Source organism: Nycticebus coucang, chromosome 1, assembly GCF_027406575.1.
Source record: "Nycticebus coucang isolate mNycCou1 chromosome 1, mNycCou1.pri, whole genome shotgun sequence".
NCBI classification, from domain to species: Eukaryota; Metazoa; Chordata; class Mammalia; order Primates; family Lorisidae; genus Nycticebus; species Nycticebus coucang.
Genome location: NC_069780.1, coordinates 109,915,455 through 111,068,887, shown reverse-complemented (window position 1 = coordinate 111,068,887; position 1,153,433 = coordinate 109,915,455). Strand labels below are relative to the sequence as shown.

At 40.5% G+C, this 1,153,433-nt stretch overlaps 4 protein-coding genes, 1 long non-coding RNA gene, 1 other non-coding gene and 1 pseudogene across 28 annotated transcripts; 4 read left to right on the top strand and 3 right to left on the bottom strand.

The window, feature by feature from the left end:
• Window positions 1-31,419: 31,419 nt before the first annotated feature.
• Window positions 31,420-131,221, top strand: LOC128589071 (uncharacterized). Of its 3 annotated transcripts, XR_008380841.1 has the most exons (6): window positions 31,436-31,538; window positions 107,512-107,854; window positions 127,097-127,154; window positions 127,953-128,054; window positions 128,394-128,634; window positions 130,596-131,221. It is a non-coding gene; the product is annotated as an uncharacterized LOC128589071 (long non-coding RNA). The 3 variants fall into 3 exon arrangements; XR_008380843.1 differs by lacking the exon at window positions 107,512-107,854 and having other exon boundaries at window positions 31,420-31,538; XR_008380842.1 differs by lacking the exon at window positions 130,596-131,221 and having other exon boundaries at window positions 128,394-128,662.
• Window positions 131,222-285,583: 154,362 nt separating this feature from the next.
• Window positions 285,584-681,129, bottom strand: PCSK1 (proprotein convertase subtilisin/kexin type 1). 7 transcript variants are annotated; one of them, XM_053586263.1, is made up of 19 exons: window positions 680,944-681,129; window positions 543,619-543,821; window positions 516,478-516,664; window positions 496,689-496,806; window positions 495,484-495,546; window positions 494,594-494,670; window positions 322,593-322,697; window positions 319,276-319,386; window positions 317,199-317,345; window positions 315,791-315,867; window positions 310,307-310,395; window positions 305,754-305,926; window positions 304,546-304,758; window positions 302,066-302,166; window positions 293,956-294,189; window positions 292,708-292,865; window positions 290,991-291,124; window positions 288,013-288,174; window positions 285,584-286,534 (listed from the first exon to the last, which is right to left on the bottom strand). In XM_053586263.1, the coding sequence occupies exons 8-19, from the start codon at window positions 319,297-319,299 to the stop codon at window positions 286,154-286,156; spliced, it is 1,893 nt and encodes a 630-aa protein (XP_053442238.1). In that variant the 5' UTR covers window positions 319,300-319,386; window positions 322,593-322,697; window positions 494,594-494,670; window positions 495,484-495,546; window positions 496,689-496,806; window positions 516,478-516,664; window positions 543,619-543,821; window positions 680,944-681,129; the 3' UTR covers window positions 285,584-286,153. The 7 variants fall into 7 exon arrangements, with proteins under 7 accessions (XP_053442238.1, XP_053442248.1, XP_053442257.1 ...); XM_053586273.1 differs by having other exon boundaries at window positions 543,665-543,821; XM_053586282.1 differs by lacking the exons at window positions 543,619-543,821; window positions 680,944-681,129 and adding an exon at window positions 543,224-543,445.
• LOC128582399 (NADH dehydrogenase [ubiquinone] iron-sulfur protein 6, mitochondrial-like) lies at window positions 289,466-289,893 on the top strand (annotated as a pseudogene).
• A 605-nt stretch (window positions 681,130-681,734) lies between the features above and the next one.
• CAST (calpastatin) lies at window positions 681,735-813,576 on the top strand. Of its 12 annotated transcripts, XM_053586231.1 has the most exons (32): window positions 681,735-681,993; window positions 687,616-687,674; window positions 695,304-695,366; window positions 725,126-725,197; window positions 752,849-752,908; window positions 756,771-756,809; window positions 758,186-758,242; window positions 758,629-758,742; window positions 760,303-760,386; window positions 764,080-764,148; window positions 765,146-765,244; window positions 766,960-767,040; window positions 767,959-767,997; window positions 768,535-768,627; window positions 768,766-768,855; window positions 769,966-770,067; window positions 773,247-773,330; window positions 774,619-774,666; window positions 775,722-775,817; window positions 778,026-778,121; window positions 781,705-781,806; window positions 782,294-782,377; window positions 786,301-786,351; window positions 786,523-786,594; window positions 792,645-792,743; window positions 796,864-796,968; window positions 797,698-797,790; window positions 799,038-799,088; window positions 800,154-800,246; window positions 809,999-810,070; window positions 811,226-811,292; window positions 812,540-813,576. In XM_053586231.1, exons 5-31 carry the CDS (start codon window positions 752,888-752,890, stop codon window positions 811,274-811,276), a joined length of 2,085 nt encoding a protein of 694 aa, XP_053442206.1. In that variant the 5' UTR covers window positions 681,735-681,993; window positions 687,616-687,674; window positions 695,304-695,366; window positions 725,126-725,197; window positions 752,849-752,887; the 3' UTR covers window positions 811,277-811,292; window positions 812,540-813,576. The 12 variants fall into 12 exon arrangements, with proteins under 12 accessions (XP_053442206.1, XP_053442176.1, XP_053442186.1 ...); XM_053586201.1 differs by lacking the exons at window positions 681,735-681,993; window positions 687,616-687,674 and adding an exon at window positions 682,496-682,659; XM_053586211.1 differs by lacking the exons at window positions 681,735-681,993; window positions 687,616-687,674 and adding an exon at window positions 682,839-682,998.
• Window positions 735,410-735,474, top strand: LOC128592953 (small nucleolar RNA SNORD29). Its single transcript, XR_008382161.1, has one exon. It is a non-coding gene; the product is annotated as a small nucleolar RNA SNORD29 (small nucleolar RNA).
• On the bottom strand, window positions 811,369-843,220 carry ERAP1 (endoplasmic reticulum aminopeptidase 1). Of its 4 annotated transcripts, XR_008379028.1 has the most exons (20): window positions 842,592-842,737; window positions 840,655-841,198; window positions 838,454-838,592; window positions 834,976-835,110; window positions 834,025-834,145; window positions 833,095-833,249; window positions 832,357-832,470; window positions 830,572-830,703; window positions 828,700-828,831; window positions 828,470-828,541; window positions 827,096-827,250; window positions 825,159-825,238; window positions 823,911-824,094; window positions 822,761-822,917; window positions 821,929-822,113; window positions 820,656-820,817; window positions 820,069-820,209; window positions 819,445-819,526; window positions 816,131-816,345; window positions 811,369-812,282 (listed from the first exon to the last, which is right to left on the bottom strand). XR_008379028.1 is itself a non-coding variant. In XM_053586119.1 (19 exons), exons 2-19 carry the CDS (start codon window positions 841,179-841,181, stop codon window positions 816,190-816,192), a joined length of 2,829 nt encoding a protein of 942 aa, XP_053442094.1. In that variant the 5' UTR covers window positions 841,182-841,198; window positions 843,004-843,220; the 3' UTR covers window positions 815,913-816,189. The 4 variants fall into 4 exon arrangements, 3 of the variants coding, with proteins under 3 accessions (XP_053442094.1, XP_053442083.1, XP_053442104.1); XM_053586119.1 differs by lacking the exons at window positions 811,369-812,282; window positions 842,592-842,737 and adding an exon at window positions 843,004-843,220 and having other exon boundaries at window positions 815,913-816,345; XM_053586108.1 differs by lacking the exon at window positions 811,369-812,282 and having other exon boundaries at window positions 815,913-816,345.
• A 65,704-nt stretch (window positions 843,221-908,924) lies between these two features.
• Window positions 908,925-911,772, bottom strand: LOC128590001 (dolichyl-diphosphooligosaccharide--protein glycosyltransferase subunit 4-like). Its single transcript, XM_053597043.1, has 2 exons — window positions 911,753-911,772; window positions 908,925-909,018 (listed from the first exon to the last, which is right to left on the bottom strand). The coding sequence occupies exons 1-2, from the start codon at window positions 911,770-911,772 to the stop codon at window positions 908,925-908,927; spliced, it is 114 nt and encodes a 37-aa protein (XP_053453018.1).
• Between the last annotated feature and the right edge of the window lie 241,661 nt (window positions 911,773-1,153,433).

Here is a 1,153,433-nt window from a genome sequence, read left to right as displayed (position 1 = left end):
AGGAATGGATTAACAAGCTGTGGTATATGTATACCATGGAATACTATTCAGCTATTAAAAAAAATGGAGACTTTACATCCTTCGTATTAACCTGGATGGATGTGGAAGACATTATTCTTAGTAAAATATCACAAGAATGTGATGAGAAGCATGAATCCTATGTACTCAATTTTGATATGAGGACAATTAATGACAATTACGGTTATGGGGGGGAGGGAAAGCAGAAAGAGGGAAGGAGGGAGGGGGGTGGGGCCTTGGTGTGTGTCACAGTTTATGGGGTCAAGACAGGATTGCAAGAGGGACTTTACCTAACAATTGCAATCAGTGTAACCTGGCTTATTGTACCCTCAATGAATCCCCAACAATAAAAAAAAAAAATGTGAAAAAAAAAAAAAAAGCATCACAAGAATGGAGAAGCATGAAGCAATCCTATGTACTCAATTTTGATAGGAGGACAATTAACGACAATTAAGGTCATGTGGGGGGGAAGGAAAAGCTGAGAGAGGGAAGGAGGAAGAAGGGTGGGGCCTTGGTGTGTGCCACACCTTCTGGGGGCAAGACATGATTGCAAGAGGGACTTTACCTAACAATTGCAATCAGTGTAACCTGGCTTATTGTATACCCTCAATGAATCCCCAACAATAAAAAAAAAAAAAAAAAAAAAATGGGTGGTGTGCCCTTGTCTTACGTTTTCTAAAAGAGACTGTAGAATTGGTACTAATTCTTCTGTAAACATCGGGAAGAATTCTCCAGTGAAAAGTTTTTGGGCCTGGAGATACTTTTGAGCTTTTATAGATGAGTTCAATTTTCTTAATAGTTATTAGACTATATAATTTATCTATTTCATTCCAGGTTAGTTGTAGTACTTGTGATTTTCAAGGAGTTGGTTCATGTCATCGAAGTTGCCAGACTTCTGCATAAAATTGTTCATAATGTTCCCCTGTTATCCTTTTAGTGACTGTCTTGATATCCCTTATTTTGTTCTTGATATTAGTAATTTGTGGCTTCTTTTTTTTTTTTGTCAGCCTTTTACAGGTTTGTAAATTTTACTGACTTTCTCAAAGAGCCAGGTTTTAATTTGATTGATTTTCTCTATTATTTTTCTGGTTTAAAATTTATTGATTTTTGCTTTTTATTATTTTCTTCCTTCTATTTATTATGGGTTTCTTTCTTTCTTTTTTTTTTTTTCCTAGATTGTTAAGGTAGGAGCTTAGCGATTTGAGACTTTTCTTGTGTTCTAATGTTAACATTTAGTGCTGTAAATTTCCCTTGAAACACTGCTTTACCTGTGTCCTATAAGCTTTTATATTTTGTACTTTCAATTTCATTAGTTCAATATAATTTTTTATTTCTCTTGTGACTTTGATTCATAGATCATTTAGAAGTGCCTTGTTTATCTTTCTGTTATTAATTTTAAGTTTACTTCCATTGTGATCAGAGAATCTCCTCTGCATGGTTTCAATTCTTTTAAATTTGCTAGTTTGTTTAATGGCCTAAGATATTTGTTTATCTCAGTATATGTTCCATGGGCTTTTGAAAAGAATGCTGAATGGGCTTTTGAAAAGAATGCTGAATGCTGAATGCTGAATGTGAATGCTGCTGTTTGGTGGAATTTTCCATAAATGTCACTTAAATTACATTGGTTGATGGTTTGTTGAGTTTTCTGTGTTCTTGCTGGATTTTCTGTCTAGTTGTTCCATCAATTATTAAACTAGGGGGAGTGCTGAATTTTCCAACTATATTTGTACATTTGTCTATTTCTCCCTTCAGTTCAACCAGTTTTTTTGTTTCAAATATTTCATATCTCTGTTGTCTACTGCAGACATATTAGGACAGCTGTGTACTCCTGGTGGGTTGGACCCTCTATCACTATGCACTGTCACTTTCTGTGGCAAATTTCTTTGTTATTAAGTCTATTTTATGTGATATTAATATAACTATTCCCACTTTCTTTTGATTAATTTTTGCATAACTTATCTTTTTAAAAATCCTTTTACTTTTAGTTTTATTTACTTTCAAATATATTTGTAGTGAATTTCTTATAGACAGCATATAGTTGGGTCATGATTTTAAATCCACGCTCTACCACTCTCTGTTATTTATTTATTTATTTGACTAGTCAAGTTCAGTAGTGAGAAGGGGGAAAGAATTGAATAAGGAGTTCAATCTGTAACTGACTTGTGAACAATCAAGTGAGATAACTCACTACCGTTGGGCCAGCCCAATCTCTGTCTTTTTTTTTTTTTGGCCAGGGCTGGGTTTGAACCCACCAGTTCCGGCATATGGTGCCACAGTCACCGCCCCCAATCTCTGTCTTTTAATCAATTTATGTGGACACACTTTTTTCTGTATAATTAACTTTTTTTTAATTCAACAATTAAACAATGCCTATGCAGTGTACAAAATTCTAAAGATGCCAAAGAGTATCTGATATTAAAAAGACTGATGTTGAAAAGTAAATCTTTCACCCCCTTCCCTAATCCTCTCATCCTCTTGCCAAGAACTAACCATGTTTTCCAGTCTTCTGTTGCCTCTTTCAGAGCTAGTCTATAGACAAACATTTATAAGACTATATATCTTTTCTTTAAAAAGAAAACACAAATAAGAAGACAGTATATATATTATTCTACCTGATACTTTATATATACTTAATAATAAGCATATCTTGTAGATCTTTCTGTGTTGATATGTATAGAGCATTCTGACAATGTTTAGATAGAAATATTTTCTTTCAGCTTCCTAGAAGCAAGTCTCAGGCAGTATGCTCTCTTACACAAGATTACATCTAAAAAATTCTACATGAATTGAAGACATGTAAGGAGGAGAATGGAGAATGTAATTTATAATGAAACATGTAAGTTGCTAAATACATAGAGCTTGAATAAGAAATACTTAAGAAGTTATCTACTATTTGTAAGCCCTAAATTTCCAGGGAGTTCTGAAGTTATTTGGCAGCAATTGTCTATATGACCAAGAATAATGGAATAAGACAAGGAAAGAAAAGGCAATATTTTAAGTTAAAATGTAGCTCCAAAATCTTTGTTAAACACTTTCTTATATAGGCAGTCCCCAAGTTACAAACATGGGCTAACACATGACCCACACTTATGAACAGAGGCTATTACAAGTAATAGGTAAATGTATTTGTTTCAAATTTACATACAAATTCAACTTAAAAACAAAACTGTAGAACCTATCTCATTTTTAACCTGGGGATTGCCTGTAAACCCAAATGGGGGGAAACCCAATACCCTATGAAGTAAAACATAATTTAGGATTTAGGAGTTCTCTTTTTCTAAGTGAATTGCAAAATAAAGACACAGTGATTCATCTATTCAACAAAGATATATTAGGTACCTACTGTGTACCTACCAGACATAGTTCTAGCTAATGAACAAGATAGACAAGGTCTCTGCAATCTTGAAGCTCACATTCTGGACAAAACAGTGGGAAAAAATATAAAATCATAAAAACAGAGTTATATGTTACAGAGACATGAGGAGACTGTTTTATAAATTTGGTGTTAGAAAATTATATTAAGATGACAAGTCCAAGAAATTATATTCACAATCCAAGAAAAAGTCTTTTGCTTATATTGCTCTAGTTTGCTCTGTCCTGCTCTGACCTCTTTCTGGCCAAATCCTTAAAGCCACAGCATAGCTCCACATTCTCAGAAAAGCTTTCTGAAATATTCCTGCTGGGAGGAGTGTACCTGATGTAATAGCCCCTGTAAGAATCAGAGTGGAGAATGATCTTATTGGCCAAGTGCAAGAGGGATTAGAGAGAAGAAGAAACCACAAGCAGAAAAGTCAGACAAGGAAATTAAGCTAAATATTCTCTACCTCAAGAATATTCCCAGAAGTTACTGTTAAAACTAAATCTCTGCTCATAATGAAATGCTGTATAGTAGGCATTCTCAAACATTTTGGTCTTAGGACTCTTCATACCCTTAAAATTTTAAAAGATACCAAAAGACTTCTGATTATGTGGGTAATAACCATGGATATTTACCATATTATAAGTTAAAACAGAGATATTTAAGATATGGAATTTATACACATTTAAAAATAATAAATCCAGGAGGGTATGGTGGTTCATGCTGTAATCCTAGCACTTTGGTAGGATGGGGTGGGAGAACTGCTGTGGGCAGGAGTTTGAGACCAGCCTGGGAAACACAGCAAGAATCTGTCTCTACTAAAATAAAGCTAATTGTGAGGCTGAGCCAGGAGGATTGCTTGAGCCCAGGAATGTGAGATAATAGTGACTATGATTGCACCACTATTCTCTAGCCCAGGTGACAGAGTGAGACCTGTTTCAAAAATGATGATGATGATAATAATAATGATAATAAGCCCATTACATGTTAACATAAATAACATGTTTCTTTAAAAATCACTTTACTCTTCAAAACATACAAAAAAAATTAGTGCAAATACATTTTTGCAATCTTTTAAATGTTCAGCTTATGAGAAGATAGCTGGATTTCTCATCTCTGCTTCTCCATTTACTCTGTTGCTGCATGTTCTATTTAAAGAATAGCTGAACCTTGAACAATGCAGATTTGAACTATTTAGGATCACTTATATGCAGATTTTTTTTTCTAATGAGTGTCTTAACCTCCCCTCTACCTCCTCCACCTCATCTTTCTCTGCTGCCCTGAATCAGCAACACAAACCCCTCCTCTTCTTCCTCCTCCTTAACCTAGGCAACACGAAGATAAGGATGAAGGCCTCTGAAATGATCCAAATCCAATTAATGAACAGTAAATAGTTTTTTTCTTATGAGTTTCTTAATAACATTTTCCTTTCTCTAGCTTACTTTTTGCAAGGATGCAGTATATACTACTTGTAACATGCCAAATATGTATTAATCACCCATTTATGCTATTGGTAAGGCTTTTCATCCACAACAGGCTACTAATAAAATTTATAGATGGAGTCAAAAGTTATAGATGGATTTTCAACTGCAAAGGAACCCCTAGCTCCCACATTGTTCAAAGGTCAACTGTATATAAAAAAATCGAGCCTCACACAGATAAGTGATACTATTATATTTTGATTAAAATAAATTTTAAATGAAAAATTTTAAATGATGCACCCAAACTTGACAAGTGGTGGTTTCTTAAATGTAGATTCCGAAATGATGTCAAGAGGTTTTCCGTATTTGGTTATATTATCCATTGTTCAGTGATTTTGTCACATGATTTTGTGTCATCCATTGGTTACTTGGGCAATATTGGTTTACTAAGTCATTCAAATCCTCTACTTGTTTAGATATTTCCTAATATAATATTTCTTAGAATCACATGTAGGAAAGTCTTTAAAGTATTGGGAAGCTATCAAGTTCATGGTGGTGGATATGTTTTCCAAAAATTCTAATTTTTGTTTGAAAGCTCAGGTTTTATCATTGTCATCAAAGGCTGATAGCTGTTTTCCTAAAAGTTACCAGCTCACTTCATTTATTTTTAGGTTTCAATAACCACAATTTCTCTATCAGTCAGTCTTTCAAATCAAAAGTTCAGCTGGTATCTCAAGAATGGAAAAAAGTATCCAATACTACTATGAAATCATAATATAACCATCTACACACTCATACGAATGGCAAACCATAACTATAGTCCAGAAAGTAGAAGGGAAGAGGAGAGAGAGTGGAGGGGAGGGTAGTCAGGGGACCTCACGTAATGTACATGATGCAAGGGTACATTTGAAAACTATTAAGAAATGAGTATAATTGTGATGGATTTGTTACTTAGTTCAATGTAAGCATTTCACACTGTATACTGAAACAGTACCCTGAACCCCATAAATTCATCAATGTACGAAGTTATGATTTAATAAAAAACAATTTAAAAAAAAGTTCAACTAGTTCACCTTACAACTCAAATCACTTTTCCTCATGAACTCTTTTTATCCATTGCACTTTAGGATGCAAAAATGCTTTATGAGCAATATTATATCACAAAGAAAAATTAAAAAGATATGCTCAAGAGTTGAGATTAATAAAATTAACTTTTTTTTACTAAGGATGTTATTATATAGAACAAATGTATGCATGTTTTTGTTTTGTTTCTTTTTGTTGACTGTTAGTGCTTGCTGTTGAACAACAACAGAGTGATGACCACAATTGTTGGGTGTTGTTGCCTTGATTTGTTGTAAAGTACCAACAGTTTTACCCACTACTGATTTCCTATTCTCAAAATATTGAAAAAAGCAAATTATATCTTACTGTGTTTATGAAAATGTTTACTTTTAGACCACAAGAGCGAACCACACTTTGGGAACTATTGTTAATGAAAGTGAATGATTATAACTACAGACCCCCAAATAATATATGCTATACACTCTTTTATATATACAATAAAAAAAAAACACAGGCAAAACTCATCTATGTTAGAAATTAGGAGACAGGTTATCCTCAGGTGTACTGAGTGGAAGATGGCATGAAGTGGGCCTATGGAATGCTGTGAATGTTCTTGTTGAGCTAGACATTGATTACGTGGATTTGTTCAAACTTTAAAAATTCATTAAACATGGAATAATATTCAGCCATTAAAAAAATGGAGAGTTTACACCCTTTGTATTAATCTGGATGGAAGTGGAAGACATTATTCTTAGTAAAGCATCACAAGAATGGAGGAGCATGAATCCTATGTACTCAATTATTTTTTTTTTATTGCTGGGGATTCGTTGAGGGTACAATAAGCCAGGTTACACTGATTGCAATTGTTAGGTAAAGTCCCTCTTGCAATCATGTCTTGCCCCCATAAAGTGTGACACACACCAGGCCCCCCCCTTTCTGCTTCCCCCACATAACCGTAATTGTCACTAATTGTCCTCATATCAAAATTGAGTACATAGGATTCATGCTTCTCCATTCTTGTGATGCTTTACTAAGAATAATGTCTTCCACTTCCATCCAGGTTAATACAAAGGATGTAAAGTCTCCATTTTTTTTAATGGCTGAATAGTATTCCATGGTATACATATACCACAGCTTGTTAATCCATTCCTGGGTTGGTGGGCATTTAAGCTGTTTCCACATTTTGGCGATTGTAAATTGAGCTGCAATAAACAGTCTAGTACAAGTGTCCTTATGATAAAAGGATTTTTTTCCTTCTGTGTAGATGCCCAGTAATGGGATTGCAGGATCAAATGGGAGGTCTAGCTTGAGTGCTTTGAGGTTTCTCCATACTTCCTTCCAGAAAGGTTGTACTAGTTTGCAGTCCCACCAGCAGTGTAAAAGTGTTCCCTTCTCTCCACATCCACGCCAGCATCTGCAGTTTTGAGATTTTGTGATGTGGGCCATTCTCACTGGGGTTAGATGATATCTCAGGGTTGTTTTGATTTGCATTTCTCTATTATATAGAGATGATGAACATTTTTTCATGTGTTATTGGCCATTCGTCTGTCATCTTTAGAGAAAGTTCTATTCATGTCTCTTGCCCATTGATATATGGGATTGTTGGCTTTTTTCATGTGGATTAATTTGAGTTCTCTATAGATCCTAGTTATCACGCTTTTGTCTGATTGAAAATATGCAAATATCCTTTCCCATTGTGTTGGTTGTCTCTTTGCTTTGGTTATTGTCTCCTTAGCTGTACAGAACCTTTTCAGTTTAATGAAGTCCCATTTGTTTATTTTTGTTGTTGTTGCAATTGCCATGGCAGTCTTCTTCATGAAGTCTTTCCCCAGGCCAATATCTTCCAGTGTTTTTCCTATGCTTTCTTGGATGATTTTTATTGTTTCATGCCTTAAATTTAAGTCCTTTATCCATCTTGAATCAATTTTTGTGAGTGGGGAAAGGTGTGGGTCCAGTTTCAGTCTTTTACATGCAGACATCCAGTTCTCCCAACATAATTTATTGAATAGGGAGTCTTTCCCCCAAGGTATGTTTTTGTTTGGTTTATCAAAGATTAGGTGGTTGTAAGATGTTAGTTTCATTTCTTGGTTTTCAATTCGATTCCAAGTGTCTATGTCTCTGTTTTTGTGCCAGTACCATGCTGTCTTGAGCACTATGGCTTTGTAGTACAGACTAAAATCTGTACTAAAATCTGTACTACAGATGCCCCCAGCTTTATTTTTATTACTAAGAACTGCCTTAGGCATACAGGGTTTTTTCTGGTTCCGTACAAAACGCAGAATCATTTTTTCCAAATCTTGAAAATATGATGTTGGTATTTTGATAGGAATGGCATTGAATAGGTAGATTGCTTTGGGAAGTATAGACATTTTAACAATGTTGATTCTTCCCGTCCATGAGCATGGTATGTTCTTCCATTTGTTAATATCCTCTGCTATTTCCTTTCTGAGGATTTCATAGTTTTCTTTATAGAGGTCCTTCACCTCCTTCGTTAGGTATATTTCTAGGTATTTCATTTTCTTTGAAACTATGGTGAAGGGAGTTGTGTCCTTAATTAACTTCTCATCTTGACTGTTATTGGTGTATACAAAGGCTACTGACTTGTGGACATTGATTTTATATCCTGAAACGTTACTGTATTTTTTGATGACTTCTAGGAGTCTTGTGGTTGAGTCTTCGGGGTTCTCTAAGTATGAGATCATGTCATCAGCAAAGAGGGAGAGTTTGACCTCCTCTGCTCCCATTTGGATTCCCTTTATTTCCTTGTCTTGCCTAATTGTATTGGCTAGAACTTCTAGCACTATGTTGAATAGTAAACGTGACAGAGGACAACCTTGTCTGGTTCCAGTTCTAAGAGGAAAAGCTTTCAGTTTTACTCCATTCAGTAAAATATTGGCTGTGGGTTTGTCATAGATAGCGTCAATCAGTTTTAGAAATGTGCCACCTATGCCTATACTCTTCAGTGTTCTAATTAGAAAAGGATGCTGGATTTTATCAAATGCTTTTTCTGCATCTATTGAGAGGATCATGTGATCTTTATTTTTGCCTCTGTTAATATGGTGGATAATGTTTAGGGACTTGCATATGTTAAACCAGCCTTGCATCCCTGGGATGAAGCCTACTTGATCATGATGAATGACTTTTTTGATGATAAGCTGTAATCTATTGGCTAGGATTTTGTTGAGAATTTTTGCATCTATATTCATGAGTGAGATTGGTCTGAAATTCTCCTTTTTGTTTGGGTCTTTTCCTGGTTTTGGTATCAGGGTGATGTTTGCTTCATAGAATGTGTTGGGGAAGATTCCTTCTTCCTCAATTTCTTGGAATAATTTCTGCAGTACAGGAATAAACTCTTCCTTGAAGGTTTGATAGAATTCTGGAGTGAAGCCATCTGGACTAGGGCATTTTTTGGTTGGAAGATTTTTTTTATTGTTTCTTTGATCTCAATGCTTCAAATTGGTCTGTTCAGGAGCTCTATTTCTTCCTGGCTGAGTCTAGGGAGAGGGTGTGATTCTAAATATTTATCCATTTCTTTCACATGGTCAAGTTTCTGGGCATAGTGTTTCTGGTAGTATTCAGAAATGATCTCTTGTATCTCTGTGGGATCAGTTGTTACTTCCCCTTTATCATTTCTGATTGAGGTTACTAGAGATTTTACTTTTCTATTCCTCGTTAGTCTGGCCAATGGTTTATCTATTTTATTTATTTTTTCAAAAAACCAACTGCATGTTTCATTAATTTTCTGAATGATTCTTTTGTTTTCAATTTCATTGATCTCTGATTTGATGTTGGATATTTCTTTTCTTCTACTGAGTTTAGGCTTAGATTGTTCTTCTTCTTCCAATTCCATAAGATCTCTTGTGAGATTGTTGATGCGCTCTCTTTCTGTTTTTCAAATGTAGGCATCTAAAGTGATGAATTTTCCTCTCACAACTGCTTTTGCAGTACCCCACAGGTTTTGGTAGCTTGTGTCTTCATTGTTGTTATGCTCAAGGAAGTTAATGATTTCCTGTTTTATTTCTTCCTTCACCCATCTGTTATTCAACAGAAGATTGTTTAATTTCCATGCCTTTGGGTGGGGTCGAGCATTTTTGTTAGAGTTGAATTCCACCTTTAGTGCCTTATGGTCTGAGAAGATACAAGGTAAAATTTCAATTCTTTTGATTCTGTTGATATTTGTTTTGTGTCCCAGGATATGATCAATTTTGGAGAATGTTCCATGGGTTGATGAGAAGAATGTATATTCTTTACCTTTGGAGTGGAGTGTTGTATATGTGTCTATCAAGCACAGTTGTTCTAGGGTCTCATTTAAATCTCTTATATCTTTGTTTAATTTCTGTTTAGAGGATCTGTCCAGCTCTGTAAGAGGAGTATTAAAGTCCCCTGTTATTATGGTATTATCAGATATCATATTGCTCAGACTGAGTAAGGTCTGTTTCAAGAATCTGGGAGCATTTAAATTGGGTGCATAAATATTTAGAATTGAAACGTCTTCTTGTTGTATTTTTCCCTTGACCAATATAAAGTGACCATCTTTGTCTTTTTTGACTTTAGTTGCTTTAAATCCACATGTATCTGAAAATAAGATTGCAACTACTCTTTTCTTCTGAATTCCATTTGCCTGAAAAATTGTCTTCCAACCCTTGACTCAGAGCTTGAATTTGTCTTTTGAAGCCAGGTGTGTTTCTTGCAGACAGCAAATGGATGGCTTGTGTTTTTTAATCCAGTCAGCCAATCTATGTCTCTTGAGTGGGGAATTCAAGCCATTAACATTTATTGAGATAATTGACAAGTGTGGTAGTATTCTATTCGTCTTATTTTGTGAGAGTCCATTACTTAGTTTTATCCTTTGCATCAGTGTGGAGGTTAGGTTCTGTCCTTTAATTTCTGAGTTCTTACTTTGCTGCTGATCCATTGTGGTGGTCAGTGTGCAGAACAGGTTGAAGTATTTCCTGTAGAGCTGGTCTTGTTATGGCGAATTTCCTCAATGTTTGTATATCCATAAATGATTTGATTTGTCCGTCAATTTTGAAGCTTAGCTTAGCAGGGTACAGAATTCTGGGCTGGAAATTGTTATGTTTAAGTAGATTAAAGGTAGATGACCATTGTCTTCTTGCTTGGAAAGTTTCATTAGAGAAGTCTGCGGTCACTGTGATGGATTTGCCCGTGTAGGTCAACTGGCGCTTACTCCTGACAGCTTGCAGAATCGTTTCTTTTGTCTTGAGTTTGGACAGGTTCATCACAATGTGTCTTGGAGAAGCTCGGTTAGAGTTGAGGTGACCTGGGGTCTGATATCCCTCTGAAAGCAGTGTGTCAGAATCTTTGGTGATATTTGGGAAATTTTCTTTTATACTATTCTCTAGTATGGCTTCCATTCCTCTGGGGCATTCTTCTTCCCCTTCTGGAATTCCTATAACTCGTATGTTGGAACGCTTCATAAAGTCCCATAATTCTGACAGTGAATGTTCTGCTTTCTCTCTCTTCTTTTCTGCCTCTTTTACTATCTGAGTTATCTCAGGAACTTTGTCTTCTGCCTCTGAAATTCTTTCTTTTGCATGGTCTAACCTGTTGCTGATACTTTCCATTGCATCTTTAAGTTCCCTAATTGACTGTTTCATTTCCTTCAGCTCTGATATATCCTTTTTATATTCTTCATATCGTTCATCTCTTATTTGATTCTGTTTTTGGATTTCCTTTTGGTTATTTTCCACTTTATTAGCAGTTTCCTTCATTGTTTCCATCATTTCTTTCATTGTTTTCAACATGTGTATTCTAAATTCCCTTTCTGTCATTCCTAACATTTCTTTATAGGTGGAATCCTCTGCAGTAGCTACCTCATGTTCCCTTGGCGGGGTTGTTCTGGACTGGTTCTTCATGTTAACTGGAGTTTTCTGCTGATTCTTCCTCATGATTGATTTCTTTTATCTGTTTCCTTGCCCTAATTTTCCTTTCACTTCCTCTTGCTCTTTAAGTTCTCATGCCTGTGGACTAAGGGTTACAGGACCAGAAGGGTGAGAAGGTTGAAGAGCAAAAAAGGGATGAAGGAAAGGAGGACCGAGTTTTAAGAAAAAAAAAAGAAAAATAGAGAAAGGAGAGTGGGTGGGTAAAAGGAATATTGACAAAAAGAAGAGAGGTACAGAAAGAGGGAGACAGAGCAATATAGGTGTACAGTAGGGTACTTTGACACAACCTTAAAAAAAAACCCACCTTCTGGGGTGCCCAGTTGGGTGGTTCCCTTGAGGTCATCAGCTCTTTGCTAACCTGATCAGACACAGTACCCCACCTCCACCAAGTAGAGAGGAAAGACAAAAATGCTATAAATCAAACCAAAACAAGCAAACAGAAAACTTTACGGTATAAAATTGAGTGAAAAACCAAATAATAGCTGTAGAAACACTAGCAAAAATGAAGTTCTAGTTATTAAAAAAGGCAGCAATGGGAAATTATAATGAAACTGGAAAAACTGAGAAAGAAAAAGGATCTGCATGGAAAAGGTTGAACTTAAAAAACAAAACAACAATCCACAACATCAAAATAAACAAAAAAAACAACGAAACCAAAAACAAAGCAGTATGTATATGTTATTGAATATTGTCTGGGCAACACGTGGTCTTCTGGGGTATGAGATGTTAATCACAGTTCTGATACGACTGGAGGCTGCTAGTTTCTCAACCCCCAGCAGGTAGACACCCTAAATCTCTCTTCAGCCCACCTAAAAGGCACTTTGACCTTGTTCACTTACTCAGCAGAAGCTTTCTCAGGGAAGTGCTTGTCGCGGAATCACTGCTGAAGTGGCTATGCACTTACCCTGTGTGCCAAAACTGGTCTCCTTCTGCCCCCGAGGGTTAGGGCTGCAAGGCGGCTCAGACCCTGCCCTTAGGCTACTTGGTCGCTGGGTTACCAGCTCCCACCCAATTCCAGCTCTGCGACCCTGAGGGCGGAGCTTGCCCAGGCAGATTGCTCACAACGTCTGCCTGTGACCCAGAGCCAAACACTATTAGCTCCGTCTGGCTCAGCGGCTCAGACTGGGGCCCTAGACAAAGGCCAAAGTTCTCCACACTCCCGCTCAGGCTCTCCCCAAGGCAGTTCAGCTGAGTGCCAAGTGCAAAGACACCAAAACAGTTCACAGGTAAGGCCTTTCTGGTTTGCAGTCTCACTGCTACTGAACTTACAGTTGCGGGCGGGTTTAGACGAATTGAACACATGCGACCACTTGCCGGTTTTTCACTGTTTTAGTCCTTGTCTTGGGGTCTAGAAGTCTCTCGCTGACTTCCTGTATCCTCTCAGGTGTGATGATAGGCAGATCCCACCAGCCAGAGATGACTGGAGTCCTATATCCCCAGACTCACGGTGCCCAGATGCAAGGAAGCTGTTACTTGGCTGCCATCTTGCTCCGCCCACCTCATTAAACAGCACAAACACAGTTCTTAAGTAGTATAGTGGCTCTTTTAGGAAAGAAAGATGATCTATTTTATACAATTGCATCCCAGGGAAAATCATATCTGCTTTTCACTATTTGCTCGCACAAGTGAAAGCAAATTCTTCACTTGCCAGATATTTTCCCTAAGCCATAGCGCAAAACCAAAAAAGTGATTTGCTATCAGTTTTTAATGCTCTGGGTTTTGGGTGCTTCAGCTTTTGTATAACTATTATTGGAGAGGGGCAGGAAAAGCCTAGCCATGTAAAATGGTGAATAGTAGCACAGTTCTTAAAATGAGAGGTGGAATTAGAGTACGGTTCTTAAATGGGTTTGAGCCTCATTCCACTTATTAGCTGTGTAGTCTTAGGTAATGTACAGGACTAACCTGAGCAATGAAAATAATAGTATCTACCCCACAAGGGTGTTTCTGAGAATTCTTAGATATATTACCAAAAATAGTCATAGGGCCTGACACTCTTTAAGTACTTAAATAATAACTGGCTAGGTATAATTGTTTCTTAAAACAATCCTACCAAGTCACCTGGACTGTCCATATTTATAGAAAGGTTTTTTGTTTGTTTGTTTTGTTTTTTGATGTTGTTTATTTAGGGCAAAATTGCAAAACTATATTTGACTTTGGAATTTTTTTGCAATATCTTTATTATGGCTCATAATGGAGGTTTACATTCCCAGGTAAATACCTAGTATTTAATAAATGCTTATTGGTTGATCTTTAAATGGTTTAAGAGTTAACTTTGAGTTAACTCAGAGTTCCATGATAGCTTTGGAAGGGAAGCTTAAGGTATTAAAATTCTATCTCTAACATTAGAAAATAAAGCAGGGAAGACCTCTGTAGTTTCTTAGAGAAGTCATTCTTTTCTAGGCCCAAAATGTTATTTCTTATTTTTGTGTATTCACAAAACTGCTGATGTTTGATTAGGTGAAAGTAACCATAGATTTAAATTATTTACATGGATAGGCAGTATGTAAATAATCAAGAGATAGATGTATTCATTCCTTTATAGAATGAATACCTATCTTTTATTCAATTCCAAAGAAACAGTTTCATGTCTTAAGTTTAAATCTTTTATCCAGTGAGAATGAATTTTTGTTAATGGTGAAAGGTGGGGGTCCAGTTTCAGTCTTCTGCAGGTCGCCAGCCAGTTCACCCAGCACCATTTGTTAAATAGGGAGTCTTTCCCCCACTGAACGTTTTTAATAGGCTTATCAAAGATCAAATGGTGAAATACATTACTGGGATCTGATCAAACTACAAAGCTTCTGCACAGCCAAGAGCACAGTAAGCAAAGCAAACAGACAACCTTCAGAATGGGAGAAGATTTTTGCAGGTTATACTTCTGACAAAGGTCTGATCCACAGAGAACTCAAACTAATCAATAAGAAAAGAATAAATAGCCTAATTTCTATGTGGGCAAGAGACTTAAACAGAAACTTCTTTAATGAAGACAGGTACATGGCCTACAAACCCATGAAAAAATGCTCATCATCTTAATCATCAGAGAAATGCAAATCAAAACCACTTTGAGACATCATTTAACTTTGTAAGATCAGCCCACATTACAAAATCCCAAAACTACAGATGTTGGAATGGATGTAGAGAGACAGGAACACTTCTTCATTGCTGGTGGGAATGCAAGCTAATGCATCCTTTTTGGAAAGAAGTTTGGAGAATACTCAAGGAACTAAAAGTAGACCTACCATTCGATCCTGCAATTCCTCTAACTAGGTATATACCCAGATGATCAAAAAGCATTTTACAACAGGGCAGTGCCTGTGGCTCAGAGGAGTAGGGCGCTGGCCCGATATGCCGGAGGTGGTGGGTTCAAACCCAGCGCTGGCCAAAAACTGCAAAAAAAAAAAAGAAAGCATTTTACAGCAAAGACATTTGCACCATAATGTTTATTTCAGCTCAATTCATAATTGCCAAGACTTGGAAACAGCCCATGTGCCCATTGACCCATGAATAGATTAACAAATTGTGGTATATGTACACCACGGAATACTATGAAGCCATAAAAAGATGGAGACTTTACATGTTTTATGTTTACCTGGATGAAGCTGGAACATATTTTTCTCAGTAAAGTATCTCAAGAATGGAAAATAAAAGTATACAATTTACTGAATACTACTATGAAATCAATATATAATCACCTACACACTCATACCAACGGCAAAACATAACTATAGTCCAGAAAGTAGATGGGAAGAGAAGAGAGAGGGAATGGGGTAGGGGAAGGCAGTGAGGGTATTTGGGGGGACCTCACCTAATGCACATGATGCAATGTTACATTTCAAAACTATTAAGAAAAGAGTATAATTGTGATGGACATTTTAATCAGTTCAATGTAAGCATTTCACATTGTATATCAAATCAGTACACTGAATCCCATAAATGCATCAATGTATGTAGTTACAATTTAATAAAAATAATAAGTACATAAATACATAAAACAAAACAAAATAAAATAAAATAAATATGACTATTCACTGACATTAGGCACAGAGGACATAGTGAGATGAGCAATTGGTGTGGGTAGAGTGGTCCTGCAGGAAAAAAATAGATTGTAAAGGCAATTAGAAAAGCTGGCTGAATATACGTGATCCACAGAAAGAGAAAGATGGTATACATAATGTTACCCAGCAGGAAAAAACAGAGTCTTAACTAGGAGTTCTCAGTCAGTTAGAACTGTCTTGGGTCCAATTGAAACTGACAAATCTTTGGAGTCAGAGATGAAAAATCCAGGGATAGATTGTGTGGGATAAAGATTAATCCAGGCAGTTGGGTGATGTTGTCAGATCTTTCCTCATGTCAAATCTCTACCCTTCTCTTTGTTGTCTTCTTTAGGAGGCTGCACAGTGGCTACCCAAAGATACTATGTCTTAATCCCTGGAATTGGAAGGTATTACCTTATAAGGAAAAAAAAAGTGTTTGTAGCTGTGATTAAGGTAAGGATCTTGACTTGGGGAGATTATTCTGTAATAGCTGGGGGGGCCCCAAATCTAATCAATCACAAGTGTCTTTATAAGAAAGGGGTGGGGGGAAATATGATAGACACAGAGGAGGAAAAAGCAATGTGAAGATGGAGGTGGAGATTGGAGTGATGCAGTCATGAGCAAAGGATTGTCAGCCTCCACCAGAAGTCAGATGACACAAGGACCAGATTCCCCCTAGAGCATCAAGAGGGCACATGGCCCTGCCAGCACCTTGATTCCAGCCCACTGAGACTGAGTTAACAGAATTCTAGCCCCCAAACTAGGAAAAATAGCATTGTTTCCTAATGTACCAGTTTACCATGGCATTGTGGCAGCCACAGGATATCAGTTCATCTTCTGAGATGACGCATGATGGTCAGATGGGTTGTTAGCAGAGGGGTTCATGTAAATTGGAAAGTTGAATTTTCTATTGTGACTTAAATATGTTTTTCAGGATTCACTCTGAGCTGGCCAACTTGGCTCAGGTACCCATTCCTGAACCCACTGGTATGTCTAGGAATTAGGTGCTCTGATGGGCCCACAGAGTCATCATGCACTCTCTGCCCTGACTTCAGGGTGATGCCACTGGTCTCCATGGACTGAACCTTGGCTGGACCCGGTTTCACCCTGGGCCAGAACCCAGCGAGTGTCTGCTCATTAGAGTTTCTTCATGTCATCATGCTGCTCTCTTCTCAGTAGTCAGTGCTTTGATTTACCGATCACCTAATCCAAATGTGAACACTGTGGACAGTTTTGTATCCATATGATTTAATGTTATAAATTTCTCAAGGCTGATGGCTGCATTTTATTTTTAGTTGGTGGCCCAAATTATATATGTTATATTCTTGTTGGTGTTGTCAAATTTAATATTAAATGAATAAGTAACAGTAATTTGTAGCATTATAGTACTAATTATCTCACTTCAATAGCAAAATTAGTCAAGAATACATTTAGAATGTTCGGGCTTATTTAGGCGGTGTAATTTCAGTTCTGTGATACTTTGGCTATTATACAATCAACTTCTCATGATGCATTTTTTTCTTCCATCTCCTCCATCCCATTACCTTTTAATTTGCCCTCACATCCCCGGTTTTACTAGATTTCTCTACAATATCACAGAGCTGTGGTATCATGTATCTTCATTGTCCTCATCGGTCTATTTCTGACCTCTCATTTTGTGTTACAGGGGCCTCAGGAAACAGACATTTCCTTTTCAAAATTTCTGAGGCAACTGCAGCTCTGCGATCTAGAATTTTAAGTGAAACAAATTCTGTCCTCATTGATATGGGAGGCTGTTAGAAATCCTTTTCTTCTCCTTAGGTTTATAAACTTGACATTTATCTAAATTGTTGGCTGATAGACAGGAGTGCATTTTAACAAGGAATGCCTCAGATCTAAAAAATAAACCAACACCAGATGAATCATAAATAACTAAAAAAGAATAAAAAAATCAAAGCTAGCCTAATGGAGAAATAAAAAAATCAAATTCCAGATATATTTGAATTATATTTGTATATCCATTGTAGAACACAATGTAATAGGTGAATTTTCTTTCATACATCATTTGATTTTTAAAATGGTTATTTAAAAAAAATAAGAAAATCTCTTTTAACACACTGATCTTTTGTTGTTTTGCACTCTTTAATTTTAACACAATTAAAAAAACATTCAAAGTTGGTTATCAACCTGCATATTTGGAGGTCATGTTTTTGGAACAAATATGAGAAGAAAAACCAAATGTAAAAACTAATATTAATATGGAAACAACTTAAGTGCCCACCAAACCAGGAATGGATTAACAAACTGTGGTATACTACTATTACATCTTTTGTATTAACCTGAATGGAGTTGAAACACATTCTTCTCTGTAAGGTATCGCAAGAATGCAGAAGCAAATATCCAATATACTCAATTCTAATATGAAGCCCATATAGGAGAAAACCTCAATTCAATTCAAATTGGGGGAAGGGGGAGAGAGAGGGAGCTTGGTGTCCCACTGAGTAGGCAGAGTGTGGGGTGGATGGTACACCTTGTGGATGTAGGACACAACTGCAAGAGAGATTCTACCTAACAAACTCAGATTTTATGACCTGGTTGTTTGTAGCCTCACATTAACCTGAAAAAAACACAAAAAAACAAAAAACAAGTATTAACACATACTTCCATATTAATGAGGATAATTTTAATGTAATTTCCTTATTTTTGAGATAATTTAATTGTTGAAATACTTTTATGAAGTTAATTCTTATATGAACATATAAGATGAACAGATAATTACATTAATATAACATACTTCCAGAGTATGAAGTGACTGGTACTATTAATATGTTTTGTACAATAAGTGCTTTCTTTTTTCCTAACCGAATCAAAGTCAGATTTCACTAAGCTTGAACATGTTCCTTGCTCGAGAAGGCGTGGGGAGTGGAGAGAATGCACTCCTTGAGGAGGGGCTGTTCCACTCGCCCAGGGTCTGCAAGAGCTTGGGGAGAAGAAAATGCCATGAAGGCTATGTTAACCAGTTCGATGAAAATATTTCAAACTGTATAAAACCAGCACATTGTACCTCATGATTGCATTATTGTACACAGCTATGATTTAATAAAAAAAATAAAAGAAGGGGTGTGGTGCACAGCCACTTGCCTCACGTGTCGATGACATGGAGGTAGCTCTTCCAGATTACATCTTACTTCAGACTCTAAGTTTAAAATCATATATAAATGGGATGAAATTAAAATTCTTCTTCTTCTTTTTTTTTTTTTGTTGCAGTTTGGCCAGGGCTGGGCTTGAACCCGCCACCCTCGGCATATGGGAACGGTGCCCTACTCACTGAGCCACAGGCGCCACCCTGTGATCTCTTTTTTTTTTTTTTAAATTCTTCTTCTTTTTAACACAAAGGTAAAGGCTGTTGTACCTACTCTCTGCCATCTAATAACAGTGGAGTTTAGTAAATATTTATTGACTTAGTTCCTCCCTCCCTCCCTCTCTCCGTTCCTCTCTTTACCTTCTTTAGTTAAAAACAAAAACAAAAACAAGGTTTTTGGAAGTGCACAACGATATGCAAAGTATTAGCACTTTTTGTGTTCAATGTAGTGTGTGATATGACAGATAAAGGGTTTGAGTATAAAATTTTATTCAACTTATACTTTAAAATACCTGAGGAACATGCTAGACAGTAAGGGTTAAAGAAGGAGACTAAACATAAAGGGCGGAAGAAGCTTATTTATGTTGAGTTTACTTGAAAAGCAGCGAAAATAAAAATTATAAGATGTGCTGGAAATTTTCTGAGAAGTTTTTCCTGATGAGTTATGTTAATGTGTATGCAAATAGCTATGTTTCTCTTTTTCTAAGGTGATTTTTCCTGGGAGTCTGCCGTGATTTTTGAGTATATATAGATTTAATAGAAACAGTAGTAAAAGATGACAAATTATTACTTAAAGATAGGCACATGCGTAATCGCTGACTATCATCTGTGAGAAGAGAGCTGTCCAAACAAGACACTTAATACTAGGAGAGCGCTCTTCTAAAGCATGATCCTATTCAGGGAGAAAACCTGTTTAATTAGCCTTACCTCATTCATCCTCTTCCTCTGTCTCTTACCACTCTTGAATTCCTAAACTGCTTATCTTAGCATACCTCTGAGGAGCGGTCAACCCCTAATCCCTTATACCTAATAACTGCAGCTACTTTCCGACCAGCTTCTATTATTATCTGTCCCCACCTTGTACTTCTCAGACAGGGAAAGAAATAAAAAATAGTACAAATGTGAGCATTTCTGAACCTGCAGAAATTCTTTCCAAAAGGTTTTGAACTGGTCACTGGTTGTAGCTGCTGGATAAGGGAGAAGCCTTAATCAATCTATCTCCACCTGGCAACTGATCCAAAGAAAAAAAGAGCAAGGCTCCCCAGTGCCCTGCCCCATGGCCCTGCCCCACAGCACCCTGCCCCACAGCCCTGTCCCACACACCCTGTCCCACACGCCCCTGCCCCACACACCCCTGCCCCACACACCCCTACCCCACAGCACCCTGCCCCACAGCCCTGCCCCACACACCCTGCCCCACAGCCCTGCCCCACACACCCTGCCCCACAGCCCTGCCCCACACACCCTGTCCCACACACCCTGCCCCACAGCCCTGCCCCACACACCCTGCCCCACAGCCCTGCCCCATGGCACCCTGCCCCACACACCCTGCCCCACAGCCCTGCCCCACAACCCTGCCCCACAGCACCCTGCCCCACGGCCCCACAGCTTCCTATCCCCCCACCCCCAGCCCTACCCCCCACCCTGCAGCAGTGAGCAGTGGGGCTCTTCGAAACACCAACCTTCGGTGACAAGGCAAGTAAAGAGGGAGGAAAAAAATAAAATTTATTTTGTATTTTAAGAATTTATTTTATTGCAGATAGTAATTCATGTTTTCACCTTTTCTGGCTTCTTGTTTTCAAAAAAAATCTTAAACGATTTTTTTTTTTTTTTTCTCTCCTTGGTTCTATCCAACAGCCATCTTGGCAACTCCTCCCTGGAATCATTTCCTGTCATAACATTTTTAGAAACCAAAATAACAGCATTTACAATGTAACACCTAAATATTCCCACAGAACATCTTGGTAAAACAAGCATTTCTGCGCAAAATGCCATTGCCTACACATGCAGACTGACGGTCTTCTGAGTGTCCCCAGTTTCTGGCTCACCAGCAGGCGACTGCAGCCTTGGTCTTGCTCTGTGATCACATCGCTGGGGACATGCTGGCTTCTAAGCTTATCTCACTTAGCGTCTTGTTTTAATTTCAGAAACACATCTATTTGGGGACTAAGGCAGAGGGTACTTTTGATAACATGGGGCGGCTGTGTAATTCTCCGCAAAAAATGAAGCAGAACTGCATTGTGATACTTCATGGGATTATGAGATGCCACAAATGGAATGTCTGCTGGATAAATTCAATGCATTTTAAGTTCTTTGGATTTTTTAAAAGAAGATGATCATTTGTTCTTTTTCCAATAGAATTACTTACTTAACCTTTTACATCTTTCATTTTCCAATTTAAATTTAGTACGGCATAAACTCAGAGAGGTGCTGGGGAAAATATCCAGAGTGTCTGTAGTCAGTGCCCTTAAACCACGGTGGCAAAACCGCAAAAACAGACACAGATCCATCAGTGTTCAATCGAATGACTCAGTGTCTGGACCACTCAGGTTTTTTCTAGATGTGGGAGGAGAGAGAATATTCACTGTAGAAATTCAGAATCATGGATGGAGGAAATTTGTTTTATTTTTGTTTTGGGGTGGGAAAGGGGGGAATTCCATCACAGAAAATTATAATAAAAACGGAAGCCTCATAAAAAATGTAAAGTAAAAATCAGCTCACTTAGTTTTCGTTACTTTTTTTCCCCAAAATTATAATGTTAGCCTAAAGCTATACCTGAGACCAGTTTACCCATCTCCCCAAAATTATAGACAGAGCCATGAAGCTGCTTTCTTCCTCATCTGTCACCCTTAACAGATGTATAAGGGCTGGCCATGGGACTAAGTTTTATATAAGGCGAAAAGTGGTAAAATATTTTTAGCTTTCCTGGCTTCATGTTTTTTGCTTTTATTAAAAAAAGGAATATCATTATTATTTTTGCAGTTATAATGGCTCGAAATAGCTTCATGGTTTTGAATGGGAATCTGATGCTTGGAGCTTAGCAGCCATCTTGGACCCATGAGGTTACAAGACGAATGATGGAGAGGTAACATGGTAGGAGGATGGGAGAGCTCAGATCACTTGTCGCTATAGCCAGCCACTGTGCTGGAACATCTGATTTCCCGGTATGTGTGATAATTAATTGTCTTAATTTTTTTTAGTTTCACATTAATATGAGAATACAGACAGTTAGGTTACACTGTTTTCATGTCTAAGGTAAAGTTCAAAGTTAAGCCCTTCACCCAGGGGACCTGCTGAACAACCTGCACATGAGGTGAGATCCTGCCTACCACCCTCTCCTCTCCCTCATCTCTCCTTCCCTTTAACTTGACTATACTTGTGTTTTTCTTTCATGTGGGCATGTAGTTGTTTATAAATTGGTTTCAAATTAATATTGAGTATACTGGATATGTTCCCCCCCCATTCTTGAGATACTTTACTAAGAAGAATGTATTTCATCTCCATCCAGGTAAACATAAAAGATGTAAAGTCTCCATTTTTTCACATGGCTGAATAATAATTGTCTTTATTTCTTAAGTCACGTTTAGTTTTTACTCAATTTTTCTGTTGCTTGTCTGTCTGCACATTCCTAATAAATATACCCTGAGATATTAATTTGCTCAAGTTCATAAAATACATAGTAGCATAGTCTCAATTGTAATTAATGCCTTCTAATGGCTTCTTCAGTATCTTTTCTTCTCACTGTCTGCCCCTGTTCCATCACTGGATTAGTCTCTGCATAAATTAATGAGTTATTGCCTTGAATAAAGCTGTTTTTGAATGTTGGCTACATAAATTGTATTTGTCCTCCAGTTTAGTGCCTGCATTTGCAATCCCTTTTGCTAAATGAACTTTCATAAATTTCATAGCTTATCTTTGCATAGAAAGACTTGACAAAATAAGTCCAAGATTATAGCATGATTCATTTTCATATTTAAAATCTTGATTTGAGAAGAGGTAACTGTTGTGATTCACATCAATATTGAAGAAATTGAATGGGTCAGCATGCTTGCAAAAGCTGGTTGTATTTCAAAACCTCAAATTCCTATCCTGAAAATTATTTTATGAAACAAGTAGATAAAATTATATCCAAATTGAAAAATGTAAGCAAATATTTAGCCAAAATTAAAAGTGAGAATATCTCAGAATGTATGAAATATTGGAACAAAATTATTTAAGAAATTGAGCTCTGTTCCTGGATTTATCAACTATTTTTGTGTCACAAAAATGTTACTTGATTAGTTTTCTCTAATTTTATGGTCCTGTAAAATTCTAGGATCGAAAAGACTCAAAAATCCATGTTATCCATTACCTGGCTTTAAGAAGGACCCGTAAAACCATTCTACTCAAGTGAGAATGGATGGTTTTCCAAAGAGTCCATAGAAAAGAAAGTTGGAAATTTTATTTGACCTATATCATGAACACAAATGAAATTATGTTTTATGAATACTTTCAGTTTATTACATGAAGCATGCTAGGTACAAGGGATACTTTTTCTCCTTCACGTCCTTGAAAGACATTTTATTTTCCAGGAGCCCATAAAATGCCTTTTCACACTTTACCACTATGTTGTGACTGAGTTTGCTTCCCATCACCAATGCCTTCTAGAGCTCTTTCATAGTACAATGACTGAGTTTGAGAAGTGTCCTTTGGAAAAAGAGACACTTATTTCCATGGTGGTGATAGCACTGTGACAATGATGAGGGTGGGCCGCAGAGGTGCAGATGTTAGACAGTGGCATCTTCTTGAGCCTGGCAACCACAGCAGTGCTGTATGAGTGTTGCTTTGCAGAACCATTGTTTTTACAGTTATTGAGGAGTCTAAATTTATTGAATGTATAGCTCAACACACCAAGTTTTCACAGTGAATATTACACATAATTTTCTGTATTGTGTTTTAAAAAGAAGGGATAATGTTTTGATACAGTGTGCCCTGTTTTTCATACAAGCAATCTGTTCCCTGAATTAGGAGTCATTGCTTCCTTACAGAATGTAGAAAACATGAAGGGGAAAACTGGATTCAAAATCTTCATGATTTCAGTTAATTATTTGTTTCTTTGATAAAGTTACTTTGACAAACCATCAATAAATTCCACTTTTATCCTCACTCATGTTCCTTCTGTTATAAAACAATAGCATGTGTCTGGCCCTTCACCCAGGAAACAGAGAGCAGTGGATCAGTGACTGCTGGTATTTAGCCATTGGGTCTGAAAGGTAGTACCTGTGAGGTGCCAGGGATAGTGACAAAGCAGATAATTTCTTGTGCTCGGATGTAACTTCCTACTAGTAGAAGAAGAATAAACTTCTTCTACTCACAGTAACAAATGACCCAGCTTGCACAGAAAAACTTCTTATACAGCCTAAAACTGCTTTGGAGTGTCCTTCAGAGATGCCCTAGGTGAAGGCACCAAATCTTCCTTTGACTTCTTACCAATCCAGGCTCCCTACTTACTCTTCAAGCCCTTTTAGGTCCATCATACTTTGTAGTTCTCTCTTCATTGACATTATCTTCTCTTTATCAATTTATTTGTAGTTAGTGTTAAAGCCCAGAAACTACCCAATCATCCCATTTATAATGTGTAAAATTAATCAAAACATTCCCCTTGATAGCTCTCTGATTATACCACTTCAAAGCTCATTTTCCATTCATCACATCTATACAAATAATTATGATAATAAAACTCTTAGGAGAAAACACAAGTAAATCCTCATGATCTTTGAGTTAGGCAATGATTTCTTAGATGTGACTCCAGTAGTAGTAAAAGCAAGGATTGTTAACCTCATCTTCATCAAAATTAAAAGCTTATGGCTCAGCGCCCATAGCAGAGCATTTATGGCACCGGCCACATACAGCAAGGCTGCCAGGTTCGAACCCAGCACAGGCCTGCTAAACTACAATGACAACTGCAACAAAAAAGTAGCTAGGTGTTGTGGCGGGCACCTGTAGTCCCAGCTACTTGGGAGGCTGAGGCAAGAGAATCGCTTAAGCCCGAGTGTTTGAGGTTGCTGTAAGCTGTGATGCCATAGTACCCTACCAAGGGTGACACAGTGAGACTTTGCCTCAAAACAAAAAAAGAAAAGAAAAGAAAAAAATGAAAAACTTTTGTGCTTCAAAGTGTACCATGGAGGTGAAAAGACAGCTTACAGACTGGGAGACAATATTTGTAAATGGTACATCTGAAAATGGGCCTGTATCCAGACTATTTAAAGAACCTTACAACTCCTAATTTCCAAGACAACTCAATTTTAAAATGAGCAAAAAATAATAATATACATTTCTCTGAAGAAGACATACAAACACCAACAAGCACCGGAAAAGATGCTCAACGTTGTTAGTCATTAAGAAAATACAGATCAAAAGCACAATGAGATAAAGCACTCACTAAAATAACTATGATTTGATAAAAATGACAATGACAAGTGCTTCATGTATTTAAACAAAAATTTATATGTGAATATTCATAGAAGTATAATTCATGATAGCTAAGGAGTAGAAACAATTTAAATGTTCATGAACTGGCAAATGAATAGACAAAATTTTCTGTATCCATACAATGGAATGATATTTGGCTGTAAAAAGCAATGACGTATTGATATGTAATATGACATGGAGAACCTAAAATGTATGGTCAGTGAAAGAAGCCAGTCATAAGAGGCTTCATATTGCATGATTTTATGTATATAAAATATAGAATAAGCAAATCTATAGAGACAGAAGATAGATTAATGGTTGACTAAGGTCTACAGGGGATAGAAAGAAAGGAATGGGCTTCTAATGGTATGTGATGATGAAAATTTTTAAAATTAGATCATGGTGATGGTTGCATAGCCCTATAAATATTCTGAATACCATTGAATTATAACACTTTATGACTTATCATTTTCATTGTGGGATAGCAGTCATCAGACTAAAAACAAAAACATAAAAAGAGAAATCAGAGAAAAGCACATTAAATTTTGGCAGTTTTTTAGTTCTATTAATATTATCACTGACATACATATAGCAGAATATAACACTGCATGTCAGAACAGAGGAGATGGTCTGGAGATTATGTAGAATAAGGATCTTGTGCCTGATACCAATCCCAATTACAAGTGGATGCCTAAATTGTTTTTATCAATCAGGGTTGGACTGTGGAAAAGAAGGGGTAGAACAGGGCCATGACTCTTTGAAGAAAATATGATATATATTGGACAAAAAAATCAGAGGTTTGGTAAAGACCACAGTCATTCTTGGATACATACTTTATTTAAAGAAGTGATTCTCAAAATGTTTTGGGGGGTCACTTTACATCATAACTTTTTGTGGAAGATACTTATTAAAAATGAAAATTGATCACTCCCATCCTACTATGAATTTGTGTCACTGGAGGATGGGGTGATGGAAGCTGGCAATTTGTAATTTTAAAATGTTACTAGGTGCAAGGCCTATTTTTGCAACTTTTATTATATGTGGTACTGGAAGTTCTAGTTAGCAAAATAAGTAAGTAATTAAATAAATAAAAACCATGGGGACTGAAAAGAAGTAACATTATCCACAAATATTTTTGTTTGAAAGTAAATTCATGGGAATCTGCAGACAAGGACATTTGGAAAATCCAAGAAAATATACTGATAAAAAAATCTTTAAAATTTATAGTGTTTGGCAAGGATGCTGGATAGAAAATTAATAATCAAAATTTAATATAAAAAATCAGTAGAATTTGTGTGTAACAGTACAACCTTGTAGAAACGCAATTTTAAAAAGGTATAATTCAAAAGAATTCAATAGAAATGCAATTTTAAAAAGGTATAATTCAAAAGAATTCAAAAGAACCACACATTAAGAGAGAGGAAGAGGGGGGGCTGAAAGAGAGAGACCATTAGGCTCCTAGGAAGAAGTCTTTAAAAATGTTCCTTTCTTCATGCATAAAATTATGAAACCTTATTTAAAGACATAAAAGAGATGATCTTCTAAGCAATCAGATAGCATACCATGTTTATGGATAAGAAGACTCATAAAAATGTTAAATCACCCCAAATTTATCTAAATATTCAATGCAATTCCATTCAAAATTCCTAGAAGACTTTTCATAAAAATGGACAAAAGTATTAAAAATGTCATCATACATTTTATAGAAACATTTGCATATGTGAACACAGATATTTATTATAGCATTGCTTAGAATAGTAAAAAAAAGGGTGGGAGGATAACCTAACCACCTACCAGACAGGGAATTGATAAACTATGGGTTATTATTATTTGACAGTTAAAATGAAGCACTTACATCAATCAATATGCTTCCATATAAATAAATATAAAAAATAAAATATTTAATGCATAAAGCACGTTTCTAAAGGATGAATGAATGATATATATGATATTGATATTTTGGTCAGTAATGTGAGTGGCCACCACACAGCATTTCAGAACACAATACTTAGCCTATATAGTTTCTACTGTGAGATAAAATATTGCAATATCTTCTATTACACATATAAAATAGAAAACCTATTTTTCTTTGTTCCTGCAGAACAGGAAAGAATAATCTTAAAATTTTAGTTTTACTCATGACTACTGTTGTAAATGAGATTTTCTATCCTGACATAATTTGGTTATTTATTAATCAGTTTTTAAAGTAAGAGCTTTTGACATGAATGAAGTAAAAGCCAAGAGTAAATCTTATCCCTCACAGAGCATTTGATTCCCCAACCCTCACCCCGAATAAGTATGTAGGGCAAAGAGCTCCTGGCTTATAGGCAGAAGGTATAAGTTTTTTTTTTTTTTCAGTTTTTGGCTGTGGCTGGGTTTGAACCCACCACCTCCAGCATAAGGGGCTGGCGCCCTACTCCTTTGAGCCACAGGCACCGCCCTTAGAAGGTACACGTTTTCTTCTAGCTAACTGTGGCCTGAATCAATTATTGAGTCTTCCAGGGTATGTAAAAGTTTATGGAAGAAAGGCTACATCAGATTAAGAGAATAGCGTTATTTTAAAAATACATTGCTTCTTTGGAACACAGTAAAGAGTCTGCTCTGGCTGGAAGGAAATGCTGAGTATGAGATGCAGCTGGAGCGGTTTTGGATTTTACTTTGTAGCAATTGATGTTTTTGAGGAATAACATGGTGTTATCCACCTTATAATTTTCAGGGGAATATTGTAATTCAGTAATTGCAAGCAGCAACATACAAAGAAATCATACTATATCAGCAAAGCCACATAGAAACTTTCTTTTGCTCGCAAAACAAGAAGTTAGGCGGTTGACAGGCTAACCCTGGTGCAGCCTCTCCAGAAAGCCTTCGAAGACTGGGTTCCTTTTAGCTTCCTGTTCCACCTGCCTGAGCTTGGGGTTTTGGTCTCATTGTCTCAGAAAGGCTGTTCTACCTCTAGGCAGAAACCAATAAAAAACGCAGAAGGTAATGTGTCATCCCATTCATTTCTAATACTTTTCCAGTGACATAATAACTTTGATGGAGGCCTACTTGGTATACCGAATCATGCTTTCACCTCATTGGCCAGAAATGGGTCACAAGGAATTCCCGTGACATGTGTGTTGTGTGAGTGTGGGTTGAGGTATTATTTGCATAAAATGCATTGCATGCATAGAAAGTATACAATTTGATGAGTTTTGACATAAATGTACACTTAAGTAGTTTTTTTTATCATAATTGAGGAACTAAATATTTCAAGAGTTGTGTATTTTAAAGTGGGAACTTGGTCATATGCATGAATAAATCAAGCTTTTTTTAGAAAGAGAAAAATGGAAAAAATAGGTACTTGAGAGGTTGTATCTATATCAGGTTCCAAACCATGGGAACCCTGATTCTAGACCATAGATCCTCAATGCTTCCCAGGGGTGTGAGGAAATGCTCTGCAGATTAAATTTTCTATCAAAAGTACATTGAATATGTGGTGGCGCCTGTGGCACAGTGAGTAAGGCGCCGGCCCCATGTACCGAGGGTGGCAGGTTCAAACCTGGCCCTGGCCAAACTGCAACAAAAAATAGCCGGGCATTGCAACGGGTGCCTGTATTCCCAGCTACTCGGGAGGCTGAGGCAAGAGAATCACCTAAGTCCAGGAGTTGGAGGTTGCTGTGAGTTGAGACACTACAGCACTCTACTGAGGGTGATAAAGTCAGTCTCTAAAAAGAAAAAAAAAATACATTGAATATTACAACCAGCAGTATCTGGCACAATTTCTAGATTCATAAATTTTCTCAAAGGTGTCCCTCCAAGTGGAAATTCTGGCTCAGCTTGGTGGATCCTAGGGGAGCACTAGGGAGAGGACCAGGGTAGGAGCCTGCTTTGGGGTCGTTTCTGGTATTTCTGGTCAAAGTCGGCTGCTTTGACAGGCACTATGCCATAGGGTGAGTGTGGTTTTAGGAATCAGATTGGGAGTTATATCCCAACTCCCACCACTATCTCATTATGTGACTTTGAGCCATTCAGTTCAATGTGACAGCTACCTGCCCATTCCCCAAGCATTTAACAGTAAAAAAAGCTGATGTCATGTCGTCCCTACCTTCACAGAGCTTGCTATCTGGTGGTGGCTGAGCCTTTTCTATAAAAAGAAGTTGTGGCAAAGAGATTTTAGTTCTTACAACATATAAATGTTAGTTTAATGGTAGTTGTTTAGGAGCTGTCCTAGATTTGGCTTCATTCTATTAACACTAGTACTTAAATTTGGGAGCATGGATCTCTCCACTAGAAACTCTGCTTGATTTTGGATTAATCCCAAGAGTTCTGGGCTTTTCTGGGAGCTAATTAAGGTCAACTATCTTCTCTCCCTCCCTACTATGACCCTAAACCTCATTGGGTTAAGAGCACATGACCTACTTTCTTCCTTCTGAGAAAAGGAAGATCTCAAAAATCTTCTTGGAATCTCAGAAAATCCTTACTTCTGAAAAATTTTCTATTTTGAAGTCATTTGAAATGAATGTTTCCCCACCCTCTCCTTGCTCACTCCTGTGTAAGTGACTTGGGTTCCTTTTTCCAAAAGCAGGAGCCCACTGGATAGATTTCCCATCTGCCCAAGGATGTGGGAATTGATCCAAACCATGGGAACCCTGATTCTAGACCACAGATCCCCAATTCTTCCCAGGAGTGTGAATAAATGCTTTGCAGATCAACAGTTTTCTTATAATTTTTCTTTAGCCTCTTGATAACATCAAAAATGCACTGAAATATTACAATGATTACCTCTTATTGAGTAAACAGGCACTATATATTTTTTTCTTGCTTAATTACCTTATGCCTATTCTCATTTTCCAGAAGGGAAACTGAGTCTGCAGAGAGCATGAGCACTCTTGCCAGGGTCGCTCAGCCCATGTGTGTCACACCCAGCTCTGTCTGACTTCAGACTCCATTTTCTTTTTCTTTTTTTTTATTGTTGGGGATTCATTGAGGGTACAATAAGCCAGGTTACACTGATTGCAATTGTTAGGTAAAGTTCGTCTTGCAGTCATGTCTTGCCCCCATAAAGTGTGACACACACCCTTGGGAAAGATTTGTCATAGCCATCTTTGGAAACAGTTTTGTGGAAATCCCACATACCATAATGGTCAGTGATATTCCCTTTTAAAACTCACAATTCAGTGATATGTCCAGGAAAAGTGGCTGTCTTTGCCCTCCTGGATTTGTCTGCCTTTAGCTTGCCTATTTGTTCCCTGGCCTGGCCTCTTGCAGAGCTGCCTGTTCTGAGTGTGTGGCACAAAGCCTGTCCTGGTGGAGACAAATGCAGGGCTTACCACTCACACTTGTCTCTCCAGGACTGTCTCCCTCAGGGGCTCCGGTGGCTTTCCCTTTCTTTGTCTGGCACTAATGTTTCTGACATGTGAATCCCACTGAAATTTTAAGAGGGTTAAAGGGTAAAGAATAGAGGAAAAGCTACATAAAACACTCTATGAATGTCCAAAATGCAAGTGAAAGGCATTCCTGCTGAACGTTCTGATAATACACTCCTGGCCCTGTGGTGGTTTCTGCCAAATATTGCATGTTTTGGACATAGTGAAACTAAAAAATTATTTAATCCAAAATTCAAGTTGAACAGGGAGGCCTGTATTATCTGGAACCCCCAAGTTAAACAATGTTGTACGTTTATTATCATGATGACTGACTGGACCTGGGTGGTGGTTGTTCTTGCTCTTCCTCTTTCTCTCTTCTTCTTCTTTTGTTATGAAATAAAATATATGCTATTACATTTCTCTCTCTGGGTTGTGTGTAATGCAAGGATATCCAAACTCTGTCTTGGAAGAACCAGACCAAAGGCCACCACCAAATGTCCCAATTCCTGTGTGTCTGATCAGAAGTAATACTTTCTTCCTCTGAGTCCTATTAGCCTGTCTCTTGTTTTTTGTGTGTTTGAATTACAGTTGTGTTAGCATTTCTCAAAGAGTAGGAGCTGAGGCCCAGATTTTTCTGGCAAGTGAAATCGGATGACAGCTCTTTCCCCTAAAAATGATTTGAAATCCCCAACGTGCAACAGAAACTGAAATGGCTTCGATCTGTTCACACTGGGGGTGTTTGCTGCGTTCTTTGGCTGAGACAGCCCTGATGAAGCTAGTTCTGAAAGGAGGGCAAAGTACACCCTGAGAGGAGGGTTCTGGACTGGTGAGTCTCCCAGCTCTTCTGACTTCAGAGTCCATTTTCTTAACCTTTGTTTTGGGGTTAGTATTATGTAGTTTGTCTCTGTTAGAACTTTACTCATATATATCTTTATTCAAATGTGAGTTTGCCCCCCCTTTTGGGTTTATATGGTTGCTAATTTTGTCTAAAATGGGAATTACAGATATATTAATTTCTCAAAATAGTGTATAGAAATTTTATGTCCTTTTCTAGCCCATGAAATAGTTTAAAAATGACCAATTAAAAAATTTCTATAATTTGTATGTGAAAAATAAAGGGACCTGGGATCATATCCTGGAAATAATTTTTGACCAAGTTTAAATTCTTTTGTAATTATCTATTCAATTTGTTTATATCTTCTTGATTCAATTTTGGAAATTTGTATTTTTTCTATTTGTATTTAATATCATTTGTATTAAAATGATAAATATATCATTTTAATTGAGAATTTAAGTTTATTTTCATCAAACTGTATGTACATATTTTTAACAATTGAAAAACAATCTGTTATTTTATCTGTTAATGTGTCTCCTTACACATTCCTAATTTTTTCCTAAACCTTCTTTTCATACCCAGGATTTACTCATGGTTTTGTTTTTGATTCTGTTCTTTTTCCATTTTTTAGTTTATTAAAATATATTTTTATTTTTAATTGCTTCTTTTTGCTTCTTTGGCTTTACTGTATCTTCTAATTTATTGAAATCAGACACTTAGTTCACATTTTCATTATTCCTTGATTAGTAACGAAAGATTATAAAAGTATTACCAAAAGCAGTTTTAACCACCTCTCATAATTAAAAACAATTACATATAGTGTTATTTTTTGAAATGATCTTTCTAGATCATTTTACTTTCTAGAGAAGTAAAAACAAGAAAATAAAGGCCATTCATATTCCAACTATTGGATTTAACAAGTTTTAACCTTTCAGGCATAATTTTTAGATTGCTTTCTTTCCTCTGTTTTCTTTTTTTCTCTCTCGGTATAAATAGAAGGTTTAGGAAAACATTAGGAATATGTAAGGAGACACATTAACAGATAAAATAACATTATTTTTCAATTGTTAAAAATATGTACATATAGTTTGATAAAAATAAACTTAAATTCTCAATTAAAATGATATATTTATAGAAAAAATACAAATTTCCAAAATTGAATCAAGAAGATATAGACAAATTGTATAGATAATTACAAAAGAATTTAAACTTTGTCAAAAATAAATACAAACATATTAAATAATTAAAATTAAAATTAAAAATAAATACATATTCAAATATATATTCAATTGAATATATAATTTAAATATATAAATATATAATTTAAATATATATTTAAATATATGTAAGATAGCATTTAAAATGACATCACTCTATATAGACATATATGTAGTTTCATATTTCTTCACTGTTTAGATAATATTTTAGTACCAGAAAATAAAAAAATCTGTCTTTAGTTTTAATAGCTGCATAATTTTCCAAAGCTTAGATACACTATAACTTACTTGAACTACTCATTCAATTGATGAATTAATGTATTTCCTATGTTATTATCTTTAGTATACAATAAGGGCTAAGTAATTTAATAAGGTAGGGACCAATAAATGTTATATTGAAAATGACTATACATAACCCTTTATGCAACAACTGTATTATTTCTTTTTTTAAAAAATTAAGTCATTTGTACATAGATCATGAATACATTTATGCCATTATGGAATTCAATGTGTTGATTATTTATACAAATTGGAGTGCTTACATCCTACTAATTAACATAGCCTTCACCTCATTTACCCAATTACAGTTTTAAGACGTTTGTGTTCTACCCTTGATAGATCCAACTTGTACTTGCAATATGCTCCATAGATGTGGTTCCCCTATTAACTCTCCCTCTAATGACCCACCCTCCTCCCTTCCCCTCCCCTCCCCTTCCTTGCTTCATCCTGGGCTATACTTGTGATTCATCTTTCATATGAAACTGTGAGTGATTACAAATTGGTTTCATAGTAGTATTGAGTACATTGGATATTTTTTTTCCATTCCTGAGATATTTACTAAGAAGAATATTTTCCAGTTCCATCCATGTAAACAGAAAAGAGGTAAAGTTTCCATTTCTTTTAATCCTGCATAGTATTCCATGGTATACATATACCGTAATTTATTAATCCATTCATGGGTCTATGGGCACTGGGCTTTTTCCATGACTTGGCAATTCTGAATTGAGCTGCAAGGAACAATCTGGTGCAAATATCTTTATTGCCAAATTATTTTTTGTCTTTTGGATATACACCTAGAAGAGGAATTGCAGCATCAAACGACAGATCTACATTTACATCCCTGAGTGTTCTCCAAACTTCCTTCCAAAAGGAACATACTAGCTTGCATTCCCACCAGCAGTGCAGAAGTGTTCCCTTTTCTCCACATCCATGCCAACATCTGTAGTTTTGGGATTTTTGTGATGTGGGCTACTCTTACTGAAATTACATGGTATCTCAGAGTGGTTTTGGTTTGCATTACTCTAATGATTAAAGATGATGAGAATTTTTTCATGTGTCTGTAGACCATGCGTCTGTCTTCTTCAGAGAAGCTTTTGTTCATGTCTCTTGCCCACAATGAAATGGGAACATTTGTGTTTTTCTTATTAATAAGTTTGAGTTCTGTGTGGATTCTGGTTATTGGACCCTTATCAGAAATATAACTTGCAAAAATCCTCTCCCATTTTTAGGGCTCTTTATATGCTTTACTTAGTGTGCTCTAGGCAGGGCAGAAGCTTTTTAATTTGATCAGATCCCAGTAATGTATTTTTGATGTTGCTTCAATTGCCTGGGGTGTCCTCCTCGTAAAGTATTCTCCAAGGCCAATTTTTTCAATTGTTTCCCCTGCACACTCTCCAAGAATTTTTATAGTTTCATGTCTTAAGTTTAAGTCCTTTAACCAATGACAGTCAATTCTTGTTAGAGGAGAAAGCTGTGGGTCCAGTTTCAGTCTTCTACAGGTCGCCAGCCAATTCACCCAGCACCATTTACTAAATAGGGAATATTTCCCCCAATTTATATCTTTGATAGGCTTATCAAACATCAAATGATGATAAGTTTCTGGATTCACTTCTTGGTCTTCAATTCTGTTCCATACATCTACCTCTCTATTTTTGTGCCAGTACCATGCTGTTTTGATCACTATTGATTTATAGTATAGTCTGAAGTCTGAAAGCATGATTCCTCCCAATTTGTTTTTATTTCTGAGTAATGTCTTGGCTATTAAAAGTTTTTCCTGTTTCCATATAAAACGAAGTACAAATTTTTCCAGGTCTTTAAAGTATGACGGTGGTGCTTTAATAGGGGTCTCATTAAATCTGTCAATTGCTTTAGGTAGTATAGACATTTTAGCAATGTTGATTCTTCCCAGCCATGAACATGGTATATTTTTCCATTTGTTAACATCTTCAGTTATTTTTTTTCTCAGAGTTTCATAGTTATCTTTATAGAGATCTTTCATATCCTTTGTTAGGTACACTCTCAGATATTTCAGCTTCTTTGGCACTATTGTAAAGGGAATAGAGTCCTTGATTGTTTTTCTCCTTGATTATTGTTGATATATATAAAGGCTACAGATTTGTGAGTGTTGATTTTGTATCCTGAGATGTTGCTGTATTCCTTGGTCACTTCTAGGAGTTTTGTAGTTGAGTCTTTGGGGTTTTCCACATATAAATCATATCATCTGTGAAGAGTGACAGTTTGATCTCCTCTGGTCATATTTGGATCCCCTTGATTGCCTTCTCTTTCCTGATTGTGACGGCTAAGACTTCCACTACAATGTTAAAAAGCAGTGGAGACAATGGAAATCTTTGCCTGGTTTCAGATCTGAGTGGAAATGATTTCAACTTTACTCCATTCAATACAATACTGGCTGTGGGTTTGCTGTAGATGGCCTCTATCAGTTTAAGAAATGTTCCTTCTATACCTATTTTCTTAAGCATTCTGATCAAGAAAGAATGCCAGATATTGTCAAAAAGCTTTTCCTGCATCAATTGAGAGAATCATGTGGTCTTTGTTTTTTAATTTGTTTATGTGATGTATTATATTCATGGATTTACGTATATTGAAACAGCCTTGGGACACTGGGATGAAACCCACCTAGTCGTGATGCATAATTTGTTTGATGTGTTGTTGGATTCTGTTTGCTAGGATGTTATTGAATATTTTTTCATCATATTCATTAGAGATATAGGTCTATAATTATTTTTCTTTTCTTGTGGGGTCTTTTCATAGTTTGGGAATCAGGGTGATGTTTGCTTCATAGAATGTGTTGGGTAGTAGTCCTTCTTTTTATATGTTTTGGAAAAGGTTAAGTAATATAGGTACTAGTTCCTCTTTAAAGTAGAATTCTGATGTGAAGCCATCTGGTCCTGGGATTTTCTTTTTGGGGAGATTTCTTATACTGGATGCTTTTTCAGAACTTGTTATAGGCTTGTTCAACATTTCCAGTTCTTTCTGGCTAAGTCTAGGAAGGTGGCATGTTTCCAAGTATTGATCTATTTCCTTCAGATTTTCTCTTCTGAGAAGAGAGTTTTATGCAATATTTATTAAGGATTTTTTGAATTTCTGAGGAGTCTGTTGTTATTTCATCTTTACCATTTCTGATTGATGAAATTAGAGATTTTACTCTTTTTTTCCTGGTTAGGTTATCCAAAGGTTTATCTATTTTGTTGACCTTTTCAAAAAACAACTTTTTGATTTATTGATCTGTTGTATAATCCTTTTGTTTTCAATTGCATTTAATTCTGCTCTAATTTTCTTATTTCTTTTCTTCTGCTGGGTTTAGGGTTGGAATGTTCCTCCTTTTCCAGTTGCTTGAGATTTCCCATTAAGTTGTTGACTTCCTCTCTTTTGTTATTTTGAAGAAGGCTTGCAATGCTATAAATTTCCCTCTTAGGACTGTCTTTGCAATATCTCAGAGGTTCTGATAATTCATGTCTTCATTATCATTTTGTTCCAAAAATTTGGTAATTTCCTTCTTAATCTCAGCTATCTATGACTCAGTTATCTATGACTAAGCTGTCTATGACTCAGCTATTATTCAGCACGAGGTTATTTAGTTTCCATGTTTTCGTATGAGTATGCAGATTTCTGTTGTTACTGAGTTCAACTTTTATACTATGATGGTCTGAGAAAATACGAGGAATGATTTCTATTCTTTTATATTTACTGAGGTTAGACTTGTGACCTAAAATGTGATCAATTTTGGAGGATGATTCATGGGTTGATGAGAAGAATGTGTATTTAGTTTTGTTAGGATGAAGTGTTCTGTAGATGTCTGTTAAATGCAATTATTGAATGGTTAAGTTTAAGTCTAAAATTTATTTCCTTAACTTCTTATTGTAGGATCTATCCAACACTGCCAAAGGGGTGTTAAAATCTCTGACTATAATGGTGCTGGAGGAAATCATATTGCTCATGTCTGTTAGAGTCTCTCTTATAAATTGAGGCACATTCTGGTTGGGTGCAGAAATGTTAATAATTGAAATATCATCATGTTGAGTGTTGCCCTTAACAAATATGAGTGACCATCCTTATCTTTCCTTACTCTTATTGGTTTAAAGCCTATTGTGTCTGTGAATAAAATTGCAACACCTGCTTTTTTCTGATTTCCATTTGCCTGAATTATAGATGACAATCCCTTCACCCTGAGTCTATGTTTATCTTTTGAGGTAAGGTGAGATTCTTGAATGCAGCAGATGTCTTGCCTGAGTTTTTGTATTAGGTCAGCCAACCTGTGCCTCTTTAGAGGGCAATTTAAGCCATTCACATTAATTAAGAGTACTGATAAGCCTGGTAGTATTTTGGGTATTGAGTTTTTCGAAAGTCCAGTGGACATTTTTAATCCTTTCACCGCTGTGGAAGTTGGAATTTGATCAAAAGTTTCTGAGTGAGTTTACTTTGGTGGTGGAGGACTGTGCTGTTCATTAAGGAGGATAGGTCTGAGAATATCCTGGAGAGGTGGTTTAGTTATGGTAATTTTCTTCAACATGTGCATGTCATTAAAATATTTAATTTCTCCATCATAAATGAAACTCAGTATCCTGGGTTGAAAGCTATTTTGTTTAAGGAGATTAAAGGTCAATGACCACCCTCTTCTAGCTTGAACGGTTTCAGCAGAGAGATCTGTAGTCATTCTAATGTTCTTCCCCTTGTAGGTTATGGTTTTCTTATGTCTGGCTGCTTGCAGAATTTTCTCCTTTATATTAACTTTGGCAAAGCTAATTATAATGTGTCTATGAGATTTTTTATTTGTGTTGAGTCATGCTGGTGTTCTGAAACTGTCTGCTATCTGAATTTCAGAACATCTTGGCATGTCTGGGAAATTGTCTTTGATTATTTCATGAAGTAGAGCATCTGTATCCTTCGAAGCAACCTCATTGCCTTCAGGAATTCCTATAAGACGAATATTAGATCTCTTCAAATTATTCCAGAGCTCTCTGAGAGAATGATCCATTTTTGCTCTCCACATCTCTTCCTCTTTGAGAATTTGGAGAATTTGCCTGAAATTCCAGAGATCCTTTCTTCTGCCTGCTCCATTTTATTACTGATGGATTCTACTGTATTTCTCAGATCTTTGAGGGCTGCAAGTTCTTGCCTCACAGTGTCAAACTCTTTAGTAATTTTGTCTTTGAATTCATTGAATTCCTAAGACATCTTTTAAATTACTCCTTGAAATTCTAATTCCATCTTTACCTCCTTTCTGGTGATCTTATTTGCTATCCAAATTCTGAGCTCGAATACTGACATCTCAGCCATTTGTTTATAAATGGGATCTTGTGCTGTGTCTGCCATATCATTCCTTGGGGGAGTTGATGTACTCTGATTATTCATGTTGCCAGAGTTTTTCCACTGATTCTGCCTCATGACTATTTTTCCCTTGTTGGCTAGATGGGAAGGTAAGGTGAAATTAGATTGGGAGCTCCTGGAGTTGTGGTTAACAAGCCCTTTGTCAAGGATCTGGGACTGGTGACTGTAGCTTTTTCCCCTACAGCTTTTTAAAGGACCTGTTTGATATTAAAATATGAATATGAGTCTGAGAAACCTGCTTGGTGTGGTGGGGTTAGGTGGCTCTGTCTTGTATTCAACTGGTCCTTGTCCAATCCTAATGGATCAGTGACTCTGTTTTGAAGTTTTAGGTAAAGTTTGCTTTCTTGAAGTCACAGCTTGCCTCAGCAGAGGTGACCTGCAGTTATTACTCTTCTCTCTCAGCTTGGTTCCAGTCTTCAGCTTAATTGAGTACTTTATGGACATTATCCCTCCCCCTGGACGAGAGCTTCTGTCGAAGGCTCCAGTAGGCCATCTTGCCCCTCCTCCTCAACTTTACTATTTCTTTAGCATGGGTTTCTAAATATGGAATTGTCTTTGGATCATTGCATATGAGTATATTTAGTTTTCATAAGTTTTGTAAAACTTCCTTCCATATCGTTTTTGTTATTTACACTTCCAGGAACATGTCTGGGAGTGTTTATTTTCTAAACTCCAGCACCGTTGGCTATAATTAATATTGTAATCATTGCCAATCTGATAGAATTATAATTTAAAGAACTTGATTGGTGTTTTAATTTCTATTTCTTTAATCAGTACTGAAGTTGACCAGTTAACATATGTAAATGTGATTTGCATATATGAACATATATAATATATTTCAATTGTTTAAATAGCACCTGCTACAAAATAAGTGGTATATAACCGATTGTTGTTATATCATTAATTTTGTTTTTGTTTTAAAATTTGTCTGTAATTATCCTTTACTAATTTTCTATTGATGTTTACTTTTTTTTTCTTTGAGACAGAGTCTCACCCTTTGTCACCCTTGGTAGAGTTGGGGTGCTGTGGCATCACTATTCGCAGCAATCTCAAACTCTTGAGCTTAAGCAATTATCTTGCCTCAGGCTCTCAAGTAACTGGGATTACAGGTGCCCACCATAATGCCTGGCTATTTTTTAGAGGTGGTTTCTTGTTCTTGCTCAAGCAAACCACCCATCTTGGTCTCCTAAGTGCTGGGATTACAGTCATGAGCCACTGTGCCTGGTCTGATGTTTACTTTTAAATTGTCTTTTAATGGAAGTTTTAAGTTCTCTTTGGTCCCAGAGTTAATAAGGAGTGTAGTATTCTGATATGACTTTATATTATATTGCCACATTAATTTTTCTAGCTTTTCTTATTACTGCCTGGATGCATATAATATCCCTGCAATGTTAGAATTTCAGGAGGGGTTGTTGGTTTTCTTTCTTTTTTTCTTTCTTTCTTTTTTATTTTTTGTTTAACTAATCTTCCATATTAGAAAGACTTTTTATTCTGACATTTTAAAATGTTCTTGTATTACATCTTTAGTGATTGCTTCTGTCTCATTTTCTTCTGGTATTGTCTGGAACACTAATAACATTAGAGTTTTGTTTTTATTATCCATTTATACATTCTTTCTCTCATCTTTTAAATTTCGGTTCTTTTTCTCTGCATTTTGAAATAAACTTTGACATTCATTCTTCACAGCACTTATTTTACTTCCTGCCATGTCAATTCTATCTTTACTCCCTCCATCCTAGATTAGGGTTATATTTTATCTTTTGGGCTCCTTACTTTCCCCTTTTATTTTTGCTGGCTTTTACCCAAGCAAACTTTTATCCTGAATTATAATCTAACTTCATTTCACTATTATAGTGTATTTTTTTCATGTTATAGAGAACATTAAGGACATTTTTTATATCAGAATATTATAGGAATACAAATTATATCAATTTCTTTTGTACATTCTAACTCATAAACGTGCCCCTCACCCAGATGGCCTGCATTGCACCTGTTAGGTGTGAATTTACTCCCCCCTCTTGACTCTTCCTACCTGCTTGCTTTCCTTTGAATTTTACTAACAAATGTGCATGAGTGTTGGTTAATTAGTTCCAGATTAATTCTGAATACATGTGATTTTTTTTTTTCATTCTTGCAAAATATCACTCTTTGTCCAGGTTTTTGAAAAAAGTATTAGTCCACCATATTTTTTATGGCTAAGTAGTACTTTATGGTATACATAAACCACATTTTCTTAATTCACTCATGCATTGATGGACCTTTGGGTTGATTCCACATTTTTAGGATTATGAATTGTGCTGCAATGAACATTTGAGTACATGTTTCTTTTTGATAGAATGTCTTTTTTTCCCTTTGGGTATATACCCAATAATGGGATTGCTGGACCAAATGGTAGGTCTACTTGTAGTTTTCTGAAGACTGTCCATGGAAGTGCTTGTATGAAGTTCCACCAATAGTGTATAAGTGTTCGTTTCTCTCTGAATCCATGTCTGCACTTGTTGTTTGGGGAAGGAGTGATAAAAGCCATTCTCAGTGTAATTAGGTGGTTCTTCATTGTGGTTTTGCAATGGTGGGCAGATGGTAATAGATTCCTCAAAAAAAGGTAGTCGAACTGAGAAGCCCAGGTACTCAGAGACCCAACCAATACCACAGCAGGCCAGGTCAATGGTTCCAAACATGGCAGTATTTAGAGAATACAGACTCTAGGGGCCCAGAAGATAATCCAAGCTAGTGCACCCAAAGATGAATCCTGGAAATTTGTCATTGTCACAGGTAATTCTGAGGTTCATCTAGGATTCTGAGCCACTGTTCTAAGTCTTTAGTGAAGAAGGAGCCCTCCATTCTTATTCCACTGACACAATTGCTGGCTTTTAGGGTACATGAATTGTACCAATGAGTTCTTGAAGAGTAAGAAGTTTGGGAAAAGGTTTCTCAGAACATGCACTTTTCTTTTTTTGATCTGCAAATAATTTTTGTTATGACTTATATGTAACATCATGTGTCAGTGAAATCTTTATAAACACATATTTATTTATTTATTTATTGTTTGGGATTCATTGAGGATACAAAGAATTATGTTACACTGATTGTGGTTGTTATGTGAAATCCCTTTTGTAATTGTATCCCACCCCTAAGATGTGTGCTGTACACCATAACCCCCTCCCCTCTCCCCAATCCCTCATTCCCCTAATCACCACTTGTATTAGATCATCTATTCCCTTCATATTAGAATTGAGTACATTGGATTTCTTTTTCTTCATTCTTGTGATGCTTTACTAAGAAGAATGTGTTCCACCTCCGTTGAGGTTAATACAAAAGATGTAAAGTCTCCATGGCTGAAGAGTATTCCATGATACATACATATATATATATATATGACAGTATATATCACAGCTGGTTAATCCATTCCTGTTGGTGGGCATTTAGGTTGTTTCCACATTTTGGCGATTGTAAGTTGAGCTGTGATAAACAGTCTAGTGCAAATGTCCTTATGATAAAAGGATATTTTTCTTCTGGATAGATGCCTGGTAATGGGGTTGCAGGATCAAATGGGATGTCTAATTTGAGTTCTTTAAGGAGTCTCCATATTTCCTTCCAAAGAGGTTGTATTAGTTTGCAGTACAACCAATAGTGTAAAAATGTTCCCTTCTCTCCACATCCATGCCAGCATCTGCAGCTTTGAGACTTTGTGATGTGGGCTATTCTCACTGGGGTAATATCTCAGCATGGTTTTGATTTGCATTTCTCTGATGATCAGGGACAATGAGTATTTTTTCAAATGTTTGTTAGCCATTTGTCTGTCTTCCTTGGAGAAGATTATGTTCATATCTCTTGCCCAGAGTTAGATAGGATTGTTTACTCTTTTTCTGTTAATTAATTTGAGTTCTTTGTAGATTCTAGCTATCAACCATTTGTCAGATTGATACCCTGCAAATATCTTTTCCTATTTTGAAGGTTGTGTCCTTAGCTGCGCAGAAACTTTTTAGCTTAACTTACTCCCATTTGTTAATTTTTGTTGTTGCAATGAACGCTGAAGTCTTTGTCATAAAATCTTTCCCAAGTCCAACATCATCAAAAGTTTCCCCCACACTTTCTTCTAAGATTTTTATTGTTTTGTGTCTTAGATTTAAGTCTTTTATCCATCTTTAGGCAATTTTTGTAAGGAGTAAAAGGTATGGGTAAAGTTTCAGTCCTTTACATGTAGTTTTCCTAGCACCATTTGTTGAATATGGATTATTTCCCCCACTGTATGCTTTTGTTTGGTTTATTAAAGATCGGATGGCAAGTAGAGATTGTTTTCATCTCTTGATTTCCTATTCCATTCTATATGTCTATGTCTCTATTTTTGTGCCAATATCACGCTGTTTTGATAACTATAGACTTGTAATATAGCCTGAAGTCTGGTAGGGTGATGTCTCCAATTTTTCTTTTTATTGCTAAGAATAGCCTAGCTATACTGGTTTTTTTTCTAGTTCCAGTTCTTCAGAATATGATGTTAGTATTTTAATGGGGGTTGAGTTGAATCTGTAGATTGATTTGGGTAGAATAGACATTTTGACATTGTTGATTATTCCTAGCCAAGGGCATATGTTCTTCCATTTGTTAGTGTCTTCTGCAATTTCTTCTCTTAGGTCTTCATAATTCTCTTTGAAAAGATCTTTCACCTCTTTCATGAGGAGTATTCCTAAGTATTTCATTTTTCTTTGAAGCTACTGTGAATGGAATTGTGTCCTTTATTAGCTTCTCATCTTGGCTGCTACTGGCATATACAAAGGCTACTGATTTGTAGACATTGATTTTATATCCTGAGACATTACTGTATTTCTTGATGACTTCCAAGAGTTTTGTGGTTGACTTTCTGGGGTTTTCTAAGTATAAGATCATATCCTCAGCAAAGAGGGAGAGTTTGACCACTTCTGCTCATATTTGGATGCCCTTTATATACTTCTCTTGCCTGATTGCATTGGCTAGAACTTCCAGGGCTATGTTAAACAATAGTGGCAATAGTGGACATCCTTGGCTGGTTCCAGTTGTAATTGGAAAAGCTTTCAGTTTACACCATTCAGTAGGTTGTTAGCTGCAGGTTTGTCACAGATGGCTTCAATTAACTTAAGAAATGTTTCACCTATGCCTATTTTCTTAAGGGTTCTTATTAGAAAGTGGTGCTGGATTTTGTTAAATGCTTTTTCTGCATCTATTGAAAAGATCCTATGGTCTTTTTTTTTTGCTTCTATTGATACAGTGTATTACATTTATGGATTTGTGTATGTTAACCCAACCTTGCATCCCTTGGATGAAACTTACTTGATCATGATGTATAATTTTTTTTTTAGTGAGTAGCTGCAATCTATTAGCTAAGATTTTGTTGAGTGTTTTCGCTTCTATATTCATTAGTGAAATTAGTCTGCAGTTCTCTTTTTTGGTTGGGTCATTTCCTGGTTTTGGAATCAAGGCGATCTTTGCTTCATAGAATGTGTTGGGGGAAGGCTCCTTCCTTCTCAATGTTTTGGAATAGGGTCTGCAGTACAAGTTCCTCTTTGAAGGTGTAATAGAATTCTGTTGTGAAGCCATCTGGTCCCGGCTTTTCATTGGAAGCTTTTTTATTGTTTCTGCAATCTCAGTGCTTGATATTGGTCTGTTCAAGAGATCTATTTCTTCCTGGTTTAGTCTGGTAAGATGGTGTGATTCTAGGTATTGGTCCATTTCCTCCACATTGTCAAATTTCTAGGCATAAAGATTTTGGTAGCAGTCAGACATAATCTCTTGTATTTCTGTGTTCTCAGTTGTTATTTCCCCCTTTTAATTTCTGATTGAGGTTATTAAAGATTTTACTTTTCTATTTCTGGTTAATCTGGCCAATGGTTTATTGATTTTGTTTACCTTTTCAAAGAATCAACTTTTTGTTACATTAATTTTCTTAATGATTCTTTTATTTTCAAATTCATTTATTTATTTATCTTCTTTTTCAATTTTTTAAAAATGATTCATTAGGTTATTGATGTGCTCTCTTTCTGTTGTTCAGATGTAGGCATCTAATGTGATAATTTTCCCTCTTAGTACTGTTTTTACTGTGTCCCACAGGTTTTTGGTAGCTTGTGTGATCATTGTTATTGTGCTCAAGGAAGTTAATAATTTCCTTTTTATCTCTTCCTTGACCCAACTGTCATTCAGCATAAGATTGTTTAATTTCCATGTCTCTGTGTGGGGCTGAGAATTTTTGTTGGAGTTAAGTTCCACATTTATTGCCCTGTGGTCTGAGAAGATACAAGATAAAATTTCAATTCTTTTGATTCTGTTGAGGTTTGCTTTGTGTCCTAGGGCTTTATCTATTTTGGAGAATGTACCATGGGCTGATGAGAAGAATGTATATTCTTTATCTTTGAGATAGAGTGTTCTATATATGTTTATCAAGCACAGTTGTTCTAGGGTCTCATTTAAGTCCCTTATATCTTTGTTTAATTTTTGTTTAGAGGATCTTTCTAGCTCTGTGAGAGGAATGTTGAAGTCCCCTGATATTATGGTGTTATGGGATATCATATTGCTCAGACTCATTAAAGTCTGTTTCAAGAATCTGGGAGTGGAGGCAAGATGGCTGATTAGAGCTAGCTTTCCACAGAGGCTCCTATCCAGAAGGAGAGTTAAAGGACAGAAGTTTAGCAAGTAAGCTAATGGTTTGTAGCTGAGTCAAGAGATAAGGTTGAAGAACACACATCAACCCTGATGAGGTGAGCTGCGACTCCAAGGATAGAAACAAAATGTACAAAATAAACAAAAGGTACAAAATCCAAGGATAGAAACAAAAGGTACAAAATCCATCACCAAGCAGAAAAGAAGTCCCCTCCCCCATAAGAACAGCTCGCATTATATTCCATACAAGCATGTGAGCAGAGTTCAAAAATCCTCTCATTTAAAGGAGAGACCCTCTAAAAACTGGACCTCCTTCCCCTACTAGGGGTTCACGGAAATCTCCTGCCAGGCATAAAACTTTATAAAACTATATATATTCCTTACCTGCAATTCTGAATTCCCAGCACTCCCCTCTACTGTCATCCCAAGGTCTGGAGGCCTGATCCCCATGGAGTCCAGATTCTTGGGCATTTTTGCAGGAGATGTGGAGAAGGCAAGGGCTGTTGCTGGTCTGTGCTGATTCTGCCACATGGGAGTAAGGAGAATATGGTCAACTGAGAGGAACTGTACAGGAGTGGCAGTGCCCCCAGGCACAGAGCAGCAGCCACAGTGGTGGGAACAATAGTGCTCACATGCCTGGGGATATTCCAGACAGACACTCCTTGTCTCTCTGGGCAACAAGAGGAAGCCAGAGATATTCTCTGGTGGCTGCCACTGGCGGCACAAATCTGGGATGGAAACTCAGGCCTTGTGAGTATGCCTGAGGTGGTACCAGCCTGGAAGGAGTACAGGGACTAGAAAAAGTGCACACAGAGATGGCAGACTCCCAGGGCAGGGCTGACCCAGAGGACTGCTTTACTAAGCCTAAGATGCACCCAGCTCTCAGGGGATCATAGCTGAGACTAAGGCGGGCAGGCAGAGGCTGGAACTGACAGCTACATGTGATCTCTAACTGTTCCTGCACCAACACAGACTGTAGCTGAGACCAAGCAGTGGCATAGACTGGGGCTGAGTTGCAGTTTCTGTGAACTCAAACAGTGTCTGATCCACAGCAGAATATAGCCGGGATAGAAACAAATTCTGCAAAGTTGTTCTGGTCTGTCAGTAACATCAATCAGGGGTGGGGCTGGAATTGAGTGAACCACCCCAGCCTCCATTAAGCACCAGAGGTTTTCAGGCCTCACCTTCCCCTGCTGGATAGTGGCAGAGAGTGGCGGCCTGGCTGAAGAGACATAGATATCCCTGTGACTCAGGCAGGTGCAAACTCATGGAGCATCTACTCTGGGTCACAGCTCTGCAGTGTTGCCAGTGACTGGGTATGCTAGAGGTACAAGGTGGGAAAGGAGGCACCAATCTTCCCACACTAATTTATTTGCTGGATGGGTCCTTCTGACCTCATGGAGCACTGAGTGAGTCGTACTTGAGCTGCCAACAGACCCCTGCTATCTAGTTGCTGGAGACCTTTTGAACTCTCCCACTTGAGACAAGTGCCATCTGGGACAATTTATTGGACCTCTTTAACTGGGCCAATCACCCAAGGACTATCCAAAGTGGTACTCTGGGAGTGTGGTTGTGGGAAGGTTTGATTTTCTTTTTCCAATTGTTGCCTGTGGTGGACAGGGTGACTTAATTGCTGGTATTTCTCCACAGCTGAGACTTCAACCCAGAGTAACTGATCCACTAGAGTAGGACAGAGACCAGCTGAAAACAAGAAAAAGCCACTTAGCCCTACCACACCAAGCAGGTCCCCAGTTTCTCAGGCCATAGCACTGTGTGGATTATGGACAAATCTCTGGGAGAAAAGGTACAGACATCACTCCCAGCTTTGGGGCAAAGGACTGGTTAATCACTACTCCTGGAGCCCCCAACCCAACTTCTCCTTATCTGCTCATCTAGCCAAATGGTGTAAAATAATCATGAAAACTAGAGTAGATCACCCCCCCAAGGAATAATATGGCAGACACAACTGAAGATCCCATTCATAAACAGATGGCTGAGATGTCAGAAATCAAATTCAGAATATGGATTACAACCAAGATTAATAAAATAGAGGAAAAGTTGGAATTAGAAATTCAAGGAGCATTTCAAAAGGTGTCTCAAGAATACAACATCGTGGTGGCAGTGAGACCCGGCAGCAGCCGGCAGCAGCCTCAGGAGCCGGTAGCAGTTGCTGTAGCCGGCAGCAGCAAGACCCGGTGGCTGCCAACACCTTCCCCCACAGCCAATTGCAGTTGCCAGTTTTCAGGAGGATGCGGGAGCAGAGTGTAAAGATTTGTGAAGTGTGGACTCCTGCACTGAGTTGGGAGGTTGGATAGGAGTGCTGTCTGGAACAGAGCAGCTGACGTTGCACAATTAGGTAAAAAACCTTTTATGGAAACTCCAAAATGGCGATCAGCCAGGTAGGGTGGTTACCGTGATAACAGTATAAACGATGAATCAGGTATAAGCCTGGGAACAAAATCACAGCGCCACCTGGTCTCCAGAAAGTATATTGCATTATAAATATATTCTTAAGAAAGTTGATCCCTCCATCATACATATAGATGTATATGTCTACATAAACACAAGAATAATATTTTTGTGGTTGGTGACTTTTTTTCTTTTCTCAACATTTTCTTGGAGGAGCTATCATTAATTTTTATTATATATATATTTATTTTTATTTTTTCTATTTTTAATTTTTTCTTTCTTCTTCTTTAACTTTTTTTATGAACACCACTTTTTATTTTTCCCTTCTCTCTTCCTCTTCTTCCATTCTTATGGTTTCTGAGAGTGCTAACATCAGAATTCTAGAGGGTTTTTTTGTTTGTTCGTCTTGTTTGTATGTTTTTTACCTTTTTTCCCCAATTATTTTATGATTAATATTATTTTTATGGCATTTGTTTTGTTGTTGTTGTTGTTATTGTTGTCTGTATGTCTATGCGTTTCTGACTGTTTGTGCATCTGTGGGCTTGTGTGTTGGGTAGCCTTTTTATCTGTTTATTTGCTCATTTGGTCTCAATGAGTTTGGTGTTTCGACCTGCAAATCTGAGCTCCAAGCACTCCCCTCCACTCTCAATCCGAGGTCTGGAGGCCTGTCCCCGAGGAGTCCAGATTCCTGGGTGATTTCAAGAGGGGTATGGACAGGGCCTAGACTGTAGCTGGTCAGTGTTGACTCTGCAGCACGGGAGTGAGCAGACGACTGTTGGCTGAGAGGGAACCACACTGGAGTGGCAGTGTCCTGAGGTGCAGAGCAGCAGCCGTTTTTAGGGCCCACCCCCGGATATTCCGAAGCCACAACCCCTGTCTCCCTGGGCAACCAGAGGAGGCCGGGCATTATCTCAGGTGCCAACCACTGTGGAACAGATCTTGGAATGAAATGCAGGCCCCATGAGTAAAGGGTTAGCCTGAGGCAGTACCTGCCTGGGTGGAGTGTGAGGCAACTGAGTCACAGCCCTGTGGGTATCAGTGAATGGGTGTGACAGAGTTGCAAGGTGGAGAGGGAGGCATAAACTTTCCCAGACTACTCTATTTGCTGGGTGGGTCCTCCTGACTTCACAGAGCAATGGAGCAAATCATATTTGAATTAACACCAGATGTTCCCCTGAGATCCAGTTCCCAGAAAGCTTTGAAACTGTCACACCTGTCTCAGTGCTGACTGAGACAATTGATTTGGACCTTTTGAACTGAACCAATCACCTGAGGACTATTCAAGTGGTGCCCTGGGTGTGTGGTTGTAGGAAGGTTTGATTTTCCTTTTCCAATTGCTGCCTGTGGGGGGTGGGGTGACTTAATTGCTGATATTTCTCCACAGTTGAGACTTCAACCCAGAGTAACTGTTTCACTAGGGTCAAACAGAGACCAGCTGAAAACAAGACAGAACCATTTAGCCCCACCACACCAAAATAGGTTCCCAGTTTCTTAGGCCATAGCACTGTATGTGTCCTCAATAAAGCTCCAGAGGAAAAGTCAATTGGTGTAAAATAATCATGGGGTGGAATTAGCGGAAAAACTCTGGTAACATGAATACCACAATAGATCAACTCCCCCCCAAGGAAAGAAGTGGCAGATGTAACTGAAGATCCGATTCATAAACAGCTGGCCAAGATGTCAGAAATCAAATTCAGAATTTGGATTGCAAACAAGATTAATAGAATGGAGGAAAATTTGGAATTAGAAATTCGAAGAGCAATTCAAATGTCAGAATAAGAAATTCGAGGAGAAATTCTAAAGTTGTCTCAAGAATTTAATGAATTTAAAGACAAAACCACCAAAGATTTTGATGCATTGAAGCAAGAATTTGCAGCCCTCAAAGATCTGAAAAATAAAGTAGAATCCCTCAGCAACAGAATGGAGCAAGCAGAAGAAAGGATTTCTGACATTGGAGACAAAGCTTTTGAACGCTTACAAACTTTCAAAGAGGAACAGAAATGGAGACCAAAAACAGATCATTCTCTAAGACAGCTCTGGGATAATTCAAAGAAGGCTAACATCCCCTCATTGGAATCCCTGAAAGTAATGAAGTGGCCTCTGAAGGCACAGAGGCCCTTCTCCATGAAATTATGAAAGAGAATTTTCCAGACATGCCAAGAGATTGTGAAATTCAAATAGCAGACAGTTTCAGAATCTCAGCATGACTCATTCGGAATAAGACATCCGCTAGGCATATCATAATTAAGTTCACTAGTGTTAATAAGAAAGAGAAAAGTCTGAAAGCAGCCAGATGTAATAAATCCATTACCTACAAAGGGAAGAATATTAGAATGACTGCAGATCTCTCTGCTGAAACTTTTCAAGCCAGAAGAGGATGGTCACTGAATTTTAATCTTCTAAAACCAAATACCTTTCAACCCCGGATCCTGTATCCAGCTAAACTCAGTTTCATTTATGATGGAGAAATTAAATACTTTAATGACATTCATATGTTGAAAAAATTTGCCATAACAAAACCAGTTCTTCACGATATTCTCCGACCTATCCTCCACAATGACCAGACCAACCCTGTACCATAAAAATGAACTCACTTGGAAACCTTTGATCAAACTCCAACTTCCACAGTGGTGAAAGGATTAAAAATATCCACTGGACTTTCAAAAAACTCGGTACCCAAAATTTTACAAGACTTATCAATATTCTCCATTAATGTGAACAGCTTAAACTGTTCTCTAACAAGGCACAGATTAGCTGACTGGATACAAAAACTTAGGCCAGATATTTGCTGCATACAAGAGTCATATCTTACCTTAAAAGATAAATATAGACTCAGGGTGAAAGGATAGTTGTCCATATTTCAGGTAAATGATAGCCAGAAAAAAGCAGGTGTTGCAATTCTATTTGCAGATACAATAGGCGTTAAACCAACAAAAGTAAGGAAGGATAAGAATGGTCACTTCATATTTGTTAAGGGTAATACTCAATATGATGTGATTTCAATTATGAATATTTATGCACCCAACCAGAATGCGCCTAAATTCATAAGAGAATCTCTAACATACATAAGCAACTTGATTTCCTCCAGCTCCATAATAGTTGGAGATTTCAACACTCCTTTGGAAGTGTTGGATAGATCCTCTAATAAGAAGCTGAGCAAAGAAATTTTAGATTGAAACCTAACCATCCAACATTTGGATTTAGCAGACATCTACAGAACATTTCATCCCAACAAAACTGAATAAACATACTTCTCATCAGCCCATGGAACATACTCCAAAATCGATCACATCTTAGGTCACAAGGCTAACCTCAGTAAATTTAAACCTCAGTAAATTTAAAGGAATAGAAATTATTCCTTGATCTTCTCGGACCACCATGGAATAAAAGTTGAACTCAGTAACACACGAATCTGCATACTCATACAAAAACATGGAAGATAAATAACCTTATGCTGAATGAAAGCTGGGTCAGAGATGAGATCAAGAAGGAAATTGCCAAATTTTTGGAACAAAACAACAATGAAAACACAAATTATCAGAACCTCTGGGATACTGCAAAGGCAGTCCTAAGAGAGAAATTTATAGCACTGCAAGCCTTCCTCAAGAGAACGGAAAGAGAGGAAGTTAACAACTTAATGGGACATCTCACGCAACTGGAAAAGGAAGAACAATCCAGCCCCAAACCCAGTAGAAGAAAAGAAATAACCAACATTAGAGCAGAATTAAATGAAATTGAAAACAAAAGAATTATACAACAGATTAATAAATCAAAAAGTTGGTTTTTTGAAAAGATCAATACAATAGATAAACCTTTGGCTAACCTAACCAGGAAAAAAAGAGTAAAATCTCTAATTTCACCAATCAGAAATGACAAAGACGAAATAACAACAGACTCCTCAAAAATTAAAAAAATCCTTAATGAATATTACAAGAAAATTTACTCTCAGAAACATGAAAATCTGAAGGAAATTGACCAATTCATGGAAGCACGTCATCTCCCAAGACTTAGCCAGAATCAAGTGGAAATGTTGAACAGGCCAATATCAAGTTCTGAAATAGCATCAACCATACGAAATCTCCCTAAAAAGAAAAGCCCAGGACAAGATGGCTTCACGTCAGAATTCTACCAAACCTTTAAAGAGGAACTAGTACCTATATTAGTCAACCTGTTCCAAAATGTAGAAAAAGAAGGAAGACTACCCAACACCTTCTAGGAAGCAAACATCACCCTGATCCCCAAACCAGGAAAAGACCCAACAAGAAAAGAAAATATAGACCAATATCACTAATGAATGTAGATGCAAAAATATTTAATAAGATCCTAACAAACAATCCAGCAACACATCAAACAAATTATACATCATGACCAAGTAGGATTTATCCCAGGGTCTCAAGGCTGGTTTAATATACGTAAATCTGTAAGTATAATTTAGCACACAAACAAATTAAAAAACAAAGACCATATGATTCTCTCAATCAATGCAGAAAAAGCTTTTGATAATACCAAGCATCCCTTCATGATCAGAACACTTAAGAAAATTGGTATGGAAGTGACATTTCTTAAACTGATAGAGGCCATCTACAGCAAGCCCACAGAAATATCATATTGAATGGAGTTAAATTGAAATCATTTCCACTCAGATCAGGAACCAGGCAAGGCTACCCATTGTCTCCACTGCTCTTTAACATTTAATGGAAGTTTTAGCCATTGCAATTAGGGAATAAAAGGCGATCAAGGATATCCATATAGGGTCAGAAGAGATCAAACTTTCACTCTTCACAGATGATATGATTGTATATCTGGAAAACACCAGGGATTCTACTACAAAACTCTTAGAAGTGATCAAGGAATACAGGAGCATCTCAGGTTACCAAATCAACACTCATAAATCTGTAGCCTTTATATATACCAACAATAGTCAAGCTGAAAAAACAGTCAAGGACTCTATTCTATTCACAGTAGTGCCATAGAAGATGAAATATTTGGGATTTTACCTAACAAAGGACATAAAAGATCTCTATAAAGAGAACTATGAAACTCTAAGAAAAGAAATAGCAGAAGATGTTAACAAATGGAAAACATACCATGCCCATGGCTGGGAAGAATCAAGATTGTTAAAATGTCCATACTACCCAAAGCAATATACAATTTTAATGCAATCCCTATTAAAGCTCCACTGTCATACTTTAAAGATCTCAAAAAAATAATACTTTGTTTTACATGGAATCAGAAAAAAACCTTGAATAACCAAAACATTACTCAGAGAAATAAAAACAAAGCAGGAGGAATCATGCTACCAGACCTCAAACTATACTATAAATTGATAGTAATCAAACAGCATGGTACTGGCACAAAAACAGAGAGGTAGATGTATGGAACAGAATAGAGAACCAAGAGATGAACCCAGCTACTTACTGTTATTTGATCTTTGACAAGCCAATTAAAAACATTCAGTGGGGAAAATATTCCCTATTTAACAAATGGTGCTGGGTGAACAGGCTGGGGACCTGTAGAAGACTGAAACTAGACCCACAACTTTCACCATTAACTAATATAGACTCTCACTGAATTAAAGATTTAAACTTAAGACATAAAACTACAAAAATACTAGAAGAATGTGCAGGGGAAACTCTTAAAGAAATCGGCCTGGGCAAATATTTTATTTGGAGGACCGCCTTGGCAATTGATGCAGCATCAAAAATACACTACTGGGGCTTGATCAAACTAAAAAGCTTGTATACAGCCAAAAACACAGTAAGTAAAGCAAGCATAAAGCCCTCAGAATGGGAGAAAATATTTGTGTGTTATGTCTCTGACAAAGGTTTAATAACCGGAATCCACAGAGAACTCAAACATACTAGCAAGATAAGAACAAGTGATCCCATCTCAGGGTGGACAAGGGACTTGAATAGAAACTTCTCTGAAGAAGACAGGTGCACGGACTACAGATTTGGAAAAATGCTCATCATCCTTAATCATCAGAGAAATGCAAATCAAAATCACTTTGAGATATTATCTAACTCCAGTAAGATTAGCCCACATCACAAAATCCCAAAACCAGAGATGTTGGTATGGATGTGGAGAAAAGGGAACACTTCTATACTGCTGGTGGGAATGCAAAATAATACGTCCCTTTTGGAAAGATGTTTGGAGAACACGTAGAGATCTAAAAATAGACCTGCCATTCGATCCTACAATTCCTCTACTAGGTATATATCCAGAAGACCAAAAATCACATTACAACAAAGGTTATACCTGGTACCTTATTTGTACCACAATGTTTATTGCAGCCCAATTCTTAATTGCTAAGTCATGGAAGAAGCCCAGCTCCTCCTTGACCCATGAATGGATTAATAAATTGTGGTATAGTTACACCATGGAATATTATGCAGCCTTAAAGAAAGATGGAGACTTTACCTCTTTCATGTTTACATGGATGGAGCTAGAACATATTCTTCTTAGCAAAGTATCTTGAGAATGGAAGAAAAAGTATCCAATGTACTCAGCCCTACTATGAAACTAATTTATAGCTTTCATATGCAAGCTATAACCCAATTATAGCCCAAGAATATGGGGAAAGGGAAAAGGGAGGGAAGAGGATTGGTGGAAGGAGGATATTTGTTGGGACTACCCCTACGGTGCATCTTACAAAATTACATGTGAAATTTATTAAATGTAGAATATAAATGTCTTAACACAATAATTAAGAAAATTCTATAAAGGCTATGTTAACCAGTTTGAAACAAATATTTCAAATTGTATATAAAACCAGCACATTGTACCACATCACTGCATTAACATACATAGCTATGATTTAATTAAAAAAAATCTGGGAGCATTTAAGTTGGGTGCATAAATAATTAGAATTGAATTGTCTTTTTGCTGTATTGTTACTTTGACCAATGTGAAGTGTCCATCTTTGTCTTTTTTTGACTTTAGTTGCTTTAAATCCATTTGTATCTGAAACTAAGATTGCAACCCCTGTTTTCTTCTGAATTCCATTTGCCTGAAAAATTGTCTTTCATTCCTTGACCCTGAGTTTTAATTTGTCCTTCGAGGTATTTATTAATTATCTCACTGAAGGTTAATGGCTTGAATTCCCAACTGAAGAGTCATAGGCTGGCTGATTGGATAAAATACATGCACCTTTTATTAAAGACTCCCTCACCTCAAGCTGCCAGCTTCACAGCCCGTAATGTGAATTTAACATACTTTATCCACTTTCTCATTTTGTGGCTTGTCTTTGCCCTGCCCAAATATTAGGCAGATAGACTATGTACCTTAAAGATAAATATTGCAGTATAAAATTTTTAGTAATTAACAGAGGTTTTAGAAAATGGAATTTTACTGATTTAAGTGTCAAAACTTTCAAAAACATTATTAAAACTCCACTGTTTTCATAAAGCAAGTATTTATATTGCTGTCACCAGGCATTTATATTTTTCTTATGATTCAGAAGTCTTATTATAAATATGGTTTATTATGTTATGCAAGATACTCGGGAAGTTATTAAGAACATAGGTCTTTCATTAACCGTTTTTATTTTGTGTTGTTTTTGTTGGCCTGTGTGGTGCCATTAACAGCTCTTCTTTGAGGGTCAGCTGTTTGTGTCTCATTTTCAGTTTCTCTAGCTTGGAAGTATGAATTATTTCATTTTTGTGTTTTTAATCTTCATGGCTTGTGGTTCAAATAGCCAAACTGTTTAGAATGACATCTTAATTAGAATGAGCTGGGTTCTGGGCAAAGGTCTGGAAATCTCTCCTGGGAGTAATGAGTCTAGCTTTTGAATATGAATGTCAAGTATGTCCTGGCTGCTGGAAGGTTTTGTTTACTTGTTTACTGGTGAATGGCTGTGTTTCAGTGACTCGGAGTGGTTGGAGTGGTTAGTTCTGTGTTTATATCACCAAACCTGGGTGGCATTTGTCTAGGGGTGTTGGCATATTCATGTGTGACATGCTCATACTGGAAAGGAAAGAGCGTTGCCCAGCTAGAGTCCGAACAGTGACTTTTCTTTCCTCTCTGGATATCAGAAGACTTGACTTTTTCTCCTTCCTGTCATTTTTCTTCCTCCCCCCCGAGAAATTACTTGACGGCTATCAAAACCACACAAACTGTTGTCTGTTTGGTAGCATAGAAAAACGCAACCACATATTCCATGTGCTGGTAATCAGAGCAAAGAAAAGCAACTGCAGGGTTATCTTATGAAAGCAAAGAAAACCTAATTAATGCCCAATCTCCAAAGTAAGCTACCGTCCTTGGTGACACAGTGCAGCTCTGTGCTGAGATGCAGTGCTTGGGTTCAAGAAGAAGGACATTCCTGGCTTGCAGTCTCAGTCCTCAGTGATATCTTGGTAGGAACAGGAAGGTCCACTGCTTAGTGAGGACATTCAGTCCAGCAAGTTATAGATTTGTATACCTTTGAAGCCAGTGAAAAAGGCTTTCTGCTTTTTGCCATTAACATCGTAAATACACCTGCCAAAAATGAGAGCCATCACCAAGCATTTGCAGCCTCTCCTTTATTTATCTCTACAAATCTTACTGTTTTCCTATTCCTCCCCCACAGCTTCCCCTCCCTGTCCCGTCTGGACCCTTTATGAAAGTGTATTTCAATTGAACCACTTCATACACATTGGCTGAGTATAAAGAGAGGCAGACTGCTCTAATGACCCATCAGGCTTTCGGTCTGCTGACAGCACAGCTCAGACTGAGCTAAATGAGATGGTATCCACAGTGAGAGAGGTGGAATGCGCCAGGCTTTTGTGCCAAAGGGAGATGAAACACATGCCATACGTCTGGCCTTGATTTCTAAGTTCTGAGCCTGAATTTGTCATTACTAATCAGCTTGCAAGAAAGACTAAGAATATATAAGAATAAGTGGCAAAATAGGATAAAACTCCAAAAGATTTAAAACTAAAACCAGATAGTAATGGATTAGAGTAAAAAGATGCTTAATAATTAATTAATGTTTGAATTTGTTTATTGTAATATCAATAACTGGTTTTATAATTAAGCAGTTATTTCAGCTGTTAAGGGAAAAATGTTAAATCTCAAGGAGACCACAGGTAACAATTCACATTATAATAATTACTATACCATTCACATGATAATTGTGATATGCCAACTTTTATGTCTTCATATTCTTGTCTTAGCAAAATTTTAAGAGAAAAGCTTGGATGCTTTGCAAAAGAGTTGTTTTGTTTTTCAAACATTAAGTCAATATATGGCCTTTTAACTTCCTTGTCAGATTTATATATGACAAAAAATTATTGCTTTTAACGTTTTGAAGATTTTTTGATTGATGAGCATACTTCTCCTCATTCATTGGTAGAAAAAGGTTTGGCTCCTGTGTTTTATAAAGGTAATCACAGCTGTTTGTGGAGAAAGGTTGGGCTTTAATCCCTCACCAGTTCATGCAGGGACTAAACATAGACCTTGGGCACATAGCTGCCGTGTGCCATTTCAACTTGTATTATTCCAGATTTGTCTCTCATGGGGTGATATTTACAGACATGGATAAAATTATCTTGAACATGAAAGAAGAAAATATTTGTGAAGACATGTTCAAAACACATGAGATATCTTTATTCTGTACAGTTTGATTTTTAGTGCCTTTAATTGATTTGCAATTTTATTATGACCATTGAGTGGATATGCTTTTTATGTAATATGCTCATTAAGGGATTCTTTTGTCTGATTCCTGAGTTGAAATTTTGGCATCAAAATAGTTATCTTGAAAAATTATTGAAACTCTCTGTGCCTACTTTCTTCATAGGATTGTTGCAGAATTATAGATAATTAATTTAAAGCATGTCATAGCTCAGTGCCCAACACATGGTAAAAATGCAGCACATACTTCTTAGGCTGTCTCAGCTGCACACAAAGCCCCTATTTCTGAATAAACCCAGACAAACTGAAGACACTTCCAAAAATAACTGAAAAGTCCATTGTTGTTTTTGAAAGAGGCCTATAAGTGTTGCAAAGTTAGCCAGATTAAACACAATAAGCAAAGCAAAGCAAAGCAACAAAATCCATGTTGCATCAGTATTTGCTGTAGCAAAGAGAATTGGATGTCGGGCATTAGAGAGCTCGTGGCCTCAGCCTTTCTGTGTTGGGTGTGGAAATTTAAGTAAATTTCACCACTGCCAAGTGTCCCATTCAGAGTTTTAATCTCCTCTCTCTTGTCCCGGTGGAACAGACATCCATCCTACACGTGAGCCCTTCCAGTGCTGACAACCTCTCCATGAAAGGCCTGTTCTGACTACTGGAAAGAAGTCTGGGCTCGGGCTAACATCTGCTTCTCTTGCTTTCAGCATCCTTCCTCGTTTGTCTTCTGCGTCTCTCCATATGTTGGCAGCTTACATATTTGAATACAGCTATTTTCTAGTATTCTCTATTCCCTCCATTTCCTAAACACACATTCACAGTTCCTTTAACCTTTTTTAAATGACATGATTTTAAGACCTCTTATGCTGTGACTGATGAACTTTGGAACTGAATTTATTTCAGCTAGAAATTTTATTTAGACACAAGCCCTAGGGACCACCAAACTAGCAGCAGCTTAAAAAAGAAAGGGGCTTATTTTTCTCTCATGTAAAAGAAATCCTATCATAGACAGGCCAGTGCCAGCACAGTGACCTGGCAAATTCATCAGAGACCCAGGACCTTTTAGGCTCCCTCTCTGCCATGCTGCAGGCGTAACTCTCAAATACAGGCTCTGAAGGTAGCCATGGTAGCTATAGCCATTGTGTTGCTGTTCCAGGCAGGAAAAACAGTAAGGACAAAAAACAACAGGTACAACCTCTTGAGTCTGCCTCCCCTTTAAGGACCTCCTCTAAACGCATTATCAGCAACTCTGCATACTTCTTATGGCAAGAACTGCATCACCTGGGAAGGTGATAATGTAAGGGAAGCAAAGAAATACAGTTTTTATGCAAGGTTTTATTGCTTCTATGAATAAAGCAGAGTTCTTTCAATAAGCAAAAAAGGGTAGCGTTATATATGGTTGGCAGTGGCAGTCTACATCAGAATGTCCTCATGAGGCATCCCCCCTCTTGGAACTATGACTTCTCTGCTTCAGCAATAGTCTAGATATGGGATGACCCTCAAGAGTAGAATGTGAATGCATGTGTCTCTGGAAACTTGACTTCTAGAAAGGGTGCCTATCAATTAAAATATCAGATAAAAGTACAGAGAAGCCTTTATTTGAACAAAACTTTGTTTATTCAACTCATTTGAGCTCAGAGCCAATAATCTTAATGTTTACCAAGGCTTCTTACCTATTTAAATTTGAAAACCTTCTTTTTCATGGACTATTTTATGTTCTGCATTCTAAGTAATGTACAAATGCAATAGGCCCATAGACCAGCCTTGGGTTCGACTAATTTTTTCATTAAGATGTGACTTACTAAGATACCTATCAATAAGTGGCATAGTTGTAACATTTCAAGGTTTAAGTCCATGTGTGAAGTTCTTCATGAAATGTGTATTAATGCCATTGATATTTAAAAGAAAACCATCAAGAGTACAGAGTCTTGCTGGAATAGATGACATCTAGCCAGTTCATCTAAGCACTTTGCTGTTAACATCCCTTTCTGCCCAAAAGATCCCAGATTTCATTGGAAGGATGGGATTTTCACCACCCCATCTCCCAATAGCGTAGTGGTACTCTAGGAACAACTATAAGTAAAAGCAAAGAAACTGTATGCTTACTCTCCAAGAAATCCTGGAAATTTGAACCTGCTTTCTGAAAGGGAAAGAAGGTGACATAAGAGAAGTAATTGACACATCACAGTCATCAGCCAATCCATACATCCTGGCCACAAGGAAGCCCAGACCTAGCCAGCTCACATGTGGTTCCCAGCCGCATGTCAGAGGTGGGAACAATCTGGAGCCCTCTTCCTGCCTAAGTCTCCTGAATGCTGGTAATATAATTAGTAACTGCTTTTTCCCTCAGGAACCCAGAGAAGATCCTCAAGGAATTGATTCTCTGGGATCTTTAAGACAAAGGATGGTCCCAGCACTTAGAATGGCAATTAACACCACTTGTAAGGCCAACTTGGAGTATACATTTTCTGTGGTTATTTCTCCCATCTTTTGTTCACATTAGAATCGGAATACTATAAACTCATATCTGCCTATTTCTCAAATGTCTGTCTTTCTGAAATAGACAAGAATGAGAAGTAGGACCACAACCCAGGAACAGGTGGTGTCTCTGGATTCTTACTGGACTCTGACAGGATTCTGCTGGGCAGTCACCGAAGGCTTCTATTCAGCAGTTTTTACATTAGCCCAAAAGAGGACATTGTGAAAATATCATCCAAATTATGGTTACAGACTTACTAAAAGCAATGGTAACTTTGGTGATGGAAAGGAAAAAAATCCCATGTGTTTCGCTTTCACCTTGTAATCACTAGGCTGTGCTGACTGCGCTCCATTGCGGCTGCTCATCCATTTGTTTTTTTGTCTATTTAGTAAATATCACTCATTCACTTAACACCTGCTATATAATTGGCATTGTGTAAATTCTGAGGGTGCCAAAATCTATGAGAAATTGTTTTTATCTCTACAAAGCTTATGTTCAGGTGACTATCAATAATTTACCTTTGCATTGCATTTTAGAGTTCAAGTGCCAATCATTTATACAAAATTTCAAGGTAGTTGGAGTACATATTAATAGTTCCATTTTAAAACTGAAGAAATTGGCTCAGTGCCCATAGCACAGTGGTTACAGTGCCAGCCACATGTCAAGCCACATGTACTGGTTCGAACCTGGCCTGGGCCTGTTAAACAACAATGACAACTGCAACAACAAAAATATCCAGGTGTGTGGCAGGCACCTGTAGTCCCAGCTACTTGGGAGGCTGAGGCAAGAGAATCACTTAAGCCCAAGAGTTTGAGGTTGCTGTGAGCTGTGACATCACGGCATTTTACCCAAGATGACAGCTTGAGACTCTGTCTCAAAACAAACAAACAAACAAACAAAACCACACACACACTGAAGAAATCGAGGCTCACAAAGGTTAAGCAACATATCTGGACTGCACAGAGGCTAACAGCAAAGAGTAAATGTTAATGCTCAGTAAGTTTCACATTTTAATATGTTGTTATTTATATACGAAATTTTATCATAAGAACACTGAATGAAGTTTGATGTCTGTTTTTTAACATTTCTCGGTAATAATAATGTTCTGGCCTAGATCCCTGAAATACAGGTCATCCATTTGGGTTAGCTCCTGCATTGCAGATCTGCATTGCAAATTGATAAAATTTCAGAATGAAAGAATGGCAAGTGAATTTGTTGTTTGCTTTGATAGCACTAAAATTCTAGTGCTATCAAAATGACTGGAGTTTGACAGTTAAGGTTGAACTCTCATATTCCTTGCCAGCTGTTATGAACTTAATGAAGACATACGGGGTATTTTTCAGAGCATTGAGTTGTATTTAAAGGATTACTTAAGAAAATAGGATTGTGTCTCCTGTGTTCTAAATAGGCCAGGTAACATTCTTTTTCTGTTTAAATATTCAAAAATAGAAAACTTTTTAAAAACTTTTTTCGCATACAACTTCATTTTTTAATCTCACAGCAGAGTTTGTGGTGGTTGTTATCTCTGTTAACATAGCCTGCTGTAGGAGAGTTTAATCTATCCAGGAGTGAACACAGAAAATGCAGACGGGACCAGAAAAGGATTCTTGTTTATTTCTCTCTGCAGGAGGCAGAGGGTATTTGGACCAGGGGTTATTAAACCCGGCACATATCAGAATCACCTGAGGAGTTTGTAAAAGAGGCTGCTGTGGACCCACAGGGCCTCTAGAGATGGAATCCAGGTATTGAGTGGTTGGTGATTCTCATGGGCAGCTATGGTTGAGAATTGCCAGCAACTTCCACTTTTGTTGGAAAGCAAAGTAATCAGATTAAGCCAATTGGTACTAAAGAGTGAATGGCTTATTGTGCTTTCCACCTCTTCCATATCAGTGTCTAATGGAGATTCTAGTCGTCTTGTCCAGCTTAGATAGCCTCTGTGCTGATGTGCTCTCAGCTCTGAATCCAACTTCCAAAAGTCAAATTGCCAGACACTTATCTGACACCTATAGTTGAGTAGATTATTTGTAAACTTAAAATCTGTAGAAATGTACATGTTTGATTCCTGAAGCTTTGGTTGCATCCCTCTCTTTGTCCTGTCACCATTAGAGCTATGCCTGTGCAACAACTGGGACAGGGTGGCCCTGACTAGGGCTGTCAGCCTTCTTTAGCTCATGGCACATTCGAACCTACAGTCAAACTTCCACGGCACACTTAAATTATGTTGCTCAAAAAAAAAAAAAGGAGTAAAAAAGAGAATAATACTTACTGTGCTTTGAACTTGTTTTGAAAATAATTTAATAAATAATGTTTAAAATTTTTTCTAGCACACTTAAAATCCTCTCATAGCACACCAGTGTGCTGGGGCATGCAATTAAAAAACAAACAAACAAACAAAAAGTCACTACCCTAAAACAATTAATAAGATATTAGAGCATTTGAATCCTTTTTGTTTTCTTTTTTCTTTTTTTTGTTTTACAGTGAAAAGTTATATATCTAAAATGAGCCAGCTGAACTTGGTTTAGATGATCCCAAGTTTGTTGGCAATATCCAAAGCATTGTAATCAGGAGTCAGTGAAACATGTCTCCTTCTCGCCATCGGGCCTGGGCAGCATTTTGACCGTGGCCACAGCAATGTCCTGGAGCTTCTTCACAGCCTGTCTGATCTGGGGCTTGTTGGCTTTGACACCCACAGTGAATATAAGTGCGCTGTTGGCTTCTGCCTTCTTCATGGTAAGCTCGGTGGTCAGAGGAACTTGATGATGGCCCAGTGGCCAGGTGCATTTCTCTGGGAGACACTTTTCAGCCTCCAAAGCCTCAAGGTGTTGCCCGCCGAAAGGTGGGTGATGTAGGGATCTTCTTTTTTTGGTTTGTTTTCTTGAAAGGTATTTTTTTGCTAATATAGAAATAGTTGGGTCTCAGACTATCCAAATAGCCCTCAGATCCTCTAGTTACATGGAGTATATTTTCCTAACTATTGTATATTTGTGTGTGTGTTAACTCCCTATTTTTACATTCAAATTGGTGTGCCTATACTCTTATGAATGGGTGGTCACGTTTGTCCCATTTGTCAGACTCTTCTATATAAGGCATATAGGCGAGTGAGGTTTGAGGGAGATTTGGTGACCCTAGAAAAACCATTAGTGTATCTGAAACTCACATTTTTTTTTTTATCTGTAAATGGAAATGATAACAGTACCTGATCTTTAAGCTTGCCATGGATCTGAGTAAAGCACAGGTCCCCTGTGCCCAGTTCATAGCATGAAATGTTAGCATGGTTTCTATTATTTGTTATTCATTTCTTTGGCAAAGGAAAGAAAAAGAAGTAAAATGAATAATTGCTTTAAAAGTTAAGGATTTTTTTAATAGCAAAGGTTGCATTTGTTCCTATCAAAAGTATTTAAAATGTAAGAGTTCGAACATCTGAAATCTAAAATCAAGAGGTATGACGTAGCATTTTTTATTTTAAAGGAATCTTATAAAATTTCATCCATATTGGTATATCAAAGTCACTTTTCCTGCCTTTTATAGGAGAGGCTAGGGAATGTGTTCCTAGCATGGAAAGAATGAAAAAATGCATTTTATTTCTGGCAAGTTCCAGGCATTCCTTGGGACTGGGACAGGGTGAGATAGGGTAGGATATGATCAAAACAGTATAAAGTGTTTCTGTGAACTCTTAATTCTCTTTTAAACATGATATCCACCATCTTTTGAATATTAATATAGCAAAATGATTTCTCTCTGAACTAATTTAGGATGAGACAACACCTTGAAAGCAGTGTGTACAGGAGCCAAATCTCCAGTTGCTTTGTGGAGATGTTCCTATGCTGACCTGCTCCCATCCCCTCCTCTCCAGCCCCAAACTACCACCTATCTTCTCTTCTTCTAGTGTATCTTAGAGATATTCTTTCAGTGACTTCATGTTAGCACTCATTTCAGAAGCAAAATACAAACAGAAACTACAAAGGGCTTAATCTAAAGAGGGAGATAATTCAAAAAGAGCAGAAACACAGACTGAACTCCCTACTTATTCTCCTTTGGCCTTTAACTTTTTATTTCTCTCCCCAAACAGATGCTGGTAGGTTATTGCAATTTATGTCTATCTTTGCCACATTCCCTCTTATTTAATTCCAACTTCCATGTCTATACTTTAAATAGCAATTTATATTTCCAAGAATAATTTATTATTTAACTCTTTTTTTTTAATTTTTTTTTATTTATTTATTTTTTATTAAATCATAACTGTATACAATGATATGATTATGGGGCATCATACACTCACTTCATAAACCATTTGACACATTTTTATCACAGTGGTTAACATAGCCTTTCCGGCGTTATCTCAGTTACTGTGCCAAAACATTTATATTCTACATTTACCAAGTTTCGCAAATACCCCTGTAATATGCACCACAGGTGTGATCCCACCGATTCCCCTCCCTCTACCCACCCCCCCCTTTCCCACTTCCCCCTGTTGTTAAGTTGTAGCTGGGTTATAGCTTTCATGTGAGAGTCCCAAATTAGTTTCATAGTAGGGCTGTGTACATTGGGTATTTTTTCTTCCATTCTTGGGATACTTTACTAAGAAGAATATGTTCCAGCTCCATCCATGTAAACATGAAAGAGGTAAAGTCTCCATCTTTCTTTAAGGCTGCATAGTATTCCATGGTATACATATACCACAATTTATTAATCCATTCCTGGATCGATGGGCACTTCGGCTTTTTCCATGACTTAGCAATTATGAATTGGGCTGCAATAAACATTCTGGTACAAATATCTTTGTTATGTTGTGATTTTTGGTCTTCTGGGTATATGCCCAGCAGAGGAATTACAGGATTGAATGGCAGATCTATTTTTAGATCTCTGAGTGTTCTCCATATATCTTTCCAAAAGGAATGTATTAATTTGCATTCCCACCAGCAGTGCAGAAGTGTCCCCTTTTCTCCGCATCCACGCCAACATCTCTGGTCTAGAGATTTTGTGATATAGGCTAGTCTCATTGGAGTTAGATGATATCTCAAAGTAGTTTTGATTTGCATTTCTCTGATGATTAAAGATGATGAGCATTTTTTCATATGTCTGAAGGCCGTGCGCCTGTCTTCTTCAGAGAAGTTTCTCTTCAAATCCCTTGCCCAGCCTGCGATGGGATCCCTTGTTTTTTTCTTGCTGATGCGTTTGAGTTCTCTGTGGATTCTGGTTATTAAACCTTTGTCAGAGTTATACCCTGCAAATGTCTTCTCCCATTCTGAGGGCTGTCTGCTTGCTCTGCTTACTGTGTTCTTAGCTGTGCAGAAGCTTTTTAGTTTGATCAAGTCCCAGTAGTGTATTTTTGAAGCTGCTTCAATTGCCCGGGGGGTTCTCCTCATGAAATACTCACCGAGACCAATTTCTTCAAGGGTTTTCCCTGCATTCTCCTCTAGTATTTTTATAGTTTCATGTCTTAAGTTTAAATCTTTAATCCAATGAGAGTCTATCTTCGTTAATGGTGAAAGGTGTGGGTCCAATTTCAGTCTTCTGCAGGTTGCCAGCCGGTTCACCCAGCACCATTTGTTAAATAGGGAATCTTTTCCCCACTGAATGTTTTTAATTGGCTTGTCAAAAATCAAATAGCGGTAAGTAGCTGGATTCATCTCTTGGTTCTCTATTCTGTTCCAGATATCTACTTCTCTGTTTTTGTGCCAATACCATGCTGTTTTGATCACTATCGATTTGTAGTAAAGTCTGAGGTCTGGTAGTGTGATTCCTCCTGTTTTGTTTTTATTTCTGAGTAATGTCTTGGCTATTCGAGGTTTTTTCTGATTCCATATAAAACGAAGTAATGTTTTTTCAAGATCTTTAAAATATGACAGTGGAGCTTTAATAGGGAGTGCGTTGAAATTATATATTGCTTTGGGTAGTATGGACATTTTGATAATGTTGATTCTTCCTAGCCATGAGCATGGTATGTTTTTCCATTTGTTAACATTTTCAGCTATTTCTTTTCTTAGAGTTTCATAGTTCTCTTTATAGAGATCTTTCACGTCTTTTGTTAGGTAAATTCCCAAATATTTCATCTTCTTTGGCGCTACCGTGAATGGGATAGAGTCCTTAACTGCTTTTTCAATTTGACTGTTGTTGGTGTATATAAAGGCTACCGATTTATGAATGTTGATTTTGTAACCTGAGACACTGCTGTATTCCTTGATCACTTCTAGGAGTTTTGTAGTAGAGTCCCTAGTGTTTTCCAGATACACAATCATATCATCTGCGAAGAGTGAAAGTTTGATCTCTTCTGACCCTATATGGATACCCTTGATCGCCTTTTCTTCCCTAATTGCGGTGGCTAAAACTTCCATTACAATGTTGAAAAGCAATGGAGACAATGGGCAGCCTTGTCTGGTTCCTGATCTGAGTGGAAATGATTCCAATTTAACTCCATTCAATATGATATTGGCTGTGGGTTTGCTGTAGATAGCCTCTATCAGTTTAAGAAAAGTCCCTTCTAGACCAATTTTCTTGAGTGTTCTGATCATGAAGGGATGCTGGATATTATCAAAAGCTTTTTCTGCATCAATTGAGAGAATCATATGGTCTTTGTTTTTTAATTTGTTTATGTGCTGAATTACATTTATAGATTTATGTATATTGAACCAGCCTTGAGACCCTGGGATAAAACCAACTTGGTCATGATGTATAATTTGTTTGATGTGTTGCTAGATTCTGTTTGTTAGGATCTTGTTGAATATTTTTGCATCTATATTCATTAGTGATATTGGTCTATAATTTTCTTTTCTTGTTGGGTCTTTTCCTGGTTTGGGGATCAGGGTGATGTTTGCTTCATAGAACGTGTTGGGTAGTCTTCCTTCTTTTTCTACATTTTGGAACAGGTTGAGTAATATAGGTACTAATTCCTCTTTAAAGGTTTGGTAGAATTCTGACGTGAAACCATCTGGTCCCGGGCTTTTCTTTTTAGGGAGGTTTTGTATAGTTGATGCTATTTCTGAACTTGATATGGGTCTGTTCAACATTTCCACTTGATTCTGGTTAAGTCTTGGAAGGTGGCGTGCTTCCAAGTATCGGTCTATTTCCTTCAGATTTTCATATTTCTGAGAATAAAGTTTCTTGTAATATTCATTAAGGATTTTTTGGATTTCTGATGAGTCTGTGGTTATTTCGTCTTTGTTGTTTCTGATTGATGATATTAGGGATTTTACTCTTTTTTTCCTGATTAGGTTGGCCAGAGGTTTATCTATTTTATTGACCTTTTCAAAAAACCAGCTTTTTGATTTATTGATCTGTTGTATTATTCTTTTGTTTTCAATTTCATTTAATTCTGCTCTAATTTTGGTTATTTCTTTTCTTCTACTGGGTTTGGGGTTGGAATGGTCTTCCTTTTCCAGTTGCGTGAGATGTCCCATTAAGTTGTTAACTTCCTCTCTTTCTGTTCTCTTGAGGAAGGCTTGCAGTGCTATAAATTTCCCTCTTAGAACTGCCTTTGCAGTGTCCCAGAGGTTCTGATAGTTTGTGTCTTCATTGTCATATTGTTCCAAAAAATTGGTGATTTCTTTCTTAATCTCATCTCTGACCCAGCTATCATTCAGCATAAGGTTATTTAACTTCCATGTTTTTGTATGGGTATGCAGATTCCTGTTGTTACTCAATTCAAGTTTTATTCCATGATGGTCTGAGAAGATGCATGGAATAATTTCTATTCCTTTAAATTTACTGAGGTTAGACTTGTGACCTAAAATGTGATCAATTTTGGAGTAAGTTCCGTGGGCTGATGAGAAGTATGTGTATTCAGTTTTGTTGGGATGAAATGTTCTGTAGATGTCTGCTAAATCTAAATATTGGATGGTTAGGTTTAAATCTAAGATTTCTTTGCTCAGCTTCTTTCTGGAGGATCGATTCAACACTGCCAAGGGAGTGTTGAAATCTCCAATGATTATGGAGCTGGAGGAAATCAGGTTGCTCATGTCTGTTAGAGTTTCTCTTATAAATTGAGGTGCATTCTGGTTGGGTGCATAGATATTAATAATTGAGATCTCGTCATATTGAGTATTACCCTTAACAAATATGAAGTGACCATTCTTGTCCTTCCTTACTTTTGATGGTTGAAAGCCTACTGTATCTGCAAATAAAATTGCAACACCTGCTTTTTTCTGATTACCATTTGCCTGAAATATGGATGACCATCCTTTCACCCTGAGTCTGTATTTGTCTTTTAAGTTGAGATGTGACTCTTGTATGCAACAAATATCTGGCTTGAGTTTTTGTATCCAGTCAGCTAACCTATGCCTCTTTAGAGGACAGTTTAAGCCATTCACATTGATGGAGAGTATTGAGAAGTCTAGTGGAATTTTGGGTGTCGAGTTTTTCAAAGGTCCAGTGGACATTTTTAATCCTTTCACCAGTGTGGAAGTTGGAGTTTGATCCGAAGTTTCTGGGTGATTTTACTTTTGTGGTATAGGATTGGGTTGGTCATTGTGGAGGATAGGTCTGAGAACATCCTGAAGAGCTGGTTTACTTATGGCAAATTTTTTCAACATATGAATGTCATTGAAGTATTTAATTTCTCCATCATAGATGAAACTCAATTTAGCTGGATACAAGATCCTGGGTTGAAAGTTTTTTTGCTTTAGGAGATTAAAAGTTGATGACCAGCCTCTTCTTGCTTGAAAAGTTTCAGCAGAGAGATCTGCAGTTATTCTAATATTCTCACCTTTGTACGTTATAGTTTTCTTTTGCCGGGTTGCTTTGAGAATCTTCTCTTTCATGTTAACTTTAGTGAAGCTAATTATGATATGTCTGGGAGATGGCTTATTGGGGTTGAATCGTGCTGGGGTTCTGAAGCTGTCTGCTATCTGAATTTCAGATTCTCTGGGCATGTCTGGAAAATTTTCTTTCATAATTTCATGTAGAAGGGCCTCTGTGCCCTTGGCAGCCACTTCATCGTTCTCCGGAATTCCTATAACCCTTGCGTTGTTTTTTTTCGAATTATCTGAGAGTTCTCTGAGTGAGTGATCCGTTTTTGCTCTCCATTTCTCTTCCTCTTTGAGAGATTGGGAGCGTTCAAAGACTTTATCTTCAATGTCAGAAATCCTTTCTTCTGCTTGCTCCATTCTGTTACTGAGGGATTCTACTGTATTTTTCATATCTTTGAGGGCTGTAAGTTCTTGTTTCAGTGTGTCTAAGTCTTTGGTGGTTTTGTCTTTAAATTCGTTAAATTCTTGAGACAATTTTTGAATTTCTCCTCGAATTCCTAATTCCATTTTATTGATCTTGTCTGCAAACCAAATTCTGAATTCGACTTCTGACATCTCAGCCAGTTGTTTATGAATGGGATCTTCAATCACATCTGCCGTATCTTTTCTTGGGGGGGGTTGATCTATTCTGGTTATTCATGTTACCAGAGTTTTTCCGCTGATTCCGCCCCATGGTTTACTCCCTTTGGTTTTTCCCCTGGGGTTTTATCGAGGGCCCGTACAGTGTTGTGGCCTGAGAAACTGGGGCCCTGTCTGGTGTGGTGGAGCAAAGTGGTTCTGTCTTGTTTTCATCTGGTTTCTGTTCGATCCTATTGCAACTTCTACTCTGGCTTGAAGTCTCAGCTGTGTGGAAAAATCAGCAATTAAGTCACCCCGCCTGCCCACCTCTGGCCCCAGTTGGAAAAGGAGAATCAAACCTTCCTACAATCGCACACCCAGGGCAGCGCCTGAAAAGTCCTCAGTCTATTAGCCCAGTTCAAAAGGTCCGAATCAACTGTCTCAATCGGCACTTGTCTCGGGTGGAAGGGTTCAAGAGGTCTCTGGGAACTGGATCACAGGGACCTGGTGACTCCTCTGACACAGTTCACCCCAGTGCAGCGTGGAGTCAGGAGGAGCCACCCAGCAAACAGAGCAGTCTAGGAAGGTTGACGTCTCCTTCCCCACTTTGCCCCTCCGTCGGACCCAGTCACTGGTGTCTCTGCAGATGGCTAACCCAGTTGCCTGCAGTGAACAGACACTCCAGGGGTTTGCACCTGCCTGAATCGCAAGGAAGTCTGCCAGGCCCCCGCAGACTGCCGCTATCTAGCAGGAGGAGATGGGGCCTGACATCTTTGAGTGTTTGATGCAGGTGATGGGAAGGAGGTGTTCACTCAGGCTTAGCCCCGTCCCTGATGGATGCTGCTAACAGAACAGAACAGAACAGACAACTTTGTGAGGTTCTGTCTCTGTTCCTGTCGTCGCCTACAGAAGACGGGCTGTTTTGAGTTCAAACGTCTTTGCTGCTGGAGAATTGCGTCTGAACACCTCTTTGGGTCGGCCCCGCCCTGGAAGCTTCCCGGGTTTGTGAGCCGCGTCACCCGGTGGCCTCCTCTGGTTGCCCAGGGAGACAGGGGGTGTGGCCTCAGAATATCCAGAAGTGAGTGTTCTGCCGTTAAAGAAAAAACGGCTGTTGATCTACCTCCAGGGAACTGCTGCTCTGGTGTGGGCACTCAGGCGACCCTTTTCTCCTCTGTCCCACGCCCCAGAGTCAGCACTGAGCGGCCGCAGTTTGTGCTGGGTTCACACCCCTTAAGAGATCCCCCAAGAATCAGAACTCTTGGGGGATGGGCCCCCAGACCCCGATTGGGAGTGGGGCGGGGGGAAGCTAGAGTTTCATTCAGTTTTACGCAATACTACGGTCCGGGGAGGGCTCCTGCACTGCACCGCAGGGAAGTGCCGCCAAGGCTTGATTTCCCCTCAGCAGAGTGCCCTCTCCTCACTCACGTATCCCAGAGTCAGCGCTGACCTGACGCAGCTCAGGCACTGTGTACTCCCCTCGAGAAATCACCCAAGGAGCCGAACTCCTGGGGGATAGGCCCTCAGACCCCGAGTGAGAGTAGGGGTTCTCAGCTCTCAGCGGGGAGGCCAGAGTCTTATTCAGTCTTGGGCCCGTATGCCCGGGGAGGGTTGCTGTACTGCACCGCAGGGAAGTGCCGCGAGGCGTGACTCCCCCTCAGCCCGGTGTCCTCTCCTCACTCGCGCGCCTCAGAGTCAATGCTGACCAGTCGCAACTCGGGGACTGTCCACTCCCCTTGAGAAATCACCCAAGGATTCGAACTCCTGGGGGATAGTCCCTCAGACCCCGAGTGAGAGTAGGGGCTCTCAGCTCTCAGCGGGGAGGCTAGAGTCTTATTCAGTCTTGTGCCCGGGGAGGGTTGGTGCACTGCACTGCAGGGAAGTGCCGCGAGGCGTGACTCCCCCTGAGCCCGGTGCCCTCTCCTCACTCGCGCTCCTCAGAGTCAATGCTGACCAGTCGCAACTCCGGGACTGTCCACTCCCCTTGAGAAATCACCCAAGGATCCGAAGTCCTAGGGGACAGGCCTCCAGACCTCAGTGGGCGGGAGGGGAGCGCCGGGGATTCAGGGTTGCCGGCAAAGGATTCCCAAAGTTTTATTCAGCCCTATGTCCGGCAGGAGAACGCCACGGCACCCCAGTAGGGGAGGTAGGTCCAGTTTTTAGAAGGTCTCTCCCGTGGAGTGTAGTGGGAGGGCCTTTAATTTCTGCCCGCTTGTTCAATTTTGGGGCTCTTGAGCCGGTCTCATGGGGGAGGGGGACTCCCGTCCGCTTGGTGGTGGATTTTGTACCTTTTGTTTGCGTCCTTGTGATCACAGCTTGCCTCAGCGGTGTTGATGTGCGTTCTTCAGCCTTCTCTCTTGGTGAGGCTCAAGTCCACCAGGATACTTACTAAATTCCTGTCCCTTAACTCTCCTTCTGGACGGGAGCCTTTGTTGAAAGCTGCTTCAGTCCGCCATCTTGTCTCCCCCTCTCTATTTAACTCTTGAGGGTGGAAACTGGCCATGTATGTACATTTTCTTAAAATTTGCTTTGAATTTTACACCTGGAATCTTGCCCAGAGTTATTCTGTTAGTTAATAAAAGTAGTTATTGATTGAGTGGTGCCTGTGGCTCAAGGAGTAGGGTGCTTTCCCCATGTATTGGGGGTGGCGGTTTCAAGCCAGGCCCTGGCCAAAACTACAAAAAAAAAAAAAAAAAGTAGTAATTGATTGATGTATGATAGGAGAACAGTTTCTGATGTCAGGAATATTTTATTTTACTTTGGGAGCAGATGAGAATTGAAGGCTTTTTTTTTTTTTTTAACTTCCATCTTTATGAATTCTCCATTAAAACAGTAATTTTTTGTCTGTTTCAGACAAATTCTCATTCTGTCACCTGGGCTGGAGTGCTGTGGAATCATCACAGCTCACTGCAACCTCAAGTTCCTGGGCTCAAGCTATCCTCCTGCCTCAGCCTCCCAAAGTTCTAAGATTACAGGTCTGAGCCACAGCATCCAGTCCTAAAACACTAATTTTTATCTCCACCCAGGGGTGGAATTTTACCTTCCTGAAAGCATTAACTACTTTTCAACTTTTCTGTCCTTTGTCAAGCATATTTGCTCACTGCTACATATCTTTTAGTTATTCTTGATCCTAATTATAATTTTTAGATAATTTTTAGAAGGATTACAAGTTGCACTTCCCCATAGCTGATGCTGCAGGTATCAAATGACTGAAAAACAAACAATTGATTTTCTTGCCTCAATCACCAGACTGGGACAGAATAGGGGTGGTGGGAGGAAGGAGGGTGGTAAAGAACAGTTAAAAGCACAGAACAGGCATCTTTCAAAAGTCACCAGCCAGGGCTGTAGGGCTGAACCTACAGATGCGGCTTCCTAATATGTGTCAAAATAAATGCAGGAAACAGCTTTTGCTTCAAAGTTTGGAATTTTGTGGAAATGATATTTAGGTGAAGGAATGTTACAATTGGAATAGTTGACCTAAAACTCCTCCCAGAACCATTAACTTTATTTATTAAACTTACTGAGGAGAAGAAAAGTGACAAGAAAAGGCCTAGATTGCTTAGTTGTCAAGTTACTCAGAGTTCTTTTCCTTGAGAGGGAAGCAATTAAGATGGATTTTATTATGCTCAGCATATGTGTTTGCTTGGTTCAAAATTGTTTACATGTTTACTGGCAAAGGATTTGTGAAAATAGATCAATCCAAAGAACTTTCTTCTCCTTGTGTGTGGAATTCTGTGAAAGCTGCATTTTTAATGGATGATGAAGGCAGTTGCTTTTTGGATTCCTGGATGAAGTCATGAAGTCTTGAAAAATTTGGAACCCAAAGTTTTGACTCATGTTACAGTTTGAGTAACTGCTTTACAGAAAAGAGCCTGGTTTAATTTTGAGCCTGTGGCTTCATTCTCACAAGTCTGAGGCTCATTTCCTAAGGATAATATTTGTAAGCCCCTAATTAAGGCATTGTTTTAGTTAGACTTGAATTGTGAGGAAAGAGGTACACCCAGGCTGCTCTGGGGCTCCATGTCTCACAGCAGGTGTCTTGTGCTGTTCCTCTGTGGCTCATGGGTTATTGTGCAGTAAGGCCTGGGACCCTTTATTAAAAAGGGTGAAATATTTTTTGAACAAGATTTCTAAGACCCTTAGGCATACAAATGAGACACTTAGGTGTACAAGTGAGTATTGTAAGTTACCCAGAAAGGGCAAGGCGTGAAACACTTCCAGACTGTTATCATGCTTGATAATAGTACTTATCTCTTGGAACACAGGAGAACATGCCCCCCTGTGACAGCGTCCTTGGAAGCAGGAAGCTGGCAGCAGCCCCTCTGGGCACGTGTCGCCTGCCTGCCTCCGAGGCAGGGCTTGTGGCCCCTATCTGCACTCCTCCTTAGCACTTCTGAGCAAGGGCAGCCTCGGGGGTGGGGGTGGGGAGTGTCTGTGGCCACCTGCAAAGAAGGGGAATTCAACACATGAATGGGCTAATAAACTGTGGTAGGTGTATACCATGAAATACTACCCAGCCATAGAAAAGGTGGAGACTTTGCATCTTTGGTATTTACCTGGATGGAATTGGAGAACATTCTGCTAAGGAAAGGGTCTCAAGAATGGAAAAGTAAGCATCCCATATATCAATATTATATTGAAACTAGTGAATCAACAACTATAGGCTCACATGAGAGAAAAATTCAATTAAATTTATGAAGGGGGACATGGAGGAGACAAGATGGCTGACTGAAGCCAGCTTTCCACAGAGGCTCCCGTCCAGTAGGAGAGTTAAAGGACAAAAATTCAGCAAGTAACCTGGTGGAGTTGAGCTGCACTAAGAGAGAAGGTTGAAGAACGCATGTCAACCCCGCTGCGGTGAGCTGTGACCACAAGGATACAAACAGAAGGTACAAAATCCATCACCAAGCAGATGGGAGTCCCCTCCCCCATGAGAATGGCTCAGAGTGCCCCACAAACAATCGGGCAGAGTTCAAAGTTCCTCCCACCACACTCCACGGGAGAGACCCTCTAAAAACTGGACCTACCTCCCCTACTAGGGTGCCACAGCGTCCTCCTGCCAGGCATAAAACTGTATAAACTGTATATAGTCTCTACCTGGAATTCTGAGCTCCTAGCACTCCCCTTTACTCACACTGAGGTCTGGAGGCCAGTCACGGTCAGTGGAGAGGGGACCACACCAGAGTGGCAGTTCCCTGAGACATAGTGCAACAGCCGTCTTTTGGTGACAATACGGCCAGGCATAAAACTGTGTAAAGCTGTGTGTTCCCTGCTTGCAACCCCAGGCTCCCAGCGCTCCCTGCACTCCCCTCTGCTCTCACTCCAAGGTCTGGGGGCCTGTCCTCCAGGGAGCCAGACTCTTGGGCAATTGCTCAAGGGGTGTAGACAGTGCTGGGCTGCAGCCGGTCAGTGCAGACTCTGGGATACGGGAGCAGAGAGAGGACAGTTGGCCAGAAGGGAGCTACACCAGAGCAGCAGTTGCCTGAAACATAAAACAGCAGCCCTCTTTTGCTAGCAATATGGCTTACTACCGAATATTCTGAAGCCACACCCCCTGTCTCCCTGGGCAACCAGAGACTCTGAGTATAGGATTAGCCTGAGGCTACTCCAACTTGCAAACTGGGGAAACTCCCAGGGCGGGGCTGACCCAGAGGTCTGCTTTACTAAATAAACCTAAGATGCACCTGGCCCTCAGGGGATCGTCAGACTATAGAAAATACAAGAGCAAAGACAAGCTGATTTGGAACTCAATTCAGCTTCTCTTCTGCAGGGTAACCACAGAGTTGTTCTCTTCTGTTCTGTCAGTAACATTAATCAGGGGTGAGACTGGACCTGGGTGAAAACCCCTGAACCTTCATCAAGCACCCGAGGTTGTCAGGCCTCACCTCCTCCTGCTAGAGAGAGGCAGAGCACAGCAGCCTGGCAGACTTCCTTGTGATTCAGGCAGGTGCAAACTCCTGGAGTACTGATTCACTACAGTAATCTGGGCCAGCCAACTGCAGGGCTATCAGTGACTGGGTGTGACAGTGGTGCAAGGTGGGAAGGAGGCATCAACCTTCCCAGACTGATCTATTGGCTGGGTGGCTCCTCCTGACTCCACACAGCACTGGAGCAAGCCACACCAGAGTAGTCACCAGACCCCAGTGATCCACTTCCCAGAGACCTCTTAAACTGTCTCACCTGAGACAGGTGCAGACTGAGACAATTGATTTGGACTTTTTGAACTGAACCAATCGCCTGAGGACAAATCAGGTGGTGCCCTGGGTGCACGGTGGTAGGAAGGTTTGATTTTTCTTTTCCAATTGTTTGCCGGTGGGGGGTGGGGTGACTTAATTGCTGACATTTCTCCACAGCTGAGACTTCAATCCAGAGTATCTATTTCACTAGGGTGGAACAGAAACCAGCTGAAAACAAGACAGAACCACTTAGCCCCACCACACCAGACAGGGGCCCAGTTTCTCAGGCCACAACACTGTACAGGCATTCGACAAAGCCCCAGGGGAAAAAATCAGAGGGAGTAAAACAACCATGGGGCGGAATCAGCGGAAAAACTCTGGTAACATGAATAACCAGAATAGATCCCCCCCCCCCAAGGAAAGATATGGCAGATGCAATTGAAGATCCCATTCATAAACAACTGGCTGAGATGTCAGAAATCGAATTCAGAATTTGGATTGCAGACAAGATTAACAAAGTGGAATTAGGAATTCCAGGAGAAATTCAAAAGTTTTCTCAAGAATTTAACGAATTTAAAGACAAAACCACCAAAGATTTAGACACACTGAAGCAAGAATTTGCAGCTATCAAAGATATGAAAAATACAGTAGAATCCCTCAGCAACAGAATGGAGCAAGCAGAAGAAAGGATTTCTGACATTGAAGACAAAGCTTTGAACGCTCTCAAACTCTCAAGAGGAAGAGAAATGGAGAGCAAAAACGGATCATTCTCTCAAGAGAGCTCTGGGATAATTCAAAGAAGGCGAATATCCGAATCATAGGAGTTCCAGAAACAGATGAAGTGGCCTCGCTAGGCACAGAGGCCCTGCTCCATGAAAATATGAAAGAGAATTTTCCAGACATGCCTAGAGATTCTGAAATTCAGATAGCAGACATCTTCAGAACCCCAGGACAACTCAAACCCAATAAGACATACCCCAGGCATATCATAATTAACTTCACTAAAGTTAATATGAAGGAGAAAATCCTCAAAGCTGCCAGGAGAAAGAAAACCATTACCTTCAAAGGGAAGAATATTAGAATGACTGCAGATCTCTCTGCTGAAACTTTTCAAGCCAGAAGAGGGTGGTCACCGACTTTTAATGTCCTAAAGCAAAATAACTTTCAACCCCAGATCTTATATCCAGCGAAACTGAGTTTCATTTATGATGGAGAAATTAAATACTTTAATGACATTCATATGTTGAAGAAATTTGCCATAACCAAACCACCTCTTCAGGATATTCTCAGACCTATCCTCCATAATGACTAACCCAATTCTATACCACAAAAGTAAACTCACTCAGAAACTTCGGATCAAACTCCAATTTCCACACTGGTGAAAAGGATTAAAAATGCCCACTGGACTTTTGAAAAACTCGATACCCAAAACTTCACCAGACTTATCAATATTCTCCATTAATGTGAACGGCTTAAACTGTCCTTTAAAGAGGCATAGGTTAGCTGACTGGATACAAAAACTCAGGCCAGATATTTGTTGCATACAAGAGTCACATCTCAACTTAAAAGACAAATACAGACTCAGGGTGAAAGGATGGTCATCCATATTTCAGGCAAATGGTAATCAGAAAAAAGCAGGTGTTGCAATTTTATTTGCAGATACAATAGGCTTTAAACCATCAAAAGTAAGGAAGGACAAGAATGGTCACTTCATATTTGTTAAGGGTAATACTCAATGATGAGATCTCAATTATGAATATCTATGCACCCAACCAGAATGCACCTCAATTTATAAGAGAAACTCTAACAGACATGAGCAACCTGATTTCCTCCAGCTCCATAATAGTCGGAGATTTCACCACTCCTTTGGCAGTGTTGGTTTGATCCTCCAACAAGAAGCTGAGCAAAGAAATCTTAGATTGAAACCTAATCATCCAACATTTGGATTTAGCAGACATCTACAGAACATTTCATCCCAACAAAACTGAATACACATACTTCTCATCAGTCCACAGAACTTACTCCAAAATTGATCACATCTTAGGTCACAAGTCTCACCTCAGAAATTTAAAGGAATAGAAATTATTCCATGCATCTTCTCGGACCACCATGGAATAAAAGTTGAGCTGAGTAACAACAGGAATCTGCATACTCATACAAAAACATGGAAGTTAAATAACCTTATGCTGAATGATAGTTTGGTCAGAGATGAGATTAAGAAAGAAATCGCCAACTTTTTGGAACAAAACAACAATGAAGACACGAACTATCAGAACCCCTGGGACACCGCAAAGGCAGTTCTAAGAGAGAAATTTATAGCACTGCAAGCCTTCCTCAAGAGAACGGAAAGAGAGGAAGTTAATAACTGAATGGGACATCTCAAGCAACTGGAAAAGGAAGAACATTCCAACCCCAAACCCAGTAGAAGAAAAGAAATAACCAAAATTAGAGCAGAATTAAATGAAATTGAAAAAGAAAGAATAATACATCAGATCAATAAATCAAAAAGCTGGTTTTTCGAAAAGGTCAATAAAATAGATAAACCTTTGGCCAACCTAATCAGGAAAAAAAGAGTAAAATCTCTCATCTCATCAGTCAGAAACAACAAAGACAAAATAACAACAGACTCCTCAGAAATCCAAAAAATCCTTAATGAATATTACAAGAAACTGTATTCTGAGAATATGAAAATCTGAAGGTAATTGACCAATACTTGGACGCACGTCACCTTCCAAGACTTAGCCAGAATGGAGTGGAAATGTTGAACAGGCCCATATCAAGTTCAGAAATATGATCAACCATACAAAACCTCCCTAAAAAGAAAAGCCCGGGACCAGATGGTTTCACGTCAGAATTCTACCAAACTTTTAAAGAGGAATTAGTACCTATATTACTCAACCTCTTCCAAAAGGTAGAAAAAGAAGGAAGACTACCCAACACGTTCTATGAAGCAAACGTCACCCTGATCCCCAAACCAGGAAAAGACCCAACAAGAAAAGAAAATTATAGACCGATATCACTAATGAATATAGATGCAAAAATATTCAACAAGATCCTAACAAACAGAATCCAGCAACACATCAAACAAATTATACATCATGACCCAGTCGGTTTTATCCCAGGGTCTCAGGGCTGGTTCAATATACGTAAATCTATAAATGTAATCCAGCACATAAACAAATTAAAAAACAATGACCATATGATTCTCTCAATCGATGCAGAAAAAGCTTTTGATAATATCCAGCATCCTTCATGATCAGAACACTCAAGAAAATTGGTATAGAAGGGACATTTCTTAAACTGATAGAGACCATCTGCAGCAAACCCACAGTCAATATCATATTGAATGGAGTTAAATTGGAATCATTTTCACTCAGATCAGGAACCAGACAAGGCTGCCCATTGTCTCCATTGCTTTTTAACATTGTAATGGAAGTTTTAGCCACCACAATTAGGGAAGAAAAGGTGATCAAGAGTATCCATATAGGGTCAGAAGAGATCAAACTTTCGCTCTTTGCAGATGACATGATTGTATATCTGGAAAACACTAGGGACTCTACTACAAAACTCTTAGAAGTGATCAAGGAATACAGCAGTGTCTCAGGTTACAAAATCAACATTCATAAATCAGTAGCCTTTATATATACCAACAATAGTCAAATTGAAAAAACAGTTAAGGGCTCTATCCCATTGACAGTAGTTCCAAGAAGATGAAATATTTGGGAATTTATCTAACAAAGCATGTGAAAGATCTCTATAAAAAGAACTATGAAACTCTAAGAAAAAATAACTGAAAATATTAACAAGTGGAAAAACATACCATGCTCATGGCTGGGAAGAATCAACATTGTTAAAATGTCCATACTACCCAAAGCAATATATAATTTCAATGCAATCCCTATTAATGCTCCACTGTTAATACTTTAAAGATCTTGAAAAAACAATACTTCGTTTTATATGGAATCAGAAAAAACTTCGAATAGCCAAGAAATAAAAACAAAGCAGGAGGAATCATGCTACCAGACCGCAGACTATACTACAAATCGATAGTGATCAAAACAGCATGGTATTGGCACAAAAACAGAGAAGTAGATGTCTGGAACAGAATAGAGAACCAAGAGATGAACCCAGCTACTTACCGTTATTTAATCTTTGACAAGCCAATTAAAAACATTCAGTGGGGAAAAGATTCCCTATTTAACAAATGGTGCTGGGTGAACTGGCTGGCAACCTGTAGAAGATTGAAAGTGGACCCACACCTTTCACCATTAACTAAGATAGACTCTCACTGGATCAAAGATTTAAACTTAAGACATGAAACTATAAAGATACTAGAGGAGAGTGCAGGGAAAATCCTTGAAGAAATCGGTCTGGGCGAGTATTTTATGAGAAGGACTCCCCAGGCAATTGAAGATTTAAACTTAAGACATGAAACTATAAAAATACTAGAGGAGAATGCAGGGAAAACCCTTGAAGAAATTGGTCTCGGTGAGTATTTCATGAGGAGAACCCCCCGGGCAATTGAAGCAGCTTCAAAAATACACTACTGGGACTTGATCAAACTAAAAAGCTTCTGCGCAGCCAAGATCACAGTAAGTAAAGCAAGCAAACAGCCCTCAGAATGGAGAAGATATTTGCAGTTTATGTCCCCGACAAAGGTTTAATAACCAGAATCCACAGAGAACTCAAACGCATTAGCAAGAATAGAACGAGGGATCCCATCGCAGGCTGGGCAAGGGATTTGAAGAGAAACTTCTCTGAAGAAGACAGGCGCGCGGCCTTCAGACATATGAAAAAATGCTCATTGTCTTTAATCATCAGAGAAATGCAAATCAAAACTACTTTGAGATACCATCTAACTGCAGTGAGACTAGCCTATATCACAAAATCCCAAGACCAGAGATGTTGGCGCGGATGTGGAGAAAAGGGAACACTTTTGCACTGCTGGTGGGAATGCAAATTAATACATTCCTTTTGGAAAGAGATATGGAGAACACTTAGAGATCTAAAAATAGATCTGCCATTCAATCCTGTAATCCCTCTACTGGGCATATACCCAAAAGACCAAAAATCACATCATAACAAAGATATTTGTACCAGAATGTTTATTGCAGCCAATTCATAATTGCTAACTCATGGAAGAAGCCCAAGTGCCCGTCGATCCATGAATGGATTAATAAATTGTGGTATATGTACACCATGGAATATTAGGCAGCCTTAAAGAAAGATGGAGACTTTACCTCTTTCATGTTTACATGGATGGAGCTGGAACATATTCTTCTTAGTAAAGTGTCTCAAGAATGGAAGAAAAAATATCCAATGTATTCAGCCCTACTATGAAACTAATTTAGGGCTTTCATATGAAAGCTATAACCCAGTTACAACCTAAGAATAGGGGGAAGGGGGACAGGGAGGGGAGGTAGGGGGAGGTGGGTAGAGGGAAAGGGATTGGTGGGATTATACCAGCGGTGCATCTTACAAGGGTATATGTGAAACTTGGTAAACAGTCTGTGAAGCGCTAGTGAATGATGCCCCATGAATATATCAATGTACACAGCTATGATTTAATAAAAAAAAAAAAAAGAAAAGAAAGAGATAGAAGGTGAGAAGGACAGAATCCACCTTTGTGGAAAAAAAAAATAAATTTATGAAGGGGAGGGGGCGGAGTGAGGGAGGCTGGTAAGCTCGCCCCCAGCAGATGCGATGTGGGGTATAGGGCCCATTTCCAGGGGGAAAATTCAACTGCAACTCAGATTTCACCCTGCAAAATGCCAACAATGTGACCTAATTATATGTGCCCTCATCTGAATTTTTTTTTTAAAAATGGGGCATTTCTGTCAATCCATCTTAAACCAAGGTGTCCACAAGCACTTTGTCCTTCCTTGTACATGATCCTTTGGCCTTAACACAAATTCCTGCACCAATTAGGTGTGGCCAAGGTAGTATGACAGGGCCCAAACCACAAAAATTTAGTTTTGATTGTCCTTGGATGGAGAATCTGACAGGTAGTTAAGTTTTCAAGACTGGTCATTTTAGGTGGCATCTTTCTTCATGTAAGACATTCATTCAATAATTAATTCATTCAACAAGCAGTCCTGAATATCTGTTATGTATCAAGCACCATGTTAGACTAAGAAGAATAAGACAAGAGATCTTCCTGGTTCTCAAATAATTGTTGGTTATTTTAACAGTTAATATCATGATGGTTCTTATTTGTTTCATAAAATATTGTTCAGATATAAAAGTAGCTGCTTCAGTTTTAAAAACCAGTATGGGTGACTTTAAATATATATACAAATTTTATTATTAAAAACATATGTTTAGATATGTATATATTTTAAAATATGAGAGAGAGAGAGAGAGAGAGAGAGAGTGTGTCTCACTCTGCTGCCTTAGTAGAGTACCATGGAGCCATTGCTCACAGCAACCTCAAACTCTTGGGCTCAAGCTATTCTCTTGTCTCAGCCTCCCAAGTAGCTGGGACTACAGTTCCCCACCACAATGCCCAGCTAGTTTTAGAGATGGGGTCTCACTCTTGCTCAGGCTGGTTTGCAACTCCTGAGCTCAGGCGATTCACCTACCTTGGCCTCCATAGTACAGGGATTACAGGCATGAGCCACCATGCCCGGCCTTGATATACATTCTTTATATAAATAATGTACAGTCACACATCACTTAACAACTGTGAAACATTCTGAGACAGCATTGGAAGGCAATTTTGTCATTGTGAGAATGTCACGGAGTGTGCTTGCACAGACTTGCATGGCACAGCCTACCAAACACTGAGGCTACAAACTCCAATTGCCTACCAAGTATTGTAGGCAACTGCAACACAATGGTAAGTATTTGTGTATCATGGAAAAGATGCAGTAAAAATAAGGTATTCTAATCTATAGGACCACTGTTGTACATGCTGCTGACTGAAATGCCATTATGTGGTTCATGACTATATAAATATGTGATAAACACATCTAAATAGGATTTGATAAATGTACAATATGTATACGTGACCTCTCTGCATTTTCCTAAATGTCATTTGCTCTAAGTGTTCTGTGGAGCTCCTCCCATACAAGACGAGCCAGCATCATGAGTGCTAGGATGGGGACAGGGTCCCAGGACTCCAGGACTTGGTTGTTTCCTTGGAGATGCTCTATGATGTGGTCACTTCTCATCACCAGACATGCTGCAGGTGCACACGATGTCATCCCCTTTCCTCACGTGTTCTCGAGACAGGCAGCCCAGGTGGCACTATAATTTGGCACAGTGGCACCTGCCTAAAGCAATGCTTCTGTAGGAGCCATACACATCTCTGCTCCCTCCAGCTCTTCCTCCCGGTGTGTGCATACAGGTCTTAGGAGGGGGTCCCAAGGCCAGAGCAAAGGATTTGTTCCCTTATCTGAGTTTAGAAGGATCCTGGGTTATATTCATATATTTTGAGGTAATTCTAGAGCAGCAGTTTTCAACCTGTGGGTCGAGGTCCCTTTGTAACAATGAAAATACATCACAGCATTAGGAAGGTTGAGAACCACTGTTCTAGAGCCATCTTAAACTTGCTCAACGTTGCCAATGTGCATATGTATGTAGAGAGCCCTGAAGCTCTGTTGGGCTCAGATTGAGCCTGTTATGAAGGAAACTTAGCAGGTTTAAACATCCATCTAAGTAGAAAAAGATAAAAGCAAATGTTTCCATCTGGGACATTTAAATATATCAGTTAGAATGCACTTCATTACTAAAGCAAATTGGGATATTTGGGGATGAAAACATAAAAGGTAAGACTACTGAATTTACTGTGCTATTGATGTTGGTTGCTCAAAGAGTGTGTGGGGCATTACTCTCCATTCACAGCCAGGTGGAACAATGATGGAGGAAGATACTCACTTCTTTTGGCTGACATTTTACATAGTACCAACCTCATCCATCGCTCCTGACTGATTTATTGGGTAACTGCTGACCCCATAACCAAGTAGTAAGCTTGCTTTTCCTTTTGTGAGTTCTTTGCCCATCTACTCCTCACAATTCCCTGACAGATGACCCACCATGGGTAAGGCCCCCCACCAAAAAAACAGCTGTCCACAGGGCACATTCCCTGCCACCCACTGATGTGTACGTAACGGAGCTCAGTACACATGTGTATGATAAATTCCACACAAAGTAGTGCAAAGGAAGTTGTAACCACTTTGTAGAAGGTGACCATGAGCAGGTGAGTTGACAGCTCAGTGGGCCAGTGTGTTGGATGCTGTGTGAATACCCATGTGCAACAACATCACGGCAACCTCATTATTTTAAGACAGAGACACAGACCCTCTGTTACCACGTTCTTTCAGGACTTCACTTTGCAAATTTCATGCACTCGTGAAATGGAGACCATGGCACCATATCCCTTGTTCCTCTTTAGCAGTTCACTTTCTGGTAACATGAGAAGGTACTTCGTGTATTATAGGCCATTATCAGACCCTGATAGAGGGAAGCTACGCACAGATGCCAATGCCTAGTCCACCCTTTAAAACAATGTTGGAACTCTTTTTCTGGAATGGCCTTCAGAACTGTTGTGGTACTAGGTTTGACAATTAAATTCACAGACTCATCCTAGAGGAAGTACTTTGAAGGCAACCGTAGTGATGTTCAGCAATAATAGAAGGTAGCACTTTTCCTGGAATGAGTTTGTGAACATAGTTATCCACTATGTACTATACGCACCGTGCCCATATTTGAATAATATAACAGGTAAAAAAGACATTCCTATGTGAAAGAGTGAGCCGACTATGAGGATGTTATGATATAATATATGAATAAGTGCTACGTAAGAGGGCCAGACAGCATACATCCTGAGTGGGAAGAAGTTGTTTGGGGCTGGGAAAGGTTAATGGAAGATGTGAGAGGTGAACTGGCCTTTGAAAATGGAGTAAAAATGGTGGAGGGGGAAGCTGGGTGCAATGGCTCACACCTGTAATCCCAGTACTCTGTGAGGCCATGGCAGGTGGCTCACCTGAGCTCAAGAGTTCGAGACCAGCTTGAGCAAGAGCAAGACCCCCATCTCTACTAAAAATAGAAAAACTAGTGGGGCATGGCGGCAGGTGCCTGTATTTCTAGGCACTCAGAAGGCAGAGGCAAGAGAATCACTTAAGCCCAGGAGTTTGAGGTTGCTGTGAGCTATGATATAACAGCACTCTACCAAGGGCAACAGAGTGAGACTATGTTTCAAAAAAAAAAAAAAATGGTGGAGGGGGAAAATATGTTATTCTCTCTAAATTTCTTTTAGCATCTATCTTCAGTCGACATACATAGCTATAGATGAATTCAAAGTGGATGTGTATTTTTAGACTCAGAGCATGCATTTGAAAATACAGCATATGTTTATGAGATTGGCTCTTTTACTAAGAACCAGCTAGAATCTCTGCTTTTCTGGGAATTCTGAACACTTCCAACTAAATTGGGGTGGCAAATAAAGACAGCAAAGCACTGACTCATGTTTGAGATGGCACAGGAAGGATTGGTGGGGCCGATTAACTCCGGGAAGGTTTCACGGGGACTCGCTATCTCAACCCTGAACATGAATTGGATTGAAACCGTGGCTGAGAAAGTGCCCTTGAATTAGGCGACGTGGCTAAACAGCTCTCAGAAACAAGCTAGAAAAGTCTACACGTGATTTATTTACCAGGCAATTTTGAGGTTTTCTGAATAAATAATTGTCCGTTTTGGAAGATAATCTTGTATTCCCTTGAGGTCTTGTCGCTTACCACTTCCAATCACAGTAAGCTCCATTCTTCCGAAGTTCGAACTGTGTTCTGCCGTGCTGCTATGGGACTTAGTTGAGGACAGATTTCTGGTCCTAAATTGGCCTGGCTTCTCTTCTACCCTTCCCTTCCTCTCTTCTTCTAACACTAAAATTAAAGTTCAATCCGAGCCTTCCATAGCAGTCATCAGCAAAGGTCGGTGTTATTTCTCTACATTTGTGGTGCAGTTCTCTGCTTTTAATGGAGTGACCAAGACCACAATCTGCAGTACAGATTACGGTGCTTTTTATTTTTTATTTTTTTTAGAAATTCTACTTCCTATTAACTTTAGTCCTAATGACTAAAAGGCCTGTATGAATATGTTTAAGAAACCTTCCACTTTAACAATTTGGTCCAGGCTTAGGGAATGGGATTCCTCCTCTTCGCCGTTTTTTCCCGTATGCCAAAGAAGAATTCTCAACGTTGCTATGTATTACACACTTTTGCAAAATACTGATCCCTAGGCTCCACCCTCAGAGGTCCTTTTTTTTTTTTTTTTGGCCGGGGCTGGGTTTGAACCCACCATCTCTGGTATATGGGGCCAGTGCCCAGAGGTCCTTATTTACTGATCTGAGGTAGGATCTAGAATGAGGTATGTTTTTTAAAAAACTGCACAGATGGAGAGGCTGAGCAAGATGGCCAAGGACTGTCAGGCCGAGCTCTCCTAGAACAACCGAGAAACAAAAGTTAGTCTGTTGGCCCTGCAGGAGATTTTGCCTGCAGTGATGGCTCCAGGTGCTGATTGCTGTACGTGAACTGGAGCAGCTGGCGGACATCTGACACACTAGGCAAGTCTTGCTCGGTGTCCAGGAACTGGAGAGGTCAGGACTCCATGAAGCCTTTTGCAGCTTTCAGTTCTCAGGTGAAATGTGTTGATTGCCTGCAAAAGTGGGCAAACCTGAACAGTATATAGCAGTCAGATTTGAGTGCTGGCTTGAGCCGACTTGCCTCCGGTTTTGGCAGTGGTAGAGACGGGCTTCTGGGGAGGTCCTGGCAGCAAGGATCTGCCATCTGGGCAAGGTGGTGAGAAGTTCATGAGGCCGGGCCTCCTACAGGCACACAGCCATGCCAGTTCTGCCAGGTAGTCATTATAGGCTCAGGGACTCCAACTCCCCATGAGAACTGTTGTCTAGGGGCATGGTGAGACCTGCCTCTGAAGGATTAAGGAGAGATCTGAGTTCCCAACCCTGTGGAACCTGAATGCTGAGGAAATAATCAGACAATTACTGTGAACAATTAAGTTGGGGATCTGGTCCATGACTGGGTTCTAGAGAGAGGTTACCAGCTGTGCTGTCGATCCCCTAAAACTACAGGGCCACCTGATGTCCTGGCAATATATTGCAACTCAAATATATTCCTACTAAAGTTGAACCCTCCCTTCATACATACGTATGTACTTTTGTGTATATATAATTAATTTTTTATTTTGTTTATTTTTTCTTCTTGTTAGTATTTTCTCCTTTTTGTTCTTGTTCTTTTGTTTATTTGTTACTGAGGTTACTTGTTTTTGGTTATTTAGAGCTTTTTGATATTTTGTGTTGATATATTCTATTTCTTATGTGTTTGTATGGTTGGTTCTTTTCTCTATTTTTATTTTCATCAAAAGCAAGAGCTCCTGTTTTTTTTGGTTACAGTATTTTAGCCTCATTTATTCTCTCTCCATATTTCACCCCAGTACATTCTCTCTTTGGACAGAAACTCTTCTACCTTTCTCATCTCTTCCACAATAATTGACTCTGCAACAGCTAAGATATCCCCTCCTTTTTTCTTGTATTTCTCCTTTCTTTCTTTGCTCCACTTCCCCCTCTCTACTAGATATAATGGTATTTTTAATTTCCTTTATCCATTCTTATATTATTATTATAATTTTGTTTGTTTTTTTGCTGAGAGCTAAGGGGACACAGCTGTGGTCTGACAGGTAGGCCACGGCAGTGATCAATCTAAAGGGGGCTAAGAGACCTTTCTACCTCTGGCCCTAGGAAGATAGTATTAGGAAGACCACACTGCAGAATTTTTTCTAATTCATTTTCATTCTTACTTATTTTTTTCTTAGTATTTTTTGTTTTTGCTCTATTCATTTTCCCCTATCTTTGGCAGAGGAAGACTTTGGTTCTGCTCAGGCTGGTAAGGACCAGCTAATTTTGAGGAACACTCCCAGGCTGCCCCCCTCAAAACCTTTGAGTTACAAGCATGGCCTTAGCACTGTCTTGATCAATACCATTTCTTCCCTTACTCTCAGCCTCTCTTCCTGACCTCCTTCTCTCCTATTCTCCAAGTTTTTTCCTGCCTTCTTCTGTTAATCCTCCTTCCTTCCCTTTTTTCTTTTCTTCTTATTCTTTTCTTTTATTCTTTCCTTCTTTTTTACTCTTTCTTTACCCCCTGTTTCTCCCTCTCTGCTCCTTATGTTTCTCCCCATTTTGGCCTCACACTCAGAGGTCTCTTCATCACATAAACTCTGAGACAAGGTAACTTGAAGCAAAGTAGAAGCTGAGAAGGAAAAAGGTGCACAAAGAAGTGAGCAAAAAGAAAGTACGCATGAGGAGGAACGGACAGAAAAATTCAGGCACAATGAAAAAACAAAATAGAGGAACTCATCCAAGGGACCATGAGGCATCTTTTACAGAAGACTCATCCTATAAAGAATCAATGGATTTGACAGAAAGGGAATTTAAAATATGGATGATGGGACAGCACCTGTGGCTCAAAGGAGTAGGGTGCTGACCCCATATACTGAGAGGTGGTGGGTTCAAACCTGGCCCTGGCCAAAAAATGTAAAATAAATAAATAAAATAAAATATGGATGATCAAGACAGTAAAGGGAATAGATGAGAAAATAGAAAGACAGAACCAAAAGATAGACTGTAGAAAAGATATGGATGAGCTTAAAGAAATGAAGGAGACAATAAGGTAATGTAAAGAAGCAGTAGAAAGCAACAAAAATAGATTAGACCATGAAGAAGAAAGAACATCAGACTTTAAGTTAACACAGGTAGTTACAGAGTCAGAAAAGAAGAGAGAGAAAGCAGGCACTTAGAGAACTACAAGATGCCACAAAGCATTCAAATATATGGATAATAGGAATCCCTGAGGGGGAAGAAGATTGTTCCAAAGGTATGGAAGCCCTACTGGATACTATCAGAAATGAAAACTTCCTAACTTTTACTTCAGATACTAACACACTCCTTTCAGATGGCTATCGAACCCTGGGTTACCTCAGCTATAACAGAGCCCCTCCAAGACACTTTGTAAGGAACCTGTCCAAAGTCAAGGTGAAGGAGAAAATTCTTCAAGCAGTTAGGAATAAGCACCAATTGACCTACAAGGGCAGAGCCATTAGGATGACAGATGACTTTTCAACTGAAATTTTCTAAGCCAGAAGAGCATGGTCATCCACTTTCAACATCCTTAAACAAAATGAATTTCAGCCCAAAATCCTGTATCCTGCTAAAGTTAGCTTCAAAATGGATGGAGAAATCAAATCTTTTGCAGATATACAAGCACTGAGGAAATTCATCACAAGACCAGCTCTACAGGAAATACTCAGACCTATTCTCAATACTGAACACCACAATGGGACCACCACCAAAGTAAACACCTAGAAGCCAAAGGCAGAGCTTAGTGACCACAATGGCAGAAAGGATAAATCTACACAACACATTGTCTCATAATAAGAGGAATAGAATTCCACTACACTTATCAATACTCTCAATAAATGTCAATGGATTGAATTCCCCACTGAAGAGGCACAAGCTGACTGATTGGATAAAAAAACACAAGACATCCATTGCTGTCTCCAGGAGACAGACCTAACCTGAAGGGCAAATCAAGACTCATGGTGAGGGATGGAAAACAGTGTTAAAAGCAAATGGAAATCAGAAGAAAGGAGGGGCTGTGATCTTATTCTCAGATACAAGAGGATTCAAAGCAACTTTAGTTAAGAAAAACAAAGATGGACAATTTGTACTGGTCAAAGGGACAATACAACAAGAATATATCTCAATTTTTAACACTTATGCACCTAACTTAAATGCCCTTAGATATATGAAACAGACCTTGAGGGGCCTGAGCAATATGATATCCCACAACACCTTAATAGTTGGGGACTTCAAACCCCTTTGATAGAACTGGTCAGATCCTCCTAAACAGAAAGTAAACAAGAATACAAAGGAATTAAACATGACGCTAGAACAAATGGGATTAATAGACATATACTGAACATACCATCCCAAAGCAAAAGAATATACTTTTTTCTCATTAGCTCATGGCACATACTCTAAAATAGATCACATTCTAGTATACAAATAAAACCTCAATGGAATTAAAGGAATAGAAATTATACCATGTCTCTTCTCAGACCACAAGTCTATAATGATGAAGCTCAAATCCAACAAAAATGTTCAGCCCTACACAAAGTCTTGGAAACTAAACAACCTTATACTGAATTATAGTTGAATTCAGGAATAGCTAAAACAGTAATTTGCTAATTTCCTCAAACATAACAACAATGAAGACACAAGTTATGAAAACCTCTGGGATACAGCAAAAGCAGTCCTGAGAGGAAAATTTATTGTGCTAGATGCCTACCACCAAAAAACAGAAAGTGAGCACATCAGCAAACTCACAAACCATCTTATAAAATTGGAAAAAGAAGAACAATCTAACCCTAAACCCAGAAGAAGAAAAAAAAATACCCAAAATTAAATCAGAGATTAATGAAATTGAAAACAAAAAAAATCATTCAAAAGTTAATGAAAAAAAAGTTGTTTTCTAAAAAAGTAAACAAAATAGATAAACCTTTGGCCAGACTCACTAGAAACACCTGAAAAGTAAAATCTCTAGTAACCTCAATTGGGAATGGGGAGATAACAACAGATGCCACAGAGATACAAGAGATTATCTCTGAATACTACAATAAACTCTATGCCCAGAAGTTTGACAATGTGAAGTAAATGGATCAATACCTGGAATCACACCCTCTCCCTAGACTAAACCAAGAAGAAATACATATCCTGAATAGACATATTTGAAGCACTGAGATCAAAGAAATAATAGAAAATCTCCCAACAAAAAAATGCCATGGTCCAGATGGCTTCACACCAGAATTCTATGAAATCTTCAAAGAAGAGCTTATTCCCATACTGCAGAAATTATTCCAAAAAGTTGAGGAGGAAAGACTCTTCCCCAATACCTTCTATGAAGCAAACATCACCCTAATACCAAAACCAGGAAAAGACTCAACCAAAAAGGAGAACTTCAGACCAATTTCACTAATGAATATAGATGCAAAAATTCTCAGCAAAATCCTAGCCAATAAATTATAGCTTATTATCAAAAAAAATACATCATGATCAAGGAATGCAAGGCTGTTTAACATATGCAAGTCCATAAACATAATTCACGATATCAACAGAAGCAAAAACAAAGACCATGTGATCCTCTCAATAGAGGCAGAAAAAGCATTCGATACAATTCAACATCCTTTTCTAATCAGAACTCTGAACAATCTAAGTATAGGCAGCACATTTCTTAAACTGATCAAAGGCATCTATGACAAACCCATAGTTAATATTATACTCAATGGAGTAAAACTGAAGGCTTTCCCACTGAGAACTGAAATAAGACAAGGTTGTCCTCTGTCACCACTACTATTCAACATAGTGCTGGAAGTTCTAATCAATACAATCATGCAACAGAAGGAAATAAAGGGCATCTACATGGGGGCAGAGGAAATGAAACTCTCCCTCTTTGCTGATGATATGATCATATACTTAGAAACCCCCAAAGACTCAATCACAAGACTCCTGGAAGTGATCAAAAATACAATAACATCTCAGGATATAAAATCAATGTCCACAAATCAGTAGCCTTTGTATATGCCAATAGCAGCCAAGATGAGAAGCTTTTGTGTTCAAGGACACAATTCCCTTCACAATTCCCTTCAAAGAGGAGAGGGACCTCTATAAAGAAAACTACAAAACCCTAAGAAAAGAAATAGCAGAAGATATTAACAACCAGAAGAACATACCATGCTCATGGCTGGGAAAAATCAACTTTGTTAAAATGTCTATACTTCCCAAAGCAATCTACAGATTCAATGTCATCTCTAGTAAAATACCAACATCATACATTCAAGACTGGAAAAAATAATTCTTTATTTTGTATGGAACCAGGAAAAAAAAAAACCTATATAGCCAAGATAATTCTTAATAATGAAAACAAAGCTGGAGGCATCAGCCTACCAGACTTTAGGCTGTACTACAAGGCCATAATGATCAAAAGAGCATGTTATTGGCACAAAAATAGAGACATAGACATCTGGAACCAAATAGAAAAACAGGAGATGAAACTAACATCTTACAGCCATCTAATCTTTGATAAATCAAACAAGAACATACACTGGGGTAAAGAAACCCTATTCAATAAATGGTGCTGGGAGAACTGGATATCCACATGTAAAAGACTGAAACTGGACCTGCACCTTTCTCCACTCACAAAAATTGATTCAAGATGGATAAAAGACCTAAATCTAAGACATGAGATAAAAATCCTCAAAGAAAGTGTGGGGAAAACACTTGAAGCTATTGGTCTGGGAAAGACTTTATGAGGTAAACTTCCACGGCAATTGCAAAAACAACAAAAGTAAACAAATGAGACTTAATTAAATTGAAAAGCTTCTGTACAGCTAAGGAGACAATAACCAAGGCAAATAGAAAACCTACCCAATGGGAAGGATATTTGCATATTTTGAATCAGACAAAAGCTTCATAACTAGGATCTACAGAGAACTCAAATTAATCAACATAAAAAGAGCCAAAAAATCCTTATATCACTGGGCAAGAGACGTACACAGTACCTTTTCTAAAGAAGACAGATGAAGGTGGCACCTGTGGCTCAAAGGAGTAGGGCGTTGGCCCCATATACCGGAGGTGGCGGGTTCAAACTCCAGCCCTGGCCAAAAACTGCAGAAAAAAAAAAAAATGAAGACAGTTGAATGGCTAACAAACATGAAAAATGCTCATGGTCCCTAATTATTAGAGAAATGCAATTCAAAACCAACCTGAGATACCATCTAACCCCAGTGAGAATTGCCCACATGGCAAAAGTCTCAGAGGTGCATATATGCTGGCGTGGATGTGGAGAGAAGGGAACATTTTTACACTGCTGGTGGGTTGACCCTTTTGGAAGAAGTATGGAGAATGCTCAAAGAACTCAAACTAGACCCTCCATTTGGTATTGCAATCCCATTACTGGGCATTTACTCAGAAGAAAAAAAATCCTTTACCATAAGGATACTTCCACTAGACTGTTTATTGCAGCTCAATTTACAATAGCCAAAATGTGGAAATTGCCTAAATGCCCACCAACTCAGGAATGAATTAACAAGCTGTGGTATATGTATACAGTGGAATATATAGCCACTAAAATTTATGGAGACTTTACATGTTTTGTATTAACCTGCATGGAAGTGGAACACATTATTCTTAGTAAAGCATCACCAGAATGGAGAAGGAAGAATTCTATGTACTCAATCCTGATATGAGGACAATTAATGACCTAACACATGGTATGGGGTAGGGGAAGGAGAAATGGTGGAAGGGTATGGGGGGTCATGGTGTGTGGCACACCTTGTGGGGGCAGGACACAATTATAAGAGGGTCTTTATCCAACAAATGCAATCGATGTAACCTAGTTCTTTGAAACCCTCAATGAATCCCCAACAATAAAAATAAATAAATACATGAATAAATAAATAAATAAATAAATAATTTACATTTCCATAGTTGGAATTTGGTCCAAACTGGTGAAAATCTCTAAATCCAGAGGGCAAGGCTGCTGCAGCTCAGGGAGCCCAACGGCTCCCTGAAAAAAAGACTGCCGTGGAGGATATCCAGAACATTCTTCAGCCTCGATGCTGAATTTCCTCTAGATTTCAACATCTTTGTCTATTTTCTGCCCTCTGTCTTCAGAGTAAGCCATGCAGTCATTCCTATAGCTCATGTACTAAATACCCTTATGCAAATTAGAAAAGTGATCCCTTTCTTACGGCAGTACTGCTATTTTCTGGGAAAATGTCATAATAAATATACAAATTTATGATGATAACATTGTAAATGTCCCCTCATAGAGTTGTACAGTGCACAGACTGCACAACCACACCATCTGGCCTATCATGTTCTTGTTTTTCCTGCTTAAGCAACTCATGACCTGAACTAGTGACCTGGACACTATAGGCTTCCGATGACAATTGTTGTCAGACTGGGTTAAGCATAGCAATTAAGAATAAAGGCAATTTCAAAGTCAGAGATGATGGGTTAGATGTTCTCAAAAGGCTCCCTGCCTCATGGCTGTTCCTTGTTGCTCAATTTAGCCTGGGTTGTTATGGAAATGAATTCATAGTTGACTAAGTCAGTATCCAAAAGCTGTGAGTGATTAATAAATACATTTCATGGCAAATATGCCTTTGGTTAACCGTGGATGGCTTTATTTGCTTACACAGAGATAATATCTAATGGAATTTGCCAGCCTCAGCAAAACTGCTGAGTAAGCTGACAAAAGAGAGCTGTAGGGTGAATTATCAATATTGATATTTCATCCATTCAGATTCCTCAGCATCTTCTCCCCCTGCCCTTTCTTCCTGTAAGTGGGCAGCAAGGACAGCCATGTGTGTTATATATGGATATTCTGATCAGAGGATTTGTCCTGCACCTCACTACATGGCCATGGGTCCCTGGGGTTCCCATCCTCTTTGGAGCTGCACTGGAATGGCCTCTGTGTGTATTATCAGTGCTGTCCCCTGGAACTTTCTACAATGATGAAAATGTTCTATTTTCTTCTGTGCTGTCCAAAGAAGGTAGGCATAAACATTGTGTAGCTTTTAACACTTGAGATATGGCTAATGAAACAACAACAAAACACAATTTTTAATTTTAAATACCATAAATCCTCTCTAAGTGGACCACCCAAGGGACTGTATCAAACTGGTCAACATACAGAGATGGTTGACATAAGGAACAAGGCCTGCTGTACTGATATGTACATGTGGTGCATGTCCTGCCTATGAAAATTAGATCAACTTAAGGGGGTGGTGAATATGGAGAGGAGGTCAACTATGGAAGTTCTACTGTATTTTTAATTAATTTAAATTTAAATAGCTACACTATGACTAGCAATGACAGTAAAAGTCTAAAAGACAGTTTTTATCCAAAGTAGGGGAACACTAACATTTTTAGTATTCCTTCTAATCCTTAGGAAAATCCTTTTCATTATCTTATCTAACCCTCATAAAATCTCTGAAGGTAGGCATTATTATTTCCATGTCACAGACCTAAAGTGACCGAAGCTCAGAGAATAAACTGCTCAAGGTTTTATCACAGCTGAACAAATCAGCATTCAAACTTAGGTATCTTTGCCTCCAGCCTGCACCTGAAAGTTGTGGGGGAAATAGTCTTCACAGTGCAGTGTTAGAAGCTAAACCTATAATAAAAAGAATAACAACTATCAAAAAGTCTCATCAAATGTCACTGTATAGTAAAAGTACAATTCTAGAGAGGAAGTGAAGAGACAGCATGTTGGTCCTGGGCTGAAAGGACACATCTGGCAGACAGGGGTGTGGTACTGGAGGTTGCAGGGAAGGGGGCTGAAGCCTCAGCTTTCCTATGCTCTGAGTCTTCTTGTGTATTCTTTCTCCATCCAGTGAAAATCAGGTTTGCATGTTCACTTATTAGTTGCGGCTACTTATGACTGAGCAAAGGTTTGTCTGAGGGTTGTCAGTCTCATTAGAGTCCCAACGCGGACCCAGGACAGGTCCTTCTGCTCAGCTGGTTTTCTCCCCATCCTGGCCTTCCTACGGCATGCCTGCAGATGCCCAGGGCCACACTGATAGATCCTTCTCCTTTCCTGTGTTCTGCTTATTCACATTTCTTCTTTATATGTAGTAAATAAGCCTTCATCCTCTATGTCAGTGTTTTTCAACCTTTTTTTTTTTTTATCTCATAGCACACTTGTACCTATAGTTATACATCCAAGGCACACTTAAATTATGTTGATTTTAAAAAAGAGAAAAAAACAAGTATATACTTAATGTGCTTAGAACGTCTTTTGAAAATAACTTAATTAATGATCTTTAAACTTTATTGTGGCGCATCTAAAATCCTTTCACAGTGCACCAGTTGATAATCACTGTTCTAGGCAGTAGTTCTCAGCTCAAGCTGTGTTAGAATTAACCAGCACACTTTGAAAAATATAGCTGCCAAGGATCCACCCCAGATAACAGAGTTTGACTTTCTGGGAGTGGGGTCTGGCCATCAGTATGTTTTAAAAGTTCCCTAAGTGATCCTAACACAGGGTTGAGAAGCACTGCCCTTGTTGATCTGCCATTTGCATGTATCCCCGGGTCCTACTGCTTCTGGACTTTTGGAACCTGAGGCACTAGGTGGGTAGATCTGTGGGTGGAGAAGGGTAGGTGTTATAGATAGTACAATCCAAGCAGTTGAACAAGTTGCTCAGGGAACCTGAAGGTGAGGAAGCCAAAAGAACCCCACCGAGGATGACAAGACATCATGGATGGGAACAGCACAAGGAACTCTGATGAAAGAGAGAGCTGTAGGGTGAGTTATCAATATTGATATTTCATCCATTCAGCAATTATTTATGGAAAAGTCTTTGCACCAGCCCCTTCCATAAAGGTGCAAAGATAGAAAAGAAGGGTACTTGCCATGGAAAATAATTGTAAGGAAGCTAAGTAATGAGAGAGAGACACATCTGGTTGACCAAGTAACAGCAGCCCACACTGCTACTTATGTGCATCCTTTGCTGTTCATTACGAGCACAATTAGTTCTCAAACACATTATTAAATGCATGTTGAATTTTCTTTGTTGTAAGTTATATTTGATTACAGGAGTCTCTTCTGTTGGTATCTTAGTCTTTTTGTGGTCTGTTTTTGCACATTTGAAGCAAATCACAGGAAACTTAGTGCAATATCCACCTGCAACTTTTCGGTAGGAAATGAATGTTGATAATAGCTGCAAATGTCTCAGTGTAAAATGCATTGAGTAAATCCACTAATCTTCTTTAGCAATTCTCCCCCGTCCCCCGCCACCACAATCCCTCAACCACATCACCTCCAACAAGCTACCACTGATAACTACAGCCTAAGTCAAAGCATCTTCTATACTTTGATAGGGATATAAGTGGGAAAAGAAAAACCACTTTCTTGATATTCAGGGTCTGTGTTTATGGAAACATTACAAAATCCCTCTTTCCCCAGAAGCAGAATTAAGTAGGTCTCTGAGGCTTTATATCTACTCGTTCTCAGCTTTAGCATCAGTATTCATTTAAAAAACTGACTTAGTATCATGCTGGTGGTGACTGAGGTAGAAACCTCATGAGAGAAGGGAAAAGTGTGGAGATTAAAAATCCTACTGCATGGGTGCTGACTTTCTCTTTGCACATTTATAACTTAGATTACCATAAACATAACTTTAGTTTCATGTGTTTTGTGCTTTGTGTGAATGAAATCATTATGTGTATAATTCCATTTCTGGCCTCTTTCATTTGACATTATGTTTGTGAGATTCATACCCGTAGTTGTGTGTAGTTGTAGATGGTTCAGCTTCATAGCTTCAGAGTATTTCATTGTGTGAACATATCTAATACATTTATCTGTTCAACCACTGATGGATATTTGGACAGTTTTCAATTAGAGGCTACTATGGTGAACATTCTGGTACATGTGTTCAGCTGAATGTATATATCAATTTCTGTTGGGAATAAACCTAAAAATGACGTTGTCAGGTAATAGGGTATGTATGTTTTCAGTTTAAATAGATATTGTTGAACAAATTTTCAAAGGAGTTATACTGAGTCTTCTGTCTACCAACACTATGTGAGAATTCTATGTTATTCACATGGCCTTTTATGTCTTTTTTCATTTTAGGCATTTTAGTGTATGTATATATATTAGTCAGTGTTCTCTGAGAAACAGAACCACAAGGAGGTCTATCTATCTATCTATCTATCTAAAGAATTTATTGTGAGAATTGGCTAATGCAATTTCAAAGACTGAGAAGCGCCACCATCCATCATTGGCAAACTGGAGAACCAGGAAAGCTGATGATTTAATGCATTCCAAGTCCAATAGCCTGAGAACCATGGGGTGGGTAGAAAGGCCCACTGACGTAAGTCCAGGCATCTTCAGGCCTGAGAGAACCAAGGGCTGTGATGTCTGAGAACAGGAGGAGAGGAATGGCCCAGCTCACAAAGAGAGTTCACTCTTCCCCTACTCTCTTGTTTTATTCAGGCCCTCAGTAGATTGGTTGATACCTGCCCATGTAGATGAGGACAAATCTTCTTTACTGAGTTTCTGATTCAAATGCTATTTTCTTCTAGAAACAATCCCACAGACACCCCAGAAATAATGTTTCACCACCTATCTGAGCATCCTTTTGTCCACTAAAGTTGGCACAGAAAATTAACATTCATAGTGTAATATCACATTACAGTTTCAATTTGCATTTTCTTGTTGTGTATTGAAGTTGAACACCTGCCATGTTTATTTTCTGTCTACAAATACTTTTTGTTGTTTGTTTTGACATGGTTATTTTAACATACAGACAAATTTCTTATCCTAATTTCTCATTTAGCAATTTTCATAACTTTCTTTTACTATTAGAATGGCATAGAGGAATTAGAAATTCCCTTTTCTTAAGCTAACCTAATACAAGCATTTTCTCAAAATGTTCAGTTTCTTGGTAGTAAAGGGGGGAACTTTTGGTTCCAAAGTGGTAACATGGAAGTGAGTTAGCTTCATGCCCTCTTTTCCCCTTACCCTCTGAAAACCAAAACCAAATAGTCAGTGCTGAAATTAGCACCAGCAATATCCCAGAACTCAAATGTGAGGATGAGACAGTCCCAGAGCCACAGAGAAATGAAAGATCCCCAAACAGATAGTAAAGAATCAAACTTCCATATCCATAATGCCCCTTTCTTCCAATCTGCCTAGCACCAACTATGCAGAAAATTTCCTCCTAACTCACAGTGAGATCAAGGTAGGCAACCAGCATCCCCACCATGTTGGATTCTCTGGCAGGAGACCAGTCCCTGGCTCAACCCATGGAAAGCATTGGAAGTACCTGAAGAGAGAAACAGCCAGAGACAATTGGGAGTACCTGAAGGAAGAAATAGCCAGAGACAAAGGAAGGAGGCAGACTAATATCCCCAGCACTGGAAACTCTGCTCTACTAAACACAGGAGACTCTAAATAACAGCGGCTATTCAGCAGCACTATGATGTAGAAGATTTGTTGCACAGATCCCTTGGGTACAACCCACTAGGCAGTCTTCCCACGCTAATGAGATATCCCCTTTGGACTGCCCCAATTTGGGAAGGGTGGGAAGAAAACTCCGATAGTTTACTAGAAGCAAGGCAAATATGGGCTTAAGGCAACATCTGATGGGGATAAAAAGGCAATGAACTACTGGGGAAAAAAAAAGAAAATCAACAGGTAAATTACAGAGAATCTCTAAGCAAACATATCCTATAAAAACCAAAACAAGAAGGGCATGTGAAATTTACTAAATGTAAAATATAAATGTCTTAATACAATAACTAAGAAAATGCCATGAAGGCTATGTTAACCAGTTTGATGAAAATATTTCAAATTGTGTATAAAACCAGCACATTGTACCCCATGATTGCATTAATGTACTCAGCTATGATTTAATTAAAAAAAGAGAGAGAGAAACCAAACAATAAAAAATAAAAAATAAAAAAAAACAAGCTATAAAGAGAAAAGTGGAATAAATAACAATCCATCAGTGCAAAGACATAGATGTATATCCACAAGATATAACAGCAAATAAGAGACCAAAGGAACTGGAGACTTACTCTAATGAGACAACAATATGCTAACTCACTGAAAAAGAATTTGCAAATACTTGATGCAACTGGATACCAAGAAAGAGCAGAAGTAGCTATGCCTATATCTGATAAAACAGACTTAAGAGTCAAAAACTACAAAAGAGATGAAGAAGGCCACTATATAATGATAAAGGGGATAATTCATAAAGATGATATAACAATATAAACACATGTATCTATGCACCCAACAATGGAGCTCCAAGTATACTAGAACCTCTGTGAGTTGACCATCTAAGGAACTATAACAAACTGGTCAATATACAGAGGTGGTCACCATACGAAACTAGGCCTGCTGTACTGATACACACATGTGGTGTGTGTCTGGTCTATGAAAATTAGGTCTGGGCGGCGCCTGTGGCTCAGTCGGTAAGGTGCCGGCCCCATATACCGAGGGTGGTGGGTTCAAACCCGGCCCCTGCCAAACTGCAACCAAAAAATAGCCAGGCGTTGTGGCGGGCCTCTGTAGTCCCAGCTACTCGGGAGGCTGAGGCAAGAGAATCACTTAAGCCCAGGAGCTGGAGGTTGCTGTGAGCTGTGTGAGGACATGGCACTCTACCGAGGGCCATAAAGTGAGATTCTGTCTCTACAAAGAAAAAAAAAAAGAAAATTAGGTCAACATAAGGGAGTGGTCAACATAGGGAGGTAGTACTGTATTTGAAGTAAACATTTAAAGGTCTAAAGAGAGGGATGGGCTGAAATATAATAATAGTAGAGAACTTCAGCATTCCACTCTCAGTAATAGACAGATCAAACAGGCAAAAATCAATAAAGAAACCTTGGAGTTAGATTATATACTAAAGCAAATGAGCCTAGTTGACATTTATAGAATATTTCACCTAACTGCTTCAGAATACACATTCTTTTCATCATCAAATAGAACATGGAAGAACCAAATAAATAAAAATCACAAACAGAAAAGGAGTTATAACTGAGACCACAGAAATGCAAGTAATCATTAGAGGCTATTATGAACAATCCCCCATATATATACAAATTGAAAAGTCTGGAGGAACTGGAAAAATTCCTAGACACAATCTACCAAAATGGAGCCATGAAGAAACAGAAACATCAACAAACCAATAACATTATCAAAATTTAAGCCATAATAAAATCTCCCATCAAAGAAAAACCCAGGATCTGGTGCCTTCTCTGCTAAATTCTACCTAAAATTTAAATAAGAATTTACACAAATTCTACTCAAACTTTTTTTTAAAAAACTGAAGAGGAGGGAATACTTCCAAATTCATTCTTTAGACCACCCTACCTTGATGCCAAAATCAGATAAAAGTCATAACAAACAAGAAAACTGCAGGCAAAAGTCATCAACAAATATTAACAAACTGAATTCAAGGACACCTTAAAAGATTATTCACCATGACCAAGTGGTATTTATTGACAGATGAAGAAAGAAATTGTGGTATATATAGATATGAAATATTATTCAGACATAAAAAGAATCCAATCCTGTCATTTGCAGCAACATGAATAGAACTGGAGGTTGTTATGTTGACAGAAACAAACACAGAAAGACAGAAACAAAGCACAGAAAGACAAATGCTGCCTATCCCATGCATACATGGAAGCTGAGAAAGTGGACCTCATGAAAACAGGGGGTAGATCGGTGGTTAGCAGAGGCCAGAAAGGGAGGCAGGCTGAAGAAAGGTTGATGAATGGGTACAACATACATTTGCTAGAATAAATAAGACCTAGTGTTTGATAGCAGTAGGGTGACTATAGTTTAAAATAATCTATTGTATATTTCAAAATAGCTAGAAGAGAACAATTTATTCTATAACTAATTTAAATTCTTTTATCCAGCATATAAAAAGACAACTATTTACATATATACATTATACAGTTCAAGAGTTTTTATTAAATTCATAGTCAATTTTAGAATATTTTCATCACCTCAAAAAGAAATCCCATACCCAGCTTGGTGCTTGTTGCTCAGTGGTTAGGGCGCTGGCTGTATACACCAGGGCTGGCAGGTTCGAACTCGGCCCAGGCCTGCTGAACAATGACAACAAAAAAATAGCTGAGCCTTGTGGAGGGTGCCTGTAGTCCCAGCTACTTGGGAGGCTGAGGCAGGAGAATCACTTAAACCCAAGAGTTTGAGGTTGCTGTGAGCTGTGATGCCACAGCACTGTACTGAGGGCAACATAGTCAGACTCTATCTCAAAAAAAAAAAAAAAAAGACAACCATTTAAGGTTGGATCCCAAGTACACAGATTTGATCTTTACAAATTATATGTATGTATTGAATGATCACATGTATCCTGAATATATGTACATTTATTATGTATCAAAAAAGTAAGTAAAGGGAACAACTTTGTCCCAAAACAAAGAGGAGGCTCTTATAAGAATCAAATGATTTTGTGGCACCTGTGACCTAAAGGAGTAGGGTGCTGGCTCCATATGCCAAAGGTGGTGGGTTCAAACCCAGCCCCAGCCAAAAACTGCAAAAAAAAAAAAAAAAAAGAATCAAATGATTTAATATTTAATAAATGTGAATATATTCAAGGAAAATAATTCAGTTTGCTTTTGGATCGTGGATAACTGATACAAATCTTCAAATGAGATAAATAAATTTTTTATACCAATTATACATTTCTCAAAGGACAGCTTTAATGCTAACAGAGAGAACAAACCTAGAGAACTTTTCTTGATGAAATTTGTTTTCTAAATGAGGATACTGTTCTATGGTTGATATGACATTGATGAGTTTGATATAAATAAAATGAGCCATTTTTTTTTATTTTTTATTTATTTATTTATTTATTTATTTAGTATGTCTCACTTTATGGCCCTTGGCAGAGTGCCGTGGCCTCACACAGCTCACAGCAACCTCCAACTCCTGGGCTTAAGCGATTCTCCTGCCTCAGCCTCCCGAGCAGCTGGGACCATAGGCGCCCACCACAACGCCCGGCTATTTTTTGGTTGCAGTTTGGCCGGGGCCGGGTTTGAACCCACCACCCTCGGCATATGGGGCAGGCGCCCTACCGACTGAGCCACAGGCGCCGCCCAAAATGAGCCATTTTTTAAGAGGCCTTTTCTATTGCTGAAATTCAAGGCTGCCAAGCTGTTCTGTAAAGTGCTATTATGGAAATTCAGAGAAGTCCTCCACAGTAGGTGAGTGGGACAAGCTAACTGAGAGATTAGAACACCTGGGGCTTTTTTTTTTTTTTTTTTTAGTTTTTGGCCAGGGCTGTGTTTGAACCTGCCACCTCTGGCATATGGGGGTGGCACCTGTGGCTCAACGGAGTAGGGCCGGCACCCTACTCCGTTGAGCCACAGGTGCCACCCAAACATCTGGGGCTTTGATCAAGACTTCCTGGCCAGCCAGTGTGACAGCTGAAGAAAGAAAATCTAGAGAATGATAGAGTAATTGAAATATGATAGGCAAGATTATCTGGCAATATCTCAATTTTTTTTTTTTGTTCTAAGAAAATACACAATGTATTTATGGCCTTTCAGTGAGAGACAAAGGTATACAAGAAAATTGGCTCTCCTTATTGAAGAAAAATGTGTTAGTTGATCATATATTGTTTACTGAACCTTTCTATACTTTGGGGCATCATAGGATTTAAACGGATCCCAAGCCTTTTCAAATCGTTTAGATATTTTTCTAAACAGAGAATATCTTTCTGAAAATATCTAATTCATGGGACAGTTTTCTCAAAGCTAGAATTCCTTTATACTACTTCACCAGTCAAGAGGGAAGACAATGCAGATCTCTCTTCTCTTGTCCATTCTTCTTGTCCAAGTGTCTCCTGGACTGGCCTCAGCAGTGAGTGGATCAGTGAGGGACTGACTGCACCCTCAGCCTTGACCCTCATCACATCTCTGTACCCATCATGCCCTTGTGTTTTGAAGGTTTTGGATTTGGGGAGCTGCCTTTTCCTTTTTAAAAATGTGATTTAACTTGGGAGAGAACACATCTGAAATTTTTATCAGTTGACATCTTCATAAGAACTTGCTAAAAATAGTTGCTGCTCGGGAGAGAGGAGATGGGAGGAATGTTGTGAGCGAAATCAGCTAGAACCCCAGTTTCACAGCCCAGTGTTGATGCTGTCCAAAAAATTTACTAAAACCATCATTTGTGAAAGATCTACATGTATTTACTTCTTATACTAAAAGCATCACAAATTTGAAGGTAAAATGTATTCTGGAACAGACTTTAAGGAATGTGTTCAATTACAGCTTATGCCTCTACAAAAGTCACCCTTTGTATATGTTTCCATTTTCCCCTATTACCTCCTAGAGATGATGGGAGTAACAAGGAGGGAGAGGAAGAAAACTGATTAATCATATCAACTTGCCGCTGGCCTATGCCTATACTATTTCTTTGGTCTTTCTTACTGGCATGAGCCCCTCTGCCCCTAAACAGCTCACATTTCAAGAACATTAAAGAGAATTGCTCCTCTGTATTTTCCATTTTATATTGGAAATCCCTGGCTTACATGTTCTGGAGAAACTTGATAAAAATAATAAATAGGAAAGAAGGTTGCACAGAAAATATCACCCAATAGACTTCCTTCAGCTCCAGATCTGCTCCCCTCAACCCTTCTCTCCTTCTGGTCTGGGAATGCCTGAAGTCTGCCTCCAGGGACAGTGAACAATCGGTGCTTTGGAGAGTGGGGGCACAAGGATCTGTGTGACATTTGCTGAAGTCAGTCAACACCTTGAAGTGGTAGCAGGTGCTACTCCCTGAAAGACATAGTGAGCTTTGAGATTTTAAATAAACAGGCTTTAAAGTTTCAGATAATTATGTCTGAGGTAATCCACAGCTGTTCTGGGACCCTTGGACATTTCATTGTCAATAAGCCACATTTTAACTCATCCCTAGATGTACAGAGTCTATTCACTGACTCAGTGAGTCACTACTTGCCTTTAAAGTTTCATTAAAGGCAGAGACATCGCAAAAGAAGAGCTTGTATTATTTACACTTTGATCCAGGTTCAGTTAGACATTTGAGGTGAGTATAGATGTCAAATAGAGGGGCTAATTCATTGATGTATTCTGCACTAATCAGGTCCAACAAATACTGAAAAGTGTGAAGGAGCTGGCAGGATGGCGTCTGATTAGCCAGGGTGACATGCAACAGAGGGATGGACGTTGAATCATTGAAGGTGATATGATAGTTTGTGTGTGTGCTCGTGTTGGCCCTGTGTCCTTCTCCCTTTCCTGTCCTCACCTCCACCTTGCAATTCCCTGCTGTTACCTCTTCCATGTAAACAGTGCATCTACTCAAGACACAGAGTATATTTTGAAGGACACAGGTGATTCAAATGCTGTTTATGCTCCGATATTACTAACCTAATTTACACAGCCCAGCAATGATGAAATAGCATAGCAGAATCTAAAAGAGCTTGTCCCAGCTTATTATGTTGTTATGATGCACATTACAAGCTCATTTGCTGTAATTAACTAGTGAAGAGAGGATAGAGCTTCAGCCTTAATTACTTCTATCTAACAAATGTTTTTGAGGAGATTTCATTTATTAAGAAAAGCATGACTGAGAAGAGCACGTGTGCTAAAATTTCCCTATGTGTTCTATTCACTTTATATTCTTTTCCAAAGCTACAATTTAAAATAAAAATTTAAAGCTCTAAATAGAAGCATGCACTTGCTCCTTGGCCAGTGGGCTCCTCTGCTAACCTCACTTTTTTTAAACTGCCATGTTTACGTGAAGTGTATTATCTCCCAGTGGTTGCTGGTAGATCCTTGTGCTTTGACACTTTCAAATCCCTAGAGCAGGGGTCCTCAAACTTTTTAAACAGGGGGCCAGTTCACTATCTCTCAGACCGTTGGAGGGCCAGACTATAGTTTAAAAAAAACAAACAAAAAACTATGAACAAATTCCTATGCACATTGCACATATCTTATTTTGAAGTGAAAAAAAAAATGGTAACAAACACAATATTTAAAATGAGGAACAATTAAAGTTAAATCAACAAATTTACCAGTATTTCAATTGGAACTATGGGCCTGCTTTTGGCTAATGAGATGCTCAATGTCCGGTTCCATAGTTGTCACTGCTAGTTGTAACAAGTGATGCAAGTGTGTATCAGTTACTCTAGATCTGGTTGGAGATTTCAGATGTTTCATTCTGTGAAAAAATTTGTTCACAGACATAGGTGCTGCCAAAGATGGTTGCCATTTTGAGTGCATGGTTCCTGAGATTAGGATATGTCTCAGAGGGGAGAGATGCATAGAAATTAGGAAGGCTGCTTGACTTGAATGCATCTTTTAGAGAGTCACAATTCTGCAGTTCAGCCAGTTCCATTTGGCAAATTGTATCCACATTTTCAATGTCAATAAAAAATGGGTCACGGAAAAGCTGTATGTCCTGTTCATGGAGATGAAGCTCCTTAAATCTAAATTGGAACTCCTTTTGCAACTTTTCCAGTGAATCCACACATGTTTTATTTGGGAATGCAACCAATGGATTTTCCACTAACAGATTTTGAGTTTTGGGGAGATGGCAGAAATTTTCCTCCTTCACTTGTTTGATGAGGAGGCCTAATTTTACTTCAAATGCTTTCACATGTGACTGAATATCACAGATGAGCTTTCCCTTTCCTTGAAGTTGTACTTTGAAACTTTTGAGTATCTCTGTTATATCTGTTAGAAAGGCAAGGTGCCATTTCCATTCTGCATCATTGAGCTCTGATACTTCTTTGTTTTTTGAAATCAGAAAAGCTGTAGTCTGTGGAAGTAACTCATAGAAATGTTTCAAAACTCTCCCTCAACTCAGCCAATGGACTTCTGTGTGGTACAGAACATCTTCATAGGCGACATTTAGCTCAGACAGAAATTCCTGAAATTGTCTGTGGTTTAGTTCATTACCTCTAATAAAGTTAACACAAGATACCACAATTTTCATAACAGAGTGTCACTTCAGTGATTTACTACACAGCACTTGTTGGTGGATGAGGCAGTGTATGGCTATTGGATGAGAATAGTTATGTTTCTCTATCTCTTGGTTAATGTGAGCAATTACTCCTTTCTCAACCCCACCATGCTAGGAGCACCATCAGTTGTCACACTGGCTAGTTTAGCCCGGTCCAGCTTCAAACCATTCACAGTTTGGCAAACCTTTTCATAGATAGCCTCTTTTGTAGTTGTTCCTTTGATGCTTTGCAGTGCAGCAAGCTCTTCTGTGACTTCAAAATAGTCATTTGTACCACGAATAAAAATTAGAAGTTGTGCAGAATCACAAACATCATTACTTTCGTCAAGTGCCAAGGAAAAATAGGAAGATTTTTGCAGAGTTTTGCAAATGCTGATGGAAATTGTCTCCCATTTCTTCAATCCTTCATGTAATTGAGGGTCCTGAAAGACTCCTTGTACTAAATAAATCAGCCTTCTCTGGACACATCTCTTTGGCAACAGAAAGAAGACATTCTTTAACAAATTCTCCCTCATGCATAGTCTGCCAGTGCATGCTATTAGCTTGGCAACTTGAAAACTTGCTCACAGTGATGAAATATTTAGCTGCTTCTGCTTCACAAAAGTATTTTTCTGAGTTGTCAATGTCTATTTCAGTGTTAATATTTTATCTTTTTTTACTTCTCCGACCAAACAATCATATGTATTTTTATGTTGAGTTTGATAGTGTCGATGCAAATTGTATTCTTTGAACACAGACACTATATTCTGGCATATCAAACACACAGCTCTTTCCTTGTACTGCATTCAAAAGTAATCATAAGTCCACTGTTCTTTGAATATCCTACACTCTGACTCAATTTTTCTCTTTTTTTGATATTGTTTCCTAGGGATTCCAAATTGCTATTAGTAAAATACCAATATATATATATAGACACAGCACTACAAAAACAATATACCAGCAATAACTTCGCCCACACAGAGACATATAGACTGCACTGCCCATCAGTGCAGTCTGTTCAGTGCCCATCAATGCAGCCTTGCCAGTCCACATCATTTCAGCCTCACCAGTGCCCATATAGGTGTAACTCTGCTTTTACCTCAGGCTCACAGTGGTGTGGTGTGGGAATTACAGAGCTGGTTCCTCCACCAACTTTCCAGTTCACACTACCCTGTGCAAACTGCACTGTGATCTGTGAACTTGCAAAGGAATCTGATCGCATGGGTGAGAAGACCCATGAGATCAGATTCCACTGCAGGAAAAAGGAAGGCATGTATGCCTTTTTTCTTCTGAATCTAATGTGAGTTCAGCCATACAAGCACATGGCTGAACTCGCACTGCTCAGAGATCATAATAGTGTGAACCAGGGCTTACACAGCACAGAACATACAACATCATAGACAACTGAATAGCAATCAGAATATAAATGCACTTACTGTCAATTAAATTGGGTTTCCTACTCCTCGGCTGTCTGCAGAACCAGGTTAAATTCCCATGGGGCCCTAGGCAGATTACCAATTTGGGGCCCCCATGCAATAACACTGAGCACTGACCATTTGCATTAACACTGACTGCTGACCATTTGCGATAACACTGACTGCTGACCATTTACATTAACACTGAGCACTTACAATTATCATTACCACTGAGCACTGACAATTTGCATTAGCACTGAGTACTGACTATTTGCATTATCACTGTGATGTAACCCCCCTAGAAATCACCCCCAACCAACTAACCAACTTTTAAAAGAAAGGCTCTCCTAACTTAAAAAAAAAAAAAGGTGTCCCCATCTGAAAAAAAAAAAGACCTCCTAACTTCAGAAAAAAAAGGCCCCCCCTTAACCACAAAAAGGCCCTACTAACTGCAAAATAAAAAAAAATAAACCCTCTAACTTAAAAAAAATAAATAAATCCTAACTTTCTTACCTCAGTTCTCAGGCAGCAACAGCCTCTGCATAGGCAAGCTCATGACTCATCCAATCACACCTGAGACTGAGAGGAGGAGTGGAGAGACAGAGAGAAGAAGGGGAGTCCGAGAGTGCGGTGCATATTCCACACATGCATACTCCAGGCCTGGGATGAGTTGGCTGCTAAGCAGGACAGACAGCAGTGGCAAAAACACCTGGCGGGCCAGATAAATGTCCTTGGCGGGCTGCATGTGGCCTGCGGCCTGTAGTTTAAGGACCCCTGCCCTAGAGTATTTTCAGAGATAGTCTCTGTACGACTGATGGAGCCCTGTTTTCTTCTTCTCCTTGTCAAGGTACCAGAGCAAGATCATATGGTAAGTCTAGTTTTTGAGAAATCAAAATGGCAATGTAAAAACCAACAGTAAAGATGTCAATATGTTGATATCTATCTTCTGAACTATTATTATTTTCTATGGATGTCCATATATTTTTTTTTTTGCAGTTTTTGGCCAGGGCTGGGTTTGAACCCACCACCTCCAGCATATAGGGCCAGTGCCTTACTCCACTGAGCCACAGGCACTGCCCTGGATGTCCATATTTTACGCGGTAATATATAAGAAGTAATAGTTCTTTAAAATTATCTAGTGCTTAATGATTTCAAGGTGGCATTTTACATATATTACTTTATATAGTCATCTTCCAAACACTGAAGCAGGCTGGATAAAATAAAGGAACTAAGATCAGAACATGTTAAAGGACTTGTCCTAGAACTCACAACTGTCTTTAGCAGAGATCAGAAACAAGCCTGTCCTCCCTATGGTCAGCTGGCACATATCCCTCTAGACTCTGGTTGCTGAATATTTTAAACATATGGAGAATAAATATAACATACAGATCCACCTCCCTAGATTTAACAGATGTTGGTCTTCTGTTATAGATTATTTTTGCTTGGCCATTTATAACAAAGTGTTATGAATGCATCTAATACTATCCTTCCCCTTCTTTTCCCCATCCCTCCTCTCCATATCCTGGGGTTACCATTCTCCTGAATTTCTTGGTAGCATTTTCATACTTTTCCTGATGTATATGTCCATCAACATAAGTAGTATTATTTTGTGCTTTGAAATCTTACATATATGGAATCATATGTACCATTTGGCAACTTTAGGTGGTTCTTGTCTCTTTAGAACATTATCCATGCAGATCAAATTCATTTTAATAGCTGCATGGTATTCCATTGTATGGATAACCCACTGTTTATTTATCCATTCCTTATTTATGAACGTTTAGATTATTTTTCATTTCCCATTATTTCAAAACAGTTTAGTAAAGGAAACCTTTGTGTTCTCCTGGGCCATAGGCACAAGGGTGGCTAGACTGAAGGATATGCCTAGAATTGTAATTAATGTGCTATGCATATTTTCAGTTTTCCTGGGTAGTGGCATATTGCTCTCCACAGGAAGTATACCAATTTGTCCTTTCACAAGCAACATATAAATTCTCTTTCCGCATGTTCTCTCCAGCAATTGGTGTTATGATCATTTATATTGATTTTCCCCAAATCCCAATGGTGTGTACTGATTTCTCTTTGTTTTGCTGTGAGCACTGGTGAGTCTGCCCATCTTTTCTTATGCTGATTGTCACTGAGATCTCATCTCCTGAAAATTGCTTGCTTATATTATTTGCTTGCTTTGTTTTTTCTATTGAACTATTCAACATTTTTCTTGATTTTTCTAGTATGGTATGTGTATGATGGTCTCATTCCTAAGCTGAAGGCTCCCGGAGCCACAGAATGTCAGCCTCTCTGCCCAGCTGGAGGGAGGAGCAGCAGGAGGAAGTGTGGGAAGGGCCCAGTGTGTCCCTGGGAGTTTCATGTGTCTTCTTCCCACTGGGGAGGAGGGCAAGAGAGACCCATAAGAGCTGAGAGAGGAGAAGAGTCAGTCAGTGGGAGGGGCTGGCACTTTGGAAGCCCATGGGTACGTGAGTTTCCTTTGGGCCAAGTGAAGGTAGTGAGGCTCAAGCTGCCTTCAAGGAGCCTTCCCCACTAGCTTCCTAGGTAAGGAAATCCCAGCAGTGAAAGTGTTTGGGTGCACATCTTAGGTCAAGACCCAGGTCTTGCTAGAAGTCAGCTAGAAAGTGCTTTGTTGCAGTGTGGAAACTCCAAGCTTGGAGTCTGGGCCACAAATATGCTTTTGAGCACCTGACACTCAGAGAATGCCCACAGCCAGATCCCAACGGTACCATGCAGGGTCCAACGGAGATGTGCCTAGTTACACCAAGTTTGCTGTGCAAAGAGCCGCCTGGTAAACATTCTTGAGGGAAGTACTCCAATAAGAAGAAAAGTAGATTGAGGAGATGCAGCCAAAGATATGGAAAACAAGGATGACTAAATAAATGTTCTCAAGTTGATTTTGTCTAAAGAATTTTCAAGGGCCAAAGGCAGGTGTGTGTGTTTGTGGTGGAGGGGGAGCTGTTAACAACCTAGAACTAAGATTCAAAATAATATCAGCCTGGGGATGAAAGGAGAAGAGACTAAAGGGATGGGAGCATGTGCTAACATGTAGCCTCAAAATAATACAAAACATCATGGTTAAGTAAGACTTTTCTTTTCTGTCAGAAGTATAAGGCAGATTTAACATTAGAAAATCTCAATGGATTAGCCGGGCGTTGTGGCGGACGCCTGTAGTCCCAGCTGCTCGGGAGGCTGAGGCAGGAGAATCGCGTAAGCCCAAGAGTTAGAGGTTGCTGTGAGCCGTGTGACGCCACCGCACTCTACGGGAGGGCGGTACAGTGAGACTCTGTCTCTACAAAAAAAAAAATAATAATAATAAAAAAAAAGAAGAAAATCTCAATGGATGACAATATACTTTAAAAATCATGTTCATTTCAGTAGATTCAGGATGATTTGATAACAGCCACCAGCCGGTAGTGAGTGGGGCGGCAGCAGGCGGTAATGTAGTGAATGAGTCACTCCCCCTTCTCTAATGGGCGTCTACCTGTAGACAGCTCCTCCTTGAGTGGAGTGTGGGGAGTCTCAACTTGGAATGACAATAGAGATTTTTTTTTTCTGTTACTTTTGTTTTACCTTGGGTTCTCTAGAAGCAGAGCCTTACGGTGGGATTCTGGGGCAAATAATTTTTTGAGTCATGTGCTTCAGAAAAGGTTAGTAAGGTTAGGAACAAGAAAGTGGGCAAAGATGTAATTTCAGGAGAAATCTAACCTGGGCCTCCTCTGTGGGGGAAGGGGCTGCGACATAAGTTCCACAGCTGAACCGTTCCTTTTGGACCCACAGGCTGACATTTTGTACTTTTGTAGTCAGCCGGTGGGGAGTGGTTGAGACTTCCCAGGCAGGTGGGGCCCTCTGGGAGCCACACACAGACACCCTCATAGCAGCTGAGGGGCGGGTGGGTCCACCTGACACTGAGATGAAGGGATGGGGTGGTGAACACCACACCACCCACCACACTAATTCATGGATGGATCTGGAATTCAATATCTGAATCAAGATTATATTTTACAATTTAAAGTGATTACAGGATTTTCTATATCCTAATTGTGCTGAGAAAAAAAAGCATGGGATTTCCTATTTCCATCCAGAGGCAGAGGAAGTTGTCCCCTGACTAAAAAGGTTAGAGAAAGATGGCAAACAACACTAAAGTGATTTTCTATAATTATACCTGAGTCCTGCGTTGTCAGGATAGCACTTGTCTGCACAGGAACGCATGAGCACATAGGCAACTGCACACACATTTTATCCTATTTCATTTCACATATGTGTATACCCATATGTATATATAGGGACAGATTTACATATGTATGTATACTGAAGGTGCCAAATAATGGATACGCATTTTAAGAAAGGAAAAAAACTATTAAATTTGTGATACTCAAGTCACATTTGACTTCTGCAATTACGAGAGCTGCTCAGCGAGGCTTGTATTCATCCTTTGTTATCAGCATATATTGAGTGTTACAATTTTAATACAGTTTTTCCCTTTCTTAAAATTTGTATACATTTTTTGGGACCCTCTGTATATATTTAATCTAGTATCTCATACCGCATAACATAGAAAGAAAATGTTCTATACAATGACTTATAAGTAGTCACTGTGAACACTACTGCGAACACTCTGAGACCTGCTGTGTCAAAGCATAAATGATCTTCACAGTCAAAGCATAGATGACCTTTGTATTTTCTTGTCAGCATTCTACTTCTTTGGGTTAGTAAAAGTTAAAAAGAGAGAATTTTCTTTTTCTGCCAAGGATCTGGAAACACGTTGTCTCTTGAGCAGACTTCTAGCCCAGTGTGGTCCCTACAGGAATGGCACAGATCACATGCATTGCTCTGGGGGCCCGTGCACCAGGTCACATCACTTCACTTTTGATTCCCACCACTCGATTGAGGGGCAGTCCCCAGACCCCGGCCCACTGTGATGCTGCTGATGCTGAGCCTTGCCCTGGAAATGTGTCTACTTGTGTCTTTGCCAGGTAAGGATCTGAAGATGAGATGTTTGAGTCCCTCCTGCCTCACATTTGGCCAAACCATGACTTTACTGCACAAAACATTCCCCTTGTCGATTTGCCTTTATTGAAAAGATACTCCTTTCCATACCCAAGAATATATCATGGAAAAGGATAACCATTTAGCCATGTTTGACCACAGTCTTAAGGAATTCAGCAGGATCCCACAAAATTCCAAACAACATATTTTTTATTTCACAAGCAACAGATGCAGGGTACATCAATGGATATGATAAGAATAAAAATTGCTTAATTATTTAGAAGGGGGGGTACAATGTCAGCAGAGTGCCAAACATTAATATTAGGAGGGTTGTTACACACCACCCCTATATGCTGTAAAAGCTGAGCTGACCATTAAGAACAGGGCACTTTATTTTACTGTATGGAAAAGCATTTCACACCACCTTTTTAGGAGTTCCTCCAGTTCCACGGCCTGCACACATTCGGCACCCTCTTCTTTCACATTCAGGCAGCCCGCTAGCCCTTGCAGCCTCTCAGCACACACTGCACCATTGTTTGAGAGCTCATCTCCCATGCCAGACAGCAGGAAGCACCGATGAGGCTCCAGGTAGAGGCATGTTTGTTTTCTGTGGTTCAGAAACCATTTCTGTTTGCTTGAATAAGACACTGTCAAAAAGAGATTTCCTTTCTCTCTCGATGGCTTCTTGAAAACGATAAATTATTAAAATCATCAAGCCTACTTCTACCATAATGAATGAGAGGTGATCTCACATTGGAGACAGTAAGCAGTGGAAAAGGCTTATAAATTAGCATAAATCCATTCTATGGGACTCAAGGTTGTGGTTTTTGTGGCTGTTGTGGTAGTTCCTCTCTCCTCCCCCACCCATCTCTCCCACTCCTAGCCATTCTTAGATTCCAATATTGCGTTAGATGACTCATTTTAGGATAAAGTTCCGTCTTTTAGACTAAATCACTGCTTAGGAGAGGTCATGAGTGAGAAGAGAACAATGAAATGACTAACAGTGGAACAGAATTCATAAACTAAACTGAACGAAGTTGCTTGAAAGGTAGATTCTGTTTATAGATGGGCCCTGTGTACAGAGAGTGCCAGTGAGCCCAGGCTGGACTTCCAGTCAGAAAACCTGGATTCTGGCCCCTAATGTGACACCTGTGTGGCTGCAGCCGCACCCTTCAATCACAAGAAGCCTCAGTTTCCACTTCTGTAAAATGGTGAAACTAGTTACTCATTTCACTCTCTCCAAAGAATTATCAAGTACCAAACAAGATAATATATGCAAAAAACTTCATGAACTGAAAAGCACTTTACAGTGCCACTAGAAGATGCCACTAGAAGAAAATGTATGTGAAAGCTGGAGGTCGATTGTTTTTCTTAACTTTTGTCCCTTCCTATGAATGGATTCACACCACCACGAAGCCCCCGTCATCTCATTTCCCACCCGTGAACTGGTCTCTGGCATTCAGTTCCATCCTTCAAGACTCCTTCAGCCCCTCTTGTGCTTTGAAGCCAAGTTAATTGTCTTAAATGACCAGGGAAATTTTTTTTTTTTTTGTAGAGACAGAGTCTTACTTTATGGCCCTCGGTAGAGTGCCGTGGCCTCACACAGCTCACAGCAAACTCCAACTCTCGGGCTTAAGCGATTCTCTTGCCTCAGCCTCCCAAGTAGCTGGGACTACAGGCACCTGTCACAACGCCCGGCTATTTTTTGGTTGCAGTTTGGCCGGGGCCGGGTTTGAACCCGCCACCTTCGGTATATGGGGCCGGCGCCTTACCGACTGAGCCGCAGGAAATTTCTTCTTTAGTCTTACAAGCCACTGGAGTCCTGTGTACCATTTTAAGGTAATAAAAACAACATGCCCATGGTAAAGGAGTGACGTGATGCTCATGTAATCCAGATGTCAGTTTAGGCCTCTCTGTCTCTTAAGAACCTGGAGATTTCAAGATACATTGGTTCTAACGCCCAGTTCCAGAGCCCATAATTGGTCAGAATAGTGTCATACTCATTACTGAGAGCAAACTTCCTCATCATTGCTGGATTCTTCCGGACATTTGTTGTTGCAAATGACAGAAATTCAAGTTAAAAATACGATAAGCAAAAAAGCTGATAACATGGTAGCATGATTTCAGGCATCACTAGATTGAGTGACTCGAACTTATAGGAGTTTCTTTTTGCTCCATTTCTCTCTGTGTTGTCTCTCTCCATGTGGTGGACATGCTGATGAAGGTAACCTGAATTAACTGAGATTAACTAGCAGTTAATTTTTGCTATAAGTAACATTAAAACATTTAAGTGATTTAAACAAGATAGTTTATTTTTCTCTCAGAGAGTCTGGTTGTCGACAATTCAGGACTGCTGAGACAACTATGTCCCAAGAGGTCTTTCAGCCCTGCCTTTCCTAGAGTGGGGACATTGCTTATGACCCAGAATGGAACTCTGGCCATGACATCCATGTTCCAAGCAGAAGGACACACCTGGGGGAAAGTAATGATGATGGGTACAAAGTAACTGTCTTTTTTTTTTTTTGTTGGGGATTCATTGAGGGTACAATAAGCCAGGTTACACTGATTGCAATTGTTAGGTAAAGTCCCTCTTGCAATCATGTCTTGCACCCATAAAGTGTGATACACACCAAGGCCCCACCCACCTCCCTCCTTCCCTCTTTCTGTTTCCCCCCCATAACCATAATTGTCATTAATTGTCCTCATATCAAAATTGAGTACATAGGATTCATGCTTCTCCCTTCTTGTGATACTTTACTAAGAATAATGTCTTCCACTTCCATCCAGGTTAATACAAAGGATGTAAAGTCTCCATTTTTTTTTAATGGCTGAATAGTATTCCATGGCATACATATACCACAGCTTGTTAATCCATTCCTGGGTTGGTGGGCATTTAGGCTGTTTCCACATTTTGGTGATTGTAAATTGAGCTGCAATAAACAGTCTAGTACAAGTGTCCTTATGATAAAAGGATTTCTTTCCTTCTGGGTAGATGCCCAGTAATGGGATTGCAGGATCAAATGGGAGGTCTAGCTTGAGTGCTTTGAGGTTTCTCCATACTTCCTTCCAGAAAGGTTGTACTAGTTTGCAGTCCCACCAGCAGTGTAAAAGTGTTCCCTTCTCTCCACATCCATGCCAACATCTGCAGTTTTGAGATTTTGTGATGTGGGCCATTCTCACTGGGGTTAGATGATATCTCAGGGTTGTTTTGATTTGCATTTCTCTAATATATAGAGATGATGAACATTTTTTCATGTGTTTGTTAGCCATTCATCTGTCGCCTTTAGAGAAAGTTCTATTCATGTCTTTTGCCCATTGATATAAGGGATTGTTGGCTTTTTTCATGTGGATTAATTTGAGTTCTCTATAGATCCTAGTTATCAAGCTTTTGTCTGATTGAAAATATGCAAATATCCTTTCCCATTATGTAGGTTGTCTCTTTGCTTTGGTTATTGTCTCCTTAGCTGTACAGAAGCTTTTCAGTTTAATGAAGTCCCATTTGTTTATTTTTGTTGTTGTTGCAATTGCCATGGCATTCTTATTCATGAAGTCTTTCCCCAGGCCAATATCTTCCAGTGTTTTTCCTATGCTTTCTTGGATGATTTTTATTGTTTCATGCCTTAAGTTTAAGTCCTTTATCCATCTTGAATCAGTTTTTGTGAGTGGGGAAAGGTGTGGGTCCAGTTTCAGTCTTTTACATGTAAACATCCAGTTCTCCCAACACCATTTATTGAATAGGGAGTCTTTCCCCCAAGGTATGTTCTTGTTTGGTTTATCAAAGATTAGGTGGTTGTAAAATGTTAGTTTCATTTCTTGGTTTTCAATTCGATTCCAAGTGTCTATGTCTCTGTTTTTGTGCCAGTACCATGCTGTCTTGAGCACTATGGCTTTGTAGTACAGACTAAAATCTGGTATGCTGATGCCCCCAGCTTTATTTTTGTTACAGAGAACTGCCTTAGCTATACGGGTTTTTTTCCGGTTCCATACAAAATGCAGAATCATTTTTTCCAAATCTTGAAAGTACGATGTTTGTATTTTGATAGGAATGGCATTGAATAGGTAGATTGCTTTGGGAAGTATAGACATTTTAACAATGTTGATTCTTCCCATCCATGAGCATGGTATGTTCTTCCATTTGTTAATATCCTCTGCTATTTCCTTTCTGAGGATTTCATAGTTTTCTTTATAGAGGTCCTTCACCTCCTTCGTTAGGTATATTCCTAGGTATTTCATTTTCTTTGAGACTATGGTGAAGGAGTTGTGTCCTTAATTAGCTTCTCATCTTGACTGTTATTGGTGTATACAAAGGCTACTGACTTGCAGACATTGATTTTATATCCTGAAACATTACTGTATTTTTTGATGACTTCTAGGAGTCTTGTGGTTGAGTCTTTGGGGTTCTCTAAGTATAAGATCATGTCATCAGGAAAGAGGGAGAGTTTGACTTCCTCTGCTCCCATTTGGATTCCCTTTATTTCCTTGTCTTGCCTAATTGTATTGGCTAGAACTTCCAGCACTACGTTGAATAGTAAAGATGACAGAGGACAACCTTGTCTGGTTCCAGTTCTAAGAGGAAAAGCTTTCAGTTTTACTCCATTCGGTAAAATATTGGCTGTGGGTTTGTCATAGATAGCTTCAATCAGTTTTAGAAATGTGCCACCTATGCCTATGTTCTTCAGTGTTCTAATTAGAAAAGGATGCTGGATTTTATCAAATGCTTTTTCTGCATCTATTGAGAGGATCATGTGATCTTTATTTTTGCCTCTGTTAATATGGTGGATAACGTTTATGGACTTGCGTATGTTAAACCAGCCTTGCATCCCTGGGATGAAGCCTACTTGATCATGATGAATGACTTTCTTGATGATAAGCTGTAATCTATTGGCTAGGATTTTGTTGAGAATTTTTGCGTCTATGTTCATGAGTGAGATTGGTCTGAAATTCTCCTTTTTGTTTGGGTCTTTTCCTGGTTTTGGTATTAGGGTGATGTTTGCTTCATAGAATGTGTTGGGGAAGATTCCTTCTTCCTCAATTTTTTGGAATAATTTCTGCAGTACAGGAATAAGCTCTTCCTTGAAGGTTTGATAGAATTCTGGAGTGAAGCCATCTGGACCAGGGCATTTTTTGGTTGGAAGATTTTTTATTGTTTCTTTGATCTCAGTGCTTGAAATTGGTGTGTTCAGGAGCTCTATTTCTTCCTGGCTGAGTCTAGGGAGAGGGTGTGATTCCAAATATTGATCCATTTCCTTCACATTGTCAAATTTCTGGGCATAGAGTTTCTGGTAGTATTCAGAGATGATCTCTTGTATCTCTGTGGGATCAGTGGTTATTTCCCCTTTATCATTTCTGATTGAGGTTACTAGAGATTTTACTTTTCTATTCCTCGTTAGTCTGGCCAATGGTTTATCTATTTTATTTATTTTTTCAAAAAACCAACTCCTTGTTTCATTAATTTTCTGAATGATTCTTTTGTTTTTAATTTCATTGATCTCTGATTTGATGTTGGATATTTCTTTTCTTCTACTGAGTTTAGGCTTAGATTGTTCTTTTCCAATTCCATAAGATCTCTTGTGAGATTGTTGATGTGCTCTCTTTCTGTTTTTCGAATGTAGGCATCTAAAGCGATGAATTTTCCTCTCAAAACTGCTTTTGCAGTATCCCACAGGTTTTGGTAGCTTGTGTCTTCATTGTTGTTATGCTCAAGGAAGTGAATGATTTCCTGTTTTATTTCTTCCTTCACCCATCTGTTATTCAACAGAAGATTGTTTAGTTTCCATGCCTTTGGGTGGGGTCGAGCATTTTTGTTAGAGTTGAGTTCCACCTTTACTGCCTTATGGTCTGAGAAGATACAAGGTAAAATTTCAATTCTTTTGATTCTGTTGATATTTGTTTTGTGTCCCAGGATATGATCAATTTTGGAGAATGTTCCATGGGGTGATGAGAAGAATGTATATTCTTTTTCTTTGGCATGGAGTGTTCTATATGCGTCTATCAAGCACAGTTGTTCTAGGGTCTCATTTAAGTCTCTTATATCCTTGTTTAATTTCTGTTTAGAGGATCTGTCCAGCTCTGTAAGAGGAGTGTTAAGGTCCCCTGTTATTATGGTATTATCAGATATCATATTGCTCAGACTGGTAAGGTCTGTTTCAAGATTCTGGGAGCATTTAAATTGGGTGCATAGATATTTAGAATTGAAATGTCTTCTTGTTGTATTTTTCCCTTGACCAATATAAAGTGACCATCTTTGTCTTTTTTGACTTTAGTTGCTTTAAATCCACATGTATCTGAAAATAAGATTGCAACTCCTCTTTTCTTCTGAATTCCATTTGCCTGAAAAATTGTCTTCCAACCCTTGACTCAGAGCTTGAATTTGTCTTTTGAAGCCAGGTGTGTTTCTTGCAGACAGCAAATGGATGGCTTGTGTTTTTGAATCCAGTCAGCCAATCTATGTCTCTTGAGTGTGGAATTCAAGCCATTAACATTTATTGAGATAATTGATAAGTGTGGTAGTATTCTATTCGTCTTATTTTGTGAGAGTCCATTGCTTAGTTTTTTCTTTTGCATCAGTGTGGAGGTTTGGTTCTGTCCTTTAATTTCTGAGTTCTTAGTTTGCTGCTGATCCATTGTGGTGGTCAGTGTGCAGAACAGGTTGAAGTATTTGCTGTATAGCTTGTGTTTTTGTGGCGAATTTCCTCAATGTTTGTATATCCGTAAATGATTTGATTTGTCCGTCAATTTTGAAGCTTAGCTTAGCAGGGTACAGAATTCTGGGCTGAAAATTGTTCTGTTTAAGTAGATTAAAGGTAGATGACCATTGTCTTCTTGCTTGAAAAGTTTCATTAGAGAAGTCTGCGGTCAATCTGATGGATTTGCCCCTGTAGGTCAACTGGCGCTTACTCCTGGCAGCTTGAAGAATCTTTTCTTTTGTCTTGAGTTTGGACAGGTTCATCACAATGTGTCTTGGAGAAGCTCGGTTAGAGTTGAGGCAACCTGGGGTCCGATAGCCCTCTGAAAGCAGTGTGTCAGAATCTTTGGTGATATTTGGGAAATTTTCTTTTATAATATTCTCTAGTATGGCTTCCATTCCTCTGGGGCATTCTTCTTCCCCTTCTGGAATTCCTATAACTCGTATGTTGGAACACTTCATAAAGTCCCATAATTCTGACAGTGATCGCTCTGCTTTCTCTCTCTTCTTTTCTGCCTCTTTTACTATCTGAGTTATCTCAGGAACTTTGTCTTCTACCTCTGAAATTCTTTCTTCTGCATGGTCTAACCTGTTGCTGATACTTTCCATTGCATCTTTAAGTTACCTGATTGACTGTTTCATTTCCTTCAGCTCTGCTATATCCTTTTTATATTCTTCATATCGTTCATCTCTGATTTGATTCTGTTTTTGGATTTCCTTTTGGTTATTTTCCACTTTATTAGCAGTTTCCTTCATTGTTTCCATCATTTCTTTCATTGTTTTCAACATGTGTATTCTAAATTGCCTTTCTGTCATTCCTAACATTTCTGTATAGGTGGAATCCTCTGCAGTAGCTACCTCATGGTCCCTTGGCGGGGTTGTTCTGGACTGGTTCTTCATGTTGCCTGGAGTTTTCTGCTGATTTTTCGTCATGGGTGATTTCTTTTATCTGTTTCCTTGCCCTAATTTTCCTTTCACTTCCTCTTGCTCTTTAAGTTCTCATGCCTGTGGAAGTTGCGGGCGGGTTTAGATGGATTGAACACACGCGACCACTTGCCGGTTTTCCACTGTTTTAGTCCTCCTCTTGGGGTCCAGAAGTCTCTCTCTGACTCCCTGTATCCTCTCAGGGGTGATGATAGGCAGATCCCACCAGCCAGAGATGCCTGGAGTCCTAGTAACTGTCTTTTTAATAAAATATTTCTAAAAGCTCTCATATGATGTTTTTACTCACATGCCATGGACAGGGAAGTGTAAGCTTTTGTTCTATGCACTCCATAAGAGCATTTGTCCAGATAAAACTTTATTACTGTGACAGAAGGAGATAACAGATATTTCAGCAACTAACAGCCTCTGCCACAGAGCCCAGTAGACATCTGATTAGCTTTATAATCTCCCTGGAAAGACAGTATCTTCTCAGGGATCTGACAGAAGACTCCTGGCAACATTCTGACAGGCTCAGCTGGGCCTTCTGTCCCTTGTTGAACCGGTCACTGCCAGTGTGTTGACCAACCGGAACTTCCCTGTGTTCCCCTCCATCCTGGGAATGGGAGTGGGGCCCACAAGGTACACACCACCTACATGGGATGGTTTCCTCCAGGAGAAAAGCTATGTAGGCAGATGGTGTCTAATGCCAGGTAAAGGAGGCTGGGCTACAGTGTGGCTATGAAATGTCCACTATGAATTCCTGTCTCCTCCTTCAGCATGGTAACATTCTCTTTTATCCAATGACAACTGAGAGAGAAAATTCAGTTCCTTTGCTGAGTGAAAAAATTCATTTCTGCTACAATTCCTGTACAAAATGGTCAGAGGAACCTTTCACTGTTTATGTCTAAATATCACAAATGTCTTAATATTGACTAGACTTCTCCTACCCCTGTGAGGCGTGCATTAATGCAACAACCCTTTGGAGTTGTGCGATGTGTGACACAACCTGATGAGGTGTTGCTGGATGCTACCATTGGAAATTTCATTCAAGCCCAATCACTGATTAGTATAATATTATGAAGGATTTTCATTCATGACTCTTGTGGGTAGATATTCATAATCACCACAACCTAATCACTTATTATATTTAAAATACATATTTTAAACCATCTTTGTCATATGTCAGTGATTAATAGTGAAACCTAATACTTGTCAATGTGAGGCTATCCTAACCTCAAGATTATTTACTAAATCTACTATCCTTAAAAAAAAATTGCTAATTTATCAAGTTAGTACTTATCAACCTTGGCTACCCATAACAATCCCCTAAGAGTTCATAAGAAGAAAACTGGTTGCAAGGTCAACCAATTAAATCAGAATATCTTAGGAATGGGGACTGGGCTCCATTCTTGTGTTTAACATACATTTCATCATACTGGCCTCCACAAGCAACTATTAACATTAATTGAGTTCTTTGTGGGCTGACTTTTCTTCCCTAAACAACATTTGTGTAAATGAAGACTTCATAGAGGCTCAAATACAGGGTGGGCATAAAGTTTGTGGGCAATTTAAAATAACTTAACATAGTAAACTGTACATGAACTGTAGAAAGCTCTCTGCCTCCTATCCAGACACATACAGGACTGAGTATAAGTGTCTGGATATCTGGGCCGTCCCAAGATGCAGGAAATCAGAGCACCTCCCTGGCCAAGGGCACTTGGACTCACCACCAGAGATCCATACCCCTTCTCCTCCACCCCGATGCTTTGACTGCTAAGGCTCAGTTTGCTGTTTCCATCCAGTCCAAGCTAGAGCTCAAAAACATATGCTGGTTAGGGGTTGAAAGGAATAGCCAGAACCCAGCCCTGTCTAGGGCATTCAGGTGAGACTTCTATTTGTTTTAATGAGGCATGGAAGAACCCAGGACAGGCCTTTCTTACACAGAAGAAGAAAATCTTGTTGTAAAGCGTCATAAATCCACCGATGAAACCGTGTTTATTTAGCTTACTTCCTTTCTCAAACAACTTCACAAGCTCTTAGTAACAGAAGGCCGGATTAAGAAAGCACTAATCTTCCCAGTCTGCTCAGCATTCTCGGGGAAGGAAAGCTGTGAGCCGCTGCAGCCTTTCCTTTCAGCCGAGGTGGGAAGGGGCTCTGTGCCCCAGCCGCTGAGCTGGGTGGGGGGATGAGAAGTGCCGCGCACCTGTTCACAGCAGCGTCTCGGTGATGCTGGTAGGACGTGAGAGTGGTAGAGGTCACCTTCCACGGACTCCTGAAAGTTTAAGTAAGAATAAAAGACAAGAAAAAGAAAGGAAGAAGGAGCAGGGAGTGGAAATACAAGAAAGCACAGTATCCTTACAAAAATATTTCGGTGTAGCTGATGAAGGAGAGAGAAAAGGTAAATTCGATCCATTCAGGACCACGAGGGACTGAATCTTCCCAGAATAACTGTTGGTTGGGTGATTACTTTCTTTTTCATTCTATTTCCAAATCAAATCCTAGGGAATTTTCAGACATCCCAAAGATCATGGGTGCTTGGATCTAATAAGCAGGTGTCACACAGAACTCCCAGACCACAGTGCCCCTGAAGCACAGCAGCCTGGTGTCGGCTGCGTGGAATCCTCGCCTGTTGGTGCGCTGGCTGCGGGCCCTGGGCGGCTTCCAAGGAGCCGGTGCTCACAGGGGGAGCAGCGTGGATGGGTGGAAAGAACCCTCGCAGGGGGGCGGCATGGCTGGGTGGAAAGAGCTGGGCTTCGGCGTCTGGCAGAGTTGCACCTTCCTTACTGCGAGCAAACGGAAAATGCCCGGCACTGTGTGAAGAGGCTCAATGAACTGCATCTGTGTGCCGCGCTAACTGCACGGAGTGGAAGGGAGAATACCAGGAAGAAAATCCCGAACACAAAGTGGGTGATGGGACAACACGCACCTTTCCAGGGCAAGTTAATACAGGGAAGTGATTAAAGAGAAAAAGCTGAGAAATGTTGATGGCTGTTAATTTTTAATGAAGAATATGAACTTTTTCCCTCTTGCATGAATCTTTATGAAAAGTGAAGCAGACTGATCCTGATAATCTTTGGCTATTCATAGAAACTGCAGCCCTTCTGATTTCAAGATTGTTCCTTTTTAAGCACCAACGGAAGCAAGAAAAGCTTTCTTTCTCTGCTGCTCGCCTTTTAATAAGAGGATTTGTTCTGTCAAATTTGGATTCCCTTAAGGAGCTAGAAGGCCTCATGTGGCCCGAGGCACAGGTTCCCCTCCCCAGTGGGCTGGAACCCCATAACTGTTGATGTTGCCGTGAATAAATTGATACTGTGAGTGCTTAGTTTTCTTATCTGTAAAGATGGTGAGAAATATTTCTTTTCCTCAGTGGGTTTCAAGGTTCAAATGACATAGCATTTATTTATTAATTCACCTCATTTATTCACTGAACAGGCCTGTTTTCTGTGTCACACGCTGTTCCAGGTGCTGAGGATATAGTGATGAACAACAGACTAAAATCTCTGGTTTATGGAGATTACATTTCAAAAGTGGGGGAAAGATGATCAGGTGTTGACAAGTGCTATGAAGAAAAATAAATATCTAAAGAGAACAGTATTAATGAAAAGGCTTTATAAACTGGAAAAAATTGTACAAATTTAGGATTTTACTCTAAGGCTTAATTAGTAGGATTAAGCTCAAGATTTTGGCACTACGACTGCCGAGTCTACGTATTTGATTCTTTCAAACAATGGGAATTCACATTATCACTGGTTTCAGGACCAGACTTCTTTGAAAGCCCCCATTTTCCACCATTTTTATGAGTCCTCATATTGACATGAAGCTATTAAGAAAAGGTCTATTCCTTTAAAATAAAGAGGAGTATAAACCAGCATCAGAAGTGTCTAGGATCTGAATGTCTCTGGAATCCTAATTTTAGTATTCTCCTTTCTTTATCTTTGGAAAGTTATTTTTCTTTTTTGCCTTAATTCTCATTCTGGAAAATGGGAGTAATATTTTTTGGGGGGATTACTCAAGTTCTGTTTTGTTCTTAGGCTTGATGAATGTAGAATCATGCTATCTTTGTAAGTGCTATGTATTAAATATTAATCTTCAATAGTGGTTATACTCAGTTCATTTTATGTAATTTCTTGACTAATGTTAACAGCACACTTCTCAAACATTTATGAATGTGCCTCTAAATGGAGTGCATGTCGTTGAGTAGGAAGAACAGCACATCACTCCCTTCTTCCACTGGGGTGGACACCATTGAATTACAAAGTGAGGCTGGGAAGCCAGTTGCAGGTTTTATTTTAACATAGAAACAGAGCAGTCTCATCTAAGAGGCTGAGTACTACCAATTCCATCTAGGAAGATGGCTAAGCCCTGAGAGTTTCCCTTGGGCATTTAAGGTACCAGTTTCACAAAATCAAGGTAATGGAATTCAAATTAATTTAGATACTTATTCTATTAAGCTAGCCATTTTAAAATGGAATTTTCTCTGTTAACATTCGGTAGTAACAGTTCATTATCTCCCATTCGAAGATGCTTTAAATATTTTTTAGACAGACTCTAGTTACCACAAGAAATATCTCTTCAGGCTTGTTAGCAAAGACAAGACATTATTTTTCTTGTCAGTGGGTGGAAGCTGTAAACAACTCCTTTAAAGAAGTCTTTCTGGACTTGCTCCCTGGACACAAAGACCAAATGTTAAAAGAATTAATAGAGTATTTTATAAAAGGATGACCCCTTAAAGGAAGGTCAGGATATAAACTGTGTTGTCACTTGAAAATACCATGTTTTGCACTAGTAACCAATTATCAATTATCATTCACTCTAGATTGTCCTTAAAGCTTAACAAATCCAGAAGATTGTTCCTAAGTTTGCTTCTATAAAAATTTTTGATTTATCAGAAGTAGAGAAGACCTTTGAATTTTTGTTTTCTAAAAAATTGCTAAGACAGCTAGACATTAGGATAGCATTAAGATTATAAAACCGGAAATCCAATTAATAGTCTCAGCATGAGGTATTTTTTAATATAATAGTCATTATCATTTCTCTGTCTTCAGTCTATTCTGTGTTTTCTTAATAAAGTGATCTAAAGGTCAGAAGAAAATAAAGTTGTACCTGATATAAATATTAAACAGTAATTTAATTAGGTATTTAAATATTTGCTAATTAGGTCTTTAAATATTTGCTGTAGCATTATTGTTCAAGTCCTAGTTTAAAAAAATAACTTGTGTTGAAATGTAGGGTTTTCTTATGTTTGTGTGTGCATCATAATTTCTAGCATAAAACTCCACTTTTTTATAACTGAAGATTGTAGTCAGATAATTCATTTCATTTCTCCTTTCTTATTTTTCCTACCGTTCTTCTCTAGTTCTAAATGGGTTGTGTATTTGTGAACCTGAGATGTGACAAACATCTTTTTTGATCTGTTGAGCCAAACTCCCTATTTGCATAAGTGAGAGAAATTCTCTCAAGCACACTCTTTTTTTTTTTTTTTGGCCCTATTTCCTTCTACTGTCTTAACCAGAGATTCCCTCAACCCCTACTCCAATCTCATAACTGAAAGAAAAAGAAAACATTGTTCCAGCTCATTCTGGCTTGAAATGGGCCTTTGAGCTGTATTTACAAAGAGTCATTTCCATGACAATATCAAAAGCCCTCAATTTCTATTCCATGTAATAAAGAAAAAAATGTCACATTCATGTGACCCTTCAGATCCATAATTTTCCAAGGTGTAAGATTGATGTGAAATGAACCCATAAAGAAAATGGTTGAGAAAAAAACCAATAAGCATGGTCTGGCTTTTCCCCCAGGGGTATTAGTGGGTTTCATGTAACCCTCTGATGTGCCTGCATTTGTCCTCTGTTGACTATAAGAACTATATAAAACATCTACATAAGAAAATTGAAACTTCTATTCTAGATTCTGTTGAAAGTCCAGACACATCATTTGTGGAGGTAGCAACACATTTCTAAGAGGTCAAAAATTCAAATACCTGCAGAATTTGCATTATTAATGTTTAAAGTGCAGTCATGTCTGCTGTGTCTTTAAAATGAATGAAAGTCATTCTACAAAGGGAATTTCAGTATTTTCTGTAAGCCTGGAAACAGAAAACTGTTTTTTATGGTGGGGTCTTGGAGTACTAACTCTGCTTCTGCTATTTCTCAAAACACTAGGTGAAGAGAGTGAAATGAAACATAAATATGTTACAATTTCAAACATTTCACTTTTTGAAAAGCTGTTCTGCACCTTAGATGGAATTTCAGTCTTTTTCTTATTTTGTGGGAAGGATTTTGGCTTTTAAATTGCACAGCGAGTCTGACCCTCCAGAGCAAAAACACCATGGATGAACTTAGAATGAATGCGATAATTTTCCTTATATATCTTTCTCAACAAAACACTCTGGAGAAAAATTACATGAGAAAAGGGGATTGTTTTTCCTCTCACCATTTGGAAAATAAAAAGGACTTTTGAATGCAAAGTTTCATAATAATTCATAGTTATTTTTGCTTTCCCACCAATGCCAGCACAGTATTCTCTGGTGAGGTACAGAAATATTGAAAAGAAGTCATCTGAAAACTGAATTCTGACCACCACTTAAAAAAAAATTTCCTGCAGCCATCCTCCTTCCCTCAGATTCACAAAGAGCCTTTCAGAAAATTTCTGAGCAGTGACACAGCAGCAAAGAATGAACTGATATTAGTAAAATAGTATTTATATGTAGGCATAATATGAACTAGATTAATATAAACTCCAAGCCAATGCACTAAAACAGCAATTAACTTTTGCATGCATTTATAACTTCAACACACATTTGTTTTTTGTGCAAATGATCTTGTTTTCCAAAAGACTGGGAAACTTTGGCTATACAAATATATTGCAAGAACAGGTAAAGTACTGTATTTAATCAGCAAAATTCCTTGGCTGATCAATCCTATTTGTGTAAGCTAGGGAGAGTTGAATTCTTGTACCTCAGTTTCTCTATTAAAATCATGGGAAAGGGATCATTATCTAATGAGCACAAATGTTCAAAGGTTTCAAAGTTTTCCTTCTGTATTTGCAACTAGATGAGAATGAGGAAATGTGGTAGATGAAGAATAGAGTATAAAATAAAAGATTCTGAAGTTTTCTCTTAGTGAGCTGGTAAGTGATCAGGCCTTTTTTCCCCATACTTTCTGCCCAAGCAATTTTTGCATTCCAAGTTACTTGGACTGCAAATTCTACGAAATGTTTTGTATTTCAGTGTTTTTGTATGGACTGCAAATTCTACAAAATGTTTTTGTATTTCATGTTCCATCTTCTTGCCACTGCCTTTCCACAATTCTCGATTTTTGAGTTTACATTATATATAATATCACATATATGACTTTTAAAAAATCCTAGAGTACTTGGTCCATAGTTATAGTAGGTACTTAATAGAATCTATAATAATGGTCAATTATTTTACTCTTGTGTCGAATAGAAGATGTGTTTATGTTGTAAATATTTTCCTCAAAGTATCTGAATTTGCCTTGTGTTCAGAAAAGGAGGTCATTTTACTGGAGAAAGTGTGCTTGGTGGAGTGACCCAGGCTGTGAAGGTGAGTATTCTAATTTTGGCTTTACTAAATATCCTTGGGTCAGTTATTTCACCTTTCTGACCCTCATATTTTTCATATGAAAATTGGAAGTCATAATGCACAATTTCTGGCTTTGTTAGGAGACAAATAAATGAGGTGGAAAAAATGTGCCTTATATAGTGTTTAGCATACAAATTATTTTATTGTTTTGCTATTCTTAATAGAGGCAAAACTACTGTATAATCTTGTTTAAACTCTTCTTTGAAGGTTTTTTAAATTGAATTGATTACATGGAGTGATCAATTGTTCCGTTTTATGGAGATTAAAGTGGTGATATTTTTGTCTTCTACTTCAAGCATCTGTTCGACTTTTACCAGAATATTTGGGCAGTGGAAATTTTGGACACAAGTCCAAAAACACATGTGTAAAAGAAACATAACCTACATTATTTTTCTGCATCTTAATTTTAGCTCAAATTCTCATTCTGCTGTTTGAGCTTCCACCCTTCTTTCCAGGGTTATATAAAGGTTTGGGGGGCATAGGAATAAGAGTGGAAAATTCCTCTCTAGCCACTGGTATTCACTGGTTACTTCTGGGAATTCTTGGACAAATATCAGAAAAACTCCATTCTCCTTACAGTTTCTAGATTGACTGGCTGGTTTAGAATTTTAATAAAACAGACAATCAGAACAATTTTTATAGCAACACCCTTTTCTTTTCTATTTAAAATAAAGTTAAATAAAAAATCAGATATTATCCACATTGTTTTTCTGATGCATTGCTAATGGGGTTTCATTTTTCTTTCTTTGGTATTACCAGTGAAGATAATGTTTTCCCTATCCACTTAACACCTTGTCTTTGGGAAATGGACAAAAAGTTTACTCACAGTCAAAGTCAAAGAAGCTCAACTTTGCAAGTGAGGTGAGCTGCCTTCTTCTTTTATATCTCAAATGACTGACAGGGATGACATTTAATTGGAACGTTGCCTTTCTTATTGTAGGCAAGCATTTTCTATTTTCTAGTGGAATATTGCAAAGTAGCAAGCCATGGTAGCCAGCCTCTGAGACAGTGCCTACGGAGCCTGGCTTTCTGGTATTCTTGGTCTTATAATCCCCTCTGGGAATCAGTAGGCTTGACCTTGTAACCTATAGAATGTTGGGGGACATGGAAGTGTACAGCTTCTGAAACTTGCTCAGAAAAGACCACATGACTTCTGCCTCGTCTTCCCTTGAATCTCTTCCTCAGGGGACTCTTCCTCAGGGGACTCCTTACATCTTGTTGTAAGGATCCTCAAGCACCTCCACGGAGAGGACCTGAGGCCTCCTGCAAAAGCTGGGCTGAACTTCCAAGCCAGGTGGATGAATTGTCTTTGAAGCAGATCTTTCAGACATAGTCAAACCTTCAGATGACTGTAGTCTCAGCTAACAACTGGACTTATAAGAAAGACTGGACTAAAATGACATAGCTCACCATTCCAAAACTTTTGACCCACAGAAAATGTGTGAGTGAGACAATAAATTATTATAATTTTGAACTAGTAAGTTTTGGGATAACTTGTTATTTAGAAATAGATAACTAATACACAAGCATATAAAAGTTCTTATTTCTTTGTCAATAATCCTCTACATTTTTCCCTGTTTGTAATATATATGATAGGGCTAAATTTTCATGGTCCTACACTCTCTAAATGACAGTCCATTTTTGCCAGTTCATCTTTTTTTCCAAGAAAAAGATTAACATATGTCTAATGACCAAGAGTTTTTACTCTTGGTCTTGTTGAGGCAAGACAGGTCAGAATTCTCCTGGCTGTGTTTACAAAGCTCATTCAGCTCCTTCATCTCACCCTCGTAATCTTGTGCCAATCTTGGTGAAGGCTGGTGGGGCTCAGGAAAATTTTTGCTGTTTTTGTGCCAAGCTCTGGGGAGAAGAGAGCATGAGAGACGCTCTCTCTTCTGTATTCTCACCTGTTTAGGCTTCCCACAGTCAAGCCTTCTCTCCAGGAGTCAGAGCCCTTAGGGGTCTCCCTGCAGGACTTTCTGATGTCTGCCAAATATTATCACTAACCAGGAGACCCATCGCTAGTCTTCTTTTGTGTGTATGTGCATCTGTGTATGTATGCATCTGTGTGTATGTATGTGTGTATGTGCATCTGTGTACATGTGTGTATGTGTGTGCATGTATGTGCATGTGTGTTTGTGTGTGTGTATGTACATGTGTGTATGTGTGTGTATGTATGTGTATGTGTGTTTGTGTGTATGGGTTTGTGTGTGCATGTACATGTGTGTATGTGTGTGCATGTATGTGTATGTGTGTTTGTGTGTATGGGTTTGTGTGTGTGTATGTACATGTGCGTATGTGTGTGCATGTATGTGTATGTGTGTTTGTGTGTATGTGTGTATGGGTTTATGTGTGTGTATGTACGTGTGTGTATCTGTGTATGTGTGCATCTCTGTGTATGTATGTGTGTATGTGCATGTGTGTACATGTGTGTATGTGTGTGCATCTGTGTGTGCATGTATGTGTGTTTGTGTGTATGTGTGTGCATCTGTGTGTGTGCATGTGTATGTATGTGTATGTGTATGTGTGTGTGTGCATGTGCATGTGTGTATATGTATGTGTGTGTATGTGTAGGTGTGTAAGTGTGTTTGTGTTGGGAGAGATAGAGGGTATGGAGACGAGAGATGTGCAATCTTTCTCTCTCAAATTTCTTCTAAATATTTTGTCTCTCCCTTGGATATTTTCTAGTCAAGTTATTTAAGTTCTTAGACATTTGAGAACCAAAGCCAGAAAGACACTTAGATTTTTCTGCTTTCTATCTTATTTCTCCCCTCTCCTTAGGCACCTCTGTGAATGAGAAAGAATGTCTTAAACACTATGAGAAAAAAAGGAATATATGTTAATTTCTCAAAGATAATATACCCCTCCATGACAATTCAAACAGAGGAATCAAGGTTTACCCTGATTTTACCCTAAAATTACATGTGAATAGAAGTTATCTCAACATGGGAGTGGGCATCAGGAATAAAATCTAAGGAAAACTTAGACATTTCTGTGCATCCTACGTATTTTGGAAAACCTGTAACATTCATTTGTAAGATTCCCTTCCCAATAAAGTCTCATAGTAATATAATTTCGATGCATTTTAATATAATAATGACTATCCAGTTGCTCTAAACATTTTGTCTATGTAGACCAACAAGGGCCCGTGCTATTGCTGCGCACAGACCAGGGATCTTGGACATGAGAATCATGGGGCCTGTTAAAAATGCAGGTGCCCAGGCTCCACTACCATCATTCTGATTCAGAATGAATTTCTTCTGTTTTCATTTAAGGCTGTGGCCACTGTTATTTACCTATCAAATAATAGGTTAATCTTTTCACAAGAGGATTACGTTGAGTCTGGAATTAATAGTAAAATCTGGAGAGAATGATAATGAGTAACTGGAGCATTTTGTCTTTTAGTAGTTTGTACAGCACTGAGCAATTTGTAAACCACTATGGAATATGAGACTGACCCACTGGACGCTGCATGCAGGGCCACTGGAGTACTGTCAGAGGACAAAGCCAGCACAGAGCAAGTGGAGCCAGGGTGAGGAAGAGACAGGTGGAATTCTGACGACACCGGCTTATCAGTCCAAGCCTGTATACTTTGGGACTATTATATGAAACACTAAGTTTCCTTTTGTGATTAAGCCACTTTGATTGGTTTTTCAGACACCTTAAGCTAGACTAGAGTCCCAACTGATAACAGCTCTCCAGAGATAGATGTGGATGGGGCAGGGGAGTACAAACAGTAGCCAACTCCTTCTACCATTTTCCTCTGGCAGCGAGCCATCTCTGTTCTGTTGCATGGTCCCACTGGCCTCTGTTTGAAGAAGCCATAACATGAGACGTGCTGCCTCCAGATCTTTTCAGGAAGGCGGACTGCAGGGAAAGTGATCGTGAACTGCTGGAGAATGTGTGGGTCTTAGTGTGAGTCCCACTTCCCAGAAGTGGGCAGGCCCAGTTCTCTGGATTCTATTGTGTTGAATATCCATTAATCTTTAATTTCTTCTTCTCCTTCCAGATAACTCCAGAAACATTTAATTTGGCTGTACTAAAATAGCATTTAGAATATATATTGCTTAATTAAGTTTAGGCTTCATCATTATATAGTGATGCATAATTTAAGTCATTTAAGCAAATGTCGAACTATTTTTATTGTAACTTTTATTCTATTAAAATACTCATTGTGCTGAGTCAACTCATGTTTGATGCAGTGTACTGCTCTGTAAAATGTTCAGCTACAGCTTTTTAAAAATTGGGGAATACTTAACTCTATCTCTGTGCATCTACAGGGCCAAGTCTTTCCAACTGCCCTTGTGTTTATTTCATTTCTGTATATAGCTCCTTTGTACACTCACCAGCTTGGTGTCATGGGTGGTTTGAAGAAAAAGTGGAGAATAAAATCGGTTTCTTTTTCTCACTTTAAAATTTTCCAACTTGCTTCCTCAATGTAGCTCACCTCAGGGATCATTTTAGCAGTTTTGTCACAGAATTCTGTGAACCCTATGGCTTGACTAGCATAGGTCCAGCTCAACCAGTTCTCACTTTAATGCCTGGGAAGTTAATTTGTTTTTCCCCTACCATAGAAGGGGCACATGTTGCTGTGTAGGAAAGAAATTGCCACTCTGGAAAGTGTCCCTTTGCAGAATCTAATTTAAGCATTTCTGAAAATATTTTATCTTGGAATATTTTTGCAAGTGACAAAACCTGAGCAATATGTTCATATAAAATCTTCTTGTTTAAAACAACTAAGTCATCAGCCAAGACCATGGGCAGTTCATGGACCATTTCTAGCACTGGGATGTGGAAGGGTCACTCCACTCTATAAGGTAGAAGAATGAGAACGGTTGTGTGCAGCTGTCAGGGTGGACATCTTCTCCCCTGAAGTTATTTTCATCCTATATTGAAATGCTCTATTTCCTGTGGCATCTTATTTCAGGAACAGAGAGAGAGCAAGGCATATAATATTTGTCTGCTTGTGTTACCTTACTGAGGTTGCTGGGCACAGGAGCATCTCCAGAGGAAAATTTCATTAGTCGATAGGGAAACATCCTCCCTTGTTATGTTTCTCTATTTGTGGAACATTCACTACAAAGGGGAAAGATGCTTCCCTGTGTCTGTTACTATGGAGAATGCTGAAACAAACAAACTAAAGATAGAAATTTTCAGTAAGACGCTCAAATGCATAATGGATGTAACATTTTTTTTCCAGGAAGAAAAAGAATTGTCATCTTGAATAGCTACATTTAACATGATAGTGCTTTTTAAATCTCTCTTTTGAATTGAGTGTTCCCATGGAGATGTAGTAAAAATGAACTGCTGCTTTTGTGCCTGAGTAGGATAAGCTGATTTTGGAAGGCAGCATGGGTGACGTTGGTCCATGTCACCCTGTTTAGAAGGTGATGGAAAGGGTGGCACAAGGCAACACTCTGAACAGACGGACTGTGAGGGCTTCATACCCTGGGCGTGACCTACTTCCTTCATAAATGGGATTTGATAATGACATTGACCCTGGTAAAGAAAAGTGTTTGATTTGCTGATTTGAAGACAAGTAGGTTAGTTCTGCCCTACTGCCCAAACAGAGGAATCAAGGTTTACCCTGATTTTACCCTAAAATTACATGTGAATAGAAGTTATCTCAATGTGGGAGTGGGCATCAGGAATAAAATTTAGGGAAAACTTAGAGATTTCTGTGCATCCTAAATATTTTGGAAAACCTATAACATCCATTCGTAAGATTCCCTCAGAGTGTATCAAACCTTTACTAACCTTATTCATCTCTGAGCATTTTAGTTAAAAAAACCCAAAATATGTAATATTAAGCTAAGAAATTCATTCAGCTAAAGATAATGTCTTTCAGACAAGATAACTGGGGTTTTATTTACAGTGGCTCCTACTTGCCAAACATCATGGGAATTGAGGGAAAAAGTAAAGCTTCCATGAAACCAGAACAGCAAAAAGTCCTGTGAGTAATGCCATGTAAAGCAGAATGGTAGCTTTAAAATATTATAATAAAACGGAAAAAACATACAAAATACATGTATATACAATAAGATGTGCAATTTTGGATACAATGAGGCATATTATAGATGTATGAGAACATACAAAAATATAGAGTAAAATGATAAAGAACGGTAAATATTAACAATGGTTATGTCTAACTAGTGGTGCTTTAAAGATTTTAAATCTCTTTTTACATTACTATATTTTTCAAATGTTCTACTATGAACAGTTGTTACCTTTATCATTAGAGGAAAAGTAAATGTTATAAAACACTTGAAGTTTTATACAATGTTTTCTATAGTTTTCCTATTTAAGAGGAGCCATATTGTGTCAAGTATAAAACTAGCCGACATGCAAAACTTTAATTGGGTTGCAGATTCCACATTACAACATTTTCTGCTGCAGAATTGCTGCATTTTCAGGTCTGGTGAGATCTGCTTTTATTTCTCCATTCCATGTTTTTTCTACTAGACATAATGAAGTGTCATTGCCTTTGCTGATACCTTCCACTCTTCTCACCGAAAATTGATGCCTGTGGCTCCCTTTAAAATGAACTATAAAACTTTGTTTCTTCAGAAGTCTTTTCTGATAAAACTTATCCTAATTTTGATTACTTTTTTCAAATATTCATCTTCTGTCTATTAAATGTATAAGATTTTACTTTATGGTTATTGCTGTATTGTTTCATAATTCTTCACAAATGATACTTCCGTTGAAGTATCCTTCCATGTCTAGGAACAGCTTCTCAGAGAGACTAGGTCTTTGCTATAGTATTTTTGTTTTCCACAAAACAATTAGAAGAGTGAATCTATAGAAATCATGAGGCTGTAGTGCTACTTGGGAGGCTGAGGCAGGAGAATCGCTTAAGCCCAGGAGTTGGAGGTTGCTGTGAGCTGTGTGATACCATGGCACTCTACCTAGGGCCATAAAGTGAAACTCTGTCTCTACAAAAAAAAAAAAAAAAGAAAAGAAAAGAAATCACAATGCTGAATGTAATACCAGGTGGACTGAGAATCCGTGAGAAAAACTGAGTAGAGGTACTCGGGTGAAATTCTGACTCTTGGCTGCTGCTTGAATTAACTCTCCACCGAGGTCTGCTGAGCAGGGTTGGTCACACCCAACTGCTGCCCAAAGTGGGGGACCTTCCACCTTAAGGCCATGTGTGGCCTTCTAGATCCTTAAGTGTGCCCTCCTGACTGAATCCAAATTTTACAGAACAAATTCTAGATTTATTTTTTTAAAAAATACATATATATGATGAACAAAAACATATTAATAAAAACAAAAGGATTTTATGAAAATAGAAGGCTGAGAGTTTTCTACTCCCTGCCTCTGGCTACCTATTCCTCAGTTTACTCCAGGGACGTGTTTTTGGAGAGAGAATCCCAGAAGCTGTTCCAACTTCAGGTTCCATAGCAACTTGCTGACCACCCTCTTGGGCCCTAACCAACACTTTCTATTGGTCCTCTACATTAGATGGTGTTTGGTAATTGGGTTTGTGTTATACTGAATGATTTTTTTATGCTTTCCAGTGTCACTTCTAAAATCACAAAGTTGTGAAACTAGAGGATATTTTCAGTGTGAACATTACTTACGTTCACTCACAAGGACTTTAATATGTGGACCAGAAGTCAGTTTCTTTTTACATATTTAGGCGGCTTTCTTTTCCAGTAGGTTCTTTCCCCACTGAAGTGGCATTTGACAAAGGGTCAGTATCAGTTGGAAAGCTTTGAGCAGGCACTTAGTATGACTGGAGCTCGTTCTTTTCTGGAGAGTTAGTTTTTGAAAGGGAAATTCAGGGAACAATTTCTTTATAGGAGAGAATAAATTGAGGGATAATTTGGAGGTAGGGAAGGAAGCTACCTTATAGACAATTCCTTATTCCTTCTGTGAGTAAAGTTTTCCTCCACATGCACCAGATGTAGCCGTGCATCTGTCTGTGGGCTCCGCTGCTGTGGATGCTGCACCCCACGAGGGAGACAACTGGGGTGACGCCAGCCTTCTCCTCGCCTTTAGCTACATGTTTGATGCAAAATGTAGCTCTTGGGATGAGCTTTTGCAGCAGCTATGTCAATAGATGGCAGATTTCTTAGACTTGTGTTAACTAAACAGGAAGATAATCTGAACCAGCAGGAATTAGAAATGTGTCTTTTGCAAGTGACAGAAGAGCCACAGAACTGGGCCCAGGTAATCCAGAGTGGCTTCTTGTTTTGTTTTGTTTTATTCTGTTTTCCCCCTTTTCTTTTCTTTTTTTATATTTATACATACCTTTTTTTTAATGTAGAAGATACTTTTTTTGCCTTTTTTAATTGAGGGTACAAAGAATTAGGTTACAATGTTTGCATTTTTTGGGTAAAATCCCTCTTATAATCCCACCCGCAACAGGTGTGCCATACATCATAACATTGTGCCCATTAAGTGGGAACGCCCCCCATCTGCCTCCTTCCTCTCCTCTCCCTGCACCCTCATTCCCCCATCCCCCATCTTGAAGGGAGTATTCCTCTTATGTAGGTGTGATCACCTACTGGCTTCATGTTAGAATTGAGTAAATTGGATTCTTGCTTCTCCATTCTTGTGATACTTTACTAAGAAGAATGTTTCCTTTTTTTCTTAAATAGTGGTGTGGTTGTGCCTAGCTTTCAAGTTTTCAAAATCTTAGTAGAATTAAGAAAACATTTCTTCTTATTTTATTATGTATCTCACTTAAGACTTGGGAGGGCTGTGTGCAGAGTAGTTTCCAAATATAATACTTTGAGCAAGTTAGAAATTACTGGAGTTCATCTCCTATGGCCCTTCCTGTGGTGAGCACACCTGTGCTCTCAGAGAACAGAGACATGTAGAGCATCTAATGATTCACAGTCATTTTACTACCAAACTCTACAATATCAAGCTCTGCTGCCGGGTGGTATCCACTTGATGCTAGATAGAAATCTTGCTAGTGTTAAGCATGTGCATACAGCCCCTTTGAAGAATGAATCATACACAACTCATCCTGGACTTGTTTGGAAACCAGGCTTCTCTATGTCTTTTTTTCTTTTTTCCCCCGCAGTTTTTGGTTACGGCTGGGTTTGAACCCGCCACCTCCGGCAAATGGGACTGGTGCCCTACTCCTTTGAGCCACAGGTGCCACCCAGGCTTCTCTATGTCAATGATGCAAAACCTGTAAGTCTCCATTTACAAAAAAGGACATAAGCACGCCAGAGGCTTGGGCTCAGAATATCGCTTTTCTTTTCTTTTGGCTCTAAATCTAGTCCTTTGACTTACTACTTGATGAGAACTGCCCATACTTGAGTGATGTAGACTGGGCCTGCTAGGCAATCCATTAAATTAACATTCCTTTCAAAGTGCTGTTTGGCAGTCATCAACATGGGGTAAGGGACACATGGTCACCTGGTCACCTGGAAGGCAGAGAAAAGACTGTGGATGCAGGAAGGGCATATAACTTCATTTTTCATTATTAAAGTAAGTATACCTCCTTCTATGGATTGCTGTGAGTTCCAAACAGTTACTTGTAGTACATGGTAAAGTTTGGCTACTATTGTTAATTTTGTCATTTGGGAATACTAATGTTTCTCTTTTTTCTTTCTTTCTTTTCTCTTTCCTTCTCTTTCTTTTTTTCTTTTCTTTTTTCTTTTTTTTTTTTTTTTTTTAGCGTCTGAGGAAAAATTTAAATTGCACCTGACAAATACACAGGCTTTGGGAAACTATGGTTTGAAAGACTTAAGTAAACTTTTAGAAAGCTTGTAATTGACATTAAAACAAATAACAGTTAAAGTATCAGAATACTTGATTAAGGGTCTAGATATTAGCTGCTTTAAACAACTTCAGTCAGAGAGATTTGTGAAAAATATGAAGCTCTCAAAACCTAAGTTAGGGGTGTGTGTGTGTTAAAAATTAAAGAGAGAGCAAAGGGATTCTCAATTTCTAGAAAGGCCTATTAAGTTTTTAATTGATTCACTAGGCTCAGTCTGGGATCAAAGTCAACAAGGCAACAAAACAGAAGGCAGTGGAAAAAGAGGGAAATACTCTTAATAATATCACCATCAGTGGTTAGCTGTGCCCCAGCTAGAAGGGGTGGGGGAGATAATCACCCGACTGGAAAACATCAAAACCCCCTCCTCTTTGGTGAAGTTGCACCTCCTGCTTGCCTTGCCTTGGGTCGCTGCTTCTGGCCGCTGCTCTGTGGACTCAAGCGTTCCATAAAAGCACTAGTGCCAGTAGCACTGGTGAAAGACAAAGTAGGAAGTAATATTTATCACGAACTGTTCAGACACATTCATAGCCTGTGTTTTCACAGAACATTTGCATAAATAACACTGGGCTTTATAATTTCAATACTACATTAATTTTATTTTATTTTTATGATATGTTGACAAGTTATAGTTTTATACATTTATTGGGTACAAAAAGATATGTTAGTTTATTTTTTATTTTTTATTTTATCAAATCATAGCTGTGTACATTAATGCAATCATGGGGCACCATACACTGGTTTTATAGACTGTTTGACACATTTTCATCACACTGGTTAACATAGTCTTCCTGGCATTTTCTTAGTTATTGTGTTAAGACACTTATATTCTACATTTACTAAGTTTCACATGTACCCCTGTAAGATGCACCACAGGTGTAATCCCACCAATCACCCTCCCTCTGTCCATTCTCTCCCCCTCCCTTCTCTCCATCTCCCCCTTCCCCATATTCTTAGGTTATAACTGAGTTATAGCTGTCATATGAAAGCCATAAATTAGTTTCATAGTAGGGCTGAGTACTTTTTCTTCCATTCTTGAGATACTTTACTAAGAAGAATATATTCCACCTCCATCCATGTAAACATGAAAAGGTAAAGTCTCCATCTTTCTTTAAGGCTACATAATATTCCATGGTGTACATATACCACAATTTACTAATCCATTCATGGATTGATGCGCACTTGGGCTTTTTCCATGACTTAGCAATTATGAATTGGGCTACAATAAAAATTCTGGTACAAATATCTTTGTTATAATGTGATTTTTGGTCTTTTGGGTATATACCTAGTAGAAGAATTATAGGATTGAATGGCAGATCTATTTTTAGATCTCTAAGTGTTCTCCAAACATCTTTCCAAAATGAATGTATTAATTTGCATTCCCACCAGCAGTATAGAAGTGTTCCCTTTTCTCCACATCCACGCCAACATCTCTGGTCTTGGGATTTTGTGATATGGGCTAATCTTACTGGAGTTAGATGATATCTCAAAGTAGCTTTGATTTGCATTTCTCTGATGATTAAGGATGATGAGCATTTTTTCATATGTCTGTAGGCCGTGCACCTGTCTTCTTCAGAGAAGTTTCTCTTCAAGTCCCTTGCCCAACCTGTGATGGGATCACTTGTTCTTTTCTTGCTTATACGTTTGAGTTCTCTGTGAATTCTGCTTATTAAACCTTTGTTGGAGACATAACCTGCAAATATCTTCTCCCATTCTGAGGGCTGTTTGCTTGCTTTACTTACTGTCTTCTTGGCTGCGCAGAAGCTTTTTAGTTTGACCAGGTCCCAATAGTGAATTTTTGAAGCTGCTTCAATTGCCCGGAAGGTTCTCCTCATAAAATACTTGCCTAGACGGATTTCTTCAAGGGTTTTCCCTGCACTTTCTTCTATTATTTTTCATAGTTTCATGTCTTAAGTTTAAATCTTTAATCCAGTGAGAGGCTATCATAGTTAATGGTGAAAGGTGTGGGTCCAGTTTCAGTCTTGTACAGATTGCCATCCAGTTCACCCAGCACCATTTGTTAAACAGGGAATCTTTTCCCCACTGAATGTTTTTAATTGGCTTGTCAAAGATCAAATAATGGTAAGTAGCTGGGTTCATCTCTTGGTTCTCTATTCTGTTACATACATCTACCTCTCTGTTTTTGTACCAGTACCATGCTGTTTTGATCACTATCGATTTATGGTATAGTCTGAGGTCCAGTAGTGTGATTCCTCCTGCTTTGTTTTTATTTCTGAGTAATGTTTTGGCTATTCCATACGAAACAAAGTATTGTTTTTTCAAGATCTTTCAAGTGTGACAGTGGAGTTTTAATAGGGATTGCATTAAAATGGTATATTGCTTTGGGTGGTATGGACATTTTGACATTGTTGATTAAAATTAATACCAGCTATGAGCATGGTATGTTTTTCCATTTGTTAACATTTTCAGCTGTTTCTTTTCTTAGAGTTTCATAGTTCTCTTTATAGAGATCTTTCACGTCCTTTGTTAAACTCCCAAATATTTCATCTTCTTTGGCACAACTGTGAATGGAATAGAGTCCTTAACTGTTTTTTCAGCTTGACCGTTGTTGGTATATATATATATATATAGGCTACCGATTTATGAATGTTGATTTTGTAACCTGAGATGCAGCTGTATTCCTTGATCACTTCTAAGAGTTTTGTAGTAGAATCCCTGGTGTTTTCCAGATATGCAATCATATCACCTGTGAAGAGGGAAAGTTTGATCTCTTCTGACCCTATATGGATACCCTTGATTGCCATTTCTTCCCTAATTGTGATGGGTAAAACTTCCATTACAATGTTAAAGAGCAGTGGAGAAAATGGGCAGCCTTGTCTGGTTCCTGATCTGAGTGGAAATGATTTCAATTTAACTCCATTCAGTATGATATTGGCTGTGGGTTTGCTGTAGATGGTCTCTATCAGTTTAAGAAATGTTCCTTCTATACCAACTTTCTTAAGTGTTCTGATCATGAAGGGATTCTGAATATTATCAAAAGCTTTTTCTGCATCAATTCAGAGAATCATATGGTCTTTGTTTTTTAATTTGTTTATGTGCTGAATTATAGTTATAAATTTACGTATATTGAACCAGCCTTTAGACCCTGGGATAAAACTGACTTGGTCATGATGTATAATTTGTTTGATGTGTTGCTGGATTCTGTTTGTTAGGATCTTGTTGAATATTTTTGCATCTATATTCATTAGTGATATTGATCTATAATTTTCTTTTCTTGTTGGGTCTTTTCCTGGTTTGGGGATTAGGGTGATGTTTGCTTCATAGAACGTGTTGGGTAGTCTTCCTTCTTTTTCTACATTTTTGAACAGGTTGAGTAATATAGGTAATAGTTCCTCTTTAAAGGTTTGGTAGAATTATGACATGAAGCCATCTGGTCCCAGGCTTTTCTTTTTAGGGAGATTTCATATGGTTGAAGCTATTTCAGAATTTGATATGGGCCTGTTCAACATTTCCACTTGATTCTGGCTAAGTCTTAGAAAGTGATGTGCTTCCAAGTATTGGTCAATTTCCTTCAGATTTTCATATTTCTGAGAATAAAGTTTCTTGTAATATTCATTAAAGATTTTTTTAATTTCTGAGGAGTCTGTTGTTATTTCGTCTTTGTCGTTTCTGATTGATGAAGTTAGAGATTTTACTCTTTTTTTTTCCTGGTTAGGTTAGCCAAAGGTTTATCTATTGTATTGACCTTTTCAAAAAACCAACTTTTGGATCTATTGATCTGTTTTATAATTCTTTTGTTTTCAATTTCATTTAATTCTGCTCTAATTTTGGTTATTTCTTTTCTTCTACTGGGTTTGGGGTTGGGATGTTCTTCCTTTTACAGTTGCTTCAGATGTCCCATTAAGTTATGAATTTCTCTCTTTCCATTCTCTTGAGGAAGGCTTGCAGTGCTAAAATTTCCCACTTAGGACTGCCTTTGTGGTATTCCAGAGGTTCTGATAATTCATGTCTTCATTCTCATTTTTTCCCCCAAATTTGGCAATTTCCTTCTTAATCTCATCTCTGACCCAGCTATCATTCAGCATAAGGTTATTTAACTTCCATGTTTTTGTATGAGTATGCAGATTCCTATTGTTTCTGAGTTCAACTTTTATAACATGGTGGTCTGAGAAGATGCAAGGAATAATTTCCATTCCTTTAAATTTACTGAGGTTAGACTTGTGACCTAAGATGTGATCGATTTTGGAGTAAGTTCCGTGTGCTGATGAGATGTATGTGTGTTCAGTTTTTGGGGGATGAAATGTTCTGTAGATGTCTGCTAAATCCAAATGTTGGATGGTTAGGTTTAAATCTAAAATTTCTTTGCTCAACTTATTGGAGGCTCAATCCAACACTGCCAAAGGAGTGTTGAAATCTCCAACTATTATGGAGCTGGAGGAAATCAAGTTACTCATGTCTGTTAGAGTTTCTCTTATAAATTGAGGTGCATTCTGGTTGGGTGCATAAATATTAATAATTGAAATCTCATCATATTGAGTATTACCCTTAACAAATGTGAAGTGACCATTCTTATCCTTCCTTACTTTTGTTCGTTTAAAGCCTATTGTTTCTGCAAATAGAATCACAACACCTGCTTTTTTCTGATTAGCATTTGCCTGAAATATGAACAAACATCTTTTCATCCTGAGTCTATATTTACCTTTTAAGATAAGATGTGACTCTTGTATCTAACAAATATCTGGCCTAAGTTTTTTTATCCAGTCAGCTAATCTGTGCCTCTTTAGAGGACAGTTTAAGCTGTTCACATTAATGGAGAATATCTGTAAGTCTGGTAAAATTTGGGGTATCAAGTTTTTTGAAAGTCCGGTGGACATTTTTAATCTTTTCACCACTGTGGAAGTTGAAGTTTGATCAAAAGTTTCTGAGTGAGTTTACTTTTATGGTTGAGGATTGGGCTGGTAATTTGGGCTGGTAATTATATCTTAGAATATTCTGAAGAGTTGGTTTGGTTATGGCAAATTTCTTCAACATATGAATGTCATTAAAGTATTTAATTCTTCCACCATAAATAAAAATCAGTTTAGCTGGATTCAGGATCTGGTGTTGAAAGTTATTTTGTTTTAGGAGATTAAAAGTCGATGACCACCCTCTTCTTGCTTGAAAAGTTTCAGCAGAGAGATCTGAAGTCGTTCTAATATTGTTCCCTTTGTAGGTAATAGATTTCTTATGTCTGGCTGCTTTCAGACTTTTCTCCTTCATATTAACTTTAGTGAAGTTAAATATGATATGCCTGGGGGATGTCTTATTCGGATTGAGTCATGCTGGGGTTCTGAAACTGTCTGCTATATGAACTTCAGAATCTCTTGGCATGTCTGGCAAATTCTCTTTTATAATTTTATGGAGAAGGGCCTCTCTGCCTTGCAAGGCCACTTCATCACTTTCAGGGATTCCAATGAGGCAGATATTAGCCTTCTTCAAAGTATCCCAGAGCTCTCTGAGAGAATGACTCATTTTTGGTCTCCATTTCTCTTCCTCTTTGAGAGTTTGTGAGCATTCTAAAGCTTTGTCTTCAATGTCAGAAATCCTTTCTTCTGCTTGCTCCACTCTGTTATGGAGGGATTCTACTGTATTTTTCAGATCGTTGAGGGCTACAAATTCTTGCTTAAATTCTTTTTTTTTTTTTTTTTTTTTTTAGCTGGGGATTAATTGAGGGTACAATTAGCCAGATTACACTGATTGAAATTGTTAGGTAAAGTCCCTCTTGCAATCATGTCTTGCCCCCATAAAGTGTGACACACACCAAGGCCCCAACCCTCTCCTTCCATCCCTCTTTCTGCTTCCCCCACATAACCTTAATTGTCATTAATTGTCCTCATATCAAAATTGAGTACATTGGATTCATGCTTCTCCATTCTTGTGATGCTTTAATAAGAATAATGTCTTCAATTCCATCCAGGTTAATACGAAGGATGTAAAGTCTCCATTTTTTTAAATAGCTGAATAGTATTCCATGGTATACATATACCACAGCTTGTTAATCCATTCCTGGGTTGGTGGGCATTTAGGCTGTTTCCACATTTTGGCGATTGTAAATTGAGCTGCAATAAACAGTCTAGTACAAGTGTCCTTATGATAAAAGGATTTCTTTCCTTCTGGGTAGATGCCCAGTAATGGGATTGCAGGATCAAATGGGAGGTCTAGCTTGAGTGCTTTGAGGTTTCTCCATACTTCCTTCCAGAAAGGTTGTACTAGTTTGCAGTCCCACCAGCAGTGTAAAAGTGTTCCCTTCTCTCCACAACTGCCAGCATCTGCAGTTTTGAGATTTTGTGATGTGGGCCATTCTCACTGGGGTTAGATGATATCTCAGGGTTGTTTTGATTTGCATTTCTCTAATATATAGAGATGATGAACATTTTTTCATGTGTTTGTTAGCCATTCGTCTGTCATCTTTAGAGAAAGTTCTATTCATGTCTTTTGCCCATTGATATATGGGATTGTTGGTTTTTTCATGTGGATTAACTTGATTAGTTCTCTATAGATCCTAGTTATCACGCTTTAGTCTGATTGAAAATATGCAAATATCCTTTCCCATTGTGTAGGTTGTCTCTTTGCTTTGGTTATTGTCTCCTTAGCTATACAGAAGCTTTTCAGTTTAATGAAGTCCCATTTGTTTATGTTTGTTGTTGTTGCTATTGCCATGGCAGTCTTCTTCATGAAGTCTTTACCCAGGCCAATATCTTCCAGTGTTTTTCCTATGCTTTCTTTGAGGATTTTTATTGTTTCATGCCTTAAATTTAAGTCCTTTATCCATCTTGAATCAATTTTTGTGAGTGGGGAAAGGTGTGGGTCCAGTTTTAGTCTTTTACATGTACACATCCAGTTCTCCCAACACCATTTATTGAATAGGGAGTCTTTCCCCCAAGGTATGTTCTTGTTTGGTTTATCGAAGATTAGGTGGTTGTAAGATGTTATTTCATTTCATGGTTTTCAATTCGATTCCAAGTGTCTATGTCTCTGTTTTTGTGCCAGTTCCATGCTGTCTTGACCACTATGGCTTTGTAGTACAGACTAAAATCTGGTATGCTGATGCCCCCAGCTTTATTTTTATTACTAAGTACTGCCTTAGCTATACGGGGTTTTTTCCAGTTCCATACAAAACGCAGAATCATTTTTTCCAAATCTTGAAAGTACAATGTTGGTATTTTGATAGGAATGGCATTGAATAGGTAGATTGCTTTGGGAAGTATAGACATTTTAACAATGTTGATTCTTCCCATCCATGAGCATGGTATGTTCTTCCATTTGTTAATATCCTCTGCTATTTCCTTTCTGAGGATTTCATAGTTTTCTTTATAGAGGTCCTTCACCTCCTTCGTTAGGTATATTCCTAGGTATTTCATTTTCTTTGAAACTATGGTGAAGGGAGTTGTGTCCTTAATTAGCTTCTCATCTTGACTGTTATTGGTGTACACAAAGGGTACTGACTTGTGGACATTGATTTTATATCCTGAAACATTACTGTATTTTTTGATGACTTCTAGGAGTCTTGTGGTTGAGTCTTTGGGGTTCTCTAAATATAAGATCATGTTGTCAGCAAAGAGGGAGAGTTTGACCTCCTCTGCTCCCATTTGGATTCCCTTTATTTCCTTGCTTGAAATTCGTCTGTTCCGGAGCTCTATTTCTTCCTGGCTGAGTCTAGGGAGAGGGTGTGATTCCAAATATTTATCCATTTCCTTCACATTGTCAAATTTCTGGGCATAGAGTTTCTGGTAGTATTCAGAGATGATCTCTTGTATCTCTGTGGGATCAGTTGTTATTTCCTCTTTATCATTTCTGATTGAGGTTACTAGAGATTTTACTTTTCTATTCCTCATTAGTCTGGCCAATGGTTTATCTACTTTATTTAGTTTTTCAAAAAACCTTGTTTTTCCTTGTTTCATTAATTTTCTGAATGATTCTTTTGTTTTCCATTTCATTGATCTCTGATTTGATTTTGGATATTTCTTTTCTTCTACTGAGTTTAGGCTTAGATTGTTCTTCTTTTTCCAGTTCCGTAAGATCTCTTGTGAGATTGTTGATGCGCTCTCTTTCTGTTTTCGAATGTAGGCATCTAAAGCAATGAATTTTCCTCTCAAAATTGCTTTTGCAGTATTCCACAGGTTTTGGTAGCTTGTGTCTTCATTGTTGTTATGTTCAATGAAGTTAATGATTTCCTGTTTTATTTCTTCCTGCACCCATCTGTTATTCAACAGAAGATTGTTTAATTTCCATGACTTTGGGTGGGGTCGAGCATTTTTGTTACAGTTTAGTTCCACCTTTACTGCCTTATGGTCTGAGCAGATACAAGGTAAAACTTGAATTCTTTTGATTCTGTTGATATTTGTTTTGTGTTCCAGGATATGATCAATTTTGAAGAATGTTCCACGGGGTGATGAGAAGAATGTATATTCTTTACTTTTGGGGTGGAGTGTTCTAAATGCATCTATGAAGCACAGTTGTTCTAGGGTCTCATTTAAATCTCGTATATCTTTGTTTAATTTCTGTTTAGAGGATCTGTCCAGCTCTGTAAGAGGAGTGTTAAAGTCCCCTGTTTTTATGGCATTATCAGATATCATATTGCTCAGAATGTGTAAGGTCTGTTTCAAGAATCTGGGAGCATTTAAATTGGGTGCATAGATATTTAGAATTGAAACGTCTTCTTGTTGTATTTTTCCCTTGACCAATATAAAGTGACCATCTTTGTCTTTTTTGACTTTAGTTGCTTAAAATTCACAGGTATCTGAAAATAAGATTGCAACTCCTCTTTTCTTCTGAATTCCATTTGCCTGAAAAATTGTCTTCCAACCCTTGACTCAGAGCTTGAATTTGTCTTTTGAAGCCAGGTGTGTTTCTTGCAGACAGCAAATGGATGGCTTGTGTTTTTTAATCCAGTCAGCCTATCTATGTCTCTTAAGTGGGGAATTCAAGCCATTAACATTTATTGAGATAATTGATAAGTGTGGTAGTATTCTATTCATCTTATTTTGTGAGAGTCCTTTGCTTAGTTTTATCTTTTGCATCAGTGTGGAGGTTTGGTTCTGTCCTTTGATTTCTGAGTTCTTACTTTGTTGCCGATCCATTGTGGTGGTCAGTGTGCAGAACAGGTTGAAGTATTTCCTGTAGAGCTGGTCTTTTTGTGTGCGAATTTCCTCAATGTTTGTATATCCGTAAATGATTTGATTTCTCCTTCAATTTTGAAGCTTAGCTTAGCAGGGTACATAATTCTGGGCTGGAAATTGTTCTGTTTAAGTAGATTAAACGTAGATGACCATTGTCTTCTTGCTTGGAAAGTTTCATTAGAGAAGTCTGCGGTCACTTGGATGGATTTGCCCCTGTAGGTCAACTGGCGCTTACTCCTGGCAGCTTGCAGAATCTTTTCTTTTGTCTTGAGTTTGGACAGGTTCAACACAATGTGTCTTGGAGAAGCTCGGTTAGAGTTGAGGTGACCTGGGGTCCGATATCCCTCTGAAAGCAGTGTGTCAGAATCTTTGGTGATATTTGGGAAATTTTCTTTTATAATATTCTCTAGTATGGCTTCCATTCCTCTGGGGCATTCTTCTTCTTCTTCTGGGATTCCTATAACTCATATGTTGGAACGCTTCATAAAGTCCCATAATTCTGACAGTGAACGTTGTGCTTTCTCTTCTTTTCTGCCTCTTTTACTATCTGAGTTATCTCAAGAACTTTGTCTTCTACCTCTGAAATTCTTTCTTCTGCATGGTCTAACCTGTTGCTGATACTTTCCATTGCCCTAATTGACTGTTTCAGTTCCTTTAGCTCTGCTCTACCCTTTTTATATTCTTCATATCTTTCATCTCTTATTTGATTCTGTTTTTGGATTTCCTTTTGGTTATTTTCCACTTTGTTAGCAGTTTCCTTCATTGTTTCCATCATTTCTTTCATTGTTTTCAACATGTGTATTCTAAATTCCCTTTCTGTCATTCCTAACATTTCTTTATAGTTGGAATCATCTGCAGTAGCTACCTCATGGTTTCTTGGAGGGGTTGTTCTGGGCTGGTTCTTCATGTTGCCTGGAGTTTTCTGCTGATTCTTCCTCATGAGTGATTTCTTTTATCTGTTTCCTTGCCTTAATTTTCCTTTCACTTCCTCTTGCTCTTTAAGTTCTCGTGCCTGTGGACTAAGCGTTCCAGGACCAGAAGGGTGAGAAGGTTGAAGAGCAAAAAAGGGATGAAAGAAAGGGGGACCAAATGATAAGAAAAAAAAAAGATAAATAGAGAAAGGAGAGTGGGTGGGTATAAGGACTGTTGACAAAAAGAAGAGAGGCACAGAAAGAGGGAGACAGAGCAATATAGGTGTTATAGTAGGGTACTTTGACACAACCTTAAAAAAACCCCACCTTCTGGGGGTGCCCAGTTGGGTGGTTCCCTTGATGTCAGCAGCTCTTTGCTAACCTGATCAGACACAGTACCCCACCTCCACCAAGGAGAGAGGAAAGACAAAAATGCTGTAAATCAAACCAAAACAAGCAAACAGAAAACTTTACTGGACAAAATTGGGTGAAAAAACAAATAATAGCTGTAGAAACACTAGCAAAAATGAAGTTCTATTTATTGAAAAAGGCAGCAATGGGAAATTATAATTGAACTAGAAAAATTGAGAAAGAAAAAGAATCTGTATGGAAAAGGTTGAAATTAAATAGAAAACAACATCAACAACATCAAAATAAACAACCAAAAACCTAACCAAACCAAAAACAAACAAACAAACAAACAAAAAACACAACCAAAAACAAAGCAGTATGTATATGTTATTGAATATTGTCTGGGCAACACATGGTCTTCTGGGGTATGAGATGTTAATCACAGTTCTGATATGACTGGGGGCTGCTGATTTCTCAAACCCCAGCAGTTAGACACCCTAAATCTCTCTTCAGCCCACTTAAAAGGCACTTTGAACTTGTAATCTTGCTGAGCAGAAGCTTTCCCAGGAAAGTTCTTGTCTCTGGAATCACTGCTGAAGTGGCTATCCACTTACCCAGTGTGCCAAAACCGGTCTCACTCTGCCCTTGAGGGTTAGGGCTGCAAGGCGGCTCAGACCCCACCCTTAGGCTACTTGGTTGCTGGGTTACCAGCTCCCAACTGATTCTAGCTCTGCGACCCTGAGGGCAGAGCTTGCCGGGGCACATCACTCACAGTGGCTCCCTGTGACCCACAGCCTAACACTATTAGCTCCGTCTGGCTCAGCAGCTCAGACTGGGGCCCTAGACAACGGCCAAAGTTCTCCGCACTCCCGCTCAGGCTCTCCCCGAGGCAGTTCAACTGCGTGCCAAGTCCAAAGACACCAAAACATTTCACAGGTAAGGCCTTTCTGGTTTGCAGTCTGGCTGCTACTGAACTTACAGTTGCGGGCGGGTTTAGACGGATGGAACACACGCGACACTTGCCGGTTTTCCACTGTTTAATCCTCCTCTTGGGGTCCAGAAGTCTCTCGCTGACTCCCTGTATCCTGACAGGGGTGATGATAGGCAGATCCCACCAGCCAGAGATGGCTGGAGTCCTATCTCCCCAGACTCACTGTGCCCAGATGCAAGGAAGCTGTTACTCATCCACCATCTTGCTCTGCCTCCCTAAATTCATTGAATTCTTGAGACAACTTTTGAATTTCTCCTCACATTTCTAATTCTGACTTTTGAATTGCTCCTTGAATTTCTAATTCCAAATTTCCCTCCATTCTATTAATCTTGTTTGCAATCCAAATTCTGAATTCAATTTCTGACCTCTCTACCAGCTGTTTATGAATGGGATCTTCAGTTACATCTGCCATATCTTTCCTTGGGGAGGTTGATCTATTCTGGTTATTCATGTTACCAGAGATTTTCCACTGATTCCGCCTCATGATTATTTTACACCGTTTGACTTTTCCCCTGGAACTTTGTCGAGGACCTGTACAGTGCTATGGCCTGAGAAACTGGGGACCTATTTGCTGTGGTAGGGCTAAGTGGTTCTGTCTTGTTTTCAGCTGGTCTCTGTCTGACCCTAGTGAAACAGTTACTTTGGGTTAAAGTCTCAGCTATGGAGAAATACCAGCAATTAAGTCACCCTGCCCCCCCATAGGCAACAATTGGAAAAGGAAAATCAAACCTTCCTACAACCACACACCCAGGGCACCACTTGAATAGTCCTCAGGGGATTGGCTTAGTTTAAAAGGTCCAAATCAATTTTCTCAGTCAGCACCTGTCTCAGGTGGGTGAGTTTAGGAAGGTCTCTGGCAACTGGATCACAGGGGTCTGGTGACAACTCAAATATGACTTGCTCTGCTGCTCCATGAAGTCAGGAGGACCCACCAGCAAATAGATTAGTCTGGGAAGGTTGATGCCTCCTTCCCCACCTTGCACCTCTGTCTCACCCAGTCAATGATAGTCCCGCAGGTTTGTGACCCAGTTGCCTCCAGTGAGCAGATACTCCTGGGGTTTGTACTTGCCTGAATCACAAGGAAATCTATATGTGCTCAGCCAGGCCGCTGGTCTCTGCCTCTATCCAGCAGGGGGCGGTGAGGCCTGACAACCTTGGGCGCTTGATGGAGGCTGTGTTCACTCAGTTCCTGCCCTGCCCCTGATTGATGTTACTGATAGAACAGAACAAGTTTGCAGGAATTTGTTTCTGTTCCTGCTAAATTCCCCTGGAGAAGACAAGCTGTTTTGAGTTCCCAAAACCTGCACCTCAGCTCTTTGCTCCTGTAGGTTTGTATTCACAGCATGGTTAGGTGTCAGTTCTAGCCCTCTGCCTTCATTTGTCTATAGGCTTACAATCAAGCCTGAGGGCCGGGTGCACCTTAGGCTCAGTAAAGTGGTCCTCTGGTTCAGCCCCACCCTGGGAATTTCCTGGCTCTACACGTGCATTTTCTAGTCCCCGTGCTCCACCCAGGCCGGTACCACCTCAGGCAAACCCTTTATTCATTAGGCCTGCGTTTCAGTCCCAGATCCGTTCTGCGGTGGTTGCCACCTGAGATGATGCCTGGCCTCCTCTGGTTGCCCAGGGAGACAGGGGGTATGGCTTTGGAATATCCAGGGGTGACCCCTATTTTTGCCAAAAACAGTGCTGCTCTGCACCTTGGGGCACTGCTGCTCTGGCCTGGTTCCCTCTCAGCTGACCATCCTCTCTTCACTCCCGTGCCACAGAATCAGCACTGACCAGCTGCAGTCTAGGCCCTGTCCACAGTCCTTAAGAAATCACCCAAGAATCTGGACTTCTGGGGAACAGGCCTCCAGATCTCAGAGCGAGAGTGGAGGGGAGTGCTGGGAGCTCAGAATTGCAGGTAGAGAATATATACAGTTTTATACAGTCTTATGCCTGGCAGGAGAACACTGTTGCACTCTAGTAAGGGAGGTAGGTCCAGTTTTTAGAGGGTTTCTCCCGTGGAGTGTAGTGGGAGGAACTTTGAACTCTGCTCATTTGTTTGTGGGGCACTCATGGGGGAGGGGACTCCAGTTCACTTGGTGATAGATTTTGTACCTTTTGTTTGTATCCTTGGGGTCACAGCTCACCTCAGAGGGGTTGATGTGCATTCTTGGTGCAGCTCTAATCCACCAGGTTACTTGCTAAATTTCTATCCTTTAACTCTCCTTTTGGATGGGACCCTCTGTGGAAAGCTGGCTTCAGTCAGCCATCTTATCTCCCTAGTCTCCCTTTCAAGGAGCGATGGCCAAGTTCTCCACTGATCTAACTATAGCCAGGAAGGACACGCTTGCACAGAGAAGAGAGGACTTTGGGGAGAGGCTCCATAGACGTTACAATGGAAACGTGCTCATCAAGGCTGCCACTGCTGAGTCTTGGGAACTGACAAAGGTTGAGCCTGCCAGTTCTCACTTCTTCCCCAGGAAAATCCTGGCTGTGGTCTAGCTCCATGCGCCGAGGTTCTGTATGCACAGGAAAGTGAGAGCTTCTCTCTGGATGCTTATTAACTTCAATGCATCTAGTTATCCTCCGTGTAGTTGGGTAAGTTTGAGTCACCTGACCTCCCTGCATCATTTTCAGGGCTTTAAACAATTGACAGCTCCAATTAGCTGTAATTAGAAAGGATTAAAACCGTCCATTAGAGGAGTTTTATGGATACACCCCTGTGCTTCTTACATCTTCATCTGAGAGGAGGGGAGAAAAACAACCTCCTGGAAGTCTTTCTCATTCTGGCTCTAAAACAGACTCCAGAGACCCAGGCAGTTGAAGTGGCAGAGAAAACTGGACTTGCTCATTAGAGAGCAGGTCCTGTCTTTGTTTGCACCTTTGGGGCTTTGGCAGCTGATAGTGGAAAAAGAACTCATGATAGTTTTTTAATACAGTGTGAAATGATTAATTCAAGTTGATTAACATATACATCACCTAAAATATTTAACATTTTTTATGATGTGAACATTTGAGATTGACTCTTTTAGAAATACTAAAATGGATGTCACTAATTTATTGGCTGTGTTTACCACACTGTGCAATAGATCTAAGCAAGAGTCAACCTCACCTCTCCTGCCTGTTTTTTCTGTCTAACCGAGGCTTTTTGTCCTCTGATGGTCATCGCCCCATTTCCTCCAACCCACCTTCCTGGCAGTCACCATTCTACTGTCAATTTCTATGAGTTCAAATGTTTTAGATTCCATACATAGATGAGAACGTGCCATATTGGTGTGTTTGGCTTATTACATTTAATGTTCTCCAATTCTGTCTGTTTTGTTTCAGATAGTAGCATTTCTTTTCTTCTTAAGGCTGGCTATCCTTTGATGGACACTTAGATTGCGTCTGTAACTTGGCTATCGTAAGGAATGCCACAGTGAAACTAAGAGTACAGACATCACTTCAACATGCTGATTAGAGACTTTTCCAGTAAATATCCAGAAGTGGAATTGCTGGATGATACAATAATTTTATTTTCTAGGGGGTTTTGTGTTTTTTGTTTTTAAGAGACAGAGTCTCACTCTGTTACCCAGGCTGAAGTAGTGCAGTAGCATAATCATAGCTCACTGTACAAAAGCCCTGGGCTCAAGACATCCTCCTGTCTCAGCCTCTCAAGAGTTCTAGGATTATAGTTGTGAGCCACTGTGCCTGGCCTATTTTCAGTTTTTTGAAGAATATCTGTACTGTTTTTCATAATTGCTGCACTAATTTATATTCCCATTAAAATTGCATAAAGCTTTGGGGCAGCGCCTGTGCCTCAAAGGAGTAGGGTGCTGGCCCCATATGGTGGGTTCAAAACGAGCTCTGGCCAAAAACTGCAAAAAAAAAGAAAAGAAAGAAAGAAAATTGCATAAAGCTTCAGTTTCTCCACATTTTTACCAACACTGATTTTTCATCTTTTTGATAATACGTTGCCATTCTAACAGGTATGAAGTGATAATTCATTTGGTTTTAATCTGCATCTCCCCAGTGATTAGGGATGTTGAGCATTTTTTCCATACATCTGTTATCCATTCATGTCTTCTTTTGAGACATATCTTTCAGATCCCATGGCTATTTTTTAATCAAATTATTTATCCTCTCTCTGTACAGTTGTTTGATTATTTTTTATATATTTTGGTTATTAATTCCTTATCAGATGTATGGTTTGCCTATATTTTCTCGCAATCTATAGGTTGTTGTCTTTACTGCATTAATTGTTTGTTTTGTGCAGAAGCTTTTTTCTTTTTTTGCACTTTCTGGCCAGGGCTGGGTTTGAACCCGCCACCTCTGGCATATGGGGCCAGCGCCCTACTCCTTTGAGCCACAGGCACTGCCCAGAAGCTTTTTATTTTTATATAATCCATTTTCTAGTTTTGCTTTTTTCACCTGTGCTTTGGGATGAAATCTAAAAAAATCATTGCCTAGATCAATGTAATGTAGTTTTCCCACATTTTCTTCTCCTAGTTCTACTCAATTTAAGTTTTTAATCCATTTTGATTAAAATCCATGTTGATTTTGTACATGCTGTGATAGAGGATCCAATTTAATTCTTTTACGTATGAATATTCTGTTTTCCCAACACAATTTAATAAAGAGACTGTCTTTCCTCCAATTGTGTATCTTTGTCACCTTTACTGAACATCAGTTGACTATAAATACGTGGATTAATTTCTGTGCTCTCTATTCTAGTGCATTAGTTGATATGTTTATTTTTATGCCAGGACTATTTGTTTTACTAGTTAGTATTGCTTTGTAGTATAATTTGAGGTCAGGTAGTGTGGTGCCCTTTTTACCCATGATTGCTTTCACTATTCATTAGTGTGTATGTGTGCATTTGTGTGGTTCTATACAAATTTTAGGGTCATTTTGTCTATATTCATGAAAAAATTACATCGAAATTTTGATAAGAATTGCCTTGCATCTTTAGGTCACATTGGTCATTATGGTATTAATTCTCCCAATCCATGAAGACAGGATATCTTTCTGTTTATTTCTGTCTTGTTCAATTTCTTTCATTAATGTTTTATAGTTCTCAAGGTAAACATCTTTCGCCTCCTTGGTTAAATTTATTCCTAAGTATTTTTGATGTTGCTGTTGTTATTGTTGTAGCTATTGTAAATATGACTGTGTTTTTGATTTCTTTTGGAAAGTTTGTTGTCAGATACAGAAATGCTAATTATTTTATGTGTTGATTTTGTATCTTGCAACTTTACTGAATTTGTTTTATCATTTCTAACAGTGTTTTGGCAAAATCTTTAAGGTTTTCTATATACCATGTATAAGATCTTGTTTTGTGCATCAGCAAATAGCACAGTTTTATTCCCTTTCCTATTTGAATGTCTTTTATTCCTTTTTTTTTTTTTTTTAACCGTATTGCTTTGGCAAGGACTTCTAATATTGTGTTGAATAAAAGTGGTAAGAGTGAGCATCTTTGTTTTAATCTGGATTCTGGAGGTAATGGTTCCAATTTTTCACTATTTAGTATAATATTAGTTCTGGATTTAATATATACAGCCTTTATTGAGGTACATGCCTATCACAAAAGGATATGAAAGAATTTTGTCAAATACTTTTTTTGCATCTAATGAAATGATCAAATAATTTTTGTCTTTTATTCTGTTAGTGTGGAATATTACATTTATTGGTTTGCATATATTGAATCATCCTTGCATTCCAGAAATAAATACCACTTGATGATAGTGAATGATCCCTTCAGTGTGTTTTTAAATTTGGTTTCTGAGTATTTTGTTGAGGACTTTTGCATTTAGGATATTGGACTGCAGATTTCCCCCATCCAAGTACTAAACAGGCCCATCCCTGCTTAGCTTCAGAGATCAGAAGAGATGGGGTGCATTCAGGGTGGTATGGTCTGGACTGTAGATTTCTATTATTGTGATGTCCTTGTTTGGCTTTAGTATTAAAAGGATAATGCTGGCCTTGTAAAAAAGAGTTTGAAAGTATTCCCTCCTCCTTGAATTTTGGAACAATTTACAGAGAATTTATTTCTTCTCTAAGTGTTTTATAGAATTCAGCAGTAAAGCCATCAGTTCCTGTGATTTTTTTTAAATAGGGCACTTTTTATTACTTATTCAATTATTTATTACTTATGTTTCATTACTCATCCATTATTGTTCTCCTCAGATTTTTTATTTGTTCATGATTAATTCTTGGTAGGCTGTATGTGTCTAGGAATTTTGCCATTTCTTCTAGGCTATCTGTTTTTTTTGGCATATAACTGTTCAGTCTCTTATGATCCTTTGTATTTCTATGATGTCAATTCTATTTGTGTCCTTAATGGAAAATCTCCCTTTCCATTTCTGATTTTACTTACTTGCATCTTTTCTCTTTTTATCTTGGTTAGTCTAGCTAAAAGTTTATTAATTTTGTTTATGTTTTCCAAAAAATATATAGTTTTTATCTTTTGTATTGTTTGTTGTAATTTCTATTTTATTTATTTATGCTCTGATATTTGTCATTTATTTCCTTTTGCTAACATTGGGCTTAGTTTGTTCTTCTTTTTCTATTTCCTTGAGGTATAATATTGTTTATTTTCTCTCTTCCTTTTTCATGATGTAAGCATTTTTGCTATAAAATCCCCTCTTAGAACTGATTTTGCTGCATTCTGTAAGTATATTATATTTATATTTTCATTTGTCCCAAGATTTTTAAAAAATTTCCTTTTAATTTCTATATTATATCATTCATTCAGAAGCATGCTGTTTAATTCCCATGTGCCTGTGATTTTCTAAAATTCTTCCTGCTATTGATTTTATTAAAACTATTATGAACCAAAAATATACCTGAAATGATTTCATCATTATTATATATGCTAAAACTTGTCTTATGGCTAAGTAATTTTCTATGTGCACTTGAGAAGAATGTGTATTCTATTGCTATTGCATGAAATGTTCTATGTAAGTATAATTCAAGTCCAATGTTTTCTTATTAATTTTCTGTCTGGATAATTTGTTCATTATTGAAAGTTTTCTATTGAAGTCTCCTACTATTTTTTTTTTTTTTTTTTGAGACAGAGACTCAAGCTGTCGCCCTGAGTAGAGTGCTATGGCATCACAACTCACAGCAACCTCAAACTCTTGGGCTTAAGTAATTCTCTTGCCTCAGCCTCCCAAGTAGATGGGACTACAGGCACCTGCCACAACGCCCGACTATTTTTCTTTGTTGTTGTTGTTGTTGCAGTTGTCATTGTTGCTGTAGCTGGCCTGGGCCGGGTTTGAACTGGCAGCCTCAGTGTATGTGATTGGCACCCTTAACCACTGAGCTATTGGCACTGCCTGAAGTCTTGTACTATTATTTTATTGCAGTCTATGTCTCCATTCAGATCATTTAATATTTGCTTTACATATTTAGATGCTTCACTATTGGTGTATAGGTATTTACAGTTGTTATATCCTCTTGATCAATCGACCCCTTTATCAATATAGAAAGTCCTTCTTTATCTTTTTTTACAGTTTTTGACTTAAAGTATATTTTGTCTGATATGAGTATTGCTACTTCTGCTCTCTTTTGGCTTCAGTTTGTATATATCTCTCTCCATCCCTCTACTTTTAGTCTATTTGTGTCCTTAAAAATGAAGTGACTCTCTTGTATGCCAGCATATACCTGGCTCTTAGATTTTTATCCATTCATTTACTCTATGTCTTTTTATTGGATAATTTAATCCATTTACATTCACAGCAATATTGGTAGATAAGGCTTTACTACTTTCATTTTGTTGCTTTATAGTTGTTTTGTAAATGATTTGTTTCTTTCTTCCTCTCTTGCCATCTTCCTTTGTGGCTTGATAATTTTCTATAGTGGTATGTTTTGAATATTTTCAATTTTTGTTTTGTGTTTCTGCTATATATTTTTGCTGTTTGGTTGCCATATGGTTTACATAGAAAATCTTATAACAGTTTATTTCAAATTGATAACAACTTAGCTTTGATTACATATGACTTTATACTTTTACTTCTCTCTCTTTCATCTTATGTTTTGGAAGTATGTGTCTACAGCTACATGAATTTTTAAGTTAATTTTCTTCCCTGGATGTCACTTGTCAGTACTTGGTTGTAAACATACTGCCAGATGTCTCCTGAGATACCTCAGATGTCACCCTAGAAAATTAGTCTAAGGTTTACTCCTGTGTTGTGTTTCTTGAGACATACTGATTTTTTTTTCCTGTCCCTTTCACAAGCATTTTATTGACTCAGAAGCTATTCATAAAAGAAGCACTGCCCTGTCTATTTAGAGAATACCTCAGGAATTTTACATCCCAACACCAGGACTATCAAAACAAGAAAGATAAGAAACATGTTTTTGAGGGGAAAGGTTGGCTGCCCTAGTGAATTAGACCTGGTTTTGGGGTTTGAGACTTGTCTCTGTTGGTGTTCTAACTAAGAAAATAAAACAGTTGGTGCACACAGAAACTAGTAAAATCATTTTTTCCACGTTTTCCCCTTGTACTATTCACAACTTCTTCATAAAATGAAAAGTGCCCCAAAACACGACTTACCTGGCTACATTGTGCTAAATATGCCTACAGGTCCTCTTTTTTACTAATTTAATTTATATAAGCTATAAGTTCCTCCTTGAAATCCTATAACACAAAAAATAATTTAAGAGACTATTTCCTCAATTTTCTCAAAGATGATACGTAACTAGGACCTCTCTAGCTGCAGAGGAGAGAAGTTTGTTCTTTATATACTATATAGGTGTTATAACCTTTAGGCATTAATTTTCTCAAAACTTGCTTATAATGGCTGATAGACATTAGAGTATGCTGCTGGATATCATTTATAGGATGTGTATTTCCATCAGCAAAAGATGAAAGTCAAAAGGCTTCAGTGCTGGAAATGGTGAAACCAATATGCAAACAAAAATTCAAGATAATATCTCCCTACCTCCCTCAATATATTTTTCTATTTTAGATAAAATTTTCTATTTTAGTTAATTTTGTTATTTATTGAGATATAATTTAGTGCAATAATCCTGTTTATGTGCATAGTTTGAAGAATTTTGGAAAATTTATACAGGCATATAACAATCAGTAAAATTAAGACCTAAAGTTTATAATCCTAAATATCCTTGATGGATATTTCTCGATGACCCTTTGCAGTTAATCTCCTTCCCCCATCTCTAGACACTGGCAACTACTGATCAAATTTTTGTTTCTAAGTTTTATCTTTTCCAAAATATTAAATAAATTGCATAATTCAGTATGTATTCTTTTGAGTCTGACTTCTTTCTCTTAGCTTAATGCTTTCCAGATTCATCGATGCCATTGTATGCATTTGTAGTTCTTTCCTTCTTATTGCTACATAGATAGAACAATCTATCTGCTCACTAGTAAGTGGACATTTGCATTGTTGCCAGCTTTAAGCATTTATGAATAGAGTGTTCAAACATTCATGTGCAGTATTTATATGGGCTTAGGTTTTTAGTTTTTCAGGGTAAATACCTACATGTAAGTTTAACTTTGTCAACAGCCAAACATTTTTCCAAAGTGAAATTACCACCAACCATTTATGAGTGTTTGAGCTGCTTTGGCATTTTCAGATTTTTAAAAACATTTGAGCCATTCTTATAGGTGTGTGCAACGGTGTCTCAGAGTGTCTTCAAATTAGAAAATCATTTATGAAAAACACATAGATAAATAAAAGTCACCAGAAAGGCAGTTTCTGTTGTTTTGTTGGCATTGGACGTTGGTTCTTCACCATGTCTTTCTGCCCATGTTGGACCACTGGGCATCATTAACCATAAATTACAAGCATACTGAGGCTGAGTGTGGGTGGCTTCAGCAGGAGTAGGAAGTTGCTCTATGGCAAGCTTGGGATCTTGTTATCATAGGATTTCTAATATAATCGTGGGAGCTTTGTGCTTCTTTTCTCATATAGTGTGTCAGGAAACAGAGAACTATTTATGCTCATTATCTCTATAACTAAAAAGTAGCCAATTATTTTCTGTAGTTTTTCAAAGTGAGCCTCATATAGAAAATTGGCTCTTGCCACAGTGAAAGGGGAAGAAAAGTTGCTAGAGCTACAGCACCAGTTTGCTTTTTTAATCCTTGCAGAAGGCCAAGCAACTTTTCTTCTTGCCTTTGTTTTGATTGTCTCCTGGAGCTTGTGATCACTTGCCTCTTGCTCTTGCTGTTACTAAATTTTGGATTAAGCCAACCACGATGGCTTACACCTATAATCCTAGCACTCTGGGAGGCTGAGGCAGGTGGATCACTTGAGTTCAGGAATTAGAGACCAGCCTAAGCAAGAGCAAGAGTCTGTCTCTACTGAAAATAGAAAAACTAGCCAGGTGTCCTGGTGAGTGCCTGAAGTACCAGCTACTTGGAAGGTTGAGGCAGGAGGATCACTTGAGCCAAAGAGTTGGAGGTTGGTGTGAGCTACGACGCCACAGCACTCTACCCAGGGTGACAGAGTGAGACTGAGAAAGGAAGGAAGGAAGGGAGGGAGGGAGGGAAGAAGGGAGGGAAGGAAAGAAAGAGTAAAAATGAAATGTTGGATTGTATTGAGGCACTCCCTCACCCTCCCTATGCAGTTGTTGTGAGAGCAAAGCAGAGCAAGTGGGCTCCAGAGCCTCTTCTCCAGCGGTGACTGGGCCAGGACCTTCTCTGCCACTTGCACATGGTAGGATCCTTCTTTGCTGTGCTCCTTTACACGTATTTATTTGTTTTTGTTTTGTTTTTTCCTGCGGAGAATGACTTTGTCTTCCTTTTTCTGTCTGGAAAATTCTTATTTGTCTTTCAAGATCAGTTCCCTAAGCCTTGCTAGCCACACCCAATGAAGGCCTGTTTTAAGACCTCTCACATCGCCTTGTGATGGTCTAATCACCTCTCTAGTCTCTGACCTCCTCCCAGTCCAGAACCATTTCTTTTTTTTTTTTTTTATTGTTGGGGATTCATTGAGAGTACAATTGCAATTGTTAAGTAAAGTCCCTCTTACAATCATGTCTTGCCCCCATAAAGTGTGACACACACCAAGGCCCCACCCCCTCCCTCCATCCCTCTTTCTGCTTTGCCTCCCATATTACAGTTCTGATATGACTGGAGGCTTCTGATTTCTCAACCTCGGCAGGTAGACACCCTAAATCTCTCTTCAGCCCACTTAAAAGGCACTTTGAACTTGTAAACTTGCTGAGCAGAAGCTTTCCCAGGAAAGTGCTTGTCGCTGGAATCACTGCTGAAGTGGCTATCCACTGACCCAGTGTGCCAAAACCGGTCTCACTCTGCCCCTGAGGGTTAGAGCTGCAAGGCGGCTCAGACCCCACCCTTAGGCTACTCAGTTGCTAGGTTACCAGCTCCTGCCTGATTCTAGCTCTGTGACCCTGAGGGAGGAGGCTTCCCAGGGCAGATCACTCACAATGGCTTCCTGTGGCCCACAGCCAAACACTATTAGCTCCATCTGGCTCAGTGGCTCAGACTAGGGCCCTAGACAATGGCCAAAGTTCTCCACACTCCTGCTCATGCTCTCCCCAAGGCAGTTCAACTGAGTGCCAAGTCCAAAGACACCAAAACAGTTCACAGGTAAGGCCTTTCTGGTTTGCAGTCTCGCTGCTACTGAACTTACAGTTGCAGGCAGGTTTAGACCGATTGAACACACGCGGCCACTTGCCAGTTTTCCACTGTTTTAGTCCTCCTCTTGGGGTCTAGAAGTCTCTCGCTGACTCCCTATATCCTCACAGGGGTGATGATAAGGCAGATTCCACCAGCCAGAGATGCCTGGAGTCCTATCTCCCCAGACTCACGGTGCCCAGATGCAAGGAAGCTGTTACTTGGCCGCCATCTTGCTCGTAATACCCAGAACCATTTCTTGACTGACACTTTAAATTTGCAATATAGCTATATTTAAATGCAGAGATTTCCTTCAATTTAGAAAAGGAAAGATAAAAGCATTTGCCAAATAGGAGCATTTTTTTTGTAAAAGCCATTCATATAGAAAGGCAAGTGGTGGTCGTAAGATTTGATTGATCTCAGATAGAATTGTGTTCTCCTCATCCTCAATCAGTTGGTGTGGTTTACAAACTACATGTGATGAGAAGGAACAGTCAAAGAATTAAGAGAATTCTGTGACTTGTCTCCATTGTTAGACTCTGATACTTGTATAAGTAATGGCTTTAACCATGTCAGCAAAATATTGGGGCTTTGGGAGTAAATAGATAATTTTTTAGCATGAATATATCTCACGTAATACTTGAGATATTCTTATAATGAAAAAATATTGTTGTTTACCTGAAATTTGAATGTAACTAGATGTCATGTTATTTCATCTGGCAACTGCCTGACTTCACACAGTGGGAGGATGAATAGGGAACCCAGACAGCGCTCTCAGAAGTCAGTTCAGAAATAGATTAATGGATGATGTGGGGCTCTTATTCCACTAGATCAGGGGGTACCAGTCAACTCTGCAGGACAGTCACCTTCATCAGGTACAGGTCAAGATCTGGAAAGAAACTGAGACCAGAAAGAGAAGTGCAAGCAGAGGAGTCACTGCCTATGTGGTCATTTGGGTCAAGGAGAGCAGCATTTAGAGGCCTATGGCTACTTAAACAGGGCCACAACATCTTTGCTACTCATACTGAGAGCAGAGGATTTTTGCCTTCACTTTGAATGTTGATCAGCTGTGAAAGTGTCTTGCCCAATAGAAGCGACACTGTGCCAGTTTCTAAGCCCAGGCCCTAGAGTCTGTAAGTGTTCACTTCCTGTTTCTTAGAACACTCTCTTTGGAATCCCTGAACCTCCACAGAAGAAGTCCAACTTCCCTGAGGCTGCCATGCTAGAGAGGACACATATAGGCAGTGGGGGCGGCCAAGTGAATTGAAAGTGAAACTGTTGCGGACCCTTCAGGCCAACCCAAGAGCTGAATACCCCCAAGTGAGCTCCTCCAAAGCCACATGGAGCAGAAGTACCACCCAGCTGAGCCTTCTCAGGATTTCTGACCCATGATATCCAGAGATATCAGATAACCACCAAGTTTGGGATGGTTTTGTAATACAACCAGAACAGTAAATATAAACAGTGAGTTCCCTCACTGAAGTGTAGTGACTGAAGAAAGAAACGCATCCAATTATTTCAGTATGTCGACTTCTCCCTCTGCTTGCGTGTCTGCCAAGTGAGTCTTGCCTGGAATAAAGTCTTACTTAGAACACAGTATGCAACAGAACTCCAAGCTGGGTGCCTGGGCACGAGCATGGCCAGGCAGGGAGTCCTATCCTCTTTGTCCTTTCTTACCCCAGACTCCTCAGAGGCCAGGAGATGTTCTGTAGCTTCGCTGAGAAGGTTTGTGAGATACATCTAAGCTGACCTAACAGGCAAGCTAACCACAAGAAGATGGGCAAGCCTGGGATCAAATGCAAAGAAAGTCACTGTAGGGAGCACAGCAACACTGTTGGCATCAGACAAAGCCCTTTGTAAGGTGCAGGGGAGCAAGAAACCAGGGTTGACAGCACCCACAGCTGCACTTGCTGTAACAAACAAATTTTCTGCAGGCAGCAGGGAGCAGGAATGCTGAGGGCATACAGCAGGAATCCCAGAACCTCCACGGGGATTGTAACTGGGAATCCCAAATAAGAATGATGCTGAGACTGAGACTCAGCCCACTGCCACCCAGGAGCAAAAGACTATGCCAATTTCTGTGTGAGGAAAGACCAAATAAGAATAAATGAAACTTATATGTGCTGTAATCACTGATACTTTTCTAATTTAATTGTCACATATATCTGTTTCTAGCTTTACTTTGGTTCTTTTCTTTGAGAAGAGAGTGGCTTTTGTTTTCTGAAATAGCACACATAATGTCTTTGGGTAGATAATGTTGGAAGAGAAGTACTGGAACCTGGGTGGCCTCAAAGGATTATGTTTGTGATGCCCAAAGAGAGAGTAGGCTTTAGTCAGAAGGCCCTTGTACAGCAGGGAGCAGTCAGATAACATACACTCTGGGGAGCTTAGATACTGCCAGGAAGCCTTTCACACACATTTGACTTTTCATAAAAAACAAACAACATGGTTTGGCGCCTATAGCTCAAGTGCCTAAGGCATTAGCCACAAACACCGGAGCTGGCAGGTTCAAATCCAGCCCAGGCCTGCCAAACAACAATAACAACTACAACCAAAAAATAGCCAGACGTTGTGGTGGGCGCCAGTAGTCCCAGCTACTTGGGAGGCTGAGGCAAGAGAATTGCTTAAGCCCAGGAGTTTGAGGTTTCTGTGAGCAGTGATGCCACAGCACTCTACCCAGGGTGACAGCTTGAGGCTCTGTCTCAAAAAACAAACAAACAAAAAAAAAAAAAAAAAACCTGGTCTTCTTAAAGTGAAGCATACCTGGATTGGAAAGGTACCATCCTATTTTAGCAAAAATTTGGCATATTTTTCTCTATATATATTTTTAAAATAATTTTATTTAATGAATATGTATGATGAGCACAACAATTACTCATATTACACAAGCCCTTCTTCCAAGGAAGCACAAAGTTTTAAACAAGCCACTTCTAAAAACCATCACACCCTATTACATGCAGCAACAATCAGAGAACCCTGGCCTGGCACGGTAGCATATTCACTTAACAGGCAGAGTGAATTCCCAGGTTAGCCAAGGTGACCCCTTGGAGGATCTTATAAGTATTTTATTATGAAACAAAGAGCACGTGTAAGGGTTTGGTAATATTTGCACCCTGATGTTATTCTCAATGTGCATTCATGCCTACAAAGCTGATGCTTCCTTCCGAGCCAACAATGCTGTGTGCTAGAAAGCAGAGCAGCAGTGGTTCAGCTTCATTCAGAACCCATGATGCTGACCTCATAGCCACAAAGAAGCAGTCAGAAGAGGCTGTCCCAGCGTGGTCAGTCATTACAACAGTGGCTTGGTGCCTTGATGTTCTCAGTAGTAAAATATCTAGGCATCTGAACTTTGAAGATTTAAAGATTACAGCAATTTTTTTTAGTCTGAGCAGCAAAAACATATTGTAACCTTAAGTTGCTGATTCATTTTCCTGCTAGTTAACCTTTCTGCTGGAGCCACTGCTTCCCTGGCTAGGTTGTTTAAAGATGAAGCGATCAAATTCTGGACACCTAGAAAGTTACTGTGTATTCAAAACTCTCCAGGGCAAGAGCAGGCATTATTTTGGCTTCAGGCTCAACTTGATTTGGCTGAGCTCAGAAGAAATTTCTGTGGGAAGGAGTGCTTTTTGCTGATGTGTTGGTACCCACAAATCAGAGATGAGATGACGTAATGGTGATAGCTGCACAAATTTTCAGGAACTGTGTTTCTGGACCGATTTTATTTATTTATTTATTTAGACAGAGTCTTTCTCTGTTACCCTGGGTAGACTGGTGTGGTGTCACAGCTCACAGCAACCTCAGACTCCTGGGCTCAAGTGATCCTCCTGTCTCAGCCTCCCACGTAGCTGGGACTATAGGTGCCTGCCACAATACCCAGCTAGTTTTTCTATTTTTAATATAAATGGGGTCTCGCTTTTGCTCATCTCAGTCTTAAACTCCTGGCCTGAAGCGATCCACCTACCTCAGCCTCCCAGAGGGCTGGGATTACAGGCTGAGTCCTGCACCTGCGCCCAGCCTAGACTAAATAATTTTATTCTTGCTCCAACCTCTTTTGGTTTCAAAGGGTCACAGTCTTCAGATACTTCAGCACTTCACAAAGACATTCTTGGTTTTGTTCAAAGTAAGATGTGACAAAATGCTTGTTGCATACATCTTTTCACCTTCACCACTTGTTTACTCCGACCTGCTATGATACCTAAGGCCACATGATAAATGGAAAGACGCCACAACTGGAGTGGAGAGACTGAGATTTCAAATTTTCAGTCATCCTTGCATGACAAGTGAATGACATTATCACCCCAGCAATTTGTTTCTTGATTTCTTCATTGAGTGACAGTAAAGTGGTCAAGAGCCTGTTTCCCCAGTCAGACTCCCTGGGTTATCCCGTGCTTTGGTTTCCCCTATCAGAATGATGACTTAACAGCTAACATGGTGCCTACTTTGTGCCAGGCCATATTAAGATGCTTTGTATTTCTATTAACCCACTTAATTCTTACGAGAGCTTTATGAGGTAGACACTATTATTCTCGAGCTTTATGAGGTAGACACTATTATTCTCATTAGGCAGATGATGAAAAAAACAAGGCACAGAAAAATAAAGTAACTTCTGCAAACCTGTAAAAACGTAAAAAAAAAATACTGCCAGGATTTGAGCACAGGCAATCCAGCTCCCGAGTCTGTGCTGTGCCGCCTACCCACAGGCTGCTGTGTGGGTTAGCTATGCTCTCTGTGAATGTGTATCACAGTCACACTTGGTATGAACACAGCAGGAGAGGAGCCAAAAGTGTTTTAGAAGCCATGTGTATTGCTATTTTCACTGCAAAGTTCCCAGTAAATAACCATAAACTTTGGGTTCCAGAGCTTTCTAGGTATTATGTGATACAAAACAGAATCAGTGTTCAGCCACTCAAGAAAGATCATTCCAAGTGCTCCAAAGGGCAAGCATGTGGCATCGGAGTCCGATGTCTTAGGCTAGGAAAGGCTGGTGACAGACCCACTGACATTCATGACACCCCACCACAGGGTTTTGAATTTGTGGTCCCAACAGGAGCCTGAGTAGATCTGACAGGAAGTCAGCACCTTTCCCCCCTGCGAGGGGTGGCAAAGATCCCTTTGGGCTTCCCTTGTTTCCATGGTAAAAAAAAAAAAAAAAAAAAAATCTAGAGTCTCCAGATTTCAAGCCCTGAGAAGGTTTGGTAGTTACTGTTACTCCCAAGAAAGTCATAGCATTCAAGGAGCTAAGCGCGGCTTATTAAAGGGTGGGGCCAGTGTCAGAAATATTTTTGCCTTATCTCCTCTAAGCTGACTTGTGGCTCCTGGATTATATCAGAATTGAAGAAAGAAAAAAATCAAGTTTGCATTGAAACAAAACAAAACAGAACATGAATGTAGGCTAAATTCATGATCCAGATGAAAAAGTTATTTCATTCACTGCTCCCCATCACTCACTAAGCGGTTATCCTAGTTGCCCCCCACCCAACTCTTTTTAAATTAATTGTATAGAACTGGGCTGGGCCACGGTTGATGTGGCCATGTTGCTGCTGACCAATTTCTCTCCAAGGCTGGGAGGATGCGGTTGGCTTCTGCTGTCTAAGACTCAGCACAGAGGTAACACATTGGCAGCCCACGGTCTGAATCTGACTCCCCACCCCCAGGAAATTTAGTGTTTCGAAAGAATTGAATTAGTCATCACCATGAATTAAAAGGCAGATGTGAATTCCTATAAAAATCTACACTTTACAACTTTGCAGGAATTGGAAGACTGTAGTAGCAGGCCCTTATCCCAACAGTGGGCACACCCTCGTGAAGGGGAGGTGGCGGCTTCCCCAGGATCCCTTCCTCAGCCATCTATTTGCCTGGCCATTGTATTCACAGAGCTCCACTGTAAGCTCTCCCGATGTTTGGCCCAGATAATCCTTTGTGCTGGGCGCTGTTCCTGCCCCTACCCACTGGATGTCAACAGCATTCTCCAACCCTTCAGCGTCTTAGATCCCCAATCCTGCTCCAGTATGACAACCAAAAATGTCTCCAGACATTGAGAAATGTCTCCTGGGAGAGGCTGAGAGTAACCTCCTAAGGATACTCTAAGGATACCGTTGCATGAGAGCTGCAAACTGCTGCCAACTGACACCACGGAGCTGTGCATTTCTATGTGGAACCCGCTGCCTCCTTATGTTCAAAGTGTCAAGCTGACCAAGAATTTGCAAAGTGTGCCCGTCTTGAAATTCCTGAGTAGAATGTTCTTTGCTTATAAATTAGCTTTCTTGTAATCTTGGTCCAAGATTTTTGGACCATTAATTGATACTGGAAGGAAATTTACAAGTTATTGATGTCCTCATTTTATAGGCAAGAAAACTGAGTATCAAGGTCACATAATAGCTAGTGACAGAGTTTTAACTAGAACCTAGATTCAGATTCCTAGATTACTACCCTTTCTACAACATAAAACACATGAACTATTAAAAAAAGAAATTTAAACACGACATACAGATGAGTGGTGGGTATATTTAACTGTGTTCAACCCAGCTGCTCTCCTGGGTAACTTTGTGTCTGTTGGAGGTATTTGTATGTGCTGCTGTAGTATGGTCTCTCTCCTTTCCAAATATACTGCTTCGTTAAAACAAACCCAGTAAGTGCTTCATTCAGGATTTACCTATCCAGATGTCTTATCTAAACACTTGGGTTTTAAATAATTAACCACCTACTACAATCTTTTCAAACCATTAACTGCCAAAGTAATCTTTCCATTGCCTGGGGGCCTGAAAGAACGGGCTTCCTCTGGGGTATGGGCTCCATAGAAGGGAGTGAGAGGAAGATAGGGACCCTACTTTATTTGGTGCTCTACTCTTGGAATTTGCAACATCGTTCAAAGTATGTTCCCCCAGCACTCTGCTTAGAAAACAAGGATGCAAATGAGACCACCGGTTGGAAACTGCCATCCCACACACTTTGTGGGAGGCCCCTACTTGGCCCTGAGGGTCTTACAGGGGCTGGCAGGCTGTGCTATGAGTTCAGAAGAGACAGCCTTGCCAAAGATGTGGAAAGCTCTGATGGTCATTTGCAGGGACACCAACAATCAGCTGTACCTCCCACCTCACTGCCTGCCCTTCATTCCTCTCTGCTAGGGCAGGCTGTGCCTATTTACAACTGCTTTGCAAGCTACCTGTGGCTGCCTGACTCATTTTCCCCTTTGAAAGCAGCCTTGGTATTCATTCTTAGTGGGTTTACTGGTGTCTGGGCGCTCATATCAATGGAAGAACATGACATCTGAGACCCTTGGAAGGTTCAGGACTTAGGCGAGTCAGGATTTCCCATCTACACCAACCTGCCAGAGGAGAGCGAGGCGTGAGGATGGTGCTTCTGGTCCACATAGGCAGAGACTTTAAAAGGGGCACACCTGTTTGACTCCTTTACTTGCTTCTCTGGGTAACTTGATTTCTGCTGCTGCTTCTGATACCTTTCCATTCTCATTCTAAATACTCTCATGCTGCCTCAAAAAATAAAAATAAAATGACAAAATTTTATAAAATATTGTAAGATGTGCATTTTCCCCCCAGCTCCACTGCCTCACAAGCTGGCTGTCTTCCCACCTCTGTGTGGCATTGTGTCAGCACGGGGGCTACAGGGACACCTGGACACCCCACGTGCTCTCGTCTGGTGTGCGTGCAGGCGTGCGGGTTTGTGTGTGTGTGGCCTGAGCGCTTTCATCCCCTCTTTGCCGGACTACCAAACTCGCTTTCTGGTCTGAGGAAAACTGACTTTCAGACATCTTTGCTCTGAACTTTCAGTCCAAGCTGAGTAGCGCAACTTCAGCCTAGAAACTTCGGTGGATTTTCAAGTTTTGAAGCATTTTAGAGGGGGGGCAAATGGGGGATCCCAACCACAGCTCCTGTTTTCTCCCTTGTCTCAGCAAACATACTGTATTTAGGGCCTGTCTGCAAAGATGTATTTGCCTCACCACCAGAGTATCTGATTAGCAAAGACTTTCTCATTTAACAAGTTCCTAGGGTTTTTAAGTTTTGGTTTCCAGAGGATATTGTCACTGAGGGGACTGCCCTCTGAGGTGAAGGCCTTAAGTTGTTTCTTATGATAAGGGTGCTTGTGAGACCTCCTGCAACCCCAAGTTATCTGGTTACAAGTTTCAAAAGCCAGGTTGAAAAAGAAACCACATGGGTGGCTGTGGCTCAGTGGATAGGGCACCAGCTTCAGATGCCGAGGGTGGTGGGTTCGAACCCAGCCCCGGCTAGCCCATTATATGAGGCAAATGAATTGTCTAAGCCCAGGAGTTGGAGGTTGCTGTGAGCTGTGACGCCACAGCACTCTACCAAGGGTGACAAAGTGAGACTCTGTCTCAAAAAAAAGAAAGAAAGAAAAATAAACCACAGTCCCCTCACTTCATATCTCATTTTTTATTTTCAGGTGCATGACTTAAGAAAATGGGATCATTCCTTTCACTTTTCTTTAAAAGCTGGAGTTGGGGGCTTGCCGGCACCAGCAGCCCACCGCTGCTTCTCAGTCGCTCTGCCTCAAGCCCTCACTTGCAGATCTTTTCAGTTGTCCTGTTAAGCAGTTATGTTTACATTCACATTTCAGAGCTGCAGGGAAGCATGCAGACCACAGAGCTCACTCAACCCATCTTACAAATGCAGAAGCTGAGCTCCCCCAGGAGAAGTGCTTCCTTCTGGTTAGACAGCTTATGGCCAGTCGGGTGGAGCCGGCCCCAGGCCGGGCACTCTCCCCCATAGACGAGGCTGCTTACCTTTTTCTTTTCCTTGCTTATTACTGACCTTTTCTCTTTGGGCTCTTTAAAATGATAGAAGACATGAAATTCCTGAAACTCTGTTTAATTTGACTTTTACTTTTTAGCAGACAGCCTTTAGATACTAACCCTGATTGTCAAAATAATAATAATAATAATAATAAGCTTGTATCTTATTGATAGAAATTCTCCAAGCCAATCTTTATTTAACTTTCTGTTTCCCAGGCAATAACCTCTTCAGCAGTCTCTATTTCTTAATTACCTTATTAATTGTAATCACATGACTTGATCTCAATGACATTCTAAGTCTGACTCACACCCACAACCTCACTCCCTTAACTTACCACTTCCATCATATACACTGATATTACTAGGAGACATGTGGCTGCTCAGTGAACTGGCCTTTATCCTGGTCATAACTAGAATGCCATTTAACAATTCTGTCTCTGCCTTTCTTGCTTGCTCACACACATGGGACTTATCGGTGCATTTCTACCCTAACTTCACTCTTTAATCTTTAAAATAGAAGGAATGTTTTCTCTCACTTCATCTTGTAGTAATCTTCTATTTGTAATTATGGGGTGAAAATATGAATATGAATGTATTTTGGTACTTCAGGGTTTTTACTGTAATATTGTATTCTAAGGGCCTGATACCCAATTCAATATTTTAAAATTTTTAAGTCAAGTCCTTATGTGCAAAGATGGTCTCTGAATGTGTGTTACTTGAGAACTCATTGTGTTTTCATCATGACAAGGTATACTGTTGTGAACTTTACCTTGCCCCAGGTTCCACTTATATAAAAACAGGTTCTTATGTATAAGCTAGTCATTCTTCTATACAGTCTTTTCTGTATTTGTATTAGAATGGTTGACTGGGAGGAAATTAGAGCTGACGATTATAATCTGTCTCTGTGAAAAAAATAAGGTTAGACAATGCCTCTGCATGTTTATTTGCAGTTAGGAGAAAATCAGCTCCAATTTCTTTCTTTTTTTCCAGTTTTGGCCAGGGTCGGGCTTGAGCCCTCCACCCCTGGTATATAGGGACCGGAGCCCTACTCCTTGAGCCACAGGCGCTGTCCAGCTCCAATTTCTTAGAAAGAGATGAAATGGTATATATTCAACATGAGGCTAGGTGCCATGGCTCGTGCCTATAATCCCAGGGCTTTAGGAGACTGAGGCAGGAGGATTGCTTGAGGCCAAGAGTTTGAGACCTGCGTGGGCAATATAGCAAGACTCCATCTCTATAAAATAAAAAAATTAGCTGGGTATGGTGAGATCTGCCTGTAGTCCCAGCTTCTCGGGAGGCTGAAGCAGGAGGATCCCTTAAATCCAAGAGTTTGAGGTTGCTGTGATCTGTGATAGCAGATCACTCCAGCCCAGGCAACAGAGTGAGGCCCTGTCTCAAAAAGAAATAAAAAAAAAATCAAAATGCAAATATCTTCCATGAAGAAAATGATCATCTGGACACCACCAATGGACAGATTTCTGTTTTTGCTGGGGACACGTGTTCAAGGACCTAGCCTGATGAGCCACATGACAGAGTCCCTCTGGGTGTCTCAGAGCCTGCAGAACAATGTCCAGAGGTGCTCCCCAGAGATCTCCACCTCAGCCCATCCAGAGGGAGCTCCTTACCTCTCTACCCTACTGGCTCATGCACTCATCCAGCCCAAATCTGGGACCTGGACGTCGCTCACCTGACTCTTCCCCTGCCTGTTATCTGTCAAATGGGTCCACCCACACCATAGCTAAGTTCAGTTCTGTTGATGTGGCTCCCTCATTGTCTTTCCTGTTTAGCCTATTTCTTCTAGAGCTGCTGCTGCAGTCCAGTTCCTCATCCTCTCTTTCCCAATCTGCAGGGTGTCCTGAAACTCCCCATTCATAGGGGAAAATGAGAAATTATAGCTAAATGTAACTTTACTTATAAAATATTCATTACAAAATTTTATAAACTATTAGCAAAATATTCTCTGCATGTTTGCCACCTCTTTATACAATTATTTGTACCATTCTCACATAATTCTGTCTGTCAAACTTTTACCCATACTTCAAGACTCAGCTCAAGAATCTTTTCTGGAAAGCCTTCCTCTGATCCCAAGCAGAGTTGATTTTTCATTGTAACCCCTCTTTAATTTGTGCACAGTCATCTTACACTGTGTTGCCATTGCTTGTTTATAGACCTGTATTTCCTTTAAGAATGTAAATTCCTCAAAGGTGGGAGCAAGGATTTTCTTTTTTTTTCGTCTTTAGCATCTAGCATCTAGTATATTATCTAGCACATAGAAGTCTCTCAATGAATATTAATTGAATGAATAGAATTCATGATCCCTTGAGATTTCTCCAAGTTTTAGTCTATGATTTATAATTTTATATTCATTATTGGTTTCAACATCAATTCAAATGTCAGGGGCCAATTTGTTGTTTAACCATTGCTTCTATCAGCTTACTCGTAAGTGGTAACTGTTCCTTCTCTGACCCAGGAGGGAGGATGGAGGAGAAGCAGCCTCCTTGTGGAGCAAGAGAACAGCACAGAGCAGCATGGGAGGGGTGGCTTTGAAAGGAAACAGACCTTAACTTAAATTTCAGTTCTGTTCCTTATTCCACATGTGACTTTTGGCAAGATCAATTGGCTTTTCAGAGTCTTGTATTTTTTAACTGTTAAATGGTAATAACAATAATACCTGACTCCCAAATTTATTGAAAATATTAAGTCAGGTAATGTGTATGGATGACTTACTATATAGTCCTTGGCATATAGTAACTTCTCAACAAATGATAGTTGTTATCATTATCATTATTCTTATTGCATTCACCTCTAGAGATCATAGACAGAAGAAGTGTGATACTTCCTTCCAGATACAAAGGTACTCCTCATTTAAGATAAGTGTACTAGGAGTAACAGCTTCCCTGCAACTGGGCATATCCATCTCTGGCTGCTGGGATCTGCCTATAATCATCCCTTTGAGGATACAGGGAATCAACAAGGGATTTCTGGACCCCAAGAGGAGGACAAAAACAGTGGAAAACTGGCAAGAGGTTGAGTGTGTTCAATCAACCTAATCCCTCCAGCAGCCGTAAGTACAAGCAGCAGTGAGACTGCAGACCAGAAAGGCCTTACCTGTGAACTGTTTCGGTGTTTTTGGACTTGGCACTCAGTTGAACTGCCTTGGGGAGAACTTGAGCAGGAGTGCAAAGAACTTTGGGCATTGTCTAGGGCCCCAGACTGAGCCGCTGAGCCGGACGGACCTAATAGTGTTTGGCTGTGGGCTGCAAGGAGCCATTGTGAGAGAACTGCCCCTGCAAGCTCCGCCCTCAGGGTCATAGAGCAAGGATTGGGCAGGAGCTAGTAACCTAGTGACTGAGCAGCCTAAAGGCGGGGACTGAGCTGCCTTATAGCCTTAACCCTCAGGGGCAGAGTGAGACCAGTTTTGGCACACTGGAGCCTTGGGCTGTTGCCCTGGGTAGAGTGCCATGGTGTCACAGCTCATAGAAACCTCAGACTCCTGGGCTTGGTGCTGCCCAGACCTCCATAAGAGCTGCACTGTGACCCCCGACCTGAGACCCAAGCCCGCTGGGCCTCCGCATGCACTGACCAGGAACTGCAGGAGCTGTGCAACCATGCGTCCTCCCTCCTGTACCCTCCCTGTCTCCACACTGGCCTGCTCATCTGGCCAGGGACTCTGGTAGCCACATTCCCTCCGGAGCCCTCCAGGCCTCTGCGCAGAGCCCTTCTTCTGCTGGAGCCTTAGGCTCTCTGTGCCAAAGTCACTGGGCACCAGGCACTCCCAGAACCGTGTGCACCACCTCCTGCCCTGTTGCTGGATCCGGGTGTGTCACACTCCAAAGCTGCTTCCACAACCAGAACTCCCTGGCTGGGGCAGCCCCAGAGGAACCACACAGGGCCACTCCTGACAAAGATCCAGAAATAATAGAGGGATCAATCTGGGGTCTAATCTTGGAGAGACACCTCTGCAACTCTGAGGACGGCCAGAGGCAATGGTGAAAAACAATCATGAGGCAAAATCAACAGCAAAACTCTGGCAATATGAATAATCAGAGTAGATCGACTCCCCCAAGGATAAATGGGGCAGACACAGCACGAGATCCCAGGCACAAATAAATAGCTAAGATGTCAGAAATCGAATTCAGAATCTGGATAGCAAATAAGATTGAATTAGAATTCCAAGCAGTAACCCAAAAGATGTTTCAAGAATTCAACGAATTCAAAGACCAAATGACCAAAGATTTTGACACATTGAGACAAGAAGTTGCAGCCCTCAAAGATCTGAGAAACATAGTAGAATCCCTCAGTAACAGAATGGAGCGAGCAGAAGAAAGGATTTCTAACTTTGAAGACAAAGCTTTCAAAAGCTCCCAAACTCTCAGACAGGAAGAGAAACAGAGGTCAAAAACAGATCACTCTCTCAGAGAGCTCTGGGATAATTCAGAGAAAATCAATATTCATCTTGTAGGCATCCTTGAAAGCGATGAAGTGGCTTCACAAGGCACAGAGTCTCTTCTCCATGAGATTATGAAGGAGAACTTTCCAGACATGCCAAGAGATTCTGAAATTCAGATAGCAGACAGTTTCAGAACTCCAGCATGACTCAACCCAAATAAGACATCCCACAGACATATCATAATCAATTTCACTAAAGTTAATATGAAGGAGAAAATTCTGAAAGCAGCCAGATGAAAGAAAACCATCACCTACAAGGGGAAGAATATTAGAATAACTGCAGATTTCTCTGCTGAAACCTTTCAAGCTAGTAAAGGATGGTCATTGATTTTTAATTTCCTAAAACAAAATAACTTTCAACCCAGGATACTGTACCCAGCTAAACTGAGTTTCATTTATGATGGAGAAATTAAATACTTCAATGACATTCACATGCTAAAGAAATTTGCCATAACTAAACCAGCTTTCCAGGATATTCTCAGACCTATCCTCCATAAAGAACAGCATAATCTTCCACCACAAAAGTAAACCCATGCAGAAAATTTTGATCAAATTCCAACTTCCACAGTTGCAAAAGGATTAAAAATGTCCACCAGACTCTCGAAAGGCTTATCAATATTCTCAATTAATGTGAATGATTTAAATTGTCCTCTAAAGAGGCACAGGTTGGCTGAACTGGATACAAAAACTCAAGCCAGATAGCTGCTGCATACAAGAATCGCATCTTACATTAAAAGACAAATATAGACTCAAGGTGAAGGGATGGTCATCTATACTCCAGGCAAATGGAAAGCAGAAAAAAGCAGGCATTGCAATCCTATTCGCAGACACAATACGCTTTAAACCAAGTGAAATAAGGAAGGATAAGGATGGGCACTTCATATTTGTTAAAGGTAATACTCAATATGATGAGATTTTAATTATTAATATTTATGCACCCAACCAGAATGCACCTCAATTTATAAGAGAAACTCCAACAGACATGAGCAACTTGATTTCCTCCAGTTCCATAGTAGTTGAAGATTTTAACGCCCCTTTAGCAGTGCTGGATAGATCCTCCAAAAAGAAGCTAAGCAAAGAAATTTTAGATTTAAAGTTAACCATTCAGCATCTGGACTTAATAGACATCTACAGAACATTTCACCCCAACAAACATTCTTCTCATCAGCCCATAGAACATACACCAAAATTGACCACATCCTAGGTCACAAATCTAACCTCAGCAAATTTAAAAAAATAGAAATTATTCCTTACATCTTCTCAGACCATCATGGAACAAAAGTTGAACTCAATGACAACAGGAACATGCAAACCCATACAAAAACATGGAAGCTAAACAATCTTATGCTGAAGGAACAAAACAACAATCAAGACACGAATTACCAGAACCTCTGGGATACTGCAAAGGCAGTCCTAAGAGGGAAATTTATAGCACTTCAGGTCTTCCTCAAGAAAACTGAAAGAGAGGAAGTTAATAACTTAATGGGACATCTCAAGCAACTGGAGAAGGAAGAACACTCCAACCCCAGACCCAGCAGAAGAAAAGAAATAAACAAAATCAGAGCAGAATTAAATGAAATTGAAAACAAAAGAATGATACAACAGATCAATAAATCCAAAAGTTGGTTTTTTGAAAAGATCAATAGATAAACCATTGGCCAACCCAACCAGGAAAAAAAAAAGAGTAAAATCTCTAATTTCATCAATTAGAAATGATAATGATGAAATAACAACAGACCCCTCAGAAATTCAAAAAGTCCTTAACTAATACTACAAACTCTACTCTCAGAAATATGAAAATCTGAAAGAAATCGACCAATACCTGGAAGTACGCCATCTACCAAGACTTAGCCAGAATGAAGTGGAAATATTGAACAGGCTATAGCATCAATTATACAAAATCTCCCTAAAAAGAAAAGCCCAGGACCAGATGGCTTTACGTCAGAATTCTACCAAATCTTTAAAGAAGAACTAGTACCTATGTTACTAAAGCTCTTCCAAAATATAGAAATAGAAGGAATATTACCCAACACATTCTATGAAGCAAACATCACCTTGATCCCCAAACCAGGGAAAGACCCAACAAGAAAAGAAAATTATAGACCAATATCACTAATGACTATTGATGCTAAAATACTCAATAAGATCCTAACAAACAGAATCCAACAACACATCAAAAAAATTACACACCACGACCAAGTGGGATTTATCCCAGGGTCTCAAGGCTGGTTCAATATACGTAAATCTATAAATGTAATTCAGCACATCAACAAACTAAAAAATAAGGATCATATGATTCTTTTAATAGATGCAGAAAAAGCTTTTGATAATATTCAGCATCCCTTCATGATCAGAACACTTAAGAAAATTGGTATAGAAAGGACATCATTTCTTAAACTAATAGAGGCCATCTACAGCAAACCCACAGCCAATATCATATTGAATGGAGTTAAATTGAAATCATTTCCACTTAGATCAGGAACCAGGCAAGGTTGCCCATTGTCTCCATTGCTCTTTAACCTTGTAATAGAAGTTTTAGCCATCGCAATTAGGGAAGAAAAGGCGATCAAGGGTATCCACATAGGGTCAGAAGAGATCAAACTTTCACTCTTCGCAGACGATATGATTGTATATCTGGAAAACACTAGGAATTCTTCTACAAAACTTTCAGAAGTGATCAAGGAAGACAGCAATGTCTCAGGCTACAAAATCAAAACCCATAAATCTGTAGCCTTTATATATACCAACAATAACCAAGCCAAAAAAACAGTCAAGGACTCTATTCCTTTCACAGTAGTGCCAAAGAAGATGAAATATTTGGAAGTACACCTAACAAAAGACGTGAAAGATCTCTATAAAGAGAACTATGAAACTTTAAGAAAAGAAATAGCTGAAGATGTTAACAAATGGAAAAACATATCATGCTCATGGTTGGGAAGAATCAACATTATTAAAATGTCTATACTACCCAAAGCAATATATAATTTTAATGCAATTCCTATTAAAGCTCCATTGCTATATTTTAAAGATCTTGAAAAAATAATACTTCTTTTTATGGAATCATAAAAAAACCTCGAATAGCCAAAACATTACTGAGCAATAAAAACAAAGCAGGAGGAATCATGCTACCAGACCTGAGCCCAAACTATAAATCGATAGTGATCAAAACAGCATGGTATTGGCACAAAAACTGAGAAGTAGATGTCTGGAACAGAATAGAGAACCAAGAGATGAATCCAGCTAATTACCATTATTTGATCTTTGACAAGCTAATTAAAAACATTCGGTGGGGAAAAGATTCCCTATTTAACAAATGCTGCTGGGTGAACAGTAGAAGATTGAAACTGGACACACACCTTTCACCATTAACTAAGATAGACTCTCACTGGATAAAAGATTTAAACTTAAGACATGAAACTATTAAAAATACTTGAAGAAAGTGAAGAGAAATCTCTTGAAGGAATTGGCCTGGGTGAATATTTTATGAGGAGGACTCCCCAGGCAATTGAAGCAGTATCAAAAATACACTACTGGGACCTGATCAAACTAAAAAGCTTCTGCACAGCCAAGAACATAGTAAGTAAAGCAAGCAGGCTGCCCTCAGAATGGGAGAAAATATTTGCAGCTTATACCTCTGATAAAGGTCTAATAACCAGAATCCACAGAGAACTCAAAGGTATTAGCAAGAAAAGAACATGCGATCCTATCTCAGGGTGGGCAAGGGACTTGAAGAGAAACTTCTCTAAAGAAGACAGATGTATGATCTACAAATACATGCAAAAAAGCTCATCATCCTTAATCATCAGAGAAATGCAAATCAAAACTACTTTGAGATATCATCTAACCCCAGTAAGAGTAGCCCACATAACAAAATCCCCAAACCAGAGATATTGGTGTGGATGTGGTGAAAAGGGAACACTTCTACACTGCTGGTGGGAATGCACACTAATACGTTCCTTGTGGAAGGATTAGAGACCTAAAAATAGACCTGCCATTCGATCCTATAATTCCTTTACCAGGTTTATACCGAGAAGACCAAAAAATCACAATATAACAAAGACATCTGTACCAGAATGTTTATTACAGCCCAATTCATAATTGCTAAGTCATGGAAGAAACCCAATTGCCCATTGACCCACGAATGGGCTAGCAAATTGTGGTACATGTATACCATGGAATATTATGCAGCCTTAAAGAAAGATGAAGACTTTACCTCTTTCATGTTTACATGGATGGAGCTGGAACATATTCTTTTTAGCAAAATATCTCAGGAATGGAAGAAAAAGTATCCAATGTATTCAGCCCTACTATGAAGCTAAATCATAGCTTTCACATGAAGGCTATAACCCAACTATAGCACAAGACTATGGGGAAAGGGCCAAAGAAGGGGAAGGGAGGGGGGAGATTTGGGTGGAAGGAGGGTGGGTAATGGGTGGGGCCACACCTATGGTGCATCTTAGAATGGGTACAGATGAAACTTACTAAAGGCAGAATACAAATGTCTACATACAATAACTAAGAAAATTCCATGAAGGCTAGGTTGAACAGTTTGATGAGAATATTTCAGATTGTATATGAAACCAGCACATTGTACCCCTTGATTGCACTAATGTACACAGCTATGATTTAACAATAAAAAAAAAGATAAGTGTACTATTGGGATCCTTATAAATCTATAGCACATGGGAAATTATTTGAGTTACTATTTTCTCAGTTCTCACAAGGCTAACTAGTGCCATCCTTTGCAGAGGAGAGCTGTGATTCATCACAAGGAAGGCCAGTGTTAGCAAATGAGTCCTGTCCCTGTGAGAAAGGAGGAGTTACTTCCACACTCTGTGGGGTGGTATGCTGGGTCTGTATTCTTAGAGTCCATGAGATGTTGTTCAAGACAATTTGGGACATCTTAGATTAGCACAAAGTAAAAGAGGAGGTCTTCTTTGTACTAGAGAGATACCTCCCAAATATGTTGCACTTCCAAGGCAGAGGCAACAATTCTGTGGTCAAGACACCACTAGAGTAGAGGTCAGAATACAGACAGATGTGACACTTTGCTCCAAGGATAACTTAGAGCACTCACTTATCACTGAGGGCTTCTGCATCAGTATAATGGGGATGAGATTCAACCTACCCATCTCACCTGTTCTCAAGTATATTAAATCCATCACACATTTGAAAGTATTTTACAATGTAAAAAGTACCATACAAATCTCAGTTATTATGAAGACAACTCTTCTACTTCACAGCCACCCGGATCTCCAACTGCAACTTGGCTGGTGCAGAGATGAGGAAACAAGTAGCTTTAGTTGAAATTGTCAACTTTGATTTATTCTTTCTCTGTCTTTCATTCTCCCACTGCTGGGCTTTCCATTGGCTGTTAGATTTACTTTTATGATCCCAGGAGCTATTCCTAACTGCTCTTCTGAAAAATGTTAAAATCTCAAAGCATCTGTTAGCTCCACCAGGCCATTCACCCAGCTCCCAGACCACCAGGAGTTGCCAGAAGGCCTGTATGAGATTTAAAATCCACTGAACGTATTTGTTTTCTTATCTGTCTTTGCAGGTCTGTGCAAGAAGATTTAGCTCTTCCTCCTTCCCTTTCACTATCTCTCCTTCCTTCCCTCCTTCCTTCTTTGCTTTGGCCCTCCCTCCTTTCATCCTTCCTTCCTTCCTCTGGTCCTCCTTCCTTTCTTCCCCCTCTCTCCTTTCCTTCCTTTTCTTTTTTTTTTCCTTCCTTCCCCTCCCCGACCCTGCAGTTTTTGACCAGGGCCGGGCTTGAACCCACCACTCCTGGTATATGGGGCCGGTGCCCTATTCCTTGAGCCACAGGCGCTGTCCCTTTTTTTTTCCTTTCTTTTGATGTGACCTAGCTATAGACCTCTCTTTTCAGAACAGCAGAAATCAAGTCAGATTCCATGTTATTTACCTTAATAGGAAAGAAGGTTGATGAATCATCAGTCTTCCTGGCTATGTTGCCTGACCTCCAACTGTGTTGGACCCTAACTTCAACTTGAGTGCGTTAGGGCTTACTTTCTCCCAGAAAAAAATTTGACCCTTTATTTCCAGCCTAACCATTCTATATTGAGTAACTCTAGACATGCCTCTTCCTGTTCCTTTATCTTGGCTCTCCACTTGGCATACTTATCTTCCCTCTCTCATGGTGGAAAAGTGAAACTAAACAAAACACCATCAGTTAAAGCTCAGCCTCCTCAATGCTCTCTGTCCCCTCTAATTCCCATTGGAGACCCCTTTCTCTTTACCCCTGTGTTATCTATTGTTCATGTTATGCATTTTGGAAATTGTTACTAAAAATTTTGCCTGTATTTTATTTGATAACTTTTAAAATAATGTTATGAATTCTTTTCTTCAAGCCATATGGAAAAAATCATATCTCAAATTTTCCTTCTTTGTGGAAAATTTTAGCTGGCTTTATTATTATAAGTTCATTATTATTCCTGTTATTGCTTTTTTATTAATAATATTTGTGGATTCACTGATAATAAGGTTTCAGTTAAGACTCTAGGTCCACCTGGAACTCACTTGCATATGTACAAATGTACACTTAGACTTACCATTGCACAAAAAAAGAAATGCTCAGAAAACAAATGTTCCAATGTGTGTTTTTAAATTAGTGAAAGTTGTGAATTTAAAAATGTCAGCATATTACTTGTTTTAATATTTTGATGCATACAAAGCTTTCTCTTATTAGGAATTTCAACTCATTATGAAACTGAAGCAGGCCCTTTCTGGCTCCCTCAGGAAAAAGCTGAACAAACAGATGGGCCTTGCTTGGAATGTTAACCGACAAGAGCCCTGCTCCTGCCAGCACAGGCTATAAATTTTACTGGTGACCCTTCTAGAACAGAGGCTCCACTACCCAGGTTCCCTGGGGAGCTGCTGCTAGAAATAACAAACCAGAGCCTGTCTTTATTGCGTAATTTCTTTCTTCAGGAGGCCCGGTGTGCAGGGACAGTGACGTGACAAGTTAGAGTTCACTTTTCGTGCCCCTGACTTTTTCTGCTTCTAACAAGGCTGTGATGGCTGCTGTCAAGAGCTAACAATTTCAGAAATGGTTCTGATGACCTAGATACCTTTCGTTGTTAGCAAATAATTCCCGTGGCATTAGCGAGTCCCCCTTTGTTGAAGGATTTCTCCCGTGCTATCAGATTAATCTCAAGGAACCCTGCGAATGTCCCTCTGTTCAGCAGTCTGTGCTTTGTGCAAATTAGGCTCTGAACAGAGACCTGCTACATTGAATTCTGTTAAGAAGCATAACTCTATTTTCTGGGTTGGCTTCAAAGACATCTTGAAATCTGAACATTTCTGGGTTTTTCTTTTTCTTTTTTTTAGAAGACATTATTTTAATCACTAAGCATGGGCCGACTTGATTTCACAGTGAATTACCCATCCTTTGTCTTTTGCTCCAGCGTCTTAGTCATTTCTGCCAAAGAATGATAAACAAGGAACACCTTGTTTTGCTCAAATGGTTAGAATGTTCTGCTTTGGAGATACTGCATATATTGAGCCATATGAGATTGCTAACATTTGACCATTTTTTATTTACAAAGATGGCAGTTTTATATGGTTTGATGTAAGATATCTTTTTTCCCTGTCTGGTAAGAATAAGCTGAACTTCGAGGCACAGACAGAGGAGAGGTGCTTACCCTGGCTGCCCCCACCATCTTCATGTCAACAGGGGATGGGAGTCTGAATGCCAGCTTAGCTCAGTCAGAACCAAGTTCCGGGGCTCTGCTCTATGGACAAACGTGTCAGCTGTGAATTTTTAGTGGGCACACCTTTTCAATAGCTCATGATTTTATTATCACTTCTTCTCAACACCTTATTCCTCAGTTCTTGCTGAGCTGATCAGCCTCTGTTCCCTTGGAAGACAACCAAACCATGCTTTTGAGGAGCTTCTAGCAACCAGCGCATGACTTCAGTCATTCCAGAGCTTCCCTTGATGATGTCATGAAGGATTTTCCTTTCAGTCAAAGCTAATGAAAATAAGATGTGGTGGGTGTTGAGCAAACCTCATTTGTGAATGCCCAAGAATTCTTTTATGATTTCCTAATAGCAGAGGTGGTGCTCTTGCCTTCTGCACACAGGGTTCCCTTCCTCTGAGAAGGAGGCCCATCGTTTGTTGATGTGTGGACCCTGGAGTGACTTTGGGAGAAGGTGAAGAACCTACGGGTGTCCAGCATCGGTGGAGGAATAAAGAAAGCAGAACTCCTGGGCCTGTCCTTTGCTGCTCAGATCCATGTTGCAGGGTGTTTGCTGCCCCCTGGGATTCTCTGCCTATGACAGGAATAAAATACCAGATCTGGAAGTGACCTTAAAAATCATCTAGGAGTACAATTGTCAACATTCACAAATCAAATAAAAATTATGGAATCTTTTCCCAGGAAAGATCCTATATTTAATTTTAGAAGTCTTATGTAGATCTTACAGAGCTACAGGCTCCAGGCTCGGAAACCCTGGCTGGGGAGTGCCACCACCTCACTTTACACAGGAGAGGACTGGGGACCAGGAAGATGGAGTGACTTGCTCCAGATTTTAAAGTTTTCCATTATAAACTGGAAAGAGACTCCAACTCTGTTCCGGTGACCCCACTTCTGGTTCTTTGTTCCTTTCCTGAATGTTGTGTTCTGTGCCTCTCTCCTATTCCCATTCTTACACACAGGCGCCATGAGGCCACACTGCAGGAGGGAGGAGAACTTGGCAGAGAGGCGTCATGTGTGAACTTCCATTTTTAAATTATGCAACCAGGAGATACGGGTAGAGACTACACCAACAGCATTAATGAACTTGGCCAATTTGTTGAAAACATTCTTTTAAACAAAAAATAACAAATCATTCATGTATTCAGTTCTTTCCGGCAAAATATCGTATCATTCATGTTTTTCAATTCGGTCACTCAGCTCACCCGCTGATGGAGCGCATTCTCCCTGTTGCTACGTCCTCACCAGCACCAAGGCAGGCCTACCTCTGCTTGTTTTTATTTATCTTCTGCAGGAAGCTAGCCAAATCAAAGAAAGGTCAGAGTTTAAGGAAATTGTTTCACTGACAACATTAAATATTTACTGATTCTCAACTTTATCCTGACACCGTCCCTGCGTGGTGGGTTTATAGACAGAAATGTCACTGATTTGGAAGGCTCTTCAATGCAGAGATCACAGCGGATTAAGTCCTTGTCTAACTGGTTTTGCCTTTCAGCCTTAAATGATGAAAAGATAAAGAGGAAAAATGGGGACGGAATAATTCATGAGCCAAAATTTGTTTCCTGTTATATAGTCAGCATATCTTCTGCAGAAGGTGCAGCAGTCACGCCAGACCTTAGCTGGTTCTTCTGCAGGGGAAAAGACACAAGACGCAGAAGGGCTCAGACCCTCCACCTGTAAAATAGGGAAATAAAATATGCCCATCTGGGAAGTTTAAACAAGAGAGCAATAAAAGCTTCTTTTCCCCCAAACATATGAAATGACAGAATCTCAGCAGCAGCCCCATAGGGCAGGAGAACGCAAACCGTTTATTATAACACAGTATTTCCACTATGCCCCACTCCTTCTGGGTCAGGTGTGACAAGCCACCTGCAGCCCCTGTTGCTTCTTGCTTGGGAGCACCATCATTAATTTTGCTAACATAGTTTTCTTCTTTAAATTGATTTAGTTTTTTTTTGATAACAAGTAAATTTTTTAGTAATAAACATAAAACTACTACTGCTTATCCTAAGCAGGGGGTGACAGTAAACATAAGGCCATTCCAGTAAGAATGGCGGCTGTGTGCCCTTCGAGGTCACTATGCATGCTCAGTGTGTATACAGTCCTTTGAGATGCCCCTGTCTTGGAGGTCCCAGAAGATGAAGTACGGATCCAGACTTGGACACAGAGCGACAACATGGAAATCTAGGAGTGTGAAGCGACTGAGTGGTTTTGTTTCTAGGTGCAAATCAGGGTGAGGATAATGAAAACTGTCCTGTTCACACTTCCAACCGTGACACTGCTTGAGTTCCTTCTCACTCCCCAGGGATCTACAAGAGCTGTCCCCCCAGGAGAGGTGGGGCTTTTCCATAAAGGTGTCTGAACGGCCTTTTCTGGCTCTGCCCACACCCGTTTTCTTTTCCCCAGTAGCTCAGTCTCCTGGCTGGGGTATCTGTCCCTTCAACTCCAGCCACATGGTTTCCTTCCGGCCTCTGTCTCCGAGTGCTGATCTCTGCTGTGATGGCTGTTTGGCCTCTCTCTCCTGAAAGGCCTGGGGCTCAGGCTGCCAGTTCTATAGGGAAAGCCTAGTCTTCGTGTCACTTCTCTCCTTGACATTTCTTGATTCCACTACTGCCCCATCAGTTAAGGGCAAATTGTTGCTTTTTCACTCCTCCTTCCTCAGCAGGGAGCAGTGCCCAGTTACTGGGCAGGTCTCTGGGGCTCCTCCGCCTTTCTCTGCATCCCAGGATCAGAGTGTGCCCAAGTCACAGTAACCTGTACACTGTGTTCTTGGTGGAACTTAAGCACTGGGAGGCTTTTGCTATTTTCTGCTTGGTCAGATGAGGAGCTGTGTGTTTGGAAAAGAGACCTGGAAAAAGAAAAACCAGAACGAGCAGCCTTTTTCCTGTTGATGGGGATGCCCTAGGTGGCTGGGCAAGCCCCCGACCTTCTGGGAGGCCTGAGTTCCCTCTTGTGTGTGAGTGACCTGGGTGGAAGGAATGGAGCCCATCGGTCTGCTTTCTTCTTTTTTTCCGCTATATCTTCCTGGCTGAAACCAGTGTTAGCCTGATTCTGGCCTGGGAAGCCTCCTGGTGACCGGTCCAAGACTGAGGTGCTTTCATCATGCTACTGGAGGTCAGCTGTGGGGAGGCAGCTGAACTGCCCAAAGACTTTGTGGTGAGAGCTAGGGTAGGAGCAGCCTCTGTATGGGGTGACAGCAGTGCGTGAGGGTGCGCCCAGCACAGAGGTTGCTCAGGTGGGTGCTGAAGAGGGTGCATGCTCTAACCAAGGGCAGCACAGCAGAGGAGGGGCTGGAGCTCTACTAAGCCCCTCTGAGTTTTATTTATTCTCATCTGGAAAATACCGTGCAGAAGAGGGGCTGGGCATGGTGGCTCACACCTATAATCCTAGCACTCTGGGAAGCCAAGGTGGCTGGATCGCCGAACTCAGGAGTTTTGGACCAGCCTGAGCAAGAGTGAGACCTGTCTCTACTACAAGCAGAAAAACTTGCTAGTCATGGTGCCAGACTCCTATAGCCCCAGTTACTTGGGAGGCTGAGGCAAGGGGGATGCTGAACCCAAGAGTTTGAGATTGCTGTGAGCTGTAATGCCAGAACATTCTGCCGGGGTGATAGAGAAAGACTCTGTCTCAAAAATTTAAAAAAAAGAGAGAGAAATGAAATGAAATATAATACAATACAATAAATAAAATACGTGTGGAAGGGGTGTGGCAGAACCTTGACCAGAGGAAGCAACAGATCCCTTTCAATATCAAAGTTCTTTGATGCCATGAGGCTAAGATTTTATACTTTAAGTAGGTCTTAAATCCTCAATTCTACACCTATTCCGTGCCCTCCTCACTATTCAAAAACTTGCTACCTACTTTGTTTACCACATTGAGGTGTATTGGGGGTGTAGTTTCTCCACAATACTCAAGTGAAAGAAATGTCAGATCACACAGTTGTTTTTTCTTTTTTGTTAATTCAAGTTTAAAATCCTCTCTCCAGAGTTTGGGAGTGTTAATTCCCAGTAGCAAACATTATTGAAGTGACCCTCCTCTCCAGGGGTTGTCAGACATGCCTGGAATATTGCTTGGTCCAGAAAACTCTAGTTGAGACTTCCCTTCTCCAGCTGGTCACAGACCCGGCTTCGTTGTTTATAGTCTGGGGCAGAAAAGTCCATTCACAGGTGTCAGGTCCCTTCCTAAGCCTGGTGCAACTCGGGCAAGGCAGCCTGGTTCTCACAGCTGGGGCCTCAGGACCCACTGGTGCCATCAGAGACCTTGCCATTTCCAGGGAAATGTGTTAGAAGGCCTGGCTGTCTGCCACTTGCACACCTTAAGTCACCCCCAGGGCCCTGTCACTCACCTCCTTCAACTGCAATGCTGGTTCACAAAGACTCACTCATTTGTTCATTAAAGACGCTATTGCAGTGGCAAGAGCAAAATAAAATCGACATCTCCATAATCATCCTGCTACAGAGGTGACTGAGCAGGGCCCCTTCAGTCTCTTGCCTCCCTGCACCTACAAATAAGCAGCATTCACATGCCCCGTGTCTTTCTTGGGGCTCAGAGAATTCCAGGCTGGCCCCAGTTATGCAAACCCACACCAGGGCCACAACAGTCATGCCTCTTCAAAAATCACCCAACCTTCCCTCTCGCAGGTGCCTGTTCCCTTCAGACAACAAGCTTATTCATGTACCCCGGGATCATTAACAAGAAATCCACCCTTGACATCAATGTCCCCTTGAGAATGTCTCACCTCTTCAGTTCCATCCAAACGTCTTAAGGGAGTAGCCCACACCCAGTGTGACCCCCTCAAGTGCCATTCAGGCCTCACCTCTCAGTTGGTGTACCGGTCACAGACCCAGGGGATAGTTTCCGATTTTTGTCTTGCAGTGCACTTCCCGGGCATCCGGAAGTTACTGGCATCACCACTGTCCCCGACAGTCAGTTTGCCTTGCTTGTTTCTGTTCCTTCTCAACCATGGGTACCACCGCCCCCCCACCCAAGCCCCCATCACTCACCTGGGCTTACCCGGTGTCGGTGTTAACTCACCACTCTTTCCATCACTGATGCTCTTCCTGGGGGGAATTCATTGGCCCTCAGGATTTTAACTACCACTTGCATGAGAATGACTCCCAAACTCCATCTCTGACTTGGGTTTCTCCCCCAACCTGACTCACCAATTCCATCACCTGCTGGGCACTCTTTACATATTTCAGATTCAGTTCCTCAAAAACTAAGGTAGCAGTGCTGCCCTCCAAGCCCATTCTCTCTGTGTTGTGTCACCTCTCTACCAGGGCAAAAGCTATCAAATGCCAGCTTCAACTTTTCTTCCTCCCACAGCCCCCTTCTTCCAAACGGTCATTGGGTCTTGATGTTTTCACAAGGTCATCCTCTCCACTGCACTCCTGCCACCACCAGCTGTCTCCAAGGCACCTGCTCTCACCTGGACCAACATGACTTCTCCCCACTGGTCTCCTGGCTTCTAGCCTTGCTCCCCTCCACCCTGCTCTCTCCAGGTCTGTTCAAATGGTCCACGTATGAAACAGACAGCTGACCAGTCTCTGTCCACGACAGCCGTTCTGAACTCCTCTGCGGACACCGGGCTGCGCTCCTGCCCGTGGGGCCTTCTGTGCCCAGCCCCACTGCTGGGCCGCCGGGGGACCTGAGCGCCTCTGCCCCTTTTCTCAACTCCATGCTCAACCAGCTATAGTTCCCTGCAAACGCTCTGGTCTCTTTATGCTCTTCGATCCCACTTTTACTAGTAGGTATGTTAGAGTCTGTATATAGAGTAGTGTTGGATTGGTATTATAAAGGAAGTTTCCACTTTATTGTAGATTAGAGTTATTATGCTTAGGGAGGGAGGGTAAAAGAGAAGAGGCCCACAGCTGTTTACACATTTCAGTGGCCAAAATGTGTATTGGGCCTGCAATATTTGTGTGCCCTGTTTGATTTAAAGTTGTTAATAACTGTGCCAAGTATTTTAGGTTCTTACTCTCGGGATTTCGAGACCTGCGGAGCGCACTGCCCTCTAGAGGCTCCAATCCGGAGGAGCGCCTTGAGGCCGCAGCGCCGGGCGTTCAGCAGTTTCTCAGAGCTAGTTTTACTGGAAGACCTTTTATATCACTGTTGTTTGTCCCAACATTCTTTTCCAGATGTCTAATTCTGATCCACACAATTTTTTATTTGCTCCAGGGAGTGTTTGGGGAGAAAGCGCATGTCGGACCTGGAAGACCACGTGACTGGGGGTTCCTTCATCTGAGGATTTAGATCTCAGTCTGCTAACCCAGGAGTGGAAGATCCCACATCAAAATGGAAAATCACAAGAAGGAGAATAAAACTGGGAAGAATGTCATTAATGCAGGAAATATTTACTAATGCACTAAGTATATGAAAGACTGTTTTGTAGAAGTTACCAATTTACATTTGAGCTTTACAATGTTAATTGAAAAATATTGGGAGAAAAGAACAATTGGAATCACTTGGGGTTGGGATTTCTGTGGATGAATTTAACTCTGATACCATGAAAACCTGACAGTGAAACTGACCTAAAACAAAAGCAAAACTTGCTCTGGGATTTCCAAGAGAACTTGTTCTGATAAGAGATCAAAAATGAATCACACATCACACAGTCCCCTACCGCCCCCCTCTCCCCCCATGCTTTAATAGGCCATTAAGCTTTGGTGCAAACCCCATTTAGCCTGGCTTTTCCTCTCCCATTTTCAAACAAGAGAAGAAAAAAGAAGTCTTTCATTTAGTGGTAAGAGCCAGCTCTGATCTACATATGTCTATGTGATAGTGACTAATGATAGGTAAAATTGCATTTTATGTTCTTTATTATCTTGCTATATCAACTGACATAGAATTTCCTAGTTAAAAAAAAATTATTAGTACACAATTTGTGTCCATAGTCATGCTGGGAAGAGGATGCCACAAAGCCCAGACCCAATGGCTGGGAGCCAAGATGTCTGCATTCCTGCGATTCCACCCCTGTTCGGAGAATCTGGAGACGCCAGGTGGGTCTTCTGTACTGCAGGTAGCCATGTCTATACCCTGTGCTTGTGGAGCACAGTGTTAACATCCTCTTTGGCATCTATCTCCTCCAAGTTCAAAGCTGGACTGCTATGCTGGGAATCTGGCAAACTGAATAGTTTGGAACTTTTTCTCAGGTACAGTTGTAGATATCATTGTCCCTGATTTCAGATATCAAGTCCATCATTTTACCTCTCTCCTTATCTGATTACTGTCTGTGACTCCATAGAGTCCTCTCGCATTATCAGAGAAATGTACCTAAGAGAGTACCTGAATATTTTGAATGCATATAAGGGATTATTACTTGAAATTGTTTTTCAAATGCTTCCGTAGCTAAAGAAAACATTAAAAAAAATTATCTTAGCCTAGTCTGGAAGCACATCCAGGAGGTGGGTTTTGAAATGAGAAATAAAAAGAGTGACTAGACTTTATTAAAACTGTTCATATTTTATTTCTGAAAATAAATAACAGTTGTTAGACCGTAATCATTAAGAAATCCTCAGCATCATCTTCAGGTCTTAGGTTGTAACACACCCCCTCAAAAAAAAACTATTTTTATTTTGCTCTCTTATTTCAAATGCATTTATGCACTTCAAATTTTAGTTGCAAATACTAAGGTGAGACTCTTTGCTTGTTTTTCATAGTTCTCTGATTTATGACTTAATGCTATCGGCCACTTTATGCTGTTTTGTTTCTGTTTTCTCCACGCTTTACTCCACTTCATGTTTTTCTTCCCTTCTGTCTTCCTTTGTGATATGTTTATATTAATAGAACTTATACATTTCATAATATAGGTATCTCACAAAGTCTAATAGGTATTTCAAAAATGAAAACTGTTAAACTCTCAGTTTAGAATGGGAAAAGTTGATCGTACCATTTTTCCTTCGAACAGAAATACTCTGAGATTTAGTCTAAAGAGATTCAATTTTCAGCCAGGTTAGGTGGCTCATGCCTGGCTGAAAATCCCAGTACTCTGGGAGGCCAAGGTGGGTGGATGGTCTGAGCTCACAGGCTCCAGTCCAGCCCAAGCAAGAGCGAGACCCTATCTCTAAAAATAGCCAGGCGTTGTGGTGGGGGCCTGTAGCCCCAACTACTCAGGAGGCTGAGGCATGAGAATCGCTTGAGCCCAAGAGTTTGAGGTTGCTGTGAGCTTCGGCGTTGTACTGAGGTGAGACCCTGTCTCAAAAAAAAAAAAAAAAAAAGGAAGAAAAAAGAAAGAGATTCAATTTTCAGTACGTAGAAATGTGATGGTGTGTATGGTCTTGCTGCTCACTCCAAAGTGTCTTCTGTTGTCTACCCAAAGGTGAGGCGAATCCCTGGGAAGAGAGTGCTTCTTGAGCAGTGGAAGCCCTGCCCAGGGCCTGTTGGACATGTGGCAACACACCCTCTTCCCAGGAGAACTTCTGCCCAGCTGTTTGTGCTCTAGAGAGCATCCATGCTTGAACCTTTGGACCATGGCGGGGAGGCCACTTCTCACGTTTCTGTAGTAATCTATGCACCATTCTGGCTCTTAGGTTGGCCTGGTTTTCTGTGCTGTGGCAGTAGAGGCCACTCGGAGTGCCCTGCCAGGCATTTGCCCATGGATGCTTTGCTAAATATCATTAATAGCAACAGAACCTGCATTTGACTTGGAAATAAAAATGAATAATTGAGAAAAAAATTAACAAATTTTTCTTGATATTTGCTGAAACAGTGAGAGGCCAGGTCTCTAGCTTTAAGGGTGGTTATTAAAACTTTTGGCTACTATTAGATATCAACTATAATATTTCAGCCTTGCAGTTTGAGGAGTTTGCCAGGCGAACATTCCCAGAATCCTTGATAGATGCTACCACATCAGTGTGATGACACACTGCCCTATAGAAGTCATTTAAACATTGTGGTGGCTTGATGTCTGCATTTATGAGGTGGAAACAAAGGTAAAAACAGCATAAATGATAAAAACTTCATACCTGGGACTTTGTGAAGGATGCCTGAAGCCCTTGTGAATTTTTTCAAATTTCCTAGAAGGATGTTCTTTTATAAATTTGAATTATCAATATTCACTAACAATTGGTCGTGACATTGTCCATTATAGATAGGAAATGAAGCAGTGTGAGAATTATCATGTTTTGCCAAGTATATTGCAAACTTTTCACCTGAATTTTTGAGGGAAAATGAGGATGGGCATTATACTTGGGTAGTACAGCTTGGGAGCAGGGAGCCCTGAAGGCCTCCCAGGCCGCTGCTTCCTCCCCCCTTGGCCCAACAGAAACAAGAGAATACAGGATCCAGTGGGAGTGAGAGCAGGCTGGAGCAGCCTCTGCCAGACCCCATAATCAGGAGGGGTCGTGGCAGGTCTGAGAAGGCAGGCCATGGCCCTGCAGGGTTAGGCTGAGACCCAAATCCCAGCCCTGTAGCAGGGACCAGGAGTCCCATGCTGGCCCGTGGGACCCACCTGGCCAAGTGGGCCCAGGGGCCTCAGAAGCCCCTGCCCCACCAGGCACACATATGCATGGGTATCTTTGCCACAGCCCCTGATGTGATGGAGAGGGAAGGGCTCGCAGGAGAGGGGGAAGGGGTAGGCTTCCCAGAGCAGGAGGCTGCAGGGGAGTGCTAGTCCTCCCCAGACATACCTCTCCCAGCCAAGAGCTGGCAACTTTCTTGAAGGGCATTTTCCTGAAACTTTGGGCCAAAAATGTAGGTGTACATTACACATGGGAGCACATTTTACACAGCAAAACACGGTAAGAGATTAAGCTAAAATGACACAGTGAGCTAGGAAAGACCCCAAAGTATAGAGAGATACAGATTTGTTCGATCAGAGGAATACAGGCTTATCTGGACAAAGCCCCAGAGTTCAAGTGACAAGGACACCTATCATAAAGCTTGAAGTCATAGGCATGCAGCCAAATAACACAGATGCCATTTTAGGTGCAGTTGGATTCCTACCAGGCCTGGTCCCTGGGAGAGAGCTAACGTGAGCCCTTCCCAGGAAAGAGGCTCTGCTGTGTTTGATTTGCAGATGCAGCTACTGGGTGACTCTCTGGGCCCAATGCCACAGAGAACACAGTAAACCCAGTAAACTGAGTGTGGCTGTCTCCCCAGAGGTGCCAGTAGACAGGCTATAGGCAGAAAGGGACAAAATGCCTTGAGCTTCGCAGGCTGGGATACTGTCTTCAGCCCCCAGCCAAGTCTTGCCATCACTCATGGCCTTTCAACCTGGAAAGCATCACACAAAGACTTTATAGCCATTGGTTATGAAGCAGGAAGGGATGACTGGGCAAATTTTTTTAAGCTCCGTTAAGAGAAAGAAGGAAGGCCCATGTCTTTGCTGTTTGGCTCAAGGCTATATTTTGCAGCACATAATTGCAACAATTGAACAAGGGCACAATATTATCTAAGCTGTACTGTTGTGTTCCCAGGATCTGGAAGATTTTCTGCAGGAGTCCACCTTTATCTCTAGAGACTGGCAAACAGCTCCATTTCAGCTCAGACCCTTGACTGGGAGTGTGGTGCAGAAAGCAGGCAGCTCCTCCTGCCCTCAGCACCCCTGATGGGTAATATGTCAGTTGCACAAATCCGGTTTAATTTTTATTTCTGTTAATTTTTAATGAGTTAGTAACTCAGTGATCCTGCCCATGGATGCTGGAACTCTGGGATTGTTAGTAAGGATTGAATCAGCTTTTAGGTTTCTAACAGACTCTGAATCCAATAACATTTATGATGTGTTTGTTCACTCAGGGAACTGCTAGGTACCAGTGGGAGAAATGGCCAGCAGAAGACAGTCCCCCACGAGCTTCAGGTGCTGCCCTGGCTGGTAACCTCTTCTCAGTGTTATTCCTCCCTTTGGTTTTTCACTTACTTGGATTTATAGGAAACTTTCATTAGTTTATTCCAAACCAATTAAGCATATAACACTTACTCCAAGTTCTATAAAGTCTATTCTATGACCATTTCCAGCTATAAATCTACATGCTAAACTTCTGAACCTGTTACTGAGAAAATAACAGTGGATACCAACTTATATCCAGAATCTACTATTGCTTTCCATGTCCAGGGAGGCATCAGTGATGCACTTGGAGATGCATTTGGAGAAAAAAAATTAACAGAAATAGTTCAGCAGAGAAACACTGACCCTAGGACTAATAAAATGACATTTTCTTAAATCCAAATGCCTATAAGATTATATACTAAAGGATAACTTGTGTACAACATGTAAATAATCACAATTTTCAGTGGATACTATTTGAATTTCAACTACTGCCAGTAATGGAGAGAGTCTCCTCACTTGTTCCCTTGTCATTGGAAATAATAACAAATTGAAAACAGATTTTATCTTAGAAATGTTATCCTGAAAATCCTGGGTGCCTTCCTCTCTCTCTCTCCACCTCCCTTTCTCCCTTTCCTTCCCTTTATTCTTCCACTTTCCTTCACTCTTCCCTCTCTCTCCTTCTCCCCCTTTCCCACTCCCTCATCTCTCTCTCCTTCACCTCCTCTCTCCCTCCCCACCTCTTTATATCCTTCTCCCCATCTCCCCTCCCCTCTCTCTCTATCCTTCTCCCCTTATCCCCCTCCCCATCTCTCTCTCTCCTTCTTCCCCTCTCCCACTCCCCATCTCCCTCTCTCCTTCTCCCCCCTCCCACTCCCCATCTCTCTCTCCTTCTCCCCCTCTCCATCTCTCTCTCTCCTTCTCCCCCTCTCTCCCTCCCCATCTCTCTCTCTCCTTCTCCCCCCTCTCCCATTCCCCATCTCTCTCTCTCCTTCTCCCCCTCTCTCCCTCCCCATCTCTCTCTCTCCTTCTCCCCCTCTCCCATTCCCCATCTCTCTCTCTCCTTCTCCCCCTCTCCCCTCCCCATCTCTCTCTCCTTCTCCCCCTCTCCCACTCCCATCTCCCTCTCTCCTTCTCCCCCTCTCCCCCTCCCCATCTCTCTCACTCTCTCCTTCTCCCCCTCTCCCCCTCCCCATCTCTCTCACTCTCTCCTTCTCCCCCTCTCCCCCTCCCCATCTCTCTCTCCTTCTCCCCCTCTCCCACTCCCCATCTCCTCTCTCTCCTTCTCCCCCTCTCCCCCCATCTCTCTCACTCTCTCCTTCTCCCCCTCTCCCCCTCCCCATCTCTCTCACTCTCTCCTTCTCCCCCACTCCCACTCCCCATCTCCCTCTCTCCTTCTCCCCCCTCCCACTCCCCATCTCTCTCTCTCCTTCTCCCCCTCTCTCCCTCCCCATCTCTCTCTCCTTCTCCCCCTCTCCCATTCCCCATCTCTCTCTCTCCTTCTCCCCCTCTCTCCCTCCCCATCTCTCTCTCCTTCTCCCCCTCTCCCATTCCCCATCTCTCTCTCTCCTTCTCCCCCTCTCCCCCTCCCCATCTCTCTCTCCTTCTCCCCCTCTCCCACTCCCCATCTCCTTCTCTCCTTCTCCCCCTCTCCCCCTCCCCATCTCTCTCTCTCTCTCTCCTTCTCCCCCTCCCCATCTCTCTCTCCTTCTCCCCCTCTCCCACTCCCCATCTCCCTCTCTCCTTCTCCCCCTCCCACTCCCCATCTCTCTCTCTCCTTCTCCCCCTCTCCATCTCTCTCTCTCCTTCTCCCCCTCTCTCCCTCCCCATCTCTCTCTCTCCTTCTCCCCCTCTCCCATTCCCCATCCCTCTCTCTCCTTCTCCCCCTCTCCCACTCCCCATCTCTCTCTCTCCTTCTCCCCCTCTCCCCCTCCCCATCTCTCTCTCTCCTTCTCCCCCTCTCCCACTCCCCATCTCTCTCTCTCCTTCTCCCCCTCTCCCACTCCCCATCTCTCTCTCCTTCTCCCCCTCTCCCACTCCCCATCTCTCTCTCTCCTTCTCCCCCTCTCTCCCTCCCCATCTCTCTCTCTCCTTCTCCCCCTCTCCCATTCCCCATCCCTCTCTCTCCTTCTCCCCCTCCCCCACTCCCCATCTCTCTCTCTCCTTCTCCCCCTCTCCCCCTCCCCATCTCTCTCTCTCCTTCTCCCCCTCTCCCACTCCCCATCTCTCTCTCTCCTTCTCCCCCTCTCCCCCTCCCCATCTCTCTCTCCTTCTCCCCCTCTCCCACTCCCCATCTCTCTCTCTCCTTCTCCCCCTCTCCCCCTCCCCATCTCTCTCACTCTCTCCTTCTCCCCCTCTCCCCCTCCCCATCTCTCTCACTCTCTCCTTCTCCCCCTCTCCCACTCCCCATCTCCCTCTCTCCTTCTCCCCCCTCCCACTCCCCATCTCTCTCTCTCTCCTTCTCCCCCTCTCCATCTCTCTCTCTCCTTCTCCCCTCTCTCCCTCCCCATCTCTCTCTCCTTCTCCCCCTCTCCCATTCCCCATCTCTCTCTCTCCTTCTCCCCCCTCCCCCTCCCCATCTCTCTCTCCTTCTCCCCCTCTCCCACTCCCCATCTCCTTCTCTCCTTCTCCCCCTCTCCCCCTCCCCTTCTCTCTCTCTCTCTCCTTCTCCCCCTCCCCATCTCTCTCTCCTTCTCCCCCTCTCCATCTCTCTCTCTCCTTCTCCCCCTCTCTCCCTCCCCATCTCTCTCTCCTTCTCCCCCTCTCCCACTCCCCATCTCCTTCTCTCCTTCTCCCCCTCTCCCCCTCCCCTTCTCTCTCTCTCTCTCCTTCTCCCCCTCCCCATCTCTCTCTCCTTCTCCCCCTCTCCATCTCTCTCTCTCCTTCTCCCCCTCTCTCCCTCCCCATCTCTCTCTCCTTCTCCCCCTCTCCCATTCCCCATCTCTCTCTCTCCTTCTCCCCCTCTCTCCCTCCCCATCTCTCTCTCTCCTTCTCCCCCTCTCCCATTCCCCATCTCTCTCTCTCCTTCTTCCCCTCTCCCACTCCCCATCTCTCTCTCTCTCCTTCTCCTCCTCTCCCCCTTTCTCCTCCTCCCCCTCTCCCACTCCCCATCTATCTCTCTCTTTCACCCCCTCTCCTACTCCCCATCTCTCTCTTTCTTTCTCCCTCTTCCTTTCTTTCTCTCTTCCTTTCATCTCTACTTTCCTCTTCCTTCCCCTTCCCTCCCTCTCCCTGTTTTTTTTTTTTTTTTTTAAATCAATTGCTACAGCTGATTGAGTAAGGCTGAAGGGAACATGAAACCTGTTTTCCTGAAAGTCAACCTAAAGGTTAAATTAGGAATAACAATTTTCTTTCTGAATTTGAAGTCTCATTAGTGTAAGTGCCAGGATAACAACCCACAGCCTTCCTTAATATAGTGGCTTCCATTAACATACTGTATCCTCAAACCACCTCTATTCTTTTTTTCATTAATATTAAATCATAGCTGTGTACATTAATAAACCACCTCTATTCTAACACTCTGAGTGTTTTTCTTTCAAATGGTGCATCTTTCCTTAAATTTTCTTTAAAGGAAACTTTCTGATAATGACTTCGAGTGAAAAACCTGTATCCCCTGCCTCAGTAGATGGTAACCAGGACAAGCAATAATACTGAAAACAAAAATATATTCCTGAATTCTAGCTAGAACCTTGAGGCTACCAAGGCACTGGGAGAAAATGTTTCATTTTGTCAAGTGTTATGAACAGATTGAATACACTGTGAGGAGAGTTTCTCTAGAATGATGAAGAGTGCAGGGAAGTTGAAAAGAACATTCTCACACTGGAATTTAGTGTAATTTACCTTCTCGGATAATATCCTTCTGGTGCCTTCCACCTTAGAAAACAATGCCTCAATAAAACCAACTGTGCCCTCCAAGTTAATGAGTGGAAGGCAGTGGTGTTCAACTCACCATGGGAGATTCAGCTGAGCGGGGGAGAAGAGGGCCTCGTTCAGGATAACAAGATTCGCAGTCCTCAGACATATGAAAAAATGCTCATCATCCTTAATCATCAGAGAAATGCAAATCAAAACTACTTTGAGATATCATCCAGCTCCAGTAAGATTAGCCATATCACAAAATCCCAAGACCAGAGATGTTGGCGTGGATGTGGAGAAAAGGGAACACTTCTACACTGCTGGTGGGAATGCAAATTAATACATTCCTTTTGGAAAGATGGTTGGAGAACACTTAGAGATCTAAAAATAGATCTGCCATTCAATCCTATAATTCCTCTACTAGGTATATACCCAGAAGACCAAAAATCACATTATAACAAAGATATTTGTACCAGAATGTTTATTGCAGCCCAATTCATAATTGTTAAGTCATGGAAAAAGCCTAAGTGCCTGTCGATCCATGAATGGATTAATAAATTGTGGTATATGTACACCATGGAATATTATGCAGCCTTAAAGAAAGATGGAGACTTTACCTCTTTCATGTTTACATGGATGGAGCTGGAACATATTCTTCTTAGCAAAGTATCTCAAGAATGGAAGAAAAAGTATCCAATGTACTCAGCCCTACTATGAATCTAATTTATGGCTTTCATATGAAAGCTATAACCCAGTTATAACCTAAGAATATGGGGTAGAGGGAGAGGGAAGGGATGGAGGGGAGAGGATGGGTGGAGAGACGGTGATTGGTAGGATTACACCTACAGTGCTTCTTACAAGGGTACATGTGAAACTTAGTAAATGTAGAATATAAATGTCTTAACACAATAACTAAGAAAATGCCAGGAAGGCTATGTTAACCAGTGTGATGAAAATATGCCAAATGGTCTATAAAACCAGTGTATGGTGCCCCATGATCACATTAATGTATACAGCTATGATTTAATAATAATAATAATAAAGAACTCCACTTTCAAGAGACTATCCTAAAGAAATAATAATAATAATAAAGATTCACAGTACTCTTGGGGAGTCACACTGCATAGACCATCTGCTGATGACCTCAAGGTGTGCCCTCAAGGACATTCCCATTCAAACCCAGACACACCCCTGCCTTCATTCCTCTGAGGACACTAGAGAAGACAATGGCTATTTAAATATGATCTTACAGACAAATGGGGTGACAAAAAGGAAACAAATAGAATAACTTAATTCATCTGTTTTCTCCTCTTTTGTTAGGGGTTTTCAGAGGCAAAGGTTCTCCAACTTTAGCATAAGTGAGAATCACTGGAAGGGCTTATTAAAAGCACTGAATGTTGTGCCCAACCCCAAATTTTCCAATTCAGCCACCTGGATGGGGCCTGGCAACGTGCACTGCAAAACAGGAGCCCAAGTGAGGCTGAGGCTGCTGCCCTTGGAGAAGCTCTGTCCTTAGGAGACCCACTGCTGCCTGCCTGCCTTTAAGCCAGGCCCATATTTTAGGTCTCTTGGGATTCATCAAGAGACAGATCCTAATTCTAAAATAGAAAGTCCGTGAGTTCCATAAAGAAGATAGAATTGACTTCTCTCTCCCCTCTCTATCTTTCTTACAAGCTAGCTCAGATTGCCTCTGCCCTGTTAGCTATCCATATGCCTCTCCCTCATGGAGGTCACCCAACCACATTTCCACAATTCTAATCTTCTTATTTCCCACATTCTCACATCTCCAAAAATGGGAGGTATTTCATAATCATATTGAAAAAGCCCTGATCCTACGGGAATCTGGTCGTAGTTGTTCACAGTAGCATCACTTCACTGAATTATGTGCCCAAGATGATTTCATTGCCATTTAAAATGTCTTTAAATTATGATGCTGTAATTGAGTACTGAAACAAGTAGTTATTGTGTATAAAGAAAGGCGTGGGAATAGGGCAATGGGGATTACATTTGGTATTGAAGCAAATATTTTGTCTAGAAGAATGATCACAATTTCATGGTCTTAAAAAGAGCTATAACAGTTTTATTTTATAACAATACACCCATACATAGTTTGCAATTATTTAAATTATGATGAAAAATTTAACCTCACTTAAAAATAAGGCATTTATAGATTTTTAAAATTCTTTCAGGGAGTACATAAGCAAAAATTTGAACCCTTCAACTCTAGATTGCAATTTCCCAAATGGATCTTACAGTGCAGTCACCTGACCAAAATAAATTATTTAATGACCCATGGAAAAATGAGAAAGTAAGGATAATTTATTGATTTTTTGAAAAAATGATGTTAAATATTTTAGTTTAAATTTCTGCCTCATATTCTGAAATTTGGTGCTTTCTACTTTTCTTTTTCTTGCCCAGTGAGGAGGAGTTAAATACTTTTTAGTTTCAAAGTAATGATGTGGCCAGGCCTGGTGGCTCATGCTGTAATCCCAGCACTCTGGGAGGCCCAGGCAGGTGGATTGCCCTGAGCTCACAGGTTTGAGACCAGCCTGAGCCAGAGCTAGACCCTGTCTCTAAAAATAGATGGGTGCTATGGTGGGCACCTGTAGTCCCAGCTACTCATGTGCTTTATAAGGCCTACATAGGAGGCTGCCCATAAGTAGATGAAGCTGAATTTCATTTACTACCAAGAAACACACAAAAGTCTGGCCTATAATGTTCAAGCATTTGAAAACAGAAAAAAATGCCCATATCCCTGGGAATATACAAAACACATTTTGAAGCTATGGAGTTATCATTTTAGGCATTACAGAGCAATTTAGTTGGCATTATTTTTCTTAGTGGTCCAGAAAATCACAGGGTGATTTATAAATATGATGCCATAGATTTGTTGAAATTCTGTACTTAAAATCACATCTCTTCCTGCTTATCTAGCTGATCCTGCTCTTTTGCACTGTGTAACTTACTAATTTACTCTAAGTTTCCCCCAGCTGCAATGTGAACCCCATGAAGGCAGGGCTCTCAGGCTTGTTTATTGTTTATTCATCCCAGGGCCTAGATAAACCAACATTCAATACATATTTGTTGAATCAGTTAATGAGTGTAGAACACAGATTGAAGCTCCGACTCGGACATCAGTATACATTCATGCTGAGGCCTCAATAGAACTAACAGCCCTTTTTTGTCAGGGTGGCTGCTTTAGGCACACCCACATTTTAGGTGTGTTGAAAGACTGGCCAGAGAAATGTCAAAGGCCAGTATAGCAAACTGTAAAGCAATAGAGAGTCACCTGGATAGTTTGTGGTGGTGAGTTTGTATGTGCAGGAGGGAAGGGGATGTTGGGATAAAGAGAGAGTAAACGGTTAGTCTCATATAGCAATGATTCTCAACTGGTGTGCACTGGTACACTGGTGTGCCATGAGAGGATCTTAGGGGTGTCTCAAAATTTTTTAAAGATCCTTAATTGAATTATTTTAGAAAGTAGTTCAAAGCACAGTAAGTATATAGGTTGTTTACTTTTTTTTTTTTTTGAATTAACATAATTTAAGTGTACTGTGGAAGTTTAACTGAAAGTTTGCGTGTACATGAGAGGAAGAAGGTTGAAAGACATTATCTTACAGCCTGGCATCCGGTCAGCACCTAGAGATGTCAAGTGAATGAGAAATACAACATTTGACAATTGCTCGTCACATACTCTTTTCTCATATATTAATAGTTATCTGTTCTGAATGTTAATCTCATTGAAACACAAAGAAAATATCAATCGAGGGATGTGAGAAGCAAATTCATACATTAACCATGAGAGCCAGCAACAGCTCAGATGCTGTGAAAAGAATCCAGATTAGAACAGAAGAGAATCAGGTCACAGGCTGAGTGAATAGTCTGACAATTGGACTGCCACCTACTGAAGAATTAAACATACTCTATTTTTCCTTTATGTTCTCATGTATTTTTGCCTCGGTTTGTAGGAACACACTGGCTTAATTTGCTTTTGATGGCTGTATTTCTTCCCGGGAGAAAGGGAACAAGTGGCTAAGACCTAGAAAGTGGATGTCAGGCAGGCTGAGGTGGATGGAAGAGGAGACACACATTTTCTGTGCCAAGCACAGTTCTCCAGACTGAATTATATTTCATATTTCTATTAATTCTTTCATTATCATACAAACAGAGTTGAAAAACCAGATCAAGCAGTGAAGCACTGAATCCCCTTATTTAATGCTGTACAGACACCAGGGGTCAGCGTTTCAACACAGATGATTCTGGGGAGGCCACCGTTTTCTGCCCCAGTTGCTGTGTGTGAGGGTGGGTAGGAAATGGAATTTGGTTGACATTTTGCAAATCTCTTCCTTTTGCAGTTTACAATCCTGACACCTCTCTTTTACATTTAATCAATATGCGATTGCCATGAGAGATGGCATCTAATGAGGAATCCTTCCAGTCTCACCGGCCCTAATGGCTTCAGAAAGCGTTAGTGACCTCTGGATTTACACTAATTTCCTTATCCTAAAAGAGCGACCTAACCTGCAAAGTTCTTAATCTATGCTTAATCTATGCTTGCTTGATAAATGTATTGGATGATTTCCTGGAATGCACTATTTTATTGATGCAAATCTGCCAGAAAAGGGAGCTCCAGGGCTAGTGAGACTGTGTTGATTCTGAGCTTATTTGGCACTTTTGACAAAGTGCTGGCTTCCATTGTAATTGCTCTGTCCTTTCCCTCAATGTCCCTAACTCAGAGTGGGCATGCTACAGTATCCCTTAGGACACACTATGTTTTTTTCATAATTAAAAAAATACATACAGTAAAATTCACTTTTTTGCCTGAATAATTCCTTAGTTAGGTGTCACTGGCTCAGGGTCCTACAAGGCTGCCATCAAGGTGTCAGCCAGAGACATTGGGAGGGAGTCACCTGAGGAAGCATCTGCATCCATGTTCATTCACATGGCTGTTGGTAGGATTCAGTCTCTCATGGACTGCTGGGCTGTGTACTTCAGTTCTTTGCTTCTGGTTGCTGGAGGCTTCCCTCAGTCCCTTGTCATGTGGGTCTCTCCACTGGGCAGTGCACAACAAATATGGCAGTTGGCATCCCTCAGTACAAGCAAGTGAGGAAGTGAGAGAGTGAGAGAAAAATGAAAGCCAGAGTCTTTGGGTAGCCTATCTTTTAAAAAATTATTTTTGAGATATTCTGTCACCCTGGGTACAGTGCCATGGTGTCATAGATCACAGCAACCTCAAACTCTTAGGCTCAAGTGATCCTCTTGCTTCAGCCTCCCAAGTAGCTGCAGGCATCTGCTACTATGCCTAGCTAGTTTTTCTATTTTTAGTTTAGATGGGGTGTCACTCTTGCTCAAGCCGGTCTTGAACTCTTAATCTAAGGCAATCCACCAGCTTTGGTCTCTCAAAGTGCTAGGATTATAGGCTTGAGCTATCATGCCCAACCGCATTGGTAACCTATCTTGAAAGTGACATCCCATCATATTTGATTTTTGCTGTCTTCTCTTTGTTAGAAGCAAAGAGGATCACACAAAGAGGATTCACATTGTGAATACCACAGAGTGGGGATCATTTTAGAATCTGCCTCCAGGAAGGCTATTGCAGTGGTCCAAGTAGGAAATGACAGAGTTTGAATTTGGCTTAGCCAGGTATGGTGCTGCACACTTGAGTCCTACCCACTTGGGAGGCTGAGGCAGGAGGATTGCTTGAGTGCAGGAGTTGGAGGCCACAGCGAACTGTGATCACATCATATCACTACAGAATCAGTAACTAAGTGAGAACTTGTCTCAAAAAACAAAGTTTAAATTTGGGTGGTGACAGTAGGATTAAACAGAAGTGTTAATGTTTCTCTTGTTGCTAAAAAGGAGTGATATTTAGAATAACAGAACTGGTAAAACATAATTGCTGATTGGATATGGTAGATAAAGGAATGAGAGATTTTAAAGAAGACTTCAGGTCTCTGGCTTGAGCTTCTGAGTAATTGGCAACACTATTTATTTATAATGATATACTACAGGAAAGGAAAGGAAAGATGTTAAGAGTAGTTTTGAACATGCTAGGTTTCAGGTGCCTGTGTGGTTTCTAATTTGAATATTAACCAAGTGGTTATATATTCAAATTTGGTGCTCATGAAAAAGTCGTGAATCAGATGCTAGAATTGGCATTCCTCATCACAGACATTGTAATTAAAGCCTGTCTTAGATCTGGTTTCCTCAAGCATAAATTTTCCAAGTGAAGTGACTCACCAGGAGTGAAGTGAAGGGACTCTTTCTAGTTCTGTCCCTGGGCTCCTGGATTTATGTATTTTACCACTGGATTCTACCATTGGACACACCACCACATAATGACCATTTGCAACACCCCAACTTCATAGTGTCTCTCCTGTAAGCTACACCTCAGCTGTGCCTTCAAGATTTGTAAGTAAATGGAGTATGTTTTTCTTTTCAACAGATAGTAGCATATTGAGTCGTAGCATCTTTATTTCAGACAGGTTGGACATTCAACAGTGGCAGTAACTAGATCAGCATCGGTGGGAGGGAAACCCTACCGTTGGGCTCATGCAAAGCCTCCATTGTTCCTCAATGACTATTCTGTGAAGAGGCCCAACGTGCCAGCCTTGGTGGGACCATGGCTACCTGACATCTACCAGTCCAGTCATCCTGTCTAACCGGTTGTATAGAGCTTCTTCCACAGTGGATACTCTCTGGCGAACATTTCATGGGTCCATGTAGCTCTTCAGCTCCACGTCTCATTGTTTCCAGTTTTCCAGTCTTTATCTGTCTTTCAAGCCACTTCTCTGCATGCAGAATGAATGACCAGGTACACTGGCTGTTTAATGCTGGGACCTCTGTAAGTAGGCATGTTGTGCAACTGTGTCAATATTTAGTTTGCAGTGGCATATCGAACTGATCTACCTGGGAACCAGGTAGATCAGTTCGATCTACCATCTTTGGTGGGTTCTCCATCTTTGGTGGGTTTCCTCCATCTTTGGTGGGTTCTCAGCTATGATATAGAATCATTTTAGCATCCCCATATCTCAGGCCTTTAGATGTATTTCTTTGAATTCTGGTAAGACTGCTCTGGAATCTCTACCTCTTTATTATGAGTCATATTTACACCCCCCTCCATGTTCCAAAGAGTAATCCCAGTAAAGAAACAGGACCAGATACAAAGCCCTACAGGAAGTACCCTGAAGGGTATTGGGAGCAGAAGGATGTTAAAACCAGGGGAGAGGTACCCAGACTGGTAAAGGTGATTCAAGGGGAGGTGTGCAGACCAATAGTATCTACCATGAAGCCATAGGAGTGGACAGTGTGGAGAGAAGGCAGAGTGAAGAGTACAATATTTCAGACAGAGCCCTCCCTAGAAGATCCCACTATGAAATGGTGACTGAGAAGGGATCGGCAATAAATGAGACAGAAGAAGAATCAGAAAAGAGATGATGTCAAGGCCAGTATGGTGGCTCCTTCCTGTAATCTCAGCACTCAGGGAGGACAAGGCAGAATGATTGCTTCAGCTCAGGTGTTCCAGACCAGCCTGAGAAAGACTCCATTTCTACTGAAAATAGAAAAAGTAGCCAAGTGGTGTGGTGAGTAGTTCCAGTTACTTGGGAGGCTGAGGCAGGAGGATCACTTGAGCTCAGGAGGTTGAGGTTGCTGTGAGCTATGATGCCATGGCACTCTACCCTGGGTGACAAAGTGAGACTATGTTTCAGAAAAAAAGAGAGATGTTTTAAGTAAGGGATTATTCCACTGAATTGGCAGGTGTAGAGTCATTAAGTAAGCTGAGTTCTCAAATGCATTCATTAGATGAAGTATTGAAAAGAGGTCAGAGATGACATTGGCAAAGGTGTATCAGTGGGACAATGGGCCTAGAGCCAGATTTACAATAAAGAGTTGGAGGAAATAAAATACAGCTGAATAAAAAAAAATTAACAGTAGAAGGACTGAAAAAAATAGGATGAAGAATGAAAAGGAGCATGAGGTTGAGAGTTAAAAGAGTATTTTTATTACGCTTTTTGTTTCTTTTGTTTTTATATTTAGAAAGACATGAATAATGACAGTATGAAGGAGGTAGAGGGGGGAGAGAAGGAGAGAGAGAAAGAGAGATTCCATAGTGCATGATACCTGAGGAAAAGGCTCTGGAGGAGAGGAATCTAAGCTCAGAAAATGGAATTGATTTTGATGATGAGGGACAATCTCCACAATAAAACAAGAGAAGAGAAAATATTATTTTAGGGATTTGGTGATAAGAAGTTGAGATTATATAGTTCCAGTCATATGGTTTATTTTGCCTGAGTAGAAGGTCATTTGCTAAGGTTTTAGGGGTGGGAGAAAATAAAAGAGTTGAGGATGGTGGACAACGAATGAAAGAAAGGACAGATGGTGTGCAGAGTGGGCAGATGACAACAGCCATGAAGAGAAAGTTTAAGGCTAGATTACATGAGACTCGCAGGGCTAGGATTTGCAGAGGGTGGAAAAATATTTGTCTGGAACATGGACCTACTTCCAACCCTGAGGTGCTTGGGAAATTAGGAAATATGCAATTTCTGGTACAAAGGCTGTAAAGGAAGTGGTGTATTACAGTTTGGGTGACAAGCAGAAAGCACAGGGAAGGTAAGTTTGAGGGCGTCAAAGAATAATTTATCTCAGCCCTGGAGTTTCTGGAGAGTAAAATAAAGAGTTTAGGAGAGAGGATTGGAGCAGAGATTAGGTCAGATAGGAGAAAACACAGAACATTACACAAACCAACTGAATATCCTGCTATGATGTTTTCTTCTGTGGGGACACTATTCTTTTTTAATCACCAGTCAATTGGGCAAGGCAAGTCAATTGGGATCATTTTAAAAATTGGATTAAAATAAATCTTAACTGGATGTGAACTTGATTGGCTGCTCTGGTCTACACTGAAATACTGCTTTTTTTTTTGTTTGTAGAGACAGAGTCTCACTGTACCGCCCTTAGTAGAGTGCCGTGGCATCACACAGCTCACAGCAACCTCCAACTCCTGGGCTTACGCGATTCTCTTGCCTCAGCCTCCCGAGCAGCCGGGACTACAGTGAAATATTGCTTTTAAGAAACATTCATGGGTGGACATTAATATAGGTCACCATTTTTCTATAATTATAACTTGGTCATTCCTTGACCTCACTCTGACATGATTAAATGTTTTGCTATTTTTTCTTTCTTTTTTTTTTATTGTTTTGGATTCATTGAGGGTACAAAGATTTAGGTTACACTGATGGCATTTGTTAAAGTCCTTTTTATAATTGTGTCTCACCCCCAAGAGGTGTGACATAAACCATGACCCCCCATCCCCTTCTGTCCTCCCTTCTCCCTACTTGCTCATTCCCGACCTTTCCCCTCAGTTCTATTAGCTCATCTACTGCCTTCCTATTAGAACAGAGTATATTGGATTCTTGCTTCTTCATTCTTGCAATGCTTTACTAAAAAGAATGTGTTCCACCTCCATCCAGGTTAATACAAAAGATGTAAAGTTTCCATTTTTTTTAGTGGCTGAATAGTATTACATGGTATACATATACCACAGCTTGTTAATCCATTCCTGGGTTGATTAACATTTAGGCTATTTCCACATTCTGAAGAGTATAAATTGAGCTGTGATAAACAGTCTAGTGCAAATGTCCTTATGATAAAAGGATTTTGTTTTCTTCTGGCTAGATGCCTAGTAATGGAATTGCAGGATCAAATGGGAGGTCTAATTTGAGTTCTTTGAGGATTCTCCATACTTCCTTCCAAAAGGGTTGTATTAGTTTGCAGCCCCACCAGCAGTATTTAAGTGTTTCTTTCTCTCTACATCCACCCCAGCATTGAGACTTTGTGACATGGGTCATTCTCACTAGGGTTAGGTGATATCTCAGGTAGTTTTGATTTGCATTTCTCTGATGATTAGGGACAATCAGCATTTTTCATACATTTGTTAGCCATTCATCTGTCTTCTTTAGAGAAGGTTCTATGCATGTCTCTTGCACAGTGACATATTGGATTGTTGGGGTTTTTTGTTGATTAATTTGAGTTCTCTATAGATCCTAGTTATCAAGCTTTTGTCCAATTCATAGTATGCAAATATCTCTTCCCATTCTGAAGGTTGGCTGTTTGCTATGGTTGTTATTTCCTTAATACGTACAGAAGCATTTCAGTTTAATTAAATCCCATTTGTTTATTTTTGTTGTTGCAATTGCCATGGAAATCTTCTTCATAAAGTCTTTCACCAGGCCCATACCTTCAAGTGTTTTCCCCACATTTTTTTTTTTTTTGAAGATTTTTGTTTCATGCCTTAGGTTTAAATCTTTTATCTATCATGAATCAATTTTTTATTTCTTTTGTTGTGAGATATTTTGTTTCTTCCATCTCAGTTCTTGAAATAGTCCTGTTCAAGAGATCTATTTCTTCTTGGTTGAGTGTAGGGAAAGGGTATGATTCCAGGTATTGATCCATTTTCTCCACATTGTCCAATTTCTGGGCACAGAGTTTCTTGTAGTACTCAGAGATGATCTTTTCTATCTCTGTAGCATCTGTTGTTATTTCCCCTTTATCATTTCTTTTTTTTAAATGTAAGAATAGAACCACATATATTTATGTAAGCATATAAAAAAACACCATTTCTTATGGTCTTAAGAAAAAATAGAACTTGATAGTACCTAAAGAGGTAAAAATAGATTTTATTCAGGAATATTGCAATAGGACGAAAGAGACCTTAGCATAGAACTGGGCCCAATTTCAAATATAGCATGAGCAAGTGGAAACTTACAGTCCAGGAGTAATTCAGGGTTTGTAGATGGAAATTAGTAAGAGGAAATCTTTGGGGTAAGGAGAAATTCTGGTTAATCCAACAGGATTGTTGCTGAGGACAGACTGGGTTAATCAGACATCACCTGGGGCTATGTTCCCTTATCCTCAGGCCCTTGGCCAGTACTTGTCTGAGGCCTGTTAGGAACCCAGCTGCAAGGTGAGGGGCCCGTGAGGCAGTGAAGCATCCATCTATATTTACAGCTTCCCTGAAGGTTCACATCAGCCCCTGAGCTCTGCCTCCTGTTAAATCAGCAGTGGCATTGGATTCTCATGGGAGTGTCAACCCAACTGGAAAATGCACATGTGAGGGATCTAGGTGGCATGCTCTTTTGAGAATCTAATGCCTGATGACCTGAGGTGGAGAAGTCATGTGCTTAAATTATCTGGTAACCATTCCCCTTTTCCCCACCCCACAGTCTGTAGAAAAATTGTCTTCCATGAAGCTGGTTCCTAGTGACAAAAAGGTTGTGGGCCCCCCTTTATCATTTCTGATCGAGGTTATTAGAGATTTTACTTTTCAGTTTCTAGTTAATCTGGGTAAAGGTTTATCAATTTTATTTTTTCAAATAACCAACATTATGTTTCATCTATTTTCTGAATGATTCTTTTGTTTTCAATTTAATTCATCTCTGATTTAATTTTGATTATTTATTTTCTTCTCCTGAGTTTGGGATTAGATTGTTCTTCTTTTTCCAGTTCCATAAGGTGGTGCATGAGTTTGTTGCTACGCACTCTTTCTGTTTTCCAAAAGTAGGTATCTAATGTGAGAAATTTCCCCCTTAAAACTTTTTTTGTTGTACCCCACAGGTTTTGGTAATTTATGTCTTCATTGTTGTTATGTTTAAGTAATGATTTCCTCTTTTATCTCTTCCTGAAGCCAAATATCTTTCAGCCTAAGGTTGCTTAATTTCCATGCAGAATTTCCAACCAGAATTTCTTTGTGTTTTGTTGGAGTTGAGTTCCACATTTATTGCCTTGTGGTCCAAGAAGAAACAAGGTAAAATTTCTATTCTTTTAATTTTGGTAAGGTTTGATTTGTATCCTAGGATGTGATCTATTTTGGAGTATGTACCATGTGATGACAAGAAAAATCTATGTTCTTTAGCTTTGGGATGGTATGTTCTGTATATGTCTATTGATCCAGTTTGTTCTATGGTCACATTTATGTCCTTTGTATCTTTGTTTAGTTTCTGTTTAGAGGATCTGTCCAGTTCTGTCAGAGGGGTATCAAAGTCCCCGGCTATTACAGTGTTATGGAATATCATATTGCTCAGACCCATCAAGGTCTGTTTCATAAATCTGAGAGCATTTAAACTGGATTCATAAATATTTAAAATTGAAATGTCTTATTGTTGTATTGGTCCTTTGACCAGTATAAAATGTCCTTCTTTGTCTTTCTTAACTTTAGTTGCTTTAAATCCACTAGTATCTGAAAACAAGATTGCAACCTTTCCTTTCTTCTGATTCACATTTGCTTGAAATACTGTTTTCCATCCCTTAACCTCGAGTCTTGATTTGTCCTTCAAGGCTAGGTGTGTCTCCTGGAGACAGCATATGGATGTCTTGTGCTTTTTAATCCAATCAGCCAGCCTGTGCATCTTCAGTGGTGAATTCAGACCATTGACATTTATTGATAGAATTGATAAGTATGGTGGAGATCTATTCATCTTACTTTCTGAAAGTCTGTTTTATCCTTTGTGCCACTGTGGAAGCTAAGTTTTGACCTTTAGCTTCTGGGTGTTTACTTTGCTGGTGGTCCATTGTGATGGTCAGTGTTTAGAATAGGTCTAAGTATTTCCTGTAGAGCTGGTCTTGTTATGGCAAATTTCCTCAGTGCTTGTATATTTGCAAATGATTTTATTTCTCCATCAGTTTTGAAGCTTATTTTAGCAGGATACAGAATTATGGGCTGAAAATTATTTTGTTTAAGAATGTCAAAGGTGGAGACTATACTCTTCTGGGTTGGAAAGTTTCAGCTGAGAAATATGGTGTTATCCTAATGGCTCTGCCTCTGTAGGTCAGCTGGCACTTACTCCTGGCTGCTTGAAGAATTTTTTCTTTCATTTTGACTTAGGACAGGTTCATTACAATGTGTCTTGGAGAGGCTCGGTTCAAGTTGAGAGGACCCTGGGTTTGATATCCATTTGAAAGGACTGTTGGGGTCTTTAGTAAAACTTGGGAAGTTTTCATTTATGCTACTCTTTAGTAGGGCTTCCATTTCTTTGTGACAATCTTCTTACCCTTCAGTAATCCTTATCATTCATATGTTTGAATGCTTCATGGAGTCTCATCGTTCTCTAAGAGTCTGTTCTGTGCTCTCTCTCTTCTTTTCTTCCTGTTCAACTACCTGGGTTAACTCAAAATCTTTATCCTCTAGCTGTGAGGTTCTTTCTTCTCCATGGTCTAACCCAATGGTTCTCAACCTTCCTAATGCCTCAGCCCTTTAATACAATTCTTGTGGGTCATGACCCACAGGTTGAGAACTGCTGGTCTAACCTATGTTTTATACTTTCTACTGCATCTTTACACTCCCTGATTGTCTCCTTCATTTCCATAAGCTCAGCAATATCACTTCTATATTCTATATATCTCTCATCCAACTTTTGATTCTCTCTTTCCATTTTTTCCATCCATTCTTTTTATTGTCTTTATCATCCACATTTTAAATTCCCTTTCCGTCAAGTCTATTAATTATTTATAGGTGAAGTCTTCTGCAATAGCTACCTCATGGTCCCTTGGGGGAAGTTCCTCTGTTTTGGTTTGTCATATTGCCTGAATTTTTCTGTTGGTTCCTCCTCATGTGTTTCTTCTTGTTCACCTCCTTGTACTTCTTTTTCCTTCTCACTGTCTCCTTTGTTTCAAACAGAAGTCCTTGCTCTTGATGAAAGCATGTAGCAATATGTGGCTGGGACACCAGGTGGTGCTATGGTTTTAAGGAGACAGCACAGCCCGCAACCTCTATGGTCCCTATTCCTAACTTAGTTGCCTTCAGTGATCACCTGATTGTTTCCTCACCATTCGAGCCCTACTGGGTTGGGATCTTAAAGCTCAAAAAATTCCTTCAGGGGCAGGTCTCACAGTGCCCCCTGACCCCAGTGGGGTGCAGGAGTCCCTCAGCCTATCCCAAGAGTGGAGTTCTGATTCTGGCAAGCAGAATTAAGACAGCTGTGCTTTAGGCCCCTGCTAAGACCTTCTCAAGACCTTCCCACAATGGCAACCTCCTGGCCTCTGAGACCTTCTCAGTATGGCTTCCTCACCAGCCACCAAACTTGTAGCAAGTCCACTTCAAATGGCATTCGAATCTTGTTGCTGTATACTGTTCAAGTCTTCCCACTCTTCCAAGATTTCCACTCAATGCAACGCTTCCCCCAACAATTGACATCTCCAGAAAGGCTCCCTCCTGTGCAGGATCTCTGTGGGGGGCCAGCCAATCCCAGCTGGTCATAATTACTTGCCTAATTCATCAGATTTCCACTGCTATGGATCATACACTGGGTCCAGCTCACTACCTTCTCATTGTGCTCCCTAAGCTATGATTCTGGGTAAGATCCACATACCAGGTATGGCCAGGTTCTCTCTTTTTCCTCTGTCATTCTAGGAGAGCTCAGCCAAACTATCCTTTTGGTTTGCCATCTTTCTCTGCTCTCTTTTGCTGTTTTTTTTTTTTTAAGAGATCTACTTTAGTCTTTGAATGCAGTGCATTAACTGATAATTGAGAATTGACTACAGATATTTTTGTCTTGCATGTCTATCTGGAGGCCTGACCATTATCATGAGTCTACCAAAGTCCCTATGGAATCAGAGGGCATATAAACTTATGGGAGAGAGTAAACATAGATTTATTCTCAGTTTGCAGCTAAGAAATCTTCACTATTCTCTATTGCATCCTTTCTTAAACCTGAGGAGCTATGATGCTAATTGAAGACTAATAAAAGTAGGTTACATCAGGTTGTTGAGGGAAGGGTGTGCTTAGGGATGGGGGTTCATTCTGTAAACACTCAGGAGCCAGTAAACTACTTTCTGATAGTCTAACTTCCCCATCAGAGCTGTGCTTTTGGAAGATAACTATGAATGCTATGTGGAAGTTGGGGTGGACAGAAGGACTGGAAGCAAGAAGGAAAGTAAGAACATAAGGCAAGAGTCTGAGTGAGAAACAGCATGAGTGGACTCTATGCAAGGACCAGCAATGGGAAGAAGGTGATGGAGATAGTTGGATATACTACCCACACTGGGTAGGCACCTCACTAAACTTCTTCATTTGTCCAATTATACCAGAAAGGGCACAATTCCTGACCTCATGTTTTTTCACAACTCCCACTCTTGCTTAGCCATGTAGAATCTGTGTTAAAAGGAACAACACATTTCTTGACATCTGTAACACTAGGGAAGGGGGATGAAAAACAAGTGAATAATTACTATTGCACAATTGCAGTAATTATGGATTACTGGAAGTGATTCTTCCAGCCTGAAAGGGGCTCTTGGGTTTCCTTGGTGACATTTTCATACTTTCATTACAAGTGAAAGACCTTGGTAACCATGTCACATTTCCTGTAGTCTGAAACACACCCACTTAATGAGATGATGACCTTTATTTATCTTTAAAATGTGACATCATTAGCAGTTAACCAAACATACAGAGTGAGGGTGACACAATGACTTGGGACATTGAATGTCACAATGTTTTTCTAAACAGCACTTGGGCAAAGTGATCAGAAATTTCCTCTATTGCTAGGACTTTTCACACGCATTACAACTCTATAGTTGGGTGTATGTAGTAGACTGCATAACTGTTTCCTAATATTCAGTGCTTCCCCTCAAAATGTATTAAATATATTATCTGACCCTTTGAAGTTAGGTTTGGCTATGTGACTTGCCATGGCTAAAGAAATATAATGGAAGTGGCTTGTGTGTCCCATCTGGTGGAAATGTAAGATGCAGTGCATTTCTTTGCCATGCTGTTTCTACCTTCTGCCTCAGCAATGGGCAGTGTATATTGTGTCTGCTCTCTTGGGTGTCCTCAGGTGAAGAAAAAGTGACAGGGATCATAGCCCTCAACTGGCACAGGAAGTAAATGTATTGAGCCACTGGGAGTTAGGAATGTTTTTTACCACAGCATAATCACCCTATATTGATTGATAAAGGGTGTGTATTACATGTCTAATGCACACCTGTATATCTGGAGTCATTTTTATAAGAAAGAAACATTGGGGGCGGGAAGGTAGTGTGGGCGTAACAAGAATAAAAATTGGTAGAAAATAGTCCTTAAATTGTCACTAGAAATTGGTGAAAATAACCTACTTTTTGTCCTTTTATGTTTAACTATACGTTCCTATAAAAATTATCACATTTTTTAAGTGATTAAGGATAGAGGAGGAGATAAAGTAATTGCAAGCACAGAAAAATAAATTTAGAAAGAAATGGAACATTCTCTAGATTTTCTAAAAGGATCAGGGAAGAGTGAAATAACAAAAATGACTCTAATTGCAGAAACCAAAACACCTGTTGGTGGGTATCTGGATGGCTTTGTCTGGAATCAGACTGTGGGGCTGCACATCCCCTACCCTGCCAGTCCCATCTTAGAGCCCACACTGACACTTCATATATTAGAGAGGTCTCTCAGATCTGCCCATCAGGCATGAGGTGGGAACAGTGTGATTGGCCAAAGATGGGCTAGAACTCCAGAAAAGAGTATTGTGAAAAGCCTTTTTCAAAGGTGCTAAAGATTTTATCATATTGTTATGTTTTCTTGGTTAGTAAAGGAGGATTTCCTTTGTATTTTTTCAAAGATAAATGTGAATTAAAAAGTCTAATGAGTGACCGAACCTCTGTAAGAGCTGCCCACAACCCATGACCCACAAAGGGCACCTCCCTGGACCCTGGTAAGAGCTGCACCATGACCCACTAATGCGCCTGGCTGGACTTCTGGATGAGCAGTGCTGTGACCCGTGACCTGTGACCTACATATGCCAGGCCTCCATATGCCCTCACAAGGAACTCTGGGAGCCATGTAACCCCATGTCCTCCCTCCTGTACCCTCTCTGCCTCCACACCAGTGCACTTGTCTGGCCAGAAACTCTGGTAGCCATGTGCCCTGTGGAGCCCTTCCTGACTCTGCATGGAGCCCTTCTCCTGGCCAGAGACTGCTAGAGCCTTGGGCCCTCTGTGCCAAAGTCACTGGGTGCCAGGCACTCTGAGAACTGTGTGCACCACCCCCTGCCCTGTTGCTGGATCTGGGTGTGTCACACTCTTGTGATGCTCCCACAACCAGAACTCCCTGGATGGGGCAGCCCCCAGAGGAGCTACGCAGTGTCACTCCCTATAAAGATCCAGCAACAATAGAGCAATCCCGCTGGGGTCTAATCTTGGAGAGACACCACCCCAACTCTGAGGACGGCCAGAGGCAACAGTGTAAAACAATCATAAGGTGAAATCAATGGAAAAACTCTGGCAATATGAATAATCAGAGTAGATCAACTCCCCCAAGGATCAATGGGGCAGACACAGCACAAGATCCCATGCACAAATAAATAGCTGAGATGTCAGAAATCGAATTCAGAATCTGGATAGCGAATAAGATTGAATTAGAATTCCAAGAAGTAACCCAAAAGATGTTTCAAGAATTCAACAAATTCAAAGACCAAATGACCACAAAGATTTTGACACATTGAGACAAGAAGATGTAGCCCTTAAAGATCTGAGAAACACAGTAGAATCCCTCAGTAACAGAAAGGAGCAAGCAGAAGAAAGCATTTCTGACATTGAAGACAAAAGTTTCAAACACTCCCAAACTCTCAAAGAGGAAGAGAAATGGAGGGTAAAAACAGATCACTCTCTCAGAGAGCTCTGGGATAATTTGAAGAAAACCAATATTCATTTTATAGGGATCCCTGGAAGCGATGAACTGGCTTCACAAGGCACAGAGTCTCTTCTCCATGAGATTATGAAGGAGAACTTTCCAGACATGTCGAGAGATTCTGAAATTCAGATAGCAGACAGTTTCAGAAATCCAGCATGACTCAACCTGAATAAGACATCCCCAAGACACATCATAATCAATTTCACTAAAGTTAATATGAAGGAGAAAATTCTGAAAGCAGCCAGATGAAAGAAAACCATCACCTATAAGGGCAATAATAGTTGAATAACTGCAGATATCTCTGCTGAAACCTTTCAAGCTAGAAGAGGATGGTCATTGATTTTTAATTTCCTAAAACAAAATAACTTTCAACCTAGGATCCTGTACGCAGCTAAACTGAGTTTCATTTATGATGGAGAAATTAAATACTTTAATGACATTCACATGTTGAAGAAATTTGCCACAACTAAACCAGCTCTCCAGCATATTCTCAGACCTATCCTCCATAATGACCAGCATAATCCTTCACCACAAAAGTAAACCCACCCAGAAAATTTTGATCAAATTCCAACTTCCACAATCGCAAAAGGATTAAAAATGTCCACCAGACTCTCAAAAGGCTTATCAATATTCTCAATTAATATGAATGGTTTTAAATGTCCTCTAAAGAGGCACAGGTTGGATGAGTTGATACAAAAACTCAAGCCAGATATCTGCTGCATACAAGAATCTCATTTTACATAAAAAGACAAATATAGACTTAAGGTGAAGTGATGTTCATCTATACTCCAGGAAAATGGAAAGCAGAAAAAAGCTGACATTGCAGATGCAATAGGCTTTAAACCAACCAAAATAAGGAAGAATAAGGATAGACACTTCATATTTGTTAAAGGTAATACTCAATATGAAAAGATTTCAATTATTACTATTTATGCACCCAACCAGAGCACACCTCAATTTGTAAGAGAAACTCTAACAGACATGAGCAACTTGATTTCCTCCAGTTCCATAATAGTTGGAGATTTTAACACCCCCTTAGCAATGCTGGATAGATCCTCCAAAAAGAAGCTAAGCAAAGAAATTATAGATTTAAACTTAACCTTTCAACATCTGGACTAAACAGACATCTACAGAACATTTCATCCCAAAACTGAATACACATTCTTCTCATCAGTCCACTCCAAAATTGACCACATTCTAGGCCACAAATCTAACCTCAGCAAATTAAAAAAAAAAGAAAAAAATAGAAATTATCCCTTGCATCCTCTCAGACCATTATGGAAGAAAAGTTGAACTCAATAACAACAGGAACCTGCATACTGATACAAAAACATGGAAGATAAATAACCTTATGATGAAGGATAAATGGGTTATAGATGAGATTAAGAAGGAAATCACCAAATTTTTGGAACAAAACAACAATGAAGATACGAGAACCTCTGGGATACTGCAAAAGCAGTCCTAAGAGAGAAATTTATAGCACTGCAGGCCTTTCTCAAGAAAACGGAAAGAGAGGAAGTTATAACTTAATGGGACATCTCAAACAACAGGAGAAGGGAGAATACTTCAGCCCCAAAACCCAGCAGAAGAAAAGAAATAACCAAAATCAGAGCAGAATTAAATGAAATTGAAAACAAAAGAATTATACGACAGAACAATAAATCCAAAAGGTGGTTTTTTGAAAAGACCAAGATAATAGATAAACCTTTGGCCAACCTAACCAGGAAAAAAAAGAGAAAAACCTCTAATTTCATCAATCAGAAATGGTAAAGATGAGGTAACAACAGACCCCTCAGAACTTCAAAAAATTCTTAACAAATATTACAAAAAACTTTACTCTCAGAAATATGAAAATCTGAAAGAAATCAACCAATACCTGGAAGTACGCCACCTACCAAGACTTAGCCAGAATGAAGTGGGAATGTTGAACAGGCCTATATCAAGTTCTGAAATAGCATCAACTATACAAAATCTCCCTAAAAAGAAAAGCCCAGGACCAGATGGCTTTACATCAGAATTCTATCAAACCTTTAAAGAAGCACTAGTAGCTATATTACTAAACCTCTTCCAAAATATAGAAAAAGAAAGAATATTACCCAACACATTCTATGAAGCAAACATCACCTTGATCCCCAAACCAAGGAAAGACCCAACAAGAAAAGAAAATTAAGACCAATATCACTAATGAATATTGATGCCAAAATATTCAATAAGATCCTAACAAACAGAATCCAACAGTACATCAAAAAATTATACACCATGACCAAGTGGGATTTATCCCAGGGTCTCAAGGCTGGTTCAATATACGTAAATCTATAAATGTAATTCAGCACATAAACAAACTAAAAAATAAAGACCATATGATTCTTTCAATTGATGCAGAAAAGGCTTTTGATGGTATCAAGGATCCCTTCATGATCAGAACACTTGGTTCTGATTGGTATAGGAGGGACATTTCTTAAACTAATTGGTATAGAAGGGACATTTCTTAAACTAATAGAGTATAGAAGGGACATTTCTTAAACTAATAGAGGCCATCGATAGCAAACCCACACCCAATATCATATTGAATGGAGTTAAATTGAAATCATTTCCACTTAGATCAGGAACCAGGCAAGGTTGCCCATTGACTCCATTGCTCTTTAACATTGTAATGGAAGTTTTAGCCATTGCAATTAGGGAAGAAAAGGCGATCAAGTATATCCACATAGGGTCAGAAGTGATCAAACTTTTACTCTTCGCAGATGCCATGATCATATATCTGGAAAACACTAGGGATTCTACTACAAAACTTTTAGAAGTGATCAAGGAATACAGCAATGCCTCAGGCTATAAAATCAACACCCATAAATCTGTAGCCTTTATATATACCAAAAGTAGCCAAGCCAAAAAACAGTCAAGGACTCTATTCCTTTCACAGTAGTGCCAAAGAAGATGAAATATTTTGGAGTATACCTAACAAAGGATGTGAAAATTCTCTACAAAGAGAATTATGAAACTTTAAGAAAAGAAATAGCTAAAGATGTTAACAAATAGAAAAACATACCATGCTCATGGCTGGGAAGAATCAACATTGTTAAAATGTCTATACTACCCAAAGCAATATATAATTTTAATACAATTCCTATTAAAACTCCATTGTCATATTTTAAAGATCTTGAAAAAATAATACTTCATTTCATATGGAATCAGAAAAACACTCGAATAGACAAAACATTACTCAGCAATAAAAACAAAGGAGGAGGAATCACGCTACCAGACCTGAGACTGTACTATAAATCGATAGTGATCAAAACAGCATGGTACTGGCACAAAAACAGAGAAGTAGATGTCTGGAACAGAATAGAGAACCAAGAGATGAATCCAGCTACTTTCTGTCATTTGATCTTTGACAAGCCAATTAAAAACATTCAGTGGGGAAAAGATTCTCTATTTAACAAATGGTGCTGGGTGAACTGGCTGGCGATCCATAAGACTGAAACTGGACCCACACCTTTCACCATTAACTAATAAACTAATCACTGGATAAAAGATTTAAACTTAGGACATGAAACTATAAAAATACTTGAAGAAAGTGCAGGGAAAACTCTTGAAGGAATCGGCCTGGGTGAATATTTTATGAGGAGGACTCCCCAGGCAATTGAAGCAGTATCAAAAATACATTACTGGGATCTGATCAAACTAAAAAGCTTCCACACAGCCAAGAACATAGTAAGTAAAGCAAACAGACCGCCCTCAGAATGGGAGAAAATATTTGCAGGTTATACCTCCTATAAAGGTTTAATAACCAGAATCCACAGAGAATTCAAATGTATTAGCAAGAAAAGAACAAGTGATCCCATCTCAGGGTGGGCAAGGACTTGAAGAGAAACTTCTCTAAGAAGACAGATGCACGATCTACAAACACATGAAAAAAAGCTCATCATCCTTAATCATCAGAGAAATGCAAATCAAAACTACTTTGAGATATCACCTAACCCCAATAAGAGTAGCCCACATAACAAAATCCCCAAACCAGAGATGTTGGTGTGGATGTGAAGAAAAGGGTACATTTCTACACTGCTGGTGGGAATGCACACTAATACATTCCTTTTGGAAGGATGTTTGGAGATTACTTAGAGACCTAAAAATAGACCTGCCATTCAATCCTATAATTCCTTTACTAGGTATATGCCCAGAAGACCAAAAATCACAATATAACAAAGACATCTGTACCAGAATGCTTATTGCAGCCCAATTCATAATTGCTAAGTCATGGAAGAAGCCCAATGCCTATCGACCCATGAATGGAATAGCAAATTGTGGTACATGTATACCATGGAATAGTATGCAGCCTTAAAGAAAGATGGAGACTTTACCTCTTTCATGTTTACATGGATGGAGCTGGAACATATTCTTCTTAGCAAAGTATCTCAAGCATGGAAGAAAAAGTATCCAATGTACTCAGCCCTACTATGAAGCTAATATATAGCTTTCACTTGAAAGCTATAACCCAACTATAGCACAAGAATATGGGAAAAGGGCCAAGGGAGGGGAAGGGAGGGGAGAGGGTAATGGGTAGGGCCACACCTACGGTGCATCTTAGAATGGGTACAGGCAAAACTTACTAAATGCTGAATACAAATGTCTCCATACAGTAACTAAGAAAATGCTATGAAGGCTACATTGAACATGTTGATGAGAATATTTCAGATTGTATATGAAAGCAGCACATCGTACCCCTTGATTGCACTAATGTACATAGCTATGATTTAACAATAAAAAAAGTCTAATGAGAAAAATGTCCAGTCAGAGGAAAAAATCAGTGACTGTCTTTAATGTTATTTTGAAAAAAGAAAGTACAAGTTGTTTCCTCTGACTCTGGATTTTTCTATTATTGTGTTGAGGTGCATGTATTTGTGTTTGACAGGGGCTCCAAGAAATTAAGTATAATATACCTGACTGTCAATGTACCAGGCACAGCTTTCAGGGGGTTCAAGGGGCTTTTAAAATTGTGTTGCTCAAGAAATGTGGCATACATGGTTCAGTGAAATAGGAGATTGTAGCTTTTTCTCTCTGTAGAAAATATCTGTTTCCATCAACTAGAATTAGAACTTCCCTTTTAACACCATTCCCAGAGTAGAATAAATTCTGCCTAAAGGAACCAGAATCTTGGTAGGAGAGCTTAGGTCTTCTGGACAGGTGTGCAATCTCACACGGCCATGGCTCACATTTGCTGACAACACCAGACAGAAGCAAAGACTTACAAATATAAATTGATTAAAAAAATACTTAGAAGTGATGTGTTATTTCCTAACCCATGTTTCATCTGTATAAAAGAACATCTGCACCAGTTTTTCTCCTGCCCCTCAGAAGAGCCAAACTTTGAGTTTTATGTCTGTCTGTCATTGATAAATTTCAATAAATCTTTTTATACAAAAAAAAAAATACTTACAGACTTCTCTTTGAACAAGTGCATAAACAAAATGCCAGCCAGCAAATGATAAATAACTATACTGTGTAGAGTGGGGAGAGAGGGAAATGAAGAAATGAACCCAAATTTTATTTTCAGCTTAGCTAGGATACCATTTCAGACTTGCTTATTTAATTGGCCTACTATCCACTTCCACTTAGTTATCTAATAGGCATGGAAACATATAACTGAACTTCAGTCTTTTTTTATTTTTATTAAATCATAGCTGTGTACAGTAATGCAATTGTGGGGTACAATGTGCTTGTTTTATATACAATTTGAAATACTCTCATCAAACTTGTTAACATAGCCTTCACCACATTTTCTTAGTTATTGTGTTAAGACATTTATATTCTACGCTTAGTAGATTTAACATGTACCCTTGTGAAAGCATCATAAGTGTGGTCCCACCAATTACTCTCCCTCCACCTATCCTCCCCTCTCACCTCCCACTCCTCATTCCCGTTCATCTTCATACTTCATCTTGTGCTGTAGTTGGGTTATAGCTTTTATATGGAAGTATGGGTGCTTATAAATTGGTTTCATATTGGGGCTGAGTACATTGGATAGTTTTTCTTCCATTCTTGAGATACTTTGCTAAGAAAAATATGTTCCAGCTCCATCCAGGTAAACACAAAAGAAGTAAAGTCTCCATCTTTCTTTAGGGCTGTGTAATATTCCATGGTGTACATATACCACAATTTATTAATCCATTTATGAGTTGATGGGCACTTGGGCTTCTTTCATGACTTAGCAATTATGAATTGGGCTGCAATAAGCATTCTGCTAAAAATATCTTTGTTATAAAGTGATTTTTGGTCTTCTGGATATATAGCTAGTAGAGGAATTGCCGGATTGAATGGCAGGTCTATTTTTATATCGCTATGTGATCTTCAAACATCTTTCCAAAAGGAACATATTGGTTTGCATTCCCACCAGCAGTGCAGAAGTGTTCCCTTTTCTCCACATCTACGCCAACATTTCTGGTTTTGGGATTTTACAATGTGGGCTAATCTTACTGGAATTAGATGATATCTCAAAGTGGTTTTCATTTGCATTTCTCTGATGATTAAGGATGATGAGCATTTTTTCATGTGTCTGTAGGTCGTGCACCCGTCTTCTTCAGAGGAGTTTCTCTTCATGTCCTTTGAGCGCCCTGAGATGGGAATCACTTGTTCTTTTCTTGCTAATATGTTTGAGTTCTCTGTGGATTGTGGTTATTAAACCTTTGTCAGAGATATAACCTGCAAATATCTTCTATTCTGAAGCTGTCTTCTTGCTTTGTGTACTATGTTCTTGGCTGTACAGAAACTTTTCAGTTTGATCAGATCCCAGTAATGTATTTTTTGGTGTTGCTTCAATTGCCTGCGGGGGGGTCCTTCTCATAAAATATTTTCCCAAGCCAAATTCTTCAATTGTTTTCCTTGCACTTTCTTCTAGCATTTTTATAGTTTCATGTCTTAAGTTTAAATCTTTTATCCAGTGAGAATCTATCTTTGTTATGGTGAAAGGTGTGAGTCCAGTTTCAGTGTTCTACAGGTTGCCAGCCGGTTCACCCAGCACCATTTGTTAAATAGGGAATCTTTTTCCCACTGAATGTTTTTAATTGGCTTATTGAAGATCAAATGACAGTAAGTAGCTGGGTTAATCTCTTGGTTCTCTATTCTCTTCCATACATCTATCTGCCTGTTTTTGTGTCCGTACCATGCTGTTTTGATTACTATCTATTTATAGTGTTGTCTGAGGTCTGGTAGCATGATTCCTCCTGATTTGCTTTTATATCTGAGTAATGTCTTGCTAATCGAGTTTTTTTCTGATTCCATATAAAATGAAGTATTATTTTTTTGAGACCTTTAAAGTGGTTGCATTAAAATTGTATATTACTTTGGGTAGTATGGACATTTTAACAATGTTGATTCTTCCCAGCCATGAGCATGGTATGTTTTTCCATTTGTTAACATCTTCAGCTATTTCTTTTCTTAGAGTTTCATAGTTCTCTTTATAGAGATCTTTCACATCCTTCGTTAGGTAAACTCTCACATATTTCATCTTCTTTGCACTATTGTAAAAGTAATAGAGTACTTGACTGTTTTTTTCAGCTTGACTATTGTTGGTATATATAAAGGCCACAGATTTATGAGTATTGATTTTGTAACCTGAGATGCTGATGTATTCCTCAATCACTTCTAAGAGTTTTGTAGTTTAATCCCTGGGGTTTCCAGATTATACAATCATATCATCTGTGTAGAGTTACAGTTTGATCTCCTCTGTTCCTATTTGGATACCCGTGATTGCCTTTTCTTGCCTGATTGCAATGGCTAAGACTTCCATTACAATGTTAAAAAGCAGTGGAGACAATGGGCAAGCTTGCCTGGTTCCAGATCTGAGTGGAAATGATTTCAATTTAACTCCATTCAATACAATATTGTCTGTGGGTTTTCTGTAAATGGCCTCTATCAGTTTAAGGAATGTCCCTTCTATACCTATCTTCTTACATGTTCTGATCATAAAATGATGCTGGGTATTGTCAAAAGCTTTTTCTGCATCAATTGAGGGAATCATATGGTCTTTGATTTTTTGTTTGTTTGTTTATGTGATGTATTATATTTATAGATTTACATGTATTGAACCATCCTTGGGACCCTGGGATAAAACCCACTTGGTCATGGTGTATAATTTGTTTGATGTGTTGCTGGATTCTGTTTTCTAGGATCTTATTGAAAATTTTGTATGTGTATTCATTAAAGATATTGGTCTATAATTTTCTTTTCTTGTTGGATCTTTTCCTGGTTTGGGGATCAGGGTGATATTTGCTTCACAGAATGTGTCAGGAAGTATTCCTTCTTTTTCTATGCTTTGGAAAAGGTTATGTAATATAGGTACAAGTTCCTTTTTAAAGGTTTGGCAGAATTCCAATATGAGGCCATCTCATCCCAGACTCTTCTTTTTGGGGAGATTTTGTATAGTTGATGCTATTTCAGTACTTGTTCAACATTTCTAATTCGTTCTGAGTAAGTCAAGGAAGGTGGCATGCTTCCAAGTATTGGTCAATTTCTTTTAGATTTTCATATTTCTGACAATAGTGTTTTTTTGTAGTATTCATTAAGAACTTTTTGAATTTCTGAGGTGTCTGTTGTTATTTCACCTTTGTGATTTCTGATTGATGAAATTAGGGTTTTTAATTTTCTATTTCTGGTTAGGCTAGCCAAGGGTTTATCAACTTTGTTAAACTTTTCAAAAAACCAACTTTTTGATTCATTGATCTTTTGAATAATTCTTTTGTTTTCAATTTCATTTAGTTCAGCTCTAACTTTGGTTATTTCTTTTCTTCTGCTTGTATTGGGGTTGGAGTGTTCTTCATTGTCCAGTTGCTTGAGATGTATCATTAAGTTGTTGACTTCATCTCTGTCCATTTTCTTAAGGAAGGCTTGCAGTGCTATAAGTTTCCCTCTTATGACTGCCTTTGCAGTATCCCAGAGGTTCTGATAATTCATGTCTTCATTATCATTCTGTTCCCAAAACTTGGTAATTTAGTTTGTAATCTCATCTTTAGCCCAGCGATCTTTCAGCATAAGGTTATTTAGTTTCCATGTCTTTGTATGAGTATGCAGATTCCCATTGTTGGTGAGTTCAACTTTTATTCTATGATGATCTGAGAAAATACAAGGAATAATTTCTATTCTTTCAAATTTGCTGAGGTTAGCCTTGTGACCTATGATGTGATCAATTTTGGAGGCTGTTCCATGGGCTTATGAGAAGAATGTGTATTCAGTTTTTAGGATGAAATGTTCTATAGATGTCTATTAAATTCAATTGTTGTGTGGTGAAGTTTAAGTCCAAAATTTCTTTGCTTACTTTCTTTTTGGAGAATCTATTCCACATTGCCAAAGGGGTGTTAAAATCTCCAATTCTTATGGTGCTGGAGGATGTCAAATTCTTCATGTCTGTTAGGGTCTTGCTTATAAATGGAGGAGCATTTTGGTTGGGTGGATAAATGTTGATAATTGATATCTCATCATGTTGAGTGTTGTCCTTAACAAATATGAAGTAACCATTCTTTTCTCTCCTTACTTTTGTTGATTTGAAGCCTAATGTATCTGCAAATAAAATTGCAACCCCTGCTTTTTTCTGTTTTCCATTTTCCTGGATTATAGATGTCCATCCCTTCACCCTGGGTCTATATTTATCCTTTAAGATAAGATGAGGTTCTTGTATTCAGCAGATATCTGGCCTGAGTTTTTATATCCAGTCAGCTAACCTGTGCCTATTTAGCAGACAATTTAAACCATTCTTGTTAATTGAGAGTATCGATAAGCCTGGTGATATTTTGGGTGTCAAATTTTTCGAAAGACAAGACCAGTGGACATTTTAAATCCTTTCATGATTGTGGAAGTTGGGTTTTTATCAATAATTTCTGAATAAGTTTACTTTGGTGGTAGAGCATTGTGGTGGTCATTATGGAGGATGTGTCTGAGAATATCTTGAACAGCTGGTTTATTTAAGGCAAATTTCTTCAACGTGTGAATGTCATTAAAATATTTGACTTCTGCATCATAAATGAAACTCAGTTTAGCTGGATACAGGATCCTGGGCTGAAAGTCGTTTTGTTTGAGTGGATTGAAGGTTGATGACTATCCTCTTCTGGCTTGAAATTTTTCAGCAGAAAGATCTGCAGTCATTCTAATATTCTTCCCCTGGTAGGTTATGATTTTTTTATATCTAGCTGCTAGCAGGATTTCCTCTTTCATATTAACTTTGCTTTATTTGGATTGAGTTGTGCTGGGGTTCTGAAACTGTCTGCTATCTGAATTTCAGTATGTCTTGCCATGTTTGGAAAGTTTTCCTCTAAAATCTCTTAGAGTAGAGCATCTGTGCCTTTCAGATTGTTCTCATCACCTTCAGGAATTCCAGTAAGAAGAATGTTTGCTTTTTGGAGTAGTCCCATAACTCTCTCAGGGAATGATCCATCTTTGCTCTCCATTTCTCTTCATCTTTGAGTGTTTGAGAGCATTCAAAAGCTTTGTCTTCAAGGTTTGGAATCCTTCCTTCTGCCTGCTCCCTTCTATTAGTGAGGGATTCTACTGTATTTCTCTGGTCTTTGAGGGATGCAACTTCTTGCCTCAATTTGTCAAAATGTTTGGTGATTTTTTCTTTGAATTCATTGAATTTTTGAGACAACTTTTGAATTGCTCCTTGAACTTATAATTTCAATTTTACTTCAATTCTGTTAATCTTATTTGCTATCTAAATTCTGAACTCAATTTCTAACATCTCAGCCATTTGTTTACCAATGGGATCTTCTGTTGCATCTCCTTTGCATGCCTTCGGGGAGTTGATCTGCTCTGGTATTCATGTTGCCTGAGTTTTTCCACTGATTCCACCCCATGGTTATTTTTCACCATTTGTTTACAGAAGCTGGTAAGGTGGAATTAAATTGAGGGTCCCTGGAGATGTAATTAACCAGCCCTTTACTAGAGTGCTGGGACTGGTGATTTCAGCTTTTCCCCTACAGTTTTACCAAGGTCCTGATCAATACTACAGCCTGAGACTCTGGGGACCCACTTGGTATAATGGGGCTAGGTGGGTCTGTCTTGTATTTACCTAGACTCCGAGCAATCCTACTGGATTAGTAACTGGGTTGAAATTTCAACTGTGGAGGAATACAAACAATTAAGACACCCTGCCCCCCACTGGCAATAACTGAGAAAGGAGAATCACACCCTCCCTCTACAACACAACCAGGGTATAACCTTGGTGAGTCCCTGGGTGATCAGCCCAGATCAAGAGTTCCAAACCAATTGTCCCAGGCAGCACAAACACAGATCAAGTGGGAGCGTTCAAAAGGTCTCTAGCAATTGGACAGCAGGGGTCCACTGGCAGCTCAAGTGTGATGCACTCTGGTGATCCATGGAGTCAGAAAGGCCCACCCAGCAAAAGAATTATTCCAGGGGGGCTAGTATCTCTTTTCCCACTTTGCTTCACCATTAACCCCAGTCACTGGTTACCCACAGGGCTGCAGACCAGCTCCCTCTAATACTCAAGTACACTAGGTATTTGCACCTAAGTCAAATAGGATACAATGCCTCCCTACTGGGCTGTCTCACTGTGCCACCTGCAGGTGGGAAGAGTTCAGGCCTGATTCTCTCTGGTGATCATTGGAAACTGGGGAGTGTTCTACCTGCATCTGTACCCAGCCGGGGGTGGAAAAGTGTGGTTCTCTCCCTCAGAGACTATGCCTCTGCCTTGGCCACACTCTACCTCTGGAACCCCTGCAGATCAGGTCAGTTTCCCTCATGATCTATAGAATTGGAGAGATGTCTCTCCCAATTTGACCCCAGTGGGAGGGACCATGGAGCCACCACCACTGTCAGAGGTGGTGCTGCTGGTCTAGGGTACTGCTGTGTACAGGTCGCAGTAGCCCAGTGGGGAGCTGGAGGGTGGAGCCGCTGGCTGGCAGTGGGTCACAGGAGCTGGGTGAAGAGCCAGAGGGCAGAGCCACCAACTGCCAGCCATGGGCCACAGTACCCATCCCAGGAGCTGGGGAGCTGGCTGGCGGTGCCCCACAGGTAGCAGAAGCAGTGTGGTGCCAGCAGGTGCCACCATGGTCCTGGTGGTTGGTGGCACGGGTCTCGTGCTATGCTCTTTCCAACACAGGGCAAGTCTCTCTCCATTGTGACTCCCCACCTCTATTAAAGTTATAGTTTCAGCAGAACTGCCCCACAGCCCATAAGATGCCCCCCCCATCAGCAAAAATCCACCAGACACTGGGGATTCTTCAGGGTAGTCTTCCAGACAGCAAGGAGAAGGGGGAGCGGTGGACTGGGAATTCAGGAAGGTAGGGAAAATATTAGATCAACTTTTGTCCCAGGGAAGAGACTGCCTGGGCTTGCAGCAGTATCTCTCTGTAGAGGGAGTCCTGGCCCTCAGTCGTTCTCTTCCCTTTGGTGAAACAAAAGGTCCTCTGTTCACTACTTGCCTCAAGCTGCTTTTTGGGATGGATTTTGTATCTGAAATTTGTTTCCTCAGCAGGGGTTATGCAGACCTATCAATCCTCTCTCTCAGCTCAGCTCCCAATCTTCCATTTTATTGGGTTGGTTCTGTCCATTACTTCTTCCTCTGAATAGGAGCCTTTGCTGAAACCTGGCTTCAGTCAGCCATCTTGCCTCTTCCCCCAACTTTACTCTTGATCTTCCCCCTTCCTTAACCTGCTGTAATGGTTTTTATGTGTCACTTGACTAAATTAAGAGATACCAAGATGGCTGGAAATACATTATTTATGGATGTATGGATAAGGGTGTTTTCAGATGACAGCATTTGAATCTGTAGACTGAATAAAGAAAATACACCCTTATTGACAAGGACAGGTATCATCCAATCTGTTGAAGGCCTGAATAAAATAAAAAAGCAGAGGAAGAGTGAGTTCACTGTCTTCTGTAGCTGGGATGTTGATCTTCTCCTGCTCTTGGACAGCAGAGCTCCTGGCTCTAGGGTCGTAAGCTCTTCCTTCACCCCAGCTGTTAGCCTCAGACTAAATTACGTTTCCAGCTTTCCCGGTTCTCTGGCTTGCAGAAAACGTACTGTGGCTTTTCTTGCTGTCTGTAACTACATGCACTGATTGTCATAATGTCTCCTCTTACATATCTGTACCCATCTACCTATATCCTATTGGTTGAGTTTCTCCAGGGGACCTTAATTAATACACCCGATTTTCTCATGGTCTTTCACATCCCAGCTGCTTGGGGCAAAAACCTTGGAGTCATGTTTGATTCTCCTTTTTCTCTCATATCCCACATTTAAAATATTAGTAAATTTGATCAGCTTTATTTTTGAATATATGGCAAGAATATGATCACTTATTACCACTTCCCTTAATCCAAATTGAATCTAAGCCTTCACTAGTCCAATTCTGCACTGAGCAAAGCCCCTACTCACTTGCTGCTTCCCTAGCTTGTCCTCTTAGAGAAGCTTCTCCACAAAGCACCAAATAGATATATTAAAAAAAATTTTTTTTTGTAAGAACAAAGTACACATAAGCATAAAGAACCAAATAACTTCAAACTGCTGTTACCACAACACTAGCCCCTTCCCACCACACCACCCCTATACACTGCTCCTCAGAAGCAGCCCCTTTGAACTCCTGCTGATTCTTTTGATAGTGACCATGTTGATTAAATCAACAATGCCTGTGATTCCAAGATGCAATAAATGATGCCAATGGAATATGACACAGGTTTGAGATGTATCTGGTTATGATACATCAATATGAGATACTGAAGTGTTGAACAAATAAAGTGTGTGTCTCAGAATTGACGGAGTATGTACTTTCCTTTCTTGAAATAACATGCCTCTATATAAATATATAAATACACATACACACAAATATATATCTCTATGTATTCGTTATATGATATATAACATAAATTGTGTATTATAAATTATATATTGTATTATATACTCTATGTGATTTAATAATATAGTTGTTAAATATAATATATTTACATTTAAATATTTCTATATACTTTTCTCTTTTTTTGTTTTTAGGGACAGAGTCTCACTCTGTCACCCTGGGTAGATTACCATGGCATCGTACCTCACAGCAACCTCAAACTCTTAGCTCAAGAGAGCTTCTTGCCTCAGCTTCCTGAGTAGCTGGTACTATAGGTGCCTGCCACAATGCCTGGCTAGTTTTTTCCACTTTTAATAGATATTGGTCTCACTCTTGCTCAGGCTGGTCTTGAACTCCTGAGCTCAAGCAATCCACCTGCCTTGGCCTCCCAGAGTGCCAAGATTACAGGCATGAGCCACTGCATGTGGCCATATATTTTTTCTTGATTCTTGAGTTTAGACATTAAATAATAACTTCCCACTATGAAGATGAAGGTCTAACATACTTTTCTACCATCTCCCTGATTGTCCTCTTCACCCAAGTATAATAAAATTTGATTATATTGATGTCCAATATTTTCATAGTATAACTTTCTAAATATTTCACAGCTGAACCATATAGTATTCTTTACTTATTTTTCATTCCTTTCATTATCTTTCTGTTTTTCACTGTAGCTGATTTCCCTTTAAAAATAATTGTTTTAAGTTTCTATAGACTTATTCTCAAATTCGCTTCCCTTTGTATAACCCCTTTATAGTCTACAACAACCCCCTCTACCCTAGTGTGCAGCTGCACTCCTAAAGTGTAATTTTATTTTTCTTTACTTCTTACTGGAGTATCTAAAAAGAAACTGCACACAAGTATGCAAACACATAAGTTACCTACACTCATATATAGGATCTTCCATGCTTTGACATCAGGTTTCTCAGAAAAAAAGTTCTTTTAGCTTTAAAATTTACACATTGCTAGCTCAAGTTGTTGGCAATGTTGAAAATAAATAAAACAAAACAATTTGATGATTAGGAGGAGAAATGTCCCTGAAAATGGATCTAGGGGCTAAAGTTTACTCTCATTTCATTGACTAAAGTAGCATAGTTCAAGCTGTAATGAAGTGTATTTACTTTGTTTAGTTTGGGAATAGTTCCTGAGACATAGAGGTAAACTATATTAGATCTGCATATTCTCCAAATATTTTCATCCACCCACCCAGGACATTTCCTTAGACATTTCCCTTCAGTTTAAGAAATCAATGTTTACTTTCTTTATCCTTAAGAAAGGTATCTGAAAAAGAAATTTTATTTTATGTTTGCCATGATTTTATGTTTACCATGATTAAAGGATTAAAAATATGGAATGCATACTTAATAAGTACTATGGAAGGTCAGACATTGTATAAATTGGTTCATGTATAGTATTTCATTTGAGTGAAACAGTTGGCATTTCCCCCCCTTCCACTTTACAGATGAAAAAACTGAGACTCAAAGAGATCTATTAACTTGCCAAAGATCACAAAGGAGATTGTAGCTAAGAATTCAATCTGGATCTGTTTGACTGGAAAGCTCAAGCCCCAGCTCTTACCAATATACTTTATTTCATGTACTTTATATGAATGGCCTCATAGCAATGGTCCACATGTGTCTGACCTCAAAGGTGACCCAGTAGGAAGTTGCTGATCTCAAAGTTTCTGCAGAGCTGTGGGATTGGCATTTCACTGTCTCCCCAGAATTCTTGCTTTTTCTTCTCTCAACAAGCTCTGTTCTTTGGATCCCATGACTTCTTTCTTAATTTGCTCCTTCATGTTGATAGAGTTTCTATTCTATTACTTTTCTGAAAACATCTGCAAAGTAGTGAAGCAATGCTTTTGAAACCTTCCATGCCTAAAATAATTTCGTTTGACACCCACCCTTAATTGGCTATACATGAAATTTAAAGCTGGAAAGAATTTCTCTCGTCATTTAGAAAGTATTGTTCCTGAACCTAATACCTCTGTTGCATGAAACCTATTTTTTCACCTTTATTACAATGCTATTTTCTTTGTGCTCAGAATTCTGAAACTTCACAGTAATTTTCCAACAATTGTTTCAATTATTTAACTGATACTTTCATCCTACCCACCACCAATATTCTTTCTTTCGCAGACGTTCATTATCAGGATGTTGATCTTATACACCACTGTCTATAAGATTATATTCTTGTGTGTGTTTCTGATTTTTCATTCTTTTTTCTTTTTCTTTTTTTTTAGGCAGAGTCTTACTTTGTCACCATTGGTAGAGTGCCATGGCATCTCATAGCTCACAGTGACCTCAAACTCTCCGGCTCAGGTGATCCTCATGCCTCAATCACCTGAGTACCTGGGACTATAGGCACTTGACACAATTCCTGGCTGGTTTTTCTTTTTTTAATTTATTGTTTCAGATTAATTGAGGGTACAATGAATTAGGTTACATTGTTTGCATTTGTTAAGTAAAGAACCTCTTATAATTGTGTCCCAATTTTTAGTAAAGGCCAGGTCTCACTCTTACTCAGGCTTTTCTCCAATTCATGAGCTTGAGCAATGCCCCCACCTCAGCCTCCAAAGTGCTGGGATTTCAGGTGTGAGTCACCCCCACCCAGCCATTTTGAAGACTTCCTTGTGAAATCTTTGTTTCTTCTAAGTTACTGTTTCTGCTTGCTGGCTCTGTCTTTTAACCTTATTAAGGGTTTTCCTCAAATATCTGGAGTCCTTAGCTGTGTATTCACATTTAATGAGGGAGCACAAAAGGCTATTTAAGAAGCCATGTGGCAGGGCTTCATGCCAGCATGATCTGGCTGAGTGATTTTGTTAATGAACACCCAACATTAAACCTTTGGATCTTTTAGGGTGCCATGTTCTTCAGGAAAGAATTTTCTAATCTCCTTTTTGATATCTAATCACCCAGCTGCCAGAGATCTGAGCACCAACAAAGGAAAGATGGTTGAGAGTCTCAACAATCAGTAGGTAAATTTTATTAAATCCCCCTGTTTTTAGTATGTTCCCCTGGACCTCAAATGCCTCTCTATAACCTGATGTATTTTCCTTCTAAGCTCTCTTCGTCTCATGGCCTGTTATGTTGTCATCTGCTAATTTAATTTTTGTTTTCTCTGGTCAGAAAGTAAGATCAATCCATAAAAGCAGATTTTATCTCTTTTTGTTCATTTTTGTATCCCCAAAGTCTGTCAACAATGCCTTGCACATATTAGGTTCTCAAAAAAAGTGTATGTCATGAAGTAGATTAAATCACATGGAATGTCTGCTTTTCAACTATGTTTGAAATTCAAAATGACAATTTTGTATAGTTCAAACTAAAAGGAAGATCTGAATGGCTAAGGATTACCACCATTTTCTTTGTGATGTGGAAATGATTATAGGAGATATTGACTATGTTCCCTAGTTCATTGTACATAAGCAATCTAAGAAATAGTAAGTCGGGAAATGAAGCCTGGGTAAGTTAAATGATGTTCTGATGTCCCTGAAATCACACTGTGCTAGGCAGCAGTACAGTGGGACTGAAGCCAGAATCTTGTATGTACTGGGCACTATTATTTATGCATTGGGGATAAAACAGTGACAATGATAGACTCCTGGCTGTTTCTGGGAATGAGAGAAACAAAAAACAACCAAGCAGGTATGAAAGGGTATTGAATAGAATTATTCTTATTTTTTTGCAAATTCAGCAAATGACCCCAAACTGAGTAAAATAGGTAATATTAAACCTTATAAACTGGAGAAAGCAACACAGAGATGCCAAACAGCCCGTTGGGTGCCAGACTGCCTTTAATTCTTACCCTGACAAGTGCATGCACCCTGCACACACAGGAGACGGACGTTCCTGGGGAGAGGGGCAGTGATGGGCAGTGAAGAGCAGCCCTAGGAGCAGCACTGAAACCACCCCTTCCAAACCGGTGAAGGGGTGCAAGGTGTGAACTAGAGGAAGGGCCTCAAGACTCTATGAAGGAACAGGAGATTTAGCTAAAAATAATGATATTGTCAGCTACTGTCTCCTCATCTGCTTGATAATAGTCACTGTCCCTGTTTTCCATCGACCCACAGTTATACAGATTCATAACTCTTCTCCCTACACAACATCGCTGTTTGGACTTCTAAAGGCAGATTCTAAGATCTCCTCCAGGCCCTGCATTCCAGAGGACAGGCTGACCCGCCAAGAACAGTGTCCTACTCCAAAAAACCAGGAGCCGAAGCAAAACAAGATGATTTCCAGACCCCTATAATTTTGCTCCGAATTCAGCCAATGAGCAAACCTAATTACTTAATCCTCTTTCTGACAAACTATCCTTAACAGCCCTGTTTCCCCATTTCTCTGGAGGCAGGTTTGAGAAATTCTGCCTCCACCCAGACCATATGGAATGTGCCATTATCCCACCATGAGCCCTACTGCCTCTGAGCCCTGCTGTCTGGGAATCCTGCTATATGAGAGCCCTGCTGTCTGTGGGCCCTATTGTCTGTGAACCCTGATGTCTGTGGGCCCTGCTGTCTGAGAGCCCTGCTGTCTGTAAGCCCTGCTTTCTGTGGTCACTGCTGTCTATTAGCCCTGCTGCCTATGAGCCCTGCTGTCTGGGAATCCTGCTATCTGAGAGCCCTGCTGTCTGTTAGCCCTGCTGCCTATGAGCCCTGCTGTCTGGGAATCCTGCTATCTGAGAGCCCTGCTGTCTGTTAGCCCTGCTGTCTGTGAGCCCTGCTCTCTGTGAGCCCTTCTGTCTGTCAGCCCTACTCTCTGTGAGCTCCTCTGTCTGTGAGCCCTACTCTCTGTGAGCTCTTCTGTCTGTGAGCCCTGCTCTCTGTGAATCCTTCTGTCTGTTAGCCCTGCTGTCTGTGAGCTCTGCTGTCTGTAAGCTCTTCTGTCTGTGAGACCTGCTGTTGTGAGCCCTTCAGTCTGTGAGCCCTGCTGTCTTTGGACTCTGCACTCTGTGTTCCCTGCTGTCTGTGGGACCTTCTGTCTGTGAGCCCTACTGTCTGTGAGCCCTTCTGTCTGGGAGCCCTGCAGTCTGTGAGCCCTGCTCTCTGTGAGCCTTTCTGTCTGTGAGCCCTGCTGCCTGTGTTCCCTGCTGTCTGTGAGCCCTGTTGTCTGTAGGCCCTGCTGTCTGTGAGCTCTCCTGTCTGTGAGCTCTTATGTCTATGGGCAGTGCTGTCTGGGAGCCCTGCTGTCTGTGGGCGCTGCTGTCTGTTGGCCCTGCTCACCGTGAGACCTCCTGTCTGTAGGCCCTGCTGTCTGTGAGCCCTGCTGTCTGTGAGCCCTTCTGTCTGTGGGCAGTGCTGCCTGTGAGCCCTGCTGTCTCTGGGCGCTGCTGTCTGTGAGCCCTGCTGTCTGTAGGCCGCACTGTCTGTGAGCTCTGCTGTCTGTGAGCCCTACTGTCTGTGAGCCCTGCTGTCTGTGAGCCCTACTCTCTGTGAGCCCTTCTGTCGGTGAGCCCAGATGTCTGTGAGCCCTGCTCTCTGTGAGCCCTTCTGTCTGTGAGCCCTGATGTCTGTGAGCCCTGCTCTCTGTGAGCCCTGCTCCCTGTGAGCCCTTCTGTCTGTGAGCCCTTCTGTCTGTGGGCAGTGCTGTATGGGAGCCCTGCTCTCTGTGAGCTCTGCTATCTGTGAGCCCTTCTGTCTGTGTTCCCTGCTGTCTGTGTTCCCTGCTGTCTGTGGGCCCCTCTGTCTGGGAGCCCTACTGTCTGTGAGCTCTTCTGTCAGTGAGCCCTGCTGTCTGTAAGCCCTTCTGTCTGTGAGCCCTGCTGTATGTGTGTCCTGCTCTCTGGGTTCCCTGCTATCTGTCGGCCCTTCTGTCTGTGAGACCTTCTGTCTGTGAGCCGTGCTCTCTGTGAGCCCTTCTGTCTGTGAGCCCTGCTCTCTGTGAGCCCATCTTTCAGTGAACACCGCTGTCTGTGAGCCCTGCTGTCTGTGAGCCCTTCTGTATGTGAGCTCTGCTGTCTGTGAGCCCTACTCTCTGTGAGCCCTTCTGTCTGTGAGCCCAGCTCTCTGTGAGCCCTGCTATCTGTGAGCCCTTCTGATTGTGTTCCCTGCTGTCCGTGGGCCCTTATGTCTGGGAGCCCTACTGTCTGTGAGCCCTTCTGTCTGTGAGCCCTGCTGTCTGTGAGCCCTGCTCTCTGTGAGCCCTTCTGTCAGTGAGCACTGCTGTTTGTGAGCCCTTCTGTCTGTGAGCCCTGCTGTATGTGGGTCCTGCTGTCTCTGTTCCCTGCTGTCTGTGGGCCCTTCTGCTGTGAGCCCTTCTGTCAGTGAGCCCTTCTGTCTGTGAGCCTACTGTCTGTGAGCCCATCTGTCAGTGAGCCCTGCTGTCTGTGAGCCCTGCTGTCTGTGAGCCCTGCTATCTGTTGGCCCTGCTGTCCGTGAGCCCTGCTGTCTGTGAGTCCTTCTGTCTGTGAGCCCTGCTGTCTGTGAGCCCTGCTCTCTGTGTACCCTACTGTCTGTGTGCCCTTCTGTCTGTGTGCCCTTCTGTCTGTCAGCCTTTCTGTCTGTGAGCCCTGCTCTCTGTGAGCCTTTCTGTCTGTGAGCCCTGCTCTCTGTGAGGCCTTCTGTCTGTGAGCCCTTCTGTCTGTGAGCCCATCTGTCAGTGAGCCCTGCTGTCTGTGAGCCCTGCTGTCTGTTGGCCCTGCTCTCTGTGTACCCTTCTGTCTGTGAGCCCTGCTGTCTGTGAGCCCTGCTGTCTGTCAGCCTTTCTGTCTGTGAGCCCTGCTCTCTGTGAGGCCTTCTGTCTGTGAGCCCTGCTCTCTGTGAGGCCTTCTGTCTGTGAGCCGTGCACTCTGTGAGCCCTTCTGTCTGAGAGCCCTGCTCTCTGCGAGCCCTACTGTCTGTGAGCCCAGCTCTCTGTGAGTCCTGCTATCTGTGAGCCCTTCTGTCTGTGAGCCCTGCTGTCTGTGAGCCCTGCTCTCTGTGAGGCCTTCTGTCTGTGAGCCCTGCTATGTGTGAGCCCTTCTATCTCTGAGGCCTGCTCTCTGTGAGCCCATCTTTCAGTGAGCCCTGCTGTCTGTGAGCCCTGCTCTCTGTGAGGCCTTCTGTCTGTGAGCCCTGCTCTCTGTGAGGCCTTCAGTCTGTGAGCCCTGCTGTCTGTGAGCCCTGCTCTCTGTGAGCCCTTCTGTCTGTGAGCCCTGCTCTCTGTGAGCCCTTCTTTCTGTGAGTCCTGCTGTCTGTGAGCCCTGCTCTCTGTGAGCCCTTCTGTCTGTGAGCACTGCTATCTGTGAGCCCTTCTGTCTATGAGCCCTGCTGTCTGTGAGCCCTCCTCTCTGTGAAGCCTTCAGTCTTTGAGGCCTGCTGTCTGTGAGCCCTGCTCTCTGTGAGGCCTTTTGTCTGTGATTCCTGCTGTCTGTGAGCCCTACTCTCGGTAAGGCCTTCTACTGTGAGCCCTGCTCTCTGTGAGGCCTTCTGTCTGTGAGCCCTGCTGTGTGTGAGCCCTGATCTCTGTGAGCCCTTCTGTCTGTGAGCCCTGCTGTCTATGAGCCCTGCTCTCTGTGAGGCCTTCTGTCTGTGAACCCATCGTTCAGTGAGCCCTGCTGTCTGTGAGCCCTGCTGTCTGTGAGGCCTGCTCACTGTGAGCCCATCGTTCAGTGAGCACTGCTGTCTGTGAGCCCTGCTGTCTGTGAGCCCTTCTGACTGTGAGCCCTGCTCTCTGTGAGCCCTTCTGTCTGTGAGCCCTGCTATCTGTGAGCCCTGCTGTCTGTGAGCCCTGCTCTCTGTGAGGCCTTCAGTCTTTGAGCCCTGCTGTCTGTGAGCCCTGCTCTCTGTGAGGCCTTCTGTCTGTGATCCCTGCTGTCTGTGAGCCCTGCTCTCTGTGAGCCCTTCTGTCAGTGAGCCCTACTGCCTGTGAGCCCTGCTCTCTGTGAGCCCTTCTGTCTGTGAGCCCTGCTGTATGTGGGTCCTGCTGTCTCTGTTCCCTGCTGTCTGTGGGCCCTTCTGCTGTGAGCCCTTCTGTCAGTGAGCCCTTCTGTCTGTGAGGCTACTGTCTGTGACCCCATCTGTCACTGAGCCCTGCTGTCTGTGAGCCCTGCTCTCTGTGAGCCCTTCTGTCTGTGAGCCCTGCTCTCTGTGAGCCCTTTTGTCTGTGAGCCCTGCTGTCTATGAGCCCTGCTCTCTGTGAGCCTTTCTGTCTGTGAGTCCTGCTGTCTGTGAGCCCTGCTCTCTGTGAGCCCTTCTGTCTGTGGATAGTGCTGTCTGTGAGCCCTGCTGTCTGTTGGCCCTGCTGTCCGTGAGCCCTGTTGTCTGTGAGCCCTGCTCTCTGTGTACCCTTCTGTCTGTGTGCGCTGCTGTCTGTGAGCCCTGCTGTCTGTGAGCACTGCTGTCTGTGAGCCCTGCTCTCTGTGAGCTCTGCTCTCTGTGAGCCCTTCTGTCTGTGAGTCCTGCTGTCTGTGAGCCCTGCTCTCTGTGAGGCCTTCTGTGTGTAAGTCCAGCTCTCTGTGAGCCCTTCGCATGTGAGCCTTGCTGTTTGTGAGCCCTGCTCTCTGTGAGGCCTTCTGTCTTTGAGCCCTGCTTTCTGTGAGCCCTTCTGTCTGTGAACAGTGCTGTCTGTGAGCCCTGCTGTCTGTTGGCACTGCTGTCCGTGAGCCCTGCTGTCTGTGAGCCCTTCTGTCTGTGAACAGTGCTGTCTGTGAGCCCTGCTGTCTGTTGGCACTGCTGTCCGTTAGCCGTGCTGTCTGTGAGCCCTGCTCTCTGTGAGCCCTTCTGTGTGTGAGCCCTGCTCTCTGTTAGCCCTGCTGTCTGTGGGCCCTTCTGTCTGTGAGCGCTGCTGTCTGTGAGCCCTGCTCTCTGTGAGCTCTGCTCTCTGTGAGCCCTTCTGTTTGTTAACCCTGCTCTCTGTGAGGCCTTCTGTCTGTGATCCCTTCTGTCTGTGAGCCGTGCTCTCTGTGAGCCCTGCTGTCTGTGAGCCCTTGTCTCTGTGAGGCCTTCTGTCTGTGAGCCCTGCTGTCTGTAAGCCCTGCTCTCTGTTAGCCCTTCTGTCTGTGAGCCCTGCTGTCTATGAGACCTGCTCTCTGTGAGCCCTTCTGTCTGTAATCCCTGCTCTCTGTGAGCCCTGCTGTCTGTGAGCCCTGCTCTCTGTGACCCCTTCTGTCTGTGAGCCCTGCTCTCTGTGAGGCCTTCTGTCTGTGACCCCTTCAGTCTGTGAGCCCTGCTGTTGTGAGCCCTTCTGTCTGTGAGTCCTTCTTTCTGTGAGCCCTTCTGTCTGTGAGCCCTGCTGTCTGTGAACTCTGCTGTCTGTGAGCCCTGCTCTCTGTGAGCCCTGCTGCCTGTGAGCCCTTCTGTCTGTGAGCCCTGCTGTCTGTGAGCCCTTCTGTCTGTGAGCCCTGCTGTCTGTGAGCCCTTCTGTCTGTGAGCCCTGCTCTCTGTGAGCCCTTCTGTCTGTGAGCCCTGCTCTCTGTGAGCCCTTCTGTCTGTGAGCCCTGCTCTCTGTGAGCCCTTTTGTCTGTGAGCCCTGCTGTCTATGAGCCCTGCTCTCTGTGAGCCCTTCTGTCTGTGAGCCCTGCTGTCTGTGAGCCCTGCTCTCTGTGAGGCCTTCTGTCTGTGAGCCGTGCTCTCTGTGAGCCCTTCTGTCTGTGAGCCCTGCTCTCTGTGAGCCCTTCTGTCTGTGAGCCCTGCTCTCTGTGAGCCCTTTTGTCTGTGAGCCCTGCTGTCTATGAGCCCTGCTCTCTGTGAGCCCTTCTGTCTGTGAGCCGTGCTCTCTGTGAGCCCATCTTTCAGTGAGCCCTGCTGTCTGTGAGCCCTTCTGTCTGTGAGGCCTGCTCTCTGTGAGCCCATCTTTCAGTGAGCCCTGCTGTCTGTGAGCCCTGCTGTCTGTGAGTCCTTCTGACTGTGAGCCTTGCTGTCTGTGAGCCCTGCTCTCTGTGAGCCCTTCTGTCTGTGAGCCCTGCTCTCTGTGAGCCCTTTTGTCTGTGAGCCCTGCTGTCTATGAGCCCTGCTCTCTGTGAGCCTTTCTGTCTGTTAGTCCTGCTGTCTGTGAGCCCTGCTCTCTGTGAGGCCTTCTGTGTGTGAGACCATCTCTCTGTGAGCCCTTCTGTCTGTGGATAGTGCTGTCTGTGAGCCCTGCTGTCTGTTGGCCCTGCTGTCCGTGAGCCCTGTTGTCTGTGAGCCCTGCTCTCTGTGTACCCTTCTGTCTGTGTGCGCTGCTGTCTGTGAGCCGTGCTGTCTGTGGGCCCTTCTGTCTGTGAGCACTGCTGTCTGTGAGCCCTGCTCTCTGTGAGCTCTGCTCTCTGTGAGCCTTTCTGTCTGTGAGCCCAGCTGTCTGTGAGCCCTGCTCTCTGTGAGGCCTTCTGTGTGTAAGTCCAACTCTCTGTGAGCCCTTCGTCTGTGAGCCTTGCTGTTTGTGAGCCCTACTCTCTGTGAGGCCTTCTGTCTTTGAGCCCTGCTGTCTGTGAGCCCTTCTGTCTGTGAACAGTGCTGTCTGTGAGCCCTGCTGTCTGTTGGCACTGCTGTCCGTGAGCCCTGCTGTCTGTGAGCCCTTCTGTCTGTGAACAGTGCTGTCTGTGAGCCCTGCTGTCTGTTGGCACTGCTGTCCGTTAGCCCTGCTGTCTGTGAGCCCTGCTCTCTGTGAGCCCTTCTGTGTGTGAGCCCTTCTGTCTGTGAGTCCTGCTATTTATGAGCCCTGCTCTCTGTGAGCCCTTCTGTCTGTGAGCCCTGCTCTCTGTTAGCCCTGCTGTCTGTGAGCCCTTCTGTCTGTGAGTCCTGCTGTCTGTGAGCCCTGCTCTCTGTGAGGTCTTCTGTCTGTGAGCCCTGCTGTCTGTGAGCCCTTCTGTCTGTGGACAGTGCTGTCTGTGAGCACTGCTGTCTGTTGGCACTGCTGTCCGTGAGCCCTGTTGTCTGTGAGCCCTGCTCTCTGTGTACCCTTCTGTCTGTGTGCGCTGCTGTCTGTGAGCCCTGCTGTCTGTGGGCCCTTCTGTCTGTGAGCGCTGCTGTCTGTGAGCCCTGCTCTCTGTGAGCTCTGCTCTCTGTGAGCCCTTCTGTTTGTTAACCCTGCTCTCTGTGAGGCCTTCTGTCTGTGATCCCTTCTGTCTGTGAGCCGTGCTCTCTGTGAGCCCTGCTGTCTGTGAGCCCTTGTCTCTGTGAGGCCTTCTGTCTGTGAGCCCTGCTGTCTGTAAGCCCTGCTCTCTGTAAGCCCTTCTGTCTGTTAGCCCTTCTGTCTGTGAGCCCTGCTGTCTCTGAGACCTGCTCTCTGTGAGCCCTTCTGTCTTTAATCCCTGCTCTCTGTGAGCCCTGCTGTCTGTGAGCCCTGCTCTCTGTGACCCCTTCTGTCTGTGAGCCCTGCTCTCTGTGACCCCTTCAGTCTGTGAGCCCTGCTGTTGTGAGCCCTTCTGTCTGTGAGTCCTTCTTTCTGTGAGCCCTTCTGTCTGTGAGCCCTGCTGTCTGTGAACTCTGCTGTCTGTGAGCCCTGCTCTCTGTGAGCCCTGCTGTCTATGAGACCTGCTCTCTGTGAGCCCTTCTGTCTGTAATCCCTGCTCTCTGTGAGCCCTGCTGTCTGTGAGCCCTGCTCTCTGTGACCCCTTCTGTCTGTGAGCCCTTCTGTCTGTGAGCCCTGCTGCCTGTGAGCCCTTCTGTCTGTGAGCCCTGCTGTCTGTGAACTCTGCTGTCTGTGAGCCCTGCTCTCTGTGAGTCCTTCTCTGTGTGAGCCCTGTTCTCTGTGAGCCCTTCCTTCTGTGAGCCCTGCTGTTTATGAGCCCTGCTCTCTGTGAGCCCTTCTGTCTGTGAGCCCTGCTGTCTGTGAGCCCTGCTGTATGTGAGCCCTGCTCTCTGTGAGCCCTTCTGTCTGTGAGCCCTGCTGCCTGTGAGCCCTTCTGTCTGTGAGCCCTGCTGTCTGTGAACTCTGCTGTCTGTGAGCCCTGCTCTCTGTGAGTCCTTCTCTGTGTGAGCCCTGCTCTCTGTGATCCCTTCTGTCTGTGAGCCCTGCTGTCTGTGACCCCTGCTCTCTGTGAGGCCTTCTGTCTGTGAGCCCTGCTCTCTGAGAGACCTTCTGTCTGTGAGCCCTGCTGTCAATGATCCCTGCTCTCTGTGAGCCCTTCTGTCTGTGAGCCGTGCTCTCTGTGAGCCCTGTGTCTGTGAGCCCAGCTCTCTGTGAGCCCTTGTGTCTGTGTGCCCTTCTGTCTTTGAGCCCTTCTGTCTGTGAGTCCTGCTGTCTGTGAGCCCTTCTGTCTGTGAGCCCTGGTCTCTGTGAGCCCTTCTGTCTGTGAGCCTTTTAGTCTCTGAGCCCTGCTGTCTGTGAGCCCTTCTGTCCTCAAGCCCTGCTGTCTGTGAGCCCTGCTGTCTGTGGGCCCTGCTGTCTATGTTCCCTGCTGTCTGTGAGCTCTTCTGTCGATGAGCCCTTCTGTCTGTGATCCCTGCTGTTTGTGAGCCCTTCTGTCTGTTAGCCCTGCTGTCTGTGGGCTCTGCTGTCTGTGGGCCCTGCTGTCTGTGAGTCCTGCTGTCTGTGGGTCCTTGTTTCTGTGATCCCTGCTGTCTGTGAGCCCTTCTGTCTGTGAGCCCTGTTGTCTGTGGGCCCTGCTGTCTGTTCCCTGCTGTCTGTGAGCCCTGCTCTCTGTGGGCTCTGCTGTCTGTGAGCCTTGCTGTCCATGAGCCGTGCTCTCTGTGTTCCCTGCTGTGTGAGCCGTGCTGTCTGTGGACCCTGTTGTCTCTGGGCCCTGCTGTTCGTTATCATTGCTTTCTGTGGGCCCTGCTGTCTGTGAGTCTTGCTGTCTGCGGGCCCTGCTGTCTGTGAGCCCTGCTGTTTATGGGCTCTGGCTTCATGTTGTGTAGTTTGCAGGCTGTTAGCAATGGTACTTATTCCCAGTCTGTTCACATCCAGAGATTGGACAGGATAAAGAGTTTGGATGATGGTGTCTAGCCTGACTAGTTAATCTGCATGATGCAACAATTGGGAGATCTGTCATGGTAGAATTTGCAATGTACCTAAGGCCCATCTGCGAACAAAGCAACAGAAGAAAGCTCACATCATTCCTATTCTTCCTATAGAAGAGCTGTTAGTGAGCTTAAGGTGCTATCAAATCTGAGTGTTCCCCACCTGTGTAGACCTAAAATAAGCCAACTTCATGTCCATAATATCCTCATTTATCCTTTGATTCCTGTTATCTAGCTTTATTTTTAAAGGAAATGAAATACACCTGTGTTTTAAGGGCCACAGTTACAATAGAAACAGCTGTTGACCTAGAACAGCACATGTGGTTTTCCATTAGCTCACAGTGTTCACAGGCCATCTGTAGCTCAGAGTTAAGTCAATGGAGTCATTTTTCCACATTTGGCTCATTTCCATGGGTTATTATTTAGAAAAGCTGATAAAGGATGATTACTCTGAAGGAAAGAAAAAAAAAAACCTCAGAGGGTCTGGCAATGTTTCCAAGAAGGTTATCATTAACAAGCCTGGTCAATAAAACCCCCCACACCCTGTAGATGCTGTTCTAATCCTGTGCCAACTCCTGGGAGAGGGGAACTCTACTTGGATTACTGTCAAATGTCCACATGATGTGGGACAGAGGCTTAACATATTCACATTTATTTCATTTTTTATTTTCACACTTCCTGACCACTCGTTCTTTCTTTCCTCCTTTGTCCTTCCAGAAACATTTATTGCCAGGGACATAAGGATGAGGTATTTTCTAAGGAGACTGGGCTCTCCAGGTGTGAAATCACACTTTCCTTATCTTATCTTTGTCATGGGCTGTATGTGCCTTTTTCTCATTGAACTATAAATTACGAGAAGGAAGGAACCATCCTGGGTATTGGGTTTTCATTGCCCATGGTGGGATCTAACATGTAGTTGGTGCTCAGTAAATGCCCACTGATATTAGTCTATACTTGTCTGTAAAGCACTCCAGATCTACAGTCTGAAAATGGGATAAAAAACCCAAAGACAACAGAAGAAGAAAGGAAAAAGACAGTCAAACACCGCAGGATAATCAGGCTGCCTTTGTTATCGCTGATAACCTCTACCTCACTTCCTAATTTTTTCTTCCAATAATTTGCCCTTTGATTAAATTTATTTTTAAAAACTAACATTTATTAAGTATCGATACTGTGAAGATATTATTTGCATTCATTTTCTTCTGTAAATTCTATTAAGTAGAAATCACCTCTACTTTGGAGATGAGAAAAATTGAGGCTCTGAAAGTTTAAGTGATTTTCCCACAGGTAGTAAACAGAATGGCTTGGATTGGAGCCCAGGTTGATTTGGGTTCCACAACATACTGTTTATGAAACATCAGATAGCTTCCTTGGTGCTCCCCAGATATACCTCATCCTCTTGAATTCCATGTTTGGATAGAAGTTTCTATCCTTAGTTCTTCAATCCTTTATCTGTGAATTTGATAACATATAAGTCATACTCATGACCTTCAGAATTTGACCAGATCTTGGCCAGAATTGGTTCTTCCATTCAAGGGGTATGGTGGTAGCTGTCCTCAGGAGCCATAGCAACCTACAGGAGGGGGACTTTGGGAATTTGAACCCACTGGCACAAAGAAAGAGCTGGTCACTCCTGGGAAGGCCAGGCCCATCATGGAGAGCTGCATTGGGTTCAAATGTGGGCTTTGCAAGGCATTTCCACAGGGAATAAAAAGAGCTACTCTCTTTGAAGACAGGCTTGTGAATAACTTCACTTCTAAGGATAGAATTGTAGGGTTTAAGAGCACTCCCTGAGGAGTTTTGCTGTCTAAAGGGCCAATTATGACACATATGGAACATGTGATTCCATATTGGCAGAATCTGGGTTGTTGGAGCAATGAGAAGTCTTGTCCTTTTTTAATCACTGGAGGAAATATATAACAGATTAGTTTTCCAGCTGTGTGAATGTGTGTGTGGGGTGGGGTGAGGGTAGGGGTGGGGGCGGGGAGAGAAACCTGACTAAGAAATCTCATCTACTAGGGTCCCAGAATACTTTGACCTTCCATGCTATCTTCTTGAACCAGCTGTTTCTGCTGAAAGAGATGATATTTTGCTTACTCTGAGAGTGGGCAGTAGGATTTGCTGTTGCATTTAGAATCTAGAGTTAGTATAAAACATATGTAAAATCATTAAGATTTGATACCTTATATAGGAAACCTCTTATCCTCCAAAGTAGAATAATTGCCAGCTATCATGTATACTTGGTGGAGAAAAGATACATTTCCATTGCACGAAAGCTGTGTTTGCCTGAGCCATATTTTTTCTGGCCCAAATACACTTATACAGTTTTTTTTTTTTTAATTCAGAAAGGTCTTCCCCTTTCTTCATCTGATCCTTGCTAACAAGGAGGATGACAAGTGAGAAAACAGCAGTAAATATTTAGGGACATGTAATGCAGATCCATTTCCAGAAAACAAGCAAATCTTTCAGAAAAGGACATCTTCCCAAAAAGAACCTTTATAGATCTATGGATATTTGCTGTGTTCTGGAATTTTTCACATAGAGGAGGTATAATCAAAAGCATCCTAGATTAAAATAATTTCTAATTCCACTCTTCAGGCCCAAGGAGAAAAGTAGGAACGGTAAACACAAACAGCACTGCCCAGGGCCCATCCTGTCTACTGTGGTCTGAGTGATCCATTTGTCAGTGGACACAGTAGGCATTGTGGCTGCTCAATACCCTTTGAAAACACTCTCTATGTCTTGATAATTTAGGTATTGCTGTGGAGATGCTTTGGAAATGTGGTTAACATCTGTAGTCATCTGACTTTAAGTAAAGGAGATCACCCTGGATAATGTGGAGTGGCCCTATCAAGCAGTTGAAGGCCTTATGAGCAAAAACTGAGGCTTCCTACAGAAGAAGAAATTATGCCTCCATGCTGTATCATACAATTATTGCCTACATGTGTATTTCTAAACTGCTGGCCTGTCCTGTAAGTTTTGGACTTGCCAGGCCCCACAATTTTATGACCCAATTACTTAAAATAAATCTCTCTTTACATATATATGTGTATATATATGTACACACACATGTACAGTAGAACCTCCATGGTTGACTGCCTCCCTAAGTTGACCAGATTTTCATAGACTGGACATGCACCATGTGTGTATATCAGTACGGTATGCCTCGTTCCTTATGTTGGCCACCTCCATATGTTCAGCAGCTTGTTACAGTTCTTTGGGTGGCCAACTTACAGAGGTTCTACAGTGAATGTATGTGTATGCATATATATTTACATAAGTGTCTGTGTATATATATGAAATCTCCCTATTAATTCTGTTTCCTGGAGAATCCTGATAATACAATCCATACAAAGTATAACATTTTAATATCACATGTTAGCATGTTAATATTATCATATCTTTGTTCATATTTTTTTCTGTGTACACTCATGCACCAAGAATCACGTGTTGGTAAACGATGGACCACACATATGGTGGTAATCTCAGAAGGTTATAATGGGGCTGGAAAATGTCTATTGCACAATGCTGTTGTAGCCATCCTAATATCATAGCACAACACGTTACTCACAGGGAGATCTAATGAACCATGTGATGACTACAGTTAACAAATATTGTATCAGACACTTTACATTAGCTAAGTGGTTAGAGCTTAAGTGTTCTTATCACACTAAAAAAGAGAAAGAAGAAAATAAGAAAATGGTAACTATTGGAGGTGGTGGTTATGTCATTTAGCTTGACTGTGGTGGTCATTTCACATTATACATGTATATCTAAACAGCAAGATGTACAATTTAAGCATAAAATTTTTGATTTGTCAATTATACATTAATAAAACTGAAACAAATGTTTGCCAGTCTAATAAGCAAAAAAACAAAGAAACAAATAAACCCTCAAATTTTTAGTGGATATTTCTGAAACACAGCTCTAAAGATATCCTTTAAATTTTCTAAAATTAGAACTACTGGATAAATAAAATTCTTACTTAAAAACAAACATTTTTTTTTTTTTTTTTTTTAGGCACGGGGTCTCACTATGTTTTCCAGGCTGGCATCAAGTGACCCTCCCACCTCCACCTCCCAAAGTAATGGGATTATAGGTGTGAGCCACTGCACCTTGCAAAAATTCATATTTTTAAGACTTTGGGTACATATTGCCAAGTTGCTCTACAGAAAAAGTATATCAGTAGAGTACCCTTTCCCTACACTTTAACCAACTCTAGTTTTTGGAGTTCAAATTATTTTCTAATTTAGAGCTTGAAAAGTAAAATATTAAAAAATTCTTACATTTGTATATATGAATTTTTACCTAATTGGGATCATAATGTATGTATATATGTGTGTTATATTCTGAGTTTTTAATGTTTTATTTTTATCAATTGTTTTACATTTTAAAATTTTCTACTCCATTTTTAGTAATTTAATAGAATTCCACTTCGTAATATGCTATACTTTATTTATACAACCTCAAATGAGTTAAACTCTTTCATTTTTGCCAAAACTTTTATTTCTTTAGGATATTTTCTCAGAGTGGGATTACAGGGTCAAAAATTAGGAATTTTTATGAACTCCTAATACCAGTCAATGATCTCATTATTAGTGAGTAAGTCTGGCTCTCTATACCTTCATCAATATTGAATGTTGGCTTAAAAAAAAAAAACCTTTACAAATATGATATGTGAGAGTAAAACAAATACTGCACTAAAAATAGCAAACAAGGCTGGGCGTGTAATCCTAGCACTCTGGGAGGCCAAGGCAGGTGGATTGCCTGAGCTCAGGAGTTGGAGACCAGCCTGAACAATTGTAAGACCCCTGTCTCTAAAACAAATATCCAGGCATTGTGGTGGGCACCTGTAGTCCCAGTTACTTGGGAGGCTGAGGCAAGAGGATCACCTGAGTCCATGAGCTTGAGGTTGCTGTGAGCTATGACTCTACAGCACTCTACATGAGGCAATAGAGTTAGACTCTCTCTCAAAAAAAAAACAGTAATGAGGAATAAATAATTTTTCCCTTTGCCCCACGTTCATTTGCTATTTATACTTTTTTAAGTAAATGAGAACAACACATTTGGAACAAGCATTTAAAGTATCCATTCACATTGGAGAAGACATTTCCCAAGTTACTATATTTGCATGAACTTACATTGTAGCATAGGAGAAATATCTAGAGCAATAAAAATGAAAAAGATGAAATATATAAATTTAAAATATTAAATATTGATAAATTATAAGTATGCACTCAAAACCTTTCACAATCACCTGTAATTTTGATGTTGGAGGTAATTTTGCAATTCCCAGTCACTCACATTGGAATGGCTTAGTGAGCATGGGGCTGCCACAGCTCCAGGGAGGCTGATCGGTAACAAAGTCGGATCATCAGAAGGAAACAGGAAGAGAAGTCTTTAGGCCCAGAAGGTCTTCTGCCGTAGACACCACCCTAGATGGCAGCTCCTACTGGTAAGAATTAGGAGTCAATAGCAAAATCATGATGAGGTATAGTTTGCTGTGTTTATATTTATACTGAAACTATTTTTCTTTTTCTTTTTTTATGGCTACTCCATTTTACGGTCCCATTGGATCTGCATGAGTGTTCTAATTTTTCTGCATCCTTACCCATACTTATCTCTTTTCTTGAATATAGCTATCCTGGTGTGTGTAAACTGATAGCTCATTATGGCTTCGTTGATTTGCATTTTCCTAATGAATAAGGATGTTAGGACATTTTCACGTGCTTGTTGGATATTTATGTTTTGTTCCTGTATCCTGATTATCACTAATAACTGAAATGTTCTTTGATACAGTATTTTTTCTAGGTTCATCTACTTATAAATATTACAAGGACATAATTTATGTGATGTCCATAGTTGTTCAATTTTTAATTGCCTGTGGCTTAGTGGGTAGGGTGCTGGCCCCATATACTGAGGGTGGGAGGTTTGAACCCGGCCCTGGCCGAATTGTAACAAAAAATAGCTGGACATTGTGGTGGGTACCTGTAGTTCCAGCTACTTGGGAGGCTGAGGCAGAAGAATCACCTAAGCCCAGGAGTTGGAGGTTACTGTGAGCTGTGATGCCACAGCACTCTACTGAGGGTGATAAAGTAAGACTTTGTCTCTAAAAAAGAAATAAAAAAAAAGTCACAGTATGAGCTGATTCTCTAATTGGCATACCCTGTATCTAATTGAAATGACCCTTTTCAGTCATTTTGTATACTTATGTTACTAATTTGATATTCAAATTCATAACTTACGTTGGCTTAGTTTTAAAGTTTTGGTACTTTTTTTGCTAATGTGTTTGAGTTCTCTGTGGATTCTGGTTATTAAACCTTTATCGGAGACATAACCTGCAAATATCTTCTCCCATTCCGAGGGATGTTTGCTTGCTTTACTTACTGTGTTCTTGGCTGTGCAGAAGCTTTTTTTTTTCATATTCTTTTTTTTTTTTATTGTTGGGGATTCATTGAGGGTACAATAAGCCAGTTACACTGATTGCAATTATCAGGTAAAGTCCCTCTTGCAATCATGTCTTGCCCCAGTGCGGAAGCTTTTTAATTTGATCCCATCGCAGGCTGGGAAAGGGATTTGAAGAGAAACTTCTCTGAAGAAGACAGGCACACGGCCTTCAGACATATGAAAAAATGCTCATCATCTTTAGTCATCAGAGAAATGCAAATCAAAACTACTTTGAGATATCATCTAATTCCAGTGAGACTAGCCTATATCACAAAATCTCAAGACCAGAGATTTTGGCGTGGATGTGGAGAAAAGGGAACACTTTTGCACTGCTGGTGAGAATGCAAATTAATGCATTCCTTCTGGAAAGATATATGGAGAACACTTAGAGATCTAAAAATAGAGCTGCCATTCAATCCTGCAATTCCCCTACTGGGCATATACCCAGAAGACCAAAAATCACATCATAACAAAGATATTTGTACCAGAATGTTTATTGCAGCCCTATTCATAATTGCTAAGTCATGGAAAAAGCCCAAGTGCCCATCAATACACGAATGGATTAATAAATTGTGGTATATGTACACCATGGAATATTATGCAGCCTTAAAGAAAGATGGAGACTTTACCTCTTTCATGTTTACATGGATGGAGCTGGAACATATTCTTCTTAGTAAAGTGTCTCAAGAATGGAAGAAAAAATATCCAATGTATTCAGTCCTACTACGAAACTAATTTAGGGCTTTAACATGAAAGCTATAACCCAGTTACAACCTAAGAATAGGGGGAGGGGGGAAAGGGAGGGGAGGGAGGAGGGAGGGGGATTGATGGGATTACACCTGCGGTGCATTTTACAAGGGTGTATGTGAAACTTAGTAAATGTGGAATGTAAATATCTTAGCACAATAACTGAGAAAATGCCAGGAAGGCTATGTCAACGATTGTGATGAAAGTGTGTCAAATGCTCTGTGAAACTAGTGTATGACGCCCCATGATCATATCAATGTACACAGCTATGATTTAATAAAAAAAAAAGAAAAAAAATAAAGTTTTGGTATGATATATGTATTAGCTACACAAAATCCTTCTATGACTTTTAGTTTTACTTTCTTTGTAAAATAAATTTAAAAGAGAAATCCTTAAATCTTAAAAGTATGGGATAATGTTTAAAAGAAAAGATTTGTTTTTGTTCAATGCTTCTAAAAACATAGAATTTATTTACATTTTCACAGTTTCTGATTCTTAATTTAGTTCAAGTATCCTATTATTTTAAGGAATTCACTTTTTTCTTGTGGTTTCCTAATTTTACTAATGCAAGGTTGTTTATATTAGTGTCTAAATGTTTTAAAAATCTCTATTAATCGTTTATATTTATTTCAACATATTAAGCTGGTTGAAGCTACTTAAAATAAATATTCTTCTCTTTTTCCTACACAATGTATTTGCCTTTATATGTCTGATTCTATAGAATGAGTTCACTTGTTAAACAGCCCTGATGACATTTTTGCTAAAGATCAAAGATACAGCCACATTAAGGGGCAGTGTCTGAATCTGGGTTGCCCTATGCATGGTGGCAGTTACCAACTGAGCATCAGCATTGGACGGGTCAGATATGTAGCAGACTGTCCTGGATGGTGTTTAGACAGGAGCATTTCTGTTTCAATGTACCCTCCTTTGGTTTTAGTCCTGATTACATGGGCTTATCTAAAGAGAATGATATCCTTTAATACTGAAAGTTCTCTACTGCATTAGTTCTCAGAGTGGAGCGCACACACTGTATATCTGGGAGTCCCGATATCATTTAAGGGTATCTGTGAAGACAAAATTATTTTCAGACTAATACTGATTATTTGACTGGATGTGATTTGCCTTTTTCATTTTGTTGACATTTTATACTGATGGTTACAAAAGCTATGGTGATACTTTAGCAAGAATCAAGCAGTACCACCAAACTGCACTAACAGTAATCATATACTTCACCATCACATAGTCAAAATAGTTTTTATTTTTATTTTTTTTGAATATTCATTTATTTTTTTTTATTAAATCATAACTGTATACATTGATATGATCATGGGGCATCATACACTCGCTTCATAAACCATTCGACACATTTTTATCATGGTGGTTAACATAGCCTTTCTGGCGTTATCTCAGTTACTGTGCCAAAATATTTACATTCTACATTTACCAAGTTTCGCAAATACCCCTGTAAGATGCACAACAGGTGTGATCCCACCGATCCCCCTCCCTCTAACAACCCCCCCCCTTTCCCACTTCCCCCTATTGTTAAGTTGTAGCTGGGTTATAGCTTTCATGTGAGAGTCCCAAATTAGTTTCATAGTAGGGCTGTGTACATTGGGTACTTTTTCTTCCATTCTTGGGATACTTTACTAAGAAGAATATGTTCCAGCTCCATCCATGTAAACATGAAAGAGGTAAAGTCTCCATCTTTCTTTAAGGTATATCTCTGACAAAGGTTTAATAATCAAAATAGTTTTTAAATGCAAAAAAAAAAACATGAAAAGAAAATACCACAGTTAAGAATATCCTTGGTGAAGAAAAGCAAAAAGAAAAATGTTAATCATGGGCCCATGATTATGTACCTTTTAAACTGGGTGATGGAATGTGAAGTTTATATAAAGCCTTTGTTGCATTCTAAATTATCATTTTTGTCTTAAAGAAAAGCATTTGTGCAATTGTTTGAGTCACAAACAGAACTACCCTGTTTCCCCGAAAATAACATATCCTCCGAAAATAAGACCTACTTACAGGAAAGATAAGACATCCCCTGAAAATAAGACCTAGTGCATCTTTGGGAGCACACCTTAAAATAAGACACTGAAAATAAGACACTGTCTTATTTTTGGGGAAAAAGGGTAGTTCCTTTTCCATGACATATAACATATCATTTTTACTTGGGAGGGGGAAATACTTACAGACAAACTATGGTTATTCTGACCTTGGTATTTGGCAGAAATTTTCCTAAAAATGAATAAAAGGAGCCTGTCACTTCAGGGAAAACAACTAATGGTAATTGTTGCCAATGATAAAATTTGAACTTTCAAGTAAAATTAACGGGAAAACTACATCTACTACCATGAGTTTGGTAGGTTCTTAATACTTAGAGAATTTTCTTAGGAAACTGGTGACAATACTAACTATTATGAAACACATCAACATTTGGAACATCTGTGTAACTTGGTGAATCAATATTGTCTAAATAACAATGCATGGTCTTACAAAATTATATGTGGATGAAATCTCTATTCAAAGTTCAAGATAGACCAGTGGGTTTTAATTTAAGAGAGTGTAAAAAGTTTATTGATACAGTTTCGGAGGCTCCATGTGTCTTTGAGGAAGCAGCTCATTGGCCTTTGTCATCAGAGAGGAACACTCCAGCCACAGTCCTGCCTCTTTCAGCTCTACCTGTGAGAGAGGATTTGCTTCAACTTACTTCACCCAAAGCCTCCTATTGCAGCAGGTGGAATGCTGAATGAGATAGTAAAATACAGTATTCTTCTCTTGAGCTAGACATTAAAGTGATTTGCAAAATTATAAAACAATTCCACGCTTCTCACTAACATTTTGTTTTGGAAATATAATTATTTTTTTCAGAAAAACATGTATGTATGCCATATGCAACAATTCTGAAAAGAATTGGTAAGTAGATACTTAATTTTTTCTGTTTTAATATTAAATACAGAAAGTTTCAGTAGATATAACCTACTTGAATCAAAACTCTATGGAATCCTTATAATGTTGAGGATGAAAGGGACCTAAGTCTAAAAACTTTTAAGAACTGCTACTCTAGTAAATTATTCATGGCATTTTGGGTGTGAATCTCTCTAGGCCACACCAAGCATATGCAAGTGTTCAGTAATGGGTTAGAATCACTTCCTGATTTTAATGGAAAATTGGATGTTATGACCAATAACTGCCCCACAAATAATACAAGAAGACAAAAGGAGAAGCAAAGCTTTCAAAACATCTTAATGCCTTGAATGCCTTAGTTGCATGCAGCAGCAGATTGGCCTGGGTGACAGAGGTGGGTGGGGAAGTGCTGCTCTTCAGCTCCCGGGTGCTGTTTGCTTGGCCGGGTCACACACATGCCTTTGTGATCTCAGATGCTAGGTGTGTGTCTGGCTTCCTTGTCTTTACTACCTATAACATATGGCTTATTTCTTTGTCTACCTTTTATTGTGCAAAATTAGTACAAGGAATAATCAGCAGATTATGATTTGGTTTTAACCGTATTTCCTTATCAATAGAAATGAACTATACAGCATTCTACAACCCCGTGATTCACCAAGTGACCTACAATACAGAGTTAAATGAAACTGTGCAGACTGGAGGTCTTTATTACTGCTTCACACAGAACATAAAAACAGAAGAGGGGGGAAGGAATAGGAGGAATTCATAGACAACTAAGCAGCTGGACGAAAATAGCCAGAGAAAGATTATTTCTCAGCTGGATTTCTGATGTAACTATTTTTCTTTCTAAGTTTAATTATCTCTGCATTTCCTTTTCCTTGGAACTCTGGATTCTCAACTAAAGTTTGATAAAATTTAAAGATGTCGATCTCTGCTCACACCTCTTAACCACTTATTTGCTATGTGATGTTGAACAATTGGCTTCAGCTATCCATGCTACAATTGCAGTCCCCTCTCTACACAACGGGGCAAATAGGCCACAGACTGCACCACTGAGTGAGGCGGAAGTGGGACAGTTCCCTCTCTTCACAGTGGGGATAATAGGACTCAGTCTACACCCCTGAGTGAGGCTAAAGTGGGAGAGTTCCCTCTCTGCACAGTGCAGGTAATAGGACTCAGTCTACACCCCTGAGTGAGGCTGAAGTGGGAGAGTTCCCTCTCTGCAGTGGGAATAATAAGACTAGGTCTACACCACTGAGTGAGGGTGAAGTGGGACACTTCCGTCTCTGCACAGTGGGGATAATAGGACTCAGTCTACACCACTAGGTGAGGCTGAAGTGGGATTCTTTCCCCTCTGCACAGTGGGGATAATAGGACACAGTCTACACCACTGAGTGAGGATGAAGTGGGACACTTCTGTCTCTGCACAGTGGGGATAATAGGATTCAGTGTACACAACTGAGAGAGGCTGAAGTGTGACACTTCCCCCTCTGCAGAGTGGAGATAATAGGATTCAATCTACACCACCGAGTGAGGCTGAAGTGGGATTCTTCCCCCTCTGCACAGTAGGGATAATAGGACACAGTCTACACCACTGAGTGAGGATGAAGTGGGACAGTTGCCACTTGTACAGTGGAGATAATAGGACTCAGTCTACACTCTAAGTGAGCCTGAAGTGGGACAGTTCACTCTCTTCACAGTCGGGATAATAGAACTCAGGCTACACCCCTAAATGAGCATGAAGTGGGACAGTTCCCTCCCTGCACAGTCGTGATAATAGGACTGAGTCTTCACCACTGAGTGCGGCTGAAGTAGGACAGTTCCCTCTGTGTACAGTGGGGATAGTAGGACTCATTCTAAACCACTGAGGGAGCCTGAAAGGGGATATTTCCATTTCTTCAAGTGGGATAATAGGATTCAGTCTATAGCACTGAGTGAGGCTGAAGTGAAACATTTTCCTCTCTGCACAGTGGAGATAATAGGACTCAGGCTATACCACCAAGTGAGGCTGAAGACGGACACTACCCTCTCTGCACAGTGGGAATAATAGAACTCAGTCTACACAACTGAGTGAGGCTGAAGTGTGACACTTCCCCCTCTGCAGAGTGGAGATAATAGGACTCAGTCTACACCACTGAGACGGACATTTCCCTCTCTGCACAGTGGTAATAATGAGGCTCAGTCTACACAACTAAAAGAGGCTGAGATGGGAGTGTTCCCTCTCTGCACAGTGGGGATAGTAGGACTCAGTCTACACCACTGAGTGAAGCTGAAGTGGGACACATCCATCTCTGCACAGTGGGGATAATAGGACACAGTCTACACCCCTGAGTGAGCCTGTAGTGGGACAGTTCCCTCTCTGCACAGTTGGGATAATAGAACTCAGTCTACACCCCTGAGTGAGGCTGAGGTAGGACAATTCCCTCTGTGCACAAGGGAATAGTAGGACTCAGTCTAAACCACTGAGGGAGCCTGAAGGGGGACAGTTCCCTCTCTGCAAAGTGGGAATAATAAGACTCAACCTACACCACCGAGTGAGGCTGAAGTGAAACACTTCCCTCTCTGCACAGTGGAGATAATAGGACTCAGTCTACACCACTGAGTGAGGCTGAAGTGGGACTGTTCTCCCTCTGCACAGTGGAGATAATAGGAATCAGTCTACACCACCGAGTTAGGCTGAAGTGGGACAGTTCCCTCTCTGCACAGAGGGAATAATAAGACTCAGTCTACACATCTCAGAGAGGCTGATGTGGGACTATTCCCTCTCTGTAGAGTGGGGATAATAGGACTCAGTCTACACCACCGAGTGAGGCTGAGGTGGGACAGTTCCCTTTCAGCACAGTCGGGATAATAGGACTCAGTCAACACCCCTGAGTGAGCCTGAAGTGGGACAGTTCACTCCGCACAATGTTGATAATAAGACTCACTACACCAATGAGTGAGGCTGAAGCAGGACAGTTCCCTCACTGCACAGTGGAGATAATAGGACCCAGTCCACACCACTGAACGAGGCTGAAGTGAGACAGTTCCCTCTCTGCACAGTGGGGATAATAGGACTCAGTCTATACCACTGAGTGAGGCTGAAGTCCGACAGTTCCCTCTCTGCATAGTGGGGAGCATAGGAATCTGTCTACACCTCTGAGTGAGGCTAAAGTGGAACAGTTCCCTCTCTGCACAGTAGGACTCAGTCTGCACCACTGAATGAAGCTGAAGTTGAACACTTCCCACTCTGCACGGTGGGGATAATAGTCTTCAGTCTACACCACTTAGTGAGGCTAAAGAGGGACTGATCCCTCTCTGCACAGTGGGGATAATAGGATTCACTCTACAACACTGAGTGAGGTGGATTGGAGCAGTTCCCTCTCTGTATAGTGGCGATAATAGGAATCATTTTACACCACTGAGTGAGGCTGAAGTGGGACAGTTCCCTCTCTGCACCTTGGGGATAATATTCCTCATTCTAGACCACTGAAGGAGGCTCTAGTGGGACACTTTCCTCTCTGCACAGTGGGGATCATCAGAATCTTTCTACACCACTTAGTGAGGCTAACGTGGGACTGATCCCTCTCTGCACAGCGGGTATAAAAGGATTCACTCTAAAACACTGAGTGAGGCGGATTGGGGCAATTCCCTCTCTTCACAGTGGGGATAATAGGACTCAGTCTATACCCGTGAGTGAGCCTGAGGTGGGACAATTCCCTATCCGCACAGTGGGGATAATAGGACTCAGTCTACACCACTGAGTGAGGCTGAAGTGGGACAGTGCCTCTCTGCACAGTGGGGATAGTAAGATTCAGTCTTCCCCGCTGAGTGAAGCTGAAGTTGGACAGTTCCGTCTCTGCACAGTGGGATAATAGGGCTCAGTCTACTCCACTAAATGAGGCTGAAGTGAGACAGTTCCCTCTCTGCACCTTGGGGATAATAGTCCTCAGTCTAGACCACTGAAGGAGGGTCTAGTGGGACAGTTCCATCTCTGCACAGTGGGGATAGTAAGATTCAGTCTTCCCCACTGAGTGAGGCTGAAGTTGGACAGTTCCTTGCCTGCAGTGGAGATCATAGGTATCTGTCTATACCACTGAGTGAGGCTAAAATGGGACTGTTCCCTCTTTGCACAGTGGGGATACCCACTGAGGGAGGCTCTAGTGGGACAGTTACCTCTCTGCACAGTGGGGATAATAGGACACAGTCTACACTATTGAGAGAGGCTGACGTGGGACAGTAAACTTCTGCACAGTGGGGATAAATGGACTCAGTCTAAACCACTGAGTGAGGCTAAAGTGGGAAAGTTCTTTCTCTGGACAGTGGAGATAATAGGACTCCGTCTACACCACTGAGTGAGGCTGAAGTCAGACAGTTCCCGCTTTTCACAGTGGAGATAATAGGACTCAGTGTAGACCACTGAATCAGGCTGAAGTGGGACAGTTCCCTGTCTGCACAGTGGGGATCATAGGAATCTGTCTACACCACTGAGTGAGGCTCTAGTCTAGGGGTCCTCAAACTATGGCCCGCAGGCTGCATGCGGCCTGCCAAAGACGTTTATCTGGCCTGCGGGGTGTTTTTGCCACAGCTGCCTGTCCTGCTTAGTAGCGGACTTGTCCGGACCACAGTGTGCATGTGTAGAATGTGCGCTAACTCTCCAACTTGCTTTCTTCCCTTTGTCTCTCCCAGCTGGGTGTTATTGCCTTCCTGCTTAGCAACTGGCTGTCCTGGCTGCAGTGCACATGTGTGGAATGTGCCCCACACTCTCCATTTCCCCTCCTACTCCCTGACTCCACTCCTTCTCTCTGTCTCTCAACTCCTCATCTCAGTTTCTGGTGTAATCAGAGGAGTCACCAGGTTGCCTGTGCAGAGCCTGCTGCTGCCTAAGGACTGAGGTAAGAACAAGTTAGGATGATTTTTGTTTTGAAGTTAGGAGGTTTTTGTTTGTTTGTTTGTTTGCAGTTAATAGTGCCTTTTTTTTTTTTTTGCAGTTAAGGGTGGCCTTTTTTTTTCTGAAGTTAGGAGGTTTTTTTTTTTTTGCAGATAGAGATAACCTTTTTTTAAAGTTAGAAGAGCCTTTTTTTGAAGTTAGGAAACCCTTTTTTTTTTTTAAGTTGGTTAGTTGGTTGGGGTAGTTTCTAGGGGGGTTGCATCACAGTGATAACGCAAATAGTCAGCACTCAGTGCTAATGCAAATGGTCAGAGCTCAGAGGTAATGCAAATAGTCAGTGCTTAGTGATTATGATAATTGTAAGTGCTCAGTGTTAATGCAAATTGTTAGTGCTCAGTATTAATGCAAATTGTCAGTAGTCAGTGTTATCGCAAATGGTCAGTGGTCAGTGTTAATGCAAATGGTCAGTGCTCAGTGTTATTGCATGGGGGCCCCAAACTGGTAATCTGCCTAGGGCCCCATGGGAACTTAATCCAGCTCTGCAGACAGCCAAGGAGTAGGAAACCCAATTTAATTGCCAGTAAGTGCATTTATATTCTGATTGCTATTCAGTTGTGTATGATGTTGTATGTTCTGTGCTGTGTAAGCCCCAGTTCACACTGTTGCGATCTCTGAGCAGTGCGAGTTCAGCCATACAAGCATATGGTTGAACTCGCATTAGATTTGGAAGAAAAAAGGCATACATGCCTTCTTTTTTCCTGCAGTGGAATCTGATCGCATGAGTGAGAAGACCCATGTGCAAGTTCACAGATCACAGTGCAGTTCGCACAGGGTAGTGTGAACTGGAAAGGTGGTGGAGGAACTGGCTCTGTAATTGTGCCTGTTCCCGCACCACACCACTGTGAGCCTGAGGTAAAAGTGGAGTTCCACCATATGGGCACTGGCAAGGCTGAAATGATGTGGACTGGCAAGGCTGCATTGATGGGCACTGATCAGACTGCATTGATGGGCAGTGCAGTCTATATGTCACTGGGGAAAGTTATTGCTGTTATATTGTTTTTAAAGTGCTGTATATATATATTGGTATTTTACTAATAGCAATTTGGAATCCCTAGGAAACAATGATACCAAGAAAGAGAAAAATTGACTCAGAGTGTAGGATATTCAAAGAACGGTGTACTTACAATTACTTTTTCATGCAGTACAAGGAAAGAGCTGTGTGTTTGATATGCCAGAATATAGCGTCTGTGTTCAAAGAATACAATTTGTGTCAACATTATCAAACTCAACATAAAGATAAATATGATAGTTTGGTCATAGAAGTGAGAAAAGATAAAATATTAAAACTAAAATATACATTGACGACTCAGCAAAATACTTCATCCCTGTGAGCAAGTTTTCAAGTTGCCAAGATAATAGCGTGCACTGGCAGAACATTTGGGGAGGGAGAATTTGTTAAAGAATGCCTTCTTTCTGTTTCCAAAGAGATGTGTCCAGAGAAGGCCGATTTATTTAGTACAGAGAGTCTTTCGGGACCCTCAATTACATGAAGGATTGAAGAAATGGGAGACAATTTCCATCAGCATTTGTAAAACTCCGCAAAAAACCTTTCCTATTTTTCCTTGGCACTTGATGAAAGTAATGATGTTCATGATTCTGCACAACTTTGAATTTTTATTTGTGGTATGAATGACTATTTCGAAGTCACAGAAGAGCTTGCTGCACTGCAAAGCATCAAAGGAACAACTACAGAAGAGGATATTTATGAAAAGGTTTGCCAAACTGTGAATAGTTTGGAGTTGGACTGGGCAAAACTAGCCAGTGTGACAACTGATGGTGCTCCTAGCATGGTGGGGTCTAAGAAAGGAGTAATTGTTCACATTAACCAAGAGATAGGCAAACATAACCATTCTCATCCAATAGCCATACACTGCCTCATCCACCAACAAGTGCTATGTAGTAAATCACTGAAGTGAGACTCTGTTATGAAAACTGTGGTATCTTGTGTTAACTTCATTAGAGATAATACACTAAACCACAGACAATTTCAGGAATTTCTGTCTGAGCTAAATGTTGTCTGTGAAGATGTTCTGTACCATACAGAAGTCCATTGGCTGAGTTGAGGGAGAATTTTAAAACATTTCTATGACCTACTTCCACAGATTACAGCTTTTCTGCTTTCAAAAAACAAGTATCAGAGCTCAATGATGCAGAATGGAAATGGCACCTTGCCTTTCTGATAGATGTAACACAGATAATTTCTTTTTTCTATTTTTTTTTTTTTTTGTAGAGACAGAGTCTCACCCTATGGCCCTCGGTAGAGTGCAGTGGCCTCACACAGCTCACAGCAACCTCCAACTCCTGGGCTTAAGCAATTCTCTTGCCTCAGCCTCCCGAGTAGCTGGGACTACAGGCACCCGCCACAACGTCCGGCTATTTTTTGGTTGCAGTTTGGCCGGGGCCGGGTTTGAACCCGCCACCCTCGGTATATGGGGCCGGCACCCTACCGACTGAGCCACAGGCGTCGCCCAACACAGACAATTTCAATGTGCAACTTCAAGGAAAGGGGAAGCTCATCTGTGATATGCAATCACATGTGAAAGCATTTGAAGGAAAATTAGGCCTCCTCATCAAACAAGTGAAGGAGGAAAATTTCTGCCATCTCCCCACAACTCAAAATCTGTTAGCGAAAAATCCATTGGTTGCATTCCCAAATAAAACATGTGTGGATGCACTGGAGAAGTTGCAAAAGGAGTTCCAATTTAGATTTAAAGAGCTTCATCTCCATGAACAGGACATACAGCTTTTCCATAACCCATTTTCTATTGACATTGAAAATGTGGATACGATTTACCAAATGGAACTGGCTGAACTGCAGAATTGTGACTCTCTGAAAGATACATTCAAGTCAAGCAGCCTTCCTAATTTCTATGCATCTCTCCCTTCTAATCCTAATCTCAGGAACCTTGCACTCAAAATGGCAACCATCTTTGGTAGCACTTATGTCTGTGAACAGACTTTTTCCAGAATGAAACATCTGAAATCTCCAACCAGATCTAGACTAACGGATGCACACTTGCATCACTTGTTACAACTAGCAGTGACAAATATGGAACCAAACATTGACCATCTCGTTAGCCAAAAGCAGCCCATAGTTCCCATTGAAATACTGGTAAGTTTGTTGATTTAACTTTACTTGTTCTTCATTTTAAATATTGCATTTGTTCCCATTTTGCTTTTTTACTTCAAAATAAGATATGTGCAGTGTGCATAGGAATTTGTTTATAGTTTTTTTTTTTGTAAACTATAGTCCGTCCCTCCAACGGTCTGAGGGACAATGAACTATCCCCCTGTTTAAAAAAGTTTGAGGACCCTTGCTCTAGTGGGACAATTCCCTCTCTGCACAGTTGGGATAAGAGGACTCAGTCTACACCACTGAGTGAGGCTGAAGTGGGACATTTCCCTCTCCGCACAGTGTGGAAAATAGTCCTTAGTCTACACCAGTGAGTGAGCCTCTAGTGGGACAGTTTCCTCTCTGTAAAGTGGGGATAATAGGACTCAGTCTACACCACCCAGTGAGGCTAAAATGGGACTGTTCCCTCTCTGCACAGTGGGGATAATAGGACTCAGTCTACACCACTGAGTGAGGCTGAAGTCGGACAGTCCCCTCTCTGCACAGTGGGGATCATAGGAATCTGTCTACACCACTGAGGCTAAAGTGGAACAGTTCCCTCGCTATACAGTGGGGATAATAGGACTCAGTCTACACCACTGAATGAAGCTGAAGTTGAACACTTCCCTCTCTGCACAGTAGAGATAATAGGACTCAGTCTACACCACTGAGTGAGGCTGAAGTGGGATTAATCCCTCTCTGCACAGTAGGGATAATAGGATTCACTCTACAACACTGAGTGAGGTGGATTGGGGTAGTTCCCTCTCTGCACAGTGGGGATAATAGGACTCAGTCTACACCACTGAGGGAGGCTTAAGTGGGACAGCTCCCTCTCTGCACAATGGGTTTAATAGGACTCAGTCTACACCAGTAACTGAGGCTATAGTGGGACAGTTCCATCTCTGCACAGTGGGTTTAATAGGACTCAGTCTACACCAGTAACTGAGGCTATAGTGGGACAGTTCTCTCTCTGCACAGTGGGTTTAATAGGACTCAGTCTACACCACTGAGTGAGGCTGAAGTTGGACAGTTACCTCTCTGCACAGTGGGATAATAAGAGTCAACACCACTGAGTGAGGCTGAAGTGGGACAGTTCCCTCTCTGCACCTTGGGGATAATAGTCCTCAGTCTACAACACAGAGGGCGGCTCTAGCAGGACAGTTCCTTCTCTGCACAGTGGGGATAATAGGACTCAGTCTACACCACTGAGTCAGGGTGACGTGGGACAGTTCCCTCTCTGCACAGTGGGAATAAGACTCAGTCTACACCACTGTGTCAGGGTGACCTGGGACAGTTCCCTCTCTACACAGTGGGATAATAAGACTCAGTCTACACCACTGAGTGAGGCTGAAGTGGGACAGTTCCCTCTCTGCACCTTGGGGATAATCATCCTCAGTCTAGACCACTGAATGAGACTGAAGTGGGACAGTTCCCTCTCTGGACAGTGGAGATAATAAACTCAGTCTACACCACTGAGTGAGGCTGAAATGGGACAGTTCCCACTCTTCACAGTGGAGATAATAGTCCTTAGTGTACAACAGTGACTGAGGCTATAGTGGGGCAGTTCTCTCTCTGCACAGTGGGTTTAATAGGATTCAGTCTACACCACTGAGTGAGGCTGAAGTGAGACAGTTCCCTCTCTGCACCTTGAGGATAATAGTCCTCAGTCTATACCACTGAGGGAGGCTGAAGTGGGACAGTTCCCTCTCTGCACAGTGGGGATAAGACTCAGTCTGTCACTGAGTCAGGGTGACGTGGGACAGTTCCGTCTCTGCACAGTGGGATAATAAGACTCAGTCTACACCACTGAGTGAGGCTGAAATGCAATTGTTCCTTCTCTGCACAGTGGGGATAATAGGACTCAGTCTACACCACTGAGTGTGGCAGAAGTGGGACAGTTGCCTCTCTTTATAGTGGTTATAATAGTCCTAAGTCTACCCTTCTGAGTAATGCTGAAGTTAGTCTGTTCCTGTGCTGGCTCAGCACCCTGTGATTTCCCCAGTAGGTTCATTGATATTAACTGTTTTACAGTTACACTTTTTACTGTATGGCACCTTAGTCTCATTTGCATATTTATTGGGTGGGAAACCTAAAGTAATTTACAGATTTAATTCAGTCTTTATTAAAGCACCATCGTCATACTTTAAAGAACTTGAAAAAATAGTACTTCATTTTATATGGAATCAGAAAGAACCTCGAGTAGCAAATACATTCCTCAGAAATGAGAACAAATCAGGAGGTGTCACTTTACCAGATTTCAGGCTATACTATAAATGTATAGTGATCAAAACAGAATGGTACTGGCACAAAAACACAGGGGTAGATTTATGGAACAGAATAGAGAACCAAGAGATGAACCTATTTACTTACCACCATTTGATATTTGACAAGCCTATCAAAAATATTCAATCTGGGGAAAGACTCCCTATTTAACAAATGGTGCTGGGTGAACTGGCTGGCAACCTGTAGAAAACTGAAACTGGACCCCCCACCTTTCACCATTAACAAAAATTCATTCTCACTGAATAAAAGACTGAAACTTAAGACATGAAACTATAAAAATACTAGAACAGAGTGCAGGCAAAACACTTGAAGAAATCGGCCTGGGAGAATACTTTATGAGGAGGATCCCCCAGGCAATTGAAGTAGCACCAAAAATACATTATTGGGATCTGATCAAACTGAAAAGTTTTTTCACATTCAAGAGCACAGTAAGCAAAGTAAACAGACAACTTTCAGCATGGGAGATTTTTGCATGTTATGCTTCTGACAAAGGTCTGATAGCTAGAATTTGCAGAGAACTCAAACTAATCAATAAGAAAAGAATAAATAACCCCATTTCTATGTGGGCAAGTGACTTGAACAGAAAATTCTCTGATGAAGACAGTCGCATAGTCTACAAACACATGAAAAAATGCTCATCATCCTTAATCATCAGAGAAATGCAAATCAAAACTACTTTGAGATATCATCTAACTCCAATGAGACTAGCCTATATCACAAAATCTCAAGACCAGAGATGCTGGCGTGGATGCGGAGAAAAGGGAACACTTCTGCACTGCTGGTGGGAATGCAAATTAATACATTCCTTTTGGAAAGATATATGGAGAACACTCAGAGATCTAAAAATAGATCTGCCATTCAATCCTGTAATTCCTCTACTGGGCATATACCCAGAAGACCAAAAATCACAACATAACAAAGATATTTGTACCAGAATGTTTATTGCAGCCCAATTCATAATAGCTAAGTCATGGAAAAAGCCCAAGTGTCCATCGATCCACAAATGGATTAATAAATTGTGGTATATGTATACCATGGAATACTATGCAGCCTTAAAGAAAGATGGAGACTTTACCTCTTTCATGTTTACATGGATGGAGCTGGAACATATTCTTCTTAGTAAAGTATCCCAAGAATGGAAGAAAAAATACCCAATGTACACAGCCCTACTATGAAACTAATTTGGGACTCTCACATGAAAGCTATAACCCAGCTACAACTTAACAATAGGGGGAAGTGGGAAAGGGGGGGGTGGGTAGAGGGAGGGGAATCGGTGGGATCACACCTGTGGTGCATATTATAGGGGTATTTGCGAAACTTGGTAAATGTAGAATGTAAATGTTTTGGCACAGTAACTGAGATAACGCCGGAAAGGCTATGTTAACCACTGTGATAAAAATGTGTCAAATGGTTTATGAAGTGAGTGTATGATGCCCCATAATCATATCATTGTATACAGTTATGATTTAATAAAAAAAATTAAAAAAAAAAAAAAAGAAAAGAATAAATAACCCCATTTCTATGTGGGCAAGTGACTTGAACAGAAAATTCTCTGATGAAGACAGTCGCATAGTCTACAAACACATGAAAAAATGCTCATCATCCTTAATCATCAGAGAAATGCAAATCAAAACTACTTTGAGAGGGTGGCATCTGTGGCTCAAAGGAGTAGGGGGCAGGCCCCAAACACTGGAAGTGGCGGGTTCAAACCTGGCCCTGGCCAAAAACTACAAAAAACAAAAAATAAAAAATAAAAATAAAGTACTTTGAAATATCATCTAATTCCAGTAAGATTAGCCCACATCACAAAATCCCAAAACTACAGATGTTGGTGAGGATGCAGAGAGAAGGGAACACTTCTACACTGCTGGTGAGAATGCAAGCTAACACGACCTTTTTGGAAAGAAGTCTGGAGAACACTCAAGGAACTAAAAGTAGACCTACTGCTCGATCCTGCAATTCCTCTACTAGGTATATACCCAGATGATCAAAAATTATTTTACATCAAAGACCAAAAACATTTGCACCAGAATGTTTATTGCAGCCCAATTCATAATAGCCAAGATATGGAAACAGCCCAAGTGCCCATTGACCCACGAATGGATTAACAAACTGTGGTATATGTACACTAAGGAATATTATGTTATGCAGCCATAAAAAAGAAGACTTCACACCTTTTATGTTTACCTGGATGGAACTGTAACATATTCTTCTTAGTAAAGTATCTCAAGAATAGAAAAAAAGTATCCAATGTACTCAATACTACAATGAAATCAATATATAACCACCTACACACTCATAGGAATGGCAAAATATAACTATAGTCCAGAAAGTAGAAGGGAAGAGGAGAGAGGGGGGAGGGGAAGGAGGATATGGGATGAGGGAGGGTATTTGGGGGAACCTCACCTAATGTATATGATGCAATGGTACATTTCAAAACTATTAAGAAATGAGTATAATTGTGATGGATGTGTTGCTTAGTTCAATGCAAGCATTTCACAATGTATATTAAAGCAGTATCCTGAACCCCATAAATGTATCAATGTATAAAGTTATGATTTAATAAAAAACAATTACAAAAATAAATTATTTAAGAAATATGTAGGGGGGGGAGACAAGATGGCGGACTGAAGCCAGCTTTCAACAAAGGCTCCCGTCCAGAAGGAGAGTTAAGGGACAGGAATTTAGTAAGTATCCTGGTGGACTTGAGCCTCACCAAGAGAGAAGGCTGAAGAACGCACATCAACACCGCTGAGGCAAGCTGTGATCACAAGGACGCAAACAAAAGGTACAAAATCCACCACCAAGCGGACGGGAGTCCTCCTCCCCCATGAGACCGGCTCTAGAGCCCCAAAATTGAACAAGCGGGCAGAAATTAAAGGCCCTCCCACTACACTCCACGGGAGAGACCTTCTAAAAACTGGACCTACCTCCCCTACTGGGGTGCCGTGGCGTTCTCCTGCCGGACATAGGGCTGAATAAAACTTTGGGAATCCTTTGCCGGCAACCCTGAATCCCCGGTGCTCCCCTCCCGCCCACTGAGGTCTGGAGGCCTGTCCCCTAGGACTTCGGATCCTTAGGTAATTTCTCAAGGGGAGTGGACAGTCCCCGAGTTGCGACTGGTCAGCATTGACTCTGAGGCACGCGAGTGAGGAGAGGGCAACGGGCTGAGGGGGAGTCACGCCTCGGCACTTCCCTGCGGTGCAGTGCACCAACCCTCCCCGGGCACAAGACTGAATAAGACTCTAGCCTCCCTGCTGAGAGCTGAGAGCCCCTACTCTCACTCGGGGTCTGAGGGACTATCCCCCAGGAGTTCGAATCCTTGGGTGATTTCTCAAGGGGAGTGGACAGTCCCCGAGTTGCGACTGGTCAGCATTGACTCTGAGGCACGCGAGTGAGGAGAGGGCACCGGGCTGAGGGGGAGTCATGCCTCGCGACACTTCCCTGCGGTACAGTGCACCAACCCTCCCCGGGCATACGGGCCCAAGACTGAATAAGACTCTGGCCTCCCCGCTGAGAGCTGAGAACCCCTACTCTCACTCGGGGTCTGAGGACCTGTCCCCCAGGAGTTCGGCTCCTTGGGTGATTTCTCGAGGGGAGAGCACAGTGCCTGAGCTGCGTCAGGTCAGCGCTGACTCTGGGATACGTGAGCGAGGAGAGGGCACCGGGCTGAGGGGAAATCAAGCCTTGGTGGCACTTCCCTGAGGTGCAGTGCAGGAGCCCTCCCCGGACCTTAGTATTGCGTAAAACTGAATGAAACTCTAGCTTCCCCCCGCCCCACTCCCAATCGGGGTCTGGAGGCCCATACCCCAAGAGTTCTGATTCTTGGGGGATCTCTTAAGGGGTGTGAACCCAGCACAAACTGCGGCCGCTCAGTGCTGACTCTGGGGCGCGGGACAGAGGAGAAAAGGGTCGCCTGAGTGCCCACACCAGAGCAGCAGTTCCCTGGAGGTAGATCAACAGCCGTTTTTTCTTTAAAGGCAGAACGCTCACTTCTGGATATTCTGAGGCCACACCCCCTGTCTCCCTGGGCAACCAGAGGAGGCCACCGGGTGACGCGGCTCACAAACCCGGGAAGCTTCCAGGGCGGGGCCGACCCAGAGAGGTGTTCAGACGCAATTCTCCAGCAGCAAAGACGTTTGAACTCAAAACAGCCCGTCTTCTGTAGGCGACGACAGGAACAGAGACAGAACCTCACAAAGTTGTCTGTTCTGTTCTGTTCTGTTAGCAGCATCCATCAGGGACGGGGCTAAGCCTGAGTGAACACCTCCTTCCCATCACCTGCATCAAACACTCAAAGATGTCAGGCCCCATCTCCTCCTGCTAGATAGCGGCAGTCTGCGGGGGCCTGGCAGACTTCCTTGCGATTCAGGCAGGTGCAAACCCCTGGAGTGTCTGTTCACTGTAGGCAACTGGGTTAGCCATCTGCAGAGATACCAGTGACTGGGTCCGACGGAGGGGCAAAGTGGGGAAGGAGACGTCAACCTTCCCAGACTGCTCTGTTTGCTGGGTGGCTCCTCCTGACTCCACGCTGCACTGGGGTGAACTGTGTCAGAGGAGTCACCAGGCCCCTGTGATCCAGTTCCCAGAGACCTCTTGAACCCTTCCACCCGAGACAAGTGCCGATTGAGACAGTTGATTCGGACCTTTTGAACTGGGCTAATAGACTGAGGACTCTTCAGGCGGTGCCCTGGGTGTGCGATTGTAGGAAGGTTTGATTCTCCTTTTCCAACTGGGGCCAGAGGTGGGCAGGCGGGGTGACTTAATTGCTGATTTTTCCACACAGCTGAGACTTCAAGCCAGAGTAGAAGTTGCAATAGGATCGAACAGAAACCAGCTGAAAACAAGACAGAACCACTTTGCTCCACCACACCAGACAGGGCCCCAGTTTCTCAGGCCACAACACCGTACGGGCCCTCGATAAAACCCCAGGGGAAAAACCAAAGGGAGTAAACTATGGGGCGGAATCAGCGGAAAAACTCTGGTAACATGAATAACCAGAATAGATCAACCCCCCCCCAAGAAAAGATACGGCAGATGTGATTGAAGATCCCATTCATAAACAACTGGCTGAGATGTCAGAAGTCGAATTCAGAATTTGGTTTGCAGACAAGATCAATAAAATGGAATTAGGAATTCGAGGAGAAATTCAAAAATTGTCTCAAGAATTTAACGAATTTAAAGACAAAACCACCAAAGACTTAGACACACTGAAACAAGAACTTACAGCCCTCAAAGATATGAAAAATACAGTAGAATCCCTCAGTAACAGAATGGAGCAAGCAGAAGAAAGGATTTCTGACATTGAAGATAAAGTCTTCGAACGCTCCCAATCTCTCAAAGAGGAAGAGAAATGGAGAGCAAAAACGGATCACTCACTCAGAGAACTCTCAGATAATTCGAAAAAAAACAACGTAAGGGTTATAGGAATTCCGGAGAATGATGAAGTGGCTGCCAAGGGCACAGAGGCCCTTCTACATGAAATTATGAAAGAAAATTTTCCAGACATGCCCAGAGAATCTGAAATTCAGATAGCAGACAGCTTCAGAACCCCAGCACGATTCAACCCCAATAAGCCATCTCCCAGACATATCATAATTAGCTTCACTAAAGTTAACATGAAAGAGAAGATTCTCAAAGCAACCCGGCGAAAGAAAACTATAACGTACAAAGGTGAGAATATTAGAATAACTGCAGATCTCTCTGCTGAAACTTTCCAAGCAAGAAGAGGCTGGTCATCAACTTTTAATCTCCTAAAGCAAAAAAACTTTCAACCCAGGATCTTGTATCCAGCTAAACTGAGTTTCATCTATGATGGAGAAATTAAATACTTCAATGACATTCATATGTTGAAAAAATTTGCCATAAGTAAACCAGCTCTTCAGGATGTTCTCAGACCTATCCTCCACAATGACCAACCCAATCCTATACCACAAAAGTAAAATCACCCAGAAACTTCGGATCAAACTCCAACTTCCACACTGGCGAAAGGATTAAAAATGTCCACTGGACCTTTGAAAAACTCGACACCCAAAATTCCACCAGACTTATCAATACTCTCCATCAATGTGAATGGCTTAAACTGTCCTCTAAAGAGGCATAGGTTAGCTGACTGGATACAAAAACTCAAGCCAGATATTTGTTGCATACAAGAGTCACATCTCAACTTAAAAGACAAATACAGACTCAGGGTGAAAGGATGGTCATCCATATTTCAGGCAAATGGTAATCAGAAAAAAGCAGGTGTTGCAATTTTATTTGCAGATACAGTAGGCTTTAAACCATCAAAAGTAAGGAAGGACAAGAATGGTCACTTCATATTTGTTAAGGGTAATACTCAATATGACGAGATCTCAATTATTAATATCTATGCACCCAAACAGAATGCACCTGAATTTATAAGAGAAACTCTAACAGACATGAGTAACTTGATTTCCTCCAGCTCCCTAATCATTGGAGATTTCAACACTCCCTTGGCAGTGTTGGATCGATCCTCCAGAAAGAAGCTGAGCAAAGAAATCTTAGATTTAAACCTAACCATCCAATATTTAGATTTAGCAGACATCTACAGAACATTTCATCCCAACAAAACTGAATACACATACTTCTCATCAGCCCACGGAACTTACTCCAAAATTGATCACATTTTAGGTCACAAGTCTAACCTCAGTAAATTTAAAGGAATAGAAATTATTCCATGCATCTTCTCAGACCATCATGGAATAAAACTTGAATTGAGTAACAACAGGAATCTGCATACCCATACAAAAACATGGAAGTTAAATAACCTTATGCTGAATGATAGCTGGGTCAGAGATGAGACTAAGAAAGAAATCACCAATTTTTTGGAACAAAATGACAATGAAGACACAAACTATCAGAACCTCTGGGACACTGCAAAGGCAGTTCTAAGAGGGAAATTTATAACACTGCAAGCCTTCCTCAAGATAACGGAAAGAGAGGAAGTTAACAACTTAATGGGACATCTCACGCAACTGGAAAAGGAAGAACATTCCAACCCCAAACCCAGTAGAAGAAAAGAAATAACCAAAATTAGAGCAGAATTAAATGAAATTGAAAACAAAAGAATAATACAACAGATCAATAAATCAAAAAGTTGGTTTTTTGAAAAGGTCAATAAAATAGATAAACCTCTGGCCAACCTAATCAGGAAAAAAAGAGTAAAATCCCTAATATCATCAATCAGAAACAACAAAGACGAAATAACCACAGACTCATCAGAAATCCAAAAAATCCTTAATGAATATTACAAGAAACTTTATTCTCAGACATATGAAAATCTGAAGGAAATAGACCGATACTTGGAAGCACGCCACCTTCCCAGACTTAACCAGAATCAAGTGGAAATGTTGAACAGACCCATATCAAGTTCAGAAATAGCATCAACTATACAAAACCTCCCTAAAAAGAAAAGCCCGGGACCAGATGGTTTCACGTCAGAATTCTACCAAACCTTTAAAGAGGAATTAGTACCTATATTACTCAACCTGTTCCAAAATGTAGAAAAAGAAGGAAGACTACCCAACACGTTCTATGAAGCAAACATCACCCTGATCCCCAAACCAGGAAAAGACCCAACAAGAAAAGAAAATTATAGACCAATATCACTAATGAATATAGATGCAAAAATATTCAACAAGATCCTAACAAACAGAATCCAGCAACACATCAAACAAATTATACATCATGACCAAGTTGGTTTTATCCCAGGGTCTCAAGGCTGGTTCAATATACGTAAATCTATAAATGTAATTCAGCACATAAACAAATTAAAAAACAAAGACCATATGATTCTCTCAATTGATGCAGAAAAAGCTTTTGATAATATCCAGCATCCCTTCATGATCAGAACACTCAAGAAAATTGGTCTAGAAGGGACTTTTCTTAAACTGATAGAGGCTATCTACAGCAAACCCACAGCCAATATCATATTGAATGGAGTTAAATTGGAATCATTTCCACTCAGATCAGGAACCAGACAAGGCTGCCCATTGTCTCCATTGCTTTTCAACATTGTAATGGAAGTTTTAGCCACCGCAATTAGGGAAGAAAAGGCGATCAAGGGTATCCATATAGGGTCAGAAGAGATCAAACTCTCGCTCTTCGCAGATGATATGATTGTGTATCTGGAAAACACTAGGGACTCTACTACAAAACTCCTAGAAGTGATCAAGGAATACAGCAGTGTCTCAGGTTACAAAATCAACATTCATAAATCGGTAGCCTTTATATACACCAACAACAGTCAAATTGAAAAAGCAGTTAAGGACTCTATCCCATTCACAGTAGCGCCAAAGAAGATGAAATATTTGGGAATTTACCTAACAAAAGACGTGAAAGATCTCTATAAAGAGAACTATGAAACTCTAAGAAAAGAAATAGCTGAAAATGTTAACAAATGGAAAAACATACCATGCTCATGGCTAGGAAGAATCAACATTATCAAAATGTCCATACTACCCAAAGCAATATATAATTTCAACGCACTCCCTATTAAAGCTCCACTGTCATATTTTAAAGATCTTGAAAAAACATTACTTCGTTTTATATGGAATCAGAAAAAACCTCGAATAGCCAAGACATTACTCAGAAATAAAAACAAAACAGGAGGAATCACACTACCAGACCTCAGACTTTACTACAAATCAATAGTGATCAAAACAGCATGGTATTGGCACAAAAACAGAGAAGTAGATATCTGGAACAGAATAGAGAACCAAGAGATGAATCCAGCTACTTACCGCTATTTGATTTTTGACAAGCCAATTAAAAACATTCAGTGGGGAAAAGATTCCCTATTTAACAAATGGTGCTGGGTGAACTGGCTGGCAACCTGCAGAAGACTGAAATTGGAACCACACCTTTCACCATTAACGAAGATAGACTCTCATTGGATTAAAGATTTAAACTTAAGACATGAAACTATAAAAATACTAGAGGAGAATGCAGGGAAAACCCTTGAAGAAATTGGTCTGGGTGAGTATTTCATGAGGAGAACCCCCCGGGCAATTGAAGCAGCTTCAAAAATACACTACTGGGACTTGATCAAACTAAAAAGCTTCTGCACAGCTAAGAACACAGTAAGCAGAGCAAGCAGACAGCTCTCAGAATGGGAGAAGATATTTGCAGGGTATATCTCTGACAAAGGTTTAATAACCAGAATCCACAGAGAACTCAAACGCATCAGCAAGAAAAAAACAAGGGATCCCATCGCAGGCTGGGCAAGGGATTTGAAGAGAAACTTCTCTGAAGAAGACAGGCGCACGGCCTTCAGACATATGAAAAAATGCTCATCATCTTTAATCATCAGAGAAATGCAAATCAAAACTACTTTGAGATATCATCTAACTCCAATGAGACTAGCCTATATCACAAAATCTCAAGACCAGAGATGTTGGCGTGGATGCGGAGAAAAGGGAACACTTCTGCACTGCTGGTGGGAATGCAAATTAATTCATTCCTTTTGGAAAGATATATGGAGAACACTCAGAGATCTAAAAATAGATCTGCCATTCAATCCTGTAATTCCTCTGCTGGGCATATACCCAGAAGACCAAAAATCACAACATAACAAAGATATTTGTACCAGAATGTTTATTGCAGCCCAATTCATAATTGCTAAGTCATGGAAAAAGCCCAAGTGCCCATCGATCCACGAATGGATTAATAAATTGTGGTATATGTATACCATGGAATACTATGCAGCCTTAAAGAAAGATGGAGACTTTACCTCTTTCATGTTTACATGGATGGAGCTGGAACATATTCTTCTTAGTAAAGTATCCCAAGAATGGAAGAAAAAATACCCAATGTACACAGCCCTACTATGAAACTAATTTGGGACTCTCACATGAAAGCTATAACCCAGCTACAACTTAACAATAGGGAGAAGTGGGAAAGCGGGGGGGTGGGTAAAGGGAGGGGAATCGGTGGGATCACACCTGTGGTGCATATTACAGGGGTATTTGCGAAACTTGGTAAATGTAGAATGTAAATGTTTTGGCACAGTAACTGAGATAACGCCGGAAAGGCTATGTTAACCACTGTGATAAAAATGTGTCAAATGGTTTATGAAGTGAGTGTATGATGCCCCATAATCATATCATTGTATACAGTTATGATTTAATAAAAATAATAAAAAAAAAAGAAATATGTAAGAGGACAAAACTCAAAAATCATAAAATCAACTTCGGCTTAATCAATCCAGAAGATATAAAGTTTAATTTGAATATTGCTTTTAAACTATCTTGTTTTAGTATGTGCCCTGGATAGTAAATTTAACCTTTTAAAAATTTTGGTTTATCTTTGAAAACATAGCTACATACATTTCTCTGTAGATACTCCTGGGGGATAGGTTCCTTTGAACCTACAAACACGAATTCTACATATGTTTATGTTCTTTATGTAAAATAGCCTAGTATTTGCGTATAACCTACACATATACTCCCACATATTTTAAATCATCTCTAGATAACTTATAACACACAATACAATATACATGTTGTGTAAATACTTTTTATATTGTACTGTGTTTTTATTTTATGTTATACTTTTATTGTTTATTTTTCTTTAAATACTTTTGATCTATGGTTAGTTGAGTCTATGGATGTGGAAATCTGGGATAAAAAGACTGAGTGTATACTGGTCTGTTACTGCATACTAAGTAGGAATTTATTAACCACTTTAACTCTTCAAAATTGTCCTGATACATCATTATTTTCCTCATTTTATAAATTAAAAAAAAACTAATATCAAAAAGATCCAGTAGGGTGGTGCCTATGGCTCAGTGAGTAGGGCACTGGCCCCATATGCGGAGGGTGGCGGGTTCAAACCCAGCCCCAGCCAAACTGCAACAAAAAAATAGATGGGTGTTGTGGCAGGCGCCTGTAGTCCAAGCTGCTTGGGAGGGTGAGGCAAGAGAACCGTATAGGCCCAAGAGTTGGAGGTTGCTGTGAGCCATGTGAAGTCATGGCACTCTACCTGTGGATGGTAGAGGGAGACTCTGTCTCTACAAAAAAATAAATAAAGAAAGAAAGAAACAAAAAGATTCAGTAATTCAGGCAAGGTTACGTAACTATTATATTATAAATTGAAGCCATAGAGAGAAAAAACCACTTAATTTGAGGAGAAACATTAAACAAGTTATAATGTGATTTAGGAATACACTGTTCAAATTTCATTTTAAATTAAATAAAAAGCTTTTATGGTGCTGAACGACTTCTACTTACGATTTAACTTTAAGATTGCTCTATCTAGTGTATTATATATGCATATAAACTCAATGTCAGAGCACCTACAAAATTAAAGGTAGATAAACATTGTATTGGATGAACAAGTGTTTTTTTTGTTTCTTTTATTAAATCATAGCTGTGTACATTAATGTGATCATGGGGCACCATACGCTAGTTTCATAGACCATATGACACATTTTCATCACACTGGTTAACATAGCCTTCCTGGCATTTTCTTAGTTATTGTGCTAAGACATTTACATTCCACATTTACTAAGTTTCACATATACCCTTGTAAGATGCACCGCAGGTGTAATCCCACCAATCACCCTCCCTCCGCTCACTTCCCCCCTCCCTTCCCTCTTTTTCCCCCTCCCCCCTATTCTTAGGTTGTAACTGGGTTATAGCTTTCATGTGAAAGCCATAAATTAGTTTCATAGTAGGGCTGAGTACACTGGATAATTTTTCTTCCATTCTTGGGACACTTTACTAAGAAGACTATGTTCCAGCTCCATCCATATGAACATGTAAGAGGTAAAGTCTCCATCTTTCTTTAAGACTGCATAATATTCCATGGTGTACATATACCACAATTTATTAATCCATTCGTGAATCAATGGGCACTTGGGCCTTTTCCATGACTTAGCAATTATGAATAGGGCTGCAATAAACATTCTGGTACAAATACCTTTGTTGTGATGTGATTTTTGGTCTTCTGGGTATATGCCTAGTTGAGGAATTATAGGATTGAATGGCAGATCTATTTTTAGATCTCTAAGTGTTCTCCATACATCTTTCCAAAAGGAATGTATTAATTTGCATTCTCATCAGCAGTGTAAGAAGTGTGCCCTTTTCTCCACATCCATGCCAACATCACTGGTCTTGGGATTTTGTGATATAGGCTAGTCTTACTGGAGTTAGATGATATATCAAAGTAGTTTTTATTTGCATTTCTCTGATGATTAAAGATGATGAGCATTTTTTCATATGTCTGTAGGTTGTGAGCCTGCCTTCTTCAGAGAAGTTTCTCTTCAAATCCCTTGCCCAGCCTGCGATGGGATCACTTGTTCTTTTCTTGCTTAAATGTTTGAGTTCTCTGTGGATTCTGGTTATTAAACCTTTGTCGGAGACATAACCTGCAAATATCTTCTCCCATTCTGAGGGCTGTTTGCTTGCTTTACTTACTGTGTTCTTGGCTGTGCAGGAGCTTTTTAGTTTGATCAGGTCCCAGTAATGTATTTTTGAAGCTGCTTCAATTGCCCAGGGGGTCCTCCTCATAAAATACTCACCCAGGCCGATTTCTTCAAGGGTTTTCCCTGCACTCGTTTCTAGTATTTTTATAGTTTCATGTCTTAAGTTTAAATCTTTAATCCAGTGAGAGTCTATCTTAGTTAATGGTGAAAGGTGTGGGTCCAGTTTCAGTCTTCTGCAGGTTGCCAGCCAGTTCACCCAGCACCATTTGTTAAATAGGGAATCTTTTCCCCACTGAATGTTTTTAATTGGCTTGACAAATATCAAATAATGGTAAGTAACTGGATTCATCTCTTGGTTCTCTATTCTGTTCCAGACATCTACTTCTCTGCTTTTGTGCCAGTACCATGCTGTTTTGATCACTATCAATTTGTAGTATAGTCTGAGGTCTGGTAGCATGATTCCTCCTGCTTTGTTTTTATTCCTGAGTAATGTCTTGGCTATTAAAGGTTTTTTCTGATTCCATATAAAATGAAGTATTGTTTTTTCAAGATCTTTAAAGTATGACAGTGGAACTTTAATAGGGATTGCATTAAAATTATATATTGCTTTGGGTAGTATGAACAGTTTAACAATGTTGATTCATCCCAGCCATAAGCATGGTATGTTTTTCCATTTGTTAACATTTTCAGCTATTTCTTTTCTTAGAGTTTCATAGTTCTCTTTATAGAGATCTTTCACATCCTTTGTTAAATAAACTTCTAAATATTTTATCTTCTGTGGCACTTCTGTGAATGGGATAGAGTCCTTAACTTTTTTTTCAACTTGACTATTGTTGGTATATATAAAGGCTACCAATTCATGAATGTTGCTTTTGTAATCTGAGGCGCTGCTGTATTCCTTGATCACTTCTAAGAGTTTTTGAGTAGAATCCCTAGTGTTTGCCAGATATACAATCATATCACCTGTGAAGAGTGAAAGTTTGATCTCTTCTGACCCTATATGGATACCCTTGATTGCCTTTTCTTGCCTAATTGCGGTGGCTAAAACTTCCATTACAATATTAAAGAGCAATGGAGACAATGGGCAGCCTTGTCTGGTTCCTGGTCTGAGTGGAAATGATTTCAATTTAACTCCATTCAATATAGTATTGGCTGTGGGTTTGCTGTAGATGGCCTCTATTAGTTTAAGAAAAGTCCCTTCTATACCAATTTTCTTAAGTGTTCTGATCATGAAGGGATGCTGGATGTTATCAAAAGCTTTTTCTGCATCAATTGAGAGAATCATATGGTCTTTGTTTTTAAATTTGTTTATGTGCTGAATTATACTTATAGATTTACATATATTGAACCAGCCATGAGACCCTGGGATAAAACTGATTTGGTCATGATGTATAATTTGTTTGATGTGTTGCTGGATTCTGTTTGTTAGAATCTTGTTGAATATTTTTGTATCTATATTCATTAGTGATATAGGTCTATAATTTTCTTTTCTTGTTGGGTCTTTTCCTGGTTTGGGGATCAGGGTGATGTTTGCTTCATAGAACGTGTTGGGTAGTCTTCCTTCTTTTTCTACATTTTGGAACAGGTTGATTAATATAGGTACTAACTCCTCTGTAAAGGTTTGGTAGAATTCTGGTGTGAAACCATCTGGTCCTGAGCTTTTCTTTTTAGGGTGGTTTTGTATGGTTGATGCTATTTCCGAACTTGATATGGGCCTGTTCAACATTTCCACTTGATTCTGGCTAAGTCTTGGAAGGTGATGTGCTTCCAAGCATCAGTCAATTTTCCTCTGATTTTCATATTTCTGAGAATATAGTTTCTTGTAATATTCAATAAGGATATGTTGAATTTCTGAGGAGTCTGTTGTTATTTTGTCTTTGTTGTTTCTATTGATGAGATTAGAGATTTTACTCTTTTTTTCCTGATTAGGTTGGCCAAAGCTTTATGTATTTTATTGACCTTTAAAAAAACCCAACTTTTTGATTTATTGATCTGTTGTATAATTCTTTTGTTTTCAATTTCAATTTAATTTCTGCTCTAATTTTGGTTATTTCTTTTCTTCTACTGGGTTTGGGGTTGGAATGTTCTTCCTTTTCCAGTTGCGTGAGATGTCCCATTAAGTTGTTAACTTCCTCTCTTTCCGTTCTCTTGAGGAAGGCTTGCAGTGCTATAAATTTCCCTTTTAGGACTGCCTTTGCGGTATCCCAGAGGTTCTGATAATGTGTGTCTTCATTGTTGTTTTGTTCCAAAAATTTGGCAATTTCCTTCTTAATCTCATCTCTGACCCAGCTATCATTCAGCATAAGGTTATTTAACTTCCATGTTTTTGTATGAGTATGCAGATTTCTGTTGTTACTCAGCTCAACTTTTATTCCATGGTGGTCCGAGAAGATGCAAGGAATAATTTCTATTCCTTTAAATTTACTGAGGGTAGACTTGTGACCTAAGATGTGATCAATTTTGGAGTAAGCTCCATGGGCTGATGAGAAGTATGTGTATTCAGTTTTCTTGGGATGAAATGTTCTGTAGATGTCTGCTAAATCCAAATTTGGATGGTTAGATTTAAATCTAAGATTTCTTTGCTCAGCTTCTTATTGGAGGATCGATTCAACACTGCCAAAGGAGTGTTGAAATCTCCTAGTATTATGGCGCTGGAGAAAATCAAGTTGCTCATGTCTGTTAGAGTTTCTTTTATAAATTGAGGTGCATTCTGGTTGGGTACATAGATATTAATAATTGAAATCTCATCATATTGAGTATTACCCTTAACAAATATGAAGTGACCATTCTTATTCTTCCTTACTTTTGTTGGTTTAAAGCCTATTGTATCTGCAAATAAAATTGCAACACCTGCTTTTTTCTGATTACCATTTGCCTGAAATATGGATGACCATCCTTTCACCCTGAATCTATATTTGTCTTTTAAGGTAAGCTGTGAATGTGACTCTTGGATGCACAAAATATCTGGCCTGAGTTTCTGTATCCAGTCAGGTAACCTATGCCTCTTTACAGGACAGTTTAAGCTGATCGCATTCATGGAGAATATTGATAAGTCTGGTAAAATTTTGGGTATCGAGTTTTTCAAAAGTCCAGTGGACATTTTCAATCCTTTCACCAGTGTGGATGTTGGAGTTTGATGAAGAGTTTCTGAGTGAGTTTACTTTGTTGTAGATTGGGTTAGTCTCAGACCTGAAGGATAGGTCTGAGAATATCCTGAAGTGCTGGTTTGGTTATGGCAATTTCTTCAACATATGAATGTCATTAAAGTATTTAATTTCTCCATCATAAATGAAACTCAGTTTAGTTGGATACAGGATCCGGGGTTGAAAGTTATTTTGCCTTTAGGAGATTAAAAGTCGATGACCACCCTCTTCTGGCTTGAAAAGTTTCAGCAGAGAGATCTGCAGTCTTTCTAATATTCTTTCCTTTGTAGGTAATGGCTTTCTTACATCTGGCTGCTTTGAGAATTTTCTCCTTCATATTAATTTTAGTGAAGTTAATTATGATATGCCTGGGGGTTGTCTTATTGTGGTTGAGTCGTGCTGGGGTTCTGAAGCTGTCTTCTGTCTGAATTTCAGAATCTGTAGGTATGTCTGGAAAATTCTCTTTCATTATTTCATGGAGAAGGGCCTCTGTGCCTAGCGAGGCCACTTCATCCGTTTCAGGGATTCCAATGAGTCAGATATTAGCCTTCTTCGAATTATGCCAGAGCACTCTGAAAGAATGATCCGTTTTTGCTCTCCATTTCTCTTCCACTTTGAGAGTTTGAGAGCATTCAAAGGCTTTGTCTTCAATGTCAGAAATCCTTTCTTCTGCTTGCTCCACTCTGTTACTGAGGGATTCTACTGTATTTTTCAGATCTTTGAAGGTTGCGATTCTTGCTTCAGTGTGTCTAAGTCTTTGGTGGTTTTGTCTTTAAATTCATTAAATTCTTGAGACAACTTTTGAATTTCTCCTCGAATTACTAATTCTGACTTTTGAATTGCTGTTCGAAGTTCTAATTCCAAAATTTCCTCCACTTTATTAATCTTGTTTGCAATCCAATTTCTGAATTCGATTTCTGACATCTCAGCCCATTATTTATGAATGGGATCTTCAATTACATCTGCCATATCTTTTCTTGGGGGTGTTGATCTATTCTGGTTATTCATGTTACCAGAGTTGTTCTGCTGATTCTGCCCCATGATTGTTTTACTCCCTTTGATTTTTCCCCTGGAGCTTTGTCGAGGACCCGTAAAGTGCTGTGGCCTGGGAAACTGTAGACCTGTTTGATGTGGTGGGGCTAAGTGGTTCTGTCTTGTTTTCAGCTGGTTTCTGTTCGACCCTAGTGAAACAGTTATTCAGGGTTGAAGTCTCAGCTGTGGAGAAATACCAGCAATTAAGTCACCCTGTCCACCACAGGCAACAATTGGAAAAGGAAAATCAAACCTTCCTACAACCACACACCCAGGGCACCACCTGAATAGTCCTCAGGCGATTGGCTCAGTTCAAAAGGTCCAAATCAATTGTCTCAGTCAGCACCTGTCTCGGGAGGGAGAGTTTAAGAGGTCTCTGGGAATGGGATCACACAGGTCTGGTGACTACTCTGATATAGCTTGCTCCAGTGCTGTGTGGAGTCAGGAGTAGCCACCGAGCAAATAGATCAGTCTGGAAAGGTTGATGCCTCCTTCCCCACCTTGCACCTCTGTCACACCCAGTCACTGATAGCCCTGCAGTTGGCTGACCCAGTTGCCTGTAGTGAACAGATACTCCAGGGGTTGCACCTGGCTGAATCACAAGGAAATCTGCCAGGCCTCTGGCTCTGCCTCTATCTAGCAGGAGGAGGTGAGGCCTGATAGCCTTGGGTGCTTGGTGAATGTTGGGGGGTGTTCACTCAGGTCCAGCCCTGATTGATGTTACTGACAGAACCGAACAGATCTGCTAAATTCCCCTGCAAAAGAGAAGCTGTTTTGAGTTCCAAAGCCCTGTCTTTGCTCCTGCAGGTTTGTATTAGGTTACCTGTCAGTTCTATCCTGCTGCCTTCCTTTGTCTATAGGCTGATGATCCCCTGAGGGCCAGGTGCATCTTAGGCTCAATAAAGCATTTCTGTGGGTCAGCCCCATCCTGGGAGCTTCCCGGGTCTGTGAGTCTGTACTGCCTTAGGCAAATCCTTTACCCACGGGTTGTTGCTGGCCTCCTCTGATTGCCCAGGGAGACAGGGGGTGTGGCTTCGGAATATACAGGAGTGAGCCATATTGCTGCTAAAAGACAGCTGCTGCTCCAAGCCTCAGGGAACTGCTGCTCTGGAGTGGTTCCCTCTCAGCCGACCATCGTCTCCTCATTCCCATGCCCCAGAGTCAGCACTGACCAGCTGCAGTTTAGGCACTGTCCACACATCTCGAAAATCACCCAAGAATCTGGACTCCTGGGGGACAGGCTTCCAGACCTCAGAGTGAGAGTGGAGGGGAGTGCTGTGAGCTCAGAGTTGCAGGTATACAGAATATATACAGTTTTACACAGTTCTATGCCTGGCCATATTGCTGCTAAAAGACGGCTGCTGCTCCGAGCCTTAGGGAACTGCTGCTCTGGTGTGGTTCCCTCTCAGCTGACCATCCTCTCCTCACTCCCATGCCCCAGAGTCAGCACTGACCAGCTACAGTTTAGGCACTGTCCACACCCCTCAAGAAATCACTCAAGAATCTGAACTCCTGGGGGACAGGCCTCGAGACCTCAGAGTGAGAGTGGAGGGGAGTGCTGGGAGCTTAGAGTTGCAGGTAGAGAATATATACAGTTTTATACAGTTTTATGCCTGGCAGGAGAACACCATGGCACCCTCGTAGGGGAGGCAGGTCCAGTTTTTAGAGGGTCTCTCCCATGGAGTGTAATGGGAGGACCTTTGAACTCTGCCTGATTGTTTATGGGGCACTCTGAGCCGTTCTCTGGGGGGAGGGGACTCCCATCTGCTTGGTGATGGATTTTCTACCTTTTGTTTGTATCCTTGTGGTTGCAGCTTGCCTCAGCGGGGTTGATGTGCGTTCTTCAACCTTCTCTTTTGGTGCAGCTCAAATCCACCAGGTTACTTGCTAAATTTTTGTCCTTTAACTCTCCTTCTGGATGGGAGCCTCTGTGGAAAGCTGGCTTCAGTCAGCCATCTTGTCTCTACCTCTGAACAACTGTTTCATTTATTTCAGAAAATATTTTCAAGGCAGTTTTAAAATTTATTTACGGTGTCATGATTAAACATTATTGCTCATATCTATGCAAAGCAGAGTAGTAACTCCTGGACAGATAATTAAAGTTAAGATATTCTTCTTGAGGGTGGCACCCTAAATTATAATTATGATGATTTAATTGAGTATCAAGTATACTCATGCCACTCATAATGCATGGAGCAGGTGTGCAGCTGTTTTTCCTATGGAACATTTAATCCTTCACACCACTGCTGCAATGACTAAAAATCTGATTTTTATGGTTTTCCTTGTGTACTTTAATTTACACCTGTGATCAATCTTTTTAATTATCAGGAACACTGTTGACACAATTTTGGTTCTGTCTGACAATATCCATTACATCCTCTTCAAGAATTCCTGGCCAGGGGCATTATCACAGAATGACTATCTCTACCCATGGACAATAGAGCTTAGTTAATAAAAGCAATTTATATATTGTATATATATATGTTGCTAATATGGGCAGCATGTACAAATTGCAAGACAAAAACACAGGTGAACAAAAATTTCTATTAAGATTTGCCTATCTAATAAATACTCTAAACTCAACCTCACCGAGCATATCTACCCCCTTACCCGAGGGCTGCATCTAGAAGGAAGCTGATGGAACTGCCCAGGCGTCAGACAGGGATGAGGCTGGGGTGGGGCACACACTCCTTCTGTGTTGTGTCCTCAGTTGATGTGTCCATTCTAGCCTCTGGGAAGCTCTGTGTGATCACTGATGGCTATCGGTCACCATTTCCATGTGGCTCTTGAGTGTGTGGAGTCACTTCTGCTCTCTGCTATTACCTCCTAATTAAAGTACCTAGACGCAAAGCATTCTCTGAGGCTCTGCTTTCAGGAGAGACTAAGCTAACACTGAGCTTTAAAAATGAAAATTTCAAAGCTTTAGCAGGACCTTTGTTTAGTTATTGGATCAGCAATAAGAGAGACATGGCTTAATAGTGCCTCTTTTTCATACTTTAGGCTCAAGAAGACACAATTTGAAACGGGTGGTATTAGTGGGAAAATGAAGAAATGAAACTTTTATTTCAGCTTTATTATTATAAAAAGCCTTTATAACAAACTATTTCCAGACTCAGTGACTTACAACAACGAGCATTTATTCTCAGTCAAGTCGAAAAAGTGACAAATTCAGCTCATTTAGGCTGCACTCATCAGGAGGGCTTTGCTGCATTCTGTGAGCAGCATTGGCCTGGTTCCAGCATGTGGACTTGGTTTAAATTTGGAGACCAGGTTGAAGGGGCGATAGCTCTTGGAGCATCCTCTTCTTATAGTACTGGATCATGAAAAGCAGGAGCCAAGCCAGATTGTGCAAGCACATTTGAGGCCCTTGCTTATTTCACCTTCATTAATATTCCACTGGCCAAAGCAAGTCGCATAGTCAAGCTCAACAACAGAGGCCCAGGCAAGCGTGCTTGTGTATATTAATGCTGTGGCCTTGCAAATTGCAAGGCAGTTAGAAAAGCACTTGTCTTTTTGTTCAATTAAGTGAGTGAACTTGTCACCCTGTGCTTACATTGGCAGCACTGTATAAACAACTCTATAAGGTTTCATAACCTTGGCATGTCTGCGCCTCACAGCTGTGTTTGTGTTGATGTGGTGCTGTCTTGCTGAGTGGCGTTTATTAAGTTGTTGTGTGTTTTTGTGTGCTATGTGAGAATATCAGAGCTTGAATTAGAGCAATGAACGAACATTAAATTTCTTGTTAAACTTGGCAAGAGTGGAAGTGAAATCAGGGACGTATTAGTCCAAGTTTATGGGGATAATGGAATGAAGGAAATGGCATAGTACAAATGTATCAAACGGTTTTCTGAGGGGAGAGAAAGTGTCACTGATGAAAAGAGGCCAGGGCAGCTAGTAACTAGCAGACCTGATGAAAACTTTGCAAAAATTCATCAAGTTGTGTGTCAAAATCGTTGGCTGACTGTGGAAAGCATAGCAGACCACATACGTATCAGTAGAGAAACTGTTAGCAAAATCTTCACTGAAAATCATGGCCTGAGAAACGTGTGAAAAAATGGTCCTGAAGGAGCTCACCAATGAACGAAAGCAAAAGAGAGTTGAAGTGTGCCAAGACCTTTTGGAGAGGCTGATGATGTTCTGGATGTGTGATGAAACATGTGTACCAAAAGACCCTGAAACAAAGCACCAAAGTGTACAGTGGAAGTCAGCCAATTCTCCACAACCAAAAGAGTTCCATCAGCCCAAACCAAGATCCAAAATGATGCTGCTAACCTTTTATATCAGAGGGGTTGTTCTTTATGAATTTGCACCAAATGGATTAACGGTTAACCAAATTTACCATTTGGAAGTGACAAAAAGACCGTGTGAAAAAGTTATATGAAAACAACCTGAACTTTTTGCCAACAACTCATGGCTCTCACATAATGACAAAGGATCAGCTCACAGGGCACTGCACAGACAATAGAGTTTTTAGCCAGTAAACAAAGAACTGTGTTGGAACACTCTCCCTGCTTATCTGATGACTTACCCAGTGACTTCTGTCTTTACCTGAAGATACAGGAAATCCTGAAGGGAAGACTTTGATGACATTCAGGACATGAAAGGTAATATGACAACAACTCTCATGACCATTCCAGAAAAAGAGTTCCAAAATTGCTTTGAATGGTGATGAGGCACTGCTTTTGGTCCATATTTTCCCTAGGGGAGCACTTCAAAGGGGACTACAGTGAAATTCAGCAATGAGGTATGTAGCACTCTTTCTAGGATGAGTTTGTGAACTTAGTTGTCAGATCTTGTATATTTGTGTTTGTACTCACAGCCTGTACGTAGTTTATCTAATAGTTGATAATCCAATAAATAATATTCAGAAGAGAGAACATGGATAAATGGATAAAAAAATAGAGATACACATACACACACAGAAAGAGTGCCAAAAAATGTACACACATTTTAAGAAAGGAAAAAAAACTGTATTAAAATTATAATATTCAACATATGCTGATCACATTTGTTATCTTGTGTATTGTATCTTGTAATTGCAGAAGTAAAATGTGATTTGAGTATTACAATTTTAATAGTTTTTTCCTTTCTTAAAATATGTATACATTTCTTGGCACTGTGTGTATGTGTATAAATATTATATAATATGAATATCATTCTCCCTTAAACAGGAAATACTGCCATTTGCAACATGGATAAACCTAGAGGACATTATGTAATTGAAATAAACCAAACACAGAAAGAAAAATACTATCTAATCTCATTTATGTGTAAAATTTTTTCAAGTCAAATAAATAGAACAGAGGAGAATGGTGGTGGGCAGGCATGGGGAAGAGTGGAGAGAAATGGGTTGTATAGGATAAATAGGTCTAGAGATGATGCATAGCATGAGCATATAGCTGATAAAAAAAGCAATATATACTGAAATTTGGTGAGGGAATAGCATTTAAGTGCTTTCACCATAAAAAAATAGAATAAAAAGGTAACTAAGTGAGAGAAAGCACACATAAATTTGCTTGACTGTAGTGATAATTTCACTATATATTATCCATAACAACATTGTGTTGTACATTTTAAATACATATAGTCAATAAATCAATGAATTAATCAATAAAAATAAAACAGGGACATATTGTCAACCTTTCTGATGGAAAAATTCTGAAGATATCTGGATGTGGAGGTCAAAACCTGCTTAGACAGCTGTTCTGGAATTTGACTTAGGAGAAAGTGATGTGGAAAAAAACAGTCTCTGGGGGAGAAATGTCAGATTTTCAAATGGTGAGTGGAGATTCCAGGGATGAAGGTTAGAAGCAGGAGGGAACAGTGAGCCAGAGCACAAGATTGAAGCTGGTACTTGGGAGATTCTGATGATCAGCTTCTGTCCTCTGTCCTATGACATTGTGTCCTCAGCCCTGGGGCCTAAGGCTGGTCCTGGTCTGTGGCCTGATGGGAGCCAGCTGCACAGCAGGATGTAAGCAGAGGTGACAAAGAGAAGCTTCTCTAGATTCATAGTATCTACCATTGCTTATGTTGGATTCTCACAGCAGCTCACACCCCATGGTGCATGGAAGGGGTCCAGGTTGCATCTCCTTGTGAGAATCTAATACCTGGTGATCTGAGGCAGAGCTCAGGTGGTGGTACTAGCTCTGAGGAGCAGCTGCAAATACAGATTATCATTAGCAGAGAGGTTTGACTGCACAGAGACCACGATAAATTGATTGCTTACAGACTCATATCAGCCTCCCCATCCTAGTCCATAGAAAAATCATCTTCCATGAAACCTGTCTTTGGTGCCAAAAAGGTTGGAGCCAATGCCATGTTCTATGTAGTGTTTGGTGAACTGTTTGGAATCATTTCTCTTGTCTCTTTAGTTTAGTTTTTTTCTCCTTGACATTTCAGATAAGGCTCAGATACAGAAGTTTATGTGTTGCCAAGAAGGTGAAAGACTGGGCTACAGAGGACAGTAAAACGTCTGATTCAGGTAGACTCTGAAATTGCTTCCTAGAAAGCCCATTTTCCTAAAAAGAAATTAATTTTTTAATGTAAACTTCCAAACTTTTATTTATAGTCCATTTGGGAAACACAGTAAGAGAGGAAAATACCATTTTTGTTGGAAACATGAACTTTATTCTTTTTGACTAGTGAGGAACCATTTATTCTTCTGATTTATAAGCATATTTTACATCTTCTGGTCAATACATCAAGTGTATAATGTGACAGTTCCCTTCAGAATGCTAAGACCACACATGTTAAACTTAGCTGCACATTGAATTAGGCCATTACACAAATGTCACTTTTAATATCACAATACATACATATTATATAGATTTTTCATTGACAGAGTAACATGCCTTCAAAAATATTTTATTGGATGAAACTTTCTCATGCTCAGGCAAACTTCTGGTTCTTTTAAAAGCATTGGTATATTATAAATACCTGTAATGAAAATATAGTTTAAAATTCCAACGGAAATATTATGTTTCCTCTTTTACATTTTCACAAAACTCCAGATAGGCACTAAGAAAGACAGACAAAACTGTTTTACTTCTGAACAATATACTTCAAGTTGGAAACATTCAAACATGATTTTGTTGTAATATTAAAGCTTCTCAAGAGTGAACCTTTGGCTACAACCCAATGAGCTGGTTATTAGGACATTAGGTATTATTCGGAAGGATTAAAAATAAAGATTCATTTATACATTCTTACGTTCTTAGATTATGAGCAGGAAAAGGGTAAGTTTAATTCCAACCCTTTCATTTATCACCACTTCTCTGTGCCTTAGTTTTTGTTTTTTGGTTGGAAACTAACCTAATAACTCTCTGGACCTTTTCATCTTTGACACTTTTTGATGTACTACCATATTAAAAATCTGTATCAAACCTGTGAAACTTCCAAGGACAGACAGACACTACATGTATTTCAGAATAGTCTCCAGGTGTCCATGGGTATTGCTCCCAAAATACCTTCTTTCTGCACAAATTCAAAAGTGGAAAAGCAGGTGGAAGTTTGCCTCACCAACTACACTTCAAGTCAAAGTGAGAGACAGGCTAGTATTCTCTTTCCTGAACCAGTTCAATGCCATGAGGGGCCTTATGAAGTTTAAACATCATGATAGAATTGCAAACAGCAAATTCAATGGGAGAAATCCAGCAATTATAGGTGGCTGGAGCCTACGTAGGCATATTGAAAGGGAAGCTTGGAGGTTGGTAATGAATGAATTAGCATAAGTGAGCATCCAGGTGAGGTAAGATCAAATGAATATGGCAAACTAGATTTCAGAGGTACTTTGGGGGCCTAAAATACCTTTTTTTTTTTTTTTTTTGCGTATAAAGGTGACATAGCAAACTTTCCTAATTATTATTGTACATAGATCCTACCTAAACGAAGTTGAGGATAGTTCTTTTCCTAATGAAATTACACTTTGTACATTCTCATTTAGTAAAATCATAATCGAGTGGCCATTCTAAGTTGCATGGAGCCGGGTGCCATGGAAACCTGGACAGCCACCACTCAGCTCCTGACAGCTGAGGGAAGGTGGGTCTAAAACATGAAATCTCATGTTTTTTTCACTAATCACTCATATTTTTAAAAACATTCTGCAAACAAAAAAAATCTACCTGAGAGACAAAATAAGGTCTGTGGGCTGCCAAGAATTTGGATACTATCAGCTCTAGGTTTGGAGAAGGTCTTTTAGTGTCAAAGAATGAATGTTCAGTTTCAAAGATCTAAAACAACTTGTTCTAATGAACACAATTTATAAAAACAGAAACAGAAACATTGGTTTCCCCTGTTATGAATTTTTTCCTGCTATTACATTGGTTCTCCGTGTGATAAGTGCTTTCCTGTTGTTATGGTTAAATTCCTAACTAGGAATTTGGCAGGTCTGAGTTTTTTTTCTGAGAAAGTGATATAAATGTGTTCTATCAATATTTAGTTTATGGATGAGAAAGGAGACAGGTAAGGGAAAGCCTCAGAGAATAAGTGTTCTATCAATATTTAGTTTATGGATGAGAAAGGAGACAGGTAAGGGAAAGCCTCAGAGAATAAGAACTAACTATAGGGAGAGACGGGCACTCAGAGTGAGCCACAGCTGCCTCTGGGGCCAGGGATGTATCTTGGGGCATGCTAATCAGACCTGGAAATGCAGATTACACACTCTGTAGATCTAAATGATCCAGCCTTCTGCCACAAACCATGAGACTGCCACTGGGGGTAAGTAGTGCTTTGAAGCAGAAAGAGTAAGTCTAATTGTGAGCTCTTTCATTAGGGATTTTCCAAATGCGTTCTTTTTTGTTTGTTTGTTTTTTGCTTTTTGCAGTTTTTGGCTGGGGCTAGGTTTAAACCCACCACCTCCGGTATATGGGGCTGGCACCCTACTCCTTTGAGCCACAGGCACAGCCCAAACGCGTTCTTGGCATCAAAATTTGACTACGTGGCAAGGACAGGAAACAAGCTACAGAAAGTTTTCTCTCCTCTTTCTTTGCATATTTTTTGATCGAATTAATTGATTGCCCACGTTTTACCTTTGCTTTTGAGAAATGAAATGGGCTCAAGGAGGCTTTCTAACGTAGCATGAGGGCTGTCAGTCGTGACCACAGAAAGAACAATACACTTCACTTTCGATGGTAGGAAAGAGTTAAGGTCAATTCTGGAAGTTGGATCTCCTACTGGAGCTAAGCCTCCAAGCTAAGCAGTTTGGAGGAGAAAACGAAAAATGCCCTCAGGGATACTGTAAGTGTAGGAATCAAGGACAGAACAGCTATTCAGACACAGGCAAAATCTACAGGTGAGGAAGAAGCAGGAACGCTTCCAACTTGGGGCCACACACTCACTCTAACTTTCCTCCTTCAGAATGTCCACCAGAGCTTGAAGCAGCCGGTCGTCTCTGTGTTTGTAGGGTTTTGTGTTGTAGAAAACATCGACATAGTCATGGTATAGACTGTCCTCAGAGTCTTTAAGCTGGGAAGGATTGTTCAGCTTTTCCAGGGCTTCATAGAGGTTTTCATAAGGGATGTTGAGCTTTGTGCCCGGAGACTTCCTTGGCGCCGGTGGTGGCGAGGTTTTGCTGAAAGCGCTTTGCAGTAGTCGCAGCAAGGCCTGGGACACGGCTGCGCCCGCCCGCTCCGCGCTCCTGCCGCCCACCGTGCCGCTGCCCCCGCCGGGGCTTTCAGACACCAGCGGCTTCTCGTCAGGCTCCGCTTGTTTGGGCTGCTCCTAAAACACAAAACGCAACCCGCAGAGGGCAGAAGGCTCAGTACTTACAGCCCAGTCGGCCGGTGCCCACTGCCTGCGTCCTGGACGCAACGTGGGAGCCCAGGCTAGGACTGGGCTCAACCCACTCGTCTACCTGCCGAGGACCCGCGGCGACCATTTCAATCTCCCTTGGCTCCGCTCCTAAAGTCCTGGTACGAACCTCCATTCTGGGGGTCTGGAGGACCGAGCCCGCTGCCCTGAAGCCCATCTTGGGACGAGGAGGACATGAAGATATTTGACAACTGGTACAAAAGGCTCCCACAGGCTGTGGGGGGCAGGGAGCAGATTCCCGAGGGCTTACTCTGTCAGAATCACCCCCTTTAGTCCCTGCATTGTAAGAAAGGGCCAGGGGAGAGACTGAGGCGGGCGAGCGGGGAGGAGGAAACTGGAAAGCGCAGAGAAGCCATCTTGGTCAACTACTGTGCAAGCGCTTCAATAGTCTAAAACCAGAAAGGCCCCTTATGACAGATATCAAATTGGAAAGCAAGCTGTTAACATTTGGATTACACTTAGTTTTTAAACATTTTTGTCATTATCTCATTTAACCTATAATCCCCATAACCTAGGATAGATAGACGTTAGTATGTCCATTTTGCAGAAAGAAAACCAAGGATCACGTGGCAAAATCACGTAGGCTTCCCGGATTCGGGCGGGAAGACCACTCAGAGCCCCGCATGCTTCCGGGACTGTGAGCAGAGGCCCTGAGACTCTGGCCCTGGAGGGAAGCCCCAGCACAGGGTAATGCGGCCAGAATCTGAGTGGCTGCACACTTGGGGCCACATTTGTATTTTGAGTAAATACCATGTCTATTTATCTTCCAGAACACTCAGCACAGAGCTGGATCCATTCAGGGCAGGCCATTCTGGAAATTCTGAACACTTCTCTACTCCATCAGAGGCACCCTGCTGGAGGAGGCCGAGGAATGCAGAGATAAAGTGTGGTTCCCCGCCTCACCCAGCAGGGTGAGACCTATTCCCTCACATTTTCTCAGGGAAATTGTGATTGTATAGCTCTCCTTGTGCTACCAAGAAATGTCAGGAGAACTAGTAAAGAGAAGCCTACGTGATTTTGCCACGTGATCCTTGGTTTTCTTTCTGCAAAATGGACATACTAACTTCTATCTATCCTAGGTTATGGGGATTATAGGTTAAATGAGATAATGACAAAAATGTTTAAAAACTAAGTGTAATCCAAATGTTAACAGCTTGCTTTCCAATTTGATATCTGTCATAAGGGGAGAAAATTCATGTGAAGGGATTTAATAATTTTGAATTCATTAATTTTAATTTCTAAATTCTGGATAAAAGGACAAAGGAAAAATAAGGTTTCCCACTATAGCAAATGAACAGATTACCACCACCACCCTCCTCCTCCCCATAGGCCCTTACGGCCTTGTCCATCACAGTCCAAAAGAGCACGCCAAGAACAAAGCCACACACCTCTCTCACATCCACCATCTTCTCCACCCCTCTCCTGTCGTTCTGAACCGTATTGTACGATGTGTACACACGAGGCTCTTTCATATGCTCTGGCTGAGAAGATGTCCCATGCAAAATCAGCTTCCAGCTCACAATCCTTCCTTCATTCTGCATCCTTCCAGACTAAAAAATAAGCATATATTTCAGTGGGTATTTACAATAATACAAAATAAATTCCTTCGAGATACAGTAGAACTTCTGTAAGTTGCCCACCCATGGGACTGTAACAAACTGCTCAACATATGGAGGTGGGCAACATGAGGACCCAAGCCTCCTGCCTGATACAGATATGTGGTGTGTGTCCGTTCTGTGAAAACTGTGTCAATTGAAGGAGGTGGCCAGTGTGGGGAGATGGTCAACTGTGGAGGTTCTACTGTATCTAAAAAGGATTTCATAGTGAAAATCTAGTTTTAAGTTCCTATGCATTTTATATGCAGAGATCTATGTCAAAGGAAATCATTGGATTCCTTCTTGCTATAAAAGTTGACAGTCTGTAGGTCAGAAATTTAATAGCTAGTTATTCATAATCAAGCATTTAATTAAAAAATATCTCTAAATAAATGTTCTTTTCCATACTGGATGTGTTATTGAAAAGCTGACTGTACCTTCTATAGACAAAATTATATTTCCCAGTTCTCAATTTGTGGAAACTTTTCATTGGGAAAAGTCTCTGTGCAGTATTATAAATCACTATATAGGTGATTCAAATGAGATTTACATTTGATGTGAATGATGCCTGTAGGTTTTGTTCATTTTTCAAACAAAATCTTGATGACACATTACTGTTAGGTAACCAGGCTTAAGTCTGGAAGCACCTGAGTGCTTCGTTCTCAATATTTTTCACAGTTGTGCCTGAAACAATTTGTACAAATAGTGAATTCTTGTGGGAGTATATATAAATATGAAATACAATAAATTTGAAGAGTTATCAAGTTCAGAAGACTCAATCATTGTTGGAGAACTTGGACATAGAGATAGCTTTAAAAGTGCTTCTCACAAAAAATATAAACTGTTGAGTACCTCAGAATCTGATTTGGAAAATGACAGTGTGGAATGTATTTTAAATTTAAAGGTTTATTATATGGCAAAACTTTATTGTTTCATATTAAATTTTTGTCTGTATATAACTTTTTATAAATATGAAATATTGAAACGGAGCCCAACTTGAATGAATTATTTTGATTATTAAGAAGGCAAAGAGTGCCCAGTAGTGTGCCGTGCGACCTGACGGTGGTTGTGATCACTGCACACCTCAACTGGTTCGTTTTGTTTCTGAGTGCTCTGCAGTCAAAGAGTTAATTGGCTCTTGAAAATTATACACTTGTGGAAGATCAATAATTTTCAGAGGTCCCATATTTATGTTATAAATAATGTGCTAAAACCTAAAGTATTTTTGAAGGGTCAGCCGCGCAATATGGTGGTGGCTGTGACCTTCTGCCGGCTACTGGGTCTGGCTGGCACAGTAGTCCAGAGTCTGCCCAAGGGCGCCAGGTATTTTGGGGCACAGACCTCGCCAACCAGGGAGAAAGTCACTGTCCAGGTTTATGATGATAACGATTACAGAAAAATTAGATTTGTAGGTCGTCAGAAAGAGGTGAATGAAAACTTTGCTATTGATTTGATAGCAGAGCAGCCCATGAGTGAAGTGGAGAGCCGGGTGTTATTGTGTGATGGCGGTGGGGGTGCCCTGGGCCACCCCAAGGTGTACATAAACTTGGACAAAGAAACAAAACTGGGACGTGTGGGTATTGTGGACTCCAGTTCAAACAGCACCATCACTAGAGTGTGTCGCACTCCACAGGCCTCTGCGTGTGCATGGGGACGGCAGCCTGCAAACAGTTTCCAGACCACCCATTCTGGTGTTGAATAAAGGGTGGTACTGTGGAAAAAAAAAAAAAAAAAGTATTTTTTTTTAATCTAAAAGTGTATGGTCAGATTTTCCACACTTGATATAAAATGTTGGTAAATAGTCTTTCTTACTTTCCTGATGGGGAAATGGAGTGAAAGAATAGAGACCAAGTTCAAGAACAGGACAACCTACTAACATTTTCCTGCTTTGTCAATGAGAACAGGACTTTTTACAACTTCTGTTTCTAAATTATGACTTTTGCAGTCTTTGGGAAAAAGCTATCCTTAGAGAAAAACATAGCAATGACTATAGAATTTTTATTAATTTAACTGATATCTTCAAGAATTTAAAGTAGTTTGTTTTTAAAAAGTTATCTAAGCACTGAAATCTATACTTCTGATACTTGTCACACTTTCTTTCAGAGGAACTCAGAGTCAAAACACCACTCATTTATATTCTCACCCAAGGAGAATGCTGGAGAAATGATGCAAAACCAAATAATTCATTTGACTTTTTGCTCATATACTTCTCTGTCCATTCATTTTTGTGACTGTCTGTTAAAGTGTCAGAGGGATGTCAAAGAGTGTTAGTAAACAGCGAAAGGGAACTGAGGAATGCTTTTTGTTTGTTTCCTGGCTAAAATGGGGGGGGGGGGAAGAGTCATATGAAATAAGATCCTTGCCTAATGTTAAGCTACGCCCACATGGCACAGCAGGATACTTGTAAGAATGCCTCATCACAGAGGTAAAGTCTGGTAAGACACTGGCAGAGTATCAGAGTATTTGAGCATTTGTTGATCATTTAGGTGGCTGAATAGATCAAGTGACTGGCTTCATTCAGACATGGGAAAACCTGGATTTGTCCCATAGTCTGTCACATTGTTAATCAGTATGATTTTTTTCCCTTTTATAGTATGGCTAATGCCTAACCAGTCGGGCAGGGTTTGAAATACTGTATGTCTCCCTTTACCTCTACTAAGGAGTTTTATAGTTTTTTTAGGGCCCTAATGAATGACAAAATCAACCTGAAAGGTGCCTTAAAGTGTTTAAAAGTAAAGTTTATGTTTCTTCATCCTCTTGTTTATACTTACCATGTCTGTAATTCGCAAAGTCCAGGTACCTATGGGGTTCTCTCCCCAGGTGTGAACGGACATGAAATCCCAATTCTTAAAGCCATTAGGAGACGTGTCCCGCTCTCTCTCAGCCAATAGTACAGTGCTAGTTCCTATTTTCATGGGACAAACACAGTTAATGAATGTCCTAATAGCTCTGATAGTAGGTTATGCTATAACAGCTAATAATTGAAAATCAAAGCCCAGAGAAATTGGTCCTCCTAATTTTCCTTTTTAGTATAAGACCAGGAAAAAGACATTCACAGGGAAAAAGATTAATGCTTTATCTACAGTACTTAGTGCATTGCCTAGCATATAATAATAAATAATATAACTTTTGTCAATAAATATTGTGAAAGACTAATGAATAACTGTTGACTAAAAGTTATTTGAATGAGGAAGATCAGAGAGAGGGAAGGACGGAAGGGGGTGGGGCCTTGGTGTGTGCCACACCTTTTGGGGGCAAGACACGATTGCAAGAGGGACTTTGCCTAAGAAATGCAATCAGTGTAATCTGGTTTATTGTACCCTCAATGAATCCCCAACAATAAAAAAAAAAGTTATTTGAATGAGAACTACATGTACAGGTTGGATTAAAGGAAGTCAAAGATCTAAAGTACATTTTAGTGGAACTACCATTTTAAAGTATAAGAGGAAATCTGGAAAATGTAATAGGTCCCTGAGTCTGTAATCATTTAGATATGAAATTAATCGATGGATTATCTAATTATCAATACCTATCACTGATTACTTAATCAAATATTAATTAATTTATCAATGATATGATCTCTTGTCATGTCAAAACTAGTACTAGGAGTAGCTCTAAATTTTCAAGTCCAAACACCAGACAGATCAATAAATAATATTTCTTTCTAAGTGAAAGGGTTAAATGAACTATAGGTCAATCAATGAAAAAAAAGCATTTTCACTGATATTTCAGGCCAATTCCAAAGTATCTAGAAAATATAACTCCAAAATAGAGCATACTCTAAACCTCTAAAAATTCATATTCTGGATGAAGATCATAGAGATGGTTCATCTTCCCTCACATATATCCATTTAATGGAAATTAAATTTAGCCAGTGGAGTCCTACTAAGGCCTATGAGTATCGGAGTAGAACCTTCTGGTTGGATTGTGTTTTATGGTTCACAAGGCCTTTCCCATCAACTATCTCATCTGAATTAGTACCCTCTCAGGAAAGAGCAAAAGTCCATACATCATGTTAAATGGACTTGTTCATGTTATTCTGGTCCATTTATTAGTCTTTTCAGCCTTTTCTTAGAGATTAGAACTCCTACTTTTCAGTTGACTCTTTGGACGTTGCACTGCATCTGTGAGTTTCATTAATCAATCAATTATAGAGTTACTTTCACTTAAGTGTTACCTAAGAGAAAAGAATGACAGACCTGTAACCTGGAAAAGTGAACACAGCTGGAAAAGGCTGGACACCAGAGAAGTTTGTTATTTAGCATTAGTTGAATGGGCCTAGTTTTTAGCTTATCGAAGAATCAGTGGGAATGATCAGGGCAGAGAGGACCTAACTCCAAGCAAAAGGAAAAATAAGCATGTTTTTTTAAGAGTTGAAAATATCTATTAGTCCCACGAGTAAACAAAAACAATCAGTGATTTGAAATCATTCAATTTACACTTAAAAATCTAAACAAGTGATGTAGAGGAGTTTTTTTTTTAGTTTACCAGCTGCAGAAGTAAGTGTGACATGAAGGTCTCCTCTGCGGGAGTACTCAATTGTTGCTTCAAACTGCACGTGCTCCAGGGACTTGATAGCGTTTCCTTGCCCTTCACACGCTGTTGTTGGAATTTCAATGATGACTTCTCCATTAGCTTTCAGGGCTCTAAACACACGGAAGGAATCAGCACTGAATAAAGCCTCTGTCTTCATCCTTGCACCTATGCACATGTGCACACACCCGCCATAACTAAAAGCTCAGCTAGGCTTTTTGTGGTCCCTGTTATGAGCAGGACCCCACTGAGGATTTGTTATAAACCAATTTCTGCACATATGAACATGGTAAGAAACACAAATACTTCAAGACGATGTTGTCTGCTGTGGAATTGAATCTGAACAGATTTGCTTTGGACCTATCAAAAAGATTCCTTTAAGAAAAAGTGATTTTGTCTGTAAGGGCTTCCTAAGGCATGCCCCTCAGCCTTCCATCCTCAGGTTTGTTATGGGAGTGGGTCTTCAGTATTTTTATTGGTTGTCTTGACAAAAATAACACCCAGGGCACAGCAGTGTGTGCCTGCAGTCCTAGCTACTTAGGAGGCTGAGACAGGAGGGTTTCTTGAGTCCAGGAGTTCAAAATCAGCCTGGGCAACAAAACAAGACCCTGTTTTGAGGGAGGGAGGGAAGAAGAGAGAGAGAATATGAAGAAAGGAAAGAAAGAAAAACAATAGCAAATTTTGCTTCTGTGGCTAGATGTGTGTACAAGACGCAGACTGTGAATATGATAAAGGATTTTTCATGGAAGGAAAGTCATGAGTTGTAGTCACTGTGGCATGAAGTGAGGTGATATTGGAAGTCAGTCTTGGGTGATACTGGTTGGCAAGTATTGCATTTCATCAATCCTAAAATGAATTTTTAGAAATAATTTAACATCAAATTGAGAATGAATCTTAAAAGTGATGGTTGGTCATAATTTAATTGCGATGTTTTTTCTTAGAAGTACATAAAACAACAATGCACCTTGGGCTTAATGGCACATGCTGGGTGGGCTTCAAGAGGAAGATGCAGATATGTTAACATGAGTTCTAGATCTCTGGTCTCTCAGGGGTTCCCCACAGAGACCCACAGGCACCACTGGTGATTTCTATCTCCATCTACTTCAGAAGAGCAAGTGAGAAAAACATTAGGCAGAGTGCCCAACACTGCAATCAAATTGTGCCACGGGCAAACATTGGCTAGAAACTCCTGGAGATGCTTACCTAGGCTCAAAGTCATTGTCCCTTACAACACATTCTCTCTTCTCAGGCACGCTGCTCCAGGTCTCAGGGTCAGCTAAGTCCACCAGAGCCTTGGCATTTAGCAATCCAAATCCAAATCGACTATTCACCATCAAGCCTGCGCCATTCTTTTTCCATCCAGGGTTATTGGCCAGAGGGTCATACTCAGAGGTCCAGACAACCAGGTGCTGCATATCTCGCCAGGTAAGATTAGGGCTGCAGGGGAAGTTGACCCAGAGTATCTTTCAGGGACCAAATGAAATTTCCTTACAAACCCAAGAGTCCCCACCGCTGCCAGAGGTTCTCTTCTCCCTCTTTTTATTATCTATTTCTTTATCTTTCAATAAACTCTATCTTTTTGTCTAAAAAACTAACCGACAACCCCCCCCCCAAAACAAATCTAACAATAAGCATTTCCATTTAGGGATTATGCCTTTTATAATTTTACTTATAGAGGGAGTCCCAAAAGTCACCCCCAAATTCAAATCACCATGCATAGGGAAATGGGAAATTGTACCTAAATGTACCTTTATTTATGAAATAGTCATTACAAAATTTTACGAAGAGGTGGCCACCACGTAGAAAACATTTTTTAAGATTTTGTAATGACTATTTTATAGCAAAAGGTACTGTTCTAGTGTCTATTATGATTGGTAAGTCTTCATTCAAAATACAGTATTGAAAACTTCTCATACATAAGTTAAGCTTTTACTGTGAGTAAAATTTAATCCTCAGCATTGTAGAAATGTTAAACTTTGTCCCTGATTTCTAGTTACATTTCACTGGAGCAAAAATCACAACACTTCCTTGGTACCTTCCACTCTTCAGCTATCTGTTAAAAGCCTTAGTACATCGCTTGGTTTAATGATTGAAAGTGCCTAAGTGTTAACCAGCCCCAAATATGCTTTAAAACCTTACTGTTGTTAGTCATTATTCAGATTCTTTCACAATCTCAAGCTTTTCCTTGACTTTGAGATCTACATTGTTCCCCAGAAGCCAACCAACCATCATTAAGAAGTAAATACCCAAGACTTCCCTACTCAGGTTCTTAATTGAATCTCACCATCAGGTTGGAGAGCAGTCTCCAGGAGACGCTACCTTCTCCCCAGAGCACATAATGTACTGATAAACAATCAGTACATTATGATTACTGTGACAAGAAAGAGGCAATGTCCATCCGTAAACATGAGGGAGTCCTTCTAGTAGTTAAAAACCTGGGTGTGATTGTTTTGGGTCTGACAATAGGTGATTACAGAGGCATTACCTGGTGGGCTGCATGAGCAGCTGCCCTTCCCAAACAGACAAGGTGCACAGCTGTGTAATCTAGGCCAGGCCTCAGGACCTGCCCTTCAGTGTTCTTCCCATATTTACATTCCTAGCCCAGTAAACACCTTATTTCTTAGGTCTCTTTGAGGTGTAGAGCAGAAGTTGTGAGACACCTGCACCCCCTCGTTATGGAGGGAGGAGGGGAGACAGGAAGGCATGTTTCCCATCTGACTCAATACCACTCCCAGCCTTTGCTCTCACCACTCGCCCCCACGTGCCCCCCGAGTCCATACACCTGCCAGAGTCTTGCTCAGGCTACTCAACAGTGAGGCAGCCCTCAAGCCTGTGCTCAGCCACGCAACCCACACACCTTCCCGTGGTACCTTCCATGGTACACTGCTAGTGTTTTCTCCAGTTTAAGATGCCTCCTTTATCACATGATTAAAATCTTCACTCTGTCATTTTGGCTTGTTGCTTTAAGGGGCTGCTTTGACACCTGACTGCTCCACTCAGCTGAGCTCCTGACACACATCACTGTTCCCCAGAGCGTGGTGGGTGGAGGCCTTGAGAGGTCTCAGGTTCCAGGACTCTCAGTGGGTCCCAGGTCGCTTGCAGTAGAGTCACCTGATACACTTGTGAATAATAAAAATTCCTGAGTCCCACTCCAACCCCACTCATCAGAATATCTGAGGGAAGGGCATGACTTTATACTTAATCTGAAAAAAAATTAACTTTGTAACCAGTTTTAGATTACAGTAAAATAACAGATTTTGGCAGAAAGGTTTTAAGCTCATGATCCATTAAGACAATTATAAGTCATTTCAAATCATAGGGTCAGAAAAGGGAGTGATAGAAAGGACATTAAAGTGCATTCTACCCAGACAACTGTGTGACCATAAGCAAGTCACTATATCTCTCTGGGCCTGAGCTGACTCATCTAATATGAGAGGATTGCGCTATTATCGGAAATGCCTCTTCATTTTCTTTCATTTCTTCCAAGGTTTTCTTTCATTTTTGGCCATCCCACATTCAGGAATCATTAACTGAGCAGAAAAGAGTTGTTTTCTCAATGTAGAAACTAATCTGTCCTATAGAGTATTTCTTTGTCTTTTGAAAGGGTTTAGGTAAAATCCTCCTATCAAGGTGCCAATGACCTGCACCAGTTTCCCATTTGGATCATAAGCTCACATTGGTGTGTGCCCAGAAGGAGGCAAGGAAGGGTACGGAGGTGCTGCAGGCCAGCTGTGGATGGTCCTGCTAATCATACACAGAGCATGCGCTTTCTGCATTTCTACAATAGAGCACTTAATATTTATTTGTAGGTTTTATTTTTTAATTTTTTTATCTAGTCTTTGTAAAATAGTCAAGGAGCTTCATTGTCCTACAATTAGGAAAATTAAAGCTATCTTCTTCACAGAGCCATTCTTCATTTACATGCTTTTGCACACGGAAAGGGGCTACTGACGCTCACCCCTGACAGCCCACCTCTGTTGGCCAGCATTCAACAGCACCCACAAGAATTACATTTTTAAAAACTACATTGGGTTGCTAATCAAAGATATGTTTATAGAAAATAAAGGTTATAGAATTAAACACTGAAATTAAACATTGGTTCTAATTAGAAAAGATGCAGATAAAGTAATCTGGAGACAACATTCTAGAATGAAAAGTTTTAGGGGCTACCTGGTTCAGCTTCTACTACACCTAAATGAGCCTAGTTCTTGAAGATTTTCTAATTTGGATTTTCCAACATTTCTTTGGTTGTTGTGATTTTTTTTTTCCCACAAAGGTTTCATGTGGCATTGGAAGTCCATTTCTCTTTCTCCAGATGTTAATCAAAACAGAAGATTGGTTCATCTGTTTGTTTCATATCTACAAAGATATGAAGGGATTCAATGGTTCAGAATTTTTCTTCCCTGTTAAAAACTATTCTGATTGTTTTCACCTCTCCTGAGGGACTGAGGCAGTTGCTCAATTTCTTTCTTAGGTGTACCACTTCATAATAACAATAGTGCCTCGGGCATTCATGCAAAGAATTCCTTTCTCTCTTACTCTTTGTGTATGTATATGTATGTATATATATATATATATATATATATATATATATACATATTTTTTTTTTTTGCAGTTTTGGCCGGGGCTGGGCTTGAACCCACCCCCCCAGTATATGAGGCCAGCGCCTTACACTTTGAGCCACAGATTCCACCCTCTTACTCTTAGCATATTTATCCCCAAGATGCTAAGTAGAAATATCAAAGGATACTATTAACTATTCTACTGGGTAGCTACACAAACACAGTTGGATGGGATTGGAGGAAAAGTTAACTCTTCATAGCCATTGTTTCTCAAAGTTTGATTAAGGTATTCCCAGTATTTAAAATGGGGAATTCCTAGGCCACACACCAGAAATTTCTGACTCTAAGTTTCTGGCAAGGGGACCTGGGACTCTGCATGTTAACTAAACTCCTCAGGTGACTATTACTTATGCTGGTGTTTAAGAAACATTGTTTTTCCAGGAAGGAAAATATTACTCTGTACATATTTCAGCCAGAAACTCTTCTATTTCCTTTTTCTGTTCTCATCCCCAACACTCTAGCTATTTGCATTTAATACAACACATTGGGTAATCTGCTTGTGATGGGAAACTTATAAATACATGTTCATTTGTCAGCCTCAATCTTCTTAACACTCCTTTGTTTGAGGGGAGGACGATAGGCTGCCATTCAACAGTTTCTCCACCTCACAAGGCTGTGTGAGGGGAAATGGAGTAGCTGATTGATAGCATGGGCTTTGGCAGTGGAGAAACCTGAGTTCAAATCTCTTTGTGAGATCTTGTCTTACAACCTGTCTGAGCCTCAATTTCTCCATTTATAAAATGCATTTCTATGTTATAACAATGTTATACGGATTAGAATTAGTATTATATGTAAAGAGGCTAGCTCAGTATTGGGCATAGAGTAAAAACGTAATAAATATTAGATGGCATTGTTTGTTTGTTTGTTTGTTTTGAGACAAGAGTTTTGCTTAGTCACCCTGGGTACAGTACTGTGGTGTCATAGCTCACAGCAACCTCAAACTCCTGGGCTTGAGCCTCAGCCTCTGAGTAGCTGAGACTACAAGTGCTCGTCACCTCATTTGGCTAGTTATTCTATTTTTAGTAGAGATGGGGGGCGGGGTGTCTCACTCTTGCTCAGGCTGGTATCAAACTTCTGAGCTCAAGTGAAGCACCCAACATGCCCTGCCAGAGTGCTGGGATCACAGGTGTGAGCCACCGTGCCTGGTCTGAATGTCATTACTCTTGATAGGTTTAGTCTAGAGTTTTTCAGTCTCACTAGTTGTTTCTTAAAGGATAGCACATGGTTAAATGAATCTTTCATTCATGAGAATCTGGAGATAAAGCTTAGTTACAACTCTAGAAATTCTGGCATTCAGTTTTGGTATAGATAATTGAATAGTGTTCAGAAAACTGCCCAACTGAGAACAGGCATCTCAATAATCTCTAGGTACTTTGGCAGTAAGGATAAAAATGTTAAGATAGATCAATTATGTCCATCCTACTGATAAATTGAATCAACATGAAGAGAATTAAATTTTTATGATAATCACCTGGGAGATTACAGACTCTTAATGTATCGTACAATTGAGAATCTTGTGTAACCTACAACCTATTCACTAGAAAAATGCCACATGCACACTTAGAAGCACTTCTGCATTTAATAGAAGTATTCTGTGTATTTCCTAGCAATGGAGTCCTGGCTTTAGAAATAGTCCATCAGAAACTGAGATTAATGAGGCCAGGTCATTCTTAGATCATTTTCTCCTACATACACAGAAAAACCCGAAGGGGTGTCCAACCTGAGTCCCACAGGCCACAGAGGATTGTATGAAGATCTTTTTGCTTATCTGCAATGTCAGATATCATGGGAAGTATGTGTGGACCTTTTCTTTGCTCATCAGCTTTTGTCAGTGTCTGTGGATTTAATGTGTGGCCCAGCACAGTGCCTCTTCTTCCAGTGTGTGGCAGAAAAGCCAAGAATTAGGGGCCCTTTGGCGTTCCCACAGCACTGGCCACTAGTCAGGAAGGCCAGGTGTGGCTGGTTATGTTTACCTGCATCTGGCAGTACCTGGCTGTAGAAAACTCTGCCAGTGGTTCTCAACCTTCCTAATGCCGTGACCCTTGAATACAGTTCCTTATGTTGTGGTGACTGACCCCCACACATGAGGAGCGGTGTCTCTGTTCCTAAGACCACTGGAAATATGTGTTTTCCGATGGTCTTAGGTGACCCCTATGAAAGGGGAAAGGGTAGGTTGACCCCCAAAGGGGTTGCGACCTACACGTTGAGACTTAAAATTTTTAAGATGGCTTCCTTTAAACAGCTCCTTTGGTCTAATAGTTTGTATCTTGAAATCATAAATATTACAAGCCTGTTACTGGACCCTACTTCCTTGTAGTACAGATCTCTCATTCACCAATGTGAATTCATGTTATATTGTCTGTACACACTGGCATCTTCAATTTCAGCTTTGAGAATCTTATAAAAGAAAGAAGTTGGGAAAAGATGGTCTGATTTAACCTCTTCATTCTGTAGATGGAACGACATTTAAAGATGTGCTGTCTCCATACAACATCAGAGAGCATGTAAATTCACTCACCTAGGACTGCGTAGCTGGTGGTATAGCCAGCTAGAACTCGAAGCCGAGTATTCCCTGCAGCATTCACTATTTGGACTATTTTTTCATGAAGGGTGTTTGGACCTATTGATGTCGGTCTTAGCTTGTGTTCACAGATTTTGTCCTTTGTTCATCCCCTTCCTATTTTAAATGAACTGAAATTCTGAATGCAGCTTTTTTTGTAGGGCCCAAGATCTATTTCTAATTGAGCACATGGATTTTTTCTTCCCTTGCTGAACATCTTGCCAGCCTCTCCAAGCAGATAGAGTCTTGCTAGGCTTGTCTTGCTTAGGCACTGCGGCCCTGCAGCAGAGACACACAGAATCTGTCTCACATCTCCATGGAAGCCCTTCCTGGACAAAGGCTCATCAACCTCAGGGCTTTTCCAGCTGTTTTTTCCAAAGGCCACACTGTTCTGCTCATCTGCTGCTGTGAACCGAGGCTACCAAATGTGGCATGAAGAGAACGCTTTGTGTTCTCTCTGGAGAATGCATTCTTTCTTCCAGGATAGATTTACATTTACAAGTTGAATTACTTCTTCTAATATACAACCTTAGCACCTGACTTGACACTTAAAGATTTGCTGTCACCATACAAGATCAGAAAGCAGAAATAAGGCCAAATTACTAGCCCTGGACGTGCAGTGTGAGACAGTTAATTTTTTTGCCTCTGTGGTAAGTATTGGACTATTGGGCAAGTACTATAAAGAAAAAATGTTAAATATTTTCATAACATCACATATACCAAAATAAATTTGAGATGGAGTAGGGGGTTAAATTTAAGTATGGTAAAGGAATGATAATGATAAACATAGAGACAAATGTTTATATAATTTTGGGTTGTCAAGATTTTTCTGAGCATAAAAGCAAAGGAAGAAGCTTTAAAGACAGACTGAAAAATATAACTATATATATACATATTAACCTCATTTTGTTAACAATTGTGGATAACAAATCAAAAGGTAAATGTCAAACAGACAAAGCCTCACTAGCTTTTCTGCAGTAAGGCCATAAAATAAAATCAAGGCCATAAAGAAGCAATCACTGAACACAAATGGCCAAAGGATATAAAATACTGCACTTCATTAGTAGTGAAATAAAAGCATATTAAAATGAGAGACCATTTTCACTTATCAGTATAGCACACATTTTAAAAGATAATAAAAGTAGTTTTGGCAAGGGTTTTGGAAATTGACATTTCATCTGATATACCTGGTGGAAATATCAATATCTATCAAAATCATTAAAACACACCTGACTTTTTGCCCAGGAATTCCAATTCTAAGTATTTATCCTGAAAAATTTATCAGAGATGACAATATTTATGGGATGTTTAAACATGATTAGATGAATTTAATAAAATTTGCATTTCTGCAATGGAATACTATGAAAAGATAAAAGTTCTGTCTTTGAATTTCATCCCCCTCACATGATTAGATCAGCTCCAGTACCAACCACTAGGCTTGGAAAAAAGGATTTTTAGAAACAGAAATACAACACACACGAAATTATATGGACGTAATCCTGCCTGATGGGAATAAACAGAAGTGAGAAAAACTCTCAGCTGAGTGGGAAGAAGATTTAGGGGAGAGATGAGTTTTTAAAAATCAAGGGACACTGAGGTCAATGAGCATTTACTTTAAAAATATAGAGTGGATTTGGCCAGGGGCAGTGGCTCACGCTGGTAATCCTGCCACTCTGGGAAGCTGAGGTGGATAGATTCCCTAGATTCAGGAGTTCATGATCAGCCTGAGCTAGAGCAAGAGCTAGGTTTTTGCTCCTAAAAACCTAGCCAGGCACAGTGGCAGGTGCTTGCAGTCTCAGCTACTCAGGAGACTGAGGCAAGAAGATCACTGTAGCCCAGGAGTTTGAGGTTGCTGTGACCTATGACACCACAGCACTGTACCCAGAGTGACAGAGTGAGACTCTGTCTCAAAAAATATGTAAAATAAAAATACGAAGGGGATTAAAAACAAATTACAAAATGATGCCTATATTATGATCCCAATTTTGTGAGAAAGAGAGCTTACGTTTATTACTACTCTGTAGTTTTCCAAAATTTACTCTGTAACCATGTATTCACAAAAAACGTGGTATTAAAAAGAAGAGGGAAAAATGAGCTTAGTAAAGGTGATTAGAAGCTTTGGGGACCTTACTTTGCTTCCAGGGCCAGAGCGAAGATGCCAGCAGCCAGGGGTGCGGAGGCTGAGGTGCCGGTGTGGGTCTCGGTGCAATCGTCATGCAGGTCGGCGCTTGTCTGGACCACATCAAGGAAAGAAAGACAGGGGAACTTGTGAGGAGTGTGAGCCTGCCCTGGGCCTGGCCATACTAAGGGCCGCACCTGCTGTGACCAGGAAACTCAGCTGACTCAATTCCCCACTTTCTCCTCTATACCATGGACAGATGTTTGCCATCTGCTGGTATTTCGGCTCACAGTCCTCTATGCACAACTTGTCTATAATTCTGGCAACAAGATGCCTTTTCTGGGGATGAAGTACTCCCACCAAGAATATTTTCTCTTCTGAGATTCCCAAATGAAACGCTGTCTATAAAAAATGAACCGTTTAAAACTCACTCTGAATCATGCTGGCCCATTAATCACCAGCTCCATTGTGTTTGGTCTGGCATATTTAGAAATTCTGCCTCAGACAAAATTCCCTTTTGCCTTCAGATTGACAGGTGGCTGCCTCTTCAGCCAGAGGAGGCAAAGCCAGCCTAGTCTCAGCTGCTTCAACCACTGCACGAAGTTTGCTCCGTGTCTGGTTCGCACTCACTGTGGACTAGATTTGATACCCATGAGCTGGTGTCCACACCTGCACTGTGATGAACATGGCAGGTTTCAAAATGAAAAGTGTGCCGGCTGGCCTTAGTTCTGCATCCTAGGACTGCTACTTATTGGCTGTGTCCCATGAGCAAATGGTCTAGTTTCCCTCCCCATCTGTAAAAGGAGATTCATATTTCCTGATGCATGTTCTGAGGTTTAAATGAGATTCTGTCTGTGAAAATGTTTTTACATCATGTGATAGCATATAACGAATTACCCAGGCTAACTTTAGGGTAAGGCCGCTGAGCTGAAGGGAAGAAACCCCAAAGACTTCCGATCAGTCTGCCTGCAGGCACCACAGCACTGCGCTCAAACAAGCCGTTGGTCCAAAAGATTATGAACAAGACACCCACACCGCTCCGGTATTACAGTTCTTAGCTAGAGATTTCAATGTGTGGGAGGGAGGTGTAAAAAAATAATTCCTTCTATTATCACTTCTATTGGCTTCCTGCTTAGAGTCGCTGAATTTCTGGAGTGATGGTGGCTCTGCTCCCAGGAGGGCTGCGGAAGCAAGGTTGCCCTTTTTACCTGTTGACGCAAGTGAGCCCCCAGAGATGACTGTGCTGAGAACAAGGTTTGCGTAAGAACAAGTCTGTGTTCCTGCCACTGTCTCAAATAGAATCTCCCAGCTGCCTCTCCCAGGGCTGGATTACCTAAGGAGGGATTTTTTACAAAGATAAAAAATCTTTTTTCTGCCTCAGTGCAGGGTAGCCCAAAAAAGGGCTATGAAAGGGGGATGCTAAATGCTTAACAGGCCATTTTCTGAAAGCAGCTCTGGACACCCAGTGAAAGGACAGCAGCCAGGGCCTTAGAGCACAGGCAGGGCAAGGGTCTGATATGCCCCTTTCAAAGGTTAGAAAACCTGCCTGCCCCAAAGAGCCCCTGGGCAAAGTGTCACTGTCTGTGGTTTGAGGAACTGAAGATGTGGGCATGAGAGGGAAGCTCCCTGTGTGAACCAGGCTGCAGAAGCAGGCAGAGGTGCAGAAGGGTGTGGAGAGAACCTTAGTGCTGACCGTTCTGGTAAGATGCCATTAACAGCAACATTGCGCACGTTCCTAGGCAATTATCATGGGGCTCACTCATTAATTGGGCCCTAACCTGATGTTTCCTTGATACTAGGATCTACATACCTTAGCTAGTTTGTTTTTCTGTGTCAGGAGTTAAATTTGTGGCTTTAAAGTTTTAGATTAAAAACACCTCTCTTTGTTGTCAAAGCCCCTTAAATGCCCTTTTACCATTGTGCCCTTCAAGGGAAAGCCAATAATTGCCCTTGACAGTCTGACTCATGGAAGTGAAGGCGGCCATGAGTGTGGGCCGGAGGAGGGCTCTGAGCTTTCCCAGATCCCAGCAGGTCACCTCAGGGGAAATTAAGACTGTTATTTTCCTGCAGGCCATCCATTCTTAGGAGACATCACTGGCGTAGACTCTGTATTTTTGTCATCTGCTAAAGGGCAAGTCAGACTATATCCCTGCTATTAAAGGATCAGCCCTGCGGCCCTGAAATTGCCTTGAAGGCTGTTTCCAGGGAGGCCTCAGACAAGCAGAAAAGACATTTGGAGTCTTGGCTGTGTGTGAATGACAGGTTTGGTGGCTTCTCAGGGCTGAGTTTAAAAATCACAGAGAGGAAGATCATTTTGCCAAGAAGCATCATTATCCCTGGAGATAAACTTCCCAACATACGCCAGCCTTTCAAGTGAGTAAAGGGAGTCCTCCGACTGACACAGCAAGCTTCAGCAGATCCATCTCACCACAGGTCACCAGTGCACCCCGAGCTCTGGTCCCTAAGCAGAGTGTTAGAAAGAAGCAACATACGATTCGCTGGTCGGTGTAGTCCCCGCTGCTGTAGGAGGTGGCCAGCGTGGAGGAGCACTTCTCAGCGTACCAGGGGGACAGGCCCTGCTGTGAGGCACTGCTGATGGAGATGGTGTAGATGCTGTCTGTGTAGCCATCGCAGTCACAGTTGTCTCCCTGTCGCCCACCATTCCCAGAAGCCCAGACGAAGATAGAGCCCTTCCCCTGTCTGCCCTAATGGAAGAGCCGGAACACACAGCACCTGTTATTATCTATGGCAGTCACTGGCATGCCCCAATAAAATGTCCAGAAAGCACATGTGTGAAGTTCTCAGAGTCAGTTACTCGGGGTCTATTTCCAACTCCAGGCTTTTCAGCAGTGTTGGAAATGTGAGACTGTGTATACAACCCCTCCCCCACCCCTGGACTCTGGCCCTGCAGTCCCGGGGCCCTCTCTGGAGTGGGTCTGAGCATGCACTTTCCTATCTTTTCTTTATCACGTGGATTCTTAATCTAGCCTTTAGCACTCGCTGATCTTTTCCCACTCGTCTTATGTCACTGTGCTTGCATCTCTGAACTTCCTCTCTCTCTGCTCAAATCTTCTGGCTGACAGATAGAATGACAAAATCAGGCATTATTCAGCTCTGCCTTGCAGCTGCATCAAAGGGACTCTTCAAGTGAATGGAATTCATCAAGGCCGCCCTTTCTGTGATTTTTCAATTTGTGTGCTCGCCAAAGTTTCTACTTTTGTTTCATCCTGTGGAGTCCAAGGCCTCAGAATCTGTGCGCGAAGACAGTAAACCCAAGCAGCAGAACAGCCCAGCCAAGGCAGCAGTGCAGCAGGCCCAGTGGAGGGCAGCGTGCCTCTAGATTTAAGGATGGGTTTTCAGGGCATTTGAAAGAAGTCTGGGCCAGAGTTTACCTAGTGCAAAAACCCCAAAGCAGCAGGAAAATAAGAAAGGAGAAAGAAATGTCTGGAAGTACTTTTAAAATAAATATCCTAAAAGTGATGAAATTCTGTTCAACATCAAACCCAAATAAGTAAAACTCTGTTAACCTCTATCTTTCACCCCTTGGAAGAATGACCTGGCTAAGTGCATTTAAAATTATAAAGGTATTTGTTAAGACATTCATAGCCATTTCTTTCCACATAACCTAAGTGTTCTATCTTTCTCTTCCTATCCAAAGGGTCAGTTTGCATCTCATGTGGCTCTATGTTTTGTATCTCACCTGCTTGACACCATACTCAAAAGCCTTCTGGGCCAGCCTGCCAGGCCCTTCCACAGTCTTCCCGTCATCATTAGGGCCCCAGCTCGCACTGTAAATATCCACATGCTCAGGATTGAATCCAATCGAACTGGCCTCAATGGCATCTGTCACAATGCCATCCAGCATTCTTATTCCTGAACAACAAAACAAACCAACCTCAACAAAGGTTGATGTCAGTATGTACATGCAGAAAAAGGACAATGTTGTTAATGTTTATATATTTTTTATATTTTATTAAATCATAAACACATAGATCATGTAGAGTATAAATGTCTTAACACAATCATTAAGTAAATGAGGTAAGGGATATATTAACTAGTGTGATGTAAGCATTCCAAATTGTATATTTATATTTTTTAAAGGATTCTTGAAAGAGTCAAAACCAAGGCCACCACTGGATGTCCCCAATGCCTGTGACCCAGCTGCTAACAGCACAGAAGGATAGGATAAAGCACTGCCTCCATAAGTGTTCTTGTCTATTTAGGGATAATACTATAAAAAATAGCAAACAGCTATTTTTTTTTTTTTTGGTCCCACTCAAGGCTCTGCTCTCAGTAATGCCTTTGGGATTGAGGTCTCAGAGGGGCAGTATTCTTGGAACACAGGGGTGATCATGGTTGCACCCCTCCCTCCACCACTATGCCAACAAAATGACAGAACAGTTTTCAGAAAGACCCACCAAATAGCCATGGTTTGATGCACCTGCTAATGACTGTACTAGGAATGGCCACAGCCCTGTCTGTGCCATACAAAGGGCCCTGGACAGGAAACTGTGCAGCTTGAAAAGATTGAGCCACAATAGGAAATGAGCAAATAGGGAAAGAACTCTTGTTTCTAAGCACTGATTAAAAATAACCCAGAGGCCATTTGTTCATGTGTTTTCTAAGAACCATTTTCAAGACACATACTTCCTTTTCTCCTAATAATCTCAAGGATGAAATCATTGCCATGGGCGACTACTCCCGAGAGGGAATGATTCTTCATCAGATGTGGTAGCTGTTTGGGCTTTCCAACAGGCTGTCTCTCATCATCACCCTCATGAATTTAAGGGCCAGGAAGGCAGAACAATTTGGACAGATATAGGCAGCTACCTGGTTATTTCTGGCTGCAAGCACTCAGTGCAATGGAGCACAGTCTGACATCCTCACACTTACTTACTGTGGAGTAAAATAAGTGGACATGTAACTGAAATGATAATGACAGTTTTATCTGTTAGAAAAAATTACTTTAAAATGAATTTGGAAGATAAAAAATTCCCAGCTCTGCTGCTTACTAGCTGTGTAATCTTGAACAAGCCATTAACCTCTCTGCATCTCAATTTCTTTAACTGTAAAATAGGGATGATGATAACAGTTCACGTGCACTGAAGATATTCTGTGTATAGCCACCACTCTGCAGGGCTTACATGTATGACCTCATCTAACCTTATGACAACCATTGTGAGTGGGTGCTGTAATTCTCTCCATTTTATAGGTGGAGAGATTGATAACAGAGGGGGACAGTGTCTTGCCCATTACCATACAGGGTGAAATCAGGGAATTGAAATTTGAACCCTGGAAATCTGGCACCTAAATCCATCCCTGTGAACCACCTAGATACGCTGCCTATAATGTGTTGTAGGGTAAATGATTGACATACAGTAGCTGACCAATAAATGAGAAGTATTATTACAAATGTATATGGGGTTAGATCATTAAAAGGTAGAATTGCAGGAGGGGTAGGGGACCTGCAACCTCAAGGCCACATGTGCAGCCCCTCAATCAAATCCATACTTCACAGAACAAATCCCTTCATTAAAAAGATTTGGAAAATGCCAGGAGGGCTATGTCAACTAATGAGATGAAAATGTGTCAAATATTCTATGAAACAAGTGTATGGTGCCCCATGATCATATTGATGTACACAGCTATGATTTAACAAAAAAAAAAAAAAAAAAAAAGATTTATTCTTTAAAATTTCGGCTTAGTGAAAAGGCTGCATTCAAGGATTCAGAAGGCCACACATGGCCCCAAGGCCACAGGTTCCCCATCCCTTAGATGATTCCCTCACAAGCTAAGGCTGTTTAGTTCATCATGACTTAACATGTGAATTATTTTTCTAGTTGATTCCATAATTTTGCACTTCTGCTTTCATTTTCTTTAAATTAACAGAGTGCTTTCAAGGTATTAGTATCAAAGGAATCAAGAATAACACTTAAAATCTAAGAGTATCCTATATTACTGAGAGAGGCATTATAAATGCCAGGGTGTTTATTTATGTGATTTATAAAAAAGAATACATAACCAAATTCAAATTTGTTCAGGTAGAGTTCAATAGGATTTGATTCTAATTGACATGTTCCAAAATTGGTGGTGGTTGTTGTTTTTTGTGGCATAGTTTTTGAAAGCTAAACTAAACACTAAGTTAAGAGCATAATGCAAAATACCAAGGCAGGGAGGGTGTCCAAAGGAGAGGCAGGTACCTCTGCAGACCTGCCTTCCAGCCCTCTCCTTTGGAAGGTAGGCTGCATCATGCCATCACACTGGCTTTAGCAGCTGTCCCAGTGAAGACACCAGCAGGTAGGTGGAGGATGAGATGAGAGGAAAAGCTAGTTCCTTGGTTCCTCCCACCTAAAAGAGCTCTGCTGTTGTAGTCAAGGCCCACCATGTGGCTCTCCCTCATGACTACTCCTCCACTTTCTATGACCTTACCTTCCCTTTGCTCCTTCAGGCCTAAAGATGGCAACATCTCCTTACCTTTGCTAGCCCCTCATTGGTTTCCTCTAACTCTTATAAATAGTTTCTTTATGTATGGAGAATCCTCAAGGAACTCAAATAGACCTTCCATTTGATCCCATAATCCTATTACTAGGTATCTACCCAGAAGAAAAAAAAAATCATTTTATCATAAGGACATTTGCCCTAGATGTCCTAGATTATCACAGCTCAGTTTATAATCATAAGATGTGGAAAAAACCTAAAAATCCATCAACCCAGGAATGGATTAACAAACTATAGTATATGTATACCATGGAATACTATTCAGCCATGGAGACTTTTACGTCTTTTTTTTTTTTTTTTTTTGTAGAGACAGAGTCTCATTTTATGGCCCTTGGTAGAGTGCCATGGCCTCACACAGTTCACAGCAACCTCCAACTCCTGGGCTTAAGCGATTCTCTTGCCTCAGCCTCCCAAGTAGCTGGGACTACAGGCGCCCACCACAACGCCCGGCTATTTTTTGGTTGCAGTTTGGCTGGGGCCGGGTTTGAACCCACCACCCTCGGTATATGGGGCCGGGGCCTTACCACTGAGCCATAGGCGCCGCCCTACTTCTTTTTTATTAACCTAGATAGAGGCAAAACACATTCTTCTTAGTGAAGTATCACAAGAATGGAAAAGCAGGTATCCAATGTATTCAGTACTAATATGAAGCCAGTAGATGAACTAATACGCATCCACACAAGAGAAAAACTCAATTCAATTCAAGTTGGTGGAGGGAGAAGGGAGGAGAGAGAGGGATTATTGTGTTCCCAACTAATGGGCACAATGTAAGAGGGTATGGCACACCTCCTAGGTGTGGGACACAACTAAAACAGGTACTTTATCTAACAAATGCAAACATTGTAAACCTAATTGTTTGTATGCTCACATTAATCTGAAATTAAAAAAAAAAGTCCTCATTTGCCCAAATGGGGAATTTACCAGGTGGTTCCTCATAAAGATACTAAAATAATTAGATATTCTACATCTTTGCTATCAAAGATAATTTTTGCTTTCTTGATATCTATAATGGCTAAATGGTCTATAATGGCTAAATTTTAAACAATATTTTGCTGGTAGCTCACACCAGTAATCTCAGCATTTTGAGAGACCAAGGTGGGAGGATTACTTGAGGCCAGGAGTTCAAGACCAGACTGGGCAACATAGCAAGACTCTGTCTCCAAATAAATAAATAAATAAATACATAAATAAATAAAATTATTAAGCCATTATTTGCTATGGAAGTAAAAACTTCTGCAGGTTTGAGAGATGGGGGAAGTCTTTGCCTAAATTTACCTCCTCCTTCTTCTTTAGCAAGCACTCAATAACAACCCCTTCTAAATCAGAACATAGAAAAAATTAGGTTTGGTTCAAAAGATATTCAACATTTCAATATTTATTTCCTGCAAAGGTCTATAGGCTATATTCAGCCACTCATTTTCCTGGAAACTGTATCCATTGATTTGCTTGCAAAGCATGCTCAGATCCCTCAGCAAATTTTGCTTGGAACTCATTTCTCCCTCTTTTTTTTTTTTTTTTTAATCATAGCTGTGTACATTAATGCAATCTTGGGGTATAATGTGCTGGCTTTATATACAATTTGAAATGTTTTCATCAAACTGGTTAACACAGCCTTCATGGCATTTTCTTAGTTATTGTGTTAAGACATTTATATTCTCCCTCTTTTTCTTGAAAACAAAAGCCTTCCCCCATTTATAACAAGTGACAAAAGCCTTATATCAAAGCACCAAACTACAGGAACAGCTTCTGTCTTACCTCCAACTTTAGAATTGTATGCAACTCCAACCCCGCATTTGAGATTATTTGCTTGCATAGCAATTTCTCCTGCACATCTAGTCCCATGTCTGAGGATTGAAAAAATAAGAACAAACATTTGTCCTACACATGAATGAATCCATGGCACATAGCTATATTAACTTCTTGTCAGGCCTGTTGCTGGTTTTCCCTCTCATTAGCACTAGAGGAAATTTATTTTCAGATGAAGGGCACAGGTACTACTGAGGCCCAAGTATGTGAGTTTGAATTCTGGCCTTTGTTGTTAACTAGTGGAGTGACCTTGGGTAAGTTACTTATCCTTAAAGGGCTGCTGTGAGCTTGTGTGTGTGGCACACTGGGAACAGTGGCTGCCAGGGAGTGAGAATCCAGCGTGCCAGCTGTTGATGTTAGTATAAGAACTCTGACACTCAGAAACAATTCCAAAGAAATGGCTTGTGCTGTACACAGTTTGACACTGAAGTGGCCTCTCACTTTCCTCCCTAGTGACTGCCATGGAGTAGGTTGTCCTGGCCCAGCCTCTGGAGGATATGACAGCACCAAGGCCCCTTTAAGCCTCCTCCTTTCCTTCTGACCACATGCCACACTAAAATGTCTGAGAGTTATCTGGTACCAACAGGAGCTTGAGACCTTCACAAGACACTTGAGACTAGCTGAGAACCAGAATGTTCCTGTCCCTCTGACATCAGGCAAAAAGGATAATTTATAATTCCAAAGGATTTGGAAACCATCTCTATCACGCCAGATTCTACCACTAACATGTCAATTCCGAAATTTTGGGGATGATAATTGTCTTTCCCACCACTGGTCACTCAGGCAGCTCAGCAGGCCAGGAGCACTTTAACTTGAATTCATTTATTTCAGAGCTTTCTCCCATTGCAGAGTCAGCTGAAGGAGCATTAAGACTGCGGCCTGGAAGAGCCATTGACCGGATAGATATGCTCACTTAGAGGAAAGAGAACCAGGGCTAGTTCTCAGCAGCAATGTTGGCTGGATATCTATTAGTTCAGCCTAGCATGGAATAAAAATTCCTAAATTGACTGGGCCATTAAAAAGAATTCTGTTTAACTTCTTTTTCCTAAAGTACAAGAGGATCTTCTGGTCTCTTCTCACTACACAACGTTCCTGCCCCTTCGTGTTAATACTGGTGGGAATTCTAAGTCAGGACAATGTAATTCCCTTTAAATCATGGTCTTTCCAGATGCAGCCGACATCTGCTGCTGCTTTTTTCTGCTAGTATTTTCCCCTTGGGTGAAGTGACCCTCCAAGATTTCTTGTCATTCTTTCAATCCTGGGCCCCTTCTCTCAGACAGCTGTCAAGGATGGAAGCAGATTCTGGGGAGCAGGACCCTGCTCTTCCTGGGCATCTCACACGTGACATCTCACAGGTGAGCCATTTGGCTCTGGCTCAGCCAGGCAGGGTTCTGTTGCTAACAAAGCTATGTGGAGGGGGGCAGCAGTGGGATGGAGGCAGAGCGGGGGCTGACCTGAGGACATGTTTGTTTGGCTTCTGGATTTTACCATTTCTGAAGTTAGAATATCCCTTGAGTGATTTGTTGTTGTTGTTTTTTAATCCCCACATAATTTTTGAGTTAGAATTCTTTCATGGACAACTGAAGTTGTCCTGACCAGCACAGGCATTCCCTGAGCAGCATGTGCATGTGGGGGTCACATGGCAGGCATGCTCTGTGCTTGTGCTTTGTTGGAGGGGCGGGGAGTCAGCCTTCTGTGCTCTGTAGAAGACTCAGTTGTTATCCTCCGAGAAATGTGCTTCTGGAATCACCACTGTCTATATCTCCATTTGTACAGAATGGGAGATAGGGCCCAGTATAGCAAAAAAGTTCAGCGCAAGTGTCCAGCCTAAGCCAACAGATTCAACCTATTCACAAACATCCCCAGAATTGTATATCTGTCCTAAAAGGCAATGTGATGTGAAAAAAAAAAACTGTGATGTGAAACTTCCTACAATTTATCTCCCCTTCTGTACTTTAGAACTGACTGTCTTTTAATGCAAGTTGCAGTATTGTCATGGCACAAACATGGTTGATGTGTTTCCTCCTCTTATCCTCATTCTCCACTCCACGAAGTGCTAAGGAAAGACTTTATCAAAGTGTGTCCATGCCATTCTCACAGACCTGCAGCTCTTTTTCTTTCCTATATAAGGTGCTGAGATTAAAAAAAACCCTCTATTACCTTAGAACAATGGCTGTAATTGGCTTTTAAACAAACTGATTTAAAAGAATATTCCACAAGATAGTTTAAAGACCACTATTATTATGGTTAAAATACCCTTGTCACACATGTTATTTAACTAGAAAAATAATCTATAATTGGTGTTGAAATACTAAATACAGATTCATGCCTGCTTAATAATAAGACTTATTTGCACTTTTAAGATTTTATTATTTAGTGATTCCTCTTTTGATCTGCAAAGAAGCATTTACCTGTGGCTTTTATTCATCTCATTTACATAGTAATCAAGAGCAGCAGCAATACAGATGGTTTAGAGAGATAACAATGCCCTTGGAATTGGGACATAATAGGTCTCCAATTTCTATAAAGGCCAAGGCAAATGGAGCCATTCATTTTCCAAACCTATGGGATTTATGTCTGACAACACGCTAGAAGGGTAACTCTGTCTTTTATTATTTATACCTTCTGATATATGTCAAGAGGGCCTTGAGAGAGAGTTCACTGAGTCACATTTAAATAGCAGATTTGGAAACAGCTCAGAAAATTGACTTGTCTTTGAGCTGCTCATACGGAATGATATTACTCTTGTCATGGTGATTTCTCACTGAAAGAAGGTTTATCCCTGTTGGCAAATGAGAAGCCTGATCATCCTCATCATCACTGTCATTGTCACTGTCATCGCAGTCATCTCAGCAAACACTTATGAACTTCTTTTCATGTACCTGGCAGTGTCTAATTCATATTAATACATACGAACTCATTTAATCCCTATAACTTAATGAAGTAGGTGCCCCTTTTCAAAAGATGATAAAACCTAAAAATAAAGAAGTTACAGAATTTGCTCATGATCACGCCACTATGAGTATTAAGTGGCAGGCGTAAGATTAGGCCTAAATCTGCCTCCAAGGGCTGTGCTCGGGGCTGCGCCACGCTACCTCCACGCTGCGTGGGAGGCTGGCGGCAGGCGGTGCTCTGAAAGCTCAGTACTTTCAGGGGCAAAACAATTATCATTATATGGGCTGCTTCCTTGCAGCCTCTAGAGCTCCCTGAGTTGGGGGAATTATATTTATACATATATGCTATTATAAATGCTGTGCTGTGAGAGTATCCCTTTTGGGGACAGGAAAGGGGAAAGTCTGAGTCTTCCCTCCCATGAGCAGAGAAACTCTACGAACATCATTTCGTCAAGCAGTCACCCCTACGCAGCCACTAGGCACTGGAGCCTAGGGTCAGACCCAGGACCCGCCCGAGAGGGGCTGCCGCCTCCAGCTGCGTGTCCACAGCTGCACCCACGCAGCTGGCCGCAGACTTTCCTCTCAGTCTTAATCAAGGGGAGGGATAAAAGTTATTTTCACTACATTCTGGAAGGGTGCCCACTTCTTCCAAGTACTTATCACACATTTCTTTAGGAAATTCCTTTCAGAAACCCAGGGAGCAGGCGCCTTGTCAACACTGGGGCTGCGGGGGGCGGGGAGGGAGGTAGAGGCTCTCAATAAGAGAGTTCTCATTCTATAAGAATAAGTGGTTTCCCGAGGTCACCCACTATACTGGTAATTGGCAAAGCCATGACTGTACCCCAGGCCAACATCGCAAAGCTGTGCTCCAAAAAGAGCACAAGTTCCCACTGGTCCTGCACTATCCTGACTCAGAAATAGGGCAAAAGTCTGGGGACCCTGTTGTAAATTCCTGAAACATGCCCACTTACCTCTGCAGATGGGTTCTATTATGTTGTTACTGGAATGTTTTAACCTCTAAGGCAGTGATTTTCAACTGAGTGCCATAAGAAAAACTTAGGTGTGCCAGGAAAATTTTTAAAGATCATTAATTAAATTATTTGTGAAAGAAGTTCAAAGCACAGTAAACATATTCTTCTTTTTACTTTTTTGTTTGCTCAACATAATTTAAGGTGTGGCATGGAAGTTTAACTGTAGATTCCAGTGTGCTGTGAGATAAAAAAGGTTGAAAAATGCTATTCTAAGGTGTATTTATGGCTAACTCCTTTACTCGAATCTTCAAAGAAATAAATGGTACTAAAAGAACTACCTTCTTTGAACCCCCTACAAGCCTTTCCTTCTCCCCAAGGAAGAAATATACACCCAGAAATGAGGCCCTGCCCCCCTTTCCTGGGGTCTGTTGGACTTCTGGAGGTAGGGACCGCCCAGAGAAAGAAATAGCTGTAGGTCAGTAAGATTGCACCAGCCATGTGGGAGTTCTGGGGAGTGGAGGGCCACAGACAGGAAGCCTGACTAGCTCAACAGTCCAGGGGACAGAATCACCCAGAGAGGACAGAGAGGACCGATGTGATGTCCACCGAGGGCTTTTACTTGCTTTGCCCTTTCTACTCCCACTTGTAGCAGCAAGCCCTGGTTCTGCCCTTGGCCTTGATCTATTTTGGTGAAAGTCCTTTCTGGGTAGAGAAAATGAAAAAGGAAGTTTAAATGTCTCCTTGAAGTCTGTGAGAAATACCAGCATGAACAAAGCTGAGTTCTCCCGTGGGCCTGAACACCTTAAAGGTCCACGTGTCCCAGGGGGGACGTTTCTTTGGGGCTAGGGCCTCTTGCCGTGGAAGGTACTAACTCTTGGCTGCCTTTATCACCCTGTGGCTACAATGGAGAGACAGTTAATCCAGGATTCAGATGCTGTCTCTTTTCTCTTCCTTTTGACTTTATACCAGCGGGAACTCTGGAGCAGGTACTAGCTGAGACACTGTGCTGGATTCCCAGGCCTCGGTTATCACTCTCGTCTGGAGTCCATCTATTTCTGCTTTCCTGGGGGAAGTGGCGACAGTGCTTATAGCCACCACCAGGAAGTTATGGGCACTGTGCATGTGCATTTGTATGTGTGTGCATGTGTGTGTGTCATTTTATGGGTAACATCAAGCATGTTTGTAATTGTAAAAGATTCATAGAGGACTTGAGGACTTAAAGTCTGTATTCTTTATTGAGACTTAAGGTGTATTCTTTGTGGCCCAAACATCCTTTTTAAAGCTACAATTATTCAGTAACACTAGAGGGTAGAATTTCATAAGATAAGAATGAGAATTTTATAATATAAAATATTATAATAGTTATTAAAATAGAGTTCTAGAAACCAAAAGGAATATAAATATGGAAGCTTTGGTTTCAGTTTTAAAAGCAAAAAAATATTTTATAGTATAGACAGTGCACATTACCATATTCCTAAAGCCAAAATGTGGATCAAATTTATAATTTTCTCAAATGAGATAGAAGCATGTTAAAGTACTTTACTTCCCCAAAGTAAACATTTACTCACTTGTTCTCATTTGTGGGATCATATCGGGGAAATGGATCATGGTCATTGTCATTAAAATCATAGCTAGCCTCTGGGTCCTAAAGAAACAACAAAAATAAAACTGTAGTGTCATAAAAAGAAGAAAAAAAGAAAAAAAAATAGCACTTCCCAGCCCCCCACCCCATCCTTTCCATCCTGGCTGACAGTTCAAAAGCCTGCATTCCAGGGCTTCTAGCCTAGTCACTGAATATTTATTATGCCCACACATTGGGCAGAGATGATGAACACAGCAAAGTGAGCCAGGACGCAGTTTCAGTGAAGGTCACAAAAACTATGGTTCATAGATGCTCTTAGGAGGCTGGAGCTGGAATGAATCTCTTTACTTAGTTCAATCATCTCATTTTTCAGATGATAAAATTGGGGTCCAGAGGAGTTGAATAACTTAACTAAGGCCATAAAGCTACTTAGTATGCTTTGACACTCACCCGTCTTATGGATATAGGTACAGAGACATGGCTGTGGGGTGGGACCCAGGTCTATGGTGATCTCCTTCAGCCTCCTCAGGTACAGTAAATAAATGTGTAATTTAAATAAAGAGAGTGTGTTTGAAATTCAGGACAAGCTTCTAGGTCCCAGTCCCTTTTCCAACCAGATTGCTACACATAGAAATTCTATCATCATTATTGCTACTTCCCAATGTTTTCTATATCTTTCAATAATTCTTACTTTCTACTCTGTGCTAATGTTTTTCATCTTTTCTTTTTCCTCCCCTTCCTTTTGCTCTTTCACTTTCAGCTATAGCTGGCGAATGCTGTGTGGGTGGGAAGCACAAGGAAGACAAAGGACAATCTTACTGATGAGACATCCGTCTCCCTGACCTCAGTCCATCTTATATTATGAACTGCAGAAATAATGAAGCAAATAGTTTTCATTTAGTTATTTTCCCATTCCTGGTAAATTCTTCCCTTCTCAATGTGGCCTATTTTCACTGTGCAGTGTTCACCTTAAATCTCCACGGAGGGGAATCACATTCACATACTTTACAAAGTCAGGGATACAGACCCCTAAAAGATGTGGGAGGGAGACTGGAAATTACCTCAGCATCAGACTTGATCTGATTATGGTAAGGCCCCAAACACCAAGAGTCTCAGAGTCTGGGTGGCTTTTATTAACTTAATCAATGTAAGTACCTCCCCTCCTTCTCCTAATACATATGTTTTTGTACTATTCTTTGACCCCACTGAATTCTTTCATGCACACTGGCACAATATAAGTTCATATGGGCTGGTGAGAAGGTGAGAAAAGGGGTAAAGCATTGGCCCATCATTGCAGTGCTGACATCAGAGCAGCATCCCCTGGAAGGGGAGGAAAGCACCGTGTTCATGGAGATAGCTCCCTAAGTCATAGACAGAGGAGAGCCTAGACTCACATAATTGTCATAGATGTCCGTGTGATTCCACTCCAAGCCATCATCCAATACAGTGATGACAACTCCTTTGCCAGTGATGCCTTTTTGCCAAACAGGTATCACATGAAGATCTAGCTTGGGCAGGGCTGCAGTCATCCTGGTGTCTTGCTGGTAGAGAAAAGCAAAGAAGGCTTATTAAAATTATGACTTGCTTGCTATAAAGTGAGAACTTATGCTCCAACCTGGAGACCCATCTTTGTTTTTCCTTGGGTCATTCTACTCTTTAGAACAGAGCCATTAGGTGAAATGAAAATTAAAGTTGAGCCAAATGAATTATCAGAGAGCTGCTTTTCCCCCAGTTGTTCTAGTGAAAAATCACTTGAAAGAATGAATCACTTTGAAGCCATGTATTTCAAATGAATCTTTGAAATACATGGTTTCAAAGAAGTTTATCCTTAAGTTTCTCTCATTTACAATAATTTACTCAACCTTTTCATCTATCTGAAGCTTTATTTATTGGGAGATGTTTCCATCTCTCCCAAATCCTGACTCTCTCATTGAGCTCACATTACATATTAATTATAATATATTGTCTGACACACAGTTATTGGTGGATGAGTTACAATTTTCTTCTAAAAGAAAAAGTAGAACCTGGAATGCTCAGGACACTATGATCTTATCAGGAATTGTTTGTTAATTTAAGGAGTAATTATCTGTGACAGGAGATTTGGGGTTTTCCTTTACAAACAATTTTTCTGATAGTTACAGTGTGTGGTACTCTACAGTGGAAGAGTTGGGTGGCAAGGGTGGCAGACATAAGCACATTTCCCAGTACATGAGAGAGATACAGTAAAAGAATGCTAGCAGAAGGGTCAGTAAGAAATGTGTAAGTATCAACAGTCAGAAGTGTCAGTGAGTGGGCTGCCCCCTTACTGCTGCTCCTCAGAAAGAGGTGTGTGTGGGGGGATGGGGACGGGAATTTACCAGGCAGTGTGAAGCTGAGTCACAGGAGGCTGGAACCATACACAGACTATTGGCCAAAGCCAGAGAAGGCCTCTGCGTCAGTTGCAGGAACAATCATAGATTGTGGTTGTTAAGGGTACAACCTCCAGAACCATGCATCATGGTTCCACCACCAGTAACTGTGTTACTTTGGCAAATTGTTCTACCTGTCAATGTCTCTGTTTCTTTACCTGTTAAAATGGGCATAATTACTGCGCTTGGACAACATAAGATAGTTATGAGGACTCAATGAGTTAATTCATGTCAAACACTTAGAATAGTGCCGGCACGCAGTAAATGCACAACAAATGTTAGCTGATAAGTTTCTTTTGTTGCAATGAACAAGTACTTAGGTTAAGATTGTGGCAAGAGAAACTGATCCCTTTTTCCATTCTTTATGCAACAAGCTAAGCCTTAGATAATGGTTGTCATGAAAAATTATCTTTTGTAATAGTCTCGACAGTAAACACTTCTTTCTATTAACATGCACTACTACCAGAGAGGCTTAGCATTAAAACCGGAGAGAGGGTGCTGTAAAACTGCAGAAAGGCAGCAACACTTATGATTCCTCCACCCCACACCTACACACCAGTAGAGTTGGTAATTGCATTAAAGGAGACTGGTTTGCAGGTCTAGACATTGGCATTTGGCCTCCTTGTGTTCCTTCCTTCAGCCTCTTTCAGAGATTCTCACCTCCATCATGGAAGAACTGTCATTCAGGGCTGTGTATCCTGAGTCATACTCACTGTAAACTGTGAGTAATTTAAAGGGTTCTCAATACTAATATTAATCAAATGAGATTCTTGTCATAAGTATTGTTTTTAGAACCCCTATCCTATGATACGTGATTCTGCATTTACCCCAGATAAGGAAGCAAAAAAAGATACAAAACTTTCTCTTGTAACAGCTGAAGTTCTCTGTTTCAGGTACCCTCACCCAACAAAACAAAGGCTTCAGAGCAAGGTAAGTCCCATCAGCTTTCATCATTAGATAACATGGCCCTCTACTAAATTCTTCAGCATAAAAAAGGGTCCATTGTGCAGATATGACAGTATAAAGAACCCGGATCCCACACGGTCCTTCTGTAGGTACTTACCAAGTACCATTGCTGATTCCACATTGGATCGTTGAAGAGATTTACTGCTGAGTCTCGTGGAGCTGAACGTTTACTTCTCTCTTTTTCATACTGTTGTTCAGCCCATACCACCTACAGTATTTTTATAGTAACAAAGTCAAAAGTCAAACAGCCACCTCTGTATATTCAACTTCCCTCTAACTATATCCTCAGTGCCCTTCCCATCACAGTCCAGGCAGCTCCACGATATTTTGTTTGACTGCAGATCAAACTGGCAACTCTGTGAGAAGATGGGGTTGCCCACTGGGGAGATGAATGTTTCTTCTATTACAGTAAAGTGCATATTTGGAGGGAGGAGAAGCAGTCAGTGAAATGAGCTTTCCCTCACATTATTTACACTGTGGTTAGAGTAGAAGTGAAAGTTCAATCTGCTTTCATCAGCAAATGGATCATAATGCCCGTTTTTATATTGAGGTTCCAGGGCTACATAGCTGAAAATTTATCTACTTTAATGGAATGAATAGACAAGTGGAAAAACTTCAAAGACTGCTGTTGTGTTGCTTTTACAGATTAATTTCTTCTTTTTTGCATGGAAAAGATACAAATTGCATATACATAGTATAACATAAGACACGGATGTTCCTGTTTGTGCTTCAACCTCCTGTCTAAGAGCATTTAAAATGAGAAGCAGATCCAGGGTGATGAGGGAGCAGTACTGACCACGCACACTTACCATTAATCCAGGTAATTATAAAAATAATTGTGGATTATGCAGGGAGATCAGACAAGACAGAAATCACCTGCCCACATCTGCAGTGTGATTCTATGGTATGTGAGGCCCTGGAAGACTGGGGCACTGTCTTATAGCTATAGTGACTATGAGATAATGCTACATTTTTATTTTGCTGGACAACATAACTATTTCCTACCCCAAACAGATCTTTTTTGTCGTATACTTGATAACAGTCCAGGGTGTGGTGGGATATTGTTAATGTGAGAGTACTCATGAGTCAGATAAAAAATAAAAACTGAAAGACAATTAACAACTAAAGAGTAAAACCACCCACTAAAACTATCCTGAATTTTCAATTATAAAACATACTGCAAACCTATTATAAACCTTGGGAGGGACATGAGTGCTATAAACTAGTCACTATAATTTATTTTTAAAGTGCTTGTATTTCCAAGATTAATTCTTTTGGCTTAAAATATCTCCATGCTTGGAATACTGCCCATCATCTGAGTTGAACTTTGGAAGCTGGCTTCTAGGGAACAAGTATTAATCTTCAAGATAGAGGTTCACTTATAGTTGAAGATTTCATTAACAGACTTGTAAAGATAGACTATCACTGCATTTCGCAGGCTAATTTGCAAGAATATTATCCTCCATCAGAAAAGAACAATAAAATGAAAATCAAGAGCAATTTTTAGAAATGGAATGTAAAAAGAGGCACTCCACAATCTGATCAGATAAACATCCAATTGTAGGAAACAGTGTTATGATTAATGTCATTAACTCAGAATCACACATTAATCTCTAGAAGAGCAGGCTAAATGGAATAGATAAAAATTGATAGTGTCTTTCTATTATACATAATAGGTATCATATACTTCATTGTAAATCATACTTTGATCCAGAAAGAGTGTTAAAGATAATCTACTCCAACTTTCTATTGCAAGCTTCTATGATTCTTTGATTTTTCCTAAAATAAAAGTATTCCTGGGATAAGTTTTGATAGCATATAAATTCCTTTTTTATTCTTTGTTAGAGAGTAAATTATTAGCTCTTTTCATTATGCATTGGGATTTCCCCCAAAACCAACTACCAAGGAATGAAGTCATTTTTGTGAAATCCTGGGAGAATCAGTAACAGGTAGGTGTGCTCCCCTCTGTCTGACCTTCTCCTGCTGGGATGAGAAGGAGCTCCGTTAGACTTCCATGGGCATTAATAAGCATTTGGGCAGAGAAGGAAATCTCTCTCCAAACCCATCCAGTTGTCGGAAGTGGTCTTACTTTTCAGAGCCCACATCCATGAGTCATCTTCCTTGGAGTGGGTAAAGGAAGACCTCCCTGAACGAGAAATTTTAAAGTAAAACTCAGGGCCTTTTACCGGGTCTTCCACATCTAGCAGCAGCTTGGCAGAAAGAGCCAGCAAGAAGTGTGCCTGAGCAGTGCAGCCGCTGTCCAGGGTCCTGACACAGCTTCTTTTTCAAGCTGTGCTTAGTCGCTCACATTTGAACAATGGTGACTCAGGCCAAATCATTCCCTATCCTCATAATTAGCCACCTTCTTCTTAAAATTCTATCCATTGTAGAATGAATAAAACAGAAAATTATTTTACAGTCTGCATGAATTTCATGTACTTTTAACAGTTTTATCACCTTTCTGTCCCTTAATACTCCTCCCCAACCCTCCAGGAAGTGGAAAGAATATTTTTAACCCTCTCACCAAGAGGATCTCTCACCATAATTCTCCAGAGTGTCCTAGGCAGCAGAAATCATATACACAGATAAGTCAATGGCAATAAATTTCCTTCAGTATGGCACATTCTTGAGAAAGGGCAACACTGTATATGTAATTCAGGTATATGCAAACTGCAATATTCCCAACACAGTCAACATTTTTTATTAATGTATTTTCCAAGCTTGAAAACAGACTTTAAAGAAATCAATAGGTACACTATTATCCCTACTCTATTTATACACATATTGATTGCAGGCATTTTTTGCTATTACCTAAATATTAGACCAGATAAACCAGGATGAAAAGAGACCAAATGGTTTGGATTAAACAATAAAATACTTATGGAAACATTTGCCTCGTGAAGACATTGACTTAGAGTTCTCTTCTAAACACTAGCTCCCTATTTAGCAAGAACAAATATAAATGGTAGAATGTTTTTCAGTTACACGGAAATGTTCTGAAAGCAAGGTTTGTATATTTCTTTGGCATCCCAACCTTGGGATTAAAGTTCTTGGTACATAACAGGTACATAATAAGAGCTTGCTGATTGATTGTATTGTCAACATTTTCATTAGTGCTGCCTCCTGATTTTCAATATTTACTTTTATTGCTCTTAGACTGTATTTGCAAGTATACATATAAAATTAACTTTGAATAAATAATCACAACATATAATATATTTCAGCTCAACCAATCAAATCCAATCTTATTATGTACAATTATAAGTTTATGGAAAGATACTAGAAACACTGCAGTTAAACAAGTATGATCACAATAAAAAAGCATCATCTATTTGCAAAATGCTTTTTTTCTCATTAGAAATCATAAAACAGATGAGTCAAGTATTGATTTGAGGACAAATGCATGGCACTTACACGATCATCATCAGATAATCTCTTAGTGATATGAAGGGCACTCCTTCGAGACCTTTGGGGATGGTCTTTATGTTTGAATAGGTAGTGATTTTCAAGTGATCCGATCTATAAAAGAAAAAAATTAAAATAACACACTTTCTCAAACATGTTATATGGGCCAGTTTGAAACTCACCTAACTTAGAGGTAGGCAACTTTCTTTTTTTTTCATAACTTCTTTTCTATAGGAAGGAATAATTTGTTACTTTTGTTTTTTTCATTTTTAAGACAGAGTCTCACTCTGTTGCCTCAAGCTAGAGTGCTATGGTGTCAGCCAAGCTCATGGCAACCTCAAACTCCTGGTTCAAGTGATCCTCTGGTCATAGCCTCCCAAATAGCTGGGACTATAGGCGCCCACCATGACACTTAGCCAAGGCGACTTTTATTAAACCTATTGCTTTTACTTGAAGTTAACTTGTTTCTTCATGATGAAGAAAAACTGATAAAGGTGTTGAGATGACCCTCAGGGTATTTTTGCTTAGGCTTGCAGTGTACTTGGGGGCTAGTGATGCTTCCATTTCATTTGCTTTGTGTGTCAATATTGTATGAATAGACATTTTCCAAAAAGAAAATAATACTCCTTTAATCAATTATTGGTGGATAACAGGCAAACACCTGGGGTGCTATCTATGGTCAGTGCCACATTTAGCTAAAACAATTTATTGTTGCTAAAAAAAAAATGTAGCAAATGAACCGATAATGATAGTTGTCATAACTACTATTAGTGACCATTTGATTTTCTACTAGTTTGAGACTTTCAGAAAAGAGCATGCTACATTTAGGACAAGTCTTCCATACTTCGCTGGATAGCCATCAACACCTTTGCTCCATTCGAAACTGTGTTCGTTATTCTTTTAAACTACTGACCCCATACTCAAAACAGTACCAAATTTAAAGCTACCAAATCCTCTAGATGCCCTGCATTTTTTAAATTAACAGATAAAAAATTGACAACAATTTTTTTTTCAGAAGAAGCATGTTCTTTAAATGTGTGTTTCTCATTACCTAGAGAATCTTTTAATAGATACTTAGGCCCTGTTCCAAGTCTGAATCTCAGGGTCTGAGATTGGATCTGTGGTAAGCTGTAGATGGAGTTGGAGAGAGGGACAGGAGCCATCCCTACAACATCCATACCTAGTTCTGTTTCTGCTGACAACTGTTTTTAATTCTTGTCACTACCTTAATCTTGGCTTTATCTGGAGGCCACAGGGACTCAAGATAGTAATGCTTAATTAGTCTAATTTTAGTAATACACAGCAAAAGGAGAAATAAGCAAAACCAGGAAAGAATTATCAGTCTTTTACAAAGAATTATTATTCTAACAAAATAACTTTTGTTAAGTTTGTTTAAAACTTTTTCAGTAATGTCATTTTAACTAACAATAGCTAGAGAAAATATGTTATTGTAAATCATATGTAAACATAGATAGTTTTTCCACACTATTTTTTAATGCTTTTTTCTGGCTATGCCATCCCCTCCCCAAACACCCCCTTAACAGCACTAATTTTTTATTGTCTTTTACTTTTATTATTTATTGTTTATTTATTACTATTTATTTATTATTTTATTGTTTATATATTGTGAAAAGCAGTTCTCACATTGAACAGTCCAGGTTTAGCTATGTGTCTGGGCCTAACAGGTGGGACAAAGAAGAAGGATTGGTTTTTGCTGTCTCGTCACCAGTGTTCAATAACAGTAGCTGTCCATAGGACATGTATGACTTCCAAGATGCCCACAGTACCACCCGCTCTCTCCTTCCCTCTCAACAATTCCCACAATTGCCTGCTGTTACCAGACTTACTACTCAGTTGCTTTATGTCCCACTGTTTTCTCACTAGCTGTTTTCTGTTTCTGAAATACCTTTTCCAATTGTGGAACTTCCAACTTCCAACTCTTCTTCCTAATCCCCTTGCAGGGTTTCCTCCTTTGGACCATCTTCTTTCACCTGTCCCAAATTCCCTTCCACCTTCATTCCTTCAACCAACAAATATTAAGACTCCAAGTACAACTTCTGTCATTACACAAAGTACATTCACCTGCAGCTCTTTGCTCCTAAGCCTCCTCCAGATTTCTTATTCCTTGAGCGTGTTTCTTTCCTTCCTCTTCTGACACAGAGCCCGGCACAGAGCAAGAGCTGGCGACACCAAAAGGCTCAGTCTGCTGGGACCCGGGGTGGGGATGGGGAGGAACAGTCTGCATTGACTTTGCTGCCGGGCATTGCAAACACTGTTTGGTTCATAAAATTGGAGAATGAAACCTCTAGCAAGAGAAAGCGTATTCCCCAGCGGATTGGATCTATGGAATTGCCAACGCCCACGCCTGATTACTCATCTGAGACTTCAGCAGCGTCTCATCACTACCTCCAGAAAAAAACGCGCCAAAATGTTTTACAACTCCCTCCTCCCCCATTACCAAGCTTACCAACTTCAAAGGCAGGAGGCCAGGGCTTGATTCTGAGCCAAGGGAAGTCACAGCCCTTGCAGTCCCCTCGGAATCACGCAGTGATTTCTTGCGGCCTTCAAGTCCCACCTACCCCCGCCAGCTGTCTATTAACCCAGCCCCCATATGGACAGGCTACAGTTTCCATCACAAACTGGACCCCCACACCCACCCCGGAGAAATGGGATATGATTACGCACTTGGCTAAAAACAATAAAGAAATAGATCCTTTCCCGGAGTCAGTTCTGTTGCTGGAGCAAAGTTTGGAGGCTTGAACTTTAATAAGTTCCCAGTGAAAACCCGGAGCTCCCCGGAGAGACATAAGAAATGTTCCCTTGTTCTCCCCCAGTTTCTTCTCCCGCCAGCTCCCCAGGCCATTCGGCGGCCTCCCAACCTCCGGGACTCGAGTCTCGGCAGCTGCCACTTTCCCAGCGCTCTGGCGCATCCGCAAGGCTGCTGGGGGACATCCCCAAGCTTGCTTGGTCCCCTGCATTGGGGCTTGGATCTGACGCTGCCATATTGAAAAGAAGGAACCAGCCGGCTCCTGACGCAGACCGCCGCGCGGGGGGAGGGAGCACACGGCCTCTCCCCGGGCGCTTAGTTGTCGAGAGCTTGAGTGCGTCTTAAGTTCCCTGAAGAAGTGTGGAAGGGATTTTTCTTCCAAACCGCATGGGAACAATTTCAATTCCAAAGCCACCAACAGTGAAAAATAAGCTCTACCCAGCTGCAGCGGCTTCCTTCTGCTTGGCTGCGCCCGGTACAAGCAATAAATAATGCAAGCTTTCTCTGCGAGCGTGCGGAGGTCGAGAGCTGGAGAAGCCCCTGTTTCGTTGCCACTCTGAACACAGCAGAGTTGGACTTGGGACTCCCACTTGGAGCACCGCGCTACAGTCCCGCCAGTCCCCCGGTGCCCCTGAAAGTTTCTTGAACATGAAAACTCTTACCTGACCCAAAAGGTCATAGCCCAGCTCCTCCGCGATGGCCGACGCTGCGGCCGGGCCCCCTGGAATCTCCGCCGCCCATTCATTGACGAACTGCCTCTTCGCTTTGACGCTGTTCAGCGCACACCAGGCGCAAAAGAGGGCGAAAGCGGTGCACTGCAGGGTCCAGGCTTTCCGCCCCATGCTCACGCGCCGGCTCGCACACAAGTGGGAAGGAGAGAGGGGCAAGAAACAAGACAGGAGAAAAGCCAAACAGATCCGCCCTTTCCACCCGCCGGCTCTGGACCGCTCCTGCTCCCGGTTGCTCTGGGAAGAGCTAGGAGGCGCGCGAGGCGAGGCTGGGCGGCGGCGGACGCACAGTGAGGCGCTTCGGTCTCCAGGCTGAGCGGAGCCCCAGCCCTACCCAGCCGGAATGGAAATGACTGTTTACACGTCAAATCGACGAAAGCCATCTCTTGACGTCAGATCTACCTGGACTAAGATCTGAATGGTATTCCCAGCGGAGTGGAGAAGCCGCTAAAATAAGCAGGGAGGGATTAAGAAAAGGAAGGAACGGTTTGCTGGGATCAGTTAAGTCTGCTCCCTGCCTGCTGTAGCGGCTTCACTTCTCAGAGGAGTGCCCCATCTGAACCGGGCAACTACCGAGAACCAAAGGTTGGAGAGCAGCGCACTTTCCCTCCCTCCCTCCCCTTCTCTTTATATTTACTTTATTATCTTGTGTGTGGCGGGAGGTGTGGATAGAATTCTTACCATGGCCCTTTGAATATCAGCACCTGCTAAGAATAACAGGCTCTCAGATCTTTCCAACCAAACAGAGGCTGAGAGGGTAAAGAGGAGGGAAGCCACTGCTGCCCAAATTCTGCTTTAAATTGCCTAAGAAAATGAACATGTTTCCAAAACGATGTTAAAACGATACTTTTAAAAATGAAATTTTCAGCAAACCACCTTAATTTACAAGTTTACTTCCTTCTCGCCCCTGTTGCTCAAACCTCAGTAAAATAATATCTAAAATTCTAGATGTTTTAAAGTCTGGTACCACCATCAACTCTACAGTGCTTATCGGATAAATAATTAATTACATGATTTTTTAAACATATTTTTTTTTAATTTATCGTCATGGGGTGGGGGGAGTATACCATATGCTGTTCTGTTGGCTCAGGGAGGAAAGAAGCAGGTTTCAAGAACCCTGAACTTTCCATTTTCCCTCACTAGAGCTCTTGACTTTGGTGCCAAACTGGAGCTGTGTCATTACTTTCCTATGAAATGCACAATATCTTCGTGGTAAAATGTTTTCATGTGGAAAGAAAACAAGCAAACGTCTAAAAGAAGCCTCCACCTCCCACCCTCAGTAAATTAGTTGGATCTACAGGGCGGAGGCTCTTCCAGTCTCGCGGTTCTGAACCTCGGCACCTACTGTTCAGCACCGGGGGCTGGACAGCGACCCCGCTGGGCGGTGGAGATCACGGCCCGGCTTCTGAGCGCCGAGAACCCCCGCCCTTCTGCAGCTGCCCACACGAAGCTGTTTTCCTCCTGACGAAAGCCTTTCCTCTCTTTCCAACAGAAAATTAGGAAACTGACCGGGCTGGGGTGAGTGGGGTTAGATTTATGGTCGTGACTACTTGAGGCGAGGTCCCGGGGACGTGCTGGACTCAGCCCAAAAGTAAAATTGCCGGGAGATGAAGCCAGCGAACTTGCAGGCGTGAGAAATGCTTTTCCTGTTCTAGCTCCCAACCACCGGGGGCGCAATCTCTTCCAGAGAAACTGAAAACTTCCACATGCGAAGAGGGCATATGTTCTGAAATTGTCTAATTTTTATCCTATGAACCTTATTGACCATAATTTCTGGAGTGCTAAAGAAATAACTAGAGGCAGAGTCTCACTCTCTCGCCCTCGGTAGAGTGCTGTGCCATCATAGCTCACAGCAACCTCCAACTCCTGGGCTTAGGGGATTCTCTTCCCTCAGCTTCCCAAGTAGCTGAAACTACAGGCGCCCGCCACAACGCCTGGCTATTTTTTTGTTGCGGTTTTGGCCGGGCCGGGTTTGAACCCGCCACCCTCGGTATATGGGGCCGGCACCTTACCCACTGAGCCACAGGCACCGCCCAAAATAAATAACTTTTTACAAGGCTAGAAGAGAAAACTGATTTAGAATATATCCCAGGTCGGTGCCAACCAAAAAAGATAGCCAGGCGTTGTGGCGGGCGCCCGTAGTCCCAGCTACTTGGGACGCAGAGGCAAGAGAATCGCCTAAGTCCAGGTGTCGGAGATTGCTGTGTTCTGTGATGCCACGGCACTCTACCGAGGGAATGAAGTGAAACTCGGTCTCCAAAAAAAGAGAGAAAGAATATATCCTAACGTTTTCATATCAAGGGCTAGTCCTGTCCTGCTTTGTGGGTTAGAGTAATAACTTAGAGTAATAACTTCCAAGCTCATCAGTAGTATATTTTATATCATGAATGGAAGAGCAAATTATCACCTGTTAATTTTTTTAATAGTATTTAATTCATTTGATTAAATTATATACAAAACATAATAATCCAGAAACTAAAGAGAACTGTGTCTCCATGATGAATTGTCAGTTGAGTGTCATGCTTTTCATGACTACTCAGAACTGCCCAGTGATACAGCCAATCATCTTTTAAGTCTTCTTGAAGATTAATAAAAGCAATGCTAGTATGAGCAGGAAGAAAGAATGTGTTCAAATGAGATCTATAGATTGCCATATCTCTTTAGTCTTAGAAAACAAATGTGTTTAACCTTTTGTTATTGTTAAATTAAAATGGGCTCAGGCTGATAGCTCTGTGGTCTGCTCATTGTTTTACTGTACTCTTGAGTGCAGAAATCAATGTGCTCAATGATTGAACACCTTGTAACTATTCAGATCAAGAACGGAACATTTCTAGTTCTAAAGAATAATATTCCAAGATATTCAACAGGTGTAGAGAAGAAGGAGTGAGGAAATATTTGAGGAAATAATAACACTTTCCAATTATTATGTAGACTTACTCGTTTGCTGTGAGAATGGTAACTATACATTAACACAAATGCATAATTAGTATATAATTAAACTAGAAGTGTTTTAGTAACAGAATATATTATACATACCTATAGCAGTGTTTTCCTAACATAGAAAATAACAATAACAACTCTGTCAATGAAAAAAATTTTGCACAAGCTGAGAATGAAAATTTTGAAGGAACTCTATAATCATTTAAAAATTTGCAGCATTTGATTTTAAATAATATGACAACTCTTCCTTTTATTTTCTGGCAAAATTTATCATTGGAATTTCATAGGAGGATGTGTATTAATTTAGAATCCACCTAAATTTTATATGTCAAGTATCACAATATTGAAAATCTAAATTTAAAAATACACATACTTTTTAGAAATGTTTGCAAGCACCAACTTTGCCATATGGGGATAAAAGTATCTAGCATGTGAGAAGACTGACATTGGGGTCACCACCTAGAGATACACCTGTCAGAAGTCCCTGACTTACTTTCTCCTTGAGAAAATTTTGGCGAACCTGCTAAGCTCATGAAGCACTTAGAATATGAACTCTTCCAACAAATCCACACTCACTTTTCACATTATAGAAAGAAGCATGCTTGTAGTGGGTCTCTAAAGTAAGTACAGTATCGAGATAATAGACATTCTGCTTGGTGGACTAGCAGATGCTCAGCATCAGCAGCTTGCTGGGTTTCCCAAGGTATGAGAAGACCAAATATCTTGGGGAACATCTTTCACTCTGCCAGTTGGGAAATGCTGGCCTGCAGAAACGAACATAAGAGATTAACAAAGCAAAATCTGCATATTGAAAGGCTCTGGAGGATAAAAAACTATAAAAAAGTTTTGCTGAATGAACTATGCAAACACTTAAAATCTTAAGTTTAATATGGAATCAAATAGAATATTATTCAAATTGAAGCAGTGAAAGCCATTAATCCCAGTTATTGAAAATTATTGCCTTTTTCTAATGAAAATGTGTAATTACATGTAGTAAAATATAAGTATTTGGTAAAAAATTTTCAATCTTTAAAACAGGCTCTTTTTAAATATGCATTTACTGAGTGAGTTTTAGAGTATCCCCATTTCTGCTTCTAGGCAATGCTCCTGCTTCCTTTACTCTCTCAACACGGACATTTTGATATGGAAATTCTAGTGCATAGCTGCTTTCTGTGCTCCTGAAGTATATTTTGCTATGAGACTCTCACTATTGAAAAGTGACCTTGAAAAAACACTAGTCTAGCAAGGGGGAGGGTAGACACAAAGAGGTGAGGGGGGGAAGGGAGAAAGGAGGAGGGAGGGCAACTGGTGGATCTCACCTAATGTGCACAGTGTGACTGTGTTCAGCACATCCCCCTGGTTGAAGGGCTCAACTACAATTTGAACTTTACCTCAGAATTGAAAACAATGTAACCTAAACACTGGCACCCTCAAATTAATCTAAAATTTTAAGAAATAATTTTTAAAAAAGAAGAGTAGAAGAGGAAAAAAGGAATAATAATGATAAAAAATTCAAAACCCTGTATCCCAATAATATAATACTTAAAAAGGCAAATAAATAATGGTAATCTGTTAAAAAATAAAAAAGTGATCTTGAATATTACATAGTTCCTTGCTTCTCAAAGTATTGTCCACATACCAGCATTACAGGCATCACTTGGAATCTGATCAGGAATGCTCACCCTCAGTCTCCACCCCAGAACTGCTAACTCAGCATCCACATTTCTAACGAGTCACTGGTGATTTATATGAAATTTAAAGTCTGAGAGGCACTGACCTAGTTAACACCCTTTTGTATACATGACACTCTTCTGTAATATTTCTATCAAGTAGTTAGGTAATTCATGGTCTCCCAAAGCAACCTATTCTTTGGTCTGAATTGTCACAAATGGTTACAAAGTCCTTCCTTATCATGACGTGAATCTATTCTCATTTTCCTCATTACTAACCTGCAGTCAAGTCTGCTAATTTTGCCCTATACTACCACACTGCCAAGTTTCAATACCTTCTATACATAATAGCTCTGCATACTCTGAAAACAGATTATCATGTCTTATCTAACTTTTTTCTACTCTAGGTTCAATAGCCCCAATCTTTTTATTACCTTTGCATCCTGGTTACTCTTACCTAAAAAGGGTCATTTACCAGAATTTTGAAAATATGTCGCCCTGAATGAAAAGTAGAATACCTACCTGAACCTGTGCTTATTAGAGCAGAAATTTCAACTCTTTTTGGAAACTATCATTTTGCCACAACCACCTAAAATTGAATTTGCCTGATCTCTATTTATATTCACATGTGCTGCTACATTTCCAAGATAACTTGCATAACTTTTAAGTTTTTGATCTGTGTATCCAGGAGCAGGGAAGTAAGTGTGAGATTAATTTTTTTGTACTAAATTTCAGCCTCTCAGTGCTGGACACAGTGGCTCATACCTGTAATCCCAGCACTTTGGGAGGCTAAGGTAGAAGGATCCGTTGAGCTCAGGAGTTTGAGGGTGTAGTAAGCTATGATCTCACTTCCTTGGTGACATCTAGAGCCCTGGCCTACATTCTGTCTCTAAATTTTAATTAGCCTTTCAAGATGTCTGAAATCTTGATTTTTTTTTAAATCATCCAGTGATTTCCTCCTACCTTCATTCTCTACACAAATATAGTCGCCTATAGATTGGTGTCTTCAATCAGGCTACTAATAAAAAGATTTAGAAAGACTGGACAGAAGATAGAGCCAGCAAGAGTGCTCCAAAATGTTGAAATTGATCTAATAACCAGCACCCTGTAGAAACAGTTATTTATTTACCTTCTCAGTGACTATTGAAGAAGCAGAAAGACATCGCTGGGGGGTCTGTGAGAATCCAGATACACGATGACTGGAGTTTTACCTTGCCCCTCACTAGGGTTTGGCTGGCTTACTCTATGCCGAGTGATCAACCCTTGGCAGTACTCGGCTCTAAGAGTACTGGGACTTGCCTTATTTTCCTTCTCAGAACTGAGGATCTTTGAGCATCTCTAGTCTTTTAGCACTGATCCTTACTCTGCTGTCTAATATTATTCAGTGGTTTCTGACACTAGTTCGGGCATCTCCTTTTAGAATGAATTTATTCTTGCAGTAAAACTTACCCATGCTGTCCTCTTAAATCAGGCTCAAGTAGTAGCATTATAAATAGTATAATCCTATCATCTGATTTGTAACATTTTTAACATTTTCACCTACCAAAACAAAAATCATCATGGACTAAACAAAATTACCTTGGAAGCTGGTCAGGGAGTCTGGACCAACAGCCTGAAGCAGCCTTGGTGAGTGTCCCCACGTGTGTGCGACCTCCCATTCTCTCTCCCGCCATCTCAGCTCCTACACTTCTGTCACTCTCGTTTTTCAGACTCTTCCACAGAGTGAAGCACATGACTATTGGTAATTTTGCTGTCACAGATTTCTAGTCCATGATACAAGGAGAAAAGAGGACCTTTTTTCCATGCTCAATATTTAAGCATGACTCTTGACTCTCAGTGCTAGGCTTTCACCCTGGACCAATCAGTGTAGCCGGACTTTTTGGTGTTGGTTGAGATGGGCTATAAGGCCAGAATTTGAAAGTGGAAGGGGGCAGGCTGTGCATGTGCTCAGTGGGTAGATCGCAGGCCCCATATACCGAGGGTGGCGGCCGGACATTGTGGCAGGCGCCTGTAGTCCCAGCTACTCTGGAGGCTGAGGCAAGACAATCGCCTAAGCCCAGGAGGTGGAGGTTGCTGTGAGCTGTGATGCCACTGCACTCTACTGGGGGCGATAAAGTGAGACTCTGTCTCAAAGAAAGAAAAGGAGAGAGAGATAGATAGATAGAGAGAGAGAGAACATAGTTCTCTCTCATAGTTTTGTTATGATTTGTAGGCACATCATTATTTTAGTGCTTTCACCAAGGAAAGATCAATTTCCCAAAGGAACGGTGAGATGGAGAAACATAAACAACAATCATTAGGCCTTTCCGCAGGGAGAAGGCAAGTAAAGAATAAGCACTGGTAATTCCTAGTTTCCTGTTCTGAATCTTTGCCCTCCTGTAGTTCATGCACTTAAGCATTATTCAACATTTAAAAGCAAATATCAACATTGACATAGTTAGATGAAATAGTATAAATATAGCATGCAGTAGGCCTAAATCCTTTTAAAATGTGACTTGGAGTAGGGATATAACAAAATAATTTTTTCAAACTCTTATTTTGAAATAATTTTAGATTTACAAAAACATGGCAGAAACAGTACGCACAGCTCTTGTAGACCCTTCTCAGCTTTTCCAGAAGTTACATCTTATTAACTACAGCACAATTATCTAGATCAAGACAGTAAAATTGATAAAATACTGTTAACCCATCTTCGCACTTTATATTTTCCCAACTGTTCACTATGTCTTTTTTATGGTCTACTATTCAATCAACACTGCCCGTTGCATTTGTTATCATGTCTCTTCCCATCTGGGTTACTTTCTCAGTCTATCTTTGTCCTTCATGCCCTTGACACTTTTAAATAGTTGTATACTATTCAATTATTTTATATATATAATTTTATATAATCCCTAACTTGTGTTTTGTTTGGCATTTCCTAATGATTAGTTTGGGGTCATGTATATCCAATAACATATGATGTTATGTCATTTCTGTCCGCTGGTTTCAGCAGGTACATGATGTCCACACAACTAATTAGGAGTGGTGTTCTCTCTGACCACCTGACTAAAGTGGCATCATGTCAGCCAGATTCTTCCACTGCAAAGTTACTATTTGAAAAAGAATATTTCAGTGGAAGTTATGGTCAAAATCATAATGAGGAGAACCATAGTGTAGCAATATTCTCCAAATCTATTTTTTTATTTTTTTGCATAAAATGAAAATGACTTTGTTTTCATGGACATTTATGTTTATGATGCTCTCTACCCATCATCCCATATGTCAGGAGTTTCCTTCTCAGTATTACCTGTTGTATTTCTTGCTTCTTATATCTGAGTTCAAGGTTGATTCACTTCTTTAACCACAATTAAAGACAATGGTTAAAGGCCTCCTTTTCTCTGATTTTTTGCAATTAATTCTGGAAGAATTGCATTTACTTAAACAATAAGCTGATTAATTATAGGTTTTACTGGAGGGAGATGAGAATCAAAGGAAAGAGAAGGTCTGTCCATGGTTATTTATCCCTCAGTGGGATCTGCTGGATAAAAAAACCTGAGGTGACCAATCCCGAGATGACCAGTCCTGCAGCTGATTCTGGAGAGAAACCAGTTGCTCCCGCCTCTCCGTGGGCAGGTCAATCTCTAACTGCTTATCCCTGCCTTCCTCTTTGACCCTTTGAATGATAACTGAAAAGATAAAACAAAAATGCTAAAGCAGAATTGGGACACAGCACATTACTTTAAAAAATCTTCAATTAGTTTCTGAAACATAAACTCAGGAGATATATAATCTTTAAAAAATGGTTTTCTGGCGTCTCTTTAAAAACTGGAAATTGTGGGTCTGGAAACTGTGATACCTATGATTCTCAGACAGAGACAAATGTCGGGATTTCTGCAATTAAAATACATTTACACCACCTTTTTTTAAATAATAGATTATAGGAATCGTTAACTTTACCAAAAATAGGGGGGAAATTACAGAGAGAATGAAATGTTTGAAGACAATTTTGTCTTATGTTGACTTAATGTCATTTGGTTATGGTACCTGCCTGTCTCCTGTGAGCAGCTGAGTTTGCAGCTCTTTCCCTAGAGCCTCCTGTAGATTCTTCCCACAAGGTCAGACCTAGTGCCACGGCAGCCATAGCTGTCTACTCACTGCAAGAGAGAAAGAGATGAAGACCAGCAGGTGCCCCACCTTAAACAAACATGTGTATGGGGCAGTTATCCAGGCAGGGGAGAAGCTGACAGGTAACCATATTTTATGCCAAGCCTATGAACTTCAGAAAGAGATTGACTTGTGTATGGGGGTGGGGAACAGGGCAGGAGGGTGAGGGGACCATTTAAAGCTCTCTGTTCTTTTGAAAGCATAGTCTGAGTCACTCAGGGTGGAGCCACACCTACATATGGGGGAAATTGGGAAGTTTGGCACTGGAAAAGCTGGGGAAAAAGTGGGTGTGAGAAAGTGACACTCTGTGTCACCCCCAGCCAGCTGCCTGGCTCCATCTCCCTCTCACTCTGTGTCACCCCCACCCCCAGCTGCCTGGCTCCATCTCCCTCTCACTCTGTGTCACTCCCAGCCAGCTGCCTGGCTCCATCTCCCTCTCACTCTGTGTCACCCCCACCCCAGCTGCCTGGTTCCATCTGCCTCTCACTCTGTGTCACCCCCACCCCAGCTGCCTGGCTCCATCTCCTTTCACTCTGTGTCATCCCCACCCCAGCTGCCTGGCTCCATCTCCCTCTCAAACTGTGTCACCCCCACCCCAGCTGCCTGGCTCCATCTCCCTCTCACTCTGTGTCACACCCAGCTAGCTGCCTGGTTCCATCTCCCTCTCACTCTGTGTCAACCCAGCCAGCTGCCTGGCTCCATCTCCCTCTCACTCTGTGTCACCAAAAGCCAGTTGCTTGGCTCCATTTCCCTCTCACTCTGTGTAACCCCCACACCAGCTGCCTGGCTCCATCTCCCTCTCAATCTGTGTCACCCCCACCCCAGATGCCTGGCTCTACCTCCCTCTCACTCTGTGTCACCCCCAGCCAGCTGCCTGGCTCCATCTCCCTCTCACTCTGTGTCACCCCCACCCCAGCTGCCTGGCTCCATCACCCTCTCACTCTGTGTCACCCCCAGCCAGCTGCCTGGCTCCATCTCCCTCTCTGTGTCACCCCCAGCCAGATGCCTGGCTCCATCTCCCTCTCACTCTGTGTCACCCGCACCCCAGCTGCCTGGCTCCATCACCCTCTCACTCTGTGTCACCCCCAGCCAGATGCCTGGCTCCATCTCCCTCTCTGTGTCACCACCAGCCAGCTGCCTAGCTCCATCTCCCTCTCACTCTGTGTCACCCCCAGCCAGCTGCATGGCTCCATCTACCTCTCACTCTGTGTCACCCACAGCCAGCTGCCTGGCTCCATCTCCTTCTCACTCTGTGTCACCACCAGCCAGCTGCCTAGCTCCATCTCCCTCTCACTCTGTGTCACCCACAGCCAGCTGCCTGGCTCCATCTCCCTCTCACTCTGTGTCACCCACAGCCAGCTGCCTGGCTCCATCTCCTTCTCACTCTGTGTCACCCACAGCCAGCTGCCTGGATCCATCTCCCTCTCACTCTGTGTCACCAAAAGCCAGTTGCTTGGCTCCATCTCCCTCTCACTCTGTGTCACCCCCAGCCAGCTGCCTGGCTCCATCTCCCTCTCACTCTGTGTCACCCACAGCCAGCTGCTTGGCTCCATCTCCCTCTCACTCTGTGTCACCCCCACCCCAGATGCCTGGCTCCATCACCCTCTCACTCTGTGTCACCCCCAGCCAGCTGCCTGGCTCCATCTCCCTCTCACTCTGTGTCACCCACAGCCAGCTGCTTGGCTCCATCTCCCTCTCACTCTGTGTCACCCCCACCCCAGATGCCTGGCTCCATCACCCTCTCACTCTGTGTCACCCCCAGCCAGCTGCCTGGCTCCATCTCCCTCTCACTCTGTGTCACCCACAGCCAGCTGCCTGGCTCCATCTCCCTCTCACTCTGTGTCACCCCCACCCCAGCTGCCTGGCTCCATCTCCCTCTCACTCTGTGTCACCCCCAGCCAGCTGCCTGGCTCCATCACCCTCTCACTCTGTGTCACCCCCAGCCAGCTGCCTGGCTCCATCTCCCTCTCACTCTGTGTCACCCCCACCCCAGATGCCTGGCACCATCTCCCTCTCAATCTGTGTCACCCCCACCCCAGATGCCTGGCTCCACCTCCCTCTCACTCTGTGTCACCCCCAGCCAGCTGCCTGGCTCCATCACCCTCTCACTCTGTGTCACCCCCAGCCAGCTGCCTGGCTCCATCTCCCTCTCACTCTGTGTCACCCCCACCCCAGCTGCCTGGCTCCATCTCCCTCTCAATCTGTGTCACCCCCACCCCAGATGCCTGGCTCCACCTCCCTCTCACTCTGTGTCACCCCCAGCCAGCTGCCTAGCTCCATCTCCCTCTCTGTGTCACCCTCAGCCAGCTGCCTGGCTCCATCTCCCTCTCATTCTGTGTCACACCCACCCCAGCTGCCTGGCTCCATCACCCTCTCACTCTGTGTCACCCCCACCCCAGATGCCTGGCTCCATCTACCTCTCACTCTGTGTCACCCCCACCCCAGCTGCCTGGCTCCATCTCCCTCTCAATCTGTGTCACCCCCACCCCAGATGCCTGGCTCCACCTCCCTCTCACTCTGTGTCACTCCCAGCCAGCTGCCTAGCTCCATCTCCCTCTCTGTGTCACCCTCAGCCAGCTGCCTGGCTCCATCTCCCTCTCATTCTGTGTCACACCCACCCCAGCTGCCTGGCTCCATCACCCTCTCACTCTGTGTCACCCCCACCCCAGATGCCTGGCTCCACCTCCCTCTCACTCTGTGTCACCCCCAGCCAGCTGCCTGGCTCCATCTCCCTCTCACTCTGTGTCACCCCAACCCCAGCTGCCTGGCTCCATCTCCCTCTCACTCTGTGTCACCCCCACCCCAGCTGCCTGGCTCCATCTCCCTCTCACCACGTGTGCTTTCAGTTTCACTAGGACCAGATCCTTCCTCTTAGGGCTCCTAGCATGTGACTTCATGGTGGAAAATAAGCAGTGACTAAGTGTCCCAGAAAGACCTAGAAGATTGTTCTCTCTAAACACATCTTCTAAAAGTGGTACTTAAGGGAAAGGGACTATGTTGACATAACCTAAGATTCCAGGTATGTATGAAGCTTGAAGCAGGAGGCAGCGTGTTTCACATTCACGCCGGCAGTGGTCAGAGAAAACAGTCAAAGGAGCACCCTTTTTTTTCTTTTTTAATGTGCTTACTCTTCAGCCTTGCCCCCCCTCCCCTGTTAGAAATACTTGCCTGGGACTCTGCCCACGTGTGACAGCAGAGTGACACGAATACTTCATTTCCATGTTCTCACTTCAAGTGAGAAGGTTTGAATCCTGTCTTCGTGAGCCCTGATTAGAACGGCACAATGATAACTGCTGTTTCTATAATAGTTTGTAATTTTCACAAGGGTTTCCATGTATTGACATCTCCCTATGTCATCATTATCATTCCCATTTCACAGATGTGTAAGCTAAATCACATGCAGGCAAAGCTACCAGAATCTGCATAGCTAATTCGGCAGAGTTCAAGCAAGAACTCAGGCCAGCGGCAATTCCACCTCGGGTTTACAGGCCAGCGTTTGCTGCCAACATTTTGAGTAGTTGAGTATTTTGATTCCTCTCTGCCTCTCAGGAGCTTTGTTAAGGAGGACATTTCCTGAAGCTTCAGCTTCCTCATTTGTGCGACAAGAGAAATGATACTGCCCACTGTTTACACTGTGTGACTAACACACATAAATCGTTTAGACTGGGACGTGGCACACGGGAAGTGCTCAAGTGAACATTGGTCTGTCTTCTCTTGTCATTTCCTTGCCTTTACATTGCAGAGAACTTTTCATGATTTCACATTAAAGCCAGAAGCATTATGTCCCTAGGTTTATATTACCTTAAAATACAAATGCCCTTAAAATGTAAAGTGTGAAATACCCTTCGTTGCTTTGGTAAGAATGGAAGATTGAAAAATAAATGAGTTAAAATAGACAGCATCTTTGGACTGAGAGCCCAACAAATTGTAGGCCAGTTTCTTAGGCATAACACCTGCCTGGGGTGCTTGTTTTAAACTCAGATTCTTAAGCATCCCTCCTCGCATTCCGATTCCAGGGTGGAAGCCCAGGAATTTACAGACTTCAACACACACCGTATTTTGCCGTGTAAAATGCACTCCCGTGTATAATGCGTCCCCATGACTTGGCCCACACTTTCAGGAAAACTCCCTGCAAGAAAGTTGCCAGCTCTCGGCTGTGGGCTGTGGGCTGTGGGCTGTGGCTGTGGGCGAGACACATCTGGGAAGGGCTAGCGAGCCCTGGTAAGCGTGCAGTTCACACCGCCCTCCCGCAGCCACTCGTTCTGGGCAGCCTGCTCCTTCCCTCTCTCTGGGGAACCCTTCCCTCCCTAGAACCCTAGAACTTCAGGGAGTAGCTGAAATGGTCACACCTGTGGCCGCTGGGGCGGGAGCTTCTGACGCCGCTGGGTCCATGGCCTGCGCAGGGCTCCTGGTTCCCACCACATAGCTGGACCTCGGGTCTTGCCCGGCAGGCTGCAGTCACTTCGCCGCCCTCCGCCCCCCAATCCTCTCCCCTGACACAGCACTTGGGGAGGCCGCTGCACCTGCTTCCACTGGATCCCGGACCCTCCCAGACTGGAACCCGGTGCCGGAGACCTGGGCAGGAAGCTGGGCTCCCCGACTCCGGAGCCTACTCCCCATGTATAATGCACATTCTGTTTTCCCCTCAAACATTTCAGCATAAAAGTGTTCATTATACACAACAAAATACGGTACCCTCAGAGGTCCCGAGAATCTCCGTGAAAAGCCCTCCGGTGGGCTGCTTCCCTGCAGCTTCTCTTCCAGTCTCCTTCCCGGTCTTCCTCCTGGTCTAACTCTTCTTTTTCTCCACTCCCTCTTCCTCCTTCCTCCTTCACTGTTGTCTTCGCCATCCTCTTGGTCCTTCCTGCTACTTCCTTCTCATTTCTTTATTTCTTTTTCTTTTCTTTTTTTTCTTTTTCTTTTTTTGGCCTTCACCATTTCAAACAGAAAATTACCACATACCACGGGGGAGGGGGGACAGGTAATAAAGAAAAAGAAATACATATACGTAGAGAGAGAGAACTTCCCTGGACCAGTTAGGGTGAACTGATTGTTTGCTCAGCATCTTTTTAGGGCTCTGGCCTTCTCACGAAGAGTAACAGCTCACGTTCTCTTCCAGAGCTTATTAATGCTGGACCCAAATTTAATGCCCTGAAGGCAAGTTTTAAAGTCCTTCCTATTAAGATTCATAACTTTAGATATAAGATCATTATTCTTACAATCCAATAGAAATCTTACTTATCTTGTTATCTTAATCTTTTGCTTCCAGCCAGCCAGGCACCCCAAGAATGATGTTATCACTCCCCACTTCCCACCCCAACCCTAACTTATTGCACAGACATGCTGGGAAACTGGTCAGGAAAGCCAGGTGTCAAATCTGAAACCACTTAAAATAACCAAGTGTGCTCACCAATTCAGATGCTGTATCTATATGTAGTGTATAATAGCTTCAAAGAAAGTGTATAGTTTTCAGTTATCAAAAATATTGGTCTAGGATTTCTTCTTAATTATCTCAATTCTCCATTTCATTTCACTAGGGTATACAGGATCTTTTCAAAACATCCTCAGCACCTGATAACATATAAAACCTCAAGGACATTCCAAATGAATCTAGCATGTATATAAAAACTGAAAACAGGGGCGGCGCCTGTGGCTTAAGGAGTAGGGCGCCGGTCCCATATGCCAGAGGTGGCGGGTTCAAACCCAGCCCCGGCCAAAAAAAAACAAAACTGAAAACAGAAGCAAATTTACATCTGGTAAACAATTTTTCTTCATTGAATTAGGGTTATCATAAAAGCAGCCACAGGGATTGAGAGTTCACATGACCTTGCCCTTCATAAAATGTGTAAAGACTAGTTGGACTGATGTTCATAAAGAGAGTGTTCTTGCACTGGTCTGCATTTGTATTTTATGATTGTTCATTTCTCATTGAAAATAGTTGCATTGAGATCATGACTTCCCAGTAAGCCCCGTGTAACAGATTTTTCACTCTGTTGGTGCTAGACATTAAACTTATTTAATTTAGAAAGATCACTAATAATGTTTTAGTACTTACCATCTGCCTTACTGTTCTGGCACTAGGAATAAACTTACTATTTTTATGTTTTAATGTTTAAAGACTTTTCAAAGTCTTTGAATTCTCTGATTTTATATTAAGCTGCAAAATCTGCTATTTTCTGTAATTTAAAATATCCTCTTTCCTTCAAATACTATCTTTTCTCTCATTTACATTTCCTCTTTTTGCTGTAATTTTTGGGAAGTTTTTCTCAACTTCAATTCCACCCCTACCACTCAGCCACTGAGTTTTTCATTCACCACCACATTGTTAATTTCTGAAAGTTCTTTGTTTTATATGTGTTTCTTTTTATTTGTTCCTGTTCTTCTCTCATGATTGCAATATATTCTCACATCTTTGGGAACATTAATGCTAGGAATTCTTTCTTTCTCTTTTCTTTGTCCTTCCTTCCTTCCTTCCTTCCTTCCTTCCTTCCTTCCTTCCTTCCTTCCTTCCTTCCTTCCTTCCTTCCTTCCTTCCTTCTTTCTTTCTTTCTTTCTTCCTCTCTTTTCCTTTTACCATTTTATGTAGACCATTGAGCTGTTCTCTTCCATCTGTTTTAAGTTCCCTGTCTCATGGTAAAGACATTCTTCAGATCTCTTGTGATCCATGGTTGCTAGACCACATTTAAGAGTGAGAAAAGAAAGCCTATATCATTTTTCTAAGGGTAAGTATATGTTTAAATTTATTAGAAATTTCTAAGCAGATTTGCAAAGTGGTTTATGAGCTTACCATGGCCTCAACAGTGTGTGAAAGGCCCAGCTGCTTGGTAATGTCCATCTTTTAACATTTCATTCATTCTGCTGGGTGTATAGTGGCACCCATTGTAGCACTCATATGCATATTCCTGTGCATCTTCACCTGAAACAAGTGAGTCATAGACATTGTTGGAGTTTATGAGAAGCTTTCAGATTCTTGGCTCTGGCTCTTGTAGGTGCAATGGCCACTGACCCTTTTAAAGAACCTTCACTGTTTCTCATTTCTGACATGATTAGGTTGTGATCATTTAATGGGGACTGACAATTGTGAGGACGTCTGACTAGAGAGATGGGCTGAGATAACCCTAATATCGAAGTCATTAAGTCTTTCCTCTTGGCTAATCAGATTCTAAAGAGGAGACTTCTTGACCTCCGATCTATAGGGAGAGGGGCTGACTGCCACTGGGAAAAGACAAGAACCCCAAGGAACTTGGCATCCATTGTGCCTTACTTTGTCCCATGTTTCACTGTGAAGCCTCCACCTTTAACTGTGCCTTGTGTCCCTGGGGAAGAAATCTTCAGTATCTTCTCAGGGTGGCAGAGGGATAGATTCTCAACAGTGGAGATTGCTGAGGAGCACTAGGGCCAGACTGCTTCTGAGGCAGACTTTGGAGCAAACGTTTTTATTTTAGTGTCTCTTCATCCCAACTCCTAGAGCTATTGGTGCCTATCTGGGGGATTCTGAGGCAGAGAAATGGTTAATTCTTGGTCTTTGCTGCTGTTGAGTTGATATTGTTTTCTCAGGCCTGCTGAAATGTTTGTTGTTCTGCCTCTATAATTTTTTTGCTGTTGCTTCCACTTCTTCTTATTTATTTATTTTATTATTAAATCATAGCTGTGTACATTAGTGCAGTCAAAGGGTACAATGTGCTGGTTTCATATACAATCTGAAATATTTTCATCAAACTGTTTAACATAGACTTAATGGCATTTTCTTAGTTGTTGTATGAAGACATTTGTATTCTGCATTTAGTAGGTTTCGCCTGTACCCATTCTAAGATGTACCGTAGGTGTGGCCCCACCCATTACCCTCCCTCCACCATAACCTCCCCACTCCCTTCCCCTCCCTTGGCCCTTTCCCCATATTCTTGTGCTATAGTTGGGTTCTAGCCTTCATATGAAAGCTATAAATTAGCTTCATAGTAGGGCTGAGTACATTGGATACTTTTTCTTCCATTCTTGAGATACTTTGCTAAGAAGAATATGTTCCAGCTCCATCCATGTAAACATGAAAGAGGTAAAGTCTCTATCTTTCTTTAAGGCTGCGTAATATTCCATGGTGTACGTGTACCACAATTTATTAATCCATCGTGAGTTGATGGGCACTCGGGCTTCTTCCATGACTTAGCAATTATGAATTGGGCTGCAATAAACATTCTGGTACAGATGTCTTTGTTATATTGTGATTTTTGGTCTTCTGGGTATATAGTAAAGTAATTATAGGATTGAATGGCAGGGCTATTTTTAGATCTCTGAGTATTCTCCAAACATCCTTCCAAAAGGAACCTATTAGTGTGCATTTTCACCAGCAGTGTAGAAGTGTTCCCTTAAGGTTTTATAACTGTTCCACCATGTCAGGTCAAACTCTGCTAGGTGGCAGTCCTGACATCTGGGCCTTTGCCTGGGACCTGGGTCCTGAGATTCTCCTTGTGACATGTATGCAAGTTACTTCATTGGGAGCGTGAGTTGAGGACATTTTCTGTCTCTGTACATGTAGCTCTCCATGAGCAGATCCACCACAGCCTGTTTTATACAGTTTGTGAACAAAGTTTGAAGCATATCGTGCAACTTCTGTAAAACAAAAAGAAACCTATTTCTGTAACCAGATGAAACTCTTGAAATCCCAAGCCCTGCGTCTGTAGCTTTCCTTGGGACATGCACTGAGGTGTAGGACACCGCCGCAGTTTCATTGTTCCTGTGGTCTGTTCTCTAGAGGTCTAATGTTTGTGACGAAAACATTTACTAACATCCGCAGAGGAAAGAAACTCTTCCTTTCCTTTTTAAAGAACTACCTGGGCCCCTGGGTCCCAGGATGAGCATATATACATACAGACTTAGGGTGGCAAACTCAAAACATGCAACGTGATTTTGGTAGAGGATTGGAAATGCGGGCTTTGTATAGCTATCTTATCTTCTTGCCAGGTAGAGGAGACCTGGCCACATTGCCCAGACACTTAATGAATCCTTTTTGAATGGTTTTCAGATGTCCAGAAGCTGTCACTTTGAATGATACCTGTTTTTCTAACCTTATCTTTCCTTTCTTCTTCTTACAGTCTATCCCTGTTTTAAACTCTTTCTCTTTTCTTAAAGTTCCATTCTTCTCTCTGTTTGGGAACATGCCATCTCTTACTCTGGAATCCTTTAGTTCCCAGTGAAGTCTTGCCTTATAAATTTCTTCAGCCTTGTGCATGGGGGTGGGGGCAGATCCCTGGCATTCCCTTTTCTGCCTTTTTTTTAAATGCTGAGTTCTAAGCAAAAATGACCACCATATGCCATTGCCACATGTGAATCTGGATGGGGTGAAGGGTTATGGGAATGAAGTATTCTACTTGGTATTGCAAAATAATTGTTATATGTCCAAAAGGAACATTAGAAAGCTCCAATGGTTACCTTTCTGACAAAATCTCTCATTGGGTCTACATAAGAAATCTGTATTTTGATTATTAATATAACTTGACTTTATTATGATACAAGAGCTGCTCATTCATGACCCCAACATGATTTTAAAAGGTATCATGGCCAATTGTGTCTCTATAATATCTGGCTTTTTTCTGCAGAAGGGCAGGACTGGATAGGCTCGTCACTCAGATGTTTATGGCAGGATGAAATTTTGAGACATTGGCCAGGGATCCCCAAGCTCCTCTGCTGCTCAGTGAGCAGTGGGCATTGCTGCAGGAGGATGCAGGGTTTATGCTAGGAGAACAAAGAGAAAATGAATAGTCAGTGCTCAGTTTTTGAATCTCTGAAAATAAAATATGAACCATACTGTAGAGACGGTGATCTACAAAGTCAAGGTTGTTGATAGTAAAGATCCAGTTTCTTGTGAGCCTCAAGAGGCCAAGCCCTGAAGGGAGTCAGAGAACAGCTTGTGTCACAGACAAGTAGAGGAAAGTGGATAGAGGAAAAGCTGGACTGCAGCATCCTGGAAGCCACACAGAGGCTGCCTGGGCCAGAGGAAAGGAGTTACCTTAAAGAAGAAGTCACCAGAGACTATGAGTGTGAGATTTCAGCTCCTGTTCTTATCAGACTAAGGTCTAGAGAGGAGAGGAATGACTGGGCTTCCTGTTATTGGGAGATTTGGGAGTAGAGATGGGATTTTATATATTTAACAGCCAGAAAATTACCAGCACTGGCCACTTAAAAGAGTTGGCTGATTAATCCTAATCACCATTCTGGTATGTTAGCTAAATTACAGCCCTGGAAAGAGGGAATAATGCCTGGTTCCCACTTGAGAATTCAGCATGGAAGTAGTCTTGGATATGTGGTCTACTGTTAAGTGGCAAAAGAGGAATGATAGATAATGAGCCCAGGTGAGAAGTCCTGAAAAACCCCTGTGAGTTTCTAGACTTTGAGCTGTGGTCTGATGAGAGATCAAAGTGTGCACCTCTGGCGGCTGGACATGGCTGCAAGTGCACCAATGAACTTGGAAAAAGTGTAAACCCATGTTAAGATCTCAGGCAGTGGCAAGAGTAGTCAAAGGGCTGGTGGGCAATTTAAACAGCAGCTGGTGCCCAGAGAAGACAAAGAAACCCTATTTGCTATGGAAAGCCAGTGTACCCAGATGCACGTGCACACATAACCCCCCACCCCGTGAAAGTCCTCTTTGGAATTTTAGTGTTACTCAGAGGCAGAGAATAAAGAAGAGTAGAATCTTAAAGTTACCTGAGATTTAAAACTGAAATAACTAACAGGGCACCCGTGGCTCATAGCAGTAACCCTAGCACTCTGGGAGGCCAAGGTAGGTGGATTATCCGAGCTCAGGAGTTCAAGACCAGCCTGAGCAAGAGTGAGACACTGTCTCTACTAAAAATAGAAAAACTAGCTGGACATTGTGGCAGGTGCCTGTAATCACAGCTACTAGGGAGGCTGAGGTAGGAAGATTGCTTGAACTCAAGAGAATGAAGTTGTCGCGAGCTGTGATACCATAGTACTCTACCCAAGGTGACAGAGTGAGAATCTGTCTCAAAACAAACAAACCAAAAGAAAAACGAAATAATTGAAATAACTGAGCAATAATTTGTTTTACTTTGACAAACTTGGTCAATTGTTCCACTTACAGAAGGAAATCTGAGTTTATCGTACAAATTAAATTTTTTATTATTGTTGTGACAGACTCTTGCTGTGTCACCCAGGCTAGAGTACAATGTATCATTCTCCCTCACAGCAACCTCAAATTCCTAGACTCAAATGATACTCTTGCCTCAGCCTTCTAAATGAATAGTTGGGACTACAAGTGTGTACCACTATGCCTGGCTAATTTGTTTTTTTCATTGTTGCTCAGGCTGGTCTCAAACTCCTGGCCTCAAGCAATCCTCCCATCTGGGCCTCCCAGAGTGAAGGATTATGGGGGTGAGCCACTGTGCCTGGCCCAAATTACATTGATTTATAGAAAAATACAGATGTATTTTACCCATTGGGTGCCTACTCAGGTGCATATGTGTCTTTGTGCGTGCGTGCGTACACACACACACATATTATAACCTCAGCTGAGGTGCCCTGTCTATGAGATTATGGTTAAATTGGGTCAAATCCTGTCCACTGTGTGGAGAGACCTCGTATCCTTTCTGATTTCCCTGGAAAACATGCAGCAAGAAATTAAACCTTGCTCTGCTAGAAAAGCTCTGTCCCTCATCCATGGTTTTCAAAACAATAGTTTTATGTGGTGGACACGTCAATTTGGATGGAACTCCCATATATGTATAAAGAAAATAAAACCAAGGCCATTCTGCCTGAGCAAAGATGAGAGAGATGAATCAGCTTGGGGCATCTGTCTGGAATTTTCTGGGCAAGTCCAGTGCCTTACGAAGAGCCATTCTGAAAGCTACTCCAGGCTCACTGCTCTCCTGGATGAATTGCAGAAAGTGTTTTTAACCAGTGGGGGTCCATAAATCTTGGAGTCTCAAGTTTGACTCCAAATGGGACAGGAAATTAGTGCATAAATTATTTCTAATTGTGTCCCTTGGGGTTTTGATACTAAGTCTTTGCCATGCTGGAAATAAAGGAGAAATGAAAGCAAATGATCTAGTGTTTTTCTCTGGTACTTGGAGCCCACCCTGTGAGCTACCCAAAAAGCAACCTGCTATATTTTATGCATTCATTCATTCATTTATTCAACAAATGTTTATTAAACTTTTACCAAGTGCCAGGCACCATGCTGGCTGCAAAGCAGTTTCCCTGCCCTCCACCGACCTTCTATGTTCACATGACTCCTTTGAACTGTGGATGTTTCTGCTGCTTGCTGCCTTTTCAGATCAGAACAAACTGGATAAAAACATAGTTCTGTGTGTCTCTGTCAGTGCTTAGATTCTGACTGCTCTTGTGGTGTTAGTCACTTTTAGGAAGATCAGTGCAGGCACTCCACATATCCAGATCTTGCCCAGGTTTTCCATATTTACATGAAGAAAGGGTCTGACGTAATACACTGGGCCTCAAAGATCATATTACCAAAAAATGTCATGGAGTAGAGATCTTCAAAAGCATTTCTATTTTCTGCTGAATTGGATAGTATACACCATTTTAAAAAGTGCACCCACCCCCTGCACCCAGACTCTCTAGATAAATTGTGAAGAACAATGATAACTGTCATGTTACACACGGAGATGAACTACTTGTGCTGGGCTGATTGTGAAAAACAGCAGTCCCCTGTCTTCCTCAGTCTGCCCCCATTTCTAGCTCCTCCAAGACAATCTTCCCATTTTCTAAGCTTCCAGCATTTTACCTCCATATCTCAAAATAATATTATTTTCCTTTTTCTTTTTTTTTTATTAAATCATAACTGTATACATTGATATGATCATGGGGCATCATACACTCGCTTCATAGACCATTTGACACATTTTTATCACAGTGGTTAACATAGCCTTTCCGGCGTTATCTCAGTTACTGTGCCAAAACCTTTACATTCTACCTCTACCAAGTTTCGCAAATAGCCCTGTAAGATGCAACACAGGTGTGATCCCACCGATCCCCCTCCCTCTACCCACCCCCCCCTTTCCCACTTTCCCCTATTGTTAAGTTGTAACTGGGTTATAGCTTTCAGTTTCAGGCATTATATAGTCTAAAAGCATCTACCTCTCCTTAATGTCTATTGCACCCCCACCACACACAATAACACCTGTCGCTTCCGTAGTCACATCATAGTGCTGTCTGGAGGAGCATTCAGGGTGTGGTGCTTATTGAGATTGCGTTAACCTCTTATACACTTTCCCATGTGTGTTCCTTGCTTTGTTTTCTATATATTTATAACCAATTCATCCCTAAAATTTTACTAATTTGTCAAATCTCCTATTGTTATGTTCAAATGCATCAGGTAACCCTTCAATGCCATCTTCCTGGGAACATTTTTCTAGAGCCTTTTGGACTTTCTTGTCTGGACAGGACCCTCTCGTGTCTGGCGCACCCTGGAGGGGAGCCCAGAGAGCCGCTCATCATCTACCAGGGCCTTCACCAGCCTCTCGAAGGCAGGGGCGATACTCTGGGTCCCACATCATCTGCTCTTGCAGTACTTCCCTTGTTTTTATGGAGCTCTTCTTTTCGTAGATTCCTGAGAAAAGGTGCATGTCTGAAAACGCCTTTAATGTACCCTCATGATTAATTAAGAATTTATCTAGCTATCTGTACATACATAATTCCATGTAAAAAATACAATTTTCCTTTGCTCCAATATCTTACTGCTGACAGATAGCTTTGACAAGCTCAGAGCTGTCTTCCTTACTTTTTTCTGAAGCCCTTTATACCTTTTAAAGATGTATCCCCAATGTTGAGAGATTTCACAGTGATGTTCCTCAACACAGGTCTATTTGCCTCCTCTATGTTGGACATTTAGTGTATCTTTCAATCTGGAAACTCATTTTTATGTCTGAGTCCCAGTTATCTAATCTTAGCAGTTGCTCAATAAATGGTGATTGAGTCAGACCAAGAAGAATAAAAGATCATGTTAAGAGAATTCTCTATTCTTGGGATGCCCTAATTCCATCTTCACTTAGTGACATTCTGCTCCTCCACCAAGATCTGATTTAGGTCCTCTCCTCGGATTCTTCCAGTTTTTTCTTGAAGCACTCAGGTGCCCTTGGCATTCACTCCTGTGGTATATGTTGAATTGTTTCTACGAACCCTACATAATCTTAGATTGTGCACTGCTGAGTCTTATGCATTGTACCACTACCTCCCCTGTACAGCCCAGTGCTTACCACTATACAGCTCTTAATAAATGTCTGGAAAAGGAAAGAAAGAAGGAAGGAAGGAAAGAAAGAAGAAAGGAGAAAACGAATGCCTTTTAAAAAATCCTATAATCCAGAAATTCCAAATAACTAAGGGGTAAACCTCAGCTAATAAACAAACATGACCCCCACAGTTATAAAGAAAAAAAATATGCTTATTTCAGTTAAGGAAGACTGCATCCAGACTACAGGCCTGAGAGGAATGGTGAGAGATAAGGCCTCCATGTCATGTTTCTGACTGTAAGTATAGGATACTGTGAATTTTAAGGCGATAAAATTTCTTTTTGAAATCAAGAGTGGAACATAAAAAAAGACAATGGCGTTTCCGGGCATATCACAAAATCTGTGGCTGTGGCTTCAGGAGGGTCGCTGTGAGTGAGATCATCATGGTGACGACTGACTGGCCACTCTCAGTGGCAGTGTATACCTGAGTCTGCATGTGGTAACCAAGGTGTGCATGGAATAGGATTCATGGACTTTTTTAGGTAACTGGACTCAATTAAAAACTTTGGTAATTGATCTAATCAGAATAAATACTTTGGTGTCAAATAAAAACCTAAAATCTAAAAATCATCCTTCAATCTGCAAAGACATCCTTGAGACAAAGATGGACAAAATAATATATCTGTTCTTACACACTAGAGCTATATCTACCCCGCACAAAAAGAGAATTTAGGAAATAATCCAGGTAAGTCAAGCAAAAGCCAAAACAAACAAACAAAAAGAACCCCAAAAAACTGGCATTGGTTAATTCTAATGCACAAGATTTTTGAACTACAATACATGTATAATTTCCTCACAATTTCTCTCAGTTTATATCCATAGATATGAATTTTTTGTTCTGCCTAATTCTCCAAATATATATTTTTCCTTTTCAAATGTAATATAATTCAAGACCTTAGATCTATTATAGCCTATCTATCCTCAAAAAATAGCTCCAAATTATCATGGCAGCCAAATCATTGATGGTACTTTGTTAGTCCTGGTAGTATCCCTATGAGTAAGGTATCACCAGATTTCTATTACAGACAAGAAAACTGAAACACAGAGATGAAATAACCACTCCAAAGTCTGAAATTAGTGAGTTCTTAAGCTTACATTTAAATCCAGGTCCAAAGTCAATTCCCCCCTTAAAAATGCTACATTGCTACTTTTATATCATAATAACACAAACAAGGTGTGGGTATGAACTATCAATAGTTCCAGCACTATGATTTTATCTCCCAGGTGTTCAGCCATCTCACTGTGCCCCAATCTCTGTAATAAAAATCAGCAATTTTGTGAAAGTTTCCCAGAGGCAGGGGTGTATTCACGGTGACAGACATCAAGCTGACAATCACCAAGTATCTGTCCTGCACCCTGCCCTGTGCTGGGCCTAACAGGACCCATAGAGCACATGTAAAGCTGACCCTCTTCCTTGGTAGGTTAAATTAAACAGAGATCATTTCTTCTTCAAATTCTCTTATTTCTCAAGTGTTTTAGTAGTGGCAATTGAAATGACTTTAGGTGGCTCATTGACCCCTGAATTAAGTAATATTGAATCTCAAAGGGATATGTGTTGCCTTTTTCTAGCTTTCCATTAACCATCGAGGAGAATGGCTCAGTTTGGTGCTAATGTGCTTTTAAAATTCCTGCTAATCTCCTTTGCCAATAAAATGAAAGCAAGCATTTGGATGAGAGCCTTTGGCAAGCAACAGAGCATTTATTTTATTGGTATCTTCTATTTATGTCCATTGATGCTAATTTTATATTTGTGGTAGTGATATAAATGTTCATTTCCAAATAAATTGAGGATAAAGAGTGAATCTACTAAAATAAAAATATTTTTTAAAACAATGCAGGCTCATGGCAATAATATGTGTTAAATAATACATACAAGGATATGCAAGAAAATTAACCCTGGGAGATGAAGGGCTGTGATACCGCCAAGAAGCACAAGGCAGAGTCCTCAGCAGCTGGGCTTGCAGCCTCTCCTAGACTGCACTTGGCTCCAGCTCAATTGTAGGGAAAATCTGTCTCCAACTTCTGTGAAGAATGAACATAAGTGGATATGATTGTTTTACTGTGGAAGAGAGATTACATGCTAAAAAACCTCATTCTCAATAATTAGATGCTATCACAAATAAACACAATGACCAGCAGGTGACTTTTATTCCAGGCAAACTATAATGTCTGGAAATAAGACCAAGTTTTTCCTAACAAGATACAGATAATAAACCTTGGCATCATAGTTCCAGTGATGAAGAGTTTCATTTGAGGAAATTAAACCATAAAAATCAGGTAATACATTTGCTGCTTAGTTCCAATGACTTTGGAGGGTCTTGCCTCTTGTTCAGCCTTTGTTTGCATGATGTGAACACAGACAACATGAGGACAGCCCTCTAGCCAGCAGCAGCTGACAGTGTACATTTCACACACCACAGACCCCGGATCCAGAGTTGGGTGATGCTGTCCCATTATCTCACTTTGACCACCTCATACATGTGGACACTCCTATGTCACTTGCAAAAGGATGAGATTTTGTATCTCTGCTACTGGAAACTATGGCAACCAGTCCCTGAAAGTTTCGTAATTGAATTAATGAAGTCTGCCATTTAAGCTCCTGAACCTGGTTGTATATAATCATTTCAGAAAGAAATCCTTCTATCATGTTTTTCACCTTTCCTCGATATCTCAAACAGGCTCTACAACATGGCTCAGTATTAGGGTTGTCACTGTGAGAATTAAATAAAACATAGTGACAGTTATGCAAACACTAATGTTCACGAGTGACCGTGAGCCCTGTGAAATCGTGTCTACATGCCAGGTGGCCCCAGATTGATAAATTAACTCTTTCCATTACTTTATAGATTTTTGTTCCTCTACCCTTGTTGCAAGCTTTTCAGCTGTAATTATTGTTCACCGTCAAAGTAGGTGATTTTAGCAGCTTCCTTTGAAACTTTTGGAATACTACATGTAGATAACCAGTCTTAACAGAATTTGGGGAGATATACATGCATGTGTGTAATATGTAGTAGCATATATATATTTGTGTGTGTGTGTGTGAGGGGGGCTGGAACCAAGTGCTTGAGGTGTGGGGAGCCTCACTGGTCTAAGCACTGTGACAAGCTCTGTGCCCAGGCTCCCTGACTCTGCGTTAGCTGCTGAGAACCATTTTCTTCCCTTCATTTCCACTTGTGATTCACGTAGTCAAGGCCTCCAGGTAAATAGCCTCTGAACAAGTGAGGCGCTGGTGTAAATAATAACTGCAGCCTAATCTTATTTTAAAGCTCATTCATTTTTCAGTTTGAATTTAATTCTGTGCCAAATAATTTTCTAAAGTGGGGCCTGTTTATTTCAGAGTCAATGGGGGTCTTCATGCTCCCCCATAAGCTGACTGATTCATTTCATTTTGCCATAGGAAGTTTATTCTTTTCATTTATCTTTTTTAATTAAATCATAAACGCATAGATCATGTATACATTAATGCATGTATGGGGTACAATGTGCTGATTTCATATAGAATTAGGAGTATTTACATCACACTGGTTAATATAACACTCATTTTGTTTACTTAATTATTGTGTTAAGACATTTATACTCTATACTTAATAAATCTAACAAGTACCCTTGCATTATGCACCATAGGTGTGATCCCACCACTCACACTTTCTTGATCTGACCTCCCCCCTCTCTTCCCATCCTCCACTCCTTCCTCCTTCCTCCTGGGCCATAGTTATGATCTATTCTTCATATGAAAGTGTGAGTGATTATAAATTGGTTTCATAATAGTACTGAGTACATTGGATATTCTTTTCATTTAAAGTGTTGTTTCCTAGTAAAATAAAACACCACTTCCACCAGGAACTGTAACATGTTAACTCCCACCAGTGAGTTCAATCGAATCTGAAAGCATTTCCACTCTTCCCTTGAGGGCACATTTTGTGATTATCCTCAGGCTAGCCCATGTGCTCAGGGTCTGAGTCTCACCTGCCTCCTGTCTAGCCTCATCTCATGTCCTCAGTACTTCTCAGCCCAGGTGGCCTCCCTTCCTCAGCACCTCCACAATGCCCAGCTCTGTCTGCTCAGGACATCTGTCCCGCCATTCTCTCAGCTCCCAGCCCTCTTCTTCCTGGATTTTCACACAGTTTAAGTGTTGCCTCTTCACAGAGGCCTCCTTTCAACAATTTACTTAATTTTTTTCTTCCCTCCATATTATTCTGTCTTGCTGTGTACTCTTTTTCTCCATAGCTTTTACCACAACTTGATACTGTTTTGAGGTTGATTTGGGTTTTTATTTTTTCCTCCTGTCTCTTGTCTTGTAATTTAAGGTCTTTGATGGCAAACCCTGTGTCTATTTAGAGACCATCATATCCCCAGTGTGGGGCACAGGAGGCCTTCTACACACAGCTCAGTGAATAGAAATGAAGATGAGGGCACTGGGTTTCTGAAGGCTGAGGGGAGAGAGGCCACATGGGGATAAACTGACAACAAATATGGAGAAAGATCTCTCTCCAAGATATAGTTGACAGCAGAAACCCCTCTGAGTCCAAAACAGAAAACAAATGAGGGAAGGGAGCCAGGACAGGATGACGAGAGAGCCTCTTCTCATTTGTAGTGTTTGGAGGACTCTGATGACCTGGGGAAAGGAGAACATGGCCCTAGAGACAGTGGGTGGCACTCAGTACCATCTGGTATATGCCTTAAAGGAATAATATGGTCAGACCTTGAAGGATTTTTTTAACAGAAGCTACAAATCTACATAATTGTGTGAATTCTGCTTATTTTATAGATGGAAACTAAATAAAAAAATTTTAAGACTTTGTACAGGCCAATGATGATTAATGATCTAATCAATGTCTGCTCAGATGTTGGCTGCCATTTTGTGATCTGTGCTCTTATAAAAATCTTTGTTCCCTTTGCAGGTTTTTCTAGAGCCAAAACCTCTTTAAAGTATATAGTGATATATTTCAACTCTGGGGCACCCACTCACAACATCTGGGAATTTAGATAGTTTAAAATTTAACTTTTTCAAGAATATCAAGGCCATTATTCTGAATTTTATCTTCTATATCCATCTTGGTTCCAAAAATCTCTCTTCAATGTACTGAATTTATTTCCTTCATTAGTTCTTTAACAGTATGATGCTTACCCTCTACCAGACACTGGGAATGAATTTGTACATACAATAGGTGTGTTCTTGACCTTTGTGATCATCTACCTCCAAGGGACCTGGAGAGGCTGATAGTGGCTACAGCACTGATACCTAGAGCTTCTTGGTGCCTCCTTGATTTCTCCTTCTCCATCGCTCCTCATACCAGGTAAGTCCTCTTATCTGATTGAGTCTTAGATCTCTCAAAGTTCTCCCTTTCTCCTTCCTTCACACCCATCAATGTTACTGTAGCCCAAGTCAACATAATTTTTATTTAAATCAGCAAAAGTACCCTTAATTTATCTCCCTCTTTCTATCCTTTGGCTATCTGCCATGGTCTGCCCTTAACACAATAGCTAGCATGATTTTCTTTAAAAAGTAGTTGGATCTCTCTCACATGAAAGCTATAACCCAGCTACAACTTAACAATAGGGGGAAGTGGGAAAGGGGGAGTGGGTAGAGGGAGGGGGATCGGTGGGATCACACCTGTGGTGCATCTTACAGGGGTATTTGCGAAACTTGGTAAATGTAGAATGTAAATGTTTTGGCACAGTAACTGAGATAACGCCAGAAAGGCTATGTTAACCACTGTGATAAAAATGTGTCAAATGGTTTATGAAGCGAGTGTATGATGCCCCATGATCATATCAATGTATACAGTTATGATTTAATAAAAAAAAAAAAGTAGTTGGATCATGCCTCCACTCTATTCAAAATTCTCCAGTAACTTCCCATGTCACTCAAGAAAAGATCTTACAATGACCTATAAGGCCCTGAATATGGCCACACTCCCTGTCATCCCCTACCATGTTCTGCTTCTCTTGAACTGCTCCAGCCACCTGGCCTCATCATACACACCAAACACATTCCTATCTTGGAGCCTTGGAGCCTTTGTCCTTGGTCTTCTTCCAGATGTATACAGGACTTGCTCCCTCACCCTTCAGGTCTCTGCTCAAATGTCTGTCTGGGCCCCCCTTGCTCCTCTGTCCCTGGGTCTTGCTTCAGGACTCTGCCCAAGTGTCTGTCTGTCTAGGGCCTACCTTGCTCCCCTGTCCCTGGGTCTTGCTTCAGAACTCTGCCCAAGTTTCCATCTGTCCAGGGCCCATCTTCCTCCCCATTCCTGCGTAGTGCACTGCTCTGTTTTTGGCATTGCACTTGTCACTATCTTACATGCTACTCAGTTATCTATTAACTTACTGTCCATCACCCTCTACTAGAATTTAAGCTCCAAAAGGACTGGGAGCCTATTTTGCATACTTTGAATGCCCAGCACTCAGAATAGTACTTGATATTATAGGCACATTTAATTTTAAGCCTGAAAGATAAGTAGGAAATGTCCCAGTTACGATGGGTAACGTTATATGCACACGTGTATGTGCATGTGTATGTATGTATGCACATGGTATGAGTGTGTGAGAGAGTGTATATTTGAGTGTGTAAAGGTTTAGAGACCAGTAAGACCATGATAATGTGAAATGCATCTGAAATATGCCTGTCTGGCTATAGCAAAAATGAATGAATTGGGACAGAAATAAATAAGTCAATAAGAAAAACTTAGAACTATAAAAAACTGAGGGACTCACAATATTTCATTGGCATAGCAATGTTGGACTAGTGTTGCAAGATATTCTTATTTTTCAAGAGAAACTGGATTTTGAAAGATCCAAAAAAAAAATCTAATAGTAGATGTACAGCTGACAATTCACTTTCAACCTTTAACATCAATAATATGCAAACTTATAACCCTCCTCAAGTTCACTCCTTGATTTTTAATTTCCCTGTACCTAAATTCAATACTTTGACTTATGCAGTATTTTTAACTTAACAGGTATATTCCTACCTGTTCAACTTTGAGTCCCTGACTCTTTTCCTTCCTGTCTGAATTATGTTGTCTCCTGAACTCAGTATGGACTGTCACCGTCCTCCACCTGGAAGCCACCACTTTCTGCTTGAGACACCTGACTAGGCCCACGTAGGCAGGAAGGTGTATATTTTCCTTGCAAGGTGTATAATTCAATTATGTAGCCTGTTTCTGGGTTTTAAAACAACACACTTCATCCATTTTATGTTCCGGATTTTGTTTTGGAAAATTGATGAAGTGTCATGTATATTTATATGACAGGAAATTGGCCAGGATTGATCTCATTATTCTCTACTTTAATGTGCTAAAAATTTGCTTAGTCTGTTGGCATCTAGAGAAGAGGCCGGCAAACAAGGGTGCAAGAGCCAAATTTGTCTAGTCACCTGAGAGCTAAGAAGGGTTATTACATTATTAAATACTAAAAAAAAAAAAAAAAAGAAGAGTAATATCTTGTGAGACATGAAAATCGCATGAAATTAACACTTCAGCATCTGTGAATAAAATTTTACTGGCATGCAGCCACACTCATTTGCTTATGTTTTGTCTATGGCTGCATTTGCACTGCACTGGCACAGCTGGGCAGTTGCCAAAGAGACCACACAGCCTATGAAGCATGAAGTATGTGCTATCTGACCCTGTCCAGGAACTTAGATCTACCAGAAGTGATCACTGGACTCAGGGATTTCAGATCAGTAAAATGTAAGGGTAGGAGAGGAGAATAAATACATGGTTGCCAACTTTTAGTTTTTTGACAAGACTTTTAAACAAATCTTGCTGTCATCACCAGAATTTAATAAAAGAAAGAGTATTATAGTATAAAGAAGCACGAATGAATATAATCTCAAGAAAGAAAGAGAATGTTGTACAGTTAAGAACATAGGGCTTTAGGTGTTATGCCCCAACTCCATCTTGCTAAGGGCTTTCAACACTCCCCACCTTTAAGACAGAAAGCTCAGCTGAAAAACTTCAGTAATAACTGCAAAACCCCAGCTTCTACTTTTAAGGACTCCCCTTACCAGGTGTCGGCTCTTGTCAACTTCAGCTTGCATTTAAGGATTCCCCTACCCAACTGAAATCCCCTTATAAAAGCCGGGGGAAGCTCCACCCTCTGCTTCTAGGGGTCAAAAGACTTTGAGGTGTGATTCCACTCTTGGCCTGGCCGATCCATAAAGGACCCTTGCTTAATTTGGACTCAGTGTGCTGGTGTTTCTCTATTCCACTCAGCTTTGGGTATAACATTTGGAGGCCCCAGCAAGATTTGCCAGCTGGATGGTTGGCCTCCCTGTGTAGCCACCTAGACAGGACAGGAATTATAGGGGAGGCACCCCCTGGAACATTCCAGGGCCCCATGATTTCCCGAACTCCTCCTGAGGGCTTCAGAGGGACTCCTTTCCAACTCCGTACCCAAATTCAGGTCCTCCAACTTACTCCCAAGAGGTAATTTATCTGTGGTGTTTGAGTATGTGATATTTGTTGGAGTCTGTGGTGTCTTTTTGAAATTGTGTTTATGGGCCCTTAGGGACCTCCAAGGGGGGACCACTGGACAGGAACCTCAGAGGTTGGCCCTGGCCTGTCAGACACACTAGGATGCTAGTGCCATATGGACACAGGTGCTTTGGTCTTTTGGCCTTGGGGAAGTTTGGACACAGAGGCACAGGTGAAAAGGGAGCCTTGGGGGTTGGCCCTGAGGACAGGCCCATAAACCTTTAAGACAGGATCTTCAGGGAACCTGGCCTGTCTGTTAAGGCAGGAGCCTCAGGGGAGTCTGGCCTTTTGGGACTCTCAGAGTTGTGCATGTCAGTGGTAGTGCAACCCGTCCCTAGAAACACTAAGATACTGTTTGGGAGCCTTGGCCTCAGATGTGCATTTGAGTTTGTTTCTTTTGTTTGGAATTGTGTGTGGTGTTTGAGGGACTTCCAAGGGAAGACCACTGGACAGGAGCCTCAGGGGAGCCTGGCCTGTCAGCTTTGGTCTTTTGGCCTTGGGAAGAGGTACACATGAAAAAGGGTAGTCTGTAAACCTGTAAGACCTGGCCTGTCTGTTAAGACAGGAGCCTTAGGGGAGCCTCAACCTCAGATGCACACTTTAGATTTGTATATATGTTTGTTTATAGTAACCGTTGTTTCTTGGGAATTGGTGATGTGTCTATTTTTGTTTGTCAAACCATGGGAACTTGACATAGTAAGTCTTTAACACCTCTACAGTGTATGCTGAAGAATTTTACAGCCAGCTTTTCAGATGACCATGGAATTCGGTTCTCCAAGAACCAACTCCAAGTCCTCTGTGAAGTTGAGTGGCCAAGGTTTAATGTAGTGTGGCCATCATCTGGCTTCCTGGATCTGACCTTGGTGACCTCAGTACACCAGGTGGTCACAGGAAAACCTGGTCATGCAGACTAATTCCCCTATATAGACCAGTGGTTGATTTTGGTCTGTAATCCATCTCCCTGGTTGCAAGCATACATTGTGGAATCTCCTTCTGCAGTCCTTCTCACCTGTCCCCAACCTGAAAGGGTCAGCAGATCCCACCAGTCCTTGCCCCATCAGAGGAAGAGGATTTGCTGCCTCCTTACAATGTAAAAGGGCTATATTCTCCCACAGTTTCCATGAAGGGAGAAATTCCCTCAGCACCCCTATTAGACCCTTCCCCTCCCCAGTTCTCACCCCTGGTATCTTGCCTCTGGCCTAGGTCTGACATGAACCTCGAGTCTAATGGAGAAGCCCAGAGCCTCCCCCTTGAGGAGGCACCTCCCATGGAAGGAGCAGGAAGAGGTGTCCACCCCTTTCTTGTCTATGTCCCTTTTTAAACCTCTGAATAGTACAATTGGAAAACCCAAAACCCACCCTATTCAAAGGTTCCTATTTCCTTAATTGAATCCATTTTCTGAACTCATTGTCCCACTTGGGATGATTGCCAACAACTTCTTTTGACACTCCTCACCACTGAGGAGTGGAAAGGGTTCAAACTGAAGGAATAAAAGCCTTCTTGGCCAGTTATGGGGATACTGGGGAGGAAGGGCAAATGGAATTTAACAGTTTTTCTGGCAGAACAGCCAGATTGGGACCCCAATACCTTAGCAGGATCCCAGGCTCTAGAAGCTTTTTACCAGTCTCTTTTAATTGGCCTATGGGCAGCAGCCTGAAAACCTGTAATTTTATCAAAATCAACTGAGGTGGTCCAGAGCCCAGAGGAGTCACCTGGGGCATATTTGAAGTGACTCAGAGTTCTTCCATCTATACCCCATTTGACCCCCTTGGCTCCAGAAAATGCCAGGGCAGTAAAATTTGTCTCTCAGTCAGCCCCAGATATCAGGAAGAAATTATAGAAACTGGAAGGATTTTCTGGGATGAACTAAGAGGGAAAGAAGAAAAACCAGCAACTTCCTTGCCCAAGCTGATTGAAGCTAAAAAGAGATCAATATGCTTACTGCAAAAAGAGAGTCCATTGGAGAAGTGAATGCCCGAAGCTTGGTGCCAAAAGTAAGCCCATATGGAAGATCTTGACACTGTCTACTGAAAGAAGCAGTGACTCAGATTGAAGGAGCTGGGGTTATTTCCCTTTGGGCCCCTAGAACCCATGGTGCAAGCCAAAGTGGGGGGGGGTCGCTAAATTAAATTCCTGGTGGACATGGGGGGTGGTGGAGTGGTCTGTTTTATAGGAGCTAATGAGAGCTTTACCTGATGAGAAGATCCCCATCCAAGGAGCCACTGGGACCACCCAGATGTATCCAGTCACTTGACACTGAATGCAGGTGACTCATATGTTCCTGGTAATCCCAGATTGCCCTAACCCCCTCATGGGCAGAGACCTGGACCAGAAACTCTGGACCACTATTTAATTCCCCCCAGAGGGAAGTGAAATAGTATTAGATCCAGGCCCCACTCCAACGCCTGAGTCCCCTGTCTACCAGTTACATTTGTCTTGTCCTCCTTTATCAGAAGAATATCTCCTCCTAAATACTGATGGAAATGTGGCCGAAGCAGAAACCACAGCTTCTGCACTTAAATTAGCCCAGCTACAAGCAGACTTTCCTTGAGTATGGGAAGAATCCAACCCTCCTGGACTGGCTGCCCATCATCCTACAACAAAATGGCAAGTCTGGGAATTTCTGGGGGTGGCAGGCCACTGCCGTTTATGGATCTGGGGTTTTGCTGAAATCACAAAGCCCTTGTATGCTGCCATTGCTGGTAATAGACCCCTCCTGTGGATAGACCAAGAGGATCAGGCATTTAAAGCTCTAAAGCAGGCCCTTGTAACAGCTCCAGCCTTGACTTTACTTGAAATCACTAAGCCATTCCACCTGTTTGTCCATGAAACCAGAAGCATTGCCAAAGGAGTGTTAACGCAGGCTCTCAGACTGTGGAAACGGCCAGTGGCTTGTGTAAGTGCCTTGACCCAGTAGCTGCTGGGTGGCCAGGATGCTTATGAACCATTGCAGCCCCAGCCCTGGGGATGGATTGACTCTGGGACAGGACTTGATTTTGACAGCCCCTCACACAGGTCACTGGATGTCAAATGCTGGACTTGCCCAATGGCAGAGCCTACTGCTTGATCAGCCCATGAATGAAATTTACCCAGACACAAAATCTGAAAGAGATTATTTCTAGACATGGGCTACCTCTTTCAATTAGCTCAGAGAATAGGCTGGCTTTCCTTTCTACTTTGACCCAAGCAATTGGTAAAGCCCTAGGTATACTGTGGACCCTCCATTGTGCCTACCAGCCCCAAAGCTCTGGACAAGTAGAAAGAATGAATTTGACCCAAAGAGACTTTAATCAAACTCATGAATGAGACCAGTGAAAAGTAGACAGAACTCCTGCCCTTACTAACTCTTAGAACAAGGTGTACTCCATATAGAGCAGGTTTCAGTCTTTATGAAATCATGTCTCCTATGACCTTCCTTTTCTGCTCCCCCATGTAACTTCAAGAGACATAACTAACCATACTCTCTTACAATATCTCCAGACCCTCTCCCAGATCCAGAGGGGCATTCACCTGCAGATCTGAGATACTTACTGGGACCCCAGAGGAACCAGTAAGGACTCCGAAAGTGCCTTGCAGCCTGAAGATCAAGTGTATGTTAAGTCATTCCAGAAAGCAGGCCTCACCTCAAAGTGGAAGGGTCCCTTCAACAGCATCCTCACCACCCTCAGGGCCATGAGATTCAATGGTTTGTCAGCATGAATACACCAACCCAGGTGAAGAAGACCAAAGAAGACAGCAGAGTCCACTGGATGGCACTCCCAGAAAAAAAAACCCTGTCATTCTAAGACTGTTAAAATCTTGATTTCTTTCCTGTACATGCTGGCCCAATATAGTTAATTATGCTGCCCATGAGCCCCCTAAGACCAGTAGGGTCACTTGCACAACTGAACAATCTATTGTAACACCTTTGCTTTCTATTCTGTTAAGTATATTAAATGGTATGCATCATCTTTAAGTGTAACTCAATTAGATTTAGCTTTTGATTGTTGATTATGTCTACAGCCCTGACCCCCATATTAAGTAGGGGTGGGTAAACAAGACTCAGACCAAAAGTCAAGGGTTTGACTTGGACATAAGATCAGGGGGAATGTTATAGTGGAATATTATGCCCCAACTCCATCTTTCAGCCCAGCTGAAAGAGTTCAGTAATAACTGTAAAGCCCACCTTATAAGGACTCCCCTTACCAGGTGTTGGCTCTTTCAAATTTGGCTTGTATTAAGGATTCTCCCTCCCCTACTGAAAGCCCCTTATAAAAGGTTTCCACCTCTGCTTCTAGGGGTCAAGAGACTTTGAGGTATGAATCTGTTCTTCGCCTGCCTCATCAATAAAGGACTCTTGCTTAATTTAGACTCAGTGTATTGGTGTCTCTCTATTCCACTTGCTTTGGGTAAAACATAGGGTTAATTCTACGTGGTTCAAGACCAGGCTCCAGACTTCTCAATGTGTGTGTGAAAAGCCTGGTGGTGTAACACTTTTAATTCTTAATTTCCTTGATTTAAACTTTTATGCATTGTCTTGAGAATTTTCAGAATTACATAATCCTTTATTATTTCAATAAACTGACAAGTTTCTAGGTTCCCCCATCTTTCCTCATTATCTATCCACCTCACACCATCCTGTCGCAACCTAGTAAGAATGCCGGTAATATGGACTATGTGACAGTTTTTGGCACTCAGCATGTAGTGCTTTTTATTATTCACCTTTATTGATGCATTTTAAGTACTAAATGAGTTGTAATGTGGTTTAAAGGTGGGGAATAAATTCATGAACTGTTTTTATGTTTTGGTGCCTAATGAGATATGAGGAATGAAGTGACTGCCCCTTTGCTGGGCATGACATAGTCAGTTCTCGCGACTCAGTAGTCTCCTGCCTCTCAACACTGTCCCTTCCACTTTATCCATGGAAAGTACTGAGGTTGAGAGATAGATAAAATCATCAGTCTTTGGTGGTTAGGGTGGTCCATTCTTGGCATGGTCCTTGGGAGAAGGCCTCCATGTGTTAAGGTAAAGGAGATAACAGCTCTTTTTATATAATTAATTTTTCTTGTGATTGCATAACATCACAAATTCAGAAGCATTTTGTATACTAACCATGTGGTACAAAGTCAGGTAAGGCCCTATTAAAATGGGGAACTGGGTGAAGAAAGCCTGTGATCATCCAGAAATAATACCAAGAGAGGAAAATTAACATAATAGTTGAAATATGTAATTTTCTGGCTTAGAAAAAAATGGGCCATGGTGGCTCTTTAAAAAATATTAAATAATTACAGGATTCAGTTACTTAGGCTTTAATTCAGCAGAGGACCAGAGAGCTCTTAGTACTCCCATGGAGTTTCTCTCTCCCTCTCTGGTGGAGCAAACTCTACAGAGTAATTAAGAGATAATTTCAGAGTAACCACACATGTAGGCAATCAGACTCAATACAGAAACACCTGCTTTTACTTCACTTATGGCCTGCTTGCTAATAGGGCATATTTGTCCTGGGACATTGTGTTTGCTTGTGTAATTGTGCATAGCACATTTTCAGATTTTGGCACAGATGTACCCTGATCCAGCTCTAAGTGAGTGTGTCTAGGTGAGCATGGCACAGAAAGCCTCTCACATTGTCTGTACAGACCTGCGTCAGCAGGAAGCTCTGCCCTCCCTTCTGCCCACACCATGCAGCACAAACAGGAAGCAGCCCAAAAACAGCTTTGGTCTTTCCAGGATTAGCCACCAGTTTTCTTTTGTTTGGTTAACAATTCTAGACCCATCCAGCCAAAAAGGGTGGAAAATGGACAGGTCAATAGCTAGAGAATGACACTGCTGAAACTAGAAGAGGCTCTGCCCCTGTCGAAGGGTCCCCTTCAAGTGACTGGAGTGTCAGTAACGTGTGTTAGTTGTGCACAAGTGTTCCCAACACATGCCCCAGAAGAATATCATGAAAGTCACAAAACAATAGGACGAGTCACTGGAGGACATGGAAAAATAGATACACAGAAAATTGCAAAAAGAATCTGATTAGAGAGGAAATAAAACTTGAATCCAAAGACCCAGGCTAGAATTGAGTGTGTCCTCTGCTTGTACATGTGTGCACACTGAGGCAAGTGGAGGGAGGGGAAAGTCCTCTGCTTGTACACACGGTGGCAGGTGGAGGAATGGCAATGGGAGGGGAAAAGAAAGGCTCCGATAAAGAAGCTGCAACTTTGGCGAGAGTATTTTTAGGCTTCAATTATCTCATACTTTCCTCACTTTTATACTTTGCTTGGGATGAACAGAAGTATATGAACATATTAACCATATCCGTACTCTCTATATGCAGCTCTATGTCCATAAACCTAATTTCTTTTAGGCACTAGCCCTATTGAGGTATATTTCAAATGCTATGAGATTTGTCTTTTATAATAAGATGTACAATTCATGATGTAGTCACACTGCTATGCAACTGTCATCATTGCCTGACTTTAGAGCATTTCATCCCCCTGCTCCAAAGCCCCACACCCATTAGCAGTCACTGTCCAGTTCCCTATCCTTACCCCCTGATATGCTAATTCTGCTTTCTGCCTAGAGACATGTAGACACTCCATAGAAATGGATAATAATGTGTGGCCATTTGTGTCTAGCTGCTTTCATGCAGTGTAATGGTTTCAAGACTCCTCCATGCTGTAAGAACATTATTACTCCATTGCTCTGTTATGCAGGTATTTCATATTCTGTTTGTCCATTCATCAGCTGATGGACCTTTGACTCGTTTCCACTTTTATTTTTTTGAAGCAGAGTCTCACTCTGTCACCCAGGCTAGAGTGCCATAGCATCAGCCTAGGTGATCCTCCTGCCTAGTCGCCTGATTAGTTGGGACTCCGAGTGCCCATCATAGCACCCAGCTGATTTTTTCTATTTGCTCTTGCTCAGGCTATTCTTGAAATCCTGACCTCAAATGATCATCCCACCTCAGCCTCCCAGAGTGGTAGGATTATAGGTTGAACCACCATGCTGGACCTATTTCCACTTTTTGACTATTACAAGTAATGCTACAGTGAATATTAATACCCAAGTTTTTATGGGAAATATGCCTTATATTTATCTTCAATACATAGGAGTGGAATTGTTGGATCTTACAGCAGTTTAATGTTTAATTTTTTGAGGAATTTCCTGGAACTGTTTCCCAAGTGGCTGCACCATTTTTCATTCCCACCAGAAATATGGGAAGGTCCTAATTTCTCCCTGTTCTTAGCAGTGCTAGTTATTGCCCATCTTTTTATTATAGCATCCTAGTGGAGTGGTTAGATAGAAGGATTCTAAGTGGACACGCAAGAATAAAAAAGTGAAGTAAAACAGGCCTATGTCTTCCATCTCTTTACACCATTTAATCCATATAAATTATGGCTGTAGACTCAATTAAACCAAGAATATACATTTTATCATGATCTGGGGGTAGTTTTACCTTCTCCACCACCAGTCTGTGAATACATAGCACTTAAGTGGGTCGTGTTTTAATACTTGTCATAGGCATGATACATACATACTTTTATTTATAAAGTCAAGTTTTGTGGTAAGTGCTAGTGGACAGTGGGTGGTTAGATCTCAGCTTTAAGCAGACAAGTGCTCCATCTGCTGGAGCACAACCAGCACTGTGCCTGCTCCCTAACCAGAGAAGCCAGGTGGATAGCCCTGAGGCGGCACAGTGGAGCAGCATGAAGTCTTTTTTATTTATTTATTTTTTATTAAATCATAAATACATAGATCATTTATACATCAATGCATTTATGGGGTACAATGTGCTGATTTCATATAGAATTAGAAACGCTTACCTCACACTGGTTAATATATATCTCATCTTGTTATTGTGTTAAGACATTTATACTCTATACTAATAGATCCGACATGTACCCTTGCGTTATGCACCAGAGGTGTGATCCCACCATTCACTCTGCCTCAATCTGACCTCCCTCCTCCCCGCCCAACCCCACCTCCCTCCTTCATCTTGGGCCATAGTTGTGATCTATTCTTCATATGAAAGTGTGAGTGATTTTACATTGGTTTCATAATATTGAGTACATGGAATACTTTTTCTTCCATTCTTGAGATACTTTACTAAGCAGGATATGTTCCAGCTCCATTCATGTAAATGTAAAAGAGGTAAAGTCTCCATCTTTTTTAAGGCTGCATAATATTCCATGGTATACATATACCACAGTTTATTAATCCATTCATGGGTCAATGGGCACTTGGGCTTTTTCCATGACTTGGCTATTATGAATTGAGCTGCAATGAACAATCTGGTGCAAATATCTTTGCTATAAAGTGATTTTTGGTCTTTTGGATATACACCTAGTAGAGAAATTGCAGGATCAAATGGCAGGTCTACTTTTAGATCCCTGAGTATTCTCCATACTTCTTTCCAAAAGGGATGTATTAGCTTGCATTCCCACCAGCATACATCTATGCCAACATATGTAGTTTTGGGATTTTGATATATGAGCCAGTCTTATGGGAATTACATGATATCTCAAAGTGGTTTTGATTTGCATGTCTCTGATGATTAAAGATGATGAGCATTTTTTCATGTGTCTGTAGGCCGTGTGCCTATCTTCTTCAGAGAAGCTTCTGTTCTTCCCAACACATTCTATGAAGCAAATATCACTCTGATCCCCAAACCAGGAAAAGACCCAACAAGAAAACTATGAACCATATCTTTAATGAACATAGATGAAAAAATATTCAATAAGATCCTAGCAAACAGAATCCAGCAACACATCAAACAAATTATACACCATGACCAAGTGGGTTTTATCCCAGGGTCTCAAGGTTGGTTCAATATACATAAATCTATAAATATAATACATCACATAAACTAAAAAACAAAGACCATATAATTCTCTCAATAGATGCAGAAAAAGCTTTTGACAATATCCAGCATCCTTTCATGATCAGAACACTTAAGAAAATAGAAGGGATTTTTCTTAAACTGTTAGAGGCCATCTACAGCAAACCCATAGCCAATATGAAGTAAAATTGAAAACATATCCACTCAGATCAGGAACCAGGCTAGCTTGCCCATTGTCTCCACTGCTTTTTAACATTGTAATGGAAGTCTTAGCCATTGCAATCAAGCAAGAGAAGGTGATCGAGGGTATCCAAATAGGGTCAGAAAAAATCAAACTTTCACTCTTTGCAGATGATATGATTTTATACCTGGAAACCCCCAGGGACTCAACCACAAAACTCTTAGAAGTGATCAAGGAATACAGTAGTGTTCCAAGATACAAAAAGCATGAAGTCTTTAAAGGAAGCCCCGACCTGGGGAGCAAAGGGTCTGCGCTCCAATTCTGTGAATGATCTGCTCCCAGCCCAGTTCCCTAGTGCTAACCCTTTCCAACCAGGTTGGGTATGTCTGTTATTTGCTTGCCATAGTTTCTCTGCACCTATCCTAACAGTACTCTTAAAAGATTTTACATTGTTGCCAACTTAATTCATTTCTTTGGCCCCTAGATTGTAAGCTTCATGAGGTCAAGGAGCAATTTGTGTGTGGTCCAACACTGTGTCTTCAGCACTTGACACAAAGCAGCTGGTCTTTAAATATTGCAGAGATCTTGTACAAGTCACTTAACAAAAACTAGTATGACAGATTATCATTTACCTAAGTAGTATCTCCCCTCTACAAATAATTATTATATATAAATTATAAAATAGTGATATTAATAGTACCCAGTTTATTGTGTTATGAGAACTTTATTGAATATAAAAGATTCTTGAATATAAGTTAAGATACTTAAATAAGACACACAGTAAATAATCAATAAATATTCATCATTATTATTATTTTAATTCTTACTCCCGAGTGTCAATGTCTTAACAAAAATTTAAAAGGGTGGAATGACAGTCTCCTTAACATGACTCCCAGCACCAATATTCTAATAATAAGCTTGTTAACATGATAGCCTGTACCCACGGTATTTATGAATATTTCATTTCTGGATTGCCGCAGACCGCCCTGTCGGTGGGCTCCAGTCCGAGGGAAAGTAGGGAGAAGGAACGAGGAAGGTTGAGAGATCGGCGAAGGAAGGACAGACTGACACACTACGGGTGAAGTATGCAGCTGTAAATTTACTGGGTACACATGTTGGTATTTATACATTTTTACAGAGCTTGCAATCTTTCTGCTTACGTGCGCGGGTTATCTTTGTGTTTGTAAGTGTGATTTATCATGTATTGTTATGTCTTAAGGTTCCGCTTCCCGGAGGGTAGCGGTTATTAGTCAACTCTGCTCGCTTTCTCCTATCTCAGGAATGTTACCGCCTCCAACTCTTTTCTTAGTTTCTTATTATCTTTTTAGAACAGCTTGATATCTTCTTTATGTTAATGCTTGACTAATTCTACATTTACTATTTGATCTTATTGTTATTGATAATTATAATTTTGATTTAGAGTAAATTTCTTGACAAGTATTAGTTTTTCTATTGATTTTTATTATGTGTGACAGCTGGTGAAGTAAGATGTTCTGAACAGGACTTCATGGTGGGTGGATGTGTTTCAGTGACTTTGTAACTTATGTAGATAATTTGTATTTCGTGTCCTTAAGCTTATTGTCTTAGCTCACTGGTATTTATGGTGGGAAAACATCTTTATGTGCTCATTGTTGGTGTCACTGAGTCTAATAGCTCATGAGGTGGTGTTATATCTGGATTAACAGTGTATTGTGTTCATTTTTAAGAAAGTACATATTGATAGTTTATCAGAACAAACAGACTTCTGGTACAGGATGACAAACACATGAGTAGACGCCACAATCTTTAAACTTAAGTGGGTAACTGAGTATGCTAGGCAACATTTCTGATGCTGTGCATACTGGGGGCGCTGGGGGCAAAGCTCCGGGGAGCACAAACCACCTTCCCGTCGTTCTATAACGCGGACAGCACTGCCTCACTACGGCTATATGCCGTGGGCGCGGCACTGGATCAGGTGTGTAGTGGCCCAGCTAGACATGTCACTTGACAAAAACTAGTATGGCAGGTTATCATTTATCTAAGTAGTATCTCCCCTCTACCAATAACTATTATATATAAATTATAAAATAGTGATATTAGTAGTACCCAGTTCATTGTGTCATCAATAGGAGCTTGATGACAAAGAAAGTTATGGGGACAAAATTACATGTGATAACTGCTATTTTTCTCTAGATCATTTGTGATTTGAAACCCAGCTTTATCACCCTCTTGTACATTGATGGGACACAGTGAAATATTAGAGTATGTTTAGAAAAAAATTTAGCAAATGTCATGTCCTTTTCAGTGAAATCAAATCCTGTGAGTTAGTTGCTTTTTTATTGAGAAAAGGTCACCATCATGGAGCATTTCAAATTCCCAGAGTAACTTTCCTTTCAAGCACACTGCTTCTTGAAGGAACCATATGGCAAGGAAAACACAGTTGTTCTGTATTTCTATGCTCAGAAACTTGAATTTTTGATCTTACCTAGGATGTAAACAGGGTATTAATCCCTGCTCTTCTAAAAGTATTTTCTTGAAAATTATAAACCTCCACGTAGAGAAAATCGCTGTTTCCTGAATTCAGACTGATACTAATTTGTGTTAAAGAACTAGATAAATGACTGAGTCAGTCATGTTTGGATTAATGGGACGTAGAAGATAGTACCCCAGTGAGACCCCACCGACGTATCTCCCTTTCTCCACCTGTCTCTGTGTTTCTCCTTCACCCCACCTGCCCACCCAGGACTCATCTCTCCCTCTCTTCTCTGTTACGGATCTTTCTTTTGTCATCTCTGATCCCTGGACTTTCATTTTATCTCCTTCTCTTGTTCTTCTGAACTTCCTGCCTCTTTAACCTCCCTATTTTGACATAAGAACACAGAAATTGATAAAGTGAATCGTAAGAAAAAAATAGTAGAAAATGATCAGAAGAAAATTCTGGAGGAGGCTGTAGAAGAAAAAAAGGAAGTTGTGATTGAGGAGGATAAAATGAAATAGAGGACAGTCTACTAAAATACTTAGAGCAACATGTATGACACATTTTCTGGGAAGACTAGATCTAAATGGTTTTTTAAAAGCTACCCAGACTAGATATGGACATACTTTCACTGCTTTTACTGATATTGAACAGGAACTAAAGGACAGATTCTGCTACAAGAAACAAGCTCTCTGGCTTTTTAATAAACTTACCTTATTTTTAAAATAGACCATTAAAGATAAAGTATTTTTCCAGGTTGTTTCTATTCCATTATTAATTATGAGCTTTTTTGCTATCCAAAATGAATAGTTTTTATTGTCCATAATGTATTGAATAGGGTTTCATATAAATGGTAGTTATTTAATTGAATTCAATGGCCAGGCCCAATATATGTATAAAATATATATAAGATCATATATATACACACATACATATCTATGTATAGATAACATATATGTATGTATTATTTATACTATACACACACATATATACATGTATATAAGATATATATATATATAAAATTTTAGTAAAAGTCCTAGGTTTAATATAGTTGGTTCTTATATGGAAATATCAGTATACTTGAGATTTTTCTCAGCTAGGTACACTCAGGTAAAGGAGCATTTGCCAAAATACCACTGAGCAAATCACATACTACATGGCTTTGAGCCCATCATAGCTCAAGCACTCAACACTTACCATTAGAATCACAGAAAGAGGGAAACACTTTTTATTTTCCTTTTCAAATGACCCTTTATTGTGAAACACAATAAAAATTTGGAGGTTGCTGTGAGCTGTGTGATGCCACGGCACTATACCGAGGGCAATAAGGTGAGACTGTCTCTACCAAAAAAAAAAAAAAAAGTGAATAAGCATGCATGTGTAGCCTAATTTATATGTAAACAACTGTGCAGTCATTACATATGTCAAAACATACAACACTGTCAGCTTATAGATTTATAATAGTCTTGGCATCTGATGCAGCAAGTCCCCCCAGTGTGTTCAAAAGGCTTAGTTCCTCCCCACCCCGCACCATTTTATGTTTCAGAAACAGATTTTCAAATTCTCACAAAAGTCCTTCTGGGATTCTGATTAGGATTGCATTGGATTTATAGAGGAATACAGAGAGAATTTACTTCTTTATAATATTGTCTTCTAATCCATGCACACAGTAGGTTTATCAATTATTTATTTAAGTCTTTATTTTCCTCATGAAGTTTTATAATTGCATCCATAGAAGTCTGGTTTTTCTTTTGCCAGCATTTTCCCCTAGTATTTGATATTTTATAATATTATAAATGCTCTTGTTATTTAAATTTTATTCTTTATATTTTGTCACTTAAAAATAAAATTGATCTTTGTATGGTGATTTTTAATATATACTGTCTTTACCAATTAAATTTTTTTAAACAATTAAGCTCTAACACAATATAATTTCTTTTTTTTTTTTTTGCTTATTCCATTGTTCCTTTAATCGCTTCTAAAACAATATAAAAAATAATTCAAATTTGAGTTAGTATTTTTTGACCTAGCTTTTCTGGAATAATCATTTTTCACTGGGAATAGATGCAGTGAGTTTTGCCTGTTATCGGGTGACACTTTAAAAAAAAAAGAGGTTTTCTGACTTTTTATTAACACTCTTTTTTTTGTTTATTTTGTTTTAATGTACATTTTAATTAGGACTGTTACCTACAAGGATAAAATTAAATTTTATAAAATTCTCTAGTTACATCACAGTCTTTGACAATGCTAGAATATCTCTAAATATGCACTGATTTATTTCATTTTTTTATTTTTTTATTGTTAAATCATAGCTGTGTACATTAGTGCAATCAAGGGGTACAATGTACTGGTTTCATATACAATCTGAAATATTCTCATCAAACTGTTCAACGTAGCCTTCATGGCATTTTCTTAGTTATTGTATGTAGACATTTGTATTCTGCATTTAGCAAGTTACTTTTTTTATTATTATTAAATCATAGCTGCGTACATTAATGCAATCCTGGGGCACCATACACTGGTTTTGTAGACCGTTTGACACATTTTCATAACACTGGTTAACATACCCTTCCTGGCATTTTCTTAGTTATTGTGTTAAGACATTCGCATTCTACATTTACTAATTCGCATTCTACATTTACTAAGTTTCACATATAACCTTGTAAGATGCACCGCAGGTGTAATCCCACCAATCACCCTCCCTCCAACCTCCTCCCCCTTCCCCCCTCCCTCCCTTCTCTTCCCCCTTCCCCTATTCTTAGGTTATAACTGAGTTATAGCTTTCATGTGAAAGCCATAAATTAGTTTCATAGTACATTTAGAAAGTTTCACCTGTACCTATTCTAAGAGGCACTGTAGGTATAGCCCCATACACTACCCTCCCTCCATCCCAACCTCCCCCCTCCCTTCCCCTTCCTTGGCCCTTTCCCCATAGTCTTGTGCTATACTTGGGTTATAGCCTTCATGTGAAAGCTATAAATTAGCTTCATAGTAGGGCTGAGTACATTGCATACTTTTTCTTTCATTCCTGAGATAATTTGCTAAGAAGAATATGTTCCGTCTCCATCCATGTAAACATGAAAGAGGTAAAGTCTCCATCTTTCTTTAAGGCTGCATAATATTCCATGGTATACATATACCACAATTTACTAGTCCATTCGTGAGTCGATGGGCACTTGGGCTTCTTCCATGACTTAGCAATTATGAATTGGGCTGCAATAAACATTCTGGTACAGATGTCTTTGTTACATTGTGATTTTTGGTCTTCTGGGAATAAACCTAGTAAAGGAATTATAGGATCGAATGGCAGGTCTATTTTTAGGTCTCTGAGTATTCTCCAAACATCCTCTAGAAGGAACATATTAGTGTGCATTCCCACCAGCAGTGTAGAAGTGTGCCCTTTTCTCCACATCCATGCCAACATCTCTGGTTTTGGGATTTAGTGGGCTACTCTTACTGGGGTTAGGTGATATCTCAAAGTAGTTTTGATTTGCATTTCTCTGATGATTAAGGATGATGAGCTTTTTTCATGTGTTTGTAGATCGTGCATCTGTCTTCTTCTTTAGAGAAGTTTCTCCTCAAGTCCCTTGCCCACCCTGAGATGGGGTCACGTGTTCTTTTCTTGCTAATATGTTTGAGTTCTCTGTGGATTCTGGTTATTAGACCTTTATTGGAGGTATAAGCTGCAAATATTTTCTCCTATTCTGAGGGCTATCTGCTTGCTTTACTTACTATGTTCTTGGCTGTGCAGAAGCTTTTTAGTTTGATCAGGTCCCAGTAATGTATTTTTGATACTGCTTCAATTGCCTGGGGAATCCTCCTCATAAAATATTCACCCAGGCCGATTACTTCAAGAGTTTTCCCTTCACTTTCTTCAAGTATTTTTATAGTATCATGTCTTAAGTTTACATCTTTTATCCAGTGAGAGTCTATCTTAGTTAATAGTGAAAGGTATGGGTCCAGTTTCAGTCTTTTACAGATCGCCAGCCAGTTCACCCAGCACCATTTGTTAAATAGGGAATCTTTTCCCTACTGAATGTTTTTAATTGGCTTTTCAAAGATCAAATATCAGTAAGTAGCTGGATTCATCTCTTGGTTCTCTATTCTGTTCCAGACATCTACTTCTCTGTTTTTGTGCCAATACCATGCTGTTTTGATCACTATCGATTTATAGTACAGTATCAGGTCTGGTAGTGTGATTCCTCCTGCCTTGTTTTTATTTCTGAGTAATGTTTTGGCTATTCAAGTTTTTTTCTGATTCCATATAAAACGAAGTATTATTTTTTCAAGATCTTTAAATTATGACAATGGAGCTTTAACAGGAATTGCATTAAAATTATATATTGCTTTGGGTAGCATAGTGTTGATTCTTCCCAACCATGAGCATGGTATGTTTTTTCATTTGTTAACATCTTCAGCTATTTATTTTCTTAAAGTTTCATAGTTCTCTTTGTAGAGATCTTTCACGTCCTTTGTTAGGTATACTCCCAAATATTTCACCTTCTTTGGCACTACTGTGAAAGGAATAGAGTCCTTGACTGTTTTTTTGGCTTGCTTATTGTTGGTATATATAAAGGCTACAGATTTATGGGTGTTGATTTTGTAGCCTGAGACATTGCTGTATTCCTTGATCACTTCTAAAAGATTTGTAGTAGAATTCCTGGTGTTTTCCAGATATATGATCATATCATCTGTGAAGAGTGAAAGTTTGATCTCTTCTGACCCTATGTGGATACCCTTGATCGCCTTTTTCCCCCTAATTGCAATGGCTAAAACTTCCATTACAATCTTAAAGAGCAATGGAGACAATGGGCAACCTTGCCTGGTTCCTCATCTAAGTGGAAATGATTTCAACTTAACTCCATTCAATATGATATTGGCTGTGGGTTTGCTGTAGATGGCCTCTATTAGTTTAAGAAATGATGTCCTTTCTATACCAATTTTCTTAAGTGTTCTGATCATGAAGGGATGTTGGATATTATCAAAAGCTTTTTCTGAGTCAATTGAGAGAATCATATGGTCTTTATTTTTTAGTTTGTTTATGTGCTGAATTACATTTATAGATTTACATATATTGAACCAGCCTTGAGACCCTGGGATAAATCCCACTTGGTCATGGTGTATAATTTTTTTGATGTGTTGTTGGATTCTGTTTGTTAGGATCTTATTGAGTATTTTTGCATCAATATTCGGTCTATAATTTCCTTTTCTTGTTGGGTCTTTCCCTGGTTTGGGGATCAAGGTGCTGTTTGCTTCATAGAAAGTGTTGTGTAATATTCCTTTTTTTCCTATATTTTGGAAGAGGTTTAGTAACATATGTACTAATTCTTCTTTAAAGATTTGGTAGAATTGTGATTAAAGCCATCAGGTCCTGGGATTTTCTTTTTAGGGAGATTTTGTATAGTTGATGCTATTTCAGAACTTGATATAGGCCTGTTCAACATTTCCACTTCATTCTGGCTAAGTCTTGGTAGATGGCATACTTCCAGGTATTGGTCGATTTCTTTCAGATTTTCATATTTCTGAGAATAGAGTTTCATGTAGTATTTGTTAAGGATTTTTTGAATTTCTGAGGGGTCTGTTGTTATTTCATCGTTACCATTTCTGATTGATGAAATTAGAGATTTTACTCTTTTTTTCCTGGTTAGGTTGGCCAAAGGTTTATCTATTTTATTGATCTTTTCAAAAAACCAACTTTTGGATTTACTGATCTGTTGTATAATTCTTTTATTTTTGATTTTATTTAATTCTGCTTTGATTTTGGTTATTTCTTTTCTTCTGCTGGGTTTGGGGTTGGAATGTTCTTCCTTCTCCAGTTGCTTGAAATGTTCCATTAAGTTATTAACTTCCTCTCTTTCTGTTTTCTTGAGGAAGGCTTGCTGTGCTATCAATTTCCCTCTTAGGAATGCCTTTGCAGTATCCCAGAGGTTCTAATAATTCGTGTCTTCATTGTTGTTTTGTTACAAAAAATTTGGTGATTTCCTTCTTAATCTCGTCTATAACCCATCTATCCTTCAGCATAAGGTTGTTTAGCTTCCATGTTCTTGTATGGGTATGCAGATTCCTGTCATTGTTGACTTCAACTTTTATTCCATTATGGTCTAAGAAGATGCAGGAATAATTTCCATTTTTTTTAATTTGCTGAGGCTAGATTTCTAGTCTAGGATGTCGTTGGTTTTGGAGTATGTTCTGTGGGCTGATGAGAAGAATGTGTATTCAGTTTTGTTGGAATGAATTGTTCTGCAGATGTCTGTTAAGTCCTGATGTTGAATGGTCAAGTTTAAATCTAAAATTTCTTTGCTTAGCTTCTTTTTGGAGGATGTATCCAGCACTGCTAAAAGGGTGTTAAAATCTCTAACTACTATGGAATTAGAGTAAATCAAGTTGCTCATGTCTCTTAGAGTTTCTCTTATAAATAGAGGTGCATTCTGGTTGGGTGCATAAATATTAATAATTGAAATCTCATCATATTGAGTATTACCTTTAACAAATATGAAGTGTCCATCCTTATCCTTCTTTATTTTGGTTGGCTTAAAGCCTATTGAGTCTGCGAATAGGATTGCAACACCTGCTTTTTTCTGCTTTCCGTTTGCCTGGAGTATAGATGATCATCCCTTCACCTTGAGTCTATATTTGTCTTTTAATGTAAGATGAGATTCTTGCATGCAGCAGCTATCTGGCTTGAGCTTTTGTATCCAGTCAGCCAACCTGTGCCTCTTTAGAGGACAATTTAAATCATTCACATTAATTAAGAACATTGATAAGCCTTTCGAGAGTCCGGTGGACATTTTTAATCCTTTTGCGACTATGGAAGTTGGAATTTGATAAAAATTTTTTGGGTCAGTTCACTTTTGTGATGGAGGATTTGATGGTCTTTATTGAGGATAGGTCTGAGAATATCCTGGAGAGCTGGTTTAGTTATGGCAAATTTCTTCAACATGTGAATGTCATTAAAATATTTAATTTCTCCATCATAAATGAAACTCAGTTTAGCTGGGTACAGGATCCTGGGTTGAAAGTTATTTTGTTTTAGGGGATTAAAAGTCAATGACCATCCTCTTCTTGCTTGAAAGGTTCAGCAGAGAGATCTGCAGTTATTCTAAGATTCTTGCCCTTGTAGGTGATGGTTTTCTTTCGTCTGGCTGCTTTCAGAATTTTCTCCTTCATATTAACTTTAGTGAAATTGATTATGATGTGTCTGGGGGATTTCTTATTTGGGTTGAGTCGTGCTGGAGTTCTGAAACTGTCTGCTATCTGAATTTCAGAATCTCTTGGCATGTCTGGAAAGTTCTCCTTCATAATCTCATGGAGAAGAGACTCTGTGCCTTATGAAGCCAGTTCATCGCTTTTGGGGATCCCTATAAGATGAATATTGGTTTTCTTCAAATTATCCCAGAGCTTTCTGAGACAGTGATCTGTTTTTGCCCTCCATTTCTCTTCCTCTTTGAGAGTTTGGGAGCATTCTAAAGCTTTGTCTTCAATGTCAGAAATCCTTTCTTGTGCTTGCTCCATTCTGTTAGTGAAGGATTCTACTGTGTTTCTCTGGGCTTTGAGGGCTGCAGCTTCTTGTCTCAATGTGTCAAAATCTTTGGTCATTTGGTCTTTGAATTCATTGAATTCTTGAGATATCATCTGGGTTACCGCTTGGAATTCTAATGCGATCCTATTTGCTATCCAGATTCTCAATTCAATTTCTGACATCTCAGCTATTTGTTTGTGCACGGGATCTTGTGTTCTGTCTTCCCCGTTGATCCTTGGAGGAGTTGATCTACTCTGATTATTTATATTGCCAGAGTTTTTCGGTTGATTTTGCCTCATGATTGTTTTTCACTGTTGCCTGTGGCCATCCTCAGATTTGGGGGGTGTCTTTTGAAGATTAGACCCCAGCGCGATCACTCTATTGTTGCTGGATCTTTGTAGGGAGTGACCCTGTGTAGTTCCTCTGGGGCTGCCCCAGCCAGGGAGTTCTGGTTGTCTAAGTAGCTCCGGAATGTGACACACTTGGATCCAGCAGCAGGGCGGGGGGTGGTGCACATGGTTGGGGATTGCCTCATGCCCAGTTACTTTGGCACAGAGAGCCTAAGGCCCAAGCAGTCCCTGGCCAGGAGAAGGGCTCTGCACAGAGGCAGTGAGGGCTCCAGAGGGCATACGGCTACCAGAGTCCCTGGCCAGACAAGCGGGATGGTGTAGAGGCAGGGAGGTACAGGAAGGAGGATGAGGGGTTGCATGGCTCCCACGGTTCCTGGTCAGGGCGTGCGTAGGCCCGTCTGGTGAGGGTCCTGCATCAGGGTTGCAGCGCAGCTCTTACCGAGGTCCAGGTGGGCACTGATCATGCAGCACAGCTCTTACAGAGGTCCGGGCTGGGGCCGATTCCGGTTGTGGTACAGCTCTTACAGAGGTCTGGGCGGGCCAACAATATAATTTCTAAAAGTGCCAAAAAGTGCTATATTCTATCTCTCCTCACTTTGTTCTTTTTTTAAAAAATTAAACCATAGCTATGTACATTAATGCAATCATGGGGCACCATACACTGGTTTTAGAGACCATTTGACATGTTTTCATCACACTGGTTAACATAGTCTACCTGGCATTTTCTTCGTTATTGTGTTAAGACATTTATATTCTAAATTTACTAAGTTTCACATGTACCATTGCAAGATGCACCGTAGGTGTGATCCTACGAATCACCCTCCCTCCGCCCATCCCTCCCCTCCCTCTCCCCATTCCCCATATTTTTTGGTTATAACTGGGTTATAGCTTTCATATGAAAGCCATAAGTTAGTTTTATAGTAGGCTGAGTACATTGGATACTTTTTCTTCCATTCTTGAGATGCTTTACGAAGAAGAATATGTTCCAGCTCCATCCATGTAAACATGAAAGAGGTAAAGTCTCCATCTTTCTTTAAGGCTGCATAATATTCCATGGTGTACATATACCACAATTTATTAATCCATTCGTGGATCGATGGGCACTTGGGCCTTTTCCATGACTTAGCAATTATGAATTGGGCTACAATAAACATTCTGGTACAAATATCTTTGTTATGATGTGATTTTTGGTCTTCTGGTATATACTTAGTAGAGAAATTATAGGATTGAATGGCAGATCTATTTTTAGATCTCTATGTGTTCTCCAAACATCTTTCCAAAAGGAATGTATTAATGTGCATTCCCACCAGCAGTGTAGAAGTGTTCCCTTTTCTCCACATCCATGCCAATATCTCTGGTCTTGGGATTTTGTGATTTGGGCTAATCTTACTGGAGTTAGATGATATCTCAAAACAGTTTTGATTTGTACTTCTCTGATGATTAAGGATGATGAGCATTTTTCATATGTTTGTAGGCCATGGTCCTGTCTTCTTCAGAGAATTTCTCTTGAAATCCCTTGCCCAGCCTGCGATGGGATCACTTGTTCTTTTCTTGCTAATATGTTTGAGTTCTCTGTGGATTCTAGTTATTAAACCTTTGTCAGAGACATAACCTGCAAATATCTTCTCTCATTCTGAGGGATGTCTCCTTGCTTTACTTACTGTGTTCTTGGCTGTGCAGAAGCTTTTTAGTTTGATCAGTTCCCAGTAGTGTATTTTTTTTCCAGTAGTGTATTTTTGAAGCTGCTTCAATTGCCTGGGGAGTCCTCCTCATAAAATATTCATCCAGACCAATTTCTTCAAGAGTTTTCTCTGCACTCTCTTCTAGTATTTATATAGTTTCATGTCTTAAGTTTCTATCTTTTATCCAGAGAGAATCTATCTTAGTTAATGGTGAAAGGTGTGGGTCCGGTTTCAGTCTTCTACAGGTTGCCAGCCAGTTCACTCAGCACCATTTGTTAAATAGGGAATCTTTTCCCCACTGAATGTTTTTAACTGGCTTGTCAAAAATCAAATAATGATAAGTAGCTGGGTTCATCTCCTGGTTCTCTATTCTGTTCCAGACATTCTACCTTTCTGTTTTTGTGCCAGTACAGTGCTATTTTGATCACTATGGATTTATAGTATAGTCTGAGGTCTGGTAGCGTGATTCCTCCTGCTTTGTTTTTATTTCTGAGTAATGTCTTGGCTATTTGAGTTTTTTTCTGATTCCATATAAAATGAAGTATTTTTTCAAGATCTTTAAAGTATGACAGTGGAGCTTTAATAGGGATTGTATTAAAATTGTATATTGCTTTGGGTAGTATGGACATTTTAACAATGTTGTTTCTTCCCAGCCATGACCATGGTATGTTTTTCCATTTGTTAACATTTTCAGCTATTTCTTTTCTTAGAGTTTCATAGTTCTCTTTATAGAGATCTTTCACATCCTTGGTTCGGTAAATTCCCAAATATTTCATCTTCTTTGGCACTACTGTGAATGGAATAATGTCCTTGACTATATTTTCAGCTTGACTGTTGTTGGTATAAATAAAGGCTACCAATTTATGGATGTTGATTTTGTAACCTGAGACACTGCCGTATTCCTTGATCACTTCTAAGAGTTTTGTAGTAGAATCCCTGGTGTTTTCTAGATATACATTCATATCATCTGCAAAGAGTGAAAGTTTGGTCTCTTCTGACCCTATATGGATACTCTTGATGGCCTTTTCTTCCCTAATTGTGATGTCCCTCCTCATTTTAAAGTTGTATTCCTTGAATGTATTTTATTCTTGGATTAGTTTCTTTCTTTTTAATTTCAGAATGTTATGAGGGTACAGATTTTTGGTTACATGGATTGCTTTTGTATTGTTCAATCAAAGTTAAAAGTGTACCCATCACCCAGATAGTGTGGGTTGTACCAATTAGATAGGATTTCACCCATCTCTTCTCTCCCTGTCGCCTGCTTGATTTCTGTTCCATTTTATTCCCATCTGTGCACATGAGTTCCAATTTAATAGTAAGCACATGTGGTATTTTTTTTTTCATTCCTGTGATACACCAATTCCACCAGACTGTCCCAAAAGGTGTTAATGGATTTTTTACAATTGAGTAGTACTCCCTGGTGTACACATACCACATTTTATTAATCCACTTATGCCTTGATAGGCACCTGGGTTGATTCCACATCTTTGCAATTGTGAATTGTGCATTAATACTCACATTAGAGTGCACTTATCTTTTTGATAACATGACTCTTTTTCCCTTTTGGTAAATACCCAATAGTAGGATTTCTGGATCAAATTGTAGGTCTACTTTTAGTTCTTTGTGGAACTTTAGTTCTTGTATGGAACTCAACTTTCCATAGAAGTTGTACTAGTTGTAGACCCACCAACAATGTACATGAGTTCCTTTCTCTCTGCATCCACACCACTATCTTTGCTTTGGGAATTTCTGATAAAAGCCATTCTCATTGAGGTATAGTGATTTTTTATTTTATCCTGCAAACTTGCCCAGCTATCTCTTCAATTCTAATAATGTAACAATAGATTCTTTAGATTATCTTATTGTGCAAAAACATACATCTATCAATAATGATAATTCTGGCTTTTTTTTTTTTTTTCATTTTTATAGCTTTCCTTTTCCTGCCTTTTGCCCTTGCCTTCTAACACCAGCTATAGTACCCACACAATGTGGAATGGGAGCGCTAATGGCAGACATCCTATCTTGAAAGGGAAACTTTCAGTATTTCTTTTTGTTATTCACCACATTCTTTAAGAAATTTTTTTCATTGATACCAATGTGCATATTTTCAAAGTACATGTAATGCATTCACATAATTGTAAAGATCAAATCAGTGTAGTTGGGATATCCATGAATATAAAGACTTGTTTGTCCTCTATTTTTACCGCTGAGTAAAATGTATGTTTGTTATACATGTTTAGAGATACTCTTTGTCCAATCAAAAGTGTTAATTACTTATATCCCTAATTTACTATGGGGTTTTATTTTTTAAGCATGATGGGTAACCAATTTTTCAAGATCTAGCTACTCATTATGGTGGCTATTATTACAAAATTCTCATCATTTCTAGATGATTTTAGTAAACAGGGCTAGGACATATAGAAGCAGGTACACTCACACGTATATCCAGGTCGTTATTTATGTTTTTATTATTATTCCTCCATGCCTGTGCATGTGTGTCCATGAGCTTATAACTGACACCTCCAGTTCTACTCCAGCACCACAGGGTTCATTCTAGCCTCTCCATTTCCTTTTGTGTAATTCTGTTCTCCAACAAGAGACCCTGGATCTCATTTCCGCACTATACTGACCTGTTTGCTCAGCCACAGAGTACACATAGAGTAGTTTCAGAATTTGTAGCATGTACCCCTGTGTAAAACAGATTCGCTATCAAGATACTGCGTCTGTGCACAGTTCCTTTCGTCCTTACCCTTAGAGTTACTGTGGGAAGAGCTACCTGGCCAAGGGCACCGCTGTGTTCTCCCCGCACAGCCTCAGCCCGCGGCGTGTGGCGCGTCGCGCTGCCCATTGGCATTTCAGGGGGGCACGCTTGCTCCTGTTGGTTCTCTCGTTGGGGTTGCTTTCACATCCTAGATGAATTAAAGTTCTACAATTCTGAATAGAATGGAATTATTTTGAAATAAATGAGCATAAACCATGACCATGATTCTAAAAATCAGAACTACATGATTCAGAGCGGGGCGCCGGGCTCTTCTGTCCCCTCCGTCCTTCCTGCTTGCTACCCTGGACTCAGCTGTCCTTCATAGATAACCTACTTCATTATTTTCTGTTTTATCTTTCCCGGTAGTTTGGGAGGCTTTGGATTTCTTTTTTTCTTTGCATTGATAAGCAGATAAATACATTGTACCTCATACCCCATCTCTCTTATCATCTTTGTACTTTTTTTTTTTTTTTTAGATAATTAATGATATCCTGGAAGCCACTATATCAATTCATAAATATCTTCCTCATTTTTTACTGCTGCATAGTACTCCACAATTTATCCATTCTTCTCCAATAGAGATTATGATATATCCAATAGTTTTCCATGTAAACAATACAATAATGAATAACGTTTTGCATGTGTATTTGTATGATTGAAGGTACATATAAAGGTGTATAAATTTCTGCAAGTGGGATTGCCTGATCAAAGACTAAGTGCCCATACAGCTTTGCTAGAAATAGATTCTACTAAAATGGCTGTACTAATTGGCATTTGCAACAAGCCTCATACCCTTTCCCTTCACAGCCTTGCCAAAAGAAGGTGTTGTACATTTTAATAGTTGAGTTGCCAATCTGAAAGGTAATACATGTTATCTCAGTGTCCCATGTTTTATTTATCTAATTACTAGTGATTGAACATTTTTGAATGCTTAAGAATTATTTTCATACCTTTTCCCCCCATGAACTGTCTTTCATTTATTTTCTCTATTTCTTATTGGTTTTAGCTCTGTATAGCTTAAATTTTAAGAGTTCTTTGTAAATTAGGAATTTTAGTTCTTGGTCTGTGGTATATGTTAAACATATATTCTCTTATCAGTTGTCTTTTGATTTTGATTATGGTATTTTTTTTTTGCCACACACCAACATTTTTTATTGTTATTAAACTTTTCAATTTTTCTTCTATTCCTTCTGGATTTTCAGACAGAAAGATTTAATCCAAGATGAGATTTATTATTTTATTTTATTTTATACAGAGTCTCACTCAGTCACCTTGGGGTAGAGTGCCATGGCGTCATAGTTCATAGCAACATACTTCATAGCAACCTCAAACTGTTGGGCTTAAGCAATTCTCTTGCTTCAGCCTCCCAAATAGCTGGGACTACGCATCCACTACAATGCCTGTCTATTTTTAGAGATGGGGTCTCTCTTTGGCTCAAGCTGGTCTTGAATCTGTGAGCTCAGGCAGTCTACCTGCCTTGGCCTCCCAGAGTACTGAGATTATAGGCCTGAGCCACTGCACCTAGACCATGATGACATTTAAAAGAAAAACTACCCATGTTTTTCTTGTAGTATTTGTAGGGTTTTATTTTTTACACTTTGGTCCCCAATCCTGTTGAAGTTCATTCTTCTACAAATCTAATGTTTTATTTTTCCCAAAGGCTACCCAGTTTTCTCAGCACCATTTATGTGAAAGATCACACATGGAAATGCAATGTAGTATCTTGGCTTGGGCCCTGGACATTAGTGTCCAAACCTTTATGACCTTTTTGGTGATGTGTGAATATTATCTTTTAAAAAATTTCTGGTGTGAAATTTAAATGACATAACTTATACCCCATAGTAGGCCCTTAATAAACTGTAATTTTCTTACTATTAAATAATGGCTATCTGTTGGCTGGGTATACGCAGATGAAATATGCATCTTTCTAGAGCAAATAGTAATGTTTATAAAAACATCATCTGTATTCTGGTTAAAATGAATCTTATGTGGCTTGATCTTTTAGATATTCTGATTCAGAGGATCTGGTTCATCCCATAAGTCTGCATTATACCAGATCCATGTGTGACTTGGGGGACAAAGCCCAAGAAGCTTTAGCCTTAGAGTTGTGCCTCTTTCCACTAGTCACATTGGAATGACTACAAATACACAAAGATTACAATCCACCACATTTGTAACACTATTGTACATCAGTTACCAAGCAATATGTTTATGATAAAAATGCTCAAGACTTCAAAAGCAAATGTACAATTATAGTTGATTCAGCTGATTTGAGCAAGTTATTTTTGAGACAGATCATGAAGAAAATAAGGAGTGAGGCTATAAAAAGGGCAGTTGTGTCTGTGTGTTTAGTTGCTCGTGGGTGTGTTAATGTGCTTCCCACAGTTACACATTCTCCCCTAGATCTGACAACGTGGAAAGATGCATCTTTTTTTTGGCCTTTCAAGGCCAGTTAGAGTAATAAAAGATAAAGAGAGTCTCTTTTAGAATAGGTGTCTTTGTACCTCAGTTAAACTAAAAATACTATGGCATGAACCTAAATTTTATGTCAGCAAATCTGTCCCTAGCTATTGACATTGATAAATAGATTGATGGCTAAAAACACATTTAGTATTTAGAACCTATTATAGAAGAATACTGTCTCTGTGTCTATTGCTGAAGTACTGGAATAGTAGGTGATGAGAAGACCATGGCTATGATTCATTCACGATTATTGTGTCTAAAAGTAATTTTTGCAGCAACTGAACCACTGAGTGATTTCAAATTCCTAAATAGACCGTAAAGTACATTAGCGTGATTAAATGCACTCCCACAACAACAAGTGTTTGTTCTCAATATCATCATGTAAGCCTGTATTACTCTAATTTGAGAGTCTGGATGTTCAAAAACACCCGTCACAATACCTTGAACATGATTATGTTTTGTGCAGTGGGATGGTGTGTGGAAAGCTCCGGATCTGTATTAAAAAGTAAAAAATGAAGTACCTCCTCCCTCCAATAAGGACTTAGCTGTCTGTCAAGATGTTGTTTTCTTTCTGTTGCCTGAGAATTTTAAAGATCACATACCAATACAATAGTTTTCATATTTAGAGAATTTGTTTTATTCCAGTTGTATCGCTTCTCAGGTTGATGACTTTGGGAAGTCAGTTATAAGCTGAAATGAGGATGGGAATTCCCCTTATCTCTTACCAATGGCAAAAATAGAATATGTTGAAAAATGACATCAAGATGTTGTGCAAATAATGCACATGTATCTGCATACATAAATACACGCACACACACAGACGCATACACACACATCTTGTTCTATTTCATTGTATTTCAGACTTTCCCGGTGTGGCCCTCTTTGCCATAGGTACCTGTTCAGGTCCTCCACCCATTTCCTACTTGCTAGGGGAAAAACTCACTAGATAGAAACAAAGAAATATTACTGGATAAGCAAACACACGCAGAGTCTTCTCGTTTTAGAAATGGTAAAATAGATGATTCATATGGAAACCACATAGCATAGACATATAAAGAAGTATTCAAACACAAATAAGGGAATTATGGGCCAAAAATATTGCTGGTGTGGGTAGGCAGCACTGTGTGCTACAGAAGCAACCAAACTGCAAGAGCAAATAAACAGGTAAAGATGTAGCTAAAACAATGACATGTTATAATGGAAAGGCAAGAAGAGCGGCATCTGAAAAATCACATCTATTTTAAGACAACACTGATGCTGTACCAAGACCAGATTTCTGGCATTCAAGTTATGTGTATGCACGAAATATTTTAACTCTACCACATCGCAGAACACTGTGTGTCATCTGGTCTGAGTAATAGACTAGGAAATTTAAATTCTCAGGAGGCTTGGTCAATGTGCTAGTTTATTTTATGAATTTCACGTGTGACTCTAACAACTCACCCATCATCATAGTTGTAAATAGCCTTAGGTCCTATGTGAAAATAAAAGTTTATATGAGAGGAGATACCTGGAAAAAGTGAGGTCTAAGAGAATAGTGGTCCTCTCAAGGAGACCCCATGTTTACACCTGCAAGATCCTCCCCATGGAGACTCAGCTCTTAGGAATTTATAGAAACTTAATTTCCTGGGACCTGGAAACTAATGCTTGCTTGTAGTTCTGTAAAAGCAGGAGCCTGCTTCTCCAGCTTGATTCAAACTGACCAATGAAAAAGGTACATGTGGACCATAATTTTTGACTGGAGATAAAAAGAAGACTGAGCCAGTCTGGGAGCACAGCTATTTTAGACTCTGGTCTACTATTGCTCTGCCGGCTAAAATAAAGCTGTTCCTCTTTTAAACATGATGTTTGGATGTTCTTTTTCTCTACTGGGTCTCATCTTCCTGCAACATATAGATTTGAATATTCCTTAGAAGGATAGCCTTGAGAAAGTTGTGAGATATATTATTATAGCAGCTTACTTATGGCCTTGGAGCTTATTTTCAGAAGCATCACCAAAGAGAAAGTGCCTAATTGTTTTAAAAAGCACTTCAGGGGGGCGCCTGTGGCTCAAGGAGTAGGGCGCCGGTCCCATATGCCGGAGGTGGTGGGTTCAAACCTAGCCCCGGCCAAAAACCATAAAAAGCACTGCAGTTATACATCTAAAATATACAGATATAGAAGATTACTTGACTGGTTAGTTTCACCACATCTAGAGCTTCATGAGATTGCCTGTTCAGCAAAACCAGTTAAACCGACCTTCAGGCCTCTTCTCACAAAAACACATTCCAATGTGGAGAAGAGCTTTGAGGTCATGAGAGGGGACTTTTCTTTACAATGGTCCTGCCATCAAGTTAGACAGATTTGGAGATTTTTATAATTGTGTTACGACCACTTTACTGATACCTCAAACCATATTGGAGATAGGTCAAAATTGCATAGTGCTGCAATTTCTGAATATTTCATTAGTAACTTCCAGAGTCAAACTTCACATGTCAACTAACAGAGAAAAAGACATTTACAGGAATATTAACTAGAAAATTCACATTAAAGCAATACCTCATCTTATACCTACATATGCCCCTGAAATTATCGTAATATACCTGGATTTTCTTAGTCTCCAGACAAAATTACATTCCATTTCTTCTTTTCACAATAAAATCACAATGAAAAAATAATTTTGCTTGAAGCAACAAATAATTTACTGCAAGAATGATCAGAGGAAGTGGTACAATGTATAACATAAATTGAGATGCCTGGAATTCTGGTTATAAAAATGCCTGTTATCCACAGATTGAAGAATTTAGGGTTGTTAAAGACACTCAAAACTTTCTTAGTCTGGAAAACTGATTTTCTACACACCATTTTTTTCCCATCCATTCCCAACTCTTACCAAATTTTAGAGCTAGCATGATCGAGATCAAAGAAACACCTCAAATGATACATACAAAATTATTCAAGACATTCATCTTATTTCAAATAAAAATATGATCTCAATTATCTAGTCTTTTCTCTTTTCTATTATTTTTTAATGATTAAGAAATTATCTTTTCAATGAAGTCTGTGTGTGTATGTGTTCATGTGATTTGCATCTGCATGTTAGACCACAAAAGCCTTTAAATTTAGCTTACATTTTTTTTCCTACTATTTCTCAGACATGTAGCTAAAGGCACATTTAATCCCATGCCAGCCTAACCTGAAAAACTAACCACAGCTATTGGAAGGTTATCTATAACACCTTCCAATGTTTAGCTTTTACTCTGTAATGGGAAACAAAATTGTTTGCTTCACTGCTGTGTACTCCAAATTCCTTCTGATTCAGACAGAAAGATATCCATAACTCTTCACCTGGCCTTCAATATTTGGTCTATTAATTAGACACTAAGTCCCCCTTCTCAAAATGGGGCCTATCATGCCCATGTTTTTTCTTTTCTTTTCATTTCAGATTAATATGAGGGTATAACAATTAGATTACAATGTTTGCATTTGTAGTTATGCCTCTCACCGAGGAGGTGTGCCATACCCTTATATTGTGCCCATTAGGTGGGAGCACACCAATCCCATTCTCCTCCCACCATCCCTCCTCCCTACTTAAATTAAACTGTGTTTTTCTCTTGTGTGGGTGTGTATTAGTTCATCTACTGGCTTCATATTAGTATTGAATACATTGGATGTTTGCTTTTCCATTCTTGTAGTTTACTAAACAGAATGTTCTCCAACTCTATTCGGGTTAATAAAAAAGATGTAAAGTTGGCTCGGTGCCTGTAGCTCAGTGATTAGGGCACAGATCACATACACCAGGGCTGCTGTATTCAAACCCAGCTTGGCCCAGGTCTGACAAACAATGACATCTATGACAACAAAAACAAAAAATAGCTGGGCATTGTGGCAGGCACCTGTAGTCCCAGCTACTTGGGAGGCTGAGGCAAGAAAATTGCTTAAGCCCAAGGGTTTGAGGTTGCTGTGAGCTCTGACACCATAGCACTTTGCCGAGAGCAACATAGTAAGACTCTGTCTCAAAAAATAAATATATGTAAAATCTCCATCTTTTTAAAGGCTGAATAGTGTTCCATAGTGTGTGTGTGAGTGTGTGTGTGTATCACAGCTTGTTAATCTATTCATGGGTTGGTGGGCACTTGGATTGGTTCCACATCTTGGCAATGGTAAATTGAGCTGCAATAAACAATCTAGTGCAAATGTCCTTATGACAAAAGAATTTTCTGGGAGGCGGAGCAAGATGGCGGCTGAGTAACAGCTTCCTTACATCTGGGCACCGTGAGTCTGGGGAGATAGGACTCCAGGCATCTCTGGCTGGTGGGATCTGCCTATCATCACTCCTATGAGGATACAGGGAGTCAGCGAGAGACTTCTGGACCCCAAGAGGAGGACTAAAACAGTGGAAAACCGGCAAGTGGTCGCGTGTGTTCAATCGGTCTAAACCCGCCCGCAACTGTAAGTTCAGTACCTGTGAACTGTTTTGGTGTCCTTGGACTTGGCACTGAGTTGAACTGCCTTGGGGAGGGCCTGAGCGGGAGTGCGGAGAACTTTGGCCATTGTCTAGGGCCCCAGTCTGAGCCGCTGAGCCAGACGGAGCTAATAGTGTTTGGTGATGGGTCACACGGAACCATTGTCAGTGATCTGCCCCGGCAAGCTCTGCCCTCAGGGTCCCAGAGCTAGAAACGGGTGGGAGCTGGTAACCCAGCAACCAAGTAGCCTAAGGGTGGGGTCTGAGCTGCCTTGCAGCCCTAACCCTCAGGGGCAGAGTGAGACCGGTTTTGGCACACTGGGTAAGTGGATAGCCAGTTCAGCAGTGATTCCAGCAAGAAAGCTGGGAAAGCTTCTGCTCAGCAAGTTTACAAGTTCAAAGTGCCTTTTAAGTGGGCTGAAGAGAGATTTAGGGTGTCTACTTGCTGGGGTTTGAGAAATCAGCAGCCTCCAGTCGTATCAGAACTATGATTAACATCTCATACCCCAGAAGACCACGAGTTGCCCAGAGAACATTCAATAACATATACATACTGCTTTGTTTTTGGTTGTGTATTTTTTTCTTTTTTTTTTGTTTGGTTGTTTTTTTTTGTTTATTTTGACGTTGTTGATGTTCTTTGGTTTTTTAATTTCAATCTTTTCCATACAGATCCTTTTTCTTTCTCAATTTTTCTAGTTTAATTATAATTTCCCATTGCTGCCTTTTTTAATAACTAGAACTTCATTTTTGCTAGTGTTTCTACCGCTATCATTTGGTTTTTCACCCAATTTTAACCCTGCAAAGTTTTCTGTTTGCTTTTTTTGGTTTGATTTATAGCATTTTTGTCTTTCCTCTCTACTTGGTGGAGGTGGGGTACTGTGTCTGATCAGGTTAGCAAAGAGCTGCTGACCTCAAGGGAACCACCCAACTGGGCACCCCCAGAAGGTGGGTTTTTTTTAAGATTGTGTCAAAGTACCCTACTGTACACCTATATTGCCCTGTCTCCCTCTTTCTGTGCCTCTCTTCTTTTTGTCAATATTCCTTATACCCACCCCCTCTCCTTTCTCTATCTTTCTTTTTTTTCCTTATCACTCAGTCCTCCTTTTTTTCATCCCTTTTTTGCTCTTCAACCTTCTCACCCTTCTGGTCCTATAACCCTTAGTCCACAGGCACAAGAACTTAAAGAACAAGAGGAAGTGAAAGGAAAATTAGGGCAAGGAAACAGATAAAAGAAATCACTCATGAGGAAGAATCAGCAGAAAACTACAGGCAACATGAAGAACCAGTCTAGAACAACCCCACCAAGGGACCATGAGGTAGCTAATGCAGATGATTCCACCTGTAAAGAAATGTTAGGAATGACAGAAAAAGAATTTGGAATACACATGTTGAAAACAATGAAAGAAATGATGGAAACAATGAAGGAAATTGCTAATAAAGTGGAAAATAAGCAAAAGGAAATCCAAAAACAGAATCAAATAAGAGATGAACGATATGAAGAATATAAAAAGGATATAGCAGAGCTGAAGGAACTGAAACATTCAATTAGGGAACTTAAACACGCAATGGAAAATATCAGCAACAGGTTAGACCATGCAGAAGAAAGAATTTCAGAGGTAGAAGACAAAGTTCTTAAGATAACTCAGACAGTAAAAGAGGCAGAAAAGAAGAGAGAGAAAGCAGAACATTCACTGTCAGAATTATGGGACTTTATGAAGCATTCCAACATACCAGTTATAGGAATTCCAGAAGGGGAAGAAGAATGCCCCAGAGGAATGGAAGCCATACTAGAGAATAGCATAAAAGAAAATTTCCCAAACATCACCAAAGATTCTGACACACTGCTTTCAGAGGGATATCGGACCCCAGGTTGCCTCAACTCTAACCGAGCTTCTCCAAGACACATTGTGATGAACCTGTCCAAAGTCAAGACAAAAGAAAAGATTCTTCAATCTGCCAGGAGTAAGCGCCAGTTGACCTACAGGGGCAAATCCATCAGAGTGACCACAGACTTCTCTACTGAAACTTTCCAAGCAAGAAGACAATGGTCATCTACCTTTAATATACATAAACAGAACAATTTCCAGCCCAGAATTCTGTACCCTGCTAAGCTAAGCTTAAAAATTGACGGAGAAGGGCGGCGCCTGTGGTTCAGTCGGTAGGGGGCCGGCCCCATATACCGAGGGTGACAGGTTCAAACCCAGCCCTGGCCAAACTGCAGTCAAAAAATAGCCGGGCGTTGTGGCGGGCGCCTGTAGTCCCAGCTACTTGGGAGGCTGAGGCAAGAGAATTGCTGAAGCCCAGGAGTTGGAGGTTGCTATGAGCTGTGTGAGGCCACGGCACTCTACCGAGGGCCATAAAGTGAGACTCTGTTTCTACAAAAAAAAAAAAAAGAAAGAAAAAATTGACGGAGAAATCAAATCATTTAACGATATACAAACATTGAGGAAATTCGCCACAACAAGACCAGCTCTACAGGAAATACTTCAACCTGTTCTGCACACTGACCACCACAATGGATCAGCAGCAAAGTAAGAACTCAGAAATCAAAGGACAGAACCTAACCTCCACACTGATGCAAAAGATAAAACTAAGCAATGGACTCTCACCAAATAAGATGAATAGAATACTACCACAATTATCAATTATCTCAATAAATGTTAATGGCTTGAATTCCCCACTCAAGAGACATAGATTGGCTGACTGGATTAAAAAACACAAGCCATCCATTTGCTGTCTGCAAGAAACACATCTGGCTTCAAAAGACAAATTAAAGCTCCGCGTCAAGGGTTGGAAGACAATTTTTCAGGCAAATGAAATTCAGAAGAAAAGAGGAGTTGCAATCTTATTTTCCGATACATGTGGATGTAAAGCAACTAAAGTCAAAAAAGACAAAGATGGTCACTTTATATTGGTCAAGGGAAAACTACAACAAGAAGACATTTCAATTCTAAATATTTATGCACCCAATTTAAATGCTCCCAGATTCTTGAAGCAGACCTTACTCAGTCTGAGCAATATGATATCTGATAATACCATCATAACAGGAGACTTTAACACTCCCTTACAGAGCTGGAAAGATCCTCTAAACAGAGATTAAACAAAGATATAAGAGATTTAAATGAGACCCTAGAACAACTGTGCTTGATAGATGCATATAGAACACTTCACCCCAAAGATAAAGAATATACATTCTTCTCATCATCCCATGGAACATTCTCCAAAATTGATCATATCCTGGGACACAAAACAAATATCAATAGAATCAAAATAATTGAAATTTTACCTTGTATCTTCTCAGACCATAAGGCAGTAAAGGTAGAACTCAACTCTAACAAAAATGCTCAACCCCACCCAAAGGCATGGAAATTAAACAATCTTCTGTTGAATAACAGATGGGTGCAGGAAGAAATAAAACAGGAAATCATTAACTTCCTTGAGCATAACAACAATGAAGACACAAGCTACCAAAACCTGTGGGTACTGCAAAAGCAGTATTGAGAGGAAAATTCATCGCTTTAGATGCCTACACTTGAAAAACAGAAAGAGAGCACATGAACAATCTCACAAGAGATCTTATGGAATTGGAAAAAGAAGAACAATCTAAGCCTAAACTCAGTAGAAGAAAAGAAATCTCCAAAATCAAATCTGAGATCAATGAAATTGAAAACAAAAGAATCATTCAGAAAATTAATGAAACAAGGAGTTGGTTTTTTGAAAAAATAAATAAAATAGATAAACTATTGGCCAGACTAACGAGGAATAGAAAAGTAAAATCTCTAGTAACCTCAATCAGAAACGATAAAGGGGAAATAACAACTGATCCCACAGAGATACAAGAGATCATCTCTGAATACTACCAGAAACTCTATGCCCAGAAATTTGACAATGTGAAGGAAATGGATCAATATTTGGAATCACACCCTCTCCCTAGACTCAGCCAGGAAGAAATAGAGCTCCTGAACAGACCAATTTCAAGCACTGAGATCAAAGAAACAATAAAAAATCTTCCAACCAAAAAATGCCCTGGTCCAGATGGCTTCACTCCAGAATTCTATCAAACCTTCAAGGAAGAGCTTATTCCTGTACTGCAGAAATTATTCCAAAAAATTGAGAAAGAAGGAATCTTCCCCAACACATTCTATGAAGCAAAAATCACCCTGATACCAAAACCAGGAAAAGTCCCAAACAAAAAGGAGAATTTCAGACCAATCTCACTCATGAACATAGATGCAAAAATTCTCAACAAAATCCTAGCCAATAGATTACAGCTTATTATCAAAAAAGCCATTCATCATGATCAAGTAGGCTGCATCCCAGGGATGCAAGGCTGGTTTAACATACGGAAGTCCATAAACATTATCCACCATATTAACAGAGGCGAAAATAAAGATCACATGATCCTCTCAATAGATGCAGAAAAAGCGTTTGATAAAATCCAGCATCCTTTTCTAATTAGAACACTGAAGAGTATAGCCATAGGTGGCACATTTCTAAAACTGATTGAAGCTATATATGACAAACCCACAGCCAATATTTTACTGAATGGAGTAAAACTGAAAGCTTTTCCTCTTAGAACTGGAACCAGACAAGGTTGTCCTCTGTCACCTTTACTATTCAACATAGTGCTGGAAGTTCTAGCCAATACAATTCGGCAAGACAAGGAAATAAAGGGAATCCAAATGGGAGCAGAGGAGGTCAAACTCTCCCTCTTTGCTGATGACATGATCTTATACTTAGAGAACCCCAAAGACTCAACCACAAGACTCCTAGAAGTCATCAAAAAATACAGTAATGTTTCAGGATATAAAATCAATGTCCACAAGTCAGTAGCCTTTGTGTACACCAATAACAGTCAAGATGAGAAGTTAATTAAGGACACAACTCCCTTCACCATAGTTTCAAAGAAAATGAAATACCTAGGAATATACCTAACGAAGGAGGTGAAGGACCTCTATAAAGAAAACTATGAAATCCTCAGAAAGGAAATAGCAGAGGATATTAACAAATGGAAGAATATACCATGCTCATGGATGGGACGAATCAACATTGTTACAATGTCTATACTTCCCAAAGCAATTTACCTATTCAATGCCATTCCTATCAAAGTACCTACATTGTACTTTCAAGATTTGGAAAAAATGATTCTGAGTTTTGTATGGAACCGGAAAAAACCCCGTATAGCTAAGGCATTTCTCTGTAACAGAAATAAAGCTGGGAGCATCAGCATACCAGATTTTAGTCTGTACTACAAAGCCATAGTGCTCAAGACAGCATGGTACTGGCACAAAAACAGAGACATAGACACTTGGAATCGAATGGAAAACCAAGAAATGAAACTAACATCTTGCAACCACCTAATCTTTGATAAACCAAACAAGAACATACCTTGGGGGAAAGACTCTCTATTCAATAAATGGTATTGGGAGAACTGGATGTCTATATGTAAAAGACTGAAACTGGACCCACACCTTTCCCCACTCACAAAAATTGATTCAAGATGGATAAAGGACTTAAATTTAAGGCATGAAACAATAAAAATCCTCCAAGAAAGCATAGGAAAAACACTGGAAGATATTGGCCTCGGGGAAGACTTCATGAAGAAGACTGCCATGGCAATTGCAACAACAACAAAAATAAACAAATGGGACTTCATTAAACTGAAAAGCTTCTGTACAGCTAAGGAGACAACAACCAAAGCAAAGAGACAACCTACACAATGGGAAAGGATATTTGCATATTTTCAATCAGACAAAAGCTTGATAACTAGGATCTATAGAGAACTCCAATTAATCCACATGAAAAAAGCCAACAATCCCATATATCAATGGGCAAGAGACATGAATAGAACTTTCTCTAAAGATGACAGACGAATGGCTAACAAACACATGAAAAAATGTTCATCATCTCTATATATTAGAGAAATGCAAATCAAAACAACCCTGAGATATTATCTAACCCCAGTGAGAATGGCCCACATCACAAAATCTCAAAACTGCAGATGCTGGTGTGGATGTGGAGAGAAGAGAACACTTTCACACTGCTGGTGGGACTGCAAACTAGTACAACCTTTGTGGGAGGAAGTATGGAGAAACCTCAAAGCACTCAAGCTAGACCTCCCATTTGATCCTGCAATCCCATTACTGGGCATCTACCCAGAAGGAAAGAAATCCTTTTATCATAAGGACACTTGTACTAGACTGTTTCTTGCAGCTCAATTTACAATCGCCAAAATGTGGAAACAGCCTAAATGCCCACCAACCCAGGAATGGATTAACAAGCTGTGGTATATGTATACCATGGAATGCTATTCAGCCATTAAAAAAAATGGAGACTTTACATCCTTCATATTAACCTGGATGGAAGTGGAAGACATTATTCTTAGTAAAGCATCACAAGAATGGAGAAGCATGAATCCTATGTACTCAATCTTGATATGAGGACAATTAATGACAATTAAGGTTATGGGGGGGGAGAAGCAGAATGAGGGATGGAGGGAGGGGGTAGGGCCTTGGTGTGTGTCGTACTTTATGGGGGCAAGACATGATTGCAAGAGGGACTTTACCTAACAATTGTAATCAGTGTAACTGGCTTATTGTACCCTCAATGAATCCCCAACAATAAAAAAAAAAAAAAAAAAAAAAGAATTTTTTTTCTTCTGGGTAGATGCCTAATAAAGAGATTGCAGGATCAAATGGAAGGTCTAATTTGAGTTCTTTGAGGAGTCTCCGTACATCTTTCCAAAGAGGTTGCATTGCTTTGCAGTTCCACCAGTGGTGTAAAAGTGTTCCCTTCTCTCTACTTCACAACAACATCTGGCAGCTTTGAGTCTTTGTGATGTGGGCCATTCTTACTGGGGTTAGGTGCTATCTCAGGGTGGTTTTGATTTGCATTTCTGTGATGATCAGGGACAATGAGTATTTTTTCGTATGTTTGTTGGCCATACATCTGCCTTCTCGGGAGAAGGTTCTGTTTACGTCTCTTGCCCAGTGATTAATTGGGTTGTTTGCTATTTTTTTGTTGATTGGCTTGAATTCTTTGTAGATTTTGATTATTATCCCTTTGTCAGATTTGTAACATGCAAATATCTTTTCCTACTCATAAGGTTGTCTTTTTGCTTTGTTTTTGTGTCCTTAGCTGTGCTGAAGCTTTATAGCTTAATTAAGTGCCATTTATTTATGTTTGTTGTTGAGATTGCCAATGGAGTCTTCTTCATAAAATCTTCCCCTAGGCTAGAGTTTTTCCCATGCTTTCTTCTAGAGTTTGTATCATTTTGTGTCTTAGATTTAATTCTTTTATCTATTATGAACCAAATTTTGTAAGTGGTGAAAGATGTGGGTCCAGTTTTGCCAGGGTCCCTCCCCAAGGGCAGGATCCATCGAGACCTGTGGATCTGGCTGCAGTTGACCAAAGAAATGTAAGGTTAGAAGAAAGAAAGAGACAAGACACAGAATAGAATTTTCAAAGGTGGGAGCACCAGGACTACTACCAGTTTGTGGGGTTCTGATGGTAGCCCTGAATGTCAGTTCTACTCAGCTTTATTGGAGGCTATTTGTTCATTAGCCCAGAGGGTAAGCTGAGGAAGGAAACAAAGATGCCAGCAGTTTATTTGAGTGAGCATATCAGCTCCTATTATTTCTATAATCATTAACTTTAAGGGTCTGAGCAGTCTTGAGAAATCCAGAACCTGAGCCTTGTGTGGGGGTAGCCTTCTGCCTGTGGTCACACAGATTGCAAGGGAGGGGTGTTAATAACCTCCAGTTCACTGTGGAGAAAATGCCACTGGCCTCAGTTTCCTCTGAAGAATTGGTGGGAAAAAGGAATTTTCCTCATATCACCATCACAGAGGGTCTTCCTCTGTGATAGGGATATAAGGTCTCCTACCCATATTTCAGGGCTCAAACTGTTCCCTTGATCTCTGCCCCAGCCAAATACAAATCTCCACAATGGGTATTTGCTTTAACTGTTAACTAGGCAGGAGGTGGCCTAGTTAATGTATCTTGCTAGGCCTTGCACACAGCATTCTCTGTGGCTATTATTCCCTGAGTATTTACAGACCCAGTAGGGGTGATTGTAAGCTGTATCCATAATAGGCCAGACTTCCAGGAAAAGCGGGAAACTTGCTCAGATAAGAAATTTAGCAGCAGCTGATTTAAAGGTAAACTAGCTGACATCCCTCACTTAGCTTACTTTTTTATTTTCCCCTTTTATAGGGATGTTTCCCTTGCCAAGAATGGGGTCTTTGATCCCCATTCTGCCTATAGAGTTTCAGTCTTTTACATATGGTTATCCAGTTCTCCCAGCGTCATTTATTGAATATGGATTCTTTTCCCCAGTGTATGCTTTTGTTTGGTTTATCAAAGATCTGATAGTGATAAGAGATTGGTTTCATCTCTTGCTTTTCTATTCTGCTCCATAAGTCTATGTCTCTATTCTTGTGCCAATACACAATGAGGCATCACCTAACCCCAGAGAGAATAGCTTTTATTAAAAAAAAAAAAAAATCCCTGAACAACAAATGCTAGAGTGGATGTGGAAAGAAAGGAACTCTTATACACACTGTTGGTGGGACTGTAAATTAGAACAAACTCTATGCAAAGTCATATGGAGTGTCCTTGAAGAGCTAAAAGTGGACCTACAATTTTATACAACAATCCCACTATTGGGTATTTATCTAAAGGGAAAAAAGTCGCTTTATCAAAAAGATACATGCACTAGAATGTTTTTTTCAGCACAATTCACAATCACAAAGATGTGGAATCAACCCAAGAGCCCATCATTTTGTAAGTGGATTAATAAAATGTGGTGTGTGTATACCATGAAGTACTACTCAGTGCTAAAAAAAAAATGGGGACCTAACACCTTTTATAACAACCTGGATGGAACTGAGACCATTCTTCTAAGTGAAGTATCACAAACAATGCATGTGTTCACTAACCTGGAATTATTAGAACTAAATAGTTCCATTAAACTGGAACTAATAGATCCACACCCATGTGCACATTCAGTAATAAATCAAACAGAAAGTAAGCAGGTGGGCGGGTACAGGAGGGGAGGGGTAAATGGGTACAGCACACACTATCTGGGTGAGGGACATGCTTATAATTTTGACTCAAGCAATAAAAAAAAATCCATGTAACCAAAACATTTATTCTAGAATTAAAAATATATTATTCTGGAATTTAAAAGAAGAATATATAATATTCATATAATATATAAATTCATATAAATACATAATCTAGAATTTTAAAAAAATGTTCTTGGTTAGCTCACAGAATTTTCTTGGACTAAAGAACCACAGAAGGCTACACTGCCAAGAACAAGGTCCAGTTTATGGTGCAGAATGGTACAATGAGGCTGCTGCTGCCCCTGCAGCTGAGCATTGGCCCCACTGTCACCCTCTATGGGACACCAGCCCTGCCACTGAGCCCTGCCTTTGAGGCCCTGAACTCCCCCATCATCCACAACAGTGGGTGTCATCTCCCAATTCAAAGTCCCATGTAAGAGTGTCTGATCGGTGAGGCCTGAACAAAAGTGTCTGATGGGTGAGGCCTGAATTCCAGCTTGCAAGAAAGTCTGAATATTTGGCTTTTTTTTAATTTACTTTTTTATATTGTCAGTAATAATTTTATTTTTATTTTATTTTTTATTAAGTCTTTTGTACATAGACATAAATACATTTATGCCCATTTCAGTGTGTTGATTATTTGTACAAATCATGTGTAGAACACAAATGTCCTAAGGCTATAATTGGGTAAATGAGATGAAAGCTATGCTGATTAGTATAATGCAAGCACTCCAATTTTTTTTTTTTATTTCTGATGCAACAAGTGGCTCTTCCTCTCACCAAGAAGCTCCCCACAAACATAGGAAGAGGCTTCAGATGCTGTGCTTCCAGAGAAGAACTTTAAGTAGGGAAGTAACCAGGAGAGATGCGTTTTAGACAGCTCCCTCTGGCTGCCAGGTGATAAATGGGTGTGCAGGCGGAAGTGGAGCAGGCAAGGGACGCTGGCAAGTACCATCTGGGGCATCTCTGGGGTCTTGTTCTCAGGGAATGCCTTTGAAAAAGGAGGAGATGTCAAGTCAGCATTGAGCCATAAAGTAGGTCTTCTGGATTATGCAAGACTGCCTTGTGGAATCAGATGAATAGCTATAATGTTCTTTCTACTCCAGATTAAAAGTAATAATATTAATAATGAGTAAAACCGTTGTCAGGTGAGAAGGCACTCTTGCCCTTTGGCTGGTGTACTGGGCCCTGAGCAGCAGGCATGAAACCCTGTTGGCCAAGCACCCCACCTCCTACAGGGCAGCTGGTAAATGCAGCTGTCCAGGGAAGGTTCCGTCAGGCACCCCTGTCCCAGTCTGGGAAGAAATGAAATGCCAGGATGAGATAGCTGGGGATATAGCCTGGAATAATAACCCCCTGGCTTCACCTCCCATCATAGCATCTGCATCTAAAATGAATTAATAAGGATTTATTACCATGGTACTTTCCTCCCTCAGCACCAGAGGAACTGAAGTCTCTAAATCTCATTAAGAGTAAGCCCCAGCTCTGGTTTCAAAGAGACATGAATAATGAAAACCTCTGAATATTCTGCTCTCCATCTTGCACCAAACCATGAGAAAGTGACCTGGATATTGATTTTTTTCTCAGTATTCAGCCTGACAGCTTCCCAGGAGCTGCAGTGTATGTGTGGGTGGGGCTGTACTGAGGTTTGTCGCAGTGTGTGTGGGGGGCTATTCTGAGGTTTGGCACAGTGTTAGGTACTGTTCTGAGGTTTGGTGCAGCGTGTGGGGGGCTATTCTGAGGTTTGGCGAAGTGTGTGTGTGTGGGGTGCCTGTACTGAGGTTTGGCGCAGTGTCCCTGCCTGCAGAGCACATGCATCGCTATGGTGTGCACTTGGCCCGTCTACAGGGAGCTCGGGGACTGAAATTCTTACACCCTTCCGTGAAGGCCTTGGGGCCAGCAAGTGCTTGGGGCACAGTGAGAGGCTCCTCAGAAGTGAGAGCAGGGCTATGTGCCTGGGACCACAGCTTCGAGGCTGAGTGGCAGGTCACTCACCTTCTTAACCGTCAGACTGAACCTGTGGCGGAGCAAAGGTGACCAGTGTCAGGAAATGCAAACCAGCCACACCGCAGAGGAGAGACGGGACCACCCAGTCACCTGCCACAGACGTGGTTTTCCCTCATATCCCAGGACCCCATTGCTCCATCCTGGGAAGAAGCCATTGAGCCCTCTCTTTGCTTGCCACCGAACATTAACAAAGCAGACAGTTTATTGTCCAGAAAATTGTTCTCCTGCTGGTGGGGAACCTCACACAATTAATTCAGCCATCAAAATAAAGAAGTTGATGTCTTGGTGCACATTTGAGGTTAGAATGAGCAAATTTAAAATGCTACTCCATTCTGTGTTGACATTTATCTTTATCAATTTTGTTACATCTTTCTGCTTATTTGGAGGGGGGATACCAATCTATCTTATCTATGTTTATGCTTGTTTGCATGACTTATTATGTCTTGATAATATAACTTGATAACATAATAAAGTGTCACAGTCATATGATGTCAAGTTCACCATTTATTGCCCTCCCGTCAAAAGTGCTGATAGGAATTATCCAGGAAAATATTCAGCCAGCACCATAGTCAGGAATTCCTTAAAAAGCCAGGACAGAATGGCATCACTCTGTGCTTCCCAGTACTTATTTTTTGATTCTATACCCCAAAACATAAACCATTTTAAAATGTGAGTTCCAAGGAAAAATAGAACACATTTCAAAAAAATAAAGCTCCTTGACGAGCCCGTTCTCTGTACTTGGTCTGAAAGAGCAGTCATGTGAGTATCTGAGATAGTCCTAACACTCTTGGGCAAAGCATGTTAACTTCTAATAGACAGGTAATCATGAAATTGAAAGCTCTGCTCTCTGTCACACACACACACACACACACACACACATTTTCCTGCACACACACATCATAGTTGTCTCAATGTGAGGGCTCCGCCCTCTGTCACTCTCTCACACACGCACACACTGACACATTTTCCTGCACATACCCCAGAGTTGTCTCAATGTGAGGGCTCTTCTTTCTGTCACTCTCTCTCTCTCACACACACACATACACACACACACACACACAAACACAGTCTGACACATTTTCCTGCACACACACTCCACATTTGTTTCAATATGAGATGACAGGTTTTGTCTTGATGTAGCAGAGACACTTTCAATACTGGTGATGATGTGGATGGATGAGAAAAGTAAAACTCTATTCTCAGTCTCTTTTAAATTAAGTCCAAAGATCTCAAATAGACATCAATTCTCTATTTCTGAGTTGTTAATCTAGTAGGTAACTGCTAGACCATATACTTAGATGTCTAAATTTTCACAGTCTTATCAAACCCAAAAGACTACTTTTAATGTTTCATAAGGCAAAGCTAAACAAAATCTGCTGATAATTTGTAGGACTTTGATCTAGATAGGATGCTTATTATACCAGTTTAATGAGTTTACATCAGGCAGGGTGCAGAGATATGCACTTGCAGAGAGAAATAGAGGTAAAATAGAGGTGCATACCCCTACATACACATCTGAGGGTGTCTGGCCTCTCCTGTGTGCATGTGGCCCACTCTTTTCTTCTTTTTACTTTCTTAATTGAGCCATCAAATTCTGTTAACTCATGCCTTTGTTAAGCTTTCTTACAAAATAGTTACTTCCCTGGCTAGTTCAGCAACCACTTTCAAGATTTGCTTCCACAGACATTATTATCAGCAATTACTCTTACAATAGTCACCAATACATTTTGACCCAGGGTGCTTCAACATAAGTAGTATCCAGTGCTGCTAAATCAGTATTACAGACTGCTTATACTCTCAGTGCAACTTCTGGGCTATTTTAAGAAATCTTAACATCAAAATCTACATTTCCTCTCTTCTCTAGTCATCATCATCCCATCATTTTTTCTGTAGGTGAGCATATTTAATTTCACTTGCCAATTTGACTCAATTATCCGGTTGCCAGTACCAGGTTGGAACATATAACCAAGAATTCTCAAAAGGATCAAGAGCATATCAGAAAGGATCAGAGAGTGGGAAGGTACACAGGATGGTTGATTTTCCTCATCAAGCAAAACTCAGTAAAAAGATACCTTCAAATATGGAGTCTGGGATGTTATATCTAGGCCAGAAGGCAGGGACACAAAAGACTCATGGTACCCAGAGACACAACCAAATGTCCAAATACTCCCATGCTCCCAACTCACATTGCTAAATTAAGCATTTCCTTTTAAGCAGAGATATAAGTATATTTTCCAGATGATTGATTACTGAAGATAGTGAAGTATCTTGCTCTTCCTCTTCTTGATAAAATTAGATCATTAATATTTTTTAAAGTTCACCATTTTGAGATTTATCATGATTTGTTTCATCAAAACCAAGCATTAGCTCCTCACATGCCACTAGCTCTAAAAAATATGTCCTATACTTAAAAAGCCCCAATGAGAACTGATAGTATCTGCAATAAAAATATTACTTAATTCATGCTGTGAAAAACTTATAGAATTACAAATAAGTGCATCTTATGCCTCATTTTACCTCACATCACATAAATGTGTTTTAAATATTCCACATCAATTGAAATGATGCATATTTGATCCAAAATGAACATTGGCCAAATTATAGGATTTAGTTGCAAAGTGAATACTATCAAATTATTTGTTTTCAGCCTTCCTGTCATACTCCATTCTTGGTGCACTGTGTCGTCACGGCTCTGGAAGGTCAACATCCCTCATTCTTGGCCAAGGCAGAGGCCCATGCTCTCATTCTTTACTGTGTAACTTGGTCAAATATTTGGCTGTGGATGGAGGAGGCACTTGGTAGATCTGCACACAGTCTTTAAGAAATCACATGAAAGTGAATTAATGTAAAGTGGAAAGAATATTCTCTTTTATTTCCAGCATTTTAACTTATTTACTACTATTTATCTGATGGGAAGGTACTCTGTGCTTACTACACATCATGAGCATGACAGGTGATAATGAACTATAGAAAGGCTATAATCCCAGAAACAATAAAATGAACATTTTAACTTATTTACTACTATTTATCTGATGGGAAGGTACTCTGTGCTTACTACACATCATGAGCATGACAGGTGATAATGAACTGTAGAAAGGCTATAATCCCAGAAACAATAAAATGAACATTAGCACTGGAGTTCACAGCCCAGCATAGCCACAGCATAGCCACAGCATATATCCATAATTACAGACTAGCCTCTGTTTCTCCCCTATTAAATAGGAAGCATTAGTGACTATCTCCCAGGATTCCTGAGGGACTCAACTGAACACATGAAGTAGTAGTGCATAAGGTATAATTGGTGGCAGCAATAAAGAAATTGAGACCAGAAATAAGGTGAAATTAGTTGCAACTGGGGAGCAGAACAGTAGTAGGAATTGAAGTAGAAAGTGAGTAGAAAGAGTGGACAGTACTGGTGTAGCCCAAACCAGGTCTCCATGTCATGGGGAGGAGAAGCATTGGGAAGCCTGCATGCAGACGTCTGCCTGGTGCTGTGTGCTCCAAGTTCACCTAGATACTCATTTCTGTGGTCCACTGACAGCTCGGAGGTCAATGTGACACAAGAACTCACATCACTAGTTGCCACTTGTCCATTTAATTAAATTACTGGACAAGCAACTTAGCAATACTAGTTCACCAGAGCAGAGTGAGGCCATGTTGGGAAGGGTAGTCTTTGAGATGTATTCAATCATTTAATAAATACTTAGTGAGTAAGCACCATCTGCCAGGCACCGCTGAAGGGTAGACGTGTCTCCTGGCTCCATGGGCCATGCAGTCTATGGGAGGGGAGAGGAGTTACAATAAATTATGGGAGGAAAAGTACAGCTGAGGCTTGAGGGAGTAATGGTTCAGTAAGTAACGGAGGGTGGCAAGAACATCCCAGGCATCAGGAGCAGCACACTCTGACATTCCAAAATGGGAGAAAGCAGAGGTCTCTGGAAGAACTGCAGGGAGTGGGGCTCTGGGTTTATTAAGAAAAAAGACCACAGAGTTAAGATGAGACCAGACTAAAAAGGAGATTATAAGTCAGGTTACAGAGTTTGCATTCTATCCTAAGAGCTCTGGAAAGACATCAATGGTTCTAGTGGAGAGGGAGCATGATCAAATTTATAGTAAAGAAAGATGACTCTGTCTGTAGGGTATAGCATGGAGTGCAGGGAATCAAGGCAGGTTAGAGCTTCTAGGAAGATGCTGGAAGAGTCCAGACACAGAAATCTGGTGACCCAAACCATGGGAGTGGGATGAAAATAGGCAGAATGGAATTGAATGTAGACATTAAATACTACAGAGAGGAGCTCAGAGGAATCATAGTATCTGTTTTGAATTATGATGGATATGAAACACAGGGAGAGAGGTTTGGATGGTTGGAGTTGGAAGAGAGAGAGAGGATGAATTATTTCTGGACAGACTAAATTTGCAGTGTGTGTATAATGTCTTGTAGGGTGCTGTCTCAGTGGGTCCAGCACTCCAGTGAACAGGCTGAGGATAGAGAGGGAAATTATTAACATTTACTAGAGACTGAAGTGATGGAGATGAATGGTGTCAGCTACAGAAGGTGAAAACATAGCCTGGAAATAAGCTCTGAGCAACAACTATATGTAAGACACAGGCAAAGAACAAGAACAGGAACACTGGCAGAGAGGAAGATGGAGAAGGAGTGATTAAAGAGGTTGGAGGAAACCAGATACTTTAGTGCCACAAAAATCAAAAGAAGAAGGTACTTTAAGAGGAACAGTGTGGTTCGCCCTATCAAGTTCCAGGGAGAAGAAATCAGTGATCTTTTGAAAGTAGCTTCAGTGAAATGGAGCGAATGTCAAATTAGAGAGAGAACAGATTAGAGAGGATGGCAAACAAAAGGAGAGAGTGGGGATAGCTTCTTGGCCACGAAGGAGAAGAAAGAATTAGGGCATAGAGTCAAACTTTAGATCACAGATAGCCACAAAAAGGTTAGGCTTGCTACTGACGCTGAGGTTAGTGTAGCCAAAGATAACTTTAATAATCTTCTCAGGAGGGAGACTAACAGCTAAATTGGCATGTGGAGAGAGAAGCTCTCCATCGAGAAAGGGAAAACGAAGGATATGTGTAGAAGAAGCATTGCTCTCACCATTTCCATAAGAAGCAGAAAAGGATAGACTTACAGTTTAATTGGTTTACTCTCTATGTGTGTGTCTCTACCCTTTACCCTCATCTCCCCCTTCCTCTCTCCCTTTCTCTTTTCCTCCTATATATTTCAGAACTCCTCATCAGAAGTACCCACTGACAGTCCCTGATCACAGCTATGCCCTGTGTTAACACAGCCTTGATGGCCATCTCATGTCATGCTCTGCACAGCTGCTTCTGTCTTTGCTTAATAAATCACATTTACTGTGAATCTACAAAAAAAAAGTCACGTGAGAGGTAGTTCTAATTGAGATAAGAGCATCGTTTTAGGTCCTTTGAAAGCCATTTTGATAATATTTTCTAGCGTTTTAAACAAATGTGTTTATATCTAATTTGTAATACAAGAAAGCCATTTTAAAATTTTTTCTTGCCTACTCAGTCTAAGAGGCAGGTTAAGTTGAGTCATTTGTGGAGCTGGGTTGGTGCTTGTAGTCCAATAAAAAAACAAAAACAGATGTATCCTAAGTGAGAATGTTTGTGTTTATTTACAAAGCAGCAATATTTCAGTCTAGTCTCAACCATGACACTCCAGGAACACCCTTAAACATCATCTCTCCCTTAAAACAGAGCATCTTTTCCCACAAGGAAAGCTGTGTAAGATTGGTTTCAAAATGGACTCAAACAACTTTCTCATCTGGAGAATACATGAAATTATAAATAAGTGGAAAAATGCTTTTTAAAACTTCCGATGAAGACATATATCTTTTGAAAGTCATAGAAAGGCTCAAAGTTGGTGGCATCAAATGACTGATGGTAAGACCCTATTGGGTAAAAATTGCCTAGTCATATGCTGAGGGGAAGTAATAAAGTATTATACCAATAAAAGCTAATAATCACAACCACTGTGGACCTATTAAACATTATTAAATATCCCTTGAAAACTCTGAAAAAACTCTAAGTAATCATCATGCCACATTTTAAATTAAAACGTTCCCAGTGTCACTCACTCTCACGTAGGCATGGTAATGAAGGGGACTTATGATGTCTCTGTGAATATTGCTACAGAGTTAGCTGGCTGGCTACGCTTTATGATATCATCTCTTTCCACTGCAATTTAATTAAAACAGCAAAGGATCTGACCTTTGCTGGAGATTTTCTCATCCATAGCACTAAAAATATCTCCTGGAAGCAATCTGTCAATATGATCTTTCAAACACATTCCTGCTGGTACCAGAGAAGAGAAAGGAAATGAAAAACACCAGCATTCAAAAAGGTTAGTGCACGTTGGGACATGGGTTATCTATAAGAAGGATAAAAAATTAATTTAAGCCACCTAATCACATGAAGAGATGAATGAAAGTCAGAGTCCAGCATATAATAAGGGCACAACCAATGGTAATTTCCCCCCATTCCTCCACCCCTCTTCCAGGAACTATCTTTGTGTATATTTTGGTTGGATGGCACTTAGAGGCTTTAATGCCTTCATTTGTAGACATTCCTTTGGAGTCTTTTCTGTCCCCATAAACCTCAGAATTCTGTGTATTCTGTAGCAAAAGATTTTACATTGAAGAAAGAGCACTTCTTTATTGATGATAACAGGGGTTTACTACCAACTCTGTTCTGACAATTGAGATGTTCCTGTCTGGTCATATGATAAGTGCCATTTATTTTTACAGCTGTAGTGAGGGAGGAAAGTTCCATTTATTTCTACTGTGTAAACGTGAGCCTTCAATCTGAACTTATCCCTTCTGACGGATAAGGAGTGGAAGTGCTAGATAGAAGTAGAGCCCAAGGAGAAAAAGAGCCTGTGGCAGGGAAGAAGTCCTGCCAATCATGCTAATCATTCAACAGGGAAGGTCTAAGAGACCCAGAGCTGAGGTTGGGCCCACCAAGGGTCAGCTGCTTCCCTATTTCCTGCTACTTAGGAAATACACTTCTGAGCCCCTGGCTCAACATGTAAACTTAGAATAGTATTATTGATTTTGCAACTTGACAAGATAATGGGGATGAGTTTAGCATATCTTCTGGCATGATATCATCTGGCATATTATTTGAGGTTTAATAGTAAGTAGAATCTAACATTAACAGTCAGGAAATTTAAAAATAGCACTAAAGAAACTGTGGGTCATCTTAGGAAGCCACAAATTCCCACTGAAAAATAAAGTTAAGTTAGAGTCTATGAATTTAAGACATGAGCAAAGGCTAATAAACTATGCTTTATCCATCCTTTTATCCACAGATGATCCTAAAAATCTCTAACAACAATGCAAAAATGGATACTGACCACAGACAAGTGAAACAGCTGTCACAGTGTATCCTGAGTATCCCATCCCCACGATGCTGAGTGCATGCTTAGTACATGGCAAGTTCATTTATCAAATGTCAATCACACCTGGTCACCTCACAAAAGTGAGATTAATTAGGAAAAAAAACAAATATTGACTTAACAATGATCAATTTGAAGATTTATAAAAAACTATTCTTTCTTTTTTCCTATTAAGGTTTTCAGTGTTTGTGAGTGACATTTAGTGAACTCTGAATTAAATCTAACCTTCCATTGTTTTTCTTTTAATAAAGCAACAGTTTGGATACTTTAAGTGATAAACTAATTTTTATTGATTGATTATTAAAGTCCATTTGTATCTTGAGTCATTCCAAAAAGATACGAGAAAGCTCTATCTTTATTTACAGTTTACAGGAGGCTTTATTGGGATTCTCATGACTACCCTTCAAAAATAAGAAGACAAGTTCAAGGAAGTTAAATGACTTGCCGAAATCAAACAACCAGTGAAAGTGCAGAGTCAAGACTCACTCCCAGATCATGTGGCTTCCGGTACCATGCTATGCTCCTCCACACCCTGCAGCATCTTGGGCACCTACATCAACTTCTTACAGTGCTTTATTTGGAATGAAGCCCTTCCAGAAATTAATCATCCTTAGTGCTGATTCTGCCACCTTGTGCCCCATACTTCAGAACCTAGGACAACACCCACATTGCCACATGCTTGATAAGCCAGTAGATATGATCATGAGATTTGGGGGACTACAGTTGGTTCTTTGCATTACTCCAACTCTCTGGTTCTGATAAAAAGATTAAATTTTTCTGAGCCCCCTCCTCTCTGATGCCTATGGTGACCATTACCAGTGACTGTGCCTACCATCATGACTAAGTTTCCTCAACACACTCTAGTTGCCACTTAAGGCACACTTTCAGCCCAGCTAATGATGTCACATGAATAGATTGGAGTTGTCAGAAAAGTAAAAGCTTACACAACTTTAATTGTTATTAAACACATATACTTTGCCCTTCTACATCTGTTTTTAAAATCAAGTTTGAAGTTTAGTAATTATATTCCGCAGAGACATCTGGAAGATGCATTGATATTAGTTGCCAGCAGACACCAGATGGGTTAGTCAATCTGGAACAGATGGTAAATTAATATTAATTAATTACAAGGCTGGACTTTTCTACCATTCATGATTCTCAGTTTATACAAAATAAGTTTACCATGTTGGGTTTATCTGAATTTTCTAAATTTCTCCTTATAACCTATGTGATCTTAAGAGGAAAAGATAAGAAACTTTCTCTTTTATCAGAGCATATCTTGAGCCCTTAAGACACACTAGGGCTGTCAGATGAATTCTGTTGGGCTCATGGTATTACAGTAGAGCTGGCAGGTGTGACATCATCATGGCCGCAAACCTAGGATTTTTCTATTCCCACTCCAGCAATAAATGCTAACCTCTTCTCAGTCCTCCCTCCATTATTTTTTTTTATTAAAACATAGCTGTGTACATTAATGCAATCATGGGGCACCATACACTGGTTTTAGAGACCATTTGACATATTTTCATCACACTGGTTAACATAGCCTTCCTGGCATTTTCTTCGTTATTGTGTTAAGAATAACGAACATTTACTAAGTTTCACATATACCCTTGTAAGATGCACCATAGGTGTAATCCCACCAATCACCTTCCCTTTGCCCCTCTTCCCCCCTCCTCTCCCTCTCCCCCTTCCCCATATTCTTAGGTTATAACTGGTTTATAGCTTTCATATGAAAGCCATAAATTAGTTTCATAGTAGGGCTGAGTACATTGGATATTTTTTCTTCCATTCTTGAGATACTTTACTAAGAAGAATATGTTCCAGCTCCATCCATGTAAACATGAAAGAGGTAAAGTCTCCATCTTTCTTTAAGGCTGCATAATATTCCATGGTGTACATATACCATAATTTATTAATCCATTCGTGGATTGATGGGCACTTGGGCTTTTTCAATGACTTAGCAATTATGAATTGGGCTGCAATAAACATTCTGGTACAAATTTTGTATTCTCAAGAAAATTATATGTGAGAAATCTAAAAGGACAACAGCCAAATGAGAGTAAAATACACTTTTATTAAAAGCTCCCCTCATATCCACTATTCAAAGGTAGAGCTCTCTGGAAGGCAAAGGCTGAAGTAAACAAGTAAGGGTTAAGTTGTGAGCAAGACTCCCATGAGGCACTGGACAGAATGTGAGGTGGTTTGGTTTATGATAATGACTGGGGAGCATCATCATAATCTGCAGTAGGGGGAAGAATGTCAGATATTCTATAATAAGTGGGACAGTTCTGTATAATGAGACTGGACCTCTTCACCAACCACCAAAATGACAATATATGTGTTTAAAAAATACAACAGCTATAATCTATTCTGCAGCATAGTAAAATCATGAGGAATAAGGAATATTCCTGGGACTTTCCCTGGAGGTTAGATGATATAGGCACCTGTATTTTATATCAATAATACATCACAGTATAATAATATTTAAAATATAATTACATAACTATTTCTTAATTTCATACTTTCTTAGCATCACTTAAATGCCAATATGGATTTGCTGATGACTTTTCCATTTCCCACAACAGTTACAGTCTCACTGAAAATTAATGTATTAGCCATCTGGTTTTTAAACACTGGTCTCTTAGGAGCTTGGGTAAATGTGAGTTGGTCCATGAGACATAAGACATATCTATTCTCAGACACTAACTGAATCAGTCTTTAACCTAGACCAAAAATAAGGATAACTTACTAAGTTTAAGCCACTTCCAGGGCTTCAGATATCCTGCTGGCTTCTCATGACAGCTCTGCCTCAACTTCAACCTTCTTTCAAGTCATAACATACATATTCCTCTTGAGGAAAGTACTTAGACAAAGGCAGTTTAAATTATTCTGGAGTATGACTTTTGAAAGAAAATGGATGAGACTCAATTTATATTTTGCCATTGTGGTTAGTCAAAACGGCATCAGGAAATGACACCAGTGGTGTACATGACATTATTAAGAAAAAAAGTGCAGAGGAGGAGCAAGATGGCAGCCAAGTAACAACTTTCTTGCAACTAGGCACAGTGAGTCTGGAGAGACAAGACTCCAGGCATCTCTGGCTGATAGGATCTCCCTATAATCATCCTTTTGAGGACACAAGGTGTCCACGAGAGACTTCTGGATCCCAAGAGGAGGACAAAAGCAGTGGAAAACTGGCAAGTGGTTGTGTGTGTTCATTCAGTCTAATCCCGCCAGCAACTGTTAAGTTCAGCAGCAGTGAGATTGCAAACTGGAAAGGCCTTACCTGTGAGCTGTTACACTGTTTTTGGACTTGGCACTCATTTGAGCTGCCTTGGGAGAGCTTGGGCAGAAGTGTGGAGAACTTTGGATGTTGTCTAGAGCCTCAGACTGAGCCACTGAGCCTGTTGGAGGTAACTTTGTATATTGTCTAGGGCCCCAGACTGAGCCACTGAGCCTGATGGAGTGTTCGGCTATGGACCATGCAGAGCCATTGTGAGAAAACTGCCCTGGCAAGCTCTGCCCTAAGGGTCGCAGAGCAAGGCTTGGGTGGAAGCTAGTAATCTACTGTCTGAGCAGCCTAAAGGTGGGGACTAAGCCTCCTTACAGCCTTAGCCCTCAAGGGCAGAGTGAGACCAGTTTATCCACACTGGGTAAGTGGATAGGCTTCAGCAGTGGATCACTTCAGCAGTGATCTCAGTGACAAGCGCTTTCCTGGGAAAGCTTCTGCTTAGCCAAGTCTAGCAGTTTAAAGTGCCTTTTAAGAGGGCTGAGGAGAGATTTAGATTCTCCACCCTGCGGGGTTTGAGAAATCAGCAGAGGCCTCCAGTTGTATCAGCATTGTGATTAACATCTGATACCCCTGAAGATCACCTGTTGCCCAGACAGTATTCAGCAAGATATATATACTACTTTGTTTTTGGTTTTTGTTGTTGTTGTTTTGTTTTATTTTTTAATTTCGACCTTTTCCCTACAGATCTTTCTTTTCTTTTTTCTTTCTTTCTTTTCTTTCCTCATTTTTCTAGTTTAAATATAATTTCACATTGCTGCCTTTTTCAATAATTAGAACTTCATTTTTGCTAGCGTTTCTACTCCTATTATTTGGCTTTTCCCCAATTTTATACAATAAAGTTTCCTGTTTGCTTGTTTTGGTTTGATTTATTGCATTTTTGTCTTTCCTCTCTACTTGGTGGAGGTGGGATACTGTGTCTGAACAGGCTAGCAAAGAGCTCTGACCTCAAGGGAGCCACTCAACTCAGCACCCCCAAAAGTTGGGGTTTTTTTAAGGTTGGGGCAAAGTACCCTACTGCACACCTATATTGCTCTGTCTCTCTCTTTCTGTGCCTCTCTTCTTTTTGTCAATATTCCCTTTTACTCCCCCTTTCTCTTTTTCATTTTCTTTCTTTCTTTCTTTCCCCCCCCCCTTTTCTTTCTTTTATCCCTTCTTGCTCTTCAACCTTCTCATCCTTCTGGTCCTGTACCAAAAAGACTCATCAAAACTCTAGTCCAGAGACATGGCAACTTAAAGAGCAAGAGGAAGTGAAAGGAAAATTAGGGCAAGGAAACAGATAAAATAAATCACTCGTGAGGAAGAATCTGCAGAAAAATTCTGGCAACATGAAGAACCAGTCCAGAACAACCCCCCCAAGGGACTGTGGGATAGCCGCTGCAGAGGATTCCACCTATAAAGAAATATTACAAATGAAAGAAAGGGAATTTAGAATACACATGATGAAAACAATGAAGGAAATGATGGAAACAATGAAGGAAACTGCTGATAAAGTGGAAAATAACCAAAAGGAAATCCAAAACAATAATCAAATAAGAGATGAATTATATGAAGACTATAGAAAGGATATAGCAGAGCTGAAGGAAATGAAACAGTCAATTAGGGAACTTAAAGATGCAATAGAAAGTATCAACAACAGATTAGCCCATGCAGAAGAAAGAATCTCAGAGGTAGAGGACAAAGCTGTGGAGATAACTCAGATAGTGAAAGAGGCAGAAAAGAAGAGAGAAAAAGCAGAATGTTCACTAACAGAATTATGGGACTTTATGAAGCATTCAAACATGTGAGTTATAGGTATTCCAGAAGGGGAAGAATGCCCCAGGGGAATGGAAGCCATACTAGAGAATATTATAAATGAAAATTTCCCAAATATCACCAAAGATTCTGACACACTCCTTTCAGAGGAATATTGGACCCCAGGTCGCCTCAACTCTAACTGAGCTTCTCCAAGACACATTGTGATGAACCTGTCCAAAGTCAAGACAAAAGAAAAGATTCTGCAAGCTGCCAGGAGTAAGCGCCAGTTGACCTACAGGGGCAAATCCATCACAGTGACCACAGACTTCTCTAATGAAACTTTCCAAGCAAGAAGACAATGGTCATCTACCTTTAATCTACTTAAACAGAACAATTTCCAGCCCAGAATTCTGTACCCTGCTAAGCTAAGCTTCAAAATTGATGGAGAAATCAAATCATTTATGGATATACAAACATTGAGGAAATTCGCCACAACAAGACCAGCTCTACAGGAAATACTTCAACCTGTTCAGCACACTGACCACCACAATGGATCAGTAGCAAAGTAAGAACTCAGAAATTAAAGGACAGAACCAAACCTCCACACTGATGCAAAAGATAAAACTAAGCAATGGACTCTCACAAAATAAGATGAATAGAACACCACCATGCTTATTGATTATCTCAATAAATGTTAATGGCTTGAATTCCCCACTGAAGAAGCATAGATTGGCTGACTGTATTTAAAAACACAAGCCATCCATTTTCTGTCTGCAGGAAACACACCTGGCTTCAAAGACAAATTAAGACTGAGTTAAGGGTTGGAAGACAATTTTTCAGGCAAATGGAATTCACAAGAAAAGAGGAGTTGCAATCTTATTTTCAGATACAAGTAGATTTAAACCAACTAAAGTCAAAAAAGACAAAGATGGTCACTTATATTGGTCATGGGAAAAATACAAGAAGAGGTTTCAATTCTAAATATTTATGCACCCAATTTAAATGCTCCCAGATTCTTGAAACAGACTTTACTCATTCTGAGCAATATGATATCCAATAATATCAGAATAACAGGGGACTTTAACACTCATTTTACAGAGCTGGACAGATCCTCTACACAGAAATTAAACAAAGATACAAGGGACTTAAATGAGACCCTAGAACAACTGTGCTTGATAGATGTGTATAGAACACTCCATCTCAGAGCTAAAGAACATACATTCTTCTCATAGCCCCATGGGACATTCTCCAAAATTTATCATATCCTAGGCCACAAAACAAACCTCAATAGAATCCAAAGAATCAAAAGTTTACCTTGTATCTTCTCAGACAACAGGGCACTAAAGGTGGAACTCAATTCTAACAAAAACATTCAACTCCACACAATGGCATGGAAATTAAACCACCTTCTGTTGAATGACAGTTGAGTGCAGGAAGAAATAAAACAGGAAATCATTAACTTCCTTGAGCATAACAACAATTATGACACAAGCTACCAAAACCAGTGGGATACTGCAAAAGCAGTTTTGAGAGGAAAATTTTTTGCTTTAGATGCCTACATTTGAAAAAACAGAAAGAGAGCACATCAACAAACTCACAAGCCATCTTATGTAATTGAGAAAAGAAGAATAATCTAAGCCTAAACTCAGTAGAAGAAAAGAAATATCCAAAATTAAATCGGAGATCAATGAAATTAAAAACAAAAGAATCATTCAGAAAATTGATGAAACAAAAAGTTGGTTTTTTTAAAAAGTAAATAAAATAGATAAACCTTTCACCAGACTAACTAGAAATAGAAAAGTAAAATGTCTAGTAACCTCAATCAGAAATGATAAAGGGAAAATAACAACTGATGACGCAGAGATACAAGAAATCATCTCTGAATACTACCAGAAACTCTATGCCTAGAAAATTGACAATGTGAAGGAAATGGATCAATATTTGGAATCACACCCTCTCCCTAGACTTAGCCAGGAAGAAATAGACCTCCTGAACAGACCAATTTCAAGCACTGAGATTAAATAAATAATAAAAAAGCTTCCAACAAAAAAATGCCCTGGTCCAGATGGGTTCCCCCCAGAATTCTATCAAACCTTCAAAGGAAGAGCTTATTCCCGTACTGCAGAAATTATTCCAAAAAATTGAGGAGGAAGGAATCTTCCCCAACATGTTCTATGAAGCAAACATCACCATGATACCAAAACCTGGAAAAGATACAACCGCAAAGGAGTACTTCAGACCAATTTCACTAATGAATATAGATGCAAAAATTCTCAACAAAATCCTAGCCAATAGATTACAGCTTATCATCAAAAAAATGATACATCATGATCAAGTAGGTTTCATCCCATGGATGCAAGGCTGGTTTAACACATGCAACTCCATAAATGTTATCCACCATATTAAAGGAAGCAAAATAAAGACCATATGATCCCGTCAATAGATGCAGAAAAAGCATTCGATAAAATCCAGCATCCTTTTCTAATTAGAACACTGAAGAGTATAGGCAAAGGTGGCACATTTCTGAAACTGATTGAAGCTATGTATGACAAATGCACAGCTAATATTTTACTGAATGGCGTAAAACTGAAAGCTTTTCCTCTTAGAACTGGAACCAGACAACATTGTCCTCTATCACCATTACTATTCAACATAGTGTTGGAAGTTCTAGCCAATACAATTCGTCAAGACAAGGAAATAAAGGGTATCCAGTTACAACTTAAGAATAGGGAGAAAGGAGAAAGGGAGGGGAGGGAGGGGGGAGGGAAGGGGAAGGAGAGGGATTAATGGGATTACACCTGCGGTGCATCTTACAAGGGTATATGTGAATCCTAGTAAATGTGGAATGTAAAGGTCTTAGCAAAATAACTAAGAAAATGCTACAAAAGCTATGTTAACTAATGTGATGAAAATGTGTCAAACGATCTATGAACCAAGTGTATGGTGCCCCACGATCATACTAATGTACACAGCTATGGTTTAATAAAAAAAAAAAAAAAAAGAAATAAAGGGTATCCAAATGGGAGCAGAGAAGGCCAAACTCTCCCTCTTTTTTTTTTAATTTTTTTTTTATTAAATCATAGCTGTGTACATTGATATAATCATGGGGCATCATTCACTAGCTTCACAGACCGTTTACCAAGCTTCACATATACCCTTGTTGATGATATGATCTTATACTTAGAGAATCCCAAAGACTCAACCTGAAAGTCATCAAAAAATACAGTAATGTCTCAGGATAGGATATAAAATCAATGTCCACAAGTCAGTAGTCTTTGTATATGCCAATAACAGTCAAGATGAGAGGCTAATTAAGGACACAATTACCTTCAACATAGTTTCAAAGAAAATGAAATACCTAGGAATATACCTAACAAAGGAGGTGAAGGACCTCTGTAAAAAAAATTATGAAATCCTCAGAAAGGAAATAGCAGAGGATATTAACAAATGGAAGAACATACCATGCTCATGGCTGGGAAGAATCAACATTGTTAAAATGTCTACACTTCCCAAAGCAATCTACCGATTCAATGCCATCCCTATTAAAATACCAACATCCTTTCAAGATTTGGAAAAAATGATTCTGCATTCATTTTGTATGGAACCAGAAAAAACCCTGTATAGCTAAGGCAGTGCTGTGCTTAATAAAATAAAAATAAAGCTGGAGGTATCAGCATACCAGATTTTAGGCTGTACTACAAAGCCTCACTGGCACAAAAATAGAGACACAGACATTTGGAATCGAATAGAAAACCAGGAAATGAAACTAACATCTTACAACCACCTAATCTTCGATAAACCAAAAAGGAACATATCTTCGGGGAAAGACTCCCTATTCAATAAATGGTATTGAGAGAACTGGATATCCACTTGTAAAAGACTGAAAGTGGACCTTTCTCCACTCACAAAAATTGATTCAAGATGGATAAAGGACTTAAATTTCAGGCATGAAACAATAAAAATTCTCAAAGAAAGCACTGAAAAAACAGTGGGAGATACTGGCGGGAAAGACTTCATGAAGAATACTGCTGTGGCAATTGCAACAACAAAAATAAACAAATGAGACTTAATTAAACTAAAAAGCTTCTGTATAGCTAAGGAGACAACAACCAAAGCAAATTGACAGCCTACACAATGGGAAAGGGTATTTGCATATTTTGACTCAGACAAAAGCTTGACAACTAGGATCTAGAGAGAACTCGAATTAATCCACATGAAAAAAGCCAACAATCCCATATATCAATGGGCAAGAGACATGAATAGAACCTTCTCTAAAGAAGACAGATGAATGGCTAACAAACATATGAAAAAATGCTCATCAACCCTATTTATTAGAGAAATGCAAATCAAAACCACCCTGAGATACCAGCTAACTCCAGGAAGAATAGCCCACATCACAAAATCTCAAAACTGCAGATGCTGGCATGGATGTGGAGAGAAGGGAACACTTTTATACTGCTGGCAAGACTGCAAACTAGTACAATCTTTCTGGAAGGAAGTATGGAGAAACCTCAAAGCACTCAAGCTAGACCTCCCATTTGATCCTGCAATCCCATTACCAGGCATCTACCCAGAAGGAAAAAAATCCTTTTATCATAAGGACACTTGCACTAGACTGTTTATTGCAGCTCAATTTACAATTGCCAAAATGTGGAAACAGCCTAAATGCTCACCAACCCAGGAATGGTTTAACAAGCTGTGATATATGTGCACCATGGAATACTATTTAGCCATTAAAAAAAATGGAGACTTTATATCCTTTGTATTAACCTGGATGGAAGTGGAACACATTATTCTTAGTAAAGCATCGCAAGAACGGAGAAGCATGAATCCTATGTACTCAATTTTGATATGAGGACAATTAATGACAATCAAGGACACAATGACAGTGGGGGTGGGGGAAGTGGAGAGCAGAGAGAGAAAGAAGGAGGGAGGGGGGAAGGAAGAGAGAGGGAAGGAGGGGGTGGGGCCTTGGTGTGTGACAAGACAAGGCAAGACATAATTTTGAGGGCAAGACACGATTGCAAGAGGGACTTTGCCTAACAAATGCAATCAGTGTAACCTGGTTTCTTGTACCCTCGATGAATTCCCAACAATAAAAAAGAAATTATCTACCAAAATAAAAAAGAGAGACAGAGAAAAAGAAAAAAAGTGCAAGCAGTTTTATGTAAGATTTTTCTCCAACCTTCTACCACTAACCATTAATAACCCACTTCTTGTGGTTTTATGTAACTTTACTCATGGGAAGTTTATACACTATGACTAATATAATTTTGATTGAATTTGACACACGGCTAAAAATATCACCTGTTACTGTAATTATGAAGCAACTTTATGCTTCAGAACAGAACCAAATGAAATTAGGAAAAATAATTCCTTAGAGAAAAGTTATTTGTTTCCAAAGTCAGTATGTTGTGGTTATTTGTTTCCAAAGTCAGTGTGTCGCAGAGAGAGCTGTCCTTAACTCAATAGTCTAACACAGGGTTGAGTGAATATAAAACACCTGGAGGATTTCAGTCCCTTTTCTGGGAGTTCAGTGTTCTGTAACAAATAGAGCTCATATATTTCTTCTAAATGGTAAAACATCATCACTAGGGGGGCAGAGCAAGATGACAAATCAGGAAGACCCTCAGGCTGAGCTCTCCTAGAGCAACTGAGAAAGGACAGTTAGTTGGGAAGAATTTGGAGAAGAGATTTTGCCTGCAGCTGTGGCTGAGGGTGCTGCTGCGAGGCAGCGAGGTGCTGTTGCTCTACAGGCATCCTCAAACTTTTTAAAAAGGGGGCCAATTCCGTGGATGTGGAGAGAAGGGAACACTTTTACACTGCTGGTGGGACTGCAAACTAGTACTACCTTTCTGGAAGGAAGTATGGAGAAACCTCAAACCACTCAAGCTAGACCTCCCATTTGATCCTGCAATCCCATTACTGGGCATCTACCCAGAAGGAAAGAAATCCTTTTATCATAAGGACACTTGTACTAGACTGTTTCTTGCAGCTCAATTTACAATCGCCAAAATGTGGAAACAGCCTAAATGCCCACCAACCCGGGAATGGATTAACAAGCTGTGGTATATGTATACCATGGAATACTATTCAGCCATTAAAAAAATGGAGACTTTACATCCTTCGTATTAACCTGGATGGAAGTGGAAGACATTATTCTTAGTAAAGCATCACAAGAATGGAGAAGCATGAATCCTATGTACTCAATTTTGATATGAGGACAATTAATGACAATTATGGTTATGGGGGGGGAACAGAAAGAGGGAAGGAGGGAGGTGGGTGGGGCCTTGGTGTGTGTCACACTTTATGGGGGCAAGACATGATTGCAAGAGGGACTTTACCTAACAATTGCAATCAGTGTAACCTGGCTTATTGTACCCTCAATGAATCCCCAACAGTAAAAAAAAAAAAAAAAAAAAAGAATATTTAAAAATAGGCCTTCTGACCTAAAAAAAAAAGGGGGGGGGGCAATTCACTGTCTCTCAGACCATTGGAGGGCAGGACTATAGTTAAAAAAAAAAAAAAAAAGAGCAACTATGAACAAATTCCTATGCACATTGCACGTATCTTATTTTGAAGTAAAAAAGCAAAACAGGAACAAATACAATCACACAGCCTTATGTGGCCCGCGGGCCGCAGTTTGAGGACCCCTGAGAGAACTAAAGCAGAACTAAAGCAGCGGGATGGACGTCTGACAAACTACCAAGTCTTGCACCATCTGGATGGGGAGCTAGGGAGGTACAGGAAGTGGGGAAGCCTTTTTGCAGCTTTTGGTTCTCAGAGGAAGTACTTGAGTGGATTGCCTGGAACAGTGGGTGACTGGAACAGTATATACTAGTCAGATTTGAGGGGTGGCTGGAGCAGATTTGCAACCCATTTCGCAGCAGTAGACACCACCATTCTGGGAAGGTCCTGGCAGCATGGGGTTGGCCATTATGGAAGGTTTTGAGATGGTCCCGAGGCCTCCCCCTACAGGAACACAGCCATTTTAGTTCTGCCTACTAAGATCAGTTCTCTAGTCTGCTAGTTGTGACAGGCTCAGGGACTCCAGCACCCGTTGAGAACTGTTGTTGGGGTGTATGGTGAAACCTGTCTCTGAAGGATTCAGGAGAGATCTGAGTTCCCAACCAGGGGGAACCTGAATGTTGAGGAAATAATCAGGCAATCACTGTGGACAATTAAGTTGGAGATCTGGTCCATGCCTGGGTTTTACAGAGAGGTTATCAGCTGTGTTGTCCAACCCTAAAACTACAGCTTACTTGATGTACTGGCAATATATTGCAATACAAATACATTCCTACTAAAAGTCGGATTCCCCAAATATATATATGTGTGTGTGTGTGTGTGTGTGTGTGTGCATGTATGTGTATTTAGTTTTTTACTTTGTTTCTTTTTTCTTTTTTTTTCTTGTTAGTATTTTTTTCTTTCAGTTATTTGTTACCAAGTTTGCTTACTTTTGGTTATTTAGAGCTTTTTGATATTTTGTATTGATATATTTCATTTCTTGCTTATTTGCATAGTCGGTTCTTTCCTTAACTTCTATTTTTACTTTCATAAAGAGCAAGGGCACCAGTATTATTTGGTTACAGTATTTTAGCCTCATTTATTCCCTCTCCATATTTCACTCCAGTACATTCTCTCTTTGGACATAGTTTCTTCTACCTTTCCCACATTAATTGGCTCTGCAACAGCTAAGATATCCCCTCCCTTTTTCTTGTCTTTCTCCTTTTCTTTCTTTACTCCACTTCCCCCTCTCTCCTCTATTAGATACAATGGTATTTTTAATTTCCTTTATCTATTCTTATCTTAATATTATTTATTTATTCATTTTTGCTGAGAGCTGGGGGGACACAGCAGTGATCAGGCTCAAGGGGGCTAAGAGACCTTTCAACTTTTGGCTATAGGAAATAGTATTGGCAAAATCACACTGCAGAATTTTTCTATTTAGTTTTCATTCTTACTTAATTTTTCTTTAGTGGTTTTTGGTTTTGCTCTTTTCCTTCCCTGCCTAGTTTTGGCAGAGGAAGAGTCTGGCTCTGCTCAGGCTGGTAAGGACCACCTGATTTTGAGGAAACCTTCAGTCCAGACTCTCAAAACCCTTGAGTTACAAGCATGGCCTCAGCACTGTCCTGATCAATACCATTTCTTCTGTCACTTTCAGCCTCTCTTCCTGACCTCCTTCTCTCCTATTCTCCAAGTTTTTTTTTTCTTCTGTCATTTCTCCTTCCCTTTTCTTCTTTTTCCATTATTTTATTCTTTCATTCTTTTTTACTCTTTCTTTTCCCCCTGTTTATCCCTCCCTGATCATTACCTATATCCCAATTTTGGCCTCCCAACAAGAGGTGTCTTTATCACATAAACTCTGAGACAAAGTAATTTGAAGCAAAGGATGAGCTGAGAAAGAAAAAGATGCACAAATAGGTGAGCAAGAAGAAAGCACGCATGAGGTGGAACCAACAGAAAAATTCAGGCACCATGAAAAACCAAAATAGAAGAACTTCTCCAAGAGACTAGAAGACAGCTTTCACAGAGGACTCCTCCTATAAAGAATTAATGGATCTGACAGAAAGGTAATTTGAAATATGGATGATTAAGACAATAAAGGGAATGGATGAGAAAATAGAAAAACAAAACCAAAAGTCATATGAGACATATGTAGAATATAGAAAAGATACAAATGAGCTTAAAGAAATGAAGGAGACAATTAGAGAATGTAAAGAAGCATTAGAAAGTATCAAAACTAGGCAGACCATAGAAAAGAAAGAACATCAGAGTTAGAGGAAAAAGTCTTTGAGTTAACAAAAGTAGTTACAGAGTCGGAAGAAAGAGAAAGCAGAGCAGATGCTGCAGAACCACGAGATTCCATGAAGCATTCAAACATATGGATAATAGAAATCCCTGAAGGGGAAGAAGATTGTCCCAAAGGTATGGAAGCCCTACTGGAAACTATCATAAATGAAAACTTCCCAAGTGTTACTAAAGATCCTGACACACTCCTTTCAGATGAACATCAAACCCTGGGTCATCTCAACTCTAACAGAGCCTCTCCAAGACACATTGTAATGAACCTGTCTAAAGTCAAGATGAAGGAGAAAATACTGCAAGCAGCCAGGAGTAAGTGCCAATTGAACTGCAAAGGCAGAGCCATTAGAAAAACAGCAGACTTCTCAACTGAACCTTACAAGCCAGAAGAGCATGGACATCCACTTTCCACATCCTTAAACAAAATAATTTTCAGCCCAGAATGCTGTATCTGCTAAACTTAGCTTCAAAATGGTGAAATCAAATTGTTTGCAGAGGAAATTTGCCACAAGACCAGCCTGCAGGAAATACTTAGACCTATTCTCTATACTGAACACCACAATGGACTACCACCAAAGTAAACATGTACAAGTCAAGGCCAGAGCTTAGCTTCCACAATGGCACAAAGGATGAAGCTACACACACACAAAAAACTATCTTACATTAAGATGAATAGAATTCCACCATACTTATTGATACTCTCAGTAAATGTCAATGGATTGAATTCCCCACTGAAGAGGCACAAGCTGACTGATTGGATAAAAAAACACAAGCCATCCATATGCTGTCTCCAGGAGACACACCTATCTCTGAAGGACAAATCAAGACTCATGGTGAAGGGATGGAAAACAGTGTTTCAAGCAAATGGAAATTAGAAGAAAGGAGGGATTGCCATCTTATTCTCAGATAAAAGCAGATTCAAAGCAATTGTAGTTAAGAAAGACAAATATGGACACTACATACTGGTCAAAGGAACAATACAAAAATACATCTAAATTTTAAACATTTATGCACCTAACTTAAATGTTCCCAGATTTATGGAAAAGACCTTGAAGGGTGTTAGCAATATGATATCCCACAACACCTTAGTTTTTGGTGACTTAAATACCCCTCTGACAGAACTGGACACATCCTCTAAACAGAAACTAAACAAGGATGTAAAGGACTTAAATGTGACCCTAGAACAAACAGAATTAATAGATATAACAGAACACACCATCCCAAAGCAAAAGAATATACTCTTTTTTAAAAATTCTCTTCTTTCTTTTTTTTTTTTTTATTGTTGGGGACTTGTTGTGGGTACAAAAAACCATATTACACTGATTGCCTTTATTAGGTAAATTCCCTCTTATACTTGTGTCTTGCCTCCCAAAGGTGTGTCACACACAGAGACACCCACCCCTTCCCCATTCCTCTCTCTGCTCTCCCACTCCCACCATGTACTAGGTCATTAATTGTCCTCAATTGGCATCTGTAGGTCAAGTGGCTAAGGCACCAGCCACATACACTAGAGCTGGTGGGTTTGAATCCAGCCTGGGTCTGCCAAACAACAATGACAAATACAACCCCAAAATAGTCGAGCATTGTGGTGGGTTCTAGTAGTCCCAGCTACTTGGGAGGCTGAGGCAAGAGAATTGCTTAAGCCCAGGAGTTGGGGGTTGCTGTGCACTGTGATGCCATGGCACTCTACCCAGAGTGAAAGCTTGAGGCTCTGTTTCAAAAATAAAATAAAATGAATTGAGTACATAAGATTCATGCTTCTCTATTCTTGTGATTCTTTACTAAAAATGTGTTCCACTTCCATCCAGGTTAATACAAAGGATGTAAAGTCTCCATATTTTTTAATGGCTGAATACTATTCCATGGTATACATATACCACAGCTTGTTAATCCATTCCCAGGTCGGTGGGCATTTAGGCTGTTTCCATATTTTGGCAATTGTAAATTGAGCTGTGAAAGTGTCCTTGTAGTAAAAGGATTTTTTTCCTTCTGGGTAGATGCCCAATAATAGGATTACAGGATCTAATGGGAGGTCTAGCTTGAGTTCTTTGAGGGTTCTCCATACTTCCTTCCAAAAAGGTTGTATTAGTTTGCAGTCCCACCAACAGTGTAAAAGTGTTTCTTTCTCTCCACATCCACGCAAGCATCTGCAGTTTTGAGATTTTGTGATGTTGGCCATTCTTTCTGGGATTAGATGATATCTCAGGGTGGTTTTGATTTGCATTTCTCTAATAATTAGGGATGATGAGCATTTTTTCATTTGCTTGTTAGCTATTTGTCTGTCTTCTTTAGAGAAGTTTCTATTCATTTTACTTTCCCATTGGTATAGGGGATTGCTGTCTTTTTTTTTTTTTTTTTCATTGCTTCATTGGAGTTCTCTGTAGATTCTGGTTATCAAGCTTTTGTCTGACAAATAATATGCAAATATGTTTTCCCATTATGATGATTGTCCTATTTTCATTGGTTGTTGTCTCCTTAGCTGTACAGAAGGTTTTCAGTTTAATTAAGTCCCATTTGTTTATTTTTGCTGTTATTGTGATTGCCATGGCAATTTTCTTTATAAACTCTTTCCCCAGACCAGTATCTTACAGTGTTTTTCCTATGCTTTCTTTGAGAATTTTTATTATTCCATGCCTTAAGTTTAGGTCTTTTTTCCATCTTGAATCAATTTTTTTTTTCCTTTTTTTTTTCTTTTTTTTTTTTTTATTAAATCATAACTGTATACAATGATATGATTATGGGGCATCATACACTCACTTCATAGACCATTGGACACATTTTTATCACAGTGGTTAACATAGCCTTTCCGGTGTTATCTCAGTTACTGTGCCAAAACATTTACATTCTACATTTACCAAGTTTCGCAAATACCCCTGTAATATGCACCACAGGTGTGATCCCACCAATTCCCCTCCCTCTACCCACCCCCCCCTTTCCCACTTCCCCCTATTGTTAAGTTGTAGCTGGGTTATAGCTTTCATGTGAGAGTCCCAAATTAGTTTCATAGTAGGGCTGTGTACATTGGGTATTTTTTCTTCCATTCTTGGGATACTTTACTAAGAAGAATATGTTCCAGCTCCATCCATGTAAACATGAAAGAGGTAAAGTCTCCATCTTTCTTTAAGGCTGCATAGTATTCCATTGAATCAATTTTGATTGGAGAAAGGTGCAGGTCCAGTTTCAGTCTTCTACATGTGGATATCCAGTTTTCCCAACATTATTTACTGAATAGGGGGTCTTTCTCCAAGCAGCATTTATTGAGTATGATCTTGTTTGGTTTATCAAAGATTACCTGGCTATAAGTAGGTAGTTTCATTTCCTGGTTTTCTATTCAATTCCAAGTGTCTATGTCTATTTTTGTGCCAGTACCATGCTGTTTTGACCACTATGGCATTGTAGTACAGCCTAAAGTCTAGTAGGCTGATGCCCCCAGCTTTGTTTTTATTACCAAGAACTGCCTTAGCTATATGGGTTTTTTTCTGGTTCCATACAAAATGAAGCATTATTTTTTTCAAGTCTTGAAAATATGATGTTGATATTCTAATAGGAATGGTATTGAATCGGTAGATTGCTTTGGGAAGTATAGACATTTTAACAATGTTGATTCTTCCCGGCCATGAGTGTGGGATATTCTTCCATTTGTTAGTATCTTCTGATATTTTCTTTCTTAGGGTTTCATTATTTTCTTTACAGAGGTCCTTCCCCTGTTTTATTATGTATATTCCTAGGTATTTCATTTTCTTTGAAACTATGGTGAAGGGAGTTGTGTCCTTGATTAGCCTCTCATCTTAGCTGTTATTGATGTATACAAAGGCTATTAATTTGTGGACATGATTTTATATCCTGAGACATTACTGTATTTTTTTAATGACTTCTAGGGGTCTTGTGGTTGAGTATTTGGGATTCTCTAAGTATAAGATGATATTTCAGCAAAGAGGGAGAGTTTGACCTCCTCTGCTCCCATTTGGATACCCTTTATTTCCTTGTCTTGCCTAATTGCATTGGCTAGAACTTCCAGCACTGTGTTGAATAGTAGTGGTGATAGAGGACAACCTTGTCTGGTTCCAGTTCTGAATAGAAAAGCTTTCAGTTTTACTCCATTCAGTAAAATATTAACTGTGGGCTTGTCATAGGTAACTTCAATTAGTTTAAGAAATGTGCCACCTATGCCTGTACTCTTCAGTGTTCTAATTAGAATAAGATGCTGGATTTTATCGAATGCTTTTTCTTCATCTATTGTCTTTGTTTTTGCTTCTGTTGATATGGTGAATAACATTTATGGACTTTTGTATGTTAAACCAGCCTTGCATCCCTGGGATGAAACCTACTTGATCATGATGTATGACTTTTTTGATGATAAATTGTAATCTATTGGCTAGGATTTTATTGAGAACTGTTGTATCTATATTCATTAGTGAAATTGGTCTGAAGTTCTCCTTTTGGGAGAACTCCCTTTGGGTCTTTTCTTGGTTTTGGTATCAGGATGATGTTTACTTCATAGAAAATGTTGGAGAAGATTTCTTCCTCCTCAATTTTTTGGAATAATTTCTGCAGTATATATATAAGCTCGTCTTTGAAGGTTTGATAGAATTTTCGTGTGAAGCCATCTGGACCAGGACATTTTTTTTTGTTGGAAGATTTTTTTGTTGTTTCTTTCATCTCAGAGCTTGAAATTTGTCTGGAAGGCTATGTTAACCAGAGTGATGAAAATATGTCAAACGGGCTATAAAACCAGTGTATGGTGCCGCGTGATTGCATTAATGTACATAGCTATGATTTAATAATAAAAAAAGAGAAAGAAAAGAAATTGGTCTCTTCAGGAGATCTATTTCTTCCTCGCTAAGTCTAGGGAGAAGGTGTAATTCCAGATATTGATCCATTTCCTTCACATTGTCAAATTTCTAGGCATAGAGTTTCTGGTAATATTCAGAGATAATCTCATATACCTGTGGTATCTGTTGTTATTTCCCCTTTATTATTTCTGATTGAGTTTACTAGAGATTTTACTTTTTAATTTCTACTTAGTCCAGCAAAAGGTTTATCTATTTTATTTACTTTTTCAAAAAAACAACTTTTTGTTTCATTAATTTTCTGAATGATTCTTTTGTTTTCAATTTCATTAATCTCTGATTCAATTTTGGATATTTCTTTTCTTTTGCTGGGTTTAGGCTTAGATTGTTCATCTTTTTCCAATTCCATAATATGGGTTGTGAGTTTGTTGTTGCACTCTCTTTCTGTTTTTCAGATATAGGCATCTAAAGCAATAAATTTCCTCTCAGGACTACTTTTGCTGTATCCCATAGGTTTTTGTAGCTTGTATCTTCATTGTTATTATCCTCCAGGAAGTTAATGATTTCCTCTTTTATTTCTTCCTGAACCCAACTGTCATTCAGCATAAGGTTGTCTAATTTCCATGCCTTTGTGTTGGGTTGAATGATTTTATTAGAGTTCCACCTTTAGTGGCTTGTGGTATGAGAAGATACAGAATAGCATTTCAATTCTTTTGATTCTGTTGAGTTTTGTTTTGTGTCCTAGGATGATCAATTTTGGAGAATGTTCCATGGGGCGATGAGAAGAATGTATATTCTTTATCTTTGGGATGGAGTGTTCTATATATGTCTATCAAACACAGTTGTTCTAGAGTCTCATTTAAGTCCCTTATATCTTTGTTTAATTTCTGTTTAGAGAATCTTTCCAGCTCTGTAAGAGGAGTGCTAAATTCCCCTGTGATAATGGTGTTATAGGATATCATATTGCTCTTGAAATGTCTGTTTCAAGAACCTGGGAGCATTAAAGTTGGGTGCATAAATATTTAGAATTGAAATGTCTTCTTGTTATATTTTTCCTTTGACCAATAGGAAGTGTCTATATTTGTCTTTTTGGATTTTAGTTGTTTTAAATCCACTTGTATCTGAAAATAAGTTTGCAACCCCTCACCTAGCTCTGGAACCAAGCAGGCTGAGGGGTGAAATTGAAGGGTGAACACAGACACTTCACTGTATTTAGTCCAGTGAGGAAAGGAGACCTCCAGGGGGTGGGCTTTTGCTGACAAAGAAATGTGCAACAGCTTCTGTATTTGATTATTAGGGTCATGTCCTTTAAAGACAGCGAAGCCAAGCTTGTGAACAGACAGCATCCCTGCAGAATAAGCATCTCTCTCCAGAGCTGGACCCCTTTGGGGGAAGGCATCTCATTGTCCATAGAGTGATCTGCACAACAGGAAATGGCTGCTTGGAATGAAGGTTATAGTTGCATTCTGCCTGTCAAGAGGAATTTTAAATTCATCCTAAGCAAGAGTATGGAACCGGGCTACTCCTGGGGCAGATGGCACAGCTGCTACAGAGCTGAGGCTGTGCATGGGCCTCCAAGCAGGGCGCCTGCCCACAGGGTCTGTGACATAATGTACAGCTATGCAGCCACTTGGCATGGGGGCGGGGGGCGGTGAGGGACCAGGGACCAGACGTGGCATGTCTGGGAGGGTGCTGGTTCAGCCGTTAATTCAAGCCATTAACATTTATTGAGATGCTTAGTTTTATCTTTTGCATCATTGTGGAAGATAGGTTCTGTCCTTTAATTTCTGGGTGCTTACTTTACTGGTGGTCCATTGTGATGGTCAGTGTGTAAAATAGGTTGAAGAATTTCCTGTAGAACTGGTCTTGTTGTGGCACATTTCCTCAATGTTTGCATATCAGTAAAAAATTTGATTTCTCCATCAATTTTAAAGCTTAGCTTAGCAGGATATAGAATTCTGGGCTAGAAATGTTTTTATTTAAGTAGATTAAAGGTAGAGGACCATTGTCTTCTGGCTTAAAAGGTTTCATTAGAGAAGTCTACAGTCACCCTGATGGATTTGTCCCTGTAGGTCAATTGGTGCTTACTTCTGGCAGCTTGCAGAATCTTTCATTTTCTGGAGTTTGGACAGGTTCTCACAGTGTGTCTTGGAGAAGCTCCATTTGAGTTGAGCTTCTCAACTCAAGGTGAGAAGGCACAATAAGGTGCCTTCTTATGATGTGCTCACTTTCTGTTTTTTTGAAGGTAGGCATCTAGTGCAATAAATTTTACTCTCAGGACTGCTTTTGCTGTATCCCAGAGGTTTTGGTAACTTGTGTCTTCATTGTTGGTATGTTTGAGGAAGTTAAAAAAATTTCTCTTTTATCCCTTCCTGAACTCAACTATCATTGAGGTGACCTGGGGACCAATAACCCTCTGAAGGGAATGTCAGAATCTTTGGTGATATTTGGGAAATTTTCATTTATAATATTCTCTAGTATAGCTTCCATTCCTCTGGGGCATTCTTCTTCCCCTTCTGGGATACCTATAATTCATATATTTGAATGCTTCATAAATTCCATAATTCTGTGAGTGAACATTCTGCTTTCTTTCTCTTTTTTCATGCATGTTTAATTATCTTAGTTATCTCAACTGCTTTGTCCTCTACTTCTGAGATTCTTTCTTCAGCATGGTCTAATCTGTTGTTGATACTTTCTATTGCATCTTTAAGTTCCCTAATTGACTGCTTCAATTCCTTCAGCTCTGCCATATCCTTTCTGTATTTTTTATATCATTCATCTCTTATTTGATTCTGTTTTGGGATTCCCTTTTGGTTATTTTTCACTTTCTCAGCAATTTCATCCGTTGTTTTCATCATCTGTATTTTATATTTCCCTCTGTCATTTCTAACATTTATTATAGGTGGAATCCACTGCAGTAGCTACCTCACGGTCCCTTGGTTGGGGGTGCTCTAGACTGTTTTTTCATGTTGCCAGGATTTTTATGCTGATTCTTCCTCATGAGTGTTTTCTTTTATCTGTTTCATTGCCCTAATTTTCCTTTCATTTCCTCTTGATTTTTAAGTTATTGTGCCTCTGGCCTAAGGTTTCGATGAGTCATTTGGCCATACTGGAAGTGACTGAAAAGTGCACACTGGAAAGCCAAACATCAGTGAGAATGAAGAGCCATAACCCTGTGTAATAGCACAGAAGAACCTCAGAAACATGTAAGGATAGGTCATCAGTAGAGTGACAAGAGAAGGTTCCACATCACATGAAGATGAAGGATGGATCTTGAAGGATAAGGAGCATTGGATCAAAATAATCTCATGGCACATACTCCAAAATAGATCCTGTCCTAGGATATAAATCAAACCTCAGCAAAATTACAGGAATAGAAATTGTACCATGTCTGCTCTCAGACCACAGGCTACAAAAGTGAAGCTCAGCACCAACAAAAATGTTCATCCCCACACAAAGTCTTGGAAACTAAAAAACTTTATGCTGAATGATAGTTGAGTTCAGGAAGGGATAAAAGAGAAATTTTTTTAACTTCCTCAAACATACCAACAATGAAGACACAAGTTACCAAAACCTCTGGGATACAGCAAAAGCAGTCCTGAGAGTAAAATTTATTGCACTAGATGCCTACCTTCAAAAAAACAGAAAGTGAGCACATCAGCACACTCACAAACCATCTTATGGAATTGGAAAAAGAAGAACAATCTAACCCTAAACCCAGTAAAAGAAAAGAAATACCAAAAATTAAATCAGAGATTAATAAAATTGAAATAAAAAAATCATTCAGAAAATTAATGAAACAAGAAGTTGTTTTTTTGAAAAAGTAAATAAAATAGATAAACCTTTGGCCAGACTAACTAGAAATAGAAAAGAAAAATCTCTGGTAACCTCAATCAGAAATGATAAAGGGGAAATAACAACAGATGCCACAGAGATAGAAGAGACTATCTCTGAAAACTACAAGAAACTCTGTGCCCAGGAATTTGACAATGTGAAGGAAATGGATCGATATCTGGAATCACACCCTCTCCCTAGACTTAGCCAGGAAGAAATAGATCTCCTGAAGAGACCAATTTCAAGCACTGAGATTAAAGAAACAATAAAAAAGTTCCCAACCAAAAAAAAATGTCCTGGTCCAGATGGCTTCATACCAGAATTCTATCAAACCTTCAAAGAAGAGCTTATACCCAACTACAGAAATTATTTCAAAAACTTGAGAAGAAGGAATTCTTCCCCAATATGTTCTATGAAGCAAACATCACCCTGATACCAAAATCTGGAGAAGATCCAATTAAAGAGGAGAACTATACACCGATTTCACTAATGAATATAGATGCAAATTTTTTTTTTTTATTAAATCATAGCTGTGTACATTGATATGATCATGGGACATCATTCACTAGCTTCACAGACCATTTACCAAGTTTCACATATACCCTTGTAAGATGTACCACTGGTATAATCCCACCAATCCCCTTCCCTCTACCCACCTCCCACCTCCCGCTGGAACATATTCTTCTTAGTAAAGTATCTCAAGAATGGAAGAAAAAATACCCAATGTACTCAGCCCTACTATGAAACTAATTTAGGGTTTTCACATGAAAGCTATAACCCAGTTACAAGAATAGGGGGAAGAAGGAAAGGGAGGGGAGGGATGCAAAAATTCTTAATAAAATCCTAGCCAATAGACTACAGCTTAACATTAAAAAAGTTATATATAATGAGCAGGTAGGTTTGATCCCAGGAATGCAAGGCTGGTTTAACATACGCAAGTTCATAAATGTAATTCAGCATATCAACAGAAGCAAAAACAAAGACCATATGCTACTCTCAATAGATGCAGAAAACGCATTCAATAAAATTCAACATCCTTTTCTAATTAGAACTCTGTAGATATAGGCATACGTGGCACATTTCTTTAACTGATCAAAGCCATTTATGACAAACTCACAGCTAATATTATACTGAATTGAGTCAAACTGAAAGCTTTTCCACTCAGAACTGGATCCAGACAAGGTTGACCTCTATCACCACTACTATTCAACATAGTGCTGGAAGTTCTAGCCAATACAATTAGGCAAGAGAAGGTAATAAACAGCATCCAAATGGGTGCAGAGGAAGTGAAACTCTCCCTCTTTCCTGACAATATGATCTTATGCTTAGAGAAACCTTAAGACTCAACCACAAGACTCTTGGACATAATTGAAGAATACAGCAATGTCTTAGGATATAAAATCAATGTCCACAAATCAGTAGCCTTTGTATATGCCAATAACAGCCTTGATGAGAAACTAATCAAGGACACAATTCCTTTCACAGTAGCTTTGACAAAAATGAAATACCTAGTAATATACATAAGGAAAGAGGTGAAGGACCTCTGTAAAGAAAATTATGAAACTCTAAGAAAAGAAATAGTGAAAGATATTAACAAATGGAAAAACATACTATGCTCATGGATGGGAAGAATCAACATTGTGTAAATGTCTATACTATGCTATCTACAGATTCAATGCAATCCCCATTAAGACACCATCATCATACTTTCAAGACTTGGAAAAAATAATTCTCCATTCTGTATGCAACCAGAAGAAACTCCATATAGCTAAGGCAATTCTTAATAATAAAAACAAGCCAGGGGTATCACCCTACCAGACTTTAGGTTCCACTACTATGCTGTATTGGTCAAAATAACATGGTACTGGCATAAGAATAGAGACATAGATATCTGGAATCAAATAGAACACCATGAGATGAAACTAAAATCTTACAGCCACCTGGTCTTTGATAAACCAAAAAGAACATTCACTGGGGGAAAGAATCCCTGTTCAATAAATGGTATTGGGAGAACTGGATGACTATGTGTAAAAGACTGACACTGGACCTGCCTCTCTCTCCACTCACTAAAATTGATTCAAGATGGAATAAGGCATGAATCAATAAAAATCCCCAAAGAAAATGTGGGGAAGACATTTGAAGATATCAGCCTAGGGAAAGCTTTTAGGAAGAAGATTTTCATGGCAATTGCAACAACAAAAATAAACAAATGGGACTTAATTAAACTGAAAACCTTCTGTACAGCTAACAAGACAACAACCAAAGCAAATGGAACAATCATCAGAATGGGAAAATATATTTGCAAATTATTTGTCAGACAAAAGCTTGATAACTAGAATCTACAGAGAACTCAAATCAAGCAATGGGGGAAAAGCCAGCAATCCCCTATATTGATTGGTAAGTGAGATGAATAGAAACTTTTCTAAAGAAGACAGAGAAATAGCTAACAAGCATATGAAAAATGCTCATCATTCCCAATTATTAGAGAAATGCAAATCAAAACCACCCTGATATATCACCTAATCCCAGTGAGAATGGCCCATATCACAAAGACTCAAAGCTGCAGAAGCTGGCGTGGTTGTGAAGAGAAGGGAATACTTTTACACTTTTGGTATAACTGCATACTAATACAACCCTTTTAGAAGGAAATATGGAGAATCCTCAAAGAACTCAAGCTAGATCTCCCATTTGATCCTGCAATCCCATTACTGGGCATCTACCCAGAAGAAAAAAAATCATTTTACCATAAGGACATTTGCACTGGACTGTTTATCATAGCTCAATTTACAATTGCCAAAATGTAGAAACAATCTAAATGCCCACTAATCCAGGAATGGATCAACAAGCTGTGGTATATGTATACCGTGGAATACTATATAGCCACTAAAAAGGATGGTAACTTTACATCCTTTGTATTAATTTGGATAGAGTTGAAAGACAGTCTTCTCAGTAAAGCATCACAAGAATGGAGAAGAAGGAATCCAATGTACTCAATCCTGATATGAGGACAATTGATGCTAGTACATAGTGTGAGGAAGGGGAGAGAGAAAAGAGGGAAGCAGGGAGAGGGGTGTGGGGCCACAGTGTGTGACACACCTCTTGGGAGTGGGACACTATTAATAGAGGTACTTCACCCAGCCAATGCAAGCAACATAACCTGGCTCATTGTACCCTCTATGAATCCCCAACAATAAAAAAAAAAGTCATCATCAACATTTAATGATACCCAGATTTTTTAAAAAGCAACAGTTAAGAAACTGAGTATTTGCAGAATGTACATTGATGAACTTTTAAGTCCTCTATTTTCATGTTTCTGTTTTGTCCTATGAAATATTTTCAGTGTGGGAAAAAGTATAAAACCTAAAACTAATAACAGACTAATAATCACTGTTATTTTTTGAATGCTAAAGAAGGCACTTTGCCAAACGCTTTACATATTGCAGCGTGTGGAGTGAGATTTTTATCCAATCTAGAGAAACTTCTAGACAAGTGTGTCTATATGAGCCATCAGGTCCCTCAGAATAGATCTTTGTAGGGGAGCACACTATTCCTTTGATTTTTGAAGAAATGAAAATGCTCCATAAGTGGTAACCCTTGTTTTGGAGGAAGAATCTTCTATGATCTAGCAAAGTCTTCTCCTCCCAATGTCCTGGCACTAGGAAAAGTTTAGAAATTTCACTTAGAAAATAAATTATGCTCCATTGGGGATAAATAAGACTCCAGACTCTCTCCTTTTGAGTTTCAACTCTGTTAAAAGCTTCTACAATACATGAAAATGGCATAAACTAAGGCGTTTTGGTACAAAAACACACTGAGGACCCCATGAGCAATCGGTTTTAAGGAAGAGGGCATTGAATGGAAACCTGGATTCAACAGCAGACCCCACCATGTTTGTGCAGGCTTGACCATAAAGAACCTAACCCTGTACCAATAATTGGATACATAAAATTCCTAGAAACTCCATCTGCTCACGTGGCACAAGCTCAGCTATCCACAGATCTTTAAGCAGACTGTGTAATGAAAGGAGAGGTTTTGAGGGGACATTTGCACACTTTTGTCTTGCCTTTCCAAATGTAGATTTAGTTTTCAACAGAGATTCATGACCATAACCCTTTCTTTCTGCTTTGTAAGCCAAATTGAGATAGAAGGGAGAATGATTGGGGAGTTACTTGTGTTAGGTTCTTCTGAGGTCAAAGAATACTCTTACTGTGGATAAAAGAACCCATGATGGAAACAGGTTGCATTTACAAATGAACAAATTGGTATTGGGAGTGACGCCCTCATTGATTACAGAGGGAATGGCTCTTTGGGTGGATAATCATGTACAATTTTCTACATTGCCAAAATTGTGCATAATATTACACATATGCATATGTGCACATATGTACAAACACACACATACAGTGTAAAAATCCTTAACAAAAGGAGGTTCTCCTGAATGCATGACCTGTTAGGGCCATAGGACACTGAGCATGGCTGGTAGTGGTGAAGGGCCTCAGAGTCAGGGTGCAGCATTCTTTCTCCCTTCCTCCCTTCACCCTGAGACTACCTAAAACAACAGCTGTCCCGAAGCTGTGGTTCTTCCTGTCTGCCAAGAGACTAGCAATATCACATAGATATTAAACTCCAATTTCCCCAAGGAGATGCCTTCTGCTCTCCAGACAGTGGAGGTGGCATTCTTGTCACATGGAGAAGATGCAGTTAAACTGGCTATGGCTTATTTGTGCCACTTATTGTAGAAACAATAGATATGAGGCTGTGAGTAAACGAAGCTACTTCTTTGAGATGTACTTGATAACCTTTAGAGGTCACATCTATGTCACTGTAGGTAGTGAAGAGGAAAGTGCAGTGGTAGGTTGGACTTTGTAAGGAAGGACATCTGGACCTGTGTGCTCTCTGGGTGCATGAGACTTCCACAAAGCAGAATTGTCTCTTACAGAGTCTGCCACTGGCAAGGGCTCTGTAAGTGTGATCAGGAACTATTAACTCTCCCCGCAATGACTTCTCTTTGTTCTTGGAACAAAGCTCAAAATATCTGACATACTCTGTTGTGCCCACTTTATCTTGGCCCACTTACCTTTGAAGCCTTTTCCTTTGCACTTTTCCACCTGTTATGTATAGATAACTTACTGTGACACAATTGTGCCAATTACTAATACAACCTCAACCAAAATTTTAGCAGAAGCCCATGTGTTTATCTGTGTGTGTGTGTTTGTGTGTGTGTAAACTGACAAATTGACATGCTGATCCAAAATGTGAAATGCAAAGAACCAGGAATAGCAAGTCAACTTGGAAGAAGAATAGCAAAGCTGGCAGAAGAACCGCCACTGTGAGGGCACACTATAAAGTCATGGTGACAGCATAATATTGGCATAAGCATGTATGAGCAGGTTAATGGAACAGAAACAGGGATTCCAGAAAAAGACCCCCACATGTGTGGCTACAATAATGACAAGAGTCACATGCAATGCAATGTATATAAGATAATTGCATATTTAGATAGGAAAAATGAATGAGTAAAATGCAAAACAATAAAAATTTCAGAGGAAAATGTGGAATATTATTTTGGAATAAACGATTTCTTAAATATAATACAAAAAGTATCATAAATTTTAAAAGAAACTTTTGTTTATGAAAAAGACAAACCCCACAATTAAGGAAGTAAAATGCTAAGTCAATAAATGGAAGGTGATACTTGTAACACAAACACCAGACAAAAGACAAATACTTATGATGATACCTTCACTCTGGGGGGCCCAGGCGAGTAGGTTGCCAGAGGTCAGAGGTTTGAGACCAACCTGAGCAAGAGTGAGACCCCATCTCTACTAAAAATAGAAAAACTAGATGAATGTTGTGGCAGGAACCTATAGTCCCATCTACTTGGGAGGCTGAGGCAAGGAGATAATTTGAGCCCAAAAGTTTGAGATTGCTGTGAGCTGTGATGCCATAGCACTCTACCCAGGGTTGTAGAGTGACACTCTGTCTTGAAAAAAGAATGTATAACTTCTATAATTCAATCAAGAGAAGACATACAAACCACCACCACCACCACCCAAAAATGGCAAAAGATTCAAAGAGGTACTTTACAAATGAGAATTATGAATACATGAAAGGTATTCAACCTCACTCATCAGAGATATGCAGATGAAAATTACAGTGTGATATTTCTACTCACCAATCAGAATGACTTCAAAATAGTAACAATACCGAACCCTGGTGAGGATGAGGCACAACTCAAACTCTTTTTTTTTTTTTTTTTATTGTTGGGGATTCATTGAGGGTACAATTAGCCAGGTTACATTGATTGCAATTGTTAGGCAAAGTCCCTCTTGCAATCATGTCTTGCTCCCATAAAGTGTGACACACACCAAGGCTCCCTTCGTCCCTCTTTCTGCTTTTCCTCCCCCCCACATAACCTTAATTGTCATGCCTTTTATTTTTAATAACATGTCCTAACTTCATAGGGAAAAGGGTCCAGCTCCTCAGGGGAGTGGCCTTTCCACTGAATGTGACAAAGCTTGCTATCCTATTATGCCATGAACTCATGGGGAATAGGTACCAGCAGCATATGCTCCCGTTCTACTGGTTCTCTTGGCTCTCCTGTGTACAATGCCATATACCTATTACACCATGAATTCCTGGGAAATGGGTTCCAACATCTCAGTCTCCTTTCTGTTGTTTCTTACAAAGTGAGCTTCTCTGGGTGGAGCAGGTTGGCACTACAGTTGAAACCAGGTACCTTCCCTTTTGGCTTCCTTCTTTTTCTGATCATTTTCCTTCACACATTTTAGGACTCTATCTCTTAGAGTGCTTAATGTGCTCAATATGAACATTAATCTAGGCAAGAATCTTGCCCTTAACTTGTTTATAGAAATGCCAACAGCATGCTGGGTGACAGTGTAGACTCTTCCACTTTTGCCATGGTGACATCTGTGTGACATGCCTTTTTGAACAGTACCCATTCCCTTGATGTCTACAGTATCACCCTTCTTATAGATTAGCATGTATGTGGACAAAGGAACGAATCCATGTTTTCTAAAAGGCCCAGAGACCATGTATTGGGTACTTCTCATCTTTCTCTGTTTGTCTGTAATTTTGGTGAATTACTGGAAGATGAAATCTCCAGCCAAAAGGCACAACTCAGGATTAAATTGAAAACATTTGCATTCAGATCTGGAACTACATAAGCATACCCATTATCTCCACTACTATTCAACATAGTAATGGAAGTCTTAGCCATCGCAATCAGGCAAGAGAAGGTGATTGAGGGTATCTAAATGGGGTGACAGGAGATGAGTCTCATGGGGAATAGGTACCAGCAGCATATGCTCTGAGTCTTCATGGATGACATGATCTTATACCTAGAAAATCCAAGGAACTCAACTACAAAACTCTTAGAAGTGATCAAGGAATACAGCATCACCTTAGGATACAAAATCAATACATACAAATCAGTAGCTTTTATATATACCCTCAATAGTTAAGCTGAAAATATAGTCAAGGACTCTATTCCTTTTACAGTAGTGCCAAATAAGATGAAACATTTGGGAGCTAACCTAACAAAGGACATGAAAGATCTCTATAAAGAGAACTATGAAACTCTGAGAAAAGAAATAGCTGAAGATGTTAACAAATGGAAAAATATACCATGCTCATGGCTGGAAAGAATCAACATTGTTAAAATGCCCATACCACCCAAAGAAATATACAATTTTAATGCAACCACTTTAAAGATCTCAAAAAAATAATACTTCATTTTATATGTAATCAGAAAAAAACCTCAATTAGCAAGACATTACTCAGATATAAAAGCAAATCAGGAGGAATCACGCTACCAGACCTCAGACTATACTATAGATAGATAGTGATCAAAACAGCATGGTATTGGCACCAAAAAAAGGGAGGTAGATGTACAGAAGAGAATAGAGAACCAAGAGATGAACTCAACTACTTACTGTCATTTGATCTTCAATAAGCCAATCAAAAACATTCAGTGGGGAAAAGATTTCCTATTTAACAAATGGTGCTGGGTGAACTGGCTGGCAACCTGTAGAACACTGAAAGTGGACCCACACCTTTCACCACTAACAAAGATAGATTCTCACTGGATAAAAGATTTAAACTTAAGACATGAAACTATAAAAATGCTAGAAGAAAGTGCAGGGAAAACACTTGAAGAATTTGGCCTGGGAAAATATTTTATGAGGAGGACTCCCCTGGGCAATTGAAGCAACACCAAAAAATACATTACCAGGATCTGATCAAACTGAAAAGTTTCTGCACAGCCAAGAACACAGTACGCAAAGCAAGAAGACAGCCCTCAGAATGGGAGAAGATATTTGCAGGTTATGTCTCTGACAAAGTTTTAATAACCAGAATCCACAGATAACTCAAATGTATTAGCAAAAAAAGAACAAGTGATCCCATCTCAGGGTGGGCAAGGGACTTGAAGAGAAACTTCTCTGAAGAAGACAGGCACATGGCCTACAGACACATGAAAAAATGCTCATCATCCTTAATCATCAGAGAAATGAAAATCAAAACCACTTTTAGATATCATCTAACTCCAGTAAGATTAGCCCATATCACAAAATCCCAAGACCAGAGATGTTAGCATGGATGTGGAGAAAGGGAACACTTCTACACTGCTGGTGGGAATGCAAATTAATATATTCCTTTTGGAAAGATATTTGGAGAACACTTAGAGATCTAAAAATAGATCTGCCATTCAATCCTATAATTCCTCTACTAGGCATATACCCAGAAGACCAAAAATCTTTGTTATTTTTATAACAAAGATATTTGCACCAGAATGTTTATTGCAGCCCAATTCATAATTGCTAAGTCATAGAAGAATCCCAAGTCCCATTGACCTATGAATGGATTAATAAATTGTGGTATATGTACACCATGGAATATTATGTAGCCTTAAAGAAAAATGGAGACTTTATCTCTTTCATGTTTACATGGATGGAGCTGGAACATATTCTTCTTAGCAAAGTATCTCAAGAATGGAAGAAAAAGTATCCAATATACTCAGCTCTACTATGAAACCAATTTATAGCTTTCATATGAAAGCTATAGCCCAATTATAGCCCAAGAATATGTGGAAAGGGGAGAGGGAGGGGAGGGGAAGGATGGGTGGAGGGAGGGTAATTGGTGGGACCACATCTACGGTGCATCTTACAAGGGTACATAGAAATTTACTAAATGTAGAATATAAATATCTTAACACAATAACTAAGAAAATGCTGTGAAGGCTACGTTAACCAGTTTGATGAAAATATTTCAAATTGTATATAAAACCAGCACATTGTAACCTATGATTGCTTTAATGTACACAGCTATGATTTAATTTGATTTTTAAAAAAGAAAAACTACTACATGAAAAAAGCAATGCGTCATACATCATGCACAACATTCTTTCATGTGAGAAAGAATAAATAAGTAAAAAAAAAAAGGCACAACTGAAACTCATAAGTACTGCAGGTGGCAATTTAAATACAACTAATTGTGTTAGAAAGCTGTTTTACAATATTTATCTAAACTGACTATATATAGAACCCACGACACAGTGGTTCCATGCCTAGATATGTACCCAACATATATACAAAAAGTCATAGTAGCAGTGTTTATAATAACCCCAAATTAAGGTAGAAATAAATTGTGGTATGTCCATACAGCAGCACACTACATGCAATGAAGATGAATAATCTAAAACTACACTACGTAACACAATGAATCTCTCAATGAATCTCTCAATGAATCTCTCTCTTTGAGAGAAAGTAGCATTCTATACAGTACAATTCAATTTTTTACATAAATTTCTAAACAGGCAAAAGTAATTTACTTACAGAGTCTGTGTAAATATTCATCTCGGAGTAGCTAGTAACTAAAAGGAAGCATAGGGAGATTCTGGGATGACTGGCAATATATACATGCCATTCTTTGACCTGGGCATTATGTACAGAGGTATTTCTAGTTTATACAAGGCCATTAAACTATTCATTTGATTTGAATGCTTTTCTTTATATGTGTAACACTCAAACAAACAATTCACTCTCAAGAATGGAGAAGCAAGCTTCCCATGTACTCAGTACTATGTTGAAATTAGTAGATCAAAAACTACAGGCGCACAAGAGAGAAAAACAAAATTAAATCCAAGCAGAGGAAATGAAGGAGAGGAGAGGGTGTTCAGAACGTTCCTACCCAATGGGTATAGTGTAGAGGTATATGGCACACTTCCTGAGTGAAGGGCTCAACTGCAACTTGGACTTTACCTTATAAACACAAACCATGTAACCTAACTGTATGTGCCTTCATTTTAATCTGGAATTTATTTAAAAAGAGCATTTTGGGTAGGGGTCTTTAACACTCCCACCTACCCTTGTCCGAGGGAGGCTCTGACTCTTTTAAAGCTTGGACAATGGAAGTTGCAGGAAAGTCCTATTTAGTAGAAAACAAAAAAATGTTAAAAGATCCCTGAAGAGGGTCAGTTCCTTAAGTTGGGTCACCAGTACATTTCATTACTTTTCATTGATTTTCACCATGTTATTCTCCTGAATTTTGTATGTTTTTAATTTTATGTCATAAAATCATTTTTTAAACACCTATAGAGTGTTTTGTATCCAAGTCAGATCAGCCACCTGGGTCTATGTCTACTCTGTTTAGTTTATCAGTTGCTGAAGGAAACACTGTCATTAAAGCATTTCGGTCACATAGGAAAGCTCTTCTCCTAGTCATTTTAATGTTTGGGAAGTTTTTCTTATGTGTTCTTGGGCTCTCTCTCTTCTCCCTAGAATTAAAAATGATCCATATTTTCTCTTGATCAGGACTCCTGTCAGCCAATTGTATTCCTTCCCACTCCCATGTCACCATCTAATGAATGACTGAATGGCAAAAATAAACTTCAGTGGAGAACAGTGGAGTGGATAAAACTAACAACTACAGGCTGAGAAGAGGAGAGTAGATGTCTGGACAAAGGGAGGTCCCACCACAAATCACCCAAAAAGGAAATGATTAATTAGCAGAACAGTGGAGATGCCCCAGAGTTTTAATGAAGTCAGATGATGCAGATTAGAGTCTAAAATAACAGGACAATCGATTTGTAAATGGGGGGAACATTTTTTAAAAAATTTGTATGTCATGTACAGATAGCCCTATTTTTACAACAACAAAAAAAATCAAGAAATCCTTTAAATGATCAATTCAGTAAAGCTACAGATAAAAGCCACAGATGATTTTATTTTCTATATACCAAAATAGTCTTTCTAAATTGGAAGAAACAGTGGTTCACAAAACAGGGTGGGGTTTTTTTTGTTGTTGTTTGTTTGTTCATTTTTTAAATCACGGAGAAGAACATAGTCAGCATTAGGAACTCGCAGATTCCCTATATGTAAAAAATATCTAACTCTGATCAATTTTTACTTTAGAATTACCATTTTTATATACTGTTTCATAACATTTTTATACTGTGTTCACTTCTCTTTAAGGCTGAACTTTTGTTCATTTTTTCTCCTCTTCAGCCTAGATAACTGCTGTGCCCTCCCAGATGTGAGATGAAAAGAAGTTTTCATTCGTCCCACAGTCTAGTCCTACCACCATCTTGCCTCTTCACCAGAGAGAGAATAAGGGGTAGTGGGCTTAATTTCCTCAGTAATTAAATTGCATCTCCCCAGTTGGAAGTTGGACAAGCTAAAAAAAATGAACTTCACTTGTAGCTTAGTCCCTTGGAAATTCTAAACTAGTATGACCCCTACCAACTCCAGCATCCTGCTGAGTGTGCTATGAGACCCCAGGCTGGAAACCCAGCAGGGAGGAGGTTTAATGGTGCTGCCCAGGAAGTGCAGAGAAGCCCTGTTCCTGTGTGATGAGGAAATTTGTTGAAATTAACCAACAAAAGCAGCAAAATATAAAACATGCTTTCTCTTCTTCTTTAGCAGTGTATGAACTTCTGCCAATCACTCATTGCATAGAGATAAAGAACAGAGAGGAATTGGAGGTAATCCAGAAAAATAAATTCCAAACAGAGGCTTAACCCTCAAGTTTCTTTGAGGCTATTGAACCACCTTGCAGCACTTCAGTACAAGACTAATAGTAACTTCTAGTGAGTAGTTTTCAGGATGTGTTAAGAACCACTCCTTATCCTTACTTGGAAAATGTCCAGAATTTAAAATGAAAAATGAGTTATCACATGAGCTGAGGCTGGATATTTTTTCTGTAAGTAGTGGTAAGCATCCTGATATAAGGACATGATGGCAAAAGAGCACAGAACAGCAGGGAGAACAAAACCAAACCAGAAATAGTCCTCTTATCCACAACTGCTCATCCTTTGTAACCAGTTGCCTAGTGCAAAAGGATTAGGTGAAATTAATACAGTAGAAGCTCCATAGTTCACCAGATCTCTACACTGACCACCTCCTTAAGTTGACTAATTTTCTTTTCTTTTCTTTCTTTCTTTCTTTTTTTTTTTTTAGAGACAGTCTTACTTTGTCGCCCTCAGTAGAGTGCTGTGGTGTCACAGCTCACAGCAACCTCCAGCTCTTGGGCTTAAGCAATTCTCTTGCCTCAGCATCCCAAGTAGCTGCCACAATGCCCGGCTATTTTTTTGTTGCAGTTTGGGTGGGGCTGGGTTCGAATCCACCACCCTCAGTATATGGGGTCAGCACCCTACTCACTGAGCCACAGGCGCCACCCAAGTTGACTAATTTTCATACACACCACATGTGTGTATCAGTACAGTGGGCCTAGTTCCTTACATCGACCACCTCCATATGTTGACAACTTGTTTACAGGCCTTGGGTGGCCAACTTATAGAGGTTCTACTGTATATAAATAAACATAAACCTTTTTATAAACATTATACTTTTCTTTAAACTGGAATACATTGCCAGGCATGGTGACTCTCGCCTGAAATCCTAGCACTCAGGGTGGCTAACACAGGTGGATCCCTTGAGCTCAGGAGTTTGAGACCAGCCTGAGCAAGAGATACACTCCATCTCTACTAAAAATAGAAAAAACTAGCTAGGCATTGTGGTAGGCACCTCAGCTACACAGAGGCTGAGACAGGAGAATCACTTGATCCTTAGAGTTTGAGTTTGCTGTTAGCTATGATGCCAGGGCACTCTACCCAGGGCGAAAGAGTGAGACTCAGTCTCAGAAATAAAGAGATAGTGGGCTTGGTTTCAAACAATAAAGCAAATAATGCAATAAAGTGAGTCAAATGAATTTTTGGTTGCCAGTGCATTATACTTTAGTCTACAAAAGATACAATAGCATTACTTCTTAAAAAAACAATGTACAACACATCAAAAAAATTATACACCACAACCAAGTGGGATTTATCCCAGGGTCTCAAGGCTGGTTCAATATACGTAAATCTATAAATGTAATTCAACACATAAACAAACTAAAAAATAAGGACCATATGATTCTTTCAATTAATGCAGAAAAAGCTTTTGATAATATCCAACATCTGATCAGAACACTTAAGAAAATTGGTATAGAAGGGACATTTCTTACACTAATAGAGGCCATCTACAGCAAACCCACAGCCAATATCATATTCAATGGAGTTAAATTGAAATCATTTCCACTTAGATCAGGAACCAGGCAAGGTTGCCTATTGTCTCCATTGCTCTTTAACATTGTAATGGAAATTTTAGCCATTGCAATTAGGGAAGAAAAGGCGATCAAGGGTATCCACATAGGGTCAGAAGACATCAAACTTTCACTCTTCGCAGATAATATGACTGTATATCTGGAAAACATTAGGGATTCTACTACAAAACTTTGAGAAGTGATCAAGGAATACAGCAATGTCTCAGGCTACAAAATCAACACACATAAATCTGAGGCCTTTATATATACCAATAATAACCAAGCCAAAAAAATAGTCAAGGACTCTATTCCTTTCACAGTATTTCCAAAGAAGATAAAATATTTGGGAGTATACCTAACAAAAGATGTGAAAGATCTCTACAAAGAGAACTATGAAACTTTAAGAAAAGAAATAGCTGAAGATGTTAACAAATGAAAAAACATACCATGCTCATGGCTGGGAAGAATCAACCTTGTTAAAATGTCTATACTACCCAAAGCAACATACAATTTTAATGCAATTCCTATTAAAGCTCTATTGTCATATTTTAAAGATCTTGAAAAAATAATACTTTATTTTTACATGGAATCAGAATAAACCTCGAATAGCTAAAACATTACTCAGCAATAAAAACACAGCAAGTGGAATCATGCTACCAGACCCGAGACTGTACTATAAATCGATAATGATCAAAACAGCATAGTATTGGCACAAAAAACAGAGAAGCAGATGTCTGGAACAGAATAGAGAACCAAAAAAAAAAAAAAAAAAAACCAAAAAGAAAAGATAAAAGAATAGAGAACCAAGGGATGAGTCCAGCTACTTACCGTTATTTGATCTTTGACAAGCCAATTAAAAACATTCAGTGGGGAAAAGATTCCCTATTTAACAAATGGTGCTGGGTAAACTGGCTGGCAACCTATAGAAGATTGAAACTGGACCCACACCTTTCACCATTAACCAAGATAGACTCTCACTGGATAAAAGATTTAAACTTAAGACATGAAACTATAAAAACACTTGAAGAAAGTGAAGGGAAAACTCTTGAAGGAATCGGCCTGGGTGAATATTTTATGAGGAGGACCCCCCAGGCAATTGAAGCAGTATCAAAAATACACTAATGGGACCTGATCAAACTAAAAAGCTTCTGCACAGCCAAGAACATAGTAAGTAAAGTAAGCAGACAGCCCTCAGAATGGGAGAAAATATTTGCAGGTTATACCCCTGATAAAGGTCTAATAAAAGAATCCACAGAGAACTCAAATGTATTAGCAAGAAAAGAACACATGATCCCATCTCAGCGTGGGCAAGAGACTTGAAGAGAAACTTCTCTAAAGAAGACAGATGCACAATCTACAAACACATGAAAAAAAGCTCATCATCCTTAATCATCAGAGAAATGCAAATCAAAACTACTTTGAGATATCACCTAACCCCAGTAAGAGTAGCCCACATAACAAAATCCCAAAACCAGAGATGTTGGCGTGGATGTGGAGAAAAGGGCACACTTCTACACTGCTGGTGGGAATGCACACTAATACATCCCTTCTGGAAGGATGTTCAGAGAATACTTAGAGACCTAAAAGTAGACCTGCCATTCGACCCTATAATTCCTTTACTAGGTTTATACCCAGAAGACCAAAAATCACAATATAACAAAGACATCTGTACCAAAATGTTTATTGCAGCCCAATTCATAATTGCTAAGTCATTGAAGAAGCCCAAGTGCCCATCGACCCACGAATGGACTAGCAAATTGTGGTACATGTACACCATAGAATATTATGTAGCCTTAAAGAAAGATGGAGACTTTACCTCTTTCATGTTTACATGGATGGAGCTGGAACATATTCTTCTTAGCAAAGTATCTCAGGAATGGAAGAAAAAGTATCCAATGTACTCAGCCCTACTATGAAGCTAAATTATAGCTTTCTCATGAAGGCTATAACCCAACTATAGCACAAGACTATGAGGAAAGGGCCAAGGAAGGGGAAGAGAGGGGGGAGGTTAGGGTAGAGGGAGGGTAAAGGGTGGGGCAACACCTACGGTGCATCTTAGAATGGGTACAGATGAAACTTACTAAAGGCAGAATACAAATGTCTACATACAATAACTAAAAAAATGCCATGAAGGCTACGTTGAACAGTTTGATGAGAATATTTCAAATTGTATATGAAACTAGCACACTGTACCCCTTGATTGCACTAATGTACATAGCTATGATTTAACAATAAAAAAAATGAACATATCTTAATTTTAAAATACTACCAAAAAACAATCATCTGGACATTCAGGGAGTCATTTTTTTGCTGGTGGAAGGTCTTGCCTGAATGCTTATGGCTGCTGCCTCATGAGGGTGGAAGATGCTGAAGATTGGGGTGGTTGTGGCGATTCTTTAAAATAAGAGAACCATAAAGTTTGCTGCATCAATTAAGTCATCCCTCCATAAAGATTTCTCTGCAGCACAGCATGCTATTGGATAGCATTTTACGCACAGTGGAAATTCTTTCAAAATAGAAGTAAGTGCTCTCAAACTCTGTTGCTACTTTATTAACTAAGTTTATGTAATATTCTAACACTTTGTTATGATTTCAACAATTTGGCTAATTGTCTGGCACAATATCTTGGCCAATCTTGGCTTTCAACACGTCTTTCCCACTAAGCTTAAACATTTCTAGCTTTTGAATTGAAGTAAGAGGCATGATACTCTTCCTTTCAGCTGGAACACTCAGATGCCACTGTGGGCATGTTCATCGGCCCAACTACAACATTGTCTCAGGGCAGAGGGAAGCTTGAGACCAGAGAGACTGAGAGAGAGCTAGGAAGGAACAGCCAGTGCGTAGGTCAGTCAGAACTCACACGGCAGCTATGGTTCGTTGTCTTGTGGCACAATAGTGACATCACAGATCACTATTCACAAATCACCATAATAGATATAACAATAGTGAAAACATTTGAAATATTGTAAGAATTACTAAATGTGACAAAGAGACAGGAAGTGAGCACATGATCGGAAAACGGTGCCTATCAACTTGCTCAATGCCGGATTGCTGAAAATCTTCAGATTTAAGAAAGAAGAATCATTAAAAAAAGCAATATCTGCAAAACACAATTAAGTGAAGTACAGTAAAAGCAAATATGCTTGTGTAAGCAATTTCACCATGTAATGACATGTTTACAGCTTCCTTCTACAGTGGGTGCTCACACATTCTAAGCCACTCTGTTTTGGTGCTGTATTGAAACATATATATACAGCAGAACCTCTGTAAGTGCCCACTCAAGGGACTGTAACCATTGGTCAACATACAGAGGTGGTCGCCATAAGGAACTAGGCCTGCTGTAATGATACGTACATGTGGTGCACGTCTGGTCTAGGAAAATCAGTCAACTTGAGGAGGTGGTCAGTGTAGGGAGATGATCAAGTATGGAGGTTCTCCTGCATTAATTTCACCTAATTCTTCCGCACTAGGGAAGAGGGAGAGGCACATGTCATGTACTTGTCTGTAATTGGCCTGAACAGCAGTAAGAAGCCATGTTGATTCCAAGCCTGGCATCATCTGTGACCTGAGCCCTTCCGCCTTTCTTCTCTTCAGCACAGTGATCTTCGTCTGCAGGCTTGTCCCTTATGCTCACAGCATGGTGGTCACAAGAAGGTCAAACTATCACTTCTGAATGCAATTGTGTTCAGGCACAGGAAGGCAAATTTCTCCTCATGTGTCCTTTTTGCTCAGAAAATTTTTTTTCTAAGAATCTCCCAGTGACTTGGTCAAAACAAAATCACATACTTAAATCACATACTTAAATTTATAACTGATCACCAGCAAGGAAAATGGGATTAGTAGCTGTGAAATGTGTCAATCTAAGCACAAAGAGGTTAAATGGGGGTTGTGAAAATAGAGGATGGAAGAGAGATACATTAAGTTATGGAAATGGAGGGTAGGAGAGAGATATAATTTAAAGGAACAATGGTTAGGGCTTGCTGACCGCAAAAACCAGGGAGGGAGAAGAATCCAATGACCAGAGCCCAGATGACAAAAAGTGCCTGACCCTCCTCCAAGACAGGTGGTGGCCTCACGTGCTAGACCTGACCTGACTCCACGAGGTCCTTGAGCAGTGGTGGAATCATGGTGAGTGGGCTGAAGAGTGTGGCACCAAGTACAAATGAAAATAAAGTTAACAAATTCAGGTAGAGTGCCTGGCTGAGGTGTAAACCTGAAAGCTTAGGCAGAGAAGCCACGTCCAGATAAAAATTCACAGGTCAGACACCAGAGGCATCAGAAGTGAAAGAGGTTATTGAAGGGCTTGAGACAAAATAAAGTGTGAAAAAATATGGTCAAAAGCAAACTTAAATATTTCAGTAACACAATAAATGTACATGAACTAGATTTTTAAAAATTTTCCTTATTAAACAATTAATCAGGGACATACCTAAAAGATAAATAGTCAAAAACTTCTCATACCAGTTAAATACCAGTACAAAAGAACATTCTGGAGCAACATTAATATCCAACAAAATTTACGTTACGATAGAAAGCATTACTAGGAATAACAAATAGCAACCATATAATAATAATAGGATTAATTTATCAGAAAGATAAACAATTATTAATTTAAAATAGCTCCCCAAAACACAAAAAGCAAAAATGGACCAGAAGAAAATGTGTTTTGTTTCTTTACATTCACACATCAAATACATATGAAAATCCTTTAAATGTGTAAGACAGAAATTAGTAATGCAATGAACCCATCCTGAACCTCATCACCCAACTTAAATAGTCAAAAAGAAATTGACAAATCCACTATTAGAATAGGAAGTGTTAATACACCTGTTTCAAGGACAGGCCACATACATAATGGTGGTCCTATAGGATTATAACAGAGCTGAAAATTCATCATCTAGTGATTTATTTTACAATTGCCACAGTATTTGGTACAGTAACATGTTGTATAGGTTTGTAGCCTGGGAGGACAATGCTACAACTTGTAGCCTATGGTGTATAGCAGACTCTAGGCACACAGCCTGGAAGTGTGGCAGCTGTGTTAGCAAGGTGTGCAGATTTGTGTAAGTACCGTCAACCCTGTGATGTGCACACAACCAGGAAGTCTTCTAACAACACACTTCTCGGAACACATCTTGGGTATTCAGTGTCACAGGACTTTATTTTTATTTGGATACAAATGCCAGTAAGGACTTTAACCATCTGAAAAAACACAACTGGCAAGATGGATGTACTAGTCCCAACCTATATATTTCACCTTTTTTCTCCCACAGTGCCCATGACAAGTCCTGCCCTTCAAATCCCTAATGCTGCCTCATTTCCTGTCAGATAAAAATGACAAACAAGAGTACACAGCACACCCCCCAGTGAAGGGCTCAATTATAACCTGAACTTTACCTAAGAAACAGTAAACAATTTAACCACAACATTTGTACCCTCATATTAATCTGAAAAAAATGTTTAAAGGCACATAATTCTACACCTCAGGTTCTTGATGCACATGACTGTCCAGCCCCACAGGCACGGAATCCCTTGACAGACATTGTCACTGGTTTTTCCTTTGGTTGCCTTTGTTTGTACTATTTATCAGGTGGAGTAGGTTGTAAGCTGTTTGACGCCAAAACATAGTTCTAAATTTAGCAGGATCTCAGTACAAGATTGAGTTCAAAGCAATATTTTTTAATAAAAGAAATTTAATTTAAACAATTATTTAATTTTAATTAAATTTTTAATTTCTTTATGTTAAAGATTAAAGAAATGCCTTAGTTTTAATTAAAGGCCGTATTTAAAAAATTGGCATTCTTCCCACTACCCCCTCCTTTTAGAGAATCAAGATTACCAAGTTACCTAGTCTCTCTTTCTCCCTATCTATGGCTCAATTCATCCATCTAGACTTACTTACTTGGCACCATGCACACTGTCTGCCTGAAAGGTACACTTATAACTTTGACTCAATCTGTACAAAGGCAAATCATGTCATGAAAACTTGTATACCCCCATAATATTCTGGAATAAAAAAACTTATTTACCCATATAGACTTTTTGAGGGGTTATTTTTTTTACTAAGTATCAGATCTAGTATGTATATTACCTAGAAAGTTTTACTCACTTAAAATATCGTAGAAATTTTTTCCCAGAATAATAAATATGCCTTCGACTCATTCTTTTTAATGTCTGCACAGCACTCTGCAGTGGAGATGCACCATAATTCTTTATCCCTCCTTGACTCATAGTTTTGTGTTGTTTCCAGTCTTCCTGCCATCAAATAAGCTGATGCTTTTCATTTCTGTGAAGTGTATATTGCTAAGAGGAGGACTTGGAGGGTCTTTGGGTTGTTTTTGTTTTGTTTTATTTTTTAAGTTAAAAGTCCAGTTCTGGATTGCGTTACTACAGGGCTATTATAATTTACATTCCTAAAAGCAATGCAGGCAAAGCCTCTCTCCCCACTAAAACGCCTTTTAATCTTTGTCAATTTGAGACATAAAAACTTGATTTGCATGTCCTTAGTTACCAGGAGTTTTTACCCTTTTCATATATTGACTCTCACTTATATGCCCTTGTCTGTGTATTGTCTGTTTATATTCTTTGCTCATTTTTCTAATGTTTCTGGTCTGAGAAATACTTGTTCACAGTATGTCATTCTCTCTGCGGTGGAGCTGAAGTGGGTGGCCAACACAATCCTCTTCGGCTTGAATTACTTGAGCCGCGCATTAAACCTCCCTTTTCTCTTCCGCTGTGAAGACGTGGTTCCATATCTCAGGCAGTTGAATGCCTCCAGTCAAAAGAAAAAAGAAGAAAAGGGGGGGAGAAAAGCTCTTCTCTACCTCACATAATCCTCTTTACTATCCTCAAAGGCTGTTGCTGCTGCACAATTCCCGCGGGATTTATATTCCAGCAACCAAAGGGCGCAGCATAAACCTGCCCCGCGGAGCGCGCAGTCTGCCAAGCCAGGGCCGGCCTCGCTTACGTCCTGCTGCTCTCTGAAAGCTCGACTCCGGATACTGTGACTGGGGGAGACAGCCGGTTGACAGGGCTCATGCCCTCCCCTCCCCTCCACCACGCTTTCATCCCAACACTTCCAGCCCCTCTGCTCCTCCTGGGCCCTGAACCCCGCCGTTCACATTTCACAAGAAGTCCTCACTCACATTCCTGACATTAATGAGCTTCAAGCTGATTTTTTTTTTTTTTCAAACAGAAGAGAATAGAAAGAGAACCTCATTTTGCCAGCTAGTACAGCTCCAGCAGGCTTCCCACAGAGAGAAGAGTGAGTCTTGAGGCTGTAGGGAGGCTGACCTGCAGGCCAGAAAGCGCTGTCTGCTTTATTAAAATGCTCCTTTGACCACAGTCTGATTTCTTTGGGACCCGCACACATGCTCTGCTGCTTTTGCCCAGTAGTCCTCCCAGCACACCAGCTGTCAGGAGGAGAATTCAAATCTTGTTGCCAGCCCTGGCCTGTCACTTTCAGTCCTTCCCACCCGGGCTCCCTGTCCTCTGGTCCCATCAGCTTCTCCAAAAAGGGCTTCTCCAGCACATTCAGTTCTGCACAGCTATTGTTTGTCTCATTTCTTCCCATGCACAAAGACAGTTTATCCTCTGATCTTGTCAAAAAAGCACTCCCGAGAATTCCAAGAAGATGGTCACAAGGACATGCTTACATATTTCAACCCACACAGGAACCAGCTTAAAATGTCAGATGATCACTGTGTTTGAGCAAATATTAATTTCTTCATGAGCAGATTTTAAATTTTGATCATAACCCAAGGATATAGACTGTGCTTAGAATATTTCATGTTCCTTAGCCTAATATGTATTTTTTTCCATCTTAAAGACAGACCAATGCCTAAGCAGCTTATTCCTTTCCCTCCCTTTAATAGCTTTATTGAAATATAATTTACTGAAAAAGGAGGAGACAAGATGGCTGACTGAGGCCAGCTTTCCACAGAGGCTCCCATCCAGTAGGAGAGTTAAAGGACAAAAATTCAGCAAGTAACCTGGTGGATTTGAGCTGCACTAAGAGAGAAGGTTGAAGAATGCACGTTGACCCCGCTGAGGTGAGCTGCGACCACAAGGATACAAACAAAAGGTGCAAAATCCATCACCAAGCGGACGGGAGTTCCCTCCCCCAAGAGAACGGCTCAGAGTGCCCCACAAACAATTGGGCAGAGTTCAAAGGTCCTCCCACTACACTCCACGGGACAGACCCTCTAAAAACTGGACCTACCTCCCCGACTAGGGTGCCACGGCGTCCTCCTGCCAGGCATAAAACTGTATAAACTGTATATAGTCTCTACCTGGAATTCTGAGCTCCCAGCACTCCCCTTTACTCACACTGAGGTCTGGAGGCCAGTCCCGGTTGGCAGAGAGGGGACTGAACCGGAGTGGCAGTTCCCTGAGGCACAGTGCGACAGTCGTCTTTTGGTAACAATATGGCCAGGCATAAAACTGTGTAAAGCTGTGTATGTTCTCTGCCTGCAATCCCAGGCTCCCAGCGCTCCCCGCACTCCCCTCTGCTCTCGCTCCAAGGTCTGGATGCCTGTCTCCCAGGGGTCCAGACTCTTGGGCAATTGCTCGAGGGGTGTAGACAGTGCTGGGCTGCAGCCGGTCGGTGCAGACTTTGGGGTATGGGAGCGGAGAGAGGATGGTTGGCTGGAAGGAAGCTACACAGGAGCAGCAGTTGCCTGAGCCATAAAACAGCAGCCCTCTTTTGCTAGCCATATGGCTTACTACCGAAAATTCTGAAGCCACACCCCCTGACTCCCTGGGCAACCAGAGACTCTGAGTATAGGATTAGCCTGAGGCTACTGCAACTTGCAAACCAGGGAAATTCCCAGGGTGGGGCTGACCCAGAGGTCTGCTTTACTAAACCTAAGAGGTACCTGGCCCTCAGGGGATCGTCAGCATATAGAGAATACAAGAGCAAAGACAAGCTGATTTGGAACTCAATTCAGCTTCTCTTCTGCAGGGGAAACGCAGAGTTGTTCTCTTCTGTTCTGTCAGTAACATTAATCAGGGGCGAGACTGGACCTGAGTGAAAACCCCCCAACCTTCATCAAGCACCCAAGGTTGTCAGGCCTCACCTTCTCCTGCTAGAGAGAGGCAGAGCGCAGCGGCCTGACAGACTTCCTTGTGATTCAGGCAGGTGCAAACTCCTGGAGTACTGATTCACTACAGGCAACTGGGTCAGCCAACTGCAGGGCTATCAGTGACTGGGTGTGACAGCGGTGCAAAGTGGGGAAGGAGCAGCAACCTTCCCAGACTGATCTATTGGCTGGGTGGCTCCTCTTGACTCCACACAGCACTGGACCAAGCCACACCAGAGTAGTCACCAGACCCCCTGTCATCCAGTTACCAGAGACCTCTTAAACTCTCTCACCCGAGACAGGTGCAGACTGAGACAATTGATTTGGACACTTTGAACTGAACCAATCGCCTGAAGACAAATCAGGTGATGCCTGGGTGCACGGTGGCAGGAAGGTTTGATTTTTCTTTTCTAATTGTTTGCCGGTGAGGGGGGGTGACTTAATTGCTGATATTTCTCCACAGCTGAGACTTCAATCCAGAGTATCTGTTTCACTAGGGTGGAACAGAAACCAGCTGAAAACAAGACAGAACCACTTAGCCCCACCACACCAGACAGGGCCCAGTTTCTCAGGCCACAACACTGTACATAAAGGCCCTCGACAAAGCCCCAGGGGAAAAAATCAGAGGGAGTAAAACAACCATGGGGCGGAAAAACTCCGGTAACATGAATAACCAGAATAGATCAACCCCCCAAGGAAAGACATGGCAGATGCAATTGAAGATCCCGTTCATAAACAACTGGCTGAGATGTCAGAAATCGAATTCAGAATTTGGATTGCAGACAAGATTAACAAAGTGGAATTAGTAATTCGAGGAGAAATTCAAAAGTTGTCTCAAGAATTTAATGAATTTAAAGACAAAACCACCAAAGACTTAGACACACTGAAGCAAGAAGAAATACTCAAAGATATGAAAAATACAGTAGAATCCCTCAGCAACAGAATGGAGCAAGCAGAAGAAAGGATTTATAACATCAAAGATAAAGCCTTAGAATGCTCCCAAACTCTCAAAGAGGAAGAGAAATGGAGAGCAAAAACGGATCACTCTCTCAGAGAGCTCTGGGATACTTTGAAGAAGGCGAATATCCGAATCATAGGAGTTCCAGAAACAGATGAAGTGGCCTGGCTGGGCACAGAGGACCTTCTGCATGAAATTATGAAAGAGAATTTTCCAGACATCTAGAGATTCTGAAATTCAGATAGTGGACAGCTTCAGAACCCCAGCATGACTCAACCCCAATAGGATATCCCCCAGGCATATCATAATTAACTTCACTAAAGTTAATATGAAGGAGAAAATCCTCAAAGCTACCAGGAGAAAGAAAACCATTACCTTCAAAGGGAAGAATATTAGAATGACTGCAGATCTCTCTGCTGAAACTTTTCAAGCCCGAAGAGGGTGGTCACCGACTTTTAATCTCCTAAAACAAAATAACTTTCAACCCCGGATCTTGTATCCAGCTAAACTGAGTTTCATTTATGATGGAGAAATTAAATACTTTAATGACATTCATATGTTGAAGAAATTTGCCATAACCAAACCAGCTCTTCAGGATATTCTCAGACCTATCCTCCATAATGACCAACCCAATCCTATACCACAAATGTAAACTCACTCAGAAACTTCAGATCAAACTCCAATTTCCACACTGGTGAAAAGGATTAAAAATGTCCACTGGACTTTTGAAAAACTCGATACCCAAAACTTCACCAGACTTACCAATATTCTCCATTAATGTGAACAGTTTAAACTGTCCTCTAAAGAGGTGTAGGTTAGCTGACTGGATACAAAAACTCAGGCCAGATATCTGTTGCATACAAGAGTCACAACTTAAAAGACAAATACAGACTCAGGTTGAAAGGATGGTCATCCATATTTCAGGCAAATGGTAATAAGAAATAAGCAGGTGTTGCAATTTTATTTACAGATACAATAGGCTTTAAACCAACAAAAGTAAGGAAGGACAAGAATGGTCACTTCATATTTGTTAAGGGTAATACTCACCATGATGAGATCTCAATTATTAATATCTATGCATCCAACCAGAATGCACCTCAATTTATAAGAGAAACTCTAACAGACATGAGCAACTTGATTTCTTCCGGCTCCATAATAGTCAGAGATTTCAACACTCCTTTGGCAGTGTTGAATCAATCCTCCAACAAGAAGCTGAGCAAAGAAATCTTAGATTTAAACCTAACCATCCAACATTTGGATTTAGCAGACATCTACAGAACATTTCATCCCAACAAAACTGAATACACATACTTCTCATCAGCCCATGGAACTTACTCCAAATTCGATCACATCTTAGGTCACAAGTCTCACCTCAGTAAATTTAAAGGAATAGAAATTATTCCATGCATCTTCTCGGACCACCATGGAATAAAACTTGAGCTGAGTAACAACAGGAATCTGCGTACTCATACAAAAACATGGAAGTTAAATAACCTTATGCTGAATGATAGCTGGGTCAGAGATGAGATTAAGAAAGAAATCGCCAACTTTTTGGAACAAAACAACAATGAAGACACGAACTATCAGAACCTCTGGGACACAGCAAAGGCAGTTCTAAGAGGAAAATTTATAGCACTGCAAGCCTTCCTCAAGAGAACGGAAAGAGAGGAAGTTAACAACTTAATGGGACATCTCACACAACTGGAAAAGGAAGAACAGTCCAACCCCAAACCCAGTAGAAGAAAAGAAATAACCAAAATTAGAGCAGAATTAAATGAAATTGAAAACAAAAGAATAATACAACAGATCAATAAATCAAAAAGCTGGTTTTTCGAAAAGGTCAATAAAATAGATAAACCTTTGGCCAACCTAATCAGGAAAAAAAGAGTAAAATCTCTAATCTCATCAATAAGAAATAACAAAGACAAATTAACAACAGACTCCTCAGAAATCCAAAAAATCCTTAATGAATATTACAAGAAACTGTATTCTCAGAAATATGAAAATCTGAAGGAAATTAACCAATACTTGGAAGCATGTCACCTTCCAAGACTTAGCCAGAATCAAGTGGAAATATTGAACAGGCCCATATCACGTTCGGAAATAGCATCAACCATACAAAACCTCCCTAAAAAGAAAAGCCCAGGACCAGATGGTTTCACGTCAGAGTTCTACCAAACTTTTAAAGAGGAATTAGTATCTTTATTACTCAACCTCTTCCAAAAGGTAGAAAAAGAAGGAAGACTACCCAACACGTTCTATGAAGCAAACATGACCCTGATCCCCAAACCAGGAAAAGACCCAAAAAGAAAAGAAAATTATAGACCAATATCACTAATGAATATAGATGCAAAAATATTCAACAAGATCCTAACAAACAGAATCCAGCAACACATCAAACAAATTATACATCATGACCAAGTCAGTTTTATCCCAGGGTTCAAGGGTGGTTCAATATACGTAAATCTATAAATGTAATTCAGCACATAAACAAATTAAAAAACAAAGACCATATGATTCTCTCAATCGATGCAGAAAAAGCTTTCGATAATATACAGCATCCCTTCATGATCGGAACACTTAAGAAAATCGGTATAGAAGGGACATTTCTTAAACTGATAGAAACCATCTACAGCAAACCCACAGCCAATATCATATTGAATGGAGTTAAATTGGAATCATTTCCACTCGGATCAGGAACCAGACAAGGCTGCCCATTGTCTCCATTGCTTTTTAACATTGTAATGGAAGTTTTAGCCGCTGCAATTATGGAAGAAAAGGCGATCAAGGGTATCCATATAGGGTCAGAAGAGATCAAACTTTCGCTCTTCACAGATGATATGATTGTATATCTGGAAAACACTAGGGACTCTACTACAAAACTCTTAGAATTGATCAAGGAATACAGCAGCGTCTCAGGTTACAAAATCAACATTCATAAATCGGTAGCCTTTATATATACCAACAATAGTCAAGTTGAAAAAACAGTTAAGGACTCTATCCCATTCACAGTAGTGCCAAAGAAGATGAAACTTTTGGGAAATTATCTAACAAAGGACGTGAAAGATCTCTATACAGAGAACTATGAAACTCTAAGAAAAGAAATAGCTGAAAATATTAACAAATGGAAAAACATACCGTACTCATGGCTGGGAAGAATCAACATTGTTAAAATGTCCATACTACCCAAAGCGATATATAATTTCAATGCAATCCCTATTAAAGCTCCACTGTTAATACTTTAAAGATCTTGAAAAAACAATACTTCGTTTTATATGGAATCAGAAAAAACCTCGAATAGCCAAGCCATTACTCAGAAATAAAAACAAAGCAGGAGGAATCACACTACCAGACCTCGACTATACTACAACTCGATAGTGATCAAAACAGCATAGTATTGGCACAAAAATAGAGAAGTAGATGTCCGGAACAGAATAGAGAACCAAGAGATGAACCCAGCTACTTACCGTTATTTAATCTTTGACAAGCCAATTAAAAACATTCAGTGGGGAAAAGATTCCCTATTTAACAAATGGTGCTGGGTGAACTGGCTGGCAACCTGTAGAAGACTGAAACTGGACCCACACCTTTCACCATTAACTAAGATAGACTCTCACTGGATCAAAGATTTAAACTTAAGATATGAAACTATAAAGATACTAGAAGAGAGTGCAGGGAAAACCCTTGAAGAAATCGGTCTGGGCAAGTATTTTATGAGGAGGACCCCCCAGGCAATTGAAGCAGCTTCAAAAATACACTACTGGGACTTGATCAAACTAAAAAGCTTCTGCTCAGCCAAGAACACAGTAAGTAAAGCAAGCAAACAGCCCTCAGAATGGGAGAAGATATTTGCAGGTTATGTCCCAGACAAAGGTTTAATAACTAGATTCCATAGAGAACTCAAACTCATTAGCAGGAATAGAACAAGGGATCCCATCGCAGGCTGGGCAAGGGATTTGAAGAGAAACTTCTCTGAAGAAGACAGGCACACGGCCTTCAGACATATGAAAAAATGCTCATCATCTTTAATCATCAGAGAAAATCAAATCAAAACTACTTTGAGATACCATCTAACTCCAGTGAGACTAGCCTATATCACAAAATCTCAAGACCAGAGATGTTGGCGCGGATGTGGAGAAAAGGGAACACTTTTGCACTGCTGGTGGGAATGCAAATTAATACATTCCTTTTGGAAAGAGATATGGAGAACACTTAGGGATCTGAAAATAGATCTGCCATTCAATCCTGTAATCCCTCTACTGGGCATATACCCAGAAGACCAAAAATCACATCATAACAAAGATATTTGTACCAGAATGTTTATTGCAGCCCAATTCATAATTGCTAAGTCATGGAAAAAACCCAAGTGCCCATCGATCCACAAATGGATTAATAAATAGTGGTATATGTACACCATGGAATATTATGCATCCTTAAAGAAAGATGGAGACTTTACCTCTTTCGTGTTTACATGGATGGAGCTGGAACATATTCTTCTTAGTAAAGTATCTCAAGAATGGAAGAAAAAGTACCCAATGTACTCAGCCCTACTATGAAACTAATTTAGGGTTTTCACATGAAAGCTACAACCCAGTTACAACCTAAGAATAGGGGGAAGGGGGAAAGGGAGGGGAGGGAGGGGGAGGTGGGTAGAGGGAATGGGATTGGTGGGATTACACCAGCGGTGCATCTTACAAGGGTATATGTGAAACTTGGTAAACAGTCTGTGAAGCTAGTGAATGTTGCCCCATGAATATATCAATGTACACAGCCATGATTTAATAATAATAATAAAAAAAGAAATATAATTTACCCATGAAATTTTAATTTTTTTTTTAAGAGACAGAAAAAATAGTCCTGCTCCCCAGGCTAAAGTGCAGTGGTGTCATCATAGGTCATTGCAGCCTTGAACCCCTCGGCTCAGGTCATCCTCCTGCCTCAGCCTCCCAACATGCTAGGATTACAGGTATGTGCCACCCCACTTGGCCAGAATTCACCCATTTTAAGTATACAGTTTGACAAGCTTTGGTAATTGTATACAGCTGTGCAACCATCACCACAATCCAGTTTCACAAAAGTCCCATACATCTGCAAACTTTCCCTTGACATTTGCTGTCAATTCCTGCTCCCACCTCTAGCCAGACAACAATCAATCTGTTTTCAGTACCTGCAATTTTACCTTTTCTAGAAATTTCTTGTAAATGGAATAACACAATATTGTAAAATGGAATAACACAATATTGTAGCCTTCTTGTGTATCTTCTTTCCCTTGCATAATGTTTTTGAGGACCATCTGTGTTCTTGCTTGTATCAGTATTTTGTTCTTTTCAACAGTCAGGCAGCACTACAGCCCTCGTGGACACATCACATTTTGTTTATCCACTCACCAGCTGCTAGACCACTGAGGTGTGTCCAATGTTTTCCATGGCATCTCTGCTGTGAGAATTTGAATACACATTTCTGTGCACATTATGTTTTCATTGCTCTTGGGTAAATGCAAAGGAGTGGAATTGCTGTATCATACAGTGTTTATGTTCAACTTTTTAAAAAACTTCCAAACTTCAAATTCTCATTTTCAAGCTTGTATTTGACATGAAATAACCCAATCTGAAAGAATATATAAAAATTCTGAGCATCATTTAGCAAAGTATTTAGACATACAATCATGAATGACATGATTGCAAGAGGGACTTTAACTAACAATTGCAATCAGTTGGCTTATTGTACCCTCAATGAATCCCCAACAATAAAAAAAAAAAAGTAGTAGAAATAAGGAAAAGAAATATTCTTTTTTTTTTTTTTTGTAGAGACAGAGTCTCACTTTATGGCCCTCAGTAGAGTGCTGTGGCCTCACACAGCTCACAGCAACCTCCAACTCCTGGCCTTAAGCGATTCTCTTGCCTCAGCCTCCCGAGTAGAAAAGGAATATTCTTAAACTCTACTCGATTTCTGCTCAAGCTTCAGCTCAGGCAGGGCCCTTCCTAACTCTGCTGACCAGGGAGTTGTGCAGGATCACTGCTGGCCCTTAGCACTCTTGTCCCCTCTTTCCAGCCTTGGTTTTTGTGAGTTGGGGCTGAGGGTGCCTCTTTCATAGACCTTGAACTAAGAAGGCACAGATGAGGCTCCCTCTGAAGGGACAAGGTCAGAGACCTGACCAGTCTTATTGCCACTGGCTGGCCGGAAGTAGGCACTTCATCAACCAACTACCTCATGGTCTTCCTCCACTCCTTCCAAACCCCAAGAGAGAATAGATTTTTCAAACTCCATTTCATCTACTTACGAGCTTTAGACCTTAAGCAAATTATGAGCCTTTATAATTTTCAACTTTTACCTGGCAGGATTGCTGGGAGGATGGAGCAGCAAGGTGGTAGAATGCATGTTAGATAAACTTTTTGTCAGCAGAGATCTTTGTATGGGTCCCAAATAAATGCTTGTAGAATAACTAAGGTACTCAGCACAGTTCCTGGAATGATCATTCAGTCTTTTGCTTAATATTTATTAAGCAACTACTTTATTTGTCAAGAGCTCAGCTGAGCTACCTGGTGTCAGGGTCACTGATTAAGATGATTAGCCCATGTGGAAGGAATAGTGAAGCCTGAATCCCCTTCCAATGATGGTGTAAGAAGAGTTAGATTGGAGGAAGCCCCCCCTGTTTCATCTTCCCCAGGGAGTGACACCGGGGATAGGGGAAAGGGGGAAGGTGTAGATGGATCAGCACGAGTGTAAGAAATTGTCTCACTAGCAAGAGTCCTGACTAAGGACTCCCTGTCATCACAAGGAACTAGGGAAGGTGTGGGGAGGGTAGGAGGGTGGAGATCAGAGTGTAGATCTGGCATTTATCCTCCTCCTCTTCCTTAATAAGAGGTCTCAGCACCTGAGGATGTCTCCACCTACTGATGGCTGGGCTGGGAGTACAGATGTATGTCCAGTCACTGGGGCCAGAGGCCTAAACTACAAGTGCCCTGAGAAGGGGTGGAGCACCTAGCTGGATGTGGGGAGGGCAGCCCCTGGCAAGGCCCGCCAGGTAAGGCCATGTGTGCACGTGTGCGAGTGCATGACTGTGTCTGATCACCTACATCAGACCTGCAAAATCCCCCACAGGTTTTGGGCCAGGAGCCAAATTCCTCAACCTGCTGCCACAGAGTGGATGTAACCTCTGCCCTCCCAGAAGTGCACCTGACTGCTGAGTAGGCAGACAGACACATAATCACAGGTGATATGGAGGGCCCTGGCGCCAGGAGAGGAAGACCAGGAAGAGAGAACAGCAAGCCAGGCACTCCTGCTTTGTCTGAGGTGAGAAGGGGCCCGCCACACTAAGGGCAGGGTGAAGGGGTGGGAGAGAGGGCACACATTGCTAAATAAGTGTCCCTTCATTCTGCCCTTCTCTGTGTCAGTGTAGATGCTGTGCTTGGGTGGGCAATGTGACTTACTCTGTGGTCACCCAGATCTGAGCAGTAAGTCACCACTTTACTGTAATCCTTCTTTGACGTACAAAACTGGTGCATGCAGTCACATCCTATTTGTGTTCATGCAGATCTCAAACACATAGGAGTCAGGCATTCCCAGCATCTAAACAGGCTTCCATAAGTTGGAATTGACCCCCATCATGTAGTTGTATGAAGATCACCCAAAAAACAGGGTTAGCTTAAAGTTGTTGATCACTCTCTAAATGTGAAAGAATGAAGATGCCACAGAAATCAGTGCTAACTTTTGACTTTTGGAGGGAGGGATGTGTCTGTGGCTATTTTCCTCACCTGAACAGGGCTCTGGAAATTACCCAATGTGCCCTATCCTCCTCACCCTGTCCACGTAAACCTCTAATGCAAAGTTTATTGTCAAGAATGGGCTGGTTCTTCCAGTCTGTGTCCCAGCACCATTTATGAAATAGGGATTCTTTTCTCCAGTATATGCTGTTGTTTGCTTTATCAAAGATCAAATGATGATACCAGGCTGGTTTTAGTTCTAGGTTTTCTGTTCTGTTCTATAAATCTACATCTCTGTTTCTATGCCAGCACCATGCTGTTTTGATCACAATAGACTACGGACACATAGTTAAGAGATACTAGTGGTTACCGTAAATCTGAGTTTTGCCCAAGATTATTTATTTAAAAAAAAAAATCCACTCCCTTCCATGATTATTGTTTATAGTTAGTTCAAATGAGCCAGTCCATTTCACAAAGCTCTAATTTATGCGCCCAAATTTTCAAAACTTTGTTTTCAGAGCTCTCTTTGAACAAGGTTGGATCATGGTATCAAATTAATTATATCCTTGACTTATCACTCATTTAAATAAAAAGAAGAAGGTGATGCCATGGAAGGTGAATAGACTTGGGACCAAGGAAGATACAAGTTCTAGTCTTGCCTCTGCCCCTTCACAGTGTGTGACTTCCCACAGCATCCTGTGGCCCTGACCCTCCTTTCCTTCATTATCAGACTGGTTCCCTCTCACAAGGATGTCACGAAGATGAAAGGTAATTCATTCAGAGTCCCTGGCACACCATACATGTTTAGTAAATGGTAGCTATTATGATTATTAAGTAATAATAATAATACTTAAAGATTGCCACTCACCATGCCTGGAACTCAAAGCATACCAAATTTGCCATATTTTAAAATTTGAGGTGTCCAGAAAGGTATCCAATGGGGAGTCCACAAAATGAGTTTCTGAGTTGTATTCAACTCTCTTCTTTCACCAGATATGTGGATGGGAGAATGCAGTTTAGAGAAGAAAAATTCCCTAAAAGGCCCATAAATGGCTCAGCTGTGTAGTGCAGGGATGGTTGGGGCTGGGGAGGACGACAGCAGAGATGGGGTGTTGTGGGAGTTGGAGGATCCAAGGAAACCACAGTTATGGTTCCTCTTTCATAATTCCTGAGAAGGATACCACCTTAGGATCTTCAAAGTATGATGTTGGTATTTCAACATCATACTTTCAAGGACACCTGGCTAGATATTTTTCCCTATTTTTAGTAGAGACGGGGTCTCACTCTTGCTCAAGCTGGTCTTGAACTCCTGAGCTCAAGCGATCCACATGCCTCAGCCTCCCAGAGTGCCAGGATTACAGGTATGAGCCATGGCACCCAGCCTAGTTTTAAAGTTTCTGAATCTGAAATTTAAAGTAAAAATATTTCAAAGAATCTCTATCATACCTCATGTAAAATAAAATTGTAATTACACTCAGTAGAGTACAGACCCTGTAAATAGTTGAGAGAACTGAGCTCTGAGAAGCAATCTCTGAGGCCAGGAAGTGACTGCTACACAATTCCCCACAGCACACTCATGCAGGTGTCACTGTGATTGTAAACCACCTGCTGGTTTAGATCTGACTTTAAAAGGTCTGAATCTTTATAAAGCCTTGGTTTTTAATTTATCATTGAAAAAGTGCCATCTCACTTTCAAAAATTCCCCTGAGCTCTGTGACTCATATCATCAGAAATCTGACCTTTTGTCAAAAGGGGGAAAATCCAAGTTGTTACCTTGACAACAAAAGGTAAGCAAGATGCTTTGAGCTCTGATGCTTCTGCTATAAATAATCCATCTCTGGCCAGACACCGGCCAGAGAAATATAATGGGATTGTGGAGAGGAAAAAACTGGCTTGGCTATAGGGAGAATCTACATTTTGAGAGATCGTTTCTCTCAAACGATTTTCTCTCAAACCATTTTTTGAAGCACTTCCCAGAGGTACTTTTGTTATAATTAATCACTAAACCAGTAAGAGGAAATGAATTTAATTTCTAAAAATGGGAATTGACACCAGTGAACACTGATAATGCTTTTTAACATGAAAAACTTGTCTATCCCTATTTGGACCATTGTCTAAATTCTGTTATTTTCCTTCAGAATATTTATCTTCTGGTTTCCCAACAACCTCTAAAATAGAACAAAAGGAAACTAACAATGACCTTTGCACATTCAGCTATAATTTACATGGTTTTGCTCTGCTCAGTAGCAGGAAAGAAATAGCAATAAAGTAAGATGACTGTTAAAACATCATGGATTATTAAAAAAGAAAATTAAAAATCAAAGTCCTCTTTTGGTTGAAAGTAACCAAATACTATTGAATTTCCTTTTTTTACACTAGCTGTACGCATTGATAGATTTAAGATTTATGGCTGTGATTATCCTTCTGCTTGCTGACGTAAATTAGTCTTCTGGGAAGTCCAAGTTACTTCTCAATAAGCTTTAATAGTCTGTGAGTCAGAGTAGGTGCTTCTGATAGAGTCTTGCAGGATTTATAGGAAAGCAACTGAGAAATTGAGGGGCACATCCATCCAATGGCCTTGGGATATAGTACATTAAAATATTTCCTGAAGAAGATTCTTTGCTCCAGTACATTCTAGTTGCTTTTCAGTAAATATAATTCACCCAGGAAAATTTCCTAAAGTAACCTTCCAGATTGAGGAAATTCTGCATGATTGTTAATGCTTGCTGTTGTAGCAGAATCAGAACGTACACACTCAGGCTCAGGTGTGTCAAATAGGGTAACTAGATTTATTTTATCCAATTGATGTTGTTTTGTTCTCAAGTTTCCACTCTAGTGACTGCAGGGAGACGGTTCTAGATTGAGACATTTAAGAGACATACTAACCAAACGCAGCATGCTGATTAAATCCCCATTCAAATGAGCCAACAGCAGAAGGGCAACCTGAGACCATCAGAGACATCCAAAATGGACTGCATGTTAGATAATCCATGAGATGATGGTTGTTTAAAGTGTGACAATGCCATTGTAGTCATGGTTAAAATCGCCTGTATTTGTTGACTTGCATGCTGAAGTTTATAGGAGCAAAATGACATGATGTCTTCAATTTGCTATGGCTCAGTCAGTAGGGCGCCGGCCCCATATACTGAGGGTGGCGGGTTCAAACCTGGCCCCGGCTGAACTGCAACCAAAAAATAGCCGGGCGTTGTGGCGGGTGCCTGTAGTCCCAGCTACTCGGGAGGCTGAGGCAAGAGAATCGCTTAAGCCCAGGAGTTGGAGGTTGCTGTGAGCTGTGTGACGCCACGGCACTCTACCAAGGGTGATAAAGTGAAACTCTGTCTCTACAAAAATATATATATATATATATATATTTTATCAGAAAAGAAAAATAGGTTAGAAGAAAATCTAGAATATGAATGATAGATATGTGGGGATTTCTTACACTATTCCATTTATATGTATGTTTGAAAACATTCACAATTTCTAAAAATCATCTTTCAGCCTAAAATGCCTCTCCCTTCTTTTCTAAGGTGGTGCCTTGCATGGGATGGCTGCTATGTGCTCTGGGAGCCAGGGGCAGTGGAGTTTGATCTTTATGATGCCCTCTGGGTCCGTCCCTGAAGAGTCTGGAACTTACAAAATTGAGTCAGGTTGGCCCAGATTATAACACATCACTAGTGTGGGTGGTCCACACTGTGGCTCTCAGCTGCAGAGTGACATTGCCCCTTCCTGTATGGTGCTTCACCAGCCAGCACCCTAGGCCATCTGTATGCCTCCACTCCTCCCCAAGCCTTCCTCTCCCAGACAGGCAGGAGCTTCTTGATTCCAATATCCCAAGGAAAAGCCATGGAGTCAAGAGCACATTTTGTACTATCTCTCAAGCACTTTCTCATTCAGTCTCATTCCAAAATGCCACATGCCTGGCACAGTGGCTCAGCACCTATTTCTGGGCTTCTCCGAGAAGCAAGAATTCTTTCCAGAATGGGCCTAGAGAAAGACAAGTTAAGACTTTGGTTCCAAAATCACTAGAGATTTTTCTTCATACTGCTCTCCCATCCACTGAAGCTTGATCTCCAGAGCAGCAATAAAACAGAGACCTTTACATCCACCTTCTTGCCCCTCTGTTCCTTTTCCTCCTAGCCTGGTTATCTGGCACAGAAAGCCTTCCCAAAAGAAAATGGCACTTAAAAAAAACATCTGAAACTATCTCAGCTGGGTATGGAGGTTCATGCCAGTAATTCTAGCACCTTGGGCACTCACTTGAGACGAGCCTGGGCAATGTAGCAAGCCTTCATCTCCACAAAAAAACTAAAACAGGCTAGGCACAGTAACACATGCCTATAGTCCTAGTACTTGGGAGGATCCCTTGATTCCAGGAGTTCAAGGCTGCGGTAAGCTATGATTGTGCCACTGTACTTTAGTTTGTGTAGTACAGCAAGGGAGACCCTATATCTCTAATAAATTTTTTTTATTCTTTTTTTGCAGTTTTTGGCCAGAGCTAGGTCTAAACCCGCTACCTCTGGCATATGGGGCTGGCACCCTGCTCCTTTGAGCCACAGGTGTGGCCCATAAAAAAAAATTTTAAGAAATTATCTCATTTTAGTATATGTTCATTGTCTGCTTGTCTCACTAAAATGAAAGCTCCTTGAGGTCAGATATATTAATTTTTTTTTTGTTTATTGCCATTTCCCTAGCACCCAGAGCAATGTTTGGCATGCATTTGGTGAGCAAATAGCCAATGAACAAATTCTGCATACAGTTTTCTGTGCTATTTATTTTGTAAATTGCATGTGTATTAGTTTGAACACTTGATTAATGTCAATATCTCCCACTAAACCTGTTACTGAAGCTTGCCTAACAAAAATGAACTTGAATGCATGATAGACATTGAACTCTTGGGCATGGGGAGGGAGTGAGGGAGGTTGCTTGGTGGGTACCACGTGCATTACCCCACTGATGGAGGCACTGAAGGCCCTGACTCACAGTGCAATAAATTAATGTAGCAAAATTGTACTTGTGCCTGAATAATACATACAAATAGAAAATAAAAGTTATTGAAAACCATACAATTCCCGATTCTTTCCCTGAGATTTTGATTCTGTAAGTCTATTGCAGGGCTTACAAATCTGTGTGTTTTGCAAATGTCTCCACCTCAAAGGAGATGCCTATCAGTGGGCAGCTTTGGAAAACATGGCTCTGAACTATAAGCGCTGCTAGTGTGGTCACCTCTAGGGCATTAGTGATGGGAGAGATAGACAGCAGACTTCATTACATTTTGTTTGATAAATGAATGAGTGACAGATAGTGGTCACTTTGTCACTTTGTATTCTCTTTTCAGTAACTAGATAGCACATTCCCATAAAAGATGGATGGGTTAATTAATGACACAGCATCAATTGATTTCCTAGCATCATATTTCAAATCTTGTGGGTGGAAAGTAGTTGTTTTTGTTTTTGTTTTACTATCTCATTAACAAGAGACACAAATCATGGCTTTTAAGAAATAAGTAGTGTTCTCTTCCAAAACTGAAGTCAAAATAAAATACTTACTAAACCATAACAATTAGACTGTTAGTATGAATAGTAACAATTAACTCTTTGGTGTGAATAATTATGAAAGAGGCCCCAATCACCTGTCACCTTTTCAAGTATTAGGAACATAAACAAAGCTTTTTTTTTTTTTTCAGTTTTGTTCTGAAAACATTTAGCAGATAATTGAAGAGGATACATAAAAACTATCATTTGTCTTTTACCCTTTTAACATTTCTGTACCTAAGATCTAAGCACTCTGACTCAACAAGCAGGGGGCAGCTGAAAAAACAGAGCAGTCCCTGGACTGGGGGCCATAAGCCTGGATTCTGCTCCTGACTCACCTGGCAGCAACTCATTGGTTGTATGACTTTTGTCAAACCATGTCCCTTCTCTCAGCTTTGTTGATTTCCTCCAAGGTTAAAAAAAAAAAGTGGAGGTTGAATTGGCTGATTTCTGGGATTTCTTTAAGCTTTTGCATCCCACAGCTTCTGTATTGGTGAGCAATACTGATTGTGGCATTGTTAACCACAGGGAAGAAAACAGACACACAGCTGCCCCTGGGCAGCGTATGTTCTAGCAGGAGACAAAATGAAAAGAAGTGAAAGTAGATAGACAGGATAAACTGGTAGACTGATAGACAGGTTCTATGGAGAAATATAAAGCAGAGAAAAGTGTGGGGGGTGGCAATATTGACTAGGCTGGGTGGGAAACCTCCACCAAGATTTGGGTACAGATCCGTTGTGTTTTTACAGCACATAATTCACCGATCAAGTGCACAGTTAGTCTGTGGCCGAAAGCAGATAATACAGCTAAGGACAGTGGCTCATAAATACAAACTCCTGCAAGAGCCACAGAAGAGTAAACCAGCCCATTGCTTTAACTGGAGAATATAGGAGTTACGCAGCTACACCAGAGCTATCAGGAAAGATTTGTGTCTGTGTTGTCAGGTCTGCTCACTTCCAAGAGAAACTAAAATCATGGATTTTTGTGTATAAAAGTCCTGATTGTTTTAAATGTTAGCTGTTGATTTCCTAGGGGCTGGCATAATAAATTGGGTGGCTTAAAACAACAGGAATTTATTCTCTCACAGAGGCTAGAGGCCCAAATTAAAGTGGCAGCAGGACTGTGCTCCCTGGCAGACCCTGGGTAAAACATATGCCAGAGGTGTGGGTTCAAACCCAGCCCCGCCAAAAACTGCAAAAAAAAAAAAAAAAAAAAAAAGAAAGAAAAGAAATGTTGCTTCTATACCAATTTTGATTGGTTCTGATCATGAAAGCATGCTGGGATATTATCACAAGCATTTTCTTCATCAAGTGAGAGAATCATATGGTCTTTATTTTTTATTTTGTTTATTTGATGTATTATATTGATAGATTTATGTATATTGAATCATCCTCCTTGGGACTGTGGGATAAAACCCACTTGATCATGTTGTATAATTTGTTTGATGTGTTGCTGGATTCTGTTTGCTAGGATCTTATTGAATATTTTTGCATCAATATTCATTAGAGATATTGGCCTATAATTTTCTTTTCTTGTTGGGTCTTTTCCTGGTTTGGGTATCAGGGTGATATTTGCTTCACAGAATGTGTTGGGAAGTATTCCTTCTTTTTCTATGTTTTGGAAAAGGTTAAGTAATATAGGTACTAGTTCCTCTTTAAAGGTTTGGTAGACTTTTCTTTTTGGGGAGATTTTGGGGATTTTGTATAATGGATGCTATTTCAGAACTTGATACAGGCCAGTTCAACACTTCCACTTCTTTCTGGCTAAGTCTGGAAAGGTGGCGTGTTTCCAAGTATTGGTCTATTTCTTTCAGATTTTCATATTTCTGAGAATAGAGTTTCTTGTAATATTCATTAAAGATTTTTTGAATTTCTGAGGAATCTGCTGTTATTTGGCCTTTATCATTTCTGATTGTTGAAATTGGGAATTTTACTCTTTTCTTTTTCTTTCTTTTGCAGTTTTCAGCCGGGACTGGGTTTGAACCCACACCTCCGGCATATGGGGCCAATGCCCTATTCCTTTGAGCCACAGGCACTGCCTGGGACTTTACTCTTTTATTTCTGGTTAGGTTAGCCAATGGTTTATCTATTTTATTGAACTTTTCAAAAAACCAACATTTGATTGATTGATATGTGGCATAATATTTTTGTTTTCAATTTCATTTAATTCTGATCTAATTTTAGTTGTTTCTTTTCTTTTGCTGGGTTTGGGGTTGGAATTTTCTTCCTTTTTCAATTGCTTGAGATGTCCTATTAAGTTGTTGACTTCCCCTCTTTCCATTCTTTTGAGGAAGGCTTGCAATGCTACAAATTTCCCTCTGTGGACTGCCTTTGCAGTATCCCAGAGGTTCTGGTAATTCATGTCTTCATTATTGTTTTCTTCCAAAAATTTGGTAATTTCCTTCCTAATCTCATCTATGACCCAGCTAACATTTGACATAAGGTTAGTTTCCATGTTTTCCATGATTTCGTTAAAATCTCCAACTATTATAGTATTGGAGGTTATAAAGTTGCTCATGTTGGTTCAGAACTCTCATAAATTGAGGAGCATTCTGGTTGGGCATATAAATGTTAATAATTGAAATCTCATCAAATTGAGTGTTTCCTTTGACAAAAATGAAGTAACCGTCCTTATCTTTCCTTACTTTTGTTGGTTTAAAGTCTAATGTATCTGCAAATAAATTTGTAACACCTGCTTCTTTCTGATTTCCATGTCCCTGAATTGGATATGTCGATCCCTTCACCTGAGTCTATATTCATCTTTTAAGGTAAGATGAGATTCTTGTATTCAGCAGATATCTGGCCTGAGTTTTTGTATCCAATCAGCCAGGCTGTGCCTCTTTAGAGGGCAATTTAAGCCATCCACATTAATTGAGAGTATTGACAAGCCTGGTAGTATTTTGGGTGTTGAGATTTTTGAAAATCCAGTGGATATTTTTAAACCTTTTGCCACTGTGGAAGTTGGGATTTGATCAAAAGTTTTTGAGTGAGTTTACTTTGGTGATAGAGCATTGTTGTGGTCATTGTGGAGGATGGGTCTGAGAATACGGCAGAGAGCTGGTTTAGTTATGGCAAATTTCTTCAACATGGCAATGTCATTAAAGTATTTAATTTATCCATCACAAATGAAACTCAGAATCAGATTAAAGATGGCAGCCAAATAACAGCTTCCCTGCAACTGCGCACAGTGAATCTAGGGAGATAAGACTCCAGGCATCTCTGGCTGGTGGGATCTGCCTATAATCATCCCCTTGAGGATACAGGGAGTCAGCAAGGGACTTCTGGATCCCAATAGGAGGACAAAAACAGTGGAAAACTGGCAAGTGGTTGTGTGTGTTCGATTGACCTAATCCCACTGGCAACCGTAAGTAAAAGCAGCAGTGAGACTGCAAACCAGAAAGGCCTTACCTGTGAACTGTTTAGGTGTTTTTGGACTTGGCACTCAGTTGAACTGCCTTAGGGAGAGCTTGAACAGGAGTGTGGAGAACTTTGGGCATTGTCTAGGGCCCCAGACTGAGCCACTGAGCTGGGTCACAGGAAGCCATTGTGAGAGAACTGCCCTGGCAAGCTCCACACTCAGGGTCCAAGAGCAAGGATGGGGCGGGACACAGTAACCTATCGACTGAGCAGCCTAAAGATGGGGACTGAGCTGCCTTACAGCCTTAACCCCCTCAGGGGCAGAGTGAGACCGGGTTTTGGCACACTGGAGACTCGGGCTGTTGCCCTCAGTAGAGAGCCATGGTGTCACAGCTCATAGCAACCTCAAACTCCTGGGCTTGGCACTGCCCAGACCTCCACAAGAGCTGTGCCGCGACCCCCGACCCAAGACCCGCACCCACTGGGCCTTTGCATGCCCTGACCAGGAAATGAGGGAGCCACAAAACCCTGCGTCCTCCCTCCTGTGTCCGCCAGGCCTCCATACTGGCCTGTTCATCTGGCCAGGGATACTGCTAGCTGCGTGCCCTCTAGAGCCCTCCCTGCCTCTGCGCAGAGCCCTTCCCCTGGCCAGAGACTGCAGAAGCCTTGGGCTCTCTGTGCCAAAGTCACTGGGTGAAAGGAACTCCCAGAACCGTGAGCACCACCTCCCGCCCTGTTGCTGAATACGGGTGTGTCACACGCTGGAGCTATTTCCACAACCAGAACTCCCTAGCTGGGGCAGCCCCAGAGGAACTTCACAGGGTCACTCCCTACAAAGATCCAGCAACAATGGAGTGATCCCGCTAGGGTCTAATCTTGGAGAGAACCTCCCCAACTCTGAGGGGACGGCCAGAGGCAATGGTGAAAAACAATCATGAGGCAAAATCAACAGAAAAACTCTGGCAATATGAACAATCAGAGTAGATCAACTCCCCCAAAGATTAATGGGAAAGACACAGCATAAGATCCCACGCACAAACAAATAGCTGAGATGTCTGAAATTGAATTCAGAATCTGGATAGCAAATAAGATTGAATTAGAACTCCAAGCAGTAACCCAAAAGATATCTCAAGAATTCAACAAATACAAAGACCAAATGACCAGAGATTTTGACACATTGACAAGAAGTTGGATCCCTCAAAGACTGAGAAACACAGTAGAATCCCTCAGTAACAGAATGGAGCAAGCAGAAGAAAGGAATATCTGACATTGAAGACAAAGCTTTCAAACGCTCCCAAACTCTCAAAGAGGAAGATAAATGGAGGGCAAAAAGAGATCACTCTCTCAGACAGCTCTGGGATAATTCAAAGAAAATCAATATTCGTCTTATAGGGATCCCCGAAAGGGATGAAGTGGCTTCACAAGGCACCGATTCTCTTCTCCATGAGATTATGAAGGAGAACTTTTCAGACATGCCAAGGGACTCTGAAATTCAGATAGCTGACAGTTTCAGAACTCTAGCATGCCTCAATCCAAATAAGACATCCCTCAGACACATCATAATCAATTTCACTAAAGTTAATATGAAGGAGAAAATTCTGAAAGCTGCCAGATGAAAGAAAACCATTACCTATAAGGGGAAGAATATTAGAATAACTGCAAATCTCTCTGCTGAAACCTTTCAAGCTAGAAGAGGATGGTCATCAACTTTTAATCTTCTAAAACAAAACAACTTTCAACCCAGCATCCTATACCCAGCTAAATTGAGTTTCATTTATGACGGAGAAATTAAAAACTTCAATGACATTCACATGTTGAAGAAATTTGCCATAACTAAACCCACTCTCCAGGATATTCTCAGACCTATCCTCCATAAAGACAAGCATAATCCTCCACCAAAAAAGTAAACCCACCCAAAAAATTTTGATCAAATTCCAACTTCCACAGTTGCAAAAGGACTAAATTGTCCACCGGACTCTTGGAAGGCTTATCAATATCCTCAATTAACGTGAATGGTTTAAACTGTCCTCTAAAGAGGCACAGGTTGGCTAACTGATACAAAACTCAAGCTGGATATCTGCTGCATACAAGAATCGCATCTTACATTAAAAGATAATTATAGACAAAAGGTGAAGGGATGGTCATCTATACTCCAGGCAAATGGAAAGCAGAAAAAAGTAGGTGTTGCAATCCTGTTCGCAGACACAATAGACTTTAAACCAACCAAAATAATTAAGGATAAGGATGGACACTTCATATTTGTTAAAGGTAATACTCAATATGATGAGATCTCAATTATTAATATTTATGCACCCAACCAGAAGGCACCTCAATTTATAAGAGAAACTCTAACAGACATGAGCAACTCAATTTCCTCTACTTCCATAGTAGTTGGAGATTTTAACACCCCTTTAGTGGTGCTGGATAGATCCTCCAAAAAGAAGCTAAGCAAAGAAATTTTAGATTTAAACTCAACCATTCAACATCTGGACTTAACAGACATCTACAGAACATTTCATCCCAACAAAACTGAATACACATTCCTCTCATCAGCCCACGGAACATACTCCAAAATCGACCACATCCTAAGCTACAAATCTAACCTCAGCAAATTTAAAAAAATAGAAATTATTCCTTGCACCTTCTCAGACCATCATGGAATAAAAGTTGAACTAAATAACAACAGGAACCTGCATACCCATACAAAAACATGAAAGATAAACAACCTTATGCTGAAGGACAGATGGGTTATAGATGAGATTAAGAAGGAAATCACCAAATTTTTGGAACAAAACAACAACCAAGACACGAATTACCAGAACCTCTGGGATACTGCAAAGGCAGTCCTAAGAGGGAAATCTATAGCACTGCAAGCTTTCCTCAAGAAAACAGAAAGAGAGGAAGTTAATAACTTAATGGGACATCTCAAGCAATGGGAGAAGGAAGAACACTCCAACACCAAACCCAGCAAAAGAAAAGAAATTACCATAATCAGAGCAGAACTAAATGAAATTGAAAACAAAAGAATTATACAACAGATCAATAAATCCAAAAGTTGTTTTTTGAAAAGATCAATAAAATAGATAAACCTTTGGCCAACCTAACCAGGAAAAAAAGAGTAAAATCTCTAATTTCATCAATCAGAAATGGTAATGATGAAATAACAACAGACCCCTCAGAAATTAAAAAAATCCTTAAGAATACTACAAGAAACTCTACTATCAGAAATATGAAAATCTGAAAGAAATCGACCAATACCTGGAAGTACGCCACCTACCAAGACTTAGCCAGAATGAAGTGGAAATGTTGAACAGGCCTATATCAAGTTCTGAATAGCATCAACTACAAAAAATCTCCCTAAAAAGAAAAGCCCAAGACCAGAAGGCTTTACATCAGAATTCTACCAAACCTGTAAAGAAGAACTAGTACCTATACTACTAAACCACTTCCAAAATATAGAAAAAGAAGGAATATTACCCAACACATTCTACGAAGCAAACATCACCTTGATCCCCAAACCAGGGAAAGACCCAACAAGAAAAGAAAACTATAGACAAATATCACTAATGAATATTGATGCTAAAATACTCAATAAGATCCTAACAAACAGAATCCAACAACACATCAAAAAAATTATACAGCATGACCAAGTGGGATATATCCCAGGGTCTCAAGGCATGTTCAATATACGTAAATCTATAAATGTAATTCAGCACATAAACAAACTAAAAAATAAGGACCATATGATTCTTTCAATTGATGCAGAAAAAGCTTTTGATAATATCCAGCATCCCTTCATGATCAGAACACTTAAGAAAATTGGAATAGAAGGGACATTTCTTAAACTAATAGAGGCCATCTACAGCAAACCCACACCCAATATCGTATTCAATGCAGTTAAATTGAAATCATTTCCACTTAGATCAGGAACCAAGCAAGGTTGCCCATTGTCTTGATTGCTCTTTAACATTCTAATAGAAGTTTTAGCCATTGCAATTAGGGAAGAAAAGGCAACCAAGAGTATCCACATAGGGTCAGAAGAGATCAAACTTTCACTCTTTGCAGATGATGTGATCATATACCTGGAAAACACTAGGGATTCTACTACAAAACTTTTAGAAGTGATAAAGGAATACAGCAATGTCTCAGGCTACAAAATCAACACCCATAAATCTGTAGCATTTATATATACCAACAATAACCGAGCTGAAAAAACAGTGAAGGACTCGATTCCTTTTACAGTATTTCCAAAGAAGATGAAATATTTTGGAGTATACCTAACAAAGGATGTGAAAGATCTCTACAAAGAGAACTATGAAACTTTAAGAAAAGAAATAGCTGAAGATGTTAACAGATGGAAAAACATACCATGGCTCATGGCTGGGAAGAATCAACATTATTAAAATGTCCATACTACCCAAAGCAATATGTAATTTTAATGTAATTCCTATTAAAGCTCTATTGTCATATTTTAAATATCTTGAAAAAATAATATTTCATTTTATATGGAATCAGAAAAACCCTCAAATAGCCAAAACATTACTCAGCAATAAAAACACAGCAGACGGAATCACACTAACAGAGCTGAAACTGTACTGTAAATTGATAGTGATCAAAACAGCATGGTACTGGCACAAAAACAGAGAAGTAGATGTCTGGAACAGAATAGAGAACCAAGAGATGAATCCAGCTACTTACTATTATGTGATCTTTGACAAGCCAATTAAAAACATTCAGTGGGGAAAAGATTCCCTATTTAACAAATGATGCTGGGTAAACTGGATGGCAACCTATAGAAGATTGAAACTGGACCCACACCTTTCACCATTAACTAAGATAGACTCTCACTGGATAAAAGATTTAAACTTAAGACATGAAACTGTAAAAATACTTGAAGAAAGTGAAGGGAAAACTCTTGAAGGAATCGGCATGGGTGAATATTTTATGAGGAGGACCCCCCAGGCAATTGAAACAGTATCAAAAATACACTACTGGGACCTGATCAAACTAAAAAGCTTCTGCACAGCCAAGAACATAGTGAGTAAAGCAAGCAGACAGCCCTCAGAATGGGAGAAAATATTTGCAGGTTATACCTCTGATAAAGGTCTAATAACCAGAATCCACAGAGAACTCAAATGTATTAGCAAGAAAAGAACACATGACCCCAACTCAGGGTGGGCAAGGGACTTGAAGAGAAACTTCTCCAAAGAAGACAGATGTACAATCTAAAACACATGAGAAAAAGCTCATCATCCTTAATCATCAGAGAAATGCAAATCAAAACTACTTTGAGATATCACCTAACCCCAGTAAGAGTAGCCCACATAACAAAATACCAAAACCAGAGATGTTGGCATGGATGTGGAGAAAAGGGCTCACTTCTACGCTGCTGGTGGGAATGCACATGTCCCTTCTGGAAGGATGTTTGGAGACTACTTAGAGACCTAAAAACAGACCTGACATTCGATCCTATAATTCCTTTAGTAAATTTATACCCAGAAGACCAAAAATCACAATATAACAAAGACATCTGTACCAGAACATTTATTGCAGCCCAATTCATATTTGCTAAGTCATGGAAGAAGCCCAAGAGCCCATCAATCCACGAATGGACTAGCAAATTGTGGTACATGTGTACCATGGAATATTATGCAGCCTTAAAGAAAGATGGTGATTTTACCTCTTTTTCATGTTTACATGGATGGAGCTGGAACATATTCTTCTTAGCAAAGTATCTCAGGAATGGAAGAAAAGTATCCAATGTACTCAGCTCTACTATGAAGCTAAATTATAGCTTTCACATGAAGGCTATAACCCAACTATAGCACAAGACTATGAGGAAAGGGCCAAAGAAGGGGAAGGGAGGGGGGAGGTTATGGTGGAGGGATAGTAATGTGTGGGGCCACACCTAAGGTGCATCTTAGAATGGGTACAGGTGAAACGTACTAAATGCAGAATACAAATGTCTACATACAGTAACTAAGAAAATGCCATGAAGGCTACGTTGAACAGTTTGATGAGAATATTTCATTTATTATTTATTTATTTATTTTTTTATTAAATCATAACTGTATACATTGATATGATCATGGGGTATCATACACTCGCTTCATAAACCATTTGACACATTTTTTTTTTAATTTTTTTATTAAATCATAAGTGTATACAATGATATGATTATGGGGCATCATACACTCACTTCATAAACCATTTGACACATTTTTATCCCAGTGGTTAACATAGCCTTTCCGGCGTTATCTCAGTTACTGTGCCAAAACATTTATATTCTACATTTACCAAGTTTCGCAAATACCCCTGTAATATGCACCACAGGTGTGATCCCACCGATTCCCCTCCCTCTACCCACCCCCCCCTTTCCCACTTCCCCCTATTGTTAAGTTGTAGTTGGGTTATAGCTTTCATGTGAGAGTCCCAAATTAGTTTCATAGTAGGGCTGTGTACATTGGATATTTTTTCTTCCATTCTTGGGATACTTTACTAAGAAGAATATGTTCCAGCTCCATCCATGTAAACATGAAAGAGGTAAAGTCTCCATCTTTCTTTAAGGCTGCATAGTATTCCATGGTATACATATACCACAATTTATTAATCCATTCATGGATCGATGGGCACTTGGGCTTTTTCCATGACTTAGCTATTATGAATTGGGCTGCAATAAACATTCTGGCACAAATATCTTTGTTATGTTGTGATTTTTGGTCTTCTGGGTATATGCCCAGCAGAGGAATTACAGGATTGAATGGCAGATCTATTTTTAGATCTCTGAGTGTTCTCCATATCTCTTTCCAAAAGGAATGTATTAATTTGCATTCCCACCAGCAGTGCAGAAGTGTTCCCTTTTCTCCGCATCCACGCCAACATCTCTGGTCTTGAGATTTTGTGATATAGGCTAGTCTCATTGGAGTTAGATGATATCTCAAAGTAGTTTTGATTTGCATTTCTCTGATGATTAAAGATGATGAGCATTTTTTCATATGTCTGAAGGCCGTGCGCCTATCTTCTTCAGAGAAGTTTCTCTTCAAATCCCTTGCCCAGCCTGCAATGGGATCCCTTGTTTTTTTCTTGCTGATGCGTTTGAGTTCTCTGTGGATTCTGGTTATTAAACCTTTGTCAGAGATATACCCTGCAAATATCTTCTCCCATTCTGAGGGCTGTCTGCTTGCTATGCTTACTGTGTTCTTAGCTGTGCAGAAGCTTTTCAGTTTGATCAAGTCCCAGTAGTGTATTTTTGAAGCTGCTTCAATTGCCCGGGGGGTTCTCCTCATGAAATACTCACCCAGACCAATTTCTTCAGGGGTTTTCCCTGCATTCTCCTCTAGTATTTTTATAGTTTCTTGTCTTAAGTTTAAATCTTTAATCCAATGAGAGTCTATCTTAGTTAATGGTGAAAGGTGTGGGTCCAATTTCAGTCTTCTGCAGGTTGCCAGCCAGTTCAGCCAGCACCATTTGTTAAATAGGGAATCTTTTCCCCACTGAATGTTTTTAATTGGCTTGTCAAAAATCAAATAGCGGTAAGTAGCTGGATTCATCTCTTGGTTCTCTATTCTGTTCCAGATATCTACTTCTCTGTTTTTGTGCCAATACCATGCTGTTTTGTTCACTATCGATTTGTAGTAAAGTCTGAGGTCTAGTAGTGTGATTCCTCGTGTTTTGTTTTTATTTCTGAGTAATGTCTTGGCTATTCGAGGTTTTTTCTGATTCCATATAAAACGAAGTAATGTTTTTTCAAGATCTTTAAAATATGACAGTGGAGCTTTAATAGGGAGTGCGTTGAAATTATATATTGCTTTGGGTAGTATGGACATTTTGATAACGTTGATTCTTCCCAGCCATGAGCATGGTATGTTTTTCCATTTGTTAACATTTTCAGCTATTTCTTTTCTTAGAGTTTCATAGTTCTCTTTATACAGATCTTTCACGTCTTTTATTAGGTAAATTCCCAAATATTTCATGTTCTTTGGTACTACTGTGAATGGGATAGAGTCCTTAACTGCTTTATCAATTTGACTGTTTTTGGTGTATATAAAGGCTACCAATTTATGAATGTTGATTTTGTAACCTGAGACGCTGCTGTATTCCTTGATCACTTCTAGGAGTTTTGTAGTAGAGTCCCTAGTGTTTTCCAGATACACAATCATATCATCTGCTAAGAGTGAAAGTTTGATCTCTTCTGACCCTATATGGATACCCTTGATCGCCTTTTCTTCCCTAATTGCGGTGGCTAAAACTTCCATTACAATGTTGAAAAGCAATGGAGACAATGGGCAGCCTTGTCTGGTTCCTGATCTGTGTGGAAATGATTCCAATTTAACTCCATTCAATATGATATTGGCTGTGGGTTTGCTGTAGATAGCCTCTATCAGTTTAAGAAAAGTCCCTTCTAGACCAATTTTCTTGAGTGTTCTGATCATGAAGGGATGCTGGATATTATCAAAAGCTTTTTCTGCATCAATTGAGAGAATCATATGGTCTTTGTGTTTTAATTTGTTTATGTGCTGAATTACATTTATAGATTTACGCATATTGAACCAGCCTTGAGACCCTGGGATAAAACCAACTTGGTCATGATGTATAATTTGTTTGATGTGTTGCTGAATTCTGTTTGTTAGGATCTTGTTGAATATTTTTGCATCTATATTCATTAGTGATATTGGTCTATAATTTTCTTTTCTTGTTGGGTCTTTTCCTGGTTTGGGGATCAGGGTGATGTTTGCTTCATAGAACGTGTTGGGTAGTCTTCCTTCTTTTTCTGCATTTTGGAACAGGTTGAGTAATATAGGTATTAATTCCTCTTTAAAGGTTTGGTAGAATTCTGACGTGAAACCATCTGGTCCCGGGCTTTTCTTTTTAGGGAGGTTTTGTATAGTTGATGCTATTTCTGAACTTGATATGCGTCTGTTCAACATTTCCACTTGATTCTGGTTAAGTCTTGGAAGGTGGCGTGCTTCCAAGTATCGGTCTATTTCCTTCAGATTTTCATATTTCTGAGAATAAAGTTTCTTGTAATATTCATTAAGGATTTTTTGGATTTCTGATGAGTCTGTGGTTATTTCGTCTTTGTTGTTTCTGATTGATGATATTAGAGATTTTACTCTTTTTTTCCTGATTAGGTTGGCCAGAGGTTTATCTATTTTATTGACCTTTTCAAAAAACCAGTTTTTGATTTATTGATCTGTTGTATTATTCTTTTGTTTTCAATTTCATTTAATTCTGCTCTAATTTTGGTTATTTCTTTTCTTCTACTGGGTTTGGGGTTGGAATGTTCTTCCTTTTCCAGTTGCGTGAGATGTCCCATTAAGTTGTTAACTTCCTCTCTTTCCGTTCTCTTGAGGAAGGCTTGCAGTGCTATAAATTTCCCTCTTAGAACTGCCTTTGCTGTGTCCCAGAGGTTCTGATAGTTTGTGTCTTCATTGTTGTTTTGTTCCAAAAAATTGGCGATTTCTTTCTTAATCTCATCTCTGACCCAGCTATCATTCAGCATAAGGTTATTTAACTTCCATGTTTTTGTATGGGTATGCAGATTCCTGTTGTTACCCAATTTAAGTTTTATTCCATGATGGTCCGAGAAGATGCATGGAATAATTTCTATTCCTTTAAATTTTCTGAGGTTAGACTTGTGACCTAAAATGTGGTCAATTTTGGAGTAAGTTCCGTGGGCTGATGAGAAGTATGTGTATTCAGTTTCGTTGGGATGAAATGTTCTGTAGATGTCTGCTAAATCTAAATATTGGATTGTTAGGTTTAAATCTAAGATTTCTTTGCTCACCTTCTTTCTGGAGGATCGATCCAACACTCCCAAAGGAGTGTTGAAATCTCCGACGATTATGGAGCTTGAGGAAATCAAGTTACTCATGTCTGTTACAGTTTCTCTTATAAATTGAGGTGCATTCTGGTTGGGTGCATAGATATTAATAATTGAGATCTCATCATATTGAGTATTACCCTTAACAAATATGAAGTGACCATTCTTGTCCTTCCTTACTTTTGATGGTTTAAAGCCTACTGTATCTGCAAATAAAATTGCAACACCTGCTTTTTTCTGATTACCATTTGCCTGAAATATGGATGACCATCCTTTCATGCTGAGTCTGTATTTGTCTTTTAAGTTGAGATGTGACTCTTGTATGCAACAAATATCTGGCTTGAGTTTTTGTATCCAGTCAGCTAACCTATGCCTCTTTAGAGGACAGTTTAAGCCATTCACATTGATGGAGAGTATTGATAAGTCTGGTGGAATTTTGGGTATCGAGTTTTTCAAAGGTCCAGTGGACATTTTTAATCCTTTTGCCAGTGTGGAAGTTGGAGTTTGATCCGAAGTTTCTGAGTGAGTTTACTTTTGTGGTATAGGATTGGGTTCGTCATTGTGGAGGATAGGTCTGAGAATATCCTGAAGAGCTGGTTTACTTATGGCAAATTTTTTCAACATATGAATGTCATTGAAGTATTTAATTTCTCCATCATAGATGAAACTCAGTTTAGCTGGATACAAGATCCTGGGTTGAAAGTTTTTTTGCTTTAGGAGATTAAAAGTTGATGACCAGCCCCTTCTGGCTTGAAAAGTTTCAGCAGAGAGATCTGCAGTTATTCTAATATTCTTACCTTTGTACGTTATAGTTTTCTTTCGCCGGGCTGCTTTGAGAATCTTCTCTTTCATGTTAACTTTAGTGAAGCTAATTATGATATGTCTGGGGGATGACTTATTGGGGTTGAATCGTGCTGGGGTTCTGAAGCTATCTGCTATCTGAATTTCAGATTCTCTAGGCATGTCTGGAAAATTTTCTTTCATAATTTCATGCAGAAGGGCCTCTGTGCCCTTGGAGGCCACATCATCGTTCTCAGAAATTCCTATAATCCTTATGTTGCTTTTTTTCAAATTATCTGAGAGTTCTCTGAGTGAGTGATCCGTTTTTGCTCTCCATTTCTCTTCCTCTTTGAGAGATTGGGAGCATTCGAAGACTTTATCTTCAATGTCAGAAATCCTTTCTTCTGTTGCTCCATTCTGTTACTGAGGGATTCTACTGTATTTTTCATATCTTTGAGGGCTGTAAGTTCTTGCTTCAGTGTGTCTAAGTCTTTGGTGGTTTTGTCTTTAAATTCGTTAAATTGTTGAGACAATTTTTGAATTTCTCCTTGGATTCCTAATTCCATTTTATTGCTCTTGTCTGCCATCCAAATTCTGAATTCGATTTCTGACATCTCAGCCAGTTGTTTATGAATGGGATCTTCAATCACATCTGCCGTATCTTTTCTTGGGGGGGTTGATCTATTCTGGTTATTCATGTTACCAGAGTTTTTCCGCTGATTCCGCCCCATGGTTATTTTACTCCCTTTGGTTTTTCCCCTGGGGTTTTATCGAGGGCCTGTACAGTGTTGTGGCCTGAGAAACTGGGGCCCTGTCTGGTGTGGTGGAGCAAAGTGGTTCTGTCTTGTTTTCATCTGGTTTCTATTCGATCCTATTGCAACTTCTACTCTGGCTTGAAGTCTCAGCTGTGTGGGAAAATCAGCAATTAAGTCACCCTGCCTGCCCACCTCTGGCCCCAGTTGGAAAAGGAGAATCAACCTTCCTACAACCATACACCCAGGGCACCACCTGAAAAGTCCTCAGTCTATTAGCCCAGTTCAAAAGGTCCGAATCAACTGTCTCAATCGGCACTTGTCTCGGGTGAGAGAGTTCAAGAGGTCTCTGGGAACTGGATCACAGGGGCCTGGTGACTCCTCTGACATGCCTCACCCCAGTGCAGTGTGAAGTCAGGAGGAGCCACCCAGCAAACAGAGCAGTCTAGGAAGGTTGACGTCTCCTTCCCCACTTTGCCCCTCCGTCGGACCCAGTCACTGGTATCTCTGCAGATGCCTAACCCAGTTGCCTGCAGTGAACAGACACTCCAGGGGTTTGCAGCTGCCTGAATCGCAAGGAAGTCTTCCAGGCCCCCGCAGACTGCCGCTATCTAGCAGGAGGAGATGGGGCCTGACATCTATGAGTGTTTGATGCAGGTGATGGGAGGGAGGTGTTCACTCAGGCTTAGCCCCGTCCCTGATGGATGCTGCTAACAGAACAGAACAGAACAGAACAGACAACTTTGCGGGGTTCTGTCTCTGTTCCTGTCGAAATCACCTACAGAAGACGAGCTGTTTTGAGTTCAATCGTCTTTGGTGTTGGAGGTTTGAGTCCGATCACCTCTCTGGGTCGGCCCTGCCCTGGAAGCTTCCCGGGTTTGCGAGCAGTGTCAGGAAATCCCCCGCTCACCGGTGGCCTCCTCTGGTTGCCCAGGGAGACAGGGGGTGTGGCCTCAGAATATCCAGAAGTGAGCGTTCTGCCGTTAAAGATAAAACGGCTGTTGATCTACCTCCAGGGAACTGCTGCTCTGGTGTGGGCACTCAGGCAACCCTTTTCTCTTCTGTCTCACGCCCCAGAGTCAGCACTGAGCGGCCGCAGTTTGTGCTAGGTCCACACCCCTCAATAGATCCCCCAAGAATCAGAACTCTTGGGGGATAGGCCTCCAGACCCCGAATGGGAGTGGGGGGGTGGAAGCTAGAGTTTCATTCAGTTTTACGCAACAATACGGCCCGGGGAGGGCTCCTGCACTGCACCGCAGGGAAGTGCCGCCAAGGCTTGATTTCCCCTCAGCAGAGTGCCCTCTCCTCGCTCACGTGTCCCAGAGTCAGCGCTGACCTGACGCAGCTCAGGCACTGTGCACTCCCCTCGAGAAATCACCCAAGGATCCGAACTCCTGGGGGATAGGCCCTCAGACCCTGAGTGAGAGTAGGGGCTCTCAGCTCTCAGCGGGGAAGCTAGAGTCGTATTCAGTCTTGTGCCCGGGGAGGGTTGCTGCACTGCACCGCAGGGAAGTGCCGCGAGGCGTGACTCCCCCTCAGCCCGGTGCCCTCTCCTCACTCGCATGCCTCAGAGTCAATGCTGACCAGTCGCAACTCGGGGACTGTCCACTCCCCTTGAGAAATCACCCAATGATCTGAACTCTTGGGGGACAGGCCTCCAGACCTCAGTGGGTGGGAGGGGAGCACCGGGGGGGTTGCCGGCGAAGGATTCCCAAAGTTTTATTCCATTTTATGCCTGGCAGGAGAACACCACGGCACCCCAGTGGGGGGGGGTGCTGTTTTAGAAAGTTTTTAGAAAGTCTCTCCCGTGGAGTGTAGTGGGAGGGCCTTTAATTTCTGCCCGCTTCTTTAATTGTGGGGCTCTTGAGCCGGTCCCATGGGGGAGGGGGACTCCCGTCCGCTTGGTGGTGGATTTTGTACCTTTTGTTTGCGTCCTTGTGATCGCAGCTTGCCTCAGTGGTGTTGATATGCGTTCTTCAACCTTCTCTCTTGGTGAGGCTCAAGTCCACCAGGATACTTACTAAATTCCTGTCCCTTAACTCTCCTTCTGGACGGGAGCCTCTGTTGAAAGCTGGCTTCAGTCTGCCATCTTGTCTCTCTCCCCTGATGAGAATATTTCAGATTGTATATGAAACCAGCACTTGTATCCCTTGATTTCACTAATGTACACAGCTATGATTTAACAATAAAAATAAATTAAAAATTAAAAAATAAATAAAAAATAAAGGAAACTCAGTTTAGCTGGGTACAGGATTCTGGGTTGAGAGTTGTTTTATTCTAGAAGGTTGAAAGTCAATGACCATCCTCTTCTGGCCTGAAAAGTTTCAGCAGAGAGATCTGCAGTCATTCTGATATTCTTTCTCTTGTAGGTTATGGTTTTCTTACGTCTGGCTGCTTGCAGCATTTTCTCCTTCATATTAACTTTGGCAAAGTTAGTTATAATGGGTCTTGGAGATGCTTTATTTGGATTGAGTCATGCTGGGATTCTGAAACTGTTTGCTATGTGAATTTCAGTATCTCTTGCTATGTTGGGGAAGCTCTCCTCGATTATCTTTTGAAGTAAAGCTTTTTTGCCTCTTGGAACATCTTCTCTTTCAGGGATTCCTATAAGGCAAATATTTGCTTTTTGGAGTAGTCTCACAGATCTTAAAGCGAATGATCTGTTTATGCTCTCTACTTCTCTTCCTCTTTGAGCATTTTGGAGCATTTAAAAGCTATGTCTTCAATGTCAGATATTCTTTCTTCTGCCTGCTCCATCTGTTACTGAAGAATTATACTGTACCTCTCATATCTTGCAGGGCTGCAAATTCTTTTCTCAATGTGTCAATATCTTTGGTGATTTTGCCTTTGAATTCATTGAATTATTGAGACAACTTTTGAATTATTCCTAGAACTTCTAACTCCAACTTTACCTCCATTCTGTTGATCTTATTTGCCATCCAAATAGTAAGCTTGATTTCTGACATCTTAGCTATTTGTTTATGAATGGAATCATCTGGTGTGTCTGTTTTGTCATTCCCTTGGCTGAGTTGATCTACTCTGATTATTCATGTTACTGGAGTTTTTCTGCTGATTCCACTCCATGATTATTTTTCACCATTTGGCTAGATGGGCAGGTAAGGTTAAATTGCACTGGGGGCTCCTGGAATTGTAGTTAACCAGCCCTTTGTCAAGGAGCTGGGACTGGCGACCATAGCTTTTTCCCCTACAGCTTTGCATAGTACCTGTATAGTACTGTGGCAGGAAGACAAGGCCCCACGGAGAGAAACAGCACCCAAACACCATGTTTACAAGAGGAAGGGCTTTATTCACCACCCAGGTGCTTAGAGCATAGAAGAATTCTGAATGGCCACACTCACTGACTGGCTTAGTCTTCCCTTTTTTATCAACAGTCAAAAAGTTCCAACCCATAGGTACCCTTCTCACTGGCCAGTTTGAATCAAGTGGGAGATGCTATTCCAGCCCCTATATCACTATAGGATTTCATAGAACTTGGAAATTTCCAAGTTCCATGAAGTTAAGTTTACAAATTCCCAAGAGCTGAGTCACCATGAAGTTGTATCCTTGTGGTCTCCTTAAGAAGACTTGTTCTCCTAGACCTCACCCTTCTCAGGTATCCTCTCTCAGTATTACAGCATGAGACAAGTGGAATCTGGTTGGTGTGGTTGGGTTAGGTGGCTCTGTCTTGTATTCAGCTGGTCTTTGCCCAATCCTAGTGGATCAGTGTGACTCTGGGTTGAAGTCTCAGCTGTGGAGAAATACAAGCAACTAAGTCATCCTTCCCCCCATGGGCAACAACTGGAAGAGGAAAATCAACCCTTCCCATTACCACACAAACAGGGTACCACCGTGGAGGGTCCTCAGGTGATTGGCCCAGATCAGGAGTTCCAAACCAATTGACCCAGTTAGTACCAATGATCAAGTGGGAGAGAATGAAAGGTTGATACCACTGGGGTCTAATCCAGCAACTAGATAGCAGAGGTCTACTTGCTGCTCAAATGTGGCTCACTCTAGTGCTCTGTGGAGTCAGAATGGCCCACCCAGTAGCAGAGTTGGAACAGGCGGGCTGGTGTCTCTTTCCCCACCTTGCACCTCTTTCAGGCCCAGTCACTGGTAACCCCACAGGGTTGTGGTCCTGCTCCCTCCAATATGCAGATGTGCCAGGGCTTTGTGCCTGCCAGAGCCAAAGGAAAGTCAATACTCACTCAGCCTGGCCACCACCCTCTGTCACCAGCCAGCAAGGGGAGCTGAAGCCTGCCTTCCTTGGGTACTCAATGGCAACTGGGGAGTGTTCCACCTGAGCTCAGTCAGAACCTGAAGATAACAAGTCAGCAAATGATTTTTTCCCTTAGCCACCACACCTTTGCCCCAGCCTCTATGCAGCACTGGTATCCCTATGGGGTGAGGTCTGGCTTTCTCTGGCAGTTCTCAGAGTTGGGGAGGTGTCTCTCCAAAATTAGACCCCAGTGGGATCAGCTCTCAGGCAGCTCCTACAGCTGAGGAGGCAGTTGGAGCTGTGGCTCCTGGGGTGCAGGGGCACAGCTCCAGCAGCAGGGAAGGGTGCACAGTGGCTCAGGCGGGATGGGGCCCAGGGCACTGGCAGGGCAGGGTGGAGCTTGCAACTCCAGCAGGGTGGAGTGCTTTCTGCAGCTGGTTTGCACTTTCACAGAGCCAAGCCCAACAGCCTCCCCCACTTTGTCTGTCTGCAGTGCTGCTGGGTTCACTGTTACAGTGCAGATTTTCTACCACAGCCCTTACAGTGCCCAGACCTGGCAATGAACCGCAGACATTCCCGTTTCTGCAGGGGTTAGGCTTTTAGACCATCAGGCAAGGCGGGAAGGGTAGACTGGAAGTTCAAAATGGCGGGGAAAATGTTAGTTCAACTTTCATGCCTGGCAAGAGAGTGCTCGGGGTCACAGCAGGGTTCCTCTGGAGAAGTAGTCCCTGCTTCCTGAAACTCTCTCCCATGAGGTAAGACAAGAGGTCCTCAGTTCACCGCTCACCTATAGAAAACCCACAGTGAGCAAAAATAAATAAATACATACATACATAAATACTCTCTTGGGGACAGACACTCTTTTTCTTTGGGATGAGTTTTGTACCTGAAATTTGCTTTCTTGGAGTCACAGCTTGCCTTGGCAGAGGTGACGTGCAATTATCACTCCTCTCTGAGCTCAGTTCCCAGTCTTCAGCTTTATTCAGTACTTTCTGGTCATTATCCTTCCCTCTCAACAAGAGCTTCTGTCAAAAGCTGGCTTCAGTTGGCCATCTTGCTCCTCTCCCCCCTCTCCTTTTCTTCTTATGGGGACAAATGGGATTAAAGGCCCACCATCTCTGGTATAACCTTATCTTGACCTGCACCTGCAATAATTCTGTTTCCAAATAAGATCACATTCTGAGGTATTGGGAGTTAAGCACTTCAACACATGTCCTAAGGAGCACAAATCAGCCCAAAATGGCTATCAATTAGTGTGTGTTTTTAATGTTGCACTAGTTAACATTGTGTGGGGCAAATAAATCATGTATGTGGTTCACAGGTTATTCATTAGTGAGTTGTAGGCCATAGATTAAGGGGCCTGAAGAAAGGGGTGTAAGCTTGAGGAGAGTAGGCATGGCCCTGTCTGTTCATGGCCTGACAAGTGTCTGCTGAGATAGTGAGCACTGGAGGAATGAATGATATTTATTTTATGCACCCAAATAAAAGGACACATATTCTATTACTAGACAGTGAACTCAGCCTTACTTGTGGCTGATCAAAACTGTACTCAAAATGTAATAATTTCTGTAGGTTTCTACTCAAATTTGAATAAAGCTACATAAAATATTATAGTAATCCTCACCCCTAAACTAACTCTCTCAGCCCCCTCTGCTTTAAATCTCTCCCCATCATGAGACTCATGCTTGCAGCTGAGGTGCAGCCCAGCACCTCTGTCTGTCTGTGCTGACTCTTAAATATCAGTATTTCTTTTTCTCTGAATACCAATCTTCTCTTTCCTTAAAGGCAAAAACCCAGAGCAATTTGCCCAGGTGAAAAGTAACATTTTTAAATTTAGCTTGTCAGGAAGCTAAAGGAAGTATTGGGCACAAATTGGTAGTCTTGAGGGATTTTAGAAAGCTCTTTGTGTCCTGGCCATTTATCCTGTTCGGCTTGAAGGTGAATGTGATAACAGGAGCAACAGCAGTCATTTTGGACCATAAAGAGATCTTTACACTGGAAACTACATACTCAGAATTGTACAGCATAAGGATAGAAGTTTGTCTTCTTTGTGGTATCTTAGAGTCACAGTATTAGCATCAGAGAGCTTAATTACAGACTTCTTTTATGCAAGAGGAAAAACAAACCCCCAATTTATTTAAGCCACAATGCAGGAAATTTTTCCGTTTTCTCCAGTTTCACTCTAGTTTTAGGAAATGACATTTCCCAGGCTGTTTTGCCTTTTGTCTTCCAGGGAGATTCAGCTAATGAGTTGAATAACAGAGGACAAGAGATGGGGAAAGAGATCTTCCCCTTTCAATCTGCTTCAGAAGAGACCCTCTGACGATGGAATCATTTGCTCTTACCAGACAACACTCCCTCTGCAAGGAATCCTCCATCTTCTGCCTAAAGCCCTGGCTCCTGGGTACATCCACCCATCTACCCCCGTCACTTCTCCCTCATGGTAGGAGGGCTTTCTCCTTTTGACAATCAACTTATTTCCTCACTGAATAATGTTCAACTTCTCAGCTCTTTCATAAATTGTGCAACAAATTATTGAACGTAATGCCCTCAGTTCAAAATGAGTACACTGATTTCTGTTTTCTGACTTGATGCTGAATGATACAGCCACTGCATTTTGCAGGAGGGAGGGACTCTTTTTCGCTCCCAGCCAAGCACTATGTCTGACTATTATATCTCCTTCAGAATTCATAGAGATGGAAGAGATAAACCTCTAGGATACTAATACCTCTTAAGATCCCAGTTAGAACAGCAGATCCTGGCCATTTACGGCTTCTGCCAACCATGTTTGCACCTTCTCTGCATCTTATTTCAGAAAACAAAGCAAGATGAAAGGTCTTTCACTTTGTCTTTGCTGGCTGAGTGTTTAGTGTATGCTTCCTTGACAATTGTATCTCTATCAAAAACTCAGTCTTGGGGTCAAATCCACCCTCCTGCTCAGATTTACCCCATGGACCCTGGGGACAGTGGTAACCTCTGATCTCACTATGTCCTTGCTGTGATTTCTACACTCAAGACAGTCCATGCATACAGAACTTCCTAATGGTATTCAATAAACAGTTCAAACTCTTCCTCTGGCTCTTTATCTACACCCTCTGCAAATATCATGAGCTTGTGATGCCTGAGACCTGCTGCTCTGGAACATAAGCTTCATTGATATCCTGCTTCTTGTTACTGAGGTCCTGGAGATGGGAACCTAAATATGATGGAGATAGAGTCCTCCCCAACAATTCTGGCATTCCACTTGAACACTTAGTATCCTACTTTGAGACTAATTCATCTTTCTTCCAATTCTGTATTGGACCACACAAGGCTCCATAGTCCCATTCCTCTGATAGCTTCTTCAGGAAATCTCTAATGGGGTCTAAAAAGCTCTCACAGTAAAGCACTGCCTCAGAGTTCCACTGACTTGGTCTATTCTCACACGCATTTCAGAGTTTGATTGCCCACCTTGGTTGCCTTGGTGTTCCTCTCTTCATAAGACAATATACAAAGTGCCCCAGGAGCTCAGGAAGGGTCTGAACATAATTTTTCTGCACTAACACAGTGGTGTTAGCTTGCTCCATTTGGCCAATTTCTGTACTGTGGTTCACTAATGCTACCTCTGCCTATTTAGGAGGTATAATCTATTATAAGAATAAGAATTTTTTTCACAAGTGATCATAAGCATGCATGGAGTTCAGAGAATGGTTCAATTTTTTTTTATTATTATGCCAGTGGAGGTCGCCCTTAAAACTGAGAGAAATTGACCAGGGATATACAGTAAAGAGTTCTCTTTCCATTTTCCACTCTTTCCACCTTCTTCAGGGCATAAGTGCTACTCCCTGCCATTGAGGCCAGCAAGCCCTATCCCTGCCTCCCACCCAAGAAAACAAAGATGGATTCTGAAATTCTTTAGCATGCAACACCTATAAGACAAAACTCTTTTGCTAATATTGATCTCTTCTTATGGAACACAGCTACAATGTGTGTACATTTCCAAAGCTATCCTCTCCTCTTCAAGGGCAATAATGGGGAGAAATAAAGAATTTCAAAGTGACAGAAGAATTCATCCTACTACAGAAAATAATAAGCAATGAATTAATTTTATAATAAAAATCAGTAAAGTTTCTAAAAGTTTTAGGGAAAATAGAATTAGAATAAATAAAGATAAATAAGTCCAAAAAATGTCTAAGCAAGATCCTTATATTCAATGGGTTTTTCCATCAATCTTTTTCTATATAATTACTGTTTTATAAATAGTATTATCAATATTAATATATAATATATAAATACACACATATATATTACTATAAATAGCATTATAGTATTTAAGGTTGTTGTGCTATAATGATTTTTTAAAAAGTTCTAGGTGGGTGAAGCTAGATGGCAGACCAAGATGACAGAATAAAAGGATCATTCAGCTGAGCTCTCATGGAATGACTGGGAAAAAAGAGAGAACCAAGCCAGACAGAGCAGGGAACCTTACCCAGAGTCATAGCTCAGGGAGCACAGCAAGGAAGTGGTGAGGTAGATATAGTATATGAACCCCAGTGGTGGAAATGTGATGAATTAGGCAAGTGATGGTAACCTGCTTGGATTGGCTGCCATCACATAGAGGTCTGGGACAGGAGGAAGCCTATCCAGAGTCTTCAGTTGTTGGGGGAGCTGTGTGTTGAGTGGACACTTTGGAAGAGTGGGCAGACTTGAACAGTATATAGGAACCAGATTTGAATGCTGGTTGAGGTGGGTTTGCCATAGGTTTGGTGGCTAGAAAGTCAGCCATACTGAGAAGGTCTTAGCAGCCAGGGGGCTGCCATTGTGGGAAGGTCGTGAGAGGTCTTAGCAGGGGCCTAAAGCATAGCTGTCTTAATTCTGCTTACCAGGATTAAACTCCACTCTTGGGACAGGGTGAGGGACTCCTGCACCCCACAAGAAATGGAGTCAGAGAACGCTGTGAGACTGCCCCTGAAGGATTCTTGTGAGCTTTAAGATACCAACCCAAGCAAGGTCTGAACGCTGAGGAAACAATCAGGTGATCTCTAAAGGCAACTAAGTTTGAAATAAGGACCACAGAGGTTGCTGCCTATGCTCTCCATCTCCTAAAAACCCCACAGCTCCACCTGGCATCCCAGTGACATATTTCAATATACTGTCATCAAGAGCAAGGACTTCTGTTTGAAAGAAAGGAGGCAGTGAGAAGGGAAAAGGAGGAGAAGGAGGTGAACGACAAGAAAGCACACATGAGGAGGAACCAACAGAAAAATTCAGGCAATATGAAAAACAAAAACAGAGGAACTTCCCCCAAGGGACCATGAGGCAGCTACTGCAGAAGACTCAGTCTATAAAGAATTGCTGAACTTGAGAGAAAGGGAATTTAAACTATGGAAAATAATGACAATAAAAGGAATGGAAAAGAAAATGCGAAGGCAGAACCAATAGTCGGATGAGAGACATGTAGAATATAGAAAAGATATGGCAGAGCTTAAGGAAATGAAGGACACAACAGGGAATATAAAGATGCAGTAGAAAGTATCATACATAGGTTAGACCATGAAGAAGAAAGAACCTCAGAACTATAGGATACAGGTTTCGTGTTAACCCAGGTAGTTAAACAGGCAGAAAAGAAGAGAGAGAAAGAAGAACAGGTGCTTAGAGAACTACAAGATGACATATAGCATTCAAACATATGAATAATATGATTCCAGAAGAGGAAGGCCTACTGGAGACTATCATAAATGAAAACTTCTGAAGTTTTACTAAAGACCCCAGCACACTTCTTTCAGATGGATATCAAACCCCAGGTCATCTCAACTTTAACAGAGCCTCTCCAAGACACATTGTAATGAAACTGTCCTAAGTCAAAATGAAAGAAAAAATTCTGCAAGCAGCTGGGAGTAAGTGCCAACTGACCCACAGAGGCAGAGCAGTTAGGATGACAGCAGACTTCTGAACTGAAACCTTCCAAGCCAGAAGTGCATGGTCATCCACCTTCAACATTCTTAAACAAAAAAATGTTCAGCTCAGAATTCTGTATCCTGCTAAACTAAGCTGCAAAATTGATGGAGAAATCAAATCTTTTGTGAATATGCAAGTGGTGAGTAAATTTGTCACAAAAAGACCAGCTCTACAGAAAATACTTAGAACTATTCTCAACACTCACCATTACAACGGACCACCAGCAAAGTAAACACACAGAAGTGAAAGGTCAAAACTTAGCTTCCACAATGGCACAAAGGATAAAACTACACAACTGACTTACAAAATAAGATGAATATAACCCCACCATGCTCTTCAATTACACCACTGAAGGCGCACAGGATGGCTGATTGGATTAAAAAGCATAAGCCACCCATATGCTGTCTCTAGGAGACACACCTAGCCTTGAAGGACAAATTAATACTCATGGTTAAGGGATGGAAAAAGTATTTCAAACAAATGGAAATCAGAAGAAAGTAGAGGTTTCAATCTTATTTTCAGACACAAGAGGATTTAAAGCAATTAAAGAAAGACAAAGATGGGCACTTTATACTGGTCAAAGGAACAATACAACAAGAAGACATTTCAATTTTAAATACTTATGCATCCAACTTACATGCTCCCAGATTTATGAAACAGACCTTGATGGGTTTGAGCAATATGATATCCCCTAACATCACAATAGCTGGGGACTTTAACACTCCTCTGACAGAACTGGACAGATCCTCCAAATGGAAACTAAACAAAGATTAAAAAAAAAAAAAAAAGACTTAAATTTGACCCTAGAACAAACTGGATTAACAGACATATACAGAACATACCATTTCAAAGCTAAAGAATATACATTTTTCTCATCAGTCCATGTTACATACTCCAAATAAACCACATACTAGGATACAAACTAAGCCTTACCAAATTAAAACCCCAAGACTCCTGGAAGTGATAAAAAAAAATACAGTAATATGTCAAGATATATAATCAATGTCCACAAATCAGTAGCCTTTGTATAAGCCAATAACAGCCCCAATGAGAAGTTAATCAAGGACACAATTCCCTTCACAGTAGCTTCAACAAAAATGAAATACCTAGGAATATACATAACAAAAGAGGCAAAGGACTTCTGTAAAGAAAACTATGAAACCCTTAAAAAAGAAATAGTGGCAGCATCTGTGGCTCAAGGAGTAGAGCGCCGGTCCCATATGTCGGAGGTGGTGGGTTCAAACCCAGCCCCGGCCAAAAACCACAAAAAAAATAAAAAAGAAAGAAATAGTGGAAGATATTAACCAATGGAAGAACATGCCATGCTCATGGCTGGGAAGACTCAACATTGTGTAAATGCCTATGCTACCCAAAGCAATCTACAGATTCAATGCAATCCCCACTAAAACACCATCATCATACTTTCAAGATTTGGAAAAAAATAATTCTTCATTTTGTATTTAACCAGAAGAAACTCCACATAGCTAAGGCAATTCTTAATAATAAAAACAAAGCCAGGGGTATCACCTACCAGACTTTCAGCTATACTACAAGACCATAATGATCAAAACATCATTGTATTGGCACAAAAGTAGAGACATTGACATTTAGACCGAACAGAAAACCATGAGATGGGCTCAGTACCCGTAGCACAGTGGTTACAGTGCCAGCCACATACACCAAAGCTGGTGGGTTCAAACCTGGCCTGGGCCAGCTAAACAATGACAACTGCAATAAAAAAAAAATAGCTAGGCATTGTGGCAGGCACCTGTAGTACCAGTTTTTTAGGAGGCTGAGGCAAGAGCATTGCTTAAGCCCAAGAGTTTGAGGTTGCTGTGAGCTATAACGCCACAGCACTCTACTGAAGGTGACATAGTGAGACTCTGTCTCAAAAGAAAAGAAAAAGAAAACCATGCAATGGAACTAGTATCTTACTTGCAGCCACCGGATTTTTGATAAACCAAACAAGAACATACACCCAGCTGGGCACGGTGTCTCACACTGGTAATCCCAGCACTTGGGAGGTAATCCCAGCACTTGGGAGGCCGAAGCAGGTGGATTGCCTGAGCTCATATATTTGAGACCAGCCTGAGCCAGAGCGAGACCTTGTCTATAAAAATAGCTAGATGTTGTGGCAGGTGCTTGTAGTCGCAGCTACTTGGGAGGCTAAGGCAAGAGAATAGCTTAAGCCCAGGAGTTTGAGGTTGCTGTGAGCTATGATACCATGGTACTCTACCTTGACAAAGTGAAACTCTGTCTCCCAAAAAAAAAAAAATGATAATAATAACTTAAAAAAACATATACTGGGGGAAAGAATCCCTATTCAATAAATGTTGGGAGAACTGGATAACCACATGTAAAAGATTGGCACTGGACCTGCTCCTCTCACCACTTACAATAATTAATTCAAGATGGATATAAGATTTAACTCTAAGACATGAAAGAATAAAAATCCTCAAAGAAAGTGTGGGGAAAACACTTAAAGATATTGGCCTGGGAAAAATTTATATGAAGAAGATGTCTGTGGCATTTGCAACAACAGTAAAAATAAACAAATGGGACTTAATTAAACTGAACAGTTTCTGACAGCTAGGGAAACAACAACCAAAGCAAATAGACAACCTTCATAATGGGAAAAGATGTTTGCATATAATGAATTTGACAAAAGCTTGATAATTAGGATCTATAGAGAACTCAAATTAATAATAAAAAAAAAGACCCAACAATCTCATACATCACTGGGCAAGAGACATGAATAGAACCTTCTCTAAGGAAGACAGATAAATGGCTAACAAACATATGAAAAAATGCTCATTGTCCCTAATCATCAGAGAAATGCAAATCGAAACCATCCTGAGATATCACCTAACCTCCATGAGAATGGCCCATATCACAAAGTCTCAAAGCTACAAATGCTGCCGCAGATGTGGAGAGAAGGGAACACTTTTACACTGCTGGTGGGGCTGCAGACTAATACTACCATTTTGGAAGGACATATGGAGAATCCTCAAAGAACTCAAGCCAGACCTCCCATTTGATCCTGCAATCCCATTACTAGGCATCTACCCAGAAGAAAAAAAAATCCTTTTATTATAAGGACATTTGCACTAGACTGTTTACTGCAGCTCAATTTACAATTGCCAAAATGTGGAAACAGCCAAAATGTCCACCAACCCAGTAATGGATTAACAAGCCATGGTATATGTATATCATGGAATACTATTCAGCCACTAAAAAAGAAGGAGACTTTACATCTTTTTTATTAACCTAGATGAAAGTGGAACACATTCCTCTTAGTAAAGCATCACAAGTATGGAGAAGCAAGAATCCAATGTATTCTATTCTAATATGAAGGCAGCAGATGATCTAATACAAGGGTGGGGTAGGGGAATGAGCAAGTGTGGAGAGGGGTGGTGGGAGAGAAGTGGGGGGTCACGGTGTATGGCACACCTCTTGGGCATGGGGACACACTTAAGATGGACTTTATCTAACAAACACAATTAATGTAACTTAATTCTTTGTACCCTCAATGAACACCAAACAATAAAATAATAATTTTTTTAAAAATTAAAAAAATAATTTCTATACAGAAAAAAGATAACGACATAATAATTTTTTAAAAAATTAAAAAAATAATTTCTATACAGAAAAAAGATAACGACAGCTAGACACATACATAAATAACCAGCAATACACTCTAGAGCATCTTGGCAATGATATTGCTTCAGAGCCATCAAGTTGCAAAAGAATTACCTATGAAGAAAAAAGGGGCTATGCATTTCAGAGAACAAAAATAATCATGTATATATTCCTTCTACAAAAGCAATTATTTTTCTTGAAGTGGAAATTGTTGCAAGGGACATAGAAATGTTGTGAACTGAAATGGAAAAAGAAAATTATGTTGCTCTGCTCAAAACATCTCCACTTAGCTCAGCCCATCTCCTACACCCCAGAACAACATGGTAAACCTTCCACTTACGTAAAAATAAAAAATGGGGCTTATTTGGACTATTTCCAGATATTTTTGGTATGTTGATTTTTTCCTGCTGTGGAACAAAATGATATGTTGATACCATCTTTTGCACCTGTTCTCATTTACCACACAGGATTAGGAAGATGAAGAATTCCACACGGCAGGGAGTGTCTTAATGCTGGTTAGAGACATTCTCCAATGGCTGGATGATGTGCCATAAATAGCACAAGGCTTTTATTTTCTTTTTCTTTCTTTCTCTTTTTTGTAAAAAGTAAAAAAGACTTGCTCTTACTTTCCCCCCAATTTTTCCTTATTTGTTGGAAACGGCAAGAAACAACCAAGAGAAATGTGTATGATTAAGTCATGAGTTGACAAGTAGCCTGCCTCACACTCAGCTCTAAAAAATATTCACTTTGCAGGATATAACTGCAAGAAGGACTCTACCTAACTAACTCAAATATTGTGATTCATTTGTTTGTACTCTCACATTAACCTGAAATTTAGATAGATAGATAGATACATAGATAGATAGATAGATAGATACATAGATAGATAGACAGACAGACAGACAGATAGGATGCACTTGTACTTACAACACGCATTTGTATTTGGGAAGTGGATGCAGCACACCATCCCCCCAGTGAACTAGAAGGCTCCTGGAGAAATCACATAGATCCACCTTTTAGAATCACAAAACATTAGATCTGAAAGGAAGCACCCCACTAATTTTGTTCAACCCCTCAAAGACGTGAAGATTAGGACAGAGGCGGCAACTGACTGCTTCAAGTTTACACATGAGGGTGACCCGACACCTCAGTTCTCTCAGGTCTGTCCTGGTTTTAGTACATCAAATCTCATGGCCAGGAAAGCCTTAGTCTTGTCATTGCTGTCTTTTTCAATGTTAGGTTTAGATTTCAGGTGGTCTGTCCACTAACCTAGTGATTTTTTTCACACATTTTTATTTTTTACCAAGAATCTAGTTGTTCTATTGTTAAAAGACCATTTGTACATATGTTGAAGTGCTAATTATATATTCCTTATATACATGTATTTATGGTATGAAATGAAAAATGTTTGTTTTGGTTTTTGTTGCCCAATTAATGTTTTAGAAGATTATTCCCATATAAGACATGACCTAAATATTATTTCACTTCATTCTCTCTCCCGTCTCCTTTCTTTTTATGCTTGGAAGGAAGTAGATTTGTGTTGTTATGTATGGATTAGGCTGATAAATCAAATCACTAGACATTTCAAATAAACAAAATGAATTTGAGAGGTTATAAGTGTTTGCAAGTGTCACCGTGGAGACCAGAGAATGAATTGTTGCCATGGAGACAGGCATCAACACTGCCTGTGAATGTTTCCATGTCAAATCAGATATGGAGGAGATGTGGGAAGGAGAGGCATAAACAGGGCTGGCACTCACTGAAGCTGGAGACAAGTTGTGTGAGAAGGCTGAGGGATGCTACATAAGATGATGATGTGAAATGTCTCCATTCTCACCGTTGATCCATCAACATGCAGGAAAAAACCTCTAGGGAAAACCTCAGCAACTAAAATACTGTAGGACTGGAGGAGATTCCCACTCACTTTTCCATGTCTTTGTTCACAACGGCCACCTGTGGTAAGTTCTACACATACATGGCTGTGATATGGCGGCAGATAGTCTTTATGTCCTTGTCACATTGCAGAGACTGTAGTAAGCCCTTTACAAATTATTATGTCATTGAAGCTGAACAATACTTAAAAGTTAATGTAAATATTTTCTGTGTTATACCAACAGAGAAAGTGGCCTTACCTAAGGTCATGCAGCTAGAAAATGGAGAAGCTAGGATTCAAATCGAGCAGAGTCCACATTTCTTACATGCAACACGATGATGTGAAGATGGGGTCCTGGTGTCTGAGGTGCCTTACATCTAAATAAGGAAATAAACATGTTAATGAGAGTAACACTAGAGGAGTGATATGTTTTTCTAGCACCTATATACATTGTAGCTAGTATGTAATTACAGGTGGATATCAACACGAACCTCACACCCTTATGTCTTCCTTTTCTACAGATGTTATATCATTGAAGTTTTTAGTGGTGGAGAACAGAATGCATTGACTAGCTGAAAAAGGAAAGTGTTAGGATATCAATTAGGTTATGGGATAACTGGAAGAGTCAGAGCATCATGTTTAACACATAGAGGACCCAAAGTCCACACCTTCCTACTTCAGTGTACATGTAACTCTTTTAGGTTTTTGAATACAATTCACCCCAAAGTGTACATTTACATTTTCAGGTACATTTCTCCAAGACTGGACCCATTCAATATTCTTCCCTATAATGTCTATTTACTCATAGAACACTTGTGGATAGCATTCCATAGCCAAGCTGTTCTTTTCAGATGAGAGATTCCTGCTAATTCCAGGAAGCTACATGTTGGGTTGCCAACCTTTCCTGAGAAAGAATTATACAGTGAACCTTGCCTGACAGTGGGCATCAACAGAATTTAACTTAATCTCAAAGAATGTCTATGAGTATCAAAAGTCCCTTGAGTCAAATCTTGTGAAATATTTCTTTACAAATTATTGATGCACCAATGGTACAGGGCCATCTTTCTCTGAGAAGTAAAGGATAGTGGAAAGCTGATGGCTTTGGACCAAGACAGGCCCAAGTTGTTATAAATGTTAAGTTGGAAAGTGCAGGGGCAGCGCTGAGCTTCAGGCAGATATGCTCCACCTGCCAGCTCTGTTTCTCCACCAACTCTGCTCCCATGGCTTCTCTGAAGGGAAGCACAATTCTTGGCTGGGTTTGTGCAGACTGGAAGCAGCTAATTTTCTTGTAACCCTTTGGATGCCATCAGTTATGTAAAGAGATTCTGTTTATTTTTTCCCTGTGATTGAAAGTTTGCAGAAAATATATAGCCCACCTCTGTCTAGCAAGTATGCAGGACTTTTGGCTGAATTTTTGTGTATCCCACACCTAAGTTCATCTTACTTTCTAATCCTTATTTTCTATTTCTCATTTTTAAACCATTTATTTGTATCTTATCTCACTATGTTATTTGAATCTTTTTGTGCTTAAATCCTTTAAAGGGAAAAATGTGATCTAACCACTTGGCTTCTCCAGCAATACCACAACGGACACCCAGGACCCCCTCATGGGCTCTTTTCGTGCAGATCGGTTGTATTTGAGGCTCTTTCAAACGCATTCCCACTTTTCCCTGAGTTTTAGGCTGGCTGTGATTTTCTTCTTCAAACCAATTTATCTTCTTTTGTCTTTCAAGTATTTCTCATGATTTCTACTTCCTAAGTACCTCCCAGCCTGTTTCCCAGCACTCACTTTGATTTATTTTACTTTGCATTCTCTTCTGATATTTCCAGAATGGAAAGGGGAGGATGGAGAATGTGCTCAGTCTGCCGTCCTCCTCTGGTGTCCGCTTCTCCCTTCTTCAGTACAGATTTGTATTTCCAACAGTTCTCTGGACATGAGTGCACAGGCATCCCTGAGGAGCCTCAATTCACAGTGCCCAAAGGGAACTCTTCACCTCACCCACACCTGACACTCTCTTGTACGTGTGCATGTGTGTGTGCGCACAAGCTGAATAACCAGAAAAGAAAGTGTATTGATTCTGGTTCCTCCTCCTCTTGTGGATTTCCCACCCAACAAAATGCTCAAGCCTCTGGTTACTTATTCCATATCCCAAGTGTTCAAATCGATCCATTTTTTGTCATTTTTTCACTGCTGCAGCATAACAGAGTCCACCTACTGTGTGCAGGCTCCAGACACTGAACAGATTGTCTTTGCTCTCATTTTTAAAAATGTACTTAACAAATTCTTCTATGTTTACTATGTGCCAAGAACTCTTCTAACACTTCACGAGATTCTGCGCTAGTAGGAGACACACATTAGTTAGAGGAGTCCTCTGAGTCTCAGTTTAGGTCCTCTGGGAGCCTCTAACAAATCTCTCAGGCTGAGTTTAGCCCAACCCTCCCCCAACCCCCCAACACACACACAGAATATCACTCCAGCATGTTTCTGAGGCTGCCTCCGCCACAGAATTGCATGTTCCCAAGTCCTGCTCTTCCTTTATCCCTAGAACAACATCCAACATGGAATAAGAAGTCAGTAAACATTAACTGAATAACTGTCAAACACAGACAATTTTATCATGCTGCTCTGCTACTTAAAACCCTTTGAGGAGTTTCCACTAGAAACAGTGTTCCATGCCTTCCACCAAAGGCACGAGTCTAGGTCCTCAGCATGGCACACAGTGCCCTGAAGGCTGCCCCACATGTCCTTCTCGCCTCGCCTCCCCCAGGTCCCAAGTCATGCTCCTTTTGCTCCAGCCCTGCTAAACTCTTTATCATGTGTCCAAAGTAAAGTTACCTGTAATTTCTCAAGGCCTGCTATGCACTGCCCTGCCTCACTTGTCCACCTTATTAAAGTCTTCTTATTCACTCTTCATGACCCAACTCAAAACCACACATTCCCACATGTCACATGCTCCCCACAGGCTTTGTGACTCTGATCCCGCATAGTCACTTAGATTAACTTATCACATGATGATGGAATGATTTATTTAAATGCATCTGTCTCCCTCTCTGCTCACTCCATGGGCTTTTGAGTTCTTAAAGGACAAGAATTTTACGCATCTTTGAATTCTCTCTACTTTCACATTGCACACGTCTCAGCTCCTTGAATAAAGCAGATGACCAAGAAATGTTGGATGTAATGAATTTATGAATGAGTGAATAGATTTGCGCAGCTTCTGACTGTACTAAGTGGGATGTCTAGAGAAAGGTCAGACCTCAATTTATCTTGTGTTTCTATAGAAGGAAAGATTCGAGGACTGAATTCTTGATCCAAAGCAAGAACCTTTATTTTCAAGTGCATCTTCTAGATAAATGTGCTTGCATTATTGGCTGGCCATCCACTCTCCATTCTTATTACTTTTCAAATGTAAAAATTATATATCACTGGAGTGTTTTTTCCCCTTATCTCTAGTAGAATAGTATGCAAGTGCCATCACTTACTTACTATCTTCTCCTACACTCTACATAAGACATTGTTTTTTTTAAGGCAAATCTCTACTATCCAATTTAAAATAGCTTTAGGTAGTTATAAAGGATCATTTTAGCCGGTCTTAAGTCTGTAAATTGATAAAATAGATGTTGCACAGTGGAAAATTAATGACTAACATTAGTAAAGATATTTTAAGAATATGGGGGCAAGACATGATTGCAAGAGGGACTTTACCTAACAATTGCAATCGGTGTAACCTGGTTTATTGTACCCTCAATGAATCCCCAACAATAAAAAAAAAAAAGAAAATGTAACCTGTTTTTCTCAGGCCACCTGAACCTGAGTCATAAGCACATAACTATCAATAGTTTCTCTAGCTCAGCCTCCTATTTACTATTATAGGACCCCAAACCTTTTTCAAAACTTTCTGTTCAATCTTCAGATGTTTCTGAAGGGCCCTAAGAAATGTTTAGAATGTTTCAAAACAGGAAGTTCTTTCAGCAGCCATGTAGCTTTCACCCTGCTCCTCCCAGCCTCTCCTGTAATTTCTGCTGCTTAAAGTGCCTGGCGGCTGCTGTCCAACTCACTAGGCTCAGGGCAGCTGTGCTGCTGTCCATCGTTCCCAGAGACACAGGAAGACCTCCAGCCGTTAGTGTTGTGTCCTGCTGCCTTCGAAGCCTCCCTTGTCCATGAGAGTGAGTGGTGCCATGGAATGCTGCCCCATCCAGATGCACAGGGCACCACTGCCGGCCCCCTGCCACCACCACCACTGACCCAGCTGCTCTCCATACCTGCAGGATGCTCTGCAGGCGCCAAAGCTGTGTGGAATGTGTCCCAGTTTCACCAAGAAAGTCAGGTTAATCCATTCATGGATTGATGCCATGAATCATTGGCATCATTGATGCCATGAAAAAAGATGGAGACTTTATATCTTTTGTATTTACCTGGAAGGATTTGGAGAACATTCTCCCAAGTATCACAAGGATAGAAAAGCAAGCATCCAATGCACTCCATATTAATATGAAACCAGTAGATGAACAACTACACAACCACAATCAAGTAGGGGGAGGGGAGAAGAGAAAGGTGGGTGAAGGGAGGAGGACCGGGATGTGGTGTGTTCTTGCCTAACAGTCACAATGCAGGGGTGTCTGGCACACCTCCCAGATGAAGGACTCAGCTACAATTCGGACTTTACCTAACAAATGCAAACAATATAACCTCATCATGTTCCCTTATATTAATCTGAAATAATGTTTTTTTTAAAGTCAGGTTTTAGAAACAAACTGAGTTATATGCTCTTAATATCTCCAACTCATCCCACTGGCCCAGTGACCACACTGAGCTTGTGTACCCAAAGACTTGCCCTCTGAGTAGGAAGTGTTCAGTCTCAGGAGGCGCCTCAGCCACTGACATGGGCAGCAGCCTAGAGACTCAGGCTGGCTTCCCACCTAGGAGTAAATACACACATATGGACATCCAGGTCACTATTGACAATATCAGACAGAACTTAAAACTTACATGTTTTGTTTGGTATTTATGGAACTGCTTTATTGTTCTCTGGTATTGTGGGATTCTTCAGAAAAGATAAAATCTGTTGTTGCTTCATTTGCCTAGAGGAATATCAGCTGGGAGAGCTCAAAATAATTATTTTCTAACTTGGTAAATGTAGAATGTAAATGTTTTGGCACAGTAACTGAGATAACACCGGAAAGGCTATGCTAACCACTGTGATAAAAATGTGTCAAATGGTTTATGAAGTCAGTGTATGATGCCCTATAATCATATCATTGTATACAGTTATGATTTAATAAAAAAATAAATAAATAAATAAATAAAAAAAGAAAAAAAAAAAGATTGAAGCTTATTCCTCTTCCGGGTGGAAGAGTCTGCAGGTAGGTAGTACAGATCCGGGTGTGATGCTCTGTGGGGTGGTCAGAGCCATGGTTGCCTCACCCTTTCTGCTATTCCATTGTCAACAAACAGTGCCCACCTCATGGCCTAGTTGCAATACAATATTTAGAAATCAGACCTTTGTCAAAGTTAGGGGGGCAGTTACTTTCTATTAGCACTCACCAGGATTTCTTCTATTCAGGGGCTTGTTTCAGTTTATATGCCAGAACTAAGTCTCCATGGGAGAACCAACATGTTACAGCCAACTGATATTGATGATTTTGTAGACAATGTTCTTTTTTCTAAATTTAAATGAAACCAGCAGGTTATGAGGAACCATCCTTCAGCTGAGTCATAAAGACAAGTTCCTGCCCTCTTGCAATTTAAAATTAAAAATTCATAAAGCATTTTCCAAAAGGCTGTTGAGCATCCAGCTTGATTATATTCCTTCCCTGTCCCTACTTAAATGTTATTTCTATGATTAAATATCTTTAGAAATCTTTGCTTTTGCCAATGAATTGTAATCTGGTGTTTCTGGTTTAACAAGAATAAATGTTGGGCCCCCTTACCACTTAGTTAAGCTAAAGAAAAATACACAGGGAACCAAACAGCTAAAGAAACTATAAATGGGGGTTAGCTTCACTGTGCTTCGCCACAGAGGTTGGCAGTCTTTGAAAACTGGCAGGCTGAGGCTGTCACCCAAAAGTGGATAAACCTAGCTGCCAACATGAGGCTGGAGACGTCTGTCAGCTGCAGTGTCTGTGACGGTGAATTTTGGTCTGGGATGTGGGTGTGGGAGGGGGTGGCAAGCGATCTTTGACGATGGAAACTGGTCTGTCTCATAATTGGCCCCCTTGCAATAGGTTGCTGAGGCCTGAATTCGTACTAATAACTTTTGGAACCACAATATTCTCAGAGGTGCCATTGCTTTTGTTACTAGAAATTTGTCAAAACCATTTCATGTAATTGCATGAAAGGCAGGGATCTTTGAGAGCTTACTTATTCATGACTATCAGTGTCATGTAGGGAAGGAAAAATGCTTTCTTTTACCTTCTAGGTTCTGTGGCTATTCAAATAATTAAACTGACATAAGACAGATTATGAGAAGAAAAACAATTTTTATTATGTATGTTTGCACGGGAGTCCCACAAACATATAAGAATCCAGGAAGCAGCTAGATGATGGAGATTTTATGTCATTCTGACCTACAGAAAGGAATAGGGGTTTGGGACTCTGGGGCAAGAAAGGGGTGGGGACATATGTTGTGGGAAAGGGGGAGGAGATGTTTACTGAATAAAGGTTGCCTTGCTATGCAGACAGAGATCTCTCAGGTGATAAAAGTTGTCTGTCTTCCTAGCACAAATGCCTTTACTAACAAGAATTTCCTTTATAAAGGCAAATCTTCTTCATGAAAGAGGAAATTGGTACTTTATGTTAGGCAATTGAAGAGGAAAAGCATTTTCTGCATCAGTTGGTTATTAATTTCCTTGACCTCAAAATAATCAATATGCCCAAGTGGCATACTTTGGAGTGACAGATTCTGAACTCAGTCAGTCACATAACTTGCTTCCCTCTACTACTGAAAATTCATGAAGCATTTTCAAAAAGCTCTCAATATACAAACACCAGACCTCAAGTTGTTCAGAACCGTGATCCTGATCACAGAGGGTCAAACCTGTGGGCTGTCCCATGGAGATTCTAACGTTGTCCTTGCCCCTCACTCATGGAGGTCAATTAACCCCTGTGGTCTATTGTGTGTGCAGCCGTGACTCCTCCATCTAGAGGAGGTGGTAAAAGCTAAATGTCAAGACCCTCAAAAAAGCCTAGACATACACACTAATAATGTAATACTAATAATGCCACCTCCCTTCTGAAATTGGTCAGAAAAGCCAGGATGATTCTTTCCCAGAAGACCCCCAAAATCATCTTAAGTTTCATTGAACCAAATTTGATTTCAGGGCCAGAAGGTAGAACTCTGCTGATTAATTTAGGTTTGAGCCAGGACCCCTGGCTCAAAAAGCCAGAGGTAGATTGAGCTTCCTTTTACCTTCTAGGTTCTGTGGCTATTCAAATAATTAAACTGACATAAGACAGATTATGAGAAGAAAAACAGAGGTAGATTGAGCCAAGACCGTGGAAAGCTTCATTCAAAGTTTGAAAGCCCTTCCGGGGGTGGGTATGCAAACTCAGACAAGGATGGGGTAGTTTCTAAGAAAAGGGGATGAGTGGTGGGAAGAAAACCAAATGTCCATAGCAACTGATAGATTGATTTAGCACTCATTTTGTATTACCACAGTTTCAAGAACTATTTCACTTAATCCTCACACACAAAAAATAATCTACAGAGAAAGGTTCCAATTTTATGCATATATTCAGATGAGAAAGTTGAAATTCAGAGAGGATAAATAACTTGTTAAAGTCTTCCAACTAGGAATTGGCAGAGCTAATATTTATCCAGGCCTTCTGACTTCAAAGTTCAAATGTACTCTGTCTCACTCAAAATGAGGCATTTTTAAGCTTAGCCTGGGCACACAGAGGAGGCCTAAGAGTCAGATCCAGTCAGTCAGCACAGATTCCTCCCACTTGGGGGTCTGTCAGCCACCTCTCCATAGATCCGTTCCACTGGGCCCCTCCCGCTTTCATTCCACCTCCCCTGGGACCAGAAGGCAGCACAAGGTGAGTGTGATTTCCACAGGAGGTGGCAGCCTCCCGAAGACAGCGAAAAGGCTTTAAATGCTTTCCAAGATGGTGGGGGAGGGGGAAGACAATGGCCAATGCTTGCCCTGAGCCGTTGATTTCCCCTGGATGTGATAAGACAACTCTTTTTTTTTTCTCCTTTTTTTTATTGTTGGGGATTCACTGAGGGTACAATAAGCAGGTTACACTGATTGCATTTGTTAGGTAAAGTCCCTCTTGCAATTGTGTCTTGCCCCCAGAAGGTGTGGCACACACCAAGGCCCCACCCCTCTCCCTCTTTCCCTCTCTCTGCTTTTCCTCCCCCCCCCATGACCTTAACTGTCATTAATTGTCCTCATATCAAAATTGAGTACATAGGATTCATGCTTCTCCATTCTTGTGATGCTTTACTAAGAATAATGTTTTCCACTTCCATCCAGGTTAATACAAAGGATGTAAAGTCTCCATTTTTTTTTAATAGCTGAATAGTACCCCATGGTATACATATACCACAGCTTGTTAATCCATTCCTGGGTTGGTGGGCATTTAGGCTGGTTCCACATTTTGGCGATTGTAAATTGAGCTGCAAGAAACAGTCTAGTACAAGTGTCCTTATGATAAAAGGATTTTTTTTCCTTCTGGGTAGATGCCCCAGTAATGGGATTGCAGGATCAAATGGGAGGTCTAGCTTGAGTGCTTTGAGGTTTCTCCATACTTCCTTCCAGAAAGGTTGTACTAGTTTGCAGTCCCACCAGCAGTGTAGAAGTGTTCCCTTCTCTCCACATCCACACCAGCATCTGCAGTTTTGAGATTTTGTAATGTGGGCCATTCTCACTGGGGTTAGATGGTATCTCAGGGTGGTTTTGATCTGCATTTCTCTAATATATAGGGACGATGAACATTTTTTCATATGTTTGTTAGCCATTCGTCTGTCTTCTTTAGAGAAGGTTCTATTCATGTCTCTTGCCCATATATATATGGGATTGTTGGCTTTTTTCATGTGGATTAATTCTCTATAGATCCTAGTTATCAAGCTTTTGTATGATTCAAAATGTGCAAATATTCTTTCCCATTGTATAGGGACAACTCTTAATATTATACAGAAATGGCTCTTGTTACGACACCAAATATATACTTTATTTTAAAAATCGCACAATATAATTTCTTTTTTCAAATGAAGTCTCACTCTGCTGCCCCAGGCTAGAGTACCATAGTGTTATAGCTCACAGCAACCTCAAACTCAAGTGATCCCCTTGTTTTAGCCTCCCAGGAGGTGGGACTACAGGCTTCTGGTACAATGCCTGGATGTTTTTTCTATTTTTAGTAAAGACGGAGTCTTGCTCTTGCTCAAGCTGGTCTCAAACTCCTTCCACAGCCTCCAAGCAATCCACCTGACTCAGCCTCCCAGAGTGCTAGGGTTATAGGCATGAGCCACTGCAATATGACAATTTCTAAGAATTTTTCTATTAAAACCAAAAATAACATATTAGACATTAGCTAATAGCATTTCTAAAGTTGGCCTAAGTGATTATTTCTAGTATCAAGAAATAATAGAAGGTCCCCATGCTGGTGGCTAGCACTGGGCAAAATGTCACATGCATAGTCACTATTGATATCTTGATCTGCCTGTTATTTCGTAAGTCTTTGTGTCTCTGTTTCTTCCCTGAAAATGTAGGTGTTCGGAATCAAGACAAAAAATTGTATCAGGAAAGTTGACATCTACTTGGTGAATATGACTCCTGGTATTGAGATCCTCTCAATCCAGCTGATTTGTTTTACATTTTGTGTAGCAGGTTTGAAGGAGAGAAATAGACAGAGTTGTCTGGGTTCGGCAGGAAACTCTTGCCGCTTAATTACTCTTGTGTTCCTGGGTGGTGTCCCGCTTCACCATTCATTCTGTGGCTCAGTGAGTAAGGTGCTGGTCCCATATACCAAGGTGGCAGTTTTGAACCCGGCCCCGGCAAAACTGCAATAAAAAAATAGCCAGGCATTGTGGCAGGCACCTGTAGTTCCAGTTACTTGGGAGGCTGAGGCAAGAGAAATCACCTAAGCCCAACAGCTGGAGGTTGCTGTGATCTGTGATGCCACAGAATTCTACCAAGGGCAACAAAGTGAAACTCTGTCTCTAAAAAAAAAAAAAAATTAGCTGTGGCCTTTATCAAACAAACCACGTTAATTTTATAAAGTTGGGGCAAGTAAGGGTATTGAGAGAAAATTTATTTGGAGCTATAAGACTACATAGAGTGGTTATGAGTCCTTAGCACAATAATCAAGTAAATGAGGTGAAAGCTATGTTGATTGATTTGATCTAACCACGTCAGATTGTATAAAAAAAAAAAAAAGGAATCAACACATTGTACCCCACATATGCATAAATGTATTCATGATCTATGTGTATTTTACTTAATAAAATTTTTTTTAAATAAGCAACCTACAAGATTAAAAATAAAAAAAGAAATTATCTTTACCAGTTAAAAAATACCCTTATTTTTTAGACTAAATTGTGTTCATAAGCATTAAAGTCATAAGTATTTCTTTTTGTTTTCTGTTTGCCAGCTTTATTGAGGTATAATTGAAAAATAAAAAGTGTAAGTTTTTACTGAGTCAAGTGTTCAGGCTTCAGGTATGTTTAAAAGTTAATAAACAGGCCAGTCACAGTGGCTCATACCTGTGATCCCAGAACTCTGGGAGGCCAAGGCAGGTGGATCACCTGAGTTCAGGAGTTGGAGACCAGCCTGAGCAAGAAAGAGACCCCATCTCTACTAAAAATAGAAAAACTAGCTGGATATTGTGGCACAAGCCTATAGTCCCAGCTGCTCAGAAGGCCCAGACAGGAGGGTCGTTTGAGCCCCACAGGTTGCTGTGAGCTGTGATGCCACAGCTCTCTAGTGAGGGCAAGGAAGTGAGACTCTATCTCAAAAACAAAAAAGAATAATAATCAATGAGTTGTTACAGTATTTTTTGAGGTCTATTTGAGGCAAGTTTCAGGTGATTGTGAGATTTCAGCATTCATTTTAAGCTGTATTGATCCGTACGTTCTACACAGCTTGGTAAGTTTCTCCCATTGCCAAGCAAGCACTGCAAAGGTGATGTACAGTTCCCGCCCACAGTGGCCTCACTATCTAATAGGAAAGAGGAAGAAAAACAAACACCATAAATACTGAAAAGTTCCGTGAGGGATAATAACAGAGTGCCCAAAGACAGGACGACACAACGGTGGGAGGGCAGGAGTGACTTCATGTACAGGGATCACGGAAGGCTGCTCTGAGAAGCAGACTGTACAAGGATGAGAAGCCGCGCAGATGCACAGGAAACTGCTCCAGGCAGAAGACTCCGGATGCGAACAGGGACCGCTGAGGGACCGCGTCCTCCACGGGTCACAGAAGACTGAGGAGGGGAAATGTTCTGGAAAGGGGATACAGGAAATAAACATTTGAAGTTAACTGTGAAATAATAATGAAGTGCAGATTTCAAGCAGGCAACTGGCTGAAGAATCTGGAGTCGGGAAGCAGAGTCAGAGAGGAGCTGCCCAGCGGGGACTGCGGGCTCGCGGGTTAACGCTGCAAACAGGACGGCAGAAGGGACTGCCAGGAAGCGAGAAACCACCGAGAGAGAGAGCGATCAGTACAGAGTTCCTCAAACCAGTCTGCCCGGAGGAATGGCCACTCAGAGACGCCAAAGGGAGCAAGGGAATTGCGAGTTATGAAAGAGGGGTGGGGCCAGGCGTGGTGGCTCATGGTAATCCTAGCACTCTGGGAGGCAGAGGCGGGTGAGGGGGGTGGGACCAGGCGCGGTGCCTTATGGTAATCCCAGCACTCCGGTGAATAGCTGGAGTTCACAGTTTGAGACTAGCCTGAACCAGACTGACACTTGGTTTCTAAAACTAGCCAGATGTTGTGGCGAGTGCCTGTAGTCCCAGCTTCTCAGGAAGCTGAGGCAAGAGAATGCTTGAGCCCAAGAGTTTGAGGTTGCTGTGAGCTATGACGCCATAGCACTCTACCGAGGGTGACAAAGTGAGACTCTGTCTCAAAAAAAAAAAAAGTAGAGTGATGAGCACATGTATTTCTCTGTTTTCTATACCAAGACTCCAGTAAACGATAGCAAATAAATTTCTTATTTAAAAAAGAAAAAAAACACAAACCTGCAATAACAAAGACACCAGGAGACGAGCCATCATCAGTGGCTTTATGTAAATGATTCCAGTGATTTCTGGAAAGCAGATGGGAGAGTGGGTGAGTGTGCAGAGGCCATGGCTTGGAGAACACGTGCGGGAGCCCAGCTTCAGGGGAACCCCAGGGGGCTCTGTGGGTTCCTGGAACGCCCACAGAGTCCAGGAGAGAGACACAGGTCTGGAAACAGGGTGATTGATTGAAGGGAAGTCTACAGAACAGTGCGTATTTACCAGACTCACTCCCGCATACTGAATTCCTGGCAAAAAAATGCCTCTATAGAAATTGAGACCTACGTTCTCCAACTTCTAGAGGCTACCTAACATAATGTCTACCTTCTTTAAAAAGCACTTGATTGTCAAATCTGTGAGTTGACAAGGCCTACCCATGTACCCAGGGCTTCCAGTTAACTTTCCATTACTTCATTTTTAAACATGAATAGACAATTTAAGATCACTAGATTTTTTTTTTAGGAAAGTCTCCTGCATGAAAGAAATAGATCAAGGTAAAGGCAACACTGAGGAAGTGAAAATTTAATGTATGAAACAGAGAAAATTTCTTTAAACTTTATTTCAGAGACATACATCTTCAGAGACTTCTAAGAAAATACTGCATCACAACACAAGAAAAGTTTGCTATGGAAAAAAGAATCATCAAAACAGGGGAAAAATGTGTTGACTATTAAAATATGACTGCCAAAATAAAAAATTCATTAGAAAGATTACAAATCAAATCATGAAGTAGAATAAAAAGTCAAATAGATAGAAAATCTTTAAAAAAAAAAAAAAGTGAAGTTAGAAATGTGGAAAGAGAAAAAATGTATCAGGTGTTCCAATAACTGACTAACAAAAGTTCCAGGAAGAAAAAGCAAATGATAGGAAATAAATTATCAAGGAAATAATGCAAAGGTATTTCAAACAACTGAGAGACTGACTATCGCTTTAAAGGGTCTACTGAGAGCTTATCGTTATGCATGAAGAAAACTCCACATTTAGGATCATCTTGTTGAAACTTAGAATCACCAAGACTACAAATAATGTCTGAAATGCTCTCACAATTAAGGTATAGAGGAAATAACTTGTAAAGAAACAAAAATCACCTTCTTATCAGATGGAAAAGCAACACCACGCTCTAGAAGACAACAAAGCAATGGAAAGTTTTTAAAATATTAATTTTATAAATCCTGACTCTTGAGTATGGAAGGTCTGACAATTAAGTTTGTGAACTTGCCACCATGCACTTACATTGGCAGCACACTACAAACAATACAGTAAGGTTTCATAACCTTGGTACATCAATGTCTCACACCTGTGTTTGTGTGGACATATGGTGGTGTCTTGCTGAGTGGTGTTCGTTATTGTTGTTCTGTGTTTTTGCATGTTATCATGAGAATGTTGGTGCTTAAATTACAGCAACAAACAAACATTCATAAATTTCTTGTTAAACTTAGCAAGAGTGGAAGTAAAAGTAGGGACATGTCCATATATATGGTAATAATGCTAGGAAGAAAACATCAGTGTGCAAATGGATTGAATATTTTTTTGAGGGGAGAGAAAGCATCACTGATGACAAGAGGTTAGGGCAACCAGTAACGAGAAAAACTGATAAAAAAACATTGCAAAAATCCATTGAATTGTGCATTAAAACTGTTGACTATGAGAAGCATAGCAGACTAAATAATCATAGATAGAGAAACAGGAAAATTATAACTAAAAATCTTGGCCAACAACTCATGGCTCTTGCATCACAACAATGCACCAGCTCAAACAGCATTGTCGTGAGGGAGCTTTAAGCCAGTAAACAACATATTGGAACACCCTCTCTACTCACCTGATCTGGGCCCCAAGAACATTTATCATTACCCAAATATAAAGGAAACATTTAAAGGAATACATTTTTATAACACTTATGACATCAAGCATAATACTACATACTATAACAGCTTTGATAGGGGAGAAGTGAGAAGAGAGAAAGCATAGGTAGTAGCACCCAGTTCCTCACCTTAGAAAAAGAGTTCTACAGTTGCTTTGAAAGGTAAACTAGTCACTGGCATTAATGCAGAGCTTCCCAAGGGGACACTTTGAATGTGACCATAGTGATATTCAGCAGTGAGGTATGTAGGACTTTTTCCAGGATGAGTTCACAAACTTAATGGTCAGAACTTGTATGTCTTTTTTAGTATTCTGTATGTCAAAACAAGAAGTATGCATAATCCTTGTCTCCTTAAGCATGTGGTAGTATTTGGGAATAAGCACTTGTGCAATTGTTTGAATTGTAGGCAAAATTAGATACTTTTGCAATCAAACACCACTTTTACTTGATTGGACAACTGACAAAGTATGATTTTTCAAACTTGGAGTTTTGACAGACATTTCCTAAAATGAATAAGATAAGCCGATGATCTACATTGCCAATGGTAAATAAACATTCAAGCAGAAATTAGAATTTTGGAAAACTTACATCCACCCCTTTGAACCAGACAAATTCTCAATACTTACCATCTTTTCTGATGAGATCAGTAGTAATATTAACAAATGTTATATTTTGATATTGTAAAATGAAATGTATCAACATTTGGAGGATCTGCATAATCTATTGGACCAACATTCTAAATAATCAATGGATGATGTTACAAAATCATACATGAGCAAAAAGCTATTAAAGTATAAGATAGATCAACAGATTTTAACATAATGGAGTATGAAAACTTCAGTGATGTGATGTCAGATTCCACATAGCAATTAACCTTTAAGAAACTGTTATTTGTCCTGCTATGGTGGAGTATAAAAGAAAAATATTCACAATAGATATTATTGGTTCTTCAGTGACAATATTTACAAAGTCACAGTAATGTGATTACTTCATGGATCTGCAATTTTTAGAATCAATTTATAAGATTTATTAAGTAACTTATTGTTACAGAACAAATGGTAAATAGTATCAACTTTGTTGATTCAATAAACAAGTACATCAGGTAGGAAGTCGGGGGAGAAGTGAGAAGAAAGAAAGTGTAGGCAGTAACACCCGTCCCTCACCTTAGAAAAAGTAAAAGAAAAAAAAGTTGCCTGTAATTGATGGAATGAGAACATGAAAACATTGACATTTTATAAATATTATAATGAAACAACAATTGACAGAGCAAGTGAACAATGTGAGGGACCTAAATCCTCATTCATCATCATGGAAGCAAAGAGACAATGTGAAAAATTAGGATTTCAAAAATAATATTTTTAAATATGTAAGTAACTTTAAAAAATGGCTTTTTAAATTAGAAACTATTTAAGGAAGGAGGAGAGGGTACAGGACATTAGTGGCATGAATTGCCAGATAAAATCCAGGAGACTCAACTAAATTTGAATTCAGATGAATGACAATTTTTTTTAATGTAAGTAAATTCTCAATATTACACAGGATATACTTATAAAATGCTCAGTATTTATATGAAATTCAAATTTAACTGGTATTCTACATTTTTATTTGTTAAAATTGACAACTGAAGAGACTAGTTTTTTTATCATGGGGCTTTTGGTACATGTAAAGCATTTAGTCATATGGTAAATATTTCTTTTAAAGGAGGAGTAAAACGAAGTAACAATATTCAATGCCAGTAAGATGTTGACTAGATGAGGTTGTGGGTGTGTCTCTTGTATCTGGCTACCTGACGATCAATGGTGTCTTTGACAAGAAAAGTTTCTCTGAAGTGATGACGTATACATTGATATGTGAATAGAAAGGAAGGAAGGAGAGGTAATTACAGAAATGGAAAAAAGGAAATGGAGTGTGTTATGTCCATCCACTCCCTCATCCCCCAATTTCCAGTGTCAAGAAGGAGTTCTGGTTGAATCAATGACAGAGTGATCACAAATACAGGGCAATCCCACACAAATGGTTTATTATAGCAAAAAGAAACAAGTGAACTTTTCCCAAGTGGAGAAAGACCCAAAAGTCTGAGCACACACTGCCTTTTATAAGCTCACTAGTCTGTCCTATCTTTGTTCTGGTAGGATTGGTTGTCGTTTCCACCTTTTGGGGTGATTGGCAGGTTGAGGTTATATAGCAGATGACATAACAGATTGGTTATATAACAGTTCCTGTTCTATGCATGAGTCTTCCCCAGAATCCTTTACAAAAGCACCATCCATATCATGGTATTAGATGGTAATGAGTTCTAGGTCAGCTCTGGGTCATAGGAACTCCTTACTGTGAATATTCCCACCAGGGAACCTTCACCAGCTGCAATTTGGTTCTTAGGTACAATCTGTTTCCTGCTCTTTATCCTTAGCCACTTCCCTGCCACCTGTTTACCCTCTGCCAGACCTAACAGGCACAGGTATGAGATTAGAAGAAAATCCATGGATGCCAGGAGTAATGATACATTTTTTCTTTTTTGAGCTGCCACATTAAATCTGTGCATTATGATGGATATGGAATTCTTACAGTAATCTGAGATAATGCTACAGGAAATGCCCCACTCCAAAATAGCTGAGTAAAGAAGTTGGAGAGATATTATAACAATAGGAGCATTCTTTGTAAAAAGGAAGAAGTAACTAAAACTATAATGGTACTTTAAGTCTGATATGGATCTGGTATGGGTGCTTCCAATCCCATTGTTATTGACGAAAGTTACTAACCCAACCTATCTTCTTCCATGAACACCCAAAACCCTAACTTTTGTGTAATTTAAATCTACCCAGTACTCAGATTAATCACATAATCTGACATGGAGACATGCAAATGACCCTACATTGTGGATCCTGCTTCTAAAGAAAAGGTCTCAGTGTAGTGGACGGACTATTCAGACTTCTAGCACAAAAACAGAGAAGTAGATGTATGGAACAGAATAGACAACCAAGAGATGAATCCAGCTACTTACCATTCGATAAGCCAATCAAAAACATTCAGTAGTGGAAAGACTCTCTAACAAATTGTCCTGTGTGAACTGGCTGGCGAACTGTAGAAGAGTGAAACTAGACCCACACCTTTCACCATTAACAAAGATAGACTCTCACTGGATAACAGATTTAAACTTAAGACATGAAACTATAAAAATACTAGAAGAAAATTCAGGGAAAACACTTGAAGAAATCAGCCTGGGAGAATATTTTCTGAGGAAAACCCCCTCTCCCCCCAGCCCCCTGCAATTGAAGCAACACCAAAAATACATTACTGGGATCTGATAAACTAAAAAGTTTCTGCACAGCCAAGAACACAGTACATAAAGCAGGAAGACAGCCCTCAGAATGGGAGATGATATTTGCAGGTTATGTCTCCAACAAAGATTTAATAACCAGAATCCACAGATAACTCAAGTGTATTAGCAAGAAAAGAAAAAGTCATCCTATCTCAGGGTGGGCAAGGGACTTGAAGAGAAACTTCTCTGAAGAAGACAGGCAAAACATTTACATTCTACATTTACCAAGTTTTGCAAATACCCCTGTAAGATGCACCACAGGTATGATCCCACCGATCCCCCTCCCTCTACCCACCACCCCCCTCCCTCCCCTCCCTTTCCCACTTCCCCCTATTGTTAGGTTGTAACTGGGTTATAGCTTTCATGTGAGAGCCCCAAATTAGTTTCATAGTAGGGGTGAGTACATTGGGTACTTTTTCTTCCATTCTTGAGATACTTTACTAAGAAGAATATGTTCCAGCTCCATCCTTGTAAACATGAAAGAGGTAAAGTCTCCATCTTTCTTTAAGGCTGCATAATATTCCATGGTGTACATATACCACAATTTATTAATCCATTCATTGGCACAGTAACTGAGATAATGCCAGGAAGGCTATGTTAACCATTGTGATGAAAATGTGTCAAATGGTCTATGAAGCAAGGGTATGATGCCCCATGATCATATCAATGTATACAGTTATGATTTAATAAAAAAAATAAAATAAAAAATAAAAACAAACATTCCTTATGGAAAGATGTTTGGAGATCACTGAGGGATCTAAAAGTAGACCTGCCATTTGATACTGCAATTCCTCTACTAGGTTATATCCAGAAGACTAAAAATCACTTTATAACAAAGATATTTGCACCAGAATGTTTATTGCAGCCCAATTTATAATTGGTAAGTCATGGAAGAAGCCCAAGTGCCCGTTGGCCCATGAATGGATTAATAAATTGTGGTATATGCACAACATGGAATATTATGCAGCCTTAAGAAAAGATGGAGACTTTACCTCTTTTATAATTACATGAATGGAGCTGGAACATATTCTTCTTAGCAAAGTATCTCAAGAATGGAAGAAAAAGTACCCAATGTACCCAGCCCTACCATAAACAATTTATAAGCACCCACATTTCCATATGAATGCTATAACTACAGCCCAAGGTGAAGGGGAAAGAGGAGGGGGAAGGTAGGAAAGAGGGGAGGATGGGTGAAGGGAGGGTAATTGGTCACACCACACCTATGGTACATTTTACGAGGGTACATATTAAATCTACTAAGTTTAGAATATAAATGTCTTAACACAATAACTAAGAAAATGCAGTGAAAGCTATGTTAACCAGTTTAATGAAAGTATTTCAAATTGTATGTAAAACCATCACATTTTACCCTATAATTGCATTAATGTACACAGCTATGATTTAATAAAAATAAAAAAGAATATTCAGACTTCCCCTGACTACCAACCAACTGGCTGGTTAGATTAGGCCAGATTGAAACTACCATTGCTGTCCATTAACAATCTTCACCTTCACCACCCTCAAAACTTCCTCTCACTTAAAAATAGACTTGAACTGGCTTCTTTACCAAAAGGTATAAAACCAACCTGCCCCCTTTCAACAGAATTTATTAAAACATCTGAATATATTTCCTCAACTTGATACAATATACAATCTCTCCTGCCCCTGACTAAGCTTTCTAAGTGCTCTCTGGTTCCCTATAATTGTTCAATAGTTTGAACAGCCCACCTGATCCCCATTGCTGAAGTCACATACAAGAATGATGAGCTGTTGATGGCCTTGAGATGAGAACTTTTTATTAAAATACTTCAGTTACCATATTTCTGTGAGCAACACAAAATGAGAGGGAAAAAAATCCTTCCTTTCAATTCCCATGGAAAATGACTCATGGTTTCCTCTCTAAAGAGGTCAACCTCATTTCATTTTACTTTCCTCCGTGTTACTTATAAACTCTGCCATCTTGAAAGCAACAGAAAAACGAAAAAGTAGCAACAAAAAGTGGGTGACTTTCTCTTCCTTTGTTTTGGAAGTACTGCTTCCAGGAGTAATCTTACTGTCACTGAGTCCCTTGGGCTGTAAGTCTTTCTCTGTGTGGCCAGTCTCAGTACATTTCCCTCATCAAAACTGTAGATATCTCATGCATTTGTGTGCTGGTGGTTTTAAGAGGAAGAGAAGATTATATTCCATATCAGAGGGTATCCTTTATATCCATACTGATCCAGATGCTTCCCCTAAAATATCTCTCTAGAGTAGCTTTCACTCTTGACCTCCTTCTTCTCAGCCTCTCTATTAGGCAGGATCTTTCTGTTCTCTCTTTCTCACCCCTCCAAAAGCCCCATCTGTTCATGTAACCTACACACAAACACTGATTAAATAGCAAAAGAAAAATCCTTTTTTAGATAAACCAAGGTCTCTCAGTATCCTTCCAGTCCAGTGAGTAATTTTCTTTCAATTCACCACATAGGTGATCAAGAGCAGTGTAAAGTTCTAGGGATAGGCTCTTTGAAGGGATATGATTATCAGTTAATTTGAAGCATGTAGGGAGAGAAAAATTGGTGAAAGGTCAGTGATACAAATATGAAACTGTATAGAGATATATGGCTGTGATCCTTATACCATCCATACTTATAGCAGGAGAATTATACTTTACCTACTTTCCTGTTAGAAAAAGTAATATTTGAAAATTCTTTTGAAAACCAATTTGCTTTGGAAATTATTGAAAATTACTGCTCGGGAAGCTGAGGCAGGAGAATCGTGAAGGCCCAAGAGCTGGAGGTTGCTGTGAGTCCTGTGACATCATGGCACTCTACCGAGGGCAGTAAAGTGAGACTCTGTCTCTACAAAAAAAAAGAAAAAGAAAAAGAAAATTATGTAGGTTAATTACAACAATGACTGGGCCAGAAAAATTGGAAAATATTGTTATACTCTTGAACATCTCTTAAATTTCTGAATTGATAGTATAGTCAGAATCAATAGGCAAATTAAGAGATGTTCAAATCACCAAAAACAATCCTTGACTAACCTCAATGTTAAATTTTTATAAGATGGCTCTTTTAAAATCAAAAGGAACAAAAGATGTAATATTGAACCATTGCATCATCAGACGTACATAAGACATTCCATATCTCCCTCAGCAACATGATCTTCTTGTCATAAATGGAACTGCAATTTTCTGTTCAAGGTTAAAAAAAATTCTCAGAGCTGGGTGCCCATTGTTCAATGGTTAGAGCACTGGCCACATGCACCAGGGGTGTGGGTTTGAACCCAGCCAGAGCCTGATAAACAAAAACAAACAAAAAAATTCTCAGGAAGTAAAGATCAAGTACCAATATAATGGTTCATAAAGATAATATTTTTAATGATTTGCTGCTGTCATATCACCCTAAGAGGAAGTCCTTCATGTTTGGTGAATACAATAAGAGCACATCACTCTGAATTTTATATGAAATAGACCACAGAGGTTTCATTAAAAAGATCTTCCTAGAACAATGACATTTGCATTTGCATTTAAACATTTGCATTTAAAACAAATCCATAATCTGTTCTCTCTTATTGGTGTTTTTTTATACAAATATGTATGAAGACAAACAATCACAGCAAATGTCAAAATATCATTTTTTTTTAATTCAGCGGTACTGACTCATAATGTTCAAAACTAAATAATATATTGAGTGGCTGGGAAAATTAGCCAAACTTGAGAGTCATCATCTTGAGATAATATACCTAAAGCCTGTTCCAATGGACAATGCAATCATTATCATGCTAATTGAAAGTAAGAGTGGATGGTGACAGCTTATGTTCTAAGGTACAAAAATGTTTAGAATTGTCTATTTTCTTATTTCATTGATTCTTTTATTGTTGTGAAGTGATACTCTGTATCCTAAAAATAATTTTCTATGAAATCTACATTAATCTATATTAATCTAATATAGCCATTCAAGCTTTCTTTTGATTAGGGAAATGTCATCATTTTCTATCCTTTTGCTTTTAACCTGTGTATGTCTATGTATTAAAAATGGATTTCCTTGTATCCATAAAAATAAATAAATAAAAGGTAATGTTTGTCGGATTTCATGATTTTCTTTAAAGACCTCCTTCACCTCCTTTGTTAGGTATATTCCTAGGTATTTCATTTTCTTTGAAGCTATAGTGAAGGGAGTTGTGTCCTTAGTTAACCTCGCATCTTGACTGTTGTTGGCATATACAAAGGCAACTGACTTGTGGACATTGATTTTATATCCTGACACATTACTGTGTTTTTTGATGACTTCCAAGAGTCTTGTGATTGAGACTTTGGGGTTCTCTAAGTATAGGATCATGTCATCAGCAAAGAGAGAGTTTGACCTCCTCTGCTCCTATTTGTATTCTCTTTATTCTCTTGTCTTGCCTAATTCTATTGGCTAGAGCTTCCAGCACTATGTTGAATAGTAATGGTGGCAGAGGACAACAAATTAATTCACATGAAAAAAGCCAACAATCCCATATATATATGGGCAAGAGACATGAATAGAACCTTCTCTAAAGAAAACAGACGAATGGCTAACAAACATATGAAAAAATGCTCATCAATCCTATTTATTAGACAAATATAATAAAAACCACCCTGAGATACCATCTAATCCCAGTGAGAATGGCCCACATTACAAAATCTCAAAACTGCAGATGCTGGCATGGTTGTGGAGAAAAGGGAACACTTTTACACTGCTGGTGGGACTGCAAACTAATACAACCTTTTTGGAAAGAAGTATGGAGAACCCTCAAAGAACTCAGGCTAGACCTCCCATTTGATCCTGCAATCCCATTACTGGGCATCTACCCAGAAGGAAAAAAAAAAATCCTTTTATCATAAGGACACTTGTACTAGACTGTTTATTGCAGCTCAATTTACAATTGCCAAAATGTGGAAACAGCCTAAATGCCCACCAACCCAGGAATGGGTTAACAAGCTGTGGTATATGTACACCATGGAATACTATTCAGCCATTTAAAAAAATGGAGACTTTACACCCTTTGTATTAACCTGGATGGAAGTGGAAGACATTATTCTTAGTAAAGCATCACAAGAATGGAGAAGCATGAATCCTATGTACTCAATTTTGATATGAGGAGAATTAATGACAATTAAGAACACAAGGTGGGTGGGGGAAGTGGAGAGCAGAGAGAGAAAGAAGGAGGGATAGCTGGGGAAAGACAGACCAGAGAGAGGGAAGGAGGGAGGGAGAGGTTGTGTCCTTGGTGTGTGCCACACCTTTGTGGGGCAAGACAGGATTACAACAGGGACTTTCCCTAACAAATGCAATCAGTGTAACCAGGTTTCTTGTACCCTCTCAGAATCCCCAACAATAAAAAAAGAAAAAAAATTATCACTACTGCATATGACATGGTTATATTCCTCAAACACCCCAAAGGGGGGGAAAACATACTGAAATAATAAAAGATTATAGGATGATAAAGTATATGAAGAAAAAAAAAGTAATGCTTGTTAAAGAGGTTTCTTGTAGACAGAACATATTTTGGTCTTCCTTTTTCATCCAATCTAGCAATTCACTGGCCATAATTGTTGTAGTTATGCCATTTACATTTAATGTGAATATTACTATAATTGGGTTTAAATCTGTAACCTTGTTTTTATTGGTCCATCTGTTCTTTGTTCATTTATTCCTGCCTTACCATGAATTAATTATTTATATTGATTTCTTATTATTCTTTGCTGGCTTATTAAATATAAGTTTGTTGTTATTTTAAATGATTGTTTTAACATTTATAACATACATCTTTATTGTACCTTCAAATATGTATAATACAAAAATCTCATAATACTAAGTTGAACTCAGTAACAACAGGAATCTGCATATTCATACAAAAATATAGAAGCTAAATAACCTTATGTTGAATGATAGCTGGATCATAGATGAGATAAAGAAGGAAATTACCAAATTTTTAGAACAACACAATAATGAAGACATGAATTATCAGAACCTGTGGGATACCGCAAAGGCAGTCCTAAGAGAGAAATTTATAGCACTGCAAGCCTTCCACTTAATGGCACATCTCAAACAACTGTAAAAGGAAGAATATTCCAATCCCAAAGCCAGCAGAAGAAAAGAAACAACCAAAATTAGAGCAGAACTAAATGAAATTAAAAACAAAAGAATTATACAACAGATCAATCAATCAAAAAGTTGGTTTTTGAAAAGATCAATAAAATAGATAAACCTTTGTCTAACCTAACCAGGAAAAAAAGAGTAAAATCTCTAATTTCATCAGAGACAGTAATGATGAAAAACAACACACTCCTCAGAAATTAAAAAAATCCTTAATAAATATTACAAGAAACTCTATTTTTAGAAATATGAAAACCTGAGGGAAATTAACCAATACATGGAAGCACGTCAAGTTCTAAGACTTAGCCAGAATCAAGTGGAAATATTGAACAGGCTGATATCAAGTTCTGAAATAGTATCAACTATAAAAATTCTCCCTAAAAATAAAAGTCCTGGATCAGATGGCTTCACATGAAAATTCCACCAAACTTTTAAAGAGGAATTAGTACCAATATTACTCAACCTTTTCCAAAATTTAGAAAAAGAAGGAATACTACACAACACATTCTATGAAGCAAACATCACCTTGACCCCCAAACCAGGAAAAGACCCAACAAGAAAAGAAAATTATAGACCAATATCACTAATGAATATTGATGTGAAAATATTCAACAGGATCCTAACAAACAGAATCCAGCAACACATCAAACAAATTACTCACCATGACCAAGTGGGTTTTATCCCAGGGTCTCAAGGCTGGTTAATATACATAAATCTATAAATATAATTCACCACATAAACAAATTAAAAAACAAAGATCATATGATTCTCTCAATTGATACAGAAAAAGCTTTTGATAAAATCCAGCATCCATACTTGATTAGAATACTTTAAAAAGTTGGTATAGAAGGGACATTTCTTAAACTGATACAGGCCATCTACAGCAAATCCATAGTCAATATTGTGTTGAATGGAGTTAAATTGAAATCATTTCCACTCAGATAAGGAACTAAGCAAGGTTGCCCATTGTCTGCACTGCTTTTTAACATTGTAATGGAAGTCTTAGCCATCACAATTAGGGAAGAAAAGGTGATCAAGGGTATCAATATAGGGTCAGAAGAGATCAAACTTTCACTATTTGAAGATGATATGCTTGTATATCTGGAAAACACCAGGGATTCTGCTACAAAACTCTTAAAAGTGATCAAGGAATACAGCAGCACCTCAGGTTACAAAATCAACACTCATGAATCGGTAGCCTTTATATATACCAACAATAGTCAAGCTGAAAAAAAACAGTCAAGGACTCTATTCCATTCACAGTAGTGCCAAAAAAGATGAAATATTTGAGAGTTTACCTAACAAAGGATGTGAAAGATCTCTATAAAGAGAACTATGAAACTCTAAGAAAAGAAATAGCTGAAGATGTTAACAAATGGAAAAACATACCATGCTTATGGCTGGGAAGAATCAACATTGTTTAAATGTCCAAACTACCCAAAGCAATATACAATTTTAATACAAACCCCATTAAAGCTCCACAGCCATACTTTAAACATCTCAAAAGATAACACTTCGTTCTATATGATATCAGGAAAAAAACCCTCAAATAGCCAAGAAATTACTCAGAAATAAAAACAAAGCAGGCACCAGACCTCAGACTAGACTATAAATCAATAGTGATCAAAACAACATGGCACTGGCACAAAAATAGAGAGGTAGATGTATGGAACAGAATAGAGAACCAAGAGATGAACCCAGCTACTTACCATTATTTGATCTTTGACAAGCCAATTAAAAACATTTAGTAGGGGAAAAGATCCCCTATTTAACAAAAGGTGCTGGGTGAACTGCTAGCAACCTGTAGAAGACTGGACCCACACCTTTCACCATTAACTAAGATAGACTCTCACTGGACTTAAGATTTAAACTTAAGACATAAAACTATAAAAATACTGGAAGAAAGTGCAGGGAAAACTCTTGAGGAAATTGGCCTGGGTGAATATTTTATGAGGAGGACCCTCCCCCCCCCCGGTCAATTGAAGCAACATCAAAAATACACTACTGGGACCTGATCAAACAAAAAAGCTTCTGCACAGCCAAGAACACAGTAAGTAACACAAGCAGACAGCCCTCAGAATGGGAGAAGATTTTGCAGGTTATGTGTCCAACACAGGTTTAATAAACAGAATCCACAGATAACTCAAAGATATTAGCAAGAAATGAACAAGTGATCCCATTACAGGGTGGGCAAGGGACTTGAAGAGAAGCTTCTCTGAAGAAGACAGGAACATGGCCTACAGACACATGAAAAAATACTCATTATCTTTAATCAAGAAATGGAAATCAAAACTACTTTGAGATATCATCTAACTCCAGTAAGATTAGTCCACATCACAAAATCCCAAACCAGGGGGACGGAGACAAGATGGCTGACTGAAGCCAGCTTTCCACAGAGGCTCCCATCCAGAAGGAGAGTTAAAGAACAGAAATTTAGCAAGTAACCTGGTGGATTAGAGCTTCACCAAGAGAGAAAGTTGAAGAACACACATCAACCCCGCTGAAGTGAGCTGCGACCCCAAAGATACAAACAAAAGGTACAAAATCCATCACCAAGCGGATGGGAGTCCCCTTTCCCATGAGAATGGCTCAGAGTGCCCCATAAAAAAATGAGCAGAGTTCAAAGGTCGTCACACTCCACTCCACGGGAGAGATGCTCTAAAAACTGGACCTACCTCCCCTACTAGGGTGTCACAGCATTCTCCTGACAGGCATAAAACTGTATAAAACTATATATATTCTCTACATGCAATTCTGAACTCCCAGCATTCCCCTCCACTCTCACTCTGAGGTCTGGAGGCCTGTTCCCCAGGAGTCTGGATTCTTGGGTGATTTCTTGAGGGGTGTGAAAAGGAGCTGCAGCTGGTCAGTGCTAATTCTGTGGCACGGGAGTGAGGAGAGGATGATTGACTGAGAGGGAACCACACCTGAGTGGCGGTGCCTTGAGGCGCAGAGCAGTGGCCATTTTTGGCAACAATAGGGCTCACCCCCGGATATTCTGAAGCCACACCTCCGGTTTCCCTGGGCAACCAGAGGAGGCTGGGCATCTTCTCAGATGGCAATCACCACGGAACAGATCTGGGACTGAAATGCAGGCCCCGTTAGTAAAGGGTTTGCCTGAGGTGGTAACAGCCTGGGTGGAGCACAGGGACAAGAAAACACATGTGCAGAGCTGGGAAATTCCCAGGGCGGGGCTGACCCAGAGGACCACTTTACTGAGCCTAAGATGCACCCGGCCCTCAGGGAATCGTCAGCCTATAGACAAAGGAAGACAGGTAGCTAGAACTGACAGCTAACCAAATACAAACCTGCAGGAGCAAAGACAGGGCCTGAGGCACAGGTTCTGGGAACTAAAAACAGCTTCTCTTCTGCAGGAGAATTTAGCAGGGACAGAAACAAATTCCCACAAAGTTGTTCTGTTCTGTCAGTAACATCAATCAGGGGCAGGGCTAGAACAAAGTGAACACCTTACAGCCTCCATGAAGTGCCCAAGGTTGTCAGGCTTCACCTCCCCCTGCTGGTAGAGGCAGAGAGCAGTGGCCTGGCTGAGCAGATATAGATTTCCTTGTGATTCAGACAGGTACAAACCCCTGGAGTATCTCTTCATGAGAGGCAACTGGGTCACAGCAATGTGGGGCTATGAGGGACTGGGTGTGACAGAGGTGCAAGGTGGGGAAAAAGGCATCAACCTTCCTAGACTAATCTATTTGCTAGGTGGGTCCTCCTGACTTCACGGAGCACTGGAGAAAGTCAAATTTGAGTTGAGAGCAGACCCTTGTGATCCAGTTGCCAGAGACCTTTTAAACTCTCCCACCTGAGACAGGTGCTGACTGAGACAATTGATTTGGACCTTTTGAACTGAGCCAATCGCCAAGGACTATCCTAGTGGTGACCTGGGTGTGTGGTTGTAGGAAGGTTTGATTTTCCCTTTCCAACTGTTGCCTGTGGTGGGTGGGGTGACTTAATTGCTAGTGTTTCTCCACAGCTGAGACTTCAACCCAGAGAAACTGTTTCACTAGGGTCGAACAGAGACCAGCTGAAAACAAGACAGAGCCACTTAGCCCCACCACACCAAACAGGTCCTCAGTTTCACTGTACAAGTCCTTGACAAAGCTTAAGGGGAAAAGTCAAATGGTGTAAAATAATCATGGGGCGGAATCAGCGGAAAAACTCTGGTAACATGAATAACCAGAATAGATCAACCTCCACCAAGGAAAGATATGGCAGATGTCACTGAAGATCCCATTCAAAAACAGCTGGCCGAGATGTCAGAAATCAAATTCAGAATTTGGATTGCAAACAAGATTAATAGAACAAAGGAAAATTTGAAATTAGAATATCGAGGAGCAATTCAAAAGTCAGAATTAGAAATTCGAGGAGAAATTCAAAAGTTGTCTCAAGAATTTACCAAATTTAAAGACAAAACCACCAAAGATTTTGACGCACTGAAGCAAGAATTTGCAGCCCTTAAAGACCTAAAAAATACAGTACAATCCATCAGTAACAGAGTGGAGCAAGCTGAAGAAACAATTTCTGACATTGAAGACAAAGCTTTTAAACACTCCCAAACTCTCAAAGAGGAAGAGAAATGGAGAGCAAAAATGGATGATACTCTCAGAGAGCTCTGGGATAATTCGAAGAAGCCTAATATCCACTTCATTGGAATCCCTGAAAGTGATGAAGTGGCCTATCAAGGCACAGAGGCCCTTCTCCATGAAATTATGAAAGAGAATTTTCCAGACATGCCAAGAAATTCTGAAATTCAGATAGCAGACAGTTTCAGAACCCCAGCATGACTCAATCTGAATAAGACATCCCCCAGGCATATCATAATTAACTTCACTAGAGTTAATATGAAGGAGAAAATTCTGAAAGCAGCCTGAAGTAAGAAATCCATTACCTACAAAGGGAAGAATATTAGAATAACTGCAGATCTCTCTGTTGAAACTTTTCAAGCCAGAAGAGGGTGGTCATCAACTTTTAATTGTCTAAAACAAAATAACTTTCAACCCCAGATCCTGTATCCAGCTAAAGTGAGTTTCATTTATGATGGACAAATTAAATACTTTAATGACATTCATATGTTGAAGAAATTTGCCATAACCAAACCAGCTCTTCAGGATATTCTCAGACCTACCCTCCATAATGACCAGCCCAATCCCCTACCACAAAAGTAAACTTGCTCAGAAACTTTTGATCAAACTCCAACATCCACAGTGGCAAAAGGATTAAAAATGTGCACTGGAGTTTCGAAAAACTTGATACCCAAAATTTTACCAGAGTTATTAATATTCTACATCAATGCGAATGGCTTAAACTGTCCTCTAAAGAGGCACAGGTTAGCTGACTGGATACAAGAACTCAGGCCAGATATTTGTGACATACAAGAGGCACATCTTACCTTAAAAGATAAATATAAACTCAGAATGAAAGGATATTCATCCATATTTTAGGCAAATGGTAAACAGAAAAATGCAGGTGTTGCAATTCTACTTGCAGACACAATCGGCTTTAAACCAACAAAAGTAAGGAAGGAATAAGAATGACCACTTTATATTTGTTAAGGGTAATACTCAATATGATGATATTTCAATTATTAATATTTATGCACCAACCAGAATGCGCCTCAATTTATAAGAGAAACTCTAACAGATATGAGCAACTTGATTTCCTCCAGCTCCATAATAGTCGGAGATTTCAACACTTCTTTGGCAGTGTTGGATAGATCCTCCACCAAGAAGCTGAGCAAAGAAATCTTGGATTTAAACCTAACCATCCAACATTTGGATTTAGCAGACATCTACAGAACATTTCATCCCAACAAAGCTGAATAGCCATAGTTCTCATCAGCCCACGGAACTTACTCCAAAATCGATCACATCTTAGGTCACAAGTCTAACCTCAGTAAATTTAAAGGAATAAAAATTATTCCTTGCATCTTCTCAGACCACCATGGAATAAAAGTTGAACTCAGTAACAACAGGAATCTGCATACTCATACAAAAACTTTTAAGTTAAATAACCTTATTCTGATTGATAGATGGATCAGAGATGAGATCAAGAAGGAAATTGCCAAATTTTTGGAACAAAAATGACAATGAACACACGAATTATCAGAACCTCTGTGATACGGCAAAAGCAGTCCTAAGAGGGAAATTTATAGCACTGCAAGGCTATCTCAAGAGAATGGAAAGAGAGGAAGCTAACAACATAATGGGATATCTCAAGCAACTGGAAGAGGAAGAACATTCCAACCCCAAACCTGGTAGAAGAAAAGAAATAACCAAAATTAGAGCAGAATTAAATGAAATTGAAAACAAAAGAATTCTACAACAGATCAATAAATCAAAGAGTTGGTTTTTTGAAAAGGCCAATAAAATAGATAAACCTTTGGCTAACCTAACCAGGAAAAAAAGAGTAAAAAAAGAGTAATACTCTAATTTCATCAGTTAGAAATGACAAAAACAAAATAACAACAGACTCCTCAGAAACTCTAAAAAATACTAAATGAATATTACAAGAAACTTTATTCTCAGAAATATGAAAATCTGAAGGAAATTGACCAATACTTGGAAGCACGTCACCTTCCAAGACTTAGCCAGAATCAAGTGAAAATGTTGAACAGGCCCACATCCAGTTCTGAAATAGCATCAACCATACAAAATCTCCCTAAACAGAAAAGCCCGGTACCAGATGTCTTCATGTCAGAATTCTACCAAACCTTTAAAGAGGAATTAGTACCTATATTACTCAACCTGTTCCAAAAGGTAGAAAAAGAAGGAAGACTACCCAACACGTTCTATGAAGCAAACATGACCCTGATCCCCAAACCAGGGGAAGACCCAACAAGAAAAGAAAATTATAGACCAATATCATTAATGAATATAGATGCAAAAATATTCAACAAGATCCTAACAAACAGAATCCAGCAACACATCAAACAAATTATACATCATGACCAAGTCGGTTTTATCCCCAGGTCTCAAGGCTGGTTCAATATACGTAAATCCTTAAGTATAATTCAGCACATAAACAAATTAAAAAACAAAGACCATATGATTCTCTCAATCGATGCAGAAAAAGCTTTTGATAATATCCAGCATCCCTTCATGATCAGAACACTTAAGAAAATTGGTATAGAAGGTACATTTCTTAAACTGATAGAGGCCATCTACAGCAAACCCACAGCCAATATTGTATTGAATGGAGTTAAATTGAAATCATTTCCACTCAGATTGGGAACTAAACATGGCTGCCCATTGTCTCCACTGCTCTTTAACATTGTAATGGAAGTTTTAGCCACCGCAATTATGGAAGAAAAGGTGATCAAGGGTATCCATATAGGGTCAGAAGAGATCAAACTTTCATTTTGCAGATAATACGATTGCATATCTGGAAAACTCCAGGGATTCTACTACAAAACTCTTAAAAGTGATCAAGGAATACAGCAGCATCTCAGGTTACAAAATCAACATTTGTAAATCAGTAGCCTTTATATATACCAACAATAGTCAAGCTGAAAAAACAGTTAAGGACTCTATTCCATTCACAGTAGTGCCAAAGAAGATGAAATATTTGGGAGTTTGTCTAACAAAGGACATGAAAGATCTCTATAAAGAGAAGTATGAAACTCTAAGAAAAGAAATAGCTGAAGATATTAACAAATGAAAAAACATACCATGTTCATGGCTAGGAAGAATCCACATTTTTAAAATGTCCATACTACCCAAAGCAATATACAATTTTAATGCAATCCCTATTAAAGCTCCACTGTCATACTTTAAAGATCTTGAAAAAATAATACTTTGTTTTATATGGAATAAGAAAAAAACTTGAATAACCAAGACATTACTCAGAAATAAAAACAAATCAGGAGGAATCATGCCCCAAGACTTCAGACTATACTATAAATTGATAGTGATCAAAACAGTATGGTACTGGCACAAAAACAGAGAAGTAGATGTCTGGAACAGACTAGAGAACCAAGTGATGAATCCAGTTACTTATCGTTATTTGATCTTTGACAAGCCAATTAAAAACATTCAGGGGGGAAAAGATTCCCTATTTAACAAATGGTGCTAAGTGAACTGGCTGGCAACCTGTAGAAGACTGAAACTGGACCCACACCTTTCACCATTAATTAAGATAGACTCTCACTGGATTTAAGATTTAAACTTAAGACATGAAACTATAAAAATACTAGAAGCGAATGCAGGGAAAACTCTTGAAGAAATCGATCTGGGCGAGTATTTTACGAGGAGGCCCCCCCGGGCACATGAAGCAGCTTCAAAAATACACTACTGGGGCATGATCAAACTAAAAAGCTTCTGCACAGCCAAGAACACAGTAAGTAAAGCAAGCAGACAGCCCTCAGAATGGGAGAAAATATTTGCAGGTTATGTCTCCGACAAAGGTTTAATAAGCAGGATCCACAGAGAACTCAAACGTATAAGCAAGAAAAGAACAAGTGATCCCATCACAGGCTGGGCAAGGGACTTGAACAGAACATTCTCTGAAGAAGACAGGCTCATGACATATGAAAAATGAAAAAGGAGTTGGAGGTGGCTGTGAGCTGTGATGCTCTGACACTTTACCCAGGGTAACAGCTTGAGGCTCTGTCTCAAACAAACAACAAGAACAACAACAAAAAGATGGAGACTTTATATCAGTGTTCACATTAGTTTGATGTAAGCACTTCAAATTGTATTTAAAAAATCACATTGTACCCCCATATGCATAAATGTATTCATGATCTATGTGCATATGAATTAATAAAAAGAAAAAAGTAAAAAAAAATTAAAAAGCTTATTTCTGTAACATTTATAATTTTTGTAGCTATTGCAAGTAGTAGTCTTTCCCCCCATTATATTGGTGATGGTTGGATGGTGTTTTTTCTTTACTTTTTCTTCTCGTGTATTTTTTTTATTATTAAATCATATCTGTGTACATTACTGCAATCATGGGGTATGATGAAAAAATGCTCATCATCGTTAATCATCAGAGAAATGCAAATAAAAACTACTTTGAGATATCATCTAACTCCAGTAAGATTAGCCCATGTCACAAAATCCCAAGACCAGAGATGTTGGCGTGGATGTGGAGAAAAGGGAACACTTCTACACTGCTTGTGGGAATGCAAATCAATACATTCCTTTTGGAAAGATATTTGGAGAACACTTAGAGATCTAAAAATTGATCTGCCATTCAATCCTATAATTCCTCTATTAGGTATATACCCAGAAGACCAAAACTCAAATTATAACAAAGACATTTGTACCAGAATGTTTATTGCAGCCCTATTCATAATTGGTAAGTCATGGAAAAAGCCCAAGTGCCCATCAATCCACGAATGGATTAATAAATTGTGGTATATGTATACTATGGAGTATTATGCAGCCTTAAAGAAAGATGGAGACTGTACCTCTTTCGTGTTTACATGGATGGAGCCGGAACATATTCTTCTTAGTAAAGTATCTCAAGAATGGAAGAAAAAGTATCCAATGTACTCAGCCCTACTATGTGAACTAATTTATGGCTTTCATATGAGAGCTGTAACCCAGTTATAACCTAAGAATATGGGGATGGGGAAGGGGGAGGGAGGGAGGTGATGGGTGATTGGTGGTATTACACCTACAGTGCATCTTACAAGGGTACATGTGAAACTTAGTAAATGTAGAATATAAATGTCTTAACACAATAACTAAGAAAATGCCAGGAAGGCTATGTTAACCAGTGTGATGAAAATGTGTCAAATGATCTATAAAACCAGTGTATGGTGCCCCATGCTTGCATTAATGTACACAACTATGATTTAATAAACAAAAAAAAAAAAGAAGAAAGAAGAAAACTCACCCATGCAAGTAGCTTATTGTATAAGAAAAAAAAAAACAAATCCCGAACCAGAGATGTTGGCATGGATATGGAGAAAAGGGAACACTTCTACATTGCTGGTTGGAATGCAAACTGATATGTTCCTTATGGAAGGAAGTTTGGAGAACACTTAGAGATCTAAAAATAGACCTGTCATTTGATCCTACAGTTCCTCTACTGTGTATATATCCAGAAGATCAAAAATCACATTATAACAAAGATTTATGTACCAGAATGTTTATTGCAGTCCATTTCATTATTGCCAAGTCATGGAAGAGGCCCAAGTTCCCATCAACCCATGAATAGATCAATAAATTGTGATATATGTACACCATGGAATATTATGCAGCTTAAAAAAAAATGGAGACTTTACCTCTCACATGTTTACACGGATGGAGCTGGAACATATTCTTCTTAGCAAAATATCTCAAGAATGGAAGAAAAAAGTATCCAATGTACTCAGTTTTACTATGAAACAAATTTACAGCTTTCTTATGAAAACTATAACCCAATTATCGACCGAAAAGAAGGGGAAAGGGGAGAGGCGGGGGCAGGATGAGTGGAGGAAGAGTAATTGGTGGGACCACACCTACAATGCATCTTACAAGGGTACATGTGAAATTTACTAGGTGTAGAATATAAATGTCTTAACACAGTAACTAAGAAAATGCCATGAAGGCTAACCAGTTTGATGAAAACAGTTCAAATTGGGTGGCACCTGTGGCTCAAGGAGTAGGGCGCCGGTCCCATATGCCAGAGGTGGCGGGTTCAAACCTAGCCCCAGCCAAAAACCACACAAAAAAAAAAAAGAAAACAGTTAAAATTATGTATAAAACCAGTACATTGTACCCCATGATATCATTAATGTACACAGCTATGATTTAATTTTAATAAATTATAGATATCCATGAAGAAGAAGAAAAAGCAAAAAGAATGGGGTTATTGTTGTTATTATTATTTCTTAATAATTTGAGGGAATTATTGAGGAAAACTTCCCTGATAGTACCAGAAAGTTAGATATCCAGACACAAGATAATCATTGAACCTTGGGAAAATTCATAGTAAATAGGATTTCTCCAAGACACATAGTCACCAACCTGGCCAAATCAAAATAAAAGAGAAAATTCTACAAGCTGCAAGATGAAAGCAACAACTAGCTTATGAAGAAAAACCTATCAGGCTAACAGCACTCTTCTCAGCAGAGACTTTATAAGCCAGAAGAGACTGAGACCCAATTTTTTAGTCTTCTTAAACAGAGAAACTGCCAGCCAAGAATTTTATATACTGCAAAACTAAGTTTCATATATGAATGTGAAATAAAGACTTTCCCAGACCAGCAAGCACTAAGGGAATTTGTCACTACTAGACCTGACCTATAGGAAATGCTCAAAAGTGCACTATACATTGAACAAAACAATAGATATCCACCAGTGTAAACACATGAGAAAGTTAAAGTTCACAGCTTCCTAGCTCTTATGAAACAATAGCACAAAAGGGAAAATGAAACAGGGTGTCATTCAACATGATGAACAGAACAATATCTCACAGATTGATATTAACATTGAATATGAACAGTCTCAATGCCTCACTTGAAAGACATAGACTAGCTGAATGGGTGAAAAAACACAACCAAAATATGTTTTGTCTTCAAGAAACCCATCTAATTTGCAATGACTCACACAGACTTAAGGTAAAGGGATGAAAAAAATATTCCACACAAATGGAAAGCAAAAGTGAGCAGGTAAAAATGTCAGAGAACGATGGCAGACTAAAGACATTTGTTGCCAGATCATCTCAGAAAGAAGGAAAAGTCTTACATGAAAGAAGAAAAAATATATATATATAATTCTGGTATAATTATATATATATAATTCAGGTATAATTCTGAGGTAAAGATGCCAGAACCTACAAGAGATTCCATGGGGGAAAGTCCAAAAGCAGAATACAACTTTTCAATATTCATTCGTTCATCAGTACATGAGACATTCTCCAAGGCTGATCATAGCTTAGGCCATAAAACATGTCTCAACAACTTCAAAAAAATCAAAACCATACATATATCTTCTCAGACCACAGTGGAATAAACTAGAAATAAATTCCAAGAGAAACACTCAAAGCTACAGAGTCATGGAAGTTAAACCTGCTCCTGAGTGATCCTTGAATCGATGATGAACTTAAGATGGAAATCAAAAGATTCTTAACTGAACAACAAAGGGGTTACAAACTTTTCAAAACGTATGTGATACAGTAAAGCAGTGTTGAGGATAAATTTAATAGCCTTAAATGCTTACGTTAAAAAGACAGGCAATCTAATGTTACATCCCAAAGAACTAGAAAAAGAAGAACAAACCAAACCCACAAACTACAGAAAAAAAATGAAATACCAAAGCTCTAAAGTAAATGAAATGGAAACCAAAGAAACAACACAGAGGAACAATGCAACAACAACAAAAAAAATTGTTTTATAAAACAATAAATGAAATCACTACACCACAAGCCAGATTAACCAGAAATAGAAGAGAAAAGACTCAAATAAGCTCAACCAGAAACAAAAGAAGAGACATTACATTTGATACCACAGAAATATAAAATATCATCTATGAATACTATGAAAACCTCTGGACTAGGAAACCTAAAAGAAATGGATAAATTCCTGGAAACACACAGCCTCCTGAGACTGAATCACAAAGAAATAGAAATCCTACATAGACCAATAACAAGCAGCAAGATTGAAGCAATAGTTAAAAATCTCTTAAAAGCAGTAACAACAACAAAAAAGCCCCAGACCAGATGGATTTACAGACACATTCTACCATATCTATGAGAAAGAACTGGTATCTAGAATACATAAATTATTCCATAATACCAAGAATGAGAGAATCCTCCCTGACTCATTCTGTGAAATCTTTATCACCTTAATACAAAATCCAGGAGAGGATACAACTAAAAACTACTGACCAATATCCTTTATAAACATAGATGCAAAAATCCTCAACAAAATACTAGCAAACTTAATTCAACAGCACATCAAAAATATAATTCACCATGATCATACAGGTTTCATCCCAGGGATGCAAGTACAGTCAACATATGCAAACAGTAAATGTGATTCACCACATAAACAGAAGCAAAAAACAAAGACCATATGATCAGCTCAATAAATGCAGAAAAAGCATTTGATAAAATCCAGCATCTTTTCATAACAAAAACCCTCAAAAAACTAGGCATAGAAGGTGCATTCTCAACATTGTAAAAGCTTTATAGGACAAAGCCTCAGTCAACATCATACTGAATGAAGGAAATTAAAACCATTTCTCCTAAAAACTGGAACATGACAAGGGTACTCTCTGTCATCACCTTTATTCAACATTGTATGGCAAATCCTAACCAGAGCATTAGGAAAGTGAAAGATATTAAAGCCATTAAAATCAGGAAAGAGATCAAACTATCCCTGTTTGCTGATGACATAATCTTATACTTAAAAAAAAAAAAAACCCCAAGCGGCACCTGTGGCTCAAAGGAGTGGGGCACCAGCCCCATATACCATATACCGGAGGTGGCAGGTTCAAACCCAGCCCCAGCCAAAAACTGCAAAAAAAAAAAAAAAAACTAATGATTCCACCAAACAACTCCTGAAATTGATAAATACATTTAGCAAAATCTCAGGTTACATAAATCAATGTACACATTAATTAGCATTTTTATATTAAAAACCAGTTAAATCAGGGACTCAATACAATTTATAATATCTACAAAGAAAATAAAATAGGTAGGGATTACCTCAACAAAAGAGGTGAACGATCTCTGCAAGGAAAACTACAAATACTACAAAAGTACAAATACTACAAATACTCTGTAAGAAAAATTACAAAATACTGATGAAAGAAATCATAGATGACACAAACCAATGAAAAACACATTTGGTGCTACTGGATTGGTAGAATCAACCAATTGTTAAAATGTCCATTCTGCCTAAAATGATATATAGATTCAACTCAATCTCCCTCAAAACACCAATATTATATTTCTGAGATACATATAAAATAATCCTAAGCTTCGTTTGTAAACAAAAAAAGAGCACAAATAAGCCAAAACAATCTTAAGCAAAAAGAATAAATCTGGGTGCACCACAGTACCTGATTTCAAATTATACTACAAAGCTATACTATCCAAAACAGCATGGTTCTAGTACAAAAGTGGAGATCTAGACCAGTGGAACAGAATAGAAAAACTTGAAATAAAACCATATAGGTATGATTTACTGATCTTCAACAAGCATCCAATAACACACCCTGTTCAATAAATAATGCTGGGAAAATAGGACAGCCACATTCAGAAAAAGGAAACAATGCCTTTCTCTCACCATGTACAAAATCAATTCAAAATGGATTGGAGACATAAATATAGGCATTAAACCATTAGAATTCTAAAAGAAAATGTAGGAAAAACTCTTCCAGACCTAGGCCTAGGAATATTTATTACCAGGACCCCAAAGGCAAATACAGCAATGACAAAAATAAATGGGACTTCATAGAACCAGGTTACAATGATTGCTTTTGTTAGATAAGGACAATTATAAGAGTGTCCTTATCTAACAAAAGCAATCATTGTAATCTGTTTCTGTGTATCCTCATTGAATCTCCAACAATTAAAAAAAAAAGCTTATAGAGGTTCTAATACACACACACACACACCCCCACAATTTTTATCCCGTGATAAAGGATATATTTTCCTGTGAGGCAAAGGAAATAATCAATGGAGTAAACAGATAACCTACAGAAGGGAAGAAAATATTTACAAACTATATATCGAACAAAGGGCTAATATTCAGAATCTACAAAGAAATCAAACAAATCAACCCTAAAAAAAAAATAATCAAAACGTGAGCAAAAGATGTGAATAGAAGTTTTTTTTTATTTTTACATATACATGTGTTTATTAGGTTTCCATTTTTTGCCTTCACAAAATTAAAGAGGCTTAAAATTTAATAACAATAACAATGTTTAAGATAAGGACTAGAAACAACCTCGTAAAGAATGAACGAACATAAATACATTCAGAAAAGAAATCAGAGAATTGCTGCATTGAAATATTAAGCAATAATAATAATAATGCAAAGAAAGTAACATTCATATTGTCAAATAAAAGTACACTGGAGCTGGCAGGTTCGAACTGAGCCCAGGCCTGCCACACAACAATGACAACTACAACCAAAAAATAGCCAGGCATTGTGGTGGGTGCCTGTAGTCCCAGCTACTCAGGAGGCTGAGGTAATAGAATCACTTAAGCCCAAGAGTTTGAGGTTGCTGTGAGCTGTGATGATATGGCACTCTACCTGAATACACCTGAATAAAAATTTTTCTTTTCTTTTTTTTTTTTTTTTTAGAGACAGAATCTCAAGCTGTCATCCTGTGTAGAATGCTGTGTTGTCACAGCTCACAGCAACCTCAAACTCTTGGGCTTAAGCGATTCTCTTGCCTCGGCCTCCTGAGTAGCTGGGATTACAGGCACCCACCACAATGCCTGGCTATTTTTTGGTTGTAATTGTCATTGTTGTTTGTCAGGCCTGGGCTCAATTTGAACCTGCCAGCTCTGGTGTATGTGGCTGGTGCCCTAGCCGCTAAGCTACAGGCGCCAAGCCATAAATAGAAGTTTTTCAAAAGAAAATAGACAAATAGCCAACAAAGATGAAAAAAATGCCTGACATCAGTAATCGTCAGAGAAATGCAAATTAAAATCATAGAGAGATACTACCATCCCCCTATCAGAATAGCCATTGTTAAAATCTCAAGAAACAATAGACACTGGCATGGATGCAGACAGAAAGGAACACTGTTGGTGGGATTGCAAATTAGTACAGATCCAATGGAAGACAGTATAGAGGTTCCTCAAAGAAATAAAAGTAGTCCATTTGATCCAGCAATCCCACTACTGAGTATTTACCCAAAGAAAAAGAAATCATTTTATCAAGAAGACATCTGTGCTCAAATGTTTATCACAGCACAATTCACAATTCACAATTGCGAAGACGTGGAATTAACCTTAAGTGCCCATTAGTTCATAAGGGGATAAAGAAAATGTGTGGTGTGTGTATATATACACTAAAACCTCTTTAAGTTGACCACACTAGGGACTGTAAACAATGGTCAATAGAGGTGGCTGACAAAAGGAAGTAGGCCTACTCTACTGATATGTACATGTACTTTACTTTCTTGTACAGCTTTTATTAGGGAATATCATATGAAATCATACATAATCAAAACACAGTACAATCATATATATAGTATCATGAAAAATCAATACATTTACTGTTTTCTTATGGTTTAATCATTCTTTCTGAAAAAAGAATCAATCTTGATCTGTTTCTTATTCTTATTTCAGATGTAAGAGGAGAAAGCACGCTTAACACCGGCTAAACCACTCAGTATACCTGGGCATTTTTCCACAGCAAGTGACATCAACTGCATTATCAGATGCCTGACATCCTCTTCTTTTGGAATCTCTACAATTTCTGTGTCATCCTGATTTATTTCTTCCACTTTGTCAGCTGTTACATGTACTTCTATGCTGGTCTGTACTTTGGTCACCTGAAAATTGCTTCTGGGTCAGGTTCATTACTCATCATACAATGCAACAAAACCTTCAAACTCTACTCCTCTGACTTCTGCCATGGAAAATGGACTGTCTTATGGGACGAAAACATCATCCTCTTGGGTTCTGACAAATTCAACTTTTTTAAAACACTTGTGTATCATTTCTGGCTGAACTTTATCCCAAGCAGAACTGACCCAGAAGACAGCATCCAGAGCATTAACTGGTGAGGAGGATGAAACTGCTTCTACAGGCAGACCACAGGTTTGTGCTTTAGTAATGACCTACTGTGGGAATTGGGCTCAGCAGTGCATTTTAAATGTTTTGATGATGCCAAGGGGTCAAAAGGTTGGATTTTTGAGGTCATGTTTGGAGACAGAAATTTCAGTGTCACATTGTGAGATGGCCCACTTGCAAGTAGCCAGGACAGTTGTCTGCTCTCAGTAGAATAGACCACTTATTCTCCATTTCTCTGTTGATACCCCTTACCCACTCCTCAAACAGGGAACCAGTCATCCATGCACATTTGTTTGATGTCAAAGTGACTGAGAGGTCTTTGGGCTTCGCATGCTTGAATGCCTGTGGCTTTGCCCACTTGCCAATCACCGAGGGCTTTAGTTTCACTCTGGTTGAGCTAGCAGAAAGAAAAACCGTGAAAAATTCTTTAGAGAGTTTTCCATTCTCATATTTGTCACCCTTCATGACAAGGCTCCTGTCAGGCATAGCCTTGAAAAAGAGTCCACATTTGTCAGTGTTAAAGATGTCATCATCTTTGAAGCCTCTGGAGAAGTCCAGGAACTTTTTGACAAACTCTTCCACAACTCCTACTAGAACTTCATTGGATTCACTACATAAGACTTCCTGGGAGATCTCATGTTGGAGTTTAAACTTCTCTAATAAGCAACTTGATGCTTGGAAATATGCCACCCAAAATTCCTGTGTGAATTTTTTAGCAACTCCTTGGATTATCAGCCTGAAGATTTAGGCATTAACTGCCCTCATTTGTTTAAACTAGGTTAATGTGGCTTCTCTGACTTCATCAAGGGAAGTTTTCCTTGCTCCTTTTCCACTGTAGGTTTCTTCTTTCCTTACTATCTCTCTCCAAGTATTCATGTTTATGTTTCTGAATGTTGCTAACTGCGGTCTTACTAACATCAAAATGTTCCACTGTCTTTCTCTTTGGCTGTTGCTTTCCAAAAAACATAGAAGATCAACCTCTTCCTTCAAGGTCAGCTCTTTGAGTTCTTTCCTTTGGGCCATCATGGCACAATTAATTAAAAAATGTTTTATATGAAATTATAGGATCTACCTACAATTCAGACCAGTCCTTCACATTGAAGAAAACTTCCACAAAATATGATAAACAATAGGACAGTAGGCCTAATTCAACAGGTGGTAATAATAAAATATGAAAAAAAGAAGTGATATTGAAGAAAAAATAATACAACTAAGGGGCAAAGCCTATACCTTAGATCCCTTGGTGTAGAGTAGACTCAAGTGATCAGGTTACAGAGGGTAAATTAATTGTGTTTTTTTGGTAAATTAATTTTTTATGTCATAGTCCAAGTGGTCAAGATACAACTTACAGAAGTGGCTATTATGTAGAGGTCAGTCTTCCATTGACTACATGTGGTTTGTGGAAATTAGGTCAACTTAAGGAGGTGGTCAATGTAGGAGGTGGCCAACTATGGAGGTTCTACTGTACACATACATATATATATGCCATGGAGTACTACTCAATCATAAAAAGGAATAAAATAATGTCTTTTGCAGCAAACTAGGTAGAAATAGACACCATTCTACTGTACACATACATATATATATACCATGGAGTACTACTCAGTCATAAAAAGGAATAAAATAATGTCTTTTGCAGCAAACTAGGTAGAAATAGACACCATTATCCTAAGTGAAGTATCTCATGAATAAAAAAACAAATACCACGTATTCTCACTAATAACTGGGATGAGTAAACATGGCAAACACAAAGAGACATTAAGGACATTTGAAACCAAGAAGTGGGCAGGATAGGAGGAGGCAATGGATAAAAAATTTAGCTATCAGGTACAATAACCTTATTCTGGTGATGAGATCACTAAAGGCCCAACTTAAAAATTGTACAACAAAAACATTTGCATCCCCTTAATATTTTTAAATTAAAAACAAATATTTTAAAAAAATTTTAAGATAATAAATACATTCATACTTGTTAATCATTCTTGTTAATCTGTCTTTTGTTAGCCTGGCCTCAGGCATGAACCTGGGATGGATAGAAGGAAAGATATTTTACCTTCCCTATACATCCAAAAAATGTTCTTAAGTGGAAAAAAATGAGGAACTTTGCATAGTATTCTACTCTAGAATATCTAATATTTATATGTATCAATAAGTTAAGAATACTCTGGAAAGAAACACAGGAAATTGGCAAGGATGGTTTTCTCCCAGGTGTACTATCAGCCTGGGGATGGGAGTGGGAGTGAGACAGACTAGTTGTAGGGTGTACCTTTAGATACTTTTGAACTGTGTACCATGTTACAGGTATTACTTACACAGAAATACGTGCATTCTTTATTTTAAAAAATTAAGGTTTCAGTACACTGGTGATTTTGTTCACTGTTTCAATCACTGGATATCGTGGTTAATTGGATTTTACAATGCACAGTTTTGCAAGAAGCCTCCCCCACCAAGCCTGCCATCTCAGTTCCAGGGTTTGGCAGGGTACACCGGTGAAGTCTCTTGAGCCTACACAGGCCTCAGTGTCTGATCTGATCTGCAGATACAGTGACGCATGTTTCTAGCCTTCTGCTGATTGTGTGGGCAATACTCTGCTGCCAGCAGGCTGTGGACAGCATTCATCTTAGGAGGTGCTGCTTTAATTTTGGAGCAAGGCAGTGACAGGTGCTCAGTAGGAAAGCACTTTCCTAGGCCATTATAAATATCATTTTGGTGCCATCACAAGGCCCTGTTTCAGGATCTATGTATTTCATAAAGAACCCTGACCTCTACACAGTGGCTTCAGTAGGCTTTTGCCTACTGGTTGATATGCAGGACAGAAATCCACTTTTATTAACCCACAGGGTCACCACATACCTTCTTTTTATAGGAAATAGGTGCTATGTGGGATCCTTTTATGCCTTGCCAACTGTAAGGATCACAGAGCACTTTCATTCAGTACCTCTTTGTTTGTTTGCTTTGGAGATACAACAGATGCATCTCTCAATACGTCAATTCCAGAATAAAGGTACTGACAATATCTTCAGATTGACTTACTCACATTGATCTGCTTTGATTCCTGAAAATATTCTGAAGGTCATTGTATTTTCCAGATTTTCTTTTTCTTTTTAAAACAGAAACCCATTCTGGTTGCCAGAAAATGTTCTACATTAAAGAGGATGAACACACCTTTAAAGAGCAACCAGGCTGTCAACTAGCTAACACTTTGCTGTCACCAAAGTCCTTCAGGCCAACCCCAGCTCTGTATTGCTGAGGCTTTCAATTACAGAACACATTAGTTAAGACTCCAACTTAGTTTGCAAATTCTGCTCAGTAAAGTATATCAAGAATGGAAAAAGGGTATCCAATGTGCTCAATACTAATATGAAACCACTATATAAACAACTACATGCCCACAGGAAAGAAAAATACAAGTATAGTATAGCAAGACAGAGAGGAAGGGTCGAAAGGGGAGGAGGGAGGGTGATTGGCAGGATCTCACCTAATGTACACCATGTGAGGATGTTCAGCACACCCTACCCCTATGGAGGGCTTAACTACAGCTTGAACTTTACCTTAGAAATGAAAATAATGTAACCTAAATATTTGTACCCTCATATTAATCTGACAAAAAAGATGACAACTTACATGTCACCTACTCTGTGAAGTATCTGCCAACTTATCCACAGTTACCTTCTCCTTCCTCTGAACTTTCAAAACATATCCAGACCTCAATTAAAACATGCACCCGATAGAGAGGAATTTAAATGTTCTCAAAACAAAAAAATAATAAATATCTGAGGTGATAGATATGTTAATTACAATGATTTAATCATTCCATGATGTATACAAATATCAAAACATTACATTGTACCCACACATACATACAATTATTTGTCAATTAAAAATAAAATAAACAAAAACTGTATCACATGGTATTATCCTAGGTACTTAGTCACACTTGTTTCTTCCCTGCTTATTGGACCCATTCCCAAGTTAGACTGTGAAGGGCAAGAGGACAGACCAGCAGCTAAATGTGCTATTTAACATGCTCCTTGGCCCACTATGATCGCTCTGCAATTAAATGAACAGTTGAACAAAAGGAGTGGGGTGCCTACTTGGAAGGAAGCATTGAAATAGCTGGACTCCCAGCTGAGAATGAGAGCGGACACTGAAAATAGACCACCTGATGTTCTTGGAGCCAGCCGGCCAGGCTAGGGCTGTGCATATCAAGTCCATGAGATGGACGAGCAGAGGGGACACCTGCTCCCCTTTCCAGTGATTGGTGCTCAGTTCACACTAGACGTTCTATATCCACTCTTCCTTTTGGTGGGAAGCCTCCCTACCCAGCTAGAACTTCAACAGACATATTTCCAACCGGCTTTATTACCATGACAGGAGCCCGTGAGGTGGGAGCACGATTTATCCTAACTGAAAAATAGAGGCGGAGAAGCTTCAGCCCTAGTATCCCTGCTACTAGAGTGAGGTTGCCATAGCAACCAGCTGAGTCACTAATGAAAAAGAACAGTTGCACTATGACTAGGCTGACATTCTGTGGCATTCTCTTATTTTACTGTAGTTCTAATGATGTCTTCAGGAAAAACGACAAAGAGAAAAGGTTTTGACCTCTCTATTAAGCCTGCAGCAGACTTGACACACTCTGGCTTTATGAGCCTAATGAGTGTGAACTTCTGCGTGCAAATTCAGCCTTGGAGAAAAGCACTTTAGGAATTTGTCTGAATCATATATTAGACTTGTTGATTCCATTGTTCCTCTAATGTGGTTCCTTCTTTTCTAAATTAAGTTGGCAATGAAGCAGATGAGCCCCCAAAAGCAAAACAGGAAGGGAAAAAAATCAGTGAAAAGACATGACAAGACGATGCCAATTCACCAGTGGTGACGCAGAATTGTAGAAAACAGCCAGAAGTGGCTTCTGCCCCTTCTTCAGACAGATGAACCACAGGTTAATCAGAAAGACAGCTAGGAGACTCTGCAGAGACAGAGGAGACCTGTTGGGAGATCAGGTCTGAGAGCTCCGTAATCCAAAATACTCACTTGTCACCATACTCAGAGTTCTGAGCTAGGCACTGTGGGTGTTGCAGAAAAAAAATATCCTCAGGTTATTTAAATTCCAAAGCTAAAAGAGGGTAAAATTGGTTAGGAATTTAAAAATGCATACACACTGGGCTTGCTGTGACCCCTTTTACTGCCAAGAAACTTATGCAAAAACCAGCACACTGATGGTGCAAGTTTTAAAAATTGAAGGTAATTACCCTGGCCATAGTGGCAGGGTTGAGGGTATATCCTTGAGCTCAGGAGTTTGAGACCAACCTGAGCAAAAGCAAGAGCAAGATCCCAGGTCTACTGAAAATTAAAAAAAAAAAAAAATTATCCAGGCATTGTGGCAGGTGTCTGTAGTTCCAGCTACTCATAAGGCTGAGGCAAGAGGCCAATGTAAGCCCAGGAGTTTAAGGTTGCTGTGAGCTCTGACACTACAGCACTCCAGCCTGGGGCAAGAGTGAGACTATCTCAAAAAAAAAAAACAATTGAAGTGAATAAAATTTTTAAAACTCCCACAACTTTGAGTAAACAAATGGCATTTTAAAATAGAGTTATTTAAGACAGTCATTAAGTTTGTAAAACATTGCGAATGCTTTATGTTTTCTTTTGTTTCAGATGTACTTATTTGCACACACATAAACCTACTTAAAGCCCAGCATTGGGTTGCTTTTATCTGCATAAGAAGAGCCACCAGGGCTGGTGTCATTACTTGCTGAAAATCATGTGGGAGTTTGTGGGTGTGAGAGTAGGCATATGCATCTCCTTATCAGCAGGGAAAAAGAGAGCGCATTCATTATTAAAGCAGCTTCCAGCTACTCTCCTTCTTCAGCCTAACACTGCCAAACTAATTTTCTTACTCTAGAACTTCAATCATGTTATTCCTCTCCTCTAGATCTTAATTTACCACTTTCATCATGTCATTCTCCTAGTAAAGGAGAGGTGACAGCTTCCCATTGCAAACCACATCACCCAACCCTGCAGCCTGACTCACAGTGCCCTGCACAGCCTGGCCTGGCACACATGAGTCTATCCACGTGCTCCCGGGCCTCCCCAGACCATCCCCCTCCTGACCACAAAACTCTGTCACTAATTCTTACCTCAACTTCTCTACTTCTTGCTGCCTACTCAATCCCTACTCAATCTCAGAGAAAGTGCAGGTGCCTCCCCTTCAGAAAGGTGTTTTCTGAATGGCCACTGATGCTGTAAATAGGGACTTCCACTCAGGGTACTACTTACCATGTTTCTAACCCGTTCTTATTTTTTTGTATTGATTAAATTGTTGACATCTTGAGAGCAGGCTTCATGCTGTCCCATCCTTTTCCATGTATGTAGTCTGGGTACAGCTGGTCATGCTGTCGTGCTTTAATTCAATAAGCATCTATGCAACATTAGGCCAGGGGAGATGCAGAGACTCAGAGTTTTCATTTGGATGTTTAACATCTGTGGTATCAGGACAGGGGGAGAGGCAGGGACAGAGAGGAGGTAATAGAGACAGGGAAGTTTAGAACCAGCCAACTTAGACACCATAGAGTCACCTAAACATCTTGGCCTTCTGACCTGCTTTGTTAGAGTCCTCTGATGAGAGCAAGATGACAGGGATGGAGGTCACCTTGATGAGGGTGAGTTGAAGGGGAGGTCACCTTGATGAGGGTGAGATAGCAGGGGTGGGAGGTCACCTTCTAGTCCCCTGGTGAGGGTGAGATGGCAGGGGCAGGAGGTCACCTTCTAGTCCTCTGATGAGGGTGAGACCTCAGGGGTGGGAGGTCACCTTCTAGTCCCCTGGTGAGGGTGAGATGGCAGGGGCGGGAGGTCACCTTCTAGTCCTCTGGTGAGGGCAAGACGGGAGGGGCGGGTGGTCACCTTCTAGTCCTCTGTTGAGGGTGAGATGGCAGGGGAGGGAGGTCACATTCTAGTCCTTTGATGAGGGCAAGACGGTAGGGGAGGGAGGTCACCTTCTAGTCCACTGATGAGGGTGAGATGACAGATGAGGGAGGTCACCTTCTAGTCCTCTGGTGAGGCAAGATGGCAGGGGTGGGCGGTCACCTTCTTGTCCTCTCTTGCGGGCGAGATGGCAGGGGAGGGAGGTCACCTTCTTTGTCCTGCTCAGAGCAGCTTTGTTTTCAGTTTAGACTTCTTGGATTGTGGATTAAAATTTCTGTTAAAGAAAGGATAGTTTTTAACTACACAGAGGCTGGAAGTAAATTTTCTGGAAAGACAGTTCCTTTAGTATTCCTAAGTGGGTGGGGGTGAGCACACCTCTGACACTGAGCTGAGGCTTCCCTCACCAGAAGTCAGGGAGTGCTTGGCTCCCAGTGACTCTCACGCCCTCACACATCCCTGGCAGATACTTGCCATTAAGAGGTAGAAGCTAAAGATAGCTGATTTGTATCTTTAATACTGAGGAAGTTAAGGAATATTCTGGCACTATATTTTGACTCCAGTTACCAAGAAGTAAAGATGCCTCCTTCTTTGTGTGCATATATCTTTTGTTTTCAGGGCAATGTTTACCCATTTATTTTTTTTTTTTTTTTTGCCCTGTTAGACAAGGCAGTTATTTAAAGGAATGGTAAAAGACAACTTAAATGACCGCCTTTCTCCCAGGAGGTGTAATAACTAAATCCATCCCTATGCAGAATGTTGTCAGAGAAAACCAAGCCGATAGCCAAAGTTGTGGGGAAAGGTAATAACATGTCGGTGAGATGTCAGCAGAGAAACAGCCATTGCTGTTGTGCCAGAGCCAAAAATACAAGAGTGGGCTGGTGCAAAGCAGCAGCTCCTCTGCTTGGCCTGACTCTTGCCTGGACATGGCCTCTTCAGGAGCACAAAGTGGTGGCTGGACCCCTCGGTGGTCACTGTCACACATTTAAAGATAATGAGAGGAGGAAACTCCCTAGGGGTTTTTCTGGGTACCAAACCAACAGAAACAAACTTTAATTTATGGAATAGACATTCAGAAAACATTCCTAATGTCCATTTCATGGAAGAAACACGTGCCATAAGAGACACTTGTGGATCTGGTCTGTGGCTCAGATCTCCCACTCATGGATCTGTTCCCGCCACCGAGACGTGACAGGTGGACCAATGAAGAGACAGCGTGTCCCAGCAGCAGAATGGCAGAGTGTGCTCTCGAGAGCCAAACAGACCTGGGCTCCAACTCTGGCCCAGCTTGGAGACAGATGAACCATAAATAGGAATAACGTAAACAAATACAGGTATATGTGAAAGGGAAGCCTATCAAGGCTCTTGATACAGGATTTCTGTGCCCAGAGGACAAGCTCAGGCTGCTCCTCCTGGAGGCCACGTCTCTGTCCACCTATCACATGCAGCTTTCCTTACTTAGAGCTTCCAACGTATGTCCTGTCAACTCCCACAAAGGTCCACAGTCCCCTCTTCTGCAATTCTCACATTCTTTGGTTATACTGCTGTCAGAATACTAGAATTTAGGAAGGTCTCACCTGAAGGGGCTAAAAGTCTCAAAGCAGCACTAAAGAAGTCATCTCTAGTGACAATGCAATCACTGCCCCAGTATATCTTACAGTGTCTAGAAAAATCACCCATGGTCATTGTGTTCTTCTTCTGGACGACCCTTGGCATTGTTTTACTGTTTGAGTAGGGCTGTTTACTGCCTGCCTCCACTCTGGTATGAGCACACAGCAAATTTCCCCCATGAGTCAGTAAACTAGATGTCTGATTTGGCCCAGGTCTGCCATTATGTCTCATCTGTTCCATTCCCACAAGGGAAGTGGCACCTGGCTCTCAATCGTGCTTCTCGGTCTGAGACCCAGCAGTCTAATTCCTCTGACATCACAGTGAGCAGTTATATCCTCAGATACAGCAAAACAAAATCATATCCTGATTTAAAATCGTAGTAATTTGTGAATGCTTCACAGCATCATGGTTTGAGAACCACAAGTTTAAGAACTTGCCTGTCTGCCTGACTGTAAGATTCTTAATGTCCTTGAGAAGAGAAAGTGTGTCTTATTTGCCACTGTGTGCCATAACACTGAAAAGAGTAACACTCACAAACACTCACTCACAAAATGAATTTCGAGAGCAATAACAACAATAGCATATGTGTAGTCTCAGCTGCCCTCCACCTCAGCTAGTAAAGAAGGAAATATTTTGCATTGATCATGGAGCTATGCCTGAAATTAGTGTGATAGAGATCAAAAAGGTAAAGGGCAAAGTGGCTGAATGGGAAGGAGAAAAGCTAGATTAATTTACATTAGAATGAGCCTTCATTTACTAAAGGAAGGATAGTGTATTACAAAGGTTAGATTAAGAGAGAGGTGGGAGTGAGGAAGAAAAGTAGAGATGGGAAGGGACAGGAGGGAAAAGAGGGCCAGGTGTGGTTGCTCACACCTGTAATCCTGGCAGTCCGGGAAGCCAAGATGGGCGGATTGCTTGAACTCAAGAGTTTGAAATCAGCCTGAGCAAGAGTGAAACCCATTTCAACTAAAAGTTGAAAAAATAGCTAAGAGTAGAGGGGAGAGCCTATAGTCCCAGCTAGTTGGGAGGCTAAGTCAAGAGAATCACTTGAGCCCAGGAGTTTAAGGTAGCTGTGAGCTGTGATGTCATAGCACTCGATGAGCTGTGATGTCATGGCACTCTACCCAAGGTGTCAGAGTGAGACTTTGTCTCAAAAAATATATAAATAAATAAAGAGAGAGAGGGAGAGAGAGAGAAAAGAGATTCAAAGGGAGCCCTTTCTCAAGGAATACAATGAAAACACAGTGAAAGTAGAGGATCCTTACAGTGTACAGAGAGGGCCCCATAATGAGTTTTTCCTCTTTAGAATTTTTTTTCAAGCAACTTTAGTAAAGATTTAAATTAGTTTTTACTACCTTGGGGGAAACATTAAACTGCCATTTCTTGTGAATGCAACATAGTGCTGACACCAAACACAAGATGACCTAAGTTTGTTTAGTTACAGACAGGAAGAATAATCTCCTGGTTAAGTGGAGGGGATGAGCCTAGCTGACCCCTTAGATTAACAAGGTCACAGACCAAAAATTTCAGTGTCAATGCTCCTAACTTTTATTGGCTGTGTTTGGCGATCCCCTATAAGTTTGAACAGTGTTGTAAATTTAAACCCTTTCTGCACGATGACATTGCACTGGAAAAAACAAGTATATTTTCAGAGGAACAGAATATAGCCAGCACAGCTTCAATCTGGTGAATTGTTGGCGTTTTCTCAACCTCTGATATTGAACTTCAAGCATTGAGGAGTGGTCATCTGCAACCACTCCGAGCTCAGAGCCATTACTAAAGGATTCCAATCTGGACCTCATCTGGCTCTGTGCTGTGCAAGGCTCTTCACTTCATCAGAGAGAGTGCTGGGGCTGGGGCTTGCACAAAGAAGGTCATCTGGTGCTAAGGAAAATGTCACATGGGGCTTAGCTCTCTTGCTTATTAATACTGTTCCACTTTGACCAGAAAAATGCTAGAAACTGCTCCAGCTTTCCTCACACTATTCAGGCATCCATGTTTTAAAAAATTTATTTGGCATATCAATTACAATTCATTTTGAAGAGACTCCATATGGTTATTTGATGGTGCTTGTCACAGAATGAAGGTGATAAAGAAACACACGCAGTCACCTAAGGATGGTCATGTTCCTGAACGTGCTCAATAGAGCCTGCATGCTTGGTTAGTTTTCTGCTGTCAATTATCATTCTAGGAAGGAGGTGGGCAGGGTCACAGATTTCCAGTAGATTGCTCTCTCACATCAGTCTCTATGAGATTGTAATCTCCCCAGGGCAGGAGGATGTGATCAAAAACAACACCCAGTGCTACCTCCTATGACCCTTCCCTGCCTCATTTTCCCTTATAGCTCTTGTCACTCTCTGTCATTATATGTATTATAAGCTCATTCACCTATGTGTTTATTGCCTTCCTCCACAAATGGAAATTACAGGAGGGAAGGAACTTTGCTATGTCTACAGATGCATCCCAAAACAGTGCCTGCATTCATGTAGCTGGCACTCAATAGATATTGTTGAATTAATAAACAGACTGTTGAATGAAATTAACGGACTGAATAAATGAATACATGTGATGTGCCAGCAGTGATAGATGTATGCTTTGCAAATATTAAACAGTATAATCCAACCCCACCCTGTCAGGTTAGCATTGCTTTCATCTGTTTCACAGATGTAGAGTCTAAGGCTCAGAGAGGTAAATAATTTCCTCCAAAGACATGCACACAATTGCAGATCTAGGATTTGAAGCTGGTTCTTTCTGATTATACAACTTGTGCTATTTTCATCACACTTCACTTTGCACAGGCTAGTTTAACATCCTTCCAAGCTGCAACCCTGGAGAGAGTTAAGGGAAACCATTCAGTAACACTTTGGTGTTGGGCTTGGAACCTCTTGGTCTTCCCTTCTGTCTCCTACCTCCTGACTCAGGCATCATCAAAACAACTCTTTCTTGGTTCCCTCAGCTGAAAATAAAGCTTGTGCCTGCTGCATGTTGGGCAGGTTTTCTCTTGCCTCAGATATGTGAGGAAAGCTGAACAGCTATGAACCTGATGGAGCTGAGGGCGCCTCTGCAGGCCTAGGCAGTAAGACAGGCAGCACCATGCATAGCCCGGGCGGGCTTGGTAAGACGCAGGAAGGAAGGCTAAAAGAATAATGAGAGTGTTCAGGACAAAACAGAAATAAACCAAGCAGGGAGTTGAGTGTTTCTGACTAAGAGGAGGGAAGGACAAAGCCGGGATGCTGAAGGACAAGGAGAAGAAACATGTGATGTTTCATACATAGTTGCTGAATCTACCCCATAAGGTGATGGTTTCCCTTTTATGGTTTATACCCTTGGAATGTGTGCTAGGTGTGATGACTCAACCAGGCAAGAGCCAGATGGTTTTCTAACGTATCTTTATGGGAGTCTCCAGAAGGACAAAAATTTGAACATTAAGGCATCTTCGGTTAACTTGAAATCGTGTCTTGTTTTCATTTTCTTTACTTTTTATTGAAATATAATTTACATCAAATGGCATGCACAGATCACAAATGTACAATTTGGTGGGTGCTGACAACACACATATCCACATAACCCACAGTGCAAACAAGGCAGAGAATTCATAGGCCGTCCACACTTAACTGTCTTAAGCTTTGTGATAGATTATTTTGCCTGTTCTAGAACATTATGTAAATAGGATCACTTCGTGTGCACTCTGTTTCTGGCCTCTTTTGAGATCTTCCATGACTTATGTTCTTGTAGTTGATTCATTTTTATTGTTGAGTAGTATCCCATTGTAGATATACAAAATTTACTATACAAACCCTCATGCATTTGTCCACTTTCTAATTGGATTGATCAAATTTGTCTTTTGGATTTTGATAGCCCCTCTATATATCCAAGGTATTAGTCATTTACTGAATATGTGATTTGAAAATATTTCCTCTATTGTGAAGTTTCTTTTCATCTTTTTAACATGGGCTTTGACATAGCAATAGTTTTCGTTTTGATAGAGTTCAGTTTATCAATTTCTCCTTTTACAGATTGCACTTTCTGAGTCAAATCTATGAACTCTTTATCTAGCCTCTAATTCCCAAACTTACTCTTGCTTTTTTCCTAAAGGTTTATAATTTTAAGTTTATGTCTTCAATCCATTTTGAGTTAGTTTTGTGTGAGGTGTAAAGTTTTTTTGCCAATGTTCATTTTTTTTCCTTTGGATGTCCAGTTGCTCCAGCATCATTCATCCAAAAGGCCACCTTTCCTCCGCTGAATAGTTGTCGCACTTATGTCAAAAGCTAGGTCAGCACATTTGTGAGAGTCTATTTCTAACTTTTCTATTATTATCTATAGAAATATATGTCTATGATTTTCCAAACAAAACATAAAATAAGCTAGTCTGTTAAACAAACAAACTTGTTGAGATTTTGATAAAAATCATTAAACTATAGATCAATCTGGGAAAAATGGAAATCTTTACTCTGTTGAGTCTTCCAACCTGGAAATGTATGTCTCTCTATATATTAGGGTTTTTTATCTCATTAGAATTTTGAGATTATCAGAATATAGATCCTGCATATATTTTGTGAAGTACATGCTTCAATATTTTTTTTGGAGAAATTGCAATGCTATTTTTTATTTCAGTTTCATGTGTTCTTGTTGGTATATAAAAATGAAATAAATTTGTGTATGCTCTTTTGTATGAAGTAACCTTGCTGAATTCATTTATTAAATTTAGAAGGGGGTTTTGGTACATTTCTTGGGATTTCTACATAGACAACTATGTCATCTTACAAATGGAAAACAGTTTTATTTCTTCCTTTCTAATATATAAGTTATCTCTTTTTCTCAACTAACTGCAGTGGCCAGAAGTTCTAGTATTATGTTGAATAAGAGTAATGAGAATAGACATCCTGTTCCTGATTTTAAGGGAAAAGCTTTCAATATTTCACCATTAAGTATGATGTTGGCTGTAGGATTTTTGTAGATGCTGTCTATCAAAGTGAGGTAGTTCTAATTTTCCTAACACTATTCCAAATTTACTGAAACCTTTTATTATGAATTAATATTGGATTTTTTAAATGCTTTTTCTAAGTCAATTGATATGACCATATAATTTTTCTTGGTTGTTATCAATCTTGCTGATATGGTGGATTATACTGATTGAGTTTGGAATGATGAATAATTCTTTTAAATCATGGTTAAATTTAATTTCTAGTGTTTTATTGATAATTTTTTGTCCAAGTTCCTAACAGATATTGCTTTATGTTTTTTTCTTTTTTTCTTTCCTTCTTCTTCTTCTTTTTTTTGCTATCTTTATCTCATTTTGGTATCACAGTAATACTGGCCTGATAAAGTGAGTTGAAAAATGTTCCTACCTCTATTTTCTGGAAGACATGATATAAAATTAGAGTTAATTCTTCTTTAAGTATTTAATAGAATTCTCCAGTTAAGACAGCTGGATTTGGAGATTTTTTTTCATAGAATTTTCCATTATGAATTTAATTTTTTAGAATGTTATAGGGTTACTTGTATTACGTATTTCATCTTGGTTGAACATTGGTAGTTGGTGAGTTTTTGAGAAATTGATTAATTTCTTCTAAGCTGATAAACTTATGATCATAAAATTGTTCACAGTATTCCATTATTATCTTTTAATAATTGCTGGATTTAAAATAGTATAGTCTATTTCATTTCTGATTTTGATATCTTGTATTTTCTTTTCTTTATGTGAGTATTTATTCCCGCCCCCCCCCACTTTCTTTAGTTTAGACTAATATGGGGGCAGAAACAGTTGGAGTCTATAGTTGGCATTTGTAAAGGTAAAGTCCAATTTGTAGGTGTGTCCCACACCCAGGTAGTGTTCCAAATACCCATGCAATGTACCTGTGGGGTTGGAATTTACCCAACCCTCCCTCCTCACCCTTCCTCTTTGCTTGAATTTCTTTGAGTTGTTCTCTCATGTGATCATATAGGTGTTAATCTACTAGTTCCCAATTTAGTACTGGTATATAGGATGCTTGTTTTTTCCATTCTTGTAATACTTCACTTAGGAGAATGGTCTCCAATTTCATCCAGGTTGTTGCAAAGGATACACAATCACCATCTTTTTTATGGCTAAATACTATTCCATGGTATACATATACCACAAATTATTAACCCATTCCTGTATTGAAGGCCATTTGGGTTGTTTCCACATCTTTGTGATTGTGAACCATGCTGTTATAAATGCTCAAGTGCAAGTGTCTTTATGACAAAATGTCTCTTTTTCTTCTGGGTCAGTGCCTGGTAACTGGATTGCAGGATCAATGGTAGGTCTACATTTATTTCTTTGAGTAATCTCCATACTGCCTTCTGTAGAGGCTTACCTGTCTGTAGTCCAATCAAGAATGTATAAGCGTTCCTTTCTCTCCACTTCCATGTCAACATCTGTTGTTTGGGAACAATATAATATAAGCCCTTCTCACTGGGGTTAGGTGATACATCTCAGTGTGGTTTTGATTTGCATTTCTCTGATGATTAGAGACAGTAAGCATTTTTTCATGTGTTTGTTGGCCATTAGTCTATCTTTGCGAGAAAAATTCCGTTCCTGTCTCTTGATCACTTTTTAATGGGTTTTTTGATTTTTTTTTTTTTTTTACTTGTTGATTTGCTTGACTTCCTCATAGATTCTGGTTATCGGCCGTTTGTCAGATGGGTAGCATGCAAATATCTTCTCCCATTTTGTAGGTTGTCATTTTTCTTTGTTGATTGTGTCCTTCACTGTGCAGAAACTTTTTAACTTGATCAGGTCTCGTTATTTATTTTTGCTGTTGCTGTGATTGCCAATGGGGTCTTCTTCATAAATTTTTTCCACAGGCCAAGAAGAGTTTTTCCCACACTTTATTCTAGGGTTTTTATAGTTGCATGTCTTAGATTTAAAACTTTTATCCATTGTGAGTTAATTTTTTCTAAGTGGTGAGAGATAAAGATCTAGTTTCAATTTTTTACAAGTGGCTTGCCTGTTCTCCCAGCACCATTTGTTGAATAAGGATTGTTTTCTTCAGAGTGTGCTTTTTTTTTTTTTTTTTTTTTTGCTTTGTCAAAAATCTGATGGCAATAGGAGGCTGCTTTCATCTCTAGATTCTCCATTCTGTTCTTAGGTCTATGCCTCTATTTTTCTGCCATACCATGTCTTGCTGTTTTGATCACTATAGACTTATAGTAGAGTCCAAAGTCCATCACAAAGTGATGTCTCCACATTTTGTGCTTATTTTGTAGAATTGTAGTGGCTATTCAGGATTTTTTTGTTTTTATTTTTCTATCCTAATACTCTGGAGGCAAAGGCAAGTGGATTGCTTGAGCTCAGGAGTTCAAGACCAGCCTGAGCAAGAGTGAGACCCCATCTTTATCAGGGCATTGCAGCAGGCACCTGTTGTCCCAGCTACTCAGGAGGCTGAAGCACCTGTAGTCCCAGCTACTCTTGAGCCCAAGAGTTTGAGGTTCCTGTGATCTAGGCTGACAGCATGCCATTCTAGTCTGAACCACAGAGTAAGATTCTGTCTCAAAAAAAAAAAAGAAAGGCAGAAAAATATAGAACTATTTTTTACAGATCTGCAAAATATGACATTGGTAATTTAATGAGAATTACATTGAATCTGTAGAACACTTTGGGTAGTATAAACATTTTAACAATGTTGAATATTCCAAACCATGCATATGGTATGCTCTTCCATTTATTAACATCCTCTGCTGTTTCTTTTTTCAGAATTTTTTAGTTCTCCCTATAGAGATTCTTCACATCCTTTGTTAAATATATTCCAAGATACTTTATTTTCTTTGATGCTATAATGAAGGGTATGATATCTTTGATTCTGTTCTCAGATTGACTGAAGTTATGTAAGAAAGCTACTGATTTGTGTACATTAATTTTATATCTTGGATAACTCATACTGTCTCTCTTTTTATTTTTGCCAGTCTTGCTGCAAGTTTGTCAATTTTATTGATTTTTTAAGAAGCAACTTTTTCGTTGATTTTCTCTGTAGTTTTGCTGTTTTAATTTTTTAAATTGTGCTGTGTTTATTATTTTCTTCTTTCTACTTGTCTGGTAATTTTTTTCTCTTATTTTCTGGTTTCTTCAAGTAGAATCTTAAAGTATTGATCTAAGACTTTTCCTTGTTTTTAATGTAAGCATTTAGTGCTATAAATTTGTCTTTTGGCACTACTTCAGATGCATCTAACATATTTTCATATGTTTTATTTTCATTTTCATTCAGTTCAGTATAGGTTTTAATTCCTTTGAGAATTCCTCTTTGGCCCATGGGTTATTTAGAAGCATATTAAAATTCTGTCTTTAGAGATTTACCCATTTCCTGTTACTACTTTCTAGTTTGATTTTATTATGGTTAGAGAACACACCCTGTGTGATGTAAATTATTTCAATTTTGTTGATTATAATTTTTTACGGTCCAATGTATAGTCTACCTTGGCATATGCTTGTGGTCACTTGAAAAGGATATGTATTTTCCGTGGTTGGGTGGAGTGTCCTACATATGTCAAGTTAGATCCTCTTTTTTTTTCAGGTTCTCTTTTTTTTTTTTTTTATTGTTGGGGATTCATTGAGGGTACAATAAGCCAGGTTACACTGATTGCAATTGTTAGGTAAAGCCCCTCTTGCAATCATGTCTTGCCCCCATAAAGTGTGACACACACGAAGGCCCCACCCCCTCTCTCCTTCCCTCTTTCTGTTTCCCCCCCCATAACCATAATTGTCATTAATTGTCCTCATATCAAAATTGAGTACATAGGATTCATGCTTCTCCATTCTTGTGATGCTTTACTAAGAATAATGTCTTCCACGTCCATCCAGGTTAATACGAAGGATGTAAAGTCTCCATTTTTTTTAATGGCTGAATAGTATTCCATGGTATATATATACCACAGCTTGTTAATCCATTCCTGGGTTGGTGGGCATTTAGGTTGTTTCCACATTTTGGCGATTGTAAATTGAGCTGCAATAAACAGTCTAGTACAAGTGTCCTTATGATAAAAGGATTTTTTTCCTTCTGGGTAGATGCCCAGTAATGGGATTGCAGGATCAAATGGGAGGTCTAGCTTGAGTGCTTTGAGGTTTCTCCATACTTCCTTCCAGAAAGGTTGTACTAGTTTGCAGTCCCACCAGCAGTGTAAAAGTGTTCCCTTCTCTCCACATCCACGCCAGCATCTGCAGTTTTGAGATTTTGTGATGTGGGCCATTCTCACTGGGGTTAGATGATATCTCAGGGTTGTTTTGATTTGCATTTCTCTAATATATAGAGATGATGAACATTTTTTCATGTGTTTGTTAGCCATTCGTCTGTCATCTTTAGAGAAAGTTCTATTCATGTCTCTTGCCCATTGATATATGGGATTGTTGGCTTTTTTCATGTGGATTAATTGGAGTTCTCTATAGATCCTAGTTATCAAGCTTTTGTCTGATTGAAAATATGCAAATATCCTTTCCCATTGTGTAGGTTGTCTATTTGCTTTGGCTATTGTCTCCTTAGCTGTACAGAAGCTTTTCAGTTTAATGAAGTCCCATTTGTTTATTTTTGTTGTTGTTGCAATTGCCATGGCAGTCTTCTTCATGAAGTCTTTCCCCAGGCCAATATCTTCCAGTGTTTTTCCTATGTTTTCTTGGAGGATTTTTATTGTTTCATGCCTTAAGTTTAAGTCCTTTATCCATCTTGAATCAATTTTTGTGAGTGGGGAAAGGTGTGGGTCCAGTTTCAGTCTTTTACATGTAGACATCCAGTTCTCCCAACACCATTTATTGAATAGGGAGTCTTTCCCCCAAGGTATGTTCTTGTTTCATTTATCGAAGATTAGGTGGTTGTAAGATGTTAGTTTCATTTCTTGGTCTTCAATTCGATTCCGTGTGTCTATGTCTCTGTTTTTGTGCCCGTACCATGCTGTCTTGAGCACTATGGCTTTGTAGTACAGACTAAAATCTGGTATGCTGATGCCCCCAGCTTTATTTTTGTTACAGAGAACTGCCTTAGCTATACGGGGTTTTTTCCGGTTCCATACAAAACGCAGAATCATTTTTTCCAAATCTTGAAAGTACGATGTTGGTGTTTTGATAGGAATGGCATTGAATAGGTAGATTGCTTTGGGAAGTATAGACATTTTAACAATGTTGATTCTTCCCATCCATGAGCATGGTATGTTCTTCCATTGGTTAATATCCTCTGCTATTTCCTTTCTGAGGATTTCATAGTTTTCTTTATAGAGGTCCTTCACCTCCTTCATTAGGTATATTCCTGGGTATTTCATTTTCTTTGAGACTGTGGTGAAGGGAGTTGTGTCCTTAATTAGCTTCTCATCTTGACTGTTATTGGTGTACACAAAGGCTACTGACTTGTGGACATTGATTTTATATCCTGAAACATTACTGTATTTTTTGATGACTTCTAGGAGTCTTATGGTTGAGTCTTTTGGGGTTCTCTAAGTATAAGATCATGTCATCAGCAAAGAGGGAGAGTTTGACCTCTTCTGCTCCCATTTGGATTCCCTTTATTTCCTTGTCTTGCCTAATTGTATTGGCTAGAACTTCCAGCACTATGTTGAATAGTAAAGGTGACAGAGGACAACCTTGTCTGGTTCCAGTTCTAAGAGGAAATGCTTTCAGTTTTACTCCATTCAGTAAAATATTGGCTGTGGGTTTGTCATAGATAGCTTCAATCAGTTTTAGAAATGTGCCACCTATGCCTATACTCTTCAGTGTTCTAATTAGAAAAGGATGCTGGATTTTATCAAATGCTTTTTCTGCATCTATTGAGAGGATCATGTGATCTTTATTTTTGCCTCTGTTAATATGGTGGATAACGTTCATAGACTTGCGTATGTTAAACCAGCCTTGCATCCCTGGGATGAAGCCTACTTGATCATGATGAATGACTTTTTTGATGGTAAGCTGTAATCTATTGGCTAGGATTTTGTTGAGAATTTTTGCGTCTATGTTCATGAGTGAGATTCGTCTGAAATTCTCCTTTTTGTTTGGGTCTTTTCCTGGTTTTGGTATCAGGGTGATGTTTGCTTCATAGAATGTGTTGGGGAAGATTCCTTCTTCCTCAATTTTTTGGAATAATTTCTGCAGTACAGGAATAAGCTCTTCCTTGAAGGTTTGATAGAATTCTGGAGTGAAGCCATCTGGACCAGGGCATTTTTTGGTTGGAAGATTTTTTATTGTTTCTTTGATCTCAGTGCTTGAAATTGGTGTGTTCAGGAGCTCTATTTCTTCCTGGCTGAGTCTAGGGAGAGGGCGTGATTCCAAATATTGATCCATTTCTTTCAAATTGTCAAATTTCTGGGCATACTGTTTCTGGTAGTATTCAGAGATGATCTCTTGTATCTCTGTGGGATCAGTTGTTATTTCCCCTTTATCATTTCTGATTGAGGTTACTAGAGATTTTACTTTTCTATTCCTCGTTAGTCTGGCCAATGATTTATCTATTTATCTATTTTATTTATTTTTTCAAAAAACCAACTCCTTGTTTCATTAATTTTCTGAATGATTCTTTTGTTTTCCATTTCATTAATCTCTGATTTGATTTTGGAGATTTCTTTTCTTCTACTGAGTTTAGGCTTAGATTGTTCTTCTTTTTCCAATTCCATAAGATCTCTTGTGAGATTGTTGATGTGCTCTCTTTCTGTTTTTCAAATGTAGGCATCTAAAGTGATGAATTTTCCTCTCAAAACTGCTTTTGCAGTATCCCACAGGTTTTGGTAGCTTGTGTCTTCATTGTTGTTATGCTCAAGGAAGTTAATGATTTCCTGTTTTATTTCTTCTTGCACCCATCTGTTATTCAACAGAAGATTGTTTAGTTTCCATGCCTTTGGGTGGGGTCGAGTATTTTTGTTAGAGTTGAGTTCCACCTTTAGTGCCTTATGGTCTGAGAAGATACAAGGTAAAATTTCAATTCTTTTGATTCTGTTGATATTTGTTTTGTGTCCCAGGATATGATCAATTTTGGAGAATGTTCCATGGGGTGATGAGAAGAATGTATATTCTTTTTCTTTGGCATGGAGTGTTCTATATGCGTCTATCAAGCACAGTTGTTCTAGGGTCTCATTTAAGTCTCTTACATCCCTGTTTAATTTCTGTTTAGAGGATCTGTCCAGCTCTGTAAGAGGAGTGTTAAGGTCCCCTGTTATTATGGTATTATCAGATATCATATTGCTCAGACTGAGTAAGGTCTGTTTCAAGAATCTGGGAGCATTTAAATTGGGTGCATGGATATTTAGAATTGAAATGTCTTCTTGTTGTATTTTTCCCTTGACCAATATAAAGTGACCATCTTTGTCTTTTTTGACTTTAGTTGCTTTAAATCCACATGTATCTGAAAATAAGATTGCAACTGCTCTTTTCTTCTGAATTCCATTTGCCTGAAAAATTGTCTTCCAACCCTTGACTCGGAGCTTGAATTTGTCTTTTGAAGCCAGGTGTGTTTCTTGCAGACAGCAAATGGATGGCTTGTGTTTTTTAATCCAGTCAACCAATCTATGTCTCTTCAGTGGGGAATTCAAGCCATTAACATTTATTGAGATAATTGATAAGTGTGATAGTATTCTATTCGTCTTATTTTGTGAGAGTCCATTGCTTAGTTTTATCTTTTGCATCAGTGTGGAGGTTCTGTCCTTTAATTTCTGAGTTCTTACTTTACTGCTGATCCATTGTGGTGGTCAGTGTGCAGAACAGGTTGAAGTATTTCCTGTAGAGCTGGTCTTGTTGTGGCGAATTTCCTCAATGTTTGTATATCTGTAAATGATTTGATTTCTCCATCAATTTTGAAGCTTAGCTTAGCAGGGTACAGAATTCTGGGCTGGAAATTTTTCTGTTTAAGTAGATTAAAGGTAGATGACCATTGTCTTCTTGCTTGGAAAGTTTTATTAGAGAAGTCTGCGGTCACTCTGATGGATTTGCCCCTGTAGGTCAACTGGCGCTTACTCCTGGCAGCTTGCAGAATCTTTTCTTTTGTCTTGACTTTGGACAGGTTCATCACAATGTGTCTTGGAGAAGCTCGGTTAGAGTTGAGGCGACCTGGGGTCCGATATCCCTCTGAAAGCAGTGTGTCAGAATCTTTGGTGATATTTGGGAAATTTTCTTTTATAATATTCTCTAGTATGGCTTCCATTCCTCTGGGGCATTCTTCTTCCCCTTCTGGAATTCCTATAACTCGTATGTTGGAACGCTTCATAAAGTCCCATAATTCTGACAGTGAATGTTCTGCTTTCTCTCTCTTCTTTTCTGCCTCTTTTACTATCTGAGTTATCTCAAAAACTTTGTCTTCTACCTCTGAAATTCTTTCTTCTGCATGGTCTAACTTGTTGCTGATACTTTCCATTGCATCTTTAAGTTCCCTGATTGTTTCATTTCATTCAGCTCTGCTATATCCTTTTTATATTCTTCATATCGTTCATCTCTTATTTGATTCTGTTTTTGGATTTCCTTTTCGTTATTTTCCACTTTATTAGCAGTTTCCTTCATTGTTTCCATCATTTCTTTCATTGTTTTCAACATGTGTATTCTAAATAGCCTTTCTGTCATTCCTAACATTTCTGTATAGGTGGAATCCTCTGCAGTAGCTACCTCCTGGTCCCTTGGTGGGGTTGTTCTGGACTGGTTCTTCATGTTGCCTGGAGTTTTCTGCTGATTCTTCCTCATGGGTGATTTCTTTTATCTGTTTCCCTAATTTTCCTTTCACTTCCTCTTGCTCTTTAAGTTCTCGTGCCTGTGGAAGTTGTGGGCGGGTTTAGACGGATTGAACACACGCGACCACTTGCCGGTTTTCTACTGTTTTAGTCCTCCTCTTGGGGTCCAGAAGTCTCTCTCTGACTCCCTGTATCCTCTCAGGGGTGATGATAGGCAGATCCCACCAGCCAGAGATGCCTGGAGTCCTATATCCCCAGACTCACGGTGCCCAGATGCAAGGAAGCTGTTACTCGGCTGCCATCTTTGAGACCTGTCTCCTTTAAAAGCTAGATCCTCTTTTTTAATTTTTTGGTTCAGATATCCTGTATCTCTGCTGACTTTCTTTCTAATAGCTCTATCATTTCCTAAGATAAGTATAGAGAAGTCCCCAAATATAATTCTTTATGTGTCTATTTCTCCTTTTAGGTCTGTAAGTTCTTACCTTGTATATTTCGAGGTGCTGTTGCTGAGTATGTAAGCATTTAGGATCAGTATATCTTCCTGGTGAATTATTTTATCATTAGGTAATGTCCCTCTTTGTCTTCAGCAATATTCTTAGCTTTGTTCTTTAATTATTAGATATTGATATAGTCTGTCCTGCCTTCTTTGCTAATGTTAGCATGATAATTTTTTCCATTATTTTATTTTTAGTGTTATCTATATCACTGAATTTCATGTGAGTTTCTTGCAGACAGCATATAGCTGAGACGTGCATTTCTAATCCACTCTGACCAGGTCATGTTTGGTGTATTTAGACAACGTGTACTTCAGGCTTCCACTTTATTGTTTTCTGTTTGTTTCTTCTAGTTTTCATTCCTCTATGTCTCATTTATTGGCCTCCTATGGGTTACTTAAGAAAAAAAAAATTTAATTTATCTTGATTTATTTACTTCTTTACTGAAATTTTCTAGTTTTTCATTCGTTTGAAGAGAATTTGTAATTTATTGTTGAAGCATTCTTATGACAGATACATTACAGTACACATCAGATAATTCCCACACCTGACTCCTCTCAGTGTTAGCATTAGTGGATTGTCTTTTCCCATTGAAGTTGTGGTCATCTTAGTTCCTATTATGTTTGGTGATTTTTTTATTGTACCTTGGACTTTTTGTCCAATTTATTAGGACATATTGGGTCCTCTTCAAATCTCCTATTTTAGTAGGATTTTCCTTGTGTAGCTTAATCACACAGATCCTGACCTACTTTTGTAACCCATGATTCCAATCGCAGTTTCATTTTCAGAGCCTTTGTACTGTTATTTGGTTTGCTTGGGTTATCAGGTGCCTCTCGGCTACCATTGGTCCCTGCTGGTCCAGCCTGAGGAAGGTAGGCTGCCAGTGTCTCTCCATGGGGAAAAAAGCTCTGTGGTCCCACGAACGAAGAAGCTTTCTGGGCAAAAAACCCATATGGCTAGGTATTCTTGCTGGTTTTGTCTGCCTGCCCCAGTGGCTCCCAGTAAGGAAGAGGAGTCTCGCAGGAGGAACTGGAGACCTTCTTATCTGAGCACCTGCTGTCACTGAATTCTCCCACAGATACATCCTAGCTCTGCTCAAGCTTCTTTGGGAAGGATCCAGAGGTTAAAGAGGCTTCCTGGCTGGGCCACTTGTCACAACTGCCTGTCTTTTGCCAGTTCTTCCCACAAGCCTTGCTGTTTTTCAGCAGGGGAGGGTAGGTGCCACCTGGTAGGAGAGAGGAGCTCTTCCTAGGCACTTTACTACCAGCCGGAGTTCTACCTCGATTCCTCTTGCCCGTGGTGTCAGGCCAATTTCAGAGAGATGTTTTGAGAGGGACTTACTTTTGATCTGGGGAGCAGGAGTTGAACCTCCCTAGACTGCCTTGTGGTGGGCTGGGGATCGGGAAACACCAAGTCTGGGTTGCCTTTTTCTGATGGGCAGAGCCCACAAGATACCCTGCTGCTGTGCTGTTCCTCCTGTCTAGGGTCCCAAGCCAGTTTTTCTTCTTTCTACAACCTTTCAGAGTACTCATTGGCCACCCCAAATAATTTCTAGGGTTTAGAGTTACCCATAGTTAGTGGAAATGAACAAGAAGAAACAGAGTTATTCTATCCTGTACAAACTGGATGTTGGATATACTTTTTAGAAAAGAATCATTGGGCGGCTCCTGTGGCTCAGTGGGTAGTGTGCCAGCCCCATATACCGAGGGCAGTGGGTTCAAACCCAGCCCCAGCCAAATTTGCAACAAAAAAATAGCCGGGCGTTGTGGCAGGCACCTGTAGGCCTAGCTACTTGGGAGGCTGAGGCAAGAGAATCGCCTAAACCCAGGAGTTGGAGGTTGCTGTGAACTGTGATGCCATGGCACTCCACCGAGGGTGATAAAGTGAAATTCTGTCTCTAAAAAAAAAAAACTAAAGAAGAAAAGAATCATGTTTGGTTCTCAAGTGCCTTGTCACTATGTTCAGAAACTTAGTCATTTTAGGGGCCTAGTCATCATGGCAGTAGCAATCTCCAGCCATCGTTGCTTTAGGAGAGAAGCCACAAACCTATTTTTTCTGGAACTTGATTATCTGAGTATGTCATACAATCAGTTAGTGAGGACAAGGGGTCAACAGGTCATTGTTTCGTAAACAGAAAGAAAGTCACTCAAATACCACCATGTGCATAATTATCTTCAGTATAAATTATGTGCATTATGATAACTTCTTCCTTCTCTTTCACCATGGGGCTTGTCTTAAAATTCATCTTAAATGGACTTCATATGTCCATAGACAAATGAAAGTACATATAAAGGGACTGATCTCAGGGCCTTAAATCTCTTTATTTATAAAGTTTTAGATTAATTTCTTATAATTTTCCCCCCAAACTTGGTAACGAGAGCCTTTACACTACAATGTAGATTCAAAATTCAAAAAGTGTATCATAAATCAGAAGTATGAGTTGAAATAAATAATATTTAATGAGGGTAATGATAAAATCTTGCATTTAGGTACAAAATGTTCATCAATGAACTGGAGAAACAGTTTAATAGTAGTTAACTTGAAAAAAATTAAGAACTAGTTCTTATGACCTAAAAACCTCCTTTTTTTTTTTTTTGAGACAGAGTCTCAAGCTATTGCCCTGGGTAGAGTGCTATGGCATCACAGCTCACAGCAACCTCAAAGTCTTCCACTTCAGCAATTCTCTTGCCTCAGCCTGCCAAGTAGCTGCCCAGCTATTTTTTGGTTTTAGTTGTCATTGTTGTTTGGCAGGCCCAGGCTGGATTCGAACCTGCCAGCTCCAGTGTATGTGGCTGGTGCCCTAGCCGCTGAGCTACAGGTTCTGAGCTGACCTTTGTAATCTTAATATAAATGTAGAAGTGAGTGGCAAGAGTTTAAGATCCTTACTGCTCTGCCACAGTGTTTCTCAAAGATTACCTGGGCATTTTGTCAACTTAGGATCTGATTTAGCAGTTCTGAAATAGGGCTTGAGATGCCACAGTCTAATGGGCTCCAGATGCAGCTGGTTCCACAGGTCAGTGGACCACGATTTGAACAGCCAGGACTTGTCCTATGCAGACCACTTCTAGGGTGAGATATTTGTTTCTGATGTTTATCACATCTTAATGAATTTGTTCAGAAAGCTAAGGCAGGATAGTTAGAAGTTGGAAATTGCTATGATGTGAACGTATTTGTCTCCCCCAAATTCATGTTGAAATCCTAACCCTCAAGGAAATGGTATTGAGAGCTAGGCCCTTGAGGGTAGTGATGAGACCAGAAGGGTGGAGCCCCCAGGAATGAGGTTAGTGATTTCATTTAAGAAACACAAGGAGATCAATTGTCCCTGTCTGCGTGTGAAGAGCCAGAAAGAAGTTACCAAGTCTGAGAAAACAGGCTCGCACCAGACACTCGTGTTTTTGGCTTAACTTTCCAGCCTCAAGAACTGTAAAAAAATAAATTTATGTTGTTTTAAATCCACCCAGTGTATAACATTTTGTTATAGCAGCCCAAATGGGCTAAGACAGAAACTAAGTTTCATAAATAACAGCGGAAAGGTCCACCCTCTCTACTTAACTAAGATCTCTTTCAAACTGATAATATAAATCATCCAAAGACAAACAGGAACAATTTAACAACAAAAAAAGCCATAGAAGACCAAACACAGATAACACATGAACATATGAAAAGATGTTTTATCTCAGCAGTAATCATAGCATAAAAATTAAAACAACATTCATATATCATTTTTCAGCCAATGGACAGGCAAAAGTCTAAACAATTTTGTAAAGTCCAACAGGAAAACACGCACTGTCACAGACTGTTGGTGAAACATAAATTGCCAGAATCTTTTTGCAAAGTCATCCAGTATTATCTATTAAAATAAAAAAGTACACATGTGTACTTAGACTCGCAAATCCCACTTTTGGAAGTCTTCTCTAATGAAATAAATCCAGAAGTATGGATACACTTACAAAGATGTTTACTTCAACATGACTTTTTGTGACAAAAGCTTAAAAACAGCCTGACTATCCATCTACTGATGATAAACTCAACTGTGGCACATGCAACTTAAAGAAGAACTTTCTGGAAATTCCTGCCTTCCAAGAGTGGCATGATAAAGTAGGAAGCTTCTAGCACAAGAGTGTTCATAAGAAATACTGGTTTGGGAATTCTTCTAGAGGCAAGACATCAGCCTGCATTATTTCTACGTTTCCTTCTGACTCTAGTATTCTAGGATTCTGTAAATCAGCCAGAGTGGCCTCTTACAGTGAAAAAGAAAAGGAAGCAAGGTAGGTTTCTTATTTTATTTTTATCTGTACTCTTCATTTTAGAATTGAGCCTTTGGGAGTAGGTTTAAGGGATAGAATATTTTCCTTAGTATGTCTAGAGGCCACAGATTGAAGCTATTTTGTTTAGATACATAATAAATGAAGAAAAATGGTTATTGGTTTCTCTATCCATAATTGTTCAAATGAGATCCATATTTCAGAAAATGCCTCCTTTATATTCATAGTCACTAGCAGAAAGTGACTAATTTCTGACTAGGCAGGGACATAGCGTCAAATACCCTGAGCATATGGATAAGTGACTCTGTGTGTCTGAGATCGATGGAGCCTGACGCCTGGCTCCTTTGCCAGAAGCGTGGGCCAGCATAAATGTACTCAGGAAGGGGAGAATCTCATTATGCAGCAGGACGTGGCGAGCAGCTGGGTGCCTGCATTTCTCTCCATTAGTGGTTTGCAAACTGTCACACTTCCTCAGAGGCGCTCAGCAAGTATTTATTACAATGTTCAAAATGTTTAAATAATGGGTTTTGAAACTAATTAAAAACTAACCAGAAAACACATTCAAAAATTATATATGCCAAATTTTAATACAGTAGAAACCAAGGCATTAATATACATTCTTACTGATTGTTTATTAAATATCATGAATGTCAATGCATAAAATAAGTTTGTATAGAAAATTACTATTTTGCCTGTTTCATAATTCATGACTTTACTATTTGTGATTTCATTTGGAAAAATAAAATTATGCTAAAATTTTTGATAGTCACTGTCCCAAAATTACAAATTAGGGAAATACAGAAAAGTAAATGCTTAATATTTCAAAAATATAAATAAAAGACAAGCCATGTATATATATATATATATATATATTTGTTTGTTTGTTTAATTTTTTTTTTTACAGTTTTTGGCCAGGGCTGGGTTTGAACCCGCCACCTCCGGCATATGGGGCCGGCGCCCTACTCCTTTAAGCCACAGGCACTGCCCAGACAAGCCATATTTTTAAAGAAAATGTACAATAGTGTCATCTTCAGTACCAGAAAATTATATCACCACTAATGTCCTCAGACATAAATTACAGAAACATCTGGGATTTTTATTAATAATTTTTTTCAACAATTGTAATATCTCATGAAATGCATTTTCAAAAGTCAAAAGTAACAGCTAACATATATGGAAAACATTTATATGTCAGGCACTATGCTAGGCACTTTATATACATCATCTCATTTATTTCTCAGCAGCTCCTACAAAGTAGATACATTTATTATCCTATTTTACAGATAAGGAAACTGAGACTCTCTGAAATTACTTGTCTTGTCCAAGATCACATAGCTACTAAGTGGTGGTTATAATAGCAAATATTATTTGCTTCAATTGAACAAGAAAATTCACAGCCACAAGAAAGAAGAGCAGCCACATCTCCTATTCCGAGAATTCAATATTGGTTAGAAGCCAGGGACTTGGAGTCAGAGACCAGGTTTTGCTGCAGCAACAGTGTGGTGAGGAAGACAGATCATTGGAATAGTTGGGAATCTAGTCACCCTTCAGCAGAAGACTGCAATTAATAAAAGCAACCACTTCCTAAAGGCAGCCACATCAGTGATAGATCTGACCCTACAACCAAGAACAAGGTAAAGAACTACTAATGCAACACAGAAGTTCCAGTATTAATTACATATCAACCATGAGTTAATCAGAGGTTATTTCAGAAAGGGTTGAGAAGAAGAAGAATCTCTACTATTTATGAGGCACTCAGCAGCTGTTAGCCTCACTCCATTAAGTTTTCTATATGTTATGTCATCCCATTTAAACCCCAAACAAACGCCATGGAGAATTTTTTTAATCTCCATATTACAGATGAGGAAAAGGAGGTAAATTAGGCTAAGTAACTTACTCAAAATCACCAAGGTAGGAAGACTGCCTTCAAACCCAGATCTGTTACACTGTGAAGCCCATGCTCCTCCTATCACAGCAGCTTCCTCAGCTGTTACTGAGTAGAGTCTCATTTCTGTCTATAATACCTCTGGTTATGTAAGTAAGAGTTTGGGGCTGGGCACAGCGGCCCTCACCTATAATTCTAGCACTCTGAGAGGCCAAGGCAGGTGAATTGCCTGATTGCAAGAGTTTGAGATCAGCCAAGCAAAAGTGAGACACACACACCCCCATAGTCCCACACCCCAGTGCCCTCCCACTCCACCCCCATCTCTACTAAAAATAGGGAAACTAGCCAGGGTTGTGCAGGTGCCTGTAGTCCCAGCTACTCAGGAGGCTGAAGCAAGAGGATTACTTGAGCACAAGAGTTTGAGGTTACTGTGAGCTATGACACCACAGCACACTACCCTGAGTAACAGAGTGACATTCTGTCTCAAAAATAAATAAATACAAACATACATAAATATATAAGCAAGAGTTTTGTTTCCAGAAACTAGGACCACTCATTTTCAACTCACCACATCATTTAGAGAGATTTGTACAGCATTTTTTTGCTATGAAAATCAAAACTGACTTTAATAGCAACCCATTGCAGCTGCTGGAGCCATTCCCTGGAGGATCAGAAGGTCTACAGCATGTGTCTAGAGTTCCCAAACCCCACGTGCCAACACAAGAACGCATTCTGTCATGCAGAGAGTGAAGCGCAAGGACTGAAGACAGCTGGGGGGAAGAACAGATGAAGATTCCCTGACTAGCGCAGGGCAGTCATGCTGGTACCTACAGAGCACTGGTACGATGTTTAATTGGTTACTACCAATATAAGTCAGTAAATATTTTGAATATCATCTTTGCGTGGACAGAGTTGTTGGGGCACAGAAGGAAAATGAATCTTCCTCTAACTTTTAAAAGATCCATGTTTCTTAGGCAGAAAGCCCAGTAGGAAATGGATAGCTGATAAGAATATGGAACATAATTAATCATGGTAACTGGTGAAGCTATTGCCAATGTCAGTGATCTGGACACATTCCAAGAGGTTTGAATGTCAAGAAACACTCAATTACATTCAAGTAGGAGGAAATGCTGATTGAGAAATTTTGAAGATTGACAATTTTTCCATAATATAAAGGTGATGGTATTCTTTATTTTTGTTCCAATTATGCAAGGTATTTAAATAAGGAATATTCTGAAAGCTCTGCTTAGCTGTTTCAGAAAATTTTCTATTTTTATGAAATGTGGTCTGTCTAACAAATAATCATTCCTGTGAGATCTTATATGCAAAGCGCCGAAGGTGGTGCCAGCTCACTGTGGCAGCTGAGGTAGCTCAGCTTTCTGCTCCTTATTGGAATCCCAAGTGTTCAGACTTTTATTCCATGATCCAGCTGTTACCTGGATATAATCACCTGAATAATAATCACTTCAAAAGAAATAATGGCTTTTAGAGTTGTATTATTTCTTTCATAACCTATGCAATTAAAATGGTTGTTATAACCCCTGTTAAATCCATATTTTCTTCATAAAAATATCAGTTCACCAGGCTTTGTCATCTGATAACTATAGTGGCCCAAGTCTAAGTCGTCAAATTCAACTGAGAAAAAGGAATCTGCTTTTTACCAATTGAGTGAAATTACAGGAAGATGTCCAGAAAAATGATTTATGATCAAACTCAAAGGGTGTAATCAGTTTACAACTCTGAAGCATGAAATATGATTGTCCTTTTCTCTAATGTAAAACACCATGTACTACAATTTGTTGGCCATAAAGCTACTTATCCATAGTCAAAGCATTTTGTTCCATGATTTCTCTATGCAATCTTCAAAGAAAAGACTGATGTAAAATTAACTATTTACTTCATACAGAGAAAGCACCATCTACCTTTTTCTACTTTGCTTAGAAAGAAGACCATCATAAATTGGTAATGGAATTCTGAAGTTAATTTTCATAATGTATTTCATTCAAATGTCTATTAATTTTTAGGCCTCAGCATTATTAATTCCTGTTTCCACAAATTCTTTTTTCTTCACCAGGTTATAAAGTCAGACATTTTCAAACTTGCTACCATAAGTACCCTTTCTCCCAAAGACATTTTCCTTTAGAAAATGAAATGGTTTAATTTGCATTACTTTAAAGATAATTGATTTCTAATGTAAAATTTACTCTCTACTATTAAATTTATGTTCAAGGTCACAACTGATGCTCATATTATTACAAGAATAAATTTCCAAATGTTTTGTAAACTTTTCAAAGAAATTCAAGATAAAAGTTTCTATCTTTTATAAATATTTTTGTAAAAATTTCCAAAATTTCTACAATTTGAATAGGGGTATATTTCCTTTACAATCTTATAGTATGTCAATGCTTTCTCTTCTTCAAAAACTGTCATGAACTAAAAATGGAAAGTTTAAATTTTTGTTTCCAGTGATTGAAATCTTAGGAATTCATTTCCTCTTTAAAAGGAATTATATTGCCACTTTCAGCTTTGTCTAAAAGTCATTTTTACACTTGCGTCTAAATTTATTTCCATCTGGAAATGGAACTGATCACTTGCAGTCTCCGAGCCTGCATTCGCTGACAGCTGGAAAGAAGCAATAATAATCTCTAGACCAAAAAGTTTTAGTAAAAGTTTGGAAGATATTTTGTTAAAGTCAAGTGATGATTTTAATAGCATACCTTCTCTACATCAAAGATTAGAAGAATGTAATAATTTTTAACATAATTATGCTTTTCTTCAAATGTGTTCAATCTACCCCAAAAGCCTTGCTAAATAATCTGTTATCTCCTCTCCTTGATAAGGATCTTTCTTGGATTATAAGAAAACTAAATTTAGTGGTAGTTCTCTGCACTCCAGGCAAGTGCTCCTTATATAAGGGACTATCAGTTATAATTGCTTTAAGACAGGTTTTAAGGGCGGCGCCTGTGGATCAGTGAGTAGGGCTCCGGCCCCATATACCAAGGGTGATGGGTTCAAACCCGGCTCCAGCCAAACTGCAACCAAAAAATACCCGGGCCTTGTGGCGAGTGCCTGTAGTTCCGGCTACTCAGGAGGCTGAGGCAAGAGAATCGTCTAAGCCCAAGAGCTGAAGGTTGCTGTGAGCTGTGAGGCCACAGCACACTACAGCAACAAAGTGAAACTCTGTCTCTAAGAAAAAAAAAATAAAAAGAAAATAACATAGGTTTTAGAAGGTTATTTAAAAAAATGGGGCCAGATGTGGTGGTTCATACCTGTAATCTCAGCACTCTGGGAGGATGAGACAGGTGGATTACTTGAACTCAGGAGTTAGAGACCAGCCTGAGCAAGAGCAAGATCCCCATCTCTACTAAAAATAGAAAAACTAGCTGGACATTGTGGCAGGCACCTGTAGTCCCAGTTACTCAGGAGGCTGAGGCAGGAGGATTGCTTGAACACAGGAGTTTGAGGTTGCTGTGAGCTGCGATGATATTATGGCACTCTAGCCTGGGTGACAGAATGAGACTTTGTCTCAAAAAAAAAGGAAAGAAAAGAAAAACAATTTGAAGTTTCTAGTGTATCAGATACATTAAACTGAACCAAGAAAAGTTTGGTCAAATGAAAGCGTTGAACTTTACTTACAATTCAAAAGACACTATTTTATACTGTTTCTGGTGTTCTAGTAACTAATTTTAAAATTAAAATTTTAATTCTCTCTGACTTTGATTCTTTTATACTTTTTCCAGCACAAGATATGCGAATAAATCCAGCTCCTTACTACACAACATAGTCCATGAACCACACTGACCTCACCTGGGAGCTTGTTAGAAATGCAATCTCAGAATGATTGAATCAGAATATGCATTTTCAGTGAGATCCCAGATGATTACATAAGCATGTGAAAGTCTAAGCAAGTTAACAGTCGATAACTTGGAAGGGCTGAAGATCTTCTATTATAGAGTTTCCCAACCTGTTAAGGTGGGCTGCTGCACTGCAAAAGGGCTGCAGGGGCACTTGCCAAAGGACTGCCATGACCCATAGAGCAAACAGGTGGGGAGTGACTCCAGAACTCCCCAGAGCAGGGTGTCCCAGCTGCAAGTGGCCTTACCCATAACCCTAGCTTGCCAGGGACATGGTCATTTTCTACATGGGAAAGGTAGCGAAGAGTAGCTCTGGTGAATCAGATTTAATGGGAAGGACTAGAGGGAAAAAGTAGATGGAAGTAGGAAATAAAAGCTTTGGGACACAGACAAGGCAAAAGTGAGAACATCAGGGTGAGAGTGGAAATGTGCTACAATTCTCAGCTTGCAAAGGTCAATAGGTGAGATCACCAGCAACTAAATGATATTGGATGAGTAGTTTCTAGCTGGCAGGTTTTTTTTTACATAGCTCTTGTTTCAAGATATATTAAAATAATAATAAATATTAATTAGTTAATTAATTAAAAAATAAACCAGGGTAGTCAACAACATGCATAGAATTGTTCACCACTTCAACTCTTGGCAATGGCAACAGAGAATCACTTGGCGGTGTTGCGTGAATGTTAAACAGTACCTGTTCTGCATAGTAAATAAAGTTCCAGTCTCCCTGGGAAAGTACCTTTCCCCAAAGCAGAAACATCAGAAGCATAATGTGTTTTTAAAAGTACCGGAAGATACATAGACACCAGTCACAAAACTCTCAGGTTGGGCTGTGTGTGTGTGTGTGTGTGAGAGAGAGAGAGAGAGAGAGAGAGAGAGAGAGAGAGAGAGATGGGTAAATAGATGGGGGAAAGAGGAGGAGGAAAAGGAAGAAAAATAGAAAAAAGAGAAAAGAGGAGAGGCAGAGCCAAAACTTAAAATGATCAAAAGGATGTTAAAGGAAAAACTTTAGACAAAGTTAACAGAGTTTAAATGATCAAAGAATGATTTGTGAAACCAGCACCAAGATAGTTTCAGAGCAACTTGGCCATCATGTTGTTGGAGATGATTTTTGGACAAAATAGGAAAAGCTACTTGCAGAAAACAGAAGTTGGGTACAAAAACAGCTGGACTGGTTACAGCTCACCATTTGCCTTACTTGAAAGCAGTCTGAACAGTTGGCCACCTTTGATTGGCTGAAACTTGGTGATTGGCACAAGAGGAGAGTACACCTTGTTTACACATCCAGTTGGTTACAGTTCACTGTGTACTTACAGGGAAACCTTTAGGCAGAACTTAAAATATGTAAGGAAGCAACTTTAGGCTAAACTTAATTTAACAAGGATCTGAATCTAGTTTAAAGAGAGTTGATTCAAGCACAAAGTTTGAGGATGGCTCCCCAGAAAACACAGATTCCCAAGAATGAAAGTCAGTGTTATGAAGGATAGAGGTTTATACAGGCAAAGTTTAGGGTCAGGTGCAGTGACTTATACCTGTAACCCTAGCATTCTGGGAGGCCAGGGCAGGAGGATCACTTGAGGTCAGAAGTTGAAGACCAGCCTGAGCAAAGTGAGACACTCTGGGCACCTACAGTCCCAGCCATTCAGGAGGCTGAGGCAGGCGGATTGTTTGAATCCAGGAGTTTAAAAGTCTCTGTCAGCTAGGCTGATGCCAGGGCACTCTAGGCTAGACAACAGAGTAAGACTTTGTCCAAAAAAAAAAAAATTAGGGAAGCTTAATATAATTTTAACAATCTTCTATAAAAGGATTAATGCATAGTCACAATGATATAATAGTCAGATGGTCTTTTTCTTTCAGCAAATTTATATTTAATATTCTACACTGAAGATATCGCTGGGGACCATATGGTCTGATCTAGGTACAGGACAATGTAGGAGGCAGCTAAAACATAACAATGATCATGACTGGAAGGGCAAGGTCTGGTCTCTGCTCTCTCCTAGTCATTTATGGAACATGGATGATGAGGAAGAGAGTTAATCTATAATCTACGAAGCAGAAGTTGTGAACATGCTGTGTGACTCAGTCTCTAGGGTGTAACTTCTTCCTTGGCCTAATAAACTGAGAGGGTCCGGAAATGTTTTTTCTTTTACATAGCAGAGCCCCAAAGTAATAAATGAGTAGCTGACAGCAGACATTTGACAAAGCACATGTAGAAGAGCAGTGCTGCTGGTAAGAATTCTGAGCCACATTCCTTCACTGCCTCACAACCCTTGCATCCAGCCAAGTCTTTCTCACCCTGAAGATTGAGTGGTCATTTTGACTTATATTAAAGGCCATAATAAAGAAGACAATAGTTCAAATCGAGATGAGTATAGGGAAAAAACAGAATAGAATAGAGGAAGAGTATCGGCGAGCTCAAAGGTGAAGAGAACAGTAGAACATAGCCTGAATTGCAGAACACATATTTCTTAGCCACATCTGCCAGTGTGTGACCAGTGCTTTGAAGAGAATGGCTTAGAAATTGATCTAAGAACCCAAATAGAGCAATGGTCATTGCTGTAATTGTGGCATTGTGCTTCTGTTAATTTTTCAGTTAAAATTTTAGCTCTCATTCACTAATATGGTTCCGTCTTTCTCAATTAACTTGTTTTTTATTTTAAAGGGACAAAACTAAAGAATCCCACAGGCTTCTTCTCTGTTGTGGCATACCAAGGGCTTCACGTTGGTTTCTCTCTCACACATAGTTTCCCGCTTTCAGACCCATTACCCACATAATTAACAGCAAAACCCTTTGAGAACACAAAGCCTATTATGTCACTATTCTGCTTATGTTCCTCCAAGGACACCCTGCAGCTTTCTGGACAGTTGAAGCACCTTCATTTGGGACATAGGTTCCTTCGCTGCCTCACAACCCCCGCGTCCAGCCACATCAAGCCACAGCACTGCAGAGCTCCCTCACTTCTGCCGCCACCCCGCTGAGATGCTCTTCTCCTCCTTCCTTCACTTGGCCACATCTTTCTCAAGGATCACAGAAACTCCTTCTCCCCATCTCGTGAGGTGAAACCCTGAACATGGCGTTATCATGGAGTCTCTCAAACATACTGGCCCCAGGGCTACCTTCACAGGCACGCGATCTGCACACTGAGCAGGGCGATCTGGCATGCTCAGCTCTTCATTTGCCACTCCGCTATCACCGTCTTGAGATTCCAATAATTACATATCTGAACCTGTCTTCTATGGGTGACGTGCACTACGGGGATGGAGCATGCGCATGGGACATGCAGGGGATGTGTCGGCAGTGGACGGGGTGAGCAAAGGGCACACGTGGGATTTGGGTGGTGAGAGGTGATGTGTGTGCAGTGGACGGGATGAGCAGAGGGCACCCGTGGGATTTGGGTGGTGAGAGGTGATGTGTGTGCAGTGGACGGGGTGAGCAGAGGGCACACGTGGGATTTGGGTGGTGAGAGGTGATGTGTGTGCAGTGGACGGGGTGAGCAGAGGGCACCCGTGGGATTTGGGTGGTGAGAGGTGATGTGTGTGCAGTGGACGGGGTGAGCAGAGGGCACACGTGGGATTTGGGTGGTGAGAGGTGATGTGTGTGCAGTGGACGGGGTGAGCAGAGGGCACCCGTGGGATTTGGGTGGTGAGAGGTGATGTGTGTGCAGTGGATGGGGTGAGCAGAGGGCACCCGTGGGATTTGGGTGGTGAGAGGTGATGTGTGTGCAGTGGAAGGAGTGAGCAGTGGGCACACGTGGGATTTGGGTGGTGAGGGGTGATGTGTGTGCAGCGGACGGGGTGAGCAGAGGACACACGTGGGATTTGGGTGGTAAGAGGTGATGTGTGTGCAGCAGACAGGGTGAGCAGAGGACACACGTGGGATTTGGGTGGTGACACCCTGATCCTGAACATCATATTGTCAGGAGGTGTGAGGAATTTGGTCATGAGGGTAGAGCCTTCATGAGTGGGATTAGTGCCTTTATAAACGGGACCCAAGTGGGTTCTTTTGCCCTCTTCCCACTATGTGAGAACACAAAAAAAGTTGACATCTGCCATTCCTCTCCTGACCATGCTGACACCCTGATCCTTGACTTCCAGCTCCAGAACTGGGATAAATAAATTTCTGGGTTTTTTTTTTTTTTTTTTTTGCCAAGGGGTGGGCTTGAACCCACCACCTCTCGCAAATGATTCTGGTGCCTACTCCTTTGAGCCACAGGCACCACCCTTAAATTTCTGTTGTTTTTAAGCCTTCCTGTGGATGGCATTTTCCTGCATCAGCAGTTCCTTATAGCACCCTTAGTATAAAACATTTACCAATGCCAAAGAGGACAGAATTCCAATGGGCCCACCATGGGTGGAAGTTAAGCATGCTACATCTGTTTACTGAGTAAACAGAAGAGCTGACAGCCCCCAGAAGTCATGCTCTACATTCCAAATAGAACTTTCTTTGAATGAAGGAAGAAAGCAGCATGTTGTAAGAAAAGCAAGTGAAGGAGGCGGTGCCTGTGGCTCAGTGGGTAGGGCGCTGGCCCCACATACAGAGAGTGGCGGGTTCGAACCCAGCCCCTGTCAAACTGCAAACAAATAAATAAATAAATAAAAAGTAAAACAATTAAATGTTAAAAAAAAAAATAAGGGAAAAGAAAAGAAACATAAGTGAGCAAAGAGCAAGTGAGCATGGAGCAGCTCTCGCTACTTTCCTGTGCTAACCAGCAACTCCTACTGAAATTAACAAATCAAAAAGGGGAAGATTGGGTAACCACAGTTCCCTTATGCAGGTCCTTCCTTATTAATGAGTAATCAAGAGTGCTGGTGGAATGTGTGCATGTTAGGAAGTAAGTAAAAACAACCAGGTCAGCTTTCTGCAGCATTTCCACTGTTCTGCTAAAATAAAATTCTATAATTATATAGTCTGGGTGATTCTGCATGGATTAAAAACAGTCATGTTTGAATTTAAAAATGATATCCAGCTGGCACTGTGGCTCCTGCCTGTAATTAGCTCCCTGGGAGGCTGAGGCAGGGTATCTCTTGAGCCCAGGAGTTTGGGTGCAGTCTGGGAAACTTAAAGGGACCCCATTTCTAAAAAGAAAAAAAAAAATACAAAAACTCCCCAAACTGACATTATCCAATGTAAAGGTTTATGACAAAATTATTTTTCTTTAGTGAGAATGACTTAAATACCACATTAAAAAATACCATGTAAGTCAGGAGAGCCTGTAGACAAAAGGAAACCATTCCCAATTTTATTTCTGTGAATAAAACCACTTTTATTCCTACTTTTAAAACCAGAAGTTTCACATTTTTATTCTACAACAAACCCCACAAATTCTGTAGCCAACTGTGATAGTAACTTCTGTTTTAGTTGTCTGCGTATCACATTAGGAGTTTCTTAAAGGCAGGGACTGTGTTTTTCATTTTATCATTCCGAGTGCTTATGTATAGCAAGCTCCCCCAAAATTAATTCCAGGTGGCAACTATAGTTAATTTTAATGTTTTCAGAAAACGAGGTGGCAGGGGTGGGGGTTGGGGCAAGGAACCAGCTCTACTTCCATAACGTGTCTCTAACAAAGTACATTTTGTCCTGATGTACCAATGTGGAACATGGGCAGTAAAACCACTTTCCCAGTTCCCCCGTCAGCTGGCACTGCTTTCGAACACCTAGTAGGTCTCTGTCAGACATCACAGAAGGCATGCACTGGACTCGACGCCAGTAGCACAGTGGTTACAGCACCAGGCATGTACAGTGAGGCTGGCAGGTTCGAATCCGGCCCCAGGCCAGCTAAACAACAATGACAACTGCAACAAAAAAACAGCCGGGCGTTGTGGCGGGCACCTGTAGTCCCAGCTACTTGGGAGGCTGAGGCAAGAGAATTGCTTAATCCCAAGAGTTTGAGGTTGCTGTGAGCTGTGACGCCAGAGCACTCTACCAAGGGCAATACAGTGAAACTCTGTCTCAAAAAAAAAAAAAAAAAAGACAGGCACTGTATCTCGGAATCCTTCATGAGGCCTGTCTGCATACTCATAGAAATGCAGGACAAAGGTGCCAGGGGTCAGAGCTGGTGGCACACAAGCGCACTGAGACATAAGGGGCTGAGAGACTCCCCTCAGATCTGAAGTGGGCGTTTACCTAGGTAAGTAAGAGCATTATTCCTTCTCACAGGGAAGCTGCTGAGTTCCAATGTATGTGCAGGGACCAGCCATGGGCCAGTCAGTGGCCTGAGTCCCCATATTATTATCAAACCAGGAATTATCTGGAGAATAAATGTGCAACTTGGACCTTGCTCATCTGGGAATCAGCAGCAGAACTCCAGACACCAGGGGCAGACAGGGCCCTGGTAATGGAGGGCCATGGGGCCAAGAAATGTTCCCAGAAAAAACCATCAGAAGGACCAGAGCAGGAGCCTGAACCATAGCTGAGGCCCAGGGTGGGAAAGCAAACAGACAAGCAGGGCCACTGGTGGGCTCAGTCACTCAGCGGCGGGCAGGTGACACAGAGCCTGTGATGAGCAGGCAGAAGAGAGTGGAGGCTCCGCTGAACTCAGCCCACAACAACATGTTGAGAGTCCTCAGGTACCATTAGATTTTGTTCTCACAGTTCTGAAGGCCAGAAGGTGCTGGCAGGGTTGGTTTCTAATGAAGGCTCCTTCTGACTTGTAGATGACCCCCTCTCCCCCTGTCCTCAGTATGGCCTTTGTGCACACACAGAGAGAGATCTCTGTTGTTTTTCCCTCTTCTTACATCAATTCCCCCTGTAAGATCTAGCCCCATAGGACCAGGATCCAACCTTTATGGCCTCAGTTAACCTTAATCTCTTCCCTTAAAGGCACTCTCTCCATCTTAGAAGGCACAGTTCAATCCATAACAGACAGTGATGATCAGGATGACACCATCCTATACTCCAGGATCCAGGATGTCACCACAGCAGAAAGCATTATGAAAAATACGTCCAGGATGCCTTTAACTGTCATGCATTCTCAAAACTTTCCTGGAGTCAGAATCTGCCCAGGAATTCATCTATGTCCCCTATAAAAGAAAGTAGACTGGGTTGGATACTGTGCCTTTCTCTATTCACCTATGTGAAATTCTGTAATAATTGTAGAAAGTGCAATGGAGATAAAAATCATTTTTTATAAAAAGCATGCAGCTTGGGCGGCGCCTGTGGCTCAGTCGGTAAGGCGCCGGCCCCATATACCGAGGGTGGTGGGTTCAAACCCGGCCCCGGCCAAATTGCAACCAAAAAATAGCCGGGCATTGTGGCGGGCAACTGTAGTCCCAGCTACTCGGGTGGCTGAGGCAAGAGAATAGCTTAAGCCCAGGAATTGGAGGTTGCCGTGAGCTGTGTGAAGCCATGGCACTCTACCGAGGGCCATAAAGTAAGACTCTGTCTCTACAAAAAAAAAAAAAAGCATGCAGCTGAGAGCCTGCTGTCAGGATGTAATTACACAAGCTGGAACTGGGCTCAGGCACGACGTGAAGGCCACCATTCAGCTGTACAAAGTGCCTGGGAAGCCCCTCTAATCACCACCAACTCAAGCTCTCGTCTTATATCTCTTTCAAATAGCAGCAGCAGAGGCAGCCTCACCTCCCAGCATTTCACTCCCTCATTAGCCTGCTCTGACTCACCCTCCTCACATCCTACCCATGATGAACTTTCCATCAGTGATTTATCTTTCCATATACTGGGTGGCACTTAAACCACTGCCTTCTTTCATTCTTCTTTATTTTCTACCAAATAATTATCAAGTGTGTCCTCCGTACAAGAACATTCATACATGTTACTTTATTTAGGCCCCATGGGTGTTATCCCTCCAGATGGGGTCATAGTGGTTATGTGGCCTGGCACCAGCACTGAATTGCCTCAGTGGGCATCCGGAGGGATGGAATGAGAAGAGAAGGCGGAGAACAGAGTCAGGGAAGAAGAGGAGATAGGGCGAGTGGGAGGCTGGCAGTAGTGAAGCCTGCAGACCTCCTCCTCTGCCTTCCCATGGGGTCCGTATGGTCTTTCCCATGCCCCAAGGTCCTATGCCCAGAGATTAATCTCATGGGAGTTCATTGTAAAGGGAACTTGTACATTCTGCCTCATGAGGATGGGCTAGACTTGCTGCCCATATGCAACAAAACTGCTGAGCTTTTCTGTAAATAAGCCGTAGCTTCTGTGTCTAGTGAGAACTTACAGTCAGCCTAAAGGAAAACATGCTGTCCATTTCCTTTTGCTCCCAAAACCTGAGCAGAGGCTCTGTTGCCTCTCTCCCTTCCACCCAAGTATAAATGGCACCCCCAAATATGCCTGCCGGCCAGCCAAGTGCTATATCCAGCCAGGATCAAGATGAACTGTCATCTACCACCCTGCCGAGCACTGGATGGACTGGCTCCCTGCCCACTGCCCGTCTGTAGGGCTCCACCCTTCATTTCTCTGAGAATAAATGCAGTGACCTGGTTCTACTCCCCTCTGCCACTCTGTGGCCTCTGAGTCACACCACATAGACTGGATGCTGCAGGACAAACCAAAACATTGTCCTATTAATGCTTTTTTGGAAAAAAATTGAAGGTGATCATGGTAATGGTTCACTTTATATGTCAGCTCAACTGGGCCAGGGGGTGCCCTGGGCTTTGACCAAGCAGTACTCAGTCTATGAGGGCATTTCTGGATGACTAACATTTGAATCAGTAGATGAGTGAAATGCATTGCACCTTCTAATCATATGAGCGCCTGAACGGAACAAAGAACTGACCCTCCCCATTCAGACAAGAGGGAATCCCAGACTGGCTCTGCACCTTGGCTGTCCTGGTCCCCAGGCCTTCGGATCCAGACCGGAGCTCTCCCATTAGCTTTCCTGGGTCTCCAGCTCCTGACTGCAGCTCTCCCAGCCTCCGTAATCATGAGAGCCAAATCCACACGTGTGTGTGTGTGTGTGTGTGTGTGTGTGTGTGTAGGATATATTTATAGATGCCTCTGTTTCTCTAGAGAACCCTGACTAATCACTGATACAACAACTTTTGTGAGACTTTTAGAGTATGGTTGTCTATGGGAAATTTTCAAGTTGTCAGTCAAATACATAATGTAAAAACTATAACTTGACCAAGGCTTACCTTAATTTAAGGGGAGAGATAGCAGGGGGACTGGTGGTTAGTGTTCCAATCTGCCCTCAGACTCATTCTATTCACTGTTTGTCCCTAGTGCAGGTGGTATGATTTCCAGTATCTAAACTCAGGAATTAAAGAAATGTCCATTTCTTTATTTCACTCAGTCGACTGGAATATGAATTTAAGTATGTGTGTGTGTGTATGTATGTATGTCTATGTACATACATATCTTTTATATATATATATATATATATGCAAGCTGTAATATTAGAAATTCATCTTAGGTAATATTGGGGCTGGCTCCCTATTCACTTTTGATAAGAACCTGGAAGTCGTACATGGTGTTTAGAAAACGCCTCTGTCCTCCAGCTGGGACCTTCATTCTTTAGGCCACCATGAATGCCACTATTTCTACACTGCCTAAGCTGACAGTGGTCCTTCAAACTTTGACAACTTAAAGTCAGGGCAGCACATGGAAGGTACAGAAAATGTTGGCAGAGACTGGAAATCCCGCCTCCCTAGATGTCTCTCTGATATATTGCCAGGTTTGGGGCACAGACCGGATATAGGTACACCCATAGCCTATAGACCTCACTCTCTCTTTCTCACTGGGGGTAAATCTTTTTCCCTTCATTTCTCTTTATCTCCTTTTACTCAGAGAACTTATTCAATTCCCACATTTCTCCTTTCCATCTACCCAAGACATCCCATACTTCACTAGGCTTGAGCTTTAAAAAACAAAACAAACAAAAATATCCTCAAAGGCCATTGACTTTAGAGGCAAGTTTGAAATGACTTTGGGTAAGTAAGTGCACAAGTAACTTGTGTGATTAGTTGTATGGTGTTACTGAAGCCATATATGTCTGAGAAAGAAAAGTAGGTGTGCCTCGTGGACAATGATGTGAAATGTATTAGTATCACCAACCAAGACAACTTTTAGTTTTATTCCCTTATTTCAACATACCTGGAAAACACACCAGCTAATACATAAAGGTTTCAGACATGCATTGCACCACAGGATCTGCCCACCTTGATCAGAGTTGTTTGAACCATGGTGGCAGCTGGTCTCCGATGCAGTCTTAACCAAGAGCCCTGTCCAGTAAGGGCAGGCTATATGGGTGGTCACGGACCAACTATGGACCCTCCATCTAAGGAAGTTTAAGTTCAGAGACAGAGAGAAAATCACTGATAACGGGAGGAGCAGCAAAAGCAGAGATTGAAAGAGAAGTGATGGGAATAAAGAAAAAAACAAAGAAAGAACGACAGTTCCCTGGTTCTACCCTGGTGACACGCCACCTGGTGGCTAAAACTGTGTTCTCACATAAAAGATCTTCCAGTCCCTAGTTTTCTGAAAGGCCTGGCGGTGTGGTTCCTGTTTCTTTTTCTTCTCTGCTGTTCATTCTACACACCCTCATCTAATTCTCTCTTTGCTCCTGGAAGCCTGCATGAAGATCACTCACATTTATTTAAAGAAAAGCTTCCAAGGCTTAAGTGTTAGTTAAAGAGCAGGAAACAATTCATTGATGAACTAACATTCAAATAACAGGTGATTTTGTTGTGAAGTTTGGAGCATACCCAGTCCTAGAGAAACAGTCATCAATAAAGACGTCTCAGATCCTACCACCCTCTCTCCCTGCTCCTCCTCCTCTGGATTTTGATCTTCTTCTCAGTTCCTTCTGTCTTTTTTCTGGTTTGTGAGCCTACCTACCCCACACGTCCATCCCCCTCTGCTGTTTCTTGGTGGCTTTCACTTACCTTTTCTCTCTGGTCTCCCAGTGTCTCTCAATACCTTCCCTTCCTCTCCCAGTGTCCTTCCATACCTTCCCTTCCTCACTCTTACTTTCACCCTCTCTTCCTTTGCTGGGTGCCTCTACTACCCTGTACCTCCTATTGCTATCCTTATTATGACACTTTAAAGACCATAAGAAGGAAAGGAGACATGAAAACACAATAATTTATTAAAACTTATTGTGTTTATAACATTTTGGTTTCTTTTTTCTTTATTCAATAGCAGTTGACTTGAGCACTTCATTTTTTGCCTACTGAAAGAAATGCCTAAATAAGCTGCTTTTGCACGAGTCCAAATATTGACTATTTTTTCCAGGACCTGTGGCCATGGCAGAAAATAAAGGCTCTGAGACATGGTCACTAGGGAGACAATATCCTCTCTGGTCAGTTTCTGTTTGAAAGGATTTTTTAAAGCCCTCTGGTGTTTCAAGTTAAAAAAAAAAAAAAGAAAAATGCAATTAATTATTTACTAAATTAAATTATTAATCCAATGGGTATAAAGCTGCTATTGCAGTAAAACTAGAGATTTAGTTTCCTGGTAATACCTGGGAGCTAACATTAGTCTTTCTACCGGATTTGCTTTTTATGTTCCCATGTTGTACATTTTCTTTGTGAATCTGAAAATAAAGTTCCTGAATGCATTTTACTCTTCATGGACCGAACCCCAAGTCCTTATCACATTCTTGCCATCCTCTCAAAGGATTATGTCCCTGTACATTTAACGTCAGCAGAGAAACTTATCCACATTGTAATGCTAATTAGTCCCCTCAGTATCCAAGAGCGTAATCACCTGCCACCTAGTGTCTTAACGAAAAACTGCACTGAGTGACCCTTGTCCCTCAGCCGAGGTCTTCCAGGCTCCCTCCGAACTCCTCACTGGACCCTCAGGGTCGGCTTCAAATTCTCTTGAATGGGAGGTAGATCTGTCTCTGAGAGGCTACGAGACCTGACTTACCCCTCTGGACAGCAGAATCTCAGCTGTCGCAGTAAGTTGGGGTCCCTCGAGTCTGTGTAGGGAGAGTGCCATCCAGAGGATTGTACGGGAGAGCAAAGGACGCGAAGAGTGGGTGAAGCGGCCGGCCCGGGGGCTGCTCCTGTGACAGCCGCGCTCCGGGAGGCTGAGCGGCTGGGTTGCCCGAGCTCAGCACCTGCGCGCGCGAGACCCCATCGCTACCAAAAATGAAAAACGATCAAGAGGATCTCCTGCGCCCAATAATTTGAGGCTTCTGTGAGCCAAGACGCCACAGCACTCTAGCAAGGGAGACAATGTGAGACTATGTCTCCAAAAAACAAAAAAAAAAAAAGGAAAAAGAAGTCCGCTTAGTTCATGTTATACTGATCTCAGCAGTGCAGAGATTGCAATGACGTTGTTCCAGGAACTGGGATGAAACAGTCACTGGGTGTTAGACAAGAGCCCTGCCCTTATAAAGCTGACGTTTATGGAGGAAGACAAATAACAAATAAACAGGATAAATCTGTATTAGGATAAATATTATAAAGGAAAACAATGGGGTCATGAAATAAACTTACTGGAGAAGACCACTTTGCAGTGAGGGGAAGTTTCTGAGAAAGAGTCGTTTGAGTGAGACTCAAATACCAAGAATATGGCAAGTATAAAAATAGCTGGGGAAAGTCATTCCAGGAGGAAGGATCAGCAAATGCAAAGGCCTGGAAGAAGAAAGGGGCCTCCCTATGTCCAAGGGTAAGAAGAAGGAATGTGAAGTTCAAGTGCGACGGATGACAGGTAGAATGGAGTTTGTCCTCCAAACAACGCATAGCCAGCCCATGAAAAGAAATAAAATTGCCCTGCAAGATGTAAAGTTTGAAAATGGACACATAATGGATCATATGATGTCTAACAAGTAAGTTCATGAACTCAGCCTGGGAAAAATGCTACATTACCTCATTGTTGAACATCACTAGGGTCACTCTGGCTCTATTTTTCAGGATTATTTTTTTAATCCAAGTGACTCCACTTTGATCTTAACAACTTTCATAACGATGCAAAGGACAAAAAGTAACTTAAATTAAACCAAATCCAGAGGGGCAGTATTTACTGGATTAATTGACCAGAAAGGACCAGTTGCATCTGGCCATGCTGGAATCAGGACCCCATGCCCTCAGTTTCTCTTTCTCTGCTTCTCTCTGGATATTGGATTTAGTCTTTCCTACTTACATGCAGCATTCTTATTAAGAAAAAAAGAAATCTGCTTTCTTCTTCATTCAGTTTGAAAAACCTAAGGAAGGCCTTTGATGGCCTTGGGTGATCACTGTGGCCAGGAACTGAGGCACCTTGTGTCACCTAGCTGTGTCATATGTCTGTCCCTAGGGCAGGCCAGTTATTGGAAATGGTAAATGGGAGAGAAGTATGTAGTAGCACAAATCCTTGGGATATCAATGCTGCTCTAATTCATCATTTAGAGATATTTTTAAAGATATGCTGAATTATAATAAGGCTAACATGTCAACAAGATGTTTCTTTAGGATAAAAATAAAAAGGACAAGCCATTTAATGAAACTAATGCTATCCAAAGAAAGAATGTGTCCTTCTGAAGGAATCTCAGAATCTACAAAAAGACAGACGCTGCCTAGCTGAGCACTGGCAATTCTCACCCACATGCTGTTTTGGGGCCCAGGGGTCTTGGACACTGGCCCCAGGGGCAAGGTATATTAAGTCCCCAATATTTCTGGGCTACTAGCCCCTGTAGGTTCCTCCAATTTCAACTTGATCAGTGAATTTCTTACTTTAACTTGAAGTACATCCTCACTGAGGAAATGAAAGGCCTTTAGTCCATAGCCAGGGACTGTCTTAGTGCTTTTCCAGACAGATTTTCTTCCTTCTGTAACACAGGTTTTGTGTCTGTATCCACAGCAACTTAATCAGGATTTTGATTTCTTATAACACTGTTAACAGGAAAATCTAAGTCTCTGCATCAACTATTGCCATTACATTAAATTTGACATCTTCACAAATTACTTCACTAAGAAGATTTTACTTCTCTGTGAAGGGAATCTCTGTAAGATTCCCTCTTGCTAGTTACTTGTAGGAAAATCTCCTTCAACTTACTGCAGCTCAGCACTGGGTGTCTTTACATGTGTGCACACGCACGTGTGTGTGTGTGTGTGTGTGTGTGTGTGTGAGTGTGTCCCACTGGTTCTTAGCTGCCTGTATTTAGCATGATTGGAATTCACATTTGGAGAGGGTTTTATAGTCCATTGCCTTTGACCTAAAAAGAAACACTTTGGGTCAATCTGGGAAGGTTGCAAAGGAGGTATCATTTTTAAAAAATCTCTTAGGGAGCCACACAGCTACCCACAAAGCAGTGGCTGTCAGCCAGGGCAGCACATTTGAATCACCTGAAGAACACCTTTAAAAACACCACTGCCCAAGGCCCCACCTTAAGATTCAATTAATGCCTGTGGGGAGGGGCCCAGGCAGGAGGCAGCCAAGGGGACAACCACTGCCCCAAGACAGACATTATAGAGAAATGGGGAGAAGCTTTGGAAGCAGATAAACCGGAGTGTGGACCCTGCTCACTACTTGCTAGCTTTGTTGTGTCTGGTAAACTATTCAACTTCTCTGAGTTTCAGTTTTTCATTGGTTTAGTAAAAATCAGACCTACTTTGTGGAGCTGTCCCAAGGATTAGGAATAATAGCCATAAGGCCCTCAGCCCATGCTGGAGGCAGTGCACCTTGATGGGAAGGCCCAGAGTCTGCATAAAGGGCCAAGGGAAAGGAAGGGCCTGGAGGAGGAAGAGAAGCTGAAGCAGAGAGAGGCTGAAAAACAGACCACAAAGCAGATGCAGGCCGGTGAAGACCCAGCCTTGTGAAGACCCATTTCCTGGTTCTCATATTGTTCCCAAAATCCAACCTAAAAGTAAGGGGCTGGCTGAGAATGAACAAGATAGTCTGCCCCAAGGAAGCCCTGCAATGTGAAAAGCTGGAATGCTACCAATCAACTTGATTTTCTCCCACCCCAAAGTGTTATGCCTAGGAGTCTCAAAGACCACACCACCAGACAAGTCCAATTTAAAGAGGAGTTCTTTCATGAAAGAGCCGGCCAGCAGCTGTCCCAGCATCCCAACATGGGGTTTCTGAGAGCAGACCCAAGTTGTCTGTGGCTCTGGTGGCTCTGGTTTTTATAGGGCAAAACTTTTTCTAAGGGGCAAGAAATTGTTATTACAGAAGCAAAAACAACAATTAAAGGGGTAGGGGGAATCACGAGGGTGGGGCAGTTAGTCATTTTATACAATGCTATTACCATGAGAGTGATTAGTGATTTTTTTCTTACAAATAGGTACAAAGCACAATGTTCTAGGAAGGAAAGACAGAGAGGGGAACTTACAGGTAAGGGTCCTAAAGGGCATGATCATAAAAAGCTTTAATCACTAGGGCCACAATCACAAGCAAATGCATTTACAGTTACACAATGGGAGGGCAAACAAGAGGAACTAGTTTTCAAGGTAAAAGGGAGTAAATAGTAAAATGGAGTCAAGCTTGTTCTTTTAACATTTCAATATCATATATGGATGGTATGAAGACCACCTTAACATAATCAAAGGGTTGTTGTCATGGGGGTAGTTAGTGACTTTCTACACAATATTAATAATTCTAACAGTTCTAACCAGGTTCACTTAAAATTCCAGGCAATGGGTGAGGAGGCAAGTAGAACCCGTTTTTTTGTTTGTTTGTTTTTAAAGCAATAAAATGTAATAAAACAATAGAATGGATTCAGGCCTGCTTTGCCTCCCCACTGATTCTCAGGAAGAAGAGTCACAACAAAATGGAGTTAGGCCTGCTTTTCTTTCACCCTAACAGAAGGTGCACGTCCCCTGAACATCCCCTTGCACTTCCCTGTGCACGTCTGGAACCTGCTCTCACTGGAGACTCACTCTTATGCTAGCCCAGGGGTTTTCCAGGCATAGTTCCCTGCCCGGCAGCACCAGCATCCTAGAACTCGTTAGGACCATGTTAGAAATGCAAAAGCCGAGGCAGAGCAAGATGGCGGCCGAGTAACAGCTTCCTTGCATCTGGGCACCGTGAGTCTGGGGAGATAGGACTCCAGGCATCTCTGGCTGGTGGGATCTGCTTATCATCACCCCTGCGAGGATACAAGAAGTCAGTGAGAGACTTCTGGACCCCAAAAGGAGGACTAAAACAGTGGAAAACCGGCAAGTGGTCACGTGCATTCAATCCGTCTAAACCCGCCTGCAACTATAAGTTCAGTAGCAGCGAGACTGCAAACCAGAAAGACCTTACTGTGAACTGTTTTGGTGTCTTTGGACTTGGCACTCAGTTGAACTGCCTTGGGGATAGCCTGAGCGGGAGTGCAGAGAACTTTGGCCGTTGTCTAGGGCCCCAGTCTGAGCCGCTGAGCCAGATGGAGCTAATAGTGTTTGGCTGTGGGTCACAGGGAGCCATTGTGAGCGATCTGCCCTGGCAAGCTCCGCCCTCAGGGTTGCAGAGCTAGAATCGGGTGGGAGCTGGTAACCCAGTGACCAAGTAGCCTAAGGGTGGGGTCTGAGCCGCCTTGCAGCCCTAACCCTCAGGGGCAGAGTGAGACGGGTTTTGGCACACTGGGTAAGTGGATAGCCACTTCAGCAGTGATTCCAGCGACAAACACTTTCCTGGGAAAGCTTCTGCTCAGCAAGTGAACAAGTTCAATGTGCCTTTTAAGTGGGCTGAAAGGAGATTTAGGGTGTCTACCTGCTGGGGTTTGAGAAATCAGCAGCATCCAGTCGTATCAGAACTGTGCTTAACATCTCATACCCCAGAAGACCACGTGTTGCCCAGACAATATTCAATAACATATGCATACTGCTTTGTTTTTGGTTGTGGTTTTTTTTTTTGGTTTTGTTGTTTTTTTTGTTTATTTTGATGTTGTTGATGTTGTTTTGTTTTTTAAGTTCAACCTTTTCCATACAAATCCTTTTTCTTTCTCAATTTTTCTAGTTCAATTATAATTTCACATTGCTGCCTTTTTCAATAATTAGAACTTCATTTTTGCTAGTGTTTCTACCACTATTATTTGGTTTTCCACCCAATTTTATCCCGTAAAGTTTTCTGTTTGCTTGTTTTGGTTTGATTTATAGCATTTTTGTCTTTCCTCTCTACTTGGTGGAGGTGGGGTGCTGTGTCTGATCAGGTTAGCAAAGAGCTGCTGACCTCAAGGGAACCACCCAACTGGGCACCCTCAGAAGGTGGGGTTTTTTTAAGGTTGTGACAAAGTACCCTACTGTACACTTATACTGCTCTGTCTCCCTCTTTCTGTGCCTCTCTTCTTTTTGTCAATATTCCTTTTACCCAGCCCCTCTACTTTCTCTATTTTTCTTTGTTTTTCTTATCACTGGGTCCTCCTTTCTTACATGCCTTTTTGGCTCTTCAACCTTCTCACCCTTCTGGTCCTGTAACCCTTAGTCCACAGGCACGAGAACTTAAAGAGCAAGAGGAAGTGAAAGGAAAATTAGGGCAAGGAAACAGATAAAAGAAATCACCCATGAGGAAGAATCAGCAGAAAACTCCAGGCAACATGAAGAACCAGTCCAGAACAACCCCGCCAAGGGACCATGAGGTAGCTACTGCAGAAGATTCCACCTATAAAGAAATGTTAGGAATGACAGAAAGGCAATTTAGAATACACATGTTGAAAACAATGAAAGAAATGATGGAAACGATGAAGGAAACTGCTAACAAAGTGGAAAATAACCAAAAGAAAATCCAAAAACAGAATCAAATAAGAGATGAATGATATGAAGAATATAAAAAGGATATAGCAGAGCTGAAGGAAATGAAACAGTCAATTAGGGAACTTAAAAATACAATGGAAAGTATTAGCAACAGGTTAGACCATGCAGAAGAAAGAATTTCAGAGGTAGAAGACAAAGTTCTTGAGATAACTCAGATAGTAAAAGAGGCAGAAAAGAAGAGAGAGAAAGCAGAACATTCACTGTCAGAATTATGGGACTTTATGAAGCGTTCCAACATACGAGTTATAGGAATTCCAGAAGGGGAAGAAGAATGCCCCAGAGGAATGGAAGCCATACTAGAGAATATTATAAAAGAAAATTTCCCAAATATCACCAAAGATTCTGACACACTGCTTTCAGAGGGATATCGGACCCCAGGTTGCCTCAACTCTAACCGAGTTTCTCCAAGACACATTGTGATGAACCTGTCCAAAGTCAAGACAAAAGAAAAGATTCTGCAAGCTGCCAGGAGTAAGCGCCAGTTGACCTACAGGGGCAAATCCATCAGAGTGACCGCAGACTTCTCTAATAAAACTTTCCAAGCAAAAAGACAATGGTCATCTACCTTTAATCTACTTAAACAGAACAATTTCCAGCCCAGAATTCTGTACCCTGCTAAGCTAAGCTTTAAAATTGACAGAGAAATCAAATCATTTACAGATATACAAACATCAAGGAAATTCGCCACAACAAGACCAGCTCCACAGGAAATACTTCAACCTGTTCTGCACACTTACCACCACAATGGATCAGCAGCAAAGTAAGAACTCAGAAATTAAAGAACAGAACCTAACCTCCACACTGATGCAAAAGATAAAACTGAGCAATGGACTCTCACAAAATAAGACAAATAGAATACTACCACACTTATCAATTATCTCAATAAATGTTAATGGCTTGAATTCCCCACTGAAGAGACATAGATTGGCTGACTGGATTAAAAAACACAAGCCATCCATTTGCGGTCTGCAAGAAACACACCTGGCTTCAAAAGACAAATTAAAGCTCTGAGTCAAGGGTTGGAAGACAATTTTTCAGGCAAATGGAATTCACAAAAAAGGAGGTATTGCAATCTTATTTTCAGATACATGTGGATTTAAAGCAACTAAAGTCAAAAAAGACAAAGATGGTCACTTTATATTGGTCAAGGGAATAATACAACAAAAAGACGTTTCAATTCTAAATATTTATGCACCCAATTTAAATGCTCCCAGATTCTTGAAACAGACCTTACTCAGTCTGAGCAATATGATATCTGATAATACAATCATAACAGGGGACTTTAACACTCCTCTTACAAAGCTGGACAGATCCTCTAAACAGAAATTAAACAAAGATATAAGAGATTTAAATGAGACCCTAGAACAACTATGCTTGATAGACGCATATAGAACACTCCATCCCAAAGGTAAAGAATATACATTCTACTCATCACCCCATGGAACATTCTCCAAAATTGATCATATCCTGGGACACAAAACAAATATCAACAGAATCAAAAGAATTGAAATTTTACCTTGTATCTTCTCAGACCATAAGGCACTAAAGGTGGAACTCAACTCTAACAAAAACGCTCAATCCCACACAAAGGCATGGAAATTAAACAATCTTCTGTTGAATAACAGATGGGTGCAGGAAGAAATAAAACAGGAAATCATTAACTTCCTTGAGCATAACAACAATGAAGACACAAGCTACCAAAACCTGTGGGATACTGCAAAAGCAGTTTTGAGAGGAAAATTCATCGCTTTAGATGCCTACATTCAAGAAACAGAAAGAGAGCGCATCAACAATCTCACAAGAGATCTTATGGAATTGGAAAAAGAAGAACAATCTAAGCCTAAACTCAGTAGAAGAAAAGAAATCTCCAAAATCAAATCTGAGATCAATGAAATGGAAAACAAAAGAATCATTCAGAAAATTAATGAAACAAGGAGTTGGTTTTTTGAAAAAATAAATAAAATAGATAAACCATTGGCCAGACTAACGAGGAATAGAAAAGTAAAATCTCTAGTAACCTCAATCAGAAATGATAAAGGGGAAATAACCACTGATCCCACAGAGATACAAGAGATCATCTCTGAATACTACCAGAAACTCTATGCCCAGAAATTTGACAATGTGAAGGAAATGGATCAATATTTGGAATCACACCCTCTCCCTAGACTCAGCCAGGAAGAAATGGAGCTCCTGAACAGACCAATTTCAAGCACTGAGATCAAAGAAACAATAAAAAATCTTCCAACCAAAAAATGCCCTGGTCCAGATGGCTTCACTCCAGAATTCTATCAAACCTTCATGGAAGAGCTTATTCCTGTACTGCAGAAATTATTCCAAAAAATTGAGGAAGAAGGAATCTTCCCCAACACATTCTATGAAACAAACATCTACCTGATACCAAAATCAGGAAGAGACCCAAACAAAAAGGAGAATTTCAGACCAATCTCACTCATGAATATAGATGCAAAAATTCTCAACAAAATCCTAGCCAATAGATTACAGCTTATTATCAAGAAAGTCATTCATCATGATCAAGTAGGCTTCATCCCAGGGATGCAAGGCTGGTTTAACATATGCAAGTCCATAAACGTTATCCACCATATTAACAGAGGCAAAAATAAAGATCACATGATCCTCTCAATAGATGCAGAAAAAGCATTTGATAAAATCCAGCATCCTTTTCTAATTAGAACACTGAAGAGTATAGGCATAGGTGGCACATTTCTAAAACTGATTGAAGCTATCTATGACAAACTCACAGCCAATATTTTACTGAATGGAGTAAAACTGAAAGCTTTTCCTCTTAGAACTGGAACCAGACAAGTTTTTCCTCTGTCACCTTTACTTTTCAACGCAGTGCTGGAAGTTCTAGCCAATACAATTAGGCAAGACAAGGAAATAAAGGGAATCCAAATGGGAGCAGAGGAGGTCAAACTCTCCCTCTTTGCTGACGACATGATCTTATACTTAGAGAACCCCAGAGACTCAACCACAAGACTCCTAGAAGTCATCAAAAAATACAGTAATGTTTCAGGATATAAAATCAATGTCCACAAGTCAGTAGCCTTTGTATACACCAATAACAGTCAAGATGAGAAGCTAATTATGGGCACAACTCCCTTCACCATAGTTTCAAAGAAAATGAAATACCTAGGAATATACCTAATGAAGGAAGTGAAGGACCTCTATAAAGAAAACTATGAAATCCTCAGAAAGGAAATAGTAAAGGATGTTAACAAATGGAAGAACATACCATGCTCATGGATGGGAAGAATCAACATTGTTAAAATGTCTATACTTCCCAAAGCAATCTACCTATTCAATGCCATTCCTATCAAAATACCAACATCATACTTTCAAGATTTGGAAAAAATGATTCTGTGTTTTGTATGGAACCGGAAAAAAACCTGTATAGCTAAGGCAGTTCTTTGTAACAAAAATAAAGCTGGGGGCATCAGCATATCAGATTTTAGTCTGTACTACCAAGCCATAGTGCTCAAGACAGCATGGTACTGGCACAAAAACAGAGACATAGACACTTGGAATCGAATTGAAGACCAAGAAATGAAACTAACATCTTACAACCACCTAATCTTCGATAAACGAAACAAGAACATACCTCGGGGGAAAGACTCCCTATTCAATAAATGGTGTTGGGAGAACTGGATGTCTACATGTAAAAGACTGAAACTGGACCTACACCTTTCCCCACTCACAAAAATTGATTCAAGATGGATAAAGGACTTAAATTTAAGGCATGAAGCAATAAAAATCCTCCAAGAAAGCATAGGAAAAACACTGGAAGATATTGGCCTGGGGAAAGACTTCATGAAGAAGACTGCCATGGCAATTGCAACAACAACAAAAATAAACAAATGGGACTTCATTAAACTGAAAAGCTTCTGTACAGCTAAGGAGACAATAACCAAAGCAAAGAGACAACCTACACAACGGGAAAGGATATTTGCATATTTTCAATCAGACAACAGCTTGATGACTAGGATCTATAGAGAACTCAAATTAATCCACATGAAAAAAGCCAACAATCCCATATATCAATGGGCAAGAGACATGAATAGAACTTTCTCTAAAGATGACAGACGAATGGCTAACAAACACATGAAAAAATGTTCATCATCTCTATATATTAGGGAAATGCAAATCAAAACAACCCTGAGATATCATCTAACCCCAGTGAGAATGGCCCACATCACAAAATCTCAAAACTGCAGATGCTGGTGTGGATGTGGAGAGAAGGGAATACTTTTACACTGCTGGTGGGACTGCAAACTAGTACAACCTTTCTGGAAGGAAGTATGGAGAAACCTCAAAGCACTCAAGCTAGACCTCCCATTTGATCCTGCAATCCCATTACTGGGCATCTACCCAGAAGGAAAAATATCCTTTTACCATAAGGACACTTGTACTAGACTGTTTATTGCAGCTCAATTTACAATCACCAAAATGTGGAAACAGCCTAAATGCCCACCAACCCAGGAATGGATTAACAAGCTGTGGTATATGTATACCATGGAATACTATTCAGCCATTAAAAAAAATGGAGACTTTACATCCTTCGTATTAACCTGGATGGACGTGGAAGACATTATTCTTAGTAAAGCATCACAAGAATGGAGAAGTATGAATCCTATGTACTCAATTTTGATATGAGGACAATTAATGACAATTAAGGTTATGGGGGGGAGCAGAAAGAGGGATGGAGGGAGGGGGTAGGGCCTTGGTGTGTGTCATACTTTATGGGGGCAAGACATGATTGCAAGAGGGACTTTAGCTAACAATTGCAATCAGTGTAACCTGGCTTATTGTACCCTCAATGAATCCCCAACAATAAAAAAAAAAAAAAAGAAAGAAAAAAATAAAAAAGAAATGCAAAAGCCTTGGGGCTCCTCCCAGACCTACAGAATCAAAAACTCTGGGGATAGGGCCCAGCAATCTGCCTTTTAAAAGCCTCCTCCCCCCAACCTGGTGCATGCCAAAGATTTAGAAACACTTTGCATTTAAAGCTTCACAGCAGGTGTCCTCAGCAATGAAAATACTTAGCAATGCGCAAAAGCCACAGCACTTTTCATTTCCTTCACAAATGTGTTGTGTTAAACTCCTAATTGTTGTGTCCTGGGCTCCATAAACTTAATAAATGAGGGGACGCCCAAATAATTGAGTTCTCTGTCAGTAACCTATAGAATGTCATCCTTTAAACTTCACTTGTTGAAGCTCCAAACAACCCTTAAAATTACGTTTTTACATACTGATATGACATAGCTACTGGTGTCTGCCTTGTGCAGAACAGTTAAGTATGTTTGTTCCCTGCTTTGCAAGTTTTCCTTTCATAATCAGTTTCCCAGATGTCTCCATCGACTAAGGTGCTCTTCTCAGGGAAGCTTCTTGTTTGGCTACAACCAGCCTCCTCACTGTACAAGGGAAGACCCCACCCCAGCGCAGTTCTGGAATCATCCTAGATAGGGTTTTTTTTTTTTTTTTTTTTTATTGTTGGGGATTCATTGAGGGTACAATAAGCCAGTTACACTGATTGCAATTGTTAGGTAAAGTCCCTCTTGCAATCATGTCTTGCCCCCATAAAGTGTGACACACACTAAGGCCCCACCCTCCTCCCTCCATCCCTCTTACTGCTTCCCCCCCACATAACCTTTCCTTTTTTTATAGGTGTAATTTGTTTTTAATTAACAAATAATGATGGAAGATACGGAATACAATGTGATGTTTCAGTAAACATTCTGTAATCAAACCAGGGTAATTAGTATTTGTTTGTGCTAAAATCATTCAAAATTCTTCTAGCATTTTGAAGTATACTACACATTCCGTCCCCTGTACAATAGAACACCAGAATTTATCACTCCTGAGAGTTTATTCCCTTTGACAAATGTTTCCAATTTGCCCATCCAGACACCCCGCCCCCACCTCTGGTAATCACCATACTAGTCCCCACTTCTACATGTTCAACTTTTCTAGGTTCTCGGTATGAGTGAGATTATACAATGTTTATCTCTCTGTACCTGGTTTATTTCACTTCACATAATGTCCTTCAGTTTCCTTCATGTTGTCCCAAATGACAGGACATTCTAGGTGCAATCCTCATCTCTGCTATTTACTTTCATGTATCCTTAGGCAAGTGACTTCATCTCTGAGAGTTTAGTTTCCTCAGAGTTTCCCTGTCTATGGAAATGAAGCTGACAACACCTGCACCTGCCTCAAGAGCTTTTCTTGGAATCTGTAAAGCTCCAATAAATACTGTCAGGAGTTATGAGTTTGTGAAAGTTGTCAGGATCAAAGAGAAGTCTTTTTTATGTTTAAAAATCAAAAAAACACCCCTAACAAATCAAGCTGAGGAAGGTTATGAAGAGAAGGTTCTCACGTATAAATGCCTAATAAAAATTACCACAACAGGGCGGTGTCTGTGGCTCAGTGGGTAGGGCGCCGGCCCCATGTACCAAAGGTGGTGGGTTCAAACCTGCCCGGCCAAACTGCAACAAAAAATACCCGGGCATTGTGGCAGACGCCTGTAGTCCCAGCTACTGGGAAGCTGAGGCAAGAGAATCAACTAAGGCCAAGAGCTGGAGGTTGCTATGAGCTGTGATGCCACCGCACCCTAAGAAGGGCGATGGAGTGATACTCTGTCTCTAAAAGAAATACAAAAAACTACCACGAAAAACATTCTGCAAAAAATGCAACTTTGCATAAAGGCTATTGCACTTTCTACAAAAATACCTCTGTGAGGACATGTGTCTGAAAGCACAGGTGGTGGAAAGATGGAGCCAGCCAGCCAGGCAAAGGCCAACGTGACACAGCTGGTCTGGTCAGTTTGGGTCCTAGCTGACCTTCACTCATTTCTCCTATTCTTGTTGTTTTGTAGATCCGGCTCTAACCTAGAGATGTATATCTTGAGTAGCTTAAATGGATTGATTTAGGAGACTAACTTCTAAATTAGAATTTGGGGGTGGGATGGGCGGTGCCTGTGGCTCAAGGAGTAGGGCGCCGGTCCCATATGCTGGAGATGGTGGGTTCAAACCCATCCCCGGCCAAAAACCACAAAAAAAAAAAAAAGAAAAAAAAGAATTTGGGGGTGGGTTATGACATATATTAATTACTGCTTACCATAGGTCATGGGTTCTACCAATTATTAAGACAAGGGTTAATATGGTCTTCACTTTGAACTTAAATATATAAAACTGTAATGTTGGAAATGGAAGAACAGAACAGTCTTGGAGAGGCTACTCTCACTGTTCTCCAGAATCCCGGCCTTCTGACAAAGGAAGTCTGGTGGACCTGTTTCTTTCTCTGTATATTGGCTGACAGGTGGCTGGGCCCTCTTCCTCTGGTAACTGTCCAGTAACTGCCCATCCAACCTTGGATTGGCATTGTCACCAAACTTAAAAAAGGGTCTAGCCTAGGTCCTGTCACTTGCCACACAGAGAGCCAATTGCTGGGACAATGAGGATTATCAAGGAAGAAGAGAGCTTTAACATTAAAGTTGTCCCTCAGGAAAAATAATTTCAAATCTGGCTCTCTGACTGACCAAAGGACAAAGGCTTGTCCTTGTGGGTTGTGGGATGAAGGTCAGATTGCCTGGAGTTTGAGGTCGGTCATCGGTGCTCCAGGTGGTCTGATTCACCAATCAGCTATTGCTGATGGTAGCAAGTCCTGTGGTGAGGCTATGTTAAGTCTGGTGGTTAGGCTTGACTGGCGAAGTATGGGGGAGCAAAAAGTAGCTTAGGAAGGGGGTTATTGTGCAAGGCCTGTGACAGCGTCATCCTTGCTGTTGATCCTTGTAGCCAAGAATGATTATCTCAAAACAATGATGTACCCTCCTCATTTTCCTCTAAAAACCTAGCTTCCTTTGCCTCCTTAAACATGCACATGGTTGCTATGGCACTTGTACTTCCTTTGCAATGCACTGTTCTAAATTAAGTATTATTTTTCAGGAGGGCCTCTCTCTTATTGTTATTTAGGTTGACAACTACCAGAAGACCATAAGTTTTTGCTTTCCTTTTAATGATCGTTTGAAACACTTGCAGTTTTTTGAAGTAAGAGGACATAAAGCGGAATCATGGGATTTTTATGGAATTTGAGACAAAGTACCGCTTTTCAAACTGTAATAGGTGGACAAATCACTTGTCAATATCTATAACTTGTTAAAGTTATAGATATTGACCTAGTAGGTTTGAGGTGGGGTCTGAGATTCCCTCAGACATTCTCCCCTGCCAAGACTGCAGGTCTACACACATGTCAGTTTCTTAGTAAACATGGGATAATAGTATCGTGACTTCCAGAAACCACTTTGCTTTCAATGACAATTTTAAATATTTGCAGATTTTTGAGCAAGGTAGACATTAGGTGGAATCTGTATCTTTCAAAACCAGGAGATGTTTAAAGACCTAACTGTTCTCAGTTGTTTTGTCTTGGTATGAAAGGGGGAGGGAGTATCTTTTCTTTCTATCCTTTTAATGGGCTGCCCACCCACCCCTCCCACCCCCGACCAGGGCCTTTCTTTGTATGCTTCCACTTGCCTTCCTTCCACCTGAAATACCTGTGATTCTTCTTCTTTTAACCACTCTAATCCTAACCCTTCCTCAGGAGGACTGTAGCTATCCAACCAGGAGTCTTTTACCATACGACACTGCAGCATGGGACTCTGAAGTGGCAGTTGAGGTACAACCACCAGCAACAATGTACTTGACAATGGATGCTGTCCTTTAATCTCATTTTAAGGGACTATAGGTTTATTATAATGATGCTCTATTGCTTGGAGTATCAAAGTTTTGGAACTTGGCTTTTGGAATTGCCTTTGTGTTGGTCAGAAAATGTGCTAGGTTGTGTAGCTCAACAAAAGCATTCCAAAATCCATTAGCCTAATGACATAAAGTGCATTTCTCACTCACATGATCCAAAGCAGGTCAGGTACATTCCTGAAGGCTTGGCTCCAAATAATAATTCAGAAATTAATTCCTGTCCATCGTGTGACTCTGTCATCTTTAAAATGCTAACCACATCTGAGGAGGAAGAGCCAGGGCTCTGAGGAAGGACAGGCAGTGGCTCCCCCATCCCACTGGCACAGTCTGGTCCACGTGCCCCCAAGCTCACTGCAAGGAGGATCCAACCACTCTGTGCCTGCGTGGGGGAGACAGCACTGGTGAGCGTCCAGCCAGGGGCTGCACACACAGAGTCATTTTACAGGTTGGACAGAAAGATTACTTGCATTATGTAAAGAGCCTTTCAAACGGTGTCTGAAGAACAGTAGTACACAGTGATTGGTTATAGATGTGCAGAAATATTGTATTATTAGCTTTCAGGGTGACTGGGCAGAGACCATGGCAGCTGGAACCCCCAGGTCAGCCACCGCCAGTCACAAACAGCATCATCCGCTCATGCCAGTGTGATATACAAATAGGATTTTGCTGGATGGAAGTGTAAAAACAAAAGGAAGCATCTCCTGTGGTCACACCTGGCTACTGACTGTGTTATCTCCCATGATCACGCCTTGGCAATTCTCCAACATCAAATTAACCTCCTAGGTGACATCCCTGCTGTAGGAACTTGAGTGCAACTCAATTCATTACTCTGAAGGTAATTCCAAAAGGAATCCCAAAATATTTTAAATATTAGTGATAGGTCCAGAATAAATGTTACAAGTCATGAGGGGGTTACTTCGAAAATGATAACCTTCATTTCTACGTATGAAGTGGTGTATTAGATGAAGGACAGTGTGGACCTCATCCCAGGGTCCCCTCCTCTTTTTTCTTTGAACTTTTGCTCTTTTTTCCTCATTTCAGACATATTAGGGGACAGGCACTGTCCCATCTTCCTTCTGTATCCCCTTTTAGTAGATAGCTGCCAAGTTTTCATTTGATGCCCAGAAAAAAAACTTATTGGTTGATTAACTAGGTATGTTGATAAAAGAAAATAAGTTTATGCTGGTGCATGAGTTCTTTTAGGGAAAAATGCTAATTTTAAAAAATTTCCTCCTAGAGGCAACTATTTTATACCAGAATCATTTATTTAGAGAATTTCAACCATCTGTAATACTAACAGCCATATTTCAATTGCATTATTCATTTAACATACATTATCTTTTTTCTAAACTATTTCAAGCATATAAAAATTCCATGTAATGTTATTTTAAAATATATCTACCAGAGATCCTAAATTATTAAACATTACAGACCTTATTGAAAACATTTGTGTATCCTTACCAGAATGCCATCATCTCTCTTTTTCAGAAATAACTACTATCTTATATTGGTGCTTATTATTTACTTATATGCCTATCTTTTTTTAGTATGTGTATATTACAAGTGTATGTGTATACATATAGACACAAAAACATTGCTTAGTAATACTTATAGGATAAAAAAATTAGGGGGCAGAGACAAGATGGCAGACTGAAGCCAGCTTTCCACAGAGGCTCCCGTCCTGAAGGAGAGTTAAGGGACGAAAATTTAGCAAGTAACCTGATGGATTCGAGCAGCACCAAGTGAGAAAGTTGAAGAATGCACATCAACCCCACTGAGGAGAGCTGCGACCACAAGGACGCAAACAAAAGGTACAAAACCCACCACCAAGTGGATGGGAGTTCTCCCTCCCCCATCTGATCGTCTTAAGAGCCCCACAAACAAAAGGGCAGAAATCAAGGCCCTCCCACTACACTTCATGGGAGAGACCCACTAAAATCTGGACCTTCCTCCCTTACTAGGGTGCCTAGGTGTTCTCCTGCAGGCATAAAACTGTATAAAACTGTAAATATCCTTTGCCGGCAACTCTGAGCTCCCAGCACTTCCCTCCACTCTCTCTGAGGTCTGAAAGCCTGTCCCCCAGGAGTTCGGATTCTTGGGTGACTTCCAGAGGGGAGAGGACAGTCCCTGAGCTTCGGCTGGTCAGCACTGATTCTGGGGCATGGGAGAGAGGTGAGGACAGTCAGGGGAAGGCAACCCTCACCAGGGCGGTGCTTCCCTGAGGCGTGGTGCAGCAGCCCTCCTTGGGCAACAATACAACCAGGCATAAAACTGAGTGGAACTGTGTGACCTCGCTACTGGTGACTCTGGGCTCCCTGCGGCTCTGGGCTCCCGGTGCTCCCCCCGCCCTCGCTCTGTGGTCTGGAGACCTGAGCACCTGCCATGTGGCCGGGCAAGGAACTGGGTGGAACTGAGTCTGCTTGCTGCCGGCAGCTCTGGGCTCCAGCTGCTCCCCCCACCTCGCCCTCACTCTGAAGCCTGAAGGCTTGAGCTGCAGCCAGGCGGCCAGGCGAGAGACTGGTAGGAGCTGAGTGTGCATGCTGCTGACGGCTCTGGGCTCCCTGCGGCTCTGGACTCCCGGCAGCTCTTGGCTCCTGGCGCTCCCCCCACCCTCACTCTGTGATCTGGAGACCTGAGCGCCTGCCGGGCAGCCGGGCAAGGAACTAAGTGGAACTGAGTGTGTTCACTGCTGACGGCCCTGGGCTCCCACTGCTCTCCCCACCCCACCCTCACTCTGAAACCTGGATGTTTGGGCTGCCGCAGTGCGGCGGAGCTAAAGATTAGGAGGAACTGAGTGTGCTCGCTGCTGGCGGCTCTGGGCTCCCAGTGCCCCACCCCACCTTCACTCTGGGATCCGGAGGCCTGTCCCCCAGGAGTCCAGATTCTTGGGGGATTTGTCGGGGTGTGGACAGTGTCTGAACTGCACTGGTCGGTCCTGACTCTGAGACGCAGGAGTGAGGCTGGGGGAGACCCACATCAGAGCGGCAGTTCCCTGAGGTGGCTGAAGCCACACCCCCTGCCTCCCTGGGCAACAAGAGGAGGCCACCCCTGAGAATATGATTTGCCTGAGATGACTCACAGACCCAGGAAACTTACAGGTAGGGCCGACTCTGAGAACTGAGACTTCAACCCAGAGCAAGTGCTTCACTGGGGTCAAACAAAAGTCAGCTGAAAATAAGTCAGAACCACTTAGCCCCACCACACCAGACAGGGCCCCAGTCTCTCAGGCCACAACACTGAATGGGCCCTCAACTAAACCCCAGGGGAAAACTCAAAGGTAGTAAAACAACTATGGGGCGGAATCAGCGGAAAAACTCTGGTAACATGAATAACCAGAATAGATCAACCCCCGCAAGGAAAGATACGGTGGATGTAATTGAAGATCCCATTCATAAACAACTGGCAGACATGTCAGAAATTGAATTCAGAATTTGGATTGCAGACAAGATTGATAAAATGGAATTAGGAATCCGAGAAGAAATTCAAAAGTTGTCTCAAGAATTTAATGAATTTAAAGACAAAACCACCAAAGACTTAGACACACTGAAGCAAGAATTTGCGGCCCTTAAAGATATGAAAAATACAGTAGAATCCCTCTGCAACAGAATGGACCAAGCAGAAGAAAGGATTTCTGACATTGAAGATAAAGCCTTTGAACGCTCCCAAACTCTCAAAGAGGAAGAAAAATGGAGAGCAAAAATGGGTCATTCTCTTAGAGAGCTCTGGGATAATTCGAAGAAGGCTAATAAATGAATAATAGGAGTTCCAGAAAACGATGAAGTGGCATGGATGGGCACAGATGCCCTTCTGCATGAAATTATGAAAGAGAATTTTCCAGACATGCCTAGAGATTCTGAAATTCAGGTAGCGGACAGCTTCAAAACCCCAGCACTATTCAACCCCAAGAAGTCATCCCCCAGACATATCCTAATTAGCTTCACTAAAGTTAACATGAAGGAGAAAATTCTCAAGGTTATCAGGTGAACGAAAGCCATTACCTACAAAGGTAAGAACATTAGAATGACTGCAGATCTCTCTGCTGAAACTTTTCAAGCCAGAAGAGGGTGGTCATCGACTTTTTATCTCCTAAAGCAAAATAACTTTCAACCCCGGATCTTGTACCCAGCTAAACTGAGTTTCATCTATGATGGAGAAATTAAATACTTTAATGACATTCATATGTTGAAGAAATTTGCCACAACCAAACCAGCTCTTCAGGATATTCTCAGACCAACCCAATCCTCTACTACAAACGTAAACTCACTCAGAAACTTCTGATCAAACTCCAACTTCTACAATGGAGAAAAGATTAAAAATGTCCACTGGACTTTCGAAAAACTTGATACCCAAAATTTCACCAAACTTATCAATACTCTCCATTTATGTGAATGGCTTAAACTGTCCTCTAAAGAGACATAGGTTAGCTGACTGGATACAAAAACTCAGACCAGATATCTGTTGCTTACAAGAGTCACATCTTAACTTAAAAGACAAATACAGACTCAGGGTGAAAGGATGGTTATCCATATTTCAGGCAAATGGTAACCAGAAAAAAGCAGGTGTTGCAATTTTATTTGCAGATACAATAGGCTTTAAACCAACAAAAGTAACGAAGGACAAGATTGGTCACTTCATATTTGTTAAGGGTAATACTCAATATGATGAGATTTCAATTATTAATATCTATGCACCCTACCATAATGCACCCCAATTTAGAAGAGAAACTCTAACAGACATGAGCAACTTGATTTCCTCCAGCTCCATAATAGTCAGAAATTTCAACACTCCTTCAGCAGTGATGGATCGATCCTCCAAAAAAAAGCTGAGTAAAGAAATTTTAGATTTAAATCTAACCGTCCAGCATTTAGATTTAGCAGACATCTACAGAACATTTCATCCTAACAAAACTGAATACACATACTTCTCATCAGCCCACGGAACTTACTCCAAAATCGATCACATCTTAGATCACAAGTCTAACCTCAGTAAATTTAAAGGAATAGAAGTTATTCCATGCATCTTCTCGGACCATCATGGAATAAAACTTGAGCTGAGTAACAACAGGAATCTGCATACTCATACAAAAACATGGAAGTTAAATAACCTCATGCTGGATGATAGCTGGGTCAGAGATGAGATCAAGAAAGAAATTGCCAAATTTTTGGAACAAAACAACAATGAAGACACAAACTAGCAGAACCTCTGGGACACCACAAAAGCAGTTCAAAGAGGGAAATTTATAGCACTGCAAGCCTTCCTCAAGAGAACAGAAAGAGAGAAAGTTAGCAACTTAATGGGACATCTCAAGCAACTGGAAAAGGAATAATACTCCAACCCGAAACCCCAGGAGAAAAAAAGAAATAACCAAAATCAGAGAAGAACTAAATGAAATTGAAAACAAAAGAGTAATACAACAGATCAATAAATCAAAAAGCTGGTTCTTTGAAAAGGTCAACAAAATAGATAAACCGTTGGCCAACCTAATCAGGAAAAACAGAGTAAAATCTCTAATCTCATCAATCAGAAATGACAAAGATGAAATAACAACAGACTCCTCAGAAATCCAAAAATCCTTAATGAATATTACAAGAAACTTTACTCTCAGAAATATGAAAATCTGAAGGAAATGGACCAATACTTGGAAGCTCATCACCTTCCAAGACTTAACCAGAATCAAGTGGAAACATTGAAAAGGCCCATATCAAGTTCGGAAACAACATCAACCATAAAAAACCTCCCCAAAAAGAAAAGCCCAGGACCAGATGGTTTCACATCAGAATTCTACCAAACATTTAAAGAGGAATTAGTACCTATACTACTCAACCTGTTCCAAAAGGTAGAAAAAGAAGGAAGATTACCCTACACATTCTATGAAGCAAACATCACCTTGATCCCCAAACCAGGAAAAGACCCAACAAGAAAAGAAAATTATAGACCAATATCATTAATAAATATAGATGCAAAAAATATTCAACAAGATCCTAACAAACAGAATCCAGCAACACATCAAACAAATTATACATCATGATCAAGTTGGCTTTATGCCAGGGTCTCAAGGCTGGTTCAATATACATAAATCTATAAATGTAATTCAGCACATAAACAAAGTAAAAAACCAAGACCATATGATTCTCTCAATTGATGCAGAAAAAGCTTTTGATAACATCCAGCATCCCTTCATGATCAGAACACTTAAGAAAATTGGTATAGAAGGGACATTTCTTAAACTGATAGAGACCATCTACAGCAAACCGACAACCAATATCATATTGAACGGAGTTAAATTGGAATCATTTCCACTCAGATCAGGAACCAGACAAGGCTGCCCATTGTCTCCATTGCTTTTTAACATTGTAATGGAAGTTTTAGCCACCGCAATTAGGGAAGAAAAGGCGATCAAGGGTATCCACATAGGGTCAGAAGAGATCAAACTTTTGCTCTTCGCAGATGATATGATTGTATATTTGGAAAACACTAGGGACTCTACTACAAAACTCTTAGAAGTGATCAAGGAATACAGCAACGTCTCAGGTTACAAAATCAACATTCATAAATCAGTAGCCTTTATATATACCAACAATAGTCAAGCTGAAAAAACAATTAAGGACTCTATCCCATTCACAGTAATGCCGAAGAAGATGAAATATTTGGGAGTTTATCTAACAAAGGATGTGAAAGACCTATATAAAGAGAACTATGAAACTCTAAGAAAAGAGACAGCCAAGAATGTTAATAAATGAAAAAACATACCATGCTCATGGTTGGGAAGAATCAACATTGTTAAAATGTCTATACTACCCAGAGCAATATATAACTTCAACGCAATCCCTATTAAAGTTCCACTGTCATACTTTAAAATCTTGAAAAAACAATACTTCATTTTATATGGAATCAGAAAAGAACCTTGAATAGCCAAGACATACTCAAAAATAAAAACAAAGCAGGAGGAATTTTGCTACCAGACCTCAGACTATACTACAAATCGATAGTGATCAAAACAGCATGGTACTGGCACAAAAACAGAGAAGTAGATTTCTGGAACAGAATAGAGAACCAAGAGATGAATCCAGCTACTTACTGTTATTTAATCTTTGACAAGCCAATTAAAAACATTCAGTGGGGAAAAGATTCCCTATTTAACAAATGGTGCTGGGTGAACTGGCTGGCAACCTGCAGAAGACTGAAACTGGACCCACACCTTTCACCATTAACCAAGATAGACTCTTACTGGATTAAAGATTTAAACTTAAGACATGAAACTATAAAAATATTAGAAGAGAGTGCAGGGAAAATCCTTGAAAAAATTGGGTTGGGCGAGTTTTTTATGAGAAAGACCCCCCAGGCAATTGAAGCAGCTTCAAAAATACACTATTGGGACTTGATCAAACTAAAAAGCTTATGCACAGCCAAGAACACAGTAAGTAAAGCAAGCAAACAGCCCTTAGAATGGGAGAAGATATTTGCAGGTTATGTCTCCGACGAAGGTTTACTAACCAGAATCCATAGAGCACTCAAACGCATTAGCAAGAAAAAAACAAGGGATACCATCACAGGCTGGGCAAAGGATTTGAAGAGAAACTTCTCTGAAGAAGACAGACATATGAAAAAATGCTAATCATCTTTAATCATCAGAGAAATGCAAATCAAAACTACTTTGAGATATCATCTAACTCCAGTGAGACTAGCGTATATCACAAAATCTCAAGACCAGAGATGTTGGCGTGGATTTGTAGAAAAGGGAACACTTTTGCACTGCTGGTGGAAATGCAAATTAATACATTCCTTTTGGAAAGAGATATGGAGAACACTTAGAGATCTAAAAATAGATCTGCCATTTAATCCTGTAAGTCCTCTGCTGGGCATATACCCAGAAGACCAGAAATCACATCATAACAAAGACATTTGTACCAGAATGTTTATTGCAGCCCTATTCATAATTGCTAAGTCATGGAAGACACCCAAGTGCCCATCGATCCACGAATGGATTAATAAATTGTGGTATATGTACACCATGGAATATTATGTAGCCTTGAAGAAAGATGAAGACTTTACCTCTTTCCTGTTTACATGGATGGAGCTGGAACATATTCTTCTCAGTAAAGTGTTTCAAGAATGGAAGAAAAAGTATCCAATGTACTCACCCCTACTATGAAACTAATTTAGGACCTTCACATGAAAGGTATAACCCAATTACAACCTAAGAATAGGGGGAAGGGGTAAACGGTGGGGAGGGAAGGGGGAAGTGGGTAGAGGGAGGGGCATTGAAAGGATCACACCTGTGGTGCATCTTACAAGGGTATATGTGAGGCTTGGTAAATGTGGAATGTAAATGTCTTAGCAAAGTAACTAAGAAAATGCCAGGAGGGCTATGTCAACTAATGTGATGAAAATGTGTCAAATGGTCTATGAACCAAGTGAATGGTGCCCCATGATCAAATCACACAGCTATGATTTAATAAAAAAAAAAATTAAAAAAATAAAAATAAAAATAAATTAATGGTATTGTATTTTCCATGTGTTTTTGATGGCTGTCTTTATTAATTTGTTTACTTTGTGCCGAGTGCCACGCTTGTGTGGCACGTATTATGTGTGGCTCTAACACATTCATTTTACCTGCTGTATAGTATTCAGTACTACAAGAAAATTTACTTGCCCATTCTGCTGTGTCAATAAATTTTTAATTGTAGATTGTTTCCAATTTTTAGAAGGGCTCAATAAATTTTTTAGTGTGAACACCTCGTGGAGTACATGTGCTGCAGCCTTTCCAGCAGGTGTGCATAGGAATGAGATTGTTGGCCTTACAACAAGTGCTGCCAGCTTCACGAGGTCATACCACATTGTCCTCTGGGGGCTGGCTCTGGGCTAATGTTTCAAAAGCCGCTGACAGTCACGGAGAGTTCCTTGTTATCATCAGATTCAAGCTAGTGGATGTAAAATAGTATCTCATTTATAAATTTGCATTTCATTGTTAAATGCTGATGTTGAACATATTTTTGCTTGAAATTTTTACTTTTGTAAAGAACATGCTTATGTCTTTTGCCTGTTATCTGTCTTTTTCTTCATTTATTAGAACACTTTATACATTTTTATGAATTCTTTGCCAATTATGTACTAAAATACCTTCTCCATCTGAGTTTTTCATTGTGTTTTTTATGGTATTTCTTCATGGACTTAAGTTTTAAATTTTCATCTAATAAAATGTGTCAAAATCTTTTAGTTCATAATTTTGGTTTACTGAGTTTTGTTAATGTGTTCTTCCCTATATAAAGATCATAAAAAATTCTTCTGTAGGCTTGGCACCTATGGCTCAAGCGGCTAAGGTGCCAGCCACATACACCTGAGCTGGTGGGTTCAAATCCAGCCCGGGGCAGCCAAACAACAATAACAACAGCTGCAACCCAAAAATGGCCAGGTTTTGTGGCAGGCGCCTGTAGTCCCAGCTGCTTGGGAGGCAGAGGCAGGAGATTCGCTTGAGCCCAGGAGTTGGAGGTTGCTGTGAGCTGTGACGCCATGGCACTCTACCCAGGGTGACAGCTTCAGGCTGTCAGAAAAAAAAAAAATTCTTCTGTATTTTCTTCAAAATTCTTTTAGTTTTGCTTTATATCTTTAGATCCTTAACAAACTTGGAAATAGTTGACTTTTGTGTATGATATTTAAAAGATTTCTAAATATCTACACACACATAAATATACATACACACCTATATATGTAAGTATATAGTATGTGTAATTTTTCACTATGGGTAATCGATTATTGCAGGGCAATTCACTAATATGCCCATGAATCTTCTATTGATTTGTAATTGCCACCAGTGTCACACACCAAATTTCCGAATATATGTGGGTCTCTTTCTGACCTCTCTGGTTGGTCCCACCAGTTATTCATCCATCACTGTGCCAATACCATGCTGCCGTAGCTACAGGAGACAAATAGTAAGTCTTGATAGCTAGTGGAATGACCCTCCATCTTGATTTTCTCTTTAAGAATTGTCTAAACTATTCTTAGCTCTTCTCTTCCACTCAAATTGTAAAATCAGCTTGTCAAGCGCAACAAAACCCCCCTGGTAGGTTGTCATTTGAATTGCATTAAAATGGATTGATTTGAAGGTGACATTGAGCCTTCCCATCATTGAACATGATATCATCTCTCCTTTCACTTAAGTATTCTCAAATATCTTTCAGTAAAATTTCATGCTTTTTTTCACATTTGCACATTTTTTGTTATATTTAATACTAAGTACCTTATGTTTTTCTTTAATACTATTTATGCTATCTACATTTTCTGTTTAGGTCCTCGCGACCCTAAGAGTTGATATTTTCATGTCCATTTTGCAAGTAAGGAAACTGCTGTATAGTATGCAGTACCACAAGAAAATTTCCTATGAGGAAATTAGCACATGGCATCAGTAGTCAGTGATGGGGATGGGATACAAGGTAAGTTCTATCTGACCCCAAACCCAATATTCTTGACCTCCAGTCCATTCTGCCTTGTGATGATCATCTTCCATGACAGCCTCTTTTAATGAAAAAACTTAAGGGAGTTCAAAGGCATAATATAGCAGCGACAGTAATGAGCATCTTTCTCTGTGGACCTCTCAAACTTTATTGCCAATACAAATAACCAGGGATTCCTATTACAATGTACATCTTAATCCCATAGGTCTGGGATAGAGACTAACAATATTTACATATTCTCAGGTATCTTTAACTGAAATTCCATACCTTTTTAATGATCATACATCTTTTGTTAGACTTAATATTATTACTGTTCATATTATCTACATTTTCTGTCCAAATTCTCATAACCCTGTGAGATAGCTTGTGTCTATTTTATAATTCAGGAAATTAAGGTACAAAGTAACTAACAACATACGTATCCTTGATGGTAAGTTACCAAATAATGCCATTGCTCTGGTCCAAAGAACTCACTTGGAAAACCACCACTACCCTACCGTGTTCTAGGGCAAGTGACCCTTTAATTAACAATCACTAAAGGTAAGAATTCCACCAGGGGGCAGCAGCAGCTCATTGTTTTATCCGGAATGACTTCACTTTGGGTGAAGTGTGCCTGTTAAGTTGTTCCAGGGAAATTAAACAGTGCAGTCACACCTCCTTCCACGCTTCACTCTTGACAAGGGGCTTTCAGCAAAAGCATCCAGCTGGGACATGCCCACAGCTTCTCCCAAAAGTCTTATGACAAGAGGTTTGTAAAGGAGAACGAAAATTGTGTGTTCCCTCCCTCCCTCCCCTCGTTGCTTTTTCATCACATTGAGTTCAATTTAGGCATTTAACCAAAAAATAAGAGGCATGATTTGAAATGTTTGGCAGAAAATGAGAAGAGAAAAATGATCCACCCACTCTGGAGGAAGGGAAAACTGTTCAGGCAGTAAACCTGAAACAGTGTTTCAGGAAATCAAAGCATAATGACCTTGGACCCTTAGCTCCACCCTAAAGCCTAGGCCCAGCTGGTCCCAAGGGGAGCCCTCTGTTTCAGTTTTTTGTTTTTCTTCTTTGAAACGGAGAGAAGCTTTTATTATTATTATTATTATTATTGTTGGGGATTCATTCAGAGTACAAAGAACCAGGTTACACTGATTTTTTGTGTTAGATAAAAACCCTATTTAATAGGTTCTTCCCCTCCCACGACCCCACCCCGTCGCTCCTTCCCCCTCTCTGCTCTCTCCATACCCCCCACCCCGACCATGTGCAAGGTCATTAATTGTCCTCATATCAGAATTGAGTATATAGGATTCTTGTTTCTCCATTCTTGTGATGCTTTGCTAAGGATAATGTGTTCCACTTCCATCCAGGTTAATACAAAAGATGCAAAGTCTCCATCTTTTTTAGTGGCTGAATAGTGTTCCATGGTATACATATACCACAGCTTGTTAATCCATCCCTGGGTTGGCGGACATTCAGGCTGTTTCCACATTTTGGTGATTATAAATTGAGCTGTGATAAACAGTCTAGTGCAAGTGTCCTTATGGTAAAAGGAGTTTTTTTCTTATGGGTAGATAGATGCTCAGTAATGGGATTGCAGGATCAAATGGGAGGTCCAGTTTGAGTTCTTTGAGGGTTTTCCTTACTTCCTTTCAAAATGGTTGTATTAGTTTGCAGTCTCACCAGCAGTGTAAAAAAAGTGTTCCCTTCTCTCCACATCCAAGCCAGCATCTGCAGTTTTGAGATTTTGTGATGTGGACCATTCTCTCTGGGGTTAGATGGTATCTCAGGGTGGTTCTGATTTGCATTTCTCTAATAATTAGGGATGATGAGCATTTTTTCATATGTTTATTAGCCATTCTTCTGTCTTCTTTAAAGAAGGTTCTATTCATCTTTCTTGCCCAGTGGTTTAAGGGATTGTTGGCCTTTTTTATGTGGCTTAATTTGAGTTCTCTGTAAATAAGCTTTTGTCTGATTCAAAATACGCAAATATTCTTTCCCATTGGGTAGGTTGTATATTTGCTTTGGTTGTTGTCCCCTTGGCTGTACAGAAGCTTTTCAATTTAATTAAGTCCCATTTGTTTATTTTTGTTGTTGTTGCAATTGCCATGGGAGTCTTCCTCATATAGTCCCCAGGCTGATAGCTTCAAGTTTTTCCCTACACTTTCTTTGAAGATTTTTATTGTTTTGTGCCTTAGATTTAGGTCTGTTATCCATCTTGAATCAATTTTTTTGAGTGGAGAAAGGTGTGGGCCCAGTTTCAGTCTTTTACATGTGGAAATCCAGTTCTCCCAGTACCATTTACTGAATGGGATTCTTTATTGGTGGGATTCTTTCCCCCAGTGTACATCCTTGATTGGTTTATCAAAGATTAGGTGGCTGTAAGATGTTAGTTTCAGCTCCTTGTTTTCTATTCAGTTCCAGAAAAAAACTCATATAGCCAAGGCAATTCTTAGTAATAAAAACAAAGCCAGGCGCATCAGTCTACCAGACTTTAGGCTGTACTACAAGGCCATAATGATCAAAACAGTGTGGTATTGGCATGAAAAGCTTTTTCAATTATGAAAAGAAATCCATCATCTCTTAATATTTCCCCTCTGAGCTTGGAAAGGTGAAAAAACAGGCAACCTCGCTAAGAAGGATGATAATAAGTTCATTTAATTCTGTTGCTTTCTAGTTACTCAATGGCAACAACTTGGGCCCTGGGGGTCCCCAGTGTTGAGTTTCAGTGCAGCAGGCTACAGTGCTGCTGGTCCCTGACTTCCAGTTATTCGACTTACAACTTTTGGACAGTGGCACAAAAACAATATGCATTCAGTAGAAAGCCATACTTAGAATACACTTGCAGTACAGTATTCAATAAATCATATGCGATATTCAATACTTTATTATAAAATAGGCTTTTGTATTAGATGATCTGGCCAAGCTGTAGGCTGATGTGTCCTGGGCATGCTTAAGGTAGACGAGGCTAACCTGTGATGTCTGGTAGGTTAGGTGAATTAAACACATTTTGAATTTATGGTATTTCCAACTTATAGTTGGAAGGTAACCCGATGGTAAATCAAGGAATGTCTACACGCCATCTGGTTTGACAGGCCCTGGGCAGGTTTCATCTCCTCCCACCCACTTCCCTACCACAGCCGTCTCTCCCATTGGCACAGTGGGCACTGTCCAGAGCATGCTAGCACAGTCAATCACAGGACTTTGTGGACAGTGCCAGTGGCAAACGGGAGGGTGAAACAGGGAGGGGTACTGTGGGATATCAAGGCTGAGACTAGCAGAAGGAGAGTTTAATCTGCTCCACTGCTCTGGAAACCAGGCAGGCCGGGAGTCTGGGAACAGCTGGCTGGAGGAGCACAGTGATGAGTAGCAAACCTGGAGATTATCAGTGGCTCCAATGTTTGAGGGCTCCTGCTTACACATTTGGTGGAAAAGAAAGGGACAGAGAACAGAGTCTGTGCCACTGAGATGTGGTGACTTGTACTAGGCGTCAAAGTTCACACCTCAGCTCCAAGGTGTTCAATCTTCATCTGTTCCTCTAAGCATGGAAGTGACACTCAGGCAGGATGAGGAGGAAGCGGATAGATGCTTTGTCTGGAATGTCCACTGAGAGGCAGAAGATGCTAGGTAGGACATGCTTTGTCTACCTAGGAGGAACAAACTGACCAGAGGGGGCTCCCAAGGAAAACAGATGACATGCCAGGGGTCCCCAAGGACTGACCAGATATTTGGTGTACAATTAGAGGGTCTTTAAGGACTGGCCAGATAGAAAGAGGCAGAGAAACCACAAAGTGAAGATATGATCAAGGCCTCCACAGAGGGTCTTTGGGGCATGCACCCAGCTGACCCAGTGTCCCTCAGTGACCTAACTTCATTAACATAGTAAAAATCACATACCAGCACCGTGACAGTTTACACATACCATGGCAACCCTTGCAAAAAAAAACAGATTACCTTACAAAGAAAAGGGGAGGATTCCCAATTCCAGGAGCTCTCCACTCCTTTCCAAGAATATCCCACCCCCCACTTAACATAAAATTAAAGAATCAGAATAAAAAGATAAATCTTGTTAAACTCAGAGTGTCCCCACTCTCAGGGGCTAACCTACCCTTTCTCTGGAATGTAAACCTCGGCACTCTGTCCACTTGCCGCTGCCCGCTCTGGTCATTACTCCATTGACCTGGTACCAGAAACCATCTTCACTACTGGGAATCAGGAGCCAGGGACCACAGAGACCTGATAGCTTGCCTCCACACCTAACAGCACTCCATGAGTTAGTGACAAGAGCTCCTCCTCCAACCTCTCACCAGCCTGTGGGCTCCTGCAGAAGGGTCAGAGGCAGAAAGCAGCTAGGAGGTTCCTCCAGTGGGGAAGCTCCCAGAGGTCAGGAATTCTGGCGTCGTTTGTTGCCACCACACAGCTCAGCTCCTGGCACATCAGTGCTGCTCAGGCTACATGTAGCTAATTGTGTGTCTCGTAGCATTGGATCCCCACCATGATTCCATGAGGTAGGCTCTGGTGCTGCCTTCACTTTACAGACGAGAAAATAGCAGTTTAGGGAGAGCTGGCCACTTCTGCAGAGTCACATGGCCACAGGGGAAGTGAGCCCATGACTGAGGCCCCGACTCCAGTCTGTGGCTCTGAGACACCAAGCACAGTGCTTATCAAATCATACTGTGAGACATGACACTTTGTATGAAAACACCAGAAATAAGACACCAGTGATCTGACGACCAAACACTCTCTCACGGCAGGGTGTGGTGCCCCAGCTGGGGCTTTCAGCTACACCACCCTGCATGCAGCCTGCCAGCCTTCCTGTGGTTCCCTGCTCCACCCCTGATACACCAGGGCCACAGCTGTGTCATGGGCTGATACACTGGGATAGGTTGCTACTGTGACTCACTTCAGGAAACAACAGTGCCTTTTATTTAAAAAAAATAAATTCTTCCAAGCTGATTCGTGTTAATTCTACACTAATGATTCTCAACCTCTCTGAGAAAGTAGTGAAAGCCACAGACCTTCTCACCATAAGAGCATACATGCATGGGCAGTGCCCATAGCTCAGTGGGTAAGTGCACCAGCCACGTACACCAAGGCTGCCAGTTCGAACCCAGCCCAGGCCAGCTAAAACAACAATGACAACTGCAACAACAACAACAACAAAATAGCCAGATGTGGTGGGTGCCTGTAGTCCCAGCTACTTGGGAAGCTGAGGCAAGAGAATCACTTAAGCCCAAGAGTTTGAGTTTGCTGTGAGCTGTGATGCCACAGAACTCTACCCAGGGCAACAGCTTGAGATTCTGTCTCAAAAAAAAAAAAAAAAAGCACACATGTACAGAGCAGGGCACACAGCTCTGGGGCACACACACACACCCAGAGCAGGGCACCCAGCGCTGGGGCACACACATACACACACATACATAGAGAAGGGTTACAGAGCTCCAGGGAGGTTCATATGCCCCCTGGTCCTACCTAGAAACCTGAGGCCAGGAACCTTTATCCTAGATGGCCATTACCTGGGTGTGTTTTAAATGGGAAAAATTTAACAAAATGCCATTGGAGCCACTCGCTAAAGGGACAGGCTAAGATAGGGACAGAGCCAGGATATTATTCATCTTAAGCTTGTGACTTTTATCTCCTTTGGCAAGCATCAAGAAAAGAAGGATTTTGTAAAGAAAGCATAATGGTTATTCTAATAGTTTTATCTAGTATCTCAGGAGGGAGGAGAATTTGGAGGGCATTTCAGCCAGGAGGAATAGCATTGCTTGGCTGGACACACTGTTGGGCTCTGTCCCAGGAGGACAAGGCTCCACTCTCTACATAAAACAAGTCCCTCTAGGGGTCTTACCTGAGGGGCACAGGGCGGGATGGGTAGGGGTGCTTGGCTTAGACCCAAGAGACAGAACAGAGCCTGTAGTTCCATCCACATGGCCCCACTGGGCTGACTCCAGGCTGCTTCTGGAGAGTGGGGCTCCAGGCAGAGAGAAGTTGAAGCGCCTTCAGATACCAGAGCTAGCTCTCTTACCCTCCTGGGAGACCTGTCTGAGCTCTGAGCTTCATGGACTCAGAGACATGTGACAGAGCTGGGCAAATCAGGCCAGGTGACTGACATTGTGCTCTGCCTATTAGTTTCCCGGTTTTAGCACCAAAGTCTTGAATCTCAGGAAACCCTTCAGTCCAGGGCAAATTAGGACACCGGCCGCCCTACTCAGATGCCATTTCTGTTCCTCACTGATCACTGTCCATATGACTTCAGGCAAGACTCTCGATCTTTCTGAGCTTCAGTTCAGATTTCTGTGAGATGGGCCATCCCCACGTGTTTCAGGGGCTCCTGAAGACTGACCAGAGAGGGTGCATGGAGCACCTGCTGGGCAGCAAGGGTGATGGTCTGCTGCTGTCCTCACTGTGACAGGGAGGCTGAGCTCTCCGCAGTGGTTCAGGGCTGCTAACTAACCTGCCATTGCCTCCTCCCCTGTCTCTTAGAGGCCTCTAGGGCAACAGTTACAAGCCCCAAATCCAAAATTAGTCTCAGGAGTCAGGAAGACAGCCTCAAGGTACAGAAGTGATTGATATAAGCCAGTGTTATTCAACCATTTTTTATCTCAGTGTACACTTGAACCTATAGTTAAACTACCACAGCATACTTTTAAAAAGAATGCAAAAAAGACTCACAGTATTTTATATTTCTTTTGAAAATAATTTAATTAATGATCTTTAAAAATTTTCTCAGCACACTGGTTGAAAACCGCCGACATAAGCAAAGCCAGTTCCTAGCTCTCCCTTTCTGAATCCCATCTTTCTCCTACCCCCCCCTTCAAATTCCCACAAAGCACATCAAGTTTCCCATCTTCCACCTCAAAATTTGACCTCAAGGAAGATAAGTCATTTGAATTCTAAGTAATTTAAAGAGACTCCTAAAAGGGTTTGATTTTTGATTAAGGCTTTGTCTCCTATTAAGGAAATTCACTCACCAAAGAGTTTGACCCTTTGATGGCTCTGTTAACTAAAATAAAATCTTAAGTCTTTCCCCTCAGCAACTGGGTGGACCCCCTTCTTGTCCAAGAGGATCCCCAAAACTGAGTCACTGGCTGTGAGAAAGGAGAGGAGACAGGCCTCATCACGTGTCCTCCCTCCTTAGAGACGACGGCTCAGTGACTCACTACCAGGCCTAAGACTCTGCAAGACACACTCGCAGGTCCTCAGCATACACAGGAAAACTCCATCCAGTCTGTCAGATACTCTCCTTTCAACAGACCCTTTACCTTAAACTTCTTTTCACCAACTCCTGGTCTTTTTAGACAGAGCCTAATGCTTTCAGCCAATTGTCAGCTAAACAATCTGTAAAACCACCTATTCCCTGTAAGCTCCCACTTCCAGATGTCCCACCTTTTGAAGTCAAACCAATATGTTTTCCACGGATTGATTCATGACCTCACCTGTAATCCCTGTCTCCCTAAAATGTCTAGAACCAAAATGTAACCCCAGCCCCACGAGTCGAGGTGCTCTTCTTGAGTGTGGCTCCAGGTCATGTCCTCACATTTGGCTCAGAATAATCCTCTTTAAATTATTTTATAGAATATGGCTTCTTTTCTGATAGCTCCATCACCTCATCTAGGTTCAGCTACCCCTAGGAGAAAACATAAAATTATAGCAGTTTAAGCAACATGGAGGTTTATTTCTCTGTCACATACCAGTGCAAGTGTGGAAGTCTCGCAGCTGTTGTGGGCCACAATATCTTCAGTCTTTCCCTCCACCCTCATGCTGGCATCTTTCCTACAAGTCACTTCCAACTCCCAGAAGGCTGCTGGAGCTGCGACCATGGCAGGCCATTCCAGGCCATAAGAGAGGGAAGGTGAAAGGTCGGAGGGCACCTCCTGACTGGGTCAGCACCTTTTAAGCAGCCTTACCCAAAGCCCCAAGAAGCGCCCAGAGCTTGATCACGTGCTGCACCATGAGTTGCAGCAGATTTCAGGAAATATACTGTCCTCTGGGCAGACTGCAGACTTACATACAATCTAGCTCCAGATACTATGGAAGAAAGGGAGAATGTGCCTAGAAAATATACTGCACTGTGCCTAGAAAATACACCAAATAGGGGGGCTTCACTGCTGGAAACTTGTGTTATTTTCCTGGCATCTGGTTGATGATTGACAGGTAGCCAAGATCAGTAAGGCTGCAGATCTCAGAATAAAGAGGATTGGGGATTGATATTGGAGGAGTCTGAGTGCAATTATTAATCAATGGGTCACATATCCAAGGGACAGCCCATGCTTTAAGACTTGTCACATGTCTGGGGATTTGAGCATTTTTATATTCTTGGAGCTTCTGTTTAAGGTTTCTTAATTGTTCCTTAAATATGTCATAGCTTCTGAAAGCAGCCAGGAACTCTTAAGAACAGAGGCTATTTCTTTTCTAACATTTATTGATCATGACTCACATAGGCAATAAGGAATGACCAACAAACCTTCCTTCAGCTGATGACCTAGAATTGGTAATAAATACAGTGGTGACTAATTGCTGAGTGAAACTGCCTTACAGGACAATTTCTAGCTGGTCTAACATGCTAGAAACTGAGTTGCTAATGCCAATAGCAACTGAGATTTCTCAGTTGACCACTGACTTTACTCGGCGTGGGTACTGTGCACACAGAACTGACCCTGATGCCGAGGGCACTCTTGTAATTCCTTCTCTGTGGGCACACGATTTTCTCTGACATTTGGGTTTAATCTAGGAGTACAAGAAATAAAATCACATATCCTTTTAGGTAAAAACTGCAATGAGGAGTAAGTGCGACAGTTGGCTGCACAAGCTTGACACTGAGATCGGTGGTCCATGCTGAAAGCACCAGTAGATATTTGCATCTGGTCGACTGGAAAGATAAGAGGATACCTTAAGTGCCCTTAGAAGAATCTGCTTATTATAAGAAAACATTGAAAACAAAGTAAACTATGAGCGCACTCATGTTAAACTAAAAAACAGTAATGGGCAGGCCTTTTTCTGAAGGAAGAAAAAGAAGTTCCGAAATGCACAAGCAACTGCCCTTAGCTGACTCGTCCTTTGTGGAATCCTCAGGCAGCCGCAATAGTAGTGGCTAGAACACACCAGAGTGCTCAGCACTGCCTGTTTTCTGATTGTGATTCTTAGTGGAAAGTCTCACAACAGGAGGGACAGGAATTATTTTCCCACCACAAATGGATTGTGTTACTGGTGCTTCATGAACTGCATCACACCCCACAGACCTCCATAATTTTTATGAACTCATGCTCTTTTCTGTTCTCTGATAGGTCACGGAATCTAAACCACAATGTATTGGCCGTCACGGTGGCTCACGCCTGTAACGCTAGCACTGGGAGGCCAAGGCAGGTGGATTGCTTGAGCTCAGGAGTTTGAGACCAACCTGAGCAAGAGTAAGACCCTTTGTCTATTAAAAATATAAAAACTAGCCAGGCATTATGGTGGGCGCCTATAGTCCCAGCTACTCAGGAACTAGGCTGATGCCATGGCACTCTGTCTAGCCTGGGTGACACAGTGAGACCTTGTCTCAAAAACTGAAATAAAATAAAATAAAATAAAAAGCACAAAGATTCGGAATGATCTGTTTTTCAAAATTATCTTTTACTTTTATTTATAAATATTAGTTGTCTATTTTTTGAGACTTAAAAAAAAGAAGTTAACCAATGACTCCATATTGAATTTCAGAGTCAAAGCATTCTATAATAGACATACTCTTATTTGACAATGTGAATGTCACTTTCTTTGCATTATTATTATTATTGCTTAATATCTCGATGTAGCAATTGTCTGATTCCTTTTCCGAATGTATTTGTGTTTGTGCGTTCTTTATGAGGTTTTTGTTTGTAGTCCTTATCTTAAACATTGTTATTGTTATTAAATTTTAAGTCTTTTAATTTTGTGAAGGCAAAAACATGGAAACCCAATAAACACATGTATATGTAAAAATAAAAAAATTTTTAAAAAAGGGCGGCGCCTGTGGCTCAGTGGGTAGGGCGCCGGCCACATATACCAATGGGTGGCGGGTTTAAACTCGGCCCCAGCCAAACTGCAACCAAAAAATAGCCGGGTGTTGTGGCAGGTGCCTGTAGTCCCAGCTACTCGGGAGGCTGAGGCAAGAGAATCGCTTGAGCCCAGGAGTTGGAGGTTGCTGTGAGCTGTGTGATGCCACGGCACTCTACCGAGGGCCATAAAGTGAGACTCTGTCTCTACAAAAAAAAAAAAAAAATTTAAAAAGCATAATGTAGCATTTTTTTCATTTCAGTTAAGTACATTTAAAGCTACCTGACCCTCAAAATTCATACTGTAGTGCTTGGGCATGCAGCCCTCAAGTTAATTCTTCCAAAGTCAGAAGTAACAGTGACAGCAGATACCAAGTGAAGGTTCTGCTCTAAGCTTCACACTCTACACATAGCTTTGCATTCATATTCTTTTTTAATTCTCATGACAATGCTCTAAGGGAGCATTTACCTCCCAATTTTTCAGAAGAGAGAAGTGAAGATCAAGGTCGTATTGGTATCAAGTATCAGTGTCATCATTTAAATCTGGGTCTGTCTGAATTCAAATCCACACTCTTTTGTCCTGATCCAGGGCTCCCCCATTCAAGACTAGATAGGGAACCCCAGTTGTCCTAGCCTTGGGAAGGTTCATGAAGGGAACACCCTGACCTTTTGCCCTGAGCTGGAGTAATTGCTTTCATTCATTTGTTGACAACACTCATTGACGATGAAAACATGTTTCTATTTGCCAAGTCCTGGCCAAGTGTAATTCTCAAGACCTACTACTCCTAAATAAAGAGCGTAGAGACTCCCCAGTTAGTTCTTTCCCCTGCTAGAAGCTCTGGTGTCTTTTATTTCTTCTATATTCCTTTCTAATAAAATTTTATCTGACCACTGATCTGTGGCCGGTAGGTTCATTCATGGAATCCCGGAGACCAAGGACCTACTGCAGAGAGAAATTCTAGTAACATTCCTATACCTGTTTGTCTTGTGAAGGCTCAAATACCCTTCCCTTCTGGCATCAATTTAACGTACCTTTTTAGGAGAAAATGGGGAAAATGATAGGGCTTTTTAAAAATTACAATAATAGGACTTGACTACATTTTGTTAATTTTTTAAATAAAGTTGAAGCCATATTATTTTGGCTAGATCTAAATAGCACCCAAAGCTTTCTGTACATTTTTCTAGATTATAATTAGACCTGTCTTTTATCCATATGCTATCCCAGGGCTCCCCACAAATGTTTTTAAGTATAATTAGAAATAGCCACAACTGTTTCAAGGGAACGGTGTTCTGATACCCACCCCCTATTGTGGTGTTTTCTGCTTTCACTTTTGTTTTTGTGTAGGCATACCTTTCCATGGGAAAGAGGAAAGTATCCTTAGAGAGTGGAGTGTTCAAACCCAGTGACTAAGCATATCACATTGAACAAGTTCAAGAGAGTCTGGGAAAACAGTCGTCGGTGGTGGAATCCCAATCTTTTAGGTGTGTGCACACACAAACACACATCCAATTTGTTCTATAATAAATGCATGTGAGAGATATAGCAGGACTGTAAGGGTGTTCACCACTGAATGGAGGAATCCAAGTGATTTTTCTTTTTCTTTTTTACTTAATTCTAAATGTGCTTAAAAAAATGGGTATTACTAATATAATGCCTCCCCAAAGTAATATTTTTAATGAGTATGAGATGCTTTTCATTCTGAAAGCAAGGAACGAGCAGCTGGAGGCTCAGTCTCATGGCACCAGACCTCTTTGTATTGCTCCTGTCTCTTGTTTATGGCCGTGATTATTAATAATGCAGATCTTTGATACCTCCTTGCCACTTTTTTATTAGCTGGAAAGATAAACTGGCCTCAGTAAAAAAACATGTTAACCATTGTGATGAAAATGTGTCAAATGGTCATGAAGCGAGTGTATGATGCCTCATGATCATATCAATGTATACAGTTATGATTTAATAAAAAATAAATAAATAAATAAATAATGAAAGTATTTCCCATGGGGTTAATCACTACAAACCAGCATCATTTAATAAACAAATGTTCTCCTAGGAAATCACGGCATTATAGGTTATCTATTTCCGTGGTAACATATGGATGGGGAGTATCTCTGCTATTTGTCGTGTGCAAATTTTTACAGACATGTGGGCCTTCTAAAGGTTATTTCCCTGTTAGACTGCCTTATTTTAGTATAAGCATCTGAAGCAGAAGTGAGGTACAGTTTTGGCTCTTAGAACTCACAATAATATTTCTAATTCAGGGAGTAATAATAAAGAGTACTAGTCCACGGAAAATATTGTCTGTTTTTCGTGACAATAGGACTATTAGTTAGTATGAAGAGTGATAAAGATGAGGTTTCTAGTTGAGGTTTTATTCTCTCTCCCCCTAAACACACACACGCTTAGAAAGTAGAATATGGGCTCGGTGCCTGTGGCTCAAGCGGCTAAGGCACCAGCCACATACACATGAGCTGGCGGGTTCGAATCCAGCCCGGGCCCACCAAACAACAATGAAGGCTGCAACCAAAAAATAGCCGGGCATTGTGGCAGGTGCCCATAGTCTCAGCTATTTGGGAGGTAGAGGCAGGAGAATCACTTGAGCCCAGGAGTTGGAGGTTGCTATGAGCTGTGATGCCACGGCACTCTACCCAGTGTGACAGCTTGAGGCTCTATCTCAAAAAAAAAAAAAAAGAAAGAAAGAAAGTAGAATATGAATTTCCCTTTTATCTTTACTGAATTGGGACAGGCCAAAATTTTATCCAAGATCTTTCCTTATAATGTTTTCCTGATAAATACTGGAAACTAGCACCAAAATTGTATAGAGAGCCAGGAGGCAGATTTTTTTTTTAATTCGAAACCCTTTTTTTTTATATTTTATAATGACATTTTTGTTTTATATATATACATTGTTTTCTTTTTAGAAGTCAGAATTCTGATTGCAATTGTGCCACTGTATCTGCAGTGTTGAGCAATCTCTCTGTCTTCCTTGTACTCACGATTCCTCATCAGTGAAATAATCTAAGCTAATAAAGAGGAAGGAATACCATTTTGAAATAAGAGTGAAAAGCTGCAATAATCCCAGGCAGAAGATGTTACAGCAAAATTTTCTCGACATAAAAGTGATATAATCCAAAATTGCATTTTGTTTTTATTTACTTTGTTTTAAACTCTAGTGAATGTTGGGCTAAATTCCAAATTAATGTTATCTCCTTCCATACTTTAAAGTTCAAAGCTAAGTTAAAGAGTCACCCCCACGCCCCATGCAGATAGGGCAGAGAGAGGAAAGTGATTTGGCTTCCCAGTGACTCCTAGGGTCAATGCTCTGGGGTGCCTCCTGCAGACGGGGCCTGGCCCTGGGTAGTTAAAGGGGCCACGAGTAGTTAAAACGCAGCATCGGGTGGCGCCTGTGGCTCAAGGAGTGGGGCGCCAGTCCCATGTGCCGGAGGTGGCGGGTTCAAGCCCAGCCCTGGCCAAAAACCACCAAAAAAAAAAAAAAAAAAAACGCAGCATCGACCTCGGTAAGGTCCCGTCTAACCTGTACCTCTCCACCACTCTGAGAACTGACCCATGGGGCCTTCGGGTCTGGACGCTGTTTCCTTCTCTGTCCTCATTCCCTTCTACTCTCACCCAGGCCTTCTTTGCCTTCCTCAAATGCATCAAGGTGCATTATTGCACCTTACAGCCTTATTGTCCTGTTTCTTTTTCCTGCAATGAGGCCCCACTGTTCCACCTTCCCAGGGCTGCCCAATGTCCAGGACAGGCTCCCTGCCCACTGTCCACAAAGCCCCTTTTGCTTCCAGACATTCCCACCATATTCCCATTGAATGTTCTTCATGACAATTTTTTTCTCCAATAATGTCTGGAGTGTTATCACCCTCCACTAAATTTAAAATTGAAGTGGAAGCTGTATGTTGTCAGGGGCCTGTCATCTGTCACTGAGGCCTGAGACAACACCTTTGCAGAGCAGGGACTCCACCAGCATCTGGGACCTGAAGGAAACACCACAGTCTGGGAGGGTTTGATGGCAGCCATATGATGCAAACCCTCTCCTTCATCTCTCCTATACACTTTTCAGTAAGTTCTGCTTTCTTTCTTTATTTCTTTTTTTTTTTTCTTTTGAGACAGAGCCTCAAGCTGTCACCCTGGGTAGAGTGCCATGGCATCACAGTTCACAGCAACCTCCAACTCCTGGGTTCAAGCGATTCTCCTGCTTCCGCCTCCCAAGTAGCTGGGACTACAGGCACCCGCCACAATGCCTGGCTCTCTGCATTGCTTCCTAATGCTCTTACCATAAATATTTTATTAGGGGAATACAACTATTACACAGACCTTGTCCCACAGTCAGCTCAGGGGTAACAAAGCTCTGTGGGCACAGCTGCATGCCAAGTTTGCAAGTGCAAGGGAGATGACAGGAACAGCATTACAGCATTGCAGGAACCAGAGCTGCAGAGTGAGGGGGCTGGGAGTCCAACAGCCCTGTTCCAATACTGGGTTCACAACAAGGTAGTTGTGGGTTCTCAGAAGAATTACATCTCTAAGACTGGCTTTTCTCCTCTTTAAAATGAGGATAGCATAAGAATACTGACCCTAAAGGGTTACTGTAGTGATATCGTGAGGTCATGCCTGTAACGCTCAGCCCTGTAAGAGCATGGTGCATGCTCACATGCAGACGGACAGTCATCGCCAGAAATGTCAGGTGCTCAGATGGGTGCGTGAGGAGTGTAGAGAGATGCCATTGGCTATGCCTTCCCTAAGGTCAGAGAAGTTAGGAGCAACTTGGCAGGATGGATGGAGATTGAAAAAAAGTGTGGAGAGTAGAGGGAGGAGGGTGGTAGGGAGTGGATCTGGGAAAGGCTGCACTCCCCTTTCCAGTACCCCAGAGAAAATATTTAAAAGGAGAGAAAGAAAATACAATAGGATAATATGCAAGAGAAACTACAAATACTTCTTAAAACACAGCCAAACCCAGAAAATAAACAAGCAGGATTTCATCTACCCCTCTATCCCCATTCCAACCCAATTCTTTCTTTTTGCTTCGATGAGTATAAGGTTGTGCCTATTTTTTTTTTTTTTTTTTGGAGACAGTCTTACTCTGTTGCTTTGGGTAGAGTGCTGTGGCATCATCATAGCTCACAGCAACCTTAAACTCTTGGGCCCAAGCAACCCTCTTTCCTCAGCCTCCCCAACTGCCATAACACCCAGCTCATTTTTCTATTTTTAGTAAAAAAATTAAATCTTGTTCTTGCTCAGGCTGGTCTCAAATTTCAAGGTTCCTCCCACCTCCACTTCCCAGAATGCTGGGATATAGGTGTGAGCCTCCATGCTGGCCTCATTCCTATCTTTTTAACTGCTGTATCCTGAGGTCTGGAATAATGAATGTTTGACCTATACTAGGCACTCAAAACATTTTTGTTAAATGAATGAATTAAATCATGACATAATTAGTGTTGTAAATTGGGGGGGTTGGGTAATAATATCCTCCCTGTCCCTGTTTATCAGTTGATACTCAGGTGAACACCCAAACTATGCCACATTCATAAAAGAAAAGAAAGTATGATGGAGGATATCTTGCTGTTGACCATACTGCAGACCCCTCCGAAGAATTTTCAGCGTATCCTTCACTTCAAGCCCAAGTAGCGTTTTCCAAGTCATAAAAGCTCACATGGCTGAGGGAGGTACAGACTGGTTTATCTGGTGATTTCACTAAATTTGCACCTATGCAGTCCACCCAGACATTCAGAAATGGAGTTCTCGATTTTCAGAATAAAGAACAGCTCTCTCTCCCTTTCTCTCCCCCCTCCTCCCTCCTTCTATTTCTTCCTCCCACTCTCCCTCCTTCCTCTATCTCCCTCTCTCTCTTCCTCTTCCCCTCTTTCCCTCTCTGTCCTCCTCCCTCTCTCCCCCTCTCCCTCTCTCTCCCCCCCCTCCCTCTTTCCTTCTCTGTCCTCCTCCCCCTCTCCCTCTCTCCCTCTTTCCCTCTCTCTCTCTCCTCCACTACTCTTTTCTGTCCTCTGCAACTCCTCAATTTTCTACTTCTTTTCTTCACCCCCCACCCCCACCCCTTCCAGTTTCTGCCACTCTTTTAGACGGCACTCTGCATAATTTCCAGCATGTTTTCTGAAACCTTCTGATTTAAACATTGGTCATAAATCACAAAGGTGGAGGAACTGGGGTGGAGAGTTGGGGAAGAGAGGCTCTGTGCATACTGGTCTTGGGAAAACTTTAGAAGGTCTTTAGTGACTTGGTGCCCTCTGCATCTGAAGACTGACCCCTGGCAGCATGACTTCTGTCTGCTGACTGTTCATCTTCTCTCGCATGATAAGGCAAATTACAGAATACCCCTTTTTAAGGCCACAAACTTAATAGGCTGCAGGTTCTAAAAAGAGAGTTGAAGATATTAGAATGTGCAGAACATCTCTATTTTAGAAAAATCTGTAGCACTCCAAGACTGTCTTAAAAACATCTGTAGTCAAAAACATCTGTAGTTTGCCTTTGGTCTCTTCTGATTAGTGACTTTATGTGCCCATATTGTGGTTAACAAGCCCCAAATTCCTCTCCATCCCAGCTGTCAGTCCTGGACATTCTCAATGATCCAGTTTTTCTGCAGAGACAAGTTCAGAAATGAGCTGTTCTGAGCTGGTGGAGGTCAATGAAATGTGAGAAGATGCCTGCTTGGGGCTTCCAGGAAAGAAGCCCTCTGTTTTCTGCTGACTCTGAGCAAGGGAGCCCACAGCCCGGCCGACACTAGCAGCCACCTCACAACTGGGGGCAGCCAGGCTGAGCATGGACAGCAGGGTAGAGAGACAGGGGTTTGGGCTCCCACCATATCACGGTGCTGCTGAACCAACCACGGCAGATGTTTTCATCTTGTAAGAGATAAATGTCCTTGTTTTTAAGCTGATTAAATTGGACTTTTCTGTTACTTATAGGTGAAAGTATTCTGATACACCGCTAACTGGGCAAGTTTAGCCCACATTTCTTAGCAGGCAAGATAAAATAATATCTGCTTTGCCTTCATTATAGGTTGGTTAGGAAAGTCTTTGACAAAGTTTTTACTACTCTGCAGAAGAATGAGAAAATCTGGGACAGTATAGTGACAGTTTTCTAAAAAGCCAATACTAGGCTGTTTATATGACTCTTTAGATAAAATGATCCCCTGTTCCTTCACTATGACCATATCCTTCCTTTCATGAATGATGATGACATTATATAATTTTTCTCTTTTGAATACCATCTGTTAGAAAAATATAAAGTCAGACACTCTATAGTATTAATATTCTAATCTTTTTGGTAACTGTACTAGTCTATAAAACCCCCAAATCTGGAATCTACCATGTGAAAATTCTTACAAAGCTATAAAAAATGTACAAAACCTGAGTTGTTTCTATTTTTTTTAGTTAAGTAGAGAATATTTCCTAAACAAAGTCTTGTTTGAAAGAAAGAAAGTTATGCTCAGTGCCTAGAAACATAAATGGCTTTTACTGGCTGCTGGAATTGTGTGATTGGTGAGAAGGAAGAGGAGAGAAGAGAAGGAACTTAAGTAGGTGATTTGCTCCCATGTCCGTTGGATACTGCTGGAAGGCGTGAAGACGTCATGGCCCTCAGAAGTCCCCAGTTTCCTGTCCATAAAAGCCAATGTTGCAGGCGAAACCTGCTTTCATTTTCATTTCTCTAGGCATGTGAAAGTGAAGAGGAGATATTTGTGGCTCAGTCTGGTCACATCTGAAATCTGCTGTACAGGAAGAATGCCTGCTAGATGTGGAAATAAATGTTTTCCTTTCCTATACAAACAAACATTTTGAAAGTAAGTACAGTAAATCCTTTCAAGCATTTTTAAAGCATCCTTTTGCAGTGACTATTCCCATGAATAAAATCTTTTTTTTCTTGTTCAATCATCTATTTGCCTTTCACCACACAAAGGCCTCTTTTGAAATTGTATGCATTAAAAAAATAGACAATTATCTTTTATTAAAAATGCCTTATAGAAGAAAGCTGATAAATAAGTAACTTTATCAAGTCAGATATTCTCCCAAGAGAGGATGTTCGGTATTCAAAAGGTAATGCCAACATCTTGCTGCTCAGAGCAGACTCCCTCAAAGATGGTGAGAATCACTTTACCCCTTCTATAAACACACAGCATCCACATTGTGATCAACAATATGAACTGAGTAAGGCTTCTATTTCTATGTGATAATAATCCTAGCAACCCACAAAACATGCCCTTATAACACCTGAAACATTAAAAATGGAGAGAAGTTCAGAACATATCTAATCAACCTCCTTGTTTTAATAATCCATGAGATGAGGAGAGAGCAAAATGGTGGCTGAGTAACAGCTTTCTTGCATCTGGGCACCGTGACAGTCTGGGGAGATAGGACTCCAGGCATCTCTGGCTGGTGGGATCTGCCTATAATCATCCCTGTGAGGGTACAGGGAGTCAGCGAGAGACTTCTGGAACCCAAGTGGAGGACTAAAACAGTGGAAAACCAGCAAGTCATCGCATGTGTTCAGTCCGTCTAAACCCGCTATCAACTGTAAGTACAGTAGCAGCCAGACTGCAAACCGGAAAGGCCTTACCTGCAAACTATTTTGGTGTCTTTGGACTTGGCACTCAGTTGTACTGCCTTGGGGAGACCCTGAGTGGGAGTGTGGAGAACTTTGGCCATTGTCTAGGGCCCCAGTCTGAGCCGCTGAGCCAGATGGAGCTAATAGTGTTTGGCTATGGGCCACACGGAGCCATTGTGAGTGATTTGCCCCGGCAAGCTCCACCCTCAGGGTCGCAGAGCAAGAATTGGGTGGGAGTTGGTAACCTACTGACTGAGTAGCCTAAGGGCGGGGTCTGAGCTGCCTTACAGCCCTAACCCTCAGGGGCAGAGTGAGACCAGTTTTGGCACACTGGGTCAGTGGATAGCCACTTCAGCAGTGATTCCAGCGACAAGCACTTTCCTGGGAAAGCTTCTGCTCAGCAAGTTTACAAGTTCAAAGTGCCTTTTAAGAGGGCTAAAGAGAGATTTAGGGTGTCTACCTGCTGGGGTTTGAGAAATCAGCAGCCTCCAGTCATATCAGCACTGTGATTAACATCTCATACCCCAGAAGACCACGTATTGCCCAGACAATATTCAACAACATATACATACTGCTTTGTTTTTGGTTGTGTTTTGTTTTTTGTTTTTTTTTTGTTTGTTTGGTTTTTTTTTATTTATTTTTTTTTTTTTTATTAAATCATAACTGTATACAATGATATGATTATGGGGCATCATACACTCACTTCATAAACCATTTGACACATTTTTATCACAGTGGTTAACATAGCCTTTCCGGCGTTATCTCAGTTACTGTGCCAAAACATTTACATTCTACATTTACCAAGTTTCGCAAATACCCCTGTAATATGCACCACAGGTGTGATCCCACCGATTCCCCTCCCTCTACCCACCCCCCCCCTTTCCCACTTCTCCCTATTGTGAAGTTGTAGCTGGGTTATAGCTTTCATGTGAGAGTCCCAAATTAGTTTCATAGTAGGGCTGTGTACATTGGGTATTTTTTCTTCCATTCTTGGGATACTTTACTAAGAAGAATATGTTCCAGTTCCATCCATGTAAACATGAAAGAGGTAAAGTCTCCATCTTTCTTTAAGGCTGCATAATATTCCATGGTGTACATATACCACAATTTATTAATCCATTCGTGGATCGATGGGCACTTGGGCTTTTTCCATGACTTAGCTATTATGAATTGGGCTGCAATAAACATTCTGGTACAAATATCTTTGTTATGTTGTGATTTTTGGTCTTCTGGGTATATGCCCAGTAGAGGAATTACAGGATTGAATGGCAGATCTATTTTTAGATCTCTGAGTGTTCTCCATATATCTTTCCAAAAGGAATGAATTAATTTGCATTCCCACCAGCAGTGTAGAAGTGTTCCCTTTTCTCCGCATCCACGCCAACATCTCTGGTCTTGAGATTTTGTGATATAGGCTAGTCTCATTGGAGTTAGATGATATCTCAAAGTAGTTATGATTTGCATTTCTCTGATGATTAAAGATGATGAGCATTTTTTCATATGTCTGAAGGCCGTGCGCCTGTCTTCTTCAGAGAAGTTTCTCTTCAAATCCCTTGCCCAGCCTGCGATGGGATCCCTTGTTTTTTTCTTGCTGATGCGTTTGAGTTCTCTGTGGATTCTGGTTATTAAACCTTTGTCAGAGATATACCCTGCAAATATCTTCTCCCATTCTGAGGGCTGTCTGCTTGCTCTGCTTACTGTGTTCTTAGCTGTGCAGAAGCTTTTTAGTTTGATCAGGTCCCAGTAGTGTATTTTTGAAGCTGCTTCAATTGCCCGGGGGGTTCTCCTCATGAAATACTCACCCAGACCAATTTCTTCAAGGGTTTTCCCTGCATTCTCCTCTAGTATTTTTATAGTTTCATGTCTTAAGTTTAAATCTTTAATCCAATGAGAGTCTATCTTCGTTAATGGTGAAAGGTGTGGGTCCAATTTCAGTCTTCTGCAGGTTGCCAGCCAGTTCACCCAGCACCATTTGTTAAATAGGGAATATTTTCCCCACTGAATGTTTTTAATTGGCTTGTCAAAAATCAAATAGCGGTAAGTAGCTGGATTCATCTCTTGGTTCTCTATTCTGTTCCAGATATCTACTTCTCTGTTTTTGTGCCAATACCATGCTGTTTTGATCACTATCGATTTGTAGTAAAGTCTGAGGTCTGGTAGTGTGATTCCTCCTGTTTTGTTTTTATTTCTGAGTAATGTCTTGGCTATTCGAGGTTTTTTCTGATTCCATATAAAACGAAGTAATGTTTTTTCAAGATCTTTAAAATATGACAGTGGAGCTTTAATAGGGAGTGCGTTGAAATTATATATTGCTTTGGGTAGTATGGACATTTTGATAATGTTGATTCTTCCTAGCCATGAGCATGGTATGTTTTTCCATTTGTTAACATTTTCAGCTATTTCTTTTCTTAGAGTTTCATAGTTCTCTTTATAGAGATCTTTCACGTCTTTTGTTAGGTAAATTCCCAAATATTTCATCTTCTTTGGCGCAACTGTGAATGGGATAGAGTCCTTAACTGCTTTTTCAATTTGACTGTTGTTGGTGTATATAAAGGCTACCGATTTATGAATGTTGATTTTGTAACCTGAGACACTGCTGTATTCCTTGATCACTTCTAGGAGTTTTGTAGTAGAGTCCTTAGTGTTTTCCAGATACACAATCATATCATCTGCGAAGAGCGAGAGTTTGATCTCTTCTGACCCTATATGGATACCCTTGATCGCCTTTTCTTCCCTAATTGCAGTGGCTAAAACTTCCATTACAAAAGCAATGGAGACAATGGGCAGCCTTGTCTGGTTCCTGATCTGAGTGGAAATGATTCCAATTTAACTCCATTCAATATGATATTGGCTGTGGGTTTGCTGTAGATAGCCTCTATCAGTTTAAGAAAAGTCCCTTCTAGACCAATTTTCTTGAGTGTTCTGATCATGAAGGGATGCTGGATATTATCAAAAGCTTTTTCTGCATCAATTGAGAGAATCATATGGTCTTTGTTTTTTAATTTGTTTATGTGCTGAATTACATTTATAGATTTACGTATATTGAACCAGCCTTGAGACCCTGGGATAAAACCAACTTGGTCATGATGTATAATTTGTTTGATGTATAATTTGTTTGATGTGTTGCTGGATTCTGTTTGTTAGGATGTTGTTGAATATTTTTGCATCTATATTCATTAGTGATATTGGTCTATAATTTTCTTTTCTTGTTGGGTCTTTTCCTGGTTTGGGGATCAGGGTGATGTTTGCTTCATAGAACGTGTTGGGTAGTCTTCCTTCTTTTTCTACATTTTGGAACAGGTTGAGTAATATAGGTACTAATTCCTCTTTAAAGGTTTGGTAGAATTCTGACGTGAAACCATCTGGTCCCGGGCTTTTCTTTTTAGGGAGTTTTTGTATAGTTGATGCTATTTCTGAACTTGATATGGGTCTGTTCAACATTTCCACTTGATTCTGGTTAAGTCTTGGAAGTTGGCGTGCTTCCAAGTATCGGTCTATTTCCTTCAGATTTTCATATTTCTGAGAATAAAGTTTCTTGTAATATTCATTAAGGATTTTTTGGATTTCTGATGAGTCTGTGGTTATTTCGTCTTTGTTGTTTCTGATTGATGATATTAGGGATTTTACTCTTTTTTTCCTGGTTAGGTTGGCCAGAGGTTTATCTATTTTATTGACCTTTTCAAAAAACCAGTTTTTGATTTATTGATCTGTTCTATTATTCTTTTGTTTTCAATTTCATTTAATTCTGCTCTAATTTTGGTTATTTCTTTTCTTCTACTGGGTTTGGGGTTGGAATGTTCTTCCTTTTCCAGTTGCGTGAGATGTCCCATTAAGTTGTTAACTTCCTCTCTTTCCGTTCTCTTGAGGAAGGCTTGCAGTGCTATAAATTTCCCTCTTAGAACTGCCTTTGCAGTGTCCCAGAGGTTCTGATAGTTTGTGTCTTCATTGTCATTTTGTTCCAAAAAATTGGCGATTTCTTTCTTAATCTCATCTCTGACCCAGCTATCATTCAGCATAAGGTTATTTAACTTCCATGTTTTTGTATGGGTATGCAGATTCCTGTTGTTACTCAATTCAAGTTTTATTCCATGATGGTCTGAGAAGATGCATGGAATAATTTCTATTCCTTTAAATTTACTGAGGTTAGACTTGTGACCTAAAATGTGATCAATTTTGGAGTAAGTTCCGTGGGCTGATGAGAAGTATGTGTATTCAGTTTTGTTGGGATGAAATGTTCTGTAGATGTCTGCTAAATCTAAATATTGGATGGTTAGGTTTAAATCTAAGATTTCTTTGCTCAGCTTCTTTCTGGAGGATCGATCCAACACTGCCAAGGGAGTGTTGAAATCTCCAATGATTATGGAGCTGGAGGAAATTAAGTTACTCATGTCTGTTAGAGTTTCTCTTATAAAATGAGGTGCATTCTGGTTGGGTGCATAGATATTAATAATTGAGATCTCGTCATATTGAGTATGACCCTTAACAAATATGAAGTGATCATTCTTGTCCTTCCTTACTTTTGATGGTTTAAAGCCTACTGTATCTGCAAATAAAATTGCAACACCTGCTTTTTTCTGATTACCATTTGCCTGAAATATGGATGACCATCCTTTCACCCTGAGTCTGTATTTGTCTTTTAAGTTGAGATGTGACTCTTGTATGCAACAAATATCTGGCTTGAGTTTTTGTATCCAGTCAGCTAACCTATGCCTCTTTAGAGGACAGTTTAAGCCATTCACATTGATGGAGAGTATTGATAAGTCTGGTGGAATTTTGGGTGTCGAGTTTTTCAAAGGTCCAGTGGACATTTTTAATCCTTTCGCCAGTGTGGAAGTTGGAGTTTGATCCGAAGTTTCTGGGTGATTTTACTTTTGTGGTATAGGATTGGGTTGGTCATTGTGGAGGATAGGTCTGAGAACATCCTGAAGAGCTGGTTTACTTATGGCAAACTTTTTCAACATATGAATTTCATTGAAGTATTTAATTTCTCCATCATAGATGAAACTCAATTTAGCTGGATACAAGATCCTGGGTTGAAAGTTTTTTTGCTTTAGGAGATTAAAAGTTGATGACCAGCCTCTTCTTGCTTGAAAAGTTTCAGCAGAGAGATCTGCAGTTATTCTAATATTCTTACCTTTGTACGTTATAGTTTTCTTTCGCCGGGCTGCTTTGAGAATCTTCTCTTTCATGTTAACTTTAGTGAAGCTAATTATGATACGTCTGGGAGATGGCTTATTGGGGTTGAATCGTGCTGGGGTTCTGAAGCTGTCTGCTATCTGAATTTCAGATTCTCTGGACATGTCTGGAAAATTTTCTTTCATAATTTCATGTAGAAGGGCCTCTGTGCCCTTGGCAGCCACTTCATCGTTCTCCGGAATTCCTATAACCCTTACATTGTTTTTTTTCGAATTATCTGAGAGTTCTCTGAGTGAGTGATCCATTTTTGCTCTCCATTTCTCTTCCTCTTTGAGAGATTGGGAGCGTTCGAAGACTTTATCTTCAATGTCAGAAATCCTTTCTTCTGCTTGCTCCATTCTGTTACTGAGGGATTCTACTGTATTTTTCATATCTTTGAGGGCTGTAAGTTCTTGTTTCAGTGTGTCTAAGTCTTTGGTGGTTTTGTCTTTAAATTCGTTAAATTCTTGAGACAATTTTTGAATTTCTCCTCGAATTCCTAATTCCATTTTATTGATCTTGTCTGCAAACCAAATTCTGAATTCGACTTCTGACATCTCAGCCAGTTGTTTATGAATGGGATCTTCAATCACATCTGCCGTATCTTTTCTTGGGGGGGTTGATCTATTCTGGTTATTCATGTTACCAGAGTTTTTCCGCTGATTCCGCCCCATGGTTTACTCCCTTTCGTTTTTCCCCTGGGGTTTTATTGAGGGCCCGTACAGTGTTGTGGCCTGAGAAACTGGGGCCCTGTCTGGTGTGGTGGAGCAAAGTGGTTCTGTCTTGTTTTCAGCTGGTTTCTGTTCAATCCTATTGCAACTTCTACTCTGGCTTGAAGTCTCAGCTGTGTGGAAAAATCAGCAATTAAGTCACCCCGCCTGCCCACCTCTGGCCCCAGTTGGAAAAGGAGAATCAAACCTTCCTACAATCGCACACCCAGGGCACCGCCTGAAGAGTCCTCAGTCTATTAGCCCAGTTCAAAAGGTCCGAATCAACTGTCTCAATCGGCACTTGTCTCGGGTGGAAGGGTTCAAGAGGTCTCTGGGAACTGGATCACAGCGGCCTGGTTACTCCTCTGACACAGTTCACCCCAGTGCAGCGTGGAGTCAGGAGGAGCCACCCAGCAAACAGAGCAGTCTAGGAAGGTTGACGTCTCCTTCCCCACTTTGCCCCTCCGTCGGACCCAGTCACTGGTATCTCTGCAGATGGCTAACCCAGTTGCCTGCAGTGAACAGACACTCCAGGGATTTGCACCTGCCTGAATCGCAAGGAAGTCTGCCAGGCCCCCGCAGACTGCCACTATCTAGCAGGAGGAGATGGGGCCTGACATCTTTGAGTGTTTGATGCAGGTGATGGGAAGGAGGTGTTCACTCAGGCTTAGCCCCGTCCCTGATGGATGCTGCTAACAGAACAGAACAGAACAGACAACTTTGTGAGGTTCTGTCTCTGTTCCTGTCGTCGCCTACAGAAGACGGGCTGTTTTGAGTTCAAACGTCTTTGCTGCTGGAGAATTGCGTCTGAACACCTCTCTGGGTCGGCCCCGCCCTGGAAGCTTCCCGGGTTTGTGAGCCGCGTCACCCGGTGGCCTCCTCTAGTTGCCCAAGGAGACAAGGGGTGTGGCCTCAGAATATCCAGAAGTGAGCGTTCTGCCGTTAAAGAAAAAACGGCTGTTGATCTACCTCCAGGGAACTGCTGCTCTGGTGTGGGCACTCAGGCGACCCTTTTCTCCTCTGTCCCGCGCCCCAGAGTCAGCACTGAGCGGCCGCAGTTTGTGCTGGGTTCACACCCCTTAAGAGATCCCCCAAGAATCAGAACTCTTGGGGGATGGGCCCCCAGACCCCGATTGGGAGTGGGGCGGGGGGAAGCTAGAGTTTCATTCAGTTTTACGCAATACTACGGTCCGGGGAGGGCTCCTGCCCTGCACCGCAGGGAAGTGCCGCCAAGGCTTGATTTCCCCTCAGCAGAGTGCCCTCTCCTCGCTCACGTATCCCAGAGTCAGCGCTGACCTGACGCAGCTCAGGCACTGTGCACTCCCCTCGAGAAATCACCCAAGGAGCCGAATTCCTGGGGGACAGGCCCTCAGACCCCGAGTGAGAGTAGGGGTTCTCAGCTCTCAGAGGGGAGGCCAGAGTCTGATTCAGTCTTGGGCCCGTATGCCCGGGGAGGGTTGGTGCACTGTACCGCAGGGAAGTGCCGCGAGGCGTGACTCCCCCTCAGCCCGGTGCCCTCTCCTCACTCGCGCGCCTCAGAGTCAATGCTGACCAGTCACAACTCGGGGACTGTCCACTCCCCTTGAGAAATCACCCAAGGATTCGAACTCCTGGGGGATAGTCCCTCAGACCCCGAGTGAGAGTAGGGGCTCTCAGCTCTCAGCGGGGAGGCTAGAGTCTTATTCAGTCTTGTGCCCGGGGAGGATGTTGCACTGCACCGCAGGGAAGTGCCGTGAGGTGTGACTCCCCCTCAGCCCGGTGCCCTCTCCTCACTCGCGCTCCTCAGAGTCAATGCTGACCAGTCGCAACTCCGGGACTGTCCACTCCCCTTGAGAAATCACCCAAGGATCCGAAGTCCTAGGGGACAGGCCTCCAGACCTCAGTGGGCGGGAGGGGAGCGCCGGGGATTCAGGGTTGCCGGCAAAGGATTCCCAAAGTTTTATTCAGCCCTATGTCCAGCAGGAGAACGCCACGGCACCCCAGTAGGGGAGGTAGGTCCAGTTTTTAGAAGGTCTCTCCCGTGGAGTGTAGTGGGAGGGCCTTTAATTTCTGCCCGCTTGTTCAATTTTGGGGCTCTTGAGCTGGTCTCATGGGGGAGGGGGACTCCCGTCCGCTTGGTGGTGGATTTTGTACCTTTTGTTTGCGTCTTTGTGATCACAGCTTGCCTCAGCGGTGTTGATGTGCGTTCTTCAGCCTTCTCTCTTGGTGAGGCTCAAGTCCACCAGGATACTTACTAAATTCCTGTCCCTTAACTCTCCTTCTGGATGGGAGCCTTTGTTGAAAGCTGGCTTCAGTCCGCCATCTTGTCTCCCCCCTCGCCTGTTTGGTTGGTTTTTTTTTTTTGTTTGTTTGTTGATTTTGATGTTGTTGATGTTGTTTTGTTTTTTACTTTCACCCTTTTCCGTACAGATTTTTTTCTTTCTCAATTTTTCTAGTTTAATTATAATTTCCCATTGCTGCCTTTTTCAATAACTAGAACTTCACTTTTGCTAGTGTTTTTACTCCTATTATTTGGTTTTTCACCCAATTTTATCCCGTAAAGTTTTCTGTTTGCTTGTTTTGGTTTGATTTATAGCATTTTTGTCTTTCCTCCCTGCTTGGTGGAGGTGGGGTACTGTGTCTGATCAGGTTAAGAAAGAGCTGATGACCTCAAGGGAACCACCCAACTGGGCACCCCTGGAAGGTGGGGTTTTTTAAAGGTTGTGTCAACGTACCCTACTGTAACCTTTTTAAAGGTTGTGTCAAAGTACCCTACTGTCACCTATATTGCTCTGTCTCCCTCTTTCTGTGCCTCTCTTCTTTTGTCAATATTCCTTTTACCCACCCCCTCTCCTTTCTCTATTTTTCTTTGTTTTTCTTATCACTCAGTCCTCCTTTCTTTCATACCTTTATTGCTCTTCATTCTTCTCATCCTTCTGGTCCTTTACCAAAAGGACTCATCGAATCCTTAGTCTATAGGCATGGGAACTTAAAGAGCAAGAGGAAGTGAAAGGAAAATTAGGGCAAGAAAACAGATAAAAGAAATCACTCATGAGGAAGAATGAGCAGAAAACTCCAGGCAACATGAAGAACCAGCCCAGAACAACCCCACCAAGGGACCGTGAGGTAGCTACTGCACAGGATTCCACCTATAAAGAAATGTTAGGAATGACAGAATGGGAATTTAGAATACACATGATGAAAACAATGAAAGAAATGATGGAAACAATGAAGGAAAATGCTAATAAAGTGGAAAATAACCAAAAGGAAATCCAAAAACAGAATCAAATAAGAGATGAACCATATGAAGAATATAGAAAGGATATAGCAGAGCTGAAGGAACTGAAACAGTCAATTAGGGAACTTAAACATACAATGGAAAGTATCAGCAACAGGTTAGACCAGGCAGAAGAAAGAATTTCAGAGGTAGAAGACAAAGTTCTTGAGATAACTCAGATAGTAAAAGAGGCAGAAAAGAAGAGAGAGAAAGCAGAACGTTCATTGTCAGAATTATGGGACTTTATGAAGCGTTCCAACATACGAGTTATACGAATCCCAGAAGGGAAAGAAGAATGCCCCAGAGGAATGGAAGCCATACTAGAGAATATTATAAAAGAAAATTTCCCAAATATCACCAAAGATTCTGACACACTGCTTTCAGAGGGATATCGGACCCCAGGTCGCCTCAACTCTAACCGAGCTTCTCCAAGACACATTGTGATGAACATGTCCAAAGTCAAGACAAAGGAAAAGATTCTGCAAGCTGCCAGGACTAAGAGCCAGTTGACCTACAGGGGCAAATCCATCAGAGTGACCGCAGACTTCTCTAATGAAACTTTCCAAAAAAGAAGACAATGGTCATCTACCTTTAATCTACTTAAACAGAACAATTTCCAGCCCAGAATTCTGTACCCTGCTAAGCTAAGCTTTAAAATTGACAGAGAAATCAAATCATTTACAGATATACAAACATTGAGGAAATTTGCCACAACAAGACCAGCTCTACAGGAAAGACTTCAACCTGTCCTACACACTGACCATCACAATGGATCAGCAGCAAAGTGAGAACTCAGAAATTAAAGGACAAAACCTAACCTCCACACTGATGCAAAAGATAAAACTAAGCAATGGACTCTCACAAAATAAGACGAATAGAATACTACCACACTTATCAATTATCTCAATAAACGTTAATGGCTTGAATTCCCCACTGAAGAGACAAAGATTGGCTGACTGGATTAAAAAACATAAGCCATCCATCTGCTGTCTGCAAGAAATACACTTCGCTTCAAAAGACAAATTAAAACTCCGAGTCAAGTGTTGGAAGACAATTTTTCAGGTAAATGGAATTCAGAAGAAAAGAGGTGTTGCGATCTTATTTTCAGATACATGTGGATTTAAAGCAACTAAAGTCAAAAAAGACAAAGATGGTCACTTTATATTGGTCAAGGGAAAAATACAACAAAAAGACGTTTCAATTCTAAATATTTATGCACCTAATTTAAAAGCTCCGGGATTCTTGAAACAGACCTTACTCAGTCTGAGCAATATGATATCTGATAATACCATAATAACAGGGGACATTAACACTCCTCTTACAGAGCTGGACAGATCCTCTAAACAGAAATTAAACAAAGATATAAGAGATTTAAATGAGACCCTAGAACAACTGTGCTTGATAGACGCTTATAGAACACTCCATCCCAAAGATAAAGAATATACATTCTTCTCATCACCCCATGGAACATTCTCCAAAATTGATCGTATCCTGGGACACAAAACAAATATCAACAGAATCAAAAGAATTGAAATTTTACCTTGTATCTTCTCAGACCATAAGGCACTAAAAGTGGAACTCAACTCTAACAAAAATGCTCGATCCCACACAAAGGCATGGAAATTAAACAATCTTCTGTTGAATAACAGATGGGTGCAGGAAGAAATAAAACAGGAAATCATTAACTTCCTTGAGCATAACAACAATGAAGACACAAGCTACCAAAACCTGTGGGATACTGCAAAAGCAGTTGTGAGAGGAAAATTTATCGCTTTAGATGCCTACATTCGAAAAACAGAAAGAGAGCACATCAACAATCTCACAGGCCATCTTATGGAATTGGAAAAAGAAGAACAATCTAAGCCTAAACTGAGTAGAAGAAAAGAAATATCCAAAATCAAATCAGAGATCAATGAAATTGAAAACTAAAGAATCATTCAGAAAATTAATGAAACAAGGAGTTGGTTTTTTGAAAAAATAAATAAAATAGATAAACCATTGGCCAGACTAAGGAGAAATAGAAAAGTAAAATCTCTAGTAACCTCAATCAGGAATGATAAAGGAGAAATAACAACTGATCCCACAGAGATACAAGAGATCATCTCTGAATACTACCAGAAACTCTATGCCCAGAAATTTGACAATGTGAAGGAAATGGATCAATATTTGGAATCACACCCTCTCCCTAGACTTAGCCAGGAAGAAATAGAGCTCCTGAACAGACCAATTTCAAGGACTGAGATTAAAGAAACAATAAAAAGCTTCCAACCAAAAAAAATGCCCTGGTCCAGTTGGCTTCACACCAGAATTCTATCAAACCTTCAAGAAGAGCTTATTCCTGTACTGCAGAAATTATTCCAAAAAATTGAGGAAGAAGGAATCTTTCCCAACCCATTCTATGAAGCAAACATCACCCTGATACCAAAACCAGGAAAAGACTCAACCAAAAAAGAGAACTTCAGACCAATCTCACTCATGAGTATAGATGCAAAAATTCTCAACAAATCCTAGCCAATAGATTGCAACTTATCATCAAAAAAGTCATTCATCATGATCAAGTAGGTTTCATCCCAGGGATGTAAGGCTGGTTTAACATATGCAAGTCCATAACAGTTATCCACCATATTAACAGAGGCAAAAATAAAGATCATATGATCCTCTCAATAGATGCAGAAAAAGCATTTGATAAAATCCAGCATCCTTTTCTAATTAGAACACTGAAGAGTATAGGCATAGGTGGCACATTTCTAAAACTGATTGAAGCTATCTATGACAAACCAACAGCTAATATTTTACTGAATGGAGTAAAAGTGAAAGCTTTTCCTCTTAGAACTGGAACCAGACAAGGTTGTCCTCTGTCACCTTTACTATTCAACATAGTGCTGGAAGTTCTAGCCAATACAATTAGGAAAGACAAGGAAATAAAGGGAATCTAAATGGGAGCACAGGAGGTCAAACTCTCCCTCTTTGCTGTCAACATGATCTTATACTTAGAGAACCCCAAACACTCAACCACAAAACTCCTCCTAGAAGTCATCAAAAAATACAGTAATGTTTCAGGATATAAAATCAATGTCCACAAGTCAGAAGCCTTTGTATACACCAATAACAGTCAAGATGAGAAGCTAATTAAGGACACAACTCCCTTCACCATAGTTTCAAAGAAAATGAAATACCTAGGAATATACCTAATGAAGGAGGTGAAGGACCTCTATAAAGAAAATTATGAAATCCTCAGAAAGGAAATAGCAGAGGATATTAACAAATGGAAGAACATACCATGCTCATGGATGGGAAGAATCAACGTTGTTAAAATGTCTATACTTCCCAAAGCAAACTACCTATTCAATGCTATTCCTATCAAAATACCAACATCGTACTTTCAAGATTTGGAAAAAATGATTCTGCGTTTTGTATGGAACCAGAAAAAAACCCGTATAGCTAAGGCAGTTCTTAATAATAAAAATAAAGCTGGGGGCATCAGCATACCATATTTTAGTCTGTACTACAAAGCCATAGTGGTCAAGACAGCTTGGTACTGGCACAAAAATAGAGACATAGACACTTGGAATCGAATTGAAAACCAAGAAATGAAACTAACATCTTATAACCACCTAATCTTCAATAAACCAAAGAAGAACATACCTTGGGGGAAAGACTTCCTATTCAATAAATGGTGTTGGGAGAACTTGATGTCTACATGTAAAAGACTGAAACTGGACCCACACCTTTCCCCACTCACAAAAATTGATTCAAGATGGATAAAGGACTTAAATTTAAGGCATGAAACAATAAAAATCCTCCAAGAAAGCATAGGAAAAACACTGGAAGATATTGGCCTGGGGAAAGACTTCATGAAGAAGACTGCCATGGCAATTGCAACAGCAACAAAAATAAACAAATGGGACTTCATTAAACTGAAAAGCTTCTGTACAGCTAAAGAGACAACAACCAAAGCAAAGAGACAACCTACACAATGGGAAAGGATATTTGCATATTTTGAATCAGACAGAAGCTTGATAACTAGGATCTATAGAGAACTCAAATTAATCCACATGAAAAAAGCCAACAATCCCATATATATATGGGCAAGAGACATGAATAGAAACTTCTCTAAAGAAGACAGACGAATGGCTAACAAACATATGAAAAAATGCTCATCATCCCTATATATTAGAGAAATGCAAATCAAAACAACCCTGAGATATCATCTAACCCCAGTGAGAATGGCCCACATCACAAAATCTCAAAACTGCAGATGCTGGCGTGGATGTGGAGAGAAGGGAACACTTTTACACTGCTGGTGGGACTGCAAACTAGTACTACCTTTCTGGAAGGAAGTATGGAGAAACCTCAAAGCACTCAAGCTAGACCTCCCATTTGATCCTCAATCCCATTACTGGACATCTACCCAGAAGGAAAAAAATCCTTTTATCATAAGGACACTTGTACTAGACTGTTTATTGCAGCTCAATTTACAATCGCCAAAATGTGGAAACAGCCTAAATGCCCACCAACCTGGGAATGGATTAACAAGCTGTGGTATAAGTATACCGTGGAATACTATTCAGCTATTAAAAAACTGGAGACTTTACATCCTTTGTATTAACCTGGATGGAAGTGGAAGGCATTATTCTTAGTAAAGCATCACAAGAATGGAGAAGCATTTACTAGGTTTATACGCAGAAGACCAAAGATCACAATATAAGAAAAACATCTGTACCAGAATGTTTATTGCAGCCCAATTCCTAATTGCTAAGTCATGGAAGAAGCCCAAGTGTCCATCGACCCACGAATGGACTAGCAAATTGTGGTACATGTATACCATGGAATACTATGCAGCCTTAAAGAAAGATGGAGACTTTACCTCTTTCATGTTTACATGGATGGAGCTGGAACAAATTCTTCTTAGCAAATTATCTCAGGAATGGAAGAAAAATTATCCAATGTACTCAGCCCTACTATGAAGCTAAATTATAGCTTTCACATGAAGACTATAACCCAACTATAGCACAAGACTATGGGGAAAGGGCCAAGGAAGGGGAAGGGAGGGGGGAGGTTTTGGTGGAGGGAGGGTAATTGGTGGGGCCACATCTATGGTGCATCTTAGAATGGGTACAGGCAATTGCACTAATGTACACTGCTATGATTTAACAATAAAAAAAAAGAATGGAGAAGCATGAATCCTATGTACTCAATTTTGATATGAGGACAATTAATGACAATTAAGGTTATGGGGGGGAGGAAAAGCAGAAACAGGGAGGGAGGGAGGGGGTTGGGGTCTTGGTTTGTGTCATACTTTATGGGGGCAAGATATGATTGCAAGAGGGACTTTGCCTAACAATTGCAATCAGTGTAACCTGGCTTATTGTACCCTCAATGAATCCCCAACAATAAAAAAAAAAAGAATCTATGAGATTGAGTGATGTAGTTGAAAGTTTGTAGGCTTGAAGCCAGCCAGATATGCCCCAAACTTGTCTCTGCCATTTGCCAACTGTGAGGCTATTACTTGACATTCATTACTCACCATTCATTACTCATCCCTATACCCTGCATCACCCCACTTCCATATCTATGAAGTGAGGATAATAATATTCTCAGATCACCTGAGTCACAGATAACTGAGAGTTACATGGCTTTCTCAAAGTTACCTGAGTAGTTTAACCTTCAGAGCCCACATGAGGAAGCATGTACGGATGCTGTTTCTCTGCACACTTAGAACATAAGCAATCAGCAAAGACCTTCTACATGTAAGGAGCTGGGATTCATCGAGGCCCAGTTGTTTTGGCATGGTGTGTGACAACTCTGATTCTCAGTGCTTGCTATGGTTTGAAGGTGTTCCCCCAAAATCAATGTGCTGGAAACTTAACCTCCAGTGTATCAGGGTCAGGAGGTGGGACCTAATAAGTGGTGACTGGGTCATGAGGGCAGAGCCTCATTTATAGCTATATCAAGAGCAGGTTGTTCGGCGGCACTTGTGTCTCAAGGAGTAGGGCACCAACCCCATATACCAGGAGTGGCAGGTTCGAGCCGGGCCCCAGCCAAAACTGAATAAAAAAAAAAAAAGAAAAAAGAGCAGGTTGTTATCAACGGGGTGCAGCCTGGGACCTCTCTCTCCTGAGTGCTTGCTTTTGCCTGTGCCCTTCTTCCATGGGAAGACCCTCCCCGAATTCCAAGTCACCATGCTCTTGCCTCCTACTCTGCAGAAACACAAGCCAAATAAACTTCTTTCTAAATTACCCAGTCGGTGGTACGCTGCCAAAGCAGCAGAAAATGGATCTAGACAGTGCTCTTCACAGAGCTCCCCTCTGGGTTGACCAAGGCTTCATCATCGTTCAGTTTCTCTCACTGCTCAATCCCGCTTCTGTTCACAGGTACTAATTCCTTACAAATATCTTGTACCACAAACTCTGTCTCCACATCTTCAGAAAACAAAGCTTGCAACAGAAAGTGCCACACCTTCCTGAAGAGTGCGGGCTGCACTCTGCCTCAGTTTCTCTCAAGCAGTCACAGTGTTGAACAGGGGGCTACCCAGCTCCAGCCAGCCTGCTTTCAAACTCTAGGTCAACTCTCAGCCTCTCCTTTCAGCCTCATCCTTAAGCAGGAGCCTTTGAAGTGAGCAGCACGTGTTTACTTCCATCTTGAAAGCATGCTGCTCTGCTGCCCTGGAGAAACGCCCTCCTCATCCCTCTCTGCCTGAACTTGACTGATCAGTCTGAGCAATCTGCCACAGCACTTACTTGGTGTTGACTTGGGCAGAGATGAATTCTCTCTTTCTTTCTCTCTCTCTCTCTCTTTCTTTCTTTCCTTCTCTCTCTCTATTTTTTTTTGCAAACGCAAATTTAAACCACAACTGAGCCCTAAGCCAGCTCAGCCTGAGATGTTGTGAAATATACTGAACAGGCAGACAAGGCTCCTCTGGCTGCTGCTAAGCCTGCACCCTGAGGAGGCCTGGTCTCTTTCTCACAGCTTCCTGCCTTCTCAATTAGTCATCCATTCAACTGCTATTTATGAAGCATTGTCTAAGACACTGGGGATATGTCACTGAATAAAACAATCACGGCCCCATCCTCAGGGTTTATGGTCTAGGGTGAGAGACAAAAGTCCAAAAAAACAAGCAGATGAACATAAGTGCCTGTGCAGAGAGCTAACAGAGCTTAGTGATGGAAATAAAGGTGAAAAGTAAGAAACTACTTGGCTGTCAGAGAAGGCCCTTCTAGAAAAAGACATTTAGATGGGGGCTGAAAGATAGGAAAATGTAAGCCATGAGAGACTCTGGGAGAGCGCACCAAGCAGAGGGGCTGCACCCCATTGTTCTGGGTTTATTGGTAAACCAAGTTACTTCTAAGTTGAGGACTAAAATACAAGACGAAAGAAAACCATCTTCTAATCAATTTAGAGTATTGATGCTTCAGAGCAGCCTCGTTCCTGAGTCTTTCCTGGCTCATCTGTTAGAAAATGTCAAGGAGTCTCCATTTCAAATCCTGTGGGTAAAAAATAGAGCTCCCTCTGGAATGAGATAGTGTTGCACCCAACATAGTTTGCATTTTTACTAATTACTCATATATTCTACAGGACAATAATTTTTTATTCTTTTTGAACTTTTAAGCTTAAGAAATTTTAAGACTGAAAATAAGCCCACACACCTATTTATAACTAAAAATAAATGTATCTAACTGCATTCTAACTGTATATCCAGTACATGGGGGAATTCAGAAAAGCATTGAGCAAATTGAGGTTTGTTTGTCTGTTTGTTTTTTAAGACAGAGTTTTGCTCTGTTGCCAGGCTAGAGGGCAATGGCATCATAGCAGCTCAATGCAACTTCAAACTCCCCAGCTCAAGTGATCTTCACCCTCCAGAGTAATGGGAACTACAGGTGTGTGCCACCACACTGGGCTAATTTTGTATAGAGATGAGGTGTCAATGTGTGGCTCAGGCTGGTCTTGAACTTCTGCTTTCAAGTGATCCTCTGGCCTCAGCCTCCCAAAGTGTTAGGGTTACAGGCATGAGCCACCACATCCCACTAGTAAGATTTCTCGAAGAACTCACTCTAGTTGGAAAGAAGGATCTTGTAAAGTGCCAAAGAAAGACAAGAAAATGTGATTCAGCCCTAAACTGTGGTACAGACTGTAAGTATCATAGATATTCTGAGGATATGATGATGGTCAGGGGGTTTCTGGTAAGAGCAAGACCTTGAACAGTGAGTAGAAGGTAGCACATTAGATGGGGAGATTTCCTGAGAGAAAGAGCGTGGGGAGGGAGAGCCACGTGAGCAGAGACACTGCACAGGAGATGGGTTTTGGTGTTCAGCAGTGTGAGGAGATTTAAAACTTCCTTACTCGAGGGAGGAATTTTTGTTGAGGCATTATGGGGAAATAATAGGAGGGAAACTAAATTCCGTAGACTTTGCTATTCTCTTTATTTTAAAATCCAATGTTTTTTTTCTTTTTGAGGAGTGAAAATGAGAAAGCCTAGAAAGAGCAAATGCTTTATGTACACACTGAAGAAAAGTCTAGACACAGTCACTCTCCAAGTTGATTGGGAATTGAGGACCTTTTAGAGAACCAACATGGGGTGTGATCACAAATGGTTGGACTTCCTCTCTCTGGGTTGTGGCAGGATAAGATACAAGCTATCCTGGACTGATTTCCAGCATAGTTTAAAGTTTCTAGATATAGAGATTGTAATCTCCCTGGTAACTTTTCCATTCCAAAGCAACCTTCACCTCAGAGAATCTTCCCTTAGCGTGCGGCAGCACCGCCTATTCTGATCTAAGCCCCAGGCATTTGCTCCATCCTGGTGGAGATCAGAAGCTCCTGTGCTCACAGTCAGCTTCACTAGCTCCAGCAACACTGAGCTACCGCCACTCAGTTGCCTATATTAAATGACTCTCCTCTGGGCAGAAAATTGCTTCTGCTTCAGATTATTTTAAAGATTCTTCAATAATAGATTAAATTAGATAGCTTAGTTCTTTCTGCTTTTTCCTATCATAAATTTTTCATCTCTGCTGCTTCCTAAAACCCTGAATTCTCTCAATAATTAATGTTTATCTTAAAAATGTAAATTTCCTTTTCATGTTGGTATATAGCCATGTGGAAGTCACAAGAGTTTGAGAGTTAAAAAACCTTAGATTCCAGGTCCAGTTCGTGGCTCCCGCCTATAATCCTAGCCCTCTGGGAGGCCAACGTGGGTGTATTGCTTGAGCTCAGGAGTTTGAGACCAGCCTGGGCAAAAAAGTGATACCCCATTGCTACTAGAGATAGAAAAACTAGCTGAGTGTCAAGGCAGGTACCTGTAGTCCCAGACACTCAGGAGGCTGAAGCAAAAGGATCGCTTGAGCCCCAGAGTTTGAGGTTGCTGTGATCTCTGACACCATAGCACGCTGCCCAGGGTGACAGAGTGAGACTCTGTCGCAAAAGTAAAAAATAAAAATGCAGGGCGGCGCCTGTGGCTCAAGGAGTAGGGTGCCGGTCCCATATGCCGGAGGTGGCGGGTTCAAACCTAGCCCCCGCCAAAAAAAAAAAAAAAAAACACAAAAAAAAATAAATAAATAAAAATGCAAACTAATATAGCCTCTCTGGAAAGAACTCAAATTAGACTTTCCATTTGACCCCACAATTCCACTACCCGGCATCTACCCAGAAGAAAACAAATCATTTTATCACAAAGACATTTGCACTAGATTGAAATCAAAGTGCCCAATCTTGGTATGAACATAGAGAAGTAAGAATGTTTTGGAGAGTAAAAGGATTTGCCATGGAGCCTGAACTACAGAGTCCCTACTGTGACCGAAGTTCTGGCTATGCCCCCAGTTACAGGGTCATAGGAGGGCAACGTGCCGCCCAGGAGTCCCAGGAGGGCAGCTGACCCAGGCCGCGGGCTGCTTCCCCCTCCTCCCTCAGTTTGACCTGAGTTGAAACCCCTCCTGGCAAACCACATTTCATCTCCTCTTCATCCCACTGTTCCTGCATTGATTCAGCAACTCATCACTTCTCACCAGGAAATGTGTAAGGTGGGAGAAAGGAAGACAGAGGCTGGGGTAGGAGAAGCCTTGTCTGCGCCCTGCAGGGCAGAGAGAGCATGCGGACAAGAGGGGCGCAGCCCGTGGGAAGAGGCCGCTCCGCGAGGACAGCGGGCCACAGAGGGGCCAAGTCAGAGCAAGGCAGAGTCACCAAAGGGCAAGTCGCAAGCATGTGAAGTGCCTCCACTTGGTCTGATAGACAGTGGCTAAAAATGAGTAGGAGGTGGAGTTTGTTTCGAGGCAACACAGTTTGGGCAGCCCCTCCACTAAGATGATGTTTATTTCTACACCACCTCGAGCTCCAGGAGAAGCCATCCCAGAAAGCGTGGACCCCCTGACTGACACCCAGTGCCCCCCGACCCACTGAAACGCACCTGTCCTGTCTGCCATCTCCTCCTAGCCAACCTCACTCACTCCACAGTGACGGTTTCCTGAGCAAACCAGTGAAAAGCAATCCTTAAAAATAGGCAAAGACGAATTAGCAAAATAGGCAAAGGCTCTCGGAGCCTTTCCCCATGTAACACGCGTGTGTGTGAATAGGAGCTTGGTTTTCTGACTCAGATTATCCCCGGGGATGGCTTCAGTGGTCAGGCTTTGCGCAGCAAGGAGAGAACCGCGGGCTGGCTAGCGGTCAGTGATTTAGGCCATAGGCGCCGAGGGCGCAGGGGAGGGCAAACAAGGGCAGATGAAAGCATGGAGGGACAAAGGAAGACCGGAAGAGAGAATAAATAGTATTTTAATTTTAATTTGCCCTGCTACCAAGTAAGAAGTTGAGTCCTTGCATGCCTACAGCTGTGCCCTCAGGATTTGTTTCTCATTCTTTATGTTTTGCTTCTCTCCAGATAGTAAATCACCTGCAAAATACCTTCAGGCCTTGTTCTTAGCTGACAAAATTCTCTGCTTCTTGTTTCTGTGGCTCAAAGAGGGCTGAGATGGTATTTCCTGTTCAGGAGGCCACTCAGGACCACACCAGGGAGAGGGCTGGGAAGACTGAGCAAAGGGAGAGTTGAGCTGGGCCGCAGGCCTCCCTGCAGGGAGTTGTGAATCTGGGATGGCCTTGTGGGTTGTTTGAAATCAGGGAGGTGGCAGGTATTGTGGCCACAGCCTATAGTCCCAGCTGCTGGGGAGGCTGAGGCAAGAGGATAGCTCAAGCCCAAGAGTTTAAGGTTGCTGTGAGCTAAGGCTCTACTGCACTCTACTGCCGAGGGTGACAAAATGAGACTGTCTCAAAAAAAAAGAAAAGAAAGAAAGAAAAGAAATTAGGGATGTGGGCAAGGCCTTGATAGGCCCACATCAACTTGTCATTGGGTGTGGTTGAGGAGGAAAGAGCAGGAAGGGGGGTGGGGTGCTCTATGAAGCTGCTGCTACGGCCCCCAGGGCCCCCAGATGAGGTACCTGCTAGGGCAAGATTTCTGTAATTTCCAAAGGGGGTTTGGCCAGCTTATCATATACGTTACACACTTCAATGCTGCTTAATATTATGAAACTTTGCAAATAGAATAACAGAGGGAATAAATATGGCAAAAGCATGCTGTCAAATTGCAACGCAACAGGATGTTAGATTTGAAAAATTAACCCATCTAATTAAATTTCTCCCTATTTTACAATGATGTTTGCCTTCAAAAGGGGTCACTGAAGAATAATTTGTTTCATGTAGCAGCCACAGTATTAGCACAGCTAGAGCTATAGAAATGATCACTTTACAGCTGTGAATTGCTCAAAATGGTCAGAAATAAAGAGAAAATAAAATTTTCATTTTCTAGTTGTATCTAGTGGTAATTATAATTTAAAAAGAAACAAAAACCTTGCCCTCTAGGTCTGGCAGCAGGCAAGGAGGTATAGGAGGCTGTAAGGCATTCCAGCCATCGCCTGCTGTCCTTGTCAATCTTCTTGAGATTTATGACTTTCCATCCTAGGGAAGGGCTAGGAGGCTAGAAAAGCTCCACTCTCAAGAGACGGGTCTCTTTCCTGGCCCAACAGCCATCTACCGCTATGTGAACCATCTCTCTTCACTGTTTGTAGTCCTGACATTTCCCAGTGCCAACAGGGTGAAGCAGAGACCCTCCCCAGGGCCTCCCAGGGCTGCAGGATGTGGCAGGGGCAACCTTGCCTGCTGCCACTGTGTCCCTGTCACACCCTCCTACATCCAGACCCTGCACAACACCCTGCTCTCCCCAGTCCCTGCCTTTTCCCATTTTTATCCTCCCAAGCCTCAGTTTAGGTTTATCTCTTAATTCTTTCTGGTTCCCCTAAATTCAAGTCCACCCTTCCTTCATGTGCCCAGAGCTCCCTATAACTTCCCCAGTGTTGCATTATATTGTAACTATCTATAGCTTACATAAAGCTCAGGTCCTCCAACCCAGTCTGAAATACAGTCTAAAGAAAACAGTAATCCATGTAATCCTAGCACTCTGGGAGGCCAAGGCAGGTGGATTGCTTGAGCTCATAAGTTCAAGACCAGCCTGAGCAAGAGTGAGACCCTGTCTTTAAAAAAATAATCAGGTGGTGGACACCTATAGTCCCAGCTACTTGGGAGGCTGAGGCAAGAGAATCCCTTAAGCCCAGGAGTCTGAGGTTGCTGTGAGCCATGAAGCTACTGCACTCTATCAAGGGTGACAAAGTGACACTCTGTCTAAAAAAGAGAAAGCAAGAAAGAGAGAGAGAGAGAGAGAGAGAGAGAGAGAGAGAGAGAGAGAGAGAAAGAAAGAAAGAAAGAAAGAAAGAAAGAAAGAAAGAAAGAAAGAAAGAAAGAAAGAAAGAAAGAAAGAAAGAAAGAAAGAAAGAAAGAAAGAAAGAAAGAGAAAGAATGTAACCTGGTGTTCAAAAAATAATTAAGGTATTTTAATCTCTACTGCCATCCCTTTACTCCAAAAGAAAATGTCTCTGTGGGTGCACTTCTGAACACTCAGCAAAACATCCCCCAAATCCTTGCTCTCTTTACCTCACTCCCCAAGCTCTGCAACTTCCATAAACTCTCCAAAAACCAACTGGAAGATGTTACCTTGCCTTATTCCTCCTGCTTGTTCCCTAGTACAATGATACAATTCCTCTTTTTTTTTATGTTCTTTGATCCCTGCCATACCGTTTAACTAGATTTTCCACTAGGCTCTATGATGAAAAAGATCATTTTAGTCGTGTTCACGTAACTTGAGGGATAATGCGTAGCACATACCATGTCCTCAACAGATATTTGTTAAATGGAGAAGGGCACATTATAGGGTCTTTCCAGGCTAATCTTCCTTCTTCAATGATGAGAAGAATAGACTGAAGAATGTCTAGTTAAAATGATGATACAGGAGAACTGAGCTGTCTAAATACTTTGTGGCACTATTTGTTTTGAATGGCTGTCATAGTTGATAATAGTAGTACATAAATCAAGCTTGTCCAGCTCTTCATATATGAGTATGCTAAGGACCACTTTGCCCCTATTTGTTCCTTGCATCCTTATAATGCCCTGTGCAGTCAGAACCATTTTTCCCCCATGTTACAGGTGAGGTCGTTGACGACTAAGTAATTTGCCCTGGGTCACACAGCTTCTAAGTGACAACACTAGCATTTGAATCAGGTTCCAATGGCTCTCTGCTCTGGGCTTCTTCTCTACATACTAGACAGTGGTTGTAATGAAATGTGGAGAGGAATACTTGCAAATGGATGGGATGCCAGACTCCTTGTGAGTTGAGAATTGAGATTATATTTCAAAATGAAGGATTTAATATCTGCCTCAATACAAGTACTTTTCTAAGTTACTTTTGCTATTTGTTCTTCAGAGTTTATTGGGAATATATAAAAATAATACTACCAGCAAATCACAAAAGACCACATATTGTACAATCTATTTATGTAAAATGTTTAGAATAGGCAAATCTATAGAGATGGAATGTAGGTTAGCAGTTGTTTAGGATACGTGGTAGGGGATGTGAGGACAGGAAGGTGAGGGCTAAAAGGTTTGGAGTTTCTTTTTTAAATTTTAATTAATAAATTTATTTATTTTTATTTTATTTTTTCTTTTTGAGATAGTGTCTTGCTCTATTGCCCAACAGCAACCTCAAACTTTTGGGCTCAAGTAATATCCTGCTTTAACCTCCAAAGTACCTGTAATTACAGGTTTACACCACCATTCCCAGCTAATTTCTTAATTTTCTGTAGAGACAGGGTCTCACTATGTTGCTCAGGGTGGTCTCCAACTCCTGGCCTCAAGATATCCTCCCACCTGGGCCTTCGAAAGTGCTAGGGTTACAGGCTTAAGCCACTACATCTGGCCTGAGGTTTTGTTTGTTTGTTTTCAGGTGATGAAAATGTTTTAAATTGATGGTGATTAACATCTGTGAAGATACTAAAACCTTTTAATTGTACACTTCAAATAAGTGAATTGTATGGTATGGAAACTCTATTTCAATAAAACTGTTAATTTAAAAAAAATGTTATTTTAACAAAAATACTTCCCGACAAGCTTATTTTCAAAATAACACTTTAAGATCCTTTTACAGTAGCAGTCTGTCAATTAAATTTCTGTTTACCATTTGCACATACTATTTCTCCAGGGGTAGGTAAGATATTCGCAGCAGGAATATTTTTGTTACTTGTTGGATTCCCATTGCATGTTGGCCAGCTACAGCAAGGAACTGCTGGAAAATTGTCTTTAAACCTTTAAAATGATTTTTACAAATAAAAAGTTTTTGCAAATATTTTAAGAGTGTTCTTAGAAAATTATTATTAAACAGAAAATTATTTTCTAATAAAATTTTATTTTGGAATAATATTAGATTTACATAAAAGTTGCAGAGTTAGTACAGAGAATTCCCCTCACCCAGTTTCATCTTCCTCTGAGATTGTCATCTGACATTACAGTGACATACTTACCAAACTAAAGAGTCAGCATAATTAATTGACTTTATTTGGATTTCACTAGTTTTCCATAATTATCTTTTCTTGTTTGAGGTTCCAATCCAGGATTCCACACTACATTTAGCCAGAATATCTCTGTCCCCTCTGGGGTGTGTGACAGTTTTTTAGGCCTTCTCTGGTTTTTCATGACCTTAACAGTTTTGAAGAGTACATCAGGTATTTTGTAGAATGTCCCTCAATTTGAATTTTTCTAATGTCTTTCTCATAAGTAGGCTGGAGTTTATGAGTTTGGGAAAGATTACCTCAGTGGTAAGGTGGACTACTGGTCACATTATACTGGGGGCACATGAGGTCCGAGTGAAGTGTCCTCAGGATGTCAACCTTGTCAATTAGGTAAGGTAATGTTTGCCAGCTTTCTCCACTTTCACATTACCATTTCTCTCTTTCTATATTTTTTCAGAGCAAATAATTAAGTTCAATCCATGCTCAAATAATTTTAAAATGTGAAAATTATTCCTTTTTATTTGTTTCAAGCATAATACCCACTTCTAGTATTTTCAAAGATTATTAAGATTGAGTAGGATCCTCATTTCCTTTATACTCTAATACTGAACTTTAAATATTTGGATTCCATTACTTTGGAAAAACACATATTGTATAAGTTGTAAAATAATATGACTGCTAGTTTCCAAAGTGTAAAATGTAAATCTGCACATTCCTTTTAAACAATTATCTTTTTATTTTACAATACCAATCAGTGAGCAAACACTGTGAAAGCAATATCAAACATTATTAACATCAGAGAACAATAATGCAAAGTATTTTTCATAGTCTTTTTTTTTTTTGGTTTTTGGCCAGGGCTGGGTTTGAACTCGCCACCTCCGGCGTATGGGACTGGCGCCCTACTCCTTGAGCCACCGGTGCCGCACTTTTCATAGTCTTAAGATGGGAATGACCTCTCTAAAATATGACATAAACCCTAGAAGCCTTAAAGGAAAAGATTAATGAATTTAGCATATTAAATACTTTATAATTCTGCATAATATTATTTTAAAATAATTTTCAAATATATTTATAAAGACATTAATATAACAATAAACCAATAACAAAACCAATAATTCAAAAGAAACATGACAAAGGACACAAATACAGAATTCACGGAAGAAAGAAATGTAGTTCATAGACATATGGAAAGGCATTCCAATCTGACTCAGAATAAGACAAATAGTAAAACCACAATGAGATACTATTTTTGTCCTATTAAATGTACACAGCTATGATTTAATAAAAATAAATAAATAAAAAAATTTGCAGAGACAAAAAAGATTAATAAAACACAGCTCTGGTGAAACTGCAGAGATGGAGGCACTACCTACCTCACATTGCTGCAAAAGGAGTATGAATTGGTGCAAAACTGTGGGCTGGCAATTTGACAAAGATACATCAAAAATGTTGTAATTATACATCTGATTGGTGATTCCATTTTAGGGATTTTGCTAACAAATATTGTCACATACAGACATGCAAAAAATATGTACAATGGGCAGTGCCTGTGGCTTAGTGGGCAAGGTGCCAGCCCCATATACTGAGGGTGGCAGGTTCAAATCTGGCCCCAGCCTAACTACAACAACAACAACAAAAAACAGCCAGGCATTGTGGCGGGTGCCTGTAGTTCCAGCTACTTGGGAGGCTGAGGCAAGGGAATTGCCTAAGCTCAGGAGTTGGAGGTTGCTGTGAGCTGTGTGATGCCACAGCACTCTACCAAGGGCAATAAAGTGAAACTCTGTCTCTACAAATAAGAATAATAATTTGTACAAAACTGTTCATCACAACATTGTGTGTAAAAGCAAAAATTGCAAATGGGACAGTTCAGTGCAGTATGAAATGACAATAAATATGATGTTATGTTTCTGAAAAGATGGCTGACTGGTAGCAACCCTCGGCAGAGGCTCCCGAGCAGAGGAAGAATAACTGTATGGAATCAGACTCTATGAAGCCAAAGACAGAGAGCTGAGCCAAGAAAGAAGTTCGGCAAGCTATAACTCCAAGGAAGAGCATTGAAGAAAACAAATTACAGGTACAAAGCCTATCGACTGGAGGACAGGAAACCCCTCCCCCAAGCAGGGGGCCTGCTGCAGGCTATCTGCGAACAAGCAGGGAACAAAAGACTGCTCATTTTACCTTGCTGGAGAGAGCCGCTAAACTCTAGGTCTCTTTCTCCAGGGAGGTCCCACTTATGAACCTAGACACCACCCCACCAGGCATAAAACTGAACAGATATTTTCCCCCACAAGTCCAAACTCCCAGTCCACCCTTTCACCCTTGCATGGTGGCCTGAAGTTCTGCCTCCTGCAGATCACAGAGTGTTTGGTCTTGTCCTGAGAGAACTGGGCATAGTGTGGACCACCAACCATAAGGATGGAATCTGAGACTAACAGGGAAGAGAGATGGTGTGGCAAGAAAGGGACACTTGGTGGGAGGAAGAGCAGTCCCCTGGTTATGACTATGCCCAGCCAGTGGTAGTGTTGACCCTCGGTTTGGGCTATGTCTGGCAGTACAGGGTGCAGGAGAGTGGTTTCCCTGTGTGGACTGAGTTCAGCAGACAGGGCTGGTCCCCAGCACCTGCTGGGCCTGTGAGCAGGGGCTTGATAGGCGTGGACTATGACCTGAGAGCAAGGGTGTGGTCCCCTGCTTCTAACAGAACCCTGGAACAGTGGCTTACTGGGTGTGAACCAAGACCTGAGGGCTAGGGCATTGTCCCCTGTCTCCAGCAGGGCTGGTGAGCAGAGGCTTACCAGGTGAGGACTGAGACCTGCAGACAGAGTGCAGTGCCCTGACTCTAACAAAGCCTGTGAACAGAGGCTTGCCAGGCAGTGAGACTGGCAAATGGGGTCATGGTCCCCTGACTCCAACTTGTCTGCTAAGCAGAGGCTAGCTGTGTAAGGACTGAGACCAGAGGGCAAGACCCAGTGTCCTGACTCCAACAGAGCCTGAAAACAGAGGATTACCAGGCAGTGGACTGAGACTGGAAGATGGGGGTGTGGTTTCTTAGGATAGGGTATAGGTTGGCTGATATCAAAACACAGCTAGCTTGTGCTATCTCACCAAGCAGATACTAAGAGTCTCTGGCCAAAACTCTGAAAGAGGCCTTTGTAAGGTTGTAGGAAATAAGCCACAATCACAAAGCCTAGCACTTTGTAAGGGGCTATCTCTACTACCTGGGTACCCCAATTCAATCTCGCCCTACCGGTTCTAATAACCAAACGGTGGAAAATAAACATGGTGCAGACCCAACAGAAGAACTCTGGCAACATGAATAACCAGAGTGGATCAACTCCCCCACCCCCAAGAAATGACACAAGAGATACAACTGAAGATGCCATGCACAGAAAATGGCAGCAATGTCAGAAATCGAATTCAGAATATGGATGGCAAATAAGATAAATAGAATGGAAGAAAGGATAGAAATTGAATTCCAAAGAGTAGTTCTAAAGTTGTCTCAAGAAATTAATGAATTCAAAGCCCAAGTCACCAAAGATATGGACATAATAAGAAAAGAGATAGAAGACCTCAAGGAAATGAAAAAGTTAGTTGAGGAGCTCTAAAATACAGTAGAATCCCTCAGTAATAGAGTTGAACAGGCAGAAGAAAGGAACTCTGAAACTGAAGATGAACCTTTTGAATGTTTCCAAACACTCAAAGAGGCAGACAAATGGAGAGCAAAAACTAATCATTCCCTGAGAGAGTTGTGGGATCTCTCCGAAAGATCAAACGTTCATCTTATAGGAATTCCCAAAGGAGAAGAGGATGGTCCTAAAGGTACAGATGCTCTACTCCAAGAGATTTTGGAGGAGAATTTCTGAAGCATTGCAAAAGATATGGAACTTCAGATAGCAGACAGTTTCAGAACCCTAGTAAGATTCAATCCAAATAAAGCATCTCTTAGACACATTGTGATTAACTTTGCCAAAGTTAAGATGAAGGAGAAAATTCTGCAAGCAGACAGACATAAGAAAAGAATCACCTACAAAGGGAGAAATATCAGAATGACAGCAGATTTCTCAGCCGAAACGTCAAGCCAGAATAAGATGGTCATTGACCTTCAGTCTCCTAAAACAAAACAACTTCCAGCCCAGGATCCTCTATCCAGCTAAACTCAGTTACATTTGTGATAGAGAAATCAAATACTTTAATGCCATAGACATGTTGAAGAAATTTGCCATAACTAAACCAGCTCTCCAGGATATTCTCAGACCCATCCTCCACAAGGACCAGTACAATGCTCTACCTCCAAAGTAAACTCACCCAGAAATTTTTGAATAAAACTCAACTTCCACGGTGGTGAAAGGATTAAAAATGTCCACTGGATATCTGAAAATCATGACCCCAAAACACAACCAGGCTTATCAATTCTCTCAATTAATGTGAATGGTTCAAATTGTCCTCTAAAGAGGCACAGGCTGGCTTATTGGATACATAAATTCAGACCGGATATCTGCTGTATACAAGAATCTCACCTTACCTTAAAGGATAAAAATAGACTCAGGGTGAAGGGATGGACTTGTATAATATAGGCAAATGGAAACCAGAAAAAAGCAGGGGTTGCAATTTTAGTAGCAAATACAACTGGCTTTTAACCCACAAAGATAAAGAAAGATACGAATGGCCACTACATATTTGTCAAAGGAAACACCCAACATGAAGAGATTTTGATAATTAACATTTATGCACCCTACCAGAATGCTCCTCAATTCATAAAACAGACCCTAATGGATATAAACAACTTAATATCTTCCTGCACTATAATAGCTAGAGATTTTAATGCTCCTTTGACAGTTTTGGATCGATCCTCCAAGAAGAAACTAAATAAAGAAAAATTAGACTTAATCCTGACCCTAGAACAAATGGACATTACAGATCTCTATAGAACATTTCACCCTAACAAAACTGAATATACATTCTTCTCATCGGCCCGGTTATCCTCCAAAATAGATCATATCTTAGGACACAAGTGTAACCTCAGCAAATTTAAAAGTGTAGAAATTATTCCTTGTATCTTCTCGGACCACCATGAAATAAAAGTTGAATTCAACAGCAATGGGAATCTTCATACTCAAACAAAGTCATAGAAGCTAAATAATATTAGGCTGAATGATAGCTAGGTCAAAGACGAGATCAAGAAGGAAATCACCAAATTTTTGGAACAAAATGATAATGAAGACACAAATTATCAAAACCTGTGGGATACTGCAAAGGCAGTCCTAAGAGGGAAATTTATAGTATTGGAAGCCTTCATCAAGAAAACAGAAAGAGAGGAAGCCAACAACTTAATGGATCATCTCAAGCAACTAGAAAAGGAAGAACATTCCAACCCCAAACCCAGCAGAAGGAAAGAAATAACCAAAATTAGGGCAGAATTAAATGAAATTGAAAACAAAAGAATCATTCAGAAGATCAATGAAACAAAAAGTTGGTTTTTTGAAAAGATTAACAAAAATGATAAATTTGGCCAACCTAACAAAAATAGACAAGTAAAATCTCTAATATCATCTGTCAGAAATGGTAAAGAAGAAATAACAATAGACGGAGGCGGAGCAAGATGGCAGCCGAGTAACAGCTTCCTTGCATCTGGGCACCGTGAGTCTGGGGAGATAGGACTCCAGGCATCTCTGGCTGGTGGGAACTGCCTATCATCACTCCTATGAGGATACAGGGAGTCAGCGAGAGACTTCTGGACCCCAAGAGGAGGACTAAAACAGTGGAAAACTGGCAAGTGGTCGCGTGTGTTCAATCCGTCTAAACCCACCCACAACTGTAAGTTCAGTAGCAGCGAGACTGCAAACCAGAAAGGCCTTACCTGTGAACTGTTTTGATGTCCTTGGACTTGGCACTGAGTTGAACTGCCTTGGGGAAGGCCTGAGCGGGAGTGCGGAGAACTTTGGCCGTTGTCTAGGGCCCCAGTCTGAGCCGCTGAGCCAGACGGAGCTACAAGTGTTTGGCGGTGGGTCACACGGAGCCATCATCAGTGATCTGCCCCGGCAAGCTCCACCCTCAGGGTCGCAGAGCTAGAAACGGGTGGGAGCTGGTAACCCAGCAACCAAGTAGCCTAAGGGTGGGGTCTGAGCTGCCTTGCAGCCCTAACCCTCAGGGGCAGAGTGAGACCGGTTTTGGCACACTCCGTAAGTGGATAGCCACTTCAGCAGTGATTCCAGTGAGAAAGCTGGGAAAGCTTCTGCTCAGCAAGTTTACAAGTTCAAAGTGCCTTTTAAGTGGGCTGAAGAGAGTTTTAGGGTGTCTACCTGCTGGGGTTTGAGAAATCAGCAGCCTCCAGTCGTATCAGAACTGTGACTAACATCTCATACCCCAGAAGACCACGTGTTGCCCAGACAATATTCAATAACATATACAAACTGTTTTGTTTTTGGTTGTGTATTTTTTTCTTTTTTTTTTTTTTGTTTGGTTGTTTTTTTTTGTTTCTTTATTTTAACATTGTTGATGTTCTTTTGTTTTTTAATTTCAATCTTTTCCATACAGATCCCTTTTTCTTTCTCAATTTTTCTAGTTTAATTATAATTTCCCATTGCTACCTTTTTTAATAACTACAACTTCATTTTTGCTAGTGTTTCTACTGCTATCATTTGGTTTTTCACCCAATTTTATCCCCGTAAAGTTTTCTGTTTGCTTGTTTTGGTTTGATTTATAGCATTTTTGTCTTTCCTCTCTACTTGGTGGAGGTGGGGTACTGTGTCTGATCAGGTTAGCAAAGAGCTGCTGACCTCAAGGGAACCACCCCACTGGCCACCCCCAGAAGGTGGGGTTTTTTAAGGTTGTGTCAAAGTACCCTACTGTACACCTATATTGCCCTGTCTCCCTCTTTCTGTGCCTCTCTTCTTTTTGTCAATATTCCTTATCCCCACCCCCTCTCCTTTCTCTATCTTTCTTTTTTTTCTTATCACTCGGTCCTCCTGTCTTTCATCCCCTTTTTTGCTCTTCAACCTTCTCACCCATCTGGTCCTGTAACCCTTAGTCCACAGGCACAAGAACTTAAAGAACAAGAGGAAGTGAAAGGAAAATCAGGGCAAGGAAACAGGTAAAAGAAATCACTCATGAGGAAGAATCAGCAGAAAACTCCAGGCAACATGAAGAACCAGTCCAGAACAACCCCGCCAAGGGACCATGAGGTAGCTACTGCAGAGGATTCCACCTATACAGAAATGTTAGGAATGACAGAAGGGGAATTTAGAATACACATGTTGAAAACAATGAAAGAAATGATGGAAACAATGAAGGAAACTGCTAATAAAGTGGAAAATAACCAAAAGGAAATCCAAAAACAGAATCAAATCAGAGATGAATGATATGAAGAATATAAAAAGGATATAGCAGAGCTGAAGGAAATGAAACAGTCAATCAGGGAACCTAAAGATGCAATGGAAAGTATCAGCAACAGGTTAGACCATGCAGAAGAAAGAATTTCAGAGGTAGAAGACAAAGTTCTTGAGATAACTCAGATAGTAAAAGAGGCAGAAAAGAAGAGAGAGAAAGCAGAACGTTCATTGTCAGAATTATGGGACTTTATGAAGCGTTCCAACATACGAGTTATAGGAATTCCAGAAAGGGAAGAAGAATGCCCCAAAGGAATGGAAGCCATACTAGAGAATATTATAAAAGAAAATTTCCCAAACAACACCAAAGATTCTGACACACTGCTTTCAGAGGGATATCGGACCCCAGGTCGCCTCAACTCTAACCGAGCTTCTCCAAGACACATTGTGATGAACCTGTCCAAAGTCAAGACAAAAGAAAAGATTCTGCAAGCTGCCAGGAGTAAGCACCAGTTGACCTACAGGGGCAAATCCATCAGAGTGACCGCAGACTTCTCTAATGAAACTTTCCAAGCAAGAAGACAATGGTCATCTACCTTTAATCTACTTAAACAGAACAATTTTCAGCCCAGAATTCTGTACCCTGCTAAGCTAAGCTTCAAAATTGACGGAGAAATCAAATCATTTACGGATATACAAACATTGAGGAAATTCGCCCCCACAACAAGAGCAGCTCTACAGGAAATACTTCAACCTGTTCTGCACACTGACCACCACAATGGATCAGTACCAAAGTAAGAACTCAGAAATCAAAGGACAGAACCTAACCTCCACACTGATGCAAAAGATAAAACTAAGCAATGGACTCTCACCAAATAAGACAAATAGAATACTACCATACTTATCAATTATCTCCATAAATGTTAATGGCTTGAATTCCCCACTGAAGAGACATAGATTGGCTGACTGGATTAAAAAACACACGCCATCCATTTGCTGTCTGCAAGAAACACACCTGGCTTCAAAAGACAAATTAAAGCTCCGAGTCAAGGGTTGGAAGACAATTTTTCAGGCAAATGCAATTCAGAAGAAAAGAGGAGTTGCAATCTTATTTTCAGATACATGTGGATTTAAAGCAACTAAAGTCAAAAAAGACAAAGATGGTCACTTTATATTGGTCAAGGGAAAACTACAACAAGAAGACATTTCAATTCTAAATATTTATGCACCCAATTTAAATGCTCCCAGATTCTTGAAGCAGACCTTACTCAGTCTGAGCAATATGATATCTGATAATACCATCATAACAGGGGACTTTAACACACCTCTTACAGAGCTGGACAGATCCTCTAAACAGAAATTAAACAAAGATAGAAGAGATTTAAATGAGACCCTAGAACAACTATGCTTGATAGACGCATATAGAACACTCCACCCCAAAGATAAAGAATATACATTCTTCTCATCACCCCATGGAACATTCTCCAAAATTGATCATATCCTGGGACACAAAACAAATATCAACAGAATCAAAAGAATTGAAATTTTACCTTGTATCTTCTCAGACCATAAGGCACTAAAGGTGGAACTCAACTCTAACAAAAATGCTCAACCCCACCCAAAGGCATGGAAATTAAACAATCTTCTGTTGAATAACAGATGGGTGCAGGAAGAAATAAAACAGGAAATCATTAACTTCCTTGAGCATAACAACAATGAAGACACAAGCTACCAAAACCTGTGGGATACTGCAAAAGCAGTTTTGAGAGGAAAATTCATCGCTTTAGATGCCTACATTCGAAAAACAGAAAGAGAGCACATCAACAATCTCACAAGAGATCTTATGGAATTGGAAAAAGAAGAACAATCTAAGCCTAAACTGAGTAGAAGAAAAGAAATATCCAAAATCAAATCAGAGATCAATGAAATTGAAAACTAAAGAATCATTCAGAAAATTAATGAAACAAGGAGTTGATTTTTTGAAAAAATAAATAAAATAGATAAACCATTGGCCAGACTAACTAGAAATAGAAAAGTAAAATCTCTAGTAACCTCAATCAAAAATGATAAAGGGGAAATAACAACTGATCCCACAGAGATACAAGAGATCATCTCTGAATACTACCAGAAACTCTATGCCCAGAAATTTGACAATGTGAAGGAAATGGATCAATATTTGGAATCACACCCTCTCCCTAGACTCAGCCAGGAAGAAATAGAGCTCCTGAACAGACCAATTTCAAGCACTGAGATCAAAGAAACAATAAAAAAGCTTCCAACTAAAAAATGCCCTGGTCCAGATGGCTTCACTCCAGAATTCTATCAAACCTTCAAGGAAGAGCTTATTCCTGTACTGCAGAAATTATTCCAAAAAACTGAGGAAGAAGGAATCTTCCCCAACACATTCTATGAAGCAAACATCACCCTGATACCAAAACCAGGAAAAGACCTAAACAAAAAGGAGAATTTCAGACCAATCTCACTCGTGAATATAGATGCAAAAATTCTCAACAAAATCCTAGCCAATAGATTACAGCTTATCATCAAAAAAGTCATTCATCATGATCAAGTAGGCTTCATCCCAGGGATGCAAGGCTGGTTTAACATATGCAAGTCCATAAACGTTATCCACCATATTAACAGAGGCAAAAATAAAGATCACATGATCCTCTCAATAGATGCAGAAAAAGCATTTGATAAAATCCAGCATCCTTTTCTAATTAGAACACTGAAGAGTATAGGCATACGTGGCACATTTCTAAAACTGATTGAAGCTATCTATGACAAACCCACAGCCAATATTTTACTGAATGGAGTAAAACTGAAAGCTTTTCCTCTTAGAACTGGAACCAGACAAGGTTTTCCTCTGTCACCTTTACTATTCAACATAGTGCTGGAAGTTCTAGCCAATACAATTCGGCAAGAGAAGGAAATAAAGGGAATCCAAATGGGAGCAGAGGAGGTCAAATTCTCCCTCTTTGCTGTCAACATGATCTTATACTTAGAGAACCCCAAAGACTCAACCACAAGACTCCTAGAAGTCATCAAAAAATACAGTAATGTTTCAGGATATAAAATCAATGTCCACAAGTCAGTAGCCTTTGTATACACCAATAACAGTCAAGATGAGAAGCTAATTAAGGACACAACTCCCTTCACCATAGTTTCAAAGAAAATGAAATACCTAGGAATATACCTAACGAAGGAGGTGAAGGACCTCTATAAAGAAAACTATGAACTCCTCAGAAAGGAAATAGCAGAGGATTTTAACAAATGGAAGAATATACCATGCTCATGGATGGGAAGAATCAACGTTGTTAAAATGTCTATACTTCCCAAAGCAATCTACCTATTCAATGCCATTCCTATCAAAGTACCTACATCGTACTTTCAAGATTTGGAAAAAATGATTCTGCGTTTTGTATGGAACTGGAAAAATCCCCGTATAGCTAAGTCAGTTCTTAGTAACAAAAATAAAGCCGGGGGCATCAGCATACCAGATTTTAGTCTGTACTACAAAGCCATAGTGGTCAAGACAGCATGGTACTGGCACAAAAACAGAGACATAGACACTTGGAATCAAATTGAACACCAAGAAATGAAACTAACATCTTACAACCACCTAATCTTCGATAAACCAAACAAGAACTTACCTTGGGGGAAAGACTCCCTGTTCAATAAATGGTGTTGGGAGAATTGGATGTCTACATGTAAAAGACTGAAACTGGACCCACACCTTTCCCCACTCACAAAAATTGATTCAAGATGGATAAAGGACTTAAATTTAAGGCATGAAACAATAAAAATCCTCAAAGAAAGCATAGGAAAAACACTGGAAGATATTGGCCTGGGGGAAGACTTCATGAAGAAGACTGCCATGGCAATTGCAACAACAACAAAAATAAACAAATGGGACTTCATTAAACTGAAAAGCTTCTGTACAGCTAAGGAGACAATAACCAAAGCAAAGAGACAACCCACACAATGGGAAAGGATATTTGCATATTTTCAATCAGACAAAAGCTTGATAACCAGAATCTATAGAGAACTCAAATTAATCCACATGAAAAAAGCCAACATTCCCTTATATCAATGGGCTAGAGACATGAACAGAACTTTCTCTAAAGACGACAGATGAATGGCTAACAAACACATGAAAAAATGTTCATCATCTCTATATATTAGAGAAATGCAAATCAAAACAACCCTGAGATATCATCTAACCCCAGTGAGAATGGCCCACGTCACAAAATCTCAAAACTGCAGATGCTGGCGTAGATGTGTAGAGAAGGGAACACTTTTACACTGCTGGTGGGACTGCAAACTAGTACAACCTTTCTGGAAGGAAGTATGGAGAAACCTCAAAGCACTCAATCTAGACCTCCCATTCGATCCTGCAATCCCATTACTGGGCATCTACCCAGAAGGAAAAAAATCCTTTTATCATAAGGACACTTGTACTAGACTGTTTATTGCAGCTCAATTTACAATCGCCAAAATGTGGAAACAGCCTAAATGCCCACCAACCCAGGAATGGATTAACAAGCTGTGGTATATGTATACCATGGAATACTATTCAGCCATTAAAAAAAAATGGAGACTTTACATCCTTCGTATTAACCTGGATGGAAGTGGAAGACATTATTCTTAGTAAAGCATCACAAGAATGGAGAATCATGAATCCTATGTACTCAATCTTGATATGAGGACAATCAATGACAATTTAGGTTATGGTGGGGGGAAGCAGAAAGAGGGATGGAGGGAGGGGGGTGGGGCCTTAGTGTGTGTCACATTTTATGGGGGCAAGACATGATTGCAAGAGGGACTTTACCTAACAATTGCAATCAGTGTAACTGGCTTATTGTACCCTCAATGAATCCCCAACAATAAAAAAAAGAAAAAGAAAAAAAAAAAAAGAAATAACAATAGACACTTGAGAAATTCAAAAAATCCTCAATGATTGCTACCAAAATCTCTATTTCATGAAATATGAAAATCTGAAAGAAATAGACAAATACCTAAAAGCACACCACCTTCCCGGACTTAACCAGAGGGAATTAGAATCTTGAATAGACCTATATCAACCAATGAAATAGCATCAACAATACGAAATCTCCTAAAAGGAAAAGTCCAGGACCAGATGGCTTCACTTCCGAATTCTATCAAACCTTTCTAGAGGAACTAGTACCTATATTATACAACTTTTTCCAAAGCATAAGAAAAGAAGGAATACTTCCCAACACATTCTATAAAGCAAATATCACCCTGATCCCCAAACCAGGAAAGGATCCAATAAAGAAAGAAAATTATAGACCAATATCACTAATGAATATTGATGCAAAAATATTCAATAAGATTTTAGCAAACGGAATTCAACAACACACCAAAAAAATTATACACCATGATCAAGTTGGTTTTATTCCAGGGTTATAGGGCTGGTTCAACACATGCAAACCCATAAATATAATACATCATATCAATAAAATAAAAAACAAAGACCATATGATTCTCTCAATTGATGCAGAAAAAGCCTTTGATAATATTCAGCATTGTTTCATGATCAGAATTCTTAAGAAAATAGGCATAGAAGGGACATTTCTTAAACTAATAGAGGCCATCTATAGCAAACCCACAGCCAATATCATATTGAATGGTGTAAAATTGAAAACATTTCCACTCAGATCCAGAATGAGGCAAGGATGCCCACTGTCTCCACTGTTATTCAACATAGTAATGGAAGTCTTAGCCATTGCAATCAGGCAAGAGAAGGTGATAAAGACACAAACAGGGTCAGAGGTGATCAAACTCTTGCTCTTCGCTGATGATATGATCCTATACCTGGAAAATTTCAGGGACTCAACTTCAAAACTCTTAGAAGTGATCAAGGACTACAGCAGCATCTCAGGATACAAAAATCAATACTTACAAGTCAGTAGCTTTTATATAGGCCAACAATAGTCAAGCTGAAAAAAAAAAAAAATCAAGGACTCTGTTCCTTTTACAATAGTGCCAAAGAAGATAAAATATCTGGGAATTTACCTAACAAAGGACATGAAAGATTTTAAGAAGAAGAAGTATGAAAGGCTGAGAAAAGAAATAGCTGAAGATGTTAAAAATGGAAAAACATACCATGCTCATGGCTGGGAAGAATCAACGTTGTTCTCAAATTCCATACTACCCAAAGAAATCTACAGATTTAATGTAATCCCTATTAAAGCACTATTGTCACACTTTAAAAAACTTGAAAAAATAGTGCTTTGTTTTATATGGAATCAGAAAAAACCTTGAATAGCAAATACATTACTCAGAAATAAGAACAAATCAGGTGTTATCACATTACCAGACTTCAGGCTATGCTATAAATCTATAGTGATCAAAACAGCATGGTACTGGCCCCAAAACAGAGTAGCACATTTATGTAACAGAATAGAGAACCAAGAGATGAACCCAGCCACTTATCACTATTTGATCTTCAACAAGCCTATCAAAAATATTCAGTGGGGGAAAGACTCCCTATTTAACAAATGTTACTGGGTGAACTGGCTGGAGACCTGTAGAAGACTGAAACTGGACCCCCACCTTTCACAATCAACAAAAATTGATTTTCACTGAATAAAAGAGTTAAACTTAAGACATGAAACTATAAAAATACTAGAAGAGAGTGCAGGGAAAACACTTGAAAAAATTAGCCTGGGAGAATATTTTATGAGGAGGACCCCCCCACCCTCACCCTGGCAATTGAAGCAACACCAAAAATACATTACTGGGATCTGATCAAACTAAAAAGTTTTTGCACAGCTGAAAGCAGCACAGTAAGCAAAGCAAACAGACAACCTTCAGCATGGGAGAAGATTTTTGCAGGTTATGCTTCCAATACAGGTCTGATAACCAGAATCTACAGAGAACTCAAACTAATCAATAAGAAAAGACTAAATAACCCCATTTCTATGTGGGCAAAAGACTTGAACAGAAACTTCTCTGATGAAGACAGGCTCATGGCCTATAAACACATGAAAAGATGCTCAACATCCTTAATCTACATCAGTGAAATGCAAATCAAAACCACTTTGAGATATCATGTAACTCCAATAAGATTAGCCCATATCACAAAATCCCAAAACTACAGATGTTGGCGTGGATGCGGAGAGAAGGGAACACTTCTACACTGCTGCTGGGAATGCACGCTAATATGACCTTTTTGCAGAGAAGTTTGAAGAACACTCAAGGAACTAAAAGTAGACCTACCATTTGATCCTGCAATTCCTCTGCTAGGTATATACCCAGATGATCAAAAATCATTTTACAACAAAGACATTTGCACCAGAATGTTGTTTTTTTTTTTTTGTAGAGACAGAGTTTCACTTTATTGCCCTTGGTAGAGTGCCGTGGCGTCACACAGCTCACAGCAACCTCCAACTCCTGGGCTTAGGTCATTCTCCTGCCTCAGCCTCCCGAGTAGCTGGGACTACAGGTGCCCGCCACAACGCCCGGCTATTTTTTGGTTGCAGTTTGGCCGGGGCTGGGTTTGAACCTGCCACCCTCAGCATATGGGGCCAGCGCTGCACCAGAATGTTTATTGCAGCCCAATTCATAATAGCCAAGACATGGAAACAGCTGAAGTGCCCATCAACCCATGAATGCATTAACAAATTGCGGTATATGTACACCATGGAATACTATGCAGCCATAAAAAGATGGAGACTTCACATCTTTTATGTTTACCTGGATGGAGCTGGAACATATTCTTCTTAGTAAAGTATCTCATGAATAGGAAAAAAAGTATCCAATGTACTCAATACTACTATGAAATCAGTATATAATCTTCTACACACTCATATGAATGGCAAAACATAACTATAGTCCAGAAAGTAGAAGGGAAGAGGAGAGAGAGTGGAGAGGGAATATGGGAAGAGGGAGGGTTTTGAGGGGACCTCACCTAATGTGCATGATGCAATGGTACATTTCAAAACTATTTAGAAATGAAAACAAAAAAAAGATAGGAGAGCTTGCTCTTCCTCCTCTATTCTCCACCAGGTAAGGACACAGCAAGAAAATGGCCATCGATGAGGAAGGAAGTTGACCCGTACCCAGCACCAAATCAGTGAGCACCTTAATCTTGGAATTCCCAGCTTCTAGGAATTATGAGAAGTAAGTACAGTTGTTTAAAACACCCAACCTAGAATATGTTGCAGCATATAACATCATGAACTGACCAAGACATACTTCTATATTCTTTAATCCACAGAAAGCATTATTAATCAATCATTGCTTTTTCCCATATAAGTTCAGATGAAGTTTCATAATAATTCTTACAACTACAATTTCCAGCCATTATCAATTGGTCAAATCTGGCATGTGAGTTGAAACTTATCTCTGGCTATACTTCTAAAAGTGATTCTAATTTCTTTCCTGCTCATCATTGCCTAAGATTCCTTATGGAAAGCATGTTTCACAAAATGTTAGCCTTACAAGATATTCTTCCAAAAAGGGGATGTTGGGATCAAAAAAGTTTATTATAATTGACATGTGCCTCCCTCTAAAAATCTTGAAAACTCCTGTAGGAACCCAAATAATTACAATTAAATAACCCATTTTTTAAAAAAAATATTTGACCACTAAAATCAACCTTAACATTATATTCACTAACACATTTTAAAAAAATATTTGTCACCAAAGGCCTTTTCATAGCTGGCATCAACTATCTTTCCATACCAACATCCTTTGATTCAAAGTGTTCCTTAAATATCCTCTACACTATTTTTCATCTTGCTTATCCCTAAAATTGTTAAATTAAAATCATTCTGTATTACCTATGTCAATATTTCTCATGGCAGAAATAATGCTACGTCTTGGAGGAATGCCATTCTCTTCCTGGGCATGTAGGAAGAAAATATTTCCTAGCCTCTTTTACAGTTTTGCTAAGGCCATGTGGCTGAATCTGACCGCTGGAATGTGAGTGATGTGAAATAAACCACTTCCAGCTGTTGGCTTTTCCATCTTCCACCTGATTCTCCAATTTCTCTCTCTTCCCAGATCACGTAGGTTAGAAATATAGAACTCTAAAAGGGTATAACCACATGCAACAAGAAGCCTGTCTCTTGAGTCACAACTTAACTGTGAGGACTGCCTAAACCTAAAAGAGGGTTAAGAAGAAATTATTATTGGTGCTACAAGTCACAGCAACAAGTGTTAATCATCCTGACTATTATACTCTTTCATAAAACCTAATCTTATGCCTTAAAAAAAGAAAGATGTTATGTTGCCATTCAAAAGATAGATTCGGATGAGCTGATGGGGATGGTCTTACAAAATGTATTGTTAACTGGAAAAGGCAGTGTAAAGATTAGTGTATATGTTAGAATGTTCTTATGCTAAAAATAGAAACACGGAGGTTTTATAAATCTTCTACATGAGCATACATGCACTCCTGTTGGTTATTTTCAGCATGATGCATACAAAATTGCAAACAGTGGTTGTCTCTGGGAAAGAGCTTAGGGGCCTGGGCATGTAATAGGGAAGACTTGCCTTTCATTATCTATTGTTTTTTTAGTCAACTTATTTTTCTAAAGCACATACAATATTTCTTTGTCTATTATAATTCTACATAACCAATAAAAAACAAATGTTACATATAAAGGGCACGTGTAACTTGACAGCTTAAAGTTTATCATTTAGAATTCCCAGAATTTTCAACTGTTTTGTTAAAGCAACTTGTACTTCTAGAAATCACTTACACAGACGATAGGAGGTGAAGGTTGCAGGCAGAAGGGGGACTGAAGACTCATCCTTTGCAAAAGAAAACATCCCCAGAAAATAAAGTAAGCTAAACAAGGTGGAACAACGAAAATCTGCCCTGTTGGGGATAGAGCTTGCAATCACCTCTGCTGGGTCTGAAAGAATAATGGCCACAGAGGACGCTGTGTTCAAGGCCTAGAAAGAAACATTAAAGAGGCTGTCTCCTGCCCAGTCAATGGCCAAAGCAAATACCCATTGTGGTGATTTGTATTTGGCTAGAGCATAGATCAAGGGAACAGCTCAAGCCCTAAAATATGGGTAAGAGAGCTTATATTCCTAATAGCAGGGGAAGAACTTCTGTGGTGGTGATAAAAGAAAAATTCGTCTTTCCTACCCATCCTTCAGAGAAGATTGACACCAGTGGCCTTTTACTCCACAGTGAACTATCAGAGATTAACATCTCTCTAGGAATCTGTGTGTGTGACCTCAGACAGGAGGCTGCCTCCACACAAGGCTCAGGTTCCAGATTTCTCAAGACTGCTCAGACTCTTAAAGCTAATGATTATAGAAACAATAGGAGCTGACAAGTTCACGCAGAGAGAATGCTGGCATCTTTGTTCCCTTCCTCAGCTTATCCTCTGGGCTAATGAGCAAATAGCCTTTAATAAAATCTGAGAAGAACTGACACTCAAGGCCACCGTCAGAACCCCACAAATAGGCAGTGGTCCCTTGTGCGTGCTCCCACCTTTGAAAATTCTATTCTGTGTGTCTTGTCTCTTGTTTCTAACTTTATAGTTCTTCAGTTGGTGGCTTCCAGATCCACAGGTCTTAAAGGACCCTGCCCCCAGGGTGGGACCCCACAAAGGTGAAAGATAACTGGTGCCCATTTCTCTGTTGTGAACTAGCAAATGAAAAGTTATAATGAACATCACAACTTCCCATCCCACCATCTTCTCCCTGAATAATTTTGGATTATTTTGCTTTTATAATCTTTGGATTACCTTGTTGGCTTTTCTGATGGGACACCCCTTGCATTTGCAATGGAGTTGGGTTGAGGGGCATGTGAGTGGCTCATTGCTGCTCAGTGACACACAGACTTTTGAAGAAGAAACAGCCCCAACTCTCACAGCTCAGATCTCCACAATAGGAACTTTCGGTTTCAGTGTATTGTATTTATTAATTAGATTCATTAGATCCAATCTGGGCTCCAGAGGCATTAGTTGCGCAAGATCTTACATTGACAGTCACTTGCTATTCAAACTGACATAGTAGTCACATAACTCTAAAAAGGGATGGCTATTATAGCTAGCCTTGAGTTAACAATGAGGGACTTTTTTTTTCCCAATTTATTTATTTTTTTTTATTAAATCATAGCTGTTTAGCATTGTATCATTTGCCTGTATCTACACACGCCAATGTAATTAAGGCTAATAAAAAAATACAAAATAAGAAATACTCATAAAAAAACTGACATAGTACTATTCTGTGGTGAAGCAGCCTTCTTTATAACAAACGGTTTTTACTTTGTAAAACTATTTTTACTTATATAACCTCGAATTATGATAATTATCCAATGTTACTTTTCCTGATTAAATTTATTTTATTTTTCTGCATTATGAGTTTAATCCCTTCCCTCAGTTTGCAACCTCATTTGGATATAGTTTTCACAGACAAATTAAAATTAAAATAAGATCATTAAAGGAGGTCCAATCTGACGGGTCCTTATTTAAAGAGAGAGAGAAAGAGACACGCACAGGAGGGCGTACATACACATACACACATAAACCAAAAACAAACAAAAAAATCCTTTCCATATGCTAGTTTACAATAGAGAGGTTGGACATTGGTTCAGTTTCACCTTCACCTCTTATAGTTTGGGTGAATGATATCTAGAAGAATAAGTTGCTTTAACAAAACAGAGTCCACCTGGGAACAGTGGCTCATATCTGCAATCATAGTACTGTGGGAGGCTGAGACCAGAGGATCCTGTGACCTCAGAAGTTTGAGATCAGCCTGAGCAAGAGTGAGACCCTCTCTCTACTACAAATAGAAAAATTAGCCAGGTGTTGTGGCAGGTGCCTGTAGTCCCAGCTACTTGGGAGGTTGAGGCAGGATGGCTTGAGCCCAGGGGTTTGACTGAGGTTGCTGTGAGCTAAGCTGATACAACAGCACTCTAACTAGGGCAACAGAGTGAGACGCTGTCTCAAGAAAACACAAAACAACAGAGTTGGAAATTCTGGGAATTCTAAATGATAAGCTGTAAACTATAATTCATATGTGTACTTTATACACAAATGTAACATATATATTTTTATTGGTTGCCTATGTGCAGATTGGAGTTATACTGACACAAGCCAAGGACTCACCAGAAGATAGGACAGAGGCCTGGGACAGATCTTTTCTGAGCACCTTCAGAAGAAATGACCCTGCCAGCACTCTGACTTTGGACTTGTATGTGTGAGAACAAATTTCTGTTGCTTTAAGCCACTCAGTACAGCAGCAAAAGATCCAGGATGGGGAATAATTGGACACAGTAATAAAGATTCCAGTTCAAAATTAGCTGAGACTTTCTCCAGCTTTTTCTAATGCTAGGAAATGCCTCTTGTGAATCTGACTTCTAATTTTTGGCATATAGTCTAAAAAGAACAGCTACGTTTTCAGTGATCCTAGGAAGAAAGGCAATTATATCACTTCTCTCTGTGAAAACTGTCTACCCTTTGGGTTATATTTTTCATAAGGCTTTGGATCTTTTTACTCAAATTGTTTCTTCTTCCTAGAATGACTCAACCTCCTGTTTCTACTAAGTCTTGAGCCTTCCCTGTGTTTGAAGACTCACTCACTTATTGGTCTTTCTCCAGGGGTCCTCAAACTTTTTAAACAGGGGGCCAGTTCACTGTCCCTCAGACCATTGGAGGGCCGGACTATAATTAAAAAAACAAACAAACCATGAACAAATGCCTATGCACACTGCATATATCTTATTTTGAAGTAAAAAAACAAAACGGGAACAAATACAATCACACCGCCTCGTGTGGCCCGCGGGCTGCAGTTTGAGGACCCCTGTAACTCTTCCAGTATACACCACTCAGCAACGCCAATGAATTCTTCATGGTATTGAGTCCAACTCCTGTCCTGGTAAACCTGTTTATTTCTCTCTGTGTTTGTTTCAGCATTTGAATTAGAATTTTTGTATATTATTTCCCTTTAAATGGAAAATCTTTGAAGGGAGGGGTCTATAAACCAGCAGGTGGTAATAAATGTGATAGTTACACTTGCTATATTTATAGCAGGATTTACTATATACCTCTGCCCTGTGAACTCTGCTGAGGTTTTATGTATGAGTGTGTGGGTGTGTGTGAGAGAGAGAGAGAAGACACTTGCTCATGGTCACACACTAGCTAGTGGCAGAGCCAAGCATCCACCGCAGAGTAGGCTGACCGAAGCCCTGGCTCTGGGATTCAAACCCAGGAAAGGCAGCCTGTTCAGCCGGCTCCAACTAAGAGCAGGGGCTTGACCTGTCTTGCTTACTAATCTATCTCCAGGGCCTACAATAGTGTCTGGTACATGGTAGATGCAGGATTCATATATTCTGTTGTATAAATAGACTTTATCTCTACACATGTATAACTATAATGGGAACACAGATAGTCATAAGGAAAAGAACATCTCTATCCAAAGTATTAGGTTAAACCATATGAAATTGCCTATATTAAAAAATTTCAAATTACAGAGATGGCAACTTCATGCTGATCAATCTTTTACAATTGACAAAAGGATTTAGAGTTAATAGAAGGTTCTTCTATGGTTCAATTTGCTTACAATAATTTTTTCTTCATGTCAGTGAGCCTCAGACTCCCACCACAGCCCTTGGTTTCTGATAAGGACAGTGCATTACCATGTTTCTGTAACTGTGTGGTCTCAACGTGAGCATGTGGTCCTGACCCCAGCATCTGTCTGACTTTGCAGACACCTTGTCTCAATGTGCATGGTTACAATTCTCCCATGAAGTACCACTGGTTCTCAGTGATAGGAGTGTAACCTCTGCCAGTGTTCACTGTTTATCACCATCTCTTAAATATCTGAGGTCAAGGGACCTAATTTCTAAGTCCTGGCTCTGTGGCCCAGATTGAACCTCCTTAACTACCTTTGTTTCTATCTCACCGTCAGTCTGGGGATGATGGATCAGTGTATCCAAAGTCAGGAGATCTAGATTCTAGTCTTCTAACCAGATTTAGCAACATGACCTTGACCCAGTGGAATAGTCTCTGAATTGTTTCCTAACATAATAAAATGGAAATTGTTTATCCTGCATGCATCACAGATTTATTGAGGATACCCAAATTATAAAATATTTTCCTCTTAGAGTTGCACCTAAATGTATCAAGTCATAGAGGTAGTGGATATTAGCCAAACCCTGGTGTACACAGCAAGTAAGATAATGCTGTAATTATGGTAAGAAGATAGCGACCATCATCAAAAACTCTCTGCAACAGACACTGCTCTAAAAGATTTTACTATTTTTTTATAATCCTTATAAGCAACTCCTATACTAGATACTACTGTCACCTATGTTTCACAGTTGAAGGAACTGAGTCATAGAGAGGTTAAATAAATCACTCTGTGAATCAGTGACTCAGCTGGGCTCTGCACCCATACTTGCTACCTGTGGGAAAGATGTTCAGTGTTCACCAAGCACCCATGTGCTCCCTTCGTTTCCCAGACTCCCTTGTAATTAAAGTGGGGCCTTGGAGCTTGTTCTGGCCAATGAGCTGGAAGTGCAAGTGATGAGGGTCACTTCCAGATTGAAGAATAAAAGAACGATTAGAATTTTTCACACAATCTCCTTTCCCCTGCAGTAGGCCTTACTTAGGTTGAAACAATGGCATTAAGGATGGAAACAGTGTGAGTGAGGAGGAAGCAAGCTGCCTCAGGGAGCCACTGGGCCTGCAGAGGACTTTACAAGAGAAAAAAAGTGGGGCAGGGCATGGTAGGTGATGCCCATAATCCCAGCACTCTGGGAGGCTGAGGCAGGTGGATCGCTTGAGCTCGGGAGTTCAAGACCAGCCTGAGCAACAGTGAGACCCCACCTCTAAAACTAGCTGGGTGTTGTGGTGAGTGCCTGTAGCCTCAGTTACTCAGGAGGCTGAGCAAGAAGATCACTTGAGTCCAAGGGTTTGAGGTTGTATGAAGCCATGGCACTCTACCCAGGGAGACAGAGTGAGACTGTCTCAAAAAAAAAAGTACTTTTAGGCTCGGTGCCTGTGGCTCAAGTGACTAAGGCACCAGCCACATACACCTGAGCTGGCAGGTTCGCATCTAGCCCGGGCCGGCCAAACAACAATGATGGCTGCAACCAAAAAATAGCCTGGTGTTGTGGCAGGTGTCTGTAGTCCCAGCTGCTTGGGAGGCTGAGGCAGGAGAATCGCTTGAGCCCAGGAGTTGGAGGTTGCTATGAGCTGTGATGCCACCCTACCCAGGGTGACAGCTTGAGGCTCTGTCTCAAAAAAAAAAAAAAGTACTTTTATGTAATCAGCTGCGAAGGTTTTATGTTTGCTGGTTACTATAGTCTAGCCTATCCTGATTAGTATACTATTCACTTAAATAAATATACTCATATTTTTCTCGCATTTAGAAATCATAAATTGTGACTTGAAATTTAAAACTCAATATTGACAATTGGACAATTTCCTGTAACAAGCTTTCTCCTCAAAAACTTTTAGACAAAGTCATTTTATGCAATTTGTACAGTAGTCCCCTTTACTTTCCATGTACGTAATTTGTCTACTTACCTCTTATCTGCTTACTTGTGTGTGTGTGTGTAGTTTGTGTGTGCACATGTTGGAGGATAGGTGGGGAAGGAAAGAAAAGATAACTCAAGACAGTCTTTACTGCTTTCCAAATGTACACCATACCTTTAAAGATGGGGACGGAGAAGGTTTAGGAAAGATATTTTTATGAGACTAGTGCAAAGTAGATATTTAGAATTGTGTTTGGAAATGTATTTTCTGATCCTGACAATGAAGCACTTATTGACTTCTTTTTGCTCTCAGAATTAAGGTTATGGGGGGGGGAAGCAGAAAGAGGGACGGAGGGAGGGGGCTGGGGCCTTGGTGTGTGTCACACTTTATGGGGGCAAGACATGATTGCAAGAGGGACCTTACCTAACAATTGCAATCAGTGTAACCTGGCTTATTGTACCCTCAATGAATCCCCAACAATTAAAAAAAAAAAAAAAGTTGGATGACAAGGTGGGTAGATTATCTCTTTCCAAGAATATTATGGAAAAAAAAACTTGGACACACGAAACATAGACCCAAATAACACTACCAATACACGTGCTTTTAAGGAAATCATGCCCCTGACTCCATCCTCTTCCCTCATTAGCTCAGACAGAAGGCCGCCTGCCTGGCGCTCCGCAGGGAAGCCCGGCCTGGCCGGGAAAGAGACGCGCGGCCTTCTCGGCGGCGCCTGCAGAGGGCGCCCTGGGAGTCTCTGCGCGATTCCAAAGGGGACCTGGCGCCGCGGGAGCGAGAACTTGTGTGAACGGCCTCAGTCCCTTCTTTCTGATTGTTCTTCTATGTCACCACTTAATTACATCTCCTCTGCTTTCTCTGTTCTGTCTTTTCAGAAGTTCCACTGGAGACATGTTGTATGTCCCGAGTTGCTCTTCTAATTTTCTTATCCTTTCTTATCCCTTCACCGTCCTCCTTGAGAACTCCCGTCTCATTTGAGATTGGGAAAGGGCAGGTGCTTGACTGTGAGGGATGAAGGGTCTGGAGAGCCAACTTAAGTCTGTAAAGACTTCCGTCCATATTCCTCCTCTCATCCACGCCCTGTCCCCAACCCAGAGCCTGGAAACTGGCGCAGGGCCTGGCACGCTCCCACCAGCGTCCCCGCTGCTCCCTGGCCTCGGGTGGCAGCTTTCTTTGTCCCAAGTTTCCACTACTATGTCTCACTTTTCCTTTTAAAAGAATGTGTTGTTCTATCATGTCTGTAAGTGTCCCCTGCTCTATAACACTGTGGGCTTATTTATTTTTGTTTCTGTGTTTAATTAATTTATTTATTTTGAGACAGAGTATCACTCTGTCATCCTGGGTAGAGTGAGTAGCATCATCATAGCTCTCAGCAACCTCAAACTTCTGGGCTCAAGTGATTTTCCTGCCTCAACCTCCCGAGTAGTGGGGACTATAGGCACCTGACAGGACAATTGGCTAGTTTTTCTATTTATAGAAGAACAGGGGTGTCTCACTCTTGCTCAGGCTTGTCTGGAGTTCCTGAGCTCAGGTGAGCCATCCACCTTGGCCTCCCAAAGTGCTGAGATTACAGGTGTGACCTTGGGGGGTTTATAACTTTCCTATTTGTTTTAAGTTCATTTAGCCTTCTTTTAGTGGAGCTTCGCGGGGAGCGGGGAGGGGGGGGAAGGGATGAATTCAACCTGTGCATTCAATTTCCTGTGACATGCGTTTTAAAAATAGCAGCCTTGGACAGAGTGCATTAGCAGGCTCATTTTACAGACACCAACACTGGGTCTCAGAGAACTGCCTAACTTCATTCAAACCTATACTTAACTGAGTCCAAAACCCTGCTCTTCACCACTACAGAATTCTCCCTACAGTAGGCCCTGGGGCTGAGTGGGAGGACTACCGCCAGGAATAGTTCTCATAAGACACCAGATTTAATTAAAGCAAAGTCTAGACCAGGGGTGTCCAACAGGTGGCCCATGGGCCATGCTGATTTTGTGAAGATTTTTTTTTGCATATCAGAGGTGTCAGATATCATGAAAAGTATGCACGAATGGACTCCCCCAGCCCGCCACCCCCCCCCCATTAGCTTTCATTAGTGATTGTATACTTACTGTGTGGCCCAAGATAATTCTTCATTCTTCCAACATGCGGCAAAAAAAAGGAAATGTTGGCCACAAGAGAGCAATGTAAGGTCTTTTCTAACCCTGGCTATAATACTGGGTGTCCCAAAGTTTGCCATACCTAGGACAATTAACTAACTCATTATATTTTTAGTATTTTTTACATTTATGTCAACACATACAGAAATATTTTATAAATATTTGTGAAATTTTGTAATGAGCATTTTGTAAATAAAGTACATTTAGCTATCGTTGCCCATTTTCCCTATATCTATATGTATGGAGACACCATGTATTTGTCTCTGTTTTGTTCAATAATTACAAATGGTTTCCTACATGGAGTCTAAAATTAGAATATTCATGGTTCAAGAATAACACACTTTAGGGAGAAATGTAGAATTAGTGGGTCACAGGGATATTTTTAACTGAGGTAATTGATGCAATATCATTTCAGTGGTTCTCAACCGCCATGGGTCAAATGACCCTTTCCCCTTTCACAGGGGTTGCCTAAGACCATCTGAAAACAAATATTTCCAATGGTCTTAGGAACTGAGACACTGCTCGCTCCTCATGTGTAGGGGTCACCACAACATGAGGAACTGTATTAAAGGGTTGTGCGGCATTAGGAAGGTTGAGAGCCACTGTAAGTACTACTAAATAGTGCTCCATTAAAACCCTGAGGGAGTGACATAAAACAGAACAACTAGCTGAGTAAACCGCAGTACTTAATTATAAACTTAGGTACAGATACAATCAGCTCACAGCACACCCACTAAGAGGAAACCCATGTTTAGGTGACTCCTCTGTGAAGCTTCCACTTAAGTGCCCTGTGTCATGGAGCCTCCCCACACAGCATTCAGTCAAGCCCACTAAGGAATGAGCTAGGTGCCATTTGTTTATTTTTAGACTCCCCACATATTTGTATTTGTGATCACGTTGCCCATATTAAAGTGACACACTGCAAAACATAAGGTGTAGTATCTTAAGTATCCTAGAAAGAAAAGCTGGTGACAGAAATTGGTGGTCATGGAAGCTCCAACAGCAAGAGTCTGACTACTGCATGTTTCAGAAGGGGTACATGCCACATGGGAGACACAGTCAATTCCTCTGGGATGACATGCTTGGGAGGGTCAATTAGGCCACAGCTGAGTCCACACCCTGCCCAGTGATGCAGGAATGCCTCCCAGTCCTCCAGACACACAGGCTCCCTCTTGGGCTAGGTCTTCCCACACCACTGTCTCCCAAACCAATGGCAGTGTTTCCACAGTTCAGTGGTTGCCTTGGTAGACTCTGGCAGGCTCCAGGGGGACATGTAACTCTGTGCCTCAGTTATCTTCTATCTCCATGGTGGGTCAGACAAGCTAGGGAGTCTCTGGATCTGAGCAGACCTTAGGCCCACCAGTCCAGATCCACTGCCTGAGGCAAAGCCGGGCCTAAATGGTTTTGAAGTTAAGCCAGACAAGTGTTGATCATCAGGAAATCCTTCCCAAAAGTCAAATGCAAGCTTCCCATCCCTATGTTTGGGGTGGGGCTGTAGGTATGAGTGTGTGAGTGGGATGGACGGAAAGATAGGTTAATAAATGAATATTGTTTCATCTAGAGAGTTCTGGGAGACCGAGAAAAAGAGGTGGTTATGAAGGAACAATGAGGTTATTGCTTCTAGAGGAACAGCAATAATTTGAAGCTACAGAGTAGTTAGCTGTGGAATCCAGCTGTGCCACCTCCTAACTGTGGGACTGATTCTTATCTTCTTTAAATAGCCATCTCCTTCTCTAAAAACAGGGGTATAAGGAAAGATCACAACATTGCTGCCAGGATTCATAAAATGCATATAAAGCCCTAGCTTAAACAAGAAGTAAATTATAGATGAAATGTCAATTATTTAAAAGCTCTTTTATTTTTCTTATCCTTAGATATTTATGTTTTGACCCAATATTTAGAATACTAAGAAATATTTTAGTTTGGCTTCTTTAGGCAGAACTTAATAAAGGACTTGAGAAAACAAAATAGCTATCTTTCAATAGTCAAATGACTAGAAAGCAAAAATGAACAAAAGAAACAAATAACCCTTAGTCTTACCTGCATTTTTCTAGTGTTGTCTATTTTAGCTTTTCCTACTTTGTGTCTACATATTAATAAAACATTATTTTACAAGATAAATATTATTTTATGAAACTTCTACTTGTTGCATTGTAAAATGTACTTTCCACTGAAAGCTACATGAAAACAAATTTTGGAAAAATTACCAAGAACTTTACTTTAGAACAGTTTCCAAAAATAACATTCTGTTTTTTGTTTTTTTGTTTGCAGTTTTTGGCCAGGGCTGAGTTTGAATCTGCCACCTCCGGTATATGGGGTCAGCGCCCTACTCCTTTGAGCCATAGGCACTCCCTATTCTGCTTATTTTTGAAATTTGTTGAGACTCTTTTGGTAGTTCAATTACAGAAAACCAACTTGTACTAGTTGGAAGTGAGGGGAGATTACTCAAGGACATAGTGTTCCTCCCATAACCAAAGTGAATGCGGCTGGGCCTCACCAGAGACGGGGCTCAGTTGGAAGGCTGCAGGAAGCTCAGCCCTCTTCTGTCTCCAGGTCCCACCTCCACTGTGGCTCTTTCTTCCTACATAGGTTGGCTTTCTGGGTCCCCAGCCTCCACAGTGAAGCCCAGCTCTGTGTGCTTTATGTTATAGTTTTTTAACACCTAGAAAGCTTTTTTGTCTCCATCTTAATTTCTTTATTCGGTCTCCACTTCCCAATGAAAAAAGAAAACCTGTTTAGGTCAGTTCAAATGAAGTCTACCCTGATCAGTCATCAGTGGGCTGGGGAGAAGAGGCTAGCGTAATGGTGGGGTCTAGGACGCTCTTCCAGAGGAGCAGGAACTGCAGTGGGCTGGGCAGATATTCCAAATGGTCACAGTGCATGCTCTTAATGCCCCTTTCCAGAAACTACTGGATTCTTGAAGACTGAGTCAAAAAGTTAAGATTAAGCATCTTTTCAAAATGACTTTGAGCACTATAACCAAAGAGACACTTTTCCTCAATAAAAAAAACTCTGGCTTGCAGGCACTTGAAGAGCATTTTTGAAATGCTAAGATAACTGAACCTAAAAAAGACATGAAGGGAAAAAAATAAAATCAAAAACAAGCCCAATACCATGAAAGCTGTAATGTGGAGGGTCTGTAGTAAGAAGCATCAAGACTATTATAAACACCAAAGAGTGGAGGTCATAGGTCCATCTGGGGCAGAACACCTCACTCTGCATGCTGGCTTCACTTTCTGGGTAAAATCTAACCAGTGTTTGCAGTATCATATTGTGTGGTTTGAGTGTGGTGGCTGTAGCCCAGAGTGAGTCACGTTGGTGACCAAGTGTGGTTTTCTTCTTCTCTATGGTGAAGAAACATGGGTTGCTTAGCATATCATCCCAGTATAGATGCCTCTGGGTAAGCTACAAGAAGTAGTTATTAATGAATAAAGACAGGCCAAGGGAATGAGGGCTAGGCCCTAGGGCATGTCTGCTGCCTGGGGAAAACTTAGATGACTAGTTTTTTAGAGGAGGGGGTTGGTTAGGAGATATAGAAAGGATAATTAATTTGAAAATGTCTATATCCCAAGAATATAATAATTCTCATAATAAAATCTGATCCTATGAATCATTTTGTCTTGGTACATTCCAGACAGAAACAACACATTAAAGGATTAATCCAGCTTTGTTAAGTATTTGAAGCAAGTTGTTTAGTATGGAGAGAATAAGGTTGCAAAAATTTCTATATAAAAAATTAACTCAATAAAGTAGTGTTTGTGAGTGGGGGAAGGATTGAAATTAAGGGTCAGCACCTGTAGCTCAGCGGCTATTGTGCCAGCCACATACACCAGAGCTGAAGGGTTGGAACCCAGCCCAGGCCTGCCAAAGAACAATGACAATTACAACAAAAAAATAGCCAGGCTTTGTGGCGGGTACCTGTATTCCTGGCTACTTGGGAGGCTGAGGCAAGAGGATCAGTTAAGCCCAAGAGTTTGAGGTTGCTGTGAGCTGTGATGCCACGGCACTCTACCGAGGGCAATATAGTAAAACTCTGTCTCAAAAAAAAAAAAATTGAAATTAAAAGAAAACAGCAAGATTTCAAAAACATAATTTGATTTCTGTAGATACACTGTCTGTCAGAAAATGTAATTTTGTGACTCAGTTTCCTGTGTTGTCTCCAAGTGTGAGGGGCCATAACAAACTTGTAACAGTTCCAGGACAGGAAGGACACTGCAGGACTTTGGATTTAGGATGTACCTTGCATTCATCACCCCACACTTGGTCTCTTTATTGCCTAGTAAACACTGGGGTAGTTTCAAGTAACTAGCCATTCCATCAGCACACACACACATGAAACAACTATGGCAATTAAGTTTGTATTTCCTGAGGAAATAGAAAAAGCACCCATGTGCAGGACTGAGCACATAAGGGAGAATTCTGGCTGCCAGCTCAGCTATGTGGGTCTGGATCAGGACCCCTCTGGGGTGCTGCTCAGCTGTGGTCTAAAGAATGTCTGGAATGCTGGCTGAATTGAAACAGATCTAGAATATTCATCATTTGGACAGGAGATTGCTTGTGACCTAGGATACAGCCAAAAATGGCCCTGTCCAGAGATATTTAGGAGTTTAAAATTATTTAATTAGGTCAGGTGCAGTGGCTCATGCCTATAATCCTAGCCCACTCTGGAAGGCAGAAGCAGGTACATTTTTTGTTGTTGAGTTCAGGAGTTCTAGACCAGCCTGGGCAAGAGCGAGACCCACTTCTCTAAAGAAAAAAATAGCCAGGAGTTGTTGTGGGCACTTGTAGTTCCAGCTACTCAGAGGCTGAAGGAAGAGGATTGCCTGAGCCCAAGAGTTTACGGTTGCTATGAGCTATGATGATGCCATGGCACTCTACCCAGGGTAACAGAGTGAGACTTTGTCTAAATAAATAAATTAATTAATAAAATAATTTAACAATAATAAATGCAATTTAATAATTGAAACCAGCATTTACTGCACAATTATTATATGCAAAGTGCTGTGCTAAGTCCTTTACTACTTTGCTTCATTCACTTTTCCAAACAACCCCAGGAAGTAGATATTCAGTTTCATTATCCATAGGTAAGAAGTGAGGGAACTGAGATTCAAAATTATTAGGTAACTTGCTTAGAATATGCAGTTAGGAAGTGGCAGAGCTAGAATTGGAACACAGCTGTGAGGATCTAAAGCTTCGCCCACTATGGTGTATGTTCAAACCTGGGTGTTTATTTGACTCTCTCTCGCTTTTTTTTTTTTTTTTATTGAGACAGTCTCATTTTGTCACCCTCAGTAGAGTGCTGTGGCTTGATAGCTCACAATAACCTCAAATTCTTGGGATTAAGCGATTCTCTTGCCTCAGCCTCCCTAGTAGCTGGGACTACAGGCTCTAGCCATAACACGTGGCTATTTGTTTGTTTGTTTAGTTTAGCAGGTCTGGGCCGGTTTGAACCCATCAGCCTGGGAACATGTGGCCGGTGTCCTAACCACTGTGCTATGAGTGCCCAGCCAGCTCTATTCTTTACTTTTCTATAGGAATACTGTTTCAAGTATATATTTATATGCAAATAGGTTCCTAAATAGATCCCTAGCTGGAACAGCTGGTCAGCAGAGCACTGAGAACAAACATCACCACCACCACATAACATTACCTGATTAAGTTCACTATCTTCTATGGGTATGGGTTCAGTTTTGGGCACCCCAAAACAATTCCAATAGTAACATAAAAGATCACTGATCACAGATCAGCATGACAGATACAATAATAAAAGAGTTTGAAATATTGCAAGAACTACAGTGTGACACAGATATGAGGTGAGCACACACATGCTGTTGGAACAACCAGTGCCCTGACAGACACACTCCAGGTGGGGCTGCCATAAACTCCGTCTCTTCTACTGGACTTTAAAGTCCTTGACAGTAAGAAGCCTCCCGTACTCTCTCCATAGCAGAGGTGTGTTACTGACAAATGCTTACCATTTGTGCAGATGATACAGTAGAAACCACGTGCAGTTAAAAGGAACTTTCCCAAGATATGCAAATGCTGGTCAATGAGGTCAAAGTCCAGTAACTCCTCACTGACTATAAAAGAAAGAAAACACTGCTCTCTTCTCCAGCATCTTTAAAATTCTTCTTTGCTCATGGTCATTAATGCAATGTTTAGTAATTGTTCTGCTTATGTGAGTTCTGATTCCCAAGCAAAGCCTGAAGGCTAGGGTCATTATCTCTTATGGATTTTGATAGTCTATCATGTAGTGCAGTGTAGCTGCTCAGTTAATACAGTGATGAATGAATTCATTACTCCTGAACATAGACCTTCAGCTCCAGCCAGGTGTGGGTTCTTCTTTGTCTCCTGAGCTGTCCCCACCCCTCCTCCTGTTCACACCCCACAAGCCAGGCAGCATTTGAATCTCATAATCCACACCTGCAAAATCCCAAACTCCCACAGCACATTCATGCTTATTTACTCACACACTGTATGTCTCTCTTTTTTTTTTTTCCAGTTTGGGCTGGGCAGGCTTGAACCCACCCCCTCCACCCGGTATATGAGGCCAGTGCCCTAATCCTTGAGTCACAGGCACCGCCCCACACTGTATGTCTTTCAGTGTCACTTAAATCACCATGTGGTACAAATGCCATATGACTTCAGCCACCCTGTAAGTCCCCAGGCAGGGAATGTTATGTTTTTAATCCTTTACTGTTACTTTCACAGTGCTTTACATAGAAGACTAAAAAATATGAATAACTGGTTTAAATTCAATTTTTTAATATTCTGTTGGAAAATACTTCAAACTTTAATGCCAACTAGTCAGTGGGGAACCTTTTTCCAGAGTTAAAATAACTCCAGGTACCTAAAACCTTGACTCTGAAACATCTAGGCCCCCAATAATAAGCCACTCCAGTCCCTGGGGCAGCAGCTGGCAAAGAGCAGTCATCACCTCACCCCATCTTTGCTTTTGTTGAAATGACTGCAGTGGCTGCTCATGATCTTTTCTTAGGCTTATGACATATTTCCCCCCTTCTGAATATAATTGATGCCACCAGTTTTTCCTGAATGGATGCAGTCCCCATATACAAATCGCTTCATTTATTTATAAATGCCTGCACTACCCTCTGTTTGTAGCAATACGAGACACACAGATAGTAACCCTTTAAAAGGAAATGCATTTAAATTCTCCCATCCCTACCACAAGTGAGAACGCTGCCAGCCTGTTGCTTGAGGAAGAGGAAGTCAGAGTTCCTAACTCTGAGGGGTGGAGAGGAAACCAGAATGCCGTCCTTACCCTGTAATCTTCTTCCCTCTTAACTGTCTAAAACACAACACGGCCGAGAGCGGGTCCCAGAATGACGATGCTAGCACACGCCAGGTCTGATCAGGAGCCAGCAGCGATCTCGGGCGACAGTCTCTCCCGAGCGCGTCCGGCCAGGCTTGTTCAACCCACTTCCAGCCCCTGGACAGGAAGTGCAGTGTGAGCGGTGCCCGAGACAAAAGCAATCCGGATTCAGAAATAAAATCCGCCGAACTCCTGAGCAGCTCGAAGGGTTTAAATTAGGGTTTAAATTGTGCGCCGTTGTGGATCGGAAACTAGGGCCTCCTCTCCATAAGAGATTATTAAGCTTCCGAAATTACCAAAAACAAACAAAAAAGAAACCCCAAAACAAAGCAAAGAAAGCAAAATGACAGAACACACAGGAGCCGGCGCGCGCGTACACACCGACCGACTGGTCTTCCCGAGCCTCTTCCTCATCTAGAAAGACCAGATTGAGCCAGATTTGAGTCGGTAAATTCTCTAGAGCACAACGCAGGACAGGTCTCTAATTCTCCAGACGCTTAGATAGGAGGGTCTAGGCGCAGATGGGCCTAGCCTAGGTCCCGCTGTCCGGTAGCACAACCGCAAGATACGCCTGGACAGTTCAAGTGGGGAACCCTGCAACCTCCAGCTCCGGCTTTCTGACCGACGGGAAGCTGTGCAGTCCCGGGGGCTCGGGAGGGTCGGTGGGTGAAGACCCTGGGCAGAGGTGTTAAGTTACAGACGAGCAGCTCAGGACAGTTACCCCCGGGCCGCAGCCAGCAGCGGCAGGAAGGGGAGGACCCAACCCGGCCAGGGGGAGCCCGTGCGCGGGCGCGGGGCTGGGTCGGAAAAGCTGCCTCAAGGGCGCGCTCGCTGCCCCTCCGCTCCCTCCCTCCCCGTGCTCCCAGCCTGGGCCTCTCCTCTCCGCAGCTCCTTCCCCGAGACAGCGCCCGCTGCGGCCTCGCCATGTCCCAGCCTGGCCAGAAGCCCGCAGCCTCCCCGCGACCCCGGCGCAGCGCAGTGGCCTGCCACACCCAGGAGGTGAGTGGCGCTCGGGTCCGAGCTGCAGGGGTGGGGCGACGTTGGGAACCGGGTTCCAGAGTCGTGGGCTGTCTTCCCCGGGCGTTGCCGGGCCTGCCGGGCCTGCTGCTCTTGTGCCGAGTCTCGGGCTCAGCGCGGCCCATCAGGCAGGTGGCTGGAAGTGGCTAGACGTTTCCGGGCCTGGGTCTAGTGCGTTGGACAGGATGTTGGCCGGGTAGTGGGCCGGGGGCGCGTCGAGAAAAGCTAGCTGGTGAGACACGAGTGAAATGAGAATGAGGATGAAGGGAAATAAAGTTCTTTCAGTCCCCTCAGAAAAAGTCCGGGCGTTTCACAGGACAGCGGGATCCTGCCTTCCGTGTAAAGTCGGGATGCAAGGGTGTGGCTGCCTGCGGAAATGGCACCTCTACGCTCACTAGCCCAGAGCCAAATCAGGCGGGGCGGCGCCAGGCAAGCGGGGCGGGGCGAACTTCGGGCACCGCCCCCAGGTGCCTGCCCACCGAGCAGCTGCAGCATGAGAAGGGCGCGGTGCCAGCAAGGTCCCAGTCAGACGAAGTGTGAGCCCGGCGCCTGCAGCGAAGCACCCCGCGCCCTCGCCAGGTCCTCCGTCTCGCTGATCGGAGCAAGGCGGTTGTCGCCATGGCCTTCGCGAGCTGGTGGTATAAGACGGTAAACAGCAGCGGTTGTACCCGGGCGGGACTGGGAGGGGAGTATGCGTGTTTTGCAGTTTTGGGCATGTGAACCAATGATTGCCCAGGTTTGGCGGGGAAGAGGTGGAGACTGGCGCGACCGCCCGGCAGACCTTCAGCCTAGGCTCCCCGACGGGCGGAGGACTCACCCGCCTGTGGTATGTGAAAGCGCGCCCGGGCCTGTGTACATTGCTTGGTGTAATGCGCCAGACTTGCGCTCTCAAGTTGACTGGAACAGTTGTCGCTAGGCGAATTCCGTTCCGGAAGGTGAACTCCCGGATAAACTCCGACGCAGCTCGCGGAAGAACGCAGATCTAGGGTTTGTCTTTGACCTCTTAACAAAGCTCACAACTTTTTGAGGAATGGAGTTGGATGTGCACTCGCCAACAACAAGCGGGAGAGGCTGCTGGGTTGGGAGGCCAAGAAAAATCCAAAACAGAAGCAACTGAGATCAAGGGGCTTGCGGGAGAAGAAAAAAGAGAGAGAGATTTCATTTCTTTAGTGCATTGAGTAACTGCCAATTGGGTGTGATATACAGTCAAGCTGCTGTTTCTGTTTTGGAACCAGGAAGCATGATTTAACATTAGATTGCTTTCCAAAAAAAAAAAAAAATATATATATATATATATATATGCAAAAGTTTTGTTGATAGAGAAAGCTAAAATATTTATGTCCCCTTGATACATGGTGAGAATTTCAAAAAATTAGTTACACATTTCTCTCCCAGCATGTGATTGGAGAACAGCAAAGGTATTGTAATCAGATACTAGTTGAAGGTAGAAATTTTGTGTTAGAATCAGAAAACTCTTACCAGCCAGTGAGCATTTACCAGCATCTGCTGTGCCAGGCAGTGTACGAGCATCCAGGTACCCAGTGGAGAGCACCACAGAGTTCTTCTCGCATGGCCATGAATCAACCTTTCCCACCATTTCTACATCTGTAAAGGAGAGGTGCTATGTGCTAAATAAGGATGGTGAACCCTAGATTCATCAATCAAGATGCTATTTACATATATATTTAAAGACTGGGAATTCCAGTATTTCCCTTGAGATATTTCTTTGCAAATACTTTCCAATACATTTCCTAGGCTTTCTAAATCTATCACTTTATTGATGTTCTAAGACCAAAAGTTTGCTTTGAGTCATTCTGTCCTAAGGTTCTTATCAAAGTGCGCTACATGCATTGTGTACAAATTCGGATGCCAATGGTTCAGAGTCAACATCAGACTTACTCATGATTGCCTAAAGGAAATTATGCTGGGTTGCTTGGATGAAAATAGTTTAAATATATGCTTTTACCCCTGTTATGTTTAGTCATAGTTTGACTTTTTGCTGAAACATTTCTTAGAGTCCAATTTTGTAACTATTATGAAAAGTTTTTGCTGGTAGGAACCTCCTACAAATCAGTAGCAAGCCTGTGAGGAAGCTCTGACTTTCCCCACACCAGTGTCCAATAGAAATGCAGTCTGAGCACTTTTAGATTTCCTGGTAACCAAATTAACAAAAACAAAAAGAAACTGGTAGAATTAAATAAAGTATATTTTATTTATCCCCCTAAATGCCAGATATTATTTCAACATGTAATCAATATACAAATCACTGTGATATTTTACTTTCTTTTTAATATTAATTCTTCAAAGTCTATTGTGTATTTTATACCGACAGCACATCTCAATTCACACTTGCCACATTCCAAGTGTTCAATAGTCTTGAGTGACTGACTGGTGGCAACAGTATTAGACAGTACAGCTCTAGACCATAAATCATAAATTCCTAAGCTTTTTTTTTTGGAGGTGGTGGGATAGATGATCACAGACCATTTTGAGAATCAAATGGAAGTTAGGAACTGTTTTCCCACAAAATACACACATACAGAAATGTAATTTCCCATGTGGCTTCAGGGAGTTCAGAGATTTCTTTAAAGATCACCCATAAATCCACCATAGATCTTTTGAGCCAATTTGTAACATATATACATATATACAATTCTATACACATACAATATATATACTATATACACACACATATGCACATATTTATGTATCATGTACATGTATGTATAATACATATGTATTTATATAGACGTGCAAAAATCTTCTGGTAAATTCTATATTAAAATATCATTAGTGGGGTACTTTAAATAGTAGAAAAGGTTGTGAATGACCTAACTGTCAAAGTTCAGGCAGAATAAAAAAACATTATTAAAAGATACCTCTAAGATGTGTTTAAGAACATACTATAAAGGTAGTCAGTGATATATTACAATGTATATTTCTACATTGAATGCCATTGATATTTTTGATTTTATCTTCTGAAGAATTTCGTAGTTATAATGAATATATACACACACAGACAAAACTTTAAAAAGCTAGATTTGGAGCCCATCTGATGAGCATCATATGATCAAGCATGAAGGAGGGTTAATCTGGCTGACACTAGCAATCACATTCCTGAGTCATAAATTGATTCCATTAGGCCAAGTTAATTAAAGGTGTTTCTTAGTCTAATTAGACTCATGGACCCAGTGACAGCATGACGAAGGAGCCCAGTCATTTGAGAGGCCCCATGATTGCAGCTAGCAAGCCTTCTATGGCAGGACAGATCCCTTGGCTGCAGTGACTTTTATGAGTAAGAAAGGCAGAATTAGAGGGCCTCCAAAAAGGTGCAGACTTAGAGCAGTGGGAGTGCAGAGGTCCAATACAAATTTCCTCTAGGCTGGCTTTTCCCAGCTTAGTTTGCTTTCCACTGCATTTAAGCCTTTAAAAAGAGTAACATCTGATAATATTTTCTTTAATCAGTTTTGACACTTTTCAGACAGTTAATTAGATTCCACAGGTGCTTTTTAGAGTATGATATAGCCCTTAAGGGGTGGGAATGATGGATGGTCATTGAGATTCCATGGTGGAGAGGTGCTGGGGTCATTAGTTCTGAGTAGTCTCAGCAGATACAAGATTACTTTAAGTAGACTATACTTTTTCCCCCTTGAGATATTGATAGAAATCCTATTAATGTGATACTAAAGTTCTGTTCTCTAGGTTGTCATATTTTCTTTTAGAGTGCCATGGCATTGTAGCTCACAATAACTTCCAACTTGGGCTCAAGTGATCCTCTTGCCTCTGTTTCTCTATGTTTAGTAGAGAAGGGGGTCTCGATTTTTTGCTCAGGCTGGACTTGAACTTGTAAGCTCAAGCAATCCACTGGCCTTGGCCTCCTAGGGTGCTAGGATTACAGGCATGAGCCACCACGCCTGGCCTCAGAAATGAATTTTCTATCCTCCTTGTAGTTTATTTCCTTGGGTGTCGCATAGAAATGTAAGACTAATATAAAACACAGTTATGAGACAAAGTACTAAACAAAAACCTTTTAAGTGAACTTGATAAGGTTCCTTTGCTTACTTCTTTTTTTTTTTTTTTTTTGAGACAGAGTCTCACTTTATTGCCCTTGGTAGAGTGCTGTGGCATCACAGCTCACAGCAACCTCTAACTCCTGGGCTTAGGCAATTCTCTTTCCTCAGCCTCCTGAGTAGCTGGGACTACAGGCACCCATCACAACGCCTGGCTATTTTTTTGTTGCAGTTTGGCCGGGGCGGGGTTCGAACCTTCCACCCTGGGTATATGAGGCCAGTGCCCTACCCATTGAGCCACAGGCGCTGCCCTGCTTACTTCTCATATTCATTTCACTGGCTCCTAATTCACCACAATCAGATGCCAAGGGAAGAAGAAGGGAGTGGAATATTTTAATTGTATTCTTAAAATGAACTAGACCATGGGTCAGCCTTCTCAGTCATGCCAGCTCTGTTCACACTGTGCCACGTCCTGGGTTAGGGACCATTAGCTCTATTTTATGAGGAGAAACTGAAAGATTAAATTATTTGCTCAAGGTCACACAGCCTTCCAAATCCATGCCTATCTGTTCTATCAGAGTTTATCACAGCCAACTAAGAAACAAAAATAATACTGACTATTCGTTTATTTATTTATTTTTAGAGGCAGAGTCTTGTTCTGTTGCCCAGGCTAGAGGGCAGTGGCACAATCAAAGCTCACTGTCACCTGGAATTCTGGGTTTAAGTGATCCTCCTGTGTCAGCCTCCTGAGTAGCTGGGACTACAGGCAGATGCCACCAGGCCTAGCTGATATTCTGTAGAGAAAGGGTCTTGGTATGTTGCCATGGAGAGTCTTGAAACCCTGGCCTCAAGTGAGCCTCCCTTTTCATCCTCCCAAAAGGCTGGGATTACAGGTGTGAACCATCTGGCCTCACCCACTGTGAACATTTCTTTTCTTTCTTTTTTTTTGAGACAAGAGTCTTCACTTTGTCACGGAGGGTAGAGTGCTGTGGTGTCATAACTCACAGCAGTCCTCTTGCCTCAGCTTCCCAAGTAGCAGGGACAACAGGTACCTGCCACAACACCCTGCTATAGAGACCGGGTCTCACTCTTGGTGGGGCTGGTCTCCAACTACTGAGCTCAAGCCATCCACCTGCCTCAGCCTCTCAAGAGTGTTGGGATTACAGGTGTCAGCCACCAGGCCTGGCCTAACTGAATATTTAAAACAAAGGGAATGTTATGGAGGAAGCTGGTTACCTGGCAGGCAAGGGTGAGGCAACCGGAGATCAGAAACTGCAAGAAGCTGCTACCATCCCTAGGCCAGAGGGACAGAGGAGATAGTCGCATCTCCCAAGGGAAGCTGGAACCACTGCTGGCCTGTGCTAAAGGAGGTACTTACCGGGAGAAAGGGAGGAAAGCACTCAGCCACCGCCCCCAGTCCCAGTCCCGGCACTGCCTGCCTTTGGCCAGACCTAGACTGAAGCCTTGTTCAGACGCAGCAGGGGGCAGGGTCAGCTGCAGTGGAGTGGGCAGGGGCCGGACGGGCACAGGCCCAGGGGCTGGGCCCGGGGAGACGCTTTTGAAGCAAAACCAGGCCTATGTCTTGTTCCTTCAGCTTATTTACTGGCTAATCCTGTTTTAACAACCGGAATACATACACAAGATCATTTAAAGGTATGTTTTACGGAATACCAATTTGTACGTTGTCTCTTTGTGTGCTGTTTTCTTGACCTCTTCCTCTTATTTAACTCACTGATCTGACAAGAACAAGAGTCCTCAGGAAATGTCTCAAGGTCTGTGGAAATGTGGTCATTCAATCACAATTATTTCTCATGGTCCTGCGATACAGAGCTAATTTACCATCTGATTGGAAGGCAAGATATGTGAGTCATTACAAAAGTTTTGAGATACACAGAAATCAGCAAATCCTTTCGGGAACAGGTGAAACCTTGCAGCATCTTTGATGACCCCGCGGGCTGCTGGGGCAAATCGCCAAGGGCGCTGCGGACTGTCCTTCCAGGTGAAATATACACCATAACACAGTCGTCTCGGCACTCCTGCCGTGACCCACACGTTACATGTATAAGGCAACAGTGACCAAGACAGCGGGCGATAAAGTGGTAATTTGTTTGCTTTACTAGAAAACAAAGTCTAATGTGCAATCAGGAAGGTCCGATGCTCCATGAACAGGGCAAGGCTGCGAACTGGAACTAGCCGGGAAATGCTGGTGTGGACACCGGCCTGCGCCTTGCTGAGCCCACCCGGGGCCCCTCCCGCCCGACCCTGAGAACTTCCCCAGGGCCCCGCTCCGTGGGACTGTTGGAGGAGCGGAAACTTACACTTGGTGTCATGGTGCCCACAAATCTCCCCTCAAAACCCGTGGCTCCCAATCCTGGCTGCATGTTGGAATCAGCTCAGAATCTTAGAATAGTATACCCATGCCCCGGCCCACTCTATTCAAACTAAATCTAAATCCCTGCGCGCCACCGCCAGAGTTTCGTGCGCAGCGGCCGCTGGGCCCCCGGGTTACCCCAGGCTCGCAGCCCTCCCGCGGCAGGTGCACCGCGCCTTCCTCTGTGGGTGCGACGGCGCATACACACCTGTGCTGGGGAAGTTCAGAAGGCACCAAGATAACCTTTTATTGTTTCGTAATTTTGCCACAGCTGTCACTGGAAATGCAAATGTTTTCTCTATGGCCTTGTGTCCAATTCAAAGAACAATTTTCAAGTTTTCAAATAATCCACCCATTAAAGCATGTGATGTTTTGTTTTTAGCATATAGTTACAGGGTAGTGCATTGCCACAATTTCATTTTTTTTTTTTCTTTTGCAGTTTTTGGCCGGGGCCGGATTTGAACCCGCCACCTTGGGTATATGGGGCCAGCGCCCTACTCCTTCAAAGGCACCGTCTTTTTTTTTTTTTTTTTTTTTTAATAAATCAAAGACATTTCAGAAGCACGGGAGCATTAGGTACTCTTTTTCAAAACTGGATTTAGGCTTGCAAAAGCCATTCTTCTATCTTCTTCCTTCTTTTATATGAGTAGAAGTTTGTTTGGTTTTATTCTGTTTTGCGTGCCAAGTCCATGTCGGTGCGTGTATCTGTGTGTATGTGGGTAGTTACAGGAAGGCTCCCTGTGCTGCAAAGCTGAAGCCCAGTGAGGGCAGAGGCCCTCCGCTCGGCACAGCTCAGCTCCACGTGCTGCAGCTCCGGGTGCTCGATGATTTCCTTACAGGCTTGTGAGTTTGCTGGAGCAGAAATTTTACATATATAAATGCTGTCACCAGAATGAGGACAAAGGGCAGCAGTACTTGCCAAATATGTGATGATGCTGGGGTGAAAACAGTGTGGAAAACATTCCTTCTTGAGGAAGACAGCAGTGCCCTTTATTTAATTTCTCCCTTGCCTCTGACCGTGGTTTCTTGTAGAAATTCTTGACAAAGGAGGGGCTGGGCCCGTCCTGCGCTTCCCTCTTCTGCCTCGCTAGCTGCCGATATGGGGCAGAATTCTTAAGTACTGTATTTTGACTAATTTTATAAAACAAACCAGTTTTAGAATAAGAAAGTTTTAGAGTATTTTGTTTTATTTTCATTTTAGAGCACTGGATTGCTCTAAAGACCTTCTTGATGAAAATTAAAAGATCTTAGCTTTTAACAAGGTCTAGAGCAGCCAGTCTGCTCACAGACTGTAGTTCTAGTGATATGACAAGGAAGACAAGACCTTTCACATACTCAGCTTCTTTGTCCATAAAACAAGGTGATTTGCTGGGCACGGTGGCTCATGCCTGTAATCCTAGCAGTCTGGGAAGCTGAGGCAGGGTGGACTACTTGAGCCCAGGAGATCCAGCCCTGAGCAAGAGTGAGAGCCTGTCTCTACTAAAAATAGAACAAGAAGTGGGTGGTTATAGTGGGTTCCTATAGTCCCACCTACTGGGGAGGCTGAGACAAAAGGATTGCTTGAGCCCAAGAGTCTGCGGTTGCTGTGAGCTGTGATGCTACAGCACTCTACCCAGGGGGACATAGTGAGACAAAAAGAACAAGGACATGGTGTTGTTCCCTCCCTTTGTTATGGAGAGCAAAGGAGACCGCTTAGGGAGATGCCTAGAGTAGAGGCCTAGGAATTATTAAGTTCTTTTCTGTAATACAGGATTCATTGGTTTGTGGTTTGTTTCTTTTCTCTTTCCCAAGCTCCCTGCCCCTATTCTCTTTACTCGTGGAAAGACTTGCTGAAGGTTCTTTAGCTGGGTCAAATTTGACATGTATCATTCCCAAATATTTATTTATTTATTATATATATATTGCACTTTTTGGCCGGGGCTGGGTTTGAACTCACCACCTCTGGCATATGGGGCCAGTGCCCTACTCCTTTGAGCCACAGGAGCCGCCCTCATTCCCAAATATTTAATTCCATCCCCTCAATGATGTGAAAAGTGTTCAATTATTCCATGAATCCTAAATTTTAAAATCAGGCACTTTGACTCTCTCTCACTGAAAAGATATAACTGATTTTATATTATTAGCAGGCAATGAATAAGTCCCAAGAAATAATCGGGGGAATGGTTAGTTTATAACGTTGTTATTTACTAGAAATTGAATGGTATTAGGGAATTCTTGTTGGAATTATCATCTCATAGGGTGATAAAAGAGTTGGGTTTGGATGGGGAAATGTGCTTAGTTTGAGGAGTTGCATGGTGCAGTGTGTTTTAATGTTTCAGGATGTCTGCAACTTACTCTCCAATACAGGTTATATAGACACAGATATTCTGTGTGTGTGCACACGTGCGTGCTCACACATGGCAAGATATAGCAGTAATGCTAATAGTTTTAAAAATCTAAATGGTGGGAATATGGACATTCATTGTATTATTCTTTCAACTTCTGTATATTGGAAAAATTTCATAAGAAAACATTATAATAAGGAACTGGAAAAATATAATTTGCGAAGTTGTAAAAAAGTTACCATTTGATGCTAAGTTATTTTTATTTATGTAATTACTTTGTAACAGAGCTTTCTACTAAGAACAGATAGTTCTTTTGAGATCACAAAATAACAATGCTTAGAATACCAGAGTTTTAAGTTGTAATTATAACTCAGTATTTTTTAAAGCATTCGTTACATATATTCCCCTCAAACATATTTGGAAACTGCATAATTTTGAGGGATATTGAGCATTTCAGTGGAAGCCAGTTACTGATAATGTTGTTTAATCTAGAGGACTACAATAGAATATCTTTAGAATTACCATCAGGAAATAATTTTTTAAAAGAAATAATCTATAGAGAAGAATGTGTGTGCATTTACTGTGGGGTAACAAATCATGATATATGTATTTGCCACTTAGCAGGAAGCAGAATGCGGGGACACATCTCAAGCTGGGCAAGAGAGAGTGGAATTTTTTCTTTTTTCTTTTTTCTTGTTTTTTTTTGAGACAGAGCCTCAAACTGTCGCCCTGGGTAGAGTGCTGTGACATCACAGCTCACAGCAACCTCCAACTCCTGGGCTCAAGCAATTCTCCTGCCTCAGTCTCCCAAGTAGCTGGGATTGTAGGTGCTCGCCACAATGCCCGGGTACTTTTTGGTTGCAGCCGTTGTTGTTTGGCAGCCCAGGCTGGATTTGAACCCGCCAGCTCAGGTGTATGTGGCTGGCGCCTTAGCAGCTTGAGCCACAGGCGCCGAGTTGAGAGAGAGGAATTTTTAAGTCTTCTTATTGTAAAATGGAATGATGATACTTCTGACAAGTAAATGAAGCACTCAAAATAGCAAACTTCAATAAAAGAGTGGATATTGATAGTGATATTTTTGCTTTAATCTGAAAAAATTGGAGTTACGGATAATAAATGGATATGATGTTATTTCCTAAAACTACCACTTCTAGAAAAAGACAGATCTGGTGAACCTCTGTCTTTGTGCATCTTTCCTTATCAAATACTGTCTCTGAAAGTTGAATGATTTTTTTAGACATGTTTAAAGAAAAAAGTTAGACAAAAAAGTTTAACAGAGTTTATTTTTACAAAGAAGAGTTCATAAATTGGTTAGTACTCCAAACCAAAATTGATTCCCAGGCTCCCTCTGTCCAGTAGCAAGAGCAGGGAGCTTTTCCCCTGTATAGACTGAATGTGGAGATAAAATGAAGGAATTATGTGATTGGCTACACATAATTATAAATTTATATATATTAATAAATATATATATTTATATATAAAATACAATTATTTTATTTTATTTTGTAGAGACATAGTTTCACTTTATCACCCAGGGTAGAGTGCCGTGGCGTCACACAGCTCACTGCAACCTCATACTCCTGGGCTTAGGCAATTCCCTTGCCTCGGCCTCCGGAGTAGCTGGGACTACGGGCACCCACCACAACACCCCGCCATGTTTTTTGTTTGTTTTAAGTCAGTTACAAAAAATGCCTTTAGGCTCAGTGTCTATAGCTCAGTAGGTAGAGCACCTGCCACATATACCAGAGCTAGCGGGTTCGAACCCAGCTGGGCCAGCTAAACAACAATGACAACTACAACAATAAAATAGCCAGATGTTGTGGCGGCTGCCTGTAGTTCTAGCTACTTGGGAAGCTGAGGCAAGGGGATTGCTTTAGCGCTAGAGTTTGAGGTTGCTGCGAGCTGTGACACCACTGGCACTCTACCGAGGGCCACATAGTGAGACTGTCTCCCTACCCTGCAAAAAATGACTTTAAGTTAAGTTTCAGTTTGCTTATGTAAGGGCCCAGAGTAGAGAGTCTAGAGACAATTTCATGTTAATGACCTATGTATTTAAACAAGATAACTAATGTTTTCCCTCCAAGTCTGATTTTTACAAAACTTTTGTTCACCATTTATTCTAATATTTACCATTGACCACTAGTTCTGATAGATGAATGGGCTTTAAAATGAATGGTTCCTTTCTTTCTTCTAGATGTGTTTTCAAGGCTGATTGCCCTCAACTATGGACAAACAAACCCTTGACTAGGACATATAGTAAAGCAAAGCTTGCTTTACTATATTTCCTAGTGGTTTCATCCACCAAGCTGTTGCAGCCTGAGGGCTTTTCAGGAGATTCCAAACACTAATGCATAAGACTGTTTCTTTCGGGGAAGAATTGGACAGTCATGAAAGCGATTTATTGCTAGTTCTTCTTATAAAAAACTTTGGGAAAGATTTCAGCTACATGTTCTGGTATTCCTTGGCTTTTTTTTTATTTGTTTGTTTGTTTGTTTGTTTTTTTTGAGACAGAGCCTCAAGTTGTCTCCCTGGGTAGAGCGCTGTGGCATCATAGCTCACAGCAACCTCCAACTCCTGGGCTCAAGCCATTCTCCTGCCTTCGCCTCCGGAGTAGCTGGGACTACAGGCGCCTGCCACAACGCCCGGGTACTTTTTGGTTGCAGCCGTCATTGTTGTTTGGCAGCTGGGCCTGGATTGGAACTCACCAGCTCAGGTGTATGTGGCTGGCTCCTTAGGCGCTTGAGCTACAGGCCCCGAGCCCTGGCCATTTTTGGTAGCATATCTGTTGATATGATTAAAGGGAAAGGCAACTAATTCCATTTAGCATGGTACAGTGGCAAAAAAAAAAAAAAAAAAAAAAAGGGTTTTAATCAGAAAAACTACTTTATGACATTTTCTCATTTCCTAGATATGTATCCTTGTGAAAGACTCCAAGTAACTGTTATTCTTAGTTTTCTCACTCATAAAACCACAGGAGCCTCCTTTTTTGTGTGTTAAATAAGAATTTAAATGAAATTGCCTTGAGATAATAGGATTATTGTCTTTTTGTTGACTCACATAGCCAGGTTGTGGCTCTATCTTTAGGAGAGGTGATAGCATTTTGTATTTTGGTTTAACTGAGGGTTTTTGGGATTCAATTCAATAGTAAACTTTTATTTTCTCATATTTGTCTCCCTTTCCTACTGTTTGAACATCCCAGAGCATTCAAGAAATATAATAATTCTTTGACTCCCTTTCAGGAACACATACTTTTCAGAAATTCTCAAACTCAGTAAACTTAGGCTTATTTTATCTTATCTCCAGAACAAATGAGCAGGTAAAGTACTTGAAGCTTTTGGGTACCATGCAAAAATATTTGCATTAAAGAGTGGTTGGTTAACAGTTACAGTTAACAAACTGTACAAAGTTACAGTTGGAAGGAATAAGTTGGGGTTTTCTATTGCACCAGAGGGTGACTATGGTTAACAATAATGTACCGTATGTTTCAAAATAACTATAAAAGAGGATTTTGAGAAATCATAAATATTTGAGGTGATAGATTTAGTAATTATCCTGAATTGATCAGAACTCAGTGTATGCACAGATCAAAACATCACGTTGTACCCCATAAATATGTATTGCTATTATGTGTCAATTAAAAATAAAATAAAACTTTAACATTTGCATTTATCCCCTAGTGTCCCAATATGAAAAATGTTCCTATTTTTAGACATAAAGAAATGGTAAAGCCATAATATGTAGAAGTTGCAGGATGATTTTTACCTTTGGGATTTTATCTGGCTACATTGGTAAATACTCAGCTGGAAGAAGGCTGGGGAATTCCCAAGAGCCATCAAAAGGGCCAGGTGGAAGGCTTGGAAGGCTGTTCAAACCATGGTGAACTCAGGCTTAAATATGGTTTTAGACACAACATGGTATTTAGAGATCTCATCTTCTTCATGAACCAGATGTCTACCATACTGGAAATGTGGGCTTTAAAATTCCATGAGGCATTTTATAGATAAGATGCCACTTTGGTATCACCATCAGCTCTGCCTCTAGTTAACTATATCCTGACTTTCTGAATCCCAAATGAATATCTGTAGCCTTTCATGATTTTTGAGAGCTACCTTGTATGTGGTATAAAATTACCAATGTTCTAGGCTGGCCACAGTGGCTCATGCCTGTAATTCCAGTGCTTTGAGAGGCCAAGACAGGAGGATCACTTGAGGCCAGGAGTCCCGGACCAGCTAGGCAACATGGTAAGATCACATCTCTATTAAAAATTTAAAATTACATAGGTCTTATGGCATGTCTATAGTCCCAGGTACTCAGAAGGCTGAGGTTGGAGGACTGCTTGAGACCAGGAGTTCAAGGCTGCAGGGAGCTATGATCATACCACTGTACTCTGGGTGACAGAGCAAGACCCTATCTCTAACATATAAAAATAAAAAATGTAAAACAGAATTTCCAGCATTCTCAGAAGGAAGATTAAAGTACTCCCTACCATTTAAAGTCTATGCATTTAGCTTTGGGGATTTAAAGTCATTATTATCTTGTATCATCTTTATTGAGTTTTTTTTTTGTTTGTTTTTTACATTTTTATAGCATGTCAATGTGCAAACCAGTGGATCACCTTCCAACCCAGGAGGAAAGAAAGGATCAGATGAGGTAATTTCTACCATATTGGGTTTTTATTTTTTTTCTTTTAGACTGTAAATTCTGTCTTGAAATTTTAAGTAACGATGTAGCAAAGAGCTTTTACTACAATATTGACAAATTTAATTTTAACCAAGATTTGATTCAATAGTATAAGTGGATACCATTAAAAATTAAAACTCAAATGTTCCTGGAAAAAGAACCTTTATAAATAGTTTCAATTTAGAAATAGAATTCAGTTATTTACAGTATTTTCCCTATAGGAATTGGTGAATTTAGTTATTTTTTGGTAAACATGGCAAGTGTAGAAAGGAAACTTTCCTCATGAGAACGTTATGGAAGGAGGACAGGGCAGCCTGGATTAACCAGTCTTTCAGGTTTGTAAATACAAGGAAGAGAGAACTGTTTTCATTTTCATGGATTCTCTGGAAATACTAGTAAACCAAATCCCCCCACTTTGAGATGGGTTTTCTTTAAGCCTATGAATTTCTCTTTTCACTGAATGACAGGCCATCACCTGTGCTGTCAGGATTGACCCACTTCTCTAAGAAGGGTCATGTGAAAGTTCCCCATCCTTCAGAAGGGCACTGGATTTGCCTCCTTTCAGCTGCTTTTTATGTGTTAAATCTCAATAGACATATTCATTTTCATTCAGTAGAAATTGTGCCATTTTCAAGTTATAAAAGTCATATAGGCAGGTCCAAGCATATGAAAACTTAGAAATCATAAAGTGATTGTTTTATTTTTCTCTACATCATTAACATTAAAAAGGTGTTTTGGGAATTTAGTTCTTGCTGCTTACTTTTCTGCAGTTTCAAAATATTCACTCTATAAGGAATCTGTTAGGGCTCAATGTGCTATGCGTTCTGCATTGAGATGTACTTCTCAGTTTCCTGTTACCAATACTCATGAAAATATAATTTAGATTATTTCTTACCAAGCAAATTTATAGACCTTTTTTTTTTTTTTTTTTAATAGACAGAATCTCATTCTGTCACTCTGGATAGAGAGTAATGTGGCGTCATAGCTCACAGCAACCTCATACTCTTGGGTTCAAGTGATCCAGTTGGCTTAGCCTCCCAAGTAGCTGGGACCACAGGCCCCTGCCACAGCGCCAGGGTAGTTTTTCTATTTTTAGTAGAGTTGGGCTCTCTTGCTGAGTCTAGTCTCCAGTCTCTTGCTGAGTTCAGGCAATCCACCAGTGTTGGCTTCCCAAAGTGCTAGGATTATAGGCCTGAGCCAATATGCCCATCCCGACAGTGAGTTTTGCTTTTTTTTTAGAGACAGAGTCTCACTTCGTTGCCCTCGGTACACTGCTGTGGCGTCACAGCGCACAGCAACCTCCAGCTTTTGGGCTTAGGTGATTGATTCTCTTGCCTCAGCCTCCTGAGTAGCTGGGACTACAGGCGCCCGCCGCAATGCCTGGCTATTTTTTTGTTGCAGTTTGGTCAGGGCCGGGTTTGAACCCACCACCCTCAGTATAAGGGGCCGGTGCCCTACTCACTGAGCTACAGGCGCTGCCCAAAATGTTTTTTTGTTTTTTTTTTGCAGTTTTTGGCCGGGGCTGACTTTGAACCTGCCACCTCCGGTATGTGGGGCTGGGGCCCTACTCCTTGAACCACAGGCACCGCCCCCTATAGTGAGTTTTTATAGCCATAAATGAAAAGTGTTTTTTAAAAACAGAAAGTAAAAGAAAACTTCACAATTTTATTCTGTTTATTGAACAAATTATTAAAAAATAAATTTTTATTTGAAAAACAAAGATTTTCCATTTTACTAGGATGAAAATTGGCTCTGTGTTTTCAGTCCTTGACCAACCCTACTCTTTAAATACATGAGTGCTGTCCAGAAAGTATTCAGCCACTGTTAATGCTAATTTTTATATTGTGTGGCTGGATACTTTCTGGACAGTCCTTATATTCCCAGGTAAGTTATCTGTCAAATTAATTATGTAGGCAAATGGTAAACACTATGTATTGAAAACTATAATGTTCCTTCATTCTCCAGACCAGGAAATAATGTCTTTGGATACTATTCTGTATTAATATTGATCAAGCTCATACTATCTGCACAAAACAAAAATTTTCCTTTTCCAGTATAATCAAGTAGCTAGTCAGCTAGTTTTTTTATGATCATTCTGGCCATTTATAACTCAGAAACTTAAATTTTACCTCTTGAATGTACAGGTTTATGCAACAGCTACCAGCACAGAGTTACATCTTTATCTAATGTCTGGCCTTGTCTCCCTATTCATAAAAGGCACAGAAAAGATAAATGCTACTACCAGGCCCTATTTAAAAGTCTTCCAGAGAAGAACTGGAGGGTTCAGTGTTCATAGAGGCAGACTAGACTTTTGTTTTGAAACTGAAAGGCTGAACTTCTGCCTTAAGAAGAAGAAGAAGGGATTTTTTTCCTCTTTATTGGCATTTTAGGCAATTCTGACATCATTTTATAAAATTGCTGGTAAATTCAGATTTACAACGCCTGCCCTGTGCCAGCGCCTGGACATTTCAGTCTATTCATCTCTGTCCCAACCAACAGAAGTAAAGGGGGTACAGAGGCTTTGCCCTGCCCCCATGGCTTAAATTATGGCTTTAGACAAAGTAAGTTTCACAGACTTTATTTGAGCAAAGAATAGCTCATGAATTGGGCAGCCCTGAAACCAGAACAGGTGCTGAGAGCTGCTCTCACACCAGACTCTGTCCAGGCTTATCTGCTAGGGTGCGCAAGCGTGGAGGTGGGTGACATGGTTGTCAAGGCATAGTTCCAAAATGATCCACCTTAAAAGGTTTCTAATTCTAGCTTGGCATTGTGGCAGGCACCTGTAGTCCCAGCTACTCGGGAGGCTGAGGCAAGAGAATCACCTAAAACCCAGGAGTTGGAGTTTGCTGTGAGCTGTGATGCCATGGCACTCTACCGAGAGTGATAAAGTGAGACTCTGTCTCTAAAAAAAAAAACAGGTTTCTAATTCTTATAGTTACCGGCAAATAAGTCATTGATGAGATATTGTGGCCCCAGGGAGGGTTGATGGAAACTATTCTACATTAGGCATTATTTTAGCTTTTATGTTCATTGTTATAAAACCAAGTACAGCCTGAATTTGTTATCTGCCCTACACATTATCTATGGTGAGTTACCATTCTTTTTTCTTCTCAAAATGACCAGAGTAAACTTTACAAAACTGGCTCAGCGCCTGTAGCTCAGTGGCCAGGCCACCAGCCACATACACTAGAGCTGGCAGGTTCAAATCCAGCCTGGGCCTGCCAAACAACAATGACAACTACAACCAAAAAATAGCCAGGTGTTGTGGTGGGCACCTGTAGTCCCAGCTACTTGGGAGACTGAGGCAAGAGAATCGCTTGAGCCCAAGAGTTTGAGGTTGCTGTGAGCTGTGACACCACATCACTCTACCGAGGGTGACATAGTGAGACTCTGTCTCTAAAAGAAAAAAAAAAAAAGCTTTCTAAAATTGATTCTTTGTTCCAAATATTTTCTTATCTACTGCACTATTGAATAAGATATCAGATTAAGAAACTTAATTTGGCATCAGAATGAAATATACTGGAAAAAAAAAAAAAAAAACCAAGAAGCTTAGATTGGGTTTTGGTAAACCATTTTTAAATTAGCATGTCCCAGAAAGGTTAAATAACTTACTGTTCTCTGAGGACAAACCAGGGTCTTTGAAAGAAAGTCAGTTTAAAAATTTACTTTCTATGCTTAGGAGTGTTTCTTATAGTTGTTCCTTCTCTCTTTATTACTCTCCTGCATTACATTCAGAGGTACAAGAAGGAGGTATAAGGAAGGACATAGAGAGGATGTGATCAGGAGGAAAAGTGCTTAGGGTGAGGGGAGAAGCACCATTATATCGCCATTTATAAAACTATATGGGAAGGCGGTGCCTGTGGCTCAAAGGAGTGGGGCGCTGGCCCCATGTGCCAGAGGTGGTGGGTTCAAACCCAGCCCCGGCCAAAAACTGCAAAAAAAAAAAAAAAACTATATGGGAATTTCAGAACTTTCTTTCTTGCTGTTGTCAATAGTTCTTTTGCTATGTGTGGTGACTCACACCTATAATCCTAGTACTCTGGGAGGCCAAGGCAGGTGGATTGTTTGAGCTGAGAAATTTTGAGCAAGAGCGAGACTCCTTCTCTACTAGTAATAGAAAAACAAAAAAACTAGCTGGGTGTTGTGGTGGGCACCTGTAGTCCCAGCTACTTGGGAGGCTGAGCCAAGAGGATTATTCGAGCCCAAGAGTTTGAGGTTGCTGTGAGCTCTCACATTGTGGCACTCTACCCTAGGGGATAGAGTGAGACTCTGTCTCAAAAAAAAGTTCTTATTTTTTTGGAATATGACCCCAATATGGCCATTAAGTGATCCTAAGATATCTGCACAAATTTTAATAGAATTTGCATTAGTCATGTTGCATTTGAAATACAGATGTTTGAAGATATATTAGGATAAGTGTATATGAGAATTTATTTACATGAATCGTGAGTTTGTTAGGTTCATCTTGGATGTAGAGGGATTATAAGACCAAAAGTTGCATGGAATAACAACCCAAAGACAGTAAGACCAGAAAGCAGGAAAAAGGAAAAGGGAAACATTGAACATCAGCATCTTTAAATACAGTGGAACAGAGAAGTCTTTCCAAACCTGCAATCAAATTTATTTAAAGTGTTTGACTCACACTTCAGGCCATGCTGGAGGACGGTGAGCCTTTGAGCAACATATTTTGGTGAAGTTCCAGGAAATGGAATTTAAAGCTTAAAATGGGCCTCATCTCACAGAGCTAATTTTAAAAGCTTCAAATTTAACAATGGATGTATTTTCTTTTTTTTTGGCTGGGGCCAGGTTTGAACACGCCACCTCCAGTATATGGGGCCGGCACCCTACTCCTTGGGCCACAGGCGCCACCCAACAATGGATATATTTTCATGAGTAAAGAAAGGGAGCTATAAATAGAAGAGCTAGAATTGGGCCTTAAAGGAAAATATATTTGACATATTTCAGCAGCATTGATGACGTTCTTTCCCTCAGTATTCACCTTTCCTTCTTCAAAAATACACGGATTGGATTAAGTATTTAATGACTCAATATATTTTAGTGTTCTTACTTTTTTTGTTTTGATGTTAGTTTTTTTAATCACAAAAGAATACAGACTTGTGAAAAACAGTGTTACCCCAAGTCTTACCAGGTAACTACTGTTAGAAAATTTTGTATGTATTCTTACTGTGATAATAACACATTTTCATAATTATTATATACGCTTACCTAGTACTTTGAATGATCATATAGCTAAAATGTAATCATTGAAGAACATTTAGAAAGTACCAAAGAATTTAAGGAAAATAAATACTATCATCTAGGAATCTAGCACAGACACAGAGGTGGGTACTATTAACATCTTGGTGTTTTCCCTTTGTCTTTTTTCTATGTAAATATGTTATGTTTAATGAAATATTACACATCCCAGCATTTAGACACTGCACAAATAAGAAAGGAACATTATTAACATTTGTAGCCTCTATTTAAAATGATAAATAATGTGCTTCATGATAGATAATTTTTTTCCAGTATAAAAAGGCCCATCAGTGTGTGTGGCTTTTAAGTACACAGAAAGTCATTTTTCAAGTTCCCTGATATTTAATCTGCTCATTATTTTTTGCTCTTTTCTTGAGGGTAGGGGGACTTAACTACTTGTTCAAGAATTTATTTGGGACAAAATGTCTACAAGCAAGCAAATTCTAGAAAAATACTGTAGGAAACATTGGTTTAATGTTGTTTTATGTGTCACTCCCGTATTAATTGCAGGGAGTTAATTATGACTCAATAAGCTTAAGTCCCAGACCCAAGAAAAAGGCAGCTCTGAAGAGCCATACCAGGGCCAGCCCCACCCAGCTCACCCGGGGACCCATCATAAAGTCTATCTGGGAGTCTGACTCTCAAGGCTGACTGATTACAGGAAATACCAAGATTCTTTTGGATCGCAGTTTCCCTATTTTTTTTTTTTTGAAAGAGAGTCTCACTATGTTGCCCTTGGTAGAGTGCTGTGGTGTCACAGCTCACAGAAACCTCAGACTCTTGGGCTCAAGTGATTCTCTTAGCCTTGGCCTCCCGAGTAGCCTGGGACTACAGGTGCCTGCCACAACGCTGGGCTATGTTTTTCTGTTGTTGTAGTAGTTGTCTTTGTTGTTTGGCAGGCCCGGGCCCAGTTCGAACTTGCCAGCCCTGGTGTATGTAGCCTAGGCACCAAGCCTGCAGTTTCCCTATTTTTTAAGTTCTAAATTTTTATTAATTTCTTCATTGAGAATTTTTTAATATGGATTTTTTAGTATGTTATGTTATATTCACATAACAATAGATGCTGGCTTCACATGAGAAAGTTAATCTGTACAAATTGCACAATACTCTTGGTAACAGTTTTGTTCCCTCAAAATTCTGTACCTGTTGCTTTGTGGTGTTCTGGCTTTCTGTGATACAAAGAAGATATCTGAAACAACTTAATTTTTATTTATTTTTAGGAAGCTTATTTTTCTTGCCTTGGTGCTTATAAGATTTTTTTTCTTTTGTTCTTACAATTCAAAAAAATTACCAGGATGTGAATTTCTCTGTATTAATTTTTCCTGGAATGTTATTATTTAATGATTTCTTTCTTTTTTTTTTTTTTTTTGGTTGCAATTTGGCCGGGGCCGGGTTTGAACCCGCCACCCTTGGTATATGGGGCTGGCGCCTTACCGACTGAGCCACAGGCGCCGCCCATTAATGATTTCTTTATTGCTCCTTCGTTTCTCTTGTTTCTTCCTTTACATACATATATAATAATCCTCTTTAAATTTTTATGGTTTCACTTACCCAAGTATAATACAGTGAGACATGAGAGAGGGAGACCACATTGACATAACTATTATTGCAATATATTGTTATAATTATTCATTTTATGATAGCTATTGTTATGAATCGCTTACTGTTCCTATTTTATAAATTAAACTTTATCATAGATATGAAAGGATAGGGAAAAACATAATGGATATAGTGTCTGGTGCTATGTGTGGCTTGGGGCATCCTTTGGGGGCCTTGGAATGTGTCCCCCACAGACAAGGAGGGACCACTATAATTCTGAGACTAGACATTCATTAATCACCTGCCTCACAGTCTTCTCTTTGACATTTACCTTTGCATTTCAGAAGAGTCTGTGAAGTTTGTCCTTCATATTTTAACATCTAATGCTCCTTGAAACTTCCAATACAAGTTTAAATTTTGTTTCTTGATTTTGGTTTCTTTGTGGCCCTCTCTTATTCCTTCCTTCTTATCTCTCTTTTTGTCTCGCTCTAGTATTTTTCCATCTCAAGCTGTAGCTCTCCAGTTTCATGGACGTGACAGTATCCTGCTTCTTATTAAGGATGCTCACTTTTTCCAAATCCTGTAGTGTAGGATTTTATGAGTGCTACTGTCTCTGTCAGTCTTGAGGATAATGACCCTCTCTTCCTTTCTCGGTAGTGTTTGGAGAGACCACATTCCTTTCTTTCTGCTTGCTTATATTTTTGTGATCTCTACTTAAACCTCGAGCTCATTGTCTCTAGCCTTGCTCTGTGTCCAGGCCCATGCTAGTTAAGTGTCCTCAGACCTACAGCTCAGACAGGTGGATGTGCATACCTAGTAGAATGCCCACTAGCTCATGGCTTTCATTCAGCACTGAACATCACCTGCACAAAATTAAATGCAAGGAAGGGCCTCATTCCAACCAGGTACTGCTAATAGGGCCGTTCTTCCCTCTCCCAAGAAGGCCCCTTATACATAGGGCAACTACTTCCCCAAATGTTGACATTGCCACTGCCTGCCACAAATCCTGCTTCCCACACCCTGTCCCCCTCCACTGAACTCACCCCAATTTCTGCTTGGTCAGTTTCCAGGGTTTGTAATCTTTGACTTGGGTTAGGAAGACAGGCAGTAGTGGGGAATAATGGGAGATTACCTCAAGAAGAGGACTCCTGCCAAAGAGGCAAGACCAGGAGGTCTGCTAAATGGTCCCATTTCTCTAGCATATCTGAATATTCAGGAGAGAGGAGTTCTTCCTGGAGTGTCTTACTCTGTTGCAGACTCATGACACAAGTGGTTCACCAACTGTGCTTTAAAGTACGGTCCATTGGCTTTGATTAGAATGGACATTCTGGGCAGATTTTACATTTAGTTGACTTTCTTTAGTGTTTAGTAAAGTTGTATCCTCTTCTGTGAGACAATGAGAGACTAGAAGCTGCTAAAGAGAATATTCATACCTGCAACTCCTGGAATTAACTCGGAATGACAGTGTTGAGCTACCTGGATCATGTCTCTTGTGTTAATAGTTTGCTCAGAGTGCAACCCATGAGATGGCTTGTCCTTTGACACTCTGTCCTGCTTGTTAGTACCTCCTCCTGAGTTGTGACAGTGGTGTATTACTACAGAACATTCCCTCTCTCCTCTTTTCTGGGATTTCTCAGTGTAATTCCTGGCACATCTGTCATCTTCCTTTTTTTTTTTTTTTTTGTAGACACAGAGTCTTACTTTATGGCCCTCGGTAGAGTGCCATGGCATCACACAGCTCACAGCAACCTCCAACTCCTGGGCTTAAGCGATTCTCTTGCCTCAGCCTCCCGAGTAGCTGGGACTACAGGCGCCCGCCACGACGCCCAACTATTTTTTGGTTGCAGTTCAGCCGGGGCCGGGTTTGAACCCGCCACCCTCGGTATATGGGGCCGGCGCCTTACCGACTGAGCCACAGGCGCCGCATGTCATCTTATATATGTAGGTTATCTTGAAATAATTTAGGTCACTGCTTGCCTTTCTTTGAGTGAAACTGGTTTACCTGGGTATTAGAATTACTTATAATTCTAAGCCTATCAAGTGTTCATGGGCAGTGCATGAAGTTCAGAGCCCACAATTAAAACACAGGTATTACGTAGACATTATAATACATTATGCATCCTAAGACACTAATTCAGGCTGAATTCTGAGAGGAATTTAGAAATTTTACAAAATTCAGAACAATAATTATGTGCCATTCTGAGCACATAGTAGGGCACCTTCTTTCTCTTCTGCTGTGGAGGCTCTGAAGAGCCACAACCCAGTGGGTGTCCTGCTGGCCTGTGGTGTCCCTGGAGGCAGCGTGTTGTACTTGCAGAGTGCAGGCCGCAGAGGCTGACTACCTGGATCCGAAAGACTGCTCTGTTACTTCCTACCTGTGGGTCCTTCCACAAGTTTTTGCCTTACTAAGGGTACCTTCCTCATCTGCAAAATGAGGGTAACAATAACTCCTGCATAAGAGTTAATGTGCAGAGCAATGAGACCACCTATGTGAAGTATCTATTAATGTAATGGTGTCTGGGACAGAAGAAGTGTGTTAGCTTCTGTCATCACTATTATTGATGTTATTTTATCATTATCACTCGCATTATTAGGCCAATGGAGAGCTTGCTTGGCAAAAAAGGTATTGAGACCCTTAATTGATTTCTAACTTTGAGATGGGACAGGATTTGAATATTTGGCTGATTATGTATTGCAAAGCCTTTCCCATTAAAAAGGAACGAAGACTCAGTGCTCATAGCTCAGTGGTTAGGGCACCAGCCACATACACAAGGGCTGGCAGGTTCAAACCTGCCCTGGGCCTGCTAAATAATAAAAAGGAAGGAAGTTTTGTAATTTATTAAGTTTAGTCCTTTCTTTTAAAACAAACTAGATGTAACAGCCAGAAACACATGCCAACAGTTAGAAGACAGAGATTTTCTGCATCACCATCAATGAGCTATTTTATTAGAAGCTTAGGATGTGCCTTTAAAAAATATGAAAACAATGTACCTTTAAATTAAGAATTTGTTATATACAAAATGTTATATTATTGGATAGGAAATGGCTAATAAAAAACAAGTAAGCACTTTGGCTCTATAAAGAAATATATAGGCTAGGTACAGTGGCTCATGCCTGTGATCATAGCACTCTGGGATGCTGAGGCTGGTGGATTGCTTGAGCCTCAGGAGTTTGAGACCAGCCTGAGCAAGAGTGAGATTTCATCTCTACAGAAAATAGAAAAACTAGCTGGGCATAGTGGTGGATGCCTGTAGTCCCAGCTACTGTGGAGTCTGGGGCAAAAGGATGGCTTGAGCCCAAGATTTTGAAGTTGTTGTGAGCTGTGATGCCACAGCACTCTACCCAGGGGTACAGAGTAAGATTCTGTCTCAAAAAAAAAAAAGAAAAGAAAAGAAATATATAGATTAAATCTATCAACATTATATCATACACCCATATAACCTTCATTATCATACTTTGACTTTATGAGCTGATTTACCTAAGATTTTAGATCTCTTCAAAACTGTTTCAAAAAAAAAAAAAAAACTGAAAAACTGTACCTTATAGCATATAGTAACAGAATCAAATAATAACAAAATATTGAAGGAATTAAGTTAAATTCACTGACTGCAACATAGACCATGAGTCCTAGAAACCTGATGGACAGATCCATTAATTATTATTCCAGAAATATCTTATTTAAAGTCAATGTTTTCATTCTTCTATTTAGACTTCATTAGCTTTTCAAAGATAACAGAATGAGTGGTTCAAAATGGATTATCTGAAATTCTGCCTAGAATAAGATACCTGTCTTGTCTAAGGACTGAATATGTATGAAACTTGTTATGTCAAAATATCAACAACATTTTAACATAACAATGTATATATTAGCTGTCAAGCCTTATAAAATTGGGAAGCAAAATCTCATGGCAAATTGACATCACAAAGTCTTTTACGTTCTAACTAGAATTATTACAGATGCTTAGTAACTGTGTACAAGCAGGTTCTTAGTACCATTTAAAAAACACAAAAAGCTCTATTGTTGCTCCCATGACATAACATGAGATAACGAATTGATTCTCAAGTTGTAGCATACTTAAGAATCATCTGGAGATAGTGTGAAATATTTGACTTCTGGGCCCTCTTCCCACCAATTTGATTCAGATTTAGAAGAGCTAAAATGTGACCAAGGAATCTGTACTTTTTTACCACTTGCCCGTGATTCTTCTCCTATGCTGGTGTTTTTGTGAGCACATTCTGACTAACACCAAAATAATTCTTATAGAGTGCCTGGAGTGGTGCCCAGCACATATAAACACTTTTGTTTTCTTTTCAATTTTTCTTCATCTCCCTCCTCCCTATCCAACCTGCTCTGCCATATTCTGAGTATGCCCACCTATAGAGCAGTTAAGACAGCTGCAGCTTCAGAGAGCTGTTGGACTCTGTGAGTTTTGGTTGGGGTGAGCAGGTGCTATTCCTATTTCTTCCTTCCGGACCTTGTCCCTTTGACTATTCCTTCTTTCCTTTCATTCTTTATATAATGATTGACTGTTCAGTGTTCATCATCAACTGTTTTAAAATATTTCCTTTGAAACTGCTCAAGCTCCCATTTCATCTTTTTTTTTGTAACCCTCACTGCCAAAATTCTAGGTTGAAGGTACTGAAGAAAAGAGTGTAGAGAGGGAAGAGAGAAATGGAATGCAGGTGTTGGTAAATGTCTGCATGCAGGAGACAGGAAGGAGAAATTGATGAGTTAAGCAAAAGAGGCAGAAGTCAGAGGCACAGGAGCAGCAGGACACTCAGGGGCATCGGCAGGAGAGGGGAGAATGAGAGTCACAGGGCTGCCGCTGCTGATGTGGCCAAGATGATGTCCTCTTCTGAGTAGTTAGTCCAGAGTAATAGCTGCCACCCACCGTGCAGTGATTGTCATTGAGAGGGTGCTGAGTGAGTGGACATCTTCTAGATGCCTCTTCTTCCAGTAAGCATAGGTTTATGTAAATAGCAGATGAAGCAAAAAAAAAAAAAAAAAAAAGAAAGAAAGAGAGATAGAATCCAAGATGGCGGCCGAGTAACAGCCTCCCTGCAACAGGGCAAAGTGAGTCTGGGGAGTTAAGACTCCAGGCATCTCTGGATGGTGGTATCTGCCTATAATCATCCCTTTGAGGATACAGGGAGTCAGCAAGGGACTTCTGGACCCCAAGAGGAGGACAAAAACAGTGGAAAACTGGCAAGTGGTTATATGTGTCTGATCGACCTAATCCTGTCGGCAGCCATAAGTACAAGCAGCATTGATACAAGCAGCATTGAGACTGAAACCCGGAAAGGCCTTACCTGTGAACTGTTTTGGTGTTTGTGGACTTGGCACTCAGTTGAACTGCCTTTGTGGAGAGTTTGAGCAGGAGTGTGGAGAACTTTGGGCATTGTCTAGGGCCCCAGACTGAGTGACTGAGCCGGATGGAGCTAATTGTGTTCGGCTGTGGGCCGCGGGGACCATTGTGAGAGAACTGCCCTAGCAAGCTCTACCCTCAGGGTTGCACAGCAAGGATCGGGCGGGAGCTAGTAACCTAGTGACTGAGCAGCCTAAAGGTGGGGACTGAGCTGCCTTATAGCCTGAATCCTCAGGGGCAGAGTGAAACTTGTTTTGGCACACTGGAGCCTCGGGCTGTTGCCCTGGGTAGAGTGCCATGGTGTCACAGCTCACAGCAACATGAAATTCCTTGGCTTAGTGCCACCCAGACCTCCGTAAAAGCTGTGCTGCAACCCCCGACCTGCAACCCGCACCCACCAGGCCACCGCATGTTCTGACCAGGAACTACAGGAGCCGAGCAACCCTGCATCCTCCCTTCTGTACTCTCCCTGCCTCCACACCAGCCCGCTCATCTGGCCAGAGACTCTGGTAGCCGTGTGCCCTCTGGAGCCCTCCCTGCCTCTGTGCAGAGCCCTTCTCCTGTCCACAGACTGCTGGAGCCTTGGGCTCTCTGTGCCAAAGTCACTGGGTGCCAGGCACTCCCAGAACCATGTGCACCACCTCCTGCCTTGTTGCTGGATCCGGGTATGTCACACTCTGGAGCTCCTTCCACAACCAGAACTCCCTGGCTGGGGCAGCCCCAGAGGATCCACACAGGGCCACTCCCGACAAAGATCTAGCAACAATACAGTGATCCTGCTGTGTCTAATCTTGGAGAAACACCTCCCCAACTCTGAGGACGGCCAGAGGCAATGGTGAAAAACAATCATGAGGCAAAATTAACAGAAAAACTCTGGCAATATGAATAGTCAGAGTAGATCAACTCCCCCAAGGATCAATGAGGAAGACACAGCACAACATCCCATGCACAAACAAATAGCTGAGATGTCAGAAATCGAATTCAGAATCTGGATAGCAAATAAGATCAAATTAGAATTCCAAGCAGTAATCCAAAAGATATCTCAAGAATTCAATGAATTCAAAGACCAAATGACCAAAGATTCTGACACATTGAGACAAGAAGTTGCAGGCCTCAAAGGTCTGAGAAAAACAGTAGAATCCCTCAGTAACAGAATGGAGCAAGCAGAAGAAAGGATTTCTGACACTAAAGACAAGCTTTCAAATGCTCCTAAACTCTCAGGGAGGAGTAGAAATGGAGGGCAAAAATAGACCACTCTCTCAGAGAGCTCTGGGATAATTCAAAGAAAATCAATGTTCATTTTATAGGGATCCCCGAAAGCAACAAAGTAGCTTCACAAGACACAGAGTCTCTTCTCCATGAGATTATGAAGGAGAACTTTCCAGACATGCCAAGAGATTCTGAAATTCAGATAGCAGACAGTTTCAGAACTCCAGCACTACTCAACCCGAATAAGACATCCCCCAGACACATCATAATCAATTTCACTAAAGTTAATATGAAGGAGAAAATTCTGGAAGCAGCCAGACATAAGAAAACCATCACCTACAAGGGCAAGAATATTAGAATAACTGCATATCTCTCTGCTGAAACCTTTCAAGCTAGAAGAGGATGGTCATCAACTTTTAATCTCCTAAAACAAAATAACTTTCAACCCAGGATCCTGTACCCAGCTAAACTGAGTTTCATTTATGATGGAGAAATTAAATACTTCAATGACATTCACATGTTGAAGAAATTTGCCATAACTAAACCAGCTCTCCGGGATATTCTCAGACCTATCCTCCATAAAGACCAGCGTAATCCTCCACCACAAAAGTAAACCCACCCAGAACATTTTGATCAAATTCCAACTTCCATAGTCGCAAAAGGATTAAAAATGTCCACCGGACTCTCGAAAGGCTTATCAATCTTCTTAATTAATGTGAATGGTTCAAATTGTCCTCTAAAGAGGCACAGGTTGGCTGACTAGATACAAAAACTCAAGCCAAATATCTGCTGCATACAAGAATTGCATCTTACATTAAAAGACAAATACAGACTCAAGGTGAAGGGATGGTCATCTATACTCCAGGCAAATGGAAAGCAGAAAAAAGCAGGCATTGCAATCCTATTTGCAGACGCAATAGACTTTAAACCAACCGAAATAAGGAAGGATAAGGATGGACACTTCATATTTGTTAAAGGTAATACTCAATATGATGAGATTTAAATTATTAATATTTATGCACCCAACCAGAACACACCTCAATTTATAAGTAACAGACATGAGCAACTCGATTTCCTCCACTTCCATAGTACTTGGAGATTTTAACACCACTTTAGCAGTGCTGGATAGATCCTCCAAAAAGAAGCTAAGAAATGAAATTTTAGATTTAAAATTAACCATTCAACATCTGGACTTAACAGACATCTACAGAACATTTCATTCCAACAAAACTGAATACATATTCTTCTCATCAGCCCATGGAACATACTCCAAAATCGACCACATCCTAGGCCACAAATCTAACCTCAGCAAATTTTAAAAAATAGAAATTATTGCTTACATCTTCTCAGACCATCATGGAATAAAAGTTGAACTCAATAACAACAGGAACCTACAAACCCATACAAAAACATGGACGCTAAACAACTTATGCTGAAAGATAGATGGGTTATAGACGAGATTAAGAAGGAAATCACCAAAGTTTTGGAACAAAACAACAATCAAGACAGGAATTACCAGAACCTCTGGGATAGTGCAAAGTCAGTCCTAAGAGGGAAATTTATAGTACTGCAAGCCTTCCTCAAGAAAATGGAAAGTGCAGAAGTTAATAACTTAATGGGACATCTCAAGCAACTGGAGAAGGAAGAACACTCCAACCCCAAACCCAGCAGAAGAAAAGAAATAACCAAAATAGAGTTGAATTAAATAAAATTGAAAACAAAAGAATTATACTAGAGATCAATAAATCCAAAAGTTGTTTTTTTGATAAGATCAATAAAACAGATAAACCGGTGGCCACCCTAATCAGGAAAAAAGAGTAAAATCTCTAATTTCATCAATCAGAAATGGTAACGATGAAATAACAACAGACCTCTCAGAAATTCAAAAAATCCTTAACGAATACTACAAGAAACTCTACTCTCAGAAATATGAAAATCTGAAAGAAATCTACCAATACCTTACAGTACGCCACCTACCCAGACTTAGCCAGAATGAAGTGGAAATGTTGAACAGGCCTATATCCAGTTCTGAAATAGCATCAAATATACAAAATCTCCCTAAAAAGAAAAGCCCAGGACCAGATGGCTTTATGTCAGAATTCTACCAAACCTTTAAAGAAGAACTAGTACCTATATTATTAAACCTCTTTCAAAATATAGAAAAAGAAGGAATAGTACCCAACACATTCTACGAAGCAAACATCACCTTGATCCCCAAACCAGGGAAGGATACAACAAGAAAAGAAAATTATAGACCAATGTCACTAATGAATATTGATGCTAAAATACTCAATAAGATCCTAACAAACAGAATACAACAACACATCAAAAAAATTATACAGCACGACCAAGTGAGATATATCCCAGGGTCTCAAGGCTGGTTCAATATACTTAAATCTATAAATGTAATTCAACACATAAACAAACTAAAAAATAAGGACCATATGATTCTTTCAATTGATGCAGAAAAAGCTTGTGATAATATCCAGCATCACTTCATGATCAGAACTCTTAAGAAAATTGGTATAGAAGGGACATTTCTTAAACTAATAGAGGCCATCTACAGCAAACCCACAGCCAATATTGTATTGAATGGAGTTAAATTGAAATCATTTCCACTCAGATCAGGAACCAGGCAAGGTTGCCCATTGTCTCCATTGCTCTTTAACATTGTAATGGAAGTTTTAGCCATTGCAATTAGGGAAGAAAAGGCGATCTGGGGTATCCACGTATGGTCAGAAGAGATCAAACTTTCACTCTTCACAGATATGATCGTATATCTGGAAAACACTAGGGATTCTACTACAAAACTTTTAGAAGTGATTGAGGAATACAGCAATGTCTCAGGCTACAAAATCAACACCCATAAATCTGTAGCCTTTATATATACCAACAATAACCAAGCCGAAAAAACAGTCAAGGACTCTATTCCTTTCACAGTAGTGCCAAAGAAGGTGAAATATTTGGGAGTATACCTAACAAAAGATGTGAAAGATCTCTACAAAGAGAACTATGAAACTTTAAGAAAAGAAATAGCTGAAGATGTTAACAAATGGAAAAACATAACCATGCTCGTGGCTGGGAAGAATCAACATTATTAAAATTTCTGTACTACCCAAAGCAATATATAATTTTAATACAATTCCTATTAAAGCTCCATTGTCATATTTTAAAGATGTTGAAAAAAATAACACTTCATTTTATATGGAATCAGAAAAAACCTTGAATAGCCAAAACATTACTCAGCAATAAAAACAAAGCAGGAGGAATCAAGCTACCAGACCTGAGACTGTACTATAAATAGATAGTGATCAAAACAGCATGGTATTGGCACAAAAACAGAAAAGTAGATGTCTGGAACAGAATAGAGAACCAAGAGATGAATCCAGCTACTTACCATTATTTGATCTTTGACAAGCCAATTAAAAACATTCAGTGGGGAAAAGATTCCTTATTTAACAAATGGTGCTGGGTGAACTGGCTGGCAACCTGTAGAAGATTGAAACTGAATCTTTATCCAGTGAGATAAAAGATTTATCTCACTGGATAAAAGATTTAAAGTTAAGACATGAAACTATAAAAATACTTGAAGAAAGTGCAGGGAAAACTCTTGAAGGAATCAGCCTGGGTGAATATTTTATGAGGAGGACTCCCCAGGCAATTGGAGCAGTATCAAAAATACTACTGGGACCTGATCAAACTAAAAAGCTTCTGCACTGCCAAGAACATAGTAAGTAAAGCAAGCAGACATTCCTCAGAATGGGAGAAAATGTTTGTAGGTTATACCTCCGATAAAGGTCTAATAGCCAGAATCCACAGAGAACTCAAATGTATTAGCAAGAAAAGAACATGTGATCCCATCTCAGGGTGGGCAAGAGACTTGAAGAGAAACTTCTCTAAAGAAGACAGACGCACGATCTACAAACACATGAAAATAAGCTCATCATCCTTAATCATCAGAGAAATGCAAATCAAAACTACTTTGAGATATCACCTAACCCCAGTAAGAGTAGCCCACATAAGAAAATCCCAAAACCAGAGATGTTGGCGTGGATGTGGAGAAAAGGGCACACTTATACACTGCTGGTGGAAATGCACACTACTACATTCCTTCTGGAAGGAAGTTGAGAATACTTAGAGACGTAAAAATAGACCTGCCATTCGACCCTATGATTCCTTTACTAGGTTTATACCCAGAAGACCAAAAATCACAATATAACAAAGACATCTGTGCCAGAACGTTTATTAAAAAGCCCAATTCATAATTGCTAAGTCATGGAAGAAGCCCAAGTGCCCATCGATCCACGAATGGACTAGCAAATTGTGGTATATGTATACCATGGAATATCATGCAGCCTTAAAGAAAGATGGAGACTTTACCTCTTTCATGTTTACATGAATGGAGCTGGAACACATTTTTCTTAGCAAAGTATCTCAGGAATGGAAGAAAAAGTATCCAATGTACTCAGCCCTACTATGAAGCTAAATTATAGCTTTCACATGAAGGCTATAACCCAACTATAGCACAAGACTATGGGGAAAGGGCCAAGGAAGGGGAAGGGAGTGGGGAGGTTAGGGTGGAGTGAGGGTAATGGGTGGGGCCACACCTGCCCTGCATCTTAGAATGGGTACAGGCAAAAATTACCAAAGGCAGAATACAAATGTCTACATACAGTAACTAAGAAAATGCCATGAAGGCTATGTTGAACAGTTTGATGAGAATATTTCAGATTATATATGAAACCAGCACATCGTACCCCTTGATTGCCCTAATATACACAGCTATGATTTAACAATAAAAAAAAAGAAGAAAAAAGAAAGATAGAAAGTAAGAAAAGAAAGAAAAGAAATAATATGAATTTGAAATTAGTGGTTATTTACCCAGAAAAAAATAAGTGTGTAAAGAGAAAATATTCATGACACTATTACAGTGGTGAGACAGCTTTATGTGGATGGTTGTGAAGCCGGGCGGTAAGCCAGAGGGACTGCGGGGGTCCTGGGTTTCCAGCAGGGTTCGTAAGCATCATCTCTGCAAAATCACCCTTCGTTTTAAAAATTGCTTTCTTCACATATCATTCTCAAATCTGACATTCTAGTTGGTTAAAGCCTTGGTAATATTCAGCTGTATTTATACAATAAGTTAAGGTGGGGAGAGGGTAAGGAGGTCTTTGGCTAAATGCATCTGGCAGGACCCCTGCCCGAGGCGGGCGGGGCTGTCGGACACTACCTTTTGGGTGCTGGAGGGTGAAGGAACCTGATTGCATGTCCGGTGATCAGATACCGAGGGTGGGGGTTTGTGGCTGACGTGATTTAGCAGGTTCTTGCCAAAATTCGACAAGGCAGAGAATATCATCTGAGTCCAGAAGTTGAGGCCTCGTGATAGATCTCAGAGGAGCCTGGCTGGGGATTGGTGAAGCAGAGAGTCTCTGTCAGGGGGACGACTTCACATGTTAGAGACTTCTTGGTAATGTTTGGTATAATTCTCTGCTAGTTGTATACAGCAGGTAAAATGGATTCACTTATTAATTAAACAATATCAAATAAGGCAGATGTTATTTGGAAAGAACTCACAAGTGAATTCTAAAAGTATTTTATCGTGGTTGTTACTACTCAACTTCCTGGTTTATTATTTATGCTGGCATCTCTGGGTTCTGTCTTGTAAAATCATGCCTCTGATTCCTAAATGATCTAATTTGAGCTTCAGGAGAAGAATTTTTGAATGTTAGGACATTTTAGTAACATATCACTGTGAAATCTGAAATCTGCAAATATAGTTTTGAAGAAAAACATTTCGCTTCTAGGAAACAGCTAAAAAACCATGTCTTCTTCACATTCCAATTTGGGTTTTACTTAGTACCTGCGATAAAAATTGCTTCTTTGGATCTAATTTTGTCACAAACTTTTTTCCAATTTGCTTTCTTCTTACAGTGAGTAGACTCAGAAAAACTCCAAACCTGTAACATTTATTTTACTAAATAATGAAATAGAAAGCTGAATGACTAATGAATTTTAGTCAAAGATAACAAGAGTTTTTATTGTCAGGTACAAAGAAGAGAGGTTGTGGGAGTGTCTGTTAGATAGGCTGTGGTGGTACCCACCTGAATGCTAGACATATAGTTCAGGGGATACCCAGTGGATGAAAGTAGGTAATCCTTTGCTTTGATACAGTGTTTAAAAAATTACAGAATACAGTACTTCTTGCCTTAGCAGTGATCACACATTGTTGAGTTTGTTTTTCCGAGTGAGCATATATTAGGGGTCTGTGTGTGTGTGTTGTTAAGTATATGTACATTAAGAAGAGGTTTGGTTTTTCCTTTATATATAAGTTTTCTTTGAATAATTAAAAATTTAAAAATTATAAGATTGCAAATGTTAGAAGTATTATTTTTTCCTTGAATAAAACCAAATTATATTTGGAAATATGAAATAAATGGCTGAGAGTCATGGATAAGATGAACATTTTTGACCCAGAAATTTCAATTCTAGGAATTTGTTCCAAGTATACGACATATAATCGGAAGTGTCGTCGATTGCTGCTTTGTTATTACAACATATCTATAATATCAACAAACTAAGAAACACAGGGAGTAATAAAAGTGATAAAATTATAGCACAGATGTGGTGACTAAGGCGTCTCTAACACTATACTTTGAAAAACATTTAATGACAGAGGAAAATGTTTGTTAGGTAATATTAGATAGAACTGTTTTTAAAATGTAAGGCTGAGGCCTACAATTAATTTCATTACTTAATTTCATACTTACAATGTGTTGCACATGTTTTTATATTTGTATAAAATAGGAAAAATATTGCATGTAGTCATCTTAATAGCATTGTAAGTGAGTTGTGTTTCTTCTTCCTATTTTTCTCTTTATCCTAAATGTATTTTTTAAATCAGAAGAAAAAGAATAGTCAACAGCATAGTAAACTAAACCTCTGTGCCTATCTGCTTTGAATACATGAGCCTTTTTACTTTGGAGCCCCCAAGAGGTACTTCTAGTTACTGCTGGAGGTAGTACAAGGGATACTGCTTGAGTAAATAAGCCATGCAGGGTCACACAGCCTTCCGGAGCAAGGCTGCCCTTCTGCCACTGTGCATGTGCTGGTCTGTATGTGCACACACATGTGTTTGAGTAGAAGAGAATATGGACAGAGAATAAGTATTAAGCAGAAAGACAGCTTGGAAGGCAAGAATTCTTAAATATAATACTTTTGATAAGTTATGGTCCCTTTGCAATCTGATAAAAACTATGATCTTTTTCTGAAAACCATACACATATATGAATACAAAAAAAATCTCCTAAAGTGTTACATACAATTTAAAGAGTTTTGTAGATACATACAATTGTTACATACAACTTAAAGAGTTTTGTAGACAGAGAATAAGGACTTAAGCATACACATAGATGAATACAAAAAAAAAATCTCATGAAGTGTTACATACAATTTAAAGAGTTTTGTAGATACATACCATCCCCACCCTGCCAGTGACAATCTTACAAAGTAGACATATTTGGAAAGCACTAACAGAATTTTCCTAGTTGGTTTGTGATGTCCGAAATTCCATCATGAGCCACTTCTTTAGCCTATGAGTTAAGCATTAAGCATTGCCTTCCCCTTTATATTGTAAGTACTCCTAGGAGGGATAACATATTTATTATTAATGGCTTAATGAGAAGTAGGCTTGACAGGAAGTAGGCTTGACAGGAAGGGAAAAGGATGATGTAAGCACTGTTTTATGTAGATCTGGTAAAGGTATCAAAGAACTATTGATCCTTTGTTGACAGCAGCTAACACAGGCATTACACACATGAGTACATAGACACTCCTTATAGCAACCCCATTCTCCTGATGAGGAAATTGAAGCACAGTGTTATTAAATAACCCATCTGAGGTGACACAGTTGTTAATAGTGGAGCCCAGAATTGAACTCACTTTCAGAGTCTTCTTTTAACTAGTATCCCAAACTGATCGTGAAATTCAACCTACAGCTATGGAGGCTGACACCTTAGATGCCCTCCCACTTTGTCAGCTTTTGTAATTCACTTCCATACCTCTGTCTTCCTTGTGTTGTCAGCTTTTGTAATTCACTTCCATACCTCTGTCTTCCTTGTGTTGTACCCTCTTTTCATCCAAGAAGATCATAAAGCAAGTTAAGCCATCCCAGTTTCCAGGAGGAAGGCTAGCTATTCCCTCTTCATAGGGAGGAAAGGAGGCTCAGTGGAAGCTGAGTGAGAGCAAAGGCCCAGCCTGAGAAGGATGAGTTCTCCTGACTCCAAGTCAGAATTGTTAGAGGACTTGGGCTGGACTAGCTGGCGGTGATGCATGGGAACTGGGTAATCACACCACAGACTCAAAAACAAGGCCTCACAGGAGTGTGCTCACTGCAACGTGTGTCACCAAGACCATCAGACACGTGACATTTCATCCAGTGTTTGAGTTACTATACAGGGTTGTGAGTTAATGACAAGGTTGGCGAGTTAATCAGCCTGGTGATTGGTTAGCTTTCCCAGGGTGGCATATCCTATTTACCTCTTTGCATTTGTGTAATGTAAACCTTTATATTTCTTTTCACAGTAAAAGCAATTTGTATTTATTTTTAGACTACTTACACTATGTTGTAGAAGAACACTTGTAAATAAGAGTTACAGTTTTATAATTGTTGGTGTTGGGGAATCTGCCTATACTTTTGAAAGGCAATCTTTCTTGATACTATTTTAAAATAGAGCTTATATTTTCATGTGGAAACACAATACTTCTTGCCATTTTATAGAGCGACTATTAAGTAATGGAATTGATTAGTTAAAAGTTAAAAAATATGTCAAAACTTGCATATTTTAATAAGGATTTTTATTTTAGTTTTTAGTATTAAAAAATACTATATTTCATCAAGTCTAAAAAATGCATCATTAGGCAATTTTTCCTGTGTAAATGTCATAGAGGATACTTACAGAAGCCTACGTGGTATATGTAATTTTATTTATACATATTTATCCATGTGGTCTCAGCATCATGAATGAATATCAGATATTTCCTCTGCTTGATCTGCAATGCCAATGCTAGGTGCCGTATGTCACATTCCTACATATGCTCCATTGTGATTTTATGAGACCACTGTTGATGGAAACATCATTATTTGGTGCATGACTATATATATTTCTTACTATTCCACAATATCACATGCTCTAAAGCATTCGTTCTCAACCTTCCTAAATGCCATGACCCTTTAATACAGTTCCTTGTGTTGTGGTGACCCCCAACCATGAAATTATTTTCGTTACTACTTAATAACTGTAATTTTGCTACTGTTATGACTCGTAATGTAAATATCTGATATGCAGGATGTATTTTCATTGTCACAAAGGGGTCATGACCCACAGGTTGAGAACTGCTGCAAAGGCTGCTCTGTTTCAGCCTAACAAACCTTAAAAGCAGATCTCAAAAGGATCAAACTGTTTCTAATTGGGTCTTATTATTAGAATTATGGGTTACTTCTAAGAAAAAAAATCACTTTTTTCAATCCAATAAAAAGTTATTTTTCTGATCTTGTAAATAATAAAAGCTCATAAAAATTTTGCAACAGCCTGTAAGTCTTCTCATAAGTTAAAATTAGACCCACTGGGGTTGCCCTGGGGAGGTCACTCTACTCCATTGCTACCTGTTCAGGGATGGAGCAGGGATTTCCAACTCGAGGACCACAGACATCAGGACACACTCATCTCATTTAATCCTCAAAGTCACCTTCTGAGGTATGGATAGTATTATCTACCTTACTCAGTTGAGAAAAGTGGTGTTTAGAAATGTCCACAAACTTGCCCAAGGTCTCATACTTGGTGTTTGTTAAACCAGGATTTTTGTATGTAAATCAAAAGGTAGAACCATTATCCTAGAGAATGTGGCAGCTTTCTTTGCAGAGTCACTGAGTCTCAAGATAACATGTGGCTTCACTCAGGGGGTCTTTCCTGAGATCTTAGGTGACAGTGACACAGCAGCTCCTGCCTGGCTCTTAGAACTTCACTGTTACTTTGAAAATAATTTTTAAGGCTTGAGTTCTGATTCAGTCAGTAAAACATTTTTATTGTGAGCTATATTAGATACATGGAAAAAGGTACACAATCAATTGTTTTCATGTCCTCCTGCTACAGCTAACATAATGAGTATAATCTGCGTATTTTTAATTGGGATTCTCTGCCCAAGCAGGAGGTGTCTCTTGAATGGCACAGTGTGAAGCACTTCTGAAGGTGAGGGAGCTGCTTCCTGGAGAGGATGTGGGTTCCTAGTCTGTGGAAACAGGATACTCCTGTGAAGTTAGAGTCTTCTTGTGAACAGGAGAGGCTGCATTTACCGAGTCTCTATAAATGGGCCAGACTGAGTATGGTGGAGTTTGGGTCCTGTAGAAGAAAATAGGGGGTAGAGAATTACACTTCTGTCCTTGTCAATATTTAGGACTGAATTGCAGGGAGGGAATGACTCAGCCAGCCCTACAACAGAGAAGGGAGAAGGGCAGGAGGGCAGGAGGGCAGGAGGGCATCATATTCTTCCTGAGGTGCACGTGGACAACAGGTGGAGTGTGATGGGTTGACAAGAAGAAACTGACTCCTTGGTCTCCATCCATGGATTTATGGGAATGAAGTAAAGTAATTTAACTCAAAAATTGATCTTATTATAGGATTAGCATTCTCATCTAACATGTTAATCTTTTAGAGATTAGTGCAGATCTGCCTAATGACAGATGAGTTTTCTGCTTACTGTGAGTAGATGAACTCTGCTCTGTCTGGGGACAGGCCTAGCCCCATCACTAGTTAGCGGGTATGCAGACCTAGCCAGGTGAGGGATGAGTCCAGGTCAGCGTGAGATTTCTCAGAACTCATGCTGATTGTGAGAGATGTAGGGGTGAAGGACTTTCCCACAAAACTAAGCGCAAGGTGACATGAAGCCAGAGGTCCTTAAGAACTGGAGGCAAAGGAGGACTCATGGAGGCAGCTGACACCAGAAGAAGACCAGGGAGCAGGACAGAGCCTGGCGGGAGCTCCCAGGCTCATCTGACTGTGGGGCTGTCCTGAATGCACATCGCCCCAGGCTGAGTATCTTTGTCCTACATCTTGCCTCGTCTCCTAGTGCCTGTGCCTGTGCCCACCACACTGCTGCTGCCCTGGCTTCTTTCTGTTCCGCCTGCTCGCTGTGCCCATCCCCACCTCAAGACCTTTGCTTTGTCCACCTTGAACGCCTTATCTCTCCTAGCCCATATTTTAGTGATTTTCAAGCAGAGTGCCGTGAGATAATCTTAGGTGTGCCACAAATTTTTTTATAGATCATTGATTAAATCGTTTTCAAAAGAAGTTCAAAGCACAGTAAATATATTCTTTTTTATGCTTTGTTTTTGGATCAACATAATTTAAGTGTGCAGTGGAGGTGTAACTATAGGTTCAAGTGTGCTGTGAGAGAAAAAAGGTTGAAAACACTGCATTATGGGCCGGACTGCTTTCTTCACAACACTAGGGCCTTAGTCAAATTTTGCTTCTTCATCCGTCCTGTCTGAAGCAACCCTCAGCCAGTCACTCCCTGTTACAACACCCTCTTTTACCGTCTGTTCAGCACTCAGCACTCTGAAACCATTTTGTTCTCAGAAATTATCTTGTTTTTTATAGACTTATTTAGAGGCTGAGTCTTCCTACTGGCATGTGAACACTTTGGGAGCAGGAGCTTTTTCATTTTGCTTGGCTATTATATCCTCATTGCCTAGAATAGGACCAGGCTCACAGTGTCCAGTGAATGAATGAACAAATGATTTCTTGAGGTCAGATACAAATGAAGAGAGGAAGCTAATACATCCACCAAAACAATTTGTTATTAAACTCTGGTTACTAATCTTAAAATAGGGAACCTCTGCTATGTGTGTGTGTATTTCTAAGCTTTTGTATTGTGTTTTGAATGCCCAACATTGACAAGGGTTTAATAAATATTTGTGAGGTAATATTTAATGAAGGTTAATTTTTACAAATTACACTATCATTTCAGCTGAACTAAATTCATCCTGTGCAGACTAAGTAATCCAGGCAGCTCTGAGGGCAAAAGAGTCTTTGGCATAACAGGTCATTCCCATAGGAAAGTTGGAGGATGCTCAGTTGAGTTAAAAGACATTGAATTTATTAGTAAGTAATTTTTTTTTAAAATGAACTTTGAGTTGGTATAGAATTAAAAAGAAAATCATCATGTGTATTAAGTTTAGACTGTTATGACTTTTAACATAATAGTTTCATCACAGCCAGAAAGCAAGCAATTTTTCTTCTCATTTTAATTTTTGTTAACAATTCTGCTTGATACATTGTAAGTAGTGGAATTCATTTACAGACTGTACAGGCAAGCTGAGCTCCGGGATCTGGGGATACAATGAATGGGATCTGTAGTCAGCCCAGGCTTGGAACGCGGCCTTCCTCAGCGGGAACTGAGACCACAGGGTAATAGCTGGAGTTTGGGGCAGCTGTGCCACATAGGACAATGACCTGCTCTCCTTCAGTTTCCTCACTGGAAAATGGGGAAGTTGAAGTGAATGATGAGATTGAAATAAATACCTTACTGCTGTGTACTGGTATTTATGTCTCATGCCTCAACTTCTACACCGAACTCATTTGTACATTATAGTTATCAGGAGAAGCCATCACAATTTGAAAAACACTTGCAATCTGGGAAAAATTTAGACCACCCCTCCTTTCTCCAGCTTACTTCTCACACTCATATTACTAGCTTTTTGATAGTCTTTTCGTTTCTATGACACTTATCTAGGTTTTTTTCTTTCCTTGGTTAATAATAGACTTTGTATGCCTAGGAGAGACTATTTGCTTATTCTACAGATGACACCTGGGAGCTGGAGCACCTGCAAATGCCTCTGGGTTTCCCTAGATACCATTTTATAAAAATATGTACACTCTGTGCCGGGTGCAGTGGTTCATACTTGTAATCCCAGCACTCTGGGAGGCCAAGATGGGTAGATGGTCTGAGCCTGGGAGTTGACCAGCAGCCTAAGCAAGAGTGAGACATTGTTTCCACTTAAAATAGGAAAAACTAACCAGGCGATCTTCAAGTGATTGTAGTCGCATCTACTCAGAAGGCTGAGGCAGGAGGATCTCTTGAGCCCAAGAGTTTGAGGTTGCTGTGAGCTGTGAAGCCACAGTACTGTGATCACAAAACTGATCGTGTGTCACAGTCTCCTGTGTTCTCAAGCTGATACTCTGTCCCAGTCTCCTGTGTTCTCAAGCTGATCATGGGTCCCAGTCTCCTGTGTTCTCAAGCTGATACTCTGTCCCAGTCTCCTGTGGTCTCAAAGCTGATCGTGGGTCTCACTCTCCTGTGTTCTCAAAGCTGATCCTGTGTCTCAGTCTCCTGTATTCTCAAAGCTGATCCTGTGTCCCAGTCTCCTGTGTTCTCAAAGCTGATTGTGTGCCCCACTCTCCTCTGTTCTCAAAGTTAATCGTTCATCCCAGTCTCCTGTGTTCTCAAAGGTGATCCTGTGTCACAGTCTCCTGTGTTCTCAAAGCTGATCCTGGGTCCCAGTCTCCTGTGGTCTCAAAGCTGATCGTGTGCCCCAGTCTCCTGTGTTCTCAAAGCTGATCCTGGGTCCCAGTCTCCTGTGGTCTCAAAGCTGATCGTGTGCCCCAGTCTCCTGTGTTCTCAAAGCTGATCCTGTGCCCCACTCTCCTGTGTACTCAAAGCTGATTGTGTGCCCCACTCTCCTCTGTTCTCAAAGCTAATTGTGCGTCCCAGTCTCCTGTGTTCTCAAAGGTGATGCTGTGTCACAGTCTCCTGTGTTCTCAAAGCTGATCCTGGGTCCCAGTCTTCTGTGTTCTCAAAGCTGATTGTGTGCCCCACTCTCCTCTGTTCTCAAAGTTAATCGTGCATCCCAGTCTCCTGTGTTCTCAAAGGTGATCCTGTGTCACAGTCTCCTGTGTTCTCAAAGCTGATCCTGGGTCCCAGTCTCCTGTGGTCTCAAAGCTGATTGTGTGCCCCACTCTCCTCTGTTCTCAAAGCTAATTGTGCGTCCCAGTCTCCTGTGTTCTCAAAGCTGATCCTGTGTCCCAGTCTCCTGTGTTCTCCAAGCTGATCCTGTGCCCCAGTCTCCTGTGTTCTCAAAGCTGATCATGTGTCCCAGTGTCCTGTGTTCTCAAAGGTGATCGTGTGTCCCAGTATCCTGTGTTCTCAAAGCTGATCCTGTGCCCCAGTCTCCTGTGTTCTCAAAGCTGATCGTGTGCCCCACTCTCCTCTGTTCTCAAAGTTAATCGTGCATCCCAGTCTCCTGTGTTCTCAAAGGTGATCCTGTGTGACAGTCTCCTGTGTTCTCAAAGCTGATCCTGGGTCCCAGTCTCCTGTGGTCTCAAAGCTGATTGTGTGCCCCACTCTCCTCTGTTCTCAAAGCTAATTGTGCGTCCCAGTCTTCTGTGTTCTCAAAGGTGATCCTGTGTCACAGTCTCCTGTGTTCTCAAAGCTGATCCTGGGTCCCAGTCTCCTGTGTTCTCAAAGCTGATTGTGTGCCCCACTCTCCTCTGTTCTCAAAGCTAATCGTGTATCCCAGTCTCCTGTGTTCTCAAAGGTGATCCTGTGTCCCAGTCTCCTGTGTTCTCAAAGCTGATCGTGTGTCCCAGTCTCCTGTGTTCTCAAAGCTGATCGTGGGTCCCACTCTCCTGTGTTCTCAAAGATGGTCGTGTGTCCCAGTCTCCTGTGTTCTCAAAGCTGATCCTGTGTCCCAGTCTCCTGTGTTCTCAAAGCTGATCCTGTGCCCCAGTCTCCTGTGTTCTCAAAGCTGATTGTGTGTCCCAGTGTCCTGTGTTCTCAAAGCTGATCCTGTGTCCCACTCTCCTGTGTTCTCAAAGCTGATCCTGTGTCACAGTCTGCTGTGTTCTCAAAGCTGATCGTGTGTCACAGTGTCCTGTGTTTATGGTTGCAGCACATTACTCAAATTTTACAGACTTGGAGCATAATATCACCTTTTATGTTACAAAAGTTTATAATTCATATGTTTGGTTTTCTGCAACATAGATGTCTATTAATAAGAGGTACAGGATGTTAAGGTCTTGTTAAGAAAGCATCTGCATTTTTTACCTTTACTTTTTTTTATTTTCCTTTTCTCAGTTAAAATAGTTGTATAAGGCAATACAAGAAAGTCCAAGATGAATTTTTTTTTCTTACATGCAACATCATGAGAGAATAATCCCATATGAACTTCAGAGATGACACTATAAGTAAGGTTTTATTTTTTATTTTTTGCTGCTTTTGGGCCAGGGCCGGGTTTGAACCCACCACCTCCGGTATATGCGGCCCATGCCCCACTGCTTTGAGCCACAGGCACCACCCTATAAGTAAGATTTTATAATCTGAATTGACTTTATAAAATGTGAATGATATGCTTTTTAAATAATGTTCTTATTTAATGAAATGTTCTCCTTAGAAATGACTATTAATAAGCACATGATATTTCCGCTAGCTCAGTAGTTATCAACCTGTGTGTCACGATCCCTTTGTAACAGTGAAAATATATCACTCCATTAGGAAGGCTGAGAACCACTGCCCTAGCTGAACCGTAGCACTCCTGTTATGGGAGGCAATATAGTAGCTGAGAGAGCAGAGCCTGAAGCAGACATCCTGCCCTTTTCCATTTCATAAAAAATGAATAATTCACTTTATTCATCTGTCCCTCAGTCTCCTCACCCATAAAATGGCAATCAATAACAATAGTACCAGCTTTATGTTGGTTAATGAGAAGATTAAATAAGTTGTTACACAGGTTCTTAAAACACTTTGATTGCTTAGAATAATATTCTGATAGGCTTTATTATTAAAGCATCATTATTCTGTAGTCATCTATACTTATATCCTTCTAATGGAAAATTACCTGTCATATCATGAGTACTCAATAAAGATTATCATATACATTTTGTTTTCAGCTTATTGCTGTTATAATACTATGATGAATATCTTTGAAGAAAAAGCTTTTGCTTTTCTCTTATTATCTCCCTAAGTTTTTATAGATAGGATTGCACCTTTGACAGATACTGTTAAATCATCCTCCACAGGACCTGTGCACTCTCTGTGGCACTGTAAGTGTGAGAGCAACTACTGCAAGTGCACTGCGGGGGGACAGCTGCCCATGAGAGGATTTCTGCAGATCATTGAATATTGAACAATAGAGATTAAGTCAACTTCTAAGCAAAGTTATGAAAAATTTAAAACATATGTTTACTTTTGATGTGTTTAGAATATTAGTCTAATGTTTGATTGAGAAAATATTTGTATTGATAAGAAAATTTCCATTTGACTTTATTGTTGAAGTGTTTCCCCCCATTGAAACTAATATTTTCTACTTTAAAGAAAAAAGCAGCAAGTCTTGGGACCAGTCAACCCTCCAGAAGCTCTACTGGAAGAATAGCTCCCACCCCCAAGGTCAGTCACCTCATGAACATGCAGAGACCCCTGCTCTGCTCTGCAGGGGATGACATTAATGGGTGGGGCCTGTCCGGGAAGCAAGGAGCGTCTGTATTTCACTTAGGTTTTTGAACAAATATCATTACTATGCTAGAGAAGAGAATGTAACTTCTTTATTTATTTATTTATTTATTTATTTTGAGACAGAGCCACAAGCTGTTGCCCTGGGTAGAGTGTGGGTGGCATCACAGCTCACAGCAACCTCCAACTCCTGAGCTCAAGCAATTCTCTTGCCTCAGCCTCCCAAGTAGTTGGGACTACAGGCACCTGCCACAATGCCCAGCTATTTTTTGGCTGCAGCCGTCATTGTTGTTTGGCAGGCCCTGGCTAGATTCGAATAGTCAGCTCAGGTGTATGTGGCTGGCACCTTAGCTGCTTCAGCCACAGGCGCCAAGCCGAGAATGTAACTTCTTTTTTTTTTCAGTTTTTGGCCGGGGCTGGGTTTGAACCCACCACCTCTGGTATATGGGACCAGCATCCTACTCCTCTGAGCCACAGGTGCCACCCTAGAATGTTAAGAACAATTTAAATGACTTAAAAACTAGTAAAACCAGGGCAGTGCCTATGGCTCAAAGGAGTAGGGCGCCGGCCCCATATACCGGAGGTGGTGGGTTCAGTCCCGGCCAAAAAACAAAAAAAACCAAAAAACTAGTAAAACCACTTATTTTTTCCTGGCATATAATAATAAGCATTCAACAATTGTTATTATCATGAATGTCTATAGATAACATCGGGTTTCTTCACCTCTTCAGAAAATAATTCAAATCCTCCTCGTGACCATAAACCACCCAAAGCTCTCTGTTGAGTGCTGCTCTGTGTAATTATCTCATGTAACCCCTTCACGACCTCATTATTATTCCTCTATTACTGAGGAAACCAGGACTCAAAGAGGTTAAGTAATCTGGTTCAGTAAGTTCACAAGGCCAGTAAGGCAGAGGGAGGGGCCAGACACAGCTTTCCTCTAAAGCTCTGTGTAAACACTGTTTTTCTTTTGGGAGTATAACACTTCAGTGCTTTGCAACTCATGAAAGCTGAAATGTCAACTTTCAAGACAAGAAACTAATTTTAGCTAGTATATTTTATAAAGTTATATTCAGCCTGTTTTAGCTTTATGGTCTTTCAGCATGTCCAAGATTATCTAAAACTTTAACCTAAATTTTAAGACTGTCTATAGAACTATTTAAAAAGCATTTAAAACTGGTGGCTATCCTATGGAAGTCAGACTTCTCCGATTCGCGTTCACCACTTGCTTGATGAAGAGTTAATAATTTAGTCCTTCCAGAAAGAACTCTGGCTGCTCCACGGTCCCTTAAAGGTGCCTGACAAGAATCAGCTGAGAGAGAAGATTGAGCCCTATAAAGCTGAATGCCATATGGGTCTGATTTATGGCCTTTTCAAAGTTCTTCTTCTACTGGTCATTAAAAGGATAAAAGTAATTGAAAGACTATGAATTATAAACACAGGGAGTAAATTAATGTTTGGCACCAACATAAATTCAAAACTGGGGTCTTCTCTGTGTTAGACATTCTGTTGCTTCTGGGGACACTGCAGCATTGATGCTCACTGGGTAAATGATCACTTGGCCAAACACGCACAAATCTGAATTTCTTCTCTGCCATTTATTATTTATTTAGTCCCACTGGGCCTCAGTTTCCTCATCTGTAAAATGAGGATAAGATTTCTCTTGTCAGGGCTGTTGAGAAGCTTAAATGGAATAAAATATAAAGGGGAGGCTGACGTGGGTGGATTACTTGAGCTCAAGGGTTGGAGATCAGCCAGATCAAGAGCAAGACCCCATCTCTAAAAATAGCTGGGCATTGTGGTGGGCACCTGTTGTCCCTGCTACTCAGGAGGCTGAGGCAAAATGATGATCTCTTGAGCCAAAGACTGATGTCTGAGGTTGCTGTGAGCTATGACATCACAGCACTCTACCGAGGTCAACAGAGCGAGGCTCTGTCTCAAAAAAAGAAAACAAAAGAAAAAAATATATAAACACTCAGCCCTGGGCCTGGCATTTTGTAGGTGCTGAAAGAAATGCATCTATCCTGTGGTTACCTCATATGCTGCTGCTTCTAAGCCTACAACAAAAAAAGACTGCTAACTAAAAAAGATTACTTTTGAGGACTTGAATTTTGCATACACTTAAGTTACACCTCTAAAAATGAGAAGCTTCATTATCAAAACATCGACTCAATGATATTTAGTGAGCTATTTGTAAATGTTCCCAGAATTGCCATTACCTAAACTTTTGAAGGTTTAGTGTGTTGCAGAAAGCCACACACAGCTTTTTCTTGAACTTAATCATAAGAATCAGATCCCTAACTGTGCAGCCCCGTGCCCCAAGCCCCGCACCCACCAGGCCTCTGCAAGCCCACCCTGGCCAGGGACTCTACCAGTAATGGCCTCGTGCCCCGTGCCCACTGGGCCTCCACCAGGCCTGGCCAGGAACTCCGGGAGCCGCACAACCCATGTCCTCCCTCCTGTACCCTCTCTGCCTTCGCACCGGCCCCACCAGTCTGGAGAGGGACTCTGGAAGCCGAGCCACCCACGCCCTTCTCCTTGCCAGAGACTGCTGGAGATCTGGGCTCTCTGTGCCAAAGTCCTGGGGCTCCAGGTACTCCCAGAACTGTGTGCACCATCCCCTGCCCTGTTGCTGGATCCAGGTGTGTCACACTCCAGAGCTTATCCCACAGCCAGAACTCCCTGGCTGGGGCATTCCCAGAGGAGCTACACAGGGTCGCTCCCTACAAAGTTCCAGCAACAATAGAGTGATCCCACTGGGGTCTAATCTTGCAGAGACACCTCCCCAACTCTGAGGACGGCCAGAGGCAACAGTGAAAAACAATAATGGAGTGGAATCAACGGAAAAACTCCGGCAATATAAATATTCAGAGTAGATTAACTCCCCCAGGAACAACAAAGCAGGCAGCACAAGATCCCATGCATAAACAAATGGCTGAGATGTCAGAAATAGAATTCAGAATCTGGATAGCTAATAAGATCAAATTAGAATTTCAAACAGCAATCCTAAAGATATCTCAATAATTCAATGAATTCAAAGACAAAAAGATGAAAGATTTTGACACATTGAGACAAGAAGTTGCAGCCCTCAAAGATCTGAGAAATACTGTAGAATCCCTCAGTAACAGAATGGAGCAAGCAGAAGAAAGGATTTCTGACATTGAAGACAAAGCTTTCGAACGCTCCCAAACTCTCAAAGAGGAAGAGAAATGGAGGGCAAAAACTGATCACTCTCTCAGAGAGCTCTGGAATAATTCAAAGAAAACCAATATTCACCTTATAGGGATCCCTGAAAGTGATGAAGTGGCTTCACAAAGCACAGAGTCTCTTCTTCATGAGATTATGAAAGAGAACTTTCCAGACATGCCAAGTGATTCTGAAATTCAGATAGCAGACAGTTTCAGAACTCCAGCACGACTAAACCCGAATAAGACATCCCTCAGACACATCACAATGAATTTCATTAAAGTAATATGAAGGAGAAAATTCTGAAAGCAGCCAGACATAAGAAAACCATAACCTACAAGGGGAAGAATATTAGAATAACTGCAGATCTCTCTGATGAAAACTTTCAAGCTAGAAGAGGATGGTCATCAACTTTTAATCTTCTAAAACAAAATAACTTTCACCCCAGGATCCTGTACCCAGCTAAACTGAGTTTCATTTATGAGGGAGAAATTAAATACTTCAATGACATTCCCATGTTGAAGAAATTTGCCATAACTAAACCAGTGCTACAGGATATTCTCAGACCTATTCTCCATTATGACCAGCATAATCCTCCACCACAAAAGTGAACTCACCCAGAAACTTTTGATAAAATTCTAACTTCGACAGTCGCAAAAGGATTAAAAATGTCCACTGGACTTTCGAAAGGCTTATCAATGTTCTCAATTAATGTGAGTGGTTTAAATTGTCCTCTAAAGAGGCACAGGTTGACTGACTGGATATAAAAACTCAGGCCAGATATCTGCTGCATAGAAGAATCTCATCTTACCTTAAAAGATAAATATAGACTCAAGGTAAAGGGATGGTCATTTATATTCCAGGCAAATGGAAAGCAGAAAAAAGCGGTGATGCAATCTTTTCCGCAGATACATTAGGCTTTAAACCAACCAAAATGAGGAAGAATAAGGATGGACACTTCATATTTGTTAAAGGTAATACTCAATATGATGAGATTTCAATTATTAATATTCATGCATTCAACCAGAATGTGTCTCAATTTTTAAGAGAAACTCTAACAGACATGAGCAACTTGATTTCCTCCAGTTCCATAGTAGTCAGAGATTTTAACACTCCTTTAGCACTGTTGGATAGATCCTCCAAAAAAAAGCTAAGCAAAGAAATTTCAGATTTAATCTTAACCATTCAACATCTGGATTTAACAGACATCTACAGAACATTTCATCCCAACAAAATTGAATACACATACTTCTCATCAGCCCACGGAACGTACTCCAAAATTGCTCACATCCTAGGTCACATGTCTAACCTCAGCAAATTTAAAAAAATAGAAATTATTCCTTGCACCTTCTCAGACCATCATGGAATAAAAGTTGAACTCAATAAGAACAGGAATCTTCATGCTCATGGAAGCTAAATAACCTTATGCTGAAGGATAGAGGGGTCATAGACGAGATTAAGAAGGAAATTACCAAATTTTTTAAACAAAACGACAATGAAGACATGAATTATCAGAACCTCTGGGATACTGCAAAGGCAGTCCTAAGAGGGAAATTTATAGCACTGCAAGCCTTCCTCAAGAAAATGGAAAGAGAGGAAGTTAACAACTTAATGGAACATCTCAAGAAACTGGAGAAGGAAGAACATTTCAACCCCAAACCCAGCAGAAGAAAAGAAATAACCAAAATTAGACTTGAATTAAATAAAATTGAAAACAAAAGAATTATACAACAGATCAATAAATCAAAAAGTTGGTTTTTTGAAAAGGTCAATAAAATAGATAAACCTTTGGCTAACCTAACCAGGAAAAAAAGTAAAATTTCTCATTTCATCTATCAGGAATGGTAAAGATGAAATAACAGCAGACCCCTCAGAAATTCAAAAAATCCTTTACGAATATTACAAGAAACTTTACTCTCAGAAATATGAAAATCTGAAGGAAATTGACCAATACTTGGAAGCACACCACCTACCAAGACTTAGCCAGAATGAAGTGGAAATGTTGAACAGGCCTATACCCAGTTCTCAAATAGCATCAACTATACAAAATCTTCCTAAAAAGAAAAGCCCGGGACCAGATGGCTTCACGTCAGAATTCTACCAATCCTTTAAAGTAGAACTAGTGTCTATATTACCAAACCTCTTTTAAAATATAGAAAAAGAAGGACTATTACCCAGCACATTCTATGAAGCAAACATCACCTTGATCCCTAAACCAGGAAAAGACCCAACAAGAAAAGAAAATTATAGACCAATATCACTAATGAATATTGATGCAAAAATATTCAATAAGATCCTAACAAACAGAATCCAACAACGCATCAAAAATATTATACACCATGACCAATGGGATTTATCCCAGGGTCTCAAGGCTGGTTCAAAATACGTAAATCTATAAATCTAATTCAGCACATAAACAAATTAAAAAATAAAGACCATATGATTCTCTCAATTGATGCAGAAATAGCTTTTGATAATATCCATCATCCCTTCATGATCAGAACTTAAGAAAATTGGTATAAAAGGGACATTTCTTAAACTAATAGAGGCCATCTACAGCAAACCCAGAGCTAATGTCGTATTGAATGGAGTTAAATTGAAATCATTTTCACTTAGATCAGGAACCAGATAGGGTTGCCCATTGTCTCCTTTGCTCTTTAACATTGTAATGGAAGTTTTTGCCATTCGAATTAGGGAAGAAAAGATGACCAAGTGTATCCACATAGAGTCAGAAGAGATAAAACATTCCCTCTTCACAGATGATATAATCGTGTATCTGGAAAATACCAGGGATTCTACTACAAAACATTTAGAAGTGATGAAGGAATACAGCAATGTCTCAGGCTACAAAATCAACACCCATAAATCTGTAGCCTTTATATATATCAACAGTAGCCAAGCCAAAAAAACAGTCAAGGAGTCTATTCCTTTCACAGTAGTGCCAAAGAAGATGAAATATTTGGGAGTTTACCTAACAAAGGACATGAAAGATCTCTATAAAGAGAACTATGAAAGTTTAAGAAAAGAAATAGCTGAAGATGTTAACAAATGGAAAAACATACCATGCTCATGGCTGGGAAGAAACAACATTGTTAAAATGTCTATACTACCCAAAGCAATATATAATTTTAATGCAATTCCTAATAAAGCTCCATTGTCATATTTTAAACATCTTGAAAATATAATACTTCATTTTATATGGAATCAGAAAAAACCTTGAATAGCCAAGGTTACATTACTCAGAAATAAAAACAAAGCAAGAGGAATCACGCCACCAGACCTGAGATTGTACTATATATCAATAGTGATCAAAGCAGCATGGTATTGACACAAAAACAGAGAGGTAGATGTCTGGAACAGAATAGAGAACCAAGAGATGAATCCAGCTACTTACCATTATTTGATCTTTGACAAGCCGATCAAAAACATTCAGTGGGGAAAAGACTCCTTATTTAAAAAATGGTGCTGGGTGAACTGGCTAGCGACCTGTAGAAGACTGAAACTGGACCCACACCTTTCACCATTATCTAAGATAGACTCTCACTGGATAAAAGATGTAAACTTAAGACATGAAACTATAAAAATACTTGAAGAAAGTGCAGGGAAAACTCTTGAAGGAATCGGCCTAGGTGAATATTTTATGAGGAGCACTCCCCATTCAATTGAAGCAGTATCAAAAATACACTACTGGGACCTGATCAAACTAAAAAGCTTCTGCACTGCCAAGAACATAGTAAGTATAGCAAGCAGACAGCCCTCAGAATGGGAGTAAAATATTTGCAGGCTATACCTCCAAAAAAGGTTTAATAACCAGAATTCACAGATAACTCAAATGTATTAGCAAGAAAAGAACACGTGATCCCATCTCAGAGTGGGCAAAAGACTTGAAGAGAAAGTTCTCTAAAGAAGATAGGCACACAGCCTTCAGACACATGAAAAAATGCTCATCATCCTTAATCATCAAAGAAATGCAAATCAAAACTACCTTGAAATATCACCTAACTCCAGTAAGATTAGCTCACGTAACAAAATCCCCAAACCAGAGATGTTGGCGTGGATGTGGAGAAAAGGGAACACTTACACACTGCTGGTGGGAATGCACACTAATCGTTCCTTTAGGAAGGATGTTTGGAGAATACTCAGAAATCTAAAAATAGACCTGCCATTTGATCCTATAATTCCTTTACTAGGTATATACCTGGAAGACCAAAAATCACAATATAACAAAGACATCTGTACCAGAATGTTTATTGCAACCCAGTTTCATAATTGCTAAGTCATGGAAGAAGCCCAAGTGTCCATCGACCCATGAATGGATTAACAAATTGTGGTACATGTATACCATGGAATATTATGCAGCCTTAAAGAAAGATGGAGACTTTACCTCTTTCATGTTTACATGGATGGAGCTGGAACATATTCTTCCTAGCAAAGTATCTCAAGAATGGAAGAAAAAGTATCCAATGTACTTAGCCGTACTATGAAGCTAAATTATAGCTTTCACATGAAGGCTATAACCCAACTATAGCACAAGAATATGGGGAATGGGCCAAGGGAGGGGAGGGGAGGGGGGAGGTTGTGGTGGAGGGAGGGTTATGGGTGGGGCCACACCTTCGGTTCATCTTAGAATGGGTACAGGCGAAACTTACTAAATGCAGAATTCAAATATCTTCATACAATAACTAAGAAAATCCCATGAAGAATATGTTAGACAGTTTGATGAAAATATTTCAGATTGTATGTGAAAGCAGCACATTGTACCCCTTGACTGCACTAATGTACACAGCTGTGATTTAATAATAAAAAAAAAGAGAGAATCAGACCCCCTTTTTTTTTTTATCACATGGAGGTTATCATGCAATCATTCTGAGATGGGATGGTTATAAAGAATTTGTAACTCTCTCCCCAAACCCTGTTTTGTCTTAAGAAGCTTGGGGAGGGGCATGGGGCACAGCTAGTGGGTGAAGACATTTTAGCCATATACTTATTTTACTATTTAAAAGCAAAGCTGAAATTCTTTCCTTGACTTTTAAACCACTGTGGTTTTTCCAGCTCCATTCTTCTGTCTCCTGTAGCTATTTCCTTCTCACTGTGCTTTTCTGAGTCACTTTCCTTCACCAGTTTCCTGAACATTAGTTTTCCAGGTTTTAATTCTTCACCTTTCACATATCTTAAATTCTTACAAAGTATTGAAGAAATATACTTGCTTATTTCTTCTTTTGATACTTGATCGGAATGACTATAATTTATTTATATCATTATCCCTTAAAGATCATCATTCCCATGCATCATTTAGAAAAGCTTTTGTGGATAAGAAATAGCCTTTGTGATGACTTGGAGCCTCTTATTACACAGCTATAGCATACACAGCAGAATAATATCCAGAAAAGGCAGGACAAAAAGGGAGACACAATTGGCAATAAGAATCAGTTTTAGGTTTTTTTGATTCTGGACATATTCAATTTGAAATTTAAAATAAGTGATAATTTTAGTTACTGCAGAAACCTTAAAAAGTTTTGAAGCATATTGTAAGCTGTGTATTATAGAATGGTTTCCATATTTTGCAAAATGAGAATTCTTACAAAATAAGCACTTACGCCCATAGATAATATTTTTTCTTCCATGTAGTTCTGGGCTTGAAGGATTCAAAGCTCTTAAGTTGTACAGACTTTTCTAACTGAAAATAATTAGTATAAAATGTTTAGTGCTTAAAATGTAATTTTTATTTTAGTTTTTGAGACAAAATCTCAGTCTTAACTCTACTGCTCTCAGTAGAGTGCTCTGCTGTCATAGCTCACAGCAACCTCAAAATCTTGGGCTCACGAGATCCTCTCGCCTCGTCTTACAGTAGCTGGAACTACAGGCACCCTCTACAACACTCAGCTAGTTTTTTCTATTTTTAGTAGAGACAGGGTCTCGCCTTGCTCCGGTGGTCTCAAACTCGTGAGTTCCGGTGATTCACTCACCTCAGCTTCCCAGAGTGCTAGAATTATAGGCATGAACCTCTGTGCCCACCCTACATTTTTTTTTTTTTTTTGAGAGTCTCAAGCTGTGGCCCTGGGTAGAGCAATGGCATCATAGCTCACAGCAACCTCCAACTCCTGGGTTCAAGCAAGCTTCTGGCCTCAGTTTTTCTATTTTTAGTAGAGACAGGGGTCTCACTCTTGCTCAGGCCGGTCTCGAATTCATGAGCTCAAGCAATCCACCTGCCTCAGCCTCCCAGAGTGCTAAGATTACAGGCATCAGCTACTGTGCCTGGCCTAAAATTTAATTCTTGATAAAGTAATAATGAAGACTAACAAGGCTTCTGAAATTATAGACTCTTACATAAGCAAAGATGGAAATAGCTGTGAGCCATAGTCAGTCCTGCAGTTTTATGTGGGAGGACTTCTCAGACTACTTCAGTTTCAACAACTTCTTTGTTCAAGTAGGAAACAGGTTCCAATTACATTAGAAGACCACGTACTGGTTAAAGTTGTTAGTTCTAATTGTAATCTACTCTGACCAGCTTAATCCACAAAGGACTTTCTTAAGGAATAGTGGGTAGCTTGTGGGGAAATTCAGGAGGGACTAAAAGAAGGAATCTAAAGCTTTACAGCCAGAAAGAAGATGCAGCAACACTGTGAGATTCTCAGGCTGAAACTCCCCTGGCATTACCGCTCAGCTCTACCGCTGTGTCACTCCTTCCACTACTGCTGATCCAGTGGCTTCCATGCATTGCTCACTCCCACTCACATTCTCGTCTGGCCGTCTGGCCGTCTGGCCAGCGTAAGTGCCACACTACATGGAATCTCGGGTGTGAGTCTTCTGGACTCCACTTTGGGAAGGTATGTACTGATGAGGTGGGAAATCATTGGTACATGGTGAGAGTTTTCAGATGTATGTCCAGCTGCTAAATGAATGGAAGGGAAAATCATTGATGGCAGATTGTTCAGCAACTTTTCAAACAGAAGATGGTGCGAGTTTCTGTGATGAATTAAACTAGCTCACTATGATTGACAATGAAAATACATGAACACCTGAGAAACTGGAAAGCATACAAGTCATGGGAAATGGCATGTTTAAGGAACCTTTCACCCACAGCTTTATTTTTCCCCAATTACTATTACCAATAACCTGCTTATTGGCTCAAAGGTCCAGTACCTTGTCTGGAGCCCAAGAATGATTTCAGAGGGAAACTAAGCTCTGTAGAAACACTTAGAGCAGAGGTCTGAGGAAAGAACAAGATGCATATAAATGCAAAACAAGCACTGGCCTTTGAGATTAAGCAATATTGAAACAATCGCAAGTCATCCAACACCAGACCCCTGAACCACAAGCCATAGCTACAACTTTAATTGGACAAGGGACTTATCTTAGTGATCTTCGTCCTGAGAGACCATCAACTGTGGACTGCTGTGCACCTGAGTGCCCCTGCAGTACCTTCTGGGGTACAGGACTAATGTAATACATTTAACCATTTGTTTCCACCCCCAAGTCAATGTGCGCCATATGTAACATGCAGGAATAAAGTTCTCCTTTTGTAAAAATTAAAAAAAAATAAAAAATGGCACAAACAACTTTTCTCCTAGCCTGGAGGAGAAAAGATCTACCAAGGAATAAACACCCAGCACAGAAATGCTTTTGTGACTTTGAACCAAATGCTCTTGGTTCTATCATAGCAGATCTGGTAACTTTGACTACGCAGTTCTCCACACTCTTACTTTTCCCATCTGTAATATGAATGAGGGACTAGAAAAACTCTAGTTGTCACAAAATTCTGACATTCAAAGTCAGCATCACCCCTTAGCCCCCTTGAACAATGCGTGGTTTGACATGACTCTGTGTCAGGAAAACATTTTTATTTTAATAATTATGAATATATTTTAATGTGCTATAAAAAGTGAACTAGCATGAGATTCATAATCCTATTGATATTTTTGCTTAAGAGAGGCTAAATTAAAGGTTAAAGTAAATCTATTTAAAAAAGATTAATATAGTTACATTAAAAAATGCAGGTAATTTAAAAAATACTGCATGCAAATAACCAAAGTTTGAGAAATAAGATCCAGAGCAGTAATTCTGATATTTTAATGTACCTGATGAATCAGTGGGTTTATTAAAGAATATTCTGATTCAGGAAGTTGGGGTGAGGCTGAGATTTTGCTTTTCTAACAAGCTCCCACTTGATGCTGAGGCTGCTGGTCTGGCACCCACACTTTGAGGAGCCAGAAGGCTAAGCAGTGCTGAGCACGAGGGTCCTCAAACTACGGCCCGCAGGCCACATGAGGCGGTGTGATTATATTTGTTCCCATTTGTTTTTTTACTTCAAAATAAGACATGTGCAGTGTGCATAGAAATTTGTTCATAGTTTTTTTTTTTGTTTTTTTTAAACTAGTCTGGCCCTCCAACTGTCTGAGGGACAGTGAACTGTTTAAAAAGTTTGAGGACCCCTGGGACTGCCAATCACCTAAAAATTAATTAGAGAATGTGGTTAAAATCCTCAGGTTCCAAGCCCAGAAATTCTAATTTACCAAGGTGAGGGAAGGCTTAGGATTTTATGTAATTAATAGGCCCCCCAGATGTTTCAGATACAGATATCTGAGGATCACACTGGGAGAAAGGATGACTGGGATTGTGATAGACATGACATGTCCGAGGAACAACAATGTCTCCTGCATCTCAGAGAAAAAGAGCCCCTTTACCTGATCTGTAGCCCCAAAAAATGTATTTCATAACCATATGATTACTCATCTGTTCTCTTGGTGCTCAGAAATAGTCATAGGGACTGGATGCCATGGCTCACACCTGTAATCCTAGCACTCTGGGAGGCCAAGGTGGGTGGATTGCTTGAGCTCAGGAGTTTGAGACCAGCCTGAGCAAGAGCAAGACCTTGTCTCTACTAGAAATAAAAAAATTATCCAGGTGTCATGGTGGGTGCCTGTAGTCCCTGCTACTCAAGAGGGTGAGACAGGAGAACTGCTGAAACTCAGTAGTTTGAGGTTGCTGTGAGGCAGGCTGAGGCTGTGGCACTCTAGCCTGGGCTACAGAGTAAGACTCTGTCTCAAAAAGAAAAAAAAAAAATACAGAGCCACCTAACTCCGTGGTCTATAGGTCCCAAGGCCTATATCCCCATTGGGGTGTGGCCCAAATAAGTCACTCTATGCTATTTTTGTCAGGAGAAATGAAAGTCAGTGAAACCTAGATGAGCTGAGGTTTAGTTTTTCTTTAAAAAGGAAAGATAATTCTAATAATCAATAGCAACAAAAGGCATTTTTAAAGCTATACAGAGGGCGACAAAAAAATGTATACACAGTTTAAGAAAGGAAAAAATCTGTGTTAAAATTGTAATGTTCAGTATGTATCAATAACACTTATTTTATACATTGTATCTCTTATAATTGCAGAAGTCAAACATGACTCATTACAATTTTAATATAGTTTTTTTCCTTCCTTAAAATGTGTATACATTTTCTTGACACCCTGTATTTCCACCAAGAAGAATGATAAGAACAGGGCCTTCTGCTCAGGGAACTACAAAATCTTAGAATTGGAAAGATTCTTACTTTACCAGCTTTATTTGACAGAAGTAAAAGAAAAAAGAAAATAACTAAGATCCCTGTTAAGGAACCCCTTAAAGGGGATGTCAGAGGGCCCTCCCTGCCTTGAGTGCCTGCCTGGTGGAATATGTATGGGGCGTGAAGCTGAGCAGATGAGTTCACCTTTCTAATGCTCCCTGTCACCTGTTTTGTAGATAAAGCCCTGAGTCACTGCTCAGCCGTCACTAGGGAGGCCTGAGGTCTTGGTTCCTCAAACCTTGACCACCACCATTTCCCTGACTCACCCTAAGCTCTGGGTCCAGAGTGTTGTTTTATGGCGTTGGGGGAAGTTGGGTTTCCATATATATATTTTTAAAGCTTCATAACTCTTTTCTCTAAGTCTATTACTCATTCTCTATGGATTAGTTGGAATTCTATAAGAAAGTGGTTTTTTCCTCTATTTATTTACTCATTTACAGCAGTACAGATTCGTGATTTGTATTTTATTAAATAGCATCAAATCCATTCTTAATTTTGAAGTTAATTATAATAATATACAGTATACAGTATTTCAGTATAATTCTGAATCTATTAAATTGCTCTGTTTAAAAAATCCATTATACGATTTAAAATGTATTTCTGAATCTCTGGTTGTGACCATTATTAATTCACTTTATAGTTTTAAGAGAGAGACTTGCATCCACAGTCGCTCACGTATTTTGGCGGCGTCACAGTGGGGGAGTGGTGGACCTGTCACCGGCTGGCTGTGTGCCGCACACATAGTGCGTAGCCTGCGTCACAGGCTAGGTTGCCATGTTAGCCGCCCCACCCCAGCTGCCCGGCCTTCCGGCTGCCCCCCCAATACCCCCCCCCCGGCTGCCCGGCCCTCCCGCTGCCCCCCTCTCACCCCCCAGCTGCCCGGCCCTTCCGCTGCCCCCCCCGACTCACCCCCCGGATGCCTGGATCCCCGCTGCCCGGCCCTCACGCTGCCCGGACCCCCAAATGCTCCGCCTCCCAGCCGCCCGGCTCCGGCCGAGTCGGCGGAGCGGCGCAGCCCCTCCCTGCCCGCTGCGCTCGGGGGCAGGGCCGCCAGGAGGAGGCGGGGAGCGCCCTGCGTCTCGGTCCGCGACCGCCCAGCCCCGCGGTTCTCAGCGAGCTGGTCTAGGGCTGGAGCAGAAGCAGAAACTGCCGGGGCCAGCCCAGCCAGCCATGCAAACATCCTGAAAACCAAGCTGAGGTCTTGGGGGCCGGAGTCGCGCACAGTGAGTACTGGCGACCGTCGCCGTGCGCCCAGGCTGCGTCCGCGGCCCTGGGGAACAGCTGGTGCCGTGTTTCTTGGCGGCTCTTCCTCCTTGTGGGTAACGCTGTCATTGGCACTTCGGTTGGGAGTGTGTCTTGGTGACCGGACACCCAGGGCTACAAAACAAGGCATTTGAGTGGCCCAAATTTCATTTCAGCCAAATGCTAAAAGTAAAAACGCCAAATACTGAAAGAAAATAAGCAGCGCCTATGTCGATTTGATTTGGCACTTTTATCTCTAGGGTTGAAGATAACCCTCCTGCCCGCCCCCAGCACTGTGCTGACCTCCATTTTAGAGTGTGAGCTCACGGCCTGACCTTTCTGTGTACCTGATCCGTGCTGGGTGTGGTGTGAAGTGTTGTGACATGTCCTGGTTGTTTCATTGAACAGAACCGGAGACTATGGAGACTGCGGTATGATAACATCACCCAGGGTTACTTTGTATCTCTCTTTCAAGAATACAAAGTGTTTTCTCAGAGATTAGCAATCTCTGCTGTATGATTATTGACCCAACATTGTCTGCGGCTTGGCAGAATGAGGCAGAGCGTTTAGGCGGGGACCTTGGGTCCTCTGACTTACCTGAGCATCAGTGACAGGAATACTTAATCAGTAGCTCTGGAAAGTTCCGAGTGTTTGAGATACTTTCTGGAAGAAAAACCTCTGCATTGCTGAGGTGCTCAGCAAGGAGTGGCATCTACTGTTCAGGGGGGACAGTTTATTTTCCACTGAATAACTATGGAGAGCGTCTTCCTGGCGGTTTGCTTATAGGCATTGAGTTCAGCTTTTGCACACTGATTTTTCAGTAACCAGAAGGAATGCTGAGTTTCTGGGAATGTGGGGGGAAGGGAGTGTCGCTTGGGTTCTAGGAGACCATATAGGATTAAAATGAAGTGGTGACCTTTAACAAAACTGCACTGTGGAGTGATGGGGAAGGAATAAGTGGCCCAGGGCAGTGAGGCTCAAGACTCTTGACCGTCAAGAGGGAACCCACGTGTGTGGCAAGGACTCTTGGGGTCTGTTATAAACAAGTGTGCTACAGACGGTGGGACAGTGTTTATGAATGTTGGGCTGCTCCATTCACATGCTTGGAGAGAAGATTCCCGGTGCACGGGAGGAGTTGATTTTATAGAATTAGCTGTGAGTTTCAGTTCCTTGATTGTTCCCCAGGAGAATTCTTAGAGTAAAATATCTCTCCCACAGTTAAAAAGTACAAGATAGCACATAAAATAACAGTTTGAAAGAACGGAACCAAAAAGAAAAGGAAAGTATAGTTTTTAATTTGAACGAACTTCTTAAAATCAGCCAAGTATTTATGGGCCTACTCATTGTCTATAATAACAGTTAAATGTTTAAGTCATCAGTACTTATTACTATTTACTTTTTCTCAAAATATAAACTTCCTTACTAGTCAGTCCTGTTTAAAGAATGTCTCACTTAATGTTTTTCTATGTCCTTTTATCTCACACTTCCCTCATTTGGAGATCACGTGAATCTGGAGGACATGCTCTCACACTGGTGTGGCTGTAGCTTTTCTGATTTATTGTATTAATGATCTGCATACTGGAAAAGTACAATGGGTCTTCACAAACATTTCATTTTATTTTTTCTTTGTAAATAGCTCTTGACTTAAAAATGTCCTCTACCTGATGCTTCCCAACAGGTCTCTTGGCATTTTGGATGACAGTTCTGAATGGGGCAGAGCCAGGGCATGGCCACACGCGCTGTCCTGCACTTCAAGCAGCCTCTAGTTGGGTGCTGCCTCCCCTGGTTAAGAACAACTGAGCTACACTGTTTTGATGGAAAGACACAGAAATAATTGCCCAGTCACATTATTTTCAATCTCCTAAAACTTAATGGCTTCTGAGCAAGTCTTTATTTGGATGTTGGAGGTTTTGGTGGAAACTCTGTAATACCACTAGCAGGATAACAATGTTTGGCCCATGCTCTAAGTCAGCAGTTCTCAACCTGTGGGTCTGACCTCTTTTTGGCAATGAAAATACATCCTGCATATCAGATATTTACATTATGATTCATAACAGTAGCAAAATTACAGTTATGAAATAGCAATGAAAATAATTTTATGGTTGGGGGTCACCACAACATGAGGAACTGTATTAAAGTGTCATGGCATTAGGAGGCATGAAGAAGGTTGAGAACCACTGCTCTTAAGTGCTCTATTATTCACCATAAGCAATAATAATAAATCATTAAGTGACTGTAATAAGTTCCAGTAAGAGAATAGATCAGCCTAATCTGTGTTAGGAAAGAACATTAATAGCTATAGTTACACTTACTGGGAAACACTGTTGTAAATATGAGCTGAGTGTTTACATGCTGTGGTAGCATGTACAGCTGTGAGGCAGATGCTCTTATTATGCACATTTTATGTATAGTCCCGGCTACTCCAACTACTCAGGAGACTCAGGCAGGGGATTCCTTGAGACCAGGAGTTTGAGATTGGTGTGAACTATGACACCACAGCACTCTACCCAGAGCAATAGAGTGAGACTCTGTCTCAAAAGAAAGAAAGAAAGAGGGAGCCACAATACTGAATACATTGTTTCTCAGGATACATTTACCAGCTCTCCATAGAATACTTTCTAAAAAATGAGCTTTAGTGCATGAAAGTTACCGCAGATTAGTCTTACTTGGTTAGTTACTTCCATTCTCAGAAAGAAGACTTTTTACTATATTATGAGCTCCTTGGAGACCGGGAGCATATCTTTGCACCCCCATGCTTTGCACCAAAGAGCCTTCCACAGAGTAAATGCTCAATAAATAATTTATTGGATTAGAGAAAACAATTAACATGACTAGAGCCCTAAGATCCTGTTTTGCTAATATAGAGGTTCTTCCTGGCTGGGTAGAAATGCTAAAATTTAAGATTCATTTTTATTCTCTGTGGTTTACAAGTAGAGTTTTTGAAACTTAATATCTGTTTGCACTTTGCTTAAAAACTAAAGAGTGGATAATTTTAAAAAGATGAATAAAAGCCCTTTTTCTGTTCTTTCTCTTTATAATTTATAAAACTGCCATAGTATCCTTCTTACCTAGTTACAAAATAGGTAAGAAGAATAAACTCCTATATAAATCATGGGTATAACATACTCGTTATCTAGTCAAAGTAATAAATATTAGATTTTTTTTCTTGTTTCTATTTATTTCCAAATAACTAGATCCTGGAGAGTTTCTCTAAATTATGCTCATCATATGCTGCTGGATCTAACCTTCCCCTCAGTGCATTCTAGAATTTTTTTCAAATGATCAGCAATAGAATGTCCCTTGTTAAGCTTTTCTTTGTTGTATTAACCATTGAATAGTATCCAAAGCTTCAGTTCATTGGCCTGTAACAGACATGGGGAAGTTACACACGCACTAGTTCAACTACTATGGCAGTTTTATAAATGAGGGAACTGAGGACCAGAGAATGTAAGTAGCTTACCCTGGGTCACACAGACAGCAAGATTCTATTTGATTCTAAAGTTCTTTTCAGTAGACTGGTCTTACAGCATCCTTCACTCAGCACAGTTCTTACAGATAGTTCAGATAAGTGATGGGGAGCATGTATCTAAATTCAGATATGCACTACAGTCAGATTTTTCACTGTTGTTATGTTCCATATCTTAACAGTGTTGAAATTTCCCTGATGGCTGAGAACTGATTTGAATTAGCAGATTTTAGTTGAGGAAGACGTCACAGAAGGACTCGATGAGCCGTGTTGGGACAGTTGTATGATTAAGTAGCAGTACTTAACTGAAAACTCTCTTATCCAATAGGAAATAAGGGTGGACATAAAATTCATGTGCAGTTTACTGTGACAAATTATTTTAAATTGTACACGAACTTTATGTCCACCTTTTGCTTAGAGAACTAAGCAAACTAAGAGAACTAAGAGAACTAAGTTCTTGTAGAGGAACTTACAAGAGAACTAAGCAAACTAAGAGAACTTAGAGAACTAAGTTCTTGTAGAGAACTTTTGCTTAGACTGAAGCATAAGCAGCAATAACCATATTTTTTATAATAATTTCAAATGAATCCTACTTTAAAATTTATTTTTCTATTCCATGAAATTTTTATCTGAGGGGAAAGTGAGATGTAAGGCAGTGGATTGTACCACTGTATGAAATAATGCAGTTAAGAACTTTGCTCAAGTTCACGCAAGTGGCACCAGACCTGGAATTCAAACTCCAGAGTCATTCTCCTACCTGAGACACAACACCGCCTTTTTAATATCATACTTGGAAAGGCTACACTTGCTGTCAGTACACATTTGTGAATTTGTTTTTCATGGACGGTTTCCAGAATGACATTTTATTTCACTCCCCATTTTCGTTTTGAGTATTTGAAAATCGGTGTGGCTAAAAGAACCTTGTTATAATTGCCATGATTTAAGTTTTATAATAATAATTCATAAGCTTATGCCTCGATGAAAAGTGGGTTATAAGGCAGTTATGTGCCAGGCCCATTTCTCAGTCCTCACACCTTTGTCTGTATCACAGGATAAATTCCTTTTCACTTTCCGTTAGAAATGTTTTGACTCTACCGTCTGAGTAGAGATTGAGGCTGGCATTTCGTTTTTGTACCCATAAAAGTCCCCCTGTCTTTATTATTACCCTCTGTTAGGTCTGGACCTAAGGAGTGACTATCCTGTGGAAAGTCAAGTTGAATGGTGATAGTTTAGCATAGCTCAGAATTTTTCATTCTTATATAATAATCGCATCGTCAGTAATCTCTTTTAGATTAGCTCATGGTCTGTTAGGTTTTGTACCAATCTGTGTTCCTACTACCAAGATTCCTCTTTTGTTTTTAATGCACTAGAGATTTTTTCCCTTTATTTATATATATATATTTATTTATTTATTTCAGATTAATATGAGGGTACAAATGATTAGGTGACATTGTTTGCATTTCTAAGGTGAAGTTCAAGTTAAGTTGAGCCCTTCATCCAGGGGTTGCGCTGAATACCCTCACATTGTGCCTGTTACATAAGAGCTCACCAATCCTCCTCCCCTCTCCTCCCCTTTTCCTTCTCCCTTCTCTTCCCTCCTCCCACTTGAATATACTTGTGTTTTTCTCTCTTGTGGGCATGTGCTTGTTTTCTTTTGGTTTCATATTAGTATTGAGTACATTGGATACTACCATTTCCATTCTTGTGACACTTTACTAAGAAGAATGTTTGAACTCCATCCAGGTAAATACAAAAGATGTAAAGTCTCCATCTTTTCTTATGGCTGAATTGTATTCCATGGTGTACATATATTATAGTTTATTGATGGGCACTTGTGTTGCTATCACATCTTGGCAATTGTGAATTAATCTGCAATAAGAGATGCCTTTTTTATCTGGAATGTGACCTAAACCAGTGTGCATTTGAATCTAAAGAAAATGTCAATGTAAAATAATATTGCACTTTTTTCTTAAAAAAGACAAGTAAGATTAATGTGCAACTTCTCAAAGCCATGGTCAACTGTGCTCTGCCATTCTGAGGCTGAGGAAGGAAATTTTTGAGGCTATTGGTATTTTTATTAACAAAGGAATAAAAAGCACTGCTGTTTATTGGCTTACCATGGCCAGGCAGCAAGCCACGCACTTTATAAACACACACTTATTCAATTCTTACTGTCCTCTTATGAAGTTGGCATCATTTTTATGCCCATGTAACAAATTAAAAAATCGCAGATTCAGAAAGATTTAAGCAGCTTGTGTGAAGTTGCATAGCTGGAATTAGAGCCGGTGCTTTTAACCCCTATGTTTCCCCATGGAACTTCTGTCTTTGGGCACATAAGCCTCACTGAAGAGTAGCATGTAATATTAGAGTTGTGGGACCACAGAACTCTCAAAGCTGACAGATGACAGGTAAAGAAACTGAGTTGCGGGAAGAGTAGGGCACTGCGGCACCGCTTGTCACGGCCGTCTCCCTCATCAGTCTTTATCTTAAACACTCTTTAGCTGAAATCGCTTTACTCACAGGTTTATGTCAGTCCTCAGCAGACAAACCTCTGAGAGGAAAGGAGGCTGTCTTTTCTGGCTCTGACTTCTCTGTCTTCTGCGTTTTGCTTTTAGGCAGGCAAAGGTCAGACATAGTTGGAATTATTTCTTGCTTCAAAAACAGCAAATTTGGATCCTTAGAGGCATAACACAACTTTAGAAAACTTTGATGAGTAATCTAGGCTGTGTGGCTTGCCCTTCTTGCTTACACAATTACTACCATCCAGAAAAAAACCAAACACATAAACAAAAACACTGGAAAACTGAAGTTTGCAAAGCAACAAGAATGAAGCACTTTCTTCAGCTTCTTGCCTTCTGTGGAGTTTTTTGAAGCACTTGGGTGGTGGTGGGGTCATATCAGAGTTCATAATCACACACTCACAGGGTGTGGGTATGGCCAGATGTGCTGCCTTCTCTCGAGGACTAGGATCCCAGCTCGGCTGTGGCCCTTGCTGCAGTTGCCAGGCAGCATCTTGGTACCTGCGTCAGCTCCGCCCACATGCTTCCTCACAGGCCAGGGCACCCCATGTGCTCTGCTTCCCTCCCACACTTCATTTTTAGGTGAAATCCTGCTGCCCTTGTAATGTAGTTTACTAACCGTACAGAATGCTCAGCCAAGTTCCCACCCTTCCTAGGTAATGTTCAAATTGCCTCATTCGCACTGCTGCCTCTAACCTGCCCCCTCTGGACTTGTTAGATGGCTGCATTGCAGTCTTTTTAAAAGCTCCATTCTTACACTTGATAATTAAAGGCATCACGTGAACGCATGTCGTGGTGTGACAGCATGACAAACAGTAGACGTCCAAATTTCATTTACAGAAAGAAAAATGTAAACCTGTATTTCAGTGGGTCCATAAATGGTATTTGTAAAGGATGCACTTTCCTTAGAAAAGTCCCTTATCAGCCACTTATTGTTTGTCACAGGTGTCTATGAGGAAGGAGGGATTTTGTGTTTATGTGGTTTTTTAAGTTGAACAAATCCCAGTTGTTGACAATAATGATGTGAATGACATTTAAATTGTTATCCAAATCAGTTTTGTGACAGATTTTCTGACAAAGTAATGAAACTCATCTAATGTTTCTTTTGAACCACCATATAATACTCTTGTGTTTATTCATGTACAAATTTATACATTCATTTAAAAATACTTTTTAAGCAACTCCAGTGTGCAGGCGGCCTGGCCCGGTCCCCAGGGAGCTCACATTCTGCCTTCCCATAGGTCTTGTGGGAAGGTATTTCTTTTTCTTTTTACATCAGTGATTTTGTTTCCTTCATTATTTGAGATGTGGTATAAATAAGAACCTGATCATTTTTTTTTTCTCCTGTACATGTAGCAGAGCTAATTTTAAAAGTTAAAATTTAGTTATTGATTTGTCAGATTTCCTTAATTTTGAAAATTTTTAGTATTTGTTCTGTGGTTTGCCCAAATTGTCCCAATATTTGGCATCTAATTTGACTCTCACAATAACACTGGGGAGTACCTGCTATGAGGGGAAATTAGATAGATACTCCCAACAGGTTCAGTTGACCCCCCTGGATCAGGGCCACTTAGCCACCATCAAGACTGAAACTGAAGTCTTCATATTTATTAACTGTGTTCTTGAATGTAGCTTTAAAAAAGACCATCAGGTATTAAAACTATGTTTTATTCGTCATTTAAATAAACTTGAATTGACAGTTAGAAAATGGAAGCCAAGATTTGAATCCATACTGATTTTTTTGAGCCCCTCTCTGCTGTTACAACCTCAGTATCATGGAGGGTGCTGTGGGGAGTAGAAGTGGCTCTTCCCCTTTCTAATGTGTAGCTTCATTGGTAAGATTAGATTCTTGATCATTGATGAGAAGTGACATACATTTAGAAAAGAGCTCAGTAACCCCTCCAGCACAGAGGATGGAACTAAGTGTTCAAGTGACTATGTGCGAGCATTTATCAGAACTGGGATGATAGTAAGAGCTAAAGCAGATACAGGTGTCATATCCTGAGCTCAGTCCTCAAGGGTAGGGAAGGTGGGGCTTGGGTGAGGCAGAGGCTTCCTGGGAAGTGGGAACCTGATGAAAAGCTTAGAGTCTGGAGGGAGCGTGGTGGTGACAACATAACTAGCATTTGCCCGGCACCCAACTACTTGCCTCACGCTATTGTAATTGGTTCATGTGCATTAACTTATCCTTAGAAAATCCTTAAAGCAATTCTCAGAACAATTCAGGTAGGAAGTGTTACTATTCATGTTTTACATATGAGGAAACTGAGGCACAGAGTGGTTAAGTAACTAGCTGGAGGTTGCACACCAAGTAAGTGTCAGCTGGGTTCTACAAGGCAGTCTGGAGGCAGTCTGGATTCCAGAGTCCCCGCTCAGGCTCTGCCCAGTGTGTCCTGCCTGAGGAGGTGCTCATGAGGTGGGAAGGGCGCCGTCCTGGCTGGTGGGGAGATGGGACTGGGACTGTGGCCAGAGGAGGATTGAATAAGTAGGTGAGGTCAAATCACCAAGAATGTAGAAATCAGGCAGAATCTGGACTTTGTCCAGACAGTGGAAAGCCACTGATATTTCATCAGTGTAGAAACGTGGTGCACATTTATTTTAGAAAGATTAGTCAGCCATTGATAGAAAGTTGAAAGATAAAAGTGAGGGTGGGGTGCTGTGGGGGTAGAGAACAAGGCACACACACTGTCAAAAGGGCCTTGATGTCTTCCTGGAATGAGTGACAAGTGCTAGACCCCTTGTGGGAGTGGCAGTAGAAACGAAAAGCTGGAACTGTGATCGGATGGGAACCCCCACTGCTCCTGAACAGACAAGGGAATGAAGGCCCCAAGAGGGTAATTAATTGGGGCTAATGAGTTGTGGAGCAGGGATTTGGGTCTGCACCCATCTTTCTTGACTTCCTTTCTTTAAGATAAAACAGTGTAGTATGGTGAAGAAGCAGGGTTGCTGGTAAGGCTTGAAGACTTGATCGCATGATAAAAGATACATAAAATCATAGGAAATCAATGGTCTGAGGGAGCAATGGCACACAGGGCAGAGGGCTTGTGACTGAATATGAATGAATACAGAGAAGAGCGGAGTATAGAGAAGAACAATTCAGGTAGGAAGTGTTACTATTCATGTTTTACATATGAGGAAACTGAGGCACAGAGGGGTTAAGTAACTAGCTGGAGGTTACCCACCCAGTGCAAATAGGTCAGAGGTTTGAGGAGAGAGCCAAGGGCTGCCAGGGCTACGGCAGCCACAGAGGACAGTGGGCAGTGACTCAGTGAATGTGCCAATGGGTCCTGGGTGGGGAAGGAGAGCACACGTGTGCAGCCTGACGTTCTTAGTATCCTCAGCAAACACGGGCAGGTGCAGGCGTGTGGAGGCCGAGTGTTGTTGCAGGTGGGAGGAAAGGATGTACTGCCGGTGGTGGGAGGGAGAGAGACTTCAGGTGCCACCTGTGTGTGCTTTCTGAGCCCAGCCAGCTGGGGGTAAGGGAAGAGGTCGAGGGGACCCTGCCCGGCTGGATGGAGGTAAGGAAGAAGTGTCTGGAAGGTGGCTGAAAGCCTGCTGGGAGCCAAGGGAGCAGTGACGGACACTGTTGTGTGGTGCACAGAAATAAGGAGCTGAGGGAGTGACTCACCAAAGGTGGTGGCAGCAGAATAGATGAGTGGACATTTAGGAGCCCAAGAACAGAAGCCCTTACCTTCCCATCCTGGGCTACCTGCCAGGACTTGCAGGGCTCGTTCTGCTTCTCAAGTTGGTTTAGGTTGGTCCTGGCTCTTCTCCTCTCCCACAACCTCTCTAGATACCCTGCAGAATTAAGAAGTCCAGGATAGAGACCTGCCGTGATGACAGTGGGTAGGCAGGTGAGTGTGCCCAATGACAGCTCTTCCTGTTAGAGACCTGCAGTGATGACAGTGGGTAGGCAGGTGAGTGTGCCCAACGCAGTGATGACATTGGGTAGGCAGGTGAGTGTGCCCAATGACAGCTCTTCCTGTTGGAGACCTGCAGTGATGACAGTGGGTAGGCAGGTGAGTGTGCCCAACGACAGCTCTTCCCGTTGGAAGGCTGGAGGAGACTGTTGGTTCACGGTACAATTATGTGGTGCCTCTGTGCATGCTGGTCAGGGGCGTGACAGGGTTGGAGAAGGGATCCCACTGTGCTGGGGCTGGGAGCCAATTAGATACACCTTGAAGGGGGACATAGGATTTGAATATTTGGGGAGAGAAGCATACCCACCAGTGGCACTTGCCTCAAAAAATATACAGGGAGAGAAGAGAGAAATGTGCCTTGAAACAGGAATAGACTGGCTGCTTGGAGCGGAGGTTCTGTACTGGGAGATGAGGTGGAACTGGAGATGGACTTCAAAGGCAAGAGAAAAGATTTTTGTGTCCTCCGCATGATGGAGGGAACAACAGTGAGAACCAGCTGTTGCTGGTTCTTTTTCAGGGACAGATTCATCTGGCCAGAATGCATAGGATAATAAAACCCTGGGCTTTGGGAGACCTTTGCAAAATATGTGAAAAAACAGCATCTTTCTTTGTTTTCTTTTTTTTTTTTTTTCTAAGACAGAATCTTACTATGTTGCCCTCGGTAGTGCTGTGGCATCACAGCACACAGCAACCTCCAACTCTTGGGCTTCAGTGATTCTCTTGCCTCAGCCTCCCAAGTAGCTAGGACTAGCCCGCTACAACGCCCAGCTAAAGACAGCATCTTTCAATTTCCCAGTGTCTTAAAATGATTTTCCTCTCCTGTCTCTAAACATATACTCTGTCCAACTCCTAAAATTCTTACTGAGCAAGTAAACAAATTTAAAGAGATTTTATTGAATAATGCCAGAAAAGATTGGTTAAGTACAGGCTTAAGTATTCATTTTTTTCTGGGCTGCAACTAATCTCTTTTGTTATTATTTTATTTACTTGATAATACAGAAAGATTATTTGATGTGGTCCTGAAAGTTAGCACTCAAACATTTGTTTTGTCACATGGGTCTCTCTTCACGCCTCCCTTAGAGCATTTTAAAATTCAACAGTATACAAGAATTTAAAATGAAAATCTTTCAGCAGAGGTAACAAATTTTAAAAGTTGTTAGTCTTTATAGACAGAATAAAAAATGAGCAAGTTACAGTAAGCCAGAGATGAATGGGTCAATAATGCATTAGGTTTATTTCTCTTATTTCCATCTCCCCATGAAGCAGCTTTCATATTTCAATTTCAAATGGCTTGGTCCCTTAGTGAGGGGATAAAACAGTCATAGAAAAATCTATATTGAAAACAAGAGGAAAGGCTCAGGGCTTTCCTGTGAATTCCCTTTCTAACCTGTTTCATGCTTATTTATAGCTATTGTGTGTACTCTTGGTGGGCCTTCAAAAATCTTCGTTCTAAAATTAGAGGGTCACTTCAAGGTATTATTTAATAAAGGAGTAGGACTGGTTGGACAACTCAAAGCTATGTAATTTTATGGATGTTTTAATAAATTTGAATGTTTAAAAAAATAAGTTAATATTTACCTAAAGATGTTCATCTTAGGAAGCACTTTTATGCCGAGTTTGGTTTCTGTGGTAGTTCTATATGGTTAAGGGGAATAACTGACAGAATGGGACGTAGCAAAATGGAACCTCTTGAGTTTGAACAGAAATTTGTACAGCTAATTCCAATTGTGGAAAGATGGAATTAATCTATAGGTACTTTATCACAATATAAATTTTTAAATATTCTCAAGGAAAAACAGGATATTCATATATTTTTCCATAATTTGATGGGGGAAAATCTTCCTTGGTACATCTTCTAGTTTTTTATCCAAAGAGAATATGAGGGAGACTGTTCTATGCCCTGCTACAGTTACCAGAGGTTGGTAGGAGGTTATCAGGAGGGGCACCTGATTGGTGCCTAAGGTTGCTATGGAATAGTTAAGTTCATATGATTAGGTTTGAAAAATCAGTGCGCTGAAGCTTTGGACTTTCATCTGGAAATTCTGGTCATTTAATTACAAGCTTCCTTGTGTTCTACATTAACTGAGGTCTGCAGCGAAGGTGATTTTTGTTTGTGGGCCAGAAGCAGTGTGTTTCAGTAGTGTGCTGGAAATAGGGGCAGGTTAGAGAGAAACAGGGATGGACTTCTGCTGCCCTGTGGCTGGGCTTCTGAAGTGGGTGAGAGGGCCAGGCAATAGGGAGAGTGAAGACCATGTTAGAGGCTTCTCCAGGTGTTACTGGCAGGAGCGGCTGTTTACTGTCAACGATTGCTAAAGAAGCCACCTCATGCCAGATGGAATCCCTGGGCTTTAGAGCCTGACAGATTCAAATGTTAAGGAATCTGAATTGGAATTTGCAAAGATGATAGCTGTCTGTTTTATATTAACCAGTGCAATAGAAGTTAAGTACTAGCCTAGTACTTAGTACCATGCAAGTACCCACATGCACGTGTGGCTGCTCAGGGGATTAGATCGCAAGAGCTGATTCTGCCACCTCCAGGCATCTCTGGGAACGGTGTTTCTTAAGTACTTTAGTTACCATTCATCACCTTTTGCCCTCTGAACAAGAGCCTAGATGGGACAGATAATGTAGCAAAAATTCCCTCTGCAACCTCGTCTCCCACTTTCTCTTTCTTACATGATACAACAGGCAATTTCCACCTACCGAAGTCTATTTCCTGGAAGCATGTCCTTGTTCCTTTTAACATAATATATTACAAACGCACCAACAGTGTGCCAGACATTTTACACACATTATCTCAAAACTTACAACCCTGCAAAATAGATATTATTGATCTATTTTATTTTATTTATTTATTTGCTTATTTATTCTTTGAGACAAAATCTTCCTTAGTGCCCTGGGTAGAGTACCATGGCCTCAGCCTACCTCATAGCAACCTCAAACTCTGGGTTCAAACAGTCCTCTTGCCTCAGCCTCCTGAGCAGCTGGGACTACAAGTATCTGCCACAATGCCTGGCTAGTTTTTCTGTTTTTAGGAGAAATGTGGTCTCACTCTTGCTCAGGCTGCTCTCCAACTTCTTAGCTCAAGCAATCTCCCCGCCTTGCCCTCCCAAAGTGCTAGGAATTACAGGTGTGTGCCACCATGCCTGGCCATATTGGTTTGTTTTATATACCTGGAAAACCTAAGGATCGAGGTCAGAGAGCTAAATGGCAGGGCTGGGATTTGAACAAAATTCTGTTGAGTTTCAAAGTCCATGTTCTTTCTGAAAATAACAAACAGTGAATATAATAGTATTTACTGAGCCATTATTATATACTAGGCAGTAATCGGTATAATAAACTCACAAAGTAGTTATCTGCTGAAGAAAAATTGAGGATGGGAAACTGGAGATCATGAAATATAAGTATCTTTCCCAAGGTTATTTAGTAAAAGTTGAAAGATTTATATGATCTGAAGAGAAACCAGAGTTCCCCAAGGTTATTTAGTAAATAGCAGACCTAAAATTTGAACTCGCTTGATCTGTTTTAAAGGCTTTTACCACTGGGGCAATTGAGGCAACAGGGGTGGTGGTGTGGACGTAGTGCTCTAATTAGATAAAACCAGGGCAAGAAGGCTAGGGCAGTGTGGGTATGAAGGGCAACGCAGATGGTAGGTTACATACACCTGGGATCAGACTTTCTATTTCTTTCCTTTCTAGGTATCAGCTTCCTTGGGTACACCGAGCAAGTTTTCCAGTATGAATCCCACAGAAACTAAGGTATGAAGAGCCTTCAAGGGTCAACTTGGATGAACACTGCTTTTAGTTGAACACATTGTAAAACAAAATAAATGTAGACTACTTGTTGACAAATGAGTTGTGTCTGAGGAAGTTTAAGTTATGGAAGTAAACATGTTTTTCCTCATTTATGAGGGTCACTGCAAACTGAACTTTTCTTCTGATATTTACTTCAAACAGTATCTATATAGTTTTAGAATATCTAAAAAAAGAGTAGTCACCTGGAGTATTTTGGTTCTGGGCTTGATTGAGTTTTTAAATTGAAGATAATCTCTTTAAGTACATTTCTCTGTATCTAAATGAGAATATAAATTCTTAGCATCTTCTTGTTAAAATAATTTCATTATTCTGGTCATTTAAAAATGAATATAAAAATGAGAAATATTGCATTAAATGAACATAGAAATAACTGGTTATTTCAGATGCTTTCTGAAGTTATTTTCTGAAATTTGAGTCATGTGGACTACTATTTAATTGACAAACCTTTGTTAAGCTCTATTTGGGATTTATTCTTGTAATTATTTCTTGGAATTGGAGAAGAAACAAAAGAATGTCCCCTAGCAGGACTGTCTCATAGGGTGAGCCTAGTTCTCAAGAGTTTACTAAAGCTGCCGTAAACCATCTCCCTTAGTTTCAGTATCCCGGGCTCTGTTTCTTGGGAACATTTCAGGGCGGGGATTAGAGAAGGAGCATTTTCAAAATGCTCCTAACTAGTTCTTATGAGCCAGTATTCTCCATTGCCTTTAAGAACTACCCCGATTCCATTATTACTAAATTGCCCTTGTTTAAAATCACCAACATAACTCTTGCCTCCTGTCTTGCATATTACTTTGCTATCCCAGTAGTTTCCTACCCCAGGTGATGCAGCGTCATAACTTCGGGATCCTATGGCTCCATCTTGAACTGTCTTCAAAGAACATTGCAAATACCTGGAAACATGCTATCCAAAACTAAACTTATGTAAATGTTATTTAGTGTTCATTTTAACTTTTAAATTTATTTTTAATCTAAAATTATACTTTATATTTAGAATTTTACATTTATATTGATTTCTTATTTTCAAAATACATATTATATAATACCTAATTAAAAAATAAAACCTGATTAATCTATTAGCTGTCACTACTTAATTATATCGCGTTTAATCTTAAAAAGAGCAGAAAATCTTATTTAATCCCAAAATAATTTAAAGACTATAGTAGAAGCACCTACAAAAACCCAGTTTTCATTGAACTTAGAGTTCATGAAAACCAGAGAAAAGAGATAGAAAGGAGACCCAGAAATACAGTGTTTCCTTTGAATTCTTTTGGTTCTCTTTTACTCTGATGCCTGATTGTAATCCCCCATGTCTCCCCTACAGGGCTGTGCTTATTTCATGCATGCTCTGTTTTCTAGAGTGAATGTCAGCAAACTCTTCAACTTGCACGAAGCATTAGTCAGGAGACTTCCTGGCAGTTGTAGGAGACGGGAGGAAAGTGAGAGAGAAGAGAGGGAAAGACAAAAATAAGATGCCCAGGAGGAAGTGTCCCCACCTTCTGACTAGGCATCACCTTTGGCCTTGAACCTCTTTCCTTGGTGGGCTTCAGTCTCACTAGCCACCTCACCTCCATGTGCCTCTGATGTTTGGCTCCTAGTGTTTATACTAACCTCTTCTTAGAGATAGATGTTTGTGAGCTTAATGAGCATGTTTCCAAATATTTCGAGCTTTTAGAGTATAGATTGTAATATGAGGTCTTATGTATATCAAACTCTTGTCATATTCTGTACCTTTAAAGTAGAAGTTCAACTCTGAAGGGTATCTATATCTGTGTATCTCTGGCCCCTGGAACATGTGAATTTGTAGTCATGATGGTGGGGTGAACTGAGAGCCACATGGTTTGTGATGAGGATGAAGTCTCTGAGAGACTGTAAAGTGGACACAGGAGTCAGGCACCCTGGCTTAGGGTCCTGGGTCCACGCAGGCTGTGCTGTTGGACAACTCCTCTTTGCATTGGTTTCCTTATTTGATAATTTGGAGAAAGGTGATAATAGTACCTGTCTCATAAGACTGTGTAAGGAAACAGACATATACGGGTGGTAGTATGCCTCGTCAGTACTGAAGCATAAAACAAGATAAACTAAGAGGGTATTTGATTTTAGCTTCTTTACATAGTGAAACAAAAAATAGAGGTTTGTGCTGATAACAACAAGCAGATAAAAGGAAGTAAAATGGCAGGAAGCATTAGGCCTAATTTGTAATCTCTTTGAAAAGTTCATAAAATGTTTAATCAAATTTAATTCTGATTTCATATCTTCCCTATATCAAAAATTCATGCATGTACATAAAGAATTATCTTGTTTTACACAAGTAACCTTTAGTTGGGTAGAACTCGGTAAAATATCACATTAATGGTTCTAAATTACAACCAATTCTTCAGAAGCATTCCTGGAACTTTAAATTAGATTTCTGCATACAGAGCTATGACATGCCCAATGAAAATCCATGCACTAAATATTTCCAAAAATTTTTTAAATGTCATGTTGATAGAATTTTAGGAAAACTTATAACACCTATAATATTTGATTATAACCAACCACTGGAGATATAGGTGGGAAAAATATTATTCATATAGCCTTTATACAGAGAAAGAAAGGAAAGCAATCAAATTAAAATCATCAACGAAATAGTTACTGAAAAAATGCAAACCCAAAGTGAAATATTTGCTTGAGACCTTAAAGCAGAAGTGCCTACAACTTCCTGGAATTTTATATGTATGTGTATTTTTACATATATGTATTTACATTATAAATTACACAGGAACTTTATGTCCACCCTGTGTGAATGTGTGTGTCTGTTTATATATACACCTATATACATATATACATACATACATATGTGCATCAAGTAGATAAAAAAATAAGCATGGATTTTGGAATAGTCATTTTAACCTTGTTTATACATGTTACTTACTTGTCAGATAAAATAAAATTACACTTGGGACTGTGCTCTTATATTAGGCCGTTCCAACCAGCAAACAGATGGAAGGGCCAAATCTTCCTTGGAAGAAACAGGTAACCTGGTTCCTTGTGCTGGGCCTCTGTCAGCTCCTGTCACCCAGCTGCTCAGTGCGTGCTGTCGCTTCAGTTTATAGAGTTCCGCAACGCTGTGCCCTGCCATGGGCTCTGCAGGCTTAGTTGCCTGTCAGTCACATTCTGGCACTGACAGTACATTTCACTGCTTCCTGTACCCTTGGTTCTGTCACCACCCCATTGTTTCACACTATCAGCCAAACTGTGGTGTTTTACTGATGAAAATATGATATTAATGGGTTTTCCTGCTTAATGGACACAATGTAGGGGAGTATGGCACATCTTTTGAGTGCAGAACACAACTACAAGAGGGACTCTACCCAACAAATACAAATATTGTGACCTGGTTGTTTGTACCCTCACATTAACCTGAAATTAAAAAAAAAAAAGAAAGAAATTGAAAAGGCAAAAATATACGATATTAATGGTTTTGAAACACGTTTGAAGGATGAGGGTCATCTTATGTTGTGTATTAGCTATAAGGTAAATAGTGATTTTTTTTTACATGTCTTTGATACACATAGTCAGAAGAAAGATGTAAATTTCTATCTGAATAGTAAGAGTGGAATATTAATTGTTGTGCTTAAGGGTTTATCTAGAGTTACAATTCCAAGTAAAGTGTAATAAATTTATAATTATAATTCAATTTATAATTACATCAAAACCATCTGTTTTGAGCTTCTTTAGTTGATGAAAATCTATAATAGTCTTTGTAAACTATGTCCATTTTCCTTCTTTCTTCCTTTCCTTTATTTCCCCTATTCCCCGAATTTAGGCCATAAAAACAGAACCTGAGAAGTCACAATCGACTAAGGTAAATAATTTAAAACTGCTAGTGAGTTCTTTGGATTCTTTCTAATAATAAGAAGTAACCTATTTTCTACACCAGTGCTACTGAATAGTACAGGGGTTGGCCAGCTGATTTTGAACCACACACTTGAATATGGTTGTGTAGGTGGAAAGCACATATAAAGTATCACATCAAATCTATATATTGTTAAAATAATATATAATATTTTCTAGATAAAAACAATTATTTCGGAAAGCATTTTGTTCAAATCTAGATTTCTGTTATAGGTAAAGCAGTTGTTTAAAAAATGAAGTGAGAGGGGCAAAGGAGAAAGGACAGAGGGCAGTGGGCATCCAGTCACAGCTCCAGTGAGATAGAACTTAATGTCAGAGGTGTGAGACAGCACACTGCCGCTGGACTCAGCACCCAGATGACCATGGGATGAGTCTGTCCTAGTAGGCCTGCTGAGTGCATCTTGACTGTCTCATCTCAGTTGTGGAGCTAGTGATCTGTTTCTCAGGAGAACAACTTCTCTTGCTTTCCTAACTCACAGCTTCCAGAATGAGAGTCTTTCTGCCTCAGCGTGGAGGTGGACCACAGGGTATCTGTGACAGCATAAATGTTTCTTTTCAATAAGGTGCTGTAGTTTATTTTTTCAAGAGCTTAAACCCATACTCAGATAAGACCATGGGGTTTCCTGTGGAAAAGCACAGTAGTGCTTTGGGCCTGTGTCATGAAGTGCAGGTGAGGGTGAAAAGGTGACGCTGATCCAATTTTGTGTAAGGCCTGTTGGGGGCTCTTGAGAATGGCAGTCAAATAGTAACTGGAGAGTAAGGATCCAGCAGCTAGGTGAAATTGTCTCCTATTCCACTTTTAAATGCTTTTGATGATCTACTGTATCTCAAGAGAATCGGATGTCTGGTGATAATAACTTCCCTGTGGTAACAAAAAACTTCAAAATCATTATAATGAAGAAGATAGTGTTCTTTATTTTCCATGAAATATTTTTTTTTAAAAATAATGTCTCAAGTAGGAGCCTCTGTCATTAACCCCAGTGGTCACATTCATCACACAATCTCTCTGTCGATAGATCTGCAGTTCCCAGTATATCTGTGTGAATTGTGGAAAACAGCCAGTAATTTAGAGATAAACGTGTTAAAACATCATTTAGGTGAAATGCTAAGTTTTCATTATCCTTATGATAGTCACCATTATTGGAGACTGTTGGTAGGGTTACTGTTGACCAAATGGCTCGCCTCTATATCTCTGCCTCCAAGGAACTGGGCTTTTCCTGAGAAAGGCAGAATGTTTTAATGTGAATTTTATTCTTCAGCCCATTTAGAAATATCAAAATAGGATATTCCAATGTGATTGAATTTTAATCTTTTTGAAATTGACAGCCATCTGTGGTTCATGAGAAGAAATCCCAAGAAGGAAAGCCAAAAGAACACACAAAGGTAAGTGATTATCATTAGGACTTTATAAGATCATGTCTTTCTGAGAGGTATACTTAAACTATCCTGTCATTCAAGACTAATCCTGACAGTGGATGTCTGATTATTTGTTTGTTCAGCTAAAATGGTGCCCTTGTGTGGCAATAGCAGTGTTTACAATTTACTCTAGATGCTTGCTGAATTCAGGGGGAAGAGTTTGCACTATTTCAAATTTTGTGCCTTTGACCTATAGTGAAATTCTATCACATGTACATCAAACTAATTCAAATTTGCATAATTAAAAACCACAAACAGCACACCTGTTAGAACAATTTTTATTCCATAGAGAAAAGTATCAGTGTTTAAAACTACCATCTTGTTAATCTTATTGTATGTGTATGTGCTTTCAGCCAAAAAGCCTGCCCAAGCATGCCTCAGACATAGGAGGTAAACATGCTTATAGTGAAAGAGCAGTTTCCAGATCAAGTGAACAGGTGCCATCAGAGAAACCAATGGAACGAAAGGCAAGTAAAGCAGGTTGATAGGAAAACACCAGTATCAGCTGGGTGATAAGATACAGCTCCTCTGTTCACATGGAGGTACGTAGTTGAGTCTTTGGAGCTGTGCTGCATAGATTTTTGTATTGTAATGGTTCGGTGCTATTGGTTTTGCAAAGAGTATTGTAGAAGCTTGGGCTTACGGTGGGCCTGAGAAGGGCATCAGATGGGTTTAGGGGATACACTGTGTAGCCCTGCTCTACTGCCCAGCAGGACAGTAGGCTCTGGCCTCACTCACACAGGATGTTTTGGACTGAGGTTGCCTTTGGTCCCCTTGATGCCTGGGCTAGGGGGACACAGGTGCCCTATGCTATCTGGTTCTTTAAATGAAAGTCTTAAAGCGTTTTTGTTTGTTTGTTTTTTAGAGTATTGTAGAAGAAATGAACTTGTACAGCCCAAAATCAGCAATTTATTTTGAAATTATGTAATTAATAACAGCCAGCTTTTAGAAGAATTAACATCTGTGAGAAGAACTTTTTCATTGAGGGAGCTTAAAAGATAATAACTAGGTCTGCTTTACAATGTATTTTATATCAGAGATCCCAAATTTGTGACCCACCAGTTAAGTGTTACCACATGTATTTTGTTTGGCTTACTGTGTTGTTGAAGATTATTTTTAAAAATACATGAGGGAAAAAAATGGGTGCAGAGTGGGAAAGTAAACATAAGCTAAAAATTCAATATCGGTGTAAGGAATTTGGCCGCTACATTCATTACCTTGACGCTATTTTTCTGTTGGAAAGCAAGGATAAAGCTTTCAGTTTAATAGAATATATACATAAAGAAAGAATATATACATAAAAAAGAATAAGAATATGTAAGAATATATACATAAATACACACAAGAACACATTTGTAGTGGTAAAAAAAATTGTAATAGCAAAAACACTTGTAAGAGCTGAGCATTATTGATGGAAATATCCTAAATGCTCACCATAAAAAAGTGCAGGTTAAATAAAGTGCATGTAAGCCATCTATATCATCATCTTTTAAAAATGAGATATAGATAGATGTGTTGATATGTAAAGATAGCTCAGAGCTTTTATTTGTGTGTGGAGCGGGGAGAAGACAGCAGTCCCTCTGCTGTAATGTCTTTGTATATAAAGCAATAAATATATGTGCTTGCACCTCTGGAATTATTTCTGGATAAAAAAATTATTTTTAATTCGTTTCTAGCAATTAAAGTCAGATTAGTTATATAAAGTCCTAATTTCTAGATTCTCTTGACAAATCAGACTCTCGAACCACAGTGGGCTCATATGGCAACAGTGGCCTACAGCCATTATACCCGGCGCATGTGCTGCAGCTTACTGTGGCCTCTGCCGGGCCCAGTCTCTTGCTGATGTTAACTGTATGGACTTTATAGGCCCTTGAGTCCAGCTTCACAAGGTGCCTAGCATGGCACTGCCCATGTTACACGCTGCTTCACTGCTGTGCTCATGGGGCCATGCTTGTCATGTTTGAAAAGCGTCATCACAAGACGTTCATTGCGACTTAGTCCTGTCAATCTTTCATCCTCACTCTTAGACCAAACCACAAGACACAATTTCTGCTGGTGAAGAGAGTGTTGCTGCTGGTATAGCTGCAGCATCCTGCAGACCGGTTGACAAGGTGAGCACATGAGGCAGACAGGCACGGGCCTCTGGGCTGTCCACATTTTCCTTACAAGAAGCACACTCTCAGGTAACCTGTCAATTGGTTAAACCGAATCCTGTTCATATGTGAACTTTCATGAAGAAGAGCATGCATTTAAGGGATATAAATTGAACAAGAGATACCAACAATGATTTTAAAATTCATATATCCGATAAATGCTTAAGGTGTACCTGCCATAAATAAAGCTTGGCGTCAGTACTGAGGAAGTTAATTTGGGAGTTGACTCAGACCCTATAGCTTCTTTATAGCTGTAAAATAAAGAAAATGACATTTTCATGAGCATTTCAATCAGCAATTGGAGCACCAATGACAAGGTGGAAATGTAAATTTTAAAAAGTAGTATTGTCTATTTATATTTCTGCTTTTGAAAATGGGAAGAGTATCTCCCTAAAGGCTGTATGGTAAAGAAAGCCAGAGGGTAAAAAATGGCACATCTTTCTGAAATATTTTTCCTTGAATTTTAGAAGAAAAGTTACATTATAGTTTATCCAAACTAATATAAAACTTCTATGGAGTAAGGGCAAAATTTACAAAAACTTCTAGATGAAAATACCCAACTTAATTCTTTTTTTCTTGTAGCAGATCACTTGTATACTGTCTTGAGACTCCTCCCCTCACCCCGGGAACACTTGTTACTCATTTGTGCTGATGGGGACTACTTAGATAAAATGGTTAGAAAATGGATAGATTTAAGGCCGAGGATTGGATATATTAGAATATATTTTTAAATGCAAACAAAGTTTTTAATTTTGTGCTAGGTATAAATTGGCCAATGTTATTAGTAAAAGCCAAATAATAAAATTAGGAAAGGCTTGAGGCTAGACAATCTCCTGAGCCCAGGAGTTGAAGTCCAACTTGGGCAACAAAGGGAGACCACTGCCTGTCTCTTAGAAAAAAAGAAGTGGCTTGTGTGTAGAATTCTGTCACGCCTTGACTTGTGTTGGAACTTGTGGCACATCATTTCACTTTTCTTTTTTTCTGATTCTTCTCCATTAAATAGAGTTGATCAGACCTGCCTTCTTGCTTCAATATATAGCATGTTCAGAATACAGTGGTTGACTCTGTAGGACGTGCTAGCTGCAGGTTGGCAGTGAGGGATGGAGAGAAGACAGCTGACTGTAATGCAAGGCAGATTAAGGAAAGCCCCCATGGGGAGCAGGTTGGTGAGAATGGAGGTATTCTGTGTGATTTCAGGGAATCTACTAAGGATTTGAAAGGGTGGATGGGATTTGAGTTAGGCCTGGATGGAGAGCTGGGGTTGTAGGCTCGCTAATATATCATGGTGTTGAGAAGTATAAGATACGTTCTGGGAGAACGGGCATAGTGGCTCACACCTGTAATCCCACTGGGCACTCTGGGAGGTTGAGGCAGATAGATCACTTGAGCTCAGGAGTTCAAGACCAGCCTGAGCAAGAGCAAGACCCTACTAAAAGCAGAAAAGCTAGCTAAGTGTAGTGGCAGGTGCCTGTAGTCGGAAATACTTGGGAGGCTGAGGCAAGAGGATTTCTCAAGCCCAAGAGTTTGAGGTTGCTGTGAGTTATGATGACTCTGTGGCACTCCACCCCGGGCAACAGAGTGAGACTGTGTCTCAAGAAACAACAAACAAACAAACAAACAAACAAACAGAAAAAGAATTTGTTCTGAGCACAAAGTGCATTCCAGTATAGGTGAAGCACAGAGGGGGTGGGGTGGTAAGACCAGAAAGACAGGTTATGTGATAATGTGAAGAAGAGTAAGTTGAGTTTATACATGTAGTGATTCAGCCCCGACAGTGGGTAGCCATTGAGAACATTATAAAACAGAGGCAGTGGTTGGTTGAAACCAAGCTGCAGAAGGATTATAGGACCATGGGAGGTGAGATGAATAGTGATAGGAAGGTGGAAGGTTGTCTAAATTGTACTGTTCCAGTATTTCTGGTGAGTGATACTTTAGCCTAAGTTGGAGTTGTGACTGAATGAGAAAATGGTGAGATATACAAGAGTCATTGCAGAGTTGAAATCTTCTGATTTTAGGAAATGATTGGCTGAAATGGGCAAAGGCAAAAGGAGGTCTAAGATAACCTGGGCTTCCAAATCTGATTAAAGTAGGTTGGCAACCCTTAAGTAAGGCAAGGGAGGCCCCAAGGGCACAACATTTAAGGAATCGCTCACCTTCCAGTCTGTGCAAGTGCAGGGTTGACTCCTGAGGGTGAGTGCCTCCTTAACTTGTGAGCCGGGCACCTCGCAATCCCTTGGGTACCACTGATAGGTGGACAGAAGTCAGATGAGAGATTGTTTGGGGAGAGAGAGTGATGTCTGATTGTACAATGGCTGAATTTAAGTGTTTGAAATGTTCAAAGAAAGCTGTGCCACAAGGCAATTAAAATATTTTTTTGGAGTACAAATACTAAAGAATGGAGAAGGACAGGAGGGAGGGAAGGAGTTAAAGAAAGAAAGGGGTGAGAGGATAGAGAGGGCAGAGAAAGAGGGACTTTGAGAGAGGAGGAAGGAGGAGGGAGGTGGGGTAGAGAATTATGAGTGACTATCGGCCCGAGGTGGCAGTTGAATCATGGAAGTGTTTCCATTGCCCAGACTGAGGGTCACACCCTGCAGTCCCCATGGTATTTTTAGTATGATTCCAGCAATCACTTATTTAGTGCTTAATTATATAGCAAGTACTTACATAGTGCTTAGCAAACTAAACTCTGGTTTTCATACTTCACGTAGATTTATCTAATCCTCCCAATCCGCGAGGTACATACAGTCATTTTCTCTAAGAAGTGATTTGCCAGTGTCTCCAGCAGCCACGCCTGTCTCAATAGGGGAGCAGATCCAGTCAGAGCCTGTGCCCTTCCTGTGCCTTGCTGCCAGAACTTGGGCACCTTCAAATGGAATATGGTCCACTGTGTATTTAAATCTAACAACTTTCCCTATTATTTCCTGCCAATTCCTGAAAGTTTGACCCTTGGGCCTAGACGTAGGATGGCCAGCATAGCGCAGAAACATGAGAGATGTGTGAAGCTGGAGGTTAAGAAGGGACACCAGAAGTGGCTGAGGGCAAAGAGTGTGGACACAGAGGATCGGCGTGGTGCTGGAGCTGACAGCTGGGAGAGATGAGTTAGGAGGGGAGCTGAGCTCCAGAGAAGATTACATCTGAACACAGGCTTGGGAATTGTAGATTGGAAGGATATGGGTGTCTTTGGCAGAGCATCTGGAGCAATAGTGAGAGATAATTTGTTTTAGGAAAACTAAGGACTGTGAGTGATGACATGCCAAAGCGGGGATATGGAGGTCTGGGTGTACAGGGCAGACACTGGAGGGTCACAGCTGGAAGGGGCAGCCTTCAGAAGGAACTCATGGGTGTTGCAAAGATTGACTGTGGGCCCTGTAGAAGAATAACAAAGAAGCAGATGCTCCTGGGTTCAAATCTTGGTTATTTACTAGACAACCTGAGGAAAGGTATTTAATCTTTCTAAATAAGGTGAATATTAAGTTGTTTCTCAAAATGATAGAAAACATACAGCCCAGTGTTCAGTACAGGGCAGGTGTTTAGTGTGCCATCGGTGCTATTAATTATAGCAATTTCATTTTAAAATATGTAATATCATAACTTTGAGTTTTATAAAGGATGCGAGAAGGAGTTTTTATTTTTTTTTTCAATTCCCACCAGAAAAAAGAAGAGAAACCATTAACTCCAGCTGTGCCAGTTGAATCCAAACTGGATAGACCATCTGGAAAGGTAGGAAGAGAGCCGTGTACTTCTATTCACCTACATACTCTATATTTATCATAATCTGATTTTTTTGTGGGCAAATCAGAGGGAGGGTGACTTAAAGGACCATTTTAATGAATTGTTGTTTCAAGCTAGTATGATTGGGTTGAAAGTGTCATTTTTACACATAAGCTTGTAAGATTTTATATTATAATCCTGTATTTTGAAAACTCCAGTTTCATCCCATGGAGTTTATATTCCACTTTCTCTCCTGTAAATACACCTTCTTTAACAAGAGGTACCACTAAGGAACATCAGATAGTTCTTTATCCTAAAATTCCAAAGAGTCAGTCCACACTATTATAATAGACCCTAAATTCTGTTACACACACCTATGATCAGAGGAGTCCTAACGTTGTTTCCCCTGTGGGTGCAGGATACTGTTCATAGTGGATCATTCTTATCTTCAAAAAATAAGATGGAGGCCCTCTCTCATTTATCATATTTATTTAAGCCCATATTGACACAATAAACTGTTAATTTTTATAAGTTTAATGTCTCAGAAAATTTTATTTTGTAAACATCTCTGGGCAAGCAACTATGCAGAGATTTCATTGGGTTTCTTTGTATAAAGCTATGGAACACTATGTATAAGCAATAGATATGGATTGACCAAGCATATATCCTATTGCTTAGAGCAACAAACTCACAATTCTTTATATTTTGGGGTCTTTTATTTTTTTTTCTTTTAACTGTCAGTACATTGGATTGGTAGATTTAATGAACACATACATTTGTTCATGTAGTTGATGCCTTTAGACTTGTTGAAATTGTGGTTCTTACCTGAATCTTTACTTTGGGACTTAAGTAATAAGGTCTGTTCGAGATTAGCTTTTAACTATTTTGGTATTTGTAGAACTTCTGGTGTTTGGTGGTTTTCTATGTGGAATAATTTTTTTGTAGTTAAAACACCAGAGTGGATGTGTATAAAAAGTGACATTCAATATCTGCTCTTCGTCTTCAGTCAGGCCTGGACGCTGCTTTGGACGATTTAATAGACACGTTGGGAGAACCTGAAGAAACTAAGGAAGACAGTACAACTTATACTGGACCAGAAGTTTCAGTGTGTGATCTCAATATCTGTGACATTTGTGCTCAGTAGGCCGGAGAGCCGGGAGCTCGTGGTCATGAGTATGAGGGCTCCTGGTGCTCTGTCATTGGGTAGAAACAGGGTGATGTTGGTATTGACACGGCAACTAAAAGTTAGTGTTGGAGGTGGAGATGGTTTGTCCTATGATAGCTGTTCTATTACTTTGGATCAGCAAATATTTATTGATTGTGCAAATATGGGCACTGGGATATAGCCAATTGGATCTTATTTTCTGTCTTCAAGATTTATGTTCCTTGGTATTTATTTTAAAAAGACATGTCAGCTCGGCTCCTGTAGCTCAGCCACTAGGGCGCCAGCCACATACACTGGGGCTGGCAGGTTTGAACCTGGCCTGGGCCTGCTAGAAAACAATGACAACTACAACAGAAAAATAGCGAGGTGTTGTGGTGGGTGCCTGTAGTCCCAGCTACCTGGGAGGCTGAGGCAAGAGAATTTCTTAGGCCCAAGGGTTTGAGGTTGCTGTGAGCTGTGATGTCATGGCACTCTACTAAGGGTGACATAATAAGACTCTGTCTCAAAAAAAAAAAAAAAAAAAGACGTCATAGACTAGGTGAAAAGGCTTTGATTCTAGAATTTATAAAGAATAAAAAGCATTGAGAAAAGAAAGGAGAAAACTTGATTAGCCAATAAACACGTAAGATGAATTTCTCCCTGATAATTAGGAAAATGACATTAAAACATGGAGAAACACCACTTTGCACTTATCAGATTAACTAAACTGTAAAAATCTGACAACTCTGGTGGTTGTTGAAGATGAGCATCCCCTTCACCCAGGAAGTCCTTCCTGACCAGGAGGGAATCCTACCCATGTGCACAGGGAGTTATAAGAACTGCTGAAATGGCTGGGCACAGTGGCTCACACCTGTAATCCCAGCCCTCTGGGATGTCAAGGTGGGTGCATTGCTTGAGCTCAAGGAGATCAGGAGTTTGAGACCAGCCTGAGCAAGAGCAAGAGCAAGACCTCGCCTCTACTAAAATTAGAAAAATTAGCTGGGTGTTGTGGTAGTCCCAGATGCTTGGGGAGGCTAAAGCAAGAGGATGGCTTGAGCCCAAGAGTTTGAGGTTGCTGTGAGCTATGAGGCCACAGCAGTCTACCCAGGGCAACAGAGGGAGACTTAGTCTCAAAAAAATAAATAAAAAAGAAGAAGAAGAAGATGTGCAAAGTAATGTAAGGACATTGTTTATGAATCCTACATAAAGAATGAATGGCTAGGACAAAGTTCAGGATGGTAGCCCTTTCTGGGTAACAAGGAAAGGCAATAGAGAGGGCAGGAGAATCCACACTGTGATTTTGTTTTCTTGGTAATTACATAAGAAATAACTATAGATCTGATGGAGTTGAGTATGGGGTTATAAAGAAATTTATTACGCTATTAACTGTACCTTTGTATGTACTGGAAACATTAGATGATGAAAACATTTGAAAACAAATGCATCTTTAATATGGGAATCAACTTTAATATTCTACACATTTTCTATCATTACATATGAAATGAGTTTGTGCCGAACTTCAGAATAGTCCTAAAGTATTGGCTTCTTAATGATTCCATTAATTAACTATTGATTTTATTTCACTGGTTCCATAAATTGATAGTGGAATAGTATGTGACTATTCTCAGCTAATTAATTAATTACATAATATCCTTACATGTGTCATTTTGTTCCAGGATCCAATGAGTTCCACCTACATAGAGGAATTAGGTAAAAGAGAAGTCACAATCCCTCCAAAATATAGGGAACTTTTGGCTGTAAGTTAAATATTCATTTACTTTTATTTCATGGTTCCCTTTTTAGACTATAATTTCATGGCAATATCCTCGCAAATTTAAATGTTTAAAAATATAATGGGGCATATGAAATTGTCATTACTGTAAAACGCACTGTTTTAGTTTGCTGGTGCTGTGATAACAAAGTAACACAGATTGGGTGGTTTAAATGACAGAAATTTATTGTCTCAAAGTTCTGGAGGCTGGCAGGTAGACTTGGGTCATCAGGCTCGCTCCTCCTGAGGCAGGGAGAGGAGAGCCTCTTCCAGGCCTCTCTGCCTGGTTTGTCCATGGCTGTCTTCTCCCTTCTTTTCACATCATCTTCCCTCGATGCCAGTGTTTTCCAACTGACACTTAAATTAAGTTGATTAAAAAGAAGAGTAAAGGGTGGCGCCTATGGCTTAATGAGTAGGGCACCGGCCCCATATACCGAGGGTGGCAGGTTCAAACCCAGCTCCGGCTGAACTGCAACCAAAAAATAGCCGGGTGTTGTGGCAGGCGCCTGTAATCCCAGCTGCTCGGGAGGCTGAGGCAGGAGAATCGCGGAAGCCCAAGAGCTAGAGGTTGCTGTGAGTCCTGTGACATCATGGCACTCTACTGAAGGCGGTAAAGTGAGACTCTGTCTCTATAAATAAAAAAGGGAATATACTTACTGTGCTTTGAACTTCTTTTGAAAATAATTTAATCTTTCCTGGATTAATTCTATAAAAACACTCTGTCTCCAAATTAGGAGAGTAGGTACCTTAACTTCACCTCCTAAGGTACTAGGGGTTAGCACTTCAACATATGAATTGGGGGCAAGTAACGCAATTCAGCCCATACCACACTGAGCCATACATGTTGCTGATCATATGGATGAATTTTGCCTTCTCAACATTATCAAATTAATATTTGTTTCAGAAAAAAGAAGGGATTACAGGCCCTCCCCCAGACTCTTCGGTGAGTTTATATAAATGTCTTCTAAGATCGAAATTAACATTTTTTTAATATCTTTGGCTGGGGGGACAGGGATACCAATTCTATATTTGAGGATTATGATTTAACTCGTCTCCAAATCAGATAGATTTTTTTAAGATCTTTGGCTGGGGGGACAGGGATACCAATTCTATATTTGAGGATTATGATTTAACTCATCTCCAAATCAGATAGAGCTTCTTTCTGTTCAGAGAAAGGGTTTCATTGTTTCTTAGCCTTGTATAGTTATTTTTTTTTTTTTTTTGAGGGGAAGGAGAATAAAGCCAAGAAAGTATTAGGATTAAAGAAAGGTTAATAGGATAAAAATACCTTACCAAATGGTAGGAAAGAAGGAAATAATGCTTATTAAATACCAATTCTCTTCAAAATGTGGACTTTGATCTACGTTTTTTCATTAACATATTTCTTTGCAAAGTTCAGTCTTCTTTTGCTGTGTCTATAATTCATTCTTCCATGTGCATGATTTCCTCACGTCACACGTCACTACGTGTGTTTCTCTAGAAACCCCTAGGGCCGGAGGACGTCATAGATGCCTTGTCATCTGACTTCACCTGTGGTTCTCCTACTGCAGATGGAAAGAAAACTGAAAAAGAGGTATTGTTGTTAGTATTATTATGGAGAGCTTGTTAGAGACTATTTTGAACAGTAAAAGAAAATGACTTTTTGATTCTAGTTAATGCAGTTATATTTTTCTCCATCTGTAAATCTAATCTTCTGTATTTTATTTTTCAGAAATCTACAGGAGAGGTTTTAAAAGCTCAGTCATCAGGGACAGTGAGAACTGCTGCTCCACCCCAGGAGAAGAAAAGAAAGGTGGAGAAGGTACAAATAATTACTTCTTAGAAAATAACCAGGGACTGACAGCTATGCTTTCCTTGGGCTAATCTAGTTCACTCGGAAAAATCCCAGGTGCATTCCCCGTGAGGAGAAGCCATGATCTTTTCTCCTTCACGTCTGTGTGGAACAGTGAAGCCAATGTGGGTTGTAGGGATCATTTCCCAGCAAGCCTCCTGTGCTTCTGTAAATGCTTATCAGTGATTTTTAGTAGTCTTCTTGGTCAGGATCTAAGACCATCTCACCATTGTGATAACACAAGGGTAGAAAGCAGAGAAATTGTACTTTTGGAACATAAAATCTTCAAGTTTGATTTTCTAAAAGAGTTTGAGCCCCATGCCACTGGAGCTGCTCTTGGTTACCTTTCTTAACTGCGATCGACTGTGACTTAATCCTCACATCCTGAAAAGGCAGTGCCGCAGAAAGCACGTCTCATCTGCAGAGAGAAAGCGTGTCTCATCTGCAGCCAAGATAGTGCTCAGGCACAGTTTCTATCAGAGCTGTTTCTTCCCCTTTCCCCACAGTGGGCAGTGTGCTTTTATCTGGCTGGCTGGGGGCCCGTGGTAAGCACCACACCCCTGAGAGGAGGAGGGATCTCCTATAGTGCTCAGCTAGCCACTGCATAGTCACAGGAGAGGGCGGCCAGACCACTTTGAGTTTCCCTGCCTCCTGAGCTTAGCTGTTTCTGCTAAAGGACTGGTTGTCAGAGCCATTTTTAGAGATACATTTTTAGAAAAAGAAAAAAACAGGGTAATGAAAATTTACTACTTGCAGCTTTTATTTTGCTAAGACTCCTTTATAAGAATATTATTCTAGTTACATTTCTAGCTTGTTAAATAAGGTGTTATGTGTACCCCTTCACTATAGAAGGTACCCCTTACTATAGAAACCTATCTTAGCCCAATTTTTATTCATTGGTAAGTTCTTTCTCTCTAAGAACTCTTTTGCTAGCTCTCAAATAAAATTGTCTTCCTACAGTACTTTCTTAATCTATAATTTTTCTTAGATATTTAAAATGTAAATTTCATAAGTAAGTGGATCTTTCATCCCTCAGAGATATTCTCACTTTTCACACATGCAATTTTTCATTTTTAACAGGATACAATGAGCGACCAAGCCCTTGAGGCTCTGTCAGCTTCGCTGGGAACCCAGAAACCAGAACCCGAACTTGACCTCAGTTCTGTTAAGGAAGTCGATGAGGTACTGACCTTGGAGTTGATGTACAAAGTGTGTGAGTCTGCAGGCTACAAAAATGAATGCATTGTGCATGCTAAGAATTCTTGCATGACTTTTCCCTTACTGGTCATTGAAAATGAACTACTCTCCACTCTGCCTTATGTTCATTTAGATATTTATTGCAGCAGAGTCAGCAACCATGAGATGTAGTTGGGCATTTATCTTATGAAACATCTTGAATATTAAAAATGAATACCAATCTCCTTTGCCTAGCTGACATGGCACCTGGCTAAACAAGATAACAAAGAGGCCGTGGCCTGATGAGAAATAGCAAGGTTTGTCTACTCTCATGGAAATTGGTAATTTGTGTTTTTAGAAGGGTTCAGGGTATTCCTCTTTAAAGGGAGAATGTGAAATGGCCACACAAGGGATAGGAAGATCCTTTTTTTTATTAACTAGTGGGAAAGATGTCAAAAATGTTGTGTCAAGTTAGAATTTATGATCAAGCAATAGTTACTCTGTGACTGGAGCTCCTGCTGGCTCAGTGCGTGGTGCTGTGTTCATCCTGCCACACCCATGATAGTAGCAAGGCTTCTGAGCCAAAGCAAGCATGTATCTGGTGTAGGAGTGTTTTAATATTAAATTATAATTTTTATAGAATCTTTCAACTTGGTCCTCTGGGGAAGAAGAGGCAGGAAGAGAGAGAGCCATCTACTGCTGTTAAGGCAGTGTCATGCTGTGTCATGAGGAACATAGAAAGTTAGGCTGGAATCCCCAGGGCCCCCCTTCAGCTCAGGGAAGGGGAGCTGGCATATGTCACTGTCACAATGCCCCATGTCTGCTGTCACTTCCTGTTCTGAGTTGTCAGGGAAAGGGAATCTCTCTTACTCCAAGCAACTCCACTGAGTCTGGGACTGCCTTGGTCTAAGATGGGCCAATTTCTATCTTCAACGTACTTGGAGGGCTCACCCGCCGTGGTGTGGCATGATAAGCTCTCTGATGGTAAATGTGGGGGAGCAGGAGAAACAGTCTCTGTCCTACAGGACCAGGTAATGTATCACGATGAAAGGGACCCTGATTACAGCCCAATGTGAGGTGCGCATTACTGGGATGGGCCAGATAGAAGTAATGTCACTGTGAGGAGAGGGTGATCTTGGCAGAACCTGGGGGAAGTTGGGAAAATAGTCTGAGTTGTGGTTCCACCACCTAAGGGCTATGTGGCCACAAGTAAGTTGCACTTTTATCCCAGGATTTTTATAGATAATTATGGTGATTTAATAAGATAATAGATATGGAGAGGGAATTTGTAAACATGTTATAAATTCTAGGATGAAAAGACTCTTAGAGTGAGTAAAATCAGATAAGTAGATGTTAAAAAGTGACATAAAAATAGCTCAATAAGCAGGCGGGTGACTAGTTAGATGTGTATAAATGTATTAAATTCCTTCTAGAAAATCTTAAAGCATCAATAAACTAAAATTCCAGCACAAAGAACTCTTCCTTTCTATCTTATGACATACTGGTTATGTATGGAATATAAGTATTTCCTGAGAGCTTTCTAGTCTCTAGAGCAGTGATTTTCAACCAGTGTGCCACAGCGTATTGGTGTGCCATGGGACGATCTTAGGTGTGTTGTGAACATTTTAAAAGATCATAAATTAAATTGTTTTTGAAAGAAGTTCAAAGCACAGTGAGTATATTCTTTTTTTTACTCCTTTTTTTTGGTTTGTTTTGTGAATCAACATAATTTAAGTGTGCTGTGGAGGTTTAGCTGTAGGTTCAAGTGTGCTATGAGATAAAAAAAAGGTTGAAAAATACTGCTATAGAGTCTGAAGCTGAATTCTGAGTGCCCAACGATGAGTTCTTCCCATCTCAGACAGTCTGATGTGTTGACAAGGTTCAGCGAGTTGCTCTCACCCTGTAGGGTGCCCATTGCCGCTGCAGCTCAGCCCTGAGCTCTCTGTGCCAGAATCACATGGTGCCCCTGAGAAGAGACCTGTGCCTCCTTGGTGTTGTAACCTGTCATAACATGAAGGTTTTTATTGTATGATGATACCTCACTATAAATCTCTCCCATTTTTCAGTGTGGTTACCTAGTCTAGTGCTATTTCAATTCAATAGACTTTTTTTAAATGCCTACTGTCTAGAAACCACAGTGCAGGCCTTTCAAGAATACAAAGATCAAAGAGGCCACATGTGTGACTTGCAATCCACAGGCATGTGCAGCCCTGATACATGCTGAGTTGGGAGGGGCCGCTACAAAGTAAGATGTGTTCCAGCTCCTGTAGTAGAATATTTTTTAAAAATGCTTGATTTCATTCCTTAATGAGAACTATTCTATAAAACAAACTAATTCCAAAGCTTAGAACAATTCTGGCTCATCAAGTGTTCAAAGATATTTTTAAATTAATGAATGCATGAATCAGTCAATGGAGCACCACAGTCTTAGGGTGAGGTGTGGATGGGAGCAGTGTGGGTTGAGTTAGAATTTGCTAAATGACCCCCCACCTTGGTTTGTAAGTTAAGTCCATGCCTTGATATAGGTACAAATTAGTACATGTTATGGAACATCCCATTACTCACCTGTAGTTTAAACTGCAAATTTTTATCCTAGAAGTCAGCAGTCTGCTACAGAACTGCACTTTCCTCTGTGGTACACTGGGCTATCCATGGCTCAGTAAACTAGTGATGATCTGGTGCTGGTGAAGGGAGTCTTTTTAAAGAGGTAAAACCAATTAGGTATGTTCAGCCAAGAGGTGAGATGGGATACTTTTCTGAACTGGGTTTAACGAGAGAACTTAGCCACCTGGCTGAGTCAGACATATGAGACTGTCAACATGATCGCAGCTGACACTGTGCTGTGCTCACTGTCTTCAGAGGGTTTCTGCTTTGCTCTATGGTCCTCACAAGTCAGTGAGTCAGATAGGGATTATTAGTAACTACATTGTACAGCTCAAGAGACTGGACCAAAGAAAGGCTAAGTGGCCTCCCAAGGTCACAGTGGCTGGGGGCAGAGCAGGACAGTGCCCTGGGGTCCCTGGCTGTGGTCCAGTTCTCACAGCTGCCCTCTAGGACCTTGTGCTTGGACTCCTTCTGAAGTCCTCCTACTTCACTGAAGCACTGGGGGTGCTCAGATGAAGTGATACTACCACATTTTATAGGCATTATCCAACCACTTTTGTTTTGTTTCCTACTTCCATCAGGTAAAAGCTAAAGAAGAAAGACTAGAGAAGTGTGGCGAGGACGAGGAGACGGTCCCGTCTGAGTACAGACTGCAGCCAGCCATGGTAGGCTTGCAGCCTCAGGGCCTGGCACAGCACCTGGCCTCACATCGTGCTGTGTTCCCACACCCTTGACACTGAGAGCGTGTCCCTTCCAGTTCATGCAGCAACTCTGAAACCCTGAACCCTTTCTTTTCCACTATCTACAATTAGACCCCTTGAAAGATGGTTTGTACCTTCCTGGCTTCCTAAGTAGTGACCATGTGATCATCAAAATTCAAATGTTTCAACTATTAATCCTTAAACTTAAAGCAGAAGAGACTACACATACACACACACATATATAAATATATATTATATATATATATATATATATATTTTTTTTTTTTTTTTTTGAGACAGTCTCACTCTGTTGCCCTGGGCAGAGTGCCATGACGCCATAACTCACAGCAGCCTCAAACTCCTCAACCAATACTGCCTCAGCCTCCCAACTAGCTGGTACTACAGGCACCCACCACAAACACCCAGTTAGTTTTTGTATTTTTAGTAGAGCCGGGGTCTAACTTTTGCTCAGGCTGGTCTCAAACTTCTGAGCTCAGATGATACATCTGCCTTGGCCTCCAAGAGTGCTGGGATTAAAGGTGCGAGCCACTGCACCCAGCATCAATTTGGGAATATTTATTTTTGACCAATACATGCACAAAAGTACCATAGATCAATCTAAATGGTAGATATAAATGTCTAGTTACCAGTATCCTCAGGTAAGGTGGTTTTTGTTGTTTTTGATTTGTGATTAGGGTGGTTAGGTTAACAGGAGTTATCTCATTTGTAATTTATTTTTAAAATCATACATATAAATACATGATAGAAAGTAGTTGTAATTCTTATATATGCTTATATATGAAAAGTTTCTCATTTTTAGAAATAATTCTAAATTGTGAAACTTCATATCCAGACAACTAAATAGTATTGTAGAAATGATTTCTACCACTTCACCCTGGGTTGGAGAATTGAAACTTTTTTAAAATCTTTCATTTATTAGCTGGACCTTTCTTGCCAAAGAATTTTCTTTTTTCCTATTGTCCTAATGGATGGAATTTTTTTTTTTTTTTACTAATTTTTTAAGAAAAGTAAATGTACACCATATTTGGAACATGTTGATTTTTACAGCTCAACTCCTTATTCTTAATGCTTTATAAATTTAAATCTGAAACAATTTGCTCTAAAGTAAGAAAAAATAAGCTGATCTCTCATATCCTATAATTCTAAAAGATAAACTTGAAATGTGAAAATTGGAAACATGAAAGCAAAACTTCCAATTTCATTTTCAGTGAATTTTCAATTTCATTTACAGGATAAAGATGGGAAACCACTACTGCCACAGCCTGAAGAAAAACCCAAGGTTAGAAAATAGAAAATAGAATCTTCTGATACTGAAAAAGCAATAGAAATATAGAGAATATATTGAGATAATTTTGACAAACCAGATTTCACTGTATAGATTCACATGCCAACTAGTATTGAGGAGGGGAACTTCTGCTGGTAAAAGCTGGCTGATAACCAAGAATCCTTTTATTGTATTTCAGTGATTATTTTTCTCATGAATAATTAACTGTAAATTTCTAGTAACATTCATTGAATTCTAGAAGCTGATGTCTAGAGGGTCTTTAAATTTTTTTAAGCCAGCACTAGAGTTTGATCCTGATGAAATAATCTAATTAATGATTCTGTATTACTGTGAGTTACTAATAAGTTACTAATTGCTTACTGTATGTCTGACACTGGTTTTTTGAGTCCTTCCTGAATCGAAGAAGGCACTGTCAGTATCCCAGTTTCACAGTGAGGAAACTGAGACTCAGAGGGTTTCTGTAAATACCTTAGGGTCATATCGTTGGAAAAGAGCGAGGCCAGGGTTTAGAACTCAGGCTGCCCTTGTTGGGGCACAGCTTCTGACTCGCATGCCTGTCAAGCATAGGTTACTGTTACTAGTCAACATTTCACATGTTGAATAATAATACCACCCACCCTGAAATCAATAGAGACAGCAGAATTTTTCTGCCAAAGCCCATGTAGTCAGGAGGAAAGGAGTGTGTGATCTATGTTTCCTCTGACTTATTCAGAAAGGAAATAGGAAAACAATAATCACATTTAAAAACTATACAGGTCTTTACTGGGGAGAATGGCAATTTTATTTGCACAAAATTCTTCTGAAATAGAAATGTCAGGAAAACTTTTGACTAAACTATTCACACTTTTGTGACAGTGCAGTGTTTAGTGTTCCTTATTTGTTACATGACTTTTTTTTATCTTACACTGATAAATGAAAAAATATGTCTATATAAATTAAATTCAAGAGCATGGTTCTTATGTGTTAATCAGGAAAATATTTGCTCTATGAAAACTTTTAACAAAGTAAAAATAGTCACTTCATAATGTATGGTGTTTCGTATATTGCAGCTCCTGAGTGAATCACAACTCATTGATGAACTTTCAGAAGATTTTGACTGGTCTAAATGTAAAGAAAAACAATCTAAGCCAACTGAGAAAACAGAAGTATGTTTCTGAAAAATAAACCTCTACTTTCGAGGGGTATTTTAATGTTTTTGTGTAATCTTAAAAAATACAACAGAAGAACTGTTTTAGCATGTGGCAGTGATTTTTAAAGAGCCAGTGTACCATCTTTTTTGGATGTGCTTTCTTTCTCTAAGCTAACTCTGAAGTTAGCAGAGTTGAAGTTCTGTAATTATTTCTCAAGGAAGCTCTGGAACCCCTGCTTTCCTTTGCATCCCTGGTTCTGTAACTGGCCTTGTTCAGTGTCGCCACCCCTCATCTCCTGATCGCAGTGGCTCTCCCCAGGCTCCTTCCCTCCTCTCCTCGGGGTCCATCAGAACCATTCTTTCTCCAACATGTTTGTAATCACATCATTGCTCCACTTCAACAATCAGGAGCTTCCCCTCTACAAAATAGTTCCTACTAACATATTCTGGACCCATCTTCCTTTCCCACAAAGCTGTGTCGCTGCATTACTAAAGTGATGATGGGTAGCTTGTCCCCACGGCTTTCTCAGTCTGCTCCTTCGGTCTGGAGTAACTGTTCCTCCTAGTTCCTGATCACCCTTGTAAGGCTCTGCTAAAATATGGTCTTCTTTATCTCTTGTCTTTTCCTCCCTAAACCAACTTTTATCAAGTGGAATACAGTATAGTTCTTTATACACACACATACATACGAGGTCAGACAATTAAGTTCATAAACTCATTCTAGAAAAAGTGCTGCATATCTCACTGCTGAATGTCACTGCTGTCACCTTTGAAGTACAAGGTACTCCCCTTGGAAAGCTGTGTACTGACACCAGTGCCTAGTCCAGCCTTCAAAGCAATTTTGAAACTGTTTTCTCTAAAATGGCCATCAGATGGATGGTGCAAGTTCTGACAATTAAGTCCATGAACTCATCCTGTAAAAAGTGCTATATACCTCATTGCTAAATATCACTACTGTCACAAGTATTTCCCTTGGCCATCAGGTGATGTATGGCTCTATATATAATATAGATGTTAAGTGTTAAAACATTTATTACAACGAAGTTTGTAACTAAAGACTGATAGACTCTTAACACTGAGATGTGGTTTTAGTAGATAGTAAGCCCCTCGTAGAAGAGCCCAGGCCTGCTAGTGATCACCCGCATGGGCGCCTCACATGTTGTAGTACAGGCATCTATGAATGTTTAGATTTAAAACAACTTGTTTGAAATTTTACTCTTGTAATAAAATAAGATAGTTCAGTGGTTCTCCAACTTTAGCATGCACCAGGATCACCTGGAAGGCTTCTTAGATTCTACCTCCAGAATTTTTGTTTAGTACTTTGGGCTGGGGGCCCCAAAACATGCACATCTGAGTTCTCTGGTGGTGCGAAGGCTGTCCATCCAGAGACCACACTTTTAGAACCCCTGGAATGGTATTACTGTCTTGCATTTGTGTAGAGCTATTTATAATTTATAATGTGCTTTTAGATTTTATATATTATGTAATAGGTATATTTTATTATATATTATATGATAACAAGTAAATATATAAATAACAACAGTGATTTCTGAAATTCATTATACTCACTATGTTCCCAGGTACTGTTCACAGCACTTTACATGCAGCATCTCATTATTTTTCTTCTTTTTTAATAGAATCTCACTCTGTCGCCCTGGGTAGAGTGCCTGGGTGTCACAGCTCACGGCAACCTCAAACTCTTAGACTTGAGCAGTGCTCTCACCTCGGTGTCCTGAGCAGCTGGGACTACAGGTGCCCCCACCTTGCCTGGCTAGCTTTTTCTATTTTTTGTTTTGTTTTATGGAGACAGGATCTCACTCTTGCTCAGGCTGGTCTCAAACTCCTGCGTTCAGGTGATCCTCCCACCTCAGCCTCCCAGAGTGCTGGGATTATAGCCGTGAACCACCATGCCCACTGCATCATCTCATTTAAGTTCATATCAACCCTTGATAATGTAGGTTGTTCTCATTATGCAGATGAGGACACTGAGTCTTAGGGAGTTTAGATGAACTACCTAAGGTGAGAGAGAAAATCAAGTTGAAATAATGGTAGCTGAGGAGTTTTAAGATGCTTTGACTGACTTACCACCTAGTTGCTCTTTAGCACACTAGTGAGTCACATTCACAGCGTATAATATAGCCAAGTATCTTTTTGGTCTGGCATTGTTGAGTCTTATTAAACAGACACTTCCAAGGTTATTCAAAGTACCTGCTTCTTTCCTCAGGAATCTAAGGTCACTGCCCCAACTTCTGTGGCGGAGACTGTGCCTCGGATTTCCATGTGTAGTATACAGTCAGCACCACCCAAGCCACCTGCCTTGGTGAGTGATTCCCTGGGCATTAAGCAATGTGTTAAGAAAGTTCTGTTGTTATTCTTGTCACATTCTGGTGTATTTTACCATCCTTTTTGTATTCTGATAAAATGAAAATACGATCTTGCTATAGTATTTATTCTTTGGGCTTCAGGGCTGTGCTCAAAATTCAGATAAATTTAAATTTTTAATTGCAGCAAGCTATGTTTTTCTTTGATCTTATGGAATTTTTTTTAGTTCCTCAGCTGTTACAGATAATCCTGCTTTTTTGCTTTCCTGCATCTTTTGAGCCTGTTCAGAGATACACAGGTTGCCCAATGTTAATTTTTACTGATGGTCCTGGTGGAATAATTTGTACCAAAGTCATGATTCCTCCCCACTCTCCCAATTAAAAGAGGAGAAACTGACTCAGTTCCTTTCCCTTTCCTTCTTCATTTCTTGACTTCCTCTCACTTTCTTTGTGTGAAGTATGGTATTTAACTAGGTGACTCTTTGTTTCTTTTTGATTTCATTGGGTTTTATTTCTATTAGTTAATCATAGACTCTGACTCAGAATCACATCTGGTAGAATCTGTTTGATACTACTACAGACCTAGTAACTCTACACTCTGAATCGCTGACTTTCAACCTCTGTTCTGTGATTCTTCTAGATGCTTTGCAATATCTTCTTCTAAAACTTTCACAAGGACATTATGAAGTCTGTTCTGATCATCTTTTTATTGCAGATGAGAGAAATGAGGCTTTGAGTTGACCTTGAGCAACCCACTTAACATTTCAGAGCCTCAGCTGAGATGAAAGATATGACCCCTGCTCTCAACTTCCTTCCACCTTCGTGTGGATATGAAACAGATCTCAAGCTTACAATTACAATTTGATCATTCCCATGTGCATAAATGGCAGAGCAAACATGGGTGAAGGAGGCCCTCTCCAGGGGGAATTATGAAAGGCTTGCAGATACAGGACAGGATCACCCTGAGGATTAGAAATAGCACCATTTTCCAGAAGATCAGTGAGCCAAGGCCAGACCAGCACAAGAATACAAAGCACTCTTCTGGGATATACACTCTTTGGGGGATGTATTTGTGCATCCAGCTGTTTGAGAAAAGGGAGCCTTTCAGAAGGCCCAGCAAAGCACCTTGTGTGCTATGAAATGGTGCCTCCTGCCAGAGAAGTCCTTGGTGCCAGTTGCAAATCCTGAATCTAGGGTCTCCCTCCTGCCTTAGATAGAATTTGAGGAATGCCTCCTACACACACTTTGTAGGCTTCAGTGGTAAAGAAGACCACAGGAGGAGGGAATGGAAGAAGGGTCTAGTGAAAAAAAGCAGGAACAGAGACAGTAATTGGAATCAAGAACAGAGCACTTGTGGCCAACACCTGAGGTGTCAGCCTCCCCTGCCCAGTGTGACTGCTAGGCCTTCAGGGGATGGCTAGTTCCTATCCTGCTTTACCCTGATTAGAGAGAGTTGAGTATTAGATTTTTAGTGGACCCCCATCCCCCCAAATAGCTCTTGCTTTCCCCTTCCCTGTCCTGTTCCTCTGCACCGCTAAATTTGGCCACAGTTGCCAAGGCTACTGTCACTGCAGCAATCGGAATTTCTGGGATTGTGACATCCTTGGGACCCAGAAAAAATAGTTGCAGAGTGTGATAAAGGTCAGAAGTCTCAAGAAAGGCATGAAGATTACTGAGTAAAGAAAAATGGACCAGAAGGCAGTGACACGTATGTGCCTGGGTGATTCTTATGTGTATAAAAAGAAAGTTAATTGGGTGGTGTCTGTGGCTCAGTGAGTAGGGTGCTGGTCCCATATACCAAGGGTAGCGGGTTCAAACCCTGCCCTGGCCAAACTGCAACAAAAAAATAACCGGGCGTTGTGGTGGGCGCCTGTAGTCCCAGCTGCTTGGGCTGTGAGTCGTGTGACGTCATGGCACTCTACCAAGGGCGGTAAAGTGAGACTCTGTCTCTACAAAAAAAAAAAAAAAAAGGAAGTTAATTGAGGAGACCTGGAGAGCCTGAGTTCTAATTCTGAATTTGAAATACTACAGAAATAGAAGTTTTAGTCCTTAGTCCTGTTTCTGAGTTTTTAATACTGCTTCTTCTAGTTTTTCTTTAATTTTGTTTCTTTAATTTCCCTGGCAAAAGGCATAGAATTGGGACACAGTGAGTTTCCAAAACCTGACAATGATGTATGGGAAAACAAAGTGTGAACAGGTACCTCAAATTAGGCAGCAGTCAGATTGTCTGGATAAGCCATGGGCACCAGTGTAACTCATACCAGGAATATTGCAACCCTTAATACTTAGTTTAGGTCTGATCTTGGATGGTGAGATACATCAGGAATTTTCTGTTGGTCCTGGGAGTGAAATCCATGTGCAATAACCACTCCATGGATGCTCTCAGCAGCCATCTTCCCTTTGTAGGGCAACATAGCAGGAAAAGTTCTGACTTGGAATGATGGCTAAGATATGTAAAGGAAAAAACACTTTAACTCTAAAATCCCAATAGATATTCAAAATGAGATCAGAGATTTATTATAAGGTTAAACTCTGAGTCCATTTAATCCCAGAGCTTTCACACTTCTGTCTGACCAATACCAACAGTAGGAAAATCGTTGGTGCCAGAACCCAGGATCCGTACAATGGAAACATGGTTTACAGAGTGCTACTTATTCCCATTGTGTCTGATGCTTTCCATTTTCACTCTTTCATTAAAAAGAAAGTCCTGGCCTTGAACCACTACAGTTAAATTGATTTTTATGGGCCACTAATGTACAGATCATGTCCCATAGTTTGGAAAGGGCAGATCTAGGCCTATCCTTTAGCCCAAACGTGATTTCACCTTTATTTTCTATTTGTACCGCGTCTGCTCTGCGTTCATCCTGTTTGACTTTAAACACTGGCATAGCCAGAGTTTATTACCTAGTGAGGGAGCACATTTCATTTTGAACCACTGGATTACAGGTAGACAGTTCTCACTGTGCCACTTGGCTTCGGGGTCTCAGGCAGAGTTACCTGACGCAGCCTTGATCCATGTTGACGAGCAGAAGCCCAATGGAGAAAACTCGCCTCTGTGCCTCTGCAGGGGCTCAGCCGGAGCTGCTGCCACTGAGACAGGCCATGCTGACTTTATTATCTTTCTTTAATTCGGGGTGGGTGGAGGGGGGGAGACAGTCTCCTGAGCCTTCTGAAAGTCTTTCCTGCACCGCCTATAGAGTGATTTCCATAAAGGTTGTATCTTTCTCCTTTCCTGGCTTGCAGCTTCTCTGGAGTACACCTCATTCCATTGTGTCTAAAGCAGCACTCTGGATTAGATCTTATAGTTTCTCAATGTCAGCAGATAAGTTGCACACACTTAATATTTAACATGAGAAACTTCCTTTTATTTTTGATATTTTAATTTTTTTATTGTTGGGAATTCATTGAGGGGATATTTTAATTTTTTTAAACATAGATTCTACTTCGATTAATTCACATTATTAAAAGATAACATGTGCTTCTTTGCTGAAATAAGGATGTGCCTTTGTGAGTTGTTTGATAGAGTCTGCTTTGAAAAGAGTGGTTCACCACCACTTAGCATATGCACTGATGTGCTTGCAGCAGGGTCCAGTGCCTGAGGATGCTGTAGAGGCCTTGGCTGGTAGCCTGGGGGAAAGGGAAGCAGATCCAGAAGATGGAAAACCTGTGACAGATAAAGTCAAGGTAATGGCAACTCTAACATCTCACCACTCATCTTCCCACACACACAAATAAATAAGTCATTGAGTTTTGTAAATATTTTCCAAAACCTGATGGCAGCTTTCTCTGTTATTGTGCGTATGCTGTTTAATAAGCGAGCCCCAAGTCAGCGCCACTGTTTAGCAGCCATGGCGGATGGACAGCGCATGCCTGGTGGGTGTCTGTGCATCTCCCCTCTGCCTGCCTGTGTGGTGGACATTGCTGAGGGCTCAGGAGACAAGTGGCAGCAGTTTCCTGCTCCTGACAGCTACCTGTTAGACCAGCAGACTGTACATTGGTGGATGAGCCCAGCAAAATAAGATATGGTCACCATAGGAGCTATAAATAAATATAAAGCCACATGTACGTCCTAACCTAATGATAGGTTTGTTTACCTCAGATTTAGCCACTCAGCCATCGATTTTATGGGAAAACAGATACATTAACACTGAAAATGATGATTTTCATTCAGGATAAAGCCAAAGAAGAAGACCATGAAAAACTTGGTGAAAAAGAAGAAACAATACCCCCAGATTATAGATTAGAAGAGGTCAAGGTAAGTAGGCTGGAGTATTTTTCTATTTGAATTTAATTTACACTGAATTTCATGTACATAAAGAAAAGGGACATGGGAATAGACCTGGAATATAAAGATCTTGTTTCTTAATATTTCAAACATCAAATAGTGTGAGTCCACTAATAATCATGTTAGAATACCAGATATGCAATGAAAACACTCCTGAGTGACCTTTGAATCTTCCTTTTAGTGAAAGAAATCAAATATCTAAGCTGCCTAATATTTTTCCTTCTAACATGTGGTTAGCAAAACCAGAATTATAAAAAACTATGTATAGGTAGGAAAACAAAAATGAGGGATAGTTATTTACTTTATTATCTTTCTTTAATTCAGTTTAATTGATAAATATGTCCACACCCACGGAGTATATGGTTATGTTTTGATACCTATAATGTATAGCAACCAGATGAAGGTAATTACCATGTCCATCATGTGAAACATTTATCATCTCTTTGTGTTGAGAACATTCAGCTACTTTCTTCCAGCCATTTAAAACTATAGTAGAACCTCAGTAAGTTGACCATCCAAGGGACTGTAACAAATTGGTCAGCATGCAGAGGTAGTCAACAGAAGGAACTAGGCCTGCTGTAGTGATATGTACATGTGGTGCATGTCCGGTCTATTAAAATTGGGTTAACTGAGGGGGTGTCCATGTAGGGAGGTGGCCAGCTCTAAAGGTCTGCTATATATATTATTAATTGTAGTCATCCTACAGTGGGTTAGAATTTATTCCTCCTAACTAGCTCTGCTTTTGTGTCCATTAACAAATCTCTCTCCTAACCCTTTCCAGCCTCTCAATCCTCTGTTCTGCTTTTTACTTTTATGAGACTGGATTTTTGTTAGCTTCCATATAAGAGTGAGAGCATGCAGCATTTAACCTTCTGTACATGGCTTATTTTACTTAACATAATGTCCTTCACTTCCATCCATGTTGCTGCAAATGACAGCATTTCATTCTTTTTTACGGATGGATAACATTTCATTGTGTGTTTGTGCCACACATTTTTTTATCCATTTGTCTGTTGTACACCTTGGTTGATTCTGCATCTCAGCTGTCATGAATACTGCTGCAGTAAGTAAGCATGAGGATGCTGGTGTCTCTGTGATCTACTGATTTCCTTTCTTTTGTATAAATACCCAGTAGTGGGATAGCTGGATCATATGGTGGCTCTGTTTGCAGTTTTCTGAGGAACTTCCAGACTGTTCTCTGTAGTGGCCGCACAAATTTACATCCCCATTAACAGTGTAGAAGAGTTCCCTTTTCTCTGCATCCTTCCAGCATTTTTTATTTTTTGTCTTTTAAAATAGCCATCCTAACTAAGGTGAGATGATGTCTCACTGGGGCTTTGATTGGTATTTCTCTGATGATTGATGATGAGCATTTGTTTATATGTTCATTGGCCATTTGTATGTCTTCTTTCGAGAAATGTCTATTCAGATCATTTGCCTGTTTTTTAATTGTTTTGTTTTTTTGCTGTTGAGATGTTTGAGTCCCTTTTATATTGTAGATATTAATCCCCTGTCAGATGAGTACTTTACAATTATCTTCTCCCATTCTGTGGGTTGTCTTTTCATTTTGTTGACTGTTTCCTTTGCTATGCAGAAACTTTTTAGTTTGATATAATCTTGTTTGTTTACTTTTGCTTTTGCTACCTGTACTTTTGAGGTCTTAACAAAAATCCTGAAGCATTTCATGTTTTTTTTTTTAAGTAGTTTATTTACATAAACTTACATTTATGTAAGTCTTACATTTAGGTCTTTGGTAAAATTTGAGTTGACTTTCATGTGGGGGGGGGTGTCCTAGTTTCATTTTTCCACAGATGGATATCCAGTCTTCCCACACCATTCATTTAAGAGACTAGAGGAACAATCTTTTTGTATGAGGAAAAATGTGCAGCTCTTAGATGTAAGTTAGAAAAATAAGAGAGTGAATTTAACATTGAGTACAGTGCTAAGTTAGTCTATTTCCTCTATTTTGAAGGTATAGGTTGTACAGGACAAGTAACAGGGGAAGAACACCCTGTTATGAACATGACAGACAAACAGAATATTTATCTAAACTTCATTAACAAGTCCAGAAAGTCAAAATCATGCTCTTTACTCGTCTCCATGCAGTGGCCCATTTTTATGGCGAGCACAGGAACTGTCCTGCACTCTCCCTGATTGAAAGTTTATTGTCTTGGGCATCTTTATTTTTCCTTTCTGCATTGCACAATTCAGTTGAAACCCTGGCACTTCTATTAATTTGAATTTGTTTATATGTTGCTTTGCAAAGTTATTAGTGAGCAGCTTTTTAAAATTTTCTAGTATTTTTATTGGCACTAGTGGGCATCTTAACGGCTCTGTCTCCACTGATTATGTGTCCAGTAGACACTAGTCAAGTATAGATTACTCTCCATGGAAATGACAGGGTAACCACAGTTATCCTCTCCCTTTGCTAAACCGTAGTAGTAGTGTTTAAGAAAACAGGTGCTCAACTTTCCCTGACCACTTCATTCTGTCTCACCCTCCTCTGAGCTCAGGTCATCTCACACACTATTAGTTACCTAATGCCATGTTCAAGGTGCCGGCTCCATCTCTGACCTGAACTCCATGTTGCTATTCATCAGGTATGCTCACCTCAGGTCTCTCTAGGGAGATTCAGCTCCTGAGAGGAGGCCATAAGCCTCCCCTTCCAGATACATGATGATGCAGTAACAGAAAATTGACTTCAATTTGAGTATAGAGCAAAAGTGCTCCCATACATCGCTGGGGAAATTTGCTGCCTTTGCAACTAAAGGGTGGTGGGAACAGGCTCTAGTTCTGCTTTCCCTCCTAGCTGGAGTAGGGTCCGAATGCACAGGGGAACCTTGGAGAAGATGGAGTGAACACAGGAGTTTATGTCACTAAGGGGGGGAGCACAGGGTCCAGGCTGAGCATCCCTTCTGCTTGGGGCCAGAAGTGTTTCAGATGTCAGGTATTTTTGTATTTTGAGATATTTGCATTATACTTGCTGAGACTCTCTAATCCAAAAATCTATAACACTCCAATGAACATTTCCTTTGAGTGCCATGTTAGTGCTCAAAAGTTCCAGATTTTGGAGCATTTGGATTTCAGATTTTGAGATTAGGGATGTGTAACTTGTACCTCTAAACCATTGCACCTCACATTTTAAACAGAACAAATAAAAAACAGCCTTAGCCAGTTTTTCAGGAGAAATAGTCACACATATACCCTTTGTGTGCTTAATTTTGTATATGTGGGTATATGAGATTTACTGTTAACTTATATGTCTTATTTTATTAAAGAGTCCCAAATGCTTTATCAATTGTCTTATCACCTAAAAGTGGCACTCAGAGCATTTAAAGCTTGACATAATCTGAGCCATAAATTTCAGGGTAGCTTGCCCACAGTCTGAACTCCATGGAGTCAGGGGCTTTGACCGTGCTGCTCCCTGTCGTGTTCCCAGTACTCAGGGCTTGGTCGCAGCCCATCACGTTAGTTGGGTGTGTGGCTTGTAAAGTTAACCAGTGTTTTCTAAGCAACCTCTGAAAAGCTCCTGCCCAGGTAGGTAAGGAGATCATCTCGTGCTCTCCCTCAGACCCTCGTCACAGCACACATGCCACATGACATTGACTGTTCACCTTTCTTCAGCACTAATCTCTGGGCTTCTGAGGTCATGCTCCAGGCCTGGTCTGGTGTGCAGCCCCAGTGCCTTGGGAATGCCTGGTGCTTATGAGGTGATTCTTGTTGACATGAACTAATTAGAGCAGATTCTCTCATGAGAATCTGTTTCCTGAAATAATAAATCTAATTTAAGATGTACAACAGCAGGTATAACCTATCAGCTCCTTGTAATAGGGTTCATACATGGGGTAGAATGTGAAATGATTCAATGTCATATTTTTACCACCCCGGAACAGGATGAAGATGGAAAACCACTCCTGCCCACAGAGCTCAAGGAGCAGCTTCTGGTAAGCAAGCTGTTTTTCTTTGAGTGTACCCTTTCCCTTTTGGTCCTGATTGTTAATTCAGGAAGGACATGTTTTCCTCATACTGAATTGATCAGCATGTCAATAGTGGCATATTTTGAAGAGGAGACAAATGACAGTGGTGTTTGTTGGTCCCTTTCCGGGTTCTTACAGCCACTGAGGGAAGACTTCCTTCTTGATGCTTTGTCTGAGGACTTCTCCAGTCCCCTGAATGCTTCATCTCTTGTAAGTCTGAAATTCTTGATTTTATTTCTTTACTTTTAGAGTAAATTAACTAGAAAAATAAATGGAAACTTGTGACTTAGAATCTGACTTGGGACCCGAGGAAACTCACAAAATTAATAGCCCTCTATCCGCTGTAGCCATTCCAAATGTGTTGCACCATTAAATAAAGTCCCAGCACAGTGGGTGTTCTCAGCAGTCTACCTGGTTGGACCAGTCAGCATGTACTGTGTCACATGTCCCTGTGAAGAGAAAATGTAAATTTGAGTTTATCCAAAATTACTTCTCAGGCTACTTTACCTGCTATTTCTACAATTTATCATTTCCCAAATTGCCTCCTAAGAAAACTTAGCTCCATGTGTGATAGTCTCTCAAAGGGAATTCTATTACTAGAAAGTTTGGACAGTACTGGGTAATGTTAAGCAGACTTCTCTACTGTAGGATTTTTAGGGCCTTTTATATACAAATGTATATTGTAAGTCGTTTGATTTTCCCATACATACGCAACTGCAGAACCTTTTCATATGGGATCTGAGTTATGTGTTTACAGGTGACCCAGTTTGTTTTTTTTTTTTTTTTTTTTTGGTAGAGACAGAGTCTCATGTACCGCCCTCGGGTAGAGTGCCGTGGTGTCACACGGCTCACAGCAACCTCTAACTCTTGGGCTTACGCGATTCTCTTGACTCAGCCTCCCGAGCAGCTGGGACTTACAGGCACGCACCACAACACCGGGCTATTTTTCTGTTGCAGTTTGGCTGGGGCTGGGTCCGAACCCGCCACCCTCGGCATATGGGGCTGGCGCCCTACTCACTGAGCCACAGGTGACCCAGTTTTTAAGCCGCTGAATATTTTGTTGGCAGTCAGTTGGAAAAGAAATTAACAGAGTCCTATGTGGGCAATGTCACAGAAAATATATTTGTATCAGAATATAAATACCAAGTTGCCAAAAATGTACACACGTTGTATACATTTTTGTTATAACTGGTTAATGTTACATGTGTGTTATATGTACATTATATTATGTATACTTGGAGGGCCTCTTGTAATTGTAGAAGTCAAACATCACTTGTATTCCTCTTTTGTTATCACTATATATTGAGTATTACAATTTTAATACAGTTTTTCCTTTCTTAAGATGTGTATACATTTTTCTGGTACCCTCTGTATATTTATAGACAGAATGAGTGACAAGTAGAAGAAATAATTGGAGTTGCCAGAAGCTGTTACTCTTGCTGAAGTATAAATCCTTCCCAGAAGGGCTATACTAACTAAAGTATGCTCCTCACCCCTATAAAAATCACCACACTGTTCATTCACCCCATTCCATGACCTCCCTCCCATCCCCCCATGTAAGCAGAGCTTATCACACAGGCTGTCCAGCCCATCCTAGAGAGTGGAAGTCCTGGGAGGAGTGTCAGGTGAGCAGTGCCTAGTGGTGTGGAGTTAGGCCATGGCAGGGACACAGGACATCAAGCAGAGTGTGGGCAGCAAGGCTTAATACCTCCCACCCTGTCATTTTTCTTTTTTATTAAATCATAGCTGTGTACATTAATGCATTTATGGGGTACCATATGCTGGTTCTATATACAATTTGAATACTTACATCAAACTGGTTAACATAGCCTTCACCGCACCTTCTTAATTATTGTGTTAAGACATTAATATTCTACACGTAGTAGATTTGACAAGTACCCTTGTAAAATGCACCATGAGTGTGGTCTAACCCATTAGTTAAGGATTTCTTCCTCTTAGAAACACAAAAGATTTAGAAAAAGTAACAATGAATTTAGATGCACCCCATGCACCTACTCAAAGGTGTACAACAGTGGAATAATTAGATCAGGCAACATTTATTTTTACTCATGGGAAATTAACAATCTAGCAAAGAAAAATTATATTAGTGTCAACAATATAATTAGTACTGTAGGAAAGAAATTATGATAAGAAGCAAATAGTAAAAATAGAAAATTATTTGGGGAAATATCCCATGAACTTTGGAGAAAAAAATATCACATACTGCCTCATAATTAATTTTCAAATATTTAAAGAGTAGGTACTGTAATACCATATCATGTTCTTTAATCATAATAAAATAGAACAGAAATTATATTTTAAAAGAAAACATTTTAAATATCCCCCTAAAAATTCTGAAATCAAGTTCACAATAGGCCATTCAGCCCGACATGGTGGCTCATGCCTGTGATTTTACCACTCAGGGAGGAGGCGGCGGCAGGTGGATTGCTTGAGCTCAGGAGTTCCAGATCAGCCTGAGCAATAGAGACCCTGTCTTTACTGAAAAAGAGAAAACTGAGGCAAAAGGATCACTTGAGCCCAAAAGTTTGAGGTTGCTGTGAAGTATAATGCCATAGCACTTTACATTAGAGGGTGACTGAGTGAGACTCTGTCTCCAAAAAAAAAAAAAATCAACTATTTTAAAAAAATCAAGGCTAAGACATTGTAAGTAAAAATATTCGAGAAGCAGCCAAAGCAGTATTCATAAGATAGATTTATTGCCATAAATACCTTCATCGATAATATAGAAACATAATACACCAAAAGTTTATTGAATTTTAAATTTAGATTTCTAAAAGCTATAATGTAATAACTACCCAAAAGAAAGTAGCAATAAAGTTAATAGCAGGAGGTAAAAATATCAGCATTACAGTTAACTGCTTAATAGCTGATAGTTGGTTTTGTGAAATAACACTTCATAAAATGCTGGCAAATGTAAAAGAAAAACATTTATAGATAAAATACAATTAAATTTCAAAATTAGAATAATATTATAATCAATAAAAGAAATCAACCAAAGTGTTGATAGTTCAGAGCCAATAATCAGTTGGTTTTTATGCATGTCTAAAAATGCCTTTTATGTCTATAGGTGTCTTTATAAAACACTAGCAGAGAAAGATGGAGAAAATCTTACTAAAAATAAGATTGAAGAAAAAATTAGAAAATATAATGCAAGAAGAGCACAATTAAATTATTCTCTGTGTACACAAATTTTGTAAGACGTTTTTAAATAAAAATATAAAACAGTACAGTTGGCAGAACCTAAAGAAAAGAAAGACTAATGAAGCGATTACAACTGTTCTCAATGTTTTCTTCCCCTAAAAGTTTAAATAGATTGACACTCAGGTATAATTGTCACAGGGCATAAATATGCTGTGAAAAAGATGGTATCCTACATAGTTGCTTCTGTAAGTAATTGCAAAGTTAATCTTTTTTTTTTTTTTTTTTTTTACATTTTTGCAGTTTTTGGGCGGGGCTGGGTTTGAACCTGCTACCTCCAGTATATGGGGCTGGCACCCTACTCCTTTGAGCCACAGGCACCGCCCCTACAAAGCTAATCTTAAAACTTGATGAATATAATAATGTCACCTAAAGTTACTTAAATCTGTAGATGTCAAAATTACTAAGATAGAATATGACACATTTAAGCACTTATTTGCCATTATTATTAACATTCAGTAGCAGGAAATTGCCAATATAATGTAGAATTTTTGCATATAAAAGATATATTTGAAATTTACATACATTTATGCTATAAATTAAAATCTTTAGGTGGCACCTGTGGCTCAGTGAGTAGGGCCCCAGCCCCATATACCGAGGGTGGTGGGTTCAAACCTGGCCCCCGCCGAACTGCAACAAAAAATAACTGGGCGCTGTGGCAAGTGCCTGTAGTCCCAGCTACTTGGGAGGCTGAGGCAAGAGAATCACCTAAGCCTAGGAACTGGAGGTTGCTGTGAGCTATGTGAAGCCACAGCACTCTACCCAGGTGATAAAGTGAGACTCTGCCTCTACAAAAAAAAAAAAAAAAATCTTTAAAATTAGGCAACCCCTTAATGTGTTAAAGAGTATTTAGTTTTAAGAATCAAATGTTCACCTGTGGCTCAGTGAGTAGGGCGCCGGCCCCATATGCCGAGGGCGGAGGGTTCAAACCCAGCCCCGGCCAAACTGCAACAAAAAAATAGCCGGGCGTTGTGGTGGGCGCCTGTAGTCCCAGCTGCTCGGGAGGCTGAGGCAAGAGAATCACTTAAGCCCATGAGTTGGAGGTTGCTGTGAGCTGTGTAAGGCCACGGCACTCTACCGAGGGCCATAAAGTGAGACTCTGTCTCTACAAAAAAAAAAAAAAAAAAAAGAATCAAATGTTCAATATTCTTAAAATCAGAAACTATGAAAAGTTTATTGTCACTTAATGTTGCATGGATGAATCATTAACACATAAAAAGGAAATAAAAAAATTTAAAAAGAAGCACTTTTACATATTTGTAGATATCACTATTTGTAGATAATATTTTGTGTGCTATATGTATATTATTAGCAACAGATTAGAACGTATAATTAATGAGATATAAGACCTATACCTACGTAAAGAAAACTTCAAAAGGAGAAATAATTAGAAAAATAAAGTCACAAATTGAAATCCACACAATGAGACAGTTCAAATGTATCATAGAAAGAATGATGACAAGTCTCTCAAGTCATTTTATGAGGTAAATTTTTAAGTAAAAATGGACTTGCTGAAACTCAAAAGTATTTAAAAATACACTTGATAGGCTCGGCGCCTGTAGCTCAATCGGCTAAGGCACCATCCACATAACACCAGAGCTGGCAGGTTCAAATCCAGCCCAAGCCTGCCAGACAACAACAACTGCACCTAAAAAATAGCTGGGCATTGTGCCGGGTACCTATAGTCCCAACTACTTGGGAGGCTGAGACAAGACAATTGCTTAAGCCCAGGAGTTGGAGGCACTCTACCCAGGGTGAAAGCTTGAGGCTCTGTCTCCAAAAAAAAAAAAAAAAAAAAAAATATATATATATATATATAAACATATGTTATATATATATATATACACACTTGATAATATTCAAGTATTTTTCAGTATTTTTAGGACAGATTAATTCATCTAAACACTAGGTTATGTTATGTAGTCATAAAAAATAGAACAGATAGTATGAAGCAAAAAATTGAGAAATGGACATAAATGATAGATTTAGTGTTTTTAAAAAGAGAAGAAATTACTTCATACTTTTGTGGCATCTCAGATTAATTCAGTGATATTGTATATAGATGCAACTTTGTAAAGCAAATTGCTGGACTGTGGGTTATTCCATACTTAGTATTAAAAGGCTTAAATAATGAATCAGTACAATTTTCTGGTTAAGAAGACAACACAAATGTTTTATTGTGTTACTCTTTTCATTTGACAGTTGTAATAGAACCATAAATGTTGTATATCATGTTGAAGTATCTTTCTGAAAATTGGTATCTCTTTAATGCTCTTTTCCCTACTTTTTGGTTAAATTTGCTATTTTTTTTTTCTCAAATTGAAGTACCCATAATTGGAGTAACCAAAGGGTTCTGGATTTGTTTTTGGTTTTTCATCAAGAGTTATACCTAAGTTTTTAACAAATTAAAAGAAATATTTAAATATGAAGTAGAAATATTTTAAAAGTTATTTCAGAAAGGTTCTAGAATAACATTGACATTGACAAAAAATAAAAATAAAATTGAAACTTTATACTGTGTGCCATACACAATATGTAAGTTACAATAGCACATCATTTTATACCTATATTAGCAGAAATAAAAAATTTATGATGAAAATTTAATTCTGATTAGCAAGTCCATGAGTCATTGCTTTTAGCAATATAATTCCTAGCAACTTTTGAGAGGGTAGTTTGACAGAATATAGCCAATATCATAAAAATACCCACTTTAAAAACTTTTTCAAAGCAATTTTTTAAAAAGCTTAAGAACTTTAACCTAAATGTACAATAGGAAATGTGTAAACAAACTGTGGAACTCTATTGGACAATGTTAAGAATAATAAATATGACTATGAAATAGAAACAGGAAATTATATAAAACTATAGAGAAGGAAGTAAAATAAAAATTGCTTTTAGGATTATATGTTACTGTGTGCGTATTTGGATCCAGAGTGGACCATGACAAAACTATCGTAAGTGTTACATTTAAATGATGGCATTGTGGGCATGCACAATTTTATACACAACATATTGCTGATAAAATTTTTTTTTACTTAAAGAAATTTGAAGATGCTAAACTTTCTGCTGTCATCTCTGAAGTGGTTTCCCAAACCCCAGGTTCAACCACTCACTCTGGAGCCCCATTCTCTGATACGTCGGTAAGAAACCTATCTTACTCCAAATAAAAACTTGTTTCTGCAACAGCATCAAGGAAAGAAAACAGAGCACCTGCTGGCTGGGTGAGATGGCTCACATCTGTGATCCCAGCTCTCTGGGAGGCTGAGGGAGGTGGGCTGCTTGAGCTCAGGAGTTTGAGACCATCCTAAGCAAGAGAGAGACCCTGGGTCTACTAAAAATAGAAAAATTAGTTAGGCACCTATGGTCACAGCTACATGGAAGGCTGAGGCAAGAGGATTATTTGAGCCCAGGAGTTTGAGGTTGCTGTGAGCTATGATTCAACAGCACTCTACTCGGGGGGACAAAGTGAAACTGTCTCACACACACACACACACACAGAGCAAATGAAAATAGACTAAATTATTAGGAAAATTAGGCATCTTCTGTAAGAGCTAAGAGAGAGTAGGGAGAGAGTAGAGAATAACTTTGAAATGATTAAATGAAACAATATATGTGAACGTATTTTACACTGCTGGGTGTTTAATATTATTGTAACTTTATTATTATAGAATTGACTGTACAGTAATGTGCGTTGTGTCTAAATCTGAATTATTAGGTTTGAACAATTCTTTAGCTTTCCTAATCACTGATTTTCCTCCTTTGTTTTTCCTAATGCATACTATGATTTATTACCTATTATTTGATCTCAAGTTTATTTTATGAACTTCTTAAATCTGAGCTTCTCAAAACCAAAACTTTTTACAAACATCTCACAGAACTGTTTTCCTCCCATTCACACCAGTAAAAATTTGTCATTTTCATACTAGCAATGGGAAAACTTCAGCATCTATATTATTTTAATTATATACACGTTTTGAGGCAAGGCGGTGGGACCAAAGCTTTTCCAGACTTCCTTGATTAAGTACTCATGCATTACCAAATTCACATTATAGAGGAGACCAAAGCACATCAAGAGATAAAGGGTTTGCCTTCAGACAGATATATATATACCCCTCTTTTGGTTGAAAACAGCCTGAAGGAGACGAAGTAGCTTTAATGAAGTCAGCTATGTTTCTGTTCCTTTTGATGTAGCATCAAAGCTTACTCAGTGCTGTAGCCTGAGATTCTGATGAATTTTCACCTGGTTGAGTCAGCCTCAGGATCATCTGAAAATATCCAGAGCCACAGGTGACAAAGCCCAGACTGTGCTGTATGTAGCTCCCCCATTAGCAATTATAATCCTAGGCTCTAGCGAAGCACCTAAAACCAGTAAAATGCTGTGTGTGTGAGAGAGACAGAGAGAGAGAGCGCGTGCGCACAAGAGCATACCCACAGTGATGAAAGTGCCTATGCAACAGAAAGGAGGACTCGCTGACACCCCAAGCTGCCATTCATGCTTCAGTTCTTAACACTCAGCCCAGAGGGTCTGCCTGATTGAGGCTATTAGTTAACAGTAGCTATCAAAAAGCTTTTGCCTTTAACAAGTAGGTTTTAGAAAGACACTTCTCTCATGTTTCCTATCAAGAATGTTTCCTATCAGGCAGTGTTTCAATTACTACTTTATTTGAAGTTATCACTAAAACTTAGTGTGAAACTCAATTTAGATAAACAAACTTTGGGAATCAAAGAGTCAGCTAAGCCATAGTGACTCGTGGAGTTTCCTTTGATGGAGATGTTAGACTGTCACCATCAGTGTTACGTGCACTGAAGGCACCAAAGATACATTTTCCTTTTTCTTTCTTTTTTTGAGACAGAGTTTCACTCTGTTGTGTACACCATCATACCTCACAGAAACCTCAAACTCCTAGACTCAAGCAATCCTCCTACATCAGCCTCCCGAGTAGATGGGACTATAGGCACCCGCCACAAGGCCTAGCTAGTTTTTCTATTTTTACTAGAGACAGGGTCTTGTTCTTGATCAGGCTTGTCTCAAACAATCCACCTGCCTCAGCCTCCCAGAGCACAGGGATTATAGGCGAGAGCCTCCACACCTGGCTTTTTAGATGTATTTTCAAATAGCTGTATAATAAAATCACCCCAACAGGGAAACCTGCTTCAGAAAGAAATGGATGATCCTGGATATGACTGATCCTGGATAAAACTATCACTTTTTTTTTTTTCTTCCCTTCACTTTTTAAGAGTGTGTCTTCAAGCAGTTGACTTAGTGTCCCTAAGCTCACTTTCTACCTCCAGAAAAACCCTGCTTAGTTTACTCAGGGCCATTTGGCATCAAATAAAATTGGGTAGCGTATACAAACACTCAGAAAATCAACCAGAATGCTCTCCACAGTGCAGGAGGGAGCTCAGTATGACATCCTATAGGCTAAAAGCCTGTATGCTCTGTGCCCAAGCTGCCTGAGAAAAGCAGTTTCGACTTCTTGCTGACCAAGGTTTTGTTGCAGGCCTGGCTGCCTCAGTAAAGAAAGTTGTTAAGCCTGAGGCTTAGAGGTAAAAGTCCAACCTCAGTGACACAGCTATGTGGCTGTTAAGCCTGGTGGCTTTGGAGAAGAAAACTCCACTCCCAGGGGCCGATGCATGCAAGTCATGTAATCAATAAGCTGAATGGCCTCCAGACTATGGTTAAGTGAGATAATAAGTTTCTGCTTCCCAAGTCATTATGGGTTTCTAGAGATCCAAAAGAACAATCTACTCTTTGTGGTCTTGTGACTTACCGGCTCACGAGCAAAGCAGCTGACGTATGTTTCATGTGATAGTTATTTTAAGATTAGAAAAATGTATTTCAGTCAATCAGTAGATTAGCAGGCACCAAGAAAAGGTTAATTGAATTTTACAATATGTTTTGTAAAGTTATTGTGTGATTATAGAATAACAGCGTGTATGTGACTAGCTGGCTATTTAAGCTGGCTGGAAATAAAGAATATCGCTACTTGCCACTATGAGCTTGTAGCCATTTCTTGCTTTCATATCATTTCAGAAGCGGGCTTACACCTGTGACGACAGCCACTCCGCAATCCCTTACATAACACATCCTGTCCAGTGTAGATATTAAACACATTTCACTTGAATTCATATAGAGATTGAAGTTAACATTTGGAATGCACTATGTTGAAAAATATTTTGGACAAAACTGCTCATGACTTTGGTGTACTAATATTGATGTACAATTTATTAAGTGCTAACATACAAGTTTTAAGTGTCTTTCAGTCTTTTGTCAGAAACTTTGGATAAAGGCACTATTGTTATTTATGTTTCATAGCTGAGGAAACTGAGGCTCAGAGAGATTAAATACCGTACGTGAATCATATAGTAAATAACTGTTAGAACAGAGAAGCTCTTTAGTTACCCTAATATTGTTCTGGTGGCCATTTTTCCTCATATAATCCTAGCTCCCACTCACTTCTGCAGTTTACCTTCTGCTGTCATGCCCTTGTCTCTGGGCTTTGTGCTCTGGGAAGTCCTGAGGGGCAGTGCTGGGCTCTGCAGCCCCTACCGTGTGTGCTTCGTTAGGCTGACGTGGCCGTCAGGACCTGGACTCAGAGTGCACCCTCAAAACAAAGGAGCACTCACCCTGTATTGCAGAATCCAGCTTCCGAGCCGTCTGACAGCATCTGTGCATGCCATTTTCACATCTGTTTTCTGATCATTTAAACATTCTAATGAAAGGCACACAATTGGTCCATTTATTTCTAGACCCTCTAAGTGGCCTCTAGGTCACCCGTTGGGGTAAGGCCACGACACTGTCACTAAGACTCTTTAAGCTGGTAGGACCTTCACCAGAGAAGGCAGGGTGGGTGGGAGGTGTTGGACTCCAACCCTGGGAGGATGACAGGTATGCTGCTCCTCCCCAGTTTCCCACTCTGAGTCTTCTGCTCTCTGGCACTGTCTGCTTGTCCACTGCCCCCAGATGTCTTTCTCCTCCAAGGAAACAGGACCCGCCCTGAAAAAATGGGGTTCCTAGGCTGGTTTGCCTCTGATACAGTTTGGCTAACCAGTGACTTATTCAGAATTATTTGATTTTTTTTTCTGGTTTTATATACAATTTGAAATATTTTCATCAAACTGGTTAACACAGCCTTCCTGGCATTTTCTTAATTATTGTGTTAAGACATTTATATTCTACACTTAGTAAGTTTCAAAGGTACCCTTGTAAGATGCACCGGTAGGTGTGGTCCCACCAGTTACGAATTGTTTGCTTTTTAGCAGAGTGACAAAGATCTTGATGATGCCTTGAATAAACTCTCTGACAGTCTAGGAGAGAGGCAGCCTGACCCGGATGAGAACAAACCAATGGAGGATAAAGTGAAGGTAAGGAAAACATCCATTAATAAGTAAAATTTTAATCCTTCGGTCTTGATTCTATCACTGTTGTAGGAATATTGATGTGAACATAACCTATGTTTTAAAAATGAAATTATAATGATGTAGGAAATCTGAATTCTACTGGAGGGGAGGTCCTTGAACCCATGAGAAAGAGACCGGCGGAGCCTCTCGGGGTGGGGACACTGGGAGGCACGTGCAGCTCATTCAGTGGCAGGGGTTTGCTCACCAGCAACACAAGCGCCCACTCCGGTCAGTTGCTGTCCTCGTCTTTGTCCTTCAGGTTTGTTGCAAATGGGCAAAGTTGTAAACTTAGTCCTCTAAATTCCAAGATTCAATGGTGCTATTTTCTTATTTGAAAAGTGAAACTCTTACATTGAAAAAAAGAGAAAAAGGTATTTTTTACCTGTGGGTTGTATCTCCTAATATAGTTCTTGAGGGTAATTATGTAATCAATTATTTCAAGTCCAAATACAGAGAGAAATTTCACAGATAATGGGCTGACACATGGAAGGAAGCACATGCATTTACATTTTTTCACCAAATAGTAGTCTGTTGAAGTCATCTGTATTGTTCTGTTTCTTAAAAAAACAAAACCAGACCATATATTTTGCCTCACAAATGTATACTAAATGTTGACTACAGAATATTAGAATGTATAATATCTTCTAAGTGAAAGAAGAAATGAATGTTAATTAATTTGCTCACTGTTAACAGGAAAAAGCTAAAGCTGAGCACAGAGACAAGCTTGGAGAGCGAGATGATACCCTCCCTCCTGACTACAGACACCTCCTGGACAGTGACGGGAAGGTAAACAGAAGCAAAATCCCAGGTCACAGGTGCTATGAAGCTTTTGAAATTTAAGCCTCCCTGGAAATAAAGAGAAGTGCATTCTTTTACAAGAGTATAAAAACATATAACTGACTGCTATTAAATGTCCCCCCAGAGCTGGAGCGGGCTATCTAGAATTCTGTAAATATTAATTTGAGCCAATATCATTTGATATTCACACGCTGGGCTCTGTGATATGAACAGGGATAAATAATGTTCAGTTACTGATGCTTAAGAGTGATTCAAGAGATACACACAGACGGATTCTCTTTTTAAGAAAAGGCCATAAAAATGACCAAGGCAATGCAATTTCAAAGGAAGAAGCCTCGGTGTACGGACAGTAGAAAAGGAGCTAGTTGGAATAATTAATCGGACAAATAAATAAGGTAGTTCCAAGGCTTGGGGTCTCCCTCTGTTCTACATCACCTCTAACACTCCTGAAAGTGAGGGCAGGCAAAGCGATAACTATCAACCACACATCCTATTTCTGCCCCAAAGTCCCCAGCTTTTGTCTCCAACATGGAAGCTAGTTCTTTTTAGGTTAGCCCCACCTTCCTCCCTCCCCTACCCCGCTTCCTATCAGCACCAGGCTACTTTCGAATCCATCTGATGGTAAGTAACCCTTCCCAGCCCTGTCCATCAAATCAAAACAAGGAAGACCCAAGTTCCGCCCTTCTTTCTCTGTACTGATTCTCTCGCGGGACACCACCAGCCCCTTGTTGGACATCAGCCCTCCTCACCCCTGCCAGCCATTCTGTGCCCTGCCTGAGTCCTGCCCACGAAGGTAGCATCACCTCATTTGATTGTATTGGTTGGGTAATGTGGTACTTAGTGCCCTTGCTTTTGAGGACGGGACAATCCCTGATGAGTTTCAGAGTGCAGTGAGCTATGGTAAATAAAGACTTATGACACAACTAACTTTTTATGACATTTTGTGAATTATAAAGGAGAGCAAAATGTGGCAGGAAGTTCCTAAAAAGTGTTTCTTTCACTCCCAGGGCCATACTCTTTCTTAAATTTCTCCCAAGTCTACTAAGATGGTTTTAAGGGTAGGAATTAAGCACCCTGGTGGAGAGATAATAGGACCCGGGCTCATCAGCTATTGCAAATCTAGACTCTAATATGTCCAAGGCAAGTCACTGGACAGTAGATCCTAAATATACTGACTAAGCTTGAGTACACCTTTACAAAGATTCCTGTAATCAAAAATCTGCCCTGTTTTTAAGGACAAAGACAAACCTGCGAAGCCACCTACAAATAGATCACAGGAGTCAAAGGTAATTACCATAGTGGCATGTTCCCATGTTTAAAAGCTTATTTTAGCTATAGCTTTATTTTGCATTTTAAAAAACTAAAATGAACTGATTGATCAACACTTACGTGTACATGTGGAAGTTATGCTCATAGGAAATCAAGCAGGTGGGGGGAGGAGGGGATGGGTAAGTTCATACCTGATGGTATAGTGCACATGATCTGGGTGATGGGCATACTTGTAAATTTGACTCAAATGTTAAAAAAGTGATGTATATAACCAAAACTTCTGCAGTCTTGTAATATTCTGAAATTAAAAAAAAAAAAACCCTAAATTTATTGGATGCCTGCCCTGAGCTTGGTCTTATAAGGCATGTATATAAGTATAATAAGCATCTGTTATTTACCTCAAAGTTAGACCTCACAAAGGCCCTTTCAGACAGGCAGTGCCATTTTCCAGATGAGAAAACTGAGACTCAGAGAACATTAAGCAACTTGTGTTAAACAGTAGAAGAAAACAAAGCTGTCAAGATTTCATGGTTTATTTATTTATTTAAAGACAGAGTCTCACTCTGTCCCCCTGGGTAGAGTGCTGTGGCATCATAGCTCACAGCAACCTCAAAGTCTTGGGTTCAAGCGATCCTCTTGCCTCAGCCTCCTGAGTAGATAGGACTATAGGCACCCATCACACCAGGCTAATTTTTCTATTCTTGGTAGAAATGGGGTCTTGCTCTGGCTCAGGCTGGTCTTGAACTCCTGAGGTCAGGCAATCGACCCACCTTTGCCTCCCAGAGTGCTGGGATTATAGGCATGAACCACCATGTCTGGGCTAAGATTTCATGTTTTAATATCTCTTTTGCAATACATTGTTAATAGTAAAAAAAAAAAAAAAAGAAGGCGGCGCCTGTGGCTCAAGGAGTAGGGCGCCGGTCCCATATGCCGGAGGTGGTGGGTTCAAACCCAGCCCTGGCCAAAAAAAAAAAAAAAAAGAAAAAAGTCAGTTATTTTTAAGTGATGTGGGCAAATGTCCCATAGAGCATTATGTCTATTCAATGCTTCTTCCCTGATGGTTATTAATGTTAATATCTCAGAAATCTGCAGGTGACCGAGACCCCACTGATGCCCTCTCAGGAGATTTTGACAGCTGTCCCTCAACTACAGAAACCTCACAGAATACAGCAAAGGTACTATGCTTTTTCATATTTATTTTCTTTGGAATATGTATGTAGGTGGGTCCATATATATAATTGCTAAACTATAGAATGAATCAAATGATACCACATAGAAACCTGAAAATAGAGAAAAAGCAAAAACATCTATATTTCTGCTACCCCCCAAACACTATAATTTGGTATATTTCCTTTGCCTTTTCCATATGTATGTTTTACATAATTCTATTTTGCAGTCTGTTTATAGAACATTGCATATTTCATAAATATTTTCCATATTGCTTTATAATTTCCATAGCCGCCATCATTTTTGGTTGCCACATTATGTTGTTGTGTGACAGTAATGCTGTGTCTGTGGTTGTGTAAAGTGAGAGCAGTGGCTGTCTGTATCAGGCCCTATCATGCTCACCTGCACTGTGAAGTTTCCTCCCCTTTTCTGCCTGGCCCCATTGGTTGGCTGTTCTTAATTCCTAGGGTGCAGCTCAGGCATCAGCTCCTTTAGGATGACTGACTTGCATTGCTCCTCCCTGCCCAGGCCCAGAGTACAGGCCTCTCTTCGTGCCCTCCTTGCATTCTGGTTGCTTGTCAGCATAGTGAGTTATAGCACACAGCTGTGCACCCACACGGCAGTGAGGTGTCCTTCACCTGTGTGCTCAGTAGTAGCAAACCATTTTTGTTTAGCAGGTGCTCAAAACATGTTATTAAAAGTTAGTGAAAAACTACCATGCAAAGGACACTAGATCAGCGTTCTTTATGGCTAAGTAGTACTCTATGCTAACAGCCTGGATGAATCTGGAGACCATTCTTCTGAGTGAAGTGTTGCAAGAATGGAAAAACAAACATTACATGTCCCCAGTATTAAATTGGATCTAGTTCATCAACATTTATGTTCACATGCAGAAGTAAAACTCAACAGGAATCAAGTAGGTGGGAGGAGGGAGGAGAAAAGGTTGGGTTAATTCACACCTAACTGGTACAATGCACACATTCTAAGGTGAAGGGCACACTTACATCTTTGACCTGAAAGGTACAAAAGCAAATTATGTAACCAAATCATGTGTAGCCTTGTAATATTCTGAAATAAAAATAAATATTTTTTTAAATGATGGAAAATAAAAGTTAATCAAAGTGGTTACTTACAAGGGAGGGGTGAAACAGAATGGAATAGACAGAAATCGAACAGCATTTTGACTTGGGGATGAAATTACAAAGAAAAAAACCTGTGCAATTCAACAAGTGTAGGGGGCATTTTACCCACAAACAACACAGATGGGAGGAAAGTGGCTGAGGCCCTGGTGGTTCTGTGCCGAGGAGCTGGTTCCTTCCACACCCCAGTTTGCTGCTCTTCTTAAGCAGAGTTCCCAAGCACTTAGTTGTCAGTCCTTCCACACTGGGTCATGTAATTTCTAGACCACCTCGGCATCCTATTTCTCCCTCCTGGTAATCCCCAAATAGTACCTTCCTGTATGAGAATGAGCTTTATTTTTATTTATTTATTTATTTTGCAGTTTTTTGGGGTTTTTTGGCCAGGGGTGGGTTTGAACCCACTACCTCCGGCATATGGGGCCAGCACCCTAGTCCTTTGAGCCACAGGCAACTCCCTGGCTTTATTTTTAATATGTAACCTGCCCCCGTTTTCTGCAGTGTTTGAAAACACTGTTAACGTTTCTCCTCCACAACAGTGGAAACAGTGTCCGGGGTTTTTCCCCATTGGCACCTGAAAGCCACTCACAGTAGACAAGCTCTGTTTGTTTTTTATTTAGTTGATTTGTTTTTGTTTTTTTATTATTATTATTATTATTATTATTATTTTTATTGTTGGGGATTCATTGAGGGTACAATAAGCCAGGTTACACTGATTGCAATTGTTAGGTAAAGTCCCTCTTGCAATCATGTCTTGCCCCCATAAAGTGTGACACACACGAAGGCCCCACCCCCTCCCTCTGTCCCTCCTTCTGCTTCCCCCCCATAACCTTAATTGTTATTAATTGTCCTCATATCAAAATTGAGTACATAGGATTCATGCTTCTCCATTCTTGTGATGCTTTACTAAGAATAATGTCTTCCACTTCCATCCAGGTTAATACGAAGGATGTAAAGTCTCCATTTTTTTTTAATGGCTGAATAGTATTCCATGGTATACATATACCACAGCTTGTTAATCCATTCCTGGGTTAGTGGGCATTTAGGCTGTTTCCACATTTTGGCGATTGTAAATTGAACTGCAATAAACAGTCTAGTACAAGTGTCCTTATGATAAAAGGATTTTTTCCCTTCTGGGTAGATGCCCAGTAATGGGATTGCAGGATCAAATGGGAGGTCTAGGTTGAGTGCTTTGAGGTTTCTCCATACTTCCTTCCAAAAAGGTTGTACTAGTTTGCAGTCCCACCAGCAGTGTAAAAGTGTTCCCTTCTCTCCACATCTACGCCAGCATCTGCAGTTTTGAGATTTTGAGATGCGGGCCATTCTAACAGGGGTTAGATGATATCTCAGGGTTGTTTTGATTTGCATTTCTCTAATATATAGGGATGATGAACATTTTTTCATGTGTTTGTTAGCCATTCGTCTGTCGTCTTTAGAGAAAGTTCTATTCATGTCTCTTGCCCATTGATATATGGGATTGTTGGCTTTTTTCATGTGGATTAATTTGAGTTCTCTATAGATCCTCGTCATCAAGCTTTTGTCTGATTGAAAATATGCAAATATCCATTCCCATTGTGTAGGTTGTCTCTTTGCTTTGGTTATTGTCTCCTTAGCTGTACAGAAGCTTTTCAGTTTAATGAAGTCCCATTTGTTTATTTTTGTTGTTGTTGCAATTGCCATGTCAGTCTTCTTCTTCATGAAGTCTTTCCCCAGGCCATTATCTTCCAGTGTTTTTCCTATGCTTTCTTGGAGGATTTTTATTGTTTCATGCCTTAAATTTAAGTCCTTTATCCATCTTGAATCAATTTTTGTGAGTGGGGAAAGGTGTGGGTCCAGTTTCAGTCTTTTACATGTACACATCCAGTTCTCCCAACACCATTTATTGAATAGGGAGTCTTTCCCCCAAGGTATGTTCTTGTTTGGTTTATCAAAGATTAGGTGGTTGTAAAATATTAGTTTCATTTCTTGGTTTTCAATTCGATTCCGAGCGTCTATGTCTCTGTTTTTGTGCCAGTATCATGCTGTCTTGAGCACTATGGCTTTGTAGTACAGACTAAAATCTGGTATGCTGATGCCGCCAGCTTTATTTTTGTTACTAAGAACTGCCTTAGCTATACGGGGTTTTTTCCGGTTCCATACAAAACGCAGAATCATTTTTTCCAAATTTTGAAAGTACGATGTTGGTATTTTGATAGGAATGGCATTGAATAGGTAGATTGCTTTGGGAAGTATAGACATTTTAACAATGTTGATTCTTCCCATCCATGAGCATGGTATGTTCTTCCATTTGTTAACATCCTCTGCTATTTCCTTTCTGAGGATTTCATAGTTTTCTTTATAGAGGTCCTTCACCTCCTTCGTTAGGTATATTCCTAGGTATTTCATTTTCTTTGAGACTATGGTGAAGGGAGTTGTGTCCTTAATTAGCTTCTCATCTTGACTGTTATTGGTGTATACAAAGGCTTCTGACTTGTGGACATTGATTTTATATCCTGAAGCATTACTGTATTTTTTGATGACTTCTAGGAGTCTTGTGGTTGAGTCTTTGGGGTTCTCTAAGTATAAGATCATGTCGTCAGCAAAGAGGGAGAGTTTGACCTCCTCTGCTCCCATTTGGATTCCCTTTATTTCCTTGTCTTGCCTAATTGTATTGGCTAGAACTTCCAGCACTACGTTGAATAGTAAAGGTGACAGAGGACAACCTTGTCTGGTTCCAGTTCTAAGAGGAAAAGCTCTGAGTTTTACTCCATTCAGTAAAATATTGGCTGTGGGTTTGTCATAGATAGCTTCAATCAGTTTTAGAAATGTGCCACCTATGCCTATACTCTTCAGTGTTCTAATTAGAAAAGGATGCTGGATTTTATCAAATGCTTTTTCTGCATCTATTGAGAGGATCATGTGATCTTTATTTTTGCCTCTGTTAATATGGTGGATAACGTTTATGGACTTGCGTATGTTAAACCAGCCTTGCATCCCTGGGATGAAGCCTACTTGATCATGATGAATGACTTTTTTGATGATAAACTGTAATCTATTGGCTAGGATTTTGTTGAGAATTTTTGCATCTATATTCATGAGTGAGATTGGTCTGAAATTCTCCTTTTTGTTTGGGTCTTTTCCTGGTTTTGGTATCAGGGTGATGTTTGTTTCATAGAATGTGTTGGGGAAGATTCCTTCTTCCTCAATTTTTTGGAATAATTTCTGCAGTACAGGAATAAGCTCTTCCTTGAAGGTTTGATAGAATTCTGGTGTGAAGCCATCTGGACCAGGGCATTTTTTGGTTGGAAGATTTTTTATTGTTTCTTTGATCTCAGTGCTTGAATTTGGTCTGTTCAGGAGCTCTATTTCTTCCTGGCTGAGTCTAGGGAGAGGGTGTGATTCCAAATATTGATCCATTTCCTTCACATTGTCAAATTTCTGGGCATAGAGTTTCTGGTAGTATTCAGAGATGATCTCTTGTATCTCTGTGGGATCAGTTGTTATTTCCCCTTTATCATTTCTGATTGAGGTTACTTGAGATTTTACTTTTCTATTCCTCATTAGTCTGGCCAATGGTTTATCTATTTTATTTATTTTTTCAAAAAACCAACTCCTTGTTTCATTGATTTTCTGAATGATTCTTTTGTTTTCAATTTCATTGATCTCTGATTTGATTTTGGATATTTCTTTTCTTCTACTGAGTTTAGGCTTAGATTGTTCTTCTTTTTCCAATTCCATAAGATCTCTTCTGAGATGGTTGATGTGCTCTCTTTCTGTTTTTCGAATGTAGGCATCTAAAGCTATGAATTTTCCTCTCAAAACTGCTTTTGCAGTATCCCACAGGTTTTGGTAGCTTGTGTCTTCATTGTTGTTATGCTCAAGGAAGTTAATGATTTCCTGTTTTATTTCTTCCTGCACCCATCTGTTATTCAACAGAAGATTGTTTAATTTCCATGCCTTTGGGTGGGGTTGAGCATTTTTGTTAGAGTTGAGTTCCACCTTTAGTGCCTTATGGTCTGAAAAGATACAAGGTAAAATTTCAATTCTTTTGATTCTGTTGATATTTGTTTTGTGTCCCAGGATATGATCAATTTTGGAGAATGTTCCATGGGGTGATGAGAAGAATGTATATTCTTTATCTTTGGGGTGGAGTGTTCTATATGCGTCTATCAAGTGTAGTTGTTCTAGGGTCTCATTTAAATCTCTTATATCTTTGTTTAATTTCTGTTTCGAGGATCTGTCCAGCTCTGTAAGAGGTGTGTTAAAGTCCCCTGTTATGATGGTATTATCAGATATCATTTTGCTCAGACTGAGTAAAGTCTGCTTCAAGAATCTGGGAGCATTTAAATTCGGTGCATAAATATTTAGAATTGAAACATCTTCTTGTTGTATTTTTCCCTTGACCAATATAAAGTGACCATCTTTGTCTTTTTTGACTTTAGTTGCTTTAAATCCACCTGTATCTGAAAATAAGATTGCAACTCCTCTTTTCTTCTGAATTCCATTTGCCTGAAAAATTGTCTTCCAACCCTTGACTCGGAGCTTTAATTTGTCTTTTGAAGCCAGGTGTGTTTCTTGCAGACAGCAAATGGATGGCTTGTGTTTTTTAATCCAGTCAGCCAACCTATGTCTCTTCAGTGGGGAATTCAGGCCATTAACATTTATTGATATAATTGATAAGTGTGGTAGTATTCTATTCGTCTTATTTTGTGAGAGTCCATTGCTTAGTTTTATCTTTTGCATCAGTGTGGAGGTTACGTTCTGTCCTTTAATTTCTGAGTTCTTACTTTGCTGCTGATCCATTGTGGTGGTCAGTGTGCAGAATAGGTTGAAGTATTTCCTGTAGAGCTGGTCTTGTTGTGGCGAATTTCCTCAATGTTTGTATATCCGTAAATGATTTGATTTCCCCGTCAATTTTGAAGCTTAGCTTAGCAGGGTACAGAATTCTGGGCTGGAATTTGTTCTGTATAAGTAGATTAAAGGTAGATGACCATTGTCTTCTTGCTTGGAAAGTTTCATTAGAGAAGTCCGCGGTCACTCTGATGGATTTGCCCCTGTAGGTCAACTGGCGCTTACTCCTGGCAGCTTGCAGAATCTTTTCTTTTGTCTTGACTTTGGACAGGTTCATCACAATGTGTCTTGGAGAAGCTCGGTTAGAGTTGAGGCGACCTGGGGTCCAATAGCCCTCTGAAAGCAGTGTGTCAGAATCTTTGGTGATATTTGGGAAATTTTCTTTTATAATATTCTCTAGTATGGCTTCCATTCCTCTGGGGTATTCTTCTTCCCCTTCTGGAATTCCTATAACTCGTATGTTGGAACGCTTCATAAAGTCCCATAATTCTGACAATGAACGTTCTGCTTTCTCTCTCTTCTTTTCTGCCTCTTTTACTATCTGAGTTATCTCAAGAACTTTGTCTTCTACCTCTGAAATTCTTTCTTCTGCATGGTCTAACCTGTTGCTGATACTTTCCATTGCATCTTTAAGTTCCCTAATTGACTTTTTCAGTTCCTTCAGCTCTGCTATATCCTTTTTATATTCTTAATATCGTTCATCTCTTATTTGATTCTGTTTTTGGATTTCCTTTTGGGTATTTTCCACTTTATTAGCAGTTTCCTTCATTGTTTCCATCATTTCTTTCATTGTTTTCATCATGTGTATTCTAAATTCCCTTTCTGTCATTGCTAGCATTTCTTCATAGGTGGAATCATCTGCAGTAGGTACCTCATGCTCCCTTGGAGGGTTGTTCTGGACTGGTTCTTCATGTTGCCTGGAGTTTTTTGCTGATTCTTTCTCATAAGTGGTTTCTTTTATCTGTTTTCTTGCCCTAATTTTCCTTTTACTTCCTCTTGCTCTTTAAGTTCTTGTGCCTGTGGACTAAGGGTTACAGGACCAGAAGGGTGACAAGGTTGAAGAGCAAAAAAGGGATGAAAGAAAGGAGGACCGAGTGATAGGAAAAAAAAGAAAAATAGAGAAAGAGAGGGGGTGGGTAAAAGGAATATTGACAAGAAGAAGAGAGGCACTGAAAGAGGGAGACAGAACAATATAGGTGTACAGTAGGGTACTTTGACACAACCTTAAAAAAACCCACCTTCTGGGGTGCCCAGTTGGATGGTTCCCTTGAGGTCAGCAGCTCTTTGCTAACCTGATCAGACACAGTACCCCACCTCCACCAAGTAGAGAGGAAAGACAAAAATGCTATAAATCAAACCAAAACAGGCAAACAGAAAACTTTATGGGATAAAATTGGGTGAAAAACCAAATAATAGCAGTAGAAACACTAGCAAAAATGAAGTTCTAATTATTGAAAAAGGCAGCAATGGGAAATTATAATTAGACTAGAAAAATTGAGAAAGAAAAAGGATCTGTATGGAAAAGGTTGAACTTATAAAACAAAATAACATCAACAACATCAAAATATACAACAACAAAAAAAAAAACAACCAAACCAAAAAAAGAAAAAACAGAACCAAAAACAAAGCAGTATGTATATGTTATTGAATATTGTCTGGGCAACACGTGGTATTCTGGGGTATGATATGTTAATCACAGTTCTGATACGATTAGAGGGTGCTTATTTCTCAAACCACAGCAGGTAGACACCCTAAATCTCTCTTCAGCCCACTTAAAAGGCACTTTGAACTTGTTTACTTGCTGAGCAGAAGTTTTCCCAGGAAAGTGCTTGTCGCTGGAATCACTGCTGAAGTGGCTATCCACTTACCCAGTGTGCCAAAACTGGTCTCACTCTGCCCTTGAGGGTTAGGGCTGCAAGGTGGCTCAGACCCCGCCCTTAGGCTACTTGGTTGCTGGGTTACCAGCTCCCACCCAATTTTAGCTCTGCGACCCTGAGGGCGGATCTTGCTGGGGCAGATCGCTCACAATGGCTCCCTGTGACCCAACGCCATACACCATTAGCTCCATCTGGCTCAGCGGCTCAGACTGGGGCCCTAGACAACGGCCAAAGTTCTCCGCACTCCCGCTCAGGCTCTCCCCAAGGCAGTTCAACTGAGTGCCAATTCCAAAGACACCAAAACAGTTCACAGGTAAGGCCTTTCTGGTTTGCAGTCTCGCTGCTACTGAGCTTACAGTTGCGGGCAGGTTTAGACCCATTGAACACACGCGACCACTTGCCGGTTTTCCACTGTTTTAGTCCTCCTCTTGGGGTCGAGAAGTCTCTCGCTGACTCCCTGTATCCGCGCAAGGGTGATGATAGGCAGATCCCACCAGCCAGAGATGCCTGGAGTTCTATCTCCCCAGACTCACGGTGCCCAGATGCAAGAAAGCTGTTACTCGGCTGCCATCTTGCTCTGCCTCCCTGTTTTTTTTTTTTTTTAAATAAATTTCATTGTGTATATTTGAGACTTACAACATGACATCATGGATTACATATAGATAGTAAAATGGTTACTGTAGTGAAGCAGATAAATGTACTTCTAATCTCAGAGTTATGTCTTGGGACAAGAATGGCTAACACCTTATTTTACAAAAAAATTCCTAATACAATATGATTTTATTAACTTCAGCCCTCATGTTATATGTTAGATCTCTAAACTTACCCTGAACCTTGGCTGTTCCATTTCCTCTGACCTAACCTCCCTAATCTCCCTCCCCTGGTCCAGTCTCACTTTATATCAATTTGATCTTTCTCTTTGTGTGTATTCCACATGTGAGTGAGGTCAATGCAGTATCTGTCTTTCTGTGCGTGGCTTGCTTCCCTCAGAGTGACGTCCTCCAAGGCCATCCATGTCTTGGCAAATGGCAGAGGCTCCTTTCTAATACTCTCTTGCATGTATAGACACGCTGTATTTATTTTTTCATTTGTGTGTTGATGGACATGTAGCTGTTTCTAAATCTTGGTGATTGTGAACAGTGCCAGAGTGAACATGGGGTTGCAGACATCTGTCTGATGTGATAATTTCATCTTCTTTGGGTATGTACCCAGAAGAGGGATTGCTGGATCATATGGTAGTTCTATTTTTAATTTCTTTAGGAACTTCCATACTGTTTTCCATAATGGCTCTGCCAATCTACATTGCTACCAACAGTGTATTAGGATTCCCTTTTCTACACACCGTTGCCTACGTTTGTTATCTCAGAGATAAGCTTAAGGCCTGAGTGAACTGTGTGTCACTGAATTTGGCAGAGCATTGACATGACTCACATTGTTCTCATCCTTGTCCTTTTTACCTCCTGCCTTAAACATGTCTGTGTACATTTACTGTTGTTCACAAAAGCCATTTCTAAGACCAGGTGGAGTGGCTTGTGCCTGTCATCCCAGCACTTGGAGGGGTGGAGGCAGGAGGACATCTTTTGAGACTGGAGTTCAAGACCAGCCTGGGCAACATAGTGAGACCTATCTCTACAAAAAAAAAAATTAACAAAATTAGCTCAGCGTGGTGACATGTCCCTTTACTCCCAGCTAGAAAGATCCCTTGAGACAGTTTCCACCATGACACTCTAGCCTGGGTGACAGAATGAGCCCAGTCTTCAAAAATAAACCATGACTAAAATGCCCAAAGTCTTCCATTATTAAACTAGAGATCTCCAGGCTAAAAAAATTGGTCTGAATTATTTTGACTTTAGTCAGTGGTTAATGGTTAGGTGGACTGATAGTAGTCATCACTTCATTACATTTCCTTTACTTTAGGATAAGAGCAAGAAGACTGCTTCCAGTTCCAAAGCATCCAAGAAGGAAGGCAAAGCAAAGGACCCAGCAAAGGTAAACAGAGCAAATACATCACACATCAGTGAGATGGTGACATGGAGTGGGGTTATGATTTCAGTCATGTAATTGCTTACTAGAATCTATTAGGAATTTTGTAAATCACTAACCCATAGCATACCTTGCTAAAGAAATTGAATTAAAAAAGTGTGTGTGTGTATATTATATATATGAAGCAACTGGTGCTTTAAATATCTAAATAAATGTTCTTAACACAACTTAAGTTGCCTGTATTTCCTGCCCTTATTAAAATGCCACCAGAGTTATATAAACTTAGAACATAGAAATTGGGAACTTTCCATTATTTAAACTTTGAAGCTGTAGTCAGAAATGGAAGTTAGACAATTCCATGAACATGATTCAAGTGATTATTACTATGATCCCCTGACTACAATGAGTAATTAGAAGTGTAGCTTTAAAAAGACTAATCCAACCTGGCTTATTATACCCTCAATGAATCCCCAACAATAAAAAAAAAAAAAAGACTAATCCAGTTGCATCAAAGCTCATAATAAGGGTGGGCCTCTGTAGCTCAGTGGTTATAGTGCTGGCCCTGTGCACCAGGAGTGGTAGGTTCTAACCCAGCCTGGGCCTGCTTAACCAAAAGAAAAAAAAGGCTCATAATAAAAACAAGATAGTGAAATCTTCCTACAGTAGATTCCATTAAAGGATATAAGAAATAGCATTGATGACTGATAACTATGCCATTTTGTCTCAGATGACATACTTCATTTCTTGTTATTTAATGCTGGTTATACAAAGTACTTGATCAGCCCTTTAACAGATAAATAATAGAGCATAATAACCCTATATGAGGAGTGATTAGCTGACCAGCATGCCCCCGAGTGCGTTTTTTTTTTTCCCTTTACCTGCGTTGGCCTTAAAAAAAACAAAGAAAAAAGTTTGGAGTAAGAAAGTTAGGATCACTTCAGGCTATTTTTACCTCATAAACTTGAGGGAAAAGAATTCATACTATTTGCGCCAAATAAAGAGAAATTTTGAAAGGACCATCTTCTTTTCCCACTGACTGCCGTCCTTCCTCTCTTTAATTCTGAGAATCCCCCCTCCTCATAAAGCACCTCTGGTTGATCAGTTTTTTGGAGACCTAACCCAGAAAAGAAAGCTCATTGATGGTTTTGCTTTTCCTTTTAGACAACAGAGGGGACTTCTAAGCCAAAAACTGGTGAAAGAGATACTAGTTAAAGTTTACTGCTATTTGGTAAGTTAAATGTAAATGTAGACATTTGCTGAAATGTAAATATACATTTAAATTAGCATATAAATGAAGACAATAGCACCTTCTTCAGCCCCAGTGTTACATGGAGCCCACCTCTTGTACATTCCTGCTTCCCTTATGCCATGGGCATGAAATGCCCACTGCCCAGTCTGCAGAGCTGTAAGTCATTCTCTGAAAAGCACTAAATGGGGTGGCTGTGTTCTTGAAACTTTAAAAAACCTTAATCTGGCTTGGTGCCTGTAGCTCAGGAGCTAGGGCACCAGCCACATACACCGGACCTGGCGGGTTCAAATCCAGCCCAAGCCTGCCAAACAACAATGACAACTACAATCAAAAAATAGCCGGGTGTGTGGCGGGTGCCTGTAGTCCCAGGTACTTGGGAGGCTGAGGCAAGAGAATCGCTTAAGCCCTAGAGTTAGACGTTGCTGTGAGCTGTGACACCATGGCACTGTACCGAAGGCAACAGTTTGAGACTCTGTCTCAAATAAATAAATAAAAACATTAATCTTATAATTAAGAGCTCTTTAAAATATTAGGCCAAACACTTAAAGAAAAGGACTATCCAAAGCTAGTTGAGTCTTTGGAATCCATTATTATGGCAAAGCAAAATTATCGTGTTACAATTTAGCAAAATGTCCTTAAGAAAGATATTATTACCCAAGATACCAACATGTGGGGTGGGGAGAAGTTCAGTGTCTGGGGGAAATAAATTACAGGGATTTTTGGAACCAAGGGCAAAGGAAAACATTGGCCACTTTATTTGTCTTAATTTTGGAAGGCAGCTAAGCTCACCACTATACAACCAACGCATTTGTCTTAATTTTGTAAAGTCCTGTGTTTGATTCTACATTATGGTGACTAAAGGAAACCAATAGATGAAGGAATTTGAGAGCTGGGTCCTGATCTTAATCTTCAGATATGGGAGGTCTTACATGAAGCCATGAAAACATACAAGCACCCACTTCCCAAAGCCTAAAAGAAACAAAATGAAGGTTAGATTGATCTATCTTTATTTTCTGTAAGAGGGAGTACTACTGATTAGAACTGCTCTATTCCCCCACCACAAAAAATATGTTAATAATCCACTCTTGTTTACTTAGAATAAGTTCCTTCTAGTGGACTGTTATGCAGTGCTTATGTGATAAATGTTAGTGTTCTTATACTGTGCTTATAATAAGAAAATTACATATCAAATGGTTTCACTGGATTTTTTATTTGAATTTTTCAAGGTATCTGCATGTAAAATCTTCAGCTGGTGAATGGTGACTTTTGAAGAACAAAAAGCTTTGGCAACAGAAAATATTTTCTGGGTGGCTGCTAGATTTGAATCTTCTGATATCCTAAACATGGTTTGTTATTATTTTCCAGAAAGAAAATGAATTACTCTGGTTCACCTGTGTAATTGTGCTGAGTATTGATAAACTTTGAATTTTTTTTAATTGCCTTTGGTTGGGAGAGAAAGGAAGCTTTATATTTGTAATAAATATATTTGATAAAGTTTCTTAAAGCAACACCAAAAAAAAAAAGAGAGAGAGAAAACCTTTGCAAACTTTTGCACCTTGTACACACAGTGCCTATAGATCTCAATAGTTTTCAGTTTGCAACTTGTTTTTTTTTGTTAGCATTAACAAAATGCTTTAAACATTCTTCGATGTTCTGATTTCTTATTACCTACCCCTTTCCTCTTGGGTTTTTGAACTGTACTTGATTTGGTGGTGGGGGCAATTAGGCACAAAGTCCCTCTTGGGCTGTGAGCAGTAAAGTAAGTCAAATCCCTGGAGAAACCAGGAAACACTGAACTCTTCCCAGTTTGAACTCTTCTTTGCCACGTGTGGGGGCTTCTGCACCTTCAGGTCAACCCAAAACACAGCAATCTTCAGTTAAGTCAGCGAACTACAGGCCAGACAAGTCAGTGGTCGGCAAGTTTTGAGAACAGGAAATGGGTTTGAACTCTCTTGGCTGATTGTGTTGCTAAACTGTGCTAACTGTGCTTTCTATTCTTTATACAAAACCTTAGCACAATTCTTTGCTTGCAGCCATTGCCACATCAGTCTTTCCACTGTATAGCATGAGGCTTTATGGAAGTTACGTTACCTAATACAAAAAAAAAAAAATTCCACTTTAAAAAAAATATATATATATATAGGTGGCACCTGTGATCAAAGGAGTAGGGCTCCGGCCCCATATGCCAGAGGTGGTGGGTTCAAACCCAGCCCCAGCCAAGAAAAAAAAAAAAAAAAAGTATATATACATACATATATATCTACATACATCTGAAATTTAAAATCTGCTTTTCCCCCCACAACAATTTAAGAACCAGGCTCTGATGTCTTACAACTTTGAATGGTTTCTCAGACCTTCCACAGTGACTAGCTTGTGAACACTGCACTGATGTCATTGATGGGATTTGATGAATATTTAATTTCATCTATATTTTCTGGTAGTGAATGGATGTCAGGTACATAACATAGAGCAGATCTGGAATTTATTTCCAAAGCAAACAAATTCCTTAGCATTGGTTTAGAGCAGTGGTCTCAACCTTCCTAATGCTGCAATGTATTTTCATTGTTAACAAAGGGGTTGTGACCCACAGATTGAGAACTGCTGGTTTAAAGCTTTTGTTAGGACTTAACTGACTTCACTAATATCACCCATACTGTCTAATGGGGGCAGGGCAAACAAAAATAATAGTACCATTTTTTTTTTTTTTAAATAGCACCATTTATAAGGGGCATCAAATTTAGTTAATATTCCCTAAAAATACTCTGTAAAAGTTACTTATGGGATTTCAAACTGTACTTGCTTAAAATGTGTCTGTCTTATCAGAGATGCAGTCATTATCCTATTTTTAAGGAAGGCAGAAAACAAACAAAAAACCCTTCTTCTTCTTCTTTTTTTTTTTTTTATTAAATCATAACTGTGTATTCCCTAAAGATTTTTTTTTTTTTATTAAATCATAACTGTGTATTCCCTAAAGATTTTAACTGTGTATCTTATTCTTCCATTTGGGAAGAATAGGTGTTTCCTTTTTTGTTTATTTAAACAAGAAAGACATTGAAACCTTTGACATTGACTAATGTGGTTGTAAAGGTGTGGCTGTAGTATTACTAACATCTGTGGATTTACAGAAGCATTTTTAATGACATACCAAATTCCAGAGGTTTAAAAATGCCTGTAGAAGTAAACATTTATTGAAGGTACTCTGAATATGCCTTCTTTTTTTATGAGAAGTTTCTCTGAGACTGGTTAAGTTTCTCTCTTACTGTTTACTGGTAACTAAGGATGACTGGGGTAACATAGGAGAGTGAAGGCAGAGGCCTTTTGTTATCTAATTAGGAGAAAATAATCACAAATAATCACAAATGTCTGCTTAGAGGGAAGAAACAGACATTTTTTATTACCAAAAAATTGTCAGCACGCTGTTATGGTAATATTGTATCTGTTTACAAAATGGGCTTTTCAAAAGGAAATGCAGATAGGTTCCTCAGGTGACCAAAACTGAAAATCAGTGTTTCCTTGTTTCAATCAAAATATAAAAATATAATTAAAGCAAAATATTTTACATTAAAATCTTGGCTTTGTATGCTTTTTTAGAAGGAAAATAGCCTGGGGTTGAATTACCAGTGATTTCTGTTTCTGTTTTTTGTTCTCAAACCATTAACTATGCATTAAGTATAAAAATGGAATTGGAAATACATTTAAATCCAGAAACGTGATTCTATTCATAGAGTATTACAGCAACACATTTTGACATTTCTCATATCAAGCATATTCCTTTATCTTGAAATTTCTGTCATATATTAAAAAAATTCATATGTGACTTCAAAGCCATACAAGCTATTTTCCACTTCACAATATGTGATTATCTATTGATGACTCTGCAATAATTTATTGGCAATAAGTGCCAATAATGAGTTATTTAGGAGTTATAAACTAGGCCAAGCAGAAAGAGAAGAATATCACCTCCCTCCCTAATGGTTGACAGCTATCTGGTATTACTGCAAGTGAAAAGTTTTCCTTGCAGATCTGAACACACTCTTTCTGAAGAGTCTCTGGCTCAGAGGCCCAGGGAAACAGACAACACTGAAATTAGAATTACCTGAGGAGGGTTCTATGAAAGGAGTTTTGCAAGGTGGAGCTGAGGTGTAAGGAAACCACAAAAAACCCCAGGACCCACTGAGGCCCCTAGTCCTGAAGGGTGAGAGGAGGAAGCAGAGCTGGAGAAGTCTGTGTGGGAGAGGGCCGCCACCTCCTGTCAGGAGGTAAGGGGGGTGGTCAGCAGAGACCGAGGGAAGCACCTCCACTCGCCCCCTCCCCACACCCCAGCACCATCCTCCTGAGCCCAAAATCTAACAGGCAGGAAGCCTGATGAATCGTCCTACACATCGGTAACCAGGCAAGGAGCAAGGAAGGAGCAGGGTGAATGGCGGATCTGGATGGGCCAACAGGAGAGCAGGGACACAGCCACAATCCAGCTGTGTGTGGGATCCAGGTGTCCACTGTTAGTAGTCTTCACTGTTCCAAGTCTTTCCATGAAATTGATAAAACAGTTTATGAGTGACAAACAGATGGGGCACAGGGTTTAGGACAGGAAAATAGATGTTCTGTTGTTCCTTTATGGTAAGGAACCTGCCACTTGACATCACAGGACACCTGTCAATGTAGCAACAGCACATTGATGGAAAAACTAACAGCTTTCTTAGAAATAGTCTCATGAAAAAAAAAAAAAAAGAAAAGAAATAGTCTCATGAATAAAAGGTCAAAAGGAAAGGAAGTATCTTCAGCTGGAGCCAAAATAACCATCTCTAGTTTGAAAATACATTCAGCAAAATTTTGGTGATTATAGATAAGAGGAACCAGGCAGGGAACAGAACACTTGTTACAACAGTTCCAGCTTTTCATTTTGCAGCCATACTCTGATTTTATCAAAATTCTTATCCATCCAGCGTATATTTTCTTCAATGGTTTCAATTGTTTGTTGGACACACCTAAGCTGAGAACCATTTTTTTTCAAAGAGCTGAAGAATCCTTTTACCTTGTGGGGGAAAAAATTGGTTTTTTTTTTAGTAAGTTAATTTTATTACATTAAGCAAATATAACACTAGGCTAGCTAAAAGAAAACCAAAGCCAAAATTCCAACATTTGTCAAAATTCTATACAGCTCCAGTGCCCAGATGTGATTGTGACACATAAATGTAAGCCCTATGAAATGGCCTCGCACCTCAGGGTATAAGGTCTCCTGTTTTTTTTTTTTTTTTTTGTAGAGACAGAGTCTCACTGTACCACCCTCAGGTAGAGTGCCGTGGCGTCACACGGCTCACAGCAACCTCTAACTCTTGGGCTTACGCGATTCTCTTGCCTCAGCCTCCCACGCAGCTGGGACTACAGGCGCCCGCCACAACGCCCGGCTATAAGACCTCTCCTGTTTTTTTTATCTGCAGCTCCTTTATGTGTTCACACAGTTGCCAGAATGAAAAAGACTTCACTGTTTACCATTTTGTAATTAAGGTTGAATTGAATGTGTCTATTTAATCTGGATTCTGTTCTATACACACAGATGCAAACTTAATTTTTTTTAACATGATATCTAACAAGCAAAATGTGCAGAGTATCTTCTTTGCCAAGCAAAACAGTTTAAACCATGTAAGTGCAGTCTTCCTCTGTGGGCCTGGCCTTGTGTGTTATTACAGAAACACTGGAGAATGGGGTTCTCAGAGTGGTAAGACGCAAACCTTGACAATTTTTTTATCCTTATTCATAATACATGCATCATGCCCTTAAGACAAAATCTAAATAAAGTTCTTCATGGTTTTAAAGCGACAAGAGACTCTTGGCCAACTCCTGAAAGATATCTTTGTTCGTGTTTCATCTCAGAAATCCCTGAACTTCGCATGAGGAATTGCTGACTTTGCCACAGCAATGACCATTGTGCTGTTCTCTTCCACCTTAAGGGTTCTTACCCTTTTCCCATAAATTCTCACAGCATTTACTCCATTTTGACATTTGATCTTAGCCAAAAGGCCACGAAGCAATACTCCACCCATCTGTGTAGTCAGGAGGCAGAGTAGGCGATGTATCACCTACTCAGCATGGAATCCAGACAGCTTGCTCCTCAGCATTTTATGTCATAACAGCACATGGAAAGTTTAGAAAAAGTGGGTAAAAAGAGGCTTTAGGAAGATCAAATTCCAATTTTAAATGATGCAGAGTTTTAAAATCATACTAAGTACAGTGCAACTTTTTTTTTTTTTTTTTTTGCAGTTTTTGGCAAGGGCTGGATTTGAACCCACTACCTCCAGCATATGGGGCCGGCGCCCTACTCCTTTGAGCTGCCCTAAAGTGCAACTTTTCAATGAGCTAAAGGCATGGCCTCCCATGTAACAACCTGGAAAACACTTTTTCACTGTCCTGCCTTCAGCTGTATGGTTCACCCTATGGTTTCATACTCTCCAAACTCAACATTAATTTCCACTCAATTAAAGCTCAACTTTGGGCACTTCTCAGCCATCAAACCACATCAATAATTTAACTAATGGTCAAATTATTTAATTAGTCCTGAAGTACTCCCTCATGACAGCACTGCTAAAGCCAGCTATTAACCTTGCTCTTACCTTTTTCCTGACCCCAACTGTCTCTTCTACCCTCACCTGCCTAGTAAATGTAGTGTCTCAACAGTACCTACACTGTAGGGGAGTGGGGAGGATGTAGTTGTATGATGTGGGCAAAGTACACAGCCCAACCTCAACAATTCTTCACCAGTATTTTACACTGGTCCCTATTCATCCCTCTGCAGTGATTACTGTCTAGACCAGTGGTTCTCAAACCTTCCTAATGCTGCAATGTATTTTCATTGTTACAAAGGGGTTGCGACCCACAGATTGAGAACTGCTGGTCTAGACACTGAGGATAAGGCAGTGAGTCAGGCAGGCACCCTGCCTTCTTGGAACTCACAGACCCTCTGGGGAGAGGGAGTCATGATGGAGCTCATAGTCCACGGAGTGTGGAAGGAAGGCAGGAAGTCATGAAGGAACTTACAGTCTATCCTTGGGGAGGGAGGCAGGAAGTCATGATGGAACTTTCAGTCTATCCTCGGGGAGGGAGGCAGGAAGTCATGATTACAGTAAACAAACTGCTGTGAAGAGCATATGTTAGGTGCATGGTAGTGACTGGGGAGAGGGTGACCTGCTTTAAACATGATAGCAGAAGGTGACATTTGAACTGGAACCTCTGAAAGATACAGTGAGCCTTTCTAGTGAAAAGCTGGGGAAAGAGTAAGCCAGGCAGATAAAAGGAAAACAGCAAAGGCTTAAAGACAGGAGAAACATCTGGTGGCCCAAGGGCAGGAGAAGGCTGTGTGACCCAAGTGCTGTGAGAGAGTGAACCAGAAGAGCTACAGGAACTGGGTAGAGAGGTTGGCAGAAGCCAGGTCATCATGGGACCTTCCATGGGAAGGAGGGCTTTGGAATTTATTTTAAGAACAATAGGCAGAATTTCAAGAAGGCAGTGTCCATCATGGGCTCATTTGAGTGTTAAATGTGGGAGATGATTTGCTAGTGGCAAAGTGACAGGGGGGAGGCCAGGCGAGAGGCCTGTGAGGTGGGATGAGTATAAGAGCAGAGAAGAGATGTGCACAGATGTGGTGCATGTGCTGGAGGCAGGGCCAGAAGGGCTCAGGATGCCACCCACTGTATAGAGCCATAGGTTGCTCCCCACTATGACAATGCCTCAGAATCTTTCATTTCCAGGCTTTAGCCCAGGGTCTTTGTATAGAACACTCTTCTAAATGTTGGTGTTTGCTTTAGCATCTTCTCAAATGTCTGCTAATCATTCTGTAGGACATATCACCATCCATCTGCCCCTTGTCACTCTCTCCTGGCCTTATTCATCTTTGGAGCCTCCAACTTGTTAAGACCTAACACTGTTAGTGGCAGAGCTAAGACTCTTGTGTGTGTGTGAGAAGAGGCACAGTTTTCTGAAGTTGACTTGCAATTGCTTTTTGCTTTATAGCACCCAAAAACAAATTGTAAATGACAAAATCTATTGCTAATCCGTCATGCCCCCCCAATCCGTTTTGTCTACCCCATATTAACTATTTGTCATAAATTTAAGAAGAATTTTTTTTTTTCTTTTTTACCTCTTCAAGCCATGTTCTTGTGGAGAATTGATTTGTTGTGCCCATCACCATGTGGGCTATGGAAGGTGAACCAAGTTCAAACCTAGGAACCAAAATTGTCAAAATGTTTTGTGACATATTTATTCATTCAACATAATTTTTAAGGGCCTCATATATATAACAGCATTTGACTAAAAACTGACCAGGCATGAAAAAGATTTCTGTCCTCCATTGAGTAAGATCCAGTTGTTAAAAAAAAAAAAAAAAAAAATACTAACATCAAAAGAAAAAGTTAAATAGCCAAAGGAAAATGGAGGCAGAAAACACTTCAAGAGTCAGACCAATGCAGAAGCAAATGAGTAGAAGTGCTGAAGGCAGAGGAGGCTTCAGGTGAGTCCTGGGTGCAGGAGGGGTTATCCCAGATGGAATGGGAAGTGTCGCTGTCCAGCTTCATTGTTAGCATTGAATTAGAGTTTTTTGTTTTCTAAGGATATTTTAAGTACTAATAATGTCTACCTTCAATTTTAAAAAACCTTCAAAAATCCCCTGAAATTTTATTGTTGTTTCATAAACATCACACCTAAAATACCGTGAGGTGACAGCAGGAACTTACACAGTCATGCCACAATTTTTGGTACTACTTACTTTTGTACAAGTTTGTTCCAATTTTCCCTCAGAAACTGCCAGGCCAATGGATATCCTACTGGGTTTCTGCCGATAAGTGTAAGAATACCTGGAAACTCCTGAGTTTTTATTATGTCTCCCTTAAAACTTTGGTCTAGTAGCCTGGAAGGATGAAGAGAAGAAATGTTAGCAATTAATAGGTGATGAAACAGTTATAAATGACTGCAGCAAAATAATTTCTTAAAGAGAAACACCAGTGTGCCAATAGCTACATAATAATAAAAACTATTAATAGCATTTACATAGTGTCTGAAACACCCCTTCTCATACATTCCCTCATTTGCTCAAAGAAGAGTAAAAGAAGACTATCTGTAGCAAACATTTCAAGAACATTATCAGTTTAAAGATAAACAAAGGTTATACAGCTTTAAATGTCTTTCCTAACACCTAGTTCTCCCTAATTATGCGTCATTTTCATTAGACGTGTGCCCACTTGCAGTAATGTTGCCAGCAGAACAGGCAATTCCTGGCAAGAGAACACAAGTAGATGCGAGGATGGTTCTGATGTAATTTAATCCCTTGGCCCAGGAACACTGATGATAACTCACCACTGAAGCTTGTCCTTATTCTGGCTCATACAGAGGGCAAATTCAACTTGCTCTTTCTCAGCACTGGATAAAGAAGACTGATATTTATTATAAAGAAAATCCCAGCCTTCAGTGTTCTGGGCCCCCACAGCAAACACCGCCAAGGTCACATCATTTGGTAGGCTGTGGAAAAGAATACACTCAGACTAATGAACTAGCCTCACAGTCAGAGATGCATATGTGTAAATATCAGCAAACACTACTTCTGGCCAGGTGTGGTGGCTCACACCTGTAGACCCAGCTACTTAGGAGGCCGAGGCGGGTGGATTACTTGAGCTCAGGAGTTGGAGACCAGCTTGAGCAAGAGTGAGATTGTCTCTAAAAATAGCCAGGCTTTGTGGCAGGCACCTTGAGTCCCAGCTACTCAGGAGGCTGAGGCAAGAAGATCCCTTGAGCCCAAGAGTTTGAGGTTGCTGTGAGGTATGACACCATAGCACTCTACCCAGGGTGACAGAGTGAGACTCTGTCTCAAAAAGAGGAAAAGAAAAAAAGAACAAAACCTGTTTCTTTCCTTCAGTGACATTTTATGAAAGAGGAAGAGAAAATATCTAAAATTGGGTTTTAATAGCCTTCTCCAAAACATAATGTGACATGCCCCTTTTATAAGAACCTATATATCTAACCTACCTTAATGATGCTGGGTGACACCATAGGTGGTCACCTTTCAATTCAGAGGAAGGAAATTCAAACTAGATTCAACATTTATGCCATGTTCACAAGTCAGGAACCCAACAAGACTACTGCTTATACATTATTTCTTTGAATGGAAGTGTGTAGATTATTGGCATATTTGTTTCCTAGATGGGATTTAAGTTCCAAACAGAAAAGGAATAAAGTATACCAAGAATAGGGATTTCCAGATATGGTGAGTTTCTGTCTTGCTTAGTGCCTTCACCCTGGACCCGTCAAGGCCTTTGGAGACCTGAAGAAGCTGCCAGAAAATTCTGTGTGGCTGTTCAGTGAGACCTTGTATTGGCTGCACAAAACGAAAGTCACTCTGATCTCTAAACTCCACAGATAACTTGGCTTTTATGGACAAAAATTCCCTCCTGGCATTTCTTAAAACAGAAAGCTGGGAGCTACATAGGTAAGTCTTAGAAAGCAATTTATTTCCCAAAAAAGGGTAGCAGGAGAGACTTGCTTAATCTTTTTGTTTTTCTCAATGTTTAGCATTGAGGCTAAAAAACAGAAAACATAACCTTCTACATCAACAAATTATTCTGTAGTGACTGACCTCAAATTTCCACCAGATTCCTTCCACCTTCTGAAATAGCCTTCCGCCCTCTGCACACAGGGCTGGTACCCACGCACGCAGGCCAGCAGCAGAAGCCGGCTCCGCAGCAGCCGCTCTGTCACAGAGCCTTCGTCAGCCCACGCCTGCCTGTCAATGAGATCCCTCAGCAGCCTGATGAGGAAGGCCTGTGGGTGCCAGACAGGGAGGTAGTGACATGTGTGGTACTATGGCCACAGATCATTTCATGTTCACATAATCCTATACGGCCTCAGGTGATGGGGGCTAATTTTTAAAGCTGAATCCACATAGTATTTGAAAAACCATGCAGCTCTGTTTATATTTAATTATAGTCAGAAACAAAGAATGATGAATGATTCTGGAATTTGCATAGCAACCTTTTATAAGTTATCCTATCTACTTAAAATCAGGATGAATCGCCAGTTTTATAAACTAAAAGAGACAGTTTATATCACTAAATTTTCAGAGCAAATTATGCAACAGGACATCATGACATTTTGCCAAAAATAACAATTCTGTGCTTCTTCCTCAAGTGCTACTGAGTCCTAGAAAATCTTAACATTAGTAAAATGAAATAAAGGATTTGTGAAATGAAGGGAATAACAAATTCATGAAAATTAAGTGTGAAGTCTTAAAAATGCTGTTCCTATTTTTAGTGCCAAATAAAACAAAAGTCTTTGCTAATCCAAATACTGAATTTTTATTTACTTTTCCTTAATATGTGTATGAAGACACGCACACACACACCGATTGGCACTCTTTTTCATACACACACAAAACACACTTACAGATTCTCCTCATTCCAGGCTCTTACCTTGAATTGAGTTTCCACTTCATTCATGTCTCTTTTCTCCATTAACTTATATATAGGTATCAGCTCATTCAAACCTTGGAACACGGGCAGAATTTCAGTTTCATGTTTCAAGTATAGGGCTAAGTCCAAGGCTTTTTCAATCGATACCTTTCCAATGCTGTCCAAGAGACACCATGGTTAGTGGTTTAAAAGAAAATCCAGGATGTCAACTTTTTGCTTCAAAATGCACTTTAATCTTCTAGCAAAACATTCCATCAGATAAACATGTCTTACATATAACAACCGTTACATTAGTCTCTGTTTTGTCTCACACAACACAATGTCTGGCCTGTTTACAACGGGAATTCTCTTAACTAATAACAGCAGAGGCTAACACTGGGCACAACACAATGGAAGCATGCCAGCATTTGTCCCCATGGAACAGTGGCCTATGGGCCAAACATCCAGGGTAAGATGGGGATCCAGGCAACAATCCTTCAGGAAGCCTGGTTAGATTCCGTCAAAAGTATGAGTGCCTACAGTAAACACCTCTTCTCCACTGAGAAACAAAAAGCCTCTGAACATACCCACACACACACAGAGGGCTGTTAAAGCCCTGCCAGTAGGATATTTACTTACATAGGGAACATAAGACTGCTAAGATTCGAGCAAAAACATGCTATAGAGAGGATTTCAAGGGCAGGAATTCCTGCCAGTAGACAAACTAATTCATGCCCACATAAGAGAAAAACTCAATTTAATTCAAGTTTGGGAGAGGAAGGGTGGAAGGAGAAGGGAGGGGCCCCACCTAATGGGCACAATGTAAGGGTGTATGACACACCTCCTGGGTGAGGGCACAACTACCATGGGGACCTTACCTAACCAATGCAAGCATTGTAACCTAATCATTTCTACCTTTATATCAATCTGAAATGAATAAATGAATAAGGAAAAATAAAAAGATACAGATTCCTTCCTTTAGATTCCTTTAGCAGTCACAAACAAAAAGTTAATGTTAACCATAAGGCTAAAAGCAATTTTGGATCATTCGAACTTGTGGGAAAACACCTTTCAACCTCTTCATAGTGATCAATCATTTTAGAAATCAAGAATTTGATCTGGAACAGCTACTTTCAGAAATGAGCCTCCAACTCCATGCAGCTCATGTCACCTGGCCAGCTGGAACGCGTTGTGAATGAGACTCGCCCGATCCTGGCTGCTGATGGCTCTGTGTGTTCCTTTTAAAAGGCCAGTCAGAGAATCCCAGCCTTCACCCTCATAATGCACAATGTAATAGCCATTCATTCCCACGTTGAATTTGATCCATTCCACCTCCTCTGGGAGAATGAGCACATCTAGAGCAAATAAAATAAATCATAGCTCCATTCACCCGCTTGTCTCATGAAAGCTTTTCTGATCAGAGACTGGACAAGAAAATCAGAGAAGAATTTAATACAGAACAATCTGAAATCATCGCTTATTTCTTTTAGAAAACAGAAAATAGCAACTCAATAGACAAAAACCAACTCTAGCTTTAGACACCCACTCTGTGAGACTTACAAATCAGTGAATAGAATGCAACCCTGCACATGATACAACTCAGCAATGTTAACAAAAGGGAATTTTCACTAGTAATACTTCTTATTTAGCATTCCATAAATCAACTGTTTTAATCTCTCAGGGGTCCTCAAACTACAGCCCGTGGGCCACATGCGGCAGTGTGATTGTATTTGTTCCCATTTTGTTTTTTTACTTCAAAATAAGATACATGCAGTGTGCATAGGAATTTGTTCATTTTTTTTTTTCTTAACTACAGTCCGGCCCTCCAACAGTCTGAGGGACAGCGAACTGCCCCCCTGTTTAAAAAGTTTGAGGACCCCTGCATCTATATGGTAAGATATTGGTCATTTTTTTGTAAAATCAGAAAGTATTTTCAATCTGATCCTTTTTTATTTTAACCAAGATAAATAGCAAAAGTAACTTAGTATTTAAATCCTATTCAATTCTGGCTGGACCCAGTGGCTCATGACTATACTCCTAGCACTCTGGGTGGCCGAGGCAGGTAGATCGCCTGAGCTCAGGAGTTCAAGACCAGTCAGAGCAGAAGCAAGACCCTGTCTCTACTGAAAAATAAAAAACTAGAGGTTGCCCCTGTGGCTCAAAAGAGTAGGGTGCCGGCCCCATATGCCAGAGGTGGCGGGTTCAAACCCAGCCCCAGTCAAAAACTGCAAAAAATAAAATAAAAATTAAAAACTAGCTGGGCATTGTGGTGGGTGCCCACAGTCCCAGCTACTTGGGAGGCTAAGGCAAAAGGATCACTTAAATCCAGGAATTTGTTGCTGTGAGCTATGATGCCAGGGCATTCTACCCAGGGTGACAGAGTGAGAATCTGTCTCAAATTTTAAAAAAGTTAAATTACCTGTCTTTGCTTTCAGCAAAAATCTATGGACCGTGTCTGATTTGCTGGTAATGAATGTCAGTGGAACATGCCACAGGTACCTAAAGGAAAGGAAGACTGGATTGTTGATTTGATTCTACAAGCAGCTATTCAATCACCTGCCATGTGCCAAGCACCAGCTAGTTTAGGATGGGATGGTACTAAAGCTGTGGTGGCCAGACTCTCGGGATAACTCCAGTCTGTCCTCCAGCTTTGCAAGGTGTGTCAGCACAGGCACCACGCACGCTTTTTGGATCTCTGAGCAGAGCTAGGAATCTGGTCTCAAGTGAGCCTTGAATCCTTTACAGTGATTGGCTGGTAGGAGCTCGGAGGCCTGACTTTATGACACTGATTGCTAGTACAAATCAACCTCATGTGCTCCTAAATCGTATGCTGAGAGAGACACAACATCACTTCTGTAGAACTCATGCCCATGATGGCAGACTCTTAATCTGATCATGAAGAAACAGCAAAAAACCAAGTTGAAGGAATACGGTCTCAAGTGAGCCTTGAACCCTTTATAGTGAAGGATGCTGAAGGATGTTCTATAAAATAACTGTCCTGTGTTCTTCAGAAATGTTACTATCAAGAAACATGAAGCCTAAAGAGCTGTTTCCAAGAAAATAAGGACCAAAATGATGTGTCAACTATTAATAAATACCATATGTGATCCATTATTATTAAATTCTGAACCAGAATTTATCTTCTGTTTTGCTATAAAGATATTTTTAGGGCAAGTGGAAAAAGTTAAAAGAGGTTCACAAATAGATCAAAGTATTCTATCAAGTTCATTTCTTAATTTTGATCATTGTACTGTGGTTGTATAAGCAAATGTTCTTGTTTTTTTAAAACAATACCACACTGAAGTATTTACGGGTAAAGGGGTGGAGCTTCATGTCTCCAACTTACTCTCCAACAGTTTAGAAAAATGTATGGGATACATGTATGTATATACATATGGGCACACATAAACATGCACCACAGTTATACAAATAATGCTCACTGCCATTATTTGTCTTTGCACAATTGCAGAGCTTTGGAAATGCCTAACATATCCTCCTGACTGCTATAATGCCACCCCACTCTATCATGGAGATGTCTCAAATCCACTTGGTAGGTATATACATACATACACATACATATATATACATTTGAATGTATATATATTTATATATATATATATATATATACACGCATTCACAGACACAGAGAGAAGGATAAAGAAAGTAAAGAGTTAACATATATCTGGATAAAGGACATATGGGAATTTTTTGCACTATTCTTGGGGCTTCTCTGTAAGTCTGAGATTATTTCAAATTATTATCCCTTCCTCTGCTCCCCAGCCCACTGCTCTGGCCCCAGCCCCCACTGTTTTCACCCATCGCACCTCCATTAGAGCACCCACTGTTTACTTTTCACTTTCCTCCATCACACAGGACAAGTGGCATAAGATAAGAAAGAACTGGTTTAGTGTCCATCCAGGGTCACTCAAAGTTGCAGCCTCCTGTTTTCAGTGATACCCTTTTGTAGCTTTAAGCTAACAAACAAGTTCCAAGATCTAACTCATAGTTCCAAAAAAATACAACTAAATCTCGTAATTCCAATAAATTGCCTAATTATTTTGCCCTTACCTCCAACCCAAATGCACAAGACAAGGATCAGAAATTACTATCCTATCAAACTACAAATCATGAGAACATTAAAGTAATTATATGTCAACTTTATTGAAATTAACTAAAGTTTAAAGTGTCCTTAATTTTCTTGGGAAGATGGGAGGTAGTGTGCCACCTTCATACATAGACTCAACTGAAAGAGTTTAGAGATAGAGGTAAGGGAGCTATTTCATAAGCAAGCCTTCATTCTACAGTACAGATGGACTTATCGAAGCAGCAAAGTGAGCTTCACTCTGTGAACATTACCCAGTCTCTGGGGCGTCGTCAGAGGCCTTCATATAATGCTGCTGCTTCAGGTGCACGTTCCTCCCTCTCACCGTGACGGTTATCAGAGGAAAGCCCTTCTGCAGTGTCCAGGTGTCCATCATGGCCTGCACATCGAGGCCTTCCCATCGCCAGTGCTGGTTCATACACAAAAGGCAGGCACATCACATGACCCAGCTCTGAGCAAGAAGGCCACCCGTGCTCCAAAGGCCACTCCCAGTTGACAGTTCCTCCGTGGAGCCCTTCCTGATCCTTTCCTCTGCTCACCAGCCCCCACCGTCTCCACCCATCACACCTCTATTAGAGCACCAACTGTTTACTTTTCACTTTCCTCCATTGCGCAGGACAGGTGGCATATCTGGTTCTGCCAGGCACATCCAGGGCTGGCAGCACACCAGGCAAGAGGAGGCATGTGAATGTGTGGAGGGACAAAAAGTGGCTGGGTTCTCACACCCACATAACTGGGCTCTCAGATGGGCCAGATGGGAAAACAAATGTTTAGGCAGGAGCCTGTGTTTCCAAAGTGGTAATAACAGTGATGGCCCATACTCAACAAATAGCTGTGAACTCAAAACAGATTATGTTCTTTGATACTAAAAGAGCTTTTAGGAAAAAATTTAAGAGGCAGTGAAAAGATAAAATACGCTACATCACAAATCTAGAAAAGAAGAAGCCAAGATCATAAAAAGGCATATGCTGTCTGGAAAGTATCCAGCCATGTAACATGGAAAACAGGAGGATGGTAGATAAAATTCTGTTGCCTGTCTAGACTCACCCTCAGCTGCTTATGAAAATAGCCCTCAAGTCCAGATAAACAGATTCAAACTATTTTGTGACTTAGATGTATGAACACTTCATAGCTTAGCAGTTAAAAACATGAGTTAGATGTAGGTTCAAATCCCTGCTCTGCCATTTACTAACCTTTGCCTAATGATTTCATATCATCATCTGTAAAAATAGGGACAGTGAGAGAACCTGGCTCACTACGGAGACAACACACACTTGCTCACACCTGCCTGAGACTGATGAGTGCACAGCAAGGCTCACTGACGCAGAGGTGGGAAATGACTGACATCCTCCTGACTGCTACAGCGCCCCCCTAACCTACCATAGGAATGTGTCACAAGTCCACTTCACAGAGAGCCAAGAGGAAGAAATTAGTATTAGTGAGAAGTATTACCAAAGCAGGTTGTCCAACCCTCCTGTATAGATACATTTTAAGAAAAACGGTAAAAGAATGTCAGTCTGGTGTCGTTTCAATGCAGTCTTATCTGGAAAGTTTGGACACAGTGAGCCTTCAGAAACATGAAGCAAAAGAGTAAACTTCAGGGAAGAAGGGTAGAGGCAGGAACTTACTGAGGATGAGGAAGAATGTTGATCTCCAGGGCAAAAGCCATCCGTGCTCTGTGGGTCATTGGTAGGGCAAATCTAAGAAACCAAAACTAAACACATCACTCCCATGTCTGTAGAAAACACTCATGATTCTCCTCAAAGGGATGAACATGAGGCAAGGAAAACAAAACAGAACAAAACAAGATAATAAGCCCATGAATCCCAAATGCAGAGATGCACAAAAACATACTCACACTTGCCATAGAATTCCACAGGTCCTCGTTTTTGGTGTTTTTATAGCTATACTTCTGAAGATAGTATATGATACCACTTTTAAATACATCGGCACTAAGGTAATCCCTTAGCATATTCAGAATACAAGCTCCCTGAAAAGAAAATAGAAATAATTGTTATGTGTAGTTGGATTGCAATCTATTCTGCCATCATATTTGATTTAGCGATAATTCTTTTAAAATGCAGCTACAGTGGGCAGCACCTGTGGCTCAGGTGGGTAGGGCGCTGGTCCCATATTCTGAGGGTGGCAGGTTCAAAACCGGCCCTGGCCAAACTGCAACAAAAAAATACCCAGGTGTCGTGGCGGCACCTGTATTCCCAGCTACTCGGGAGGCTGAGGCAAGAGAATCCCTTAAACCCAGGAGTTGGAGGTTGCTGTGAGCTGTGTGAGGCCACTGCACTCTACCAAGGGCAATAAAGTGAGACTCTGTCTCTACAAAAAAAAAAAAAAAAAAAAAAATGCAGCTACAGTAACACTGCTAATGTCTAACAAAAGATAAACCAGAGTAGCAGGTTAAACCTGGACCTGCCTAGGCAGGAGATTTTCCTAACATAATAGTTTGTGCTCTTAGCGCACTGGGACCATTATTTTCCAACAGTAGTCAGGCCTCCCAGTGCAGCAAGGTAGCATCTGTCAGTTCCCTTTGTTCACATGGGGATGGACAATAGTGCAGGTTAAACATGAGACCTTGAACCACCACCTGGCTCTCCCACTGCCACTCCTTGGCAGGAGTGGGGACAGGTAAGTACCACAGGGTCAAGCGCTAGAGACAGAAGCAAAGCAAGCTCATTCCGGAGTACAGATCTCTTTCCCACATGCTCCCATCACCATACACTGTGGGTCACAAGCTCAAATGCCTGCAGTGGCATCTGATAGGTGACGTAAACAAGGGAAGTAGTCCAAGGGTAAGAAGAATTTTCTTTCACACTAGTTTTCCTCTGTACTTTTGATGGAAACATATAAGGAAGAAATATTGTTATGAGAAAAACACTAGCGAAGCCGTGTGGTGAACAGCAGCACATCCTCAGCCTCATAGAGAAGACAACAGGAGGGGCTGGGAATGGGGGATAGAAAGGCTGAGCTTTGACCTTATAAAGAAGGAGCACAACTTACCTCTAGCTTATGCTTCCCAAGGAAATACAGGTCCTGAGTGGCCAAATCCTCCCTTTTTTCCCCAACAAGAATCCAGAAATCCATATTTTTATATAGAATCTCTCAATTGTTAAATGCCACCAACAATCCCAATTCTTGCTGTCAAGCTCAGCATGCAGAAAAGCACTCTGCAGTCAATAGCAGAAGCCACCACTGCAGGCCCTGACAGCCAAGCTGCACAGGCAGGAAGCATACGGCCTAGCACAGAGCTGATGCTCACTAACACCTACTTGTTGAATGATGAGTCAAGACAGACTTTCTGAAGCCATGAATCTTCAACCCAAGAAAGAGTTAATGAAGAAGTAAACATAACATTATCTTTAGGATTGTGAGCAAAACTGCAAGTTAGGCCTATATGAGTTAACTGCAGCCAGCACACATCAGGACAGAGGTCTTCAGTCTGGGTTTAACCCACAACCTTACCAGTAAATAACCTCCCCACCTATTTATAAATAGGCTTAGAGTAGCTAGGTGTTGTGGTGGGCACTTGTAGTCCCAGCTACTTGGGAGGCCAAGGCATGAGAATCGCTTAAGCCCAAGAGTTTGAGGTTGCTGTGAGCTGTGACACCACAGGACTCTACCCAGGGCAACAGCTTGAGACTCTGTTTCAAAAAAAAAAACAAAAAAAAACCCATAGGCTTAGTCTCCAAACTGGACCCTTATATTCATACATTGTTACCTTTTCATAAGAAACATCATCAAACATCTCCTGGATCTGAGCAGGATTTTCAACAGGTGTGGACACAGGGTGTGAGGAGTTTAAAGCATCTACTTCCATCACATTAAAACACTTGCCAAAAAAATAATCTTCCTATTGAGACAGGAAAAAGGAAACATCACCTATGATTTACACTTAAGTAAAAGATGCAAAAGGAGGAAGCTCTGGTCTAGGGTAATAAGTCTATACTAAAAGTTTTTGATGCCATATTTGTGCCATATTTGTAATATTTGTGAACTAGGATAGAATTACTATTTTCTGAAAAGTATCTACAAACAATAATTTTAGGTAAACCTTATAGATTTTGTTCATCTTGAATACTTATAACTATTTGTTTGTTTTTTGAGACAGAGTCTATGTTGCCATGAACTCCTGACCTCCAGCAATCCAACTGTCTAGGCTTTCCAGAGTACTATGATTACAGGCATGAGCTACCTCATCTGGCCTTATATAGCCAAACAGCAACAACAAGAAACTAAAATGTGGCCGGGCGCAATGACTCACACCTGTAATCCTAGCACTTGGGAGGCCGAGGCAGATGGATTGCCTGAGCTCATGGGTTCAAGACCAGCCTCAGCCAGAGAGACCTCGTCTCTTTAAAAAAAATTAAAAATAGCTGGGTGTTGTGGTGGGTGCCTGTAGTCCCAGCTACTTGGGAGGCTGAGGTAAGAGAATTGCTTGAGCCCAAGAGTTTGAGGTTACTGTGAGCTATGATGCCATAGCATTATACTGAGGGCAACAAAAGTAAGACTCTGTCTCGAAAAAAAAAAAAAAGAAAAGAAACTAAAATGCATAATGATTTCAACTTTTGCAGTCATCATTTCTACTATTATAGAACACGTAATGGAAAAAAAACAGAGAATAAATTCCAACCTCCATCTACTTTATTAAGGCACGTTAACTCAATAGAACAATATGTATCCATGATCATTTTTATTAAAGATTATGTCAAAACATAAGAAATATTTGTGATCCATTATAGTGTAATATTGACATGTAGTTTATAATTGCAATGGTGTATAAATAAATTATGTGTCTAGGCAGGTGAAATTAGGAAATAATTAATATTCACAAATGAAAAGAATCATAGTAGGGGAAAAGATTTTTTTTACATAAGTTTACTTTTAATTTTGTTAAATGTGAATTGTCTCGAGTTAAACATGTGATTTTTTTTTTTTTTTTGCAGTTTTTGGTCGTGGCCAGGTTTGAACCCACCATCTTCAATATACGGGGCCAGCGCCCTACTCCTTTAAGCCACAGGCACTGCACTAAACATGTGATTTTAAAACAAACACATATCAGTTTCAAAGCTTGTTTGTGACCATGGTCTATGATGTTACATAATTAAATATACAGCTACTTTAAGCATAACTCCATTTGATTTGGCAATCAGTGTCCTACTGTGATAACAGCATTCTGTACCTAATTATTCTGCAATGAGCAACCTGGCAGTTGGAGAAATGATATGGAATATTCAGGCTATCATTATTTCTATTTCTTTGATATAACTTCAACACTTAATCTCATAACAGTCATAGATGTACAGTGGAGTCTGGAAATAAGTCTTTCCGATGTATCATGAATATTCACTAGCATCTGTGAAGTGATTCACGTCTAAACACTCAAGGAGGTTATCAGTGAAATCTTTCTATAACACAACCTCTATAACTAATGATATATTTTCCAGCAACAATGAACAGAACAGATTAACCTAAAATGTAAAAAAGAATAAATATTACTACTTACAACTTTCAGCTCAGGATGGGTCACACTGACAGACACAAACTCCATAAACTTGGCGAATCCCTCATTTAGCCAAAGATCATTCCACCACTCCATAGTGACCAGGTTCCCAAACCACTAAAAGGAAAACATTCATCAGTTGATTTACACATTTCTATGGAGATTGGATTATCTGCTGTCTCTGATGGCAGCTGTACATAAAAGACATTCAGAAAGAATTACAGGCCAGCTCTGTGCCTGTAGCTCAGCGGCTAGGGTGCCAGCCACATACACTGGAGCTGACAGGTTCGAATCCAGCCTGAGCCTGCCAAACAACAATAAATAGCCGGGCGTTCTGGCAGGTGCCTGTAGTCCCAGCTACTTGGGAGGCTGAGGCAAGAGAATTGCTTAAGCCTAAGAGTTGGAGGTTGCTGTGAGCTGTGATACCACAGCACTCCACCCATGGTGACATAGTGACACTCTGTCTCAAAAAAAAAAAGAAAGAATTATATATTAGGTACCTAATGTCAGTATATGAATGTGAACATGTATCTATAGAACTAATATTTTCTCAAAGTAAAAATAAAAACCCTTCAAAATGCATTCTAAAACATGAAACCTAATGTGCTAAGGAAATAGTTTTTCTTACAAGAAAGATGACAAGGTAAAAATTATAACATGCATAGCCTCACATTTCCCATACGAGTGACATCAATACAGTTTAACTATACTTTCCAAAGGTGTGAGTAAGCTTGTACCAACCTGGTGGGCGAGTTCATGAGCCACAGTCATTGTGATGGCAAGCTTACTTGATGCAGAAGACTTCTCTGCATCAAACAACAGAGAAGATTCTCTATATGTTGTCAGTCCCCAGTTTTCCATTGCACCAGACTGAAAGTCAGGAATAGCAGCAAGATCTTGGGTAGAACGTAACAAAATAATGTTATCAATCTCTCCAGTACACATCCCCCAAATGCACTTCATGTGTTAGGTGTTAGGACAGAGAGCCATGCTGTCAGTGCAGAGATGGAACTCTAGACTGGGAGAACCTTCCATAATGCAAAAAAGGGGGCTCAGTGACTCAGGGTCACTTTCCTGGGAACACAGCAAAGTCAGACTGTGTTTCAGCCCTTCTGACTCCATTTCTAGCTTTATTATTATTATTTTTTTTCATTTCTAACTTTCTGATGTGGAGTTTGAGGCACTGGATAATATTAACAATTACTTCAATAATCTACTCGGTTGTAGATGCCCAATACCTACATATACCTAAAGCCTCAAACACACAAGAGTTCTAAGGGTTCATACAAGAAAAAACATGAAGATTTTCCTACACCATATAAACTTATTCATTCAAAAAGCTTACTGAATACCCTCTATGTCCCTGCCAAGCATATGGCAGCAATGAAAAAGCATAGCCACTTCTCTGTGCTGTTTGCCCACTAATCAAATCAGAAGGCAAAACAGTCCCCATGCTCTGTGCCTCAGGAAGTGTATCAAGATATGTCACTGAAAGTCACTGCACAGATCAGAGGTGAAGAAATGTTCAGGGGGTCAACCAGATGTCTGATGCATGCTGGCATTATGATGGGAGGGCTGCTGATAGGAGCCTGGGGTGCATCAATTATCATGACCTATAGTATGTCTGGGACCACCCAGTGCCACATCACAATATCTACATAAAATCTCTACCTTGTTTGGGTAGGGGATATGGTATACTGAAATAATCCTCATAAAATTCTAGAAGAGTCACTGCAGCACCCAGCGCGTAATCTGCCTGATGTATCTTGTCTGGCACAGCATATATGGAAACCTAAAGAGAAATGCAAGAAAGGTAGCTTTGAGTAGCTTCTCTCCACCACTGCATCAGACTGACATTAATGCTTTCCTACTGTGGGGTATGGTCACCAATATTAAAGAAGACAACTGGGAATCCCATTTCTTGTATTAATGCTGACTTTTTCTGATCAATTCCACTTCTGAAAACTACAAATGTTGATGATACACACAGAAATTTTTCTTAAATGTGTTCATAAGGTAGCAAAAAGAAAAGGAAGACTTAGAGGCCAAAAGTGAAGTGACAGCCAGGTTTTACTGAGGGTATTAGTAGAACACAGCTGGACATGAGTTTTGGTTCAGAAGAGCTCAGGGGACATGAGGCAAAGTCCAGGGCCTGCTCCCAGTGGGAAGCTTAACAGGACATACAACCCCTGCATAAAGCTGGATCCTGAAGGCCACGCCCCCAGTGTAAGGGTAAACTAGAAATAACCAGTCCTTTCTCCAAGCTGACTGCTCTATCTTCCTTCCTTCCCATAGCCAGAAATCCCTTAGGATAGTCAGTAACATTTACTCCAAACTGCAAAAGGTTATACACAGAAGTAATCTAGAAACTATTGAAAGATCTAGTTCGACTTACACCTTCCAAAGAAGTAAGAGCCAGGCTGAGGTTGGAGAGCCAGGTTGGGGTGGAGGCAGGACCACGACCCAGTCAGGCCAGGCCCCCTCTGTGTCACTGTTATGAGAGCCTCGCTGTACCAGTGGGCATCCTGGTTTGCTCAAGTTTGAGCATATTCCCAGGACACAGGACTTCCAGTTTTAAAACCAGGACAAGTTGGTCACCATATGTGGCAATCACAGGCTCACCTTGACTCCGCTCTTGGTCATCTTGCTGACAGACTCAAAATCTGAAATAATGAAGGCTACTAAATAGGTGCTCATCTTCACAGTGACATCAAAATGGTCTTCTATGAGTCCTCCAGAAATAGTCACAGATTTTACCTAAAACCAGAATAACTCAAATTATCAAATAAGTCAATTATCTTATACAGCAAACATACATTATAAAGAGACATTTCCTAATTACCAGACAAGATATTGAATGTAAATGTCCTGGCATTTAAATAATTACTTTAAAAGTTCTCTTTCTATTATCTAATTGAAATTTAGATATTAAAGTTAAACTTTTATCAATTTCTTTTTTTCTTTCTTTTTTTTTCGAGACAGAGCCTCAAGCTGTCACCCTATGTAGAGTGCTGTGGCATCACAGCTCACAGCAACCTCCGCCTCCTGGGCTCAAGCGATTCTCCTGCCTCCGCCTCTCAAGTAGCTGAGACTATAGGTGCCCACCACAATGCCAGGCTATTGTTTTGGTTGCAGCTGTCATTGTTTGGTGGGCCCGAGCTGGATTTGAACCTGCCAGCTCAGGTGTATGTAGCTGGCGCCTTAGCTGCTTGAGCCACAGCCTCCAAGCCAGTCAACTTTCTTTTTTTATTGACATGTAATTTACATACTATAAAAATTACCATTTTAAAGTACACAATTCTGTGGTTTTGATTATATTTATAAAGTCATACAATCATCAACACTCAATTTCTTTTAAATAATCCAGGCGATTGCAAACTGACTCAGATTTAATATATATGGATTGGTCACATGGACAGGACAAGGCAAAGGTAGGGTTGCTGGTTTTGCCAAGCTGTGGTCCACTTGTCCTTAAATGTACACATTTGAGACTGACTTGGAAATGGAATGTCTAGTATATTCTGTGCACTGGGAAAACACATAACCAAGTACTACCTAAAAACAGCTTCTGTTTTTCTACACAATTAAAAGTCATCTATAGAGAGGCCTGATCCTGCAAAGCCTCTTCCAAGCTCAGATTTGCCTCCTTGGAATCAGCTTCTAGGTGCAGTCAGGGAGTAGTCTTGTGAGTTGAGTGGGGTTGATGAAGGTACAGTCTCAGGTCTGCTTCCAAGAAAGAAAGTCTAATACGTCTGCAATAAGAATCACTGAGGCAAAATATTGGAGAAAAACAGCCAGAAGTAGCCTGGGGAAACCATGTGAGCAGGTTCTTTTCCTGTCGTCTCATTCCCATCTCTATTGCTATCCCCTCATCCTTCTTAACATCCACCAGCCACCAGCCATGATGCCACTGCTCTCCATTGGGACATTAAAACCAACTGCACTAAGCAACCTAGGTCTAGCCTCAAAAAATTCCACATCATATTTTCTTTTTAAATGCCTCTGTCCACTCCCAACAAAAATGCCAATTCCTAAAGTTCTGCTAATTATTAGAAAACCAATCTGATCAAACTAATTCAAATGCAAATGATGAACTCCTGCCCACTATCCAAACACTTCCATGTTCCAAAGGTTTATGTTTGGTTTTCCAGCCTTCAAGAAGATCATCTCTTTTGAGACACCACTGTATTACCACCTCAGTTCCACACCCACAGCCTGAGGTTTGGCCCCCCCATTACATTTATGTCCAAGGGGCAAGACTACATTAGAGATTTTCCTGTCTTCACAGGTGGATCCTGGATACCTGTAGAGTTAAATGGCAACATCTTCCTGGAGCCTCAGCAGACCCTGGCCTTCCCTCTACAAGCCATGAATATCTCCACCAATCCCATTTCCCATTTATTCCTTTATCTCTCTCGTGTCTCCATCCTATTCCCATTCCTTTAATCTCCAACAACTACGATGTCTAAGTAGAGAACTCACCCTTGTCCCAGGGAGCAACACCATAATACTGGGGGAGAGAACTGTATTTTGAAAAGCATATGATGTGTCTGAAATTTCTATTAGGAAAATAACACAATTGTTTCTATTCTTTTCATATATGAGGGAGGAAGGGGGACAAAAGTCCTTGGCTGGTAGGGATTTTCAAAGCGTGTTTTCTATAGGCAGGGGTCCTCAAACTGCAGCCTGCGGGCCACATGAGGCAGTGTGATTGTATTTGTTCCCGTTTTGTTTGTTTTTTTTTTTTTACTTCAAAATAAGATATGTGCAGTGTGCATAGGAATTTTTTCATAGTTTTTTTTTTTTAACTATAGTCCGGCCCTCCAACGGTCTGAGGGACAGTGAATTGGCCCCTTGTTTAAAAAGTTTGAGGACGCCTGCTATAGAGGATAATCCTCTATCCTCCATGAAGGGGGTCATAATCTTGTTTGAGGAAGGGACCCATAAGGCATTCAAAGGTGGGTCTGGAGTTTTAAGGTTGAGAAGTGCTGTGCCAGAGTGGGTCTGTGGTGCTCAGGGTCCACTCATGCTAAGACAGTGTTTCCCTTCCCAGCAGAAGGATGGAGCTGGTCGTTCTTCAGGACTCTGGGCTAAGCCCAATGTCTCCTCCTTGGTGAGCTTGTCTGCAGAGAATGTGCTTCCAGGAGTCAGGACGCACTAGTGACAGAATCACAGCTCAGTTGACGATTTTCTAAGCTAACAGAATCCAAGGATGAAGGCACTTAAGGGAATAGTTTTATTCACTTGGCACGGTCATCTCACAACTTTCAAAAATCAAAGGGAACACCATCCATATTTGCTTTGAAAGTGGAGAATAATGATTTCTTTTAAGGGAAATGAGCTAACTATCATTACTTACATAATATTCTAAGAAGACTACTTTTCTTCCCTTTTTCTGTCTGCTCAATTTTGTGCATATAATTATAAATCACATACTTAGTATATAGCATATGGAAATTATAGAAATACACTACACACTAGAAATATGGCCTTATTCAAAAAAGCACTCTCTTTAAAATCCTTTAAAAATTTTATGGGAGGGTGGCACCTGTGGCTCAGTGGGTAGGGCACCGGCCCCATATACCAACAATGGAGGATTCAAACCCGGCCCTGGCCAAACTGCAACAAAAAAATAGCCAGGCGTTGTGGTGGGCACCTGTAGTCCTAGCTAGTCGGGAGGCTGAGAGAAGAGAATCACCTAAGCCCAGGACTTGGAGGTTGCTGTGAGCTGTGACACTACAGCATTCTACTGAGGGCGATAAAGTAAGACTCTGTCTCTAAGGAAAAAAAAAAAAATTATGGGAGAAAGTGAAGGTGAAAGTATTTTATGAAGGACGCTATCATTTAAACCTGACCTGAATTCTTAGTTTCCCTCCTATCAACACTAATAATCTGTAATCTTACTGAAATCCTGCACTTTTCAGAGGTAATTTTTTAACTGTGGCTTGAAACAAAACCATAGGTTAGAAATGAAAGAAAAGGAAAGTTAGCAACTGTCTACCAGGCAAGAAAACAGGTGACCCAAACGTTAACTGTCACTGGGGTAACGCAAGCCACAGAAAACCAACAGGTTTCCTGTGACCTGGAAGCTAAGACTTACCAAGGGCATGTTGGAGATAGCGAGGTGCTGAGGCTCCCTTCTAATCTTGATGGAGAAACGTGCTTTGAGGGCAGGTTCATCAAAGCAGGGGAAGGCCATTCTAGCTGCAGTGGGTTCAAACTGTGTTGATGCAAGTATCCTAAAATAATGGCAAGTCAAATAAAAATTGAGCGTGAAGTACCAGGAACTGTAAAATAAGGGTTATTGCAATATTGATGGATTTCACTACTAAAAAACAGTTTTATATGGCAAAAGCTATCATAAGCTCAATTAAAAGACAAGTTACGAAAAAAGGGAAAATTCATAGAAAAGTATTTAAAGAAGAATTAACAAATAATGAGCTCTAAAAAATCCGTAAGAAAATACCCAATGATGAAGTGGAATCTCAGGGAAAGATCATAAATAAGCAATTCAGAAAAGAAGAAACCACAGATTGTAAATAAACATACCACAAAAGTAATATAAATTAAAGGGAGATACCATTTTTTGGCCTTTCTGCTCTAAAAAGACCACCAGCATATGGCAGTGGCTAGGAATGAGGAAATATCACAAGGCATATAAAAAGTTGGCAAATTCTTTGACCAATTTTTATGTCTAGGTACTTATTCTAAAATAATTTACAAGGATGTTCATCAAGTGTTGCAGATACTGAACAGTTGGAAAGAATTTAATTTCTGCCCATGAGAGAATAATTAATGCACAAGCATATATTTTAAGTCATTAAAGTGATACATAGTGATAGTCATTTATATAAAATATCTTTCTAATATATGGCTGGAAAGTTCCAATATAAGTTGGCTGGGTGCCTATGGCTCAGTGGTTAGAGCGGCAGCCCTCTGCACCAGGGGTGGCAGGTTTGAACCCAGCCTGGGATTGCTTAACAAAAAAGCAAGACAATATATGAAGTTAAAAAATCTATTGTAAAGCAGAAAAATAACTCCATTTACATAACATAATACATTTGTGTATCCCTAGGGGAGTCTAGAAAGAGGTTCCCTGAGATAGAAGGAGTGGTTATTTCCAGGAGCTATTATGGGGATAAATTTTACTTTTTAAAAAATTCTTTTTGGTAGCATCTATTTTATCTTGATAAAATAATAGGGAATTAGAAAAATAAGCTACCAACAAAATTTGACTTTAAAATTTAAAAAGAACCAAAGTAAGGCAGGTAGGGATGCCTAAAAATGTTTTAACTGAGAGAAAAATATTTCCTCTAATAGGCTGTTACGGACTGAACTCCCCATTCCCAAAAGATATGCTGAAGTACCTGTGAATGTGATTTGATTGAAAATAGGGTGGTTGCAGCTATAACCAAGTTAAGATGAGGCCATCAGGCTAGACCCTAATCCGATATGACGGGTGTCCTTATAAGATGATAGAAGTTTGGACACAGAAACACAGGCAAGTGGCCAGGTGACAACACAGGCAGAGACAGGAGTAAAGCAGCTACCAGACAAGGAACTCCAGAGATCCATAGTCACCACCACGTGTAGGGGAGCAGTAAGAAAGGATCCCCCTTGGAGTCCAAGGAGTGCCTGGGCCTGATGACCACCTGATTTCTTCTTCTGGCCTCCAAGGCCCTGAGAGAATACATTTCAGTTGTAGGCAGCCGCCTCACTATAGCACTTTGTTAAGACAGACACAGGAGGGTGGCACCTGTGGCTCAGTCGGTAAGGCACCGGCCCCATATACCGATGGGTGGCGGGTTCAAACCCGGCCAAACTACAACCAAAAAATAGCCGGGCGTTGTGGCGGGCGCCTGTAGTCCCAGCTACTCGGGAGGCTGAGGCAAGAGAATCGCTTAAGCCCAGGAGTTGGAGGTTACTGTGAGCTGTGTGAGGCCACGGCACTCTACCGAGGGCCATAAAGTGAGACTCTGTCTCTACAAAAAAAAAAAGAAAAAATACAGCCACAGGAAACCAGTGCAAGACAAGAGAATTAGAAATGTTTATTATGTCTCAGAAATCTAATTAAATAGGGATTTACTCTAATAGAACCGGAGGAAAGAAAATTGGCTAAAATAAAATGAAAAGTGGGATTTCAAAAGCAAGGAAAAACACATTCAGCCATTTTTAACACTATAAAAAACATGTAAAAGCAGAGCTGAAGAAAGAGTTCAACAACCAAGGGAATTTTAAAAGACAGCCCATCTGAAATACTAAATTTAGTGTGTACAGCACCTAAAGGTTAAAAGAAATTACCTCATGTCCCCTTCCTTGGTTCTGTAGGTACTTTTATAAAATCCGTGGAAGTTCTCAGAGAGATTGCCAGCATATTGGATGACAACTGTGTATGGAAGCCCAGCGAGGAGGGGCTCTGGGGCCAGAAGTGCGATCTGCTCAAGGGGAGGATGCTCCAGGACCCTCAGTGGCTCTGCAGATGGCTGTTCTCCAGCCCCTTTCCTGAGGCTGGCCTTGGAGACCTGCAGGTGGTGACCATGCAGGATGATGGCAGTGGTGGGCTGGCTAACTGCTATTTCTACTTCCACAGTTCCCCAGAAGGTCAGTGTGGTGAGATTTGCATGAATCATGAGGTCATAATGAACAGGGATGACATGCTCAGGAAGTCGCATTTTATTCCACGGAAATGGTGTCCCATCAGGGGCTTTTGGAGATGCAGCTTCACTGTTCTGACACCATGAAGGAGTTGACACAGTTAAGAGAGTCACCAGGGAGGGAAGTAGACAAGACAAGGCTGCAAGTGGCCATCTGAAGGACAGAAATACCATCTTCTTGGTCACACTACCTAGCAGCACAAATGTACAAAAGCAAAAATAAATCGCTAAGTAAAAGTTATTAAGCCATTGTGGAGACAGCATAATTGTAGATAGTGTCCACCCAGATGTCAGAGATAAATAGAAACTTCCCCAGAGTATTGGCTGGATCTTTTCCTGAAAGTAACACTACCTTCTTTTGTTATTAATTCATAGAGGAAAAGCTTATGGTTAGCAATAATCAGTAACACAGTTGGAAAGCATCATTTGGTTTCAACTTTTAAATTTGTATCAGTGGGGCTTGCAGACCCAGTGGCTCTCGCCTGTGATCCCCGTGCTCTGGGAGGCCTAGGGGGTTCTCTGCAGCTCACGAGTTGGAGTCCAGCCTGAGCAAGAGCAGGATGAGAACCCATCTCCACTAAAAATAGAAAAACTAGCCAGTAATACATCCTCCCAGCTATTACTCCGGAGGCTGAGGCAAGGGGATCGCTAGCTGCCAAGAGTTTGAGGTTGCTGTGAGCTACTGAGGAAAGAGAAAGAAATCTTAAGACTCCTTAATGATCCCCAGAAAGCAGCAGGCAGCTGCAGAAGAACTCCTCCTCCAAAGAACAGAACAGACTTTACACTGAGCTGAAATTACCTTGATTTAAAACTGACAGACACTTAACACCAACAATATGGAAGAACCTTTAATTGCCTTGGAGAATTCATGTGCCTAAAGGCGTAAAAATGACGCATATCGGTTTTTTTTTTTTTCAAACTGCAGCCATAGTGCAACACTATGACACCACGGCACGCTACCTCGGGAACCAGAGTGAGACTGTTTCCACTTCCTTCCTTCTGAACCCAGCGCGCACAAACTCCAGCGACGTGAGGCCGGCTTTGCCCTTCCGCTTCCGCTAAGTTAACTTGCTGCCCCCGCTGGGGAGGTTTATACAGACCCCTATCCTAATAAAGCCGGCTGGAGCGGGAGCGAAGTGGGGAGAGAGAACTGCCTCAGTAGGCACTGGAGCAACAGGGAGGGAAGGGACCCCAGACCGCTTGGGCCGGCGGATGCCGCAACACCCCACCCTACCCTACCCGAGCAGTTCACACAAAGCCACGTTCGTTTGTCTGCCGCCATCGGCAAGATGCCCTCCTTGGCCTAACCTGCCGGCCACCCGCCCTTCCCACTGGCCCTCCAGCAGAATCGGTGGCCTGCGAGGCAGGAATCTCGCGGACCGAGGAGCGCAGGGAGCCGGAGGCGGGCCACTCGCCCCGGCCGCGTAGGACGACACCCGTCGCTCTTCCCGCAGGCTCAGGCCCAGCCAGCGACTCCCCCGCCCGGCTCTCTGCTCCGCGGCCTGCGCCCTAGGCCCTCGGGCGCCGGCGGGCGCGGGGTAGGGGCCGGTGCCGCGTCCGCTCTTCCCGGGGGCCGCGCGGTACCTGGGGGTCCGGCCCGAGCCTGCTCCTGCTAGCCCCTCTGCCGACCGCCTCGCCGCCGCTCAACCGAAAGTGAAAGTGGAGCCCAGATCGCGGCGGGACGGCGCGGCTGGGTGAGTCGGCCGAGCGCTGCGGCAGGAGCCGGGGAAGGGCAAGCCCGGGGCCGGAACGACCTGGGGAGGTCGCCTCGCTCAACACCGGGGTTCTAAGTGGGCGCTGCGGGCCGGGAAGCCAGGGGACTGGGCGGGAGGAGGACTCCGTTCTGAACGCGGGTCCTTCCGCGGTGTGTGTGTGTGTGCCTTTTGAGGGGTGTTTTCCAAGCGATAACCATTAGCTCCGCCGGACTCCGGGTACCCCGCCGGGCTCGGGCCTCGGCGGGGACCCAGGCCGGGCAGGAGCTCCAGCCCACACTTACTCCGGCCGTGTCTGTTCGCTGAGTTCTGCCAATGGGCCGACGCTCTTGGCCCGCCTCAAGGATCCCTTCCCCCAAGGACTCTAGTTGTGGCAAAAGGCTAACTTTGCGGGTTCCCCAGAGGGTGTTCCCCATGGGGAACACGGAAGAGGGTGGGTTACAGACGGCCCGCAACTGCCTGCCACTACAGAGCGCAGCTGCGCCCAAAGACTGGCTGCTTCCCACATTGTATGTTCCCCTGGTTCCTCTGGGCAAGGGACCAATTCTCCGGGCAAGTGACCAATGCTTAAAGCATTTCTGCCTGGATGAAATGTCTGAAAAGTCCATCTTTAAACAGTTAAGGGTAAACGAGGTAACAAGGCAGGAAAGCACGTTGGAGCTAACCAAATCCTACAAGTGGTCCCTGGGGTAGCAGGGTCCTTGCAAGCCGTTCTCAGGCTTTTCTTCCCACTTCCTTATTGGCCTCCTTCCCTTGGAGAATTGATTCCAAGACACTGGAGCAGTATTTCGCAGCTTTTTTTTTTTTTAATCTTATGCCCACTCTTGACAAATGTAACATTTAATGTTACATATTATCTCCAGTCAAGAACATTTTGCAATATAAAAACACTCTATTCCCAGACTCAACCAGGGTGGGATCAAGGGAAGATTTTTCAGTCAAATTCAATAAGACAGAGGAATTTGGGAATCCGGTAATTTCTGTATGCTCGGAATTTAGCAGTAGGCATAAACAGATAACTCCAACCTCCGAGCCTGCCAGGCATCTCTGGGTGCTCCCAGATTACTGGAGATTAGAATTTCTTGTCCAGGACAGGAGCTGTGGCTCACATCTGTAATCCCAGCTGGAATGCTGCTTGACCTGAGGAGTTGGAGACCAGCCTGAGCAAGAAGGAGACCCTTGTCTCTGCTAAAAATAGGAAAACTAACTGAGCCTTGAGGCAGGCACTGGCAGTTCCCAGCTACTCTGGAGTTCGAGGTTGCTGTGAGCTATGATGCCCCAGGATTCTAGCCTAAGGCAACAAAGTGAGATTCTGTCTGGAAAAAAAAAAAAAAAAAGAAGAATTTCTTGTCCATTAAACACATACCCTGTTTCCCCAAAAATAAGACAGTGTCTTATTTTAAAGTGTGCTCCTAAAGATGCGGTAGGTCTTATTTTCAGGGGACGTCTGATCTTTCCTGTAAATGGGTCTTATTTTCGGAGGATGTCTTATTTTGGGGGAAACAGGGTACATGTATATGCTTTTATATTTATAATTTTGGGTGTGATGGTTTTCCTTTAATTTTTGGTAATTTTTTTTTAGTATTTCTTGAAGGTCAGGATGGCAGGGTCAAATGCACCAGACTGAGGCTGGTACAAAAGACCACTCAGGAGGCAGGAACAAGGCAGAGCCTCTGAAGAAAGTGGGACAGAATGGAGCTGAGTGTCCTCAAGGAGAGAGCTGTTGCCACCACCCCACCCCACCCCCATCCCTGCTGGTTGGCCACAAGCTCACCCTGGACCACAGTTTAGCCTCAGTCACAGTGGACGCGATTTCTTCTTCAGGGTCCAAGTGCACTGCATGATAAGCCAGAGAATTGACAGCGTTCCTTCTAGTGTCAGAGCCCTCAGTTGGGGGAGGGCTAGGAGATGCAGACCCTGGAGTGAGGACTTTTTAAGGACTCCTAGTTGTAGACTCTGTGAAATCAAAGCAGCAAACTATCAAGCTTAGAAGTGGTTAGTATGAAATAGTGAGAGCAGAGGTACCTGGGTTTATTGATTCTCTATAATTGTCACACACTGTGCTAAATGCTAGTAATTTGCATGTGTCCATGTGTAATTTTTTCAGCCATCCCATAATGTAGATATTATGCTTGTAGATGAGAAAAGGTTGTCTTTGGCAACCTGCTCAAAGACAAAGAGATTAGGTAGTGAAACCTATTTGGACCCTACACAGGTCTGTTTCATTCCAAAATCCATGCTTTTCCACTAAATCACACAGTTTCCTCAGGTTGCTGTTATTCACTCCCTCCCCTCCATTTCACTCAGTGCTTCTAGCTTTGCTTCTCCAGGCAGCCCCCATGAATTCCCATCCTGAAAAATCTTGGAGTCTCCAAATTTTCTTTCAGTGGGGAGTAGGTTATGCTGCTGTAAAAAAAAAAGTAACCCCAAATATCAATAATTTAAGAACACAAAGCTTTATTCCTAATTCTTATGGTTAGGCAGGGGACTCTGCCCTGCTAGCCATGCAGGACTCAGGGAGACAGAGGCTCACAATCTTCTGGTTTATCTGAAGCTCTGGGCCTTCTGAGTCACCACGCTAGGAAACAGGAAGTACAGAGAGAGCTTTCTACCATCTCAGTGCTGGGCAACACACATCACTTCTACTCATGTTTTATTGCCCAGAACGAGGAGGGACGGCCAGGCACTGTGAACCGCATGGTGTCAGAAGGTCAGGTGAGCCTGGGCATTGCCACACTCAGTCCCAGATATGAGCCAGGGAGATGGGGGAGGTCCTCCTCAGGCTTAAGCCACTAAAACAAGTACAATTTTGGGCTATTACTGATCAACAAATTTTTTGAAATATTGGATTCCAGATATTGTCAAGTGGTGTTCAGTTTTGCTCTGGTTGATTCATTTCCACATTCAGTAGTTTTTAATCAATGTCAGCATGTGGTTCATTTCTTCTGCTTTGCTGCCAGAGTTGCTACAATTTTAATCATATTACTGTTCTTTTTGATGTAAAATCTTGCTCAGAATCATGATGTAAATAGTCAAAAGCAGGGCCTCTGGGATCAAAAGGGACAGCTTCACCCTGTCCGCCTTTCCCATTACCATGGCCCTCACCAACACACACACACATACTATGGTCCCAGGACATGGCCACAGGCTCCTAGGGCCCTAGAACTCAAATAAAAAAATACATAACAGAGCTTTTGTTTTTAATGTCAAAATATTAAGGGGATACAAATGTTTTTGTTATATGGATATTTATTATTTAAAAAATAATAATATTGTCCCTCCTTCTTAGTAAAGAGGATGACATTTTTCCTACCAATGCCAAATTGCAGGACAGGCCTGCTCAATAACACCTAAACCCATTTTACTAATAATCAGAAACAGAGAAAAGGTAGAGGTGCCAAGTAGGAAGACTATTTCAAAGCAGGAAACTGAGCTCTGGACAACTAAGAAATTCCTCTGAGATGACATGGTTTGAAAGCATTTACACATACTTGACCCCCACTGGCTCTTCACAGGGCACTCATGAAGGTGGCTTATAGTTCCATTTCTCTAGAATGAAGAAACAGAGGATTTGAGAAGGTAGTGACCTACCAGGAGCCACCACCTGGGAAGAGCCTGCTTTAAAGTGAAACCAATTCACAGGAAAGCAGAGTGACAGAAACAGAGGAAGCCCTCAGATCCAGCTGTCCAGAGCAACCCTGTCCTTTGGACTTTCCAGTCAGGAGGACCTGGGAATGACTTTTCGATGTAGTCAGCTGGAATTTGGCTTCAGAAAGAGTCCATGTTACCATATGACAGAGCACTACAGGAGGAAGCAAGGGCTGCAGCCTCTGTAGAACACCCGGAGTTACTGGGTGACCCGTTGTGTGGTGAGCGGGCCATGGGGTAGCAGGGCCCACACAGCCTGGGGAATATTCAAGGAATGAACCTCCAACTGCTTCTCCTCTGTTCCCCAAACAGCCATATTCCTTTCTTCATGCTCCCTCTGCCAAAAGTCAAGTAGCTCTTTTTTTTGTCTAGTGAACTATGCAGAGATCCTTGAGATCTCACCCTTCGTTCTCCTTGTCATATGCTAACAAAGTTGAATAGAAACTACTGAGTCACATAGTTCTTCCTTTATTTTGTTAGCTATGCAGCGATCCTTGTGATCTTTCCTTCTTCCTCCTTGTTACATGTTAACAAGTTCAGTAGAAACAATTAAGATGATTTTTCTTTATTAAAGTCATTTACATTTTCCAGTTGTACTGTAAGACCAAAAATACATCTTTTGTTTATGCTATTTCCCCATATTGTCTATGCTACTTACCCCTGGACAACCCTGTACAGATACTATAAAATAAAGCTGATTTTGTGTTTTGGTGCTGGCCTCCAGATCCCATCTTTCATTTCTGTGTCTTCTCTTGTGCTGTATTTTCCTCATTCCCCACCAATTCCATTCTGGTTTGCTACCCTTCCCTGCATTGGTTTGCAACGCTATTGCACTTCTAGAACTAGGGGATCCTGAAGAACATTCTATATGTCATGAGGACTGATTACATGTTTTCCATTTTCCCCACCTGCTAAGGCACTTTGATTTCATAAACAACTGCCACTCAAGGTGACCTGAGCATGCCTCCAGTTCCTGCAGTGTAGGAAACCATATAGCTTAAGGAAAGGAGAAGTGAGAGTTAGGCTTTGAATGCTCTGTAATTATGAGAAACACCTGTGATATAACACCTCCGTGATAAAGGCATGAGGAAGGGATTCAGCTCTCCTTAACACAAGAGCACGCACCACAAGCATCGGTGCTTGGAAGTCTCCACACCTGTGGTTCAAATAGCCATGGGATCACTTCTATGAATAGCCGCAGGAGAGGTTAGTCCTGATTTGTTTGTTCATTCTCATTCTTTTGTGGACTTACTCACTCTGACTCTCTCACTCCTCTTGCTCACAGGGCTGGCACCCTTCTTCAAAGACTGCTAAGATTCGCTCTCCTTTTAAGAGACTGTTTCTCTCCCTCCTGCTAAGATGAATAGCCCTCAGACACCTAAGGGGAGTTGATTCTGAGCAAGGTAGCATAGTGATCTGCATCCATGCAGTTTCTTAGGCCAGGGCCAGTGACCTGGCACTCTGGGCCTTGACAAGTGGCGATGAGGATGGGATAGTGAACTCGCACTGACAAATAGCAAAGTCGGCAGGATAATGGACACAGACCAAAAGAGAAATAGGCTTTTAGCAAACAAAAGAAAAAGAGAAAGGAGAAATACATAGATATAGAGGAAAAAGAAATGTATAAGAAAAAGACAGACAACAACAGGCCTTCCTCATTTAGTTTCTTCCCTTCTCTCCTGTGTTTTCTCTTTCCATATCCTAATCACCTCTTCTGTGGAGTGGCTTGGAAAAAACAGACACAAACAAAAACTAAAGGGAAAGAGAATAGATAGAACTTGGGAATAAGAAGAAGCTTTAGCAAACAAAAGCCTTTAGACTCGGGGGTGAGAGAAGCCTTTGGCAGATAAAAAATAGTAAGGGAAGGAAGAAATACGTAAAAAGAGAAAGGGAACGATAAGAAGTTTGGGAACAGGTTGTAAGAGCCTATCAGTTAGGGAAAAGAACCTCTAACTGCCTTCCCCTGCATCAACATCCACTGTCATCCGGAAGTAGTCTTGGAACAATCGACACCCCCATCCCTTTAAGGCAGTCACAGGTTCTATTTGGAAGGGAAGAATTGTAAAAGGCAAAAGAAAGGCTGACAGGAAAAGGTGGAATGAAAAAATTATGGCAACTGAGATAAAACAGTTAAAAGATCAGATTGAAATCATGACAACTGAGATAAAAGATCAGATTGAATAACTAAAAGATCAGGAGATGAATAATCTCACAATTGAAGCCACTAAATGCTATATTGTCATGGCAACTCAAATTGAGCCGTTAGAAAATCAGTTAAGAAATCCCCCAATCAAAATTAAATGCCATAAGTGTGGGAAGCTAGGCCATATGAGAAAAGAATGTTGGAAAAAGAAGAGAATTCAGAATACCAATGAAAAAAAATAATCTCTCTTTCAGTGATCAAGGCAAAAATAAAACTCCAGGTGTATGCCCTGGGTGTAAAAAGGGGCACCATTGGGCCAATGAATACTGCTCTCAATGTGATAAGAATGGAAAACCTTTATTGTAGGGAAATTATCAGTTGGGCCCAATTTGGGACCCACTGGTAAAAAATACGAATAAAGAAAGTAAAACAATGCAGTTTCTGTAACTCTCATTCAAACTATTCTTTGGTAAAACAGTATAATTTCTACAACTTTATGACAAGGGAGGATCCTGCCTGTAGTGTGCTGGAACTTTGGCATCCCAGATATGAATATGGGGAAGTTAAATCAGCATTTCAAACTATTCTTTGGTAAAATGGTATTGTTCATTCGACTTTATGCCCACAGTGTGCCAAACCTTTGGCACCCCAGAGACAAATATGGGGAAATTAAACCATACCAACAAATGACAATGGAGAAAAATAGATAAACTAAATTCTTTATTTTAAGAGGGATGCCACTCAATGTAGGATCTCTAACAAATCCAAAGGGAAAACTCCGATCAAAGAGGGACCTTTGACCAAATTGAAGGCAAACCTGTGTTAGGGAAGTGGGACCTTCGATAATGCCAAAGAGATACTCGAAGTACCTTTTGGCACCCTGTCTTTAGTTATAGGGGAGCGGGGCAAAACAAAATAAAAACTTTGGTATGGGAAGTTTGAGATGAGAAATGTAAGAAGTATAAGAAATTTGAGAAGTATAGGAGGTGTAGGGAGTTTTGAGATGAGAAGTATAGGAGGTATAAGGAATATCAAAGGGAAGCGAAATTGGGCAAGTGGACCTTTGCATTGGTTAGGGAGACTCCAGTTGAAATAAGGCCTGGATTCAAATAGCAAAGGAAAAGCTTCACAAGAAAAGTGGTACCTTTGCTCACTAAGCAGAAGTAGCAAAAGACAGTACCTTTGTTCACCAGCTACTAAAGGCAGAAGCAGCAAAAGGCTGAAAATGCAATAAAGATCTTCACTAGCAAAGGACACAAGAAAAGTGGGACCTTTGTTCATCCATTAACTACAATTCATACAGCAAAGGAAAAGCTTCGTGAGGGAAGCGGGACCTTTGTTCACCAGTTAACACAATTTATAATAAATAAAATGGAAATTGTAAATTCTTTCAGCCAAAGATTTTCTCAGAAATGAACACTTTAATCACTATCTTTTCCCTAGTGGTAGCTGAAGCTTGAGTTTAGATACAGGGCTCCACCTAGGGTCCACTTAGGAAGCCCCTATCTGGAATTCTGAATTCGGATAATCATCTTATATTCATTATTCTTTCACCTAGCAAGAGAAAGGGCTATATAACAAGAACAACTGCCCTTGCCATAATAGAGACTACCTTAAAATACACAAAAAGGGGAAATATGTAGGAAACCATACAGCTCAAGGAAAGGAGAAGCAAGAGTTAAGCTTTGAACACTCTGTAATTATGAGAAACAACTGTGATATAACATCTCGGTAATATAACACTTTGGTGATAAGGGCATGGGGAAGGGTTCAGCTCTCCTTAACATGAGAACATGCACAAACATCAGTGCTTGGCAGTCTCCACACCTGTGGTGCAAATAGCCACAGGCTCATTCTATAAATAGCTGCAGGAGAGGTTAGTCCAGATTTGTTCATTCATTCTCATTCTTTCACAGACTTGCTCACTCTGACTCTTTCGCTCCTCCTGTTTGCAGGGTGCCTACCCAGGCCCCTTCTTCAAAGACTGCTAAGATTTGCTCTCCCTTTAAGACTGTTTCTCTCCCTCAAAGTCTGTTTCTCTCTCTCCCTCCTGCTAAGATGAATAGCCCTCAGGCTCCTAAGGGGAGTTGATCTGGAGCAAGGTAGCACAGCAGCCTGTGTACAGTTTCATAGGCTGGGGCCAGTGACAAGGCCCCAACAGTGCAGCCCAGCGGAACACAGGAAATCTACCCTTTTTTATATCTCCTCAGTATGTGACAGGGTCCATGTCACTGCCTTCTGGCCAGCAGTCTGTATTATTTTTTTGAAACAGAGTCTCACTTTGTTGCCCTGGGTAGAGTGCTGTGTCATCATAGCTCACAGCAACTATAAACTCTTGGGCTTGAGTGATCCTCTTGCCTCAGCCTCCTGAGTAGCTGGGACTACAGGCACTCTCAACAATGCCCATCTATTTTTTTTTTTTTTTTTTGAGACAGAGTCTCACCTGGTTACCCTTGGTAGAGTGCTGTGGCAGCATAGCTCACAGCAACCTCAAACTCTTAGGTTCAAGCAATTCTCTTGCCTCACCCTCCCGAGTAGCTGGGGCGATAGGCACCCACCACAAAGCCTGGCTAATTTTTAGAGACAGGGTCTTGCTCTGGCTCAGGCTGGTCTCAAACCCATGAGTTCAGGCAATCCACCTGCCTTGGCCTCCCCGAGTACAAGGATTACGCCCATCTATTCTTAGAGACTGGCTCTCCCTCTAGCTCAGGCTGGTCTTGAACTCCTGATCTCAGGCAACCTTGGCCTACCAGAGGGCTGGGATTACAGCATGAGCCACTGCGCCCTGCCCAGCAGTTTGTATTGCTGTTGTTTTTCCCTTTCCTCATTTCAACATGGAGGTAAATCATCATGCACTTTTTAAAAATTTTGCATTTCTTTCATTGCTAGTAAGATTGAACAGATACACTGAACGTGTGCTGATTGGATTTTTTTGCTTTTTATTTTCTCTTTTGGGATATGCATGTTTGTTTCTTGCCAATTTATCTACTGGAAATCATGACTCAGTTATATAAAAGTTATCATGATACACAGGAGAAAGCAATGAATTCTATTAAAAGTTAAAAATGTCACAGTCACCAAGGCTGTATGATTTCAAAAAAAACCCCACAGATGTGTCTAGGTGAGTCATGCCAATTTCTTAAAAATCCAGACCTATCCCTGGGAGGCTAAGTAATTTAAAATATTTGAGTTTACTAGATATTGTCAATCTGACCATTAAAGAAAATCTTGTTTCTGGAAACCAAATAGGCGCTTTTTTTTTACTTATTTGTTTATGGTGCCCTCTGCCACCAAAATTGCATAAGCAAAGAATGAAATATACAGCCAGGAGTGAGCATGTTCTTTGCATATGCCTAAAGGAACAATAACAATATTGGAATGAAAAAATAGGTAGGTTTATGTATTTTTTTTCTAAAGAACCATAGTGTTACATTACTGAATAGTTCTCATGCCTTTGCAATAACAGAATATGGGGAAAAAATAACTTTTTTACAATTTCCAATTAATATGAGGGTAACTACAATTAGGCCACATTGCTTACATTTGTAAGGCAAAGTCTTAAGTTGTAACTATGTACCTCACACAGGAAGTGTGCCACACACCAGCTAAAAAGGAACCTGCTGATCCCCCTTCCCCACCCTCTTCTTGGATTGAATTGAGTTTTTCTCTCACGTGAGCATATCGTTGTTAGTCTACAAGTTTCAAATTAATATTGAGTACATGTGATGACTTTCTTTCCATTCTCGTGATACTTTACTCAGGAGAATGTTCTCCAAATCACTGGAACAAAGGCTACAAAGTCTCCATCCTTTTGATGGCTGGATAGGATTAGATGACATACTTATGGCACAGTTTCTTGATCCATTCATGTGGAATTGGGGGAAAATAACTTTTTGAAAGTTCAATTTCTAGAAGATTAAGGTCTTTCACTGTATTAAAATTAGATATATTGGATGATATAAAGGAGAAAAGAAGAGGAATTAATAACTTTCTAGATGAGGTTCTATAAGGTGTGTATAATTGGGGGCCTGAAAAGGGAAGCTTTCCTTTACGCTCTTCCGTACATGGTCAGCAGGAGGCACTGGGAGGCTGACAGAGTTTGGCTTAAGTCAAGTCTCTTGTTCTGGGCATGAGTGCAATTTACTGGAAAATTAGATTGTGATTATGGAAGAAATAGCTCAAATGGTCTCAAACATGGGGTACCCAAGAAGCTATCTGAACCATGGAAGTAGGTAGAAGTTGCTTGGTGGGAACATCCAGAAACTTCTTTTTAAAAGGTAAAGAATCAGCTGGAAACCACCTTTGTTCCTTACTCTCATATTCTTTATTTTTTCCTGTAACACAGATAACCTGGAGATGCAACAGGCATCTGACAACCATGAAGACAAAATCCACTCACTAAGATGCCAGGATAGGAAGATATTAGGGTATTAAGCATGAAATATCTGATTTCCTTAAGTGCTAAATTAGTTGCTATTTCTGACATTTCACATTGACACTTCTTCTTTCTTTCTTTCTTTCTTTATTTTTGAGATAGAGTGTCAAGCTGTCGCAACTCACAGCAACCTCAAACTCTTGGGCTTAAGCAGGTTCTCTTGCCTCGGCCTCCCAAGTAGCTGGACACAACAGCCAAAGTAGCCAATAGCTGGCTATTTTATTGTTGCAGTTATCATTGCTGTTTTAGCTGGCCTGAGCCAGGTTCAAATCCACTAGCCCCAGTGTATGTGACCGGCACCCTACCCACTGAGCTATGAGCGTTGTCCTTCTTTAATTCTTATTGTGACGGTATATCCTCCTCAAAGGCACGTTTTGCCTTGTGATTATCTTTCAAATTTTTTCAGAGCAATTTTTGTGAAACCACGGGTTAGTCAAAAATTCATGTTATTTTTGAATATGAGTTTCATCTGGGAACCAATGCCACAGGGCTCAAAATATCAACTAAGTATTTGGGAAGGATGTGGCTAAGAACCCCCACCCTCCGGGTAGTGAAAAATCCTTGGATATATACTCTCATGAAATGTTTATTCTTTTAATTTTTAACTTAATTTTTAAAATTTAATAAGTTCTTTATAAAATTTCCCAATTAGTCAAAGTTGGCTTATTTTAATAGCCTTAAACATTGGACACTATTTAAACAAGACAGTCCAAAAAACAAAAGCAATCACACAATATTTTTATAGTAATTTACAAACGGATGGTATACATTTAGATACAGAGGTAGAATTCACTTTTACAATGTTTTACAAGGCACAAAACAGTTTGCTTTACAAAAAAAATACTATAAAAATGACAGATGCTGTTCTACAATGTGAATAAACACTTTAAAAGAATCTTTATACCTCTGATACATACTCCATAGAATAAGATTATTCCCCCTCACTAATTGTAGTTGGCACAAAAGTGGGGACTTTTTAATGTAGAAGTTCCCATGTTTAGAGATTGATTCTTGTGTATTCTAGATAGGAATCCATCCAAAGAAATGAAACACAGCAACTTCCGGAGGAAAGGGCAATTTCTGTGTGCAGCAAAACTCATAGGTAGAAAATGTATGGTATTTTTGGATAATTAGGTTTCCAGGCACTTAATGAAGTATTTCAGAGATAAAATTAAAAAATTCAGCTAGAGCTTTAGTCATTATGACTTTAATAAAGAGACTTCATCACTTTTACTGTAATACTCAGCCATCATTTTGTTCAAATTGGGGGACTCAAAATTCCTTTATAAAGGAGCTAAACATACAACACCATGAAAAAACCACATAGGCTTCACAAAGATGAAACTTAGAAAACACTAGAAAATATAGCACTATCAGTCCTTGAAGATGCGAAGAATGAATAAACCCTATGGGAATTATATGTTATTATACATGAAACATAGTTATCATTTCTGGACTTGCCACTCATAAAAACCAAAAGGTAGCCCTGAGATGTCACATTGTGCTTAGCTCAAGATCTGACTGGTCTTAGGCTTCTGTCTAAAAGGAGTCTGGCAACAAGCAAGCTCACTTTTACTGGTCAATTTTCCAGGTACTCTAGTTAATTCACTATTTGTTTCTTAAAGTTGATTTTTAAAAAGGTCAACAAGGGGTTAGACTCCATAGCATGTCAGTAATGCTGATGTGCATGGACTGAAACATCTGGACAGTCTTCTTACAGGACTGATACTACAGATAAAAAAAATCTTAGAGCCCATTTTTGTTTGTGGTCTGTTTACTTTGAGCAGTAAAAGGGGTTCATACACTTGTGCCCTCCTAGGAATCCATACATGCACAAACTTGGTTCCACGGAGGATGCTCTTTGTGGAGGTCACGGCGCATGTCGGGCAAAGGTGCCCATCTGGGCTGGTGGGTGAGGATGGCCTTCCTGGCCTGCTTCACACGGTGATCAGAAGCAGGTCGAGGGTGGCAGAAAAGGCTGGATTCCTCTCCTGGAAGTGTGCTGGGCAATTGACTATCGTGGGTCTCTTCGTGAGCTTATTAGGACATTCCGACATCCACATCAGCATTGTTGACCAGGACGGAGACCTCCCACCTCCTTGCGGACTCTCCAGCCGCCCATAGACAATTCTCCTTCCTCCCAAGGCATAGTAACTACCTGCAGGTCCCAGTGGGGCGGGATTTCCTCCTCACCATCACCAGCTCCCAGCGCAGAGGCGGACACCTGCAGGTCGCGGTAGATGGGGCGCACCTGCCTGCGGTCTCTTGGTGGCTGGGCGTGTTGCTGTCCCTTAGCACCAGCAGCGCCCGCTGCGGGGCCACCTCCGGCACTCAGAGCCTGTCCAGGCCGCGGGCGCCCCAGACGAGGTGCACCGGGTCGCCAAGCTCTTCTACTCGGGCTGCACCGGCGCGCCACGGCCGGCGCGAGCACCCAGAGCCCTGTGGAAGTGACCACTAAGAGCTCCAGCATGATAGTCATCGCCAAGCCCGGGATGGCATCGCGCCTACCCTGCCCGCCCGGTCCCCAGGGCTCTGCTGGGACATGAAGGCCACACCCCGCCCTCGCCCCCAAGGTCTGGCCAAAGTGCGGTTGCCTCCCCCTGCCTCCGCCAGGGCCTGGAGCGGTGGCCCTGGGCTGTGCCCGCCGTGGCAATAGTCAGCCCGTCCCGCAGCTCCCAGCTCTCATGCCCAAACTGCAGCCACCGACGACTGAGCGTCCCTACAGTGGGCGCGACGGGTCCCCTCAACTGGGGGAGGGTGCCAGCTGGTCGCTCAGCAGTTGTCAACTTGATCCAACTTATGATGGGGTCAAGGGGGAGACGAGTGCAGGGCAGGAGAGGGCCAGGAAAGGGCGACTCGCTCCTGGCCCGCGAACTCTCGCAGCATTCTCTTTTCATCAGCTCCAAATAACATTCTTTCTCACTCCCCAGGGAGTAAGGTTGTCTGACTCAGGACATACCAATTGCTTTATTTTCACTCCTTTGTTTCTCTTTTCCCCCAGTGAATCAGGTTCCACTTTAGAGTTCATAACATAAACTTGTGAAATTTTCAAAATATTAAGGTGGTACAAATGTTGTGTTACATGGATACCTTGTCTAATGCTTTTTTTTTTTTTGAGACAGACTCTCAAGCTGTCTCCCTGGGTAGAGTACCATGGTGTCACAGCTCACAGCAACCTCAAACTCTTGGCCTTAAGTGATTCTCTTACCTCAGCCTCCCAAGTAGCTGAGACTACAGGAACCCGCCACAAGGCCCAGCTATTTTGGGGGGTTTTTTTTGGTTATTGTTTGGCAGGTCCAGCCTGGATTTGAACCCGCTAGCTCTGGTGCATGTGGCTGGCGCCCTAGCCTCTGAGCTACAGGCGGAGCCTACCTTGTCTAATGCTGAAGTTGAGGCTTTTAGGGTGCCATCACCACCACAGTGTTCATTGTACCAGATAGGAAGTTGTCACCCCTTACCCCTTTCCACCCTTCCCCCTTCTTGGTTTCTAATGACCTTTGCATCTTTTGTGCCTTAGGATAATGGTATCTAGTTCTAAGTTACTGCAAAAGATGTCACTGTACTTGATGTCTTTTTAACTCTGTGATGTCTTGTGTGTCTGTCACTTTATTCACTCACAAACTGACGGGCAGTTAGGTTGATTCCACATCTTCAAAACTATGAATTGTGCTGCAGTAAACAAATGTAGTTGTCTTTTTGATAAAATGACTTCTTTTCCTTTGAGTAAATACCCACCAGTGGAATTGCTGGATTGAATAGTAAGGCAACATTTGACGAATCCCTATCCTGTATTCCAGGGGTTCTTCTAATTTTTAGTCTCGATAAAAATGTATAAGTGTCCCTTTGTCTCTGCATCCATGCCACATCCACTATTTTATTATTTTTTTTTTTTTTACTTCATATGAATGGTCATTCTGACAAGTGTAAGGTATTATCTTCTTGTGGGGTTAATTTGCATTTCCTGGACAATTAGAGATGTTGGGCATTTTTCATGTTTTTGGCCCCTAATATACAAGTTAAGTCTGCCATATATAGTAGTCTAAAAGTCCAATAGTTCTAACTTATCAAGAAAAAAAAGGTAATAGTTCTAACTTAGGATCAAGTGACAAATATGTAAAGGTTTCACTTCTCGAATTCCCTTAATGTCAACTCATAATCTCAGCTGGTAACATACTAGAATAATCTGGGGTACTTTTAAGAGACACTGATGCTCTGATAAAGTAGAATCCTTGTCTGATGAGACTCACACATTAGTCTATCTTTAAAGGAGCAGGAGATTGAAATGTGCACTGGTGACCTCTATAATAGCTGAAGCATTAGCCACAGTCATGACTGGCTACATAAATTTATTCCCACCAAGGGCGATGTTGTATCTCCCAATTTCCTAAGTGCTTAGCCCTGGTGAAGATGGAAATGTATCATCTGAAAAGAGATTGCGACTGTGCAGAAGGCCCTTGGCTAGTTGCCTAGTTTACAAAAATCCCCCTCCCTGAGGACACTGCTGATATTCTCAGCAGTCTATCTTTGTATGTTATAACCCTGCCCTGAGGGCCGTACATAATTAACACAGAAGTGAACACAAACTCATTTCAATAACCTCTCTTTAGAATTTGGTGTTAACAACCAAGTTATGCTGAGCAATAGTGTTCTGGTAGTGCTTTTTGTAGCATGTTCTAATTTTCAGTTTACCAACCATCAGTTTGCAAACTCCCAAACAATTCACAGTTGGTTCTCCAGGGTCATTAACAGCCAGCTCTAACACACTGATGGAGCTGAGTCACTTTATTGTCAGCCCCTCAGATTTAATGCAAGTACATTGTGGACATAAAGTTCATGCAATTTAAAATAGTTTAACATAGTAAACTACACATGAACTTTATGTTCACCCTCTATAGTTCCTGCCGTTTTCTGCATTTTTCTCTTAAATTCCCTGAGACACCTCCCACCACCATCACCCATTTTCCTTCCTGTATATGTGTGTATTTTTCTTTCTTTTTTTTGCTTAAGCTAGTTACTACTAGTTTTTGATAAATGCAACAGAAAGAACCTAAGATAATATGATCACTCAAAATGAATTAACATCAGAGTGTGAGTAAGTTTCTCAGACCCTCAAGCAAATGAACTGATGAGTCTCCGAGAGAAGTAGGAAAATATTTTAGAGGCAGGCCTGGTACGACAGTTCCAGTGGGGGAATCTCTGAGCGCTAAGACGGTGGCTCAAAGGCACTGCTGCTTGCAGGGACACTGAGAAAGGGACCTCGGGTGCAGTGGAGGACAAGGGGATTACAAAGAGCAGTCTTCCCTTCAGAATTCTGCCCAGCCTAATTTCTGGCTCTCTTTCTTCCTCCTCTGCAGAGAACTCACATTTTTTAAAAGGGCTATTGATCAAAAACTGTGGAACTTAGGTTGGTTTATTTCCAAGTACTTGCTAGGTTAGATTCTTTTTTTATGTTGTTGTTTTTTTTTTTTTTTTTGAGACAGAGTCTCCCTATGTCACCCTTGGTAGAGTGCTGTGGTGTCAGAGCTCACAGCAACCTCAGACTCTAGGGCTTAAGTGATTCTCTTGCCTCAGCCTCCCGAGTAGCTGGACTACAGGTGCCTACCACAATGTCCAGCTATTTTTTTTATTGTAGTTGTCATTGTTGCTTAGCAGGCCCAGGCCAGGTTCTAACTTGTTGCCTCCAGTGTATGTGCTGGTGTCCAAAACGCTGAGCTACGGGTGCTGAGCCCTAGGTTAGATTCTTTAAAAAGCTGAGATACTTGAGCTTGGAGGAAAAGAGAGGCAGAAGAGTCAGGAATGAAAACTTGAATAGAAAAACAATGTCTAATCCCTCTTTCCATGTACACTGTGGTACTAATGTTTCTCAAAGTTTACAAAAACTCAAAAGACTGAAATAGAGCTACTACGTGGTCGAGCAGACCCAGTGCTAGGTATCTGTCCAAAAAAAAGAAATCGATATATCGAAGAGTTATTTGCACTCTCATGCTTACTGCTGGATTATTCCCAACAGCTCCAATGTGGATTCACTCTAAGTGATCACAAACTGATGAATGAATAAACAAAATGTCACATATATAAAAACACAATAGAATATTATCAACAGAATATTATACAGTCACAAAAAAGAATAAAATCCTGTCATACTGCAGCAACATAAATGGAAGTAGAGCTCACTATGTTAAATGAAATTAGCCAAGTGCAGAAAGCCAAATATACATAGTCTCACTCTATGTGAAAACAAATAAAGAGGATCTCACAAAGATACAGGGGAGGTTGACAGTTACTAGAGGCCAATAAAGGGAAAGTGAAGGGAGGAATGAAGACAGGTTTACACATGGGCAGGAATACACCACTAGAGAGAGTAGAGAGAAGGAAGAGACCTGCATTCGAGAGAAGTAGACCTGCTGTTCTATAGGTTAGTAGGGTGACTAGAGTTAACAGTGACCTATTTTACATTTCAAAAGAGCTAAAATAGAAAAACTCAAATATTTCTAGCTCAAAGAAAAGATTAAAGTGATGGATTTGCTTTTATCAATATATCTAATTATCACACATACCTTGAAAATATGAACATTTATTATGTATAAATAAAAAAGCAATACAATATGGTAGGAATGGAAAGATAAATGAGGTATTCTGTGGGAAGATGTTCTCCAATATACATTAATTGGATAAGGAAAGCTCAAATGAGATAGGTTAGGATGTTGGAAGGTGCTTTTTCAGTGTTCAACAAAAACAAGTGATCTAAAAATAGATCTAAAAATAAAACACTCTATAGGGGCTGTCTTAGTTTAAGGTGTATCATGCTCATTCTTATATCAAGATAGTTACTTATATCTGGATAGAAAATGAGGATGTAATCCAAATTTGGCAAAATCTTGCACACGTTTTGCAAAAATAGTTCTCAGTGCAATACTACAGAAATAAAGGAAAAGGAAGGACAATAGTGACTGTGGATATTCTAGTCTTCAGCAGCTTAGAAAATAGGGAACAGGTACTGGGTGGGCCCATGCCAGGTGGGGCGTAGCATCACTCCACACTTGTGCTTGTTTGTAAATCACTGTGCTTCTTCTCCTTGGCTCCCACTGGCTGGGATTCAGGAGGTTGCTCTGTTTCCACTGCTGAATGAAAAACAAAGTTGTCTTGTTATAAATGTTCTCAGAAACTAGACTCATCTCAGTTCCTGATGAAAGAAATTTTCCTAAAGACTTCCTCAAAGCAATGAAGCAAATGTCACTGAAACAAGAGATAACAAAAACATGAAGGGACTCGTGATACATGGCCCCAGGTTTTAGATGTAAACTCTACCTTACAAAAGGACTGCTGGCAGTCAGCTCTCTAATTAGGTAAGATCAAGTAATACTAACTCTAGTTTCAGGGACACATGTACTGGCCCATTTAATTGTATTTCATATTTATTTCACATCATTATCTTACTCATTCCTTAAAATAGATATTATTTTCATTAATATTTTACAGATAAAGAAACAGGCTGAGATGGAATAGTTAGCCAAAGAGAACACAGCTGGTAAATGGTGACACAGGGGTTTACACGTGGAAAGATGGTTTCAATTCTTCTTCTCAATGATACTGGCTCTTTTCACATGGTTTCAAAGGGTACTGTAATCCCAAGGTGTCTGAGGGACCACTGAGTGGGAAGAGAGAGAAAGAAAAGAGGCAGCATTCTGGGCCCCTCACTCCAGCTTCAACCATACCTGTCTATTATATCCATGTGCATGCAAAGTTCTGTTTGAGAAATTTGCCAAACACTATATCATACCAGGGTGTCTCCTAATATTGTTTTGATTTGCACTTTAACTTTCTGAACTCAAGAACCTTGTCTTCCCCTTTCTTTCAACTCATAGCACCATAAACCTCACTGACCTGCGAGCCAATGCTGTGAAGAAGGAAGGATGGTGACCTGCATCACTTCCCTGGGGGCTCACTCTGCCCTTGGCTAAGGCACCCCTGCCTGAGCAGCCCCTCTGTTTCCTAACAAAGCCAGTTAAATTATTCAGGATACCTGAATTCTTCTCACTATTAACACAGCCCATTGAGCTCTTCCCCAAGAGGGAAATGATGTTCTCTCCAAATATTCTGAAGTAGTTTTCAATGAGAAACTGAACGAGATAAATCTGTAACACAAAAGGGAAAAAATTGGGCTCCCTTTTTCTTGTGTCATAGTAATATATCACAGTTTATGTACAAATCTCAGAGGTAACAAAACATGAAATTTAGAATTCTGAGAGAAAATCGGTTGATATGTAAACATACAAATTAGTTTTCTCACAGAAACAACTGTGATACTTTCAAGAATATTTAGGGTACAGACTTTAAAATACTTACAAGCAGTGGACTAAAGTTATAATTTGTGGCCTACCTTAATAGCTAACAGTTGTATATCAATGGCCTCATCTTTAAAAGTAGGACAATTTTCAAGTAACTCACATAGAATATCTGGGGCAAAGTTATATGTTCTCTCATTAAAATTCTTAAGAACTCACTAGATGAAAACATGAAACTCACTTTTTCATTTTTTTAATTTCAGGTTAATGTGAGGGTATAAAGAACTAGGTCACAATATTTGAATTTCTTACATAGAGTACCTCTTGTAGTTGTGTCCTGCCCAAAAAATGTGTGCCATACACCCCTATATTGTGTCCATTAATATAAAGGAGCACTCCAAATCCTCCTTTTCCCCTTCCTTGTTTCCCATTCCCCTAACTTGAATTGAAATGAATTTTTCTCCTATGTGGACATGAATTAGATCATCTACTGACTTCATATCAGTATTGAGTACATTGGCTATTTGCTTTTCCATTCTCATGATACTTTAATGAGAAGAATGTGTTTCTACTCCATCTGGCTTAATACAAAAGATGTAAAGTCTCCATCTTTCTTCATCCCTACACAAAGGCATGGCAATTAAACAACCTTATGCTGAATGACAGCTGGGTCAAGGACCAGATAAAGGAAGACGTGATTAAATTCTTTGAATACAATAATGAAGCTACGAGTTCCTAATACCTGTGGTACACTGCAAAAGCAGTCCAAGGAGGGAAATTTGTCCCATTAAATGCCTACAACCAAAACATAGAAAGAGAGCACATCAACAACCTAATGAATCATCTTAAAGAAATGGAATAGGAAGAGCAATCCAATCCCAAATGTAGCAGAAAAAAAGAAATAACCAAAATGAAATGGAAAACAAATTAATCATTCAGAAAGTTAATGCAACAAAAAGTTGGTTCTTCAAAAAGATAAATAAAATTGATAAACAATTGGCTAGATTAACTAGAAACAGAAAAGTAAGATCTTTAATAACCTCAGTCAGAGATGAACGGGGAGAAATAACAAGTGATACACAGAAATACAAGAGATTATTCTGATTATGACAAAAAGTCTATGCTCAGAAATTTGACAATGGAGAGGAAATGGACCAATACCTGGAATCAGACAATCTTCCTAGACTTAACCAGGAAGAATTAGATCTCTTAAACAGACCAATATCAAGCACTGAGACTGAAGAAGCAATAAAAAATCTTCTCCAAGAGGGGAGAGGCAAGATGGCTGACTGGAACCAGCTTTCCACAGAGACTCCCGTCCAGAAGGAGAGTTAATGGACAGAAGCTTATCAAGTAAGCTGGTGGTTTGGAGATGAGCCAAGAGAGAAGACTGAAGAGTGCACATCATCACTACTGAGGTGAGCTGTGACCCCAACGAAACAAACAATGGGTACAAAACCCATCACCAAGGGGATGGGAGTCCCCTCCCCCACGAGAACAGCTCACAGTATATTTTCTACAAACAAGGCAGCAGAGATATGAAATAGGAGGGGATATGAACTCCCCCTCCTATTTCATCCCACAGGAGAGACCTGCTATAAACTGGAACTCCTTCCCCAGAGAGAATGTGGAAGGCATTGTGTGCCTTGGCATTCTCCTGCCAGGAATAAAACTGAACATATAGTTTACACACAATTCTGAACTCCCAGCACTCCCCATCCACTCGCACCCTGAGGTCTGGAAGCCTGTCCCCCACAGAGTCCAGACTCTTGGGCAATTTCCCAAGAGGTACAGGCAAGGCATGAGCTGCTACAAGTCTGTGCTGAATCAGCAGCACAGGTGTAAAGTGAGGACTGCGGAGTGAGGAAGCCAAGCGGTAGAGGGTGAAATGGTGCCCTGAAGCAGAGTGCGGCAATGGCGGTGGTGCTGGTGGGAACAATAGGGCTCACACCCCTGGTGGTGTTTTTGAGGAACACTTCCCATCTCTCTTAGCAACCAGAGGGAGCTGGGCCTCTACCCCAGGGGCAGCCATGGGTGGAGCAGATCTGGGATGGAAACACAGGCCCCCATGAGCAAAGGGTATGCCTGAGGCGATTTCTGCCCGGCCGGGGCTCGGAGAGGACTGAGACTAGAATATGCATGCACAGAGGTCGCATACTCCCAGGGCAGAGCCGAGTTAAAATTGCTGCTTCTGTGAGCCTAAAATGCACCTGGTCCCCGGTGAAGCATAGCTAGGACAAGAGGGCATGTGGCAGTGGCATCAGCCCATGGCAGGGCAGGAACTGAGAGCCCTTTGTGAGCTCTAATCATGCCTGCTCCAACAAAGAGTACAGCAGAGACAGAGATGCCAGCTCTGTGAGAATTTGCACAGCTGCATTGGCACAGGGTAGAGCTGAGTCGCAGCTTCTGTGAACTCAAAATGCACCTGGCCCACAGTGGAACTCAGCCAGGACAGAAACACAAATTCTGCAAGAATGTAAGTGGCAGCAGTATCAGCCTGGGGTGGGGCTGGAACTGAGTGACGCTCCCCAGCTTCTATTGGGCACCTGAGGTAGTCAGGCTTCAGCTCCCCATGCCAGCTGGTGGCAGACTGTGGCATTCTGGCCGAGGAGACATTGATTTCCCTGTGACTCTGACAGGTGAAAAACCCTGGCGCATTCCCTCCAGGGAGGGAACTGTGCCACAGCCTCGCGGAGTACCAGTGACTCCGTGACAGTGCACCTGTGACAGAGGTGCAGGGTAGGGAAAGAGGCATCAACCTCTCCAGACTAACTCGGGTCTTTCTGACTCCATGGAGCAATGGAGCGAGTCACACTTGAGCTGCCAGAAGACCCCTGCCATCTAGTTGCTGGAGACCTATTGAACTCCCCCACTTGAGAGCTGGTGCTGACTGGGACAATTGGTTTGAACTCTTAACCTGGGCCGATCACCTGAGGATGCTCCAAGGTGCTACCCTGTTCGTATTGTAGTGGTAAGAGTTTTCCTCTTCCAGTTGTTGCCTGTGGGGGGGCAGGGTGTCTTAGTTGCCGGTATTTCTCCACAGCTGAGACTTCAACCCAGAGTCACTGATTCACTAGGATTGGACAGAGACCAACTGAATACAAGACAGAGCCACCTAGTCCTACCACACCAAGCAGGTCCCCAGAATCGCAGGCTGTAGGACTGTATGGGTCCTTTGCAAAGCTGTAGGGGAAAATCTGCAGTCACTAGTCCCAGCTCTCTGGCAAAGGGCTGGTTAATCACTATTCCAGGAGCCCCTAGTCCAATTTCACCTTATCCGCTCATCTAGCCAAATGGTGAAAATAATCATGGGCAGAATCAGTGGAAAAGCTTTTGCAACATGAATAATCAGAGTAGATCAGCTCCCACAAGGAACAACAAGGCGGACACACCAGAAGATCCCATTCATAAACAAATGGCTGAGATGTCAGTAATCGAGTTTAAAATTTGGATGGCAAAGAACATTAACAGAATGGAAGTAAAGTTGGAACTGGAAATTCTAAGAATAAATAGAAAGTTGTCTCAAGAATTCAATGAATTCAGTGACAAAATCACCAAAGATTTTGACACATTGAGAAAAAAAATTTGCAGCCCTCCAAGATATGAGAAATAGGGTAGAATCCCTCAGTAATACACTGGAACAGGGAGAAGAAAGTATTTCTGACACTGAAGACAAAGCTTTTTAATGATCCCAAACACTCAAAGAGGACGAGAAGTGGAGAACAAAAATGGATCATTCTCTCAGAGGGCTGTGGGATGATTCCAAAATAGCAAACATTCGCCTTATAGGAATTCCTGAAAGTAATGCAGTTGTTTCAAGAGGTCCAGATGCTGTACTCCAAGAAATAATAGAGGAGAACTTCCCAAACGTGGAAAGAGATTCTGAAATTCAGATAGCAGGCCGTTTCAGAACCCCAGCAAAACTCAACCCAAACAAAGCATCTCCCAGACATATTGTAATTAACTTTGCCAGAAGACCAAAAATCACATTATAACAAAGGTATTTGTACCAGAATGTTTATTGCAGCTCAATTCATAATTGCTAAGTCATGGAAAAAGCCCAAGTGGCCATCAACCCATGAATGGATTAATAGATTGTAGTGTATGTACACCATGGAGTTTTATGCAGCCCTAAAAAAAGGATGGAGACTTTGCCTCCTTTATGTTTACATGGATGGATCTGGAATATATTCTCCTTAGCAAAGTATCTCAGTAATGGAAGAAAAAGTATCCAATGCACTCAGGCCTACTATGAAACCAATGTATAAGCATCCACATTCCATATGAAAGCTATAACCCAATTACCACCCAAGATGAAGGGGAGGGAAGAGGGGGAGGGGATGGAAGGGGGAGGATGGGTGGAGGGAGAGTAAGTGGTGGGACCACACCTATGGTGCATTTTCCAAGGGTACATGTCAAATCTACTAAGTGTAGAATATAAATGTCTTAACACAAGAACTAAGAAAATGCGGTGAAGGGTATGTTAACCAGTTTGATGAAAGTATTTCAAATTGTATATAAAATCAGCACACTGTACCCCATAATTGCACTAATGTACACAGCTATGATTTAATAAAATAAATAAATAAATACAAAATATTCCAACAAATAAAAGCCCTGGACCAGATGGTTTCACATTAAAATTCTATCAAACCTTCAAAGGTGAGCTTATACCTATACTGCAGAACCTATTCCAAAACATCGAGAAGGAAGGAACTTTCCACAACACATTGTATGAAGGGAAGGAACCAGGAAAGGACACAACTAAAAAGGAAAACTACAAACCAGTTTCACTAATGAATACCAATGCAAAAATACTCAACAAAATCTTAGCTAATAGATCACAGCTACACATTAAAAGAAATTATACATCACGATCAAGTAGGTTTTATCCCAGGAATGCAAGCTGGTTTAACATATGCAAATCTATAAATGTAATATGCCATATCAATAGAATAAAAAACAAAGACCATATGATCCTATCAGTAGATGCAGAAAAAGCATTTGACAAAATTCAGCATCCTTTTGTAACAAGAACACTTAAGAAAATGGGCATAGGTGGCACATTTCTTAATCTGATAGACACTATCTATGACAAACCCACAGCTAACATCCTACTACTGCATGGAGTAAAACTGAAAGCTTTCCACTTAGAATTGGAACCCGACAAGGTTGTCCTCTATTTCCACTGCTATTCAACATAGTGCTGGAAGTTCTAGGCAATACAATCAGGCAAGAGAAGGAAATAAAGGGCATCCAAAAGGAAGCAGAGGAGGTCCAACTCTTGCTCTTTGCCGATGATATGATCTTATATTTAGAGAACCCCAGAGACTCAACCACAGACTCCTGGAAGTCATCAAAAAATACAGTAATGTCTCAGGATATAAAATCAATGTCCCCAAATCAGTAGCCTTTGTACATGCCAACAACAGCCAAGTTGAGAAACTAATCAAATGCATAATTCTTTTCACAGTAGCTGTAATTTATTTTAGGTATTTCCAAAGAAAAGGAAATGCCTAAAAATATACCTAACAAAGAAAATGAGGAAAACCTAAGAAAATAAGTAGCAGAAGACATTAACTTCCTGGCTGGGAAGAATCAACATTGTTAAAATATCTATACTTCCCACAGAAATCTGCAGATTCAATGCAATCCTCATTAAAATGCCAAATACTCTGAAGAACCAGAAAAAATAATTCTTCATTTCCTGCGGAAGCAGAGAATATCCCATATAACCAAGGCGATTTTTAAGTGATAAAATTAAAGCCCGAGACATCTCCTACCAGACTTCTGGCTGCACTACAGGGCCACAGTGATCAAAATAGCATGGTATTGTCACAAAAATAGAGACATAGACATTTGTAACAGAATAGAAAACCAAGAGATGAAACCAGTCAGCCTCTTACAGCCACCTGATCTTGGATAAGCCAAACAAAAGCATACCCTGGAGAAAAGAATCCCTATTCAACAAACATTGCTGGGAGAACTGGATAACCACAGATAAAAGAGTAAAACTGGACCCACACCTCTCACCACTTACGAAAATTGATTAAAAATGGATAAAAGGTTTAAATCTAAGCCAAGAAATGATTAAAAATCCTAGAAGAAAGTATGGAATAAATTCCTGAAGATGTCAGCTTGGGAAAACATTTTATGAAGAAGACTTCCATGACAATTGCAACAACAAACAGACAAATGGGACCTAATTAAACTGAAAGGCTTCTGTACAGCTAAGGACACAACAGTCAAAGCTAATAGACAACCTTCAGAATGGGAAAAGATATTTTCATGTTACAAATATGATAAAGATTTGATAACTAGAATCTCCAGAGAATTCAAGTTAATCAACAAAAAAGAGCAAACAATCCCATCTACCACTGAGCAAGAGACATGAACAGAACCTTCTTTGAGGATGACAGAACAACAGTTAACCTACGAAAATATGCTCATTATCTCTAGTTATCATAGAAATTTAAATCAAAACCACCCTGAGATATCATCTAACCCCACTGAGAACAGCCCACATCACAAAGTCCCAAAGTTGTAGATGATGGCCCAGGGACTGTTGGTGGGACTGCTAACTAATACAGCCTCTTTGGAAGGAAGTATGGAGAATCCTCAAAGAACTCATATTAGACCTCCCATTTCACCCTGTAATCCCACTAACAGGCATTTACCCAGAAGGAAAAAAATCTTACCATACAGACCTTTGCACTAGATTGTTTATTGCAGCTTGCCAAAATGCAAAAACAGTCTAAATGTCCATCACCTCAGGAATGGATTATGTATTCCATGGAATACCATTCAGCCATTAAAATGAAAACAGAAACTCACTTCTTTAGTGAAATATCCTAAAGGGGGAAGCAGAGCTGCTCTTGGGTCTTCTGGGAAGGAAGGAGATAGCTAAAGGGAGCGGGTCTTCTTGTCTGGCTGCAGTCCCTCCCCAGGCACTGCCTTGCATCAGGATTGCTCTCTGGGTGAGCTTGGGCAAGAGCTGCTGTCTACTTAGGCTTACCATGGCTCCATTAGGATGTTCTAGAATCTTTTACTAGTTTCTCATTTCAGTAGCAGAGACAAAATAGCAGCCAAGTATTTCTTTGAACATCATTGTGAGCCACAAGTAACAGAAGAAAGTGATGTGTTTGGAGCCATGGTGCTCCCTCTAGGAAGTGTCAGCAGTGACCAAAGGAGCCAGGCATCACCACCACTGCCAGTGTTTACAGAAGGGAACCAAGGCTTATCATCTTTGCCCAAGGTTACACATCCCTTCGTGGTGAGACAGAACTGGAACGAGGCTTGTGGAATTCTATAGCACCAATGTTTTTTTCTATTGTTTCACACCAATTTTGTATCTCTCTATGGTTTAGTCAATTTAGTCTTCTGCCTCCTGGATGGGAAAGGATAAATGACTCACTGCTCTTAATTTCCTGCTTAACCCACCTCCTCATGCCACACCCACTCCAAGTAAAGGAAATGACTCTACCACTCCAGAAGAGTGCAGTCAAAATGTACACACACACACACACACACACAAGTCTGCTAGCAATATTATTCTGAATTTCAGGTTCAAAGTGGGGACTCTGCTCTCCTTGGCACATAATAATGAGAGATGTCATTACCTGTTTTGTGAGTTCACTTTCCACTTCTGAGCTACAAGCAGCAGGTGGCCTGAGAATGCTGGGAGCTATGCACACAGACAGGTTGTATGCTGTCATCTGGTTGGATAACGAATGCTGCTCAATGTTCTTTAACACTCCAAAAAGGTACTGCAAGAGCATGGCGTTGGCTTTTGGCAATTGGTCTAAAAGGCTAAGAAAAATGTACTCTTAAACTATGTAATTTACTTAAGACATTGTAAAGGCAGAGAAAAGGAGCAGAGTACCTTTTTGGCACACCATCTCTACAACCCAGTGAAAACACAAAAGAATCAAGAAATATGTCTTAAAAATACTGCCTCAAATATTTTCATGAAACCACCACAATGTTTTAATTAACTTGGACAAACTTTATCAATATCTAATATAAGTGTATTTAAAAGCCTTGTAATTTTAATATGTGTTTAACTATATGTTTATTGATGAAGTTAAATAGCAATTAGCTATTTTAAAGACCTTGCTGTATTTTTAAGGTAGCAAGACAGGAATGCTGTCTTGTGGTGAGGACCCAACTCTTACTTGTTCCCCAGGAGACTCATTCTAGGTGTGAATGCATACAAATATGCTGCACTGCCCTTGATTCCTGAACGATGGCTTCTCTGGTTAGTTATGTGACAAATCTAAGATTATTCCACTACTACCTTGATCCTCTATCATTTTTCTTGAAACAATGGATTTCATCTCCTATCAATGTCATGTATTCACAATGTATTCAAGTGTCAAGGATTTTATATTAATAATATTTGGAGAAAAACAAAAACTCTACACTGAGGCATGCCAAGGCATGCATCTATTTTTAAACTCAACTCTGTGTGTGTGAGCAAGTAAAACCGTTTGACAGTGGTCATTATTTTAGTAAATAAAACTGTAAAATGTAAGCTAAAGGTTTGAAAAGAACAAAAGAACATGTTGGTTATATTTTTGTAAAGTAAGAACAGCATCATTACCTCTGGATTGCGGTTATTTGCTCCTCCTCGTTCCCTCGATCAATAGCACCAAGCCATTTATCATACAGATTGGATGGAAATATACCTCCTTGGATATTTCGAAGAAAATCCTTACACAGACAAAAACAAAATTATGCTTATAGCAAATATATTATATTGGGGAAACTACAGAGAAAACATGTAACTTAAAAATTCATTTTGATCCCCACTTTGTTCACAGCTACCCCATCTGTGACCCACACAGAAGTTGGCTCCACCTCTCCAATAACTTGCATACCCAGAGGTGTGTACTGGGATGTTTTCCAACTAAAACTAGTAGCATAAGAGCATGATCTGGGCCATGGTGGGAACACAGATTGGACATCTTAGCAAATGGTTATAAACTGACAAGGTCTGCTGATAAATCCTCTTATTTTCTTGAAAATAAACATTGAAGTTTTCCTTCTTTATTTACACACAGTGCTTTTAGTTCCTAGCAAGAAAATTTCTGAAACAAATGAAATAAACACACCCATGACTCAAGCACTTGGGGCCTCTGACTTGGACTAAGTGTGCTCCTTGGGAGAAAATACTCCCCTAACAGTTTCACTCTTCTTTTATTAACTGTATACGAAGTATCAACTCTTTAATCGTCTTAGTATCAACTTGTTGGGTACACATTCAAAACCCCAATGCCTAACTAAATGTTATCCCTTAACAATTCCTTGGGTTGGAACATACACACCCTCCACAAAAAGGGAACTTCATCAAAATTTAGACAATCTCAAGTTCAGGCCTCTGAGTATCAGTGCTAGAGGCATGCAGATGTGAGCTTCCAATGTGACAGTCTGGAAAACGTGTCACTTGATGTATCTGATAAACAAATATTAACACTGTAAAATGTGGGTCTCACTTTACACTTTAGGAAGCTTTTACATTTTAGGAAGCTTTTAAATTTTTGTGTAAGAATGAGGGGCAGTTGTCATGTCACCTTGCTAGCTTGAAAGGCACACTTTGTTCGATTGGTCTCACTGAACAGCCTAAGACTCCTCTCAATAGTAACTGGTTCAGGAAATGCCTCTAGGCAACTCTCTTGCTTATACTCCAGTAAGGTTCATTTATTCTAATATTTATTGAGCTGCTATTTACGCTAGGCATACTAGGGAGTTCTGAAGATGGACGGGAGAAGAAAATGGACAGTCTCAGTCCTTCTACACCTTACATTTACTAAGTTATTGGTGCACAACACCCACCCATGGTTGTTACGGTTTTCCCTGTGCCTTCCCATGGGGTGGTGCCAGTGTTTGGAAGACTGTGGGTGCCTCAGGAAACCTGGCAGGTTCAGGAACACGTTTGCCTGATGTGCACTAAACGTACAGGCACACGGAGCACATGGTTCCTCTCTGGCTTCCTGGACCCTGTTCTGCAGAGTCCATGGGTGGAGCTGGGTGGTGAAACCAGAACATGACCCGAGCAGGATTTGCTGTTAGATTTTCTCCCCCTCCCTACAGACAGCTCACTGGCAAACTCGATGTGGTGCTAATGATATGTTCATTACTGGAGTATGCCAACTCTCTAGTAATTTGACATGTGTTATCAAGAGCAAGATCACAAAGTCTACAGATGAGTAACTCTACGCTTGCTGGAAAAATCACATCAATTTCAGGTGTGTGCCATTAGGAGATTAGCACCAACTTGCTATGTGCATACGTACTGTGTGACAGACATTCCCAGCACAGGAGTGGCTGACTCTAAGGCATTAGTAAACTGTTGCTGTTTATCATATGGTTTAATAATAATGGGAGATAAAGAAAGACAAAGTGTAAGTGAGCTTCTATGACAATTCTAAAAACCTGTTTGTAATCATAACCACACTGCCATATTTTTGTTCGGAGCTGTTAACAAAAATCAAAATGAATTCACTTTTTCTGTTCTATTCTTTCCCCTTGTGAAATGTACTTGGATCCCTGAGATAGCTGTATCAATTCAAAACTTATCTGTTTTAGGCTGGGTGTGGTGACCCACATGTGTAATCCTGCAGACTGGGAGGCTGAGGTGGGTGGATTGCTTGAGCTGAGGAGTTTGAGACCAGCCTGAGCAAGAGCAAGACCCCATTTCTAAAAATAGCAGGGCACTGTGGCAGGCACTTGTAGTCCCAGCTACTTGGGAGGCTGGGGCAAGAGAATCGCTTGAACCCCAGAGTTTGGGGCTGCTGTGAGCTATGACTCCACGACATTGTACTGAGGGTGACAAACTGAGACTCTGCCTCAGAAAACAAGACAAAATGAAAGTCTACCCCCACTTATCTGTTTTCTATATAAACTGATTACATTTTCAGAATTCCCAACATTTTGGCTGCTGCACTCGCTTTAAAAGGCTTTAAAGAGGCTTTTGGTAGGATCTGGTTGCTGTTTATCCATCACTGTGGGTAGTGAGTTAAGCAAACAGATACAGTAGAACCTCCAGAGTCGGCCAGCTCCCCTCCCTGGCCACCTCTCTTAAGTTGACCTCATTTTCACATGCACCACATATACGCATCAGTCCAGTAGGCCGAGTTCCTTCTGCTGACCAAGTCCATATGTACTCCAGGTTGTCACCGTCCCTTGGGTGGTCAACTCACGGGGGTTCTACTGTATTAACAAAGGATGCCAAAGGTGGTCAAGGTGAAAGAAGGTGCAGGTGGTGCAGTCATTCCGATATCACTTTTAAGGTAAAGGTATTAAGACAGAAGGGAAGGAATGAGGAGAAACAGATGGCCCCTTTGAGTACGCTTCTGATTCACCCTAAGGTAAAAGTTTGCTTACTCTGGTAAACTGCTATAACTATTTAGAACTGTTTTCAGAAGTTCAACAGCATTTTCTTTTGGAAATGTTCCCTTCATTAGGAAGGCAGTGTGAAGTCATCAAATGCAGGATGCTTGATTTGGTAAACATTCCGTACATGGAAGTACATATTTAACTTATTACTAATTATTTTTTCTTATTACTTATTATTATTATTTTATATGAGTGTTGATGAGTGAAGATGGAGAAGGTGATGTGTGATGAAAAAGGAAAGCATATGTGACAACAGGTTTTTAAAAATCAAGGAATCCAATTTCCTTAAATTTTGACTTTGTGATGTATTTCCCAGTTTTCCATATTCTTTGTCTATTATACCTGTTACTGTGCTTGGGTAATCATGAGGCAGGAAACCAGTCACACAGCACTAGACCTATGCTGTGAGTAGATGATGCCAGAGCTTTACCAACCTTTAAGACGGACGCTACCACAGAAACGGGCTCGCTGTCCAAGTTTACTTTGTCTCCAGACATTAGTTTTTCCTTTAGCGCTTTACATGACTTTTTATTGGCTGGTATTCTAAAGATGCCCTTCATCAACGGTCCTTCTTGATTAATGAAGGAAAGCATATCCTATGAGGAAGGAAAGGAAAGAAAAGTACACGACTCTTCAGATTCACAAACCCAGAGGGAAAGCTGGCCCCTTTTGATAACCAGAGCTGTGGTATGCTAGGTTACCATGCTCACCCTCAAATGAATGAGGAATGCTTTAAATTTTTTCTCCGTGGTGTGGGGGAGGGATGGGGGCGCGGAATCTCTATTTTCTACTCATCAATTCATTCTATACCCCTTTACAGTGAATTTATACTTCAAAATTAAACTCCTCAGCTTCACAGTCTGTGTGGTATCACCTTCGGCTACCTCACCATACTCTTCTGATTATTTCCTAGTCCAGATGCTCTTCCCTAAACATGGAATTCTTCTGCCATGCTCGTTTCCCATTAGTGACTATATGCTCCGTCCCTACTTCCTGTATGTCCTAGGATCTTTCCAAATCAAACCTCCCTCCTCCATGAATGAAGGCTTCTCTGGTCACACTGTCTTCTCACTGGAAGAGAACTCATTTCTTTTTGCTCTATCTTCATGTCCTTTGCTTGCAGTGTAGAAAGATAATTGGAGTCATGATCAGGTGACAATTGAGCTACTTATTTATCATCTATTTTGCCACTTATTTCCTGTGTGACATTGGGCATAGTACATACTTTACTGAGGATTGATTTCATTTGTGAACTGGGAATGATGATAAACACAGCTACCTCTGAAACTCGTTGTGGAAGCTCCATGGTCTGAGGTAGTGTCTACATGTACCTAAAACGGTAAGTTGTTTCCACATTTAGCATAGAATTCCCTCCATCTAGCATAGTGCCTGGAGAGAGATGGACGCTCAGTAAATATTACCACTGACAAATGAACACACTCATTTGAAATGACGCAGGCCAAACTCTGCTTTCCTTTGAAACATTCTGTTAGAATTAACAGACTCATATATGCCCAAGGAGGAATCTGTATGCTTAAGTCCTTAGAATGCAAATCATAGACACAGGAGATATTTTAAGTTGTGAGGTTGAGTAGTCGCCAATGAAAACATAATTAAAGGAGACTTGAGACAAGTGTGGAGTCAAAGAAGAAGCTGAAAGGGGAACGTGAGGGAGGCGGGATCGCAGAGATCCTCCCACTGAGCCCACTCTGATGTGTCTGAGCCAGTGTACGGGGGGCTTTGCCAAAATCAGTAGAAGAGCATCCTTGTCTGTTGTGTTTCCCTTCCAATTCTGCAATGCCTGAATCAGATTTGTATCCTTTGAAGTAATACACAACCAAAACTAGGGTCTGTCCACTGATTGCTTCATTTGGGGAAAGACTTTTATGAGAACCCTTGACCCCAGCGTCCTCTCTCCTCAGGAGGGCCGCAGAAGACAAAAGAAGACCTACCAGAATCGGGGTAGGCAGGTTGTCGTTCTCACAGACATCTGTGACAGAAGCTCCGAAGAGCTGCCCAGGCTTTGGGGCTGGGGCTGGAACTGGGACCAGCAGAGCCGTGCACCGGTTGTCCTGGCAAGGATCTGAGCTGCACCAAAAGGTCCAGTTCAGGAAAGAAAGCCTTCTTTTCGCTTCTGATTGGTCTGAACAAGTAGATAAGAAGTGAGATTAGTAGATGCAGTAGTTTAACTTACTTAGCCTTATTTCCACTATCTCTGTTTCACAGCATGTTGGAAGAGAGGCCTTGAATCACAAGCTGTGTAGAGTTCCCCACACTCTGATGCTGGCTGATTGCAGCCCTGTCCCGTAAACTGATAGTTACACCTAGAGGCTGATCAGACTCAGCTTCCGTTCTTATCATGGAAACTCTCTTAAGACAGTGCTGTCTCCTGTCTTCCCACTACATCATGAGGTGTTCACAATCCAGGTTACAAGTTTTCTGGGTTAAGGAGGATGAGGGCATTCAGGTGCCAGATCCCATGTTAAAAGCCAAAAATACCTCATATTCTAATTAAGCAGCATTTGGTAATCATCTACTTCCACAGTAGGTCTCATGCCACCCACATTTCCTGTGTGACACTCAGAGTGCCCAACTATAGCCAGCTCTCTTTCGTCATCTGCCTGTCAATTCTCTACCATCAAAGGGATCTTCCCTGCCTGGCCCCACTTCTCAGCCAGCCCTGGCCCCTGCTCTGGAGGCTGCGACTCCCAGGCAGCTCCGTGGATAACTGAATTCCATGTTCTGTAGTCACCCCTGACTGGTTGCGTCGTAAGATCCCAAGTGGACTTGTTCCCCGTGACACCTGCCAAGCTACCCAGAAATGATCTGTACTACTCAACAGCCTTGCCAAAGAAATGCTGAAGAAGAAAAACTGTTCAAAGAAAAGGTGATCACCAAGCAGGAGTTGAGTCTAAAGTTTCTACTGTGCAGTTATGGATGTTTCCTCAATAAGGGACCTTAATATATTCTTAAATAACCTCCCTTACTACAAATCCACAGAGCAGCCAGGTTTCAGAAGGATAAACAGATGAGACACGTTTCACTGAACATCCTTAAACAACCAACCCTTTGGCTCTTTTGGGACATTGAGCGCATCACCACCAGGGACCCATACGTAGGGGTAATGCTCGTGGTGCTAAGCAGGGGCCACGGTGGACTGCTGGTTCTCTTACTCAGTTATACAAGTTACTCGAAACGCTCCGAGCTTCAGTTTGCTCAATGTTCACATTAATAATACTATCTACACCTCACTGCCCTGAGTAAAACACCGCTCAGGACAAAGCCCGGATCACAGCACCTCTTGAAAAAAGTAATTTCATTCTTCACTCAGATGATCTAAGGTACCCTAGACAACAGTCTCTTCCCCACAAAACAGAGCTCACCCCATCCCCGTTTGTGTTAGCAGGCTCCAGGAGGAACGCAATCCTGGAGGAAGCCTACCACTCTGCCTAACATTCACACCTTACCATTTTGCAAGGACATTAAGAAGAAAACCAACACATCCTTAAATCCAGATGGATATGGCCGTATGTCAAGATGCACAGATGTTTCTACAGAGCACAGTGCTGTGCAAGCTGAGTCCTCACATGCAAACTCGCTTCCTTCTTCTTAATGTGATTTTACTGCTTCTAAACTATCCAAATGTGTCCTGTTACTTAGGTTTAGTGAGAGAATGCTCTAGAAAGGATGGCTATCCCTTGACACATAGCTATATATCCAGCTACTACATGAAGAAAGTTGGAGAGCAGAGTACACAGAGTCCTGTATTTCCTTGAATCTTTTCAGATTTAGCTGCACCTTTTGGAATGTATATTATTTGGTATAAGAGTTCATGTTCCCTATGTAAACAATGAAACTATGCCCCTAGGCTGTTTTTTGTTTTGTTTTCCTTTTGTTTTTTGAAACAGAGTCTCACTATGTTGCCCTGAGTAGAGTGCCGTGGCATCACAGCTCACCACAACTGCAAACTCTTAGGCTCAAGTGATTCTCTTGCTTCAGTCTCCTGAGTAGCTGGGACTACAGGCACCTGCCACAATACCCACCTAGTTTTTCTGTCTTTGGAAGAGATGGGTCTCCCTCTTGCTCAAGCTGTTCTCCAATTTCTGAGCTCAGGTTGATCCACCCACCTTGGCCTCCCAGAGTGCCAGGATTACAAGTCTGAGCCACCTCGCCTGACCAAACCTAGACTTTTTTAAACAACCCTAAAAAGATTTGGGTTAGTGATTTCCTCATGCCTGAATTAGGATATGAATATTAAAAATTTAAATGTTTTTCCTCACAGTTTTTCCTGCAGGAAAAAAATAAAGACATGGGTAGTTTTATGGAAAAAAAAAAAAAAACTATGTACTAAAGCATTGATTTTTCATCTAGAGGTAAATATACAGTCTATTCAAACAAAAATAACACAAGAACTTACATAAAGAGATTAAATGATTTCATTTTTAATGAAAAAAATTAAATGTTTAAAACTCACAGTCATAATAATAACAATACTTTAAATAGAAATTCTGTTCTTGCCAAAGTATTTCCTGAATTATTAACACATTTTCTCCAGAAAAAGCAGCATCAATGCAAGATTCCCTTGATGGTAGGAAAAAATTGCAAGAAGGAAGATGTTAAAACACCAACCATAAACATTTAGAGCAGTTCCAGTCTAGACCTGGGTCTGAAGCAGAATGGTAAACCAAGCTTGCCTGGTGGGGGTGGGGTGGGGTGGAATTCAGAATTTAATTCAAGCTAGAAACCCAAGGGAAGCTCGGCTCTAGTCCAGAATAGAGTCCCCCTCAATTCCATTGCTCTGTTCCAGTCCAAAATCTTTTAATTCTAGGTGTGTCTAAGTGACATGGTCATTCGAAGACCACCTTCTCTGGCCCCAGATACTGACAGAAGCCCTGGGATTGGGAAGATAGGCACTCACTACACTTGAGTGAGACACACAGAGTGTACATACATGGGTATTTGTGTGCAATGTCTGGGGATACAGAGAAGAGAGCACCGACCTACATAAAGGAACAAAACCAGCCTTCCTAGAAGTGAGTCAGGTCTTGACTTCAGACCTTCAAGGTTTCTCTAAGCCTGATTCTGGGCAGGAATTGGGTCTCTTGCCTACACTGTCCTCCTTCCTCTGCATGGGGAATAGCTCTGTGTCATGAGTGTTTTCCAGGAATGGACACTCCGGCTGAGAGAAGGCACTTGCAGGAAGAGAGGGGACTCACTGCTCTTCTGCTGGCCTCTGGCTGGGTGCCTGAGCTTCAGGATGAACTGGCTTTGTGTGTCACCGGATGGCTGCTCCGGGAAGGGCTCCTGGAAGACGGAAGGAGAGCTGGCCTTTTCTGGTCTCTGTGGCAGGAGTTCAGCAGCATGAAGATGGCTCAGAATTGCGTAGGGATGTTCATGCCCTGGATGGAGAAAAATGTAAAGATAGACGCAGGCAGATGGTGACGAGTGTGATCCTGCCTTCCCGGGTGTGCTGCACTAGTGCCTGCAGCTCTGCTCCTGGGGCTGCTGGAATGAGGAAGGCTGCGTCCTGAGTGAGCAGCATGTGTTCACTTGCGGGGAGACCCTGCATAAAGCTGGTGTGCAAGCAAAAGAGTTTAATAAGAGAAGAAATGCAGACGTGGCCGGGCTGGCTCTGCATGTGCACTGGCAGGGGTGTCTTCAGCTGTGGTTTCACCTGAACATACTTAAGGCCTTCTACTTTCTGCCTTGACACCAACTAGATTTTTACATCTCAGGAAATTGCCTGACCACTCTAGCCTTACAATCATCACATTAAACACTTGCCCTCCCTATCACATAAAAGGACAAAAGGAATCATAGGTGGATAACCCTCCTTAAATAACCGCACTACAGGTGCCAAGAATCACTGTGGGTCACTCTTCCCTCGTGCATGATGACAATTCAATAGAGATTTCTGTAGCCATGGCTCTGCAGGAGTACTGGGCATATCCTCCTGCTGCTGCCCTTCTGGGTGTGGATGGGGGTTCCTCTTAGGGCAGAGCAGGTGGAAGGCTGCAGGATGTGGGCAACCCAGAAGCTACAAGCACAGCAGCATTTACCAGTAAAGAACCACCACCTAATCCTCAGGAGTTCCCTGCCAAAGGATTTGTTTTGCTCTTTCATGCTTTAAATTGTTTCTTTGCCGCAGCGCATGTGCTGTGCCATGGAGCCCAGTTTTTAACAATAGAATAAAAGTTCCCTTCTTTCCATTTCTAACTTATCACTGAACATAACTTGGTGAGCTCTTGCTTTTCCTTTGGTGTCTGGCATAGAATATCAACGCTTGGCTCAAAACAAATTACAATAATTTCCATCTTTTAGGGAAACAGAAGCTTCTGTGACAATAATACAATGAAATCAAATCGTCAGGATAACCAGGGGTTAACCCACACTTGAGAGTTGAGAGCATGTTAAAGGTGCATTCAGGATGGCTGCTAAGGGGCCGCCATGAGTGACAGGCTCTCAGGTATCCTTAGAGCCAGTCATGAAGAGTGATGCTATTAACCCCAAAACTTATCTGTCATCAATGTTTTATCCATTAGTGCCCTGTATTAAAATAAACATGTTCCCATAATGTTTTCTTTTTTCTACTTACTTTCCTGTACACCCTTTAAAAAAATATGTCGACATCGATGAAATTAAAATAAGTAACCCATGAAATAAGTGGGTGGATTTTGTCCCCTGCTATATATTTGGTGATGCCCTATCTTCTTAGATTATGGAGCACATTACACAGACAGAGCCTCACAGGTTTGCTGAGAAGGTAATAGCAAAAGATAATGCAGGGGAGGCTCCATGGTCTCCAGCAGAAACCTTCCCACCACACCACAGTCCTGCCCCGTCACCTCAGGTCCTGTCCCCTTCCTTGTTTTAGTCACTCTGTTTCTGTTAGCCACACTGCACAGACCTGTAATCCAAGAATTGCTTTTTTCTTAGATAAAGTATTCTAATAACTATTTTGAGAGAGACACAATCTATCTGTCAGAAACCGCAAGAACAAATGCTAGAAAATTCAACCCACAAAATGGCTAAGTATAGGTTGGTCAGTCAGGGGTCAGAATGTGATTATCTCATTAACTTAGTGATGCTGACAAAAAGTTTTGGGGATAGAGCAAGGGCTAAATAAATGCTTATACTTGGACTAAGAGGTGGGAATGGATTTTATAAGATACAAAATAGAGGCTATCTAACATTCAGGAAATGGGACAGAGCACTTCAGCATTGAAATATGAGAAATAATTGTAGGAAAAAAGAAATTCTGATCCATTTAGTTTCATGACAAAAAAAGTAGTTTTCCCAAGAAAGATGTTTGTGAAAAAAGAAAGACAGACAGGAAAATACATATTTTCTCCCCAACTTGACCATAAGTTGATGAATGAAGGGATGTTCTCTGGTGTCTGAGATAGCAAATGCTCAGTAATTGTTTATTTAATGTATGAATGAATATTGTATATGATCTTTTGTTGTCACAGGTATTTAAGCTTAAGACTAAACAATCAACACTTTGAGACTTTGGAGTTACAATTTGGAATCCAATCAATCCCATTTTAGGTTTTCCTTGACACTTACCAAGCAGTGCGTATGGGGCCTCTTTCTGTCCAGAACGGACCCACAGCTGATAATCTTTGGAAGGTTCCTTGGAGACACAAAGAGCATTACAACAAATGTTTCACAGCAAACGCTTGCAGAAGAACATGTTTCTCTGTCGTTTCTACATTTCTAAAAATGGAAAGAATTGGGACTGGTCGAGATGCTATTTGATCCACAGGTGTAGGTTAACAGTGCCAACTCCAGTGGCTCCTGGCCCCTCTCAGCCTGCAGTCACGACCCCAGATTCTTGCCTTGTCCCTTCTGATGGGCTTGGGTCTACAGAAGTACAACACAAGCAGCCCCTGACTTTCTGAGTGGTCCATGGAATAAGAAATCCCTTTATGTCCTTCACTGAGAAAGGGAAGTTAATCTGGAGAATTGTGCTGTCTCTAGACTTTTTTGAGAATGCTGAGCTTTTCCTTCATGGGTCTCTTTCCAGATAAGCCTACCATCCAGGCAGGGGCAACATTCACCCAGATGTCTGCATCCAAGTAAAGTAAAACTCTGATGGCATGAGCTGGAGCAAAAGGAGACAGATGCTCCAGAGGCCTTGAGGACATGGCACAGTGAAGTCAGCCTGCTAGCTTTTATTCAGAAAGAGACCAGGACTCTACCCTGGAGAACGGTGAGAGGCAAGAAACAACTACTCCCAGCACAATCATAACCCCACAAGACTCCAACTCCCACTTGATACAAACAAATCTAAATGATGGAGACTCTGCTGAATTATTTGAAAGAGTCCTTAAAGAGGGGCTAAATTATAGTGTTTCAGGTAGGGTTGTTGGTGATGGGTACTATGGTTGTTCTTCCTTGCTGGTTAGAAATCATGGCCTTATCCTCTGGGAGTGTTCATACCCACAAAGAATGAAATTTATACAGAATTGGTTTGCCAACAGCAAGTGAGATCTAATCAAAATCTTTTAAGTTAGAGGCTGAAAACATTAGGATCCTTTCAATAAGGTAGGTGTGTGTGTGTGTGTGTGTATGGTTAAATAACCTTAATTAGTCATTAAAATAGAAATTACTTCTTGTCTGCTGAGACTCAACACTTTAAGGAAAGAAAAATTGCAAACCTAAAATCAAATTAGCTGTATTTTATTTTAAATCAATCTCCCCAATCTCTTATTCAGGGCATGTCTATGATACAGGTTAGAGGGCTCTGCTTTACTCAGTACAGATAAATTTAATTTTATCTTAAATCTGGTTTAAATTCTCCTAGTACAGAAATAATTCACTTCTTATGCTAAATACTGGTTGCTCTGGTTTTTTTTTTGCAGATTTTGGCCGGGGCTGGGTTTGAACCCACCACCTCTGGTATATGGGGCCGGTGCCCTACTCCTCTGAGCCACAGGCACTGCCCTGCCCTGGGTTTTTAAGACACTTTATTTTACCATTCAGTCAGACAAAATTTAAATACAAATCCTGGACATCACGTCACAACAGCAAGACATTTTGACATTTCTAGGGAGTTTATATGAGGAGTCACGCGATGCGAGTCCTTCTTTTATTTTCTGGTCACCGAGAATGTCACTCTCTTTAAGAAAAGTTCTCAATTGTATAGATTTATCGCAACTTCATCCTCATCTACAAATATACTCATCTTTTCCACCCAAACCCCCCAACATCTTACACCAGCCCCATCAAAACATAAAGGAACAGACACTTAAAAATGAAAGAGGATGACAATGGTGTGGACCCCAAGGCCCCCAATGCAGGCTCTCACTCACATCTTGTCTCCCTTACCAACTCAGGAGAGGCAGTAGCCATCTCCTTCTCAGAGCCAGCATGCAGGGGATATGGCTTCTAGCCAGGTTTTCTTTTTGTCAAAATTTACAACAAAACATGTCCTTTTGGAGGCTTCACATTGAGATTGAGCCCTGGGGGTGACAATCAGGCTAAGTAGGTACATGAGGGAAGGACCCAGGCAAGAACATGTTAAGAGAACCATTACATACAGCAGGCGGGAACTTTTTTATTCTTAAGTTTAAAAACATGTTCTTGCACATAAAGATAATACATATAATAAAATTCCATGTTATTAACACTTTGAAATTATAGCCCAATTTCTTTATAATGTTCAGTTTGCACAAAATGTAAAATGAGCGTACAACAATAGTACCCATATAGAAACAAATAGGATCTCTTTGCTGCTTTCAGTTCCCAAATGGAAGGGAATAAAATACAATTTTGACATCTATAATATGTTGGTGTCTTATGATGGGACATGCATTATGCACACATACCTGCGATGTGTATTTGTGTGTATGTTCATACATTTTCACATACATGAATCTCAACAATTAAAGTGGATTTTTAACTAAAAGTAGTTTTAAGTAACTTACAGTTATTCCCAGCTTTGTTAGTGACATCTGAACAAGGTCATTCACAGTATTAGAATTTGTTACAGTTACAGTTATAGACTGTAAAAAAGAATAAGTAAAGCTGCTATAAATTGTAAATTTCAAAGCATAGGTTTGCACAATTATTATCAAATTATTCATATTCTAAAGCCAAAGCTTGTTTCTAGGTAATGACAAAGGACATGTAGAACATGAATCCTTTGCTATAATTTTAATTTCTTTATATAACATAAAGGCAGTAGAAAGATTTTCAGTAAAACATATTTCTCTTAAAAGAAAGGATTTGTTGCACCCAAACTGTAACTGTTTAGAAAAGAAAGAAAAAGGCTGAGCATTCAGAAAGGGCAGAAGGACTGGTCCTCAGCACTGTGACACCACTCTCCTAATGCAAGGGAGAGTTTAAAAACAAGAAGTAGCAAAAGGAGAATTCTCCTCCTGAGTTGTGTTTCTCTTTACTTCTTTGCACATCATGCATTTAGTCTAGCAAAATCAGAGTAAGAATTGACTGTTAAGGACATTTTAAAAACTTCTAGTAGCTAGTTCTTTCTCTGAGTCAGTCTTCACAGTTACCAAGATTTTCAGTGTCTAAATCTATTGACACAATTAAATACAACCAACGAACCTAGAAATCAAGACTAAAAATTTTAGAGATTTAAGTTCCATTCCCAACTCTGCCAGTGAATAGGCTATCTATGCCATAATAAGTGTCTAAGTATCGCACATGGAGAAACTGTGCCATAAAAATAGGAAGACACCTTGTAGAAAATAACCTGAAAAGATTAATAGGATTCTGAGGTAATATCTATTAAACCCAATTCCAAAAGACATTATTAAAAAAACCCAAACAATATGTAACCAAGAATATTTACTACACATACAGGCCTTACAGTATCTGATAAATCCACAATGAGGGCTATGTTCTCTGAGAAATAGCACTTAAAGAGGACAAATAAATAGCAGCAGTAGACAGCCTTAAATAAGGATATTAGAAATGAACTTAAAGGAAATCCTTTTGTAATTCACTACCTTCCCTTTCATTGTATTTCTCTGTCTTATGAACTAACTGCTTAACATGATGGCCTCTAAGTTTGTACTTGGATTTTTATAAAGAAAGGCATCTTAAATTCATTGATTTCAAAGTGTGCTACTTATAGCCCTAAGAACTGTGAAAAAGAGCCCAACAGTAGAGCTCACAACATTCAAACTTGGGACTGTGAGGGGATTCTAAGGGCAGATGTAGGAGAGTCCAACTACTAGACCTTAGCCCGAGATTTCATTAGAAGCAAAGGTTCTACTGTTTTGTCTGAAAGTCCTTCCACATAATTTAAAAACTCTACCATAAATTCTTTAGTAAACTTAAAAAAAAAAATCACTCTTCAAATGATAATATTCATTCTCTAATTTATGTGGTTTGCAAGAGAATGGTTTGCCATGGGGTAAGTTCAAAGGAAGAATTATAAGAATAATCCTGTTTTTTCTTGTAGACAAAACAAATTCCAGTAGAGGGAACTTTTTGAGAACAAATAACTTTAAAAATAAATCTTTTATGAAGTAATTTTTTAAAAATGTAAACATAACTATGTTTTTTCATATCAAAGTGTTACCTGGTATGTGAAGAACCAAGAAAATCTGACCAGTTCTCAGGAGTTGAGGCCAAGTCTCAGGAGTTGATTTAGAGGGTCCAATTATGAGACAAAAAGCAGCTACTACATTTATGTTCACGGATGTCAAGGAAAATATGTTCATGAGGAGCCAAAACATAGGCAATCTCATCATAGAAATAGAAATTGTTTAAAACTATAAATTTTAGATCACAAGAATATCTGAAAGAAAACAATTTACTAGAGGTGCTAAATAGCATAATTAAAATGACAAATGAAGTGTCAGTGAATTGAAAATAAGTCAATAGGAAGGATCCATCTGGTTAGAAGGAGGAAGAATAATTAAAAAAAAAAAATTAACAGAGCCTGAGGCACCTGAGGACAATATCGAAAGGTTTAATAACCATGTATTTTCACTCATATGCAAAAGCTAAGAGAAGTTGGTCTCCTAGAAATAAAAAGGAGGACAAAGGTTACTAGAGACTGAGAAGGCTATGAGGTAGGGGAAGAGATGGAAAGATTTGTTAAAGGACACAAAATTACACCTTCATGGTAGTTAGGTGAATAAGTTCTAGTGTTTATAGTACTCTGACGAGACTGTAGTCAAAAATAATGTATACTGGGCGGCCCCTGTGGCTCAGTGAGTAGGGCGCCGGCCCCATATACCGAGGGTGGCGGGTTCAAACCCGGCCCCGGCCAAACTGCAACCAAAAAAAAAAAAAAAATAGCCGGGCGTTGCGGTGGGCGCCTGTAGTCCCAGCTACTCGGGAGGCTGAGGCAAGAGAATCGCTTAAGCCTAGGAGTTGGAGGTTGCCGTGAGCTGTGTGAGGCCACGGCACTCTACCGAGGGCCATAAAGTGAGACTCTGTCTCTACAAAAAAAAATAATAATAATAATGTATACTTTGAAATAGCTAGAAGAGAGGATGTTGAATGTTCTCAATGACAAGTGTTTGATGTGATGGATATGCTTATCACAGTAATCTGATCAGTACACGTGGTATGTATCAGAACATTACTATGTCACCCATAAATATAATTGTCATTGATTAACATAATCATCAATTAAAAATAAAAAAAATAAAGCTTAAAAGTTTTAATATACTTGTAACTGGAATCCCAGGAGAGAAACAATGAGGAACAACAACAACAAAGGTTTAATGTAATAATGGTCAAAATTTTCTCAAATTTGGAAAGAGGGAAAATTTTTCAAATTCAAGAAGTTCAGAAGATGCCAAACAGAAAAGATTCAAAGAAATCTAGGATTTGACACACAAGCAAAATTAAAGAGATCTTAAAAGCAGTTCAAATAAAATAAAAAAAATTAAAAACATTAAATACAACAAAAATTACATACCAAGTATTAATGGTGAATGATCACATACTGCTCATGACAAAGCACAAGAGATTTACAAAAGTGAAAAATTAAGTATTGACAAATAAAATTATGTATCCAATGAAAGTATCTATCAAGAGTAAAGATGAATTAGAGACATTTTTAGTGAAAACAAACTAAGGAAATGTGTTAGCACCAGACCAACGAAACAAGAAAAGCTAAGGAAAGTTTCTCTAGGATAGACTGAAACAATATCAGAAGGAAACGGGCATCTTCAGAATGAGTGATGAGCATTACAAATGTTTATTTTATGTAAATTATACCTAAGTAAAATCAACTTTTGAAAAACTAGATGCAATTTCCCATGAAAAGTTAATAACATAACACTTTTCTGCAACTGAAATCAAAGCAGGAGGCAATGGTGAGCTTCCCTACAGGAGAAATCTCTGGTCTCATCACCCACAAGCAGAGCACCAGGTCCTGGGCAATCAGTCAGAAGGTCTGCATGGCTTTGGAATTTAAATGTAAGATTTAGAATTTATACATAAGGAGAAAAACTAGAAAATAATTTCATTAATTTAGTTAATTTGTAATCAAAATGAAGGATTTTTATTCTGGACTTATTCTTTCCCTATTGGCCAGGAAATGACTTTAAAAAAATTGTTTTGGAATGCATTGAGGGTACACTGATTGCATTTGTTAGATAGAGTCCTTCTTATAATTGCGTCCCTCCCCGAAAAAGTGTGCCATACTCCATGACCCCCCTATCCTTCTCCCACCTCCCCTCTCTGGCTCCCTCATTCCCTGACCCCCCCCCCACACACACACACTTTGTATTAAATCATCTCCTGCCTTCATATTAGAATTGAAGTACGCTGGATTCTTGCTTCTCCATTCTTGTGATGCTTTACTAAGAAGAATGTGTTCTACCTCCATCCAAGTTAATACAAAGTTTCCATCTTTTTTAATGATTGAATACTATTCCAGGGTATACATACAACACAGCTTGTTAATCCATTCCTGGGTTGGTGGACCTATAGTAATCTTGGCTATTGTAAATTGAGCTGTGATAAACAGTCTAGTACAAATGTCCTTATGATAAAAGGATTTTTCCCCCCCTCTGGGTAGAGGCCTAGAAATGAGATTGCAGGATCAAATAGGAGGTCTAATTTGAGTTCTTTGAGGGTTCTCCATACTTCCTTCCAAAAGATTGTACTTTTGGTCTTTTGGATATATAACTAGCAGAGGAATTGCAGGATCAAATGGCAGGTCTACTTTCAGATCCCTGAGTATTCTCTAAAGTTCCTTCCAAAAGGAACACATTAGCTTGCACTCCCACCAGCAGTGTAGAAGTGTTCCCTTTTCTCCACATCCATGCCAACATCTACAGTTTTAGGATTTTCTTATGTGGGCTACTCTTACTGGAGATATATGATATCTCAAAGTGGTTTTGATTTGCATTTCTCTGATGATTAAGGATGACGAACATTTTTTCATGTGTCTGTAGGCCATGCGCCCATCTTCTTCAGAGAAGCTTTGCACCAGACTGTTCATTGCAGCTCAATTCATAATAGCAAGTCATGGAAGAAGCCCAAGTGCCCATCGACCCATGAATGGATTAACAAATTGTGATATATCTATACCATGGAATATTATGCAGCCTTAAGAAAAGATGGAGTCTTTACCTCTTTTATGTTTACGTTGATGGGGCTGGAACATATCCTACTTAGTAAATTATCTCAAGAATGGAAGAAAAAGTATCCAATGTACTCAGTATTATTATGAAACCAATTTACAATCACTCACACTTTCATATGAAGACAGATCACCACTTATGGCCTGGGAAGAAGGAGGGAGGGGGGAGAAATGGGAGAGGAGGTGGTCATATGGAGGGAGGGTGAATGGTGGGACCACACTGATAGTGCACATTGCAAGGGTACCTGTAGGATCTATTAAGTGTAGAGTACAAATGTCTTAACACAATAATTAAGTAAATGAGGTGAGGGAGATATTAACTAATGTGATGTAAGCATTCCAAATTGTATATGAAATTAGCACATTGAACCCCATAAATGCATTAATGATACATGATCTATGTGTTTGATTTCTTAAAAAGAGGAAAACAAAACAAACAAATAAAAACAAAAAGGTTGTATTAGTTTGCAGTCCCACGATCAGTGTAAAAGTGTTCCCTTCTCTCCACATCCATGTCAGCATCTGCAGCTTTAAGACTTTGTGATGTGGGCCATTGTCACTGGGGTTAGGTGATATGTCAGGGTAGTTTTGATTTGCATTTCTCTGATGATTAGGGATGATGAGCATTTCTTCCACATTTTTGTTAGCCATTTGTCTGTCTTCTTTAGAGAATTTCCTGTTCTGTCTCTTGACCAGTGATATATGGTATTGTTGAGTGTTTTCTTATTGATTAATTTGAGTTCTCTATGGATCCTAGTTATCAAGCTTCTGTCTGATTCATCATATGCAAATAGCTTTTCCCATTCTGAAGGTTGTCTATTTGCTTTGGTTGTTGTTTCCTTAACTGTAGAGAAGCTTTTCAGTTTCCTTATATCCCATTTGTTTATTTTGTTGTTGTTGCAATTGCCACGTAAGTCTTCTTCCTAAAATCTTTCCCCAGGCCAATATCTTCAGGAGTTTACCCCACACTTTTGGATATATACCTATTAGGGGAATTGCAGGATCGAATGGCAGGTCTATTTTTAGATCCCTAAGTGTTCTCCAAATTTCTTTCCAGAAGGAATGTATTAGCTTGCATTCCAACCAGCAGTATACAAGTGCTCCCTTTTCTCCACATCCACGCCAACATCTGTAGTTTTGGGGTTTTGTTATGTGGGCTATTCTTACTGGAGTTAGATGATATCTCAAAGTGGTTTTGATTTGCATTTCTCTGATGAGTAAAGATGATGAGCATTTTTTCATGTGTCTGTAGGCCATGCACCTGTCTTCAGCAGAGAAGCTTCTGTTAAAGTCTCCTGCCCACAATGAAATGGGATCACTCATTCTTTTCTTATTCGTTTGGGTTCTCTGTGGATTCTAGTTATCAAACCTTTGTCAGAAACATAACCTGCAAATATCTTCTCCCATTCTGAGGGCTGTCTGCTTGATTTATTTACCGTGTTCTCAGCTGTGCAGAAGATTTTTAGTTTGATCAGATCCCAATAATGTATTTTTGGTGTTGCTTCAATTGCCTTGGGGTCCTCCCCATAAACTACTTTTCCAGGCCAATTTCTTTAAGTCTTTCCCCTGCACTCTCTCCAAGTATCTTTATAGTTTCATGTCTTAAATCTTTTATCTAGTGAGAATCAATTTGTGTTCATGGTGAAAGGTGTGGGTCCAGTTTCAGTCTTCTACAAGTCACCAGCCAACTCATGCAGCATCATTTGTAAATAGGGAATCTTTCCCCCAATTTATGTTTCTGATAGGCTTATCAAAGATCAAATGACAATATGTGCCATCTCTCAATTGAGATCCAATTCTGTTCCATACATTTACCTCTCTATTTTTATGCCAATACCATGCTGTTTTGATGACTATAGATTTATAGTTTAGCCTAAAGTCTGGTAATGTGATAACCTCCTGATTTGTTTTTATTTCTGAGTAATGTCTTGGCTATTCAAGGTTTTTTATGATTCAATATAAAATGAAGTACAATTTTTTCAAGCTCTTTAAAGTATGACAGTGGTGCTTTAATAGGAATTGCGTTAAATTTGTATATTGCTTTGGGTAGTATGGACATTTTAACAATGTTCATTCTTCCCAGCCATGAGCATGCTATGTTTTTCAATTTGTTAACATCTTCAGCTATTTTTTTTCTTTCAGTTTTTGGCCAGGGCTGGGTTCGAACCCGCCACCTCCAGTATATGGGGCTGGGGTCCTACTCCTTTGAGCCACAGGCACCGCCCCATCTTCAGCTATTTCTTTTCTCAGAGTTTCATAGTTGTCTTTGTGCAGATCTTTCATGTCCTTTGTTAGGTAAATTCCCAAATATTTTATCTTCTTTGGCACTATCGTAAAAGGAATCTTCTTACTCAAAGTCATGGAAACTAAATAAGCCTATGCTGAATGATAGCTGGGTCATAGATGAGATTAGGAAGGAAATTACCAAATTTTTTTATTTATTTAATTTTTTATTAAATCATAGCTGTGTACATTGATATATTCATGGGGCATCATTCACTAGCTTCACACCGTTTACCAAGTTTCACATATACCCTTGTAAGATGCACCGCTGGTGTAATCCCACCAATCCCCTTCCCTCTACCCACCTCTCCCCTCCCTCTGCTCCCATTCCCCCTTCCCCCTATTCTTAGGTTGTAACTGGGTTATAGCTTTCATGTGAAAACCCTAAATTAGTTTCATAGTAGGGCTGAGTACATTGGGTACTTTTTCTTCCATTCTTGAGACACTTTACTAAGAAGAATATGTTCCAGCTCCATCCATGTAAACATGAAAGAGGTAAAGTCTCCATCTTCCTTTAAGGCTGCATAATATTCCATGGTGTACATATACCACAATTTATTAATCCATTTGTGGATCGATGGGCACTTGGGCTTCTTCCATGACTTAGCAATTATGAATTAGGCTGCAATAAACATTCTGGTACAAATATCTTTGTTATGATGTGATTTTTGGTCTTCTGCGTATATGCCCAGTAGAGGGATTACAGGATTGAATGGCAGATCTATTTTTAGATCTCTAAGTGTTCTCCATATCTCTTTCCAAAAGGAATGTATTAATTTGCATTCCCACCAGCAGTGCAAAAGTGTTCCCTTTTCTCCACATCTGTGCCAACATCTCTGGTCTTGGGATTTTGTGATATAGGCTAGTCTCACTGGAGTTAGATGGTATCTCAAAGTAGTTTTGATTTGCATTTCTCTGATGATTAAAGACGATGAGCATTTTTTCCTATGTCTGAAGGCTGCGCGCCTGTCTTCTTCGGAGAAGTTTCTCTTCAAATCCCTTGCCCAGCCTGCGATGAGATCCCTTGTCCTATTCTTGCTAATGTGTTTGAGTTCTCTGTGGATTCTGGTTATTAAACCTTTGTCGGAGACATAACCTGCAAATATCTTCTCCCATTCTGAGGGCTGTTTGCTTGCTATACTTACTGTGTTCTTGGCTGTGCAGAAGCTTTTTAGTTTGATCAAGTCCCAGTAGTGTATTTTTGAAGCTGCTTCAATTGCCTGGGGAGTCCTCCTCATAAAATACTCGCCCAGACCGATTTCTTCAAGGGTTTTCCCTGCACTCTCCTCTAGTATCTTTATAGTTTCATGTCTTAAGTTTAAATCTTTGATCCAGTGAGAGTCTATCTTAGTTAATGGTGAAAGGTGTGGGTCCAGTTTCCGTCTTCTACAGGTTGCCAGCCAGTTCACCCAGCACCATTTGTTAAATAGGGAATCTTTCCCCCACTGAATGTTTTTAATTGGCTTGTCAAAGATTAAATAACGGTAAGTAGCTGGTTCATCTCTTGGTTCTCTATTCTGTTCCAGACATCTACTTCTCTGTTTTTGTGCCAATACCATGCTGTTTTGATCACTATCGATTTGTAGTATTGTCTGAGGTCTGGTAGCGTAATTCCTCCTGCTTTGTTTTTATTTCTGAGTGATGTCTTGGCTATTCGAGGTTTTTTTCTGATTCCATATAAAACAAAGTATTGTTTTTTCAAGATCTTTAAAGTATAACAGTGGCGCTTTAATAGGGATTGCATTGAAATTATATATTGCTTTGGGTAGTATGGACATTTTAACAATGTTGATTCTTCCCAGCTATGAGCATGGTATGTTTTTCCATTTGTTAATATTTTCAGCTATTTCTTTCTTAGAGTTTCATAGTTCTCCTTATAGAGATCTTTCATGTCCTTTGTTAGATAAATTCCCAAATATTTCATCTTCTTTGACACTATTGTGAATGAGATAGAGTCCTTAACTGTTTTTTCAACTTGACTATTGTTGATATATATAAAGGCTACCAATTTATGAATGTTGATTTTGTAACCTGAGACGCTACTGTATTCCTTGATCACTTCTAAGAGTTTTGTAGTAGAGTCCCTACTGTTTTCCAGATATACAATCATATCATCTGCGAAGAGTGAAAGTTTGATCTCTTCTGACCCTATATGGATACCCTCGATCGCCTTTTCTTCCCTAATTGTGGTGGCTAAAACTTCCATTACAATGTTAAAAAGCAATGGAGACAATGGGCAGCCTTGTCTGGTTCCTGATCTGAGTGGAAATGATTCCAATTTAACTCCATTCAATATGATATTGGCTGTGGGTTTGCTGTAGATGGTCTCTATCAGTTTAAGAAATGTCCATTCTATACCGATTTTCTTAAGTGTTCTGATCACGAAGGGATGCTGGATATTATCAAAAGCTTTTTCTGCATCGATTGAGAGAATCATATGGTCTTTGTTTTTTAATTTGTTTATGTGCTGGATTACATTTATAGATTTACGTATATTGAACCAGCCTTGAGACCCTGGGATAAAACCGACTTGGTCATGATGTATAATTTGTTTGATGTGTGGCTGGATTCTGTTTGTTAGGATCTTGTTGAATATTTTTGCATCTATATTCATTAGTGATATCTGTCTATAATTTTCTTTTCTTGTTGGGTCTTTTCCTGGTTTGGGGATCAGGGTGATGTTTGCTTCATAGAATGTGTTAGGTAGCCTTCCTTCTTTTTCTACCTTTTGGAACAGGTTGAGTAATATAGGTACTAATTCCTCTCTAAAAGTTTGGTAGAATTCTGATGTGAAACCATCTGGTCCCGGGCTTTTCTTTTTAGGGAGGTTTTGTATGGTTGATGCTATTTCCGAACTTGATATGGGCCTGTTCAACATTTCCACTTGATTCTGGCTAAGTCTTGGAAGGTGACGTGCTTCCAAGTATCGGTCAATTTCCTTCAGATTTTCATATTTCTGAGAATACAGTTTCTTGTAATATTCATTAAGGACTTTTTGGATTTCTGAGGAGTCTGTTGTTATTTCGTCTTTGTTGTTTCTGATCGATGAGATTAGAGATTTTACTCTTTTTTTCCTGATTAGGTTGGCCAAAGGTTTATCTATTTTATTGACCTTTTCGAAAAACTAGCTTTTTGATTTATTGATCTGTTGTATTATTCTTTTGTTTTCAATTTCATTTAATTCTGCTCTAATTTTGGTTATTTCTTTTCTTCTACTGGGTTTGGGGTTGGAATGTTCTTCCTTTTCCAGTTGCTTGAGATGTCCCATTAAGTTGTTAACTTCCTCTCTTTCCGTTCTCTTGAGGAAGGCTTGCAGTGCTATACATTTCCCTCTTAGAACTGCCTTTGCGGTGTCCCAGAGGTTCTGATAGTTCATGTCTTCATTGTTGTTTTGTTCCAAAAAGTTGGCGATTTCTTTCTTAATCTCATCTCTGACCCAGCTATCATTCAGCATAAGGTTATTTAACTTCCATGTTTTTGTACGAGTACGCAGATTCCTGTTGTTACTCAGCTCAAGTTTTATTCCATGGTGGTCCGTGAAGATGCATGGAATAATTTCTATTCCTTTAAATTTACTGAGGTTAGACTTGTGACCTAAGATGTGATCGATTTTGGAGTAAGTTTCATGGGCTGATGAGAAGTATGTGCATTCAGTTTTGTTGGGATGAAATGTTCTGTAGATGTCTGCTAAATCCAAATGTTGGATGGTTAGGTTGAAATCTAAGATTTCTTTCCTCAGCTTCTTGTTGGAGGATCAATCTAATTCTGCCAAAGGAGTGTTGAAATCTCTGACTATTATGGAGCTGGAGGAAATCAAGTTGCTCATGTCTGTTAGAGTTTCTCTTATAAATTGGGGTGCATTCTGGTTGGGTGCATAGATATTAATAATTGAAATCTCATCATATGGAGTATTGCCCTTAACAAATATGAAGTGACCATTCTTGTCCTTCCTTACTTTTGTTGGTTTAAAGCCTATTGTATCTGCAAATAAAATTGCAACACCTGCTTTTTTCTGATTACCATTTGCCTGAAATATGGATGACCATCCTTTCACCCTGAGTCTGTATTTGTCTTTTAAGTTAAGATGTGACTCTTGTATGCAACAAAAATCTGGCCTGAGTTTTTGTATCCAGTCAGCTAACCTATGCCTCTTTAGAGGGCAGTTTAAGCCGTTCACATTAATGGAGAATATTGATAAGTCTGGTGAAGTTTTGGGTATCGAGTTTTTCAAAAGTCCAGTGGGCATTTTTAGTCCTTTCGCCGGTGTAGAAATTGGAGTTTGATCCGAAGTTTCTGAGTGAGTTTACATTTGTGGTATAGGATTGTGTTGGTCATTATGGAGGATAGGTCTGAGAATATCCTGAAGAGCTGGTTTGGTTATGGCAAATTTCTTCAACGTATGAATGTCATTAAAGTATTTAATTTCTCCATCATAAATGAAACTCAGTTTAGCTGGATACAAGATCCGGGGTTGAAAGTTATTTTGCTTTAGGAGATTAAAAGTCGGTGAGCACCCTCTTCTGGCTTGAAAAATTTCAGCAGAGGGATCTGCAGTCATTCTAATATTCTTCCCTTTGAAGGTAATGGTTTTCTTTCTCCTGGCAGCTTTGAGGATTTTCTCCTTCATATTAACTTTAGTGAAGTTAATTATGATATGCCTGGGGGATGTCTTATTGGGGTTGAGTCGTGCTGGGGTTCTGAAGCTGTCCGCTATCTGAATTTCAGGATCTCTAGGCATGTCTGGAAAATTCTCTTTCATAATTTCATGCAGAAGGGCCTCTGTGCCCAGCGAGGCCACTTCATCTGTTTCTGGAACTGCTATGATTCGGATATTCGCCTTCTTCAAATTATCCCAGAGCTCTCTGAGAGAATGATCCGTTTTTGCTCTCCATTTCTCTTCCTCTCTGAGAGTTTGGGAGCGTTCAAAGGCTTTATCTTCAATGTCAGAAATCCTTTCTTCTGCTTGCTCCATTCTGTTGCTGAGGGATTCTACTGTATTTTTCATATCTTTGAGGGCTGCAAATTCTTACTTCAGTGTGTCTAAGTCTTTGGTGGTTTTGTCTTTAAATTCGTTAAATTCTTGAGACAACTTTTGAATTTCTCCTCGAATTCCTAATTCCACTTTGTTAATCTTGTCTGCAATCCAAATTCTGAATTCGATTTCTGACATCTCAGCCAGTTGTTTATGAATGGGATCTTCAATTGCATCTGCCATATCTTTCCTTGGGGGGGGTTGATCTATTCTGGTTATTCATGTTACCAGAGTTTTTCTGCTGATTCCGCCCCATGGTTGTTTTACTCCCTCTGATGTTTTCCCCTGGGGCTTTGTCGAGGGCCTGTACAGTGTTGTGGCCTGAGAAACTGGGGCCCTGTCTGGTGTGGTGGGGCTAAGTGGTTCTGTCTTGTTTTCAGCTGGTTTCTGTTCCACCCTAGTGAAACAGATACTCTGGATTGAAGTCTCAGCTGTGGAGAAATATCAGCAATTAAGTCACCCCACCCCCCACTGGCAAACAATTGGAAAAGAAAAATCAAACGTTCCTACCACCGTGCACCCAGGGCACCACCTGATTTGTCCTCAGGCGATTGGTTCAGTTCAAAAAGTCCAAATCAATTGTCTCAGTCTGCACCTGTCTCGGGTGAGAGAGTTTAAGAGTTCTCTGGGAACTGGATCACAGGGGTCTGGTCACTACTCTGATGTGGCTTGCTCCAGTGCTGCATGGAGTCAGGAGGAGCCACCCAGCCAATAGATCAGTCTGGGAAGGTTGATGCCTCCTTCCCCACCTTGCACCGCTGTCACACCCAGTCACTGATAGCCCTGCAGTTGGCTGACCCTGTTGCCTGTAGTGAATCGGTACTCCAGGAGTTTGCACCTGCCTGAATCACAAGGAAGTCTGCCAGGCTGCTGTGCTCTGCCTCTCTCTAGCAGGAGGAGGTGAGGCCTGACAACCTCGGGCACTTGATGAAGGTTGGGGGGGTTTCACTCAGGTCCAGTCTCGCCCCGATTAATGCTACTGACAGAACAGAACAGAACAACTCTACGGTTCCCCTGCAGAAGAGAAGCTGAATTGAGTTCCAAATCAGCTTGTCTTTGCTCTTGTATTGTCTATAGGCTGACGATCCCCTGAGGTCCAGGTGTGTCTTAGGTTTAGTAAAGCGGACCTCTGGGTCAGCCCGGCCCTGGGAGTTTCCCCGATTTGCAAGTTGGAGTAGCCTCAGGCAAATCCTATACTCAAGAGTCTCTGGTTGCCCAGGGAGACAGGGGGTGTGGCTTCAGAATATCTGTTAGTGAGCTGTATTGCTAGCAAAAGAGGGCTGCTGTTTTATGGCTCAGGCAACCTCTGCTCCGGTGTAGCTCCCCTCTGGCCAACCGTCCTCTCTCCGCTCCCCTACCCCAGAGTCTGCACCGACCAGCTGCAGCCCAGCACTGTCTACACCCCTCGAGCAATCGCCCAAGAGTCTGGACCCCTGGGGGACAGGCCTCCAGACCTTGGAGCGAGAGCAGAGGGGAGTGTGGGGAGCGCTGGGAGCCTGGGGTTGCGGGCAGAGAACACACACAGCTTTACACAGTTTTATGCCTGGCCGTATTGTCACCAAAAGACGGCTGTCGCACTGTGCTTCAGGGAACTGCCACTCCTGTGCGGTCCCCTCTCCGCCGACCGGGACTGGCCTCCAGACCTCAGTGTGAGTAAAGGGGAGTGCTGGAAGCTCAGAATTCCAGGTAGAGACTATATACAGTTTATACAGTTTTATGCCTGGCAGGAGGACGCCGTGGCACCCTAGTAGGGGAGGTAGGTCCAGTTTTTAGAGGGTCTCTCCCGTGGAATGTAGTGGGAGGACCTTTGAACTCTGCCTGATTGTTTGTGGGGCACTCTGAGCCGTTCTCTTGGGGGAGGTGACTCCCGTCTGCTTGGTGATGGATTTTGTACCTTTTGTTTGTATCCTGTGGTCGCAGTTCACCTCAGTGCGGTTGACGTGCGTTCTTCAACCTTCTCTCTTAGTGCAGCTCAAATCCACCAGGTTACTTGCTGAATTTTTGTCCTTTAACTCTCCTACTGGACGGGAGCCTCTGTGGAAAGCTGGCTTCAGTCAGCCATCTTGTGTTCTCCCCTCACCTGTGAACTGTTTCGGTGTTCTTGGACTTGGCACTCAGTTGAACTGCCTCGGGGAGAGCTTGAGCAGGAGTGTGGAGAACTTTGGGCATTGTCTGGGGCCCCAGACTGAGCCACTGAGCTGGGCGCAGGAAGCCATTGTGAAAGAACTCAAATTACCAAATTTTTAAAACAAAACACAAATTATCAAAACCTGTGAGATTCTGCAAAGGCAGTCCTAAGAGGGAAATTTATAGTGTTGGAAGCCTTCCTGACAAGAAGGAAAAGCAAGGAAGTCAACAACTTAATGGGACATCTCAAGCAACTGGAAAAGGAAGAATATTCCAATCCCAAACCCAGCAGAAGAAAAGAAATAACCAAAATTAGAGCAGAATTAAATGATATTGAAAACAAAAGAACCATTCAGAAGATCAACAAATCAAAAAGTTGTTTTTTTGAAAAGATTAAAAATATTGACAAACCTTTGGCTAACCTAATCAGAAACAGAAAAGTAACATTCCTAATATCATCAATCAGAAATGATAAAGGCGAAATAAAAATAGACACCTCAGAAATTAAAAAAATCCTTAATGAATACTATAAAAATTCTATTCTCAGAAATATTAAAATCTGAAGGAAATAGACAAATACCTGGAAGCAAGCCACCTTCCTAGAATAAACCAGAAAGCATTGGAAATGTTGCATAGACCTACATCAAGCACTGAAATAGCATCAACAATATGAAATGTCCCAAAAAAGCAAAGTCCGGGACCAGGTGGCTTCACATCAAAATCCTACCAAACCTTTAAAAAGGAACTAGGACCTATATTAGATAACCTTGTCCAAAACATAGAAAAAGAAGGAATACTTCCCAACACATTTAATGAGGCAAATATCACCCTTATCCCCAAACCAAGAAAAGAACCAATAATGAAAGAAAATTATAGACCAATTATCATTAATGAATACAGATGCAAAAATATTCAATAAGATCCTAGCAAACAGAATCCAGCAACACATTGAACAAATTATACACCATGACCAAGTTGGTTTTATCCCAGGGTCTCAAGGTAGGTTCAACATATGTAAATATATAAATATAATATATCACATAAACAAAATATAAAACAAAGACCATATGAGCCTCTCAATTGATACAGAAAAAGCTTTTGATAATATTCAGCATCCTTTCATGATCAGAACATGGGCTTAGACAGGTCATTTCTTAAACTGATAGAAGCCCTCTACAACGAAGCCACAGCCAATATAATATTGAATGGAATAAAATTGAAAACATTTCCACTCACATCTGGAACAAGACAAAGATGCCCACTGTCTCCACTGTTATTCAACATAATAATGGAAGTCTTAGCCACTGCAATCAGGCAAGAGAAGGCAATCAAGGGTATCCAAATGAGGTCAGAGGAGATCAAACTGTCACTCTTTGCAGATGGTATGATTTCATACCTGGAAAACCCCAGGGACTCAACTACAAAACTCTTAGAAGTGATCAAGGAATACAGCAGTGTCTCAGGACACAAAATCAATACCTACAAATCAGTAGCTTTTATAAATTGCTAACAATAGTCAAGCTGAAAAAATAAACATTGTTTAAAATGTGGAAACAACTTAAACCACTCTGTATGTAAGCAGTGACAACTGGAAAAAAGTTTGATTCTAACAAGAAATACCTTTTAGTGAAGATCACTTTATTATAAAAAGTCACTAGAGTTTATGGTATTAAACATGGAATATTCTTTCTAAGCTTTAGCTTTGTAGTTAACATGGATTCCTCTTGTTTCATATTGCCTAGAAATGACTACCTACATACATATATATGTATATATATTTTTATTTATACACACACACACACCCATATGTAAAAGTACGTTTTTCCACATGGTACTGTCTAAAAGCTCTTTCTCCCTCCCTCTTTTCCTTATCTCTCCTTCCTCTCTGACCCCCATCTCTATCATCTCTATCCTCCTTTCTGTCTCCCTCCTTCATTCTGCCTAAGGCAGGAACCTGGAATTTAATTTTGGGTCTTGAACATACTTACATGAGAATACTTATTGACATTCTTAGTGATGACCTGAAGAGAAATGCTCTTTGGCTGCTCCTTCTCTTTGGCTAGACAGATGTGCCTAAACAAATTCAATAGAAAATAAAGTAGGATGAATTACCTGATAGCTTGTTTTCAAATCAATCTATGCTGCTCCCAGGTTCAATATACTATATATTTTTTTTAACTAATATGGATGGACTCAGCAAGATCAAAGTATGGGTTGGAAAAACATGCAAAATGATTCAGGAAAATAAGGCATGACTCAGAAAATAACAGGTTGCACTGTGCTGTGAGATTTGGGCAGCAGATCTAATTTTCAAGGAAGCACTCCTGGCTGGGTTGGAGGTAGAAAGTAGCAGCTGTGTTAGGAATTGCTCAGTAGAGTAATTCTCATTTATAAACATTTATAATATGATTTGAGAATCATTCTCTCCACAGGTTGTGGAGAGAATGAGAGAGTGGTCACCAGAACTTACTCAAAAATAAACAAAACATGTAAATGTAAGTGACAGACCATTATTTACAGAAGCAAATAGGGTACTGACCCGGCCTGCGGGTCAGTCGACAGGGATACCTGGAGGAGGGGGTGAGAATGGGAAGGGGCAAGGGGCGCGAAGAATGGAGACAAGACAGGAGTCTGATCAAGTCTCGTGTATTGCAAGGTTCTTCCAGGGTATATAAGGGTAGGTGAAGGAGGAGGTTTACGTCACCAGGTATCCAAGCAACCTGGCCTTGGTGGAGATAAGTTCCAAACAGCAAGCTTCCAAGTTTCACTCACGTGATTTACGAGAAGAGGCCTGGCGTTTGCAGGGAAATAGAAACTTAGGCCTAGCATTTGCAGGGAAATAGAAACTTAAGTCTGTTAGTACCGGAAATAGCACTTGGCCTACAAAATAGATGCTGTGGTGTCAGCCTTCCACAGGGTACATCTAGACAAAATGTTCCTTGAGGACAGTCTAACAATATCTATTAAGAAAAAGAAGAGCAGTCTGGGTACACTACTTTGTGGAGATCAGTACTTTCTATAGTGATTACACATTTTAAATATGAACACTGACGAAATACCTTTGAAGGAGCGAGAGCCATTGTTCTTTTATTTCTGTACACCTGCAAGTTTAAGAAATAGGAGAAAATAATTAAAGTTCGTAAAATACCTACACTGCATACTAACAGATTAAGACAGATTAATTCCAAATAAAACAGCAGCAGACGGTGGTTATTGAGGTGGGTGCACGTACAGATGCACCTTCCTGGTGATGGGCCTCTGATGGTACCTGCTCCTCCACAGGCACTCCGGACAGGGGCAGGGAAGTGCATCTCAGAGAAGAAAAGAGGTTGTTTTGGAATTTAAACACTTGATTGCAACTATGTGATACAAGTTAGGTGATGACTGGCAAGCCACTTAACTCTCTGAGCTTCATTTTCAATAGCTGAGAAAGGGGAAAATTAAACCTCAGTGAGTTCTTGTAGCTTGAAGTGCTATTCTAATTACAGAGTATTTTAATCAGATTTAACTCATACTTAACAAAATCAGCATGTGAATGGAATGCTCTTGGACCAGAAACAAGAATTATTTTTAAAGGAAAAGTCCCCCCCAATAGTTGATGTTTTTACCCAGGCAGCAAAACAGCAATATGTTAAATGTGTTTCTAGAAATATTATTCTGTATTACTATGATCCTCTGAAAAAGATCCATTCACCTGCTGCTCAGTGATGCTTGATATTTGTTCTATTTCAATGCAGCATTTAATATTTCAGTTAAAAATGTTTGAAGCATCATTCATACATGGATTTACCACTATGACTGTCACTATGACTACATACTGTAAATTGTATATAACATAACATTCACCATTAGTGCCACCCAGTGCATTCACAATATTGTACCACCAACAACACTGTCTTGGTTCAGAACATTTTCTAAATACAAAACCAAAGCCTGTACCCATTAAGCAGTCACTCTTCACTACCCCTGGTACCCAGCCCTCACATCACACTTTGTTTACCCATTCACCAGTTGATGAACATTTCCTTTGTTTCTATTCTCTGGCTATTATCAACAATGTTGCTGTGAACATTTGCAATTTGCACACAAATTTGGGGATGGATGTATGTTTTCTCTTTTTTTTGGGGGGGGGGGGTCTGTTCCAGAAATAAAATTGCACAATCAAATGTTAATTCTATGTTTAATTTATTACATAACCATCAAACTTTTCTGCAGGGCTGCCACCTATCCTACATCCACCAGCAACAGCTCCCCCGTTTCCCACCTCCACACCACCTCAGAGCCTGATTCTCAGGAGAGTGGACCACTCAGTTGGCCCCAAACCTGAACACAGATATGGACACCATTTTTACTTACTCATGCCAATTTATAGAAAAGTAATAATAGTAAATAGCAACAGAACTGGGAATCAGACATCGTAAATTCCTTATACATATTCACATAGCTTTACGTGTACAGCTAGTTTGCACATCCCCCCCCCCTTAAAAGAAAATGTTTCTTGGAAACTCCCTCAGCAGAGACTTTAGATATTCCCAATGTAAACTGCTCCTTTTTACCTGCAACACAGAGAAGTCATAAAACAATACGAACTCATAACCTTCAGAGAAATCTGTCAAGGAAAAGACATGCAGGGAAAGATGCAAAGATGTATCTCTTCCCAATATGCTTTGAAATGTGTCCTGTAAGTCAACAACTGTAGTATTCAATTTAGTAAATTAGCAACTGGGAAACACTGCACTCAACAGTTGTCTCAACTTTATGATGATGCAGGAGATTTTGGCAGTGTAAAGTGAGGACGAGAAGAAAAAAGAGTGCTGAGTGGCTGCCATGAACTCTCAGTATGTAAAATAAGTGAGTCCTGGGTGTGGTTGTCTGGAGCAGCAGGTATGTGTTGCCTGATCTCTGTGAAGCCAACAATGCTGACTCAGTGTTCAGGGTGGGAAGCCCCTTACCTCTCCTCACGCCAGCCTGAGACTGCGTTGCAAAGCCAACCTGCACTCCATCAGTCAAACCTTTCTTTTAGATGGTAACCTCTCTAGAAATACCAAATACAATGATAGGCTATACAACAATTAAAACAAGCTACTATTTGATGGTATGATTAATTTTATTTGTATAATTAAATACTCTTTCCTTAGGGAATTAATTTGGGAGTATAAAAGCAACTTTTCATAAGTAATTGAACTACTAAATAATACTCAATGAAGAATGATCTACTCTAGTACTTTAAAAACACAGACAGCACTCCGGCATGGGTGGGAGGGATACTGGAGAGGAAGCTTTTACAGGGTGTCCAAGCTTTTTTCTTTTCTGCCACACAGTGGAAGAATAGGGGTTGTCTGGAGGCACACATTAAACACACAAACACTAATGAAATCTTACACCCCAAAACATGTCCCTGTCTGCTTTTCATGATATCAGACACACAAAAAGGAACAACTCCTCATAAAACTAGCATGTGGCTGTGGGCCTCAGGTTGGATACCCCTACATCTACAGCCTTGTTCCTCCAACTCTCATTCCTCAGCCCCTGCACACCCACTCCTCTCCAAGGAGCTCAAAGAGCCCTGTTGAAAAACCACTAATCACAAGCAAAGGAACCTACTACAATAGCCCTATCGAACTATCCATTTGCACATGTGTGCACCTAAAAACCCTCTTTGGGAAAAGGACATAGCATTCAAGTGTCATAAAGAAGGCGCAAAAGTGACTTACTGGTTTAATATACACCATGTTAAAATGTTTTCCTTTTTAAGAATGTTTAGAGAAAAAATTAATTCCATTTTTCTATCTGTGCTAGACCATGTAAAGTGGACTATGTTCTTTCGTAGCTAAACCACATTAACACAGGCCCAAGCTGTGGGTCTTACCGGAAGGTAGCTGTGAAGTTCACTAGGGGCCAGCCCAACAGAAAGGATCTTCCGGCATAGCCCTGCCCCTCTTCCTCCATATAGTCAGCTGTCCACAGTTTGCTCAGTGGTATTTCATTTTTTATCTTAAAGGATTTTTTGTACCTACAAAGATAATCAAGCAAGATCTCTGTTACTTTTCTAAATGTGAGAGTAGCTGTGCTCTGATAAGATTCCCACTCTTCCTGTTTGGGGCCAAGCATGCCTTGTTCATGTCTATTACCAGGAACGCAGAGTGCAGAGCTGGTCAGACAGCCCTTTACAAAGTGTGTGCATCTACCTAAGAGTGAGATGTGACAGGAAGAAATAAGTTTGCTTTTACAGGAGCTATTTCTTTGCAGAAGGTACTTCTTTCTGGAAAGAAATTAATTATGTCATATTAACAGTGACCCTAAGTGTACCCAAATCTTTACTCTGAGAATGATTGCAGGTAAGTGCCTTGAAATTTTGGTATAAACTTGTATAAGGAGGCAGGATTCAGTACTGACAGCTGCCTTCTCACACAATCTATGTGTTCTCTCTTTCAAGGGACTTTGGCTTATAAACCAAATTCAAGTGTCTTAGATCACTTACACATTTTCAAAAAAAGTTTCATTAGAACACAGCCCCACTCATTTGTGTCTTTTTTTTTTTTCTTGAGACAAGAGTCCCACTTTGTCACTCTTCGTAGAGTGCCATAGCATCATAGCTCACAGCAACCTCAAAATCTTGGCCTCAAGTGATTCTCTTGCCCAACAAGTAGCTGGGACTATAGGTGCGCACCAGGATGCCCCACTACTTTTTAGAGATAGGGTCTTGCTCAGGCTGGTGTCAAACTCCTGAGCTCAGGTGATCCTCCTGCCTCGGCCTCCCAGAGAGCTGGGATTACAGGTGTGAATCACCAAGCTAGGCCATCATTTACACTTTCTCATCATTTCAATGAATGTAAGGAGTCTATAAAAGAATCTTTCAGAAAGTGAGTCTCTTATACAGAGACAATATTAAATAAATTGATGTAAATTTTGCTATGTCATCTAACCCCTTGAGTGCATGCAAGAAACAATCTCAAAGGCAGTATGCAAATAAAAGTGAAAAATGTCGCACATGTTTTGTGAAAATGAGCTAATCAAAATAAAAATTCATCTCTTAAGTAGACACAATTTTCTAGTAGAAAGGGAACACTATCGTCATAGAAAACATTTTTAGCAAAGTGATGGTAGGTTCTATAAAACCTATTACAAGGTTAGCAGTATCCAGGATAATAAATGGCTCTAGGAAGAGAACTAACGTCTACTCTCTCTAAACCTCTTGCAATTACAGAGGTTAAGAGGAAAAAGAAGTGAAGGAAAACATATTTCCCTTAAATTGGAATGAGTGGTCAGCAAGGTCCTAAGCAGCAAAGAAGAGCATGGTTATTGATCACTTCTCTCTTAGGCTGAGCACTGTGGGTACAACAAAAGGTACACAAAATGGGAAGGGTACAGTGTTGGGACGAAGGCTGGCCTGGACTCAAGTCCCTCCCCACAGTCTCTCAGTATATGTCCTTGAACCACTAATTGAGCCTTTCTCAGCCTCTGTTTTAATGTCTAAAATCTGTAGGAGATAATACTTGCCTTTCAGAGCAGTTAGAAAAATTATATGAGACATCTCTGATACTTGTAGTATCATCTGAGAAACCCCCACACCCCCTCAATAAAGTTTTCCTTCCTATATGTACTTACCTTGGTTAAATAAAAACCACAATAACTGGTTGAAATTTCTTTTTTTTTTTTTTAAATAATGACTTGTCCTTCATCAGTGGCTCTTTCAGGGCACTTCATCTGGACCTCGTGCCAAGGCCTAGAGAGCTTTTGTCTTTCTGTCAACTTCATGACATTGCCTTCACTATAGCTGCATTTGTAGGCTCCTTCTCTTACCCAGAGCATATTTTATTACCTTAGTATGTGATTTTTTTTTTTAACAGCTGGACTTCTTACTCATTTCTTCCTCACTAAACATTCTGTCCCATGCTTTACTAGACACCAGGCAGATGAGAGTTAGTCTTTTACTCACCACATAGCAAAGGATGATTTGATTTCAGTGGCAAAAGCAAAACCAAATGTTTGTTCAATCTTCTATGGAATTCAAAAGGGAAAAAAAAAGAGAACAGAATGTCAGGGCCCAGGACTGGCCCGGTCTCGGGCCCAGCTTAACTAGGCTTAACCGGACGTGGACCGCTAAGTTACCTTGCTCAGGTCTCTTAGGTGCCTGAGGGCTATCTACTTTAGCTGGATAGAGAGAGAGAGTGTCTTAGAGTAAAGCAGTCTTCTTAGAAAGATAGATCTTAGTCTTTAGCAGAGCTTAGTGATCTTCAGCAGACGGATGCCGTGCTGGCTTTCTACACGTAGGAGAGGAGACAGAGTCAGAGTCAGCGGGTCCGTGAAAGAATGCGCATGCTCCTGACTGCCTTCTCCTCCAGCCTAATATAAGGCTGATCTCGTGCCGCTCAACACCACAGGTGTAGAGACTGCCAATTCGCTACTGCTCTCATCTCACGAGCTCTCATGCTTGTTAGGAGCGCTAAATCCCTCTGCATGCCCTTTCCACCAAGGTATCCCATTATTGAGCTATACAGGTGTTTCTTATAACTCTCACTCCTGCTAGGCATAGGCTATACGGGCTGCTACACTAGAAGTAGCAGTGCCATATGTTGGGTAAAAGCCTGTGCTTTGAAGTAAAAAATCTTATTTCAAATGTAGACATCACTAACTACTATTGTATCAATGTTGGGGAAGCCTGTAGACTTCTGAGCACGAAGCCCTGTGAAGGACAGAGAAAATGGTTTGGTCTCAGGGACCAGTCGTTAGGGTTAGACAAGATTAGGTACATGAAGTCCTCAGTATAACACCTGATGCATAACCTGTTCCTGATAAATCATACCTATTATTATTGTCACTCACATTAAATACAACACTTAAAAAATTAGCACTTAATTTTGCATGTCTCATTTATGATGCACATACTTGGGAGCCAGGATGAGGGCAGCAGAGAAGAGTTTTGCTTTTCTCTAGTGATTAAAAAGCTTTGTTATGAGATTTTGTTTATTAAAATATTCTTTATGTTTAATATTTGAAACTATGAATTCTTTATGCTTAATATTTGAAACTATTCTTTATGTTTAATATTTGAAATGATGAAAACAGAGATGGAATAGATGGAATACATGCTACACAGATGTCCAGACCAGTCAATCCTTTCCATCTCCCTGCCTTCAGATGTTTGTCAAATAATGACCATTTGCTAGGCTGGGCATTGCAACTGTGTTGAGTACTGAATGGAAGGCCTATCCAGGTGGTTCTGTCTCCAACATGTATTCCACATCTGCCTGTTGCATCATCCATTTTTCCTGGTGCTCTCAAGACGGGAGTCCTTGTTACCATATCAAGATTATTACCTCCCCCTAATTAGTCTCCTTGCTTCCATTTGTGCTTACCCTCCAATCCATTATCTACCAGCAAGAATAATATGCTAAAAACACTTACCAGATATGGTTGTATGACCATAGTTAAAAATCCTTCACAATAACCTTCAACATCTTACCATGGCCTACAGAGACCCTGTGTGACCAGACCCTCAACCAGCTGTCCAGTCTCGTACTTGATGTCACGACCCATGCATTAGTTGCCTGTCACATGAGCCTACCCTGAGCCCCTCCCTCCAAAGGCCCAAGATGTGCCCAACTTACGCCTGTTCTTCCCTCTGGCTGGAAAGTTAAGCCCCCTCAGTAGGACATGGGGATTGACTCTTGGCTCATTTGGGGGTTTAATGCCTTCACCTCAGGGAGACCCTCTTGGACAACTACTCTTTTTTTGTTTGTTTGTTTGTTTTATATATATATATATTAATTGTTAAATCATAGCTGTGTACATTAGTGCAATCAAGGGGTACAATGTGCTGGTTTCATATACAATCTGAAATATTCTCATCAAACTGTTCAACATAGCCTTCATGGCATTTTCTTAGTTATTGTATGTAGACATTTGTATTCTGCTGACAGGCAGATGATAAGAATAAGGGGGGGAATTGCAGCTTGTGATTAGTGCTTGTGTTCAAAAGATAGATGAGCTGCCAGGTGGGCGAAACTTACTAAATGGACAACTACTCTTTAAAACCGGTCCGTCTTCCTCTCTACCTGGCAGTTCAGTCTCAGGCCGTCACAATCTTGATTAGATTCTCTACTAGACCGCAGCACAGAACAGGACCTCTGTGAATCCTTGTTGGGTAAATGTAAGAAACAATTGCAAACACAGAAGAAACAAATCACTTTATGTTTTCCTATAGAAAAAGTTGGTGGAAACGCAATTCGTTAGTGAAAATGCATTTCATGATAACCATGAGAGCATGCAGTATATACATACCTCGTGTTAGATATGACAAATAAGTCATCAAACAAAAAAAGGTACCGCTTCTGCCTCCTCCAGCCTCTCTTTAATTCCACAGGGCTATGGAGCAACAGGAGATGATCCAAGGCCTCCTTGTGGGTGTCCTCCTCTGGGAAAGAGCTGCTCCTGCAGCACGGCAACCACTAGGGACAATGAGTCAGTGCTGAGATATACGAAGAGTGCTTCATGCCAAATGCCAAGGGTGACAGAATCTGAAAAGTACAGTCAATCCCCTGCCACTGGCAAGAGCCACACAGAGGCACGCGAGGAAATACAGCCAGCCCCTAGGCGCCAACACCAGCCCCCAGGGGACAGCTAGAAACAAAATGGGGGCTTCAGTACCACGACCCCAAGGAACTGATGTTGGCAAAACCTGAGCTTAGAAGCAGATTCTTCCCCAGCCCCTCCAATAGGAAACACAACTCTGCCAATGCCTCCATCAGCCTTGTGGGACCCTGAGCAGAGGATCCAGTTAAGCCCACCTGGACCCACAGAAGTGTAATGTAAATTCCTATTGTTCTAAACCACAAAGCCTATAGTAATTTTTTATAGTGACACAGAAAACCAATACAAATTTGGGTAACTGGAAGTCAGGTGTTGCTGTAATAAACATCCAAAAATGCAGAAGTGGCTTTGGGATCAGTAGTAAGTGGATGTTGGAAGAAGTGTGAGGAACGTGATGGAAAAAAAAATCCTAGATTGTCAAAAATATGCACTTTAAAGACAGCCAGTGAGGGCTCACAAGGTACTGAGGAACATTACAGGCAGAGAAGTCCTGATTCGCCTTAGCCAACAGCTAAGACGACATAAATTGTGGGAAGAAAGATGAATTTTACGGTGATTGTGATGGCTCATCCCTGTAATCCTGGACTTTGGGAGGTCAAGGTTAGAGGATCCCTTGGGCCAGGAGTTTGAGACCAATCTGCACAACAGGGTGAGACCTTATTTTTACAAAAATTTTATATTTAGCCATCTGTGATGGCATGTGCCTATATTTCGGGCTATGTGGGAGGCTGAGGCACGAAGATCACTTGAATCCAGGAGTTTTGGGTTACAAGGAGTTATGATGACACCACTGTACTCTAGCCTGGGCAGCAGAGTGAGACCTTATCTCAAAAAACAAATAAATAATACAAACTAAAGAAAAAAAAAAGACATATAGATTTTACAGGCATTGGTGATTTTAAACGGTTCGGAAATAACATGTTATAGAAAACTGAAAAAGGGAGATGCTTGTTACAGGAAGGCAAATATCTTAATGACACTATGTCCTACAGTTACCTGGAAAGCAGACTTCTTACTTTTCTTTCTTTCTCTCTCTCTCTCTCTTTTTATTTTATTTATTTATTTTTTTTTTTGAGACAGTCTCACTTTGTCACCCTCAGTAGAGTACCGTGGCATCACAGGTCACAGCAACCTCAAACTTTTGGGTTCAAGTGATCCTCTTGCCTCGGAATCCTGAGTAGCTGGGACTACAGGCGCCCGCCACAATACCCAGCTAGTTTTACAGATGGGGTCTCACTCTTGCTCAGGCTGGTGTTGAACTCCTGAGCTCAGGCACTCTGCCCACCTTAGCCTCCCAGAGTGCTGGGATTACAGGCGTGAGTCACTATGCTTGGCTGAAAGCACACTTTTTCAATGATAAACTTAGATGTTTACATAAAAAAATTTCCAAGTAAATAGTGTTTTTTGTTTGTTCTGTGGATCACAAAAATATACCTATATTTTTATATTGGGTGAGGAAAAAAATGCAGCCCCTAAACGGGGCCCTATTCAGCGGCAGTTTCTTATTTCACAAGGTTAAAGGCAGCTTTGAGGAAACAAAAGTTGTTTGGAAAAATCCAGATATAGGTTCTTTGTGCGTTATGATGGGCAGAAGGCATGAAGTGAAGTGTGAAGGCCCTTCACACCCTCCATCTCACCTCAGACTATGTCCTGGAGCCCCAGGGCAGAGAAAGCACCACTTTCATTTCTGCTTCTTAGGATTCTTGATGGCTACATAGTGATAGAGAATGATAAGCAACAAGAGAGACATACCCAGCATGTTGGGGAAGATGGCACTGCATGGCCCTGAGCATCCTGATGAGCTCAGAGGGGCTCCGACACCCCTGGGCACATGAGCCTGAGGTGAGAAACCTGGTGGGAACTTCCAACAGCCAGCTGAGTCCCATACCTGCCATTTTCCCCAAGTAAATTCTTAAAAGAGTGGCTTTTATTCCTTGATGTTTACATGAAACTGAGAACACAAATATAAATTGAAAGAATTGTTGAGAGAGAGAGAGAGAGACCCATATCTTAATGATTTAGGTAGACAGATTCTCAGTCTATCCGGATGCAGAAGATGCCAACATTAAGAGGACACTTTAGAAAGAGTGGCACAGAGAAAACGCTAAGGATGTGCTTGTGCAACCTGTTACTACATCTTCATAAAGATCAAAAGGTGAGCATGTTCAGTCGCAGAACGGCTCCTTGAAGACATCAAGGCTGTGGCTCTCAGGTCCCCACAGCATAACCAGAAGCATTGAAAAAATTTCAGAGCATTGTGCCTCAGGCGTGTCAGCAGAAGACAAAAACACAAAAGGGATTATCTCCGAAAGCTGGGGGTCCTGACTACTATCAAGGGAAGGGAACACCAGAGATGACCATGAGAGACCCAAAGAAGTCAGCAGAAATTTTCTATCAGTAGAAACATTGTCAGGCTGAGCTAATAAAGAAAGAGTGAAGAAGAAAGGAAGATTGTCAGGTCCCCTAATCCCATTGGCAGAAAACAGACTGATATAACTACTCAGCTGAAAATATGTGTTACTTTCTACGTAAAGGTAAGGATGACCCAGAAAGCAGTGACGAAAGCTCAGAGGGCAGACCCAAGCCCAACGCGTGGAGCCAAGAGTCACAGAGGGCCAAGTTTGAAGTGTCCTCGGTGACACTGTCTTCGTGATGTAACAATACATAATGTATCTTGCACACACAATACATATCAAAAGACTATTTAAAATATAGAGTACTCAGGTCTCTAACTGGCCAGAGGTCAGTGACTGTAATAAAATACAACACATAACCTAGAAAAATAGCATCTATTTATATGAAATTATAATGCAACTTAAAATGAAGATAGCAAAAATGTTCTTAAATTCTAAAGGTTTACCATAAAGATTTGCTGACAGTTAATTCTGATAAGAGTGATAGAAATGTCATCCTTAGACAAAAGCTTGCATTGCATTTGTGGAAAAAAACAAAACAAAACTGAAATCACCTTTCCTTAATGTCTTAAAACAATCTATACCTTTAAGAAGTGTATCTCCATTGAATCGCTTCACATTTACTGTTCCTAAGACACTATGCTACATTCTTCAAGGAAGACACAGATGAAACCTGTGATAGTTTTACTCACCAGCATTTAAAATCTGGTTGAAAAAGACATGCAGGGTATTGCAAGACAAATTATGGCCCAGCATATGTAAAACAAATGAATGGACATTTTCAAAGCAATAATTACCATTTGGTTTCACATTAGCATGAAAATTTAGATAACTAAAGGGTGTGGTAAATTCACTGTAAATCAATATTAAACTCTGGGGAAAAAATAGCTGATGAACACCACATACAATACTGGAAACATCAGAAAGTTCTTAATCACAAGGAAGTACTCAGGTTGTTGCCTGAGCTACAACCAAGCTCCATCAGGACTCTGTAGTTAGAGCAGGTAAAACTGAGCAGGTTTCCATGAAACCATGGCTGGTGTTAAGAATCAGTTCACATGTTTTAGAGGAAACAAGACAGAACACTTCTTGGGACCACTGGTCTGTTTTGATGACCAAAAACTGTATAGGGAAGACTACCTTGTACTGCGAAGCTTTGGAGTGCTTTCTGATTGACGGCAACATCCTATTCTCTTCACTTCTATTCTCAGCCCTTGGCAGAGCACTGCAGACAGGTCCTTGAAGCCTGAGGACTCCACGGTAGTCAGAACCACCCACCATTGTGAGGTCAAGGTTCTAAGGCTCATGCCATAACTGAAAAACTGACATACTTGCGTCCTTGATTTTGCTGCTTCCTTGGAGACTTTTAAAATTAAGCCATAACTGACAAACTGACATACTTGCCTCCTTGATTTTGCTGCCTTCTTGGAGATTTTAAAATTAAGCCATAACTAAAAAACTGACGTACTTGCTTCCTTGATTTTGCTACCTTCTTGGAGGCTTTTAAAATTTACTGTTTTAACTTTTTTTGTTTTTGAGACAGTCTCACTTTGTGGTCCCTGGTAGAGTGTAGTGGCATCATAGCTCACAGCAACCTCAGACTCTTGGGCTCAATTGATTTTCTGGCTTCAGCCTCCTGAGTAGCTGGGACTATAGGCACCCACTACAAAACCTGGCTATTTTTAGAGACGGGGGTCTCACTCTAGCTCAGGCTGGTCTCGAGCTCATGAGCTTAGGTGCTCCACCTGCCTCAGCCTCCCAAAGTACTGGGATTACAAGTGTGAACCACCATAGACTGTTTAACTTTTTTTCACAATTACAGATTCATATGCAATTTTAAGAACTAATGAAAGAGAGTCCATCAGCCGTTTGTCCAGTCTCTCTCTCGACATCTCCAAAAGGTATGGTTTGGCATCCTAAGCAGGATATTAACACGATACATTCCAGTTACTGGACACTTCCACTAGCACAAGAATCTTTATAGTAGAGTCTGACAATTTGTGAAATCACTATCGTGCACTAACATTGGCAGCACTGTACAAAAAAACTCAGTAAGGTTTCATGACCTTGGTATATTAGTGTCTCACAGTCTCACAGCTGTCTTCGTGTCACCATGTGGTGGCAGGTATTGCTGAGTGGCGTTCATTTTCATTGTATTTTTGTGCCATCCTGAGAATGTCAGAGCTAGAATTAGAGCAATGAACAAACATTCACGAATTTCTTCTTAAACTTGGCAAGAATGTAGTGAAACCAGGGACATGTTAATCTCAGTTTATGGAGATAATGCCATGAGGAAAATGGCAGTGTACAAATGGATTAAACATTTTTCTGAAGGGAGAGAAAGCATCACTGATAAAGGGAGGTCAGGGCAGTTAGTGAGGAGCAGAACTGATAAAAAAAAAAATTGCAAAAAATGCATCAAATGGTGTGTCAAAATCATCAGCTTCCTGTGAGAAGCACAGCAGAGCAAGTAAACACCCGGAGAAACAGGAAAATCCCAACTGAAAATAATGGCTCTGGAAACAACTTGGATGGCTGCTTGTAAGGGAGTTTTTAGCCAGTAAACCAATAACTTTATTGGCACACCCTCCCGACTCAGCTGATCTGGCCCCGAAGGATGTTTTTCTTTACCGAAAGAGAAAGAAAATACTGGGATGACATCCAGGATATCGAGGGTAATGATGACAGCTCTGATGCCCATTCCAAAATTGCTTTGAAGCGTGGACTAGGTGCTGCCATTGGCTCAGAGCTTCCTGAGGGGAGCACTTTGATGGTGACCATAGTGATGTTGAGCATTGAAGTACATAGCACTTTCTCAAGGATGAGTTCATGAACTTAACTGTGGGACCTCATATTACCCTTTTCCTCCTGCACCAACCTTCTTCTCACCCCCAACAGCTTTTTAATTCCTAGGAACCACTTCTCTAGTCTCAATATCTATAATGTCATCTTTTAGAGAATGGTACATAAATAGAATCACACACTATATAAGCTTTCTGGACAGGTTATTTCCCTTAACATAACTGGAGATTCACCCAGACAGCTGCAGGTATTTACAGTTTATTTATTGCCCTGCTGAGTTGGATTTTGTGCTTTGGCTGTACAGTCAGTTTGGTTAACTAAGCTCCTGTTGAAAAACTTTGGAATAGTTTCCATTTTGGGGTTATAGCAAGAAAAGGACCTATAAACATTTATATTCAGGCTTTGGAATCAATATAAATTGTCATTTCTCTGGAAAAAATCCCCAGGAGTGTGATTTTCAGGTTGTGTAATAGTTTGCATGTTTAAAGTTTTAAGAAACTGTCCAAACTGGAAAACCATCTGTTTTACAGAGTGGCCACACCATCTCACATTCCTACCAGCACTGTGTGAGTGATCCACATTCCCCATACCCACACCAATATTTGGTGTCAGTTTCTGTGTTAATCATGCTGAAAGGTGTGTAAGTATGTCTCATTGTGGGTTTAATTTGCATTTCCCTCATGGTTGATGCTGAACATCTTTTTGATGTGTTTATTTGCCATGTCTTCCTCAGTATTATGGAACTTAAAGAATTCTTCTAAAAAACATTTGATGTAAAAACATGGTATCCTTTCAACTAGAAAGATGGTAATGCACAATATAGGAAACAGAAAAACTATAAGGCAAATAGAAAACAAATAGCAAACTGTCAGAAGTAAGTCCTTTAGGTCAGGCATGGTGGGTCGCCCCTGTAATCCCAACACTCGGGGAGTCCCAGGTGGATGGATTGTTTGAGCTCAGGAGTTCAAGACCAGCCTGAGCTAGAATGAGACCCCATTTCTGAAAATAGCCAGGCCCTGTGGCAGGCACCTGTAGTCACAGCTACTCGGAAGGCTGAGGTAAGAGAGTCACTTGAGGCCAAGACTTTGAGGTTGCTGTGAGCTATGATGCGATGGCACTCTACCAAAGGTAACAAAGTGAGACCCTCTCCTAAAAATAAAGAAAGAAAAAAAAAAAAGAACTAAGTCCTTTGATGTCAGTAATTTCTTCAAATGTAAATGAATTTAAACTTTATAATCAAAAGACTGGCTAAATTTATTAAAAGAGGAAAACCATTATCCAACAATATGCTGTCCACAGGCAATTCACTTTATTGAAAAAACATTGATTTTCAGAGATGGGAGTCTCTCCAAGTTGCCCAAGATGACTCAAACTCCTGGGCTCAAGTGATCCTCCTGCCAAGCTGGGACAACAGGTATATATCATCAAGCCCAGCATCAAGACTCACTTTAGATCCAAAGACACAAATATATTGAAAGTGAAATGAAGGCCTCCCATTCAAACATTAGCCAGAAGAGAGAAGAGGTGGCCATACCAATATAAGAAAAGACGGCTTTAGCTCAAAAAAAAAAAAAAAAAAAAGACAAGGAAAAAAAGGAAAAGAAAAAGAAAGAAGGATAAGAAACAAAGGAGACGAAGAAAGATCTTCTATGCATGTCTTTCTCAACTAAAAGGCTCAATAGAGCAAGAAACTAATGTCAGGGACCAGCCTTGACATGCACTGTGTTTACTTCCTAGACCATCCTCAACACACAGTGGATTTACTTCCTGGACCAGCCTCAACACACAGTGGGTTTACTTCCTAAACCAGCCTTGACACGCAGAGGGTTTACTTCCTAGACCAGCCTCAACACACAGTGGGTTTACTTCCTAGACCAGCCTCGACATGCAGGGGCTTTACTTCCTAGACCAGCCTCGACATGCAGGGGGTTTACTTCCTAGACCACCCTCGACACACAGTGGGTTTACTTCCTAGACCACCCTCAGCACACAGTGGGTTTACTTCCTAGACCAGCCTCAACATGCAGTGGGTTTACTGCCTAGACCAGCATCGACCTGCAGGGGCTTTCCTTCCTAGTGGCGTGGTGGTGTGAGGAAACCAGAATATTATTAGTAGGAGTTATAGAATATTAATATAGAGAAATAAAAGACACATATAAAGAGACAGTTTTAAGATCAGCGGGGCTCGGGAGGCAGCACAACCTTCTTCATAAGTGTTCACAGTATGCTTCACCAAGTATCAGGCTAGCTCTGTATTTATTTCATACATCAGTGTTACAGTCACAAATTTCATGAAAGCAAGGCAAACAATCCTGCCAAGGTTCTTGCTGCACTTGAATTCCTACTAACTAGACTAACTCTACAGCTGATTACATTAAAACTTGTTACTTCTTACTGCTTCAAAGTATAATGGTCCTAATGTAAACAAAGTCTTGTTAAAGAGGTCAATCAGAGGCAGACTCAAGGACCAAATCCTAGCTGACCCCCCAGTCACACCCTACAGATGTGATGTTTTAATACTCTGAGAGCCTTGTGTCCAAACAGATAGACTCCTCTGACCCAATCAAGGTGACAGAAGAAAGGAAATCTTTCTTTTCCTTACCTGGTCCAGAGCAAGTCTTCCTGAGCAGGACAACGTTTAAAGAATTCACATTCTTAAACCCCCAAAACCAAACCCTCAGACCACACAGCCTTGCCCTGGCAGAAAGCAGTTTCAAGGCCTACAGCCAACTGCTGTGCTACAGCTGTGAGGGGTGGGGGGACGTACAACACACTAGGCTGCAGAAACAGTAAAATGTCAGGATCTCACACTTTGTGCTCAGAGACCAGAAAATCAGCCTGAATCAGAACCCTCATAACTGTCTCCCTTTGTCTAGACTTCATTCCCTATTCCTACTAATATTTCTAATCTACTAACAATTAATAATTGAATATTGGTTTTAAACTTATAAGATCATTATTAGTAGTAATAGAAGCACATCAAGATATGACTCCTCCTTTAAGTCTTCCCACCTGCACCCTTCACTGTAACAATTATAATCGTATATCCATCTAAGCAGCCCATTAAAATATAAAGTGAACACTGACGGTTGAAGGGATATATAGCTCCATAATCATAGTTGGAGACTTCTATACCCTACCATCAGTATGGATAGAACAATCAGAAAATAAGTAAGTAAACACATGACTTAGCACATAAATCAACAAGGTCCATCGCACAAAATCGTAGTGGTAAAGGGAGCGTGGAATGAGGAATTACTATTTAGTAGGTAGAGTTAAAATTTTACAAGATGAAAACAGTTATGGCAAAGAATGGTGGTGAAGGTTGCAACATTATGAATGTATTACATATCGGTACTGTACATGTAAAATAATAATAGAATGTTAAATTTTATATTATGTGAAAAATTAAAAATTAGAAAACAAAAAAAATTAAGCCAATAATAAAGAACATTGTTGTTTCTTTTAATTTAATGGAAGAGCTCTAAGTGGAATAACAATGATATAGTCTTAGTCAACTTAGGATACCATGACAAAATGTTACAGACTGGGTGGCTTAACAACAGAAATTTATTTCTCACAGTCCTGGAAAGTAAAAGTTTAAGACCAAAGTGCCATCATGTTCAGTTTCTGGTAGGAGCTCTCTTTGTGACTGATAGATGGCCACCTTTTCACTGTATATTTACATGGCATGGAGAGACAAAGGTTAGGCTTTCAACATATGAATCTGGGGGTATAAGGAGGAACACAAGTCATTCCATAGCAGACTGTCATTTATTTCAATGAACAGTGAATTTTTCATCAAATACAAGAGATAGCAGAAGTTTACAAAAACAAGTTAAATAGGGGAGGCTCCAAGATGGCGGACTGGAGACATCACCTCAACAGAAGCTCTCAGTAAAGCTGGGGATAGGAGCTCTCCAGCTGCCTCTGCATGGATCATCCTGCCCATAAACAACATTGCAATGGCACAGTGAGACAGCATGGGACACCAGGCGCCAAAAATATATGACAGGTGGCTGGCCTGCTCAGAGAGTGGGTGCAAGGGAGTGGTGTGACCCAGGAACAGAGCCTACATGTGGAATCTCTGGGGGATTAAATCCACAGGAGACTCTCCTCCACCCCCCAAACCCTGTGGTGGCGGACTAAGGATCCAGAATGAACTAGAGGAGGGCCCTCATGGGTACACTGGGCAGGTTTGGAGGTACAGCTTACTCAGTGAAAGCTCTGGGTGAGCTGTAAGGGAAGAAAAGAGGGTGCTAAAACCTTGAGCTGGCTGGAACTCATAGGGTCCAAGTTTGGAGCAGCCTCACAGGTTCCTATCCCAGATTGGCTTTGACTTCCCATTCTGGGCTCCAACAACCTACCCTGGGCTGACTTCCATGAAGACACAGGCCAAGGTGGGCACATTCCACTTCTCACACAAACCCCCTAGGGCCACCAAGAACTGCTTGGATGACTGAAGCAGAATGTCTAACTTAAGCTGTAGGACTTTGCCTCCCAGCCCCCTGTCAGGATTCAACTCTGGTGCACCTACAATGCCCACATTAAAATTTTAAAAACCAAGAAAACAGAAAGGGCTCTCCATGGCAACTAGCTAATAACCTCTTGCCTGACCACATCCAGATGCTGATGTAGGGTATTTTTGTTTGTTTGTTTGTTTTCTAATTTGTTTGTTTTTAAATGCAAGAGCACCAACTAGAATCCTTAAAAGAATTCTTTTCTTTTTCTTTTTCAAATTGTAGTCCTGGAGCCACCTGATGCCCATGAAATATATACATTTTTTAAATATTAAGCTTTCTATGGCTATTCTCTTTTTTTCCCTTAATTTTTTGTCGATTTTTCTCATCTTTCATAACTCCCTTAAACAATCAAGATATCTTTTTTGTGACACCCAGCAAAACCGGTCTCACTCTGCCCCTGAGGGTTAGGGCTGTAAGGCGGCTCAGACCCCGCCCTTATGGGGGCAAGACATGATTGCAAGAGGGACTTTGCCTAACAATTGCAATCAGTGTAACCTGGCTTATTGTACCCTCAATGAATCCCCAAGAATAAAAAAAAAAAAAAAAACACATCTTTTTTGTTTCTTTGTCTTGTATTTTTTGGGGGGCAGAATCTCACTTTGTGACCTATACCAGACTTCCGTTCTATTGGTCTGGCTCATACTAGCCTTGAATCCATGCATTGGGTGACCCTCCTGCTTTAGCCACCCAGATGGCTATGACTGCAGGTCCCCAACTTTTTTCTGTTTGGTGGAGACATGGTCTCACTCTTGCTCAGGCAGGTCTCCAGCACCTAACTTCAGGTAATCCTTTCTCCCTGCACCACCAGAGTGTTGGGATTGCTGGCGTGGGCCACATACTGGCATATTACTATTCTGTTTTTCTGCCTTTCTTCTCTCTTTTGCTTTGATTTTGTTTTCTTTCTCTTTCTTGCTCTCTCCTTTTCTTTACTGCCCCTTTTGTCCCATTACCAATAGCCTGTTTCAACATCAAAACACAGAGACAAGGAACATGAAAAAGGAAAAGGAAGAAGAGAATTAAGCAGGTGAAGGAAGTAAACAAGAAGAAACCAAACATGAGTAGGAACCAACAAAACTTTCTGGCAAGATGAAAACTCAGAGCAGATCAACCCACCCACCAAGGGATCATGGTGCAGCTGCCCAGGTGATCCCATGTATAAATAAATTATGGAAATGACAGAAAGGGAATTCAGGGTTTAGATGCCAAAAACAATGAAGGGATTTGAAAGGAAAGTGGAAAACCACCAAAAGAAAATCAAAACTTTGACCCAAGATATCAATGAAACGCATAATGAAATTAGAAAAGACAGACCAGAAAAAAAAGAAGAAGAAAAGAAAAGAAAAGAAAGAAGGAAGAGATAAGAAACAGGAACCAGAAAGTATATATCAGACCCTAAAGAATTGCAGGAGTCATTCAGTGAGTTTCAAAATGCATTAGAAAGTCCTTCAGCCAGAGATGTGATCTTCCATTAATTCACCAAAATGAAAAATACACAGGAAAACAGGAGAGGCACCTGATACATGTTCTCTGGGACTTTCAGAATACATGGAATTGTTTTCTAAATTGTTTCTAAGTTGTTTTTCTACAGTCTTGTGATTCTATGAGAATCTCTGAGAAGAGTGATACTGTAGGCATCAAAGGAATGGGTACTGTTCAAAATGGCACGTCACACAGATGTCACCATGGCAAAACTGGAAGAGTCTACAGTGGCACTCAGCATGCTGTTGGCATTGCTGTAAACACACAAGTTAAGGGTATATCTGGAAAACACTAGGGACTCTACTACAAAACTTTTAGAAGTGATCAAGGAATACAGCAGGGTCTCAGGTTACAAAATCAACATTCATAAATCGGTAGCCTTTATATATACCAACAACAGTCAAGTTGAAAAAACAGTTAAGGACTCTATCCCATTCACAGTAGTGCCAAAGAAGATGAAATATTTGGGAATTTATCTAACAAAGGACGTGAAAGATCTCTATAAAGAGAACTATGAAACTCTAAGAAAAGAAATAGCTGAAAATATTAACAAATGGAAAAACATACCATGCTCATGGCTGGGAAGAATCAATATTGTTAAAATGTCTATACTACCCAAAGCAATATGTAATTTCAATGCAATCCCTATTAAAGCTCCACTGTCATACTTTAAAGATCTTGAGAATTAATGTTCATATTGAGCATATTAAGCACTGTAAGAGCTGAGATAGCTTCCTGAAATGTGTGAAAGAAAGTGATTAGAAAAGGAAGCAAGCCAAACAGAAAGGTACCTGGTTCAACTGAAGCACCAGCCTGCTCCACCCAGAGAAACTCACTTTGTGAGAACCATTGGAAAGGAGCCTGAGCTGCTGCAACCCATTTTCTATGAATTCATGGCATAATAGGCGTACAGCATAGCACACAGGAGAACCAAAAGACCCCCCTAAGCCAAAGCATAAAGTGCTGGAACCCATTCCCCATGAATTCATGGCATAATAGATGTACAGCATAGCACATAGGAGAACCAAGAGAACCAGTTGAGCAGGAGCATAAGGTGCTGGAATCTATTCCCCATGAGTTCATGGCATAATAGGATAGCAAGCTTTGTCACATTCAATGGAAAGGCCCCTCCCTGAGCTGCTGGAACCTTTTCCCTATGAATTCATGGCCTAATAGGTATTAAAAATAAAAGATTACTGTAAAAATGAAAGAACAAATGTCGTAGAAAATTCCAGTAACAAACTAAACCATGGAGAGGAAAGAAACTCAAAGCTTGAAGACAAGCTCTTGATGTAAATCAGTCATTTAAAGAGGCAGAAATCAGAGACAAAAGCAGAGCAATCTCTCAGATAATCATGGGACTACATGAGGTGAACAAACATACAAACTACAGGTATCCAAGAATAAGAAGGAGGAGGAGGAGGAGGAGGAAGAGGAGGAGGAGGAGAGACCCAAAGGCATGGAAGCCCTACTGGAGGATGCTATAACTGAAAATTTCGCAAGCATCACCAAAGATTGAGATACACTCCTTTTAAATGAATACCAATGCCAGTTGGTCTGAATTCAAACAAACACATTGTCAACATGGCCAAGGACAAAAAACAGAAAAAATTCTGCTAGCAGCAAGGCCAGAGCAGCACCTACCTACAAGGGCAAAACTGTTATGATGACAGTGGATTTTTCAGTGGAAAATTTACAAGCCAGAAGAGAGTTGTCCCCTATGTATAATCTTCTCAAACAAAACAAAATTTTCAGCTCTGGATTCTATATCTTGCTAAACTAAGCCTCATATTTCATAAAGAAAGCAAATCTTTTTTTTTTTTTTTTTTTGTTAAATCATAGCTGTGTACATTAATGCAATCATGGGGTACAATGTGCTGGTTTTATATACAACTGGAAATATTTTCATCAAACTGGTTAACACAGCCTTCACGGCATTTTCTTAGTTATTATGTTTAGACATTTATATTCTACATTTAGTAAATTTTGCATGTACTCTTGTAAGATGCACTGTAGGTGTGGTCCCATAGATTACCCTGCCTCCACCAATCCTCCCCCATTTCTTCCCCTCCCTCTCCCCATCCCCATATTCTTGGACTATAATTGGGTTATAGCTTTCGAGAGCTGTAAATTGGTTTCATAGTAGGGCTGAGTACATTGAATACTTTTTCTTCCATTCTTAAGATACTTTGCTAAGAAGAATATGTTCCAGCTCCATCCATGTAAATATCAAAGAGGTAAAGTCTCCATCTTTCTTTAAATCTGTGTAATATTCCATGGTGTACATATACCACAATTTATTAATCTATTCATGGGTTGATGGGCACTTGGGCTTCTTCCATGACTTAGCAATTATGAATTGGGCTGCAATAAACAATCTGGTACAAGTATCTTTGTTATAATGTGATTTTTGGTCTTCTGGATATATACCTAGAAGAGGAATTGTAGGATTGAATGGCAGGCCTATTTTTAGATCCCTAAGTGTTCTCCAAACATCTTTCCAAAAGGAACACATTAGTTTGCATTCCCACCAGCAGTGTAGAAGTGTTCCCTTTTCTCCACATCCACACCAACATTTTTGGTTTTGGGATTTTGTGGTGTGGGCTAATCTTACTGGAGTTATATGATATCTCAAAGTAGTTTTCATTTGCATTTCTCTGATGATTAAGGATGATGAACAGTTTTTCATATGTCTGTAGGCCATGTGCCTGTCGTCTTCAGAGAAGTTTCTCTTCAAGTCCCTTGCCCATCCTGAGAGGGGATCGCTTGTTCTTTTCTTGCTAATACATTTGAGTTCTCTGTGGATTCTAGTTATTAAACCTTTGTCAGAGACATAACCTGAAAATATCTTCTCTCATTCTGAGGACTGTCTCCTTGCTTTACTTACCGTAAAGCAAGTGGCTGTGCAGAAGATTTTCTCCTGGCTGTGCAGAAGATTTTTAGTTTGATCAGGTCCCAGTAATGTATTTTTGGTGTTGCTTCAATTGCCTGGGGGTCCTCCTCACAAAATATTCTCCCAAGCTGATTTCTTCAAGTGTTTTCCCTGACCTTTCTTCTAGTATTTGTATAGTTTCATGTCTTAAGTTTAAATCTTTAATCCAGTGAGGGTCTATCTTAGTTAATGATGAAAGGTGCGGGTCCAGTCAGTCTTCTACAGGTTGCCAGCCAGTTCACCTAACACCATTTGTTACATAGGGGATCTTTTCCCCACAGAATGTTTTTAATTGGCTTGTCAAAGATCAAATAACAGTAACAGGGTTATCTCTTGGTTCTCTATTCTGTTCCATACGTCTTCCTCTCTGTTTTTGTGCCAGTACTGTGCTGTTTTGATCACTATCGATTTGTAGTATAGTCTGAGGTCTGGTAGCGTGATTCCTCCTGCTTTGTTTTTATTTCTGAGTAATGTCTTGGCTATTCAAGTTTTTTTCTGATTCCATATAAAACTAAGTATTATTTTGTCAACATCTTTAAAGTATGACAGTGGTGATTTAATAGGGATTGCATTAAAATTGTATATTGCTTCTGGTAGTATGGACATTTTAACAATGTTGATTCTTCCCAGCCATGAGCATGATATGTTTTTCCATTTGTTAACATCTTCTGCTATTTCTCTTCTTAGAGTTTCATAGTTATCTTTATAGAGATTTTTCATGTACTTTGTTAGGTAAACTCCCAAATATTTCATCTTCTTTGGCATTACTGTGAACCAAATAGAGTCCTTGACTGTTTTTTGAGCACGACTATTGTTGGTATATATAAAGGCTACAAATTTATGAGTGTTGGTTTTGAAACCTGAGATGCTGCTGTATTCCTTGATCACTTCTAAGAGTTTTGTAGTAGAATCCCTGTTGTTTTCCAGATATACAATCATATCATCTGCAAAGAGTGAAAGTTTGATCTCTTCTGACCCTATGTGGATACCTTTGATCGCCTTTTGTTGCCTGATTGTCATGGCTAAGACTTCCATTACAATGTTAAAAAGCAGCGGAGACAATGGGCAACCTTGCCTGGCTCCTGATCTGAGTGGAAATGATTTCAATTTAACTCCATTCAACATGATATTGGCTGCGGGATTGCTGTAGATGGCCTCTATCAGTTTAAGAAATGTCCCTTCTACACCAATTTTCTTAAGTGTTTTGATCATGAAAGTATGTTGGATAATATCAAAAGCTTTTTCTGCATCAATTGAGAGAATCGTATGGTCTTTGTTTTTTATTTTGTTTATATGATGAATTATATTTACAGATTTACGTATATTGAACCAGCCTTGAGACTCTGGGATAAAACCCACTTGGTCATGGTGTATAATTTGTTTGATGTGTTGCTGGATTCTGTTTGCTAGGATCTTGTTGAATATGTTTACATCAATATTCATTAGTGATATTGATCTATAATTTTCTTTTCTTGTTGGGCCATTTCCTGGTTTGGGGATCAAGGTGATGTTTGCTTCATAGCATGTGTTGGATAGTATTCCTTCTTTTTCTATGTTTTGGAAAAGGTTAAGTAATGTTGGTACTAGTTCCTCTTTAAAGGTTTGGTAGAATTCTGTTGTGAAGCCATCTGGTCCCAGACTTTTCTTTTTAGGGAGATTTTGTATAGTTGATGCTATTTCAGAACTTGATATAGGCCTGTTCAACATTTACACTTCATTCTGGCTAAGTCTAGGAAGGTGGCATGCTTCCAAGTATCGGTCTATTTCCTTCAGATTTTTGTATTTCTGAGAATAGAGTTCCTTGTAATATTCATTAAGGATGTTTTGAAGTTCTGAGGAGTCTGTTGTTATTTCACCATTATCAGTTCTGATTGATGAAATTAGATATTTTACTGTTTTTTTTCCTGGTTAGGTTAGCCAAAGGTTTGTCTATTTTATTGACCTTTACAAAAAGCCAACTTTTTGATTCATTGACCTGTTGTATAATCCTGTTGTTTTCAATTTCATTTAATTCTGCAATAATTTTAGTTATTTCTTTTCTTCTGCTGGGTTTGGGATTGGAATGTTCTTCCTTTTCCAGTTGCTTGAGATGCCCCATTAAGTTGTTAACTTCCTCTCTTCCGTTCTCTTGAGGAAGGCTTGCAGTGCTATAAATTTTCCTCCTAGGACTGCCTTTGCAGTATCCCAGAAGTTCTAATAGTTCATGTCTTCATTATCGTTTTGTTCCAAAAACTTGGTAATTTCCTTCTTAATCTCATCTCTGACCCAGCTATCATTCAGCATAAGGTTATTTAGTTTCCATGTTATTATATGAGTATGCAGATTCCTGTTGTTATTGAGTTCAACTTTTATTCCATGATGGTCTGAGAAGATGCAAGGAATATTTCTATTCTTTTAAATTTGCTGAGGTTAGACTTGTGACCTAAGATGTGATCAATTTTTGAATATGTTCCATGGGCTGATGAGAAGAATGTGTATTCAGTTTTGTTAGGATGAAATGTTCTGTAGATGTCTGTTAAATGCAATTGTTGAATGGTTAAGTTTAAGTCTAAAATTTCTTTGCTTAGCTTCTTTTTGGAGGATCTATCCAACACTGCCAAAGGAGTGTTAAAATCTCCAACTATTATGGTGCTGGAGGAAATCAAGTTGCTCGTGTCTAAAGATCTCTCTTATCAATTGAGGTGAATTCTGGTTGGGTGCATAAATGTTAATAATTGAAATATCATCATGTTGACTGTTACCCTTAACAAATATGAAGTGACCATCGTTATCTTTCCTTACTTTTGTTGGTTTAAAGCCTATTGTATCTGTGAATAAAATTGCAATGCCTGCTTTTTTCTGATTTACCTGAAATATAGATGACCGTCCCTTCACCCTGAGTCTATATTTATCTTTTCAGGTAAGATGAGATTCTTGTGTGCAGCAGATATCTGGCTTGCGTTTTTGTATCTAGTCAGCCAACCTGTGCCTCTTTAGAGGACAATTTAAGCCATTGACATTAATTGTAAATATTGATAAGCCTGATAGATTTTGGGTATTGAGTTTTTCGAAAGTCCAGTGGACATTTTTAATCATTTCGCCACTGTGGAAGTTGGAGTTTGATCAAAAGTTTCTGAGTGAGTTTACTTTTGTGGTGGAGGATTGGGCTGGTCATTAGGGAGGATAAGTCTGAGAATATCCTGGAGAGCTGGTTTAGTTATGGGAAATTTCTTCAACATGTGAATGTCATTAAAGTATTTAATTTCTCCATCACAAATGAAACTCAGTTTCACTGGATACAGGATCCTGGGTTGAAAGTTATATTGTTTTAGGAGATTAAAAATCGATGACTACCCTCTTGTAGCTTGAAAGTATTCAGCAGAGAGATCTGCAGTCATTCTACTATTCTTCCCCTTCTAGGTTATGGTTTTCTTCCATCCGGCTGCTTGCAGAATTTTCTCCTTCATTTTGCCTTTGGTGAAATTAATTATAATGTGTCTAGAAGATATCTTATTTGGTTTGAGTCATGCTGAGGTTCTGAAACTGTCTGCTATCTGATTTTCAGAATCTCTTGGCATGTCTGGGAAGTTCTCTTTCATTATCTCATGAAGTAGAGCAACTGTGCCTTTTGAAGCCACCTCATCACCCTCAGGAATTCCTATGAGGTGAATATTAGTTTTCTTCGAATTATCCCAGAGCTCTCTGAGATAATGATCCGCTTTTGCTCTCCACTTCTCTTCCTCTTTGAGCATTTGGGATGTTCAAAAGCTTTGTCTTCAATGTCAGAAATCCTTTCTTCTGCCTGCTCCATTCTGTTACTGAGGGATTCTACTGTATTTCTCAGATCTTTGAGGGCTGCAAATTCTTGTCTCAATGTGTCAAAATCTTTGGTGATTTTGTCTTTGAATTCATTGAATTCTTGAGACAACTTTGGAAATGCTCCTTGAATTTCTAATTCCAACTTTACCTCCATTCTATAAAACTTATTTGCAATCCAAACTCTGAACTCGATTTCTGACATCTCAGCCATTTGTTTATGAATAGGATCTTTGGTTGTGTCTGCCATGTGGTTCCTTGGGGGAGTTGATCTACTCTGGTTATTCATGTTACTAGAGTTTTTCTGCTGATTTTACCCCATGATTATTTTACACCATTTGGCTATATGAGCAGATAAGGTGAAGTTGTGTTGGGGGCTCGTGGAGTAGTGATTAACCAGCCCTTTGTCCAAGAGCTTGGACTGGCATCTGTATCTTTCCCCCTAGAGCTTTGCAAAGGACCCATACAGTGCTATGGCCTGAGACACTGAGGACCTGCTTGGTGTGGTGGGGCTAAGTGGCTCTGTCTTGATTTCAACTGGTCTCTGTCCTACCCTAGCAAATCAGTTATTCTGGGTTGAAGTCTCAGCTGTGGACAAGTACCAGGACTTAAGTCACCGCAGCCCCCATGGGCAACAACTGGAAAAGGAAAATCAAACCTTCCCACAACCACACACCCAGGGTACCACTGTGGATAGTCCTTGGGTGATTGGACAGGAGGTATGAATCAATTGTTCCAGTCAGCACTGGTCTCAGGTGGGAGAGTTCAAAAGGTCTCTGGCAACTAGATAGCAGGGGTCTGCTGGCAGCTCGAGTATTACTTGCTCCGGTGCTCCATGAGTTCAGAAAGACCCACACAGAAAATGAATTAGCCTGGGAAGGTTGATGCCACCTTCCCCACCTTGCACCTCTGTCACACCCAGTCACTGGTAACCCCGCAGGGCTATGATCCAGTTCCCTCCAATGAGCAGATGCTACAGGGGTTTGTGCCTGCCTGAGTCACAGGGAAATCTATGTCTCCTTGGCCAGGCCACCACTCTCTTCCACTATCTGGTATGGGGAGGTGAGGCCTGACAACCTTGGGTGCTTAATGGAAGCCAGAGCAGTTCACTCAGTTCCAGCCCTGCCCCTGATTGATGTTGCTGACACTTATCTTTTCGCAGAATTTGTTTCCCCTGCAGACAAGGTGCTGCTTGAGTTCACAGAAACTGCAACTCAGCCCTGGTCTGTGCCGCTGCCCAGAGCTGGCATGTTTGTCTCTGTTGCACACTGTGTTGGGGTGGGTGCGGTTAGAGCTCACACTCAGCTCTTGGTTTCTGCCTCTCCATGCCTGCTTCTGTCTCAGCTATGATCCCCTGAGGGCCGGGTGCTTCTTAGGCTCACTAAAGCAGTGCTTCTGGCTCAGCCCCACCCTGGGAGTATGCTGTCTCTGCATGCGTGTATTCCAGTCTCCATCCTCGCTGCACTCCATTAGATAGCAGGGGTCTGCTGGCAGTTCGAGCCACCACCTCAGGCATACCCTTTATTCATGGGGCCTGTATTTCCACCCCAGCTCTGTTCCACCAGTGGCTGCCACTGAAGAAGATGCCAAGCTTCCTCTGGTTGCCCAGAGAGGCAGGGAGTTTCTTTCCAAAATATCCCCATGGGTGTGAGACCTATTGTTCCCACTGCTGCCGCTGCTGCTCTGTGCTGCAGGGCACCACCTCTCCCTCTCCCATATGGTTCCTTCAGTTCACTGTCTTATCCTTACTCCTGTGCCACAGAATCAACACAGACCAGCCCACACCTCTCGAGAAAATGCCCAAGAATCTGGACTCCACGGGGGACAGGCTTCCAGACCCTCAGGGTGAGAGTGGAGTGGAGTGCTGGGAGTTCAGAATTGCAGGTAGAGAATATATACAGTTTTATGCCTGGTGGGAGAGTGCCATGGCACAGTAGTAAGTCCCCTCTAGGGAAGGAGTTCTGGTTTTTAGAGGGTCTCTCCTGTGGGATAAAATAGGAGGAGATCTGAACTCTGCTCACTTGTTTGTATAAAGTATGCCAAGAGCCGTTCTCATGGGGGAGGAAGCTCCCATCTGCTTGGCGATGGATATTGCACCTATTGTTTGTTTCCTTGGGGTCACAGCTTGCCTCAGCAGGGTTGATGTGCATTCTTCAACCTTCTCTCTTGGCTCAGCTCCAAACCATCAGTTTACTTGCTAAACTTCTGTCCTTTAAGTCTCCTTCTGGACAGGAGCCTCTGTGGAAAGCTGGCTCCAGTAGGCCATCTTGCCTCCACCCCAAGAAAGCAAATCTTTTACTGACAAGCAAACATGAAGTAAATCTGCCCCTACCAAACTAGCTTTGCAAGAAGTACTCAGACTCAGAGTATACACAGACAATCACAACGAACCACCAGCAAAGTAAAGATACCAGGAAACTGAAGGACAAAACCTAGATTCTACAATGGGCCAAGTGACAGAATAGGCAACAGATTTCTGCAAGACAAGATGGCCAGAATATCATCACACTCATCAATTCTCCCAACGAATGTGAAGGGCCTGAATTCCCCACTGAAGAGACACAGGCTGAATGACTGCATAAAAATGGCACAAGCCAACTATACACTGTCTTTAGGAGTGTATGTAAGCTCCAAGGTCAAAACAAGACTCCAGGTGAGTGGTTGGAAAACAATATTTCAGGAAATAGGAATCAAAGGAAAGCAGCAATCACAATTCTATTTGCTGATACAGTCAGTACTAAAACACAAGAAGTAGAGAAAGAAAAAGGTGGACACTACATACTGGTCAAGGGAACAATATAACAAGAAGATGTTCCAATTGTAAATATTTATGCACCCAATTTAAATGCTTCCAGATTTATAAAACAGACCCTAACTGTTCTGAACAATATGTTATTGAACAAAACCATAATAGCTGGGGACTTCAACATCCCACTGGCAGAACTGGACAGATCCTCTAAGAAGAAACTAAACAAATAAACAATGGACTTAAACATGGCTCTAGAATAAATGGGCTTAACAGACATATACAGAACATTTCACTCCAATACTACTGACTATATGTTCTTCTCATCAGGTCATGAATCATTTTCTAAAATTGATCATATCCTAGGACACACAACCTCAATAAGCTAAGAGAATAGAAATTATACCTTGCACCTTTACCAATCACAATGGAAGAGAAGTAGAACTCAATTCCAACAGAAATTTTCATCTTAATACAAAGTCATAGAAAGTAAACAGCCTTATGCCGAACAATAGCTAGGTCAAGGAGGAGATAAAGAAGGAAATCAGTAGATTCCTTCAACAAAAAGACAATGAAGACACAAGCTATTGAAACCCGTGGGATACTGCAACAGCAGTCCTAAGAGGAAAATTTACTTTATTAAATGCCCACATCCAAAAAATACAAAGAACACACATCAAATGATCATAATGAATAACCTCAAGGAACTAGGAAAGGAAGAGCAAGCCTATCTCAAACCTAACAGAAGAAAACAAATAACCAAAAGTAGATCAGAATTAAATGAAATTGAGAACAAAATCCCTCAGAAGATCAACAAAAAAATGTTGGTTCTTTGAAAAGTTAAATAAAATTGGTAAACCTATGGCCAGATTAACTAGAAACAGAAAAGTAAGACCTTTCATAACCTCAATCAGAAACAAAAAAGGGAAAATAATAGATACGACAGAGATAAAACTGATCATCACTGATTACTACAAAACCTCTATGCCTAGAAATTTGAAAATGTAGAGGAAATGGACCAATACCTGGAATCACACCACCTCCCTATACTTAACCAGGAAGAAATAGAAATCTTGAACAGGCAAATAACAATCACAGAAACTGAAACAACAGGCTCGGGGCCCTTATCTCAGTAGTAAGGGTGCCGGCCACATAAACCAAGGCAGGCAGATTCGAACCTGGACCAGGCCTGCTAAACAACAATGACAATGGCAACAAAAAGATAGCCAGGCATTGTGGCAGGTGTCGGTAGTCCGAGCTACTTGGGAGGCTGAGGCAAGAGAGTCCCTTAAGCCCAAGAGTTGGAGGTTGCTGTGAGCTGTGACGCCAGAGCACTCTACCAAGCGTGAAATACTGAGATTCTGTCTCAAAAAGAAAAAAAGAAGGAAAGAAAGAAACTGAAACAACAATTAAAACGCTTCCAACAACAATAAAAAATCCCAATCAGATGATTTTATACCAAAATCCTAACAAACCTCCAAAGAAGAGCTTATACCTATAATGTAGAACTATTCCAAAATACTGAGAAGGACAGAACTCATCCCAATTCCTTCTACAAAGCAGATAGCACCCTGATGCCAAAACCAGGAAAGCACCCAACAAAGAAAGAAAATAAAGACCAATCACATTAATGAATATCAATGCAAAAATCCTAGCAAATAGAAAATAGCTACACATTAAAAAAAAATTATACATTACGATCAGGTGGCCTTTGTACCAGGGATGCAAGGCTGGCTCAACATATGCAAATCCGGAAATGAATGCCCCACTTAAAAAAAGCAAAAGCAAAGATTATAGATGCAGAAAAGGCATTTGAAAATATTCTTTTCTTATAAGAACATTTAAAAAAACAGGCATAGATGGGACATTTCTCAAACTGATAGAAGCCATCTAGGAGAAACCCATACATAGAAAATACCATATTGACTGGACTAAAACTAGAAGAATTGCCACTTACAACTGGAATCAGAACACTACCGTTCTACATAGTGCTGGAAGTCACAATCAGGCAAGAGAAGGATACCAATGGGATCCAAATGAGGACAGAGACGGTCAAACTTTTGCTCTTTGCTGATAATATGATCTTAGAAAAATGCCAGTGGCTCAACCATGAGACTCTTGGAAGTGATCAGGAAATACAGTAATGTCTCAGGATACAAAAATCTATGTCCACAAATCAGTAGCCTTCATATACACCAATGAAAGTCAAGCTGAGAATCAAATCAAAGATACAGTACCCTTCACGGGAGCTTTAAAGAAAATAAAATCCCTTGGCATATACCTGACAAAGGATATGAAGGATCTCTACAGAGAGAACTATGAACACAGAGAAAAGAATACTGGAAGATGTTAAAAATGGAAGAGCATACCATGCTGTGGCTGGGAAGAACCAATATTGTTCAAACGTCTATATTACCCAAAGTGATGTACAGATTTAACACAATCCCCATGAAAACACCAACATCATATTTTGAAGAACTTGAAAAAACAGTTCTTCATTTCACATAGAACTAGAAGAAAGCCCAAATAGCCAACACAATTCTAAGAAATAGAAATAAATCTGGAGGCATCATGTTACTAGACTTCAAGATATACTACACATAGTGATCAAAACAGCATGGTATTGGCATACAAAATAGAAACATAGATTCTAGAAAACTGAATAGAAATTCTAGAGATGAAACCAGCCTCCTATTACCAGCTGATCACTGAGAAACCAAACAAAAGCATACACTGGGGAAAAGAATCCCCATTTAATAAGTGGTGCTGGGAGAACTGGTAAGCCACATGTGAAAGGCTGAAACTGGAACCCCACCTTCTCACCACTTACACAAATTCACTCATATTGGATTAAAGATTTAAATCAAAGATATGAAACTACAGCAGTGGTTCTCAACCTATGGGTCCTTCCATTTGTAACAACGCGGCAATTGGGAAGGTTGAGAACCACTGCTCTATGGAAAGTGTGGGAAAACTGTTAATGATCATGGGCTGGGAAAAGATTTTATGAAGAAGACCCCACTGGCAATTGCAGCAACAACAAAAATAAGCAATTGGGACCTGCTTAAGCTTAAAAGCTTCTGCAAACTAAGGACAAAGTAAACAGACAACCTATAGAATGGGAGAGAAATACTCATGTGTTATGAAATCTTACAAAGGGTTAATAACCAGAACCTACAAACAACTCAAGCAAATCAGTAAGACCAAACAACCCAATTAATCAGCAGTCAAGATACAGCAACAGAAATTTCTCCCCAAAACACAGATGAATGCCCAAACAAATCCACAAAAAAAAAAAAAAGAAAAAGAAAACGCTCATTATCCCTAGTCTTCAGAGAAATGCAAATCCAAACAACCTTCAGAGATCACCTAATCTCAGGAAAAATAGCCCCCATCGCAAGTCCCAAAGCTGCAGATGCTGGTGTGGGTGCATAGAGAATGGAATACTTATATATTGTTGATGGGGTTGCAAACTAGTACAGCCTTTTTGAAAAGAAGTATGGAGAATCCTCAAAGAGCTAAAAGTAGACCTTCCATTTGATCCTGCGATCCCATTACTGGGTATCTACCCAGAAGAAAAAATATCATTTTATCACAAGGATATTTGCACTCAAATGTTTATTGCATATCAATTAACAATCACAAAGATATGGATTCAACCCTAGTGCCCATCAAACCATGGATGGATTAAGAAACTATTAATATGCCATAAAATACTATTCAGTCATAAAAAGGTGGAGACTTTATGTCCTTTTTTATTTACCTGGACAGGGGTAAAGCATGTTCTCCTTAGAGTAAAAAGTATCTTAAGAATGGAAAAGTAAGCACTGTGTGTACTCAATGCTAATTTGAAACTAATGAATGAACACCTACAGGCATTCACCAGAGAAAAACAAAATAGCAGGAGGAGGAAGAGAGTGGAGGAGGGGGCTCTATAAGCTCCCACCTAATGGATACAATGTAGGGGTATATGGCACACCCCTTGGGTGAAGGACTCAACTATACCTCGGCAGCTACCTGAGAAATGCAGACAATATAACCCAATAATATTACCTTAATATAACCCTTATATTAATTTTCCATAATATAGCCCTTATATTAATCCACAAAAGTGAATTAATGAGAGGAAAAAAAATGTTGATGGAAGAAAATGAAGACAGCCAAATACCCTGTTTTTATAAAACATTAAAAGGCAGTTTATTATGAAAAAAGGAGGGAAGAGGAGGGGGATGGGATAGGAGGGGGATTTTTTTTTTTTTTTAAGTTAATGTAATTCTCAAATATTGTGACTACAAGTTCTCACTTCCCTGATTTGGGATGAGATTCATATAGTATGCTAGTTTTCTCGCAGCTAAGTCTGGGGCAGGGGGACCCTCCCTAGTTTCAGAAAGGAAAGGAGATATGGTAGAAAGAATATTGGCTTTGAAATACAGGCTGGGAATGGATTCTAGCTGCTTGATGTTAGGCAAATTACTCAACCTTCCTAAATCTAAGTTCTTACACCTGTAAAATGGGGATAATTATCCTTACAGGATTGTTATAAGGATTGAGATAATGCAAGTAATGAACTAATTTAATGCTTCATCCCTTCTAGGCCCACAAATTTGGCTTAAGATACTCTATAAAGGATTCCCTATCCCTAAATAGGTTTTCCTTATAATTTTGCTTTATGGTTCCTCTTTGGGACTCAGGGGGCCCTAACAGAGTGATGAAGCCCATGTTTGGATCCAGTCTTTCTTCTCTAACCACACTCTTCTCCCTTCACAGTCCCAAACTCGAGTTTTCAGGCTATTTCTTGCTCTAGAGCACTCCTTATTTGGGATTCAGACTTCATGTCCTTTATCTTACACTTCTCCTCATCTCTATGAGTTTCTAAACCCAAAGCCAGTGGTCCAAGTCTCCCATTTACCCACCAATTCCAAACTTCATTCACTTAGAAGGAGCCAGTTTAACAGTTGTGAAGGTCCTCAGTGGTGCCTGGCATACAGTGGAAAATCAATATCCATTGATTTCCTTTCATAGACTTGAAGGCTTAGATTGTACAGCCTGTTTTTACATAGCTGTACTAGCTATTGTGATTGTGAACACATGACTCTGAGAACTGTATTTTAGACATGAAATGTTTTGCACATCACAGACTCAATCTTCAAAACCACCAGCATCTACACATGGTCAGTGAGACTGCTATTTCAGAAATAAATTCAGGTCCATATCCTGACATCCACTGAATATGGCCATATAGAGAGGGTTTGTTTGTTTGTTTGTTTTGAGACAGTCTCACTTTGTTGCCCTTGGTAGAGTGCCATGGCATCATAGCTCAGCAACCTCAAACTCTTGGGCTTAATTGATTCTCTTGCCTCAGCCTCCTAAGTAGCTAGGACCCCAGGTGCCTGCCACAATGCCTGGCCATTGTTTTAGAGACAGGATCTTGCTCTGGCTCAGGCTGGTCTTGAACATGTGAGCTCCGGCAATCCACCTGCCTCAGCCTCCCAGAGTGCTAGGATTACAGGTATGAGCCACCATGCCGGGCCACAATGTTTAAGGTCTTTCCCCTATGTGGAAATGAGTATGGGTGGGCCAGCTTATACTTGTGAGTCTTTTCCAGCACAGAGAAAATCCCAAGACAACAAAGATTTTGATCTGATGTAAGTTCCTTTGTGCAAACAAACTTGCATAGCAAAATAGTGCAGATAAACCTATATGAAAATGGACTTTGCACAAATAAATGTAACTATATTATGTTTCTCTGGCATAAAAATAGATCAGACGGTAGAGGACAAGAAGGGGTCAAATAGGATCATTAATGACTTCCGTAATCAGAGGATCAACTCTGACACTTTTCTCACTAAGCCTTTTCTAATAGTCTTGTTCCAAGAGTTCTTGCCAAGTTGGAACAGAATTGTCAGCTCTAATAAAGATTAAGCACCTTGCCCAAGTAGATGTTGTTGTTTGTCTTTTTTTTATTGTTTGGGATTCATTGATTGAATTTGTTAGGCAAAGTCCCTCTTATAATTGTGTCCCGCACTCAAGAGGTGTGCCGGTGACCACCCCCATGCCCCTCCTCCCCCCTTTTTTGAGACAAAGTCTCACTGTGTCACCTTCAGTAGAGTGATGTGGCATCACAGCTCACAGCAACCTCCAACTCTTGGGCTTAAGCGATTTTCTTGCCTCAGCCTCCCAAGTAGCTTGGGACTACAGGCGCCCACCACAACGCCCAGCTATTTTCTTGTTGCAGTTGTCATCGCCATTTAGCTGGCCCAGGCCAGGCTCAAACCCTCCAGCCTCAGTGACAGAGTCTCACTTTGTTGCCCTCGGTAAAGTGCCATGGCGTCATAGCTCACAGTAACCTCAAACTCTTAGGCTCAAGCAATCCTCTTACCTCAGCCTCCCAAGTAGCTGGGACTACAGGCACCCACCACAACACCTGGCTACTTTTACAGATGAGGTCTTGCTCTTGCTCAGGGTGGTGTCAAACTACTGAGCTCAGGCAATCCACCCACCTGAGACTCCCCAAGAGATAGGATTATAGGCATGACCCATTGTGCCCAGCTAGATTTTGTTTTTGTTATTTTGAGTTCTTTTGTTTGTTTGTTTGTTTTTCATTGTTGGGGATTCATTGAGGGTACAATAAGCCAGGTTACACTGATTGCAATTGTTAGGTAAAGTACCTCTTGCAATCATGTATTGCCCCCATAAAGTGTGACACACACCAAGGCCCCACCCACCTCCCTCCTTCCCTGTTTCTGTTTCCCCCCCCATAACCATAATTGTCATTAATTGTCCTCATATCAAAATTGAGTACATAGGATTCATGCTTCTCTGTTCTTGTGATGCTTTACTAAGAATAATGTCTTCCACGTCCATCCAGGTTAATACCTGGATTAAAGGATGTAAAGTCTCCATTTTTTTTAATGGCTGAATAGTATTCCATGGTATACATATACCACAGCTTGTTAATCCATTCCTGGGTTGGTGGGCATTTAGGCTGTTTCCACATTTTGGCGATTGTAAATTGAGCTGCAATAAACAGTGTAGTACAAGTGTCCTTATGATAAAAGGGTTTTTTTCCTTCTGGGTAGATGCCAAGTAATGGGATTGCAGGATCAAATGGGAGGTCTAGCTTGAGTGCTTTGAGGTTTCTCCATACTTCCTTCCAGAAAGGTTGTACTAGTTTGCAGTCCCACCAGCAGTGTAAAAGTGTTCCCTTCTCTCCACATCCACGCCAGCATCTGCAGTTTTGAGATTTTGTGATGTGGGCCATTCTCACTGGGGTTAGATGATATCTCAGGGTTGTTTTGATTTGCATTTCTCTAATATATAGAGATGATGAACATTTTTTCATGTGTTTGTTAGCCATTCGTCTGTCGTCTTTAGAGAAAGTTCTATTCATGTCTCTTGCCCATTGATATATGGGATTGTTGGCTTTTTTCATGTGGATTAATTTGAGTTCTCTATAGATCCTAGTCATCAAGCTGTTGTCTGATCGAAAATATGCAAATATCCTTTCCCATTGTGTAGGTTGTCTCTTTGCTTTGGTTATTGTCTCCTTAGCTGTACAGAAGCTTTTCAGTTTAATGAAGTCCCATTTGTTTATTTTTGTTGCTGTTGCAATTGCCATGGCAGTCTTCTTCATGAAGTCTTTCCCCAGGCCAATATCTTCCAGTGTTTTTCCTATGCTTTCTTTGAGGATTTTTATTGTTTCATGCCTTAAATTTAAGTCCTTTATCCATCTTGAATCAATTTTTGTGAGTGGGGAAAGGTGTGGCTCCAGTTTCAGTCTTTTACATGTAGACATCCAGTTCTCCCAACACCATTTATTGACTAGGGAGTCTTTCCCCCAAGGTATGTTCTTGTTTGGTTTATCAAAGATTAGGTGGTTGTAAAATGTTAGTTTCATTTCTTGGTTTTCAATTCGATTCCAAGTGTCTATGTCTCTGTTTTTGTGCCAGTACCATGCTGTCTGGAGCACTATGGCTTTGTAGTACAGACTAAAATCTGGTATGCCGATGCCCCCAGCTTTATTTTTGTTACAGAGAACTGCCTTAGCTATACGGGGTTTTTTCCGGTTCCATACAAAACGCAGAATCATTTTTTCCAAATCTTGAAAGTACGATGTTGGTATTTTGATAGGAATGTCATTGAATAGGTAGATTGCTTTGGGAAGTACAGACATTTTAACAATGTTGATTCTTCCCATCCATGAGCATGGTATGTTCTTCCATTTGTTAATATCCTCTGCTATTTCCTTTCAGAAGATTTAATAGTTTTCTTTATAGACGTCCTTCACCTCCTTCGTTAGGTATATTCCTAGGTATTTCATTTTCTTTGAGACTATGGTGAAGGGAGTTGTGTCCTTAATTAGCTTCTCATCTTGACTGTTATTGGTGTACACAAAGGCTACTGACTTGTGGACATTGATTTTATATCCTGAAGCATTACTGTATTTTTTGATGACTTCTAGGAGTCTTGTGGTTGAGTCTTTGGGGTTCTCTAAGTATAAGATCATGTTGTCAGCAAAGAGGGAGAGCTTGACCTCCTCTGCTCCCATTTGGATTCCCTTTATTTCCTTGTCTTGCCTAATTGTATTGGCTAGAACTTCCAACACTACGTTGAATAGTAAAGGTGACAGAGGACAACCTTGTCTGGTTCCAGTTCTAAGAGGAAAAGCTCTGAGTTTTACTCCATTCAGTAAAATATTGGCTGTGGGTTTGTCATAGATAGCTTCAATCAGTTTTAGAAATGTGCCACCTATGCCTATACTCTTCAGTGTTCTAATTAGAAAAGGATGCTGGATTTTATCAAATGCTTTTTCTGCATCTATTGAGAGGATCATGTGATCTTTATTTTTGCCTCTGTTAATATGGTGGATAACGTTTATAGACTTGCGTATGTTAAACCAGCCTTGCATCCCTGGGATGAAGCCTACTTGATCATGATGAATGACTTTTTTGATGATAAGCTGTAATCTATTGGCTAGGATTTTGTTGAGAATTTTTGCGTCTATATTCATGAGTGAGATTGGTCTGAAATTCTCCTTTTTGTTTGGGTCTTTTCCTGGTTTTGGTATCAGGGTGATGTTTGCTTCATAGAATGTGTTGGGGAAGATTCCTTCTTCCTCAATTTTTTGGAATAATTTCTGCAGTACAGGAATAAGCTCTTCCTTGAAGGTTTGATAGAATTCTGGAGTGAAGCCATCTGGACCAGGGCATTTTTTGGTTGGAAGATTTTTTATTGTTTCTTTGATCTCAGTGCTGGAAATTGGTCTGTTCAGGAGCTCTATTTCTTCCTGGCTGAGTCTAGGGAGAGGGTGTGATTCCAAATATTGATCCATTTCCTTCACATTGTCAAATTTCTGGGCATAGAGTTTCTGGTAGTATTCAGAGATGATCTCTTGTATCTCTGTGGGATCAGTTGTTATTTCCCCTTTATCATTTCTGATTGAGGTTACTAGAGATTTTACTTTTCTATTCCTCGTTAGTCTGGCCAATGGTTTATCTATTTTATTTATTTTTTCAAAAAACCAACTCCTTGTTTCATTAGTTTTCTGAATGATTCTTTTGTTTTCAATTTCATTGATCTCTGATTTGATTTTGGATATTTCTTTTCTTCTACTGAGTTTAGGCTTAAATTGTTCTTCTTTTTCCAATTCCATAAGATCTCTTGTGAGATTGTTGATGTGCTCTCTTTCTGTTTTTCAAATGTAGGCATCTAAAGCGATGCATTTTCCTCTCAAAACTGCTTTTGCAGTATCCCACAGGTTTTGGTAGCTTGTGTCTTCATTGTTGTTATGCTCAAGGAAGTTAATGATTTCCTGTTTTATTTCTTCCTGCACCCATCTGTTATTCAACAGAAGATTGTTTAATTTCCATGCCTTTGGGTGGGGTCGAGCATTTTTGTTAGAGTTGAATTCCACCTTTAGTGCCTTATGGTCTGAGAAGATACAAGGTAAAATTTCAATTCTTTTGATTCTGTTGATATTTGTTTTGTGTCCCAGGATATGATCAGTTTTGGAGAATGTTCCATGGGGTGATGAGAAGAATGTATATTCTTTATCTTTGGGATGGAGTGTTCTATATGCGTCTATCAAGCACAGTTGTTCTAGGGTCTCATTTAAATCTCTTATATCTTTGTTTAATTTCTGTTTAGAGGATCTGTCCAGCTCTGTAAGAGGAGTATTAAAGTCCCCTGTTATTATGGTATTATCAGATATCATATTGCTCAGACTGAGTAAGGTCTGTTTCAAGAATCTGGGAGCATTTAAATTGGGTACATAAATATTTAGAATTGAAATGTCTTCTTGTTGTATTTTTCCCTTGACCAATACAAAGTGACCATCTTTGTCTTTTTTGACTTTAGTTGCTTTAAATCCACATGTATCTGAAAATAAGATTGCAACTCCTCTTTTCTTCTGAATTCCATTTGCCTGAAAAATTGTCTTCCAACCCTTGACTCGGAGCTTTAATTTGTCTTTTGAAGCCAGGTGTGTTTCTTGCAGACAGCAAATGGATGGCTTGAGTTTTTTAATCCAGTCAACCAATCTATGTCTCTTCAGTGGGGAATTCAAGCCATTAACATTTATTGATATAATTGATAAGTGTGGTAGTATTCTATTCGTCTTATTTTGTGAGAGTCCATTACTTAGTTTTATCTTTTGCATCAGTGTGGAGGTTAGGTTATGTCCTTTAATTTCTGAGCTCTTACTTTGCTGCTGATCCATTGTGGTGGTCAGTGTGCAGAACAGGTTGAAGTATTTCCTGTAGAGCTGGTCTTGTTGTGGCGAATTTCCTCCATGTTTGTATATCCGTAAATGATTTGATTTCTCTGTCAATTTTGAAGCTTAGCTTAGCAGGGTACAGAATTCTGGGCTGGAAATTGTTCTGTTTAAGTAGATTAAAGGTAGATGACCATTGACTTCTTGATTGGAAATTTTCATTAGAGAAGTCCGTGGTCACTCTGATGGATTTGCCCCTGTAGGTCAACTGGCGCTTACTCCTGGCAGCTTGCAGAATCTTTTCTTTTGTCTTGACTTTGGACAGGTTCATCACAATGTGTCTTGGAGAAGCTCGGTTAGCGTTGAGGCGACCTGGGGTCCGATAGCCCTCTGAAAGCAGTGTGTCAGAATCTTTGGTGATATTTGGGAAATTTTCTTTTATAATATTCTCTAGTATGGCTTCCATTCCTCTGGGGCATTCTTCTTCCCCTTCTGGAATTCCTATAACTCGTATGTTGGAACGCTTCATAAAGTCCCATAATTCTGACAGTGAATGTTCTGCTTTCTCTCTCTTCTTTTCTGCCTCTTTTACTATCTGAGTTATCTCAAGAACTTTGTCTTCTACCTCTGAAATTCTTTCTTCTGCATGGTCTAACCTGTTGCTGATACTTTCCATTGCATCTTTAAGTTCCCTAATTGACTGTTTCAGTTCCTTCAGCCCTGCTATATCCTTTTTATATTCTTCATATCGTTCATCTCTTATTTGATTCTGTTTTTGGATTTCCTTTTGGTTATTTTCCACTTTATTAGCAGTTTCCTTCATTGTTTCCATCATTTCTTTCATTGTTTTCAACACGTGTATTCTAAATTCCCTTTCTGTCATTCCTAACATTTCTTTATAGGTGTAATCCTCTGCAGTAGCTACCTCATGGTCCCTTGGCGGGGTTGTTCTGGACTGGTTCTTCATGTTGCCTGGAGTTTTCTGCTGATTCTTCCTCATGAGTGATTTCTTTTATCTGTTTCCTTGCCCTAATTTTCCTTTCACTTCCTCTTGCTCTTTAAGTTCTCGTGCCTGTGGACTAAGGGTTACAGGACCAGAAGGGTGAGAAGGTTGAAGAGCAAGAAAGGGATGAAAGAAAGGAGGACCGAGTGATAAGAAAAAACAAAAAAGAAAAATAGAGAAAGGAGAGGGGGTGGGTAAAAGGAATATTGACAAAAAGAAGAGAGGCACAGAAAGAGGGAGACAGAGCAATATAGGTGTACAGTAGGGTACTTTGATACAACCTTAAAAAACAACCACCTTCTGGGGGTGCCCAGTTGGGTGGTTCCCTTGAGGTCAGCAGCTCTTTGCTAACCTGATCAGACACAGTACCCCACCTCCACCAAGTAGAGAGGAAAGACAAAAATGCTATAAATCAAACCAAAACAGGCAAACAGAAAACTTTACGGGATAAAATTGGGTGGAAAACCAAATAATAGCAGTAGAAACACTAACAAAAAGGAAGTTCTAATTATTGAAATAGGCAGCAATGGGAAATTATAATTAAACTAGAAAAATTGAGAAAGAAAAAGGATCTATATGGAAAAGGTTGAACTTAAAAAGCAAAACAACAATCAACATCATCAAAATAAACAAAAGCAACCAAACCAAAAAAAAAAAAAAAAAAAACACAGCCAAAAACAAAGCAGTATGTATATGTCATTGAATATTGTCTGGGCAACACGTGGTCTTCTGGGGTATGAGATGTTAATCACAGTTCTGATATGACTGGAGGCTGCTAGTTTCTCAAACCCCAGCAAGGAGACACCCTAAATCTCTCTTCAGCCCACTTAAAAGGCACTTTGAACTTGTTCACTTGCTGAGCAGAAGCTTTCCCAGGGAAGTGCTTGTCGCTGGAATCACTGCTGAAGTGGCTATCCACTTACCCTGTGTGCCAAAACCGGTCTCCCTCTGCCCCCAAGGTTTAGGGCTGCAAGGCGGCTCAGACCCCGCCCTTAGGCTACTTGGTCGCTGGGTTACCAGCTCCCACCCAATTCTAGCTCTGCGACCCTGAGGGCGGAGCTTGCCGGGGCAGATCACTCACAATGGCTGCCTGTGACCCAGAGCCAAACACTATTAGCTCCGTCTGGCTCAGCAGCTCAGACTGGGGCCCCAGACAAAGGCCAAAGTTCTCCACACTCCCACTCAGGCTCTCCCCAAGGCAGTTCAGCTGAGTGCCAAGTCCAAAGACACCAAAACAGTTCACAGGTAAGGTCTTTCTGGTTTGCAGTCTCGCTGCTACTGAGCTTACAGTTGCGGGCGGGTTTAGATGGATTGAACACACGCGACCACTTGCTGGTTTTCCACTGTTTTAGTCCTCCTCTCGGGGTCCAGAAGTCTCTCGCTGACTCCCTGTATCCTCTCAGGGGTGATGATAGGCAGATCCCACCAGCCAGAGATGCCTGGAGTCCTATCTCCCCAGACTCACGGTGCCCAGATGCAAGGAAGCTGTTACTCGGCTGCCATCTTGCTCCGCCTGTGTTTGTTTGTTTTAATAAGCATCAGTGAATGCTTCTGGCTTTAAAAGTCATAATTGCAAAAAATGGAAAGATTGCTAAAGATCTGTTTTTAGATTCCACATTTACTAAGATTCACATACACCCTTGTAAGATGCACCGCAGGTGAAGAAAATGCCAGAAAGGCTATGTTAACTAGTGTGATGAAAATGTGTCAAACGGTCTATGAACCAAGTGTCTGGTGCCCCATGATCATACTAATGTACACAGCTATGATTTAATAAAATAAATAAATAAATAAATGAAAGAAAAAAAGAAAAAAGATCTGTTTTTAGAAAATATAACTAACAAAATTTGAAATGTAGTAGAGTTTCCATTTCACAGATATACTTTTTATTCACTGAACAAAACAACATGAAACGTAATTTCATACATTTAAAAAAGAATGGAAATTATTTATAAATTAAGCCAAAAGTAAATTCTCTAAAGACTCTGCGTAACTGAGTTTAGTGAGCACTTCTTCTGACTAGTTGGAAAATTATGGCTTCCAACCATTCACAAATTCACACCTGATTTATTTTTTAGACAATATAAATAAGATTTAGGATAAAGCTCTGTCCTTTTGTTTCTCCCCTTAGTTGGTCAAAGTCTTCTGACGATGGACTATCTAAAGAAAGTGCAAATACAAAGTCACCCAGTAAGATCTGGTTAAGTTTTGTAACGTGCAATACCACATAAGAGAAAAACAGTTTGTTCTGAACATTCTATTGCTAAACGTATATAAGAAGTAATAAGAAAGGGGCAAGGAAACACTCCTCTTGATATACTTGTGTAGGAGTCGGGAGGAGTTTCCTTGGGTGGACACTGAAGAAAGAGACAACCTGAATGTCAAAAATAGCACAATTTGTATGCTTACTGACTCTACAATTCTACTTGTGCACTGAACTCTGAGGATTAAGTAATTCATGAAAAGTGCCTAGCAATTAACAGATGCTAAGTGCTTTTTTACCCCTGATGTATTTATATTTGTGTAGCCATAAATCTCAATGCTAATAATAAGAAAAGCTGAACATTACAATCTTTGGAACCAAAAAAAAAAAAAAAAAAATTCACCTTAATTTGACATTAAGTGACATCTGGTGAAAAACAAAGGAGTAACAATACAACATTGTATAGCTATTCTGACCTGTCATGTATAGTTTTACCTTTAAGGTACATTATACAAGTAAGCAACGAAATGAAAAAAAGAAGGTGAAGAAAAACATATATGAAGATATTTTTATATTTTTGCCATGTTAATAACTTTTGAATCTATAGCCTAATATGGGAGATCAATGAACATGCAAAACATCAGTGCATTGTAGTAATAGGAAATTCTTTTTGGTGTTCATGTTACATAGCAAAAAGATGATTAAAAATAGAGGTATGGATTCTTTAATGCTATTCCGAGTCTCTTTTTATGTATCACATGAATCTCTCTTCCTTAGCTTTCAGATCAAAATGCACTGTGGAATGTCCTATGGAGTACCTCAAAACAGCAGCCAGTTGTGCTTCAGAAAATATGAAATTGAGACAAAATTGGGATAGACATTCAATTTGAGAGCCTATGGATGGAGACAACAAATGATGTGTTTTCTATGTGAGCCATAAACAGTACACAATAAACTGCTCTGAGTTAGGGAGGGGTTGAATATTTGTGACTGAAAGAGTGAACTGTGATCTACTACAGGCTTGGCAAACTAATACATTTGGGCCAAACCAGCTATCCACCTGATTTTTGTTATTGGAACAAGGTCATGTTCATTCATTTATGTATTGTCTACGACTGCTTTCAATCTACAAAGCAGTCGTAGACAATACATAAATGACACTTGCATATGAAGAATGAAACACAACTATAGCCTAGGATGAAGGCGGGAAGGGGAGAGAGAGGGGAGGGGAGCGGGGTGAGTTGATCGAGAGAGGGTTAGTAGGGGGACCACACCTATGGAGCACATCGCAAGTACAAGTTGGACCTATCAGGTGCAGAACACAAATGTCTTAATGCTGTAATTGGGTAAATGAGGTGAGGTGAAAGCTATGTCGATTAGTATGATGTAAGCACTCCAATTTGTACAAATAATGAACACATCAAATCCCATAATGGCATAAATGTATTTATGATCTATGTACAAATGACTTAATAAAAAAAAAAAAAGGAAAGGACAATACATACATGAATGAACATGACCTTATTCAACAACCAGCTTGAGTAGGTACAAGAGACCTTATGCTCTCAAAGCCTAAACTATGTACTACCTGGACATTTACAGAAAGTTTGCCAAACCCTCCTTTCACCAAATATCCACATGACCTCCTCATTATCTCCATGAGAGGAATATACTTCCTGGTCCCAATGAAGTTTGACTTAGGAAAGAAAGTTGCTCTGGTCAGTGGAATGCTGGAGAAATGTTATACTTCTGCTTACCCATTCTCATGAAGGGTTGACTTCTCTGATGACACTGGGAGAAGGATTCAAAGGGCAGATATAGTTCAGTCCTTTTTGGGCTCGGCTTGAGCCTTTTTTTTATCACTCTACCTATGGTAAACAAAACTGAGTCAGTCCAGGCAGGCCTCAAGGTAACTAGAAATAACTACAACCAGTTTCTGAACTGAACACTTGTATGACCAATCTACCACACACAACAAGGAGTCTTTTTTGGTCCACTGCATTGCAAAGCAGCTCTGCTCTCGGCACCACTTCCTATCCTTAGCAAAGGCTTTACTACCACTACTAATTTAGATCCCCTCCCAAATGCAAGTAAACCTGCCCCAGCAGTAACCCAGCTTCTGTTTTCAGACTCTCAGTATTTGTGCTTGAGGAAATGCTGAACATGTGGTAGTTCCATCCTAATCCACGGTAAGGCAGAGGAAATGAGCATGAATCTAACTATCAGTCGGATAAATGAGAAACAATAGTTCAATGGCTGCTATCCAAGAGAAAGATATGGGACAATGAGAACATAAAACAGGAAAATTTAACCCGCTCAGGGAGGCCAGGGAAGGTTTGAGTTTGGCTATTGGGATCAACAACATTAAATATGCAAAAGGTACAGGACTTAAATACTCAAAAAGGAAGAGCAGATGACCAGAGGCTGAAAGCAGGCTAGTAAAACTGCAAGGAAGAAATAAAGAATGAATATACTAATTCTGCAAAGATACATCAGAGCCAGACTGTGCAAAGCCAGGTGGGTAAAATTCTGAAAATTACACTTCAAGACCAGCACGGTCAATCACTGTGTTTGAAGCAGGGCGTGATGGAATTAGACTTGGAATTCAAAACTATCATTTTGGTTGTGATGTGAAAAGTGGACTAGAGTGGATAAAGAGGGGATCTAGGGATACTAGTTAGTCAATCAGTAATTTAAGCAAGAGTTAATGAACACTTGCAGGAGAATTAACTGGTAGAGATGGAGCAGCAGACAGACGAGAAATTTAGTGTTGGTAAAATGTACTAGATTTGCTACGGTGTAAGAAAGAAGAATGGTTCAGGGATAGCTCCCAAGCTTCTGACTTGCACTATGTATTTTCGGTGCGACAGTTGAGTCATTCATTGAAAGGAAAGAGAACTGAAAGGCCCCCATTTTGGGAGATCATCCTAAATTTAACTTTTACTGTGCTGGAACATAAAGGCACAGCTGCTGGATACATGAGCCTGGAATAAGGAAAGACTTGGCTTAGACACAAGTTCAAGAGTGGACTACACAAGTGTTAGTAAAGCTATGCATGTCACCAGAGAGAGAAGAGGGCATCAGATGGAGCTTTGAATTAATCTTGAAAATTGGTAGTATATTTAGGAGTCAGCAAAATTTTTAAAGTAAAGAAATAGCAATCCAGAAGTATTTATTAAACATTTAAGGCTCAGGAGACACCAAGACCCCTACTGCATATTCTTTTTTAAACAACACTTTCCAATGTAAAAGCATTCTTAGCTTACAGGCAGTACAGTTGGATTTGGCCTGCAGGTCTTGAGACTCAGGGCATATATCAAAAACTTTTTATTATAATAGCCTAAAGGCCAAAGATGTTGCTAACTGTTCTACAAAATACAGAAAAGCACCCACACAAAACAAACACGCAGGCCAAAATGTCAATAGTGCTGAAGCTGAGAAACCCTCTACTAGAGAATAAGCCATATCTTCCATTCTTGACACACAATGTCAAGAGATTTCACACAAATGTCAAGCCATTCCATTCCTGCAGGTAAATTGGCAGGGTAATATTAAAAGCTTATGTATAGGATAATGTAGCTTGAAAGAGAGGTGTAAAGCTAACAAAGTTCAGATGGTCAGTACCAGAAAAATATATTACAACTGAAGTTAGTGAAAATGTAATAAAATGGTATAACACTACATATGAAACAAAAATTCTGATCAAAAATGGACGAGTTCTAAATTAAAAATTCAAAAGAAAAAAAGATAGCCACTGTAGTACCTGCAGAACTGTCATTTTGGAAGACTGAATGGGGAAAAACATTTCACCATTTGAAAAATTGAAAACTGTGAATGAAAAACTATAAAAATTTTAGAAGACAAAAAAGAAATAGTTGGGAGAATAAATATTCACCCAACAGACAATACAGTAATTTCCTGAGCTAAGAGGGAAAAAAGAATGTTCAGATGGAAAAAGCTTGCTGAATTAAAGGCAGAATCTTTTAAAAAGTTAGAATGGAAATAGGTGAAAAACAAGAAATATCCACTTAATGTTATGTTATTTTGTATTTACCCCCTACCCCTTTTTTGAAGTTCAGTTTTCTGTTTGAATCCATTGTTATTTTCTGTGATCTTAATTTAATGACATCAAACTCCAACCAGTTATAGAAAGTCAATATTAAGAATATGTAGTGCCAATTTTTCCAAATGTATAAAGGACACCATCATAAATAAATAATTATATAAAATCCCAACTTGTTCCAGATGGCCACATAACTGCAAAAGCCACTCCTGAAGGAGTTAGTTGATGAAGACTGTTTAGTTAGGCCATATCAGATTCCTAACACCAAATTATTCAGGCCATTCAAAATGTAGTGGGCAAAGATGAGATTTCTTTCCATATACAGGGTGGCCATAAAGTTTGTGTGCAGCACATTATTTTTAAATTGCACACAAACGTTATGGCCACCCTGTATATATTATTTACTTTCTCCCACGTGAGAATCATTATATTTGAGAGGGTTGTAATTTTACACTTCTATGTACACAGCTGAAAAATGACCCCTTGAGGATCTAGAAAAGGTAGGTCCTAAAGAGTCTACAAAAGTTAAATGGTTTACAATGATTAAATACCTTTTAGTTGCTCTGCCACATCAAGATCAGTACTTACCAGCAAGGTGAGTCCATTTTTCTGCACTCCAGTAAAGGTTTCAGATGGATATATGCCACAGTAATATAAAATGCTAATGACACCAAATGCTGAAAGAAAAAAATTGTTATAAAAAATTGTTATCACTTTTTAACTCCAGAAAATAAAATATATTTGGATATGGTTATGGCTTTGTCAATGCTGTAAAGTTGTAAATGAGTAAACACACGTTGTGTGTTTTGCGAAAGGACAGTTGGTACAAGCTGGCATTTAAAAAACCTTGAACTCTTGCTTCTAAGTAAAAAATACCTGCATTTATGTGGCAATAAAAGAAAAATCCCAATAGGAATTAACCATTGCCAAATTTCACCTCAGCATAATAAGTGGGTCATTAGGAAATGCTTGTTTTGTTTCTCTTGTGATGTAGCAGAAGGGTGTTACTTATATGGAGAAGTCCAAATTCAGATTATGTGGTGAGAGTGATACCGGAATTTTGTCTTCAGTAGGTTCTTGGTCTCAGTGATTGAAAGAATGAATATGCAGACCACAGATCAGTGGTAAGACAGGATTTATTTACAGAAAAGAATACAAAAACACCAAAGCATCCGGCATGGAGAGAAAAACCTCAGACGGGAGAGAAAAGCTCTCTCTCTTTCTGTCTCTGGACTCTTTGTCCAGGGGTATATATAGTCTCATGGGGCCCTCTGTACTTACATTTAGTTGGGCTCGGTAGTTACATTTAGTGTGTCTGGGATGTGTCTGGGTTGCAAATGAATGGCTACAATCCCTTTCATTCCCAGGCCTGGGAAATGGGGGAGGTTCCCTGTTCAGCCTCAAGTGCAAGGGGAAGGGAAACCTAAGGCGCTGGTGCCTCCCCAGCAGTTGTCTGGCCTCTCCAGCTACTGGAGCCTCTTGCAGGTGGCCCCTGCCTACCCTCCAGCCAGCTGGTTCCTCTGCTCACGGCCATCGCACCAACACTGCCAAGGCGGAGGCAGCTGGTCTGTCCCTTCCCCCCAGCTCCACGGACCTGGCTGGGTGCCACCTGTCCTGTATCAAGAGGATGTCAAACAAGGCTTTTGCATCCCAGGTGGCACCTGACTAATCCCGCGCTCCAAGCAAGCCTCTCCCTCTCCTTTGCTGCTCGCATATCCTGCCAGGTTCTACAAGAACCTACAGCTAACACGGTGGAGAACAGGGCTTCCCAAAGTCCTGCACACCCCGCCAGCAGCCTCAAAATCACCTGCAGCGGGGTAGAGGTAAAAACACACTCTGCGTCTAGTCACAGTCACAGGAGTCCCAAGTTTCAGAATTAGGGGAGGGAGAATTCCCACTTTAAAGAAAGGCTCCAGAGACGCCACTCCCCAGGTAGGCCTCTGCAGCACCCACCGCGGTTTCATCTTCAGCAGTGTATGGGCAGGAGGTGGGGGCAGCGCCTCTTCCTGGTCTTTGGTGGAGCTGGAGGCAGCCGGTGAGGGTGTCCCCAGTCTGGAGGCCAAGCCGCAGACCTGCGTGCAGCCTGGTCGCACTTCTCCTGCACGTGGCCTGCACGAGGACTTACAGAAGACTTCCGCCACCCCTTGGGCTCTCTCGGGAGAGCTGTGGTGCCATCGTCAGGCCCAAGGAGGAAGCACGGTGTACAGCCGGCGGCACCCCTGGGCAGTCCTGCTCGCAGAGCCCCCTACCCCACGCCTGCAGAGTTCCACCCTGATGGTTTCAACGGTAACCACACAACAGGCCGCCGGCCTTGTGCACAGTCTGGAGAAGTTTGAAGCCCTTGACCTCCCACCTCCTGCCCTCTGGCAGAGCAGCCAAGTTTGCGCAGGCACAGTTGGTAGCTGGGGGGTGGGGCTGGGGCTGAGCCTTTCCCTGTTATGGCAGCGCTCAGGTGGGTTTCTGTCCTTGGGGAAAGTCTAGGGTCTTGCTGGCTGCAAAAAGGATACGTACATTCCTGGTTTTAGTGTTGGCTCCCTGGGCCTGTGGACTGGGTGACAAGGAGCACAATTTCAATGAAAGTCACAGTTGATGAATTAGTTGAACAATCTGATAGATAATGAAATGGAAATCCAGAGGGCTATGCCGAGAGTATAAGGTTCAATATCTAGTTGGTGGAATTTTTTGTAGAGAATCTAAGGTTCCTAATTTAATCTTCTATTAAATTATATCTATTTGAAAACATGATGAAAAATACTCTTTTTTGAAGGTTGAAAATAATTAACAAATAATTAGGCTAAGGATTTTTACACAATCTGTACAAATGTCAAAAAAGTGTCAGCAGTTACATAATGTTATCTTGATACATGTTAAAATTTTAGTATATGCATAAATGCTTTAGTTCAAGATAAAATCAAGGAAAAAAAGAATTTCATGGTTTCTAAGGTAGTCATGTGTACAATACCTCAGAAGGAAAAGTGGAATCATAACATTAACATGTTACAGAACTGCTATCCTTTTTACGCACTTACTGTATGTACACACACATAGGTATACTGAAAACATATATACAGGTTGAGTAGCCCTAATCTGAAAATCTGAAATGCTGTTGATACTGGAATTTCATCTTCAGTAGGTTCTTGGTCTCAGTGATTCAAAGAATGAATCCATGGACCACGGATCAGTGGTAAGACAGGATTTATTATACAGAAAAGAATGGGGGGGGGGGGAATACCAAAGCTCCTGGCAGAAAGAAAAACCCAAGTGGGAAGAATGCACTCTCTGTCTCTTTCCCTCTCTCTCTCTTTCTTTGCCTATTGTTCTTTGTCCAGGGGTATACATAGTCGCAGGGGTCCTTTGTAGTTACATTAGGCCCAGGACTTGGTAACAAATGAATGGATACAGTCTCTTCCACTAGAGTTAGATGAATGAATGCATTAAGGAATGGATACAGCCCATGCCTGAAATTAGCCAGGCCTAGGAAATGTACATGAAATTGACCAGGCTTAGGAAACTTACATGAAATTGACCTAGGGTAGGAAATGGAGGTCCCCTGTTCAGATTAACTAAAAGGAGAAGGAGACACTAAGGCCCTTGCATCTTCCCAGCACTTGTCTGGCCCCTCCAGCTACTGGAGCATCTTGCTGTCCCCACCCCCCAACCTGCTGGTTCCTCTGCCAACTGCAGCTGCACCAACACCACCAGGGCGGAGGTGGCAGGTCCTTCTCTCAGCTCCATGGAGCTGGCTGGGGCACCACCCACTCTTACCAATTCTCCCTCTCCAAGTAGAAACTCTAACTGCTGTTAGGGAAAAAGGGCAAAGATTTGATCTAACTGCTTCCTGTGGAAACGGGGGATGGTAGAAGGCAGCAGCTAGGGTTTCTCCAGAGGGAGAGTGATTCAGCAGTCTGCGATAGACTCAGGTGTTGAACTGGAGCCATCTTTACTGTGTGTGGCTTGATGACATCATTTATGGAAGACACAAATCTGATTAGCACATTAAAAGGAAAGGGCAGAACAGTGAGAAGGGGTTAATTACAGTGGTGTCAGGTTGGAAGAACAAAGTCAGTGATATTAAAAGAAAACTGTATTAACACTTTCCTTGCTGTCTTCTAAATAATAACTTTAACTTTTCTTTAGGCTCACAAGTGTGGGTGGACTGTGGTTGATTTCCTTCATGGTCTGCTTCTGTAGGAGATGGTGGATTCCAGGGTTTTACTCTCCTGAGTGATGTATCTAGGAATCTATTCCCATAACTTTAACAGCTGTAGAAGAAGACAGGATAACAGGAAAGGAACCTTCCCAAGTTGGGGGTCAGGGAAGGTGAATTGGAGGAAAAGTTTTGATCATAACTAGATCTCCAGCCATTTGATAGGTACTTTACTTTCAGTGTCAAAATGAAAAGACAGATATAAAATTTTAAGTATTTTCCATTGACTTGCAGCAGGTAATAGCAAAAGTCCACTTTTATTTTGTAGCCAGCCTGGTACAAGTAGTGAATAGTCTCTGGATAAAGCCCATTGCTTTTAATTTTGGGTATATTGAGGTGCATGATTCTCAAGTGATCCCTCCCAAATGAGGAGTGCCATAAGGGGAATTCTTCCCTTCTGTGCTGCCATTTTAGCCTCTTTATTGGCAAGTCCATTACCTTCAGAAATATCATCTAAGGTTGTTTGGTGTTCCTTACAATGAATAACTGCTACTGAAGGACCCAGTGATGCCATTTTGGGCCTTTCATCATTTCAGGCTTTTGTCCTCCATTTTAAAAGCAACCTGAAAATCCTTTATTTCATTTCTTAGTAAACCACGCCCTTATCTATCTCCCGGGATGCATCCCTATCTTCCGGAGTGTGTCAGAAGTCCCCCTCTGCCCCCCACCCGCCCCCACCATTGAGATTGGCAGGACCCTATCAGCCTTAAATTCTAGTGTCAGCATAAGAGATAACCGACCCAAAGGCCACGCTTTGTTTCCCACGCCCCTCACCCCATAACCACTGCGTAAAAACCCCGCTGGCGAGAGCACAGCTCTCTTGGCCCCAGCTGTGTCTGGGGGAATGCCGGCAGCCCTGGCTCGAGCCTGAATAAATGCCCTCGTGTGATTTGCATTGGTGTCTGGCTCTCTCGTATGGTCATTGGGGATTCTGATTCTTGGGTGTAACACTACATCTTGTGGAGCATGAACAGTTTGTAATAACCTGTCTATTTTATGATGATATTTTATGGGGGAGCTATTGGAAGTTAAGTTTTGTCTTTCCTTCCAAATGGCAGCATGGGCATGTAAAAATGAGGGAAGCATATTTTGAGTCAGTGTGTATATTGACTCGTTTGTTTCTCCCAATTTCTAAAGCATGGGTTAAAGCTATTATTTTAACTAATTGTGCACTGGTTCCTGAAGGAAGAAACCCACTCTCAATTACAGCATGTTGAGTAACTACCACATAGCCTGCTTTGCTAGTTCCTTGTTCTATGAAAGAACTTTTGTATACAAGACCATGTCTGGATTGAGTAGAGGGGTTTATTGTAGGTCTTCTCTAGCTGCATACGTCTGTGCTATAATTTGTTGGCGATCGCGCCCCATTTCCTCATTGGATTCAGGGAGGAAAGTGGCAGGATTCAAAGTAGCACAGGTGTGTAATTGTAGCACTGGTCCTTCTAGTAATGAGGCTTGACATTTACGAAGGCGGTTATCTGACAGCCAAAGATTGCTTTTTGAATTTAAAAGTCCAGTAAGATCATGAAAATTGTAGATAATTAGGTCTCTTCCTAAGGTTAGCTTAGTTGCTTCTGAGATTAAGAGGGCCACAGCCGCTACAACCTTTAGACAGTGTGGCCAACCCTTGGCCACAGTGTCAGTTTCTTTACTAAGAGAAGCTACAGCTTGTAAAACCGGACCCGGGTTTTAGGGCAAAACTCCTAGGGCAATTCCAGTCTGCTTTGTAATATACAGATTAAATTGTTGTCCAGTAGGAAGACTTAAAGCAGGGACCCATAAAGGAGTATTTTTCAGCTGTTGGAATGACTTTTCTGTTTCTGGTTCCCATTATAGAGTGACCAGGCATTCTTTTTGAATATTTTTAACTAAATAATAGAGCAGTTTAGCTATTTCACTATATGCAGGAATCCAGCGTCTGCAAAAACCTGTAATTCCTAAGAAGCCTCTAAGCCGTCTGAGAGTTCAAGGTTTAGCATGGGCCAATATTGGTTCTATTCTTCCTTTGCCCAAGGCTCTCTTCCTCTGTGAAAGTAGGAGATCCAAATAGTGAACTTCAGGCACACATAATTGGGCTTTAGCCTTGGAAACTTTGTACCCACAATCAGCTAGAAAGTTTAATAGAGCTTGGGTAACTTCATGGCATTCCTCTACATCTGCCCTTCCAAAAGAATGTCATCTACATACTGAATAAGTCATTGTAGGATATGAAAAATGGCTGAAATCTAGGGCTAAGTCTTGGCTAAACAAGTGAGGGCTGTCCCTAAATCCCTGGGGTACCACAGTCTGTGTGAGCTGGGTGTTCGAGTCAGAGGGGTCTCCAGAAGAAAAAAGGTATTTCATATGCTCATAAGGAGGAATGCAGAAAAAGGCATCTTTTAAGTATAGAACTGTGAAACACGCAGCTTCTTCAGAGATTTGAGATAATAAAGTATACATATTGGGAACTATAGGATGGAGAGGAATGATTGCTTCATTTATAATGTGGAGGTCTTGTACTAGTCTCCACATCCCATTTGGCTTTGGCACTCCTAGAATAGGAGTGTTACATGGACTATTGAAGGTATTAATAATTTCTATTGCTTTAGATTATGTATTGTGGATATTAGCCCATTCTTACCATCTGCTTTTAGAGGATATTGTTTTTGATTGGGATAGGTGGTAGGATTTTTTTAACTTAATTTGGACTGGTTATATCTTGCTCTTCCCACCTTTGCCTCAGTAGCCCATACTTCTGGGTTAATTTCTGTCTCTAATAAGTGAAGGCATAGTATAGGTTCTTTTTCTATATTCATATAACTGGTTGTTCCCACTTTAGTTAGTATGTCCCTCTCCAAAAGGGGAACAGGACTTTCAGGCATAATTAGGAAGGCATGAGAGAACAGCCAGGCATCCTAATTGCAGCTTAAAGGCTGAGAGAAAAATTTGGTAACTTTCAAGACACCCCCTATATAGTTACAGATTTGGGTGATAGAAGACCAGGGTTAGAGAGGAGTACAGAAAAGGTTGTTCCAGTGTCCAGAAAAAATTCTGTCTCCTGGCCCTCCACTATGAGGGAGACCCAGGGCTCTTGAGGGGTGATGACACAAGCTGGAGCCATGAGAATCTGCCCTGGGCACCCTAAGTCCAATTTGGGGGCTGATGGGATCACTGTCTCAGGAGGCCTTCATCTCTGACAATAGGCTACCCTTCAGTGGTCATTTTTGCATTCTGGGCAGAGGCTAGGTAGCTTGCCCAGCTAGTGGTGCTGCAGGGGCAATCTCTCCTGAAATGGCCAGTGTTACCACATTGGAATCACTTGTTCTTAGCTCCTCAGGCTTCCTTCTGCACATGAATGGTGTCCACTTGTCAGAGTGCCATTACTAATCTTTTTCTATCCCTTCTCTCTTTTTCCTCCTCCTTATCCTGATGTTGGTTATAAAAGACTACTGCAGCCATTTCAAGAAGATTCTCCAGGTTAAGATCTGGGAATTCTTAGGAATTACAAGTTTTTACAGACGCTGGATTCCTGCATATAGTGAAATAGTTAAACCGCTTTATTATTTAGTTAAAAATACTCAAAAAGCCTACTTGATCATGATGATAAGCTGTAATCTATTGGCTAGGATTTTGTTGAGAATTTTTGCATCTATATTCATGAGTGAGATTGGTCTGAAATTTTCCTTTTTGTTTGGGTCTTTTCCTGGTTTTGGTATCAGGGTGATATTTGCTTCATAGAATGTGTTGGGGAGATTCCTTCTTCCTCAAATTTTTGGAATAATTTCTGCAGTTCTGGAAGGAAGTATGGAGAAACCTCAAAGCACTCAAGCTAGACCTCCCATTTGATCCTGCAATCCCATTACTTGGCATCTACCCAGAAGGAAAAAAAAATCCTTTTATCATAAGGACACTTGTACTAGACCGTTTATTGCAGCTCAATTTACAATCGCCAAAATGTGCAAACAGCCTAAATGCCCACCAACCCAGGAATGGATTAACAAGCTGTGGTATATGTATACCATGGAATACTATTCAGCTATTAAAAAAAATGGAGACTTTACATCCTTTGTATTAACCCGGATGGAAGTGGAAGACATTATTCTTAGTAAAGCATCACAAGAATGGAGAAGCATGAATCCTATTTACTCAATTTTGATATGAGGACAATTAATGACAATTAAGGTTATGGGGGGGCAGAAAAAGCAGAAAGAGGGACGGAGGGGGGGTGGGGCCTTGGTGTGTGTCACACTTTATGGGGGCAAGACATGATTGCAAGAGGGACTTTAACCAACAATTGCAATCAGTGTAACCTGGCTTATTGTACCCTCAATGAATCCCCAACAATAAAAAATAAATAAATAAAATAAAATAAAATAAAATAAAATAAAATAAAATAAAATAAAATAAAATAAATACTCAAAAAGAATGCCTGGTCACTCTATAATGGGAACCAGAAACAGAAAAGTCATTCCAACAGCTGAAAAATACTCCTTTATGGGTCCCTGCTTTAAGTCTTCCTACTGGACAACAATTTAATCTGTATATTACAAAGCAGACTGGAATTGCCCTAGGAGTTTTGCCCTAAAACCCGGGTCCGGTTTTACAAGCTGTAGCTTCTCTTAGTAAAGAAACTGACACTGTGGCCAAGGGTTGGCCACACTGTCTAAAGGTTGTAGCGGCTGTGGCCCTCTTAATCTCAGAAGCAACTAAGCTAACCTTAGGAAGAGACCTAATTATCTACAATTTTCATGATCTTACTGGACTTTTAAATTCAAAAAGCAATCTTTGGCTGTCAGATAACCGCCTTCGTAAATGTCAAGCCTCATTACTAGAAGGACCAGTGCTACAATTACACACCTGTGCTACTTTGAATCCTGCCACTTTCCTCCCTGAATCCAATGAGGAAATGGGGCGCGATCGCCAACAAATTATAGCACAGACGTATGCAGCTAGAGAAGACCTACAATAAACCCCTCTACTCAATCCAGACATGGTCTTGTATACAAAAGTTCTTTCATAGAACAAGGAACTAGCAAAGCAGGCTATGTGGTAGTTACTCAACATGCTGTAATTGAGAGTGGGTTTCTTCCTTCAGGAACCAGTGCACAATTAGTTAAAATAATAGCTTTAACCCATGCTTTAGAAATTGGGAGAAACAAACGAGTCAATATACACACTGACTCAAAATATGCTTCCCTCATTTTTACATGCCCATGCTGCCATTTGGAAGGAAAGACAAAACTTAACTTCCAATAGCTCCCCCATAAAATATCATCATAAAATAGACAGGTTATTACAAACTGTTCATGCTCCACAAGATGTAGTGTTACACCCAAGAATCAGAATCCCCAATGACCATACGAGAGAGCCAGACACCAATGCAAATCACACGAGGGCATTTATTCAGGCTCGAGCCAGGGCTGCCGGCATTCCCCCAGACACAGCTGGGGCCAAGAGAGCTGTGCTCTCGCCAGCGGGGTTTTTACGCAGTGGTTATGGGGTGAGGGGCGTGGGAAACAAAGCGTGGCCTTTGGGTCGGTTATCTCTTATGCTGACACTAGAATTTAAGGCTGATAGGGTCCTGCCAATCTCAATGGTGGGGGCGGGTGGGGGGCAGAGGGGGACTTCTGACACACTCCGGAAGATAGGGATGCATCCCGGGAGATAGATAAGGGCGTGGTTTACTAAGAAATGAAATAAAGGATTTTCAGGTTGCTTTTAAAATGGAGGACAAAAGCCTGAAATGATGAAAGGCCCAAAATGGCATCACTGGGTCCTTCAGTAGCAGTTATTCATTGTAAGGAACACCAAACAACCTTAGATGATATTTCTGAAGGTAATGGACTTGCCAATAAAGAGGCTAAAATGGCAGCACAGAAGGGAAGAATTCCCCTTATGGCACTCCTCATTTGGGAGGGATCACTTGAGAATCATGCACCTCAATATACCCAAAATTAAAAGCAATGGGCTTTATCCAGAGACTATTCACTACTTGTACCAGGCTGGCTACAAAATAAAAGTGGACTTTTGCTATTACCTGCTGCAAGTCAATGGAAAATACTTAAAATTTTATATCTGTCTTTTCATTTTGACACTGAAAGTAAAGTACCTATCAAATGGCTGGAGATCTAGTTATGATCAAAACTTTTCCTCCAATTCACCTTCCCTGACCCCCAACTTGGGAAGGTTCCTTTCCTGTTATCCTGTCTTCTTCTACAGCTGTTAAAGTTATGGGAATAGATTCCTAGATACATCACTCAGGAGAGTAAAACCCTGGAATCCACCATCTCCTACAGAAGCAGACCATGAAGGAAATCAACCACAGTCCACCCACACTTGTGAGCCTAAAGAAAAGTTAAAGTTATTATTTAGAAGACAGCAAGGAAAGTGTTAATACAGTTTTCTTTTAATATCACTGACTTTGTTCTTCCAACCTGACACCACTGTAATTAACCCCTTCTCACTGTTCTGCCCTTTCCTTTTAATGTGCTAATCAGATTTGTGTCTTCCATAAATGATGTCATCAAGCCACACACAGTAAAGATGGCTCCAGTTCAACACCTGAGTCTATCGCAGACTGCTGAATCACTCTCCCTCTGGAGAAACCCTAGCTGCTGCCTTCTACCATCCCCCGTTTCCACAGGAAGCAGTTAGATCAAATCTTTGCCCTTTTTCCCTAACAGCAGTTAGAGTTTCTACTTGGAGAGGGAGAATTGGTAAGAGTGGGTGGTGCCCCAGCCAGCTCCATGGAGCTGAGAGAAGGACCTGCCACCTCCGCCCTGGTGGTGTTGGTGCAGCTGCAGTTGGCAGAGGAACCAGCAGGTTGGGGGGTGGGGACAGCAAGATGCTCCAGTAGCTGGAGGGGCCAGACAAGTGCTGGGAAGATGCAAGGGCCTTAGTGTCTCCTTCTCCTTTTAGTTAATCTGAACAGGGGACCTCCATTTCCTACCCTAGGTCAATTTCATGTAAGTTTCCTAAGCCTGGTCAATTTCATGTACATTTCCTAGGCCTGGCTAATTTCAGGCATGGGCTGTATCCATTCCTTAATGCATTCATTCATCTAACTCTAGTGGAAGAGACTGTATCCATTCATTTGTTACCAAGTCCTGGGCCTAATGTAACTACAAAGGACCCCTGCGACTATGTATACCCCTGGACAAAGAACAATAGGCAAAGAAAGAGAGAGAGAGGGAAAGAGACAGAGAGTGCATTCTTCCCACTTGGGTTTTTCTTTCTGCCAGGAGCTTTGGTATTCCCCCCCCCCCCATTCTTTTCTGTATAATAAATCCTGTCTTACCACTGATCCGTGGTCCATGGATTCATTCTTTGAATCACTGAGACCAAGAACCTACTGAAGATGAAATTCCAGTATCAACAGCATTTCAGATTTTCAGATTAGGGCTACTCAACCTGTATATATGTTTTCAGTATACCTATGTGTGTGTACATACAGTAAGTGCGTAAAAAGGATAGCAGTTCTGTAACATGTTAATGTTATGATTCCACTTTTCCTTCTGAGGTATTGTACACATGACTACCTTAGAAACCATGAAATTCTTTTTTTCCTTGATTTTATCTTGAACTAAAGCATTTATGCATATACTAAAATTTTAACATGTATCAAGATAACATTATGTAACTGCTGACACTTTTTTGACATTTGTACAGATTGTGTAAAAATCCTTAGCCTAATTATTTGTTAATTATTTTCAACCTTCAAAAAAGAGTATTTTTCATCATGTTTTCAAATAGATATAATTTAATAGAAGATTAAATTAGGAACCTTAGATTCTCTACAAAAAATTCCACCAACTAGATATTGAACCTTATACTCTCGGCATAGCCCTCTGGATTTCCATTTCATTATCTATCAGATTGTTCAACTAATTCATCAACTGTGACTTTCATTGAAATTGTGCTCCTTGTCACCCAGTCCACAGGCCCAGGGAGCCAACACTAAAACCAGGAATGTACGTATCCTTTTTGCAGCCAGCAAGACCCTAGACTTTCCCCAAGGACAGAAACCCACCTGAGCGCTGCCATAACAGGGAAAGGCTCAGCCCCAGCCCCACCCCCCAGCTACCAACTGTGCCTGCGCAAACTTGGCTGCTCTGCCAGAGGGCAGGAGGTGGGAGGTCAAGGGCTTCAAACTTCTCCAGACTGTGCACAAGGCCGGCGGCCTGTTGTGTGGTTACCGTTGAAACCATCAGGGTGGAACTCTGCAGGCGTGGGGTAGGGGGCTCTGCGAGCAGGACTGCCCAGGGGTGCCGCCGGCTGTACACCGTGCTTCCTCCTTGGGCCTGACGATGGCACCACAGCTCTCCCGAGAGAGCCCAAGGGGTGGCGGAAGTCTTCTGTAAGTCCTCGTGCAGGCCACGTGCAGGAGAAGTGCGACCAGGCTGCACGCAGGTCTGCGGCTTGGCCTCCAGACTGGGGACACCCTCACCGGCTGCCTCCAGCTCCACCAAAGACCAGGAAGAGGCGCTGCCCCCACCTCCTGCCCATACACTGCTGAAGATGAAACCGCGGTGGGTGCTGCAGAGGCCTACCTGGGGAGTGGCGTCTCTGGAGCCTTTCTTTAAAGTGGGAATTCTCCCTCCCCTAATTCTGAAACTTGGGACTCCTGTGACTGTGACTAGACGCAGAGTGTGTTTTTACCTCTACCCCGCTGCAGGTGATTTTGAGGCTGCTGGCGGGGTGTGCAGGACTTTGGGAAGCCCTGTTCTCCACCGTGTTAGCTGTAGGTTCTTGTAGAACCTGGCAGGATATGCGAGCAGCAAAGGAGAGGGAGAGGCTTGCTTGGAGCGCGGGATTAGTCAGGTGCCACCTGGGATGCAAAAGCCTTGTTTGACATCCTCTTGATACAGGACAGGTGGCACCCAGCCAGGTCCGTGGAGCTGGGGGGAAGGGACAGACCAGCTGCCTCCGCCTTGGCAGTGTTGGTGCGATGGCCGTGAGCAGAGGAACCAGCTGGCTGGAGGGTAGGCAGGGGCCACCTGCAAGAGGCTCCAGTAGCTGGAGAGGCCAGACAACTGCTGGGGAGGCACCAGCGCCTTAGGTTTCCCTTCCCCTTGCACTTGAGGCTGAACAGGGAACCTCCCCCATTTCCCAGGCCTGGGAATGAAAGGGATTGTAGCCATTCATTTGCAACCCAGACACATCCCAGACACACTAAATGTAACTACCGAGCCCAACTAAATGTAAGTACAGAGGGCCCCATGAGACTATATATACCCCTGGACAAAGAGTCCAGAGACAGAAAGAGAGAGAGCTTTTCTCTCCCGTCTGAGGTTTTTCTCTCCATGCCGGATGCTTTGGTGTTTTTGTATTCTTTTCTGTAAATAAATCCTGTCTTACCACTGATCTGTGGTCTGCATATTCATTCTTTCAATCACTGAGACCAAGAACCTACTGAAGACAAAATTCCGGTATCACTCTCACCACATAATCTGAATTTGGACTTCTCCATATAAGTAACACCCTTCTGCTACATCACAAGAGAAACAAAACAAGCATTTCCTAATGACCCACTTATTATGCTGAGGTGAAATTTGGCAATGGTTAATTCCTATTGGGATTTTTCTTTTATTGCCACATAAATGCAGGTATTTTTTACTTAGAAGCAAGAGTTCAAGGTTTTTTAAATGCCAGCTTGTACCAACTGTCCTTTCGCAAAACACACAACGTGTGTTTACTCATTTACAACTTTACAGCATTGACAAAGCCATAACCATATCCAAATATATTTTATTTTCTGGAGTTAAAAAGTGATAACAATTTTTTATAACAATTTTTTTCTTTCAGCATTTGGTGTCATTAGCATTTTATATTACTGTGGCATATATCCATCTGAAACCTTTACTGGAGTGCAGAAAAATGGACTCACCTTGCTGGTAAGTACTGATCTTGATGTGGCAGAGCAACTAAAAGGTATTTAATCATTGTAAACCATTTAACTTTTGTAGACTCTTTAGGACCTACCTTTTCTAGATCCTCAAGGGGTCATTTTTCAGCTGTGTACATAGAAGTGTAAAATTACAACCCTCTCAAATATAATGATTCTCACGTGGGAGAAAGTAAATAATATATACAGGGTGGCCATAACGTTTGTGTGCAATTTAAAAATAATGTGCTGCACACAAACTTTATGGCCACCCTGTATATGGAAAGAAATCTCATCTTTGCCCACTACATTTTGAATGGCCTGAATAATTTGGTGTTAGGAATCTGATATGGCCTAACTAAACAGTCTTCATCAACTAACTCCTTCAGGAGTGGCTTTTGCAGTTATGTGGCCATCTGGAACAAGTTGGGATTTTATATAATTATTTATTTATGATGGTGTCCTTTATACATTTGGAAAAATTGGCACTACATATTCTTAATATTGACTTTCTATAACTGGTTGGAGTTTGATGTCATTAAATTAAGATCACAGAAAATAACAATGGATTCAAACAGAAAACTGAACTTCAAAAAAGGGGTAGGGGGTAAATACAAAATAACATAACATTAAGTGGATATTTCTTGTTTTTCACCTATTTCCATTCTAACTTTTTAAAAGATTCTGCCTTTAATTCAGCAAGCTTTTTCCATCTGAACATTCTTTTTTCCCTCTTAGCTCAGGAAATTACTGTATTGTCTGTTGGGTGAATATTTATTCTCCCAACTATTTCTTTTTTGTCTTCTAAAATTTTTATAGTTTTTCATTCACAGTTTTCAATTTTTCAAATGGTGAAATGTTTTTCCCCATTCAGTCTTCCAAAATGACAGTTCTGCAGGTACTACAGTGGCTATCTTTTTTTCTTTTGAATTTTTAATTTAGAACTCGTCCATTTTTGATCAGAATTTTTGTTTCATATGTAGTGTTATACCATTTTATTACATTTTCACTAACTTCAGTTGTAATATATTTTTCTGGTACTGACCATCTGAACTTTGTTAGCTTTACACCTCTCTTTCAAGCTACATTATCCTATACATAAGCTTTTAATATTACCCTGCCAATTTACCTGCAGGAATGGAATGGCTTGACATTTGTGTGAAATCTCTTGACATTGTGTGTCAAGAATGGAAGATATGGCTTATTCTCTAGTAGAGGGTTTCTCAGCTTCAGCACTATTGACATTTTGGCCTGCGTGTTTGTTTTGTGTGGGTGCTTTTCTGTATTTTGTAGAACAGTTAGCAACATCTTTGGCCTTTAGGCTATTATAATAAAAAGTTTTTGATATATGCCCTGAGTCTCAAGACCTGCAGGCCAAATCCAACTGTACTGCCTGTAAGCTAAGAATGCTTTTACATTGGAAAGTGTTGTTTAAAAAAGAATATGCAGTAGGGGTCTTGGTGTCTCCTGAGCCTTAAATGTTTAATAAATACTTCTGGATTGCTATTTCTTTACTTTAAAAATTTTGCTGACTCCTAAATATACTACCAATTTTCAAGATTAATTCAAAGCTCCATCTGATGCCCTCTTCTCTCTCTGGTGACATGCATAGCTTTACTAACACTTGTGTAGTCCACTCTTGAACTTGTGTCTAAGCCAAGTCTTTCCTTATTCCAGGCTCATGTATCCAGCAGCTGTGCCTTTATGTTCCAGCACAGTAAAAGTTAAATTTAGGATGATCTCCCAAAATGGGGGCCTTTCAGTTCTCTTTCCTTTCAATGAATGACTCAACTGTCGCACCGAAAATACATAGTGCAAGTCAGAAGCTTGGGAGCTATCCCTGAACCATTCTTCTTTCTTACACCGTAGCAAATCTAGTACATTTTACCAACACTAAATTTCTCGTCTGTCTGCTGCTCCATCTCTACCAGTTAATTCTCCTGCAAGTGTTCATTAACTCTTGCTTAAATTACTGATTGACTAACTAGTATCCCTAGATCCCCTCTTTATCCACTCTAGTCCACTTTTCACATCACAACCAAAATGATAGTTTTGAATTCCAAGTCTAATTCCATCACGCCCTGCTTCAAACACAGTGATTGACCGTGCTGGTCTTGAAGTGTAATTTTCAGAATTTTACCCACCTGGCTTTGCACAGTCTGGCTCTGATGTATCTTTGCAGAATTAGTATATTCATTCTTTATTTCTTCCTTGCAGTTTTACTAGCCTGCTTTCAGCCTCTGGTCATCTGCTCTTCCTTTTTGAGTATTTAAGTCCTGTACCTTTTGCATATTTAATGTTGTTGATCCCAATAGCCAAACTCAAACCTTCCCTGGCCTCCCTGAGCGGGTTAAATTTTCCTGTTTTATGTTCTCATTGTCCCATATCTTTCTCTTGGATAGCAGCCATTGAACTATTGTTTCTCATTTATCCGACTGATAGTTAGATTCATGCTCATTTCCTCTGCCTTACCGTGGATTAGGATGGAACTACCACATGTTCAGCATTTCCTCAAGCACAAATACTGAGAGTCTGAAAACAGAAGCTGGGTTACTGCTGGGGCAGGTTTACTTGCATTTGGGAGGGGATCTAAATTAGTAGTGGTAGTAAAGCCTTTGCTAAGGATAGGAAGTGGTGCCGAGAGCAGAGCTGCTTTGCAATGCAGTGGACCAAAAAAGACTCCTTGTTGTGTGTGGTAGATTGGTCATACAAGTGTTCAGTTCAGAAACTGGTTGTAGTTATTTCTAGTTACCTTGAGGCCTGCCTGGACTGACTCAGTTTTGTTTACCATAGGTAGAGTGATAAAAAAAAGGCTCAAGCCGAGCCCAAAAAGGACTGAACTATATCTGCCCTTTGAATCCTTCTCCCAGTGTCATCAGAGAAGTCAACCCTTCATGAGAATGGGTAAGCAGAAGTATAACATTTCTCCAGCATTCCACTGACCAGAGCAACTTTCTTTCCTAAGTCAAACTTCATTGGGACCAGGAAGTATATTCCTCTCATGGAGATAATGAGGAGGTCATGTGGATATTTGGTGAAAGGAGGGTTTGGCAAACTTTCTGTAAATGTCCAGGTAGTACATAGTTTAGGCTTTGAGAGCATAAGGTCTCTTGTACCTACTCAAGCTGGTTGTTGAATAAGGTCATGTTCATTCATGTATGTATTGTCCTTTCCTTTTTTTTTTTTTATTAAGTCATTTGTACATAGATCATAAATACATTTATGCCATTATGGGATTTGATGTGTTCATTATTTGTACAAATTGGAGTGCTTACATCATACTAATCGACATAGCTTTCACCTCACCTCATTTACCCAATTACAGCATTAAGACATTTGTGTTCTGCACCTGATAGGTCCAACTTGTACTTGCGATGTGCTCCATAGGTGTGGTCCCCCTACTAACCCTCTCTCGATCAACTCACCCCGCTCCCCTCCCCTCTCTCTCCCCTTCCCGCCTTCATCCTAGGCTATAGTTGTGTTTCATTCTTCATATGCAAGTGTCATTTATGTATTGTCTACGACTGCTTTGTAGATTGAAAGCAGTCGTAGACAATACATAAATGAATGAACATGACCTTGTTCCAATAACAAAAATCAGGTGGATAGCTGGTTTGGCCCAAATGTATTAGTTTGCCAAGCCTGTAGTAGATCACAGTTCACTCTTTCAGTCACAAATATTCAACCCCTCCCTAACTCAGAGCAGTTTATTGTGTACTGTTTATGGCTCACATAGAAAACACATCATTTGTTGTCTCCATCCATAGGCTCTCAAATTGAATGTCTATCCCAATTTTGTCTCAATTTCATATTTTCTGAAGCACAACTGGCTGCTGTTTTGAGGTACTCCATAGGACATTCCACAGTGCATTTTGATCTGAAAGCTAAGGAAGAGAGATTCATGTGATACATAAAAAGAGACTCGGAATAGCATTAAAGAATCCATACCTCTATTTTTAATCATCTTTTTGCTATGTAACATGAACACCAAAAAGAATTTCCTATTACTACAATGCACTGATGTTTTGCATGTTCATTGATCTCCCATATTAGGCTATAGATTCAAAAGTTATTAACATGGCAAAAATATAAAAATATCTTCATATATGTTTTTCTTCACCTTCTTTTTTTCATTTCGTTGCTTACTTGTATAATGTACCTTAAAGGTAAAACTATACATGACAGGTCAGAATAGCTATACAATGTTGTATTGTTACTCCTTTGTTTTTCACCAGATGTCACTTAATGTCAAATTAAGGTGAATTTTTTTTTTTTTTTTTTGGTTCCAAAGATTGTAATGTTCAGCTTTTCTTATTATTAGCATTGAGATTTATGGCTACACAAATATAAATACATCAGGGGTAAAAAAGCACTTAGCATCTGTTAATTGCTAGGCACTTTTCATGAATTACTTAATCCTCAGAGTTCAGTGCACAAGTAGAATTGTAGAGTCAGTAAGCATACAAATTGTGCTATTTTTGACATTCAGGTTGTCTCTTTCTTCAGTGTCCACCCAAGGAAACTCCTCCCGACTCCTACACAAGTATATCAAGAGGAGTGTTTCCTTGCCCCTTTCTTATTACTTCTTATATACGTTTAGCAATAGAATGTTCAGAACAAACTGTTTTTCTCTTATGTGGTATTGCACGTTACAAAACTTAACCAGATCTTACTGGGTGACTTTGTATTTGCACTTTCTTTAGATAGTCCATCGTCAGAAGACTTTGACCAACTAAGGGGAGAAACAAAAGGACAGAGCTTTATCCTAAATCTTATTTATATTGTCTAAAAAATAAATCAGGTGTGAATTTGTGAATGGTTGGAAGCCATAATTTTCCAACTAGTCAGAAGAAGTGCTCACTAAACTCAGTTACGCAGAGTCTTTAGAGAATTTACTTTTGGCTTAATTTATAAATAATTTCCATTCTTTTTTAAATGTATGAAATTACGTTTCATGTTGTTTTGTTCAGTGAATAAAAAGTATATTTGTGAAATGGAAACTCTACTACATTTCAAATTTTGTTAGTTATATTTTCTAAAAACAGATCTTTTTTCTTTTTTTCTTTCATTTATTTATTTATTTATTTTATTAAATCATAGCTGTGTACATTAGTATGATCAGGGGGCACCAGACACTTGGTTCATAGACCGTTTGACACATTTTCATCACACTAGTTAACATAGCCTTTCTGGCATTTTCTTCACCTGCGGTGCATCTTACAAGGGTGTATGTGAATCTTAGTAAATGTGGAATCTAAAAACAGATCTTTAGCAATCTTTCCATTTTTTGCAATTATGACTTTTAAAGCCAGAAGCATTCACTGATGCTTATTAAAACAAACAAACACAGGCGGAGCAAGATGGCAGCCGAGTAACAGCTTCCTTGCATCTGGGCACCGTGAGTCTGGGGAGATAGGACTCCAGGCATCTCTGGCTGGTGGGATCTGCCTATCATCACCCCTGAGAGGATACAGGGAGTCAGCGAGAGACTTCTGGACCCCGAGAGGAGGACTAAAACAGTGGAAAACCAGCAAGTGGTCGCGTGTGTTCAATCCATCTAAACCCGCCCGCAACTGTAAGCTCAGTAGCAGCGAGACTGCAAACCAGAAAGACCTTACCTGTGAACTGTTTTGGTGTCTTTGGACTTGGCACTCAGCTGAACTGCCTTGGGGAGAGCCTGAGTGGGAGTGTGGAGAACTTTGGCCTTTGTCTGGGGCCCCAGTCTGAGCTGCTGAGCCAGACGGAGCTAATAGTGTTTGGCTCTGGGTCACAGGCAGCCATTGTGAGTGATCTGCCCCGGCAAGCTCCGCCCTCAGGGTCGCAGAGCTAGAATTGGGTGGGAGCTGGTAACCCAGCGACCAAGTAGCCTAAGGGCGGGGTCTGAGCCGCCTTGCAGCCCTAAACCTTGGGGGCAGAGGGAGACCGGTTTTGGCACACAGGGTAAGTGGATAGCCACTTCAGCAGTGATTCCAGCGACAAGCACTTCCCTGGGAAAGCTTCTGCTCAGCAAGTGAACAAGTTCAAAGTGCCTTTTAAGTGGGCTGAAGAGAGATTTAGGGTGTCTCCTTGCTGGGGTTTGAGAAACTAGCAGCCTCCAGTCATATCAGAACTGTGATTAACATCTCATACCCCAGAAGACCACGTGTTGCCCAGACAATATTCAATGACATATACATACTGCTTTGTTTTTGGCTGTGTTTTTTTTTTTTTTTTTTTTTGGTTTGGTTGCTTTTGTTTATTTTGATGATGTTGATTGTTGTTTTGCTTTTTAAGTTCAACCTTTTCCATATAGATCCTTTTTCTTTCTCAATTTTTCTAGTTTAATTATAATTTCCCATTGCTGCCTATTTCAATAATTAGAACTTCCTTTTTGTTAGTGTTTCTACTGCTATTATTTGGTTTTCCACCCAATTTTATCCCGTAAAGTTTTCTGTTTGCCTGTTTTGGTTTGATTTATAGCATTTTTGTCTTTCCTCTCTACTTGGTGGAGGTGGGGTACTGTGTCTGATCAGGTTAGCAAAGAGCTGCTGACCTCAAGGGAACCACCCAACTGGGCACCCCCAGAAGGTGGTTGTTTTTTAAGGTTGTATCAAAGTACCCTACTGTACACCTATATTGCTCTGTCTCCCTCTTTCTGTGCCTCTCTTCTTTTTGTCAATATTCCTTTTACCCACCCCCTCTCCTTTCTCTATTTTTCTTTTTTGTTTTTTCTTATCACTCGGTCCTCCTTTCTTTCATCCCTTTCTTGCTCTTCAACCTTCTCACCCTTCTGGTCCTGTAACCCTTAGTCCACAGGCACGAGAACTTAAAGAGCAAGAGGAAGTGAAAGGAAAATTAGGGCAAGGAAACAGATAAAAGAAATCACTCATGAGGAAGAATCAGCAGAAAACTCCAGGCAACATGAAGAACCAGTCCAGAACAACCCCGCCAAGGGACCATGAGGTAGCTACTGCAGAGGATTACACCTATAAAGAAATGTTAGGAATGACAGAAAGGGAATTTAGAATACACGTGTTGAAAACAATGAAAGAAATGATGGAAACAATGAAGGAAACTGCTAATAAAGTGGAAAATAACCAAAAGGAAATCCAAAAACAGAATCAAATAAGAGATGAACGATATGAAGAATATAAAAAGGATATAGCAGGGCTGAAGGAACTGAAACAGTCAATTAGGGAACTTAAAGATGCAATGGAAAGTATCAGCAACAGGTTAGACCATGCAGAAGAAAGAATTTCAGAGGTAGAAGACAAAGTTCTTGAGATAACTCAGATAGTAAAAGAGGCAGAAAAGAAGAGAGAGAAAGCAGAACATTCACTGTCAGAATTATGGGACTTTATGAAGCGTTCCAACATACGAGTTATAGGAATTCCAGAAGGGGAAGAAGAATGCCCCAGAGGAATGGAAGCCATACTAGAGAATATTATAAAAGAAAATTTCCCAAATATCACCAAAGATTCTGACACACTGCTTTCAGAGGGCTATCGGACCCCAGGTCGCCTCAACGCTAACCGAGCTTCTCCAAGACACATTGTGATGAACCTGTCCAAAGTCAAGACAAAAGAAAAGATTCTGCAAGCTGCCAGGAGTAAGCGCCAGTTGACCTACAGGGGCAAATCCATCAGAGTGACCACGGACTTCTCTAATGAAAATTTCCAATCAAGAAGTCAATGGTCATCTACCTTTAATCTACTTAAACAGAACAATTTCCAGCCCAGAATTCTGTACCCTGCTAAGCTAAGCTTCAAAATTGACAGAGAAATCAAATCATTTACGGATATACAAACATGGAGGAAATTCGCCACAACAAGACCAGCTCTACAGGAAATACTTCAACCTGTTCTGCACACTGACCACCACAATGGATCAGCAGCAAAGTAAGAGCTCAGAAATTAAAGGACATAACCTAACCTCCACACTGATGCAAAAGATAAAACTAAGTAATGGACTCTCACAAAATAAGACGAATAGAATACTACCACACTTATCAATTATATCAATAAATGTTAATGGCTTGAATTCCCCACTGAAGAGACATAGATTGGTTGACTGGATTAAAAAACTCAAGCCATCCATTTGCTGTCTGCAAGAAACACACCTGGCTTCAAAAGACAAATTAAAGCTCCGAGTCAAGGGTTGGAAGACAATTTTTCAGGCAAATGGAATTCAGAAGAAAAGAGGAGTTGCAATCTTATTTTCAGATACATGTGGATTTAAAGCAACTAAAGTCAAAAAAGACAAAGATGGTCACTTTGTATTGGTCAAGGGAAAAATACAACAAGAAGACATTTCAATTCTAAATATTTATGTACCCAATTTAAATGCTCCCAGATTCTTGAAACAGACCTTACTCAGTCTGAGCAATATGATATCTGATAATACCATAATAACAGGGGACTTTAATACTCCTCTTACAGAGCTGGACAGATCCTCTAAACAGAAATTAAACAAAGATATAAGAGATTTAAATGAGACCCTAGAACAACTGTGCTTGATAGACGCATATAGAACACTCCATCCCAAAGATAAAGAATATACATTCTTCTCATCACCCCATGGAACATTCTCCAAAACTGATCATATCCTGGGACACAAAACAAATATCAACAGAATCAAAAGAATTGAAATTTTACCTTGTATCTTCTCAGACCATAAGGCACTAAAGGTGGAATTCAACTCTAACAAAAATGCTCGACCCCACCCAAAGGCATGGAAACTAAACAATCTTCTGTTGAATAACAGATGGGTGCAGGAAGAAATAAAACAGGAAATCATTAACTTCCTTGAGCATAACAACAATGAAGACACAAGCTACCAAAACCTGTGGGATACTGCAAAAGCAGTTTTGAGAGGAAAATGCATCGCTTTAGATGCCTACATTTGAAAAACAGAAAGAGAGCACATCAACAATCTCACAAGAGATCTTATGGAATTGGAAAAAGAAGAACAATTTAAGCCTAAACTCAGTAGAAGAAAAGAAATATCCAAAATCAAATCAGAGATCAATGAAATTGAAAACAAAAGAATCATTCAGAAAACTAATGAAACAAGGAGTTGGTTTTTTGAAAAAATAAATAAAATAGATAAACCATTGGCCAGACTAACAAGGAATAGAAAAGTAAAATCTCTAGTAACCTCAATCAGAAATGATAAAGGGGAAATAACAACTGATCCCACAGAGATACAAGAGATCATCTCTGAATACTACCAGAAACTCTATGCCCAGAAATTTGACAATGTGAAGGAAATGGATCAATATTTGGAATCACACCCTCTCCCTAGACTCAGCCAGGAAGAAATAGAGCTCCTGAACAGACCAATTTCCAGCACTGAGATCAAAGAAACAATAAAAAATCTTCCAACCAAAAAATGCCCTGGTCCAGATGGCTTCACTCCAGAATTCTATCAAACCTTCAAGGAAGAGCTTATTCCTGTACTGCAGAAATTATTCCAAAAAATTGAGGAAGAAGGAATCTTCCCCAACACATTCTATGAAGCAAACATCACCCTGATACCAAAACCAGGAAAAGACCCAAACAAAAAGGAGAATTTCAGACCAATCTCACTCATGAATATAGACGCAAAAATTCTCAACAAAATCCTAGCCAATAGATTACAGCTTATCATCAAAAAAGTCATTCATCATGATCAAGTAGGCTTCATCCCAGGGATGCAAGGCTGGTTTAACATACGCAAGTCTATAAACGTTATCCACCATATTAACAGAGGCAAAAATAAAGATCACATGATCCTCTCAATAGATGCAGAAAAAGCATTTGATAAAATCCAGCATCCTTTTCTAATTAGAACACTGAAGAGTATAGGCATAGGTGGCACATTTCTAAAACTGATTGAAGCTATCTATGACAAACCCACAGCCAATATTTTACTGAATGGAGTAAAACTCAGAGCTTTTCCTCTTAGAACTGGAACCAGACAAGGTTGTCCTCTGTCACCTTTACTATTCAACGTAGTGTTGGAAGTTCTAGCCAATACAATTAGGCAAGACAAGGAAATAAAGGGAATCCAAATGGGAGCAGAGGAGGTCAAGCTCTCCCTCTTTGCTGACAACATGATCTTATACTTAGAGAACCCCAAAGACTCAACCACAAGACTCCTAGAAGTCATCAAAAAATACAGTAATGCTTCAGGATATAAAATCAATGTCCACAAGTCAGTAGCCTTTGTGTACACCAATAACAGTCAAGATGAGAAGCTAATTAAGGACACAACTCCCTTCACCATAGTCTCAAAGAAAATGAAATACCTAGGAATATACCTAACGAAGGAGGTGAAGGACGTCTATAAAGAAAACTATTAAATCTTCTGAAAGGAAATAGCAGAGGATATTAACAAATGGAAGAACATACCATGCTCATGGATGGGAAGAATCAACATTGTTAAAATGTCTGTACTTCCCAAAGCAATCTACCTATTCAATGACATTCCTATCAAAATACCAACATCGTACTTTCAAGATTTGGAAAAAATGATTCTGCGTTTTGTATGGAACCGGAAAAAACCCCGTATAGCTAAGGCAGTTCTCTGTAACAAAAATAAAGCTGGGGGCATCGGCATACCAGATTTTAGTCTGTACTACAAAGCCATAGTGCTCCAGACAGCATGGTACTGGCACAAAAACAGAGACATAGACACTTGGAATCGAATTGAAAACCAAGAAATGAAACTAACATTTTACAACCACCTAATCTTTGATAAACCAAACAAGAACATACCTTGGGGGAAAGACTCCCTAGTCAATAAATGGTGTTGGGAGAACTGGATGTCTACATGTAAAAGACTGAAACTGGAGCACACCTTTCCCCACTCACAAAAATTGATTCAAGATGGATAAAGGACTTAAATTTAAGGCATGAAACAATAAAAATCCTCAAAGAAAGCATAGGAAAAACACTGGAAGATATTGGCCTGGGGAAAGACTTCATGAAGAAGACTGCCATGGCAATTGCAACAGCAACAAAAATAAACAAATGGGACTTCATTAAACTGAAAAGCTTCTGTACAGCTAAGGAGACAATAACCAAAGCAAAGAGACAACCTACACAATGGGAAAGGATATTTGCATATTTTCGATCAGACAACAGCTTGATGACTAGGATCTATAGAGAACTCAAATTAATCCACATGAAAAAAGCCAACAATCCCATATATCAATGGGCAAGAGACATGAATAGAACTTTCTCTAAAGACGACAGACGAATGGCTAACAAACACATGAAAAAATGTTCATCATCTCTATATATTAGAGAAATGCAAATCAAAACAACCCTGAGATATCATCTAACCCCAGTGAGAATGGCCCACATCACAAAATCTCAAAACTGCAGATGCTGGCGTGGATGTGGAGAGAAGGGAACACTTTTACACTGCTGGTGGGACTGCAAACTAGTACAACCTTTCTGGAAGGAAGTATGGAGAAACCTCAAAGCACTCAAGCTAGACCTCCCATTTGATCCTGCAATCCCATTACTTGGCATCTACCCAGAAGGAAAAAAACCCTTTTATCATAAGGACACTTGTACTACACTGTTTATTGCAGCTCAATTTACAATCGCCAAAATGTGGAAACAGCCTAAATGCCCACCAACCCAGGAATGGATTAACAAGCTGTGGTATATGTATACCATGGAATACTATTCAGCCATTAAAAAAATGGAGACTTTACATCCTTTAATCCAGGTATTAACCTGGATGGACGTGGAAGACATTATTCTTAGTAAAGCATCACAAGAACAGAGAAGCATGAATCCTATGTACTCAATTTTGATATGAGGACAATTAATGACAATTATGGTTATGGGGGGGGAAACAGAAACAGGGAAGGAGGGAGGTGGGTGGGGCCTTGGTGTGTGTCACACTTTATGGGGGCAATACATGATTGCAAGAGGTACTTTACCTAACAATTGCAATCAGTGTAACCTGGCTTATTGTACCCTCAATGAATCCCCAACAATGAAAAACAAACAAACAAACAAAAGAACTCAAAATAACAAAAACAAAATCTAGCTGGGCACAATGGGTCATGCCTATAATCCTATCTCTTGGGGAGTCTCAGGTGGGTGGATTGCCTGAGCTCAGTAGTTTGACACCACCCTGAGCAAGAGCAAGACCTCATCTGTAAAAGTAGCCAGGTGTTGTGGTGGGTGCCTGTAGTCCCAGCTACTTGGGAGGCTGAGGTAAGAGGATTGCTTGAGCCTAAGAGTTTGAGGTTACTGTGAGCTATGACGCCATGGCACTTTACCGAGGGCAACAAAGTGAGACTCTGTCACTGAGGCTGGAGGGTTTGAGCCTGGCCTGGGCCAGCTAAATGGCGATGACAACTGCAACAAGAAAATAGCTGGGCGTTGTGGTGGGCGCCTGTAGTCCCAAGCTACTTGGGAGGCTGAGGCAAGAAAATCGCTTAAGCCCAAGAGTTGGAGGTTGCTGTGAGCTGTGATGCCACATCACTCTACTGAAGGTGACACAGTGAGACTTTGTCTCAAAAAAGGGGGGAGGAGGGGCATGGGGGTGGTCACCGGCACACCTCTTGAGTGCGGGACACAATTATAAGAGGGACTTTGCCTAACAAATTCAATCAATGAATCCCAAACAATAAAAAAAAGACAAACAACAACATCTACTTGGGCAAGGTGCTTAATCTTTATTAGAGCTGACAATTCTGTTCCAACTTGGCAAGAACTCTTGGAACAAGACTATTAGAAAAGGCTTAGTGAGAAAAGTGTCAGAGTTGATCCTCTGATTACGGAAGTCATTAATGATCCTATTTGACCCCTTCTTGTCCTCTACCGTCTGATCTATTTTTATGCCAGAGAAACATAATATAGTTACATTTATTTGTGCAAAGTCCATTTTCATATAGGTTTATCTGCACTATTTTGCTATGCAAGTTTGTTTGCACAAAGGAACTTACATCAGATCAAAATCTTTGTTGTCTTGGGATTTTCTCTGTGCTGGAAAAGACTCACAAGTATAAGCTGGCCCACCCATACTCATTTCCACATAGGGGAAAGACCTTAAACATTGTGGCCCGGCATGGTGGCTCATACCTGTAATCCTAGCACTCTGGGAGGCTGAGGCAGGTGGATTGCCGGAGCTCACATGTTCAAGACCAGCCTGAGCCAGAGCAAGATCCTGTCTCTAAAACAATGGCCAGGCATTGTGGCAGGCACCTGGGGTCCTAGCTACTTAGGAGGCTGAGGCAAGAGAATCAATTAAGCCCAAGAGTTTGAGGTTGCTGAGCTATGATGCCATGGCACTCTACCAAGGGCAACAAAGTGAGACTGTCTCAAAACAAACAAACAAACAAACCCTCTCTATATGGCCATATTCAGTGGATGTCAGGATATGGACCTGAATTTATTTCTGAAATAGCAGTCTCACTGACCATGTGTAGATGCTGGTGGTTTTGAAGATTGAGTCTGTGATGTGCAAAACATTTCATGTCTAAAATACAGTTCTCAGAGTCATGTGTTCACAATCACAATAGCTAGTACAGCTATGTAAAAACAGGCTGTACAATCTAAGCCTTCAAGTCTATGAAAGGAAATCAATGGATATTGATTTTCCACTGTATGCCAGGCACCACTGAGGACCTTCACAACTGTTAAACTGGCTCCTTCTAAGTGAATGAAGTTTGGAATTGGTGGGTAAATGGGAGACTTGGACCACTGGCTTTGGGTTTAGAAACTCATAGAGATGAGGAGAAGTGTAAGATAAAGGACATGAAGTCTGAATCCCAAATAAGGAGTGCTCTAGAGCAAGAAATAGCCTGAAAACTCGAGTTTGGGACTGTGAAGGGAGAAGAGTGTGGTTAGAGAAGAAAGACTGGATCCAAACATGGGCTTCATCACTCTGTTAGGGCCCCCTGAGTCCCAAAGAGGAACCATAAAGCAAAATTATAAGGAAAACCTATTTAGGGATAGGGAATCCTTTATAGAGTATCTTAAGCCAAATTTGTGGGCCTAGAAGGGATGAAGCATTAAATTAGTTCATTACTTGCATTATCTCAATCCTTATAACAATCCTGTAAGGATAATTATCCCCATTTTACAGGTGTAAGAACTTAGATTTAGGAAGGTTGAGTAATTTGCCTAACATCAAGCAGCTAGAATCCATTCCCAGCCTGTATTTCAAAGCCAATATTCTTTCTACCATATCTCCTTTCCTTTCTGAAACTAGGGAGGGTCCCCCTGCCCCAGACTTAGCTGCGAGAAAACTAGCATACTATATGAATCTCATCCCAAATCAGGGAAGTGAGAACTTGTAGTCACAATATTTGAGAATTACATTAACTTAAAAAAAAAAAAAATCCCCCTCCTATCCCATCCCCCTCCTCTTCCCTCCTTTTTTCATAATAAACTGCCTTTTAATGTTTTATAAAAACAGGGTATTTGGCTGTCTTCATTTTCTTCCATCAACATTTTTTTTCCTCTCATTAATTCACTTTTGTGGATTAATATAAGGGCTATATTATGGAAAATTAATATAAGGGTTATATTAAGGTAATATTATTGGGTTATATTGTCTGCATTTCTCAGGTAGCTGCCGAGGTATAGTTGAGTCCTTCACCCAAGGGGTGTGCCATATACCCCTACATTGTATCCATTAGGTGGGAGCTTATAGAGCCCCCTCCTCCACTCTCTTCCTCCTCCTGCTATTTTGTTTTTCTCTGGTGAATGCCTGTAGGTGTTCATTCATTAGTTTCAAATTAGCATTGAGTACACACAGTGCTTACTTTTCCATTCTTAAGATACTTTTTACTCTAAGGAGAACATGCTTTACCCCTGTCCAGGTAAATAAAAAAGGACATAAAGTCTCCACCTTTTTATGACTGAATAGTATTTTATGGCATATTAATAGTTTCTTAATCCATCCATGGTTTGATGGGCACTAGGGTTGAATCCATATCTTTGTGATTGTTAATTGATATGCAATAAACATTTGAGTGCAAATATCCTTGTGATAAAATGATATTTTTTCTTCTGGGTAGATACCCAGTAATGGGATCGCAGGATCAAATGGAAGGTCTACTTTTAGCTCTTTGAGGATTCTCCATACTTCTTTTCAAAAAGGCTGTACTAGTTTGCAACCCCATCAACAATATATAAGTATTCCATTCTCTATGCACCCACACCAGCATCTGCAGCTTTGGGACTTGCGATGGGGGCTATTTTTCCTGAGATTAGGTGATCTCTGAAGGTTGTTTGGATTTGCATTTCTCTGAAGACTAGGGATAATGAGCGTTTCTTTTTCTTTTTTTTTTTTTGTGGATTTGTTTGGGCATTCATCTGTGTTTTGGGGAGAAATTTCTGTTGCTGTATCTTGACTGCTGATTAATTGGGTTGTTTGGTCTTACTGATTTGCTTGAGTTGTTTGTAGGTTCTGGTTATTAACCCTTTGTAAGATTTCATAACACATGAGTATTTCTCTCCCATTCTATAGGTTGTCTGTTTACTTTGTCCTTAGTTTGCAGAAGCTTTTAAGCTTAAGCAGGTCCCAATTGCTTATTTTTGTTGTTGCTGCAATTGCCAGTGGGGTCTTCTTCATAAAATCTTTTCCCAGCCCATGATCATTAACAGTTTTCCCACACTTTCCATAGAGCAGTGGTTCTCAACCTTCCCAATTGCCGCGTTGTTACAAATGGAAGGACCCATAGGTTGAGAACCACTGCTGTAGTTTCATATCTTTGATTTAAATCTTTAATCCAATATGAGTGAATTTGTGTAAGTGGTGAGAAGGTGGGGTTCCAGTTTCAGCCTTTCACATGTGGCTTACAAGTTCTCCCAGCACCACTTATTAAATGGGGATTCTTTTCCCCAGTGTATGCTTTTGTTTGGTTTCTCAGTGATCAGCTGGTAATAGGAGGCTGGTTTCATCTCTAGAATTTCTATTCAGTTTTCTAGAATCTATGTTTCTATTTTGTATGCCAATACCATGCTGTTTTGATCACTATGTGTAGTATATCTTGAAGTCTAGTAACATGATGCCTCCAGATTTATTTCTATTTCTTAGAATTGTGTTGGCTATTTGGGCTTTCTTCTAGTTCTATGTGAAATGAAGAACTGTTTTTTCAAGTTCTTCAAAATATGATGTTGGTGTTTTCATGGGGATTGTGTTAAATCTGTACATCACTTTGGGTAATATAGACGTTTGAACAATATTGGTTCTTCCCAGCCACAGCATGGTATGCTCTTCCATTTTTAACATCTTCCAGTATTCTTTTCTCTGTGTTCATAGTTCTCTCTGTAGAGATCCTTCATATCCTTTGTCAGGTATATGCCAAGGGATTTTATTTTCTTTAAAGCTCCCGTGAAGGGTACTGTATCTTTGATTTGATTCTCAGCTTGACTTTCATTGGTGTATATGAAGGCTACTGATTTGTGGACATAGATTTTTGTATCCTGAGACATTACTGTATTTCCTGATCACTTCCAAGAGTCTCATGGTTGAGCCACTGGCATTTTTCTAAGATCATATTATCAGCAAAGAGCAAAAGTTTGACCGTCTCTGTCCTCATTTGGATCCCATTGGTATCCTTCTCTTGCCTGATTGTGACTTCCAGCACTATGTAGAACGGTAGTGTTCTGATTCCAGTTGTAAGTGGCAATTCTTCTAGTTTTAGTCCAGTCAATATGGTATTTTCTATGTATGGGTTTCTCCTAGATGGCTTCTATCAGTTTGAGAAATGTCCCATCTATGCCTGTTTTTTTAAATGTTCTTATAAGAAAAGAATATTTTCAAATGCCTTTTCTGCATCTATAATCTTTGCTTTTGCTTTTTTTAAGTGGGGCATTCATTTCTGGATTTGCATATGTTGAGCCAGCCTTGCATCCCTGGTACAAAGGCCACCTGATCGTAATGTATAATTTTTTTTTAATGTGTAGCTATTTTCTATTTGCTAGGATTTTTGCATTGATATTCATTAATGTGATTGGTCTTTATTTTCTTTCTTTGTTGGGTGCTTTCCTGGTTTTGGCATCAGGGTGCTATCTGCTTTGTAGAAGGAATTGGGATGAGTTCTGTCCTTCTCAGTATTTTGGAATAGTTCTACATTATAGGTATAAGCTCTTCTTTGGAGGTTTGTTAGGATTTTGGTATAAAATCATCTGATTGGGATTTTTTATTGTTGTTGGAAGCGTTTTAATTGTTGTTTCAGTTTCTTTCTTTCCTTCTTTTTTTCTTTTTGAGACAGAATCTCAGTATTTCACGCTTGGTAGAGTGCTCTGGCGTCACAGCTCACAGCAACCTCCAACTCTTGGGCTTAAGGGACTCTCTTGCCTCAGCCTCCCAAGTAGCTCGGACTACCGACACCTGCCACAATGCCTGGCTATCTTTTTGTTGCCATTGTCATTGTTGTTTAGCAGGCCTGGTCCAGGTTCGAATCTGCCTGCCTTGGTTTATGTGGCCGGCACCCTTACTACTGAGATAAGGGCCCCGAGCCTGTTGTTTCAGTTTCTGTGATTGTTATTTGCCTGTTCAAGATTTCTATTTCTTCCTGGTTAAGTATAGGGAGGTGGTGTGATTCCAGGTATTGGTCCATTTCCTCTACATTTTCAAATTTCTAGGCATAGAGGTTTTGTAGTAATCAGTGATGATCAGTTTTATCTCTGTCGTATCTATTATTTTCCCTTTTTTGTTTCTGATTGAGGTTATGAAAGGTCTTACTTTTCTGTTTCTAGTTAATCTGGCCATAGGTTTACCAATTTTATTTAACTTTTCAAAGAACCAACATTTTTTTGTTGATCTTCTGAGGGATTTTGTTCTCAATTTCATTTAATTCTGATCTACTTTTGGTTATTTGTTTTCTTCTGTTAGGTTTGAGATAGGCTTGCTCTTCCTTTCCTAGTTCCTTGAGGTTATTCATTATGATCATTTGATGTGTGTTCTTTGTATTTTTTGGATGTGGGCATTTAATAAAGTAAATTTTCCTCTTAGGACTGCTGTTGCAGTATCCCACGGGTTTCAATAGCTTGTGTCTTCATTGTCTTTTTGTTGAAGGAATCTACTGATTTCCTTCTTTATCTCCTCCTTGACCTAGCTATTGTTCGGCATAAGGCTGTTTACTTTCTATGACTTTGTATTAAGATGAAAATTTCTGTTGGAATTGAGTTCTACTTCTCTTCCATTGTGATTGGTAAAGGTGCAAGGTATAATTTCTATTCTCTTAGCTTATTGAGGTTGTGTGTCCTAGGATATGATCAATTTTAGAAAATGATTCATGACCTGATGAGAAGAACATATAGTCAGTAGTATTGGAGTGAAATGTTCTGTATATGTCTGTTAAGCCCATTTATTCTAGAGCCATGTTTAAGTCCATTGTTTATTTGTTTAGTTTCTTCTTAGAGGATCTGTCCAGTTCTGCCAGTGGGATGTTGAAGTCCCCAGCTATTATGGTTTTGTTCAATAACATATTGTTCAGAACAGTTAGGGTCTGTTTTATAAATCTGGAAGCATTTAAATTGGGTGCATAAATATTTACAATTGGAACATCTTCTTGTTATATTGTTCCCTTGACCAGTATGTAGTGTCCACCTTTTTCTTTCTCTACTTCTTGTGTTTTAGTACTGACTGTATCAGCAAATAGAATTGTGATTGCTGCTTTCCTTTGATTCCTATTTCCTGAAATATTGTTTTCCAACCACTCACCTGGAGTCTTGTTTTGACCTTGGAGCTTACATACACTCCTAAAGACAGTGTATAGTTGGCTTGTGCCATTTTTATGCAGTCATTCAGCCTGTGTCTCTTCAGTGGGGAATTCAGGCCCTTCACATTCGTTGGGAGAATTGATGAGTGTGATGATATTCTGGCCATCTTGTCTTGCAGAAATCTGTTGCCTATTCTGTCACTTGGCCCATTGTAGAATCTAGGTTTTGTCCTTCAGTTTCCTGGTATCTTTACTTTGCTGGTGGTTCGTTGTGATTGTCTGTGTATACTCTGAGTCTGAGTACTTCTTGCAAAGCTAGTTTGGTAGGGGCAGATTTACTTCATGTTTGCTTGTCAGTAAAAGATTTGCTTTCTTGGGGTGGAGGCAAGATGGCCTACTGGAGCCAGCTTTCCACAGAGGCTCCTGTCCAGAAGGAGACTTAAAGGACAGAAGTTTAGCAAGTAAACTGATGGTTTGGAGCTGAGCCAAGAGAGAAGGTTGAAGAATGCACATCAACCCTGCTGAGGCAAGCTGTGACCCCAAGGAAACAAACAATAGGTGCAATATCCATCGCCAAGCAGATGGGAGCTTCCTCCCCCATGAGAACGGCTCTTGGCATACTTTATACAAACAAGTGAGCAGAGTTCAGATCTCCTCCTATTTTATCCCACAGGAGAGACCCTCTAAAAACCAGAACTCCTTCCCTAGAGGGGACTTACTACTGTGCCATGGCACTCTCCCACCAGGCATAAAACTGTATATATTCTCTACCTGCAATTCTGAACTCCCAGCACTCCACTCCACTCTCACCCTGAGGGTCTGGAAGCCTGTCCCCCGTGGAGTCCAGATTCTTGGGCATTTTCTCGAGAGGTGTGGGCTGGTCTGTGTTGATTCTGTGGCACAGGAGTAAGGATAAGACAGTGAACTGAAGGAACCATATGGGAGAGGGAGAGGTGGTGCCCTGCAGCACAGAGCAGCAGCGGCAGCAGTGGGAACAATAGGTCTCACACCCATGGGGATATTTTGGAAAGAAACTCCCTGCCTCTCTGGGCAACCAGAGGAAGCTTGGCATCTTCTTCAGTGGCAGCCACTGGTGGAACAGAGCTGGGGTGGAAATACAGGCCCCATGAATAAAGGGTATGCCTGAGGTGGTGGCTCGAACTGCCAGCAGACCCCTGCTATCTAATGGAGTGCAGCGAGGATGGAGACTGGAATACACGCATGCAGAGACAGCATACTCCCAGGGTGGGGCTGAGCCAGAAGCACTGCTTTAGTGAGCCTAAGAAGCACCCGGCCCTCAGGGGATCATAGCTGAGACAGAAGCAGGCATGGAGAGGCAGAAACCAAGAGCTGAGTGTGAGCTCTAACCGCACCCACCCCAACACAGTGTGCAACAGAGACAAACATGCCAGCTCTGGGCAGCGGCACAGACCAGGGCTGAGTTGCAGTTTCTGTGAACTCAAGCAGCACCTTGTCTGCAGGGGAAACAAATTCTGCGAAAAGATAAGTGTCAGCAACATCAATCAGGGGCAGGGCTGGAACTGAGTGAACTGCTCTGGCTTCCATTAAGCACCCAAGGTTGTCAGGCCTCACCTCCCCATACCAGATAGTGGAAGAGAGTGGTGGCCTGGCCAAGGAGACATAGATTTCCCTGTGACTCAGGCAGGCACAAACCCCTGTAGCATCTGCTCATTGGAGGGAACTGGATCATAGCCCTGCGGGGTTACCAGTGACTGGGTGTGACAGAGGTGCAAGGTGGGGAAGGTGGCATCAACCTTCCCAGGCTAATTCATTTTCTGTGTGGGTCTTTCTGAACTCATGGAGCACCGGAGCAAGTAATACTCGAGCTGCCAGCAGACCCCTGCTATCTAGTTGCCAGAGACCTTTTGAACTCTCCCACCTGAGACCAGTGCTGACTGGAACAATTGATTCATACCTCCTGTCCAATCACCCAAGGACTATCCACAGTGGTACCCTGGGTGTGTGGTTGTGGGAAGGTTTGATTTTCCTTTTCCAGTTGTTGCCCATGGGGGCTGCGGTGACTTAAGTCCTGGTACTTGTCCACAGCTGAGACTTCAACCCAGAATAACTGATTTGCTAGGGTAGGACAGAGACCAGTTGAAATCAAGACAGAGCCACTTAGCCCCACCACACCAAGCAGGTCCTCAGTGTCTCAGGCCATAGCACTGTATGGGTCCTTTGCAAAGCTCTAGGGGGAAAGATACAGATGCCAGTCCAAGCTCTTGGACAAAGGGCTGGTTAATCACTACTCCACGAGCCCCCAACACAACTTCACCTTATCTGCTCATATAGCCAAATGGTGTAAAATAATCATGGGGTAAAATCAGCAGAAAAACTCTAGTAACATGAATAACCAGAGTAGATCAACTCCCCCAAGGAACCACATGGCGGACACAACCAAAGATCCTATTCATAAACAAATGGCTGAGATGTCAGAAATCGAGTTCAGAGTTTGGATTGCAAATAAGTTTTATAGAATGGAGGTAAAGTTGGAATTAGAAATTCAAGGAGCATTTCCAAAGTTGTCTCAAGAATTCAATGAATTCAAAGACAAAATCACCAAAGATTTTGACACATTGAGACAAGAATTTGCAGCCCTCAAAGATCTGAGAAATACAGTAGAATCCCTCAGTAACAGAATGGAGCAGGCAGAAGAAAGGATTTCTGACATTGAAGACAAAGCTTTTGAACATCCCAAATGCTCAAAGAGGAAGAGAAGTGGAGAGCAAAAGCGGATCATTATCTCAGAGAGCTCTGGGATAATTCGAAGAAAACTAATATTCACCTCATAGGAATTCCTGAGGGTGATGAGGTGGCTTCAAAAGGCACAGTTGCTCTACTTCATGAGATAATGAAAGAGAACTTCCCAGACATGCCAAGAGATTCTGAAAATCAGATAGCAGACAGTTTCAGAACCTCAGCATGACTCAAACCAAATAAGATATCTTCTAGACACATTATAATTAATTTCACCAAAGGCAAAATGAAGGAGAAAATTCTGCAAGCAGCCGGATGGAAGAAAACCATAACCTAGAAGGGGAAGAATAGTAGAATGACTGCAGATCTCTCTGCTGAATACTTTCAAGCTACAAGAGGGTAGTCATCGATTTTTAATCTCCTAAAACAATATAACTTTCAACCCAGGATCCTGTATCCAGTGAAACTGAGTTTCATTTGTGATGGAGAAATTAAATACTTTAATGACATTCACATGTTGAAGAAATTTCCCATAACTAAACCAGCTCTCCAGGATATTCTCAGACTTATCCTCCCTAATGACCAGCCCAATCCTCCACCACAAAAGTAAACTCACTCAGAAACTTTTGATCAAACTCCAACTTCCACAGTGGCGAAATGATTAAAAATGTCCACTGGACTTTCGAAAAACTCAATACCCAAAATCTATCAGGCTTATCAATATTTACAATTAATGTCAATGGCTTAAATTGTCCTCTAAAGAGGCACAGGTTGGCTGACTAGATACAAAAACGCAAGCCAGATATCTGCTGCACACAAGAATCTCATCTTACCTGAAAAGATAAATATAGACTCAGGGTGAAGGGACGGTCATCTATATTTCAGGTAAATCAGAAAAAAGCAGGCATTGCAATTTTATTCACAGATACAATAGGCTTTAAACCAACAAAAGTAAGGAAAGATAACGATGGTCACTTCATATTTGTTAAGGGTAACAGTCAACATGATGATATTTCAATTATTAACATTTATGCACCCAACCAGAATTCACCTCAATTGATAAGAGAGATCTTTAGACACGAGCAACTTGATTTCCTCCAGCACCATAATAGTTGGAGATTTTAACACTCCTTTGGCAGTGTTGGATAGATCCTCCAAAAAGAAGCTAAGCAAAGAAATTTTAGACTTAAACTTAACCATTCAACAATTGCATTTAACAGACATCTACAGAACATTTCATCCTAACAAAACTGAATACACATTCTTCTCATCAGCCCATGGAACATATTCAAAAATTGATCACATCTTAGGTCACAAGTCTAACCTCAGCAAATTTAAAAGAATAGAAATATTCCTTGCATCTTCTCAGACCATCATGGAATAAAAGTTGAACTCAATAACAACAGGAATCTGCATACTCATATAATAACATGGAAACTAAATAACCTTATGCTGAATGATAGCTGGGTCAGAGATGAGATTAAGAAGGAAATTACCAAGTTTTTGGAACAAAACGATAATGAAGACATGAACTATTAGAACTTCTGGGATACTGCAAAGGCAGTCCTAGGAGGAAAATTTATAGCACTGCAAGCCTTCCTCAAGAGAACGGAAGAGAGGAAGTTAACAACTTAATGGGGCATCTCAAGCAACTGGAAAAGGAAGAACATTCCAATCCCAAACCCAGCAGAAGAAAAGAAATAACTAAAATTATTGCAGAATTAAATGAAATTGAAAACAACAGGATTATACAACAGGTCAATGAATCAAAAAGTTGGCTTTTTGTAAAGGTCAATAAAATAGACAAACCTTTGGCTAACCTAACCAGGAAAAAAAACAGTAAAATATCTAATTTCATCAATCAGAACTGATAATGGTGAAATAACAACAGACTCCTCAGAACTTCAAAACATCCTTAATGAATATTACAAGGAACTCTATTCTCAGAAATACAAAAATCTGAAGGAAATAGACCGATACTTGGAAGCATGCCACCTTCCTAGACTTAGCCAGAATGAAGTGTAAATGTTGAACAGGCCTATATCAAGTTCTGAAATAGCATCAACTATACAAAATCTCCCTAAAAAGAAAAGTCTGGGACCAGATGGCTTCACAACAGAATTCTACCAAACCTTTAAAGAGGAACTAGTACCAACATTACTTAACCTTTTCCAAAACATAGAAAAAAGAAGGAATACTATCCAACACATGCTATGAAGCAAACATCACCTTGATCCCCAAACCAGGAAATGGCCCAACAAGAAAAGAAAATTATAGATCAATATCACTAATGAATATTGATGTAAACATATTCAACAAGATCCTAGCAAACAGAATCCAGCAACACATCAAACAAATTATACACCATGACCAAGTGGGTTTTATCCCAGAGTCTCAAGGCTGGTTCAATATACGTAAATCTGTAAATATAATTCATCATATAAACAAAATAAAAAACAAAGACCATACGATTCTCTCAATTGATGCAGAAAAAGCTTTTGATATTATCCAACATACTTTCATGATCAAAACACTTAAGAAAATTGGTGTAGAAGGGACATTTCTTAAACTGATAGAGGCCATCTACAGCAATCCCGCAGCCAATATCATGTTGAATGGAGTTAAATTGAAATCATTTCCACTCAGATCAGGAGCCAGGCAAGGTTGCCCATTGTCTCCGCTGCTTTTTAACATTGTAATGGAAGTCTTAGCCATGACAATCAGGCAACAAAAGGCGATCAAAGGTATCCACATAGGGTCAGAAGAGATCAAACTTTCACTCTTTGCAGATGATATGATTGTATATCTGGAAAACAACAGGGATTCTACTACAAAACTCTTAGAAGTGATCAAGGAATACAGCAGCATCTCAGGTTTCAAAACCAACACTCATAAATTTGTAGCCTTTATATATACCAACAATAGTCGTGCTCAAAAAACAGTCAAGGACTCTATTTGGTTCACAGTAATGCCAAAGAAGATGAAATATTTGGGAGTTTACCTAACAAAGTACATGAAAAATCTCTATAAAGATAACTATGAAACTCTAAGAAGAGAAATAGCAGAAGATGTTAACAAATGGAAAAACATATCATGCTCATGGCTGGGAAGAATCAACATTGTTAAAATGTCCATACTACCAGAAGCAATATACAATTTTAATGCAATCCCTATTAAATCACCACTGTCATACTTTAAAGATGTTGACAAAATAATACTTAGTTTTATATGGAATCAGAAAAAAACTTGAATAGCCAAGACATTACTCAGAAATAAAAACAAAGCAGGAGGAATCACGCTACCAGACCTCAGACTATACTACAAATCGATAGTGATCAAAACAGCACAGTACTGGCACAAAAACAGAGAGGAAGACGTATGGAACAGAATAGAGAACCAAGAGATAACCCTGTTACTGTTATTTGATCTTTGACAAGCCAATTAAAAACATTCTGTGGGGAAAAGATCCCCTATGTAACAAATGGTGTTAGGTGAACTGGCTGGCAACCTGTAGAAGACTGACTGGACCCGCACCTTTCATCATTAACTAAGATAGACCCTCACTGGATTAAAGATTTAAACTTAAGACATGAAACTATACAAATACTAGAAGAAAGGTCAGGGAAAACACTTGAAGAAATCAGCTTGGGAGAATATTTTGTGAGGAGGACCCCCAGGCAATTGAAGCAACACCAAAAATACATTACTGGGACCTGATCAAACTAAAAATCTTCTGCACAGCCAGGAGAAAATCTTCTGCACAGCCACTTGCTTTACGGTAAGTAAAGCAAGGAGACAGTCCTCAGAATGAGAGAAGATATTTTCAGGTTATGTCTCTGACAAAGGTTTAATAACTAGAATCCACAGAGAACTCAAATGTATTAGCAAGAAAAGAACAAGCGATCCCCTCTCAGGATGGGCAAGGGACTTGAAGAGAAACTTCTCTGAAGACGACAGGCACATGGCCTACAGACATATGAAAAACTGTTCATCATCCTTAATCATCAGAGAAATGCAAATGAAAACTACTTTGAGATATCATATAACTCCAGTAAGATTAGCCCACACCACAAAATCCCAAAACCAAAAATGTTGGTGTGGATGTGGAGAAAAGGGAACACTTCTACACTGCTGGTGGGAATGCAAACTAATGTGTTCCTTTTGGAAAGATGTTTGGAGAACACTTAGGGATCTAAAAATAGGCCTGCCATTCAATCCTACAATTCCTCTTCTAGGTATATATCCAGAAGACCAAAAATCACATTATAACAAAGATACTTGTACCAGATTGTTTATTGCAGCCCAATTCATAATTGCTAAGTCATGGAAGAAGCCCAAGTGCCCATCAACCCATGAATAGATTAATAAATTGTGGTATATGTACACCATGGAATATTACACAGATTTAAAGAAAGATGGAGACTTTACCTCTTTGATATTTACATGGATGGAGCTGGAACATATTCTTCTTAGCAAAGTATCTTAAGAATGGAAGAAAAAGTATTCAATGTACTCAGCCCTACTATGAAACCAATTTACAGCTCTCGAAAGCTATAACCCAATTATAGTCCAAGAATATGGGGATGGGGAGAGGGAGGGGAAGAAATGGGGGAGGATTGGTGGAGGCAGGGTAATCTATGGGACCACACCTACAGTGCATCTTACAAGAGTACATGCAAAATTTACTAAATGTAGAATATAAATGTCTAAACATAATAACTAAGAAAATGCCGTGAAGGCTGTGTTAACCAGTTTGATGAAAATATTTCCAGTTGTATATAAAACCAGCACATTGTACCCCATGATTGCATTAATGTACACAGCTATGATTTAACAAAAAAAAAAAAAAAAAAAGATTTGCTTTCTTTATGAAATATGAGGCTTAGTTTAGCAAGATATAGAATCCAGAGCTGAAAATTTTGTTTTGTTTGAGAAGATTATACATAGGGGACAACTCTCTTCTGGCTTGTAAATTTTCCACTGAAAAATCCACTGTCATCATAACAGTTTTGCCCTTGTAGGTAGGTGCTGCTCTGGCCTTGCTGCTAGCAGAATTTTTTCTGTTTTTTGTCCTTGGCCATGTTGACAATGTGTTTGTTTGAATTCAGACCAACTGGCATTGGTATTCATTTAAAAGGAGTGTATCTCAATCTTTGGTGATGCTTGCGAAATTTTCAGTTATAGCATCCTCCAGTAGGGCTTCCATGCCTTTGGGTCTCTCCTCCTCCTCCTCTTCCTCCTCCTCCTCCTCCTCCTCCTTCTTATTCTTGGATACCTGTAGTTTGTATGTTTGTTCACCTCATGTAGTCCCATGATTATCTGAGAGATTGCTCTGCTTTTGCCTCTGATTTCTGCCTCTTTAAATGACTGATTTACATCAAGAGCTTGTCTTCAAGCTTTGAGTTTCTTTCCTCTCCATGGTTTAGTTTGTTACTGGAATTTTCTACGACATTTGTTCTTTCATTTTTACAGTAATCTTTTATTTTTAATACCTATTAGGCCATGAATTCATAGGGAAAAGGTTCCAGCAGCTCAGGGAGGGGCCTTTCCATTGAATGTGACAAAGCTTGCTATCCTATTATGCCATGAACTCATGGGGAATAGATTCCAGCACCTTATGCTCCTGCTCAACTGGTTCTCTTGGTTCTCCTATGTGCTATGCTGTACATCTATTATGCCATGAATTCATGGGGAATGGGTTCCAGCACTTTATGCTTTGGCTTAGGGGGGTCTTTTGGTTCTCCTGTGTGCTATGCTGTACGCCTATTATGCCATGAATTCATAGAAAATGGGTTGCAGCAGCTCAGGCTCCTTTCCAATGGTTCTCACAAAGTGAGTTTCTCTGGGTGGAGCAGGCTGGTGCTTCAGTTGAACCAGGTACCTTTCTGTTTGGCTTGCTTCCTTTTCTAATCACTTTCTTTCACACATTTCAGGAAGCTATCTCAGCTCTTACAGTGCTTAATATGCTCAATATGAACATTAATTCTCAAGATCTTTAAAGTATGACAGTGGAGCTTTAATAGGGATTGCATTGAAATTACATATTGCTTTGGGTAGTATAGACATTTTAACAATATTGATTCTTCCCAGCCATGAGCATGGTATGTTTTTCCATTTGTTAATATTTTCAGCTATTTCTTTTCTTAGAGTTTCATAGTTCTCTTTATAGAGATCTTTCACGTCCTTTGTTAGATAAATTCCCAAATATTTCATCTTCTTTGGCACTACTGTGAATGGGATAGAGTCCTTAACTGTTTTTTCAACTTGACTGTTGTTGGTATATATAAAGGCTACCGATTTATGAATGTTGATTTTGTAACCTGAGACCCTGCTGTATTCCTTGATCACTTCTAAAAGTTTTGTAGTAGAGTCCCTAGTGTTTTCCAGATATACCCTTAACTTGTGTGTTTACAGCAATGCCAACAGCATGCTGAGTGCCACTGTAGACTCTTCCAGTTTTGCCATGGTGACATCTGTGTGACGTGCCATTTTGAACAGTACCCATTCCTTTGATGCCTACAGTATCACTCTTCTCAGAGATTCTCATAGAATCACAAGACTGTAGAAAAACAACTTAGAAACAATTTAGAAAACAATTCCATGTATTCTGAAAGTCCCAGAGAACATGTATCAGGTGCCTCTCCTGTTTTCCTGTGTATTTTTCATTTTGGTGAATTAATGGAAGATCACATCTCTGGCTGAAGGACTTTCTAATGCATTTTGAAACTCACTGAATGACTCCTGCAATTCTTTAGGGTCTGATATATACTTTCTGGTTCCTGTTTCTTATCTCTTCCTTCTTTCTTTTCTTTTCTTTTCTTCTTCTTTTTTTTCTGGTCTGTCTTTTCTAATTTCATTATGCGTTTCATTGATATCTTGGGTCAAAGTTTTGATTTTCTTTTGGTGGTTTTCCACTTTCCTTTCAAATCCCTTCATTGTTTTTGGCATCTAAACCCTGAATTCCCTTTCTGTCATTTCCATAATTTATTTATACATGGGATCACCTGGGCAGCTGCACCATGATCCCTTGGTGGGTGGGTTGATCTGCTCTGAGTTTTCATCTTGCCAGAAAGTTTTGTTGGTTCCTACTCATGTTTGGTTTCTTCTTGTTTACTTCCTTCACCTGCTTAATTCTCTTCTTCCTTTTCCTTTTTCATGTTCCTTGTCTCTGTGTTTTGATGTTGAAACAGGCTATTGGTAATGGGACAAAAGGGGCAGTAAAGAAAAGGAGAGAGCAAGAAAGAGAAAGAAAACAAAATCAAAGCAAAAGAGAGAAGAAAGGCAGAAAAACAGAATAGTAATATGCCAGTATGTGGCCCACGCCAGCAATCCCAACACTCTGGTGGTGCAGGGAGAAAGGATTACCTGAAGTTAGGTGCTGGAGACCTGCCTGAGCAAGAGTGAGACCATGTCTCCACCAAACAGAAAAAAGTTGGGGACCTGCAGTCATAGCCATCTGGGTGGCTAAAGCAGGAGGGTCACCCAATGCATGGATTCAAGGCTAGTATGAGCCAGACCAATAGAACGGAAGTCTGGTATAGGTCACAAAGTGAGATTCTGCCCCCCAAAAAATACAAGACAAAGAAACAAAAAAGATGTGTTTTTTTTTTTTTTTTTTATTCTTGGGGATTCATTGAGGGTACAATAAGCCAGGTTACACTGATTGCAATTGTTAGGCAAAGTCCCTCTTGCAATCATGTCTTGCCCCCATAAGGGCGGGGTCTGAGCCGCCTTACAGCCCTAACCCTCAGGGGCAGAGTGAGACCGGTTTTGCTGGGTGTCACAAAAAAGATATCTTGATTGTTTAAGGGAGTTATGAAAGATGAGAAAAATCGACAAAAAATTAAGGGAAAAAAAGAGAATAGCCATAGAAAGCCTAATATTTAAAAAATGTATATATTTCATGGGCATCAGGTGGCTCCAGGACTACAATTTGAAAAAGAAAAAGAAAAGAATTCTTTTAAGGATTCTAGTTGGTGCTCTTGCATTTAAAAACAAACAAATTAGAAAACAAACAAACAAACAAAAATACCCTACATCAGCATCTGGATGTGGTCAGGCAAGAGGTTATTAGCTAGTTGCCATGGAGAGCCCTTTCTGTTTTCTTGGTTTTTAAAATTTTAATGTGGGCATTGTAGGTGCACCAGAGTTGAATCCTGACAGGGGGCTGGGAGGCAAAGTCCTACAGCTTAAGTTAGACATTCTGCTTCAGTCATCCAAGCAGTTCTTGGTGGCCCTAGGGGGTTTGTGTGAGAAGTGGAATGTGCCCACCTTGGCCTGTGTCTTCATGGAAGTCAGCCCAGGGTAGGTTGTTGGAGCCCAGAATGGGAAGTCAAAGCCAATCTGGGATAGGAACCTGTGAGGCTGCTCCAAACTTGGACCCTATGAGTTCCAGCCAGCTCAAGGTTTTAGCACCCTCTTTTCTTCCCTTACAGCTCACCCAGAGCTTTCACTGAGTAAGCTGTACCTCCAAACCTGCCCAGTGTACCCATGAGGGCCCTCCTCTAGTTCATTCTGGATCCTTAGTCCGCCACCACAGGGTTTGGGGGGTGGAGGAGAGTCTCCTGTGGATTTAATCCCCCAGAGATTCCACATGTAGGCTCTGTTCCTGGGTCACACCACTCCCTTGCACCCACTCTCTGAGCAGGCCAGCCACCTGTCATATATTTTTGGCGCCTGGTGTCCCATGCTGTCTCACTGTGCCATTGCAATGTTGTTTATGGGCAGGATGATCCATGCAGAGGCAGCTGGAGAGCTCCTATCCCCAGCTTTACTGAGAGCTTCTGTTGAGGTGATGTCTCCAGTCCGCCATCTTGGAGCCTCCCCTATTTAACTTGTTTTTGTAAACTTCTGCTATCTCTTGTATTTGATGAAAAATTCACTGTTCATTGAAATAAATGACAGTCTGCTATGGAATGACTTGTGTTCCTCCTTATACCCCCAGATTCATATGTTGAAAGCCTAACCTTTGTCTCTCCATGCCATGTAAATATACAGTGAAAAGGTGGCCATCTATCAGTCACAAAGAGAGCTCCTACCAGAAACTGAACATGATGGCACTTTGGTCTTAAACTTTTACTTTCCAGGACTGTGAGAAATAAATTTCTGTTGTTAAGCCACCCAGTCTGTAACATTTTGTCATGGTATCCTAAGTTGACTAAGACTATATCATTGTTATTCCACTTAGAGCTCTTCCATTAAATTAAAAGAAACAACAATGTTCTTTATTATTGGCTTAATTTTTTTTGTTTTCTAATTTTTAATTTTTCACATAATATAAAATTTAACATTCTATTATTATTTTACATGTACAGTACCGATATGTAATACATTCATAATGTTGCAACCTTCACCACCATTCTTTGCCATAACTGTTTTCATCTTGTAAAATTTTAACTCTACCTACTAAATAGTAATTCCTCATTCCACGCTCCCTTTACCACTACGATTTTGTGCGATGGACCTTGTTGATTTATGTGCTAAGTCATGTGTTTACTTACTTATTTTCTGATTGTTCTATCCATACTGATGGTAGGGTATAGAAGTCTCCAACTATGATTATGGAGCTATATATCCCTTCAACCGTCAGTGTTCACTTTATATTTTAATGGGCTGCTTAGATGGATATACGATTATAATTGTTACAGTGAAGGGTGCAGGTGGGAAGACTTAAAGGAGGAGTCATATCTTGATGTGCTTCTATTACTACTAATAATGATCTTATAAGTTTAAAACCAATATTCAATTATTAATTGTTAGTAGATTAGAAATATTAGTAGGAATAGGGAATGAAGTCTAGACAAAGGGAGACAGTTATGAGGGTTCTGATTCAGGCTGATTTTCTGGTCTCTGAGCACAAAGTGTGAGATCCTGACATTTTACTGTTTCTGCAGCCTAGTGTGTTGTACGTCCCCCCACCCCTCACAGCTGTAGCACAGCAGTTGGCTGTAGGCCTTGAAACTGCTTTCTGCCAGGGCAAGGCTGTGTGGTCTGAGGGTTTGGTTTTGGGGGTTTAAGAATGTGAATTCTTTAAACGTTGTCCTGCTCAGGAAGACTTGCTCTGGACCAGGTAAGGAAAAGAAAGATTTCCTTTCTTCTGTCACCTTGATTGGGTCAGAGGAGTCTATCTGTTTGGACACAAGGCTCTCAGAGTATTAAAACATCACATCTGTAGGGTGTGACTGGGGGGTCAGCTAGGATTTGGTCCTTGAGTCTGCCTCTGATTGACCTCTTTAACAAGACTTTGTTTACATTAGGACCATTATACTTTGAAGCAGTAAGAAGTAACAAGTTTTAATGTAATCAGCTGTAGAGTTAGTCTAGTTAGTAGGAATTCAAGTGCAGCAAGAACCTTGGCAGGATTGTTTGCCTTGCTTTCATGAAATTTGTGACTGTAACACTGATGTATGAAATAAATACAGAGCTAGCCTGATACTTGGTGAAGCATACTGTGAACACTTATGAAGAAGGTTGTGCTGCCTCCCGAGCCCCGCTGATCTTAAAACTGTCTCTTTATATGTGTCTTTTATTTCTCTATATTAATATTCTATAACTCCTACTAATAATATTCTGGTTTCCTCACACCACCACGCCACTAGGAAGGAAAGCCCCTGCAGGTCGATGCTGGTCTAGGCAGTAAACCCACTGCATGTTGAGGCTGGTCTAGGAAGTAAACCCACTGTGTGCTGAGGGTGGTCTAGGAAGTAAACCCACTGTGTGTCGAGGGTGGTCTAGGAAGTAAACCCCCTGCATGTCGAGGCTGGTCTAGGAAGTAAAGCCCCTGCATGTCGAGGCTGGTCTAGGAAGTAAACCCACTGTGTGTTGAGGCTGGTCTAGGAAGTAAACCCTCTGCGTGTCAAGGCTGGTTTAGGAAGTAAACCCACTGTGTGTTGAGGCTGGTCCAGGAAGTAAATCCACTGTGTGTTGAGGATGGTCTAGGAAGTAAACACAGTGCATGTCAAGGCTGGTCCCTGACATTAGTTTCTTGCTCTATTGAGCCTTTTAGTTGAGAAAGACATGCATAGAAGATCTTTCTTCGTCTCCTTTGTTTCTTATCCTTCTTTCTTTTTCTTTTTCTTTTTTTCCTTGTCTTTTTTTTTTTTTTTTTGAGCTAAAGCCGTCTTTTCTTATATTGGTATGGCCACCTCTTCTCTCTTCTGGCTAATGTTTGAATGGGAGGCCTTCATTTCACTTTCAATATATTTGTGTCTTTGGATCTAAAGTGAGTCTTGATGCTGGGCTTGATGATATATACCTGTTGTCCCAGCTTGGCAGGAGGATCACTTGAGCCCAGGAGTTTGAGTCATCTTGGGCAACTTGGAGAGACTCCCATCTCTGAAAATCAATGTTTTTTCAATAAAGTGAATTGCCTGTGGACAGCATATTGTTGGATAATGGTTTTCCTCTTTTAATAAATTTAGCCAGTCTTTTGATTATAAAGTTTAAATTCATTTACATTTGAAGAAATTACTGACATCAAAGGACTTAGTTCTTTTTTTTTTTTCTTTCTTTATTTTTAGGAGAGGGTCTCACTTTGTTACCTTTGGTAGAGTGCCATCGCATCATAGCTCACAGCAACCTCAAAGTCTTGGCCTCAAGTGACTCTCTTACCTCAGCCTTCCGAGTAGCTGTGACTACAGGTGCCTGCCACAGGGCCTGGCTATTTTCAGAAATGGGGTCTCATTCTAGCTCAGGCTGGTCTTGAACTCCTGAGCTCAAACAATCCATCCACCTGGGACTCCCCGAGTGTTGGGATTACAGGGGCGACCCACCATGCCTGACCTAAAGGACTTACTTCTGACAGTTTGCTATTTGTTTTCTATTTGCCTTATAGTTTTTCTGTTTCCTATATTGTGCATTACCATCTTTCTAGTTGAAAGGATACCATGTTTTTACATCAAATGTTTTTTAGAAGAATTCTTTAAGTTCCATAATACTGAGGAAGACATGGCAAATAAACACATCAAAAAGATGTTCAGCATCAACCATGAGGGAAATGCAAATTAAACCCACAATGAGACATACTTACACACCTTTCAGCATGATTAACACAGAAACTGACACCAAATATTGGTGTGGGTATGGGGAATGTGGATCACTCACACAGTGCTGGTAGGAATGTGAGATGGTGTGGCCACTCTGTAAAACAGATGGTTTTCCAGTTTGGACAGTTTCTTAAAACTTTAAACATGCAAACTATTACACAACCTGAAAATCACACTCCTGGGGATTTTTTCCAGAGAAATGACAATTTATATTGATTCCAAAGCCTGAATATAAATGTTTATAGGTCCTTTTCTTGCTATAACCCCAAAATGGAAACTATTCCAAAGTTTTTCAACAGGAGCTTAGTTAACCAAACTGACTGTACAGCCAAAGCACAAAATCCAACTCAGCAGGGCAATAAATAAACTGTAAATACCTGCAGCTGTCTGGGTGAATCTCCAGTTATGTTAAGGGAAATAACCTGTCCAGAAAGCTTATATAGTGTGTGATTCTATTTATGTACCATTCTCTAAAAGATGACATTATAGATATTGAGACTAGAGAAGTGGTTCCTAGGAATTAAAAAGCTGTTGGGGGTGAGAAGAAGGTTGGTGCAGGAGGAAAAGGGTAATATGAGGTCCCACAGTTAAGTTCATGAACTCATCCTTGAGAAAGTGCTATGTACTTCAATGCTCAACATCACTATGGTCACCATCAAAGTGCTCCCCTCAGGAAGCTCTGAGCCAATGGCAGCACCTAGTCCACGCTTCAAAGCAATTTTGGAATGGGCATCAGAGCTGTCATCATTACCCTCGATATCCTGGATGTCATCCCAGTATTTTCTTTCTCTTTCGGTAAAGAAAAACATCCTTCGGGGCCAGATCAGCTGAGTCGGGAGGGTGTGCCAATAAAGTTATTGGTTTACTGGCTAAAAACTCCCTTACAAGCAGCCATCCAAGTTGTTTCCAGAGCCATTATTTTCAGTTGGGATTTTCCTGTTTCTCCGGGTGTTTACTTGCTCTGCTGTGCTTCTCACAGGAAGCTGATGATTTTGACACACCATTTGATGCATTTTTTGCAATTTTTTTTTTTTATCAGTTCTGCTCCTCACTAACTGCCCTGACCTCCCTTTATCAGTGATGCTTTCTCTCCCTTCAGAAAAATGTTTAATCCATTTGTACACTGCCATTTTCCTCATGGCATTATCTCCATAAACTGAGATTAACATGTCCCTGGTTTCACTACATTCTTGCCAAGTTTAAGAAGAAATTCGTGAATGTTTGTTCATTGCTCTAATTCTAGCTCTGACATTCTCAGGATGGCACAAAAATACAATGAAAATGAACGCCACTCAGCAATACCTGCCACCACATGGTGACATGAAGACAGCTGTGAGACTGTGAGACACTAATATACCAAGGTCATGAAACCTTACTGAGTTTTTTTGTACAGTGCTGCCAATGTTAGTGCACGATAGTGATTTCACAAATTGTCAGACTCTACTATAAAGATTCTTGTGCTAGTGGAAGTGTCCAGTAACTGGAATGTATCGTGTTAATATCCTGCTTAGGATGCCAAACCATACCTTTTGGAGATGTCGAGAGAGAGACTGGACAAACGGCTGATGGACTCTCTTTCATTAGTTCTTAAAATTGCATATGAATCTGTAATTGTGAAAAAAAGTTAAACAGTCTATGGTGGTTCACACTTGTAATCCCAGTACTTTGGGAGGCTGAGGCAGGTGGAGCACCTAAGCTCACGAGCTCGAGACCAGCCTGAGCTAGAGTGAGACCCCCGTCTCTAAAAATAGCCAGGTTTTGTAGTGGGTGCCTATAGTCCCAGCTACTCAGGAGGCTGAAGCCAGAAAATCAATTGAGCCCAAGAGTCTGAGGTTGCTGTGAGCTATGATGCCACTACACTCTACCAGGGACCACAAAGTGAGACTGTCTCAAAAACAAAAAAAGTTAAAACAGTAAATTTTAAAAGCCTCCAAGAAGGTAGCAAAATCAAGGAAGCAAGTACGTCAGTTTTTTAGTTATGGCTTAATTTTAAAATCTCCAAGAAGGCAGCAAAATCAAGGAGGCAAGTATGTCAGTTTGTCAGTTATGGCTTAATTTTAAAAGTCTCCAAGGAAGCAGCAAAATCAAGGACGCAAGTATGTCAGTTTTTCAGTTATGGCATGAGCCTTAGAACCTTGACCTCACAATGGTGGGTGGTTCTGACTACCGTGGAGTCCTCAGGCTTCAAGGACCTGTCTGCAGTGCTCTGCCAAGGGCTGAGAATAGAAGTGAAGAGAATAGGATGTTGCCGTCAATCAGAAAGCACTCCAAAGCTTCGCAGTACAAGGTAGTCTTCCCTATACAGTTTTTGGTCATCAAAACAGACCAGTGGTCCCAAGAAGTGTTCTGTCTTGTTTCCTCTAAAACATGTGAACTGATTCTTAACACCAGCCATGGTTTCATGGAAACCTGCTCAGTTTTACCTGCTCTAACTACAGAGTCCTGATGGAGCTTGGTTGTAGCTCAGGCAACAACCTGAGTACTTCCTTGTGATTAAGAACTTTCTGATGTTTCCAGTATTGTATGTGGTGTTCATCAGCTATTTTTTCCCCAGAGTTTAATATTGATTTACAGTGAATTTACCACACCCTTTAGTTATCTAAATTTTCATGCTAATGTGAAACCAAATGGTAATTATTGCTTTGAAAATGTCCATTCATTTGTTTTACATATGCTGGGCCATAATTTGTCTTGCAATACCCTGCATGTCTTTTTCAACCAGATTTTAAATGCTGGTGAGTAAAACTATCACAGTTTTCATCTGTGTCTTCCTTGAAGAATGTAGCATAGTGTCTTAGGAACAGTAAATGTGAAGCGATTCAATGGAGATACACTTCTTAAAGGTATAGATTGTTTTAAGACATTAAGGAAAGGTGATTTCAGTTTTGTTTTGTTTTTTTCCACAAATGCAATGCAAGCTTTTGTCTAAGGATGACATTTCTATCACTCTTATCAGAATTAACTGTCAGCAAATCTTTATGGTAAACCTTTAGAATTTAAGAACATTTTTGCTATCTTCATTTTAAGTTGCATTATAATTTCATATAAATAGCTGCTATTTTTCTAGGTTATGTGTTGTATTTTATTACAGTCACTGACCTCTGGCCAGTTAGAGACCTGAGTACTCTATATTTTAAATAGTCTTTTGATATGTATTGTGTGTGCAAGATACATTATGTATTGTTACATCACGAAGACAGTGTCACCGAGGACACTTCAAACTTGGCCCTCTGTGACTCTTGGCTCCACGCGTTGGGCTTGGGTCTGCCCTCTGAGCTTTCGTCACTGCTTTCTGGGTCATCCTTACCTTTACGTAGAAAGTAACACATATTTTCAGCTGAGTAGTTATATCAGTCTGTTTTCTGCCAATGGGATTAGGGGACCTGACAATCTTCCTTTCTTCTTCACTCTTTCTTTATTAGCTCAGCCTGACAATGTTTCTACTGATAGAAAATTTCTGCTGACTTCTTTGGGTCTCTCATGGTCATCTCTGGTGTTCCCTTCCCTTGATAGTAGTCAGGACCCCCAGCTTTCGGAGATAATCCCTTTTGTGTTTTTGTCTTCTGCTGACACGCCTGAGGCACAATGCTCTGAAATTTTTTCAATGCTTCTGGTTATGCTGTGGGGACCTGAGAGCCACAGCCTTGATGTCTTCAAGGAGCCGTTCTGCGACTGAACATGCTCACCTTTTGATCTTTATGAAGATGTAGTAACAGGTTGCACAAGCACATCCTTAGCGTTTTCTCTGTGCCACTCTTTCTAAAGTGTCCTCTTAATGTTGGCATCTTCTGCATCCGGATAGACTGAGAATCTGTCTACCTAAATCATTAAGATATGGGTCTCTCTCTCTCTCTCTCAACAATTCTTTCAATTTATATTTGTGTTCTCAGTTTCATGTAAACATCAAGGAATAAAAGCCACTCTTTTAAGAATTTACTTGGGGAAAATGGCAGGTATGGGACTCAGCTGGCTGTTGGAAGTTCCCACCAGGTTTCTCACCTCAGGCTCATGTGCCCAGGGGTGTCGGAGCCCCTCTGAGCTCATCAGGATGCTCAGGGCCATGCAGTGCCATCTTCCCCAACATGCTGGGTATGTCTCTCTTGTTGCTTATCATTCTCTGTCACTATGTAGCCATCAAGAATCCTAAGAAGCAGAAATGAAAGTGGTGCTTTCTCTGCCCTGGGGCTCCAGGACATAGTCTGAGGTGAGATGGAGGGTGTGAAGGGCCTTCACACTTCACTTCATGCCTTCTGCCCATCATAACGCACAAAGAACCTATATCTGGATTTTTCCAAACAACTTTTGTTTCCTCAAAGCTGCCTTTAACCTTGTGAAATAAGAAACTGCCGCTGAATAGGGCCCCGTTTAGGGGCTGCATTTTTTTCCTCACCCAATATAAAAATATAGGTATATTTTTGTGATCCACAGAACAAACAAAAAACACTATTTACTTGGAAATTTTTTTATGTAAACATCTAAGTTTATCATTGAAAAAGTGTGCTTTCAGCCAAGCATAGTGACTCACGCCTGTAATCCCAGCACTCTGGGAGGCTAAGGTGGGCAGAGTGCCTGAGCTCAGGAGTTCAACACCAGCCTGAGCAAGAGTGAGACCCCATCTGTAAAACTAGCTGGGTATTGTGGCGGGCGCCTGTAGTCCCAGCTACTCAGGATTCCGAGGCAAGAGGATCACTTGAACCCAAAAGTTTGAGGTTGCTGTGACCTGTGATGCCACGGTACTCTACTGAGGGTGACAAAGTGAGACTGTCTCAAAAAAAAAAATAAATAAATAAAATAAAAAGAGAGAGAGAGAGAGAAAGAAAGAAAAGTAAGAAGTCTGCTTTCCAGGTAACTGTAGGACATAGTGTCATTAAGATATTTGCCTTCCTGTAACAAGCATCTCCCTTTTTCAGTTTTCTATAACATGTTATTTCCGAACCGTTTAAAATCACCAATGCCTGTAAAATCTATATGTCTTTTTTTTTTCTTTAGTTTGTATTATTTATTTGTTTTTTGAGATAAGGTCTCACTCTGCTGCCCAGGCTAGAGTACAGTGGTGTCATCATAACTCCTTGTAACCCAAAACTCCTGGATTCAAGTGATCTTCGTGCCTCAGCCTCCCACATAGCCCGAAATATAGGCACATGCCATCACAGATGGCTAAATATAAAATTTTTGTAAAAATAAGGTCTCACCCTGTTGTGCAGATTGGTCTCAAACTCCTGGCCCAAGGGATCCTCTAACCTTGACCTCCCAAAGTCCAGGATTACAGGGATGAGCCATCACAATCACCGTAAAATTCATCTTTCTTCCCACAATTTATGTCGTCTTAGCTGTTGGCTAAGGCGAATCAGGACTTCTCTGCCTGTAATGTTCCTCAGTACCTTGTGAGCCCTCACTGGCTGTCTTTAAAGTGCATATTTTTGACAATCTAGGATTTTTTTTTCCATCACGTTCCTCACACTTCTTCCAACATCCACTTACTACTGATCCCAAAGCCACTTCTGCATTTTTGGATGTTTATTACAGCAACACCTGACTTCCAGTTACCCAAATTTGTATTGGTTTTCTGTGTCACTATAAAAAATTACTATAGGCTTTGTGGTTTAGAACAATAGGAATTTACATTACACTTCTGTGGGTCCAGGTGGGCTTAACTGGATCCTCTGCTCAGGGTCCCACAAGGCTGATGGAGGCATTGGCAGAGTTGTGTTTCCTATTGGAGGGGCTGGGGAAGAATCTGCTTCTAAGCTCAGGTTTTGCCAACATCAGTTCCTTGGGGTCGTGGTACTGAAGCCCCCATTTTGTTTCTAGCTGTCCCCTGGGGGCTGGTGTTGGCGCCTAGGGGCTGGCTGTATTTCCTCGCGTGCCTCTGTGTGGCTCTTGCCAGTGGCAGGGGATTGACTGTACTTTTCAGATTCTGTCACCCTTGGCATTTGGCATGAAGCACTCTTCGTATATCTCAGCACTGACTCATTGTCCCTAGTGGTTGCCGTGCTGCAGGAGCAGCTCTTTCCCAGAGGAGGACACCCACAAGGAGGCCTTGGATCATCTCCTGTTGCTCCATAGCCCTGTGGAATTAAAGAGAGGCTGGAGGAGGCAGAAGCGGTACCTTTTTTTGTTTGATGACTTATTTGTCATATCTAACACGAGGTATGTATATACTGCATGCTCTCATGGTTATCATGAAATGCATTTTCACTAACGAATTGCGTTTCCACCAACTTTTTCTATAGGAAAACATAAAGTGATTTGTTTCTTCTGTGTTTGCAATTGTTTCTTACATTTACCCAACAAGGATTCACAGAGGTCCTGTTCTGTGCTGCGGTCTAGTAGAGAATCTAATCAAGATTGTGACGGCCTGAGACTGAACTGCCAGGTAGAGAGGAAGACGGACCGGTTTTAAAGAGTAGTTGTCCATTTAGTAAGTTTCGCCCACCTGGCAGCTCATCTATCTTTTGAACACAAGCACTAATCACAAGCTGCAATTCCCCCCCTTATTCTTATCATCTGCCTGTCAGCAGAATACAAATGTCTACATACAATAACTAAGAAAATGCCATGAAGGCTATGTTGAACAGTTTGATGAGAATATTTCAGATTGTATATGAAACCAGCACATTGTACCCCTTGATTGCACTAATGTACACAGCTATGATTTAACAATTAATATATATATATATAAAACAAACAAACAAACAAAAAAAGAGTAGTTGTCCAAGAGGGTCTCCCTGAGGTGAAGGCATTAAACCCCCAAATGAGCCAAGAGTCAATCCCCATGTCCTACTGAGGGGGCTTAACTTTCCAGCCAGAGGGAAGAACAGGCGTAAGTTGGGCACATCTTGGGCCTTTGGAGGGAGGGGCTCAGGGTAGGCTCATGTGACAGGCAACTAATGCATGGGTCGTGACATCAAGTACGAGACTGGACAGCTGGTTGAGGGTCTGGTCACACAGGGTCTCTGTAGGCCATGGTAAGATGTTGAAGGTTATTGTGAAGGATTTTTAACTATGGTCATACAACCATATCTGGTAAGTGTTTTTAGCATATTATTCTTGCTGGTAGATAATGGATTGGAGGGTAAGCACAAATGGAAGCAAGGAGACTAATTAGGGGGAGGTAATAATCTTGATATGGTAACAAGGACTCCCGTCTTGAGAGCACCAGGAAAAATGGATGATGCAACAGGCAGATGTGGAATACATGTTGGAGACAGAACCACCTGGATAGGCCTTCCATTCAGTACTCAACACAGTTGCAATGCCCAGCCTAGCAAATGGTCATTATTTGACAAACATCTGAAGGCAGGGAGATGGAAAGGATTGACTGGTCTGGACATCTGTGTAGCATGTATTCCATCTATTCCATCTCTGTTTTCATCATTTCAAATATTAAACATAAAGAATAGTTTCAAATATTAAGCATAAAGAATTCATAGTTTCAAATATTAAACATAAAGAATATTTTAATAAACAAAATCTCATAACAAAGCTTTTTAATCACTAGAGAAAAGCAAAACTCTTCTCTGCTGCCCTCATCCTGGCTCCCAAGTATGTGCATCATAAATGAGACATGCAAAATTAAGTGCTAATTTTTTAAGTGTTGTATTTAATGTGAGTGACAATAATAATAGGTATGATTTATCAGGAACAGGTTATGCATCAGGTGTTATACTGAGGACTTCATGTACCTAATCTTGTCTAACCCTAACGACTGGTCCCTGAGACCAAACCATTTTCTCTGTCCTTCACAGGGCTTCGTGCTCAGAAGTCTACAGGCTTCCCCAACATTGATACAATAGTAGTTAGTGATGTCTACATTTGAAATAAGATTTTTTACTTCAAAGCACAGGCTTTTACCCAACATATGGCACTGCTACTTCTAGTGTAGCAGCCCGTATAGCCTATGCCTAGCAGGAGTGAGAGTTATAAGAAACACCTGTATAGCTCAATAATGGGATACCTTGGTGGAAAGGGCATGCAGAGGGATTTAGCGCTCCTAACAAGCATGAGAGCTCGTGAGATGAGAGCAGTAGCGAATTGGCAGTCTCTACACCTGTGGTGTTGAGCGGCACGAGATCAGCCTTATATTAGGCTGGAGGAGAAGGCAGTCAGGAGCATGCGCATTCTTTCACGGACCCGCTGACTCTGACTCTGTCTCCTCTCCTACGTGTAGAAAGCCAGCACGGCATCCGTCTGCTGAAGATCACTAAGCTCTGCTAAAGACTAAGATCTATCTTTCTAAGAAGACTGCTTTACTCTAAGACACTCTCTCTCTCTATCCAGCTAAAGTAGATAGCCCTCAGGCACCTAAGAGACCTGAGCAAGGTAACTTAGCGGTCCACGTCCGGTTAAGCCTAGTTAAGCTGGGCCCGAGACCGGGCCAGTCCTGGGCCCTGACATTCTGTTCTCTTTTTTTTTCCCTTTTGAATTCCATAGAAGATTGAACAAACATTTGGTTTTGCTTTTGCCACTGAAATCAAATCATCCTTTGCTATGTGGTGAGTAAAAGACTAACTCTCATCTGCCTGGTGTCTAGTAAAGCATGGGACAGAATGTTTAGTGAGGAAGAAATGAGTAAGAAGTCCAGCTGTTAAAAAAAAAAATCACATACTAAGGTAATAAAATATGCTCTGGGTAAGAGAAGGAGCCTACAAATGCAGCTATAGTGAAGGCAATGTCATGAAGTTGACAGAAAGACAAAAGCTCTCTAGGCCTTGGCACGAGGTCCAGATGAAGTGCCCTGAAAGAGCCACTGATGAAGGACAAGTCATTATTTAAAAAAAAAAAAAAGAAATTTCAACCAGTTATTGTGGTTTTTATTTAACCAAGGTAAGTACATATAGGAAGGAAAACTTTATTGAGGGGGTGTGGGGGTTTCTCAGATGATACTACAAGTATCAGAGATGTCTCATATAATTTTTCTAACTGCTCTGAAAGGCAAGTATTATCTCCTACAGATTTTAGACATTAAAACAGAGGCTGAGAAAGGCTCAATTAGTGGTTCAAGGACATATACTGAGAGACTGTGGGGAGGGACTTGAGTCCAGGCCAGCCTTCGTCCCAACACTGTACCCTTCCCATTTTGTGTACCTTTTGTTGTACCCACAGTGCTCAGCCTAAGAGAGAAGTGATCAATAACCATGCTCTTCTTTGCTGCTTAGGACCTTGCTGACCACTCATTCCAATTTAAGGGAAATATGTTTTCCTTCACTTCTTTTTCCTCTTAACCTCTGTAATTGCAAGAGGTTTAGAGAGAGTAGACGTTAGTTCTCTTCCTAGAGCCATTTATTATCCTGGATACTGCTAACCTTGTAATAGGTTTTATAGAACCTACCATCACTTTGCTAAAAATGTTTTCTATGACGATAGTGTTCCCTTTCTACTAGAAAATTGTGTCTACTTAAGAGATGAATTTTTATTTTGATTAGCTCATTTTCACAAAACATGTGCGACATTTTTCACTTTTATTTGCATACTGCCTTTGAGATTGTTTCTTGCATGCACTCAAGGGGTTAGATGACATAGCAAAATTTACATCAATTTATTTAATATTGTCTCTGTATAAGAGACTCACTTTCTGAAAGATTCTTTTATAGACTCCTTACATTCATTGAAATGATGAGAAAGTGTAAATGATGGCCTAGCTTGGTGATTCACACCTGTAATCCCAGCTCTCTGGGAGGCCGAGGCAGGAGGATCACCTGAGCTCAGGAGTTTGACACCAGCCTGAGCAAGACCCTATCTCTAAAAAGTAGTGGGGCATCCTGGTGCGCACCTATAGTCCCAGCTACTTGTTGGGCAAGAGAATCACTTGAGGCCAAGATTTTGAGGTTGCTGTGAGCTATGATGCTATGGCACTCTACGAAGAGTGACAAAGTGGGACTCTTGTCTCAAGAAAAAAAAAAAAAGACACAAATGAGTGGGGCTGTGTTCTAATGAAACTTTTTTTGAAAATGTGTAAGTGATCTAAGACACTTGAATTTGGTTTATAAGCCAAAGTCCCTTGAAAGAGAGAACACATAGATTGTGTGAGAAGGCAGCTGTCAGTACTGAATCCTGCCTCCTTATACAAGTTTATACCAAAATTTCAAGGCACTTACCTGCAATCATTCTCAGAGTAAAGATTTGGGTACACTTAGGGTCACTGTTAATATGACATAATTAATTTCTTTCCAGAAAGAAGTACCTTCTGCAAAGAAATAGCTCCTGTAAAAGCAAACTTATTTCTTCCTGTCACATCTCACTCTTAGGTAGATGCACACACTTTGTAAAGGGCTGTCTGACCAGCTCTGCACTCTGCGTTCCTGGTAATAGACATGAACAAGGCATGCTTGGCCCCAAACAGGAAGAGTGGGAATCTTATCAGAGCACAGCTACTCTCACATTTAGAAAAGTAACAGAGATCTTGCTTGATTATCTTTGTAGGTACAAAAAATCCTTTAAGATAAAAAATGAAATACCACTGAGCAAACTGTGGACAGCTGACTATATGGAGGAAGAGGGGCAGGGCTATGCCGGAAGATCCTTTCTGTTGGGCTGGCCCCTAGTGAACTTCACAGCTACCTTCCGGTAAGACCCACAGCTTGGGCCTGTGTTAATGTGGTTTAGCTACGAAAGAACATAGTCCACTTTACATGGTCTAGCACAGATAGAAAAATGGAATTAATTTTTTCTCTAAACATTCTTAAAAAGGAAAACATTTTAACATGGTGTATATTAAACCAGTAAGTCACTTTTGCGCCTTCTTTATGACACTTGAATGCTATGTCCTTTTCCCAAAGAGGGTTTTTAGGTGCACACATGTGCAAATGGATAGTTCGATAGGGCTATTGTAGTAGGTTCCTTTGCTTGTGATTAGTGGTTTTTCAACAGGGCTCTTTGAGCTCCTTGGAGAGGAGTGGGTGTGCAGGGCCTGAGGAATGAGAGTTGGAGGAACAAGGCTGTAGATGTAGGGGTATCCAACCTGAGGCCCACAGCCACATGCTAGTTTTATGAGGAGTTGTTCCTTTTTGTGTGTCTGATATCATGAAAAGCAGACAGGGACATGTTTTGGGGTGTAAGATTTCATTAGTGTTTGTGTGTTTAATGTGTGCCTCCAGACAACCCCTATTCTTCCACTGTGTGGCAGAAAAGAAAAAAGCTTGGACACCCTGTAAAAGCTTCCTCTCCAGTATCCCTCCCACCCATGCCGGAGTGCTGTCTGTGTTTTTAAAGTACTAGAGTAGATCATTCTTCATTGAGTATTATTTAGTAGTTCAATTACTTATGAAAAGTTGCTTTTATACTCCCAAATTAATTCCCTAAGGAAAGAGTATTTAATTATACAAATAAAATTAATCATACCATCAAATAGTAGCTTGTTTTAATTGTTGTATAGCCTATCATTGTATTTGGTATTTCTAGAGAGGTTACCATCTAAAAGAAAGGTTTGACTGATGGAGTGCAGGTTGGCTTTGCAACGCAGTCTCAGGCTGGCGTGAGGAGAGGTAAGGGGCTTCCCACCCTGAACACTGAGTCAGCATTGTTGGCTTCACAGAGATCAGGCAACACATACCTGCTGCTCCAGACAACCACACCCAGGACTCACTTATTTTACATACTGAGAGTTCATGGCAGCCACTCAGCACTCTTTTCTTCTCGTCCTCACTTTACACTGCCAAAATCTCCTGCATCATCATAAAGTTGAGACAACTGTTGAGTGCAGTGTTTCCCAGTTGCTAATTTACTAAATTGAATACTACAGTTGTTGACTTACAGGACACATTTCAAAGCATATTGGGAAGAGATACATCTTTGCATCTTTCCCTGCATGTCTTTTCCTTGACAGATTTCTCTGAAGGTTATGAGTTCGTATTGTTTTATGACTTCTCTGTGTTGCAGGTAAAAAGGAGCAGTTTACATTGGGAATATCTAAAGTCTCTGCTGAGGGAGTTTCCAAGAAACATTTTCTTTTAAGGGGGGGGGATGTGCAAACTAGCTGTACACGTAAAGCTATGTGAATATGTATAAGGAATTTACGATGTCCGATTCCCAGTTCTGTTGCTATTTACTATTATTACTTTTCTATAAATTGGCATGAGTAAGTAAAAATGGTGTCCATATCTGTGTTCAGGTTTGGGGCCAACTGAGTGGTCCACTCTCCTGAGAATCAGGCTCTGAGGTGGTGTGGAGGTGGGAAACGGGGGAGCTGTTGCTGGTGGATGTAGGATAGGTGGCAGCCCTGCAGAAAAGTTTGATGGTTATGTAATAAATTAAACATAGAATTAACATTTGATTGTGCAATTTTATTTCTGGAACAGACCCCCCCCCCCCAAAAAAAAGAGAAAACATACATCCATCCCCAAATTTGTGTGCAAATTGCAAATGTTCACAGCAACATTGTTGATAATAGCCAGAGAATAGAAACAAAGGAAATGTTCATCAACTGGTGAATGGGTAAACAAAGTGTGATGTGAGGGCTGGGTACCAGGGGTAGTGAAGAGTGACTGCTTAATGGGTACAGGCTTTGGTTTTGTATTTAGAAAATGTTCTGAACCAAGACAGTGTTGTTGGTGGTACAATATTGTGAATGCACTGGGTGGCACTAATGGTGAATGTTATGTTATATACAATTTACAGTATGTAGTCATAGTGACAGTCATAGTGGTAAATCCATGTATGAATGATGCTTCAAACATTTTTAACTGAAATATTAAATGCTGCATTGAAATAGAACAAATATCAAGCATCACTGAGCAGCAGGTGAATGGATCTTTTTCAGAGGATCATAGTAATACAGAATAATATTTCTAGAAACACATTTAACATATTGCTGTTTTGCTGCCTGGGTAAAAACATCAACTATTGGGGGGGACTTTTCCTTTAAAAATAATTCTTGTTTCTGGTCCAAGAGCATTCCATTCACATGCTGATTTTGTTAAGTATGAGTTAAATCTGATTAAAATACTCTGTAATTAGAATAGCACTTCAAGCTACAAGAACTCACTGAGGTTTAATTTTCCCCTTTCTCAGCTATTGAAAATGAAGCTCAGAGAGTTAAGTGGCTTGCCAGTCATCACCTAACTTGTATCACATAGTTGCAATCAAGTGTTTAAATTCCAAAACAACCTCTTTTCTTCTCTGAGATGCACTTCCCTGCCCCTGTCCGGAGTGCCTGTGGAGGAGCAGGTACCATCAGAGGCCCATCACCAGGAAGGTGCATCTGTACGTGCACCCACCTCAATAACCACCGTCTGCTGCTGTTTTATTTGGAATTAATCTGTCTTAATCTGTTAGTATGCAGTGTAGGTATTTTACGAACTTTAATTATTTTCTCCTATTTCTTAAACTTGCAGGTGTACAGAAATAAAAGAACAATGGCTCTCGCTCCTTCAAAGGTATTTCGTCAGTGTTCATATTTAAAATGTGTAATCACTATAGAAAGTACTGATCTCCACAAAGTAGTGTACCCAGACTGCTCTTCTTTTTCTTAATAGATATTGTTAGACTGTCCTCAAGGAACATTTTGTCTAGATGTACCCTGTGGAAGGCTGACACCACAGCATCTATTTTGTAGGCCAAGTGCTATTTCCGGTACTAACAGACTTAAGTTTCTATTTCCCTGCAAATGCTAGGCCTAAGTTTCTATTTCCCTGCAAACGCCAGGCCTCTTCTCGTAAATCACGTGAGTGAAACTTGGAAGCTTGCTGTTTGGAACTTATCTCCACCAAGGCCAGGTTGCTTGGATACCTGGTGACGTAAACCTCCTCCTTCACCTACCCTTATATACCCTGGAAGAACCTTGCAATACACGAGACTTGATCAGACTCCTGTCTTGTCTCCATTCTTCGCGCCCCTTGCCCCTTCCCATTCTCACCCCCTCCTCCAGGTATCCCTGTCGACTGACCCGCAGGCCGGGTCAGTACCCTATTTGCTTCTGTAAATAATGGTCTGTCACTTACATTTACATGTTTTGTTTATTTTTGAGTAAGTTCTGGTGACCACTCTCTCATTCTCTCCACAACCTGTGGAGAGAATGATTCTCAAATCATATTATAAATGTTTATAAATGAGAATTACTCTACTGAGCAATTCCTAACACAGCTGCTACTTTCTACCTCCAACCCAGCCAGGAGTGCTTCCTTGAAAATTAGATCTGCTGCCCAAATCTCACAGCACAGTGCAACCTGTTATTTTCTGAGTCATGCCTTATTTTCCTGAATCATTTTGCATGTTTTTCCAACCCATACTTTGATCTTGCTGAGTCCATCCATATTAGTTAAAAAAAATATATAGTATATTGAACCTGGGAGCAGCATAGATTGATTTGAAAACAAGCTATCAGGTAATTCATCCTACTTTATTTTCTATTGAATTTGTTTAGGCACATCTGTCTAGCCAAAGAGAAGGAGCAGCCAAAGAGCATTTCTCTTCAGGTCATCACTAAGAATGTCAATAAGTATTCTCATGTAAGTATGTTCAAGACCCAAAATTAAATTCCAGGTTCCTGCCTTAGGCAGAATGAAGGAGGGAGACAGAAAGGAGGATAGAGATGATAGAGATGGGGGTCAGAGAGGAAGGAGAGATAAGGAAAAGAGGGAGGGAGAAAGAGCTTTTAGACAGTACCATGTGGAAAAACGTACTTTTACATATGGGTGTGTGTGTGTGTATAAATAAAAATATATATACATATATATGTATGTAGGTAGTCATTTCTAGGCAATATGAAACAAGAGGAATCCATGTTAACTACAAAGCTAAAGCTTAGAAAGAATATTCCATGTTTAATACCATAAACTCTAGTGACTTTTTATAATAAAGTGATCTTCACTAAAAGGTATTTCTTGTTAGAATCAAACTTTTTTCCAGTTGTCACTGCTTACATACAGAGTGGTTTAAGTTGTTTCCACATTTTAAACAATGTTTATTTTTTCAGCTTGACTATTGTTAGCAATTTATAAAAGCTACTGATTTGTAGGTATTGATTTTGTGTCCTGAGACACTGCTGTATTCCTTGATCACTTCTAAGAGTTTTGTAGTTGAGTCCCTGGGGTTTTCCAGGTATGAAATCATACCATCTGCAAAGAGTGACAGTTTGATCTCCTCTGACCTCATTTGGATACCCTTGATTGCCTTCTCTTGCCTGATTGCAGTGGCTAAGACTTCCATTATTATGTTGAATAACAGTGGAGACAGTGGGCATCTTTGTCTTGTTCCAGATGTGAGTGGAAATGTTTTCAATTTTATTCCATTCAATATTATATTGGCTGTGGCTTCGTTGTAGAGGGCTTCTATCAGTTTAAGAAATGACCTGTCTAAGCCCATGTTCTGATCATGAAAGGATGCTGAATATTATCAAAAGCTTTTTCTGTATCAATTGAGAGGCTCATATGGTCTTTGTTTTATATTTTGTTTATGTGATATATTATATTTATATATTTACATATGTTGAACCTACCTTGAGACCCTGGGATAAAACCAACTTGGTCATGGTGCATAATTTGTTCAATGTGTTGCTGGATTCTGTTTGCTAGGATCTTATTGAATATTTTTGCATCTGTATTCATTAATGATAATTGGTCTATAATTTTCTTTCATTATTGGTTCTTTTCTTGGTTTGGGGATAAGGGTGATATTTGCCTCATTAAATGTGTTGGGAAGTATTCCTTCTTTTTCTATGTTTTGGACAAGGTTATCTAATATAGGTCCTAGTTCCTTTTTAAAGGTTTGGTAGGATTTTGATGTGAAGCCACCTGGTCCCGGACTTTGCTTTTTTGGGACATTTCGTATTGTTGATGCTATTTCAGTGCTTGATGTAGGTCTATGCAACATTTCCAATGCTTTCTGGTTTATTCTAGGAAGGTGGCTTGCTTCCAGGTATTTGTCTATTTCCTTCAGATTTTAATATTTCTGAGAATAGAATTTTTATAGTATTCATTAAGGATTTTTTTAATTTCTGAGGTGTCTATTTTTATTTCGCCTTTATCATTTCTGATTGATGATATTAGGAATGTTACTTTTCTGTTTCTGATTAGGTTAGCCAAAGGTTTGTCAATATTTTTAATCTTTTCAAAAAAACAACTTTTTGATTTGTTGATCTTCTGAATGGTTCTTTTGTTTTCAATATCATTTAATTCTGCTCTAATTTTGGTTATTTCTTTTCTTCTGCTGGGTTTGGGATTGGAATATTCTTCCTTTTCCAGTTGCTTGAGATGTCCCATTAAGTTGTTGACTTCCTTGCTTTTCCTTCTTGTCAGGAAGGCTTCCAACACTATAAATTTCCCTCTTAGGACTGCCTTTGCAGAATCTCACAGGTTTTGATAATTTGTGTTTTGTTTTAAAAATTTGGTAATTTGAGTTCTTTCACAATGGCTTCCTGCGCCCAGCTCAGTGGCTCAGTCTGGGGCCCCAGACAATGCCCAAAGTTCTCCACACTCCTGCTCAAGCTCTCCCCGAGGCAGTTCAACTGAGTGCCAAGTCCAAGAACACCGAAACAGTTCACAGGTGAGGGGAGGACACAAGATGGCTGACTGAAGCCAGCTTTCCACAGAGGCTCCCGTCCAGTAGGAGAGTTAAAGGACAAAAATTCAGCAAGTAACCTGGTGGATTTGAGCTGCACTAAGAGAGAAGGTTGAAGAACGCACGTCAACCGCACTGAGGTGAACTGCGACCACAGGATACAAACAAAAGGTACAAAATCCATCACCAAGCAGACGGGAGTCACCTCCCCCAAGAGAACGGCTCAGAGTGCCCCACAAACAATCAGGCAGAGTTCAAAGGTCCTCCCACTACATTCCACGGGAGAGACCCTCTAAAAACTGGACCTACCTCCCCTACTAGGGTGCCACGGCGTCCTCCTGCCAGGCATAAAACTGTATAAACTGTATATAGTCTCTACCTGGAATTCTGAGCTTCCAGCACTCCCCTTTACTCACACTGAGGTCTGGAGGCCAGTCCCGGTCGGCGGAGAGGGGACCGCACAGGAGTGGCAGTTCCCTGAAGCACAGTGCGACAGCCGTCTTTTGGTGACAATACGGCCAGGCATAAAACTGTGTAAAGCTGTGTGTGTTCTCTGCCCGCAACCCCAGGCTCCCAGCGCTCCCCACACTCCCCTCTGCTCTCGCTCCAAGGTCTGGAGGCCTGTCCCCCAGGGGTCCAGACTCTTGGGCGATTGCTCGAGGGGTGTAGACAGTGCTGGGCTGCAGCTGGTCGGTGCAGACTCTGGGGTAGGGGAGCGGAGAGAGGACGGTTGGCCAGAGGGGAGCTACACCGGAGCAGAGGTTGCCTGAGCCATAAAACAGCAGCCCTCTTTTGCTAGCAATACAGCTCACTAACAGATATTCTGAAGCCACACCCCCTGTCTCCCTGGGCAACCAGAGACTCTTGAGTATAGGATTTGCCTGAGGCTACTCCAACTTGCAAATCGGGGAAACTCCCAGGGCCGGGCTGACCCAGAGGTCCGCTTTACTAAACCTAAGACACACCTGGACCTCAGGGGATCGTCAGCCTATAGACAATACAAGAGCAAAGACAAGCTGATTTGGAACTCAATTCAGCTTCTCTTCTGCAGGGGAACCGTAGAGTTGTTCTGTTCTGTTCTGTCAGTAGCATTAATCGGGGCGAGACTGGACCTGAGTGAAACCCCCCCAACCTTCATCAAGTGCCCGAGGTTGTCAGGCCTCACCTCCTCCTGCTAGAGAGAGGCAGAGCACAGCAGCCTGGCAGACTTCCTTGTGATTCAGGCAGGGGCAAACTCCTGGAGTACCGATTCACTACAGGCAACAGGGTCAGCCAACTGCAGGGCTATCAGTGACTGGGTGTGACAGCGGTGCAAGGTGGGGAAGGAGGCATCAACCTTCCCAGACTGATCTATTGGCTGGGTGGCTCCTCCTGACTCCATGCAGCACTGGAGCAAGCCACATCAGAGTAGTGACCAGACCCCTGTGATCCAGTTCCCAGAGAACTCTTAAACTCTCTCACCCGAGACAGGTGCAGACTGAGACAATTGATTTGGACTTTTTGAACTGAACCAATCGCCTGAGGACAAATCAGGTGGTGCCCTGGGTGCACGGTGGTAGGAACGTTTGATTTTTCTTTTCCAATTGTTTGCCAGTGGGGGGTGGGGTGACTTAATTGCTGATATTTCTCCACAGCTGAGACTTCAATCCAGAGTATCTGTTTCACTAGGGTGGAACAGAAACCAGCTGAAAACAAGACAGAACCACTTAGCCCCACCACACCAGACAGGGCCCCAGTTTCTCAGGCCACAACACTGTACAGGCCCTCGACAAAGCCCCAGGGGAAAACATCAGAGGGAGTAAAACAACCATGGGGCGGAATCAGCAGAAAAACTCTGGTAACATGAATAACCAGAATAGATCAACCCCCCCCAAGGAAAGATATGGCAGATGCAATTGAAGATCCCATTCATAAACAACTGGCTGAGATGTCAGAAATCGAATTCAGAATTTGGATTGCAGACAAGATTAACAAAGTGGAATTAGGAATTCGAGGAGAAATTCAAAAGTTGTCTCAAGAATTTAACGAATTTAAAGACAAAACCACCAAAGACTTAGACACACTGAAGTAAGAATTTGCAGCCCTCAAAGATATGAAAAATACAGTAGAATCCCTCAGCAACAGAATGGAGCAAGCAGAAGAAAGGATTTCTGACATTGAAGATAAAGCCTTTGAACGCTCCCAAACTCTCAGAGAGGAAGAGAAATGGAGAGCAAAAACGGATCATTCTCTCAGAGAGCTCTGGGATAATTTGAAGAAGGCGAATATCCGAATCATAGCAGTTCCAGAAACAGATGAAGTGGCCTCGCTGGGCACAGAGGCCCTTCTGCATGAAATTATGAAAGAGAATTTTCCAGACATGCCTAGAGATCCTGAAATTCAGATAGCGGACAGCTTCAGAACCCCAGCACGACTCAACCCCAATAAGACATCCCCCAGGCATATCATAATTAACTTCACTAAAGTTAATATGAAGGAGAAAATCCTCAAAGCTGCCAGGAGAAAGAAAACCATTACCTTCAAAGGGAAGAATATTAGAATGACTGCAGATCCCTCTGCTGAAATTTTTCAAGCCAGAAGAGGGTGCTCACCGACTTTTAATCTCCTAAAGCAAAATAACTTTCAACCCCGGATCTTGTATCCAGCTAAACTGAGTTTCATTTATGATGGAGAAATTAAATACTTTAATGACATTCATACGTTGAAGAAATTTGCCATAACCAAACCAGCTCTTCAGGATATTCTCAGACCTATCCTCCATAATGACCAACACAATCCTATACCACAAATGTAAACTCACTCAGAAACTTCGGATCAAACTCCAATTTCTACACCGGCGAAAGGACTAAAAATGCCCACTGGACTTTTGAAAAACTCGATACCCAAAACTTCACCAGACTTATCAATATTCTCCATTAATGTGAACGGCTTAAACTGCCCTCTAAAGAGGCATAGGTTAGCTGACTGGATACAAAAACTCAGGCCAGATTTTTGTTGCATACAAGAGTCACATCTTAACTTAAAAGACAAATACAGACTCAGGGTGAAAGGATGGTCATCCATATTTCAGGCAAATGGTAATCAGAAAAAAGCAGGTGTTGCAATTTTATTTGCAGATACAATAGGCTTTAAACCAACAAAAGTAAGGAAGGACAAGAATGGTCACTTCATATTTGTTAAGGGCAATACTCCATATGATGAGATTTCAATTATTAATATCTATGCACCCAACCAGAATGCACCCCAATTTATAAGAGAAACTCTAACAGACATGAGCAACTTGATTTCCTCCAGCTCCATAATAGTCAGAGATTTCAACACTCCTTTGGCAGAATTAGATTGATCCTCCAACAAGAAGCTGAGGAAAGAAATCTTAGATTTCAACCTAACCATCCAACATTTGGATTTAGCAGACATCTACAGAACATTTCATCCCAACAAAACTGAATGCACATACTTCTCATCAGCCCATGAAACTTACTCCAAAATCGATCACATCTTAGGTCACAAGTCTAACCTCAGTAAATTTAAAGGAATAGAAATTATTCCATGCATCTTCACGGACCACCATGGAATAAAACTTGAGCTGAGTAACAACAGGAATCTGCGTACTCGTACAAAAACATGGAAGTTAAATAACCTTATGCTGAATGATAGCTGGGTCAGAGATGAGATTAAGAAAGAAATCGCCAACTTTTTGGAACAAAACAACAATGAAGACATGAACTATCAGAACCTCTGGGACACCGCAAAGGCAGTTCTAAGAGGGAAATGTATAGCACTGCAAGCCTTCCTCAAGAGAACGGAAAGAGAGGAAGTTAACAACTTAATGGGACATCTCAAGCAACTGGAAAAGGAAGAACATTCCAACCCCAAACCCAGTAGAAGAAAAGAAATAACCAAAATTAGAGCAGAATTAAATGAAATTGAAAACAAAAGAATAATACAACAGATCAATAAATCAAAAAGCTAGTTTTTCGAAAAGGTCAATAAAATAGATAAACCTTTGGCCAACCTAATCAGGAAAAAAAGAGTAAAATCTCTAATCTCATCGATCAGAAACAACAAAGACGAAATAACAACAGACTCCTCAGAAATCCAAAAAGTCCTTAATGAATATTACAAGAAACTGTATTCTCAGAAATATGAAAATCTGAAGGAAATTGACCGATACTTGGAAGCACGTCACCTTCCAAGACTTAGCCAGAATCAAGTGGAAATGTTGAACAGGCCCATATCAAGTTCGGAAATAGCATCAACCATACAAAACCTCCCTAAAAAGAAAAGCCCGGGACCAGATGGTTTCACATCAGAATTCTACCAAACTTTTAGAGAGGAATTAGTACCTATATTACTCAACCTGTTCCAAAAGGTAGAAAAAGAAGGAAGGCTACCTAACACATTCTATGAAGCAAACATCACCCTGATCCCCAAACCAGGAAAAGACCCAACAAGAAAAGAAAATTATAGACAGATATCACTAATGAATATAGATGCAAAAATATTCAACAAGATCCTAACAAACAGAATCCAGCCACACATCAAACAAATTATACATCATGACCAAGTCGGTTTTATCCCAGGGTCTCAAGGCTGGTTCAATATACGTAAATCTATAAATGTAATCCAGCACATAAACAAATTAAAAAACAAAGACCATATGATTCTCTCAATCGATGCAGAAAAAGCTTTTGATAATATCCAGCATCCCTTCGTGATCAGAACACTTAAGAAAATCGGTATAGAATGGACATTTCTTAAACTGATAGAGACCATCTACAGCAAACCCACAGCCAATATCATATTGAATGGAGTTAAATTGGAATCATTTCCACTCAGATCAGGAACCAGACAAGGCTGCCCATTGTCTCCATTGCTTTTTAACATTGTAATGGAAGTTTTAGCCACCACAATTAGGGAAGAAAAGGCGATCGAGGGTATCCATATAGGGTCAGAAGAGATCAAACTTTCACTCTTCGCAGATGATATGATTGTATATCTGGAAAACAGTAGGGACTCTACTACAAAACTCTTAGAAGTGATCAAGGAATACAGTAGCGTCTCAGGTTACAAAATCAACATTCATAAATTGGTAGCCTTTATATATATCAACAATAGTCAAGTTGAAAAAACAGTTAAGGACTCTATCTCATTCACAATAGTGTCAAAGAAGATGAAATATTTGGGAATTTATCTAACAAAGGACATGAAAGATCTCTATAAGGAGAACTATGAAACTCTAAGAAAGAAATAGCTGAAAATATTAACAAATGGAAAAACATACCATGCTCATAGCTGGGAAGAATCAACATTGTTAAAATGTCCATACTACCCAAAGCAATATATAATTTCAATGCAATCCCTATTAAAGCGCCACTGTTATACTTTAAAGATCTTGAAAAAACAATACTTTGTTTTATATGGAATCAGAAAAAAACCTCGAATAGCCAAGACATCACTCAGAAATAAAAACAAAGCAGGAGGAATTACGCTACCAGACCTCAGACAATACTACAAATCGATAGTGATCAAAACAGCATGGTATTGGCACAAAAACAGAGAAGTAGATGTCTGGAACAGAATAGAGAACCAAGAGATGAACCAGCTACTTACCGTTATTTAATCTTTGACAAGCCAATTAAAAACATTCAGTGGGGGAAAGATTCCCTATTTAACAAATGGTGCTGGGTGAACTGGCTGGCAACCTGTAGAAGACGGAAACTGGACCCACACCTTTCACCATTAACTAAGATAGACTCTCACTGGATCAAAGATTTAAACTTAAGACATGAAACTATAAAGATACTAGAGGAGAGTGCAGGGAAAACCCTTGAAGAAATCGGTCTGGGCGAGTATTTTATGAGGAGGACTCCCCAGGCAATTGAAGCAGCTTCAAAAATACACTACTGGGACTTGATCAAACTAAAAAGCTTCTGCACAGCCAAGAACACAGTAAGTATAGCAAGCAAACAGCCCTCAGAATGGGAGAAGATATTTGCAGGTTATGTCTCCGACAAAGGTTTAATAACCAGAATCCACAGAGAACTCAAACACATTAGCAAGAATAGGACAAGGGATCTCATCGCAGGCTGGGCAAGGGATTTGAAGAGAAACTTCTCCGAAGAAGACAGGCGCGCAGCCTTCAGACATAGGAAAAAATGCTCATCGTCTTTAATCATCAGAGAAATGCAAATCAAAACTACTTTGAGATACCATCTAACTCCAGTGAGACTAGCCTATATCACAAAATCCCAAGACCAGAGATGTTGGCACAGATGTGGAGAAAAGGGAACACTTTTGCACTGCTGGTGGGAATGCAAATTAATACATTCCTTTTGGAAAGAGATATGGAGAACACTTAGAGATCTAAAAATAGATCTGCCATTCAATCCTGTAATCCCTCTACTGGGCATATACGCAGAAGACCAAAAATCACATCATAACAAAGATATTTGTACCAGAATGTTTATTGCAGCCTAATTCATAATTGCTAAGTCATGGAAGAAGCCCAAGTGCCCATCGATCCACAAATGGATTAATAAATTGTGGTATATGTACACCATGGAATATTATGCAGCCTTAAAGGAAGATGGAGACTTTACCTCTTTCATGTTTACATGGATGGAGCTGGAACATATTCTTCTTAGTAAAGTGTCTCAAGAATGGAAGAAAAAGTACCCAATGTACTCAGCCCTACTATGAAACTAATTTAGGGTTTTCACATGAAAGCTATAACCCAGTTACAACCTAAGAATAGGGGGAAGGGGGAATGGGAGCAGAGGGAGGGGAGAGGTGGGTAGAGGGAAGGGGATTGGTGGGATTACACCAGCGGTGCATCTTACAAGGGTATATGTGAAACTTGGTAAACGGTGTGAAGCTAGTGAATGATGCCCCATGAATATATCAATGTACACAGCTATGATTTAATAAAAAATTAAATAAATAAAAAAATTTGGTAATTTCCTTCCTAATCTCATCTATGACCCAGCTATCATTCAGCATAGGCTTATTTAGTTTCCATGACTTTGAGTAAGAAGATTCCTTTTACGATAGTGCCAAAGAAGATAAAATATTTGGGAATTTACCTAACAAAGGACATGAAAGATCTGCACAAAGACAACTATGAAACTCTGAGAAAAGAAATAGCTGAAGATGGGGCGGTGCCTGTGGCTCAAAGGAGTAGGACCCCAGCCCCATATACTGGAGGTGGCGGGTTCGAACCCAGCCCTGGCCAAAAACTGAAAGAAAAAAAATAGCTGAAGATGTTAACAAATTGAAAAACATAGCATGCTCATGGCTGGGAAGAATGAACATTGTTAAAATGTCCATACTACCCAAAGCAATATACAAATTTAACGCAATTCCTATTAAAGCACCACTGTCATACTTTAAAGAGCTTGAAAAAATTGTACTTCATTTTATATTGAATCATAAAAAACCTTGAATAGCCAAGACATTACTCAGAAATAAAAACAAATCAGGAGGTTATCACATTACCAGACTTTAGGCTAAACTATAAATCTATAGTCATCAAAACAGCATGGTATTGGCATAAAAATAGAGAGGTAAATGTATGGAACAGAATTGGATCTCAATTGAGAGATGGCACATATTGTCATTTGATCTTTGATAAGCCTATCAGAAACATAAATTGGGGGAAAGATTCCCTATTTACAAATGATGCTGCATGAGTTGGCTGGTGACTTGTAGAAGACTGAAACTGGACCCACACCTTTCACCATGAACACAAATTGATTCTCACTAGATAAAAGATTTAAGACATGAAACTATAAAGATACTTGGAGAGAGTGCAGGGGAAAGACTTAAAGAAATTGGCCTGGAAAAGTAGTTTATGGGGAGGACCCCAAGGCAATTGAAGCAACACCAAAAATACATTATTGGGATCTGATCAAACTAAAAATCTTCTGCACAGCTGAGAACACGGTAAATAAATCAAGCAGACAGCCCTCAGAATGGGAGAAGATATTTGCAGGTTATGTTTCTGACAAAGGTTTGATAACTAGAATCCACAGAGAACCCAAACGAATAAGAAAAGAATGAGTGATCCCATTTCATTGTGGGCAGGAGACTTTAACAGAAGCTTCTCTGCTGAAGACAGGTGCATGGCCTACAGACACATGAAAAAATGCTCATCATCTTTACTCATCAGAGAAATGCAAATCAAAACCACTTTGAGATATCATCTAACTCCAGTAAGAATAGCCCACATAACAAAACCCCAAAACTACAGATGTTGGCGTGGATGTGGAGAAAAGGGAGCACTTGTATACTGCTGGTTGGAATGCAAGCTAATACATTCCTTCTGGAAAGAAATTTGGAGAACACTTAGGGATCTAAAAATAGACCTGCCATTCGATCCTGCAATTCCCCTAATAGGTATATATCCAAAAGTGTGGGGTAAACTCCTGAAGATATTGGCCTGGGGAAAGATTTTAGGAAGAAGACTTACGTGGCAATTGCAACAACAACAAAATAAACAAATGGGATATAAGGAAACTGAAAAGCTTCTCTACAGTTAAGGAAACAACAACCAAAGCAAATAGACAACCTTCAGAATGGGAAAAGCTATTTGCATATGATGAATCAGACAGAAGCTTGATAACTAGGATCCATAGAGAACTCAAATTAATCAATAAGAAAACACTCAACAATACCATATATCACTGGTCAAGAGACAGAACAGGAAATTCTCTAAAGAAGACAGACAAATGGCTAACAAAAATGTGGAAGAAATGCTCATCATCCCTAATCATCAGAGAAATGCAAATCAAAACTACCCTGACATATTACCTAACCCCAGTGACAATGGCCCACATCACAAAGTCTTAAAGCTGCAGATGCTGACATGGATGTGGAGAGAAGGGAACACTTTTACACTGATCGTGGGACTGCAAACTAATACAACCTTTTTGTTTTTATTTGTTTGTTTTGTTTTCCTCTTTTTAAGAAATCAAACACATAGATCATGTATCATTAATGCATTTATGGGGTTCAATGTGCTAATTTCATATACAATTTGGAATGCTTACATCACATTAGTTAATATCTCCCTCACCTCATTTACTTAATTATTGTGTTAAGACATTTGTACTCTACACTTAATAGATCCTACAGGTACCCTTGCAATGTGCACTATCAGTGTGGTCCCACCATTCACCCTCCCTCCATATGACCACCTCCTCTCCCATTTCTCCCCCCTCCCTCCTTCTTCCCAGGCCATAAGTGGTGATCTGTCTTCATATGAAAGTGTGAGTGATTGTAAATTGGTTTCATAATAATACTGAGTACATTGGATACTTTTTCTTCCATTCTTGAGATAATTTACTAAGTAGGATATGTTCCAGCCCCATCAACGTAAACATAAAAGAGGTAAAGACTCCATCTTTTCTTAAGGCTGCATAATATTCCATGGTATAGATATATCACAATTTGTTAATCCATTCATGGGTCGATGGGCACTTGGGCTTCTTCCATGACTTGCTATTATGAATTGAGCTGCAATGAACAGTCTGGTGCAAAGCTTCTCTGAAGAAGATGGGCGCATGGCCTACAGACACATGAAAAAATGTTCGTCATCCTTAATCATCAGAGAAATGCAAATCAAAACCACTTTGAGATATCATATATCTCCAGTAAGAGTAGCCCACATAAGAAAATCCTAAAACTGTAGATGTTGGCATGGATGTGGAGAAAAGGGAACACTTCTACACTGCTGGTGGGAGTGCAAGCTAATGTGTTCCTTTTGGAAGGAACTTTAGAGAATACTCAGGGATCTGAAAGTAGACCTGCCATTTGATCCTGCAATTCCTCTGCTAGTTATATATCCAAAAGACCAAAAGTACAATCTTTTGGAAGGAAGTATGGAGAACCCTCAAAGAACTCAAATTAGACCTCCTATTTGATCCTGCAATCTCATTTCTAGGCCTCTACCCAGAGGGGGGGAAAAATCCTTTTATCATAAGGACATTTGTACTAGACTGTTTATCACAGCTCAATTTACAATAGCCAAGATTACTATAGGTCCACCAACCCAGGAATGGATTAACAAGCTGTGTTGTATGTATACCCTGGAATAGTATTCAATCATTAAAAAAGATGGAAACTTTGTATTAACTTGGATGGAGGTAGAACACATTCTTCTTAGTAAAGCATCACAAGAATGGAGAAGCAAGAATCCAGCGTACTTCAATTCTAATATGAAGGCAGGAGATGATTTAATACAAAGTGTGTGTGTGTGTGGGGGGGGTCAGGGAATGAGGGAGCCAGAGAGGGGAGGTGGGAGAAGGATAGGGGGGTCATGGAGTATGGCACACTTTTTCGGGGAGGGACGCAATTATAAGAAGGACTCTATCTAACAAATGCAATCAGTGTACCCTCAATGCATTCCAAAACAATTTTTTTAAAGTCATTTCCTGGCCAATAGGGAAAGAATAAGTCCAGAATAAAAATCCTTCATTTTGATTACAAATTAACTAAATTAATGAAATTATTTTCTAGTTTTTCTCCTTATGTATAAATTCTAAATCTTACATTTAAATTCCAAAGCCATGCAGACCTTCTGACTGATTGCCCAGGACCTGGTGCTCTGCTTGTGGGTGATGAGACCAGAGATTTCTCCTGTAGGGAAGCTCACCATTGCCTCCTGCTTTGATTTCAGTTGCAGAAAAGTGTTATGTTATTAACTTTTCATGGGAAATTGCATCTAGTTTTTCAAAAGTTGATTTTACTTAGGTATAATTTACATAAAATAAACATTTGTAATGCTCATCACTCATTCTGAAGATGCCCGTTTCCTTCTGATATTGTTTCAGTCTATCCTAGAGAAACTTTCCTTAGCTTTTCTTGTTTCGTTGGTCTGGTGCTAACACATTTCCTTAGTTTGTTTTCACTAAAAATGTCTCTAATTCATCTTTACTCTTGATAGATACTTTCATTGGATACATAATTTTATTTGTCAATACTTAATTTTTCACTTTTGTAAATCTCTTGTGCTTTGTCATCAGCAGTATGTGATCATTCACCATTAATACTTGGTATGTAATTTTTGTTGTATTTAATGTTTTTAATTTTTTTTATTTTATTTGAACTGCTTTTAAGATCTCTTTAATTTTGCTTGTGTGTCAAATCCTAGATTTCTTTGAATCTTTTCTGTTTGGCATCTTCTGAACTTCTTGAATTTGAAAAATTTTCCCTCTTTCCAAATTTGAGAAAATTTTGACCATTATTACATTAAACCTTTGTTGTTGTTGTTCCTCATTGTTTCTCTCCTGGGATTCCAGTTACAAGTATATTAAAACTTTTAAGCTTTATTTTTTTTATTTTTAATTGATGATTATGTTAATCAATGACAATTATATTTATGGGTGACATAGTAATGTTCTGATACATACCACGTGTACTGATCAGATTACTGTGATAAGCATATCCATCACATCAAACACTTGTCATTGAGAACATTCAACATCCTCTCTTCTAGCTATTTCAAAGTATACATTATTATTATTATTTTTTTTTGTAGAGACAGAGTCTCACTTTATGGCCCTCGGTAGAGTGCCGTGGCCTCACACAGCTCACGGCAACCTCCAACTCCTAGGCTTAAGCGATTCTCTTGCCTCAGCCTCCCGAGTAGCTGGGACTACAGGCGCCCACCGCAACGCCCGGCTATTTTTTTTTTTTTTTTGGTTGCAGTTTGGCCGGGGCCGGGTTTGAACCCGCCACCCTCGGTATATGGGGCCGGCGCCCTACTCACTGAGCCACAGGGGCCGCCCAGTATACATTATTTTTGACTACAGTCTCGTCAGAGTACTATAAACACTAGAACTTATTCACCTAACTACCATGAAGGTGTAATTTTGTGTCCTTTAACAAATCTTTCCATCTCTTCCCCTACCTCATAGCCTTCTCAGTCTCTAGTAACCTTTGTCCTCCTTTTTATTTCTAGGAGACCAACTTCTCTTAGCTTTTGCATATGAGTGAAAATACATGGTTATTAAACCTTTCGATATTGTCCTCAGGTGCCTCAGGCTCTGTTAATTTTTTTTTTTTAATTATTCTTCCTCCTTCTAACCAGATGGATCCTTCCTATTGACTTATTTTCAATTCACTGACACTTCATTTGTCATTTTAATTATGCTATTTAGCACCTCTAGTAAATTGTTTTCTTTCAGATATTCTTGTGATCTAAAATTTATAGTTTTAAACAATTTCTATTTCTATGATGAGATTGCCTATGTTTTGGCTCCTCATGAACATATTTTCCTTGACATCCGTGAACATAAATGTAGTAGCTGCTTTTTGTCTCATAATTGGACCCTCTAAATCAACTCCTGAGACTTGGCCTCAACTCCTGAGAACTGGTCAGATTTTCTTGGTTCTTCACATACCAGGTAACACTTTGATATGAAAAAACATAGTTATGTTTACATTTTTAAAAAATTACTTCATAAAAGATTTATTTTTAAAGTTATTTGTTCTCAAAAAGTTCCCTCTACTGGAATTTGTTTTGTCTACAAGAAAAAACAGGATTATTCTTATAATTCTTCCTTTGAACTTACCCCATGGCAAACCATTCTCTTGCAAACCACATAAATTAGAGAATGAATATTATCATTTGAAGAGTGATTTTTTTTTTTAAGTTTACTAAAGAATTTATGGTAGAGTTTTTAAATTATGTGGAAGGACTTTCAGACAAAACAGTAGAACCTTTGCTTCTAATGAAATCTCGGGCTAAGGTCTAGTAGTTGGACTCTCCTACATCTGCCCTTAGAATCCCCTCACAGTCCCAAGTTTGAATGTTGTGAGCTCTACTGTTGGGCTCTTTTTCACAGTTCTTAGGGCTATAAGTAGCACACTTTGAAATCAATGAATTTAAGATGCCTTTCTTTATAAAAATCCAAGTACAAACTTAGAGGCCATCATGTTAAGCAGTTAGTTCATAAGACAGAGAAATACAATGAAAGGGAAGGTAGTGAATTACAAAAGGATTTCCTTTAAGTTCATTTCTAATATCCTTATTTAAGGCTGTCTACTGCTGCTATTTATTTGTCCTCTTTAAGTGCTATTTCTCAGAGAACATAGCCCTCATTGTGGATTTATCAGATACTGTAAGGCCTGTATGTGTAGTAAATATTCTTGGTTACATATTGTTTGGGTTTTTTTAATAATGTCTTTTGGAATTGGGTTTAATAGATATTACCTCAGAATCCTATTAATCTTTTCAGGTTATTTTCTACAAGGTGTCTTCCTATTTTTATGGCACAGTTTCTCCATGTGCGATACTTAGACACTTATTATGGCATAGATAGCCTATTCACTGGCAGAGTTGGGAATGGAACTTAAATCTCTAAAATTTTTAGTCTTGATTTCTAGGTTCGTTGGTTGTATTTAATTGTGTCAATAGATTTAGACACTGAAAATCTTGGTAACTGTGAAGACTGACTCAGAGAAAGAACTAGCTACTAGAAGTTTTTAAAATGTCCTTAACAGTCAATTCTTACTCTGATTTTGCTAGACTAAATGCATGATGTGCAAAGAAGTAAAGAGAAACACAACTCAGGAGGAGAATTCTCCTTTTGCTACTTCTTGTTTTTAAACTCTCCCTTGCATTAGGAGAGTGGTGTCACAGTGCTGAGGACCAGTCCTTCTGCCCTTTCTGAATGCTCAGCCTTTTTCTTTCTTTTCTAAACAGTTACAGTTTGGGTGCAACAAATCCTTTCTTTTAAGAGAAATATGTTTTACTGAAAATCTTTCTACTGCCTTTATGTTATATAAAGAAATTAAAATTATAGCAAAGGATTCATGTTCTACATGTCCTTTGTCATTACCTAGAAACAAGCTTTGGCTTTAGAATATGAATAATTTGATAATAATTGTGCAAACCTATGCTTTGAAATTTACAATTTATAGCAGCTTTACTTATTCTTTTTTACAGTCTATAACTGTAACTGTAACAAATTCTAATACTGTGAATGACCTTGTTCAGATGTCACTAACAAAGCTGGGAATAACTGTAAGTTACTTAAAACTACTTTTAGTTAAAAATCCACTTTAATTGTTGAGATTCATGTATGTGAAAATGTATGAACATACACACAAATACACATCGCAGGTATGTGTGCATAATGCATGTCCCATCATAAGACACCAACATATTATAGATGTCAAAATTGTATTTTATTCCCTTCCATTTGGGAACTGAAAGCAGCAAAGAGATCCTATTTGTTTCTATATGGGTACTATTGTTGTACGCTCATTTTACATTTTGTGCAAACTGAACATTATAAAGAAATTGGGCTATAATTTCAAAGTGTTAATAACATGGAATTTTATTATATGTATTATCTTTATGTGCAAGAACATGTTTTTAAACTTAAGAATAAAAAAGTTCCCGCCTGCTGTATGTAATGGTTCTCTTAACATGTTCTTGCCTGGGTCCTTCCCTCATGTACCTACTTAGCCTGATTGTCACCCCCAGGGCTCAATCTCAATGTGAAGCCTCCAAAAGGACATGTTTTGTTGTAAATTTTGACAAAAAGAAAACCTGGCTAGAAGCCATATCCCCTGCATGCTGGCTCTGAGAAGGAGATGGCTACTGCCTCTCCTGAGTTGGTAAGGGAGACAAGATGTGAGTGAGAGCCTGCATTGGGGGCCTTGGGGTCCACACCATTGTCATCCTCTTTCATTTTTAAGTGTCTGTTCCTTTATGTTTTGATGGGGCTGGTGTAAGATGTTGGGGGGTTTGGGTGGAAAAGATGAGTATATTTGTAGATGAGGATGAAGTTGCGATAAATCTATACAATTGAGAACTTTTCTTAAAGAGAGTGACATTCTCGGTGACCAGAAAATAAAAGAAGGACTCGCATCGCGTGACTCCTCATATAAACTCCCTAGAAATGTCAAAATGTCTTGCTGTTGTGACGTGATGTCCAGGATTTGTATTTAAATTTTGTCTGACTGAATGGTAAAATAAAGTGTCTTAAAAACCCAGGGCAGGGCAGTGCCTGTGGCTCAGAGGAGTAGGGCACCGGCCCCATATACCAGAGGTGGTGGGTTCAAACCCAGCCCCGGCCAAAATCTGCAAAAAAAAAACCAGAGCAACCAGTATTTAGCATAAGAAGTGAATTATTTCTGTACTAGGAGAATTTAAACCAGATTTAAGATAAAATTAAATTTATCTGTACTGAGTAAAGCAGAGCCCTCTAACCTGTATCATAGACATGCCCTGAATAAGAGATTGGGGAGATTGATTTAAAATAAAATACAGCTAATTTGATTTTAGGTTTGCAATTTTTCTTTCCTTAAAGTGTTGAGTCTCAGCAGACAAGAAGTAATTTCTATTTTAATGACTAATTAAGGTTATTTAACCATACACACACACACACACACACCTACCTTATTGAAAGGATCCTAATGTTTTCAGCCTCTAACTTAAAAGATTTTGATTAGATCTCACTTGCTGTTGGCAAACCAATTCTGTATAAATTTCATTCTTTGTGGGTATGAACACTCCCAGAGGATAAGGCCATGATTTCTAACCAGCAAGGAAGAACAACCATAGTACCCATCACCAACAACCCTACCTGAAACACTATAATTTAGCCCCTCTTTAAGGACTCTTTCAAATAATTCAGCAGAGTCTCCATCATTTAGATTTGTTTGTATCAAGTGGGAGTTGGAGTCTTGTGGGGTTATGATTGTGCTGGGAGTAGTTGTTTCTTGCCTCTCACCGTTCTCCAGGGTAGAGTCCTGGTCTCTTTCTGAATAAAAGCTAGCAGGCTGACTTCACTGTGCCATGTCCTCAAGGCCTCTGGAGCATCTGTCTCCTTTTGCTCCAGCTCATGCCATCAGAGTTTTACTTTACTTGGATGCAGACATCTGGGTGAATGTTGCCCCTGCCTGGATGGTAGGCTTATCTGGAAAGAGACCCATGAAGGAAAAGCTCAGCATTCTCAAAAAAGTCTAGAGACAGCACAATTCTCCAGATTAACTTCCCTTTCTCAGTGAAGGACATAAAGGGATTTCTTATTCCATGGACCACTCAGAAAGTCAGGGGCTGCTTGTGTTGTACTTCTGTAGACCCAAGCCCATCAGAAGGGACAAGGCAAGAATCTGGGGTCGTGACTGCAGGCTGAGAGGGGCCAGGAGCCACTGGAGTTGGCACTGTTAACCTACACCTGTGGATCAAATAGCATCTCGACCAGTCCCAATTCTTTCCATTTTTAGAAATGTAGAAACGACAGAGAAACATGTTCTTCTGCAAGCGTTTGCTGTGAAACATTTGTTGTAATGCTCTTTGTGTCTCCAAGGAACCTTCCAAAGATTATCAGCTGTGGGTCCGTTCTGGACAGAAAGAGGCCCCATACGCACTGCTTGGTAAGTGTCAAGGAAAACCTAAAATGGGATTGATTGGATTCCAAATTGTAACTCCAAAGTCTCAAAGTGTTGATTGTTTAGTCTTAAGCTTAAATACCTGTGACAACAAAAGATCATATACAATATTCATTCATACATTAAATAAACAATTACTGAGCATTTGCTATCTCAGACACCAGAGAACATCCCTTCATTCATCAACTTATGGTCAAGTTGGGGAGAAAATATGTATTTTCCTGTCTGTCTTTCTTTTTTCACAAACATCTTTCTTGGGAAAACTACTTTTTTTGTCATGAAACTAAATGGATCAGAATTTCTTTTTTCCTACAATTATTTCTCATATTTCAATGCTGAAGTGCTCTGTCCCATTTCCTGAATGTTAGATAGCCTCTATTTTGTATCTTATAAAATCCATTCCCACCTCTTAGTCCAAGTATAAGCATTTATTTAGCCCTTGCTCTATCCCCAAAACTTTTTGTCAGCATCACTAAGTTAATGAGATAATCACATTCTGACCCCTGACTGACCAACCTATACTTAGCCATTTTGTGGGTTGAATTTTCTAGCATTTGTTCTTGCGGTTTCTGACAGATAGATTGTGTCTCTCTCAAAATAGTTATTAGAATACTTTATCTAAGAAAAAAGCAATTCTTGGATTACAGGTCTGTGCAGTGTGGCTAACAGAAACAGAGTGACTAAAACAAGGAAGGGGACAGGACCTGAGGTGACGGGGCAGGACTGTGGTGTGGTGGGAAGGTTTCTGCTGGAGACCATGGAGCCTCCCCTGCATTATCTTTTGCTATTACCTTCTCAGCAAACCTGTGAGGCTCTGTCTGTGTAATGTGCTCCATAATCTAAGAAGATAGGGCATCACCAAATATATAGCAGGGGACAAAATCCACCCACTTATTTCATGGGTTACTTATTTTAATTTCATCGATGTCGACATATTTTTTTAAAGGGTGTACAGGAAAGTAAGTAGAAAAAAGAAAACATTATGGGAACATGTTTATTTTAATACAGGGCACTAATGGATAAAACATTGATGACAGATAAGTTTTGGGGTTAATAGCATCACTCTTCATGACTGGCTCTAAGGATACCTGAGAGCCTGTCACTCATGGCGGCCCCTTAGCAGCCATCCTGAATGCACCTTTAACATGCTCTCAACTCTCAAGTGTGGGTTAACCCCTGGTTATCCTGACGATTTGATTTCATTGTATTATTGTCACAGAAGCTTCTGTTTCCCTAAAAGATGGAAATTATTGTAATTTGTTTTGAGCCAAGCGTTGATATTCTATGCCAGACACCAAAGGAAAAGCAAGAGCTCACCAAGTTATGTTCAGTGATAAGTTAGAAATGGAAAGAAGGGAACTTTTATTCTATTGTTAAAAACTGGGCTCCATGGCACAGCACATGCGCTGCGGCAAAGAAACAATTTAAAGCATGAAAGAGCAAAACAAATCCTTTGGCAGGGAACTCCTGAGGATTAGGTGGTGGTTCTTTACTGGTAAATGCTGCTGTGCTTGTAGCTTCTGGGTTGCCCACATCCTGCAGCCTTCCACCTGCTCTGCCCTAAGAGGAACCCCCATCCACACCCAGAAGGGCAGCAGCAGGAGGATATGCCCAGTACTCCTGCAGAGCCATGGCTACAGAAATCTCTATTGAATTGTCATCATGCACGAGGGAAGAGTGACCCACAGTGATTCTTGGCACCTGTAGTGCGGTTATTTAAGGAGGGTTATCCACCTATGATTCCTTTTGTCCTTTTATGTGATAGGGAGGGCAAGTGTTTAATGTGATGATTGTAAGGCTAGAGTGGTCAGGCAATTTCCTGAGATGTAAAAATCTAGTTGGTGTCAAGGCAGAAAGTAGAAGGCCTTAAGTATGTTCAGGTGAAACCACAGCTGAAGACACCCCTGCCAGTGCACATGCAGAGCCAGCCCGGCCACGTCTGCATTTCTTCTCTTATTAAACTCTTTTGCTTGCACACCAGCTTTATGCAGGGTCTCCCCGCAAGTGAACACATGCTGCTCACTCAGGACGCAGCCTTCCTCATTCCAGCAGCCCCAGGAGCAGAGCTGCAGGCACTAGTGCAGCACACCCGGGAAGGCAGGATCACACTCGTCACCATCTGCCTGCGTCTATCTTTACATTTTTCTCCATCCAGGGCATGAACATCCCTACGCAATTCTGAGCCATCTTCATGCTGCTGAACTCCTGCCACAGAGACCAGAAAAGGCCAGCTCTCCTTCCGTCTTCCAGGAGCCCTTCCCGGAGCAGCCATCCGGTGACACACAAAGCCAGTTCATCCTGAAGCTCAGGCACCCAGCCAGAGGCCAGCAGAAGAGCAGTGAGTCCCCTCTCTTCCTGCAAGTGCCTTCTCTCAGCCGGAGTGTCCATTCCTGGAAAACACTCATGACACAGAGCTATTCCCCATGCAGAGGAAGGAGGACAGTGTAGGCAAGAGACCCAATTCCTGCCCAGAATCAGGCTTAGAGAAACCTTGAAGGTCTGAAGTCAAGACCTGACTCACTTCTAGGAAGGCTGGTTTTGTTCCTTTATGTAGGTCGGTGCTCTCTTCTCTGTATCCCCAGACATTGCACACAAATACCCATGTATGTACACTCTGTGTGTCTCACTCAAGTGTAGTGAGTGCCTATCTTCCCAATCCCAGGGCTTCTGTCAGTATCTGGGGCCAGAGAAGGTGGTCTTCGAATGACCATGTCACTTAGACACACCTAGAATTAAAAGATTTTGGACTGGAACAGAGCAATGGAATTGAGGGGGACTCTATTCTGGACTAGAGCCGAGCTTCCCTTGGGTTTCTAGCTTGAATTAAATTCTGAATTCCACCCCACCCCACCCCCACCAGGCAAGCTTGGTTTACCATTCTGCTTCAGACCCAGGTCTAGACTGGAACTGCTCTAAATGTTTATGGTTGGTGTTTTAACATCTTCCTTCTTGCAATTTTTTCCTACCATCAAGGGAATCTTGCATTGATGCTGCTTTTTCTGGAGAAAATGTGTTAATAATTCAGGAAATACTTTGGCAAGAACAGAATTTCTATTTAAAGTATTGTTATTATTATGACTGTGAGTTTTAAACATTTAATTTTTTTCATTAAAAATGAAATCATTTAATCTCTTTATGTAAGTTCTTGTGTTATTTTTGTTTGAATAGACTGTATATTTACCTCTAGATGAAAAATCAATGCTTTAGTACATAGTTTTTTTTTTTTTTTCCATAAAACTACCCATGTCTTTATTTTTTTCCTGCAGGAAAAACTGTGAGGAAAAACATTTAAATTTTTAATATTCATATCCTAATTCAGGCATGAGGAAATCACTAACCCAAATCTTTTTAGGGTTGTTTAAAAAAGTCTAGGTTTGGTCAGGCGAGGTGGCTCAGACTTGTAATCCTGGCACTCTGGGAGGCCAAGGTGGGTGGATCAACCTGAGCTCAGAAATTGGAGAACAGCTTGAGCAAGAGGGAGACCCATCTCTTCCAAAGACAGAAAAACTAGGTGGGTATTGTGGCAGGTGCCTGTAGTCCCAGCTACTCAGGAGACTGAAGCAAGAGAATCACTTGAGCCTAAGAGTTTGCAGTTGTGGTGAGCTGTGATGCCACGGCACTCTACTCAGGGCAACATAGTGAGACTCTGTTTCAAAAAACAAAAGGAAAACAAAACAAAAAACAGCCTAGGGGCATAGTTTCATTGTTTACATAGGGAACATGAACTCTTATACCAAATAATATACATTCCAAAAGGTGCAGCTAAATCTGAAAAGATTCAAGGAAATACAGGACTCTGTGTACTCTGCTCTCCAACTTTCTTCATGTAGTAGCTGGATATATAGCTATGTGTCAAGGGATAGCCATCCTTTCTAGAGCATTCTCTCACTAAACCTAAGTAACAGGACACATTTGGATAGTTTAGAAGCAGTAAAATCACATTAAGAAGAAGGAAGCGAGTTTGCATGTGAGGACTCAGCTTGCACAGCACTGTGCTCTGTAGAAACATCTGTGCATCTTGACATACGGCCATATCCATCTGGATTTAAGGATGTGTTGGTTTTCTTCTTAATGTCCTTGCAAAATGGTAAGGTGTGAATGTTAGGCAGAGTGGTAGGCTTCCTCCAGGATTGCGTTCCTCCTGGAGCCTGCTAACACAAACGGGGATGGGGTGAGCTCTGTTTTGTGGGGAAGAGACTGTTGTCTAGGGTACCTTAGATCATCTGAGTGAAGAATGAAATTACTTTTTTCAAGAGGTGCTGTGATCCGGGCTTTGTCCTGAGCGGTGTTTTACTCAGGGCAGTGAGGTGTAGATAGTATTATTAATGTGAACATTGAGCAAACTGAAGCTCGGAGCGTTTCGAGTAACTTGTATAACTGAGTAAGAGAACCAGCAGTCCACCGTGGCCCCTGCTTAGCACCACGAGCATTACCCCTACGTATGGGTCCCTGGTGGTGATGCGCTCAATGTCCCAAAAGAGCCAAAGGGTTGGTTGTTTAAGGATGTTCAGTGAAACGTGTCTCATCTGTTTATCCTTCTGAAACCTGGCTGCTCTGTGGATTTGTAGTAAGGGAGGTTATTTAAGAATATATTAAGGTCCCTTATTGAGGAAACATCCATAACTGCACAGTAGAAACTTTAGACTCAACTCCTGCTTGGTGATCACCTTTTCTTTGAACAGTTTTTCTTCTTCAGCATTTCTTTGGCAAGGCTGTTGAGTAGTACAGATCATTTCTGGGTAGCTTGGCAGGTGTCACGGGGAACAAGTCCACTTGGGATCTTACGACGCAACCAGTCAGGGGTGACTACAGAACATGGAATTCAGTTATCCACGGAGCTGCCTGGGAGTCGCAGCCTCCAGAGCAGGGGCCAGGGCTGGCTGAGAAGTGGGGCCAGGCAGGGAAGATCCCTTTGATGGTAGAGAATTGACAGGCAGATGACGAAAGAGAGCTGGCTATAGTTGGGCACTCTGAGTGTCACACAGGAAATGTGGGTGGCATGAGACCTACTGTGGAAGTAGATGATTACCAAATGCTGCTTAATTAGAATATGAGGTATTTTTGGCTTTTAACATGGGATCTGGCACCTGAATGCCCTCATCCTCCTTAACCCAGAAAACTTGTAACCTGGATTGTGAACACCTCATGATGTAGTGGGAAGACAGGAGACAGCACTGTCTTAAGAGAGTTTCCATGATAAGAACGGAAGCTGAGTCTGATCAGCCTCTAGGTGTAACTATCAGTTTACGGGACAGGGCTGCAATCAGCCAGCATCAGAGTGTGGGGAACTCTACACAGCTTGTGATTCAAGGCCTCTCTTCCAACATGCTGTGAAACAGAGATAGTGGAAATAAGGCTAAGTAAGTTAAACTACTGCATCTACTAATCTCACTTCTTATCTACTTGTTCAGACCAATCAGAAGCGAAAAGAAGGCTTTCTTTCCTGAACTGGACCTTTTGGTGCAGCTCAGATCCTTGCCAGGACAACCGGTGCACGGCTCTGCTGGTCCCAGTTCCAGCCCCAGCCCCAAAGCCTGGGCAGCTCTTCGGAGCTTCTGTCACAGATGTCTGTGAGAACGACAACCTGCCTACCCCGATTCTGGTAGGTCTTCTTTTGTCTTCTGCGGCCCTCCTGAGGAGAGAGGACGCTGGGGTCAAGGGTTCTCATAAAAGTCTTTCCCCAAATGAAGCAATCAGTGGACAGACCCTAGTTTTGGTTGTGTATTACTTCAAAGGATACAAATCTGATTCAGGCATTGCAGAATTGGAAGGGAAACACAACAGACAAGGATGCTCTTCTACTGATTTTGGCAAAGCCCCCCGTACACTGGCTCAGACACATCAGAGTGGGCTCAGTGGGAGGATCTCTGCGATCCCGCCTCCCTCACGTTCCCCTTTCAGCTTCTTCTTTGACTCCACACTTGTCTCAAGTCTCCTTTAATTATGTTTTCATTGGCGACTACTCAACCTCACAACTTAAAATATCTCCTGTGTCTATGATTTGCATTCTAAGGACTTAAGCATACAGATTCCTCCTTGGGCATATATGAGTCTGTTAATTCTAACAGAATGTTTCAAAGGAAAGCAGAGTTTGGCCTGCGTCATTTCAAATGAGTGTGTTCATTTGTCAGTGGTAATATTTACTGAGCGTCCATCTCTCTCCAGGCACTATGCTAGATGGAGGGAATTCTATGCTAAATGTGGAAACAACTTACCGTTTTAGGTACATGTAGACACTACCTCAGACCATGGAGCTTCCACAACGAGTTTCAGAGGTAGCTGTGTTTATCATCATTCCCAGTTCACAAATGAAATCAATCCTCAGTAAAGTATGTACTATGCCCAATGTCACACAGGAAATAAGTGGCAAAATAGATGATAAATAAGTAGCTCAATTGTCACCTGATCATGACTCCAATTATCTTTCTACACTGCAAGCAAAGGACATGAAGATAGAGCAAAAAGAAATGAGTTCTCTTCCAGTGAGAAGACAGTGTGACCAGAGAAGCCTTCATTCATGGAGGAGGGAGGTTTGATTTGGAAAGATCCTAGGACATACAGGAAGTAGGGACGGAGCATATAGTCACTAATGGGAAACGAGCATGGCAGAAGAATTCCATGTTTAGGGAAGAGCATCTGGACTAGGAAATAATCAGAAGAGTATGGTGAGGTAGCCGAAGGTGATACCACACAGACTGTGAAGCTGAGGAGTTTAATTTTGAAGTATAAATTCACTGTAAAGGGGTATAGAATGAATTGATGAGTAGAAAATAGAGATTCCGCGCCCCCATCCCTCCCCCACACCACGGAGAAAAAATTTAAAGCATTCCTCATTCATTTGAGGGTGAGCATGGTAACCTAGCATACCACAGCTCTGGTTATCAAAAGGGGCCAGCTTTCCCTCTGGGTTTGTGAATCTGAAGAGTCGTGTACTTTTCTTTCCTTTCCTTCCTCATAGGATATGCTTTCCTTCATTAATCAAGAAGGACCGTTGATGAAGGGCATCTTTAGAATACCAGCCAATAAAAAGTCATGTAAAGCGCTAAAGGAAAAACTAATGTCTGGAGACAAAGTAAACTTGGACAGCGAGCCCGTTTCTGTGGTAGCGTCCGTCTTAAAGGTTGGTAAAGCTCTGGCATCATCTACTCACAGCATAGGTCTAGTGCTGTGTGACTGGTTTCCTGCCTCATGATTACCCAAGCACAGTAACAGGTATAATAGACAAAGAATATGGAAAACTGGGAAATACATCACAAAGTCAAAATTTAAGGAAATTGGATTCCTTGATTTTTAAAAACCTGTTGTCACATATGCTTTCCTTTTTCATCACACATCACCTTCTCCATCTTCACTCATCAACACTCATATAAAATAATAATAATAAGTAATAAGAAAAAATAATTAGTAATAAGTTAAATATGTACTTCCATGTACGGAATGTTTACCAAATCAAGCATCCTGCATTTGATGACTTCACACTGCCTTCCTAATGAAGGGAACATTTCCAAAAGAAAATGCTGTTGAACTTCTGAAAACAGTTCTAAATAGTTATAGCAGTTTACCAGAGTAAGCAAACTTTTACCTTAGGGTGAATCAGAAGCGTACTCAAAGGGGCCATCTGTTTCTCCTCATTCCTTCCCTTCTGTCTTAATACCTTTACCTTAAAAGTGATATCGGAATGACTGCACCACCTGCACCTTCTTTCACCTTGACCACCTTTGGCATCCTTTGTTAATACAGTAGAACCCCCGTGAGTTGACCACCCAAGGGACGGTGACAACCTGGAGTACATATGGACTTGGTCAGCAGAAGGAACTCGGCCTACTGGACTGATGCGTATATGTGGTGCATGTGAAAATGAGGTCAACTTAAGAGAGGTGGCCAGGGAGGGGAGCTGGCCGACTCTGGAGGTTCTACTGTATCTGTTTGCTTAACTCACTACCCACAGTGATGGATAAACAGCAACCAGATCCTACCAAAAGCCTCTTTAAAGCCTTTTAAAGCGAGTGCAGCAGCCAAAATGTTGGGAATTCTGAAAATGTAATCAGTTTATATAGAAAACAGATAAGTGGGGGTAGACTTTCATTTTGTCTTGTTTTCTGAGGCAGAGTCTCAGTTTGTCACCCTCAGTACAATGTCGTGGAGTCATAGCTCACAGCAGCCCCAAACTCTGGGGTTCAAGCGATTCTCTTGCCCCAGCCTCCCAAGTAGCTGGGACTACAAGTGCCTGCCACAGTGCCCTGCTATTTTTAGAAATGGGGTCTTGCTCTTGCTCAGGCTGGTCTCAAACTCCTCAGCTCAAGCAATCCACCCACCTCAGCCTCCCAGTCTGCAGGATTACACATGTGGGTCACCACACCCAGCCTAAAACAGATAAGTTTTGAATTGATACAGCTATCTCAGGGATCCAAGTACATTTCACAAGGGGAAAGAATAGAACAGAAAAAGTGAATTCATTTTGATTTTTGTTAACAGCTCCGAACAAAAATATGGCAGTGTGGTTATGATTACAAACAGGTTTTTAGAATTGTCATAGAAGCTCACTTACACTTTGTCTTTCTTTATCTCCCATTATTATTAAACCATATGATAAACAGCAACAGTTTACTAATGCCTTAGAGTCAGCCACTCCTGTGCTGGGAATGTCTGTCACACAGTACGTATGCACATAGCAAGTTGGTGCTAATCTCCTAATGGCACACACCTGAAATTGATGTGATTTTTCCAGCAAGCGTAGAGTTACTCATCTGTAGACTTTGTGATCTTGCTCTTGATAACACATGTCAAATTACTAGAGAGTTGGCATACTCCAGTAATGAACATATCATTAGCACCACATCGAGTTTGCCAGTGAGCTGTCTGTAGGGAGGGGGAGAAAATCTAACAGCAAATCCTGCTCGGGTCATGTTCTGGTTTCACCACCCAGCTCCACCCATGGACTCTGCAGAACAGGGTCCAGGAAGCCAGAGAGGAACCATGTGCTCCGTGTGCCTGTACGTTTAGTGCACATCAGGCAAACGTGTTCCTGAACCTGCCAGGTTTCCTGAGGCACCCACAGTCTTCCAAACACTGGCACCACCCCATGGGAAGGCACAGGGAAAACCGTAACAACCATGGGTGGGTGTTGTGCACCAATAACTTAGTAAATGTAAGGTGTAGAAGGACTGAGACTGTCCATTTTCTTCTCCCGTCCATCTTCAGAACTCCCTAGTATGCCTAGCGTAAATAGCAGCTCAATAAATATTAGAATAAATGAACCTTACTGGAGTATAAGCAAGAGAGTTGCCTAGAGGCATTTCCTGAACCAGTTACTATTGAGAGGAGTCTTAGGCTGTTCAGTGAGACCAATCGAACAAAGTGTGCCTTTCAAGCTAGCAAGGTGACATGACAACTGCCCCTCATTCTTACACAAAAATTTAAAAGCTTCCTAAAATGTAAAAGCTTCCTAAAGTGTAAAGTGAGACCCACATTTTACAGTGTTAATATTTGTTTATCAGATACATCAAGTGACACGTTTTCCAGACTGTCACATTGGAAGCTCACATCTGCATGCCTCTAGCACTGATACTCAGAGGCCTGAACTTGAGATTGTCTAAATTTTGATGAAGTTCCCTTTTTGTGGAGGGTGTGTATGTTCCAACCCAAGGAATTGTTAAGGGATAACATTTAGTTAGGCATTGGGGTTTTGAATGTGTACCCAACAAGTTGATACTAAGACGATTAAAGAGTTGATACTTCGTATACAGTTAATAAAAGAAGAGTGAAACTGTTAGGGGAGTATTTTCTCCCAAGGAGCACACTTAGTCCAAGTCAGAGGCCCCAAGTGCTTGAGTCATGGGTGTGTTTATTTCATTTGTTTCAGAAATTTTCTTGCTAGGAACTAAAAGCACTGTGTGTAAATAAAGAAGGAAAACTTCAATGTTTATTTTCAAGAAAATAAGAGGATTTATCAGCAGACCTTGTCAGTTTATAACCATTTGCTAAGATGTCCAATCTGTGTTCCCACCATGGCCCAGATCATGCTCTTATGCTACTAGTTTTAGTTGGAAAACATCCCAGTACACACCTCTGGGTATGCAAGTTATTGGAGAGGTGGAGCCAACTTCTGTGTGGGTCACAGATGGGGTAGCTGTGAACAAAGTGGGGATCAAAATGAATTTTTAAGTTACATGTTTTCTCTGTAGTTTCCCCAATATAATATATTTGCTATAAGCATAATTTTGTTTTTGTCTGTGTAAGGATTTTCTTCGAAATATCCAAGGAGGTATATTTCCATCCAATCTGTATGATAAATGGCTTGGTGCTATTGATCGAGGGAACGAGGAGGAGCAAATAACCGCAATCCAGAGGTAATGATGCTGTTCTTACTTTACAAAAATATAACCAACATGTTCTTTTGTTCTTTTCAAACCTTTAGCTTACATTTTACAGTTTTATTTACTAAAATAATGACCACTGTCAAACGGTTTTACTTGCTCACACACACAGAGTTGAGTTTAAAAATAGATGCATGCCTTGGCATGCCTCAGTGTAGAGTTTTTGTTTTTCTCCAAATATTATTAATATAAAATCCTTGACACTTGAATACATTGTGAATACATGACATTGATAGGAGATGAAATCCATTGTTTCAAGAAAAATGATAGAGGATCAAGGTAGTAGTGGAATAATCTTAGATTTGTCACATAACTAACCAGAGAAGCCATCGTTCAGGAATCAAGGGCAGTGCAGCATATTTGTATGCATTCACACCTAGAATGAGTCTCCTGGGGAACAAGTAAGAGTTGGGTCCTCACCACAAGACAGCATTCCTGTCTTGCTACCTTAAAAATACAGCAAGGTCTTTAAAATAGCTAATTGCTATTTAACTTCATCAATAAACATATAGTTAAACACATATTAAAATTACAAGGCTTTTAAATACACTTATATTAGATATTGATAAAGTTTGTCCAAGTTAATTAAAACATTGTGGTGGTTTCATGAAAATATTTGAGGCAGTATTTTTAAGACATATTTCTTGATTCTTTTGTGTTTTCACTGGGTTGTAGAGATGGTGTGCCAAAAAGGTACTCTGCTCCTTTTCTCTGCCTTTACAATGTCTTAAGTAAATTACATAGTTTAAGAGTACATTTTTCTTAGCCTTTTAGACCAATTGCCAAAAGCCAACGCCATGCTCTTGCAGTACCTTTTTGGAGTGTTAAAGAACATTGAGCAGCATTCGTTATCCAACCAGATGACAGCATACAACCTGTCTGTGTGCATAGCTCCCAGCATTCTCAGGCCACCTGCTGCTTGTAGCTCAGAAGTGGAAAGTGAACTCACAAAACAGGTAATGACATCTCTCATTATTATGTGCCAAGGAGAGCAGAGTCCCCACTTTGAACCTGAAATTCAGAATAATATTGCTAGCAGACTTGTGTGTGTGTGTGTGTGTGTGTACATTTTGACTGCACTCTTCTGGAGTGGTAGAGTCATTTCCTTTACTTGGAGTGGGTGTGGCATGAGGAGGTGGGTTAAGCAGGAAATTAAGAGCAGTGAGTCATTTATCCTTTCCCATCCAGGAGGCAGAAGACTAAATTGACTAAACCATAGAGAGATACAAAATTGGTGTGAAACAATAGAAAAAAACATTGGTGCTATAGAATTCCACAAGCCTCGTTCCAGTTCTGTCTCACCACGAAGGGATGTGTAACCTTGGGCAAAGATGATAAGCCTTGGTTCCCTTCTGTAAACACTGGCAGTGGTGGTGATGCCTGGCTCCTTTGGTCACTGCTGACACTTCCTAGAGGGAGCACCATGGCTCCAAACACATCACTTTCTTCTGTTACTTGTGGCTCACAATGATGTTCAAAGAAATACTTGGCTGCTATTTTGTCTCTGCTACTGAAATGAGAAACTAGTAAAAGATTCTAGAACATCCTAATGGAGCCATGGTAAGCCTAAGTAGACAGCAGCTCTTGCCCAAGCTCACCCAGAGAGCAATCCTGATGCAAGGCAGTGCCTGGGGAGGGACTGCAGCCAGACAAGAAGACCCGCTCCCTTTAGCTATCTCCTTCCTTCCCAGAAGACCCAAGAGCAGCTCTGCTTCCCCCTTTAGGATATTTCACTAAAGAAGTGAGTTTCTGTTTTCATTTTAATGGCTGAATGGTATTCCATGGAATACATAATCCATTCCTGAGGTGATGGACATTTAGACTGTTTTTGCATTTTGGCAAGCTGCAATAAACAATCTAGTGCAAAGGTCTGTATGGTAAGATTTTTTTCCTTCTGGGTAAATGCCTGTTAGTGGGATTACAGGGTGAAATGGGAGGTCTAATATGAGTTCTTTGAGGATTCTCCATACTTCCTTCCAAAGAGGCTGTATTAGTTAGCAGTCCCACCAACAGTCCCTGGGCCATCATCTACAACTTTGGGACTTTGTGATGTGGGCTGTTCTCAGTGGGGTTAGATGATATCTCAGGGTGGTTTTGATTTAAATTTCTATGATAACTAGAGATAATGAGCATATTTTCGTAGGTTAACTGTTGTTCTGTCATCCTCAAAGAAGGTTCTGTTCATGTCTCTTGCTCAGTGGTAGATGGGATTGTTTGCTCTTTTTTGTTGATTAACTTGAATTCTCTGGAGATTCTAGTTATCAAATCTTTATCATATTTGTAACATGAAAATATCTTTTCCCATTCTGAAGGTTGTCTATTAGCTTTGACTGTTGTGTCCTTAGCTGTACAGAAGCCTTTCAGTTTAATTAGGTCCCATTTGTCTGTTTGTTGTTGCAATTGTCATGGAAGTCTTCTTCATAAAATGTTTTCCCAAGCTGACATCTTCAGGAATTTATTCCATACTTTCTTCTAGGATTTTTAATCATTTCTTGGCTTAGATTTAAACCTTTTATCCATTTTTAATCAATTTTCGTAAGTGGTGAGAGGTGTGGGTCCAGTTTTACTCTTTTATCTGTGGTTATCCAGTTCTCCCAGCAATGTTTGTTGAATAGGGATTCTTTTCTCCAGGGTATGCTTTTGTTTGGCTTATCCAAGATCAGGTGGCTGTAAGAGGCTGACTGGTTTCATCTCTTGGTTTTCTATTCTGTTACAAATGTCTATGTCTCTATTTTTGTGACAATACCATGCTATTTTGATCACTGTGGCCCTGTAGTGCAGCCAGAAGTCTGGTAGGAGATGTCTCGGGCTTTAATTTTATCACTTAAAAATCGCCTTGGTTATATGGGATATTCTCTGCTTCCGCAGGAAATGAAGAATTATTTTTTCTGGTTCTTCAGAGTATTTGGCATTTTAATGAGGATTGCATTGAATCTGCAGATTTCTGTGGGAAGTATAGATATTTTAACAATGTTGATTCTTCCCAGCCAGGAAGTTAATGTCTTCTGCTACTTATTTTCTTAGGTTTTCCTCATTTTCTTTGTTAGGTATATTTTTAGGCATTTCCTTTTCTTTGGAAATACCTAAAATAAATTACAGCTACTGTGAAAAGAATTATGCATTTGATTAGTTTCTCAACTTGGCTGTTGTTGGCATGTACAAAGGCTACTGATTTGGGGACATTGATTTTATATCCTGAGACATTACTGTATTTTTTGATGACTTCCAGGAGTCTGTGGTTGAGTCTCTGGGGTTCTCTAAATATAAGATCATATCATCGGCAAAGAGCAAGAGTTGGACCTCCTCTGCTTCCTTTTGGATGCCCTTTATTTCCTTCTCTTGCCTGATTGTATTGCCTAGAACTTCCAGCACTATGTTGAATAGCAGTGGAAATAGAGGACAACCTTGTCGGGTTCCAATTCTAAGTGGAAAGCTTTCAGTTTTACTCCATGCAGTAGTAGGATGTTAGCTGTGGGTTTGTCATAGATAGTGTCTATCAGATTAAGAAATGTGCCACCTATGCCCATTTTCTTAAGTGTTCTTGTTACAAAAGGATGCTGAATTTTGTCAAATGCTTTTTCTGCATCTACTGATAGGATCATATGGTCTTTGTTTTTTATTCTATTGATATGGCATATTACATTTATAGATTTGCATATGTTAAACCAGCTTGCATTCCTGGGATAAAACCTACTTGATCGTGATGTATAATTTCTTTTAATGTGTAGCTGTGATCTATTAGCTAAGATTTTGTTGAGTATTTTTGCATTGGTATTCATTAGTGAAACTGGTTTGTAGTTTTCCTTTTTAGTTGTGTCCTTTCCTGGTTCCTTCCCTTCATACAATGTGTTGTGGAAAGTTCCTTCCTTCTCGATGTTTTGGAATAGGTTCTGCAGTATAGGTATAAGCTCACCTTTGAAGGTTTGATAGAATTTTAATGTGAAACCATCTGGTCCAGGGCTTTTATTTGTTGGAATATTTTGTATTTATTTATTTATTTTATTAAATCATAGCTGTGTACATTAGTGCAATTATGGGGTACAGTGTGCTGATTTTATATACAATTTGAAATACTTTCATCAAACTGGTTAACATACCCTTCACCGCATTTTCTTAGTTCTTGTGTTAAGACATTTATATTCTACACTTAGTAGATTTGACATGTACCCTTGGAAAATGCACCATAGGTGTGGTCCCACCACTTACTCTCCCTCCACCCATCCTCCCCCTTCCATCCCCTCCCCCTCTTCCCTCCCCTTCATCTTGGGTGGTAATTGGGTTATAGCTTTCATATGGAATGTGGATGCTTATACATTGGTTTCATAGTAGGCCTGAGTGCATTGGATACTTTTTCTTCCATTACTGAGATACTTTGCTAAGGAGAATATATTCCAGATCCATCCATGTAAACATAAAGGAGGCAAAGTCTCCATCCTTTTTTTAGGGCTGCATAAAACTCCATGGTGTACATACACTACAATCTATTAATCCATTCATGGGTTGATGGCCACTTGGGCTTTTTCCATGACTTAGCAATTATGAATTGAGCTGCAATAAACATTCTGGTACAAATACCTTTGTTATAATGTGATTTTTGGTCTTCTGGCAAAGTTAATTACAATATGTCTGGGAGATGCTTTGTTTGGGTTGAGTTTTGCTGGGGTTCTGAAACGGCCTGCTATCTGAATTTCAGAATCTCTTTCCACGTTTGGGAAGTTCTCCTCTATTATTTCTTGGAGTACAGCATCTGGACCTCTTGAAACAACTGCATTACTTTCAGGAATTCCTATAAGGCGAATGTTTGCTATTTTGGAATCATCCCACAGCCCTCTGAGAGAATGATCCATTTTTGTTCTCCACTTCTCGTCCTCTTTGAGTGTTTGGGATCATTAAAAAGCTTTGTCTTCAGTGTCAGAAATACTTTCTTCTCCCTGTTCCAGTGTATTACTGAGGGATTCTACCCTATTTCTCATATCTTGGAGGGCTGCAAATTTTTTTTCTCAATGTGTCAAAATCTTTGGTGATTTTGTCACTGAATTCATTGAATTCTTGAGACAACTTTCTATTTATTCTTAGAATTTCCAGTTCCAACTTTACTTCCATTCTGTTAATGTTCTTTGCCATCCAAATTTTAAACTCGATTACTGACATCTCAGCCATTTGTTTATGAATGGGATCTTCTGGTGTGTCCGCCTTGTTGTTCCTTGTGGGAGCTGATCTACTCTGATTATTCATGTTGCAAAAGCTTTTCCACTGATTCTGCCCATGATTATTTTCACCATTTGGCTAGATGAGCGGATAAGGTGAAATTGGACTAGGGGCTCCTGGAATAGTGATTAACCAGCCCTTTGCCAGAGAGCTGGGACTAGTGACTGCAGATTTTCCCCTACAGCTTTGCAAAGGACCCATACAGTCCTACAGCCTGCGATTCTGGGGACCTGCTTGGTGTGGTAGGACTAGGTGGCTCTGTCTTGTATTCAGTTGGTCTCTGTCCAATCCTAGTGAATCAGTGACTCTGGGTTGAAGTCTCAGCTGTGGAGAAATACCGGCAACTAAGACACCCTGCCCCCCCACAGGCAACAACTGGAAGAGGAAAACTCTTACCACTACAATACGAACAGGGTAGCACCTTGGAGCATCCTCAGGTGATCGGCCCAGGTTAAGAGTTCAAACCAATTGTCCCAGTCAGCACCAGCTCTCAAGTGGGGGAGTTCAATAGGTCTCCAGCAACTAGATGGCAGGGGTCTTCTGGCAGCTCAAGTGTGACTCGCTCCATTGCTCCATGGAGTCAGAAAGACCCGAGTTAGTCTGGAGAGGTTGATGCCTCTTTCCCTACCCTGCACCTCTGTCACAGGTGCACTGTCACGGAGTCACTGGTACTCCGCGAGGCTGTGGCACAGTTCCCTCCCTGGAGGGAATGCGCCAGGGTTTTTCACCTGTCAGAGTCACAGGGAAATCAATGTCTCCTCGGCCAGAATGCCACAGTCTGCCACCAGCTGGCATGGGGAGCTGAAGCCTGACTACCTCAGGTGCCCAATAGAAGCTGGGGAGCGTCACTCAGTTCCAGCCCCACCCCAGGCTGATACTGCTGCCACTTACATTCTTGCAGAATTTGTGTTTCTGTCCTGGCTGAGTTCCACTGTGGGCCAGGTGCATTTTGAGTTCACAGAAGCTGCGACTCAGCTCTACCCTGTGCCAATGCAGCTGTGCAAATTCTCACAGAGCTGGCATCTCTGTCTCTGCTGTACTCTTTGTTGGAGCAGGCATGATTAGAGCTCACAAAGGGCTCTCAGTTCCTGCCCTGCCATGGGCTGATGCCACTGCCACATGCCCTCTTGTCCTAGCTATGCTTCACCGGGGACCAGGTGCATTTTAGGCTCACAGAAGCAGCAATTTTAACTCGGCTCTGCCCTGGGAGTATGCGACCTCTGTGCATGCATATTCTAGTCTCAGTCCTCTCCGAGCCCCGGCCGGGCAGAAATCGCCTCAGGCATACCCTTTGCTCATGGGGGCCTGTGTTTCCATCCCAGATCTGCTCCACCCATGGCTGCCCCTGGGGTAGAGGCCCAGCTCCCTCTGGTTGCTAAGAGAGATGGGAAGTGTTCCTCAAAAACACCACCAGGGGTGTGAGCCCTATTGTTCCCACCAGCACCACCGCCATTGCCGCACTCTGCTTCAGGGCACCATTTCACCCTCTACCGCTTGGCTTCCTCACTCCGCAGTCCTCACTTTACACCTGTGCTGCTGATTCAGCACAGACTTGTAGCAGCTCATGCCTTGCCTGTACCTCTTGGGAAATTGCCCAAGAGTCTGGACTCTGTGGGGGACAGGCTTCCAGACCTCAGGGTGCGAGTGGATGGGGAGTGCTGGGAGTTCAGAATTGTGTGTAAACTATATGTTCAGTTTTATTCCTGGCAGGAGAATGCCAAGGCACACAATGCCTTCCACATTCTCTCTGGGGAAGGAGTTCCAGTTTATAGCAGGTCTCTCCTGTGGGATGAAATAGGAGGGGGAGTTCATATCCCCTCCTATTTCATATCTCTGCTGCCTTGTTTGTAGAAAATATACTGTGAGCTGTTCTCGTGGGGGAGGGGACTCCCATCCCCTTGGTGATGGGTTTTGTACCCATTGTTTGTTTCGTTGGGGTCACAGCTCACCTCAGTAGTGATGATGTGCACTCTTCAGTCTTCTCTCTTGGCTCATCTCCAAACCACCAGCTTACTTGATAAGCTTCTGTCCATTAACTCTCCTTCTGGACGGGAGTCTCTGTGGAAAGCTGGTTCCAGTCAGCCATCTTGCCTCTCCCCTCTTGGAGAAGATTTTTTATTGCTTCTTCAGTCTCAGTGCTTGATATTGGTCTGTTTAAGAGATCTAATTCTTCCTGGTTAAGTCTAGGAAGATTGTCTGATTCCAGGTATTGGTCCATTTCCTCTCCATTGTCAAATTTCTGAGCATAGACTTTTTGTCATAATCAGAATAATCTCTTGTATTTCTGTGTATCACTTGTTATTTCTCCCCGTTCATCTCTGACTGAGGTTATTAAAGATCTTACTTTTCTGTTTCTAGTTAATCTAGCCAATTGTTTATCAATTTTATTTATCTTTTTGAAGAACCAACTTTTTGTTGCATTAACTTTCTGAATGATTAATTTGTTTTCCATTTCATTTTGGTTATTTCTTTTTTTCTGCTACATTTGGGATTGGATTGCTCTTCCTATTCCATTTCTTTAAGATGATTCATTAGGTTGTTGATGTGCTCTCTTTCTATGTTTTGGTTGTAGGCATTTAATGGGACAAATTTCCCTCCTTGGACTGCTTTTGCAGTGTACCACAGGTATTAGGAACTCGTAGCTTCATTATTGTATTCAAAGAATTTAATCACGTCTTCCTTTATCTGGTCCTTGACCCAGCTGTCATTCAGCATAAGGTTGTTTAATTGCCATGCCTTTGTGTAGGGATGAAGAAAGATGGAGACTTTACATCTTTTGTATTAAGCCAGATGGAGTAGAAACACATTCTTCTCATTAAAGTATCATGAGAATGGAAAAGCAAATAGCCAATGTACTCAATACTGATATGAAGTCAGTAGATGATCTAATTCATGTCCACATAGGAGAAAAATTCATTTCAATTCAAGTTAGGGGAATGGGAAACAAGGAAGGGGAAAAGGAGGATTTGGAGTGCTCCTTTATATTAATGGACACAATATAGGGGTGTATGGCACACATTTTTTGGGCAGGACACAACTACAAGAGGTACTCTATGTAAGAAATTCAAATATTGTGACCTAGTTCTTTATACCCTCACATTAACCTGAAATTAAAAAAATGAAAAAGTGAGTTTCATGTTTTCATCTAGTGAGTTCTTAAGAATTTTAATGAGAGAACATATAACTTTGCCCCAGATATTCTATGTGAGTTACTTGAAAATTGTCCTACTTTTAAAGATGAGGCCATTGATATACAACTGTTAGCTATTAAGGTAGGCCACAAATTATAACTTTAGTCCACTGCTTGTAAGTATTTTAAAGTCTGTACCCTAAATATTCTTGAAAGTATCACAGTTGTTTCTGTGAGAAAACTAATTTGTATGTTTACATATCAACCGATTTTCTCTCAGAATTCTAAATTTCATGTTTTGTTACCTCTGAGATTTGTACATAAACTGTGATATATTACTATGACACAAGAAAAAGGGAGCCCAATTTTTTCCCTTTTGTGTTACAGATTTATCTCGTTCAGTTTCTCATTGAAAACTACTTCAGAATATTTGGAGAGAACATCATTTCCCTCTTGGGGAAGAGCTCAATGGGCTGTGTTAATAGTGAGAAGAATTCAGGTATCCTGAATAATTTAACTGGCTTTGTTAGGAAACAGAGGGGCTGCTCAGGCAGGGGTGCCTTAGCCAAGGGCAGAGTGAGCCCCCAGGGAAGTGATGCAGGTCACCATCCTTCCTTCTTCACAGCATTGGCTCGCAGGTCAGTGAGGTTTATGGTGCTATGAGTTGAAAGAAAGGGGAAGACAAGGTTCTTGAGTTCAGAAAGTTAAAGTGCAAATCAAAACAATATTAGGAGACACCCTGGTATGATATAGTGTTTGGCAAATTTCTCAAACAGAACTTTGCATGCACATGGATATAATAGACAGGTATGGTTGAAGCTGGAGTGAGGGGCCCAGAATGCTGCCTCTTTTCTTTCTCTCTCTTCCCACTCAGTGGTCCCTCAGACACCTTGGGATTACAGTACCCTTTGAAACCATGTGAAAAGAGCCAGTATCATTGAGAAGAAGAATTGAAACCATCTTTCCACGTGTAAACCCCTGTGTCACCATTTACCAGCTGTGTTCTCTTTGGCTAACTATTCCATCTCAGCCTGTTTCTTTATCTGTAAAATATTAATGAAAATAATATCTATTTTAAGGAATGAGTAAGATAATGATGTGAAATAAATATGAAATACAATTAAATGGGCCAGTACATGTGTCCCTGAAACTAGAGTTAGTATTACTTGATCTTACCTAATTAGAGAGCTGACTGCCAGCAGTCCTTTTGTAAGGTAGAGTTTACATCTAAAACCTGGGGCCATGTATCACGAGTCCCTTCATGTTTTTGTTATCTCTTGTTTCAGTGACATTTGCTTCATTGCTTTGAGGAAGTCTTTAGGAAAATTTCTTTCATCAGGAACTGAGATGAGTCTAGTTTCTGAGAACATTTATAACAAGACAACTTTGTTTTTCATTCAGCAGTGGAAACAGAGCAACCTCCTGAATCCCAGCCAGTGGGAGCCAAGGAGAAGAAGCACAGTGATTTACAAACAAGCACAAGTGTGGAGTGATGCTACGCCCCACCTGGCATGGGCCCACCCAGTACCTGTGCCCTATTTTCTAAGCTGCTGAAGACTAGAATATCCACAGTCACTATTGTCCTTCCTTTTCCTTTATTTCTGTAGTATTGCACTGAGAACTATTTTTGCAAAACGTGTGCAAGATTTTGCCAAATTTGGATTACATCCTCATTTTCTATCCAGATATAAGTAACTATCTTGATATAAGAATGAGCATGATACACCTTAAACTAAGACAGCCCCTATAGAGTGTTTTATTTTTAGATCTATTTTTAGATCACTTGTTTTTGTTGAACACTGAAAAAGCACCTTCCAACATCCTAACCTATCTCATTTGAGCTTTCCTTATCCAATTAATGTATATTGGAGAACATCTTCCCACAGAATACCTCATTTATCTTTCCATTCCTACCATATTGTATTGCTTTTTTATTTATACATAATAAATGTTCATATTTTCAAGGTATGTGTGATAATTAGATATATTGATAAAAGCAAATCCATCACTTTAATCTTTTCTTTGAGCTAGAAATATTTGAGTTTTTCTATTTTAGCTCTTTTGAAATGTAAAATAGGTCACTGTTAACTCTAGTCACCCTACTAACCTATAGAACAGCAGGTCTACTTCTCTCGAATGCAGGTCTCTTCCTTCTCTCTACTCTCTCTAGTGGTGTATTCCTGCCCATGTGTAAACCTGTCTTCATTCCTCCCTTCACTTTCCCTTTATTGGCCTCTAGTAACTGTCAACCTCCCCTGTATCTTTGTGAGATCCTCTTTATTTGTTTTCACATAGAGTGAGACTATGTATATTTGGCTTTCTGCACTTGGCTAATTTCATTTAACATAGTGAGCTCTACTTCCATTTATGTTGCTGCAGTATGACAGGATTTTATTCTTTTTTGTGACTGTATAATATTCTGTTGATAATATTCTATTGTGTTTTTATATATGTGACATTTTGTTTATTCATTCATCAGTTTGTGATCACTTAGAGTGAATCCACATTGGAGCTGTTGGGAATAATCCAGCAGTAAGCATGAGAGTGCAAATAACTCTTCGATATATCGATTTCTTTTTTTTGGACAGATACCTAGCACTGGGTCTGCTCGACCACGTAGTAGCTCTATTTCAGTCTTTTGAGTTTTTGTAAACTTTGAGAAACATTAGTACCACAGTGTACATGGAAAGAGGGATTAGACATTGTTTTTCTATTCAAGTTTTCATTCCTGACTCTTCTGCCTCTCTTTTCCTCCAAGCTCAAGTATCTCAGCTTTTTAAAGAATCTAACCTAGGGCTCAGCACCCGTAGCTCAGCGTTTTGGACACCAGCACATACACTGGAGGCAACAAGTTAGAACCTGGCCTGGGCCTGCTAAGCAACAATGACAACTACAATAAAAAAAATAGCTGGACATTGTGGTAGGCACCTGTAGTCCAGCTACTCGGGAGGCTGAGGCAAGAGAATCACTTAAGCCCTAGAGTCTGAGGTTGCTGTGAGCTCTGACACCACAGCACTCTACCAAGGGTGACATAGGGAGACTCTGTCTCAAAAAAAAAAAAAAAAAAAAACAACATAAAAAAAGAATCTAACCTAGCAAGTACTTGGAAATAAACCAACCTAAGTTCCACAGTTTTTGATCAATAGCCCTTTTAAAAAATGTGAGTTCTCTGCAGAGGAGGAAGAAAGAGAGCCAGAAATTAGGCTGGGCAGAATTCTGAAGGGAAGACTGCTCTTTGTAATCCCCTTGTCCTCCACTGCACCCGAGGTCCCTTTCTCAGTGTCCCTGCAAGCAGCAGTGCCTTTGAGCCACCGTCTTAGCGCTCAGAGATTCCCCCACTGGAACTGTCGTACCAGGCCTGCCTCTAAAATATTTTCCTACTTCTCTCGGAGACTCATCAGTTCATTTGCTTGAGGGTCTGAGAAACTTACTCACACTCTGATGTTAATTCATTTTGAGTGATCATATTATCTTAGGTTCTTTCTGTTGCATTTATCAAAAACTAGTAGTAACTAGCTTAAGCAAAAAAAAGAAAGAAAAATACACACATATACAGGAAGGAAAATGGGTGATGGTGGTGGGAGGTGTCTCAGGGAATTTAAGAGAAAAATGCAGAAAACGGCAGGAACTATAGAGGGTGAACATAAAGTTCATGTGTAGTTTACTATGTTAAACTATTTTAAATTGCATGAACTTTATGTCCACAATGTACTTGCATTAAATCTGAGGGGCTGACAATAAAGTGACTCAGCTCCATCAGTGTGTTAGAGCTGGCTGTTAATGACCCTGGAGAACCAACTGTGAATTGTTTGGGAGTTTGCAAACTGATGGTTGGTAAACTGAAAATTAGAACATGCTACAAAAAGCACTACCAGAACACTATTGCTCAGCATAACTTGGTTGTTAACACCAAATTCTAAAGAGAGGTTATTGAAATGAGTTTGTGTTCACTTCTGTGTTAATTATGTACGGCCCTCAGGGCAGGGTTATAACATACAAAGATAGACTGCTGAGAATATCAGCAGTGTCCTCAGGGAGGGGGATTTTTGTAAACTAGGCAACTAGCCAAGGGCCTTCTGCACAGTCGCAATCTCTTTTCAGATGATACATTTCCATCTTCACCAGGGCTAAGCACTTAGGAAATTGGGAGATACAACATCGCCCTTGGTGGGAATAAATTTATGTAGCCAGTCATGACTGTGGCTAATGCTTCAGCTATTATAGAGGTCACCAGTGCACATTTCAATCTCCTGCTCCTTTAAAGATAGACTAATGTGTGAGTCTCATCAGACAAGGATTCTACTTTATCAGAGCATCAGTGTCTCTTAAAAGTACCCCAGATTATTCTAGTATGTTACCAGCTGAGATTATGAGTTGACATTAAGGGAATTCGAGAAGTGAAACCTTTACATATTTGTCACTTGATCCTAAGTTAGAACTATTACCTTTTTTTTCTTGATAAGTTAGAACTATTGGACTTTTAGACTACTATATATGGCAGACTTAACTTGTATATTAGGGGCCAAAAACATGAAAAATGCCCAACATCTCTAATTGTCCAGGAAATGCAAATTAACCCCACAAGAAGATAATACCTTACACTTGTCAGAATGACCATTCATATGAAGTAAAAAAAAAAAAAAAATAATAAAATAGTGGATGTGGCATGGATGCAGAGACAAAGGGACACTTATACATTTTTATCGAGACTAAAAATTAGAAGAACCCCTGGAATACAGGATAGGGATTCGTCAAATGTTGCCTTACTATTCAATCCAGCAATTCCACTGGTGGGTATTTACTCAAAGGAAAAGAAGTCATTTTATCAAAAAGACAACTACATTTGTTTACTGCAGCACAATTCATAGTTTTGAAGATGTGGAATCAACCTAACTGCCCGTCAGTTTGTGAGTGAATAAAGTGACAGACACACAAGACATCACAGAGTTAAAAAGACATCAAGTACAGTGACATCTTTTGCAGTAACTTAGAACTAGATACCATTATCCTAAGGCACAAAAGATGCAAAGGTCATTAGAAACCAAGAAGGGGGAAGGGTGGAAAGGGGTAAGGGGTGACAACTTCCTATCTGGTACAATGAACACTGTGGTGGTGATGGCACCCTAAAAGCCTCAACTTCAGCATTAGACAAGGTAGGCTCCGCCTGTAGCTCAGAGGCTAGGGCGCCAGCCACATGCACCAGAGCTAGCGGGTTCAAATCCAGGCTGGACCTGCCAAACAATAACCAAAAAAAACCCCCCAAAATAGCTGGGCCTTGTGGCGGGTTCCTGTAGTCTCAGCTACTTGGGAGGCTGAGGTAAGAGAATCACTTAAGGCCAAGAGTTTGAGGTTGCTGTGAGCTGTGACACCATGGTACTCTACCCAGGGAGACAGCTTGAGAGTCTGTCTCAAAAAAAAAAAAAGCATTAGACAAGGTATCCATGTAACACAACATTTGTACCACCTTAATATTTTGAAAATTTCACAAGTTTATGTTATGAACTCTAAAGTGGAACCTGATTCACTGGGGGAAAAGAGAAACAAAGGAGTGAAAATAAAGCAATTGGTATGTCCTGAGTCAGACAACCTTACTCCCTGGGGAGTGAGAAAGAATGTTATTTGGAGCTGATGAAAAGAGAATGCTGCGAGAGTTCGCGGGCCAGGAGCGAGTCGCCCTTTCCTGGCCCTCTCCTGCCCTGCACTCGTCTCCCCCTTGACCCCATCATAAGTTGGATCAAGTTGACAACTGCTGAGCGACCAGCTGGCACCCTCCCCCAGTTGAGGGGACCCGTCGCGCCCACTGTAGGGACGCTCAGTCGTCGGTGGCTGCAGTTTGGGCATGAGAGCTGGGAGCTGCGGGACGGGCTGACTACTGCCACGGCGGGCACAGCCCAGGGCCACCGCTCCAGGCCCTGGCGGAGGCAGGGGGAGGCAACCGCACTTTGGCCAGACCTTGGGGGTGAGGGCGGGGTGTGGCCTTCATGTCCCAGCAGAGCCCTGGGGACCGGGCGGGCAGGGTAGGCGCGATGCCATCCCGGGCTTGGCGATGACTATCATGCTGGAGCTCTTAGTGGTCACTTCCACAGGGCTCTGGGTGCTCGCGCCGGCCGTGGCGCGCCGGTGCAGCCCAAGTAGAAGAGCTTGGCGACCCGGTGCACCTCGTCTGGGGCGCCCGCGGCCTGGACAGGCTCTGAGTGCCGGAGGTGGCCCCGCAGCGGGCGCTGCTGGTGCTAAGGGACAGCAACACGCCCAGCCACCAAGAGACCGCAGGCAGGTGCGCCCCATCTACCGCGACCTGCAGGTGTCCGCCTCTGCGCTGGGAGCTGGTGATGGTGAGGAGGAAATCCCGCCCCACTGGGACCTGCAGGTAGTTACTATGCCTTGGGAGGAAGGAGAATTGTCTATGGGCGGCTGGAGAGTCCGCAAGGAGGTGGGAGGTCTCCGTCCTGGTCAACAATGCTGATGTGGATGTCGGAATGTCCTAATAAGCTCACGAAGAGACCCACGATAGTCAATTGCCCAGCACACTTCCAGGAGAGGAATCCAGCCTTTTCTGCCACCCTCGACCTGCTTCTGATCACCGTGTGAAGCAGGCCAGGAAGGCCATCCTCACCCACCAGCCCAGATGGGCACCTTTGCCCGACATGCGCCGTGACCTCCACAAAGAGCATCCTCCGTGGAACCAAGTTTGTGCATGTATGGATTCCTAGGAGGGCACAAGTGTATGAACCCCTTTTACTGCTCAAAGTAAACAGACCACAAACAAAAATGGGCTCTAAGATTTTTTTTATCTGTAGTATCAGTCCTGTAAGAAGACTGTCCAGATGTTTCAGTCCATGCACATCAGCATTACTGACATGCTATGGAGTCTAACCCCTTGTTGACCTTTTTAAAAATCAACTTTAAGAAACAAATAGTGAATTAACTAGAGTACCTGGAAAATTGACCAGTAAAAGTGAGCTTGCTTGTTGCCAGACTCCTTTTAGACAGAAGCCTAAGACCAGTCAGATCTTGAGCTAAGCACAATGTGACATCTCAGGGCTACCTTTTGGTTTTTATGAGTGGCAAGTCCAGAAATGATAACTATGTTTCATGTATAATAACATATAATTCCCATAGGGTTTATTCATTCTTCGCATCTTCAAGGACTGATAGTGCTATATTTTCTAGTGTTTTCTAAGTTTCATCTTTGTGAAGCCTATGTGGTTTTTTCATGGTGTTGTATGTTTAGCTCCTTTATAAAGGAATTTTGAGTCCCCCAATTTGAACAAAATGATGGCTGAGTATTACAGTAAAAGTGATGAAGTCTCTTTATTAAAGTCATAATGACTAAAGCTCTAGCTGAATTTTTTAATTTTACCTCTGAAATACTTCATTAAGTGCCTGGAAACCTAATTATCCAAAAATACCATACATTTTCTACCTATGAGTTTTGCTGCACACAGAAATTGCCCTTTCCTCCGGAAGTTGCTGTGTTTCATTTCTTTGGATGGATTCCTATCTAGAATACACAAGAATCAATCTCTAAACATGGGAACTTCTACATTAAAAAGTCCCCACTTTTGTGCCAACTACAATTAGTGAGGGGGAATAATCTTATTCTATGGAGTATGTATCAGAGGTATAAAGATTCTTTTAAAGTGTTTATTCACATTGTAGAACAGCATCTGTCATTTTTATAGTATTTTTTTTGTAAAGCAAACTGTTTTGTGCCTTGTAAAACATTGTAAAAGTGAATTCTACCTCTGTATCTAAATGTATACCATCCGTTTGTAAATTACTATAAAAATATTGTGTGATTGCTTTTGTTTTTTGGACTGTCTTGTTTAAATAGTGTCCAATGTTTAAGGCTATTAAAATAAGCCAACTTTGACTAATTGGGAAATTTTATAAAGAACTTATTAAATTTTAAAAATTAAGTTAAAAATTAAAAGAATAAACATTTCATGAGAGTATATATCCAAGGATTTTTCACTACCCGGAGGGTGGGGGTTCTTAGCCACATCCTTCCCAAATACTTAGTTGATATTTTGAGCCCTGTGGCATTGGTTCCCAGATGAAACTCATATTCAAAAATAACATGAATTTTTGACTAACCCGTGGTTTCACAAAAATTGCTCTGAAAAAATTTGAAAGATAATCACAAGGCAAAATGTGCCTTTTTTTTTTTTTTTTTTTTTTGTAGAGACAGAGTCTCACTGTACCGCCCTCAGGTAGAGTGCCGTGGCGTCACACGGCTCACAGCAACCTCTAACTCTTGGGCTTACGCCATTCTCTTGCCTCAGCCTCCCGAGCAGCTGGGACTACAGGCGCCCGCCACAACGCCCGGCTATTTTTGTTGTTGTTGTTGTTGTTGCAGTTTGGCCGGGGCTGGGTTTGAACCCGCCACCCTCGGCATATGGGGCCGGCGCCCTACTCACTGAGCCACAGGCGTCGCCCGGCAAAATGTGCCCTTGAGGAGGATATACTGTCACAATAAGAATTAAAGAAGGACAACGCTCATAGCTCAGTGGGTAGGGTGCCGGTCACATACACTGGGGCTAGTGGATTTGAACCTGGCTCAGGCCAGCTAAAACAGCAATGATAACTGCAACAATAAAATAGCCAGCTATTGGCTACTTTGGCTGTTGTGTCCAGCTACTTGGGAGGCCGAGGCAAGAGAACCTGCTTAAGCCCAAGAGTTTGAGGTTGCTGTGAGTTGCGACAGCTTGACACTCTATCTCAAAAATAAAGAAAGAAAGAAAGAAGAAGTGTCAATGTGAAATGTCAGAAATAGCAACTAATTTAGCACTTAAGGAAATCAGATATTTCATGCTTAATACCCTAATATCTTCCTATCCTGGCATCTTAGTGAGTGGATTTTGTCTTCATGGTTGTCAGATGCCTGTTGCATCTCCAGGTTATCTGTGTTACAGGAAAAAATAAAGAATATGAGAGTAAGGAACAAAGGTGGTTTCCAGCTGATTCTTTACCTTTTAAAAAGAAGTTTCTGGATGTTCCCACCAAGCAACTTCTACCTACTTCCATGGTTCAGATAGCTTCTTGGGTACCCCATGTTTGAGACCATTTGAGCTATTTCTTCCATAATCACAATCTAATTTTCCAGTAAATTGCACTCATGCCCAGAACAAGAGACTTGACTTAAGCCAAACTCTGTCAGCCTCCCAGTGCCTCCTGCTGACCATGTACGGAAGAGCGTAAAGGAAAGCTTCCCTTTTCAGGCCCCCAATTATACACACCTTATAGAACCTCATCTAGAAAGTTATTAATTCCTCTTCTTTTCTCCTTTATATCATCCAATATATCTAATTTTAATACAGTGAAAGACCTTAATCTTCTAGAAATTGAACTTTCAAAAAGTTATTTTCCCCCAATTCCACATGAATGGATCAAGAAACTGTGCCATAAGTATGTCATCTAATCCTATCCAGCCATCAAAAGGATGGAGACTTTGTAGCCTTTGTTCCAGTGATTTGGAGAACATTCTCCTGAGTAAAGTATCACGAGAATGGAAAGAAAGTCATCACATGTACTCAATACTAATTTGAAACTCGTAGACTAACAACGATATGCTCACGTGAGAGAAAAACTCAATTCAATCCAAGAAGGGGGTGGGGGGAGGGGGATCGGCAGGTTCCTTTTTAGCTGGTGTGTGGCACACTTTCTGTGTGAGGTACACAGTTACAACTTAGACTTTGCCTTACAAATGTAAGCAATGTGGCCTAATTGTAGTTACCCTCATATTAATTGGAAATTGTAAAAAAGTTATTTTTTCCCCATATTCTGTTATTGCAAAGGCATGAGAACTATTCAGTAATGTAACACTATGGTTCTTTAGAAAAAAAATACATAAACCTACCTATTTTTTCATTCCAATATTGTTATTATTCCTTTAGGCATATGCAAAGAACATGCTCACTCCTGGCTGTATATTTTATTCTTTGCTTATGCAATTTTGATGGCAGAGGGCACCATAAACAAGATAAGTAAAAAAAGCACCTATTTGGTTTCCAGAAACAAGATTTTCTTTAATGGTCAGATTGACAATATCTAGTAAACTCAAATATTTTAAATTATTTAGACTCCCAGGGATAGGTCTGGATTTTTAAGAAATTGGCATGACTCACCTAGACACATCTGTGGTTTTTTTTTTTTTTTTGAAATCATAGAGCCTTGGTGACTGTGACATTTTTAACTTTTAATAGAATTCATTGCTTTCTCCTGTGTATCATGATAACTTTTATATAACTGAGTCATGATTTCCAGTAGATAAATTGGGAAGAAATAAACATGCATATCCCAAAAGAGAAAATAAAAAGCAAAAAAATCCAATCAGCACACGTTCAGTGTATCTGTTCAATCTTACTAGTGATGAAAGAAATGCAAAATTTTAAAAAATTTTTGTATGATGATTTACCTCCATGTTGAAATGAGGAAAGAGAAAAACAACAGCAATACAGACTGCTGGCCAGGGTGCAGTGGCTCATGCTGTAATCCCAGCCCTCTGGTAGGCTGAGGTTGCCTGTGCTCAAGAGTTCAAGACCAGCCTGAGCTAGAGGAAGAGCCAGCGTCTAATAATAGATGGGCATAATCCTTATACTTGGGGAGGCCAAGGCAGGTGGATTGCCTGAACTCATGGGTTAGAGATCAGCCTGAGCCAGAGCAAGACCATGTCTCTAAAAATTAGCCTGGCTTTGTGGTGGGTGCCTATCATTCCAGCTACTTGCGAAGCTGAGGCAAGAGAATTGCTTTAGCCCAAGAGTTTGAGGTTGCTGTGAGCTATGCTGCCGCAGCACTCTACCAAGGGTAACCAGGTGAGACTCTGTCTCAAAAAAAAAAAAAAAAATAGATGGGCATTGTTGAGAGTGCCTGTAGTCCCAGCTACTCAGGAGGCTGAGGCAAGAGGATCACTCAAGCCCAAGAGTTTATAGTTGCTGTGAGCTATGATGACACAGCACTCTACCTAGGGCAACAAAGTGAGACTCTGTTTCAAAAAAATAATATAGACTGCTGGCCAGAAGGCAGTGACATGGACCCTGTCACATACTGAGGAGATATAAAAAAGGGTAGATTTCCCGTGTTCCACTGGGCTGCACTGTTGGGGCCTGGGATGCCACGTCACTGGCCCCAGCCTATGAAACTGTCTGGACACAGGCCGCTGTGCTACCTTGCTCGGGATCAACTCCCCTTACTAGCCTGAGGGCTATTCATCTTAGCAGGAGGGAGAGAGAGAAACAGACTTTGAAGGAGAGAAATAGTCTTAATAGGAGAGCAAATCTTATCAGTCTTTGAAGAAGGGGCCTGGGTAGGCACCCTGCAAACAGGAGGAGCGAAAGAGTCAGAGTGAGCAAGTCTGTGAAAGAATGAGAATGAATGAACAAATCCGGACTAACCTCTCCTGCAGCTATTTATAGAATGAGCCTGTGGCTATTTGCACCACAGGTGTGGAGACTGCCAAGCACTGATGTTCGTGCATGTTCTCATGTTAAGGAGAGCTGAACCCCTTCCCCATGCCCTTATCACCAAAGTGTTATATTATGGAGATGTTATATCACAGTTGTTTCTCATAATTACAGAGCGTTCAAAGGTTAACTCTTGCTTCTCCTTTCCTTGAGCTGTATGGTTTCCTACATATTCCCCCTTTTTGTGTATTTTAAGATAGTCTTTATTATGGCAAGGGCAGTTGTTCTTATTGTACTGCCCTTTCTCTTGCTAGGTGAAAGAATAATGAATGTAAGGTGATTATCCAAATTCAGAATTAGCGGGCTTCCTAAGTGGACCCTAGGTGGACTAAACTCAAGCTTCAGCTACCGCTAGGGAAAAGATTATGATTAAAGTGTTCATTTCTGAGAAATTTAACCTTCTTAAACAAAGCAATTTTCAGCCCATATTTCTGTACCCTGCTAAACTAAGCTTCAAAATTGATGGAGAAATAAAATCTTTTGCAGATATGCAAACACTGAGGAAATTCACCACAAGGCCAGATCCACAGGAAATATTTATACCTATTCTCAATATTGACCATCACAATGAACCACCAGCAAAGTAAACACCCAGAAAAAGCTAAAGATCAAAACTTAGCTTTCGCAATAGTGCAAAGGAGAAAACTATAAAATGGGCTTTCACAATATAAGATGAATTGAACTCCACAACACTTTTCAGTTCTCTCAATAAATGTCAGTGGCTTCAATTCCCCACTGAAGAAGCACAGGTTGGCTGATTGGATAAAAAAGCACAGGCCTTCTGTCTCCAGGAAATGCACATATCTTTGAAGGACAAATCAAGACTTGGGGTTAAGAGATGGAAAACAGTATTTCAAGCAAATCAGAAGAAAAGAGGGGTTGCGATCTTATTTTCAGATACAGGCAGATTTAAAGGAACTAAAGTGAAGAAGACAAAGATAGTCACTTTGCACTGGTGAAGAGAACAATACAAGAAGGGGACATTTCAAGTTTAGATATTTATGCACACAACTTAAATGCTCCAAGATTTCTAAAACAGATCTTGATGGGTCTGAGAAATATGATATCTCTTAATACCATAATAGCCAGGGATTTCAGCACCCCTCTGACATAACTGGACAGATCCTATAAACTGAAACTAAACAAAGATACAAAAGACTTAAATGTGACCCTAGGACTAATGGGATTAATAGACATATACAGAAGACACCATCCAAAGCTAAAAAATATACATATTTCTTATCAGTCCATGGCACATACTCCAAAATCAACCACATCCTGGGATACAAATCAAACCTCAACAAATATAAAATGGAAATAATACCTTGTATATTCTCAGACTACAAGGCAATAAAGGTAGAATTCAACTCCAACAAAAAATTCATCCCCACAAAAGGCATGGAAATTAAACAAACTTATGATAAGTGATAGTTGGGTCAAGGAAGACGTAAAGGAGGAAATTGTCAAATTCCCCAAACATAACAACAATGAAGCTACAAGTTACCAAAACCTATGAGATACAGAAGAGCAATCTTAAGAGGGAAATTTATCACATTAGATACCTACATCTGAAAAGCAGAAAGAGAGTGCATCAATAAATTGATAAATCATCTTATAGAAATGGAAAAAGAAGAACAATCTAATCCCAAACCCAGAAGAGGCAAAGATATAACCAAAATTAAATAAGAGATTAATGAACTTGAAAACCAAAGTATCATTAAGAAAAGCAATGAAACAAAAAGTTGGTCCTTTAATAAATAAATAAATAAAGTCAATAAACCTTGGCCCAGATTAACTAGACACAGAAAAGTAAAATATCTAATGACCTCAATCAGAAATGATAAAGTGGAAATAACAATAGATGTCATAATGGTACAAGAGATTATCTCTGATTACTACAAGAAACTCTATGCCCAGAAATTTGACAATGTGGAAGAAATGGATCAATACCTGGAATTATACCCTCTTCTTGGACTTAACCAAGAAAAAATGAATCTCTTGAACAGTTCCAATTTCAAGCACTAAAATTGAAGAAACAATGAAAAAAAAAACTCCCAACAAAAAATTGTCCTTGTACAAGTGGCTTCACACGAGAATTCTATCAAACCTGCAAACAAGAGCTTATTCTCATACTGCACAAATTATTTCAAAAAAATTGAGAAGAAAGGAGTCTTCCTACACATGTTCTATGAAGCAACCATTACTCTGATACCAAAACCAGGAAAAGACTAAACCAAAAAGGAGAACTTCAGACCAATTTCACTGATGAATGTCAATGCAGAATTACTCAACAAAATCATAGCTAACAGATTGCAGCTATACATTAAAAAAAAAAATGTACATCACACTCTATTATTTATGTTTCACCCCAGGGATGCAAGACTAGTTGAACATATGCAAACCCATAAATGCAATTCACCATATCAATAGAAGCAAAAACAAAGACCATATGATCCTCTCAAATAGATGCAGAAAAAAACATTTGCCAAAATTCAGCATCCTCTAACAAGAACACTTAAGAACATAGGCATGGGTGGCACATTTCTTAAGCTGATTGAAGACATCTATGACCAATGCACAGCTAATGTCATACTAAATGAAGTAAAACTAAAAGCTTTTCCACTTAGAACTAGAACCAGACAAAGATATCCATTATTGCCAGTATTATTCTTTTTTTATTTTATTAACATTAAGTCATAGCTGTATACATTAGTGCGATCATGGGGCACCATACACTGGTTTTATAAACAGTTTGACACATTTTTCATCACACTGGTTAACATAGCCTTCCTGGAATTTTCTTAGTTATTGTGTTAAGACAATTATATTCTACATTTACTAAGTTTCACATGTACCCTTGTAAGATGCACCGCAGGTGTAATCCCACCAATCACCCTCCCTCCACCCATCCTCCCCACTCCCTCCCCTCCCTCTCCCTCTTCCCCATATTCTTAGGTTATAACTGGGTTACAGCTTTCATATGAAAGCTCTCGATCAGTTTCATAGTAGGGCTGAGTACATTGGATACTTTTTCTTCCATTCTTGAGATACTTTACTAAGAAGAATATGTTCCAGCTCCATCCATGTAAACATGAAAGAGGTAAAGTCTCCATCTTTCTTTAAGGCTGCATAATATTCCATGGTGTACATATATCACAATTTATTAATCCATTCGTGGATCGATGGGCACTTGGGCTTTTTCCATGACTTAGCAATTATGAATTGGGCTGCAATAAACATTCTGGTACAAATATCTTTGTTATAATGTGATTTTTGGTCTTCTGGGTATATACTTACTAGAGGAATTATAGGAATGAATGGCAAATCTATTTTTAGATCCCTAAGTATTCTCCAAACATCTTCCCGAAAGGAATGTATTAATTTGCATTCCCACCAGCAGGGTAGAAGTGTTCCCTTTTCTCCACATCCTCGCTAACATCTCTGGTCTTGGGATTTTGTGATACAGGCTAATCTTACTGGAGTTAGATGATATCTCAAGGTAGTTTTGATTTGCATTTCTCTGATGATTAAAGATGATGAGCAGTTTTTGCTATGTCTGTAGGCCATGTGCCTGTCTTCTTCAGAGAAGTTCCTCTTCAGGTCCCTTGCCCAGCCTGTGATGGGATCACTTGTTCTTTTCTTGCTTATATGTTTGAGTTCTCTGTGGATTCTGGTTATTAAACCTTTGTCAGAGACATAACCTGCAAATATCTTCTCCCATTCTGAGGGCTGTTTGCTTACTTTACTTACTGTGTTCTTGGCTGTGCAGAAGCTTTTTAGTTTGATCAGGTCCCAGTAGTGTATTTTTAAGCTGCTTCAGTTGCCCGGGGGGTCCTTCTCATAAAAAACTCGCCCAATTCAATTTCTTCAAGGGTTTTCCCTCAACTCTCTTCTAGTATTTTTATAGTTTCATGTCTTAAGTTTAAATCTTTAATCCAGTAAGAGTCTATCTTGGTTAATGGTGAAAGTTGTGGGTCCAGTTTCAGTCTTCTACAGGTTGCCAGCCAGTTTACCCAGCACCATTTGTTAAATATGGAATCTTTTCCCCACTGAATGTTTTTAATTGGCTTGTCAAAGATTAAATAACGGTAAGTAGCTGGATTCATCTCTTGGTTCTCTATTCTGTTCCAGACATTTATTTCTCTGTTTTTGTGCCAGTTTTTATCACTATCGATTTATAGTATAGTCTGAGGTCTGGTAGCGTAATTCCTCCTGCTTTGTTTTTTATTTCTGAGTAATGTCTTGGCTATTTGAGGATTTTTCTGATTCCATATAAAACGAAGTATTATTTTTTCAAGATCTTTAAAGTATGACAGTGGAGCTTTAGTAGGGATTGCATTAAAATTGTATATTGTTTTGGGTAGTATGGACATGTTAACAATGTTGATTCTTCCCAGCCATGAGCATGGCATGTTTTTCCATTTGTTAATGTTTTCAGCTATTTCTTTTCTTAGAGTTTCCATTTGTTAACATTTTCAGCTATTTCTTTTCTTAGAGTTTCATAGTTCTCTTTATAGAGATCTTTCACGTCCTTTGTTAGATAAACTCCCAAATATTTCATCTTCTTTGGCACTACTGTGAACGGAATAGAGTCCTTAACTGTTTTTACAGCTTGACTATTGTTGTTATATACAAAGGCTACCGATTTATGAATGTTGATTTTGTAACCTGAGATGCTGCTGTATTCCTTGATCACTTCTAAGAGTCTAGTGGTAGTATCCCTGGTGTTTTCCTGATATACAGTCATATTATCTGTGAAGAGCAAAAGTTTGATCTCTTCTGACCCTATATATATACTCTTGATCACCTTTTCTTCCCTAATTGCAATGGTTAAGGCTTCCATTATAATGTTAAAGAGCAGTGGAGACAATGGGCAGCCTTGTCTGGTTCCTGATCTGAGTGTAAATGATTTCAGTTTAACTCCATTCACTATGATATTAGCTGTGGGTTTGCTGTAGATGGCCTCTATCAGTTTAAGAAATGTCCCTTCCATACCAATTTTCTTAAGTGTTCTGATCATGAAGTGATGCTGGATATTATCAAAAGCTTTTTCTGCATCAATTGAGAGAATCATATGGTCTCTGTTTTTTAATTTGTTTATATGCTGAATTATACTCATAGATTTATGCATATTGAACCAGCCTTGAGACCCTGGGATAAAACCGACTTGGTCATGATGTATAATTTGTTTGATATGTTGCTGGATTCTGTTTGTTAGGATCTTGTTGAATATTTTTGCATCTATATTCATTAGTGATATTGGTATATAATTTTTTTTTCTTCTTGGGTCTTTTCCTGGTTTGGGGATCAGGGTGATGTTTGCTTCATAGTAGTGCTGGAAGTTCTAGTCAATACAATCAGGCAAGAGAAGGAAATAAATGGCATCCAAAGGGGGGCAGAGGAGGTAAAACTCTACAACTTTGCTGATCATATGATCTTGTACTTAGAGAATCCCAAAGACTCAACCATAAGACTCCTGCAAAAAATATGGTAATGTCTCAGGCTATAAAATCAATGTCTATAAGTCAGTAGCCTTTGTATATGCCAATAGTAGCCAAGTTGAGAAGCTAATCAAGGACACATTTCCCTTCACATTAGCTTAAAAAAAAAAATACCTATCAGAAGAGGTCAAAGACCTCTACAAAGAAAATTATGGAACCCTTAAAAAAGGAAACAGCAGAAGTTATTTACAAATGGAAGAATATACCATGCTCATGGTTGGGAAGAATCAATATTTTTAAAATGCGTATACTTCCCAAAGCAATCTACAGATTTGATGCAGTCTCCAGTAAAATACCAACAGCATACTTTCAAGATTTGGAAAAAACAATTTTTTCATTTTTTTATAGAACCAGAAAAAATTCCATATAGCCACGGGAATTCTTAATAATAGAAACAAAGCCAGGGCATCATCCTACCAGGCTTCAGAGTATATTACAACTCCATAGTGATCAAAACAGTATGATATTAATGTAAAAATAGAGACATAGACATTTGGAACCAAATAGAAAATCATCAGCTGAAATCCATGAGATGAGACTAACATCTTATAGCCACCTGATCTTTGATAAACCAAACAAAAGCACACATGGGGAAAAAGTATCCCTATTCAATGTATGGTACTAGGAGAACTGGATAAACACATGGATAAACACATGTAAAAGATTGAAACTGGACCTTTCAACATTTATAAAAATTGATTCAAATGGATTAAAGATTTAAATCTAAGGCATGAAATAATAAATGTCTTCAAAGGAAGTCCACACTTGAAGATATTGGCCTGGGGAAAGATTTTATGAAGATTTCCATGGCAATTGCAACAAGAAAAAACAAATAAATGGGACTTAAACTAAAATACTTCTGTACAGCTAAGGAGACAACAACCAAAGCTGACCAATTTCAAGCATTAAAATTGACAACCAACCATAGACTACCTTCAGAATGGGAAAAGATATTTGCATGTTAAAATGGGACAAAGGCTTATAACTAGGATCTACAAAGAACTCAAATTAATCAATAAAAAAAAGCAAACAATCCTATCTACCACTGGGCAAGAGACATGAATAGGACTTTCTCTAAGGAAGACAGATGAATGGCTAACAAACATATGAGAAAATACTCATCATCCCGAATCATCAGAGAAATGCAAATCAAAACCACTCTGAGATGTTAACTAACACTAGTAAATTAGCCCACATCACAAAGTCCCAAAGCTGCACATGCTAGCATGGGTGTGGAAAGAGGGGAACACTTTTACAATGTTGGTAGGACTGCAAACTAATACAGCCTCTTTGGAAAAAAGTATGGAGAATCCTCAAAGATCTCAAATTAGATCTTCCATTTTACCCTAAAATCTCACCACTAGACATCTACCAAGAAGAAAAAAAAACATTTTATCATAAGGACATTTGTACTACATTCTTTCTCACAGCTCAATTTACAATCCGTAAGATATGGAATCAACCTACATTCCCATCAACTGAGGAATGGATTAACAAATTGTGGTATGTGAACACCATGGAATACCATTCAGCTGTAAAAAAGATGATGACTTAACTTCTTTTATAATATCCTGGATGGAGGTGCAAAATATTCTTGTTAGTAAAGTATCAGGAGAATGGAAAAGCAATTATCTAGTGTACTCAATACTAATATGAAGCCAGTAGATGATCTAATGCATGACCACATAGGAGAAAAACTCATTTAAATTCTAGTTGGGAAGAGGGGTATTGAGGGAGGGGAAAGGAGAGGGAGTTCAGGTGCTCTCACTGAATGGGCACAGGGTGGGGGTGTTTGGCATACCTTTTCTATGTGGGACCTAACCATAAGAGGGACTCTACCTAAGCAAATCAAATATTTTGACCTGGTAGTTTGTACTCTCACAGTAACCTCAAATAAATTTATTTAAAATAAAAAAGTGAAAAGGATTATACAGTGAACAGGCAATTAAAGGATAGCACATTTTATAAAGAAAGAGGGGTGGACTTTGTCAAATGCAAACAATAGAGGGTGTTTTTCTAGAGAATGGATATGTTCAAAAACTGGATAGTAGGAATAGTTGGACAATTATTTGCATTTCTTAAAAAATCAATAAAGTATGTATTTTAATAGGTAAATTTTAGGACAGGTAAATTATGCTGCAATTAGGCTTTATTATTTTTTTTTTTTTGACAGTCTCTCTTTGTCACTCTTGGTAGATTGCCATAGCGTCACAGTTCGCAGCAACCTCCAACTCTTAGGCCTAGGCAATTCTCTTGCCTCAGCCTCCTGAGTAGCTGGGACTACAGGTTCCCACCACAATGCCCAGCTATTTTTTGTTGCAGTTTGGCCAGGGCTGGGTTTAAACCTGCCACCCTCAGTATATGGGGCTGGTGCCCTACTCACTGAGCCACAGGTGCACTGACCCACCCCACAATTAGGCTTAAAAAATGATTTAACATACACCTAGCCAACAATTGTCCTTCATGTATTCATTCTGGGGAAATAAAAATTCTTGTTTATATAAAGGCTATATAGATGAACATTCATAATGTATTCATTTCTATATTCCCACACTTGAAGCAACTCAAATATCCATTAATAGGAAATGAATAAATATCTTATGACTATATTCATATGATGTCAAATTGCTTATCCATAAACAAAGTGAACTGCTTATCCATAAGAAAAATAAGATGAAACTTGGTAAATGTAGAATGTAAATGTTTTGGCACAGTAACTGAGATAACACCGGAAAGGCTATGTTAACCACTGTGATAAAAATGTGTCAAATGGTTTATGAAGTGAGTGTATGATGCCCCATAATCATATCATTGTATACAGTTATGATTTAATAAAAAAAAAAGAAAAATAAGATGGATGGATATATAAACATTATTTTGCACAAAAAAGCAAAAATCAGAGAGTACGTTTTTCAAGAACAAGTCAAACATATGTATATCAATAGAAATCAAAACAGAAGCTGATTATGGTAGGGCGGGTATGTATTGATTGAAAAGTAACAGTGGGCCTATTTTCTGCCTTAATGAATGTGATTCATATATTAATAGGGTTATTGGATATTGTGAAGTATATATGGTTTAAAAAATATGTAAATTCCTACACTTAAGATGGACACATTTTGCTGTCTTCTAAGTTTATGTTGATGTAAGAACAATATGAAACAAGAAAGAAAAAACGATCATTACACAATAATGAAGACAAGCATGTTTTATTTGTAAGTTTCTCCCTTACTTACCATTACACTTACCAATCCAGGATGCCTTTTGCCTGTTGAATTTATGAAGTAAAAGTAAATCATAAGCCCCCACCCTTTAGCTGACTGAATGGTACCCACTCTTAGCCAAGAGAACCCTTCCAAATTAAAAAAAAATCAACCCTTCAAGCTGCATTGCTGGCCATGAGGAACAGGAAGGTCAGACACCCCTGGTTATGCCTCATCCCTTTTGGAGTTATTCTTTGTAATGATAAGATACAAAATCATTATATCATTAATAGGTACAAGACTATGTAAGATAAAAGTTAATCCACACCTTCAGGTCTATCTATTTACTTAACAAATCACTTGTGTCTCAATATAAGACCTATGTCCAGTGGCTTCTCTCTAACAGACTTCCTTATCATTTTTTAAATTTTAATTAATTAATTAATTAATTAATTAATTTACTTATTTGAGACAGAGAGATAGAGTTCCACTTTCTCTCCCTCAGTAGAGTGCTGTAGTGTCACACCTCACAGCAACCTCAAACTCTTGGGCTTAAGCGATTCTCTTGCTTCAGCCTCCCAAGTAGCTAGGACTAAGGTGCCTCCACAATGCCTGGCTATTTGTTGTTGTTGTTGTTGTCATTGTTGTTTAGCAAGGCCAGGCCAGGTTCAAACCTGGCAGCCCAGTGTATGTGGCCGGCGCCCTAACCACTGAGCACAGGTGCCAGGTTTCCTTATCTTAACACATTGTTGACTGCCAATTTTAGGCAGAATCTATCTCATGTCACCAGCTAATATTCCAGTGACATGATCAAGAAAGCTTTCAACAACATCCTACATTACCTTGTGCTTTTAAAATTGCAATAGCTAATGCAAGTGGAAACACAAGTTAACTTGTGATCAGTTAACAACTTTGGGGCATGAAAACATGAGTTAACTCAATACCTGTCAACAATGTGTTAATTTAAAGTGTTCCACATCTTCAGACAAATTATGAATCAAAGAATCTTTAAGCACATTTATAACCTAATCACTTGTTTTGAGATTTCCTGCCTTTTTGGCCAGGCAAGTTTTTACTTTCCATGTATTGATGTATGACTTCATGTGTACTTCCTGTGTCCCTAAAATGTATAAAGCCAAACTGTAATCTAAGCATAGTGAACCACTTGCTCAGGCTTCTTCTACATGATCCTCTAGCCAGTGGTTCTCAACCTTCCTAATGCTGCGATGTATTTTCATTGTTACAAAGAAGTCATGACCCACAGGTTGAGAACCGCTGCTAGACCACAGTCATGTATATTTGGCTCAGATAATCCTCTTTAAATTATTTTACAGAGTATGTGTTCTTTTCCATTGACACGTTACAGGCAGAATGCTGGATTGTTGTTGAAGGCTTATGGCAGGGGCATCCATGGTTATTAGCCTGAGCCCTATGGTGGCTGCAGTGCTATAGAGGAGATGTGACCCCCTATGGACTTGGGCTCTGGATTGGCTTGTGGGAAGGTTGATGGTGGAGGATCTACTGCTCTATGATCTACATCCTTGACTTGCTTTCCACAGTCTCCCAGGAAGACCTGGTATATCCACCTCTGGGTCACATTTATTAATGAGACTTGTTCTGTTTGTTAGGAGGTGACTTTATGTAAGAGAGGAAAAGCATCCTGGAGAAACACTGGCTACATAAATAAAGGCACAATACCAATTCACTGATAATTGGTATTTAGGATAAGCACAATTCCTTAGTGCTGCTAAGGAAGGAGAAATAAGCTTAGTGCTGCTGAGGAAGGAGAAATAAATCTTATACTTCTTAGTAATCCTGAGAAAACATCAGGCAGATGCAAAAGAACTCCTCTAAAGATAAGAACAAACTTTACACTGAGCTGAAATAATCTTGAAAAGGAAAAGAAGAAAAGGACTCTGTAATAACAATACCCTGGTTTCTAACATCTGTAGCCATAACAAAGTGGCTGATATTGAACTGAAGAGAAAAAAAAAAAGGTATAAAAGAACCTGGAAAAAACTGTTCCTCAGAACTCAGCATTTCCTGCCTTGAGGCATCTGAGTTCTTGGCAATTAAAGGTTTCTTCCTCTATATTGTTGGTGTAGGTGTTTATCTATTTTAATTTGATGTTTTCTTGCAACATTTTTGGTTCCCTGACCAGGAAGATGGTGGATTGGGACTGAGAGACTCTAGGGGTTTCCCCACACCAGATATAGCACACCTTGGGGATAGTCAGCAGCACCTTGACTGATGCTGTTCCCTAAGAGTGCTCTCATGCAGATTACCTGGGGGGAGGGCCTCAGCAGAGTGGTGGGGAGGTCCCATGGTGATCCTCTGCACAGCTCAACAGCAGAAGAATGAATAGATGGGGGAAGTAAACATCTGGACTTAGGTAAGGAGAATCAGATTTAAAATAGGGTATAATACTAGTAAAGCCCACTCTAGAGAGTGGAAGAGGAGCCCTGCTGGATTTGAGGACACTGGGCCTAAATTGAGCTTCCTGGCAGATGGTACGGGAGCTGTGTAATAGGTATGATCAAACCTTCCTTCTTCCTAGTGCCCCTAGAGACTGGAGAACTGTTAGATTTTCCAGTTTATGCTTTTCAAACTGAAAAGATAAAAGCTTGATGTGAATATAGAAACTTATATGGTTATAAGTTTTCTTTTTATAATCGGAGGATGTTTGGTTATTACCTATGTTTGTTCAATTTCTCAAAATCACAGTCTCCGCAATTGTGATAAAAGAGAATGCAGGCAAAGTGTTCATGGCTCAACAATATTATCAAGTAACTATGGATACCGATAATGAATGAGACCCCATTACTGATCGATGGGGTTTCAAAGCGGGTAATGAGGTGGGAGAAATAACTCCTAGACTTCTTACTGATCCTGAGATCACTAAGCAGCAGGCAGCTGCAGAAGAACTCCTCCTCCAAAGATCAGGACAAACTCTACACTGAGATGAAATAACCTTGGAAAGGAGAAGAAAAAAAGTACTCTGTAACTAGTAACTCTGGTTTCTAAAATCTGTAGCCATAACTATGTAGCTGATATTGAACTGAAGAATAAAAGGTATAAAAGCTTGGAAAAAAACTGTTTCGTGGATCTCAGCATTTCAGACTTGAGGCACCAGAGTTCTCACCGCAATTAAAGGTTCTTTCCTCTATATTGTTGGTGTAAGTGGCTGTTTTAATTTGCCATTTTCCTGAAACACTGATAAAAGGGAGTATGAGGAGACTGAAGAGTCTTCAGGGAATGCCAGGCTAGAAGAAGAGTCTTTACACATGCCCAGCCTTACATGTGCCTACAGAGGTAAGGAGCATCAGCTTGATCCTGGTAGAAAAAGAAAATTTCCTAGTTCAAGAAATAAAGAAGCAGAGATATATATTCTTAAAACAAGAGGTGAAGAAGAAATGCAAAAAGTGACATAGTCCCTACAAGAGATCATGAGATTTACCCCATCATAAGAAACTTTTTCACACTAGCCAAGAAGCCAAGATCCATACCTTCTGGCTTCTTCCCTAGGAGTGAGCCTGAGTCTTAAAGCAGTGCTGTTCCATCTCATGCACTGAGACCTCACAAACTGCCAGGCTGTGTTCACTCACCTCAGATCTATCTAGAGTGGGTGAGGCCACTACACCCAGGGGAGTCCTTCTCTGGGCTATAATTCCTCCACCTTCAGATGTTGGGTATGGCTTTCACCTTTCTCACAGGATTCCTCCAAACCTAAATTGGACTTCCTGGAACACATCAAGAAATGTGTGATTTTTAAATTTGGATTATCAGGTTATTTGGATTCTCTCTCATCAGCAGTGAAAGAAATGCTGCACTGGTGTCATTAACTTTTTACTCGGATCAAAAATTCATCATGATGGCTGACAGGGACATCACTTGCCAGTCCATCCCAGACAAAAGATAGGATTTCAGCTAAAGGAGACAGAAGAGACACAAATCAGGGGTAGATCATAGAAAGACATGTCAAATCTTGTCCTGGACCTCCTGGAGGAAAAGTATGAAACAGAGAAGGAAGAAGATCAAGGGGAAAAGATTGGTGAAGATCAAACCCAGAGAGGCCTAGAGCCCAGCCTTCTTTCTCTCCCTTCCATGAGCCATCAGTGTGCAGCAGGTTACCAACTTTCTTGAAGGCTTTTCTACCCCCAAAAGCCCAGGCACAGCAGCAAATACAAAATAGTGGGGTGAACTTGTATGATTCTGGAGTTTGGACAATGTGTGAGGGGTTCCAAGGAGAGGGTGACAAGAACCCAGACAGTGCCTTGCTTCCATTTAGATCTTTCTCAGCTCTCTATACCCACTGCAACCAGGAAAGCAGTACAAGCCATGAATTTGGTGAGCAGCCTTTCCCCAGGAGCTGCATGGTATAGGCAAAGAGTTCCATGGAGAGCAGGTCCCTCGCTGTTCCCCTTTGGTGCTGCAGTGGACCTGTGGTTCCTGATTTGGGAGCTCTCTGCCTGCCTGTATTTCACAGAGTTGCACACCAGTGGATCTGACAGGCAGGCTGGAACCCTTGCACACCCTGGACTCAAGAAGGTTACTGGGGACACAGGGAGGTTTGGAACCTGGCAGTGATTGGCAAGGAACTCTGTGTCCACAGAATCACCAGGAGAATACTATGGGGTTCTGAAACTTGGTGGGCCAGGAGAATGTCTATCTCTCTCCCATCACCCCCTGCACAGGAAATCTGCCTTGCTGGAGTAACATGGATTCTTTGGTGAGTTAGGCCCCCCCCCCCCTTGGAGCCATAACAACCAGGTGTGGCTTGTTCAGGTGCTGAGCCTGTCCAGGAGCTGCAGCCCCTCCCCCTTCCAGATGGGAAAGCAGTTTGGCCAAGTAGTCACCTCTGCCAGTGGAAAGCTACTGTACACTGAGGCATCCACATAGAGCCAGGCCCACTCCTCTGCCCTTGAGCACTTATAGTGGACCTGGGGTGCCTCATTTCATAGCTTCTTGCTGCCAGCCTTTCACGAAGATACATGCTAGCAGGTCAGTGGAGCTTTGATAGCTGGACAGCCAGATAGTGAATCTAAGATGGCCCCATGGCCCTGTCTCCACCAGCAGGCTTTTCAGTTAGGTGTGGCCACTAAAGCTCCCACCTGGAGGCTTTCTTCAGAAGCTGGGAGCAGACTTTGGACTCCCCCTAACCAGCTATCTTATGAATTTTTGTGGAGTCCAAGGGCGAGCTTACCCAGCCCTACCTGGCCTCACTCCCCCACCTGCCTCTGCCATGGAAGACAATTAGGACACACCTGGAAGTTCCTAGGTCCCACCCACCACCCAGGGCATTTGAGTGATCCTCCCAAGGACTCACTTTAGACATAGGTTCCCGAAGAACACTGCAGTTGGTTCCTTTAGGTGAATACCACTTGCTAGCAGGTGAGTAAATTTGCACAGCCCTTACAGCATCTGTGGACTGAATCACACAGAGTGAGGTCAGTTCTCACACATGAATGCCACCTGCCTTCTCAAAGATTAAACTAGGTGTGCCAATTCACTCTGAAAAGACATCCACAGGACTTGGAAATGGGAAAGGATTTCAAAGACCTCTGTCCTCACTCCTCAGAGACATGGAATCTACCCACACATGTAGTGTACCTCTATTGCCTACAATCAGTTAGCAACAAAGAACCACCACACTAAGGGCATATCTAACTAGGCATTTACCCAGAACACAGATTGCCATTATAGTGCCCCCAAACAAAGCCAAAATTTCTTACCCAACATCTGCTACAACATACCCATGTAAGTGAGGGGAGGAAGACCCATATAAAAAAAAGAGAATTCAAAAATAAGAAGCAACAGCTGCTCCAGATGAGAAGAAATCAGTGAAAAAACTCTGGAAGTAAGAAAAATCACAGCAAAAGGACACCTCCAAAAGAGAACACAAGCTCTCTAACAATAGATTCTAATGAAAATGAATATATTAAATTTACAGATAAAGAACTCAAAGTTGGATTGCAAAGAAGCTCTTTGCAACTGATAAGAAACTGGAAAACTAGGAAATCACAAACAACATGTTAAAGAAAAACCAAATAGAATGTCAGGAAAATAAATATTTCAGGAAAAAAAATCCCTGAAGGAAATACAAAACACAGCAGAAAGTTTAAAGACTAGATTAGATCAAGCAGAAAGAAGGATCTCAGAGCTTTAAGATAACACCTTTAAATTAACCCAGCCAGTGAAAAATAATGAATAGTGACTTAACAGGAATGAACAAAGCATAGGAAAATGTGGGATTATGTAAAAATGGTCAAATGTAAGAATAGGCATACCTAAGGGCATAGAAGAAAATGCACAAGGGCTGCGCAAACTCTTTAAGAGAATAATTGAAGGAAAAACTTCCCTGAGATTCAGACATTTAGGTACTAGAAGGTCAATGAATGCCTGGAAGCTTCACTACAGAGAGGCAATCACCAACCACTTATCCATCACACTGGCCAAAGCCAACACCAAGGAGGAACTCCTGCAAGTGGCAAAGTGAAAACATCAAATAACTTACAAATGAAAGCCTGCCAGGCTGATTGCAGACTTGTCCACTGAGACCTTACAAGCTGGAAGAAATTGGGTCCCCATCTTCAGTCTCTTTAAACAAAACTGCCAGCCTTACAATTTTGTATCCTGCCAAACTAGGACTTTTTCAGATAAGCAAACACCAAGGGAATTTGTCAAGACCAGATCTTCCATGCAGGAAATACTCAAAACCATGTTATACCTGGATCAGCAAAATTGTCACTCCCCACTGTAAAACTAATGTCTGCCAAATCATAAAAGACCCTTAGGCAGGCAGGAGAGAGGAGGACATCAGCTGTTTTGGGAATTTCCTGCCAAGTGAGCTGGTGTGGGGCTATCTCTGGAAAGTGCGTGCTCAGTCACCAGGGCTCCAGGTTCTATGGTGGGTCTATTGTCAAGGAAGTGAGGTAAATTCTTGGGGTCCCCATTCTTGGGTTTCCTCCTCAGGCAGGAACTCCCTGGAGTCCCCTCTGGCCTGCCGGCTGCTCTTCCTCCACTGTGCCACATCCACACCTGCATAATGACAGTCACTCACATGCCCTAGGACAGGCAAGGTGCAGTCAGAGCTCAACTTTGAAAAGGCAATGTGGGTTCTGACCAGTGCCCCCTTCTCTTCACTTCTGTGACCCACAAGTCATTGTGCCTTCCTTGAAGAGACAGGAAAAGTAGAATGGTGATTTTCAAGGACTAGAGGAGTGGAAGTGGGGATTTTTAGGTCAGTGGGTATAGAATTTCAATTTTGCAGAATGAAAAGAGCTCTGTAGCCTCATTGTACTTCCCTGGGAATATTCTCAACTGTGTACTTAGAAATGGTTAAGATGGGAAATTTCATGGGATATGTTTTTTGTTTGGTTAGGTTTGATTTCATCACAAACAAAAAAGTTTAAAATGTGGCTTTTAGAATGGCCATTACAGAACAGTATTAATTGTACCCAAAATTTATCATTTTAAACTTTGTTTGTTAGAGTCATTAGCACCTGTAAATCTTAGCATAATCTTTGGTTGTAAAAGTAAGAGAAACACCATGGAAAGTATGTGCAAATTCTCACAATAATAACATATTACTGTTAGTGTTTTGGTGAGTTAATTCTCTTGTTTTTCTTTGGAATAAAATTCAGATGTCAACCTGTGTGCTCATGTGTACAATGAGCATGTGCAATGTACAATATGTCCCCATTATATCTGCCACTAACACTTGCCACAAAAGCAATAAAATTGACAGCATGACATGTTACTCACAGGGAGGTCAAAGTACTTAGAATGTCTTAAAGGCATATTTATGACAAGTGTAATGGGTGCAGGTAAGACGTAATTTGCCTTTTTTGATTTGATGGTCTCAAAACAAATTTTAATCACATTTGAGCTAATGCAGGCTGAGCTTTTTAAGTTCCGTAAAGAAACAAAATTGCACAACGTGGACTACAATGAGTAGAGTAAAGGTCACAGGCTCCAAATACATGTTTGTCCTGAACACAGCGACGTCAATGGCTATCTCAAGGAAGTGCACACTGACACAGGCCAGAGGGTTTTGTGGATGTTTTATAATAAGCTTAGAACAGTTTGATAAGTGCAGACACATATGGCATAGGGGAAAAGACATGTATTTTCTAATGCTTATGGCTGAGGACCCTACAGAAAGGTCATACTAACAAGTGAAAAGCCATACAAAATTTATTACAATTTTTATGTTACACATATATAAATATCCTTAATAAGAAAACGAAGACCCAAAGAAAAAGAAAAAAGTCTTCTGTATGTTTTTATCCTAGGTTTGATGAAAAAGTGAACAGTCTTGGAGAACTATGGTAGAATAAAAAGGTGAGATTCAATCTAAGAACACAGAAGGACTTTTTCGTTTAGATTCCTGTGGAGGGCAGGGCCCCCACAGCCTGGGGAGACGTTCAAGGAATGACCAATCCCACAGCTGCCTTTATCAACCAACATTCTTTTCACCTGCCAGAAGTCATGTAGCTCATGCATACTTTCCCTATTATGGCAAGCACACAGATTTTACTTCTTAATCTTTAGAGCAGCTGTTAAGATTTACCTTGTTAAAGACACTTTATAAACAAAGCTGTTTCCACAGTTTGGTGCTGGCTGCAGTCATCAGTTGTGTCAGACCTCCCAATCCTATCCTGTCTCTTGTGTCTTCTTTTTCATTTCCCACCATTTCCACTCAGGTTATTTATCCTTCCCTGTGCTGGTTCTTGAAAGATTCCTTTCTGCATTTTTGCATCTTCAGAAACCAGGGTGTTTCTTTCCCCTAGGTACAGGGAGGGAGCCTCTCACATGGGTGTCTTGTGGCCTGCATCAGGGGAAGGGCAAAAATTCCTTTAAGGGATTCATGACCTGTTTCAGGGGAGAAGACTGAGAGGGTGAGAGTGAGCCTCCTCTGAGTGTTAGTTCAGAGCCAGTGTCCAGTACTCCCCCAATGGTCTATTTGTGATTTGCTCTAGCCAAGCAAGTTACATCAAATTCAGCAACAGATGTCACAGAAAGGTAAGGTAAATTTAAAGCCAAACTTTTCTGAATAGTGTTGCTAAAAATCTAACACCATACCTTAGCAATCTCAATTCTAAAATTAAAATATATATATATTGGGCTTTTATGGTGGGAACTCCATAGAGTTGAAGAGGACAGAATCTTGACTGTTTAAGAGCTGCCTAGGTGAGTGGTGGAAAGGGACAGAGCCATTGGGTCAGTGGAATGGACATATAGTAACAGGGAGAAGTAGTGTCTATGTGATCCTCAGAGACTATGTCCAGTGCTAGGAATGAAATAGGAGTTTGTAGAGTAGACTCTTAGCTTTGATAAGGAAGAAATGAGCAAAAAACATGCCAACTCAGTCCTGTCACAGCTGTTGCTCATCCTTAGCCAGGCCTTAGCCCAACCTGTATAGATAGACCATATTGATATTAAGTGGAACAGTAGGGTTTATGTACCAAATTCATTCAGTCACCAAAACACCAGCCCAGTTGGCACATGTCAGTTAAACAGCATTAACTGCTCACACAGGTTGTCAGTTGAAGGGAAGCCAACTCTTGGCTGTAGGATCACATGACAGGAGGTTTGGAATGTCCTGGGTTCTGGTACAGTTTTGGAGCAGAGTAAATAGTAATCACTCATAGTAGGCAACTGTGCCCACACTGGAAAAGATCATTCTAATTCTTCAAAAGGGCTTCATTTGAGGTAAATTGCACCTCATTTAGGGCATGGGATTGAAACAGAGGCAGAGGGCTGGGTAAGGAATTTAGGCCCTTTTCTTGGGTCAGGAATCTATTCTAGGGCACCAACTATCTTCTCACAGAAAGAAGCCTTTAGTCAGGATGTTTGAAAAATAGAGTGAAGAGAGCGCATGTTTTATGGGTCCAGGGATCTCTGTCCCCAAGAAGCCAACTATATTCCTGTCCCAGATCCATCACTGCTCAGTGCTGTGACTCTGGAAAGTCATGTAACCTCTCCAAATGTCAGTGTCCTCGACTCCAGAACATGAATTACAGCCCCCTGCTCTGTCCACCACACAAGGCTACCGGGAGGGTCAGTGGCCATAGTGACATCATTGGAGTCTGTGAAGGTGCAGCATGGGCCCCATCAGGAAGCCCTTTCTCCTGAACTGGTTGGGGGACATGTGTATCCTTGGAGGAGGAGAACTTCTCCCTCTGAAGTGCACTCGCACCAGAGAACTGTTGATATCCTGAGGGCAGAAGACTACAGAGAGACAGGCCCTGATATCCTAATGTGCTCAGAGCCTACCTGTGGGTCCCTGCCTTTACTGGCCTCCCAGAAGAATCCTCTGAATCATACTTGGGCTTCAGGAAGATCCTGATTTCCATGTTCATGTGAAATACCTAAAAGAGAAAGATGGGGTGGGAAAGACTTTCATGCAGACAAGGCAGTAGAGAAAGCAGCCAGAGAAGGGGACTGGGAGGATTGGGAAGGTCCTGTTGAAATTGTCATTTGAACACTAACAGGGAAGCAACTTCTGTGTAGATTCAGGATGTTGTAGTTGCCAACCACAATGGGTACATCTGTTACTGCCCTGCAGTGCAGGTGTCCTTTAGGTCTGCATTTGGGGCCTTTGGGTTGGCCACTTTCTCCCATCTGGGAGACTCGAGCCTGAGACTTGACCAGGTCTTGACCCTGAGAATCCCTGCAGTGTGTCTTCTCTCTGTAACTACAGATGGCCCCATGAACAAGTGAAAATGGTCTGAACCTGGAATCCCTGACCCGCTGAGGCATAATCTAGATGAAAAGAAAGGTGGGGTTTCCTGTTGGTGTAGTCTGGAGCTTCTCTGGGTCCAGCTCCCTGGCTGGGAGTGAGGTTGGGGGCTTCTGGAAGGAACTGTCATTCCAGGTGAGGAGCTGTGGCCACATTCTCAAGGTCTTGGGAGCAGGAGCTGTGTTCCCTTCAGGGCCATCCATGCCAGGGATGTTTGGTATGACTGGTGAGTGTAAGGGGAGGATATGTCTCACACAGCACAAAGGCCAGTGTCAGCCTTCTGAAAGAAAACCCATCACTAACTGCTTAGCACCAACATGTTTATGCCTCACCATGGCCACACTTCTCAGAAAGCAAGGTAGATGAACAGCCTGAGCTTCTCAGCTCCTGTGTAAAGAGTCTGCCCATGAGAGCAAGGTGTGTCTTAAAATGCTTAAGTTGGGACTATTAGTGTACTAGTCACCTGAATAGATAGGGTGACCCTAATAGGCTCATGAATAGGTTAATCATACCTGTAAGGCAGGTTTTTACACCTTCCTCCACTAAAGTGTCCATCAATTCCTGAGTGGAATAACAAAATGTGGATTAATGTGTGTATATACAGTATGTATATGTAAAATCAAGTACTGCTCAGCCATAAAAAGGAGTGAATTAATGTCTTTGCAGCAATTTGGATGGAAGTGGAAACCGTTATCCTGGGTGAAACTCCTCGGAAGTGCAGAGACAACAGCCGGCGCGCGCTGGCACCTAACCTGTACTGCATGCGGGTCAGTGCCGCGGATCAGACCTGGTGGTGTGGGCTGCGCATTCACTCGGAAAGTTCTGAGGCCAAGTTGCCGTGGTTATGTGATAATGTATATCTTGCCCTAGCCTCTCGCTCCCACCTTCTATGCTGAAGTTTTCAAACTCAAGATAAGCAGATTTTGATCTCAGTAAAGAGGAATGTGTGTTGCTGTATTAAAGGTATTAATATGCTCATACGTACCTGTTGAATCCTATCACTTCAAATTGGACTAGTTACTATTTCTCAAAATATTTTGAGAAAGAAGACTTTAGAAGGGCAGAGGCACCAATATTTCTTAAAAATAGATAAGGAAACATCTTTGTTTTATTCCTCAATTTATATATTTGATTCTTCTGTCAAGCAGGTTGTCTGTAAACCTCTCCTTTAAAAATATATATCCTTATCTATTATATCCTGTGCCCCTCAAACTTCCTCCAATTAGGTATCCCCTTGGAGGAAATATGGAAAAGTCTAATTTAATACAGTTTTTACCTCATTTAGAACACACTAAAATTATTTATTTTAAAATTTTAGAGGAAACCCAGAATGGTGGAGCTGATTTTGATTCACACAATAAAGTATATTTTAAAATATTTTCCCTCTCTCCTGTTTGTGAAATGTGTATTTATTTTAGTAAATTTGGGGTATGTCATTTTTATTCATATATTAATTTAAAAAATAAAAAATAAGAATGTGTATTGTCTATGTGTCAATGTATGAAACAAAACACATTTTTAGACTTTTGAGGTTACCCAAAATCATAGAGATATCAATTATAATTGGTCCCCAGAACTACTTACCTTTCCAGAGGTAAATACTGGTCAAGTTGAGTCATTTTCTTCTTGGCCACCCAGTCACTGTTTAAACAGGCAATGATAAATATAATGAATTAGTAGAGACTGTTAACCAAGAATACACACATTTATTTATACTCATGAACAAGTAGATAAATATGTTGTACAAAGTGATAATTGTATAAATTTGGGTATAAGGCTGTACTGTGAAAAATTGTTCCGCTGTTAATGCTGTTTTGATGTATCATGTTACTTATTTCTCCTGACCCATCATGCAATGCTTTTTCCAAGCACTAAGCTATGGTTGGTTCCATGACCAGGAAACTTCCTAAGGGCAGAGGCACCAATATTTGTTAAAAATAGATGAGGAAAGATCTTTCCACAGAGTGTAGGATACCAAACTTTTAGTAATAAGCTTCCTCCCAGTTCACTGGTGTTCCTCATTGGTCATCCTGTATGTGGACCATGAGCCAGGCAACTGGACAATTCTGGAGGACAGTGGTGCCCTATTCTCTTCTTTTCTGTGGAGTGACCACGGGGTGTGCACTCAGGCAGACACAGACAGCAATGTTGAAAACCTTATCTGATTCTTTCAAAACTGGGTCTGAATTAACATGAAGTGATTGTTTTTAGGCCAAGCAGAACAATGGCCTAAGAATTCAGAACACTAGGCTTGAATGACTCTCTGATCTTTCTTAAGTTTGAAATATAAAGCAAGACATTTTACTGATAATTAAGCTTCATGAGCATTTGTACAACACACTTTACATGCATGGAATTATTCAACAATCACCACAGACATATAGCATGGTTTATTTACTATCCCCTTTCCTTAGGTATAGAAAAAGAGACAGAGATGAATGTTCCCAAGCTCATGGTTTCCTAAGTTAAGGAGCCCATATGGAAACCCAAATATGTGGCCCCCAAACCCATCGTTTTATATAATACCTCCCCCCACACATGCTGCCAAAACATGTATACACATTTTAAGAAAAGAAACAAATTAAAATTTAAAATAATACCAAGTCATGTTGGACTTCTGCAATTAAATGAGATACAACATACAATTTATAAGATAACAAATATTATAGGTATATATGAAGTTTTACAATTTTAATACAGGTTTCCCATTTTCTCAAAATGTGTATATATATTTTTGGCATCCTCTGTGTGTGTGTACATACATAAAAATATATCTGGTATCCTACAGGTTGCCATACATAGGGGAAATGGGAAATTTTAGATAAATGTACATTTAAAAAATATTTACAAAATATGCTGTACGTGTTGGCCACCTCTTTGTAAAATTGTGTTTGTATACATATATATGGCATTATCTACATCTACAGAGTTTCTACACACTCTCTACATTATAAGGCAGGGTCAGTGGTCACATAATGAGGGCTGGCATTAGTGCATTAATAGAGCAGGATTTGCCACAGTCATATGTGAAAAGTGTGTAGAAATCCCAGATGCTTTTGGATCACTCACAGATTCTGATAGTTGGGAGATACCTCTTGGGACAATTGGTCAAATTCTTTCAGCACCTGTCCCACAGCTGACAAGAAATGGGAAGATCCTCTGTTGAAACTTGATTGCATTATAAGTATGACCCCCTAGAGATGCTAAAAACCTGTGAGCCACACACTCTGGGGATAGTGCACTGGGTGCAGCAGCTTATCTATTAGAAAACTTGTATGCTAAACTCTGTGAAAAAATATATTTCCTTATACTTTTAACAAATATTAGTGCCTCTGTCCTAGAACATTTCCTGGTCATGGAACTGACCATAGCCTAGCACTTGATAAGAGCTCTGGAGGATGGGTCAGGAGACCAGGATATCATTTTATTATCCCCTATTTCACCCTGGCTGAGCCTTTCTTGTAAAACTGAGTTAAAGAGCCCTCATGCTTACCTGAGAGCAGCTCTGACCAGGTCCTATCTCACTGTTGTTTGCCCAGGTTGTACATAGACCTCACCTCCATAATAATGGTAAACACAGCAAAAAAGAAAGACTAAAAGGAAAATATGATTTATAGTGGTTACTTTTAAATCTATTTAAGTATCATCTACTCTTAATAGTTTATTTTTATAACAAAGAACTAATGACAAATATAATTAACCCTAGTGCTAGTATGGAATCCAGTTTCTAAATAAAAACATGCACCTAAGCAAGGGAAGATTCTGTATCTTGATGATTAAGGCAGCAGCCACAGTAGCACACGTGGTTCTGTGATGTTCTTAGCTCCTAGCTCAGGCCTCGCTCTGTTCTGAACAATCCCACCCTGCCCAGCCTGTGTGGGTGGGGCATTCACAGACTAGTGAGACACATGGGGTAGAGACCTAAGACTGGAGCAGGGGTATAAAAATCATGGGTAACAGGGACATTTCTAAATGGCATGATATCAATATTTTTAAAATATCTGTAATTGATTATCTTTACAAAATAGGAACAGTGAATAATTACAATAAAATGATTTATCTGCAATTAAATCCGGTGTCCCAATATAAAGCTGTATTTATCAATTGCAAAACCATAAAAGGGAAGTGCCCATGTGGGTCTGTGTAGGCTGATATGGTCTTGGAGGATGTTAAGTAGACAGTCCCAATTTAGCTAGAGTTCAGTATGGGCAGGAGGGGTGATGGGATGCTGTCCCTCAATAATAGCGCAAAGCTTGGTACATTTGCAGGGAGAACACCTCATGCTGAGTGAGGACCCTTTAGCTCCACAGTGGGCACTTGGAGTCTCATCCCTTCTTGGTCCTCTCCTTTCCCAGTCTTGTTCCCCCAGTCAGTCCCCTCTGGTGCTGTGTCCACACCATCCAGCCTGTGAGGAGCCCAAGAGCACTACCTGCAATGCATTCTGGGTTACTCTATGTCCTCCTGGTCTCCCTGAGTGTCCACTGGAGGAAGAGTCCCATCTAAAGCTGTGATACAGTCACCTGTCTTTGAAATAGATATGGTGATTTGTTGGTTTATTTTCACATTAATTCAAGCATGAACATGTGACCATATGCTTCATAGATACACATGGTTTTCTTGGTGGAGGGTGGTGTCAATTGTGATTCTCTTACTGACTGACACCCAACTCAAGAGGGGATTTACAAATGCAGCATCAGCTTATAAACTTGACAATAGGGGCTTGTCCTTTGCATTAGTGTTCCTCCTGGGATTAAGAAGTAGTAATTTCTGGGCGGTGCCCGTGGCTCAAGGAGTAGGGCGTTGGCCCCATATACCGGGAGTGGCAGGTTCAAGCCCGGCCCTGGCCAAAACTGCAAAAAAAAAAGAATTAGTAATTTCTAACCATGATTAACTTGAGAGACTCCTCCAGGGAGAGTTCATGCTTTCTCTATAGGGTCCTCTGAACTTGCTTTAGGGCCTTTGACTGGACCACAATGTGGCATCTGTCTTTATAAAGCAGCCAAGAGAATAAAAGACTTCTGTCAACAACATACAGCATTACCTTTCAGTGTTTGCTTTTCTATAATTACAGGTGGTCTCAAAAGTAATTTAAAAAAAGTTCTGAAATCATGGCTTTGCTGAGGAAATATCTGGACTGAGACTTTCTTCCTGGCTCTAGTCCTCAGAGACTCCCTGAGTCTGGGCTGTAGTTGTGGATGGCGGTTGCGGCCGTGGTGATGGAAGCAGATTTTTCAGATAAAGACCTACAACCATGTTTCATCAAGCAGCCTTATCCCTGCAGGTGGTAAGTGAGCATGTGTGGTGTGCATGTGCAAGTGTGTGGGGTTCTCTAGGTTTATGCCATCTTTAGCAGCACAGTTACTACTTTCAACTTCTAAAGGAAAAACGTCCCATAATCAGTTTCATGTGTGTACGTATACTTTAAAACTTGTCAAATTTTACACTGCAAATGTTTGCAGTCCATGACATGCCATGCAATCCCACTGCCACCTAGGAACATGCTCACATCTCGAAAGGGGCAAAACTCTGCCTCAGACTCCCCACTTTTGGGTCAGTAACAACTTCATGTGATAACAAGTCTCTTACCAGGCCTTCACACTCTCACGGCAGTTTCACTGGCCATGATGACAGACAGGCAGCCATTGCTGTTGTTCTCTCACTTGTGAGAAAACAAGAGTGCTGAGAAGTTGGGTGAAAGATGCAGGGAGGTGGCACTTGGGGTGAGAGCCCATGACACAGGTGATCCCCTTATTCTGCAGTCCCTGCACACCTGCTCACAACTGCACTGCTGGGGGAGTCCAATATTTAGTCACTTGGCAGCAGTGGAGACTTTCGCCTTGTTCCTGAGTCTCCTGTATGGAGCACCTGCCAGGACAGAGACTGCAGGAATCCCCATGTCTCTGCAGCCTCAGGCAGGTGCTTCACTCTGCCCCTTTCCTCATTGCCAGCACATTGTGTCACTGCAGGGAGTCAGTATTCATCTCCATACAGACAGCGTGAGTGCTGGGCCCATACTTGCCTTTGCAGCCCTATCGAGGTCACACACACCCTGCCCAGCTCTGGGGCAACCTGAGAAAGGATTAGCCATGAGGCAGAGTCAGGTAAACTCCCCTGAGTTCCAGGAATTAGTATATAATAATCCACCAATACAAACATCAGGAAATGTTGCCCATAATTGGAGATGCCATTTTCACATGGAAAGTCTGTCTCCCATCACACACACCAGGCATGGTTCCTAGGTGGTAGCAGAGACATGCTGTTTTTTTTTTTTTGCAGTTTTTGGCCAGGGCCAGGTTTGAACCTGCCACCTCTGGTATATGGGGCCGGTGCCCTACTCCTTGAGCCACAGGCGCCACCCACATATTATTATTTTTAAAAAAGCAAACAAGGGCAGAGTCTGGGGCTCAATGGAGTAGGGCGCTGATCCCATATGCCAGAGGTGGTGGGTTCAAACCCAGCCCTGGCCAAAAACTGCAAAAAAAAAAAAAACAAAACAAAAAACAACAACACAAACAAGGGGTATTTTTCTGGAACCATCTAGTCCCTAGGCGAGGGAAGGACTTGCAGGGGAAGTGCAGGTCAGTGATAGGTGTCCCCACCCTGTCCCATCTAACCAAATGGTCAAACAGGTTCTTCATTGCTTCTAAAGAACTTTGCAAAGAAACAAGTCAAAGTATTTGTCTTAAGTAAACATACATATAAAATGGGGCATATTTTGATTGAGTGCCCTTAGGGTTATGAATCCTATGCAAAGTACACTGTATTTTGATAAAAAGCATGTTATTGTGTGTAGGTGTCAATATTTTCCCCTACAAAACAAAAGTATGAGACATTTTGATTGATAAGGGTACTTATACCTTTCTCATGATTTCTTTCTCATGATCAGATTATTCGAGAGATCCTTTAGATCATATTTTCTCAGTGGTTCTTTAGGGGCCCCTCATGTGTGTGTTCTCAAGCTAAAAACTGAGTAAGTTCAATACAGAGCCTGTAGGGCTTGGAGCAGCTGCCCATGGGCTCCATGGTGAGAGCAGGGCTTCAAGCTGGCCTTGCAGAGGGACTGTTCACAGGGGCCTCGGGCGACATGGGGGTTCCCAGGTCAGGTTAAGGACAGGGGCTGCAGGGGTCATGAGGGTTCCCAGGGATTCTAGGGTTTTAAAGTCAGATCTACTTGTGCATCACCATCTGAGCCCCGTTGTGGCTGTTGGTGACACACCATGCTTCTTCCTGAGTAGAAAGCAGCCCGTTCCTGTTGGCATGAGCCCTGTGTGGATGCCTCCTTTAAGGAGTTTCCTTTCTGCTCTTTCTTTCATGGGATCTGGAGAGGAGAAGGGTGGGTGCCAGGGCTGCAGTGCTCTGACCCAGACTGACAGAACACAGGTCAGCAGGGTGGGACAACAGCATCAGCCAAAGTCACAGGGATTCCAAGGCCTGTTCCCCCTGGGCCAGGACAGGACCGAGTTTTTGTATGGACACCATTACAAGGATTGTGTGGTTCAGAACCATGTTTCTTTCTTTCTTTCTTTTTTTTTTTTAAGTCTTTTGTACATAGATCATAAACACATGTATGCCATTTTCAATGTGTTGATTATTTGTACAAATTGGAGTGCTTATATCATACTAATCCACATAGCTTTCGCCTCATTTACCCAATTATAGCATTAGGATATTTGTGTTCTACACATGATAGATCCAATTTGTACTTGCAATGTGCTCCATAGGTGTGGTCCCCTGACTATCCTCTACTATCCCTCCCACCCCTTCCCCTCCCCTCTTCCTCCCCTTCCCTCCTTCATTTTTCATATGCAAGTGTGAGTGATTATAAATTGGTTTCACAGTAGTACTGAGTACATTGGATATATTTTTTTCCATTCCTGAGATACTTTACCAAGAAGAGTATTTTCCAGCTCCATCCATGTAAACATAGAAGAGGTAAAGTCTCCATTTTTTTTACTGCTGCATAGTATTCTATGGTATATATATACCACAATTTATCAATCCATTCATGGGTCGATGGGCACTTGGGCTTCTTCCATGACTTGGCAATTATGAATTGAGTTGCAATGAAAAATATGGTGTAAATATCTTTATTGCCAAATAATTTTTGGTCCTTTGGATGTACACCTAGAAGAGGAATTGCAGGATAAAACAACAGGTCTACATTTAGATCCCTGAGTGTTCTCCAAACTTCCTTCCAAAAGGAATGTACTAATGTTTACATGGATGGAGCTGGAAAATATTCTTCTTGGTAAAATATGTCAGGAATGGAAAAAAATATATCCAATGTACTCAGTACTACTGTGAAACCAATTTATCATCACTCACACTTGCATATGAAAAATGAAACACAACTTTAGCCTAGGATGAAGGAGGGAACGGGAGGAAGAGGGGAGAGGAGGGGATGGGAGGGATAGTAGGGGATAGTAGGGGGACCATACCTATGGAGCACATTGCAAGTACAAGTTGGATCTATCATGTGCAGAACACAAATGTCCTAATGCTATAATTGGGTAAATGAGGTGAAAGCTATGTTGATTAGTATGATGTAAGCACTCCAATTTGTACAAATAATTAAGACATTGAAAATGGCATACATGTATTTATGATCTATGTATGAAAGTCTTAATAAAAAAATAATAATAAAAACAAAAAGAACAATCCCTTGCTGATCCTGTTCTAATGGACAAGAACCCAGTAAAAAGCATTATCAGAAGGGTAAAAAAAAAGGAACATACTAGCTTGTATTCCCATCAGCAGTGAAGAAGTTTTCCTTTTCTCCACATCCACACCAACATCTATTGTTTTGGAATTTTGTGATGTGGGCTACTCTTACTGGAGTTAGATGGTATCTCAGAGTACTTTTGGTTTGCATTTCTCTGATGATTAAAGATGATGAGCATTTTTTCATGTGTCTGTAGGCCATGTGCTTGTCTTCTTCAGAGAAGCTTCTGTTCATGTCTCTTGCCCACAATGAAATGGGATCACTTGCTTTTTGCTTAGTAATAAGGTTGGGTCCTCTGTGGATTCTGGTTATTAGACCTTTGTCAGAAAAATAACTTGCAAAAATCCTCTCCCATTCTGAGGGCTGTCTATTTGCTTTACTTAGTGTGTTCTTGGCAGTGCAGAAGCTTTTTAATTTGATCAGATCCCAGTAATGTATTTTTGATGTTGCTTCAATTGCCTGGGGTGTCTTCCTCATGAAGTATTCTCCCAGGCCAATTTTTTCAAGCATTTCCCCTGAACTCTCTCTAAGAATATTTACAGTTTCATGTCTTAAATTTAAGTCCTTTAACCAATAAGAGTCAATTTTTGTTAGAGGAGAAAGGTGTGGGTCTAGTTTCAGTCTTCTACAAGTTGCCAGCCAATTCATCCAGCACCATTTATTGAATAAGGAATCCCCCTCATTTATATTTTTAATAGGCTTATCAAAAATCAAATGATGATAAGTGTCTGGGTTCATCTCTTGGTCTTCAATTCTGTTCCATACATCTACCTCTCTATTTTTGTGCCAGTACCATGCTGTTTTGATCACTATTGATTCATAGTATAGTCTGAAGTCTGGAAGCGTGATTTCTCCCGATTTGTTTTTATTTCTGAGTAATGTCTTGGCTATTCGAGGTTTTTTTTCTGTTTCCATATAAAATGAAGTACTAATTTTTCCAGGTCTTTAAAATATGACAGAGGTGCTTTAATAGGGATCGCATTAAATATGTAGATTGCTTTAGGTAGTATAGATATTTTAACAATGTTGATTCTTCCCAGCCATGAGCATGGTATATTTTTCCATTTGTTAATATCTTCAGCTATTTCTTTTCTCAGAGTTTCATAGTTCTCTTTATAGAGATCTTTCACATCCTTAGTTAGATACACTCCAAAATATTTCATCTTCTTTGGGACTATTATAAAGGAAATAGAGTCCTTGATTGTTTTTCCCCTTGACTATTGTTGGTATATAAAAAAGCTACAGATTTATGAGTGTTAATTTTGTATCCTGAGACATTACTGTATTCCTTGATCACTTCTAGAAGTTTTGTAGTTGATTCCCTGGGATTTTCCAGATATAAAATCATATCATCTGCAAAGAGTGACGTTTGAACTCCTCTGGTCCTATTTGGATCCCCTTGATTGTCTTCTCTTGCCTGATTGCGGTGGCTAAGACTTCCATTACAATGCTAAAAAGCAGTGGAGACAGTGGCCATTCTTGCCTGGTTCCTGATCTGAGTGGAAATGATTTCAATTTTACTCCATTCACTATGATATTGGCTGTGGGTTTGCTTTAGATGGTCTCTATCAGTTTAACAAATGTTCCTTCTATATCTATGTTCTTAAGCATTCTGATCAAGAAAGGATGTTGGATATTGTCAAAAGTTTTTCTGCATCAATTGAGAGAATCATATGGTCTTTGTTTTTTAATTTGTTTGTACGATGTATTATATTTATGGATTTATGTATATTGAACCATCCTTGGGATCCTGGGATGAAACCCACCTGGTCATGGTGTATAATTTGTTTGATGTGTTGGTGGATTTTGTTTGCTAGGATCTTACTGAATACTTTTGCATCAATATTCAAAAGTCTATCATTTTCTTTTCTTGTTGGGTCTTTTTCTGGTTTGGGTATCAGGGTGATATTTGCTTCATAGAATGGGTTGGGAATTATTCCTTCTTTTTCTATGTTTTAGAAAAGATTAAGTAATATAGGTACTAGTTCCTCTTTAAAGGTTTGGTAGAATTCTGATGTGAAGCTATCTGGTCCTGGGCTTTTCCTTTTGGGAAGATTTATTATATTTGATGCTATTTCAGGCTTGTTATAAACTTGTTCAATATTTCCACTTCTTTCTGGCTAAGTCTAGGAGGATAGAATTTTTCCAAGTATTGATCTATTACCTTCAGATTTTCATACTTCTGAGAGTAGAGTTTTATGTAGTATTCATTAAGAATTTTTTGAATTTCTGAGGAGTCTGTTGTTATTTGGCCTTTATCATTTCTGATTGATAAAATTAGCAATTTTATTCTTCCATTCTGATTAGGTTAGCCAAAGGTGTATCTATTTTATTGACCCTTTCAAAAAACCAACTCTTTGATTGCTTGATCTGTTGTATGATTCCTTTGTTTTCAATTTCATTTAGTTCTGCTCCAATTTTAGTTATTTCTTTTCTTCTGCTGGGTTTAGGGTTGGAAAGTTCTTCCTTTTCCAGTTGCTTGAGATGTCCCATTAAGTCATTGACTTCCTCTCTTTCTGCTCTCTTGAGGAAGGCTTGCAATGCTATAAATTTTCCTCTTAGGACTGCCTTTCTGATATCCCAGAGTTTCTGATAGTTCGTTTCTTCATTATTGTTTTGTTCCAAGAATATGGTAATTTCCTTCTTAATCTCATCTATGACCCAGCTATTGTTCAGCATGAGGTTATTTAGTTTCCATGTTTTTGTATGTGTGGGAGATTCCTGTTGTTACTGAGTTCAACTTTTATTCCATTATGGTCCAAGAAAATACAAGGAATGATTTCTATTCTTTTAAATTTGCTGAGGTTAGACTTGTGACCTAAGACGTGATCAATTTTGAAGGATGATCCATGGGCTGATGAGAAGAATGTGTATTCAGTTTTGTTAGGATGAAATGTTCTGTAGATGTCTATTGTATGCAAATGTTGAATGGTTAAGTTTAATTCTAAAATTTCTTTGCTTAGCTTCTTTTTTGAGGATATATCCAACACTACCAGAGGAGTGTTAAGGTCTCCAACAATTATAGTGCTGGGGGAAATCAAGTTGCTCATGTCAGTTAGAGTTTTTCTTATAAATTGAGGTGCATTCTGGTTGGGTGCATAAATGTTGATAATTGAAATCTCATCATGCTGAGTGTTGCCCTTAACAAATACGAAGTGATCCTCTATTATCTTTTCTTACTTTAATTGGTTTAAAGCCTATTGTATCTGCGAATAAAATTGCAATACCTGCTTTTCTCTTATTTCCATTTGCCTGAATTATAGATGACCATCCCTTCACCCTGAGTCTATGTTTATCTTTTAAGGTAAGGTGAGATTCTTGAATGCAGCAGATGTCTGGCCTGAGTTTTTGTATCCAGTCTGCCAACCTGTGTCTTTTTAGAGGGCAATTTAAGCAATTCACGTTAATTGAGAGTAATGATAAGCCAGACAGAGTTTGGGGTCGAGTGTTTCGTAAGTCCAGTGGACATTTTTAATTCTTTTGCCGCTATGGAAGTTGGAATTTGATCAAAAGTTTCTGAGTGAGTTTACTTTGGTGGTGGAGGATTGTGTTGTTCATTATGGAGGATAGGTCTGAGAATATCCTGAAGAGCTGGTCTAGTTATGGCAAATTTCTCCAACATGTGAATGTCATTAAAGTATTTAATTTCTCCATCATAGATGAAACTCAGTTTAGGTGGATACAGGATCCTGGGTTGAAAGTTATTTTGTTTAAGGAGATTAAATGTTGATGACCACCCTCTTCTGGCTTGAAAGTTTTCAGCAGAGAGATCTGCAGTTATTCCAATGTTCTTCCCCTTGTATGTTATGGTTTTCTTACATCTTACCGCTTTCAGAATTTTCTCCTTCATGTTAACTTTAGTGAAGTTAATTATAATGTGTCTATGAGAATTTTTATTTGGGTTGAGTTGTGCTGGTGTTCTATAACTGTCTTCTATCTGAATTTCAGAATCTCTGGGCATGTCTGTAAAATTCTCTTTAATTATTTCATGAAGCAAAGCATCTATATCCTTTGCAGCAACCTCATCACTTTCAGGTATTCCTATAAGGTGAATATTAGATCTCTTCAAATTATCCCAGAGCTCTCTGAGAGAATGATCCAGTTTTGTTCTCCACTTTTTTTCCTCTTTGAGTGTTTGGGAATGTTAAAAAGCTTTGTCTTCAATGTCACAGATCCTTTCTTCTGCCCGCTCCATTCCGTTACTGAGGGATTCTAGTGTATTTTGTAGTATTTGAAGGCTGCAAATTCTTGCTTCAATGTGTCAAAATCTTTGGTCATTTTGTCTTTAAATTCGTTGAATTCTTGAGACATCTTTTTAATTACTGCTTTGAATTCTAATTCCATCATTTCCTCCATTCTGTTGATCTCATTTGCTATCCAAACTCTGAACTCGATTTCTTTCTTTCTTTCTTTTTTGTCTTTTAAATTTATTTATTTCTTTTTTTTTTCTTTCTCAACTCGATTTCTGACATCTCAGTCATTTGTTTGTGAATAGGATCTTGTACTGTGTCTGCTTTATCATTTTTGTGGGGAGTTGATCTACTATGATTATTCATGTTGCCAGAATTTTTCTGCTGATTCTGCCTCATGATTGTTTTTCAGTGTATGCTAGGTCATGAAGTAAGGTAAAATTGGATTGGGATTTCCTGGTGTTGTGGTTAACCATCCCTTTGTTAAGGATCTGGGACTGACAACTGCAGCTTTTCCCCCTTCAGCTTTGCAAAGAACCTGTACAATATTACAGTCTGAGGCTGAGGAAACCTGTTTGGTGTGGTGGGGTTAGGTGGCTCTGTCTTGTATTCAGCTGGTTCTTGTCTGATCCTGGTAGATCAGTGACTCTGGTGAAGTCTTAGCTGTGGAGAAATACAAGCAATTAAGACACTCCACCTCCATGGACAACAACTGGAAGGGGAAAAATCAACCCTTCCTGTTACTACACAACCAGGGTACCACCAGAGGTTCTTGGGTGATTGTCACACATTAGGGATTCCGAACCAATTGACACAGTCAGTATGAACTCTCACATGGGAGAGTTTGAAAGGTCTCCAGCAGCTAGATGGAAGAGTTCTGCTGGCTGCTCAGATTTGGCTCGCTCAGCTGCTCTGTTGGAATCAGAAAGGCCCATCTGGGGACACAGTTAGATCAAGGGGCTGACTTGGTCTCCACTTTGCTCCTTTTTCACACCCAGTCACTGGTGACCCCACAGGGCTGCAGTCCTGCTCCCTCCAATAAGCAGAAGTGTCAGAGTTTAGCACCTGTCAGAGTCAAAGGAAGGAAAATGCCCCCATGTCCTTGCCACTGCCCTCTGATACCAGCCAGCTGGGGGAGCTGAGGCCTGCTTGCCTCAGTGTTCAATAGCCACTGGCGAGTGTTCCACTTAGGCTCAGACTAATCCTGGGGGTAGCAGGACAGCAAATGCTTTTCTCCCTCAGTCACCATGCCATTGCTCCTTCCACTCTGCAGCACTGGTATCCCTATAGAGTGAGTTCTGGTTTCCTCTGGCAGTGCACAGAGTTGAGGAGGTGTCTCTCCAAGATTAGACCCCATGGGATCACTCTGTGACTCTGCACAGCTCTTCTGCCACTGCCAAAGCCAGGGAATTTTGGCTGGAGGAGCAGCTCCACGAGCATGGTGTATACAGATCCAGCAGCAGAGTGGGGGACACTGCATGCGACTCTGGCAGTGTCCAGTGTTGGACGCCCAGTGACTTCAGCAAGGAGAGCACCACTTGGCTCGTGGTTCACAGCTGGAGGTTTATGGCTCCCGATTCTGGCCAGGCGGGGGCCTGGTGTGAAGGCAGGGTGTGTGAGGTGTGCAGCTCCAGCAGTCTCTGGCCTGGGTGGCATGGCTCGGAGGCAGGGAGGACTCCAGGGGCAGGGCTCGGGATGCACAGTGCTGCATGGAGACAGGGAGGGCATGGTGGTAGGGCACAGGCCTCCAGCTGATTCTGGCCAGGCTGGGGGCAAGGCACTTGGTCTGGCAGACTGGGATTGGGGGACGCTGCTTGTGAGCCTCTTCCCTCAGTCTCAGCAGGGGTTAGGGTTCTGGTTTATCAGGTGAGGAGGGAAGAGTGGATTGGAAGTTAAGAATGGCAGGGAAAGTGTTAGTTCAACTTTTCTGCCTGGTAAGAGAGTGTTCAGAGTCACCACAGGGTCCCTCTGGAGTAAGTAGCTCCCACTTACTACAGCTCTTACCCATGGGGTGAGACAAGAGGTCCTCAGTCACTACTCACCTGTAGAAAACCTGAAGATTGCTTTCTTGGAGTTGCAGCTTGCCTCAGCAGAGGTGGCCTGCAGTTATCTCACTTCTCTCTTGGCTCAGCTTCCGGTCTTCAGCTAAATTGGGTACTTTCTGGACGTTATTTTTTCCTCTGGACAGGAGCTTCTGTCAGAGGGTGCTTATAGTCGGCCATCTTGTACCCTCCCAGAACTATGTTTCTATGAAGAGTTCTCACGGCTTGTGGCCAGGAACACTTTCCAACTGTAGTTCAGGGCTAGTTCCTCTGACTCCACAGCACAGGCAGCCCCTGTGCCCTGTTGTGGCCCAGAGGATGTCAGTGAGTCTCACAAAGGTCTATGAATTCTCAGGCCCAGGCTGTGTCCTTTTCATTCCTCCTCATCATGGAGCTCAGCCCTGGGCAACCTATCTCAGTGCCCACGAGTGTGTGGTGGACACCCCACCTAACTCAGGAGTGGGAAGGGACCCTCTTCAGCTTTTCACCAGTGTTAGGGCCTGACACTGACCCTAACACTGGCCCAGAATCTGACACAGGGTTAGGAGAGACTGGGGGCTCCTGAGGACCATGAGTGCCCCCTCTGTTCTGCCCCTTTGTTCATGCTACATCTAGCATAGCTCTCCCCCTCAGTGCACTAGTACCCCCCTAGTAGGCCCCCTAGCCCTGGATGCTGACTCACTGTTGAGAGATCCACAGGGCCTGGCACAGCACCTGCAACCTGCGTGTGTGCTCAGAAAATACCTGTTGGGGGGTGATAATACCAGGTTACTGATAACTACTGTCCATCTCCAAAGCTTAGTCAGATGTGACTGTCTATATTTAAGTTAAGTAAAATAAATAAAATTTTATATCCAATTCATTATCACACAAGCCACATTTCAAGTGCCCAGTAGCCCTGTGTTTTCAATGTAGAGAAAACATTCCCACCCCTCAGAACAGTCTCTTGGACAGCAGCTCTGACCTGGCACAAGGTCTATTTATTGAACTCACATAAATCAAGGGCCTTCCCACAAGAACTTGTATTTCAGGTTGATAAAATGAGCAGTGGGAACTATGACACTCCATGAGAAATGTGTAAGTGAAAAGATGAAAGGATTTCCTCTCACATGAAGGTTTGCCTCTGTGAGCAATGTCTTCTTGAAGACCTCAGGGCCACAGAGCATAAGGAGCATCTGAGAACCCAGAGGGAAGAGCAGGGATCCTGCATAACTCAGCTTGACCTCAGCTTAGGTAGGAGGAATGGGTGTGTCTCTCCCTTAGATGACATTCTTGCTCATGTCAGCGTCTCTGCTGAGTGGATTCACAGCATCACATGACCCTCCAGTAATGAGAAGGAAAAGCCTAAAGGTGGGAACAATCTTTGATCCAGGCACCGAGAAGAAAGGGCTCCTGGAAAGAGCTGGGTGACTCCTGCTGCTTTGGATACTGAGATGGGAGGTTGAATTTCAAAGAAAAAAGGAGGGTACCCACCTAATTTCTGAGGACCAGAAGAAAGATGAGGGTGTTGTTTGAGCCATCCTGGATCCAGCTACAGCAGGACAGCTGCAGGAGCTCCTCTTGGTACTTTTCTTGTTGGTTTGTGTCTCTGTGCTTGGCTTGGCCATAGGAGGTGTGACTGCAGCAGTGATGATGAACAAACTCCAGAAAAACAGCAGCAATTCAGAGGGGATCCAGTGGAATAGGAGCCATAGAATGATGTCTGTTGCTTTGGAGATTGAGAAATGGTGGGGGGGGGGTATGAAATCATAAAAAAATGAAGTTTGAGTTATTTTCAAATGTTCACTATATAATTAAAGGAGAAATTGTTTCTATGGCCTTTGAGTGTAGTGTTTGGAATGATCTATTTTTACTTTGCTGTTTAAAGATTATCTTTCCCACATGACTTGCTTTTTCCTGCCTCTGCTGCCAACAAACACCAAATCCTGTGGTTTTGTTTGGCTGTCCTCTCCTGAGAACTGAGCATGGGTGCTACCAGGCTCAATTTTTGTTGTCCTACAAGGGAGGATATCTGTGGGTATAACTCTGGCAAAGGCACTCAAAGACATTTGAAAAGCACAGGAAACCAAAGCAAAATGGGACAAAGGGGGCCATATCAAAATAGAAAGTTTCTACACAGCAAAGGAAACAATCAACAAATGGATGAGATGACCCACAGAATGGGAGAAAGTATTTACATACTACCAATTGGGAAGAAATTAATAATTAGATATATAAGGAGCTTCAGAAAATCAAATGGGAAAAAAAATCAAACAATCCAATTAAAAAATGGGCAAAGCTACTATGAAACTAATTTATGGCTTTCATATGAAAGCTATAACCCAGTTATAACCTAAGAATCTGGGGAAGGGGGAGAGGCAGGGGAGGAGGGGGGAGGATGGGCAGAGGGAGAGTGATTGGTGGGATTACACCTGTGGTGCATCTTACAAGAGTACATGTGAAACTTAGTAAATGTAGAATATAATTGTCTTAACACAATAACTAAGAAAATGCCAGGAAGGCTATGTTAACCAGTGTGATGAAAATGTGTCAAACGGTCTATAAAACCAGTGTATGTATGGTGCCCCATGATCACATTGATGTACACAGCTATGATTTAATAATAAAAAAAATAAAAAATAAATAAAAAATAGGCAAAGGTTCTGAATAGACATTTATCAAAAGAAGACATATAAATGGACAAGGGGTATATGAAAAAAATGCTCAACATTTATTCATCCAAGAAATTCAGATCAAAACTACAATTAGATACCACCTCACCTCAGTTACAATGACTTTTTTTTTATCAAAAGACAGGCAATAATGATTCTCATGAGGATACTGCAAAAAAAAAAGGAACCCTGTTACCCAGCTAGTAAGAATGTAAGTGAATATAATTATTACAGGAAACAGGGTGGCAATTCCTCAAGAAACTGAAAATAGAACGACCATTTGGAGGGAAGGAGGTAAGATGGCTGACTGGTGCCAGCTTTCAACAGAGGCTCCTATTCAGAAGGAGAAATCATGGTCTAAATGAACCTTCAGAATAAAGCTGAAAGTTAGAAGCTGAGCTAAGAGAGAAGATTGATGAGTGCATATCATCCCTGCTGAGGCAAGCTATGACTCCAAGGAAACAAATTCAGGTACAAAACCCATGCCAAAGAGGACAAGAGTCTGTCCCCTCTGCCAAGAGAGTGGCTTGCAGTGTGCTCTCTATGAGCAATCAGTGACCAGAAGACCTCTTGTTTAACCTCACGGGAGAGAGTCACTGACAACTGGGACACCTCCTACAGAGAGATCCTGCTGTGAGCCTGGATATTCTTTTGTCTGGCATAAAACTTGAACAAATTTTTCCCTGCCATTCTGAAGTCCCATCCACCCTTTCCCCCTTACCTGGAGGGCTGCCCCCTGCAGAGTCCAGAGTGTCTGGTGGTTCCTTGCAAGTGTTGGGCATCACATGGACTGCAGCACAGCTGCACTGAAACTGTGACTCTAGTGGAAGTGGGAAGATGGGGGGGGGACTGGCTTAGTATTATGAAAATACATGGCAGTGGCATCAGGACTGGATGCACAGTGCATTCCTGTGGGGGTCAAATTTTGGAGAGACACCTCCTTAATTCTGTGGATTGCTGGAGGGAGCCAGACATCACCTCACAGGGGTACCAGAGGAGGAGTGTGGCTGAGGCAGAGGTGCGGATTCTAAGGGAGAGAAATACACACTGTGAGGGTAACTGCTGGATCAGGACACACTCAGGTGGAACACTGTCCACTTTCCATTGAGCACTGGAGGGATATGGGATTGAGCTCCTCCTGACTACAGGTAGCAGAATGCAATGGCCCAGCTGAGGAGGCACTGACTCCCCCTTCTTTTTCTTTATTATTAAATCATAGCTGTGTACATTGATATAATCATGGGGCATCATTCACTAGCTTCACAGACTGTATACCAAGTTTCAAATGTACCCTTGAAAGATGCACCGCTGGTGTAATCCCACCAATCCCCATCCCTCTACCCATCTCCCCCCTCCCTCCCCTTCCTTTCCCCCTTCCTCCTATTCTTAGGTTGTAACTGGGTTATAGCTTTCATGTGAAAACCCTAAATTAGTTTCATAGTAGGGCTGAGTACATTGGGTACTTTTACTTCCATTCTTGAGATACTTTACTAAGAAGAATATGTTCCAGCTCCATCCATGTAAACATGAAAGAGGTAAAGTCTCCATCTTTCTTTAAGGCTGCATAATATTCCATGGTGTACATATATCACAATTTATTAATCCATTTGTGGATCGATGGGCACCTGGGCTTCTTCCAGGACTTAGCACTTATGAATTGGGCTGAAATAAACATTCTGGTACACATATCTTTGTTATGATGTGATTTTTGGTCTTCTGGGTATATGCCCAGTAGAGGGATTACAGGATTGAATGGCAGATCTATTTTTAGATCTCTAAGTGTTCTCCATATCTCTTTCCAAAAGGAATGTATTAATTTGCATTCCCACCAGCGTGCAAAAGTGTTCCCTTTTCTTCACATCCGCGCCAATCTCTGGTCTTGGGATTTTGTGATATAGGCTAATCTCACTGGAGTTAGATGGTATCTCAAAGTAGTTTTGATTTGCATTTCTCTGATGATTAAAGATGATGAGCATTTATTCATATGTCTGAAGGCAGCGCGCATGTCTTCTTCAGAGAAGTTTCTCTTCAGATCCCTTGCCCAGCCTGCGAATGGATCCCTTGTTCTATTCTTGCTAATGTGTTTGAGTTCTCTGTAGATTCTGGTTATTAAACCTTTGTCGGAGACATATCCTGCAAATATCTTCTCCCATTCTTAGGCTGTTTGCTTGCTTTACTTACTGTATTCTTGGCTATACAGAAGCTTTTTAGTTTGATCAAGTCCCAGTAGTGTATTTTTGAAGCTGCTTCAATTGCCCGGGGGGTCCTCGTTATAAAATACTCGCCCAGACCGATTTCTTCAAGGGTTTTCCATGCATTTTCCTCTAGTATCTTTATAGTTTCATGTCTTAAGTTTAAATCTTTGATCCAGTGAGAGTCTATCTTAGTTAATGGTGAAAGTTGTGGGACCAGTTTCAGTCTTCTACAGGTTGCGAGCCAGTTCACACAGCACCATTTGTTAAACAGGGAATCTTTTCCCCACTGAATGTTTTTAATTGGCTTGTCAAAGATTAAATAATGGTAAGTAGCTGGATTCATCTCTTGGTTCTCTATTCTGTTCCAGACATCTACTTCTCTATTTTTGTGCCAATACCATGCTGTTTTGATCACTATCGAGTTGTAGTATAGTCTGAGGTCTGGTAGCATAATTCCTCCCACTTTGCTTTTATTTCTGAGTAATGTCTTGGCTATTTGAGGTTTTTACAGATTCCATGTAAAACAAAGTATTGATTTTTCCAGATCTTTAAAGTATATCAGTGGAGCTTTAATAGGGATTGCATTGAAATTATATATTGCTTTGGGTAGTATGCACATTTTAACAATGTTTATTCTTCCCAGCTACGAGCATGGTATGTTTTTCCATTTGTTCATATTTTCAGCTATATATTTTCTTAGAGTTTCATAATTCTTTTTATAGAGATCTTTCATGTCCTTTGTTAGATAAATTCCCAAATATTTCATCTTCTTTGGCACTACTGTGAATGGGATAGAGTCCTTAACTGTTTTTTCAACTTGACTTCTGTTGGTATATATAAAGGCTACTGATTTATGAATGTTGATTTTGTAACCTGAGACACTGCTGTATTCTTTGGTCACTTCTAAGAGTTTTGTAGTAAAGTCTCTAGTGTTTTCCAGATATACTATCATATCATCTTTGAAGAGTGAAAGTTTGATCGCTTCTGACCCTATATGGATACCCTTCATCGCCTTTTCCTCCCTAAATGCGTTGCTAAAATTTCCATTACAATGTTAAAAAGCAATGGAGACAATGGGCAGCCTTGTCTGGTTCCTGTTCTGAGTGGAAATGATTCCAACTTAACTCCATTCAGTATGATATTGTCTGTGGGTTTCCTGTAGATGGTCTCTATCAATTTAAGAAATGTCCCTTCTATACCGATTTTCTTTCTTTTTTTTTTTTATATACCGATTTTCTTAAGTGTTCTGATCATGAAGGATGCTGGATATTATCAAAAGCTTTTTCTGCATCGATTGAGAGAATTATATGTTCTTTGTTTTTTAATTTGTTTATGTGCTGGATTACATTTATAGATTTACGTATATTGAACCAGCCTTGAGACCCTGGGATAAAACTGACTTGGTCATGATGTACAATTTGTTTGATGTGTTGCTGGATTCTGTTTGTTAGGATCTTGTTGAATATTTTTACATCTATATTCATTAGTGATATCTGTCTATAATTTTCTTTTCTTGTTGGGTCTTTTCCTGGTTTGGGAATCAGGGTGATGTTTGCTTCATAGAACGTGTTAGGTAGTCTTCCTTCTTTTTCTACCTTTTGGAAGAGGTTGAGTAATATAGGTACTAATTCCTCTTTAAAAGTTTGGTAGAATTCTGACGTGAAACCATCTGGTCTGGGGCTTTTCTTTTTAGGAAAGTTTTGTATGGGTGATGCTATTTCAGAACTTCATATGGCCCTGTTCAACATTTCCACTTGATTCTGGGTAAGTCTTGGAAGGTGACGTGCTTCCAAGTATTGGTCAATTTCCTTCAGATTTTCATATTTCTGAGAATACAGTTTCTTGTAATATTCATTAAGGATTTTTTAGATTTCCGAGGAGTCTGTTGCTATTTCGTCTTTGTTGTTTCTGATTAATGAGATTAGAGATTTTACTCTTTTTTTTCTGATTAGGTTGGCCAAAGGTTTATCTATTATATTGACCTTTTCGAAAAACCAGCTTTTTGATTTATTGATCTGTTGTATTATTCTTTTGTTTTCAATTTCATTCAATTCTGCTCTAATTTTGGTTATTTCTTTTCTTCTAGTGGGTTTGGTGGTGGAATGTTCTTCCTTTTTCAGTTGCTTGAGATGTCCCATTAAGTTGTTAACTTTCTCTCTTTCTGTTCTCTTGAGGAAGGCTTGCAGTGCTATAAATTTGCCTCTTAGAACTGCCTTTGCGGTGTCCCAGAGGTTCTCACAGTTCATATCTTCATTATTGTTTTGTTCCAAAAAATTGGCCATTTCTTTCTTAATCTCATCTCTGACCCAGCTATCATTCAGCATAAGGTTATTTAACTTCCATGTTTTTGTATGAGTATGCAGATTCCTGTTGTTACTCAGCTCAATTTTATTCCATGGTGGTCCGAGAAGATGCATGGAATAATTTCTATTCCTTTAAATTTACTGAGGTTAGACTTGTGACTGAAGATATGATCGAATTTGGAGTAAGTTTCATGGGCTGATGAGAAGTATGTGTATTCAGTTTTGTTGGGATGAAATGTTCTGTAGATGTCTGCTAAATCCAAATGTTGGATGGTTAGGTTTAAATCTAAGATTTCTTTGCTCAGCTTCTTGTTGGAGGATTGATCCAACACTGCCAAAGGAGTGTTGAAATCTCTGACTATTATAGAGCTGGAGAAAATCAAATTGCTCATTTCTGTCAGAGTTTCTCTTATAAATTAAGATGCATTCTGTTTGCGTGCATAGATATTAGTAAATGAGATCTCATCATATTGAGTATTACCCTTAACAAATATGAAGTGACCATTCTTGTCCTTCCTTACTTTTGTTGGTTTAAAGCCTATTGTATCAGCAAATAAAATTGCAACCCTGCTTTTTTCTGATTACCATTTGCCTGAAATAAGGACGCCCATCCTTGCACCCTGAGTCTATATTTGTCTTGTAAGTTAAGATTTGACAGTTGTATGCAACAAATATCTAGCCTGAGTTTTTGTATCCAGTCAGCGAACCTATGCCTCTTTAGACAACAATTGAAGCTGTTCACATTAATGGAGAATATTGATAAGTCTGGTGAAGTTTTGGGTATCGAGTTTTTCAAAAGTCCAGTGGGCATTTTTAATCCTTTCCCCAGTGTGGAAATTGGAGTTTGATCCCAAGTTTCTGAGTGAGTTTACATTTGTATCATAGGATTGTGATGGTCATTATGGACGATAGGTCTGAGAATATCCTGAAGAGCTGGTTTGGTGATGGCAAATTTCTTCAACAAATGAATATCATTAAAGTATTTAATTTCTCCATCATAAATGAAACTCAGTTTAGCTGGATACAAAATCTGGGGTTGAAAGTTAATTTGCTTTTGGAGATTAACAGTCTGTGACCACCCTCTTCTGGCTTGAAAAATTTCAGCAGAAATTTTTCTAATATTCTTCCCTTTGAAGGTAATGGTTTTCTTTCTCCTGGCAGCTTTGAGAATTTTCTCTTTCATATTAACTTTAGTGAAGTTAATTATGATATGCCTGGGGGATGTCTTATTGGGGTTGAATCATGCTGGGGTTCTGAAGCTGTCCAGTATCTGAATTTCAGGATCTCTAGGCATGTCTGGAAAATTCTCTTTCATAATTTCAAGCAGAAGGGACTCTGGGCCCAGTGAGGCCACTTCATCTGTTTCTGGAACTCCAATGATTCAGATATTCGCCTTCTTCAAATTATCCCAGAGCTCTCTGAGAGAATGATCCATTTTTGGTCTCCATTTCTCTTCCTCTTTGAGAGTTTGGGAGCATTCAAAGGCTTTATCTTCAATGTCAGAAATCCTTTCTTCTGCTTGCTCCGTTCTGTTGCTGAGGGATTCTACTGTATTTTTCATATCTCTGAGTGCTGCAAATTCTTGCTTCAGTGTGTCTAAGTTTTTGGTGGTTTTGTCTTTAGATTCATTAAATTCTTGAGACAACTTTTGAATTTCTCCTCGAATTCCTAATTCCACTTTGTTAATCTCATCTGCAATCCAAATTCTGAATTCAATTTATGACATCTCAGCCAGTTGTTTATGAATGGGATCTTCAATTGCATCTGCCATATCTTTCCCTGGGGGGGTTGATCTATTCTGGTTATTCATGTTACCAGAGTTTTTCTGCTGATTCCGCCCCATAGTTGTTTTACTCCCTCTGATTTTTTTCCCCTGGGGCTTTGTCGAGGGCCTGTACAGTGTTGTGGCCTGAGAAACTGGGGCCCTGTCTGGTTTGGTGGGGCTAAGTGGTTTTGTCTTGGTTTCAGCTGGTTTCTGTTCCATCCTAGTGAAACAGATACTCTGGATTGAAGTCTCAGCTGTGGAGAAATATCAGCAATTAAGTCACCCGACCCCCTACCGGCAAACTATTGGAAAAGAAAAATCAAACCTTCCTACCACCGTGCACCCAGGGCACCACCTGATTTGTCCTCATGCGATTGGTTCAGTTCAAAAAGTCCAAATCAATTGTCTCAGTCTGCACCTGTCCTGGGTGAGAGAGTTTAAGAGTTCTCTGGGAACTGGATCACAGGGGTCTGGTCACTACTCTGGTGTGGCTTGCTCCAGTGCTGTATGGAGTCAAGCGGAGCCACCCAGCCAATAGATCAGTCTGGGAAGGTTGATGCCTCCTTCTCCACCTTGCACTGCTCTCACATCCAGTCACTGATAGCCCTCCAGTTGGCTGACCCAGTTGCCTGTAGTGAATCGGTACTGCAGGAGTTTGCACCTGCCTGAATCACAAGGAAGTCTGCCAGGCTGCTGTGCTCTGCCTCTCTCTAGCAGGAGGAGGTGAGGCCTGACAACCTCTGGTGCTTGATGAAGGTTGGGGTGCTACGGACCGCCCTGTCGGTGGCCTTCAGTCCGAGGGAGTGCAGGGAGAAGGAACGAGGAAAGTTGAGAGGTCGGCGCAGGAAAGACAGTCTGGCACACCACGGGTGAAGTATGCAGCTGTAAATTTATTGGGTACACATGTTGGTATTTATACATTTTTACAGAGCTTACATAATGCAATCTTTTTGCTTACGTGTGCGGGTTATCTTTGCGTTTACAAGTGTGATTTATCATGCATTGTTATGTTTTAACGTTCCGCTTCCAGAGGGTGTTATGTTTGTTATGTTATGTTTTAACGTTCCGCTTCCGGAGGGTGGCGGTTATTAGTCAACTCTGCCCGCTTTCTCCTATCTCAGTTTCTTATTATCTTTTTAGAACAGCTTGACATCTTCTTTTATGTTAATGCTTGACTAATTTTACATTTACTATTTGATCTTATTGTTATTGATAATTATAATTTTGATTTAGAGTAAATTCCTTGACAAGTATTATTTTTCCTATTGATTTTTATTATGCGTGACAATTGGTGAAACAAGATGTTCTGAACAGGACTTTATGGTGGGTGGATGTGTTTCAGTGACTTTGTAACTTATGTAGATAATTTGTATTTCATGTCCTTGGGCTTATCGTCTTAGCTCACTGGTGGGAAAACATCTTTATGTGCTCATTGTTGGTGCCACTGAGTTTAGCAGCTCACAAGGCTGTGCTCTATCTGGATTAGTAGTGTATTGTGCTCATTCTTAGGAAAGTACATATTGACAATTTATCAGAACAAACAGACTTCTGGTACAGGATGACAAACACATGAGTAGACGCCACAATCTTTAAACTTAAGTGGGTAACTGAGCATGCTAGGCAACATTTCTGATGCTGTGCATACTGGGGGCGCTGGGGGCAAAGCTCCGGGGAGCACAAACCACCTTCCCGTCGTTCTATAACGCGGACAGCACTGCCTCACTACGGCTATATGCCGTGGGCGCGGCATTGGGGGGCTTTTACTCAGGTCCAGTCTCGCCCCTGATTAATGTTTCTGACAGAACAGAATAGAACAACTCTGCAGTTCCCCTGCAGAAGAGAAGCTGAATTGAGTTCCAAATCAGCTTGTCTTTGCTCTTGTATTGTCTATAGGCTGACGATCCCCTGAGGGCCAGGTGCGTCTTAGGTTTAGTAAAGCAGACCTCTGGGTCAGCCCTGCCCTGCGAGTTTCCCCAGTTTGCAAGTTGGGGTTGCTTTAGGCAAATCCTATACTCAGAGTCTCTGGTTGCCCAGGGAGACAGGGGGTGTGGCTTCTGAATATTCAGTAGTGAGCCATATTGGTAGCAAAAGAAGGCTGCTGTTTTATGGCTCAGGCAACTGCTGCTCTGGTGTAGCTCCCTTCCAGTCAACCGTCCTCTCTCCGCTCCCATTCCCAGAGTCTGCACCAACCGGCTACAGCCCAGCACTGTCTACACCCCTTGAACAATCGCCCAAGTGTCTGGACCCCTGGGGGACAGGCCTCCAGACCTTGGAACGAGAGCAGAGGGGAGCGCAGGTGTTGCTTGGAGCCTGGGGTTGCGGGCAGAGAACACACAGAGCTTCACACAGTTTTATGCCTGGCCGTATTGTTACCAAAAGATGGCTTTTGCTCTGTGCCTCAGGGAACTGCCACTCCGGTGCGGTACCCTTTCTGCTGACTGGGTCTGGCCTCCAGACCTCAGTGTGAGTGAAGGGGTGTTCTGGGAGCTGAAAATTCCAGGTAGAGACTATATACAGTTTATGCAGTTTTATGCCTGGCAGGAGGACGCTGTGGCACCCTAGTAGGGGAGGTAGGTTCAGTTTTTAGATGGAGTGTAGTGGAAGGACCTTTGAACTCCGCCCTATTGTTTGTGGGGCACTCTGAGCCATTCTCATGGGGGAGGGGATGCCCGTCCACTTGGTGATGGATTTTGTACCTTTTGTTTGTATCCTTGTGGTTGTAGCTTGCCTTAGCGGGGTTGATGTGCGTTCTTCAACCTTCTCTCTTAGTGCAGCTGAAATCCACCAGGTTATTTGCTGAATTTTTGTCTTTTAACTCTCCTACTGGATGGGAGCCTCTGTGGAAAGCTGGCTTCAGTCAGCCATCTTGTCTCCTCCCCCCCGACTCCCCTTTGACTCTCACAGGCACATATCCCTGGTGCATTTTTTCATTGGAGGGAACTGGACTAAAGCCCCATGTGGATTACAAGTAATGGGGTGTGGCTATAGTATGAGGTAGAGAAGGAGGTGCCAACCCCCCTGGACTCTTTTGCTTGGTGGGCCTTCCTGACTCCATTGAGCACCAGACTCTGGTTGCTGTAGTCCTTTTGAAGTCTCCCATTTGAGCAGTGGTTATGCTGCCTGGGACAATTGGTTTGGAACTCTTGACCTGGGTTCCCACCCAGGGACCCTCCAAGTTTGAGCCCTGGTTGTGCTGTATTAGGAAGGTCTTATTCTCCTCTTCCTGTTGTCACTGGTGAGGGTCAGGGTGTCTTAGTTGCTTGTATCTCTCCCAAGCTGATATTCTAGCCCAAATTTTCTGACTCATTAGGATTGGATCCAGGCTGGCTGAATGCAAGATAGAGCCACATAGCCCCATCACACCAATCATGTCCTCAGAATCTCTGGTGAAAGGACTGAAAGGGACCTTTGTTAAGCTGTAGGGAAAAATCCACAGTCACTAGTCCCAGCTCTTTCCTAAAGGGCTGGTTAACTACGATTCCTGGAGCCCTCAATCCAATAAGCATGGGATGGAACCAGTGGAAAAACTCTGGCAACATGAATAATCAGAGTAAATCAACTCTTCCAAGGAATGACAAAGGAGATACAACAGAAGATGCCATTTGTAAAGAAATGGCAGAAGTATAATTCAGAATATGGATGGCTAATGAAATTAATAGAATTGAGTAAAAGATGGAAATTGAAACCTAAAGAGCTGTTCAAAAGTTGTCTCAAGAAATCAATGAATTCAAAGACAAAATTTCCAAGGATATGGACAAAATGAGAAAAGAGATATCAGCGCTCAAGGAAATGTAAAAGTTATTTGAGGAGCTCTGCGATACAGTAGAATGCCTCAGGAATAGAGTTGAGTAGGCAAAAGAAAGGATTTCTGAAACAGAAGACAAAGCTTTTAAACGTTCTCAAATGCTCAAAGAGGCAGAGAGATGGAGAGCAAAAACTGATCATTCCCTGAGAGAGTTGTGGGATAACTCCAAAAGATCCAACATTCATCTTATAGGAATTCCTGAAAAAGAAGAGGATGGCCCTAAATTTATAGATGCTCTACTCCAAGAGATTATGAAGGAAAATTTCCTAAGTATGGCAAGAGATACAGGAATGTAGATAGTAGATAGTTTCAGAACTTCAGCATGACTCAATCCCAGTTAAGCATCTTCTAGACACATTGTGATTAACTTTGCTAAAGTTGGTATGAAGGAGAAAATTCTGCAAGCAGCTAGATATAAGAAAAGTATAACCTACAAGGGGAAGAATATTAGAATTATCTCTCAGTCAAAACTTTTCAAGCCAGAAGAGGATAGTCATTGATCTTCAATCTCAGAAAAAAAAAACAACTTTCAGCCCAGGATCCTGTATCCAACTAAACTGAGTTTCATTTGTGATGGAGAAATCAAATACTTTACCAACTTACATATGTTGAAGAAATTTGCCATAACTAAACCAGCTCTCTAGGATATTCTCAGATCTATCCTCCATAATGATAAGCTCAGTGGTCTACCACCAAAGTAAACTCACCGAGAAAGCTTTGAAACCTAATATCCACAATGGTGAAAAGATTAAAAATATCCACTGGACATTTGAAAAACTTGACAACCAAAACACTACTATGCTTATCAATTCTGTCAATTAATGTGAATGGCTTAAATTGTCCTCTAAGAGGCACAGGTTGGCTGACTGGATACAAAAACTCCTGCCAGATATCTGTTCCTTACAAGTCTCATCTTACCTTAAAGGATAACAAAAGACTCAGGATGAGGGATGGACTTCTGTAATACAGGTGAATGAAAATCAGAAAAAAAGCAGAAGTTGCAATTTTATTTGCAGAGAAAATTTGTTTCAAACCAACAAAGTTAAGGAAAGATCATGATAGACACAATATATTTGTCAAAGGAAACACTCAAATGAAGAGATTTCAATTATTAAAATTTAGGCACCCTATCAGAATGCTCCTCAATTTATAAAGGAAACCCTAACAGATATTTAATAACTTCCTGCACTATAATAGTTGGAGATTTCAACACTCCTTTGGCAGTTTTGGATAGATCCTCCAAGAAGAAACTAAACAAAGAAATAATAGAGTTAAACTCTACCCTAGAGCAAATGAACTTAACAGACATCTACAGAACATTTAATGCTAATGAAATTGAATACACATTCTTCTTATCAGTCCATGGTTCATCTTCCAAAATTGATCACCTCTTAGGTCACAAGTCTACCCTCAGCAAATTTAAAGAATAGAAATTATTCCTTGTATTTTCTTGGATCATAACAGAATAAAAGTTGAACTCAACAGCAGCAAGAATCTTCATACTCACACAAAGTCATGGAAACTAAATAACCATATGCTGAATGATAGCTGGGTCAGTGATAAGATTAAAAAAGAAATTACCAAGTTTTTGGAACAAAATGATAATGAAGACACAAATTATCAGAACTGGTGGGATACTGCAAAGGCAGTACTAAAAATGAAATTTACAGCATTGGAATCGTTCGTAACAAGAATAGAAAGACAGGAATTCACCAGCTTAATGAGTCATCCCAAGCAATTTGAAAAGGAAGAACATTCCAACTCCAAACCCAGTGGAAGAAAAAAAAAGGAAAGTAGAATTAAATGAAATTGAAAACAAAAGAATCATTCAGAAGATCAAGGAATCAAAAAGTTGTTTTTTAAAAAAGATTTACAAAATTGATAAACTTTTGGCTAACCTAACCAGACAATAAAAAGTAAAATCTCTAATATCATGAATCAGAAATGATAAAGGAGAAATAACAACAGACACCTCAGAAATTCAAAAATCCTCAATGATTACTGTAATAAACTCTATTCTCAGAAATATGAAAATCTGGTGGAAATGGATGAATACCTGGAAGCACATCACCTTCCTAGACTCAACCAGAAAGAAATGAAAATTTTGAATAGACCTACAGCAAGCACTCAAATAGCATTAACTGTATGAATCCTCCCCCCCAAAAAAAGTCCAGGACGATGGCTTCAAATCAGAATTCTACCAAACCTTTAAGGAGAAACTAGTACCATATTACATAACCTTTCCAAAACATACAAAAAGAAGGAATACTTCCCAACACATTCTATGAAGCAAATATCACTGTGATCCCCAAACCAGGAAAGGACCCAACAAAGAAAGAAAATTATAGATCAATATTAATGAATATTGATGCAAAAATATACAATAAGATCCTAGCAAACAGAATTCAACAACACATAAAAAAAAATTATACACCATGACCAAGTTGGTTTTATCCCAGGATTACAAGATTGGTTCAACATATATAAATCTATAAATATAATACATCATCACATAAATAAAATAAAAAACAATGACTATATTATTCTCTCAATTGATGCAGAAAAAAGCTTTTGATAATATCCAGCATCCTTTCATGATCAGAACACTTAAGAAAATAGGCTTAGATGGGTCATTTCTTAAACAGAGGCCAACAATAGCAAACCCATATTGAATGAAATAAAATTGAAAACATTTCCACTCAGATCTGGAACTAGACAAGGATGCTCATTGTCTCCATACTATTCAAAATGATAATAAAAGTCTTAGCCACTGCAATCAGGCAAGAGAAGGTGATCAAGAATATACAAATGGGATCAGAGGAGATCAAACTCTCACTCTTTGCAGATGATGTGACCTTATACCTGGAAAACCCCAGAGACTCAACTACAAAACTCTTAGAAGTGATTAATACAGCAGTGTCTCAGGATACAAAATCAATACTAACAAGTAGCATTTATATATACCAACAATAGTCAAACTGGTGATTAGTGATGGGCTACAGGTGGAGCTAGTTCTATGGCGTGTGCTCTGGCTAGTGTTAGGTAATAGGGCTAAAAATTATGGATTGGCAATACCTGAGGTAAGGGGTAGGCATTAGGGCTTTTGATTGGGAATGGGCTACAGTTGTGGCTAGAGGTAGTGCATGGGCTCTGTCTAGAGCTAGGAATTAGGTGTAGAAATTAAGGATTGGCTATACCTGGGCTTAGGACTAGTTATCAGGGCTGCTGATCAGAAATGGTCTATAGCAGGGGTCCTCAAACTGCAGCCCATGGGTCACATGAGGCGGTGTGATTATATTTGTTTCCATTTTGTTTTTTCAATTCAAAATAAGATATGTTCAGTATGCATAGAAATTTGTTCATGGTTTTTCTTTTTAAACTATAGTCTGGCCCTCCAATGGTCTGAGGGACAGTGAATTGGCCCCCTGTTTAAAAAGTTTGAGGATGCCTTGTCTATAGCTACAACTTGAGCTAGGTTAGGGGCTAGTGGTTAGTTATGGGTTGCAGCTTGGGCTAAGATAGGCGTTGGGCTCAGTTAGGTCTAGGTTGTAGGGCTAGAGTTGAGGAACTGGCTAAGCTGGAGTAAGTACAAAGCATTGGGGCTAGAGAACAGGGGTGGGCTACAGATGGTGCTCTGCTAGGGTGTGGGTTCTGGCTGGGGCTAGGTATTAGGGCTAGAAATTAGGGATTGGCTATACCTGTGGTTAGAGCTAGGGATTAGGGCAAGTGATTAGGGATGGGCTACAACTGTGGCTTGGTCTAATGTGTAGCCTCTGGGTAGGGCTAAGTAAAAGGGCTGGAATTTAGGGATTTGCTACAGCTGAGGTTAGGGCTAGTAATTGGGACCAGTTATTACAGAGGGGCTACTGCTGGGGCAGTGCTAGTGTGTGGGTTCTGGCTAGTGGTAGATATTAGGGGTAGAAATTAGGCATTGGGTACAGCTGGAGTTACGGCTGGTAATTAGGGATGGGCTACTCTTGTTGGGTGCCAAATATTGGGATCCCGCTGTGCAGGCAGGGTCCACAAAGACCTATGGAAATTGGCAGAAACTGACTGAAGAAATATAGAGTTATAAATGATGGTAAAGAAAGAGACATGAGAGATAGAGTAGAATTAAAAGTGGGAGCTCAGAGGTCCATTGCCTGTTTGCAGGATTCTGGCAATGGCACTGAGTGTTTGCTCCATTCTGCTTTTATTGAAGTCTATTTGCCCATAGGGTAAGATGAGGCAGGGAACAAAGATGCCAGCTGTCTCTCTGATTGAGCATATCAGCTCCTATTGTAATTATTTTTAACCTTAAGGGTAGCCTTTAAATATCTGAAATCTGAGCCTTGAATTGGGAGAACCTCCTGCTTGAGATCACACACACAGATTTCTAGGGAGGTGTTAAATTCTGCTAGTTCCCTGTGGAGTAAAATGCCACTAATGTTAATGTCCTCTGAGGAATTGGTGGGAGGGAGAATTTTTCTTCCCATCACCACCACAGAGGATGTTCCTCTGAGATAAGGGATATAAGCTCTTCTGCCCATATCTCGATGCCAGTGGTTATGAGTATCTGAAGAGATGATACTAGTATGCAAGGTAAAATTGCAGGTTCATATGAAAAATGAGAAGGAACGTTTCTGGGGTTGTGAAATAAAAGAGATGACCAGTGTGTTAAATAGAATTAAATTCAATTATTTGATGTTGTAGAAAAGATAAAATTCAACAGTATTTTTTTTACACTTTCTCCTAAAAGTTTTATAGCAAAGAAGGAAACAAAAAAGAAATGCTTGAGTCATCATTAATAAAAAGATAAAGAATTTTAGCCAAAAGATTGAATTAATTATCTTTTCAGAAAAATTTAAAACAGATATTCTATTTTTACTATATAAATATCTATCCTATTAGTCTAGTAGTTAAGACTATAGAAATTGTAAGTATATATAGACTCCATCACTTAGGGAAGGTTTCTGACTTCTAAGCCTCAATGATGGGGGATATTGGTATGATGGGGGATATAATGGTACCTTCTGCAAAAGGTTGACATTATATTATAGCTTTAAAAATTCTTCACTCTAATTGTTAAAAACACAAATACTAAAACAATAATCTCAAATAATAATGTGAGACATACTACAATGGGAAAAATATACATTGCAATAAGTGCAAAATCTTAGATAAAGTACATCAAGAAGTGTGAAGGATTTACACAAGGAAAAAAAAAAAAACCTTCCCAAAGCTAATGAGGGACATAAAACAGAGTTAAATTGAAAGATATAACATTAACCTGGATTAAAATGATTCAAGATATTGATTCTCAGTTAAGTTGGATTTTAAGCTCAAGAGGAAAGATGGATTATTTTTGGCAAGTGATTAGCCATTAAAAAGTTCTGAAATGTTACACCATGTACCATATAAATCATGGATTGACAAAAGATTTAATCTGGGAAAATGAAGGCAAACAATAAACATAAAGAAAATGTATGGCTCAGCACCTGTAACTCAGCAGCTACAGCACCAGCCACATACACCAAAGCTGGCAGGTTCGAACCGAGCCCGGGCCTGACAAACAACAATGACAAGTACAACCAAAAATAGCCTGTCATTGTGGAGGGCGTCTGTAGTCCCAGCTACTTGGGAAGCTGAGGCAAGAGAATTGCTTATGCCCAAGAGTTTGAGGTTTCTGTGAGCTGTGATGCCACAGCACTCTACAGAGTGTGACATAGTGTGACTCTGTCTCAAAAAAAAAAAAAAAGGAAAATGTAAACCTATAGCTGGTTTAAAGGGAAGGGATATTGGTTTTTCCACATCTGTTTGTACTTGATAACACATATTGTCACAATCTCCAAAATTATGAAAACATTTTGATGTTTTGATATATCAACATATCATAGGTTGACACATCCTCTGAATTCTTATGGAGACTGGCTTGGGCCCAGAGGAAGAGAAATATCCTGTAGAATTAAAGAGATTGATTAAGAGTTTCTTTTTTGGTTTACTCTCAAAAGTTTATGTAATATGAAGCATGAATAGTGCTTAATCCTGCAGAGTATTTTAAGGTTGAGGTTACAATAATTTAAGCACTTGTAATTGGCTTACCTTTGTAGGCATTGTTGTTGAGAGGATAAAAAAAAAAACCCAACAATACCTCAGAAGGATGAAATATTTAATTCTGTGGAAACCTTTAAGATAAAAGGTGAGCCTTATCTTGAAAGAATAGATTAACATGTTTAGTAAACATTTTTTTTGTTTAACACTAATCAGTTATTTTTTTCTTTTAATATTTTTTTCTGAAAAACTGGTAATAACAAAATGTTAGATTTTTTTTGTTTTATTCTGCTGAGGTTGATGTTTCATCACAGTAGTTTTAAAGTTATCCTTTCATATTTTAAACATTTTTATTTAAAAATGCATGCACTTTGTTATGTCATTGCTGGACGTGCCTTGTGTCAGTTCACTTCTTTTGCCCAAAGGAATTGTAAGTCTCTTCACTGAGTCTGTGTACATAATCATAGTAATCAGCATCATTTGGGGCTGTATTATGACTCTGTTAACCATAAGCAAGGCTACATCTATCATTATAGTCTTACTGTCCATATTTATCTTCTGTTGGGGGTGGTAGTGGATACCTGTAGCTAGTTAAGGGGATTCCTCTTGCTCTGGGAGTGAGAAGTTGTCTACCAGATTCATTGACTCAGGGGTGGAAAAGATTCTCCTGAGAGTTGGCATCCCAAACTTAAATGCCCACCAACCCAGGAATGAATTAACAAACCGTGGTACATATATACCATAGAATACTATTCAGCCCTTAATAAAGATTGAGATGTAACATTTTTTGTATTAACCTGGATGGAGTTGGAACACATTCCTAGTAAAGTATCAAGTGTTCAAAGTAATTGACCATCTTTATCTCTCTTGACTTTAGTTGCTTTAAATCCACTTGCATTTGAAAACAAGATTGTTGTTGGAGGCGGAGCAAGGTGGCGACCGAGTAACAGCTTCTTTGCATCTGGGCACCGTGAGTATGGGGAGATAGGACTCCAGGCATCTCTGGCTGGTGGGAACTGCCTATCATCACTCCTATGAGGATACAGGGAGTCAGCGAGAGACTTCTGGACCCCAAGAGGAGGACTAAAATAGTGGAAAACCAGCAAGTGGTCGCGTGTGTTCAATCCGTCTAAACCCGCCCGCAACTGTAAGTTCAGTAGCAGCGAGACTGCAAACCAGAAAGACCTTACCTGTGAACTGTTATGGTGTCTTTGGACTTGGCACTCAGCTGAACTGCCTTGGGGAGAGACTGAGCGGGAGTGCGGAGAACTTTGGCCTTTGTCTAGGGCCCCAGTCTGAGCCGCTGAGCCAGACGGAACTAATAGTGTTTGGCAGTGGGTCACACGGAACCATTGTCAGTGATCTGCCCCGGAAAACTCCGCCCTTAGGGTCGCAGAGCTAGAAACGGGTGGGAGCTGGTAACCCAGCAACCAAGTAGCCTAAGGGTGGGGTCTGAGCCACCTTGCAGCCCTAACCCTCAGGGGCAGAGTGAGACCGGTTTTGGCACACTGGGTAAGTGGATAGCCGGTTCAGCAGTGATTCCAGCAAGAAAGCTGGGAAAGATTCTGCTCAGCAAGTTTACAAGTTCAAAGTGCCTTTTAAGTGGGCTGAAGAGAGATTTAGGGTGTCTACCTGCTGGGGTTTGAGAAATCAGCAGCCTCCAGTCGTATCAGAACTGTGATTAACATCTCATACCCCACAAGACCACGTGTTGCCCAGACAATATTCAATAACATACACAAACTACTTTGTTTTTGGTTGCGTATTTTTTCTTTTTTTTTCTGTTTAGTTGTTTTTTTTTTTTTTTACTTGGACATTGTTGATGTTCTTTTGTTTTTTAATTTCAATCTTTTCCATACAGATCCCTTTTTCTTTCTCAATTTTTCTAGTTTAATTATAATTTCCCATTGCTGCCTTTTTCAATAACTAGAACTTCATATTTGCTAGTGTTTCTACCGCTATCATTTGGTTTTTCACCCAATTTTATCCCCGTAAAGTTTTCTGTTTGCTTGTTTTGGTTTGATTTATAGCACTTTTGTCTTTCCTCTCTACTTGGTGGAGGTGGGGTACTGTGTCTGATAAGGTTAGCAAAGAGCCGCTGACCTCAAAGGAACCACCCAACTGGGCAACCCCAGAAGGTGGGAGTTTTTTAAGGTTGCGTCAAAGTACCCTACTGTACACCTATATTGCCCTGTCTCCCTCTTTCTGTGCCTCTCTTCTTTTTGTCAATATTCCTTATACCCACCCCCTCTCCTTTCTCTATCTTTCTTTTTTTTCTTATCACTCGGTCCTCCTTTCTTTCATCCCTTTTTTGCTCTTCAACCTTCTCACGCTTCTGGTCCTGTAACCCTTAGTCCACAGGCACAAGAACTTAAAGAGCAAGAGGAAGTGAAAGGAAAATTAGGGCAAGGAAATAGATAAAAGAAATCACTCATGAGGAAGAATCAGCAGAAAACTCCAGGCAACATGAAGAACCAGTCCAGAACAACCCCGCCAAGGGACCATGAGGTAGCTACTGCAGAGGATTCCACCTATACAGAAATGTTAGGAATGACAGAAAGGGAATTTAGAATACACATGTTGAAAACAATGAAAGAAATGATGGAAACAATGAAGGAAACTGCTAATAAAGTGGAAAATAACCAAAAGGAAATCCAAAAACAGAATCAAATAAGAGATGAACGATATGAAGAATATAAAAAGGATATAGCAGAGCTGAAGGAACTGAAACAGTCAATTAGGGAACTTAAAGATGCAATGGAAAGTATCAGCAACAGGTTAGACCATGCAGAAGAAAGAATTTCAGAGGTAGAAGACAAAGTTTTTGAGATAACTCAGATAGTAAAAGAGGCAGAAAAGAAGAGAGAGAAAGCAGAACGTTCACTGTCAGAATTATGGGACTTTATGAAGCGTTCCAACATACGAGTTATAGGAATTCCAGAAGGGGAAGAAGAATGCCCCAGAGGAATGGAAGCCATACTAGAGAATATTATAAAAGAAAATTTCCCAAATATCACCAAAGATTCTGACACACTGCTTTCAGATGGCTATCGGACCCCAGGTCGCCTCAAATCTAACCGAGCTTCTCCAAGACACATTGTGATGAACCTGTCCAAAGTCAAGACAAAAGAAAAGATTCTGCAAGCTGCCAGAAGTAAGCGCCAGTTGACCTACAGGGGCAAATCCATCAGAGTGACCGCGGACTTCTCTAATGAAAATTTCCAAGCAAGAAGACAATGGTCATCTACCTTTAATCTACTTAAACAGAACAATATCCAGCCCAGAATTCTGTACCCTGCTAAGCTAAGCTTCAAAATTGACGGGGAAATCAAATCATTTACGGATATACAAACATTGAGGAAATTCGCCACAACAAGACCAGCTCTACAGGAAATACTTCAACCTGTTCTGCACACTGACCACCACAATGGATCAGCAGCAAAGTAAGAACTCAGAAATTAAAGGTCAGAACGTAACCTCCACAATGATGCCAAAGGTAAAACTAAGCAATGGACTCTCACCAAATAAGACGAATAGAATACTACCACACTTATCAATTATCTCAATAAATGTTAATGGCTTGAATTCCCCAGTGAAGAGACATAGGTTGGCTGACAGGATTAAAAAACACAAGCCATCCATTTGCTGTCTGCAAGAAACACACCTGGCTTCAAAAGACAAATTAAAGCTCCGAGTCAAGGGTTGGAAGACAATTTTTCAGGCAAATGGAATTCAGAAGAAAAGAGGAGTTGTAATTCTATTTTCACATACATGTGGATTTAAATCAACTAAAGTCAAAAAAGACAAAGATGGTCACTTTATATTGGTCAAGGGAAAAATACAACAAGAAGACATTTCAATTCTAAATATTTATGCACCGAATTTAAATGCTCCCAGATTCTTGAAGCAGACTTTACTCAGTCTGAGCAAAATGATATCTGATAATACCATCATAATAGGGGACTTTAACACACCTCTTACAGAGCTGGACAGATCCTCTAAACAGAAATTAAACAAAGATATAAGAGATTTAAATGAGACCCTAGAACAACTACGCTTGATAGACGCATATAGAACACTCCACCCCAAAGATAAAGAATATACATTCTTCTCATCACCCCATGGAACATTCTCCAAAATTGATCATATCCTGGGACACAAAACAAATATCAACAGAATCAAAAGAATTGAAATTTTACCTTGTATCTTTTCAGACCATAAGACACTAAAGGTGGAACTCAACTCTAACAAAAATGCTCAACCCCACCCAAAGGCATGGAAATTAAACAATCTTCTGTTGAATAACAGATGGGTGCAGGAAGAAATAAAACAGGAAATCATTAACTTCCTTGAGCATAACAACAATGAAGACACAAGCTACCAAAACCTGTGGGATACTGCAAAAGCAGTTTTGAGAGGAAAATTCATCGCTTTAGATGTCTACATTTGAAAAACAGAAAGAGAGCACATCAACCATCTCAGAAGAGATCTTATGGAATTGGAAAAAGAAGAACAATCTAAGCCTAAACTCAGTAGAAGAAAAGAAATATCCAAAATCAAATCAGAGATCAATGAAATTGAAAACAAAAGAATCATTCAGAAAATCAATGAAACAAGGAGTTGGTTTTTTGAAAAAATAAATAAAATAGATGAACCATTGGCCAGACTAATGAGGAATAGAAAAGTAAAATCTCTAGTAACCTCAATCAGAAATGATAAAGGGGAAATAACAACTGATCCCACAGAGATACAAGAGATCATCTCTGAATACTACCAGAAACTCTATGCCCAGAAATTTGACAATGTGAAGGAAATGGATCAATATTTGGAATCACACCCTCTCCCTAGACTCAGCCAGGAAGAAATAGAGCTCCTGAACAGACCAAATTCAAGCACTGAGATCAAAGAAACAATAAAAAATCTTCCAACCAAAAAATGCCCTGGTCCAGATGGCTTCACACCAGAATTCTATCAAACCTTCAAGGAAGAGCTTATTCCTGTACTGCAGAAATTATTCCAAAAAACTGAGGAAGAAGGAATCTTCCCCAACACATTCTATGAAGCGAACATCACCCTGATACCAAAACCAGGAAAAGACCCATACAAAAAGGAGAATTTCAGACCAATCTCACTCATGAATATAGATGGAAAAATTCTCAACAAAATCCTAGCCAATAGATTACAGCTTATCATCAAAAAAGTCATTCATCATGATCAAGTAGGCTTCATCCCAGGGATGCAAGTCTGGTTTAACATACGCATGTCCATAAACGTTATCCACCATATTAACAGAGGCAAAAATAAAGATCACATGATCCTCTCAATAGATGCAGAAAAAGCATTTGATAAAATCCAGCATCCTTTTCTATTTAGAACACTGAAGAGTATAGGCATAGGTGGCACATTTCTAAAACTGATTGAAGCTATCTATGACAAACCCACAGCCAATATTTTACTGAATGGAGTAAAACTGAAAGCTTTTCCTCTTAGAACTGGAACCAGACAAGGTTGTCCTCTGTCACCTTTACTATTCAACATAGTGCTGGAAGTTCTTGCCAATACAATTAGGCAAGACAAAGAAATAAAGGGAATCCAAATGGGAGCAGAGGAGGTCAAACTCTCCCTCTTTGCTGATGACATGATCTTATACTTAGAGAACCCCAAAGACTCAACCACAAGACTCCTAGAAGTCATCAAAAAATACAGTAATGTTTCAGGATATAAAATCAATGTCCACAAGTCAGTAGCCTTTGTATACACCAATAACAGTGAAGATGAGAAGCTAATTAAGGACACAACTCCCTTCACCATAGTCTCAAAGAGAATGAAATACCTAGGAATATACCTAACGAAGAAGGTGAAAGACCTCTATAAAGAAAACTATGAAATCCTCAGAAAGGAAATAGCAGAGGATATTAACAAATGGAAGAACATACCATGCTCATGGATGGGAAGAATCAACATTCTTAAAATGTCTATACTTCCCAAAGCAATCTACCTATTCAATGCCATTCCTATCAAAGTACCTACATCGTACTTTCAAGATTTGGAAAAAATGATTCTGCATTTTGTATGGAACTGGAAAAAACCCCGTATAGCTAAGGCAGTTCTTAGTAACAAAATAAAGCTGGGGGCATCAGCATACCAGATTTTAGTCTGTACTACAAAGCCATAGTGCTCAAGACAGCGTGGTACTGGCACAAAAACAGAGACATAGACACTTGGAATCGAATTGAACACCAAGAAATGAAACTAACATCTTACAACCACCTAATCTTCGATAAACCAAACAAGAACATACCTTGGGGGAAAGACTCCCTATTCAATAAATGGTGTTGGGAGAACTGGATGTCTACATGTAAAAGACTGAAACTGGACCCACACCTTTCCCCACTCACAAAAATTGATTCAAGATGGATAAAGGACTTAAATTTAAGGCATGAAACAATAAAAATCCTCAAAGAAAGCATAGGAAAAACACTGGAAGATATTGGCCTGAGGAAAGACTTCATGAAGAAGACTGCCATGGCAATTGCAACAACAACAAACATAAACAAATGGGACTTCATTAAACTGAAAAGCTTCTGTACAGCTAAGGAGACAATAACCAAAGCAAAGAGACAACCTACGCAATGGGAAAGGATATTTGCATATTTTCAATCAGACAAAAGCTTGATAACTAGGATCTATAGAGAACTCCAATTAATCCACATGAAAAAAGCCAACAATCCCATATATCAATGGGCAAGAGACATGAATAGAACTTTCTCTAAAGATGACAGACGAATGGCTAACAAACACATGAAAAAATGTTCATCATCTCTATATTTTAGAGAAATGCAAATCAAAACAACCCTGAGATATCATGTAACCCCAGTGAGAATGGCCCACATCACAAAATCTCAAAACTGCAGATGCTGGTGTGGATGTGGAGAGAAGGGAACACTTTTACACTGCTGGTGGGACTGCAAACTAGTACAACCTTTCTGCAAGGAAGTATGGAGAAACCTCAAAGCACTCAACCTAGACCTCCCATTCGATCCTGCATTCCCATTACTGGGCATCTACCCAGAAGGAAAAAAATCCTTTTATCATAAGGACACTTGTACTACACTGTTTATTGCAGCTCAATTTACAATCGCCAAAATGTGGAAACAGCCTAAATGCCCACCAACCCAGGAATGGATTAACAAGCTGTGGTATATGTATACCATGGAGTACTATTCAGCCATTAAAAAAAATGGAGACTTTACATCCTTCGTTTTAACCTGGATGGAAGTGGAAGACATTATTCTTATAAAGCATCACAAGAATGGAGAAGCATGAATCCTATGTACTCAATCTTTATATGAGGACAATTAATGACAATTAAGGTTATGGGGGGGAGCAGAAAGAGGGATGGAGGGAGGGGGGTGGGGCCTTAGTGTGTGTCACACTTTATGGGGGAAGACATGATTGCAAGAGGGACTTTACCTAACAATTGCAATCAGTGTAACTGGCTTATTGTACCCTCAATGAATCCCCAACAATAAAAAAAAAAAAAGAAAATAAGATTGTTACAGTTTCTTTATTCTGATTTTCATTTGCCTGAAATATTGTTTTCTAACCCTTTACCCCAAGTCTTGTTTTATCCTTTGAGGCTAGGTTTGTTTCCTGAAGACATATGGATGGCATATGCTTTTTTAAATCCAATCAGCCAGCCTATGCCTCTTCAGTGAATAATTAAAACCATTTACATTTATTGAGAGAATTGATAAGTGTGATTGAATTCTATTCATCTTATTTAGTGAAAATCCATTGTTTAGTTTTATCCTTTGCATAATTGTGGAAGCTTGGTTTTTCCTTTAGTTTCTGGATTTTTACTTTGCTGGTGGTCCATTGTGATGGTCAGTGTGGAAAATAAGTCTAAGTATGACCTGCAGAGCTGGTCTTGTGGAGAATTTACTCACTGTTTGAAAGTTAGTAAAAGATTTGATTTTTCCATCAATTTTAAACCTTGGCTTATCAGGATATAGACTTCTGGGCTGAAAATTGTTTTGTTTATGAAGGTTAAAGATAGATGACCATTCTCTTTTGGCTTGAAAAGTTTCAGTTAAGAAGTCTGCTGTTTTAAGAATTCATCATTCACCCTGACGAATCTGCTCCTGTAGGTCAAATTGGTGCTCACTACTGGCTGCTTGCAAAATTTTCTCTTTCATCTTGACTTTGACAGGTTCATGACAATGTTTCTGCGAGATGCTCTGAGTTGTGATGACACAGGGTTTAATATCCCTCTGGCAGGAGTGTGTCAAATTCTTTGGTGATACTTGAGAAATTTTCATTAATGATATCCTCCAATAGGGCTTCCTTTTCTTTGGAATGATCTTCTTCCCCTTCAGGGATATCCATAATTTGCATGTTTGAACACTTTGTGAAGTCCCATAACTCTCTGAGTGAACATTCTGCTTTCTCTTTCTTCTTTTCTGCCTTTTTAACTGCTTGGGTTAGCTTAAAAGCTTTATTCTCTAGTTCTGAGATTATTCCTTTTCCATGGCATAATCTGTTATTGATACTTTATACTGCATCTTTAAGCACCATGATTGACTCCTTCAATTCCTTAAATTCCACCATACTTTTTCTATATTCTTCATATCTTCATGCCTTATTTTGTTTTGTTGATGGATTTCCTTTTGGTTATTTTCCACTTTCTCAGCAATTTCCTTCATTGTTTTTATTCTCTACATTTTAAATTCCCTTTCTGTCATTTCCATCATTTCTTTGTAGTTTGACTACTCTGTGCTAGCTACTTCAGCATCCCTTTGGGGGAGGAGCATTGCTCTGTTCTGACTTTTCATGTTGGTAGGATTTTTCCATTAGTTCCTTTTCATGAGTGTTTTCTTCTTGTCCTCTTCCTTCCCCCAATTTTTTTCTTTCACTTCTTCCTTCTCTTTAGTTTGTCTGTGTGCATAGGGGAAGGTTGAATTGTCCTTTTGTTATAGGTCCAAAAGGAAAAGAAAAATGAAGAGCAAAAAGGAGAAAATGAACAAAAAGAGAAAAGAAAAAGACAAATGCAAGGGGGGTAAAAGAAAAGGTTGACAAAAAGAAGAACAGAAAGAGACAGATGGTAATAATAGTGGTGTTCAGCAGGGTGCTTTGCCCCACACTCATAATTCCTGGTGGCCTCTGGGAGGGATGGGGATGAGTGAATCCCTTGAGGTAAGGAGCTCCTTACCAGCCTGAGCAAAAGCAAGAGCCCACTTCTACCAAATAGAGAGAGAGAATGAATGAATGAATAACAGCAATATGTCGCAGTGGGGACCTACCAAGAGTGTCCTTCTGAAGGCCAAAGCTAAAAGGACACCCTAGACCAGGGGAATCAAGGTCTCCTTGATCCAGGCCAATGCCGTGGCCTCATAGCCCAGGCCTCAGGGTGAGGTTCTGTCCCATAACTGGAATACAGATTGGCAAAGAATAAAAAAGATCAGAAGAAAAGAAGATTGAAAATAAAATTGTGTAAGATGTAAAAAAGGTGGTTATATCTTCTTTGAGAAATTTATATGGGAAAGATAAGTAGAAAAATATTTACAAAAGAGAGAAAAAGAGAGAAATGGAAAGGAAAGAAGGAATAAAAGTGGTAGAAAAACCATAGCAAAAATGGAGCCATTTTTATCAAAGAAATAAAAATTGAAAATAAAATTGTGTAAGATGTGTATCACCTTCATCCACTGGAAGCAGCAGATGATAGTCCTCAAGCCTGAAGATCCTTAGGAATCATCATGAAATGAAACAATGCAACCCCCAGGTCCTAGGCCAGAGGTTCATATTAATGTGTGGTCAGGCATTAGAATCCTAAATCTCCCATGTAAGTCTTACCTGCTTGTCATCTCCTGCAATCCCTGCATGGTAGATATGGTCACAGACACAGCCTTATGGGAGGTAGATAGGTAGCAGGTGCCCTGCCTCAATCCTGGTTGTCCAAGGGAAAGTAAGCAGATGCATGGTCTGGGGGCTCATCAAAACCATGGAAGTGAAAAGCGCCTGGAGGCGCCCAACAGAATGGACTACGCCTGCGTACTAAGAGTCAACAGGTGGGTGGGTTTAAGTTCCTTGAACTTCTGATATGTAGTTAGATTAAGAAACCTGGCTTATTTCACCTGTGGGGATAGAATTAGTTTCTTTATTGCCCTTTCTAAATATGCCATCAGCCATCTGTTAGCAACCCCCTAACTTACTAAGCCTCTCTGTCTATCCAATCCTCTTTGGGACTTTGGATTCTTTCCACCCTATATTTGGGATTTTTGCATTTTGCACCTGTACATTTGTTAGAAACCAATAAAAGCATTCTGAAGAGGCCAGATAGGGACTGCATTTTCTTGGTCTTACTTCTTGGCCTGAGTTAATGTAAGCCTTCTCCAGACATTCTCAAACAGGCAGTCTCAGACTTTATATTTTAAACTGGTGTATCCTCAGTGCTGTTTACCAGTGGATTTTCAAACCAGGTCAGGGTTGCTATGCAACTACCCCTGGCAGCCTTGCATGAATCTATTAAAGTAGTGCTAGTCCCTCCACCTGGTAACTAAAGCACTGTTACCAGCCTCATGGCTGAATTTAACACCTAATCCCTCAACATCAGCTTGGTGTCCAAGTGCTAGGCCCTCTTTTTGGCTACTGTCCTTTACCATAGCAATTTGTAGGAGACCCTTCACAGGGAAAAGGTCATTAGAAGGCTTCTCAGCTGCCCCTTCCAGGGCCGGACAGACTCTTCCACTTCCTGCCATATTTCCCTCTTTGTGCCCAGCTTTCTAGGGTGGTCCTGAGCTGGGCAGTAGAGATCCATGTTGAGCACACACACAACGCTACACTGAGGACTTTATCAAGTATGCGCTCAGGTGACTGGGCAGCATGAGGCCACTATGCTGTACCGAATGAGGGTTCACATTCCACTTCTCACTTCCTGTCCCCACATTTCCTCAGGGCTCCATGTACTGACTTCTTTTTCAGTAAAATATACAACCAAGCAAATAAACACACTAAACACACAGCTATACCATGCAAGATGTTCTTGGCATGATCTCCTTAGTAACCTACATTATTTATTTATTAGTAACCTATGAGTTACTAATTACATTATTAGTAACCTAATTTATTTATTTAGTAAATAAATTAGCAGCCTCTAGTGTGCTTTCAACACGGGGAGAAAACAGCTAAGTAAATATGGCATCTGTCACAAGAACACAGGTAAAAGAATAAGGCAGTAGGGTCTCTGGGCACATTTGACACTGACACCCAAGAAAGCTCCAGCTCTGAGAAAACAAAGTGGGCTAGCCTGCGTGTATAACTGACAGAAGACGGTGTGAGATTTAAGGGAATTTTAAAAGTTGCTTTCACCTCTGCCTTGGTGTTTACACACACAGGAAGAAACACAAAGGCAGCAAAGCCTCACCTACAGAAAGGCAGAAGATTGTATCCCATGGACAATGTAGGCAGCAGGCAAGGTCCTTAGAAGCAGGTGAGAGCTGCCTGGAGAAAAGGTCTTTAGCCAATAGTCCTGAGAATCTGTGGGAAATAGTAGGCAATGTAGTGTTCAGGGTGCCACATCTCATGCTCTGTACTCCTCCAAAATGAATCAAAACCAAAACGAAAGCAACTTATTTAATTACTCTCTAATCATCTAAAGGATCATACCAGGTTTGTTTCAAATAAGGTGACTGCTTGTTTTAGTGTTATCTAATCTTCATTGAGTACTTTCTACCAAGCATGTGCTAGTTACCTCCTTCTAGCACAAGAGAAGAAGAGGCAGGAAGGGGGGCAATTTTTAAAAGCTTACCTGTGCAGTGCAGGCATTTGTAGATCAAATGTCACAAGTAAGACAAAACATTAAACTACTGGTAGAGAAAATTGTTCTAAAAATCAAGGAAACGTGCAACCAGTGTCTTTTTTAGTTCATTGGAAAAAGATTTTATTTCACCATAAAAATGCAAACTGTAATAAACACCATCTTTCCTAATATGAACGTTACAACTGTGTTTTAAGTATTTCTGAGCTTCACTTTTGGAAGCAAAAGGTTATAAAATTGATCAAGTTTTCAGCCTTACATCTGTTTGAAACATTCCAAGTAAAAACAATTTAGCAAAATGGCTTCTTTGAAAAAACCATACACACTAACCTTTACTAGAAACCTAAGCTATACCCAACCTTTTTTCATGCTTAATTACCTGAAGTTATAAAAAGTAAATGTTTTTGAAGTTAAGAAGCATCAGAGCATTTTGTAGCACTTGCCCACATGACATCTTACAAAGAAAGGCATGTTTGAGTTACTGTCTTAAAGTACTTGTACCTTATGTTTTAGCGCGCGTGCATGCGGAGAGTTCGTCCAGTGCTTGTGGAAATGCCTCTCTGCGTGTGCAAACGTGTTGGCGCTGCCATCCTCAAGATGCCATCCGTATCCTTGCTGCGATCTGAGCGTGGTCACTGTGTTAAAACTAACAATTTATGCTATAGGAAGACTTTGAAAAAGACACTAAAGCCAAGACCAACGACTACACGCCCAAACAGAAGCACCAGGTTTGCTGTCGCGAAGAAGGCAGGTGGATCAGGGCAAGGTGCCTTCCTCTGGGCTCCGCGCTCCTGCGACACTCGTGGTTGGGAAGACTCGGCCCTGGGAAGAGGATGGAGAGCATGCAGGCCGGGACTCTGTCGCTCTCGGCCTTCCCAGGCTCGCTGTGGGGTCGCGCCCTTCGATATTTGTTCCAAGTGCTCCAGGGCCTACTCCCGTAAGCACTCAGCCCACGGCAGAGTCTGCTGTCCTTCGGGCCCACGCAGCCCCTGCAGCCGTTTCTGTCTCTGCTATGAGCCCTGGGGACCCGACGTGGTCCCGACTGACGCCGCCCCCATGCAGACTGTTGTTCCTGTTCCTGCTTCTTGTGAGGCATACGCTCCTTCCCCGACCCACCAGGCTCCGCTGCGCCCCAGCAGCCGCAGTCTCTGCCCGGCCTGAGGGCGCCTCGGTAGGCGCCTGGACTCTCCGCGCGTCCTCGGCCACTGTCCACCAGGTTTTCCCCAGGGGCGCCCACGGGGATTTGGCCCGAGGGGTACAGTGCACCGGCGCCGCGAGGACACCGGACGCGGGGTGTTCAGTCCCGGCTGCCGAGGTGTGCTTGCGTGGGACAGTCGTCCCGGAGCTCAGTCAGTCGCTAGCTAGGCAGGCCCAGTGCGCGCTCCTCCTACGCCTTAACCTGCTACTGCGGCTTCATCGCCTTGGTCCTTCTCCGCAGTTCCGCCACCCCGCCACCTGCCGGGTGGACTGCAGCTCCTCTGCGCCAGCAGCAGCGTCCTCTCCTCCAGCCGACTTCCTTCTGCAGCTGCCGCTCGTTTCCGTTCCCCAGTGCACTGGGGAACGGTAGGAAGACGGTTTTTCGGTTGGCGCCGGTGTGCACGCGCACTTGTGCTTAAGGGCTGGGCTCCGCGATTTACTTGTTGCCGGAAGCTGAAAGCCACGTTCCCTTCTTGGAGATTGTGACCAGTCCGAATTCCCTTCATTTGTTGCGCTGGAAGGGGAGAGTAGGGGGAGCAGTGGGGGAGATCTGAGGTGTCCCTAAACCCCACAGCCGGAGCCATGACCTTCTTTGGCTCTGGGAGAAAAAGGGACGTGGGTGGGTCACCCTCCCTCCACACAATGTGGAAGGCTGTGGTGGGCGCCAGTGATGAGATTCCTGAAAAGGCCTACTCAAAGGCGTGGTACAACATCCATGAGGCGGATATCAAGCCGCTCCACAAGGCTGCCTGCGTGGGCAATGTACGGAGAATGGAGAGGATCCTTTCAGTGCAACCGTACATCCTGGATGAAAAAGATTGGGTGCACAGGTAAAAGGAGCTACCAGCTCGGCCTGGAGGCCTGGGGCCATGTGGGGAAATGCACTTTCCCTCCGTGACAGTGGCCCTCCTGTTCCAGTGGGGTCTGGATTTCTTCCCTCTCCAGCCCGCAGATCCTGGGAGCTGGACATCTTGCAGGGCTTCCACCTCTCTGTGAGCAGAAGCACCAAAGCAATACTCGAGTTGGTTTCCAATCCACTCACCATTCCCCTTCTAAAGCGTTTTATTAACAATGAACGAACAAAATTAAGTATGTATAGTGTTTAATTTTAATGTACACATTCTAGAGCATGTTATATACAGACAGTAATGTGTTTAAGGAGAAAAATAATTGCCATAGTCCGTTGAATCCTGGGCAAAAAAATCTTCAGGTAAAATTCAATATCTATTTTATGTTAGGGTACACCTATGTACCTTGTTGTGTGTCTTTACTGAGGGACCTTAGAAGGAAAATTTAATGGGGGTCGTGATTCTGGGTTCTTGAAGAACATGACTGATTGATTTTTCTGAAAGTGTGCTTTTTATATTTATCAATTCTAGATAAGCCAACCACAAGTATGGAGTGTTATGGGGCAAGAAAAGACCACCAGACAAATAATTTTTAAAATGCCAATAAGGAGCTTTTATTAGACTGGCCAGCCAGCTGTCTCCACAAGTCTCTGAGAGATTAGGGGAGAGCACCCCCAATCAGGGTTAATGCACAGCTTTTATTAGTGGGATGACGCAGCAAGTAAGCTGTGGGACTCCACAACCGGCATGTACGGCGCTTGCCGTTACTTGGTTAAGCAAAATAATAGCTAGATACAAAAACATTTTTTAACATCAATAGGGTCAGCATGACCTCATCTTGTCTGTGTGTATACCATGAAATCAGCAAGGCCTTACCCTGTGTGTCCCCTGCTCGGCCTCCCCTCCCATCCCTGTTTCCTGGGGAAGGGGAATGGGAGAGCTGGCCCACCAGGTCACCATCTCAGGAGATTTTGAAAGTTTTAAGTGACACATTGTTTCTTTTACTATTGTGATTATATTAAGCAAATAGGGACATGAAATAAGTAAGCAAAGCTTTGTTTTTCTGGCTATAAAAAGATGCCCTTCCTTTCCATACAATTAATTGTATACTAACAGCTGAAGTGACAGATAAATGAATGGCGTAGAATAAAAGATTTAGAAACAGTGAAAAATATGTCAGAATTTAGAACTTGATATTGATGACATTTCAAATTAGAAGGCAAAAGAGAATTATTAATAAATGAAATGCTTATATTATGTGTTTGGAGAAACCTAGCTAGATTTATATTTTATTTTTATTTCATATTAACATCAGGGTACATTTTTTTCCTTTTTTTTAAATTAAATCATAGCTGTGTACATTAATGCGATCATGGGGCAACATACACTGGTTTTATAGACCGTTTGACACATTTTCATCACACTGGTTAACATAACCTTCCTGGTATTTTCTTAGTTATTGTGTTAAGACAATTATATTCTACATTTACTAAATTTCACATGTACCCTTGTAAGATGCACCATAGGTGTAATCCCACCAATCACCCTCCCTCTTCCCTCCATCCCTTCCCTCTCCCTCTTCCCCATATTCTTAGATTATAACTGGGTTATAGCTTTCCTATGAAAACCATAACTTAGTTTCATAGTAGGGCTGAGTACACTGGATACTTTTTCTTCCATTCTTGAAATACTTTACTAAGAAGAATAAGTTCCAGCTCCATCCATGTAAAAATGGAAGACATAAAGTCTCCATCTTTCTTTAAGGCTGCATAATATTCCATGGTGTACATATACCACAATTTACTAATCCATTCATGGATGGATGGGCACTTGGGCTTTTTCCATGACTTAGCAATTATGAATTGGGCTGCAATAAACATTCTGGTACAAATATCTTTGTTATGATGTGGTTTTTGGTCTTCTGGGTATATACCTACTAGAGGAATTATAGGATTGAATGGCAGGTCTATTTTTAGATCTCTAAGTGTTCTCCAAACATCTTTCCAAAAGGAATGTATTAATTTGCATTCCCACCAGCAGGGTAGAAGTGTTCCCTTTTCTCCACATCCACGCCAACATCTCTGGTCTTGGGATTTTGTGATATGGGCTAATCTTACTGGAGTTAGATGGTATCTCAAAGTAGTTTTGATTTGCATTTCTCTGATGATTAAGGATGATGAGCATTTTTTCATATGTCTGTAGGCTGTGCACCTGTCTTCTTCAGAGAAATTTCTCTTCAAGTCCCTTGCCCAGCCTGCAATTGGATCACTTGTCCTTTTCTTGCTTATACGTTTGAGTTATCTGTGGATTCTGGTTATTAAACCTTTGTCAGATACATAACCTGCAAATATCTTCTCCCATTCTGAGGGCTGTCTGCTTGCTTTACTTACTATGTCCTTGGCTGTGCAGAAGCTTTTTAGTTTGATCAGGTCCCAGTAGTGTATTTTTGAAGCTGCTTCAATTGCCCAGGAGGTCCTCCTCATAAAATACTCGCCCAGACAGATTTCTTCATGAGTTTTCCCTGCACTCTATTCTAGTATTTTTATAGTTTCATGTCTTAAGTTTAAATCTTTAATCCAGTGAGAGTCTATCTTAGTTAATGGTAAAAGGTCTGGGTCCAGTTTCAATCTTCTACAGGTTGCCAGCCAGTTCACTTAGCACCATTTGTTAAATAGGGAATTTTTCCCCCACTGAATGGTTTTAATTAGCTTGTCAAAGATCAAATAATGGTAAGTAGCTGGGTTCATCTCTTGGTTCTCTATTCTGTTCCAGAAATCTACCTCTCTATTTTCATGCCAGTACCATGCTGTTTTGATCACTATTGATTTATAGTATAGTCTGAGGTCTGGTAGCATGATTCCTCCTGTTTTGTTTTTATTTCTGAGTAATGTCTTGGCTATTCGAGGTTTTTTCTGATTCCATATAAAATGAAGTATTATTTTTTCAATATCTTTTAAGTATGACAGTGGAGCTTTAATAGGGATTGTATTAAAATTGTATATTGCTTTGAGTAATATGCACATTTTAACAATGTTGATTCTTCCCAGCTATGAGCATGGTATGTTTTTCCATTTGTTAACATTTTCAGCTATTACTTTTCTTAGAGTTTCCATTTGTTAACATTTTCAGCTATTTCTTTTCTTAGAGTTTCATAGTTCTCTTTATAGAGATCTTTCACGTCCTTTGTTAGATAAACTCCCAAATATTTCATCTTCTTTGGCACTACTGTGACAGGAATAGAGTCCTTAACTGTTTTTTTCAGCTTGACTATTGTTGGTATATATAAAGGCTACCAATTTATGAATGTTTATTTTGTAACCTGAGGTGCTTTTGTATTCCTTGATCACTTCTAAGAGTTTTGTAGTAGAATCCCTGGTGTTTTCCAGATATACAATCATATCATCTGTGAGGAGTGAAAGTTTGATCTCTTCCGACCCTATGTGAATACCCTTGATAGCCTTTTCTTCCCTAATTGCGATGGCTCAAACTTCTATTACAATAGAAGAGCAGTGGAGATAATGGGCAGCCTTGTCTGGTTCCTGATCTGAGTGGAAATGATTTCAATGTAACTCCGTTCAATACGATATTGGCTGTGGGTTTGCTGTACATGGCCTGTATCGGTTTAAGAAATGTGCCTTCTATACCAATTTTCTTAAGTGTTCTGATCAGGAAGGAATGCTAGATTTTATCAAAAGCTTTTTCTGCATCAATTGAGAGAATCATATGGTCTTTGTTTTTTAATTTGTTTCTGTGCTGAATTATATTTATAGATTTATGTATATTGAACTAGCCTTGAGACCCTGGGATAAAACACACTTGGTCATGATGTATAATTTATTTGATGTGTTGCTGGATTCTGTTTGTTAGATCTTGTTGAATATTTTTGCATCTATATTCTTTAGTGATTTTGGTCTATAGTTTTCTTTCTTTGTTGGGTCTTTTCCTGGTTTGGGGATCAGGGTGATGTTTGCTTCATAGAACATGTTGGGTAGTATTCCTTATTCTATATTTTGGAACAGGTTCAGTAATATAGATACTAGTTCCTCTTTAAAGGTTTGATAGAATTCTGATGTGAAGCCATCTGGTCCCGGGCTTTTATTTTTAGGGAGATTTTGTATGGTTGATGCTATTTCAGAACTTGATATGGGCCTGTTCAACATTTCCACTTGATTCTGGCTAAGTCTTGGAAGGTGACGTGCTTCCAAGTATTGGTCAATTTTCTTCAGATTTTCGTATTTCTGAGAAGAAAGTTTCTTATAATATTCATTAAGGATTTTTTGAGTTTCTGAGGGGTCTGTTGTTATTTAATCTTTGTCATTTCTGATTGATGAAATTAGAGATTTTACTCTTTTTTTCCTGGTTAGGTTAGCCAAAGGTTTATCTATTTTATTGACATTTTCCAAAAACCAACTTTTTGATTTATTGATCTGTTGTATAATCCTTTTGTTTTCAATTTCATTTAATTCTGCTCTATTTTTTTTTATTAATATTAAATCATAGCTGTGTACATCAATGCCATCATGGGGCACCATACACTGGTTTTATAAAAAGTTTGACACATTTTCATCACACTGGTTAACATAGCCTTCCTGGCATTTTCTTAGTTATTGTGTTAATACAATTATATTCTACATTTATTAAGTGTCACATGTACCCTCGTAAGATGCACTGCAGGCGCAATCCCACCAATCACCCTCCTTCTGCCTATCCTTCCCCCTCCCTCCTCTCCCTCTCCCCGTTCTGCATATTCTTAGTTTATAACTGGGTTATAGCTTTCATATGAAAGCCATAAATTAGTTTCCTAGTAGGGCTGAGTACATTGAATTCTTTTTCATCCATTCTTGAGATACTTTACTGAGAAAAATATGTTCCAGCTCCATCCGTGTAAACATGAAAGTAGTAGTCTCCATCTTTCTTTAAGGCTACAGAATATTCCATGGTGTAGATATACCACAGTTTATTAATTTATTCGTGGATCGATGGGCACTTGGGCTTTTTCCATGACTAGCAATTATGAATTGGGTTGCAATAAACCTTCTGGTACAAATATCTTTGTTATAATGTAATTTTTGGTCTTCTGGGTATATACCTACTAGAGGAATTATAGCATTGAATGGCAGATCTATTTTTATATCTCTAAGTGTTCTCCAAACATCTTTCCAAAAGGAATGTATTAATTTGCATTCCCACCAGCAGTGTAATTTTGGTTATTTCTTTTCTTCTGCTGGGTTTGGGGTTGGAATGTTCTTCTTTTCTAGTTGCTTGAGATGTCCCATTAAGTTGTTAACTTCCTCTCTTTTTGTTCTCTTGATGAAGGCTTGAAATGCTATAAATTTCCCTCTTAGGACTGCCTTTGCGGTATCCTAGACGATCTGATAATTTGTTTCATCATTGTCATTTTGTTCCAAAGATTTGGCAATTTCCTTCTTAATCTCATCAATGACCTAGCTATCATTCAGCATAAAGTTATTTAACATCTATGATTTTATATGAGTATGCAGATTCCTGTTGTTAATGAGTTCAACTTTTATTCCATGGTGGTCTGAGAAGATGCAAGGAATAATTTTGATTCCTTTAAATTTACTGAGGTTAGACTTGTGACCTAAGATGTGATCAATTTTGGAGTATGTCCTGTGGGCTCTTGAGAAGTATGTGTATTCAGTTTTGTTGGATTGAAATGTTCTGTAGATGTGTGCTAAATCCAAAGGTTGGATGGTTAGGTTTAAATCTAAAATTTCTTTGCTCAGCTTCTTATTGTAAGATCCATCCAACACTGCCAAAGAAGTGTTGAAATCTCTGACTGTGATGAAGCTGGAGGAAATCAAGTTGCTCATGTCTGTTAGAGTTTCTCTTATAAATTGAGGCGCATTCTGGTTGGGTGCATAAATATTTATATTTGAAATCTCATGATATTGAGTATTACCCTTAATAAATATGAAGTGACCATTTTTATCCTTCCTTACTTTTGTTGGTTTAAAGTGTATTTTATCTGCAAATAGAATTGTAACACCTGCTTTTTTTCTGATTACCATTTGTCTGAAATATGGACGACCATCCTTTCACCCTGAGTCTATGTTTATCTTTTAATGTAAGATGTGATTCTTGTATGCAGCAAATATCTGGCCTGAGTTTTTGTATCCAGTCATCCAAACTGTGCCTCTTTAGAGGATAGTTTAAGCCGTTCACATTAATGGGGAATATTGATAAGTCTGGTAAAATTTTGGGTATCAAGTTTTTCAAAAGTCCAGTGGACATTTTTAATCCTTTAACCACTGTGGAAGTTGGAGTTAGACCAAAAGTTTCTGAGTGAGTTTACTTTTGTGGTAGAGGATTGGGCTAGTCATTATGGAGAATAGGTCTGAGAATATTCTGAAGAGCTGATTTGGTTATGGCAAATTTCTTCAACATGTGAATGTTGTTAAAGAATTTAATTTGTCCATCATAAATGAAAGTCAGTTTAGCTGGATCCAGGATCCAGGGTTGAAAGTTATTTTGTTTTAGGAGATTAAAAGTCGATGAACACCCTCTTCTGCCTCAAAAGGTTGCAGCAGAGAGATCTGCAGTCATTCTAATGTTCTTCCCTTTGTAGGTTATGTTTTTCTTACATCTGGCTGCTTTCAGAATTTTCTCCTTCATATTAACTTTAGTGCAGTTAATTATGATGTGCCTGGGGGATGTCTCATTCAGGTTGAGTCGTGCTGGGGTTCTGAATCTGTCTGCTATCTGAATTTCAGAATCTCTTGGCATGTCTGGAAAATTCTCTTTCATAACTTCATGCAGAAGAGCCTCTGTTTGCAAAGCTACTTCATCACTTTCAGGGATTCCAATGAGGCGGCTTTAGCCTTCTTTGAATTATCCCAGAGCTCTCTGAGAGAATGATCCATTTTTGTTCTCCATTTCTCTTCCTCTTTGAGAGTTTAAAAAGCATTCAAAACCTTCATCTTCAATGTCAGAAATCCTTTCTTCTGCTTGGTCCACTGTTACTATATTTTTCAGTTCTTTGAGGGCTGCAAATACTTGCTTCAATGTGTCAAAATCTTTGGTGGTTTTGTCTTTAAATTCATTTAATTCATGAGACAACTTTTGAATTTCTCCTTAAATTTCTAATTCCAAATTTTGAATTGCTCCTCGAATTTCTAATTCCAACTTTTCCTCCATTCTATTAATCTTGTTTGCAATCCAAATTCTGAATTCGATTTCTGACATCTCATTTATCTGTTTATGAATGGGATCTTCAGTTCCATCTGCCATATCTTCCCTTGGGGGCAGGGTTGATCTACTCTGTGTATTCATGTTACCAGAGTTTTTTTGCTGATTCCGTCCCATGATTATTTAACACCATTTGACTAGATGAATTGATAAAGAAAAGTTGGGTTTGGGGCTCCAAGGGTATTGATTAACAAGCCCTTTGCCCCAAAGCTGGGACTGGTGTCTTACCTTCTCCCCTGGAGCTTTGCAGAGGACCTGTACAGTGTTACGGCCTGAGAAACGGAACCTGATTGGTGTGTTGGGGTTAAGTGGCTCTGTCTTGTTTTCAGCTGGTCTCTGTCCAACCCTAGTGAAACAGTTACTCTGGTTTGAAGTCTCAGCTGTGAAGAAATACCAGCAATTAAGTCACCCCACCCTCCCACAGGCAACAAATGGAAAAGGAAAATCAAACCTTCCTAAAACTACACACCCAGGGCATCCCTTGGATAGTCCTTGGGTGATTGGCTCAGTTGAAAAAGTCCAAATAAATTGTTTCACTTAGCACCTGTCTCAGGTGGGAGAGTTTTAAAGGTCTCTGGCCACTAGATCTTAGGTGTCTGCTGACAACTCAAATATGACTTGCTCTGGTGTTCTGTGAGTTCAGGAGGACCCACCCAGCAAATAGGTTAGTCTGGGAAGGTTGATGCCTCCTTCGCCACCTTGCACCTCTGTCAAACCCAGTCACTGATAACCCCACAGGGCTGTGACCCAGTTGCCTCCAATGAGCAGATACCCCCGAGGTTTGCACAGCCTGAATCACAAGGGGATCTATGTCTCCTCATCCAGGCCACTGCTCTCTGCCACTATCTGGCAGGGGGAGGTGAGGGCTGACAATCTTGGGTGCTTGATGACAATCTTGGGTGCTTTACTCAGTTCCAGCCCCACCCCTGATTGATGTTACTGACAGAACAGAACAACTTTGTGGAATTTATTTCTGTCCTGGCTAAATTCCCCTGCAGAAGAGAAGCTGTTTTGAGTTCACAGAACTTGTGCCTCAGCCCTGTCTTTGCTGCTGCAGGTTTGTATTCGTAGCACGGTTAGCTGTCAGTTCTAGCCTCCTGCCCTCCTTTGTCTAGGCTAATAATCCTCTGAGGGCCAGGTGTGTCTTAGGCTCAGTTAAGCAGTCTTCTGGGTCAGCCCTGCCCTTGGAGTCAGCCAGCACTGCGTGTGTGTTTTCTAGTCCCCATGCTCCAACCAGGCCGGTACCACCTCAGGCAAACCTTTTACTCACAGGGCCTGCATTTCCATCCCAGATCTGTTCTGCCAGTGGTTGCCACCTAAGAAGATGACCGGCCTCCTCTGGTTGCCCAGAGAGACAGGGAGTGTGACTCCCTAATATCCAGGTGTGAGCCCTATTGTTGCCAAAAATGGCTGCTGCTCTGCACCTTGGGGCACCGCCGCTCCGGTGTGGTTCCCTCTCAGCCGACCGTCCTCTCCTCACTCCCATGCCACAGAATCAGCACTGACCAGCAGCAGTCCAGACCCTGTCCACACCTCTTAAGAAAACACCCAAGAATCTGGACTCCTGAGGGACAGGCCTCCAGACCTCAGAGTCAGAGTGGAGGGGAGTGCTGATTGGTGTGTTGGGAGCTCAGAATTGCAGGTATAGAATATATATAGTTTTACACAGTTTTATGCCTGGCAGGAGAGTGCCATGGCATGCTAGTAGGGAAAGTAGACCAGTTTTTAGAGAGTCTCTCCTGTTGAGTATAATGGGAGGACTTTTGAACTCTGCTCATTTGTTTATGGTGTACTCCAAGCCATTCTCATGGGGGAGGGGACTCCAGTCTGCTTGGTGATGGATTTTGTACCTTTTGTTTGTACCTTGGGATCACAGCTTGCCTCAGCAGGGTTGATGTGCGTTCTTTAACCTTCTCTCTTGGAGCAGGTCTAATCCACCAGGTTACTTGCTAAATTTCTGTCCTTTAACTCTTCTTCTGTATGGGAGCCTCTGTGGAAAGCAGGGTTCAGTCAGCCATCTTGTCTCTGCCCCCTGAGGGTACAATTTTTTAAGTTACACTTTCTTTTCTTTTCTTTCTTTTTTTTGAGACAGGGTCTCATTATGTTGACCTCAGTAGGGTAGGGTGCAGTGGTGGCACAGCTCACAGCAACCTCTGACTCTTGGGCTTAAGCAATTCTCTTACCTCAGCCTCCCAAGTACCTTGGACTACAGGTGCCTGCCACAATACCAGGCTATTTTTTTTTTGTTGCAGTTATCATTTTTCCTTAGCTGGAGCAGGCCAAGTTTGAACCTGCCACCCTTGGTTCATGTGGCTGTTGCAGTAACCACTGTGCTATGGGTGCCAAGCCAAAGTTATACTGTTTTTAATTCTAGGGTAACGTTCAAGTTGTAGTTGAGCCCTTCACCCAGGGGATGTGCTGAACACCCCCACATAGTACACATTAGTGAGCCCACTCTCCTCACACCCATTACCCTTCCTTCTCCTCTCCCCCTTGCTAGACTATATTTGTTTTTTTATCATTTGTTTGGGCCTGAAAGTTGTTTATATATTGGTTTCATATAATATTGAGTACATTGAATAATTTTTTTTTTTGATTCTTAAAATACTTGACTAAGAAGAATGTGTTTCACCTCCATCCAGGTAAACATGAAAGATGTAAAGGCTCCACCTTTTCTTATGGCTGAATAGTACTCCATGACATACATATGCCACAGTTTGTTAATCCATTTATGGGTTGATGGGCATTAGGGCTGCTTCCATGACTTGACAAATATGAATTGAACTGCAATAGACATTCTGGTGCAAATGTCTTTGTGGTAAATGATTTTTGTTCTTCTGGGTAGATACCTAGTAATGGAATTGCAGGATCAAATGGAAGGTCAATCTTTTGAAGATTCTCCATACTTCTTTCCATAAGGGTTGTGTTAGTTTACAATTCCACCAGCTATGAAAAAGTGTTCTTTTCACATCCATGCCAGCATCTGCAGTTTTGGGACTTTGTGATGTGGGCTAATCTTACTGGAGTTAGGTGTTATCTCAAAGTGGCTTTGATTTGCATTTCTCTGATGATTAAAGACAAGGAGCATTTTTCATGTGTTTTTTTGCTATTCATCTGTCATTATCAGAGAAGATTCTGTTCAAATCTCTTGCCTACATAGAAATGGAATTGTTTGCTCTTTTTTGATTGACTAATTGAGGTTCTTCTTTAGATTATAGTTATCAGACCTTTGTCAGAGTCATAAAATACAAAAATATCCCATTCCAAAGGCTGTTTTCTTTAGGTGTGATACTCTCAGCTGTGCAGAAGCTTTTTTGCTTGATCAAATCCCATTTATTTGTTTTGATGTTGCTGCAGTTGCCAGGGGGGTCTTCCTCATAAAATCTTTTCCCAGCCCAATATTATCAAGCATTTTCTACACATTCTCTTCTGGAATTTTTATTGTTTCTTGTCTTAAATTTAAATGTTTTATCTAGCAAGAGTCAATGTTTGTCAATGATGAGAGGTGCAGGTCCATTTTCAGTGTTCTATATGTGGCTAACCAGTTCTCCCTATTTATTAAATAGGGATTATTTTCCCCAGTACATGCTTTTGTTTGGTTTATTAAAGATTAGCTGGTGCTATGTGGTTGGGTTCATCTCTAAATTCTCTGTTCTCTTTCATAGAGCTATATCTCTATTTTTATGTCAATACCAGTTTTGGTCACTATAGACTTATAGAAGTCTGAAGTCTGGTAATATGATGCTTACAGATTTGTTTTTATTTCTTAAAATTGTATTGGCTATCTGTTTTTTTGTTCAGGTTCCATATGAAACAAAATACTATTTTTGAAGTTCTTGAAAGTATGACATTAGTACTTTGATGGGGATTGCATCAAATCTGTAGATTGCTTTGGGTATTATGGACATTTTAACAATGTTGAGTCTTGCCAGCCATAAGGATTTTTTTTTTTAACACCTTCTGCTATTACTTTTCTCATGGTTTAATAGTTCTCTTTATAGAGATCTTTCATGTCCTTTGTTAGATATATTCCCAGGTATTTCATCTTCCTTGGAGCTACTATAAAAGGTATAGAGTCTTTGATTTTATTTTTGGCTTGGCCATTAGAATATATGAAGGCTACTTGTATTGATTTTGTATTCCAAGCCACTACTATATTTCCTGATCACTTCTAAGAGCTTTGTAGTTGAGTCCCTGGGGGTTCCAGATATAAGATCATGTCATCTGCAAACAGCAAGAGTTTGACTTCTTCTGAACCCATTTGAATACTACCATTAATTCTCTTCTCTTGTCTCATAGCAATGGCTAGGACATCGAGCACCATGTTAAATAGCAGTGGCAATAATGGGCATTCTTGTCTGGTTCTGGTTCAGTTTTATTGAATTCAATATGATATTGGCTGTGAGTTTGTTGTATATGGTCTCTATCAGTTTAAGAAATGTCCCACCTAAGCCTATTTTCTTGAGTGTTCTTATGAAAGGATGCTGGATATTATCAAAAGCCTTTTCTGCATCAATTGAGAGAATCATATGATCTTTGTTTTTTAGTTTATATATGTGGTGAATTACATTTATTGATTATGTATATTTAACCAAACTTGTATCTTAGGTATAAAACCTACTTGATCATGATGTATAACTTTTTTATTGTGTCACTGTATTCTGTTTACTAGAATCTTATTGAATTTTTTGCATTGATATTCACTAATGGTACTGGCCTAATTTTTCAATTATTGTTTGGTCCTTTCCTGGTTTTGGAATTAGGGTGATATTTGCTTCATAGAATGTGTTGGGGGAGAATTCCTTCCTTCTCTATGTTTTGGAATAGGTTATGCAATATTAGGTACTAGTTCCTCTTTGAAGGGTTGGTGGAATTCTAGTATGAAACTATCTGGGCCAGGGTTTTTCTTTTTTTTGGAAGATTTTGTATTGTTGATATTATTTTGGTGCCTGATATAGATCTATTAAAAGTTTCTAATTCTTTCTTGTTGAATTCAGGAAGGTGGAATGACTCCAGGTATTAGTCCATTTCCTCTACATTTTCATATTTCTGGGAATGGAGGGTTTTTTTGTATTAATCATTGAGTATCTTTTGTATTTCTCTGGTATCTGTTATTTCCCCTTTATTCTTTCTGGTTGAAGTTATTAGAGATTGTTCTTTTCTGTTACTGGTTGGTTTGGCCAATGGGTTATCAATTTTATTAGTCTTTTCAAAGAACTAAACTTTTTTTGCTAATCTCCCAAATAAATGATTTTTTTTTGTTTTCAAATGTATTTAATTCTGATCTAATTTTGGTTATTTTTTTACTTCTGCTGGGTGTGGGGTTGGATTGCTCTTCCTTTTCCAGGTGCCTGAGATGACCTATTATTAGGTTGTTGACTTTCTCACTTTCTGATTTATTTATTTATTTATTTATCTATTTATTTGAGACAAAAATCTCACTATGTCACCCTCAGTAGAGTGCTGTGGTATCACTGCTCACAGCAACCTCAAACTCTTGGGGTTAAGCAATTCTCTTGCCTCAGCCTCCCAAGTAGCTGGGACTATAGGCACCCCCCACAATGCCCAGCTATTTTTTGGTTGCAGTAGTTATTGTTATTTAGCAAGCCTTGGCTGGGCTCCAACCTGCCAGCATCAATGTATGTGTCTGGTACCCTACTCACTGAGCTATGGGTGCTGAGTCACTTTCTGATTTCTTTTTTTTTTTTTTTAATTTTTTTATTAAATCATAACTGTATACAATGATATGATTATGGGGCATCATACACTCACTTCATAAACCATTTGACACATTTTTATCACAGTGGTTAACATAGCCTTTCAAGCGTTATCTCAGTTACTGTGCCAAAACATTTACATTCTACATTTACCAAGTTTCGCAAATACCCCTGTAATATGCACCACAGGTGTGATCCCACCGATTCCCCTCCCTCTACCCACCCCCCCCTTTCCCACTTCCCCCTGTTGTTAAGTTGTAGCTGGGTTATAGCTTTCATGTGAGAGTCCCAAATTAGTTTCATAGTAGGGCTGTGTACATTGGGTATTTTTTCTTCCATTCTTGGGATACTTTACTAAGAAGAATATGTTCCAGCTCCATCCATGTAAACATGAAAGAGGTAAAGTCTCCATCTTTCTTTAAGGCTGCATAGTATTCCATGGTAAACATATACCACAATTTATTAATCCATTCGTGGATCGATGGGCACTTCGGCTTTTTCCATGACTTAGCAATTATGAATTGGGCTGCAATAAACATTCTGGTACAAATATCTTTGTTATGTTGTGATTTTTGGTCTTCTGGGTATATGCCCAGCAGAGGAATTACAGGATTGAATGGCAGATCTATTTTTAGATCTCTGAGTGTTCTCCATATATCTTTCCAAAAGGAATGTATTAATTTGCATTCCCACCAGCAGTGCAGAAGTGTTCCCTTTTCTCCGCATCCACGCCAACATCTCTGGTCTAGAGATTTTGTGATATAGGCTAGTCTCATTGGAGTTAGATGATATCTCAAAGTAGTTTTGATTTGCATTTCTCTGATGATTAAAGATGATGAGCATTTTTTCATATGTCTGAAGGCCTTGCGCCTGTCTTCTTCAGAGAAGTTTCTCTTCAAATCCCTTGCCCAGCCTGCAATGGGATCCCTTGTTTTTTTCTTGCTGATGCGTTTGAGTTCTCTGTGGATTCTGGTTATTAAACCTTTGTCAGAGTTATACCCTGCAAATATCTTCTCCCATTCTGAGGGCTGTCTGCTTGCTCTGCTTACTGTGTTCTTAGCTGTGCAGAAGCTTTTTAGTTTGATCAAGTCCCAGTAGTGTATTTTTGAAGCTGCTTCAATTGCCCGGGGGGTTCTCCTCATGAAATACTCACCCAGACCAATTTCTTCAAGGGTTTTCCCTGCATTCTCCTCTAGTATTTTTATAGTTTCATGTCTTAAGTTTAAATCTTTAATCCAATGAGAGTCTATCTTAGTTAATGGTGAAAGGTGTGGGTCCAATTTCAGTCTTCTGCAGGTTGCCAGCCAGTTCACCCAGCACCATTTGTTAAATAGGGAATCTTTTCCCCACTGAATGTTTTTAATTGGCTTGTCAAAAATCAAATAGCGGTAAGTAGCTGGATTCATCTCTTGGTTCTCTATTCTATTCCAGATATCTACTTCTCTGTTTTTGTGCCAATACCATGCTGTTTTGATCACTATCGATTTGTAGTAAAGTCTGAGGTCTGGTAGTGTGATTCCTCCTGTTTTGTTTTTATTTCTGAGTAATGTCTTGGCTATTCGAGGTTTTTTCTGATTCCATATAAAACGAAGTAATGTTTTTTCAAGATCTTTAAAATATGACAGTGGAGCTTTAATAGGGAGTGCGTTGAAATTATATATTGCTTTGGGTAGTATGGACATTTTGATAATGTTGATTCTTCCTAGCCATGAGCATGGTATGTTTTTCCATTTGTTAACATTTTCAGCTATTTCTTTTCTTAGAGTTTCATAGTTCTCTTTATAGAGATCTTTCACGTCTTTTGTTAGGTAAATTCCCAAATATTTCATCTTCTTTGGCACTACTGTGAATGGGATAGAGTCCTTAACTGCTTTTTCAGTTTGACTGTTGTTGGTGTATATAAAGGCTACCGATTTACGAATGTTGATTTTGTAACCTGAGACGCTGCTGTATTCCTTGATCACTTCTAGGAGTTTTGTAGTAGAGTCCCTAGTGTTTTCCAGATACACAATCATATCATCTGCAAAGAGCGAGAGTTTGATCTCTTCTGACCCTATATGGATACCCTTGATCGTCTTTTCTTCCCTAATTGCGGTGGCTAAAACTTCCATTACAATGTTGAAAAGCAATGGAGACAATGGGCAGCCTTGTCTGGTTCCTGATCTGAGTGGAAATGATTCCAATTTAACTCCATTCAATATGATATTGGCTGTGGGTTTGCTGTAGATAGCCTCTATCAGTTTAAGAAAAGTCCCTTCTAGACCAATTTTCTTGAGTGTTCTGATCATGAAGGGATGCTGGATATTATCAAAAGCTTTTTCTGCATCAATTGAGAGAATCATATGGTCTTTGTTTTTTAATTTGTTTATGTGCTGAATTACATTTATAGATTTACGTATATTGAACCAGCCTTGAGACCCTGGGATAAAACCAACTTGGTCATGATGTATAATTTGTTTGATGTGTTGCTGGATTCTGTTTGTTAGGATCTGTTGAATATTTTTGCATCTATATTCATTAGTGATATTGGTCTATAATTTTCTTTTCTTGTTGGGTCTTTTCCTGGTTTGGGGATCAGGGTGATATTTGCTTCATAGAACGTGTTGGGTAGTCTTCCTTCTTTTTCTACATTTTGGAACAGGTTGAGTAATATAGGTACTAATTCCTCTTTAAAGGTTTGGTAGAATTCTGACGTGAAACCATCTGGTCCCGGGCTTTTCTTTTTAGGGAGGTTTTGTATAGTTGATGCTATTTCTGAACTTGATATGGGTCTGTTCAACATTTCCACTTGATTCTGGTTAAGTCTTGGAAGGTGGCGTGCTTCCAAGGATCGGTCTATTTCCTTCAGATTTTCATATTTCTGAGAATAAAGTTTCTTGTAATATTCATTAAGGATTTTTTGGATTTCTGATGAGTCTGTGGTTATTTTGTCTTTGTTGTTTCTGATTGATGATATTAGAGATTTTACTCTTTTTTTCCAGATTAGGTTGGCCAGAGGTTTATCTATTTTATTGACCTTTTCAAAAAACCAGCTTTTTGATTTATTGATCTGTTGTATTATTCTTTTGTTTTCAATTTCATTTAATTCTGCTCTAATTTTGGTTATTTCTTTTCTTCTACTGGGTTTGGGGTTGGAATGTTCTTCCTTTTCCAGTTGCGTGAGATGTCCCATTAAGTTGTTAACTTCCTCTCTTTCCGTTCTCTTGAGGAAGGCTTGCAGTGCTATAAATTTCCCTCTTAGAACTGCCTTTGCAGTGTCCCAGAGGTTCTGATAGCTTGTGTCTTCATTGTCATTTTGTTCCAAAAAATTGGTGATTTCTTTCTTAATCTCATCTCTGACCCAGCTATCATTCAGCATAAGGTTATTTAACTTCCATGTTTTTGTATGGGTATGCAGATTCCTGTTGTTACTCAATTCAAGTTTTATTCCATGATGGTCCGAGAAGATGCATGGAATAATTTCTATTCCTTTAAATTTACTGAGGTTAGACTTGTGACCTAAAATGTGATCAATTTTGGAGTAAGTTCCGTGGGCTGATGAGAAGTATGTGTATTCAGTTTTGTTAGGATGAAATGTTCTGTAGATGTCTGCTAAATCTAAATATTGGATGGTTAGGTTTAAATCTAAGATTTCATTGCTCAGCTTCTTTCTGGAGGATCGATCCAACACTGCCAAGGGAGTGTTGAAATCTCCAACGATTATGGAGCTGGAGGAAATCAAGTTACTCATGTCTGTTAGAGTTTCTCTTATAAATTGAGGTGCATTCTGGTTGGGTGCATAGATATTAATAATTGAGATCTCGTCATATTGAGTATTACCCTTAACAAATATGAAGTGACCATTCTTGTCCTTCCTTACTTTTGATGGTTTAAAGCCTACTGTATCTGCAAATAAAATTGCAACACCTGCTTTTTTCTGATTACCATTTGCCTGAAATATGGATGACCATCCTTTCACCCTGAGTCTGTATTTGTCTTTTAAGTTGAGATGTGACTCTTGTATGCAACAAATATCTGGCTTAAGTTTTTGTATCCAGTCAGCTAACCTATGCCTCTTTAGAGGACAGTTTAAGCCATTCGCATTGATGGAGAGTAAGGATAAGTCTGGTGGAATTTTGGGTATCGAGTTTTTCAAAGGTCCAGTGGACATTTTTAATCCTTTCGCCAGTGTGGAAGTTGGAGTTTGATCCGAAGTTTCTGATTGAGTTTACTTTTGTGGTATAGGATTGGGTTGGTCATTGTGGAGGATAGGTCTGAGAACATCCTGGAGAGCTGGTTTACTTATGGCAAATTTTTTCAACATATGAATGTCATTGAAGTATTTAATTTCTCCATCATAGATGAAACTCAGTTTAGCTGGATACAAGATCCTGGGTTGAAAGTTTTTTTGCTTTAGGAGATTAAAAGTTGATGACCAGCCTCTTCTTGCTTGAAAAGTTTCAGCAGAGAGATCTGCAGTTATTCTAATATTCTTACCTTTGTACGTTATAGTTTTCTTTCGCCGGGCTGCTTTGAGAATCTTCTCTTTCATGTTAACTTTAGTGAAGCTAATTATGATATGTCTGGGAGATGGCTTATTGGGGTTGAATCGTGCTGGGGTTCTGAAGCTGTCTGCTATCTGAATTTCAGATTCTCTAGGCATGTCTGGAAAATTTTCTTTCATAATTTCATGTAGAAGGGCCTCTGTGCCCTTGGCTGCCACGTCATCAGTCTCCGAAATTCCTATAACTCTTATGTTATTTTTTTTCGAATTATCTGAGAGCTCTCTGAGTGAGTGATCCGTTTTTGCTCTCCATTTCTCTTCCTCTTTGAGAGATTGGGAGCGTTCGAAGACTTTATCTTCAATGTCAGAAATCCTTTCTTCTGCTTGCTCCATTCTGTTACTGAGGGATTCTACTGTATTTTTCATATCTTTGAGGGCTGTAAGTTCTTGTTTCAGTGTGTCTAAGTCTTTGGTGGTTTTGTCTTTAAATTCGTTAAATTCTTGAGACAGTTTTTGAATTTCTCCTCGAATTCCTAATTCCATTTTATTAATCTTGTCTGCAAACCAAATTCTGAATTCGACTTCTGACATCTCAGCCAGTTGTTTATGAATGGGATCTTCAATCACATCTGCCGTATCTTTTCTTGGGGGGGTTGATCTATTCTGGTTATTCATGTTACCAGAGTTTTTCCGCTGATTCCGCCCCATGGTTTACTCCCTTTGGTTTTTCCCCTGGGGTTTTATCGAGGGCCCGTACAGTGTTGTGGCCTGAGAAACTGGGGCCCTGTCTGGTGTGGTGGAGCAAAGTGGTTCTGTCTTGTTTTCAGCTGGTTTCTGTTCGATCCTATTGCAACTTCTACTCTGGCTTGAAGTCTCAGCTGTGTGGAAAAATCAGCAATTAAGTCACCCCGCCTGCCCACCTCTGGTCCCAGTTGGAAAAGGAGAATCAAACCTTCCTACAATCGCACACCCAGGGCACCACCTGAAAAGTCCTCAGTCTATTAGCCCAGTTCAAAAGGTCCGAATCAACTGTCTCAATCGGCACTTGTCTCGGGTGGAAGGGTTCAAGAGGTCTCTGGGAACTGGATCACAGGGGCCTGGTGACTCCTCTGAGACAGCTCACCCCAATGCAGCGTGGAGTCAGGAGGAGCCACCCTGCAAACAGAGCAGTCTGGGAAGGTTGACGTCTCCTTCCCCACTTTGCCCCTCCGTCGGACCCAGTCACTGGTATCTCTGCAGATGGCTAACCCAGTTGCCTGCAGTGAACAGACACTCCAGGGGTTTGCACCTGCCTGAATCGCGAGGAAGTCGGCCAGGCCCCCGCAGACTGCCGCTATCTAGCAGGAGGAGATGGGGCCTGACATCTTTGAGTGTTTGATGCAGGTGATGGGAAGGAGGTGTTCACTCAGGCTTAGCCCCGTCCCTGATGCATGCTGCTAACAGAACAGAACAGAACAGACAACTTTGTGAGGTTCTGTCTCTGTTCCTGTCGTCACCTACAGGAGACGGGCTGTTTTGAGTTCAAACGTCTTTGCTGCTGGAGAATTGCGTCTCAACACCTCTCTGGGTCGGCCCCGCCCTGTAGGCTTCCGGGTTTGTGAGCCGTGTCACCGGTGGCCTCCTCTGGTTGCCCAGGGAGACAGGGGGTGTGGCCTCAGAATATCCAGAAGTGAGCGTTCTGCCATTAAAGAAAAAACGGCTGTTGATCTACCTCAAGGGAACTGCTGCTCTGGTGTGGGCACTCAGGTGACCCTTTTCTCCTCTGTCCCGCGCCCCAGAGTCAGCATTGAGCGGCCGCAGTTTGTGCTGGGTCCACACCCCTTAAGAGATCCCCCAAGAATCAGAACTCTTGGGGGATGGGCCCCCAGACCCGGATTGGGAGTGGGGCGGGGGGAAGCTAGAGTTTCATTCAGTTTCACGCAATACTACGGTCCGGGGAGGGCTCCTGCACTGCACCGCAGGGAAGTGCCGCCAAGGCTTGATTTCCCCTCAGCAGAGTGCCCTCTCCTCGCTCACGTGTCCCAGAGTCAGCGCTGACCTGACGCAGCTCAGGCACTGTGCACTCCCCTCGAGAAATCACCCAAGGAGCCGAACTCCTGGGGGATAGGCCCTCAGACCCTGAGTGAGAGTAGGGGCTCTCAGCTCTCATCGGGGAGGCCAGAGTCTGAATCAGTCTTGGGCCCCGTATGCCCGGGGAGGGTTGCTGCACTGCACCGCAGGGAAGTGCCGCCAAGGCTTGATTTCCCCTCAGCAGAGTGCCCTCTCCTCGCTCACGTATCCCAGAGTCAGCGCTGACCTGACGCAGCTCAGGCACTGTGCACTCCCCTGGAGAAATCACCCAAGGAGCCGAACTCCTGGGGGATAGGCCCTCAGACCCCGAGTGAGAGTAGGGGTTCTCAGCTCTCAGCGGGGAGGCCAGAGTCTGATTCAGTCTTGGGCCCCATATGCCCGGGGAGGGTCGGTGCACTGCACTGCAGGGAAGTGCCGCGAGGCGTGACTCCCCCTCAGCCCGGTGCCCTCTCCTCACTCGCGCGCCTCAGAGTCAATGCTGACCAGTCGCAACTCGGGGACTGTCCACTCCCCTTGAGAAATCACCCAAGGATCCGAAGTCCTGGGGTACAGGCCTCCAGACCTCAGTGGGCGGGAGGGGAGTGCTGGGGATTCAGGGTTGCCGGCAAAGGATTCCCAAAGTTTTATTCAGCCCTATGTCCGGCAGGAGAACGCCACGGCACCCCAGTAGGGGAGGTAGGTCCAGTTTTTAGAAGGTCTCTCCCGTGGAGTGTAGTGGGAGGGCCTTTAATTTCTGCCCGCTTGTTCAATTGTGGGGCTCCAGAGCCGGTCTCATGGGGGAGGGGGACTCCCGTCCGCTTGGTGGTGGATTTTGTACCTTTTGTTTGCGTCCTTGTGATCACAACTTGCCTCAGCGGTGTTGATGTGCGTTCTTCAGCCTTCTCTCTTGGTGAGGCTCAAGTCCACCAGGATACTTACTAAATTCCTGTCCCTTAACTCTCCTTCTGGACGGGAGCCTTTGTTGAAAGCTGGCTTCAGTCCGCCATCTTGTCTCCCCTCTCACTTTCTGATTTCTTGATGAAGACGTCTAATGCTATAACTTTCCCTGTTAGGAATGACTTTCCATCTTAAGACTGACCTGTCCCACAGGTTTTGCTAGTTTGTGGTTCTCATTATTATTATTTTCTTTTTACAATTCCAGGTTAATATGGCATAAACAACCAGGCAAGATTATTTGAGTTTGTTAGGTAGATGCCTCTCGTAGTTGTGTCCTGCAGCCAAAAGGTATGCCATTCACCCCTACATTGTGCCCACTAAGTGGGAGCACCCCAAACCACCATTCTCCCCTTTCCACCCTCCCTTCCTAATTGTTCCTCACCCTAACTTGAATCAAAAAGTTTTTCTTCTCTGTGGGTATGAATTAGATCATCTCCTGCTTTCATACTTAATATTAAGTACATTGTATATATTTTTTTCCATTCTTATGATACTTTACTAAGAAATTGTTTCAACTTCATCCAGGTTGATAGAAAAGATGTAAAGTCTCCATATTTTTAATGGCAGAATAGTATTCCACAGTATACATATACCAGAGTTTTTTAATCCATTCCTAAGATGTTGGGCATCTAGGTTGTTTCCAAATCTTGTGATTGTAAATTGAGCTTTGGTAAACAATCTAGTGCAAATGTCTTTATGATAGAATCATGTTTTTTCTTCTGGGTAGAAGCCTAGAAATGGGAGATCAATCAGTTCTTTGAGGATTCTTCGTACTTCTTTCTAAAGTGGCTGTATTAGTTTGCAGTTTTGCCAACAGTGTAAAAGTTTCCCTCTCTCCACATCCATGCCAGCACCTGGAACTTTGGGACTTTGTGATGTAGGTTAATCTTACTGGAATTAGGTAAGGATGGTTTTGATTTGCATTTCTCTAATTATTAGGGATGATGTGCATTTTTTATTGTTTGTTAGCCACTTATCTTTTTTAGTGAAGATTCTATTCATGTCTCTTGCCCAGGGATAGAAGGGAGTGCTTGCTCTTTTTCTGTTGAATAAGTTTAGTTCTCTATAGATTCTAGTTATTAGACCTTTGTCAAATTTGTAACATGTAAATATATTTTCCCATTCTGAAGGTAGTTTATTTGCTTTAATTATTGTGTTTTTAGCTGTGCAGAGACTTTTTAGTTTAATTAAATCCCATTTGCTTACTTTTGTTGTTGTTGCAATTGCCACAGAAGTCTGCTTCATAAAATCTTTCCTGAGACCATCACCCTCAAGGGGTTTTCCTACACTTTCTTTTAGGATTTTTATTGTTTCATGCCTTAGATTCAAATATTTTATCCATCTTGAATCAGTTTTTGTGTTTGGTGAATAAGTGGGTCCAGTTACAGTGTTTTACATGTGGTTACCCATTTCTCCTAGCACCAGTTATTCTTTTCTCCACTGTATGGTTTTGTTTGGTTTATCAAAGGTCACATGGTGATAAGAGACTAGTTTTCTGTTCAGTTCCAGATGACAATGACTGCATTTTTGTGCCCAAACCATGCTGTTTTGATCACTGTGGACTTGTAATATAGCCTAACATCTGGTAGCATGATGCCTCTGACTTTGTGTTTATTATTAAAAATTGCATTGGCTATATTTTTCTGGTTCTATATGAAATGAACTATTTTTTTCCAGTTCTTCAAAGTATGATGTTGGTATTTGATTTATTTTTTTTTTGATGATGTTGGTATTTTCATGTAGATTGCATTGATCCTGTAGATTGTCCCAGCCAAGAACATAGTATTCACTTCCATTTGTTTATGTCTTCTGCTATTTCTTTTCTTAGGGTTTCATAATTCTCTTTGTAGAAGTCCTTTACCTCTTTTGCTAGGTATATTCTTAGGTATTTCATTTTCTTTTGACCTATGGTGAAGGGAATTTTGTCTTTGATTAGCTTGTCAACTTGGCTGTTAAGGGCATATACAAAGGCTACTGATATGTGGACATTGATTTTATACCCTGAGATGTTACTGTATTTCTTGATCACTTCCAGGAGTCTTGTGGTTGAATCTCTGGGGTTCTCTAAGTATAAGATCATATTATCAGCAAGGAGCCAGAGAGTTTGACCTCCTCTGCCCCCATTTGAATAACCTTAATAGCCTTCTCTTCTCTGATTACATTGGCTAGAACTTCCAGCACTATGTTGAATAGTAGTGGTGATAGTAGACATCCTTGTTTGTTTGCAGTTCTAAGTAGAAAAGCTTTCAGTCTTACTCCATTTAGTATGATAATAGATGTGTGTTTCTTATAGATGGTTTCAATCAGTTTAAGAAATGTGCCATCTATTCTTCAGTGTCTGTGTTACAAAATGATGCTGAATTTTATCAAATGCTTTTGTATATTTCTATTGAGAGGATCATAGGGTCTTTGTTTTTGCTTGTATTGATATGTTGAATTACATTTATAGATTTGTGTATGTTAACCCAACCCCAGGATGAAGCCTACTTGATTATGATGTATAGTTTTTCTATTGTGTAGCTGTAATCTATTGGCTAAACTTTTGAATATTTTTGCATCTGTATTCATTAGTGAAATTGGTCTATAGTGCTTATTTTTGGTTTGGTCCTTTTCTGGTTTTGTTATCAGGGTGATAGTTGCTTCACATAATGTGTTGAAGAAGGTTCTTTCTTCTCAATATTTTGGAATAATTTCTGCAGTATAATTACAAATTCTTCTTTGAATGTTTGATAAAATTCTGTTGTGAAGCCATCTGGTTCAGGGCATTTTATTTTGCTGGAAGATTTTTTATTTTTTTTTCAATCTCAGTATCTGAGATTGGTTGGTTCAAGATATCTCTTTCTTCTTGCTTAAGTCTAGGCAGATGGTGGTGATTTCAGGAATTGGCCCATTTACTCCACATTGTTACATTTCTGGGCATAGAGATTTTCAAAGTAGTCAGAGATAATCTCTTGTATTACTGTGGTATCTGTTGTTACTTCCCCCTTTTCATTTCTGGTTAGGTTATTAGAATTCTTACTTTTCTGTTTCTGGTTAATGACAGAAACAATTATCAATAAAATTGATAATGACATTTATCAATTTTATTCATCTTTCTGAAGAACCAACTTTTTGTTTCATTAATTTTTAAAAAGATTCTATTGTTTTAAATTTTATTCATTTCTCATTTAAATTTTGGTTATTTTTTTCTGCTGGGTTTGAGATTAGATTGTTCTTCCTTTTCCATTTCCTTAAGATTAATCATTAAATTGTTGATGTGCTCTCTTTCTGTTTTTCAGATGTAGGCATAATGTGATACATTTATCTTTTATAGACTTGGTTTCTCAGTATCCCACCAGATTTTGTGACTTGTAGTTTCACTGTTTTTATGTTTGAGGAATTTAACATTTTTTTGCTTTATCTCTTCATTGACCCAACTGTCATTCAGCATAAGGTTGTTTAATTTCCATGCCTTTGTGTGGGGATGAATGTTTTTGTTGGAATTGAGTTCTACCTTTATTGCCTTTTGATCTGAGAACATACAAGGTATAATTTCAGTCCTTTTTATTTTGGTTAGGTTTGATTTGTGTCCTAGGATATGCTATTTTGGAGTATGTACTTGGGCTGATGAGAAGAATGTGTATTTGTTAGCTTTGGGATGGTGTTTTCTGTATATGTCTTTTAAGCCTATTTGTTCTAGGGTCACATTCTATTTCCTAGTATCCTTGTTTAATTTCTGTTTAAAGCATTAGTTCAGTTCTGTCAGAGGGTTGCTAAGGTCCTCAGCTAGTATTGTGTTATGTGATATCATATTTCTCAGACCATTCAAGGTATGTTTCACAAATCTGTGTGTGGTTGAGTGCATAAATATTTAGAATTGAAATGTTCTTTGTTTGTATTATTCCCTTGACCAGAATGAAGTGACCATCTTTGTCTTTCTTAACTTTAAATCCACTTTTATATGAATATAAGATTGTGATCCCCTCTTATTCTGACTTCCATTTATCTGAAATATGTTTTATATCCCTTTACTCTGAGTCTAAATTTTCCTTCAAGGTTAGTTGTGTTTCCTGGAGATGGTATCTGGATGGTGTGTGCTTTTTTTCTTTCTTTCTTTTTTTTTTAATCCAATCAGCCAGCCTGTGCCTTTTCAGTGGGGAATTCAAGCCATTAACATTTATTAAGAGAATTGATAAGAGTTGTGGAATTCTAGTCATTGTATTTTGTGAAAGTCTGGTGCTAAGTTTTATCTTTTGTGCTATTGTGAAAGCTAGGATTTGTCCTTCTGTTTCTGGGTGTCTACATTCCTGGTCATCCAGTGATGGTTAGTGTTCAAAATAGTTCTAAGTTTTTTCTATAGAGTTGGTCTTGTTGTGGAGAATTTCTTCAGTGTTTGCATATCTGCAAAACATTTTATTTCTCTATCAATTTTGAAGCTTAGTTTAGCAGGATGCAGAATGCTGGTCTGAAAGTTGTTTTGTTGAAGAAGGTTAAAGGTTTATGAGTATTCTCTTCTGACTTGGAAAGTTTCAGTTGAGAAGTCTGCTATCACTCTGATGGATCTGCCCCTGTAGGGCCATTGTCACTTATTCCTGGCTGCTTACAGAATTTTCTCTTGTGTCTTGGCTTTGGACAAGTTTATGACAATGTGTCTTGGAGATGCTCTGTTTGTTTTGTGATGACCTGAAGTCTAATATCTCTCTAAAAGGAGTGTTTCAGAAACTTTAGTGAAAATTTGGATGTTTTCATTTATGATATTGTCAGTGGGGCTTCCATTCCTTTGGGACATTCTTATTCCCCTTAATGGATTCCTATAATTCATATGTTTAAACACTTCATGAAGTCTCATTATTCTCTGAGTGAATGTTCTGCTTTCTCTCTCTTTTCTGCTTCTTTTTTTTTATTAAATCATAGCTGTGTACATTAATGCAATCATGGGGTACAATGTGCTGGTTTTATATACCATTTGAAGTATTTTCATCAAACTGGTTAACATAGCCTTCACCATATTTTCTTAGTTATTGTGTTAAGACATTTATACTCTACACTTAGTAAATTTAACATGTACCCTTGTAAATATGTGTTCCCACCAATTACCCTCCCTCCACCATCCTCTCTCCTCCCCTCCCCTACCTCTCCTCCCTTCTACTCTTCTTGGGTTATAGGTGGGTTATAGCTTTAATATGAAAGCTATAAATTGGTTTCATAGTAGGGCTGAGTACATTGGATACTTTTTCTTCCATTCTTGAGATACTTTGTTAAGAAGGATACATTCCAGCTCCATACATGTAAACATGAAAGACATGAAGTCTCCATATATTTTAAGGCTGCGTAATATTCTGTGATGTACATATACCACAATTTATTAATTCATACATGGATTGATGGGCACTTGGGCTTCTTCCATGACTTAGCAATTATGAATTGGGCTGCAATAAACATTCTTGTACAAATACGTTTGTTATAAGGCAATTTTTGGTCTTCTGGATATATACCTAGTAGAGGAATTCAACTATCAAATGGCAGGTCTATTTTTAGATCCCTAAGTGATCTCCAAACATCTTTCCAAAGTGAACGTATTAGTTTGCATTCCCACTAGCAGTGCAGAAGTGTTACTTTTTCTCCATATCCACACCAACATTTGTGGTTTTGGGATTTTGTGATGTAGGCTAATCTTACTGGAGTTAGATGATATCTCAAAGTGGTTTTGATTTGCATTTCTCTGATGATTAAGGATGATGAGCATTTTTTCATGTGTCTGTAGGCTGTGTGCCTGTCTTCTTCAGAAAAATTTCTCTTCAAGTCCCTTGCGCACCCTGAGATGGGATCACTTGTTTTTTCCTTGCTAGTACATTTGAGTTCTCTGTGGAATCTGCTTATTAAACCTTTGTCAGAGCTCTCGGGGTTGCATGTACTGTATGTGAAGCTGTGAACAGTGAAGCAGAGGCAGAGTGGCTCCACTAGCTGCTCTCCACTTTCCCACAGAGAAACTCTGACTGGCTGCTGAGGGAGAGCCACACACATGCCCTCATGCCAGGGAAGTCACTATCATATGACAGAGGCTTTGCTGCAGTGCATCTTCCTTCCTGTGTACTTTCCATTTGCCTTCCTGGGTTAAATGAATGGAGTAGAATTTCTAACAACTTGAATACTATCTAAAATATATTTTAAAAGAATTTTGAAAACTGTGGATTTTCTCATCTATTTCTTCATTGACATTTAAATTTTCCATCATAAGTTTAAATCATTTGCTAGTGATATAATTGTCACTTATTGTAAATACTGACTTTTCTTAATAAATTTGCTGGATTGAGGAGGCGGAGCATGGTGGTGGACAGAACGGACGAATAGCCCACCTCTCCCAAGCCATCAGGTGAGAGGAAAGGGGGTCTGGACCTTCCCTGTGTGTGGATTATTGGAGTGGACAGACAGCTGGAGACGCTCAGTGAACTGGCAGATTGCTATATATGAGGGGTAATTTAAAACCACAGACTCTGTTGTAGAGATTCTTCCCTGCTCAGCCGTACTGGCCAGCAGGCCCCTCCCCTACAGAGGTCAGCAGCTTGTAAATGCTGACAAAACCCAATTGACAAATATTTATTCCTCAACTGAGGGAGGCATCCGAAAGGAGAGGCACTCAGAACCACCGGGAGCTGGGCAACCTGTTGGACAATTGAAGGGAAGGGATGCCCGGGAAACAGACATTTTGAACTACTTAAAAGGGTGGGCACCTTTCCCCCAGGTGTTGGAGGGGGCTGGCAGTTCAGGCTATGTGGTGAACTGGTGGGTGCCGATCCAAAAAGGAAACTCTGAACCATAAAACTCAGAATAAGGTCCCCGAATGCTCCAACCATGGGAACTGGCTACAGCCGCTGAAGCCGCAGACCCGGCTTCAGCCCCGGGAACCAGCTACAGCCGCTAAAGCCACAAACCCTCCAGCGACCGCACACCCAGCACCACTCTCCCCACATCCGATTGCAGTCGCCAGTTTGCAGGAGAACCTGGGAACAGAGTGGAAAGACTTAAGAAGCTTGGACACCTGCACTGAGTGGGAAGGTTGGTTGCAAGTGCTGTCTGGAAAAGAACAGCCGAAGTTACACAATTCTTAGGGGACAAACTTTTACAGAAATTCCAAAATGGCGATTAGGCATGGAAGGTGGTTACCATGGTAACAGTATAAACTGTAAATCAGGGATAAGCCTTGGAACCACCACAGCGCCACCTGGTGTCCAAAAGTATATTGCAGTATGAATATATTCCTACGAAAGTTGATCCCTACAGCAGACATATAGATGTATATAGGTATATTTCTACACACAAGAATATTTTTGTAGTTGGTACGTTTTTCTTTGTTTTTTTTTTGTTTGTTTTGTTTTGTTCTGTTTTTTCCTCACCATTTTCTTGGAGGAGCTTTGGATAATTTTTTATTATTACTTTTATATATAGATATATTTTTTATTTCTATGTTTTCTAATTTTAATTTCTTCTTTCTTCTCTTTTAACATTTCTACCAACACCACTTTTTTCTCTTTTTTCCCTTTCTTTCAATTATTTTACAATTATTACTATTTTTATTGCAATTGTTTTTATATTGCTATTGTCATGGGTGTTGCCTGCTTATCTGTGTTTCCATCTGTTTCTGTATCTATGGGCCCGTGTGCCTGGTAACCTTTGTATCTGTTTATTTGTTCATTTGGTCTCAATGATCTTGGTGTTACGACCTGCAACTCTGAGCTCCCAGCACTCCCCTCCACTCTCACTCCGTGATCTGGAGACCTGCCCCCCGCAGGAGTCCAGATTCTTGGGTGAACTCTTGAGAGGTGTAGACAGGACCTGGACTGCAGCTGGCTAGTGCTGATTCTGCAGCACAGGAGTGAGAAGACGACGGTTGGCTAAGAGGGAATCACACTGGAGCAGTGGTGCTCCAAGGTGCAGAGCAACAGCCGTCTTCAGCAATAACAAGGCCCACCCCCAGATATCCCATAGCCTCTCCTCCTGTCTCCCTGGGCAACCAGAAGAGGCCGAGCATCTTCTCTGATGGCAACCACCATAGAACAGACCTGAGACTGAAACACAGGCCCCATGAGTAAAGGGTTTGCCTGAGGCAGTACTGACCTGGGTGGAATATGGGGACTAGAAAACACACCCGCAGAGCTGGGAAACTCCCAGGGTGGGGCTGATCCAGAGAACCGCTTTACTGAGCCTAAGATGCACCTGGCCCTTAGGGGATCACCAGCCTATAGACAAAGGAGGCCAAGAGGCTACAGCTGACAACTAATCATGCTGTGAATACAAACCCGTAGGAGTAAAGACAGGGCCTGAGGCACAGGTTCTGAGAACTCAAATCAGCCTCTCCTCTGCAGAGGAATCTAGCAGGGTCAGAAACAAACTCCGATAGGGCTGTTCCATGCACCCAGTAACATAAACTAAGGGTGGGGTTGGAACTGAGTGAACACCTCCAGCCTCCATCAAGTGCCTGAGGTGACAGGACACACCACACCCTGCTGGATAAAGACAGAGAGCAGTGGTTCAGATGAGCAGAACAGACTACCCTGTGACTTAGGCAGGTGCAAACCTCTGGAGTATCTGCTTACTGCAGACAACTGACTGGGTCACAGCCCTGTGGGGCTAGCAGTGACTGGGTGTGACAGAGCTGCAAGGTGGGGAAGGAGGCATCAACCTTCCCAGACTGATCTATTTACTGGGTGGCTCCTCCTGACACCATGCAGCACTGGAGTAAGCCATATTAGAGCAGTCACTAGACTCCTGTGATCCAGTTCCCAGGGACCTCTTGAACTCTCCCACCTAAGACAGCTGCTGACTGAGACAATTGATTTGGACCTTTTGAACTTAGCCACTCACCTGGGGATTATCCAGGTGGTGCCCTGGGTGTGTGGTTGTAGGAAGGTTTGATTTTCCTTTTCCATTTATTCCCTGTGGTGGGTGGGGTGACTTAATTGTTGGTATTTCTCCACAGCTGAGACTTCAACCCAGAGTAACTGTTTCACTAGGGTCAAATAGAAACCAGCTGAAAACAAGGCAGAACCACTTAGCCCCTCTACACCAAACAAGGTCCCAGTTTCTCAGGCCACAGCACTGTACAGATCCTCAACAAAACACCAGGGGAGAAATCAAAGGGAGTAAAACAATAATGGGGCGGAATCAGTGGAAAAACTCTGGTAACATGAATAACCAGAATAGATCAACCCCCCGCAAGGAAAGATATGGCAGATGTAATTGAAGATCCCATTCACAAACAACTGGCTGAGATGTCAGAAATCGAATTCAGAATTTGGATGGCAAACAAGATTAACAAAATGGAACTAGGAATTTGAGGAGAAATTCAAAAGCTGTCTCAAGACCTTAATGAATTTAAAGACAAAACCACCAAAGACTTAGACAAACTGAAGCAAGAATTTGCAACCCTCAAGGATATGAAAAATACAGTAGAATCCCTTAGCAACAGAATGGACCAAGAAGAAGAAAGGATTTCTGACATTGAAGATAAAGCCTTTGAACGCTCCCAAACTCTCAAAGAGGAA

Bases quoted from the DNA above. Each gene is read 5' to 3' on its own strand.
- PCSK1 (XM_053586249.1), bottom strand. From the start codon at position 326,192: ATGGGGCGGAAAGCCTGGACCCTGCAGTGCACCGCTTTCGCCCTCTTT. The intron at 315,868-317,198 runs GTGAGTCTAGGC...TTGTTTCTTTAG, and splicing joins CGGACATCTATGACAATTAT to GACCCAGAGGCTAGCTATGA. The intron at 291,125-292,707 runs GTAAACTAAAAA...CCATGAAAATAG, and splicing joins CACACTTACTTCTGCAGCTG to GAACTAGCACTGTACTATTG.
- CAST (XM_053586201.1), top strand. From the start codon at position 682,630: ATGGCCTTCGCGAGCTGGTGGTATAAGACG. The intron at 775,818-778,025 runs GTATGTTTCTGA...TTCTTTCCTCAG, and splicing joins AGCCAACTGAGAAAACAGAA to GAATCTAAGGTCACTGCCCC. The intron at 786,352-786,522 runs GTAAGCAAGCTG...GGGTTCTTACAG, and splicing joins AGCTCAAGGAGCAGCTTCTG to CCACTGAGGGAAGACTTCCT.
- ERAP1 (XM_053586119.1), bottom strand. From the start codon at position 841,181: ATGGTATTTCTGTCCTTCAGATGGCCACTTGCAGCCTTGTCTTGTCTA. The intron at 822,114-822,760 runs GTAAGAGCCTGG...TGGCACCCACAG, and splicing joins AAGTGGAAACTCAATTCAAG to GCCTTCCTCATCAGGCTGCT. The intron at 819,527-820,068 runs GTAAGTAGTACC...TTTGGTTCCTAG, and splicing joins TGGAACAAACTTGTACAAAA to GTTTGAACTTGGTTCACCTT.
- LOC128590001 (XM_053597043.1), bottom strand. From the start codon at position 911,772: ATGGTGACACGAAGACAGCT. The intron at 909,019-911,752 runs GTGAGACTGTGA...AGGGCCATGCAG, and splicing joins ATGGTGACACGAAGACAGCT to TGCCATCTTCCCCAACATGC.